General features: G+C 43.3%; 4 protein-coding genes across 12 annotated transcripts; 1 reads left to right on the plus strand and 3 right to left on the minus strand.

The window, feature by feature from the left end:
• Positions 1-67,917: 67,917 nt before the first annotated feature.
• LOC132210457 (interleukin-12 subunit beta-like) lies at positions 67,918-77,854 on the minus strand. Its single transcript, XM_059650527.1, has 7 exons — positions 77,769-77,854; positions 77,019-77,270; positions 75,076-75,184; positions 72,702-72,895; positions 71,470-71,660; positions 68,748-68,941; positions 67,918-68,031 (listed from the first exon to the last, which is right to left on the minus strand). The coding sequence occupies exons 1-7, from the start codon at positions 77,842-77,844 to the stop codon at positions 68,007-68,009; spliced, it is 1,041 nt and encodes a 346-aa protein (XP_059506510.1). The 5' UTR covers positions 77,845-77,854; the 3' UTR covers positions 67,918-68,006.
• Positions 77,855-239,056: 161,202 nt separating this feature from the next.
• Positions 239,057-843,935, plus strand: LOC125458253 (dedicator of cytokinesis protein 2-like). Of its 3 annotated transcripts, none has more exons than XM_048543364.1 (52): positions 239,057-239,188; positions 312,757-312,840; positions 317,706-317,746; positions 319,156-319,211; positions 321,357-321,453; positions 332,780-332,928; positions 334,691-334,826; positions 353,024-353,178; positions 354,352-354,433; positions 358,658-358,793; positions 367,004-367,079; positions 370,309-370,388; positions 382,116-382,241; positions 387,658-387,782; positions 394,433-394,531; positions 399,948-400,020; positions 401,940-402,043; positions 404,175-404,361; positions 407,638-407,735; positions 409,832-409,921; positions 419,524-419,624; positions 430,810-430,944; positions 446,692-446,800; positions 449,381-449,451; positions 453,489-453,595; positions 489,474-489,619; positions 517,597-517,692; positions 643,387-643,485; positions 660,016-660,110; positions 691,311-691,389; positions 707,839-707,939; positions 710,340-710,398; positions 711,738-711,886; positions 717,639-717,724; positions 720,809-720,965; positions 735,357-735,397; positions 745,198-745,288; positions 746,076-746,195; positions 747,519-747,608; positions 749,926-750,030; positions 799,907-800,048; positions 807,402-807,483; positions 811,901-811,985; positions 813,035-813,121; positions 817,045-817,221; positions 819,382-819,465; positions 830,249-830,386; positions 831,591-831,718; positions 836,077-836,254; positions 837,821-837,938; positions 840,152-840,312; positions 843,391-843,935. In XM_048543364.1, exons 1-52 carry the CDS (start codon positions 239,146-239,148, stop codon positions 843,421-843,423), a joined length of 5,487 nt encoding a protein of 1,828 aa, XP_048399321.1. In that variant the 5' UTR covers positions 239,057-239,145; the 3' UTR covers positions 843,424-843,935. The 3 variants fall into 3 exon arrangements, with proteins under 3 accessions (XP_048399321.1, XP_059506755.1, XP_059506757.1); XM_059650772.1 differs by having other exon boundaries at positions 836,080-836,254; XM_059650774.1 differs by having other exon boundaries at positions 836,095-836,254.
• Positions 523,694-595,405, minus strand: LOC125458254 (protein INSYN2B-like). Of its 7 annotated transcripts, none has more exons than XM_048543366.2 (5): positions 594,820-595,405; positions 588,643-590,761; positions 567,703-567,777; positions 562,604-562,711; positions 523,694-527,006 (listed from the first exon to the last, which is right to left on the minus strand). In XM_048543366.2, the coding sequence occupies exons 2-5, from the start codon at positions 589,863-589,865 to the stop codon at positions 526,820-526,822; spliced, it is 1,593 nt and encodes a 530-aa protein (XP_048399323.1). In that variant the 5' UTR covers positions 589,866-590,761; positions 594,820-595,405; the 3' UTR covers positions 523,694-526,819. The 7 variants fall into 7 exon arrangements, with proteins under 7 accessions (XP_048399323.1, XP_048399322.1, XP_048399324.1 ...); XM_048543365.2 differs by having other exon boundaries at positions 594,816-595,405; XM_048543368.1 differs by having other exon boundaries at positions 526,882-527,001; positions 594,816-595,405.
• Positions 843,936-1,050,428: 206,493 nt separating the features above from the next.
• Positions 1,050,429-1,054,238, minus strand: foxi3b (forkhead box I3b). Its single transcript, XM_048543618.2, has 2 exons — positions 1,053,626-1,054,238; positions 1,050,429-1,052,916 (listed from the first exon to the last, which is right to left on the minus strand). The coding sequence occupies exons 1-2, from the start codon at positions 1,054,188-1,054,190 to the stop codon at positions 1,052,387-1,052,389; spliced, it is 1,095 nt and encodes a 364-aa protein (XP_048399575.1). The 5' UTR covers positions 1,054,191-1,054,238; the 3' UTR covers positions 1,050,429-1,052,386.
• Positions 1,054,239-1,153,433: the final 99,195 nt, after the last annotated feature.

Here is a 1,153,433-nt window from a genome sequence, read left to right on the forward strand (position 1 = left end):
CTGTATAGTTCGCTCTTGAATTTGATCGTCCAAAATGCATCACTTTGCATTTGCCCAGATTGAACTCCATCTGCCATTTATCTGCCCAACTCTCCAGTCCATCTATATTCTGCTGTAATCTCTGACAGTCCCCTTCACTATCTGCTACTCCACCAATCTTAGCGTCATCTGCAAAATTGCTGATCAGACCACCTCCACCTTCCTCCAAATCATTTACATATATCACAAACAGCAGTGGTCCCAGCACAGATCCCTGTGGAACACCACTAGTCACAGGTCTCCAATTTGAGAAACTCCCTTCTACTAGTACTCTCTGTCTCCTGTTGCACAGCCAGTTTTTTTATCCATCTAGCTAGCACACCCTGGACCCCATGTGACTTCACTTTCTCCATCAGCCTGCCATGGGGAATGTTATCAAACACCTCACTGAAGTCCATGTATGTGACATCTACAGCCTTTCCCTCATCAATCAACTTTGTCACGTCCTCAAAGAATTCTATTAAGTTGGTAAAACATGACCTTCCCTGCACAAAACCATGTTGCCTATCACTGATAAGCCCATTTTCTTCCAAATGGGATCGGTACCTGGAAGTATGATGTTATTGCTATTATTGAGACTTAGTTGAGGGAAGGGCATGATTGGCAACTAGTTGTCCCAGGATATCGATGCTTCAGGCGGGATGGAGAGGGAGGTAAAAGGGGTGGAGGAGTTGCAGTACTGGTCAAAGACGATATCACAGCTGTACTAAAGGAAGGCCCCATGGAGGACTCAAGCAGTGAGGCAATATGGGTAGAACTCAGAAATAGGAAGGATGCAGTAACAATGTTGGGGCTGTACTACAGGCCTCCCAACAGCGAGCGTGAGATAGAGGTACAAATATGTGAACAGATAATGGAAAGGTGTAGGAGAAACAGTGTGGTGGTGATGGGAGATTTTAATTTTCCCAACATTGACTGGGATTCACTCTGTGTTAGGGGTCAAGACGGAGCAGAATTTGTAAGGCGTGTCCAGGAGGGTTTTCTAGAGCAGTATGTATATAGTCCAACTCGGGAAGGGGCCGTACTGGACCTGGTGTTGGGGAATGAACCCAGCCAGGTGATTGATATTACAGTAATACTTTGGAAATAGTGACCACAATTCCGTAAGTTTTACAATACTTATGGACTAGGATGGGAGTGGTCCTAAAGGAAGAGTACTAAACTGGGGAAAGGCCGATTATACCAAGATTCGGCAGGATCTGAGGAATGTAGATTGGGAGAAACTGTTTGAAGGTAAATCCACATTTGATATGTGGGAGGCTTTTAAGGAGAGGTTGATTAGTGTGCAGGAGAGACATGTTCCTGTGAAAATGAGGAATAGAAGTGGCAAGATTAAGGAACCATGGATGTCAGTTGAAATTATGAGACTAGCCAAGAGGAAAAAGGAGGCATACATGAGGTCTGGGTGACTGAAGACAGACAAAGCTTTGCAAGAATATCAGGAATGTAGAGCGAATCTGAAACGAGGGATTAAGAGGGCTAAGAGAGGATATGAGATAATGCTGGCAAACATGGTTAAGGAAAATCCCAAAGCCTTTTATTCATATATAAAGAGCAAGAGGGTAACTAGAGAAAGGAATGGCCCACTTAAGGACAAAGAAGGAAAGTTATGTGCTGAGTCAGAGAAAATCGGTGACATTCTTAACGAGTACTTTGCATCAGTATTCACCAAGGAGAGGAACATGACAGATGTTGAGGTTAGGGATAGATGTTTGCTTACTCTAGGTCAAGTTGACATAAGGAAGGAGGAAGTGTTGGGTATCCTAAAAGACATTAAGGTGGACAAGTCCCCAGGTCCGGATGGGATCTATCCCAGGGAACTGAGGGAAGCGAGAGAGGAAATAGCGAGAGCCTTAACAGGTATCTTTGCAGCATCCTTAGACATGGGTGAGGTCCTGGAGGACTGGAGACTTGCTAATGTTGTCCCCTTGTTTAAGAAGCGCAGCAAGGATAATCCAGGTAATTATCGACCGGTGAGCCTTACGTCAGTGGTAGGGAAGTTACTGGAGAAGATACTGAGCGATAGGATCTTGAAGTTGCAGGAGAAACTCAGCAGGTCAGGCAACATCTGTGGAGAGAAAGCAGAGCTGACATTATGGGTCTAATGACACTCAATTCCTGCCTTGGGTGACTGGCTGTATGGAGTTTGTACATTCTCCCTGTGTCTGCATGGGTTTCCATCCACATTACAAAGATGCATAGACTAAGTGGAATGGTTATGGTTAATATGGGCTTACAATGATGGGTAGCGGTCTGAATAGGATGTTCTTCGGAGGATTAGTGCAGCCTTGATACCACTCTGGGGATAGCTCATAGTGTCCAGGGATGTGTAGATTCTATTTGGATAAGCTTCAAATGAGAGTATACACACCAGCATGGGCTGAAAATCCTTTCTTTATGCTGTACGTCCTATGCAATGAAACTCCAATAATACTTAACCTTTCATCCAAAAGGAAACACCTCTCACAGTGTTGCACTGCCTCAGTGGAGCGGTGGCTTAAATTTTGATCTTAAGTTTCTAGCTTGGGTCTCAAGCCCACAACTTTATGATTTAGAGTAAGAGAATACAACACACTGGGACACCGATGAAACCTGCAAACCTTACTGCTCGAGACTTTAAAGTATAACTGATTAAAGGAGATAATAACTTTATAACTAAGTGCCATTAATAAAAGCGTCTCTGTGAAGGAGTAACCTTTCATAATTGACAGAACTGCATTTTGTTACAACACTCCTATTATTTGATAACCTGACAGTTTACTGTCATGGTCCACACATGAAGAATGATCTACTGGGATGAAATATGACAGAAATTCTATTGTCTACAGATGTCCCTTGAACCACCTTATTAGGTGAAGTGGGGGTATAAGTAGGGAGAATATAAGAACAAGTGTACCTAATAAATTATATCTCCCTTCATGCAATTTTCAATGAGCGGACAGTTTGTCCTTTGAAGTTCATTACCAACATGCAAGCAATCAAACTTGTAATATTAACTGGAAATAAAGAATGATAAACATTAATGATGTGCTTGGATGGAATGCAATTATCCAGTCAGGTCAGGGGACTGTAGATTCTGACTGCCTGGAATCCCAAACTATGAATATCTCCGTCCAGAAAAAAGTCAGATTTTGATTGATGAGGACGTGTTACACAAAGTGACTGGCTCTGAACAAACATCAATGTCAATGAGAATCTAAAGTTTAATCTGACGTTTCTTAAATTTCTGTCTCCAGATTAGAACTCCAGAGCATCCAACTCTTACTGCAGTCTGTTTCAATGGGCCCTGGAGACCCATTAGCTACCCCCCCCCCCCCAAGCTCATCCCATACATGTGAGTTTTTATAGGGAATGGCAATTGGCTATTCAACTGTGATGTCATCACAGGCATGCCTGGTGTTACTACCATGTTTTGTCTGGGGTGTTGCTAGAGGGCAATGAACAGCAGTTACCCCGGCAGAATTTCTCCTCCTTGATAGTCCACAGCTAATTGGAGCAACAGTTGAAATCAGCTCACTCAGCAGTGGCTATAAATGTAACAGGTCAGTACCAGTTTGTGCGATGCCAAGAAACAAGATGAGGGAGTACAGATCAATTACATTCACTTCCGTTTTATTGCTTCGGTCTGGATGGCCCTGTAAGGCTAAATGCAAACACTGATTTTGCAGTTATGATCTTCAATAAATTAGCTCTCTGGTTGAGGTTATAGCTGTGGGTCAGAAGTAGTGCTGTTGCCCCTACATCAGAAGGTTGTTGGGTACAGCCTCATCCAAGACGTTGAGTACACAGGTCTGGAGTCTGAACAATCGGCATTTGCCATCATTTCTGTCGGTGTTTGCCATCATTTCTGTTTGAAAACAGGACACAAAAATTGCCTTGAGTATAGACTAACTTCATGAAATCCTGAAGTGGCAGTTTGTTCATAAAATCCCTACAGCGTGATATAGGCCCTTCAAGTCTGCCCAGAACCCCACCCCCTATAACCCACCTAATCTACACAGCCCTGGGTGCTTTAGCATGGGCCAATCCACCCAGCCTGCACATCTTTGGACTGTGGGAAGAAACTAGTGCACCTCAAGGAAACCCACACAGACAGGGGGAGAACGTACAAACTCCACACACTCAGCTGGAGGTGGAATTGAACCCAGGACCCTAGCACTGTGAGGCAGCAGTGCTAACCACTGAGCCACCCTCCACTACTCCAGCAGAGGCTACACTGTGACCACTGTCCATGAACTGACAATCATTACAATCAACTGATGTGGTGAGAACTTGTGCCTTTTCTGTCTCACATCCCTGTTCGAAGAACTAACGGAGGATTGCATCCTGTTCCGTCAGGCAATGAGGGTGATAACAAAGTTGGAAATTGCAGGAGAAACTCAGCAGGTCAGGCAACATCTGTGGAGAGAAAGCAGAGTTGACATTATGGGTCTAATGATGCTTTAGAAAATTGAGTTGAACTTTGAGTTCTGAAGAAGGGTCACTGGACCCATAAATTTAAACCTGCTTCTCTCCACAAATTCTGCCTGACCTGCTGTAACAATTTCTGAGTTTGTTTCTGAAACCATCCACAGTTCTTTGATTTATTTGATCAGAATGATAGTTATTGGCAAACAACAGATCAGACATTGAACTTTACTGAGCCAATTTTCATAATTATTGCTCGGTTTTAAAGGAACTAAATTTAAATAATAGTTTTCTCGAAGACATTTTTCATGTTATTTCTGTTTTAGGGTTTTCCAACAGTGGGGTATCCTGCACTCTCAATGCTGAGGTTAGGGAGGATTACATCCCTCACTGTCCACGACCAAGTAAGACATTGAAACTTACAGCCTTCACTTACGGGAGTTCTGCCTCAGGGAGCTGTTACCCATTCTGTTAAAAAGCTGCCCCAAACACAAACATGCTCCAGGATCAAGGCATAGGTAAGCCAGAGTCTTGCAGTGGGGAGGGAAGGGCTGGATAGATTTGGGGTAAGGGAGTGGGGTATGATTTGAAGGGCATCAAAAGAAAGGGACAGACATTTGGGAAGCAAACAGGGATTTATAATGGAGAAATACCCCTCTCCCACTCAAGACTCAAGCAAGATAGTTTACTCACCTTCTGCCTTGTCTTTGACCCCATCCCCACACATCGAAAATGAGGCTACACAAGGGAGCAGCCCATCTATGGTCATTAATTATGCTCCATAATTTTTTTTACTGGTTGGGGTTAACTGGGATATTGATAGGATGACCAATCTGGGAATTTAATATGCCACACAGCTTAAAAACCAGCATCATCCCATGAATTTGTTCCAATTTTTATTTACTTCATAAAAAATGTTTGAAAAAATGATTTAATGTCAAGGTTTCCCATTAGCAGGCTAGCTGGCTGTAAGAATTCCTTCATGCGATTGGTTACTTTGCACAATCTGATGATACCTTTGTGAGTCCTCTTTGCCAATCCCCATTCATGTCCGTTGCAAGAGAAGCAAAGTTCTCACCACGAAGACCATTAGATCTCTCAATGAGGACTTCTTGGAGATTGACAATGAACACATTTGTTTCATTCTGATTTCATTATCCAGATTGTAACTAAATTAACACTGCAGTGGGGACTGGCATGCTATATTGACAGCAATCCTTTATTTCAGGTGAATCCTTGAACCAGAATTCTGTCTCCCCCATTGGGTAGATGTAAAAGACCCCATGGTGCTATTTCATAGAAAAAGCAGCAGAGTTTTCCCAGATTCCTTGGTCAATGTTTATGACTTGACCAATGCAACTCAAAAACAATCATGTTGTCGCATGTTCCACTGCTGTTTATGGGGCCTTGCTGTGTGTAAATTGGCTGCTGTACTTGCATACTACATTTACATTGAGGAGGCAAAAGGTGCTATAAAAGTCTGAACCTTTCTTACAAACAAGACATTCACTTTCCCCAGGAGTAGTACAGGTGTTGCCTACGTATTTACGGAGTTGTTTTAACTCACAATATATAAATTGCTAACTGGGAAAATGAATACAATGTGTTGCCAAGAGCCACAGAAAATGAAATACCTCTAATTTTAGCCCGTTGCCAAGGCAGGAAGGTAAATAACTTGTCAACATTCCTTTTGCAATGCCCATCAGTTACTGCAGGATGTCTCTGTCTCACATAGTTTAACATTTGCAGGGCAACCGAGTGTGTTTGGTACTGTGTCAACATCAGACCCCAGTTGCATGCCAGTGGGAGATAATACAGCGTCATCAGCTGACTTGACCTTGTAGCATTTCAAACCCGCTAATTCTGATCTGCAAAGATGTTTATTCAAAATTATTCAACAGGAACAACCAGAGAAATACAAAGAGAGAAAAGTTTTTGTAATAATTCTTGTAATTGATTGCTTTTAAGCCGTGGATTTTTTTGTTGCCTCGTTTGTTTTTATGTTGTAGTTTCCCTTCCTCCTCCATTCTGGATGGTGTTTGTTTGGGCTGACATACAGTTCGTGGGACTACAGTCTTTAGTTGAAGTCTGCGTAGTTATTCTCCATGCTTGACTTTACACCCTGCGTGTCATCAGGCTATTTGACTGCAGGAAGATTCATAGCAAAATGCAATCTTATTCATTGCAGCAGGACCCACTGAATAGTAATCAGAAAAAGGCTATGTGTGCCTCCTTTCTTAGACACTGTCCAATCCAGAAACATTGATTATAATTGGAATGTACTCACTGATGTCTTCACATATGTGTGTTTAACCAGGAACCAACAGGGAACCCAGTCCAGTGTCAGAAATATATCACACCTTTCAGAACATCACACTGCTCCAAAACACTCCACAAACAATTAAATACTTTACTGTGTGAGCACTATTGTAAATGTTGTGATATCACTTTGAGAGAGAACATGCCAATGCACAAGTAGCCAGGATGTGATTAGTAGCTACTGCACCTTCTAGCTTACAGCATGTTGTGTGAGGGAGTGTAACTGCATTCGCTGCTGACTGCACAATGTTCAACAGCATTTGTGACTCCTCAGGTACTCGAGCATCCATGTGCAAATGCAACAAGCCTAAAATATATCCAGGCTTGGGATGATAAGTAACATCCACATGACACAAATGCCAAGCAATGACCATCTCCAATAGCATTACCATCACTGCACTTCCCACTATTAACATCCTGGAGGTTATCATTGACCAGAAACCCAACTGGACTAGCCATATAAACATAATGGCTACAAGAGCAGGTCAAAGCCTGGAAATCCAACAGTGAGTATCTCATCTGCTGACTCTTCAAAGCCAGTCCACCATCCATAAAGTACACGTCAGGAGTGTAAAGAAGTATTTCCTACTTCCTGGATGGGTACAGATCTACAACACTCAAGAAGCTTAACACCATTCAGGACAAAGAAGACCACTTGATTGGCACCACATCCAGAAACATAGTTTTGCTCCACCACAGATATTCAGTAGCAGCAGTCTGTACCATCTACAGTTTGCACAATATACATTTCATTCATGCAGGTTAGGTCAGGAGGCCTTACCTAAATAACAAATTTCACTCTGAAGTTTACTGATTATTATCAGTAAGGCACACATGTATGAATGTTCTGTTCCTTGGGTCATGACAGTTCTGATTCATAGATTCATGTAAAGCGGAAAAGACCTTTGGCCCATCAAGTCTATGCTGATAAAACTCCCATTAAAAAAGAACTAGTCACAATTACCTGCACTTGTCCCAGACCCTTGAATATTATGATATTTGAAGTGCTAATCCAAGCACTTTTTGAAGATTGTAACGTTTCCAGCCTTCACTAACTTCCCCAGGTAGTGCATTCTACATTCCAACCACCCACTGTGTGAAACATATTTTTTTCAAAATCCCGTCTGAATTTCCTGCCCCTTACCCTAAAACTATGCTGTCTTTAACAGTTTCTCTCTATTCACCTTGTCCATCCACCTCACAATTCTATATGCCTCAATCATGTCTTCAGTCTTCTCTCCCCTCAAGAAAATCATCCATGTCTATCTAGTCTTGCCTAATAGCTCAATTTCTCCATCCCAAACAACATAGTGATGTACCTCCTCTGTACCTCTGTAGTGCTATCTCATCCTTCCTGTAGTGAGGTGACTAGAACTGCAGCACTCCAGTTGTGGCCTGACCAACGCTCTGTACAACTCCAACATTACCTCCTTGTTCCGATACTCTCAGCCATAACTCTGTCCCATATGCCTTCTTAACTGTCCAATTCATGTGGTCTGTTGACATAAGGGATCTGTGAATAATTGCCCTAAGATGCCTCTGTTCTCTAAGCCACCCAGTTTCTTGCCATTCATTAAATACTCCCTCAGCTTGTTTCTTCTTCCGAAGTGCATCACCTCACAGTGTTAAATACCATCTACCATTGGTCTGCCCTGCTGACCAACCAGTCTATATCTTCCCGTAACCTATAAACAGCTTCATTGCTATTAATCACTCTTCCAGTCTTGGTGTCATCTGCAAATTTGCTGAGCATCCCCTCAAATTTTCATCAATGTTATTGATAACATATAACAAATAATCAGGGTCCCAGTTCTGATCTTTGTGGTACACCACTGCACGTTGGCCTCTAGTCACTCGAACAGCCTTCTATCACTAACCTTTGTCTCCTGCTACGAAGCTAGTTTCTGATCCATTTCACCACATTTCCATCAATTCCATGTGCTTTACTTTCTCAATGAGTCTCCTATGTGGGACCTTGTAAAAAGTTTTTCTAAAATCCACATAAACTACATCAACTGAACTTCCCTCATCCACATACATGATTACCTTTTCAAAATTCTGACAAATTTGTTAAGCGTGACCTGCCTCTGACAATGTCATGCTGACAATCCCTAATAAACACATACATTTCCAAATGACTATTAATTTGCTCCTTCAGACTTATCTCCAATAGTTTGCCAAGCACTGACGTGAGAATCACTGGTCTGCAATTTCCAGGAACCACATTGATTGTTCTGGAGTCCACTCACATTTCCCTTGCTGCCAGAGAAGAATGAAAATATTGTGTCAGAGCCCTGACAATTTGTTGCTTTGCCTTCCACAGCAGCCCAGAATATAATTCATCTGGACCAGGGGATTTGTCTGTTTTTAAGCCTGAACAGAGCCTCCAGTATCTCCCCATTTCCTATGTCAAACATTGTAAGCTCCTCATGACCCCTTTTCCTGAATTCTGTACCCATGTTCTTCTCTCCTAGAGTGAGGAATGAAGAGAAATAATCATTCAACAACTTTCCCATTTCCTGCAGCTTCACACACAGGTTGCCCCCTTAGTCCCTAATGGGCCAGACTCTTTCCTTGGGTAACCTCTTGCTTTTAATGTATTTATAAAATGTCTTAGTATCCTCCTTAATCTTATTTGCATGTCCTTTTCCAAGTCATTTTTTTTTGCTGTATTAATTGCTTTCTTAAGTTCCTCCTGAACTTCCTGTATTCCTCTAGGGCCATTTGTCTCACTTTCTTCCTACTTCTTTTATTCTTGGAATTACTTTCTCACTGTCCACCCCATCTGTTTCCCATAATAAATCAAATTGCCCCTTAGCATTCTAAGTTATAAGAAATATAATTCCAGCATTTGTAATCTCTTCCTAAAAATTAACACCCCTACCAAATCATAGAATCCCAATAGTGTGGGTGCAGGTCACATGGCCCATCAAGGTCCACATCACCCTTCCAAAAAGCATCCCAGCTAGACCCCTACCTTATAACCCTGCATTTCCCATGGCTAATCCACCCAACCTGCAAATTCCTGGACACTATGGGCAGCTTAGCATGGCCTATCCACCTTACCTATGCATCTTTGGACTGTAGGAGGAAACTGGATCACCCAGAGGAATCCCACAAAGATGCAGGGAGAATGTGCAGACTCCACACAGACAGTCACCTGGAATTGAGCCCAGGTCTCTGGCACTGCGAGGCAGCAGTGCTAACCACTGGACCACTGTGCCTCCCCACAGATTGGCCATGCTAGGTTGAGTGGCCATGCTAAATTGCCATAGAGTCCGGGGATGTGTAAGTTAGGTGGATTAGACATGGGAAATGCAGGGTTACAGGGAAAGTGTAGGGGGATGGTTCTGGGTGGGATGATTTTTGGAGGTTCGTTGTGGACTTGTTGAGCCAAATGGCCTGGTTCTGCACTCTGGGGATTCTATGATAGAAGTCCTGGCATTATTCTGGTGATTCTGTCCTGCACTCACTCTGTTCTCTGAAATCTGTTATAAATGTCCTGAGTGGGCCTAGGCAAACAGCAAAAGCAAAAGAAACCTACATTTATATGCAACATTTACTATAAGCAAATATTCTACAGCACTTTATAGAAGCAGTATGAAATTTTTAACAACTTTAATACTGGGCCACGGAAGGGAATGAGCAAAAGCTTGGTTAAAGAGGTAGGTTTTAAGGAGCATCTTAGAGTCAGAGTCAAGGAGACATTTAGAGAGGGAACTCTAGAGTTTAGGTCCCAGTCTGTAGGATGCAGGACCACTGGAAATGAACATGACTTAGATCTGGATATGCTCGAGAGGTCAAAAAGAGAAGGCCATAGATATCTTGGGAGGTTGTGGTGATGGAGGAGATCACAGAGGTAGGGAGGGATACTGGGTATAATATAAAGCTCAGCGGTGATGCATGAATGGGACGGGGTACGGGTTAGGACACAGGGAACCAGAGTTTTGGGTGCTGTCAAGTTTACAATGGCTGCTACATGGGAGAACAGCCTGGGGTGCAGTGGAATATTCACATCTAGAGGTAAGAAAGGCATGTTTGATTGTTTCAGCAGCAGATGAATGTCATTGAACATTAGTTTTGATTACAAACACAGGACAGTGAAGGATACATGAAATTGTGCTGGAGCTACTGTCTATCATATGCTGGAACATAGCTGACTGAGCAAGGGCATTTAGCTCTTTGAATCCTTTTAGCTGATTTTGAAGACAGCTTTAAAGTTTTCTTCAAAATGCTCAACGTCTCTGCTTCTGATTTGCAAGCTGACAAACTGCATGACTTTTCTCCTTACTGCCTGAGGTCTCTGAAGTATAGCCAAACATCTGTCTCCCGAGAAAAAAAATGTTTTGTGATCAGCCTTATCTCTGTACCAAAGGACACTTATAACTTGTATTGCCAAAGATTAGCTGCCATGGAGATTAGGAACAGAGTCTGTCAGCTTTCCCTGGCTCCACATAGTAAAACTAAAGAAACATGAGCTGCTTGTCATCCTTCCACAACTGGCACTGATATCCCATGTTTGGGAAATCTCAACAATGCTGAGGTTCACAGTGTTTAGCAACCAGTGACAACAATCTGCATTTGCATAGCACTGTTAATGAAGAAAAATGTTTCAAGGTACTTCAAATGCACAAAATGGAGGTTGAACCAAAATGGGACATATCTGGGGCAGGTTATATAAGTTTGCAAAGAAACAGGTCTTCAGGAGAACTTAAATGGGTAGAAGTAGATGGAGGGGCAGAGAGATTTCAGGGTAAATTCTAGAACTCTAAAGAGATTGTAGAAAACATGGTACAATGAGGCGGAGAGCTTTGTAGGTGAGCAGGGATCGCAAAGAATTTCAAGAAGGGGACACATTTATCACACAACTTTGCTGTGAGCCAGATCACTTTGCCCCAGTTCTGCAATCTTTTCTAGAACCTCATTTTTGGGTGATGGAAGTTCAACCTTTCAGCTTAACAGGGGAATCCTACACTTTGCAACTATTGTGCCTTTTGCACTATATTATTTTAGTGTTATTGTTAGGATGCTCTACAAATAAAGGACGGGCTCATATCACAAGATATCATGATCACTCCTTTTTTCCTGTGAGGTTAGAGTTGTAAAGGTGGAACAAGATATCAGTGTTTGTTTTTCTTGAAGTGATAAATCACCATATTGGGTCATGTACCTTTTGTACCTGTCAAAGTCATGAATGCTGTAGCACCTCATGAATGGTTATTGTTATTAATCTGAGTGAAAATCAAAGCTGATTAACAATGCTCTCTGCGTTTAAAGGCGACTTACCCTTGTTTACCCCAGTTGCTCAGCAGGATAGGCATGGAAGCATACAGAACAGGAAGATTTTGCGCTTATAGATTCACACCTCAGCAGGTCTGGCAGCATCTGTGAAGGAAAAAAAAACATAGTTAACGTTTCAGAACTGAGGAAGGGTCACCGGACCTGAAGCATTAACTCTGTTCTTCTCTTCACAAATACTGCCGGACCTGCTGAGCTTTTCCAGCAGCTTTGCTTTTAGTTCTTTCGGTTTTTAACAGATTCACAGCTCAGCTAATGGGACAAGATTGAATGTACTAGAGAAAAGGAAATAATTTGGGGTCCTTCACTCTGATTACCCTCTCAGGAACACTGAGAATTAGGAGCAGAAGTAAACCATTCAGCCCTTTGAGACTCTGTTTAGACAATGGCTGATCTGATTTTGGTCTCAACTCCACTTTCTATCCATACTCCATAAACTCTCAACTTCCTTTGTAAATCAGCATGGAACATTGCATCAAAAACAGAAACCTAGCCATCAGTGGCAAACCATGTTAGTCACATGCACACTCATGATGTCAGTATTGTGAATCTTGTACAACAACTTAAATCAATTGTATCTCTGACTTTCCTCACCTGCTATACATTGTTTAATCTTCTTTTGTCTCACTGCCCTCACTATTGTGATCAACAAAGTTTATTTTCTTTTGTTCTGTGGAGTGGCATGATGCCTCAGCACCAGGGACCCAGGTTCAATTCTACCCTTTGGCGACCATCTGTGTGGCGTTTGCATGGTGGCCCCATTTCTTCCTATGGATGCTCTGGTTACTGCCCACAATCCAGAGATGTACAGGTCAGGGTGCATTGGCTATGCTAAATTGTCCCATAGTGTGCAGGCTAGGTGCATTAGCCATGGGATATGCAGGGTACAGTGATAGGGTAGTGGGAGTGGGTCTGGTTATACTCTATGAAGGGTTGAGTTGATTCAATGGGCAAAATGGCCTGCTTCCACACTGTAGGCCATCTCGGAAGAGGATTTTATGCAGAGAAAGTCAGCTTAATATCCAAGGCAGAAATGAATATCCCTCATTGCAGCAGGAGGTTGGCCCACTTGTTCAAAAGAGAACTCCTACTTCACTCATCGACACTGGGACAGCTCAGCTTCCATAACATTCTCTCACTTCCCCTCACTGAAGTACTGGGAGGAGATAAATCAATACCTGGGAGTTACCACTGATATAAAACTTAACTAAACATGAATACTGTGGGTGTGAGAGCAGAAACTGGAAATTCTGCAGCAAAAAAAATGCTGTCCTCCTGTCTCTCCAAAGCCAGTCTGACATCTGCAAGGCACAAGCTGAGAGTGTGATAGAATTCTGTCAATTGGCTGGAGGGGTACAGATTCAGGCAAGCCAAAAGCATGGCTGCCAATGAAGGGATCAATTTGGGAAATGCTGATCACTAAGGAGCCTATCATTTGAACTCTCAGATGTGTGTAGGGCTGATCAGTGTGAGAGAATGTGGAAATATTGCCATAATTGATAGCAAGGATAAGAATTTTAAAATTGAATTAATGTCGGAACTGGAGCCAATAGAAGAAAGTGAGCACAAAGTGATGGAAGTGCTCCTTAGCAGTGCAGATCTTACTTCCAGAGATCCAATAAGAAGTTCTCAACAGTAACAGCTGGAAAGAGATGATGGCGGTAAAGACCTCTCATGGATAAGTATCTTAGCAATGTGAACTCTGCCACAGCTTAAGTCAGGTTTTGTGACCTGTCTTCATCAGATAAAGGAAGGGAGGACAGTTGGAGATACATGGAGAAGATAGGCAAAACAATGACTATTGGAAATTATATGATGCAATCTAAGATACATTTCATGGAACTTTCATTCATTAAGACTGTGGGTCAGGAGAAGCTTCAAGGAGCAACATTAAGGAGGTTTCTTGAGTTGAGCTGAGAATATGTCCTTGGGAAAATGATTGAGTCCATTGCTGAGGAAGAAAGAGTAGGAAATTTAGAATAGCTTAACACAGTAAAAAAAGCGTCAACAGAAAGTTGTAAAAAAGAAATGACGTTTCACATGTTTACCTAAAAGGATATAACAAGCATGTTTGATAAAGGGAAATTGATAGATGTAGTATATTTGGATTTCCAGAAGCATTCAATAAGATGCCTCATAAAAAAGTTATTGCACAAGATAGGAAAGTGTTGTGGGTAATGTATTTGCATGATTGAGGATTGGTTAACAAGCAGAGTTGGGCTTAATGTGTCTTTTTCAGGTTGGAGAGATACAATGAATGGAGTGTCATAAAGTTTACTCTATTTGTATTAATGACTTAGAGGAAGTGACAGAGTGTAATGCATCCAAATTTGCTGTTAATACCAAAATATTGGGAGTGCCCTTTGTGATAGGACGTAAGGAATATACGAGGGGATATAGATAGGTTGAGTGAATGGGACAAAGGAAACCAGGTAGATGAATTTTAATGTATAAGGTCATGCATTTTGGTAGGAAGAGTCAGAAAACATATTATTACGTAAGTGGAGAGAGATCAAAACAACAGTACAGTGCACTGTGTGCTCTCCACATCAAATATGGAAGTGAGTATGCACGTGCAACAAATAATTAAGTAGGTAAATAGAATGTTGCCCTTTGTTTCTGGGTGTTGGGGTTTAAAAATCATGGATGCCTTGGTACTACTGAACAGGATGCATACCATGAATATTGTTTAGGTCTCTCTTTTTAGTAAAAAGATAGATTGGCATTGGGTTGCAGTTCAAAAGAGACTCTTGAGACTGATTCCTGGAATAAAGAGGTTGACTTTATTAAGAACAGCTAAACAAGTTAGGTCTTTATTCATTAGCGTACAGAAAAATAAGGGGCGACCTTATTAAAACACACAGGATTGTGAGAGGCCTGTTGATGGGTAGATATTGAGAAGATGTTTCCACTAGTGAGGGAATCTTGAACTAGGGGACATAGTAAGAGAAAAGGGGGCACTTGTTTAAAGCTATTTTTCTCAGAAGATGGTGAATGTCTGGAATTTTCTGCCCCAGGGAGTCGTGGAGAATAGGTCACTGAAAGTATTTAAAGAGGAAGTTGATTTTTGAAATATCAAGGAGTTGACGGTTTTGAGGAGTTGGCATGCAAGAAGAGTTGAAGCCTAGGTTAGAGTTCCATGTAGCCAGACTGGGTAAAGATGACAGATTTCCTTCTCTAAAAGACAATAGTAAGCCAGGGGGATTTTTACAGCACTTGCCAGTGATCATCATTGGGCAAGTTTTCTATTCTAGACATTTATTGAATTTTAACCATCTGTTATACCGGATTTGAGCCCATTTTCTCTCAGGCCCTGGATTACCAACATTGTCATGATCCCACCAACACTCCAAACCCTACATCAAGTTGTCAGAAAGACATTTTTAGAAAGGAAATGATAGAAAAATGTTATTTCAAGATCGATTGAACCTGAATTGCAGTACATTAAATCACAGCCACGAATGAACTTTAGAGATTAGCAAAAGGTCAAGGAAGATAATACAGTGGGCATGATAATTGCATTTTACTTCAGCAGCAAGATATACGCTCACATTATTCTTGGGCCTTGAAGGCAGAAGTGAATTTCGTATTTTTAGAAACAAAAGTTCAGCTGGATCAGTTAGTTCAGTATTTTTTATTATTTGTTGTGGAATGTTGCAAATCAAAGACTGCAATGAAACTTGTAAATTTATTTCTGATGGCTTCTTGTTTGCGATCACCTTGTCCTGACCTGATTAACCTGGCTCAACCTGACACTGACCTGACTAGCCCCAGTCTGACTGCCTACTCTGACCCAAACTGATTAACCAAATCCCCTGCTCCAGCCTATCTATTCACATCCTACTGGCCTGATTACCCATCTAACCTAATCTGGCTCTGCCCACAACCTGAATGTACACCTCCACCAATCCAACCTGATTACAAATACCCTTGGAATCTAATTATTCATCTGACACGACGTGACCCGACTTCCCTCCCCATTTTAATTACCTACCTGATCCTTGTTGACCAAGCCCCCTCAAGATGTATTAAGAAAATAGCCTAGACTAAAGATGAGTGCTACTTATTGTGTTCTGGATGCAATTTGATTGGTCAAACTACCAGTCTTGAAGCAAAACACACTTTATTCAAGTGTGATTGTCAAAATACAGAAAGAAAGAAGAAGAACTTGGAATAATTGACTCCATTGGAAAATTTAACAGAATTATAGATTATTTAAATGCTAAACAGTAACTGTTCCTGTATATTAACATCCCATAAACACACCCTTGGCAAAGACAAATTCAGTAAAATAGACTGTCTTACATGCAATTCTAGCAGCAGAAAGAGAACTCCCAGTTTTTAGCTGTAACAGACAGAGGAAAAATAGTTTCCACGTCTAGCTTCAAGATCCCAGCAGCAACTGCTACTGAAAAACTAAGACTGAAAATCTTGGCTCTGTGGGAACTTGACCCCACCCAATAAGGTTGCATCTGTTGTTCCATTTAAAAAAAAAGCTGCACAAGCTGTTGATTTTATAGGATTCAAATAGACAGCTCTGTGCCTCTTTCTTGAAACCACTCTTCTAAACAAAAAAAAGTACGAAATACACCTCTTAAAGCCATAGTGTTATTATACCCTATCCTTATCCTCTTAATCCGACTGCCACTCCCAACCCAACCGTCCATGATATGATGGCCCTTCTGAACAGACCTGTTGATTTCCAAATGCTGATTTCTCACTTCAGCTGGGAGGGCAGGATAATCTGGACCAAAGATGTCTTCGTCCTCCTGCACTTTGACAAGTTTGACAACATCTGTGGGGAGAGAAAGCAAAGTCATAATTTACAAAGAAAGTTCACTGGATCCAAAAAGTTAACTCTGTTTCTCTCTCCACAGATGTTGCCAGGCCTGCTGCATTTCTCCAGCAACATCTGTTTTGTTTCAGTGCACATAGCATTGCTGCTGACCAAAATATAAGGGCCATTGCATTTCACAAGTCACATTGCATTAAACATTGATTCTCAGTGAAGTGTTTTAGATTAAAAATACAGCTTTACCCACTGTAAACATGCAAACCTATGAATTAAGAGTTGCAATAGGTTCTTTGGCTCTTTGAGCCTGCTCTTTCATTGAATAAGATCAAGGCTGATTTTTCGGGAATACTGGAAAATTAAAACCAATGCATCATTTATAATATGAGCTCTTATATTCTATACTTCAGTTGATAAAGGTAAACATCCTGCATGCTTTTTAACTGTCCTATTAACCTGCCCTGCCCCTTCAGGGACCTGTTGACAAGTGCCCCAAGGTCCCTCTGTTCCTCTGAAAGCCCTTGTGTCCTCTGAGATCCTGGAAGTGTTTGTAACACTGGACACATAATACTCCCTTGACACTATGACTGCTGTCCTCCTCCGACACACCCAGCCCTGCCCTTTTGGTCGCTTGGATGGACTTTCCTCTGGCCAAATGCATAGAGGGAGATCTGGTATCTCGCAGCCACAGCCTCAACGACAATCTCCAGAGAGGCATCATAGAGTCTTGATGCTGCCCATGCCCATGTGCGCCTGACAATCTTGTGCCTCATCTTCACAGTGTGTGGTAGACTCAGTCATTGCTACCACCTGACTTTTCAAAGGGCCGTCATTAACTACGTAGTAAGACTGCTTTTATGACCATTGACTAAGCATGGCTTCCCTCCTAGGGTCAATAATGTCATTTATATTTAGAAATTGTGTTGGGTCGGTGATATAGACACAAGACAGAACTAGGATCTACAGCCAATGATGGCTGATCCCCAACTGACAATTGTCCCTAGGATTTTAAAACAATTTCATTTCTCTTATTTTTCTAGTTCTCTTTTCCATTTAATGCTTCTTGGAAGGGCTTCACTTGCATTATATTTGCTTGCATACAATTACTGTAATTTCTGCCTATGCATTGAGATAGCATCCACGAACACAATGATTGTTACAAGTAAAGTGTTGACAGGTACTGCACCTAAGGACGAACTTTAATCAAAGTGAACAATAAGTGAAAGATGGAGTTTAGTGGCTCCTGAACTTGCTCATTCAACTGGAAACAAACACTTCATTATTTTGTGCATGCATACATTTACCAGAATTTATCATATTGAAATATCTTAGAATGTTTGACTATTATTCGACACAACACCATTGGTAGTCATACCTCGATCCCAACATTTTGAATTCATCCCCAAATTTCTCTCCCTGTACACTGATAAACACTAGAGGCTAAAGAGTGGTCAGATATATGCTGTTAGAGTTTCAGAGTTTCATTTAAACTCGTACACATCACCAAACTGTAAACTGATTACATGGTCCATAGTTATATGCACCTAGTTATATTGCTTAACAAGCAACCTTCTCCTGTTTCCTAGTCCCATTTGGCCTCAGGCATTTCTGCTAGACATTGCTACATGTTAATAACCATGTCTCTCTCTCTCCACCTTTAAGACCGCTTTAAAACCTGTGGTATCTTTCCATATGAACTTAGCTGTCACCCCATGGTATTTGCGACCTCTATTAATAAGTGCAAAATTAAAGACATCATAGTCCCAGAGGGCCATAGCGTTGCTCTCTCAATACAGACAGATGACGAGTGGTAGTTTTACCTGAGGGCCAACATGTCTCAGGTGAGAGGAAAGGTTGAGAGGGTTGGATCTTCATGGCGACCTCTACCAGAATGTGTTTTTGAATAGAGTTTGTTTGAGGTAGTTCACTGACACCAATCTTCCTTTTCCTTTGCTTTGTCTTGGTCCTAACAATTGGTTAGTGGTAGATCTTACAATACACCAAAGTACCTACTTCAGTATCTTCAGAAGAGGCATTTTCTTACATCACAGATCAAAAAATTGCATGAGAGCAATAAGTGCAATGACATTTGGTCAGACATAATTACCAGGATCTTTGGGAGCTTGTGCAGATGCATTTCCTCCCTCTGAAACTCCAACTGAGTTGTGTTAGACATCAGATTGAGTAGAGGAGTTAATGTGCCATGACCATTAAAACCTTCAAACCATGACCGTACACAACATCTCCCTCCAAGTGTTTTCCCTTTAGATAACCCATTATACAATTCAGTATCTAACTATATTGCATGTACCACCACCTCATCTTCCTCCAAGTCTGGACATTTTTCACATTTGACTTAGAACACACTGTCTCCAAATTTAGAAGAATGGTATGTCTTCTGCTTGACATTGCTGGAATTGGTTCTTATCTGTGGATAATGTCTCTGATGGAGGATAATTTACCCCTTGGATATCATTCAGAGGGGAGGGTGTTGTGCCCTTGTTAGGCCTTGTCATTGGTTGGGATCTCTTAATCTCCTGAATTCATGAAAGAAGTCTTCACCATTGACTCAGGTACATGTCCCATAATATCATCTGGTGGACTTTTAATATTGTGAAGATCTATCCTGAAGGATAGTAATATTCTGGATTTTGTGACCAGGCATTATTTTTCTAATTGGGAGAGAACGTATTCTGGATGTTTAGACCACTTCTTGTTGACCATGCCCTACATGTATGCGCATTTATCTAGCTCTTAGGGAGTCAAACACAATTTAGCTCTCTTAATTTGTAGATCTGTAATTTTTAGATCCGTCATATTTAGCATGTGTTTGATGTAGATTTTCTCACACTCTTGGTCATGTTACTGAAAGATTGTTACTCAGTCAATACTATCTTTGTTATTGGCATTATCAATTCTGCTGTATGATGTTGTTCCCCAAAGTCTTTGGCAATGTGAACAAATTCAGTTAAAAAGTCCTGAACAAGCTCATTTCAGTTGTACTGCTTGTTCTTCTTAGTACTGGCTTCTACTTGCAAATTTTACTGAGATTTGTCTTCTGCACCATCAGCAGTGATGATTTGGATGTTTTTCAGACCTGTCAGTCATATATTATTGCAGAATTCACAATGCATTATGAGAATTTCAAACTCTTTAAAGATCTTTAGCCACTGTGATATTGACTGACTGTTGGTTGTACATCCGCAGCCAATGCATCTTTTCCAATACATCTTCCCAAAGGGAAACTGGAAAAGCTAATCTTTTGTCAGATATCGTATGGAAAAGTCATACACAATAGTGAAATGCTGTTGGTGTTCAAAGTATGTGTTCTCTGTCAACTCATCGGATTTTTGGTTCGTCTGTCTTTCAACACAATACTGTTGAATGGTAGTACAGAGATAGTCACTGCATGTTCTATTGAATTTCTTTGAGTTTATTTTGTCCTGCTAGCCACTATTCCTTCTTGATCATATGAAACGTTTCCTCAGTGCCATCGTAAGTAATCTCCAGAGATGCTTTCTTGCTCATGGGTATACAAAATCCAGTGTAGCCCTCCACCAGTCACCAGTTGGTTGACGTTGGTTTGTTTCCTGACCAGAATTTCGACAGCTGTTTGTTCATGGTTGGAAGGTAGATGAACTCTTCTGCTCTCATAAGAAAGATAAAGTTATGACATGTGCGCAAGCTTTAAATTGGTTGATTTATAACCACATTCATTGTTGCGACTCTGTGCATTGCATTGTCATGTAACCTGTAGGATTCCTATGTTGTTGACAGTTATTCCACTTGTGCCACAAAGTCTTATCTCTGTAGGCTGTAACTTCTTCTTCTTTTGACATGTAAGTGGTCTTATGAGGCTGTAACATTTGCTGCTGTATTAAGCATAGTATCAACAGTTATCCATTGATGTAGACAACTTCTGTTGCTTCTGGCTTACCGGAATTACTTGGTTGCCTTAGGAATGTCTTGGGTACCTTCTCCAATGGACATATCTCATTAAATAGAGGATTTTTTTTTCTAATGCTAATGGGTATTCTACTCTCTAGATCTCTTTATATGTGTGACAACCAGGGCTTCCACCTTCTGAAACTGTATCTTACATCTGCACATCTTCTGGAGTGAAGTACAGTTTTACAAACGTAGTGTTCCTTGGCAATGATTAGACATCGTTTGTGCCTGGGACTCCTTGTTGCCCTGCAGTGCTAGCGCTTTATGTCTGCACTGAGTACTAGGCTAATTCGGTTGTCACGCCTCTTTAAAATTTCCGTACCTAATAGAGTTAAGAGAATCTGTTGCCCTGTTGTGGCAGTTTTTGTCTCTCCTAAGATCAGAGAATTCGGACAGTGTGGAAACAGGCTACTCAGCCCATCAAGCTCACACCGATCTTACCCAGACCCACCCTGACCCTGCGCTTCCCATTGCTAATTCACATAGCCTGCACATCCCTGAACACTACGGGCAATTTAGCATGGCCAATCCACCTAACGTACACATCTTTGGGCTGTGAGATGAAACCAGAACACCCAGAGGAAACCCACACAGATAAAAGGAATATGTACGAACTCCACACAGACAGTCACTGACAGGTGGAATCCAGCTCAGGCCCTTAGCTCTGTGAGGCAGCAGTACTAGACACTAAGCCTCCATTTCCACTCAGGATCTATGAGCTTTCCCAGTTTATACTTCCAGCACAATTTGAGTAGTTTTCTCCAAAGTTAAATAATCTCTGGGTTATAAGAAATCTGATAAAGTTTCGTCAAGAATTCCAACAATAGTTCTGCTTCTTATGAATTCTGATTTCAGTGCATCGTATTCGCAACTTTCCATTAACCAGTGGTTATTAATTAAAGTATTTATGGATTCTCATAGAAGTCAAGCTCTCTGTTTGATCTTCTTTGTTCAAAAAAAATTTGCTCTTAAAAATGGAGGAGTCAAGAGGTGAGTTGTTTAGAAGCCTTCTGTACTGTCTTTGGTGTTTTGCTCGTTAACAACATTACAATTTGACCCATTGATTATAGCAATGCTTTAACTAGAATGTATTTGCGAGAATGACAGCAGGAATCAAGGATTTTACATACAAGGAAATATTAGAGAAATTGGGTTTATTCTCCTTGGAGCAGAAAAGATGAAGTGCTGAGGTATTCAAAATTGTGAACAATGTTAACAGTGTAAAGGAGGATATTCTATTTCCATTAGTGGCCATGTCAGCGACTAGGGGGTCACAATTTCAAGACTGTCAGCAAAAGGGCTATGAGTGAAATGAGGAGAAACTTCTTTACTTAGTGAACTGATAGGTTTTGGAATACATTGCCTGGGAGAGAGGTGGATGCAGATTGCATATGAGGTTTCAAAAGAAAGCTGGATATATATCTAATTAATTTGGAAGGCCATAGACATAAAGCTGGGGAATAGGACTGGCTGGGTAGCTCTTTTGAGAGCCAGTGCAGACACAATGGGTCAAATGGCCTCCTTCTATACTGTAAATTCTACAGTTTTATGATTCTAATGTGGTCAGCTTTAGTCTTAGTACTGGAAGTGCAGAATCCAAAGCAGAAGGAGACCTGCCATCAAAACAGGATGATAGACCCTATAGACTTATACAGTTAATGGTAGGGCCCTGGGGATTGCTGTTGAATAGAGAGATGCAGGGGTTCAGGTAATAGTTCCTTAAAAGTAGACAGGGTGGTGATGAAGGCATTTGGCGTGCTTGCTTTCATTGGTCAGAACATTGAGTATAGGAGTTGGAACATTATGTTGCGGCTGTACCTGACATTTATAACAGCTTGTTTAACAACAATTCTGATTGGCCTTCTAAAGAAAGGATGTTGTTAAACTTGAGAGGATGCAGAAGAGATTTACAAGTATGTTGCTAGGACTGGAGGGCTTGAGTAATAGGGGGAAGTTGAATAGGCTGGGGCTTCTTTTTCTTGGAGTTGGAGGCTGTGGGGTGGCCTTACAGAGGTTTATAAAATCATGAGGGGCATAGATAAGGTGAAAGCCAAGGTCTTTTTCTTAGAGTGGGGAGTCCAAAACTAGACACCAAAGGTGAGAGGGGAAAGATTTAAAAAGAACCTGAGGGGTAACTTCATAATTCAGAGTGTGGTACACGTATTGAATGAGCTGCCAGAGGAAGTGATGGAGGTGGGTATATTGAAAAAATTTAAAAGGCACCTGGATGGGTATGTGAATAGGAAGGGTTTAGAGGAATTTGGACCAAATGCTTACAAATGGGACTAGGTCAGATTGAGTTGTCAGGTTGGTGTGGACAAGTTGGACTGAAGAGTCTGTTTCTGTGCTGTGTAACTCTATGAGTGAATAAGACAAAATAGTGAAATTCACTCTGTCTCCCACAATTTATAAGAGTCTGACTAAATTATCCAAGGGAAGTGTTTTCACCAGGCAGCACACACAGACTTAAAGCCTTTGCAAGAGGAAAGCCTCACACTTCATGACAAGCATGAATTCTCCAAAGAATCCATTCATTTCTTTGGATACAACATCAACAATAAAGGTATATTTGTGGATCCTCAGAAGACTAAAGCCATTGTAGAATTCCCAACTTCAAAGTCAGTCTAAGATCTTTGAAGATTCTTGGGTGTGGACTAATTGTAATCAGTTGGAAAACATTTGGCCAATCTAGCAACTATTACAGAGATAGCCCTTGGGATAATTCCTAAAGAAGATACAAGAATGGTATTGGGACAGAGAATACATTCACAGAATGCGTTTCAGAAGAGTAAGGAAATATTGATGTCCTAGGGCATTTTACAATCCTTTGTTTGCAAAGACAATAGCAGTTGATGCTCATACTTTAGACTCAGGAGCAGTACCTTCCATGAGCAGACCCATGGGCATCACTAGCTAGTCTATTATGCAATAAGAGCATTATTCAACATAGAAATATGGTATGGAGATTGAGGAGAAGGTTGTCTCAGTGCAAGACTCCTCCAGAGTAAGAGATTTCCAGTATCAGAGATTTCCAGAGTACATTATGAGTCGAAAAGTGCTGAAGAAATGGATCATAAACTTCTAGTTTCTCTGCTCAATGAGAAAAAAACTTGCAAGTGTGCTCCAAGAATACTGCAGTGCATTCTTTCAAGCTCAGGAAACTGAATTTTGTTTCTATAACGACTCTTATTACTATTCTGCTGACCATTAAGTTTGTGAGAACTTTGAAAGAGTTACACCAAATCTTGTGCATCTCTGATTTTCACTGCTTCACTATGACCATGCCATCAGTTTTTTGGGGCCAAATACTCTGGAGTTCCCATTTTAAAGTCTCAATATTTCTACCTCCCTTCTTCTTTAAGAATCTCTTTAAAATCCATTATGTTGACCAAGATTTTAGCCACTGGCCTCAATTTCTCCTTAAGTGACTTGGTGTCAAATTTTATTTGATAGTCTTTTGTGTGATGTGCCTTGGGAGATTTTACAATGCTTTTGTTGCAAGGCACATGTCCAAGATACAATGTACAAGTAGAAACATGTCCTTGCAAAGCTATTACATCTTAAATTATTGAAATCAACCTACATGGTTCCTTACTGATACTCAGGTCATGCATATATCTCCCTGTCTTTGTAACTCCTTCAATTTACTGCACTGCAGGATTACTATTCCATGCATTTATCTGGAATTTATGGGCATATTTCCAAACTGGAGCAAGCTTTTCCTGGTGAATGGTAAAGGCACACCTCTGGTGTACCCAAACATCTTTGGCAGAGTCTATCCTGAGGTGCTTCCCAATTTCAAATGGTCATTGGAACAAAGGGCTTAGGAGCAGGAGGAAAGCTGTTTAACAATATCATGGCTGGGGGAGTAAGAGTGAAGGGCTGAATGGCCTACAATATTCTTATGTATTGTTGCCCAGGTGGAGGCAAACATTCTTCCCCTTATTGCTTTCCAATTCCACATCATCTTGAAGCTTCTTAACATTGAAAGGAATCCAATGATAAGGTCCTGTTGACACTTCAACAAATTAAAATGAGGAAAATATTCAAAGGATTTGATAGGGAAGACATACGGAAGAAGTATCCTGATAGTGGAGGAATCACAAAGAGGAATATAAGAGACAAAAATTGGCATAAACTAATTGGAGATGATCCTATTGAAGCAAAATGTTCTGAGAGAGCAGATGCCCAAGGGATTTTCCCCTCTTGGGGCATCTAGGAGACACAGTTTCAAAATGAGGAATTCCCATTTAAGACAGAGATGAGGTGGAATTTCTTCTCTCATACTGTTGCTAGCCTTTGGAAGCCTCTTCCACTCAGAGCAGAGTAGGCTGGATCATTGAATGTATCCAAGGCCAAGGTTGACACATTTTTAATCAATTAGAGTGTCGAAGGTTGTGGTCAGACATGAGGGAAATGCCATCAGGAAGGTGGAGTTAAAGCCACAGTCTGACTGAATGGAGTAGAAGGCTTCGGGGACAAATGCCCTGGTTTCTGATGAAGGATCATATAGGACTTGCAACATTACCTCTGCTTCTCTCCACAGATGCTGTAGATGTGCTGAGTTTCTTCAGCATTCTCTGTTTTATTTTCCTTTATTCATTTGGGGGATGAAGGCATCACTGTTTAGGCTAGGATTTATTGCCTATTCCTAATTGCCAAGAGGGCAGTTATGAGGCTGTGGGTTGAGAATCACATGTAGGCTATACCAGGTAAGGATAGCAGTTTCTCCATTAGTGAACCAGACAGGTTTTCCTGACAATCAGCAATGGATTCATGGACACATTAGATTCTTAATTCCAGGTATTTATTAAATTCAAATTCCGCATCTGCCATGGCAGGATTCAAACCCAAGTCCCCAGAGTCACTGGATTAACAGCCAGTAATAATACCATCAGGCTATTGCCTCCCTTCTGTTTACTACAGGGACCATATGGCCTAGTTCTGCTCATATCTCGTGTTCTTATCGTTACCACTGTTATACAATTAATCATTAATACTTTTTTTATTATTGATTAGAGTTATATTTGATGGAGTTCAGAAGAATGAAGAAGATCTCTTAGGAGCTGAGAAAATTACAACTAGGTGAGACAGGGTAGATGCAGGAAGGAAGTCCCTGATGACAGAGGAGTTTATAATCAGGGATCATAGTTTAAAGCTGTGGGCCATTTAAGATTCAGATAATGTGAAATGTCATCACACAGAGAGATGCAAGCCTGTTGAATTTGCGATCACACAAAGCACCAGGGCTGAAAAGACTGTGATTTCAAGAAGGAGTTGGATATAATACATGGGACGAGATGGATCAGAAGTTGTGGATGAAAACCGGGGACATGCTACTGAGTTGGAATGATCAGCCATGATCGTAATGAATAGGGAAGCAGGCCCGAGGGGCTGAATGGCCTACTCCTGCTCCTATTCTCTACTTTCTATGCTTCTATGTTAATTGTCAGTAGTAAAGTTAGAGATTTCACTTGAAGGCAAAATAAGAAAGTAATCAAGAGGAGACTTAGATCCTCAAAAAAACTGTCAAAATGGGAGAGGTGGAGAGTTCAAAACTGAGGTGGACAGGTCTAATGATGCTATCAATGGATATTGTGAAAATGAAGATAAATGATCTGTTTCATAGTCAGTCAAAATCTGATTGAATGATAAAGTGGGATTGAGGGACTGAACAACCTAATCTTTTTCCAATATTCCTATGTACTCCAACATAATCTGGAGAATTTCTTTAATGGTTGTTCTGAGACCCCAGCTATTTGTGGTGACATTTTTAGTAATAATTTTCTCCTGTTAGTCTTACTTGCATTTCTGCCGAACATCTTTGAAGATTATTCTTAAAGATGACCACCTCTAGTCTTCAAAAAAACCCAATAACTGCAGATGCTGGAAATTAGAAAGAGAATCAAAAATTGATGGTAAAGTTCAGCAGATCTGGCAGCATCTATGGACAGAAACCAGAGTTAATGTTTCAGGCCTTCTTCAGAACCTTTAGTCCTCCCCGGGATTCAGTGGAGCAAAAATCTGATTCACAAACTTCTGACACGTCCCTTTAAGTGTAATATATAGTTTGTGAACAGAAAGGAATTGTATGTAGATGCTTGAAAAGAGAAAACAAATGGCAGGGTTATTGGGAATATGGAGGGAAAGTATGACCATTTGGATAGCTTCTTTTAAAAGAACCTACTTTGCCACAAAATGGTAAATGTAAAATGCTATATTCAGTGAGATCACAGCCTTCAGATTGAGGAACTAACAGAAATCTGTGGCCTATAGGAACACTTGAGCAATATTACACTTCCCTTATTCTGGTGGAAACAGAAGATCATTGCAATGTATTGGAATGAATCGCACATCCAGACACATGCGCACGCGCGCGCATATACACACACGCACACACACAGGTGCACACACAGGCGCACACACAGGCGCACACACACAGGCACACACACACAGGCACACACACACAGGCACACACATATACACAGACACACATGAAATATACATAGTGAAATTTCTGGGGAAAAAATAAGTCATTTCTTGATTTCCACATCAAACTGCAATAATTATCCCCTCTGCCTACAGCCTCCCTCAGTTGAGAAGCTAATATGAGTTGGGAATGAAAAATGTGTCTTTCAATATATATGTTACCGGAGTTAGTGCTCTAGTTAATGGGTCTGGTTGGCCCATACTTCTTCCATAATATCATGATAATGCGGTAACGAAGGATATTTGCTGTGAAAGGAATTTGAAAGATCAAATCTATCGCAGATTTGTATTAATGCAACAGAAAAATACATGCCTGTTAAAGGTTCATCTTGAATCAATCATATATGGAAATATAACTGCTGTGATGTTCCCACACACAATTAGATTCATGGTCATGAATCAAGTTAACTTTAAAATATGCACTTTCTCACTGTCTTAATTGTTCTTTTAGCTGGTGGATACTAATTAAATGAAATGGCTTTTCATGGCATTTCCTGGGCACGAACAAATTATCATCAAAAAGGATAAGCATTCCCTCTCAGATTCTTTCCAAAATATAAATCACTGAATATAACCTGGAACTTCATTACTTTAACCATTCTTAGTGTAGCATTTTCTGTATCAATTACGCTTGGGAACTCAATGAGATTTTATCCATGAGAGACAAAACAAGCTCAAAAGAAGTCCATCACCAGCTGGTAGGCAGAGAACATTTCACTTTTGCCTTGGGTCTCCACACAAACAGTCTAGAAACTGGGAATGTGATGGCTGCCATGTCAATAAGGAAAGCTGTGTTGTAATAAGATAGCTAAATTTCATCACCAAATTGACCATGACTGCCACCATTTTGTATGAACTGGCAGGGGCTCTGGGTCATGATGATGTAGACTTACTCCTTTTAGTTTGGAATCCACAGGGGTTGCTTTAGTAGGTATGGTGGAGTGCTGCTAGATAGCCTAAGGGGAAGAGGCTCTTGACTTAAACAAAATGCAGTTTACTGCATGGTTCACCAGGTACAAGTTGAATTTTTATGATGGACATTGTTACAAAGACTATGAGGAAAGCTGTATGGTAGGTCTGTCTCCATTGAGATCCAGAACTGTTCAGGCTTTCCATTGTAACATTGACTGAGTGGAGCTTAATGCAATCCTCAGCATTAACCCTTTCAGAACCAATACATTGTACAACATCTCTCACAAGCATTTTTCAACTAATTCATCACATAATTACATTTACTGTGACTCCATCTCTACCAACTCTGCCTTCACAAATTTAGTCAGCCTGGAGATTTCCTGTTGTTCAAGATTAGTAGCTCTTTGGCTTGTGGACCTTTCTTTTGCCCATATGAGGTTTGTAAACATCTTTGAACTGGATACAATTTGCAAAGTATGTTATTCCTGTTGAATTAGGCAATTGGTCTATTATATCCATCCGAGGACCCTTAATATCCTGCATTTCTTTTGCAGAGGACTCTTTCCTGCTGAAACAGTTAGTTAACCCATAACAGCATCTGTGAGATCTTCACAGTTAAAAGTGTCCCTTGTGGAAGACAGCTGCTCTTTTGAAAGCCCTCCCCCTCCCATTCTTTAGATGACATGTCCATCATGGGCCTCCTGCAGTGCCACAATGATGCCACCCGAAGGTTGCAGGAACAGCAACTCATATTCCGCCTGGGAACCCTGCAGCCTAATGGTATCAATGTGGACTTCACCAGTTTCAAAATCTCCCCTTCCCCAACTGCATCCCTAAACCAGCCCAGTTCGTCCCCTCCCCCCACTGCACCACACAACCAGCCCAGCTCTTCCCCCCTACCCACTGCATCCCAAAACCAGTCCAACCTGTCTCTGCCTCCCTAACCGGTTCTTCCTCTCACCCATCCCTTCCTCCCACCCCAAGCCGCACCTCCATCTACCTACTAACCTCATCCCACCTCCTTGACCTGTCCGTCTTCCCTGGACTGACCTATCCCCTCCCTACCTCCCCACCTATACTCTCTCCACCTATCTTCTTTACTCTCCATCTTCGGTCCGACTCCCCCTCTCTCCCTATTTATTCCAGTTCCCTCTCCCCATCCCCCTCTCTGATGAAGGGTCTAGGCCCGAAACGTCAGCTTTTGTGCTCATGAGATGCTGCTTGGCCTGCTGTGTTCATCCAGCCTCACATTTTATTATCTTGGAATTCTCCAGCATCTGCAGTTCCCATTATCTCTCCCATTATTTTGAAACTGTATTCCCTGTTTCTATTCTGTCTAGCTAGGAAAAGCATCTTAACTGCATCTACCTTGTCTATCCCGTTACGTATTTTATAAGCTTCAATGTGATCACTGCTCATTCTTTGAAACACTAAAGAATACACCTTGCTCCAGCTGTCTTCATAGGACAGTCCCTTCATTCTGGCAACAAGCCTGGTGAATGTTTGTTGTACTCCCTCTGGCAATAATATTCTTTCTAAGATAAGGAGATCAAAACTTTACGCATTACTTCAGGCGGACACTAACCAAGCTCCTATGCATTTGAAGAAAGACTTCACTTCTCCTGTGTTCAAATGTACTTGTGATAATGGTGAATATTCTATCAGCTTTTCTAATAATTTGCAGCACTTGTAAGATAATGTTCTGTGTCTTTTCAACCAGGGCACTTAAGTCACTTGGTACGTCTACACTTTTCAACCTCTTGCCATTTCAGAAATACTTTGAAAAATCGTTCCTCCAACCAAACTGGATAACCTCACATATATCCACATTATATTCCATCTAACATGTTTTTGCTCATTCACTAAATCTGTCCAAATCATCATGAAGCTACTTTTCATCTTCTTCATAGCATACGTTCCCACCTAGTTTTCGGCTCTCTGTGAAATTGGAAATGTTACATTTGGTCCCCCATGTCTAAATCATTGATATAAATTGTGAATAATTGGGGCCCAAGCATTGTTCCCTCAGGCACCAGTGACAGTATGGCAACATGAGAATGACCCACGTATCTGTAATATCTGTTTTCTGCCTGTTAGCTGGCCTATAACCCATCCTGATATATTATCTGCAATCTCATGTGCTTTGAATTTGCTAAAAAATCTGTAGGGTACGTTATCTTATGAAAATCCAATTATAATAGGCACACCAATTCCCCTTTATCAATTCTGTTAGAATGCCCACAAAAATCACTGACAGATTAATTAAATACAGTTTCCCATTCACAGTTAGTTGTTCATGTTGATTACTTCCCATTTGCTTGGGTGAGTGCAGCTCCAACAGCATTCAATAATATCCTGGCCAAAGCAGCCACTTGATTGACACCACATCCACAAGCATTCACTCCCTCCACCGCCGATGCTCAGTAAAAGCAGTGTATTATGTGCAGGATGCACTGCAGAAATTCACCATGATTCTCAGACAGCATCTTCCAAACCAATGACTACTTCCATCTAGAAGGACAAGGGCAGAAAATACATGGGAACACCAACAATTACCAGTACCTCCCCAAGCCACTCACCGTCCTGACTTGGAAATATATCATCATTGCTTCACTGTCACAGGGTTAAAATCCTGGAAAACCATCTCTGAGGGCATTGTGGGTCTACGTACAGCACATGAACTGCAGCCTTTTAAAGGGACAGCTACCTTCTCCAGGGCAACTATGGACGGGCAATATCCCAGTGAGTGAATATAAAAATATTCTACACCTCCTATATCCGGTCAGATCATTATTATCCAAGTGGTCACTTATAATGTCTTTTATAGTAGATTCTAGCATCTCCCTACTACTCCTGTACAGCTAGTAGGTCTGTAATTCCCCTTCTCTCTCTCTCCCTTCCTCTGACATAGGGGGGTGACGTTTTCTACTTTCCAATCTCCAGAATCTATAGAATTCAGTAAATCATCATCAGTACATCAATTGCCTCCTTTGCTACCTCTTTCATCACTCTGGAACACAAAATATCAGACCTGCTCACCCACCCTCTGCAGCATAGATTCTCCAACAGAATCCTTTTACAAATACACGTGTCCTTCAATTCCAGTAATTGTTTAATTGCTGAATTTAAAATGAGCACTGTTGTTTCATGAATTGCAGCCTGAGAACCCCACCGTGCACCTCTGCGTGTAAAATTTAACGCATACTCAATTTCGACATTGCGTGCTTTCGTTCTCAAAATTTACACCAGAAAATATCTGCCCCAAGCCGTGAAATTTTAATGAGCACTGCGCTGTATCTGACAAAGAGAAACAGGGTAACACCTATAATCTACTGTAATTTGTCTCAGTTCTGCATAGATCTGATGTTTAAAGAGAGATTAGTCGCTCACCTTGAATTATGTTGTCTGTGACTAATCACATTTCTTAATCTCTTAAAGTTTAGAAACTAATCACATTTCTTACAGTTAGAATTCCCTCTTTGTGAGCTTTTTATTAGCACTTGAATGCAGACCTGTAATTAGAACACCTAAACGATTCAATCCCATTAATTAACTCATTGTTGAATTGGAAATGAGTTCCTCTTTTCAATCCATTAATTTTGTGATAATCCTTAGTCTTCAAGTTTGCTCTTTGCACGAACGCAACGTAACTCTTGCAGCTTTAACCCCATAAAACCAGGTTACTCTTGGGGCCGGGGGCATGTTAGATTGCGCGGTACGTATGTCTTGACGAGTACAATTCTGGCCAGAAGTCTTAGTCTTTCACGAAAGTGGGCAATGGGCCAAATGCAGGCATGTGGGATGAGTTTAGTTCAGGAACATGGTCTGGAAGGACGAGATGGATCTAAGGGTCTGTTTCAATGCTGTGTAACTCTATGTGTTTATGAGCTATATCCCTGGCATATGCAGAAAGGAATCTAATGCCTGCTCAGATCCCTGCAGCAAACTGTGGTGGCAAAATTTGAATACTACAAGTCGGCAAACAAAAATATGTACTTAACTACTATTACAATCTTGTAAAACCTGCCTTTGATCTCTCACCGCTACTTTCCACACCCAGGTCTGATCATTGATCTCCCACCTTCTCACCCCCACAGGAACCTCATCTCCAATCTCCCTTCTTCCATAGCACCAAGCTGAGACCACCCCTCCCCCCAACATCTGGATCCTCCCCTGACCTCCAGGTTCTCCAATCTTCATTCTCTGCCAGTCAAGAGCACTGTGTCTCCGTTCGCCTCAGTTCCGACTTATGTACTTTTTACCCAGACACTACCCTAGCCCTAATCGCCAGCTGCTTTTACCTCATTTGTTCCCCAACCATGTTAAATCAAACGTGAGATCAAACCTATCTTTAGGCTGGTAGCTGCAATTTGTACTTTCTGCATTGATTGTGTGCTACTTCTTCCCGCAGCTGTACCATTAGTTCATGAAGCCTGAGGACCAATATGCTCAGATCTCACCATCTGTGTTCCTGATTTCCAGCCTCAGGGAGTTCCCTTTAAGCCCCATTCAGCCCACAGGTATGTCACTGAGACTGCTCTGACAATAAATTAGACCACAGGCTGCTCTGTGGGATTTGCCTCAGTTTCATGTCCCTTAATGCCTTAGTCAAACAAAAATCCTCCACTGACACCTTCAAAGTTTTTAATTGACCTCCCATCCTCAGTAGCTACTTGCGTGATATAAGCTCATTGCCATTATCCTTTGTATGATGAGGTGATTCTGGCATTACCAATGAAATGCTGAACCCTAATTTTAAGGTTTACCTCCATGGTGGATTTCCCCATCAGCAGGAGTAGTTCCTTGCAAAATGTCCTAACCTCCAACAACTTTTAAAAGCCTCAATTATATTCCTCACTTATCTTGTCCATATCTCTTCGTAAGCTCTCCAATTCATCTTGATGACTTGCTTTTCTAAATCATTCTGTGTCATCTGAAAACCTAGCTACCATGCTTTTAGTCCTTTCATCCAAATCACTGATATAGATTGTAAATAGCATTGACCTCTATGGAACTCCAATAGTTGGAGCATGCCAATTTGAGAAAGATCCATCTACTTTTGTCTTTGCCTCCTGTTAGCTTACTGACCTTTTAAAATACTAATATGTTACACTTCACCCCTTCCCATGTGTATTTATCTTATGTAGAAGCCTTTGATGTGGCACCTTATCAAATTACATTTTGAAATCCAAGTACGCCACATCAACAGCTTCCACTTTATTCATTGCTTATTACTTCCTCCAAAAATTCTAATAAATTAGTAGTTGTTTTGTCATATATAATGTGAGCATTGCTGAAGAGACATGTTTTGTTGAAGATTTTTGTCTTGTATGTAGTGGTAGATAGTGATGTGCGATCGTAATAGGGACACTCAGGCTGATTGCTCAACTGGAACATCAAGGAAAGAAATCTCATTTGACTGCTGCTTTTCATATGTGAGGTTTAACCCTGGAGAGAGCCCATTAAAACTGTAAGGAAATTCTTACGTGCAGCTACGGATTCAAATCTAGTGAATATATCATTTACATCTCAGAAATAGGCAATTGGTAGGAGATTAGGAGTTATTCCATTGAAGACATGTTTCTTTTGAAATTTACCAAAGATCTGAACCTAGCAAGGATCCCATGCAACACCATTTATTTGGTCATACATAGTGCTTCTAAAGCTGAACTGAACTGTACCTGTTACTGAGTTCATAAGTCCAATGGGTACTGATTTCCACAATGGTGGTGGATCTACATTACTTCATATAATGCCGCAGTGCAGAGGTCAATGGCTTCTTTAAGCTGTTAATCGGTGAATAGGCTAACAATGTAAAATGAGCACATGGGCACTGCATTGCTATCAATATGCAAGTCCTGCGTGGACTTTGTAAATGTGAAGGATTCCTTCCCTGTGTCTGTGGAAAACATGCTTAAAGCTGATTGTAGCAATCACCCAAATAGTTCATGCTTTGCAGAACTGTTCATAGATGAGATAGAACATAGAGAGACAATACTTTCGTGTATCTTGGAGAGCCAATACATATGTACATACTGTGAGGACAAACTCTGTCATAGCAGTTAGCAGCTCATTACTCTTCCATAAGTCCAGGAAGTATTATCTTTTTGAATTAGAATTAATGGGTGGTGCTTTGTTTGAGACTTTTTTTGTAGTACTCAATCTGTTCAAGTATGCAATGTTCTGAGGAAGGGTCACCAAACCCGAAACATTAAGTCTGTTGTTTCCTTCACAGATGCTGCCAGACCTGCTGAGCTTTTCCAGCAACTTTGTTTTTGTTCCTGATTTACAGCATCTGCAGTTCTTTCGGTTTTTATATGCCATGACATTTTTAGAGCAGGTGGGAACTGAGTCCCATTTCCTGGCTCAGAAGTAGAAATGCTATAACTGACTCAAATAGTTGGAAAATTGTTAGAGATAGTAAGATCTGCTGATGCAAGAGTCTGAGATGACACAATGCGGAGCTGGAGGAACACAGCAGGACAGGCAGCATCAGAAGAGCAGGAAAGCTGACGTTTCGGGTCAGGACTCTTCTTCATAAAAATGTCAACTTTCTGCTCTTCTGAGCCTACCTGGCCTGCTGTGTTCCTCCAGCTCCACGCTGTGTTATTATAGCAAATTTTTAGCTTGCTTTTGAGTAAAGCTGTCTGGTCGCACTGAGTAGCTGGTCCAATGACTCGTGATATTGTCAGTGGCCTAGAATTCCAGAACCCAAAGCTAATGCTCTCGGTCATAGGTTCAAATCTCACTGTGGTAAGTAGCGTGAAATTTGAGTTTTCAATAAAATCAGGAATTAAAACTTAATGTTGGCCATGTATCAATTGTTATTTAAAAAAAGGCCTAGTTCACTAATGGCCTTTAAGGAAGGAAGTATTTCATCTTCTCCATGACTCTAGATCCCCGGAAAATGATTGCCCTCTGATATGGCCGCTCGTTTAAGGGAAACTAAACATGGGCAACAAATGCTAACTCCCTAGTGATGCCCATGCTCCGTACTTAAGAGTAAAGGGTAAAAAAAAAGACAGTGGATTGAGAAGGTGCACATCTTGCTGGCCATGAATTTTTCTCCGGCCTCCTTTCCCAGTTGAGCTCTTCCTGTGCCCTTTCAAACAGTCAGACTCTAGCGTAAAATTAAACTAAAGACAGGGGTAGTTACATGATAAATCATTTCACTGCTTATTACAGACTCTAACCAGCATATGCGTGCTTTTCCCATTGTGTGGCTACTCTGAAATACCCATAACTACATAATTACCACTGTAGGTATGGGGAAAGAAAGGATTCTAACAGGGTGAAGTTGTGGGCATGTAATTTGTTCCAATTTGGGACTGATATTCATACTGAAGCCAGATTGCATGATCAGAGAGTGTGTGTGATCGGCTTCTTTAAGGTGTAAAAATATTTGAGACCTGCAACATACGAAACTAGATCTTTCTTTAATTGCAAACAACTTTGAGGAATTGTCCTGAAATTATCATTCATTATCAGCATAATTTGTAGGGTTTGTTTGCCAGGTGTTGATGCTGAGATGTTGGGGGAGGGGTAGTTAGCTCAGTTGGCTTGTGTGTGGATAGATTAACACCGAAAGCACAGACCTCAATCACCATTTCCGTCAATCAGATTGTCTCCTTACCCAACTCACAATAAACTAGCCTGCTACCTTGCCATGGTTTGGCAAATAATTGCTATTAGGCAGAGAACTGAGGATGTTGTTGAGATAGTTCGGATTTTGGGAGATTCATTTTGAATTTGGGTACCTATCTGGTGTATGGTTGGAACCCATGTACATTTCCCTCAGACGGACCAGAGTGAAAAAGGATAATACATGTTTTGTGATTTGGTGTAGTTGGTTTTACAGGTTTCAACTGACTTATCCCAGAGAATGTAGGAGCAGAAGTAGACCACTGAGCGCATCAAGTTTGCTCTGCCATCCAGTGAGATAATGGCTGATCTGATAATCCACAACTCCACTTTCCTTCAGAGTCCCATCACCCTTGATCCCCTTAGACTGATTAAACACTTGCTTATCTCAGCCTTGGATACACTTAATGACACAACTACTGCACCCCTTTGTAGTAAAGAACTCCACAGATTCATACTCTCTTAGAGAAGAAATTCATTCTTATCTCTGTCTTATTGAGTGACACAACACATTGAGATTATATCTTCTGGCTCTAGACTCTCCCAGAAAGGGCAATAACGTCTCCACATTTACCCTGATAAGCTCCCTAGGTAACTGAGAGGTTTCATAGAATCCCTCCAGTCTGGAAGCTGCTCTTTCAACCAATTGGGTCCACCTTTACCTTCTGAAGAACATCCCATCCAGATCCAGCTCCCTAACCAAATCCCTGTAACCCTGTATTTCCCACGGTTAGCTCACCTAACCTACACATCCCTAGACACTATTGGGCAATTTAGCATGGTCAATCCACCTAATCTACATATTGTTGGGCTGTGAGAGGAAAATCACACAGATATGGGGACAACATGCAAACTCTATACACACAGCTGCCCAAGGGTGGAATCAAGCCCAGATCCCTGGCACTGTGAGGCAGCAGTGCTAACTACTGAGCTGCCATGCTGCCCCATTTTTCAAGTCTTCTGTCATTCTTCTAAACTCCATTGAATACAAATCAAGGCTGCTCAACATCTATTCATAAGGCAATCCCTACATACCTGGAATTAACTGAGTGAAACTTCTTTGGCCTGCCTTCAATGCCAGTATATCTTTTCTGAGATAAGGGAACCAAGTCACATCGTGAGCCAATAGGACAGGTCACCAAAAACTTGGTCAGCCAAGAAGGCTTTAAGGAGTATCTTGAAGGAAGGGGTAGAGGGGCTGAATGCTTTCAGGAGGGTATTCCAGAGTTTAAGGCCCCTGAATCTGAAGGCATGATCCCCCATACTGCTCAGCAAACTAGAATTCAAGGAGTACAGAATTACCAGAGAAGGGCCGGGAAAAGGTTGCAGAGATCAGGGGAGAAACATGAAAATGACAATGTTGAAGTCAAGATGCGGCTGGAACATGAGTGAGTGTAGCTCAGGGAAGCCACGAGCCATGGGTGAATGGGATTTGGTGTGAGTTAGGCTATGGTGGCCATTTTGAACATGTCCAAGCTTACAAAGGGTGTGAGGTCCAAAATTGGCCTGAGGTGTATTTGAATCACCCAATTTCTAAAACCACACAACATAGCATGGTTTATCTAGAATCATAACAGTGTGGAAGCAGGCCATTTGGCCCATCAAGTCCACACTAACCCACCAAACAGTATCCCACCTAGGTCCACCCCACATCCTTTCCTTGCATTTCCCACCCTAGACAGTGGAAGACATGAGTAGAATGCCAACAATTAGGGAGAGCCAGGGGGCAGAGTTGAACATGGTAGGCATTACAAAAGAGAAAGTGCTAGAAAAGCTAAAAGATCTAAAAATTGATAAATCTCCTGGCCCCGATGGGCTACATCCTAGAGTTCTGAGAGAGGTGGCTGAGGAAGTAATGGAAGCTTTGGTCGTGATCTTGCAAAAGTCACTGGAGTCAGGGAAAGACAGGCTGGCTTGGATTGAGGATTGGCTGCCTGACAGAAGGCAGAGAGTTGGGATAAAAGGCTCTTTTTCGGAATGGCAACCGGTAACGAGTGGCGTCCCGCAGGGTTCAGTGTTGGGCCCGCAGCTCTTCACCTTATACATTAATGATTGGATGAAGGGACTGGGGGCATTCTGACGAAGTTTGCTGATGATACAAAGATAGGTGTACAGGCAGGTAGTACTGAAGAGGTGGGGAAGCTGCAGAAAGATTTAGACAGTTTAGGAGAGTGGACCAGGAAATGGCTGATGAAATTCAATGTGAGTAAATGCGAGGTTTTGCACTTTGGAAAAAAGAATACAGGCATGGACTATTTTGTAAATGGTGAGAAAATTCGCAAAGCAGAAGCACAAAGGGATCTGGGAGTGTTGGTCCAGGATTCTCTAAAGGTTAACTTACAGGTAGAGTCCATAACTAAGAAAGCGAATGTAATGTTGTCGTTTATCTCAAGAGGGTTGGAATATAAAAACAGCCTTGTGCTTCTGAGGCTTTATAGAGCTCTAGTTAGGCCCCATTTAGAAAACTGTGTCCAATTTTGGGCCCCACACCTCAGGAAAGACATACTAGCCCTGGAGCGTGTCCAGCGGAGATTCACATGGATGATCCCTGGAGTGGTAGGTTTAACGTATGATGAACGGCTAAGGATCCTGGGATTGTACTCATTAGAATTTAGAAGGTTGAGGGGAGATCTAATAGAAACTTACAAGATAATGTATGGTTTAGAAGGGGTGGACGCTAGGAAGTTGTTTCCGTTAGGCGGGGAGACTAGGACCCGTGGGCACAGCCTTAAAATTAGAGGGGGTAAATTTAAAACTGAAATGAGACGGTATTTCTTCAGCCAGAGAGTGGTGGGCTTGTGGAACTCATTGCCATGGAGTGCAGTGGAGGCCGGGACGTTGGATGCCTTCAAGGCAGAGATCGACAAATTCTTGATCTCAGAAGGAATCAAAGGCTACGGGGAGAGTGCAGGGAAGTGGAGTTGAAATGCCCATCAGCCATGATTTAAATGGCGGAGTGGACTTGATGGGCCGAATGGCATGGCTTCCACTCCTATGTCTTATGGTCTTATAGACACTATTGACAATTTAGCATAGCCAATTCACCTCACCTGCACGTCTTTGGACTGTGGGAGGAAGCTGGAGAAAACCCGCACAGACCCAAGGAGTATGTACAAACTCCACACAGACAGTCATCCAAGGCTGGAATTGAACCCAGGCCCCTGGTTCTGTGCGGCAGCAGTGCTAACCACTGAGCCACCGTGCCACCCTGTAGGAAAATGGAATTCTATTGCCTGAAAACACAAAAGAAAATCAAATGCATGCAAGCTAAAATGAACTTAGAAATATTAAAGGTGGTTTATTCATAGCAATTTAATGATCTCTCTCTCTTACTCTTTCATTGATTTACATACCACCAGTGGCTGAGTTTCAAAATCTTCCATTGATTTAAAAAAATATCTAGAGGCATCTTGCAACATTGAAACGTCTCTCATAACTTTTGCCATCTAGAAGGACAAAGACAATAGACGCATCAGAAAATCACTTCTTGCCAGTTCCTTTTCAAGGCGCTCAGCATCCTGACTTGGAATCATATTGCCGTTCATTCACTGTTGCTGGGTCAAAATCCTGGAATTCTCTCCCCAACAGCTCCTGTGGAAGCAGTAGTCAATGCCATCTTTGGACTGCTGGCCCTGATCACCATGCATGAAACTTCAGAGTGGCTGTGCATGTGTGCAGCGCAGAATAGAGGGAATATTAGTTTCCACCCGGATTTGTGGGAAACTCAAAATCCAGAGGTGTGTCAAGCTGCGAAAAGGCCTATGACTTTTGCGCTCCATGTGGGCAAGTGCCACAGTCTTCTCTCAGGCACCTCATACTCACTCTATCTCTGTCACCGCTCGTATCTCCCACTGAGTCACACACTCTTCACGCTTTCTGTCACTTCCAACACTTTCCCTCACTCACTTTTACACACCAAACTCCTGCACACCACTAACCCTTCACTGCCTCTGTGCTGCTATTCACTCATTCAAGACTCATTTTCCTCCATCCAACAGCTGGTGACTTTCACCTCACTCATTTCCTCCGTATGTCTCATTCCAGAAGAAAACAGCCCATACCAGGATAGAGAAGTCAGGATAGATGGTGAGACGTTTGAAATTCAGCTTCCGCTCCCTGCTATGCTACTCTCCCATTACTGCCATGAGGAATGTATTCTTAATGTGGCAGAATGTCAAACTCTTGTTTGTGATGCATTCTTTCTTCGGTCTCCTGCAGGTACGAATAGCATCTACACAATCTCAATGGCCAACAGTGTCTTTCTACCAAATCAGCAAAGCTGCCTTCAACACATTCCATCAGAAGATGGTTGAAGGCCGTTGCTTATGATTGTTGGAGGTCAGTTATGTCGGCTCCAGGACATCTCTGCAGGTTTTCCTTGGGGTATAGAGCTAGGCTCATCTTCAGCTGCTTTATCTTCCCTCCCTCATTAATTCAGAAGTGGGGATGTTTGCTGATGATTTCACAATGTTCAGCACCATTCATTACACCTCATTTACTGAAGCAGTTTGTGTTCAAATACAACATGATCTGGACAATATCCAGCCTTAGACTGACAAGTGGGAAGTGACATTCAGATGTTAGGAAGGAGAGGACGAAACCCTCTGATATTTAAAATCTAAATGCAAGCCCTCAATCTGTTACAATGCGAGTAGAGGTCCCGTTCTAATAATTAAACCTGAAACATCCAGAGAAGCTCACCTCATCTAACCTGTTCAAAAGGTGTGGTTAAATGGAAGAATATCCCTGATATTCACTTTATAAACATCAAGCAACAGTTTATTTATTTTCCCTGAACAGTGACCAAATTAACAGAACTGCTAACAAATTGAACAATTCCCCCTTAAATACTAGCTATTTCCCAATTGAACAAAATTCTACTAGTATGCTGTTCCAACAGTACAAGCCTCACTTATAAAAACTCAAGTAATGATAAAAATAAATTGAAACTTAGACTCTCAAAACTACAGCCAGGTTAAGTTTTCCAGAATGTTCTTTGCCTTTTCCACTGATTCTTCTGTCAAGAATGTAAGTGAGAATTGCCATGGTACCTTTATGAATAGATGGTGCTTTCTCAGAGAGCTCAGAGATTTCTGTGAAAGCCAGATGTTTACACTTCGAATGGTAGTTCGGTCTTGCAGAGATGTTCATATACTCCGAAACTCTTCTTATACATCCCCGATGACCTGTCAATGATAGAATTGGTCTGAGTTGTCAAAACCATCAGATTTAAATTCAAGTGGTTTTCAATCTCTAACTGCTTGGTTTAAATTAATTGTCTGATCTTCTAGCCAACATCAAAACAAGCCTAATGTTTCCATTCACACAGCCAACTGATACATGTTTCAATTTCAGGAACATCTGCACCTCTTAAACTGCTTACAGACACATTTTCATTTAAATCTCAAGCTTAGAAAAACAGATTACTTCTTAAAGAGACCACACATTCCTCCCCCCACAAATAAATTCTAACTTCCTGCCTTCCAATTCACAAGTATTCTACACAACTTTGCAACATCTTCCCCCTTAAGACAAAAAAAATCAGCATCATGAAAAGATGGCTTTTTAAAAAAATCTTAATACCATTACCACAAATACATAGATCAGTAATATAAGATTACACTCTTCATACTAATTCTGCACCAATCATGTTCAACATTGTATACATATTTTTCTTCTAAACCCATGATAGCACATCTATAATATCATTTTTATGATCTGCAACATGTACAATTTATAAATTAAATGCTTGTAACATAAGACTCCAATGAAAAAGTCTTGTATTGTTGTCCTTAAATCTGTACAAAAAGATGAGAGTGTTATGGTTGTTAAACATAACTGTTTCTGATACGTGTTTGCAACATGAACATTAGAATGTTGTAAGGGCAGTACCAAACTCAATAACCCCATTTCAACAGTGGAATATTTTCTCTTGGGGATGTTGAGTTTCTCTGAAAAATATCCAATTGTCCTTTCAATTCCACAGTCATCCTCTGCATCAACACAGGTCCAACCCCTTTGTGTCGATAGCAGCTTGAAGGGGTTTTAAGGAATTTGGTGTGTCTAAAGCTGGTGTGGTGGTTAACACAGCTTTCAAATTCTCAAATACCTCCTGGCATTGTTTTGTTTATTGAAATTTTGAGCTTTTCTTTAGCAAATCCATCAGCAGTGCCACCTCGCCACTAAGGTTTGGTACAAACTTCCTGTAGAATTCACTTAATCCCAAAAAGTGTAGCACCTCTTTCTTTGAGGATGGCCTTGGAAATTCCTCAATGGCATTTGTCTTCACATTCCTCAGTGTATCCTTCTATCTCCGACGTTATGTCCCAAACACGTTACTTCTGCCTTCGTGACTTCAGTTTTTGCTGAATTTATGACCTGTTTTGCCTTCAGTAGTCTCTCAAAGACCTCTGCCATATTCATTTCCACGAATGGTTAAAGATCACTCAGTCATCGATGTAGATGGCACAATTAGTCAACCCTGCCACAACTCTGTTCATAAGCCTTTGAAATGTGGCTGGTGTGTTCTTCATTCCAAAGGACATTACTTTAAATTGATATAGCCCATTTGGGATTACAAGAGCTGAAACTTCTTTCGCTCTGTCCAACAAAGGTACTTGCCAGCAGCCACAAAATAAGTCCAACTTTGTGATGTAAGTGGCTTGTCTAACTGTTTCCTCACATTCTTCCAGCCTTGGAAGTGGGTATGAATCTGATTGAGTTAAGGCATTGACCTTCTGATAATCCATGCAGAATCGTTGAGTACCATCAGGTTTGGGAACTAAAACGATTGGCAAACTCCACTTGCTTTGATTGGGCTTAATGATATTTTCTTGATGTCTTCTTGGAGAATCACTTCTACTTCCTTCTGTACCTGCACTTCCTTGAGAGGATTAAGCCTGTAGGGGTGTTGTTTTATCAGAATACTTTAACCTCATCTCATGTAATATCAGGCCTCCCCATTCTACTCTTACATGTGTCTTCATATTGCTGCATCAAATCTTTCAGTTCAGTTCTGTTCTGTTCTTGAGACACAAAGCTCAACATCCTATTCCATTCTTTAATGACTTTCTCTTTGTTTAATTCATTTTGAGACACATCAAAATCCAAACCATTTGGATGTGATTCCTCACTCTGAGTGGCAGAACTAATACCTGTTTTTCCAGTTCTCATTCCCTGTCATAGTAAGGTTTCAGCATATTCACATGACATACCCATTTTTTTTTTCTGTGTGGTATCTGGTATCCACTGATCCTTCTGTCAGCAATGTTTTCTCTATAATTCTTCTGTCAGGAATCCTAGCTAGGAGTGCTATGGTACCTCTATGAATAGAAGGTGCTATCTCAGAGAGATTAGAGATTTATGTGTGTGCCAGATATTTACTCTTCAGATGGCAGTTCGCTCTCACAGTGATTGTCAAAATCCCTCTTCTTATATACCCCTGATGACCTGTCAATATTCTTATAAAAAGATTGGTCTGAAGTTGTCAAATGGAATGGCAGCTGCTTATGTGGAACCAGATTCAGCATCCTTATTGACTTCTCAGTATACTTGGGAGAACTGTGCTCCATCACTCCAGCCACTGATGCTCATCCCCAATGGCAAGATGATAAGGAGATGAAGGACTATGATCTCTCTCTCAATGTTCCTTCTTTGCTCGGAGACAGGCTGGTCCCAGTGGATATCACCTGAAGGAGAAACTTCCTTCAGAAGTCTCCTTTCTGGGCACTGCAGTGATATCTTGGCCTTCCACCCAAACGTCGCCTATCTCGCTCAGCACTGTAGGGTTTCAAGCCCAGGAGAGTGGGCAGGATACACACTGCATGCCTAGACCCTGTGGCCACAAGGTTAATGTGTAGTATTGTGTGCTCTCAGATGTGTTTTACTGGTACTATGTGGGTATCTGTTTAATGCTGTTCCTCTTTGATGGACATCACAGGGCATAGCAGTGAAGCCCTCCTCTTCTAGAGCATAAAATATTTTTCCTGCTCTCTTTGGATGTGGTGGTAGACATTTTCATCTCCACTGGACTCTTGCTATTTACATCATGATAGAAAGAAGCAGAGACCGTACTTCTTGCAGAGAGTCACATGGTCAGATTTTCAGTTTAGGTTACCCCCTCAAATCTTCCCATTCCTTTCTTGATTGCCCTTGCTGTCAACTCCATCAGGTTGGAACTTCCCAAGTTTTCACGCAACCTGTTTCTTTAACTGTTCATCTTTAAACTTCTCCCTGAGTCCCAGGCATATCGAGTTATCATGCCACACAGATGTGTACAGTCAAAACTTGGATGGCGCTGACTCCGTCACTGCATTCTCCCATCCCCTCCCATACTCTAGTGTCTCTCCTCTTACATATTGAGTTTTTCACATCCCTTCGCAATTGCTAACTATTTTGCATCCCAGCATGCTGCCTGTTAATCCCCAGAATTGAGTTTCCAAACTTCTCTCCTCCAACAGTGGCTCCTGAAAACCCTCCTAGTGGATGAACCCCAAAGGTTGGGATCCTGCTCATTGGAATGTAGAAGAATGAGAGGTGAACTTGAAGAGGTCTGCAGGATTTATAAGAGCAAATGCTGAGAAGATGTTTGCCACCATGGGACAGGATAGCTTCCAGAGGGCATGATAAAGAGGGGCCAATTTAAAGACTAAGATAAGGAAGAAGCTCTTCTCCCAGAGGGTTGTGTTACTTTGGAACTCCTTGTCAAAGACAGTGGATGGGGCAGAGTCCATGTGTGTACTTAAGGCTAAGATAGATTCATGATCAGTCAGGGAATCAAAGGTTACTGTGGAAAGGACAGGAACGGGGAAATGAAGAGTGTTAGATCAACCATGATCCTATTGTCTGAAATTGCACGACACCAGCTATAGACCAACAGGTTTATTTAAAATCACAAGCTCTCAGAGCACTGGTCCTCCTGAAAGCTTGTGATTTTAAATAAGCCTGTTAGACTATAACCTAGTATTGTGTGAGTTCTTACTTTGTCCAGTTTAGTCCAACTCCAGCAACTCCACATTGTGATCCTGTTGAACGGTGGAGCAGGCTCAAAGGGCCGAATGACCTACTCCTGTTTCTATTTCCTTATGGTCTTATGGACTGGCTGCAGCTCAGCCCCTTGACCAATTTGGATGGACAACCCCAACTGATGACTGATTGGCCCCTTGACTGAACTTTGTGCAGCCCCTGCTGGTTTACACAGGCACCCAGAATGGTTGCTTGAGCCAAAGGATTGGCCATGATTTACTCAGATTGTAGAAGTACACAACCCTGATGCTGACCACCCCAGTCAACTGGCTGACCGTGTCCAAACCACTGGACTGATATCAGAGGCTGCCCTTACTGTACTGAGACCCTCTGACGGAGACATGGACATCCGCTTGAAACACATGTAAAATGTTTGCTGCATAGATGTGAGGTTCAGATAGCACGCTGCCGTAAAGCAACACATCTACATATGACCACTGCTGACAACCATGACAAACTGCCTGGATTTGTCTATGTGCTAATAGGCAAGTCAAGACTTAAGTCCTATGAGCCTTTATGTCTGAAGGGATATAGGACAAAAAAAAACCAAGGCAAGGTGAGGCATTGATGCTGTGTGCATCCAAACAGGCACAATGTGAGTGAGGACTAAGAGAGCAAGCTATCCCAAAAACACACAAAGACTGATTCCCTGAGCTGGGTGCCCCTCGCTGTGCGCAAATTGTCCCTGTCAGTAGCATTGCAATAGAAGGTGCCTGTTTACTCTAAAGTGGCAGTGCTGATCCATATTGCAAGTGGATTAGAGATGTGGCATGTGGGTCTGCTGAGGCTGGTATGGGTCTGGTGCCATGCCTATGGATGGGGGATGCATGCTGCCACTGCCTAGGGAGTGGGCCCTGAGATATCAGTGACTGGCAGACAAGATGAAGGGCCACAGGAGCAAGCAGAGAGCTGGAGTGACCAATTCTCTATATCTGAATTCTGTCCCATGAATAGGTGATTGGTAACTGCATATTAGTGAGTTGAGTTTAATAATAAGATGCATGTTCATACTGGCACAGAGGCCTCGATGTTTAATACTTTGATTGGATCAAAGGACATTTTGCTGTCATTGCCGAGAATCTCCTTTGTGCCAATCCTACATAATACCCTGAGCTTTCTCACGAATTCCCATGTTATTTGGTGGCTATGAAGAACCTGTCCATTGCTCCAACCACTCAAGATAATTCCAGGTCCCTCAAAGACCCTGTGGAGATTCCTGGCCGGAAAGTGGACTTCCCCTTGGCCGTGGGAACGTAGCCAATTGTTAATGTGCTGTATGTGCCTGGGACTGTGTGCGCTTGGTGGACCAGAAATCCTGGAACTTGAATGGAGCTGGGTGTGAAGTGGCCAGAGTGGGGGTGGGGTGGGGTGGTGGAGTGGTAGTCATGGAGGGACATTGGATGTTGGAAGCATTAACACTCCAAAATCTCCACCTCAACCATAATTTCCATGCCTATAGGCTCTGACCATCCTGACATTTTAGTTTACCCTCTCTTTGGCTGTCTTCGTTGTCCAAAACAATCAGCCAACTCCCAACTGATGCACTGTATGGCCACGGTTCTGTGTTTTAGGCAAAGCACTGTGCTCATTTCTTTGTATCCTGGGCTTTTACTCCTTTGATGGTTGCAACTACTCCCTCCCACCCTCTGTCCTCCCTGATAGAAAGGGAGAGAAATACACCCGTAACCCTTGGTTCCTTGCGAGATCAAAAATTTATCGATCTCTGCCTTGAAGACATTTAACGTTCCAGCCTTCACTGCGCTCCGTGGCAATGAATTCCACAGGCCCACCATGCTCTGGCTGAAGAAATGTCTCCTCATTTCCATTTGAAATTTACCCCCTCTAATTCTAAGGCTGTGCCCACGGGTCCTAGTCTCCCTGCCTAACGGAAACAGCTTCCCAGTGTCCACCCTTTCTAAGCCATACATTATCTTGTTTCCTTTGGGTGCACCAGTTTCCTTCCACATTTGGAGTACGGCATACAATTCTGGTCACCCTGCTGTTGGAGGGAGATAATTAAACTAGAAAAGGTGCAAAAATGATTCACAAGAATGTTACTGAGACTGGAGGGTTTCGTTTATAAGGAGAGGTTGGTTAGGCTGGGACTATTTTCCCCTGGAGCATAGGAGTCCAAGGGATGACCTTATAGAGGTTTATCAAATCATGAGAGGCATATATAAGGTCTTTTCCTCAGGGCAGGGGAGTTCAAAACTAGTAAGTTTAAAGTGAGAGGGGAAAGATTGAAAAGAGACCTGAGGGACAACATTTTTACACAAAGGATAAAGCGTGCATGGAACAAGCTGCCAGAGGAAGTGATAGAGGTGAGTACAATTACAATGTTTAAAACACATCTGGATGGATACATGGATAGGAAAAGTTTAGAAGGAATGGGCCAAGCACAGGCAAATGGGACTAGTTTGGTTTAGAAAACCTGGTATGGACAATTTGGGCTGAAGGGCCTGTTTCCGTGCCGTATGACTGTGTGACTTTGTGACACCATCTTTCTTTTATTTGATTTACTTTGCACAAGGCAGTGTCCCAGTGAATCCTGAAATCGAAAAAGAAAGAAAAGCAAAAGAAAACATATTTTCATGAAAGATCACCAATGGTTAACTCTCCCTCTCTCTCCAAAGATCAATCAACTGTTTTCAGTATTTTCTGTTTTTAATTGACAAACTTTGTAATGTAGGGTTGTTTCAGTGAGAAAATTACACGTTACATCGTTTATTCTTCTCCCAGGTACCACTATGGGCTGCAGTGCTGACCTCTTCAAGTGGGTAGGTATCGTTGTCAGAAATTGTTGGAGCTCGGAAGGATTGGAGATGTTAGTTCGATCGTGTGACTGGCGTGCAGAGAGAATGAGGGAGAGATTCGATGCCTTAGCTTTACACTGATTGCCAGCTATTCACACACCTGAAAGGCTTGCTGCACGCAAGACAAGAATCAATGCTATTACTAACTTCAGCAAATACTCTCAGCAGTCACGAAGAGCGAATGCTTTCTGGATTTCACCTCCCAGATCACTAACAGCTGCAAAAGCGCACTCTGAATGCTGAACTTTTCTGCAGACACTGTTTATTTCTCATATTAATGCTATGCAAACAGCCTTCAAGCGTCTTTAGTGCATTTACTTATTTTAATTCCACATCTCTAAATACGCCTAAGTTAACAGCAAAATCAGTCAGTCTATTCTACTTTTCTTTCCTTGGTGTTCTTGGGATGGAAGTTAGCTGCGGTCCAACTCTATTGTGACTTCATCTGGTTAACATAGCTGTTGTCAAAACACTTCTCAGGTGCCTTGAGAGTAATTGAAGGAAGGACAAATCTCAGTTTTTTGTCTCCTCTCTGAGAGACACTTATTTCTTTAACCAGGCATTTAGCCATCTCTCGTAAAGTCTCTTGAATTGGCTCAGTGTCAATCCTCACCCAATTGCACTTTTGTAAAGATCCTTTGACAATTTGCTATGTTAAATGTACAACGTTATTTGGTATTGCAAATGGAATAGAAAAAAGGATGGAATGTCCTTTTAGAATTCTGCTTTTGTTTTTATTTAGGAAATGTATCAGTACATGTTTTATAATTTTTGATTTTTCTAACTGCTTCAAAATGCTTAAGGCAACTGATTATTTTTGGAGTGGCTAATTTATGTATAAACCACACATCAGTCATTCCACACCAGAAACCGCCATCAAAAGGTAATTATTGCACAATCGTCCAGTGTGAAAGGAGAGCATTTTCTCCATCATGTCTATGTCACCTCTTTGAAAGATCCATTCAATTAGCTCCACATAATTGCTCTTTCTCCATAACCTGGTATTGTTCTTCCCCTTTAAAGTATTTATCCCATCCATTTCGAAACTTAACGTGCTTTCAGGCAGTGAATGCCAGGAGATGACATCTCACTGTATAAGGACATATTTATTCATCTCTCTATTCTATCCAATTAGGCCCAATCCCCTTTACTTTCCTGAGATAGTAGGAACTGTCAATGCTGGAGAATCTGAGTTCCAGACCCAAAATGTCAGCTTTCCTGCTCCTCTGATGCCTTGTCACTGCTTTACTGTCCCCTTTTTATTTTTCTCTTTCATGCATTTACCCATTGTCCTTTTAGAGGCCATTGTTGAATCTGAAGGGCGTTCCAAAATCGGGCAACTTATTTAATGAAAGCAAAATTTCAAGAGGTTTCTTGTGCAATTTAGGATTAAAATCACAAATATTGTCATCTATGGCAGATCAACAGAGCAAACTGATCTCATGTTATGCAAAGCATCATGGAATTAACAGCTGATAAGAGCAGAATCACTTGATGCCAAAAGACTATAAGCTAAAATAATTCATCAGTTGCATCCCTTCCAACTACAGTTGTAGAAATAATCCCTTTGGAGCCCAGAAATTGCAGCACACATATGGTGAGCCATTGCCTAGTTAACATAAGAGATAATGGGAACTGCAGATGCTGGAGATTCCAAGATAATAAAATGTGAGGCTGGATGAACACAGCAGGCCAAGCAGCATCTCAGGAGCACAAAAGCTGACGTTTCGGGCCTGGACCCTTCATCAGAGAGGGGGATGGGGGGAGGGAACTGGAATAAATAGGGAGAGAGGGGGAGGCGGACCGAAGATGGAGAGTAAAGAAGATAGGTGGAGAGGGTGTAGGTGGGGAGGTAGGGAGGGGATAGGTCAGTCCAGGGAAGACGGACAGGTCAAGGAGGTGGGATGAGGTTAGTAGGTAGCTGGGGGTGCGGCTTGGGGTGGGAGGAAGGGATGGGTGAGAGGAAGAACCGGTTAGGGAGGCAGAGACAGGTTGGACTGGTTTTGGGATGCAGTGGGTGGGGGGGAAGAGCTGGGCTGGTTGTGTGGTGCAGTGGGGGGAGGGGATGAACTGGGCTGGTTTAGGGATTGGGGAAACCAAGCGGAGGCTTGGGGACCGCTTTGCAGAACACCTCCGCTCAGTTCGCAACAAACAACTGCACCTCCCAGTCGCAAACCATTTCCACTCCCCCTCCCATTCTCTTGATGACATGTCCATCATGGGCCTCCTGCACTGCCACAATGATGCCACCCGAAGGTTGCAGGAACAGCAACTCATATTCCGCCTGGGAACCCTGCAGCCATATGGTATCAATGTGGACTTCACCAGTTTCAAAATCTCCCCTTCCCCCACTGCATCCCTAAACCAGCCCAGTTCATCCCCTCCCCCCACTGCACCACACAACCAGCCCAGCTCTTCCCCCCCACCCACTGCATCCCAAAACCAGTCCAACCTGTCTCTGCCTCCCTAACCGGTTCTTCCTCTCACCCATCCCTTCCTCCCACCCCAAGCCGCACCCCCAGCTACCTACTAACCTCATCCCACCTCCTTGACCTGTCCGTCTTCCCTGGACTGACCTATCCCCTCCCTACCTCCCCACCTACACCCTCTCCACCTATCTTCTTTACTCTCCATCTTCGGTCCGCCTCCCCCTCTCTCCCTATTTATTCCAGTTCCCTCCCCCCATCCCCCTCTCTGATGAAGGGTCCAGGCCCGAAACGTCAGCTTTTGTGCTCCTGAGATGCTGCTTGGCCTGCTGTGTTCATCCAGCCTCACATTTTATTAGCCTAGTTAACATAAATCTGGTTCTGGTGAAATGTTACTGGACCCGAAACATCAGAGTCCAATTTCTTTTTACAGATGCTGCCAGACGTGTTAAGCTTTTCCAGCAGTTTCTGTGTTTAAGTCTGGTTAATATATTTAACTGAACTGGATTCAACTTCGGGAGTTGGGGAAGCATTTCCTGATTTGCTTTGCCCAGGCTGGAACTAGGTTTCTTTTCTGTGTTGGCTTTTGTCTCGCACGGCTACCGGAAAGAATAGCCCTTCTGAGTGTGAGGGAGGCTTCATCAACCAGATAGCCTTTTCTATCATGATCATATTTAACACTTGCATCGTGAAAATCATAGAAACTCTACAATTCACAAAGAGGCCATTCAGCTCATTGAGTCTGGACCAAGCCTCTAAAGAGCATCCCATCCAGATCTAGCCCTTGACCTCATCCCTATAAACCTATATTTCCCCAGGCTAATCCATCGAGCCTGCATCCCTGGACACTATGGTCAATTTAGCATGGCCAATCAACCTAACTGCATATCTTTGGATCGTGGGAGGAAACTGGAGCACCCAGAGGAAATCCACGCAAACATGAAGAGAATGTGCAAACTCCACACAGACAGTCACCTGAGGCTGGAATTGAATCCGGGTCCCTAGTGCTGCGAAGCAGCAGTGCCATCCCACAGATTGGCCATGCTAGGTCAAGTGGCCATGATAATTTGCCGTTGAGTCCAGGGATATGTAAATTAGGTGGATTAGCCGTGAGAAATGCAGGGTTACAGGGAAAGGGTAGGGAGATGGTTCTGGCTGGGATGATCTTTGGAGGATCAGTGTGGACTTGTTGGGTAGAATGGCCTGTTCCCACACTCTGGGGATTCTATGATAGAAGTCTTGGCATTATTCTGGTGATTCTGTCCGGCACTCACTCTGTTCTCTGAAATCTGTTATAAATGTCTGAAGTGGGTCTGGTCAAACAGCAAAAGTAAAAGTAACCTGCATTTATATGCAACATTTAATATAATTGAACACCGGTCTCTGCTGCTATGAGGCAGCAGTGCTAACCCCTAATGCCACCATGCCACCCGTAATTCAGGAATTGTTTTAAGAATTGAGTTTAAGTTCTGCTATTGCAGGATTTGAACCCAGATCCTCAGAAAATTATCCGGGTCTCTGGATTAATAAATCTAGTGATAGCATCACTAAGCCATTACGTCTACTTTCACAGATACAGTGACGACTTTAACCATTTCAGAATGCTTTGTCGTTCCAATAGTCAGACCTCTGCTGCAAGAACCTCTCTCTGTCTCTGTCTCTTCAGGTATCACATCCTGAAAGAACTTTGGTGATTGTAGACCTGTATTGATCTGTGTTGTAAAAGTACTGCAGTGCTTTGCCAAGTCCTTCTGCAGATGACCAACTCGGCACTCTAGTGTTGCTATCACTAGCCACAGGCATATGCTAAATGATGAGACTCAACCTGTTTGGTTTCATTTTGACCATACCTTCCTTGGCCACCTACCCACTCCTCGAGCATGAATTCAACCCAGGGTTCCTGGCTCAGAGGCATTTGCCACAAAACTTTCCCACAAGACTTCTTCCCTGGCAGAGTCATACATATTTTATATATAAGCACAAATTAATTGTTTTAATTCCCATGGCTGTGGTGCCTAGGGTGGGGAATCATCTGGCTCTATACCAGGAGATGCGGATTTTGGCTGCTCAGGCTTCAGCCTATACTAGACATGTTTATGGCCAGTGCTTTTATTTTGGTGACAATTACAACACAAAGGGATCACTGCCCCAAGCAGGATTTTCTATATGTTTCACTCTGACTGCCAAACTGCAGTGAAGCATCAACAGGGGCTTGTGATTGTTCTTCCCCACTGAATCAGTGGATGTGCTCACCTCACAACTCAGGTCCATGGAGTCTCTTCCCCCATTTTTACTGCTGGCCCATGGATAATATGTTTGCCTCAATGGGTGCTCTGGCAGGTATGCCCTGATTCGCTACCAGCCTATGTCACCCAGTGTGTGTCTCCTTCAAGGTTTGCTTCCAAAGTTAGTTAAACTTACACTGAAATCCATCAGGATGTTCTTAGAAACAGAAGGATGATGTTTTCAGGAGTGTTCCTGTCATGATGTGAGGGTACATCAGTGCCCTGTCACCACTTCCTGAAGTGAGTGGAAATTATGGACTACGAGATTCTAATGTTGATGAGTTGAGTTGTCTTTGGAAACTACTAGTAGGTGTTCTCATCACCTTGTGTCAGGAAGTTGCTTACAAAAGCTTTTTGAACCTCAAATCCCTGTGGTTCTGACTTTGAACAATGTTGCACACTGAACCCATATAGACTGGCAGTTCCTTTCTCACTTGATGAACAACCTTGAACTTTACTCCTGTTGTCATTTAGGAAGGAAAATCCTCCACTGCAAGTTTATCTCTGTGGTTATCTTGCACCTCAGATCATAAGTATTACACCCTGTTGGTCAACCCTATGTTCAACACCCTTGAATCACTGCAGTCCATGTGGTGTAGGTAGACCCACACTGCTATTAGGGACAGAGTTCCAGGATTTTGATCCAGTGACACTGTGGGAACAGTGATAAATTTCCAAGTCAAGACGGTGAGTGGCTTCGAGTGGAACTCGCAGGTAGTATATCTGCTGCCCTAGATTGAAGTGGTTCTGGGCTTGGAAGGTTCTATCTTTGGTGAATTTTTGCAGTGCATCTTGTAGAAAGTCCTCACTGCTGCTAATGAGCGTCAGTAGTGGATGCTTGTAGTTGCAGTGCCAATCAAACAAGCTGTTTTGTCCTGGATGGTGTCAAGATTCTTGATTGCTGTTGGGGCTGCACTCACCCAGGCAAGTGAAGAGTATTCCATCACAATCCTGACTCATGCCTCGTCGATGGTGGACAGGTTTTGGAGAGTCAGGAGCGTGAGTTACTCTCTTTACTATTCCTAACTTCTGACCTGGTCTTGTAACCAGAGCATTTATATGGCTGGTCCAGTTCAGTTTCTGGCTAATGTTAACCCCTAAGCTGTTGACGGTGGGTTGTGATCTAGTGGCCAATTCACAATATAAAATACCTTCGGACATCCAGCCACCATCCATCTAATGCCCATCACAGTGCCAGAGTGTAGACTGATTGAATTTGCACACTGCAGGCATATTGATGGCCTTGTCCTGCCAATAAGTTCCAAGGATATGTCAGTGAAGCTAGAAGCTCTTCAGTCTTTTCTCCTACTTCGTGTGTTGTTCAGATCTCATCAGCATGGAGAACTGTGCTGAGAATGTAGTCTTGATAGACTGGCAGTTTGGTATGATCAGTCAGGTTGCTGTTGTCCTCCACACTTCCTCACTCAGCCTGGACTATGGCCGCTGTGGCACTTGTGACGTGTGTGAATTTCCGTGTCAAATCACAGATTGCTTTTGTTTGTGGAGTGCAGATATTGGGAGCTTCAATACCCTCTGCTGTTACATTGTCACTGCAGATAGCAGAGTGGCCACATCTCCCCAGACAGACAACTGCTTATTTAAGATTGCACTCTCGAAGCTACAACTCCAAAAGCAATTTGTACGTATTCAGTGTTTATCCTGGAAAAACACCCTGAGGCTCTTTCAGCAGTGTAACAGATAAAATTTGGCATCAAGCCACATCAGGAAGTATTAGGGCTAATGAGCAAAAACTACATCAGAGTTAAGTTTTAGCACAGCCTTAAAGAAGTAAAGAGACGTTTGGGTGGGAATTTCTGTTTTTAAGGCCTAAGGAGTTGAAACTGTGGCCTTATTTGTGGAGTGCTTAAAATTGGGGGTTCATAAGAGGCCCGAACTGGAACAGCAGTCATCTCAACAAGTTGCAGGATTCGGCAAGATTACAGAGGTAGGGTCATGGGACATTTGCGAACAACAGTTAGAATTTTAAAATTGAGGCTTAGCTTAACCCAGCCATCATGCAATTCAGTCAGCACACTGGGTGAAGGTGCCTTGCTTCAAGTTGGGGCGCATACAGCAAAGTTTAGGAAGAACTCAAACATGTGGAGAGTAGAATGTGGATGCTGGAGTAGTTTGAATGTACAGGAAGTAAAGGATGGATGAGAGTTTCAGCTGTAAGTGCGCAGAGGGAGAGCGGAGCCAGATGGTGATCCATAGGCTGACCTGGGGGAGGTGCTAGTTTAGTGATATTGTCACCAGATTAGTAATCCAGGGATCAGGGTGAAAGCTCTGAGGACATGGGTTTGAATCCCAACACTGCACAGTTAATAAATTTGGAGTGAAAACCTAATCTTGTGGTGACCATGAAACCATAGCTAGTTGTTATATGAGTGCATTTGGTTCACTGATTTCATCCAGATAAGAAAAGCTTGCCATCCATAACAGGTCTGGCCATCATGTAAGTCCAGCTTTTAACTGCCTTCTGAAATGCCTTAGCAAGTCGTCTAGTTGTATGAAGCCTCTATAAAGTCCAGAAATTAACAAAACTGGACAGACTGCCTGGCCGTGTTCAATGAACCAGAAATGACAACAACACATATCACCTGTGGACACAATAGGGTCCACAATCAGGAGAGCTGTCCCACTGACGAGTCAAACAATTGCCTGAGATAATCAGTCTCATGTAATCATACCTTACAGACAATATCCCAGAAACTGCCTTGGCCTTTCCTGGGCATGTCCTGTTCTACTGACGGGCCACAAGCACCAGAAGTGGCAGCATAGATGTGTACAGTTGGGACGGAGTTCTCAGCATTGATTTTGCACTCCACGAAGTTTTGTAGCATCTGGTTATACATAGAGAAAGATGCCTCCTGCTGGTTATCACCCAAAACCCTCTCCCTTCCCCATATTTTGAACCAATACACTTCCATGATGAACACCATTTGGGGGAGGACTTGAAGGTGCCAAATGTACACTGAGACGGCAGCCTTCAATGTCCATCGCCAAGAATGGCTCATCAGAAGCGCTACTAACTGAACTGCCTGAGTTCTAAAGGACATTGCTGCTAAACTGAGTCTGTGGGAGATGGTGGGAGAACTGACAAGAGGGAAAGATATACTTGACAATATCTTCACCAATCTGCCCATGTTGCAGAATGCACCAGTGGAACAACTTCAAACGTACAGAGATGAAGGCCTGTGATCACATTGGGAATACTTTCCATTGTGTCATACAACACTACCACCATAATGAATGGGATAGATTTTGAACAGATCCAGCACCTCAAGACTGGGCACCCATGAGCTGATGTGGGCCATCAGCAGCAGCAGAATTGTACACCTGCTTAAAATGCAGTCCCATGACCCAGCATATCCTCCACTGAACCATTACCATCATGCCAGGTGATCAAACCATAGCTTAATCAAAATGCAGGAGGATCAGGAATGACACCAGACACACCTAAAATTGAGCTGTCAACCTAATGAAGCTCCAACATAGGACTAATTGTGTGTCAGAAGGTGCACACGGTAAGTGATAGGGATTAGCGTTCTGACCACCACCAGCTGATCAAGTCTAAGCCCTGCATCCAGTCGTGAACAGAGATAGATAATTAAACAATTCACTGGAGCAAGAGATGCCTCAAATATCCCCATCCTCAACAATAGGGGAGATTAGCACATTAGTGCAAGAGGTGAGGCTGAAGCATATGTATATATTTTCAGCCAAAAGTGACATGTAGATAATCCAACTTGGCTAATTCCTGAAATTTCAATCATCACAGATGTCAGTCTTCAGCCAACTGGATTCACTTCATGGGATATCAAGGAATGTTGAGGGTATTAGATACTGCAAAGTGAGTGCTGAATGCTAGTGCTCCAGAATTTGATGCATCCTGGCCAAATTGTTCCAGTGCAGTGACAATTCTTGCACCTACCCAACAATTTGGAACATTACCCAGCATATGTCTTGTCCACTAGAAGCAGGAAAAATCTAATTCAATAAATTGAGACAAGGCGTAGGGCTGGATGAACACAGCAGACCCAGCAGCATCAGAGGAGCTGGAAAGCTGACGTTTTGGGCCCAAAGGGTCCAGTCCAGAAAGGTCAGCTTTCCAGTTCCTCTGATGCTGCTTGGCCTGCTATGTTCATCCAGCTCTACACCTTGTTATCTCAGATTCTCCAGCATCTGCAATTCCTACTATCTCTGAAACAATTCAACAAATTACTGCCTAATCAGTCTGATCTCGATCATCAGCAATGTAATGGTTTGAGTTGTCAATGGTACTATCAGGTGGCATTTGTTTGACAAGAAGCTGTACACTGAGGCTCAGTTTGATTTCTGTCAGGGCCGTTTAGCTCCTGGCTTCATTATAGCCTGGGTCCAAACCTTGAAAAAAATAGCTGAATTCAAGATGAGAATTAAGGGATTGTGACCTTGACATCATAGCTGACCAAGTTTTAAATCAATGGGCCCTAGCGAAACTAGCAAAACATGAGAAACAGGGGTTGGAGTTATACCTGACTCATAGGCAGATGATTGCATTTGTTGGAGGTCCATTATCTCAGTCCCAGGACATCTCGGCAGGAGTTCCTCAGAGTTGTGTCGAAGGCCCAACCATATTCAGCTGCTTCATCAATGACCCTCCCTCCGTCATAAGGTCAGAAGACGGCATGTTTGCTGATGAATGCGCAATGCTCAGTGCCATTCACAACTCCTCAGATTGTCAGGAAGTCTGTGACGAAATGCAGCTAGACATGGACAGCATTCACACTTATATTGATAAGTGGCAAGTAAAATTCATAGCACACAAGTTCCAGGCAATGACCATCTCCAACAAGAGAGAATCCAAGCACTACCACTTGGCATCGAATGACATTACCATCACTGATTTCCCCAGTATCAATGTCCTGGACTTACCATTCACCAGAATTGAACTGGACCAGATATATGAGGGAAAATCTTATAATAGCTGGAACAACATGGGAGTTTATGTGCATTGTACAAAATCACACTGAAAGTGGTGAGGTTTACCTTGAAATCTTGCTGCACCTTTAACTAATGTGTGGGCATTTTGGTGAGATTCTTTCTATGAAGCAGTATGTTGCTTATATGGGAGGATTATTCCTTGTTAATGACCTTATTAATGGCATACCACATGAAGTCATAGAGACATAAAGCCCTACAGCACAGAAACAGACCAGTCCATACCGATCATAATCCAAAACTAAACTATCCAACTGCCTGCTCCTGGCCCATACTCCTCCAAGCATTTCTTATTCAGGCACTTACCCAAATGTTTTTCAAACGTTGTAACTGCACCCACATCTACCACTTCCTCAGGAAATTCATTTCACACATGAACCATCCTCTGCATAAAAAATTTGCCCCTTATGTCTTTTTTAAATCTTTCTCCTCTCACCTTAGAAATGTGCTCCCTAGTCTTGAAATCCCCCATCCTAGGGAAAAGACTACTACCATTAACTCTATCTATACACTATATTATTTTATCAATTTCTATAACAATGCCAGTCAAGTTCCTACACTCATGAAAAGAAGTCCCAGCCTATCCAGCCGTTCTTTATAACTCAAATTTTCCATATCCAGCTAAATCTTTTCTGAACCTCTGCAGCTTAATAATATCCTTCCAATAACTGGGCGACCAGACTAGACACAGTATTCCAGAAGAGGCCTCACCAACATCCTGTACAACCTCAACATGACTTCTCAACTCCTTCATTGTTCAGTCCTTCGAGTATAGGAATTGGGAAGTCATGTTGAGGTTGTACAGGACGTTGGTGAGGCCTCTTCTGTCATGTTATTAATGTGCAGCTTCTGAACCTATCACTTGTGGAGAGGAAACTAAGCATCAAGAATTCTCAATGTGAAAGGTAGAGCAGAAACTCGGCAACTTCAATTCGCTCCATGTTGGACACCAGGCACCAACATCTCAGGGTACTGTCCATGGGGCACTGGCCATGTGCATCCCGCATCCACCAACACTGGTGTTCAATATGTGCCAACCTCGAAGAATCCTCGTGGCACATCTTCAAACCACTCTCAGGGCATTTCAGCACTTCAAAGCTGCACCCTGGATTGCACTGAAGGGTCTCATTGCAATGCTGCAGTAAGGACACTGTGTGCTCAGTCTCACACACTCAGCTCGTGCCCAGGACCTGGCTGCGTCTCTGCTCTGTTTGCTTGCTCTCATAGCCCTCGCTCTGAGACTACTTGGATGCCAATAGCACCCCTGCTTTGCATTACCTTACCTCTTTTTGCACCTTGCTTCTTAGCCAGAGATATAGGCTAAAGTTTTGCTTTGCCGTTTAGTGTAGAAACAACATTGTTAATTAAACATCGGATCTAGGCAGAAATGATGCAAATTACAGTAGATTATAGGTGTTACCCTGTTTCTGTTTGTCAGATACAGCAAGGTGCTTATTAAAATTTCATGGCTTGGTGTAGGTTTTTTTTCTGGAGCAAAACTTGAGAGAGAAAGCACGCAATGTAGAAATTGAGTATGCATTAAATTTTACACACAGAAGCACATGAAGGGCATTTCAGACTACAATTCATGAAACAAAAAAAAATCAATTTAAACTCACGATTAAACAATAACTGGAATTGAAGGACATGTGTATTTGTAAGAGGATTATGCTGGAAAATCTATTGGTACTGAAGGTGGGTAAGTGGGTCTGATATTTTTCAGATAAACTCATGGGCTGTGGCTTTGCTGGTTGGCCAGCAATTATTGCCTGCCCCCATTTGCCCTTGAACAGGTAGTGGTGAGCAGATTTCTTGAACCGCTGCGGTCCATGTGCTGTAGGTAGACCAACCTTAGGGGGTGAAAAAGCAGTGATATATTTCCAAGTCAGGGTGGTGTATTGGAGGACAATGTGAAGTTGCTGATGTTCTCATGTATCTGCTGCTCATGTCCTTCTAGATGGAAGTGGTCGTTGGTTGGAAAGTTGTTTAAAGATCTTAGGTGGATTTCTGCAGTGCATCATCAGATTGTACACATGACAGCTACTGAGTGTCAGCAGCAGAGGGAATAGATGTTCGTGGGTGTGGTGCCAATCAAGTGGGCTGCTTTGTCCTGGATAGTGTCAAGCTCCTTGAGTGTTGTTGGGGCTGCACTCATCCAGGCAAGTGGGGAGCATTCCATCACACTCTTGAATTGTGCCTGACTTCAATTGTGGATAAATTGTTGGAGGTGATTACAAAAGATAGGATTTATGGACATTTAGAGAGCCTAAAATTGATTAGGGGTAGTCAGCATGTTTTTGTGCGAGGAGAATTGTGTCTCGCAAACTTGATTGAATTTTTTGAGGAAGTTACCAAAAAGACAGAAGATGGTAGAGCAGTAGACATTGTTTGTATTGGTTTTAGTAAAGCCTTTGACAAGTTTTCACATGGTAAATTAGTAAAGTCACGTCACATGGGATTCAAGGTGAGCTTGCCGGTTGGATACATAATTGGCTTAATAGCAAGAGACAAAGAGTAATGGTGGTGGGTTGTTTTTCGAACTGGAGGTCTGTGACTATCAGTGTTCCACAGAGATTGGTTCTGGGTCCCCTCTTCTTTGTCATTAACATAAATGATTTGGATGAGAATATAGAAAGCATGGTTAGTAAGTTTGTGGATGACACCAAAATTGGTGGCTTAGTAGACAGTGAAGAAAGTATTCTAAGATTACAGAGGGATCTTGATCAAATGGGCCAATGGGCTGAAAAATGGCAGATGGAGTTCAATCTGGACGAATGTGTGTTATTGCATTTTGGAAAACCAACTAGTGTAGGGCCTTGGGTAGTGTCGTAGAACAGAGGGACCTAGGGGTGCAGGTATGTTATTCTTTGACGTTTGTGTCACATATAGACACAGTGATTAAAAAGGTGTTTGGCATACTTGACTTCATTGTTCAGTTGTTTGAGTAAATGAGTTGGGATGTCATGTTCAGGTTGTACAGGACATTGATGAGGCCTCTTCTGGAATATTGTGTCCAGTTCTGGTCACCCATTTATAGGAAAGATATTATTAACTTGGAGGGGATTCAGAAGATATTTATCAAGATGTTGCTGAGTATGGAAAGTTTGAATTATAAAGAAATGCTGGGGCTTTTTTTCACTGGAGTGTAGGAGGTTGAGAGGTGATGTGATAGAAATTTATAAAGTAATGAGACGTGTAGATAGAGTTAATGATAGTTGTCTTTTCCATAGACTAGGCAATTTCAAGATGGGGGGCACATTTTTAAGGTGAAAGGGATTTAAAAAAGACATAAGGGGCAAATTTTTCCACAGAGGGTAATTTTTTCCACAGAGGGTGGTTTGCATGTGTAACAAACTTCCTGAAGAAATGGTGGCTGCAGTACAATTACAAAGTTTGAAAGACTTTTGGACAGGGACATGAATAGGAAAGGTTTGGAAGGATATGGGCCAGGAGCAGGCAAGTGGGATTTGTTTAGATTTGGATTATGTTTGGCATGCGCTGCTTAGACCAACGGGTCGATTTCTGTGCTGTGTGACTCTACGACTCTATGAGAGAAAAGTCTCTTGATTCTAAACCATGTGTGATGCGATGCCTTTTCATTGGATCTCTGATAACAAACCACACATGCCTAACTTTATCATTTTAAAGGAGGAACAAGATGACACAGCCAGAGAGGTTTGTCAAATAGTTCTGATGTGGCACGATGGAATTAATAAATTAATTAATAAACCATGTAGAATCCTGGGATTTATCATTAAGGCAGTGAACGTGAAAGCCTGAATGTTACACCACACCTGTACAAAACCTTAGTTAGGATTTGGAATGCAGTGCCTGATAAAGTGCTCAGCACAGAGTCAATCTTTCTAAATTTTCCTTGCTGTGTGTGATCTGTTCAATTCAATCAAGCTTTCTTGCATTGCAACATCCGAGCCTGAGGTATATCTTAAAAAGGAGAGCTTGTGAGTGGCTTGGACACTGACTTCATAATTACTGAGTGCCTGCTTCCATTTGTGGGTATTTACTTCCGACATGGAAGTTTACTTGTTAAAGAGGGAAAATGTGCAGGTTATCTGTGCATGTCAGAAAATGAGGTTTTGCCAAAGACTGCTCTGAGTGGGCCATGGCAAATACATGGTATGAGTTGTAATGAACAGTGGAGAGAAATACTGACACCTGTTGGCCCCCATGCAGCAATGGCAGGCTTCACGATCAAAGTAGAAAAAATGTCGGGTTGTAGTTCAGGAAGGCCAGTGATGTAGGTTGATGATTTGAGTATTATACACCATTATCTGGTACAGCACAGAAGAAGCCCTTTTGCTTCATTGTGGTTATTCTGCCTTTTAGATAAAGCATTACAAAGATTCACACTCCCCTCCACTTCCCCTATAGTCCTGCACAGTCCTATTTCTTTTCCCTTTTAAGCATTTGGCTAATTCTGGAAGGCTGCAATGGAATTGGTTCTAACACTTTCTCAGCCAGTGCACAGTGATTGTAATGAGGTTGGTGGACCTCATAGAATATGAGTTCCCACATTGGGAATGTTAATCTGGTCCAATCAGGGAGCCCTGCATGACAGACATAAACAGAAGTGACACACATCCTGTTCACTCTGAGAGCTGGCTCTGAAGTAGCTGGATCAGTGTCAAGGACTCTCCACATGTAAATAATGGGTGACTTGGTGACACGATAACAGCGTCTGCAGTGTTATTCACAAAGCATTGCCGAACTCTGCGTATAAAATGTTCCTTGTGCGTTGCCCGCGCTTATTTTATGATATGCCAGGCTCAGGGCCTACTGCTGAGCAAATAAAGGAACCTGCAACAAGTACACTGCTAAATCTCCCAGTCAAAGGTGTTAGATTCAAATCTCACTCCTGAGATCCAAGCTCATGATCTACGTTCAGGCTTGGAAGCAAGACATTATGTGAAAATCCGATGGATACTCATAACTGGGAGTAAAAGATGCCTTGGCATTGAAGAAAAAGGGAGTTCCTTCCATTCGCAACGTCCTCGAGCCTTAAAATGCGCCAAGATTTCTGAGTTCTTGATGTCATTGTGTTATTACCTTTCATCCCTTGAGTGTTGGTTAGCTTAGATGCCTGCTTTGTCAAGGCAAGTTCAGTTCCTCAAATGGTTGGGATCACCTTGTAGGGCCTGCCGTCCTAACTTCATGCCTAACCTGAGGGGACCATCAATTTAAACCCACCTTCAATTCTGGCTTTCTAATGAGAAAAGCAACTATAGTGACTTTCCCTTTCACTTATTCACCATTGGTGGCCATGCTTTCAGCTGCTGAGAGCTTTAAGATATGGAATTCCCTTCTGAACAGGGCCCGATCACCTGCAATGTAACCTGTATGCTTCTAAATCTTTTCGATCTGTATATCCTTTACTTGTTGTGATCTGCCCGTACTGCTCACAAACAGAGCTTTTCACTGTATTTCAGTATGCGTGACAATAAAATCAATCAATCAGTCAATCGATTTCAGCCTTAGTGTGGAATTTGAACATTCTCCCCGTGTCTGGGTGGGTTTCCCCCAAGTGCTCCGGTTTCCTCCCATAGTCCAAAAGCATAGAGGTTTGGTGGATTGGCCATGCTAAATTATCCAGGGATGTACAAGCTAGAAGGATTAGCCATGCGAAATGGTGGGTTACAGGGATAGGGCAGGGGCGAGGTTTGGATGGGAAGGTCTTCAGAGGGTTGGTGTTGACTCAATAGGCCGAATGGCCTGCTTTAACACCGTAAGGATTCTATATTTTTTTGAGCAATTTTAGTTTGAAATAAACTCTTTTTTTGACAATGAAACCTGTCTTGTTTCTATTCTCAAACCAGATTCACTGATATATATTAATGGCCATAACACCACATTGGTTAACTTGAACATTTATAATGACCAGTGGGAGATGGGGGCCTTCAAAGGAATTAATGCACCCCTCTAACCTTGTTCATAACAATTATATTATCTTGGTATCATTTGGATATTCCAATGCGACTGACAATAAATGAACTGCAGAGAGCAGGAAATTCCTTTTTTGCCTCACTTAGAGACATTTAGCCTCTAAGTTAAGAAATTGTGAAACAAGTCCTCCTGCAGTGCAAGATATACCATGTTGTTCTTTAGATGAAACATTAAACACATGAAGGTTCTGTCTGGTAGATATAAAGGATACCTTGTCAATATGTTGACAAAGAACAGAGGAGTCCACCCCAGTCTCTGAATCAATATTTATTCTGCAATCAAAATCATAGAAATCAGATCATCTTATGGCTATTGAGGTATTTCCCAGATGACCAATGCTGGACAGTATGATGTTTATCATCTCTAACAGTATGGGGTGTTTGATAGAATTTGCTACCACCAATCCTCCTGTTTCCATTACTTTGGATTTATCTGGTGATTAGTGGTAGAGGAAGTTGATAGTGGGCATTCTAGTTGTGCTAATGTTATTGAATGCCCTAAAGGTGATCGTTAGATTCTCTCTTTTTGGAGACAGTCATTGTCCGGTGTGAATGTTGCTTGTCACTTGACTACCCAAATCTGGATATTGTCCAGGTCTTGCTGCATTCATACATGGAATGCCTCAGTATCCGAGGAGTCGTGAATCAAACTGCATATTGTGCACTTGTCAACTGCAATCCCAATTCTGACCTCATTATGGAGGAAAAATGAAAGATTCAAACAAATGAAAATGGTCAGGCCTAGGATGTCACATTGGGAAACTCCTGCAGAGATGTCCTGGAGCTGAGATGACTGACCTCCAACAACCATAATCGTTGTGCTAAGTATGACTCCCACCAGTCCCCTGATTGGGGCTATTTGCTGCAAGAGCTGGCACTGAAGGAACTGGATCACTGTCAAGTACACCCCACGTGTAAATAAGGGGTGAATTAGTGAAGGGATACTGGAGTCTGCAGTTGTTTCAACCAACTCCTGGTGAGAAACCTAAGGGATACTAGGCATTACCAGAGGCAACAGGAGCTTTGAATGCAGAATACAGGGTGAATGGCAGAATTCTTGGCAGAGTGGAGGAACAGAGAGATCTTGAGGTCCACATCCATAGATCCCTCAGTTACCATCCAAGTTGATAGGGTTGTAAAGCGGGCATATGGTGTGTTTGCTTTCATTGGCAGGGGATTTGAGTTTAAGTGCCGTGGCGTTGTGCTGCAACTCTATAAAACCTACTTGGTTAGACCATACATGGAATATTGTATTCAGTTCTGGTCACCTCATTATAGGAAGATGCGGAAGCTTTAGAGATGGTGCAGAGGAGGTTTACCAAGATGCTGTCTGGACTGGAGGGCAGGTCTACTGAGGAAAGGTTGGGGGAGCTAGGACTTTTTTCAATGGTGCGAAGAAGGATGAGAGGTGACTTGATAGAGGTATGCAAGATGATGAGAGGCATAGACAGAGTGGATAGCTACAGACTTTTTCCCAGGGCAGAAATGACTATTATGAGTGGGCATAATTTTAAGGTGATTGGAGGAAGGTAAAGGGGAAATGTCAGAGGTATGTTCCTTACATAGAGAGTGGTGGGTGTGTGGAATGCTGGTGGTGGTAGTGGATTCAGATACTTTAGAGACTCTTAAGAGACTCTTGGATAGGTACATGGATGCGAGTAAAATGTAGGGTATGCAAGGTAGTTTGAATTTAGCATGATAATAGGTCGGCACAACACGGTGGGCCGAAGGGCCTGCACTGTGCTGTACTGTTTACGTTCTATGTTCACTAGTTTTACCCCAATTCTCCTTAAATCCATCAGAGTACATTTTGTATCCTTGCCACCCTCAGTGTTTTCTCCAAGTGATATCCAACATGGAGGAGTACTGATTCATTTGAGTGGCAGTTTCAGTGTCAGTGGCTTTGTGGGTCCGATCTGTCCCTCCTTGCGATGGTAGTGCTACAGTGGCTTCAGTGTCAGCTTTGGCGTTGGCAGAATGCTGGGTCCGGTCTGGAAATCCTTGTGTTAGCATCCTCAGGCTTCGGAGGCAGTGTTCTGGAGCCACTCCATAAACCCAGATTGCCATGGAGGGGCCAAAAGGTGAACTTTGTCTTAATTATGTGTTTCTATGGAATTTCTATAATTAAAATGGTGCCGAGTTGTGGCGCCTTATACACATCTCACTGTATTTTCTAAGTACAAGTGATAATAAATTGCTATTCTATAATTCCTCAGTCAAGGGAGGAGATAAGTGGTACTCAGCAGGAGGTTTCCTTGCTCATGTTTGATCTGATGCCATGAGACTTCATGGGAACTGGAGTCAATGCAAAGGAGACCCAGGGCAGCTCCCTCCTGACTATATGCCATTGTCTCCACTTTTGTTGGGGCTGCTGTCTGGAACATTGTGCATAAGACATGATACTGTGAGTGCAATGCTGTCAGGCTGTTGCTTGACTAGACTGTGAGGTATTTTCCTCAGTTTTTTGCACTAGTCCTCCGCTGTTGGTGAGAAGGGCCTTCATTTAACCAAACAGCTTGTTGGCCTATTTCAGAGGGACAGTGAAGATTCAATTACATTGTTGCTCTGTTACCTATAGATCAGAAAACTTATGTTGGCAAATTTCTTTCCTTAAAGACTATTAGTGAACCTGACAGATCAGTTGGCAATGGTTTCACTGACTTAAGTCTAGATTTTATTGGATTCCAATTCGACCACCTGCCATGCTGGGATTTGAAGCCAGTTCCCCAGAAAATTTCCTTGCTTTCTGGATTATTAGTCCAACACCAATACAAAGGGGCAACCCCCTCTCCTAAACATACAATGGGATGCCTGGTGGTTATGAAAGGTTCTGATCATGTCGAGAATCCTGGGTGTCCAACGGTTGCATGTTAGGTTTGGTCAGACAGGAAGCTAAACATTAAAGAAGTGGCATGTGCAGTCACTAAGATGTCCGTAACAATCAATAATGATCCTTAATAGACAATGCACAGCTTCCTAGTGAGAAGCTTGTCTTAGCACTGGACACATGCATAATGGCTGCATCAAGTTACTCCAGATATCATGAGAGGCTTTGTCAGACTTCTTGCACAATTCTGCCATATTTCTTGTCATGGTCCACATCATCCAAGCCCTTTTAATGTTCTGACCAGGGTTATTACGCAATTATCATAATGTTTATTTGTGGGGTCTTGTTGTGCAATCACTTGTTTGTCACATTCCCCATGTCGCAGTATGGGATCTTAAAGACACTATTGAAATGCTACTTTTGTTGGTGCATTAGGCACGCGTCCTTACACGTTTGGCTGAAAAAAAAACATGAAACAAGTTGCCTTCGACAAAGTATTTTTTAATTGGCAAATTAATCAAAATATTAACTTAAATAGAATAAATTAGAACTGAAGTCTCCAATACATTGATACATTTGTTAAAACAAAAAATGCAAGTACTGATGCAAACAAGTGGTTCCTTGGAAGTAAATAAATATCACTGAAAATAGGACATTCACACAAGGTCATTAAATAACATTTACTGAATACTTTGATCATTTTTATTTAGTCATTTGAGGGATGTAGGTGTTGCTGGCTGACCAGCATTTATTGCCCATCCCTCGTTGCCCTTGAGAAGGTGGTGGTGAGCTGCCTTCCTGAAATGCTGTAGACTACCTGCTTGGGTTGATCCACAATGCAGTCTGGGAAGGAATTCCAGGATTTTGACCCAGCGATGATGAAGGAACGACAATATATTGAATGGAATAGTTTGCTAAACCATTACAGATGGAAGTTAAAACTGACTGCAAAGTCAGATTGACCACACATATTCAACCAAAATCAAATTCTCAAACTATCATAGTGGCAGCTTAGCTCGGCACTATTAACCCAAGTCTCAGGACAATTTTTCAAACCACTAAGTTGCCTTCCTGATATGCAATAGAAACGGAATTGCATGGCATTTAAAAATGGCAGGTTGCTCAATGATTAAATTGAAGCTGAAAAATGATCTCAATAAAACAGCTCAAAAATAATTTAATAATAATTACTTGGAGTCCCTGATTGGAATCTAATGGATTAGTGATTGTCGTTTCAAAGTGATGAGCTTTGGTCTTCTATTGGTTTAAAATAGGATGGAAATATAACTCTGTCTTTGGGCCAAACTTTAACTCTCTCAAAATCCTTTGGCATAGTCAATTTTAAAAAAGCTCCATGATTAAGGTTGATGGCACTCAGTGAATTAACATCTTCTGCAATATCAATTTATGAATGACTAATCAATCTATGACAGGAATGTCATAGACAGCATAATGGACAAGGCTAGTTGAGCCTGCACCTGCTAGTAACAGTGTTCAGAAAGGGGGTGTGGATAATGACTTGCGTTAGGAATCCCAATCAATTTCTCTCCCTCCCAACAGCCAGATACGCTCTTGTACCAACTCACTCCACTCAGTACAGTGTAACAGGAGAAACTATTTTAAATAAATAAATGTCATTACAAAACATATTAGCACTGAATAAATTAGGAAGTAATAATAACAAAACAATAATTAAATAAAGAATATAGACTCTATTATAATCCATTTCTTCAAGGCAGCTCCTGAGGATCTCTAGCTTATACGAAGTCTTGGCTTGAGGGTAGTGTTGGGTCTCACTGTGACATGGAGCACATCAAACAGGAATGCACCCAGACTTCCAGTAGCCTCAATAGCTTCCTGATTGAAGTTTTCTGTGAACAGATCATTAACAACTTGTTAGGATCTTCGCAATTGAAGAGGTTTCACTGAGGTATGCACACATCAAACTGGGGACACTTAGTGTTGGGGAATTGTACACTGTAATTCAGGGTAACCGGTGTCACCAGTGAGCATTTCAAATGCAGGCTTAAAACCGTAAGGCACCATCTGCCTCTACCTCAGAAAAACAAGTAGAAGGTGGTTTCTGAGGACGCTACCTGTATAACACGAGGAATAAGAGGAGGCCATTCAGCCCCTTGAGCCTCCTGTGCCATTCAGTTAGATCCGTTTCTGAAAGCCATTGACATATCTGGCCTCTGCAACACATAATATCTTTATCGAAACAGAAACCTATCGTTCCTGGAGTGTTTGATTGATCTTGAATCTCGGTAGGTCTTTGGAGGATGGAGCTCAAGATTTCTTTTCCCTGTTCTGTGTTCAGTTGCTTTTGGACTTTAGCCCTGAATAGCCCACGGTTAATGTAAGGGTTATAAAGCCTTCTTCTGGGCTTGACTCCACCCTCCACCCCACCCCCTCTCCACCTGGGGAAAATGGTTCCTCACCATCCACACAATGGTGGCAAGTGAAGGGTGGCTGCTGGACTGTCAGAAATGGGCAGCATTTGGGGGCGGGTGGTCACAAACGTTCATTAACTAACAATCATGAAGATCACCTTTAAAAGGCGATCTCCTCTCTGCCGATCACTTACGTTCGGCAATCGCTGCAAATGGGATCACTCCAAGTGGAGTTGAAGAACAGCTCCCTCACACGGACACATATCCTATGGATCTTGAGAGACTTCTTCTTGTTGATTGACAACTCCACGCTCGAACTCTCAGTGAAGCAGCTGATGTTTTGGTGACGTTTCAGCTGATGGGGGACATTTCTGCACGGGATCAGCAACTATAACAAGGAGAAAACAAACTAATCATCAGTTGAATACCATTTCACAGATTGACTCAGTATTATTGTTACTGCTGAGTCACTGTAGGCCAAGTGAAGGCCTAACGTGACAATCAAGCCTAACCTTTAATCTACAAATGTTCCTATATTGAAAACAGGTTTTGCCTTCCCTTTTCCTTTTGACTAATCAATTGGCAACAAAAAAAGAACAACCCTTTCCAACTTCCTATGATGGATTCGATCAAGGTGTTGCTACTGAGAAAGGGACATATTCTGGGCACTCAGACACTGTGACCCACTCCAGGTCAGCTCCACGGAGTTATCCTGCTGTTTGGCCCACCACGGCCCTGCTGGGTCTTTGAAAGAGCTGTTCAATTACTTCCATCCTCTGCTCTTTCAAATCTACCTCCACCATCACCCATACAGCCAGTGCTTCCTAGATCAGAATAACTTACCATGGATATATGAATTTTGAACTCTTAGTTTCGACAGCTTATGAGAAAATAGGAACAGGAGCAGGCTGTTTGGCCCTTTGAGTCTGCTCCACCATTCAATCTGATCATGGCTGATCACTCAACTCAGTGCCCTGTCCGACAGTCCCTCCACATACTTTGATCCCTTTAGCCCGAATAATTATTTCTAACTCCTTCTCAAAAACATTTAATGTTTTGGCCTCAACCACTTTCTGTGGTAGAGAATTCTACAGATTTACCACTCTGAGTGAAGACATTTCTCCTCATCTCAGATCTAAATGGACTACCCTGTATCTTTAAATTGTAACCCCTGGTTCTGGGCTTTCTGGGAGATAATTCAATTCAAAAGTTCTCATTCTGCTTTTGAGTGAAAAACTGTTTCTTCATTCATTCCCAAAGGGCCTAGTTCTAACTGTATGATGTCCTTTCATCTTGGTGGACTCCATCACCAGAGAACACAGTTTCACTGCTTCCACCCTATTGTATTCTGTTAACAATTTAAGAACCTTCGCTTCCTAATATTACTTTGCAAGTGTCTTGAGGTGCAGTTATTAAGTTAGCACCAGTAATAGAAAATGGCTAGGAACTCAAAATGAAAATTCCTCCTTCAGCCCTGTCCCTCTCTTATTTTGGGTGAGGGGTAAGTCCATGGCAGAAAAATTCATGAGCTTCTCATTTGTGAGGCATCGTACTGTCTCTAGCCATTTCACTCCTTAGCAATGTCAACCCCATATGTGTGTTTGTGTACGTGTTTAATGTGTGTCTGTTGCCATCTACTGTTTCTATTATGTATTATACCATTTTATACCTGTCAAAATTACTGCAGTTTCATAGAAAGCAAAGAAAGAATTTGCAATTATATGATAGCTTGGGTCTCAGGAAGCCCAAATTGCTTCCCACTGAATTGACCATCTTTCAGTTGTAGCTATTATTATATGTAAGGAATGTAAGTTTACATGCAGCAAGATCACACAACAACATGGCCAGGTCATTTATTTTTAAGCTGATAATTCAAGTTTAAATTTTCACCCAAGGCACTGAGAGAGGTATTCCTCTACAACATTGCTTGGGTTTTCTTCATCATAACAGCACTAGGGCCAATACTCAAGCATGAGGCAGATGTACAGAAGGTCAAAATGGAACTTTGGGAAATGTAGCATGAGACAGACCACTCGGCCTATGAATCCTCCCTCTCTATAATATGCCTTCAGGCAGATACTGTACGAACATTGACTACAAAGAGAAAGAGGGCAGCCCTCAAAAATATAACTGCATGGTATTCATTTATCTTGTGTGGGAACTATGCCTTCACCTGGGGCAATGCACTGAGGGCAGCACTGTTGCCGATGCCATCTTCCAGGTGAGGTGTTCAATCAAAGCCCCATTCCTGGTAGATGACAAAAATTTTATGGTACCAATTTACAGAGGAGTTCTCCCCAATTTTTCCCTCCCTCGACTGCTATCACTATAAACTGGTGATATGATTACGAAATCATTGCTCTTTGTAGCAGCTTGTCATAAAATCCCTACAGTGTGGAAGCTGGCCATTTGGCCCATTGGGTCCGCACTGACTCGCTGAAGAGCATCCCACTCAGACCCAATCCCCTAACCCTGCAATTCCCATGGCTAACCCACCTAACCTGCCAATCCCTGTGACACTATGGGCAACTTAGCATGGAGAATCGGCCAAACCCGCACATCTTTGGACTGGGGGAGGAAACTACAGCACCCAGACAGAGCCTGCACAGACACAGGAAGAATGTGCAAACTCCACGCAGACAGATGCCCGAGGTTGGAATTGAACCCAGGTCCCTGGTGCCGTGACGTAGCAGTGCTAACCACTGAGCCACTGCGCCACCGTGTCATGTGCAAACTGTCTAATGCTAAAAACAGCAACAGTGCTACAAAAGAAACCACTTCAGTAGCACAGTGGCACTTTGGTGTATAGTACCTTGAAGCTCCACAGAAATGCAACTGATTTCCTGTTTTTAGGTGAATGTCAACATTACTACACCTCTCGATTACTCTGCTAAGAACTTTCATCCTGAAATGTACCTCAACCGATGAATCCTTGGTCCTGATGGGTTTCTTATGTTTGCACTTCCTGGAGGTCAGTTCGACGCTAACCTGGGACATTAGTGGGAAGTAGGAGTGAGGACTGTTCCAGGAATTTGGGTATTGCCAGTCGATTTTCAACTTGTGGTTCTTCCTGAGGGTCGTGAGTTTCTTCGGAGCAGCGGGTTTTACTGAAAGGAAAGCATGAGGGGCCATAAGCATGGTGTAGGGATGCCTCCCCCTCCTTAACCCAAATGTGGTGCCTAACCTTCCTGGTACCCAAAGTAAAATGAATCCATTGGGCAAGGGTTTCATCTCATTCAAACTCAATTGTTACCATTGGATTTCTTTTTTACCACATACTCCAACCTTCCTATTGTCCAGGAAGGGTTCATTCTTTCCAGGTTCTGGTTTCCTAGACACCAAGAAGGTGACTATTCTCATTTTTTTCAGACTAGACCAGGCAGTGTCTTTGGTCAGGGTGTGGGAAGTATGGCGAGATTTTCTGTTACAATGCCATTGAGTGCTATCTGCACTTTGCAAAGGACACCATCATGGCCTCCCCATCTCTCCCTGTCCCACCCTCATTCTGACATCCATCATGAATGAAAAGCCTTTATGCTTTACTGTTGCCTTGAAGGGAATGGCTAGAGTCATAGAGATGTGCTGCACTGTGACAGACCCTATGGTCCAGGTCGCCCGTGCTGACCAGTTATTCTAAACTGAACTAGTCCCATTTGCCTGCGTTTGGCCCATATCCTTCCAAACCTTTCCTATTCATGAACTTGTCCATATATCTTTTAAATGCTGTAACTGTGTCCACCTTTACCACTTCTCCTGGCAGCTCATTCCATGCATGCAGCATCCTTTATGTGAAGAAGTTGCTCCTCAAGTCCCTCCTAAATCTCTCACCTCTGATCTTAAATCTATGTCCTCTCGAGTCAGAGAAAGCAAACGTCTCAGAGAGAGTTCCTGGGTTGCAGAGATAGGGTGTTGCCATTGATGTGAGCACAGGGATGAGAAGTTTCATATTTAAAGCCTGGATTTGTGTGGGGCAGCATTAGATAGAAAACACTGGGTCATTCACTCAAGATTTCCAGGTAAAAATTTGAGGATGGATTATTTTTATAGCCCGGTCTTATAAAAGGATCTAGGAATGACAATATTGTTGGCTTCAATGACCAAAAATTAGTTACTTTTACAAGCGATGTCTTTTCATTGCCTATACTTACAAATATCTCGGATGTAAAAGTGTTTTGTGTGCTTCTCATATCGTTTAGTTGTAGCTGCCTCCACTGTGAGGGTGATTTGCCTCAGCTCTTCAGCGTATGGAGAGAAGGTCTCGTCAGTACAGCTTGCTTGGACAGTGCAATCCGATGTCTTGCATTGAGTCAGGACACAGCCCTTGGAGTCTCCATTCCAACCTCTGTCACACAGGGAAAACAGAATGAAATCTGGTTCAACATGCAGTGTACAGGCCAGGAAATAAACAACATGTGGTACCCATCTCAGCTAATGCATGGTTGGGGTGGCAAATGGGAAATGTTGTGCTGGTGCAGCAGGGTGGGATCACAAATACAGCTGAGCTGAGATGTACTTCTGTGGCTACATCAAGCCATGGTTACTTTACTGTGATTAATTCCCAGAACATGGCAAGGACAGCATCTGAGAATATGGTGGGTCTTCATCTTGTGAGTTTGCAGTTCTGATACAACAGAATGGGCTGCCATGCCACATCTAATTGACAATTCAGCATCGAACATGCTGATGTTAAACTGGAGTCATGTGTCAACCAGGTAAGGAGAGTGGGTTTTCCAAAAGAACTAATGAACCCATTAGAGTGAGAGTAATTCTGAAAGTGATGACAGGAGTGTAACACTGACCATCCCTCTGCACAAACATCCTTCATCTTGGTGAGAGTAGCATTCGCACACAATGAAAACAGCAAGATCAGGGATTGAAAGATTGGAAACTATTTGACTTTGAGTTAGGAATGAAGGGTTTAGGAGCAAGATCAGGCTGTTAAGTCCTTCAAAATGCTTTGCATTCAGTAAGTCAATATAAATGTAGTCTCAAACCCACTTTCCTTTCTGCCCCACATTAATCTTCACTCCCTTGGCTGTCAAAAACCTATCCAACTCTGTTGTGAATAAATTGAGAGACACCACCTTCACTACTCTGAGGAAATAAGTCCACATACTAGTACCTCTCTGAGGAGAACTAAATTCTCCTTATCTTTATTTTCGGGGGAGACCTCTTACTCTTAACTTACATTGATTGAGTGCTGCTTTGGTGATCTTCATAATGATCGGTTTCTCCTTGAAGTGATCCCAATTAAGAGAAGACAAGGGAGGAATCAGTCTTCTGCATTGAATCCGAAGACATAACTGCCTCCATTATTGGACAATGTTCTCCAACCTCATTAAAATGCCTGCCATGTGGGGGTGTTCTACACCCAATACACTGTACAGGAGTCTGTAGCTTCTCAAGAACTGGATTCAAACTCTAGCACAGACTCACAGAATGACAATTCCCAGCCTTGAACTTCCTCTACATTTATGGTCAGAAAGACCTGGAACCTGGTCACAAACTGACCTTGTGGTCTAATTTAGATATGAGTGGCCTCCAGTTACATGATCTCAAACAGAAACCACAATATTGCAAACAGATGTGGCCAAATAGAACCAGTCTCTGGCATTTTCAGTATAAACTTTTTGAGTGATTAAACTCTCCCCATTGAGACCTGCTCATATTTTCTCTTTCTTTAAATGCAGCGGTAGCTGTAATTAAAATTAAAAAGATTGCCTGATTGAAACTATGGTTGACCAGGGCCATCATGCGGCACAGTGGTAGTCCCTTTCCCCAGACTGGGAGGCCAGGTTCGAGTCCTATCTGGTCCAGAGGTGTGTAGTTTCTGAACGTGTTGATTAGGGGAGAAAAGTATGCACTGAGGCTGATTTAGATATGTGATGGATTAATGGGCTGAAACTTCGACTTTCGTACAGAATTAAAAAGCGTACATTTCATTGTGGATTTGGTGTTACTGTGACTGTTGGCAATTGGTGCTTATTTAAAATGGCGGCACTTGAATGAGATTGGCAACTGCTTGGGTTAACTTTAACAATGGTGTGCAAAAGTATGTACAGAAAAGTACAGAAAAGGGTATATGTAGGAATATGAAGGTCACATGACCATTTGGAGCTGACATCCAACAAAATGATTATGACAAAACTCCATCTCTTCAGCATAATCACCCAAATACCTTCTTCCATTGCGTATCTCTCCCTCTGCCACCCCTCATGTTTGATGAATTAACAGAGCCACTGATGATTCACTTCACCACAATACCCCTTTATTCTGGCTGTTCGCTCAAAGACCTCACAGGGTGACCATTGCAACAAGCACATTGGCGTGTGAGTGTAATACCAATGGACTTGCTCTCCTACCAACTGAGACTTTGAAGGGATTTGCTGTTCAAAGTGACGAATGGCACCTGTACAGATATTGCTTCTGCTTACGGGCATTGCAAAGAACAGGATTGCTTCCCGAGAAAACACTATACTCTGCATCACTGGATAGGTGATTTGTTGAAATGGGCTTACTTACTCACGGTAGAAGCTTGCTGAGAAAGTGGCTTTTTCTCTCATTCTCCAGAAGCAGGTGAAATTCCCACCAAACTGCTCTGCGTGACATGTGATGTAATTTCCATTTGTTTCTGTTAGTAGGCACAGAATTAAGAAATGGATTTTCATAGGCAGCAATTATTAGTCACCCATTATCATTGTGTCATTTGACTATCGGCTTAGTAACAGGTAAACTTAGATAGATTATGTTCCTTTAACATTTGGCAACTCCTATATATTTCAGGAGTATTCAAAATAAACTTCATGTAAGTTTATGTACCAGCGTAGCATCAGCGAAAATCTTACAAAGGCCTTAAGCCCTGGCAAAATTCTGGCAATTGTACTGAACATTTACGTTCCAGAAATTGCGTGCCTCTAGCCAAGTTATTTCAGTACAGATACAACATTGGCAACTATCTGACAATACGAAAAATTGCTCAGGTATGTCCCGTACACAAAAAAAAAGGACTAATCCAACCTGGTCAATTACCGGACCATCAGTCTACTCTATCATCTGTGATGGAAGGCATCACCAACAGTGCTATTAATCAGCATTTGCTCAGCAGTAACCTGCACAGTGACCGCCCAGTTTAGGTTTTGCCAGGGCCACCCAGCTCCTGATCTCATTGGTTCAAACATGGACAAAAGGGCTGAATTCCAGAGGGGAGGTGAGAGTGACAGCCCTTAACATCAAGGCTGCATTCGACCGAGTGTGGCATCAAGGAGCCCTCGCAAAACAGAAATCAATGGGCATCGGGGTAAAATCTCTGCTGTTTTGAGTCATATCTCGTGAAAAGGAGGATGGTTGTAGTTGTTGAAGGTCAGTCATCTCAGGTCCAGGACGTCTCTGCAAGAGTTTCTCAGGGTAGTGCCCTAGGCCCGACCTTTTCCAGATGCTCCATCAAAATGTCAGATGTGGGGATGTTCACCAAAGATTGTACAATGTTCAGCACCATTTATGATTCCTCAAGTACTGAAACAGTGATCTCTAAATGCACCAAGACTTGGACAATATAAAGGTTTGGGCTGATAAGAGCCAGGAAATAATTATCTCCCACAAGTGAAAATCAAAGTATTATCCCTTGCTATTCAGTGCCGTTACCATTATTGGATCCCCTAATATCAGTTGGGGTTACCATTGTCTAGAAACTCAACTGGACCAGCCATATAAATACTTTGGCTACAAGAACAGGTCAGGGGCGAGGAATACTGTGATAAGTGTCCTTCTGGCTCAGCCTATCTGCGATCTAAAAGTCACAAGCGAGGACTGTTATGGAATGCTCCCCACTTGCCTGGAACAGTGCAGCTCCAACAACACTCAAGACGCTTGACACCGTCCAGGATGAAGCAGCCACTTGAGTGGCACCACATCCACAAGCACTGATGCTCAGTAGCAGCAGTGTGTGCTAGCTGCAAGATGCACTGCTGAAATTCAGGCGGTCTTAATATAGCACCTTTCAAACTCATGACCACTTCTATCCAGAAGGACAAGGGGAGCTGACACATGGGAACACCACCACCAGCGAATTCTCCACTAAGCCATGCATCATCTTGACTTGGAAAAATAACACTTGTTTCAGTGTCACTGGGTCAAAACCCTGGAGCTTCCTTCCTAAAAGCAATTACAGGTGTCTCATATCAAAAAGGCAGCTCACCACCACCTTCTCAAGGGGAATTAGATATGGGCAATATATGCCAGGCAATATATAAGCAACAGGCAAACCTCTCTCAACTAAACTCTCACTCAAGTATTGTGATCTTGCCAACTATTTGCTGGCAAATGTCAATGCCATTTGAGGCACCAGTGTGTGAATCTCTTACCAAAAGCAAATTAGCATGGTCTGGCCAGAACGAGCTGTGCATTCGCTAATATAACTGACTGCTCCCAGCTTCACGGTCCCTTCCAGAAAGATTGTGTACACTTACCTGTGAGTATTTTATCAGCCTCTCTTCCCACGTTGATGAGTATGTAGTAGTGTTTTAATAACTCTGCTGTGTCATTGGCATGACAGGTATAGTTTCCTGCGTCAGGCCTGTCTGTCACTTCCAAGCTGAGCTCGTTTGAGTGGGCATTTTTGGTGAGCGGCACACCATTAAGTCGCCAGTGAATTCCAGTCTGCAGTTGGTCAGGGGAGGCATCACAGCTCAGGTTATAATTACCCTTGTTTACAATAGTGTCTGAAAAACAAAAGCAGATACATAATATATATGAGAAAGCCCTGAAGTTTAAAAATTCACACTAGTTCTTAGGTTATCTGCCTGTATGTGAAAATGAAGCAACTTTGTCACATGTGGAATGCTTTGTTCATTAAACCCTACCCTTCATTTCATTTTAAGGGATGGTGCTGTGGGTTCATTTCCAGCAGGCGAAGGGTAAAGTGGTTTGGTGCAATCAATGACAGCCGTGAGCCAACATACACCACACAGAAAGAATAATTTCTCCAGAGCTGCCTGCAGCAGTACCGCAAAGGTCAACTTTTTGCAGTGTGTATTTGAGAAAAAGGCAGACAGTGTCTGCTGATAGTAACAAGCACCATTTATCAAAACACACGGATATTATTGTACCTGAAAGTGCCCTAGGTCTTGGGCTGTGGAGGAACTCCTTTATTATTCACATATATTATAGTAATCAAAACCAATAGCAACTGAAAGAAAAAACACACGGCTATTACTTACATTTCTCCTCAAATGCCATCTCCACCGTCGCCGTTAAGGATAAGAACCACAAACAAAGAAACAAACGGCCAACCATCTGCAGAGAAGACATGAGGTCCAATCATAAGCATGAGCCAAACAGCGAAACATTACAGCAAAGATCAAAAGAATTATTCACTGCGTTCTAGTCAGAGAGTTGAAGATATAATACACATTGATATGATATGATCATTGCATCCCACACAGCAAAAATAATAAAATACAAAGCATTTACATTTCTATAATTTCAAAAATGCTAACTCTGTTTTTCTTTCCACAGGTGTTGCCAGCCCTGCTGACTTTCTCCAGCAATTTTTGATTGCGTTTGTATAGCCTCTTTCACAACTTCAGGACATCCAAGCACTTTACATCCAACTTAGTACTTTCCAAATGTTGTTACCATTGCAATGTATGGAACAAGACAGCTAATTGTGCACAGCAAGATCCCACAAAGAGCCATTTGATAGTGAGCTGATAATCTGAGTGATCTCAGTTTCGGAATAGTTGGCAGCTATGACATTGGCAAGATCTCCCCTCCCTTCTTCAAACCAATGCTGCATAATTACATATAGTCACCTGAGGGAGCACATTGAACCTGGGTTTGAGGCATCTGAGCGATGGCTCAGTATCCCTGACAGTGCAGCACCTTCTCAGTTCTCAAAAGTTTAAACATACATACCAAGAGGTTCCAGAACAGTTTCTTCCTTGCTGTTATGAGACTCCTGAATGGACCTCTCAAATTTCAAATCTAATGTTGATCTTGCTTTTGTATACCTCTTGTGCTGCCGTAACTTCATATGCCTTGCACTGTTCAATCACGCTATGATCTGTATGTTATGATTTGCCTGTACTGCATGCAAAACAAAACTTTTCACTGTACTTAGGCACTGACAACAATAAATCAAATCAAAACACCCACTGACTCGGAGGCAAGAGTTGCTATGTTTGTAAACAAAAGAGTCTAATGCTTTGCCCTTGTGATTCTGAGCAAGAGCTGACACTTCAACAATTAACTGCGAGCATTGCAGACACACGCATAATTGATTATATCATATCCTTTCTTAACTATCTGTACAAAATATTGAACATAGCTAAAACTATGGTAGCATTAAACTATCTGCAAAACCATCAGTAGAGGCTGATATTTGTTATCTATCTTCATCTTTAATGTACCAAACTGCTTATATCACAGAATATTTTTACATAAGACCGTAAAGTTTTTACAGCATAAGTAAAGGCTCATTGTCCCATTATGTCTACACCAGTCACCAAGCATCATCTATTCTAATCCCATTTTCCAGCACTTGGCCTTTTGTAGGCTCTTTGTATGCTTATCTAAATACTTGTTAATTATCTTGATGTTTCCCATCGCTGACCTTTTAGTCAGTGAGTTCCAGGTAGCCACCAACATCTGGGGGAAAAAATTCTGAAATCTCCTGTAAGCCTCCTGCTCCTTAAGTTAAAATTGACTCCTCTATTAAGGGGAAGCTTTTCTTCTTATCTACCCTATCTGTGCCCCTTATAACTTTGTACATCTTAATTCTCTCCTCTAATGAAAACAAGCCCAGCCTATACAATCTTCATAGCTGAATCGCTCCAGCCCAGGCAACATCCTAGTGAATCTGAGATAGTGGAAGCTGCTGATGCTGGAGAATCTGAGATAACAAGGTGTAGAGCTAGATGAACACAGCAGGCCCAGCAGCATCAGAGGAGCAGGAAAGCTGACATTTCAGGCCTGAAGGGTCCAGGCCCAAAAGGTCAGCTTTCCTGCTCCTCTGATGCTGCTTGACCTGCTGTGTTCATCCAGCTCTATACCTTGTTATCCTAGTGAATCACCTTGGTTTTGAAATGATTAATTCATTGAATCCAATGCAGTAGAGGTAGCCCTTGGGTCCTGTGCTGGCCCTTTATATCCATCTATTTGGCTAGATTGCACTCAATGTTTTTTTCCCTGTAGCTCTGCAATTTTTTCCTTTCCATTGATATACACAATTCCCTTTTGAATGTTATTGCCTCTTCCACTAACCTGTCAGCCGTCTCATTCGAAGTCAAGATATTGCACTGTGCAGAAAACCATTTCTCCTCATCTCCCCTTCATGCAAATGATGGGAAACTTCTCTCTGTCTTGTTCATTTTACATTGCCAAAATACAAAGCAGTGCTATAGCTTCTTACATATTGTATCATTTTGAGGTTTGGACATTTCTCTCAAATAGCTATGTCTCTCACACAAATGTGCTGTCTTCGTGGGAGAAACTGCACCGGTGATATCACAGTTAGTTGTCCTGCAGGGAAGACATTAGTGATGAATCCAGGATACGGATTTGGCAGATCCGTATTTATAGGAGAAACTTTTGTCAGTCAGACATCTCCAGAGTGTGTTTAACCATCTCATTTAGCATATGGCATTCAATTTACAGAGCCCCTGGTGTGATTTTGAGGTTGTAAATTGAGGATTAGGAAGAGATGTTAAAAAGAGATCCCCTCTGGGAGTTGCCTGTATCTAACTCAACACCGCTGAGTGATTGGCATTTTCTCTCTTTTGTAAAAGTTCCCATAGACCCTCATGCCCTTTCAATGGGAACCAGTCTGCTTTAGTCACCTTCCACTTATTGTCTGACTTCAAACAGGCATTAATGGTCCTGTGGCACTTTTGGAAGCAACTCAGAGATCTATTCCCTATCATCTGGCCAATTGTTCTTCTACTGCTAACAGTTACAGAAAGAAACAGATCAACTGTTCATTCATTTCATTGTTTTCTGTGTTTCACCGACAATTTGACAGTCAATGCACTTCAAACTGACAAGCTGTTTGCTTTGAGGATAAATATTTTGATGACAGCAACAGCCCTAAATTACTCGTGCTTCACAGAGATGCCTCGTGACACAGTTACAAAATAATAATTAAAAAGAGGTTAGTGATATAACAATGATTAGGAAAGAAGGAAAATGACTTGTATTTACATATCACCTTTATATAATGATCTCAGGGTGCTCCTAATGTGCCTCATTATGAACAGAGTGTTTAAGAATTACTGTCACTGTTGCAATATAGGCAATTCCACAACTAATTTGTGCAATTTGATAATGGTCAGATGATTTGATTTTTCATGATAGTTGGTGATTTAATAGTGGATCTGGACACTAGAGAATTCTCCCCTGCATTTCTTCAAATTAATATCACCGGGTATTTTCTGTTCATCTGGGTCAAGAAACTTGGCACTGGTTTGTGTCTGATCTGAAAGATAGCAACTTTAAAGATTTAGGATCCCTCAGTTCAACACTGCAACAGCAGTCTGGGTTTTGCACTGAAGTCAGTAGATTGGACGTTAAACCATTAGAATCATAGAATCATGCAGCATGCAAACAAACCCTTCGATCCAATTAGTCCCTGCTGGCCAAGTTCCCAAGCTAAACTAGTCTCACCTGCCTGCATTTGGCCCATATCCCTCCAAAACCTTCCTATTTATCTACTTATTCAAATGCCTTTTAAATGCTGTAACTGTACCCCCCATTCACCACTTTCTTTGGAAGTTCATATTGCACATGAACCACTCTGAGTAAAAGGTTTGCTCCTCATGTCCTTTTTGAATCTTTCTCCTCTCTGCTTGCAAAATATGCCTCCTAGTTTTGAATTCCCCACCTTAGGGAAAAAGATCTTTGCTATTCACCTTATGTATGACCCTCACGATTTTATAAATCTTTATATGGACACCCCTTAACTTCTTACTGTCCAGTGAAAAAAGTTCCAGCCTATCCAGTTCACCTTTATAACTCAAACCCTCCATTCCTGGCAACAGCCTGATAAATCTTTTCTGAACCCTCTCCAGTTTAATTATATTCTTCCTTTAACAGGGCATCCAGAACTGCATACAGTGCTCACCAATGTTCTGTATGATGTCCCAACTCCTATACTCAAAGGTCTGGGTAATGAAAACTTCTGACTCAGAGGTCAGAACACTACCAGTTAGATCACAGATAGTGCCCTCTGCTTTGGGATCATTCTTATATCTTGGGCTCTGTTATACACTGGCTAATGTTCTGAGACATGGTTAGTGTCACAGATGAATACACTGGCTGGCCCCACATTGGTAACTGACCAGGCAAATATCTCACTAACATCTCATATCAATTTTAGGTGGTTGCTTACAGAACAATTGGCTCTTAGAAAATTTGTGGAAATGACACAAAATAAATTCAGGATATTTACAGACTCACTTTTCACAATTTTCAGTTGTGCTGAAAGTATGCCTCCTAGCTTTGAATTCCCCACCTTATTGTGCTGACAGCATCCCTATCTTATTCTCATCTAATCCGTCAAAGGAGTTGACATTCTTTTGTGCTTCTCCCAGTCACACAATTTGCTCCCAGGCAAATCCAGACCCCTTCTCACCAGGGCCACTTCCCTTCCGTAATTGCAGTGTTGCCTTCCATCAAATACATTCAGACCTAGCGTGGGGTGCTGATCTCTCAAAACATTCCAGATTGAATTCTGACTCCAGAAGAATGAGGACAGATTCTAACCTGACCCTTGGCAGTGGTGTTGAGGGAGTGCTGTACTGTCTGTGGTAGGGTGAGATGAAATCAAAGCCCTCTTCTGTCCTTTCAGATCCCAGTGTCATGTTGAGGAGAGCTGTATGAGAGTTCACTCTCAGTTCTAGCCAATATTTGCTCCTCAACAAATGCACCAACTGGACATTACCGTCATTTGGGCCACTCAGCTGTGCTGCTCTAATACAGCAGGAACTAAACTTCAAAAAGATGAATATTGTAAATTCAAAGAATGCCACCGAGAAATCAGAAGAAATTTCTTTCCTCAGACAATGATGAGAACCGACTGTTTCACTGGCTAACGCAGGGAGTGGTCGAAGTCAACAGTGTAGATGTACTAAAAGAGTTGGGAAGGAGCCAAACACTGGAGACAGTTGCGATTCGAGAGTTAAACATAGATACGGGAAGATGGGAGGAGTTCACACCATCAAGGATTTGGCCTGTTTCTGCAACATATACCCTCAGGATTCCTCTCAACAACTCCTTTACTACATACTACAACTTTTAACGAATACCGCAATCAAAAAAAGGTGCTTCCCCTACTATTAGACCTTCATTAATATCCTGAGTAGTCAAGTTTGTATAATAATGTAAGAACAGCGTTATTTTTTCAGTGCACACTTTCCTAATAGAAGACTTTTTTCCCCACACAAGCCGGACAATATCCGGGAAGCTTAACACACCTTTTTGAATCACGTTTTCGATAAATATGGTATCCAGGAATATTGTATGATACAATGCGGCGAATCGCTGGGATAGCAGAGGCATCACTCGCCGGCTGGCAACAAATCAATCTGGAGTTTAGATTCTCCCGACTGAAATGCAATCTGGAGTGTGCGAGTACAATCAAGATGAAAGTGAACTCAAACGCCGTCTCTTTTCTCCTTCCTTACACTCAGCACTTCACAACAACAGACTGACAAGTCCGGAAAACATGTCCTTACCTTTAGACACAACCTTTGCCGTTCATCTCTCACTTTGATGTGAAACCACGCCTTATATACAAGCTTTCCCAAAAGTTGTTTTCACATTTATGCAAACAAGGGATTCCGACAGGGGGTTACCACACAAGCAACCCAGAGGAATTTTCGATACTCTTTCGCGTTATCGCCCACTGTAGCAAATCACTTCACAACACAAGCAAAAATTGATACACTGAACTATTGCTTCGTCAGTTGGAAACACGGGCAAGATATTCAATAGCTGAAAACCATCTACTCATTAGCAAGAAATTAAACCGACATTATTCTTTTTTTCACGTGTACAATTCCACATGTTTTCGTTGCATAACGATTAATTCATATCATTTGTCGGTAACTACATCACAGTCACTGCAGGGGTTCACAAGTCACCTACTCAAGGTCTGTTTGGAGATGGGCACTTTAATCAAAAGCCAAATAATAAATAAAAAAACTAATCAAATATGGATTCTTTTTTAAAGTGGAAAATTAACCTTCCACTCGGCTTGTTAGAAAAGGAGAAAATTACTGCAGATGCTGGAATCGGATGAAGAGTCATCTCGACTCGAAACGTTAGCAGGTTCTCTCTCTCTCTCCCCATGGATGTCGCCTTGATCCAGCATTTGTTTTTGTCAGAAAATAAGTATATTTCAGGTGAGAATATCTTCATATATTCCCGCGATAAAAAAAATCAAAGATTCAAATCTTTGAGAATTCATCTTGTATTTCTAGGGTAGGACGGTCATGGTACTGTTTAATACCGTCATTAATTTGCCAGAATTCCGAATATATCGAATACATCACTTCGCAGTTTTAGATGTCTTTATACTGTTTAATATTATTACTAATTTGTGAAAAATCCGAATACATTGTTTCAAAATATTAGCTGACACAAAACGCATGAGCAGTTAAATTAAAAATTGCACAAAATTTCTGCAATTCTACCCTAAAGCGCACACGCAAATCGAACAACCTTCAACAAATTTAGAAATTTTAAAAAAGTATCACTTTTTTTGAAAACTAGTTCTAAAGCAATAAAAAAGTCCTAAGTGAAAAGTATCCTTTCCTAAATGAATAAGATTTCTGAGCCGTACGAGAGTTATACCGTAGTTAGTGAAATTTATCTATAATTTTAAAATCCGTTGATTATTACAGGGATCAGTAATTACCTTGCAGTCTCGCTGCTCAAAGGTCTCTCTCCTCTCACCTGTGATCTAGCTAGCCAATGTTGAGTGGTTTATATTAGGTTTGAAGTGAATGGGCGGGGGCGGGAACTGAAAATAGAAAATGAATGAATTCAGCGCCTCAGCCTGTATGTGAAAACAAAGTTGTGGACGCGTTCACTTTAATGGGAACAAAAATGTCAGAAAAGTGACTCCCCTTAAATTTCTATTTTCCCCGGGGCTTCCCCTCCCTCCTTTGTCTATTGAACACGTTGCGTGATGTCCAACACTGGATCTCCCACAGTTCACCTTTCCCATTGGTTAATCAACACACCGTTAAATGTATCACTTTGCCTGTGTGTAAAGTCCGTGTAAACTTTTCACAGCCTCACAGTCTCGATTCTGTGGCCGGCTGCATTGTTTCCACCTTTGTAGTTTTTGTTAAATCATGGATTTTTTTTTGCATATATGTGTGTGGTGGGGGGGGTAGAGAAAAACGAATTGAAATTGCAACTTCCTTAGAAACCGATACGAAATGAGGTGAGACCCTTCCCCTCCAAACCGTTCTGAGGAACGGTCACCGGACCCGAAGCGTTAACTCTGTTTTATCCTTCTCAGATGCTGCCGGACCTGCTGAGCTTTTCCAGCAACTTTGTTTTTGATCCTGATTTACAGCATCCGCAGTTCTTTCGGTTTTTAATTCAAAATCCCAGTCGCAGGAACCACGGAGCAGAAAGCTGACTGAAAATATGAATTTTCAGCGAAATAAGAATAAGAAGATCTATCGGAGTTTTGATGGCCCACTCTTCTAGAACCAAGGGACAAATTGGGCATTGAACAACGCAAACCGGTTTTAATTTGGAGTGTGGGACATTTCTGAAGAGCTCTCTCCCCCTCCCCCACCCTGTCTGTTTTTTGTGTCATATCCCGCTTCGGATAATCCCAAAAAAAAAGTAATCGTCCTCTTCCATGATAATCACGGTGTTGTTTCCCATAACTTTGTTCTGATCTCAAGGGAAATTCACATCCTAGGGACAGATCTTCCCACTTCCTCTCTCCCTCTCTGTCTCTGTCTCTCCCTCTCAGATTGTGACAAGCCCGACTTTCTGACGGTTCTTCACTTTCAGTTTCTGATTTGTATGTAAACACACAAGCGCCGGATTTTAAAGCAAGGCAGAGGGACTACCCCTATCGTACCCCGCCCGCTTGAAAGCAGCCCCTTTGCCTCGCTGGCTGCATCGCTGTACTGTAGTTCCTTATAGGAATGTTTACAGCATTCATCGCAAACGCCAGAGCTCCGTGTCTCAGACCTTAGTTAAACCGCTTTGGGGCAATTTCCAGAGACAACTCGGGACGTGGAAATTCGAACTGCGTCGCTGCAGTTGGAATTTCTTAGACATGTTTTCCAATTACCAAAACTAAAACAGTCGCCCCTTTCAACTTTGGCGGGCACGCTCCAGTGAGAGCTGAAGGAAAAACAGTTCCAGCCTCAGCCAACAGCAACTTGCATTTACCTAGCACCTCCATCATTTTATTCTTTTACCGGATGTGGGAGGCGCCAACGTTTGTTGCCTAGCCCTCACTGCCACTGAGGGACTTGCTTAGCCAATTCAGAGGGCATTTCTTTGCGTCAGAGAGTCACAGGTAGGCCAGACCTGGAGAGGAGAGCAGATCTCCTTTCCCCAAAATCGGTGATGAACCACATGCTGGCATGGTGACTCAATAGTTAGCACTGCTAGCCCAGAGACCTGGGTTCAATTTCCAGACTCAGGCAGCTGTCCATGTGGAGCTTGCACGATTTCTCTGCATCTGTGTAGGTTTCCTCCAGGAGCTTCAGTTTCCTTCCACAATCCAAAGACATGCAGGTTAGATAGATTGGCCATGCTAAATCGCCCATGATGTCCAGAGATGTGCAGGCTAGGTGAAGTAGCCATGGGAAATGCAGGGGCTAAATAGCCTAGTCCTGCCCCTAATTTGCCCACATAAATCACATCTGCCAACCATTTCATCCCGTGATGGGAAGCTTCCCAAAGTCTATCCCTTCAATTTCAAGTCCTTCCAATTGCATGTTTCTCCAAGTAAGAATTAATTTTGTCCTTTGTCAAGGTCTCTAATACTTTTCTGTGACTGATGTTTTATTGATTGGCTTGCAATTGCCAGGCATCTCCCACACCTTTTGAAAGGAAGTGGAACATTTTCAATGTTTTGGTGTTGCAACACTAATTCATTATCCAAGAAGGACTGAAAGATTGCAGTCAGACATTTCTCTATTTCCACCCACTCCTCACCAATCCAACAGATCAGGTGAGTTCTTATCTTGTGATGCCAGCCTATTTTGTAGCTCTCATTTCTCCCTATTTTTACATACAGACATACAAATTAGAACATGACTGGGCTATTTGGCCCTTCAATCCAGCTTGGCTATGCAATAAGATCATAGCTGATCTGATTATGGCCACAACCCACTTTCTTTTCTACCCCCTATATGATGTGACTTATTTATTAGTCAAGAATATATTTACTTCTGCCTTAAAATATTGAGTGAACGCAGCTCCATCATGCTCTGGAAAGGAGAATTCCACAGACTTACAACTCTCTTGGAGAAAACAAAGTCCCTCCTCATTATGACTTTAAATGGGAGGCACCTTATTATCAAGGCCATGTCTCCTGACACCCCTGCAAGGTTCAGACTGTACCTGCAGAAATCTCTGCACATGTTCGCTTTGTGAAATGCTGTGCCAATAAAAAAAAGGCAGTGCCCAAATATACACAATGATTATGAGAGAACAGGATAGGACAGAATGATGTCTCTTGAAGTACTGTGCATGTAAGTTTTGCACATATGTACTAGGAGTGTTTTCAGGGTGTCAACAATTGTCCTCCATTATTAAACTGTGTTCTAGTGTCACCCACAGAAAGAAATTCCACTCAACATCCAGCTTACCAAGTCCCCTCACGATCTTACATTTTTCAATTAGATCTTCTAATGTGCACTGATGACTATAAAATATTATATCAAATGCCTCTACTCCCTATTCCTTTATACAAACAATAATTTCATGACCAAAAACAGAAATTTGAGAAAATCAACAGGTCTGGAAGCCTCTGTAAAGAAAAAGCAGAATTAACTCTTCAGGTCAAGCAGCATCTCAGGAGCGCAAAAACTGACGTTTTGGGCCTAGTGATGAAGGGTCTAGGCCCGAAACGTCAGCTTTTGTGCTCCTGAGTTGTTCCTTGGCCTGCTGTGTTCATCTAGCTCCACACTTTGTTATCCTGGATTCTCCAGCATCTGCAGTTCCCATTATCACTAACTCTTCAGGTCTGGTGACCCTCCTTCAGAACTAGGACTCTGCTTTCTCTCCAGAGGTGATGCCAGACCTGTTGAGGTTTTCCAGGAATTTCTCTCTTATTTTCTGATATCCAGCATCTGCAGTTTTTTTTTCACAGTAATTTCATCTTCATTTATGAAAACAGACCTAAATACACATTGTGTACCTCAGTCATCCTCTCTTTTGCGTTATTTATTCTTTGTGCCTCTCTGTCCCACCATTCTTTGACTAGCTTGTTCATTTTTATATGTATATAAGATTTTCGAGTTACTTTTCACGTTGCTGGCTCATTTTATCTCAATCTGTCTCTGTCCTCTTTTCAATTTCTCCCATCACTTTTTGTATTTTGCCTGGTTTTCTACTGAATCCCATGACTGGAGTCTTGGACAAAAAGATTTCCGCTTTAAAGGAAGAGAGAGAAGCTAATTTGGAGAATGTTCTATCTGGTAGGCCATTGGCTGCTGACAACATGGTACTGTCAATAGTGAACTGAAGTAAATCAAAGGTATTCAAGAGGCCAAAGGTGGCGGGACACAGAGATCATGGGAAGCATCATCAGAAAATGAGGCAATGACCTATCTCCAGCCAGAACACACATAGGATGAAATTTAGCTCAAGCTGGTGGAGGGTTGTCGGAGATAACACAGTGTGGAGCTGGAGGAACACAGCAGGCCAGGCAGCAACAGAGGAGCAGGAAAGCTGATATTTTGGGTTCCTAACCGGAAATGGCAGCTTTTCTGTTCCTCTGATGCAGCCTGGCCTGCTGTGTTCCTCCAGCTCTACATGGTGTTTACATTAGCTGTGTTTTCATACATTCCACATCCATTGTAGTCTTACTTATCATGAACTAATCAATCTCTATTCTAAAAGCTCAATTTGCCCCTCAGTATCCACTACCTTTTGTGACAATTTTTTTTCCCTGAACAGTCAAATTTTAAGATATTTGACAAGCGGGCAAATGACGACAGATATCTGTACATATGCAAACATTGACAGACGGGAACAAACCCAATGATCCATTCAGCCACAGGCTTGAAATTTTATGAAGTCTACACTCCACATCCCATCTGGGAGTGCAAAGTTTGCAATTTTATAGTGTTTCTCCTAACCACTGGGTGTTTCAAATCACATTAAAGCTGATGTAGTGTTGGCGGAGTTACACTTGTAATGTAGGAAGCTTGCCAGCCAATATCCCAGAGAAAGCTGTCAATGCTCGGGGATTCTTGTCTACGCATGCCAGAATGTCAGACCTACAGCTATTTGAACATCTCAACCACTATCCCCTTTTCAGTCAAGATCAATGGCTTATTGCCAAACAATTATCAAAAGTGCATTTCTGCAGAAAGAAAATCATCATGTCTCTCTTTACCTAGGGTTAGGTGATCAGAGAGGTTAATATTTATGTTTTCACCTTATGAACTAAGTGTATTAACCAGGTTTGCATATTCATTTAATAAATTTAGTTTAAAATAAAATAATAATGTTGTGCTTATTAAAGGAAGCTGGTTAACGGATTACTTTAAGTCTGTTGAGGATAACCATTAGATCGGCAAAAATAGGAACTGAGTAAAACAACTGAATTTATGTTGTGACCAATGGAGATGTGGGACAAGAGAAAGATAATGCACTCCTCCCATTGTGTAGATCAATCCAAGCTGATAGCAGAAAGCCAACTGACATGGTCTTCCGGTGTAGGAGCTCATTTGATCTGTTTTATTTGCGCAGAGTTTTTGAGCGAAGTTCGATTTAGTTCCACTGCCCCACTCTTTCCTGATAGCCCTTAAAGTAGGGTAGAATCAGCTTCCTCCCTCATTTCAGCCTGAAACTTCAATACCATAATTTACTCAAGAAAGCAAATCTCCTTAGGTTGGTTTCCTAAGTTCTCTGAGCCCCCAGCAAGGGGAAACCATTTGTCCTTGTTAAATCAGTCAAAACCCTGCATAATTTCAGCTGATTGCTGTTGAAGGCCCTCCAGTTTCTCTCTCTGTATTATTAGCCTGTCAGATTGCAACACTTTTTTTTTAAATTTGCAGATTTTGTCCTCTGTTGCAAAGTAAAACAAATAATCTATATTTAGGAACATGGCTTGGCTAAAACGGTAGCAGTCTTGCCACATTTGGAGGCTGTGAAAGTTGAAGTATGGCCATAAGATGTAGGAGTAGATGTAGGTCATTCAAACCATCGAGTCTGCTCCACCAGTCAATTATATCTTGGCTGATCTGGTAATCCTCATTTCCCCATGTCCCTTGGTTTACTTACTGATAAAAAATCTGTCTGTCTCAGTTTTAAATTTACCTAATGACCCAGCCTTGACAGCACTCTGTGGTAAAGCATTCCACAGATTCACTATGTTCTGAGAGAAAAGATCCTCTTCATTTCTGTTTTAATTGAGTCAGCCTTTACTCTGGGAGTATGCCCTTGGGTCCTAGACTCTCCCACAACATTTCCACTTATACCCTGTCAAGTCCCCAAAGAATTGTGTGTGTCTCAATAAGATGTCCCCCTCATTGTGCTAAACTCCAAAGAGTACCAGCCCAACCTACTCAACTTCTGTTCATAAGACTGTCCCGCCACATCTGGCTCTGAACGGCCTTCAATGCCAGTATACCTTTCCTTAGATAAAGGGACCAAAATTGTTCACAGCATTCACATGTTGTCTGACCAATGCCTTGAATAGTTTTAGCAGAACCTCCTTATTTTTATACTCCATTGCATTTGAAATGAAAGAAACAGTCTATTTGCATTCCCTGTTACATGCTGAAGTTGGATGCTAGATTTTACAAGGACCCCCTTTGTACTGCAGCTTTCTGAGATCTTTCTCCATTTAAACAATATTCAGCTCTTCTATTCTTCCTGTGCAACCTCACAATTTCTCACATTAAATTCCACCTGCCAAGTTTTTGAGTCTACTGATCCCTGTGGTATTCCGCTCTTCACAGGCTACCATCTGAAAATATTCTCCTTTGTCCAACTTTCTGCCTTCTGTAAGTTAGACAAATATCTATCTGTACTAATGCACTACCCCCAACACCATGTGCTCTTATCTTATTAAGTAGCCTATGTGTGGTACCTTATTGATTGTCTTGCACAAATCTAAGGTGCATTTTGTTTTTCCATATCATGCTTAGGCAATCATCATGTTGTGCCTGAGAATATTTTATAGTACAATTACTTCTTAACTCAATTGTACAATATTGCACATGGCACTTGAAGTTCTTTCTGAATTACAGCATAGGTTCAACTTATTAAATATTACAGTAACTTCTGTCGAGGGCAAAATTGAACAAGGAGGCAATGGCCCATAGAGAAGGAAGTGGTGGGCTCAGAGAGGAAAATCTTTGGTGAATATGAATTTCAATTAGGATCGTGCCAAGGTATCTTTGGTTCTGGTGCAATTTCTGTCACTGGTTACACACCACGCTGCTTAGGAGGAAGATTCCCAGATCCATCCCTTCTCATCAATATGAGATGTTCGTCTCACAAGTTACAATGGCTAAATGCAAGTTTCTTCAAATGTCAAAATTAATGCAAACATGTGCTGGACTAAACCAAAGGTAAAAACAGGATACAATGAGCCAGAAACAACTGCTAAAGTGTTGCCAGGCTGTCCCAGGATGGTGAGGACTTGGCACTCACTTGAATCATAATCGTTTGGACTGTCAAGAGATAGCCCAAGCAGAAGCAAGAAAAGGGCAAGTCAGAGGTAAGGCTGTTTAGAGTGATGCTTGTGGAATCAATAGCAGTTCAGTTGCATGGATTATAGTCAGAGAAATAAGAGGAATGCGGGTTACACCGACAAGTATCAGGAAGATATTCAAGAGCTGTGTAGAATGCAATGGAATCTTAAGTAATGCGCAACACATGGGAGCACCATCACCTCCAAGCCACTCACCATCCTGGTTTGGAAATATTTTGCTGTTCCTTCACTGTCGCTAGGTCAAAATCCTGGAATTCCCTCCCTGAGGGCATTGTGGGTCAACGCACAGTAGGTGGACTGCTGCAGTTCGAGAAGGCAGCTCATCACCACCTTCACAAGGACAACTTGAGATGGGTATTACATGCTGGCCAGCCAACAAAACCCACACCCTACAATTTAATAAATTTAAAAAAAATAGAGGTTGTAAAATTTAAGGTGACACGTTTTCGGGTGTTATAGCCATAAGCTATGAAATGCAACAGAGTTCTGTTTCAGTAGCTTCAGTCCTCACTGCACTGATGATGGTAAACACCATGTCTGTCATTGTGGTAAGGGAATGCAGTTCTGCCTGTTCCAACTAGTTAGGCGCTGCTGCCTATGATTTTTGTGCCACCTTATTCAGCAAAGGAGAGGCATGTGTGTGTTGATGTCTGTGGTGCAATATGTTTAGGTAATGTTCCTATCACAGTTGAATAGCTAACTGGGAGATGTGTGTGAGAGTCTTGCAGCTTCCCTGATGTGAGGTTCAGGTGAGGCAATGAAGGTTGGGTCTGAGTTGTGTTTGTTAGAGGCGAGTGATAGATGAGTAGAGTGTTGAATGGAGCCGTGAGTGAGGCTAAGGAAGCATTTGAATAGATGAATCGCTGACTTGGACCATTCATGTGAGGTCATTAAATTTCTCCCAGCACTTCATCCAGCTTTTCAGGGCTCTGCTGTTTGCATTAGCCACTGCAGTTATCTACTTTCCTGTGCTCATTTGTCTGTTCTTGTCTCTTGAAGGAAACGGATCTCTCTTTTCTTGCTAACTTTTAACTCAAAGGCCTTTAACACCAAATTGGAGCACCTTAGAGTCGACTTTAGGGCTTGTGCTGCCATTCTAAGCATTTATTCTAAGAAACACCTTCCCAGCCTCTTCCAGCATCTGCTGCATGAGAAGACACCTTGCCTTTTAAGGAGTGCTGACCAGCCTTTCATTCTGGAAGTCTTGCACGAACTGGAGTCCCCTCCTGAGGTGTGCAGCCACTGAACAACATTGGGCTACAAGCCACTAACATTCAAAACAGTAGGCAACACAATATTCATCTGTATTGCGACTGTAGGCATAAGTCATCATAAAACATTAATAACCATGCTTAATAAGGCGTGGAGCTGGATGAACACAGCAGGCCAAGCAGCATCTTAGGAGCTCAAAAGCTGACGTTTCGGGCCTAGACCCTTCATTAGTAACTGGCTTCTTTATTTCTCCCCCTATAGAATTACAGTGTTACAGAAGTGTGGAACTTTAGGTTAATAGTAACACTAACAGCCCACTATATACCTGGACTGAGATTGTTACAATGCAGTATTCAAATGAATGAATACTAATACTTGATCTTGTTAAGGGAGTGACTTTGGTTCTAGATATGGGAGAACTTCCTGTTAACTCTCAAATTATGCCTATGAACTCTTCACATCTGTCTGAACAAGCAGACAGGACCTTTGATTTACTCCCTGATCTAAGGAACACTACCTCTAGCAACAGAGCGTTCCCCAGATTTGCACTGGAATGTTCAGCATGCTTGAGCAGTGCGAGCCTGAACGTCAGTGACTTTCAAACACGTGAACGGTGTTGCAAAGTGAGCTCAGGAGATAACTATTTAGCTGACTGAAAACAATGAGGGCATTTTTCTGAGGTCTTTTCATATTCAAGCAGCGGAGATGACATCGTTCATTCATCCTGTCACTGAGCTTCCGTCAACTGAGGAAAATACAGATGAGATCATTGCTGTTCTGTCATGATGCTCTGTTATGTAACAACAGGAATATTTTTGGTTTTAAACAACAAGCTGCTCTGATGTAACTGCACCGGAAATCCTGAATGTAATCTACTTCCTGACTCTGCTGTGCTGCCAATGGAAAGAATATCTCATTTACAACACAGCATAATACTTGCTATTGTCTTGTTAAATTTGAATACTGTGATTAAATGTTTTTCCTCCTCTAAAGAGAACAACACTGGCATATCTACCCTCTCCAGATTATGAAATATTTCAATCGAGGTAACACTGAATTAATTTTCCTCTATATTCCCTTTTATGCCCTCCCTAACTGTGGCGCCCAGAATTCAAGCTGTGGTCTAATAATCCAAGGATTTACAAAAGATGTTGAAGCTGAATGATGGAGAAGCCAAAATGGTGGTGAAATAGGACACTCCAGCCAGAACTTGTCCGCTCCTCCTGCTCTTTTCCTATTTTCCCCTCCACCTGCAGTAGTTTTCTTCTGTTCTTCTGTCTTCACAGGCTCTTGGCCTCCAACAGCCCATCCTGGTCTCTGATTTCTGGCATCTGGCTGCCAGCCAAAGAGGGGACGCCAGTGACCAGCGACCCAGTGAGAGCGTGGTGACGGTGGCCTGGTGTGGGAGTGGGGATAGCGGCCCACAGAGGGAGCATGGTGCCAGCCAGTAATCAGACCACTTGGAGGCTTCCTGCACTGGTCAGCTGTGGAGAGCCTTTGGAGACAGACTGTGACATTGTCTTTTTAACTTTGCTTCTCGATTTTCTAAACAAGAATGTGTATAACTATAATGTAGCATTTTTTATTCTTCCTTTCTCTATTCTGTAATTAAGGATTGTACCTAGGCACTCTGGATCTAAGATGGCTTTGTGTTTTGGTGACATTGTTACATTGTAAATAATCTGTATCTGAAGAAGCTGTACATAGGTACCTTTGCATCTAAGATTGTGCTGTGAGGAGTGACTCATAAACTTCTCACTGTAATCATTTGAGTACATGTGACAATAAAGCTAATTCAACTCAATAACAATGTAAGTTCATAACAATGTCTACCCTTCAACAGATTGTGCATTCCAAACACTGATCTCTTGTTCGTAAGGAAAAATTTTCTCCTCTGGTTCTCTCGTCATTCATTTTAATTATGAGCCCTGACCCGCCAGCCATTAGGAACAGATCCACATAATTTCCTCCATCTATCTCACTCTAAATGATTTTAAATCAAGTCTATGTCTAACCTTTCCCGCCCCTAGGAGAATGACTCAAAACTCTGCAGCTAGTGAGGTTACTACAGTCCCTCATTTCTGGGACGGTTGAGTAAATCTCTTCTGCAGCTTCTAGCTTATTCCTAAAGTGTAGTTCTTACAATTGAGCACATTATTCCAGTTGGCGTTGGGACTAGTAATTTGTGTAGATTTAGCACAACGTCTGGGTTTTTGTATTTGAGGCAGAGAAGATGGAAATAGTCCTACAACAGTGACTGTGATATGCAATTACCCTGCGTCTCTTTGTTCTGATTCAGTCCATGCGCCAACTTCATGTTTTAAGTTACAGTAATGTGCAGGCCAGTGCCAACTGCATTGCTGCAGACATCATATGGAAATGGAGGTTCACCTAAAGCTAGCACCACTTGAAACCAGCCTCTGCTCCTTAGAAACTGTAGCAACTACCTGAATCCCCTTAAGTATCCAACCTGAAAGGAAATGAACGTGATTCAGAATGGATGCAAGGTTGATTGGCACAACACTGAAGGCCTTTGTGCAGGAAATGGACATGAAGAGAGAGGTGGCTTGTCCTGAGGGACAAAGTGAAGGCAGTGGGAACAGATAGGCTCAAAGACAATCATCCAGTGCTGAGGACATGGAAACAGCACTGCCAAAAGATTAATAACCATGTTCTTAAGGCCAAAGAGATGGGGAGAAGGTAGGAACAGGATGTTCAGTTGAGAGATCAACTATGATCAGGCTCAGACTCAGAGGATTAAATAGCCTTCTCCTGCCTCTCTTTTCCATGTTTCTATGACCTCATGCAAGTGAGCCAGGCCAGTGAAAAACCATAGTCTTGTCAATGAATCACTCGTCTCCATCGGAACCTTTTCTCATTAACAAACAGCTTCTATGAACCACAATTCACACCACCCAGTCGTAGACTTGCTTCACCTTCACACATTTCATGCTGTTACAAGTGTCACATCCACAGATCACAAGCTACTAGATATTCAACAGTGACCACATTGCTCAAACACTGCACCACACTCACTGATATGCTTCCTTCCCTCCCACAGATCAAGGGTAAATAACAACCAGCCACAACATCTAAACATAGATCGAAATGCATGCTCTTATTGTGATAGAGGGGTCAATGATAGCCATCACTGAAGTGGCCAAGACTGAATCTGGGGTCAGCAGCAGATAGCGCTCTGTTCATGCTCAAATCACTCTCTCACATTTCACTTTCCCTGCATTCCATTGTATTTTCTGGTTTACCAGCAGCTGAGGTAAGTACCTCTTGCCTTCTTCTTCTTAAACCTTCTACTGCCTTTCTCCTTTCAGTTACGCAGCAGCTGCTAGTGCGTGAGGACTGAAGGGCTGGCAATGTTGCAACAGCATCAAACAATCCCATTCCCACAGCCTCCAGCTCAGATACTGGCACTGCATTCCTCTTAGAGCATCAAACAATCCCAGTCCCACAGCCTCCAGCTCAGATACCGGCACTGCATTCCCCTTAGAAAGTGGCATCAATGTAATGTCAGAGAAAGTTCCCATTCTTGATCACTTACCAGTGACCTATGCTGGAGATTGTGTAGAAATGGCAGTGATGACACAATTGCAGTGCCCTGATAATTGAATAGAGGATTCGAATTTCCTCCTATAACTTGCTGTAAAGGCTATTCCCTAGCTTCACCAATCTGTCTAGCAATGGCTAAGATTAAGCCAATTTGATCTCAACTTTGGTACCATAGTTTTCCCAAGGCGAGCTTCTCACTCCATATACATGCCAACACAAGACCGTTTATTGCATAAACCATAAGATTGCTGCTGCTTCTGATTATCTGCTACTGAAATCCTCACAAACACTACAGTTGTCTTTTATTTATGCCACTGTAGTCCTAACATTCAACCTTGCTGCCTGCATCTTAACCTGCAACACATGCCATTCCGCTAACTGTCCTGTGCCTAGCTGACCAGGATTGGCTCCAGTTCAAGCAATGCCTCGATTTTTGCAACTTCATCCTTACTTTCAAATCTCTCCAAGGCCTCATCCTTTCCTATTTCTATAATCTCCTTGAATCACACAACTCTCTGAGATATCTGCATTCTTCTAAGCATCCTCATTTTAATTGCTCCACCATTATGACAGGGTCTTCACTGTTTTAGGTCTAAAACTCTGGAATACTCTCCATCTCCCACTTCCCTCCTTTCAGATACTCCTTATAGCCTAGATCTTTGACCAAGATTTTGATCACCTAAACTGAGATCGTCCTATATGGCTTGGTGTCAACTTTTGTTCCACGAAGCCTATTGTGAGGCTTTGAGATGTTTTCTTGTGACAACGTGCTGTGTATTTGGAAATTGTTGTTTGTGATGGCATTGCCTGGGCTGGCATTAACAAAACATAAATCATTTACAACAACATACTATCTTCTGTCAGCATCTTCAACAATGGAGAGGTGACAAGCAGCAAAAAAAATAAGAATGAACCAACTGCAGGTGAGCCAAAGCAGGATTCACATGTGTGATTCACAACCTTGAAAGCTATTCTTCAGCAGTCCAGAAGAAGGGTCCCGACCCAAAACACCGACTTTCCTACTCTTCTGATGCTGCCTGGTCTGCTGTGTTCCTACAGCTCCATACTGTGTTGATTCTGACTCCCGAATCTGCAATTCTTGCTATCTCCTGGAGAAAAAAGAAACAAGATTTCCCCCTTCGAATACTGCCCTAGCTTTTGCTGGTGTATGATCCCCTGATATTTGGCTTGTTCCCAGGTATCAAGTTATCATAAAAAAGTTTCCCAGCTACACACTAAGGAGTTTCCATTATTTTCTGTGGGAATCCACAGTTGGTCAAGTTGGTTAGTACTATCCCCATGTAAAAGGCAACTAGGACAAATGAATTCTGATAGAATTGGAACACTTTTGGCTTTAAAGCTGATCCAGTGTACTTACAAAACGAGGACTGAATACTTTGGTGTAAAAGCACATTGATAACCCAGCATCAACTCAGCATCAGCTTTCTCCCTCAAACAGGAAGTTTTGTGGGATGTTATTACAATTATTGACCTGATCTGTTTTCTAAAAAGTATATCACAGTGGAGTATAATGACCCAGAAGGATTCTCTGTCTGCTATTTGTTAAGGACCCTTTGTGCGTATAAATCTTTAACACATATGGACTCAAAGAACACAGCTGTCCAACGACTTACAACATTTGGCTATCTTAGACAGGCAGGCTGGTGGATGGATGTGAGAAATGTTCAAGTATTTTCTTACATTGGTACAATACAGGGCATACAATGGGATTCTGGGTCAAATATGCTGTGTCAATGTTGCAGGAATTCTCCACTACAAGCCAACTGCACGACAGCTGATCTGGGAGTGTTTGAACTATGCCTGAATTAGTAACTGTTGTTTTCCAGCCAGGCAGAAAGCCAAAGACTTGACCTCTGACCTTTGCCGGTATTCTGCATTGATGATTGGTTTATTAACCTGACAACTAGAATGCCTTTGGATATGCCTTCCTCTCTGCACCCACTGCTCCTACATTCCTGGGAGCGAGGCCATCTCCCTTTGGATGGTGATGAACAAAACCATTCCAGTTATGGGATTTTGGATTGAACCTGCAGTTTGTGGCTGTGAGGGTACAAGTTCAAACCTATCCTTGGGTGTTTGATTTGAATCCTGAGTGTACAATGTCTGTGTTTTCGTGCTATTGACCCAATCTGAAGAATCAATACTCCACTCATCCACAAGAGAAGCATCTTTAGGTTGAATGCCATGAAGGCTCCTGTTTGGGATATTTATTCTTTATGGATTTTGCAATCAAGGCAAAAATACAAAATTGGCCAAGTGACAGAAAACACATTAATGATGGATAGTTGTTTATAGCAGAGTATCCAATTATGTTTCTCCAGGGTCACAGTTTTCCTTGCTCAGTGTTAGTTTGTTTTTGTTTTTGATGCGGCTATCACAGGCTGGCCCACATTTATCTGCCCTTGAGACAGTGGTGGTGAGCTGCATTCTTGGACTGCTGCAGTCTACATACATTGGATAGATCCACTATGCTGTTAAGGGGAGAATTCCAGGATTTTAACCCAATAATACTGAAGGATTGGTGATATATTTCCAAGTCAGGATGGTCAGTGTCTTGGAAGGGAACATGGAGATAATGGTTTCTCCATGTATCTGTTGCCATTGTCCTTCTAGTTGGAAGTGGTCAAGGCTTGCAGGTCCAATCTCAAACAATGATGAGACAGAATACAGGAAAGTGATTGAGTGCTTAGCAGAATGAAGTAAAGAACAACAATCTCTCTATCAATGTCAGTTAAAGGAAGGAGCTGGCTAGTGACTTCAGGAAGCCAGATGGAGGGCACTCCCCTGTCTGCATCAATGGTTCTGAGGTGGAGATGGTCAGGAGTGTCAGGTTCCTGGGAATGATGATCACCAGAAATCTGTCCTGGTTCACTCATGTCGACGTGACAGTCAAGAAAGTACAACAATGTATTTACTTCCTCAGGAGGCTAAGGACATTCGGCATGTCCACAAGAACTCTTACCATTTTTTGTAGATGCACCATAGAAAGCATCCTATGTAGATGCATCACAGCATACTATGGCAAATGTTCCTTTCAAGACCACAAGAAACTACAGAGAGTCGTGAACAAAGCCCAGTCCACTACATGAACCAGCTTCCCATCCATTGACTCCGTCTATACGTCACACTGTCTTGGGAAAGCAGCGAACATAATCAAAGAGCCTCACCACCCTGGATATACTCTCTTCCACCCTTTTTTGTTGGGCAGAAGACATCAAAGTTTGTACACATGCACAATTAGATTCATGAAGAGCTTCTTCCCTGCTGCTATCAGACTTTTGAATGTTCCTGTCAAATGTTAATTCTGATCTCACACTCTGCGCTTCCTCTGTGGCTATTAGCACTGTATTCTGCAGTCTGTTCTGCTACCCTGATGCACTTTGTATAGTACGATCTGCCTGTATAGCACGCAAAACAACACTTTTTACTCTGTCTCAGTACATGATACAATAATAAATCAATCATTCAATCAATTTGTAGATTTGAGAAGTTTTATGTATGGTGAACTATAAGAAGGATACTGATAAACCTCAAGAGCACATTGTTTGGTTGAATAGGTGGATACATGACTAATGGCTTTTGATGCAGAGGAGTGCAAATTAATACATTTTTATTAGAAGAATGAGGAGAGGGTGATACAATCATAAAGGAGTTGCAGGAGCAAAGCTCCCTGTGATAGGTGTATGAATTATTAAAGGTGGTGGAACATGTCGAGAAAGTGGTTCCAAAGAGGCATGTGCATTCTAGATCTTTATAAGTAGAGGCACAGAGTGGAAAAGGCATGAGCATATTTACACAAGGTAGACCCTGATGATTAGCAGAGATGAATCTTTATAAAATATTGGTTGGGCGTCAACTAGAATCCTGCCTCCGATTTCTGCGCATAATCCTCTAAAGCTGGGTTGTGAAGCCTTTGGATAGTTTGCAGGAAAGTTTTACAAGAAGAGTTCTAGGAATAAGGGGCTTCAGTCATGTGGTTAGATTGGAAAAGCTAGTGTTTTTTTCCTTATTGGTGGGTGGGTTTAAAGGAGATTTGATTGAGGAATTAAAAATCATGAGGAGCCAAGACAGAGTGGCAGGGGGAAACCATTCATGTGACTGGAGGGTGTCAAGAGCTGCAGGACTCTGATTTGAAGTAGTTGATACAAGAACCAAAGGCAACTGAGGAAATATTGTTTTTATGGAGTGAGTGGTTGGAATCAGGAACTCACTGCCTATGAGTGTGATGAAAACAGAGACACCAGTTGTTTTCTTAAGGGAATCGGATGAGGACTTGAGGGGAAACATTTGAACAGCCATGGGGAAAGGGCCAGGAAATCTGACCAACTAAGCTGCTCTAGAAGAGAACAGGCATGGGTTAAATGAACCAATGGCCTCTTCCTGTTTTGTGACCATTCTATGATGTTAATAGAGACAGTATTGTCCCTTCAAAACTGTCCTGAAACCTTTTTGGATTAGATTGTCCTCTCATACATGTCTAAGTATTGATACCTGCATGACCCTTCTTCTACCCTTTACCCACCAATGTATCATACTGTTTAAACATTGTCAGATTGGTAATGATCTCTCTGAGTAGCAGAGCAGGCTCAATGGGCTGAATGGCCTATTTAAGCTCTTGCGTTTTTTCATTCATCATTCGCTTCTGAAGTTGGTAATAGACAAGACTTGTGCATTTGGTCCATCTCCTTTTATTCAGCTGCCGCTGACATCCAGACTGTAGATCATGGAAGGGCAATAGATTCTGGGTCAGGGAACAATGATGTCAGCATAGCTTCCTAATGGCTGTAGGGGAAGTGAACTAAGCCCATGCGGTCTATAGTTTAGGGCATGATTTCTCCCTGAGTGCATCCTGAGAGACAAGCCCCTCACCTTAAACAGGTGACTGTCAACTTGTTTCCCTCATAACCGTTGGGAGGGAAATGGGCCCAAATTTGGGCATCATTCATTCTCCTCTGCTCTTGGAAATTACTCTTCTTGAGCCTAGAGACTTTGGTGCCCAGTTGTCATTTTGTGCCAAATGACAATTTGTCACTTTAATGGCACTGTAATCATGACTGCATTAAAAATAAGATGCGTATTCACCCGATACTTTTCTCCCCTCAAGATGTCCCAAAGCACTGTCCAGTCAATTAAGTACAATAATGCTTTTGAGGTAGTGAAATGTGGCTGCATATTTGCGCATAGCAAGATCCCACGAATAGTCAATCATGACCAGGTGATCTGATTCTTGGCGTTGGTTGTCTCTGCTGCAGTGGGCTTTCTCTCATTTAGTGACAATGATGCTAGGACCCAATTTATCACCATTAACATGTCCAACAAGAGATCCTACTGGGATCAGGGACCCTAGTGTGAATTTAGTTCTGGCCCTCCAATTTGTTCCAGGTGACAAACACAACCATTTGTCACATTGGCCAGTGGGTTGACTTTTGCAGCAAATGTGCACATGTTGAGAGGGCACATCATATTAAAGTGAATAATTTACGTTGGGAATCACAGTCAAAGACAAATGAGAAACTGGGTTGATTTATGTTCATATTATAATGATGTGATTATCTGCTCAGTAGGAATTGGGTAGGAAAGTTACTGAGAGTCCAACTAAGTGACTGACTAGGTATTCTCATAAATATCATAATGGTACAGGGGGGAAATAGGGACAGTATATTGAAATTAATATTAACGTAATGGGCCTTCCTGACCTTTAGAAAGAAAATCAAAACTCCTCTCGCCCACCTGGAGAGGTTAAATACAAAGAGGAAGTTAATGGCTGTAGGGGAAGTGAACTAAGCCCATGCGGTCTATAGTTTAGGGCATGATTACTTCCTGAGTGCATCCTGAGAGACAAGCCCCTCACCTTAAACAGGTGCCTGTCAACTCGTTTCAAAAACAGAATGGGTTTGGACTGTGCAGCAGGAAGGAGGAAGGTAACACTGACACGCCTTAGTGCTGATAAAAATGAAAGCTGGCATTCAGACTGCTGAACATGTTTGATCTCATTGCTGCACCATCTCCATCTACTTCCCTGTACACACACCCTGCCCTTCACTGTTCATACATTTTGTGTTGTGACAGCTGGTGAAAGTGGCCAGTTAACAGAACCGAATCACCGACCACTTCTGATCTCACACTTCCAACCATTGCCCCATATGTAGCTGCTCTTTTACTTCCTTTAGATTTCTATCATTGGCAAGGCCAGAGTTTGTTGGATCCCCCCACCCAAATGGCATTTAAACTAAGTGATTTGTGAGGCCAGTTTTCAAGGGCAGCTAAAAGTCAACCACATTTACATGGGTCTAGAGTCAAAATGGGTTTAGACCAGGTAAAGATTGGAGATTTCCTTCTATAAAAGATATAAAGGAGCCAGATAGATTTGTACATCAATTGGTCGCTGGTCATCATTACTTGAGTCAAGCTTTTCAGTTCCAGATTAATTTAAAATTCACCAGCTGTCTTGGTGGGATTTGAACCCAGGACCCCAAACATTAGCTTCACGTTAGGTTAATAGCCCAGTGACATTTCCTCTATCTTGAAGTTAAACAGGACATCTGTGGGATAGATGCAGGTTAGGTTTAATGGTACCTTTTCCAAACTTGGACTATCTTCCAGTTAGGACTGGATCTGTGAACATAAAAGTTATTTTTCCTCTTTATTTTTGGGCCTTGAGGGCAGGAGCACTCCGTGAGGAACCTTTGTTTCTGCTTTGCTCCTTGCAATTGTCAGATCTTGCTGTGTGCAACTTGGTTGCTGAGTTTATCAAAATAAACAGTGCCAACACTTCAAAAAGGAATTCCACGGCTGTGAAACATGGCCGTGGATGTGAAAGGTAATACATAAATGAATTTGTCTTCATTCTTATTGCTGCTGCTGATGTTGTGGATGCTGTCTATGTCATGAAAACATGATCAATTCTTGTATAAGGTTGCTGCTCATTAATTTTGTTCAAGGATGCCACTCACAACCCAAACATGTGCAGGTTAGATGGATTGTCCATGCTAAATTGCCTGTAGTGTTCAGGGATGCGTAGATTACGTGGGTTATAAGGAGATGAGTCAGGGTGGGATGCTCCGAGTGGCAATGTTGACTTTTTGGGCCAAAGGGCCAGTTTCCACATTGTAAGGGTTCTTTGATTCTATGATTCTATGATTGGCAGTAAATGATCAGGTAAACTGAGAGAGGTGTACAATGGGTGCAGACAATTTTTTTTTTTCAAAGTATTTCCAAAAGCTAAAATGATATCTTCAATTCCCATTGGATCTACCAGGATTCGTAGGTCTCTTTCAACTTTATCCCTAGGTATTTTAACTTTATCCTTCCTGGCCTCAGCGTGGACTCGAACTCCCGGTCTCAGCATGGATCCACCTCCTAGCCTCGGCGTAGACTCCCAGCCTCAAGATGAAGCCTAGGCAGTCTGGCTTGGAAGAGCTGTTATTCTGAGTTCTTAATTTTTGCTGGACTTTCTTTCATTTTCCTAATTCTTTTCTCCTTAAGCATTTGTGCTTAAGAATCAGTTCATAGGTACCTTGGAATCTAAAATGGCTCTGCATGTGGCGACTGGTAAACTTTTCACTGTACTCACGTGACAATAAAGCTAATTCACCTTCACATTCACACATTTTGAAAGCAGCACTGAGAGCCTGTCTCATCAATTTTTCACTTCCTTGTACAGCACATTTCACACTAAATTTTTCCTGCCTTTGCTCTTCTTCACTCATTGTGTATTTTCTGAGTTACCTCATCCAGTTCCACTGACTCTCCTACTTTGGCAGCATCTGCAACTTTGGCCAATTGGCATTGGGTTTCTGAAAGGAACTCATTGATGTAATTTAGTGGTTCCCCAGCTAAATCTTGCGGCAACCCAATCAGTATTTCCTTGGCCTATGATTCTGAGGTAACGTGTGCTTATCTGTTAAACCTGACTCAGTAACAGGTATTCCACCCTCTGAGTCAGGAAGTTGTTCGTTGAATCCTATTGCAGAGATTTGACCACTAAAGCAAGGCTGACGCAACTGTGACTCAGTGCTGTTTTGTCATAGGTGCTCTATTTCAAACAAAATATTAAACTCAGACCACACGTCCTCTCAGGTAAAAGATCCTGTGAAACTATTTGAAAAAAAAAGTCATGAATTCTACCTGATGTTCTGATCAATTTCCCATTATTACAGACTAACTTGTCATGCATGCTAATGAGAGTTTGCTGTGTGCAAATTGACTGCCATATTTTCCATATTATAGCAGTGACTACATTTCAAAAGATCTTCATTGACTGTGATATGTTTTGGGGCAGCCTAGCTGTGTTGAATTGTTATGTGTTAGACTACCTGAGTCTGAGAGTTGATCTATGCTAACTGTGTTTGATTAGTTAAGCCTGGGTATGAAGGTCTGATAAAGGTAAATGAAACTGTTAAAAGAAGCTGGGCTTGGAGTGTGAAGTATACGTTTCAAAGGCCTGTAAATAAAACCTGTTATGCACAAAGAAACCAGGATCACTTCTGCATTGTTCCAAGATATAAAATCTACAACACCAATGATGCTACGTACATCATATACTTGCAAACACTCACAATTTTCTCTCCTTTAGACAATTGACTTGGAAGTCAGATATTCTTTTAAGTGGAATGTTTAAAAACTTGTTTGGAAACCTATGTATACCACATTGTGGGGCCTCACATAGTTCCAATGAATCATAGAATCCCTGCAGTGTGGAAACAGGCTATTCAGCCGTTGAGTCCACACTGACCCTCTCAAAAGTATCCGACTGAGACCCAACCCATCCCCGTAATGCCACATTTCCCTTGGCTGATCCACCTAGCCTGCAAATCCCTGGACACTATGGGTAATTTAGCATGTCCTAGCCACCTAACACACACATCTTTGGACTATGGGAGGAAACCCACACAAACCTGGGAGAATGTGGAAGCTCTACACAGACACTCGCCCAAGGCTGGAGTTGAACCCAGGCCCCTGGCACAGTGAGGTAGCAGTGTTGCCCACTGAGGTACCGTGCTGCCCCAATTAAGAATGTCACTTCTCTCAAAAATAATTATTAAACTTGTGTAGGCGAGATGCTCCATAGAAACATAGAAATTAGTAGGAGTAGGCCATTCAGCCCTTCAAACCTGCTCCATCAATTCAATATGATCAAGGGTGATCATCCAACTCAGTAGCCTGTTTGCCCTTTCTCCCTGTACCTTTTGATTCCTTGAGCCCTGAGAACTATATCCATCTCCTTGAAAACATTCAGTTCTTTGTCCTCAGTCGCTTTCTATGGCAGAGAATTCCACAGACTCACTGGAAGGAATTTCTCTTCACTGCAGCCCGAACTGACCTACAGCATATCCTTAGGCTGTGACCCTGGCTCTCAATTCCCTAGTCATTAGGAACATCCTCCCTGCATCTAATCCATACATTCTTGGTAGAATTTTATTGGTTTCAGTGAGACATCCCTCATTCTTCAGAACTCCACTGAGCATAGTTCTAACCAATCAGGTTTTGCCATCCAAGAATCAGTCTGGTAATTTTCATTGCACACTCCCCATAGACCAACCATCCTTCTTTGGATAAGGAAAGCAAAACTCTGCTCCATGTGTGGTCTCTTTAAAGTTCTATACAGTTGTGGCAAGATATCCCTGCTTCTGTACTTGAATGCGTTCACAATGAAGACCAACAAGCTTTCTTCCCTAATGAAAAATGAAAGAGCTGCAGATGCTGTAAATCAGGAACAAAAACAAAGTTGCTGGGAAAGCTCAGCAGGTCTGATAGCATCTGAGAAGGATAAAACGGAGTTAACATTTCGGGTCCGGTGACCCTTCCTCAGAACTGAGTTCAAGCTTTCTTCCGTGTCAGCTGCACCTTTCCCTTCTGACTCCTTGCTCAGTGCCGCAAATTAATTTATTACCTTGCACAGATATTCAAATTTATGCCTGATAACTATTTCTCTGATATCAGCCAAAGTAGTCTGTGCCCGTCTTGCCACAACTTGGAAAAGGGTCACTATGTTGGCCACTTTCCAATCTACCAACACTTCTCAACACCTTCAAATTCTAACCACTCTCTGGGTCAAAAATAACTCCTGAATTCTTTAAGGGTTCATTATTGATAGGGTTTGTATTTACAATCTCTGCTAGAGTTGTTGATTGGTTCGCTGAACGGACCCGTTTTAATGCAAGCATTTCATCTCCCTTCTCGGTGACATTGTAGGTGCTGTGTAGCCTCTGTTCAAGCGCGGTTGTTCTGTCCCATTCTGAATTTATATGGTCCGGTCTGTCATGTTGGGCAGTCCTGTTTCCAGTTTTGTACCGTAGTGGTATGTAGAGGGGTCTATTTCAACATGTTTGTTAATTGCATTGGAGGTTAAATACCCCCAGGCCTCCAAGAATTGTCATCCTTTGTCTCACTTGTCCTAATATTGTAACTTTGTCCCAGCTAAATTAGTGTCCTTCTATGACGGAGTGTATTGAAATGAGAGAGAATTGGGCATGCCATTCTTCCTGGAGGCCTGGTTTTCAACCACAGAAGCAATTAACAAACATGTTGAAATTGACCCCATCTACATGCTACTACGGTACAAAACCTGAAACAATACTACCCACCATGACAGACCAGACCATATAAATTCAGAGTGGGCAGAACAACGGCGCTTTGGTGGAGGCCACACAGCACTGATGATGTCTCCTAGAAGGGAGATGAAATGTTTGCATGAAAACCAGTCAGCTCGGTAAGCCAACCAAAACTCCAACTGCAACTGGAGCTACAGATCCTCATTAAAACATTAAACATTCCGTGCTATTGAATTCTCCCACAGGTAGAAACACTATGCCCTGCATATCAATTCCTGTCAAAATGTTGAAGACGGTCTTTAGCTTCTTTTCTACAAAGAAGTGCATGAGCCTGTTTAATACTTCCCCCATGGTTTTAACCACTCAGTTCTGGTGCAATCTTTGCACAGAAAATGTTTAATTCGCTGGCACCTATGGGACAGGGAGTGGGATCATTGATCAAATATTTAAGATAATCAAGAGGCTCACATAATCAATGTAAAAGCACACAGATAAGTAATCGAACATAATGCAGGGGGTTTACAGCATTAATCACTTCCATAATAATGCAACTTTTCCCAAATAAAACTGACCAGCAGAGAGCCTTCTCATTCATACTCTCAACTGACTACCTGGACGTCGCAGTTGATCACAGCATTTGGCGAGAAATTGGTATGAAATTGAATCAACTGTTGACATTTTGTGTGGCCATTTGATTGAATAAGTATTTTTGCAATGAGGTAAAATTATAATAACTGGACCGAATAATACAGTAAACTTTGCGTATATAATTTTCACCAGCTGATTAGAAAATGTCAGTTAATAAGGTGCCACTTAAAACAAAGTTTGCTGGAAATCCTTTGTACATCTTTATCAGCATCTCTTCTCTTTAGGACTGTCTTGAGGTTATCAATAATAGTATTATTAGAACTGTCAATTCTACTCCAAATGTGGTCTACCGAAGTAAACATAACCTCCCTAATATTCAATTATATCTCTCTATTTATGAACCCCAGTACTGCTTTTGTAGATGGTTTATTAACCAATACTTGCAATTTGAATGAATTGTAAACTTGTTCCCAGCTCTATTTGTTCCTCCATCCTATTTAAACTCAGATTTCCCAATGGGTTTGTGGCTTCATTGTCTCGCTGTCCATACACACCAGATCATGTTTACCTCTATTGGAATTCATTCATCATTGAACACCTAGTGACAGGTTTTGTCTAAGGATAGGAACTTTAATAAAGGGCATTGAAAAGCCCATTTAGAATCACAGAATCCCTGCAGTGTGGAAACATCTATTCAGCCCTTCAAGTCTACACCAAATCTGAAGAGCATGCCAACCAGTCCTCACCCTATCTCTGTAACCCTGCATTTCCCATGGCTAATCAATCTAGCCTGCACATCTCACAGAATACCTACAGCGTGGAACCAGGCCCTTTGGCCCAACAAGTCCACACCAACCCTCAGAACATTCCACCCAGACCCATGCCCCTCTAACCCACCTAATCTACATATCCCTGGGCACTACGGGCAATTTAGCATGGCCAATCCACCTAAACTGCACATCTTTGGACTGTGGAAGGAAACCGGAGCACCCGGAGGAAACTCACACAGGCACAGGGAGAATGTGTATACTCCACACAGACAGTCACCCAAGAGTGGAATCGAACCTGGGCCCCTGGTGCTGTGAGGCAGCAGTGCTAACCACTGTGACACCCCTATTTGGGGGATGGCTGGTTGAATTTGAATACACCCACAAGTTATTTAATTGTCATTTGGGTTCCTACCTCTTTAAAGGAATTGCGTCCCGTTCCAAGATGTCAGTAATCAGACAGGCTGGCAGCTCTCCAATCTCTGAAGCACCATTGCAAGTGATGGCCATGAATGGGATTCTCCCCAACTGAGAGAACACAGAACAAAAACAAATTTGCTGGAAAAGCTCAGCAGGTCTGGCAGCATCTGTGAAGGAAAAAACAGAATTAACAGTATGGGTCTGGTGACCCTTCCTCAGAACTTAACGTTTTGGAAAACCGGACCTGAAACATTAACTCTGTTTTCCAGACCTGCTGAACTTTTGCAGCAAATTTATTTTTGTTCCTGATTTACAGCATCCGCAGTTCTTACGGTTTTTATGAGACGACACGGCGATGGATACTGTACTCAGAAAAAGGCAAGTGGGGTCAGGGGCCACCAGGACCACTCAGACTGAACTCAGTGGAGGAGGGAAGGTTGGTGAGGGCCAGTCGTACGGAGTGCAGAATGAGGACAGAGAGACTGCAGGAGGTCAAGGGGGTTTATCTGATGGAGTCTTGTTATAAACCCTGGTAAACTACCAACAGTGCTGGGTAGAGGCCCATAATTGACCATTTTGGCAGCACAAATGGCCCCTGGGGCAGGCTGGCTATGCCGCACTTTACCCAGCACTGGCACAATGCCATGCTGAAAGGAAAGCAACAGGACTCCACTCCTATCTCTACACACTCCCTGGCAACCTTCCAGCCTGTCTCTAGAGAGCTGATAAAATCAAGCTGCCCATTCTGAAAGTTTATTAATATCCTTGTGCATTTTGTCACAGTATATTCCTGTGTTAAGAACACCCCAATTTTATGGCATTTACAAATGTTGACCTTGCATATCTGATTCCCTGGTCCTTATTGTTGAAATGAATGGTGAAAAAGTGAGCCTTCTATAATGTGTCACGTGTTTAAATAATGATGTGGAGGCTTTGGTGTTGGACTGGGCTGGACAAGGTCACATGACAGTCGACACCAGGTTATAGTCCAACAGGTTTATTTGAAATCACAAGCTTTTGGAGCATTGCTCCTTCATTATCTGAAGGGGCATTACCTGACAAAGGGGCAATGTTCCGAAAGTTTGCGATTTCAAGTAAACCTGTTGGACTATAACCCGGTATCGTCTATCTTCTGGCCCTGTGAAAGTAAATACCTATCACATTCAGTAGCATTCCATTCACAAAAATACAGGCAATTAACCATGCACATGTCAGTGTTGAATTTTCTCTGTGTAAGGTTTTAGGGCACTGTTTACAGCATTTGTGATAAATTGTTTAGAATCGCATGATAAAGGCGGAAGAAAAGCAACCTACCATTCATCTGTGAGCTATTTAAAAGAGCTTCCTAACTAGTCTCCTGCTGCTGTCTCTCCACAGCCCGAAAATCTGCTTTCCTTTCTACATATACAATTCATCGCCTTGTGAAAGTTACTATAGAATCTGCTTTCATCCCCTTTCAGGTAAACACATTCTGAATCCTTTCAACTTCATTTAGTGCAGTGTTAATCAATTGTAGAAATTTCCAAATCACCTGGTTCAGAGATATTATGACACACCCCCAGAGCAGGTAGGAATTGAATCCAGACATCCTGGTTTAAGGATAGGGAGCACTGCCACTTTGCCTCAAGATCATTTTTTAAGACTTAACATGAATGTGTTAAACAAAAACAGAAGTTGCTGGAAAAGCTCAGCAGGTCTGGCAGCATCCGTGGAGAGAAATCAGAGTTAATGTTTCGGGTCCAATGACCCTTCCTCAGAGCCCTCGGCCACCAGAGCTGAACTGTTAATTCAGATTTCTCTTCACAGATGCTGCCAGAACTACTAAGCCTTCCCAGCAACTTCTGTTTTTGTTTCTTAATTGCAGCATCTGCAGTTTTTTTCAGTTTTTATGGAAGTGTTAAACCTGCTCTGAGGCAGCTATGTCCCACAGTTACCATTCAGTGAGAAAGGATCGGTATTAGTGGGTAATGAGGCTGGAACTGGAGCATTATCCATTTGGCCACACACCATGATTCACTCTTTTATTTCAAGAACTTGAGTACTTTCCCAGTCACAGGTAGCCAAGGAGAACTGAGAATACGGGCAAGCGTGTTTCTTTCTGAAGGCATCTTGTAACATTCACATCGTCAGCAGCTGTCAGATCTCAGTCCTGGGTATAAATGATGGCTGGAGGTTTTTATTTTTATACTTTAGTTGCTTCCCCTCCCATCTTTCCTGCTGTTCTGAAGTTCTGATTCATCAGAGGTGGTTGTTAAAATGCCAACATTTTCCCTACATTATCCCCAAGGAGATGTGCCCATGATCTGACCAAGGCAGAAGGCGAGTAGACTTCACATCTAATTCCAGCCTTTCTCACTGCACCCCATGGTATCTCCTCATGTGATATTCCAGCAGACACAACCTAGTACCAGCTTCAGCAAATGGTGCCTTATTGCTGTTTGGAGAACTTATTTACCAATCCATCAATGGCTCAGCTACCTCAGTATCTCTGTAACCTTCTCCAGCACTACTAACCCCTGACATTTATCTGTTCCCCACTTGTGATCTCTTGCACATTCCCCCCATTAATAGTCAAGCTTTCAGCTGTCAAAGTCCCAAAGTCCTCCTTGAACCTCTACCTCTCCAGTTGTCTGTGCACTTTTACATGCTCCAGAGCCATGGATATCTGCTTTATACATCACATAATATGCATTATGTCAAATTTTATTTGGTCACACTTCTGTGTAAATATTTCTGTTTGTAATTGTTTGAATTTACAAAGCAGAAGAAAGAAGAACATCGTTTGTCCCATTTTAATTCATCGGTTTAGAAATCTTTTGTGTCTACTATATTACCCAGAAGACCACAAGATATAGGAGCAGAATTAGGCCATTTGGGCCATCAGGTCTGCGCTGTCATTCTATCATAGCTGATATGTTTTTCAACCCTGTTCTCCTGCTTTCTTCTCATAATCCTTAATCACATTAATAATCAAGAACGTGTCTCTCTATTAAATATACTCAATGATTTAGCCTCCACAGCTGACTGCAGCAATAATCTCCATCGATTCACCACCTATTGGCTGAAGAAATTCCTCTTCATCTCTTCAGTCCTAAAGGGTCTCTCTTCACTCTGAGGCTCTGCCCTTGCGTCCTAGTCTCTTCTCTACATCCACTTGATCCAGTTTTAGTATTCTGTAAATTACAATGAGATTCTTCCTCATTCTTCTAAACTCCATTGAGTACAGACCCAGAATCCTCAACCACCTTATATGATAAGTGCTTCATCCCTGCGATCATTCTTGTAAACCTCCTCCGAACCCCTCCAAAGTCAACACATGCTTCCGTAAATATGGGGCCCAAAACATTCACATTATTCCAAATGCAGTCTGACTAGAACTTTCTATGGCTTCAGTAGTCCATCTCTGCTCTTGTATTCTAGACTTTCTTGAAATGAATGCTAATGTCACATTTGCCTTCCTAACTGCTAACTGAACTTGCACGTCAACCTGGAGGAACTCTGAACTTGAACACCAAGTTCCTTTGTACTTCAGATTTCCAAAGCCTTTCCCCATTTAGAAAATAGTCTATGCTTCTTTCTACCAAACTGCTTAACCTCACACTTAATCCACTGCCACTTCTGTGCCTACTTTCCTACTCTGTCCAACTCCTTCTGCATTCTCCCTGCTTCCTCAACACTACCTGTCCCTCCACCTATCTGTATGTCATCTGCAAACTTAGCAACAATGACCTTAGTTCCTTTGTTCAGATTGTTAATGTATAATATGAATAGTTGTTGTCCCCACACTGATTTCTGCAGAACATCACTAGTCACCAAGTGTCATCCATAAGAAGACCTTTTACCCCAACACTCTACTTTCTGCCAGCTAACTAATCCTCTGCCCATGCCAGTTGCTTGCCCCTAATACCATGGCCTCTGATCTTACTTAGCTGCCTCCTGTGGTGCATCTTGTCAAAGGTCTTCTGGAAATCCAAATAGGTCACATCCACTGGCTCTCCTCTGTCAAACTTGCCTATTGCCTCCTCAAAAAATTCTAACTGATTTGTCAGGCATGACCTCCCCTTGACAAAGCTGTACTGAGTCAGCCCTAGTTTGCTGTGCATTTCCAAGTATTCCTCAATGTCATCCTTAGTAATGGCCTGTAAAATATCACCAATGACTGAAGTCAGGCTAACAGACCTACAATTTCATCTCTTCTACTTCCCTACCTGCTTAAATGGCTGCATTACACTGATCATTTTCCAGTCCTGTATGACGCTTCCTGACTCCAGTAATTCCTGAAAGATGCCTGTACAATTTCCTCAAGCTGTCTCCATCACAACTCTGGAGTGTAATCTGTCTAGTCCAGGAGATTCAGCCATTTCGGACCTTTCAGTTTCCCTAGCACCTTCTCCTTAGTGATGGCCACTATACTCACCTCTGCCCCCTGATTCTCTTGAAGTTTTGGCATGCTGCTGGTGTCTTCCACTGTGAAGATTTATACCCTTGCTTGCTCCACAGCTGAACATTTCATATGTAGAATGGCAATGTGGGACAATTGTATATTCCTGCTGGTTAAGGAATTTTGCCCTTGGATTCTTTTCATTGTCTTGAGTCTAAGAAGGAGCATTGGGATGGAAAATTGACTTTTGAAAGCACATCTGATTCAGCTCTGACAAGTTGATGTTTACCCATGATGACAAATCCTAATCTCACTCAGCAACCGCACATGGTGTACAGTCTTTTAAATCAGAATGACTAGATTCCCCACCTTTGGAGGAGATATTAAACCAAGGCTGTTTCTGTCCTCTCAGGTAGACATACATCCTCAGGTGCTACTCTGAAGACGGATGAGGAAGGTTTCCTTGGCATCCTGGCTCATGTATATTCCACAATTCACAAAATAAAATGGATGACCTGGTCAATCTCTTATTGCTGTTTGTTGACTCTTCCTGTGCACAAATTGGCTGTCATGTTTCCTGCAAATGAAAATGTGCTACATTGACTGCAAAGTGCTCCAGAGCATTCTAAGTTTGTGAAATGAGAGAGTGTCACAAATAAAAATTGTTCTTTCTTTTGGATGGCAACCTATTTGTGGAACATGAGGAAGCCAATGATACCTTCCAACAAGTTCTGTTGCTTAGTTGCACTGACCAACTGAGTTCAGCTCACCTCCATTCTTGGAGTGACAAAAATCTGTAAATAATGCCAGAACTCAACCGAGTGTCCAGTGGGACCAATAAGCTGCTCTCTCATTAGTGTGAGCGGGACGGAGAGAGAGAGAGAGAGAGAGAACTGTTGGTGGTTTAACCTGAGGGTCACTGTGGAAGTTTCTGTTGGCATTACTCTGCATCGCAAATCAGCCAAACAAGCTAGCTAAACATTATTCAACAAGCATGCCAAAATTGTTCAGGCCATTTCACATTCTCAGAACCTAATATATTGGTAGGTTGGCATTGGGTCCTACCATTCCAAGCATTGGAATACCATCTTTTGGTACTTTATTAGAGGATTTTCACCTTGGAAGGTGTAGTCCAAGCAGTGGACTGCTGACTAAGCATCTACCAAAGAGGGTAACATGGAATTAATGTTTCAAGTCCTGTCTGCCTGTCGTTCTGAGCCATTCAGCTCTTTGAGTCATACCTGGCTCGAAACATTAACTCTATTTCCCTCTCCACAGCTTCTGCCAGATCTGCTGAGTTTCTCCAGCCTTCTCTGCACCTGTTTCAGATTTCCAGCATCTGCAGTACTTTGCTTTTATTTACCAAACAGGCTTGGGAAGAGCAGGGATCACTCTCATTCCGTTTTTTTCATCTCTCCCTATGTGGGTCAATTCCTTAGACCACCTTCACAGAAAAAAAGGCAAATGGAAATTGAGGGTGGCTGCACATTGAGGTGCCTGTGTTGGCAATGTTCCAGATACCTGGAGATTCCTGAACCAGAAGTCCCAGACTCAGGATACAGTGTAGGCCATTTAGGATTGAGATGAGGAGAGATGCCTTCACCCAGATAGTGTTGAGCCTGTGGAATTCTCTGTCATAGAGAGTGGTTAAGGCCAAAATGTTGAATGTTTTCAGAATAGAGATAGATATAGTTCTTCAGACTAAAGGGATCAAAGGATATGGTGAGAAAGTGGGAACAGAGTTTGATGATCATTTTGAATGGTGGAGCAGACTTGAGGGCCAAATGGTCTACTGTTGCTCCTATTTTCTATGTTTCTGTAAAAGTCGATTTGGCAGCACGGCATCCCGTGATCAAGGTGATTGGCCCCGCAACAATGAGGGGCTGCAAGGGTGACCTTTATAGCTGGGCTCCCCTGTTTTGGGATGTCGGGGGTTTTCTGGAAACCTATGGGTCCCAATCTCTCCTGGCAAACGGATGAGAAGATACCTCCAAGCAGCTGGTATGCTCCCCAAAACTGGCAAGACCCTGGTGTCCTGGAAAAATTGCCCCTTTTTCTCGTGTAAATTGGCCAAGCACATCTGCTTGGTGAGCCCTCCAATTTGCCAGTTTTCTATCATTCCTGACAATGGGAATACGGGAATATACCTAACAGTAGGAACACACAAGCTTTCCTTCTGAGCTCTCTCACAGTCACTTTCCTGTCCCTCTTATCTTCCATTCCATTTCCAGTGGGATGGTACAAAAAGCTTGGCCATTATCTATCAAGATAATTATTTTTATTAATGAAGGCCATTAATTAAATCATTTGCTTTGGGAATGCCCTGAAGCTTTGAAAGACACCTTGTAAATTCACTACGTAGTCATATAGTTATACAGCATGGAAACAGTCCATTCAGTCCAACCAGTCCATGCCGACCATGTTCCCAAACTAAACTAGACCCACCTGCCTGCACTTGGCCCATATCCCTCCAAACAGTTCCTATTTGTGTAGTTGTCCAAATGCCTTTTAAACATTGTAACTGTACCTGCATTGACCCCTTCCTCTGGCTGTTCATTCCACTCACCTCTCTCTGTGTGAAAAGTTGCCCTTCATGTCCTTTTTAAACCTTTCTCCTCTCACCTTAAAAAATATACCTCCTGGTTTCAAACTCCCCCACTTATAGAAAAGGCATTTGCTTTTCACCTTATCTATGCCCCTCATGACTTTATAAGTTTCTATAAGGTCACCCCTCAATCTCCCACACTCCAGTGGAAAAGTCCTAGTGTATCCAGCCTATTTTTATAACTCAAACCTTCCATTCACAGCAACATCCTGGTAAATCATTTCTGAGCCTTCTCCATTTTAATAATATCCTTCCTATATCAGGCTGACCAGAACTGCTCACGGTACTCCGGAAGAGGCCTCACCAACACATTGCTCAACCTCAACATGACGTCCCAACCCCTATACTCAAAGCTCTGAGCAATGAAGGTCAGTGTGCTAAATGCCTTCTTTATAGTCTGTCTGCCTGTGACTCAAGTTTCAAAGAATTATGTGCCTGAATCCCCCGGTCTCTGTTCTACAATACTACCCTCAGCCTTACCATTAATTGTATATGTCCTGTCCTTGTTTGTTTTACCAAAATGCAATACCTTGCATTTGTTCAAATTAAACTTTATCTGCCACTCCCCAGTTCATTGACCCAATTGGTCAAGATCGATTTGCAATCTTAGGTAATCTTCTTCACCGTCTACTTATACCACCAATTTTGGTGTCGTCTCACTAACCATGCCTCCTGTATTCTCATCCAAACCATTTGTATAAGTGATAAACAAAAATGGACCCAATACCGGTTCTGTGGAACACTGCTAGTCACAGGTGTCTAGTCCAAAAAACGAGCCTCCATCATCAAGACAGTTTTGTATCAATTGGCAAGTTCACCCTGAATCCATGTGATCTAACTTTACTAATTAATCTACATGCAGAACCTAATCAAAGGCTTTACTAAGGTTCATGATTTAATTTTTCTGTTACATAAATACTGGAATCCTACAGAACAGTGGGAGGCCATTCGGCCCACCATCCATATACTGATACGTTAAAAGAGTGCAATTTAGTTCCATGTTCCAGCATTTGCTCTGTTAGCCGATAAATTACTCTTGCAATGCATGCTCAGTTGAGGTTCCTCTGAAACCTAATGCTGCTACAATTTCAGGATGTGTTCCAGATCTGTACCATGCTCTGTAAGGCAAATGACTCCTAATTTTCTGTCTGCCTTTGGCAATTATTTTAAACCTGTAGCGCAACAGACACAGGAAACAATTTCTCACTGTTTTATTCAATCCAACCTCTCTAATAAGTCTTACTTTCTCTGCTCAAAGGTAAACAAATCTGTCTTTAGTGTTGCATCTTAAACCATCCCTGATCTCAATTTTAATAAATGCCTCTTGCACTCTGTCTAAGTTCTGACAGACCTTCTGAAGCATGATGTCCTGAATTATACAGAAGATTAAATCCAACTACGGATTGCTTTGTTGTGAATGGTTGAGTTTATAAGTTCTGTAGTATTGTAAACACTTCTTAATCATCTCATGAATTTGCTGCGCCAACCTGTTTGGATTGTAATGTGTATGGTTTTTAATTTTAAGGTTGAGCGAAAACTGTTAACAGCACAATGATGTCCACATCCAAGGAATGAATAGAACGTAAATTAGACGTCATCTTATTGACAAGTAAGGAAATTATTTATCTATTGCCAGTCACAAATAAAAAACATTCGGAGAGGAAATTGACCAGCAACATGTGGCGATGCTCACAGCCAGGTAAGAATGGGTATGTTTACCACAACGAAGTTAAAGCGAGCAAAACAACATCGCCAGAATGAAGATCATGGCAACAGGAAATACAAAACAACTGGGATTCCTGCTCCTCTGATGCTGCTTGGCCTGTTGCGTTCATCCAGCTCTACACCTTGATATCTGGGATTTCGAAATCTCACATTGACAGATGACCTCAGTTTCTCATTCCAAGTGAAACGCTGCTCACTTGCTTTTCTCTTTTCAGGTCCAGTTCGCAAATATTCAGCAGTTAATTCTCAGAAGTTGCATTTGACCATCTGAGCAGCAGATTTGAAACGAAGCATTGAATTAACAAGATAATAAAATGTGAGGCTGGATGAACACAGCAGGCCAAGCAGCATCTCAGGAGCACAAAAGCTGACGTTTCGGGCCTAGACCCTTCGAAGGGTCTAGGCCCGAAACGTCAGCTTTTGTGCTCCTGAGATGCTGCTTGGCCTGCTGTGTTCATCCAGCCTCACATTTTATTATCTTGGAATCTCCAGCATCTGCAGTTCCCATTATCATTGAATTAACACTCCAGTTTAGTTTTAATCCGAAAATTCCAGGCTCCATTTTGATTATATTCCTGACATTCCAAAAGCTTTTTATTGCCTCCATATGTTTACATTAATTGCACATCTCTAGCTGCTCTGATGTGGTAGACACTTTTTAATCACTAATTAACATACAAAGGCTCAATTTATCATGCATCATGCCCATATGTCTTGTGGTAAGTAAACTGTGTAAAAAAAAATTCTACCACAGAATCCCGACAGTGCAGATAGAGGCCAATCGGACAATTGAATCTACAATGACCCTCTGAAAAGCATCCTACCCAGACCCAGGCCTCCATTCTACTCCTGTGACCCGGCGCTTACCGTGGCTAATACACCTAGCCTGTACATGCCTGGATGCTGTGGGGCAATTTGGCACGGCCAATCCATGTAACCTACACATCACTGGACACTATGGTGTGGCCAACCCAAAAAGCTGTACATCTTTGGACTGTGGGGGGAAGTTGGAGCACCCAGCAGAATGGGGCATCAAAATAGCCTTGCTTTGATCAAAAAGCTCCAACCTCCTTATTTGTTATAATGGGTCCTGTGGATTGACGAGTATCATCTTGGCATGAAGCTGTAGAATTGATTTGCATAGGCTTCAACACATGACCAGTCACCTTCAATTGTCCCATCACTTTTACTGTCCCTGATATCTTTACAACAAAGTGTTCAAAATATTTTTTCTCTTGAGTTGTTCATAGTAGCATGAAGGGGATTAATCTCCCAGACCAATCTCAGAGGGATGGCAGCTCTTGAAGGGACAAAACTCTTTTTGGGTGTGGCTGGCACCCTCAGTTAGGCATTGTTGCCATTTCCTATTTGTCATTGGCTATTTCAGAGGGAAAATAAGGATCAACCAGATTACTGTAGATCTGGAGTCACATATAAGCCAGTCCTGGTAAAGGTGGCAGACTTCCTTCCCTAAAGGCTTTCCTGAAGCAATTGAGTTTTTATGACAATTGTTTCATAGTCACCATCAAGGAAGTAATTTTTCAAATTAATCAATTGAATTTAAGTTCCATCACCTACTGCGGTGGTGCGCACCCATGTCCCCAAGGCATTAGCCTGGGTGTCTGGGTTGCTCGTCCAGTGATATCTACACTGTAATACTGTCTCCATACAGTTCGCTACAGGTTTAAAATTAGCAACCTGTGCAGATCAAACAGCAACTCGGACTTTGAAAAATAAAAGCAGAGACCAGAGAGGAAGACTGATAATAGCGTGTTTGCAAATCTTGGTTTATAGTCTTGGCCCATCAATTGGCTCATTGATTGACTATATAAGAAAATGGGCTCTAGAGTTCTCTTTTCAGAGAGGAGATCCTTCCCCTTATAGCTTCTTTTATTGCTTTGAACCCTCACTGACTTTCTTATACTCACTTGGGATTCATGTTGAGCTATATTTATGTATTTTGCTTCATGTTATGAATAGGGTGCCACTGGCTAGGCCAGCATTTGCTCCCCATTCCTAATTGTCATTGAAATGAAGTCAATTAAGAGTTGCTGTGGGTCTGGCGTCACATGTTGGATGGAGTAGGCAAAGATGGCAGGTTTCCTTTTCTAAAGAATGGGCTTTGAGGGAACATTGTGGTAGCTAGTATGGTCACCGTTCCTGAGCCTAGCCATTATTACAATTACTTATTTATTTAATTATTTAATTTTTATTAATTTAAATTCAACTAGGTTTCATGATGACAGATAAACCAATGTCTCAGACATGATCTTGGATTACTAGTCCATTGCATTGCCAGGAGACTACTGTAATCTATGAGATTATGTGGGTTAATATGTTCACTTAAAATAAATGCAGGGGGACACACCATATGCCAGCAATAACCAAGCTCAATTTTTATTTCAGGTGGGAAAATTATTCTTGTGCTAAAAAGAAAAATCTTTGTTAGACATGAGAGAAGCAGGTGAACATTCTGGTGAGTATGTGGTACTCACGCAACAGTTTAGTCATGAAACATCTTTCTCCTTTGTTGCTTGTTCCTCCACTGCCCCACACTTCAGAAGCAGAAAGATGGCTTCGGAAAGACTTGAGTATATCTAAGCCACAAACCTGGCACCATCAGCAGGTACTTCAATTCAAACAAATGGAAAGACTGGGATTAACACAGTACCTTTCACAACAGGCTTGCCTGTATTCTCAGTTCTCCCGGGCTACCTGTGGCTGGGAAAGTACTCAAGCTCTTAAGGTGAAATAAAAACAGAGTGAGTGGCCAAAGGGATAATGCTCCAGTTCCAGCCTCACTACCCACTAATACTGATCCTTTCTCCCTGAATGACCATTGTGGGCTGTAGTTACCGCAGGTCAGGTTTAACACATTCATGTTTAGTTTTAAAGGCTCCGATAGCACAGTGGCAGTGCCCCTATCTCTGAATCGGGAGATCTAGGTTCAAGACCCACCTGCTTCAGGAATGTATCATAATATCTCTGAACTGGTTGATTCAGAAATACCCACAATTGTTTAACACTACACTGAAAGAATACAGAGGAGAAATTGAAAGGATCCAGAACGCAATACTTGAAAGAGGATGGAAGCAAATTCTACGGTAACTTTCACAAGGCGATGAAATGTAAATGTGGAAAGGAAGGCAGATTTTAGGGCTGTGGAGAGACAGCAGCAGGAGACTAGTTAGGAAGTTCTTTTAAAGAGCTTGCAGATGAATGGTAGGCTGATTTTCCTCTGTCTTTAATGTATGATTCTAAATAATTTATCACATATACTTTAAACAGTGCACTAAAAGCTTACACAGAGTAAATTAAAAGCTGACACATACATAATTCCTTCCCTTGCGAATGGAATGCTGCTGGAGGTGACAGGTATTTGTTTAGATAGGTAGGACATTGTAGAGGGATCACTATTTTTCACCATTTACATCAATTTTATGGACCAGGGATGTAAGGTCAGCATTTGTAAATGCCATAAAAATGGGGGTATACTTATACTTGAAAGAGGCTGTGACAAAATACAAGAGGACAAGAGGAAAGGCGCAATGGATTTTGCAAGTTCTGCAGGGAGAGGCTAGGAGGTCAGAGTGTCCTGTTAAGTGGCAAGTATGAGTTGGCACAGGTGGGGTTGCAGGGGTAGGTGTGGAATGTAGACATTGTTCAGTCAGCATGACATTCTGCCTCTGGCAGTGGAGGGTAACATTCTGCTGAGATGCCACTTGTGTTGCCTACAGGAACAATTGAGGACCTTTTCCTACCACAGCTGGCATTTTACCCATGCTGGACAGACCTGGCACCAACTGGGGTGAGCACCAGGCTAACCATATGGGTTTGGATAGGGGCCATCCCAATTGAGACAGGTCAGAAATGCTGGCAGGGAGGCGTTGTATCATCAGAACAAATTGAACAGAAACCCAGAATCTGGAAGAATGGAACAAGTCCTTACAGAGTGCAGGGTGTGGAAAAATGTCATCAAGACAGCTATGGGTATCGGCAGGCGTGTAGTGGATATTCTTGAATGGTGACAGAGAATTCAAGGAAAGGAAGGGAGGAATTGGAGATGGGCCATGTGAAGGTGACAGAGATGTGAAAATTAGGAGCAAAGCTGATGAAACTTTCCATTCAGGGTGAGAGCAGGAAATGACTGGGTCAGACTCAACAATGTAGTGGAAAAAGAATTGAGGGAGGGCACCTGGGTAGGAATGGAACATGGAATATTCCATATATCCCAGAAAGTAAAAGGGCAGGCTTAGTGAGAGGCCTACATGTTCCCAATTAATTGGAAGAAGTAAGAAGATTGGAAGGAATTGATCAATGTGGGACCAAATCCGTCCAGGAGAAGGAGGATGGTGCTGGCTGGGATGAAACTGAGACCTTTGTCGTGGAGTGATCCTTCAGAGTCAGAGAGATAGTGAGAGAGAGAGAGGAAGATAAAGGAGCATGGTGAAAGGTGTGATGAAAAGAGGGAAGGTGGTCAGCGGGAAGGGAGGGAGGGATCTGAAGGGGCGTTGGTATTGATGAGCCGTTGATGTTTGCAATCCTTGAGAGCTGTAAGGAAGAAAGCACATTTATTTCAAAGAATTGGTTGAGCTGAGGAATGAAATGAAATTGTGGAGTAGGCCAGCTTTAAGAGGAGGAAGGACAAGGGATAAAAGTCCAATTCCTTCTTGCAGGTCCCCTATCAAGGGTGGGACATTGCCCATTGAACTGGTTAATTTCTTGCTGCTTCAGAAGGTTCATCTGAGCCCCCTGACATGACAAAAAAATTACAAATGAAGCAAGACATTAAAGCAAAGTTGTAATGTATTTTGGTGCAGTTTGTTCTGCAGGTTGACCGAGCCTTTTCCTGGTTAAACCAGACTGTTCAAGGCAGACAACAGTATGAGAAATTCTAAGCCTTTATGTATGTAGGTGTGGCTTTAATGGCAGGGCATTGCTTACTAATCATTTAGTAAACTCCTGGAGGAATAAAGGAATGGGCGGGAACTGTAAAATTGCTCTTCTTATAGGGAAAGAAAGAACTTGCTGTTGTACAGGTTCTTTCACAATTTTTCATTGAGGTAAGTTCAGATAGCAGCACTCTGTGTGATACATAGCTCCTGTTCTTGCTGCAATCAAGTGGGTGGTACACTGTGATGACCAGGCATGTTCATGAGCTAAACTAAAAGAAATACACTCACTTCACGGCACATATGTGGGAACTCGTAGCTGGATTACAATATTACAGTGAAGGTGGTCCTTCCCCTGGAACCTTGCCACAAACTTTATTAATAGGAAATGCTGGTGTGTCTGTGAACCTTGTATAAGAAAAACAGTAGACCTCAGCTGGGTAGGTGATGGCCTAGTGTTATTATCACTGGGCTGATAATCCAGAGACCCAGGTAATGATCTGAGGATTCGGGTTCAAATCCCACCCTGGCAGGTAGTGGAATTTGAATTCAATACAAATCTGAAATCAAGAGTTTAACAATGACCATGAATCAATTGTTGATTGTCAGGGGAGAAACCCACCTAGTTCACTAATGCTCTTTGGGGAAAGAAACTGCCATCCTTACCTGGTCTGGACTCCAGACCCACAGCAATGTGGTTGCCTCTTAACTGCCCTCAGAGCAATTAGAAATGGGCAATATGATGCTCTCATCCCACAAATGAATAAGCAAAGGTATTTTGCGCAGTTGCGGATGCCAGATTATTGGAGAGAGTTCATAAGTGTTTTAACGAATGGTTCCAGGAATGGGAAACTTCAGTGATGAGGAAAGATAAATGAAGTTGAAGCTGCTCTCTTTGGAGAGAAGAAGACTGAGAGGAGATTTGATCGAAGTTTTCAAAATCACGAACGGGCTGCACAGAGTAGATAGGAAGAGGCTGCTTTTGTTTGTAAAAGAAACAAGAACGAGAGGGCATAGATTCCTCACTGTTTGCAAACAAAGTAAGGATGATGTGAGAAAGGCATTCAAAGCCCCACTGGATGGTTGTTTGGATAGAAATTGTGTACAAAGATGTGGGGATAAAGTGTGAATTTGGTACCAGAGGACAGAACCAGTGCAGACACAGTGGGCTGAATGGCCTCCTTCTGTGATTTTGTGACAGTCTCAGGATATTCCAGTGTGCTTTGCAGCCAACTAGGGACAGACAGCATTTCACATTTCCCTGCATCAGGATCAAAGATGGGGCCAGGAACTTGACTTTTTGTCTGACATTGCAACAATGTTCTTATTTAATTTACATTAAAGAGCATTACTGGCTAGGCCAACATTTGTTGCCCATTCCTAATTGACTGTGAACTGAGTGGGCTGATTGGCCATTTTAGAGAGCAGTTAAGAGTCATTTCTATGAGTTTGGAGTCACATGTGGATGTGAGCTGGTGTGGATGGCTGGTTTCCCCTTCTCCGAAAGAAAATTAGTGAATCAGGTAGATTCAATTAGTTGTCTATGGTTTACTACCCTTGGGATTAGATTTTCAAATTCTAACTCATTTAATAATTTAAGTTAAATTCTACTAGCTGTCATGGAGGGGCTTGAACATTTTGCTTTTAAAACATTGCTAGGTGCTCAGGGGTTGCTAATCTCGTGACAATATCACATCACCACCATCTCCTCAAGTTCTTTACATGTCGTCCAAGTAGCATCTAGATCAATCTCATGGATCTTAGGCAACTCAACAAGATCAATGGCCAGACAGAGTAGGCACTGAATGATGTTGTTGCTCAGCTCCTCACTCCTGATGTCCTTTAGCATTATGCTATCCCTTCACCTGAGGCTTGATGAACCAAGTGGCCTCTATGCTGCTTCTCTAAGGCAGCAAATTAATAATGTGGAATCTTACAGGCAAGAGCTGGGCTTATACTGGCTGCCTAAATAGACGGTAAGCACTAACAAAAGCTAACGTGACAGTAAGAAGTTTGCTGGCCTTTAATGTTCTCGGATGACAATGTGGCCATGAAGACTCTGTGGCCCAGATATAAGGAACACTGGTTCAACCCAGCTCTGTCTGAAGTGGTCAGTGCTGTCTCCTAATCTTCAATCTCCATTCAAACGGAAAGTAAAATGCAGCCTGAGTAAAACCCCCAACCTTTTGCTTGCTGGGATTCAAAGGAGTGTGAGTGAAGTTTGGGAAATTCAGATGATCGAGCAAAAAGCATGTTCACAAAGTGTGTAGAATTGAGCCAGTCCAAAATGACATCAAGGGGCTAAAACACAGAGAGAGATTATTTAATAACCAGACTCTAGAAGAGGTTCCCCAATTTATTACGTTTTCAGCTGGGATAACCCAAACTATTTAGCCTGGATGAATAGAGATGATCTGGCTTCCCTTTTTTATTCATCTACCACTTCGACAGATTACAACAAGATTAATTTAAATAGGATTCTTTCCCTTGTGAATACAATTCTTCCAGAACCCAATGAACTCACTTTTTAGAAGGAGCCCATTTAAATAGCTTTCTTGACTTAACAAGGAGTCAGTTTATGAGTTACTAAACTAAGAAAAATTAATAATTCAACTCACATCGATCTGAAATAGAGATGAGTCTAAAAAGATAAAAGTTTGAAAAAAACCTATGGATCAGACAGTAAAGTGTCCATGAGTCATTTGGAGGTGACTAGGGGAAGTATCTTCTGGAACTGAAGTATCAATCCATTATCATCAGACAGTGAGTCTGCCGACCTCGAGCCAATCATCTCTCTGCTTCTTGAAGCATATTCTTATTGAGGAGGAAGTGATTTTTAAACTTCTCAAAGAAAATTATCTCTTAGGGTATTTTGGAAGTAGCTTCTGTCTTTTGCATTCATACTCATTGATCAAAAGCAAACTTATGCCTTTCAAATTCCTGACATGTAAGGTTAGGCCATTTCTTGACGATACTATATTTTTGATGGTACTCTTTTATCCCTAACTGATACGCACTTAAACAGAGAGAATTTTTTACTGCCTCATAACCAGTGGCATATTCCTCAGGAGACAGGGAGTAAACCTCATGAGTTTTCTCCAAGAGATGACTCTACAGTAATAAGGACTAATGTTGGATCAACCATTTTAATGGCTGTGCCACCCACTCAAAAGAGATAAATTAAGCTTCAACATCTGCCTCATTGAACAGAGGAATTAAATGAGCAAACCAAGTTGTCTCCACTGGTTCCTGTTCCTCAGCTGGAACTGCCTTAGTCCTACAGAGTTTCCAAAACTCTGTCTCTTCTCTCCTTGATCTTTACTCCCTTTCTCACCTCTCTCTCTTTCTCATTCCTTTTTGTTTCCCTAAAATTCTAATTTCTGCTGCTCCAATTTCCAATTTCAAGCTGTCTCCTGAGACTCTATCTATTTCATTGTTCCCAGTTTCCACGCATAAAATCATTGGCATTCCCTTTAACATTTTGAGTTTTCTGGCTTCTGAGTGAAATTCTCATCCTGAGTGTGTTACGTAAGAACATAAGAAATAGCAGTAGGAGTTGGCCATCTGGCCCTCAAACCTGCTGCACCATTCAATAAGATTACTGCTGATCTTTTTATGGACTCAGCTCCATTTACCCACCCACTCACCATAACCCTTAATTCTATCACTGTTCAAAAACCAATATATCTTTGCCTTATAAGCATTCAACGAGATAGCGTCAACTGCTTCATTGAGCAGGGAGATTCCTTGTCAACTTAGTCCTAAATCTGCTCCTCCTTTTTTTGAAGCTATGCCTGCTAGTTCTAGTTTCACCCCCAGTGGAAACAACTTCCCTGCTTCTGTCTTATTTATTCCGTTCATGATTTTACATGTTTCTATAAGATCCCCCCTCGTTCCTCTAAATTCCAATGTGTATAGTCCCAGTCCACTCCATATCTCCTTATAAGGCCACACTCTCAACTCAGGAATCAACCTAGTGAATGCACTCTGCACCCTCTCCATTACCAGTACATCCTTTCTCAAGAAAGGAGACCATAACTGCACACAGTACTCCAGCTGGGGCCTTACCAGCAACCTGTACAGCTGCAGCATAATCTTCCTATTTTTAAACTTCATCCCACTAGTAATGAAGGACCATTTGCTTTCTTAATTACCTGCTGCAACTGCAAATGTTTGAGGGACAGGACATTTAAATGCTTAGAAGTAACCTTCCATAATTTGGCTGGGACACACTGGCATTAAATGCAGACATTTCTAAACCGTATTTGCAAACTCAAGAAAATCTTTTGCTGCTTTTTATTTCTCTAAAAAAGATATTTTCAAAGTAACAACTTATCCAACTCATTATTTTGTTTTGCTTCTGTAATCAGATAATGGCATGGGCCCCCACTTTGTTGCAAGTGGACCCCAGCGAGACTTCATAATTTATTGTGGTTCCAAATGTGATATTAAGTTCCAAAGTCAAAAATCACATGATACTAGGTTGCAGCCCAACAGGTTTTTTTTTAAAATCACAAGCATTTGGAGTGCTCTTCTTCAGGTTAAGTCATATTAGGTTCCAGGGTGAGGAGGGAAAACTGGCTCCCTTTTCTTTAATTCATCCACATCCCTTTGGTTGGATACAACAAGGTTAATTTCAAAAGGATTGTTTCCCTTTTGGAAACCTTTTTCAAAGAACCTAATGAAGTTGTGTTTAAAAGAAGCTAATTTAGCCAGATTTTCTTGACCTAACCAAAAGAGTGAGTTATTCACTACCAAATGTGATAAGAATTGGGAATGCAACACACATGCATGCAATTTTGAAATCAAAAGTGATTCCAAAAAGATAAGCATTAATAAAAGTAATATAGATAAGTTGCTGAAGTTTTTGCAATTATTGAATACTAGAACCATTACAGAGAGAGTTTCCTTTTGTTGTTCTGTTTCCTTTCTGACTGGTTTACAACACTTGGAGTAAGAGACGATCTCTACTTGCAAAACATAGGTAAGGAAGGGATAGTTCTTTGACTTTGGGCACGAGAGCCCACTAGGACTTGAATATAGGCCGATACATAGTCCACTCCCACTAGTAACCACAGTAGAGCTGAAGTTAGCTTTATTATCCCTGTTCTTGTGTATTCTTCCAAGGGAAAATGCAAACCATAGCTGCAGCTTGGTACCTAATCCAGAGGTGTGGTTTGAAGGTTAGCAAAGAATTGTCAGCCCCTTATTGTCTTTGTACTTACAAGAGAACAGAGGTAAATCTGTTTGAAGTTTCTTTGACACCCATAGGAATATTCTATCAGTCCTTCTCTTCAGCCAGGCTCTTAATTTGCATCCTTTGTTATTTTTGTCTGTACCAGTCCTCTTTTAAAAAAAAAGTTTTGAAATTAAGGTTTAAAAATATCTATAATGCTTAGACGCAGTCATGCCAGCTTAAAGAATTGAAGAGGCAGCCACAGTGAGGTAATATATGAAAATAGTGCCTTAGCCAAGCAAGGAGTATCACTCTTTCCCCAGTTCCCTTCCAGCAATTAATGTTTTTGTCTCTCTCCAGCACAGACCCTTACTATTCACTGAGGCACTGTCCCCAAAATGCAGGCTGCCTGTTCAAACATGAGTCCTCCTGTTCAATCCTTTTAATCACTGACAATGCTTCCCTAGCGTTCACACACTTGAAATGCAAGATAGTCAGTCAGTTTTCAGAAGGAAGAAATTGTATGAGTGATAATGGGAACTGCAGATGCTGGAGAATCCAAGTTAACAAAGTGTGGAGCTGGATGAACACAGCAGGCCAAGCAGCATCTCAGTAGCACAAAAGCTGACATTTCGGGCCGAGACCCTTCATTAGAGAGCTCTCTGATGAAGGGTCTAGGCCTGAAACATCAGCTTTTGTGCTCCTGAGATGCTGCTTGGCCTGCTGTGTTCATCCAGCTCCACACTTTGTTATCAGAGGGAAGAAGGTGGGTTAATATCACTGTCCTATAGAGGAGGAGTTACACAAATTCACAATCTGATTTCTCATGTAAAAGATCTGACAGGAGCTATTCCGAAGAACAGCAGGTGAGCTTTCCCTTGTATGCTGGCTCACCTTCAACCAATTTCACACCAAACAATCTATTTAGTTATAATTATATTGTTGCATGTGTGGGACCTTGCTTTGTGCAAATTGGCGACCACGTTTTCTACATTATGGCTTTTACTAACTTAAGGGTATTTCATTGGCTGCAAATAGATAAAAGTAAGCATTTCTTTCTTACCTACTTCTCCATCACCCCAAGAATTGAACCCTACAATGTTCTCTTTGTCAATTTCATCTTACGCAAACTCCTAATATTGTAATCTGTCCAACCTTGACCTCACTCTGTTCTCACCTGTTCCTTGCTCTTACTTGCATTTTCTGTTCAGAATGTTTGGGTTTGCCTACAAATCCTCCATAACCTAGCTCACCTTCTGCAATTTTCTCCAGATCTAAAGGTGTAGCCTTCCACCGCCTTGAAACTGCATCCTGAATTTCACTCTTTGTCCGAACCTCTTTCTATCAATATCATTCCCCTCAGCTTCTGAAGCACCTTGACATATCCTTGTCTTTAGAAGCTACCCCCTTCACCCTGCAACATTTCCATCCCATGACATTGGAATCAAAATGTTGTCTATCAGCACTGTCAATATGAAGTGTCAGACTTCCAAAATGTATTTGATTTTAGAATGGTTCTGTCAGACAAGTCAGTAGTTAACTCCTCTGTTCAAAAGGATGGGACATCAGCGAAACAGGAATCTATTGACTAGTTAAGGTTGACATTTGTCCTGAGCAAAATGTTAGATTATTCATTAAGGAGTTTATAGCTGGGCCCTTAGAAAATTATCAGCTTATCAGGAAGAGTTAGCATAGGTTTGTGAAAGGGAAATCATGTTTGACCAATTAGTTAGAGTTCTTTAAAGAAGTTATTATCTTTGGCACAAGACTCCACATCCACAAAGAGCAGAACACGTGATATATAAAATATCATGCAGCAACTGTGAGAAACACTGTATAGAACTGATAGGCAGGAAACACGCCACCAGAATACATGAACAACAACACACAGCAAAACAGCATGACCAATTCTCCCTTGTTTCAATATACTCTGACACAGAGGCATGTCAATTTGACTGGGACAAAGTTACAGCACTAGGACAAGCAAAACAAAGTCAAACACGAGAATTCCTGGTGACCTGGTTTTCAGCCACCAATATAACTAACAAATATGTTGAAGTAGACCCCATCTACGTACCGTTATGGCACAAGACTGGAAACAAGACTGCCCACCATGACAGACTGGACCATATAAATTCAGAGCTGGACAGAACAACTGCACCTCAAAGGGGGCTACATCGAACTGACAATGTCAGCTAGAAGGGAGAGAAACGTTGGCAGAAAAAGCAGTCAGCTTGGTAGGCCAACCAAAACACCAACTGCAACCCGAGCTACAGATCTTCGTTAAAACATTAAAGATGACAAAAAGTACATTGATGATACAAAAAAAGTAGGAAATTATGTTGCAAAGAATAGGTTGCAATTGGATATGTATTTTTATATATTGAATAATTGGGAAAAGAATAAAGCAGATGGAGAGGTGGAAAAATGTGACATTGTTCACTTTGGCAGGAAGAGCATTCCTTCAACAGAGAATGATTGGAGAATTCTGAACTGCAAAGGGTTTGAGGTGTTCTTGTGTCAATGTAATACAAGGTGAGCTAGTTCAGCAAGTAATTATGAAACAAATCTGCAGATGCTGGGAGCCTGTAATTTTGAAGCCCTTACCCATTCCTTTGCCTGGCCAACTATTGTTCCCTCTCTGGCTTTTGTCTTCACCTAACATTTATTTCTCCCCTCTTCCCCCACCCTGCCTTCAACAAATATACCAACTTTTATTGTAGCTACAATCAGTTCTTAAGAAGTGCCCCTGGATGTGAAACATTAACTGTGCTTCTCATCCACTGCCAGATGCTGCCAGACCTGCTGAGATTTTTCCTCGATTTCTGTTTATGCGGCGAATAATTAAGATGGCTAATGGAATGCTATTCCTTCTCACGAGGTGAAGTGAAAGATGTTACGCTTCATTTATAAAGTACATAGGTGGGACCACGTCTTTAATATTACCCATATTTAAGGTTGGATGTCAATACGTTGGAAAACAAATAGAGGTTTGCTTGACTAATACTTGGAGGCCTGCCTGTATTGCTAATTTGCACGGTCACCTTGTACTGGAGTGTCCAGAATTTGGAAGTAGCCTTGTGTGGAATTAAAAAAAAAATTCTGTTATGTTAACATTCGAGTATGTGGTTCTCAAATTAACCACAGGAAACAAATTTGGTAAATCACTTGCTGATAGGGTTGCTAGAGATGAAATAATTTGAAACTTTTTGTTTTTTTCTCAGAAAAGCAATGAAATGAGATGTTTTAAGATTCTCGTCTCTCAAACAGAAAGCACTGGGGCCTATCCCTTTCACTTCCTCCAATAAATTTCTGTAAGGTTTGATCTCTGCAACTTGGGCATTAATCCATTTTTGAAACGGAGTCTGAGGGTGTGGATGTTGCCAGCAAGGCAAACAATTATTTTCAATCACTTATTGTTCTGATGGTACTAAATATATCACTTCAGATCACCTATTACCTTACTGTGGGACTGTTCATGGGCCAGATTGTAAAGGGCAATAAGTTTTCACTCTTAATCAACAGGAATGAGCCAATTGGGTATTCAAGACAATCCAACTGACTTATGATCACTTTTACAGCTACTAGCTTTATATTTCCAGATTACTGTGTATACGCTAGTAATGATCAGTCACGTTAATCCCTATATATTGGCCAAAAATAAATTTGTATTTCATATAATTCATGCATAATGTTGATGGCTGACTTTTACCAAAAAACCCAACATTGTTTTTCCCAACTACTCACTACTGAAATCAAATTTGCCCTGGTGAGAGCATGTTTGATAGAAACATAGGAAAATCACAGACAACAGCTGTTCTTTGTTTCAGAGCATTTATTTACAGTTTCGTCTTATTTTCAGAAGTGGGGATGAACTCTATTTCTATGCAGGAGCATGTAGAATGTTTAAATTGACTCCTGCATTCAAAATGTTCCAGTTGGATTGGACCTCACAATCTTTGGACAACACATCCATGAAAATCACCATGTGATCCCCAAACCTGTGCCATACCAGCTATTGCAAGAAACAAGGACATTGAGGACTGAGATGAGGAGAAATTTCTTCACTCGGGCAGTGGTGAATCTTTGGAATTCTGTGTTCTAAATAGGAAGGCTCAGCCGTTGAGAATGTCCAGGATGGAGATCTTAGATTTCTCAATATCTTTGGCATCAAAGGATATGGAGATAATGTGGGAATGTAGTTGAGGTAGATTATTAGATTAGATTCCCTACAGTATGGAAACAGGCCCTTTGGCCCAACAAGTTGACACCGCCCCCTTGTAGCATCCAACCCAGACCCATTCCCCTATAACCCACACGCCCCTGAACACTACGGGCAATTTAGCATGGCCGATCCACCTAGCTTGCACATATTTGGATTGTGGGAGGAAACCGGAGCACCCGGGGAAAACCTACGAAGACACGGGGAGAATGTGCAAACTCCACACAGACAGTTGCCCGAGGTTGGAATCGAACCCGGGTCCCTGTTGCTGTGAGGCTGCAGTGCTAACCACTGAGCCACCGTGCCGCCCGTTATGAGTCATAAAGTCACACAGCACAGAAAATGACCCTTTGGTCCAACCAGTCCATGTGAACATAATTCCAAATTAAACTAGTCCCACCTCCCTGCTCCATATCCCTCTGAACCTCTCCTATTCATGTATTTATCCAGATGTCTTTTTAAAAATTGTAATTATACCCATATCCATCACATCCTCTGGAAGTTCATTCCACACATGAACCACCTTCTCAGTAAAACAATTGCTCCTCGTATCATTGTTAAATCTTTCTCCCCTCACCTTAAAAATGTGCCCCCAGTCTTGAAATCACCCTTCCTAGGGAAACGACAACATGATTATCTCTATCGATAGCCCTCATTATTTTATAAACGTCTATAGGATCTCCTCTCAACCTTCTACTCTGCAGTGAAAAACATTCCAGCCTATCCAGCCTTTCTTTCTAGCTCAAGCCTTCCATACCCGGAAACATCCTGGTAAATCTCATCTAAATCCTCTCCACCTTAATAATATCCTTCTTATAACTGGGCGACCAGAACTGGATAGAGTATTCCTGGAGAGGTCTCACTATTGTCCTGTGCAACCTCCACATGACTTCCCAACTCCTAAACTCAAAGGACTGAGCAATGAAGGCAAGCTTGCCAAACACCTTTTTATTAGCCATGTTTGTATGTGATGCAAACGTCAAAGAATTATATACCTGCACCCTTAGGTCCTTCTGTTCTGCAACACTACCCAAGGCCCTTTCATGATCTGGTGGGCCAGGTCAAGGCTAAAAGGCCTTACTCTGCACTTATATTTTCAATGTCTCACTGGAGATTGTAAATTATTACAACAGTTGAGGCCTTCCAACTAAGATTGGAGAAGCCTTTACGGCCCTGATCTTGCTGGTTTATTTGTCTACTGCCAAACACCCACAACTTTCAACCTTTCTGTTAACATTCAAGCGTACGGGTTGATCAAAAATGAGGGGACATTGTTAACATGTTGGGAAAAAATGGACTATCACTTTCCAACCCTTCTCATCTGAATTAAATGCCTGGGGACCATTCATGAACTACAATGGTTTTTATAAAGGGGACACTGACTTAAGAAGGATGCAGTGGTCACCAGACCAGTTGAACCAAGATCAGTTAACCATCAATAAGCAAAACCAGAAGCCACATTACACCAGCTTTCAATAGGTTTATTTGAAATCATAAGCTTTCAAAGCTGTGATTTCATCTGATGAAAGAGCAGCACAATGAAAGCTTGTGGTTTCAAATAAACCTGTCAGGCTATAACCTGATGTCGTGTGACTTCTGATTTTGTCCAATCCAGTTCAACAGTGGGACCTTCACAGCGTCAATAAACACAACTATATTTGGACTAAAAGTAGCAGATTATTAAAGCAACTGAAACTTGCCACTCAGATCTGTATTCCCCTGTTTAATATACTCCTTTCTGGAATTTTCATATATTTGGCTGGAAATTGTATGCAGACTATTTAGCTTGAAAAATAAAACAATGAAGCCAGATTTGGGAAAATGAATTGATTTCTTGTAGCAGACGAAGGAGAGAAAATAGTGGATCCATAACAGCAGAGCTGATAGTTTGATCTCTGTTAATATTTCTCTCAGCTTCTCTGCAGGCAATGCCTGATGAAAGGATAATTAAGAAACATCTATTCATCAAGAACTCAAACCTCTCTGCAAATTTCATGACTGATGAGAATACATGACATTAATGAAACAATTGTGGTCTCCAGCTAAAATCTAGTTCATCGAGGATTCTAAAGACGTTATAATTTAAAACTGCCTTTCGTTGATCTGCCCCTTGCTCCTGGTCCAAAGATATGCAAGTTAGGTGGATTAACCATGCTAAATTGCGCATAGTGCCCAGGGATGTGCAAGCTAGATGCGCTAGCCATAGGAAATGTGGGTTTATAGGGATAGGGTGGATGTGGGTGGGATGCTCTTCAGAGGATCAGTGTGGTCTCGATGAGCTGAATGGCATGCTTTCACTCTGAAGGGTTTCTATGATTTCATGTACCAGACACTCTTTCCTTTTTAATGTCATACATGGGAATTCGTGAGTACATTCGCTGTCACATTTTATTTTTCTCAAAAGTTAACCAGTAATGAAATTCCTCTCTTGTTCACTCAAGAAAAGCTTGTAAATGTCTCCTTAATTTTGCTATATTGTTTATTGAAATTGAAATGTAGTTTAGCAGTGTGCTAAAATGAATTAAAAATGATTCCAGTGGCCAACTAAGGGAAAAAGAGACGTGTTGATTCACCCCTCCTCATCTGGTCATAACGATCTATTCTTAAAATTAGAGTCCATCCAGTCAGGAGCAAAATCAGGAAGCTTCTTCTGACTCATAGGTAGAGAAAACTGAAAATCTCACCTCAAAAGATTATGGATGCTAGAGGACAACTGGTGCTTTCAAGACTGAGATCGATAAATTTTTGTTAGGTTAGTGAATTAATTATTTTTAATTTTTTTTCCTTTTGCTTACCCATATCCAAATTTCCTTCAACTCCCATTGATCCACACCCTCTGTACTCATTAACCTATATTGTCACATGGTCCCAGGGTCTGAGTTTAATGTTCATGTCTATATTTTCAAATCCTTGCATTTCTTCATCACTTTGCAGTGCCCATAGGTCTCCAAGAAATCTGAATCCTCGAAATCCCCAAGTCAGTGCAGATAATTCTGCTCATCCCCAATTTTGTTTCTTTGCTATTAATAGTTGTGCTGGGCCTTGAACTCTTCATTCCCTTCTTAAACCTCTCTGATGCTCTGCACTGCTTTTCTCCTTTGAGGTGCACTTTCAGATCTACTTTTCTGACTAAATTTTATGTCACTTCTACAATGTCGTCTCCTATCCCTTGATGACACACATTGTCTTATACTGTGGAATATCTTACTATTCAAATGTGTTATCTAAATGAAAGTTGTTGTTGCTGTGAACATCAGTCTCGCCAGGACTGGAGATCATCTAATCCATCCCATTTTGTGGGAAACTGATACATTTTAGACTGCACACCACTGAAGTGGGTGGAGATTCAGCAGGAGGTCAGATTCCCTAAAGTCAGGGGTATGTAAACATTACTGAACTCCCACCATATCCGGAAGCAAGGCCATGTAAGAGTTGTGAGCACAATTGAATTTTGTTTTGAATTTTAAATTTCTCGTTTTTGTTCTGGCCTTCATACTACTGATTTGTAAACTAGATCTTGAAGTTGTGTCCAGTTACATAGCTCTTTTGCTCCAGGGGACTGATGCTAGCTTTGAATCTGAGGGGGAAATTCTCCTTTCAGTGACAGAAGGCTGTGTGGCATGGAAGTAGAGTTGGCATTGCTGCTGTCTCACAGTACTATGGTCCCAGGTTCAATTCCAGCCTCGGGTGACCATCTGTGTGGACTTTGCATGTTCTTCCTGTGTCTGCATTGGTTTCTGCTGGTTGCCCTGGTTTCTTCCCATAGTCTAGAGACGTGCAGGTTAGGTGGATTGGCCATGTTAAGTTACCCTGTAGTGTCCAGGGATATGTGGCCCGGGGAATCAGCTGTGTTAAAAGTGAGGTTAGGGTGGGATGCTCTTTGAAGGGTCAGTGCAGACTCAGTAGGCTGAATGGTCACTGTAGGGATTCTATGATGTGGTGTAAACCTGAAATGTTGACTTTTCCTGCTCCTCTAATGCTGCCTGACCTGTTGTGTTCCTCCATCTCCGAACTGTGTTGAGGGATTCTAAGATCCAAGCTCTGAGGCCAATTGCTTTTTCAATGCTGTATTTCCTCTACCAACTGTCAAAACATTGAATAGTTTAGAGAAGGATTTAGATATAGCTCTTAGGTCTAAAGGGATCAAAGGGTACGGGGAGAAAATGGAATCAAGGCACTGAGTTGGATGATCAGCCATGATCACATTGAATGGCAGAGCAGGCTTGAAGAGCAGAATGGCCTACTCCAGTTCTTATTTTCTATGTTTCTCTTTCCTGGGGACAAAAGGCATGAGAAAATGATGGAGCAGGATTTGAAGTCTCCTCTGTGCAGCCAGGGGACCTGATGTCAACCTCTTCTCCCTCAAAGACTCAGGCTTTCAGCGTGTGCCTAATTACCATCTTTGCAGTGTTTCTGCCCCTTTAAGCTGCCTCACCATCTCAGGAATGGCTGCAGATTGAGACATTCCCACTGTGGCATGGCCCAGGTTATTTTCATTTCAACTCACTGTTGATAGTGGACATCCAGCAGGAAGATGGGCAATGGTGAGGACATAACTAGAAGAATAGACTCTGCCAGATCTCTGCCTGGAAGAAGGAAGACCCATGTTTCACATTCAAAACCTCCCAGTGCTTAGTTTCGAAGAAAATGCGGTCACTTGGGCATTATAACCATAGGGATGATTTCAAATATGTTATATAACCTAGAATTTTGCAACGTAGAAACAGGCCATTCAGCCCTACTCATCAATTTTGGTGCATCACGCTGTATGTGAACCTCCATTCACCATTCATCTAACAAAAAAAATCTTATTATTACCTTCTCTTTTGTGTATTTATCTAGCTTCTGCTTAACCATGCCCTTGTTTCTCACCCTGTCTGTGCTTTCTGGGAAGGATGTTGAGCCCCCACACTGTGACCCACCAAAATAAAATTGTTGAGGATTGAGCTTGCCATTACAGGCATTTATTGCTGGGGGGGAATGCTCGTTGCATTGAAGGAGACATTTCCACACCTATCAGGGCAGAATGTGTTGTTTCCAGGAACTGCCAACCGAGCAACTAGGCAACAACTGTTGGTCTCAGCAGTGCCACCAATAGCAGTGGCATTGTCAGAACTTTACACTAGCCCAGGCTCCTCAGGAACCATCGGAAAGGCAAGTTGAGGGCTTGGGGTTTGGCAAGATTTGGGGAAGGTGTATTGTTTCATCGATGCCAAGCTGACAAGCTCCAGTGAGGGTTTTGGGGACCGTGCAAAGGAATGGCACTGGGGCGTTAGGAAGTGAAGAGCTGTGTGAGACCTTCTGATAGCCCAGAAGGCCCCCATCACCTGCACCCCAAACCATAAAGTGGAAATACTGTTTGGACACTCAGTGTAGGCCTATCCTGCAGTCGTTATGTGATCATGCCTTTATCTGGTTATGAATTAATCATTTAAGGTTTATTAGGCAGTTCTCAGGAAAATGGCGATGGGGGCATGGGTGGGTTGATTTTGGTATTGGGTATGCACATCGATGATATTCCAAAAGTCCTTATCTTCAAATCCGCTGTTGATGGTGGGGGCAGCTATAAAATCAAGCCCCAAGTGGTATAAACTTTGTGCCCTCACAACTCCCTGGGTGAAGAAAATGTTCCTGAATCCCTATCTTTTATTTACAACGTCTGATTTCCGAATTCTGTAAAGTGGAATGACCCTACTCTAGTAAACCCCTTCATTATTTTAAAGAATGCTGCCATGTTCCATCACAAGTATCCACTTTTTAACTTATTTTGGCTTGATAAATTAACATTCTTAATCTGGTGTCACCCTAGTAAAAACACTGAAATGCTATGGTCTTATTTGATGTCAAGATCCATTTGATCATTTTAGAGTCAACTGTACATTTGATAAAATTGCATTACATCTTTGAATAAGACATTGATGGACATTGGAAATAATTACAGGACAAAGAGTGTTCACTGGGAAATTCATTATGGCTCAAACACCTCCTCTAGATAATGCCAGCTGATTTTTCTCTCCTTTAGTCAGTTCCTCAGAATACCAACCATTTTCAATTTGGGTCAAAGATCTTCATGTATGACTTGAGCAAAGGTTCTCTATGATTTCATAGAAGATCCCAAAATCAGCCTTAATTTCAGCTCCACAGAAAAATGACACCCTCCATCAAGATCAAGCCCTGCGGAACAGCCCTGCCTGTTTAAGTAGGGTAATGTCCACAATTTATAATCATCTTATTTCGCCTGAATTATTGTGTGTAATGAGGAAATAAGTCGTGAATCATGAAGGTCAGGGATTAGTGGTTAGCGCTGCTGTCTCATAGTACCAGCGACGCATGTTCAATTTCAGCCTCGGGCAACTGTCTGTGTGGTGTTTGCACATTTGCCTCATGTCTGTGTGGGCTTCCCCCGGGTTCTCCGGTTTCCTCCCACAGTCCAAAGACGTTGAGATTAGGTGTATTGGCCCATGCTATATTCCTCCGAGTGTCCAGGGATATGTGAATGATGTGGATTAGCCATGGGGTATGTGGTGGGATGCTGTTTGGATGGTTGGTGTTGACTTGATGGGCTGAATGGCCTGATACCACACTGTAGGGATTCTAGCTAGCTGCTTAGTTATCAAAGTGAGAATGTACATGCAATACAAATATTCTTCAGCCACAAACTGAACAAAATTCAATCTTCATCGCTTCCCACTGACCATGAACACTTACGTCTTGTGGTGTGGTGGAAAGATTTTAAGTTCAGTCCCAGGGCTATGGGAATGAGTTGATCTCAGCTTGGGAGTCTGCTAGCAGAGACTGTAGATTCAACAACCCTGAGACAGGAGAGCAGAATAAATGTAAAATAGCCCAGATCCCTACTGTTCGCTACTCAAGGATGTGCAAGTGTGCAAGTCTGCTCCACACTCCCCTCCAGCCCCACCACACCCCGGCACTTTTCCCTGCAACCCCAGGGAGTGTTTGCAGATGTTATGCATGGCTTAGATAAGGCTTGGCTGTGGTGAACTTCAATTCTATCCCTTACTATTTGTAAAGACTAATTTAACTGTTAATAATCAGCTCTTTTCCCTCAACTAGTGAACCTTTATTAACTGTAGACTGCAAAACAGCAATGCATTATGGTTTTAACTCACTCTGAGATAGTAAGAACTGCCGATGCTGGAGTCAAAGGTAACAGAGTGTGGAGCTGGAGGAGCACAGCAGGCCAGGCAGCATCAGAGGAGCACGGACCTTTCTTCAGAAATTCCAAGCTGAAACGTCAACTTTCGTGCTCCTCTGATGCTGCCTGGCCTGCTGTGTTACTCCAGCTCCACACTGTGTCATGCATTAAGGTTGTTTCAACAGCACTACCAAATGTATGACTTCCATTAAGGGACTAGTGCAGCAGATATGTCGGATCATTATCCTCTCCAAAGTAGCCCTCCTACTCACGCAGATCAGTTCTTCACCTTTTGCTCAGTCACAATCCTTGACCTAACATCTTAATGACCACTGTTGTGAGAGTAACTTCACTTTGTGGGCTATAATGTGTTCAGTAATAAAACCCAATGCCATTTTCTCAACAGCTATTTAGGATGAAAATGAAGCGAAATCGCTAGAATTCATTTTGTTAAAGATCATGTACATATGAACAAAACTCAGTTGGACAAAGGATCAATGTGTTGCCTTTATTAATGGAGACAATAATCACATCTAAGAAAGGAGAGAAGATTGGGGAAGGAAACCTTACCATTTTCCATATTGCTGGCGTGGAATCCAGTCGTATCATAGTTTCTTGGGTACCGCAGCACCCTCTGAGCCAACAAAATAGAGATCGTATCTGTTATCAGCATATTATCATCTTTTGGATACTTTTGCAAAGCCATTTACAATGGAGAGCCCAATCCACAGCTTGAACATCATTTTAAGTTGGTTTACAAGAGCAAGTCTTTATGGCCAAGTCTTCGGTTCTGAAGCCTCTGTCCATTGCCGTTGTTTCATCTTTCATGTATTATTTGCCAGTATGCAGTCGTATGTATTTAGTGATTCTGTATATTCTGGTATTTGATTAAACTGTTCATCAAAACAGCACTTTTCCTCCCATCATCTCCCGGAGTCAGCAACCGATATTCGGTAATATTTCAAACTGACATTGAAACAGCAATTTACAGACAAGAGGGGTGGCCATGGGTACCTGCATGAGCCCAAGCTATGCCTGCCTCTTTGTAGATTATGCGGAACAATCTTTCTTCCGTAGCTACAGTGGCCCTAAACCCCACCTCTTCCTCCGTGACATTGATGAGTGTATCGGTGACGCCTCGTGCTCCCATGAGGAGCTTGAACAGTTCATCCACTTCACCAACACCTTCCACTCCAGTTCACTTGTACCATCTCTGATACCTCTCTTTCCTTCCTGGACCCCTCTGTTTCCATCTCTGGCAACCACCTGGAAACCGGTATCCATTTCAAGCCCACTCACTCCTACAGCTACGTAGAATACACCTCCTCCCATCCAACTTTCTGCAAAAATACCACCCCCATTTCCATTTCTTCACCTCCACCACATTTGCTCCCAGGATGAAGCATTCCACTCCCATACGTCTCAGATGTTCTTGTTTTTCAAGGGCTGCAATTTCACCCCCGCGGTGGTCAAGAACGTACTTGACGATGTGTCCTGCATTTCGCGCAATTCGTCCCTCACACCCCCTCCCCGCAATAACAACCAAGACAGAATCCCCCTTGTCCTCACGTACCACCCCAACAACCTTCGGATCCAACGCATAATCCTCCAACACGTCCGCCATCTGCAATCTGACCCCACCACCAAAGACATTTTTCCCTTCCCACCCTTATCTGCTTTCCAGAGGGACCACTGTCACCGTGAACCCCTTGTCTGCTCCACACTCCCCTCCAGCCCCACCATACCCCGGCACTTTTCCCTGCAACCCCAGGGAGTGTTACACTTGCCCCCACATCTCCCCTCTCACCCCCATCCCAGGCCCCGAGAAGACTTTTCATATCAAGCAGATGTTCACCTACACATCTGCTAATGTAGTATACTGTATCCGCTGTTCCCATTGAAGCCAACTTAACCCCTCCAATTGACCCTCCTTCCTGAGCATGTCTCTGCTTTTCCTGTCTCTCTCTCTCTCTCTCACACACACACACACACACACACACACAGACACACACACAGACACACACACAAGCACACACACACATGCACGCGGGCACTCATAAAAACTAGGAGCAGTAGGAGGTCATTCGGCCCTTCGATTGCCCCTTAGCCTCAGCTTCACTTTTCTGCTCACTCTTTGTAATCCTTTAGCCCATTTCTAATTAAAAATGCATCTATCTTCTCCTTAAATTTACATAATGTATTGGCTCCCATTGCACACAGGGGCAATGAATTCCACAGACTCATGGCCCTTTGTGACAAGTAATTCCTTATCTTCATTGTTTTAAACATGTTATCCCTTAGTTTATAACAATCACTCCTCATTCTGGATTGCCCAAAGTCTAAGCGTCCATTCTAAGTGCACTTTGTCAATTTCCTTTAGTATCTTATATACCTCAATTGGATCTCATTTCATCTTTCTAAACTCTAGCAGCAAGAAGACGAAAACTGCTCAATCTCTCTCCATAAGACAAACCTTTCATCTCTCAAATTAATCTAGTGAACCCTCTCTGAATTGCCTCCAATTCAATTGTATCCTCGCTCAAGTAAGGGGATCAAAACGGCACACAGTACTCCAGACGTGATCTCACTAATACCTTATACAATTGCAACAATACTTCTTGTTTTATACTCCATTCTTTTTATAATAAATTCCAAAATTTCATTTGTCCTCCTTATTACTTTCTGCACCTGCACACTAGCTCGCTCACTCTCTCACATCCTCTCACTCACAGACACAGCTTGAGACATATTAACAGCATTGTATCTTGGCTTCTGTCTCTTTTCATGTGTAAAAGATCCTCCCGATTTCCCAGTCGCTGGCCCCCTCCCTCCCACCATTGCTGCTCCTCCAATCAAAGATTATATTTCTCCACAGGAGTGCTTCGTGAAATAAGTCCACAGAGGCTGGTATCCCATCACCAAGTCACCCCTTATTTACACATGAAAAGTCCTTGACTTTAGTACTGTCTCTGCAGAGTCAACAATCAATATGTCTGACATGCTCCTTTTTAACCAGACCCAATCAGGGGCCTCATATTCCATATGGTCCACCTTGCTGATCTCATTACAATCACCACACTTTGAACTGGAGAGGGAAGGAACTTGAGCATGGGAAAGATAGAATCCTCTTAGCTCCTCACAGATGCTGCCTCTTCCTCACTCATTGGTTTTCCACTCAACCTCTCCATTATTTTCCTGCTATCAGTGAGATCCTTGTGCTTGTTATTTGTTCAGCACAGAATATGGAGGTGCCATTATGTAAAACTATCTGTTGCATGGGCTAACCATTCTTGAAATGTTTTTCACGCTGTCTTTGCTTCCCAGGGGCTATGTAATCATTTGAGGATAAATTTATCTGTTGACCCTGTGAATTTTGCTTATCTACAAGATGCACTGCAGCAGCTCCTCCTTTGACAGGACCTTCCAAACCTATAACCTCTACCACCTAGAAAGATGTGGGTAGCAGATTCATGGGAGAATCATCCAACTGCATTCTCACCTCCAAACCACATAAAATCCTGACATACTACATATATTACAAGGTGGCAGTAGAACAGTAGGGAGTCAGTTTATTCTTTTTCCTTTTATTATCCCACCTCTCTCTTTTATTTTAAGTGTTTTTTAAAATGTTTTTGAAGAAGATACCTCGGAGCAGCGATGCCGAGTGGACTGTAGGCATGAATTGGAGTGGGTCGGTTGTTGGACTGGGGATTAGTATGGGTGTTCAGTGGCTTGCAAGCCCAGTCAGACTAAGTGTGGAAGCCCCCTGCGCTGATCTATTGCAGGACTTTTGTACAAGGACTGTAATATTTATCTTTTTAACTGTCTATCTTATTTTTCAAACATATACTATGAGTAACTGTGACGTAATGAAACTTTTTTTTATCTTCGTTCTCTCTATTTTGTATCTAAGAATTGTACCTAGGTACTTTGTGCCTAAGATGTGGGACAACATTGTATACTTTTCATTGTACTCCTGTACTTGAGAACACATCACAATAAAGAATATTCCAATTTTATTGCCATTCTTTCATTGTTGCTGTATCAAAATGGTGAACTCTCTTCAGGACAACACCATCTGTATCCCTATGCTTCAAAGACTACACTGATTCAAATTCGTATCAAATTCAACATTGCCAGCACCTTCTTCAGGGCAGAAAGGAATGGGCAATAAATGCTGTCCTAGCCATTGACACCATCATCCAGTGAAAGAATAAATATGTAGTCTATTTGTGCACAGAACGTTCTCATGCAGCAATGTGACAATGATCAGATAATTTGCTTTTTTACAGATGATCAAAAGATCAATATTGTCCAATGCAAATCCCTGCTTGATTTCAAGGAATCTTTGACTATTATCTGAGAAGACACATAGCACTTCATCTTTAGCATCTCATCTGAAAGACGCCTGCCTACCCCCAGCATTCCTGCACAGAATATACTGGAGTGTCAGCTGACATCTAATCTAAATTGGACTTGAACCCACAATCTTTGGCTCAGGTCAGAGGACTCTGCCAACAGTTTGTGTTGGACATTGGAGATGGTGTGGAGGCAGTGGGCTGTGAACGATGAAGGGTAAGTCAGATTTTGAGGAAAGCAGAATTCGTGAAAGATTGGTGGGCTGGAGAAGGGGGAAAGTACATGGAGGAATTTGAACACTAGGATGAGAAGTTTATAATTTAATGATTTATTCATTGGAGGTCTATGTATGTGAGTGAGTACATTGAGGGAGCTTAACGTATTCTTTCCCTCCCTTACCCAGAAGCATTGATGTCATTGTAACACCCACTTTTCTTCTTTGTTGTACCCTTGCCCTGGCTGAACTGAGCTGAGTCAGCACAGAGCAAGCATTAAACGTGGGACATTCCTGATCTGTGCCACCTTGGGCACTGTGTGTACCCACAGAGACTTTATGAGTGTCATTATTCATCTCCCTGTAAACCTCAGGGGAATATTCTTGGTTAAAGCTCTCAGCCATTTTTAATGGGAAATTTCTAATCATTGTTTCAAAATAAAAAAAATAATAAAGGTCAGGGCCTTCAGCAAAGCCAGCTCTCAGTTCCTGCTCGGTCACAAATCATTGGAGGGAGAATAGCATGGGACATCTCCAAACGGAAGTAATCATCCACTGACTGCCACTTTGACCTGATGCCAACTGGAAGACCACTGCCTTTCATTTGGCCTGTTGCCACATCCATTGTCTACAAAGGATGTGTTTAACAACTCCTCAGAACTCTCATTCCTAGTTGCATCATGACAGAATGCCGAGCCACAAGCATCAACCACATCAGGGATATCCAACAGCTCAGAGCCTTCCTTTTCTTTCCATAATATTGAATAGACCTTTTAACGGTAGACAATTTCCATGCAGTAGACCTTGACTTTGGGTGATCACCTGAAAAGGCGATAAGAGTAGGCATCTCATCTCTGCACATTTTAATTTCCACTGAAGCCAACGAGGAGATCTGGAACAGTGGGCACTCACTTGCCTTACATGATGTCATCAAGCAAAGGTGTGGTGAAATTAGGAAATGCATTTCGACTACAAAATAAACTCCGCAGGTTAACCATCACCTTCCTTATAAATAATCATGATGAAATACAATTAAAAGAACCAATTGTTGTTTTAAAAAGTATTTTCATTAAACCACTGAGCAAAAATAAAATCAGGATATGCAAATGAATTGCTTGACTATTATAGCTCAAGTCTTTTCGTCTGATTTTATTTGATGAGTAATTGGGACCAACCTGTCTTCGATAGGGCTATTGGTAACCAACACAACAACGCATTTAATATGAGGAACTTTGGGAATTACCACAAAACTGCAGTTTCAACACATTTTGAAACAACAATGGTTTACCACCATCGAATCTGGGCAAAAATTCATCCAGTTCCCAGAAGATGTCTCACATCTGACTCGTTAGTAATAGAAGTTTTTTGCTTCTGCCGTGATATAGCCAAGCAGTGGTCACTACTTCCTTCTTCCCTTCCGCTCCCACACTCACAAGCAATAAAGGAAACAAAAAAACAAAGCTGTCTCATGGGAGGGATCGCAAGCTGGATAGGAGTAAGCAGGGTTAAGAAGCTTCATGGTCGGGGGCAGGACCTCTGCACCTTATTCAGTCCTGTTTCAGTGACCTATAGACTGAAGACATGTGAGTAGACATGAGGCAAGCTTAAAGGTAATTTTATGGGTCACCTCTGACTGCAAACTTGTCGATGGGAGCACTTTAGTCATGGAGTCATAAAGATTTACAGTGTGAAAACAGGCCCTTCGGCCCAACTTGTCCATGCAGCCCAGTTTTCACAATAAATCCAGACCTGTTTGCCTGTGTTTGGTCCATATCCTTCCATACCTATACCATCCATGTACATGTCCGAATGTTTCTTAAATGACAAAATTGTACTCACCTCCACCACTACCTCTGGTAACCTGTTCCTGACTTTCACCACCTCCTGTGTGAAAAAAATTGCCCCTCTGGAACATTTTGTATCTCTCCCCCTCCAGTTTTAGACTCCCCGACCATAAGTTCTGCTCCTTTCTGTTCCTCTTGAATTCTTCTTGACTCCCTTAAGTCTGCGAAATTAGCTTGAATTCTCTCCTTGAGCAATGAGTTTCAGCTCAACACTGGGACATTGATTGCAGACCTGTTGGGTTGCAGCTTGTTTACCTAATTCAACTGCATCCTGCACCAGAACTGACCCTAAAAATCATGGAATCTGAAGCCCTGCAAGATGCACCATTTCTTGAATCAGGCCTTTTGTTTTCATTGCTCAGATCACTTCTCAGTGTCATTGATGTAGAGGCATTCAAATCAGGAAGTAGTTTTTGAATGGACCTTAGATCCCATCCCTTTCAACGTGGAAGTCATAGCCACCCTCTTGGGAACACTTCTGGATCTTTCCATAATGCTGTTGCTGACGGATGATCTCTCAGTTCCAATGGCCCTTAAGCTAAAAGATAGTGAACAGCTGGTGGCAAACCTTGCGCTGTCATTATGAAGAGGTTGTGTAGTCTGAATTGGGTCATGTTCAATCTTGACATGTCTTTTTACTCTTGGCACCTCAAGGAGGCAGAAAACTTGCTTCAACAACCTAACGGTCTATCACATTCTGTGCGGCAGTATGGCTTTTGTTGTATCAATCCTTCCTACATGAACATGGGTTGCATACTGAAGTCATGAGCCACGTGCTCACTGGCTAGCCCTTGTCATCTAGCCACTACCCTCTGGTTTCCTGCAATCCATGTGAAGATAATGAAATGTATTCCATTCTCTTGGAACAACGATCCTCAGGGGCCTCCACAATGGAACAGGGAGTCATGAGCCAAGAGATTGTGCAAGAAATCTTTGCTTCAAGCTCGATGCCATTCGTGGTATAACCATGTGTAGTCATGAGCACCACTGATGATGCCTTTCTCACTATACTCTCTCAAACTGTATTTTTGGCTGAAGATTTCAGTGAGGACCTACACAGTCAAACAAAGATGTCAGATCCACTGTCCCCCACTGAAGTTCAGGTACGAGAGTGAGCATGCCTTCCTACAAGGAATGCTTTTCCCTTCTTTCTCATCCTCTTCCATGTTCTGATCTATCATGCCTGAACTCCCTGCACTGGACTCCTCTGCTCATTCTCCCTGCTATGCTGCAGTCCACACAGGATAAAAAATAGCTACCGTTCTTAAGGCCTGGGAGCAAGTGACTTGTATTTCATGATATGCCTTACAAGTCCTTGAAACCTCAGCTCCCCTAACTGGGTCTGATAAGCATTAAACGCTGCTACAAAAGCAGCAACAGACAATAGAAATCAATTGGTAATTAACCTGGACAAAATGGATCATACCTTTGAACAGCACTAGTTTGAGTGGACGTTGTTGGGAAGAGAAGAGGAGTGCGACCTGGGGTTTAATGTTAATTGAAATGTATGACCAGAAAATGGAAGTAATTGAAGGTAAAGAACTGGTGTTCAATCAAAATTTCACACTGATGCCATAGTGTACCTCCAGTGTGCTTGTGTCTGTGACCCCTGTTTTAATGTCTTCAACAAACTGGTGCCCAGCTCAGCTAGATCAGAAAATGTGTCCATCTGCTCAAAGGAGGTCAGCTTGGAAACTGAACAACGCAGGCAATGCCAAAATGTTTTGTGTCCCACAGATCCACATTTGCTCCTGGGATATATTTGGTCACAAAATAAAAATAGCAGAGAAGTTATGACACTGCTGGACGTATTCTAGATGTCACCAGACATTAAGAAATGCAAGATTGAGAGAATTGTGATAACTAGGGACTTCAGTTATTCAAACTTAGACTGGGAAGATAACAGTGTAAAGGGCAAGGAGGCCCACTAATTCTTTAAGGATGTGCAAATGACATTACTTGATTAGGCGAAACTGGTGGGATCTTATTCTGAGAATGAACGAAGACCAAAGAACAAGTTGTGATTTGAGGTAATCATTTTCACAGTGAGTTTTTCTGTACTAAACTGTATTGTCTGGAAAGTTGGTAGAAGTGTACTCAGTAATAATTTTCAAGGGTTGTCGAAGCAGGAAATATTTGCAGGGATACAGAAGGAATAGGAGAATGGGTGCAGTTAAACATTTCTATCAATAAACTCCCAAAGTCATTGAACAATTGGCTTCTGTCTGTGCTATATCATTCTATGATTGTGATTAGAGCATGTCTGAATTGGGAGCATCTGGGATGCAGTTATCACAATATCATTGAGTTTAGAAACAACTGTGAAAAGTGTCAGCTGAGTAAGTGTTAATTTCAGCGAGTTGAAAGGGCATCTGGCCATGGTGGATTGGATGAAAAATGCTGGATTAAACAATTCAAGAATGATGGGAATCTTGACAACGAGGGATCATGCTGAGAGGGTGTTGTCCCTCATGAGAGAGCCTAGAGAAAACAGTCTCAATGTAAAGAGGAGCCAATATAAGACTGGGATGAGAATGAATTTCTTCTGAGGTTTGAGACCCTTTGGAACTCTGTGTCACAGAGCTGTGAGGCAGACTACTTGTGTATATTTTAAGACTGAAATAGATTCTTAATCAGTTGGAAATCAAAAGTTATGGGGAAAAAGCAGGGAAGTGGATCTGAGGAACATCAGATCGGCCATGATCCTATCAAATGGTTTGAACTGCCTACTTCTGTTCCTATTTCTTATGTTCTTTTGATCTAACGGTTAAACATTATTAGAATTTTATGTTCCATGAGAGAGTTTAGGTCCATTCTGCTCAGTCTTTCCTCACAGAATAGTCATTTCATCCAGGAATTGACCTTTGGTACACTCCCTCTAAGGCAAGCCTCTCCTTCCTTGGGTATGGAGATAAAAGCCAGATGTAATATTTTGGGTGTATTCTCAACAACGACTTATGCTAATTGAAGCAAAACTTCCCCATTCTTGTATTCCAACTAACTTGCAAGAAAGGCTAACACAACATTTCCTTCCTAATTGAAATAAGGAATTTCTCTGATTTAAATGATTCATGAGAGGCTAAGATAAGATGAATAGCAAAGATCTTTTCCCCAGGGTGAGTGAGTTCAAAACTATGGGGTATATTCTCAAGGTGAAAGGAGAAAGATTTACACTGGACTTGAGGGGCAACTTTTTCACAGAGGGTAGTTTGAATGAACTGCTAGAGGAAGTAGTAGATGCAGGTACAGTTACAACATTTAAAAGACATTTGAATAAATATACGAATAGGAACGGTTCAGAGGAAATGGGCCAAACTCAGGCAAGTGGGACTTGTTTAGCTTGGGAACTTGGTTGGGTTGGACCAAAGGGTCTGTTTCTGTGCTGGATGACTCTATGAGTAAGGAAGGGTGTCTAGAGTTAGAAAATTCTGGATAACAGAAAACACAGAGGTTAAATAAGAAATTAAGATAGCATAAGATAGAGTACAGAACAAACCGAATACAGAAATTGCAGAGCTGAAAAATGAAATGACTGATAAAGGGAATGTTTGGGAATAAATTAGTAGCTGACACAACAAGGAATAGCAGAATGTTTCTGGAAACATATAAATAGAGTTTGTTAATGGGATTAAAGAGTGAGAGATTATTGATCAGAAACATTGACATTTTCTCCCCACAGATGGTGCCTGAATTGAATAAATCATCAGCACTTTTGTGTTTGCTTCATATTTCCAGCATTCTACTTTTGTATTAGGATCTGCCTCTATTTGAAGATCTGGCTTTGGGACCACTTCTATCTTTGCAGGTCAGCAGGCTGAACCTGGTCTCCAGTGCCCAGTCGTGTGCAAAGGGGAATGGTCGGCTAGTGTCAGGCTGCAATGTGTGCTGGGGGATCAATGCCTCAGTCAAATTCAGCATCATTCAGACCTGATGTGAGATGCTCCATGTGCTAAAGTTCTGAAATGAGAAAGGAGAGGAAATGCCCGAACAGAACAATCATTGGTGACCAGGATATGGCAGGGGAACCAAACCTCACTCGTGGGGCTGGTCTACCTGCTCGGGTGATTCATCACCTCAGTTCACGATTACTCACACCTATGAGCTGTCCTGTCTGAACTACAATGCCATAACATCATAGCATGGCAGTGTGGTTCAATCTATGACTTACTAGTTACGTGTGGCTAATTAGGAATGGGCAGCAAATAATAATGACTAATTGAGACCGTCATTGGGCCAAGTGATCTCATATTCGTTGGGCTTCAGTTTGTGTAACCTTGAATTCTCGATCTACCAAATCGATTGACCTGGTTGTATGTGAGAAGTAAGAGCTTTGGGAAATCTCACCCTAACAGTGAGAAAATCCTGATTCTCAATCTCTATCAATATCATGTATCTGCTAAAGAGATGCACTACATTCACCTATGTTTAGTCTCTCTGTGGAATATATCAAAATAGTTATCAATAAAAAAATATAGTTTTTCTGCTTATCTAAGCACAGTCTTTCAGAAGTCGTCCTTGGCTTGTTTCTCTCATCTACCTGCTAGTAAATAGTGTCAAGGATTTTTATTTGCATTTGTTTCCTTGTAACTACAGCTAACTATTAATTGCCTTTCCCAGTTTGAACTTCTGCTGTTGTTCCCAGTTGTTATTTAATTTGGTAAGATGGTGGCAGTGGAGCAGGCAGCATCTGGGCTCCTGTGCCCATGCTTGTCCACTTATTTTTCTTTTTCCTTTCTCCCCTTCTTCTTTTCCTCAGTTTTATTTAGTTTTCACTCAAGCTTACCTGATAAAGAGAGCTCTTTGGTAAGAAGTGGCGTTGATGTGTACCGAAGTGGCAGAGGCATCAGAGGTAGAGTCGCCACAGAGTCAGCCGGCCTGTGAAGCCTGGAGCAGGACACTTGTTTCTGTGTAGAGTTGGGCCTCTGGCAGTAGCATGGTTAGGGCTGGTGTAGCCTTGAGTGGGCCCCTGGTGGCAGCGTAGCATGGGCTGGTGTGGCCTTGAATGGGCCTCTGTAAGTGGCTTGGCATGGGCTGGTGTAGCCCGGGGCAGGACTGTAGCAGCGGAGAAGAAAAAGTTGGACTCTCTTTAAGTTATTGTTTTAATTTTAATTTAATTTAATGTGAATGGAGTCAATACATGGTGAAGGTACACATTTTTCACAATATTTTATGTTGAATACATATGACAATAAATGATTTAATTCAATTCAATTAAGTTGTGCTGGTGCCTAGTCCAGTGAGGTAGGCAGATTTAACCTGACTATCATGTCCCTTTGTCACCTCCTCACAATTATCACAGTTTAGGGCCAAAGCTTTTCCAATACCCCCCACAATATAGTCTGAGATAAGCTTAAGTTGTATAATGATCCCCTTCAGAAATGAATTAGCTTTATTGCCACACGTACTCGAATGAGTACGGTGAAAAGTTCACATGTGGCTACATATGGCGCCCTCTTAGATACAGGATACCTAGGTATACATACTTATGTATTTGGTATGAAATAGAAAAGATAATAATAAAAGGTCGAGCATTATAATAAAAGGGAAAAATAAAGGAAGTTAAAATTACACAATTTACAGTCCTTCCACTCCAATCTGTGCTGGTACTTAGACTACAGACCATTCCAGGCTTCAAAACTCGAGGCCTAACCTTCAGTCTACAAGGAGCCTCAACTACCTGAGACGGGGATCCACCTCCTCGCAACAGCCTCCATTCAAGGACTTGCCTCCAGGGCAATCATGTAACTGATCTCTATTGTGTCATCTGTGTCAAGTGATACCAGGAATAGAAAGGGTCACCCATTTTAAATATGGTCTCTGAGAAATCCCACAAAGTAAAATTATGGGTTATCATGCAAGGGAAGGAAGGTTGAGTATATAGGTGTACATAGTGCAGTGATTGGCTGATCAAATCACACAGCCTGTTCCTTCAGTTGTTTCGAATAGGCAAAGTACAGACAGTACTCAAGCAGCCCTCTTAGCGTAAAAAACCCAAAACAAAATATCCACTTTGGATATTATTTTATGACTGGACAACAGGTACTGAACAATCCTCAACGTGTTAATAACCACGCCAATAATTAAAAAAAGATACATGGTCGAGCTCATGTTGTGGCTCATGCACACTTATTGGAAGTGATATCTATTCATATACAAGGGTCTGTTCTCCTAAAACCGAAAGGAACATGTTCAAACCTTGTAACTGTTTTTTTGGATTGTCAACAACCTTGGCAGTGAGGTGGCCAGAATCAACACCCCTTTTCTCTGCAGTAAAAATGTTGCAGTGGTCTGAAATTTGGCATTCTTGTGGAACGCGATAAGGAGTCACTTCTTCAGTAACACATCACGCTCTATAGCAATCAAAATATGAGGAAGGGAAAAGAAGGATGGAGGAAAAGAGAGATTCAACAAACTTGTGTTTATGACTATAGGTGATCCAAAAAGCACTTTATAACTAATTAGCAACTTTTTGGAATCCATAGATCATAGAATCCCTACAGTGTGGAAATAGGCCCTTTGGCCCAACAAGTCCACACTGACCCACAGAGCATCCCACCCAGACACATTCCCCTATAGCCCACCTAATATACACATTCCCGAACACTGTGGGCAATTTAGCATGGCTAATCCACTGCACAACTTTGGACTGTGGGAGGAAACTGAAACACCTGGAGGAAGCCCAGGCAGGCACAAGGAGAATGCGCAAACTCCACACAGACAGCCACCCGAGGTGGAATCAAACATGGGTCCTGGGTGCTGTGATGAATTGTGGTCACTGTTGTAATGTAATTTGCACACAGTAAGCTCCTACAAGTGGGAATGAGAATGATGTTGGCTGAGGAAAAAAAAAATGGCCAGGACATCAAGGAAAATTGCCCCGCTATTCTCAGAAAACATACTCTGGGATCTTTGTCATCCACCTGAGTGTGAAATGGAGCCTCCAGTTACCATATAATTTTATCAAGGTAGCTTGTGCATGTACAAAATCATGGTGGTTACATTACTGGCCTGGTAATCCTGAACTATTGATCTGGACATGTGAGTTAAAATATCATAACGGCATTTGGAAATGTAAATTGCCTAAGTGATGTCACGTGATAATTTGTGTTCATTCTGCCTTCTGGAATAAAACATGGTAAGTGTGACCGTGACACAATGAGGCTGTTATAAAAACCCATCTCATTTGGTTAAAACCCTTGGGAAAGAAAATCTGCCATCCTTACTCCATCTTGTCTATGTGTAATATGGTTGATGTGTAATCACCCTCTAAAATGTCATAACAACGAACTCAGTTGGAGTCAAACTGTAATGAGAATAACATGGATCATCCAGCATTGAACTGGGCACTGGTCATGGCAAAAGCATTCCATTAGATTCTTCTCAATAAAACATATGGCCTTGTGCCAAAATTGGGAAAGTGTCATGTAGGAAAGTTAAGCAACTATGCATTATCGTCATACTCAGGGGAATATATATTTGAACCAGGCTTCATTATCTTGTTTGTCTTGTTTCATTGGTTAGATAGATCTAACAATGATACTGCACAGAGATAAAGGGGAGGGAGGGAGTGACTTTGGACACCGGCAGTATTAACACCCTAAACCACATAGTTTCATGGCGACATGCTACATAATGGGAACTGAAATCTCATGCTAATTAGTTACTGCTCCCCACTCAGTTAATGAATGAGTAGCCCTTCCTGTTGAACGCCACTTGAAAGGAACATGAAAGGTAGCAATGTCATAGAGCACTACGGGTGGGGAAATTCAACTAGTCTCTTGATGCTACTATTGATGGATGTGCTGGCTACCACAGATCCAGTCTGGAATGTGAGAGAACAAGGCCAATGTAAAAATTCACTTGACCTAATTCTCACCAATCTATTTGTTGCAGATGCATATGTGTTATTGAGAAGAATCTGATGGGTTGCTTTGTCAGCAGCAGCAATAGAATTGTATTCAACCATAATGTTTAAGTTCATGATTCAGCATATCTCCCACTCCACCAACGCCATCAAGCCAGAAGATCAACACGAATGCATAAAAAAAGCTTGCAAGAGTATAATCTCAGAATAAACGAGTCCCAATTTAAGACTGAAATGATGACATGTTTACTCTCTCAGAAGATTGCTTAACATTGGAACTCCTTGCCCAGAGAGCTGTGGAACAGTATCCTTGTTTTAAGGCTGAAATTCTTGATCAATAAGAGAATCCATGGTTATAGGGAGAGGGTAGGAAATGGAAGTAAGGATTTTGGATCAGCCATGATCCAATTTAATGGTGGAAAAGGCTTGAGGGATTGAACAACCTACTCCTATTCCTAATTCTTATGACCCTATGGCCTTATCAAAAGCAAGTTAGAAGCCAAATAATGAGGTGTCAAGTTGGTGATACTCCAACATGGAAGTACGTGCAGTCTAACCAGCAGAAGCAGAATGCTGCAGACAGAGCGAAGTGATGCCACAATCAATGGGTCAGATCAAAGCCCTGTACATCTGCTGTATCCAGCCATGAATGGTAGTACAGAGTTAAACAACTATTGACAGTAGGCATTAACACACCCATCCACAATGACAGTGCAGCACAGCATATGGGTGTGGAGGGAAGAAGACACATAATGTCAGTGAAAAGTGCTAAGTTGGTATCCGCTTCTTCTGAAGTCCCTGCCATCATAGATGCCAGTCTTGATTTTTTAATATCTTCTCAAGAAATGGCTGAGCGTTTGTAACTTTTGGCATCTTCCCAGCAATGCAAAAAATGGTCCAGGCCTCAATAGTTAGGATAAATCTGGCCGAATATTACCCCCTTAGTCCTCATTAACACTGTGATGAAGCACATTGTTGAAAGTTTTATCAAGCAGTACGTACTTAGCAATAAGCCATCTCACCTTTGTTCAATTTAGATTCTGGAATGACACCTAACTTCAGAACTCATTAAAGCCCTAACATGGGAAAAAGAGCTGAGTTCCACAAGTGAGTCAAGAGGCTTTGATATCAAGATGCCAATTTAATTTTAATGGGATCAAGGACCTTTAGGGAATTGAAGCCAATGGGAATTGTGGAAAAAGTCTCCAATAATTGGAGACATAACTAGTAGAAATAAGGATGGTTGTTGTTATTAGAGGTCAATAATCTTAGCTACAAGAAGGTGGCATCAACGCATTAGGTCCATTTGCTCAAGGCAAGCCACATCCCTTTTTTACTTGGTCTCTCATTTTGGTCTTCTTTTTGTCATCTTCCTGACGTCACGTGGAGGCTGGAATGACATCAGCTGCGACCAGACAAGGGATTCCTGTCTTCGTAGGCCCAATGTGTGGACTTGGTGGCAAGGCGTCAGCTGCAGCAATAAAGGAGTAGGATCTCCTGGTAGCGGTAAGCTCAGAGTGCAGACCTCGCAGAAGTCCTGGAGCAGTATTTGAGGCCCCAGCCGTTGAAGATGACCTCTATTTAAGTCCTTTCTTTTCACTCTTTTGTACCTCAAAATTGCATTGCATTGTGGTAACAGAACACTTTTAACTGTATCTCCCATGATATGTGCGACATTCATTCATTCCTCGTAAACCACAAGAAAATATTTAACATGCAGCAAACTGTCAGCAACTGTGTTGATGCCAGGCATCAGAAGTGAGGGCACACACTACGTTGCCAACACATCGGAAAGCATAGAAGGAGGCCAGAGCCAAGACTGAGAAAGCATTTCAAATTGTAAAGAGCACCAGGAACAGGCGGCAAACACACTATTTGCAACCAATAACGTGGTATGTCCTAGGTAAACTAGAAAACATGCATTGAGGACCAAGCTGAAACCAGCATGAGTGCCAATATCCTTCCCTGAGAATACTGAAGGGGATATACCTCCAACAATGCAAGGCAACCATCCTAGGTTAAGGGCATACCATGTGTCCATAGTGATTCACTGCATTTGTGTGGTAACACTGAAACTCAGGCACAGTTGATCAGCATGGTTGTCACATTTCCTTTATCTCATTGGTACATAAGGTCCTACTGTAACTGGCCTACCATGATGCAGAGACCTTTAGCATATTACTTCTCACAGATATAACAAAATACCAGTGGACAGACCAGATATCTGAAGCCACTCCACTGACTCAGAAACTAAAATGGAAAGTGAGGAAAAATCACAACAACTCTGCTTAGAGATGCAGAGTTCATATTTTCATTCCAATATGAGTCTACTGTGGAACTCTGAAGAAGTCCCAAAGAAGTGTCATATTAGTTTGAACTCTTGCTTCACGTACCACACATACTATCAGACTTGTTACGTTTCTCCTGCACTTTCTGTTTTTATTTCAGATCTCCAGCATTCACATTATTTTACCATTGAATTAGCCCTTGATTTGAAAATCTGAATATCCATTCTGGTTAAATACAATCAGTAGTGATACAGAAAAACACTGATTCTTGGAAGACCACCCAATTTGGCACAAGCAAGCATTGACAACTCCTTTGATTCTGTGTTACCCTTAGTGGATCGGAATTGCTACAGATACCTACTTAGTGATGGAGTGCATTTTTCCATGTTGTTGATAATCTGACAATGATGTGAAATGTTGAGTGAAACGATGGTGACATTACCCAGAAATTGATATGGATGTCCAATAATACAATACCCCACAATCCTCTCATAAATTTAACACATTCAAATTTGGAATCTGAAAGTAGCACTTTGGAGGATGATGATAAAGTGAGCTAGCACACAATATGACAATGCCAAAAAGCAACACTCCTCGAAATCAAGATCCCTGGGATTTCAGGCAGAAATCTCAAAGAGGTTTCACTCTGACCTCAGCAGATCTGACCGTAGCGAAACACCTCCACATTTCAGCTGCATAAACTCATAAAGCTGCAATCTCATAATACACAGAAGTTGTTGCAATGTTCAAACACACTTGTTATTATCTTTTGTTATTATGTGTGCTATCTTAATTTTTTGAAGAACGAATGGATGTTGCAGTATGTTTTTATGTGGGTATGTCTACAATCCATATATATCAGACAGGACATGACACCATCTATTACACAGGTCTGGGACAGTAATTAGAATATGTTGATTGATCAAGCAAATTATACCACAGTAATGTGGATATACTGTTGAAAGAAGTACTCACAACATAGTTTATTGGCCACAATTGGAGTAATTAGCGAACTTATGCTTGAGGGATAGATGGAACGAGAACAGAAACTATCCCAAGAAACTCTTGCAGCAATGTCTTGAAGCCATCTTAAATGAAACTGTTTGTTTACCTGGTTCTGGTATCAGCCAATTCAAAGACTCATCCCTCGAATTTTTACTTAAAAAGTTTAAACTCAAAGAATATCCATTGCTTTTCAACTCATGCTCAGGGACTTTACCCACATCTTGCTGACATTCCTGGGAGTTTTTATGATTTCCAAGGTAGGCAATGTTTCAATGTTTGACAGATCTGATTGCCTGTGCTACTTTTAGACATCAAGACGTGTTTCTGTACTCAGAAGCTGGATGGAGATTTGAGATGCTGTTGTCAACCACAATGCATTTTGTCAGGTCTTTCTTATGAAGCAGCCTTTTGACATGGCCAACAACAAATAGCTAGAGTAATGTTGTGATTGCTTTCTGCAGCCTTTTTCAACAATGCTTACGATCCAATTGACTGATCACATCCTTTTTCTGGCAATCCCTCTGTTGAGTTCCTTACTGTTCCTGGCAGGATGCTGCTCACAAATTGTGCTTTACCTGTCAGAGTGCCATCCCTCAGAGATTGATTATCATCGCAAGTTGAATCTGCCACCCTCCTGATGTTCTCTGTTTTTGTAATGTTCCCACCTTGGTGAAACTGCAGCTTTTCCTTTTTTATGCTTGACAGGCTGTTATTGTGTCGCATTTAACCATCTTCCAATGAGGAGAATATTGACAAATCTTTGAAGCTACAATGGTACCGATGGAAGATGGTGACATTGTGGTAATGTCACCAAACTAATAATTCAGGGCCTCAAGTTAGCACTTTGGGGCCAGGAGTTAAAATTCCCACTAGCTCCTGAAATTTAGAACATTGAACAGCACAACACAGGAACATGCCCTTTGGCCTATGGCGTTGTGCCAACCATGACACCAAATTGAGCGAATGTTTTCTATCTGCCTTTGGTCCATATTCTTCCATTCCTTGCACAGTCACCTGCTTATCCAAAAGCACCTTAAATGCCTCTATCATATATGCCTCCACCACCATCACTTATGTGTTCCAGACACCTGCCACTCTCTGTGTAAAAAGCTTACTCCTCACATCTTCTCTGAATTCTCCCCTTCTCACTTTAAATGCATTTCCCCTAGCATTTAACATTTCAATTCTGGGAAAAAGATCCTGAATGCCAACCCCATCTGTGTATCTCATAAATTTGTAGACTTCTATCAAGTCTCCCTGAGCCTCCACCACTCCAGAGAAAACAACTATAGATTTTCTGACCCCTCCTTAGAGCTCATATCGTCTAACCCAGGCAGCATCCTGGAAAGCCTCCTCTGCATTCTCTTCAAAGCCTCCACATCCTTGCTGTAATGTGGCATCTTAAATTCGGTTCATACAAGGAAAAGAAAGTTGATCTCAGTAAGATGACTATGGACTACTTTTGTAATAAAATATCTGACTCACCAATGCTCTTTTGGGAATAAATCTGCCATCCATACCTCCAGGACTACAATAATCCACTTGACTCTTAACTGCTCTTTGAAATGGCTGAGGAAGCCATAGTACGAGGGCAAGTAAGGATGAGCATCAAAACCTTGCCAATGACACCCTCTTTCGTCAAGAGTTAAGACAAATGTTTAGTCTGGAGACAATCAATTCTTCGAATTACCAAATACCATTAACATGGTGTGTGTGGTGTCCCCCTTAAGCTCAAAATCCTCTCGTTCCAGTTTGTTTTCACCACTTTGTGCTTCCTTCCTTCAAACACAAATTTACGAATTGCTAAAGCACACTACACTGTGAACTTACACAGAACATGCTGGAGAAACTCAGCAGGGTTGTGGAAAGTCCAGAAAGGTCTGACAAAGTATCATTGCAACTCAAAACTCTTAATTCTGTTTCTTTCTCCAAAGGTTCTACCAGACCTTCTGAGTTTCTTCAGAAATTTCATTTTCATTTCAGAAATCCATCATTTGCAATATTTTGCTTTCACTAAACTGTACTGTAAATTCTTTATTCAAAGATTACAGAGGTATATAGACATAGCTGCAAAATTCTCGTTAGTGCATGTTGCTTGGTGAACTAATGGTTTATAACACTTAAGTCACACATAGACACATTCAAAGATATATAACCGCATCCATAGGGAGATGTGATGGCCGAGTGGTATTATCGCTGAGCTGTTAATCCAGATACCCCAGTAACTTTCTGGGTGCCCAGGTTCAAACCCTGCAATGGCGGATGGTGGAATTTGAATTCAATAAATATCTGGAATTAAGAGTCTAATAATGACTGTGAATCCATTGTCGATTTTTGGGGAAAAAAACCCACCTGGTTCACTAATGTCCTTCAAGGAAGGAAGCTGCCATTCTTACCTGGTCTGGCCTACATGTGACTCCAGATGCACAGCAATGTGATTGACTCCCCAACTGCGGGATGCACAATAAATGCTGCCTAGCCAGCAATGCCCTCATCCTGTAAATGAATAAGGGAAAAATAAATTCCTAGGTCCAACTATTTTCGGTGTTTCAGCAATCACCTTCCGTACATCAAAACAACAGAAGTGGGATGTTTGCCAATGATTGCACAATGCACTGTTCACAGTTCCTCAAACAGTTAATATCTACACACAGCGAAACCTGTACTGATAAGTGTTAAGTAACAGTCACAACACACATGTATGAGGCAATGAATATCTCTAACCTGAAACTAACCTACTTCATCCCTTGACATTCCAGAGCACTATCATTAATGAATCCTCCTCCATCAATATTCTGGAGGTTATTATTGGCCAGGTACTAAACTGGGGATAGCCACATTAGCACTCTGACCACAAGCGCAGGCCAGAGGCTGGGAATTCTGCAGCAAGTAACTCACCTTTTGTCTTTCACAAGACTGTCTCCCATTTACAAGGCACAAGTCAGAAGTGTGAGGGAATACTCTTCACTTGCCTGATTCCAACAATGCTCAAGAAGCCCCCTGGATGAATATACCACTTACTATCTCAGACACCTATTCCCCTCATCCTTCAATGCACCATGGGAGTATTGTACAATGAAACAACATACACTGCAAGAACTCACCAAAGCTCTTTCAATAGCAACTTACAGACCCATGACTCTACCACTTAGAATGCATGGAAAACCTCTATCTGCAAGTTTATTCCAAATTACACTCTTGCCTGATGTGGAAATATAACACTGTTCCTTCACTGCTGTTAAGTGAATGTCCTGGAACTCTCTTTCTGATAGCTGTGTGGTGAAGGCTACACCAAATGGACTGCGATGGTTCAAGAAAGTTGCTCGCCACCACCTTTTCAAGGACAATCAGGAATTTACAATAATATCTGGCCTTGCCGATGATGCCCAAATGTCAAAAATGAAGTTTAAAAAAAATTACAATCTACACTCTCTTGGTACCATAATGAGGTGTCTGCTGAGATCATATATTCAATTTCCTGGAATAGAGCCTGGACTCACAATTTCCTTAACCGAGAGGCAAGAATGCTACCATTAGAACCAAGGTTAATGCCTATGGGAGGCAAGCTGCCAAAGGCAGCAATCAGGTTACATGCTGAGTCACCATTTTATAATGCTGGTTGTGGGATGAATATTGACCAATTTAACATCTAGATCTTCCTCAACTTTTAACTTGAAGGTAGGTATAAAAATAGGCAGGACGTGTGCTCTCCCTTTCTCTCACCCATCAGCAACACTATTTTTCTTGAAATATAGCATGTTGTACATTTCCAAATTTCTTCACTCTCTCATCGGTAAATGTGCCTTCAGCTGCAAAGGGCCTAAGCTCTGGAATTTTTTTCACTAAGCTGTCCACATTGCTCTCCTCCCCGTAGCATCCTCATTTTTATTAATAGGCAATTAAGTCAGTCTATTTGAAGCTGGGTGTCATAGTTGATCCTAAGATGAGCTCCTAATCTCATAATTATGCCATTCCCAACACCACCTATTTCCATTTCCATAGTATCACAGAAATTCACCCCTGTTGCAGCTCTGAAATCCTCATGCACACTTTTATATTGTTGACACTTGACTATTCTGAATGTTCTCCCACATTCTATCCTCTATGGACTTGAGGTCATTCAAAGTCCTCTGCCTATGTCTTATATCACAGCAAAGCCTGTTCCCTAACACGCCTCTGCTCACTAACCCCGCCACTTCAGTATTCATGGTCCATTCACAACAACAGGGCAGGTGATGGTGAGCTGCTAACTTTAAATTCTGCAGCCTTGGTCACCTTCTATACTTTGCATAGAATCTCCAAATCCCTACAGTGTGGAAGCAGGCCATATGACTTATCAAGTTCACAACGACCCTATGAAAATCATCCGACCCAAGCCCACCCCATCCCTACATTTCCCACCTAGCCTACACATTCCTGGTTACAATGGGCAATTTAGCATGGCCAATCCACCCTAACCTGCACATCTTTGGACTGTGGGAGGAAACCGGTGCATCCAGAGGAAACCCACACGGACACAGGGAGAACGTGTAAACTTCATATGGATGGTCACCCAAGCCGGAATTGAACATGGGCCCCTGACACTATGACTCAGCAATGTTAACCATTGAGCTACCGTGCCGGACCTTCTGAATCATAGAATCTCCACAGTGTGGAAACAGCCATTTGGCCCAACAAGTCCACATTGACCGTCCAAAGAGCATGCCACCCAGAACTACCCCTTACACTATCCCTATAAAAAATCTAACCACCACATTCCTGAACATTATGGGCAATTTAGAATGGACAATCCACATAACCTGCACATCTTTGGACTGTGGGAGTAAACTGGAGCGCCCAAAGAAAACCCACACAGACACGTTGAGAACATGTAAACTCCACACAGACAGTCGCCTCAGGTTGGATCCGAACCTGGGTCCGAGGTGCTGTGAACCACTGAGCCACCATGATGCACCTTTTGAAAAGAGGATTTCAAGACTTTGCCCCAGCGACAGGGAGGGAATGGTTCCAATAATGCTTTTTTTGGTAATGTTGGTTGAGAGATGAATGTTGGCCAAGTTATTATTATATGTGACTTGGAGTGGAACTTGCAAGTGGTAGTAATCCCTTGCATCCCTTCCTCATACTTCTGTGCAGTAAAGGTTATGAATGCAGAAGGTGCCATCAAAGGGAACTTGATGAGTTGCTGCATTGCATCTTGTAACTGACACACAATTATTCAATGGGTCAACTATTCAATTTCTGTCATGTTTAAAATTTTATGCTTCAGATCTACGGCAAAATGTGAGTGGATTAAGACTTCCATCACCCTGTATTTAAACCCAGTATCTTGAGAAAGGTCATTTTCCAACTCTCAAGGCTAAATCTTATACCTTTTCGGCTAAATGCAAGTTACGTTGAGCATGAAGCCCAGTGAATATTTCACCGGTTCTTATCAATGATGCCTAGTCTGCTTCTAGGTGTTTATCGCACCTGATTCTGTCTCTATCCTACTGAATATTGTTCTTGGAATAACTCACCATTCAGTTGATATCGGCTAAAAATATATGGTCATTCAAACAAGGAATGAGAATGGACCACTAGTCTGTTTCATTATTCAATAATATCATGGCTGATTTGATTTTAACCTCAACTCTACATTCCTGCATATCTCCAATAATCTTTCATCCACTTGGTTATCAAAAGTGATCAAATTTTGCCTTAAAAATATTTAAAGATTCTGTGTCCACTGCCTTCTGAGGAAGGGAATTCTAAAGAACCACAAACCTCCGCGAGGAAAAACAGTTTCCTCATCTCTATCTTAAATGGTGACCCTTTTTTAAAACTCTGACCCCTAGTTCTGGAATCTCCCACAAGGGGAAACATCCTCGTAGCATTGACCTTGTCAAATTCCCTCAGCATCTTACATGGATCCAATATGTCAACTCTGATTCTCCTAAACTCTACAGGACATAGGGCTTTCTAGTCTAGCTTTTCATCATTAGGCAATCTGCTCGTCCCAGGTATCAGTTAGGGAAACTAGCATCAGTGCCAGTAAGACCAGCATCAACAACTGTAAGACCAGAATCAACACCTATAGGACCAGCCTCAGCACCAGTAAGACCAGCATGAACACCAGTAAGACCAGCATGAACACCTATAAGACCAGCATCAGCACTAGTAAGATGAGCGTGACTTACATCTCTACCATCTTTAAAATGCCGTTGTGTAAATAGATGCACATTCTGTAGTTGCCCTCCTTGGTCAAGAATATTCCCAGGAGATGTCAAAGAAAGGGAAGATGGCATCATGATTCTCTGACAGGGACTTGAGCTTAAAGAGTGCAAAGAAGAGGTGATCTCTTTTCAAAGCTCCTGCTGAATAGATCATGACCCCAGACCCTGGCCGCCCGGCCGAGGTAGCCAACTTGGGTCAGTGCTGTCTCCACAGTCTGGAGGAGTGATCAGCAGTGCTGTGAGAAGGTCAATGACTTTCCCTGCTGTACCAGGGTGAATGCCACGCTCTGCCATGTCATATTGACTCTGTTTCTGCATCTACCTCCCACCAAGACTCCAACATTCTTACTATTGCCTGCAGTATCTTTCCTCACATATTCTCCTGGCCTCCCACATCACTAAGCCAGCTTGGCCTCTCTTCATTTTCTTGGAGCTCCTCAGCGCTTATCCAACAGTGACAGCTGTGCCACCCACTTTCACCTCACTTTCTCTCATGGTGGGAGAAGACAACACATATCATTACAGACTGAGTGGGGGATGCCTGACTTTAGGATCCTCACCCCTGACAAGGAGTGAATCTGTCCCTTACAGGAGAAGACCAGAACTGCTGTATTAGATATTGAGGAACATCTATGTTTCACCAACTAGTTAAGTGTCACTCTGCATGTTATAGCTACTCTCCCTTCAAGCCCATGATCACTCTCATTCATTACACGCAACTAACAAAATTGGCCACAATGCCTGCTCTATCTTTACCTCGAAGGTACCACCGGCATCTCCAGAAACACTGCAGGGAAACTGCTGGCTTCCCCAAGCAGGGTATGAGGAATCATTGCCTTCATCCATAGTCACAGAAAGGGATAGGAGCTGCAGGCAGCAATGTAGGAGGAATGGACCTCAGGGCCCAGAAGAAGAAGCAGTGCAGAGAGTCATGTGACTGTCTGTCTGTCTCCATGGACAGAGCGGTGGTTGCCATGGAGAAGCAGGCCCAGCATTCTCAGGATCTGCACAGACCTGCTCTTCATCGCCCCAGCCAATGGTCCACAGGACTGAAGGTACACTGACAGGAGGCAAGGAAACTGGTGCACTCTGCAGGTGCCCTGTCCTCACAAGGAGACAGGGCAGTGCCAGATGGCACCCAGGTGGAGGAGGAACCAAACAAACCTCCCTCAGAAATCTCTGCTCAGGACAATCCAGAGGAGGTTGGGTCCTCCACCTTCACTCTGCCTGAAGGGTGCCTCCTGGCATGTCCGTGTGGATTACTCCCTGAGGCTTTGAGAGTTGGCTGCTTGCTTGTTGTGCACACAATGTGTTTGCCACATAAACTGCTGGTGTAGATGTGAAATTGATGTAGCACACTGTGTACAGCAAGATATGCTGGCCCTGGACTTGGGGCTGTCGAGCAGCAAGGTGAGCTGCCAGGGTGTATTACTGTGCTAATTGGCAAGGTACAGGAAGGATGGTACAAACGTGCAGGGAGGCACAAAGTGAATAATCGCTCAAGGGAGTGAGCAAGCAGCCCTGACTCACAACTTGCTGCAGTGCATGCCCCTGCCCATAACACAAGGTGCCTCTGTTCCAATCTTTCAAAGTTAGTTGCTGGTGTGCCCTGCAAAGCAAGACTGTGCACTGTGTGTAACATACAAGTGGATCAGCGAGAGAGCCCATGGGCTGTCATGAGGGGGTCGGCGAATGCTGGATGCCAATGCCCGTGGATGAGGGGTGTGTGCATCTGATGCCTGTGGATCTTGCCCTGGGATGCTGAGTAACATGGAAGCTAGTCGCAGACGGCCGTGAGTTGAAGTTGAGAATCCTTGACATCTGGCTAGTTTGTCACATTTGGTAAGGCAGGGAGCTGTGTATTAATAAGGCGAGTTGGGCCTTAAACCAGACTTTAAAATAGTTTGAATCCCTGCTACATTGGCAACTGACCATTGCCTTGCAAGAAGCTCACAATGAAACTTGTCAAAAGCATAAATGATTTGAGCGAAATGCCCTGACATTGAGGTTGTCTGGGCCAAACTTCACGTCTGATTCTGCCACAAATCTTGCTTTAGCTCACATCACTCAGATACCTATCAGGTTCCAACATAGTGAAATGCATATTGTCTGTAATTCATTGTCTCACTCCAAATCAGGTCATAGTCTTAGCTTGCAGTATGGGTCAAACTTTAAGAGGCAATATGGATCCCTGCCAATAATTGTCCTCTGATGAAGGGTGTAAACCTCAAATGTCGACTTTCCTGCTCCTCTGATGCTGCCTGACCTGCTGTGTACCTCCAGCTCTACACTGTGTTGATTCTGACTCCAGCATCTGCTATCTCCTAATTGTTTTCTTTCATTCTGTCATGGGATACAGCCATCACTGGTAAGGTCATCACTCATTGCCCTTGAACTGAATGGCTCACTTGACCATTTCAGAGTCAACCACATTGCATTTTGTTTGGAGACACAGGTAGGCCAGACCATATAAGGTTATAGATATCCTTCCTTAAACTAGATGGGTGTTTAAGGCAATTGATGAAAGCTTTGTGAATACTATCGTTAGGAATAGCTTTCAATTCCAGATATTTTTATGAGTTGAATTAAAATTCCACCAGCACCCATGGTAAGATTTGAACTCTTACACCCACAGCTTCTATTCCTGTGTTATGAAGATCAAACTAATTGGGGGATACCTTAGATTTGAATTGGATTGGAAACTGGGACTCCTCGGGACTTTCACAAGAAACTGCAGAGTAAGACATTTCAACATCTGCCTCTGTTAGTTTTACTTGTACAACTTGATTTGTTTGAAGATGGAGCCTGCAGTGAACATTGAAAAATTGTGGCCAATTTTTCTCTCTCTCACTGCTCATATATGCTCGCCGATTGCCCACAACTCCCACATGCATATGCATTACTAAAGTAACCGTCCAGCGTTCTTTATCTCAGTACCATTGAAGCTTTCAGAATTCGTCTAATTTCTGTGAGTGCCATCTTTTAAAACTATCTTCATCAGCCTTTATCCTCTGCGATCTCTCCTGTTCTTCCTCTACTTTCTTTTCCATCAGCCATGCCCTTGAGTTTGTTGCCTCGAACTAACGCTGTTCCTGTTTTCCCATTATTCTCTGCCCAGGTCCTTTCAGTGCAGCATCTTCATTAGTCAGAACATTGAGTAGAGGAGTTGGGGTATCATGTTACGGCAAGGTAAGACGTCGGCTTGGCTACATTTAAAGTACTGCATACCATTCTGGTCGCAGGAAGGATGGTATTCAACTGGAAAAAGTGCCAAAAGGTTTACAAGAATGTTACCAAGATGGGAAAGTTTGAGTTTTGAGGACGAGCTACACAGGCTGTGGCCTTTCCCTGGGAGAGTTGGAGGCTGGGGGGTTAAAGGTATAAATAAGCTGTAGAGCCAGAGACAATGGGAACTGCAGATGCTGGAGAATTCCAAGATAATAAAATGTGAGGCTGGATGAACACAGCAGGCCAAGCAGCATCTCAGGAGCACAAAAGCTGACGTTTCGGGCCTAGACCCTTCATCAGAGAGGGGGATGGGAAGAGGGAGCTGGAATAAATAGGGAGAGAGGGGGAGGCGGACCGAAGATGGAGAGTAAAGAAGATAGGTGGAGAGAGTGTAGGTGGGGAGGTAGGGAGGGGATAGGTCAGTCCAGGGAAGACGGACAGGTCAAGGAGGTGGGATGAGGTTAGTAGGTAGCTGGGGGAGCGGCTTGGGGTGGGAGGAAGGGATGGGTGAGGAAGAACCGGTTAGGGAGGCAGAGACAGGTTGGACTGGTTTTGGGATGTAGTGGGTGGGGGGGAAGAGCTGGGCTGGTTGTGTGGTGCAGTGGGGGGAGGGGACGAACTGGGCTGGTTTAGGGATGCAGTAGGGGAAGGGGAGATTTTGAAACTGGTGAAGTCCACATTGTTACCATATGGCTGCAGGGTTCCCAGGCGGAATATGAGTTGCTGTTCCTGCAACCTTCGGGTGGCATCATTGTGGCAGTGCAGGAGGCCCATGATGGACATGTCATCAAGAGAATGGGAGGGGGAGTGGAAATGGTTTGCGACTGGGAGGTGCAGTTGTTTGTTGCGAACTGAGCGGAGGTGTTCTGCAAAGCCGTCCCCAAGCCTCCGCTTGGTTTCCCCAATGTAGAGGAAGCCACACCGGGTACAGTGGATGCAGTATACCACATTGGCAGATGTGCAGGTGAACCTCTGCTTAATGTGGAATGTCATCTTGGGGCCTGGGATGGGGGTGAGGGAGGAGGTGTGGGGACAAGTGTAGCATTTCCTGCGGTTGCAGGGGAAGGTGCCGGGTGTGGTGGGGTTGGAGGGCAGTGTGGAGCCGGATGTGGTGGGGTTGGAGGGCAGTGTGGAGCCGGGTGTGGTGGGGTTACAGGGCAGTGTGGAGCCGGATGTGGTGGGGTTGGAGGGCAGTGTGGAGCCGGGTGTGGTGGGGTTGGAGGGCAGTGTGGAGCCGGGTGTGGTGGGTTTGGACGGCAGTGTGGAGGCTCCACACTGCCCTCCAACCCCACCACACCCGGCACCTTCCCCCGCAACCGCAGGAAATGCTACACTTGTCCCCACACCTCCTCCCTCACCCCCATCCCAGGCCCCAAGATGACATTCCACATTAAACAGAGGTTCACCTGCACATCTGCCAATGTGGTATACTGCATCCACTGTACCCGGTGCGACTTCCTCTACATTGGGGAAACCAAGCGGAGGCTTAGGGACGGCTTTGCAGAACACCTCCGCTCAGTTCGCAACAAACAACTGCACCTCCCAGTCGCAAACCATTTCCACTCCCCCTCCCATTCTCTAGATGACATGTCCATCATGGGCCTCCTGCACTGCCACAATGATGCCACCCGAAGGTTGCAGGAACAGCAACTCATATTCCGCCTGGGAACCCTGCAGCCATATGGTATCAATGTGGACTTCACCAGTTTCAAAATCTCCCCTTCCCCTACTGCATCCCTAAACCAGCCCAGTTTGTCCCCTCCCCCCACTGCACCACACAACCAGCCCAGTTCTTCCCCCCCACCCACTGCATCCCAAAACCAGTCCAACCTGTCCCTGCCTCCCTCACCGGTTCTTCCTCTCACCCATCCCTTCCTCCCACCCCAAGCCGCACCCCCAGCTACCTACTAACCTCATCCCACCTCCTTGACCTGTCCGTCTTCCCTGGACTGACCTATCCCCTCCCTACCTCCCCACCTACACTCTCTCCACCTATCTTCTTTACTCTCCATCTTCGGTCCGCCTCCCCCTCTCTCCCTATTTATTCCAGTTCCCTCTCCCCATCCCCCTCTCTGATGAAGGGTCTAGGCCCGAAACGTCAGCTTTTGTGCTCCTGAGATGCTGCTTGGCCTGCTGTGTTCATCCAGCCTCACATTTTATTAGTTGTTGAGCCAAGGTCTTTTCCTCAGGGTAGTGGAATCCAAAACTAGAGGTCATAGGTTGAAAGTGAGAGGGGGCAAGATTTAAAAGGTGCCTGAGGGGCTACCTATTCACACAGAAGGTGGTGCATATCTGGAATAAGCTGCCAGAGGAAGTGGGAGATAATAAAATGTGAGGCTGGATGAACACAGCAGGCCAAGCAGCATCTCAGGAGCACAAAAGCTAAGTGGGAGAGTTGGGTACAGTTACAACATTTAAAAGACGTTTGGATAAGTAGAATTTAGAGGAAAATGGACCAAACACAAGAAAATGGGAGAAGTTCAGTTTAGGAAACTGGGGTGGCATGGAAACGTAGGGCCCAAAGGCCTGTTTCCGTGCTGGATGACCCTGGGGTTATAGCTAAAGATCTCAAAGACATTGATAATGCCTGTTGCCATGATGCACCAGCTGTCTTTGCCCTCCACGATTTTCTCACAGTTCTTAACACAGTGCAGCTTCTTCCATCATCAAATTGCCATGCATTCTTTCAATGGCACCAGCAGTTATCCGTCCCATTCTGGAAAGGGATCCTCCATAGGCCAATATGCCAGCTGTTCACTGTTTATTGAATTGTGAAAGGAATCACAGCTGATAGCATTTTCATCCTACATCTCTGAAACTCTCAATCTCAGAATATTCTGAATGGTCAGCAGCAATGGAGTTTTGGTTAGATTTTCCAGAAGTGAGAAAGTTAATCGTGTTATTTTGACTGCCGCCCCTTTTAAATAAGCTCACTCGATTGAAATGGAATATTTGGTCTGCATGACTCAATAATATATTGATTGTAATAATCTTACACTCAAGGTGAAACTTTAGTACAAAGACAAATCAACTAGAGAGGAATTTTCTAAATGGAGAAAAATCCACCCGTGTAATCTTTTTGACCTTTCTTGGTGTTTCGTACTTTTTTCTTCAAAGTATTTCTTTCTGTTTCACCCGAGACTTGTTATGTGCTGTCAATAGTTTAGTAATATCAGCTTTCACTTCCTTGTGTTAGTTGGTATTAGTGATACGAGAAATATCATTCTCACGTAATAGTCTCCCAGACAGGTGGACATCAGCACCTAGCATTGCAAAGCTTTGTTTATCTGAATGCAGAGTCACCACATAATGTTTGAGCCCTGTTCCCCAGATCTTCCTCACCTCTCAGAATGATCGCCGGTTTTGCTACGAGTGGTGATGAGCTGGTTTGAGATTGTGCAAGCTGCTTGCATCTTTCGGAATCTAAGAACATCGGCACATGGATAGGCCATTCAGCCTCTCGAGCATGTTTCACCATTCAGTGAAGATATTTCATCCTTATGATTTTGGAAATACACAGATAAAAATATGTGAATTTATGGTTAAAAATAATTAACAGACAATGGGGACTGAGTTGGGATTTGTGTGACTTCAAGATTTAAGCTACAGATTTTATAACTGGTTTGCTACCATTCATGCTACTTGTTACATATGAATAGAGATTGAAATCAAGGATACATTAGATTCATAGAACAATAGAAAGAGACTCTTTGGTCCAAATTGTCCATGCTGACCTAATTTGGTCCCATTTGCCGGCATTTAGCCCATATCCTTCTATTCATGTACCTGTCTAAATGTCTTTTAAATGTTGTAACTGGACCTGCATCTACCAATTTCCCTGGCAGTTCGTTTTGCAGATAAATAACTCTCTGTTGGAAACAAATGCCCCTCAGACCCCTTTTAATTTTTTCTCCTCTCGCCTTGAAATTATGCCCTCTAGTTTTGAACTGTCCAACTCTAGGGACCTTTGCTATTCACTTTATCTATGCCCCTTTATATAAACCCCTTAGTTCAACTTGGACTAAATGGAAGCCTTCTCATCTTAATCAGAAAGATTAGAGTCATGGATTGTGGGTTCAAATCCTACTTCAGGGTTGAACATATGAGCGACGAATCTTCCAATCAGAGATCAGATGTCCAATGCAAAATATGTGCAGGGATCTTACAGAGGTCCTGATGTGCAGGCCTAACTGGGAATTGCCTGGGAAGTTTGAAATTCTGATGGGCAAGTCCCCTGCCCATTGGGAACATCTGTGAATGCTTCCAGCTCTGAGTAAGAGTCAGAGATTTCAAATAGTTCCATGGTACTAACCTGGATAATTACCCTGGAAAAATTAGACAGAAAAATCCTAATCTAACTGCTTAGAACTGAACCTTTAATTATTCTCACTGACTAGCTAGCTCTCGCTGTCTAACTAACTCTCACTGACGAACTAATTCTCACTGTCTAACCCAATGACCCTTCCAGTCACTTCCTTGACTATCCCCTCAATCTGATTGTCTCTCACCTATCCTCCTGACACAGCCTGACTATTCCAACTCATTGGCCCACTTGACCAAATACCCACCCTGCAATTTATCCCACGTTACCAACTTTGCCCAACTACCCCACTTCTCCCATTTTACCTATTTATCCTTATTCGCCCATCATCCAATTACTAGCATTCAAAGGCTGAGCCGTTAAACATGCCATTCAGCAGCTAGTGCTGTTAGGGATGTGTCCTGTTACACCCAACTGTATTCTGCTTTTGACGGAGTTTTCATACAGAACTCTGTTTCCTTACTTCAGCAATAACTGGTCTTGGAAGAAATGTGGAGCCTTGTTCAAGTCGAAAGTGGAATACAAATCTGACAATAGTTAACATTTCCTAGAAAGTTAAGGTCAAAATGTGGACTGAATGACTCTGCGGTACTGATGGAACTCTGTACTGTAAAAATTATATCTCTGAATCAGACGTGTGCCTCTAGGTCGACAAGCTAATGCAAAATTTGAAGAAGTGTCGTCCTGTTCTCCTTGGTGTCCTGGTTCAGATTTACCATTCAGTCAACATTGCTGAAATGAATTGTATGGTCATTACTTCCTGGCCAGTTGTGGCACCTTTTTGTTCACAAGTTAACTCATGTTTTCCTTATTACAGCTATGACTTCACCTCAAAGTACGCCCTCAGTTTTCCAGCATTTTGTGTTTCGGTGGTGCCATGGCAGGAGCTAATGAAAATGGAAACTCCACCCTTTTTTCCTGATCGAAGGATACCGAGTAGGGAGGCTGTTGTGAGGGATAATGGGAACTGCAGATGCTGGAGAATTCCAAGATAATAAAATGTGAGGCTGGATGAACACAGCAGGCCAAGCAGCATCTCAGGAGCACAAAAGCTAACGTTTCGGGCCTGGACCCTTCATCAGAGAGGGGGATGGGGAGAGGGAACTGGAATAAATAGGGAGAGAAGGGGAGGCGGACCGAAGGGAGGCTGTTGTGTCAGGGCTTTAGGACCTTAGAGCTACTTTGTAATGAAGACATGCAGCTGTTGCTCACTAGGCATAAATAATATAGTATGGGTAGAGTTAAGGAAAAGGGAAAACACACAGAAAGCTGGGCAGAGGCCTGAAGGCCAATCATGTCAATGTTAGAGACACATGGAAAGAAACATGCAGAGTAGACTGACTAGTATTGAGCGGTAGATTTTATAGAATAGTCTTTCAATAATGTAACAGTAAGTTTAGAATCTGCTGTATCTCTGAGTGCAATGAATTGTTGTATATAGTAAACAGTGTCTCAAGAATGCCAAGCTGGAATACAGTTCTTGACCTTAAGTTCTCTTCAAAAAGTCTGTCTTGAACCAAAATCCTTGGATGTGTGTATCAAACCACACAACAAAAGACCAGGTAGGCTCATTCTAAAATAGGCAGGTCTTGATATCTGTTTCAGATTCCTTCATAGATTTTAGTCTTTAGGTGACTGGCGCAGTTGAAAGGAGTTGTATTTATGTCACACTGTATTGTTTGATGAAGTCATTCACTAATCTCAATGGCTTTTGCATCCCGAGCTTAGTTTATTCTCTATTCTCTAAACTGTTCATCTCATTGCTGTCAATGAGATGGTGATAATGCTGAATGGCCAAGTTTTTTCATATGACTTTACTGTGTAATAGAATGTAATATAAATGCAATATTTCTCAATATTAAGAAAAGAAATCTGGTGACACCCATTTCTGAAGAAGGGTCTAGGCCAGAAATGTCAGCTTTCCTGCTCCTCCGATGTTGCTTGGCCTGCTGTGTACATCCAGCTATATGCCTTGTTATCTCAGATTCTCCAGCATTGTAAGACTCCAGCATCTGCAGAAAATGTTGACATGGGAGCTTAGAAACAAATGGCCCATTCCCTCAGAGATAGTAGGAACTGCCAATGCTGGAGAATCTGAGAAAACATGGTGTAAAGCTGGATTAAAGCTGAAGGCCAAGCAGCATCAGAGGAGCAGGAAAGCCGACATTTCAGGTCTGGACCCTTCTTCAGAAAATGTTGGCTCATTCCCTCAAGTTTGTTTTGCCATTCATTTAGATCACAACTAGTCTGTAGCTTTATTTTATCTACTCGCTTTTGATTCATGAAGCCTGAGCACCAAACAAGACTAACAAAACTTGACAAAGATCCATCAACCTCAGTTTTGAAATTTTCAAATGATACGAGACTCCAAAGCATTTCAAAGGAGCTGCACTCATCTAAGCAAATAGGGAGTAATCCAGCACATTCCTAACTTCTGCCTTGTAAATGATGGACAGGAATTTGTAAGTTAGGAGATACGTTCCTCACAAATAAAGTCCCAGCCTCTAATTTGCTGCTACAATCACATTACTTATATGGCTAGCCCAGTTAGATTTCTGGTTTAATTGTGATTCCCTGGATGTTGATAGTGGGGGATTCAGTGATGATAACGTGATACATTGTTGCAAAATACAAGGCATTGGTGATACTGCATCACCAATGATGTTTTGGTGAGAAGGATATAGTTGCATTGGAGGCAGTTCAGAGAAGGTTCGCTAGATCGTTTCCAGAAATTAAAGGCTTGCCTGAGGAGAGATTGAGCAGTTTACACCTTTGGTCAGTTAAGTTTAGAAGGATGAGAGGTGATTTATTTGAGGTATTAAAGATCCTAAAGGGGATTGACAAATTACACATAGAACAGATGTTTCCCCTTATTGACAGTCTAGAAGGAGAGGTCATAGTTTTAGGGGTAGCAGATTTAAACCAGAGGTGAGGTGGAAATACTTTTCTAAAAAGAGTTGTGATTCTGTGGAATTCACTATCCCAGAATACCAATCACGTGGAGGTGTTGGTGTTGGACTGCGGTGGACAGAGTCATAAATCTCATGACACTAGGTCATAGACCAACAGGTTTATTTGAAAACACAAGCTTTTGGAACTGCAGTCTTTCTTCAGGCATTCAATCTGCAAAAGCTTGTGTTTCCAAATAAACCTGTTGGACTATGATCTAGTGTCATGAGATTTGTGCAGATTGAATGCCTGAAGAAAGACTGAGGCTCCAAAAGCCTGAGTTTTCAAATAAACCAGAATAGCGAGACATTGAATACATTCAAGCAGGAAATAGATTTTAAATCGTTAATGGGTTCAAGGGTAACAGGAGGGTGGAGTTGAGGCTAAATGACTTCAGCAGTGGTTGCGTTAAATGATGGAACAGAATTGTGGGGCTAATTTGCCTATTCCTGCTCCTAATCTTACATTCTTATTGATTGTCAAGGGTAAGATGTCAGATTCTCTAGTATTGGAATTGGTCATTGTTTTGCACTTGTGTGGTGTAAGTGTTATTTTCCCAGTTGCCAACCCAAGCCTACATTAGTGATGTCTAGGTCATAATTTATGTAAACATGGACTGATTCACTGAGGATTTGAGCAAGGAACTGAGTATTGTGCAATCATCAACCAACATCACCAATATGTATCTTTATGACAGAGAGAAGGTCATTGGTGAAACAGCTTTAGATAGTTGGGTGGACATACCACCCAGAGGGGTTCCAGATTGAGACCTGAGTCAATATTATAGGCCTCCAACAACGACATCCTCCTCCCTTTATATTTGTTATGACTCCAGCCAATGGAGGGTTTTTCTTCTATTTTTTAATTTGTTTTAGGGTTCACTGTTGCTATACGCTTAGTCAAATGCTGCCTTAATGTCAAAGGCAGTCAGTCTTACTTTGTCTCAGACTAAGGCTTTAATGAAATCCAGGGTCAAGTGGCAGAACTGCATAGGTGGCCAGGTTATTAGTAAGCCAAGGCCCCTGGATAGCAGAGCTGATGTTGCCTTCCAACACTTTGTTGGAGATTGAGAATAGGATGATAGAACAGCAATAGGGTAAGTTAGATTTATCCTGAGTTTTATGGACAAGACATACCCAGATAATTACTGCCAAGTAGGTGGCAGTGCAGTATCCATACAGGAAAGCTTTCACCATGTGGGGCTAGTTTTGGGGCATCGATCTTAAACTCACAGTATCTCACCAATGTCCAGTCAAGCGTTGCCATATCTGTTCTGAATCTATTGCATTTCATTTGGTAATAGTGCCTCACAGCATAGTAGACAGTGTGCAGATGGGGGCTCTGTATTTTTAAAGACTCTGCAGTGACCATCTTCATCAATAATGTGTTGGTCAAACATGCCTGCAAAGGTAGATTGGAAGGAAAAAGATCAAGGGGATTTCCCAAGTTGGTTCCTCAACAACCTATCAGAGGCCAATCTGACAGATATATCCTTCAGAAATCAACCAGAACAGTGATTGTGCTTCAGGTGATGGATGTTGAAGTATGAAGTTGATTTTGAGCTCTTGTTGCCTTCAGATCTACCTCCCAGTAGGGATTAAGGGCAGCTAGATAATAATCAGCAGGGGTGTTCCTTCGCCATCTTTGATCTGACACCATGAGTCATCAAGGCTTCCAGTTTCAATCTTGAGGGCTTTCTAACTAGTTATATGCCACCATGTAACTACTTTTGAGGGATCTGTCCTGTTGGTGGGACAGAACATGCTTATAAATAATGACAATGGCATATGGGACTTGTCTGTAACTTATAATTCTGTGGGTGGATCATATCTTTATGTTGTTTCAACAGTCTCAGGGGCAGCTCTCCCAATCTGGGCACAAGTCCTGGCTACAATTCATTACAGCATCTCCTGAGCTGGTTGTACCTTTGCCATTCCTACTTTGATGTTGGTTTTTCCAGTTTTGTCATTAGAACTTTCTGTAAAGTGTGATCTAAGTGTCTTGCTAGAATCATTACAAAGGGAAGATGAGCATTATTAGGTTCTTGTGGGTCTTTGTCACATGTTCATCCAGTATGACTAAGGATATTATGAAACCAATTTTTTTTTTAATGACAATCTAAAACTTTCATGAACCCTCCTACTAATCCCAGTGATTTAATTCTTGATTCAAAAACAAAAATGAATTGCTGTTTTGTGTATGAGTTAATGCTGTTGAGCATTAGTTCAGAACCATGGACTACTTGTTCAGTAACATAACCACATATTTTTGTGATAGAAGGGGTGTTGTAAGGATTTTAAGGCACAGGAAAGAAGCCTAAAAACAATAATTTTTTTCATCACCTAATGTTCGGTTCTTTGAAAATGGCTTTGTTCATTGTCCTCTCTTTCACTCCTCAAGCACAATCCAGGCCCTACCTTAGAATCCCTACAGTGTGGGAGCAGGCCTTTGGCACGTTGAGTCCACACTGACCCTCTGAAGAGCATTCCACCCAGACCCAGTCCCACCACTCTATCCTTATAACCCTGCACTCTCCATGGCTAATTCAACTAGCTTTCACATTCCTAGACACTATGGGCAATTTAGCATGACTAATCCAGCTAACCCACACATCGTTGGACTGTGGGAGGAAACTGGAGCACCCGGACCAAACCTACACAGACATCAGGAGAATGTATAAATGCCACACAGTCGCCTGAGGGTGGAACCATGCCTGGGCCCCGGTGCTGGTGAACTTGGTGCTGTGAGGCAGCAGTGCTAACCACCGAACCACCATGCCACCCTATGCCACTTGCACCATCTGTGCTTACTACAGGTAGCTACTTTTCTTGAGAAAATTCAGTCAACTATTTGGGCTCACCATGAGCACCAGTTGCAACGTTGCCAATTAAACAGTTTTAAGTGAGCTAACAATTTCATCCTGATTATTACTTAATGATATTTTGAAAACAGATCTTTTATGTTTTATAATGGCTATGCCCAATCGATGTCTCAGTTGGAAATTAAAGTATTTGGGAAGTTTCAAGCCATTGATATGCTTATAATGAAATCAGATCCAGCTCTGCAAAAAGGCCATTGCCAACCCGAATAACTTGTCATCTACTGCCTATAGCAAGGACATCACATTAGCACAGACAGTCCACAGGTAGTGGGATTAGCCTATCTTTTCAGTAGTTAGTGTGGATCTCTGCTAGACAGCTCACGGAAATAGCATTATCATGTTAAATCTGTTCTGCCTCCTTGTTTTTTTGGTGGGGTTCTGTGTAAGAAGAGCAGCCTCATAAAGTGAGCTTTGCGAGGAACCTCTCTGATGAAGGGTCTAGGCCCGAAATGTCAGCTTTTGTGCTCCTAAGATGCTGCTTGGCCTGCTGTGTTCATCGAGCTTCACACTTTGTTATCTTTGTGAGGAACCTATTGACCATTTGAGACTTCTTAGCTCATCTTACAGAGCTGATTACGGTACGAAATTGTGGAAATGCACCACCGACCCTGGCAAAAGAAGGAGAAACAGAATGCTAGAGAGACACAACAAATCTTGCCACACTTGTGGAGGGAGAAACCCTGTTAACATTTTGAGCTCAGTATGCCCTCGCTTCAGAACCAGGCTTCAGACTTTTTCCAGTTCTGAAGAAAACTTATATCAGGCTGAAAACGTTAACTCTATTTCTCTTTTCACAGATAGATAGATCGGCTGAGTTTTTGCAGCATTTTCTGTCTCATTTCAGATTTCCAGCATCTGCAAAAGTTCATTTGTCTGGAAAATGAGAAGCCAGCTACGGAATTGAGCTACGTAGGGAGAGAAAATTGCAGGTTTGACCCAATCTTAATAGCAGCTGCACCACCAACATTCGAACATTCAGCTCTCTGCAGACCTAACTCTGAACATACCGTTAAATCCTTTCATCATTTTCGGCCGATATTAGATTATGCCACAGACCTCTCAAGGGAAGACAAGAAATAACAAGGTTAGAACTGAAGACAATGCCTCAACAGTTTTTTCATTGCATTTTAAAGTATGGACAAAAGAAATAGTGACCTTGTAGCAGTCTTCAATGTCAAATGTCTTCTGCTTGAGGAACTTTAATTTTGTTACTATAATTTAAACATTTTATTTCAAAGAATGAGAAGATAACTAGCTACGCTAGCATTTATTGTCCACCCCTAAATGTCCAAAGGACAGTTACATGTGTCAGCTGTGGGTTTGGAGTCACATGTCGGCCAGGCCAGGACAGCAGTTTGTTTCAACATTGATTTTCCAACAATTGACAACAGTTTCATGTTTATCATTAAACTCTTAACTCCAGAGTTTTATTGAAATTAAGTTCTGCCATCTGCAGGATTTGAACCCAGGTCCCAAAAGTTTACACGGATCAATAAACTATTGATACTATCAATTAGTCATCACCTCTCCTAATAGAGGCTGTGAGTTACTGCACCTACAAATCTTTAATACCAATGGTTACACTAAAAATGTTGTCCTGAATTTCAATAATGCATAGACACCAAAGCAGAAGCTAGAAAACTTCAGTAACCTCAAGCAATCTTATAACATTGTGGTTTCAGTTCATGTGATTCCTAATGACTCATTCTTGGACAAACTATGTCATGACCTCTCACTCGGTTTCAATGAAAATCCAATTTAATCAGAGTCATGCGGTATATCTATGTCTGCATTTCAATGCGCATGTGTGTGTGCCTGTATGATATTTAAATGCATAAGAATATCTTTGTCTGAATGATGTATCTGTGAAGACATGGAGGCTTTAATACATATGAGCCCATGTCTGTATATGCAACTGTGTGCAATCTGGTCTCTTGCTCGCATATGTGCACTGGTGGCTAGTGATTACATCTCTGTGCCTGCTTTGGTTTGTATTTAAATGGACTGCGCCCCCACAGATATGCCTGAGTGTGACATAATTTTAAAGTTTTCTGATAGCAGTGAAGAGGATAGTAGCAACCATCAGGAGAGCAGGGTCACGCTGGTAAAATAAGCATCTTGGAATTTAATTGGGAGAGTTGTGAAGTGATATATTTTGGAAGAAATGATGGGAAATAAATGATGCGGTGCAACTTTAAAGGGAATTCAGAAATAGAGAGTGTGAGATCTGAGGAAGTAAACACAGATCTTTGGAGATAACAAGGCAAGTTAATAAAGCAATTGAAAAAAGATTACAAATCCTTTCCTTACAGATAAAGGTGTAGAGTACAGAAGCAAAGAAGTTTTACAAAGTCTTTTTTAAAACATTGTTTCAGCCTCAGTGCTAAATTCTGTGCAACTCTGTGTCCAGAAGGATTGTGAAGACAGGATTTACTTGCATGGAATTGAGGATTTCTGATGATAAACTAGAATTATTCCACTTGAAGCAGAGAAATGCTGTGTGACTCTATCAAAAAGTTAAATATGGATTTGGTAGAGCTATTTAAAATCATGAGTAACTTTGATAAAATAAATAGGAAGAAACCAGTAAGCACACTTTGTTGTTAATTGGTAAAAAGACAAATGATGACTTAAGGAAAGAAAAGTGTAGAGCTGGATGAACACAGCAGGCCAAGCAGCAAACATTTGTGTAACAGTTTGTTATAATCTCAAATACACCACTTACAAAGTTAATGGATCTGTTTCATTGCAGCTTTGAAAGAGGAAGTTGCATGCGTGCTTGAATTTGGAAAAAAAACATCAGGTCTAATTGGATAGGCCATTCAAACACTAGCAGAGGCACAAAGGACCAAATGGCCTCCTTGTGTGCTGTTGCATCCCATGAATCTATGAATAAGGTGTGTGGTGTATGCACATTCTCCCTGCACCTGCATGGGATTCCTCTGAGTGCTCCTCCCACAATCATAAGATGTGCAGTTTCGTTGGATTGGCCATGCTAAATTGTCAATAGCATGCGGGCTAGGTGGATTAGCCACAGGAAATGCAAGATTACAGGGACACAGTAAGGGGTGAAAACAATACTATACATTTTTTTGGTCAGCTGTAAATTCTTCCTTTTTTCCTGTGGGCACTGGCAGCAGATTGTGTCCTTAAGTTAGTTTTATTTACTAGGATTACTTTGACTGTCAGAAATTTTTGTTGCTGATGTACGGATTCCCTTGCTTCCAGTCAGGGAAGAAACAAATCAACAACATTATATTCATAGTAGAAACTCATGGAGTGTGAAGAAGCACAGGGCAATATTCTGTGTCACAGCAATTCCTAGATCAGCAATGAGCTGCACATCTGGGCTGCTCCATGTAAACATATTTCTGATTAATATATTTTCAATTCTCAGTTCTCGCAAGAGAAGGATTTTGCACTTAATAATGACTTAACGACCAAAATGGTTTTGGGGTTTAGAAGGTTTAAAAATGAGAATATGTGACATAAGTTTGGATGTATTACATCAAATGCAAGAGATAGTGGGGTGAACTGATTGAGGTGTGTCGAATATTAAAAGGGCTTGACTCAGTTGGTAGCATTTGCTTTAAACAGCAGGATTTCATCATGATGTGATGTTTGAGTATTATGGTCCTCACTTTTAGTCATGTCCTACTCATTTCAAAGAAATCTGCCTAGTGTGTTCAGTTATGAAAATGCAAGGTAACATTTACAGTGAGCAAGAGAATTTAGACTATGTGTAAGTCTAAGATATCATAAAAGTGTAAACAGTATTGCTAATAAACGTCAAAACATCTGACTCAACAAGACTGATTGTGGTACATGTTAAGTGAGCTAATTTATGGGGATGGACTGATACCATACCACACCAATAATAGTGGTGGAGCCGAGAAACTGTGTCATGGTGACAGCAAGTAGACACAAGAAGCTGGTAACAGATGGCTAGTGGTAGGTAGTTGGTACTAAAAGGTGACAACAGTAGAGCTCTCTGATGAAGGGTCTAGGCCCGAAACGTCAGCTTTTGTGCTCCTGAGATGCTGCTTGGCCTGCTGTGTTCATCCAGCCTCACATTTTATTATCTAACAGTAGAGGTAGTTGTGAAGATTTCTCTTTCCTAAGAATGATTATCCATCATCTGCCTGAGTTACTAGCTGAAGCTTATAAGTATAACTGAGAATCAAGGCTGGACTAAAGCACGGCAGCCACAATAGAGGAACAATTGTGAGAACATCCTTTCAGTGTCTCAAAATTGGGCTTGATTTTAAAAAAAATGGGTAGGTGATATCTGAACATAGATTGGCAATCTATTGGCTCTCTGTCAGAATGTAAACTGTTTAAAGAAATAATCAAGCTTTGCTTCTATGTCTTTTTGATCAGTACGCCCTTGCTTATTATGATAATCCGGTCCTGTTTGTAAACAAAGCTTTTCACTGTACTTTGGTACACCTGACAATCAGGTACTTTACAATTGATAAATTACCATAGGAGCAGCCATTGTTATGCTGTCAAGTCAGAACAGCCAGTCTGGAAGAACAAAATGCAAGCAGTGAGAACTATATGCTTTCTCATCAGAGAGTGCAGTGATTCCTTTTACATATCACACAATTGGGCACCTTGGCTTCATGTCTACTTGAAAGATGGCACATCCAACCATGCAGTGTCACCCTGGACTTCTGAGTAAGAGAGGTCTGTTGTACCAAGGTGGGGGTGGGGATAAATACATTTATTTGGGTAGAGTTGGTGAATAATGACTAGGGAGGGAGTGTTTGCAAGGCTGGGCTAATTCACTCACCATCAAGGATAGAATGATCCAAACTGAAGAAGGCACGACTCAAACTGATATTCCAGCTGCCACTCGAGGCAAAACCACAAACACAATTTCCTGGTGTAACGTTAGAGTAGGACACAGACTACTAACAACTTGGCTCAGTGCTATATCGTACAACTACAGTGGGTTGAAATACAATTGGAAAGTGCTTATTGAAATCTGCGCCCACAGAAAAGCTTTATCCAATGGAAGCCTATTTTCAATTTCATCACCAATTAGCTCCCAATGTGAAATAGGTGGTGAATTCTTTATCACCCACATCCTGCTGGATAATAAGTCAAATTTATTTTTTCAATTTGTTTTCTCAAGGCTGAGTGTTCCAGCATGCCATTCTAAAAGACATAAAGTACAAATTCAACTCAAAGTGTTAGCCCTCACTCTCACTTTACTGCCTGGTCAGAGTTAGAGAAAGTTGAGTCCAGTTTGCACAAGCTAACTGGGCTGACATTGCAGTGCAGTAATGAGTGAGTGCTAAATTGTTGTAAGTTCTGGCTGTTGCACAATGTTCCTGTTCTGTTTTGTTTTGATCTGAGACACGAGGTGCAGAGTTTTCCCATGCCATAAGTAGCGTTGTCAATGGTGAAAAAGTTGAGAAGATATAGCAAGGATGAAAGCATCAGCATTATTGACGACATGAATAAAAATTATTTTTCCCTTAAAGTTTAATGGTGAGTTCTGAATTTTGTTAATGAATGGCTTCAAGACTTCAGTACTATAGCCGGAATACTGTCAAGGCCTTTGTGATATCTCAAGACTTCATCTGTTTCTCAATATCATGTGGAGTGAATTGAATTTAGCTGAAGACTGACGTATGTGTCACTGGGGATCATTGGGCGCAGCCAAGATGAATAATCCAGTTGGTGCTTCTGACCGAAGATTGTTGCAAGTGCTTCAGCCTTAAGTTTTGCACTGATGTGATAGACTCCCACCGACCCTACCATCATTGAGCAAAAACTGAAAGCACTGCAGATGCTGCAGATCAGGAACAAAAATAGAAGTAGCTGGAAATGCTCAGCTGGTCTGGCAGCGTCTGTGAAGAAAAGCTTTGAGTTAACGTTTTGAGTCCAGTGACCCTTCCTCTAAATGCTCCTTCCTCTGAGGATCCGAAACATTAACTCTGATTATTTTCTACACTGATGCTGCCAGGCCTACTGAGTATTTCCAGCAACTTCTGTTTTTGTTCTACCATCATTGAGGATGGTGATATTTGTGGAACCTCTACCTCCAGTGAGTTGTCTAATTGTCCACACCATTCATGACTGGATATGGCAGGACTGCAGAGCTTAGATCGGATACTTTGGCTCAGGGATTGCTTAGATCAATCTCTTGCTGCTTCTGCTAGCTACATGTATAAGAATAAAGTGAAGTAACTCAGGGATTCGGATAGAACAAATACCCTACCCTCCCATTGGTAGGCCTCCATGCAATAGTGTACCATTATCAAAATGAAGCTTCCTTTGCATTGCAGCAACTGAGCGGGAACCACACCACAGAAAAGCTATTCTGGTTCAAATATTCCCCCATATAGTATGAGCAGCAAGGGCTAGATCTATTGTTTTACTCTTGGGCTGCTGGAGTTGCATGCAAAACAATCTGTTTTCTGAATTTGCCCTCGTTAAGGGTGCGTTTATGAAATGTTACTCCATTTGAATGATTTTATTGCAGCACTACGGAGGTAACATGACATTGATAATGCTGGTGGATTCCTTCAACCTTCAAACCAGTTTCTCAAGTGTCTCTGACAGACCTGCCTGCTCTTTCTTGGTCCTTGTTTCAAGATGGTTGAGTATAAGAGTGGGCATTTGAGTGAGATTATTTATTAATGGCCGATACCATGGGGGCATCTTCTGCCTTGGTCTGAGCAGATACCTTGTTTCTGGTAGCCTTCTGAGTGCCAAAGGCCTAGGCCTTTGCTTTTCTAGCCAGCTGTGGAAATATGGCAGTGACATGCTCAGCAGAATGCACTCCTGGGTTTAATCCAGTTAGAATACGCACTGAGATTTAAGGACGTGAGTTGCTTGAGAGTGTGTGTGCACCTTCTGAGGGATCTGTGTCTTCTTACTCAGAGGTGGAGGAGCAGATGATGGGGTCAGGAGCGAGCCTCATCTAGGCAGTGGTTGTGTGGGTGCTGATGATACACATATTTGAAATGAGAAGGTCTTAGTTGTGTTATATTGACAGAAGCTTGGATGGTATGGTAGCTCAGTGGTTAGCACTGCTGGCTCACCGAAGCAGGGATTTGGGTTTGATTCCAACATTGCCCATCTGTGTGAAGTTTGCACATTCTCCCTGTGTCTGCGTGGGTATCCCCCCACAGTCCAAAGATGTGCAGGTTACGTGGGTTAACCGTGATAAAAACCCCATGCAGCATTGCACGTCTTGTTGGGATGCTCTTCAGAGGGTCAGTGTAGACGCGGCTGGCTGAATGCTTATCTGCTAAAGATTTTATGATTTGCCTTCAGAATGAATTACTCATTCTGGTGGTAATGGGAGGGCAGTAGAGACAACAGCATGAAGCTTGCTGAGTTGGCTATACCGAGCACTTTCAGCATCCCCATGTGACTGGCCTCAATCGTTTCTGGTTATCTCCAGGATCTGGTTCGCATGGGGTTGAGGAGCAAAATGTTGACAGCACTGACCCCCTCCCCCCTACCTCATGTTGCCCTCTCTGCCCTGTGTTGTGACACTTTGACCTGTACTGAAACTAAAGGAGGAATTAAGAGAGATGGAAGTGGGTGGAAAAACTGTTAGTGGCAGTGCAGGAGCAGGAGAGATGGTGAGCAAGCCTCAATGAATGAATAGGATGTGCAGAGGGCAGGAAGGGCTCACAGTTTTTGAGGATGAGGTGATATTGTTGAATGGAACTGCTATGAGTTTGGAAATTTGTAACCAATGGAATTCTGCAGGGATCAAACCTGGAGCCACAACTGTTAACAATATGTATTAATGACTCGAAGGAAGTGAATGTACTGCAGCCAGATTTGCAAGTGACACAAAAGCATGTAGAAGAGCAAGTTGGAACAGTTTGCAGAGAGATATGATATGTTACGTAAGTGGGCAAAAATTGGCAAATGGAGGAAAATGTGAAGCTGTTCATTTTGGAGGGGAGAGCAAAAGAACAGAGTATTATTTAAATAGAAAGAAACTGCAGAAAGCTGCAACCAAAGGGAACTGGGGATACTTATGAGTGAAATACTGAGAGCCAGTACACAGGTGCAGGCAGGTATTCAGGAAGGCTAATGGAATGTTGGTCCTTATTTTAAGATGATTGAGTATAAGAGTAAGGAAGTCACTGCAACTGTACAAGGTACTGGTAAGACTACATCTGGAGTGCTGGAAGGAATTTTGGTGTCTGCATTTCAGGAAAAATATCATTACATTGGACGCAGTTCAGAGAAGTCTCACTAGGATGATCCCTGCTTTGGAGGGATTGTCTTATGGGCAAAAGATAAACAGGTTGGGACTCAGTAAGTAGGCAGTAAATGAGAAATGATCCCATTGAAACATGGAGGAAATTGACAGAATAAATGCTGAGAGGATGTTTCCTGTCATGGGAGAGTCTAGGACCTGAAGGCACAATCTCAGAATAAAGAGGTGCCAATGTGAGACAGAGATGTGGATGAATTTCTTCTCTCTGAGGGTTATGAATCTTTGAAACTCCTTAGCACAGAGAACGTAGGGGCAGAGTCCTTGTGTAAATTTAAGGTTGAGATTGATAGATGATTGATCAGCAGGGAGATTAAGGGTTATGAGAAAGGGCAGGAAAGTGAATGTGAGGAATCTTGGTTCAGCCATGATTCTATTGAATGGCAGAGCAGACTCAAAGGGCTGAATGGCCTACTCCTGTTCCTATTTCTCAGCGTCTTATGGTCTTAGCAGCGAGACTGCTGGGCCATTAGCTGTGGTGATGTGACAGTGATAGAATTAGAGTGAGTCTACAGAGAGAAGATAATGATAATTATCCTTGTGGAGAGCAGGAAGTACACTTGGTGAAGTTCTGTTCGCAGTAGCCATCCTGGAACTGTGCAGCATAGGAGCTGAGTTTTTATAATAAATCGCAAACTTGGTGATAAAGAAGTACTGATTCTGGAATTGTGTTGAATGAGATATGAAAGGTGTCATATAAATGCATGTTCTTTTTTATCTCACACCTTATCAATAGCTTGTGTAGGGAGTATTTTAGCTAAATTTATCCATTTCTTTGGAAAAAGGATGATTTTTTTGAGGATATTCATGTGGGCATTTCTCCTGGGCTCAAGTCAACTTTTCTCATGCAATTGTCTGCTCATGCATTTGTGCAGCAAGAGTGGCAGAAATGCTCAGCACTGTGGGGGCTTTGTGACATACATGCGTATTTAAAGCCCAGACTTTCAGATACATCAATTCAGATGCTGCAAGCCAGGCCTAACTTTCAAAGTATGTTGTTCAGTGGTCTTCACTGAGCACACAGCACAGAAATGCAAGTTTATTCTCGCGCATTGCCAACAGGGACCTGGAAACAATAGTGGACTGGTGATGGAAAGGATGTGCCCATTTATTCTGCATCTAGGACATCCAGGACATTTCAGGGCCCCCAAAGCATTCAGTACCTTTCTGTAGCAGTTCCTCAGGGTTGTGTTCTCGGTCTAAACATCTTTAGCTGCTTTATCAAAGACCTTCTGTCCATCATAAGCAGATGATCACTGATAATTGCACAATGTTTGGCACCATTCATGACTCTTCAGATACTGGAACAGAACTCATATGAAAACAAAGGCTACAAGAGCAGGTTAAAGGCTAGGATCCTCACGGTGGTTAAGTTCCCAAAGTCTGTCTGACAGCTCCAAGGCTGAAATCGGGAATGGGATGGAATATTCCCATTTGTCTGAATGAGTGCATCTCCAAAACCTTACACTCCTTTCCCAACAATTTAAGCTCAAGAAACTTGCACCATCCAGGGAAAAGTAGCCCACTCAATTTACACTAAATCCACAAATATTCACTCCATCCATCACTGCTGCTCAGTGGCAACAGTGTACACTCTTTGCCATATGCACTGCAGAAAATCACCAAAATTCTTTCGACAGCACCTTCCAAACCCATGACCACTACCATCTAAAGGGACAAGGGCAGCAGCTACATGGGAACATTGTCCCCTGCTAGCCCCCCTCCAAGCCACTCCCCATCCTGATTTGGAAATATATCACTTTTCCTTCAGTTGCTGGGACAAGATCCTGGAATCTTCCCCGAAGCCCTATGGGTCAGCCCAAAGCAGGAGGGCTGCAGCGGTACAAAAAGGCAGCTCAGCACCACCTTCTCAAGGGAAGCTAGGGACGGGGCAATAAATATTCACCTGCCAGTGACGCCCATATCCCACAAAAACTAACAAATAAATAATTAAATACTATTGCAGCTACCATTTTTCGGATTCAGAGTTTAAACTGAGGGCCTTTCTTCTCTCTAGGGACGATTTAAAAGGTCCCCATGGCAATATTTTAAAGAGGAGCTAGCAAGATACTGACAGTGTACTGGCCAATATATGTTGTTCAATCAACAATATCCATACAGAATATCTAGTCATTATCTCCTCACTGAGAGAGGATTTATAATGCATCCCTTGGCTGCTGCATCAAAGCAGTGCATTTTTCAAAGTTTGGAATTGACCTTAAAGCATCTTGAGAGGTCTAGAGATGGAATGAGTAACATCTTTGCCTCTGAACCTGAACGGCAAGGTTCAAGCCCCACTTGGGGTTTGATAGCCAAGACAGGTACATGCATAACATAGCAAAACAAATTAAGGAACAACTTATATTTCCTGACAACACACAGCGAGTGGTAAGAGTGGGAGAGATTCCGAGTCAACTGTGTGTTGAAATGAAATTGGAGTCCCAACCATCACTAAACGTAGTTCCAAGTTACCACATGCATGTAAAAACAGCCACAGCAACTCAGAGCCTTTGGGGGTGGGCCAGTTCGTTGAGTTGGCCAGATGTTTGGTCTGGAACAGAGTGGTCTAAAGGCACAAGGCTTGATTCCAGTTTCAGTGGATGGATGTTGGGATGTGTTGCCTTGGCCCATCTATGGTGATGGTTCTGATGACATGGGTCAGGTCAGTCTTTTGTAAAGAATTAAATAATGGAAAAGTGTAATGAGGCATCCTGCGGTCATAGCCAGCATAATATTTTTCTATTCAAACTTGGAGATTTTGAATTGAACATTGACCCAAAGGATATTACAGAAATGCATAATCATCATTACTTAAGAAGGAATACTCCAAAATAAATAAAAAAAGAGATTTATACTGCTTATAGTCTTTGTTATAAAACATTATATTCTAAACAGATGGTAATGGTTATTATCTGTTTTCTTATTGCAGATAGTAAAAGATGTATTTACTTACATGTGATGTGGAGTGAGGATACTAAAAAATATTTATTTATGTTTATGTTGTCAGTAAAAGAAATATATTTTCCAATAATTAACAAAAAGGAATCTCCAGAGCTATCTCTTGGAAGGTATCTTGCAAACCTCTTTCCAGATCCTCCCATCACTTTTCCTTCACATTGTATTCCTCTTGTATGAATTTAACAAGGCAGTGCCATTATTTTAGATAATCACATTTCTACCTCCACTTTTCTAGAGAAAAGATTTTCCAGTTCATGACCAACACCTCATGATTCCTACTGAATAGGATGGGGTTGGGCAAGGTGTTGTCCGACAAAGTAGTGGTAATATTTCACTGGACTGATAATCCAGATGCCTGGCTGATTGTCGGAGGCCACAGGTACAAATTCCACCTCAATAGCCAGTGGCATTACAACTTAATTAATAATTCTGGAATTTAAAGCTAATGTAGCCATGGAAGGATCATTAATTGTTTAAACTCAAGACAGATGGAATTTTGCATTCTCGTGCACCAATCCCTGAAAGAAAGCAGGCAGCAAAGAAAGCAAACTACATACTGACCATCATAGCGAGGGCATTCAACTATAGGAACAAGGATGTCTTGTTGCAATTATCCAGGGGACTGGTGAGGCCACACCTGGGATATTGTGTGCAGTTTGGTGTCCTTATCTGAGGAAGGATTTTTTTTTATAAAGGAATTGCAGCAAAGATTTAACAAATTGATCCCTGGGATGGTAGGAACGACGTCTGAGGAGAGATTGAGTCATTAGGATTGTATTTACTGGAGTTGACGAGCACGGCGGTATGATCTCACAGAAACCTATAAAATTCTAACAGGGTTATACAGGTTAGAGGAGCAAATTGCTGCAGATGCTGGAACCTTCAGCGAAAGCAAAAAATGCTGGAGATCACAACATTCATGGAGAGAAAGCAAGCTAATGTTTTGAGTCTAGCTGACTCTTCATCAGAGCTGAGGTGGTCAGACAGGTTAGATGCAGGAACGATGTTCCCAGTGGTGAGGGAGACCTAAACTAGGGGTCATAGTTTAGAGATAAAGAGTAAACTATTTAGGACTGTGATAAGGAAAGTTGTGTTCACCCACAGAGTGGTCAGCTTATGGCATTCACTACCACAGAGAGTGATTGAGACCAAAACATGCTGTATTTTCAAGGAGATAGATGTATCTCTTGTTGTTAAAGAGGGTATGATAAGGGAATTGTGTTTGATGATCAGCCATGATCATATTGAATGGTAAAACAGGTCCAAGGGGTTGAATGGATTTACTCCTGCTCCTGTCTTCTATGTTTATATGTATCCTTACCTAGTCTGGCCTTCGTGTGACTGCAGATCCACAGCAACATAATTAACTCTAAACTGGCCTCTGAAATGGCTGAGGAAACCAGTCAATTGAAAGGCAATGAGGGATGCGTAACAAATGATGGTCTTGCCAACAATGTTCACATGCATTGGAAGAATAATTTTTAAAAATATTGAAACCCTGTTGTTTTGTATCTCTCTGGATGATCTAACAGATAATGAGAGCAAATGTTTAAAAACATCTATTTTTTAATCATCATAATAAATAGCTCATTTAAGTGAGCAATAGCTCACAGCACACTGTCTAATCTCCACCAGTTAACAATGTCACAATTAGCACAATTGAGCAATCTGTTTAAAAATCAGTTATCAGCCCCTTGAGCTGACTATGCAATTAAATAAAAACAAAATTAGATAGAAGGGTTCCTGTGGTGCAGTGGTAGTGTCCTACCTATGGGTCAGAGGTCTGAGTTCATGAGTTCACCTTCATCAGCGATGTGAAATAGCATTCCGAACAGATTGTGCAAAATAACTAAAACCAGTCAACAACAGAAAATCAGATTGAGGACCCTAAGGATTAATTGACTTCAAGATGTGCAATAAGTAGTGAGCTTATAAGTCTAATGTCCTTCATGGAGTCATGAAGTCATAGATCACACAGCATGGAAACAGAACTTTGGTCCAATTTGTCAATGCCGACCATACTTCCAAACTAATCTAGTCCCACCTGTTTGTGTTTAGCCATATCCCTCCAAACCTTTCCTTTTAAAGTACTTACCCAAATGTCTTTTAAATGTTGTAACTATACCTGCATCCACCCCTTCCTCTGTTATTTCATTCCACACAACTCTCTGTGAAAAAGTTGCCCCTCATGTCCTTTTTAAGTCTTTCTCCTTTCACATTCAAAATGTGCCCACTAGTTTCGAACTCGAGTTTTGAGATTTGTAGCTCAGGTTGAGGTTCTGGATGTGAGTTTGCTCGCTGAGCTGGAAGGTTCGTTTTCAGACATTTCGTCACCATTCTAGGTAACATCATCAGTGAGCCTCCGAAGAAGCGCTGGTGTTATGTCCCGCTTTCTATTTATCTGTTTAGGTTTCCTTGGGTTGGCGATGGAAATGACGCAGGAAATGAAGGAAACCTAATCAGATAAATAGAAAGCAGGACATAACACCAGCACTTCGTCAGAGGCTCTCTGATGATGTTACCTAGAATGGTGACGAAACGTCTGAAAACTAATCTTCCAGCTCAACGAGCAAACTCACATCCAGAGTTTCGAACTCCCCTACCTTATGGGAAAGACCTTTGCTGTTCACCTTATCTATGCCCCTGATGATGTTATAAATCTTTACAAGGTCATCTCTCAATCTCTTACATTCCAATGATTAAAGTTCCAGCTAATCCAGTCTATGTTTTAATTCTCCCTTGTAGCATTTTACAAAAGCGAGATAGGAAATTGTTGGGGAGTGTGGGGCAATAGTTCTCACAAGTTAGAACAACTCTGGCCTTGCCATGAGGACAGCATAAAGTCAACACTAGCATGGCAATTTGCAAAGCCATGGGGCTAGAAGGATAAACTGGGAGCATTAAACGCCATATAAAGAGAATCAATGGAAAAGCTGGTGGTGGAGATGATAGGTTATCAGCAGCGCAGGGACAATGTTCATCTCAGGTACAATTTGCTACCCACTCACAGAGACATGAATTTGAGACCTTGCCATCTTTGCAGCAGCTTCAAATCAAGACAAAATGGCTGCCACCACATGTTGTGTGGGCAGCACCAGGTTCTTTTTTCTCTTCAGGCACGGACTGAAATCTTTAAAGGCGAGCCCCTTCTGGGGGCACTTACATAAATCATGTACCTGCTCGGACTTGCATGTTGGCACCCAGCCTCCTTGAAGCCGGTGGTCAGGTAGTAATCTGCATAATAATGAAGCGAGATTTGCATTTAGCAACAATTTGGGATGGCACGGTGGCTCAGTGTTTAGCATTGCTGCCTCACAGCACCAGGGACCCGTGTTCAATTTCACCCTTGGGCAACTGTCTGTGCGGAGTTTTGCATGTTCTCCTCGTGTGTGTGTGTGGGTTTCCTCCGTGTGTTCCTGTTCCCTCCCACAGTCCAAAGATGTGCAAGTGAGATGGATTGGCCATGCTAAATTGTCTATAGTGTAGATTAGGGAGGTTATAGGAGCATGGGTCTGGGTGGGATGTTCCATCATTCAGTGTATCCGACATTATCTTCAACTGTGACTCAGTTGATGCCGTGTCACCTCTGACACTATCCGTTGTCAGTTCATGTCCGAGCAGGTAGCTGCTGACTCTACCTTGCCACTTTCTTGAACTACCGTCTTGCATCAGATCAACTTCCAGGTGGTGACAACACGCAGTCCACTGATGAGAGGATGCCATTCAAACCGATAACACTTTTATAAAATGACGTTAAATGTTGGTGAGCTGAGCAGCTCCTCAGGCACTATGTTCTTTGCTATATTTTGGAAAAAACAGTACTTCTTGCAACTAAAGCTGCCAACCCTTGATCTAGGTTTACATCTTCTGCTTGGACTTCAGCATAAAAGTCAGGCCTTCAGTGCAACACTGTCAGAGGTGTTGCCTTTTGGATGGTATATTAAACCAAGGCCCGCTCTGCCCTCTTAATTGGGCCTTAAAGATCTCTGGTACCATTCCAAGGAGAGTTATTCCCAGTGTCCAAGCCAATATTTATCCCTCAGTCAAGATCGCAAAAGCAGATTATTTAGCCATTGTCACATTGTCATTCACAGGAACTGGCTAGGTGAAAACTGGTTACTGGCAAATGTGTTGACACTTCAGAAGAGTGCAATAGCTGTAAAATTCTTTTAGATAAAAACCCGAAAGAACTGCGGATTCTGTAAATCAGGAACAAAAGCAAAGCTGCTGGAAAAGCCCAGTATGTCTGGCAGCATTTAAAATTCTTTTAAATGTTGTGTAGCCATGAAAGGTGTTGTTTGAGATAACGAAAAGGTGTTGTTTGAGATAATAATGTCCATAAAGAGTTGTACATTATACCTGCTGCTGCGTACCGGCAGTGGATAGATTTACTTCGGGTACATTTTTTGTGACTAAACCATTCCTGTAATATTTATCTATGGGGAATATTAGTATTTAATTGTCAAGGCTGAACCAATCATAAATTTTAGGCAGAAAGAGCATATTCTTAGATAATACAAAGTTGCTTATGACATAATAATAAGATAATAGGTTGCAGTAGCTTATGACTGGTTAACAATGTTACACTAGACAAGGCATATTGTTGTATCCTAAGGGATAACAACGAGGAGTCATTTGGTAGAACAGAAGTTGATGATTGTTGTCGAGATTTTGTTGAAGTTTTTTGTCTTGCACTCATCAGCACAATTTACAAGAACAGTGATTTTAAGGAGAAGGGCAACATCAATACTGAAATAACTTTGGAGAGGCTGGTATCCCATTGCCACGTCACTCTTTATTTGCACATGGAGATTTCTTGACACTGATCTAGATCCCTCACAGCCAGTTCTCTGAGTGCACACTGTCACTTCTGCTTATGTCTGTCAGCCAGGGCTCCCCGATTGGCCCAGATTAGCACCCCCAATCAGGAAACTCATATTTTGTGAAGTCCGCTTGGCTGACCTTGTAAAAATCACTACATCCCTCCCCCTCTGAGTCAGAGCACGTAGGCCAGTTATTTTTTCTGTAGGTCCTCCTGGGGCATTTTGGCAGTGGCCCAGGTTCCTCCAACTCTGTCTTTGATTCGAGTGGCATGTAACACGTAGGAGCTCACTTCTTGTGCCCGAAGCATCTTGGAAGAAACTCATTCTCTGCATCAGGGGACAAAGGTGTTGAGGCAGTGACATCACTGTGTCTGTCTCAGATGCCAAGGTCTCTTCAACACTTGATAGCGAGGGAGAACAGTCCAGAAAAGCTGTTGATCAACCGGGCATGTTTTGCTTCCACATTGTTTGCGTGTTCACTTTCATATGGCTCAAGCACTTGGTCAGAACCATGTCACCTACCTGAACGTTATATGTCACCGGACTTGACCTCTCATTGACCATGGCTCTTACCCACGCAGGAACATTCCCATGGCTCCTACACTAAGCTTCACTCACTGAAGTAAACTGCCTCTCTTGCTTGGAAGAGTCTTGTGTCTGGTTTTGGAATTCCTGATGCAGTTTCACCCTTCTGTCAGACCTGGTGCAGAGTCTTCCTCCATTAGCCACTCTGCTGGAGCTATCCCTGTGGTTGCATGAGGTCCCATAATCAAGTAGGAGCGGGAATGCTTAGTTTCTATTGAAGCTGTTAGGATATTTCTCTAAGCTAGTCTTCAAAGTTTGGACTTCTCTTTCTGCCAGATCATTGGATGATGGATGGCATGGAGCTGTCCTTACATGACAAATACCCACTCGACTTTAGGAGTTACTCAAATTCCTTACTGGTAAACAGTGGCCTGTTATCTGTAACCAACACTGCTGGTAGCCTATGTATTGCTAAAGATGAGCATGGTTTTTCTATTGTCATCCCCGAGTTGAATGAATGAACTCTATGCACTTCCAGCCACTTTGAGTGGGCATCCGCAATGGCTAAGAATGCTAATCCCATGAATGGACCTGCATTGTTGGCATGTAACCAAGCCCAGGGTTTACTTGGCTGTTCCCATGAATGTGGGGGAGCTGATTCCGGTAATTGTTGTCCCTGTTGGCACTCTGGGCATGGCTCCACCAATGTAGCTATGTCTGTATCCAATTCTGGCCATCAGGCATAACCTCTTGCCAACATTTTTGTTTTGAAAACCCCTGGTGATCCTGATGGAGTTCAGCCAATATTTGCTGGGCATCTTTGCTCAGGGCAATCTCTCCTGATTCGCATAATAAAATGCTGTCCTCAACTATGATCTGGTCTCTCCGGGTCCAAAAAGATTTCCATTCTGGGAGTAACAACCCGTTGGTTTTCCCTATCACCACCAGCTGTTTCAGTTTTGCCAAGACTAGATCTTTTTGCATCTAAAATCTGATTTTGTCTCCTGCGACTGGAAGTGTATCCAGAAAATTTAAAACCATTACGGACTCTTCCAGTGGTGATATGACTGGTGGTCTATCTGCCAATGGGAAGCAACTTAATGCATCTACGTTTGCTACCTGGCCTCCTAAACAGTGTACCAACTTTTAATTATACTCACTTAGTAGTAGAGCCCATTGCTGAATTCTGTCTGAAGCAATGGACAGCACTGCCTTGTCATCTTTAGACCCAGCAGGAGTTGGTGGTCTGTTATTATTATAAATTTATGCCTATAAATATATTAGTAGAACCTCCCAACTCCAATACAACTGCTGAACTTTCCGACTCTAACTAGTCATACTTATGCTTTGTATTAGCCAAAGTCCTGGATGCATACATCATTGGGTATTCCTTTCCATTGGACCATCTATGAGCTAATACTTCCCTGCTGTCAATGAGGAGGCATCACACGTCAATACGAGATTCCACTTTGGATCGCAGCGTGCTAATACCTTAGAGGATAAGTGTTGTTTCTTCATTATGCCGAAAGCTACAGGTTGGCTGTGCGACCATTTCCAAGGCTGACCCTTTTTTAGGAGTTGGTGCAAAGGCGCCAGGATAGAGGCCAGGGTATAGAACATTACAGCAGAGTACAGGCCCTTCGGCCCTCGATGTTGTGCCGACCTGTCATACCGATCTGATGCCTATCTTACCTACACTATTCCATGTACGTCCATATGCTTATCCAATGACGACTCAAATGTACCTAAAGTTGGTGAATCTACTACGGTTGCAGGCAAAGCATTCCATTCCCTTACTACTCTCTGAGTAAAGAAACCACCTCTGACATCTGTCCTATATCTTTCACCCCTCAATGTAAAGCTATGCCCCCTCATGCTCACCATCACCATCCTAGGAAAAAGGCTCTCCCTATCCACCCTATATAACCCTCTGAGTGTTTTATATGTTTCAATTAAAACACCTCTCAACCTTCTTCTCTCTAACGAAAATAGCCTTAAGTCCATCAGCCTTTCCTCGTAAGACCTTCCCTCCATACCAGGCAACATCCTAGTAAATCTCCTCTGCACCCTTTCGAAAGCTTCCACATCCTTCTTATAATGCGGTGACCAGAACTGTACGCAATACTCCAAGTGTGGCCGTATTTTGTATGAACTTTCCATAATAGTTCAACAGCCTGAGGAAAGTCTTAAGGTCGGATACCGAAAATGGTGCTGGGGCACCTTTGACCATCCTTACTTTAACTTCCAGCAGGTGTAACCTGGTCTTATTGACTCTGTAGCCCAAGTAGGTTACATGGAGTGCCTGGAACACACATATTTCCCTTCTAAGGCACATGCCTACCTGTGAGAATTGTCTGACAACTCTGTCCAAGTTCTCTAAGTGCTCCTTATTGGTCTTCCCTGTTATTAGTAAATGGCAACCTGGGGTAGACCTTGTAAAATGTTCTCCATTGTTCACTGAAAAATTGTACAGGCTGATGATGCCCCAAATGACAGACTCATATATTGGTACAAACCCTTATGGGTATTGATTGTAGCATGCTCCTGGGAATCCTGATCTAGTCACAATTGCAAGTACACATGGCATATGGCACATGTATGGCTTTGTGAAGGACAGATTCCAACCAACTTTGGGTATAAATTCTCTTTACAAGAGATTGGGTACTTAGCCAACTGCAAAAAGTGGTTCACTGTTTGTTTAAAATCTCCACAAAGGCAAAGGCAAACAGACCCACTGGGCTTTATATTTGGTACGACCTGTGCTGCCCATTCTGCAAACTGGTTTGGTTTGATAATTCTTTCTTTTTCCTGCCTTCTGAATGTTGGCTATACTTTTGCTCGTAAGGTAAATTGCACCAGATGGAACTTGCACATTCATGGAGTTTCTTCCTAGTCAACATGCAAGATGGCATTGGATCCTACATCTTCCTGATAAAACATTTGGATATTTAATTAAGGCTTCACTTGGGCAGCCATTTTCTGATTGAAAAATATTGAGCCCATCTGGGTAAATCTTTCTTAACCAATTTTGCCCCATCAAGCTTGGGTCTGAGCCATATACTCTGATCAGTGGTAACGGAACCAACTGCTTCACATAAAAGACTGGAACCAAAGTTACACCATTAATCTTTAAAGATTCCCTGGAGTAGGTTCTCAGTGTAGCTGATGCCTTGTGCAAACTTAAGGGTTGGAATTCCAGAGCGAATCTTGTCAAAGACTGATCTACTATCACTGAAGTGGCTGCACCATTATCGACCTGCATTAGATCTGGGTGACCATTTAACCAGGCATTTATTTTGATTGATTCTGATTCGGATGTTGCTAAGCAATTCAATTAATGTAGGTGGACTTGCCAGGATGAGCACTCTCCTGGATTTTGGCCTATGAGTTCTCTTACTCCATTTAGATCCTTTGAGATTCTTTTGCTGACCTGAGCCTGCATATTGGCAGCAATTGCAATAGCTTGCTGGCCCAGATCCTGAAGAGAATGGTAACCATTTGGCAGAGACTTGGCTTTGTTTTGGGGATTTCTGTCCAAGGGTCCATTCATTCGGGATATGTCCTTTGTGAGGCTATGCATTTGTCTTCAATCAAGTGGTGTTCCCCAAGCTCAGTTGGACTGGCGACTGTGTCCACTTCCATCGGAATACCCTGCAACTCATCTGATTCACTTGCTACACTTTACAATGATAAAGCCAGTTATAGTGCCTGTTTGAAGCCCGGTTGGGCTTCAGCTACTAGGTGTTTTAGCATGAGTACTGCATTAATCACAAATACCAAACAGTTTCTCAGCATCTCATTAAGGGTTAAACCAAAGTCACATGCCTCTGTCAGTCATCTTAACCTAGTCAAAAATCCCAATATGGATTCCACGGTTCCCGGATTCCCAAGTAAAACTGATGGAGTGTCAGAATTAGAGATGGTTTTGGGGTCGTAATATTCCTGAACTAAATGCATCTGCTCTTGAAAGGTTTTCCTACCTGGCGCCTCAGGGAAAGTTAGATGCCTAATAACTGAAAACACTGCAGGCCCTCAAACTTCAGGAGAATTTCTTATTGCTTTTCGTATGCCCCAATGGCATTTTCCTGGAAAAAATAATGCATTCATTCATTCCATTTACTGGGCGCAGTCTTTGCCTGCATGATTGAACCAATGAATCTTTACATATAACAGCATGGCATCAGAAATGATTACCCAATTCAGTGACAACTGTTGCAAGTGAATTTCTCCAACAGTGTGCTTTTCTCTCATCACCACTGAAACAATTCCATGGAGGCCAGTAATTCATCATCACCTCACCCTCTGTTCGCACTTGGTGAGTGTTTGACACTGACCCAGCTTCCTCAGAGCCAGCTCTCAGGGTGAACAGGATCTCTGACACTCCTGTTCTTATCTGCTAGCCAGGGCTCCCTGATTGGACCAGATTAACAGTCCCAATCAGGGAACTCATATTCTATGAGCTCCACCTGGCTGACCTCATTGCAATCACAACGCACACTGGATGAGAAGACAGTTCTGTTTGGTTGTCAGGTGGGCTCTGATCGGTAATATGTTGTCATGGAGAATGCACCAGTTATTGATGATTGATAGGTAACAGCCAAGGTCTGTTTAAACGGTGATTGGTGGAGATAGTGATTGGATCCATGCTACATATAAACTGCAGAAGGAACAATTTAGGACTAACAACAACTAACAAACTATTGACAAATCACTTATTTATCTGTGAGCAGTTATTCCAAGGTTTCCAAGTGAAGCTTTTTAGGCCAAATGTCTCATGTGACAAAACTGCAAAATGCAAACCTCTCTCCCCTTATTTTTATCCATACTTGACACTACAGTCTTTCGTGCCCTCTATGCAGATTCATCTTGGTTTATGTTTGGGGAGCATGAACATTTTAAAGAGACTAGACAACTGCTGGCTTATTTTACAGATATTTCATGGAACTGGTCACAACAAAATTTAAACTAATCTCTATTCTTCCTTGTAAACATTAAAAATATGATCCAAGAGTACAAATATAGCTCCTGGCACAGAGCAGGTTTCACTTCTACAAGCCTACTAAACTTAGAAAGAGGAGGTTGCCTCCTGTTGTGATTGATTCCATATTCAGCTTCTGAGGATTTCTTTCCTTTGTAACCTGCAAACAGTTTCAACTTTTGCCCCTTCTCTGTGTTAGTGAGTACTCACATGGGAACCATCAGTCAAGAAATCAGAGATCGCTGATCAGACAGCCTTGTGGGCTGTTGAACTAAGATTCCAAATAAACAAAGCAAAAAGCAGTATAGTAGGTGGGAATGTCCCAGAAACTGTTCATGAGCTTCATTACCTCCTGTTGCATTTTATGCTGAGGTGCTTCACATTTCAACTGGTTCCAATGTTTTATATCCTTGATGTTACTTAAATTAAATTCTTCGTATAAATTAACCTGAAGTCTTCCCCCAGCAAAACAAAACTCCCAAACAGGATCCATGGCTTTGAATAAAATGACTACATTTTTAAAGGGAATTTCCTATTTAAAAAAATGAATTATTTATGCTTTACCTCACATTTTCATGTTTCACACATTCTGTGTTGAGTTGACTATGTGGCATGATTAGATTGAGGGAAGTGCTGCCTGTTGAATGAGATATAAACTGAAGCACTGTCTGTGTTCTACAGTGAGCATGAATGATCTCACACACCAGCACACTATCCTTGTGCGTAATGGCCTGGTACCACAACAGCTCTGCCCAGCACTGTAAGAAACTACAGAAGGCTGTGGGCACAGCCCAGTCCATCACGGAAGCCAACCTCTCATCTATGGGCTTCTTTTACTCTTTTTGTTGCTGTGAAAAGGCTGCCAACCCCATCAATGGACTGATGGATGGAGTCTCTAACTTCAAACAATATTGATCTTTTAATGTTGAACTTGCTCTGCATACCAGCTGTGCAGAGTAACCTGTATGCCTCACTATGCCTAAGCACCCTATGATCCTTGCTTACTATGATTTGTTTGTACTGCTCACAAACAAAGGTTTTCACTGAACTTGGATACACATGACTACAAAAGATCAACTCAAATCAGGTCAAGTCAAACACCTTGTTTGAAAAAGAACATATAATTTTTCCCCAATGTCTGTTTATTCTTCAAAAATCATCACCGAGAAAGCAAGGTTCTCTGATTATGATCAACACAATTGTTCAAACTATTACAGGGCCTCACCTGTTGCACATTGTCTACCACATTTCCTTCAACATTAACTACACTTTCGCTGCATTTAAGTGGCTGTGATGTGATTCGGGGTGTTCTAAGATCATGATGGATCCTATGTAAATGCACTTGTTCCACTGCTTTTTGTCATTTATATGCATGATTTGGATGTATGTATGGATGGTATGGTTAGTAAGTTCGCAGATGACACCAAAACAGGTGGTGTGGTGGACAGTGAAGCTGATTATCTCAGAGCACAAGAGGACCATGATCAGCTGGGCCAATGGGATGAGGAGTGGCAGATGGAGTTTAATCTAGATAAATGTGAGGTATGGCATTTTGGCAAAGCAAACCAAGGCAGGAGTTATACAGTTAATGGTCGGAACTTGGAGGGTGTTGCTGAATGAAGAAACCTAACCGTGCATGTGTATAGTTTCTTGAAATTGGAGTTGCGAGTAGATAGGATAGTGAAGAAAGCATTTGGCACATTTGTTTTCACTGGTCATTACATTGAGTATAGGACTTCAGAAGTCATATTGAGGCTGCATGGGACATTAGTGAGGCCACTTTGGAATATTGCATACAATTCTGGTTGCCTTGCTATAGGAAGGATATTGTTAAACTTGACAGAGTGCAGAAAAGATTTATAAGGATGTTGCCGGGACTGGAAGGTTTGAGTTTTTGGGAGAGGTTGAATAGGCAGAGGCATTTTTCCATGGAGCATTGGAGACTGAGGGGTGACATTATAGAGTTTTATAAAATCATGAGCGGCATGGATAGAGTGAATAGCCAAGGTCTTTCTCCTTGGGAGGCGGAGTCCAACACTAGAGGAGACTTGTATAAGGTGAGAGAGGAAAGATTTAAAAAGGACCTGAAGGCAACTTTTTCACGCAGAATGTGGTGTGTGTATGGAACAAGCTGCCAGAGGAAGTGGTAGAAATGGGTACAATTGCAGTTTTTAAAAAGTAGCTGGGTGGGTACATGAATAGGAAGGATTTAGAATGATATCGGCCAAATGCTGGTGAATGAGTCTATGTCAGATTGGGATATCTGGTTAGAGCTGATGAGTTGGACTCAAGGGTCTGTTTCTGTGCTGTGTGACTCTATGACTGTAAGTCTTGCTTTCTTTAGCCAAACTGTCAATCCATGACTGATCTAAACTGGTCTAGAAATAAGGACACCACATGTGGGTCAGGATCTCTGAGTAAGAACAGGCTATGATAACCCATGCCTCCACCCTCAATTGTTACCCTTTTATAGGTGAGAGACCACACACAAGTTTCAGATATGCACAGCAACTGTTGGCTCAATAACTTCCCAATACTCTCTGCTCAAAATCATGAAAGGGTTGGATAAGGTAGATAGCAACAAACTGCCCCTGCTCAATAAAATGAATGAGAACAAAATGGCACAGAATTAAAGGGCGTTGCAAAAGAAGTAACAGTGACGTGAGGAAAAGCATTTTCACACGATGAGCCCGAATTGTACCAGAGGCAGATTCAGTCAAGGTCTAAAAAGATTTGGATACCAATAATGGGCAAGGGTGCTTGGCCCTGGATAATGAAATTCATTTGAAGAGCCAGTGCAGGCTTGATGAGCCAAACAGCCTCCTACAGTACTGCAACACTTCTGTGACTCTGAGTAAACGATAGCTAAGGCAGATGATGACAACCACTATCAATTGCAGTGTTACCCATTAAAAAGATGACTGCCTACAAGAGAAAGGGGTGCAATCTTGTAACTGTGTTGAATGAGCAAAGGGTTGTTTGTTTTTGATACGTAGAATTATTGCTGTTTCTGGGGTTGAGTCTATTCTGTATAGGTATGCATTTTATGAAGTATACATAATTTATTGGTTCACCAGATTACTCCCTGGCGTGAAATAAAAACCCGAAAGAACAGCAGACGCTGGAACTCAGAAACGGAAATGGCAGGAAAAACTCAGCAGGCCTGGCAAACATCTGTGAAGAGAAAGCAGAGTTAACATTTTTCTGGTCCAGTGACCCTTCTTCAGGACGGAAGATGCTGGTGTTCCTTGGCATGCTGGGATTTTCCTTTTGAGGGAAGATTGAGGAATGTGAGCCCGTATCCTCCATTTTTTAGGAGAATGAAGGTTAGAAAGTGTAGAAAATTCCAACAGAGTCCAATAGGGCGGATGCAGGAAAGATATTTTCTCTGGGCAGTGGCTGTGTTCTAGAACCAGATGATACAGTCTCAGAACAAGAATTATCCATTTCACTTTGAGATGAGGTGCAATTTCTTCACAGATGATGGTCAATCCTTGGATTTCTGTTTTTGAAGCTCAGTCACCGCATATGTTCAAGTCAGAGATCAGCTGATCTTTCATCATTAAAGGCTTAAAGTCAAGGTTTATAGGGATAAGGTGAGAAAATGACATTTCGGTGGAAGATATGACTGAAAGCTTGAAAGGTCTGTCCCTGTTAATGATTTCCTAAGTTTACAGTGGTTCAGTGGTCAGCACTCTTGCCTCACAGTACCAGGGACCTGAGTCCGATTCCATCCTCGGGCAAGGATCTGTGTGAAGTTTGCACATTCTCTCCTGTTCCGTGTGGGTTTCCTCCTGGCGCTCCGGTTTCTTCCCATAGACCAAAAATGTGCAGGTTTGGTGGATTGGCCAGGCTAAGTTTCCCGCTGTGTGTTTTAGGGATGCACGGGTTGGATGGATCAACCATGGTAAATACAGAGCTGGGGGTCTGGGTGGGATTCTCTTCAGAAGGTCGGTGGGCTGAATGGCATGTTTCCAAACTATAGGAGCCCTATGATTCATTGATAAGCACCTATACTTACGAAAAGAAGCTTGAAATTTTCCATTAGGTTCTGTTTATTCTTCAAAAGATACTACTGTGGGAGAAACATTGTCTTATTATTATCAACATATTTGTTCATACAATTATGGAAGTTGCACTCAGGTTAGGAGGTGATTTAATGGTTTCCATTTTAATTGCAAAGGATTTCACAAATTTATGGAGAAAGATTTTGACAGAAAGTTGTGAGGAAAAGCCTTTATGCTGAGTATTCTAAGAGAACATCAAACTGTTTTCAAGAGTCAGTGATTGACGCTGAGGCTATAATACTTATCAGGGAAAATCAGGGGAAGAAACTGATTACAGAAAGAAAGCATGACTGAGTTTCTTGTCCTGGTAAAAATCAAAGGCTGTTTCCCTTTGTTGATAAAGAATGTCTTCTTTTACAATAGTTCATGGAATGCAAGTGTAACAGGCACAGCTAGCATTTATTGTCCATTTGTAAATAGCCCTTGACAAGATGGTGGTGAGCTGCCTGCCTGAAACCTTGAAATCACTGTGGGTTGAGGTAACCCAATGGTATTTTTTTCTCTACAGTGGTGGCTTGGTCCAACTGCTAGGCTCCTTCGGAAAATGGTTAAGAGTCAACCACATTGCTGTGGGCCTGGAGTCACATGCAGACCAAAATGGGCAAAAACAGCAAATTTCCAGCCCTGGAGACCCTAGTGTGAACCCAATGGTATTTTATGACAGTCCGGTGGTTTCATTGTCATTATCAATGAGCACAGCATTTGACTCCAGACAAATTTATTGATTAATGGAAGGATTAATTTCTTAAAACTGCATGATTGGGGTTTGAACTTAACTCTAAGGATCATTTACGTGTATCTCTGGATTACTAGTCCAGTAACATTACCACAGGCTATTTGAAAAGATCACTAAGAGGCCAGAGATTCCAAGAAAAGTCTGTACACAGAGTATTCGTAGATAATAGAACACTTTGCCATGAAAAGTTGTTGAGGAAGGAACAATTACATTTCATAATGGAAAAGCAGAAGGAGAAATAGGGTTGTGGAAAGACAGTGCCATTAGTAGTTTATGTGATTGGTGACAATCTTACATGCATATTGGTCAATTTGTTTTTTTTCCACGAATCGTGGGAATTACTGGCAAAGACAGAATTCAATGATCATCCCTAATTAACCTCAATTTGCTCTTAATGGGACAACAAGGTGTAGAGCTGGATGAACACAGCAGGCCAGGCAGCATCAGAGGAGCAGGAAAGCTGACGTTTCGGGTGTAGACCATTCTTCAGAAATTGCTCTTAACGCTTTGTTTACCTCTGTATTCAAAACCATTTGGTTCCAGGGGATGCTGGGACAAATGCAGAAGCAGGCATTTGTTGAAAGGAATTGCATCTGACCATTGGAAGATTCTGGATGACTGCACCTTATATGCCCTGATGTTACAATGGAAAGGGAGATACGTTAATACTCTCTTTTTTTTTGTTAGGGAGATTCACAAATCAGTACCTAACTCACATTTGGAAATACCCAGATGTTAGATCTTCAAATCTAAAGCTAAATAATGAAGAACACCAAATCGCAAATTAATTATTTGGAGGCCATGATTACAGAGATGTTTACTATATTGGAAGTTGGTTCACATGGACTTTTATTATCGCTGTCTGAATGTGAAGTGAAGGCAGATACATAATAGTCAACCTTTATATTGGATTGGATTGTGCTGTTGGGATTTGTGACACTCAGCCCTTGCATGATCAGTGTTGTCTCTGCTTTTTGTTTTTGCTACTGGGGAATCCAATCAACAACAAGGGGATTTTCTAAGATTCATTGCAGTATTATTGTATTTTACCCTCTCCCCCATCCTCTCTCTTCACCCTGAAGTTGAATCCAGTAGTTTGTTGATTCCTACTGTGTCCCTTTCTCTTCTGACCGTTTGCTGACCGGGATTGCTTCAAGCTCAACCTGACACCTTAGGTATTGCTCATCTGTAAACCATTTCGGAGACAGGCACAACCAGGTCTAATCCCATTTTCATCTTGAGAACATGTGCATGCTTTTTTCACCAGTCAACAGCAAGCAGGAGCAGGAGCTTTTTTTTTATGAATTCATTTATGCTGAGGGCAACTACAACTCTTAAACAGATGCCAATACCTTCAACAGAGGCTAGGAATTGAATCTGATGCCTTCTGATCCAACTATACCCTTTCTTAGAGAAGTGGAGAGCCTTAATCAATGATTCAAGTTCAATACATGATGGAGTTTTCTTTGAAGACAAGTTACATAGAAACAGAGAAACATAGAAAATAGGAGCAGGTGGAGGCCAATCTGCCCTTCAAGCCTGCTCTGCCTTTCTTCAGATCATGGTTGATTGTCCAACTCAATAGCCTAATCCTGCTTTCTTCCCATAACCTTTGATCTCACTCGCCCCAAGTGCTAAATCTAGTCACCTCTTGAACACATTCAATGCTTTTCCATCAACTACGTCCTGTGACAATGAATTCTACAGGCTCTTACTCTCTGGGTAAAGAAATATCTCCTCGTCTCCGTCCTAAATCATCTACCCTGAATCCTCAGACTGTGCCCCTGGTTCTGGACACACCCACCATTGGGAAGATCCTCCCTGCATCTACGCTGTCCAGTCCTGTTAGAATTTTATAAGTCTCTATGAGATCTCCACTCCTTCATCTAAACGCCAGCGAAAACAATCCCATCCTATTCAATCTCTCCTCAAACATCAGGCCCACCATCCCTGGAATCAGCCTGGTAAACATTTGCTGTACTTCCTTGAGAGCAAGAGCATCCTTCTTCAAAGAAGGAGACTAAAACTGCACAGAATATTCTAGGTGTGGTCTCACCAAGGCCCTGTACAACCGCAACAACGCATCCCTACTCCTGTACTCGAAACCTCTCACAATGAAGGCCAACATACCATTTGTCTTCTTTACTGCCTGCTGCGCCTGCATGCTTACCTTCAGCGAATTGGAACAACCTCTTTTCTCTCTCCCTCACCTGGGAGTTAGAAGGTGCGAGACCTCAAACCTCGTTCAGACAGCCCTGATGAATGGAGACCAGAACACCGACTCTGCCTTCTGGAGTTGCCCATCAGTGTGGTAATTGTGTTTAGTGAGCTGCCCAACAAGGGAAAATAGTGTAAATGGTGAACAGGCTGGTGAATGGAAAACATTAGGTATAAACCTTTATGCGGAAGCTTGTGACCGTATAGAATGCTGCAACACAAGGAGTGATTGAGGAAGAGATATCTGCATCCAGGAAAGGACAATTCAATAAATAGCTTAAGACAGCAGAGGGCAGTACAGATCTTGAATTGCTCAAGCAAAGAGCTAATACAGTGGATGGTCTTTTCTTTGTAGTCACCTTCCTTCTCATAAGACTATAAGATATAGGAGCAGAATTAGGCCTTTCGGCCCATTGGGTCTGCTTCACCATTTGATCGTGGCTAGTTTGTTTCTCAGTCTTGTTCTCCCACTTTCTCCCCGTAACCCTTGATCCCCTTACTAATCAAGCACTCATCTATCTGTCTTAAAGATACTCAATGACTTGGCCTATGGTAATGAGTTTCACAGATTCACCACCTGGCTGAAATAGTTTCTCCTCAACTCAGTTGTGAAGCATCATTCTTCTACTCTGAAGCTGTGGCCTCAGTCCCAAGCGTCTCCTATGATTGGAACCAGCTTCTGCACATCCACTCTGCCCAGACCTCTCAGTATTTTGTAAGTTTCAATTGGACCCCTCCTCAGCCTTCTAAATTCAATCGAGTACAGGCCCAGAGTCTTCAACCACTCCTCACATGACAAGCCCTTCGTGTCTGGGATCATTCTTACAAACCTGCTCCGGACCCCCTTCAAAGCCAGCACATCCTTCCTTAAATACAGAGCCCAAAACTACCCACCTTATTCCAAATCTGATCACAGATTTTTTACGGCCTCAGCATTACATCTCTGCTCCTGTATTCTAGCTCTCTTGAAATGAATGCTGACATTGCATTTGACTTCCCAGCTGAGTATATTGCCTTAAGTATTCCTTCTCCTCTTTACATTGCTGTTGCCATGAAGCCAAGACTGATCACATTGGCTCATAGTCACCTCCTACATTACAGGGTTGACTACACTGTAAAAACGTTCCACTTGCTGCAAAAAGCTTCATGCCATTGTGAAGTTGTCAGAGAGGTGACTGCGAGTTTATCACTGTGTTCTTTCCCCCGACACCCCTGAATTTGTTGCTGTGCTGGAGCCTTCGCAAGGTGAGAGGAAAAGGAACACATTTAAAGAAATGCAATTGCAAGATGCTGAGCTGGTTATTCACACTGTGTCAACATGTGATATGAATAAATGTGAGGTTATCCACTTTAATAGTATAAACAGGAAGGAAAATTATTATCTGTATGGTGATAGAATTGGAAAGGAGGAGGTGTAATGAAACCTGGGTGTCATTGTATACCAGTTGCTGAAAGTAAGCATGCAGGTGCAGCTGGCAGTGAAGGGGGCACATAGTGAGAGGATTTGAGTACAGGAGCAGGGATGTGTTGCTGCAATTCTACAGGAGCCATGTGTGAAACCATACCTGGAGTATCGTGTGCCGTTTTGATCTCTTACCTGAGGAAGGGTGTAATAGCTGTGGAGGGAGTGCAACAGTGATTTACCAAAGTATTACCTGGGGTGGCAGGCTTATATATGACAGGAAAATTAGAACTATATTCACTGGAATTTTGAAGTATAAGAAGTGATCTCATAGAAACTTCAGAGTGAATACTGGAAGGATGTTCTCGATGACTAGGGAGTCCAGAACTGCGGTCACAGTCTAAGCATACAGGCTAAACCATTTAGGACGAAGATGAGGAGAAATGTATCCATCCAGAGACTGGTGAGCCTGTGGAATTCTCTGCCATGGAAAAGCGATTGAGACAAAAATATTGCAAGTTTTCAAGCAGGAGTCAGATGCAGTTGTTAGGCCTAAAGGGATGAAAGGGTGTGGGGAGAATGTGGAGACAGGGGACTGAGTTGGATGATCAGCTGTGATTGTATTGAAAGGTGGAGCAGGCCGAAGGGCTGAATGGCCTACTCCTGCTCCTGTTTTCTATGTTTTTATCATCTTACAGGGTCATCGCGGGAAACATCAAGTTAACATTTTGATGGATTAGATGATGAAGAGTGAATAAACTACACAAAATCTAAGTGGGAGCTTCTTCTGCACAATCTCATGTTTTCCACAGCTGTCTAAGCCTGTAATTTAAATATAACAAGGTGTAGAGCTGGATGAACACAGCAGGCCAGGCAGCATCAGAGGAGCGGGAAAGCTGACGTTTTGGGTGGGGACCCTTCTTCAGTCCTGACCCGAAACGTCAGCTTTCCTGTTCCTCTGATGCTGTCTGGCCTGCTGTGTTTCTCCAGCTCCGCAGTGTGTTATCTCAGACTCCAGTATCGGTAGTTCCTACCATCTGTAATTTAAATATGCTGCCCTCATAAGGGAGGAGCTGTCCACTACCCCGTTGGAATTTGACAGCAGTGAATTCAGAACAATCTCACTGACCCCAGCATTCCCTCTCACCTTTCATCTTTCACCCAATAAAATCCCAAAGCTTTACAATGTTCAATATCAGTCACATTTTAATGCTGCTAAATCAGTCAAGGCTCAGCAAGGCCTTCACTTCTCTCACAATTTTGCTGTGTAGTCGAGTCAGCAAGTTTCTTTAGATCTCTGATCAACTTGGAATGCGAGCAGTACCTACTATGGACATGTTTTTCATTAAGATGTTGTGATATGTATTCCGAAAATTCAAAAATAAAGTAGGGAACCTGTGGGAGAAATCAATGTAGATTATCGTTGCCCCACCTAGTGGAGAAGCAATGTTTTGCATCCCGGAACACAATGAGGGTACATCATGGTTCAAATCTAACAATCTCCAAATGATTGATTGATTGCTTGATTGATCTATTATTGTCACATGTACTGAGATACAGTGAAAACTATTGCTTTGCATGTTATACAGGCAGATCACACCATACAAAGTGCATTCGGGTGGCAGAACAGACTGCAGAATACAGTATTACAGCCACAGAGAAACAGCAGAGAGAGAGAGAGAGAGATCAATGTTTTAATGAAGATCTGCAGCTTGGTTTGCGGTTGGAGTTGTTGGCTGGTTCACAGAGCTGACTGGTTTTCATGTAAACAGACCTGACTATATAAATTCAGAGTGGGACAGAGTAACAGCACTGAGAGTACACGCAGAGACAACACAGCACTGACCATGTCACTTACAAAAGAGACGAAACATTTACATGAAAACCAGTCAGCTCAGCGAACCAACCAACAAGGACAAGAGAGAGATCAGAGTTAACATTTGAGGGCTCCATTCAAAAATCTAATAACAGCGAGGAAAAAGCTGTTCTTGAATCAGTTTATGCACGTATTCAAACTGTTACACCTTCTGCCCAAAGAAACGGGGTGGAAGAGAGTATAACCAGGGTGGGAGGGGTCTTTGACTATGTTGGTTGCTTTCATGAGGTAGAGGGAAGTCATGGGATGGGAAGCTGGCTTGGTTGATGGACTGGGCTGTGTTTTTGATTCCGTGCATTTTCCTGCAGTTTTCGGAAGAGCAGATGTCATACCAACCTGTGATACATCCAGATAGAATGCTTTCTATGGTGCATCTATCAAAGTGTGGACTTGCTGAATTTCCTTAGTCTCCTGAGGAAGTCAACTTGAAAGTAGATTTAAGAGAACTTTGTTACTAATCCTGATAGACTTGGTATCGCGTTTTAGAAGAGCAGAATGATTGTAAGATATGTCAGAGTAAGATCTGTTGTAGACAGCTTGCAAAATATTGCCACAATCTGTCTATCTTGAAATGGTCAGAGTTTGGACTTATTTCTGAAACATACCTGTGAGCATCCCTTATAGGTACTAATGCACTGACAATGTGTGAATTGCCTGTGAAATTTTAATTGTTAATGGGCAATTAACCCTCAGAAGAAAACTTCTGAATAGGTCTCCAATTCTGACAGATGAAAACTCAAGGTAACGAGTTAATTACACACAACTGAAATCGCTGACTGCCCACTGGATTCACCCAAGCTATTTGATGCCACACACCTGCCTGACCTGACTACTCCCATGACCCGACCACGTCCTTATCCAATTGCCCCCCAACACCACTCTTTGAGCCCTGACTATTCCCGATCTGGTTGACACACCAATATGATCCAGCTACCTTGCTGACCACAACTCAATTCAACTACTACCCGACTCCCCAACCCAAGCCTACCAACCCCTTAACTCACTGAATAGTTCCATCAGGAGACTACACTGCAATGAATTAGTGACCCACAACTCTCTGAGTATTCCTCCCAACCTGACCCAGCCTGCACCCCCCACCTGATTCGCCAGCCTTGACGCCCCCAAGCCCTATTCAGCCACATGTCACACTACCCCTTCACATCCCTGACACACTAATCCTCTCACTTTTCACCTGCCACCCCTACTGTCATCCACTTGGCATGCTAACCCCATGGGCTCGGGGAGGTGATGGCCCAGTGGTATTATCGCTGGGCTGTTAGTCCAGAGATCCAGGTAATGATCTGGGGCCATGGTTTCAAATCCTGCCACGGCAGATGGTGGAATTTGAATTCAACAAATATCTGGAATCGAGAGTCTGACGATGACTGTGAATTCAATGTCGATTGTTGGAAAATCCCACTGGTTCACTAATGTCCTTTAGGAAAGGAAACTGCCATCCTTACCTAGTTTGGTCAACATGTGGCTCCAGGCCCACAGTAATGTGATTGACTCTGAACTGCCCTCAGGGCAATTAGGGATGGGCAATAAATGCTGCCTAGCCAGCGATGCCCTCATCCTGTGAATGAATAAAGGAAAAAGAAATACACAGAGGCTCCGCTCTATCCAGATACCCATCTCCCATCTGACCCCTCACAAGCCAGCATTCCCCCACACCCATCCACCTTCCATTTAGTTGAATTTTAGATGTCATTTGAGAGAGTGAAGAAAGTGTCCAATGCTAGTGCAGGTTGGTAAATCCCAGGACCCAAAGGACTATATCTTAGGCTCTTCAAAGAGGTGGCTATTGAAGTGATAGCATTGAATTTTCCAAATTTCTCTAGATTTGGGGATGGCTCCATTCAATTGGAAGATACCAAATGGATAACAAATGGAAGACATCAAGAAGGAGGGAGCCAGAAAGCTCCAGGCCAGGTAAATATCACCTTTGTCATTGGGTAAATGTTCGAAACTTTTACTAAAGATATTGTAGCAGGGCACTTGTAATATTGATGACAATCAGGCAGAGTCAATGTGGTTTTGTGAAAGGGAAATCATTGAAATTCTGCAGTTTAGAAACAGGTTATTTGGCCCAACAAGTCCATATCACCCCTCCAAAGAGCATCCCACCCTATCCCCTTCCCCTACCCCTACATTTCCTTTATCTAGCATGCCTAACCTAAATACCCCTGGACACCATGGGGCAATTTAGCATGGCCAATCCACTTAACCTGCACATCTTTGGATTGTGGGAGGAAACCAAAGCATCCGATCAAAACCCACACAGACACAGGGAGAATGTGTAAACTCCATACAGACAGTCACCCAAGACTGGAATCAAACCTTGGTCCCTGGCACTGTGAGGCAACAGTGCTAACCATTGAGCCACTGTGCCACCCAAATCATGCTTTATCAACATGTTGGAGTTCTTTGAGAAGATAACATGTGGATAAAAGTGTACCAGTGGACATACTCTATTTAGATTTACTTAGATCATTTGATAAGAGGCAACATCAAAGGATATCTCAAAAAGAAAGGTTCGTAGTACAATGAATTGCACATTAACATGAACAGAAGATTGGGTGGCTAACAGGAAACAGAGAATGGGTTAAAATGGATAACACAGAGTGGAGCTGGAGGAACACAGCAGGCCAGGCAGCAACAGAAGAGCAGGAAAGTTGACATTTCAGGTCATGACCCTTCCAACATCAACTTTCCTGCTCCTCTGATGCTACTTGGTCTGCTGCATTCCTCCAGCTCCACTCTGCGTCATCTCTGACTCCAGTATCTGCAGTTCTTACTGAGTGGGTTAAAATGGGATGCTTTTCTGATTGCCAAGATATAAATAATGGCATGCCTCAAGGATTGATACTGGGGCCTCAACCTGATACAATTTATCTCAAAACATTTGCTGAAGTTGTTTAATTTGCTGATGATATCAGGATAGGTAGAAGAGTAAGTTGTGAAGAGGGCATAAGGTTACAAAGGGATAAGCCTTGAAGAAGGGTAATATCTGAAACATTGACTCCTCTTTTTCTCCTGATGCTGCCTGGCCTACTGTGTTCTTCCAGCTTCCAGTTTGTCGACCTTAGAATCTGACATCTGGAGTTCATTTTGTCTCTTACAAAGGGATATTAGATTGGTTGAGAAGTCAAGGATCTCAAAATGGACCATAATGTGGGAAAATGTGAAATTGTCCATTTTGGCAGGAATGAAAAAGGAATTTGTTTGTAAATGGTGAGAAATTGCAGCACTTGAGATGCAGGGGCATCTGGCTCTATTTGTGTACGAGTTGCAAAAGGTTCGAGGCAGGTACAACACGCAATTCAGAAGGCTCTTAGAATGTGAGGCTGGATGAACACAGCAGGCCAAGCAGCACCCCAGGAGCACAAAAGCTAACGTTTCGGGCCTAGACCCTTCATCAGAGAGGGGGATGGGGAGAGGGTTCTGGAATAAATAGGGAGAGAGGGGGAGGCAGACCGAAGATGGAGAGAAAAGAAGATAGGTGGAGAGGAGAGTATAGGTGGGGAGGTAGGGAGGGGATAGGTCAGTCCAGGGAAGACGGACAGGTCAAGGAGGTGGGATGAGGTTAGTAGGTAGGAGATGGAGTTGCGGCTTGAGGTGGGAGGAAGGGATGGGTGAGAGGAAGAACCAGTTAGGGAGGCAGAGACAGGTTGGACTGGTTTTGGGATGCAGTGGGTGGAGGGGAAGAGTTGGGCTGGTTGTGTGGTGCAGTGGGGGGAGGGGACGAACTGGGCTGGTTTTGGGATGCGGTGGGGGAAGGGGAGATTTTGAAGCTGGTGAAGTCCACATTGATACCATTAGGCTGCAGGGTTCCCAAGCGGAATATGAGTTACTGTTCCTGCAACCTTCGGGTGGCATCATTGTGGCACTGCAGGAGGCCCATGATGGACATGTCATCTAAAGAATGGGAGGGGGAGTGAAATGGTTTGCGACTGGGAGGTGCAGTTCTCCAAGGACTGCAACTTTCCCCCCACAGTGGTCGAGAACGCCCTTGACTGCGTCTCCCGCATTTCCCGCAACACATCCCTCACACCCCGCCCCCGCCACAACCGCCCAAAGAGGATCCCCCTCGTTCTCACACACCACCCCACCAACCTCCGGATACAACGCATCATCCTCCGACACTTCCGCCATCTACAATCCGACCCCACCACCCAAGACATTTTTCCATCCACACCCTTGTCTGCTTTCCGGAGAGACCACTCCGTGACTCCCTTGTTCACTCCACACTGCCCTCCAACCCCACCACACCTGGCACCTTCCCCTGCAACCGCAGGAAATGCTATACTTGCCCCTACACCTCCTCCCTCACCCCCATCCCAGGCCCCAAGATGACTTTCCATATTAAGCAGAGGTTCACCTGCACATCTGCCAATGTGGTATACTGCATCCATCGTACCTGGTGTGGCTTCCTCTACATTGGGGAAACCAAGCGGAGGCTTTGGGACCGCTTAGCAGAACACCTCCACTCGGTTCGCAATAAACAACTGCACCTCCCAGTCGCAAACCATTTCCACTCCCCCTCCCATTCTTTAGATGACATGTCCATCATGGGCCTCCTGCAGTGCCACAATGATGCCACCCGAAGGTTGCAGGAACAGCAACTCATATTCCGCTTGGGAACCCTGCAGCCCAATGGTATCAATGTGGACTTCACCAGCTTCAAAATCTCCCCTTCCTCCACCGCATCCCAAAACCAGCCCAGTTCGTCCCCTCCCCCCACTGCACCACACAACCAGCCCAGCTCTTCCCCTCACCCACTGCATCCCAAAACCAGTCCAACCTGTCTCTGCCTCCCTAACCTGTTCTTCCTCTCACCCATCCCTTCCTCCCACCTCAAGCCGCACCTCCATTTCCTACCTACTAACCTCATCCTACCTCCTTGACCTGTCCGTCTTCCCTGGACTAACCTATCCCCTCCCTACCTCCCCACCTAACTCTCCTCTCCACCTATCTTCTTTTCTCTCCATCTTCGGTCCGCCTCCCCCTCTCTCCCTATTTATTCCAGAGCCCTCTCCCCATCCCCCTCTCTGATGAAGGGTCTAGGCCTGAAACGTCAGCTTTTGTGCTCCTGGGATGCTGCTGGGCCTGCTGTGTTCATCCAGCCTCACATTTTATTATCTTGGATTCTCCAGCATCTGCAGTGCCCATTATCACTGGCTCTTAGAATGTTACCATTTAACGAGAACTGAATAGAATAGAATACTAATGAGACCACATTTGGAGTACTGTTTACAATTTTGTTCTGTACGTCTAAGGATGTGAATGCATTGGGAGAAGTTCGGAGATGGTGCATCTGACTAATACTGGGAATGGCAGTATTGTCTTACATGGTATATATGAATAGACTAGGCTGCCATCTGCTGGGCTTTGCAAGAATAGGAGGTGACCTGATAAAAGGGGTTTTGACAGGATGGATGCAGGTAGAATGTTTTCTTTTGTGGAAGAGTTTAGACTAAGGGTCACTGTTTAAAAATGGGAGGTTGTCCATTTAATACAGAATCGAGGTGAAAATCTTTCTCTCAGCTGGTTGTAAACATTTGAAACTGTCTTCCTCCGTGGGTGACAGAGGCAGAATCATTGATAAATTTTAAAGTTGAGCTGGGTACATTAGAACATAGAACAGTACAGCACAGAACAGGCCCTTCAGCCCACGATGTTGTGCCGACCATTGATCCTCATGTATGCACCCTCAAATTTCTGTGACCATATGCATGTCCAGCACTCTCTTAAATGTCCCCAATGACCTTGCTTCCACAACTGCTGCTCGCAACGCATTCCATGCTCTCACAAATCTCTGTGTAAAGAACCCGCCTCTGACATCCTCTCTATACTTTACTCCAACGAGCTAAAATCTATGACCCCTCGTGTTAGCCTTTTCTGCCCTGGGAAATAGTCTCTGGCTATCAACTCTATCTATGCCTCTCATTATCTTGTATACCTCAATTAGGCCCCCTCTCCTCCTCTTTTTCTCCAATGAAAAGAGTCCGAGTTCAGTCAACCTCTCTTCATAAGAAAAGCTCTTCAGTCCAGGCAGCATCCTGGTAAACCTCCTCTGAACCCTCTCCAAAGCATCCACATCTTTCCTATAATAGGGCGACCAGAACTGGACGCAGTATTCCAAGTGCAGTCCAACCAAAGTTTTATAGAGCTGCAACAAGATCTCACGACTCTTAAACTCAATCCCCCTGTTAATGAAAGCCAAAACACCATATGCTTTCTTAACAACCCTGTCCACTTGGGTGGCCATTTTAAGGGATCTATGTATCTGCACACCAAGATCCCTCTGTTCCTCCACACTGCCAAGAATCCTATCCTTAATCCTGTACTCAGCTTTCAAATTCGACCTTCCAAAATGCATCACCTTGCGTTTATCCAGGTTGAACTCCATCTGCCACCTCTCAGCCCATCTCTGCATCCTGTCAATGTCCCGCTGCAGCCTACAATAGCCCTCTATACTGTCAACGACACATCCAACCTTTGTGTTGTCTGCAAACTTGCTGACCCATCCTCCAATCCCCTCATCCAAGTCATTAATAAACATTACAAACAGTAGAGGCCCAAGGACAGAGCCCTGTGGAACACCACTCACCACTGACTTCCAGGCAGAAAATTTTCCTTCTACTACCACTCACTGTCTTCTGTTGGCCGGCCAATTCTGTATGCTGACAGCTAAGTTCCCCTGTATCCCATTCCGCCTGACCTTCTGAAGAAGCCGACCATGGGGAACCTTATCAAATGCCTTGCTGAAGTCCATATACACCACATCCACAGCGAGGTTTGAGAAGATTTGTAGCTCAGGTTGAGGTTCTGGATGTGAGTTTGCTTGCTGAGCTGGAAGGTTAGTTTTCAGACGTTTCGTCACCATTCTAGGTAACATCATCAGTGAGCCTCCGATGAAGCGCTGGTGTTATGTCCCGCTTTCTATTTATCTGGTTAGGTTTCCTTGGGTTGGTGATGTCATTTCCTGTTCTTTTTCTCAGGGGGTGGTAGATTGGCTCCAAGTCAATGTGTTTGTTGATGGAGTTCCTGTTGGAATGCCATGCTTCTAGGAATTCTCGTGCATGTCTCTGCTTGGCTTGTCCTAGGATGGGTGTGTTGTCCCAATCAAGGTGGTGTCCTTACATATCTGTATGTAAGTTTACGAGTGATAATGGGTCATGTCGTTTTGTGGCTAGTTGATGTTCATGTATTCTGGTGGCTAGTTTCCTGCCAGTTTGTCCAATGTAGTGTTTGTCACAGTTCTTGCAAGGTATTTTGTAGATGACGTTCGTTTTATTTGTTGTCTGTATAGGGTCTTTTAAGTTCATTAGCTGTTGTTTTAGTGTGTTGGTGGGTTTGTGGGCTACCCTGATGTCAAGAGGTCCGAGTAGTCTGGCAGTCATTTCGGAAATGTCTTTGATGTAGGGGAGATTGGTTATGGTTTCTGAGCCCGTTTTGTCTGTTTGTTTGGGTTTATTGCTGAGGAATCGGCGGACTGTGTTCATAGGGTACTCATTCTTTTTGAATACGCTGTATCGGTGATTTTCCTCTGCTCTGCGTAGTTCCTCTGTGCTGCAGTGTGTGGTGGCTCGTTGGAATAATGTTCTAATGCAGCTTCGTTTGTGGGTGTTGGGATGGTTGCTCCTGTAGTTCAGTATTTGGTCCGTATGTGTTGTTTTCTTGTCGACGCTGGTTTGAAATTCCCCATTGGCTGTTCACTCTACTGTGACATCTAGGAATGGCAGTTTGTTGTTATTTTCCTCCTCTTTTGTGAATGTTATGCCAGTAAAGGTATTATTGATGGTCTTGAAGGTTTCTTCTAATTTGTTTTGTTTAGTGATGACAAAGGTGTCATCCACATAGCGGGCCCAAAGTTTGGGTTGGATGATTGGCAGAGCTGTTTGTTCGAGTCTCTGCATTACTGCCTCTGTTAAGAACCCTGATATCGGAGATCCCATGGGTGTACCGGTGGTTTGTCTGTAGGTTTTGTTATTGAAAGTGAAGTGGGTGGTGAGGCATAGGTCCACTAGCTTGATGATGTTGTCCTTGCTGATGAGGTTGGTGGTGTCTGGTGTATGTGTCTTCTGTTCTTCTAATAGTGTCATCAGTGTTTCTTTGGCCAGGTTGATGTTGATGGATGTGAACAGGGCTGTTACGTCAAAGGAGACTATTATTTCATCCTCTTCTATCTTGGTGTCTTTGATGGTGTTCAGGAATTCTTGGGTCACCACCTTGATTGGGACAACACATCCATCCTAGGACAAGCCAAACAGAGACATGCACGAGAATTCCTAGAAGCATGGCATTCCAACCGGAAGTCCATCAACAAACACATTGACTTGGAGCCAATCTACCATCCCCTGAGAAAAAGAACAGGAAATGACATCACCAACCCAAGGAAACCTAACCAGATAAATAGAAAGCCGGACATAACACCAGCGCTTCGTCGGAGGCTCACTGATGATGTTACCTAGAATGGTGACGAAACGTCTGAAAACTAACCTTCCAGCTCAGCGAGCAAACTCACATCCAGAACCACATCCATAGCTCGACCCTCATCAACTTTTCTAGTCACATCCTCAAAGAACTCGATAAGGTTTGTGAGGCATGACCTTCCCCTCACAAAGCCGTGTTGACTGCATTTAATCAAGCCATGCTCTTCCAAATGGTCATAAATCCTATCCATCAGAATCCTTTCTAACACCTTGCAGACGACAGATGTGAGACTTACTGGTCTGTAATTGCCGGGTATTTCCCTATTTCCTTTCTTGAAGAGAGGAATTACATTTGCCTCTCTCCAGTCCTCGGGTACGACACCAGTGGAGAGCAAGGATGCAAAGATCTTTGCAAGTGGCGAAGCAATTGCATTTCTCATTTCCCAAAGCAGCCGAGGACAAATCTGGTCCGGGCCTGGCGACTTGTCAATCTTAATGTTTGACAAAATTTTCAGCACATCAGCTTCCTCTATTTCTGTCCATTCCAGCATGCACACCAAACAAAGAGTTGAAAGATTGTCAGAGGAACAAAGGAATGGCGTTTTGAGTTTGCAATCAGATTAGCTATGGTCTTATTGAATGACAAATCAGGTTTGAGGACATGTCGTCTTGCCCCCACACCTCACCCCTATCCCAGGCTCCAAGATGACCTTCCATATTAAGCAGTTGTTCACCTGCACATCTGCCAATGTGGTATATTGTACCCGGTGTGGCTTCCTTTACATTGGGGAAACCAAGCGGAGACTTGGGGACCGCTTTGCAGAACACCTCCGCTCGGTTCGCAATAAACAACTGCACCTCCCAGTCGCGAACCATTTCAACTCCCCCTCCCATTCTTTAGATGACATGTCCATCATGGGCTTCCTGCAGTGCCACAATGATGCCACCCGAAGGTTGCAGGAACAGCAACTCATATTCCGCTTGGGAACCCTGCAACCCAATGGTATCAATGTGGACTTCACCAGCTTCAAAATCTCCCCTTCCCTGAATTGTATGCCAAAACCAGCTCAGTTCTTCCCCTCCCCCCACTGCATCCCAAAACCAGCCCAGCCTATCTCCGCCTCCCGAACCTGTTCTTCCTCTCACCCATCCCTTCCTCCCACCTCAAGCCGCACCTCCATTTCCTACCTACCACCTCATCCCACCTCCTTGACCTGTCCGTCTTCCCTGGACTGACCTATCCCCTCCCTACCTCCCCACCTATACTCTCCTCTCCACCTATCTTCTTTTCTCTCCATCTTCGGTCCACCTCCCTCCCTATTTATTCCAGTTCCCTCACCCCATCCCCCTCTCTGATGAAGGGTCTAGGCCCGAAACGTCAGCTTTTGTGCTCCTGGGATGCTGCTTGGCCTGCTGTGTTCATCCAGCTCCACACTTTGTTAATTATTATTGGTGTTCTGATTCATGATGTGCTTACCCATATAGAAATTAGGCAAAGATTTAAACTCCACAGAATTTAAGGGTGATGAACCAGTGAATAATAAATGTAAGTAGGAGAAATATACTGCAGATGCTGGAATCTGTACTGAAAACAAGAAACGCGGAGATCACATTAAGACAGGCAGCATCCAAGGAGAGAATCTGATGAAGAGTCATCTGGGCTCAAAATGTTAGCTTGCTCTCTCTCCATGGATGAAGCCTGACTTGCTGTGATCTCCAGTGTTTCTTGTTTTCAGAGTAATAAATATAAGCTTCATTAGAACACAGTTCTTTTCTCTTCACCATTGCTCATGAATAAAGATGTTACCCTTTTTTTAAATAATTTCCACCTTATTCCAAGCCCTGTCTCAGGCAATGTTTGGTTTCCTGTTCATTCTACAAATGTATCGGCATCTGCTTTAAAAGTGGTTCTTTTACACACAGTGAAAAGAAAATGTTATTACCAGATAGTATATTAATTTTTCTTTAAAAGGAAAAGATCAGGCTGCTGTAGGAGAGCACATCAATATGACTTTGTTTTTGTGTTAAAAGTCCATGATTAGGTCTGGTTACCCTAGCAACACAGAACCGTGTAGGCTTCATGAGACGATCTGGATGAAAGGTCAAGTTTTGATCCCACATTAATCAAGAACAAGCCACAGTTGTTTTGTCAATGGAATATCAAAAAACAATATTTTTATTGTAAACGTTTTATGTAAGAATTTCAATGTGAGCATTTTCATATTGGCCTAATAACAACAAAATGATACACGTGCTGGAAATCAATATGATTTTTGATATGACTCCTCTTCAGAAGTCTTAACTCTGTTCGTCTCAATACCTTTGCTGCAAAAGCTGCTGAGTTTCTCCAGCCTTTTCTGTTTCTATTTCAATTTCCAGGATTTTTGCTTCTCTGGGGCTTTTATTCCTGACTGACACATCGAGACACTAGAGGGCGATGTAATGAGATTTCCATTGTTAAATTGAGTTGCGGTCCACTACAGCTCTCAATTGTAAAGCGGAGGACATTGTGCAGGATGGCAAGTTGAGTTATATTAGACGGAGGTAAATACCTGTAACTTAGCAGCATTCAGGAAGTAAGGTGAGGTTCAACAACAACACCCTTTTTGTGCATCTTATGATGGTCCCCAGTGTTGGAAGTACCAGGCAAAAGGGTGGGTATTTTTGACAATTGTTAGGGCACAAATGAAATTGCGAGCTTGCCTTCACCCAACTGTAAAGCTTGCTGGAGCTCAGTAGCCCTGGCGAAAGGGTAGCTGTGGTGTAGTCATTGAGGGGGGTGTAGCAAGGAACTGATAGAACTGGGAATAAGGGCTGATTTATGGCGGTCCAACTTCTGCGATCTCTTCTGGAATGTTGTTCTGGCCGCTCTGCGATAGGAAGGATACTATTGAGTTAGAGTGGGTTCAGAAGAGATTTACCAGGATGTTACCAGGGTTGAGGTACGGCAGAGGTTAGATTGGCTGAGACTTCTTTAATTGGAGCATAATAGGCTGAGGGATTACCTTACAGAGGTTTATAAAACCATGAGGGTTATAGATTAAATGAAGGGCAAGTGTCTGTTCCCTATGGTGGGAGAATTTTAAAACTAAGGGCCATATTTACAAGGTGAGAGGAGAAAGATTTCAAAAAGACACGAGGAGCTATTGTTTCACACAGAGAGTGGCTCGAGTGTGGAATGAACTTCTAGAGGAAGTGATGGATGCAGGTACAGTTACGATGTTTAAAAGAGCACATGAGTAAGAAGTGTTTGGAGGGACATGGGCCAAGCACGGACAGGTGGGACTAGTTTACTTTGGAATTATGGTCAGCATGGACAGGTTGGCCTGTTTCTGTGTTGTATGACTCTAACTCCTAAGGGACTGGCATGGAGATACGGCCTGAGCCTGACAGCACAAGGCAAGTCTAAACCAAGGCTTGGCAACTCAGATTGGAAACGCGCCAGGAGCTTTCATCTCCAGCTGCTGTCCAAGCCAAGCAGCCTTACCGTCTCTCCAATGTTTATGCAAGCAATAATAAAAGTATTTATTCGCATTTGTAACTTTGTCTCACCCTTTCCCACTCAGCACTGCTGTAAACTCGATGCCTGCATCCGACAGCTCATGCATGCTGCCAGCTCGTTATCAGAAAAAATTGCCCCACACGTACCAACACCGTTCCCTTTATCTTGGAGTGGCTCAGGCACCTTCTGCGCAAGAGTCAGGTACTGCAGCATGTCCTCTCTCCCAGTGTAGGAGTCAGCATTAGAACAACCATGACTGAAGCCATTGAAGGACAGAAACTGATGAAAGAATGGGAATGCGATGAGATAGAAGAAGCACCTTCTCATTCTCACGTTCACAACCCCCAAACTTGGATTCTGATGTTGCCCAGCGGACTGTGCAGTGATGGAATCTGCATTTAGTGAGAGAATGAGTATGAGTGTGTTGCAATGGCTGGAGGCAACACAGCAACCACCCCAGAAGATTGGAAGTGGGACATAGACCTGATGCCCCCTCTCAGAATGACAGTAATAGTCCTCCCCTCACTGCCATAACACTGCCAAGCAGCTGTTGCCTGCCAATCTGTCAGCCCACTCTGAGGCGGTAGGGACAAAAGATGGGCTTTCTAGACCAGACTTGCTGAAAGTTGCCCCGCCATGGGGTCTGTATGTACTGTCAACAGCTCTCTTCTAACCATGCTGCAACCATAAAGTAGTAATGCATGGAAGCACTAGGCAAGAGCAGGGCTGACGCTGTGGGAACACACAAAGGTCATTATGATTTGATTTTTACATTTGAATTGATTTGATGTGTTTGTTATGACGGCCTGAAACATTCTCACTAACGGCATTTGGAGTAGGAGTACCTCCAACAAATGTACTGCAACTGCTCAAGAAGGCAGTTAATCACCACCTTCTGAAGGGCAATTAGGACTGTGCAATAAGTACTACCCAAGCTAACAATGCCCACATCCTATGAATGAATTAGCAAAAAAAAACTCAAGTAGCTTAATTTTTGCATTGTAGCAACATGAACATTGTTGTCAGTAATGGTGCGAATGGAAAGAGTGGGACTATTGCTGAACGGGAATTCGTGTTACGTTATTTCATCCTGTTGAACCTGGAATTCACACAATCATGGAACACACATGGAGGCTATTTGGCCCATTGTGTCATGCTGTTTTTTAGAATGAGCATTTCATTTTGCAACATGCCTTCTCAGCATAAACCTGCATGTTGTTTCTTTTCAATTAACTGTATATTTCTCTGTTGAATGCCTTGATTTAATTTGCTTCCGCCATATTCTCAGGCCGTGCATTCCAGACCCCAACCACTCATTGCACTGGAGATTTCTTTTTGTAACGTTTTTGTTTCTTTTACTAATTGTCTTAAAATCCTCGCCCACTCAACCTTTGCATGAGGCACTTCAGATGATCATGGGCAGCCTGGCCAAAAAGGGACTGCATTTGTTGCCTCTTTTCTCCCTCCCTCTTCTGTTCTTCGTCCTGCTCCTTCTCCTTGGTTGATCGCTGTTTACCTTGTAGCGAGGACTCTGCCCTTATGACAGAGTGGTTGTGCAGAAGAAGCAGCTCACGACAAATCTTCCCCTTAATCTGTTGAGAGCTTCAACAAACCTCGAGAGAGTTTGAAGCAGTCGGAGCATTGTCTAAGCACACTATACGAATGCGTTGACCATTTGAAGCCAGGAGCCATGTGGTCAGCAGATATCCCTTGTCACTTAGTTACCACGTTAGAACCAGCCTCTAGTTTTTTTTTTCACGTGATGATTCAAATCACGCAGATGATGGACTGCCCCGACATGAAGAGCATTATTATTGCTGTTAGATTATTGAGCGTTGACCTACATGACGCACTGCACATAGTAATCGATCAGCTGCACATGGAGAAAGTGGAAACCCTTACAGTTGTGGTACATCTCAGCACAGACATGTGGCTCTCCCTCCAAGTGACATGCTCTCAGCCACAGGCATCTGGGCACCATGAGGCTGCTTTAAAGTCCTCACAAAGCTGCACTCCTGAATCACCTGCTTTTCTCTGACAATGGGAACCAAAATTTATTCAGTTCTTTTGAAATGCAGAGCCTCAGTGATCCTAAATCATGAAAAGAAAGGTAGGAGCTGGAGTAGGCCATTTGTAAGATTGTCTTTTAATGGTTTCTGCCCTTCCCTCTCCTCATTGTGTCTCTCCACCTGCCTGCTTACATTAGTCATGCTCCATGAACTGTGTGTCTTTTGCAATGGACACCTTGTTCTCTCCTGGTGCTCATTTTGCAAGAATTTATATTATGACTGTCATCTATGCACAGTTTCCCTTCACGAGGCGGCCTGCTTGTGAGGTGAGCAAACTATATTTAGCAAAACACACTGCCAGGTCCTCCTGCTGCCTGAGGCCATGGCGAACAGTATTGGCACTCTGAACCTGACATACAACCTCTCAAACCACTGGTGGGATGCTTGTACGTTCTGACAGACTTGTTTCATAGCTCCTTGAAAGTAGAATCACACCTCAACAGGGTAGTGAAGAAGGTGTTTGATACAGTTGGCTTTATTGGTCGGTGCATGGAGTATAGAAGTTGGGAAGTCATGTTGCAGCTGTACAGGAAATTTGTCAGGCCACTTTTGGAATACTGCAATTAATTCTGGCCCCCCTGCTACAACAAACATGTCATGAAACTTGAAAAGATTTACAGGCATGTTGCCACAGGGAGAGGCTAAATAGGATGGGGCTGTTTTCCCTGGAGCATCAGAAGCGGAGGGGTGACCCTATAGAGGTTTCTAAAATCATGAGTGGTGTGGGTACCGTGAATAACTAAAGTATTTCCCCCAGAGTAGGAGAGTCCAAAACTAGAGGGCATAGGTTTAAGGTGAGAGGGGAAAGATTTAAAAGGGACCTGAGGGGCAACTTTTTCGTGCAGTAGATGATGCACATAGCGAATGAGCTACCAAAGGAGGTGGTGTAGGCTGAGACAATTACAACATTTAAAAGGTATATGGATGGGTAAGTGATTAGGAAGCATTTAGAAGGATATGGATCAAATGAGACTAGTTGAGTTTTGAATATCAGGTTGGCATGGATGAGTTGGACAAATGGGTCTGTTTCTGTACAGTGTCTACAGCCCTTTAATGGAAAGCCCATTTTAATGATTGTGAATTGGATTCTGCTGCACAAAGTTGATGCAATACATAGAATCTTTCTAAGTGAATTTCCCCAGTGACACAAAAGCAGAATTTGCTGGAAAAGCTCAGCAGGTCTGGCAGCATCTGTGAAGAAATAAATCAGAGTTGACATTTCTGGTTTGGTGACCGTTCTGAGGAAGGGTCACTGAACCCGAAACATTAGCTCTGATTTTCTTTCCTCACAGACACTGCCAGGCCTACTGAGCTTTTCCAACAACTTCTGTTTTTGTTCCTGATTTACAGCATCCGCGGTGCTTTCGGTTTTCCCTCAGTGACACAGCCTGTTTGACCATAAGACCATAAGACATAAGAGCAAAAATTAGACCATTCAGCCCATTGAGGCTACACCACATTCAGTCATGGCTGATAAGTTCCTCAACATCATTCTCCTGCTTTCGCCCCATAACCTTTGATCTGCTTGATATTTCGTCTGAGTGCGTAGCTAAGCCACAACCGTTATGATTCCAGGTTTGATTTCCACTCCAAGCCCAGATTTCTGGTCCCACTCCATGAGCCACGTGACCTATTGTTTTTGTTTGTCCCTGGTCATTACTCAGATTTTTTGTCTAGGCAGCATTAAGATCACTCTGGGGCTGCCCATTGGTGGTCTAGATGGGACTGTGTTAGTACAAGTGTTTTACAGGGAGATGCCTTCTGGAAAGACAGTTTGGCAAGGCTGAGTCCATTCAGCAAAGGACCAGGAGGGAGAGTCATAGAGTAGAACAACGCGGTGAAAACACTTCTTCTTCTTGCCTTTTGTGGTGTAACTGAAACTGCTAGCTAGATGTTTGTGCAAGGAGGAAGCTGTTATTCTAAGTTTGCAAAGGATTTAATGAAATGATGGCTGGCTGAATTTTGCCCACACCCTCGATAGGATGTGGAAACCAAGAAGTGGTACAAAATTTTGTGTGCCTAAAAAGGCCACTTCATTTTCAGCAGAGCTGTGAGATCTTCTTGTCAGGCTCTGGAAATGAGATGAGTGACTCACTGCTGCAAGCAAACAGGGAGGCTAATCATGACTGCTAGGCTGGACAGTGCAATTTGACAACTCGCTGTGAAATCGCCAGCAAAGCATCCCATCACTGTTGTGAACCCCTCTTAGAGTTAATAGAACTGACAAACATGTGGGAGAAAAATTGTAGACCTAACACATTCTCCCAACGGGGATTATTTTGCAAAATGACAAAATCAAGCTTTCAAGTTGTTGGGATAAAATTGTTCGGTGGAATATTAACGTAGAAAAACTTAACAGATTTGTATCAAACTTCCTTGTACAATATTGTACAACTGACAGCTCCTTCTTTGTCTGTTCTTATACATCAGCGTATGGCCATGGACTTCCATGGGATTGATCCACATCTGCAGGTAAAGTACTGCAATAGTTTGTAATTGCCATCTGCTGACCAGGAGACTGGTGCCGAAATTAACACCTGGTCTGAAGTGTGTGCAAAGATTTACAGGCTGACAGTCGACGTGCTTGATGAGGCTACAAACTAACTTTTCAAAGCCAACAAGCCCTGGGGTCCATACCAGAGGTAGGGGCACGACCACATGGTCAGACTTCCAACACATTAGTAAAAAGTGGAGATGGAGATTTTCTTATAGAAATGACTCAGAACAGGAAAGGCAGAGTAATGGTTGATGGTCCACCCTGTCTGCATTTGAATGACAGAACAAACCCATGTGGTCATATGGTTTTCAGTATATTCCTGCTTCTCTTGTACTCTTGGCAATTGTGTGTAATTTCACTCTGATTAATTTCCAGTGTGTTGACCAACAGGACTCACTCCTTTTGCATTCAGCCATTAAGGGGGGCTGCATTAACACAGCTGCTCCATGAAACCTAAGTGATCTCACTGTCATTTCTTGATAATTCACTCTGCTCCCAGACTGTGACTAATAAAAATTAAAAATAAGCCAAAACAAAAGGTGAAAGTAATGTGCAGATACTTCTTTATTGATTGGGAAGTTGAAGCAGTTATCAAGATGGAAATTAATGGATACCTTAAGACCTTCAAGCAATGGAAGGGCAGGGAAGTGTAGATTGCAAAAATGGTAACCAATATAAAAATATCACCTTTCAATGTGCTCTACATTGTACTTTAATAGGATGGAGATTTGCTAGTGAGAATTACATAAATAATCATGATAATCTAATGAGGTTGGTCAGCTCATTTGGCTGGACGGCTGGTTTCTGATGCGGTGATGTTAGCAGCTTGGGTTTGTGATGATACTGTGGCCTTAAGAGGTGAGTTTTGTCCTGGGTTCCTTTAGACAGAGATTGGGGGACAGCTGTGGAGCAACCTCGAAGAAGATAAGCAACTTGTGAAACTTTGGGTGATTTTGTTTAAAGCTTGGAACAATAGAAGCAGCCTGAATTGGTGTGGTTAAGCTCCTACCCACAGAATCAGGAGTTTTAGGTTTCGCTTCAGCAGTTGTTGCTGGAGTCTCAGCAGGATTAGAAGGCTGTTACTACACTTTGTCTCTGAGTTTTCTCAGGAGGTTTTCCTCCTGGGATGGTATGGGATTTGCACGTGAGACAACCTGTTTTCTCAATTTGTCTTTTAGCCAATGGGTGTTTACAGGATGTTACTATTATTGGAACACTTATTGGTCTGGAGTAAAATAGCCTAGCACTCCGTTGAGGTCTCTAATAAAGCTAAGTTATTACAAGTTCCTTTCTCTATTGTTGTTTTAACTATAGCTTTAGAATAAATGGTGTTTTGCTTAATGTTAAGTAATTTAACCAATCAAATTGCATATGGAACACAGTACTTCACATTTACCTTTAGAGTAAGAAATAAAGTTAAGGTCCAGGCTACCTTTATCATATATTTTGAAGATGTCTTGCCCATAACATGTTCCAAACCCACAATGTCTGATGGCACCATAAGATCTCCCTTTCTCACTCTCTCATCCAAAGAATCCCTACAGTGTAGAAACAGGCCTTTTAGCTCAATACCGACCCCCTCAGACCATCCCAGCCAGATGTATCCCCCTATAACCTACACATCCTTGAGTACTAGGGGCAATTTTTAGCATGGCCAATCCACCTAGCCTGCATATCTTTGGACTGTGAGAGGAAACCTGTGCAGACGTGGGGAGAATGAGCAAACTCCACACAGACAGCCACCTGAGGGTGGAATTGAACCCGGGTCACTGATGCTGTGAGGTAGCAGTGCTAACCACTGAACCACCACATCGCCCCATATGGGAGAAGCTGCATTTAGGGATGAAAGTGAATTGCCTTCACAATACTCTGACATCAGCAGAGAAGAGCCCGAGAGAGGAGCCTTGAGAGGATCTTGAATTGGAGCAGGCCAGAAACTCCAGCAATGAGAGATAATGGGAACTGCAGATGCTGGAGAATCCGAGATAACAAAGTGTGGAGCTGGAAGAAGACAGTAGGCCAAGCAGCATCTTAGGAGCTCAAAAGCTAATGTTTTGGGCCTAGACCTTTCATCAGTAAAAGGGGGTGGGGAGAGGGTTTTGAAATAAATAGGGAGAGAGAGGGAGGCGGACGAAAGATGAATAAAGGAGAAGATAGGTCGAGAGGAGAGAACAGTATAGGTGGGGAGGTAGGGAGGGAATAAGTCAGTCCGGGGAGGACGGACAGGTCAAGGGAGCGGGATGAGGTTAGTAGGTAGGAAATGGAGCTGCGGCTTGAAGTGGAAAGAGGGGATAGGTGAGAGGAAGAACAGGTTAGGGAGGCGGGGACAAGATGGGCTGGCTTTGGGATGCAGTGGGGGGAGGGGAGATTTTGAAGCTGGTGAAGTCCACATTGATACCATTGGGCTGCAGGGTTCCCAAGTGGAATATGAGTTGCTGTTCCTGCAACCTTTGGGTGGCATCATTATGGCATTGCAGGAGGCCCAGGATGGACATGTCGTCTAAGGAATGGGAGGGGGAGTTAAAATGGTTCGCGGCTGGGAGGTGTGGTTGTTTATTGCGAACCGAGCGTCGGTGTCCTGCAAAGCGGTCCCCAAGCATCCGCTTGGTTTCCCCAACGTAGAGGAAGCCACACCGGATACAGTGGATCTACCGTATTGGCAGATGTGCAGGTGAACATCTGCTTGATGTGGAAAGTCATCTTGGGGCCTGGGATTGGGGTGAGGGAGGAGGTGTGGGGGCAAGTGAAGCACTTGTTGCGGTTGCAGGGGAAGGTGCCGGGTGTGGTGGGGTTGGAGGGCAGTGTGGAGTGGACAAGGGAGTCCCGGAGGGAGTGGTCTCTTTGGAAGGCAGACAGGGGTGGGGATGGAAAAATATCTTTGGTGGTGGGGTTGGATTGTAGATGGCGGTCTTTCGAAGGATGATCCGGAGGCTGGTAGGGTGGTGTGTGAGGACTAGGGGGATTCTCTTTTGGTGGTTATTGCGGGGCCAGGGTGTGCGGGATGAGTTGCGGGAAACGCAGGGGACACGGCCAAGGGTGTTCTCCACCACTGCGGGGAGGGGGGGGGGTGGGGGGGAGTTTGCGGTCCTTGAAGAACGAGGACATCTGGGATGTGCGGGAGTGGAATGCCTCATCCTGGGAGCAGATGCGGCGGAGGCGAAGGAATTGGGAATAGGAGATGGAATTTTTGCAGGAAGGTGGGTGGGAAGAGGTGTATTCTAGGTAGCTGTGGGAGTCGCTGGGCTTGAAATGGGCATCGGTTTCTAGGTGGTTGCCTGAGATAGAGACAGAGAGCTCCAGGAAGGTGAAGGATGTGTTGGAAATGGCTCAGGTGAACTTGAGGTTGGGGTGGAAGGTGTTGGTGAAGTGGATGAACTGTCCGAGCTCATCTTGGGAGCATGAGGCGGCACCGATACAGTCATCAATGTAATGGAGGAAGAGGCGGGGTTTGGGGCCAGTGTAGGTGCGGAAGAGGGACTGTTCCACGTAACCTACAAAGAGGCAGGCATAGCTTGGGCCCATGCGGGTACCCATGGCCACCCCCTTTGCCTGCAGGAAGTGGGAGGAATCGAAAGAGAAGATGAGGGTGAGGACGAGTTCGGCTAGGACGATGAGGGTGTCGGTGGAGGGGGGCTGATTGGGTCTGCAGGACAGGAAGAAGCGGACAGCCTTTAGGTCATCTGTATGGGGAATGCACGTGTATAGGGACTGGACGTCCATGGTGAAAATGAAGTGTTAGGGACCGGGAAATTTGAAGATCTGGAGGAGGTGGAGGGTGTGGGTGCTGTCACGGATGTAGGTAGTGAGTTCCTGGACCAACGGGGAGAAAATGGAGTCTCCCAGTCAGTGTTCTAGATTTCTGGCTGATGCGTTATATCAAGGATGTGGAGGCTTTGGAGAGGGTGCAGAAAGGGTTTACCAGGATGCTGCCTGGATTAGAGGGTAAGAGTTAAAAGGAGAGGCTAGAAAAACTTTTTTTTTCTCTGGAATGGCTGAGGCTGAGGGGAGACTTGATAGAATTCTATAAAATCATGAGATGCATAGATGGAGTTGATGGTCAGAATCTTTTACCCAGAGTTAGAATGTCTAAAACTAGGGAGTATGCATTTAAGGTGAGAGGGGGAATTTTGAGAAGATTTGTAGCTCAGGTTGAGGTTCTGGATGTGAGTTTGCTCGCTGAGCTGGAAGGTTAGTTTTCAGATGTTTCGTCACCTTTTTTTTTATTTGAAAAAATATACTTTATTCATAGAATGTACAAAAAATAAAACATTTATACACCTACCCAGTCATGCAAGCCACTCCGGGTTACCTGGGGGTACGTACACCAACTAAAGGGAAAAAAAAACAAAACAGAGAAAAAAGAAACCAAGCAAAGAAACCGCCCCGGCAGTCGTCACCCCGCACAGTCCCAGTTTGCCCCCTGACCAGTTGGGGAAGGCGCCAGCTGGGCCCAGTTACCAGATAGGATTCTTTTCCCTTTTCTGGACGAGGGGGCTCATACGGTGGTCTTTCCCCACCGCGCCTTGGCGGCGGCTGCCCCAAGCTTTAGCGCGTCCCTCAGCACGTAGCCCTGGACCTTGGAGTGCGCCAGTCTGCAACACTCGGTCGGGGTCAGTTCTTTCAGCTGGCAGACCAGCAAGTTGCGGGCAGACCAAAGAGCGTCTTTCACCGCATTGATGGTCCTCCAGGCGCAGTTGATGTTGGTCTCGGTGTGCGTCCCCGGAAACAGCCCGTAGAGCACGGAGTCCCGCGTCACGGAGCTGCTCGGGACGAACCTCGACAAATACCACTGCATCCCCCTCCAGACCTCCTGCGCATAGGCACACTCCAGAAGGAGGTGATCGACAGTCTCGTCCCCCCCGCAGCCACCTCGAGGGCAGCGTGCGGTGGTGCAGAGATTCCGGGCATGCATAAAGGATCTCACTGGCAGAGCCCCTCTCACCGCCAGCCAAGCAATGTCCTTGTGCTTGTTTGAAAGTTCTGGCGATGAGGCATTCTGCCAAACGACTTTGGCAGTCTGCGTGGGGAACCACACGACGGGATCCACCCTCTCCTTTTCCCGAAGGGTCCTGAGGATACTACGTGCTGACCACTGCCTGACGGCCTTGTGGTCAAAGGTGTTTCCTTTCAAAAATTTCTCCACGAAGGACAGGTGGTACGGAACGGTCCAACTACTCGGAGCGTTCCGCGGCAACGAGGCCAGGCCCATCCTTCGCAACACCGGGGACAGGTAGAACCTCAGTAAGTAGTGACACTTGGTGTTTGCGTACTGAGGATCTACGCACAGCTTGATGCAGCCACACACAAAGGTAGCCGTCAGGGTGAGGGTGGCGTTCGGTACGCCCTTTCCCCCATTTCCCAGGTCTTTGTACATGGTATCTCTGCGGACCCGGTCCATCCTCGACCCCCAAATGAAGTGGAAGATGGCCCGGGTGACCGCAGCGGCGCAGGTCCAGGTAATAGGCCAGGCCTGCGCCACATACAACAGTACCGAAAGCCCCTCGCACCTGACAACCAGGTTCTTACCCGCGATGGAGAGGGACCGGAGCGTCCACCTGCCCAGCTTCTGCTTAAATTTGGAGATACGCTCCTCCCAAGTCTTAGTGCATGCCCCAGCTCCACCAAACCAAACACCCAGCACCTTCAGGTAGTCTGTCCTGACGGTGAAGGGGATGAAGGAGCGGTCATCCCAGTTCCTGAAGAACATGACCTCGCTCTTACCCCTATTGACTTTGGCACCCGAGGCCAGTTCAAACTGGCCGCAGATGTCCAACAGCCTACTCACCGACCGACGATCGGTGCAGAAGACGGCGACATCATCCATGTACAGGGAGGTCTTGACCTGAAGGCCTCCACTGCCTGGGATAGTCACGCCCTTCAGGCTCACGTCCTTCCTGATGGAGGCGGCGAAGGGTTCCACACAGCACACGAACAAGGCAGGAGAGAGCGGGCAGCCCTGCCTGACTCCAGATCTAACAGGAAAACTGTCTGATTCCCACCCGTTGATCGAGACTGCGCTAACGATGTTGGCGTAGAGCAGCCAGATCCAATTGCAGATGCCCTCCCCGAACCCCAATTTGGAGAGGACGTCCCTCATGTAAGCATGAGAGACCCTGTCGAAGGCCTTCTCCTGGTCCAGGCTGACGAGGCAGGTGTCCACCCGCCTGTCCTGTACGTAGGCGATCGTATCCCTGATGAGCGCGAGGCTCTCAGCGATCTTCCTGCCCAGCACAGCACAGGTTTGGTCAGGGTGAATCACCGACTCCAGGACAGACCTGACCCGGTTGGCAATGACCTTGGCCAGGATTTTGTAGTCCACGTTCAAAAGTGAAATGGGACGCCAATTCTTAATTTCTTCCCTCTCCCCCTTCCTCTTGTAAATGAGGGTGATGATGCCCTTCCTCATGGACTTGCACATTTCCCCTGCCCGAAGCGCACTATCGTACACCTCCAGCAGGTCCTGGCCGACCAGGCCCCACAGAGCAGAATACAGCTCGACTGGTAAGCCATCGCTTCCGGGAGTCCTATTCCTCTGCAAGGACATGAGGGCTCTGGTCAGCTCGTCCAGGGATATCGGCCGGTCCAGCCACTCCCTCGTGCCGTCGTCTAAGACCTCCGTGATAGACGACAGGAACGACTCGGAGGCCGTGCTGTCCGTGGGCTTCGTGTCGTACAGTCCGGCATAGAAGGATCTGCTGATCCTCAAAACGTCGGGCCGAGACAACGTCACCGAGCCGTCGTCCTCCTTCAGCCGGCTAAGCACAGAGCTCTCTTTGTGCACCTTCTGAAAGAAGAAACGCGAGCACGTCTCGTCCTGCTCCACAGAGCGGACCCTGGACCGGAAGATTATCCTGGAGGCCTCCGCGGCGAAGAGCGAGGCTTGCTGGCCCCTCACCTCGCGGAGGTCCTCCGTGACATCGACCCCCATCAACTGCAGAAGGAGCAGGTTCTGCACACTTTTCTGGAGTCGCGACAGCTTTCCCCGCCTCTCTCTTGCCTTCTGAACACCCTTGAGGACAAAGAACCTCTTGATGTTCTCCTTCACCGTCTCCCACCAGTCGCCTGGAGACTCAAAGAGGTGTTTCACGGTTCTCCAACCGGTGTACTCCCTCTTAAGCTCCTCGACGTTCTCTGGGGTCAACAGAGTCGTGTTGAGCTTCCACGTCCCCTTGCCGGCCGGCTGGTCGTCCTGTAAGTGACAGTCGGCCAACAGGAGGCAGTGGTCAGAGAAGAACACCGGCTCGACACCAGTGGATCTGACCGAGAACGTCCGTGACACAAACAGGAAGTCTATCCTTGAGCGGATAGACCCGTCTGGCCGCGACCAGGTGTACCTCTGCTGCGCTCCGTCTGCAGGGGTGCTGAAGACGTCGAGCAGCTTGGCGTCCTTCACCGTGCCCATCAGGAATCTGGACGTGACATCCAGTTGACTCCCCCACCCGCTGTCCCCACGCCGGATCTTCCATCTGCATCAATGATGCAATTGAAGTCTCCGCCTAGGATGACCGGCCTGGACGTAGCCAGCAGGGGTGGAAGCCGCTGCAGGACGTCCAACCGCTCACTCCGTACCACTGGGGCGTACACGTTGATCAGCCTCAGGGGAGCATTCCTGTAGGTGATGTCAGCCACTAGGAGGCGCCCCCCCACCACCTCCTGAACTTGAGAGATGGTGAAGTTGTGCCCCCGCAGCAGAATAGCCAGGCCCGAGGAGCGACAGTCGTTACCCCCCGACCAGATCGAAGGCCCACAGGTCCAGGCGCCGGACCATTTCCCGTACCTGCCGAGGTGCGGTATCCCGCACTCCTGCAGAAACAGGAGGTCCGCCTTGATGGTGGTCAGGTAGGCCAACGTGGACACACATCTCGCGGTTGACTTGACGCTGCGCACATTAATGCTCGCAATTCGTACCCCCATTGTGGGCAGTGACCGCAGTACCCTCCCCAAGTCCAAGGTCCAGCCCCTCCATCTGTCCCTTCATGCCCATTGCCCGGGCTAACTGCTGGACGCTCTCTGGGCTCAGGAAACCGTCTGTGCTGCCTTCCGGGTGGCATCCCCCCGTCAGGGGTGCGGAGGCAGGAGGGTCCGGCTCCGGATCAGGCTGGGGACGTGCTGTTTCCTCCTTCCCGCCTGGAAGTTCCGGGGGGCCCTCCAGTGCTCCAGCGGCACTTGACTGGGTGTCGGAGTGAGCCTCAGGACGCCTCCCGTCACCTGGAAGTGGGGTGCTGCTTTCCTTCCCCCTCGAGACCTTTAACTTCTGCTTCGGGTGGGCCCTCTCCGAATCCTCCTCGTCAGAGGAGCTCTTATAGCCCCCCTGTAGCTGTCTCTTCCCTCCTGATGGTTGCGGTTCCTGGGCCCATCGACGCACCTTCCTCCTCGCTTTCCGGACTGTTGTCCACTCCCCTGGGTCGCCTGTCGCCGCCTCCATTGGCTCCGGGTTGTCGGGGGGGATCGGAGCCTGCAGGGGTGCTTTGCTGGCCTCGGGCCCATCCTGCAGGGCTGGGCCCTCCTGCACGGCCTGGCCCTCCTGCACATTAGTTGGGTCCTTGCTGGGCCCTGGTGCCTTCCTCTCCTCCGGGGGGGCTGGCCCCGCATTTCCCCTGCCGGCGACCTGGGCGTAGGTGGTACCCCGCCGCGGGCATGCCCTATAGAAGTGGCCCGCTTCCCCGCAAAGGTTGCAGCTTCTCTCTCGTGGGCAATCCTTTGCAAGGTGTCCCTCCTCCCTGCAGTTCCTGCAGATGGTGGCTTTGCAGTCGGCCGCCATGTGACCTGACCTACCACAGGCATGGCAGACTTTAGGTTGCCCTGCATAGGTCAGGTAGCCCCTGCTCCCGCCGATCGCGAAGCTGGACGGTGGGTGTGCGACATTCCCGTCCGCGCCCATCCTCAGCGTCACCTTGACCTGCCTCTTACTCATCCAGATGCCAAAGGGGTCCACGATGTCAGTTAGGTCCCCTTCCACCTTCACATACCTTCCGAGGAAGGTCAGGACATCAACTGCTGGCACATGCGGGTTGTACATGTGTACAGTCACCATACGGCTCCTCTGTGCTGGCATCACAAACAGTGGGACAGCGGTCAATACAGAGAGGGGGCCCTCACCTCCTTTCTCCTTGAAAACCTCCAGGAAGCGCTCGCAAAGCTTGGCACTCCGGAAGGTCACATCGTAAAAACCCCCTCCGGGGAAATCCTGCAGGCAGTAAATGTCCGCAGCAGCGAACCCACAACAGTCCAACAGGACCCTCTTCACGAAGAAGGTGCGGTCCACAGGTGCACCTTCATCCACCTTCTTTACGGAAACACGGATGGTGTTCCGGACCCCCTGACCTGGGGCACGAGCACTTGCCGCAGCCATCGTTGCAGGTTGGCTGCTCCCCTGAACCAGCGTTAGGCCGAAGCCAGCATTAAGATCCACTGGTCGCAAGGGTGCACAGCCAACCCGACGTCCTCCTTTCACCTCCAAGACTGCACTCTCGTCCTCTCAGTCCACAAGAGAGTGGGTCTTTATTGTGTTCGAGATGTGAGCTGGTTCACTGAGCTGTAAGGTTTGTCCCCAGATGTTTCGTCACCATTCTAGGTAACATCATCAGTGAGCCTCCGATGAAGCACTGGTGTTATGTCCGGCTTTCTATTTATCTGGTTAGGTTTCCTTGGGTTGGTGATGTCATTTCCTGCGTTGGTGATGTCATTTCCTGTTCTTTTTCTCAGGGGATGGTAGATTGGCTCCAAATCAATGTGTTTGTTGATGGAGTTCCGGTTGGAATGCCATGCTTCTAGGAATTCTCGTGCGTGTCTCTGTTTGACTTGTCCTAGGATGGATGTGTTTTCCCAATCAAAATGGTGTCCTTCCTCATTTGTGTGTAAGGATACGAGTGACAGTGGGTCATGTCATTTTGTGGCTAGTTGATGTTCATGACCCACTGTCACTCGTATCCTTACACACAAATGAGGAAGGACACCACTTTGATTGGGAAAACACATCCATTCTAGGACAAGCCAAACAGAGACACGCACGAGAATTCCTAGAAGCTTGGCATTCCAACCGGAACTCCATTAACAAACACATTGATTTGGAGCCAATCTACCATCCCCTGAGAAAAAGAACAGGAAATGACATCACCAACACAGGAAATGACATCACCAACCCAAGGAACCCTAACCAGATAAATAGAAAGTGGGACATAACACCAGCGCTTTGTCGGAGGCTCACTGATGATGTTACCTAGAATGGTGACGAAACGTCTCAAAACTAACCTTCCAGCTCAGCGAGCAAACTCACATCCTGAGAGGGGGAAAGTTCAAAGGAGATGTGAAGGGGAAGTTTTTTTACAGATTGTGGTAGGAGTCTGGAATGCAATGCCATGGTGGTGGTGGAGATAGATATGATAAGGGCTTTTAAAGGACTTTTAGATAAGCACATGAATAGGCAAAGAATGGAATAATATGGACCAATGGCAAGTCGAAGGGATTAGTTTCATCTAGCATCATGTTCGGCACAACGAGATGGGTTTGAAGGGCCTGATCCTGTGCTGTACTATTCTATGTTTTATATTCTATGTTCTACATTTTGTAGTCAGGGCCAAGAGCGTTTAGCCATTTCTCATCATATGTGACATGAATCACGTTGGTTGAAGGACCGGTAACTGTGATGCTGGCTATCTCAGGAGATAGTTGAGATGAATAATTCACTTAGCAGTTCCAGCTGAAGGTTGTTGCAAGTACTTCAGCATCATCTGGTGTGGGTTTGGGGGACTGAATGACCTCTGTTTGCACTGCAACAATTCTGCAGTTCTGTGTATTTTAGTCATTTGCACTGATGTGCTTGGCTTCCCCATCGGTGAGGATAAGGATGTCTGTGAAGGCTCCAACTCCTATAGCCTGTTTAATTGTCCATCACCATTCATGGTTGGACAAGGCAGTACCGTAAAGCTTAGATTTGGTTCATTGGCTGTTGGATAACTTAGTTCAGTTGATCACTTACACTTCTGCTGTTTGCTATTGCAAGTGGCCCTGTTGTGTTTCACCAAGTAGATACCTTATTTTTAGGCGTGACTAGTGCGGCACCTGAAGAAACACCAAAAGTTAATAATTTAAGAAGCAAATGAAATATTGACCTTTATTGCTGTAGGTTTAGAGCTTAGACAACAGAGAAGTCTTGTTATAACTTTACAGTGAGTTGGTGAGGTTGCACTTTGAGTATAGAATCATGGAGTTTACAGTACAGAGGGAGGCCATTCAACACATTGTGTCCATACGGACTCTCAACAGAGTCCCACTCACCAGCCCTTGCTGTTTCGCCCTTTAACCTTATCCCTCTCAAATATATATCCAGCTCTCTTTTGAAACCTCCTCTGGAATTCATCTCCACCACTCTCTCCGGCAGTGCATTCCAAATCCTAACAACTCTCTGAGTAAAGAAATTTCCTGTCATCTCAATCCCAGCTCTCTTTGCTGAGAATCTTGAAATTGGGGCCCCTAGTTACTGACATAGCATTGAGTTGAAATAGAATACCTTTCTTTGCCCTGTCACAAGTTTCAGTGAGAGGGAAAAGGTTTAAATGAGATGTGTGAGAAATATTTTTTACGTAGAGTGTGGAAGGTTCCCGGAAAGTGTTGCCAGAAGAGGTGGTATAAGAGATGATGGCATCTTTTTAAGAGGTATCAGAAAGATACATGAAGAGGCAGAGAATAGAGGGACCATGTGCAGGCAGATGAATTAGTTTGTAATGGCATCAAGATTGGTACAGCATCATGGGGTGAAGGGCCTGCTCCTGTGCTGTACTCATCTATGTTTTATATTCCAAATTGTTCATAATTTTATACATCTCAATGAGGACATCTCTTATTCTTTTCTGCTCCAAGGGAAATAAGTCTGATTTATCCAATCTTTCCTAACATCTAAAATCCCTAATTCCTGGTACCATTTTAGTAAATTGCCTTTGAAATCTCTCCAGGGCTTTAACATTGTTCCTTAAATAAGATGCCTAGAATTGAAGATAATGGGAACTGCAGATGCTGGAGAATTCCAAGATAATAAAATGTGAGGCTGGATGAACACAGCAGGCCAAGCAGCATCTCAGGAGCACAAAAGCTGACGTTTCGGGCCTAGACTCTGATGAAGGGTCTAGGCCCGAAACGTCAGCTTTTGTGCTCCTGAGATGCTGCTTGGCCTGCTGTGTTCATCCAGCCTCACATTTTATTGCCTAGAATTGAACATGGTTCACCAAATGTGGTCTGATAAATGATTTGCAGAGGTGTAACATCACTTCCTACCTTTTATACTCTATGCTTCTATTTATAAACATACAGATCTAATAAACCTTCTTAATAATTATTTCAACTGGCCTGGTTTCTGTCACAGAATAGTGCATGTGAATCCTGAGATCCCACAGCTCCAATACTCCCTTTAAAGTTGGGCCTGTATTGTCTCTCCGTATTTCTTCTTTCAAAATGCATTACCTCTCATTTGCCCAAAACAAAAAAAAATCTGTTAGTTGTCTGCCCAACTTGTCAATGTGTACAGTTTTGGTCCTTGTATTTAAGAAAGCGTAAACTAGCATTGGTAGCTCTTCAAAAGTGATCCGCTCGACTTATTTCTGGAATAAATAATTAAGAATTATTTATTCCAGAATTAATTAAGAATTAAGTCTTATTACGAATAACTAAACAGGTCAGGCCTTTATTTATTAGAGTTCGGAAGAATAAAGGGGTGATCTAATTGAAAGTCTGAGAAAGCTTCATAGGGTAGATCTAGAAAGTTTCATAGGGTTGATCTCGAGAAGATGTTTCCACTACTGGGGGCATTTTTAATGAAGGAACATGGTTACAAGATGGGAGGACCCTTGTTTTAACCAATGACCCACATAATTTTTTTCTGTCAGAGAGTAATGAATGTCTGGAATTCACTGCCTGAAAGAGTTGTGGAAGGTAGATCATGGAAAGGAGTTGAAGAAGGCATTGAGTTTTAAAATAGCAGGGAGCCGAGGGTTATCAGGAGTGGGACTGAGAAAGGATTTGAGGATTCGGGGAGATCTGTCATAATTTTATAGACTAAAAGGTGACCCCTGCTCTAATTTCTTATGCTGTTTGCCTTTTTTTTAAAGAAAGAAACAGCAACAAAAGGCCTGGACCTTATTTCTTAACAACAGTGAGAAATCACGAGGGGGATGGATAGGGTGAATAGCCAAGATCTTTTCCCCAAGGTAGGAGAGTCCAAAACTCAAAGGCATAGGTTTAAGGTGAGAAGATTTAAAAGTAACCTAAGGGGTAGCTTTTTCACGCAGAAGGTGGTGCATGTGTGGAACGAGCAGCCAGAAGAAATGGTGGAGACTGGTACAATTACAACATTTGAAAGGCATCTGGATGGATATATGAATAGGAAGGGTTTAGAGGGATATGGGCCAAGTGCTGGTAAATGGGACGAGATTAATTTGTGATGTCTGGTCAGCATGACCGAGTTGGACCGAAGGATCTGTTCCTGAGCTGTACAACTCTCTGACTCTATGTCTCTTCAATTGTCACTCAGTACTGCATTTGAGTCTCTGAAGTGGGGCTCAAGCCACAGACGTTTGCTGCTGACGTGGGAGTCCTGCTCATGAGCCAAAATTAACAGTGGAATCATTTGTAATCAATCACCATCAGCACCAACAGGAAGCTTAGGCTGCCACAGGCTGGGTTTTGATCAGAGAGAGGTGGATTAGATTTGATGGAGAGGGCTGAAGACAGGAGACCCCAGAATGAAAGGGTACCAATTAGTTTTTCTGTTTAAAATAAAATATGGAGTGTGAACAAAACCTTTAGCTTGTTCAGGCATTAATCAATGAGGTCGAATTTACTGATTGCCCGGAATTACATCTTCAGAGGCAGCTTGCTATCAGCCCCAGCATTCACACAGTAGTCTCAGTAAAGAGGACAAGCCAACAAGTATGTCATTGTTCAAAGGTGTCCATGTGATCTGTGTCCAAAACTTAAGGTGTGTAGGGGAAATTCCACTGAGGAATCATAAAATCTCTACCGTGCAGAAGCAGGCCATTCAGTCCATCGAGTCCATACCAACTCTCCAAAGAGCTTGCCACTCAGACCCACCCTATCCGTGAATTTTCCATAGTTAACCAGCTGGTCTGTATACACCGGGACACTGTGGGCAATTTGGCATGGTCAATCCACCCTAACCTGCACATCTTTGGACTATGGGAGGAAACCAGAACACCCAGAGGAAACACGCGCAAGCACAGGGAGAACATGCAAACTCCACACAGACAGTCACCTTTGGATGGAATTGAATCCAGGCCCCTGGTTGCTGTGAGGCCACAGCATTAACTACTGAGCCACTGTGCCACCCAAGTGACTTCGTTCCGACAAGGGTGAAGAGGTCCCCACTCCTGATGGGCTACTGCCCCGAGCCTTTCTCAGAAATTCAACAGTAGGCAGAAGGACACTTCCCGGCCAGCGTTCAACAGTCAGGTGCATAAGCTCGAAACATTCGTTCCAACTTGGCACAGCAATAGAAAGAACAGCTCATTTCCACTTAGCAAGTGCGTGCCAGTCTTATCAGAGAAAATGATTTGGGGTTGTGCTTTTTTTGTAACAACATGCCAGTGTAGCTCAATAGGCCTGCTAAGGCTTGAAATAGGGTCTGCCTTTTCCCCTCCATTTGTGTAACCTACCTTAACCAAGCCCCGTTTAAATCATCCCTCACGCGCCATCGCTTGCACCTTTACCGCCTTTGTGGTTAAGACGTCAGTGCTGGCTCACAAGTGCAGATTTCCGGATGCAGTAATGTGAAAGCACTTCAGACGTAGCTTTGCAAGACTTTAGCCTTGTTGGCCATTAGCTGCATCGTAGGGACGATCTACTGTGCTAATTGAACCATGCCTTCCTGGAGTCGGACAGCTAAGGAGAGATATGGAGTGGGTAAGGGAAAAACAACTTTCATTCTTCCGTTAACGAAGTGCTATAAAGTGTGCTCAAAATTGTCCGAATCTGTCACATTTCTGCGAGTCTCTCCATCAACAGGATGTGGGTAGTTTGTTTCAAAAGCGGCACTGCTCAAACAGACTAAGCATTGACATGAGTTGGTACAAATCTTGGGCAAAATTCAGCAAGTGCAAGAAAAAGGGAAGCTACTTTCCCGTTTCTCCCCTGCACAATGGTTGTTGCAGTTTGCAATTCATTATGTTTGAAAGAAATTTTCCCGTGTGCAGTCAATTTCTCCTGGCTAGTCTGTTTAGACGTTTTGCTGAGACCATTTCTGTCCAGCAACACACTTGATGCGCTTCGCTGGCCAGGCAGCTGAAAACACGAGCCTGTGTGTGCTTCGGACAGACATGGATACACAATAGAGGAAGTCAGATGTAAGACAAATTGATGGCGTCTGTTTTCACAGTGTTGTTGAGGAACTTGCTTGTTAGGCGAGAGCAGCACACAAATCCAGATTTAGCTTCCTCTAAAATCCTCTGACAAACCGAGAAGATCCTAGATTTCCCATGGACTGTGGCACGAGACGCCACGATATCTATTACGACAGTGATACTGTGCTAAAAAACATATCTGTAAACACATAGAATGTTAATCTCTTGTCCCAGCTACTCTTCAGATTTGTTGCTACTTCAGGAAATATGGCAGAACTATCAGAGTGTGGTTTTGATGTGGTTAGCTGCTTTACTTGCAGAGCGGAAAATAAATTTGCTGTGTGACTGGAAGCCCGTGGCAAGCTTCCTTCATATGTTCTCTTAAGCCACCCGAAATGCTGTCACACACCAACCAAATGGGAAGAGAGTTCAAACAGAGTGTTAGAATCACTTTGGGATGTAAAATGTACGCTACCGTCTCTCAAACACGCTCTTTAGATGTCATTGTGGGTGAGCTATGCTAATGAGAGGTGCGGTTAGTGGCACTGCCCTGAAGCAGTCACAGCACACCGGATGTTGGTGACTGAGTTAAGTAGCCCAGTTCAGCCAACCTTTTGGCTCTTAGAGTCGCAACTACTTGACGAATGGATAAAGGGACCCCATTATCTGATATAACTACACCTAGTACTCTTACGTGAGGGCAATTTTTTAATATGCAAGAAAAGATTATTGCATTGACCCTTGTTGCACTGTAAGGAGTCCTCTCAGTAATTGTGAAGTGTAATGATATTATCTGACACCTTGCAACGACAACAGCCCCTAAGTGTTAATCAGTCAAATAAAGGATTTCTCTGTAACTCCCCTGATGGTGAATATAAGACCGGAGAGAAACTGGAAGAACTCTGGATAAGTAATTACTTAGAAATTGGATGAGCTCAAACACAGTATGGAAACTATGACTAGTGTTAGCACATCACCTGGAGTGCCATCGGGATTCCAGAATTGGGCCAGAGATTTATGATCCCTGGGAATGGGCTGTGAGGTGGCGATTAGTTTGGAGATGAAGGGGTTGGAGGGGCTGGTGTGAAGGAGCTTCAGTTGGGAGAACCCCTGAGAAATCAAGGGATGCTTTAACTGTTGCCTTCCCAGGGGAGGTTGATGATCGGCCTTAGGCCAATTGAGGCCTTCCAATAGCCAGTTAATGGGATAGCACTTTAAGAGAGAGCACCCTTATGAGCAAGTAACCAAAATATGGAACCAGTGGCCAGCAGCTAATGCCCAGTCCTTGCAGCACATAGTAGTAATTAATTTTTATTTATTTATGGGAAGTGGGTGTGGCTGGCTGGCCAGCATTTATTGCCCATCCCTAGCCGTCCCTTGAGACAGTGGTGGAGAGCTCCCTTCTTGAGCCGCTGCAGTCCACCTGCTGTGGATATACCCACAATTCCATTAGCAAGGGAATTCCAGGATTTTCACCCAACAACAGAGAAGGAATGGTGATATATTTCCACTTCAGGATGGTGAGTGGCCTGGAGGAGAACCTGAAGGTGGTGGCGTCCCCATATATCTGCTGCCATTTTCCTTCTAGATGGAAATAGTAATGGGTTTGGAAAGTGATGCCTGAGGATCTTTGGTGAATTCCTGCAGTGTATCTTGTAGATAATACACACTGCTGCTAATGAACGTTGGTGGTGGAAGGAGTGGGTGCTTGTGGATGTAGTTGCCAATCAAGTGGGCTGCTTTGTCCTGGATGGTGCCAAACTTCTTGAGTGTTGTTGGGGCTGTGCTCATCCGGGCAGGTGGGGAGTATTCCATCACACTCCTGACTTGTGCCTTGTAGATGGTGGACAGGTTTTGGGGAGTCAGGAGATGTGTTATTCACTGTAGTATTCCTCGCCTTTGACCTGCTCTTGTAGACTCGGTGTTTATGTGGTGAATCCAGCTGAGTTTCTGGTCAATGATAGCATCGGGGGTGTTGACAGTTTCTAGTTGTTGAACTTCTTTCAGAAATCTGTTCAGTGAATAACCCTGCAAGGTAGCTTCAACTCAAAACTTCCATCCTGATTACTAATCCTAGCGTGAGACTGGCAAATTCATGCAAGCAAACCCTACAATTAAGAGCTGGTTGAAGAGTTTCTTTCTACTAAGGCCAGTATTTCACTAGTGGTGAGTGGGCACCTTGGCCCTTGATAAGCTTGCTAATTAAACATGGAAGCCTTCCTTTGACTTTGAGGTGGGATATGCAGTACTCTGCTCTCATTGATGTGCCCAGCCAAACCCCCATCCGCAGTGACAAATGCCATGCCTGCTGGAAGAGCCTCCTGCCCTTGTTCCCAACCCACCAGTAGCCTATGCTGAGGCCTGCCTGATTGGCCCCAGCAAGTTCTGACCCCCAGTTGTGTTCAATCAGGGCTTGCAAACTGTTCGCTGATCCTGGGAACAGCAGTGGTCATGCTGCTGGCCTTTAAGAGACTTCTGATTGGCCATTATCTCTTTAAGGTCTCAGAAGTTTTATCCTGTCTCAGAAGTGCACAAAACAAAAACTTTAGGCAACTAATCCAGGACCAGAGGCAGTCGACTTTAAGGTGGGCGGTCAAGGGGTCTTTTAACATGGCAGATAGATCTGATTCTGGGACTTGTATTCCCCTTTCACATTCTTGACTTGAATGCATGAGGGAGAAATTTAAAGTAATCCCCCTCACCCACAATTTCATGGGTGTCAATTCTTTTCCACAAGTATTTTGCAGTATTATATGTTATATAGAGTGATGTATGCTATGATGGACCAGTATCTCTTTAAGACAGGAGTCACGTGATACTGTTAAATACTTAGCCAGTGTTCACTGACTTTGCCGGACTTGTTCTTGAGTTTTTACAGAGTGCACAGTATTGGAATAAAATCCCCTCTGTTGCATGGCAGCAAGCTAGGCATTTGTATGTTCTTTGTTCTGACTGAAGCCTGGTAATTGGCCATTACAGGATACACAATAGTCAGGCAGAGTAAAGACACCAGCTCCTGGGCTGCTTTATTGATGGGCCATCTGGTATAGCTTGGAGGGAGAAAAAAAAACAGATCTATCTGTATTTCCAATTTCACTAAGTATTGTGATCTGGAGCTCTAATGGCTTGTTTTGACAGATGAAACTGTTGTGAATCCTTGGCTGGATTTCAAAAGCATCTGTACCACTAATCTCAGCAAAAGATTGTTTGAATGGCTTTAAGGGGTTGTTAAAGGATTAGCTGTCCTTTATGTGGTTACTGAATAGACATTCGCTTGTGTTTTTAAAAAAATCAATTACTTGAGAGTCCTTCCTTCAGTAGCTCAGGAAATATTTTCAGTGTGGTATTTTTGGAAACAGCTCAATTTGATTGTTAGAAATTTAATTTTCATGCCCACTGCAAGTTCTTCCCACAGCTATTATGTAGTTCTTGAGGAGTTCGAATATGTGAGACTAAATGAGGAGCTACAGAAGATAAATGGGGAGAATGGAGGAACATGTGACATTGACTGGGACGGACAGTCTGATATCCATCATGAGAACCCAGCCTTTGTTGCAATCAAAGTAGGCAAGTCAGCCTCTATTGCTACCTTAGGCCTGCGTCTCGAATGAGAGTCCTTAGTCTGTCCTGCCCTTAACTCCCCTGAATGAAAATATGGAAGGGTAGGAAATTTTGAAGGAGACACTTCTGCCAACTTCCTACCTCATTCAAAAACAAAATCTAACCCACAAAATCATAGAATCATAGCATGATACAGCTGAGTAGCAGTCTATTCAACACCTCAAGTCTGTGCCAGGTCTTTTGAATGACAATGTAGCTAGTCTCAGGTCCTCAAAACTCTATCCGCTTCAATGATTTACCCAATTCCCTCTTGCTGGTGGTCATTGTGTTTGTGTCTATCACGCTATCAGGCAGTACATTTCAAATCCTAAACACTTGTTGCTGAAAAAGACAACTTTGTTTTTACCACGTCACCTCTGCTCCTTTTATTGGTTCAGTTACAGTGTGTGTGTGATGCTGGCTAGGTGAATTTTGCCCATTTTAATTGTCCAGAGGGCAATTACAAATCAACCACATTTCTGTTCTCTCGAATCATAAGTAGGCCTTACCAGAATAAGGATGGCAGATTCCTTCCTTAACTGATATTGGTGGACAAGATAATGTTTTTTTAATTTCAATTGAGGCTGAATTTTTGTAGTCCCTAATGATATGAGCAATAATGAGCCAGTTGGGAATTTGTGGTGAAATCGGAAAAATGAGGTTCTCCTCAAGAGAAAACGTCTGATTTTCGATCCAATGTTTGAATGTGAGTGAGCAGTGACAGGCCTGTATGAATTCATTTACATCTCATTAGTATCTAAACTCACATAATTTACAGGCAATTTCTTATTGCTTACAGTGTGGAGTTAAATACAGGCAAAGACAATTCCCAACATGAAATTCGGGGTTGGTACTGTCATCTTCAGTCTGCCCCTCGCTCCTTCAGGCCTCCATCTTGGCCAATGATCTCAAGGTGTGCTCCATGGGCAATGACCACGTTCCATGGGAATTGGCATCAGGCATTACAGCCTCGCCACATCGCCAAGGCACCTTTCAGATTAACTCGGAACAGAGCCACCGGCTGCAATGCAGCACTTTGATGCTCACCAACACCTCACTGCCATGCTGCTGCCAGAGCTCCTTGCTTTCTCTCTTAGCACACACTCATTCTGCATCTATTTAGATGCCCACAGCTGCTATCCATTGCACTTTGCCACATCATTTGCAGAATTTACCGTTCCTTTTCCATGTCTTGACTACTGGCATAGACTACAAAGGCAGCTGGCCATATTTGCCAGCAGTGTTGAATGTGTTCAACAGAACAGTCATATTGTTGCATGGCACCATGCTCTGTCAATGGCACATCTGCAACATCTTATCTGGCAAACACACTGAATATGCCTCTACTAAATGCCCATTTGTCAAAGTCTAAGCGATGCAGTCCTCATTGAAGTCAAGGGGACTTCACCAATCTGGATGTACCAGAGCTGTAAGCCAAGGGCATCTGTTGACATCAGTTCAAGGGATTGGACCTGCTAAGCCTGGTACAGAGTCAGGGCTTTCATATCATTAAAGTCCACAGAGTGGGCAATGCGTTTCTGGTGCAACCAGAAAAGAGCCTAGTGGGAAGTCAGTCAAGGAGCTGCACAGAGATGACTTAGGGGTTTGGTCACTTATCACTGGAGGGCTGTACCTCCAAGTTGAACATGGGAGAAGGAGTCATGGTCAGTCCTGAACAATGATGAGGTCTTATGCTGTGCTGAACATGAGGGAAACAGCAGTGCTTCCTTAGATATGATTCAGACATGTTATGGTACTAAGAGTAGCCTGCGTAGCTCGATAACTATAGCTTCAGTTGCAATGATAGTTGATCAGACAAGAGTAAAGTGGCAAAACATTTCGAAATGTAAGCTTCTATTGCAAAGACATTACATCCATGCCACCCCATGCGGCCTCACTATGTGCACTGTGAAATTCTAGTCAATGACCAGCAACAATTGCACAGTTGAGATGTAAACATTGCACTCAGTGACAGAAAGCGTGGCAGGACCCGGCAGTTTTGAGTATGCCAGCTATTGGCAAACACGTGATAAAGTGAGTGTGGTGTCTTCGAGCAGTGATGTATCCAGTTTGAGCTGGTCAGTGGAGAATTGGGTGAGATAACTTGCTGGAGCTTATGGATAGAAGCCACTCGTGAAGCTCCCTGAAAAGGAGAAGATTTCTGGCAAAATTCAGCCCATGGTTTCCATCAGGTTAGCTTTATGTGAGAAAACAAAATGTAGACATGTGTTGAATTCAAAATTTACCATCATCCATGGTAGGATTCAACTGTATGCCCTTTGAACATTAGCCAAGGGATCTGGATTACGAGCCCACTGACATCACACTATACCACCGCTTCAATATTCCTTCTGTTACAGCAACTTGGAGGGGTTGAGCAGACTGATCAACATCAAAAGCTAGTTTTAAAGTTACTGCCCATATGGACCTTTGAGGTCCACACAGAATATAAGAACATAGCACCGGGAGCAGGCCATTCAGCCCCTCAAGCCTGTTCCAGGAAAGAAAATTAGAGAAAATGAAGACAATCTTCCACTCAAAGTAGAGATAACCTTAAAATCTGTGCCCTCTGATCACTGACATTTCAGCCTTTGGTATCATCCTAAAGTCATAATAGATTCCTTCTCCATTTCTCCTGCCCTTCAAGGTATGAGATCAGTAATGTCCCATATGCTTTTTTTCGTTGTTTGATCAAATGCTAAGCTCATCAAAATAATTATTGTTGGCACTGAAAGTGGAATGGTCCCTTGGGCCTTCTAAAGAGTTAGAACTGAAAACTGGGTTAAAGAAAAATCTTGCTATTCTATTCCTAAATTTGTGCCAGTTGCTTCCCCTGCCAGTCTGCCTTTTTTGGATGACCTTGAGGGTGTTCCTTTTGCAAAGGTCTATTTGCTAAATGCTCAAAGTCATGCCTCAGGCCCATTTTTGTGAAAAACTAAAATGAAGCATTTCTTTTGTTGCTACTGCCTGACCATATATTTCCATCTGCATATCACTTCCTGTTCATTTTACTTACTCTTCCAAATCCAGTTTTCTGTATGACACACCCATCATACATTTGAAACTTACTAACCCCAAACCTCTCCATTCTGTTACCCCCTGCACGCCGTTAAAAAATCTCCTCAGCATATAGCCTTTTGCTTATGCATTCAGTCACCTTTTTCCTTTTCCTGTTCAGTGCTATGTCACTGTGGAATTCATGGTTTAGTCTTTTGAAAATGTTTTGGTAACTGTGTTGCAGCACTTCTTTCCAAAGCACAAAGGCTGAGCCCAGACTAAAGTCAGTGTTGAACAGCAAAGTATACTGGAGATCTGTTTCAGGAGACACACGCCCCATTATAGAGAATGGACTGACAGTAATTATGGGCAGGATTTGATCACAAGTCAGAAAAATGTCAATAGAGGTGAATTTTATGGAAGGTTTTTCTCTGTGAGTCCTAGTGGGTTTTCTCACATAATTCTCTGCTGTTCACCTCATGAGCTACGCACTGCATTTCACTAGTGCCCTGCGTGGGCAGTCTCCTGCTCAGCAACGACGGCTGTAGTCAGCTTTGCCAGGGCTTCCCAGAATTCCTGGCGCTGACGCCCTTTTTAAGGCCTGGCTGTACACCAGGCCAAGTTCTTTTAACCAAGACCTGCCCTTCAAGCTGGCATGTAATGAGAGGGGAATGACAAAGTAATGCTTTTTAAGGCACAGTTGAAATCTCGCTGCAAGTACAGATGCACGTTTGTAAATATATTGCTGTTTTAAGGACAAAGCCACCCATCCTCAGCATCATCCCATCGGAGTACCCCGTCTAAGGGAGTTCTGCTGTTTCTGCAATGTTCAGTACAGCTTGATAGCTTCTCATAGGCCCATAATGAATGAATACATATTTAAAAGGCTGCAAACGGCTGAAAACATTTACTTGTATGCAGCAGCAGCAGGGGTTGGTTAACTCGTAGGCTGTGTGACTGGATTGTGATGCAGAGTGCAGCTAACGGTTCAGTTCCTGTAACAGCTGAGGTTATCATGAAACCACACCTTCTCAACCACACCCTAAGCTGAGGAGCTTTGAGCCTCGGGTTAGAGGACCACCAGTCATCTCTCTGTAATGAGATAGCAGCCTGTGGCCCACTGGAATGGTTTTTACCTTGTAGTACAGCAAAGGCAACGAAAAAAAAATCAAACAGGGAAAAGTTTTTTCGGAGGTAGTAGGAACTGCAGATGCTGGAGAATCTGAGACAACAAGGTGTAGAGCTGGATGAATATAGCAGGCCAAGCAGCGTCAGAGGAGCAGGAAAGCTGACATTTCGGGTCTAGACCCTTTTTTACTTTCTGAAGAAGGGTCCTGGCCTGAAACATAAGCCTTCCTGCTCCGATGCTGCTTGGCCTACTATGTTCATCCAGCTCTACACCTTGTTATTGTCGATGAAATCCTGTCTGGCTTGTGCCTCTAACATACAGAAGGTCATGCTCCTCCTACTCATTGCCTTCCCTTCCACATTGGAAGATTGAAAAGACCTAGCTTACGTTCCAGTCACTCAATAGGAGGAAGACCGTCAAACAGAGGACTATAGTGAGAGGTGACTGAGGGGGATTCTGGGAGAGCTTTTTTCCTTCCTTCCAAGAGTATATAAAAGGAAGGCAAGCTCAAGTGGGAGCACCATTTTGGAGAGAGGTAGTGAGGTTGAAGTGTTGCTGTTGAGGCCAACATGCACGCTTTGGTGTGTCAGTCTTCACTGAGGAGGGAGAGCAAGCAGCATTATGTTATAGCAAGGAAAGGTCTTCTATCTTGTCTTAATTCAGTCGTTATTAGAGGGCTGGTAATGGCACTTAGTGGAGTGGCATGCTCCACCTGTGAGATGTGGGAGATCAGGGAGAAGTCAAATAGCCCTGACAACTATGCCAGCAGGAAGTGTGCCCGCCTTTAGCTCCTCTCAGACCGTGTAGATCATTTGGAGTGGCAGTTTGGAGCAGCTCAGGAAGGCAGCTCACTGCCACCTTCTCGAGGGCAACTAGGGATGGGCAAGAAATGCTGGCACAGCCAGCGACGCCCACATCCCACAAATGAATAAAAAAAGAACATTGGAGTCGCTGAGGAGCATACAGGAGGCAGAAAGTTTTACAGATTGGAGTTCCAGGGATCTATAGAACATTACAGCAGAGTACAGGGCCTTCGGCCCTTGATGTTGTGCCAACCTGTCATACTGATCTCAAGCCCATCCAACCTACACTATTCCATGTACGTCCATATGCTTATCCAATGACGACTTAAATGTACCTAAAGTTGGCGAATCTACTACCGTTGCAGGAAAAGCGTTCCATTCCCTTACTACTCTCTGAGTAAAGAAACTACCTCTGACATCTGTCCTATATCTTTCACCCCTCAATTTAAAGCTATGCCCCCTTGGGCTCGCCGTCACCATCCTAGGAAAAAAGCCTTTCCCTATCCACCCTATCTAACCCTCTGATTATTTTATATGTTTCAATTAAGTCACTTCTCAACCTTCTTCTCTCTAATGAAAACAGCCTCAAGTCCCTCAGCCTTTCCTCATAAGACCTTCCCTCCATACCAGGCAACATACTAGTAAATCTCCTCTGCACCCTTTCGAAAGCTTCCATCCTTCTTATGATGCGGTGACCAGAACTGTACGCAATACTCCGAGTGCGGCCACACCAGAATTTTGTACAGCTTCACCATAACCTCTTGGTTCCGGAACTCGATCCCTCTATTAATGAAAGCTACAACACTGTATGCCTTCTTAACAGCCCTGTCAACTTGGGTGGCAATTTTCAAGGATCTGTGTACATGTACACCGAGATCTCTCTGCTCATCTACACTACTAAGAATCTTACCATTAGTCCTGGACTTTGCCTTCTGGTTACTCCTACCAAAGTGCATCACCTCACACTTATCTGCATTAAACTCCATTTGCCACCTCTCAGCCCAGCTCTGCAGCTTATCTATGTCTGTCTGCAACCTACAGCATCCTTCGTCACTATCCACAACTCCACCGACCTTAGTGTCGTCTGCAAATTTACTAACCCATCCTTCTACGCCCTCATCCAGGTCATTTATAAAAATGACAAACAGCAGTGGACCCAACACCGACCCTTGCGGTATACCACTAGTAACTGGTCTCCAGGATGAACATTTCCCATCAACTACCGCCCTCTGTCTTCTTTCAGCAAGCCAATTTCCGATCCAAACTGCTATATCTCCCACAATTCCATTCCTCCGCATTTTGTACAATAGCCTATTGTGGGGAACCTTATCGAACGCCTTGCTGAAATCCATATACACCACATCAACCGGTTTACTCTCATCTACCTGTTTGGTCACCTTCTCAAAGAACTCAATAAGGGTTGTGAGGCACGACCTTCCCTTCACAAAACCGTGCTGATTATCCCTAATCAAATTATTCTTTTCTAGATGATTATAAATCCTATCCCTTATAACCTTTTCCAATACTTTCCCAACAACTGAGGTAAGGCTCACTGTAATTACATCTATAATTACAAGGGTTATCTCTACTCCCCTTCTTGAACAGGGGAACCACATTTGCTATCCTCCAGTCATCTGGCACTATTCCTGTAGACAATGACGAGTTAGTGGTCACACCAAATATTCAGCCAGCCAGATGGGCAACCACCAGAAGGGGAAGGCAAACGGGGAAAGAATCCCCTATGGCCATTCCAACTCAAACAGGTGTACTGTTTTGGATATTTTGGGTGCCACAGTGGCTCAGTGGTTAGCACTGCCGCCTCACAGCGCCAGGAACCTGTGTTTGATTCTACCCTCGGACAACTGTCTGTATTTGCACATTCTCCCCATGTCTGCATGCGTTTCCACCGGGTGCTGCAGTTTCCTCCCACAGTCCAAGGATGTGCAGGTTAGGGACTCAGGCCATGCTAAATTGCTCGTAGTATCTAGGGTTGTATCAGTTAGGTGGATTAGCCAATGGGGAATAGGCTACGAGGATAGAGTTGGGGAGGTGTGGAGATGGTGGAATGCTCTTCAGAGGGTTGGCGTGGACTCTGTGAATTGAATGGTTTGCTTCCACGCTACAGAGATGCTATAAATGACCTCTTAGGGAAAGAAGCAGAAGTAGCCAGATCAATGGCACCATGATTGGTGAACAGTAGGGAGGGTCAGAGAGCAGGCGAGCAGTGGTGATATGAGTCGCAGACAGGAGGCACAGATGGGTGTTCCTATGGTCGTGAGTGAGACTCCAGGAGGCTATGTTGCCTCGTAGCTGCCAAGATCAAGGACATCCTGCAAAGGAAATTTAGGGACATTCGTGGAAAGTTGAAAAGCAGCACTTTTAGGGTTGTGAACTTGGGATTACTCTCTTGCCACGTGCTAGTGAGGCCAGAACCAGGTTGAGTGTGTGGCTAAAGAGCTGGTATAGGAGGGAGGGCTTCAGATGCCTGGATCATTGTGATCCCTTTGAGGGCAGGATGGACCTGTAAAAGAAATATGGTTGGCACCTAACCTGTAGGGGCACCAACATCCTTGAAGGGAGGTTAACTCATGCCAATTGCAAGATTTAAGCCAGTGTGGCAGGGATGGGGGATCCAGAGCACAAGGTCAGCATGTGGAGAGATTGAGGAGAATGTAGAATTTAGAAGTGTAAATGGAAGGGCAGGCACTGCCAGGTTAATGAACACGGCAGGACTGTTGGTCTGAAATGTATTAATTCAATGCAAGGAATATAGCAGGTCAGGCAGATGATCTCAGACCCTGGTTTAATACATAGAACTATGATGTTGAAGCTATTACTGAAACTTGGTTGAAAACAGGCAGGACAGGTAGAGCAATATTCCAGGGTTTAGATGTTTCAGGTGAGATAGAGGGTGATATAAAAGGAGTTTGGGAGTTGCACTGTTGATTTAGAAATGTGTCACAGATGCACTAAGAGAGAACATCTTGGAGGGTTCTTCCAGCAAGAAAATATGGGCAGAACTCAGTGATAGGAAAGGAGCAAACACTATGATGCTTTACACAATCGGCCTCCCGGTAGACAGTGGGAATTAGAGGAAAGGATATGTAAGCAGATCATAGAAAGATGTAAAAACAACTGGGTTGTTGTAGTGAGTGATTTTAATTTCCCCAATATTCACTGCACTCCTTCAGTGGCAGGGCTTTGGAAAGGACAGAATTTGTTGGATTTGTCAGGAGGACTCCTTGAAACAATATGTAGATAACCCAATCAAGGAAGGGGTAAACTGCACCTTGTACTGGGCAGGAATGAGCCTGACCAGGTGATCGAAGTTTTACTGCAGGAGCATTTCGGGAACAGTGATTATAATTCTATGCATGTTAACGTTGCCATGGAAAAGATTAGGACTGGTCCTGGGATGGAAGTGCTAAATTGTGGAATGGTTAATTACAACAGCATTAGGCAGAAACTGTAGAATTTAGACCGGGGATTCTGTTTGAATGTAAATCTACATCTGACCCATGGGTATCTTTGAAAGACCAGTTGATCAGCATTCAGTACCAGGATGGGCTGAAAGACAAGGAAGGCAAGATTTGGGAACCTTGGAATGATAACAGAAATTGAAAGTTTTGACAAAAAGATAAGGAAGCACACGTAGGTTTTATGAAATTGAAATCAGACGAGGCCCTTAGGGAATATAAAGGAAGCAGGAAAGAATTTGAGCAAAGAATCAAAAAGGGGCCATGCAATGTCCCTGGAAGGTAAGATTAAGGAAAATCCCAAACCATTTTAAAGCAAAAGAGTTGCTAGTGAAAGGGTAGTTCCACTCATGGACAAAGGAGAGAGTTTATGTGTGGACCCAGAGGAAGTGAATGAGGTCTTTAATGAGTACTTCACATCACTATTTGCCAAGGAGAAGACACAGGTGATGGTAAGATTTGGGAGGGGTATGTTGATGTTTGAGGGCACGTCAATATTAAGAAGAGGGAAGTGTTGGGTTGTCTTGACATGTAGATAAGTTCCCAGGGCCTGATAAGGTAAGATTACTGAGGCCTTGGCAGAAATCTTTGTATCTTCTTTAGCCACAAATACGATCCCAAAAGACTGGAGAATAGCCAATGTTGCTCAAAAAGGACAGCAGGGACAATCCAGGAAAGGCTGGTGAACCTTTCATCAGTATACAGGAGTTACTAGAAAAGATTCTTAGCAGTGGGATTTACTCATGTGGAAAAGAATGGACATATCATGGATAGTTAGAATGGCTTTGTATCAGTCTTGTCTCACCAATTTGACTGAGATTGTCGAGGTATAGATGATTAAATCACATGGGACCAACAGAGAATTGGTAAGTTGGACACAGAATTGGCTTGGTCAAAGGAGATAGAAGGTAGATGTTGAGCAATAGTTTTCTGATTAGAGGTCTGCAATAATTTGTGTTCCACAAGGATCAGTGCTGGGATCTCTGTTGTATGTAATATATATATATAAATGATTTGGATGAAAGTGTAGGTATTTTGCTTAGTAAGTTCACAGATGACATGAAATTGGTGGAGTTGTGGATAGTGAGGGAGGACATCAAAGAATGCAGCAGGATCAGTTGAAAAGTTGGGCAGAGAAATGGCAGATGGGGTTTAATCTGGATAAGTGTGAGGTGATGGGAGGTCAAATGCAAGAGGAAAATATACAGTAAATGGTAGAACCCTTCGGAGCATTGATATACAGAGGGATTTAGGATGCAAGTCCATAGATTCCTTGAAGTTGGTAGTACAAGTGGATAAATCGGCAAAAAAAAAAGCACACAGCATGTTTGCTTTATTTGTCAGGGCACTGAGTACAAAAGTTGGCAAGTTATGTTGCAGCTGTACGAAGCTCAAGTTAGACCACATTTGGAATATGGTGTACAGTTCTGATCATTACACTATTGGAATGATGTGGAGGTTTACCAGGATGTTGCCTGGTTTGGAGTGTATTAGCTGTAAGGATCGACTTGGATTGTTTTTGTTGGAGTGTCAGAGGCTGAGGAGCAACTGATAGAAGTATGAGAGGCGTGGATAGTCAGGGTCTCTTTCCCAGAGTGGAATTTCAAATACCAGGGGGCATAGATTTAAAGTAAGAGGGGAAAGCCTAAGTGAGACATGTGAGGAAAATATTTTACACAGAGGGTGGTAGATGTCTGGAATGTGCCTCCAGGGAGGTGGTAGAGGCAGATATGATAGCAATGTTTAAGAAGCATTTAGACAGACTCAAAAACAGGCAAGTGATACCAGGATGAGTGATAATGGGAACTACAGATGCTGGAGAATCCAAGATAATAAAATGTGAGGCTGGATGAACACAGCAGGCCCAGCAGCATCTCAGGAGCACAAAAGCTGATGTTTCGGGCTGAGACCCTTCATCAGAGAGGGGGATGGGGTGAGGGTTCTGGAATAAATAGGGAGAGAGGGGGAGGCGGACCGAAGATGGAGAGAAAAGAAGATAGGTGGGGAGGTAGGGAGGGGATAGGTCAGTCCAGGGAAGACGGACAGGTCAAGGAGGTGGGATGAGGTTAGTAGGTAGGAGATGGAGGCGCGGCTTGGGGTGTGAGGAAGGGATGGGTGAGAGGACGAACAGGTTAGGGAGGCAGAGACAGGCTGGACTGGTTGGACTGGACAGTCCAGCCTGTCTCTGCCTCCCTAAACTGTTCTTCCTCTCACCCATCCCTTCCTCCCACCCCAAGCCGCACCTCCATCTCCTACCTACTAACCTCATCCCACCTCCTTGACCTGTCCGTCTTCCCTGGACTGACCTATCCCCTCCCTACCTATCTTCTTTTCTCTCCATCTTCGGTCCGCCTCCCCCTCTCTCCCTATTTATTCCAGAACCCTCACCCCATCCCCCTCTGTGATGAAGGGTCTCGGCCCGAAACGTCAGCTTTTGTGCTCCTGAGATGCTGCTTGGCTTGCTGTGTTCATCCAGCCTCAAATTTTATTATCTAAGTGATACAAGGATATGGATTGTGTGTGGGCAGATGGAATTAGTTAAGAACGGCATCATGGTCGGCATAGACATGGTGGGCCTTTTCCGTGCTGTACTGTTCTGTGTTCTGGGTACGAAGTGAATGGGCACTAAGAGTAAGTGAGGAGCTTTGAGATGCACCATGGTCAATTCCATGAGTTGGGAATTTGTCCCTGTGTACAAAGTGTCCTGACAACAGCATTACAGTGAAGTGCAGTTCAGTATTTTAAGTGGGTTGGAGATGTGCCATGATGACTGGTGAGGTAAGGGTGGTATGAAGCTGTCAGCCTTTGCAGCTGGCGGGTAATGAAACGTCACTGATGTTGGTGTGTGCCTGAGATGTTGGTGCCTAGTGTCCAAGATGGAGGACTGGAGGAGTGTGCAATGAGCTGGAGTCAGCAGGCATCTACTCTGACTTTCATGTCAGGATTCGGCACCATTTTGTTTCTTTCCAGTACATGGGAGAATAAGAAACTGCAAATTGATGAAGTGAGATGAGAGACCAATGGCATGCAAATAAATGTAAAAGAGCTTCAGGGCTCACTTGCAAGATTCTTGACTTGCTGTTTAAAATTTGGTTGCAGAGCTGGACCTTTTTATCTAAACTTCGGGAATCTCACCACTGCCAATCTCACTGTATTTTCCCTCTGACTCTGCGATCCCTGTCATTCAGGAAGTGGGAAAAGTCCACCCTTTACCTTCACATAGGCAGAAATGGCTAAGGAGGAGAGCAATTGTGACATGACTTTATTTTGCCATCAACTGCAAACGAGCAAGGGAAAGAGATCAGTATTTCTTATAGCTAAAATATTTCTTGGACATCTTCAGACGTGAACCAGATTTGAATCCCCCACAGCAGATAGAGGAATTTAAATTCAGTAAAAGTCTGGAATTATGAGTTGACTGTGGGGAAAATGCATCTGGACCACTAATGTTGTTTAGGGAGGAAAATGGCCATTCTTACTTGGTTGGGCCCACATGTGACTCCAGAGCCACAGGAATGTGATTGGCTCTTAACTGGCTTCTGGGCAGTTAGGCATGGGCAGTAAATGATGGCTTAGCCAGCAATCCCATGATTAACTTTAAAAAAATTGGTTTGCCTCTTCCCAGTTGCATGTAGGAATGGGAGATAATACATTTAGATGAAGGGTTGGGGTGAGAGGAAGATGGAATGCAGTGCTTGAGAGAGGGTATTGACAGAAACAAGCGAGGAAGCAATGGAATTGAACCAGGAAAACCCATTCCGGGAACAAGACTTTGCTGCAAGGCAAGGTTTTGGAAGGTGACTTAGGTCAGGATGGAATGACATCTACTATTATCACTATTACTATTGCTGACAGAAAGAAATTGTAAATGTCCCCTTGTATTCATCTTCCAGTAGGCAACCTCAATCAACTTCTGATTACAGTGTGTCAAGATAGAAGGGAAGTTAAATGGGTTCATCATGCAGGGCAGAAGGAGATGGTGGTGGAAGAGTTTTGAGGGGGTGTTGTCTCGCCTGAACACAGCCTGAAAAGAACCTGATCTCTGCTGGTGTCTTATGTTCCACGTCAGACTCCCATCTTTTTCAGCTAGACGCTGGAAGCAGATTCTTCACTTCCTTTCTCCAGATTCTGCTGAAATACACCGATGGTATTCACTAACTGCCCCATTCTAACAACTCCTTGGATGAAGATGTTTCTCAAGAATTCTCCATTAGATTTGACAATGACTACCTTTTAATTATAGCCTTTAGCTTTGGACTGTTCACAGTTGGAAACACTATGATACACATCTTTATAGTTCATTTATTCATTCACTTGTTCATTCATTTTTCTCATTCATGAATGAGTGGATGGAATGAATGAATGTTTCATATCTTTATGTCATTGGTAGGACGACAACAAGGGACATTTGTTCAATTTTTCACCTTCTCTAATGTAAAGGTGTAATGATGTTGAACAGGGTAGAGAGGAAATTTACTAATCTGTATACAACAATGAGGGATTTCAATTGCTTGGAGAAACTAAAGAAATTGAAATTGTTCTAATTAGAGAGAGAATATTCAAGGCAGACTTGCTGCGAATGCTCAAGATTTTGAGGACATTTGACAGCGTACTTTAGAATAAATTGTTTCCCCTCACAGCAAAGTCAATAATAAGAATGCATTTGGTAATTTGCGGAAGAACGGAGGGGAGGATGGGAATTTTTGTGTGCAGTGAGTAGAGGTGTTCGAAATTCCTTAAGCTTAAAGGGTGTTGGAAGCAGAGTGAATGGCAACTTTCAAAAGGAAGTTGGATACAAAATTTGATAAAAATTGCAGGACTACAGGGAAAGAGTAGGGAATGGGACCCTTTGAAGAGCTTTTTCAGTTTCTCAATACGTGTAAGATAGGCCAGCATCATAAGATTCTATAATTTAATAATAGTAACTAGTTCAGAAAAGACTGTTAAGACACCTTTGTGCATGTACCCATCATTTCTGAGGAATCATTCATGCCAGGACAGAGAAGGGAGTATCAGTGAAGTCTGATGTATTTTTGCAGAGATGCATGTCTGAAAATAGCTGATCAGATCCAGGCCAATTTAAAATACACAACAGTGGCAGTACATTATCTGAATCAGGATGGGTAGAAAGTTAGCTGTCAGGAGCAATTAATGCTAAGTCAGAAAGATAAGCAGCTCAAAGGAATCATCAATTGTTTAAAGTCTCAAGAGGAAATGATTAGAGGCTTGAAGCCAACAATGATCATGACAGTCTATGAGTGATTGTTGAATAGTATATTAAGTTGCCTGGAAGGCACTGCAGCTTAAAAAAAACACTGCTAGTTTTGATGGTAGGAAAATTGCAGTCATTATCAATTGCAGCAAATAGGTGTAATTTGTTTCATTTTATGTTTCCAGCTTTGGTTTCACATGAAAAGTGCAGACTGCCCAATTAACAAACCAAATAGAACCTCCAATACAATTTAAACCTTTTCCCTTAAAGATTTTGTTTTGTTACATGAGCAATTTGAAGATACAATGCCTTGGTGATTACTGTATTAGAGCAGTAAAGCAGTGGCCATGAGTTCAAATATTGACAATGTAAATTCAGTTTCCATAAAACAAAATCAGAAATGAGAAACTAGTGCTACTAGAGGGTGGCACAGTGGTCAACACTGCTATGCCACAGCCCCAGGGACCCAGGTTCAATTCTAGGCTCGGACAGCTGCCTGTCTGGAGTTTGCACGTTCTCCCTGTGTCATCATGAGTTTCCTCTGGGTGCTCTGATTTCTTCCCACAGTCCAAAGATGTGCAGGCTTCAGGGATAGGCTGTGCTAAATTGCCCATAGTGTCCAGGGATGTGTGGGCTAGGTGGATTAGCCATTGGAAATGCAGGGTTATAGGGTGAGGGGGGTGAGTTCTGTGGACTTGTTGGGCCAAATAGCCTGTTTTCACACTGAGGGGATTCTATAATAAAAATTATCACAAACCTCCAAACAGTGCTGCCCATGAAAGTTTAATTATGAGAAGAACTTTCTTAAGATAGCTTTGTAATCTATTGCTAATATAACGTAGAGGGTCAATCAGACTGAGGTGCTTAAAATTCTAAAAAGGACTTTTCAGCGTAGATACATACAAACTATTAACTTTTGGGGGAATCGGGAACAAAATAGTGTTTCCTTAAATTAGAGTGTGATCATTTAGGAGCATTTGGTTCAATGCAATCAGGAAATACATACCACATGAATGGTTGTAGAATCTGGGACTCACTTCCATGACATATTGGAGATGCAAGGATTTGAGTTTTCAAAATTGAGCATGATAGTGTTTTAAGTTGCCTAGAAGGCACTGCAGCTTAAAAAAAACACTGCTAGTTTCGATTGTAGGAAAATTGCAGTCATTATCAATTGCAGCAAATAGGTGTTATTTGTTTCATTTTATCTTTCCAGCTTTGGTTTCACATGAAATGTGCAGATGAAGTTTTAAATGGGTTCTGAGCAATTAAAGGTTAATTAAATTACATTACAGTCAGGTCTAAATGAATGGTGGAGCTGGTCTTTAGTGCATAGGGATGGAGGAGGTGATGGCCTACTGGTATTAGCGCTGGACTGTTCAACCCAGGTAATGCTTTGGGGACCCAAGTTTGAATCCTGCTACACCAGATGGTAGAATTTGAATTCAATTTAAAAAAGTCTGGACTTAAGAGTTTAATGATGATTGTGCATCCATTGTTGACGATCAGAAAAACTTATTTGGTTCACTCATGTCCTTCAGGGAAGGAAACTGCCAACCTTAACTGGTCTGGCCTACATGTGACTCCAGACGCATGGCAATGTAGTTGACTCTTAATTGCCCTCTGGACAATTAAGGATGGGCAGTAAGTGCTGGCCTGGCCAGCGACCCTCATCCTGTGAATGAATGAAGAAAAAATAAATAAAAGAAGTCTATCACCATGAGTGTGTATTCATTGATGCAAAAATGTTGTTTGGGAAAAGATACCTACTGCCCTACGCATTTTCTCTTTATTCAATCATTTGATATGAGCTATACCGGCAAGGCCATCATTTCTTGCGTGTCCCTCATTGCTCTTGAATGAACGATAACTAGGGGTATTTCAAAAGGCAGTTAAGAGCCAAATATGTTACAATGATCTGGAGGCACACATAGGCTAGGTCAGGTAAGGATGGCAGATTTCCTTTCTTAAAGGTCTTCGGTAAAATTTTTACAACCTTCTCTGAATGACCCCAGTTATACCACCACTTACTAAGGGGGATGGTGTCTTATTAAATCATGGGATTCGCGCTTCAGCCATCCCCTGCTAACCAGATGAAAGTTAAAGTTCAACCACATTACTGTGCATCTGGCGTCACATGGAAGACAGACCAGCTAAGGATGTCAGGTTCCCTTCCCTACAGGGCATCAGGGAAACAAATGGGTTTTCACAATAATTGACAGTGGTTACAAGGTTACCATTAGACTGGAATTTTATTCAATTCAAATTTCAACATCTTCCCTGTTGAGATTTGGACCCATGTCCCAGGACATCACACAGTTACTGGAATACTTGCCTAGTGGCATTACTATCGTGCCCGCACATCCCCATAAAGTGTAACTAAGGATGGAGCATAGAAGCCAGCCATGGCTACAACACGCATATCTCATTCATGAATGACAACTGCTCACCAATGGATTCCATAAGTGGATCAGGCCTGTTATGAACCAAAAGTATTGTCTTTACTTTGTGTTATTCCTGAGATAATTTAGCTCAGGGAAAAGAACTGTTTGGGTTCTACTATATTTGTTTGTGAGAGAATGTGACAGAAATTCTGGCTTCATCTTCTGTTACTTCTGGAGATGCAAATTAGAGCTCTGCACAGTCATTGTTTCGAGATAGCTTGCTGTTGTTCTGTGTTTCCTTACCAGTGAGTTGTTAGGGATAATATTCCTAACCCTTGTCACCAGTCCTTTTCCCAGAGGAGCAGGGGGACAGAAAGAAAGGGAAGGACTATGTAGTGATTGCAAATGAAGTTAGCCAGGTGGACCTCATAGAATATTTCATAGAAAATTAATGCCACAATCAGGGAGCCCTGGCTGACAAATATAAACAGGAGTGTCCGAAGATCTGTTCACTCTGGAACCTGGCTCTAAGGAAGCTGGACAAGTGTCGAGGGCTCTCCACATGTAAATAAAGGGTGACTTGGTGACAGGATACCAGCCTCTGTGGAGTCATTTCAAACTGTATCGTATATTTTATATCTCAGAGCAACGGATGACCTTTTTAAAAATGGCTGCTTTCTCAAAGAGGTTTGAATTCATGTAGGCTTAACTAATTAAATAGTGAGCATCCCAGTAAACAGACTTCTTTAATCAAAAATAGAATGATTAAGCATGAGAGATTGTAGCTAACTCTGTATGATAGAGTTAAGACTCTTTGCAATCATTCTAAAGTGATGAAAGTGGATATATCTAATCACTAACAAGATACTGATTGCTCAAAGCCAGAGGACACAATGTTGATTAAAAACAGGGTTATATGGTGTGCAAGAAAATGTTCAGGACATGAAAGACCCATGAGGATTTGGGAGGGCAGTTTAAAGACATTAGGAGAGCCTTTTTTCTCCTGTTTGAATCTATTCCCTCCCCATCTTCCAGATGTCTTGACCTCTATGAGCAGCCAAAATGTCCCAATCTCTGACGCCTGGCCTCAGGAACAGAATACTTACTTCCCTTTCCACTGGTGGGGGTAAGGCATAGACTTGTATCAATGGCTATGCCACATTCAGAAGGTAATACCTGTCAAACTTGTGAATGACACAGAATGGTCCTACTGACTATAATGTTTATCCTTTTAACTTTATTTCTTATTTTCTAACTTGTACTATGATTCACTGTAAAGTAATATAACTATTTTTCTTTATTTCACTATTTTGTATCTAAGATTAGTACCTAGTTACCTTGCACCTAAGACGGCGCCATGAGGGACAACATTGTAGATTTTTCACTGTCCTCCTGTGCTTGAGTACAAGTGACAATAAAATTAATTCTAAATTTTACTAGTTCTGTAGACTTCAGAACAATGAACCAGTGCATTCATTTCCAAGTATTATTGTTTGTTTTCCTAGTTTACGGAAAGACTTTATCGTTTCTAAGTCTAGCTATTCAGGTAGAAGAGAATAGAATATGCATAATGTACAATTAAATATCTGTTATGCTCATACTGGGCTAACTATTGGAAAGAAAGAGCCTGAAGTGAGAAATGAAGGAAAGACATAGTTAGTGAATCCCCTTGAGGAGAGGGATGATCCTTTAATCATTTATCATTTCAGCACAGAAAGCTTGAAAATGGTGTGAACACAGTTATGGTGGAAGACCCAGAGGACATCTCACATTAGCCTCCCGTAGTATGTTTGCACAATTTGTTGATAATATCTCACTTTGCCAGCATGATTATAAAGAAGGGTTCCTTGAATTAAAGGGATGTTTCTCTATTGAAGTGCAAACAAGTACCCTGAAGATTGCATCACTCATGGGCTTGATTGCATTAAACGTCAAGGCTACAGTGCCTTATGCCCTGACCAAGATACGAATCTAACAAGCAAGATTTGGAAATGAATTTCCGAATAGCTTAGCTTCAAAGGCTATTGATATATTCTAATGCATTACCACACAAATTCTATTCACACATGAGCTGTTTACCACAACTTTAACATGATTAAAGTACGCATGTGATAAATATCACACAAGATGAGTGATGCCTGTTGGTGTGACCTACTTGCAGGTCTTTGGCAGCTTAACCCTATTGTCACTGGAGTAAGCAAGGCCAAGTCATAGCTGAAGAAAGGTCACTGGACCTAAAATGTTAGCTAATCTCCACAGATGCTGCCAGATCTAATGAGCTTTTCCAGCAATTTCTGTTTTTGTCAAGTGATAGCTGCTTTGATGAATCATAGGTTAAGCAATTTGTTAGGCACAAATTCTGGGCACCCTATAGTAGGAGGGATGTCAAAGCCTGCGCTGTATGCATGAAAATGTACTGGAGTGTGCAGGAGGGCACAGAATTAAGATAATTGGCCAAAGAATTTGGACAAAATGAGGAGAAATATTTTTATTTAGTAATTTGTTGTAACATGGAAAGCTCTACAAGAGTTTGGGGCAGAATCAGATCAATAAACGAGGACTTATCAATCTAAATCATAGATTTTGCGCAGCATGGAAACAGGCCATTTGGCCCATCAATTCCATACCAACCCGCTGAAGAACATCCACCCAGACCCGCTACCGTACCCTGTAACCCTTCACTTCCAATAGCTAATCCACCTAGCCTGCACACCCCTGAACGTTCCAGGGCAATTTAGCATGGCCAATTCACCTAACCTGTATATCTTTGGACTCTGGGAGGAAGCCAGAGCACCCAGAGGAAACCCACACAGACACAGGGAAAATGTGCAAACTCCACACACGCAGTTGCCTGAGGGTGGAATTGAACCTGAAACCCTGATGCCATAAGGCAGCCGTGCTAGCTACTGATCTTCTGTGTTGCCCCAATCCATTCAAAGACAAAATTATTTTCAATGGCTTATTTTCTGTTCCCACACAGTTACCTCTGTGTCACCTGGAGATTTATCATAGACACACTCTCCTACTTTCCTTTAATCATGTTGGCCCTTGGGTGACATTAGCAAAAAACATGTTACATTTCCACATTTACTCCTCATCGCAGTTTCTCTCTGCACCTTCACTGCCCCTAAATTCTTTGCTTGGCCAGGGCTAAATGAGCAGAGATTTCCCTCATCAATACACTGGAAAAACTGAAGCTATTCTCTGCAAAAACTTTAGTTCTTTAATCACTGCCTCCCTCTGTCGATCTCCCCGGCAACGGCAGAAGTCACATGACACCAGTTTATAGTCCAACAGGTTTATTTGAAATCACAAGTTTTTGGAGCATAGCCCGTTGGTCAGGTGAAGCATGTTGAGATTGTACAGGAGATTGATGAAGCCGCTTTTGGAGTACTGTACACAGTTCTGTACCCCTCAACCCCCTGCTCAAGGAAGGATACTATTAAATTGGAGAGGGATCAAAAATAGTTGTAAGGATGTTGCTGGGACTGGAGGGTTTGAGTTATAATGAGAGGCTGGATAGGTTGGGACCTCTTCTCACTGGAGTGTATGAGCTTGAGGGATGACTTTATAGAGGTTTATAAAATCATGAGGAGCATAGTTAAAGTGAATAGCTAAAGTCCTTTCCCTAGGATAGGGATTTCAACACAACGGTTCATAGTTTTAAGGTGAGAGGAGAAATATTTAAAAGGGGGCTAAGGGGCAACCGTTTCTCAGAGGGTGGTTCATATGTGGAAAGAACTGTGAGAGGAAAAAGTAGTTTCAAGTTCAGTTACAGTAGTTTAAAGACACTTGGGCAGTTACATGATTAAGAGAGGCTTAGAGGGATACGGGCCAAATGCAGCCAATTGGGATTAGTTTAGTTTGAGACACATGGTCAGCATGGACAAGTTGGACCTTAGGATCTGTTTCATGAGTCATGATTCTATGACTCAAAGTGCTTTGGGATGTTACCCCAAGTTAAAGTTGCTATTTGAATGTAAGTTAGGGTTGTTGATGTTGTTGGATTTGGCGAGTTAGTTAGTGTTAAAGAGCAGGGGAGTGGGACTAATTATATGGCTTTTGTAAAGAGATGATGTATACATTGATGGGCTGATTGGCCTCCTTCTGTTCTATCGGATTTCATGATTCACTGACTGCATTACCCAGTATGATGTCAGGGCACAGTTCCTGGACCATTCTGGGGCCACAGAAGGGACTCATGGTACCTGCACTGTTGAGGCATTCATGATTAACTCAGCTGTTCTTAGCTATTGCGGACATGGAGGGCGGGTGAGTGTATTTGATTAGGCTGGGTATTGTTGGGCACACAGCTTTAAGATTAATGGCAAAAAAACAGGCAAAATATAGAGAAATATTTTTACATAGCAATTTGTGCAATGGAATACATTACAATAAAAGAGGAGGATGGAGTGGAATTGAATTAATTCTATGAGGACTTATTGGGGATTACTGGAGGGCCTCATCTCACCATCATTGGTATTAATCCCAGTTGCTGTGTGCATCCAATGTACACAGCAGGTCAGTCTAAGTGGCTAGGGGGCAGTTTGTCACCTCCAGGGGTGTGAAGAGGGAATGCCTCAGTCAAAGATGGCCAATAACCATCCGAGGAGTGTCAGGAAGGAATGGGCCACTGTAAGACAACACCTGCCCTTCTTTTATCCTGCCACTCTGCGCATTCACATCCTCCCTACACTCCCCACTACTTCTTCCCCGCTGTTAAACCTTGGCTTGGCCATTTTGCAAATCTGAAATTTCATTGGCTAACCCTCTTGCCCCTCTGGTGCTGCTGGGGAAACTAAAGTTGCCAGCCTGTGATTGACTATGACTCTCACTGGGCTGGACTTTAACCCCCATGGTCTTGACTCCTTAGGGAGGTTGTTTGGTGGTCTTGCCGTGGCCCAGTTGGCTTGGGCTTCAGCAGGTTTTGTGAAAAATGACAGTGCTAGCTCTTCTTGCTAGCTCTTCATCCAGCAGCCAAGACACACTGACATCTCAAGGGTCCTTTCCCTTATCCACGCTCCTGATTGCTATCCAGTGTTTTCTGCTGGCAAGTGTACATTTTGAACCAGTTTCTTATTTAAGATCAATAATATTTACCATCTGGGTTCACACAGAAAACCCAAGCTTGACTTCTGATGGAAAAGATGGGATTTTTGACGCTGACATACTCTCTTTGTATTGCACTAAGTATCAGCCTATATTTGCTCAGGTGTCTAAGTGTGGAATTTAACCCACAGTTTCAAACTGCATCTTTAAATTGAACTGAATGAAATAAGAGAGCGTTTCAATTTCATATGGGAATATTTATCTTCTGCTGCCCCAGAGCTTCAGGCATAGACATCTGGTAAGGTGAGGACTGGGTCATCTGCAATATCCTTTATTGCCACTTAAGACAACTTGTGATTCACAAGTGTCAATTGGAAAATTGCTGATACTCATTGGACTAAGCCTCAGAGATTCTGCGCCTTCATTGGTGAGAAAATAGACTGGAAAACAATTGAAAAATCTTAGGTGATTATATGCATTTTTGTATTGTGTAGCTGATTTGGATCTATATTGAATGTGAGTGATATACTTGTGCTTCTTGTAAGTTGCTTGTATTATAAATTCCCAAATCCCTATTAATGGAATGGAAACTTCTAATGTAAATTCATCTTACTACAATTACGTCCTCCAGCCAGTGAGGCAGTAAAGCAGCTCTTTCCCAGTCTGCAATGCAGATCAACTTCCTTGTTACAGCAAACTTTACTTCATTTCTCCTCCTGTTGAGCTGTTTAGCAATAAAGAATGAGTCTCCTTCATGTATTATATAAGGGCAGATCAATATGCTTTTACATGAGCACTGAATTATATCTGAACACTGCGGTCCGATTATGTCTTGAGGCTTGTGCTTGACCCCTTGGTGCCGATTTTGACCTTTTTGTGACCAACCATGCAGAGAAGATTCTAATTTTAAGAGGAAGCTGGAATTTAAATGGTCACATTTCAGTGCAGGTTATAAATTGAGTCTTGTCACCACCTGGCGACACCAGATATTTCAGAAACACAAATTCAATAATGGTACGGGTGTGACTGTGGAGATCTGTGTCTGATGGGCACAGTTTTGAAATGGCAAAGAGGTGCAGTCTTGATGAAACAGGGGTCCATGAAAATATTCTCAAATTTATCTGAGCTGACCATTTCAGCCCTCCTGTCCATAAACGGAACAAATGCTGCAGGGCACGTTCCCCAACCAGTTCCGATAGATAATGGCAGTCAGGACCTTATTTATATCATAGAGCAATATAAAGACTATTAAAAAAATGGGATTACTGATCCCTTCTGGTGGCCATCTCTATTCCCATTGTTAATGCCAGACTAAGTAAGTGAAAGTGGGCTCTGTGCAAAGGAACAAGAGACTAACTATTTATAGAAACATAGAAAACAGGAGCAGGAGGAGGCCATTCAGCTCTTTGAGTTTGCTGCACCATTCAATCTGATCATGGCTGATCATGGTTGATCTTCCAACTCAGCACCCTGTTCCCACTTTCTCCTTGGTTTGCTTTAGACCCTAAGTGCAATATCTAACATTGTCTACATTGTGTTTTGGCCTCAACCTTTTTCTGTAACTGGGAATTCTACAGTTTGGTACACCTTTCTTGCACTCTGTCCACAGCTAGAACATCCTTCTTCAGGTAGAAGACCAAGACTTCTTCTTGGAGGATACTTATGTCAAATTTTGCATCAAAATCCACTTCTTGGAATGTAAACACGCACTAATTTTCATACCTGTCTTTTGACACCGGATTTCGGTCATTGTGTTTTTCTGTTGCAATTGATTGCTTCTTATGCTGTTGAACTATCTCAATTCAGAGCTGAAGATGTGAGTGTGACAAATGAACAAATGAAAAAACACAACACAGGAACAGGCCCTTCAGCCCTCCAAGCCTGTGTCGACCATATGCCCTAATTAATCCAAAAACAAACCTGTCATTTTTCGATCCGTGTCCCTCCATTCCCTCCCTATTCATGTACCCATCAAGGCGCCTCTTAAATGTCTTCAATGTGCCCATTTCCACAGCAGTGCATTCCAGAAATACGCCTGCGCAAAATTTTGATTTGCCAAGTTCGCATGAAACTTTTCCCAAAGAAAACTGTCCACCCAGATACCTGACCTGTGGCATGAAACAAACTACATAAGTTGTTTCAGTGTTGCCATCTTGCTTCCAAGTCTCACAGATTGGTTGTCCACATCATTTGATTGGTAAAATATAACAGCATAGTTCTATTTTAAAGAGGCGGGTGCTTGAGGTTGCTAGACCAACACTCAGCTGCCCGTTATCCATCTACTTGATGTCTTCTTCCCTTTGGAAGGGAAATTTGTCATTTTAGAATTAGAATCCCTACAGTGCGGAAACAGGCCCTTCGGCCCAACAAGTCTGCACTGATCATTGGAGCATCCCACCCAGACCCACCCTGCTATAACCCACACAACCGTGAACACTACAGGCAATTTAACATAGCCAATCCACCCAGCCTGCACATATTTGGACTGTGGGAGGAAACCAGAGCACCCGGACTAAACCCATGCAGGCACGGGGAGAATGTACGAATTCCACACAGACAGTTGCCTGAGGCTGGAATCGAACATCGGTCCCTGGTGCTGTGAGGCAGCAGGCTAACCACTGAGCCACCATGGCGTTATGGAATTGTAATAGTACCCATCCTGTTGACGCCAAACTTGCCAGCCGTAAAAGTGTAAAATCAATCCTCAGGTTTTCTGTTTGTGCTAAATGGCTTCTGCTTTCCACAGCACAATATTCTGGTCATATTCATATAATTTTAAGAATTGAACTGGCTTTGTATGGAATATGGACATCATCTGCAATGCCAGCATTTGTTCTTCATCCAGTCTGTCCTTAATTTGAATGTCTTGAAAGGCCATTTCAGAGGTAACTTGTGATAGGATTTGAGTATTGGAGTAAGGATGTCTTGCTGCAGTTGTACAGGACGTTGATGAGGCCACACCTTGAGGATTGTGTGCAGATTTAGTTTTCTAGACTGAGGAAGGGCATTCTTGCTATTGAGGGGGTCCAGTAAAGGTTCAACAGATTGATTCCTGGGATGGCAGGACTGACAATATGAGGAAAGTTTGGATCGACTAAGCTTGTACTCGCTGGAATTTAGAAGAATGAGGGGATCTCATAGAAACGTATAAACTCCTGATGGGACTGGACAGGATAGATGCAGGAATAATGTTCCCGATGTTGGAGAAATCCAGAACGAGGGGACATGGTCTAAGAATAAGGGGTGAGGACTGAGATGAGGAAGAATTTCTTCACTCAGAGAGCTGTGCACCTGTGGAATTCTCTCCCACAGGAGGCTGTTGGGGCCAGTTCATTAGATATATTCAAGAGGGAGCTAGATGTGGCCTGTGCAACTAAGGGGATCAAGGAGTATGGGGATGGGGGGAGGGGGTGGGGAATGGGATACGGAGATTTTATGATCAGCCATGATTGTATCAAATGGTGGTGCAAGATCGAAGAGCCAGATAGCCAACTCCTGTACCTATTTTCTATGCTTCAAACTTTTTAGTTTTCAATCACGGGTAGGTCATGCTGGGTAAGGATAGCAGAATTCCTTTTTAAGATTAGTTCTTAAGGTCTCCATAACAGGGGCTGCCTTTGTTTTTCAGCTTTATTGTTGAATTTAAGTTCCACCAGTTCCATGGTGGAATTTGAACTCACATCCCCAGTGTAATGGCCTACATTTTTGGGTTTAAAGTTCAGTCAAATTACCAGAAAGCCATTTTCTACCCATGACTTCTCCTCACGAATGTCTCACCCTGGCATCACATTCAACCTCAGTGTTCACATTGACTGAAGTGCCAATGTGAATTGTGCCCTGTTCTTAATTGTGCAAAGATGATTGCACAATGGAGTGGGGAACATTTTGTCTTGTCCTTCTGAGACCTGTCATAAAATTCAGCCCCGACTGAGAATAAGTCGCTTCTGCCTGCCAGTTTCTTTCGGCAATGGCAAATACTAATGTGTAATCATTCCTCAGTCAACATCTGTTTGAAATTCACTTCAATAATGGCTAATGTTTATATATAGAGAGAAAGAAAGACACTCACTGGTACCGCAGGTACTTAGTTCATAGAATAGAGAAAACGTTACTCTGCACTCATATCCGCCACTCTCGATCTGTGATTGTTTGATGGTGAGATATGATGTTTGAAGCATTCTGTGTCCCACCCATGCATCACTTGAAAAAGCACTATATTTGCTCAAGGGCGAGTTTTGTTTTAAATGAAGTGCAAACGGCACCAGAAGGTGTGGGTGAACAGGAAATAATGAGTGCAAAAGGCAGCAATCTGCCACTTCATGGTTATCAAGGCCAGAACGAGAGAAACTGATGTAACTTCTGTTTTTGTTGGCGTCTATTTTTGTCGAATGCACTGCTGCGAAGCTTGTATTTGATTGCGAAAGTATTGTTCCAAGGAAGTCACAGCTTTAAATACGAGGTGGAATTATCCAAACAGGCACTGGGCGAGTCACATTTCACTTGCCCAGTGAAACAGGCTGGTCTGACACTGCATAACCTTCCTTCCTCTTTGACTTTTCCCATGTTACATGATGTTAACACATAGCTGACTGATCACCATCGTATCCACCATCAGTAGTGGATTTGACAGTTGGTTTTACACTTGGATTCTTTTTCTTATGGCCAGGTCGTCCTTTTAATTGGGCTGGAGGTCACCACGCTACACACTCGGGTTATCCTACTCCAGGAGCCAATGAACTAACTCGTCAATACTAATTCCCAGGTCCTTGTACATTTATACTGCATGGTAAAAGAAAGCACTAATTGCAAGAAAATAATAAACCGTTCCTTGAGTTTTGCTTCACACTGGGCTGTGCAGCAAAATAATACATACATTTTCTTACTCTTAGCTAATCTTGAAACAAGAGTCGTGAGCTGGAATAGACTTGGACAATTGTCTGATTTTTACTTGTGACTGATCTTTAACGGCTGGTTCAATATCTGGGCAGCAATAAGGTATTCATACATGGTGCCTTCAAAGAGGTAAAACATTGCATTCAAATAAATTTTGGCACTGTGTTACATGAGATGACGTTAGGATAGATGATCAGAAATGTAGGTTTTAAGAGCACCTTAAAGGTGGAGGCATAGGGAGTAATTCATCTCACTTTTCCTCTCTGGAACCCGACATTGATAGCTCCCCAGCAGGGTCAAAATATCAGACCAAGTTAAACACCCTCTGTGGAATGGTTTTAGCTCATCTCAGCACAATTCTTGGTAGCTAACTGCTAAATTTCATTTCACCATTGAACTACATTCAAATTTCAGCCTTGTGGTGAGGGAGTGTGAAGTAAAAACCCTATATTCACTTATAGAACAGTATAGGCAGAAAACACGGAGATGGGTGCACAACTTATACAATAAATGGTAGGGCCTCGGATGGTGTTGTAGAACAGCAGAATGTAGGGGTTCAGGTGCATAATTCTTTGAAATTTGCATCACATATAGTCAGGGTAATTAAAAAGGCATTCAGCAAGCTTACCTACATTGCTCATGCCTCAGAGTATAGGAATTAGGATATCATGTTGAGATTTGCAAATGCAAACTTAATTTCAATACTGTTGGTGACTATATTGAAAAAACTGTAGCTTTTAAAACTGTTGTAAATATATGTGTTTTTGTTTCTGTTATGTCTTTTAAAAGAAAAAAATGTGAACAGTGTGAACAGGACATTGGTGAGGCTTCTCCTGGAATACTGTGTCCAGTTCTGGTTGCCTCGTTATAGGAAGGAGATTATTAAACTGGAGAGGATTCAGAAGATATTTACCAGGATGTTGCTGGGTATGGAAGTTTTGCATTGTAAGGAAAGGCTGGAAAGACTGGGACTTTTATCCATGGAGTGTAGGAGGTTGGGAGGTGGCCTTATGGAAGTATATAAAATCAAAGGGAGGTAAAGATTAAAACTGAAAGAACTGCAGATGCTGTAAATCAGGAACAAAAACTGAAGTTGCTGGAAAAGCTCAGCAGGCCTGGCAGCATCTGTGAAGAAGGAAGAAACAGAGTTAATGTTTCGGTTCTGGTGACCCTTCCTCAGAACCGATGGTGGCTGCGAAAACGTCAGTTTATGTGCAGAAAAGAGGGGAGGCAAATGGGGACAGATAAGGGGCATAGATAAGGTTAATAGTCTTTTCGCTAAGATGAGGGATCTCAAGACTCGGGGGCACATTTTTGAATGTCTGTCCTCTCACCGTAAAGACATGAGAAGCAAATGTTTTACACTGAGGATGGCTTGTAGTGGAATGAACTTGCTGAGGAAGTGATAGATGTAGGTACAATTGCAATGTTCAGACGACATTCGGTTAAGTACATGATTAGGAAAGGTTTGAGGGATATGGGCAGGCAGGTAGGGTAGTGTAGTTTGGGATTATGTTCAGCATGGACTGGTTGGACTGAAGCGTCTTTTTCCGTGCTGTATGACTCCATGACCAGCCATAACCATTTTCCCATATCTGTGGGAGGTTGTGGCTGGCAGAGATAGAGCGTGAATTTCGCAGGCATTTTGTTTAACAATTCCAGGCTGCAGAGGTTGAGGACAAGACTAATAGTCCCCAGACATTCCTTCTTTGCGATGTCAGCAATGTGTAAATATTTGTGAGCCACTGGTCTTTATAATGAGTGTTGCCTCAGACAGGTCACAGCTAGACATGGAGATTCAGCACCCAGTGATTTATGAAGGAATGGCCACATATGGCCAACTTGATGTAGCACATGATGAGAAGGATAATGTAGGATACTGGCATTTGCATACATTTTCTGCCCTAGTTCTTATAAACCTAAAGCTTTCAAGTGATAAGTTACTGCTAAAGAAAACTGCGTGTGTGTGTGCATGTGTGGGTAGTATACACATACTTCAAGTTTTCCCAACCTGTACATCATGGCTCTAACTGGGGGTCACAAGGTAGAATTCTCGGATTTACTTACACAACAATGGCTGCAGTAAGGTCCAACAAAGTGTTGACAACAGTGCAGCCCTGTTAAAAGTTTACATTTCTTTTATTAGTGAACGTGGCCGAGCAGGGTGATATTTTGTTTTGAAAAACCCAGTGAAAAGGTTTGTACATTTTAATTTAAAAACCATGAAGAGCCTTGGTGTCGCAGGTCTATCTTCTCTCAGACCTCGCATGCCCACCTCACCCCCACCCCACCTCAGCTCACCTCACCTGATTCCATGTTGCTTTTGTAGTTCTGGGGTCATGGCAATTTTCAGGCATCAACATAATTCTCCAAATTCTTTCATGGGATATGTGCATTACTCACAAGGTCAGCAACTGTTATCAATTTCTGACTATATTTGGACTGGGTGGCACACGTGGCCTTTTCAGACTGGAGTCACATGTAGGTAAGATTGAGTAAGGATGGCAGACTGCCTTTCGGGAAAGGACATTAAGGAAGCAGATGAACTATCCTCACAATAGTTCCTTGCTCGTTTTTATGATTTTATTAGTTGAAATAAAGTTTTACCGGGTCCCATGCTGAGATTTTAACCCACATTCTTAAAACATTATGCAGTCATGGATACACACAGCATGGAAACAGAGCCTTCAGACCAACTGGTTCATGCTGGCCAAATTTCCCAAACTAAACTAGTCCCACTCGCCTGTGTTTAGTTCATATCCCTCCAAACCTTTCCTATTCATGTACCTGTCCAAATGTCCTTAAATAACAAAGTGTGTAGCTGGATGAACATAGCAGGCCAAGCAGCATCTCAAGAGCACAAAAGCTGACGTTTCGGGCCTAGACCCTCGTTTCAGGCCTAGACCCTTTCTCTGATGAAGGGTCTAGGTCTAAAACGTCAGCTTTTGTGCTCCTGAGGTGCTGTTTGGCCTGCTGCGTTCATCCAGCTACATACTTTGTTATCTTGGATTCTCCAGCATCTGCAGTTCCCATTATCTTTGATCACAAATGCCCTTAAATGTTGTGATGTTGTTGACCTGCTTACCAAGCTGGCTTGTTTCCGTTCAGATGTTTTGTTAGCATACTAGGTAATATCAATGAGACCTCTGATAAAGCGATGTTGTTCTACACTGCTTGGAATTTATACTGTCTGGTCCATTATGATGAGTCGTGCCATTTCCAGTTTTGTTCTGTATTGGTCTGTATATGGTGTCCGAATCTATGTGTTCGTTGATTGCATTATGGGTTGAGAACCATGCCCCTAGGAATTCCCTTGCATGTCTATGTTTGGTTTGGGCTACTATTGTTACAAAACAACACGATAAAATTTTCTTAATATCAGTACACTTGGAACATGAAGGCTATCAGTTTAACTGGGACATCATAACTATAGCAGCCCAAGCCAAATATAGACATGCTCAGGAATTGCCAGAGACATGGGTCTCAACTCATAATGCAATCAACAAATATGCAGAATTGGACCCCTTGTACAAACCCGTACAGAACAAAATTGGAAATGACATCACGCACCATAACAGACCAGACAGTATAAATTCCAAGTGGAGTAGAATAACATTACTTCATCAGAGGTTCCACTGATGATGTTTCCTAGCAGGGAGGTGAAACATCTGAACAAAAATAAGCCAGCTCAGTGAGCAAGTCAACAACCTCACCCACAAGCTGAGCTACAGATCTTTGCTAAAACTTTAAATGTTGTAATTGCACCTGCATTGAACATTTCTCTGCCAGTTCATTCCATATAAGAACCACCTTCTGTGTGAAAAAGTTGCCCTTAAGTCCCTTTTTACATATTTTCCTTCTCATCTTAAACATTTTCCCTCCAGTTTTTAACTCCTGACCTGAGGGAAAAGGCCTTTGCTATTCAAGACATCTCTGACCCTCAGGATTTTATAAACCTCAATAAGGACCCCTCTCAACCTCCTATACTCCAGTGAAATATGTCCCAGCCTATCCAACCTATCTTTATAATCAAACCCTCCAGTCCTGGCAACATCCTGGTAAATCTTTTCTGAACCTTCTCCAATTTAGTAATATCCTTTCTAAAGCAGGGCCATCTGAACTGTACACAGTAGTCCAAAAGTGGCCTCTTGCACAACCTCAACATGACATTCCAACTCCTATACTCAATATCACTATGTGCTCAGTCCATTATCACTAGGCCACCATCACCAGCCTTTGGTGTTTAGGATAGATGATAGTCCACACATTGGTTGATCATAGTCTGCAATCTACCTGTAACTGCAGGTTATGAAAGAGGTGATCAGAAGTACCTTCTGCTCCTTTCTGCCCCTACCAGTGGGTCTGGGCAAATTCCATGACCGCTGTAGAAATTCCACCAATGATCCCAGAGAACAACCTTCGCAGAGATGACCGGTAGCCAAGATGTTAAGTTGGCATTTGCTGGCACACCTAAAAACAAACAGCCTTTGGAAAACCATTGTGTTCTCTGGGTATCCGAGCCAAGACTCCTCTTTCAAGTGGTAAGTGGCTGAACAATGCAAAGGAGATTGTCTTAGTTTTTGAAGCCATTCATAGGATGTGGGCATTGCTGGCCTACATTTTTTTGCTGAGGCCTACCCTGATAAAGTGCTGGTGAACTGCCTTCTTGAACCACTGCAGCCAATGTGGTGGAGATTACACTACGGTGCTATTAGGGAGGGAAACGAGCAGAAAGGAATATTGCAAAATCTTGAATTGTATCTGCACTGATTCTATATTTGTTAACAGTAAGGCTTTGGAAGAACTTAGATTTTGACATTTCACTTAGCTGCAGCTTTTTCAGGTGTGAACTTTCAGGTGATAAAACTCCAATGAATTAAGAGCTAATTATTAGCAAACTTTCCAGACTTTCTTGGACTTTTACAGTGCTTATAGATGCGTGCTTGAGGGCCTTTCAGAGTTTGGATTGACAAGTTCATGGCATTTATCCCCACTAGTATCCCTTAAGGTTTTGAGGTTTGCTAACAAAATGTGTAGTCAGGCCATTGATTGACCAAGGAAACACTGCAGGAGATAGTAGGAACTGCCGATGCTGAAGAACTTGAGATAACAAGGTGCAGAGCTGGATGAACACAGCAGGCCACGGAGCATCAGAGGACCAGGAAGGCTGAGTTTTGGGCCTAGATCCTTCTTCAGAAATTTCCGAAGAAGGGTCTAGGCCCGAAACATCAGCCTTCCTGCTCCTCTGATGCTGCTTGGCTTGCTGTGTTCATCCAGCTCTACATCTTGCTATCTCAAACTCCTGTAGGAATTGACTTCCTCAACGGCTTTCTCATTCACTGCTGAGGTTTGTCACCCTCAGTCTTCCTACCCCCAAATTCTTAATCTCCTCCACAAAGATAAAATCCACACATGCTCAGTGAATTTATCTTCAGTTCTGTGAAGGTGCACATCTTGCGACATTAACATAATCATATCAGGATTCCCATACTGAAGCAGACTCAAAAAGGGAAGTGCCATGATAAATATTACTTTTTGAAATGTTGACAGATATATTTACGTGAGGATATTGGTTGTTAGTACCTTTTGAAAATTGTATGCCTGAATTCCATTTTGTGTTTTTGTAATTGGCTGCAAGATGATGATTGGGTGATTTGAACGGACCTTTCCCCCTGGAAGCTACTGAACCTGATTATTTTTACAACTTTACTAGAACTTAATGATGTTGAAATTCCTGGGGATAAAGTGGGTAAGAGTCCTATTGCATACCTCCAGGAATGAAGCTCAATTACTTCATGTTTTTGTGTGGTAGGATTCCATAAACAGCAATGATGAAAATTATGAATTAAGTTCGAATGAGTATTGCCTGGGACATTGGAGAAACCCCTTCTACTCTTCCCTTTAACTGGTTAAAGACATGGGGTCTTTTCAAGGTACCTCAATATCTCTTTCAAAAGCAGTACCCTCAACTATAAGGAGGACGACGCTAAACACATCAGTAATGTCACTGGTTATACACACCAATGCTCCCCCAGTACTCCACTGATGTGTTGACCTGGACTTTAAAAATGTTTTTTTTTAATCACCATATTCAGACATCTTTATGGGACTTCCTCTCTGATGAAGGGTCTAGGCCCGAAACGTCAGCTTTTGTGCTCCTGAGATGCTGCTTGGCCTGCTGTGTTCATCCAGCCTCACATTTTATTATCTTGGAATCTCCAGCATCTGCAGTTCCCATTATCTCTGATCTTTATGGGACTGGTGGGACTTGAACCCATTATTACTGGCCTAGAGGTAACTGCCCCACAATAACCCATTCAATCTGGGTGTCATGCTCAGCTCTCTGAAGAGGCACTTGAACTCTTGATCTTTTGACTTAAACATTGAGCGTGAACAATTGGTATCTGATCAGGCCCAAGGGGGTTCCCTTGAAGGCCCAGTGAAGAATTACACGTGGACATGAGTGAACACAGTGGAATTTTAACAAAAATCAGCTCATTAGGCTAACATTTAATTCTGGATCTGGTTGACCACACATTTCACAGTCTGTTGTGGTGGGATTTGAACCCAAGTTCTAGAGCATTGGCATGTGTAACCAGTGACGTTACTGATGGGTTTAGTGTAGACCTCCTTACAGTGAGACAGGGAGGACTCGAATAAGGAGGGCCATAGAAGGCTTCCCCATGGACCTTTGACATAAGGGAAACTTATTCGGTAGTATTCAGCACAAGAATGCTAGGAGCTTGGAAATGAAATAGAAATTTTCCCTACTTTCGCTCTCCACCACCCTGAAAACACACACAAAGACGCACACACCCTTGCACATAGACACTTGCATGTGTGCAAACATATGCACACACAAACACACACAAACACACACAAACACACACAAACACACACAAACACATCACCCAGGCAAGGCAGTATTGCAAATAAGACCATGTTGTTAAACATCTAGCAATTATTTTCCATTTTCATTGTGTATTTACAATTTGGATAAGGGTGGAAAGTGCAGCAGCTCCCAGATTAGCACTGTAAATCACAGGTTCAACCAGGAAATCATGGCCCCACCATAAACCTCCATCTTTCATTCTTCTCTGCACTCCCTGTGGACCCTATCAGTACTAAGCTTCTCACTCCAGCTCTTTAATTTCAGTCTTCATCTTCCAACATTAAGCCCTGAGAGCTGGCTTTACAGCTTAGCTACATCGCCTACTGTGCTGCACTGTTTTGTTTCCTCAAACCAACTCTCCCTCATCGTGTGACCGTCTATTTTAAAAACCCCTTCAACAGTAACCCATGTTCTCCAAAGCATTTTTGTGGGTGGAAAATTAGATTGGTTTTCTCGTTAGATGTTTCAAATCAATCCATAGCGACGAGTTAATGGATTAATGTTTGTTGAGAAGGGAATGTAATTTTTGCCATTATGGCTAAGCTAACAGTGACATTTCGATGTGTGAGTATTAATAATTGGCAAATGGAAGTTCCTCTCACCATTTTTCCTGTCAAGCTGCCCCGTTAACAATCCCACCATCATTGGCACATATTCACCACTCCCCTCACCTCTGGCTTTCTCTTGGGGAGGAGACAGAGATGGAAAATCATAGAATCCCTACATTGTGGAAACAGGCCATTCGGCCCAGCAAGTCAATATTGCCCCTCCAAAGACCATTCCACCTTGACCCATTCCTCATGTCTGACCGAAACATCCCAGAACACTACAGGCAATTTAGCATGGCAAATCCACCTAACCTGCACATCTTTGGACCATGGGAGGAAACCACAGCACCTGGAGGAAACAGTCACAGATGCAGGGAGAATGTGCAAACTCCACAGAGACAGTTACCTGAGGATGTAAATGAACCCAGGTGCCTGGTACTGTGAGGCAGCAGTGCTAACCACTGAGCCATCATGCCGCCTGAGAGGTAATAAAATTCTTGGACATAATTCCTCAGGAAATTATTTCAAATGACTGCAGGTTCAATAAATGCCTGGAAACATATTCTGTAGAACTTCCCAGAGCAGATCAGAAACTGCCAGAAGTTAAAAGTAAGCCACAAAGTCATAAACTTCATTACAATCATTTTGTTATAGTGGAACTGGCCCAAAATCTTCCCTTCCCCCACTGCATCCCAAAACCAGCCCAGCTTGTCCCCGCCTCCCTAACCTGTTCTTCCTCTCACCTATCTCTTCCTTCCACCTCAAGCCGCACCTCCATTTCCTACCTACTAACCTCATCCTGCCTCCCTCACCTGTCCGTCTTCCCTGGACTGACCTATCCCCTCCCTACCTCCCAACCTATACTCTCCTCTCCACCTATCTTTTCTCTCCATCTTCGGTCCGCCTCCCCCTCTCTTCCTATTTATTCCAGAACCCTCTCCCCATCCCCCTCTCTGATGAAGGGTCTAGGCCTGAAACGTCAGCTTTTGTGCTCCTGAGATGCTGCTGGGCCTGCTGTGTTCATCCAGCTTCACACTTTGTTATCTAGGAACTGGCTCACATATTGTTTGTCTTATTTCATCCAGATAGAAAATCCTGAATTTTAAAACAAATCAGTGAACTAAGTAGCTTGCATTGTCCTGACCACAGCAGAGTAACTTGGCCATCAGGTCATGCTGGACTCTACCTGAAACTGAATAGTTTGGAGCAGAGGAAGAAGGGGTTGGGTGAAACCATCACATTTTATCTAAGACTGTGCTAGAGAATCTAACCAGCCATTAGATCAGTGTTCTTTTATGATAGAAATGAATCAGATTTCTTGTAAGATTATTGGGGAGTGAGAGGGGAGAGTTGTGTAGAGTCTCCAAACAAATCAGTTTGAGAGGAAGTTAAACTAGGAGCCAGGAACTCATCTTTAATCAGCACAATGGTGGGTTGTGGGAGATAGGGAATCATCAGAATGCCTCACATTGTGGTTTTGGGTGGATAGTATATGTCCTACACAAAAATTGAAGACAAGTGCAATCCAAATTTCGCATGTGAGGCTGGTCCAGGTATTTACTGGGAGCTCAGGGGTGGGGTGAAGGGGAGGGTTGTTGGGGGGTTGGGGAACAGGAACACGTGTCAGGGCAAGCTAACCCAGAATGGCCAGGAAAGTGGAAGCTGTGCTAAATTTAATGATGGAACCCCTCATGATGTTTCAGCAGCCGAGAAGATGAGCACTGCTGGACAGGAAGGCCCACTGTAGAAGGTGGCAGCTGATGGCCATTGGGATCACGTCCAAACACCGACTGATGGCAAAGTGGGTCTGGAGCATGGCAAGAAAATGGGATTGCAGGACAGTCAGATTATTGAAGGTGGGATGGTGAGGTCACACAATTATGTAGGAATAACAGGATCTAACCAGATTTGCTAGGTCTCCAGCAGAAGTATTTCTGGTTTCTCCTGGTACACAGGCTCTGTTGGAAAGTTACTTGTTGCTGGACCCGACATTTTCTCTTTCTGTTAGGACATAGAACAGTACAGTACAGGCCCTTTGGCCCACCATGTTGTGCCGAGCCTTTACCCTAAACCTAAGGTCTAGCTAACCTCCACCCCCTACCTTATATATCATCCACATGCTTATCTAATAGCTGCTTAAGTGCCCCAATAAGGCCGACTCCACTGCCCCTTCAGGCAATGCCCCTATCACTCTCTGAGTAAAGAACCTACCTCTGATGTCTTCCCGATATCTACCTCCACTCAATTTAAAACTATGCCCCCTTGTATTAGCTACCTCTACCCTAGGAAAAAGTCTCTGGCTGTCCACTATATCTATACCTCTGATCATTTTGTACACCTCTATCAAGTTACCTCTCATTCTACCTCTTAGTTAGTTGGTTTCCTGCGAACTTAGAAACCTTTACAAATTCGAGGAATGGGGCCACAATTACATAGTATCATGGAATGCCATCCAGCACACAACAGGGCAATTTTTACCTTGGCTATGTTTTTCGACTTTGTGAGTGACACAAATCTAGATGAGAAAGTAAGCAATGAGGAAAAGACAGAGCGGCATTAAAAAAGGTAAAATCATGTTATAATACATGGACAAAAAGTGGCAGATTGTGGTGGAGCATGAAATTATCCACTTTGGCAGGAAGAAAAGAAAGGCAGCCATTTTTGAAAAACAAGCTGAGAAACAGTGGTTGATAAGTAATCAAAGTTTTTAAAAAGCATTAGAAAAGCACATAATATATTCACCTTATTGCAAGGACATTAAAGAAAATGATCAATAATTATTTCAGAGAATACAACCTGATAATTGCTAAAAAGGAGAAATGCAAAACTCAACTGTAACTTACTGCATAATAATAAAATGTGAGGCTGGATGAACACAGCAGGCCAAGCAGCATCTCAGGAGCACAAAAGCTGACGTTTCGGGCCTAGACCCTTCATCAGAGAGGGGGATGGGGAGAGGGAACTGGAATAAATAGGGAGAGAGGGGGAGGCGGACCGAAGATGGAGAGTAAAGAAGATAGGTGGAGAGAGTGTAGGTGGGGAGGTAGGGAGGGGATAGGTCAGTCCAGGGAAGACGGACAGGTCAAGGAGGTGGGATGAGGTTAGTAGGTAGCTGGGGGTGCGGCTTGGGGTGGGAGGAAGGGATGGGTGAGAGGAAGAACCGGTTAGGGAGGCAGAGACAGGTTGGACTGGTTTTGGGATGCAGTGGGTGGGGGGGAAGAGCTGGGCTGGTTGTGTGGTGCAGTGGGGGGAGGGGACGAACTGGGCTGGTTTAGGGATGCAGTAGGGGAAGGGGAGATTTTGAAACTGGTGAAGTCCACATTGATACCATATGGCTGCAGGGTTCCCAAGCGGAATATGAGTTGCTGTTCCTGCAACCTTCGGGTGGCATCATTGTGGCACTGCAGGAGGCCCATGATGGACATGTCATCTAGAGAATGGGAGGGGGAGTGGAAATGGTTTGCGACTGGGAGGTGCAGTTGTTTGTTGCGAACTGAGCGGAGGTGTTCTGCAAAGCGGTCCCCAAGCCTCCGCTTGGTTTCCCCAATGTAGAGGAAGCCGCACCGGGTACAGTGGATGCAGTATACCACATTGGCAGATGTGCAGGTGAACCTCTGCTTAATGTGGAATGTCATCTTGGGGCCTGGGATGGGGGTGAGGGAGGAGGTGTGGGGACAAGTGTAACATTTCCTGCGGTTGCAGGGGAAGGTGCCGGGTGTGGTGGGGTTGGAGGGCAGTGTGGAGCGAACAAGGGAGTCACGGAGAGAGTGGTCTCTCCGGAAAGCAGACAGGGGAGGGGATGGAAAAATGTCTTGGGTGGTGGGGTCGGATTGTAAATGGCGGAAGTGTCGGAGGATGATGCGTTGTATCCGGAGTTTGGTAGGGTGGTGTGTGAGAACGAGGGGGATCCTCTTGGGGCGGTTGTGGCGGGGGCGGGGTGTGAGGGATGTGTGGCGGGGAATACGGGAGACGCGGTCAAGGGCGTTCTCAATCACTGTGGGGGGAAAGTTGCGGTCCTTAAAGAACTTGGACATCTGGGATGTGCGGGAGTGGAATGTCTTATCGTGGGAGCAGATGCGGAGGAGGCGGAGGAATTGGGAATAGGGGATGGAATTTTTGCAGGAGGGTGGGTGGGAGGAGGTGTATTCTAGGTAGCTGTGGGAGTCGGTGGGCTTGAAATGGACATCAGTTACAAGCTGGTTGCCTGAGATGGAGACTGAGAGGTCCAGGAAGGTGAGGGATGTGCTGGAGATGGCCCATGTGAACTGAAGGTTGGGGTGGAAGGTGTTGTTGAAGTGGATGAACTGTTCGAGCTCCTCTGGGGAGCAAGAGGCGGCGCGGATACAGTCATCAACGTAACGGAGGAAGAGGTGGGGTTTGTGGCTTGTGTAGGTGCGGAAGAGGGACTGTTCCACGTAACCTACAAAAAGGCAGGCATAGCTGGGGCCCATGCGGGTGCCCATGGCAACCCCCTTAGTCTGTAGGAAGTGGGAGGAGTCAAAAGAGAAGTTGTTGAGTGTGAGGACGAGTTCAGCTAGGCGGATGAGAGTGTCGGTGGAGGGGGACTGGTCGGGCCTGCGGGACAGGAAGAAGCGGAGGGCCTTGAGGCCATCTCCATGCGGAATGCAGGTGTACAGGGACTGGACGTCCATGGTGAATATGAGGTGTTGGGGGCCAGGGAATTGGAAGTCCTGGAGGAGGTGGAGGGCGTGGGTGGTGTCACGGACGTAGGTGGGGAGTTCCTGGACCAAAGGGGAGAAAATGGAGTCCAGATAGGTGCAGATGAGTTCGGTGGGGCAGGAGCAGGCTGAGACGATGGGTCGACCAGGGCTGGCAGGTTTGTGGATTTTGGGAAGGAGATAGAAACGGGCCGTGCGGGGTTGGGGAACAATGAGGCTGGAGGCTGTGGGTGGGAGGTCCCCTGAGGTGATGAGGTCGTGGATGGTGTTGGAGATGATGGTTTGGTGCTCGGGTGTGGGGTCATGATCGAGGAGGCGGTACGAGGTGGTGTCGGAGAGTTGGCGTCTGACTTCGGCGATGTAGAGGTCAGTGCGCTATACTACCACTGCGCCACCCTTGTCTGCGGGTTTGATGGTGAGGTTGGGTTTGGAGCGGAGGGAGCGGAGGGCTGCCCATTCTGCGGGGGAGAGGTTGGAGTGGGTGAGAGGGGTGGAGAGGTTGAGGCGGTTAATGTCTCGACGGCAGTTGGAGATGAAGAGGTCGAGGGAGGGTAGGGTGCCTGGGGGTGGTGTTCAGGAGGAGGACTTGTGTTGGAAGCGGGTGAAGGGGCCAGTGGAAGGAGGGTTGGGTTCCCGGTTGAAGAAGTAGGCATGGAGGCGAAGACGGCGGAAAAACAGCTCTATGTCCAACCGTGACTGGTATTCGATGATGTGTGGTTGTATGGGGACAAAGGTGAGCCCCTTGCTAAGGACTGACCGTTCGTCCTCAGTCAGTGGGAGGTCTGGGGGAATGGTGAAGATGCGGCAGGGCTCAGTGTGGCTGTCTTCTCTGGGGTTGCTGGCTGTGGAGGTTGTGGGCGGAGCGATGAGGTCGTCGGCCGTGGGTGGGGTTCCGTCAGCCGTGGGCGGGGTTCCGTCAGCCGTGGGCAGGGTTCCGTCGTAGTCAGCCGTGGGCGGGGTTTCGCCAGCGTTGGCCATGGGCCGGGTTCCGCCGGCGAAACCCCGTATGGCGCACTGACCTCTACATCGCCGAGGCCAGACGCCAACTCTCCGACACCACCTCGTACCGCCTCCTCGATCATGACCCCACACCCGAGCACCAAACCATCATCTCCAACACCATTCACGACCTCATCACCTCAGGGGACCTCCCACCCACAGCCTCCAACCTCATTGTTCCCCAACCGCACACGGCCCGTTTCTATCTCCTTCCCAAAATCCACAAACCTGCCTGCCCTGGTCGACCCATCGTCTCAGCCTGCTCCTGCCCCACCGAACTCATCTGCACCTATCTGGACTCCATTTTCTCCCCTTTGGTCCAGGAACTCCCCACCTACGTCCGTGACACCACCCACGCCCTCCACCTCCTCCAGGACTTCCAATTCCCTGGCCCCCAACACCTCATATTCACCATGGACGTCCAGTCCCTGTACACCTGCATTCCGCATGGAGATGGCCTCAAGGCCCTCCGCTTCTTCCTGTCCCGCAGGCCCGACCAGTCCCCCTCCACCGACACTCTCATCCGCCTAGCTGAACTCGTCCTCACACTCAACAACTTCTCTTTTGACTCCTCCCACTTCCTACAGACTAAGGGGGTTGCCATGGGCACCCGCATGGGCCCCAGCTATGCCTGCCTTTTTGTAGGTTACGTGGAACAGTCCCTCTTCCGCACCTACACAGGCCCCAAACCCCACCTCTTCCTCCGGTACATTGATGACTGTATCGGCGCTGCCTCTTGCTCCCCAGAGGAGCTCGAACAGTTCATCCACTTCAACAACACCTTCCACCCCAACCTTCAGTTCACCTGGGCCATCTCCAGCACATCCCTCACCTTCCTGGACCTCTCAGTCTCCATCTCAGGCAACCAGCTTGTAACTGATGTCCATTTCAAGCCCACCGACTCCCACAGCTACCTAGAATACACCTCCTCCCACCCACCCTCCTGCAAAAATTCCATCCCCTATTCCCAATTCCTCCGCCTCCGCCGCATCTGCTCCCACGATAAGACATTCCACTCCCGCTCATCCCAGATGTCCAAGTTCTTTAAGGACCGCAACTTTCCCCCCACAGTGATCGAGAACGCCCTTGACCGCGTCTCCCGTATTCCCCGCAACACATCCCTCACACCCCGCCCCCGCCACAACCGCCCCAAGAGGATCCCCCTCGTTCTCACACACCACCCTACCAAACTCCGGATACAACGCATCATCCTCCGACACTTCCGCCATTTACAATCCGACCCCACCACCCAAGACATTTTTCCATCCCCTCCCCTGTCTGCTTTCCGGAGAGACCACTCTCTCCTTGACTCCCTTGTTCGCTCCACACTGCCCTCCAACCCCACCACACCCGGCACCTTCCCCTGCAACCGCAGGAAATGCTACACTTGTCCCCACACCTCCTCCCTCACCCCTATCCCAGGCCCCAAGATGACATTCCACATTAAGCAGAGGTTCACCTGCACATCTGCCAATGTGGTATACTGCATCCACTGTACCCGGTGCGGCTTCCTCTACATTGGGGAAACCAAGCGGAGGCTTGGGGACCGCTTTGCAGAACACCTCCGCTCAGTTCGCAACAAACAACTGCACCTCCCAGTAGCAAACCATTTCCACTCCCCCTCCCATTCTCTTGATGACATGTCCATCATGGGCCTCCTGCAGTGCCACAATGATGCCACCCGAAGGTTGCAGGAACAGCAACTCATATTCCGCCTGGGAACCCTGCAGCCATATGGTATCAATGTGGACTTCACCAGTTTCAAAATCTCCCCTTCCCCTACTGCATCCCTAAACCAGCCCAGTTCGTCCCCTACCCCCAATGCACCACACAACCAGCCCAGCTCTTCCCCCCCACCCACTGCATCCCAAAACCAGTCCAACCTGTCTCTGCCTCCCTAACCGGTTCTTCCTCTCACCCATCCCTTCCTCCCACCCCAAGCCGCACCCCCAGCTACCTACTAACCTCATCCCACCTCCTTGACCTGTCCGTCTTCCCTGGACTGACCTATCCCCTCCCTACCTCCCCACCTACACTCTCTCCACCTATCTTCTTTACTCTCCATCTTCGGTCCGCCTCCCCCTCTCTCCCTATTTATTCCAGTTCCCTCTCCCCATCCCCCTCTCTGATGAAGGGTCTAGGCCCGAAACGTCAGCTTTTGTGCTCCTGAGATGCTGCTTGGCCTGCTGTGTTCATCCAGCCTCACATTTTATTATCTTGGCATTCTCCAGCATCTGCAGTTCCCATTATCTCTGTAACTTACTGCAGACTTCTTTGCTTTATTCATTCATTAGATATGGGTTTTCCTGGCTCAGCCAGCATTTATTGTCCATTCCCATTTGGCCTGGAGAAGGTGGTGACGAGTTGGCTTTTGTCATTGTGGAATCTGGGGTGGGCAGGTGTGTCTGAGTGGGATGGTCTTCAGAGGGCCAGTGTAGACTGGATGGGCTGAATGGCCTTTTTCCACACTGTAGGGATTCTATGAGTGTGTGGGCTTCAGGTTTCCCTTTTAATCTCCCTGCGATTGTCCGTTTTCTTAACTTTGCCCACATTATGCTGCTTATGTCCAGTGTGGAACAGCTCCATCCCATCATTGCAAGATTGCTCCAGGGTCCTAAGACCTTTACTCATAAGACCATAAGTTGTTGGAGCAGAATTAGGTCCTGAAAGTCTGTTCTGCCATTTGATCATTGCTGATATGCTTCTCTGCTGCATTCTCCTGCTTTCTCTCCGTAACTCTTGATTCCTTTACTAATCTCAAATACGCTTAATTAGCTGACCTCCACAGCCCTCTGAGTTCCATTGGTTTGTTACCTCTGGCTGAAGAAATTCCTCCTCATCTCAGTACTCAGCACTGACATCAAACTTATTAGGCTGCGACATTCTGCTTTCTATTATTCACTTTTTTCAAATGTAATGTTATATTTTCAACTTTCCAATTAATAGGAAAATTTCACAATTGAACATGCCATGGCAGATCTAAATCAATGCACCTACTCTCTCAGCAACTGTCTCTCAATACCATCAGGTGCACACCATCAGATCTTGGAGATCTGGCAGTTTTTCATCCTATATATTTTCTTCAGAATATTTTTAATATTACAAGCATCAATATTTTACATTTCCTCACTCTCATTAGATAAGTAATTCCACACAATCCTGGACAGGGTATTGTGAAAACAAACACAAGATAGCTGAACAATTCTGCCACGTTCTTATTGCTGATTATAAATTCTGTCTTTAAGGGACCCACATTATATTGACCTAACTTTCTTTCTACGTACTTGTGAAAATGGTTACAATCTGTTTCTTGCAAGTTTACTCTCATCCTCTTTTCTCCTTTGTTATCCATTTGTCATCATTTTTTGTTGATTTTAGACTCATAGAACTCCATAGCATAGAAAAATGGACCACTGAGTCTGCGCTGGTGAAAATCACCCACTGAAGTATCCTAATCCCAGTTTCCAGCAAATGGCCCATAGCCTGGTATGTCTTTGCATCGCAAGTGCACATCTAAATACTTCTGAAATGCCATCAGGGTTTCTGCCTCTATTATCCTTACAGGCAGTGAGTTCTAAATACCCACCAATTTCTGGGTGGAGAAGACATCTTCACATCCTTTCTGCCCCTTATCTCAAATCTATGCCGGCTAGTCATTGATCCCTCCAACAACAGGAAATGTTCCTTCCTGTCTACCCTCTCTATGTTCCTCATAATTTGATACATTTCAATTATGTCCCATCTCAGCCTCTTCTGCTCTTTGGAAAACAACTCTAGTCTGCCCAAATCTGTCTTCCTAAACAAAACTCTCCAGCCCAGGCAACATTATGATAAATCTCCTCTGCAGTGCAATCACTGAATAATGTGAATGACAGAACTGCACACAATACTCTAGCTCTGGCTTAAGCAACGTTTTTAATAGTTCCAGCACCGTCTCCTTGCTCATAAACTCTATTCTTCGGCTAACAAAGGGAAGTATCTCATCTGCTTTCTTAACCATTTTATCCACCTGCCCCACTACCTTAATCGAATGATGGACATACACCAAGGTCCCTCTGATTCTCAGTGCTTCCCAAGATCCTGCCATTCATCATGTATTGTTTGCCTCATTTGATCTGACTAGGTGCAGTGCTTCACACTTACCTGGATTGTAAACTACTTGCCAGCAATCGTCACATCTGACCTGCAATCTATATCCTCCTATAATTAAAAGCTATCCTGTCTACCCAATTTTTGTGTTGTCTGTGAACTGACTGACTGACACGCCTACATTCAAGTCTAAATCATTTAAATAAACCAAACAGCAAGGGTCCCAACACTGATCCCTGCCTCAACCAGGGATCAATGTTGAGGCCATTGCTGTTTGGTTTATTACCCTATGTTTCTCACCTCAGCCAATTGTGGATCCAATTTAACAAATTTCCTTGGATTCTGTTGGCTCTTACCTTCATTATCAGGCTCCCATTTGGGATCTTGCTAAAAGCCTTGTTGAAGTCCCAGCAGACTGCGTCAAAAGCATTGCCCTCATCGACACACCTGGTGATGTCTATGAAAATTTCAATCTACTTGGTCAGATATGACCTCCCCGATTGTTCTTGATTAATCCCTGCCTCTCCAAGTGCAGTTTAATTTTGCCCCTCAAAACTTTATTCCAAATGTTTGCCCACCATTAATGTTATACTAATGGGTTGCCTTGAATAACAGTACAAAATTGGGTGTCCTCCAGCACTCTGACTCCTCTCCTGTGGCCAGAGAGGGTTTGAGAGTTGTTTCCAGCACCCCTGCTATTCCCTCCTTTGCCTAACACAGCAGCCTGAGATACATTATATCTGGGCTTGGACATTTATCTTATTTTAAGCCTGCCAGTCCACTCAAGGCCTCCTTCATTTAGAACCCTAGCTACATCATCCAGTTCCAAAAACAAATTACCACTGTGGTCCTTAAGAGATTCTACATTTTCCCTAATTATCCTGTACACTTTAATGTGCTTGTAAAATGACTTACATTTTTACTTTATTTTATCTGCCTTTATTCTTTCATGCCCCCTTTTCATTCTCCTAATCGTCTTTTTAGTTGCCCTTGCACATTCTCTGCTCCTGTAGATCTTCTCTTGTTTTGAGTCTTCAGTATTTGCCATTAACCTCACTTTCTCTCTTATCCAATCATATGTATCCCTCAATATCCAGGGTTCACTGGATTTGTTGATCCCAGCCTGTAATCTTTACTGGACAGGCGATAACTGTCTGTTTCCTCTTTCCCTGCTTTCTATAGAAGCACCACTATATTTCCAACCTTCCAGTTAATGAAGCAAAATCAGAATTTAAGAAGCTCTGGAAAATCAAAACCAATGCATTCACTGCCTCTGCAACCATTCCTAAAATCCCGAGGATGCGGACCATCAAATTGTGGAGATTTTGGTAGTTTTTCATCCTTTTTTGTAATATAGTTTTATCTTGCAAGCATCAATCATTTTTAAGTCCCTCATCCTCATTAGACACATAATTCCTCACAATTTATCATGTACACCTTCTACTGTGCAGGCAAAAACAAGATAACTGAAGAACAATTCTTCAATTTCTTTTCACTGCCTATTGTAAATTCTGCCTTTGAAGGACCCATATTTTCTTGACCTAATTTCTGTTTATATACTTGTTACGAGGCTTTCAATCTGTTTCTTGCAAATTCACCTTTATATTTTAGTTTCACCTATCACCTTTAACATCCTTTTGTTGATTTTAAAACACACATTTTTCTCAAAAGATTTGCTATTCTTTGAGCAATCATTTAATCATTTTCTTTTCCTAGAATATTTTAATTTAAGACCGTCCTTAACTTTTCTAGTTATCCATGGCTCTCCGCCTTGACAGACAAGTTTTTGTCTTAAAAAGAGTGCATATTTTTTAAAAATTATGTCCACCATGACTTAACTACTACCATCACATATTTTAATCCAATTACCAATCACTCTCACACCTCTGTAATTCACTAAATTGCCACAGCAATGGAAGTCATCCAGCCCATTCTGACTGTCCTGGCTTTCTGCAAGAACAACACAGCTGTTTGCATTTGACTGTCCTTTCCCTGTATCCCTGAGAACACACTTGCCCTCAAGTACTTATTCAATTCTCTTTTCAAAGCCACAATTGATTCTGTCTCCTCCACACTCTCAGGCAATTTATTCAAGATCAGAATCACTCATTGCATTAAAACAAAAATGGTCACTATCTCGCCTTTAGTTTTTTTTTGCTATTCACCTTCAATTAGTGTTGCCTGGTTCTCAATTGTTCTATGCATGGGCACAGTTTTCCTTATGCATTTTATCCAGACTCGTCATGATTTTGAACATCTCTACCAAAGCTCCTCTTAAGCTTTTCAATAAAGATAGTAATCTCAGCTTCTCCATCCTATTCACACAACTGAAATCTATCATTCCTGTGAATCTTTCTTGCACCGTCTTTAATGCTATCCCAACCTTCCTAAGGTGTAGAGCTTGAAAGTAGGCAGTGTACCAGTATTCATTAAAGGTTCACTGTAACTCCTTGGTTTTGTGATTTATGCCTCCATTAATAAAACCTAGGATCTTATGTGCCTTTCAAAAATCTATATGCTTTGCCCATATACCTCATGACCCGCCACTCCTGCTCCCCTTTGTGTGTGCAGCCTTTACGTTATCTGGCATCTCCCTGCATTTCTGACCAAAAATGTAGGAAATATCTTTGTCTGAATTGACGACCCTACTTTCTGACTTAAACTGTATCACTCTCAAGTTTCAATGGCCCAGATATTTTAATAATCATCGAAGCAGTTTACTATGGAGTGTTGAGGATCCCCACTGCAGTCGACTCTGGAAATTGGCTGGGAAATCAAATTTTCCAACGGGTAGCTTCCCTCTGCAGGAAAACTTCAAAAAATAAAGTCCATTGCAATTGCAGGAATTGCAAGGCTCTGGCTCACTTCAGCTTAACAGCAGCCCAGGAAAAGTGATATGACTAAAAGCCTACACTAATGCCTGGGCAACTGTTCAAATAAATCCCTAACTAATCTCTGGCTCCTCCTTGGCATACCTCTACCCCCTGCTGGACCTGACCTCTTCTTACTCCCTTCCTGCTCCCACCCCACTGGCTCTGCCTGTCATCACCTCCCATCTTGGCCCAACCGGATCCTGCTGGAGTTGACCACCTGAAGCCCAACGTGGATTCCCTGCTTTAGAACTTTAGGACCGTAATACTGAACTTTTACCTTTAATTCTTTAGTTTTCCTAATTTTACACCTAAGATTTTCTAGCTAGGTATCTTCATACCTATCTTTGCGAGAACTGTATTGATGATTTTTTACTTCATTTCTTCACTTTTCTAATTTTATATTAAAGATTTTGTCCCTAGGTTTCTGTGCCTAAGATGGCGCTGGAAATGGTGACTTTGCACACTTTTTGCTGGACCCATGTATCCTTGCACTTGAGAATACGTGACAACAAACCTAATTCTAATTCCTGCAAAATACTTGTGACACTTCAGGACCCTACCAAAGTTCCAACATTACCCTAAACGCTCATCCACTTACCTGGCACTCATACCACCTGGCATACTATCCTCTCCCCCATTTGAAACACAACCCACAGCCCACTTACATTATACACTTCCCTTTCCTCAGCTTTCCTCAGCTGCTGTCAAAGTGCCTTTGGGACATGAAATGCTTGAAATATATCAAGAAGCATTCCTAAGACAAGGTGTACATTGGCATGCAACACTACCCTGCACCGAGTACATTACTCCCCAGCTATCTCTGGTGGATGCATATTTTACAGAGAGTTACAATCAGTCGACTCTATTCTGCCAATAATGGAAATATCTGAGCCAACATGAAATTCTATCATGTTACAGTTATCCTAGAAGTGATTTGCTCATATGTTTCATTCCTCGCAATGGGAATTTTCTGTGTTCAAACTAACAGCTACATTTCTTACTTTCCAACAATGGTTACACTTCAAGACTACCTAATTAGATTTCAAGTGCTTTGCAACATGCTGAGGTGATAAAAAGAACACAGCAGAAATGGGGCCCACAATAGGAGAGTCTGCTACAACAGGAATGCTTAGTGGCGGAAGTAGGGTTTGGCTGAAATTGCACAAGCCAGTCTGTGGGAAAGAGGATCCAGATAAATAAGAATTAAGATTGGCAACAGGCCATTCAGCCCCTTGAGCCTGTTCTGCCACTCAAAAGACTGAATTGATTGTGGCCAAAACTCCACTTTCCTGTCAGATCCACATAATCCTTGACACAATTGTGGATTGAAAAATCTGTCTAACTCTCCACCGTGAATGATCCAGCCTCCAATGCTGCCGGGGAAGATAATCCCACAGGTTAACAATGACAGACTAGATCTCCTCATCTTTGACCTAAATAGGAAACCTTCAATTTTTGAACACTGCCCCCTTTTTCTGGACTCGCTCACCAGTGGAAATATCACACCCAGTCTGCAGAGAATGGCAAAGTTCGAATATCTGTGTGTGATGCTTCGGGTCAAATTTTTGATGATGAAATGGAAGATCGATTGTGAAAAAATTGCTCATGCCCCACTCCCCTGTTCTTTAAAATAACTCCTTCCCACCATGTTTACATTCTACGGAGGTGGGATTGAGGATCCGATTGGATATTAACCCCAAATCCTGTGGGAAAAGTGAGGAGAAGCCATGCAACAAGATGTGTTGAGAAGGCTTGCTCAATTCTCTGGGATCCTATGGTTTCCAAGCTGTAGGTTAAGACACTTGGATCAGCTAAACCACACTCGCTTTGAACTCAGTGCCAATTCTCATTGGCTCAGCAGATTTGTGTTTCATACTTGTGCATTTCATTCCTTATTCTCTTTACTTTTCCTTCAAAAATGGCATGGGACTAAGGCTTCCAAGTTCTACCTGTCGCTTTCTAAAGTTGTTTGAACTCAGCAGTAAATTGGTGCTAAATTCATAACATCCCTACAGGGTGGAAGTAGGCCATTGAGTCCACACCACCTCTCCAAAAGAATCCCAACCAGACCCATGCTCTTGCGTTCCCATGGCTAACCCACCCAGCCAGCGCATCCCTGGACACTACATACAGAGCAATTTAACATGACCGATCTATCTAGCCTGCACATCTCTGGACTTTGGGAGAGACCCCACACAGACTTGGGGAGAACATGCAAACTCCACACAAACAGTCGCTCAAGCGTAAAATTGAATCCAGGTCTCTGGACCTGTGAGGTAGCAGTGCTAACCACTGGGCCACTGTAAGCTGGAATATTTAGCCCACCTTTAAGCCCATTTTCCAGGCAGTGCCTTTAGAGATATGGAGGTGGATTTGGGTGGGAGAGGAGTGAGAAAATCAGATTGGGAAACATGCTAACTTGTTCAGCTCTACCAATACAGATCCCGACCATGATATTTTCATTCTTGGAAAGTGGGATGGAGTCTCAATATTGTTCACAACCTTTCTGAGGAGCTTTTCACAGAAATCATTCTGAGTTGTTGGGTGGGCAGGTGAATAGTGTGGGGTATTTTTGGTGGACTGCTAGTTGGTGGGAGAGACGAGTCGAACTGACCACTTCCGCAATAGAACTGGCAAAGAACTAGAGTATTTTGGGTGCCGAAATAGTTGAAGACAGAAGTGGAGATACAAAACAGGCACTGCCCATCATATTTAAAGGAATCCTGAATGTGTCTGACTCAGCAAAAATCTAGGCTCTGATGAAATTAAGCATACATTTGAGCTGAGGTAGGCACTAACTATTGTTGTCATTGGGACCTTCAATATATTGTTAGCTGCTTCTTTGGGAGGAGCTGTATTATTTCAAGGTCAAAAACTTAACAGGAAATAACCGACATGCCTTCTAAAAATATCATTTCAAAAGCAGAATGAGAAGACACGGACTTATTAATTTGCAAACAATGGAGATATGAGGTGCAAAATGTCTTTCAACACAAATGGGACAGGGACAGAACATGTAAACATAGGAAAACAGGAGTAAAGAGGGTGAAAGGGTAAAAACTAATTAGCTCCTGAACCTATGGAAGATTCAGGACAAAATAAATCAATTGACAGCGCAACCACAGGTTCATGGGTATGATCTTATAGCCATTATGAAGACATAGCCACAAAGCTGGGAAGTAAATGTTCAGGGTTATGTGACTTTTCCAAAGGATAGGCAGGAAAGAAGAGTGGTTGGGTTAGCTTTGTTATGGGATGGAACAAGTATGATAACGAGAAATAGTGTTTGATCAGAAGATGTAGAATTCACATGGGTGGAGGCAGGAGATAATAGATAGAAGACATTGATGGAAGTAGTCTAGGCCCTGTGACCGTAGCTGTCCAGTGGGACACAGAATAAATCAGGAGATAACAAGAACGTGGGAAAAAGTCAGTACGTTAATTGTAAAATCCTTACAGTGTGGAAGCAGGCCCATCAAGTTCACACTAATCCTCTGAAGGCCATCCCTGCTAGACACACATCCCTACCACCCTGAAGCAATTTCCCATGGCCAATCTACCTAACCTGCACATGTTTGGGCTGTGGGAGGAAACTGGAGCACTTAGCGGAAACTCACGCTCAGAAAGAACATTCAAACTCCACGCAGACAGCTGTCTAAGGCTGGGAACGAAATCAGGTCCCTGGTGCTGTGAAACAGCAATGCTAACCACTGAGCCACCATGCCACCCCAATCATAGAATCCTTATAGTGTGGAATCGGGTCATTCAGCTCATTGAGTCCACCCTTCAAGAGTATCCCACACAACCCCAACCCCCTACCCTATCCCTGTAACCTTGCATTTTCCATGATATTTACGTAGCCTGCACATCCCAGGACACTATGGAGCAATTTAGCACGGACAATCTACCTAACCTTCACATGTTTGGACTTTGGGAGAAAACTGGAGTACCTGGAGGAAACCCACACATACACGGGGAGAGTGTGCAAACTCCACACAGACAGACACCCGAAGCTGGAATCAAATCCACGTCCCTCGCGCTGTGAAGCAGCAGTGTGAATCACTGAACCACTGTAACTTTAATCTTCATACAGATTGGAAGGGTCAGATTGGCAAGAGCGAGCCACAAGGAAAAATACATAGGGTGCATTTCTGATAGTTTCCTAGAACAAAATATTATGTTTCCAAACAGGTAACAGGGTATTTTCGATAACAAAGTGTGGAGCTGGATGAATGCAGCAGGCCAAGCAGCATCTTAGGAGCACAAAAGCTGATGTTTTGGGCCTAGACCCTTCATCTGGGTCTGGTCATGTGTAATAAAGCAGTCTAATAAATTATGTCAGTAAAGGATCCCCTGGAAAATTGACCATAATATGGTGAAATTTAGCAGTCATTTAGAGAGGAAGGAACATGGGTTAGAAACAACTTCACTAAGCTTAAAAAAAAGGACAATTACACAGAGATGAGGACGAAACTACCTGAAGTGGGCTGAGAAAGGAATCTTACAGCAAAGGCAGTTGAGGAAAATTGGTAAATGTTTAAGAAAATAATTCATGGTTCACAGGTCCCAATGAGGGAAGGTTCCAGGAAGGGGTAATCCAGATATGACTAATCAGGGAAATTGAGAATAGCATGAAAATAGCATCAAATAGCATGAAAGAAAGAAAATATAAAACATGGCAAAGCTAAGTGGTAAGACAAAGGATTGGGAAAGTTTGTTTTAAAAGCGAACAAAAGATGAGCAAAAATACAATAAGGAGAGAAGGTAAACTTTTAGAGTAAGCTTGCAAGTAATATCAAAGCAGACAGTCAGAACTTCTTTAAGTATGTGAAAAGGAAGAGAGAATCCAAAGTTAATGTAGAACATGAGGCTTGAAATGCCAGGAGATGGTAATGGTGAGGGTAAATAATCTTACCAGACCATAGAATCCATACAGTGTGGAAACAGGGCCTTTGGCCCAACAAGTCCACACTGTCCCTTGAAGCATCCCACCCAGACCCATCCCCCATTAATCCACACACCCCTGAACACTACGGGCAATTTAGCATGGCCAATCCTCCTAGCCTGCACATCTTTGGACTGTGGGACAAAACCGGAGCACCCGGAGGAAACCCATGCAGGCACAGCCAGAATGTGCAAACTCTGCACAGTCACCTGAGGGGGGAATTGAACTCTGGTCCTTGGTGGTGTGAGGCGGCTGTGCTAACCACTGAGCCACCATGCCACCCTAGGGCTGCATGCTCATTAGAGAGAGGTGACTGGTGGAGGCTTAACCTAAGGATTGCCAGGCCACATGATGGCAGAGTTGAATAAATATTTTGCATTTGTCTTCACAGTAGAAGACACTAAGAGCATTCCAAAATTATTAAATAAATGAAGGAGAAATAAGAAGAGGAAGTATAAGTAATAACTAACATTAGAGAAAAAAATGCTAGGACTAAATGGGACTTTGTAAGATGAGAGTCCAATGAACCCCTTTCAATTCATCACATGCATCCTAGAATATAAAAATAGATTGGTACAGATATAATCGATGCACCTGTCATAATTTTCCAAGAATGCTGAGATTCTGGAAAAGTCCCAGGGGATTGGAAAACTGTCATAGAGTCACAGAGATTTACAACATGGAAACAAACCCTTCAGCCCAATTTGCCCATGCTGCCCAGTTTCCACAATTAAACTAATCCCATTTGCCTGCATTTGGTCCATATCCCTCCATACCTTTCACATCCATGTACATTTCTAAATGTTTCATTTTTTTTATTTTATTCATTCACATGGTGAGGGCAGCACTGGCTTGACAGCATTTATTGCCCACCCCAAACTGTCAGAGGTCAGTTAAGAGTCAACCACATTAATGTGAGTCTGGGGTCACATGTAGGCCAGACCAGGTATGGATGAGAGTTTCCTCTCCTAAAGGATGTTAGTGAACAAGATGGGTTTTTCCAACAACCGACAATGGATTCATGGTCATTATTAGACTCTTAATTCCAGATATTTATTGAATTCAAATTCCACCAGCTGCCATGACCAGATTCAAACCTGGCTCCCAGCATGTTATCTAGGTCTCTGTGGACACAGACACAGGGAGAATGTGCAAACACTACACAGGCAGTTACCTGAGGATGGAAATGTACCCAGGTCCCTGGCACTGTGAGGCAGCAGTGCTAACCATTGAGCCATCATGCTGCCCTAAATATAATGTAGGAAAATGTGACAGCATTCACTTTGACAAGAAGAATTGAGGAGCGGAATATTATTTAAATGGAGAAAGTCAGCAGAAAGCTACAGCACTGAGGGATTTGGGAATCCTTTTGCATAAATCACAGGAAGGTGGCACTCAAGTTCAGCAGGTAATAGGGAGGTGAATGGAATGTTGGTTTTATTTCAAAGGCAGTGGGCTATGAAACCAGGGAAGTCTTCTTGAAAGTGTCCTAAAGTACCAGTGAGGCTACAACTGAAATACAACGGACAGCTTTGGGCCCCTTGTATAAGGAAAGATATAATAACATTGAAGGCAGTCTAGAGAATCTTCCTTAGCAAGATTTTGGGTTTTGGAGGGGTTGTCTTATGAAGAGTCAGTGAGTTGGTTGAGTTTGTACTCAGTGCAGTTGAGAAGATTGTGAGGCTACTTTCTGGAAAAATGTAAGATCCTGAGGGGACTTGACAGGATAGATGTAGAAAAGTTGCTTATCTTGTGGGAGACCAGAAGCATAACCTTAGAGAAAGGGGTTGCCTGTTTATGATAGACTTGGAGGAATTTCCGTCTCCAATGTTAGTGAATCCGCGGAATACGTTACCAAAGAGGGCTGTCGAAGCTGGGTCATTAAAAATACCCAAGGCTGAGATAGACAGATTTTGAATCTGTAAGGGTCTCAAGGGCAATGTATAATGGTAGCAAAGTGGAGTTGAGATTTATCAGAGCAGCCATGATCTTGTTGAATGGCCTGCTTCTGCTCTAAGAATGGTTTAGATTTGGAATGCATTGTCTGAAACTGTGGTAGAGGCAATGTCAGTTGAAACATGCAAGAGGACATCTGATGACTATTTGGATAGAAATAACATACAAAGTTAGGGGGTACAGGCAGGAGAATGGCACTATTTCATAATGCTCATTGAATAATTGGTGCAGGCATGTTGGGTTAAATGGCCTCCACCTCTAAAATGTAAGATTCTGCAAATAAAAGGAGAGGAGTAGGGCAGGTAAGGAGCAACAGAAAGAAGGAGAATCCCAGTATGGAAGGATGGGGTAGGATCCAGGAAGAGGCAAGACTGGAGAAGGTAGAAAACAGCCTAATTTCATTTGAGATCTTTTCTCATTCCCACAAGCCCAAAGTGAATGAACAATCTCTGCTCTTCTTGGAACATTGTTGCAGTTACTGATAATTCCCCTCACTGTGATATCTGGCACTCTGACTCCCAATCTTACATTCTTAAGTTTCATGTCTGCATTTCCGCCCATATCAAAACATTATGAACGAGTCTTTAAGATGGAAAGTTACTCGCTTTTCCAAATCAAGCAGGCAATCTGAAACTCTGTAAAGGGTCATGCACTTTCAGACCAGTACCCTGTTCCCCTTCCTGCTGTTTTATGAACCACAATGTCTCCTCCACATGGAAACTCACTAATAAAAGCAAGGCAGTGTCCACTGTGTTGTTATCCTGCACTGAACTGATTCATTAATCACAATGTACAGAGCCTTTGACTCATCAACACACTGACTGATACTGAAAGGCAGGGCTAATTGAAGTTAGGAATTATTCAGCCCAACAAATATGTGCCTTCCATTTTACACTCGACTACCTAACACATAATTTAGGCAGGGTTTTTTCCTCCCTGTGCTTGCCACTAAACCCTAGCTGCTAATTGTTTCACTGCTGTTCATCAATTTTGTGATGACTGTGGATGTGAACATTGCAGAAAACTTTCCCATTTCACTTAACGAGAGTCAGCATCAGCATGGGTACAGCACAGGCTAGTTACAGAGCGAAACTCCCTCTGCTCCGTGGATCCCAGCAGAGAGTTGAGCTCTTCACTCAGACAAAGCAAAGTGGCAGGTTTAACATCAGAAAATGTGCCATTGATGCTGTGACCTCTCAGGCGGAAATATTTATCTGTAGCAAATATAGGTTACAGTAATTGTTCAGCTAACTTGACCCCAGTGAGGGATGGCACATTTGGGAGAGGGCGGGACACAAAATGGAAAAGGAGCAGGAAAATACTTCAGAAAACAATCAAATATGTATTCTTTAACCCCTCTCCCCTCTACAAAGTGCTTACATTTAAAAAAAAATTCTTCCACGGATTGTGAGTGTTGCCAGCTAGGCTTGCCCTTGGAAAGGTAATAGTGAGCGATCTTTTTGAGTTGCAGCATGTCACATGGTTTGGGTACATCCAGAGCGCTGCGAGGGAGGGAGGGTTTCCGTCAGACCTTGCAAGCTTTACATTTTGCAATGACAGCTATGTTGTCAGACATATATGAACTACACGTGAAAAACAATGATCGGGCAAGTGTCTGCTTCAGTAGCACGAAGCTTATGCATCAACAAGGCTGAGTGGGGGCATGTTGGTTGCAAGGACAGCAAATTAATAAAGACAGGATGGCACAATGTATTAGTTGTTGTGTGAACCATGTGGCTGACCAATTAAACATTGCATATCTTTGCCCATTGTTGATTTTGGAGTGTTTGTGATTACAGTTGGTTTTGCAGTAACTTTCCTGATAGTTCATTGAGTTTTAGCAGCAGCAGTTTATCATAGAATTCCTAGTGTGGAAACAGGCCATTTGGCCCAACAAGTCCACCCCCACCCCTGCGAAGATCATCCCACCCAGACCCTTTCCCTGTAACCTGGCATTTCCCATGTCTAATTCAGCTAACTTACACACCTCTGGACACTAGGGGCAATTTAGCATGGCCAATCTACTTAACCTACACATCCTTGGACTGTGGGAGGAAATCCATGCAGACACCGGGATAACATGCAAACTCCACACAGTCACCTGAGGATGGAATCAACCCAGGCCCCTGGTGCTGTGAGGCGACAGTGCTAACAACTGAGCCACCGTGCCACCCTGCTGACATGACACATTCATGAACGGGGCAAAGAAAGTATACAACCATGACAGATGCAGATGCTTCACTGATCCTGAATCCATTCCGTTGAAAGATCCCATAAATAGGTAATTATACTCATGCTTAAATGCAGGATTGCCTCAACACTGAGGTGTTGAAATCACTCCCAGTCCTGCCTGTCATTTATGAAACTACAAAAATTCCACTCTACAATAGCATTTCCTGGAAACCCAGACTCCACTCCCTCTAGGCCCTAAGCTAATCCACTACCATACACAATAGAGAGGAACAGTCTCAGTACCTGACTCTGTGAAACACCATGGCCCAGTAACATAAGACTTATACACTACAACACCTTGATCTCTCTGCATCCTGCTCTGTTCACTATTTGGATCATGTGCTTCTTTTTTAATTTTTCTGCCAAAATGGACAATTTCACACATTGCCTCATTTTCTCACTCCTTCATGGAGGTCAACTTTCCTGATGAAAAAAGTACTTCATCATTTGCTTTATCTTTCATTTGTGGACCAGACGATTTCCTCTTGTTCACAAAACTTATCTCTGCATCAAGTAGTTTCTGTTTAACTTTGTTTTGAATCTGTGGACGTTGGTCATGCCATTTCCATGGTGCTTACCATAGAATGTATGCATCTTTAGTCTACACGAGCATATATTTATTCTCAACCTGATAGTTAACCTGTGCTGATGTGTCAAGGCTCTAGGTTAACTTGCTGTTTAACATTGATGGCTTCATTCACCCTCAGGTGATTACAACAAAAATTGTACAGGCAATTCTACAAAATGAACTTGCAAACCTACAGGGCGAGAGCAAGACAATGAAGCTGATTGGAGTCCTTTGTCGACGACTTGGATGGACTCTTTAGATGGAATGGGTTCCTTTTGTACCAGAATGACTTTATACCTGAATCTTGGTTGAAAATGTGAGTTTTAAGGAATGTCTTGGAGGAGAGAAGTAGAGAGGTGAAGATACTGACAGAAGGAAGATCAGAGTTCAGTGTTGTGTACAGAGATATTAGGGAATGTCCTGAAAATATATTAAACAGCCCCACAATATTGTCCACCATAATCTTGTGACTGGACTTCGCAACATCTGTCCAGATATATTTCAGACGTCAAGGGTCAATCAGATAGTCAGCATTTCACACACTTCCCAATGGGCCTGGAATGTAAACTATTGTGTTGTGCCCCGCTACAGTGATGATCACCAAGAAAAGAACCTCTGCACAGTCAAACTCCAAGTTACACCATCCAAAAGGAGGAGTTGTTACTTTCTACTTAATGCCAGGAATGGGCCAAAGACAATGTGTTATCTGCAATACAAGCTTTTATCAATGCAAGCTCCTTCTCCTCCTCCAGAAAACTTGGTCACATTGCTACTAAAATATTGAATTTGACTACCTTCTTTTTACCACACCAGTTTGAGACAACAGGCAGTTTAGGAGTTAGAGATAATGGGAACTGCAGATGCTGGAGAATCCAAGATGATACAATGTGAGGCTGGATGAACACAGCAGGCCAAGCAGCATCTCAGGAGCACAAAAGCTGACGTTTCGGGCCTAGACCCTTCATTAGAGAGGGGGATGGGGTGAGGGTTCTGGAATAAATAGGGAGAGAGGGGGAGGCGGACCGAAGATGGAGAGGAAAGAGGATAGGTGGAGAGAGTATAGGTGGGGAGGTAGGGAGGGGATAGGTCAGTCCAGGGAAGACGGACAGGTCAAGGAGGTGGGATGAGGTTAGTAGGTGGATGGGGGTGCGGCTTGGGGTGGGAGGAAGGGATAGGTGAGAGGAAGAACAGGTTAGGGAGGCAGAGACAGGTTGGACTGGATTTGGGATGCAGTGGGTGGAGGGGAAGAGCTGGGCTGGTTGTGTGGTGCAGTGGGGGGTGGGGACGAACTGGGCTGGTTTAGGGATGCGGTGGGGGAAGGGGAGATTTTGAAACTGGTGAAGTCCACATTGATACCATTGGGCTGCAGGGTTCCCAGGCGGAATATGAGTTGCTGTTCCTGCAACCTTCGTGTGACATCATTGTGGCACTGCAGGAGGCCCATGATGGACATGTCATCTAAAGAATGGGAGGGGGAGTGGAAATGTTTTGCGACTGGGAGGTGCAGTTGTTTGTTGCGAACTGAGCGGAGGTGTTCTGCAAAGCGGTCCCCAAGCCTCCAAACCAAGCAGTTTGCTGGTTGGCCAATCAACCATCCCCTCAAAGGAATTCCAGATGCCTAACTCCATATTTTAATTCTATTAAAAATAAGAACATTGATAAACTAGTATCCCTTGACTGCTTTGTACTTGGGTTTTTCCTATTTGAATAATTGATCTCTCTATCTATTCCAGTTCTATGTGCCCTCGTATGTCTGCAAGTGTGCCTGTGTTGCAAAAGAGTGAAATGAAACTTTCTGCTGGTTTAACTTTACTACAGTGATGCTGCATTCCTTACAAACTCTGAGTTCACAAATAGAGAGAGTTAGGGAGATGCACACCCATGATTTATAATTGGGAAAATGTAAATCACAATCTGCTGACAAACAGGTGGTGAGAATAGGATGAGATTTGTTTTAAAAATCACAATCTGTCCGTAACATTAGTGTTTACATCTCTGAACATATGCTTGCCAATATTCAGTAAAATCCACCATGACGTGGAAGAACATTATTATTAAAACAGTCTCAACACTTTCCTCCAATATGTTCTAAATGAAAGCTGTAATCTTCAGATGTACTGTTGTCCTTGTCTTTGCAGGAATTTGGTCCATTCAGCTAGTTCTGTCATTGTATTGAGGAACATTCACTGTTCTGTCACAACTTCCCTTCATTATTTATCCCTATTGTGTCACCTGGGGCTGCATGACCCACATTTTCACAAGCTTTTGCACAAAACCACTGACTGACAGCATCAAGAAAGAATATAGAACAGTACATCACAGGAACAGGCCCTTCAGCCCACCATGTCTGTGCCACCATGATGCCATTCTAAACTAATCCCATCTACTTGCATGTGGTGTGTATTCCTCCATTCATTTCCTATTCATGTGCCTATCTAAATATCTCTGAAATATTGCTATCGTATTTCCTTCTACCATCTTCCCTGACAGCGTGTTGTGGGCTCCTATCACCCCCTGTGTAAAAAAAAACTTGACTCTCACATGTCCGTTGAACTTTCCACCCCTCACCTTAAACCTATGCCCCCTAGTATTTGATATTTCCACCCTTGGAACTTACCACGTTACCCATGCCTCTCCTAATTTTTATCTACTTCTATCAGGTCACCCCTCAGCCTCCAAAACTCTAGCAAAAACAGTCCAAATTGGTCCAACCAGTCCTTATAGACAATGCAGTCCAATTCACGCAACATTCTGGAAAACTTCTTCTGCACCCTCTCCAAAACCTCCATATCCTTCCTGTAGCGTGGTGACCAGAACTGCACACAATATTCCAGATGTGGGCTAACTAAAGTTTTGTCGGGGTTCTGGTGTGCGATCAGTAATCTGCAGAGTTTTAGGTAGTTCAAATCATTCCCAGACTGACACTGGACTTATTTTGGAACATGAAATAAAGAAGGCAGTAGACAGGTGTTACAGGGCAAAAGAATTTCTGTGTCTATTAAATACAGAAGGTAAAGTATAATACAAGAAATAAAGGCAAATTTAATAAAACAATAAAATTGACAAAACTAACAATACAGAGGACAGTAATTAAATACACTCTAAATTAAACACAGTTTAAACACTATTAAAAGTTAAACAGCAATTTTGATCACAGAAACTTTAATCAGGCTTTCTACTGTTAGGGTTTCTGCACTGAAACCACCATCCCCTCCCTGCTTGCTAGGTTGGAAACTTTGGGTTCTCGGGAGTTTCAGCTCACCACTGAGGAAAATACAGTTTTCAAGTGTGTCCAGTTGCTGAGCATCTTGCGATTAGTTCAGAACAGACCTGTGCCTGGAAGCTCTTAGTCAGATAACACTTGATTCTCTTCCCTTGTATGTCCCTTGTTGCAGTGATGGTCCTAGCTTGTCTTCCTGAATCAGCTTTTCTGTTTGGCCTCTGTCGTTCTAGGTTCAGAAGCTGTCTGTTGGGGCTGGAGCCCGTGGTGAAACGGTTTCTGCAAAAGCTTGCTGTTGCAAAAGGCTCTCTCTCTCTCTCTCCCAGATTGGGGCTAGCAGTTAGACAGACTGTACGCCCTGTTAGCTCCTCGCAAATCTGTGTTATCCGTTGTGTTTCTGGTGTTTCCCTTTCAATTGGCTTTCTGATAGTTAAGGGTGTGTGTGAATGGAGTCAACACAGTTTGGAGGTACACAACAGGTCAGGCAGCATCAGAGGAGCAGGAAAGTCAATGCTTTGGGTTTACATGATTCATCAAGATACTATAAATGGATTTTGATTGAGGTTGAATGCCAGATATTGCTATGAATGAATATTGATTGAAGTTGCTGTCTTAGGTTGCCCAAGGTGTAAAAGTTAGTTTCAGTCTAGAGTATTAGATCTGGTTGATTGTTTGCTTGGAATGGAGTTGAATGTTGGAATTCCATCATGAACAATAGTCCCAGATGGAAATCGTTCTGGCTGTGTGTGTGTTTGTTGCAGCCTGGGCTCAGACTTTTGTCCTGTATTTTAGATATCAGGAAAGTCTGGGGTATTGTCCAGCATTGTAGTTGACGGGGATTTTTGATCAATCGTACAATTTTATAAAGTTTCAACATAACTTGCCAACTTCTATACTCGCTAGAGAGGAGGCGATGGCTGACTGATTATTGCTGACTGTTAATCCGAAAAAGCAGTGAATGTTCTGGGGACTTTGATTCGAATCTTGCCACAGCAGATGTTGTAGTAAGAGTCTAATGATTACAAAAAAAGATAGTTGATTGTTTGGAGAAAAACCCATCTAGTTCACTAATGTCCTGTAGGGAAAGCAATCTGCCACCCTTACCTGGTCTGATTCCAGAACCACAGCAATGTGGTTGATTCTTAACTGCCCTGTGGGCTATAAAAAAACGAAAGAGCTACGGATGCTGTAAATCAGGAACAAAAACAGAAGTTACTGGAAAACTCAGCAGCTCTGGCAGCATCAAGAAAAAGTCAGAATTAAAATTTCGGGTCTGGTAACTCCTCTCCAGAACTGATATTAACATGAGTTTATATGCAGAAAATAGGGAGGGGATGGGATAAGGAGTAAACAACGATATAAAGGAAAGAGACGAAAGAGTTGGATAGACAAAAGAGTAAATAATGATCAAGCTCGGGGGAGGTGGTGAATAGTTGTTAATGGGGCCTGCTAGTGGCTGACAATAGGTAGAGTGTAATGGCAGGCTATGTGATAACAAGGCTGGGTGTTTGGGGTAGGGGGCTAGGAAATGGGAGAGTTTATGCCCTAAAACTATTGAACTTGATATTGAGTCCAGAGGGCTGCAGGGTCACCAAGCGGAAAATGAAGTGTTGTTCTTCCAGCTTGCACTGAGTTTCGCTGGAACACTGCAGCAAGTCAGAGACATGGGAGAACAACACAAACAGGATTGTTGTTTCAGCCTGCTCCTGCCCCACAGAAATCATCTCTTCCTACCTTAATTCAGTCTTCTCTTCCCTGATCCAATCACTGCCCACACACATCCGTGATTCCTCTGATACTTTACGCTGGTTTCAAAATTTCCAGTTTGCAACCACCTCCTCTTTTCCATGGGTGTGCAATCCCTTTACAAGTCCATTCCCCACCAGGAGGGTCTTAGGACTGTCTGCTTCTTCCTGGAGCAAAAGCCTGAATCATTCTCACCCAGCACCACCCTCCTCCGCTTGGTTGAGCTCATCCTCACCCTCAACAAATTCTCTTTTAACTCCTCTCATTATCTTCAGGTCAAAGGTGTGGCCATGGGTGCTCGCATGGGTCCTGGTCATGCCTGTCACTTTGTTGGGTACATGAAACATTCCTTATTCCAGTTCTATTCTGCACCTGCTCCTCCCCACAACTCTTTCTCCGACATATTGATGATGTCATCCATGCTGCTTCCTACTCTTGTCCGGAATTGGAAATGTTAATCAACTTTGCTTCCAATTTCCACCCTGCCCTCACTTTCACCTGGTCTATCTTTGACTCCTCCCTTCCCTTCCTCGACATTTCTGCTTCTATTTCTGGGGATAGACTGGCCACTAATATCCATTACAAATCCATTGACTCCCACAGCTACCTGCACTGTACATCTTCACCCTGCTTCCTGTAAAGACTCCATTCCATTCTCTCAGTGCCACAATCTCCGTCGCGTATGTTCAGATGATAAAAACTTAGACGAGGGAGCCTCTGAAAGTGCGCCTTCTTCCTCAACTGAGGAGTCCCAGCACCGTTGTTGACAGGGCCCTCAATTGGGTCTGACCCATCTCCCGCACTTCTGCCCTCAGACCCTCTCTTCCCTCCCACAATAACGAAAGGGTTCCCTTTGTCCTTCTCACCAGCACCCACCTACCATCTCACCAGCACCCACATCCAGAAGATCATCAGATGCCATTTCCGCCACCTCCAGTGAGATGCCACCACTGGACACATATTCCCCTCCCCTCCTTTGTCCACCTTTTGCAGGGACCGTTCCTTCTGGGATACCCTGGCCCACGCTTGCTTCACTCCAAATAACCCCCACAGCCCCACGGCACCTTCCCCTGCAACTGCTGAAGGTGTAACATCTACTTGTTTACTTCCTCCCTCCCCAGTGTACAAGGGCCCAAACTTTGGCCTTCCAGGTGAAGCAACACTTCACCTGCACTTCCCAGAATCTAGTCTGCTGCATTCGCTGCTCACAAAGTGGTCTCCTCTACACTGGGGAAACAAAGTGCGGACTGGGTGACCGCTTTGCAGAACATCTACGTTCTGCTTGCACAATAGACCCTGTACTACCTGTTGCCTGCCACTTTAACACACCACCCTGCTCCCTGGCCAACATCTCTGACTCTCATTCACTGCAGTGTTCCAGCGAAGCTCAGCGCAAGCTGGAAGAACGACATCTCATTTTCAGCTTGTGACCCTGCAGCCCCTGGGATTCAATATTGAGTTCAATAATTTCAGGGCCTAAACTCTCCCATGTCCTAGCCCCCTACCCCTCACACTGGAACTTGTTATTGCATAGCCTGCCACCACACATTACCTATTGCCAGTCACTAGCAGTCCCCATTAACAACTATTCATCCTCCCAGCCAGATTATTATCAACTCCTTTGTCTATCCATTTGTCTTTCTGTCTCTTTGGGCCCTATCCTTTATCATATCGTTTCCTCCCTACCCCATCCCCCTCCCTATTTTCTGCATATAAACCAAAGTTTTCCCAGCTACCATCAGGTCAGAGGAAGTGTTATTGGAACAGAAGTGTTTTTTCTTCCCAGATGCTGCCAGATCTGCTGAGCTTTTACAGTAACAATTTTTTTGCTCTAGGCAATAAATGCTGGCCCAATCTGTGACACTGACTTCCTAGGAATGAATAAATAAAAACTCAATGCCCGGACCAATGACGGCAAGCATGCCGTCTGCTTTCTTTATTACCTTATCCACTTGTGTTGCCACTTTCAGGGAACTGTGGACTGGCACCCAAAGATTCCTCTATACACTAGTGCTCCTAAGGGTTCTGCCATTATACTGGGCAGTTGCCCCTTGCATCTGACCTCCAAAAACGCATCAAGTAGTACTGACACTTTAGAGTAGGAAGGTTGTAGTTTCAAATCCTGATACAAAGTCTTAAGCATCAAAAAGTTACTGCACCGCAGCACTTAGGTTGTTACTGCACTGGTGGAGGTACAAACATTTAAATACGATGTTAAATCGAGGGCCCCATCTACATCTTCAGATGGCATTGCCAAATTCTGTGACATTATTCAAAAAAAGAGCAAACAATTTTCTTTGTTGTTATAGTTGATATTTCACAGCCAACTCCTTAAAAATAAATTGTTTCACAAACCTTTTAAGGGAGTTTTGTGTGCTTATATTGGCTGCCACATTTTCTGTATTACAGCAGCGACTTTTACTTGAAAAATACTGCATTGGCTGCAAAACAGTCTGGGATCTTCTGAGATTGTGCAAGGGATGACAGAAGTGCAGTCTCCTCTTTTCTAGTTTTCTCCCCCTCTTCCCATCGTTTCTTGTACCTCTGTCTTTTTGTTTTAACTATTCCTTTCCATTATTTCCTGCTGCACCCACAACCCCCAGCTTCATATTGTCCTGCTTCATAAATGCTGCTGGAATGTAACACTAATCCTTTCAAGCCTCAATGGGGGCTGAAGCATTGAGAAAAACAAATAGCATTTGGCGGCTTCAGTTGCTCATAAAAACATCCAGCAAAGGTGCTATCCTGTGGGTTGTGTAAACTGAATGCAGTCTGTTAGAAATAATGTCCTGACAATCCTAATGACCTTTTCTAGTTGTGCAGCCTGTCACTTTCAGAGACTACAGCTGTCAAAAGATATGAGCCCAACTCCTTTGCTGTATGGGGTAAAGTCAGCGATCCAACAGGTAGCATCTTATGACAGGGGCCAAAAACTTAATTAACACCATTGACGCCATGATTTAATTACTTTCCTTGGATAGATTCACATCTTGCGGGCTCTCACTGCTCGTGTGCTGGCTTGATTTTCCAAAGGCACTGTGCTGAGGGTCAAGGGCACTGAGACAGGTAGTTCTCAGAGTGGGGATTACTTTAGCCAAAGTGGCAAGCCTGGCACTGAATACCCTTTGTGAGTTGCTGCGCTCTCCAGTATCTGGGAAATGAGATGGGAAGCCAGGCGGGCAAGAGGCAGGAGGGCCATCTGCTCACTCTGCCACTTGCAAACTAAAATAACATGACAACCTTGATGCTGTGCCATTCTGCTCCTCAGTAATACATTTTAATTTATTGCTCGTACGTTTGGTTTGCAAGCGGGCAGGTAATAGAATTTCCAAAGAAATGACCCATCCATCATGGCAACACATGTCCTCTCAGACACAAGTCAGCAGTCATTACCAGGTAATCTGGGAAATCTATTTTCATTTCTACTTTCAATAAAAGTATTGTTGTGCTGCTTTTACCTGTTTTTGAATTAGCTTTTAAAATAGCGCCTTTGCTTTTTTCCTTCGTGTCAGAATTGTAAAATTACTTTAAGAAACCAACGACTGTGCAGTCTGTTATCACAGGAGAGAGTGTACTCGACGGCAAAGAGATTAGACCAGCGCACAGTGTAAAATACAACCCAAACATTGTTACAGGAGGGGGAAATTGGTGCCCCTCCTTCAAACCCCTCAATATGAACATATGATTTTTAAAATTTGGGCCGGCACGGTGGCTCAGTGGTTAGTACTGCTGCCTCACAGCACCAAGGGACTGGTTTAGATAACAATCTCAGGCAACTGTCTTTGTGTAGTTTGCACATTCTCCCCGTGTCTGCGTGGGATTCCTCCGGGTGCTCCGGGTTCCTCCCACGGTCCAAAGGCATGCGGGCTAGGTGGATTGCCCATACTAAATTGCCCATAGTGTCCAGGGATGTGTAAATCAGGTGGGTTTGGAGAATGGTTCTGGTGGGATGTTTGGAGGGTCGGTGTGGACTTGTTGGGCCGAAGGGCCTGTTCTCACACTGTCGGGATCCTATGGATTCATACAGCTGGTAGTCTTCGATTAAGAACAGTGGCACAGTGGTTAGCACTGCTGTGTCACAGAACCAGGGACCTGCGTTCGATCCTAGCCTTGGGCAATTGATTGCTTGGTCTTTGTACATTCTCCCCGTGTCTGTTTGTGTCCCTTCCAGATGCTCCAGTTTCTTCTCTCAATCCAAAGATGTGCAGCTTAGGTGGATTAGCCATGCTGAATTGACCAGAGTGTCCAGGGATGTTCAGGCTAGGTAGATTAACAGGGTTTCAGGGATGGGATAGAGGGTGTGGGTCTCAGTGGAAAGTTCTTTGGAGAATTGGTGTGGACTCAATAGGCTGAATGTCCTATTTCCACATGTAGGGATTCTATGAATAAGGTGTAGCTCACTAGAAATGGAAGGAGCCAATGTGAGGCCTTCCTTTGAGTTACAGAAAGAGGAATTCTAATAACTATCAAGCATGAGGAAAAATAAAAAGGAAAATCAGCCTGCAAAGATACATACAAATGCAGGTAACAGGTTTAGGAGGGAGTGTGCCTGGGGTAGATGGGAAATAATAAGGGTGCACAGTTTAGAAGTTAGAATCATTGAGGTATTAGATTTCAAACCTGAGGCCACTGTTGGTTCAGATAACAAAGTGTGGGGCTGGATGAACACAGCAGGCCAAGTAGCATCTTAGGAGCACAAAAACTGACATGAGGTTGGTCCAGGGGGAGGAGGGTAACTTCTTCAGGTTAGGCACCCTGGAAGAGGCTTCGCAGTGAGGTTAAAATTATGATCAGAGATAGTGGGAACTGCAGATGCTGGAGAACCATCTCCAGTTCCCATTATCTCTGATCACAATTTTAACCTCACTGCAAAGCCACTGTTAGTTATTTGGTGACTCATTAGAAATGCAAGTTCCTTTATGGATTAACCAGAACAGCTCCTGAATTGATTGAGAGCAAGGAATACTCATTGAATTTTGTATTTAAGAGCTGGGGTGGGGTATTAGCTTCTGAACAGGGAATGGTGGAAACTGGCTTTTATGCTAAACTATAGATTTATGATAAAAGTCCTTGTCAATCTCTGTAGATCTTTTGCTGTCTAATTCAACATACAGATAACGGTCTGTTAAACATCCGCAAGAATCTGCCCAAACCTTTGAGTCTGGGATTGCTTTCCCAATTTGCATTTTCATTGGCATGGTTTTCCAAGATCTGGGAGAACATGGGGTGAGACAGAGAGAGAGAGGAAAAAAGTAGTCGTCCAGGATCTGCAAATGTGAATTAATATTCTTCTGACCGCTCTGCTGCTCAAAAGCAACTGCTGAAATACGGTTCATTCCATAAGCTGGAGTTTAATGGCAGTGGAAAGGGTGCCTCTCTTGTGGGAGAATTGCGAACTGGTGGGGTCACTGTTTAACAACAAGATGTGACAAATTGAAGACAGAGCTGAGGGGAAATCTTTTCCTCGTCTTTGGAACTCAGGTCTTCAAAGGGAGATGGAAGCAAAGTCTTTGACTATATTTAAGGCAGAGATAAATAGATCCATTCCCAAGTTAAATCTAAAAGGGATGAAAGCGTATCTATGAGTAGGTTGGAATGTGGAGCCATCAGATCAGCCACAATATGACTGGATGACAGAACAGGCTCGAGGTGCTGAATGGCTCACTCCTGCACCTCATTTGCATGTTCCTGTGTAGTTCTGTTGTCTTTCCAAGCTGGATAACTTGCAGCTGAGTCTCTCTTCTCCAGACATGTGCAAGTATCTCACAAAATGTGAAATAAAAAGGAGGTAGGAATTGCTTGTTGCTAACTCTGTTGCCTTCTTGTGACAAGGTTAGATAAACAATTGTAATTTCAATGCAGATGGTTTTGTTCGTTTCGCATGGGTCTCCTGAAGTTTGTTTCAAACTGTGTTCATGTGACCACTGCTGCCATTTTTGGCCCATATTTCTCTTTTTATGGGATAGCATGGTGCCACAGTGGTAAGTCCCACTGCCTCACAGCACCAAAGATCCAGGTTCAATTCCAGCCTTGGGTGACTGTCTGTGTGAAGCTTGCATGTTCTCCTCAGTTTCTCACCGTGCTCTGGTTTCCACCCACCATCCAAAGACGTTCAGCTTGGGTATTTCAGCCATGCTAAATTGCCTAGGGATGTGTAGGTTCAATTAGTTAGCCTTGGTAAATGCGGGAATAAGTTAGGGGAGAGTTGGTCTGAGTGGGATGCTCAAAGGGCTGGTGTGGACTCAGTGGGGCAAATAGCCTGCTTCCAAACTGTAGAGATTCAGTGCTTCTATTGTGTAAAAATAATAGATATAACAATCAGGAGATAGAAGATAAAATTTGATTATCCATGTTTACCACTTTCACAATAATGTAGACTATAATAGAAACTGCAGTGTAGCACATGGCACAATACAAGACAGTGCTAGCGAGTTTTGAGAAGATTTGTAGCTCAGGTTGAGGTTCTGGATGTGAGTTTGCTCGCTGAGCTGGAAGGTTAGTTTTCAGACATTTCGTCACCATTCTAGGTAACATCCATCAATGAGCCTCCGACGAAGCACTGGTGTTATGTCCTGCTTTCTATTTATCTGGTTAGGTTTCCTTGGGTTGGTGATGTCATTTCCTGCGTTGGTGATGCCATTTCCTGTTCTTTTTCTCAGGGGATGGTAGATTGGCTCCAAATCAATGTGTTTGTTGATGGAGTTCCTGTTGGAATGCCATGCTTCTAGGAATTCTCGTGCGTGTCTCTGTTTGGCCTGTCCTAGGATGGATGTGCTGTCCCAATCAAAGTGGTGTCCTTCCTTATCTGTATGTAAGGATACGAGTGATAGTGGGTCATGTCGTTTTGTGGTTAGTTGACGTTCATGTATCCTGGTGGCTAGCTTTCTGCCTGTTTGTCCAATGTAGTGTTTATCACAGTTCTTGCAAGGTATTTTGTAGATGACGTTCGTTTTGGTTGTTGTCTATATAGGGTCTTTTAAGTTCATTAGCTGTTGTTTTAGTGTGTTGGTGGGTTTGTGGGCTACCCTGATGCCAAGAGGTGCGAGTAGTCTGGCAGTCATTTCGGAAATGTCTTTGATGTAGGGGAGAGTGGTTATGGTTTCTGAGCCTGTTTTGTCTGTTTGTTTGGGTTTATTGCTGAGGAATCGGCGGACTGTGTTCATTGGGTACCCATTCTTTTTGAATACGCTGTATAGGTGATTTTCTTCTGCTCTGCGTAGTTCCTCTGTGCTGCAGTGTGTGGTGGCTCGTTGGAATAATGCTCTAATGCAGTTTCGTTTGTGGGTGTTGGGATGGTTGCTCCTGTAGTTCAGTATTTGGTCCGTATGTGTTGTTTTCCTGTAGACGCTAGTTTGACGTTCCCCATTGGCTGTTCGCTCTACTGTGACATCTAGGAATGGCAGTTTGTTGTTGTCACAGTAGAGATGTCACAGTAGAGCGAACAGCCAATGGGGAACTTCAAACCAGCGTCTACAGGAAAACAACACATACGGACTAAATACTGAACTACAGGGGCAACCATCCCAACACCCACAAACGAAGCTGCATTAGAACATTATTCCAACGAGCCACCACACACTGCAGCACAGAGGAATTATGCAGAGCAGAAGAAAATCACCTATACAGCGTATTCAAAAAGAATGGGTACCCTATGAACACAGTCCGCCCATTTCTCAGCAACAAACCCAAACAAAGAGACAAAACGGTCTCAGAAGCCATAACCACTCTCCCCTACATCAAAGACATTTCCGAAATGACTGCCAGACTACTCGGACCTCTTGGCATCAGGGTAGCCCACAAACCCACCAACACACTAAAACAGCAGCTAATGAACTTAAAAGACCCTATACAGACAACAAGCAAAACGAACGTCATCTACAAAATACCTTGCAAGAACTGTGACAAACACTACATTGGACAAACTGGCAGAAAGCTAGCCACCATGGGATACATGAACATCAACTAGCCACAAAACGACATGACCCACTATCACTCGTATCCTTACATACAGATGAGGAAGGACACCACTTTGATTGGGACAACACATCCATCCTAGGTCAAGCCAAACAGAGACACGCACGAGAATTCCTAGAAGGATGGCATTCCAACCAGAAATCCATCAACAAACACATTGATTTGGAGCCAATCTACCATCTCCTGAGAAAAAGAACAGGAAATGGCAACACCAACCCAAGGAAACCTAACCAGATAAATAGAAAGCGGGACATAACACCAGCGCTTCGTCGGAGGCTCACTGATGGATGTTACCTAGAATGGTGATGAAACGTCTCAAAACTAACCTTCCAGCTCAGCAAGCAAACTCACATCCAGAACAAGACAGTGCAGACAGCGCATTCCACATTTTCTACCCTAAATTTGCCTTTGACACATAACAATTATAGGAGACAGTAGTGTAGTGGTAATGTGACTGAGCTAGTAATCCAGGGACCCAGGCTAATGTTCTGGGGATATGTGTTCAAATCCCACTAATGTTGGATGGTGAAATTTGAATTCAGCTTAAATTTTTTTCATAGAAAGCTGTACTAATAGCTTCACTCTATGATAGTCATGACATTTTCAGTTCATGACCATTCATCATAACTAAGGTCATCAGCCGCTCTACCTTCCAGAATGTCACCAGCTTTGTGAATCTGTGAATTGTTGTACTTGAAATGAATGGAGCCACAAGCTATCTTTGAAAATATGCCAGATTTCAGTGATTACAATAGTGTGACAAAACTCTGATCAAAGTTTCGCTGAATAAGTGAGAGAAAATGAAAATGTTCATTTTTGATCATGATGATGTCAGCTAATTTTGTTTATCTTTTGTTTTGTTTCCAGCCATCTTTAACTTTGAGGCACAGAGGGATCCACAGCTCTCACTATGTGTTGGGGACACAGTGCAAATCCTCGAAAAGTGTGAAGGTAAGCTGACATCTAGACACTGGTTGAAAAGAGACTTGTAACTACAGTAATAGTTGTCTCTGGAAGAAATATGGGTTGAAAGCCCACATTCATACTCTGGTGTGAGTAAGCGGAGAGGTAAATACATGTTTGTGGAGATCAGGTAACATGAACGACTGTTGAATGCATGATTATTCCCACACCAATTTTCCTCTATCATATTCCTACAGAGACGTTTTTTTTCTGAAAGAACATCATAGAAGCCAGTATCTCATCACGAGGTCACCTTTACTTACATGTGAAGAATCCTTGATACTGATCCACTACCCTCAGAGCTAGCTCTCAGGGTGAACAGGGTGCCTGACACTCCTGCTGTCATCTGTCAGTTAGGGCTCCCTGATTGGGCCTGCTTAACAGCCCTAATCAGAGAACTCATATTCTATCAGGTCCACCTGACTGACCTTGTTACAATCAATGCACACTGGCTGAGTGACTGGTGGCACCAATTCCATTTCAGCCTTCAGAAGTTAGTTAAATGCTGTCCTCTCCTGTGATCTGGTCCAAAAAAAATTCAATTCTGGCCTTTTAGTTTCCCTTATAATCACCAGCTGCCAGCGTCAGTATTGTCAGGACCAGATCTTTCTGTGCCCAAAGTCCAATACTATCAGCTGTGGCTGGAAGTGTTTCCAGAAAATTTAAAACCAGTGCAGAATCTTTCAGTGATAGTAGGCATCTCAATGTATTCTCATTTGCTGCTTGGCCTCCTGGACGGTGTTCTAACTTATAATTATACGCACATAGTATTAGAGCCCATTGCTGAATTCATTAGGAAGCAATGGGTGCGACTGCTTTGTCATATTTAAGTAGACCCAGCAGGGGTTTGTGGTCCATTATTATTAAAAATTTATGTCTGTCAAGGTATTGCTGGAACTTCTTGACCCCAGACATGACTGCCAAACATTCTTTTGCTGTATCGGCCAATTTACACTTTGCATTAGACAAAGTGCTGGATGCATATACTATTGGGCAGTCTTCTCCATTGGGCCACCTATGATCTAGTACTATACCAATACAGTACAAGGAGCCATCGCATGCCAATGCCAGACCTTGCTTGGGACCTTAGTGTGCTGACACCTTCGAGGATGATAGCTGTTTCTTCACTTCCCTGAAAGCTATAGCTTGGCTACATGACCATTTCCAAGGGTGATTCTTGTTTAAGAGTTGAACCAAAGGTGCCAGGATGGAGGTCAGGATATGTATGAACTTTCCATACTAGTTCACCAGCAAAGACCTAAGCTCCACTACCGATGTGGGAACTGGGATACCTTTTGGGTGCCAATGGATATAACCCCATCTTGTCAACTCTGTAGCTAAGTAGGTCACTTGGGGTGCCTAGAACACAGTTTTCTCATGTAAGGTATTTGCACACTGGGAAGAATCATCTAAGGATTATGTCCAAGCCCTCCAAGTGCTCCTTATTAGTCTTTCCTGTTATTAGCACATCATCCTAATAAATGGCAATCTGGGGTGGACTTCATAAAATATTCTCCACTGAAAAATTTCACAGGGTGATGATACCACAAATGGCAGCCTTGTACATTGGTACAAACCCTGATGTGTGTTAACTGTAGCATCACTCTAAGAATCCTCCTCTAACCACAACTGCAAGTACGCATGGCTCATGTCCAGCATAGTGAGGGATGCAAGCTTGGCTTATAAATCCTCTATGCGAAGGATTGGGTATTTATCCAGCTGTGAAAAGTGGTTTACTATTTGTTTAAAATCCCCACAAATGTGAACCAACCCATCGGGCATCACAATCAGTATGACCAATGTTTCCCATTCCACCTTCCTTTGCTCTCCAGTTTCCTGATGTCTGCTGCCACTTTTGCCCCAAAGGCAAATGGCACTGAGTGGGCCTTGCAGATTCATGGAATTGCTTTCTGGTCAACATGCAAGGTGGCCTTGACGCCTTTAATAGTCTCTAGACCTACCTGAAAAATGTCTGAGCATTTAATTAGGGCTTCACGCAGGCAGCCATTTTCTAATTGGAAAATGTTGAGCCAATCTAGGTCCATTTTTCTCAATCAATTTTGCCCCATCAAGCTTGGGCCTGAGCCTTTTACAACAATTGGCGTTAACTGAATCAGCTGCTTTTCATACAGACCAGAACTGAGGTTGTACTCTTAATGTGTAGAGTTTGCGTGGTATCGTGCAAATTTAAGGGTTTGAGTCCAGAACGTGTTTTCATCAAGGTTATTTCTGCAAAACTGAAGTGGCCACACTGGTATCGTCCTCCATTTGAACTGGGTGACCTTTTACCCACACGTTTATTTTGATTGGTTCTGATTTGGATGTTAGTCAGCAATTTAACTGTTCCAAACCAGATGTATGTGGACTTGTAGGGTGTGCACTCTCCTCAATTCTGGCCTATGAGTTCTCTTAGTCCATTTAGGTCCAGTAGCACTCGAGTCCACATACTGGCAGCAACTACATTGGCTTGCCATCCTGGATCCTAGAGAAAATTTTAAGCGTTTGGCCTAGATTTGGCTTCATTTTGGGGTTTTGCTGTGGGCTGACCTACAGTCCCTCTGTCCAGGGAATGTCTTAGTTGAGGCTATACATTTGTCTTCACTCAAGTGGTGCTCCCTGAGATCAGTCGGACTGGTTTCCACTTCCATCGGAATGCCCTGCAATTCATATGCTCCACTTGCTGCATTTTCCAATGATAAAACCAATTGCCGTGCCTGTTTAAAGTCGAGCTGGGCTTCAGCTAGAGGGTTCTTGTCCATTATTATTACAAATATATTTCTGTCAAGGTATTGGTGGAATTTAAACAGGACAATGCCACTCACAGCTTCAGACCAAATTCAGTGATGGACTCTAATACTATGTGCATATAATTATAAGTTGAAACACTTTTACATGGTTACATTATTAGTCACACATTCTAACTGGTCTCTCAGCATCTCATTAAGGTTTAAAACAAAATCACAAACCTTTGCCAATCGTCTACATTTTGTAAAAATTCCCAATATGGATTCCTCTGGTTCTTGAATTGCTGAGTAAAACCTTTAGCGTCTTAGAATTAGAGGAGGGTTGGGGTATAATATTCCTTAACTAAATCTGTCAATTCTTGAAAGGTTTTACTATCTGGTGCCTCGGGGAAAGTAAGGCTCCTCATAACTGAAAACAAACCTGCAGGTCCACAAGCTGTCAGCAGAATTTCTTGTTGTTTTTCATCTGCCTCAATGTCATTTGCTCAAAAAATTGCACTCTTTCCACATACTGGGCCCAATCTTTGATGGTAGGATTGGACAAGTCAAGCTCCCTGAATAATGGCATCATACCAGATTTGCTTTCCGTAACCCAAAGACAAGTGTTTTGAGTGAATTTCTTCAGGTGCATGCTTTTCTCTTGTCACCACTGTGATAACACTACACAGGCCTGTATCCCATCACCGAGTCACCCTTTATTAACGCATGGAGAGTCCTTGACACTGATTCAGTTTTCTCAGAGCCAGCTCTCAGAACAGAACCTCTGACGCTCCTGTTTATATGTGTCAGCCAGGGCTTCTTGATTGGACCAGATTAAAGCCCCAATCAGGGAACTCATGTTCTGTAAGGTTCATCTTGTTGACTTTGTTACAATCATTACATTCGCCTTCTAATCATTTTCCAGCATTATATTTCCATGGTGGAAAGCTTGAGAAGAAAGCTGTAAACATTAGCAAAAAGCTCATTCATTCAGACATTTATAATTCAGTGCTCATTGTTCCCAATTTAGTATAGGTATATTGAACACAGTTAATGTGCAATTAATTTTATACAGAGCTCAGTGAGGATGCCAATGATTAGATTTGTGACCTTTATCAAATAGTTTGTTTTGCTCTGCTTTGAACCAGGCTAATTTGTTGTGTTCAATGTCATGGATTTTCCATTTGTGGAACTTCATCCCAAATAAACCTTAGTTTGTAATTGCAAACAATGCTGGAGAAAGTCAGCAGAATGGTAGCATCAGCAGAGAGAGAAAGAGCTAATGTTTTGCATCCTGTATGATGTTTCTTCAGAGCTTTTGAATTCAAAGCGATAACATGTAAACAGAGATAAATACCGCCATGCAATACAAATTCATTTTCATTGCATCATGCAACAGGCAGCTGGGAGAACATGAATTGGATGGATCATGGTACTTTTCTCATCTAGCCTTACCCACAGACAGACAGAAGCCTCATGGCATGACACATGTCTTTCTGAGTCCAAAAAATCCTTTGAGAATTTGAAGACCTCTGTCGCATAAACCATTGGCCACTCATTGCATCTGCTTAAAACACCAGTTTGACAATTTTGCATTCAACTCCACTTAGGACCTGTGTGATTGACAGTAAGGAGCTAACCAAAATATTACCTCCTGGCCCATTGGTCCAAAGAGCTAGAGGTTCAGGTTGACGGTGGGTCTGAGTTGGTCGCATACACTAGGATCACAGCCATGATCCTGAGCACTGATTCTCTCAGAAATCAGTCTCAGCTATGCCACATGGCGAGACCTCCTCACAATATGTTTCCTTTTCTCCCCCAAGGAACAAACGTACTCACTACTGTATAATTTAGCACTTGTGTTATATAGCAGTAGATAATTACTAAATAGAAATAGACAGATGCCTTTTATGGGAAGCTAGATAAGTAGATGGTGCAGAAAGGAATTAAATGGTACACTGATAAAGTTAGACAAAGCAAGTGTTGGGAGGAGGTTAGAGTAAAGCATGAACCATAACTTGTTAACTAAATGGCCTTTTCCTGTACTATAAAGTCCTGTAGAATTCTGCTTCATAGGGGATCTCAACTAAACATAGCCCTCAGTTATACCTCTATTTCTCTTCCCTTCAGGTTGGTACAGAGGGTGTTTGATGAAAAACAAGTCACAGCAGGTAAGCCAATGTTAGATGCAAGCTATGTTTTCATTGCCTCATCTAAAATCCTATTAACATTTACTCATAATGTTCTGTAACACATTCATCTTGGCATGCTATGCTTTATCTTAAGCATTCATAAAGTGCCTGCTGTGATGAAAATGCATGTTATAATATAATCATTTAAAAGCTTATGCTATAAAGTAGAGGACCAACTAATTTGATTTTTGTTTCTGTATTGTGTGTATTATGGGGAGAATACAGTTTTAATTTTAAGTTGAGGTGTCTTACACTTTATTGATCTGTATGTAATTAAGGTCTTTAACATGATTGAGGTTAACAATTCAATACATTAGAAACAAGATAATGAAAAAAAACATAGTGACAGAAGTCCAATATCACAGGGTGCCAATGGTTTGTAGGTTCAGTCAGAGCAGAAAAGTTAAAGTTATCACAATTTCACTAGACCATAAGGATCACCACACCTCAGCCAAGGGGACAGGGACATGGTAACCTTAGCTCATGCAGGAATTGAAGCCACCTATGCTGTCAGCATCTCTTTACATTGCAAACTGGCCATCCAGACAAGTGAGCTAAAATGACCCTAGTGCTCATGGAGATGCTGTTAGTTAGCACCTCCAGCAAGTAAGGGCTGAGGAACTGTCTTGAGTGATTTGGAAGAAGACTCCAGAAGCAGAAATTAACTGGAAGCTGAGAGTATGAAAACCTCTAGCTTTTGGTCTAGAAGTGTTGAGATGTCAGTAAGAAAGTTCCAGGAAACCATTACAACCATGCCAGCTGAACAAAGAGCTTTAAACTGGAGACAGACTGACCTTTTGCTGAGATTTGACTGTCTGTAATGTAGTTGTTAAGGGTATAAAGGTTGAATCATTGTTTCCAATGTTTGCATTAAGACTACTTCAGTGATGTCAATGACAGTGCCCTTACCTTAATAATGTCAGACACCTGGAACGCCGTAGCTGCTGCACTGGGATTAGATGTTGGGGTTGTCTTTACTCTATTCCTATTGATCCCTCTCTTCCACATTCAAGGCAGCATATCTTTTGTTACCCATTAATATCCCATAGTCACCCCGCCTTGCTGGGCAATTCTATGCCCAGCAAAATATAATACAGTTGAAAGACAGTGCTTTTAGAATTTCCTAAACAAGAGATCAGAGGAAATAGTCTTGTTTTTCTGAGGATGTCAATATTAATTGATAACAGGAGCAATCTCATTCTCTATCTGTAGTTATTTTTAAAAATTTTTTTTTTGTCAGGTATACTTGAACAGTTTATATTGGTTTTCACCCTGTACTAAGTGCTCTGCTGATTTTGCTTACATTGAGAAGGACACCAAAAAAAACTTGGACCCAGTTTTGAAATCTGTGGTGGCACTTGCTAATGAAGACTTTATTTCCTTTGCAGGGTGTATTTCCAGTAGCGTTTGTGCATATTAAAGATGCTGTCATCGAGAAGCGAGGGTATGAAGTTAAAAATGAAGCCTATCAATGTCATTCTTTAGCAAAGCTTTTGTTTTAAACTTTGTCTTTTGTTGTCAGTGCCAACACAGCACATTGTCATTACTGCTGCAGTTGCACCATGCTTACACAACAACGTATCATGTTAACTTGCTTTTGAATTGCATTTGTTAATGGTTGGGAGAGCTGCCCATATATAGGTGTATTGTACATGTGTCAGTAGAGTAGTTAGACTGCGTCCAACTACTTATAGGGAATCACATTGTGGGATGAAGGTGCACCTGTAGCCAGGACTGATGAGCAGAAAATCTGCATCGTTAACTCTAACAGTTCCAACTTGAAATGCATTTTGACAGCCTCCATCCACTTTATCATACATAAACCTTCAGAATTGACTGTTCAGCACTAGACAACAAGTGTGCTTGTTATAGCAATAATTCGGTGCTTAGTCTAGTGGTTTCTTTGATTGCATGTCAACTAATGGTATCGGAGATGCCAACTTCAAACTTTTTAGTGTCAGCCCTGGCTCGGCTGTAGAACTCCTCAGAAAACTAGGGCTCAAGTCTTTAGTGTGGTGCTGGTTAGGATATAAACATCCACTGAGCTCTTGTAGCTGAGTCAATGTTTAAGACCGCAACCAAGTGAAAGACCAAGCCAAGCGGCAGGATTACTATCACAGTGAAACATCAAGGTCAGGCTTCAGGAAATTGACACGCTGCTGGCTCAAAACCATGTTATGCTGGGCCATGTGTGGGGACAATATTTAATAGGAGGAAGGAGCAGGCTGGAAACTCTCATAAAAGTGTTGTGGGGTATGTCCCTTACTGAGCACAGAATAGATTGAGGAGACGGTGAACGTGCTGAAGACAGGTTTGTGTGGAATTTCTGTGATGGCGACTTGTTTAGAAATGCATCAGGATAGGCTTTGCCAAAGGCTTTTGCAGATGTCAAAAGAAGGGAAAAACAGGGTAGCACAGTAGTTCAGCGGTTAGTATGCTGCCTCATAGCGCCAGGATCCCGGGTTCAATTTCACCTGTCTGTTTGGAGTTTTCACATTCTTCCCGTGTCTGTGTGGAGTTTCCCCCCCAGTCCAAAGATATATAAATTAGGTAGATTAGCCATGGGAAATGCAGGGTTACGGACATATGGTAAAGGGGGGTGTGTCTGGATGGGATACTCTTTGGAGGGTCAGTGTGGACTTGTTGGGCCAAGTGGCCTGTTTCCACACTGTAGGGATTCTATGAGAAGAGTCAGTGAAGTGTCAACCATTGACTTAAGCAGTTCACAGATGATTTCTGTATGTTGAGTGGTAAATCTCCTTTATGCCTAATCACTTTAAAATATCATCCAGTGTCAAAAGTTTCTATTAATAATTTAAACTCTCTTGGTAATCTGTTGGATTTCTTGAAGAGACCTGACAGATTACAATAGAAAGTAAGGTACAGGAGGTAATGACGAGACGCTGAGGCTGCACACACTTTCCAGCATTTTTTACCTTTCCAGTCAAATCGCCCTCCCACTGAAGTTCTGAAGATGACTTGTACTGGATTTGAAACATAACTGTTTCTCTCTCCACTGATGGTGCAAGACCTATTGACTTTCTGGCAGCATTTTCTGTGTTGGATTTCACCATCCAAAGTGTTTTGCCTTTATGCATGGTGTATAATGGATGGCCAGTCCCTCAGACCTTTGTGTTTGAATTCCCAACATCCACATTCTGCTACTTTACTGCTGCATTGACTTGGTCCTTAAAAATTAAATGATGAACTACCAATTGACAGGAGGCATTCTAATGATTTCCAAAATCATTGCACTAAATTTAAACAAGAAAAACTGCAGGCATTTGGACGAAAACATACAAGGGAAAAAGAAATAGAAACACAGGATGATAATCTTTGATGAAGATGTGTGGAACAATATTCATGTGATATAGACTAATTAGGCTGAAGGGTTTACTTCTGTTCAATAAATTCTGTGCACTGTGCATGGAAAAACAATGCTCTGTGCTTTAGCCAGCTGATTACTTCAGCTACTTTTGTGTAATGATTTGAAAACTGAAAGCTGGCACTAACAGATGGTGGAAGCTACAGTGTGGAGTCGCATAATACCTGTCCCTGTATACTCACCAAGTTGTGTGCCTCCTTCCAGGAATAGGGAGAACATCTTCTCTGCAGAAATGCCTTTGGTTCAAGAGGTCACTACCACACTGAGAGAATGGGGCATCATCTGGAGGCAGCTTTACATGGTAAGGAGTGAGCGTAAGTGGCCATGTGCTTTCCCAAGTGTGAGAGTGATACCTAGTTCTGTCGCGCCACCTCTCACTTTTCCCTCTCCACTCCACTGTTGCTATATTATCAAACTTGTGACAATACTGCGGCTTTAAGAGATGTGTTTTGTCCTGGTTTCTTTAAGAGAGATTAGGGGACAGATAATAAGCAGTCCATGAGAAGATAGACAACTTGTGAACCCTTCAGTGCTTTCATTAAAAATCTGAAATAATAGAAGCAGCCTGAATGAGTGTGGTCAGGTTCCAGAGATTTTAAGTTCAGCTTTCAGCAGTTGCTGTTGGAGTCCTGAAGAAGTGAAAGCTATTTTTTACCCACTCTCAGTTACAGCCAAAAGCTGGGGGTTGTCTGCCTGCTGCAGGAGCTGCATGTGAGATAATCGATTTTCTGAATTTGCTGTTTTGTTAAGGATATGTTTGTGAGATGTTACAGTACTGCAGCAGTTAATTACTAATACTTACAGTGCTTATTATTTTGTTAAGTTTTCCCATATAGTTAAATTATTTCAATTCCTTCTGCCTTTTCTTGTAATTTAACAACAGTGGATGAATAAAGTGTGTTTTGCTTTAAATCTGATAGTTTGACCAATCAAGCATCTTACATTCTCCTTTAAATTAAGAACATTTTGAGTGTAGAATATCTTCTGAATATTTTGAGGGGGATTGGACTGTCCATAACAGACTGTTTAAGTTATGCAAGGGCAGAAATTTCCACAAGTACTGGGAAAACTATATCATTGATTTCCAATGACGTTCCAAAATCTGTTCCTGAGCTACCAATTCCATCCTTCTCCACAGCAACCATCTGAGGTCAAATCAGATTTGTTGCTACCTGCTGGTATAATTGACCCTGAGATGAGCTTCTGATCACCTAAGACTAGCTAAAACAATAAGAAAGAAACAGAAAATACTTTTTTTATCCAATCTGTGGATGTCACTGTCTCTGGCTAAGGCAGAACTTATTGGCCATCCCTAATGACCCAAAGGGCAGTGTGTCTCTCGGTAGATCATGGCAATCTCTAGGCTAGCCATTTGGCAACCCCCGGTGGTCTCTCAGGTCAGTGAGACAATGTCTCGGTGCGCGAGTGGGTCCTGCCCAGGCATGTTCCAGGCTCAGCAGGAGGAGATTAGGGAGTTGGTAGCTTCAGCAGCAGCGATGGCATCGTGGCCCGACGCTGGGAGAGCGAGCGGTGAGGGAGCTTTCCCACTATCTGTGGTAGCAGTGAGAACAGGCAGCTGAGGTCTCCCGGAGAGCAGGTTAAGTGGAGAACTCATCAAAGATTGTTGAGCTTTTACATAATTCCTTCGTTTCCGAGTTAAAATTAAGAAGGACTTCAATGTTAACCAGTACCTTATTTCTTTATTTTTCTACTTATTCTAGTACTTAACCTTTTAACTTTGTTTCTGTTACTATTTTGTGTCTAGGTTTTTTGTACCTAGGTACCTTAATATTATGTGTGGAAACATTATAGTCTTTTCACTATACTCCTATACTGGAATACATGTGACAATAAGAGTCTGGAGTAAAGGATGGCAATTTCTTTCTCGAAAGGACATTAGTGAACCAGATGGGTTTTTTTTCAAATGATCCCTTAATTGCAGATTCTTTATTGCATTTGAATTCTACCATCTGCCATGGTGGTAATTGAAGCCAGGTCCCTAGAGCATTAGCTGCATTGCTGGAGTAACTCTCCAACAATAATACCACGATGCAATTACCTCTTCTTGGAGGTGCAGATGCTGGATATCAGAAACAAAAACAGAAATGGTTAGGAAAACCCAGCAGGTCCAGCTGCATCTGCAGAAAGAAAGCAGAATTAACATTTCAGGTGCAGTGACTCTTAGGTGCTGAAACATTTTTTCAAGCAATTTCTGTTTTGCTGACCAAAACTATCTACACTTCCATTTTCATGACTATATCAAGTTCCTTTGCTTGCTTCAAATAAACCTGCCATAGTTTTAGGCGCCAACCTTCTTTTCTCCAAGGAGAACAAGCCCAGTTTCTCCACCCTAAACTTGTGGTTAAAATCCCCTATCCCATAGGCCATTCTAGTTTGTTGGTTCCCTCCCCCGGGACCCTCATATTCTTCCTCAAGGATGATGGCTAGAGCTGGATGCAATATTCCCGTATGGTCCATCAAGGAAATGCTCATCACAACTTCCCCCCTCTGTAGTTTATGAAGACAACATCTGATATGCTTGGCTAATACCCTGTCAATAAGCCTCATGACCCTTAAAGATCTATGAACATGCCCCAGGTCCCTCTGTTCCTACACACTCACTAAGACTCTGCCATTCAGACCATACATCATACTAAACTTGAAATGTTAACTTTGTTTTCCCTCCTCTGATGCTACCTATTGAAATATTTTAGCTTTTTCTACCTTTACTTCAGATCTCTAGCATTCACAGTATTTTGCACTCATTATCCATTGAGTTCATACTGGTTTTCTCTACCTTCTGTGCCAAAATATGTTGCCCTGATCTGTATTAAATTATATTTGCTTATTGTCCATGGATTCTTCATACTCTATGTTTGTCCATTGGTATCATTGTGCAAGATTTTGCCTTCCTCCTGGCTTACAGGAGGCCTGTAGTCAAGCCTGTGTGTGACAGATGTGCTCACAACCCCAAGCTTGTATCAATGTGTTCATACACCAGATTCTGTCTGCCCTGATACGTATTCCTTTAAATTAGGTGCATTACCCACTACAGTACTGAGTCATGCAGGCCAGGATGGTCCCAAGTTTGACTCCTGACATGTGGGGAGTGTATGAGCCAAGTGGGGTAGCTGCAGACAGCGTCAGTGCCTTTGGCAGTAGTACATGAGAGGGTTAAGAGGCAATTTGAGAGATGTTTAGGAGTCTATGCAGAGCACTTTTGGAGAGACAGTTTTGAATGGCAGGAAGATCACAGACTAGAGCAGGCACCAATTTAAAGAAACAAAAAGTGGCATGAAAAATATTTTTTCCCCTGCAATGCACAGTTAGGGGCAGCATGTTGGCTGCCTCTCAGTGCCAGGGACCTGGATTCGATTCCACCCTCAGGTAACTGCCAGTGTGGAGTTTGCATAATTTCCATGTGTCTGAGAGGTTTTGCTCTGGTTTCCTCCCATAGTCTAAAGGTGTGCAGGTTAGCACGTGGATTGCCCAGGCTAAGTGGCTCACAGTGTCCAGGATGTGTGGGCTAATGGGATTAGCCATGGGTAAAGCAGGGTTACATGGATAGGATAGGGTAAGGGGATGCGATGCTCGTCAGAGGATCAGTGTGGGCTTGATGGACCAAATGGCCTGCTTCACAATGTAGGAATTCCATGGAGGATCTGCAATACACTCCCAGGTGTACGGTGGAGTCAGGTTTAATTGAGACACTCTAAAGGGATTTAGATTATTTGGAATGTGCAGGGCTATGGGGAAAGTTGGTGGAATGGGTCTTAGTGAATTCTTTCTCGAGAGAATGAGAACAGACATGATGGGCTGAACTGCCTTCTCCTGCGCCATAAATATTTTATGAATTTATGAAATTCAGCTCAGGTGCCTGCTCATGATTTATAATGAGCCAAGCTAGGCAGTGCATGTTTTTTATTCTGTCTCAAGGTTTGGGCCTTGCTGGAGAGAGCATCGTTTGTCACCTATCTCGAATTGTGTGGAGGTGCTGGTGTTGGACTGTGGTAGACAAAGTCAGAAATCACACGACACCGGGTTATAGTCCAACAGGTTTATTTGAAAATGCAAGCCTTCGGACCCTTGCTTGTTCTTCAGGTATTAGTGAGGTGGTATCAGAAATTATAAGTAAAAGATCAAAGGGTCACACCACTGTTGAGGATGTAATAAACAAACTTAAGATACTGTTAAATCTTTAATCAGTTACAAGTCTGTAATTTATTAATATGCATTTGTAAATCCCCAAATTCCTTTCAAGTCACTGTCTCTCACACACATGTAAATCTATGGGGTGAATTTGTATTTGCAGATACATTCTATTTTGTTCAAAAAGCACTCAATTTATAGACAGTCAGTCAAAGTGGCATTTTATAAATTCTAACTTAAGAAATAAAACCAGTCTGACTCCAAACCAGAACAAAAACAGATTCAAAACAAGGCCTCACAGCTAACATGCATTGTCTGACCTAAAATGTCACCTCTTCCTTACACTGACAAAACCTTTAGTTCTCTCAGGACCATGACTTGAAAGGAATTTAGGAATTTCCATACACATGTTAATCAATTGAAACCTTCTGACAGATTAAAGATTTAACAGTATCGTAGGTTTGTTTTAATATATCCTCATGATTGATGTGACACTTTGACTTTTTACTTCTAAATTCTGTGCCTGATACCACCTCAGTAACACCCGAAGCAGGAGCGAGGCTCCGAAACATTATATTTTCAAATAAACTCGTTGGACTATAAACTGCTGTCATGCAATTTCTGACCTTATCTCTAATTGCCCATGAATTGGGCCAGTCCAGAGGGCGATTAAGAGTCAAGCACATTGCAGTGGGCCTGGAGTAATATGTAGACCAGAGCAGTTTCCTTTCCTGAAGGACATTAGTGAACCAGACGGGTTTTCACAAAAGACATTTCATGGTCATGATTAATGATGCCATCTTTTATTGCCAGATTAATTAATTTAATTTAAATTCTATTAACTCTCTCTCTAGGATTTGCACTGTGTCCTTTGAATATTAAGCTGGGGCTCTAGGCTTCGAGCACAGTGATATAACCACGATGTCATTGTCTGCCTATGAATGATTAGAATATGCCACAAAAGTTAGTTGAGGCAAATTACTGAATATATTGCATGTAGTGTGGACATTGCTGGCATTTGTATTTAAATGGAAGCTAAATAAATACACCAGTAAGAAGAGAATATTAGATGAAAAGAGGTTCAGACAGAGTGGAGTAGAGACACTAGCACAGGCCAGTTGAGTTAAGTGGTTTTTGTGATGTGTAATTCTGTACACAAGTGAAAAAGCTTAAACACACATACTAACAGATTCAAGAACAGCTGCTTCCCCACTAATTTTAGACGCTTGAATGGACCCTTCAAATTTTAAGTTTATTGCTGATCTCGATCTTGGTGCTCCTTCTCTGCAGCTGTAAAATATATTCATCGTTCTGTTCTATTACCCCTATGTACTTTCTATGGTATGATCTGCCTGTACTGCATGCAAAACAAAACTTTTCACTGTACCTGGGTACATAGAGTCTTAGGGTCATAGATATGGAAACATATCTTTCAGTCCAATTTGTCCAGGCTGACCAGATATCCAAAATTAATATGGTCCCATTTGTCAGCATTTGGCCCATATCCTTCTAAACCCTTCCTATTCATGTACCCATCGGGACACTTTTTAAGTGTTATAATTGTACCAACCTCAATCATTTCCTCTAGCCATTTAGTCCACACACACACCACCCTGAAAAAGTTGTTCTTAGGTCCCTTTTAAATCTTTCCCTTCTCACCTTGAACCGATGCCCCTCAAGGTTTGGACTTCCCTACCATACAGAAAATACCTTGTCTATTCACCCTATCCATGCCCCTCATGATTTTATCAAATCAAATCAAAGTGAGCTGTAAGAGTCTTGTGGAACGATGGTAGTGGCTCTACCTCTAGCTGTGAGTCCAAGCATTTATTTTAAAAAGAACATTACAAGAGAGTTATGGATGGTGTCAGATGCTTCCAATTAAGAAATACACTTAATCAGCTCCTTTAAAAGAAAAGGGATGAAACCTGTTGCTCACAATATGGAGACAGATTTTGTTCTGTTCCAAATAATCCAACACACAATCTGCTGAATCATTTTATTTTCATACTTTGTTATTCTGGGTTTTATATCTTAAATTGTCTTGTTCTTAATGTTACTAATCATCACAAAAGTGTTGGTGAGAGATAGTAGGAACTGCAGATGCTTGAGAATCTGAGATAACAAGATGTAGAGCTGGATGAACACAGCAGGCCAAGCAGCATCAGAGGAGCAGGAAGGCTGACATTTCGGGCCTAGAAAGAAGGGCCTAGGCCTGAAACGTCAGCATTTCCTGCTCCTCCGAAGCTGCTTGGCTGGCTGTGTTCATCCAGCTCTACACCTTGTTGTCACAAAAGTGTTGGGCTCTGTTTTCCTTATTCACTTGTGGGATGTAGGCTTCGCTGGCTGTGCCAGCACTAATTGCCTGCCCCCAGTTGCTGTTGAGAAGATGATGGTGAGCTGCCTTCTTGAAGCCCTGCAGTTCATGTGCTATCGGTTGACCCAGAATGCCCTTACGGAGGAAATTCCAGGATTTGGACCCAGTGACAGTGAAGGAATGGTGATAAATTTCCAAGGCAGTGGTTTGGAAGGAAACTTACAGGTGGTACTATTCCCATACATCTGCCATCTTTATTTTCTAGAGGGAAGTGGTCATGGGTTTGGAGGTGCTGTTTAAGGGTCTTTGGTGAATTTCTGCAGCGCATCATGTAGATGATACATGCTCCTACTGCTGAGTATCAGTGGTGGATGTTTGTGGATGAGGTGCCAATTAAGCGGGCTGTTTTGATCTGGATGGTGTTCAGCTTCTTGAGTGTTGTTGGAGCAGCACTCATCCAGGCAAATGTGGAGTATTCTATCACACTCCTGACTTGTGCCTTGTAGATGGCGGACAGGCTTTGGGGAATCAGGAAGTGAGTATTCCTAGCCTATGACCTGCTCTGGTAGCTACAGTGTTTATATGGTGAATGCAATTGAGTTTCTGGGTCAATTAAAACCCCAAATTGTAAATCAATTGTTGGTGATATCAACTATCTGATAGTTGATCAGTGATGGTAACACAATTGAGTATCACGGTTCTGGGGTTAGATTGTCTCCAATTGATTTGCTAGTTATGTTTGCTTTTCCAGGGAACTGAAAAGTCACAAGCCCTCTGTCTGCTGGGCTTTTACCTGATTTGTTGACTTGCTGAGAGCATTCCATGCACTTCATCCATCAATCCATTGTTTGGGCTTTTGATTCGAAACCACTGACCACACAGGCTTTCTGTAAGAGGTTCTGCTGTGAAAACCAAATTGTCTTTGCGATCTTCTTTGACTATATGGTCAAACCCCATTCTTGGAGGTCAGCAATAAGAACATATGCCTCTTTATTCACACGACAGACCTTAGTGTGCAAGCTGTTGTCCTGAGCTCACTCTTTCAGCAGCTCATCTCGCCGAATGTAGACACTTTTCCTGAATAACCAAGATTGTGAGAGCTGGCAAAAAGAATTCTTGCCGTGGGTGTTGACTGGCATGGAGTTTGCATCCAGTGAGCCCAATTAGGAATGTCTCCAAGAAGCTGTTTAATACCAGTTTGTTTAGCAAGGACAAAGACTCTGGTGGAGATTGAGCAGCTTAGGAGGGGGTAGGTGCCAAATTTTACTGACTTCTAGGGGTTGGGAGTCTCTGTGGAGCAAAGGGTTCCCATGTGCATAGTTCTCGCTAATTTTCTTTTCTTCTTCTGAATGGACCTCCAAGATCCATTCGCAGCAGAGACCCCTAGAATTGGATGTCAATGCTATATGCTGATCACCATGTACAGACCTGCAGATGAAGCTGCCTGGCTCCACAGCTTAGAGAAAACCTTGCCTGTGAGCCCTGATAGAGGTCACCAGGGCTTATTTGGACTGTCTTTTCAAGCAGCAGTGGACACCGTCCACATTTGAAGGTGCAGAGATGGCCATGGGGGTTCATTTTAAGTGGCACCATTACCCTCCGAGCAGGAAGGCAGCCCTCCATTTTCCTTCCACTTCTCCGTCAACCATCCCATTTGATTTTCTGAGCCCCACATGTCTGCACCCCTTTATCCCACCCCTGCAGAAAATTCAGCCTGGTGCACGTGAGACACACAAACCTACAGGTTTGAGGTGGAGCAATGGCTGGGCTATAGTTTCTGCTATCAATCAACTCTGTGGGTGGGCTACAGTGGATGAGCAGAAAAAGGAGGTGAAGTAAGTATCCATAAGAACATAACTGGGGGAATGGGGAGCAGCATTGCATTTTATTTCGGGACATCTAGAATTGCACTTCCCCATTAGCCTAATGAGGAAGGCCATCAGCATACAGGGCATTGCTGGCCAGTACAGTGAGAAAGAAAGTATGTCTCAGAAAGTGGGGGAAGCCTTGAAGAGTTGATGCAGTGGTTTTGCATCCAGCGGGAGATCATGTTCTGATTCCTGACCACACATTAGCAAGTGTTTCACTTACCGCAAGGTGTCTCTACACCTTTACTGACCTGCCTGCACTGGGGGAAAATGCCATAACACAGCTTTTACTGCCACGATAAAGATTAAACTCCAATGATGTAACATCACTCACCTTCTTTACTTTACTGCTTCCCATGCACTTCCAACTGGCCTCTTAGTCACTAACCAGCAATGAGCTGTTAAAATGGTACCATTATGAATGGTGGGCAGGATGAGTTCAAAACCATCTCCAAGCCCATTCCAGTCTCCTTCAAAACACTGCTCATAGGGCTTGGGATGTGAGTCAGACCGTTTCACAAAATTTGAGAATGATGAGATACTTGCTGTGCAAAATGAGCAGATTGGAGGCAATTTGAGCCTACTAAAAAGGATGAGAGAAGGATTGAGTTAAATATTGATTTTCCTTTCGTTTTTGGCCTCTGTAGAAACTGAGAGTGAAATAATTTTGATTTTGAGTTGCCTTCGCACTTGGCAAAGGAATGACACAGTGGCTCAGTGGTTAGCACTGCTGCCTCATATGGGACCTGGGTTCAATTCCAGCCTTGGGTGTCTGTCTGTGTAGTGTTTGCACATTCTCTCCATGTCTGTGTGGATTTCCTGCCACAGTCCAAAGATGTGCACATTAGGTGGATTGTCCATGCTAAATGGCCCATAGTGGCTAGGGATGTCCAGGCCAAGTGCGTTAGCCATGAGAAATGCAATCTTGTGGGGTCGGGGTGGGATGCTGTTCAGAGGGTCAGTATAACTGGATGGGCCAAATAGCTTGCTTCCACACTGTAGAGACTCTCAGAATTGCAGAAGTGTAGACATGAAATAGTTTTGTAAGTTTTGTGCCTAGAACTCACTCAGGATTGCTCTAATTTGTTGATTCCACATTGACTTGTGAATGCTGAAAGACTTTGCCTTCAGGCTATGTTAGATACGTGACAGTATGTGCTACACAGCCTGGCTAAATCCTTACACTTGAAACAAGGATGTTGAATCCTTTTCCATAAATGACAATTGATGTTAAATTAAATGATGATTTGAACTCTGAGAGTTATGCAGTTTTGTTAACTAAAATGAGGCATAAAGGAAAGATCTTTGAAATTAGTTTGTGAATCAGCTATGACCTGATTGAATGATGGAACAGACGCGAGGGGATAAATGACAAACTTATATTGCTATCTTCTCATGGCCCACAGATATTGCCTGTTCTACATTTAGATGGAACATTTATACAAATCATGTGACTGCAAATCTGTTGGAGGAGTCAAATAAGTGATATTATGCTTTATTATTTATAGTCGCTAATTCGTTGTGTTCTTAATTTTCAAAATACTATGTTCTACGATTTTTGAGAGAGAAATGAGTGCTATTTTGGGACAGGTTTGTAATGTGGTTCATGGACATCAGGAACTCAGTTGAAATTACCCATTAGCCTAATTAGCCATTAATTTCCTCCAGGCTGCTTGTCATTTTTTCTGCATAAACTTTTTTTTAAAACAACTTTTTTCTAGTTCAAGGTTCTAAATTTTCAGTGAATGACATCGACTGTATTTGATCACTATACTTGTCTCTAATTTGCAGATGTTCGGCTAACGGCACTGGACCACTTGGTATACTTTTGAGGCTATGTACAGAGTTGCATACTTAGAATTGAAGGGATCAATTTTTGAATGAGAATTTCTGAGATGCAAGCTTTGTTAAGAAGGCCTTCCTTCGTTGTCCTCGAGAAGTTGAATTTGCTTTTGAATGGCTTGCTCAGTACTTCAGAGGGAAGTTGTTGAAGGTTGGATGGATGTCATTGAGTCATAGGGTCAAACACATGGAAACAGGCCTTTTGGTCTAACTAGTAGACACCGATCACGTTCCCAAACTAAACTTGTTCCACTTACCTGCGTTTGGTCCATATCTCTTCAAACCTTTCCTATTCATGTACTAATCCAAATGACTTTTAACCATTGTAACTGTTCCTGCATCCATCACTTCCTCTGGCAGTTCTTTCCAATTATGAAGAACCCTCTGTGTAAAAAAGTTGCCCCTCATGTCCTTTTAAAATCTTTTTCCTCTCATCTTAAAAATATACCCTGTAATTTTGAGCTCCCTGACTTACGGAAGAGACATTTGCCAAGCATCTTTATCTACAACCCTAATGATCTTATAAACCTCTATAAGATCATCATTCAAACTCCCACGCTCCGGTTAAAAAATAGTCCCAGTCTATCCAGACTTTCCTTATAACTCTAACCCTCCATTCCTGGCACCATCCTGATCAATTCTTTCTGAACCCTCTCCAGTTTAATTATATCCTTCCTATAACAGGACAACCAGAACTGTACACAATACTCCAGAAGAAGCTTCACCAACATCCTGTACAATCTCAACAGGACGTCCCAGCTCCTACAAACAAAGTAGTGAACAATGAAGGCAAGCATACTAAACACTTTCTTAACCACCCTGCCTACCTGTGATGCAAATTTCAAAGAATTATGTACTTGAACTGTTAGGTTTCTCTGTTCAACAACATTACCTAGGGCCCTAACATTAATGGTATAAGTCCTGCCCTTGTTTGTATTACCACAGTGCAATACCTCGCATTTATCCAAATTAAACTCCAACTGCTACTCCTTAGCCCATTGATACAATTTGTATCATCATTAATCACGGGCGAGATGCTGTGTCGCATTTAGGCTACACTGTGTAAGAAGAGAGCATAGGGAGCACTTGGACAAATGCTTTGTCTCATTTGCTGATGCCGGCTTTTTCTTGGAGAAGACAGCATTCACAGTCTCAAATTACCCTGGTGAGAATTGGGTTTTGTTCTGCTGGAGATAGATACGACAGACTGTCAAACTGTTATGCCAAACCCCAGAGGGACCACTTGAGGGAAATGACTCCTACATTACCAGACTTAATCCAGTTTGTACCAGTGGCAATGCCATTCCTAGTGAACATTGACATGTAGGAAAAAAACTATCCCTGTCTAGCTAGTAGATGTTGTTTTGATTTTGGGGCATTGAGAATGATGCATTATTGGGCCTTGTGTTCGACACATGTTAAAATTTACCCATTACTGCTCTCTACTGCAGGCTAGTAAGAAGGAAAAGTATCATCAGGTTCGCTCCATGATGTTTGACTTGATGGAATGGCGATCTCAGCTACTTTCTGGAACACTGCCCAAGGATGAACTGAAAGAACTGAAACAGAAAGTCACCTCTAGAATTGATTACGGCAATAGGTAATTATATGAAGGCCGTTGGCTGATTTACCAAATTTTCCACCCCATTGTGTTCAACCTTGGTGGTGCTCAGTGTGATGAAACTGAATGTGGTCAAGCCCTTTCCCAGGATCCATTTTGTCAACAAATAATGGTTCAGTGTGTTGTTTATTCTTTTTGAATGGAGACTTTCTTATCTCCTGTCCCAGAGGTTATACAATGCAGAGACCATCAGTGTTTTTTTCCCTCATATTGACATTATAGCTCAATGCTCAGAAAAACTCTGTAAACGGGGCAGTAAACAGGTTGATCAAATTAATCATCCACAGTTTTCAATTCTTTACAGGCTGTTGAAAAATTGTGAAGACAAATTCTTTAACCGGGAAACAGAATTTGTTCATATCCCAGAAGGGTTTCGGTGAAAGTCTGATCTATTTGATTTAATTAAATAGATCAAACTTTATCATCTTCCCACCATTATTTCCTTTCTTTCATAAACTAGCTTGAGAGAGAGAAAGAGCCCATCGCTTTTTTATTTCACCGTCAAGGACGTCTTCAGATCATCCTTTCAGATCTGGAAAGTTCCAGATTTTCTTTGCATTGGTCTCGCACATGTGCCCTCCACATTGGCAAGTTTGGCATTGGCTTTTATAAAAGTATGAGGGTGACATTCATCCTGATAATGTCTGAGACAGGGAGACCTGTTCAGAACCTTCTTGTCCTGCCACAAATTGAGGCTCTTCATTCTCATTCTATTGCCGGAAAGGGAGAGAGAGAGAGAAAGAGAGAGATCGAGGAGAGAGAACAGTATTGTCAATTTTAGGGAAGGCTCAGCAAATCTTGTTACATTCACGCACTTGAAAGGCCAGCAGCAGATCGAGAACCCAAAAGCTGTCACCCAAAATCTGAGGTCAGCAGCACAATTGAATGGCACCACTGCCTGCAAAATGCTTGATTTCTGCCCAGACTGACAGGTGTAAGGCCGCATCTGGTTGTAATTGCCTTGTGTGAAAAGAGTTAAAAAAAACTTCCATTCAGTTCCAAATGAATGGCCCACAGCACAAAACAAACCCTAACCGAACACTAGATTGGCATCATGCTTGGAAAAGGTTCAGAATGGTAGCTGTGGGATTCTTGACACTAAAGCAGTTGAGCTTTGCTTCTGTGAGGTTGGATTGAGGCACATTGTTGGCACACTGTACATTATTAGGGAGGGTTCACTGACATGATTTGGAGTTCCATTTCCCACCCCACCCCCGCTAATGTCCTTGACCCTGACTCTCAAAATTAAATGAAATTTATCCAGCTTCCAATTCAGTTCAAACATCCCCTTCACCCCCTTCACCACCGTGTCCCTGTTCCTCTTGCAAGTTTGCAGGTACTGAGCAAATCCAACACCCTTCCCATCTCTCCGCTCCTTCCCAGTGGAATTGTTTGACAATATCAATGAGCAATTTTCACTTGAGGGGTAAACTGGTGAAATGGGATCTTTGCCAACCATAGTTATTTTCCCCAATTTTAGTTTGCCTTGATCAATGGAAACAGGAATCAAGTTTGACCTATAACAGGAACAGTTCCGCTAGCTGACCACTCAAGCCGTGAGCTCCAAAAATCTCTAGGTAGCTGCTAACCCAAGAGGTATAACTACTTGGGTGAGGTGTCAGAGTGGTAAACTCCACTTGTAGCTCCATAAGTGCCAAGTTAAAAAGTAGATAGTTAAAAGGAAAAGTAAAGGAACAAAAAGAAATCTGACTTTATGTTCTTATTATGATCTTCTCTGCAGGATCCTTGAACTTGACCTTGTTGTCAGAGATGAGAATGGCAACATTATGGACCCAGATGAAACCAGTGTAATTAGCTTATTCCATGCTCACGAGGAGGCTACAAAACAAATCTCAGAGCGTATAAAGGAAGAAATGGTATTGCTTTCATTATTTACTGACATGTTTGTGATTCTAAAGAATATAATAACTTGTGGTTGATATGGAAGGTTATTGAACCATAATAATGGTCCTCTTGAGACACCACCCAACTGAGTGAATCAAGGAAGGAAGAAAGAGAATAAAAATTACGTCACCTTTTGGATAGTAATGGTATGAAGGACAGATGGGGACAAGAATTCTTAGACTCTTCAGGAACGACTTTTACATCAACATGTTTCTGATCTGTGAGGAAGGAATCAGTGCAGGAGCTAGTTATAGTCATAGAGCCATTCAGCATGGAAACAGACTCTTCAGTCCAACTGATCCCGCTGACTAAGGTTCCCAAACTAAACTAGTCCCATTTGCCTGAAATTGCCCCATATCCCTTGAAAACTTTCCTATTCATGTTCCTGCCCAAATGTCTTTTAAATGTTGTAACTGTACCCATATCTATCACTTCCTTTGGCAATTCATTCCACAAACAACAGTTCTGGGGAATGATCGATAGTAGGAACTGCTGATGCTGGAGAATCTGAGATAACAAGGTGTAGAGCTGGATGAACACATCAGGCCAAGCAGCATTAGAGGAGCAGGAAGACTGATGTTTCGGGCCTAGCCCCTTCCATTTCTGAAGAAGGGTCTAGGCCCGAAACGTCAGCCTTCCTGCTTCTCTGATGCTGCTTGGCCTTCTGTGTTCATCCAGCTCTACACCTTGTCTGGGGAATGAGGTGGGTTAAGTGGAATTACTATCTGAAGGGGAGCATTTAACTAATATTGATCATAGTATCATAATGTTATGTTTTATAGCAAATGAAAATTTTTATTCAGAATAAGAATATCAAATTGATGGAGGGCCAACATCAACAGAGTGAGCATAGATCCAACCCAGATACATTGGAATCTAAGATTAGTAGGCATAATTAGACTGTAGCGAAGGGCTACTTTTAAACAGGAGATTGTTGGAGTACAGTAAAAGTATTCATGATGTGGATAGGTATAGCAAATAAATCCAGAGGTCCCTGGGTGATGAAAGAGAGACACAGTAAGCTGAAGTAGAACACGTGTGAATATGGCATCACTAGGCAGATTATGTAATTGAAAACCAGACTGAATATAGTAAATTCAGAGAGGAAGTGAAAAACACAAATTAGAATCAAAGAAAGATCATGAACTGTGCCTGGTAGCTAACATAAAAGGGAAGTGTGAGTTGTAAGAGAAATTTCATCAATCAGTGCTACATCACTGCCAAGTGATAAACCCAAATGTCTTTCAAGGATATTCTATTGATCCAGCTCATGGGCATCCAGAGAAGTGATGGCTCCAGAGGTGCAGGCAGAGGGAGAGCCCTCGTTGTTGTCAGTGCTCACACCAAGTCCAAATTCAGTTCAGCATCATTACCTTGCTCTCTCACCCACAATGAGGAGCTATCCGGCTGCCCTGATCAAGAGCTGGCACTATTTTTGAGATAGTAGGAACTTCAGACGCTTGAGAATCTGAGATAACAAGGTGCAGAGCTGGATGAACATAGCAGGCCAAACAGCATCAAAGGAGCAAGAAGGCTGACATTTCGGGCCTAGACCTTTCTTCTGAAGAAGGGTCTAGGCCCGAAACATCAGCTTTCCTGCTCCTCTAATGCTGCTTGCCCTGCTGTGTTCATCCAGCTCTACACCTTGTTTTATCTGGCACTATATTGTCAGGATTTGTCTCCCACTATTGGCATTTGCCTCCCAGTCTGTCTCTATGGCCCCAATCCTTGGTTGACTGACCCATGCTCCCGGGATATGTGTAAATTGCGTCATCCTTACATGCACAGACGGGTACATTATTATACATGAAACATAGTGACATCATTGTACACCTGTAAATGGCTTAGGAACCTCTGTTGAAGGAACTGACTTCACTGGGCCCATTTGTGCACGAGCAAGTGGCCATTTTCACAGTCATCTTTCCAGCTGGGCTAATTACTTCAAACAGGAAATCCAAAAGTCTTTACTTGGCTTGTAAATTGTAAAAGAGTCTAAAAAGAGAAGTTCAGCTAATTATGGACACAAAGGAGGATTTTCACATGGAGCCAGAGGGCATGACTGTTCTTCTGTCTTTGCTTAGGAATAATTTGTTGCCCAACTCATAATTACAAGTGGAGATAATTGAGATGCTTGATTGGTTTAACGTTGGTAAAACAGAGTTATTTAAATAGGCTGTTGCTATTTAATGCTGATAAAACACCCGGACTAAATGAGATACATCCAGGAATACTGAGGGAAGTAAGGGTGGAAATTGCAGAGATACTAATTATAATTTTCCACTCCTGCTCAGATAAAAAAAACTGATGCTAGAAGACTGGAGAATTATGAATGTTACCTCTTCTCAAAAATGTGCAAGTTTTAACTCAGCATGGCCAGTTAGTTTAACCTCCATGGTGCAAAAACTGTTAGAAATGATAATTCTGAATAAAATTTTTCATGACTTAGATAAATTGAGGTTAACTAAGGAAAGCTAACACAGATTTTTAAACAACAAATTATGTTTAACTAACTTAGTTGAATCTTTGGATGAAGTAGCACAGAAGGTTGATGATAGGAGTGCTGTAAATGTGTTGCAGATAGATTTCTAAAAGTGATTGACAAAGTGCTATGTAACAGAATTGTTAGCAAAGTTAGGGCTCAGGGTTTAAAATTCCCAATAACACAATGGATACAAAACTGGCTGAGTGACAGGAAACAGAGAAGAGGCAATAAATTACTATTCAGAGTACAGAAAGGTTGATAGGAGGATTCTCCAGGGATTGGTGTTGTACTTCTGATTCTCTTGATATATAATTAATGATGTAGACTGAGTATAATTTCCAAATTTATGGATGAACACAAAATTAGAAATAATGTGAATTGAAAGGAGGATAGCATTAAACTACAAAAAGACATGGACAGGTCAGTAGAATGTGTAGACAGTCAGCATAGAAATTTAATGCTAAAGTGATTAATTTTGGTTGCAATAATAACAGGAGGCATTGTGAAAATTAAGAGAATTCTAACATAGATGTAAAGGTGAAAGAATCTGGGGATGTTATATATACACACATGCATATATAAATCAATGAGTTAGTAAGGCAGATTCAGAAAGAAGTTAATAGAATAATATGTGACCTTGGGCTTATAAATAGGAGTACAGAGTATAAAGGCAATCTAACATTCATGCAGTACTTGTATTGCCTTCAGTTCAGAGCACTACACTTTAGGAAACTGCTGAAAGGATTCATGAGAATGCTTCCGGGCAATCCTGAGGAATTTCAGTCACGTGATTAAATTAGAGACGTTAAGGCTGTTTTTTTGTTTCTGAGAAGGGAACATGAAGAGGAGCTTTGATAGGCGTGGTTGAAATCATTAGGAGCTTGCATGGAGTAGATAGGAAGGAAGTGTTCCCATTGGTTGCAAGATTGAGAACCATTGCATACAAATTAAAATCAGCAAAAAGGAATGATGACATGAGGGAAGTATTTATTCAGTATGCAGTTAAGATCAGGAACGTACCCTCTGAGAGTGTGGCCGAGGCAGATTCAATTTTTATAAGAGAATTGGATAATTATTCAAAGAGAAGCAAATGGCAGTGTCAAGAGATAAAGTGTGAGAAAAGACACTATGCGGGTTGGTCTTCTTCAGGGCGGCACGGTGGCTCAGTGGTTAGCACTGCAGCGTCACAGCACCAGGGACCCGGTTTCAATTCGAGCCTCGGGCGACTGTCTGTGTGGAGTTTGCACATTCTCTCTGTGTCTGCGTAGGTTTCCTCTGGGTGCTCCGGTTTCCTCCCACAGTCCAAAGATGTGCAGGTTAGGTGGATTGGCCATGCTAAATTGCCTGTAGTGTTCAGGGGTGTGTGGGTTATAGGGGGATGGATCTGGGTGGGATGCTTCAAGGATGTGGACTTGTTGGGCTGAAGGGCCTGTTTCCACACTGTAGGGAATTTAATCTAATCTAAAAAAGACTGAGCAGGGTGCATGGCATGCTTTTGACCCGTAATCTTTCCAAATGATTTTATATGGAGAGTGACTGCCAACAGGGACTAAGTGGGTTGAATGTTCTGCCTCTATGCCATGCCATCTGACATTTCAGGCATGGATGATCACCTGCTGCAGGATGAGAAAGTAAGAGGTGGCACAGTGGCTCAGTTGTTAGCTCTGCTGCCTCATGGTGCCAGGGCCCTTTGTTAGATTCCACCCTTGGATGTCTGTCTGTATGGAGTTTGCACATTCTCCCTGTGTCTGTGTAGATTTTCTCTGGATGCTCTGGTTTCCTCCCACAGTCCAAAGATGTACAGATTAAGTGGATTGTCGATGCTACATTCAGCATAGAGTCCAGGGGTGTGCAGGCTGGGTGGATTAGCCAAAGGATATGCAGGGTTACAGGGTATGGCGGTGGATCAGGGTAGTATGTTCTTTGGAGGGCTAGTGTGGATGTGATGGGCTGAATGGTCTGCTTCTACATTGTAGGGGTTCTATACTGATAAATTGAGAGCAAGAAGAGTTCACTTTCGATTAGAACATCCATTCTGTGTATGTAAGTCGTGTTCCTTCACAGTATAGTGTGAAACGGTGACACACTTTTATTCATGTACTTAAGACCTACAAGCCCAAATACCTCAAATTCAATTTGACACTGGGGCCAGGAGTTAATAACATTTCATTTGCTTGCTAACTATTAAAGCACAATGCAACAATTGGCATATTTTTGCCTCATTAAAATACCATGGTAAGTTCTTCTATTTGAAAATTGTGTTAAAAATTTGAGGGAGTGTGAGATCTGTGAAATCAGGATATTACCCAATGGACAGGTCTTTCAGAGAACATTGCACACCGCAGTTATAATAGGTCTGTCAGTGTTCGGAAGTGAAAAGACCCAGAGAGTGAGCAACATGGAAATAATTTGATGGTTATATCACTTATTTGTACTCTTCGAAATGTATTTGAAAAGTTTTTTTTTGCACCTAGCACAAATGTCTTGGTTGGCACAATGATGACTTGCCGCTGTTGTAATTTTGCCATCACACTCTGTCAGCTTGTTAAAGCATCAGTCTTGATTGTTGTTTTTCTGCTAATATTGGCTGCAGAGCTGCAGCTCAGGATTTCTATCTGAAAGAATGTGCACCTGCTGTGATCTATAGACCAGGGGTGGTCATCACAACTAGCCATTTTAACAGACCGTGTCCTTAACAGTATCAGACAAAGACAAGCATGCAACTTGCCCCCTGTTGTCTTCCAAGGAGATTTGTTTAAAATAGCCATGGTTGGGAGAAAACAGAGGAAATCTCAAGCAAAACCGAAACATACTCCTGCACAAAAATCTCTGACAAAGAGACTGAGCAAATTTCTTAAAGGAGAGGAAGGAAGGATTTTCTGTCCTGACATTGTTGTTATGTGTCTGACGTCCATAAGAGACATTACTGACATTTGGAAGTACAGATTGCTAAAGTTATGTTTTTACTGAAACAAGTTTCCTCTAACTTCCTGATTATCTTAGTGAAACTAGCTGTATGCATAAGAGCTGGACTTGTGCCAACTGGAGATGCTGCAGGGCAACATCAGAAATCTACTAGAATGCTGTTTTGGGAGAAAGCATTAAACCACCTCAATGTGAGCAGCCATTTGGCAGTCTATGGTGGAGTAGCTTTTAAATATAGAACACACGTTCCCTGCGTATAACAGAGGAATCGGGTATTTGGCCCACCATGCCTGTGCTGACCGTGATGCTACTCTAAAATAGCCCCACCTGTCTTACGTGATCTATTCTCTTTTTGTACATGTGTCTGTCTGAATGTTCCTTAAATGTAAAAACCAAAAGAACTGCAGATGCTGTAAATCAGCAACGAAAACAAAGTTGCGGGAAAAGCTGAGCAGGTCTGGCAGCATCTGTGAAAAAAAAGTTAAAGTTAACGTTTCAGGTCCGGTAACCCTTCCTCAGAACTGCTGTACTAAGGGAAGGTCTTACGAGGAAAGGCTGAGGGACTTGAGGCTGTTTTTGTTTAGAGAGAAGAAGGTTGAGAGGTGACTTAATTGAAACATATAAAATAATCTGAAGAGCCTTTTCCCTAGGATGGTGATGGCGAGCACGAGGGGGCATAGCTTTAAATTGAGGGGTGAAAGCTATAGGACAGATGTCAGAGGTAGTTTCTTTACTCAGAGTAGTAAGGGAATGGAATGCTTTGCCTGCAACGGTAGTAGATTCGCCAACTTTAGGTACATTTAAGTCGTCATTGGATAAGCATATGGACGTACATGGAATAGTGTAGGTTAGATCGGCTTCAGATCGGTATGACAGGTCGGCACAACATCGAGGGCCGAAGGGCCTGTACTGTGCTGTAATGTTCTATGTTGTTCTATGTAAATACTTTAGTAAAGTTCATATAGACAACATCTACTGCCATACCGTCATCAATCATCTTCATCACTTTCTCAAAAATCTCAATCAAGCTTGTCAGACATGGTCTCCCCTGCATGAAGCCAAGCTGATGATCCTGAATAAGTCCATTCTGCTCCAAATATGTGTAAATTCTGCCCCTAAGAATCTTCTCCAATAATTCCCCTAACACTGATGTAAGGCTGACTAGCTTATAATTTCCTGGATTTTTCTTGTTGCCCTTCTTGAACAAAGGAACCAACATTGGCTATTCTCCAGGCATCTGGGACTTCACCTGGAACTAAACAGGATCTCTGTCAAGGCCTCAGCAATTTCTTTCCTCACCTCCCTCAGAACCCAGGGATAGGTCCTATCAGACCATGGGGACTTATCTACCTCAATGGTTTTCAATCGCCACACCTCCTGTTTCTATATATTGGGGTGGCATGGTGGCTCAGTGGTTAGCACTGCAGCCTCACAGCACCAGGGATCTGGGTTTGATTCCTGCCTCCTGTGGAGTTTGCACATTCTTCCCGTGTCTGCGTGGGTTTCCTCCAGGTGCTTTTGTTTCCTCCCACAGTCCAAAGATGTGCAGGTTAGGTGGATCGGCCATGCTAAATTGCCCGTAGTGTTCAGGGGTGTGTGGGTTATAGGGGGATGGGTCTGGGTGGGATGCTTCAAGGGGCAGTGTGGACTTGTTGGGCCAAAGGGCCTGTTTCCACACCGTAGGGAATCTAATCTAATCTAAACATTACATATGCTTCTTTTTCCTCTTTAACCCAATTTACAACATTTATTTTTATTCCAGGTTCATGAATCTTGCCACCCTTATCCATATTCCTCACACGAACATGCTGGTCCTGAGCTCTGGTCAACTGGCTTTAAAAAGACTCCCACGTCTCAAATGTGAATGTACCTTCAAACAGCTGCCAAGAATCCATTTTTTTTTCCAGTTCCTGCTTAATACTGCTGTAATTAGCCTTCTCCTAATTGAGCACTTTCACCTGACGACTAGTCTTATCCTTATCCATCGCTATCTTAAAACTTACGGAATTATGATCCCTGTTCCCAAAATACTTCTCCACTGAAATTTGGATCACCTGGCCAGGCTCATTCCTCAATACAATGTCTAATTTGTCCACTTCCTGAGTTGGACTATCTACATAACATTTCAAGAATCCCTCCTGGATGCACCAAGTAAATTGTACCCCATCTATGCCCCTGGCACTAAAGGAGTCCCTGTGAACGTTGGATAAATTAAAATCAACCACTACCACAGCTCTGTGCTTTTTATATCTTTCCACAATCTGCTTACATATCTGTTCCTCCAATTCCCAATGGCAATTGGGATAGCCTCATCATAGAGATTGCACATTTCTTTTTCTGAAGTTTTACCTAAATGGTCTTGTTGGAAGAGCCTTCCAAGATGTTCTCTCTTTGTGTAGTTGTGACATTCTCTTGAATCAGTAATACAACTCCCCCAATACATTTACATCCCTCTGTAAACACCTGAAACATCTAACCCTTCGAACATTAGTCTGCCAATTCTGTCTTTCCCTCAACTAAGTTTGTGTAATGTCCACCACATAGTAGTCCCATGTACTAACCCAGGCTCTAAGCTCACTTGCCTTGCCTGTTACGCTGCTTGTATTAAAATTAATACACTAGTCCTGCCGTGTTCATTAATATGTCCCTGCCTGTCCTTCTGACTAGTCTTGATTTAGCCTTCTCGTCTCTTCAAACCCTCCATATGCTGACCCCCTGCTCCGCTGTGGGAGTTTTGAAGCTAGACCTGTGATAGTGAAGAGTTGTAATCTCTTATAGAGGGGACTAACTTTCAATGACATTTGTTAACCAGCAGTGTCACTCTTGATCAGAAATATGTGGGATCTATCCAGACTATATCTGTTTGATGTGGTCTGTAGGGTCTTTGACCACAGTTTGTTTGTTACTCACATTTGCCTCATGTCAAATCTGAATGATCAGTTGTTAGTTCTTTAAGTGTTTTAGATTTTGCTAAACTCAGTTTTTGCACATTATTGCTGGAATATCAGGATTTATTCTTTTAGTAAGTACTTCTGATCCAAAACGTCTGCTTTAAACAAAAGAATTACTGATCCCCAGCCAGACTTTAACATAGATTTGGCAGTCCTGTCAGTGATCATAACAAGTTTTAAAAAAGAAAAATCTCTGAACCTGCTTAACGCAATTGACTGACAGGCACTTTCTTTTTAAAGTTGATATGTGACACCATTCTGTTCAGCCAGTTTCCAACAGTGTGATAGGAAGCTTTTGTTATGATAGATGTTGCTATTTTGAATGTTTGGCTGGCTTTCAAAAACTATTAAGAAAAGTGAAAAAAACCTGCAGATGCTCTAAAAATCGGAAGCAAGAGCAGAAATTGCTGAAAAAACTCAACAATTCTGGCAGCATCTGCGGAGAGATGTCAAAGTTAATGTTTCAGGTTGATGGGTCACTGGACCTGAAACATTAACTCTGATTTCTCCCTGCAGATGCTGCCAGAGTTTTTCCAGCAATTTCTTTTTTTTTGTTTTTGCTTCAAATGTTGTTGGTAGTTTTTGGTCAACAGAGGGTCAAATGAAATTTTTAATAGGCTGTAAAAACTGAATATTTTTTCAATGTAGTTTCTTTTTTGGTTAAAAAACCAAATGGACATTCAATTGTTTACAATTTTTATTTTGTGCTGGAATTTCTTTTAAATGAGTTAGCTAGGGAGATGGCTTAGCCAAATTGAGTTGGCATTGGCTGGCATGAGCACCCTGAGGTGGAATGGGGTGACATGTTTGTTGTGTGAGGTTAAGATACCAGGCTTCAGGGGCCTTTAAACACAAGAATCTCGGGCTCCTATGTTGGAGACCTGAACCAGCCTTTCCAACTAGCCCACCTCTTGGTCACACTACTTATAAATTAGATCAGACATACAACACGCACTGTGATTATTCCTGCTCTGCCAAGTCAGAAGAGCAAAAAGAACAAAAGAGAAGTACAACACAGGAACAGGCCTTTCAGCCCTCTAAAGCTTTACCAATCATCATGACCCCACTAATCTAAAAAACAAACCTCCTGCCCTTATTTGGTCCATATCCCTCTATTGCCTCCTTCCTCATGTAACCATTCAGAAGTCTCTTAAATATCACCAGCATGCCCGCTTCTACCAACAATCCTGGCAGAGCATTCCAGGCTCTTACCACACTCTGTGTGAAAACCTCCCTTGTACATCTCCCTTAAGCATTCTCCCTGTGTGCCCCCTTGTACTTGAAACTTCAATCCTTAGAAAAAACATTTGATTATTCACTGCCTATGCCTGTCCATACCACATCTTCTCTCAACTGCCTTCTTTTCAGTGAAAATAATTCTCATTTTTTTAACCTTTCCTCAGAGCAAATGTCCTCAAAACCAGGCAACATCCAAGTAAACCTTCTCTGCACTCTCACCAAAACTTCCGTGTCTTTCTGGGTTATAAGAAGAAAGCAAAATTTGACTATAGAGTTGGGTGATCAGCCATGATTGTGAAGAATGGTGGAGTAGGCTCGAAGGGCTTAATGGCTTCTTTCTGCTCCTATCTTCTATGTTGCTATATATCTATGTTAACCACCTTGGGCATCGGTGTTGCCACTTTTAGGGAACTGTGGACCTGCACGCCCAGATCCACCTGTATGTTAATGTTCCAAGGTTTCTGCTATTTACAGTATAATGCACACTTAAATTTGATCCTCCAAAAAGTATCACCTTGCAATTGTCTGGATTAAGCTTCATCTACCATTTCTGCGCTGAACTCTCAATCCATCTACATCCTGATCTATCCTTTCACAGTCGGTATGATCAGCAACTCCACTAACCTTCGTGTCATCGGTAAACTTACTAATCAGACCATCAACATTTTCCTCCAGGTAATTCATATATACTACAAACAACAGAGAACCTAAAATTGATCCCTGTGGAATACCACTAGTTACTGGTCTCTGTTCTGTTAAACCTCCTTCCACCATTACCCTGTGTGTTCTATGACCAAGCCACTTTTGTATCCATCATAGCCAGTTCACCGCAAATCCTATGTGATTTTAGGTTTTGTGCCCATCTGCCATGTGGGACTGAATCAAATGCCTGACTAAAGTCCGTATAGACGATACCCACAGCACTTCCCGCATCAATTATCTTTGTCACCTCTTCAAGACATTCAATCAGGTTGGCGAGACATGAACTTCCCCATACAAAACCATGCCACCGGTGACTAACTAGTCTATTTTATTCCCAATGTGCATACATCTTGTCCCTCAGTATCTTCTCGAAGAGCTTCCCCACAAAAGACATCTGGCTCACCAGCCTATAATTTCCTGGATTATCCCTGCTTCCTTTTTTAAACAAGGGAACAACATTGGCTCATCTCCAGTCCTCTGGAATTTGCCTGTGGTCAAAGAGGATGTATCTTCTAATGACCCAGCTATTTCTTCCCTTGCCTCCTGCAGTAACCTGTGATGGATCCCATCTGGCCCTGGGGATTTGTCTACCTTAATGTAATTTAGGATACGCAAAACTTCCTCCTTCAATATATTAACATTCCCTCGAGTATTCACACACTCATCCATAACCTCAACACCAATCAATCTTCTCCTTGGTGAATACCGATACAAAGGACTTATTAAAGATCTTTCCCACTGCCTGTGGCTCCACGCATGACTTCCCTCCTTTGTCCTTGTGTGGTCTTATTCTTCCCCTTGCTACCCTCTTTCTTCTAATATATGCACAAAAAGTGTTGAAATTCTCCTTCACTCAGTTTGCTCTAAACATTTCATGGCCACTTTTAGCCTTCCTAAATCCATGTTTAAGTTCTTTCCTAATTTCTCCACACTCCTCAAAGGCTTTGTTAGTTTGTAGTTGCCTTGACCTATCATGTGCTTTCTGTTTTCCTTTTGATTAAGTTTACAATTTCCCTTGTCACCCATGCTTCCTGGATCCTGCCATTCCTACCCTTTAGTTTTGCGGGGACATGTATGTCCTGCACTTTAACCAACTGGTCCTTAAAAGCCTTCCACATGCGAGATGTAGATTTTCCCTCAAATAACTGTTCTTGTCTAATTTGGATGTAATTGGCCCTTGCCCAATTAAACACCCTCACTTGAAGGCCCACTCTTATCCTTGTCCATGACTACTCAACATCTTTTGGAGTTATGGCCACTGAGCGCAAAACGCTCACCTGCTGAAACATCGATCGCCTGTCCTGGCTCACTCCCTTGTACCAAGTCCAGTATGGCCTCTTCTCTGGTTGGAGTGTTAACATACTGGCTCAAAAATCCCTCCTGGACACATCTAACAAATTGCTCACCATTTGAACCCCTGGATCTAAGGGAGACCCAGTCAATAAGAGGAAAGTTAAAGTCACCCATCACAAATACCCTGCTTTTTTCACACCTTTCCAGTATCTGACTATGTAACTGCTCCTCTCTCTCCCGTGGGCTGTTGGGAGTGTTATTGAAAACTCCCAACATTGTGATTTCACCCTTCCTATTCCTGAACTCCACCCATAGTGCCTCACTGCAAGATTCTTCCGATAGGCCTACACAACTATGATGTGGTCCCTAATCAACAATGCAACCCCCCCAGCCCTTTTCTTTCCCTTTCTGTCCCATCTAAAACAGCGATATCCTGGAATGCTAAGCTGCCAGTCCTGCTTCTCCTTTAGCCATGTTTCCGTAATGGCAAGAACGTCATAATTGCAGACAGTAACCATTCTCTTAGTTCATCTGCCTTACCTGTTACTCTTGCATTGAAGTAAAAGCACTCCAGACCTCCAGTCTCTGAGCCCAACCACCTCCCTCCTCCTGATCTTACTCCGCACTATGCATATCTCAGTCTCACTTTTGACTCCAGTCCCTGCACTTACTGGCCTGCTGTTCTGGTTCCCAACCCCCATGCCACACTAGTTTAAACCCTCCTGACGAACTCTAGCCAACCTCCCACCCAGGATATTGGTGGCCCTCCAGTTCAGGTGCAACCCATCCTTCTTGTGCAGGTCTATCCTTCCCCAGAAGACATTCCAATGATCCACATCCATACCTAAAGCCCTCCGTCCTACACCAGCTCTGTAGGCATGTGTTCAACTGCGTTCTCTCTCTGTCCTTAACCTTACCAGCCCGTGCACAGGTTATAATCCTGAGATTACTGCCCTGGTAGTCCCGCTTTTTAGATCCCTTCCTAACTCCCTGAATTATCTTCAGAGTTCCCCTTCCTTCTTCCTACCTATGTCATTTGTATCAATGTGGGTAACGACTTCTGTCTGTTTTCCCTCCCATTCCAGGATGTCCTATACCCACTCAGTCCTGGCGATGTCCCATAGACATTGCATTTTGGGCTGTGCGAAGGGGCACAGTTTGAGTTTTTCCAAGCTCAAAGACAAATTCAGCCATAGATCTCATCTTTGGTTCTATTGGTAGCTTGCTTGCTTTTAAACCCTGAAGATATATGTTCTCCATGGACATGACACATGGGTTGACACTAGATGTTGTGCAGGAGGACTACACTGTCAGAAATGAGACATTCGAAATGAAATATTGTATCAGGCCTCTGTCTGCTTTATCAATTGGATAAAAAAGATTTCAATGCACTATTTAGAAGATAGGAAAATTTTCCTGGTGTCCTTACAGTACTTCCCCTTAATCAATATCACCAAAACATCCTCTTATTGTTATTTGTAAGCCTTTTGCATCCTGAAAATTGGCTGCTGTGTTTCCACTTTGTGAGAGTTACTGCAACTTGAAAGAACTTGATGTACATCTGTATGGCCTGAACTTGAGACAGGAACTACATAAATGCAAGCTTTTCTTTCTACTTTAATTTAGGTTGTACTGGCTGAGTTTCAGAAAATGCCACAGCTAAAATAAATAAAATTTGGGATCAAGGGATAGTGAGTTGAACTGATGTAAAGTTAAAAATTGAATGAATTATTTAAAATATAATTGTAAGTCCTGTGTTTATTTTTAATGTTTGAATAGATTTATTAATTCAGTTTTAACTTGATATGATAAACCTCTTTTTAACAAAAGTTGTTAAGCTAAGGAAGCAGTCGTTTCCCTTGACCTACCTAAAGAAAAGACTTCCCTTTATTATTGTGACTTACCACAGCTCTGGGGAGACTGCTGTGAGCTGTTTTGAAGGGCAGCCATCACTGCTGTATTCAAGAATTAGCGCAGATTACATGCTCAAATCCCAAAGCAGGACTTTAACCTACAGCATTCTGCTTCAGAGTGAAAGAGCGTCCTACCAACTGAACAAAGCTGCCCCACAAGTGAATAAAAAATGAAAGCAAACGATGATAAGTTACTGAGAAGCCTAGACTGTGGCCAGTAAAGAAGTTCACTCTCCCAGGATTTCGATGGATTTTGAGTGCAGGATGCAGGATGAAAATGTTGAGAGGGACAGTGTCTGTCAGCTCCTGGTACTGATTCCAACTTCGACAGTAAACTGGGGCAGACTGTAAAAGTCAGGTGTACAGTGGAAATCTGAGGACTGTGGGGCTTGTCACATTTGCACCATTGATTTTGCACTTTGACCTTGAGTTGCTAAGTGGCTGGATTCAGGGAGGAAGCATAACTTCACAAACTGAAACCCAACTCCTCTGCAGAAAGGTTTCCAGACAAAACATACAAGGATTGTCACTCTTCTCTCTGATGAAATGAGGTATGCTGCTCTCAATGTGGCCTTCTCTATATCAGTGAGACCAAGTGTATGCTTAGAGACCATTTGTAGAGCATCTGCGCTCAAACACAGCTCACAACAATACCTTATGGTCACCAACCATAATAAACCCCCTCCCACTCCCTGGGCGACATGTCCATCCTGGGCCTCCTCCGGTGTCACAATGACACCACCCGCAAACTTGAGGAGCAACACCTCATATTCCGCCTCGGGAGCCCACAGCCCAATGGCCAAAACATGGAATTCACTAGTTTTAAAATCTCCCCAACCCCCGCCTCATCCCATGTCCAACCCACCTTCTCGTCTTTACCTCCTTGACCTGACACAACCTGTCCATCTTCTCTTCTGTTCATCCCACTGACCAATCCCTATCACTCTCTACCTGCACTCACATATCACTGTTCCACTGACCTTCCCAGCTCCATCCTTCCTCTCTCTATTTATTGCCCAGCTCCCACTCCCTCCCCATTTCTGAAGAGGGCTCATGACCCAAAATGTCAACTTTTCTGCACCTCTGATGCTGCCTGGCCTGCTGTGTTCCTCCAGTCCACAGTGTGTTTTCTGTGACTCCAACATCGGTAGCTCTTGCTATCTCCGAGTGATATACATTTTGCATATGATTTTGAGATTTTGAAACATCGGAGAAACTTATTTAAAAGTGATGAGGCTATGATATTAAGTTGCAAGTTTAAGGCCAAAACTCTGTTGACATTCAGGGTTGGATAGGTGGGTGAAGAAAGGGATCTACATGTATCTAAAAACAATATAGTTACTGTGAAATATTTACATGGAATGCAAAAGTTGACACATTCTATCAAATGGCATCTTCCTTCTTTGTAACTTCTCTGCATCTTGCCCCCTTCTCCCATCAGGAGAAGGAGGTCACTTTCTTAAATTGTCTGATAAAAATGAGAAGCATTTGCAGCTCTGGAGATTTTGAGTGAGACTTTCTTCAATACTCTTCTACCGAATATTGTAAACGTAAAACTGGAGACATTGTGTCTGAAGAGATAATAGGAACTGCAGATGCTGGTGTAGAGCTGAATGAACACAGCAGGCTAAGCAGCATCATAGGAGCAGGAAAGCTGACGTTTCGGGCCTATGTTGCTTCTTCCGTTTGTGGGTGGTGTCATTGCGACACTGGAGGAGGCCCAGAATTGACATGTCACCCAGGGAGTGAGAGGGGGAGTTAGAATGGTTGGTGACCTTTTCTGAAAAAGGGTCTAGCCCTGAAACGTCAGCTTTCCTGCTCCTATGATGCTGCTTAGCCTGCTGTGTTCATCCAGCTCTACACTTTGTTATCTCTTACTTTACATTAGATCCGAAGAATTTTTTTTTCATTTTCTATTGTTTGACCAAAGTGGAAATGCTGTCATTTATTACTACGTTATATCTCATAAGGTTGAAATGTATCTTTGGACAAGATTCGAAGATCCCATTCAGATCCATTTGACAACTACAGAAATTTCAAAAGTTATTATTATTATGGACCAGACTAAATTCCCTCAAAACATATTACGAAGATTGTCTAGACTATAATTTTTCTTACTTTAAAGTTAAGTGCCTGGTTAAACTGTTCGTCTTGAATCAAAACACACTTTATTCACACACCATAATTAAAATATACCATAGTTAAAAATACAACAAAAGAAAGAAAAAAACCTGGAATAACAACTCTATTGAAAAGCTTAAACAGAATAATAGCTTATTTAACTACTGAACAGTAAGTGGTCTAATATATTAACGTCCAATAAACACACCCTTGGCAAAGGCAAATTCGGTAAAATAGATTGTCTCACATGCAATTCTTTAGTCCAGCAAGCAAAACATCAAGAGGAAACTCTGAGAGAGAGAGAGAGAGAGGACGAGGCAGTAGCTGGGGGAGATATACTACAGTTTCCAGACCTGGCTTCAAGATCCCAGCAACTGCCACTGAAAGTCGAAAACTAAAAATCTTAATTCTGTGGGACCTTGACCCTACCCATCAATGATGCTTCTATTGTTCCAAGATTTTTTAGAAAATCAAGGCCTCACAAGCTGTTTACCTTATTGGCTATGGAACAGACTGCCCAGCTCCTCTATCTCAACCTTTCTTCATAAAATAAACTAAGACAAAATACATCTCTTAAACCCTTGTACCATCACACTATATACTATTCTACTTTTAAACTCCATCCATTGTTTGCTCAGTATTGACCTTGCAGAACTGAGGAAATTACAAGTTCAAACAGGAGAAGGATACGATGTGAAACAAAGACTTGAACCAAAACAGAAATTGCAGGAGGAACTCAGCAAACCTGGCTGCATCTCTGGTGTGAAAGCTGAGTTAATGTTTCGAGTCCAGTGAACCTTCTTCAAACTAGTTACTAGTTCTAAAGAAGGGACACTGGTCTCAGACAATTACCTCTGTTTTCTCTCCACTGATGCTGCCAGCCCTAATGAGTTTCTCCAGCAAATTTTGTTTTTGTTTCAGTCTTCCAGCATCCAGGGTTCTGTGTTTTATTTAAGAAAAGGCCTGAAAAATATCCTAATATCATTTGAGGTTCATGGCACTCACTGCCAAAAATTAACAGCACTTGCATATAAAACTGAAACATAGCAAGTATCGGTAATGACTTTGGTTGAGTGAAGCAGAAAACTTCAATGAACAACTCATGAACAACTTTATTGACATCCTCTTAGCTTCTCAAAGTCGCCTTGTACTTCACACTCTGCCAAAAATAAATTAAATCATCTGTAATTGTTTCTGGGACACCATCATCTGATCATCCCACACATGACAAGCCTGACATTTAAAGTTTTTGAGAAGATTTGTAGCTCAGGTTGTGGATGAGGTCATAGCCTTCCTTGCTGAGCCGATGTGTTTGATCGCAGACGTTTCTTCACCCTGCTCGGTAACATCCTCACTACGCCTCTGGTAAAGCATTGGTGCTCTGTTGGGCTTGTATCAGAATTGCGCAAAGCAAAACAGGAGCATTTATACAGATTTTTAATGGAAACCCACAAAGCACAATCCACTGTTAACTCCGTGATAGACTATATCAAGAAGACACAACATAACCAGACACGCTGGTCACCATCAGAGACATATCAGAGATGACCACAAGACGAGTCAGACCCCTGAGTATCAGGGTAGCCCACAACCAACAACTATCCTGCAACAACTACTGATGAATGTAAAGGATACCCACAACCAATAAAACTGGGGTAATATAAAAAATACCATGGAAGGCCTGTGAGAAATATTGCATCGGCCAAACTGGAAGAAAACTGTCAATAAGGATACACGAATACCAACTCGCCACCAACAGACACAACCAGTTCTCACTGGTTTCAATACACAATGACACAGAAAGTCTTGAATTCGACTGGGACAATGCATCCATGATAGCACAAGCCAGATAGAAACATGCCAGGGAATTCCTGGAGGCCTGGCATTCCAATCGGAACTCCATTAACAAACACATTGAACTGGACCAGATGTCCAAACCACTGACGCACAGAACCGGAAATGATGTCAACCACCCCAGCAAGTAAGACAATTAAATAGCAAACGGGATAGATCACCAATGCTTCATCAGAAGCACACTGACAATGTTATTGAGCAGGATATGAGACGTCTGCAGTCAAACACACCGACTCGGCAAGCAAGTCTACAAAATCAAGCCTGACATTTGCTGCAGAATATTTACAGGAGTAAGGAACATGTAGGGATGGAGGGAAATAGTTGAATGGCTATTCCAGGAGCGTATGGAAAATAGAGCGAGGGAGACTTCAAGGGACGGTGAAATGTATCATAAGAAGGGGTTACTCCTTGAAAGACAAAGGTTCTGATAAATTCCTGCACCAGCCTATCTTTGAATTAGTGTGAATGGCCAAAGAAAAAATGATGTCCAATTTAGGAAGCGGGTAAGACAATATGAGCAACAGTATGAAAGAAAAAATGAAGGGAGAATTGCTGGTAAAACTATATCAGCCAAAGTCATGCACCTTCAGGGTACTAATTGAGGAGTTGCATTGAGGCCTCACTTTGTAATTTGTGTGGAGACATATTCGTGTGACAAAGAAACACATTGACTCTGCTTGTTTCTGCAGTCTCAGACTCAAACTGACAGCTCCACCTTTGCGCGGATGGCATCGTCCCCAACACACAGCCTCTACGTGTTTGTACGAAACTTTGTGTGTCGGATAGGAGAGGATTCTGAACTCTTCATGGCATTGTACGACCCTCAGAAACAATCGATCATCAGGTGAATTGTCTATACAACTCTGCTTTGGTTGGCACGGTATGTCAGTGGTTTGCACTGCTGCCTCACAGCACCAGGGACACAGGTTTGATTCCAGCCTCAGGCGACTGTCTGTGTGGAGTTTGTACATTCTCCCTGTGTCTGTGTGGGTTTCCTCCCAGAGTCCAAAGGTGTGCAGGTTTGATGGGATGACCATGCTAAATTGCCCATGGCATCCAAGGGAATGCAGGGTAAATGGGTTAGCTATGGGAAATGCATGGTTATGGGATAGGGTAGAGGGCTGAGGTGGACATTGCAGGCTCTCTCTTTCCACACTGTAGGGGCTTTATGATTCATTTTTATTCATTGGGCAACTTCTGGATAAACTAACTGGCTCCATCACATTTCTGAACAAAGTGACCTTGGCCTGAAACATTAAATAAGCGAGCCAGTGCAAAAAGATTGCTGGCAAACAACATTTCAGGATGCGTGGGCAGAGCCTTTCCATCCTGGAGCTGGGAAAGGGGCTTGGTGAGGCGGGATAGACTCAAGGCCTATTTCCTCCTCGTCTGGCCTGAATTAAAATATGGGTGGGAAGGCTACATCTTCACACCCCATTGACAATTGAGGTCCTTGGGTGACGATTCCATGACCATTTAATGGCCTGTTCCCTTCTGGGTTGTGATTATCCCAGCTCCAGGTGGATAAAAAAAAGTCAGTTCACCTGACTAGAAAATGGATGAAGTCAGACTGTCCATTGGAGGGTGGCTATTCTTCATCTTGCACTCACTTGTGCATGGTCAAGGAATTGGACACATGGAAGAGGGGGAGGCTGCTAGAAATGATGCAATTACCCTCACTTCTAATACCCTTGCCCCCTGAATTCCTGCAAAACCTAATCCCAGAACTAACCATTCCCCTCATCAAAAAAACATTTACCCTATCCTTTTGATTTTAATGATGTTGCTTGTCCTGCTAGCAACAATGGCCCAGTTGGGTGGCACTGGAATGAGAATTGCTTAGCACTAAAGACCATGCATGATTTCATCAAAGGGGACATGCTAATGGAGGACAGCTCAGATATTCAAATCACAGCTGTTCTACAAAATGTAGTGCTGTCTGTCTTGTGACAAGCGCACAACGGAAGCACATGTAGACTTGACTAAATTGTTCATGTTTCTCTCCTCTCTTCTCCAGTGAGAATTATTTAGTGCGATGGGGGAGTGGGGGCCTCCCAAAAGAAATTGATATGTTGAACAACCTGAAAGTGGTGTTTACGGTAAGTATTGAAATGTATCCTCTTCAAACGCGATCTGTTCTGAATTTGGGGCTGACAGGCCACAGGTGCAATTAGAGGAAGGAAGCTGCACACTTATTAAACATATTGCAGAGAGCTTTCCTTATTGCTTTGAGTAATGGTACTGCGTGGTGACGTACTAAATCATTCCAAACCAGAAAGTCCCAAAACTTAACCCCAGATCTGTAATGAGTAGGCTGGGCTTTGCCATGACAACAGTTGGAGCACTATAATTTCCTTCAGTCACATTGAAGTAGCAAGCAGAAAAAATCAGGAAGATTTCCTGCTTTTGAGTACAGTCCAGTGTCTTGTATGGCAATGTGCCACTGGATGCCAGTATAAGATGGTTTGCATTGCAGTGGTGCATCTTGTGTTAAGCATACTTGTGACATTCAAGTCTGGTTTACACAGGAAGACTGACCACCTGCCTAGTGTTCAGAAAGCTGCCATTAGCCTTGGAGTTGTACCATTCAAAGGGTCAGCAAAGGAAAGAGCAAACAGCAATAATAACCCTCAAATAATAATTCTCAAACTGTAATACACCTATCTTGCGGCTTTAGCAGTATCTCCATTTGATACAAAATCGCTCTAATAACTTTTGTGAATGGGCCATTAAGAAGCAGGTGATTAATATCACAAACAGCAGGAAAGAAGGGGAAGGTCACTTCATGTCAAGAAATAACTTACAGCCTAAAAAAAGCATATTTGTTGGTCAGCAACACACACACACACACACACACACACACATGCAAATTTCTCTTGAATACAGGTGGATCTTTTGAGACATAAAGATATATTTATTTATTCATTCACTCCTGAGTTGCGGGTCTTACTTAGAAGGCTAGCATTCATTGCCTATTCCTAGTTGCACTTGAAAAGGTGACAGTAGACTTTCTTCACAACCTGATGTAATCCATGAGGTGAAGGCACTCACACAGTGGTCTTGAGTAGGATTGCGAAGAATATTGACACAATGGTGTTGAAGCAATAATGGCAAATCCCCAAGTCCAGGTGTTCTGTAACTTGGAAGCAATGGGCTCTTATCTTTCTACATGGCTTGGGGGACATTACTAACTTTCAAGAGTCAGTACAGGCAGAGATAACTGTATGTGGTATATTGTGACTGTTTCTAGGCTTCCAGAAAAATGTTCAAGTAATCTGTGTTAATAGGCCAAAAAAAAGAATGACCTTCACAAGCCCAAAGCTCTTTCTTATTTCGTGTCCTTTGCAATAAAAGCTGTGATCTGTCAATGCATAATTTAAATTCTCCCCATGTCTGCGTGGATTTTCTCCCAGTCCTCTGGTTTCCTTCTTTGTCCAAAAATGTGCAGGTTAGGTGGATTGGCCATGTCAAATTGCCACAGAGTCCAGGGATGTGCAGACTAGGTGGATTAGCTGTGGGAAATGCAGGGTTACAGGAATAGGGTAACAGGGATAGAATAGTCTTTGGAGGGTCAGTGTGGACTCAATGGGCTGAATGGTCTGCTTCCACTCTGTAGGGATTCAATGATTCTATGAATTTAAATTCTGGCAAAGATGATAATATTGTGGCTGTACAGGAATAATGGTTACCAGTTCCACATTGCTGTCACAGAAAGCTAACCTTAAGCTAAAGTTGGGGCTGAATTTACACTGAGACTTTCCCAGTCTTTTGAAATTCTATTATAGGCATGACAAAGCTACGGACATTTCTCCTGTAAAAAATGAAATGAAATACAACTCCATCCTACTCAAATGAATCTGCTCTCAACAACCACAGAAAACCATGCTAAACCTGTCCATTAAGACATGGGTAAACATTTTATACAAAGTAAAGTGTTAACATGGTTGAGTAGACTTGAACATCATCATGTTCCATCACATGAGCTCTGCTTATTTTATGGGTGCAACATAGCAATAGTCATTTGGTAGTATGGAAGCTGATCTATGCTGAACAAAAGTACATTTTGCTGAGGTTTTTCAGCTTATCCTCATCAAGATATTTGGCAAGAATATCAATAAGAAGGGGAACAACACTTAATACTATGAGAAGAGAGTGCTGATGGTTTGGCAGTTGGAATATGATTGGTAGAGGCATTGCCAAGGAGAATGCACCAGTTAGATCATGACTAAATGCTAAGCTTTGTTTAAAATTAAAACAGATAGGTTGAATCTGATTGGCTGAGGCGTCTCCCGCAGAATGAACCAGGGAATCACTGTGGCCTAATTTTTTTTAAGTTGAAATGTGTGCATTGTTCTTTCTGTCTGTGAAGTATAGAGCCCTTCTTATAAATAGGCAAATACGTGCAGGTGCACAACACTGAGAGCTTGACTAATAATCCTAAACTGGTCAATAGCAAAATTCTTTGCACACTCAGGATTGTTTAGCAAATTTTGTTTTAATCACGGAATCGTCTCTAATGTTCGACAGTGTGCTTTGAGTTTTGCAAGAACAGCTGGTTGTGTCTGTTACTTTGAATGTTACAAAGGGACATATTGTTTGATAGGAATTGTCAGTGTTTATCATAAACAGCTTACATACCGTCAGAATACCAAGACATAAATTAATATACTGTATTACACACTCGGGGGTTGCAGTGGCAAAGTGGTAATATAACTGGGCTGGTAATCCAGAGGCGCAGGGCGGCTGGTAGAGTTGATTTTTAACTAATATACCTGGAATTAGTCTCAGTTTTGGTAACCACTAACCACTAACCATGAATCTATTCTTTGTTGGAAAAAGCCATCTGGTTCACTAATGTCTTTTGAGGAAGTGAATCTGCCATCCTTACCTGATGTGGCCTACTTGAGACTCCAGATGCACAAAAATGTGCTTGACTCTTAAGGGCCCTCTGAAATGACCTAATCAACCACTTGGGTCAAGGGAAGTTCGGGGCTGGCCACAAATGCTAATGTTGCCCATGTTCAATGGTCCTTTTGGCTTTATAGCAGCATCCTATGAGTGACAAATACCCCGATGTGCTTCTCCTGCACCGCAGCAGCCTGCAAAAGTTAGCTTCACCCTTTGCTGAAATTTTGAGAACCTTAACCTTCCAGGCTATTCTGGGCAATTGTCAGGCTTGAAAATTGTGGTCTTATGTTGACTCTTAACTGCCCTCTGGACAATTAGGGATGGGCAATAAATGCTGATCTAGCCAGCAATGCCTTTATCCCATGAATGAATTTAAAAAAAAACAGCCACTTGATGAGTTTGCATGACACACAGTGATCAGGTTAGGTTTAATACCACAGAGTGTCTTTAATGTGCCCTATTTCAGCATTAAGCTAATGCAGTACGCAAAAGCCTCAAACCCTGCTGGAGGTTGTCAATGAGACTAATTTTGTAGCATGTGGAGCTTTAGCAATCCCAACATGAATATTGATGAGCAAGGTCAATTCGTGGTAGACAATAGTGGAGAACCTTCACCCTATCCCTTTGGCAGAAGCCTCTGTTAGCACATAAAGGAAGAGGAACACATTTGTGTGAGCCATTTCAAAGATATCTTTGAAAACAGAATTAGTCCATAACAGATGTGAGGAAATTCTTAAATGTGTTGGAAAAAAAAGCCACCTGTTGGAAACATGTGAATGTTAAAAGGTGAAGTACCATTCAACCAGAGACATGTTTCTCATGAAACCCAACAAAGATTTTCTTGAGAAATGAGCCTAAAGGGAATCTATGGCAGCCCATCTATTTGTGTCATTGAAGCTGCAATCAACTATGTGAGTTGCTGAGTTTATAATTATAGTGAATATTGATTCTCACAACAGTGGTGGCTCCAGATCACCATGATATAATGCTCAGTTAAAATGCTATTCTCATTTACACTGATATTCTTGCAAATTTCCTGATGAATTGAAGCAGCAGCTGATATCTTTTCAGCAATACACAATTGATTAAGTTAGGTGAATTTGAATCAAAATGCAAAAAGAGTAATTCGCTGCTTAAATGAGTTTCTCGATGATATTGCATAATGTAGAGTGGGGCAAAAGGGAAACAAAAATTCCCACCCTGCTCCTTGAATTAAAATAATGAACCACTATTCAGCTACAAGTTACAATGGTAGTACAGAATAGTTTTCCCAGCTCAAACCATTATTTGAAACAGCCTTTTCACTTTCTTGTTTTGTTATTTCCAGAGTGTAAGATGGGGAAAATGTGAGTTCAGATTTTTTTTTCCTGATTAACTGGACAATTAAATTAAACTCTGATTTTGATCTTGCTCAGGATCTGGGAAACAAGGATTTGAATCGTGATAAAATTTATCTAATTTGCCAAATAGTTCGCGTTGGAAGAATGGATTTGAAGGACACGAACCAAAAAAAATGCACTCTTGGGTTAAGACGACCTTTTGGAGTGGCAGGTAATTAACAGTTAGACAATGTATTGTGTTCCAGGGCTGTTGGGCGGAAATATGACGTAGAGTCAAGAGGATCATTTATACTAAATGAAATAGTCCTGATCAGAGATACAGCGAGTAAGAGGAGATAAGATTTAGGTTTTGTAGTCCAGAGGAAAATAGATAATGAGGCTATAAAGAGTTCATTTAACATGGAATTATGAACACTGCCTCAAGCAGAGCTTGAAGATTTGAAGATACACACACTGTTGAAAATCAGTTCATGCATTTCAATTATTTCTTATTGAGAGGAAAGTCTGGAATTTTCTTCATTTTATGCTATTGTAAGAGATTCCTGGTGTTGGCACTTGCTTCTGCTATGATCTTTCATATGTAGTTTCGTTGCCCCCAGTCTTTTGTGATGCTAGACTCTGGGGTTAACTAGGATTAAATGGTAATGGATTAACTACCAATAGTCTTCAGCAGAGAGGCACATAATTGAGTAACTATAACTCATATTTATAATATAGTAGTAAAAACACAAGTTATATTAACATTTATACTTGTTATCTTCATTAGCATTGATAAAGTCATTGCTGTCTTCTAAGAGACTCAAGGCCAGTCTTAAACTAATTTGTGGTTGTAGACTGATGGTAGTTCAAAGACTATCAGAATAGGAATGGGACTCAAAAACATCCTTATTGTAGATAGAACTATACACAGTATCCAGAATGAACTCTTCAGGCCAACTGCCTCACATAACTTCATTAAGTAAACTTTGTATTCCCACTGATGAATGCCACTATTAGGTAACTTAATATTTTAATACCTAAGGCACCCATAGTCAGCGGTATGCCCCTCAAATCAATAAAAAGAGTATTTCCCTGTAACTACCCAACCATGTCACACACGCCAAAATTTTGAAGTGAATCCCTTGCTTATACGAATCACAAATCCTCTCCACCCCTCCAATTTCCTCCATTTCTTACTCTAATGCTTAATTTGAGCTATACTGCTAATTAATATCAGTGAGATGTACTTTTGTAGAAAATGGTTCAAATAGAAGATTTGCAGTCAGTAAATACCCCCACTGTACTTTCCTGGGCTAAAACATATCAACTAGAATTGGAAAAGAGCTTCCCCAAACACACGTAGATACAAATAAACAAATAGAACATAGCGCAAGAAGAGATTTCACAGAACATTTATCTTTCTGGGCACCTAGAAAATAGTCGGTGCCTTCTTGAGATTGAGATAGTTGGGTTGTGTTGCATTGAGTTAAGTTCCATTTCCTTGAGCAAATTGTACCAAGCTAATGGAAGAAATGAACTTGGGAAGAATGCTTTTCATGCTTTTTCATGTTTTTTTTCTGTTCCGGTATTTTTATTCCGTTACTGAAGAAGAAAGTATTCCATGAGTTTCCTTGCAGTAAGTGCGGAGTGTCAATTATATCACTGTCCTCGCATATACCTCCGTTATTCAATCTTACATCATTACGTCTGATTGTAAATCATAACACAGAAACCAATATGCTTTTTGATGGTCAAATTTAACCAAAAAACCCTACTATCTTCCACTCTGTCTCTGAACAGGCCTCCTACAAACTGCTTCTCACATCTCGGTTATTTAACCTTTGATTTGTTTTAGTTTAAGACTCAGGCTGGACTTGCATTGTTTCCTGTAACTCTCATAAGTAATACTTCAACAGTGGTTTGTGTTAAGCTAGTAACATATTTATGGGACGTAGAACCGCTACTTGTTAAATCAAGAGCAAGAGGTCACAGATCTGTACTAGTAAATGACATGATTTTAATGATCAACAGTGAGTGCTTCACTAAAGGAGTGGTCACCTCATACTTTGGGGTGGAATGGGGTGATTGATTTGCTTTGGGTGGTAAAGGTTAAGGCCTTGCACTCATAAAAGGAAGATTCATCTGTGATGATCAGTGACTGCTTCTTTCTGGATTGTTGAGGAATAGTCAACTGGCATTACCAGTTGGTACCTAACTCGGGATTTTGTGAGTTAAGTGCTTCTGTCTTTGACTTGACATTCCAAGTTGATTATTTGTCTTTCTAGGTGTCTGTGTGAACTTAATTATTTCACATAAGTGCCCTTCTTGCTCACTGCTCTGTCATGGTGAAATACTTTGCATTTTTCAGTAACATATATTTCTTTCCATACAGCTACTCAATTGATCTTTAATGAAAATATATGCAATACCCTTTACAGTGATTTACTGGGGTATATTTTTATGGGCAGCAGTAGTGTTCTAATACCATAGATACATACAGTCATAAATGCATCATTTTTTTCTATTTCACACACTGCTCAACGTATGCCTGCTTTGTGAGATTGCCAAATGCGTACCAAATATCACCAATGTGGGCAGTATTGAGTTGTCACCTTAACTGCTCAGTTGAGACTTATTTTCATTTGTTGATTGGATGTGGGCAGGATTTATTGCCCATCCCTAATTCTCATTAAGAAGTTGGTGGTGAGCTAACTTCGTGAACCATTGCATCCCTTGTGGTGAAGTTACACCCACAAAGCTGGAAGGAAGTGTGTCTCAGAATTTTGAGCTAACAATGCCAAGTGAATGGCCATGCAGTTCCAAGTCAGGATGGTGTCTATTTGAGGAGCATTTGCAGATAGCAATGTATCTTCACATCTGCTGTAATTGTCTGTCTCTGTGGCAGAGGGTGTGCGCTTGGAAGATGCAGTAAAAGAAGCTTCAGCATTTCGGGAGAGACAATGGCCTTGCAGTATTATTGCTAGACTATCAATCCAGAAACTCAGCAAATCTTCTGGGGACCTGGGTTCAAATTCCCACAATGGCAGATGGTAGAATTTGAATTCAATAAAAGCCTAGAATTTAGAGCCTACTAATGACCATGAATCCTGGTTGATTGATGGAAAAACCCATTTGCTTCACTAATGGTCTTTAGGGAAGAAAATCTGCTAATCTGATGGGGTCTGGCTTGGATGTGACTCCAGACCCACAACAATGTAGTTAATTCTTAACAGCTCTCTGGGCAATTAGGGTTAGACAATAAAAGCTGGCCTGTGCAGAGGCCCCCATGTCCTGTGAGTGAATTTTTAAAAAAAATGTTATACACAACGCTCAGCTAGGGTGAGCTAGTGGTGTTATAACAATGGTCTACTTTTATCTGGATTGAGTGGACCTTCTTGAGTGTTGCTGGAGCTGCACATATCCAGGGAAATGGAGATTATTCCATCACACTTTGAACTTTTGCCTTGTAGATGGAAGACAGGTTTGGAGGAAGCAAGAGGTGAACTACTTGCTTTAGAATTTCAACTAGGAAGAAAATCAGGGTTTACGGCTTTTTCTATATCCAGTTTCTTCAGATGGCCTAAATGTATTCAATCTGTCTATTTATAACATGCAGAGTGAAGGAACTTCTATTCCATTTGTTCAGGGAGCTTTCTTCTACCCAGCATGTAATGTGATCGAACCAGAGTGGTTCTGAAAGGAAATTTAATGTTTAATAAGTGTGATTTCATCACATCCTTGCAGATTGTTATCTGAAAGGTCTGCCACAAGATGGTGCTTTGTGCATTCCAGCCATAAGAATGACAATGAGTTGATTTCCTTTGATTGGAACAGTGTCAATTGTCAGTCAGAACATTAAGATAAACATGTAATATTGCCTCACCTGATGGAGCGTCCTTCTGAATTCTGCAATTCTTGTTGTGACATAGTCTTTTCACTCTAGATCCTATATGCACCACATTGAGGTAGCTTAAGTTTGTTACATTTAAATCCAAATTAAATTTCAGTTTAAATTAAATGGAAGGCTGGTGAATTGAGAGGTTTTCAAGAATGCTCTTCAATTTAAATGATTCCTAGGAAGCTCATTGTTCTGAAAGGATTGCTAAGCACAAATTATTCTAATTCAGTTTGAAATGATCCTGCAATCAGAGAGGACTGTGTGGAAAATTGGAATATGAAATAGCTTCACAGAGACTGGCATGCCGTCACTGAGTCACCCTTTATTTACTTGGCTATGGGCAGCCAGCTCAGAATCAGTCCCTGAGTTGAGGAGATTCTAAATGCTCTGTTTATATTGGTCAGCCAAAATTTCCTGATTGGCACAGACTAACAATACCGATCAAGAATCTCATAGTCAACAAGATCCACTTGGTTCCAATCACCACAGAATATTTTTCTGATTTTACCTTCTCTGTCTTTGCTTGTAGTTTTTGCCAGTTTTATTTGCTTTCAGTCTCCCACCCAAGCTGTTCTCTTGTGCTTCCTTCTCCCCTTCCAAAGGTTCATCTCAGAGCATTGTTATGCACAAACTGACAGCTACTTGATGGGCCACCCAATGTGCCAAGCCCTCGGCAACAGGCAATTTTTTTGCAGAGCAGGCATCGTGTCAAAACTAATTGCATCCAAATACTGGAATCAGACCCAGTAATTTACTTAAAAGCCGACATCGTAAGGTAACATCTTGTTCCCCGCGCTGACTTGTAATTTTCCTTTTCTGCCTTCCATGCCTTGGACAGTGATCGATGAAGAAATACCAATTTGCCGTTGCATTCCTGCCACGGAAATAACTTCAGACTGCCCAAGATCATTTAACACGATGCCTGACAGGGGACCAGAGGGAGGAGCCATTATCCTGCAGTTTTGGGCTTTATTCCAGTCACAGCCAATGTGCCATTCTGTTTATCTTGCATTTTTGACATTCTGAGAGATGAGTGTTGGAGACATTTATGAAATAGCTGCTGTGATGAAATAATTTAATATTGTATCCTGACACCATCTTGCCTTCAACAAATGGAGCAGCAAATGTCTTCTGACTCTTCTTGGTCAGACTCTCCCACATGCATCTTGCCAACATTAATGAATATCGATGAAGCAATGATAAAGTTTTCCAGCCTCAGAAATTGGTGTATGCTCAGCCATCAAATTTAAGGCAAGTGGCAAGGCAGGGTTAATGCCAGGCAAGTGGGTGTCCTGCCACCTCGTCATCTCCTAGCTCATTAATCATCTCTATGTCAACAGTTTCCACCTTTTTAGCATGGCACTACCTTCCTCTACTACTCTCTGGGTAGGGGAGCAAGAGAACAGGAAGGTTTATGTTCAGTGACCAAAGCGAGGAGAAGGGATTAAAAGGATACAAACACAGAAAATGCTAAAGGAACTCAGCAGGTTTGGCAACATCAATGGAAAGAGAAGAGAGTTAACGTTTTGAGTCTGATATGACTCTTCTTCAGAATTGAAGAGCTTGTTGTGACAGACACAAAAAAACTGTAGATGCTGGAAACTGAGGTAGACTTACAGGAGCTGGAAGAACACGGCAGCATCAGGAGGGAAGGAGAAGTCCACGTTTCAGTTATTGAAACCCATATTTGAGAGGATTCTATTAATCCAGGCTATTGCCCAGATCATTTTCAAGATACACTGACATTTCCTCAACAAAGGAACAGGGAGTATACAATTCAGATCATTGAGCCTGTTCTGCCATTCAATGTGATCATGGCTAATCTGTAGCCGAACTCCAGCGTTTGGCCCATATCCCTTAATACATTTGCTTAGCAAAAAAAATCTCTCAGATTCAAGTTAACAACTGATAATGCATTTACTACCATTTGTGGAAGAGAGTCTGTAGAAGTGCTTCCTAACATCTCTCCTGAACTGTCTGGCCCTAATCTGTAAAATATGACCAGTAGTTCTAGAATCTCTCTTTGTATATAATCAAAGATACTGGTGCAAATTTTACGACGAACAAAAGAAAGCTGCTCTACAATGGTGTCGAGCATTTATGTGACATTTTTTGAAAGATTAATTTTTGTCTAGGTGGCCCATGTTGAATTTTCTGAATGTGCTGGCTGAGTAACATATTAAGGATTAAATTCCAAGTCCCAAATCATTCACTCTTTTTACAAATGAGCCACTGGCTTCTTTGTCCATTAAGTTTTTCACGCCATGGTTCATCTTGGCTCACACAATAGCAGCTCCAAGTGGTAATTAGTTAATCTTCTCAAGTGGCAAGATACATATCAGATTAGTCCTAGATCTGCCAGCATTGCAATAAACAATAGAAATGCCAAGGGTGAGTTAACTAGGTTGAGTACATTCAATGACAATTGCCTTTGACAATCGTTAGAGTTTGTTCCTATTCAGTACAGGTGAATAGCTGCTCTGGATTAATTAAATCAGGAGATGCATATTGTATCCTCGTATCTTAGGGTAGGCACTCATTCCAGGATCAACACTCTGCCTGACAGTTTAGAAGGCTGGGACTTTATCAGAAACTAAGGACATTGTTGACAGAGATACAAGGTGACTCATGGACAGTAGTTTGATTGGCTGCCAATGTTTTATAACTTAAGTAGTCTTGGGCTCAAAAAGTTAAGCTTGAGCTCATGACCATCTCCCGGGCTGCTAAATCAAAGCTCTCCATGCTCCTATTCTGTATAATTCTGTAGCATCCTATCAGCCTCCAAATCTGTGTTCCTCCAATTCTGAGATAATGGGAACTGCAGATGCTGGAGATTCCAAGATAATAAAATGTGAGGCTGGATGAACACAGCAGGCCAAGCAGCATCTCAGGAGCACAAAAGCTGACGTTTCGGGCCTAGACCCTTCATCAGAGAGGGGGATGGGGGGAGGGAACTGGAATAAATAGGGAGAGAGGGGGAGGCGGACCGAAGATGGAGAGCAAAGAAGATAGGTGGAGAGGGTGTAGGTGGGGAGGTAGGGAGGGGATAGGTCAGTCCAGGGAAGACGGACAGGTCAAGGAGGTGGGATGAGGTTAGTAGGTAGCTGGGGGTGCGGCTGGGGGTGGGAGGAAGGGATGGGTGAGAGGAAGAACCGGTTAGGGAGGCAGAGACAGGTTGGACTGGTTTTGGGATGCAGTGGGTGGGGGGGAAGAGCTGGGCTGGTTGTGTGGTGCAGTGGGGGGAGGGGATGAACTGGGCTGGTTTAGGGATGCAGTGGGGGAAGGGGAGATTTTGAAACTGGTGAAGTCCACATTGATACCATATGGCTGCAGGGTTCCCAGGCGGAATATGAGTTGCTGTTCCTGCAACCTTCGGGTGGGCCCAGGCGGAATATGAGTTGCTGTTCCTGCAACCTTCGGGTGGTTAACCCGAAGGTTGCAGGAACAGCAACTCATATTCCGCCTGGGAACCCTGCAGCCATATGGTATCAATGTGGACTTCACCAGTTTCAAAATCTCCCCTTCCCCCACTGCATCCCTAAACCAGCCCAGTTCATCCCCTCCCCCCACTGCACCACACAACCAGCCCAGCTCTTCCCCCCCACCCACTGCATCCCAAAACCAGTCCAACCTGTCTCTGCCTCCCTAACCGGTTCTTCCTCTCACCCATCCCTTCCTCCCACCCCCAGCCGCACCCCCAGCTACCTACTAACCTCATCCCACCTCCTTGACCTGTCCGTCTTCCCTGGACTGACCTATCCCCTCCCTACCTCCCCACCTACACCCTCTCCACCTATCTTCTTTGCTCTCCATCTTCGGTCCGCCTCCCCCTCTCTCCCTATTTATTCCAGTTCCCTCCCCCCATCCCCCTCTCTGATGAAGGGTCTAGGCCCGAAACGTCAGCTTTTGTGCTCCTGAGATGCTGCTTGGCCTGCTGTGTTCATCCAGCCTCACATTTTATTATCTTCCTCCAATTCTGGCCTCTTGAGCATCCTCGATTTTTGTCACCCCACTTATACCTTCAGCTGCCTAGGTGCTTGCCTCGGGAATTCCTTCTCTGAACTCCTCCATTGTCCACTTCCTTCTTTAACATTCGATGCCTCTTTAATCAAGCTTTTCATCATCTATCTTCTTACATGGCTCGGTGTTACGTTTTGTCTGATACAGTTCCTTGGAATTGCACTGGGAAGTTTTTAAGGAGCAATCTAAACACAAATTTAAATGTTATTGGCTCATATTTATAGATAAAATGAGGGTGGGTGAGGTGGAATAGGTTTTCATAGAACCCCTACAGTGTGGAAACAGGTCTCTCAGCCCAACAAGTCCACACCGACCTTCGCAGCATCCCACCCAGGCCCATCCCACCCAAAACCATTTCTGAACACTTTACTGGTGCTAAAGCTCAAATAATTTGATTTAAAGAATTTAGTTCCACAATTTACTGTGACAAATTGTGATAAATGCTTACCCTCTGATTTTTCGTTTTAAAGCTGTAATATTTCCTGGTTCTGCCTAACTCTCTCTCTCTCTCTCTCTCTCTTTAGTGATGGACATCACCGATATTGTGAAGTGCAAAGCAGAAAGTGACGAAGAGAAACAACATTTTATCCCTTTCCATCCGTAAGCCAAACAGTAGTTTGTCAGTTTGGGCAGGGCGAGCATGATGGCTTCATTTGTTTTGGATAATGATGTCCCTTTAAACAAGAGGTCAAGTGTAAAGATTCCCATTGGCTGATATTTGTTATCAACACAACTCTCATCTTGTGCGCATTCTTATTGGTCCTTTAATTCCAATGTTGTCAAGATTTGAAATTGTCAACATGTGATGTGGTCTTTCTGAGCTGAAGAAATAATGAAATGAATGTTAAAGTGACCAATCAAAAACCAGATTTCTACAGAAATTTTGAGTCGCTACTCAACAGCTGTCCAAAAAATGCAGAACAGCTCTCTGGAAATGGTTTTGAATCTCCTTTAGGTTGACACACTGTTCATTACGCATAACCAGGAAACAATGAGTTATTCAGTTCTGAGGAAGGGTCACTGGACCCGAAGCATTAATTTTGATTTCTCTCCACAGATTCTGCCAGGCCTGCTGAGTTTTTCCAGCAACTTTGTTTCTTTGTTTCTGCTTTCTGACATCTGCAGTTCTTCTGGTTTTTATCCATTGAAAGACAGGTTGGGTGGTGTGTTGGGGAGATTTGAAGAGCGATGTGGAGATCTGGGATCTCACTGAGATTGGAAGGTGTTGGAAGAGGAGCACACATACAATTACACAGGCTACACACACACACACACACACACACACACACACACACACACACACACACACACACAAATGCACACATCTATTGAAGTTTGGGGCTGCCTTCTCCTGTGGTGTCAGAAATGGGGCAAGGAAGTGAGCTGACAGCGGGTGATACGTCTGTTAGAGCTGGGGTATGTGAAAGAAAGGTGTTGAAAGTGTTCTGAGGGACTGAGGAGACAGTAATTTTAGCAGCATACAGAGTTAATAAGATGTGATGTTGGGGTGCAGGGACTGTAAGTGACAGGAAGTGGTAAATGAACAGTAAGAGTGGCAGAAAGAAGAATGCGGCACAGACCATGATAGGGTAGAGAAGGCACCTAACCCTATTGAATGGCCTTGCTGGCTGTTCCTCTGGACCCTGGAGATGGCATTGACCCAGATGATGACCTTCAACCTTGATACCACTCCTGACCCCATACACCAGGAGAATTGTGTTTCCACTTTTCTCTTCTCCACTGTGCTCAGATTCAGTCTGTGACAGAGCAGGGCAGCTTCAGAGTGCCTGTGGTAATCAAAGTTCCCTGTAGTCTTTTATAGAAGATGTGGGTGTGGAGTTTGGTGGACAACTGGTGAGTAGCGACTCAGGCCAGGGCAATGGCTTGTGATAAAATGGGGCAGCAGTTGGATGTTTTAGGAGCAAGGCAGGTAATTAATGAGTGGGAGAATTCACTAGGATCTTATGACAAACAATGAATTTCTCAGTGCAATTTGGACTGAGCTAAGAAAGTTCAAAGATCAGCCCCTTTGTTATGTCGGTAAATGGAGCAGTTAAACTCAATGCTGCAAGGTCCCATGAGGAAACAGATACATTTTCATTTGCATGCATTTGCATTTTAATACAATGCTCACTCATTAATAACATTTTGCAATACAAATCGTGGCATTAGAGAAAAAAAGCCACTTTACTACAGAATTGTAAAAATTTGATTAATTAAGTAAAAGTACGGGTTGAAGTAATTCCAAAGTAATTCGATTAATCAACCATTGGCTCCGCCCTGAGACATATTCTCACCCATACAACAGCTTCTGTTAAAATAAATTATGTAAAATATACCTTCAATATATTTCAGTAACAGATGAACATTTGCTGAACACATGCCCTCCAAGTTTACAGTTTTTTTTTGCAGAAAGACAAATTCAGATTGTGAAACAGAAGTTCAACCAGTTCTGCATACATTATTGCTATGCAGAGGAAGTAGGAACTTCAGATGCTGGAGAATCTGAGATAACAAAGTGTAGAGCTGGATGAAAACAGCAGGCCAAGCAGCACCAGAGGAACAGGAAAGCTGGTGTTTCGGGACTAGACCCTTCTTCAGAAAAAGGGTCTAGGCCCAAAACATCAGCTTTCTTGGTCCTATGATGCTACTTGGCCTACTGTGTTCATTCAACGCTGCACCTTGCTATCTCTTATTAAGGCTATGCAGCTTGGTAGCGAATTGACTTGACTGGTTAGATGGCAATCTGAAATCAATAGTTTGGAAAAATTGGCTGATTTCCATAACGGGCAGGCTATTCGCTCCATCAGATTGCTGCTTGGATCATGACAACAGAAATCTGTGGCAAAGCTACTCCAACAACTAGAAATGAGGTGTAAAGTCTAATGTCCTTTTGGGAAGGAACCTGCCATCTTTACCTGGTCTGGCCTACATGTGACTCCAAACCCACAGCAATGTGTCTCACTGTCAAATACAATTAGGGATGGGCCGTAAGTGCTGACCCAACCATGGATGCCTACATCCCATGAATGAATAATAATAAAAAAGTCTGAAAGTAGAATGTGGGAGATGAAGAGTAACTAGTTGAGATGATCCTATTCTGAGACAACTGGAAACATGCAATCAGAAACTAAAGCCATTTACACGGTCCAGTGAAAGGCAGGACCTACAAGTAAAGAAACAGGACAACATCAAGGCTGCCAGCATTATGGCTCCTCAGTAAGATGACATTTGCAAATTATCCCAGTCTTCCAGAATTAAGGTTTAACTCATATAATCTGGGAGAGTAATCATTGAGGCATTTTGTTCTTCTGTTTTGCTTGGGTTGCATGATCAGAAAGCAGAAGAGCCTCAGTTTTCACTCTGACTGGTTACAAAGCATCAATGTGTAAAGCATATCCAGCTGCATGGGCGATTGTGCGTATTGCAGTCACCATTACTGACCAATAGCTGAGATTGTTGGACATTGGGTGTGTGATTAATTCTGGGAGGGTAGGAAGAGCTATTGGAGGTAAGAGCTCATATGACACTCTCTTCTGGAAAATGGTCCTACTTTATTTGGTAATCCAAAACAAATGGCAACAATTCAGGCCAAATGCTTTCAGATGTCCTTGGTATGAATATTTATAACTGTTATATTTTGCCGTGTCTTAACTACTTTCTGTTTGATTTGTATTGCAGTGATGCAGATACTGTTTCCAATTGGAAATAGATATCATGATGTTCAGAAACATCTTCACATTCAAACTCTCCAATGAAAGAATTACTTTGACAGTTGTAAGCTGCTTTCTTTTCATCTCACTAATTTTAATTGTATTATTTGTTGCAGGTTTATGGCAGAAAATGATTTTCTGCACTCTCTACTTAATAGAGTAATTTCTACCAAGACAGGGGATGAAAAGGGTCAAGGTAATCCTCTTAATCGAACAATGTGGAACTTTTTTCCTGTCTTATTTGCACATAATATTAAAATTGATGAATGCATTGTTAAAATTACCTATTAATGTTAAAATATACTGACGTGCTTTACTGGATTTCACAGAAATATCTGATATGAATTAATGTGAAATACAGGAACTGCTGTCATGTGGACAATAATGGCAGGCTTCAAACAGTAAAAGCACACAAGATCACTGAGCAGTTAGTCTGTGTTTAGGCATTGGTTGAGAACTCTCTGGGTGATGGATCATTAATCTCCATCAGAATAGGTAGTTAAGACACCAGTTTATTGTCTCATCTAATGGCACTATTCCTCTATTTGGGTGCTAGTTGGAATGATCTATTAATGTCCAGGAGTGAAGCTTGATTCCATACTTTTTGTGGTGGGGTTTGGTACGGAGGTGAAACTGAATTGAGTAGCTTTAGAAAATTGGGTTCCATCCTATCGGTGATCTTCTCTCTTTGTCCTAGTGAAATGGCGCCCACAGCTATGTTGGAAGAAATAATAAACCTAAAGAATTCAAATTCGTTATTTAGGAACACATTTTGATGATATGATATTGGACTAAATGGGTCCCACTATTGGCCTGTACTGGAGCACATGCTGTTAAATGATCTGGATTATAAATGTAGGAAATTTCCTACAGCCAAATTCTATGACCATTTGTAATATTTATAAGAGCCATTGGAAGATTTACATGGGCGCTGCTGGGAATGGAGTGCTGGAGCTTTAGGGAGAGGCTAAAATGTTGGCTATTTTTCCCCTGAAACTGAGGGGTGACCTTATAGAGGTTTATAAAATCATGAGCGGCATGGATAGAGCAAATGTTTAATGTCTTTTACCTAGGTTTAAGGGAGTCCAAAACTAGAGGGTACAGCTTTAAGACGAGAGGGAAAAAGATCTAGAAGGGGCCTGAGTGACATCTTTTACAATGCAGAGTATAGTGCATGTATGGGATGAGCTGCCAGAGGAGATAGTGGAGATAATACAACATCTAAAAAACATCTGGATAAGTATATGAGTAGGAAGGGTTGAGATGTGTGTGAACCAAATGCTGGCAAATGAGATTAGATCTGTTTAGGATATCTGGTCGGCATGGGCGAGTTGGACCAAAGGATCTGTTTACGTGCTGTGTAATTTTATGACTGTATGAATTCTTTCACAAGTCTTGCTCATTCATTCTTTCAAAAGCCAAATCTGTTGTCTTTGACTCCCTGCCTTTTGCCTTCTCTGTTTCCATCATTCTCCGCCATCACTATGTGAGGTTGAATCAGATTGGCCTTCACCCGAGCTTCCCAAAATCATCTCCATTGCCAAAAGACTCCTACTTTCAATTCTGCGCGCTTGCTTGTCTCAGCCCTAGCCACAGGTTGACCATTGAAACCTTCAAAAATGTTTTTGTTGTCTCCAGATTTCATTATTCCAAGGCTGCCCTGGCCAATCTCTCATCTACCACTCTCCATAAACTTTAGCTTAACCAAAACTCTGAAGTGTGTTTTTTAAACTTCTTACAAAAGTCTTGTTTTCCCATTAGTGTTTGGGCTGATCCTCATTGGCTCCTGGCCGACTTAAAATTCCCAATCTTTGGTTTAAATCTCTCTGTGGCCTTGCTCCTCCTTATATCTGTAATCTCCCTCAGTTCTGCAAGATTCTGGAGGCTCAGCATTGACCCAATTGTGGCTTCTTCAGTCCCATCACTGCGGCCACGCATTCAATTCTCTAGGCTCCAAGTTGAGAATTTTCCTCCTAAATCTTGTGTCTCTGGATGTCCTCTAAGATAGTCCTTAAAAAACAAACTACTCCATAATAAATATGTCAGGTCAACAATGTCTGATCAGCATTCAAAGAAATTAGAAAATATTTCAGATTTTTAAGTATGTACAAGGAGAGGAGGAATAGAAAGGAAAGAACAAAAGTAAGATTCTGTAATAGTAGAAATCGGAAATAAACAATAGTATGATGATGCACAATAAAAGCTAATGGTAATAGGAGTTATAAATGGCAATAACAGACTCATTACTAAGCCTTGGCTCTCTAAAAAATGGGAGCGGTGGTTGAAATCTGAAATCATGTAACCCAAAGTGAGGAAGGAAAGTTGTAAAAAACCCAGTTGAAAGATAATGCTTCCATTGAACATCACTGTAACAGTGTAGGAGATGGAGGGCAGAGAGATCAGAGCAGGATGGAGCAGTGAATTGAAATGGCAAGCAAATGGAAATTGAGCATCACACTTAGAGACTGTGAGGGAATCATCTAAACTGCACTCAGTCTCCCTGTTATTGACAAGACTGTATTGTGAGGTGAGAACACAGTGTACTGAACAGAAATAATTGCAATTAACTCGTGGCTTCACCTAGAAGGAGTTTCACTCCCTGAACAGTAGAAAATGAGGCAGCAAAGAGGGCAGGTTTTGCAAATCCTGAGTTTGCACAGGAAGATGTTACAAGAAGGGACAAAAATGTTGGAGGTAACCTGGTGTCAGAGCTCCCCCTACTCATCAGCCAGCTATTCAATCTGATAGGCTGTGGCCAAGAAATAATCCAACAATAGTATTTACATCCTAACAAATTTAATGGTAAGAGTTAGGGGAAAGACAAACCCTTGGCTTCCCTCACGGCAGCAGTGCTCTCCATGACTCATCCTTTCATTCCACACCTTCCTCCTTGTTCATATTGTGGTTGAGATATTCATGTAAAAATCAAACCTTGTTTTGAGGTCAAAGATCATGGATTGGATTTTTGCACAAATAATTATTTGAAGGATTGGCATGTACACTTGGTCGTTAAGTAAAATCTAACTGAGAAAGTTCTTGCAATAAAATGAAGTGAAAGCCAAAACATTAATACATTCATTTTACTTAAAAAAAACTTAATTATTTGATGACATTACAAACTAGATACTTTTCATCCACATGAAAGTTTATTAATCCTAGAACGTTGGTAACTATGTGCACCTGCAATGAAATCAAATCTTTGACTCCAGGAATAAACTTTGTTTCTAGATCTTTTGGGCTTTGATTCCTGAAAAGCTAGGGTTATCTTTTACATGTGGTACTTGACAAATCAAGTTTACTGTAGATCAGAAATCATGGGGCTTAGTTTAACACGAGGTTGCGTTTTCTTGGGTATATACGGTAAATGCAAATGATTGTTTTTAAGCTTGCTGAGGTCAATCACTCTCAGATTTAATTCACCAATTAACTTGTTGCCCATTCTACCATAGAGGTGTGATGATAAATCTCTCTTCTTTGCAATTTTTTTTGCTTTCTATTCGAGGACTCCACCGCTCCCATAATGTGTAATTATCAAACTCATTCTGTAATTAAAATAAATAAACTACTCTTCAGTTTAAGTTTGTTTATCACCTCATCTTTCATTGACTAAATATTTCAACTGACTCAGTCCTTTGTCTCACAGTCGTAGCTGCACTTTCCCTAAGTTTTCCTTTAATTAATCTCCAAGATAGCAATGGATGCTATGAGTCCATCGATAACACCTGGAATGATTTGGCAACACAATTCTACCCATCTCTTGCATCCATGCTCTGTATCTGCTTGATCCTGAAATTAAAATAGCCCAATAGTTCCCATGTCAGCTGAGTCTCAAATAACACCCATGTCTTATTCTTGATTTGATTTGATTTGATTTATTATTGTCACATGTTCCTAGGTAGAGTGGAAAGTTTTGTTTTGTGGGCAGTACAGGTGGATCATACCATACAAAGTGCATTAGGGTAAATGAACAGAGCGAGGAATACAATGTTATGCATGCAGAGAAGTGCATAAAGAGTGAGATCAACATTAAATTTAAAATTTGAGAGGTCTATTCAGAAATTTAATAACAGCATGGAAGAAGCTGTTCTTGAAGCTGTTGGCACGTGTGCTTAAGTTTTTGTGTCTTCTGCCTGACTGAAGGGGTTAGAAGAGATTGTAATTCTGACAGGGGTATTTGATTATGTTGGCTGCCTTCCTGAGGCAGGGAGAAATATACGTGGAGTCATTGGATGTGTGATTGTCTGGGCTGTGTTCAAAGCCCAGCGATATATCTGGATAGAATGCTTTGTATGGTTCATCGATAAAAATTGATAAGGGTTTAATATTGATGATATTGTCAGATGGTGAGCCTTCCACGATTTGCTGTTAAATCTTTGTCATCTTTAGTTCCCTAAAAGAGAGCAGGTCTGACCCATTGCACCAAACTTCACAACAGGTAGGGCAATAAGCCTGGTTCCCAATTCTCATGAGATGGAATAGGGATTGGGCCTCATGCTGTTGAGACTAATTGAACATACAAACAAGGAACAAGAGGGACGGGGTATCTGGCTAGGGTCTATGGGTAATAAGTGACCTAGGGAAGATATAGTTAGGTTTGAGGCTTTTTAATAGCTATTCAGGAGTTAGACAATGTACATAACCATCTAAATTTTCAGAAGATGAGAATAGATGGGCATATGGAATTCAGAACACATTTGGATTTGCCATGGACTTACTGAATGGCAGAATAGGCTTGAAGGGCTGAATAGCCTACTAGTCCTAATTTGTAAACTGTAGAGGCTGAGGGAAGAGAAAACCAAATCATGGGTTAAAGAGGATGCCCCTCAACAGGTAGAAAGAACAGGCTTTCATTCAACACACAAGCACCTGTTAAGGGCCCAAATATTCGCTTCATGATAACAGATCTCAAATAGGAAACAAAACATTTTATTACTTATACTTCCTCAGACATCAGTACTTCCATGTCAAATATTGCTGACTTCACTCAGCAGCTGTATTAGTACTAATAAGGTTGAGAATGAGGAGGAAGAAGAACACCCAGCATTAACGAAACCAGAAATATAGGGCTCAGGAGCTGCAGTCGTGTATGAACTCACAGCTCCTGAAGAGGGGAACAAGGGTCTTCAGAGTCATCGAGCCATGTAGTGATAGAGGGTGAGCCAATGGTAGCTCCTTGCAGATGAGTGAAAGGCAGTCTTGGCCTTCTCATTGCCATCCCCTATATGTGCCGCTTCCTCAGGCTGCCTTGCAGTCACTTGACTTTGGAGGCAGCCCTGTAACTGTGACATCATAGCAGCATCGAACAGACCCCACTCCAGTTCCTTTCAAACCCAGGGATGCATGTAACACCTTCCAGGATTTGCAGCAATTACTGGTTTCCCTCAGGTCGAAATGGCCATCAACTGTATCTGTACAGCACTCGGATCTCCATGGCAGTGTCCAGGCAGATTCCTGAGCAGGAAAGGATTTCACCACCTCAATGTTCAGCTCGTTTCTGACCTCAGGTAATAATTCCTGCAGCTCTCTGCCCCTCTCTATGGGCTACATTTTGAACAGCTCCCAGGTTCCATGAATATTCATTTCACTGCATCTTCTTCAGGGCTCACTCATGGGTGACAAGGGATTTTCCAGAATGTATGGTTGATGACCCTCATACAAAACCCTCAGATTGATGCTGAACAACACTACAATGCTACCCATGCATCTGTTAGAACCATTGCTGAATACACAATTTCTCTTTCAAAGATTCACTTCCATTCCTTGAACCTCTGAGGAGTAGCCCTCCATTACTCAGGATGTTTAGAACAGTGATTATGCAAGGTTCAGCACACAACCTAGTTCCATGATAGGGGGAGAGCTTAGAGGGGTAAGGATGTGATAACAGGATAACTTTGAAAATACTAACAATTACCAAAGGCCAATGTGGATGTATGACGTGGAAGGCATGTTTGCCAAACCTAATTGAGTTTTGAGAGATTCTAACTAGTAGAGTAGATAAGGGAGAACCAGTCCCACATGAGAGGTTGTTACAGAGATAGTAGGAACTGCTGATGCTGGAGAATCTGAGATTACACGGCGTGAAGCTAAATGAACACACCAGGCCAAGCAGCATCAGAGAAGGAAAGTTTGACATTTTGGGTCGAGGCCCTTCTTCAGAAATGGGGGAGGGGAAGGATATTCTGAAATAAATAGGGAGATGGGGGAGGCGGATGGAATTTAAAGAAGTTACCCTCCTCCCTCCAGAAAAAAACCTCAGTTCATCCCTCTCTCACTGCAACCCTCTTGTACTTTCTTCGGCCCTGAAACTGCTTGACCTTGTCCTAAAGACCTATCCCCTCCCTAATTCCCCACCTACATTCACCTTCACTGGCTCTAACCCCACCTCTTTGACCTATCTGTCTCCTCTCACCCTATCTTCTCCTTTATCTATCTTCTATCCGCCTCCCCCGTCTCCCTATTTATTTCAGAACTCCTTTCCCCTCCCCCATTTCTGAAGAAGGGTCTTGACCCGACACGTCAACTTTCCTGTTCCTCTGATGTGTGTGTTCATCCAACTTCACACTGTGTTATCCCACATGGCAGGTTATGGTGCAAAATCAAAGCACATGGATTGTGGGTAATATACCAGCATGAATTGTGAATTGGTTTACAGATGAAAGTAGGGAGTAGGAATAAATCAATCATTTTTGAACTAGATGTTGGTGACAAGTGCGTTACCACAGGCCTACTGTTCACAATATTTATCATTTACTTGACTGCGGGAGCAAACGTAAAATGTTTGCTGCTGATGCAAAACTGGGTGAAAGGAAGAGTGGTGAGCAGGATATGAATGCTACAGAAATGACTTAGTGGAAAATTGTTGGCAGATGCAATATAATGTGGATAAATGTGAAGTTCACAACTCCAGTAGGAAAAAGAGGATGGCAGAGGATTATTTAAATGGAGATAGATTGGGAAATGTCGATGTAAAATGGAAGCCAGGTGTCTTTGCACATCAGTCACTGAAAGCAAGCAGGCAGGTGCAGCAAGCAGTTTGGAAGACTAATGATATTTCAGTCTTTGTTGTAAGAATGTTTGAATACAGGAGCCTTGCTGCAGCTGTATAGGGACTTGGTGAGACCACATGAGAATATTGTGTGCCATTTTGGTCATCTGTGCCAGAGACATTGGCCATTTCTTCCTCCACAGAATTGTGGCTCCAATGGCTTGTAGAAATGGATCTGGGAGATGGGGCTGTCCTCTTTCTTGCAGCTGGGAAGTGGGATCTGGAACCGCATTGAAAAACCTGAAGATTTGTTGGTAAACCACCACCTTTACCCAAGGTTTGAATGGCATGTTGCTACTTGATGTGCAGTGGGGAGTAGCTGCTTGAAGGCTATCTCTTTAGCTGGTTTTAGATAGCCAATCTCCCCTTTACCATGTTCCCTTGCTCTCTAGTCAGGCTTGTAGCCTGCTGTCTGCATGGTGTCATGAACCTTACATCATCCCCATTCTGAGCATGTTTCCCCATATTGTGCCTGTTCCTGTCTTGCAACAGTAGGGAAGCATTAAGAGACTTAGTTAAGGGTACGTGAAGGCCATACCTGTTGATTGATATAGGGAGAGATGTCAGGTCTCAGAGCTACAATTGTACATTATCCACAGGAGGAAGGTAATGAGGTCAATTTGGGTGTTAATGGATTCTGATCAAAAAAGTGACTTAATGTCATCAAGGAGCTGGAGATGATGAAAAGAAATAAATCATTATATGGTGTGCATGCCTGAGACACTTGGGTTTTTCATTCTGAAGCTGCCTTTTGTTGTTGTGTCTTGTCACTTGCAAGTCTTTTGGTGAAAATCTGTTGGATTTGCACGCCCTCCGAGCTGTTATAAAAATAAGTAAGCTGACGATGTGCTGAGTGTTCTAAGTGTGAAATGTGAAGCCTGGTAGATATGTGAGGCAACGTTGTTGTCATGTCATTTGTTCTGTCTTAGCGGCTGCAGGTACTTTCTAATCTGACCGATTCAGAGATGCTCTTATAAGCCTCTGAACTAGGTAGGATTTGAACCCAGGCCTCCTGGCTCAGAGGCATGGACACCGCCACTGTACATGGTTCAATAAAAGCACATTGCTGGCAGCAATTAGGTGGCAAACATTGATTGCACTTGAGAAGCCTAAAAGAGATGCCTTAGGCCCAGCGCTCTGTCTGGCAGCCCTCTTCAAAGGCAACCTTCCAATGTTAACTCTCACTCATCAGGGCATGTGAGCACAGAATCTCAGAATCAGCGGCTACCGTGTCAGCAAACATGACATCAGCGAGGTATGCCCAGCAGTGAAAGATGGCGTCGGAGGATCAGCGACTTCAACGTTGGTTGGGCCCAGCACTGGCCAAGTGGAAGGGCATCACAGTGATATCGGCGAGGTGGGTCCAGCAGCAAGAGACATGAAACCAACATTGGTGGGTGTGGCGCAGGCAGTGGTGAGGTTGTCGAGGAGGTCAATCAGTCCAGCAGTGAAAGATGGCATCTGAGGATTGGCGACTTCTTTGTTAATTAGGTCTGGTGTAGACGGCGACAAGGCAGTGGTGGTTCTGAGCAGAGGCTGGATGATGTTCCTGGGGTTGCAGACATTGGAGAGCTGAATGGCCTCAAGGGAATTCCTGGTTGGGGCAGAACCTCCCACTGAACCCCCGTTTCAAACTGGCCGCTTTGCCTGTGCGAGGAGCTGTTAAGACCGTGATCGCGTGAGTGATACCTGATCTGTCTCTGAGGGAACACCACCACCCTGTTCCAGGTTAACCTCCACACTTAGGTTTGTTCAATCCAGCTACTGTTGAGCTGACTTTGCGACGTTTGATGGTTGCAAAAAAGTCTTTTGTTTTAAAAGTATTTGGAACCGACTCTGTATGATAAGAGAGAAGAAAGAAGACAGAGTAAAAAATGATCACCAGTCAGGTTAACAAACACAGGCACACCATGGGCCACTTTCTAATTTCCCTGAGGTTCCTTTGCAGCGACGATAAAACACAACTCCATGCATCATTGAAGCAACAGAAGTGTCAAAACAATTGTTTGGATTTTTTTTGGTGTGAGTTCACAGTGTGACTCTCTGTTTAAAGTCTGTGTCATCCCATAGAAAGCCATCTGTCATTTAAATGAACTGTCATGCAAGAGCTTCCATGTCTGGTGTCCTGTCCACCTTCGCAGACATTCAAGGTGAAAGCACATCTTTTCTGCCTGACTTTCCATGATCTATGAAACCAATTTGTTCATGCTGAGTCAGTGCTCTGCTTGGAGTTGTCTCCAGCTCTCTCTCTAGTGCCTGGGCAGAATCAATGTGTAATGATAAGACCTATGGAAACTCCCCAGCCGAGGCTGATAGAAAGGCTGACCAGCTTCTCTCTGCACTTAGTTATCCCGAGCAAGGAGTGAGACAACTGGATCTGTTCCCTGTTACTGGGATTAGGTGGGGATACAGGAAGGAAAAGGGAAAACTTAGGGTACCCCATCACTTTTCCTGACCTGGGTTGGGCATTGAATTAGCTTTGACCTGCTGTAAACAACAATAGCAATTGAATTTATGTCATATCATTTATAGTGTAAATCAGCACAGGATGTTTCATAGGGGTCCTATATACTTATAGGGAGCTAAAGAAGGAAATATTAGAACAGTGCTTAGCCAAGGAGAAAGGGCATTTAGCACTCTCTACAAGGAAAAAACCAAAGATGTTTGAGGAGGCAATAATCGAGATTAGGACTGAAGCAACTGAAGTCTTGTGCACAAATGGTAGGACAAAAAGAGTGTGGGTGTGACGTGTGGCTTGACCCAAATCCTAAAATCAGATGTCATGCGGTAAATTTAAGCCGCATGTAGAGCAAGACAAGTCAGTAGTTAAAAAAAAACTGTGATATTTATATATACATGTCATTTAGCATAATTGATTCTATTAGTCACAGAGGCATAGAGCCATACTGTACAGTCCAACCAGTCCATGTTGGCCATAGTCCCAAACCAAACTAGTCCCACCGGCCTGCACTTGGCCCATATCCCTCCAAACATTTCTTATTCATCTACTTATCCAAATGGCTCTTAAGCGTTGTAACCACGTCTGCATTCATCACTTTCTTTGGAAGGTCATTTCACACACAATCCGCTTTCTGTGTGAAAAAAAAGTGTCCCTCGTGTCTTTTATAAATTTTTCTCCTCTCACCTTAAAAACATGCCCCCCCTAGTCTTGAAACCCCCATCCTAGAGATAATACACCTGCCACTCACTTTACCTATACCCATCATTATGTTATAAGCCCCTATAAGGTCACCTCTCAAACTCCTGTGCTCCAGAGATATAAGCCCCAGCCAATTCAGCCTCTCCTTATAACTCAAACCATCCATTCCTGGCAACAAACTGGTAAATCTCTTCTGAACTACCTTGATAATATCCTTCCCATAGCAGGGAGACCAGAAGTGGACAGAATAGTCCAGAAAAGGTCTCATCAAAGTCCTGCGCAATCTCAATGTAATGTCCCAACTGCTATACTCAAAGGTCTGAACAATGAAGACAACTGTACTAACCGCGTTTGAACTGCAACCTTTGAACTAATGGGCAATGTTTAATAATCTTTAGTTGTACAATCTCATCCAGACAGGCTATATGGCAACAACTACAAGATGTTTTGTAAAACACAAAGCCACAACTGAAGTGGTTGAGTGAACTAAAATACGAGCAAAAATATACAGAGAAAAATTCACATGCCAAAATAATTATTTCATATGTTGTATTTAAAAGATTACCTGTGATAAGTTTTCTTTCAAATGTTTCATTATAAAAGCAATTTTCAACTAAAAATGCATATTCATTGCATAATTAGGGCAGCATAGAAAATCACATTACAATTTCACATTTAAACAAAATGTCAATAGTAAAGTAATCACTTTGTCTTTATTATTTCTTTATGAAGACATATTGCTAAGGAAACAATAAGTTTTAGGATGAGAACAAAACACTGCAGATGTTTGCAATCTGATCCAAAACAGAAAATAATCATTTACTTGTGCAGAATTTGAATATTGATAAAAATTGAGACATGTTGTCAAAGTTTTGCGTCTTGCATTGATGAATACAATTTTCAAAAATACCAGGGGAAAGCCACTATCTATACTACATGAGAAGAGTGTGCTGATTCGTAAGGCAAGCACACTCTGAATAATGGAGGCATTGCTATGGAGAATGATGATTGACAGTTAACTGCCAGGTTTTATTTACATTTTAAACCAGCAAGTTTACTGATATTGGGTAGGAATTTGCCTTGATACATAAACCAGTGATAGGCTGTCACTTCTCTTGTTCAGTTGATGAAGAGCTTTGAAAGAAAGAAAAGAACAAAAACATTGAAATACTCAGGAGGTCAGACTGCAGGTGTAGACTAAGGGACGAAGCTAACTTTTCAGGTCAAATGCCTATCACCTGATGAAAAGTCATTAAGTAGAAATGTTAGCTCTGTTTTTCTCTCCTCTGCTGCTGGCTGAACTGCTGAATATTTCAAGCATTTTTTGTTTTATTTTTAAGGAGAGCTTTAGCAGTTAGATTGTTATTTTGTTCTGCCTTGGGCTTGGGTTCAAATGGTTTTTATCCTGTTCTCTCTTATTGTATAAATAAGCATCGAATAGTAGCAACAAACACAAAATTGACATTACCAATATGATAACTAACTGGATCTACCTCATGCCTACAGATTGTCTAGCTATATTTGAACCTGCAGACATTTGCTCCAGTGGAAACATCTGCAGGTGCACAGCTTCCTCCAGATATGAACATCTACAAATGCATGGACAAACCACTATTCAAAAATTGCCAGCCTTGTGGCCACCCACTGACTACAGCCGTTTTGACCTGCTCTGCAAAGTACATAACAAGTCATTGTTGAACACTTGTTTCCTTTCTCAGGTCTGTGGGTTACCATGAAAATGCTGGTTGGTGATGTATCACAGATCAGGAAGGATTATCCACACCTTGTGGACAGAAACACAGTGGTAGCCAGGAAGCTGGGATTTCCAGAGATCATCATGCCAGGTATGTTTTGCAAGGGGTGAACACCTAAGACATTGTAATTTACATTCAGTGATTGGGACGGGAGGGCGAGAGGTTTGGGGTGAGGTGATTGGGGAGCTGTGGGCGGAAGGGAAAGGTAGTGGGTAAATTGAGCTGTTGAGATCGGCCATGATCTTATTGAATGTTGGAGCAGGCTCAGTGGGTGCGATGACCTACTCCTGCTCCTATTTCTTATGAATCATATCTGTGAGGCTCAGGGATACATCCTTTTATCTCTTGGGCTCCAGGAGCATTTTTCGTGGGGATTTTATTACCTGTTTGCCCCCTTTACACGTGCAGTCTTTTTTTAGAATTAGTATCCCTACAGTGTGGAAACAGGCCCTTCGGCCCAACAAGTCCATGCCGAACATTGGAGCATCCCACCCAGGCCCATCCCCCTATAACCCACACACCCCTGAACACTATGGGCAATTTAGCATGGCCAATCCACCTAGCCTGCACATCTTTGGACTGTGGGAGGAAACCAGAGCACCTGGAGGAAACCCACACAGACGCGGGGAGAATGTGCAAATCCCACGCAGGCAGTCACCCAAGGCTGGAATGGAACCCGGGTCCCTGGTGCTGTGAAGCTACAGTGCTAACTACTGAGCCACCGTGTAAAGGTGCCAAAGATATGATTGCATAGTGACTTATGAGAATCAATTTAGTCCTGACTTATTTCATGCAGTAGCTTCATTTTGGCTCGGTTTTAGGTATTTTTAGAAAATTAAATAGCTAACCATGGGACTTGGGTTCATTTACTCAAATCTGATATTCAACTCCCATTACTGGCAGATAGAATCAAAACTGCCGACTCAGGGATTTCAAGCATAGGTTTTCAGACCCAGTAGGTTTGTCAAAAAAAAATTCCACCATTCTGATGGTAGTTATTAATTGCAAACTCTATGCAGCAACACCGTTGGCTGAATTTTGTCAGTCGCATGGAGGTAGATTTAGAAAGACAGGAAATCCTAAGGAATCTTGCTTGGAAGGTGGTGAGACAGACAATAGTGGTAGAGGGTAGCTAATTATTTGCAACCTAATGCCCTGTTAGAGCCGTGGAATTTTATTATTGCCATAGGGACCTCCCACTGAGCCTGAAACTTGATGCATTCATGAAGGCAGCATTGAGGTAGAAGGTCAAGTTGGAGAGTGTCAGTGAAGATTTAAACTTCCTTCCCACCCTGGGTTCTAGCAAGCCACAGCCCTCCCAGCTCAATGTTGTCTCCTTGGCCATTGTCAAAATTAAATTTTAAGTCTTCAGAGGTGCCCATTAGGCGTCCGTCCCTGTGGACGTACCAGGCATGGAGATGGTCAGGTAACCCAACCCACTCCCCCCTCTTCCACCCAAATGCCCACAGAATCTCAGAACTGTTCTGGAGCAGAAGGAGGCCATTCAGTCCACTGTTGCCACACGAGTCAGTAACCTGTTGCTAATCTCCCGCCTTTCTCTCATATCCCCTGAAAACTGTTTCTATCCAAATAATCACCCAATTCCTCAACTGGTGGGCCTCCAGGGGTTGCCCTGTTAATTGGCTGTCATTGGGAACATTATGGAAGCGGTTGGACTTCAGAAGCTCGCAGGATTAGGCCCTGGAAATGGGCCTGACATACGTTCAGATATGAAGCCTAGATAACCTTTTCCCTCTCGAAAGACAGTGATTAACATGCTGCAGGATCTTGTAGAGAAAGCTCACGGCTTGGTAAAACAGTAACCTTAAAATTAAAGCCCCTTATTAGTTTTCATGCTCAATTCCTGGCTGAAGGGGTGACCACTTTGAGAACTACAGATTGTGCATGTAAGAAAATTAAACCAAATAAAAATCGGGTTGCTGAAATTTTCAAATGAGGGGCAGTTGAAATTACTGGCAATAAACAACAGGTCAGCCAGTATCTGTAAAGAGATTCAGGTAAACAGGGAGGGTAAATATGGTCAGAGCTAACTAAATTGAACTCTGAAGATAATTGGACTAGTTCTACCAGTCTTGAACTTTCATGCATACAGCAGAAATCACTTTAACAGTTATCCATCAACAAAACATTGTGAAAATAGATTATTGGGCCATCTCGGCCATTACAGTTAATGTGTCTTGTCGTGTGCAAATCGTATGTTTTATATTTGTTTATGTAGTGATAATGACTATAATCCAAATGTCTTTTTCTCTCTAAACTAGATTCCCTTGCCAGATTTAGAAATTGCAAGTGGGCATAGGGGGCTGGAGAAGCCAGCCAAATGACAACAAATTAGCATGGCCAATCCACCTGGCTGTCACTTTCCCATTTTGCCTGTACAGGTCTATTCATGCCCTAGTATTACTACCAGCTTTTGAACCAATAAGAATGAAGAATATTTCATGTCTTCAGAGTATTCCAGAGTTCTTCACAGCCAATGAAGTGCAGTTACTATTGTGACATAGAATACCATAGCAGCTGAATTCACACAGAGTAAGGTTGCAAGAGCCAGTGTGATAAATGATTATATTACTCCAGGTGCAACATAAATCAAGATATGAAAATGGTGACTAAATTCAGTCCAATTACTGTGCATCCTCAAACCTGTTTCACAATACCCTATATGTTGTTTATTTCCCTGCATGTAGCAATGGGATATTGCGTGGTATTGACAGGGACACACTAAGCATGGACTCAATGGCCTCCACTGGTGAATTTCCAAATTTCTTTACCTCTCAAGCCTTACAATGGCGAAAAACCACTCCAAAATACAGTCGAGGAGCAATGTCTACTTTATGCAGTTTAGAAACTGTGTATTTCAAAGCTTTCACCTTTCAGTGCTGTTGTTATTAACTTGATCTGGCTGGGGTTACAGGTGGCCACTGCACTGCCTGTTGTGAAATTGTTTGAAGCAGCTGTGGATCGGACGTCATTTGGCTGGCTTCTCAAGCCCCCTATGCCCACTTGCACTTTCTAAATCTGGCAAGGGAATTTATTCGCAACTGCAGGAGACAAGTTTAGGACGTCGATCTTTGTTGTAATCATGGTGAGAGAATGACACTCATTCGGTGGTGTTCTCTTTTAAACCTGACTAATCCAGACTCAGGCCTCTTCAGAAGCAGAGGGGTGTTGGGGCCCAATAATTAACATGATATTCATTAATGTTAATAATGAATAATTAATGTTAATAATAAACAAAGGCAAAAGGAGTTGAATTCCAGAGTTCAGGTGAGAGTGGCAACCCTTGACATCAAAGCTGCATTGACTGAGTGTGATAAAATGCAATCCTTGCAAAACTGGAATCAATGGATGTCAAGTAGAAAAGATGATGTCATGCCTGGTACGTAGGAAGATGGTTGTTGAAGGCCAATCAGCTCGGTTCCAGGACATCTCTGCGAGAGTTCCTTAGGGTATTGTCCCTGACCCAACAACCTTCAGCTGCTTCATCAATGAACTTTCCTTCATCATAAGTTTAGAAGTAGGAAGGTTCATCAATGATTGCAGAATGTTTAACATCGTTTGTTATTCCTCAGTCTATGTTCAAACACTACAAGGTCTGGACAATATCCAAGCTTGGACTGACAAGTGGCAAGTAACATTCATGCCACACAAATGCCAGGCAATGATCATCAACCATAAGGAATAATATTTGATTGCTTCTTGAAACTCACTTGGCATTACCATGACATAAACTCCCACAATCAACACCCTAGGGGTCATCCATGACCAGAAACTGAACAGGATTCAGCATATAAATACAATGGCTCCAAGAGCAGTTCAGAGGCTGGGAATGCTTCAGTGAGTAATTCATCTCCTGACTTCCGAGAGCCTGTCCACGATTCAAAAGGCGCAAGTTAAGAGTGCAATGGAATACTCCCCACTTGCCTGGATGAGTGTAGCTGTAACAACACTCAAGAAGCTTAACACTGTCCAGGACAAAGCCAGCCAGTTTGATTGTCAGAACATCCATTCCCTCTAACATCCATGCACAGTTGCAGCAGAATGTACCATCTACAAGATGCACTGCAAAAAATTCACCAATATGGCTGTAGATATATGGGAACACCATCACCTGCAAGTTCCCCTCCAAGCCACTTACCATCTCCATTTGGAAATATATCTCTGTGCCTTCAGTATCACTGGGTCGAAATCCTAATTTCCCAAAAACTGCTTCAGGGCTGTACAGTGACTCAGTGGTTAGCACTGTTGCCTCACAGCGCCAGAGACTTGAGTTCAAGCCTAGCCTCAGATGACTGTCTGTATGGAGTTCACATGTTCTCCCTATGCCCACATGGGCTTCCTCTGGGTGCTCCAGTTTCCTCCCAAAGTCCAAAGATGTGCCTGTTAGGTGGACTAACCATACTGAATTGCCCATAGTGTCTGGGGATGTGCACACTAGATGGATTAGCCCTGGGAAAAACAGGATTCCAGAGATAGCATAGGGGATTGGTCTTCAGCAGGTTGGTGTAGACTGAATGGCCTGCTTCCACACTGTAGGAATTCTATAACACAAGAAGGTAGCTCACCATCAACTTCTCAAGGATAATTCAGAATGAACAAAAAATGTTGGCCCAGCCAATGATACTCACAACTCTTGAATCAGTGTTTTATGAAAAAAAAACTCCTGATTCCCCAAAGCCAGTTCACAATTTACAAGACACAAGTCAGGAGGGTGATGGAATACTCTCCATTTACCTGAATGAGGACGATGCCAATGTCACTCAAGAAACTTGACATCATTGATCATTAATCAGTCTGGTTGATTTGACATGCTGACTACCAAGATAAACATCTACTTCCATCACTGACATCAATCTGCATCAGTGTGCACCATCTACTTGATGCAATGTGACAACTTCCCAAAGCTCCTTTATCAGCACTGTCCAAATCTGTGACCTCTTCCATGCAGAAGGACGGTGCCACCACTTGCAAGTTCCCATCCAAGCTATACAACATCTTGATTTGAAACTAGGTAACTATTCCCTTACTGTCAATAAGTGGGAATCCTTACTCCTTTTCAGAGCTGCCTTGTGACTGCATCTACAACCCATAGCTCATATTAGTTCACAACTCACCAGCACCTCCTTATGGGTGATTCGATGTTGCCATGCCAGCAATGCTTACATCCAGTGAAAGAATAAATACAGGTTGATTGTCAAGAAATGAGTGATAGAAATGGGCTTAAGAATTAGTACTCCCTTCTGAAAATAGTTTGTGCCACTTCAGTTGCAATGCTTGTGTTGCTGATTATGGGCACCTTTCTCACAATGCCCTGGCGCGGGAGCACCAGTTTGGAACATCAGCCCACTGCCAAGAGTGAAGCTCCAAACCCTGTGATATGCTGATGGGACTCTATTATTTTTAACACCCAATGTCTGTTCTCACATGCCAAAGTATTGTAAAACCCACTAATCTCAGGGTAATGCTTTGTTCCAAACCTCTGCAGGTGATGTTCGGAATGACATCTACATCACTGTCCTGTATGGCGACTTTGACAAGTACAACAAGACCACACAGAAGAATATGGAAGTGATAATGTGTGTCTGTAGCGATGATGGCAAAATTCTTCCGGTAATAATTCCTTCTTAGGAGCAAATACGGGCAACCGATGGTGGTTAGTAGAAAGGGAGCAACAAGATTAAAAGATCATGCTGTCCTGAAAATACATGAAGGAATGGTTTTTAAGCTACTCCTTCATATAAAGGGCTGTGTGTAATCATACCCATTGAGTACACTATGGGAAATGTTTTAATTCAGAAGATTTATCGATCACATTTGAGGCTATTGTATGAAGTAAGTGCATTGAACACACAAATAAGTATAGGTCACTTGGCCCTTTGAGCTTGTCCCCATTCAGCAAGATTGAGGGTGATCTGGTTTAAACCTCAGCTCCATTCCTGCATATCCCTGATAATCATCCATTCACTTGGTTAGCAAAAATTTAAAGTTTCTGCATCTACTGGTTTTTGATGAAGGGAATTTGAAAGAATCTCAACTCTCTGAGAGAAAGATTTTTTTTCCTCTCACCTTTGTCTTAACAGGATGATCCCTTATTTTTAAACAATACCTGTGATTTTGAAGTTTTTAAACACTTTTCTTGAAAGTGCCGATGAGATCAAGAACCCTGGCTTTGTTGTATTTTTCCCGTCCTGTTGAACCACAGAGTTAAGGCCAATAATTTCCTGAAAGCTGGTGCCCTTATTAGACAATGCAACTGAATGAAATATCAACCAAAAGAATTGCAGATGCTTAGGTCATCAATAAAAAAAACAGAAATTGCTGGAAAAGCTCAGTAGGTCTGGCAGGATCTGTGGAGAGAAATCAGAGTTAAACTTTTGGGTTGAGAGACCCTTCGTCAGAGTTTTGAGGAAGGGTCACTTGGTCCGAAATGTTAACTCTGTCCTCTTTCCACGAATATAGCCAAAACTGCTGAGCTTTTGGAGCAATTCCTGTTTTGGTTTAAGAATGGTACATCGTTTTGACCAATGTTGGTCATTATGACATTGTGCTGTGGTTTTACCAAATAAATATTTGCTGAAATGCACCTTAGAAAAATACCTGTATATAAATCAATGATATTATTAATTGGAGACAGAGCAAGAGTATTACAGGCACTGGGGAAGACAGCAGCAAATCGGGCGTTTGAAGGAAAGAGCCAATCTATGTTAGACTCGGGAAATTACCAATTTCTGGTCACTGAGGTAATAATGAGAGGGCACCAGTGAGTAGGAAAACCTTGTAGAAAAGCAAATTAGTGAAGACCGCTGGTTACTGGAGAAATGCAAGCAAGGCGATCACTGTAGTTGGGAAAATTGGGGTGGGGGGGGCAGCAAAAAAAATGTGCATTTGGGTTGAGATAACTCTATTAGGAGAAGTATAAAATTGCAGAGTCAGCACTAACTGAAGAAATTGATGGAAGGTTCCTTTTTATGGGACACTTGGATAGTAATATTGATGGGAGGTGTAAAATGGGAGCGGTATCGTTCTGCTTGGAAGTTGAGAGGGTAGAACAAATGGAGCCATTGTTGGAAAATGCAAACAAATGAATTATTTTCTCTTGAAAAGGGCAGAACGTAAGGCTTTAAATTGAAATAGAGTCATTGAGTCATATAGCACGGGAACAAACTCTTTGGTCCAACTCATCCATGCTGATCAAGTTTCCCAAACTAAACTAAAATATTAGACAATGCAGGACATAATTGTGTAATTTCTGCAAGGATGTGTGTAAACCTAGGGGCAGTAGTTAGGAGCTGGTCACTAACGCATTCTGTAAGGAATTCAGAGTAAGTGTCATAGAACATAGAACAGAGAACATAGAACATTACAGCACAGTACAGGCCCTTCGGCCCTCGATGGTGTGCCGACCTGTCATACCGATCTGAAGCCCATCTAACCTACACTATTCCATGTATGTCCATGTACTCATCCAATGACGACTTAAATGTACCTAAAGTTGGTGAATCTACAACCATTGCAGGCAAAGTGTTCCATACCCTTACTACTCTCTGAGTAAAGAAACTACCTCTGACATCTGTCCTATATCTTTCACCCCTCAATTTAAAGCTATGCCCCCTCATGCTCGCCATCACCATCCCAGGAAAAAGGCTCTCCCTATCCACCCTATCTAACCCTCTGATTATTTTATATGTCTCAATTAAGTCACCTCTCAACCTTCTTCTCTCTAATGAAAACAGCCTCAAGTCCCTCAGCCTTTCCTCGTAAGACCTTCCCTCCATACCAGGCAACATCCTAGTAAATCTCCTCTGCACCCTTTCCAAAGCTTCCACATCCTTCTTATGCGGTGACCAGAATTGTACGCAATACTCCAAGTGCAGCCGCACCAGAGTTTTGTACAGCTGCAGCATAACCTCTTGGTTCTGGAACTCGATCCCTCCATTAAAAAAAGCTAAAACACTGTCTGCCTTCTTAACAGCCCTGTCAACCTGGGTGGCAACTTTCAATGATCTATGTACTGTACATGGACACCGAGATCTCTCTGCTCACCTACACTGCTAAGAATCTTACCATTAGCCCAGTTCCTAATAAGGTTAGAATGTAGAACATGCCAGAACAAGTGGCAGGCACAGTTAAGAATGATTCAGAAAAAGCCCGTGAGAGAAAAATGTAAAGGTGAATGCAAAGATGAAGAAGAGAGATTTTGAGGAATCTCATGTTGGGCACAAACACTAGCATTGATTTGTTGAGCTGACTGGCTTGTTTCAGTTCTATAAATTGCATGTCATTCACTCCAGAGTGGGGTTTGCCAACTATAATTGGACATATGTCCGCAGTTGTTATCACATCATCTCCTCCAAATGTCTTAATCCCAACTATATCCGACCATGGATACTCATGGCATAATCCCCACTGATCAGAATCACTTCATCACCTAATTGGTAGACTTCTGCTTGTTGGTGGAAGGGAGCTTTTCTCCTCATCTCAAAGAGTTTTGTAAATATAGATCGAAAAGTGCTTGTAGGCGGTGAAACGCATCCTTTTTGTACATCCCTCTGCATTTTCTCCCAGGTAGTGATTTCCAGGAGATTTATGTTTATTCAAGTAAATTCTAGGAGAAACCTGGAGGGTTGGCAACCCTATTTCATTGTGAGCAATAAGTAATTGATTTAAGTAGATACAAGTGATCAGTTAACGACTGCGTCAGCAGGTTTTATTTTATAGGTTCAGTTGAGGAAGCAGCCAACACACACAGTGATTAATTTGGACAGGATGTTTATTGATTTTGTTGTATATAGGCTTTCCTGTTCTTTGAATATTCACATTTAGCTGCACTGTTTATTCATTATTAGTTTTATACACCCCACCAGGACTGTAATAATGAAAACAAAGCAAATAACAATCTTAGATAATAAAAGTGAGGCTGGATGAACACAGCAGGCCCAGCAGCATCTCAGGAGCATAAAAGCTGACGTTTCGGGCCTAGACCCTTCATCGGAGAGGGGAATGGGGAGAGGGTTCTGGAATAAATAGGGAGAGAGAGGGAGGCGGACTGAAGATGGAGAGAAAAGAAGATAGGTGGAGAGGAGAGTATAGGTGGGGAGGTAGGGAGGGGATAGGTCAGTCCAGGGAAGACGGACAGGTCAAGGAGGTGGGATGAGATTAGTAGGTAGGAGATGGAGGTGCGGCTTGGGGTGGGAGGAAGGGATGGGTGAGAGGAAGAACAGGTTAGGGAGGCAGAGACAGGCTGGACTGGTTTTGGGGTGCAGTGGGTGGAGGGGAATAGCTGGGCTGGTTGTGTGGTGCAATGGGGGGAGAGGATGAACTGGGCTGGTTTTGGGATGCGGTAGGGGAAGGGGAGAGAGGCAGAGACAGGCTGGACTGGTTTTGGGATACAATGGGTGGAGGGGAATAGCTGGGCTGGTTGTGTGGTGCAGTGGGGGGAGGGGACGAACTGGGCTGGTTTTGGGATGCGGTGGGAGAAGGGGAGAGCAGTGGGTGGAGGGGAATAGCTGGGCTGGTTGTGTGGTGCAGTGGGGGGAGGGGACGAACTGGGCTGGTTTTGGGATGCGGTGGGGGAAGGGGACTCTCCCCTTCCCCCACCGCATCCCAAAACCAGCCCAGTTCGTCCCCTCCCCCCACTGCACCACACAACCAGCCCAGCTATTCCCCTCCACCCACTGCATCCCAAAACCAGTCCAGCCTGTCTCTGCCTCTCTCCCCTTCCCCTACCGCATCCCAAAACCAGCCCAGTTCATCCCCTCCCCCCATTGCACCACACAACCAGCCCAGCTATTCCCCTCCACCCACTGCATCCCAAAACCAGTCCAGCCTGTCTCTGCCTCCCTAACCTGTTCTTCCTCTCACCCATCCCTTCCTCCCACCCCAAGCCGCACCTCCATCTCCTACCTACTAACCTCATCCCACCTCCTTGACCTGTCCGTCTTCCCTGGACTGACCTATCCCCTCCCTGCCTCCCCACCTATACTCTCCTCTCCACCTATCTTCTTTTCTCTCCATCTTCAGTCCGCCTCCCCCTCTCTCCCTATTTATTCCAGAACCCTCACCCCATCCCCCTCTCTGATGAAGGGTCTAGGCCCGAAACGTCAGCTTTTGTGCTCCTGAGATGCTGCTGGGCCTGCTGTGTTCATCCAGCCTCACATTTTATTATCTTGGATTCTCCAGCATCTGCAGTTCCCATTACCACATCACAAATAACAATCTTCCTTCTTTGACTCCAAGATTGGAGGTGGGCAGCAATATTTGGGTAACGATACCACACATAGGGTTGGGCATAATATAGGAGAGATAACAGTGAGTTAAGGAATTGTCGGAAGACACTATTTTATGCGTCAGTGGATAAGGGCCTTAATAAGGAGGGTTTGGTCAAGGCGCCAGATTAATGGGCAATTTTGCAAAAGGCATCAATAAATGGAGCATTTGGTGGAAAACACTAATAAATGGATAATTATCTTTTGAAAATCAAAGAAGGTAACTTGGTAGTGCTTTAAAATTCTGAAGTATTAGACAAGGCAAGTCAGCATTCTGTAATTTCTGCATGGAAGCTTGTAGAACTAGCGGTGGTAGACACATAAGATAGTCACAAATATGTACAGTAAGGAACTCAGGAGAAACCGCTTAGGATTGGTGAGAATATAAAACATGCTACAACAAAGCATGACTGAGGGAAATATTTAAGGAATCATTTGAGAAAAGTCTAGAAAGGGAAATGAGAGAGAACACTGCGAAAGAATAAAAGAAAAGTAAGGGTGAAGTAAATAGTTATCGAGGAATCTCAAGTGGAGCACAAATTTCCACATTGATCTGTTGGGCCAAATAGTCTATTTTAGTTAATTATGGAGAGAATCGATGGACAGCTTTAATCAATGAAGAAAAATGAGCATGGCAACATGTTCAGGGATGTTGGCAAAGGGAAATCAGTTGATGGCATAGCTGGGTATGGACAATACCAACAGGGAGAGGCCTGATGTAAAGTCAGTGAGGTAGCAGTACATAGAAAACACCATCTTATGGGGCAACTAGATAAGGTAGCACTAATCGGGTGGCTTAAATGGGAGTTAAGAGACGAGCACTGTGTCATTTCTACCATTTTGAGGGTTAAATTCTCCTGCTTCCTCAAAATGTGTCAAGATAAGCTCACCTTCATGTAACGATCCAGTGACTCGAAGTGTTACTTCAGACAATCTTGCCTCTCATTGATCCAACCAGCCAAGTGCAGGATTCCTTTTGAACTTAATTGTCAATAATTTTGCATAAGTATAGGAGATTTATGGGATGATCTCACTAATTCTTTTAAAATATTGCAAGGGTTCTATGAAGTCATAACAGAAAACCAGAAAACAGATTTCTTTTTAATTCATTCATGGTGTGTGGTCATCACTGGCTAGGCCAGCATTTATTATCCATCCCTAATTGCCCCAGAGGGCAGTTAAATGTCAACCACATTGCTGGGGGTCTGGAGTCACTTGTAGGCCAGTCCGTAAGCATGACAGACTTCCTTCCCTAAAGGACATTAGTGAACCAGATGAATTTTTCCAACGATTGACAATGGTGTCATATTCATCATTGTTTCTAGACTTTGTCGGATTCAATTTCTACCATCTGCAATGGCAGGGTCTGAATGTGCGTGCCCAGAGCATATCAAGAATGAGTGGCAACTAAAACAAGAGCGACAACTTTAGGAACAAAATTTGGAAGCACTTTCCACCTGGATGGTTGTGGAATTCTGGGATTTCCTCCCATTAAAGTTTTCAATTTATCCAGAAAGCCCACTCCTGATTTATCAGTGTCATCTCCAGGAAGATTGAAGCATAAGGAATTAAAGTGGGAAGAAGATGTGTTCAGCCCTGGAGATCATCATTGAGTCATAGTGTTTTCAGCGTGGAAATAGATCCTTCGGGCCAACATGTCCATGCCGACCAGATATCCTAAATTCATCCAGTTCCATTTGCAAGTAATTTCAAGGCCATATCAGGGCTTGCAACATTTATCCTTTGAAGAATGGGCAATGAATGTCATACCTGAGCGTTGCTGAACATAGCCGGGACAAACAGTGAGATCCTTGGGGAAGAGATTGATTAATATAGCAAAGGTGGGTGGGCAAAGGACGAAGAGAGTTGGAAGAATTGTCGAATGTTCAAGAGCTATTGCAATGATTGTCACAATTCAGTGCTGTTACATGAGACTCAGATATTGCACATGTGCACTGCAATCGGTACTCACAAAATTGTCTTGTTTTGATGCAGAACGCCATTTGCCTGGGCGCAGGAGACAAACCAGTCAGTGAATATCGATCAGTCATCTACTACCAGGTCAAGCAACCCCGTTGGATTGAGACAATCAAGGTCAGTGAAAATAACGGGATACTCCAGTTCTATGTCACAATTGCAGAAAGAAAAAGGTTGCATTACAGAGCTTGCCTTTCATCATTTCAAGCTGGCTTGAAGTATTTCAGAATCAAGGAAGTAGATTTGAAATTTGTGGAAGGGTCACTGGACCTGAAACATTAACTTGATTTTTCTTCACAGATGCTGCCAGACTTGCTGAGCTTTTCCAGAAACTCCTGTTTTTGTTCCTGATTTACAACATCCGCAGTTATTTTGGTTTTTGTATTTGAAGTTTAATCACTGTTATAACATAAAGAAAGGAGGCACACACAGGCATCAATGAAACAAGTGAAACTGCATTGGCTTATTTCCACCGAGGAAAATGTTTTGACAATATTGAACATGACATCATAGATTCCAAAACAGCAACTCTGGTTATTACTTTGACAATTTCAAACAAGGGAACACATGTTTTCAAGGTGCAGAGCTGGATGAATACAGCAGGCCAAGCAGCTGCAGAGAAGCAGAAAGGCTGACGTTTCGGGCCTAGACCCTCCTTCAGAAGATGTGTCTAGGCCTGAAATGTCAGCCTTCCTCCTCCTCTGATACGGCTTGGCCTGCTGTGTTCATCCAGCTCTGCACCTTGTTATCTTCGATTCTCCAGCATCTGCAGTTCCTGCTATCTCTAAGCCATGTTTTCAAGTTGCTTTATGTATCTGATGATGGAAAGGAAGCAATTCATAGACTTGTAGAATACCTACCATGCAGATTGTCTCAGTTTAGTGAATAGATGACATTGGAACATTGTCATGTCATAATCTGATTTTTTTAGAACATGAGATAGAATGAAAATGTGAATCAGCATGAGAGCTGTTTTCACTGCTGCTGCAAAGTAAACATAAAAGTTTGGTGATTTTAAATTTTGGCAAAGTTCAGTGCACAAAGATTTTCCATGATCAACACCAGCAATACCAGCAAAAAAAAACATGGAATCAGATCTTACAGCAATGCAATGACCTATCTTTTAAACAATTGTTCTGTCTGTCACAAGCTTTGAGTCACACATGCCAACCTTTGCTCACACTTTATGGCTGCAATACTTTCCTAGTTCTTTCAAGATTGCAAAGCATTCCAAAGCATTTTGCAAGTGGCATAGGCAGAGCAAGTCTAAGAGCCATGAGGATGGGTGTTCAACAAGATGGACAAAGAAGTAGATTTTGAGGAGTGCCTGAAAAAGGGAGGGAGATAGAAAATGGAGAGTATTAAACTGTGGCTTCTGAGCAACTGAAATCACAGCCACAACTGTGGGATAGTGAAGGAAAGAGAGAAAACGGTCAGACACACATCTTCCTGTCATCAGGTCTCCAATCATGAGCTACTCTTCAGGCCCAACAGCACTCCCAGTGGGCACTGCTGGAACTCCTGAAGGACCCTGACAACAATCAGCCTTGGAGGCAATAGAATTGGATCAGTGGGAGGGAGACCTTCATCAGGTAGGGCCCATTAATAGGAGGGGTTTGGTTTGGAGCAGTGGAATGTCTTGCTGGAAGGAGGGCCTTTGCTGCTGAAATGGAAGAAAGTGGGGCTCCTCAGTTGGGCACAGGAACTTGAATAGGTGGACTTCTCCCTGCAATACTGGTGGTGACAGAGTGAGTATCTTAAATGGAGCTTAAGTGCCTCTTAATTGGCAGCCTAACTTCAATTCTACACCCAATTAATTGGGAAGAGTTTAGAAGACAGGATCTCCTGTGTCTTCTCACCTGCACCCCAGCTGATCCTGAGGCATGGGTGTCAAGTCAGATTGGCATTAAATGGTACCCATTTGACAAAAGGTAAGAGGTTCAGCTAAACATTTGTAAATTACAGATTAGGCCTCAGCTGGAGATTTGTTCCCACTTTTCGAAGATTGCCAATATGGGGTACCACCACATTGTCAATTAGTCTGTTGAAGCTAGGACCGATCTCCTTAGAACAGAGAAGGTTAAGGGAAGATTTAGTCAAAGTGGTCAAAACCATGAAGTTTATTTTAGAGAGAATAAGTAAGGAGCAATGTACAGTGGAAGGAACATTGATAACTAGAGCGTATATTTAAAGTGTTCAGACAGAGGAGCCAGATGTGCGATAAGGTGATTTAATTTATGTGAACAGGAAAGTATTTCATGAAAGGGTGGCGGAACCAGATTCAGTTGTAACTTCCCAAAGGAAATCAGATAAAAGCTTCATTAGTAAATTGTGAAATTTCAGGGGTCTAGCAAAACACAAAGAAATAAGGGAGGGGTACAGAGTGGATTACTCATTCAAAAAGCCATTGATGGGCTGAATGGCCTCTCCCAAATTCAGTGATTCTGTATCCATGGAGGTTGGCTGAGAACACGATGGAACTGAACCATATTCAATTAGCTGGCTCAGTAACACTTTCTGACGCATAGTAACTGTGAAGGGACATCAAGGGTTTCCTATTGAACTGTGGCCCAGGAAGATTCAATCAGGATGGGGAGGGATTCACTCCATTTTTCAAGAATTGACACAGACGTAACTAATAACTGCCAATCCCAGTTCATTGCTCTGCTATTTATCACTGTTAGGCCGTAAAATCTTTTGAGTATTAATAAAGCCTCAACCATCATGCTGACTGTGGTTCTGCAAGAGGAAAATTACCATTGCAAAATATGTACCTGCGGGAGAAAATCAATAATTAATCACAAAAAGCGCAAGTAAAGCAATTGTACGATTATATATTAAGTGTTTCGATTTTATTTTCAAGGCTAGTTTATGGCAAGCCCCAGTATCTCAGTTGTATGGAATGGAAACAAACCCATATTCTGAAACAGGTCTGTGTGTGGGCGTGAGTGCCTGTGTGCGCGTGTGTGTTTGTGTGTGCGCGTATGTGTCCGTGTGCCTGTGTGCATGTGTGCCCATGTCTGTGTGTGCTCATTCGTGTTGATGTGTGTCCATGTGTCCGTGTGTGTGTGTGCATGTGTGTGTTTGAGTGAGAGTGTGTGTGAGTGAGACTGTCCGTGTGTGTGTGTGTGTGTGTGTGTGTGTGTGTGTGTGTGCGCATGCGTGCGCTTGTGTGTATGTCATATATTAATGATGAACCTGGCCCAATTTGGCTTTGGTTAATCATAATTTCACCTTGTAGCAAAATTATCCTTGATGCCAAATTTATTGAAGTTGCCAACCCCCATCTGAACTGGACTAGGTTTAAAACTGTCAACGTGAAAATAGTTACTCAGCCTCCCAGTGATTAGTGATTAAACCACTAAATGACAATTACTGCTGTATCTCAATAATCAGAACGTTCCTTTCCTTTTCATTTACTCTCTCCTCCTTCTTATTTTATTACAAGTGTGTTTTTAGTACGCATTGCACAATCGGGAGCACTCGAGTTGCCATGACAATAGTCACCTTGCAAAATGCTGTGGGTGACCAATGGTTATGGAAGCTCGCACAAGTCCCACCTTGCTCTCTTCTGATCTTGGGACAAGAGCACCTGGCAAATCACAGCTGCCCTCAGTAGCTCTGGGTTAATTGTAGGCAGAATTAGTCAGGAAAGTTCCAGCTGATGATCAACAACTGGTGATTCCTGCTTGAACGCCAAAGACGATGGAGTGGTGGTAATTTCATTTGACTGATAACCTGGAGTGCCATAGACTAATGTCCTGGAGACAGGGGGCCAATATCCATTGTGACAGCTTATGAAAAATTAATTCAAATTAATAACATTTGCAGTTGAAAGCTAGTCTCAGTGATGGTGGCCAAGGAGCTACCATTGATTGATAGTAATCCAATTATCCTCCCAGTTTGTTTACAACCTTCTGAAGGAAATCTTCCATCCTCACCTGGTCTGTCTTATAAGTATTTCCAGACCGATAACAATGCCACTGACTCTTAACTGCCCTCTGAAATAGCGGAGCAATTCTTAATTTTATTTTCTTTTTATTCATTTGTGGGATTTAGGCGTCGCTGGCTGCCCACCATATATCGCCCATCCCTAGTTGCCCTTAAGAAGGAGGTGCTGAGCTGCCTTCTTGAACTGCTGCAGTCCTCCTGCTTGTGCATTGTCCCTCAATGCCATTAGGGATGGAATTCCAGGATTTGGACCCAGTGACAGTGAAGGAATGGTGATATACAGGATAGTGAGCGGCTTGAAAGGGAACTGGGAGGTGGTGGTGTTCCCATATATCTGCAGCCCGTGTCCTTCTAGATGGAAGTGGTCATGGGTTTGGAAGGTGCTGGCTGAGGGAATTTGATGAATTTCCGCAGGGCATCTCACAGATAGTGCCAGCACTGTGTACTGAGTGTTGGCAGCGAAATGGAATAGATGCTTGTGGATGTAATGCCAATCAAACGGGCTGCTTTATCTCGGATGATAAAGCTCAGTGAGAACAATTTTGCAGGGTGAAATGGTGCTACTTGTGCCTTTGAAATTTCCCTCTTTGGACCCTTAAATCGCTTTAGAAAGCACTCTGCGATGTGATTATCTGGGATCTGGGAGTAATTTCTTTGTAAACATAGATCTGTTCTGTCCTTCGGATCTGTCATAGATTGAATTACAGCCGGGTTTATTACCTCCAGCTGGGCATTTTTCCACGATGAGGTGACACTTGTGTTAGCTCCCGTAACATAAGAATAAGACAAGGATAATACAGTATTGAAAGATTCAGTAGGCTGTTATCACAGGTACCGGTGTATACATATATTACAATTACAGGCACTCGTGCATGTGGGAAAAAACTAAGAATTTTAAAGTAAAATAGAGCCTGCTTTCCTCAGTGTGTCATGTTGTCAGAGGATTCAACAAAGTGGAGGCGAGGAGTTTATCCCATTAGATCACATGTTGTCATTCAGTGATGGTACCATGAGCATATCTGTTAAAGGTATGTTGCATACCAGTCATGGGACAACACCACACTCTAACCTGATCTATCTTTCTGGAGGCCCAAAGATGACCTTATACTCTCTTATGTAGAACAGTATCTGACACAGTTTTGTTAGCCTTACTTAATTTCATACATATTAGTTAAATTCACTACTTTCTGAAATGCAGCGACTGGTGTTATTTCGGCCAAAAATTAGACTCAGAAGATAATTATCGCAGCTGCCTCCTACTCTATTTCAATTTCACTGGATATATGACAGAGACTCTACCTTAACAGATGACTTGCTATCTGCTGCATTTTGAACAGATGCAAGAAATTCCTGGCCATTGAATGAGTTTCAAACAAGAGCACTTCATTACCATGTTTAATCCATAATCTTTAATAGAGAATGGATTTCCATGTGGTTTAGGCTTGAGTGTGTGTGTGCGCTAAGAACACTCAAGACAAAGGAATCATTTGAAACCAGAACATCATAAGTGGGACATTGTACCTTAATTATCATGAGTAATTATAATATTCACTGTCTGATTCAGATACTTATATGTTACCAGGTTGCCATTCCAATGGAAGAAATGCAAAGAATACACTTAAGATTTATGTTTAGGCACAGATCGTCACAAGAGTGTAAGTACAATTTGCACTTATAGTGCATTTTCTAACCAGAATCCTTCAAAGAGGCATTTCTGGAAAGAGTAAAGATAAGTTGCTCCTTCATTCCTTGCCATAATGTTCTTTCACATTTCATGTTGTTTTTATCCTATCCTCATCTCAACTTTCACTTCACTGTCCTTGAACTAGAGCTAAATAGGACAGGGGTGTGGTGTGTTTGGGAGGGCTGATACTTCAGCTTACAAAGCAATTGCAAGGCAGTTAATAATGATACCTAGAGCAGGACAGGAAGGTGCAGAATGTTTAAGCATAAAAAGCAGCAAATAGAGTTAAAGAGGCAAAAATGACAAAACAGCAAAAGTAAAGGCTCATTGTCAAAGAGACCTTGGGTTATAAGTTCATAGTTCTTTGAAAGTGGAGTCACAGGCAGACAGAGTGATGAAGAAGGTATTATTGGTCAGTGTTTTGAGTATAGGAGTTGTGATATCAAGTTGCGGCTGTACGGGACACTGTATAGGCCACTTTTGGAATACTGTATGTAGTTCTGGTTCATCTGATTTAGGAAAGATGTTGTGAAATTTGAAAGTGCTCACAGAAGATTCACAAGGATGTTACCAGGTTTGGAGGGTTTGAGCTATAGAGAAAGACCAAATAGGCTATCTTTCCTTGGAGCATGTGAGGTTGAGGAGTGACCTTATAGAATTTTATAATATCATGAGGGGCATGGAGATTAGGAAAATCTAATTGTCAGAGGAAGCCATGAGGAAGAATTCATAGACTGCATTCAGGATAGTTTCCAGAACCTGATATTGTGGCTCCAATTAGAGATTTAGCTATTTTGGATCTGTTAATGTGCAATGAGACAAGTTCAATAAATTATCCCAATTGAAAAGATTCCGTAGGGAACACTGAAGATAACATGATTAAATTTAGCATGCAGCTTGAGAGTGAGAAACATGGTTCATAATCAGCTATGCTCAGCTTAAAATAATAATAATTGCATAAGGATGAGGTCAGAATTGGCTTGAGTAAAGTCAGAAAGAATTAAGCAGGAAAGTTGGTTGAGGAACAGTTGTAGATATTTAAGAAAATAATGCACAACCGTCAGCAAATATAACCCAATGAAAAAGAAAGATTAACTTAGAAGACTGACTGTTATTTAAATGGAGGGAGACTGCAGAAAGCTGCAGAACAGAAGGATTTTGGAGCCCTTATGCACGGATGTAAAAATCAGGCATTCAAGTTTAATGGGTAATAGGAAAAGCAAATGTAGTACTGATCTTTATTTCAAAGGGAATAGAGTATTAACAATGGAATCTTTGTTAAAACTATACAAGATACCTGATCAGACCACATCTGGAATATTGTGAACAGTTTTGCTTCCTTTATCTTGGGAAAGATATACTGACATCGAAGAATGTCCAGAGAACTTGCATTAAGTTGACTCTAGGCAGGGAGGGGTTGTCTTATGAGGGGAGGTTTAGTTTGGACTTGTACTCATTGGAGCTTAGAAGAATATGAGGGGACCTTATAGAAACATGTAAGGCTTTTGGGAATTTGAGAGGGTCAATGTCAAAAGGTTGTTTCCCCATGATGGAGAGTTTCAAACCAGAGAGCATAAATTCCACAAAGGTCACCCATTTAAAACAAAGATGAGCAGGAATTCATTTGAGATTAGTGAATCTAAAAATTCTTTCCTGAAGTAATTGCGTATGGATTATTGAGTACATTTAAGGCTGAGACAGATTTTTTAATCAGTTAGGGAATCAGGTCATGAGGATTTTTGGATCAGTCATGATCTCTTTGAATGGTAGGGCAGGCTCGATGGGACAAAAGGCCTACTTCTGCTCTTTCATCTTGTGGTCTGATGGCTTTGTTGTCTGTCTCCCCAAAGCCCCTAGATTTAACTAGCTTTATTGTCTTTGGAACCACAGCGAAAGACAAGAGTGAAAAGAATTTTGCAATGGCATTTGTGAGACTGATGAAAGATGATGGCACAACACTGCAAGATGGGACTCATGAACTGCTGGTGTACAAGGTACATGGCTTTGTTTTCACAATTATCAATCACAGACTGGATCCTGCCAGTTATTTATCATCTGTTTGTTGTATAGAATTAGGATTACTATTCAGAGTGCTGAACGATATAATTATTGAATTTATCGCTTCATATAATATTTCTTTTAGAATTCTTTAAGATTCTTGCTACTTGGTCATGGAAAAGTATTCATTCTTAGCACTCAGTATCAGCACCAAGCCATCCCAGGATATAGTGTTACACAAATCGACAAGTTATAAATCTCCCAAGATTTACAAGGATGTTACTTGGTTGGAGGGTTTGAGATGTAGGGAGTAGTTGAATAGGCTGGGGCTATTTTCCCTGGACTGTTGGAGGCTAAAGGGTGACCTTACACAGATTTATAAAATCATGAGGGACATGGTTAGGGTAAATAGGCAAAATCTTTTTCTCAGGATAGGGGATTCCAAAATTAGAAGGCATAGATTCAAGATGAGAGGGAAAAGATTTAAAAAGGACTTAAGGGGCAACTTTCTTTACGCAGTGGGTAGTTAGTGTTTGGATTGAGTGACCAGAGGAAGTGGTGGAGGCAGGTACGATCACAATATTTGAAAGTCATCTGGATAGGTTCATGAATAGGAAGGGTTTAGAGTGATATGGGCCACATACTGACAAATGGGACTAGATTAATTTAGGATATCTGGTCAGCATGGGCAGGTTGGGTGCAAGGTCCATTTCCACCAGGACAACTCCATGACACAATGAATCCACGACTATGTGCTGTAAGTACACCGTAGCCCCAACTGAAAATATCCCACCTTGCAATACTTTCCACTCCCCGTAAGAACAATCTTCGTGAAATCATCAGTTTTAGAATCAAATTTGGAGCATATAAACAATGGAGAATAGATTTGAGATTTCTGTTTTGAATAAATTCTTGTTATGTGTAATCTTGGAAAGGCCACATTTATGGTGCATTCGAGTTTCTTTGGAAGAGATGCATGTCTTACAGTAATGATGATGCCTTGCTTGTATTAGTAGGGAATTCCAAGACACTGAACTCAAGTCTATCACAACATATAAAAACATCTTAAGTGACAAATTTCACCTTCAATTCCTACCTTAAGGGTATCTCAGTCATGCCTCTTTTTAAAGAGACTTCTTTAGTGTTAGTGCTGCATTCAAAACTTTGAGTCTCCGCACAAATTTACAAATTTGATGCAGAGGTGAGCCGAATTATCAGATCTACCATTATTTCATCGAGAGGCAGAGTAGACTTGATTGGCCAAATGGCCTACTTCAGCTTCCACATCTCATTGTGACATATAGTGTGCTAGCTCTGCCAGCTGATAATGATATGGTTGATCTGAATGTGGGCTGAATCTAGCTTCCTGCTTACCCCGATAATCTTTGTCTCCCTCATCAATAAATAATTAATCCTCACCCTATCCTTTTCACAGCTGTCAGTTGCTGTATTCTAGCCACTGGGCAAAATAACTGAAAATCAATGGCCTGGATTTTTAAAAAAGGGTTATTGGACTCAAACATTAACTCCAGTTTTGCTCTACAGATGTTGCCAGACCTGCTGGTTTTTTTCCAGCAATTTCTGCTATTGCGTGCCTCAACTCTTTAGCATGTTCAGTTCTTCATTTTATCTCATTGTGCAACATACTGCTGTACAATCAGGGTGGGTCATAACTTGTTTGAAGGAAGATCTCACTAATAGTCTATCTCTGCTTTGGAATCTCTCTCTGCTATGCTTGAAGGGCTAAAGCACTTTATGGTTCTTCTTTTGAAAATTGCAACTGGATGATGGATGTTCTCCGGATGCACTCACTAATCTTGACTTTCCACATCCAATTAGACCTTTGCACAATTTCTGATGATTTGTCCTGGTACAATGGGAGTTTGAAGCATTCATCTTGTTCTTGCTACACCATCCTCATTCCACATCCTGCAAAATTCTAATCCTGTCCAAGCGTTTTGACAATGACTGAGGATTTAAGAAGTGCTTGCTGATATTCAGAAGTAGCAACACAAATGAGGAGATGGTTTTGTGATTGTAAATGTTAGGCTCATCTTCCAGATATTTGGAAGCTACCTGTATTAAACAACACTGTATCTTATCCTCTCTTTTGTTGCCTGCTAACAGGGTGATAGCAAAAAAATGGAAGAAGTCAATATATACACCAAGCTGCCGTCCACCCGCCCAGCCTCCGAGATCAAAGGCTACACACTCAGCCGCAGCAACACTACTTTAGGAGGAGGATTGTCCAGCAGTTCCAGAGACACCTTTGTCATCTCAACCCTGGTGTGCTCCACAAAACTCACGCAGAATGGTATGCATTGTGGCTAAGTTACTATGCACTGTTAAGATATCCATAGAAATACATAAACAATCCAAGATAGGTAGGATGTTATAATACCTTTCAAGAGACAAAGAATACTGCAGTTAATTAAGTCCTATTAGACATCTGGTTAGTGTTGCAAATCCACATGGTGGATTCTATGGGGGATTACACCATCTATGGGGGATGTCATACCATCCGCCCAAGACGGTTGGCATCTTGTCTGCCATGAACCCAGCTGCCCCACAGTGACACTACACTTGGTGCAACTGACCGGGACTTCCAGCCTCATTTGGGATCAAGTCCACCACGGAGAGCTGCTGCCCAATGCTTTTGTTGTTTTCAATTATTTTGGATTGTAAAAGTGGAAGGTGATTGACCATCATTTCACACACTGAGGAGCAGCACAGTAGAGAATAATGACTGGCTCGTGGCATAAGCAGATGCACTTCAATAAATGTAGAAGGTACTTGGCCAGCATTGTACTGGCGCAGTGCATGAAGTACGCTGATCTGTTCATTTAAAGATTTTCAGAGGCACAAACGTGTTTTGCTTGATCCTGCTGTGAAGAGTGGGATGCACGCCATCATTTTTGGTACTGCTCGGTGTTTTTGGGAGTTGTTTCTTAGTGCCCTTCTGAACTTCAGAATTGAGTACAATAGTGGGGAAGAACCTACACTCATTACTTTGTGCATTATCTACGTGTCAAAGGCATAAAGCCTTTTAACTTCTGTGCAATGCCATTTGTAATAACATTACTTTTCTACCAACACTTTGCGTTATGCATTAACATCACAAAATGATATGTTTGCAGCATGAAATAGAAGCCATTTGATGAAACTCTAGTTGGTATCATTGTTACGGGCAGGGCCAGACCCCCTCAAAATATTTTAAGACATGGCCTAGACCCTAACTTTTTCTTATTTTTATTTGCAAAAGCAAAATGCCTATTCCAGATGCAACATGACTGCTTAAACTGTTTGACATTAAGAAAAACACAATTTACAGAACACTGTTGTTAAAATACAACCAAAGATAGAGGGATTTAGAATAATGTAACTTTTTTGCAAAATGTAACCAAATAATTGACACAGTAATTATTACTAATTAACTGTCCCAATATCATAATATCCCATAAACACAGCCCTCGGCAAAAAAGCAAATTCAAACGCAGATTCTCACGTGCAGTTTTTCCATTCAGGAGGAAAAAAAAATCAAGAGAACATTCAGAGAGAGTAACAGCCAGAAGACATTCACTGAAGCTTCCAACTCTATTGAGACCCCAATGTCTTCTGAAGCTACTGAAAAACCAAAGCCCAGAAATACTAACCTGTGAGAGATGGCCACACCCATTCAGGCTGCATTAAAAAAAAAACAAGGTCTCCCAAGCTGTTTACACAAGAGGTCTTCAGTAGCCAGCTTTGATCCTCTGACTTACATCCTCTCTTAAAAAAAAGGACAAAATAACCTCTTAAACTGACAGCATCGTCACATCAGTCTTACTTCTCAATTGAAAAGCCTTGTGCTCAAACTCCATTCCAGGAATTGAACAGATGAATTTTGATGTTACAGTGCTGTGATGAGCAGGACACAGTGTGGTGCTGGAGGAGGACCTGTGCCTCAACTGAGATTTTAGAGTCCTCATCTAATGGCTCAGGCAATTGTTAAGGATGTCATGGTGACACCTGAAAAAGAGCAGAGTTTCCTGATGTCCTGATCCTTATGTTTTGGTTTCTTTCAAATATGTGTTGTCTGCAATAATATAGACTAGTTGTCTCAATTAGGGCTATCAAATGTGAGGATAAAAGTAGGCCTTTCAGCCCCTCGAAACTGCTTGCCATTCAATGAGACATGGATGATCAATGCCCAAATCTACTTTCTTGACTTTTCATTGATTCCCTTATAGCTTAAAAATCTATCAGCCTTGAATCTACTTAATGATCCAGCCTCAACAACTCTTCACGATAAAGAATTCCACAGATTCACTACCCTCTCAGAGAAGAAACTTCTCCTCAGCCCTGTCTCAAACAATTGATCCCTTATTCTGAGATTATGCCCTCAGGTCCTAGCCTCTCCCAAAAGGGTAAACAATCTCGCCACACCTATTCTGAAAAGTTCTCTGAGAATCTTATATGTTTCAATAAAGTCGTCTCACATTCTCCTAAACTCCAACAAGTACAGGTCCAACCCACTTAATTCGTAAAACAGTTCCTTCATGTCCAGGATCGGCTAGTGAACCTTCTCTGGATTGCTGCCAATGCCAGAGAAGCCCAAAACTGCTCACAGTATTCCAGCTGTTGTCTAGCAGGTACTGTGCGTGAGTATTGGTGAATCCTCCCTGTTTTTATCTGTATAGTAACCGATTGCATTTAAAAGCAGTTGTTGACGTGAAATGAGTGATACAACATGATCAAATACAACACGAATTGAGTCAATTTTTGAAGAGTCTTGATGTATGATCCAAGAATCCTTTCACCCCCACACTTGGCAATATTCAGTGCAACAAAGCTTAAGTTATTGTGGAAAATGCTGAAGCCTTTGAGAAACAATCTGATTTTTTATTTTAAAAATTCATCCATGGATGTGTGCTCGACTGGTTGGACAGTTCATTATTTACCCAGAGGCAGTTACGAATCAGGCACTAGGCCAGGCCAGATAAGGATGGCAGATTTCCTTCACTAAGGGGTATTCATGAACCAGACGGGTTTTTCTTGACCGTCAACTAAGTTTTCATGGTCATCAATAGATTCTTATTTCCAGGTTATTATTGAATTCAAATTCCACCAAATTCAAACACACTCCTCCAGAATGTTTCCTGGCCCTCTGGATTATCAATCTAGCGATAATGCCACTAGGCCATTGCCTCCCCTTAATGGGAATTGATTCTCATCCCTGAGAAGCGGCCTGACTTTGCTAAGTGTTTTCCAGCCACTTCTTTCTCACGTCAGCTTCATCAGCATCTAATCTACGCTTCCCAAAGGTTTCCCCACTGTGGCCCTATATTGAGGCCTGGAAATCTTTTGCGACTCCTCGGGAACTGTAAAATGAGGGCCTGTTGGAGTGGGGACACACCTGTTGTAACTCTGGTGGTCCAGAACTAGGTCATATCAGGCCTTTCTGCCTTGGTTCTCCAATGCTGAAACTTTTTAGCTTGTGATGTTGCTTGGATGTCCTGGCATTCCACTTGGGGAAGCTCTGATCTACAGTGTTTTGCTTTGTGCTTCAACTAAGCTGTGCAGATAATCACTGAGGCTTTCTTTTTGACAGTTGGTTTGCTGGGCCTTCTGAAGTGGAGAACCAAACCTGAACTCTTGCAAGAAAACCTGGAGAAGCTGAAGATAGTTGATGGAGAAGAGGTCGTTAAGGTAAGGTCAATTGTAGCAAGAGATAACACAGAGATAACACGGTATAGAGCTGGGTAAACATAGCAGGCCAAGCAGCATCAGAGGAGGAGGAAGGCTGAAGTTTCAGGCCTAGACCCTTTCTGAAGACTGTGGGAGGGAGCCAGAGTACCCAGAAGAAACCCATACAAACATGGGCAATTGTATAAACTCCACACAGTCAGTCACCCAAGGCTAGAATTGAACCCAGGTCTCTAGCACATTGAAACAGCAGTGCTACCCACTGTGCCACCATGCCATCCAATACTCTATTGAATCATAAAAATGCTCAAGCAGGTAAATAGTCACTTCTTCTGTCTTGGTCCCTGTGACTTCTTGGAACCTTAAAGATTGATTTGATCATTTTTGCACTAAAATATTTGAATTATCCAATAATTAAAGCTAAGCCATGCAAGTGACAAGTAGGATTTCAGTGCTAAATCAAAATGAACAGATAATTTGAATTAAACAATTTTTGAGTCAAAAGTGTGCTATAATATTACATGACATGTTTACAGATTGTCAAGGCATTTGAGATCAGAATATCTATGTACACTAGAATTAAACGAAGCAAAAAAAAAGCTCAAGGCTGAAAAATTACACAATTTTAAATGTTTGCAGTAATAAACACATCAGGCTCAAGTTCATTTTCTGCCTGTCTCCTCAGAGATACTGATTAATACATCATTTTCTTTGCTTGAGACTTGGAACCTCATGTCGGTTAGATAGTGTCATATTACTTTGATGGATCAGTTTTCAGAAAAGAGACCAACCTAAATTATGCTGAATGTCTTGTAAAACTGCAAAATCTCTTAGTTCTTCATTGGAGCTGCAAGTTTACCCAGGTTTGGAGTTCATTGATTAATATTTGTCTAACAATTGTCTGAATCATGGAGTCACCTGACATGAACAGCTATCATCCTCATCTGGGACCACACTGCTACTGAAATAAGGGAAACAGACAGAGTGCACCGTGAGGCTACTACCATTCAGGAAATTGATTCGTAAGAAAAATATACAAAAGAAATGAGGAGACACGATTCTGTCAGAATCTAAATCCATGGGAATGGATGGTTGAAACAGATTCAGCAATCACTTTCAAAATGGAACTTATCTATAATTGAAAGGACAAATATTTATTGGGGCAGTTGGGTAAAGCAGTGTGGGGTGGAAGGAATTAGATAGTTCTTTAAAGTCCTGACACAGATATCTTAGGCTGGATGGCTTTCTTCTGTGTTGCATGATGCCATGAACACTAACTGTTTTCAGCTGTAGATAAAATTATATTTTGAACTACAGATTCAGTCCTAATGCTAAATTCACATCCTAAATTCAATCTAAATGATTAATTGATTAACTGATGTATTGTTGTCACATATACTGCGATGCAGTGAAAAGTGTTCTTTTGCATGCTGCACAGGCAGATTATAGTGGGGTAGCAGGGCAGAGGGCAGAATACAGTATTACAGCCGCAGAGAAGGGCAGAGAAAGAGAGAATCAGAATTAACATTTGAGAGGTCAATTAAAAAGTCAGATAACAATGGGGAAAAAAGCTGTTCTTGGATCCGTTTGAAAATAAAAGTCATTCCCAAATTCCTTGTATGTGTTCCCGGGATAAGAAACCCAGTCCCTGTAATACAAAGGCTTGAAATTAGCCACCTGATTTACTGCCATGTGATTAATTCAAAATGATTTCCACCCAAGTTAAGGTTTCTCAGGTTTCTCTGAATTGGAAATCTGTGTGGGATCGAAACACAAGGACAGGTTAATGGGCTGGAGGAGCAGCTCAATAATGATGTGATTGAATGGAAGAGTAGGTCTGAGAGGCTGAGAGTTCTGTTCCTGTGCCCAGTTTTAACTAGAAAAGTTGGAGCATCTCATGGAAATCTACAAGTAATATATTTTGTTACCTGCTCGAGATATTCATGTATTATTGGGAAGCATTTCCTGAGCTCAGTTTCTAATTTGAGCAGTTTCCCACTTGGGAAATATAATGGGGCATTTCTCCAAGGGCAGTAGAGGTGATGGTCGTTCAGTACAAAATAAATTAATATCTCATCAATTACTGTGCTCAATTACAGTTCCTCCAGGACACCCTCGATGCACTATTCAACATCATGATGGAGCATTCTGACACAGAGAAATATGACATCCTTGTCTTTGATGCTTTGGTAAGGCAATTGAATAACTCAGTTTTGTTGGTTCTACATTTTGCTCCACTCTTCCTACATGGGAATGAAGTGAAATGTTGGCACGATAGGAAGGCTGACTAACAGATTGACTTCCATTGTAATGGCCTTTATTTCTTTGTATTAGTGATTGGGGGTGAATGGCTCTCTGAACGTCAAGTGAGAAAGATCTTGGTTAAACCTAATCTAACTATCTCACAGGGTGTCAACCCCAGAACTCAATGTTAGAACTCTGGCCTTAAATTTCTGGGACTGGATGGTGGATGATTTGAACAATGTACTTTCCAGTTCAGAGGCAACCATTAACAGGGTGCCAAAGGCTTTTCCCAACACAACTGCAATTTGCGCAATTAGCAAGGGCTAATATGTACACCATAGCATGAGGAAAAGCAAGTTGAATTGAATTACCTTTATTGTCACATGTACTCAATTGAATACAATGAAATGTGAACACTGGATGTGAGTTTGCTCGCTGAGCTGGAAGGTTAGTTTTCAGACGTTTCGTCACCATTCTAGGTAACATCATCAGTGAGCCTCGGACGACACTAAATGTGAACATTTGCAGCACTGTTTTAGGTAAAAAGCTACCTGGGTACAGCTTCTTCAGTTACAGATTAGTTACAATCTAACAATGTCACCAAAACAAGGAACCAACTTAGAGACAGAGTACCTAGGTGCAGTCCTTAATTACAGAATGGAGAAATGAAAAGAAAGAAGTTACATTACAGCTGTGAACAATGCATTTCCCACCATTCATTTGAACAGGCAGAAAATCATGCAAACCCTCACCCACCCAAATGCCTCTTATTTGTTAGCAATGGAAAATGCAGTTAGAAAATTCTCTCACAATCCTTTGGCTTTCATTTATTCTTAAAAGAAATGAATGCTAGTGAGAAATGTGGATATTTGTTTCCAAGACATCTCAAAAATGTGGTTTTCATTGTTTTGAGCGGTGCAAGACCGTTGTCTTAGTGATGGGGATGTGCCAGTTCTGGAGGTAAATTTGGTTAAATATTATAATTTCTCATCCTGTGACATCTGAAAAAGCTTCCATCAACCGCACACAAAGGAAAGAATTGTAAAATGGGCTTTTATACCCTTATGGGAGGTCATGACAGCTTTAAATATTGAATGCACTAGAAAAACTTGGGTCTGGCAGCATCTGTGAAGAGAGAACTAATGTCAATGTTTTGAGTCTGATATGATTGTACAAAAGCTGCTGAGCTTCTCCATCACTTTCTGTTTTAATTTGGGATCTCCAGCATCTTTAATACGTGGCTATAAAAATGATTAACCATTAATTGCCTTCTGAAGTGAACCAGCTAGGCACTTGGTGGAAAGAATACCCATTCTTAGAAACTACCCTGTTCAATTGGTGCCAACTTTGTAAAATTAAGTTGCATTTGGTGCTCTGTAAGACTGCATACAGCTGTCCAAAGTATGCACCAGGATAAGAATTTCAAAATTAATGATTACATTTGGATAGCTTACTTATCTTTTGTGTACAAAACACAGTATTACATATTAGTTCCACTGCAAGGAAATGGACTTGTCCTTACAAATTGAATTAACTGAAATTGCTAGAGATAAAGGCAGTGAAGATTAAAATTATCATTATAAACCCTTCAAAGGAAAGTACTGACTCTTTAACAAGCTCTCATTAGTTTTTTTTTAATTGGCTCCTTGTACCCCCTTATTTAGTTGTTGCAGTTCTGTAACAAGTCTGGAGGGAAGGAGTTTAAAATATAATTACTTTCTGTACAATTGTCAGCACAGAACCCAAGTGTCCTCTTGGCTGCTGTTCCTCTGCTGTTTGAAGCTTTTATCATCTATCAACGAAATGAATGTCTTTTGAATCCAGCAAATTGTCAATTTACGGTAAAATAAAGATAATTAATACTTATGCAGGAAAGGTTTTGAGACTGTAATTGTGCTTGGCCATACAGTCATATAGTTCAACTCATTGGTATAATGTATTTTCGGTTACATTAAAACAGAGGTATAAAAGTTTTAAACATTGGTGTAAATGTAATTTCTGGTGTAGAATGTAGTTGCACACTAGAGGGAAGACTCCAATTTGAATACTTAATCTGGGCCCCTAATTAATACAAATCTGTGATGGAGGAAGTCTTGTGTTCCGCAATGTCATTCAATGGTGTCAAAGGATGCCACATCCTTTTTATTCTCACATTCATCTGCACTGTCCAATGTCAAACTCTATGAGAACTTAATTGAGAGACTTTAATACAACTTCAACAACACCTTCAGAGAAGCATGGTCTTGTGTATGTATTTATCTAAAACCACAATCTTTTGGAACAATTCTCCTTCGTCATCTGACAGCTTATGATTTGAAATAAACCTGTTGGACTGTAACCTGGTGTCGTGTGCCTTCTGGCTTTGTCCACCCCGGTCCAAGACTAGCACCTTCATACCATACATGTGTTGTCACTCATCAGACTCCAATCTTTACAGCATCTCTCTGAAGATTCACTTTGTGACGCTAAAACTGTTTCGTTTAGTTGCTTCCTGTTATGTAAAGTGCAACAGTTGCAATCTGTCTCATTTCAATTAATTGGTATAATAAGAGAGAAAATAAACACTTTATTTTTGTACCTTTCTGTGATCAAAGGCTTCTCATGGCTCCATGCAGTCAAAGAAGCACTTTCTGAAGTATTGTCATTGTTGTGATATGGAAAACACTACAAGCAATTTGGCTACACTGACCTCCCACAAACAACAATCTGATGATATCTTTGTGAAGTTGATTGAGAGATAAACAAGGACCAACAATTTGGGGATAACTGATCTAATCTCAATCAAAGTATTGGAATGGCTTCTTTTATGCCTGTTTGAGGCAGTCTGGGACTTTGGGATCTGCAGGCCACTAAACGACATTGGCTTCATGAGAGGAAAAGTGAGAAATTTGGCTAGTTTCGTTCAGTGACATCTACATATTGAATTGCAGTTAACTGAATTTGAAAATTCTAAAGAATTCTGGTAGGATTGCGTTTACGGAGTAAAACCTACGGTACAGGAAAATTGAAAATCCCATCTCCGCATTCTTACTCTTTATAACATGGAATTGAAAGAAAGTTGATGCAGCAGTGCAAGATTTTAGGGCTGTTTGTGTCTGTGAGAAGGACAAAGCTGGTAGGATGATTGAATTGTAGCTCCAATTCCCTCACAATGCATACAGTCAAAAAGATATACAGCTCAGAAACAGACCCTTTGGTCCAACTCATCCATGTCAACCAGATAATCTAAACTGATCTAGTCCTATTTGCCAGCATTTGGCAAAATCCCTCTAAATCCTTTCTATTCGTGTAGCTATCCAGATGCCTTTTAAATGTTGTCATTGAACCAGTCTCTACCACTTCCTTTGGCAGTTCATTCCATACATGCACCACCACCTATGTGAAAAAGTTTGCCCTTTCTCCCCTCTTGCCTTAAATCAATGTCCTCTAGATTTGGACTTCCCTACACTGGGGAAAAGACTTTGGCTATTCACCCTATCAACACCCCTCGTGATTTTATAAATCTCTAAATTGTCACCCCTCAGCCTCTGACTATGAGGCCTTTTCAGCCTCTCCCTTTAGTTCAAACCCTCCAACTCTAGCAAAATCCTTGTAAAATCTTCTCTGAATCTTTTCAAGTTTAACAACGTTTTTCCAATAGCAGGGAGATCAGAATTGAATGCAGTATTTGAAAAGTGGCCTAACCGATGTACTGTACAGATGACCTCCCAACTTCTATAGTCAATGCACTGACCAATAAAGGCAAGCGCACCAAATGCCTCCCTCACTATCTTGTCTACGAGTGACTCCACTTTCAAGGGACTATGAACCTGCATCCCAAGTTCTCTTTATTCAGCAACACTTTCCAGGATCTTATCATTAAGTGCAGAATTCCTGCCCTGATTTTCTTTACCAAAATACCTTAAATTAACCTCCATCTGCCACTGCTCAGATTATTTGCCCATCTGATTATAACCCTGTTGTACTCTGGTGTGACATTCTTCATTGTCCACTACACCATTTTGGTGCCATTTGCAAAACTACTAACCATACCTCCTATATTCACACCCAAATCATTTATATATGTAACAAAAAGCAGTGGACCCAACACTGATCCTTCCTGAGAATGCTCTCAGAATCCCTAAATTTTTGTTTGTTTATGAACAGCCCACACAGATAAAACATTCAGTGTTTTTTACGTACTAATTACATTGAGTGTAAATTGAGTTGCTGCAGTTAATGTTTGTGTAAAATATATCTCTCTGGAGGCTGGCCTGGCCATAAAATCCTGACTATGTGCCAGATCAAAATATTAAGTGACTATACATCAAGGTGTCTGTTTGAGAAGTTTGCAAATTAAACTTGTCTTTTTAGGCACAATAAAAGTAAAACACCCATTTTCAACTTTTTAAATACAAAAGAAATTTCTAAGTAACTTGTTAGTGGACAGTAGCGTTGCAGTGGTTCAATATAGCCTGTTAAGGTTATTTGCTGTGATATAAAACCAGTTAAATCATGGGCAGTATGACCAAATATTTATTATAAGTGCCAATTTTTTTTGTAATAAATCTACTTCCAGGTTTGCTGTAAAAGCAAAGTAGGATACCACTTTGGAAAATGAGTTTGATCAGAAACTTGAAACAAAACTACACTTTGGAAAACTGGTGCAATTTCTATCCAGAATGGCAACTACATCCGAAATGGATTCCATACTCCAATGTATCTAGTTATACCTGGCCTAGGGATTTTAAAAGAAATTGCAAAAATATACCTTATTCGTAAAAAATCTTTATAGGCATACGCAATTACTGAAGCAGTTTTTGCATTTGAATAACAAGCAAACATTGGAATTTGGCATTTCCTGTAGTTACAAAAACACATCAAGACATCTCTTACTTGTAGAGGACTATATTTACATAGATCGAAGCGCCAGGAGAGACTGATAACTAAAAGGACCTTAGTTGCACTGTCTGACCGAGAGATATTTGTTGGGACAATGAGGTGTGGGTTTTACAATGTGCCTAATCTGTGCTGTACAAGTGTGGAGAGTGCTTGATGGAACACTGCAGAGATAGCTTTACTTTATATTTGACCTGTTGTTTCCATGCCCTGGCTTAATATTATGGGATAGCGCAAAGGAAGTTTTACTGAGTTTCTAAACTGTCCTGTGCGCGAATGGAATGTTCAATCGGACACTGTCGAAGAACATTTACCCTGTATGTTTTATTTGCCCTGTGTTTGTTTGATTGGTTGGCATGGATAATGCATCTCTGTTGGCTTATGCAAAAATCTCATTCATTTGGAGTCTGAAATAACGTGACACTTTTGACCGAGAAAGGAATTTATGATTTTAAATACGCTCAGATGCAAACAACTCACAAGCTGTAACTTTGCTGGGGTGTTCAGGTCTGCTTTAGAATCCTGATTGAATTGGGTAGCCACAAAGCTACCTTTTATTTTGAACTCAATACGTTTCCAAACTCTACAATGAGATAAATATGATTGCCCCGAACTACATTCGGAAAATCTCACGATTGTATCAGTTCAATGCACGATGATCTCATGAAAATGCAAAATTGGAAAAACCAGTGAGAAATGACACATAATGCTCCTTCACATGCATTATCACCAAAAATTATTTACCAGCAGATAGCTTTGAATCCTGTAATCAAATTCTCCAACAGGTAGATGCACAGTTACCTAAGGGTCATCTTCAAAACAGTCTTCAGTTGAGATTCCTCATTCAGCAAATAATGTGGAAAGCATACAAGATTCTCAGATTTCTGAGGAGGAATCTTCGGTATTGCAATAAAAATATCAAAGATATAGTTTCCTAAAAAATCAGTTCTCCAGTCCAGGTTGTGGAGGATCTTATGTGGTGATATATATAAATAAGATTGAAGTGATTCAAAGATATGCTGCGCAAATTAGTGAAGGAAATAAACTATTGTCAGATTCTTCAATGGGAATCACTGCGGTAAAGGAGAGTGAAAAATGGACTGACCATCTTCTAGAAGAGATGGATTGTGCTGGTGAGAATTGTCAGAAACAAGTGGTTGGTGACCGCCAGCCATGGCAGACATCAGGTTGCCATCCACTCAAACTGCAAATGCCATTTATTTTCAAGCTAGCATATCAATAATCTTACCTCGAAAGTGCAATTGACAATGGACCAATCTGCAGAGCAAAATAGTCATGTTCCATTGATTGAAATTGTCAAAGCCTCACTTCTAGATTCTAGCCATTTATAAGGTTTTCATTCTAAGGACCACTATATAAACAGGTTGAACCTGGTCTGATGACTGCTGTCAGTATAAATGTTGGCAGAATACAGATGCCAGCCTGTGACGCTCCTGTAACCGCAGGAGAAATGTCCTGCAAACTTTACGCACATCATTAATTTTTTTTTCCGTCTGCGCCTGATGAGTTTAGAATGGCTTGGCAAGAGCAAGCTCTGAGGGGATCCTGAAGCTTCCAGTTCACAATTTCTCAAGCAACATTATTCTGTTGTTGAGGAGCCTCAAGGTGGACTAGTGCAGAGAAATACTTAGATCCAAGCCATGTCAAGCCTTGAGCTCAACCATGTATCTTAATCACTAGAGAAAACAAACCAGCTTCTTTAAGGTATAATTAGTCAAACTGGATGAATTCTTTGAGGGAATTCCATTACTTCAAGCACATTTTGAAGCAAGGATTTTTTTTCAATAGATTTAATACAATCTCAAAAGGACTCAAAGACCACATTTGTTTTGGGTAGCCATTAGATTTAGAGCTTTGTTGGTGAGCTGTGATTAAGCAAATGCTGCAATGAGACATATATGATTGGTCATGAAAGACATTTTTTTGAAAAGCTCTGCTCTGTCACTGTGCCTCAGGATGGACAGCAACATTTCACCTAAATGTAGTGGTTGTATGTCTAAAACAGTCATCCCAAAACTCAGAATAATAGTTTGCACAGAGTGAGTTTAAATGGGAAAAGTGATGGTCTCATGATGTTGTTGCACTTGCAATTCAGAGAACCAGTTAATGGCGAACCAGGTTGAAAAAAACAAATAAAAATGAAATTAAAAGATGTGAAGGTGATGAGACTATTGTCAATTTTTGTAAAAATCCATCTGGTTCACCAATGTCCTTTAGGGAAGGAAACTGCCATCCTTTCCTGATCTGGCCTACATGTGACTCCAGACGCACAACTATGCGGTTGGCTCTTAACTAACCTGTGAATATGGCCTAGGAAATGGGGAGGAAATGGTCTAGTGGTTCCACTGCTGCACTGCTAATCCAGAGACCCTGCTAATGTTCTGGATATCCAGGTTTGGATCCTACCATGGCACCTGGTGGAAATTCAATTCAACAAGAAATCTGGAATTAAGAGTCTAATGATGATGATGAATCCATTGTTGATTGCCAGGAAAAGAAAATCTAGTTCACTAATATCCTTTAGGGAAGGAAACTGCCATCCATACTTGGTCTGGCCCATATGTGACTCCAGATCCATGGACAATTAGGGAAAGGCAATAAATTCTGTCTGGCATCTGATGCCCATATCCCATGAATGAATAAAACAAAAATCATTCACTTTTATCAAATACTAGAAAGGGAGGAACAAAGAATGAAACTGGATTGACCACTTGGAATTCCGTCCCTACAGGTGTTGTGAGTCTTCACGTAACAAGGGGACTTCAGTGGCTTGAGAAGACAACTCAATAGATCTCACGTGCAACTAGGGATAGGCAATAAACAGCCAGCAATGCCTACATCCTATGAATTGAAAAGGAAATACTAAGATGGCTGTTCCACAATTTGAATTCAACTGCTGAACTTTTTTTGTCAACAAAAATCCTTTAGAAAATTAAAGTCATGATTCTTACTAACACTGATCTTTTTGTGACTCTAGTCCAATAAATATAACTGACCTATAACTAGCTTGGAACCAGCTCTTTCCTGATAACTAAGGATAAGGGACAATAAAAAACAACCATCTTGCCATAATCTACAGCCCAGGAAACAACCAGAAAGAAAACAGACAGCCAAATAAAATTCCACAGGGAAGAAACTTAGACGAAAACTTCAGGCTCTTTTTTTTGTTGAACGCAATGAAAGCACTGACTAAAGTAATTTATTTCAACTCTGCTGAGTTATTTTGTGAGTTAACCTTTTTTCTCTGTTAATGTTATTTTGACTTCAGTGAAGAATCAGTTTATTCACAGTTGTTCTCACCTAAAGTTTAGGCTAATTACAAGAAACAAAACCTAAAATATTCTGTAGGTCAAACTATAAATGCCATCCAAATCCTGAATAAAGTTCAAAGAGTGGAACATACAAGGGTCAGTGTTATTTTAATTGGATGAAAAGAAGTAATATTGGGTATGACTTATATCAGCATTACTTCGTAATTTAAAAAGGAAACAAGTAATAGAACATAGTCTTACTAAATGATCCAATTGAGCAAGGGTAAACTTGAAATAAAGCAAACTAAGAACTAATTAAAATCAATTACATGATGATATCTTGTTGACTATACAAGTTTTGAATGGCCTCAGAGCCAAGAATGAACATCAAATAGACCTCTCTAGGACAATCTGGCAGAAAGAAATATAATTATGGATGAGGTGGAAGTAGGAAGAGAGATTCTTATTATGAACCCCACTCATCCTCGATTCTGGGTAGCTCGGAAGCGGAATGACAAGTAAGCCCCTGTCCTTCCTCTTCTCTCCTTAAGCCTCTCTTGAGAAGAAAGAATTTGAAATTGTTTGTTTAAATGTTCAGGGCATCCTAAAGTGCTTCATGCTAAAGGACTGTTGTGATGTGTGGGAAAAGACAGCCAATTTGTATCAAGCAACACCCCAGAATAGAAATGAGACAAATGATCAGATATTACGAAATAACACGGTGTAGAGTTGGATGCACACAGCAGGCCAAGCAGCATCAGAGGAGCAGGAAAGTTTGACGTTTCAGGTCGAGACTCTTCTTCAGAAATGGGGGAGGGGAAGGGGTTCTGAAAAAAATAGGGAGACAGGGGGAGGCAATGATAGAGGATAGATAGAGGAGAAAATAGGTGGAGAGGAGACAAACAAGTCAAAGAGAATATTATGATGTCTTTGTAGGACAGACTAAAACAGTGTGCAGTATATTGCGAATCAACTTGAGCTAAACCAGATGGAGATACAAATATCTATGTTTGTATGACGTGTAGATCTATATCTATATGGTATACAAATTGCCACAAGAGTAAGTTTTCACAAACTTTAACCTTAATAATGTCACTTAGGGACAGGTGATGTTCACGATATTGGGGGGAATTCCTCTACTTCTCTTCAAACAGTCTCATGGGGTTGTTTTTGTGTATCTGAGCAGAGCAAAAAGAGCCTTGATTTATGGTCTCATCTGTAAACAAGGACTTCTTTTCAGATGCTGCACTTTCTTAGGACACAAAATCTTCACAAAGCAGTTAGCAAAGGAGACAATGCAGGCCTCCTTTTGAGATAAACTACATTAGAAGAAAAATTGTGCATGCTGTACCTTTCCTTTACCATGGAGATTGCAATATAATCATTTTCTTTTACAGATATACATTATTGGGCTGATCGCAGACAGAAAATTCCAGCACTTCAACGCTGTTCTTGAAGCCTACATTAAACAACACTTCAGTGCCACCTTGGCTTATAAGTAAGTTCCACTGTTGTCGCTTGAAGTGCTATAGCTTTGCTTTTAATTGGGTCATCCTTCACTGTTGCAGGAGAAAAATGTGACAATTTGCAGCCTACAGTTAGACCAACAAGATGTTAAAATAGTGTTGAGCATCTCCCTTCAGTTAGGTGAGCACTGTTAATAAAAGTAAACTGTATGGTCTGAATATTTACGACTGCTATTAAAATAGCGTCGTGAATGAGTACATAACATCCTCTTGATCGAGTGTAAATTGAGAGGAGCACTTCATGCATCAGAAGGAGGTCAATGATTATCATGTGAAAACAGGAAGTGTGAATATGTAGCAGTATGTAAGGCGTGGCAGGGCTCACCTAGCCAAAACCCCACCTTCTGCCTCCCAAAGACTTACCAGGGATTGAGCCTATGCATACTGGCTGCCCTGCCCAGGGAATCTTTATTGGCCAAAGGTGAGATTTCCACTTTGTACCTCACACCCAGCGACTGGCCAGACAATTGGATTGGGAGCAGTGGCCACATACTGTCACCATATTCTAAGTTCTGGAGCCAGAATGGAGGGGAGTATGTGCGACCTCACTTTTGGGATGAAAACGGAAGCTCAGGGTTGGACGACAGTGGGGGATGGATAGGTATTTGGTGGAGAGAGAACTGGGTGGGGAAGTGCAGAGCAAAGGAGACTTTGGGAGGGTGCCCAATTGGGAAAAAGAGTGAACGAAATGTTCCATATGCGAACATCAGAATCCCAAGTGTTGCTGGGAGCAAATCTAAATGCTTGTACTGAGAAGACTACAGTTCCTTCCCCTACTATTACCACTGAACATTTTGAGATCTGAGTCAGTTATTGATGGTGATTATAATGCGCAAAGCCAGACACTCTGCTCCATCCTGAATACTGTCACATGGCCCCAGTGACCACGGTACCCACTAATACATGTAAAAATGTGCAAAGATACTAATGGGTCATTCAGTCATAGAACATAGGAATAGGCCATTCAGCTCCAGGAGCCTGTTCTGCCATTTATCCTGTCTGATATGGAGCCTAACTCCATATAACGGCCTTCTGCCCATAACTTTTAGTATCTTTGCTTAACAAAAGCTTACCTACCTCTGATTTAAAACTAACAACAGATCTAGCAGACCCTTGAGTCCTCTCCACCGTTCAGTAAGATCACAACTGATTTGATTGTAGCCTCTACTTTTCCCCTGTAACCTCTGTGACTTCCTTGACAGTCAAAAAAAAAATTTTCACTTAAAAACTACTATCACAAGGAGCATTACAGAATGAGAGTGAGACTGGTCTGATGCAACGGAAGCCACATTTTGCTCAGAGTCTCACCATGCTATGGATGAGGATTGGATGCAATTGAAACAAAGGAAATTAATGTTGAGAACAATTGAAAGGTAGAAAGGAATGAGAGAAGGTCACATGAATAAATGAGCAAGGAATAACAGGTAGGCCACTTGATCCTTCAAGCCTGATCTTCCATTCAATAAGGTCACGATGATCAGATTTTAACTTCAACTCTACATTCCTGCGTGCATACCCCTTATAACATTTCATCCTCTTGGTCTTACAGAATCTATTCCTCTCTGCCTTAAAAAAAATCTAAATATTCTGCACTTATTGCCTTTTAAGTAAGGGAATTCAAAAATAATCACAGCAGAATGTTACTTCTCCCATCTCGAGGGGAAGGCGATGGCAAAGTGGTATTATTGCTGTACTGTTAATCCAGAGACCCAGATATTATTGCTGTACTGTTATTCCAGAGACCCAGCTCATGTTCTGATATCTGGGTTTGAATCCCACCATGGCAGATGGTGGAATTTGTATTCAATAGATACCTGAAATTAGGAGTCTAATGATGACTATGAACCCATTGTTGATTGTTGGAAAAACCCATCTGGCTCACTAATGTCCTTTAGGGAAGGAAACTGCCATCCTGGCCTGGTCTGGCCTACATGTGACTCTAGATCCACAGCAATGTGGTTGACTCTTAACTGCCTCTGGGCAATTAGGGATGTGCAATAAATGCTGCCTGGCCAGTGATGCCCTCATCCCATAAATGAATAAAGGATCACTGTTTTACGTGGACAACTACTAATTTTTAAACTGTGACCCCTCGTTTAGCATTCGCCCACAACAGGAAACATCAGAACAGATTTTCCAAAAGCCAGGCAGTCATCTTGTTACTGAAGGTATGAATTGCACGTGGAATTCCTGACACAGGAATTTTCCAAAGGAATTGCTTGGGAGGTTGACTTTTCCACTGCTCACTTTCTTTACGCCTTGAACCTTCTGAAAGTCTCTGTTTAAATCAGAGACTATGGACCATTCCCATGAAATTAAGTAAAATAGTTACTGAAGAAAAGTTAGATTAATGAATCCAGAGTCTAACTGCCAAGTAGCTATTAAACACACCTCATGGTTAACACATACGATCCCCAGACCCTGCCCTAATCTGAGCTGACCTGAACCCTCAGACCGGACACATATCCTCCCCACCCAACACCAGACCCAGTTTCTCCAGCCCACCCTAACCGACCTTAAATACTAACCTGCTTCCATGCATCCTTGCACGCTGGCACCTTACTTGCGACCAGTTGGCACCCTACTCAATTGGCACTCCACCAAGCCCCCAGTAGAACCATACATAGGTGGCACCCTACTCCTTCTCCACTTGGCGCCAAACCCAGTCAACACCCGACCTCTACCCATCCGCCATCCTATCATCTGGCAATGTAGCCCTCCCCAGCTAGCATGCTACATACTTGGCACTCTGGCCCTCTACCCACTTGGCACTCTACTTATCTGCTCGCTGTCCTCCAAAGTGTCTTGCATCTTACCTCCCAGCCCCTACCATCACGATTACCTTGTGTCGTTATATTTTGGCAACAGCTGTCACAGTAACTTATCAGGACCATTTGAGGGTCAGAGTACAGCAGCTGCCTGCTGTGAAAAGAGCACATGGCTTGCCTTCCCCTGACTGCCCTGTGCTATGAAAGAGCTGTCACAATGGACCTATAGCTTCACATTTCCTGAAGGAGCTCTGAACATAGTCTGTTCTCAGAAGTGCAGAGCTCCCTTCTTTAGGTAAAAAGAAGGGCAGGAGAAGCAATCTGCATGGGATTGTAACTCACCAGAAAATCTGGGGCCATCCTGTTCATGTCCATTTCATCAGGTCTTGTCAGGATTTTATATGTTTCAATCAAGTCACTTCTGGTTCTTCTAAACTCCAAAGATACAGGCCTGGCCTGTCCAGTCTTTTCTCTTAAGGCAACTTACTCGTTCCAGGCATTAGTCTAATAAACATTTTCTGAATTGCTTCTAATGCATTAATGTTCTTCCATAAGCATGGTAACCAGTGCTGTGCGCAGTACTCCAGATGTAATATCACCGATGCCCAGTATAACTGAAGCATAACCAACCTACTCCGACATTCAATTCCCCTTGCATTAAACCATAGAATTCTATTAGCTTTCCTGATTACTTGCTATACCTGCATACTAACCAGTAATTCATGCATGAGGACGTCCAGATTACTTAACATCTCAGTTCTGCCACCTCTCTTCATTTAGAAAATATACTTCTTTTCATATATTATTTTTGCCAAATTGGACAATTTCACACACTATACTCCACTTGCCAGATCTTTGCCCCCTCACTTAACCTATCTATATCCCTAGATAATAAAGTGTGAAGCTGGATGAACACAGCAGGCCAAGCAGCATCTCAGGAGCACAAAAGCTGACGTTTCGGGCCTAGACCCTTCATCAGAGAGGGGGATGGGGTGAGGGTTCTGGAATAAATAGGGAGAGAGGGGGAGGCGGACTGAAGATGGAGAGAAAAGAAGATAGGTGGAGAGGAGCGTATAGGTTGGGAGGTAGGGAGGGGATAGATCAGTCCAGGGAAGACAGACAGGTCAAGGAGGTGGGATGAGGTTAGTTGGTAGGAACTGGAGGTGCGGCTTGAGGTGGGAGGAAGGGATGGGTGAGAGGAAGAACAGGTTAGGGAGGCAGAGACAGGCTGGGCTGGTTTTGGGATGCAGTGGGGGGAGGTGATGAGCTGGGCTGGTTGTGTGATGCAGTGGGGGGACGGAACAAACTGGGCTGGTTTTGGGATGCGGTAGGGGAAGGCTTCTTATGTTCTTTTCAAAACTCACTGTCCTAACCATTTTTGTGTTGTCATCAGATTTAGCTACCATCTCTTCAATCCCTTCATCCAAATCATTTATACAAACTGTAAAAGACTTCCGGCTACTGCACCAGTGCCGGTGGCATACCGCTTGTGACAGCTTGCCAGCTTGAAAAAAGGCTCACTTATTGCTGATTTCTGTTAACCAGCCAATTGACTATCCATGCCAATGTGTTAGCCTCTACCTTTTTAGTTTCTACAATAGCCTTTGATCTAGCACTTTATCAAGTGTCTTCTGGAAATCTATTTATAATATAGCCACTGTTTTCGCACACTCCACAGCACAAGTCACTTCCTCAAAGGACTTCAATAAGTTACTTAAACATAACTTTCTGTTGGCAAGAGCTTGCTGACTCTGCCTGATTGCCTTGCACTCAGCCAAGTGCCCTGTTATAATGTCTTTTATAACTTCTAACATTTTCTCTATGAAAGCATGGCGATACAGTGGTTCAGCAGTTAGCCCTGCTGCCTCACAGCGCCAGGGAACTGAGTTCAATTCAACCCTTGGGCAACTGTGTGGAGTTTGCACATTCTCTCTGTGTCTGTGTGTGTTTCCTCTGGGTGCTCCAATTTCCTCCCACCATCCAAAGATGTGCAGGTTTAGGAGGATTTGTCATAGGAAATTGCCTATTGCATTCAGGGATGTGCAGGCTAAGTGGATTGGCCATAGGAAGTGCTGGATTGCAGGAGTGGGTTGCGGTGGGATGCTCTTCGGATGGTTGGTGTGGACTCAATGGACTGATTGCCCCACTTCTATGCTTTCAGGATTCTATGACAGAAGGAAGTCAGTTGTATACATGCAAATGGATGGGGGAATGGGGTTTATGGATTGGGGAGTATGTTTTAGGGTGATCAGAAAGATTAAATAACAGAGAGTATGTGGTGACAGGGGAGCACAGCATCATAGAACATAGAACATAGAGCATAGAACATTATAGCACAGTACAGGCCCTTCGGCCCTCGATGGTGTGCCAACCTGTCATACCAATCTCAAGCCCATCTAACCTACACTATTCCATGTACGTCCATATGCTTATCCAATGACGACTTAAATGTACCTAAAGTTGGCGAATCTACTACCGTTGCAGGCAAAGCGTTCCATTCCCTTACTACTCTCTGAGTAAAGAAACTACCTCTGACATCTGTCCTATATCTTTCACCCCTCAATTTAAAGCTATGCCCCCTCGTGCTCGCCGTCACCATCCTAGGAAAAAGTCTCTCCCTATCCACCCTATCTAACCCTCTGATTATTTTATATGTTTCAATTAAGTCACCTCTCAATCTTCTTCTCTCTAATGAAAACAGCCTCAAGCCCCTCACCTTTCTTCATAAGACCTTCCCTCCATACCAGGCAACATCCTAGTAAATCTCCTCTGCACCCTTTCCAAAGCTTCCACATCCTTCTTACAATGCGGTGACCAGAACTGTACACAATACTCCAATTGCGGCCGCACCAGAGTTGTGTACAGCTGCAGCATAACCTCTTGGTTCTGGAACTCGATCCCTCTATTAATGAAAGCTAAAACACTGTATGCCTTCTTAGCAGCCCTGTCAACCTGGGTGGCAACTTTCAAGGATCTGTGTACATGTACACCGAGATCTCTCTGCTTATCTACACTACTAAGAATCTACCATTAGCCCTGTACTTTGCCTTCTGGTTACTCCTACCAAAGTGCATCACCTCACACTTGTATCAGACTGAGTTGATGCCAACCCACAATTTGGAGATGTTGGATGTGGAATTTATTTGATCTCTTCAGTGCTTCACTACTTACTATTTATCCCCTCAATATAAAGGATGGATGCTGGATGTTCTGATACTTCAGGCTTTTGCTTTCATGTGTTGAAGCTGATCTTGAATGCTTAGCATTGGGGCATTATTCCGAAATTGTTAGCATTTTGTTTGTGTTTTCACTAAGATTGGGAAGTATGCTTACCCTGGATAAACCATTAGTCTGAAAAAAAAGTCTCTGCAAAACTTAGTTGGAAAAGCTTCTATTGTCTTTTGCACAGCATGATTCCCAACAATTCCTTTATCTGGAACTTGCTTTTTTATTATGCGTGATTTTACCTTTGTCAAGTTAATTATTACCTTACTGATCTATGTATATTGCTCATATCAGGAGTTTGGGGTCCCTGTTGAAAATTCTACAATAGGTACTCTATTTAATTCAGAGGAATCAGTCAGCTTGTAAGGAAACTAACTGGTTAACTTTAATCATTCTGGATTCCCATTTGTACGATGGTAGCAGAAGGAACGTAATGGCTAAACTCATTTATGATCTGGACCATGTTGACCTTCATTCTATCAGCAGACCAAATTAACAAGAGATAAAGAAAGTTTTTGTCTGAATCAAAAACTATTTTATTCCACAATTAAAGCCCATTGTGTAGAGCAAGAAGAATGATCAAGGACTGAGTTCAGATTTTAGCCTATGAATTAGGCAGCTTCAGCCTGGAAATTTCCACTTGTCATCCATTCCTTTGGAAAAAGTATCACAAATATTGGACCTCTGTTCTGATCAGGCTCCTGTAAAATGGAATTGGGTTTGTTACCCTTCCTGATGCGGACTGGAGCTGGCCACGAGGATGCTGATTGCTGAGGCAGTGTGTTTATAGAGGACCTTGTTACAGTTGCCTTCATAAATATTTGGCCCTACAGCCCTTCAACCTCACATCGTCTGTCCTTCTATCCATTGCCAATGAACCTTTTTTTGCCAATCCATGCCAAACTGTACTCTTGCCCACCTCCAATGGTTCCTGAATGCAGCTATGCTGAACCTTGCCCGGACCCTTTGTCATTACACTCTCCCATTATAAACTCACCCATTATATGGGCAGACCACAGGAGCTACACAGATGTGAAACAGGATTAAATTTAAAATATCAATTACACATCACTTTATATAAAAAAGTCATTCATGAATGCCATTTGAATCCGTTCAAGGACTTAATTTTTTCCAATTGCATAATAATGGCACTTAGTCTTTTTGTTGTCCTTTTTCAACTTTAAATTAAACTGTTAATGTACAAAATCACCCTCACTATGATAATAATAGTTTATGGAAAGCAGACAAGCATTAATAACATCATAAATACATCATGTATGGTTTGGTCAAGAAACAACAATTGAAATTGCTACAACAAGCAATTTTTTTCAACTTTAAAAGGTGAAATGAAACAGTTCTTTTTCACATTTTAGAGGACACTCCATTCAAATAACTTGGTAGCCTGGCCATCCATTACACCTCATCCATCCTTCAAAAGTATTTAAAACTTCAGTTAAGAATTGTAACTCCCACACTACACAATTAGGCCCTTGCTGCAGCAAAAGCAGGGTCTGTTTAAATTTAGCACAGAGTTCAAATGGCCCTGTTGACTTCAGGCTTCCCACGTGTGGAAGTCATATCCATGCCCTGATAACCAACAGTAACCACCAATGTCTCTATAACTCCATTTAAAAAATCAAGCTTCTTTGTTAAATCAGTGCATCTCACTTTGATATAATGATACAAAATAAATAATATGCCACACTGCCTTAATCAGTGTTACTTCTTACATTATTTTCATTTCCATCTTAACATAGAAAATAGTAATAGTAGTAGGCCATTCAGCCCTTTGAGCCTGCACCACCATTCAATATGATCAAGGCTGATCATGCAGTTTCTGCACCCCATTCCCATTTTCTCGTCACACCCTTGATCCCTTTAGCTTTGAGGGCCATGCCCAGCTCCTCCCTGAATGTATTGTACAAACTGGCCCCATCATCTTTCCACAGGTTCACAGGTTCTCTGAGTGAAGAAATTCTTCCTCATCACAGACCTGAATGGCTTACCCTTTAATTCTTAGACTGTGATCCCTATTTCTGGACTTTCCCGACATTAGGAACATTTACTCCACATCTAGCCTGCCTAGTCCTATCAGGGTTTTATATATTTCTTGGAGGTACCCCTCATTCTTCTAAATTCCAGTTAGTGCAAGACTAGTCAATCCAGTCTTTATTTGTCAGCCCTGCCATCTCGGGAATCAGTCTGGTGAACATTCACTGTACTCCCTCAACAGCAAGAATGTCCTTCCTCAGACTAGGAGACCAAAGCTGCATACAATATTCAAGCTGTGGCCTCACCAAGGTCTTGTATAACTGCAGCAAGCTATCCCTACCCTTATACTCAAATCCTCTCGCTGTGATGGCCAGCATGCCATTAGCATTCCTCGCTGCCTGCTGCATCTGCATGCCAACCTCCAGCAATTGTTCCACCATAACACCCAGGTCTCGTTGCACATCACCTTTTCCTAATCTTGTCTTATTGTCTGTAGTAGGTTACCCCGTGGTCTTTTATCATTTTCCACCTACTTTTAAAGTTCACTGTTCTTGTTGATCCATAAATTCTTTTGGCGTCTGCTTTTCAATTTGTTATACTCTCACAGTCAAACAGAACTGAAAGGGGGTCTCCAGTATCTTGTTAAGGGTAATCTTTTTAAATAACTGGCCTATCCAGTAGGGCCTGCAGCCCAATGGTATCAATGTGGACTTCACAGGCTTCAAAACCTCCCCTTCCCCCACTGCATCCCAAAACCAGCCCAGTTCTTCCCCTCCCCCCACTGCATCCCAAAACCAGCCCAGCCTGTCCCCGCCTTCCTAATCTGTTCTTCTTCTCACCTATCCCCTCCTCCAACCTCAAGCCGCACCTCCATTTCCTACCTACTAACCTCATCCCTCCTCCTCGACCTGTCCGTCTTCCCTGGACTGATCTATCCCCTCCCCACCTCCCCACCTATACTCTCCTCTCCACCTATCTTCTTTTCTCTCCATCTTCGGTCCACCTCCCCCTCTCTCCCTATTTATTCCAGAACCCTCTCCCCATCCCCCTCTCTGATGAAGGGTCTAGGCCCGAAACGTCAGCTTTTGTGCTCCTGAGATGTTGCTTGGCCTGCTGTGTTCATCGGGCTTCACACTTGGTTATCTTGGCCTATCTAATATTGTTAGTTTGCAAGAGAAGTAACTCCCTAGGAAAGGGATTGATCACTTCACGCTGAGTGTGTCCTGTTTTTTTTATCAACCCGCAGGAATATTGATTTGCTTTAAAAAAATCTGTGTATGAGAGACAACTCTTTATGCAAAACTGCTTTGAAGAAAAAGTAGCTTGGAAAATTGTTCACAGATCCATTACATTAGAAGGACAGGTTAGTAGGATCATTAAGAAGGCACACAGGGCACTTGCCTTTGTCAGTCGTGACATAGATTAGAAGAGCATGGATATTGAAATGGAGCTGTACCAAACTTTGATTAAACCACAACTAGAGCATAGTATGCAGTTTTGGTCACTGCACTGTAGGATGTAATTACACTGCAGGTACTCCAGGATGTTGCCTGGGATGGAACATTTTAGCCATGAAGGGAGCCTGCATAGGCTTGTGCCATTTTCTTTAGAGCAGAGAAGAACTGTGACAGGAGCTGATTGAGGTGTCTAACGTTATGAGAGATATGGACAAGGTGGATAGAAAGCAGCAGTTCCCTTAGTTGCAGGGTCACTAACAAGGATGGAGTAATAGTGAGGTGAAGAGCAGGAGGTTTAGAGGGGATTTGAGGAAAATCCTTTTCTCTGGAGACTGGTGGAAATCTGAAATACACTGCCTAGGAGGGTAGTTAAGACAGGAGGCCTCATAACATTGAAAAATTATTTGGATAAGCACTTGAAGTGGCATAACAGTGAAGCCTATGGGCCAAGTGTGGGAATGTGGGATTAGTGTAGATAGATTGGTGCAGACATAATGAAACAAAGGGCCTCTTCTGTGTTATATAGCTCTGAAAATGATATGGCTCAATGGCAAATATTATGGAGGTGTCACAAGGTAACTGGAAAGTTCTATTTAGCTATTCATTCTACGTGACATTGGCAGACCCCAACGACAATTCTTCTAAAGCTGATTCCAGCATTTTTACTGATTCAGAATTACTTCCTACATCCTGTTCTCCTTTGGGTTAGAATTTCTTGTTATCAGTTTGACATTATCGTTTTGCTAATTGAACTGTACCATCTGTTCTCTGATCACTGTTTAATCCGTTTTAGATCAACTCCTGTATGAATAATACATTGTTTCATTAGCAAAACTATGCTTACTCATTAACTTTAAGGATTTAAAAGCCCAAGTGTTTGCCATCTTTCGATGTGCCGGCTTGTTGTTCATCTCTATAGAAATTTGAAGACTTGTGAAGCTCCCTTGTGTCTGACTCCCCAGAATTGATGATTACTCAAGGTGTAGTGAAGCCTATAACTGAGCAGTTGCAGTGAGGCTTCCTAAAAATTTACACCATGTTATACTGACATCCAACTATGGCTTATTGATGACAAGCAAGCCTCCCAGTTGTAAAACTGGTTTTGAGTCCCAGCCCAGAGACCTGAGTACACCATCCAATCTCACGCTGCAGGGATCTTACTGTGCTACTAGAGGTTCTGATTTTTGGATGTTGTGATAATGTAAGACCTTCAAAGGAAGCCTTCTGGAGCCATTTCAAAGAAGATTGGGTTTCTTTCCTTCCCAGTGTTCAGTAAATTTAAACCTTTGATTGCTATCAAAATGGTCTGGTTGTTAGCACCTTGCTATAAGTGAGAATCTGCTGCATGCAAATTGGTTTCCTATGTTACAGCAGTGAAAGTGATTTATGAGTATTTTGTTGGCTGCAAAGAGATGTAGTTTTCCAGATAGTCATAAATAGTGCTATGTTAACTCAAATCTTTCTGTATTTAATTCAGCATTTTATTGCTTCCTTTGATATTGCTTTTTTCAGTTGCTGGACATGTGTTGAATTTTTGTAACTCTCTTAAATCTCTTTCAGTACCACTTTAGTTATTTTGAAATGAAATATTGCAGTTTTTTAAAAAAAAAAGCCACAAAATAACATGTTTATCAATCAAATTATCCAACAGTGTACATTTTTGTTTTAAAAAATCCGTCATTTGTCTTCATTTTCTCCATCAAATCTTATTCCAGGAAACTGATGACTGTGCTAAAAAACTATTTAGATATTTGTTGTGAAGGCAAGCAATGTGAACCAATTTTGCGGACTTTGAAAGCCCTGGAGTACATCTTTAAATTCATTGTGAGATCTCGATCGTTATTTGCACAGTAAGTTCCAGATATTGATTTGCTTCCTCACTAATTGATCATTTTATCTCTTCATTACCTTTATTGGAACGCTTGTCTAAAAGAATGTATACTTTAAAAGGCATTCGTACTTTAATTTTAAATGAAGAAGTGGAGTTTTGTAAAAGAGTCACAAAGTTTAGAATTTAGCAAACATTTGCTTTATCAATTTGCCAAGACTATTGGTTGATCACCTACACACTTGAAGAATTTAGATTGTGATATTTGTACAGAGGTTCCAGCAATTCCCAGTAAATGCTAATCCCAAAAGACAATGATAGTAAGAAGGAGGAGTATACTTATCCCCAGTAATGGATAATAAAGCTCATTTAAATAATGGATAATTATGTAGATGGAAGTGCTTCTTTCATCCTCTCGACCTCAGGTAGCACTGATGTATTATAACAAAGAGCCAATTACGCAAATGATTATACAGGGCACACAAAAGGAAATTTAACAAACTGTCTTTCTGTGCACTGTAAAAGCTTGTCCTAGCTTCTTCAGACGCTCGTTCATAATGGTGATGGGTAAATTTACTGTCCTTGACAGATACTTTTTCCAGCTTCCAGAGAGTCAGCTTCACTCATATGGCTAAACTGCTGCTTCTGAGTCAGAAACCCTGGGTTCAAGACCTGTAACATGTCATCCAGGAATGACACCTCATTTTAGTACTGACAGAGCAGGGTACCATCAGACATGCTGTCTTTTCATCTGGCAACTATACTCACCATTTAAAGAGACAATTCTGCAGAATGATTCATTAGTCATGAAAGTGGACTCGGATGTTTCTGAGAGATCATATGAATGAGAACGATTTGTTAATGGAACTGATTTTAAAAATGGAGAGTATCAACCCAGCTATGATAATTATCACCAGGAGATCAATGTGAATGTGTTGTTGTCTCCCCAAATCCATGCTTCTTTTTCTTGAGTTTTGTGATTGAATTCCTCCAATCAGGAGCATGCCCCAAACCCCCTTCAAAGTCACAGATGACATTTTTGTGTGACTGTGGTGAGGTATTCTTCCTTCTCCTTGTCAATTCTATGGGGTTTGATTCTGCTTGTCTGATCATAAATCCTTCTCCAGTGACTGAATGCTTTAGTCTGCAGGCGAAGTTAATGAGACAAGTGACTGATTCCTGACTCTTAGAGAGACAACTCTGGGGACAGATCGCACATGCTGCTCCTCACTCAGCCTTTTTGTGTCTTGAAACTTCTATGACATTCTAAGATATTTTAAATCATGTACATAAGCAGTTTGAATTTAGACTATTTCTGCATTACTCCTAGATAAATAAGGTAGCACCTTCAATATCGATGAACACACTGGTCTTCTTAGAATCCCATGTGTACAATGGAAGAGGAAGTGCAGAGTTTTTGGTATAATTAAGAAACAAAAAAAATTAAGAGTGATGTCTTGGATATGAATATATCCCCTTGTCATAATCTGTGAGGTAGTTGATCGTATAAATGCAGGGATTAGATGAGCAAAGGCAGAATGGTTTTAATGGGTGATTTTAACTTTCATAGATTGAGAAATTGCTTAATATGAGAAGAGCAGTGAATTTTGAGAGTGTGCTCAGGATAGTTTCCTGCAACGCTATTCCCCAGATTAAAAGAAAGGATGATCAAGTGAAATGTAATGATGAGTGAAGAAGTCTTGGTGAACAATCCAAATATGAATAAACAGTTATCAACCAACAATCACATTATGTTCAAGTTCAATGTAATGTTTGAAAGGGTAAAACATGTAACAGTACCTAGGATCCTAGGAATAGGTAAGACTAACTTCAGGGCAATATGGTGGAGCTTGTTTGAGGTAAGCTGGACCAATCTGTTTATGATTAAAATGACAGAAAATTAGAGTCAGATTCTTGGAGTGACACAACACAGAAGCAGACCCTTCCAACTAGCCTACATTGACCATGTTCCCCAATTAAACTAGTCTCACTTGCTTGTATTTGGCTCATATCCCACCAAACCTTTCCTTTTGATGTACTTCTTCAAATGTCTTTTAAATATTTTACCTGTATCTACTACTTCCCCTGGCAGTTCATTCCACCCACAAACCACTCTCTGTATATAAAAAAATGCTCTTCACATTTTAAAAAAGTTCTCCTCTCTCCTTAAAAATATGCCCCTTAGTTTTGAATGCCCCCACCCTCGGATAAAGACCCTTGATATTCTGCTTATCTATGCCTCTCATGATAGTATAAACCTCTATAAGGTCACCCCTCCACCTCCTATGCTCCATTGAGAAAGGTCCCAGCCTGTTCACCCTGTTTGAATAACTCAAACCTTCCATTCCTGGCACGTTCTTGATAAATCTTTTTTGAACCTATCCAATTTAATGATATCCTCTTATAACTGGGCTACCAGAACTGCACACAATACTCCAGAAGAGGCCTCACCAACATACTGTATAATCTCACCTTGATGACTCAACTCTTATACACAAAGGTCTGAGCAATGAAGGTAAGCATGCTAAATGTGTTCTTAAGTACGCTGTCTACCTGTGATACAAATTTCAAACAAATGTGTACCTGAACTTCAAGGTCCTTCAGTTATGCAATCAACAGCAGTGCCTTAGGTAGTATTGTAGAAGCCCTGCCATTGTTTGTTTTACCAAACTACAATACCTTGCATTTATTCAAATTAAACTCTATCTGCTACTCCTCAGCCCATTGACCCAATTGATCAAGATCTCTTTGTTATCTTAAACAGCCTTCTTCACTGTCCGCTGTAACACCAATTTTCGTAATCTTACTAACCATGCCCCCTAATATTCTCATCCAAATCATTTACACAAATCGAAGCAAATGTGGACCCAAAACTGATGCCAGTGGAGCTCTGCTGGTAACAGGCTTCCAGTTTGAAAAACAACCCTCCACCACTATCCCACCCAAGGCTGACGCCGATGGAACCCCGCCTACGGCCGACAACCTCATCGCTCCGCCCACAACCTCCGCAGCCAGCCACCCCAGAGGAGACAGCCACACTGAGCCCTGCCAAATCTTCACCATCCCCACAGACCTCCCACTGACTGACAACGAACAGTCAGTCCTAAGCAAGGGGCTCACTTTTGTCCCCCAACAACCACACATCAACAAATACCAGTCACGTTTGGACATAGAGCAGTTTTTTCGCCGCCTTCGCCTCCACGCTTACTTCTTCAACCGGGAACCTAACCCTCCCTCCACTGACCCCTTCACCCGCTTCCAACACAAGTCCTCCTCCTGGACACCACCCCCAGGCCTCTTACCCTCCCTCGACCTCTTCATCTACAACTGCCGTCGAGACATGAACTGCCTCAACCTCTCCACCCCTCTCACCCATTCCAACCTCTCCCCTGCAGAACAGGCAGTCCTCCGTTCCCTCCGCTCCAACCCCAACCTCACCATCAAACCCGAAGATAAGGGTGGCACAGTGGTAGTATGACGCACTGACCTCTACATCGCCGAGGCCAAATGCCAACTCTCCGACACCTCCTCCTACCGCCCCCTTGATCATGACCCCACCCCAGAGCACCAAACCTTCATCTCCAACATCATTCATGACCTCATCACCTCAGGGGACCTCCCATCCACGGCCTCCAACCTTATTATTCCCCAACCCCGCATGGCCCGTTTCTATCTCCTTCCCAAAATCCACAAACCTGCCTGCCTGGTCGACCCATTGTCTCAGCCTGTTCCTGCCCCACTGAACTCACCTCCACCTATCTGGACTCCATTTTCTCATCCGTGACACCACCCACGCCCTCCACCTCCTCCGGAACTTCCAATTCTCTGGCCCCCAACACCTCATTTTCACCATGGATGTCCAGTCCCTATACGCCTGTATTCCGCATGCAAATGGCCTCAAGGCCCTCCGCTTCTTCCTGTCCCGCAGGCCCTACTAGTCCCGCTCCACCGACACCCTCATCCGCCTAGCCGAACTCGTCCTCACTCTCAACAACTTCTCTTTCGATTCCTCCCACTTCCTACAGACAAAGGGCGTGGCCATGGGCACCCGCATGGGCCCCAGCTATGCCTGCCTCTTTGTAGGTTACGTGGAACAGTACCTCTTCCGCACCTACACAGGCCCCAAACCCCACCTCTTCCTCCGTTACATTTATGACTGTATCGGCGCTGCCTCTTGCTCCCTAGAGGAGTTCAAACAGTTCATCCACTTCACCAACACCTTCCACCCCAACCTCAAGTTCACCTGGGCCATCTCCAACACATCCCTCACCTTCCTGGATCTCTGAGTCTCCATCTTAGGCCACCAGCTTGTAACTGATGCCCATTTCAAGCCCACCGACTCCCACAGCTAGCTAGAATACACCTCCTCCCACCCACCCTCTTGCAAAAATTCCATCCTCTATTCCCAATTCCTCCGCCTCCGCCGCATCTGCTCCCAGGATGAGGCATTCCACTCCTGCATATCCCAGATGTCCAAGTTCTTCAAGGACCGCAACTTTCCCCCCACAGTGGTCGAGAACGCCCTTGACCGCATCTCCCGCATTTCCTACAACACATCCCTCACACCACGTCCCCGCCACAACTGCCCAAAGAGGATCCCCCTCGTCCTCACACAACACCCCACCAACCTTCGGATATAACGCATCATCCTCCGACACTTCCGCCATCTACAATCCGCCCCCACAACCCAAGACATTTTTCCAACCCCACTCTTGTCTGCTTTCTGGAAAGACCACTCTCTCCATGACTCCCTTGTTCGCTCCACACTGCCCTCCAACCCCACCACACCCGGCACCTTCCCCTGTAACCGCAGGAAGTGCTACACTTGCCCCCACACACCCTCCCTCACCCCCATCCCAGGCCCCAAGATGACCTTCCATATCAAGCAGAGGTTCACCTGCACATCTGCCAATGTGGTATACTGCATCCATTGTACCCAGTGTGGCTTCCTCTACGTTGGGAAAACCAAGTGGAGGCTTGTGGACCGCTTTGCAGAACACCTCCACTCGGTTCGCAATAAACAACTGCACCTCCCAGTCGCGAACCATTTCAACTACCCCTCCCATTCTTTAGATGACATGTCCGTCGTGGGCCTCCTTCAGTGCCACAATGATGCCACCCGAAGGTTGCAGGAACAGCAACTCATATTCCGCTTGGGAACCCTGCAGCCCAATGGTATCAATGTGGACTTCACCAGCTTCAAAATCTCCCCTTTCCCCACCGCATCCCAAAACCAGCCCAGTTTGTCTCCTGCCCCCACTGCATCACACAACCAGCCCAGCTCATCCCCTCCCCCCACTGCACCCCAAAACCAGCCCAGCCTGTCTCTGCCTCCCTAACCTGTTCTTCCTCTCACCCATCCCTTCCTCCCACCCCAAGCCGCACCTCCATTTCCTACCTACTAACCTCATCCTACCTCCTTGACCTGTCTTCCCTGAACTGACCTATCCCCTCCCTACCTCCCAACCTATACTCTCCTCTCTACCTATCTTCTTTTCTCTCCATCTTCGGTCCGCCTCCCCCTCTCTCCCTATTTATTCCAGTTCCCTCACCCCATTCCCCTCTCTGATGAAGGGTCTAGGCCCAAAACGTCAGCTTTTGTGCTCCTGAGATGCTGCTTGTCCTGCTGTGTTCATCCAGCTTCACATTTTATTATCTTGGATTCTCCAGCATCTGCAGTTCCCATTATCCCTCCACCACCACTCTCTGTCTTATCGGGAAGTATTCAAAATTAAGTTAATGTCAACAGAAGCACGTTATACTCTGAGGTAAGTGAGATCTTCTGATGGATGAAAAATGCCACCCACAGTCAACTGAAGAGGCAAGCACTGACGTACAACCAAAGGAAGAGGCAATTAGTAATGAAAAGAAAATATGCAGCATTGATATCAAAATTACAACAGATAACAGCAGCCTCAAAATGAGAGGGAAAGGAAGTTAAAAATAACAAATATTTTTACAATAATATTAAGAAAAATGAGATAATCTGGAACAATATATTTGCCTCGAAAACAGATAGCAGTGACGAAACTAACATTAATAAAAGGTGGCAAACATTGAATAATTACTTTGTATTGTCATTTTGCAGCAGTGCGAAAGAACAGCATGTTGGACATTGTATGGAAACTAGTGTTGGATCAGGGATGCCGATGCATTGATATTAACAATTGCAACATAATAGTAAGGAAGGAAATAATGACTGGATTCTTATAGGGGCCTGAGCAATGTGGGCTATAGCAAGATTTGCTCCAGAATCAGGCAAGAACCTAGTGTGACCTATCTCATTGTATCTGTTATATATTTGCAGAGAGCGGTACAAGGCAGTAGTAAGAGTTACCAATAAAGGGAGAATTATAGCTTGCTCAATGCTCTATTAATGGCCTGAATCACCTTGTCAATATTTAGCTCCCCATCTTACCAAATGCAGGAAGCAGGCCAGATATTGTGATTTCTTGACATGGAGATCTGAAAGGGCCCTTGGTAACTTCAGCTCACAACTTGCTCCAAAGGGCCTCCATGGCCACAAGCACCTGCTTCTCATGGCACACTGTACGAGCGGGGTATATACTCAGGCCATGCCCACGGACATTATCATCTGACATGTGGCAACCTTTGTGACTCCTCATGGTACAGTTACGATCCACATGTATCTACATTTGCAGCTGCTGCTGTGAGGGCATTGTAGGCTCAGGGACACCTGCCCAACTCATGGACTGCACCAGGTTGTGTTTCTGTCCTCTTTGCTCACTGTCACAGTGAGCACACCTGGTTGCTCACTACATTCCTGCCTTACTTTGCCCTTGAGCGTTTTGACCCCCTCAGCCAGAGTACCAGTCTCATATTACTGCTGTTCAGATCAGACTCGAAGGCAGGAAGATTGTTTCAGTTATCAGTTGGCCCTGTTCAAGCCTATGAGGAAAGCTTTTGCTCAGAGGGCCATAGCACGGTATGCCGAGGCTCAAAGACCAGTGCGGAGGTCTGAAACAATCAGTCAGCTGCTTGGGATGATCACTACAGAATCCGCATAAGAGGTCAGGAACCAAATATTAACCTCCTGTCTTAACTCTTTCAGCCCTGCAGTCGGCAGATTTCCTCCTGGGATAAGAGACAAACAAGTACTAATGCAGATGAAAGTGACTGGCACAGCTATTACTTTTGGTGCAAGTGAGGAGTGTCCTGAGTGAGTGGGTGGGCAGCACAGAGCTCATGCAGGTTATTGGAGTTGGTGTTTGGGATGGGTGACAGTGAGTAGGGAAGATGTTGTAAGCAATAATGACAGTGAAAGGGCATTTCTCCTTGGTGGGAGGTGGGTGGAGGTGCAGTAGCAGAGATACACTGAGTATCAGGTATCGGTGAGAAGCCATTGGCATTTGTGCTGGTGAAGAAGGGAAGGTCATTGACTTTCTTCCTACAGCGCTGGGTTCTCCTGCAGGCAGGTGAGATAGCTCTAACCGAGGAGGCAACCTCAGATTACAATGGCATGGTCAAGTATCATGCCCTCAACTACTGGTCCTGGGGGAAGTTCCATGTTGGCACCAACATGGCCAACAGGATCTCGAGGTCTCATGCCCACAGAGTGGGGTGCCAGATTCTCCTTGTCTTAGCCATATCCAGCATAAATCTCAGAAACTTTTGAGGGCAGGTACAGTTGTCCAGTTGCACCACCAGCATTTAAATATGATGCTGGTGCACAGGCTGTCAGTGTTTCCTCAGATATCTTGTGAGTGGCACATTACTCTAGGAATGGCCTGTGATAAGATGAGGATGGAATTAGACATGAGCATTGCCAAAGGAGGTAGTTAATAAGGTACATATAGTGAGATACATTGAAAATTGTGCCAAAAACTCAATGCAATTAGTACTTAGCCTAAAAAACATCAATCCAACCCAAATGAACCAAAGAAGGACCAATTCTCAGGACCACATGATTTCTATTCAGGCTTTTACAGGAAGTAGGTGATAAAATTGATGCTATCCTAAATATGATCTTCCCAAGTTATTTTCAAATGGAATCTGCTCCAGATTGTAAAATGACACAGCCATTTTGTTATTTAAAAAAGTGAGAGAAGAAGTCATGGAATTATGGATAATATGTCAGAATAAGATCATATGATCATATAATTTTACAGTGCAGAATGAGACTATTCGACTCATTGTGTCTACAACATGTTATTCAGAAATAATTAGACCATATAATTAAGGATTAATTAATCAATTACTAGAGTATATTGCCTTGCTACCCCACTCTCCTTTAAAATTCCCCTTAAAATGGACCAACCTCTTCATCATGACTCTCCATCTGTGGCTCGTTTTGAGAAATATTGATGATGACTTTGTTAAATTCCTTTGAATATTTTACTTTGTTAGAGATACAGTATAAATGCAAGTTCCTGTGGTGATTCAAAATTGAAATCTATAGAAAGAATTTACATTGACAGAGCACTGTCTTTCCTCTTTGTTGGTATCTCATTTTTTGGAACGACATGTAGGTAAACATGAAAAGGATAAGTGTGATGAATGACCAATTCAACTGATCTGCTGTTGTTGGTTCAAAAAAGATGTTGGCTAGGACACCAGCAGAACTCCTTGCACTTATTTCATTAATGCTGTGGTATCATTAATGTCGACCTGATCCATTGCAACCATAGGTTTTAGACCTTGGTTTAGCTTCTTTTCTGAAGGACAGAAAACAAATGTGGTTTGAATAATGCACTAATGGAAATTGCCTTGGATTAAGGCTGAGGAATGAAAACACAAATTTGCATTAAGAGATGGACTTGCTAACTAATACAATCTCAAGAGACTGATGTCATTATATTCTTTCCCTGGAACTCCCTTCTGCAATCAGTCTGCTTTGTTGCTTCCTTTGCTAGCTCCATGAAAGAATTAAGTGCAGCACTCTTCATTTTTATTGTGGCTTCATTAGCTGTGTCAGACCCTTTGTTTTCCAATCAATAAGTAGCAATCTCATCCTGGAGTGCGAAAGTTGTGGTTTCATGTCTCCCCCCTCAGAGAGGGCTTTGTTGTCAGAGGTTCCATCTTTCTGACTCAGTGTTATGATATTTTAAAATCTCCCCACCCCCAGCCTCATCCCATGTCCAACCCTCCCTCTCATCCCCATCTTCTTCGTCTGACACAACCTGTCTATCTTCTCTCCAACCTATCCCCCCCGCCCACCCCACTGACCAACCCCCATCACTCCCTACCTGCAATTACCTATCAACATCCCACCTACCTTGCCCAGCACCTCCCCTCCTCTCTATTTATTTCTCAGCTCCCTTCTCCCTCCACATTTCTGAAGGAGGGTCCTGACCTGAAACATCAACTTTCCTGCTCCTCTGATGCTCCTGGCCTTCTGGAGTACTGCATCCAGTTCTCCTCTCTCTGTATTCGGGAGGATATGATCCAGGTGGAGAGGGTTCAGAAAAGATTTACCAGGATGTCCTTGGGAATGGAGAGTTTGAGGTATAAAGAGAGGCTGGTTAGGCTGGGACTTTTCTCACTGGAGGCCAGGAAGTTGACAAGTGAACTTATAGCAATTTATAAAATACTGAGGAGTGTACATAAGGAGAATGGCGGGTGTCTTTACCCTAGTGTGGGGTATTTCAAGACTAGGCATCATATTATTAGAGTTAGAAGAGAAAGATTTACAAAAGCATAAGGGGCATTTTTTTTTACACAGAGAGTGGTTCATGTGTGGAAAGAACTTCTAGAGAAAATGGTGGATGGGGACACAGTTACAACATTTAAAAGGCATTTGAATTAGTATATGTATAAGAAATGCTTGGAGGAATATGGCCCAAGAATAGGCAGGTGGGACTAGTTTGGTTTGAATTATGTTCAGCATGGACTGGTTGAACAGAAGGGTCTGTCGCCATGCTGTATGACTTTTTGACTCTAATTTCTTCAATCAACATCACTGAGTCAAGTCATTTTTCTTACTGAGGGTTTGTGGCCTATGATGTGCATAAATTAGCTGCTACATGGCCCCTAATCACAGCAATGACTGTCCATCAAATGCAATTTGTTAGCTGTAAAACACTTTGGGATTTACTGAAGTCTTGAGAGGAACAATATAAATACAAGTCATTCTTTTTGTTAAGGATTATCTCGGAAACAAAGTTATGTCACATCGTTAATAATGCAACACATCTGTCCAAAATAAATAAAATGTAAAACAACTAAATAATTGTGCATCAGCCAGGGTAACATCATCAATGGGTTTATTGCTTGAGCTTGGGATACAGCTTAAACTTAATTCTAACTTGGAATATGGCTTAACAGTTTCTTTCCCTCTGTTATCACACTTATGAATGGACCTCTCAAATGTTAAGTTTGATTTCTCTCTTTCTCTCTCTCTCTCTCTGCACCTTCTTTGCCACTGTAACACTGTATTCTGCAACCCTGATGCACTTTGTATGGTATGATCTGCTTGTATAGCATATGATACAGTACCTTTCACTGTAATCTCAGTACATGTGACAACAATAAACCAATCAACAATTAAGAATAGGCACCAGTGGCACGTAAAATGCAAATTATGCCCAACAAACTTAAAATCTTTTTGAGGAAAGAACAAAAGTATACTGAAAGAAAATGCAATGGATGCTGTGTATGTGTATTTTTAAATGTCCTCTAATAGTGTGCTGCGTTTGAGATATTTCATTCAATGCAGACGGATGATAAAAATCAAAGAGGGCAAGAGTTTTGCAAGGTAGGTGGTTGGGAGATTGATTGCCTCTGTAAAATAGAATCTGTCATGTATTTTACATAGAAAGCTGCTAAATATTTGTGAAAGAAAACTTTAAAAGGCATGAGAAGAGAAATGATGGAAATGCAAGCTGTGTGAAATAACTCTACAGAGGCTGGCATCCCGTTACCAAGCCGCTTTTATTTACATGCGCACCGTATACTGGCTGTGTCCAGCCAGGTCTGAGTCTGTCCCTGAATTCAGGAGATTCTCTGAATCCCCTGCTTATATTTGTCAGCCAGGGCCCCCTAATTGGTCCTTGTGAACAACTGCGATCACAGATCACAGAGTCAATGAGATCCATCTGGTTCCAAACACTTCACAGTGAGAACTGCTTTTTGAAAACTGCACTGGCATAATAATGACTGTCAGTGCTACATTCCTCAGTTTGATATCTAAACAAACATTTTCCTTTCCTCCCAACTGAAACAACCACATCACTTTAGTTGCTTTTATTTTTCGTCAGTGGACTCAAGAAGTAACATACTGCTTTAAACCAAGGAGACCATGCAAACAGAAGCTAGAAAAGCTCAGGTTGTTTTCTCTGGAGCATCAAAGGCTGAGGGGGGTTTGATAGAAGTCTATAAAATGATGAGACACATAGACAGGGTTAATGGTCAGAATCTTTCTCCAGAGTTGAAATGTCTAATTTGAGGGGGCATGCATTTAAGTTGCGAGGAGGAACGTTCAAAGGAGAAGTGAGGGACAAGTTATTTACACAAAGAATAGTAAGAGTTTGAAACATGCTGTCAGAGTTGGTGAAGCAGATAAGACAGGGGTAATTAAGGACCTTTTAGATAGGCACATAAATATGCAAGGAATGGAGGGATTTGTGCCAAGGGCAGGCACAAGGGATCAATTTAATTTGCTGTCATATTTGGCATAACATTGTGGGCCAAATGGCCCGTTCTTGTGTTATTCTATGTTCTATGAATCACATCATAATTCTGCTGATATAAACAGAAAGTGCTCAAACTATTCAGCGGGTCTGCCTGTATCTATGGCGAAGAAAGCAGTGTTATGTTTTGTGGTGGTGTGTCTCATCAGCAGTAGGAAGATTAGAAATGTATTAGATTTAAGGGGGAGATTGGAAAAAAAGAATAAAAGGGAAGGTGTGTGACATATTTCTTCATTATAGAGGATTTCACTGATCTTTGAAACACTGATACTTGAAAATAACTTTTCCAGTAAAAAAACATTGTGACACGTTTGGACTTTTTTTGACTTTAATTAACCGTCATTAAAGAAAAGCTCTGAAAAGTAAGAAGATCGAAGTCAAAAATCTTCAGAAACAACTAAGCTTTGACGAAAAAGGTTTAATTAGCAATTCATCTTCGATATCCTTCCTGAAGAGGATTCAACATTTTCAAATACAAAAGTAATTACTGAGAGCCATGATTGTATTTAGTGGCGGAGCAGGCTTGAGACGCTTACCTACTTACTCCTGTTCCTGATTCTTATCTAATTTAAAGCACTGAACTATTTGATCCTGGAAAAAATAGGGAATTACTGTGACAGCTTTCAAGTAGATCCTTCAAGTAAGAAAGGTGACACAAATTAAATGAGCAACACTGAGGAAGACATTACACCTCCAAGCAGGTTTAAAATCATAGATCCTTCAGATGGTGAATTTAATTTGTCTATATAGAGCAGACAGTTCATACAATATAGAAAAGATTCAAGATGACAAATAAACCAAGCAACTGTTTCTTTACTCTGTGTATTTGGTTTGCATTCACATTTTAAAATGACATAACAAACACTTTTAATACTGTTGTAAGGGTATTTGACAATTACTTTACATCAAGTACCAATTGTAATGTGAGGAAGCAGGATTTAATGGAAGCATACAACTTTCTGGAAAACAGTTTGAAAACTTTATTAATTATTTTTGTACATTGTCAGACTTGTGACTGTGGTGTTTTACGTTTGGATATAACTTGAGACAGCATTGGTGTTCGAATTTCTGATCTAATTATTTCTACATAAGTTACAATCAATGTAAGATGTCAGATTGGAATGAGCTATCCAGACAGTGGTGAAATCTGAAATCGGAAATTCTAAAATAGCACAAGAGTGTGATGAGAACAGAAAGTTATACTTACTAAAGAAGCTTATCAGACATCAGCAACCTTCTAAGATACAAGAATAGCAAAGCATCACAGGACAGACCAGGACACAATGTCTTTTTAACCCTTTGATGTTCAACATTGTCTTGTAAATGTGAAGTTAAAAAAATGTGCACAAACAGAAATAATGCTCACCTTCATCATGCTGATAGAACTTCTGTTAGGAAGTGGGGTATTTCCAAAACAAAACCTGTACAGGAGTCAAAAACAATCATTGAACCATTGAATCAATCATGCCAATGTGCCGAATGAAGTTAATGGTTTACAGCAAGTATCTTGGGGAAAATCCCAAGATTTGCCTTCATTAGATTACATAATGTGGTGATGTATTTTGAAACATTGGAACATATGAATGAAACTTTCGTAAAAGATGTTGATAATTAATCTACATGAGATGAGACAGAGATCATGCAGGTTAGTGGTCATCCAACTAATTTCAAGTTTAGTATTTAAGCGAGTGTTAATAGTTAATCTGAAAAAAACTCCTCTCTTCAGTAGAATGAAACTGCAACTTTCAGACAGATAAAGGCAGAACACTGTTGAAAAGGAAAGAAATGTTAAGAAACCTCTTAAAATACAGAGAACTGAACTATAATATCAGAAAGTAAAACATCTCACTTATCAGCAGAAACACGTTGCACTCTGCAAATTCTACAGTATCTTGAAGAACCGCAGTCAGAACAGCAGCCAAATACTAGTGATCACCGTAATTCTAATCAGGAAGAGAGTTACTTCAAAGCTCTCTGAAATGTTGTTTGCCATACCAAAGAGAAAAAAATACACCATTTACACTTATTTGCGCTGGTGTGCAACAGCTCTTTACCAGTGAGAAACCAGAAGACATTACTAATCTGAGATAACAAGGTATGGAGCTAGATGAATGCAACAGGCCATGCAGCAACAGTGGAGCAGAAAGGCTTCTGAAGAAGGGTCTATGCCTGAAATGTCAGCCTTCCTGCTCCTCTGATGCTGCTTGACCTGCTGTGTTCATCCAGCTCTACACCTTGTTATCTCAGATTCTCCAGCATTTGTAGTTCCTACTATCTAGGACACTACTAATCTAACAGGTTTAAAGGTATTATCCAATTCTTTCAAACTCTTCAAAACCAATTATCAGATATCCTTACCACCACACCCACCAGGAGATAGTAATAGACTCCTGTTGTAGCTAATTTAACAGTTTGGTAGGAACATGACCAGAACAGCAACAGTATGGTTGATGATGGAAATGATAATTTTATTTGAAAAAGTACACGCATGAATGGAAGAAATACATACAAAGGTACTTTGTCACAATGTCAAAAGGCAAAACTTAATTGTTTTATAAATAATATGTTCTCTTGCACAAATAGAGGAAACTAATGTTGCTCCAAGGGATACAATCCATTCATATCAGAGAATGTTGTCAGCCAAAAGCATGCGGACAATCAAAAGTCCGCCAAGATTCTAGAATAATGAACTGTACCTATACATTTTGTTTGCAGCAGTAGACTTCTTTCCTGACTAAGTCTGAGAGACTTTGGAATGCGGTGTAGGCATGTGTGGGAGATGGGCAGTAAAATCCACTTTACTTATTTGAAACAACAGAAAGAATTTAAGAATAAGGGGAATAAGAAGAGCCTGAGGGGAGATTGCCTATAAAGCAGTTATTATGTGAAATTTAACTGATATCATGAGAATGGCCCCATCCATTTGTTCTGCTGTGGTTCTGTGTTGTTAACAATGCTGAATGAGAATGTTTCAGTAGTAGTAATGGGAACTTGCTCTTGAATTGATCCTGATACCTCATAAGAGACTATCATGTAAAACAGATGGACTGTCACTCGTTTCTAGGTGAAATAAAACAGACCTTTTTACCGATTATCAAGATTTGGCTGTCTTCTGTCTAAGATTCATGGGGGCATCCTTTCCCCCTTGCTCTCAGTAGCTTAGATTAACACCACAAAAAGGAATGGTGGCAGCGAAACTACACATGACATTCCAGGTGGTTCACAAAGGTGACCATGTATGAAGGTGGAGAATTAAGATGACAGATGGTCATAAAATTAGTGTCATGTTTGCAGACTGAATGATGAACTTCCACAAAGCACATTTGATTTCCCTGATGGAAAGTAGGTCACATTTTGGGCAACAAATACGTTGTGATAAATTGAAAGAAAATAGTCCCATGGATACTAACCTCAGCTGGAACGTGCATTTAGGCTCTTCTTAATTGTTGATTTGTCAATGAGTTGCATCTTTAGGTGTACAATAAAAACAAGGTACATTGATCTAAAGGGTAGAGGGAAAATACCTTAATATTCCAACCACACCCGCACTATTCACCTGATTGGGTTTAACATGGTATTGGCTGAGGGTATGGTAGTTCAAAACTTGAGGCATAATTTTAGGGTTAATGGGGAAAGATTTAAGAAGGATCTGAAGGGCAACTTCTTCACACAGAGGGTGGTGTGTATATGGAATGAGCTGCCACAGGAAGTGATGGATGCAGTTACGGTTATAACATTTAAAAGACATTTGTAGAGTTACATGAATAGGAAAGTTTAGAGGGATATGGGTCAAACACAAGCAAATGAAGCTAGTTTAGCCTGGGAAGCTTGGTTGGCATGGATTTGTTGGACTGAAGGTTCTGTTTATACGATGTATGACTCTATGAATCTATGAATAAGTTAATTGCAACATCAGATGCTTGAGCTAGAGTTCCACTGAGACATGAATGAGCAGCTAATAATTAATACAAAAATATCTGTCTGTTAAAATAAACATTATTGTACATAAAGATTGCCAAATCTTTTTTTTTGATAATTAGGTCTTATGGAACAGCAATTCTGATGGAAAAAAAACATGTTTGTCACCCTATCAATAAACAAAAGCTTTCTCTTTGTTCTAGACTGTATGAAGAAAAGGAACAGGTTGAGTTCGAAGAATCACTGAAAAGACTATTTGAGTCCATCAATAACCTGATGAAAAGTCAGCAAGTGACTACAATCCTGTTGCAGGTCAGTTAGCCAGTGTGCAAATCAAATTGGAAGTGTTGCATGTGTTGGTGGAAGTGAGTGCAAACAGTAGAAGTTAGGCTACCATTGTGATGGGAAGAATAAAAGATGCATGCAATAAAGTCCCACTCTTTGCATTCCTGGTTATTTTTCAGGTTAAATTCCGGTAAATGGTTGTAAATGGCAAACGAATTTTATAATAGTGGTCAATTAGATAGGTCCTAACTGTCCAATATCCAAAAGTGATAAATACAGTATTAAAAGGTACAACACATAAAAGCGAGTTTTAAAAAGACAAATAAAGATGTTTGATTGGAAAGGTTGTTTAAGTATGTAACCTTTGCCACACGTACTCCTATTATAAATGTCTGCGGCAGCGCGTGATAATTGCAACATGGAAACACAACAGGAAGCAAGGCGACAATGGTGCAAGTGCAGTGCGCACTTTTCAATACAGGAAATACATGCCAGTACGCACAGACACCCACCACATCTTACATTTCAAACATTCATTTCAGTCCTTTATAATTGTTCTTCATTGCCTCCAAGTTTTCATTTCCTTTTCCCTACTGAAAACCATGGATAAGTAAACATCATAAAATGCGTCTGAAGAAGAGTCTAGGCCCTTCCTGCTCCTCTGATGCTGCTTGTCCTGCTGTGTTCATCCAGCTCCACACCTCGTTATCTCTGGTCCCTTTTTTTTAATCATTTAAGGGATAAGAGTGTCACTGATCAGGCAGTGTTTATTTCCCATCCCTAGTTGCCCAGAAGATAGCTCAGAGTCAACCACGTTGCTGTAGGTCTGGAGTCACATGTGGGCCAGATGAGGTAGGTATGGCAGTTTCCTCCCCAAAAGGACATTAGTGAACCAGGTGGGTTTTTCTGACAACGGCAATGGGTTCATGATCGCCATTAGATTCTTAATTTCAGATTTTTAAAATTGAATTCAAATTCCTCCATCTGCCATGGTAGGATTTAGGCCCAGGTCCCCAGAGCGTTATCTGGGTCTCTGGATTAACATTCCGGTGATAACACTACTCAGCCATTGCCTCCCTTAAGACCCAGCATTTGGCCCATATCCCTCTAAAGTGGCATAACTTTAAACTGGTAAAGTCCATTCGGTGTCACAAAATTTCCTTCGCTCTGTCAATAAAGGTACATGCCAGGATCCTTTGAGTAAGACCAACTTAGAAATATAAGCCAGCTGTCCCACCTTCTCAATATATACTTCCAGCCGTGTTATTGGACATGAATCAGATTTTGTAACTACGTTGACTTAACAGTAATCAATACATAGGCTTTGAAACCATCTGGTTTTGGCACCACTGCTGTGGGTGATCTCCATTTGCTAATCTGATGTTTCATGTCATGAGTTTAATGGCTGCCATAGCAGAGGTAGAGATCAAGTATCCATAGAAATATAAAAAACATAGAAAATAGGAGCAGGAATAGGTTACTCAGCCCTTCGAGCCTCATTGGCAATTCTATATGATCATGTCTGATCATCCAACTCAGTACCTCATTCCCACACTCTTTGCTCCCTTTAGCCCTAAGGATGATATCTAACTCCTTCCTGAAAGCATTCAATTCTTTGACTTCAAGTGTTTTCTGTGGCAGAGAATTTCATGGGTTCTGGGGAAAGAAAGTTCTTCTCATCTAAGTCCTGAATGGCCTTTGCTGTTTCCTTTAAACTGTGACCCCCTGATTTTGGAATCCCTGGACATCAGTAACATCCATCCTACATTTACTCTGTCTCGCCCTGTTAGAATTTCACAGGTTTCTTTGTTGTCAAGTTACTGAGGCTTGCTGAAGCCTATGGTAAAGCAGCTAATATACTCTGTTCAAGTGCATTTCTTGTAAATAGTAAAGGTTTTCCAAACAGCTGAGCGACATCAGATCAAGGGGTGCAGTGAGTATCAAATCTGCACAGACCTTTTTGGTTGGTCAATGGACATGAGGATCCATCAAAGTCTTTCTCCTGAATCTTTCCTCTGAAGTAAATTGATTTACTAAAGACTCACAATTCCAGGTTCAATTCTAGCCTTGGACAGCTGCCTGTGTGGAGGTTCCCCCCTGTGTTTGCGTGGGTTTCCTCCCACAGTCCAAAGAAGTGCAGGTTAGAGTGGTTTGGCCATGCCAAATTTTCCTGTAGTGTGCAGGCTAGATAGATAAACTATTGTAAATGTGGACAATTGAGAATAAGGTGGGATGCTTTTCAGAGGTTGGTGCAGACTCAGTGGGCTGAGTGACCTCTACCTGTACTGCAGGGATTCTATAAATCTATGAAGACTGGTATTTAAGAGAGGTTAAGGCAGCAACTCTGCTCAAGTTGTTGTGTTCTGTCATTGAAATGGTGAGCATGTTTGCAATGTACCAGGTAGTCCATAACCTTAAATGCAGAATGGAACAAAGCTCCAAAGGTTTAGAGGATATTTGCACATCAACCAAAACAGTGACAGCTTCAATATATAAGTGAACATGATACCATCAAAATTCAGGCTGTGCAGATAATAGATAAATTTGGACTGCAAGTCCAGACAGTTGCGGTAGCCTTTTTTTAAAGCTTTTTTTTTCTGATCCCAGGTTGCTTCTTTGAAATATCTGCCATCGGTACTTCATGATGTGGTTACGGTCTTTGACGTCAAGTTACTGAGGTATGTACACCTTGTTGAAGATGCCTTTCCACTAGAGATGGAAGGCTTTTCTAGAAGAGTTTATTTTTATTATTATTGTGTTAGAAATAAGAAAGGAAATGATAATATTCCCTTTGATAACATATAAAAGGAAAATATTGCAGATGCTGGCAATTTGAATCATACACAAAAAAGTTAATAGTTAATTGCTAATAGTCAATAATATCTGTTATTCGGTTAAATTTTCCAATAGTTAAGGTATTCTAAATTCCTCTTTCTTTTGTTTGTATTTGAGCTAAAGTGTTTCAATAAGTTGTGTTTTGCTTAATGTTGAGCAATTTGACAAGTTGCATCACAGCTGGAATACAGCAATTCACATCTACCTTCTAAAATAAGAAAAGAAATAGGGTCTGGGCTATCTTCTTAAAATATTTTGAAGGGGTCTGGTCTGGCCCATTACAATAGGTATGGAGGGATATAGGCCAAATGCAAGCAAATAGAACCAGATTAATTGTGAAAACTAGGTGACATGTACACGTTGGGGCGCAGGGGCTGTTTCCATGCTGTAAATCTTTATCGTTCTATGACACCATACAGCCAAGTCTTCCTCTTTTATTTTGGTACGAATTTTAAACCCATTGGGGTAGAAGGTATCAGTGCATTTGCATTTTCATCATGTGACAATGCAACTAATCATCTTCAGATGGAGATGAATGGGATGTTAGGAAAACTTTCCATTTCTTTTCCCAAGAGCAAATTGCTGAAAACAACCTTTGGAAGCAATCTGCTGTGATATTATTCATTTCCCGCCTGTGCTTTCGGTGAGGTTACCAATTGATGTTGAATTAGGGGTAGCTTTTCTGCAGCATGTTCGATGACAACACAAACAAGGTACAGCCAACAAGCAGAAGAAGGTCTCATCAGCATGGGTTTTGTTTGAAATATACTGCTGGCAATGAAGACCTACTGATTACAATTTTGAAACAAGATGCTCATTTTCCCAAAATCAGAGTTTAACACAGTGAGTCACTCTGATCCAGAATTTACAGTCTGAAAACATGATTCAGTAATAACAGCCAAAAGGGATTTAGATAAATCCTTGTGTGCTAGAATCTTTCACTTTCATAACATTTATATGATTGAGACTAAACTTGAAATACATATTGAAATGTTGAATCAAATGATGGAAAATGATCTTCGCAGTAAATACTGCAAGCCGATTCAAGCCTGAGACAGGATCTCTCTGGAGAAACAGTATGCTTTGATGGCTTCGACGGGCTGAATTGATGGATTCCTGTGCCTTGCTTGTGTGGGGAGTTAATAAACACATAGTGTTGCCTGCTGTGCTTTATGATTTTATGCTGCATTTTGACCTGAGCAGCATAACCAATGAGTAAGACAGAGCAGAGTTATTCTTTGTATGACCTCAGTAGAGAGTGATATCTCACACAATTCAGGAGATGCTGCTCCTCTTCATTTCCAATGGCTTGATGAGGTCATCATTAGCATTCTGATGGGATTGATTGAAATGCGAAGTGGTCTGCACAGATCATCACTGCATATGTTACTGGCTGTTCAGAAATTGACATATCAGAACTTTGGCACAGGGTCTTTGCATGTCTTGGGGGTGCCTTTACAGGCAGGGAATCACTTCCCAAGTGTTGTCATTGCTCTAAAACACATAAATACGACAGCCTACTCACTTACACCAAGGCTTCCCAAGTAGCCAATAAGATGAAGGATGAATTACTTGTCCAGTTCCTCTCCTGGTCTCTTCACATGAGGGTACAGCTCTCATCCAGAGGAGCAGACAGGGCCATCTTTGGACATCACCCCCCATACTCCTGCCCAACTCCCCCTTAACAGTACAACACTCTTCAATATCACACTGAGATGATTGTTTAGATCAGGTGCAGAGGTCATGTGGTGCAGATCTCCCTGTAATCAATGATTTATCTATATTGCCCAGGTTCTTAGCATTTGTTGATATTGCCCAAGGTTTAAAGCTTGTATGCACTGAGTGCTTTGAGTTAAATGTTGGATATCCCAAATTTTGATAGTGTGAGTGATGCGATTTGTCGTATGCCTGCATTGGTCCCATTGGAGGTGGCAGTAGACAGGTTTGACCCTCATCATCATGATGCAAATGTTACATGGAGTTTCTTTGTCACTGGTTGCCTCTTTGTGCTGTCAGCTGCCTCTGGCCAGAATCCTGGCTGGAGAACATGTGCCCGATTCCGCTTTCTATTCCTAGAGGCAGTCTGTCCCTCTTAGGCGTAGGCTGTATTGAATAATTTTGCCATTTAAAATGTGGAAAGTGGAGTATCAGGGCAGAGAGAACTTTGCAGGGTCAAAAATATGCCACTGGAGGGTTAGTATGCACTCCTCGTTCTGATCTGACGCCTTCTATGCACTCTCATCTCTTTCCCTTCCCATGATATCCTGTCCTCTCCAACTGAACCCTGACCTCTCCCACTTTAAACTCCCGTCCACTCCCCCTAATTCCCAGTCCTTCCCTGCCACAGCTGACCTGCAATCTGGCTGACTGTCCTGAACACCACCCCTACAACACATTCCTTATCCGCACCCACCTCAGATCTCCTGTAACCCTCCACAACTGTCTGTACCCTGTCTTCTGATCTCTTCTTTATCAATCAGTTGCCCACTCTTCACTCCAATCTTCACCACACCAAAATGTGTTATGGTTCACATGAGTGACTACGATCGCACTTCTTTTAGCAATGTCAAGTAATCATCTTTGGCCACAATGTCACCTGAACTCACTTGGTACCAGTCAGTAGGGAAGAGATTCTGCTTACATGAAATTCCCATTTGCCCACCACCAATTACAGTGAACAGTGAGAGCTCATGGCTTCTACATTCCTTTTGTAGCTATGACCTTTATAGACACCTTGAACTGGAATCCAATCAAGGAGATAGTGATATTGAATTTGTGACAATGCAACTATTCATTCTGTGTTTCATGGCTCCTGTCCCTGAGGGAAGGAAATCCATGCCTAGTCTGCCCTATATGTGACACCAGACCCACAGCAAAGTGGCTGACAGTTAACTATCCACTGAAATAGTTGTCTAGTCATTCAGTTTTAGGGCAATTAAGGACAAGCAATACACACAGATCTTACCAGTGATGCCAACAGCCAACAAAGAATAAAAGGACTTATTCCAGATGTGAACCTTGTGATTTTAATTTGCAAATGGTACTTCCTCCGCATTACTTCAAATTAAAACAAAATTGCCAAACTAATTGTTGCTGGTTCCTACATTTTGCAATGCACCAATTCAACATCATACATATGGAAAAAAAACAATTTTCAAACACATCATGAATTGGAGTGTTTCATCTACAGGAAAACAATTGAAATTATTAATGGCTTCCTGGGACCACAGGCATGCATATTTGTGTTTTTGCATTATAACTAACAGTATTAAAATTTAACTCCCTCAAGGTAACAAGAAGCTATCTCTACTGTGCCCATTATAAGTTCTGTGCAGTATTTCTTTGTGGCAATCCATGAGTAACATTAGTCAATGCCCTAACCAATCCAGGTCAACCTTCCTAGTTAGAAAAGCAGGTAAAATTTGACAGTTAGCTGCCAATCATCATAAACAGGCAGATTTTCCATGTACCCTTGCTGAACAATCATGATTCTCTTCTTGTACAATACAAAAGTTGGCCTTCCTCATAAATTGGTATTTCTCGTGAATTATCCTGACAAGCGCAAAATGGGAAGTGTTGACAAAATGTGTCTTTTTCAACAATACCCAAGTTCTGTACTAGAAAACAACAGCTGATTTTGCTTCTGTTAACATTTGTTTATCAACATGAGCATGACAAATAACTCATATCAAATTGTAACTTGTATCTGCTTGGGACTGAGCCTCTTGTAAGCCAATGTGTAAATCTGCAAATTAGCTGGATATCCCTCTGCCAGGGCTGAAGAAACAACGTTTTTGAAACGTATGGCTTTGTGATACCTTACCCTGTTGGGACTTTACTTTCTTAGACTGGTAATGAATTCTTTCTCTTTCCACTGCAGCCAACTCCTGTTGGAGTTTTACACTAGCATTCCACCCAATAAGCTGCAGAAACAGAAGATCCAGTCTATGACCGAGATTGTACGTAGTGAGCTCTTCAAGAGGAAAGGTGAGTGACCTTGAGTGAGCATATTGTTGTGAGTTGGGAATGCAGGCGGAAGAGAAGAGAAAATGTGCTCATAAAGTGGAAACATATTCAACTTACCGGCATGTTGGGAAAGGGAAGAACAAGTTCCACCATTCACACTTATCAGGGACATCTCCCTCCATCAGGTGGATGTCCACTAACTGGTGAACTAAAACAGTACAGCTTATAGCATGCTAAGCGGCTATCTTCCTTCATGAAATACTCACCCTAGGGCTACTGATTTAAAAAGCTCCTTCTGGTTTCAACCCTTAAGCAATGTACTTGAGCAAACAAAAACAGAAAATGTTAGAAGTTCGCCGCGGGTCTAGCAGCATCTGTGGAGAGAAATCAGCGTTAACATTTTGGGTCAAGTGGCCCTTCTTCAGAACAATTCTGTCCAGGGTGTCCAGTGACCCTTCTTCAGTTCTGACGAAGGGTCACTGGACCTGAAACATGAACTCTGACCTCTCTCCAGAGATGCTGCCAAATTTGTTGAGCTTTTCCAGCAATTCCTGTTTTTGTTTCTGATTTCCGGCATCCACAGTTTTTACTTAGGCATTCAGTTAGCTGTTTATTGAATTCCAACACAGTTTACTGATTGAGATTCAAGGTTTGAGTTTACATAATTAAGCAATGTAAGGGTTAAGTGGAGATCTGTTCTTGAAAATTACATATTAGTAACTTTGTTCTCTTGGTTTTCTACCCACTGCATATTGCATCAACACCAAGACTCCTGTTACAAATAAAAACTGAAAGAACTGCGGATGCTGTAAATCAGAACCCAAAACAGAAATTGATGGTAAAGCTCAGCAAGGCTGGCAGCAATTGTAGAGAAATCAGTTAACTTTTTGGGTCAAGTGACCCTGAGGAAGGAAGGACTCTGGACCTGAAATTTTAGCTCTAACTTCTCTCCACAGATGCTGCCAGACCTGCTGATCGTTTTTTAGCAGTTTCGGTTTTTGTATCTGTTACAAATGATGGGCTGAAATGATCACAATACCACGGTCTTCCGATTATTGTTGCTTTAAGGAATTAAAAGAAATAGGCTGCACATAAATATTCTGCCTCAGCTGCTTCCTCCATATTTTGCATTGTGATGAGTACCTTCAGTACACCTCTGGAGTTGAAGAGCACACAATATAAGTTCTATCCAATTTCCCTGCTCCAACCAGCAGATCTGAAGCCCAGGACCAACAGGCTCTGAGAGTTACCTGCAAGTGTGTTGTACACGGTCTTTTAACGTTTTGGATTCAAATAATGATTCAGTGCACCACACTTCCTGTTAATTGTTGTTCACATTCACTTCTTGTTGACTGCTACTGTTCCTTCATTTTATTTCTGTACATAAATTTAACTAGGCTGCTAGCTTTTAGCCATCTGTTTTATCTGATTGATGTGACAGTGGAAGGGATATTAGGATACAGCTTCATTAGCAGTTCAATAATCACATAATCATATCCAATAATTGATTTTCTTCTGCTACTGTGACAAGGTTGTAAACAGAAATTTCAGCTCTACAGATAAGTCCTGAAGACATTTCTTGTTGTGAGTCTATTAATGTTTTTAATTATATTTCTTTTCAGTAAAGTCGATATGTTGAGAGAACAGATGAGAATAAGGGTGGCATACTGTCTACAAATCCCTTAGTTTGAATCTGGTTTTGTTCTGGTTTCAAAACACCACTGATCTTGGAACAAGCAAGCTTCCTTTGAGTATGAGTCCACTACACAAACCACCAATAATTTAGAATCAATTTTCATAGACTGATGTATTTCAAGCAGCTGTGCAGATGGAGGAGTAGTACATCAAACACAACATGTTGCTCATTATTTTGTTCTAAGCCCACTTTTACATTTTGGAACAGTAATAAGGGAGTGCAACATTGTTGTACTTCTGATGAGACATGAAACTAATGCCAAATTTGCCCTATAAGGGAGATGCAAAGGATCTCTTAAGAGCTCACGTTTGGAGAATAGAAGAGGTATTCTCTGCAATTTATCCAATATTTGTCTCCAGTTCAATATTGGTGAAACAGATAATTTGTCCATTATCTTTTGTTGTTGTGCAAGGTTGCTGTGCACGAATTGACTGATATTTACTATACTGAGGCTGTGATTCCACTTCCGAAGTAGTTAGTTTACTTTAAAGTGCTTTGGGATGTCACAGAGAGCAAGTTATGTAAATGTACATGTTTCCTTTCTTTGTTTTGATCAATTCTATTTGTAACCAGATAATTGCATTAGTTATTTTTAGACTTCTTGAAGGTTTGTAGTTGCTGCAATATTTCCTAAAAATGTGGAAGATAAAATGTAACATGCTGCAGTATCTCAGAATTTTTAAACATTCAATGAATAGTCTGAATGTTTTTGATTCACGCTCAGGGAACTCGTGATATATATTTCCAGCCACTTATTGTTCTACAGCAGCAGGTTTTTATACAAACTTGTATCCTGCTTACGATAGTTATTTTTTGTACAGATTTCAACGCTGCAATGTATTTGTCACATTCCAATATCAAATGGAATAATAAATGTCTTTCTTTTTCTTCAGTGATATTTTATCAAAGATATTTTAATCAACAGCCCCTTTTTTCAAAAAGTCATACACAAGAGTATAAGATCATTGACAAGGCCCTCTCTCCTGGTAACTACAAACTTGAATGAGTTGTTTGAAGAACTAACTAAAAGCATTGATGAGGGTAGACCAGTAGATGTTGTTTATTTGGACTTTAGTAGACTAACTATAATTGGCCACAAAACTAAAGGAAGAGAAGCATTGAAAAATTGATTCGCCCCGGCTTTTATGAAGACCATAATGAAATACTAACCTCATTAATGAGTATGTTCAAAAAGAAACTGACAGATTGTGGACAGAAAAGGAGAAAGAAATTGATAAACCCGCAAAACTGAAATAGGATAAGCCCTGCTGATGAAGAGCCATGTGTATTCAGGAGACCGTTGGACCAACAGAGGCACTAGTTAACATGTGCTGGTGTTTCATAAAAGAGAAGGTAGGGTTGGAAGATTAGCAGATTGCTAATTTTATTTCTATTTTAAAAGAACCTCAGAACTATAGATTGGTGACCACAATGAGGGTGTCAGGAAAGATACTGGAATCAAGACTGAAAGAAATGACTTTATAAAAATCAAGGGACAGAATAAAAGCAATCACCTTGTTTTATGATAGGGTTACATGTTTGTGTTTTTGTTTGTGTTGAACCTCATGAGATGGGAGAGACATTAACTTAATATTTTGAGTCTGTTTTTAATGTGGATGAAGAAATGGAGGTCAGAGAACTCAGGAAAATAAAATATTGATATTTTTAAAGCAGTTCACATTGCATAAGATGAAGTGCTGCAGTTCTTGGGAAGTATGAAGGTGGATATATCTCCAGGACCTGATTTAGTGTATCCCTGGAGGTTATGGAACATTAGAGAGGAAATTGCAGGGTGCTTTCAAAACTGTTTGTATCATCTATAAATACAGGTGAGGGGTTGGCTGACTGGACAGTGGCTAATGTTGTGCTTTTGTTTAAGAAGGACTGTAAAGAGAAGCCTGGGAAGTATGAACCTGTCAGTCTCACTTCAGTGCTGGGTAAGCTGTTGGAGGTGATTCTCAAAGATAGGATTCATACGCATTTGGAGAGTTAAGGAATGATTAAGGATAGTCAGCATGGTTTTGTGCAAGGGAAATCTCATAAACTTGAATGAGTTGTTTGAGGAACTAACCAAATGAGTGCAGACCAGTAGATGCTGTTTACTTGGACTTCAGTAAAGCCTTGGACGGGGTTCTGCATGGTAGACTAATTGGTTGAGAATAGATGTGATTCAGGGTGAGCTTGCCAATTGGACACAAAATTGGCTTAACAGTAGGAGACAGAAAGTGGTGGTGAAGGGTTGATTTTCAGACTGGAGGCCTGTTACCAGTGACGTTCCACAGGGATCAGTGCTAGGTCCACTCTTGTTTGTCATTTATATAAAGCAATTAAATGAGAATAGAGAAGGCATGGTAAGTAAGTTGGCTGATGACACCAACATTGTTGGTACAGTGGACAGTAAGAATGCTTACGTAAGATTACAAAGGGATCTTGATCAATTGGGTCAATGGGCTGAGGAGTGGCAGATGGAGTTTAATTTGGATTATTGTGAGGTATTGCATTTTGGTAAAACAAAGGAAGGCAAGACTTATGCAACTGAAAGTAGGACCTTGGAGTATGCCCTATAACAAAGAGATCTGGGGAGTTCAGATACATAATTCTTTGAAATTTCTGTCATATATAGACAGAATGGTTAATAAGGCATTTAGCACACTTGCCTTCATTGCTGTGTCTTTTAAGTATAGGAATTGGGACATCATGTTGAGGTTGTATAGAATGTTGGTGAGGTCTCTTCTGGAGTACTGTGTACAGTTCTGGTCACCCTGTTATAGGAAGGATATTATTAAGCTGGAGAGGGTTTAGAAAAGATTACCAGGATGTTCCAGGAATGGAGGGTTTGACTTGTAAGTGCAGGTTAGTTAGGCTGGGACTTTTTTCACTGGAGTGCAGAAGGTTGAGGGGTAACCTTATTGAGGTTTACAAAATCATGAAGGCTACAGACAAGGTGAACACAGATGTCTTTTCCCTGGGGCAGGGGATTCTAAGATGATGTGGCAAATTTTTAAGGTGTGAGGAGAAAGATTTAAAGAAGACATTAAGGACAACTTTTTTATCCAGAGAGTGGTCCATGTGTGGAATGAACTTGCAGAGGAAGTAATGGATGCAGGTACAGTTGCAGAATTAAAAGACATTTTGTGACATTGAGTACATGAATAGGAAAGGTTTGGAGGGATATGGGCCAAGCACAGGCAGGTGGGATTAATTTAGTTTGGGATTATGGTTGGCATGGATTGGTTGGGCTGAAAGGTCTGTTTCCATGCTGTATGACTCTACGACTCTCTGATTCTATGACTTTATGACTCTATATCATGCTTAACCAACCTGATAGAATTCTTTGGAGAAGTTAATAGAAAGAATAGACAAAAATAATGTATTGTTATGACCAGCCCACGTGTGAGGTTCCCTAATTCATTATCGCTCCAGATGAGATATCCTAAATTATTTTGTTCTGAGGTGAGGAGGAATGCTCTGTCCCCATCTTTGCCCACCAAAGCCCCTTTCTTGGTCTCAACAACATTAATAAAAAGGATCCTCTCACTTGTGCATATTGTTCTCTCAGGTCAAATGAATTTATATATTACAAAGAGCTAACTTAATTGGGTTTTCTGGAATTAAAGAAAAATGAGTTTATCAGTTACTATATATGAGGGGAAGTAATAATGCAACACATACATGCCACTTGGAAGTGGAAAGAGACATAAATCACAAATGCTGGGATGTGATGTTGAGCTTGTACCAGACACCTGTTTGACCTCATCTAGAATAATGTGTCTAGTTCTGGACATTGCATTGTAGGAAGGATGTGAATGCATTGGAGAGAGTGCGGAAGTGATTTATGAGCATGATTCCAGGAATGGGAAACTTCAGCAATGAAGACAGGTTGAGGATGTTGGGGCTCTTCTCTTTGGAGACAAGATGGCAAAAGGGGAGATTTGATAAAAGGTTCAAAAGAATGATCTGGCTAGACAGATAGAAAGAAGCTGATCTTGCTTGTGATGAAAAAAGAACAAGAGTGTGTACATTTAGAGTGATGTGCAAAATGAAGCAAGTCCAATGTTTAAAAACAGTTTTTTCACACAGCAAGTATTTATGGTATGTAATGCACTGCCTGGAAATGTTGTAGAGGCAGCTTCAATTGAAGCATTTAAGAGTTATTTAGATGATTGCTTGGATAGAAATGGTTTGCAGGAATATGGGGAAAAGGCAGGAGATTGGCATTAGATAATAGAGCTAGTAAAGGTGTGAAGAGCAAAATGACCTCCTGCACTGTGTCAGTTCTGTGATTCTGTCAACTTGAGTGCAAAAAAATGTTAAAAGTTAAGAGACCATAGAATCAGTGTGTGAATTATTCATGAATAGTAAGCATTGGAAGATTGTAGCTGTTATTTTGGATGATATCAGTTGCATTAACACTGGTAGTTGTGAAGTATGTAGTGAGAATCTTGGCTTTGCAGTTGCGCTGGAATTCACTTGACCTGTTTTCTTGTTAATGATGATGAACACATTGACTGATTTCTGGTCCTTAGACCTGCAAGGTGATGTGTCAAGGCTAACCTCAAGCTATGACTTTTCAGTACACAAGTATACGTTGGTACATTTGTTCAGTAACGCACTTGACCAGAGGTTGCGTTTGTTTTTTTTTAATCTTTACACATTCATGGAAGGGTAAAACACTGTTACACTTTTTGACTTACAGATGAAGAGTGTTTTTCCATGCTGTGTGAATCTGTGACTCCATGACTCTATAACTTACATCCACAATTTGGAGATGTTTCTCCCCCAGCAGAGCAGAGATAGTTTGATTGGCTTGCATCTCTGTCTTTTGAAGTCTGTCTTTGAATTTTTCTCGGCAGCTTATGGGGGTCGACAATCCAAGGGGTTCACAGAGGGAATCTTTTGGTAGTCATTGACTTCCATTCTCAGACTTATATTATCTGCCAAGCGTAACTTGCTGCCTTTGTTTCAAAGAAAGCATGTCTTGGTTAACAGCTTGATCTGCCCACAGGATGTTCAGTCTTCTCATCCGCCAACATGACAGTATAGGATTTTTAGATGTCTGATAGAGTATGATGCAGTAGACACATGACAGCATGTTAGAGTTTGTTGAGTCAGGGGACACATTGTTGGATGGTTAGAAAATTGGCTACAAAATTAAAAGCAGATAAAATGATCATGACTCAGGTTGGAGGAAGGTCGAAAATGATGTTCCACAAAAATGATTTGTCAGGGCCCATTGTTATTTATAATTTGCATGAATGATTTTGTTTTCAGAATAATTTATGAGTAAGTAACCCAATATCGAAATTGTCAATCTATAGTGTACAGCTAAAATTGAGGAAAACAAAAAAAAATCAAATTGATATTCAAAAGCTCACAGGATGGACGATTAAATGACAGATTGACCATAATATAGATAAATGTGAGGTGATGTGTTTAGGTTGATAAAACAGAAACACTGCTTACTATTGGACATAAGAAATGAATAGGCTAGAAAACAAAGGGTTCAAGGTCTCTACAAATGAATAAGTCATTAAAAGCAGCATTGCATGTCAGCACAGCAATTAACCACGCTAACAAAGCACAGGCATTGATTTCTGGGGCTATGCAATTCACAAATTGTGACATTGTGTCAAATCTAAATGAAACATTTCAAACACTGTACAATGCAAAACCCCATACTGCCAAAATAACATAGAGACACTGGAGAAACTGCAAAAAAAGTCACTGATCTGCACATGGGAATGTGATATTGATGCCATCTCTGAGACAATGTTGAAGAATGGAGAGGACTGGCAGGTCAATATTCTAGGCTATTGAAGTTTCGGTTGTGATAGGATAGGATGTAAGAGAGATGGAGGCATTGCATTATTGCTGAAGGAAACCCCCTACAAATATAACACTGTTTTTCTCACACTTTTCTGTGATTTGCCTGCATATCTGCTCCTCCATTTCCCTCAGACTGTTGAAGGGCCTGTGCTGTAATCCCAGAAAAAATAATCACCTTTTTTTTGCTTCTAAACCTCATTTGAATATTTTCTGGGATGTCTTCCCTCATTACGACAGTTAACAGTTTCCTTTGTTAATAAGGTTGATTTTGTGATTTTGTGAAAGGAGATCCGATAAGGGAAGGACACAGACAATTAATGGTGAGTCCCCAGGGTGCACTGAGGAACAAAGAGACCTTGGCATACAAGTCAATGGATCCCTGAAAATATCAGCACAGGTAAACAGGGTGGTGAAGAAAGCATACGGGATGCTTGTCTTTATTAGCCTTGGTGTAGAATATAGGAGCAAGGAGATCTTGATGCAACTTCATAAGACATTGGTTAGATGCAGCACTATGTGCAGTGTTGGTTACCACATTGTTGGAAGGACATGGCTGTGCTGGAGAGATGGTGCAGAGTAGATTCACCACAGTATTGCCTGACATGAAAACTTTCAGTTATGAGGAGAGTGTGGAAAGGCTGGGTTTGATTTTCCTGGAGTAGGGGAGGCTGAGTCAGGGGGAGGGGTGGAATCAGAATCTGACTGAGATATATATGACAGACATAGACAGAGTAGATCATGAGAATCTGTTTCTCATGCTAGATGTGTGTAAGGCCAGAAAGAATAAGTTTAAGGTGAGGAGCAAGTGTTTCAGAGGAGACCTGAGTAGGAATTTTTTCACCCAGAGGGTGATAGAAGTATGGAATGTGCTGCCTGAGAGGGTTTGGAGGCAGATACTCTCGCAATATTTAAGAAAGATTTGGATGAGTACTTAAAATGTCAGGGCATTGTAAATAATGGAGCAAGCGCTGGTAAATAGGATTAGTGCAGTTTTGTATCTGTTGATCGCCATCGATGTGGTGAGCTAAGTGGCTTGTTTCTATGCTGTATGATTCTATGACTATATTCATCGTTTATAGTGGTAAGATCAGAAAAGAGAAATTCTAGTTGTTGGCAATATGGAACAGATTGGGGCTTTGTTTTTTTACAAAAGAGAAAATTTATATGAGTACTAATTTTGGTCTTTAAAATGATCAATGGTCTGGGTAGGGTAGATTCCCTTTGTGGGAAAATCCAAAATTGAAGGCGTGAATATGTGAAGGTTCCTAATAGATCCATTTAAAAAAATATAGACAATTCATGCCCTCTAGATATTGATTTCAATGTGGAACTTACTGCCATGGGACATGGATGATGTAAATAGCTTGGAAGCTTGCAAAAAGATGCTAAATAAAAGGCAGATTTATATTTCAATAGTACCTTTTACTACTTCAAGACATCCCAAAACACTTTATTGCTACTGAAATCTTTTTGAGGTGTAGTCACTGTTGTCACTTCTGGAATGTATATATGCACAGCAAGCTCCCACATGCAGCAATCGAATACTGACCAGTTAATCTGTTTTTGAGATGTTAGTTGAGTGATACAGCTTTGTCAGGATACTGAGGATGATGCATTTCCTCTTGCCTGAAATAGTGCCATTATTTGTGGCCACTCGAGAGCACGCATGTGACCTCAGATAAGCATCCTATCTGAAAGCTGTGCAGCACTCTCTCAATACAACTATGGGGAAGAGGTGGGATACTATAGCCTTCAGAGATGAGTAATACATGAGGCAAAATGGAATAGAAAGCTATGTTGAAAGGCAACAATGAGGTAGAATGCAGAGGGGTGGGTGTGAGATACAAACACCAAGAATAGATTTGTTGGCCCGATTGGCCTGTTTTTGTGCAGTGTATTCTATGTATTGTTATGAAATCAATTGTTTCAATCAAATGGAATACTAGTAAAACTCTAAACCATCTTTCTGCTTTTCAAATGTATAACCTCACTCCTTCCCGCATAATTGTTCTGTGCGGACAAATCAGACTCTTGGTTACTAGGGTCAGTTTTGCTGGGTGAAACACTCATCGGACAATGTGGAACAGAGGTCAGTATGATCAAGCTTGGATCTTCTATTTTTATTGACCATCTATCAAGAGAATTACTCCTCTAAATACAGAAGATCAAATGTAGAAGCCACTGTAAAAAAAAATCCCAATTTGCTGCTTTAATTCTGGGCTTTTCATTAATTTTATACAGCGGTGTTGATTGGAAAGAAAACAGGCCACATACCATGAAAAAACATTATGTTGTAATGAACTCTTAAATAGTTTGAGGGGACTCAGCTTTAGGACTGGGTTGAGTGCAGTTACCTGCCAGTTGAAAGTAGTTTATACAACTGTTGTCCTGATGGAAATAACAGGCTCCTGTTGGCTGAAAGGTTAACTGCACAAAATGACCCTGATGTTATGGAGCGATCTGCCACTGCCAGCATAAAAATGCAGCCAGCTGTTTCATTGGGATTTCAGTCTTTAACACTGACAAGTTTAATCAGAGCTGTCACAGTTTAGTTGTTGACGTTAGACCAAGTAAGCATCAGCACCAAGAGTATGCAAAATTAAATTAATTTTGAAAGATGACAGAAGGCTTTAATTTGCATAGGCTCAGACACAAACTCTACCTTTTTCAACTGATGCAGCCCACATGGTGTAAGTGCTACCAGAACATTCTATATGTGGATTTGGTAGGAATCTTGGTGAGTTGCTGCAGAGCATCTTACAGATGGTGCACACTATTGTAACGACTGTGGAAGAAATTAATCATGTACCAGATGGAAGTCAAGTGGACTTCTTTTCCTGAGTTTGTGTTGAACTTCTTGAAGGTTCTGCACCACTGAACACTGCCCTCGAAGTGGCTGTGGTGGATTAGAGATTGTCACGTACCTCCTTCTGGAATGTGCCTTTGCAAAAGGTGTTTGGAGAGAGGTGCTGAGGTTTTTGTTGAGGTTCATCTGAGCAGCTCTGTGGCACAGGACTCTGTGCTCTACGGCCTGTTCCCTGCGAGCTGCACTGAGACAACCATCAGCCACAGCTGGAGGACCGTCAACCCCATGAAAGATGGTCTGCCTGAAATTTGTCTGTCTTCCAGAGCAAGGAGTTGATCTTGACCCAGTGTTGCAGACTGGCACATTCCAAGGTGCAGGACTGCGTGCTGAGGAATGCACTAAAGCTTGGGGCAGCTGTCGCCAATGTGCAGTGGGAAAAGACCATTGTCTGATATCTTTCTACTGAAGTTAAATGGGAGGTCATTTAGCTAACAGACCCTCCTGATTTCTCAAACAAATGTAAATACAGTCTTGTACAAGTAAGAAATGCCTTTGGTTTGTTTGCTGAATAAAATCAAACTCCAAAATTTGTTCGTTTCTTCATATGCTATTGTAGAGAACCAAACTGTTTTAATAACTAGAGAAAACAAGGTGTGCAGCTGGAGGAACACAGCGGGCCAGGCAACATCAGAGGAGCAGGAAAGATGACGTTTCGGGTCGGGACCCTTCCTCAGAAATAAGGCTCCGACCCAAAACGTCAGCCTTCCTGCTCCTCTGATGTTGCCTGACCTGCTGTGTTCCTCCAGCTCCACACTGTGTTATCTCTGACTCCAGCAGCTACAGTTCTTGCCATCTCAGTGCTTTATTGACTATGTATTTATCTAAAGATATTATTATGAATCAAGCATATTTTGGAAATTAAGTAAAGTTGATGGTTCGACACTCATCCAGACAGTGAAGTGCATTCCATCACACTGCTGCCTTGTGACTGGTGGATAGAATGAAGAGAGAGAATATGTGAGTTACTTACCTGGGAATACCCAGCCTCTGGTGTGGACTTGGAGCCTCAGCCTTCATATGGCAGATTCAGTCAATGTTCTGTTCAATGTTGACCCACAGGATGTTGACAGTGGGGAATTATATTAGATGTCAAAGGAAAGAGGCTGGATCTGTCTGGTTTGATGCCATTGCTTGACATCATGTCTGATTACATAAGTTGATGCATGGTGACTCTTGCTAAATGAACAAACAAGACAAACAATTGCTCACTGTGAAGCTTCACAGAAAGCAAATGTTCTTTTTATTATTGTTGACCCAGGGAGTGACTTTAGAGTCGAGAGAACTCCATATACAAATAATACCATGAGCACTTTGAAACTTCAAAATGTGGCCTTGATTTAATACCTTAGGTGAAAGAGTTCACTTCTGATCATCCAAAATACCCTCAATATGACATTGAAGTGCCAAACTCAATATTGTGGCCAGGCCATTGAAGATGAAGAGTTTTTAAAAGTGCACAATAAGGCAGAGGTGTATAAAAGACAGAACAGTGTGAGGAGTCAGTGGGGTGCTGTTAACAAGGAGCTTTCTTTTTCCAAACAAGGTTTTTCAGTTTAAGAACATTGCCAAAATACAGTAAAATGAGCTTAGAGACACAATCTTCAAAACATTTCATTCATGAGATGTAGGTTTTGCTGGCTGGGCCAGCATTTATTGTCCGTCCTGAGTTACCCTTAAGAAGGTGTCGTGAGCTGTCTTCTTGGACCACTGCGAAAATAGACCCACAAAACTGTGAGAGATGAGTTCCAGGATTTTGGCCCAGCAACACCAAATGAGCAGTGATATATTTCCAAGTCAGGCCGGTGAGTGGCTTGGAGGAGAACTTGCAGGTGGTGGTATTGTCCTGCTTCAGCTTCTGTTGTTCTTCTAGATGGTTGTGGGTTTGGAAGGTGCACCCTAAGTAGAGGCCTTGCTGAATTTCTCGATGGTGTATCTTGTAGATAGTTCACACTGCTACCACTGTCAATGAAGGAATGAATGTTTCTGGATGTGGTAGCAATCAAGGAGGCATCAATGTAATCAAGTTTCTTGAGCATTGTTGGAGCTGTGCCAATTAAGGGAAGTGGGGAGTCTTCCATCATACTCTTGTTTTGCGCCTTTGATGGTGGACAAGCTGTGGGGAGTCAGGAGGTGAGTTGACCTGCTATGTTCATCCAGCTCCACACTTTGTTGTCTCGGGTGAGTTGATTATTGCTGGATTGACTTGCTCTTGTAATCACAGTATTCATATGGCTAGTCCCATTTAGGTTCTGGCCAATGGTAACTCCCAGGATGTTGATAGTTGAGGATTCAGTGATGGTAACACTATTGAATGTCAAGGAGCAATGGTCAGATTCTCTCTCCTTGGAGATGGACATTGCCTGGTATTTGTGTGCAATGATTATTACTTGCCACTCAGCCCAAGCCTGGATCTTGTTGCATTTGAACATGGGCTGCTTCAGTATCTGAGGAGTCGCGAATTGTGCTGAATACTGAGCAGTCACCAGTGAATATCCCAATTCTGACCTTTTGATTGGAAGATCAATGATGAAGCAGCTGAACATGGTTTGACCTTGGACATTACACAGAGGACCTCATGCAAAGATGCCCTGGAGCTGAGATGACTGACTCCTGAGAACCACAGCCATCTTCCTAAGTGCCAGGTATGACTCCAACCAGCAGAGTGATTGGTTCCCAATTCCCATTGTTACTAGTTTTATTAAGGTTTAGATGGACTACAACCCAGAGTTCTGAAGGAGACAGCTGAGGAGACTGGAGACGCATTGCTGGTGATCTTTTAGGAACCCATGGAATTGGGGATGGTCCCAGAGGACTGAAAAATGGCTAAGGTAACACCCCTCCATTTAAGAAGAGAGGCAGGCAGAAGACAGCTAACTACAGGCCGGTTAGCCTGACCTCAGTCATTGCTAAGAATGTAGAATTCATTATTAAAATGAGATTGTGGATTACTTGGAAGTACATGGTAAAATAAGGCTGAATCAGAATGGCTTTGTCAAGTGGACATCATCATGGCAAATCTATTAGAATGCTTCAAGGTGGTAACAAGCAAAGTAGACAAAGGAGAGCCAGTGGACATGATCTATTTTGATTTCCAGAAGGATTTTTGACAAGGTGCCACACAGGAGGCAGCCAAATAAGATAAGAGCCAATGGTTTTAGGGGAAAATTACTGGCCATTTCGGAGACATGGATAGACCAGGGACAGGAATGGTTGTTGCAGGTTCCGGGATTTAGATGTTTCAGGAAGAACAGAGTAGATGGTAAAAGGGGCGGAGGTGTGGCATTGTTGGTCAAGGACAATTTTACAGTTACAGAAAGGATGTTTGGGGACTCGTCAACTGAGGTAGTATGGGCTGAGGTTAGAAACAGGAAAGGAGAGGTCACCCTGATGGGAGTTTTCTATAGGCCTCCAAATAGTTCCAGAGATGTAGAGGAAAGGATAGCAAAGATGATTCTTGATAGGAGTGAGAGAGACAGGCTAGTTGTCATGGGGGACTTCAACGTTCCAAATATTGACTGGGAACACTATAGTTCGAGTACGATAGATGAGTCAGTTTTTATCCAGTGTGTGCGGGAGGGCTTCCTGACACAGTATGTTGATAGACCAACAAGGGGCGAAGGCACATTAGATTTGGTACTGGGTAATGAGCCTGGCCAGGTGTTAGATTTGGAAGTAGGTGAGCACTTTGGTGATAGTGATCACGATTCTGTTATGTTTACTTTAGTGATGGAAAGGGATAGGTGTATACCACTGGGCAAGAGTTATACCTGAGGGAAAGGCAATTACGATGAGATTAGGCAAGATTTAGGGAGCATAGAATGGGGAAAGAAACTGCAGGGGATGGGCACATTAGAAATGTGGAGCTTATTCAAGGAAAAGCTCCTGTGTGTCCTAGATAAGTATGTACCTGTCAGGCAGGGAGGAAGCTGTAGAGTGCGGGAGCCGTGGTTTATGAAGGAGGTGGAATCTCTGGTCAAGAGGAAGAAGAAGGCCCATGTTAGGATGAGATGTGAAGGGTCAGTTAGGGCACTTGAGGGCTACGAGATAGCCAGGAAAGACCTAAAGAGAGAGCTCAGAAGAGCTAGGAGGAGACATGAGAAGTTGTTGGCGGATAGGATCAGGGTAAACCCTAAGGCTTTCTATAGGTATTGAAGGAATAAAAGAATGACGAAAGTAAGATTAGGCCCAATCAAGGATAGTAGTGGTAAGTTGTGTGTGGAGTCAGATAAGGTAGGGGAAGCGCTAAATGAATATTTTTCAACAGTATTCACACTAGAAAACGACAATGTTGTTGAGGAGAATACTGAGATACAGGCTACTAGACTAGGTGGGATTGAGGTTCACAAGGAAGAGGTATTAGAAATCCTTCAGAGGGTGAAGATAGATAAGTCCCCTGGGCCGGATGGGATTTATCCTAGGGTCCTCTGGGAAGCCAGGGAGGAGATTGCCGAGTCTTTGGCATTGATCTTTAACTCGTCATTGTCTACAGGAATAGTGCCAGATGACTGGAGGATAGCAAATGTGGTTCCCCTGTTCAAGAAGGGGAGTAGAGACAATCCTGGTAATTATAGACCAGTGAGCCTTACCTCAGTTGTTGGTAAAGTGTTGGAAAAGGTTATAAGGGATAGGATTTATAATCATCTAGAAAAGAATAAATTGATTAGGGATAGTCAGCACGGTTTTGTGAAGGGAAGGTTGTGCCTCACAAACCTTATTGAGTTCTTTGAGAAGGTGACCAAGCAGGTAGATGAGAGTAAACCGGTTGATGTGGTGTATATGGATTTCAGCAAGGCGTTCGATAAGGTTCCCCACAATAGGCTATTGTACAAAATGCGGAGGAATGTAATTGTGGGAGATATAGCAGTTTGGGTTGGAAATTGGCTTGCTGAAAGAAGACAGAGGGTGGTAGTTGATGGGAAATGTTCATCCTGGAGACCAGTTACTAGTGGTGTACCGCAAGGGTCGGTGTTGGGCCACTGCTGTTTGTCATTTTTATAAATGACCTGGATGAGGGCGTAGAAGGATGGGTTAGTAAATTTGCAGACGACACTAAGGTCGGTGGAGTTGTGGATAGTGACGAAGGATGCTGTAGGTTGCAGAGAGATATAGATAAGCTGCAGAGGGCTCAGAGGTGGCAAATGGAATTTAATGCAGACAAGTGTGAGGTGATGCACTTTGGTAGGAGTAACCAGAAGGCAAAGTACAAGGCTAATGGTAAGATTCTTAGTAGTGTAGATGAGCAGAGAGATCTCGGTGTACATGTACACAGATCCTTGAAAGTTGCCACCCAGGTTGACAGGGCTGTTAAGAAGGCATACAGTGTTTTAGCTTTTATTAATAGAGGGATTGGGTTCCGGAACCAAGAGGTTATGCTGCAGCTGTACAAAACTCTGGTGCGGCTGCACTTGGAGTATTGTGTACAGTTCTGGTCACTGCATTAAAAGAAGGATGTGGAAGCTTTGGAAAGCGTGCAGAGGAGATTTACTAGGATGTTGCCTGGTATGGAGGGAAGGTCTTTAGAGGAAAGGCTGAGGGACTTGAGGCTGTTTTCATTAGAGAGAAGAAGGTTGAGAGGTGACTTAATTGAGACATATAAAATAATCAGAGGGTTAGATAGGGTGGATAGGGAGGGCCTTTTTCCTAGGATGGTGACGGCGAGCACGAGGGGGCATAGCTTTAAACTGAGGGGTGAAAGATATAGGACAGATGTCAGAGGTAGTTTCTTTACTCAGAGAGTAGTAAGGGAATGGAACGCTTTTCCTGCAACGGTAGTATATTCGCCAACTTTAGGTACATTTAAGTCGTCATTGGATAAGCATATGGACGTACATGGAATAGTGTAGATTAAATGGGCTTGAGATCGGTATGACAGGTCGGCACAACATATAGGGCCGAAGGGCCTGTACTGTGCTGTAATGTTCTATGTTCTATGTTCTATGTTTTGGCCAATTGGCAGAAAGCAGACAGTAGAGATAAAGGGGTCTTTTTCAGTATCGCAACCAGTGACGAATGGAGTTCCACAGGGGTCCATGTTACGATCACAGCTATTCATGTTGTACATTCATGACCTGGGCAAAGGAACTGAGCGCACTGTTGCTAAGTTTGCAGATGATACAAAGCTAGATGGAGGGGCAGGTAGTGTTGAGGAAGAGGAAGCCTGCAGGAGGACTTGGCTGGCGGAGTGCGAAAAGAAGTGAGAGATGGAATCCAATGCAAAAGTGTAAGGTATGCACTCTGGCAGAAGAAAAGAGGCATAGACTATTTTCTGAATGGGTAAAGGCTTCAGAAATCTGAAGCACAAAAGGAAAAGGACTTGAGATGTAAGCACTGAGACTGAGCTGGTGATTACCAACTCCTCCCAAAACAAAATCCATTTTGTGAAACTCTTAAGAATACCTGTCTTACGGTGGTAGTGTAGTAATTGCTTGCTGGGGTAGGGCTAATTATTTGAATCCAAAACTGCCAAGACTAAAATGCAAGCCCTACACACCATGGTTCTGTATCTTTTGTTTAACTACAAATTTGTCAAGGACAGTCAGGTTTCAATGTCATTGAAGTTGCTTTTAGATTGGTAAATGTATAGATTGTTTGTTACTCATAGCCACTTGCACCATTGTTTAGATGTGCTGGCAATTGATCTGTTGACATTTAATCAGATAATAATCAAACTTTCCCAGATTAACCACAATGCCCTGGAAGTATAGACACCAGGCCTGTCGTGTCCTGCTAACATGACTTATTACAGGAAAGAGCAGAAAACAAAGAGCTGAGATTAAAGACTGAATGTTGCCCTTATTAATCAGTAGAAGTTTTTGCATTTGCAATAAGGAACATTAAAACCAGCATTGATTGACAAGCAGCAATATTGAATGTTTAAGGATTGTAGAAAGCTATCCAGAAAAAGTTATCTGAGAAAATATTGGAGGCTGAGGGGCTAAGAGACCTGATGGAAGTTTATAAAATCATGAGAGGCGTGGACAGGGTGAACAGTGAAAGCCTGGTCTCCAGAGTGAGGAAGTCCAAAACTAGAGGACACCGGTTTAAGGTGAGTGGGAAAAGATTTAAAAAGAAACTAAGGGGCAACTTTTTCATGTGGATGGTGGTGCATGTATGAAATGAGCTGATAGAGGAAGTGGTAGTGGCTGGCACAATTACATATAAAAGGCTCCTGGATAGGTGCATGAACAGGGAGGGTTTAGAGGGATATGAGCCAAATGCTGGCATATGGGACAAAACTAACTTAGGATATCTGGTCAGCATGGATGAGTTGGACCGAAATGTCTGTTTCCGTGCTGTGCATCTCTATGACTCTATGTACCAGAAGGTATTCACAATAATCAATGACTATTATTGGCAGCATCACTGAGACGAACTTCATATTCCAGGCTTATCAATTGAATTTAGTTTTCACCAGCAGTTATGGTTGGAGTGAACACTCCATATTCAGTTTATGACAACTCGTGATATTAGAAACAGTAGGTTATGGTAGAGGGAGGTGAGCCTGGTGAAGCAGGACATAAAGAGAAGAGATGGTTTAGCGTGTGCGGATTGCAATGCACTGGTGTAATAAAGATTAACCCAGAGGACAGCTCAAGAGGAACAAGAAAGGACAATTCAGGGGATTAGTGAGCAAAGGAAATCATAAGACAGGCTGACAGCTACAGATCTCCAAACTCATGGGGTGAGAGAAGCCTAATTCATCTTCAATACAAATGAGCACTTCCATTTAAACAGGGTCGGGAGAGAATGATAAAGGCACAGCAGAGCAAGAGATATCTGGGAAGCTTTCACCCTGAACTGAATGATTACAGTGAAGCTTAGATTAAAGTGCTCATACTGAGGGTTTATGTTCAGATAATTTAGTGAAAGAGCAAAGCTCTAGCTGTTCGTCAGTGGCGGGTATGAGCACACATTACAAGCTTCTGCTTAATGGCACTGTTATGAGAAATAATGTGCTGAATCTTAAGCCTTTGTTTTATTAAGTGTAGTTGCAATGAGTTTTTTAAAGGAATTCTCATCACAACAGTGAAGTAGATTTCTTTCCATACTTTACAAAACTTGGTCATTAACTATCTACCCTTCCTCTATGATGTCCTGCTCATCTGATTCTATTTCCATCTTACCACGTGCTGGACTTACAACAACTTGCCGCTAAGCAGACATCTGCCAAATGAATGATGTCCCTTCCATGAGTGCCATGTGTAAAAGCGTCATTGTGCACCCAAACAAGCACTGTTAGTCCGGAGGTGCCCTGTCATTGAAACATAAAAACATAGAAGATAGGGGTAGGAGGAGGCCATTTGGCCCTTCAAGCCTGCTCCATCATTCTTTATGATCATGGCTGATCATTTAGCTGAATAGCGTAATCCTGCTTTTTCCCCATAACCTTTGATCCCAGTTGCTCCAAGTGCTATATTTAGTTGCCTCTTGAATGCATAAGCTACTTCCTGTGATAACGAATTCCACACGTTGCCACTTTTTGGTGAAGAAATGTGTCCTCATCTGCATCCTACATTGTCTACCCTTTAGCTTATCATTTGTAAATCAAAACAGCTCCCTAGTAAACTGAGACACCTGAATTACAAAACCACATTTATGACTGAATGTATAGCTGGCTACCTCTCATCTCCCAATTATTAGAATATTGAAGTTAATCTCCTGCTAACTTTTGACAGAAACTTCCAGCAACACTGATGATAAAACTTAGAAATGTTATTCATGATGAGTGAGGATTTAATGCAAACGATCCTCATTCTTATTACTGTTCAGAATACCTCTGTGCAATCCTTCTGTTAAAGGCATTGGAAGTTTTACCTACTGTCTTGTGATTCTCTCTTATCCCACCAGCTCAAGTGAATTCAACAGTTCCATCACGTGTTCAAAGCCCACCCCTTTACCCACTTCTTCCTTGCATTCTTTGTTTTAACTGGAATCTTGACCTGGAATTAACTTCTCTAAGGGTAACCCTGTATTCGGAATGGGAATAATTGAGCTGTTGAGGAAGAAGCAATCCAGTTTTGAAAAGTGTACGCGGAACTAATTGATGGAATTTTTGTGCCCTCACACTTCCAGCACTTCCCCTCCACAAACTTCCAAATTGTCTGTTCTCCAGTTGCCTCCTTGACAAAGAACTGGAGCAGGAGTGGGAACTTTTATTTTAGCGATACTGTATCAGAGTCAAAGTTTCCACAGGTTCTTTGGTGCTGCTTACTTCACTCAGCTCTGCCAAAACATACTTCCATTTATATCCAAACCTTGCAATCATTCAACAAATATTTCTCACCCTTGGATGGCTTGAACCCAAGGTCGATGCATTGAAGTCTTTTATTAAAAATAAACTCAACGGGTTGTAACAAGAAAGCAAATAGTGTTAATTTCATTTGCAAAACAGCTCTCATTTGTTAAGGAACTGAAAGGCAAGTGGAAACCATCTAATTGTTAACACTGGAACCTCAACCCACCTGAATACAAATGTCAGGAATGGTTACAGTTGCAAGAGTCCTGTGCAAATGCCTCATTAATGCATATTGGCTTGGAACAAAGTGTGGAGCTGGATGAACGCAGCAGGCCAAGCAGCATCTTAGGAGCACAAAAGCTGATGTTTCAGGCCTAGATCCTTCATCAGAAGAGGGGGATGGGGAGAGGATTCTGAAATAAATAGGGATAGAGGGGGAGGCGGACCGAAGATGGATAGAGGAGAAGATAGGTGGAGAGGAGAGTATAGGTGGGGAGGTGGGGAGGCAGGGAGGGGATAGGTCAGTCCGGGGAGAATGGACAGGTCGATGGGGCGGGATGAGGTTAGTAGGTAGGAAATGGAGGTGTGTTGTGATGTGTGAGGCTGGGATAGGTGAGAGGAAGAATAGGTTATGGAGGCGGGGATGAGCTGGGCTGGTTTTGGGATGCAGTGGGGGGAGGGGAGATTTTGAAGCTTGTGAAATCCACATTGATAACATTGGGCTGCAGGGTTCCACTTGGAACATGTCGGTTTGAAATGTATGAAGCTGTGGAACACACAGATTAACATGCTGGATTTTTTAAAATGCATTCACGCGAGGAGGGCATCATTGGCTAGGCCAGCATTTATTGCCCATCCCTAATTTGCAAAAGTGCAGTTAAGAGTCAAACACATATTCTGTGTGTCTGGAGCCACATGTAGGCCAGACCAGGTAAGGATGCCAGTTTCCTTCTCTAAGGAACATAAGGGAACTGGGTGTGTTTTTCCCCAACAATCAACAATGGATTCATGGCCAATCTTCGACTGTTAAATCAAACTCCACCACCTGCCACAAAAGAATTCAAACCTGGATCCCGAGAACCTCATGGAAACATTGGGGAGCTTGAAAGCAAAATAAGCATCTGTGAGCTCAATGCCACACAAAGAGACTATAGGTATTTGGTCTGCTGCTGTTCAGATCATGGTGGTATATGACAAGGCCAGTGGCTCATGAGAAGAGATGTTGTAATAATTACAGAGTTGTTGTGGAAAATGTTTTACTCTTTTTACCTTCTCCTCCCCGAAAGTCCATTGGAATATAATCCTTTGTCTGAATCGCCATTTGATGAGTTTACAATGCAGGCAATAAATATTGGCAGGCTGGTTTATCAGTGAGGAACTCATAGAAAACACAATTCCAACGAAACAAGTTTCCCATTTTAGGTAGAGCAACTGCAGTGTAAGGGAATCCCCTCCTACCTGCTTATAAACAAGTGTCGCCTTTGATAAGTGCTTTGAAAACTAATGGGAATGATCCATTTAAACTGGCTCAAATTAAGTAAAACTCTCCTCAGTGGTTATCGATCAGCAAGATGAATCTTCACTGACCCTATCCTTTTAGGAGAGGAGCAACAAAACTACTGCTCGTCTCTCAAATTCTGACCTAATACAGATTAGCTAAGCCAACATGGGCCGTAAATAGAATGTGAAAGCTTTAACAAGGCCCTGAGCATCACCACATGAAATCTTCACATTATATTGAAAGATAGAAAGACCTGACTAAACTTTAAGTGAAATAGCTTGGCCTATGCACAGATTAGTTCCATAATAAACTCGTTCCAAACCAAACACAAGTTCCTTAACAAAAATAGGTACCAAAAGACATTGTTAAATATTGCTTAAAGAACTGTGAGAGAATTCACGCTGATCTTTTTTGTTATAAATATTTATTTCTTCATCAACATAACCACAAAATAGGATCTTTTCCTCATGTATCACATGGCTAGTGGTGGAATCATTCAGTGCAGAAATTGGCTTCTGCTTTTTCTATGTTAACACAGTGTCTTCAGTGTAAAAGTATGTCACTGACTGCGATATGCTTTAAGATGTGCTGAGATCACGAAAGACAAATTTATTGTTTTTCTAAAGATGGAATAGAATGTTAGCAATGTCAGCATCCATTTCCAAACAAAGACTTGCATTTACACAACACAGTAAAAAAAATTCCCAGGAATGTTTCAGCTACTTTGAAGTGGAATAAGCTATGTGTAAATAAGACAGTCAGTTTGTATGAAAGACCAATCATGACCATTTTTAGATGGAGCTCATTAAGGAGAGAATGTTAATCAGGGTACCAACCAGATACCACATCAGTGTTTTCATCATCCAGTTAAATGGCTGGAGAAGATTGTGGCTTATCATCTTGACAGGGTGGGCGCTAGGAAGTTGTTTCCGTTAGGCAGGGAGACTAGGACCCCTGGGCACAGCCTTAAAATTAGAGGGGGTAAATTTAAAACTGAAATGAGACGACATTTCTTCAGCCAGAGAGTGGTGGGCTTGTGCAATTCATTGCCACGGAGTGCAGTGGAGGCCGGGACGTTGGACGCCTTCAAGGCAGAGATCAAAAAATTCTTGATCTCAGAAGGAATCAAGGGCTACGGGGAGAGTGCAGGGAAGTGGAGTTGAAATGCCCATCAGCCATGATTTAAATGGTGAAGTGGACTTGATGGGCCGAATGGCCTTACTTCCACTCCTATGTCTTATGGTCTTATTTGACTGTCAACAATGTGGCACACCCTCAGCCCTGCAGTGGATCACCAACTCAGGGGCAGAAGGAAGCACGGAACACAGGAGTTAAAAATTATGCTGTGCATTGGCTTTGCTTACACACAGAGAAAACTTGATAGGAATGTTGTGGCACTCTATGATAGAGCTGATTGAATATATTGCAGAGATAATCATTTTGTGCAAGAGTTTCACTGATCTTTACCTGAACATTGTCCTTTAATTATTTATCTCCATGCAGCCAGCTCAATCATTCGTTCCTGATAAGTTTCAGAGAATGGTTAATCAGAATTAAAGACCAAAATATCTGAATCTGAGTCATAATTCTGCTTAGCTGAAGGTTTCAAAAACATTTTAAAAAATTATGAGCTTTTTTTATTGCTGCTGTAATCCGGTCAACCATCTTCACTGCTCTGAAGACTCCTTTAACTATTTAGCTGTCCTGCTTGATTTTTTTTTGTCAGCAGAAGTGTATTGATTTTACAAAGACAATTCAAAGATTTTATTATTGAACCCAAACCCTTAATTGTTCCCCTTCATATTACCAGAGACACGTAGATTTGACCAACAAAAGATTCCACTTCATATTATTACTGTTTCTCACGTCCCTATAGTCAAAAATTAAATATTAAAGCGTAAGATTTGATGGGTTGTGGCAGACTATTCAAAACTGATATGTTCTAATTAATAAAGCTTATGTTAAATAGAAGAACAGAAAAGCTATTTAAGCCTTGTCATCTATTCAGCCAGACCATAGTTCATCTTCTACTTCGACTATCTTCAGCGTGCTACACCCATCCATGTACCTTCACATTCCTCATATTCAAAGCTCCATTGACTGTTGTCTTGAATAGACTTGACGACAGCTCTCTGGTTTGGGAAATTCCAAAGATTTACCATCCGTTAAAAGAGGCTTCTATTTATCTCAGTCCTAAATGGCTGATTCCTCATTCTAAGACTGTGACCTCAAGATCAAGATTTCCCAGCCATGGCAAACATTATCTCACCCTATCCAAGCCACTTAAAGATCTTATGTGTTTCAGTTAGGGGTGATGGTTATGCAATGTCACTGGAACTGCAACCTGGAGACCAGGATAATACCGTGGGGATAGGAATTCACATCTCACCTCATTGGATGGTGGAATTTAAATTCAATTAATTACATCAGGAATTCAAAGCCTCAATAACGGGGCCCAATAATTGTTGTAAAACCCAACTCTTTTTGAATGTCCTTTAGGCAAGGAATGCCGCTGCCCTTAGCTGATCTAGTCTACGTTTAATTATAGACCAACAGTAAAAATAGTCAGAGATAGTAGGAACTGCTGATAATGGAGAATCTGAGATAACACAGTGTAGAGCTGGATGAACACAGCAGGCCAGGCAGCACCAGAGGAGCAGGAAGGCTGAGGTTTCGGGTCGAGACCCTTCTTCAGAATGGAGTCACCATAGGGTTGCTCTCTCTTTAGAGGGAAGAGAGAGCTGGTGGTGGCTTCACCTGAGTGTCACTAAACCACAGGCAAGGAGACAAGTTGACTTGGAGAGTTCCTCATGGTTACATTAACTGGTGAGAGAATTGAACCCACGATATTGACTGTTTACATCACAAGCCTGCCATCCAGTCAACTGAGCTAAACAAAACCTTTCAGCAATGAAGTTGATCTTAACTACCCACTAAAATTGCTTAGCAAAACACTCAAGGGCAATTGAATTGTCACATTTATTCAATGTAAAAATACAGTAAAAAGTGTGTACTTTTGCCATACATACATGATGAGAGAAGAAGGGAAATAAAAAAGGAAGGATAGAGAACGAAAGAGAAAGAGAAGCAGAGTGCAGCTTCAAATAGAGTGACTTATCTTGCCACCATCTTGCAACAATGCCAGCAACATCCATGAATGGGCAAATTAAAAAGATACCTCTGATTCTTCTAAAATGCAGAGATTGAATAGACCTAGACTCTCAACCTCTCCCCATGGACAATGTTCTTGTTCCAGAAAACAGCTTAGTGAAACTTTGATGCATTTTTGGAAGATAAGAATGGTCCCCTTCTTTCTTAGGGAGATCCAAATTTCATACATTACATCATGTATATCCTCTCCAATGTCCTCTATACTTATAGTAACGTTCCCTTACTCGTATATTCAAATCCCTTCTGTAAAAAAATGAACTATTGAACAGTTTGCCTTTCAAGTTGATTGTTACTTCAATTAGGAAATGCAACTCACTGAATTCAAGCAGCTGCATCTTCAATTGTTTAGTTTAAAGTTATTTGTCCACTTTTTTAAATTCATTCACAGGATGAGGGCATTGCTGACTAGGCAGCATTTACTGCCCATCCCTAATTGCCCAGAGGGCAGTTATGAGTCAACCACATTGTTGTGGGTCTGGGGTTGTATGTCGGCCAGAGTGGGCAAGGATGGAAGTTTCCTTCCCTAAAGGACATTAGTGAACTAAATGGGGTTTTTTCTCCACCCAACAAATGACAATGGATGCACGGTTACCATTAGGCTCTTAATTCCAGATACTTATTGAATTCAAATTCCACTAGCTGCTGCAGCAGGTTTCAAACCAAGGTCCCCAGAATAGATGCTGCTGGGCCTGCTGTGTTCATCTAGCCTCACATTTTATTATCCCCAGAATATTACCTCGGTCTGTGCATTAACAACCCATGATAATAGCACTGGGCCATTGCCTCCCCTATTTTATTTCAAAGAGAAATGTTGCTTGGTAACGTGCAACATTCTCCATCTGACTCCGCAAGGTCTCAGTCCCACTCCAATTAGCCTCAACATACCTGTATCCACACCCATGCCTGCATGGTGTTTGTTGCTCACTTGTTTAATTGAAGTAGATATCATAGCTTAACCAAATTCTATCTTTCCCACACTCATTAGCTGGAAAGTTAGACAAATAAATTTATATGTAGGAAAATGTGGGTTGCATCTAGTCTACGTTTAATTATAGACCGACAGTAAAAATAGTCAGAGATAATAGGAGCTGCCAATAATGGCATGGTGGCTCAGTGGTTAGCACTGCAGCCTCTCAGTGCCAGGGGCCCGGGTTCAATTCCGGTCTCAGGCAACTCTGTGCGGAGTTTGCACATTCTCCCTGTGTCTGCATGGGTGTCCTCCGGGTTCATCCCACAATCCAAAGATGTGCAGGCTGGTGGATTGGCTATGTTAAATTGCCCGTAGTGTTCAGGGGTGTGTGGGTTATAGGGGGATGGGTCTGGGTGGGATGCTCCAAGGGGTGGTGTGGACTTGTTGGGCTGAAGGGCCTGTTTCCACACTGTAGGGAATCTAATCTAAAAAATTACCCACATGATTGATACAAGTCAAGGTGAAGACTTGACTTTTAATGTGTTTTAAAATGCATTGAATGTGCTTCACTTCATGTTGTCCAGCAAATTCTCTGGTTGGGGAAAAAAAGTTGGCCCAAAAGCCATTGGACTGTCTACCTGATCCAATGGGATTTAACTTTTTCTTATTATGAGATCACTTCTCTCCATTATGCTTACAACAGTGGTAATCCAGATTCTATCTTTCTATTTGTCTTCTGTGTTGTACAGCATCATTGTCAATTGCAACTCAAGAAAGCAAGGAACCTCATTACCAGTGCCTTTTTTCAAGCAATAATCTGCCATGAGCTGAAATGAGATAAATGATTTCTGGGGTGAGCTGGTGAGGACCTCATAACCTTCAGTGCGCTGGGTGTAAATGATACACAGGTTGTTCCACGACTAATTTAGTGATGGTACTCCTGCTTCAGTCCAGAATTGGGCTACGACTTGGCAATATCTTCCCCGGTACAAAAACAAAAAATTCTGGAGAAGCTCAGCAGGCCTGACAGTGTCTATGAAGAGAAAGCAGGGCTAACATTTTCAGGTCTAGCGACACTGCCTCAGAACTAATTTGAGCAAGGAAATGGTTGGTATATATGCTGAAGATGGGGCGGGGGCAGGAGGAAGAAATAAAAGAGAGGTAACAATGGATCCTAGAGAGAGAGAGAGAGAGAGAGAGAGAGAGAAAGAGAGAGAGAGAGAGAAGAACACAGTTGGGCAGATAAAGGGGAAGAGGCTTCTGAAATAAATAGGGAGAGAGAGGGAGACGGATCGAAGCAGGATAGAGGAGAAGATGGGTGGAGAGGAGACAGACAACTTAAAGAGGCTGGGTTGGAGCCAGTAAAGGTGAGTGTAGGTGGGGAGGTAGAGAGGAGATAGGTCAGTCCAGGGGGGACGGACAGGTCAAGGGGGCGGGATGAGGTTAGGGTTAGGGCTCCCCGGTCCCCAACACCTCATCTTTACTATGGATGTCCAGTCCCTATACACCTGCATTCCCCATGCAGATGGCCTAAAGGCCTTCTGCTTCTTCCTGTCCCGCAGGCCTGATCAGTCCCCCTCCACTGACACCCTCATCCGCTTAGCCAAACTTGACCTCACCCTCAACAACTTCTCTTGCAATTCCTCCCACTTCTGATAGACAAAGTGGGTGGTCATGGGCACCCGCATGGGCCCAAGCTATGCCTGCCTCTTTTTAGGTTATGTGGAACAATCCCTCTTCTGTACCTACACTGGCCCTAAACCCCACCTCTTCCTCCATTACATTGATGACCGTATCGGCGCTGCCTCATGCTCCCACAAGAAGCTCAATCAGTTCATCCACTTCACCAACACCTTTCACCCCAACTATAAGTCCACCTGGACTATCTCTAACACCTCCCTCACCTTCCTGGACCTCTCTGTCTCCGTCTCTGGCAAGAACCTAGAAAGCAATATCCATTTCAAGCCCACTGACTCCCACAGCTACCTAGAATACACCTCCTCCCACCCAACCTCCTGAAAAAATGCCATCCCCTATTCCTAATTCCTTTGCCTCCGCTGCATCTGCTCCCAGGTTGAAGCATTCCACTCCCATACATCTCAGATGTCGTCGCTTTTCAAGGACCGCAAATTCCCCCCTGCAGTGGCTGAGAACACCCTTGACCGTGTCTCCTGTATTTCCTGCAACCCATCCCGCCCACCCCGTCCCTGCAATAACATCCAAAAAAGAATCCCCCTCATCCTCACGTACCAGCCCACCAACCTCCAGATCCAATGCATCATCCTCTGACACTTCCACCATCTGCAATCCGTCCCCACCGCCAAAGACATTTTTCCCTCCCCACCCTTGTCTTCATTCCGGAGGGACCACTCTCTCTGTGACTCCCTTGTCCGCTCCACACTCCTCTCCGGTCCCACCACACCTGGCGCTTCTCCCTGCAACTGCAGGAAATGCTACACCTGCCCCTACATCTCCCCCCTCATCCTCATCCCAGGCCCCAAGATGACCTTCCACATCAAGCAGATGTTCACCTGCACATCTGCTAAAGTGGTACACTGCATCCGTTGTACCCTTTGTGGCCTACTCTACATCGGGGAAACCAAGCGGAGGCTTGGGGGCCACTTTGCAGAACACCGACGCTTGGTTCGCAATAAACAACTGCACCTCCTAGTCGCAAACCATTTCAATTCCCCCTCCCATTCCTTAGATGACATGTCCATCCTGGGCTTCCTGCAGTGCCACAATGATGCCATTTGAACGTTGCAGGAACAGCAACTCATATTCCGTTTGGGAAACCTGCAGCCCAATGGTATCAATGTGGACTTCACAAGCTTAAAAATCTTCCCTCCCCCCACTGCATCCCAAAACCAGCCCAGCTCGTTCCTGCCTCCCTAATCTGTTCTTCATCTCACCTATCCCCTCCTCTGACCTCAAGCCGCACCCCAATTTCCTACCTACTAACCTCATCCCGTCCCCTTGACCTGTCCGTCCTCCCTGGACTGACCTATCCCTCCCTACCTCCCCACCTACGTTCACCTTTACTGGCTACATCCCCGCCTCTTTGACTTGTCTGTCTCCTCTCCACCTATCTTCTCCTCTATCCATCTTCGATCCGCCTCACCCTCTCTCCCTATTTATTTCAGAACCTTCTTTCCCTCCCCCGTTTCTGATAAAGGGTCTTGGCCCGAAACATCAGCTTTCCTGACCCTAAGATGCTGCTTGGCCTGCTGTATTCATCTTGCTCCACACCTCGTTATCTCGGATTCTCCAGCATTTGCAGTTCCTGTTATCTCTGGGCAGACAATGGACTGGGTAAAGGTCAGCCTGGAAGAATCAATATTTGCTAATGGAGACAGTTAGTGGCTGACCATGGCTTGTTTGTGGGAGCCACCAAGTAACGTGTTTGTTGGGTTAAGGACACGAGAGAAGGTGTTCAGGCCCTAACATTATTGAACTCAATATTGAGTCCAGAAAGTTACAGAGTTCCCAAGTGGAAAATAAACTGCTGTTCTTCCAGCTTGCACCGACATTCAGTGGAGCCCTGCAGCAAGCCCGAGACAGAGATGTTGGCCAGGGAACATGGTAGTGATTTGCTTCCTTCTCTGTCCCAAGTAAAATCTGAATTGTTTTGATTCTCACCACAGAATGGGCAGAGGGCCCATAGTGTATACTTACCACATTTAGCACGACCAGGTTTACAGTCAGAATGTCAAAAGAGTACAAATCCGACTTATTAAGTGCTCTGAGCATTACAGCAGTCCCAGTCCTTTTCTTGCAGCACGTTCGTTGATCCAGTAAATGGATTGAAATTGTCATCAGTGATCCTCAAATAAGTTGGCTGAGGGGAAAAAAGAAATTAGATTTTCACTCCGAGTGCTAGGACTCCAGGTAAAATAGGAGCCAATTAGGCCTGGCTTAGCTTCTCTTCTGTGTTTGAATAGCCTGCCAGCACTCATTGCCTTGCATTGCACAGGAAGAATCGGCCAGACTGCTAACTCCCGCTGAGTTTGGATCTGGGCAGAATTGATTATTTACCTCACACAGTTTATTTATTTGCATGTTGTGATTGAGTTGCTGGTGTGTGATTTATCTGTTATTTCTGCTGTATTAGTCAGTCCACATTAAAAGCCTTTGAAGAGCCCATTACTTTCTTGACTAGCTTGCTACAGTGTGAAATTAATGATATATCACCTTTCCAAGGCTAACAGCACATCATTGACATTAGTGAATCTGTTTAGTTGATTTCACTTCTTGTATTGTGACCAAAATTCCTTTGGCAAAACCATTTAAGCCCACACCCACTACCATCTGGGACAAGGGCAGATAATAACATGGGAACACCGCCAACTACAAATTCCCCTTACTTGTCCTACTTAGAGCTATATCACTGTTTCTTCACTGTAGCTGGATCAAAATCCCAGAATTCCCTCCCTGAAGGAATTGTCAGTCTACGCAAAATGCATGGACTGCAGCGGTTCAAGAAGGCGGCTCACCATCACCTTCTGAAGGGCAACCAGGAGCAGGCCAGCAATGTCTATAACCCACCAGTGAATAAAAAACCAAATTCCCTGCCCTCCTCTTCTCCCACCATATCTAAAGGTGTTCATCAGTCATTCCTGAAGGTGGTTATCACTTTCTCCTGAAGGTGGTTGATCATTCTGTCTCGAAGGTGTTTGATCACTGTCTCCTGAAAGAGTCGATCATTCCTGAAGTGATTTAGCATGTTATCCTGAAGTTGTGCTCACTCTCTTCTGAAAGTGCTAATCACCCTATCCTGAAAGTTTTAATCGCTTTTCCCTGAAATTTTTGACACCTTAACGAGAGACAATTCCTCTTGGTCCAACCAATGATAAACAAAGCAAGTGAATTCCCTTGATCTTGTAGACAAATATTCTGAGTTGGCTCAATACTACATAGGTCCTCTCTTGCCTTCACATCCATCTTTCTGTTTGTGAGCTCTGGGCAGTGACAACTGGTTGACTTTCTTTCAGTAGACAAGTGGTACTGTAGCTAACTCTTGAGCCCACCCAATATCTCCCTCTGTAAGAAATGACTCAAGTGCAATCAGAAATTGAACATGGTCTGAAGGTTCTTGCAGTTCCCCAGGAACCTGGTTGAAAATTTGAAACCCCTGCAGTATAAATGAATTAGTGAATGATTTATCTCCAATTTCTCCACAAGGATGAAAAATAAGATATGCATCATTCCTCAGAGCTGGAAAGTTTTTAAAATTGTTGCTTCCAGCCCTTGCAGTATTGATTCACGAGAACCTTCTGGCACCATGTACAAATGGCTGCTTGGTGAGCCTGGATATCTGCCTGTCTAGTCATTGGGCTGGGAGGGCAGTGGGTATTATCGCTGACTTTGTTGCTATCTACACAAGGGCCCTATTGCTTTATCATTCATTCCTGTGCTGCGGACACAGTTAGCAAGACTGAATGCCATTGCCTGTTCCTTGTCACCCAGAGAAAGTTGGAAGTGCATCTTCTTTTTCACGGTTGTAGGTAGCATTTTAATACAATTTAAGTCACTTGTTATAGATAACACAGTGTGGAACTGGAGGAACACAGCAGAAAATGAAGAAGGGTCCCAACACAAAATGTCAATTTTCCTACTCCTCTGATGTTGCCTGGCCTGCTGTGTTCTTTTAGCTCCACATTGTGTTATCTCTGTCTCCGGCATCTGCAGTTCTCACTATCTCTGATTGAGTGGCTTGTTAAACCAGTTTGATGGGTATTTAAGAGTCAATCTGTGAAACTCAAAGCCATTCATAGACAGGTCCATGAAGAGATAACAGGTTAATTGCCTTGAAAGTAATTTTTTTTTAAACCTGTTGGTTGTTATGTTAACCATAGTCTAACAGCTTCTTCACTCAACAACATACTCAGAGTTGGTCTTCTTTCACATGAAGTTATACACATTCACCTTGCTGGCTGTGAGCTTTGGCTTTGGGATACTTGAGGAAAGATATAAATGGTTAACCTCATCAATAAACAAATATTTGCTAAAGAAACAGAAATTACTGGCAAAACTCTGCAAGTCTGAAAGGACCTGTGGAGAGAAAGCAACATCGATCTTTCGCATCCAGTGTCCTTTCTTCAGAATTGGAATAAAATTCTAATACCTAGTAAGAATGTGAATAAGGAACATGCCATGACAATATTAGATTACATGTAACTCACATCTAAAGGAAATAATGCACTGGTGAAAGCTAACTCTACCATGCTCATGTGCAAAGTTATATTGTACTCGAGTTACCTATGGAAAGATGTTTCTGTTATACATTTTCCTGTTAAACTATTCAGAGAAATTATTACATACACAGGAGTAGGTGGGACCTGAACCTAATCCAGAGGTTGGGACACACCAAGGCATCACAAAAGCCCTTATGTATCTACTTATAGACAATAATTTGTTCAATAATAGTTCAGAGAGATCATACAACTTCAGCAGCACCACACATTGCTCATAAGTAGACTATTCCTATCACTCATCTGAGTTGGGAGATCTACATTGGATATAAATGACCCAAGACACAAGATTTCACCCAAAGTAACAACAGTTTATTAAGACTATAAAATATAGGAACAGAAATAGACCATTCAAACCATCACGTTTGCTGCACTGTTCAATGAGATCATGGCAGATCCGATAACTTCAACTTCATTTTTCTGCCTTATTCCACCACCCATAATTCCCTGACTGATTAAAAATCTGCCTATCTCAGCCTCAAAAATACTCAGCGATCTGGCCTCAACACCACTCTGCAGTAAAGAATTCTAGAGATAGGCTAAACTCCAAGAGAAGAAATTTCCTCTCCTCTCTGAGACTATGCCCTCTGGTCCCAGACTCTCTGTCAAGGGGCAACAACCACTTTGTGTCTAACCTGTCAAGTGCCCGAAGAGCCTTGAATGTTTCAGTAAGAATCACAAAATAGCCACGTTGCAGGACAAAGCCATTTCGCCCATACTAACCTTCCAAAATACATCCCATCCAGACCTAGCCTACTACCTATTCCCACATTTTTAACCAGGGCCAGTCCACATAGCTTGCACATCTTTGGATAGTGTGAGGAAACCAGAGCACCTGGCAGAAGGAGGGAGAATGTGCAAACTTCACAGAGTCAGCCAAGGCTGAGATTGAACCTTGGTCCCCAGCACAGTGAGGCAGCAGTACTAATTGCTGAGCAACTATGCTGCCTCACATTCTTCTAAATCCTAATGAGCACAAGCCCAACTTCCTCAAATGTTCCTCATAAGACATTCCCTCCACACTTAAGATTGACCTAGCAAACCGTCACTGAACTGCCTCTAATGCCAGTACATGTTTCTAAGGGGACAAACTGTTCATTTTTTTCCCAGGTGTGATCTGACTAGTGGCTTGTACAGCTTCAGCAAGATTTTCCTACTATTTATACGCTATGAAATACAGGCCAGTGTTCTTTTTTCCCTCCTTATCACATGCTGAACTTGTATGCGAGCTATTACTTATATTTTTTTTCTGTTAATACAATCAGTTGAACAATTTAATACTCCTCACAACTAGTGAATGCCATTCTGCTTTAGTTAGTTAGTCTGGTCAAATTTTTAGTTGGTCAGATTTTTAGTTAGTGAGTCAGAAGATGTGGGCTCTCCTTTCAGGTAGCTGACCAGGCTATCCTCACTTCCTTGACAGGCAGAAATAATAGCCTGGAGCTAATGAGCACCATGCTGAACTAGATGCTGCTTCCTGCTCTGCCTCCTACACACTGTCTGATTGGTCCATTTCCAAGATGCCAACAATCCATGAGTGTTGGCTCACGTTCACTCCAGCAACCCTCCCCAGCAGAGAGGTTTCCACGACAACTGGCCATCATCTTTCTAGATCTGTCTACTTACACAGAAGCTGGGCTCCAATCTGGTCTTCATGCAGTGTCATATCCTGTTTATACCACTTGGTTTGTGAGGTAGAAAGTGGGGGCTAACTCTCTCAATCTGTGCCTGGTTTCACCAAGCAACCATTGCATAAGAATAGCTCCAAAATTCTACTTAATGATCATAGAATCCCAACAGTGTGGAAACAGGCCCTTCGGCCCTACAAATTCATACCGCCCATCAGAGAATCCCACATAGACCCTTGTAACCCACCTCATCTACACGGGCAATTTAGCATGGTCAATCCAACTAGCTTGCATGTCTTTGGACTGTGCGAGGAAATCGGAGCACCTGGAGGAAGCATATATAGATACAGCGAGAATGTGTAAACTCCAATCAGACTGTTGCCCAAGGGTGGAATCGAACCTGCATCCCCTTGCACTGTGAGGCAGCAGTGCTAACTACTGAGACACTGTGCCACCCCTGCTTCATAAGGTGGTCTACATACTGCATCAAATTTAACAAGACAAAACTATAAGAAAATTGCATGTATGCATTTATGTTGGAGAAAATATTTGACCTTTGTTTAGACAGCTGTCTAAATTTAAGACAAAACTGGCGATTTATCATCAAAGTTCATTAATAACACTCACACAGTGCTAGCTGATGCTACTACAAGACAAATCAGATCTCAGAATGAAACCTATTTGAATGGGTTCTTTTTAAAAATGAAGATCATTCACTGAAACATAAACACATGAGGCTTCAGATTTTCTTTAAAATTAAAATAGAAGTTTATTACATTAAAAGGAAAATAACAGAGTTGAACAAAGCTAAGTAAATACGGATGACAGGTTGACAGATCTTAAAACACAAGCAAATCATAGCCTCATTTATTCCCCAGCATCTTATAGAGTCAGACCCAGAGAATGTACCCTCCCTCTCAAATCTTCAAGCTTAACTCAACTGCTTCTTCCCAGTGCTCTCTAATGACTGTTCAGCTTTCTTACATGAATATTAATGAAGCTGAAAGCTTAGAATTTCTCAGCTTTCAATGACCTGCAGATTTCTACCCAAACACTCTTGGACTGGAAATTGTATAAACTGAGTTCCTACAAAAGTAATCAGAGATAATGGGAACTGCAGATGCTGGAAAATCCAAGATAATAAAGTGTGAAGCTAGATGAACACAGCAGGCCAAGCAGCATCTCAGGAGCACAAAAGCTGATGTTTCGAGCCTAGACGCTTCATCATGAAGGGTCTAGGCCTGAAACATCAGCTTTTGTGCTCCTGAGATGCTACTTGGCCTGCTGTGTTCATCCAGCTTCACACTTCGTTATCCTACAAAAGTAACTTATTTCCTGAACTGATCTGTATTCCTTTCGAGGAGAGAAATTTTATTACACTTCTGACGCCAGTATTTACACTCCAGGCCATAAAACCAACAGTTTTTAAATAATTTCATTAAATGTTCAGGGGTTCCCTGCTCGCTGATGCATATTGGATTAGATAATTTTCACAGAAAGACTGGCTGACTTACTTTTTTTCATAATCCCATCACTAAAGTAACCAATGCCCATACGCCTCTAGTTTGGATTCCAAACTCTAAAACTGATATTTTACTCACTTTTCATCATAACACACAGACAAAAGATAGCTTAAACACTTGGAAAAAATACTTGACCTTCATTTATATTGTTGTCAAATATTAAATTCATAGTTTTAAGGTCAGCACTTGGCAGTTTTAGGTCAAATTTCCTAGCGCTCTCTTTATCTATGTTAGACTTATAAATATGCTCTAACAATTTTATGCCTCTTATGATTTTGCATTGACTTTACTAGCCTTCACTATATTTGAATATAATGCCAGCAAATAGCAATTATGAAGCTGATTTTTCTCTGTTTTCGGAAATAGCTTCCTTGATATAATGATCCTTTTACGTTGTTCAAAACACAGCAGTTGCCCACACATAACAACTCTGTCTTAGCAACAACACAAAATAATAAACTCAGAAGAAACTTTGCTCCTACCACTTGCACTCCAAATGCATAGTGATGCCAAACATGGGAAGTATTCTCCTACAGAAGGCTGTCTAGTGGATTTTGCTTCCATTGAGCGACGTGGGTTCAGTGGAGAATTTCACCCGCTAATATTACTTTGAAACTGGAGGAGCATTTTGCAAGCTTATCTGTGGTGATTGGAACCAGGTTAACCTCATTGATTATGTGGTCAGTGATTGGGGTGTTAAGCTGGGTCAGTCGAGAGAGTCCTGGCTGACCAATATAACCAGGAGATAAGGTGAAAAAATAAGTATAATAAGGGGATTAGAATCTCCTCAGTTCAGGGACTGACTGTGAGCTGGCTGACCACAGCCAGTGTACTGTGTACAAATAAATGAAGGGTGTCTTGGTGACGGGATACCGGTCTCTATGCGGTTATTTCACTGTCTCATTTTAGTTCAACAAGATGTTATTGTCACTTTTAGAAACAAATATTAGTTCATGAGATACTGAGGACCACTGCAAATTCCGGCATATACATTGCTTGTCCCTGGTTACCATGAGATGCCGATGGGAGGTCTCATCCATGAACTGCTGCTGCAATTTCACATGTGGTCTCTCCTTAATGGCAACTAATAGACATCCCCCTCAGAATGGGACTGGAATGAAATATAGGTCACATCAGGTAACAATGGCAATCTCATCTCGAAAACAGATTACAGATGGCATTGTATTAGCTCTCGATTTCAGGTTCTGAGCATTTATTTCTGCACGCGTGTACAAATTCCCAAATTTCCTTTTTGCACTCAACGTGTCTCAGAATCTGCACCTTTTTTGCAGAATGCCGCGACATCCTCCTGCCCATGATGACTGATGAGCTGAAGGCCCAGCTGGATCAGAAAGAGGACAGACAACAGAACCAGGAATTAAAGTTCTGCATCGAATTACTCAATCACATCCTGGAGGTGCTCAGTCAGCCCAATGTGGTAGGTGAATCTGGTCATGGTTTCAAAAATTTCCCTCTTTACTCTGACACTTTTTTGTATGTATTTGTTATTTCTTGGGATAAGGGCATCACTAATCATACTTGAACTGATAGGCTTGCTATGGTCATTTCATAGAACAACTAAGAGTTAAACCAGCAAAGTTCGAAAGAAGAGTCGTATCAGACTCAAAATATTCTTTCTCTCCACAAATGTTGCCAGGCCAGCTGATTTCCTCCAGCATTTCTTGTACATGTTTCAGATTTCCAGCATCTGCACTATTTTGCCTTTGTTATAAAGGTTAACCACAATGTTGTGAGTCTGAACTTACATGTAGATCAGATTGATGACAGACTTTCCTCCGCTAAAGATAAAAAAAATGTTAATGAATAAGATCATGTAGAGCTGGATGAACAAAACAGGCCAAGCAGCAAGAGGAGCAGGAAAGCTGACATTTCGGGTCTAGACCTTTTTTGAACGCTTTTTTGTGAAGAAGGGCCTAGGTCCGAAACATCAGTTTTTCTGCTCCTCTGATGCTGCTTTGCCTGCTGTGTTCATCCAGCTCCACACCTTGTTATCTCAGATTCCCCAACACTGGCAGTTCCTACTATCTCAGTGAATAAGATTTTTTTTTGCAGCAGTCAGTATTAGTTTTGTGATAACTGTTGCTAAAGCTAGTTTCATAATGTATGAAATAGTAAGAACTGCCAATGATGGAGTCAGAGATAACAAAGAGTGGAGCTGGAGGAACATAGCAAGTCAGGCAGCATTAGAGGAGCAGGAGAGTTGATGTTTCAGGTCGGGATACTCCATCGGATAAAGGGTCCCGACCTGAAATGTCAACATTCCCACTCCTCTGGCATTGCCTGGCCTGCTGTGTACCTCCAACTCCACTCTTCGTACTTTATGTGTCATGGTGGGATTTGAATCCATTTTGCCGGAGAAGTAGCCCGGGTCTTCAAGATATTAAGAGGAAATGACGGGGCAAATGAAGTTAAACTATTTACAGTAGCTGGAGACACTAGAACTAGGGAACGTAGTCTGAGAAATAGGGCCAGACCATTCAGGAGAGATGTCAGAATGCATTTCAACAGACAAAGGGTGATAAATGTTTGAAACCCTTCACACAAGTGGCTGACGATGCTGAATCAGTTGTCAATTTTAAATCTGGGATAGATAAATTTTCGCTAAGCGAAGTGATATGGGTCAAAAGCAGATATATTGTGTTAGGCCGCAGACGACCCATGATCTCATTGAACGGCTGTTCAGGCTTGAGGGACTGAATGGCCTACTGATATTCCAATGTATCTCAGACACTACTTCATTTAAATTGATATGAAGTAACAAGCATAAGTTTGCAACAAATTAGTTCTGTGAAAATAAATACTGATACTCAGGCGAATACACAAAAAGTGTATAGCTATTCACATGCATTCTACAAACTGGGGTCAACACAGCTAAATGGTTAAGAGATAACAAAGTGTAGTGCTGGATGAACACAGCAGGCCAAGCAGCATCTTAGGAGCACAAAAGCTGACGTTTCAGGCCTAGACCCTTCATCAGAAAACAGCTAAATGTTTGCCTGCTTGTCTTCGACGCAGTGACTGCACATCAAATAATTTACAGTATCTGAGAGGTTTTGACGTATGGTAACACATAAATGTAAATCTTTATGAAATATGGTTAGAGTTAGGGTGACGCTAACCCTAACCCTAAACTTAAGCCCCGGCATTAAATTTTCCAACAGACAGTGTTCATCGGACTAATAATATTCATGCAACTCATTGGGTTGAATTTTCATAGCCGCTGAACAATGTGGGCATTGATGGGTCCAAAGGTCAGAACTTCCGTCTGTGGCAAGTAGGAGAATCGGACAAGCAGGGGGCAGTACAGAGCTTAAGTAATAATGTGAGTTTGGGAAGAAAGCATGAGAAAACCAGTGAGGTCCCACAGAGACCCTTCATGAAATGTCTGCATGTCATCAGCAAATTTAGCAATAACTCATTCCCTTCAGTCAAGTCATTTTTATATGTTGTAAAATGTTAAAACTCCAATAATAGTTTCTGTGGTACACCATTCATTCCACCTTGGCAACCAGAAAAGGCCCATTTATGCCTATTCTCTGTTCCCTGTTAGCTAACCAATCCTGTATTGATTTTGTAATGTTATGCCCATTATAATTTTATTTTCATCTACTTTATTTTCCATCACCACCATTGATGTGGTGCTTTATCAAATGCCTTCTGGAAATATAAATACGGTGCATCCATCATGTTTCTTTAATCCACATCAGATGTTATTTGCTCAAATAATGTCAGTAAACTGATTAGACATGATTTCCTTTTCTGAAACCATGTTGCTTCTGCCACTTCACCTTTCCTGAATCAAGCAAATTTTGGAAAATTAAAACCAATGCCCTAGCTCAATTGCCATTTATGTTAAGACCATAGTAGGAAGTCAATCAGGACTTGAGGACTTCCTTTCTGGTTTGATTCAAAGCAGGTCATGTTCTCAAAACATTACAGGAAATGCTCCTTTAGGTCATGTTTGCCCATTTGATTTTTCCAGTTCAAATTTAGATTAAAATTCCCGATAATTATCACTACACCTTTCTGACAAACTCCCATTATTTCCTCCTTTAAGCCCCTTTCTATGGAAGGGTGTTAGGGGACCTCTGTTAGGGGACAAGTATGATACTCCCACAATAGACTGTAATGCGCTGCCTGGGAGGCTAGTAGAGACGGAAAGCCTCACATCCTTTAAAAAGTAACATTCAAGACCACAAGCCAAGTGTTGGAAGGCAGCGTTAGTGCCAATAGGTTGGTGCAGACTCAAAGGGCCCAAGGGCCTATCTGTGCCGTAAGTCCCTATGACACTAATGGACTTCTTGCCTTTATCATTTCTTGCCAACTGCTCCTGCATCTTGGTTTCCAGATCTTAAGTCAGCCCTCTCTGTTATGCTAATACCTTGATTAATTAACGTAGACATCCCTCCACCTTTTCCTGTCTCCTCTCCTTCCTACTCTCCAATATTCCAGTCAGAGTCAAGATCATCTACCGGCTTTTCCTCTGTAATGACTCTCAGTTAATAGTTATTTTATCTCTATTTGTGCTATTAATTCATATGTTTTGTTGCAAACGCTTCATTCATTCAGATATAGACCCTTTAGTTTCAATTTTTTTATTGCCTTTCTGCTGAATGGTTTCTTAATTTGTACTCTACATCTCTTCCTGTCATGCTCTGTTTATTGTTTCCCATAAAAGAAGTTACCTTCTTGCCTTGTCTCTACACTGATTTATCACGACTTCTCAAAATTGATCCTTTGCCCCACTATTTAGTTTGGAAAAATAAAACACTCCACCTATAGACAATAAATTTCTGCTCTCGGTGACACGGTTGGATTTTCCTTGCTGCTTATTTGTTAAGCCATGTTAGGTTGACACATATTTGATGCAGAGCTTGGACTTGGATACAATAACCAGGCCTGGAAACTACTCGGATAGTTTGATCATTAGGGAAATGGTGCCCATTTTGATAATTTTGCAAAGTTGCTCCTGAACTCAATTCATGAAGGGCTGTGGAATATTCCTGAAGACGCAATGGCCTAGAATCCTTCCTCACCAGAATGCCATATTTGGTTTTCAGTTTGTCAAATCTTGTGAACAATTTAAGATATCCCATTTCAGAGGAACTCCTGTCCTGTTCCAGTTGTTTGATTTTTTAAATATGTTTGATGGCAAAGCACTCCACCTAACTTAAGAATGAGGTTTCCTTATTGTGAACTATGCACGCATTCTCCACTGTTTAACACCTTTGTAGCATACAATCATCCTACATGATGTAGCTACACATTTTTGAACTGTAGCTTCAGTTACTTCAGAGGTGAAATTTGACCTGATAACACCATGGAATTTGACTCTGTAACTAACTTGAAAATAATGATATCTGTTGACATGAAGAAGCCTTGTAAAACTTAATGTTCTTGGGTCACCGTTTTTTCCCTGGAATTATCCTGTAAATTTTTCAATGGAATGGGTTTTAGCGTATTAATATATTCCTTTTAGGAATAATTTGGTTTTTTACTGCAATGAAACCGCATTCTACATCTACACATATTTCTATACTTGTACAGACCTGATTCAGATAGATGTTTTCTTCACCATTGTTACCTTAAGGTATTTAAGCAACAATCCTCACTGCTGATCACCAAGTTATATGCCTGTGGAACCAAACACTGGCAGCTCATGTTGTGGTGGTCTGCTGCTATCAATCCTCCTTTCTACTCTTAAATACAAAATTGACAAATGGTTGGAAAGCTCCTGACAGGGCACTGTAACCAAAACACAAACAAATGGTTAATAACAGGAACTTATGTAACCAATATGACATTCTCAGGGTGATGAAGCACCTTAGCTCCTGTGGGTGCCCATCTGTCTCTAAATGCTCGCCTTCCTATCCTGGGTGTGAAGGTCTGTTCGGTCAACAGTAATAGTAGATGAATCACTCCTGAGTCTTAACAGAAAGACACACTTGTCTTAACAGCAAAGTGGAGCTTATTGATTGATAGCAATGAGTAGAAGTTGTATTGGATAGTTAGGCATAACTTTGAATATAACAGGAACCGGGAATGACTTGTCTGACTCCTTCAGTATCTTTATCTTATGGTTGCTTTTAACTCCTGTCCATCATAAAAATGAGCCAACTGCAATAAGCTAAGACCTTTGGTCAAATCTAAGTGGATTCATTCCCATGGTCTGATGAGGTGTGTTATGAGGACCAATGACTCTGTCTTCTCAGACTTGTGAGGAGAATAAGTTTTACACTGAGCTATGAAGGGACATCTATCTCCTTTGAGATCCCTGACTACCATTTCAACTCCTGATCCCCAAGTATTCTAGTGTGTCTTATCTCAACAAAGTGTAATTCATTGCATGCTGGCAGTAGGTGAAAGTTTTGTTGTCCAGTTAAGCATAACTACTGAGACAGTTAGGAACCAGAGGTGACATGTCTTACCCCATCAGGAATTAGGGGCATTAACTTCTTAATTCTCCATCTGGAGGTACGGTAGCATCATCAGATTGGGTGTAGTGTAGTGCAATCTCCAACACCAGCACTTTCAGAACCACCGTCTTACATAATACTCAGATACATGAGGCTGCATTTTTAATTTGAGTGAGAATCAAGACAGAACATAGAACGGCACAGCAAGTACAGACCCTTTGGTCCACGACGTTGTGCCGACCTATTATCCTACTAAGATCAATCTGCATACCTTCCATTTTACTATCCTCCATGTGCCTATCCAAGAGTTGCTTAATAGTCTTTAAGTTATCTGACTCCACTTCCACTGCTGGCAGCGCATTCAAGACGCCCACCACTCTCTGTGTGAAGAACTTACCTCTGACATCTCCCCTATACATTCCTCCAATCACCTTAATATCATAGAATCCCTACAGTGTGGAAACAGGCCCTTCGGCCCAAAGAGTCCACACCGACACTCAGAACAGCACACCCAGGCCCATCCTCCTACAACTCACCTAATCTACAAATCACTGAATGCTTTGGGCAATTTAGCATGGTCAATCCACCTGCCCTGCACATCTTTGGACTGTGGGAGGAAATGGGAGCACCCGGAGGAAACCCACGCAGGTATGGGGAGAATGGGGGCGAGGCTAAAAATGTACCCTCCTCCAGCACCATTGAGCAATAACAGATATATATGTTGTGTATAAAAGTGAATGGACAGATATAATCAATGGGACCACAGGAAGGCACAGGATTTAGAATCAAGCATTCTTAGCTGGGAAGGTTGCACTGTTAACTGGGGCAGCTTTAATGGGCCAAAGGATTTTTATCTTTCCCTGACATTTATCATATTTTCCTTTTTTATTTGAATCAAAGCATTGGCATTTGGCTCTGAAATTAATTAATTCTCGCTTTGAGGATTCAATTTTAATCTCAGAAATGTCTTGTTAGGCAATGAATGAGCTGTCTCTAAGCCTGATTAATATACCTTCCCTATATGGGGCTTGAAATGTCTCTTTATGTCTTCGCTGAAGGTCAGAATTGTTTGATAGAGATATTCCTACCATGCAACCTGTGATCTTTCATAAAGACATAGTTCAGGTTAAGCTTGAGGTTGTGGTTTTCTGCTGATTATTTCTGGGTTGGGAATTCGTTTGCTCTTACAGATCTTTATTAGTAGGAGGCTATAGCGTTAAATACAAGCATGTTAGCACAACCAGAACAAAAATTAACTTGCAGATTTTTCTATCTGGGTAGGACTTCATGTATTTTTCCATCCTTTCACTTATTAATGGTTCTTGCTCAGTGTTACCTCTCACAAAGTCTCAGTTAATGTAGCAATATAATATTTGATTTGTTTAAGATGTTCTGTCGGGATCAAATGCAATTTTTATGGTAAAACTCAGCTAGTGTTATCTCCCAGGGAAGTTAGTGGAGAGTCATATTGCGTTCCCGTGAGCTCTCTGCCTCATGAGTTAGATTAAAGTTAATCCCATTCTCTGTGGATGTAACAGGTATATTCTGAAGAGATAGTAGGAACTGCAGATGCTGGAGAATCTGAGATAATAAGGTGTAGAGCTGGATGAATACAGCAGGCCAAGCAGCATCAGAGGAGCAGGAAAGCTCACGTTTCCAGCCTAGACCTTTCTTCAGAAATGTGTTCTCACAAATAATCACATTTCTGAAGAAGGGTCTAGGCCCAAAACATCAGCTTTTCTGCTCCTCTGATGCTGCTTGGCCTGCTGTGTTCATCCAGCTCTACATCTTGTTACTCATATTCCGAAGAGGCCCTGGAGTGTGATTATTACAGGCTGTTTCCATCAGGAGCTACCTCATTTTCAGTTACCAGTGTGTGAGCACAATATATATGTCATCCAGATGACATGAACAACAGATCACTGAGCAACAAGCACAATTGTATGACAAGTTGTTGATGGAATGAAGCTATAAACCAGAATAGGTGAATTCTAAAAAATTATAATCAATCCATAAATCTCATAATGGAATAATCCAAAGCGAAAGAAGATGGATGGATGTAGTGAACAGATGAAGAATTTTAACATAATTTTAACCTTTGGAGGTGACAGCCTATTGGTATTATTGCTGGACTATTCATCTAGAGACCTAGGTAATGTTCTGGGGACCTGGGTTCGAATCCCACCATGGCAGATGGTGGAAGTTGAATTCTGGAAATATCTGGAATTGGGAGTCTAATGATTACCATGAAACCATTGTCAATTGTTGGTAAAACCCCATCTGGTTCACTAATGTCCTTCATGGAAGGAAACCGCCATCCTTACCTAGTTCCTCCTCCATGTGACTCCAGACCCACTGCCTTGTTGTTGGCTCTTAACAGCTCTCTGGGCAGTTAGGCATGGGCAATAGATGTTCAGACGCTGTAAATGAAAAAAAATAAAGAAAATGGACAATGTTCAACTCATAGGTCTAACTTTGACTAGATTCTAGGCACCAGAGACAAAATGTCATTTGGTGTGACCTCTTCCATTTTTAAGTGATTTTTCTGTTCAGTTTGGCTGATTGCACAAGTTAATCACTGTTGCGTATTCTACCATGACAGGTTATGTTAAACAGGGGCATGTCTGGCAAAAGGGATGTAAAAATCCCTCAAAAATGGGCAGGGTTAAAGCAGCAAGACAGGTGGTTGTTGACATTAAAAGTTACTGAAATTCAGGTGTCACAATTCATAACATAAAATGTGTTAACTAGAAATAAGTCTAAAAAAAGCACAGTTCAAATAAAATAACACTGATCAAAGACATATTTTATCAAAGCTTTCCAAAATGTGCTCATCAGGATAATTCACAAGAACACCAATTCAAGAGGAAATATCAACATTTATGTTGCATGAGAGGGAAGTGTCAATTTGTTGGCAAGAGGACTCTGATTGGTGCAGGCATTGCCATGGAAAATGCACCCATTAATGCTGATTGGCAGTTAACAACAAAGCTTTATTTAAATTTTAAACTAGGCATGTTGACTGCAATTAGTCATGGCCTTGCCCTGAGAGATAAACTCATGAATGAGTGCCAACTATTTTGTTGAGTTGAAACAGGCATGGTGTCTTTCTGTCTACAAAGAACATGGATCTGTGCATTAATAAAATAGTTTCTAGTGGTATTTAAAGTGAATTTGACTAATTAGTTATCAGTATAATTATTTGCACACCAGCATCAGCTAACAAATGTTGTCCAATTGCAAAATTACATCACATCTTGGACATTGTGTTGCAGGTTTCATAAGGGTGGGCTGGTTGGATACAAACATTGCCTTTATTGTCACAGAAAACCAGAGGGTATGCTGTTTGATGTGATCTGCCAACATTTAGGAAGGATGGCCAATAAACTTGGCATCACAATGGCATTGAAATTGATACACATTGCTCATCTGTATGGTAGGTAGAACATTTTTTGGCTTGATGACAGCATCCAGTCAATGGTAAATACTCATGTTGCTCCGACATAGTTACAGCGTGAAAGGCTAGCTTCAACTGTTGTTCAATTTTTTTGAGATATCTTGCGCTTCTGGGATAATCTGAGGTAGACTGAACACTTTTCAGGACTAAGAGTGATTAATCTAGGGCCTTTCATGAGTTTTGATAATAAATTGCATGAGAAATGACCTGACCAGGCTAGACATTATGATGCAGAATGCTTTTGATGTCGACTATTTCAGCATCATGCAGGGTAAATAAATAACTCAGGTCCTATTTATAAGGTTGTTGATATGGGCAATCTTATACCATGTCAAATAAAATAGAATACATTTTGAATAGAGAATAAGAGAGATAATGGCGACTTACTACAGTGCTCGAAAGGTTTAATGACAAAAAAAGGCAAACCTCTTCATGAAATTGATTGAAATTCACTTGTAAGGTATTAGGAATGTCGGTGTACACAAATGTTTGTGTATTCTATAATGTTAATAAAATATAAAAAAAACTTAAAAATTATTTCATTGTTGTGTGCGTACATTGCCTTTACGAGAGCTCACTTTCAATAGTGCCATGTGCTAACTGTATACAGTGTTGTGACTCTGCCTGGCAGTTCTTCTTCCCTTTATTCATTCACAGGATCAGGGAGTCACTGGGACAGCAGCATTTATTGCCCACCCCTAAATGGCCAGAGGGCAGTTAAGAGCCAACCACATGTCGTCAGATGTAGGCCAGACCAAATAAGGATGGGTTTCACCCCCAACAATCAGCAATGAATTCACAGTCATTATTAGACCCCTTAATTCCAGAGAGTAATTGAATTCAAATTCCACCGTCTACCATGATGGGATTTGAACCAAGGTCCCCAGAACATTATCTGGGTCTCTGAATTAAGAGCCCAACGATAATACCACAAACCATCACCTCCCCAGTATTAGCCTGCTGTAGTTTCGCAAGCTGCATGCACAGAAATCAGTTGGTTTGTTGTAATGCCTGTGTCATAACTTGTAATGTCACTTACTGTTTTAGAGGCTGTCATTGCCATTACCAATCATTCATTCAATCAACCTGCTTAAAAAGATAAGGACTTTCTCAGTCAGTCACCACCACTTCAAATTCCTTGTTCATGAAACCAAAGTGTGACATCCCTGAAAAGATAAGAAGGTAGACGGTGATGTTATGATATAATGTAAGGATCCATTAATCACAAAGGGCCACAGACATCTCTTTTAGAGAGGCACATTTGCTTACATGTAGCTTAAGGGTAGTCATTCCACAGGCGTGGGGCAAGGTGAGGATGTGGAGACTCCATGAGGTATCACAGAAACTTCTACAATTACACTCAAGCTCGTGGATTTGTTTACACCACACTTGGTCTTATGGCAAGGGGTGTGAACATTTGGTTATGGAGCCATAGTATTATACAGCACAGAAACAGACTCTTCAGCCCAACTTGTCCATGCCGACCAGATATCCTAAACTGACCTCGTCCCATTTGCCAGCATTTGGCCCATAACCCTCTAAACCCTTCTTATTCATGCATCCATCTAGGTGTCTTTTAACTGTTGTAATTGTACTAGCCGCTACCACTTTCTCCAGCAGCTATTTCCATACATTCACCACCCTCTGCATGAAAAAGTTACCTGTTTGGTCCCTTTTAAATCTTTCCCCTCTTGTCTTAAGCTATGCCGTCTAGCTTTGGTCTCACCTGTCCTGGGGAAAAGATCTCAGGGTTTCACCCTATCCATGCCCCTCATGATTTATAAACCTTGATAAGGTCACACCTCACCCTCCGACCCTCCAGGAAATATAGCCGCAATCTTTTCATCCTCTCCCTAAAGCTCAAACCCTCCAACTCTAGCAACATCCTTGTAAATCTTTTCTGAACACTTTAACAGCATCTTTCTTATAACAGGGAGTCCAGAATTAAACACAGTATTCTGAAAGTGGCCTAACCAATGTCCTGGACAGCTACAGCATAACATCCTAACTCCTATACTCAATGCACTGACTAATGAAGGCAAATGCATTATTCACCACCCTATCTACCTGTGACTCCACTTTCAAATAACCATGCACCCACATTCCTAGGTTTGTTTGTTGAACAACACTCTCCAGGACCTCACATTTACCTAGATTCAACTCCACCTGCCACTCCTTGGCCCATTGGCCCATCTGATCAAGATCCCATTGTACTCTGAGGCAGCCTTCTTCAATTTTGGTGTCATCTGCAAACTTACTAGCCATGGGTGGCACAGTGGCTCAGTGGTTAGCACTGCAGCCTCACAGCGCCAGGGACTCGGGTTTGATTCCAGCCTCGGGTAACTGTCTGTGGGGAGTTTGCACATTCTGCATGGGTTTCCTCCGGTTTCCTCCCACAGTCCAAAGATGTGCAGGCTAGGTGGATTGGCCATGCTAAATTGCCTGTAGTGTTTAGGGAGATGGGTCTGGGTGGGATGGTCCAAGGGACAGTGTGGATTTGTTGGGCCAAAGGGCCTGTTTCCACTCTGTAGGGAATCTAATTAAAAATACCTCCTGTTTTCACATCTAAGTAATTTATGTAAATGGTTAAAAGCAGTGGACCCAGTATCAATCCTTATCGCACACTGCTGGTCACAGGCCTCCAGACCAAAATACTACCCTCTGTCTCCTACCTTCAAACCAATTTTATCCAGTTGGCTAGCTCCCCCGGATACCATGTGATCTAACTTTGCTGACCAGTCTACTACGCGGAAACTTGTTGAACACTTTGCTGACACCCATGAAGACAATGCCTACCACTCTGCTTTCATTGATCCTCTTTGTGTCTTGTCAATGGATGAAAATGATTCAAGAATTTTCCCACTCCTCATCTCTTCGGATATAGTTAAGGACAATATTGTTCTTGGCTGTGATATCTCCCATAGATAAATATCCCTACAGCTTAATTCCTGCTGCTTTCCCCTACACTGCAACTGTGGCTACACTTCAAATGCACTTCATTGGCTGAAATGTACTTTGGAAAAGCTGGAGGTTGTGAAAGGCATGACTGAAATGCAAAATGCTCCTTTTTCTTTAAAATGCAGACAACGTACATACTGTTAAATGAAACTATGTTGAAATTATAGCTAAAAATCATTAGACTGTAAACTCAAATCAGCCAGTGCATGTTGTTTTCCTGCTGACTCATGTACAAGCGTGTACGAATGATTTAATACCTGTGCTGAAATCAGATGGATTTTAGAATGAAATAAATTGGTTAATGTTGTCTACCCAATTTTCTAATAATCTCAGGTCAATCTGTCTTTTCAAAAATGTTTTTATATTCACTCAGCTTCCAATCTGGTTTCATTCATTAATTTCCCCTGAGATTTCTGACCATATTGTTTCCTTAACACCATAGAACCGTCTTTTTCTGTTAAATTGAAAACACAGGTGTCTGTTACCTGGCTTAGATGAAAAGTAGTTGCAGGGTGTCTGGGGAATTCAACAATTGAATGGGTCAAAAAATGCAAAGCTGCCAGGAAGTAATGTTTGCTCCAGCTCTATAGAAATGATATCTGGTCATTGTTTTTCTTTGCTGACCTAAAGAGTCTTGTTAATTTCCTCCCTTCCCTCTCTCGCTTGGAAGTGTTGATTCCTATCAAGTTCCTTGTAGTAAAACCAATTCTATACTTTAACCTAACATTCAGTTGTAGCTCAGAAAGGTAGCCCCTAGTTCTCCAAAGTCATCTTCAGACCACGAAGACCCAACTTTAAATTAACCTGCTGACTGGAATGTGAGGTGAAAGGGTTGGATATCTGTGTAACAGATCACCTGAATTTATGCCCCACTGAATTCAATCACAGTCATAAGACTAATCAGTCATGACTCATGACAATCATTTACCAATGATGGTTAGAAATAGTGCTCAAGTGCGATGATTTTGATCCGACAGCTAGAATGGTCAAATATACAACTGGCATCTCAAAGCAGTGTGCTATGCATTTGGACCAGCCTTTTGGTACAACCTCCCATCCAGGGCTGTCAAAGTTTTATACTTCAGCAAATCATAAAAGCTTCTTTGGCAGCGTCTCCCAAACCTACAACTTCCATGGTCAGGAAGGACAAGGGTGCTGAGCACTGAGAATATTAATTGTCTGTCTCTAATTTCCACACTGTCTAGACTTAAACCTCTCTTGCTGTTATTTCATGGCACATGTCACACATAAATATGCTCATAGACATTGTCACCATTGTTTCTCCTGGATCTGAATCCCACAGCCTCACAACTTTTTGTGTTGGAGAGTTCATGTGGTCTAATGCGAGTGTCCCTACCTCTAAACCAGAAGGTCCTACCATGGCCCTTGATGGCAATGAAGGGTGTGTCATCGTTGAAAGAACTCTTCAGAGGCTGGAATCTGATTAGCAATTAGACTGCTGTGGTTCTGCATGCTGCGCACACAGAAAATAAATTGGTTTGCTGTAATGTCTATTTCATAGCTTGTAAAGTGATTTTGTGTTTTATATAAATTAATTGAACGAGCTTTTCAGAGGCTCACAGCTTATTACCAATCACCCCGCATTTGGCCAAAATGATTGATAATCAATCTGTAAATGTTTCTGAGATAATTATGGCAGGCGGTGAGAAAGCATCCTGGACAGAACCATAAGGTGGCCGTAGCTCAGCAGTCTCCCATGTACAGATCCTTGTCATCAACAAGTGTTTTCCTTTCTATGAAGGAATACCACACATGCTGTTCGGGTGGAGACTCCTCTCCTGTCCATTACTTTTGAATGTTTTGCAATTCATCTCTTGTTCATAGCTTCTTGAAACAAACTCCTCAGTGACTAGAGACAATTTTTTTTTGCCTGTACCCTGTTGCCATTTCATAATTTTGGACAATTGTGCTGTCCTTATGCAGTCTGTATTTGACTCCAGTAACACTTGCATACTGCTGATACTTATCTGTCCTCTAACGTGGCTTACCAAGCTCCTCTATTTTATCCAGGACAACGAGAGCTGGACAATAATTACTGTGGAGAGGAGTGAATAAAACAGTTTATGTTTTGACTTAATTATGACTCAAGACATTAACTCCATTTTTCTCTCAACACAGACACCTGCTGAGTTTTTCCAGCTTTTTCTGTTTTTTAGTTATTTCAGATTTCCAGCATCTGCAGCATTTGCTTCAATGCAATAGTAATTCACTTGGCCAACCTTGCACACATCCTTACAAAGAATGCAAATGAATACAGAGTCCGTTAGATAGTGGAAGACAAAGGTCAGAATCTTGCCAACACTGCTGGGGAGGGTGGGGGTGGGGGTGGGGTGCGAGTTGGATGCAGTGAATACGTGGCAATTTGGAATGCAGCTCCTCTTGCTTTGTTTCCACCTACTAGTCATCTTTCTGGAGGTAGAACCTCTGCTGCAGGAACTGCCTGCCAGGAAACATTATGATTCTTATCGAGGCATTAAAACTCTCTTCTATTTTTGAATGCAGCTACCTGTTGTGAATGGTGCACAGTCCTCTCTCTGCATTCACTCCTTGGTAAGTGAGAGATGCAATCTCACAGTGGGTGGCCAGTGCCACATTTCTGATGTTACTGTACTGGCATGGACCTTAACATAGATGTGCAGTTGTCATACTGGTCATCCATTGCCTAACAGCATGATAGAACATGTTTGAGAGGCTGGATGGCCTAGTTCTAAACTTAAGTTTCCTCAAAAGAAAGTGTAAAAGTACATGTATGAGATTGCCTACCTGCCCAGCCTGGGTGATAGGATGGCAATAAAGTTTAACACCCAGTAGTCTGAAATAATGATATCTGATAATAGGAACATCAACAGCAGAAATTATACCTTACCCGACAAAATTTTTGAGGAGAATAAAAGAATAGAGTTGTGGAGTTGTACAGCTTGGAGATAAACTCTTTGGTCCATGCCAACCAGATATCCGAAATTAATCTAGTCCCATTTGCCAGCATTTGACCCTCTAAACCCGTCCCAGTCATATACCCATCCAGATGCCTTTTAAATGTTGGAATTGTACCAGCTTCCACCACTTTCTCTGGCAGCTCATTCCATTCATCCATCCTCTGCATGAAAAAGTTGTCCCTTATGCCCTTTTTATACCTTTCCATTCTCACCTTAAACCTATGCCCTTTAGTTTTAGACTCCCCAACCCCAGGAAAACAACCTTGGCTATTCAAACTATCCATGCCCCTCATGATTTTGTAAACCTCTATAATATCACGCCTCCGTCTCCGATGTTCCATGCAAATTAGTTGCAGCCTAGTCAGCCTCTCCCTCTAGCTCAAAGACTCCAACCCCGGCAATATCCTCATAAATCTTTACCAAACCCTTTCAAGTCTCACAACATCTTTCCTGTAGCAGGAAGACCAGAATTGAATGCAGTATACCAAAAGTGGCCCAACCAATGTCCTGTACAACCACAATATGACATCCTGACTCCTACAGTTAATGCACTGACCAATAAAGGTAAGTGTACCAAACTTCTTCACTATCCTGCCTACCTATGACTCCACCTTCAAGGAAAAATTGAACCTGCACTCCAAGGTCTCGTGAGATAACACAGTGTAGAGCTGGATGAACACAGCAGGCCAAGCAGCATCAGAGGGGCAGAAAGACTGGCATTTTGGGCCGAGACACTTCTTCAGAAATCTTCAGAAAGAATGTTAACTCAGATTCTCCAGCATCTGCAGTTCCTACTATCTCCAAGGTCTCCTTGTTGGTTAAGACTTCTTTAAAAATGCAAAGAGATTTTTTTTATTATCATAAGTTAAGTAATATCACTTAGCCTATCTACAAATATGTGGAACTGAGCTTTAGTTAGAATACGTTGTGCTATTATGGGATGGGTGTTATAATCACGGAAGGGATAAAACTATGGTTTACAAGAAACTGGGTATAATCTGAACAAAGATTTTAAAACAAGCTTTTTTAGTGGAGTAAGGAAGGTTATCGGAACATTTTTTGGAGGTTCTTAAGATGATTAAGCGAGTGTTGAAAGACCCTGTCCTTTGATTCTTGAAACACAATATGGGGACAGGAACAGCAACTCATATTCGGCTTGGGAACCCTGCAGCCCAATGGTATCAATGTGGACTTCACCAGCTTCAAAATCTCCCCTTCCCCCACCGCATCCCAAAACCAGCCCAGTTCGTCCCCTCCCCACACTGCACCACACAACCAGCCCAGCTCTTCCCCTCCACCCACTGCATCCCAAAACCAGTCCAACCTGTCTCTGCCTCCCTAACCTGTCCTTCCTCTCACCCATCCCTTCCTCCCATCCCAAGCCGCACCTCCATCTCCTACTTACTAACCTCATCCCACCTCCTTGACCTGTCCGTCTTCCCTGGACTGACCTATGCCCTCCCTACCTCCCCACCTATACTCTCTTCTCCACCTATCTTCTTTTCTCTCCATCTTCGGTCCGCCTCCCCCTCTCTCCCTATTTATTCCAGAACCCTCACCCCATCCCCTTCTCTGATGAAGGGTCTAGGCCCGAAACGTCAGCTTTTGTGCTCCTGAGATGCTGCTGGGCCTGCTGTGTTCATCCAGCCTCACATTTTATTATCTTGAATTCTCCAGCATCTGCAGTTCCCATTATCACTGGGGACATTGTATCAGGATTTGTTCAAGAACTTGGCATGGAGTGATTGGACCGAAGGGTCTGTTTCCGTGCTGTTTTACTCGGTGACTCTATGACTCTAAGATCATGCTGTCACGCAATTTGGAGAGGGAAAGGAATAGGTGATGAGATTTGATATCTCAAGTACAGATGCAATAGGCTGAATCGCCCATTCCTGGACTGCAGATTCTGTGAGCTTATTATTGTGTGTCTTTAAGGCATTGCTGCCAAAATTTGATACAGTCAGCAACCTCATTACTTAGTTTGAGTGCAATGTTGTGATGTGAAAACAACAATGCCACAGAGTCATTGGACCTAAACTATTTTAGGTTGGTGCATCCGTATCCTGACCGTATATAATTTTCCGGTGTTGTCAAAACTTGACAGAGCTGAGGCTTGATGCTGCTTTATTCATTATCATTTATTCTTCTGAATTTATTTTAATCAGCGCTGACTCTTGTTCCTTTTGGAAAAGAGTGAGTCATTAAACTGAATATCTGGTGTATTTGTTCTGTCAAGGTTTGTGAGCTAGGCACAGTGGAGTGATATTTCCTGTAATTGGTAGACTTTGGTTATGAAAGTCAATATGCAAGACACATGGGTAATGCTACTCATCAGCTGGTTGCAAAATGTACATCAATTTTCATAACCTGGTGGATGTGATCATATTCTAAGTGATCACACTTTAATATTTACTTTTGCAGTTAAATCTCACAGAAATGCTGTAAAAGTGAAGTGATGCTTCAAGACCCAATGAAAATTCAAGTGTGCTGAACCTAGGTCACTTTTAACTATTCATATTTATTTAATTTATGTTTGGAAGTAAACATGTAAGTATTTGTAACAGCTGACAAGTTTTTCCTCTGACTGGACTATGTGTTCATGATGGTGCAGTGAGTTTATCCAGGAAATAGCTAACAGAGAGAAATTAAGCAGGATGCTTCAGATTCGATCCCTTGTTAGCTGAGCTCAGCAGGATCAACTGTAAGGTCGCTGTAATTGATCTCAATGCTCCCAGGTTAGGAAGGAGGCAGTCTTCTTGCATGCCGAGAAATCAACAGGGAGACAGCAATGTGTTAAATTTACCGTGAGCAGAGATGTAAAATAGGTGCCAGTGAATTGGTGCACCTTCTGGGCCTTATCAGTTGAAGTCCGGTGTAAAAAAGAACTGAGAAAATATGTAGAAATCAATGCAGAAACCTATATTATACACATGCCCTACAGGCACCAGACTCATATAAGCAACAAAAGTAAAACTTCCCAGCAAATACCCTTATCTCTGTGTCAGAGAAAAGTACGTTTGAGTCCCGCCCCTGAACCTTAAGCTAGGCTGACACTCTGGTCCACTATTGAGAGTGTTCTGAGTTGCTGGAAGTGCTGTATATTTGTCTAAAATGCTAAAATGAAGATCTATTTCTCTTCTCTCGTGGTTCTTTTTTCATAAAAGACTGAGGCATTTCTCTCTGGAAGTCCAGGTCAGCATTTGTTCCTCAAATATTACTTCAAGGCAGATTATATACGCATTATCAATTTGATGCTTGGGGGATCCTGTTGCGTTCAAATTGGTCGTCAGTTTCCCCAAAAATGACTATACTTTGAAAGCATCTCATTGTCTTCAAGGTATTTTGGACCTGCTGAGGTTACAGAAAGTGCTGCGGAAATTCAAATCATCATTTGCCTATCAATCTGCCTGGTTAGGGCTCACAGGATAAAGTATGAGCTCCCAAAATGAGATGCTAGCACCGTACCCATGTTCATCAACCTGAGGTTTCAGGTGGGGGAATTTTCCCAGAGAAACCAAGATGGGTGAAGTTACCTTGAGCATGGAAAGTGAAGGAAGTAATTAGCCTGGGAGTTCAACATGAAGCATGATTGTGGGAGAACCAAGTGAAGGTTACAGTAATCATAAAATACCATGGATTCTGACTGACCACTCACTTCATCGGGTCTGACATACATGCTGTGCTGGCCACACTATTGTTAGCTCGAGATTTGCTGATCAAATTAGTACTTGAAGACCAGCAGCATGTTTCTGTAGATGAAGAACTACACCTCATATTGGAGAATGCCAACTATGTACTCTTCTGCAAAGAAATAACAAAACAGCGTATTCGACTGAAATGTTGGAGTACAGAAGGAAACCTGATAGATCACTCCATAGAGAGATTGAGCAGCAATCAGGAAGCTACTGTAGTGACCCCTATATGATCCCACTGAATAATTACTAATTCTCAGATCTTATTACCTGAAGATCCTTTTGAGGGGCTAATTGTGCCCATGCCTTCAAACATACTTGGAGAAAGTGCCCAAGTTGCTCCAGAAACACAGGCATCCCTCATCCTATTTAATCCAAGTGGCAGAACATCATGGATGAGTTCAGAGACTCAATGAGTTTGGTCATGGGAGATTTTCAAGGTTGATATTTTCCGCAACAGAGTATTATTTTGGGAAACAACCAAAAACTGCAATCTCGGCTAACATACTCTCCAAACATGTTGGGGATGCTAAAGGATGATTTTAACATTCTAAATTTCTGTATGTCCTAATTTATCTCATGCCAGCATTCAAACCAAGGAACCTTGAGGCTAATGTGTTATGGCAGTGATTTGACTACTGGATTGTTATTTATATAACATAGCTGCACAGGAATGAGAATGTTTATTCATAAAGTGCAGCATATTCAAACAGTGGAGGTAACAAACACTCGCTGGTGTTTCTTTGCTCTAATATGTGATGTTGCCCTTTCACTTCAGAATGGAAGATGCACTTTGCATAGATACTAGATCATCAGCAAGACAGTAAATAATTTAAACAGTCCAGAGCTTGGATATTGTTGAAAAAAAAGACATGTGTGTTTTGAAACCTCTGTTACGCAAGAACAAATCAAAGGCACTTGATCATACAATAGCTTCTTCAAATGACCAATGAAAATGTGGACTCATTTCCCCTAACTCCAACTGTGGTATATGGCTTTGAAACTTTTGAAACACAGCTAAACATTGATGATGACCTCAGCTGCTGTGAAGATAACCCCAACCCTCCAAACGTGTTAAAAGTGACATCTAATAGAGCTGTAAGAATAGTTTTTTTTAAAACCTGTGCCAGATTGTCAATCAAAGCAGCCTGGTGTCCAACATTCAGAATGAGCCTGCAGTTGGATCAGATTTTCTGGAGAATCAAAGACCGACACTGATAACCAGATTAGTATTGTTAGTCAAGCCTGCAATGTGATCTCTTGGGTATACTGGAAACTGTATAAAATAATTCACCTACATTTGCAAGTAGACAAATACACCCATTTCAACTCAACAAAATAGGTAATGCCCTGATGAATCAGAATTAATGTGTCCAGTTTGAAATCTATACAAAGTCTAGCAGTTAACAGTCAATTATCATCACCTGCTACCTTTATTGATCATGCCTCCACTGATTACAACCCATGTGCCAATCAATCGGCACTCTCCACTCAGACAATATAAATGTTACTTGCCCCTTACTTTGCTATTTCCTGTGAATTCACCAGATAAGTGGAAGACAAAGTGCTGCTACAGAATATATGTTCTTTTTCAAATATTCAAAGGTCTTAAAGCTCATTGTTACTGTCTGGATGGCTTACTGTATGGCAAAAAGAACTCTATATTCTTAACATAGGTAGTACCATCTTCATTAATGCCAGTGAAAGTTGATCCTCTGGCCTAGCCTGATAGTTAGTGACTGCTGATGGCATGAGGTGCTGTTGGAATAAAAAGCAACATTGGAGGGAGGCCATGGCAGCTTGGATGGTTTCTGCTTTGTGAAGTGTCACACTGAGCCATATAGCGCAGAAACACCTCAGTCTTGATTCCTGAGCCAACAGGTAAACACACATGATTGTGTTAAAGTCTCTTCCAGCAACAAGAATTGAAAACCCAACACCATTTCCTCATGGCAACTAGCAATGGTCAACCATCACTGGTTGTGCCAATAATGTTAACATTCAGAGAATGATGGAATGTTCTTTCAGTGTCTCAAAGATTAGATTAGATTAGATTTACTACAGTGTGGGAACAGGCCCTTCAGCCCAACAAGTCCACACCGCCCCTTGAAGCATCCCACCCAGACCCATCCCCCTATAACCCACACACCCCTGAACACTACGGGCAATTTAGCATGGCCGATCCACCTAGGCTGCACATCTTTGGATTGTGGGAGGAAACCGGAGCACCTGGAGGAAACCCACGCAGACACGGGGAGAATACGCAAACTCTGCACAGATAGTCGCCCGAGGCTGGAATTGAACCCGGGTCCCTGGCGCTATGAGGCTGCAGTGCTAACCACTGAGCAACCATGCCGCCCGCAACAAAGTAAGTTGAGGCATGGATCAGTGTCCTGAATCAGCCGGTCACCACTATAATTTACCTCCAATTCCTTGGGATAACAGAGGAAAAATATTTGTTGTAGGTTTCTGCAATTTGATCACTATTCAGTGCCTTTGGCAAGAATGGGACAATCTCTGGAGGAAGGAATTCGACTTGGCTGTAATATTGCTCATGGTATACTCTGTTGATTCTCATTGACCTCCAAAAACAGTGTCAATTTATGCAAGGTGCCCAACAGAGGAAGTTTTCAGCTTGCAACCCTAATTTCTAGCAGTCTAAGCCTTAAACACGAGTATACGTTCTGCTCTCTTTTTAGCACTGCTGTCTCACTACTTCAACATGTTGGTGTGTCTCAAATCCATGTTAAATTTAATTAATTCTGCCTAATTCTCCAATCAGATTTTCACCCCTACCATGCAGTGACGTGACTTTTACCAAAGTCAAAAAATACATTCTATGCAGTTGTGATAAACATATGTACAGATCCCTATCCTCTTGACTTGTCTACAGCCTTTATGACAGTTAACTACAATACCCTCTTTCAATGTGTTTTCACTATCATCCTTGCGAGTGGGTCTTCAATCTTCTCATAACACTCTTGTCCAATCATAACCATAAAATTACCCACCTTGGTTTCTCTTTCAGCTTCTACAGCTACATCTGATGTTCCTCAAAATCTCCCTTGGTCCCCTTCTACTTTTCAAGTAAATGCTTCTGTCAGTAACACAACTGAATATATATCAGCTTCAAAACATATATACTGGCAACCGCCAGTTCTATCTCACTACCAGCTACATCAGCGTCTCCACTCCCTGAAAATTTTAATGTTCAGTCCACTACTGAAGGAGCATGAAGTGTTTTCTTACAAAATGCTGGCAAGAAAAGAGTCAATATCTTTGGCTCGGTCCCATAAACTCACAAAAGAGAAGGTACTAAGCAAACTAATAGCAACAAAGGCTGACAGTCCGTCTGAACCTGATGATCAGCATCCTAGAGATTTCAAGGAAGAGACTGTAATTTAGTGAACACATTGGCTATATCTTCCAAAATTCCCTAGATTCTGGAAAGTTCAGGAACCTGGAAGCTGCAAATGCAAAATCACTTTTCAAGAATAAATGGAATTCAGAAAGCAGGAAATCATAGGTCAGTTAGCCTAATACCTGCCATTCAGAAAACGCTGAAATCCAATGGTGCTATGATTAAAGAGTTGCAGCAGGATATTTATAAAATAATAATAAAACCATGCTGTCTTTGCTTGATTGTATGAAAGGGAAATTGTCTTTAACTAATTATTAGAATTATCCAGTCATAGAATCAGAATCATACAGCATGCAAATTGACCCTTTGGCCCAACCAGTTTTCACCAAACATAATCCCAAAAAAAACTTTATGAGTTGTTACTATAAATCTGGGTTGGTGACCATCTAGAAGGCTTATTGACCAGTAGCATTCATAGTGCAGCTTGCAACAGCACATCTTTTTAAAGAAAGAACATTTCATGTGATATGTATATTACCAACAAATGTTAGCATTTATAGCACAGTTCAAGGTGTGTACTTATAAAGATGGTGGTGAGCCTTCACTTTGGAACTATTGCTCTCTATCTAGAGTGTTTGCTTCCAGTACTTTGTTAAGTAATGAGGTTCCACATTTTTGCCTGGGCAGCAGTGAAGAAGAAAGTTTCTATTGTGTGTGATTTGGAGGGGAACTTGACGCAATGGTGTTTCATTATACGCTAAATGTTCTTCAAGCTAACGAAGAAACTTTGACATGTTGTTGCAGAGCATCCAGCATGTGTGGCCCTTCATAAACATATTCCAAGTGAACCTCCAACCTTCACTGGCCAAGCATTCCTGTTCTTTTTGCACTTCCAAAGTATTCCAACCAGCAGATCAAATTGTTCTGGGCATCCACTGTGAAATCTTGTTGAATCCACCAATTGTTCCTCTCCATCTCTTGCCCTTGTCGCTTTAGTAGAACCAATTGATTCTCTCATTTATTTGTCCATTTTCAATGTGGAAAAATATTACATAAATCACTAAGAGCATTGAGACATTAACAAAGCATTATATCCACCCACTGTGCGCACAGTACAGGCAGTGTAAACCATCTATAAGAGGCACTGTAACAGCTTTTCAAAACAAAAGCACCTTGCAAAAACCCAAACCTGATCATCCCAAGCAGGATGACGCAGCAGATGCAGGGGAACAACAGCCCCGCTAACTCCTCTCCAAACCACACACCATCCTGATTGGGAGCTGTATAGCCATTCTTTCACTGTCACTGTGTTCACCCCCTGAAGCTCCCTTATTAACATTACCGTGAATGTATCAACGCAATATTGACTTTAATAATTTGAGAAGACCACTCACTACCACCTTCTCAAGATCAATTAGAATGGGCATCATACGCTGTTCTTGACAGCAATGCCCATGCCTCGTGAAATATTAAAAAAAATGTTAAAAATGCTCTATGTTATTTTAGTCTAAACGACACAAAGAATTCAGGTGAGGGACAAGCATACAGTTTAATGTGAATATCCAAAACATTACAACTTGTGCTGTGCCCCTACTTGCCTCATGGAAGTGGCAGCTTCCTCTGCTTCACTGTCACAATATATTAAATGGTATAAAGTTGCTGTATATATGCAATAGATGCAAGCTAAAGAAAGTTTGACTTCTTTTTACATGTCTAATTATATAAGAGCATAATACGCTTTACTTCAAGCCAATCACCATTTTTGTCACCGGACATTAGTAAACTGCAAAAGTGGAGTTTCATCCCTTCAGGAATTAATTGTTGGAAATTTTAAAACTGTAAAATTTTAATGCTTTTTATACTTTTCCTTTTTGTCTGCTTATCTTTGCTATATTTCTTTCTTAAACCAATTAACTTTTCCCCATGTTTATTGCTGTTTCTGTACCTGATTTGAGTTTAAATTTGTGCACTCTAATGTACCTCCTTCTCAGTTCTGGCAATTCTATTTGATGAGGGAAAGAGACACTGTTGCAAATCCTGCTGACTATTCCTCCCTTCACAGCTATCAGCTCCCTAGTTTCAATAGTTAAAACTAAACACAGTTAAAAACTAAACATTTAAAGGCAAATGGAAATCACAGCAGGTTCCATTAGCTATCTTGTTACAGTAAATTATAGCTCTTGGAAGCACTGTGTTGAAACATAATGTGCCATGTCCAAGAGTGGAGAACATTACTGCTGGCATATCTTTTTAAGATTGAAAAGAAAATGTAAAGAGTAGCTGGCCCAGGAATGAAAGCCATTGGCGACAAGATAGGACTCAGGAAGAAGCATTTTCAATGAGGATCATTCTCACTTAAACAACTGTCTGAAAAATGGATGGGTTTACATTGGAGGTTTTACAGCTCTCCTAGTGAAGTGATTGTGAAATGGAATTTGAGCAGAGAGTGAAACGAGAGGGGGTCTCAAAATCACCCAACTCCTCTAGATAAAAATGACATCTCATGATCTCAACATCAGTCCAATTAATTTCATCTGATGAGGATTATATAGCTCTGCTGCCTTTTGCAGCCTTTAGCAGGACAGAAAATGACTGACAGAATCAGCCCTGTGTACAGATTCAGACAGGCCACCTATTAGGAACCATCAGTATTCAGGAAGTGATGAAATAGGTGAAGCATGAATGACTTGAAAGCCAACAAATCAGGATTAAAACCTAGGTACAGAGAGAATATACCGCAATCTAATGTACCATTATTTTTATAATTACTGACATTGAGAGCATACAGCGAGAGATGCATGCCCTGAATTGGTTCCAGGTCTCTGTAGAATGTTAAATTTATGCCCTGCTGACAGCCCGATTGATTGAAAAAGGTAGTACAGTGAAAGGAAATGGTCGATTTTGTCTTCTGCATGCTGCCTCCGCTTTATTGGTGAAAGTGGCAATTTCAGCTCAGAGTCATGAGTAAATGCTGCCTCATTGTTTCAGCTTCAGTCAGCACTGCCCAGATTGTTGGACACCAGAGCATTGGAAGTTTATTTTGCACCTGCTCTTCTCCGAAACCCACAGCCACCAGCAGGAGTCAGAGAACATCTCAGTGTTTGCCGCTGTAATGTAGTGTCTATTTTAACTCTAACTCTCAAGGCAAACCTGACTTGCTGGTACCTAGCTCCCGACATCTGTATCTCAACAGCTTGGCCGTCGTTAGATTGTTGGCAGCCTTTTCAGGGGTGTCTGGGGCAGAAAACTCAATCTTTGCCCGGCCTCCATCGAATCCTAGAGCCACACAGCATTGAAACAGACCCCTTGATCCAACGAGTCCAAGCTGAACATGTTTCCAAATTAAACTAATCCCACCTGCCCGTGCTTGCAAAACCCTTTCCAATTCAGAAACTTATCTAAATGTCTTCTCAACATTGCAAACATACCTGCATCCATCACTTTCTCTGGCAGCTCAATCCACATATGAACGACTGTCTGTGTAAAACAAAAATTCTCCTCATTTCCCTTTTAAATCTTTCTCCTTTCAATTTAAAAATATGGCTCCTAGTTTTGAACTCCCCCAACCTAGAGAAAAGACTCCTGTCATTCATCTTGTCTCGGTCCCTATGATTTTATAAACCTCCACAAGGTCAACCTTCAACCTCCTACACTCCAAATGAAAAATGTTCCAGCCTTTCCAGTCTATATTTACACCTCATACCTTCTATTTCCAAGAACACTGTGGTAAATCTTTTCTGAACCCTTTCCAATTTAATGGGCGATGGTGGACACAGTACCCTAGAAGAGGCCTCACCAACATCCTCTACCATCTCAACATGATGTCCCAAATCCTGTCCTCAAAGTCTGAGCAATGAAGGCAAGCATACTAAATGGTCCTGGATAGTCCCACCCTCCAAACCCCATCCCCCCTCCCACCACCCCTCCCAACCTTCAAGCAAGTTGCAGAATGGATGATGCCATTCTAGCTTGGGACAGCAGATTTTCTGAAGAAGGGTCCAGGCCTGAAATGTCAGCTTTCCTGCTCCTCTGATGCTGCTGGGCCTGCTGTGTTCATTCAGCTCTACATCTTGTTATCTCAGACTTTTGCCCCCACTGATTTAATGGTTGCTTATTGGATTATTCATTTTGCGCAATTAATTGGAACACTGATTTGGAGGAAGTGTAAAAAATGTTGCAAAATTCTTAACCCCAGTCCCACGTCACCTCCATCGAACCAGGGGGGTGGTACCGTGTCTGCAAAATAGCATGCCCCCACTCTAGCCCTTTCTCCAATGAATGTTGGAGCCTATTAATTGGACAAACTCAATTTGCAGAGATAATCAGATCAAAAGTGTTGCCAATTTAACATGTGATTATAATCAGGACAAGTCCAATAATACCAGTAAAGGTAAAATTGCAATAGTCATACGCGACCATAGGGCTGCTTTCTTATTAGAGAGAGAGAGGGAGGAAGATGACTGGCCATAGCTTAACCAGAGGGTCACCATGCCTTGGGTGAAGGGAGAGGTTGAGAAGGGGAGACTGTCATTGTAACCTTAGCTGGTGCAGTGATTAAACCCACATTGTTGGCATCGGTCTGTGTCGCAAACCAGGCATCTAACCAACAGCTAACTGACTCCCCTGAAATTCTAATAAGAAGGCTGGAAAAACCATGAGTAAAGACTGTACATTTCTAAGGTCTGGACTGAAGTCACAGGACGGAACTTCCATTTATATAGCACTGGTCACAATTTCAGAATGTCTCAATATTCTTCACAGCCAATGAAGTACTTTACAAGAGTAGTCACTTGTAATCTGGGAAACGTAACAGATTCTTGTGCCCAGTGACCTCCCATATACTGACATGACATAAATGACCAGATAATCTATTTCATTAATATCAATTGAGGGATATCATTCTGGCCATGAAACCAAAGGGTCACTCATTTGCCCTAAGTAGTTATTTAAATTTACAGCTCTTTAAAATGATAATGTAAACAATCTAAAACTGCCAGTTACAGTTTAAAGAAAACATTGTCTGCTAGACTGCTTTGAATGACAGTCCAGCATGTGTATGTTAGGAAATGAAAATCTGTTCCTACAATTTCGATAGCCCCATTTACAAGGGGCTGTTATTACAGCTGAGGTAACTATGAATGCTCTGCTGAGTTTCAAAAGCTTAAATACAAATATCTCAGCATGGAGGGGTGTCTCCGAATTTTCAGCTTCATTGATAGTTTAAAGGAGCTACTAAAGGATTCAATATCTTTGATAGGTGGATGAGTATATGTTTGATTTTACCATAAATTAATATGTTGAACTGATTATAAACCTTATAATGGGCTGAATGATTGAGTCCCCACCGAGTGTATATGAGTATGAGCTTTCTTGGATTGTTAAAGTTTTGATGTTTTCAGCTCGGTATGGGGCTTAAAATCTGCTGCTGGTGGATAATGGGTGAATGCCTATGGAGTTGCATGGGGCTGGGGGTAGCATGGAGATTTGATTGGGGGCGTGAGTCAGGAACAAAGGCTAGAAAGCCCGATGCCTTCTAAAACAAATGGGCCAAAGACAGACAAGACTGGTGTGCCTTGTAAGTAGCCCTCACTGCCCCGTGACCACCTATGATCTGCATTTGGGATTGGGGAGCCTGGGTATATCCTATTGCCCATCTCACCAGAGCAATGATTGGCTCTAATGAGACCCCTAAGTTGAATCTACAGGGTTGGAAAATGTGCGGACAGGTTCTATGCCTTGGCATTGAAGAGCATGCACATTCTATCTTCCAGATGAGATAAGCAAATGAGGATTCAGAAGAGATTTATCAGGATGTTGCTGGGTCTGGAAGGTTTGAGTTATAAAGAAAAGCTGGATGGGCTGTGACTGTTTTCCACTGGTGCATAGGAGGTTGAGCGGTATCTTTTGGGGGTTGAAAGAATGTGAGGGGTTTGGATAGGGTCTTTTCACTAGAGTGAGTGATTTTAAGACTGGGGGTATATTTTTAAGGTGAGAGGAGAGACATGTAAAAAAGACAATGGGGCATTTTTTTTTACAGTGTGTGGTTTGCGTGTCGACTGAACTTCCTGAGGAAGTGATAGAAACAGGCACGGTTACAAAGACACTTAGGTGAGGGCATAGATAGGAAAGGTTTAGAGGGATATGGGCTTGGAGCAGGCAGGTGGAAATACTTTAGTTTGACATTATGTGCAGCATGGATTAGTCGGACCGAAGGGTCTGTTTCCATGCTGTATGACTCTATGAAAATGCCACCTCTGAGCCATTGCCAAGTATATGGAGTTATGATTGCATTAGAAACTGAAAGGTTGGGCCTATCACAATTTCAGCAGAGAAGCTTGGACAGATAGAAAGGAACTGTTGTTGTAGCTGAAGACTTTTATCACTCTTGCTATGAAATAATTCTAGTTCTAGGTATATAATTGTATTTATGGTTTTATGCAGAAGTTTAAAACTGTGTTACTTGATGCATGCACTCCCCCAGCTTGATCCAAAATGGCTGAACTGAACATAACATAAATTGTGTGCCTCAACATTGTACTTTTCTCTTCTCTAGGGTTCAACTCACAACCATCTCCAGGGGATCATTACAAAGTTGCTGCGACCAGTGAATCAGATGGTTATTGTATTGGGAAAAGACCATGGCTTGGTTGTAAGTAATTGAATGGAGGAAAGGAGAGGAGAATAAAATCTCTTCTGGGACCCCTGCTTAACTTGTGCAAACCCTGTTGGTGAACTCTGCTTCTGTCATATGTTCAAAGGGTTTCAGTATTGCCAGCAAAGCGTGGGGTGTGCTGTGTGCACTGTGGGTGGCATGGTGACACATTGGTTAGCACTGCTGCCTCACATTGCCAGGGACCTGGGTTCGAATGCCAGCCTTGGGCAGCTGTCTATGTGGAGCTTGTCCATTTTCTGTGTGGGTTTCTGCTGGGTGCTCTGGCTTCTTCTCACATTCCAAAGATGTACAGTTTAGGTGTACTGGCCATACAAAATTGCCCATTGTGTCCAGGGACGTGTAGGTGTGGTGGGTTATCCATGGTTTAAAAATGCCATGTGGTGCTGCGGGGACGGATGAGTATGGGTGAGATGTGCTTTGGAGGGTTGGTGCAGACTCTTTGGGCTGAATGGCCTTCTGGTGCCCCGATGACTCTATTCTATGACTCAGATAGCGAGAGTACATCTCCTTTTGTACTGTACCTGGTGCACAATGGCCCCAAGCATATGGGGAGTACATATTTTCTCACTATTTTCTGAAGTGCTCGATGATGGGATATTGTACGAAGTCCAATGATTAACAAGCAACCATGTGTAGCATGGATATGGACCGAAAATCTGAGAATCTTCTTTGACATTTTGGCCTCAAATCTTTTCCAGTTGGAGAGGCCCTGATTTACAGAAACAAAAAGAAGTGGTCTGGTCTCAAATTCTCAACATATCACCGAGTAAACAAAATTGTAGCACTCCAGTTCCTGTTTCCATAGAAACAGCAAGCTTTAAGTGCTCCTTCGTATTTTCTCCAGCCTTCATCTGGGGGTGGGTGCTACATCTGCTCCGGTTTCCTGGGACAGCTGGGAATTTGTAAAATCAAAACAATAATTCTCACAGAATCCACGGACTTTGACAGGGTGAAGCAGGAATTTGCTGCTGGGCAACGTTTGACTCACCAGCATTTCAGCTTCCATGAACTATTCATAGAACATAGAACATAGGACAATAGAGCACAGAACAGGCCCTTCGGCCCTTGATGTTGCGCTGAGCTGTGAACTAATCTAAGCCCCTCTCCCGACACTATCCTATCATCATCCATATGCTTATACAAGGCCTGTTTAAATGCCCCTAAAGTGGCTGAGTTAACTACATTGGCAAGCAGGGCGTTTCACACCCTTACCACTCTCTGAGTAAAGAACCTACCTCTGACATCTGTCTTAAATCTACCACCCCTCAATTTGTAGCTATGCCACCTTGTACAAGCTGAAGTCATCATCCTCGGAAAAAGACTCTCACTGTCCACCCTAATCCTCTGATCTTGTATGTCTCTATTAAATCCCCTCTTCGCCTCCTTCTCTCCAATGAGAACAGACCCAAGTCCCTCAGCCTTTCTTCATAGTGCCTGCGCTCCAGACCAGGCAAAATCCTCGTAAATCTCCTCTGCACCTCTTCCAATGCTTCCACATCCTTCCTGTAATGGGGCGACCAGAACTGCATACAATATTCCAAATGAGGCCGCGCTAACATTTTGCACAGTTGCAGCATGACATCATGGCTCTGGAATTCAATCCCTCTACCATTAAAACCTAACACACTGTGGGCCTTCTTAACAGCACTATCAACCTGGGTGGCAACTTTCAGGGATCTATGTACATGGACACCAAGATCCCTCTGCACATCCACACGACCAAGAATCTTTCCATTGACCCAGTATTCTGCCTTCCTATTATTCTTCCCAAACTGAATCACCTCACATTTATCTGCACTGAACTCCATTTGCCACCTTTCAGCCCAATTCTGCAGTTTATCCAAGTCTCCCTGCAACCTGCAACATTCTTCCACACTGTCCAACACTCCACCGACTTTAGTGTCATCTGTAAACTTACTAAACCATCCACCTATGCCTGTGTCCAAGTCATTTATAAAAATGACAAACAGCAGTGGTCCCAAAACAGATCCTTGAGGCACACCATTTGTGACTGGACTCCAAGCTGATTATTCCTTTGGAGCCTTGAAGGCACCATAATTATTGATGTCTGTATATCACTACAAGCACGATCCCAGAGGGTGATCTGTCGTGTCTCCCTGGGTGGACACAGCTTAGCTTTGATCCTTGACATTAAGGTGGAACACTGTTTAATGTTCCAGCCCTTTAAGGCTGCTGGTGGCCACCTGGCACTCTGCATCAATCCCAGGCTCAATCCACATACACTCCACCCTCAAGAGTTGAGGTTAGAGAACAGGGCTGCAAGTACCCCCCCAAAAAAATGCAGAAAAGATAAACACTACAAATGCTGGAAATCTGAAGTGAAAATGAAATGGAAAGTATCAGCTGGTTCGGCAGAATCTTTGCAGAGAAACAGCTAATATTTCCGGTCACTGACATGAATAGAATAACCTCTGAGCTTGATGTATTGTAGCGGTGCAACTAATTGGGTATGTCTTGCTACGTAGCATGGTGGCTCACTGGTTCACTCTGCTGCCTCACAGTGCCAGGGACCCATGTTTGATTCCGGCCTCAGGCGACAGTCTATGTGGAATTTCCACTTTCTTCCGGTTTACTTTGGGTGCTCAGGTTTCCTCCCACAGTCCAATGATGTGTTGGTTGGGTGGATTGGCCAAACTAAACTGTCCGTAGTGCTAGAGATGTGCAGGTCATTTGGGTTAGCCATAGGAAATGTGGATTTATGTGAGTATGGCATGGATAGAATGCTGTCTGGAGGGTCATCATGGATTTGATGGACCAAGTGGCCTCTTTCAGCACTGTAGGGATTCAATGATTCTATGAAAAGCTCCAAAGACTGTATTAGTAAAGGCGATAGTCTGTGTGATGCATGTATTTAAATGTGGTTTGTCGTGGATATGTGGTGTATGGCTAACTGGACATGAAGGGTGGGAGATTGTAGAATTGGTAGTGGGGTGATCCCATCCAAGGCAGAGGTTGACTCAATGCAGGTAACAGTAGGCTGGTGACTTTTTGTTGGGCCCAGAAAGGGAACTCCTGCTTCTTCTGGGCTGATTAAAACAGAAGATGAAATGTGATAGAGAGATAATGGGAACTGCAGATGCTGGAGAATCCAAGATAACAAAGTGTGAAGCTGGATGAACACAGCAGGCCAAGATGCTTGTGCTCCTGAGATGCTGCTTGGCCTGCTGTGTTCATCCAGCTTCACGCTTTGTTATCATGAAATGTGATAGCTTGCCCTTTTTTGTTGTTGCCTGAATGGCCTGTAGTGGTCCCTTCAAAGACTGCCAGTTCGGCTGCTCAGTGTGCCTGGTGCTACTGCTATATGCACAATTTGGCCTACTTATTCTTTTGTTTTGCACCCTGCACATTTAAGGAGGCCTCATGCCTCAGGCAGGTCCCCTGGGTGACTACGTTAGCATGATGTCCAGCAATTCCTGTGCGATTAAGATAGAACTTGGCATGAAAAATAAGAGAGAATTTGGATTTTACGCCAGAAAGGAGGACAGTCATGAGTTGAATTTCTTTTCTGTCATATTGCAGTCACCTTCTGTCACTGATAGTCAACATTTTTTGTTTCGTCAGAATTAGTGTTCTGATTGTTCTGTGCCCATTTCATTGATTTTTCTGCCAGTATCTGCAAATCCTTGCTGTTGACAAGCTGATGTACGGGAGATTTAGAAAGCAATCACTTTTCTGCAGTGCTGCCTGGGATGGAGTGGTGTTGCATTGATAAACCAAAATGTTCTGAAAAGCTGAAGCAACCTCTCCTTTCTTCTCCAACTGAACTGAAGCCATGTTAATAATTGGACAAAACACTGCAGGATTAAGCTTCCCCTAAGCGTGGTCCTTTGTGGAATTACAAGGATATAAGTTGTTGAGACATATCAGAATTAATTGATTTTCTGACGTTAGTGTTGAAACCCTGGTACTTTTGCATGAAGGAAGCCAACTTGCATCTCTATTGTATAAATGCTCATAAAAATACTTTCAGCACAAAGTACTGGTTTTGTCCTTTGTAAACATATGCATACAGCCTGAAGTAGTGTGAAGTTGGATGTCTGAACAGATACAATAACCTGACGCAATGTATATCATTCACATTGGAGACTGTTAGGTCAAAATATAGAAACTCTTTCTCTAATAGCAGTGTAGGAGTTCCTTGACTACATGATACTGCAAAAGTTCAAGAATAAGGCATATCCACACCTTCTCAAGGGCATATGTCAGCAACGCCCACACATCAAGAATATACCCCACATATTGATGTAAGAGAACACCTTGGTGGAAAATGATCCGCAAATGTGCTTTATCCTCCATGTTTTTTAAATGCATGACACAGGATGTAATAAGTCACATTATTAGGTATAATCCACAATGACTCCTGTTAGTTTTACTAGCAGTATTTTATGACAGACATGCCTGTCAACTGGACTGACCTCTTCAGTCATCAACAAGGTGTCTAGTGGTCACCCATTCCCCCTCTATCTCCAAGCCCTTAAGCTGTGACACACCCACCAGTCTGAACATGTTATCCACCTAACTTTTAGCCTCCCAGATGTGCCACAGTGACTCCAGTCTCTAATCAAGCTCTGAAATCTGGAGCTCAGGATTTCTTGCACAGGTTCTCATCTAGGACAATGATAGGATCCATATTACAACTATATATTCCTGGCTGCCTGGATAAGTGCACAGCTTCAAAAACACTCAAGAACCTTGACAGCATCCAGGTCAAAGCAGCCCCCTTGATTAGAACCACATCAACTCCCTCCATCACCGACATTCAGTAGCCACCCTGTCTACGAAATGCACTGCAGAAATTCACCAAAGCTCCTTAGATAGCACCTTCCAAACCCACAACCACTTCCAACTAGAAGAACAATGGCAGCAGACACATGGGAATACCAACATCTGCAAGATCTCCTCCAAGACACTCACCCTCTTGACTTGGAAACGAATCGCCGTTCTTTCACTGTTTCTGGCTCAAAATCCTAGAACTCAATCCATCACAAAATTGTGGGCGGCTGTGATTCAAGAGGGTAGCTCATCACCACCTTCGCATAGGCAAAGGATGGGCAAGAAATGCTGGTACTGCCAGTGATGACTTATGATTGGATTTTCTAAGTATGTTCAACTTAACCATGTTAAACTATCATGTCTTAAAATTATTTTCCTTTTGTCAACTTTTTGTCTGCTTTGGATCTGTTAGATTACTTGATTAAATTAGCCCTTAATTTCCATTATTCTCAGTGTTTCTCAGTTTACTCCAAGCATAGTTACTTCTTTAAAAAAAATATAAAATGACAACTTTGGGGCACTCAGTGGGGGTCTCTGCATCTTGACACTCTGCTGGAGTTCTGGAACACATTGCCTGAAAGGGTGTTGAATGCAGTGAGCCTCAGGACATTTAAAAGATACTTAGACATGCTTGAGAGTCCATAAATCTATAGATCCAGGTACGTTTCAACTGAATAATTCTTTTTCAAACAGTGCAGGCATGATGGGCCAAATAACTATGTATAGTTCCTTTGAGATGTTGAAATCCGTTCAGGTGGACATTAATGATCACTTGTACTCATTGAAGAAGTGTTTCTGAGTGAATTTAAATTAAAGGAAAATAAATTAAAGAAGCCTTCTTAAAGCACATATCTGACTATGTTTCACAAAACTTCTGTTTTGTGTTCTGGACAACATTGATTTCATAACTAATGCAGCCAGAACCAGACTAATCATTAATCCCAATACTGTTCCTGGAACACTGCTGCAGCATTATAAGTGTTCTATTTGCTTACACACCAGAAATCACTGCAGTCCCCAGAGAAACACATGGTGAAAAGTGCTCTTAAATGTTGGCTTGATAAAATGTCCATGTAAATGCAAATATTTCTTCATTTCTGTGTGTTGATCGGCAAGAACAGCTGACTGATTTGTGTGCAATGAAAAGCCATCAAAATGACACAGTTTCAAAAATATCATTGCTTAAATGTATTTTACAGGCCTATTCAATAACATACAAAGAAAAATCTTATTCCTGTATGGACAGTATACAAATTCACCTGCACCGCATATGCCTGTTACACAAGTGTTAGCCTCATTTACCGAGGTAAGACACACCCAAAAATTAGCATCACACGTAACACAAAACTATTTGTTACTTTACTCCCATTTGCACATTTCAAAATAAACTTTCATATTTTCATTTCTCTCTAATAACTCTGATAGTTCTTTCTTCTCTTTGGCACTTGTATTCTTTTCTACTGAAGGACCACTGTTTAACCTCTTCTATCTCCAACAACTCTCCAGCTCTTCATCTGTGAGTCTGCACAGGGAGTCTCAGCTAGTTGCTGAACTGTGAGGGTTGAGATAGGAAGAACAGACATCGCAGTAGAGCTCAATCCTCCTCTCCCCAGGTATCCACTCATACAGCATGTTCCAGCAGGACATGAACAAGTGCTTAGTGGTGACACCCTTCTCTACCCCACGGACTCCAAAGTCAATTGTAGTTCACTTACAATCACCACCGTGAACATTAATTAACTTGATTTTGCATTATACAGGAAACCTTTCAATTGTGTTCTGTCTTTATCATCACGATTCTGTTTTTTTAATATCTAATGTACAAACAATGTTTGTGCATAAGAAGCACCCATGTACCATATAAGCTGCAATATTTTGAAAGCTTCTCCGATGCGGAGCCTGTTCCCAAACTTCGAGGAGCATTAGATTGTTGTTTTCTTTTCTCATCAAGAAACTACATGAAATTGAAAATTATTTTTATTCCTAGTAATTCTCAGCCTGTTATGAAATCAAACTTAGTTTAGCCCAGAACCTTAAGACCTTTCCATATTTAGCGTGCCTCTTCTAAGCCCATCTTATGCTTTTGGGCTAGATATCCTCAAACACTTGCCAACTATAAAAAGGATCTGACCAAAATCGCTCATCTTTTATCTCAAACTTTGTTGACTATTTCCATTTAGATAAATATTATGGTCTGCATTCCTCTTCCATTGCTCTTCCTAAACTCAAATGCAACGGCTTACTATCTTGTTCTCCTCCTTGCACTGTCACTCAGTCAAAATCAGAGACCTTACTTTTCTCACTCTCCTTTTCCTCTTATGATATCCAGGATCCCAAAACACAAATGGTTACACCATCATGCAATTTCCTGATTCATTCTATCTTCTTCATTTCCTTGAGAATTGATCGAGCTTTAGACTAGGGCCCAGTTGTTTACCTGTGATTCTTAACAGTAATTGCAGGTAACTGTGGGTTTAAGTAAACTTTATAGATTAACCTATTTTAGCTTCCAGTTATTTTCATTTCACATAGTACAATACTGAGCCTAACACTAATGTTGCACAAAATATAACTGGTGTTCAAAATAGCCTTGAAGTTATTATTCATGGCTTGAAATTTCTGGAAAGCTGCACTGAAATGAGGAGAGGTTAAAAGCAAGAGTGGCAAGCACTAAGAAATTCAAATAAAACCAGAGAATTTCAGTAATTACACGATCGGTCTTCTACCACGTGCATTGGGAAAAAAAAACAACACAGGATTTCTGGAGCTTTCAGCAATGTTGATATGCATGTTACGAAGAACATAAAATTAATGGCAACGTGTCACGTTTTTAAAATAACTCATGATTTAATAATATTCAGTTAAAATTATTCACCACAATGGAAACCTTTTGTAAATCATTGCTTTGGTCATAATGAGAGCTTTGTGCTCGAAAGAAACAAAAGAAGAATTTTACATTGCTTATAGCCTTGGGGACTTTTTTATTGAGCTGTTTGTAATCTTGCCATTGTGTAATTTGGTATTCTGAGGTACCCTCTTCTATTAGTCAATGATGTGTTGATGACAGTGGGGCAAAACATTCAAAGTGTTCATGTTAAATTGTTATGTGTCCTTATTAATGCAGCTATGGCCCCATTTATTTTAGAAGGATTAGTGTCTCCATTACATGAATTATTATCCAATATGCTGATTTGCGTAGGCAAAAAATTGTTTTGAAGCTATGGTTATATGAATTATTTCTGGAATTTTTCCTGCATTTTATGTCCTTTTAAATTTTGGACTTAAGTTACGAACAAAACATGATTGACATAATGTGGAAGCTGATACCATATGCTGCTGTTCGGGGGAATAGCGTAGGTGCAAACTGTTGTGCTACTTGTGCTGCACGTTGTATGATATAATCTGCCTGTACAATACATTTCTCTGTGTCTCGGTACATGTGACAACAATAAATCAAATTAGGGCAGAAATTCAAAGAAGTGTATGGAAGATGAGGCACAGTGGCAGGAGACACTTATGGGGCATCAATACTGAATGAGACCTGTTAAGGTGGTGAGAATTGGCCCGTTTCTGTGCTGAAATTCCATGTCAAAACAGAACAGGGTTGGAGAAAATTATGTCTGTGACAAAAAAGGAAGAGCTAAGGTTTTGCCTGAACTCAACCAGAAATCCCCAAGGGGAGACTTTCTTTTATGTACAAAAGTGGCATCATTGATACATAGGGAGTGGCACCAAACTGCATTGTCAAATATCCCACTAAAAAGCAGAAAGAGAGTGACCGTTTGGAAACACAGGAATACAAACATCTTTCTCTGCAAAAATTCCAATAATGAATGAGGCTGCAGACTTTATTATTGGACTGAATCGATTTCATCAGCTTCTCAAATGCTCTACCACATTCATTATTGCTGTGTTTTGTTATGTTGTTTAATCAAAAATAATTATTAGAGAGAATGCTGCATTAAACCAAATGCAGTCTGTAAGTAGCCCATCAGCTGGTACCAATTGGCCTTAATCTGTTGGATGATACAGGTCGCCTACACCAGTTAGTTGTCACTTTGCTGCAGTTGTACAATGTCATCTCAGTAGGATTGGTCAATTTGCAAATGTTCACACCTCACCATTCTTCAAATTTTTCATCTTTCCTCACACGCAGTCACTGTGACTACTGTACCTGGCTCCCTTGCTGCAGCAAACCACAGCTCACCCGAAATGTAGAAGATGCCCATTGATGCACTTTAATTTACAAAAGTTGCGTGGGGACCAAAAGAAAAGCTCACTCTGTGACAGTAATCTTGACAGCAATAGCTCACAAGCACCAGAAGCAGGCTTTCTTAGGCTTGCGTGCTTTATTCTTCAGCTCTTGTTTCTGACTAGTCTGTGTATCCGTGTTCCCCCTGGGTAAATGCGGCTGTTGTGAATTTTCATCTTCAGTTTCCAGGGCTCGTAGCACTTGATGGAATCTGCCTTCTTGTTGTCTGAAGTCATATTCTACACTGGGAGAAAGGACAGATAGATCAAATGAAACCACTGCCAGTTCAAGGTATAATTCTGTCAGTGCCATGAGTTAACACTAGCAAAATGCGATGCTTCCCTTTTATTTTCTTCCAATATTGTTGATTGATTGAGATCGACTGTAGCTTTTTGCTTCTGTGATCCCTGCCCAAATCCATCCATCCACACAGGGATGAAAACCTTCCCTCTATGTTATGAGCTTTGGGCAGTCTCACACCAGTTCAATACCGAATGTACACAATAAAGGTGGTGATTGTCCATGAAGGGCAAGCTGTAGGGAATGCAAGAATGCCACTAGGTTGCAGCAAAGGTGTTCTTCAGAGATTGTGTTTGTGCAGAGAGAACACTACATTGTACCTAACCTTCGATAACAAAGTGTAGAGCTGGATGAACACAGCAGGTCAAGCAGCATCAGAGGAGCAGGAAAGTTGATGTCAGATTTCCTGCTCCTCTGATGCTACCTGGCCTGCTGTGTTCATCCAGCTCTACACTTTGTTATCTCAGATTCCCCAGCATCAGCAGTTCCTACTATCTCTGAATCCATTGTAGCTAATCCTGTTAGATTTGCCTTTGAAGAACAAGGTGCTGTCACTGAACATGAGCAAGTATTTTTGTGCCTTGCCTCCACACAGATAACATACTTTCTGTCGTATTGTTAATAATATTTGTTCCTGTTAATGTGATCTTGGAAATCAGAAAGCTTCAATGGAACATTATTTCTGCCATGAAATAATGCAGATTCTTTCTGAAAGAACTCAGAGGCCAGCATCCCACTACCAGTCAACCTTTATTTACAAATGCACAACCTTTGACAATAGCACTGCATCTCACTGAGCCAACATTCTGGGCTCAGTATCCCTGACATTCATCCTTTTATGTCAGCCAGAGCTCCTGATTGGTCCATATTAATTGGCCCAATTGGAGAACTCATATTCTGTGAGGTCCAGCTGGCTGGACATTTTATTACAATTATTTTACAATATCCTATTACAATTTTTTTTCTCTCTGTATATTTTGCTGCAGTCAAGAAAACACTGACCTGGTATATTAAAGTCTACAAGCCCCTACAAATGACTTCATAGGTATTACAAATTACCTGAATTTTTGCATTTAGTGTGCTTTTCCATTGGAGCATAGGACTTCAGAGCAACAGTAAGCCATTTATTCCGTCAAACCTGCTCTACCATTGAATAAAATCATGGCTGATCAGATGGGATGGGGAGGGGGGGGGGGGGTGGTGTTGGTGTCGGGGTTCTTGATTCTGCCTTTCCCCAACAAACCTAAAACTCCACTGTCCATCAAAAATCTGACTGTCTTCAATAAATTCAGCGACCTACCTCCACTGCTTAGTGGGGAGGAGAATTCCATGTGGACATAGACTGATGACCTGATGAGGGAAGAGAATTCTCCTCATTTCCATCTTAAAAAGCAGGCTTCTTTTTCTCAAACAGTGTGCCCGAATCTCTCCCATTAGATGAAGCATCTTCTCAATATCCCAATCTCAACATCCATACCCTCTCTGGATGTGTCAAGAAGATCACCTCTCATCCTGCTAAAGTCCAGTGGTTAATACAGACACAGCTTTCTCCATAGGGTGTGCCCTGTATTTTGGGAATGAGTTGAGTGAACTTTGTCTGGAATGCCTTTAATGTGATTATATTGGTTTCCAATTAAAGAGACCCAAAATCATACACAGCAGTGGTCTCACGACTGCAGTAAAATCACTGAGAGACTGTATTATTGTAATAGTCATGGAGAGAGTACTTGAGCATTAACCACAAAGACAGACCTAGAATTTTGCAGAGCCTTATTTGGTCTTAAGACCTTTGAAAAAGGTGAGCAGGACCCCAAGTGTTGAGGACGGCCTCCTTTTCTGCCAGATGCATTTTTTTTGCTGGTAGAGGGAAGGTTAAAAATCACACAGTGGGGAAACTCAGCAGGGTTTCATTCCAGTTTATGGGTGTCATGATTTGATGGAGGTGTCAATGTTCTTGATGGGAAGGTAAAGTCTGTTAACTGTCCTGAACCGAAGTTATTTAAATCCTCAGCTCTTTATAAAATGATAAAACAGCTGTCAATTGAGTAAACAAAACAAATACATGTGACTACAGTGCACTGTTTGACAGGCCATCTCGTGCAGCTTAAAAGAAAAATTAATACCTGTTCATACTGCAGTAGACTTGATATTTCCCTAGGGCTGCCATTACGGATGAGCCCTTAGACACTTGACTAAGATTCAAGTGCTTTGAAGACACTTATCTCAACTGTGAACTGAATTCACATTTTGATTGGCAGTTTTGAGAGGCTATTAAATGATTACCCGCGTCTGAATAATTTTTTTTGAATAAGAAATGCAAAATATGAGAGGGTTTAAAATCTTTTGATACATTTCAAGAGTTTCTTTTCTCTCTGTAACAAATGTGCATGAGTGGGAGTTCTCTCAGAAGTCAGAAAGTTTTATTTTTCTTCATTCCTACATTTCTCCTGATTTTGCACAGCGTGTACACTGGGTAAATGCCAATGGAGGTGGTATGGGCATGTGAGATGGCAATAAGGTAACAGTGGTAATGTGGTTCTGCTGTCACTGTAACAGTAATCCAGAACGTCTGACTCATGTTCTGGGACTCGGGTATGTGCAAATGTCTCCCTTTCAGGTACATATCTGGTTTCCCTGCTGATAGTGTTTGTTTCATTTTGTCTGATTCAAGCACCTTTGTAGATAAAATTTCAGATTAAACTAAATGCCTGTATAAAAAGAACTCGCCTTATTTTGCCAAAGAAGGGAATTCTTTCTCGAATGACTTCAATATTCTGTCTCCACCACCTTTCTTGGCATCCAATTCCAGATTCTATGTAAAGAAAACCATTTTCATGTTTGCTGTACAATAGTCCTTGATACTGCCCTCTGTTCTATTTATATATCTCCCCAAAGCATCACTGTATTGTTTCCATTCCGTATCCTGCTTTGTACCTCATACATTATCTTGCATAATTTTTCTTTGCCCCTCATGATCTTGACAATAACCAAAGCAATTTTAGGCCTTATCCAGTTAGTAGGACTTGAACTTGACTTCTTTAGCTTCCCTCAGTATTTTAAAGATTTCTCATTATATAATTCAAGCTCTTCAGTAATATTTATAAGCTAAACTCTCAAAGACTATCTTAATAATAAAAGGCTTTCATTCCAGCTGTCCATTATTTCAGTTCAGTTATTGCCTTGTTTGAACCAAGACTCAGTCTGCACTGTTTTTGTGGAATCATTAACTTGAAATAAAGGAACTAATGACTACCCTTAAAAAAAATTAGACAGAAATTTAATACGAGTAAATATTGCAGAGTGGGAATTCAACTGCAGAAAAATTTGAAATACTTTTGTTGCATTATTTCTGTCTCCACGTTAGTGCATTGTGAACAAGTGGGATATCAAAACATGCTAGCTGCAGCAAATTCCTGAACAGAATTTCTGGCATTGTCTCACATTAACCGGAACTATAAAACAACTGATCAACGTTTATCGATCCTAACTAGCGGTCATCTCAAACAACACAATTCCACTCACCTAAGTTTCTGAAGGAAAGTCAACATATCTTTAAAAAGGAATCATTTACAGGGCAACATGGACAAAACTTGAGTGTGTTACTAATTGGATAACCCTTTTAAAGGAATAACGCAAGCATGGGTCAAATTTCCTTTTCCTTTTCTATATGGACAGCTGATATCACAGTGTTTCAAAACAGGTGAAGCATAAAAAGATGATCCTTTAACAGAATAGTTATCAAGAACAAAACTCAGCCGATGGTTTGTCTGCAAAATTTAAATTGGGTTTTCTAGCTCATGTATGGAAATGGCTGTGGAATGTCAGGAGGGCAGCTGTCAATATATTTCCCCTTGAAAGGATCAGCATGGACACAGTAGGCAAAACGGCCCTCTTTTATGCTGCAGTGAAGTCAGAAGTCATAAGCTTTTGGAGAAGCAGCGTTGCGAAAGATTGTGATTTCAAATTAACCTGTTGGACGATAACCTAGTGTTGTGTAACATCTGACTTATCCACTCCAGTCCCACACCGGTATCTCCACATCATATGCTATAATGATTCTAGGAGAAGATCGATTTTGAGATCTCTGAGGAGAAATTATAAAGATTTAGTCAAGAGATCTGTCCATTCAGCATGAACCAGGTTCCACAAGGAAACGTAGCTATCGCTCACAATTTGTTTCGGAAGACAAGTAGTTGCAGAGTGAAGGACTTCATTCTGTGTCACAAATGGTGAATGAGGATTTGTTCCCATTCTTACTGACTGTGATAGGAGTGTCTAATGAATTGGTAGAAATCATAGTTTGAAAATATACAGACTGAGTCACTGGCTTCTATGTCAGGGGAGCTAGCATGGGGAATATGTTCATAGATCATAGAATCCCTACAGTCTGGAAGCTGGCCCTTTGGCCCAACAAGTCCACATAAACCCTCAGAGCATCCCACCCAGACTGATCACCCCATACGCCACCTATACATCCCTGACGACTACAGGCAATTTAGCATGGCCAATCCACTTAACCTGCACATCTTTGGACTGTGAGAGGAAACCAGAGCACCCAGAGGAAACCCATGCAGACACGGGGAGAATGTGCAAACTCCACACAGACAGTCGCCCGAAAGTAGAATTGAACCTGGGTCCCTGGCTCTGTGAGGCAGCAATGCTAACCACAGTGGTTAGAGAATAACATATTTCATTCAGTTCTGTTTATTACGCCTGAGGGATGATACAATAACCTTGGAAGTGGGTGTAGTATAGAATCAATAAAAGTATACTGGCACTTAATGGTTGAATTGTTTGGACAGATTGCACACACTATACTTGTATTCCCTGGAGTAAAGCTGATTAAAGATATTCCAATTGCATTGTTTAAGGTTATTAAATGATTTGATAAGCTAGATAAAGAGTAACAAGGAGGGGTATTGTTGGGAAGCACTTTTCACCCAAAAGGCAGTGGAAACCTGGTATTCTTACCTTCAAAAGGTGGTTGAACCTTGAACAATTGATCATTTCAAGACTGAGAACTGTGGCAGGTCAGTGGGCCACCATATGGGTCAGGCATGGTTTAATTATTACTTTGAAAGTAGATAACCACAACTAACCAGTTCAGGGATGTATACCATACCCCTAGAGCAGGTGGGACTTGAATCTGGGCCTCCTGGCCCAGAGGTAGGTACATGACTACTTGCATTACAAGAGCCCACTCACTCAATCAGTGACCTTGTGTTTTACTAGTTCAGTTCAGTTTTGGCGAGCTCTGTTTCTTGTTTACAAATGAAACGTGAAGAAATGCAATGCCGAAGAACTGTGGTGGGGTTTCCTTCAAATGTTTATTAACCTGTGAGCATAAGCAATTCCTAGTTTGTATGCAATTAATTTGTGGAAATAATTAAACAGTACAAGCTCCGTTGAGGGGAATTCAATATCTCGGTTGTATTCAGATTAGCTGTCTTGAACAAGCCTAGTTTTATCTTCTAAAGGCTTTATTTCTTGGATTAGTGCTCTCTGAACTCTACAACAAACTGCTTTGATAATACTGTGCCTGAATCAGCAGACAGATATGCAAACTGCGCTCTTTGTAATAAATTGCACTGGTGAAAGTTAACTGTTTTAATTGTTAATTGTGCCTTCAAGAAACATCAGATGAATGTTGTTGAAGCCTCATTACCCATGAACTGGTAAATTTTGTGAGGTCTGACATTAATTTTCAGAGGTGTGGTTGAGAGGGCTTTCAAGAAGACCAGACTACAGGCATTTACAGTTCCTAATTGCATATGTAAATTTGTAATCCTATGCTGAATTACATGAATTTTGCTTTACCCAAAATGTGCTTCAAAAAACTGAACACAGCTCGTGGCACCACAAACCCAATTAAGCTTCAGTTCTGCCTTCAATTAGTCCATGCATTTTAGACTGCTGTACAACGATTGCTTCATGACAGCCGGATAATGCCCACTGTGTGCACATTATTTCGATACTGCTAGAAACTTCGCTGTATCTGTTTTTTCCTCCTTGCAACAGCCATCCAGCTGATGCCAAGATTCTTACTGTCACATAGGTACCAGCTCCAAATTATTGAACCTGGCGTCAAATCACGGTGCGTCAAGCTGATGCTTCCTATCGAAGGGAGGTGGGTGAAGGGGTTATCTTTGCAAGTGTGCAGCATCACTTGCCCAAGTGAGCACAGTTAACTATCAGTTGATCTTGGCTGGAGCATTGAGGCCGTATGAAAGCTTCACCTCTGTACCTGACCTCAATGCCATGTGAAGATGCCATGTAAAGACGGTTCAGCTTTTTTCCCTTTCATGGGATATGGGTGTTGCGAGCTAGGCCTGCATTTTATTGCCCATCCCTAAGTTAAGTCAAACATGTCACTGTGAATTTGGATATATATCTACCAGACCAGCTAAGGACAGCAGCTTTCCTTCCTGAAAGAATATTTGTTTTTATGACAATTGACACCATGAGGCTAGCTTTGTTTTACAAATTCCAGATATTTCCTGTTGAATTCAAATTCTACCTGCTCCCTTGGTAGGATCTGAACCCAAGTCCCCAGAACATTGCCTGATTCTTTGGGTGACAAGCCCAGTGACAATACTGCTGTGTGACTGCCTACCCAAGGCTTTGAGGCAACCTACTGGAGTAGGGAGGGAGTGAAGACAAGGCTCCTCTGAAATGCTTTCTGTATACAAAGTGTTTGAGGTCTCCCTAGCCTTTCATAATTTTCCCTTCCAAATCTCCATTCTACATCCTGTTTGGGACTCCCAATGAATCACATCTCCTTTCTGCCACATATCAGCATTCTGAACAGAATTTCGGATCCTTCTCTGTTTGCAAAGTAAGAGCAGAAACCAACAAGCGTAACAATTGCTTAAGAGAAAAGAAAACATTTTTGCATGGAAAAAAATATATTAAGTCTTAAGGGGTCTAAGAGATGCAAAATAAAACTGACCAAAACAACCTTAAAATCATTAAGGGCCTGAGAGGTTTTGACAGAGTTGATGTTCCCTCTTGTGGGAGAATCAATCAGGCTCATTAACTGAGGTGAGGCAAAATTCTTTTTATAAGAGGGTCATGAGTCTTTGATGGTCTTTTTTTTCTGAAAAGGTGGTCAAAGCAGATCCCTTGAAAATTTTTGAGGCATTGGTTATATATCTGGTGTTATTAGAAACATTTGTGTTCAGCAAGGGATGGTGAAAAGGGATCAGGAGTTGGCCAGAATGTGGATTTCAGGTTACAGTCAGATCAGCCATGATCTTATTTAATGACAGAGGAGGCTCAGCGGGTTGAATGGGCTTTACTTGCTCCTGATTTATTGGTTCGGATTGCTTTTGCTTCTTCGAGAGGCCACTGCATTACAATAGATGCCAAACAGCTGTGGTTGCCTGGTTCTATTCACGGTGGCTGGAACCTTGCTGAAGGCATGCAGTTTTCTACACATCCACAAAGTCTTAAGCTGTGGGGCAAACCCATGCATGTCTAGAGTACAGCTTTATATGTGAAATGAGTAAGTCGAGCCATCCAAGGTTGGACACCTGGATTTGCAATCCCAGCTCACAGATGTTGCAGTGTCACAGGGCTTCAGATCATCTGCCCTAATTGTGCGTGACAATTCACTCTGTGTCGTCATGCCGTCTTGTTGCAAGTCTGGAACCTCTGGCCATTTCCAATATTATTACCATTAATAGAGTTCAAAGTCACATGACATCAGGTTATAGTCCAACAGGTTTATTTGAAATCACTAGCCTTTTCAGCACTGCTCCTTGGACCCTTTGGTCCAACTCATTCATGCCGACCAGATGTTCTAAACGAACCTAGTCCAATTGCCAGCATTTATCCCATACCCATCTAAACCCTTCCTATTTATATAGCTATTCAGATGCTTTTTAAATGTTGTAACTGTGCCAGCGTCCACCACTTCCTCTGGCAGTTCGTTCCATACCCACGCTAACCTCTGAGTGAAAAATTTGCCCCTTGGGTCCCTTTTATACCCTCACCTCTCACTTTAGGCCTCTGCCCACTAGCTTTGGGCTTCTCTACTCTGTGAAAAAGACCTTAACTATCCATGCTCCTCATGATTTTATAAACCTTTATTAGGTCACCCCTCACCTTGGATGCTTCATGGAAATGGCCTTCTGCACAGTCAAATTATGCAGGTTTTTTTTTCAGTTTAATTCATCAGCCTTTGGTTTAATCACTTTGTATCCCGTAATCCTAGTTGCAAATGTTTGCCTATTTATATCATTGACTGTTGCTTGTTAGCTTACCCACATCAGGCTAAATTCTAGCATCACCCACATAGACAACACTCTGGCTGAGAGGAATATCTGCTCAATTATTATGCCATGGGGTGAATTCTACAATAGCTGAGCTAACAGTTCCACCAGGCTACTGTTCATTTGAGATAGGGTTAGAGTTTTTTTTCCCACATCCTCCCTGGTTTCATTGGGTGACAATGATAAAAAGGTCGTGCTCAGATCCCTTTCAATTCCACTTCCTATTAATCTCCACAATGTCTGATCCCGTTGCTATGTATGTACAAAACCAATTAGTAAGTTAAATGTCTACTTCATAAATTCTCACTTTCCTTTAAAATGGGTCCAACAAATCTGGAGTTTGCACTTCATTGTACTGGATTTTTCACACAATTGGCCCGAAATCAGTCTTATGTCTGCTGAGTAAAGCAGTGCAGGAAATAATGAAACAAGCACAGAAAACGCTGTGGAAAATCAGCATCCGTGGAGAGAGAAACAGTGTTAACCTTTCAAATCCACGAAAAATTAATACTATTCTTCTTTCCACAGATGCTCCCAGGCCTGCTAATTTTCCACAGCATTTTCTGTATCTGTTATGACAGTGTTGTTTTAAGTTACACTAGGCATTATCTGAGTTTCAGAAATTTGCAATATTTTAAGAATCATTGTGTTATAAGCAGGATCTGTTTTCAAAATTGGCCAGATTCCCAATAAGGAGTTAATCACCATTAGGATTTCCACTAATTGGGCTCATTTACAGGCCTTCCAGAATGTTCTAAAAATTAAGCCAGTCCTTTCAGGTGCAAAACACCAATAAACATAATTTGAAAGCTTTTGAGTTAGGTACTTCGTACATTTGAAAAAAAAAACGAGTAGTGTATCCCACTATAACTAACAAATTGTTCTCTACATTTTTACAAAGTTGTTTTCTGACATTTGAAATCCACATCTGGATCGGAAAAGTCCTTTTTAATGCGACAAAATACATTTTTGACTATGTTAATCAAGTTGCCGAACTTTATCACATCAGCAAATACTTTTTAAAAGTACAGTTTCAAACAGAATTTGGGCTGGCTGATCACGCTGGCTTATGACAGACTTTGCTCAATAGAAATGGGTTTATGCAGAAACCCAAAAGACGAGCTATGTGGGCAACACGGTGTCTCAGTGGTTATCACTGCTGCCTCACAGCACCAGGGACCCAGGTTTGATTCCACACTTGGGTGATTGTCTTATGTGGAGTTTGCACATTCTCCCTGTGTCTGTGTGAAGTTTCTCTGGTTTCCTCCCGCAGCCCAAAGATGTGCAGGTTAGGCAGAATGGGCATGCTAAATTGCTCCTGTAGTGTGCAGGTTAAGGGGGTTAGTCACAGTAATATTGGTTTACAAGGCAGGGGGCTGGGTCTGGTTTAGATGTTCTTCTGAGGGTTGGTGTGGTCTCAATCGACTGAATGGCCTCTTTCTGCACTGTAAGGATTCCGTGAGAGAAATACTTGCCGAAACATTAGACACAGTTTGTGGTGAAGTAGTTGATCATTTCCGATAGGGAAGCTCTTCCCTCTTATAATGGTAACTTGCTGGGGAGATTCTGAGAAATTCAGCCAGCACTTTTCTGGGAGGCTCAGGAAAGGTATCACCCGCAGTAATGAAAATCACCCTCAGGCAGCTTTCTGTTTTGACAGCTGGGAGGCGCAGACAGATTTTCAGGCCTTGAGCATGCCATCTCTCACCTCTATTTCTTCTTCAAAACTAGAAAAAATTTGGAAACCTTCTGGTTTCCCAGTTGACGAGGAAGAACAAATAATTTCTATCAAGATCCAATCATCAGTCCTAAAGGGGTTGAACATTGCCTGTTATCAATATTATTTTTTTCTAATGTTACACAGTCATAGAGATGTACAGCACAGAAACAGACCCTACAGTCCAAATCATTCATGCTGACCAGATATCATAAATTAATTTAGTCCATTTACAGGCATTTGGCCCATAGCCCTATAAATCCTCTCTGTTCATATACTCACTCAGATGCGTTTTAAATGTTGTAATTGTACCAGCCACCACCTCTTCCTCTGGCAACTCATTCCATACATGCACTACCTTAGTGTGAAAAAGTTGCCTCTTAGGTCCTTATTAAATCTTTCCTCTCTCACCTTAAAAACTATGCCCTCTAGTTTTAGACCTCCCCACCGCAGGGAAAAGACCATGACCCTCATTATTTTAAAAACTTTTATAAGGTCACCCCTCAGCTCCAAGGAAAATAGCCCCAGCCAATTCAGCCTCTCGCTGCAGCTCAACCGGTCAATCTTTTCTGAACCCTTTGAAGATGATATCCTTACAACAGCAGGGAGGCCAGAATTGCACATCACAACCCAAAAGTGGCTGGACCAATGTCCTGTGTCATCTGCAAATCTACTGACTATACCTCATATGTTCACATCCAAATCATTTACATATATGACAAAAATGCAGTGGACCCAGCACCGATCCTTGTGGCACACCACTGGTCACAGGTCTCCAGTCTGAAAAGCTACCCTCCATAACCAACTTCTGTCTTCTACCTTCTACTGTTATGATTAGTGATTCAGTTCTGAAGGAAGGTCACCAGACCCAAAATGTTAACTCTACTTTCTGCCCACAGATGTTGCCAGACCTGCTGAGTTTTTCAAGCAATTTCTGTTTTTGTTTCCGTTTTCTTGCATTTCCTTCAGTTTATTTTCCCATCCTAGGAGATTTATGTTATCCTTGTTATTTTGCACTGCTAACTCAAATCAGCACAACATAGCTTCAACGTCCTTGTGCACAAACATGAACCGAAGAAGTCATCAAGTGACTCAACCATACATTGCCCTTAAAGAGCGAGGCTTTGGTAATTAGTAACCTGATTCAGTTTAATAGCTCATTTAGAATCTGGACGGGCTTCATTAGCCGCAGTGGAGCATTGTGCAAAGAAATAAAATGTCATCAGCTGCACTGAAGAACTGTCCTTATCACAACTTACATGACAAAATCCTCCACACCAAGAACAGTAGAACTAATGTTCAGTGAGGCTGGAGATTAAATTATGGATGGATTACATTTTCTTTATGCCTCCAATCTTTGTTTCTTTCGATATGCCATCAAATAATGATTATGTTCACTTGGTGATTGAAAAATCAAGTGTGTCTCTGGATTATAAATTAGAATTGTCAATTAAGTCATTTCACTAGGCAAATTTTCATCAAATCAACATTTTGCAGGGAAGGTTTATGTAAATCTGGTTTTTGTTGGCTAATTGCTAGTTCTGTTTCACTTTTAAAGCAGCATTGAATCTTATTCATCAGAGCAGCCTTGTGACTGATTGGCCTTCCTTGGCCGAGAGTTGATTGAACAGTCAGATTACCACGGAGGAAACATAGAAACATAGAAAATAGGTGCAGGGCTAGGCCATTCAGTCCTTCGAGCCAGCGCCACCATTCAATATGATCATGCCTGATCATACAATTTCAGTGACCCACTCCCAATTTCTCTCCATATCCCTTGATCCCTTTAGCTGCAAGGGCCTCGTCCAGCTCCCTTTTGAATATATCTAACAAACAGCCCCAATAATTTTCTGTGGGAGAGAATTCCACAGGTTCACAACTCTCCAAGTGAAGACATTCTTCTTCATCTCAGTCCTGAATGCCTTACCCCTTATTCTTAGACTCTGAGCCCTAATTCTGGACTTCCCCAACATCAGGAACATTCTTCCCACATCTGGTCTGCCCAGTCCTATCATGACTTTAAGCAAATCCATGAGATCTTCCCCTCATTCTTCTAAATTCCAGTGAGTACAAGTCCATTCAGTCCAGTCTTTCATCATATGACAATCCTGCCATCCTGGGAATCAATCTGGTGATCCGTTAGTGGACTCCCTCAATAAGAAAAATAATGGCAAGGAAGGTTTTGCTCACTGAAGGCATCTGAGAGCTCCTGTGGAATAGTGGTAATGTCCCTACCACTGGAGTAGAGAGTCCAAGTTCAAATGTCACTGACTATAATGGTAGGCCATCTGAACTGGTTGACTTCAGAAAGAAGATGCAATAGTCACACTGCAATCACTTCCCAGTATCCATTTTAGGAGATTTATTTTATCATTTTAAACACCTCAATCAGATCACCCTCAATATCCTACACTCACAATATTCTACACTTACAGGGACATAAGTGACATTTACCTGACTCGTCCTCATATCTAACCCTTAAAGCTTTATTTTCATTCTATGTATTTGCACTGGAACTCAATCAATGCTAGGACTTTTCTTGAGGTGCTCAGAACTGAACCGTATCAATCCAGCCAAGGTCTATATAACTGAAGTTCAATTTCATCCTCTTCATCTCTCACTCCGAACTCACCCTCCCCATCCTTGAGGTGAGGGGCATCACTCCATTAGCCTTTATGATCACATTCTGTACTTGTGCAGCTAACACACACTATGTGATGTCCAAATTCAATATGGGAGACTTGCATAGTGTCACCCAATGCTGCTCCTGCTGAACACTCACTGCCAATTAACCCTTGCTGGAAGATACTGTAAGAAGGAGCAGTGAGGTTGAGCTGCATCTGTGCCTGAGCTTAAGGGACCCTAAAGGGCAGAGTAGGGAAGGGGTAAGCTATCATTGTCACTGCTTAGTCACTAAACAATGAGCTGAATCAGTCCAATAGCATGGGGCAGGTGTCAGTGTTAAATGCAGGTCAGATCATGTCTCACACTTAGTGGTAATCAGTCATTCATTGTGACTTTCCCCTGGATGCTGGAATGGCCATAGGGCAGGTTTGCTGGTCAATGAAGAGTCATGGATGGGTGAGCTCCTACAGTTGAAAATGTGTTAGTGGCCTTTCAAATTGAAGGTATGGCGAGTTCAATAGGGAGATCACTACAAGGTGTTGTTGTCCACTCACCTAACTCTTTGAGTTTGAAATAAAATTTGGGTTATGCGGCCAGGCCACCACAGCTGAGGAAGGGAGCAGGCTCTGCATGGTGGACGGCGATTGCTACAATGCCCTGGAGGATAGAAAGGACCTACTGCCTGTCTGGAATATTGTCTTCTTCTGCCTTCAGAACCTCATCTGCCTTCCTGCCACCCCGCCTCCTCAATATCTCCACTGCCAACACCTACCACAGCCCTGGCACTGTGAAGGCTGTTTTCAGGCTCCCACTGCCCGAGGAAACTTGGAGACCATCATGGTCTACTTTGAGCTGGACCAGCCTAACTCTGGTTTCAGTGATGGAAAGGCTCAGGTACAAAGGAGAAAAGAAATTTGCACAGCCAGGGCTGATGATTGGAGTAGATTAACATACTGGGTTTGCTTTTCCCAAAATGTATTTGAGACTGAAAAATGGCTTGCTCTCCTGCAGACCTTAGGAAAATCTAATTCAAAGCATGAATCATAGAATCCCTACATTGCAAATAGAGGCCATTCAGCCCATCATGTCTGCACCACCCCTCTGAAGAGGATCCCAGCTAGACCAACCCTATCCCTATAACCCCACATGGAGTTTTACCCCGTGGCTGACTCACCTAGGTTGCATATGGCCTGGACACTATGGCCTATTTAGCATGGCCGATCCACCTAAATGGCACATCTTTGGACTACTGGAAGAAATCAGAGCACCTGAAGGAAACCCACGCCGACATGGAAAGACTGTGCAACCTCTGGTAAAATCTGAAAGAACTGTGGATGCTGTCAATCGGGAACAAAAACAATGTCACTGGAAAAGCTCAGCAGGTCTGGCAGCATCAGTGAAGGAGAAAACAAAGTTAACGTTTCGGGTCTGTGGAAGGGTCACCAGACCCGAAACGCTAACTCTGTCTTTTACCTTCACAGATGCCGCCAGTCCTGCTGAGCTTTTCCAGCAACTTTGGTTTTGTTCTTGTGCAACCTTCACACAGACAGACGCCCAGGGCTGGAATTAAACCCAGGTCCCTGGCACTGTGAGGCAGTAGTGCTAATTGTAGTAGCTGTAGCAGTGGCAATAGAGCCACTGACCACAAAAAACTGCATGGACTCCAACTTGAATTAATATTTTAATGTTTTCTGGACAAAATTCTGTTGAGCCTGCCACATTGCAGCCCCGATGAAGACAATCCTTCCAGGGACTATTTTATCTCAGAGAGACATACATTTAATCTAGCCATTTACCGATAATGCAGTTTTGGGGATAATGCATATCAATGATGTTGCCAACAGCATTGAACCTTTTTGCAACTCAGTCTGGCTGCGCATAACCTCTTCATGTATATTCAACTGGGTGATTTTTTTTGCTCATAGTTAAGTGTAACGCGTAAGTATTTTAGTGGAAGGCTAAGAACATTGTACCCACCTTTTTCTTTTCGTTAATTGTTTTCCCCAAGGTTACAGATCTTTCTATCAAAATCTAAATGATTTACTTAAAAAAAGCAAGTTGGTTTAGTGCTCTGAGCAAACACAGAAGGAAGGTTCTTATAAGTCTCTTGGAAATACATTGTTACAAATGCTGAGTCACAAGACAAAGCAGGGATTTTTTTTTAATGAGTGGGAGTTGATTTGAAAACATGTGCTAGTTTTACAAATCATACTAAATTGGTTTTGTAATCAAAATGCTTCAATTATTCATGATTGAAATGTTTTCAATTATCGAGGACAGTATTCATCAAACATTAATGTTCCATTTTCTATCTGCAATTAGCACCAACTTCTCATACAAGCTTACATGAAATAATTCTTCATTTGCTGTTGCAAGTGTCTATCAACTGTTGTGTTAATTGGAATAAATTTTGACTTAGAAACTGAGACATTTGAAAATCAGAAAAGAATCTTAATTCATGAAATGGAGAGTTATAACTATTGTCTCTTCAATGGCTGATGTATAGATTTCTAGAATCATATAACGCAGAAGATCTCCATTCTGTCCATGCTTGTTCCCAGCAAAAGTAACTCACCCAGTCCTCCTCCCCAACCTTTTACCGTAACTCTGAAAATGTTTGCTCCTCAGATAACTTTTAAATTCCCTTTTGAATGCTTTGCTTGGATCAGCCTCTACCATAGACTCAGGCAGTGCATTCCAGATCCTATCTATTTGCTTTTGTAACATTATTTTCTCATCAGACCTTTTTTTAGTCATTCATCTTAAATTAGTGTCCTTTGGCTCCCCATCGTTCTGTCAAGGGGAACAGTTCCTTCGATCAATTCTGTCATCATTGTGAATGCTCAACTCAAAATATCATTGAAACTTCCACCAAAACGTTGGCAAAATAGCTGAATTTGAGAGGTAGAGTCACTCACCTTGATATCAAGGCAACAATTGGCCAGACATAGCATGCAAGTGCCCCAAAACTAGAATTCAATGGAATCAGAATGAAAAATGTCTACAGCTGAAGTGACTCCTAGCATAAATGATGATGGCTGTGATTGTTGGAGGTCAGTAATCTTTACCGAAGGACAATGCTGCAGGAGTTCGTCAGGGTAATGTTGAAGGTCCAAACATTTTCAACTGATCTCCAATCCAACAGACAGTCAGCAACAGGGATATTTTCTGATTATTTTGTAACACTTATCATTCCAATTCTTCACAAAATGAATCGGTTCCTCCATTTCTGCAGCAAAATCCAGACAACATTTAAGCTGGGGCTAAAAAGTTGCAGGTCAGCATTCATGCCAGACATGAAGCAGGCAATGACCTAAATATCACATTCACTGTATCCCCCACCATCAACACCTGTGGACCACCATTGTCCAGAAACTGAACTAGACCAGCCACATAAATACAGCAGTTAGAAGGCAGTTTAGAGGATGGGAATCCTGCAGGAAGAAATTCACTCCCTCACTCCTCAGAGCATGTTTTCCCGTCTACAAATATAAGTCAGGAATATGATGAATACTCTCCCAATTTCTCCAACAAAACCTAAAAATCTGACCACCATCTAGGCCAAAGTAGCTTGCTTGTGTGGCACACCATCCATCACCTTCAACATTCATCCCCTCCACCATCGGAATCTGTTTCCGCTTCATGACACACTGCAACAAGTTGACAAGACTTCATTGACAGCACATTCCAAACCCTTAACCTAGAAAGATGAGGACAGCGACTGGCCTTTTTCCCTTTAGTCACACTCCGTCGTGATTTTGAAGGTGTTGTAATTTCTTCAAAATCCAGGAATTTTCTTCCTAATAGCACTGTTGGTGTACCAGTGCTATTAGGAAGAAAATTCCTGGATTTTGAAGAAATTACAACACCTTCAAAATCACGACGGAGTGTGACTAAAGGGAAAAAGGCCAGTCGCTGTCCTCATCTTTCTAGGTTAAGGGTGCTAAAAGGGTTCAAGAAAGCAGCTCATTGCCACCTTCTCAATTGCAATTAGGAATGAAGAATAAAATACTTGTGCTGTCAATGGCAGCCACATCCCATGAATAAATTCAAAAAGAAAATGCTGGTACATGCTGTGGACTTGTTTGGCAAGACGGTTTAAATGGTATTTTACTTTACGTTTATCCCCTATTGTATCTGACCTGGGTGTATTTGATGGGGTGTTTTAGATAGAGCTTTGCTTTGTATCTAAGCTGTGTTGTACCTGACCTCAGAGTGTTTGATGAGCTTTTATACTGTACCCACACTATGCCTGGTTTATCTCTCAGTCAATGTTCCCTCTAAGCAGTGAGCCTTCTCACTTGCCAATTAGCGTCGAGATGTTGTTCCCAGAATTGATTTCTACTTTTTGCTGTCGATGCTGTACATACACTTCAGAGGTCTATTTGGAGGTAATAAAATTAAAGGGAACACACTTAGGAGAGTAGAGGAAGCTTTTTTTTAACTAGCCCATGCTACATCTACCCTGGGAATAGTCGATGGGGACACTGTTTTGCACTATCACTAACCCATGTTGTACTTACCCTGGGACTGTTTGATGGACAACATTCAGGGAACTAATTATAATCTGCCCCAGGAGTGTTTCATGAGATGTTGTACAATCTGTTTATAACTCATAGTATTCTTGAGCTGTCAATGATTAATGCATGGTAATTTGTCCTGTATTAATCATTGCATTGATGAAAAGGCAATTCACAAAAAACTTACATGTTATGAAGTTTCAATGCCCTTGAAATGACAATGATAGGTCATTCTCATATTTCAAAGATTTTGAATCTTTAAGTTATGTCTGCTTAACATCTTGCTCCAACTATAATACTACACATTGCATTTTGTTTTTGCAAACAGTGTCTTCAGAATTTGGAGTGAGGAAAAACATGGATAATCTTTAAATCAGGAGAGATTCCACACACAGCTGTTTATTATGTATTCCATGATTGTGAAAACTTACTATCCAATTAAGTCACTCAAAATGAAGTCCTTGTGTTGTTGATGCCTTTTGCTCATAAGCTGATAATAGTATCTGGTGACAAGCTCGAGGCTTCTGTTTTGCTGATGTTTGTTTTATTCAATGTAATCAGAGAAAGAAGCAATTTAATCAGGTTTAACCAAGGATACAAAAGCATCTGAATGTAAATTTTGGGGGAGACAAAATAACAGATCAGGTGTCTGTCCTTCTCTGAAATGTATGATAGAATGCTAATATTTATTTCAATGGACCTGTGTTACAATGGAGAGAAGTGAGAAGCTTTTTCTATTGCATTTGAAAAAATGTTGTCTCGTGTTGCAAATCGAGCAAGTAACAGTTCCAAATCTTCATTCCTACAATCTTGAATAGAAGTATTCAAAATTATGAAGGGGTTAGTTAGAGTAAATGAAGAGAGATTGTTTCCATTGTAGGAAGGTCAACAACCAGAGGATAGAGATTTAGATAATTGGCTTTACATAATTGATATGGTAATTAAGATAAGAACCACTGGAGAGATTAAGGGAATTTTGTTTACACATTGAGTTGTTATGATTTGAAATACTGTGCCAGGGAAGATGCAGATTCAGTTCTAACTCCTAAAAGGGAACTGAGTAGGAAAAGGGGACGGGAAATGTGTAAGGATGAAACGGGATTAGGGGCATTGGGACCAACTGGTTGATCTTTCCAACAACTAGTACAGATTTGATGGGCCAAGTAGCCACCTGTTTGAGTCAGGAGAAAAGGTGTTTGGGGTTGAGGTGGGGCAGTAGGGAATGAGCAGGGGTACGTAGGGAAGGATAGAGTGCTGGTACGATCGGGAATGCACTTTTGAATACGTGGCTGAGGCAGATTGTTGAGAGCCACTATTCTGCACTTAACTTGGCTATCAGTGAACTGGCAACACAATGAGTGAGCTGGCAGTGTTGAGACTCAAATGGTGAACTTTCCCTTCTGAAACACTTAGAACCTTCAATGATGAGAGGAAACTTAATAAAAAGTAGGCAAGTGCAGTTAGATTATATAACTGTTCCATTAATGTCTGTCATATTTAAAACCATTTTCTGGGGCTGTGATTTCAGTGAAATACTCCTTTCAGCTGTCCTTGTAAAATATGTACAGTTTTTGTCAATTGTGCATCGTGTGTGCATCGCTGATTTCGGATCAATGCATATCTCTGGGATCCAAGAGTCACTCATTGGAATGAGAGGACTGGGATTACTTTGCTTTACTGCACTCATTTACCTCTCTCAAGTGCAGTGAGGAAAGCACATTCTCAGTGATAAAATGAAAGCTGAGGTAGAGATGTAGGGATTCCAGCAAATACCATTGTAGTTAGTTGTGTATTTGAAATGTTACACTCACCAGAAATCTCTCAAAGTTGAAAACAAAGAGGCCATGTTAAAGCAATTAAATCCTTATGTTTCAAAAGAAGCCCCAGTAAAATTTTGTGGGCAGCTACAGAGAATCAGACCAGTCCATGCCCTCCACTGTTGATAGCACCTGAGTTCTCAAGAACACTTACGAGCTTCCTGAGGAAGAGCTGGATATGGGCAGAATTATAACATTTAAAAGCCATTTGGACAAGTATATGAATAGGAAAGGTTTGGGGGGATATGGACCGGCAGCAGGCAGGTGGGGCTAGTTTAGTTTGGGATTATGTTTGTCATGGACTGGTTGGAGCAGATAAAAACTGAAAGAACTGCAGATGCTGTAAATCAGGAACAAAAAAAAATTGCTGGAGAGGCTCAGCAGCTCTGGCAGCATCTGTGAAGGAGAAAACAGAGTTAACGTTTCGGGCCCGGTGACCCTTCCTCAGAACTGAATATGGCTGGGAATATGTCAGTTTATATGCAGAAAATAGGGAGGTGGGTGGGGCAGGGAGGAAATGATAGGACAGCGCCCAAAGACAGAGAAAGACAGTTGGACAGACAAAGGAATTGCTAACGATCAGGCTGGGAGGGTGAATAGTTTTTCATGGGGGCTGTTAGTGACTAACAACAGGGGGTGTGTCAAGGCAGGCTATGTGGTAACAAGGTCTGATGTGTGGGGTGGGGGGGGGCAGGGTCACGGTGGAGGCCCTAAAATTGTAGAACTCAATATTGAGTCTGGAGGGCTATAGCGTTCCCAAGCGGAAGATGATGTGTTGTTTCTCCAGCTTGCACTGGGCTTTGCTGGAACATTGCACCAAAACATCTGTTTCTGTGCTGAGTGACTCTATGACATCCCATTACCAGAGAGGACCAAGTGGCAATGGGCGTTTCTCTGCTTCCCATTTATCCATTCTCCTCAGACCTTAAACAGACCCAAAGTTGTCAATGAAACCTTGGGGGATTTGAGTTGCTGGTTATCTACATTTACTAAGTGATGTAGTCTGTGGGAGCTACTGGATATAAAATGAATACTTAATATCTTCCATGAGTAAACAAAATTATTTATGGATGTTCATGATTTACAGTGAAATTCTTTTGGACTCAATGATGATAAGGAGGTGATCTCTTGGACTAACAGACAAAATTGAGTTACTGTCAAGGACATAATGATTACAAAGTAGCAAACTTTGTGATGCACATGTTTTGGAAATAGGTACTTTAATTGACTCAAAAAGTATAGAGGGAGTTACTCTACATTGCGGGACATAATGGGTGAAAACTCCATTGTTGAAAAAGCCATTGTAAGACTCTCCTCACTCAGATGGGCTGAGGATTGTTAATTGGCTTTAGATTGACCTTTCACACCTGTTTTGGAGGAGGTCACTCCTGCAAACACTGCTGGGAGAGAGGGATCTGTACCCAGTCTCGAGATAGAAGCTGCTGGAACCAAATTACAGGTGTTTTTTTTTAAAAAATGATTTACAGCATAAGGGCGCTGCTGGCTAGGGCAGCATTTATTACCCAGAGGGCAGTTCAGAGTCAACCACATTGCTGTGGGTCTGGAGTCACATGTAGGCCGGACCAGGTAAGGATGGCAGTTTCATTCTCTAAAGGACATTAGTGTGCCAGATGGGTTTTTCCAACAATTGACAATGGATTCATGGTTGCCATTAGATTCTTAATTCTAGATATTTCATCAAATTCAAATTCCACCATCTGCCATGGTAGGATTTGAACCCGGGTCCCCAGAATGTTATCTGGGACTCTGGATTAATACAATAATATCGCCTCTGTACTGTTGATGAGATGGAATGCATGACTGCAGGGTTCATGCACAGAGGTGGGGAATGGAAATACCCAACTGGAGGAAAGGTTTTCTGAGGCCCATGGAGGAGACAAAACCTTTTCGAGCTTAGGCTCATGCTCACTTCCCTGCCAGGATATCACACCCACATTGGCCTCCTACTGCCAACTGGGAAATTGCAACCAGTCTGCAAGTGGCTCTTAAGGGACAATTGATTGCCATATGAGCAAGTATCCCATGGGATTGCAGTCCATTTATTAAATAGTTGCCAGTTAGAGGCAGGAATTTAGCTAGTGAGAAAGGCAACTATGGAATTTACAGATCCCAGCCCTGCAAGGCTCTAAGAATATTGTGAAAAATGAATTCTGATTGAGACTCTATGCTCAGGATGAGTTTGCTTTCATTCGTTATCTCTTCTACCTCTTCCTCTCTTGATAAAACCAAACTTCTTTGACTGATGATTTGTTCAACCATTCTGCACGACATCTTTTTTTGGCCCTACTTTGAATTTGTTTTCATTATTCTTCTCCAGGCCGGTTGGGGACAACATTTCAATAATACAAGTGCCAAATGAATGCCAATAGTTAGTGCATCCTGGCATGAAATTCTTATAATGTTTCAGAAAGGACAATATCACTGGGTGGTTTGCATTTCTTATTCCCTGACTGACTCTGTTTGCAGTCACAGCTGTATTTCACTACATGACAGCGTGGAGTATCATCCAATCAGTCCCCTTGCAAATGTAATATTGGTCATTAATCAAGAAAGATTATGGTTGTGATCAGTACAATTCACTAAGTCAATGTCTCATGACCTGCATATCAATGGTTAGAGATGGGCACAAGATTTCCATTGGGGTCCAGCATGGGATTAGCAGCCAGATCAGCACCTCTTAATAGACCGTGTGGAAACAGGCCCTTCGGCCCAACAAGTCCACACCGACGCTCAGAGCAGCTCACCCAAACACATTCCCCTATAACTATGAATACTATGGGCAATTTAGCATGGCCAATCCACCTTACCTACACAACTCTGAACTCTGGGAAGAAACCGGAGCACCTGGAGGAAACCCAAGCAGACATGGAGAGAATGTGTAAACTCCACACAGACAGTTTTCTGAGGGTGGAATCAAACCCAGGTCTCTGGAACTGTGAGGCAGCAGTGCTAATCACTAAGCCACCATGCCGCTCAGGTGTTCTGCTGGGCACATTGTAGGAAGTTAACTTCTCCTGTGAGGACCCTTCCATTCTGAAGAAGGATCACCAGACCCAAAACGTGAACTCTGATTTCTCATCGCAAATGCTGCCAGACCTTCTGAGCTTTTTCAGCAACTTCTAGTGTAGATTTAGTGTAGCTTTGGCAGTACAGACATGATGAAGCAAAAGGCCTCTTCTGTACAATATGATTCTAGGAAGAGGCCATTCAGCCCTGAGCTCTGCTATTCAAAATGATTTATGAATGATTTGAACCTTAACTCCATTTGCCCAGCTTTGCTCCATATGTCTTACTACTCTTAGCAAACAGAAATCAATCCATCTCAGTTTGAAAAGTGGCATTGTTCCGACATCTGCAGCGTTTTGAGGGCAGGTGCTCCAGATTCCCGCTAGTGGCTATCAAATTTTGATTTTTAGAAGAACATGGGCTAGATAAGGGAGGATATATTGGTATAAATAAGGAACATCTGTTTTCCAGTCATGGAAAAAACAGAGCAAATGAGGATTAGGAAGGAAGGGCCTAGAGCAGAGTATCCTTGGGATGAATAAGAAAACAACATTTGGAACGCATTAATGTCGGAACAAGGAAGACAGGGTCAATGGAAAAGTCCATGAATTTGTGGCAATGTTGTGTTTTAAATAGTTTTCATTAAGAACGGCCAGTAACATAGCATGGCAGATTTTCTTCCTTGATACAGCTGGGAAATTCTCAGTCCCATGTGCTGTGAATAGAAATTAAAGGTTAAAAAAGACAATTATTTTAGGATTGGGACTATCCCAAGCTTCACCTGGGTCTTCTCTGATTTCTTGTAACTGGGTTTGTGCCCTGGTGCAGGTCTTGTGTGATGAGACTGGAGAGGCAACTCTCAACTTCATGTCCTCCATGTGTGGGTGTGGTGTATCCCACCTGTAAAGGAGATCTGAGGGAATCAAGGGTTGGGTCTCACCTTCGGCAACCTTTGCAGACCAGCGAGATCTGTGAGAGTCTCAAGGGAACACTGAGGCAGTCTATAATTTGACATGCTCAGTATTTCCCCTCCCTGCTCCATTTCCATGACATTTAGACCCGGGAGTCTTTTAGCTGCTCTCTGGACATAGTCAATTTGGGACAAACACAAAAACGAACATGGGAGATCTGCCAATGCTGTGTAAATAAAGACTTAATCTTGTGTATTCTATGACAGGATAGTTTTAAATAGGTAACATTTGTCAGGAAGCAGATTATCAGAGAGTGATAACTCTGATGCCACAGGGACAGTTTCTGAATATGATAACTAGATATGAATCTAGTATCATGACTTGGTTAGCCATTTGAGAACACACTTGATTTTTATTAACATTCAAATTACTAAAAAATGACTATGAGATTGTTTCTACAGTGAACAACCAAAATCTAATCATACATTTACCTTCTCAAGACAAGTGTGGAATTTACTGTACAGTACAATCAACGGGATACTGTGGCAGTTTTTGATCTCTGATTTGACATTAAATTTCCTGTCATGTTATCAGTGGTATTTAGTCAAGTTATGTAATATGAGGTGTGATTTTTTTTTTGTTTTGTTTCTTTTCACTGTTTTATTTGCCACTAGTGCTGTCCATTGGTGAAGCTGCTGTTATTTTTTCAGCAGTTTTCATGTGGATGAGTTTTTTGAAGCTGGGATGGTGAATCAGCTATTTGACCACAATGGGCTTCATGAGTGAGCAAAATGTGATATTGGTTCAGGAGCATGGAGGCCTGGTCGTACACAGCAAAGCCTAAGGACTGCTACTTTCAGAATCAAATCTTATCGCGTTGCAGTAGATTCTATTTTTACACAGACTCAAATATAAATTCCTTCAATAGCATCTGGAATTAAGCTATCTTAAGCTAGGCAATGGCCTTGCAGTATTATCATGGAACCACTCATCCAGAGAGCCATATACTGTTCTGGGGACCCGGGTTCGAATCTCATCACAGCAGATGGTGAAATTTGAATTCAACAAAGTATCTGGAATTAAGAATCTAATGATGACCATGTCAATTGTCTGAAAAACCTATCTGTTTCACTAGTGCCCTTTGGGTTAGAAAACCTGCCATCCCTAACTAGTCTAGTTTACTTGTGACTCCACACCACAGCAATGTTCATTTGACTCTTAACTGCCCTCTAAAATGGCTGAACAAGTCACTCAGTTCAAGGGCAACCAGAGCTAGGCAACAAATGCTGGCCTTGCCAATGATGTTCACATGTTCTGACAGAATAAATTAATGAGTCTTCTCTTATTCATTCGATTAGAATCGTTCATAATACAAAAAAAAACTTATCATTTATCCCCTTCACCTTTCCTGGAACAGTGGAAATGGTCCTCAATGCAAATTATTCACCAATCAGATGTCAATTATTGGTGACATCCCCATCAATCATCTCTGTGCTCAAGCATTTTAATTGACTAACGACTGGAGTAGCTTCACAAATCTAGGCCAGTGTTGTTCATCATTGGTATTATTTTTGATGTACTAAATTCTTGTGGCAAACAAGTTGTTTACTTCCTGTCAGTTTGATGTTGTTGTTATTGTATTTTCACTGTGTTATCTCGACTTATTGGTGATGGATGCTGCATTTTTTATTTCTCCACATTCATCCCTTGGTATAGAAAGTAACACGGGATTTAAAGGCTGATTGGCAGTCTGACTGATGGCAACATGAATATTCTTTCTGTGGCACTATCCATCTTTATAATCAGACAATAGGTTGGCTGGTCAAACAGATTATTGCAACCTCATACAATGGTAGAGGTGTTAACTGACATTCATTGGACCCAAGTATTCTGTTGAGTCGTGAATTCAATCACTAGAACTGTCCACAGCAGGATATGAATCTTGCATTCTGATCCACAAAGAGAAATACTTCTAGCGAGCTAAAGGTCCATTCCAACAGAAATGGTGAAAGAAACATTGTCACCATGAGGAACTAAAGGCTGATGAATAACCTGGTCTTATTTCTGAATAAGATGCATCGTGGTGTTTTACAGTGTTGTGCTTCATGCAACAATGTAATTGAAGAACAAGTTACTCTGGACCAAATTTTAAACTGGTCGTTGGAAGTGTGGAGGCGTGGGGTGGAGTGGGGGACAGAGATGGATACTTAAGACACCACTAGAATCCTGCAATTATAAAGGACCTTTCATGCTTTTGCTTTGTATGGAATGTTTGAAGTGCAATCTCCATCCTAATATGGGGTAAAGGGCAGCCAATGTTATACAGCAAAGTGACACTGACTTGATTATTGAGGGTTAAAGATTGGATATGAAACTGGAATGGCTCGCCTTCTCTTATTCCAATAGCCCCTTGGCATCCTTCTCATTCAGCCTGGTTTAGCATTTTCTCTGAGGAGGAGTACGCGTAATAAAGTGTGATCTCTCAGGAGTTATGACTTAGATTGTATTTTCATGTTTCTGAATTGGGTTTGAACCCATAACATACTGAATCATTGGGAGGTGATCAAATATATTCCAAAACACTATATATTTAAGAAAGACAGATGGTATCACAAAGAAGGTGGGTGGCCTTCATAGTATAAAATGCCATAAAGAAATTAGTCAGAAAGGATCTACTGGAAGAAGAGCATGAAATAGAATCAGTATGGTTGGAGTTTAGGGTAATCGACTGTTAAAAACATAGGTGCGAGTAACTTGTAGTCCTCTGAACATTAATTATATTGCTGAAGACAACATATAAGGATAAATTATTGAAATGTATACCAAGGTAATACAATATCTGTGGGGGACTAAAATCTTTATAGAGGCTGAGAGTATCAAATTGGTGAAAACAATTTTCAAGATGAGTTGCTGGAATATTTTCATGAGTTTCCTGGAGTGATACATTGTGCATCCAACTAGAGATAAAGTTGTGTTCGACCTAAAATTTTGTCATGAGGCAGGGTTAATTAGGAATGTTACTTGTGTTTTTTCAGCAGTTCTTAAATTCTTGCTTGTAATCAATTCATGTCACTTCCAAATTTAACATGAAACTTGAGGTCTAATGATCAATATTTCCTCGTCTATTAATTTATGTAGCTTCCGATGCACTGCTGTCAGGCTCACAGCATGGTGTGTGTGCATGTACTGGAAACTACAGATATTATTACACAGGGCCCTTTTCTGCCCTGTAAATAAATATGCTCAAACTGTGCCTGTTAGGTGACCGACAACAAAATAGGTGACAGCCAGTTTTCTGTAGATAGATTAGTAGAATTCCTACAGTGTGGAAGCAGGCCATTTGGCCCATCACACTAACACCGACCAATGAAGGGCATCCCACCTTATTCATGTAACCCTGCATTTCCCATGGGAAACCCACCTACAATGCATATCTCTTGAGACTATGGGGAAATTTATCATGGCCAATCCGCCTAAACTGCACATCTTTGGATTGTGGGAGGTAATTGGAACACCCAGAGAAAACCCAAGCAAACATGGGGAGAATGTGCAAACTCCATACAGACAGCCCTCTGAGGCTAGAATTGAACCCAGATTCCTGGGGCTGTGAGGCGCTGCCTTGACTAATCAGAATAAAGCTACCTGGTTTAAAATTCAAACAAAAATTGATAGTTAACTGACAGTCATCATCAGCTATTGCACGGGAATGCCTCTACAAGTCAAAGTTCACTTGCGAACCAATCAGCACATTCCTTTCGTATAGTATAAAATGTTGTTTCACATTTGCTTCGTCATTTCTTGTGAATTCTCTTGACATGTGCAAGATGGAAAGCTTTGACAAAATATATATTTTATTCAGCAATACACAAGAACCTTAAACAAAGATAATTTCCAAGGTTGTAAAAGGAGAACTGGCTAAGGTTGATTATATGAGTAATGGATTATGTATAGCAATGTCTAATCAGTGTGTAACATTTATAGATACAATTCAATATGTCCATTAAAAAGAACAAAGCTCAACAAGAAGGGCCCATGCATGATTTACACAGGAAGGTACAAATAGTATCACATTAAAAAGACAGGGCCTATCACATTGCAAAAATAGTAGCAGATGTGAGAATTCGGAGTGTTTTACAAACCAGCAGTCACTAAAATTGATAAAAAATGGAAAAATAAAAAGAGAATGAGTAAACTAGCCAGAAATATGAAAACAGACAATACTTTTTATAGGCATCTAAAAGTTAAGAGATATAGTCATAAAGTCATATACAGCATCGAAACAGACCCTTTGGTCCAACTTGACCATGTTGCCCAAAATAAAATAGTCCCGGTTGCCTGTATTTGGCTGAAATCCCTCTAAACCTTTCCCATTCATGTCTGCCTACATGCCTTTGAGCTAAAGCAAATGTTGGTCCTTTCGAAGCAGAGACAAGGAAATTATAATGGGGAATAAGGAAATTGGCAAGAATTTGAATTAGTGTTTTGTCCCCTCTTCATAGAGAACACAGGTTTAACAGCAGAAAGAGAGGGTAACCCAGGGTTTAAACTGGGTGTAAAAATTGAGAAAACCAGTATCAGCAAAGAAAATGTATTAGAAAGGCATAGGGGCTAAAATCCAAATACTCCCTGAAACCTGCTTGTCCACAAATTTGACATATAAAAGAGATGGGTACAAACATGGTGATGGGTTTGGAAGGATTAACTAAAATTCTTTAAGTTCATACTAATAGATTTGCGAGTCTGATAAAATGACTAAATACAATCATGACTCCAATCTCGCTGGTAAAGGGAATGTTGACTCCTATCCATTTCTATTATCCCGCTGGAAAATGTGAAGATCAGATAGGGGAACATGTGACTGTTATTGCTTCCCTTCCAAACGCTGTCTTCCCCCACCCCGTCCCTCCCAAACTTTGATCATGGAGCAACATGCTAACACCCAGGATAGGAATTTTCACTTCAGTAACCATGGTGCGTATAAGGAGCACATATTGGCACATCCCTCTGTTCTGGTCGTAAGGCGGCACAGCGGCTCAGTGGTTAACACTTGCTTCACAGTGCCAAGGACCTGGGTTCAGTTGCAGCCTTGGACAACTCTGTGTGGAGTTTGCACATTTTCCCTGAGTCTGTTTGGGCTTCATCCGGGTGCTCCGGTTTCCTCCCACAGTCCAAAGATGTGCGGGTTAGGTGGATTGGCTGTGGTAAAGTGCCCCATAGTGTTCAGGGATGTGCAAGTAAGGTGGGTTAGCCATGGGAAATGCAGGGATGGGGCGGGTCTGGGTGGAATGCTCTTCAGCGAGTTGGTGTGGAACTCGATGGGCCACATTGTAGAGATTCTGTGATATTTGCATGGTTGATTGTGGAATTCACTGTCATTTTCCTGCAAATACACCAACAACACCAAAGTAGGAACCTTGGTTTAAGTTAACAGATGTAGAATATGCATTTAGCCACATATTTAAGGAGGCCTGCTGGAATGTCAAGTATATGGACTTAGGCTGTTGCTCTAAGTGGGAAAGGCAAAAGTCTGTGTTCTTTGTGCTCCTCCCCTCAGCCGCAGTCAATATTCACTACTTATTCACAACCCCCTCGCAATATGCCTTAAAGCTGTAGAGGGCGCTTTCTCTGTGTTGGTGGTCAATCGACATTCCCCGTAAAAAGAAGTAGTTGGAGAGACAGGGTTCACACCAATAGCAGGCCTGACAATCAGAAATCAGTTACAGTTTTAAAACTAATTTACAAGAGAAGAAGCGGAGATGTTTAGATGTAGTTTCTGCAGTGATTTGGTCTGAACAGGACTGTATTGCCTGACAGTTTGATAGAAGTTAATTCAATGAAAACTTCCAAAAGGGGAATTGAACAAATGCATAAAAAGAATTGCAAGGCACTGATGAAAGAGTGGGGGAGTGGGTCTAATTAGATAGATTCTGTGTGCACTGGAAGACCCAGTGGGCTAAATGATACCCTGCAGTGCTATACTATTTGATGAATCCTTTTTCATATTTTTTTTGATGAGACAGGAGTTTTACCAGAAAGCAGTTTACTGGCTTGTTCAATCTTCTTCAGGACGATGGTGTCATAGACTCATACAGGAAACAGGCTCTTCAGCCCAACCCATCCATACTGACTGATTTTCCTAAAGTGAACTGGTCCGATTTGCGTGCATTTGGCCCATATCCCTCCAAACATTTCCTATCCTTGTACAGGTCAAAATATCTTTTACATACTGTATATTTTAAATATTGTAAATATTAAATATTGTACCACTTCCTTTGGCATCTCGTTCTAACTATGGACTACCCTCTGTGTGTAAAGGTTGTCCGTCAGATCCCTTTCAAATCTGTCCCCTCTTGCCTTAAAAATGCGCCATCTAGTTTTAGGGTCCCCTATCCTGGGGAAAAGATCTAGGCTATTCACCTTATTGATGCCTCTCAAATGGGGAACTCCATGTGCCATGCTACGCTCTCCTGCCAACTCAAACATGTTTTACTAAAGCACTGAGCCCTTCAACATTTCAAACTATCTGTCTTGTCATACTCATTTAATCACACAGCACACGCACCTTGCAAAAGGCATTATCTTTGAACAGTTGCAGTGCATCTTGAGAGATAGTCTGAAAAGTCGTGAACATTAAGATTTGTCTGTTGGCACTCTCAGCCCAAAGGTGTAGCAATCTTCCGCCCACTCCCTTTTGATTTCTGGCAAAGCAAAACTACAGTTGCTGAAAATTAGTATTGTTGCAAAATTACTTAGCTCTGTGCATTCATCAACTGGAGTGGATAGGCTACTCTAGAATATGAACTTCATCGACAAAGGGATAGATTTAAAGCTATGAGGCAAAGTGAGAGAAAACAAACCTTTTTCACACAGTGAGTAGTTAGAGCACAGAATGCACTACATGTATGTATTAGTGGTGGATTCAGTTGAGGCACCGAAGACAACATTGGAAAATTTTTTTTCATTCATTCACTGGTTGTAGGTGTCACTGATTAGACCAGCATTTATTGCTCATCCTTAATTGCCCTAAGAACAGTTAACAGTCAGCCGCATTGCTATGGATCTGAAATCATATGTAGGCCAGACCAGGTAAGGATGGCAGTTTCTTTCCCCAAAAAACAGACAGGTTTTTCTGACAATTGACAATGGATTCAGATTTATGTTGAATTTAAATTCCACCATCTGCCATGGCAGGATTGAAGCTATGCCCCCAGAACATTACCTGGGTCTCTGGATTAACAGTACAGCAATAATACCACTAGGCTGTCACCTCCCCCCTCATACAAATAGTGTGCATGCAGAAATAAGCAGGAGTTCGCATTTGGTAATAGACCCAATTGCAGGAACAATGGGCAGAATGGCCTCTTTCTATGCTGTTAACTGTTCTGTGAATAGTCAGATACTCAACATAGTTCTCATAACAAGTTCCAAACCAAACCACTGTGGTCATAGCTCTTTCCACCATATGTTCATAGAATTATGCAGCATGGAAACAGAACTTTTGGTCCAACCAGTCCATGTCGACCATGATCCCAAACTAAACTAGTCCCACCTGCCTGTTCCTGGCCCATATCCTTCCAAACCTTCCATATTCATGTACTTAGCCAAATGCTTTTTAAACCTTTTTAATTGTACCCATGTGGAGGCTTAAAAACCAGCTACTTCATGCGTATGAGCATGCAGCCACTAAAGTAGGTCAAACAACAGAACAAACTAGAACATAAGTTGTGCTTATGTTTCTGCAGCTGTTGAATACTGTGCCATTTCTGGGCATGACAGAATCATTGAGGTCTAGAGGCATTTCAGAGGAGAGCCATGTGACTGATCCCTGGTATCAGTGAACTAACTTATTAGATTTATAGCTTTAGGGCTTTGGGGGTTTGCTTAGATCCTTGAAGGCTTCATTAGTAAAATTAGATTCTTGTCTTTGTTTAATGACTCCTTAAAGGATTCAATTTTCATAAAAGTAAAGAATATTCAATTAGTCCTGTATGTTTTCTGCTTATCTACACAGTGTAATTTTTAAAACAAAATGTCTAGCCTTGGGGATATGTTGGAACACATTGTCGCTGACAATTTTAATGAATAGAATGTATATGTATGTGTCATGATGTAAATATGTAGCAATCACTCAATGAGAATTGATCATTTTTCTGGTGATTTCTGATGAATCAGCTGCTGCATATTCCATAAATGTTTACATTTCTCCTACCAGAGGAGCCGTTTTTGGGACTTTAATTAGCCTTAGCACCTTTGAGCTAATGGTAGGGAAAGCCAGTCTGGGTTGAATGACTGTTGCTGCATGCGAGGATGTTGGGATGAAAAGACACTTTGACTTTCTAACGAACTAGCAAGCTCAGCCTGTCAACTCTCATCAGGCACTGTGCTCCAAGCTTGATCACCTGGGGATCTGCCATCTGACCATCTCTCGTACAAATACGTGGCACTGAATCACATGATATCTGCCATGTAATCTTATCCAGCGTGGCTCTTATGTTATTTTGAGTGCATTTTTCTTACTGCTTCATATCAACAGCAAGTTAGAAGGGAAGAGTAATGACCAATTCATATAGGGAAGGTGACAGGTGGAAGAAACTTTGATTTCACCAGTAATTAATGGTAACTTATTGAAATTTCATTAGGTAGTAGTGATTCCTTCAGAACTAACAGGAATGCATGAACTTTCTCATAGTTTGTTAGCAAATGGTTGCAGTAATACTAACAGTGAAACTATAGTTATAGAACCACTGTACAACACAAGGTGTGACAACGCTGAACCGGGAACCCAGGGCACAGGCTTCAACTTCATACTGTAAGTGCAACAACAGTCAACAGCAAAGCATTACAGGGCATATGGCCAAGTTTTTGATGCAATTTTGACACTGAGCCACACAAAGAGACATTCAAATATGTGATCAGAAGTTTGGTCCAAGAGGCTAAAGAGCTTCCTAAAAGAATTGTTAGAGATGGTGTGACAAGGAATTTTAAGGAGGGATTTACAGACCAATTTGAACCAAACTGAGAAGTTGGATTTTTCACTTGTGGATTTTTAAAATGAATCTCCTTGCTGAATATGTGTCTTATTCCGTCTGAAATTTTAATTTAGCTGCCTCAGAGCTATTGTACTGAGGCATGCCATAGTCTGATAACTGCTCCTAAGTCAAAGAAATCTTCTTCTCCCTTCCCTCCTTGTATTTCCAGTGAGAATTCTGACTCCATTCCTATTTATCCATTGGATTATCCCTTCCCAGCTTCACTCACCCTCAGTGGCAGCCCCTTTATCAGCACCGTCTCCACCCACCGCACTGCATCAAATCCATTATGCAGACTCTTGCCCTTGACTCACTCAAATGCTGTCAGGCCAGCAATCAGTCCACATGGCTGCGGGTGACGTTACTCGGCTGGAGGCAAGAAATTATAATCATGATGATGTTTGGGCTGCATGTGGCAATGCTCAGGAGATAACACCCCATTCTTTGAGACATCTGGAAAGTGGGAGAATCCCTATAGTGCCGGAAGAGTCATTTGGCCCATTGGTTCTGTATCGACCCACCAAAGAGCATCCCACCACATCCCTGTAACCCCACATTTACCATGGCTAATCCACCTAACCAGCAATTCTTTGGACACTATAGAGTAATATGGCACATTCAATACATCTAACCCACATATCTTTAGACACTACGGGGTAATTCACTATGGTCAATCCACCTAGCCTGCACATCTTTGAACTGTAGGAGGAAGCTGGAGTCCCAGACGAAATCCACGCAGACATGGGGAGAACGTGCAAACTCCACACAGAGGGTGGAATTGAACCCGGGTTCTTGGCGTCCTAGGGCAACAGTGCTAACCATAGAGTCATCATGCCATTGAGAAGGCTAGAACCTATTCTAAGCACAGGGGTGATGAACATCTAATGAAGTGAGATAACAGCAGTGGACCTATAGTGAGTGAGGACCAACATAGCATGGCTCAGTTGATAACATGCTCATCTTCTGAGACAGACTGTCCATCCAACTGTCAGACTGATACTTGAGTGTGAAAGCCAGCTGACAGTGTAGTACCAAGTATTATTCAAACGAGCCTGTGTTGAGGTGGTTCAAAAAGATTCAATAGCACTATACAAAGAATAGCGGGGGGATTCTCCCAGATACTAAATAATTTTTTATTTATCTCCACATGCTTGTGGGACCTTGCTGTGCAAAACCAGACAGGCTGCAACATTGACCACACTTTGAAAGTAATTAATTGGCTGTGATGACTTTTAGAATGCTCTGTGGGGAAGGTAAGAGTGCAATGTAACGGCGAGCACTTTCTTTCACAACATTGTTTCACGGGTTAAGTTTGAGAGTCTAACAGCTGGCAGAAAGCCTGCTTTCTGCAACAGGTACTTTAGTTGGCAAGAGTTACATTCCAGATCAGAGGTTGGAAACCATGCCAGTGGTGGGTACATTTGGTTTACCAGCAGTGTGCAATAATTCGCAAGCGAGCCATCTGTTTCTTTCTCAAAAAGTCATACGATGACTGTGAGCAGTCTGTTCATGGCAGCAACTGATTAGGTCGCAGTCAAATCAGTTGTTAGTGTTTACAGTACTGAATCACTGGAAAGAAGCCAGTTACTTGGTAAAGAGGGACGAAAGTAAGGGCAGCACCTCTGATAAGGCTTTTGTCTTTTCTGGGACCTGTAATTAAATGATTCACCACAGAAGGTGGCCATTCAATTGGAAACTACTCTCCAATTAGTGCCGATCTCTCACAATAACAATGCAAACTTTCCTTTTCCAGGTGTATCCTTTTTAAAGTTACGATTCAACACTTTTTTTATCTGGATAGTGCAGTCCAGATCAGGACATTCGCATACATACAAATCTCTTGTGATATAAGTACTTTGTCAATTACTTTCACATTATGTGCTCACGTACAGTGCCACCCAAGCTTTTCCCCATCTGTTCGATCGAAGCCACCCCTCCCACCAACTGATTTTCTTTGCTCAAAAAAAAATTGCTGTGCAATGAAGTTAGTACCTAAAAGGTTTAACTGACAATGCAAAATAAGCTCCACCAGTTAGTATTTAGAGGACTGTTCCTGGTAGGAGCTAACAGCTGTGTGTTTAGGTTTGGTACCAGTCTCGTGAAAAGTCTACGTCGCTAACAGTCACGTATACTTGGTCTTAGGTACAGCTTGTGGCCTTACAAGGAGCTGTTATGAAACTCACATGTAATATAATGGCTATTGAGGACCATGTAACAGTCCTATCTTGTTTAGCAAGACCACTCCTTGCTTCCACTGAAGATTACATGGAGGTATCCTTTTCCCAAGTGGTATCAGTAACTCAGACCAACAGCCAGGAATCAGCCAAGTGTCATTTTTGCTGAGTTTCATGGAGGGTTTCTCTCAGCAAGGCTTGGTGAGTTTTCTTGCGCTATCTTCCAAAGTCATGGAATCGCTACGGTGCAGATAGAGGCCATTTGGCCCATCGAGTCTGCATCAGCCCTCTGAAAAACATCCCACCCAGAACACCCCTCTCCTCATAACCTCATATTTAACCACAATTAATCCACCTATACATCCCTGGACACTAAAGAGCAATCTGGCATGGCCAATCCACTTAACCTGTCCATCTTTGAACTGTGGGAGGAAACGTATGCAGAAATGGGGAGAATGTGCAAATTCCACACAGTCAGTTGCCCGAGGATGCCATTGAACCTGAGATCCTGGCACTGTGAGGCAGCAGTGCAAACCAGTGAGCCACCACCGTGCTGATCCAAACCCTCCCCCATTCATTGTATTCTCCTAACCAGACCTGTAAATGTAAGCAGTGGCCACTGCAGGAACCTCAGAAATTCCTGATGCTATTTTCCTAGATTGGAAGCCGGTCAAGTGCTAGCAGTTGCCCTGTGGAGTTTGTGTCAATGGCCTGTCAAGCAAAGGCAAGCTAGTGGGGCAAGAGTGGAGACAGAGGGAATGGGAATTTGGGTACAGTGTGTGGTCACTGCTCCTGGAGCATTGGTGAATGTTGGAGGCTTGGGGGAACAAACAGTGAGCGGGAGTTGCCCGGTTCACCAGGATTTCCATGTCTGTAATTGCCACGATCTACTTTCTGATCAGTGGATGGGAATTGGGAGACAGCATGCTAATGAGGTAATGATGGTGTATTAATGAGGTAAGAGGCCTCTTGCTGCTCACCAGCCATTCAACACTGGATTGGAAATTGGAACTTTCAGCCCTCAACATTGAGAAATCCCTCACTGCCGAAGTCAGGCTATTTTCCCAACTCACTCTTGGCTGCCAATGTTATTCAGGGAAGCTCTGACCAGTGAATCTACCCAAGGGATCTGAGATGGATCTTGTAGACATGACCACAACTGATACCAGTGTGGCTGAGCTGATCACTGTGTACACAAAGATCAACCCAGGTTCTTCAGACTCATCACATAACCAAAGTCCCTCATTCCTTGCATTATTCTCCTCAGTGCCCCCTTCATATCCCAGCTGAAGTGTGGTACCTACAATATGATGCAATATAGCCTCTCCAGTGATTAGTAAGTCATTGTCTTTGAAATCTATGTGCGCTAAAGAAAGAATTCTGAGATATTCCTCGGAGTTCCCTTTGGCCTTATTTGACAGCAATGTTGCATTTGAGTTATGAGTCACCTTGTCACTTGAGTTGGAGCTTCCATCATCTGTAACTGGACTCTTGTTCTGCCACTCTGCTTCCATTTGGTTTTAAGAGATGCATGGGGAAAGCCATTGCCACGGCAACTGCAGTTAGAATACCAAATTGTACCATCTCAAACCTAGTAAGTAAGGATGAATGTTGACATTTTCCAATAAATACTCTAGAATGCATTAGATATAAACAGGCAGTTATTCCAGTTATATACCTATTTGCTCTCAGGCACTCAACGTCTCCTGTTTTGAATATTTGGAGTTTGTTATGTGAAGGTATTGACCACTTAGTGTATTGATCTGATCAGATCATGAGCAGAAGAGCTCAGTTTTTCTTTTTATAATTGTTCATGCATATGAGCGTCGTTGGCTCTGCCAAAACTTATTGCCCATCACTAAGTGCCCCCAAAGTGACAGTGAGCTGGCTTCTTGCAGTTACTACAGAAACTCACCAAGGCTCCTTCAATTGCAAATGCATGATCTCTACCACCTAGAAGGACGAGAGCATCACATACATGGGAACACTGCCATCTGTAAGTTCATCTCCAAAGCACACAGCATTGTAACTTTGAAATGCATCACCGTTCCCTCGTAAACACTGGGCGAAAATCCTGAAGCACCCTCCCTAACAATACTGTGCAGAGATTCCCACAATAAGGACTGGAACTGGTGATGTAGGAAAGTTGACGAGGAGGCTCAGATGGATCATCATCTCAGTATTTTTGCAGAACGTGGATGCAAGTGCTTCAGCTTTGTCTTTCGTACTGATGAGCTATGTTGTCCCATCATTGGGAATGGGGATATTTGTGGAATCAGCTGCTCCTGTTAGATGTTTAATTGTCCAGCAGTATTCACGACTGGGTGTGGTAGGACTGAAGTGCTTAGATCTAATTCTTGGTTGTGGGATCACTTAACTCTGTCTATCACCAGCTACTTGTGCTACTTGGCATGCAAGCAATCATGTTTGGTAACTTCATTAGATTGACACCTCAATTTTAGTTGTTGTCACTGACATCATCCAGGGAACCTGCTCTCCCAAGGAAAAGGGTAGTGTTGGGTCCTCAGGTCCTTCTTGGATGAGGCAAGTGTCGTTTTCTAGTGACATCATTGCCCCTCATAATGACCCTCGCATTCTACTGACTGAAGGCTGTGGTTCAGTCAACAGTTCCTAGGACTGAAGGATCCAAATTCTTTTGATGGTCTTTTTGCCCCTTTAAGAACATCTCCAACCACATCTCAATAAATGACTGGAACTGACCTCAAGATATTGCAACTCTATTCTTTTGAGTGAGATTGTCAGCATCAGTTAAGCCCTGTGACTATATTATTGTGTTGTCGGTTTGGAGTAGTTTTCAATAACTCTCAAAGGTTGTTAATTATAAAACACTGAATTTTTTTTGACATACTTAGTTACAAGAATACTCCCTGACACTAATTCCTTTCAGTGCTACCTTCCCTTGCGCTGTTAGAATAATGGAATATATTGTGATGATACTACAGCTTTAAGAGGTTATTTTGTCAAGTATTATTTAAAACAGATATTTAAAGAGAGGCGTTGAACAGTCTTTAAAAAGAGTAAACAGCTAGTGAGGTCTTTTTATTTAAAAGGTTGGAACAATATATGCAGGCTGAATGGGTGTGTTTGAGCTCCCACAGAACCAGGGTTCTAGGTTTAGCTTTCTGCAGTTGCTCTTGGGTTCTTGAAGAAATGGAAGCTATTCTTTCCCTCTCTCGGTTACACCCAAAAAACTGGGGATTCTCTGCCTGCTCTGGGGGTTGTATGTGAGACAATCTGTTTTCTAACTTTACCTTTTTCCCAGGGTGAGTTATGGGATGTCACTATATCGGAATAGTCAGTAAACAATAATTACTGTATCTATTATTCCGTTAAGTTTTCCAATTGAGTTGGTATTCCACTTCCCTTCTTTCTTTTGTTGTATTTTAATGATAATGGGTGAATAAAGTATGTTTCCTTTAAATCCAGTAGTTTGACAAATTGAATTACATCTGGAATGCAACACCTTACACTTAATTGTAAGATAAGAAAAAGTTAAAGTCTAGACTATGTGCTGAATATTGTGAGGGAGTTTGGTCTGGTCCATAATAATATGTCAACTCCTTCTAGTATATCACAGACTATTACAGTTAGCCCTTTATGGGAGGTCATCTAAAAAAGTCCATGCTACTACAATGGCCACTTGGAAGATTTGTTTGACTCATTAGTGGGAACAGACAGAAGAAATTCTAAAATAAGACAAAGAACTGCAGATACTGGAAATCTGAAACAAAAAAACAGAAATTGCTGGAGAAACTTAGTAGGTCTGTGGGGAGAAATCAGACTCAACATTTCCAGTTCAGTCACTCTTCTTCTGAACTACTGGTTATCATGTTTGAAGAAGGGTCTGTGGACAAAAAACATTAACTCCGTTTCTGTCTCCAGAGATTCTGCCAGACCTGCCGAGTTTCTCCAGCAATTTTTGTGGCAGAAAAAAATTCTAATCTCATCCAGTTGGTTAGATTTGAATGCAAGGATGAGAGGTTAGTGGATGATACTACCCAACTCAGGTATCTTGTACCCTTTCCAGACATTTCAAAGTGTTCTGAGTGAGGGATATTTCTGAGTCACACAGTGAACTGAGATTTTCCACGATCAGCTGCAATCTTGGTCCAGGACAAAGGCCAGAATAGAATTATATATTGAATAAAGAGATCGAAACATGGAGGAATAGTTCTGTAGATGATTTCAGAAATGCCAATCTGAAAGATCGGGATGTACCACAAGCAACAAGAGGATACACGATAAATTTCCTTCCCTTCTTTATCCAATTTTCTTCTTTAAAAAAACACAGCAAACCGAATACAACACGAAATCAATCATCCAGGTCCAACTATCTTGTCAAAATGTACCCTTGACATGATCACCTGATTGCAACTATTTTTAGTTATAGCAAGAGATGAGCGAGTGTTGAGCAATTGAAGATCTTTTAATTTTTTTGGAAGACTCTCATGCCCTGAAACAAACCCTTAGTAGATGAATCTGAAACTTGAAAACATTGCCCTACTTTTCTTGCCTGGTATTACCGTTTATCTCAATCTCAGCAGTTGTACCTCATATGTGGCAAAAGGATATTAAACTTGGTCTCATCAAGCATTTAGTGAAGCTGAAGGCCATTTATGTTCTTTAATATAAGGCCTCATGGGAACTGGGTTGCGATGGTTTGAAATCATTCCATACTGAGTACCCAATAACCATCAGGAGTAAACCTGATATCCTTCCAATTCAACGGAGTGCATTTTATCCCACATTTCTTTCATCATAAGTGACAGGAATTATCTGAATGTTCTGAGCCATGCAGTTTAATTTGTTAATGCTGACCTTCTATCATCTCTATTCAGTTGGGTCAATGGGTTAACTGGTATTTTCCAGGAGGCACCAAACAGTGAGGGCCAGCAAACAATTCATTTAAGTGTGCAGGCATCAAAGTGCAGTGGAACATACACAAGCATCTTTGGGAAATATTCATTACATGGTCACTGGATAGTGATAGAGAAGGGAAACAGCCAATGTTATGCAGATCCCATTGAAAACATAGTAAAGACAAGCCAAATCTGCTTCATGAAATTAGAACCAGGTAACATGGGATGAGTTGACCCCCCTCTTTAGAAATTCTTAGGAAGGATATTATTAAACTGGAGAGGGTCCAGAAAAGATTTACCAGGGTGTTGCTGGGAATGGAGGGCTTGAGTTATAAAAAATAGGCTGGATAGGCTGGGACTTTTCTCACCGGAGGGTACGAGGTTGAGGGGGTGATGTCATAGGAGGTTTTTAAAATCATGAGGGGCATAGGTATGGTGAGTAGCAAGGTCATTTCCCGGTGGTGGGGATTTCAAGGCTAGGGGACATATTTTAAGGTGAGAGGAGAAAGATTTAAAAAGGATATGAGGGGGAACTGTTTGAAACAGCGAGTGGTTGCTGTGTGCACTGAACTGCCAGACAAAGTGGTGGATGCAGGTACAGTCACATCATTTCAGAGTCTTTTGGATCAGTACAAGAATGGAAAAGCTTTGGACCGATGTGGGCCAAACACAGGGAGGTGGGACTAGAAAAGTTTGGGAGCTTGGTCAGCATGGACTGGTTGGATGAAGGGTCTGTTTCCACGCTGTATAACTCACATGACACTTTGGTTGGCCAAAGCAAAGGTTTAATTTTATTGTTAACACACAGCTATACCACTCTTTGATTAAAATGTAGTTAACTAGCTGAAGAGAGAGAAAAAAGAGCCAATTACTAGGTATTCTTAATGAAAAGGGAGAGTGGTCTTAATAATGACATGGCCTCAAACCCACACACAAACACCGGTACAACATTAAAATGAGAGTAGTGTATAGTACAAAAAAGAAAATAAAATAATTGGCAGTTTAAAATTCTTAGCGTTTTCCTGAGATGCTGGGATTTAGCCTGGGATCAAAGCCAATTTTCACAAGGCTAAACCCCGCAAGTGAAAACATGGTAGTCACTAGTTTATCTCGTCTTTTCAGTTTTGTTGGTTGATGGCTAAATATTGGCAGGACACCAGGAGAGTTTTCTTACTTCTCTTTGAGTAGTGCTGTGGAATCTTTTATGTTGGCCTGAGATGGCGAAGGTTTCATTTGAAAGACAGCACTTGCAACAGTCCAACATTTCCATGGTGCTGCCTTGGAGTGTAAGCCTGGATGATGCACTCAAGTCTCTGGAATGGGTTCTGTAACTTGAATTGATAGGCTGACTAAGACAGTTTCTTGGGGCATGTACTCACCTTCTAATGTGCATCCTTCAACTAATGATGACATGCGTCCTCTCTTTTCTACTGTTCTATGGTTTCAGCTTTAGCTTCTAAAACACCTTACCTAAATCTCTCTGCAATTCTATTTCTCCTCTCCTTCAAAAAAATCCTTAAAAATAACTGTTTGATCAAGTTTTTTAGTCACCTGCCCTGACAATTGTTCATATTGTCAGTTTTTCTCTGACAACGCTGTAGTTTGAATGTTAAAGGCACAATGTGAGTTGTAAGCAAACAGGAAATGTAAATAAATGACTGCTGTACCTGTAGATGATACAAGCAGTGTTCTGGCACATGCTGCAGTTACTGAGGTCCTGGCCAGTCCGATAGAAGTTTCTTCTGTAATGTAAAAATTAGGATGTACATCAGAAAAACGTAAAATTCAACAACACTAATTGTATTAATGCAGGACATAGTGTGAAGACAAGTGTGTTCCTCAGGCAATATATACCCTGCCCAAAAATGTCTATTTGAAGTAGTCTTCAACCCAAAAATTGTTATTATTTTGTAGCTTCCCAATTTTTTTTTAAACTACATAGATTTATCATACTAAAAATATCAGGAATGAGTTGAGTAGATGTAATTTGATAGGGAACTCAAATTAGAGTAATTCATCAATATTCTCAATAATTATTAACACTCTATTTGGTTTAAAGATGCAAAACTAAAGGAAAATATTAATTTCCAAGGCGCCACAGTATTTAAATTGGTGCAAGAAAATAAGTTGTACTTTCTTCAAAGTAATTAATAGTAACTTCTACACACGCGATGTCATGTCCCTAAATTCAATTTCCACTGCCTGTTGAGGTCACAACTGATACGTTTTCCACAAAGTTGGAAAATTTTAACTTGATTTACTGCATCTCTTAAGATATTTCTCTAATTCTCTTTTTTAAAAAAACTGCTTTTACCTCCATTTTCAGGCAATTCAGCCTTTCATGCCTCAGATCCTTGTCATCCTAAGTCCTTGTCCATTGGTTCTTGACTCTCCTTCAGCTGAAAGTGTTTCTACTCTGTTCAGACCCTAACTGACTTTGAACATCTCTACCAAACCTCCCCTCAACTTCCTCTCCACTATCAAGAACAACCCCAGCTTCTCCAGTTCAACCTCACAACAGAGGCTCTTCAGCCATGGGGACACTCATGTAAATCTTCTCTGTACCCTCTTGAAGGGTCTTTACTTCTTTTCCAAAGCAAAGAGGCTGAAATTGGACATTTATAGGCCTGGATGACCTTAGGCTTTCTTTTTATATTAACGGCTGGTCTCTTCTCCTTGCCTTTGCCTTTTCTCATTTGCCCACTTACTTTCTCTATTCAGCCTGTTTCTCAAAGGGCCCTGGAAGTCTGCAAATGCTGAAATATTCAAAGTTGGTGTAAATGCAGGCCCAGCCCAGGAATGCCTTGAAAAGACCGATTTATTTTGGATACCCCTGCACCTACTGACAGCTCCCTGAAGGTACTGACATATTCCAAAGACTTACTGTAAATGCTGAACACATCCTGGGAGGCCCTGTAAATAATGATACATAAAATCCCTGAAAGTATTGACATGCTCTGGAGTGTCAACTTAACTTATGTGTCGGCTTGTCTGAAGGTGGACTTGTACTCATAACCTTTCAGTTCAGAGCTGAGAGCATTACTAGATCCCCAACTTACACTGATTAAGGCATTTGCTAGGCCTTACATGGTGTGAAAAGCATTCGAATTGACAGCAGTTGATACAATAATTACTCAGACAGCATTCAATGATCCTGACATTGTAAGTCTGTATTAATTCAACTCCATCACATTCACTGACACCCTTGGGTTATTTTGGGTCTTGTTTTCTTTCTTCACTGACTATTCTGTAGATTGTCTGCATCCTATAGATGTTCTTTCGAACTTCATTCAAAAAGCCATTACTCACAAATATACATCAGTGCTCTGTGTTTGTTGTTTAGAGCAATACAGTCGCTTCATGTAAGTGGCTTCATCGGAGGATCACTGATGACGTTACCTAGAATGGTGACGAAACGTCTGAAAACTAACCTTCCAGCTCAGCGAGCAAACTCACATTCAAAAGTTGTAGCAAACATCACATTATGTAATAAATACATTCTTAATAAAATGATATTTCTGAATGAGATGATGTTTTGACAGAATAGGACAGTGACCATTAGATTTCTGAACTATTGTAAACTTGGAAAAAAGTATTTAAATGTTTCAAATTAATTTAAAAACTAATAGATCTGTAGATCCTGTAAATCAGAAACAAAAGCAGGAATTGCTGGAAAAGCTCAGCAGGTCTGGCAGCATCTGTTGAGAGAAATCACAGTTAATATTTCAGGTCCAGTGACCCTCCCTCAGAACAAAGTGGACCCCTCTGAAGAAGGGTCATTCAACTCAAAATGTTAACTTTGATTTCTATCAACTGATGCTGCCCAACTTGCTGAGCTTTTCCCCCAATTTCTGGTTCTGTGTAAGATTAATTTATTCAGTGTGTCAAGTGGTCTTCTGGATTGAACTGTGTTGACGTTCAAACCATAAATGTTAGCTGCACTCTTGTGACTTATTTTTCTCATTGATCAACAGCTCAGACAGCTGTTCAGTTTTTAAGATACAACTGATTGCAATTGATGGCTATCTGTTCCATTATTTCATGGGTTTTAATGCACTCAGCCCTGGAGGCTTTGTTGACACAGTTGTGCAATGAAATTTCATGATGAATGCTTTGTTGAGTCCAAACATTATTAATGAATTCATTTCAGCAGGGATCATTGACAGATATGACAAGAGGATTCTGAGTTTACTTTTGCTGGCAGCTTCATGAACACATCACAGCATTATGTCTTTGAAGATTTTTTGAAAGATTCTTTACTTTTTTGGCTTTCTGAATATTGGATTGGATTAAGATTTTTCTCTCTGAGCAGACGTTTGAATACCAGTGGGTTAGGTTGATAGTTTTCTGAGCTCCTCAGTGGATTAAGGTCATTTCAAGTAGATTTTGACAGTATCATAAGCACTCACAGACATCTCAATATAATGGATGAGTGGTAGCACAGATGGTCCATGAGGAGTGGGTGAAGATGAGAACTGGCTAAGCTCGCAGGTGAACAAAGTGAAACTTCTAGCCTGGCAGCATCAACATTCATCCACTTCAACTTCTACTCAGCCCCATTTAGGGAAACAATGTCTCAACAGCCTTCCCTGCTACCCCATAATGAAAACAGGCAGGAGAGGGGGAAACTTATTCCTCAGCTTCATACACTCCTCATTGCCCATGTGTACTATCATTCATCTCTTCTGATAGGACATTGTATATATCCCAATTTCCATGCATGTAGCATCCACATGGATGAAACTCATTTTTGAGAGGCTAGTGAGCGTTTATACACAGGAGGTGTAAATTTGCATTGGGAAATGGTCTCATCAATGATTCCCGCCTCACTGCCCAAGAGGCATTGCAGCAGTGTCATTGGAGAATGATCAGAGCAGATGCTGGGCCAGTCCTCCAATATCAAGGGGTGGCAGTGGCCCAGTGGTATTATTAGTGCACTATTAATCCAGAAACCCAGGTAATGTCCTGGGGACCTGGGTTCCAATCCTGCCATGGCGGATGGTGGAATTGAAATACAATTGTTTAATAATTAAAAAAAACCACTGGAAGTAAAATCTAATGACGTTTGTAAATACATTGTTGGAGGACAAAAATCATCTGTTCACTAATGTCCTTTAAGGAAGGAAACTGCCAAACTTACCTGATCTGGCCTACGTGTGATTCCAGACTCACAGCAATGTGGTTTTATTCTCAGCTACCCTCTGGGCAATTAGGGATGTGCAATGAATGTTGGCCCAGCTAATGATGCCCATATCCCATGAATAAATAAAAAATCAACTAGCCCCAGTAGTAAAATATGAAGACCTTGGTAGAGGGAAGATATGCAAGAATGGCATCAGAGTTGAGGGACTTTAATTAGAAGAGAAATTAGTGAATCTGGGATTTCTTTATCCTACAGTAGAGAAGAGTTAACGGAAAACATTGCAAGTTATTGTGGGTTTTGATTGAGTAAATGAGTGGAATCTGTTCCACCACCAGAAGGTTCAGGAACAAAAGATACAGATTTAACGTAACTGGCAGGAGAAGCAGAGGGAAAATGAAGACATTTTCTTTGTGCAGAAGCTCCAATGATCTTGGCTGAAATTCTGATGGAAGCAGATTCCATGGTAACTTTCAGAAGGTTATATACTTTCAGAAGTCAAGCATTTGCAGAACAGAACTGGGGGAGTGTGGAAAGTAGATGAGTGGGAGGAATTGAATAGCTCTTTCAAAAAGCTGGCAAAGACACAATGCTTCAAACTGTGCCGTAAAATTCTATGTTTAAAGGGCTGAGATAAATAGGCTACTGCCATCCGTGTCTGAATTAACTCTTGACAATCTGAACCCTGGTGGTGGGACAAATCATTCACTGAATTTGCCAACTGAGACAGGTGAAGATACTTCCTGAGGAAGGCATAGTGTGAAGAAGAACAGGGAGGGCTTCGCTGTCACTCTCTGATCAGCAGTCATCTTTAAAAGCAAATTGTGTGCTTGAAGCTGGCAGTTTTTGGGAGCTTGCTGTGCAAGTGTTCGCTGCCATGATCCAACATTACAGCAGTGACAAACTCCTCAGAGTCAGCTCATGGGTTGTGAAATGTTTCGGAGCTTCGTGAATGACACTGTAAATATGAGGTTGCTTTTCACTGATAATTTGCAGCTTCCGAGAAGTTGAAGCAATTTTCAGGAGCTGCCATTGTGTCTGACAATTAATTAACACACAGCGCTGAACGGACAAAGTTGCTGAGGGGAGCTGTGGTTAATGGTTGCACCACTTCCTCCACTAATTCATCCACCTCACAGCACTGTACATCAGACTCCCGCTTGGTGCCTTCAGTGTAAACCAGTGGCAGAGAAGTAGTCATGGAGATTAAAAGGAAACAAAGCAGTAAGGGGAAACAAAACCAAAGAATGTTAGAGGAGTGCTATTCATCACTGAAGTAAAATGATGTCAGCATTTGAAAAAGAAATGTTCAATGATAAAGTTAGGAGGAGTATAGAAGCAAGAACAGGCCCTGTTCAGGCTTGGAAGCTGTGCTGCCCTTTAATTGGATCATGGCCAACCTAAATTTCCACACCATTTGCCGATTTAGGTGCATATCTGACTCATCCATGCTTACCTAATGAAAATCTATCACTCAAGGTCTTCAAATCCCCAGTCTCCTTTGTGTAAACACGAGCTCACTGCTTTCATTCCTGAAACATTTCCAGCAGTACTTTCAAGATTGTGGGCAATTGTACCTTAGTGTTTCCACCATGTCCATAAGTGACAGCGACTGGATAAGGCGAAGGTGGGAAAACCTGTCAGGATTTTTGGGCAACCAGGCCTCTGACTGGTATTACGACGTGGGACGCAGGGATGCCTCGTGCTAGGTAACTGCTGGGCAACCACAGATTTGCAGCTTCAGAACTCAGCAGTGCCATGGAACAGGTTTTTAGTTGCTGCTGGTACAACATTATCCTCTCCACAAATACCCCCCCAACTGCACTCGCAGACCTCAGTTCTGGGGACCCAGGTTCAAATCCTACCAGGGCAGAGAGTAGAAACGGAATTCAATAAAAATCGGGAAATAAGAGGACCATGAATCCATTGCCGATTGCCAGAAAACCCAACTAATGTCCTTCAGGAAAGTAAACTGCCACCCTCATCTTGTCTCATTGGTATGTGACTACAGGCCCACAACAATGACTAGTTGACATGTAACTGCCCTCTAGGCACTTGGGGGATGGGTATTAAATGCTGGCTTAGCCAGCAAAATCCTTACCCCATGAGTGAATAAATAAAGGTCAGTAATGGGGGTGAGATGTTCTCACAACTTGGCTGTGGAGAGGAGGGCCTGATGCGAAGGTCAGAGGCACAGCCAGAGAGAGTGCTCTGAATAGCTACCTTGGTGCCCCAGATTACTCTGTCAATCGTGGACAGATTAGTGCCAATTGGGGGATTCCTGCCCTCATCTTAACTGACAGCCTGCCCATGCTGGTTAACCAGTCAGGGAGGGTGACACTTTACCAACTCACCTGGGGCTGAAATAATCACAGCCCAGGCAGCTGGGGGTCCTTAAGTAGTCACTCGTTGATCTTCTGAAGGCCTTAAGGGACTGCAGGGAAGGAAGGTGGAGTTTGGGCCTTCCTGTCCAGAATTTAAAACAGGCAGCAGGCAGATTCTGATTCACCACCACACCCTACCCTTCCAGACCCATTGTCTACCTGCAAGGAAATTTCCACCTTATGCCTCCTTGAATCTGATCCCTCCCCAATGAAAAAAAATCATCTACTGAGTTTGCTTAACATTTGAAATATCTAGTGGAATCTCGAAGGTTGAGAGGTAGCTTTATAGTGATTTCTAAAACAATAAGGGACAGAGATAAGGTGGACATCGGATGTCTTTTCCCTAGGGGATTTCAAGACTAGGAGGCATACCTTTCAGGTGATAGGAGAAAGGCTAAAAGCAAAACATGAGAGACAATATTATTTTAAACAGAGAGTGGTTCTATGTCGAATGAACTACCAGAGAGAGTGATGGATGCAGGTACATTTACACATTTGTAAGACATTTAGATAAGTACATGAATAAGAAATGTTTGGAGGGATGTGGGCCAAATGCAGGCAGGTGGGACCAGTTCAGTTTGGGATTGGCATCAACTGGTTAGAGCGCAGGGCCTACTTCTATGTTGTATGACTATGTCCCTATGACCTCTTGAGTCTCTACAATTCTGTGGAACACAAGCCACATTTATGCAACCCATCCTAACAATTTTCTCCCTGTATTATGTATTTGGCAAATATTTTGGCCTATTAAATGAAAGGAAACGTTATTTTTGGACCTAATCCGACTGTTTCTTGATCACAGGGTCTAGTGTAGCTCCTGAGTAAGGAAGTAACTACTGGTGAAATCAGGGAAGATCACAATCAATTTTGCGCGATATTTCATTTGTGTGATCACTTTGTCACCACTTTTACAATTTATATGAATGATAGAGATGGATGAATGAAAGATATGGCCACTATATTTTCTGGTGATACAAAAATAGGTATGAAAATAAGGAGACATAAGAAGGTTACACAGATCGGCTGTGAATATGTGAAAATCTGACAAGTAGTGTATCATGTGAGAAAATGTGAACTTGCCCACTTTGGCAGTTTTTTTTAAAAGAAACCTCTCTAAATTTGCAGAGCTCTGACTTGCAGAGGGATCCAAGTGTCCTGGGGAGTGAATCTCAACACATCAGTGTATAGGCGCAATAAATAATTAGGAAAACTAATCAAATGTCCTTGTTTAGCACAGTGGGTGTTAATTACCAAAGTAAGAAGGTTATACTTCAGCTTTACAAAGCATGGGTGAGCCCACATCGAGTGGACTGTATTGGCCTTATTTAAGGAACAATGTAAACTTGTTCGAAGCAATCCAAAGGAAAGTTTCATCGGGTCCCTACAGTGCAGAGCAGGCCATTTTGCCCATCAAGTCTGCACCAATCCTCCAAACAACATTTACTCCATACCCACCCCCTATCCTATCCCTGGAACCCTGCATTCCCCATGGCTAATCCACCTAACCGACACATCCCTGTCCACTATGGGCAATTTAGAATGGCCAATCCAACTAACCTGCATGTCTTTGGACTGCGGGAGAAAACTGAGCACCTGGAGAAAACCCACACGGATGCGGGAAGAATGTATAAGCTACATATACATTGTTGCATGAAGCTTGCATCAAACCCAGGTCCCCGATGCTGTAAGGAAGCAGTGTTAACCACTGAGCCACCTTGCCACCCACCTAATGTTTTCTTAATTAATATCTGGAAATGAGAGAGATGCCTTATGAGGAAAAACTGGAGCAGGGTAGGCATGTATCTGCTCGAGTTCTGAAGAATAAGAGGTGACATGATTGCAGCCTATACAGTTCTGAGGGGGTTTAACAGTGTCTCTTATGGGAGACTCTAGAACTAAGTCATTGTTTAAAGGTAAGAAGTCACCAATTTAACATGGAGATAAGGAGAATGTTTTTTCTCTTAGAGAGTTGCGAGTCAACAGGTAGTGAAAGGAAAGTCTTTGAATCTCTTAAAGACCGTGGTAGATAGACACTTGATGGGTAAGAATCTAAGGCATTAGTTATCTGGGGTAGGTAAGAATTGAGTCATCAAATCAACCATCATTTTATTGAATGGTGGAGCAATCTCGATGGGCCGAGTGGCCTGCTCCTGCTTCTAATTTATATGTTGATGTTTTATATATATGTATATCTCCACGTCCAGAGTTTGGGTTAGTGAGGATAATGTCACTTCAGAAAATGTGATTTTAATTTTAAACATCAATATTGTTGTGCTAACAGAAGGCAGAATTGATCCAATAAATTGTTCTGAGCTAAAAGCCTGTGTCGCAATCAGTTTGGATGAATTTTTTTCTTGTAGCAAGTGCTTTACATCTGCCAACGAAATGGTTATTTTTATGACACATGCCAGGATGGTATTAAGGCAAAATGCTGGAGTCAGTGATCTAACAGAAACTAATGGAAGCTGAGACTGTTTCACATTCAAGAACTGCGACTGTGTTCTGACCCAGATACTTTGCTGCGAGTTGGTGAATTATTGAAGCTCATGTAGAAAAATTATGTAAAAGGGAAAAAAAAATGAGTGCGGGGAGGGCAAGTGGTGGGGAAGAGTTATAAAATTCATAATGTGCTGGCAATATTATATTATATTGGAAAACTAACAATTTTAAAATTGCCTCTCAGGCCCAGAAGTCCTTACCAACTGATTGACATGACATTCAAGGCCCATTTCACATTAGTACCTGACTAGTTGGACAGCCTTCACTGCACCTGCCTCTGCAAACTGGGCTTGCTGGAGGTCAGAGCTGTAGCTCATTTGCATCACAATATTACAGCAATAAAAAACACTTGCAGAATGCATAATACCTGACTACCAATTCCCTATGCACTCCTAATCAACTGGCCATTAATTAGTGACTAGCTCTCTCATGCCATAATTATTAGAACAAGACAATGATACTAGTACTTTGCTCCTTTTCTCTGATGGCTTTCACAGAAGGAATGGTTTGGTTAGACTCAATGTCACTAACAGTTCTATACCTTTGTTGACACATCTGCTGCTCTGACTCCTTCAGCCAAGACCTCTTTAATCATCTCGTCGCCCAAATTTCAGAATCCCTATCTGACAGCACTGTGGGATTATCTTCATAGATTGCCCAGGTTTGAGAACTACAATGAATACACAACCCAGAAACAGTCCAATCAGCTCAGTTAATCCCTGTGTTTATGCTTCACCAAGTTTCCTCCACCCATTGTGATTTAACTGAGTCAACATTTCTCTCAACTCATTTGCCCTTTGAGTGATTGTCCAAGTTCAAAACAGATAATTTGTTGTAAAAAAAGTTGAGCATTGTTGAAATGTTGCATTTTTCAGGACAGAATCGCAAGAATATCAAATCTCAAAAGGGAGTAACAATTTGATTTTGTAAGGGAAGAGAATGCCAATTGGTCATAATGCTGCCATGGCAAACACACCAGACAATGGCTGTCTCCCACGATTTAATTTAGTTGATCAATAGTTTACACCACTGCCTCACAGCACCAGGTACTTGAGTTCAATTCCAGCCTTGGGTGACTACCTGTGCGGAGCTTGCATGTTTTCAGTGTCTTTGCATTAGTCTCCTCCTGGCTCTTGGGTTTCCTCCCACAGTCCAAAGATGTGCAAGTGAGGTGGATTGGCCATGCTAAATTGTCCATAGTGTCCAGGGATGTGTAGGCTAGGTGGGTTAGCCATGGGAAATGCAGGGTTACAGGGATAGGTCTGGGTGGGATGCTCTTTGGACAGCAGTCTGTTTCAATGGCTGAATGGCCTGCTTCCACACTGTAGGGGATTGTATGATTCCGTTTGTTAAAGACAGACCTCAATGTGTGAATGTATTTCCAGCTTGTATTTAGCTTTCACTTAAATATATCCAAGCTATTCATTTTATCAACCAGTGTCTTGTGCAGTGGGTCTCACTGATCGGATTAAAACAGCCCTTGATTAGATTAAAACTTATTCACTTAACCCTATACTGCTTCTGAGCTGGAGATTCCTGGATGGAGACTTCCTGATATGAACCTGTCCAGGAATCTATAAATGAAGCAGCAAAGGGAATCTTTGTAGAAACCATGCTCATCTTACAATAATAACAGCATTGTGTTCTTGGAGTAAAAGTCCAGCACGTTGACAACTCCTGTTGAAGGCTAGGCGTGTGAGGTGGTTAGCGTGCCAGGTAGGTAAGGTGGGCTGGCAGGCAGGGTCAATAGGGTACTGGATTAATACCATGCCTGGTAAGTAGAGTATTGAGTGAGTGATGATATGTATAGGGTGGGGGAGTTGTTGGCAGTGGAGGGATTAGGTATGTGCTGAGTGGGGTGATGGGGTGTCAGGCTGCCATTTTGGATGGGGTGGGTTGTTAGTGTCAAAACCAGAAGTGGGTGGGGGAGTTGGTGGAATCAGGCCATTAAGAGGGCGGGAGGGAGGGGGAGTTGAGTTGGAATGAAGACCGTTTCTACAGTGTGGAAACAGGCTACTTGGCCTATCAAGTCCATAGCAACACTCCAAAGAGCATCCCAGCCAGACCCATCCACCCCCCCATCCCCACATTTCCCATGGCTAATCTACCTAACCTACACATCCCTGGACACTAGGGAAAATTTACATTGGCCATTCCACCTAGCTTGCACATCTTTGGACAGTGGGAGGAAACCGGAGAATCCGGAGGAAACCCATGCAGACACGGGGAGAATGTGCAAACTCCACACAGTCACCCGAGGGTGGATTGAACCTGGGTTCCTGGCACTGTGAGGCAGTCGTACTAACCACTGAGTCACTATGCCACCCAGGTTGGAAGCATTGGGTCTTGGAAAGTGTCAGGCCATTGGCAGGCTGTTATCCATGGGTGAGTGAGTCAGGGAGGGTTGGATGGGGTTGGCCGTGGGTGGGGAGAAAACATCAGGCCTGCAGTGAGGGATGTTGATCATGGAGGCAAGAGGGGTAGAATGTGGTTTGATTAGGAGGTGGTTGTCCAGCAATGGGGATGCAGGGCAAAGGGGTTTATAAGTAGTGATTCAGATTTTTGATCCCCTGAACTTTCCTGGGTAATTATTAAGCCGGACTAAGTTGGAACCATTTGAAACCATTGGCTATCAATGATCATTTCAGATGGCGTCAGGCAATGTGGAATTGTCTGTTGTAAAATGAAATTTCCTAGGGATTTTCCATGGAGTCACCTGTATTTGGAATTCTGCAGAGTCTTAAGATGCATTTCCAGTCTCCAGTGTTCCAACAACTACCTGGCCATTTCCTGACCATATTCTCACTGTCTATCATACAGCACCCTTTCCCCACCTTAAACGACCTCAGTCAGGTCACTTTTCACCTGTTTTCCTTAAAGATAAAGAATGCTCAGTGAATCTTTATCAGGGACAAGCTACATAGGCTGGTTGTCAGTGCCTTATCCCCCAAGAATTTAATATTTCAAAAATGTCAATTTCTCTTGCCCTCCACTTTTCCCTTCCCTCTAATTATCTACAAGTGTCTTTTAAAAAAAAACAAAGTTGGTTAAGAGTTGATTCTTCCTCCTGCTTTTCAATGTCTCTGGTGGTAGGGCCGTGGGAATCCTGGGCAAAGTAAGGGTGAGGAACAGACTCCATGAAGCTTCCGTTCCTAGCATTTCATTGACTCTATCTACTCCTGTCTGCTCTCCCGGGCGGGTTTAAAAAAAAATCCCAAGGCATGCAAGAGCAAACAGAGAAGTTTCCACAAATCATTATTTATCCCTCAACCAACAAACTGAAAAAAATCAGATCATCTGCCCATTTTACCATCGTTGTTTCTGACTGAGACCTTGCTATACACAAATTCGCCGATGACGTTTTATACATTGGGACTGCATTCCAAAAGAACCTTACTTACAATGAAGTACTTTGCAAAGTCTCGGAAGGCACCACACAAAAGCAAGTTCTGAATTTCTTTTACCTGACGCTGTTTGTATCAGTCTCACGTACTTTTGAAAAGAGGCCTCGGGGTGACTGTGCAACTCTTAGTTTTGATTAGATTAGTGTGTGCATCTGACATTCTAGTTCAGTGAGCTGATTGCTATTAACTAGCAACCATGATCTTCACATTGATGAATTCAGCATGGTGTTGTGCACAGTGCAGGTTCAATTCACAGTAGGAAGTTTTTTTTTAAAAGGGATTTGTTAATAGTTTCTTATTTGCACTATTGAGCACATTGGCCTGTAATGTGAATCTGTCTCAGTAAATTCTCAAGCATGTAACTGATGATACAGTTTAACATATCTGTTGAAGCTCAACTGCTCCTCGCAGCAGAACAGACTATAAACTCCATCCAAAAACCATCTGTTACTTCCAAGAAAAAGCAATGTTTTTTGCCATCATTAAGATAATGCACTTCTTCAAAAATCTTGTATCCACATATGTGGAGACAAATCCTCTGGTCATGTTAGGTAGAGGGCAAGAAAGTGTTGAATGGCGGTGCACAGACATGACCTTATCATGATGACACTGTCATAAATGCCAATGCTCACATTTCTCATGGATACTGCCTGTGTGACTTTGCCTTGCTTTGTGATCACACCTTCCTACCAACATTGCACTTCCTTATTGGTTGGTGGATTCCAATATAGTACGGCAGGTTGGACAGACAGTTTGCGTTGTAAATGTGTACACAGCGGATTATCAGTGGATTACATCAAATAAGGATTGAACGAAATGGGAATGATATTATGTTTCAGGTTCTTTCTAAGATGTAGAAGCACAAGTAGGCCATTCAGCCCATTGAAAGGGCTCTGCTGTTGTATACCATCATGGTTAATCTGATAATCTTCAACTCCACTTTCCTGCCTTTTCACCATAACCCTTGATTCCCCTACTGATTAAAATCAGTCCATCTCAGCCTTGGCCACTCTTAACCCCTCAGCCTTGACAGCTCTCTACAGTAAAGAATTCCATGGAGTTGTTACCCTCAGGCAAGAAATTTACTCACATCTCTGCCTTGAATGGGCAACTCCTTACACTGAGTTTATGCCCTCTGGTCCTAGACTCTCTCACAAAGGGAAACAATCTTTTCACATCAATGTTAAATGGTGTGGCAGTGACCTGGGCTGCTTCAGTTTGAGGAGCACTGCTCATCTTTCTGGTCACACAACAGGAACAGGGAGTCTTCCCTTCAAGATCCTCTTTGGGCAGTTCAGGTATGCCTGGAGCTCGTGATGTGATCTTGAAATGATCCCACCATCTAACTTCAGGAATCACTCTGGTTGTCTATTCGTAAGCTCAAGGAATATTGCTATGGTAAGTGTGATGGTATTCCACCATGCATTGTCCACCATTTTGAGTGGTAGGAAAACACTGCAAGATGGATTTGAGAAGTTTGTGTGAGCTAAAATCAGAAAGGAAGGTAGTAGTTCAGATAAAAGGGAAATCAGATGGTGACAAAGGAGAATGGCATTCAGCATCTTCAGCCTGTCCCACCATTTTCCATTATCATCAACAGAATCCATGCTTCATCTTATTTCTAGTAATAATTCCAAACCAATTGTCTTTTTTGGGAAGGATTGTCCAGCTTCACACCGTGTTATCTCAGATTCTTCAGCATCGACAGTTCCTACTATCTCTGTCTTTTATAGGGTACAGTTTATAAGTTAATGTACAAAACAAATCCTAACTATTCACCTTTCCATAAATCATTAACTTATCTCAAGCCACTTCAGTCCGAAAGCCTTCACTGACGCTGCGATCCAGTTCTCCACTTCCTTACTACAGTAATCAGATCAAACTAAGTTAAAACACAAGCTTTAAAAGGGTTTTGTGATGTTTATTTCTCTTGGAAAGCAATGAGCCTGAGGTGAACTCTGGGCAAGTGGAGAGGTTTTGAGTGAGTTAAAATTGGACCCAAAATGTGTTTACTGGGGAATTGTTCATAAATGCAATGTTTATTGATGCTGGCAGATTTATTAGATTCCCTACGGTGTGGAAACAGGCCCTTTGGCCCAACAAGTCCACACTGCCCCTTGAAGGATCCCACTCAGACCCATCCCCCTATAACCCACACACCCTGAACACTACAGGCAATTTAGCATGGCCGATCCACCCAGCCTGCACATCTTTGGATTGTGGGAGAAAACCGGAGCACCCGGAGGAAACCCACGCAGACACAGGGAGAGTGTGCAAACTCCACACTGACAGTCACCTGAGGCTGGAATTGAGCCCGAGTTCCTGGTGCTATGAGGCTGCAGTGCTAACCACTGAGCCATTGTGCCACCCCAAATTAATATTATATTCTTGCTGATTTTAAGAAAGTGGTGAGAGATTCTATGTTAAAACCTAAAAGAACTTCTGAAGAAGGATCTAGGCCCGAAACAGCAGCTTTTCTGCTCCTATGCTGCTTGGCCTGCTGCATTTATCCAGCTCTACACCTTGTTATTGTCGATGCCGTAAATCAGGAACAAAAACAATGATGCTGGAAAAGCTCAGCAGGTCTGGCAGCATCTGTGGAAGAGTTCTGAGGGTCACTGGACTCGAAACGTTAACTCTGTTTTCTCCTCCACAGATGCTGCCAGGCCTGCTGAGCTTTTCCAGCAACTTTGTTTTTGTTCTTGAGCGATTCTATGTTGTTTTGATCTTGTCTGTTATCTTTCTCAAACCTTGGTGATATTTTTCATGAAGGGTTTTAGGTGTTATCTCTGTCAGGCCTGACATCGCAGAATCCCTACAGTGTGGAAGGAGGGCATTCAATCCATTGAGTACACACCAAGCTGCTGAAGAGCATCCCACCCAAACCCAGCCCCCTACTCTCTTCCTGTAACCCTCCATGTCCCACATGTCCAAAACACCTAGCATGCACGTCCCTGAATACTACGGGCAGTTTAGCATGGCTAATCCACCAAACTTGCACATCTTTGGACTGCGGAAGGAAACCAGAGCACCTGGAGGAAACGCGGGGAGAAGGTTCATAATCCACACAGAGCCCAAAGCTAGAGTCCCTGGTGCTGTGAGGCAGCAGTGGTAGCCACTGAGCCACTGCACCACCCCAAGGAGGAAGAGTTCACCAGCATAAAATACAACAGTTGTGCTTTACTTTGCATTCCCATTTTCAAAATGTGATGATGAGAAATTAAGAATGAATACCGGATGTGCAGCCTAGATATCTATTTTGGACCAGAGTGTTATCCAGAATGGAACAGAGTCTTAGACATCTACAAGCTTCCAGTGCATGCTAAGGCAGTTCAAAAATGTTGCCGGGCTATGGAGTAAGAGCTGTGGACTGGGTGTAATTGGATAGACTTATCAATGAGCAGGCAGGGACATAAAGGGCTGAACAACCTCTCTTTGTGCTGATTTTAATTGGGATTAATGGGCAATTTTTTTCACGCAGAGGGTGGTGTGTGAATTGAATGAGCTGCCAGAGAAAGTGGTGGAGACTGATACAATTTAAAAGGCATCTGGATTGGTACACAAACAGAAAGGATTATGGGCCAAAAGATATGGGCCAAATGATGGCAGATGTGACTAGGTTAATGTGGGATACTTGGTTGGCATGGACGTGTTGGAGCAAAGGGTCTGTTTCTGTGCTGTACATCTCTATGATTCTAATTAGTTTCAATGTCACTTACAAATATCGCTACCGGCTTCAGGGAGCCTGGGGTACACAAGGACTAGGCAACATTGGTTCAAATCAGTAATTATTAATAATAAGACCCAGCCCAGATGGAAGTTCCTATGCAACAGCGGAATACAATGTTCCGAGAGAATCCTTACCAAGGTATGAAAAGTTAATTCTGGGATAACAAAATAAATTGTCCAATTGCATTTGCAATAACACTTTTTTTGTTCTGGAATGTGGGGCATCAGTTTGCCCAAGACTGGTGTAAAAGGGATAGGTTTTGTTTGATAAATCACAGGTAGGACTTAGACATTTAATGGTAGGCCCCTGGATAATGTTGTTGAACTGAGATACCTAGGGGTTCAGGTACACAATTCTTCAACAGTTACGTTGCAGGTGCACAGTAAGTGGTTAAGGCATTCAGCACGTTTGCATTCATTGTTCAGACCTTTGCGCATTGGAGTTGGGTGTTGTGTTGAGGTTGTACAGGACGTTGATGAAATCACTTGTGGAGTACTGTGTACAGTTCTGAATGCCCTCCTATAGGGTGGATATTATTAAGTTGGAGAGGATTCTGAAAAGCTTTACCAAGATGAGTGGTGTTCCACAGGGCTCTGTCCTTGGGCCTCTACTGTTTGTAATTTTTATTAATGACTTGGATGAGGGGATTGAAAGATGGGTCAGCACGTTTGCAGACGACACAAAGGTTGGAGGTGTCATTGACAGTATAGAGAGCTGTTGTAGGCTGCAGTGGGACATTGACAGGATGCAGAGACGGGCTGAGAGGTGGCAGATGGAGTTCAACCTGGATAAATGCGAGGTGATGCATTTTGGAAGGTCGAATTTGAAAGCTGAGTACAGGATTAAGGATAGGATTCTTGGCAGTGTGGAGGAACAGAGGGATCTTGGTGTGCAGATACATAGATCCCTTTAAAATGGCCACCCAAGAGGACAGGGTTGTTAAGAAAGCATATGGTGTTTTGGCTTTCATTAACAGGGGGATTGAGTTTGAGTCATGAGATCTTGTTGCAGCTCCATAAAACTTTGGTTAGACCGCACTTCGAATACTGCGTCCAGTTCTGGTCACCCTATTATCGGAAAGATATGGATGCTTTGGAGAGGGTTCAGAGGAGGTTTACCATGATGCTGCCTGGACTGGAGGGCTTTTCTTATGAAGAGAGGTTGACTGAGCTTGGACTTTTTCCATTGGAGAAAAGGAGGAGGAGTGGGGACCTAATTGAGGTACACAAGATAATGAGAGGCATAGATAGAGTTGATAGCCAGAGACTATTTCCCAGGGCAGAAAAGGCTAACACGAGGGGTCATAGTTTTAAGCTGGTTGGAGGAAAGTATAGAGCGGATGTCAGAGGTGGGTTCTTTACACAGAGAGTTATGAGAGCATGGAATGCGTTGCCAGCAGCAGTTGTGGAAGCAAGGTCATTGGGGTCATTTAAGAGACTACTAGACATGCATATGGTCACAAATTTGAGGGTGCATACATGAGGATCAATGGTCGGCACAACATCGTGGGCTGAAGGGCCTGTTCTGTGCTGTACTGTTCTATGTTCTATGTTCTATGTTCTAAGACGACATACAGAAACATGGTAGAGTGAGTCTTCATGAGAACTTTCTTGCATCAGTGCAATGTGATCTGACATCACAATGACATCGCTGATGATGCAACCCAGCTATTGAGGTAATCCATACGCAACACTATTGCTTCAAGAAGGGGCAAAAAGAAAAGATCAAGCAATAGATCCTGTTAAATTTGTGATCAGAGATAATGGGAACTGCAGATGCTGGAGAATCCAAGATAACAAAGTGTGAAGCTGGATGAACACAGCAGGCCAAGCAGCATCTCCGGAGCACAAAAGCTGACATTTCGGGCCGAGACCCTTCGTTGGAGATCCTGTTAAATTGTCTTGTCAAAACACATGCACGAACTGTTGGTAACCTGTTATGGGTATTTTCCTTCCACAAAGTTATATTAGTCATCCTGCTTATGACTAATAAGATTTTGAATTGAAGCTTCTGGTATATGGCGTGCTAAACACTCGGAAGGGTTTCTGTGGAATCCTTAGGAGTCACACGGGCTGAGGGTAATCTTCAATGCCTTGATTCCCAGTGCCATCAAACTCTACTACAAAGACACAGGCAAGAGTAGTAACAGTATCAAGTGTTCATCATCAGCTTCAGGAGACATAGAATCCCTGCTCAGGCAAATATTTGTCATTCCTTTATTGTGGCTAGATCAAAATTCAGGAACTTCCTGCCTAACAGCATTGTGGAAGCTCGTTGAACTCCATGGAGTGCTGCAGTCCCAAAAGTCTCATAATCACATTGAGTTTATTGCCAACGTCTGTCTTGAAAGTGTTACACTTATCGAGAACACATCACTTTTCTTTCCATGAAGTGTCAAGAACAGACATAGCCCTAGTGAGGAAACTAGGACAAAAAAGGTTTGCATAATCACTATATAATTTGACTGTACCATCTTATTCCTAGCTTTGCTTTCATATGATTCACAAAGTTTTGTCAAATGCTTCTTTGTAGACAATGAAATTGTTAGAGAGAAGAAGGTTGAGAGGTGACTTAATTGAAACATATAAAATAATCAGAGGGTTAGATAGGGTGGATAGGGAGAGGCTTTTTTCCTACAATGGTGACGGCGAGCACAAGGGGGCATAGCTTTAAATTGGGGGGTGAAAGATATAGGACAGATGTCAGAGGTAGTTTCTTTACACAGAGAGTAGTAAGGGAATGGAACGCTTTACCTGCAACGGTAGTAGATTCGCCAACTTTAGGTACATTTAAGTCATCATTGGACAAGCAATATATGGAATAGTGTAGGTTAGATGGGCTTCAGATCGGTATGACACAACATCGGCACAACATCGAGGGCCGAAGGGCCTGTACTGTGCTGTAATGTTCTATGTTCTCAGTAGCAAATCTTAACTTTTTATAACAGGGTAAAATGTGCGATTCCGGGTTTCATGTTTGATTAAGTGAATGGAAATTAAAGAGTCCTGGAAAGAGCTGTTTCGTGCTTACAGCCAGTCTTTTACCATTGCATTGAATCGCAGACTACCCTCTTAACCCTGATGGTGGCCCTAGCCCACGAGGAGATGATCTTTTCGGTACATTGCAACCAATCAGTAAGCATATGTCATATGAGAAGAGATTAGTTCGACTGGGCTTGTATTCACTGAAGTGTCAAAGAATGAGAGAGGAGCTCATTAAAACAAAATCCTGACAGAGCTGGACAGACTGGATGTGGGAACGATGTCTGCCCTAACCGTGTGGTCCAGAACAAGATGTCGTGTTCTTGGGATGTGGCTTTGGTCATTTTGACATTTCATCACTCAGGATGGTGAATCTGTGGAATTCTCCATCACATAAGGTTGTGCAGGTCAAGTCACTGAAGACATTTAAGAAAGAAGGAAATTGATTTATAGACTGCAAAAGAAGACAGAGTGGGCATTGGTTTTGAGATAGAAGATCAGACATAATTGTAGTGAATGATAGGACACGCTAGATGGACTGAATAGCCTATTTTTGTTTCTATTTTCCTATATCTATAATGTACAGACAAATAAACAAGAGGGGTCCATCTGCAGTTCTAAACAATTATATTTCACCAAGAGGAGAGTTCCTGAGGTTTCTACATGTGAGAGTTCAAATACAAATTCCTGAGTGTACCCAAAGTACTACTGCAAGGCTGATATTTGCCATTTTCCTAAGGCAATGGGGTTAACCAATAAGTTAAATACAATAGGTAGAACAGGCACAAAAGCAGCAGAAATACCAGCTTTGCCAGAACAAATGACACTGAATATTTGGGTGAAAAATGCATTACTCCCTGAACATCAAACTTTTAGAATGATGCAGGTATGTTACTGGGTGCAGTCAATGTTCCAATACATAAGGAAGAAGTGTTGTACACTTCATCTGAGTTGCATGTGGACATTCTGCATTGAAACCTATGACTGAATTGTTGTTTACCACTTTACCTTTTGCTTACCGATCAAGCTCCATGTTAGGCAAAAAAAGAACGTAGAGGCATTTGGAAAGGTGAAAAAAGATGATGATACCAAAACTGAAGTGTTACACATATCGACAAATGAATGAATGGGCTTGAGCTATTTTCTTGAAAAGAAAAGAAAACAGACGGGTCATCTCACAGTGGTTTCAAAGCGATGTGGATGTAAAGAAGATATTGTATGGGGATCCATAGATAGGGAATGTAAAAACAAAAAATCATGAGTCAACTTGGTGAGGGACTCGGAAGAAACACCTTAATGTTGAATTGTTAGAATGCAGATTTTGCTAAAATGTCTTGCTTGGAGAGGATAAGACAAATTGACTAATTACTTCTGAGTGGAGGTTAGATAAATGAGGAAGAAAGGAATAGAAGGTTGTGATAATTCTTTCAGGAGATGTGAACTTTCCTGGCAAGGTCAGAATTTGTTGCAGATACCTACCTAATTGTCCTCAAACTGAGCGGCTTGTTTGGTGGAGAGGGGGATTTAATGCAAGTCACTGTGGCAAGCAACATGGTAGCCATTGAACTGTGGTGGAGGCCACTCAGCAGGGGGAAACACTTTTGCATTTAAATTGAAGGCAGAAGCAGACTGACACACGAAACTCACTTACTCAAGGTAGGATATCAACTAGGTTCAATAATGAGTCAGTTGGTACCAATTATCGTGGAGCTTTCACTGAATTTAGCTGCAACTCAGCATTGAAGTATGCATCATGTGGCTTTTCCATGCCCCCTGAAGGTCCATCTGATGGATTTGCCAGGGCTTCCCAAATGTCAGGCATTCAGTGCCCAATTGAAGGCATTAGCAAGGGCTGGGGGGGGTGGGGGGGGGGGCGCGTTGAAAGTTGTAGCCCTATCACTAGCACCAAACCCCCAACCTTTCTCCAGCTGACCTCCACACAATCTCATTCAGGAAACTCAGGGGTCCTATGACAATCCCTGGTCAAGTGCCTGGAGCATCACCGACAGCAACCATCCAAAACAGGGTGCTGCTGCCAGTGATGTACAAGGGACAGTCCTGTGCAGCGTCATCAGAATGATCCCAAGGCTCAGAGTGTTAACTTAGGATGGCTAATCACATAATAAACTTGGCTCGTACTCCCTTAAATAAAGGCAAGTAACCACAGTGGGAGGACTGAGAGAGTGGTGAGTAATTGGAGTTGGGGGGACTGGGCAAGTGGTGAGTAATTGGAGTTGGAAAGGGGTGGGGAAATTGATTGACTGACAGAAAAATGCCTTCCTGTTTGTTCCCTTCTCTGTTCAAGGATGGTCAGCATCAAATCCAAAACCCATCAGGTTGGAAGTGGGGAGACTTTTTTGTTGTTGGGATTGTCCTGCTCTGCTAAATGTTGGAAGTCTTTGACAATGAATACATGGACGCTAATGCTATAGAACAATTAAACAAACAAGCAATAAAAATCCATCGTACCCTTCATTGAGTGCTTTGGTTTTCTCCATGTCCTGAATTACATTCAAAAGGACTTTAATTTTGTGTTCATTTGACTGTAAGGTATCCTCAATGATCTGCATTCTGCCTTGGAGATCACACAAGTCCCTCTGTGTCAGATGGATTTGATTAATTTCCTTAATCCTTTTGCTCGTTTGAGATTTTATTTCCATGTTACAGGAAGCTGTGTGACTGCGAATGGATTTTGAAGAGCTTTCAGTGCCCAAGAGACCTGCCTTGACTTCACTTAGTGAGCACTTTGGAGATTTTGAAACCTCCTCGCCAACTCGCTTGGTGTACCCGACACAGTCAGTAGGAAGCTCTGAATATTCTAGCCAAACTTCCTTCCGGCAGCCACATCTGTCCATTGGCTCACTGGCAGTCGAATGCCATCTGGATGCAAGTTCAAGTTTGTGCACAGCATAACAGTTTGCATGAGCATGACTTGCATGCTGGGTATTCTCAGTTGGGGAGGCACTCACTTTAGAATGGGGGTGGTCAGAGTCCAATAGATCAACTGGTACCCCGGAGCTCTCCGCGGCCGTGGACGTAGCTGGGCTAGCATGGTACAAGTCTGCTGCTTCCTGCGCTGTGTCTTGGAGGTTAGGATCAGATGCTTGTGGCAAAGGCTTCCTCTTGACCGAGCTGTAGACACTCGATTGAAGCGAAGCACTTGGGGCTCTCTCAGTTCCTTTCTCTTGAGCCTGGTCTGACTCAGTTGGTTGAGACTGTGTGGCAGTATCCATGGTTTCCAGAGCCATGCCACTCTTAGAGTGAGTTACCCTGGTAGCTTTTACTGAATCCATTGAGAGTGACCCCTTGGTCAGCCTCGTGGTGGTCTTCAGTTTCCCCTTGAACTTTGGAAGATGCTTTCTCAGACTTGGTGACGTCTGAATAGCAATGCTTTTGAGGACACCCTGGGGCTTTGTAATCACTAGTGAGCAATTGGCTAGTCCTCGAGACCTGGAGATTTGCGCTTTCCCTTTAAGTGTGGGCTTCCCTTCAGTCCTTTCTCTCATGTTGGATGTACATTCCTCTTTGAAGTGCACTTGCTGAACTTTACTCTTGCGTTGTTGGACCTGCCCAGCAAGATCAGCAGGGTCTTGTCCTTCTTGTTTGACTGCAAGTGAACGCTCCTTTGAGTTCTGCACCGGACCACTGTTACATCTCAAAGGTTCCAGATAATTATTTTCCTTACGACCCATCGCACTGCTCACCGAAAAGGGAAATGGTGGTGATCAAGCATCGAGCGAAAGGTGATGGGTTGCAGGAGGAACTATTTTCCCCCTGCCACGTTTGACATATCAATGAAACCCAGGCTGAAATCAAGCCTCAAGATCAATGGCAATCTCCTGTTTCCCTTCTTATGGTTGTCCGTTACACATGGTAAACCAAAGGAGTGACAATTGCAGAATATACACTCTTCCTTTACCTACAACATCAGCTTTGCTTATATTGAAGATGAGTGAACTGGCAAACAGAAAGAAGGGTCAGAAATAAAAGCATCTTATCAAAAGTTGAAAGTACACATCAGAAAGCAGATGTGAAGACCTTAATGCCCAGTCATTTAGTAGTGAATACACTTTGGAGGCTTGACAACTCCACACAGTCCGCATTGTAAAGTGGCACACATGCTATTTCGAGGCTTATGAGCGTCTCATTGCGTAACTACAGGCAGGAAATGGCACAGTCCAACCACAAATGAGAATGGCAAATTCAGAATACTAGGTTTTTGGGATACGTCGGTCAGCATAAATAAACTGCAACAGAACCACTGCCCAGGGTGACAACCTCTTTCCTGTGGTGATTCGTTTGAACTGGCCCCTTTGGGTGCAATTTCCATCACAAAGTATCTTCTCCCATTCAGCAAACATAACCCACTCAAATCCTGGCCAGAGAGACAGCTGTCTAATAAAATGGCGACCTGGTCATCATGAGATGTTTATCAGAATTAGGCCCATTGAATCCTGCTGAGTTCCAGGAGGAGGAGCTTGCAGATACACGTTTCATTGGCTTTGAAATTGGGCCATAGGCCCTAATAAACCCACCAGGTCACTTGAGAACACATTGAAGAGTTGACAATGGAAAGGCATACTTGTTTCTGGTAAGAAGATACAAAAAGAAAATTGTTTAGTATTTCACTCAGGCCAAACATTTCAATTCGGGCAAACACTGAGATGCTTTTTAAATCCAAAATTCTATCTATGCTATTGTCCTGGGATCTGCCTCATTTGACCCAGAAACATGGTCAAAAGGAAGACCGTGAGTAGGTTATCTGTCAAATTCCCTGAAGAAAAATCAATCCCTCTCAATTATCCGGACCGTTGAAAATCCATTTAATATTCCATGATGTATTTCCATGCACCAGATTCTGCTGCCCTCCTGAACTACCTTTTTCACACCCTCTGTGCAAATTATTAAAACCTTAACTGCCAGTTGACTTAATCATATATAAAGTGGTACTTGTAATTCTGGGATCCATATTCAGTTAGTGAGAACTTCCTAATTCCATTATTTTAGGACCATCAATAAACTTCACTGTTTGCATTAGGTTAACCTTTAGCAATTGTATAAATATTTGTCCACAGCACCCTCTAAAGGCTTGGTTGGTAAAGATTTTGTCTTACTGCCTACAAGCTCCTAGGTTTAATATCTGCCCTTTACTGAATTAGTCAACCTCAGCTGAGCTATTACAGATTGACTGAGAGTCCCAGAGGAGCTGATTAACAAGGAAATTCTTGATCTTTGTCACTATGTGTTTACTTGTGCGCATGTCTCTGACCTTGGATTAGGTTTGAGATTGGATTCAGTTGTGATGCCTCCATAAGTGCAAAAGCCAATTGACAATAGGCACTTGACAAAGGAGACAATGTGTTGTAGTTATGACATTCCAATGAGGGTTGAGTCCATGTGTGATCCCAGTTCAAAAAAAAGAGGAATAAATATGCTGACAGCTTTGAAACAAATTTCAGTTAAATACTATAAGCAAAGAGATGGAGAGGAATTAATATTAAATTCATCACCATCATCCATCACCTACTTTTATTTAACTGATGAATTTAAGTAGAGATAGAAAGAAAAAAGTGTATGAATGCATAAGTTTCAATGGCTCCAGACATCCTAAAATGTTTAACTGAAGTATTTTTTATCTAGTCACAGTTGCAATATAGAAAAATGATTGCCTAGTTTTTAAGATTCAAGTGCTAGGGAGCCCAACAGTGTATTACACAGGTCACTACAGATTAAAGTGAGAAGAGCCACAGTCCTAAAGGACCATGAGTAGAAAAAAGAGAGAGAGATGACTAGTGGTGAGCTTAACCCGAGGCTGAGGTGAGGTTGAGAAGGGAGGGCCTTCTAGTGATCTCAGTCAGTGTGGGAATCGAACCTGCACGACCTGTTTCACAATGTTAATGGACATCCCCGCACCCCAAGATATCCTGAAGTCTTCAGGACTATTTATTGACCAACACAAGAAGAAAGTCAAGTGGCCACTCGAGACAATTGATTTTCAATTTCCTTTTCTAAGAACACTTTTTCAGCTTTTAGTTTTAACTGGGCTATTTGCCCGGGAAGAGGGTGACCACAGCCAGAGGCCCTGAAGGCTAAAAATCCAGGAACACATCCAGTCAGAATCGGCAACCCTGTTACACAATAAGTAATAACTGACACGAGTCCATGCCCCATTCACTCATGTGTCTCTGTTTTGCATGTGATCAGTACACCATTTTCAAGGCTACAAATCTTGAAAAATGACCTGACATCAACACTAAGCTTGTGGTCCTGTTATCAGTTATTCAGACATAACATGCTGTACACCAGGCCCGTTCTACAGAAGTAGACTATAATCACTGTGAACATACAGTTAGCCAGTGAAGTGTTAGCTTTTATTCAAAGGGTGCTGTAGCAGTTTGCCTAATTAGGAGAGCAGAGGGAACAGCTGTAAGGAAAGAAATTTATCAAATACTCAACCTTTTTATAGAGAATGTTGCTGACAATGTACTGAATTCACACAGTATATCACTGGTGCACTGAGAAAGGCATGGCATGCTCAATCCATAAAGTTAATGCATTCTCAATGCACAAAGTGAATTAAAAAAAAACTAGATTGTGTGCACAATTCCTGATCAGCGTTGAGTGAGCACTCAGGCTGGGAGACCGGTGGGGAGGGGTGAGTGGGGAATGGTGGTGGGGGAATGGTGGTGGGGAGGTCGAAATCTCTAATGTAGGCCCCTGTGCCTGATCATTATCCAGGGTACAGCGCTGCATCACAAAAGTGTGGCAGTGCAGATGAGGCCATTGGGCCCATCATGTCTGAAGCAGCTCGCTACATCAGCGTCATTGCTCAGCATTGATCTTCTGCTTTTACCATACACCTGTGAATAATGGATGATTGTTTCTATCCAGGTAATGACCTCTTGAACATTGGGATAAAGATAGGAACAGACTGAGTTGTTACTATGGCTCATTGTGTGGGCTTAGGTGTACAGGCGGAGTAATGGATGAAGGATACCTGGTCAGACTGAAACCTTGCCCAAGCAAACGTTGGTACCAAAGGGGAGAAGTGAGTTTAAAAAAAAAAGATTGTGGCCATATATTTAGAAATGAAATAATGTGGTTGCTTGGAATGTAACAGCATCTTTACAAACCAGCATATTCCTGCTCATAATGTCACTGAAAATTGCCAGTTTAAAAGGTGAAATGTTGTAATGTATTCTTAAATGTTACTAGTAGACATCAGCCAGAGGTCTGCTGGAAGTGGGTCAGCTCTGGAGAGGAAGATTACCAGATTAAAAAGATTATACAGGGATGAGGAAGGCAATACCAGTTTCAAATCCCACTCATCCTACATTCCTCCCCTTGCTGTGCCATTTCTCCACAACCACATCCATTTGCTTCTCGAATGACTTTAGGTTTTGCAACATCATGACTGTATTCAGTGGAGGAAAGAGAGGGGCTTGATGGGGGGAGGTGTTAGTTCTATTTGCTGACCACTCTTAAATCTTAAGAGTGACAGTCTTGGCATGTCCCATATCAATTCCTTCCTTAAATCTCATTCTAGCAGGGATTATGAAAGGGAGGAGTATTTTAGCCCAGAGATAGTAGGAACTGCAGATGCTGGCAAATCTGAGATAACAAGGTGTTGAGCTGGATGAAGGGTCTAGGTCCAAAACATCTGCTTTTCTGCTCCTAAGATGCTGCTTCGCCTGCTGTGTTCATTCAGCTCTACACCTTGTTATCTTGGTATCTTTACCCATTCCACTTCCTCTCACTTTAATATTTTTCTCCAACCTTTGACAAAATTGTAACAACTTAGGAAGAAGTGGAATGGGTTGAGTGAAGTCCTGGGGAAATTTTGCATTGCTACAGTCAAATACATTTACTCCCTTTCACCTGCAGCATGAAAGAAAAAGTTAAACTGTATGCAATGTTAAGTTGTCCCCTGTTAATGCCCACCGGGTCTGTCTTCCCAGTCCAAGTGACTGTGCAAAAAAGGGAAGAAAACAGTAAAAAGTGGCCAATGAGCCATGCTGGTCTGACTTGTGTTGTCTATGCCAAATTAGGGCACCAGCACAGCCTGTATATTCATCTCCAACTATTACCATTTTGTTTCACTGTGTTATTTTTCAATCAATATCCAACATCTCTATCACTTGATGCTTCTTGGGTCACCATCCACTCTCCCCACTACACGACCCACCACCCCCCAAAACCCTTGCTCCTCACTCTATCAACTTCCTTAAGCATTTCCTGAAACTAGGCGCTGATGACAGAAGTGCGGGTTGCCCAAATTTCATCCCCCAGTGTCCAGGGGAGACTGAGCAGAGACGTCATGGTTCTCAACAACCTTGACCAGGTCAAACCTCATGTCAAATACCAGAGTAATTCGGCAGATGTAGAGCAGGAAAACAGGCATGACAATCCGAGTAATTAACATGCAGACCCTCTCTGAAAACGTACTTGCCACTTCATAGCTCATTAAAGCTATGGGTTTGACACTGATTTGGGATGCTGGTTCGGCGTCGCCATACGGAGGTGAAAGTATGTCGCAGAACTGCTCAGAGGCATTTAACAAGTTGCCCACTTTTAAACGTCAAATGCCTTCTGATCATGCTGCAAGTTCTATGGGTTAATAGTTTTAATGAACGACTCCTTACCTACCAAGTTCCTCATGCTGTTCAATATCCGTAACGTACGCTGAACATGGAAATCCATTTTCAACTCCTGGCACGAAGTTCACAGCAGGATGGAACCAGCAGAAATCTTTGGCAAGACTAATCCCTCAGCTAGCCCCGTTCCCCCCTCCATCTCCTGTCTCCTCGGAGTAATCCAATCAGTTTATAACACCCTGTCTTGGTGAAGCTCTGAGGTGAAAGGCTTGGCGGAGATTTCTTCAGTGACACTGTGCTGTGCTAGCCATATATAGTATATTTACAATCTGAGCTGCAGCACTGCTCGCAAATAAAAGAGGCAAACCTCACAGTGCTGTCGCTGTTTCTCTGTCTCTCTGTGTATCTCTCTCTCCCTCCCTTTCCTACACATTCCACGTGAGAACTACCTATACCGCGCTCAAATCGGAGATGTTCTGGGTTAGGAGTAGAGGTGGGATTTGGGTAAATAATAACCGGCGTGTCAATCACTTCAGTCTCCCCAAATCTAGTCCAGGCTCTGGATGATTCGGTCTTTGGCAATTGCTGTTCCTCCAACCATAATTCTCAAGCTGTTCCATAGTCTGACTATCAGTGCAATCTGTTCTCTCCTGTGCCTCGTTAAAAGGGCAATGGAACTGCGCTTCTGGTTTTGTTAATTTAATTGTTACTTCTTAGATTCCGGTTTACCTGTTACATCATTATCATTGTTCACAAATGAGTCACCCTGGACAAATCTATCATCAAACATTTTGTATTATAAGAATAGAAGAAAGCACCACTTGAGTAGCGCATTATCCACCACTGACTTTAACTGCATTTTCTAAGCCTGTGACCTCCAACCATAAGGAGCTGGAGGGATAAGGACAGCAGATATATGGAAGCACCCATCAATCACCCATAAATCATGCTGGGATGCAGGCTGGGCCAGCATTTCAAACCCATCCCCAGCTGTTGAGGGTTCACCACATTGTTGCGGGTCTGGAGTCACATGTAGGTCAGATCAGATAAGGATGGCAGTTTCCTTCCTTGAAAGACACAAGTGAACCAAACAATTTTTTTACCAACAATTGGCAATGGTTTCATAGACATAATTAGGCTCTTAATTCCAGTTTTTAAAAGAAAACTGAATTCAAATTCCACCATCTGCCATGGCAAGATTCAAACTAGACTGTACTGCTCATTATGTGCATTTGTTGAGATATCCACCTTTGAAGGACATGTTTCATTGTCATGCACAATGCTTGGCTGTCTTAGATGCATGTAAGGGGATTGAGGGACATTACGCCTATATAGATCATTGCAAGGTGGTTTGTTAGACGGGTCATATCTATGGCGTGATTCATCTTCTCAAGCAATGTGAAATGGCAGCATATATGCATCATTTATTGACCTCCTCAAAAATGATGGCCCAAGCAGATTAATCAGTGTCACATCGAGTCAACACCAATTGTCCAAAGAGCATCCCACCCAGATCCACGCCCCAACCTTATCCCTGTAATCTTGCATTTCCAATGGCTAATCCAGCTAGGCTACACATCGCCGGATACACTGGGTAATTTAGCATGGTCAGCCCACTTAACCTGCACATCTTTGGATGGTGGGAAGAAACTAGGGCATCCAGAGGAAACTCGGGTAGACTGCTTTTGTTTTAGAGATGCTTTGCTGGTTCTTAAAACCTGATCAATTTTCTGACCTACTTCTAATCTTTGCAGTTTTTGCAGTGTTTCTTTCAATATGATACAAACCTTAAATTCCTTTATTTATCTCTGGATGATGCACCCTTCTCAAACAGCTGTTCTTCCTCACTGGGAAAAATCTTTGGGAACAGTTATCAAATATCTTTGCTCTACAGTCCTGTCTTTTAATCCATTGAACTTTGGTCACTTCTGCCTTCAAATCCTTATAGGTAGCTTTACTTAGGTTAAAACCTTCATCTTAGACTCAAAGTTCTCCTCTTCAAGTTGAACTTGGAACTCTATCATTGTATTATTGACATCATGCAGAGGCTGCCTAACCATGAGGATATTGACTAATCATTTTTCACTGCATGTTACCAGCACTAGAATAGTCCAATCCTCAGCTGGCTGCAATATTGTGGATTCTGTGAATCTGAAAACAAAAGTGCTGGAGAAACTCAATAGGTTTGGCAACATCTGTAGAGAAAAGCAGAGTTAACATTTCAAATCTAATACGAGCCTTCTTCAGAACTCTGAAGAAGTTGTTCTGAATGCACTCTACTTACTCATCTTCAAGTCTACCTTTGCCAATCTGACTTGCTCAGTCAATTTATAAATTAAAGCCAATCATTATTACTCCCCTACTGTGCATCCATACATCCTACAAACTCTCTCCTTCTGCATAACTGTTAAGGGACTCTAGAATATTCCCACAAGTAACCTCTTAGTTTCTCTACTTTCAACCTATACCCAATACAACTACATCTTTTTCTTTTGAGCTAAGGATAATCTCTCACTACTGTACTAGTGGCATCATTTTCCAACAGATATTTCCCAATATCTTTACAAAATAAAATTCCTTTTCAAAATGTCAAACATCCTTCAATTCCTTCAAGTAGACAACCATGCCTCTGTGATGGAAATCAGATCATACATATTTATTTCTATCTGTGCTAACAATTCAATCATTTCCATACGAATATTGCATGCATTCAGATACAAAGCCATTAACCCTGACATTTTCCCACCTTTGCAATTCTTAACCTTGTCTGCTGATGCTTTGAGAACATTGTACTCTCTGTCACTTCTTGCCACAGACTACTGATTGTTACCCAAATTTCTAGCATGTCTCTTTCTTCATATTTTGTTTGATTTCCCACATCCACTCTCCCCTCATCCTTTCTCTACTAAATCACTTAAAGTTCTCTCTACTGTCTTGGTTAAAATATTGGCTGGAACACTTTTGCCAGCACAGTCCTGGTAAAGACCATTCCATTGGTACAGTGCCCACTTTCTCCAGTGCTGGTACCAAAGTTTCAAGAATCGAAAGCCTGCTCTTCCCACATTGAGGTATGCAATCATCCCCATAATCTTATTTAGCCCATTGCCAATTTGCTCATGGCTCTGGCTGTAATATCGAGATTGTCCAGAGAAGGTTCATCCTATTTTTGAGGAGCTTATGAGGAATAATTGAACAGGTTGGGCTTGGACCCATGGAAGTTTAGAAGAATAACAGATGATCTTATTAATATGTACTACATATTGAGGGGACTTAAGGAAATGGATCAAACAAAGATGTTTCCAATTGCAGAATAAAATTACCGGACATAGATTAGGAAGGAAAAGCTTAAGAATAAGAGTTTAAGATGGAGGTGGGTTTTTTTTCTCAGACAGTCGTTAATCTGTGTAAATCTCATCCCCAGCGAGCAGTGGAGTCTAAATCATTGAATTAATTAAAGGCTGTTCAATAGCTTTTATTTTTGTTTGACAAGGGAATTTAAGGTCATGCAGGCCAGACCGGAAAGAAGAGTTGAGGCTGCAACAAGGTCAGCCACCATCTTATTGAATGGCAGAATGGGCTCAAATTGCCAATTACCCTACTCCAGCTTTTAATTCCTATGTTCTCCTATGTTTCTGCCACTGCACTATCCACAAGAAGAGTAGGAGAGTGCTCAACATGTACTGGACAGCCTTGCTTATTTAGCCAACACTAAACACTAACTAAAACTAAAACCAAAATTGCTGAGAAACTCAGCAGGTCTGGTAGCTTCTCTGGAGAGTGAAAAACAGTTAATATTTCCAGTCCAATGACCTTTATTCAGAACAAATGAGACCCAGTTGATTGGTCAGTCATCTCTCAGCCTCCTTCAGTGGGATCTTTCTGTGCATACATTGGTTATTATTTCTGTTTCCATAACAATGCTGATTTTATTCAAATGTAATTAATCATACTCAAAATAGTTTAATCATCACCAAAACAGGAATAAGATGCAGATTAGCCTTTCTAAAATGTTAAAGCAACAAACATAAAATCTAGTGAGCACCTTGGCTAATTGCATTGGGTAAATCGATTGATGTTTAGTAATGTTGCTAATGAACCAAATGGATAGATTTATACTAACAGTTAGTGTGTTGAACAAGTAAATGCAGTTTGTAGTGTCATTAGTAATTGTGAGGAACTCTAGTATCAACAAAATGCTTTCAAGACGTGGATTCCTTGAATTATAAAAGGCTGTCAATAATGTAATACTGTGAGTGAGAAATGGCTCAGTGGGAGCATTTTTGCCCCGATTCAGAAAGTTGTGGGTTCAGTGCATATTCTGGAGATGTCAGTAGAGAATATGAACTGACACCTACCTCAGCACAGCACTGTGGGATTGCTAACTATGCTGGGTGAGAAGTTACCAGCTTCATCCATACTTGTGGAATCCAGCTGTGCACAAAGTAGCTGCTAGATTAATTTAGAGAATAATGGTCTCTGCCCTGCAATATACTGTAATGGATGTGAAACTGAGGGACATACAAATCTGTTTGAAGAAAAATGTATTTACAATTATGTTGCAGTTATTAAAGTTTCTGTCGGTACAGCATGTGGTGTCCTCACACAGACCATATTGATAATGTACACAGAAGTGATAATTTCTATATCAAGCTTTGGAACCGCACTTCTCCTTGAGACTGTGATGTTCTTTTAGCTGTAGACAAGCACGACTCATTACATAGTAGTGTGTTTGACAAGTACACCTTGTGTGAATACTGATCTAAGATTCCACAGGAACATTCCTGTCGAATTCTGGGATAATTTGTTTTCCACAAAGCTGTAGATAGCTGATGTAATGGTCTTATAATTAAATAGGATAGTGAATAAAAGTAAGATGGTCCCTGGTCATTGTTGACTTGTGAGTATTTGGTCATATACAATGATCACCTTGATTTAATAGTATGTTATTGATGTCAAATCATTTTCTATGGCTCACTTTCTCAAAGGTCAAGCTGCTGAAATTACTTGACAGAAGGGAAAGGTTGCAATTGCTTTATCAAATAATCCATATTTTTGCTGTGTTCAGATGCAACAGATTGAATTCTTACCTCTCAACATCACTTCCAGCTCCCTCCAGAAACTCTGGTTCCTCCAATACACTATATTGCATTTAACTCACACTGTCTCTTTCAGGCTCACTTGGCTCAGACTCTAAATACCTCTACTTTATCATTCTCCTCCTCATATTCAGATTTCTCCAAGGTCTTACCTTCCCTAACTCTGTAATCTACTTCAGCCTGACAAGTATCCAATATCTAGTGTTACTCTGCCTCTGGCCTCTTGTCCATTTCGAGTTGCTTTGCACCACCATTGGCAGCTGTATCTTAAATACTTGCCCCAACCTCTGGAATTCCATTCTTAAACCTCTATATCTGTTCTTCTCCTGAAAGCTACATCTTTGGCCAAATTTCTGGTCACCTGTCTTCGCTTTGTCATGTTGTTGTCCGATTACACTAATTGCCTTGTAATGCTTCACTGTGCAAAGGAGCTGCATAAATGCAAATTGTGGTTGAAAGCCATGTGAAGGAGTTTCCTGGAAAGGTAGGGATAGGGGGTGAGATGGGGTGGTGTGGCCATCTGATCTGCTTTGAGGCAACGGTGTGGTCAACAGTACTGACTCATAACTTCACTTTGTAGACAGGCTCTCTCTTGATTCAGGACAGAAAGGATTTGGTTCAACTGGTCCTCGAAATATTCAGAGTGCTTCTAGTTCTGGAAAGCCAATTTCCTTCCAAGACGAGATGTGTCACAGATAATTTTTTTTCTTTGTCTTAATTTCCCGCTAAGAAGCAATTGGTGGATCCAAGATGTTGGTAAGGAATCCAAGGTGTGAAAGAGAATATGTTCTGTTTTAATAGAATGTTGATTGCATTCAGAGAGAATGTAAGTCTGAGTACTTAGATTAGATTCCCTACAGTGTGGAAACAGGCCCTTTGGCCCAACAAGTCCACACCGCCCCTTGGAGCATCCCACCCAGACCCATCCCCCTATATCCCACACACCCCTGAACACTATAGGTAATTTAGCAAGGCCGATCCACCTAGCCTGCACATCTTTGGACTGTGGGAGGAAACCGGAGCAAACCCACACAGACACGGGGGGAATGTACAAACTCTGCACAGACAGTTACCTGAGGCTGGAATTGAACCCAGGTCCCTGGTGCTGTGAGGCTGCAATGCGAACCACTGAGCCACTTAGTCTGTTAATAAGGTAATGTGGCAATTTTTTTGTGCGCTATGGAGATTTGTGTGGGATAATTTAATTTATGCTGTAACCACAATATGGAAATAAATTCAGTCATTGTGTTATTATGGGCCCTGTCTATTCATGGGTCCATCTTTTGGAAGGCAGGAATGCACGTAGTGTCACACATGTTATTACAGGAGTGAATTTCCCCAAGAATTTGATACACATTCTCAAGTCATGCGATCATTTCACTAAATATTAGGCAGTCACGGTAAACTCCCGATTTTAAGCTGAAGAGCCTGTGATAATGGATAATAGAACATAGAACAAAGAACAGAGGACATAGAACATAGAACATAGAACATTACTGCGCAGTACAGGCCCTTCAGCCCTCGAGGTTGCGCTGACCTGTGAAACTAATCTGAAGCCCATCAAACCTACACTATCCTATTATCATCCATATGTTTATCCAATGACCATTTAAATGCCCTTAAAGCTGGCGAATCTACTACTGTTGCAGGCAGGCCATTCCACGCCCTTACTACTCTCTGAGTAAAGAACCTTCCTCTGACAACTGTCCTATATCTATCACCCCTCAATTTAAAGCTATGTCCCCTCGTGCTAGCCATCACCATTCAAGGAAAAAGGCTTTCACTGTCCACTCTATCTAATCCTCTGATCATCTTGCATGTCTCTATTAAATCGCCTCTTAACATTCTTCTCTCTAACGAAGACAGCCTCAAGTCCCTCAGCCTTTCCTCATAAGACCTTCCCTCCATACCAGGCAACATCCTGGTAAATCTCCTCGGCACACTTTCCAATGCTTCCACATCCTTCCTATAATGCAGCAACCAGAACTGTACAAAATACTCCAAGCGTGGCCGGACCAGAGTTTTGTACAGCTGCAACATGACTTCATGGCTCTGAAACTCAATCCCTCTACCAATAAAACCTAACACACCGTACACCTTCTTAACAACCTGATCAACCTGGATTGCAAGGTTAAAGATTCTCCTTGAAACAAAAATGTTCCCAGGAACCATTAACCTCTGGAGACAAGGTGACAGGAATGGTCCATGAATGAGTGATTCCGTTCCGAGCATCTGGGAGCCACAGCTACCTTTCACTCTTAGGCAATATTGTGAGTTTTAGTTTTGCCTTAGATATTCTCTGACACACTGTGCTGTTGGTTGTCCTTGTGAGCAGTTCTTATCAAACTTAATACTACTGTAGGCAGAGCGTACGTGACAATAGGTGCATCCTTGTGATCTAAACAGTTTCTTTAACATGCCCACTCTTTCTAGAAGTGGATTGCAAGCATTTTCTTGAGACAACCTCTGATGCAAATTCTTAACCTGATTTCCTTTACAGACATGTGAATATTGGGAGTCATTCTTACAATGAAATTTCACATTAACTTCACTAGATTCAAATCCCTCTTTAAGAAGAACAATACAGAATAGTCACATTTTTCATGGCTATTACATTGTTTGTTTAACTTTCTGGAACTGACTGTTTTGGCTTCAGTGAGCCTCCCTTCTTGGACAAACTCACTCGTTTCCCCAATTTAATTTTCATTTTCAAATGTCCCTTTTTTTTATTTTTCTCCTCTCTTTCAGGGTAGCAGGCTTGTGAATTAAATCAAACTTCTTTTTTCTCTAGAGTACATTTTTCGTCAGTGTCATCACACCGAACACACAAGACTCCCCCACAATCTTATAGTTATTTACTGTGCATGTGAGATGAAGTGATGAATTGATTAAAATTCCAAAGATTATAGAAATCCCCTGGATATGTAAAGCAGTAACTCAATGAAATTCTGCCCATGCATTAGTCTCTGTGGCTGAAGATAATTACAAACACATTCAAGTTCCCAAGGGCAAAATTAACTGTTTCACCAATCCTAGTAATATGACAGTCTGAGGCATTTGATAAGCAATTTGAGGCCACTTTTCACACATAGAGAAATGAGCTTCACCCTAATATGAATACACGCCTGACCTTTTGATATGTCTTGTGCATTGTTGTGGTCAAAGATTGAAGCCTGAATTTAGTCGGCCTTGGACCTTAAAACACGACAATATGGAGGTTCATTGTTGAGCACTGGAGCGCTTTGGGCATAAAAACAATTGCTAACATCAGCAAAAAAACCCATTTAATTACAATTGCATTCATTTCCCAATTTGGTATATTTAGAGGAATATGGCATAGCCTAAGATTATGCTTTTTGAGACCTTATTGAAATTTGAGTAATATTGAGTCATAGAGTTGCAGACCCTTCGGTCTAATTTGTCCATGCCAACCAGATATTCAAAACTAGTCAAGGCTCATTGGCCAGCATTTGGCTCAAATCTCTCTAAACCCTTCTTATTCATATATCCTTTCAGGTGCCTCTTAAATGTTGAAACTGCACGCTTTCTCTAGCAGCTCATTCCATAGGAGCTCCACCGTCTGCATAAAAAAGTTGCCACCTAGGTCCCTTTTAAATCTTTCCCCTCTCACCCTAAACATATATACATGCATATGCCTTATCATTGCGTCAGATTTACTTTTTAACTCATTCTGCCAAGTGATGCTATATAAACAGTAATGAGGAGACAGATGTCCCCTAAATAGCAACACTTGGCATTCAGCCACCTTATTTCAGTCAACAAAATCATCTTTAAAGGAAAGAGAAAATTGGACCTATTTACACTTGTCTGTCTTTAAAACAAAATGACAAGACTAACTGAGTTAGAGCCAAGGGTGTCAAAATCCAGTGAGCATACAGTCAATATATCTTGACAGCAGTCTAAGTGCTGTGAGAGTTTTAGTTAAGATGCCAGGCTCTGGATTTTTCTGTTGTTTGGCAATGCCTTTAGGTTGAAACACTTGACCAATCTGGAAAATTAACACAAAGATATGTTTTATGCTTGAAAGATTTATTCTTCTTAAGACACAGGGGCCATTTTAATATCAATTAAAGAAGTGCAGATGCTGGAGATCTGAGGCAAAAACAGAAGCTGCTGGAGAAACTCAACAGGTTGGGCAGCATCTGTGGAGAGAAAGTAGAGTTAAAATTTCAAGTCCGGTGCCTCTGGTTATTTGTTTGAAATATCCGTTATGATTTCCTGAAAATTCACAATACTTTGAGTGGCCCCTTCCATCCTTGTGATCTTTGCTCAGCCCCTAATTTCTTCTGTCAAATTTATGAATCAATTTATAGAACAACGACTACTTGCGCCCTGAGGACTGTCTAACTGGGTAATCTGTGTTCCTGAGATGGGAATGCACAGTGGGTATTATAGGGATGTAGCTGGAATTGTAGAATTATCACTGCACAGATAGAGGCCATTCATCCTTTTAAGTCTAATATCGCTCTCTGCAATGCTCTGTTCACTGGAACAGTCATGAATATAGTCTCCTGAATCTGGTTGTTGGTCAGAACAGTCTGGCTCCATATGTGGCCAGGGTATTCTGGCTACAACAACACAGGCTTTAATGCACGCCCTGCCACTCCTAGCAACAGACTATTGAGATATTAGATTTTAAGACAAGGAATGTGAAACCTAATATGGAACCAAAACTTTCCAGCTGGGACTCAGATGCCACCTCTTCAAAAGCTCCACCAATTCATCACATTCGTGCCATTTTCGGAATGGAAAGTTAACACAATGGGGAGATTGGAGGAAGATGCTACTCCCTGTAAAAGAAAATAAAAAAATCAAAGGACATAGATTCAAAATGATGTGCAAATGAATTAAGGCTACTGTGAGAGAAAAGGAACTTTTGCACACAATGAGTAATAAGGATTTTGAATACAATGTCTGGAAATGTGGCAGAGGAATGTTCAATTGAGATACTCCAGTGTGTATTGGATGATTATTTGGCTAGAAATGATGCTCAGGGGTAGTGACTAAAGCCAGGAGATTGACACCGAGTAGTGCAGCCAGACTATCTCATAGAACTAGTATAGGTTCGATGGGCCAATCTGCACTGGAATGATTCTGTGATTCTATTAGATGAGGGACTGCAGGATCTTTAACACTGCCTCAGTGGTCATTGATATTTGACATTTGAGAGAGCAGCCAAGGTGAGTGTGTGTGTGTATGTGTGTGAACATGTGTGTGTGTACTCATGTGTGTGCATATGTGCGTGTGCATGTGTGCTTTGTGTGTGTGTACATGCAAAATAACAAATTTGACAAATGAGGCTCACGCCAATCTCAAGTTAGGTTTCTTTACAATCTCTGTTTGTTTCCTTGCCTCTCCCTTCCCTCTTCTGTACAGGCCACGGACACAGGAGGTGTCCAAAACTGGAGGGCATAGGTTTAAGCTGAGAAGGGAAAGATTTAAAAGGGACCTGAGGGGCACCTTTTTCAGGCTGAGGGTGGTGCATGTATGGAAAGGGCTGCCAGAGGAAGCGGTAGAGGCGAGTATTATGACAACATTTGAAAAAAACATTTGAACAGGTAAATGAATCAGAAAAATATAGAGGGATATGAACCAAATGCAGGCATTTGGGGATAGTTTTGTTATGTGACATGGATGACTTGGACCGAAGGGTCTATTTCTATGCCTCTGTAGCAAATCACATTGCTCATTGAGAAAGCTTGTCGTGTCCAAAGTGATTACTCAGTATATTCATTACAAGTGCAACTGCACTTCAGTAGCACTTTAGCGGCTGTGAAGGGCATTTGCGTGCCTTGAGCTTGTGAAAGGGACAATGTGAGAATGAGAATCTTTCTCTGTTGGTTGCAATATCTTGAGACCCTACCTCTGCTTGGGATTGGACAAGCACTTTCTCATATCCTGCAGGTGGCTTTCCGAACAAGTTTTCAGTGGCCTTCCTGATTTCAACACTCCTTTCATCAGAGCAGAGTCTGAAAGATAACTCTATTAAGCCAGCAGGCCAAGCAGCATCTCAGGAGCACAAAAGCTGATGTTTTGGGCCTAGACCCTTCATCAGAGAGGGGGATGGGGAGAGGGAACTGGAATAAATAGGGAGAGAGGGGGAGGCGGACCGAAGATGGAGAGAAAAGAAGATAGGTGGAGAGGAGAGTATAGGTGGGGAGGTGGGGAGGGGATAGGTCAGTCCAGGGAAGACGGACAGGTCAAGGAGGTGGGATGAGGTTAGTAGGTAGAAGATGGAGGTGCGGCTTGGGGTGGGAGGAAGGGATGGGTGAGAGGAAGATCAGGTTAGGGAGGCAGAGACGGGCTGGACTGGTTTTGGGATGCAGTGGGTAGAGGGGAAGAGCTGGGCTGGTTGTGTGGTGCAGTGGGGAGAGGGGATGAACTGGGCTGGTTTTGGGATGCAGTGGGGGAAGGGGAGATTTTGAAGCTGGTGAAGTCCACATTGATACCATTGGGCTGCAGGGTTCCCAAGCGGAATATGTGTTGCTGTTCCTGCTACCTTCGGGTGGCATCATTGTGGCACTGCAGGAGGCCCATGATGGACATGTCATCTAAAGAATGGGAGGGGGAGTGGAAATGGTTTGCAACTGGGAGGTGCAGTTGTTTATAGCAAACCGAGCGGAGGTGTTCTGCAAAGCGGTCCCCAAGCCTCCGCTTGGTTTCCCCAATGTAGAGGAGGCCGCACCGGGTACAGTGGATGCAGTATACCACATTGGCAGATGTGCAGGTGAACATCTGCTTAATATGGAAAGTCATCTTGGAGCCTGGGATAGGGGTGAGGGAGGAGTTGTGGGGGCAAGTGTAGCATTTCCCGCGGTTGCAGGGGAAAGTGCCGGGTGTGGTGGGGTTGGAGGGCAGTGTGGAGCGAACAAGGGAGTCACGGAGAGAGTGGTCTCTCTGGAAAGCAGACAAGAGTGGGGATGGAAAAATGTCTTGGGTGGTGGGGTTGGATTGTAGATGGCGGAAGTGTCAGAGGATGATGCGTTGTATCCGGAGGTTAGTGGGGTGGTGTGTGAGAACGAGGGGAATCCTCTTTGGGCGGTTGTGGTGGGGGCAGGTTGTGAGCGATGTGTTGCGGGAAATGCGGGAGACGCAGTCAAGGGCATTCTCGACCACTGTGGGGGGAAAGTTGCGGTCCTTGAAGAACTTGGACATCTGGGATGTGCGGGAGTGGAATGCCTCATCGTGGGAGCAGATGCGGCGGAGGCGGAGGAATTGGGAATAGGGGATGGAATTTTTGCAGGAGGGTGGGTGGGAGGAGGAGTATTCTAGATAGCTGTGGGAGTCGGTGGGCTTGAAATGGACATCAGTTACAAGCTGGTTGCCTGAGATGGAGACTGAGAGGTCCAGGAAGGTGAGGGATGTGCTGGAGATGGCCCAGGTGAACTGAAGGTTGGGGTGGAAGGTGTTTGTGAAGTGGATGAACTGTTCAAGCTCCTCTGGGGAGCAAGAGGCGGCGCCGATACAATCATCAATGTAACGGAGGAAGAGGTGGGGTTTGGGGCCTGTGTAGGTGAGGAAGACGGACTGTTCCACGTAACCTACAAAGAGGAGGCACCCTTGTCCCCACCCTTGTCTGCTTTCCGGAGAGACCACTCTCTCCGTGACTCCCTTGTTCGCTCCATACTGCCCTCCAACCCCACCACACCCGGCACCTTCCCCTGCAACCACAGGAAAGGCTACACTTGCCCCCACACCTCCTCCCTCACCCCAATCCCAGGCCCCAAGATGACTTTCCATATTAAGCAGAGGTTCACCTGCACATCTGCCAATGTGGTATACTGCATCCATTGTACCCGGTGTGGCTTCCTCCACATTGGGGAAACCAAGCGGAGGCTTGGGGACCGCTTTGCAGAACACCTCCGCTCGGTTCGCAATAAACAACTGCACCTCCCAGTTGCAAACCATTTCCACTCCCCCTCCCATTCTTTAGATGACATGTCCATCATGGGCCTCCTGCAGTGCCACAATGATGCCACCCGAAGGTTGCAGGAACAGCAACTCATATTCCGCTTGGGAACCCTGCAGCCCAATGGTATCAATGTGGACTTCACCAGCTTCAAAATCTCCCCTTCCCCCACCGCATCCCAAAATCAGCCCAGTTCATCCCCTCTCCCCACTGCACCACGCAACCAGCCCAGCTCTTCCCCCCCCCGACCCACTGCATCCCAAAACCAGTCCAGCCTGTCTCTGCCTCCCTAACCTCTTCTTTCTCTCACCCATCCCTTCCTCCCACCCCAAGCTGCACCTCCATCTACTACCTACTCACCTCATCCCACCTCCTTGACCTGTCCGTCTTCCCTGGACTGACCTATCCCCTCCCTACCTCCCCATCTATACTCTCCTCTCCACCTATCTTCTTTTCTCTCCATCTTCGGTCCGCCTCCCCCTCTCTCCCTATTTATTCCAGAACCCTCACCCCATCCCCCTCTCTGATGAAGGGTCTTGGCCCAAAACGTCAGCTTTTGTGCTCCTGAGATGCTGCTTGGCCTGCTGTGTTCATCCAGATTCACACTTTGTTATCTTGGATTCTCCAGCATCTGAAGTTTCCATTATCTCTATTAACCCAGCCTGGTTGCCATTGTATGAAATCTCATCATAATATTGCAAGCAGACTCCTGTCATTAGAACAAAGAGACACTCTCACCATTCTTGTCAATACCCTCAGCTAGGCACCTTGCCACAGATCCATTTTTTTTCACATTAGAAAAAAATTCTAACATCCCAGCTCAGATATAAATAATGGCTGCTTGAGGGGGTGATTTTATAGTCACTTTTTCTTTGGGGAGTCATTCTATTTTCTGATTGATTGATTGATCTGGTTTTTTATCGCTAATCTTTGCTATTTTAGAGTCATAGAGTCATACAGTATGGAAACAGACCCTTCGGACCACCAGCCCATGCTGACTATTTTCCCAAACTCAGCTTGTCCCATTTACCTGAAATTGCCTCAAATTCCTCTAAATCTTTCCTATTCATGCACTAATCAAAATGTCTTTTAACCGTTGTATCTATAACTGCGTCCACCACATCATCACCTACTTTTTAAAACATTTTTCTTTCACCTTAAAAATATGCCTCTTAGTTTTGAACTTCCCCACCCTCGGGAAAAGACTGTTCACCTTATCTGTGCTCATCATGATTTTATAAACCCGTATAAGGATACCCCTCAACCTCCTACACTCCAGTGGAAAAAGTCCCAGATTATCCAGTCTATTTTAAAAACTCAGACCTTCCATTCCTGGCAACATCCTCGTAATTCCTTTCTGAACTCTCTCCAATTTAACCCTTCCTATGACAGGATGACCAGAACTGGACACCACACTCCAGAAGAGGCTTCACCAATGTCCTGTACACCTCAACATAACGTCCCAACCCCTATACTCAAAGGTCTGAGCAATGAAGGCAAGCGTGCAAAATGCCTTTTTAAGCAACTTTTCTGAAATGTACAGGAAAATTTGCACTGGGAGGTGCAGTTGTTTATAGCAAACCGAGCGGAGGTGTTCTGCAAAGCGGTCCCCAAGCCTCCGCTTGGTTTCCCCAATGTAGAGGAAGCCGCACCGGGTACAGTGGATGCAGCAGGTGTTGGCTGGCTTTAACAATATGCAGGCAGGCTGGGGAATATAGCTAAAACAAGAGCTTTAGGGGACGTTTTGGGCACAAGAGAGAAAAGGCCGCAGAGGGGTGGACTCGGGGGCGAATGAGGGTGCACAAAGGAGAGGATGGATGAAATGAGGGTGCACGAACAATGATAAAAGGGAAGAAAAGAAGTGGATGAGAGAGATGTGATGAGGGTGGTGTGTGGGTAGCTTCAAAAGGACATGCAGATGAGGGAAAGGAGAGAAAACTCAGCATTAAATAAAAACTTGAGAAAGCAAGAGGGAAGGAACAAGGGATATGGCAACAGCTGGACAGTTCTTTGAAAGAACTGACACAAGGACAGTAGGCAAAATAGACCTAATATCTTCCTTTTGTGCTTTATGTTTCAATGAGATACCATTAGAAGTAACAGTTAGAAACATGCAAGCTGACAGCAGAATAGTGGAGCACAGCTCCAAAATTCCAGAAGCTACATTTCCAGTGATTATATCCAGATCATTCATATCTGTTAGTGTATAACAGCAAAGTTCAAAGGACTGGTACAGCATGGACAAAAGTAACCAGAACCTCAGTATCCCATCCAATGCAACTGGCCTGAAACCTGGCCAGCAGGCACTGGGAGGCCTCGGACACAGGCAGGTACCACGGTAATGGGAACCATTTAGTGCGACTGCAACAACATGGTAAAATCCGATTTAGCTTAACTGAATACAGTGTTTTTGTTTCTTTTGTTGTTTGACTTCCAGATGGATCGATTAAGGAAAAGGCAATGTCAAGAACTGCCTTCAGGCTTGAGCTTCTTTAGAGAACTTCTTATTACATATTCAGAGTAAATACTACAATGCATGATGTTCAGAGATATACCAGACTCTAATTTTACTGCTATATTGTTGAGAGATTGTTGCTTAAACTCTACCATTTAATGCTAGTTGGTCTGCTCGTATACTTCTTTACACATGTTTCAACATTCACGAAGAAGACTTCGGGCTTCTAATAGTTCTACTGGGAGCTTCAGTCTTCTGTTTAACTCGAACCGCAATGTACTATTTATGCCCAGTCAGGGTTAGCTTTGTGACAAATATATAAAAGAGAAAAAGAGTAACGAAAGTAAATGTTGGCCCTTTAAAGGATAAAAATAGTAAGGTAATAATGGGAAATTCAGAAATGGCAGAGGCATTAAATCAATATTTTGTCACTGCTTTCACATTGGAAGACAATAATTTCATTCCAAAAACTGCAATTACTATAGAGGAGATAATGGGAACTGCAGATGCTGGAGATTCCAAGATAGTAAAATGTGAGGCTGGATGAACACAGCAGGCCAAGCAGCATCTCAGGAGCACAAAAGCTGACGTTTCGGGCCTAGACCCTTCATCAAAGGGTCTAGGCCCGAAACGTCAGCTTTTGTGCTCCTGAGATGCTGCTTGGCCTGCTGTGTTCATCCAGCCTCACATTTTACTATCTATTACTATAGAGGAACTTGTTGAAATTATTATTACTAGGAAGAATGTATTAAGTGAACTGTTGGGAATTAAAGGCAGATAAGTCCCCAGGGCCTAATGGCCTGCACCTTAGGGTATTGAAAGAGGTGGCAGCAGAGATAGTTAATGCATTAGTTATGATTTTCCAAAATGTCCTGGATTCTGGGAAGGTACCGGTGATTTGGAAACATGCTAATGTGACACCTATATTCCAAAAAAGGAGATAGGCAAAAGGTGGGAAATTATAGACCATTTAGTTTGACCACTTAGTGAGAAAATTGCTGGAGTCATAAAAGAGGAGAAAACTGAACACTTGCAAAAAATGAAGCTCAATTCACCAAGATTGACACGGTTTCTCGAAGGGAGAGTTGTGATTGATAAACTTGCTGGAGTTTTTTGAGGAGGTAACCAGCAATGTAGATATTGGGAATCTGGTGGTTGTGGTATGGCTAGACTTCCAGAAGACATTTGACAAGGTGGCACATAAAAGACTGATGCAGAAGGTTAGATCCCAAGGGGATAAGGATAGAGTATTGACTTGGACAGAGGAATGGCTGACTGATAGAAAGTAGAGGGATAGGATAAATGGGTCCAGGCAAACTGTAACTAGTGGGATGTTGCAGGGTTTGGTTCTGAGACCTCAAATATTTGCAATCCATATGAATGATCTGCAAGCAGGGAAAGAGTGTAGCATAGCAAAGCTCATGGATGAGACTAAAATAGATGGAGAAGCAAGTAGTGATGGGGAGATAAAAATCTTACATGGCTATTAACAGGTTAGGAGGATGGGCCAGAATTTGACAGATAGAGTAGAATGTGGATAAGTGCGAGGTTGTTCACTTTGGCAGGGAAAACAAACGGATGAACTATTAATTAAATGGCACTATTACTTAAATGGGAAGCAGATTCAAAGTTCATCAGTGCAGAGGGATCTGACATCTTTGTTTATGAATGACAGAAAGTGGGTGTGCAGTTACAACATACAATAAGAAAGGCAAATGGAATCTGGCATTTATTGCAAAAGGACTGGATTAGAAAAGGAAAGAAGCATTATTACAATTATATAAGTTGTTGGTGAGACCACACCTCGTAATAACATCCAGTTCTGGTCTCCTTACTTGAAGAAGGATGTGATGGCACTGGAGCAGTTCAGAGGAGATTCACAAGGTTCATTCCAGGGATTAAAGACAGTTGTATGAGAGTTTGGTCTTGATCCTGCAGGAGTTCAGAAGAATAAGAATGGATCTGACTGAGGTATATAAGGTGCTGAAGGGGATTGATAAGGTGGACATTGAACAGATGTTCCTCCTTATGGGACAGTCTCAAACAAATGGGCATAGGTATAGAGTGAGAGGCGTTAGGTTCAAAATTTGAGATGAGGAGAAACTACTTCTCTCAGAGGGTTGTGAATCTGTGGAACGCACTGCCTCAGGGTGCAGTGGAGAGAGAACCAATCAACGGATTCAAGGAAGAAATAGACATGTTTCTGATGAAAAGCGAGATAAAGGGGAACAGACAGGAGATTGTAGTTGAGACCAGGATAAGATCAGCCATGATCATGTTAAATGACAGATTGGGCTCGAAGGACTGAACTATCTGCTCCAGCTCCTAAATCCTATGGTTCTATGACATCTGCACAAGTGTGCTCCAGGGTTTTAAAACCATTACACAACTCTTATACTCTGCACAAGCCTCCTCCCATCCCATTTCGCCTAACTCTTTCATTCTTTCCTCCCTCATTTACTTAATTAGCTAGGCCTAAAACACGTTAATTCTGTAGTTCACAGTCATCCAAGATGATTGTAAGTTTTACATCCTAACCACTCTCTGGGTAAAGGAAGTTATTCTGAATTTGCTCATCAGTTTATCTTATATTTTTAGCATCTAGTTTTTAGATAACCCCATGAGATAAAATATTTTCTCCAATTTTGGCCATGTAAGCATGATTCAGGACCCCTTTGAAAAGGTGGGTGGAATTCAATTACAGAATTCTAATCCCCACCCCACCCCACCCCCACCACCCCAACCCTCCTCATAGAGTCAGACAGCATGGAAACAGATCTTTTGGTCCAGCCAGTCCATGCTGCACATAATCCCAAACTAAACTAGTTCTACCTGCCCACTCCTGGCCGATATTCCTCCAAACATTTCCTGTTCATGTACTCATCTAAGTGTCTTTTACACGTTGTAACTGTGCCCACATCTACCACCTCTCAAGGTCATCTCTCAACCTCGTATGCTTCAGTGGAAAATGGTCCAGCCTATCCAGCCTGTTCTTATAACTGAAGCCCTCCATTCCCAACTCTTCTGAATCCTCTCCAGCAGAATAATATCCTTCCAATAACTGGGCGGCCAGAACTGGGCATATTACCCGTGATGTCCTGAACATCCTCAACATGACAACCCAACTCCTAAACTTAAAGAATTCAGCAATGAAGGCAAATTGCTGAAAGCCTTTTTGACTAACCTGTCTACCTGTGATACAAACTTAAAGAATATTTGTACCTGAACGCTGAGGTCCCTCTGTTGTACAATGCTACCCAAGGCCCTACCTTTAATTGTATAGTCTCCAACCATTTTTGCTCTTGCAAGTTCAGAATGCAAGTAACTTGGCTGTACATGAAACATACTTCTGCTCCTGCCAGCTCTATTGCAGGGTTGGGCAGTTTAACTCCCCCGTCTCCTCAAAATTTGTTCAAACCAAGGCTCTCTCTTTCAGTACACATGGGTCACAACCTTTCAGAGGAGACATGAAACACTGAAGAAACCCAGACCCAAATGGGGAAATGAAAATATCTGGCCACCTGGCCCTGGAATTCTTTCACTGAGAGACATTGAAAAGCTAAAATAAAACATTTATTCTTTTAGTTTTACGAATTAGATGCTGTATCCTATGTTAGATGTGCTTTTCCTGTATAGGGAGAGGCCATGGCCTAGTGGAATTATCACTATATTGTTGTCCAGAGATGCAGGTCATGTCCTGGGGACCCAGCTTCAATCCTGTCATGGCAGGTGGTGGAATTTGAATTCAATAAAAGTCTGGAATTAAGAGACTCATGATGACCATGAATCCATTGTTGGTTGTTGGGAAAATCCCTTCTGGTTCACTAACGTCCTTCGGGGAAGGAAACTGCCATCCTTACCTGGTATGGCCTGCATGTGACTCCGCACCCACAGCAATGTGTTTGACTCTTAACACCCTCTGGGCAATTAGGGATGGGCAATAATAGCTAGCCTGGCCAGCAAAACCCTCATTCCGTGAGAGAATTTTAAAAAAATACAGTAGACTGGGGCCATCCAAAAGGGCAGACAGACCTTGAAGTTCAGGATCAAGGCCTTCTTTTGCTCCAGAACTGGCCGTAGTCCCAGAAGTGACCTCTACCCGGAACAGACACTGCGGGGATTGCAGTGCTGTCTGCCTATTTGTTTGGCCGGCAGCTCTCGAAGGTAGGACATCCTCCCAGTTGGAGTATGAGGTCATCTTGGAACACTCAACATTGGTCCCAGCATAAAGTGGCCGCAGGGCAGCTGGCTGTTGGTTGTGTGGATTTGAGACCACCTTGTGGGCTGAGCAGAAATGTGGCATCCTGTCAAATTCAGTACGTGGGGGCAAGGCAAGCACATGGGAGGGGGGTGACTGGGGAATTAGAAGGTAAAAGTTTGGCTGCAATGAGTGGCCTGTTTCTCTGCTGTGTGATTGTATGGGGAAATATGGGAGGAAACAGTCGTGGAGAATCAGAGACAAGGAAAGAGGTTTGTGGTGCCAGAGCTAGCATTCCTGGTCGAAACCTATCCATTTAAGACTCACCTGAATACTTGATGCACAGAAGGTGCATTTGTGGTATATCCAAACAGCCCAAGTATCCACTTTTAAATCCTCTGCTACCCCAATGGCAGGCAGCAATAGTTCGAGAGGTCCCTAGTCAGCCAGACTGTGTGGGAGCTGCAGCAAAATGCCATAGAATCCCTAATGTATGGAAAGAGGCCACTTAGCCCAACAAGTCTGCTACAACCCTCTGAACAGTATCCCAAACAGAGGTAGAACCAGGCACCCACTCAATCCCTATGGCCCCCATTTCCCACGGCCAATCAACCTTACCTGCACATTGTTGGACTGGGGAGACACTTGACACACCTGGCAGAATCCCAGGCAGACACAGGGAGAATGTGCAAACTCCACACAGGCCGTTGCCCAAGCCTGGAACCGACCCTGGGCCCTGGCGCTGTGAGGTAACGGCACTAACCACTAAGGCAATGTGCCCCCACTTTCAAAGCACCCTCATGTTCAGAGATTACATTACACAAGTATACAGCAGGTGGGACCTCAAACTGGATGCCCTGGATCAGAGATAGGGAATACCACTACCACAAGATTGTCTTAGAAAACCCATTAGAAAACGACCCAGATTTCCTCTGGGTGCTCCGGTTTCCTCCCACAGTCCAAAGGTGTGCGGGTTAGGTGGATTGACCATGCTAAATTACCCGTAGTGTCCAGGGATGTTTAGGTTAGGTGGGGCTAGACATGAAGAAATGCAGGAGTAAGGGGCTGGGCCCGGGTGGGATGCTCTTTGGAAGGGTGGTTTGAACCTGTTGGACTGAATGGCCTGTTTCCACACTGTAGGGATTCTGTGATTGCATTCTCTAAGACAATTGAACACCATTCACAGTGCTAGCTTATTTGACTAATTGGCATAAACTCCATAGCAGTGCTCTCTTAATATGTGCCAGTTCAGAATCTAGTCAACAGTTTAAATTTTAAATTAAGTGACTCTTGAAAACTGGGACAACGGCTGAGGAGTAGCAGACGGAATTTAATCTGGACAAAATGAGATACTGCATTTTGATGAAACAAGGGCGGTACTAGAGAGACCTAAGGGTTTAGGTACATGGTTCTTTGAAAGTTCCGTCACAGGTTGATAGGGTGGTCAAGAAAATGTTTAGCACGCTAGCCTTTATTGCTCAGACTATTGCGTACAGAAGTTTGGATATCATGTTGCAGTTGTATGGGATGTTGAAGAGGCCACTTGCAGGTTCAGAAAAGATTTAGCAGGACATTGCTGAGAATGGAGGGCTTGAGTTACACAGATAGGCTGGATAGGCTAGGATTTTCTTTCCCAGGGTGCAGGAGGTCGAGGGGTGGCTTTACAGGGGTTTATAAAATCATGAGGGGCTTAGATAAGATGAATGGCAAAAATCCTTTCCCTCGGGTGGGGGAATTGAAAACTAGATGGCATATTTTTAAGGTGAGTGGAGAAAGATATATAAAAGGACCTGAGGGGCAACAGAGGGCAGTTTGTGTGTGGAATGAATTATCAGAAGAAGAAGTGGATGCAGGTACAGTTAAAACATTTAAAAGACATTTGAACAGGTGCGTGATTGGGAAAGATTTAGAGGAATGTGGGCCAAATGCAAGCAAATGGAACAAGTTTAGTTGGGAAACTTTGTGTTGGCATGAAGTCTCCGTTTCCATGCTGTCTGACTCCATAGCTCTATGTTAAAAGGCTTTATGTGTAAGCTCTTGCTGCAGGCAGGAAGCACAGGAAGGAGAGAATTGCAAAGTCATGAGAAATTAGCAGAGCAATGTTACAATAAAAGTAGAGCAAAAATGGTGATTGGGATGTCAAATCTGTTTTTGAATTACTTTAAATTTCCGAGGAAAAGCAGGAAGTTTAATTGGGTGAGGGAAGCATGATTTGGGTGCCACAATCAAACAGGTGCATGGAGGGCCTGAAGAAAATAAATAGCAAGTTGTAAGGGATAAAGAATTAGATGGGGCTAACAGAGAGTACAAGTAAAGTTTGGAGTGATTCTGTGTGACTGCACGCATTGTGGTTAATTAAGTCTTGGAGCTGCAAATGCAAATGGCAACGTACAAATACAATCCACAGGTAATAGCACAGTCCTCGTACAGTAACAGGGTAGATGGCTGTTTAATATTCCTGGGTACAAGGTATTCAGGAAAGCAGGGGAGGGAGATAAAGCAAATGGTTCGCATTTTTGATAGAGGAAACTATTACATTGCCTAAGGCACAGAAGGACCTTGAGGGGTTAAATTTAGAATAAGTTTCCTTGGTGTGGTGGAAAAATAACACAGATGAGTGATTAAATGACTTGGTGTATTTTAGAGACCATCAAACAGAGAAAAGGTGGAGGAGCAAATATGAAGGGAAATTACTGATAGATACAGGAGCAAAAGAGAAATTGTAGTGGAGATTATTGCTGGAAGTCGTACTGAGTGAGATGGGTCAAATGGAGAATGTCACATTCGGGGAATATCTCAGGAACTGTGATGATAGAACCATAAGGTTTAGATGATTATGGAAGACAGTTTAGTATAAAAATGCTTAATTGCAGGAGGGCTGATTTCAGTGAATTGAGAGATTTGGCTAAGGTAACTGGTATCAGTCAGACAGAAATGTAACAGAAAAATGAGCAACCTGTAAAGTAGGAATGGTTCAGGTAGAGAGAGAGGCCAGACCCAGAGCTCCACAGGCAACGGAGGAATTAGAAAAGGGTAAAACAGAGAGAAAGGGGATGTATGAAGTCAGCTTGATGAAAGATGAGTAAAACAATCTGAAAAGCGAGAAAGAATTTGAGAGGACCAGAGGTACATTATGGAAGTAGACTTGCAGCCAGTGTGAAATGAAATATACAGGTTTTCAATGTGTGTATTAACAGTAACTAATGTTGCCAGAGAAGAAGTGAGTCAATTAGGGTCCAAATTGGAGGCAGAAGGTATAGTTGAGTTTCTAAGCAAGCATTTTGCAACAGTATTTAGCAAGGAAAATAATGTTGCCAATTGATACACAAACCGAGGAGGTTGCCAGGATACTGGGTGAGTTAAAAATAAATAATGAGGATATATTACGAGGCTGGCAGTAGTTGAAGTTACACAGTCCAGATGGGAACACTTCAAGGTTACGTAGGGAAGTAGGAAAGGAAATTGTGAAGATGTTGACCACACCTTCCTATCCTCCTTTGAAACAGTGATGGTTCTGATGGACCAGAGGTTTGTAAATGTTACCACATATTAATCTGCTAATTATAAACCATTTAGCTTAATAGTGATTGTGAGGAAACCTTTGGAGGTGATAGACTAGGAGAGTACTAAAAGCTATTTGGGCCAGCAGAGCCAATAGAGGAGTTCCTGAGTGATCTGTTAATACAAAATCAGGAGCAGAATCTTGTTGAGGTGGTAGGGATCTAGTCAACCACCTGGAGAATCAGCAAGGCCTGCAGAATTGAATGCCAAGCAGGCATTGGTGAGACCATCCATGGGTCTTCAGCCAGAATTCAGACTCCAGATAGCAAGAGCTATTGGCCAGTTAGAGGCTAGCAGGTCTTGGCAGTGCCAGGGAAGAGGCTGAGTCTGGATGGTCAGCTCACAGAGAACCAAATGGCATGGTTTTGGGGGAGGGTGTGAGGTGAGGAAAGTTTACCTGGACTTGTGGATCACGGGGAGAAGGGGACACCTAAGTTGCAAACAAGGACAAGAGGGACACTCACAGTGGACATCCTCCTGCCAAAAGCCCAGTCTTTCTGTCCATACTCGAGTAGGGGTGGAGGTATCTTGAACATTGGCTATGAGATTTGATGGCAATATTAGACTGCTTCATAACTAATCTCAGGGATAATTCTCCTAATTTTGACACAACCTGCCAGATGTTGCCGGACTTTGCAAGTTCAACGGGTCAAAATGTGACATTGTCCCGATTGGTACCAATGTCAATGCTAGTGGTCAATCCATTTTGTCCCTTTTCAATTTTTCTGCAGCAATACAGTACAACTGAATGGTTTCCTGCTTCATTACACAAGATACAAAACAACAACTTTGTGCGAGTCACAGGTTACATGTAGGTCTGGCCAGGTAAGAATGAAAAAGAATAATAAGGGATCAGATGGCTTTCCATCATAATCTGATTGCCTTGTTGATGGGGTAACAGGGACCATCTATGGTCGTCGTGCCCTTCTATATGGATTTGCAAAGGCATTTGATAAGGCACCACATACTGAGCACGTCTGTAAAATTAAGAAACAAAGACACAAAGGACAATCCAAGATAACAAAGTGTGAGGCTGGATGAACACAGCAGGCCAAGCAGCATCTCAGGAGCACAAAAGCTGACGTTTCGGGCCTAGACCCTTCATCAGAGAGGGGGATGGGGAGACGGTTCTGGAATAAATAGGGAGAGAGGGGGAGGCGGACCGAAGACGGAGAAAAGAAGATAGGTGGAGATGAGAGTATAGGTGGGGAGGTAGGGAGGGGATAGGTCAGTCCAGGGAAGACGGACAGGTCAAGGAGGTGGGATGAGGTTAGTAGGTAGGAAATGGGGGTGCGGCTTGAGGTGGGAGGAAGGGATGGGTGAGAGGAAGAACAGGTTAGGGAGGCAGAGACAGGCTGGGCTGGTTGTGTGATGCAGTGGGCGGAGGGGACGAACTGGGCTGGTTTTAGGATGCGGTGGGGGAAGGGGAGATTTTGAAGCTGGTGAAGTCTGTATCGGCGCCGCCTCTTGCTCCCCAGAGGAACTCGACCAGTTCATCCACTTCACAAACACCTTCCACCCCAACCTCAAGTTCACCTGGGCCATCTCCAACACATCCCTCACCTTCCTGGACCTCTCAGTCTCCAACTCAGGCAACCAGCTTGTAACTGATGTCCATTTCAAGCCCACCGACTCCCACAGCTACCTAGAATACACCTCCTCCCACCCACCCTCCTGCAAAAATTCCATCCCCTATTCCCAATTCCTCCGCCTCCGCCGCATCTGCTCCCACAATGAGGCATTCCATTCCCGCACATCCCAGATGTCCAAGTTCTTCAAGGACTGCAACTTCCTCCCTACAGTGGTCGAGAACGCCCTTGACCGCGTCTCCCGCATTTCCCGCAACACATCCCTCACACCCACCCCCGCCACAACCGCCCTCAGAGGATCCCCCTCATTCTCACACACCGCCCCACCAACCTCCAGATACAACGCATCATCCTCCGACACTGCCGCCATCTACAATCCAACCCCACCACCCAAGACGTTTTTCCATCCCCACTCTTGTCTGCTTTCCGGAGAGACCACTCTCTCCCTTGTTCACTCCACACTGCCACCCCACCACACCCGGCAACTTCCCCTGCAACCGCAGGAAATGCTACACTTGCCCCCACACCTCCTCCCTCACCCCCATCCCAGGCCCCAATATGACTTTCCACATTAAGCAGAGGTTCACCTGCACATCTGCCAATGTGGTATACTGTATCCATTGTACCCGGTGTGGCTTCCTCTACATTGGAGAATCCAAGCGGAGGCTTGGGGACTGCTTTGCAGAACACCTCCGCTCGGTTCGCAATAAACAACTGCACCTCCCAGTCACGAACCATTTTAACTCCCCTTCCCATTCTTCAGACGACATGTCCATCATGGGCCTCCTTCAGTGCCACAAGGATGCCACCCAAAGGTTGCAGGAACAGCAACTCATATTCCGCTTGGGAAGCCTGCAGCCCAATGGCATCAATGTGGACTTCACCAGCTTCAAAATCTCCCCTTCCCCCACCGCATCCCCAAACCAACCCAGTTTGTCCCCTGCCCCCACTGCATCACACAACCAGCCCAGCCTGTCTCTGCCTCCCTAACCTGTTCTTCCTCTCACCCATCCCTTCCTCCCACCTCAAGCCGCACCCCCATTTCCTACCTACTAACCTCATCCCACCTCCTTGACCTGTCCATCTTCCCTGGACTGACTTATCCCCTCCCTACCTCCCCATCTATACTGTCATCTCCACCTATCTTCTTTTCTCTCCATCTTCGGTCCGCCTCCCCCTCTCTCCCTATTTATTCCAGTTCCCTCTCCTCATCCCACTCTCTGATGAAGGGTCTTGGCCCGAAACGTCAGCTTTTGTGCTCCTGAGATGCTGCTTGGCCTGCTGTGTTCATCCAGCTCCATACTTTGTTATCTTGGATTCTCCAGCATCTGCAGTTCCCATTATCTCTGACATAAAGGACAATGACAGCTTGGGTATAGAATTGACTAAGGGATGAAGATAGAGAGTTGTAATGAACGCCTGTTTATTTGCACTGGAGGGAAGTATACAATGGTGTTCTTGATTTCAGTACTCGGATCATTGCTATTATTGATATTCATTCGCAGCTTGTGCGAAGGCGACGCAGTGGCTCAGTGTTTAGCAATGCTACCTCACAGTGCCAGGGATCTGGTTCGATGCCACTCTCAGGCAATTGTCTGTGTGGAGTTTACTCATTCTCCCTATGTTTGTGTATGTTTCCATTGCGTGCTTTGGTTTCCTCCTACAGTCCAAAGGTGCATTGGCCATTCCAAATTGCCCCATAGTGTGCAAGTTAGGTGGTAAATGTGGGGCTATGGGGAGAGTATGGGGGCTGGATCTGGGTGTGATGCTCTTTGGAGGGTCAGTGCAGGCTCAATGGCCTGAATGGCCTCTTTGTGCGACTATGGGGATAATATGTTTCTGTGGAGTAGATAAGCAAATAAAAATTATCCACAAGGGTTCATTAGTATCTCTTTTTATTACGGGGGTGGATTAGTCATATTGCTTAACAGGCATCATTCCACATCAAACACTGGCAGTCAAGGCGTGAGGTTCCAAATCATCCTCAGCCAGAAAACAAATTGAATTTATGCTGTGAGTATTGTTCTGAACCCCACATCAGCCATCTAATGAACTGAGCTAATTAGTCCCACTTGGGAAATTCAGGGCACAATTTTAACATTTGCAGTTGATGCAAAACTTCACAAAGCATAGCACACAAGTAGGGAGATGACCATAGGCTTCCACATGACATAGACAGAGACAGGTAGAATTGCAAGACACATCACAGATGAAATCCAATGCAAAAGGTATGATCTGAAAGATGAGGAGAGACAATGCAAGCTGAATGGTCTGGTTTAAAACACAGCTGGAAAAACACTGGGCCACGTGACAGGCTAACAAAGTAGTTACGAAGGCAGAGATAATGGGAACTGCAGATGCTGGAGAATTCCAAGATAATAAAATGTGAGGCTGTATGAACACAGCAGGCCAAGCAGCATCTCAGGAGCACAAAAGCTGACGTTTCGGGCCTAGACCCTTCATCAGAGAGGGGGATGGGGAGAGGGAACTGGAATAAATAGGGAGAGAGGGGGAGGCGGACCGAAGATGGAGAGTAAAGAAGATAGGTGGAGAGAGTATAGGTGGGGAGGTAGGGAGGGGATAGGTTAGTCCAGGGAAGACGGACAGGTCAAGGAGGTGGGATGAGGTTAGTAGGTAGATGGGGGTGCGGCTTGGGGTGGGAGGAAGGGATGGGTGAGAGGAAGAACAGGTTAGGGAGGCAGAGATAGGTTGGACTGGTTTTGGGCTGCAGTGGGTGGGGGGGAAGAGCTGGGCTGGTTGTGTGGTGCAGTGGGGGGAGGGGACGAACTGGGCTGGTTTAGGGATGCAGTTGGGGAAGGGGAGATTTTGAAACTGGTGAAGTCCACATTGATACCATTAGGCTGCAGGGTTCCCAGGCGGAATATGAGTTGCTGTTCCTGCAACCTTCGGGTGGCATCATTGTGGCACTGCAGGAGGCCCATGATGGACATGTCATCTAAAGAATGGGAGGGGGAGTGGAAATGGCTTGCGACTGGGAGGTGCAGTTGTTTGTTGCGAACTGAGCGGAGGTGTTCTGCAAAGCGGTCTCCAAGCGTCCGCTTGGTTTCCCCAATGTAGAGGAAGCCACAGCGGGTACAGTGGATGCAGTATACCACATTGGCAGATGTGCAGGTGAACCTCTGCATAATGTGGAATGTCATCTTGGGGCCTGGGATAGGGGTGAGGGAGGAGGTGTGGGGGCAAGTGTAGCATTTCCTGCGGTTGCAGGGGAAGGTGCCGGGAGTGGTGGGGTTAGAGGGCAGTGTGGAGCGAACAAGGGAGTCACGGAGAGAGTGGTCTCTCCGGAAAGCAGACAGGGGTGGGGATAGAAAAATGTCTTGGGTGGTGGGGTCGGATTATAAATGGCGGAAGTGTCGGAGGATGATGCGTTGTATCCGGAGGTTGGTAGGGTGGTGTGTGAGAACGAGGGGGATCCTCTTTGGGCGGTTGTGGCGGGGGCGGGGTGTGAGGGATGTGTTGCGGGAAATACGGGAGACGCGGTCAAGGGCGTTCTCGATCACTGTGGGGGGAAAGTTGCTGTCCTTGAAGAACTTGGACATCTGGGATGTGCGGGAGTTGACTGTCTTATCGTGGGAGCAGATGCAGCGGAGGCGGAGGAATTGGGAATAGGGGATGGAATTTTTGCAGGAGGGTGGGTGGGAGGAGGTGTATTCTAGGTAGCTGTGGGAGTCGGCGGGCTTGAAATGGACATCAGTTACAAGCTGGTTGCCTGAGATGGAGACTGAGAGGTCCAGGAAGGTGAGGGATGTGCTGGAGATGGCCCAGGTGAACTGAAGGTTGGGGTGGAAGGTGTTGGTGAAGTGGATGAACTGTTCGAGCTCCTCTGGGGAGCCAGAGGCAGCGCCGATACAGTCATCAATGTACCGGAGGAAGAGGTGGGGTTTGGGGCCTGTGTAGGTGCGGAAGAGGGACTGTTCCACGTAACCTATAAAGAGGCAGGCATAGCTGGGGCCCATGCGGGTGCCCATGGCCACCCCCTTAGTCTGTAGGAAGTGGGAGGAGTCAAAAGACTCTTCCGCCATTTACAATCCGACTCCACCACCCAAGACATTTTTCCATCCCCACCCCTGTCTGCTTTCCGGAGAGACCACTCTCTCTGTGACTCCCTTGTTCGCTCCACACTGCCCTCCAACCCCACCACACCCGGCACCTTCCCCTGCAACCACAGGAAATGCTACACTTGCCCCCACACCTCCTCCCTCACCCCTATCCCAGGCCCCAAGATGACATTCCACATTAAGCAGAGGTTCACCTGCACGTCTGCCAATGTGGTATACTGCATCCACTGTACCCGGTGTGGCTTCCTCTACATTGGGGAAACCAAGCGGAGACCGCTTTGCAGAACACCTCCGCTCAGTTCGCAACAAACAACTGCACCTCCCAGTCGCAAACCATTTCCACTCCCCCTCCCATTCTTTAGATGACATGTCCATCATGGGCCTCCTGCAGTGCCACAATGATGCCACCCGAAGGTTGCAGGAACAGCAACTCATATTCCGCCTGGGAACCCTGCAGCCTAATGGTATCAATGTGGACTTCACCAGTTTCAAAATCTCCCCTTCCCCAACTGCATCCCTAAACCAGCCCAGTTCGTCCCCTCCCCCCACTGCACCACACAACCAGCCCAGCTCTTCCCCCCCCACCCACTGCATCCCAAAACCAGTCCAACCTGCCTCTGCCTCCCTAACCTGTTCTTCCTCTCACCCATCCCTTCCTCCCACCCCAAGCTGCACCCCCATCTACCTACTAACCTCATCCCACCTCCTTGACCTGTCCGTCTTCCCTGGACTGACCTATCCCCTCCCTACCTCCCCACCTATACTCTCTCCATCTTCGGTCCGCCTCCCCCTCTCTCCCTATTTATTCCAGTTCCCTCTCCCCATCCCCCTCTCTGATGAAGGGTCTAGGCCCGAAACGTCAGCTTTTGTGCTCCTGAGATGCTGCTTGGCCTGCTGTGTTCATCCAGCCTCACATTTTATTATCTTAGTTACTAAGGCATATGTAATCCTGCACGGGCAATTCAAATAAAGGTGTAGGATAGAAAAGGAAGGAAGTTAAGTTTAAAAACAGCTGTGCCTTTTAACATAATAAAACATCCCAAGTTCTGCTTCACAGCATTGAATTATGAAATAAAAATTGACACTGAACCACCTCAAAGGATATTGAGTCGAAAGGCCAAAATGAGATTTTATTGAGATTGTTAAAGGAGAATGAAGTAGAAAGATCTCATAATGGAATTCCAGACCTTAGGGCCTTACAGCTCAATTAAATGATTTTCACCTGAGATCTGAAAGAAGTGTGACCTTGCTGTTGATTTTAACACATTTCATGGTTATTCAGCTCAACTATACCTGTGCATCAACATTTCTCTCAAAACTGCATTTCTGTAGTGCCTTTCATGGCATCTGCTTGACCCAAAGTGTGGCCAGCGTTACATCGGAAACATGATCGCCAGTTTGCACACTGTAACATCTCACCTGCAATAATGTGCTCATGCTCAGATGCTCTATTTTCAGTGGATTTAAGTGAGACATGAATGTTGGCCAGGATACCAGGGAGAGGTTGGGTGTTCAGTATCTTTATATCCATCAGACAGCCAAACAGAGCTCAGATGAATATCTCATTGAGGAAATACCAGTGGCACTTCCAACATTATAGCTTCTCCCTCCACACCTCCCCATCCTGCACTCGGGTACTGCACCGGAACATCAGCCTTGAATCTTTGTACTCCTGTTTCTGGAGTGAGACCTGAACCTGCTGACCTCAGAGGTGACAGTGCTACCATTGAACCATGTCTAACCTGAAAGAAAGATGCAGTGCTGGTGGGGCAGGGAATGCTTCAACTGCATACATAAGCTTAGAAGCCTTCTATGCACGAAATGTTATTTGTTTGACAAATGAGAGTTAATTTGGCTTATTGGGCCTCAGGTCGAAAAAGACTCATTCTGACTCATCTTATCAGATAAGTCATTGCAATGACCCCCTAAGGGGTTAAAAGTGACTGGGATTCTTACTCTTTTAGCGAAAGATGGTGGCAAAATGGTCATGTCAGGGGTCTGGCAAACCAGAGCTCCAAGTTAATACTCTAGGGCAAATGTATGGCAGCAGGTGGCATTTGAATTCAATAAAAAAAGAGTTAGAAAAAGCTTTGTCTAAAAGTTTTTGATAGCTGTATAAACCTATCAGGTTCATTATTGTATTGGAAGGAAGAAAATCTGTCATCCCAATCTGGTCTGACCTAGATGTGACTTCAGATCCAAGAGAATGTGTTTGACACTTAATGGCCCTCTTGGTAATTAGAGCTAGGCATTAATTTCCAGCCCAGCCAGCTTTGCCCACTTCTCATGAAAGATTAAGAAAAATCAAAATATGCTTACCCTTCTGCTGGAAATTACCTGAGTGTGTGATGAGTGAGGCATAGCATCTGACTCAGTTACAGCTCAATTGCCTGTGATACACAATGTCAGGACTTACTCACGATTTGTGGCCAAGTTCTTCAATGTTCAGAAATTGCAGAGCTGTACTGTACAGACATACTGAACTCCACTGAAACCATAGTCAGTTTAATCACCAGAGAGGAGACAAAATAGGTGGAGATAAGAAGAAGTTTGCAAGCTTGCAGAAGAAAAATACTTTACAATATTAATTAATGACCCAAAATCTCCAGATACATTGAAACAATAACGCTGAGTTACTTGTGCTCCATAAATAATGTTCGTCCTACACTTGAGCAGCAAGATTAATGAGCTGGAAGGAGAAATCTGAAGGGATGGAAAGTAAAAATACAGTTTAGGGTCTTTTGTTATAGATTTTCACCTTTTAATGACATTTTAATGTTGATTGGGCATGAGGTTTTCTTAATTCACAATGGAGATTCCAATATGACTATGTATATGGAAATAAAAAGTGCTAGCTTCTTCTCTCCCATGATGGCATAGGTAGTGTTAAAATTCCATTGTAGACATTAGACTCATCCTACTCTCTGACCAACATTAGCTCCATGTACAATGATGCCTCAAACTGAAAAGTTCTCATCTTGATTTCCAACTTCCTCCATTTCCCTTCTCTCCCCCACTTTGTAAGTTCCTTCAGCCTCATGACTGTCTAAGTCCAAAGCCCTCCAACTCTAACCTATTACACACTGCTGATTTTCTATAGAAATGCAGCGTGGTATTAGAGATCCTGAACTCTGGAATACCCAGTGATTGTTCTGCTAGAAATTTTGGGGAATATTCAAAGCAGATGCTCGAAATAATGAGGGATTATTCCATAACATGTTGGGAGAGCTTCTTCTCACCAGCATAAGGGTTAGTAACCAGAAGACACAAGCTCAAGACAATGGGAAAATGAGAGAGTTCATTCTATTGCAAGTTTATTGTGATCTGAAAGGCATTGCCTGAAAAGTTGGTGGAAGTTGAGTCAAGAAGAATTTGAAACAAAGTAACTGGATAGAAACTCAAATATGGTCTCTCAGGGTACTGATAAAAGTGCAGAGGTGTGGGACATGACGGTTAAATCATTCAAAGAGTCAGCACAGGCACAATAAACAAAAATCCTTCTCTTGGGTGTGTTTTTTTTAACAGGGATGAGAACAGTCAAGTTGAAAACATCAGAATAATTTGAGAATGATTTGGAGAGTGTGATATAAAATCAATACTGAGTGGCAAATTGCTGTAAATTCTTTCTGGTGAATGGACTGAATGGCCTTCTGCCCCTAGAGGCTGTGACAACATGGATCAGAAGCAGAGTGCTGAATCCAATATTGTTCCCCACAAATGAATTATTGTTAGTGATACGTGTTTAAGACAGCTAGCTCATATGTAGGTAAATAGGTGCCATGCTGTGGAACAAATTATAACTTGTGTTAGGGATAGTGGTAGGCAATGATGCACATTGAACAGTAACTTTAAAAGACATGTTCTCTACTCCAGCCATTCCCGCAAAAACAAATCTTTGGTCCCTCAAGGCAGTTGCAATAAGCAGGATGTTGGCGTCACATTAGCCCCTTGCTTAGTGGTTTTTTTAGGTATCAGAGTGCTTCATAAGGTAATAAAAACATGTAAATACACGGTTGTGAGCTACAACAATCCCTGCAGCAGTCTTGTAAATGCACTGTTTGTGTTCGCAAAGAGATGGAACATCTTTTCTAACACACCATTGCAGTAATTAGTACCTCATGCCCAGAATGGAAATTCATGACTGGTATCAATACAAACTCAACCGAGCCCCAAATGCCTGAGGCAAATCATGCATCTTGAAGCATAAGCAATTTGTAACTCAGCATGTATAATTCTCCATAGTGAAATGATGGAATATGAGCTAACCTTTCCTGACATTCTCTGAGCCTGATTCACAGCTGCCCATTATCAGAAAGCTTCTCTTTGCATCTTCTTGCTCCCACAGTTGCCAAGCTTATCTCGCAAATTCCTCTAATGTCCCTCCCATTTCCCCTCCTTCTTCAGCTCCTGTGCCCCCCCCAGTTGCAAATGTATCACTACAAAATACGACATATCATGGTAAAGTCTGCTAACAATAGAGCATAAAATTCAGAATGCATTGTCAAGAGTGAAGATTGATTTAACTAAGAGATAGAATTTGTAAAAAATACAAGATGTTAAGATAATAAAATGTGAGGCTGGATGAACACAGCAGGCCAAGCAGCATCTCAGGAGCACAAAAGCTGACGTTTCGGGCCTAGACCCTTCATCAGAGAGGGGGACGGGGAGAGGGAACTGGAATAAATAGGGAGAGAGGGGGAGGCGGACCGAAGATGGAGAGTAAAGAAGATAGGTGGAGAGAGTGTAGGTGGGGAGGTAGGGAGGGGATAGGTCAGTCCAGGGAAGACGGACAGGTCAAGGAGGTGGGACGAGGTTAGTAGGTAGCTGGGGGTGCGGCTTGGGGTGGGAGGAAGGGATGGGTGAGAGGAAGAACCGGTTAGGGAGGCAGAGACAGGTTGGACTGGTTTTGGGATGCAGTGGGTGGGGGGGAAGAGCTGGGCTGGTTGTGTGGTGCAGTGGGGGGAGGGGACGTCCCCTCCCCCCACTGCACCACACAACCAGCCCAGCTCTTCCCCCCCACCCACTGCATCCCAAAACCAGTCCAACCTGTCTCTGCCTCCCTAACCGGTTCTTCCTCTCACCCATCCCTTCCTCCCACCCCAAGCCGCACCCCCAGCTACCTACTAACCTCGTCCCACCTCCTTGACCTGTCCGTCTTCCCTGGACTGACCTATCCCCTCCCTACCTCCCCACCTACACTCTCTCCACCTATCTTCTTTACTCTCCATCTTCGGTCCGCCTCCCCCTCTCTCCCTATTTATTCCAGTTCCCTCTCCCCATCCCCCTCTCTGATGAAGGGTCTAGGCCCGAAACGTCAGCTTTTGTGCTCCTGAGATGCTGCTTGGCCTGCTGTGTTCATCCAGCCTCACATTTTATTATCTTGGAATTCTCCAGCATCTGCAGTTCCCATTATCACAAGATGTTAAGACTTTTTTTTGGAATATCAACTGAGACCGAGTGTGCAGCAGTTGTGTGTTAAAAGTAAACCTGTGTAGTGTTGACGTATTATTACACACGGTCATGTAACTTATGGAGAAGATTGTGAGACAAACTGGCATCAGTTGTTGCTGGTGTCTTTGGGTTGATAATGGCTTCGCAACAGCCTTCAGATTTGTTTTAAATTGGACTTTGACACAGAAGTGAGAGAGGACAGATACAGTCAGAGTTTCCGAAAGATGGCAGGTCAAGACAGGTCTCTCTCTCTCTATCTCTCTCTCTCTCTCTCTCTCCCTCTGTGAGTGGAGAATTGAAAAAAAACTCAATGATCCTGAAAGGAAGAATGCCTGAGTTAAGCAAAGGTCAAGGTCCAACTGGCCAGCTACTGAATTGAGGGCCTTCTATGGGTGACAACAATGTGGCATCAGTGGCAAAAACCAAAAAGAACTGTGAGAGAGTCACCACATCCCATCCATTTGCTTTGGACCCTTGATCCACTGAATTTGTTCATTTTTGATGATGTTTTCCATCCACAATATTTTTGCAGAATTGTCTAGCTTGCCTCCCTATGTATTAATGAACGTCTTCATGTTTGGATTGAAAGGGGAGATAGTTTTGAGTTCGTGTGGTAGCAGTTGATAGTAATCTAGGTAAGATTGAATTATTTACTTTAGAGCAGAGAGGTCTAAGGGGAACCTAACAGAGGCGAATTAGGTTATGAGAGGCATAGATGGGGTAGATAGCGAGAATGTTTCTCCTCCGTAGGAAGGTAGTAACCAGGTTGCACAAATTTAAGGTGAAGAGCAAAGGGTTTAGATGCAATTTCAGAATTTTTTTAAATTCGGAGTCTGGTGGGTATCTGGAAATCAGTACCTGAAAAGATGGTGGAGACATGAACCTTCAAGTCCTTTAAGAACGATTTAGATGGGCACTTGAAATGCCACAGTATACACAATACGAGGCAAATGATAGAAAATGAGATTAGAATGACAAATTGTTATCATAGAATCCCTACAGTGTGGAAGCAAGCCATTCAGCCCATTGAATCCACTGCAACCCTTCAACGAGCATCCCACCCAGACCCATTCCCCGACCTTAACCTTGTAATCCTGCCTGTTCCATGACTAATCCGCCTAACCTAAACATCCCTGGACACTATGGGCAATTTAGCATGGACAATGCACCTTAGCTGCATATCTTTGAACTCAATGATCAATGAAGATGCTTGATGAGCGATGTCGACACAATGGGCTGAATAGACTTTTCTCATGCTGCAAAAAATTTTTTACTCTGACTTTAATCCTCCTTTCTACTTATTAAATGATAGCCTTGTTTATAATCAGTAAGATGTTTGTTTGTTCTTGAAATTTGGTCTGTGAAGCAGAACTTGGGATGTTTATTATGTTAAAAGGCACTGCTGTTGTTTAACATAACTTCCTTTCTTTTCTATCCTATCCCTTTATTTGTAGTGCCCATGATTTTGACTTTGTCTTAGCTTTGTCACGCAAATTAATCATCTCTATCTTTCAATTATTCATTTATACAAATGAAGGTCCAAGGGAAGAGGAGCCAGTTAGCTGAATGGCTGCTTCGCAACACAGAGTGCTGCCAACAGTGTGGGTTCATTTTCCATACCAGCTAGGATTACAATGAAGGACTTTACTTCTCTATCTGTCCCCTCAACCAAGACATGGTGACACTCAGTTTAAAACAGCACTGTTTCAAAGAAAGCAAGAGAACGCAAGACCTTAGCAAGTTCTGCCTTAATAACTAGAATGGCAGCTCATGAACACTGGGGCTTGATTACCTGTACACCTCTCCCATCAGGGGTGTAACAAGGAAATGAAACATAGCTTCTGAATACAGAAATATAGGGAAAAACATCACATTGAAAATACAAATATTCAGCTTTCAGATGATGTTTTTTCTCCTATAGCTGAAGAATAATAACTGCAAAATTTATTTATATAACATGTTGCCTCACCAGAGCATCTCATCAAAACATCCGAAATACTTCACACATAGTAAGCCACTGACAAGGATCAGTGATTACATCAGTGTGACACAATCATTTCACACATAGTTTACCCAGCCAAAAGTCACAAAATATGTGGCCAGCTGATTTTGTTTTTCTGCTGGCTGAGAAGGGTAATTTTGGCTAGGATAGCAAGAGAAATCTTCACTGAATCAATGAAAGTTATGTTCGTTGAATATCCCAACTGAGTAATGACAGCACCAAATTTGCAGCATTGCCTCACTATTGTTATCCTGTACCTTGAGCTCCTGCGTTAGTGGTGAGAATATGAGGCTAGCTGACAACACTGCAATATCTAACAAACAGCCAAAGTAACCTTCATTAACACATTGGGACAACATGCAAATTTGATTCTGAAATACTTGAAATGCAAGTCTTGGAAATAACAGTTTTTGTCCGAAGGAGAGAAGAGAATGGCCAATGCGTTGATTGGAAATTTGTCTATTCAGCACTGTATTAAAACAACTCACCAACCTGAGAATTATGACTTATTCAGCCATGGTGTGGCACGGTGATTCAGCGGCTATCACTGCTGCCTCAGAGCGGCAGGGACCCAAGGTTTGATTCCAGCCATGGGGTGACCGTCAGTGTTAAGTTTGCATATTCTCCCTGAGTCTGGGTGGGTTTCGTCAGGGTACTCCAGATTCCTCCCACAGTTCAAAAATGTACAGATTAGGTGGATTGACCATGTTGCCTATAGTGTCCAGTGATGTGCAAGTTCAGTGGATTAGCCATGAGAAATGTAGGGTTACAGGGAAGGGGTCGATCTGAGTGAGATGTTCTTTAAAGGGTTGGTGTGGACTTTAAGGGCTGAATGGCCTGCTTCAACACTGTAGGGATTCTATCATGTAAATGTAGACTGATGTTGACAAATGCCAGGGTAAAGTGACATCATGGAATGTATTAGACTCTGTGACACTGAACACCTGTTTTTAACTTAACCCACAAATGGGTTTACTGTGGATAACGAAGTGTGGAGCTGGATATCTTGGATTCTCCAGCATCTGCACTTCCCACTATCTCTGGGTTTACTGTGGAACCTATTTTACACCTGAAGCTCCCAATCTATACACTCCATTGACTTTTTTGGCTCATTCCCCTTGATCGAGTGACATTAAAATTAATACGTCCTTTGAACTTTTGAAACTTATCAGAGCTACTCTGATATTGAGCCATCTATTCAAATCCGAGACCCTGAAGTCATTTTGTACTTTGTAGTCAGCAGCAAGTCCATATGGTGACTTTATGTCTTTATATTCCTGTGAAACCTTCACACTGTGCTCCTCATTAATGGCATCTTTGAAAGAAAATAGATTAAAAAGTAAGTCTCTATAACTAAAGGAAGACATGGTGGCTTGTCTTGGGATTTTCTTGGAGCTTTTCTTTTTCCAAAGTGCATATCTTTTGCTGTGTTTCGTGATTTCAACCTGGATCTCCAGTCTGAGTTTGCGGTCTCTAGCTACCAGCCACTGACTCGACCTCCAATGTCTTTATGTTGTTTAATCAACTCTTGCATCTGATTCCACTGAGTTTCTGTGCACATTTTTTCAGCAAGGAATGAACACTGAATGATTATTTCTCTCCAAAGCCACAACTTGAATTAGCAAATGTCACTGAATCCTGTGAGAATAGCCAAGTCAGCACAAGTCAATAGCACGGCAGAAACAATGTGTATCTATATTGCACCTTTAGCATGGTGCCCCAATGAGCATGATCATAAAATTGATACACAGCCAGAAGAGGCAACTTTATGATAGGTGACCTTAAGAAAAACATTTAATCAGTTGATTGGAATGAATATTTTTGTAAAAGAGTCAGCAAGTGGAAAGATTTGCAGGGAGGAGGGTGGGAAATTTCAGAATAGGTGGTCTAGACAGCTGAACAGAGAGCAATAGCAGAATATGGAACCATCTTCATGTTTACTAATGACGCATTTATCCATTGAGTTGGCTGGCCAATACAGCCATCTCTGATTTGATTTCAATTTTTCTCCTTCACATACAGGCCCTTTCCACCCACAACATGGAGCAGTAATTAAGGGGACATACATAAAGCACTAGTGCAATTATACCTGTTAAAAAAGATAAGAGAGATTTGATAGAGCTTGAGAATTACCCTCTCCACCCACTCAGCTAATAGTTCAGGTTGAATAATGAACAAAAGGATTCAAATTGACAGGGCGGAGGAAGATGGGAGGGGGAGCGAATGGATCAGAGCCTGACAGGAATGCTGCTTAAAATTGAGAGAATCCCAGTTAATTGAATACAGATCATTGTTGTACCTCTATACAGGATAGTCCCAGAGGACGTAACTATTATCAAGCAGCACAAATGAGAGAGTTTGGGACTATGGCACTCACTGCTCTGGCAAATGTGTTGAAATGATATTCAGCCGTTTAAGTAAGATAAACTGTTAGGAAATTTGCTTTAAGCAGCAGTGCCTTCTAATCGTGAACTCCTGCAAATTCCTCAGGAATAAAAGAAGCTGGGTGGAAAAAGTGAACAATTTATGTTGAATTCACCTGCGGGAATGGTGAGTAAGAGGTTTAAATGTAGAATAGCTTCCCTTGAAAAGTAATGGAAAAAGTCTGAATTAATTTATTCAAATCAAAATTAGGTACATTTCTTTGTGAAAATAACTTTTTTGGATATGTACTGATCAGAGATTATAGTAATATAGGACAAGCCAAGTCTCTGAGTGCAACCTGCCCTGATAGACTATAAGTTTTTGTTTTTGCAGTTTGTTTACTGTGATGGTCAGTCACTGAACACATTTACTAAATGTTGCCAATGTACTTTTCACAGAAGAACATAATGACAATTTAGAAAGATCTCATCACAAGCAGCAGAAAGATTCAAACCATTTTCCCAGCAATATGCTTTCCAGACACTCAACCCCTAATCAAGCATCACTGATATCTTTACTCTGTAAGTTCTTACACAACCAATGAGTTTGCAAACATTTCCTTGCAGTGGATTAGGTATACTCACCACATGTGTATCCCTTCATTGCTCCTTAAGGCATACAGACGGAGGCTGATCATGGACTAATCACACTTAAATCTCAGAGCAAAAAAAACTCAAGGGTTTTTCCACGTACCCTGTCAACTGTGAGGCTGCTAAACAATGTACCAGCTGGTTCATTTCTAAACTAAACATATCACTGATTTCTGGATTCATCACAGTACACTAGATCATTAATATTGAAATCACTGGGTTAATCACTGTACATCAACCTTGTTCCTTTGGATAGCATTGCACTATTATGCCTTCTATATACCCATCTATTATGCCTTCACCTGCTGTGGTTCATTAGCATTTGTTTCCTTCATGCAGATCCAAGTCATGTCCTCATTTAGCCTCAGGGTCCCTGTTGCTTTTGATTTCATTTCCCCTGCTGTGTCTGAGGTGGCTATAGAAGATTGATTTATTTTCCCATTTTGCTCTGTGTCAAGGCTGACTCAGAGCTTTATTGTCTCTGCTTTGTAACTAGTGAAGACATCAATAGGATTAATACTATACATTTCAATGCACTTTTTCAACCTTTATGCACAATGGCCTTTAGGTAATCCAACAAACCCAACACTGACAGGGCTTTTAAAGAACATTCAGAGTTACAGGAAGGATGAAAAATCTTCAATTCTTCATAATATTGATCGTACTGTCTGAATATGTAATCGAACCTGATTTATAAATAAATGCTGTTGACACTGCACCAACTAAACATTGTTTAGTAGCATCTCCTTTCTAGCACTCAGGACAAAAGCAGAAAATATATGGGTGCACCTTACCTCCATGTCTTAAACTTTCCTGACTTAGAGATTACAAAATAGTCCTTAATCATCCATTAACTCCTTACCTAATAGCATTGTAGGAACATGCTTACTGCATGGCCAGCAAGAAGATTCATCAATGACTTCTCAAGAGCAGATAGATAGATATGTGGTAAATGCTAGTCTTGCCAGTGATGCCAACATCCCAAGTGCAAAAGTTGCTTTTCCCCATTTCTGCATCATCCACCAGTCTTACCCCTTTCTCTATGGAAGATGATGATGCTATTTGGCCATGTTTCCTAGTTTGGGGACAAACTGTCATTTGGCAGTTAGCAAAAAGTCCTATTCTTCACAAACAATCTGGGATACTGAATGACAGCAGTGTATTCAACAGTGCTACATTCTATCTTAAATTGCACAAGCTCCAATGAGAGCAAAAAAACCCCCAAATATAGCCATGTATTTAAAACAGAACGTTTGGCAAAAAGTTTGATCAATAGGTTCACTGGGACAGAATCCATTGGTAATCTGGGACAGAGGTAGAATTGTAAATAAAACAATGCATGCAACAAGGCTGTTGCTAGCCATATTCATCAGCTGAATTCTCTTTCTCTCTGACTTTGAAACTCTACTGAAAGCTATTTCACACCGCCCACTCTCCCAAAGTGTCTAAGGAAACAGTCATCAGTTTGGAATGCCCACCTACTCTAAATTATTAACATTTATTTCTGTGAAAGAAACTGGCATTCCCTGTGACACCTCTAAACTTTGTGCTATTGCCTCAAATTTCTGTTCTGTGGCCAAACTTCCCTCCTGGCAGTGGCTTTTCATTGTCATTAACAGCTTTGTTGTTTGCTCTTCAAACTACCTTGTACTTTCTGCATAAAGTGCACAACATAGTCACAAGCAGACAAAAGAATGGGTAAATGTCAGTCGAGGAGAATCAATAGCTGCTAATGCAGCCTGTAGCTTGCCATTTAGGAGATTTACCAGGATGTTGCCTAGTCTGGAGCGCAGGCCCTATGAAGAAAGGCTGAGGGACTTGGGTCTGTTCTCATTGGAGAGAAGGAGGCTAAGAGGGGATTTAATAGAGACATACAAGATGACCAGAGGATTAAATAGGGTGGACAGTGAGAGTCTTTTACCAAGGATGATGACTTCAGCTTGTACAAGGGGGCATAGCTACAAATTGAGGGGTGATAGATTTAAGACAGATGTCAGAGGCAGGTTCTTTACTCGGAGAGTGGTAAGGGCGTGGAATGCCCTGCCTGCCAATGTAGTGAACTCAGCCACATTAGGGGCATTTAAACAGTCCTTGGATAAACATATGGATAATGATGGGATAGTGTTGGGGGAGGGGCTTAGATTAGTTCACAGCTCGGCGCAACATTGAGGGCCGAAGGGCCTGTTCTGCGCTGTAGTGTTCTATGTTCTATGTGATGACAAATCCATCTATCTGAAGTCGAGCAGATGAAAAGCTGACAGGATGACTGCTTTGCAAAACACCTATGTTCTGTCGGCAAAAATGACCCTGGGCATCCTGCTGCCTGCCACTTCAACATACCACATTGTTCCCAGGACAACATCTCTGTCTTGGGCTTGCACTCAAGAGAACAGCACCTCATTTTCCACTGAGGGACCCTGTATGAACATAGGAGCTACGGTTAGTAAGTTTGCAGGTGACACCAAAATTGGAAGTGTATTGGAGGAAGGTTACCTCAGGGTACAATGGGACGTTCATCAGATGTGTAAATGGGCTGAGGATTGCAGTTGGAGTTTAGTTTGGATGAATGTGAGATGCTACATTTTGGTAACACAAATCAGGGCACGTCATACACACTTAATGGTAAGGCCCTGGGGATTGTTGGCAAGCCAAGAGAAAACTATGAACAAAGGTTCATAGTTCCTAGAAAGTGAAGTTGCAGTTAGACAGGACTGTGAAGAAGGTGTTTGGTATGCTTGCCTTTATTGGTCGGTGCACTGAGCATTGGAGTTGGGAGGTCATGTTGTGGTTGTACAGGACAGTGGTTTGGCCACTTTTGGAATATTGCATTCAATTTGGGTCTCCCTGCTATAGGCAGGATGTTGTGAAACTTGAAAATATTCAGAAAAGAATTACAAGGATGTTGCCAAGGTGGAGGGTTTGAGCTATTGGGAGAGGCTGAATAGGCTGGGGCCATTTTCCCTGGAGCGTTAAAGGCAGAGAGGTGACCTTCTGGAGGTTTATATGATAAACAGACAAGGTCTTTTCCCTGGGGTGGAGGAATCAAAACCTAGAGGGCTCGGTTTTAAGGTGAGAGGGGAAAGATTCATAAGGAACCTAGGGCAACTTTTTCATGCAGAGGGTGGTGTGTGCATGGAATGAGTTGCCAGAGCAAGTGGTGGATGCTGGTACGATTACAACATTTGAAAGGCATCTGGATGGGCACATGAATAGGAAAGGTTGAGAAGGATGTGAGCCAAATGCTGGCATATGAAACTAGAGTAAATTAGGACATCTGGTTGGCATGTATATGTTGGGCCGTAGGGTCTGTTTCCTTGCTGTACAGCTCGATGACATTATGACTCCAGGACTCAATATTGAATTCAACAATTTTAGGGTCTGAGAACCTTGTCCCATGTCCTTATCCCAAATCCCACATTCCAGGCCTTGTCGTCACAAATGCTGCTACCACATCCAACTCATTTTCAGCTATTAATCGTCCATATTCGCAGCTGTTCATTGTCTCAGGACAAACATTATCTCTTCCTTTTGGAGATAATAGGAACGGCCAATGCTGGAGAATCTGAGATAAAAATGTGCAGAGCTGGATTAACATAGCAGGCCAAGCAGCATCAGAGGAGCAGGAAGGCTGACGTTTCGGGCCTAGACTCTTCTTCAGGAAGTTTTCTGAAGAAGGGTCTAGGCCCGAAACGTTAACCTTCCTGCTCCTCTGATGCTGCTTGGCCTGCTTTGTTAATCCAGCTCTGCACATTTTTATCTCACCTCTTCCATTTGTTTGCCTAATTGTTGTTCTCTGCAGCTTTATTCATCCCTTCCTTATTAAGACACTCACTGTTTAGTGTAGATGAATGCACTTCCCTTTTTAATTTTTTGAGAAGTAAGCCATTTCAGTTTCAACTATGTTGCAATGGACCTGCAGACCAGATCACATAATGATGACAGATGTTCTCCCCGAAAGGACAGAAGTGAACTAGCTGGGTCTTCATGACAATCAGTGTTCATTTCATGGTCACCATTACCGAGAATGGTTTTCAATTCCAGTTTATGAACAACATTTAAAGTTAAAATTAAACTCCATTCTCCACCCTTGCTGACCCCATCTTCAGCATATATTAACAATCTTTTCACAGCTACAATCAGTTCTGCAGAAGGGTCACTGGACTGAAAACATTAACTCTGCTTTCTCTACAGAGATGCTGCCAGACCTTTTGAGATTTTCCCGCAGTTTTGTGGATTACCAGCATCCACAGTTCTTCGTATTTTTTGGATAGACTTTAAGATGTTCCTTTCAACTTCTGACTGGTCATAACAGGAGGTGCTGTCAGATACCTTCTGGGTTTTACTCAGTAGCTATGGGGCTGGGACACTGCTCAATACAATACAATGGTCGCTGTTCAAATTTCAACTCGATAAAACCACAGATGCTCAGGGTTGTGGTACTGTGCTTTCCAATGTTGTAACATTTAGTTGTGAAGTTCAGACACGAGGAGAATATTTCAGCACCAGTCATTTAAAGCTCAATGATTGTTATGCAGTGTTTCCAGAACATTTCTAAATTTAAAATACCGTATGATTTACATGGCTGCTGATTGTTTTTCATCATTAAACACACTGTGTGTTAAGGATCCATTTTCAGCCTGCCAAATGAATTTGTTAGACAAATGTGCCCTGATCTGTGTGGCACAGAGCTACCCCAGCCGACTTCTATCCTTCTCTGCACCAATTCAGCTGACTTGAACATGGGCATGGTGGGAAGGGGGTGCAAGGAGAGATAATGTAGAGTTGGGGGGAGGGGTGCGGGGGCATGTCTGGATTTTCTACTTGCTGTGCCTATAAAAATTAGCACCATGTCTTGTTTTCCATTATGGAGACTGCCCAATTTTAATTTCAATGTTCCCAATTTTCATTTCAATGTTGTGTAATTTTCCAGACAGTCTACAGCGTTGATGCTGGATGAAGGTTAGCTGGGGTGTTACAATTTCTCCCCCCAACCCTTCTTCAAATTAGGATCTCGTCTGTCAGTCTCAGAGGGCAGTGAGGGCTCCCCTGTTTAAATGCCTGACTAAAAGAAAGCATTTCTGATGGCTGACTGTCTGACTGTACGACTGTCAACTCAAGTCTTTACCAAGATTATATGCTCTTGTTGATAGATTGCAGTACAGGGGTCTGACCCCTGAACAAAATGAGTTTGCTGATTTATTCCAGTTACTAGGCACAGCCCACAGCACTACACAGCAACCAAGTTGCTGCAGGAGCGTAACTGGTTGGTGACTGACATTTCTTTTATGAACAATTATCTCAAGGAAATTGGTGCCAGCTGTGGTTCTTCAATGCCACGTGGATTATTCAGTTCTTCAAATAGATGAGGTCAGCTCTGACCCAGTCCTGCGGACCCATTTGAGGTGTCCTGCATAAAGTGCCAAAAAATGGGCTCGCCCACTACTCTGTTGTGGTGAGAGTCAGGAAGGGTTGGAGAGGAATCAAAGGTAAATCCAAAAGTGAGCATAACCATACTTCCTTTAAACATATGGCACAGTGGGCAATGGACAGGGCAAATGCAGAAAGGCAAGGTACAGTTGTCACAGGACCATAAGGCTTCTCTCTCAAAGGGACAGTGAGAGACAAGCAGTGGTGATTTAACCTGAGGGTCACTGTGCCTCAGGTGAGGGGTGCTGATGAGGAAATGGGATCTGCATGGTAATGGAAGCTATTGTGGGAATTGAACCCTGGCTGTGCATCACTGAGTATTGTAAACTAGCCATCTAGCTAACTGAGATAACTGAACCACTCAGCAATACAGTTCAGAACCATCACTCTTCCATGTTGAATCGTACTTGGAGGGTGCACTGAGGATGTCAAGGGCACAGAATGTATGATAGGTGGGGATCTTTAGTGCCTATTTTCAAGAGTGATGCAGGAGCAGCAGTACTGACTGAATCCTGCAGGAAATTGCTCGTAGTCTGGGTCAGTGTCAAGTAGTTAGGGAGCTCATAAAAAACCCACACTTGATCTCATCATCCCCACTCTACCTGCCCCAGATACATGTCTCTGTTAGTATCAATAAGAGTGACCAGAAAAGCAGTGTGAAGATGAGGTCTTTTCTTCTCTTTGAGAATACTCACCAGCGAGTTGTGTGGCTGGATTAAAAGGGACAGACTTTGAACAGATCTAACACCTCAGCATTGGACATCCATGAGGCACTGTGGGCTATCAATAGCAGAAGAACTATATTTTAATACAATGTGCAACCTCATGGTCAGGAACATCCTTCATTCAACCATTTACCATCAAGTTGGAGGATCAATCCTGTTTTGATGGAGAATGCAGAAGGGTATGCCAGGAGCAGCACTAGGCATACCTAAAATATATTGTCAAACAGCAAATACTATACCGAACTGAAATATTCCACAATCAAAAGATCAGATCTGAGATCCTGCAGTCCTGCTGCATCCAATGTTGGTAGATAATTAAACAACTCACTGGAAGAGGGAGTTTCATAAATATCCCCATCCACAATGGTGGGAAAGCCCAACACATCAGTGCAAAAGATAAGGCTGAAGCGTTTGCACCAATCTTCAGCCAGAAGTGCGGAGTGGGTGATCCATCTCGGCCTCCTCCATAAGCCCCCAGCATCACAGATGCCTGTCTGCAGCCAACTTGATTCACTCCTTGTGATATTAAAATATGATTGAATCGTGTCAGATATTGCAAAACTATGGGTCATGACAACATTCCAACATTGTTCTGTGCTCTAAAACTTGCCATACCCCTAGCCAAACTGTTTTAGTACAATTATAACATGGGTATCTACCCGACAAGATGGAAAATTGCCCAAGTATGTCCTATACACAAAAAGCAGGGCAAATCCAACGCAGCCAATTATTGTCCCATCAGTCTACTCTTAATCATCAGTAAAGTGATGGAAGGTGTCATCAACAGTGCCATCAAGCAGCACCTACTCAGCAATAACCTGCTCAGTGATGCCTAGTTTGAGTTTCACCAGGGCCACTCAGCTCCTGACGTCAATACTGCCTTGGTTCAAACACGGACAAAAGAGCTGAATTCCAGAGGTGAGGTGAGAGTGACAGCCTTTGGCATGAAGTGACATCAAAGCTGTGTTTCATTGAGTATGACATCAAGGAAGCCCAAGCAAAGCTGGAATCAATGTGTATTGAGGGAAAACTCTCCACTGTTTGTTGTCATATGCAGCAAAAAGGAAGATGGTTGTGGTTGTTCGAGATTAGTCCTCTTAGCTCCAGGAGATCTCTGCAAGAATTCCTCCAGGTAGTGTCCCTGGTCCAACCATCTTCAGCTGCTTCATCAATGACCTTCCCTTCAACATAAGGTCAGAAGTGGATATTTTCTCTGATGATTGCTCAATATTCAGCACCATTCATGACTCCTCAGAAACTGAATGGCTCATCAGCATTCAGGTTCGAGCTGAAAACTGGCAGGAAACATACATGCCAAACAAATGCTTGCCAATAACTTCCTCCAGCAAAAAGAATCTCATCATCACTCCTTGACATTCAATGGCATCTCCACTGCTGAAACCCCCACTATCAGCAACCTGGAGTTTATTATTGGCCACAAGCTGGACTTACTGCAAAAATACTGGGGCTACAAGTGTAGGTCAGAGGCTAGGAATGCTGTAGGAGTAACTCACCACCTGACTCCCCAGAGCCTGCCCATCATCGAGAAGGCGCAAATCAGGAGTGTGGTGGGATTCTCACCATTTGTCTGGATGAGTGCAGCTCCAATAGCACTCAGAAAGCTTGACACCATTCAGGAGAAAGCAGCCCGCTTGACTGGCACCGCATCCACAAACATTCACTCCCTCCACCACTGAAGCTCAGTAACAGTAGTATGTACCATCTACAAGATGTACTGTTGAAATTCACCAAAGATCCTCACACAGTACCTACAACCATCTAGAAGAACAGCAGAAAATACAAAGGAACATCATTACCTGCAAGTTCCCCTTCAAGCCACTGACCATCCTGGCTTGGAGGATATATTTTGATCAACCTGTTGAGAGATGGTATAAGACACCTCTGGAGCACATGGGTCTTGAACTCAGGTTCTCCTAGTTCAGAGATAGGGACACAATGAGTGTACCTTCAGAGCCCCATCAACTGACTTGGAAATAGATTGGAATGTCTTCATTGCCGCTGAGACAAAGTCCTAAACTCCTTCCTTGATGCCATTGTTGGTGTATGTACACCAAATGGACTGCAACTTCATAGAGGTGTACAAGATGATGAGAGGCATGGATAGAGTGGATAGCCAGAGACTTTTTCCTAGGGCAGAAATAACTATCACAAGGGTGGGGTGTAATTTTAAGGTGATTGGAGGAAGATAGAGGGGAGATGTCAGAGGTAGGTTCTTTACACAGAGAGTGGTGAGTGCATGGAATGCACTGCCCGGGTGGCAACAGCGTCAGATACATTAGAGATATTTAAATGACTCTGGGATAGGCACATGGACGATAGTAAAATGAAAGGTATGCAGGTTAGTTTGATCTTAGAGTAGGATTATAGGTCAACACAACATTGTGGACCGAAGGGCCTGTACTGTGCTGTACAGTTCTATATACTAACTTCAAATAAACAGCTCACCACCACCTTCTCAAGGGCAATTAAGGATGGGCAATAAGTACTGATACAAACAGTGACGTCTGTGTCCTATTATTGAATTAAAATAAAATTCCAACACTAGATCTTTCACCTGAAAAAATTCTTGGTCATCTGCCTTGCAACTGTTCTAAACTAGCCAGTAAAAATAGAAGGAAGTTCTTCCAAGAAAAAAAAATAGAATCCTGAACTTGGTCATTACTCTACTCTTTCAGGATAACAATGTTTTATCTCAAAACTGAGCCTTAATCTGCTTCTCCAAATGGAAAGGTTCAAGTGCTAGGAAGCAGAGAACGAGGTAGGGTGGAGAGAGAATGAGCAGTAAATTGTATGGGGCATAATCTGGCAAAGCAGATCACCTGACCAGTTATTGAAACTGTGCATAAGTTTACAGGAGAGGCTTTATCTAATACCTCATTCTCCTGTCAGGAGTTGTGTAACCACTTTAAAGACCTTAGTATCAGCATTAGTAATGATCACTGTTGCTACAAAGGATTTTGTCATCCCTCTGAAAATGGCAACCTGTCTTAAAAATGAACAGAAAGGAATAGCAATAGAACTTACATATAGCATTCTTCATGGCTAATTCTCTTGATGTTTCTTTATTGCAGAGTAACTTTGTGGCATGCATGACTGCAATATTCAAGCAGATGGATAATGAGCATTACTCCTATTATTTGGAATCCTTCCAAACAAACCGAGATTTGGTGGTGAGTAAGACGTTTCTATCACAAATAAATGAGTGGTTATAAGGCTACATGCCTGCTATGCATCAATCTATGCACCTCACTGATGGTGGGGGATTGATAAGGTCATCGTACACAAATCTAATGAAACTCTTTGAGGAACACAGGTTCAAATCCTGCCATGGCAGATGAGGGATATTCAATTCAATTATTCAACAAATCGGGAATTGAAGGCTAGTTTCAATACTGGTGACCATTAATCTATTGGCCACTGTCATAAACAAACCGGCCATCTGGTTCACTAATAGTCTTTCTGAAAAGACATTTGTCATTGTAGGGCAGCACGGTGGCTCAGTGGTTAGCACTGCAGCCTCACAGCGCCAGGGACCTGGGTTTGATTCCAGCCTCGGGTAAAGGTCTGTGAGAAATTTGCACATTCTCCCCTGTGTCTGTGTGGGTTTCCTCCCACAGTCCAAAGTTGTGCAGGATAGGTGGGTCGGCCATGCTAAATTGCCCGTAGTGTCCGGGGGTGTGTGGGCAGTAGGGAGATGGGCCTGGGTGGGATGCTCCAAGGGGCGGTGTGGACTTGTTTGGCCAAAGGGCCTGTTTCCACACTGTAGGGAATCTAATCTATAATCCTTACTTAGCCTGTCTTATGTATGATTCCAGAATCACGGCAATGTGATTAACCGCCAGCTGCCCTGTGAAATGACCCCACACACCACTCAGTTTAAGGGAAATTAGGGAGAGATAATTAAAGCTGGGCTTGTCATTGATGCCCATCCTGTCAAAGAATGTAAAAGGCTAGTGGATAGCTATTGGACCCCTATGGCATTACATCTCCTTGAGGTGAAAGCAAAGAACAAGTATCCTAGAGTCCATGGTAATGGGAACTGCAGATGCTGGAGAATCCAAGATAATGAAATGTGAGGCTGGATGAACACAGCAGGCCAAGCAGCATCTCAGGAGCACAAAAGCTGACATTTCGGGCCTAGACCCTTCATCAGAGAGGGGGATGGGGTGAGGGTTCTGGAATAAATAGGGAGAGAGGGGGAGGCGGACCGAAGATGGAGAGAAAAGAAGATAGGTGGAGAGGATAGTATAGGTGGGGAGGTAGGGAAGGGATAGGTCAGTCCAGGGAAGACGGACAAGGAGGTGGGATGAGGTTAGTAGGTAGGAGATGGAGGTGCGGCTTGGTGTGGGAGGAAGGGATGGGTGAGAGGAAGAACAGGTTAGGGAGGCAGAGACAGGTTGGACTGGTTTTGGGATGCAGTGTGACCACATCAAAAGAGGTGGCTTTGGAAGGGCGCTGCTAAACAGTTCTGAGGAAGGGTCCCTGGACCCGAAATATTAACTCTGATTTCTCTCCAGAAATGCTAAGCTTCTCCAGAAATTGCTGTATTTGCTTCTGATGTCCAGCATCTGCAGATCTTTTGGGTTTTATTTAGCTGCCGATATTTGTCACCTTAAAGCATTTTTCTAAAGAAGTTGCTTAACATCATTGCAGCTCGAGGAATGACTTGAGTTTATTCAGGAGTTTTGACGAAGCATACATATCTGTGCAACATCCATGCAGTCTCAATGCAAGCAAGGGCTCAAAAGATAAATCCTTCGAAAACCCAAGGGTGTTATTTTAATGTTGGACACCACACTGGGACAATCTGTTGGCACAGAAACAGGCTGATGCTATAATCCTGTACCAGATGTGCCAAACCTGCTTTTACGTTCTCATGATGAACAAACATTTGGGGGACAGACCCCAATCCCTGTCAATTCACAAACTCATCGAAGCTGCAAAGTTGGCAAATTAGGTCAGACGGGAAAGTTGCAGCAGAATGGAAGTAAATGTGAGAATTGCAAAGCCAACTTCTTTGGGCCAGAGAACGATAGATCCAAGTATTTTTGAAATGGTGATAAGCTTGGAACTGTGGAGAATATTCTGTATAAAAACCACTGTAATCGAGTGAATGAAAGTAAAGAAATTTGTGTGCACGTTTGTCTCAAGGGGCTGGAACATAGGATTTGTATTTGTATAGTGCCCTTCATGCACTATGAAGTAGCAATATACCGCACAGAGACATTCAAGAACAAAACCTGATTTGAAAACATATAAGGAACTGTCAGGACAGATCACCAATAACTCAGTTAAAAAGGCACAATTTGAAGAATGCCTCAAAGAAGGAAAGAAAGGTGGAGAGGCTTAGAAAGGGTTTCCAAAGCAAGGGGCAGCATAAAAACTGTTTGCAGAGCAAGGGAAAGGACTGGTTTCTGGATACTGCACTTCCTGGCCCCCATTTCTCCCCACATCCACTTTCACACATGATAACTTCTGTCGAGCACTTTTGCAATGCATTCTGGAGGAAGTAGAATACATTGATCAACAAAACTGTGCCCATTTTTTTTAAGAGAAATCCGGTCAGTCTTACCCCAATGCTGTACGTACTCATTAAATTCTCATTTTTGCCCTCCAAGTATTTATCTAAGTCCCCTTTCAATGCTAATTTGAATTCATATCTGCCACAATATCATAGAATCCCTACGGTGCTGAAATAAGTCATTTAGCCCATCAAGTCTGCACCGAACCTCCAAAGAGCACCTCATTCACACCCGCCCAATATGCACAACCTAGGGCATTATGAGGCAATTTCCCATGACCAATCCACCTAGCCTGCACATCTTTGGACTGCAGGAGGAAACCAGAGCACTCGGAGGAAACATACACTGACACAGAGAGAATGTGCAAACGGAGAGTCGCTCACGGACAGGATTTGACCACAGGCTCCTGGTACTGTGGGACAGCAGTGCCAGCCACTGAGCCACCGTGTCACCTGTAAGGGATAGAGTACATTCCAAATCATTAAGTACTCTGTGTGTAAAACATTTTTGTCATGTTAGCTTTGCTTCTTTTGCTAATCAAATTAAATATAATTAAATCTGAGATACATGATTGTTAATCATTGTCTCTCAGGGAGATAACACCAGCCTCTCTGTAATCTTGGAATCATTTTAGTGAATCTCTTCTCAATGTTATTCAAAGCCTTCACAAACTTTGGTGCCAAGGATTGGAAACCAAAGGTACAGTAAGATCAAACTATGTCATATAGGTGCCTGAAGATGTTTTTCCTTTGCACTCAATGCCCCAATGAAAAATGCCCACTGTAAGCTTAGGTGTCTGTATGATACAGTTAACAACCAAGCCTTTGTCAGACAATTACTCAGTTGTTTATACTATGCCCACCTGCTCCATTTCTTTGAACCCTAACCAAAGGCAAAATATATTCTCTTTCAATGGTGGTTCTTGAGATTTTTTTCAAATACTACTGCTCAATTGTCAGGGGCTTTCTTATTCATTCTCACTGATGCTGGCTGGTGATACTGCCATGCAGTAACAATACCTTCTGAAATTGAGTTGATATATTAGATTTGTACAAATTAGAAGAATTTATCAATATTCTGAAGAATCAATGAACATTAAACTTCCCCCCTACCTCTTAAAGTATTCTCTTTTCTCCTCCCCTCACATCTTGTAGCATCCTTTTCCCAACACTCTTTGCAACCTTGTCCTTCCCCGTTCTCTCCCCACCATTCCCCAGCCTCCTTCTTCATCTCATCTCTCCTGCACCCTCTGGACCGAGCCAGCAGTTACCCCCACATGCCCATCACAATGCCCAGTTCCATACTCAAAATCTCCTGAGGCCTGGTACACTGTTTGACAACCCCTGAGGCCTTGAGGCAATAGACCTGCTAGACATAGCCATTCCATACTGCTTCTCCAATCATAGGCTGACTCTCTCCCACATTGGATGTTGATTGGCTCACTCACGAACCTATCAGCTTTGAATCTGGGATAGAAACCACCCATGATTGGAGAAGCATGACAGAGGCAGACTCTCTGATTGGAGCAGACTTGCAAAGAGCCTTCTGTCTCTATGATGTCAGGTGAAGTTGGCTTAGATCTGATTGGTCACAGTCACAGAGCGGTCAGTGCTGCCTGAGCTCAAACCCACGAATGACATAAACCCCAGTGATTCACACCACTGGCACTCCCCAATGCTGGGTGCTGGCTACTTGGAGATGGTCCAGAAAGTTTGTTAATCTCTCCTGATACCAGAGGGCAGAAAGGAAGATTGTTGCTAAATACACATTTGTTTTTGCAGAAATTTCATAAAATGTTTAGTCACAAAAGTCATGAAAACAGCTTCCAATAGGTCCAAGGGCCCCAACTCAACATCTTTTTAAGGGTTGTGCAGAGCGTATGCTTGTACAAGATTTATGCAGATTACAAGTGGGTGGATTTGTACCAGAATAAAATAACGATCTCGTTGGATCTGATCTGGAACATTTCTCACTGTCTGTCTGTGTGTCTGACCTCAGGAAAGATGTTTTGACCTCAGAGTTGGCAGCTGATGTTAGTGGCTTGAAATGGAAAGTAGGAAATAGCTGAGAGGCAATGTACCTTTGTCTTGACAAGCCTGCTCTGCCAAACATTCATAACCTATGAGCTTCTACATGTTCTTGTTTCCTCAGCAACTTCCTAATGTTTTAATCATGAATTTCAGGAATACAAGACAAAAAAAGAATAGCAGATGGTTATTGAAGTGGATAAAAATAAGAAAATATGTGTTGGAACAGGGATTTTGAAGCATGCGCTGAATTAATAGGATCGGTTTTCCTCGTAGCTTATACTTACAGGCAGCCTCTTAGCTAAAGAGTAGCCAGTCCCAGGTTTGTTTTGCACCCAAGATCAGACAAGATCACAGGGTGGCCTGACCATAAGCTAAAATCACAGCATTTGCAAATCTCTGTATTCATTCTGGAGCAGTTGATTAGAAGCAATAAGTTTAATGCTGCAGCATTGGTAAGTTTCATAAGTACAGCGTTAAAGCAGTATTGGGCATCCTCACTCTGAAATATACATTTAAAAGGAACACTTTATGAAAGATAAACAAATAGGTGTGAGACCACAGAGGGAGAGGTGCAGAACTTTACAGGCTAGAACTGGGGTGCTAGAGGAAGTGAGATAACAAGGTGTAGAGCTGGATGAACACAGCAGGCCAAGCAGCATCAGAGGAGCAGGAAAGCTAACATTTCGGGCTTAGATCCTTCTTCAGAAATGGAGGCAGTGAAGGGTGTTCTGAAATAAATAGGGAGAAAACCGGAGGTGGACAGAAGATGGATAAAGGAGAAGATAGGTGGAGAGGAGACAGACAGGTCAAGGAGGCAGGGTTGGAGCCAGTAAAGGTGAGTGTAGGTGGGGAGTTAGGGAGGTGATAGGTCAGTCCAGGGAGGACGGACAGGTCAAGGGGGCGGGATGAGGTTAGTGGGTAGGAGATGGGGGTGGTGCTTGAGGTGGGAAGAGGGGGATAGTTGGGAGGAAGGACAGGTTAGGGAGGTGTGGACGAACTGGGCTGGTTTCGAGATGCTGTTGGGGGAGGGGAGATTTTGAAGCTTGTGAAGTCCACATTGATACCATTGGGCTGCAGGGTTCCCAAGCGGAATATGAGTTGCTGTTCCTGCAACCTTTAGGTGGCATCATTGTGGCAGTGCAGGAGGCCCAGGATGGACATGTTGTCTTAGGAGTGGGAGGGGGAGTTGAAATGGTTTGTGACTGGGAGGTGCAGTTGTTTGTTGCGAACCGAGCGTAGGTGTTCTGCAAAGCGGTCCCCAAGCCTCCGCTTGGTTTCCCAAGGAGGAGGCCACATCTGAAACAATGGATACAATATACCACATTAGCAGATGTGCAGGTGAACATCAGCTTGATGTGGAAGGTCCGATTGGGGACCGCTTTGTGGAACACTTATGCTGGGTTCGCAACAAATAACTGCACCTCCCAGTCGCGAACCATTTCAATTCCCCCTCCCATTGCACAGACAACAAGTCCATCCTGGGCCTCCTGCAATGCCACAATGGTGTAATCCAAAGATTGCAGGAACAGCACCTCATATTTCACTTGGGAACCCTGCAGCCCAATGATATCAATGTGGACTTCACAAGCTTCAAAATCTCCCCTCCCCCCACCGCATCCCAAAGCCTGCCCAGCTTATCCCTGCCTCCCTAACCTGTGCTTCTTCCCACCCATCCCCTGCTCGCACCTCAAGCGCCACCCCAATCTCCTACCCACTAACCTCATCCCGCCCCCATGACCTGTCCGTCCTCCCTGGACTGACCTATCTCCTCCCTAACTCACCAACTATGCTCACCTTTACTTGCTCCAAACCTGCCTCCTTGACCTGTCTGTCTCTTGGTTAAATGAAATAAACCCCTGACATTCACTTTAAAATCAAGAAGGAAAAATTTATGAATGTAACTCTAATAATGAACAAATTAACTGAACTATTACCAAACTGAATAAACACCTTTTAACTATTCACTATTCCCAAATAAAGCAAGATTCTAACAAATTATCTTCCAATAAATACAAGCCCCAGAATATATAAAACAAAAACAGACTTTCAAAATTACAAGATAACAAAGTGTGAAGCTGAATGAACACAGCAGGCCAAGCAGCATCTCAGGAGCACAAAAGCTGACGTTTCAGGCCTAGTTGAAGGGTCTAGGCCCAAAACATCAGCTTTTGTACTCCTGAGATCCTTGCTTGGCCTTCTGTGTTCATCCAGCTTAACACTTTGTTATCTTAGATTCTCCAGCATCTGCAGTTCCCATTATCTCTTTCAAAATTACAGCCAGGTTATGTGTCTTCTGGAATGTTCTGTGCCTTTACCATTAATTCTTCTGTCAAGAACATTAACTAGTTCTGCTTTTGGTACCATTGTTATTTAGATGGTGCTTTCTCGAAGACATAGAGGAGGCTGTGAGAACCAACAATTCTCTCTTGAGAGCGGAGGGAATTTAACTCTGGCAGATGGTGGTTAATTCTGGGGTCTTTATAAAATGGTCCCCGTCTTTTATACCCTTCATGACCTATAATTATTTCTTACAATAGGATTGGACCTATGTTATCAAAACCATCAGACTTAAATTTCATTGGATTTTGGCATCTAAGTATGAGGTTCAAATTGATTGGCTAAATTCAAAAGCCTGTTGTCATGTTTACCACTGCTGCTTAGCCTGCTAACTGTACAGTCTTTCAATACAAATGTTTCAAATCGGGTAGTCTGTATACTTGCAAACTTTCACACTACTGCTCACAGACTTCCATTTTAAATGTCTAAGCACAGAGAAAGTACTTAATCTTTTAAAGGGACCATGCAATACTTTTCCCTCTAGCATTTTACAAACACCAAATTCTAACTTTCTGCCTTCCAATCCACAAGTACTCTACCCAACTTTTCATCACTTCCTCCTTTAAGAAAAAAATGAACCATCATTATGAAAACAAAGTGTGGAGCTGGATGAATACAGCAGGCCAAGCAGCATCTTAGGAGTACAAAAGCGGACGTTTTGGGCCTGGACCCTTCATTAGAACAGGAAGGGCCTAGGCCCGAAACATCAGCTTTGTATTCCTAAAATGCTGCTTGGCCTGCTGTGTTCATCCAGCTCCACACTTTGTTATCTCGGATTCTCCAGCATCTGCAGTTCCCATCATCTCTCATCATTACGAAAAGATGGCTACATCTGTTTTCTTTCTTTTTAGAAACTTTAATTCCATTATATGACTATATCCATAGCTCGTTAATCTAGGGTTCCACATTTTATACTATTTCTATTTATGTGTAACATTGAACACTAAAGTTTCTACCTTTAATGAGCATTTTTCCTTTCAACTCATGATAAACTCATGGTAATATTTTCATGACCAGCAACAAGTACAATCTGTAAATTAAATGCTTGTCACATGAGGCTCCAACGAAACAGACCCTCTATGACACTTTCATATCTCATCATCAGATGATGACAGGTTTTTCATATGAAGAACTTGCCCTGTGCAGAATTGCCCACGTATCCTGCGCACACTGTAAACTTTAATTGCTACTGCATGGGAAATTAGAAAAATCAAGGCAGTGGGTTTTGCACACATTTCCCCTGAGGCCATCTGAAATGGCACACCACTCACAAAAACCTGCCCAATGGAAAACAATGCAGGACAGGACAGGAGGGAAAAATAGTACAGAGAAGAGATACATACATGAGGTAAGATATAAACTAAAGGAAACAAACATAGAGTCACTGAGTCATACAGCACGGAAACAGACCCTTCGGTACAACAAGTCCATGCCGACTACATTCCCAACTTAAACTAGTCCTACCTGCCTGGGCTTGGCCCATATCCCTCCAAACATTTCTTATTCATCACTTATCTAAGTGTCTTTAAAACCTTGTAATTTTACCTGCATCCACTACTTCCTCTGGAAGCTCATTCCACACACCAACCACTCTTCTTGTAAAACATTTGCCCCTTGTGTCTTTTCTAAACCTTTCTCTTCTCACCTTAATAATATCTCCCCAGTTTTGAAATCCTCCATTTATTTCCAAAACTGTTTTATTTTTAAAGAAAAGGAACAATGAAAATATATTTGAATGTCCTGGAGGTTTTCTGCTTGTTAAAGAGGTATATTTAGGACAGTTTTGAATCCTCATCTTTCGGGTGATGGAGAGTCACTTGGTAACCCCAGACGGCTGCTCTCTCATTAGTAATAGGCTACTGGTGGTGAGTTTAACCATAGGGTTAGATACACACAAGAAGACAGTACTTCCTTCAGCAAATGTCCATGTCTTCAGAAGGGGAGAACCGAGCCCTTGCAAATCCTCTCCAACGACATGCCTCCTCCAATTGCAGTACTTATCATTTCATTGTAACACCCGAAGAGTCCCTTAAATTGCACCCTTCAGTTCATCTGCACTCCACAATACACTTGTGCCAGGAATGTTCCGAAGTTCACTTCCTTTAGCAAGGGACAAGTTACTACAAACAGTGACATTAGTGAAGTCTTAATCCAATTTTAAGAGATAAATTGTTGAAATTTCAGGGTTTGTTTTAATGGAATGATCAATATTTCTGGTCAAAAATTTATTGAGTTCATATCCAAGCTGCCAGGAAAATAGATTTCTGCCCCCGGGGAGCTGGAACTAACAACATCTCCACCACAAGCTCAGTAACCCTTGTTCAATATGTTTATATCTGCAAATAAATAGTGCTGTCTTAGTTTACTTGGATCAAGAGTGTTAATTAACAGGAGGTAGTGTCATATGTTTGCAATTTATAATAACACCAGCTTTTATATAACACCTTGTAAAAAGATCTCGAAATGAGTCACTTCTCGCAGAGTCGAATATTCTGTCAACCAACAGGTCATCCATGATGGGGAGACAGTGGTAATGTGACTAGATTATTAGCGTAGAGGCTAAACTTTAAGGATCACGTGGCACAGTAATAGGGTCCCTTCCTATGAGCCAGGTGGCACAGCTTCAAGTCCCTCCTGCTCCAAAGATGTGTAATAACATCTCTGAACAGGTTTTTTAGGGAAGTTAAAAAGAGAGTCATCGATCCTACATTCATAAATAGGCAACTTGTTTTCGAGGACTTTTCACTACAAGAAGAAATTTGACCAGGAAATTGGAAGAGATCCCCATTCTCGGAACCAACACAGCTTGGTGTGGTGATGGTCTAGTGGTATTCTCGCTAGACTGCTCATCCAGAGGTCTATCAAATGTTCTGGACACTTGGGTTCAAAACCCACCTGTGGCAGATGGTAAAATTTGCATTCAATACAAAAGAAAATCTGAAATTAAGAATCTTATGATCAAACCATTGTTGATTGTTCAGGGGAGGGAAAAAACATTTGGCACAATAATGTTATATAGGGAAGGAAACTACCATCCTTACCTTGTCTGAACTACATGTGACTCCAGACCCAGAACAATGTGGTTGGCTCTCAAGTGCCCCCTGGGATGGGCAACAAATGCTAGCGTAACCAGTAATGCCCTGCTCCCATGAATAAACAACTTAAAAAAAAGGTTGAGTTTGCCCGGGACGTTGGTGAGTCCTCTTCTGGAGTACTGCGTCCAGTTCCTATTGTCCTGTTATGGGAAGGATATTATCAAGCTGGAGGTGGTTCAGGAAGTATTTACCAGGATATTGCTGGGAATGGACGGTTTGAGATATAAGGATAGGTTGAGAGGTGATCTTTATAGAGGTTTACAAAATCATGAGGCAAGTAGATAAGGCGAACGATAGGTGTCTTTTTCTAGGGTGGGGGATCCCAAGACTGGGAGTATATTTTTATGGGGAGAGGAGAAAGATTTCAAAAAGATACAAAAGGCAATCCTTTTACATAGACAGTGGTTCATGTGTGGAATGAACTTGCAGAGAAAGTGTTGGATGCAGGGACAGTTACAATGTTTGAAAGACATTTAGATAAGGGCAAAAATAAACAATGTTTGCTGGAATACAGGCCAACTGCAGGCTGGTCTGACATGTTTAGTCTGGAAACACGGTTGAATGGGGCAGAAGGGTCTGTTTCTGTGCTGTATGACTCTATGGCTCTATGTTAGCTGAATGACAGAACCTCTGACATTGCAACCCTCTTTCAATAATATTCTGTGAGCTGTAAAAATACCAAGGCTTGTACAGTTCACCCTTGCAGTGGTGGTAATGATATAATGGGAATGGAGTTGTGAAATAATCATAGGATTTAATTCCCATCAGTTATTCTTCATCACCTCAGGCACAGACAGAGGAAACTTGCCAGGCTTTAGCAACTTGGAGCTGGACATCCTGAATCGAGAGCCTCCCCAACACCTCCCACCCCCGCCCCGTATACCCTGACTACACACCATACCCCCAGTTCATCCCCGTTGCACTGAAGAGAACATGTTGACATTGCGATTTAATCAGACCTATCTCCCAAATTAAGGGAAGGTCTGTGCATGTGAAAATTAGCAGCCCACCTGCCATTTTGAACTCGTTAAATACTGTGGTGGGCCGAATATATGTTAATGTGTTGGAAGCAGTTCAGACAAAGTTTACTAGACCAATACCGTAAGTGAGTGGATTGCCTTTTGATGAAAGGCTAGACAGACTGGGTCTGTGTGTCCTCTTCAATTTAGAAGAGTCAGAGGTGACTCTGAGGAGGAGATGGCTCAGAGGTATTAATGTTTGAATATTAATCCAGAGACACAAGACCTTTCTCTGAGGACCTGTGTTTGAATCTTGATTGGTGGACTTTGAAAATTAGAGTTAAAGGTTGAATGAAAATCATTGTTGATGGGGGGGAAATGAAAGAAAAAGTTGAATTCATAACTTTCAGGAAGGAAAGATGCCAATCTGTGACTTCAGATCCATAGCATTATTGTTGACCCTTACTGGCCCTGTGGGGAGATTCCAACATGGAATGGGCAAGAAATGCTGGCCCTAGTCATAATCCTTACATTCTGTGAATAAATAAAATGGAAACATATAAAGATCCTGAGGGGACTTGAATGGGTGGAAATTGAAAGGATGTTTTCTCTCGTAGTGGTATCTAGAACTAGAGGTCATAGTTTAAAAATGAGGGCGTGCCCATTTAAAACAGAGATGAGGAAACATTTTTTCTCTCAGAAGGTTGTGAGATTTTGGACTTCCTTTCCTGAAAAGGCACGGATGCAGAATCTTTAAATATTTCTAAGGCAGAGGTAGATAAATTCGTGATTACCGAGAAAGGATGTAAGATTATTGGGAATGTAGATTTGAGGTTAAATGAGATCAAACATGATGTTATTGAATGACAGAACAGGTTTGACGGGCTGAGTGACCTACTCTAGTTCCTCATTTGCATAGTCTTATGTTAGTAAACATGTGAACAACTCATGTTTCATTGCCAGTTGCATTTTTCAGTCATTGGATGAGAAAAACTTTGGGAACATTTTTATGCCAATCATAGCAAAGTGGCATAGACGCCAGTACAAAAGGGCTTCTACTGGTGCCATGATTGAATGGAGCAACAAATTCTGCTGGAAAATGTAGCAGCCCCTGTGTGTTCTCTGAAGACATTTGTTGGTGGCAATGAGTAAAGCAAATTGGACATCGGGACTTATTTACATGGTCAATACCAAGCAGAAATAGTGAGCAGATCTTAACCCTTCATAAATCATTACTGTGGCACCATTAGCAGTTTCTTTGTGTTCACGAGATGTGGAGGGCATGGCCGGCTTTTATTGAGCAGAGGAATTGTAGGCATTGAAGGATCAACATTGTTGTGGGTCTGGAGTCATGTATAGGCTGACTGGTAAGGATGGCAGATTTTTGTCCCCAGGCACATGAGTGAACCATTTGTTTTTTTCACAAGTACCAATAGTGGCTGCATGGTTACCATTCAGTTAGCTTTTTAATTGCAATTTTGTTTTTCGGATTTGAATTTCATCATGTGTTGTGGTGAGATTTGAACCCACATATTCAGAACGCTAGACTGGGGTTCTCAATCATAGCATCCCTACAGTGTTAAAACAGGCCCTTTGGCCCAACAAGTCCACATCGATACTTGGAGCATCCCACCCAGATCCATCCCCCTGTAACCCATCTAATCTACAGACCCCTGAACACTACAGGCAATTTGACATGGCCAATCCACCTGGCCTACATATCTTTGGACTGTGGGAGTAAACCGGAGTACCTGGAGGAAACCCACACAGACGCAGGAAGAATATTCAATCTCCACACAGACAGTCGCCTGAGGGTGGAATTGAACCCAGGAAACCTGGTGCTATGAGGCAGCAGCGCTAACCACTGAGCCACCGTGAGACCCCATTCCTAGCCATTATTTCTGCAAGTCAGTTTTGAGTTTTCACTTGCTTTCAAATGCCAATCATGTTGTTTGATTGCACTGCTCTGAACAAAATTAAATATTCTGTCAAGCTCTTCATTATCCACTCCTTTTAGAAACCTAGAAAACAACAATCATATCACCTCTGGGCCTCTCTTTCCGTTGAGAATATGTCCAATTTACATAATCACTCTTCACAATCTAATCCCTCCATACCCTCAATTGCTCTGGCAATGGTCCCCAGCAACATCTATTGTAAATCGAGGAAGCCAGAACTGTGCATAGTATGGGAATTGTTGTCAAGCAATTGTTTATAAAGTGGCAGGATCATGTCAACTTTCATTTCCCCCTGCTCAGGACTGACTGTTTAAATAAGTCCCAATATCTGATTTACATCGATCACTGCCCCCAAACATTAATGCAATCATTTCATGGATAGACAGAAAACAGGAACAGGATGAGGCCATTTGACTCTTCGACCCTGCTCCATCATTCAATATGATCAAGGTTGACCATTCAATTCAGTCCCTTGTTCCTGCTTTCTCCCCTCATCCATTAATCCCTTTACCCCTATGAACTATATTCTCCCCCTTGATAACATTAAATGCTTTAGCCTTAACCACTTTCTGTGGTTGAGAGTACCGCAGGCTCCCCACTCTCTGGGTGACAAAAATTCTACTCATTTCAATCTTGAATTAACTACCCTGTATCCTTAGACTGTAATTCTTGGTTCCGGATTGATTGGTGATTGGAACATACATTCAGTGTTTACCCTATCTGGTCCTGTAAATACTTCGGGCGTGATCTCACCAAGGCCCTGTACAATTGCAGCAAGGCATCCCAGCTTCTGTGCTTGAATCCTCTCAACTAACATTCCAGTCGTCACCTTCATTCCCTGCGAGTGAGAAATTCGAAAACCAAATGACGCCAGGTTACTGCCCAGCGGATTTATTTACAACTACAAGCTTTCCGAGTGCTTCTCCTTCATCAGGTGAATAAATAAATCTGCTGGACTGTAACCCAATGTCGTATGACTTCTGAATTTGCCCACTCCTGCCCAACTCCGACATCTCCACGTGCAAGTGAGAAAACTAGCCTGAGGATTGTGTTGCATAAGTGAGTGCTTCATATTGATTGACCGAGCAGAGGGATCCATCTTATGTGAATGGTTGTGTACTGTTATTGAAGTACATACTTTTTCATCCACTTAGTTTATTTGGCTGTACTTGAGTTTGACAGTATCTGATGATGCCTGGTTTCAGGTGACACTTCAGTGCAATTCTGAGGAAGTGCTGCATTGCCAGAGATGCCATCTTTCAATCTGTGTTGTGCAACTTGAGACACTGTTTGCCTGACCAGGTGGATATAAAAACCCTATGACATTAATCGAATGAAGGGCAGCGAATATTTACATCTCAGTAAATCTACATCACTTATGTGCAATATGGTTTGTAAATTTTTGGAAGCAGCATTACAATTATTTAATTGCTTGTGAGGTATTCTGAAAATAAGGAAAGTATGATATAAATGCACATTCTTTATTATGATTTTGCTATTTGCAAAAACTGAATACAATAATTACATTGAGTTTTGACTTCTGGCAGTGCAATCCCATTTGAAGCGCCTGGGGAAATGTTTTATTGTCACAGCTTGCAAATGTCAATATTTTTTATACTTCCTTGAATATCTATTAAAAAAATGCTAATTTCTTAAAATCCTTTGATGCAGGAAAGATTGCTTTGAACAAATAAGACAGTACAGCAAAGCAAAATGTTCAACCTATCAAGCCTCAACTATGCCAAAGATACAAATTCAACATAGGGCTTTGAAGGGGGAGATAAGCACAAAATCATTGCATCGATGCCCCTGGACAGAACCTGAGCTGGAAAATTGAAGCAGATTTTCAGTAGCCTCATGTCTGACGACACGCCTTCTGGATAGAGAAAAGGACAGCACTGAATTTAGCGTGGAAGGCAGGCAATTGGGATTAGAGAAAACAAAGCAGGCAGAAAAAAAACAACTTGCATTTATATAGTGAATTTAGCATACTATGGCATCATGTCTTATGTTAGAAAGTTGACAAAAGAAGCTGTACGAACATTAATTTGCTGTGTTTGTCTGCATATTTCATCAGTGATGTTCTGAACCAGTGGCCACCTGTGCTGCTGTCAGCATGGGCAGTCAGCAGTTCTAATGTGGTTTCTTCAAATCCAAAACCCATGTTTACAGGTTCCTTGACTCCTTGTCTCTGCAGATTAAGAATAGTTGCAGAACTTGAGAGGAATCCAATGAGCAGGTGAAAAATAAAGGTTTTTTTTATCTGGGCTATGGTATGAAAAATATGTTTGTACAACTGAGGAGAGTGCCGTCCGTTACGAGGAAAGGCTGAGGGACTTGAAACTGTTTTCGTTAGAGAGAAGAAGGTTGAACGGTGACTTAATTGAAGTATATAAAATAATCAGAGGGTTAGATAGGGTGGACAGGGAGAGCCTTTTTCCTGGGATGTTTTGGCGAGCACGAGGGGGCGGCACGGTGGCTCAGTGGTTAGCACTGCAGCCTCACAGCACCAGGGACCCGGGTTCGATTCCAGCCTCGGGCGACTGTCTGTGTGGAGTTTGCACATTCTCCCAGTGTCTGCGTGGGTTTCCTCCGGGTGCTCCGGTTTCCTCCCACAGTCCAAAGATGTGCAGGTTAGGTGGATTAGCTATGCTAAGTTGCCCATAGTGTTCAGGAGTGTGTGGGTGTAGGGGGATGGGTCTGGGTAGGATGCTTCATGGGGCGGTGTGGACTTGTTGGGCCGAAGGGCCTGTTTCCACGCTGTAGGTAATCTAATCTTTAAATTGAAAGATATAGGACAGATGTCAGAAGTGGTTTCTTTACTCAGAGGGTAGTAAGGGAATGGAATGCTTTGCCTGCAATGGTAGTAGATTCGCCAACTTTAGGTACATTTAACTCGTCATTGGATAAGCATATGGACGTACATGGAATACTATAGGTTAGATGGGCTTCAGATCGATATGACAAGTTGGCACAACATTGAGGGCCGAAGGGCCTGTACTGTGCTGTAATGTTCTATGTTCAATGTTGAATACATGATGGAGTTCAGCTCTCCCAGATGGACTGACAGTGTGGGCGATATCATTGGTTTGGAGTTTTGTACATTGAGGAAAAGAGAAAAAGCTAAATGAAATTCCGATTCAGTTGAGGACCGATCACTCCCGCTTGTTTGAAGTTGTGGATGTCAGGATCAGAATCAGCTGTAAAGCATTCCACAGCTGAAGAAATGTTCTGAAGTGTGTTTCCTATCTCTTATAACCCCTGACAGTTTCTGAGCCAAAGTTGATGTTTGAGTTAGTTTTAGAGGAATAGGCAAAATGGGCAGGATGACGCTCCTTATCTACAGCCAAACCTATTGTCCATTATGACATTTTAGAGAAAATGTAATGTTCTTCAAAATATATATTTTAACACCTTTGAAGTAATCTTTTAAAGAATGATTTTATAATTTTGCTTTTAAAATGAACATTCACATCCCATGCTTTCAAGAGAAAATGCAATGAGTAAATGAGGATTCTGAAGAAGGATCTCTCGACCCAAAACCTTAACTCTGATTTCTCTCCACAGATGCTTCCAGGCCTCCTGACCCTTTCCAGAAATCTCTGTTTTTGTTAGTGCTTTAAATGAGTAAATTTCCTTTATTAATTGTGCAGTGACAATCATTCGTGAATTATCAGCCTTTATGTGTTTGTTAAAGAACCAAAATTTTTGGGTGGTCTGACACTGAACATGATATGTACTTTCTGTTGCTTCTGGGTCAATTTCTTAGTCATTTCTAACTAATGCTTTTTTTCTTCAGGATTTCTTCATGGAAACTTTTATCCTGTTCAAGGATTTGATCGAGAAGAATGTCTACCCCAGTGACTGGATGGCTATGAGTATGGTGCAAAACAGGTAGGAGCTACAGATCCACATCACACACCATATGTCCTTCATGCCAACATTGCACAGCTGGCAACATCTGCACTTCTGAACCAGAAGGTTACAAGTTCATCTCCCACTCCAGATACCCAAACACATAATGTGCTAGCGCAGCAGAGGGTGGAAGATAAATTATACCAAGTGCCTGCCTGCTGTTTTAGCGGTGTTTATGGTGGAAAAGTTGGTTGGACAGACTTAGGAAATGAGTTCAACAGAAAATACAATGATGAGCAATGGCAGGTGTTTTAAAAAACAGCTCACAACAAACTATATGTATCAGTGAGGAAGAAAAACGCTTGCCAGGAACTTAATCAGGGAGGTTAAGGGCAGTAGCAAATTAAATTAAGAAAACATATACTATGACTAAAGTTAGTGGTAAATTGAGGGATTGGAAAATCATTAAAAGATGACCAAAATGAAAGGAAGAAATTAAACTATGTGAGAAAACTCACAAGTAATATGAATCAAAAACAGCAAGAGTTACTTTAAAATGGAAGAGAAAGAGCAACAGTAAACTTAGGCCATTTATGAGGCTGGGGAAATAAAAATGGGAAACCAAGAATTGGCAGATGAATTGAATAAAACTCCGTATCAGTCTTCACAGTAGAAGATGCGAGTAGCATCCTGAAAATATTCAATAAACAACAGGCTAAAGATAAGGAGGAAATAAACAAAATTAACTGTTGCTATGGACAAAAAAAATGTACAAGGGAAACTACTGGAGCTAAAGATTAGCAAGTCCCCTAAATTTAATGGGTTGCATCCTATGATTTTAAAGGAAGTAGCTGCAAAGACAGTGGTTGCACTAATTGTAATTTACCAAGGAGCCTTAGAGTCTGGCCCAGATGACTGGAAACTTGACGTCTATCATTGGGAAATGTTGGAGCCTATTGGAAAGGATGTAGTAGCGTAGCATTCAGAAACATAGAAAATAATCAAGCAGAGTCCACAAAGCTTCATCAAAGGCAAATCATGCCTGACAAAATTATTATGCTTCTTTGAGGAAGTAACAAGCAGGATAGATAAATGGGAACTACTAGATGTAATATCAGGCAAGTTGGTAACATAAGAGCCCATGGTTTTGGTCTGTTAGCATGGATAGAGAATTGGCTAAGATAGGCAGATTTTTAATCAGCTTGGAAAACATGGACTATTTGGAAAAGGCAGAAAGCTGCTTCTGCTCTGATGTTTTATGGTCTTAGGGATGTAAACAACCTTATGAAATTAATCAAAACAAATGGATACTTCTTGTGGACATAGTTTAAGGAGAAATGCCTGCCAGTCTCTGCCAAGCACTGAGCTTCAATTTAGCGATGCACATTACAGGTATTAATTAACCCTATGAGGGAATCATCATGATTTAGGGGCAGCACAATGTTTCAGTGGTTAGTACTGCAGCATCACAGCACCAGGGACCTGGGTTCGATTCCAGCCTCGGGCAACTGTCTGTGCAGAGTTTGCACATTCTCGCCATGTTACGTGGGTTTCCTCCAGGTGCTCCAATTTCCTCCTACAGTCCAAAGATGTGCAGACTAGGTGGATTGGCCGTGCTAAATTGCCCACAGTATTCAGGGATGTGTGGGTTATGGGGGAAGGGTCTGGGTGGGATGATACAAGGGGCAGTGTGGACGTGTTGGGCCAAATGGCCTGTTTCCACACTGTAGTGTATGTAATATCTAAAAATATGAGTTTAACCTCAGTTTAATCTTGGAAAGACACAGGCCCACAAACTGCTTACCCACAAATAATTCTGCTCATATTAGTTCAATGCCTTCTCAAAAACCTTAAGTTAAGAACAATCTTGCGATGTATTATGTATAACGGAAGAGCGGTTCATTCATTATTGATAGCCTGTTTCACTCTCTACATGAAATAATTCATTGCCTAATGACAGAGTGTGGCTCTAAAGTCTGTGGTGGCAAAGTGGGAGTAGCAGCAGTGAGATGCAATTTTTTTTTTGCCCACACGGTTCCTGGTAAAAAAAAGAGCTGGTTATTTGTACATGCAAACAGAAACCCAAGCTGTGCTCACCGGCATCTAATGCTACTTAAATGTTAATTCTTTTGCAAACTCTTCATTCACGGTCAAATCTTTTTCAACACACATTGGCATGAAATGAAATGAAGGCTGGAAGTTTCAGAAACACTCAGCAGTTGAGCCAATATGCACGTAGAGGAGGAGGAACAGGGTTGACCCTTGACATTGATGATCTTATATCTTGAGCACAAGATGTTACAAATGAATTTCAAGCAGCGACAGGGGACAGGAAAAAGAAAGAAGGCAATGGTCTCTAATTGGGTACAGGACAGGTAACTGAATAATATAAGTGTTGGCAGTGTCAGAAAATTTTAAAATAGCGATAGAACCTGAAAATGGAAATAGTGCAACCCAGAGGTTATGTGAACAGTTTGCAGCCAAGCAGAGGGAGCAGTTTGGAAAATTTGACCAGGTGGACAAGACTCCAATGTGCGGAGGAAAGAAAAGGAAGGTGATAACTGGTCCGTGGATCACCCTATCGGCCATTGACCATTCCCTTGTACACCCATCCTACCCCATTAGTCAACAGTGTTGTTCAACAACAAATAGGAGCTGCGGGTTTAAGTCCGTGAAGTGAGGCTGGAAGGCTCCAAACCACAAGACAGTTTTGGTGCTACTCCTTAAGCTTACATCAAGATTCTTTGGAATGAAGTAGGAAGCAAAATCAGTGTAGAATGGAGAAGTAAAATGTAGGGCAATCAAACAATCAAAATCCCACTTGACGTCGAAACTAAGATGATCAGCAAAGTTGGATATTTGGCTATTCTGGTTGTAAACTGATTAATCGTTTGAGCCAATTTCCTAGGTGCATTGGTTTAACAGTCACTAAACTAAAATAAGCAGGCTGGCTGCACTACAATGGTATCAAAAGGAAGTCCATATAAACTTAACATCTGAGAAAATAAAGGCTGAAAAATTTATAAGTATGTGTTCTAATGCTACTACCATTATTTGATGCCCATCTACTTTGGAGTGTCTTTGCTCAGTTTTATTGACGTTATAGATGCGTAAAGGGTATCACCTTGGCAAAGATACCGCAATGCAGCAGCACTATAAATTGAGTGTACAATGATCAGATGTTAGACAAAGCAGGTGCCTGAAATGAAATCACACCAATTTTGGTTTGGTTGAACCACGGGCAAATTGATTCATTTTTTGTGATCAACTAACCCAATCATCAATTATTTTGAGTTGTCCATTGAGCCAACTTGCTATCAAGACAGATGGCAATGACCCCATGGATATTATTAAGCTTTCATGGCTGAAGCTGACTGATTCAATAATGCAAATAGAATAGCAACAAAGTTCCAATATCAAGTAATTATCAATTAAATGATATTCAATGCATCTCAATCATAGCAGGATAAAGTGGCATTTCATCACTGAAATTAAACACCCTTCACTTCAGAAACAATGCTTTTTAAACAATGTCATTTTGAATTTAACTCTTGCATCAGACTCTTACAAGTCTTTTATTGTTACTTCCCTATTTCTCCAACAACCTTTCCCCCAGTTTCCTCCCCTGGGTCTACATCTTTCCCTAAGCCCTCCGGCACCTCACCAGTCTGCGCATGCTTCAGGTACCCACCCTGGACGGTTCTGGCAAATCAACCAGGTGCAGAGTCACTTTAATGCTGATCTGACACTTTCATTTGGCAACCGGACGAGGTATGGGCCATCTCCAGCTCCTTATCTAATTTGACTGCATCCCACCAGCCAGGATACATGAAGACTCAGGCTGAAGTTCAAAGCAAGCTTCTGGTCCTGAAACAGTTGAAATACAAATTCCAAGCTTTTGTGATTTTCTATGGCACTTTTTGTGCTGAAGGGGTTAATACATAGTCGCATATAATATAGCAAATTGACATTTTGTTTATTGAAAAGGTAAGCTCATAGCTAAGTAAATACAAACCAACAGAAATGCTTGAGGTGGTGTGAGAGTGACTGCCTTTGACTGTCTGCACATTAGAAGCCTCAGGAAATGTTAAGTCAGTGGGAGTTGAAGGAAATCTCTCTGCGTTTGGAATCATAAAAAGCAGATAGTTGCTGTTGAGGGAAGCCAATTATTTCAGTACCAGGATGTTTTTCAGGGTAGATATTTTCTAATCAACCTGTTAAGAGGTGTTATCAAACATCTCTGGAGTCGGTGGACTTGAACCTGGGTCTCCAAACTCAGAAGTAGGGACACTACCACTGCACTACAAGAGCTTTTATCATTCAATGTGCTAGGCTGAACCATCTTCAGCTACTTCTTCAATGATGTTCCATACATCAAAGTGCCAAAGGGAAGATGTTTGTTGGTGATTTCACGATGTTCAGCAACTTCACGATTTCTCAGATACTTAAGAGGTCCATGTTGATATGCAGCATGATGTGGGCAACATCCAGGTCTGGGTTAGTCAGCAGCAATTAATATATGTGCGATCCAAGTGCCAGTCAGTGGCCAAATCCAACATATCCCCCTTGACATCCAGTAACAACATCACTGCTGAATATTCTGCTATGGACATCTAGGGGTTATCATTGACCAAAAACTGACCGGACTGGCCATATAAATAGTGTAGCTACAATGGCAGGTCAAAGGTTGGGAACTTGTGCAGGGTGCAACTCACTTCCCAACTCCCTAAAGCCCATCCACTGTCCACAAGGCACAAGTCAGGAAGGTGATGAAATACTCCCTATTTGTCTGGGCGGATGCTCCTTCAATAATACGCAAGATGCTCAATTTCAGCCAGAAAATAACAACCCACTTGAATGGCACCCTATCCACCAACTTCAACACTCAGTATCTTAGACAGTGATTTACAGCAGCACCAGTGTGTATTATTTACAAGATTCATTGCGACAACTCACCACGGTTGCTCTAACAGCACCTTCCAAACTTAGAGCACTTCCTCTACCACTTAGAAGGACAACAGCAGCAGATCCATGGGAATACCAGGTCCTGCAAGTTCATTTCCAACCTATATGCCATACTGACATGGGACTGCATTGCGAGTCCTTTACTGCCATTAGTTCAAAAAGTGGAAGTGCCTCCCTAACAGCACTGCGGGTCCACCTAAACCACACAGGCTGCAGTGGTTCAAAAAGCCAGATCACCAGCACTTTCTCCAGGGCAATTAGGGATGGGCAATAAATATTTGCCTATCCACAGTCCATGAGTTGATGGATTAAAAACTTTTGGTTTAATGCAGAGATAATCATATACCATCAGCACTATGTCTCATCCAGTAGCTTACTGCAGCATGGAAATCATATACTGGAAAAAAAACAGCAGAGTAAGAGAGCTGTAAACTTACAGTCATGGGACATTGCGCCTGAAATGAATAACGTGTAATCACATTTTGGATGGATAGAAGGTAGACAAGACGATTTCTGTTGCACTTGCTCCAGTGTCTAATCTCACTTTGGCTGATCATTAAGTCAGCCCTGTGTCAAGAGAGACAGGATACAGAACATGTAGGTTGTGGTTGCATTGCTCAGCTACCCCTTGTTGTAGGTGAGTGAATAGCACAGACACAGGAACTCTGTGTGACTCAGGCAGACAAAAGGTATCAGGAGCAAGGGCAAAAATATATATTTTTTAACTCATTCAAAACGTTTCTTCCTACCAGTTATGTACAAAATCAAATACTGCAGATGCTGGAAGCTTAAAAAAAACATAGAAATCACTGGGAAATAAAAACTCAGCAGGTTTGGCAGCATCTGAAGAGAGAGAAAAAGAGTTATTCTTTGGATTTGACGACCTGTCTGTATAACTGCATGTGTGTCTTCAGAGAACCTGCCTCATATTCTGAGTATTTCCAACATTTTCTGTCTTTAAGAGAAATTGCTGGAGAAACTCAGCAGGTCTGGCAGCATCTGTGGAGAGAAAGCGGAGTCAACATTCTGAGTCCAGTGAATCTCCTTTAGAACAGACTTGAACATGCATTAACTCTATATCTCTCTCTGCAGATGCTGCCGGACTTGCTGAGCTTTTTCAGCCATTTCTGTCTTTTTTTTTCAGATTTCCAACATATAGAGCCACGGAGTCATATATTTATGCAGCATGGAAACAGAGCCTTCAGCCCAACCAGTCCATGCTGAACATCAAACCAAACTAAACTATTCCCATGGGCCTGCTCCTGGCCCATTTCCCTCCAAACATTTCTTATTCATGTACCTATCTTTTAAACACTGTATTTCTACTCACATCAACCACTTCCTCAGAAAGTTTGTTCCACACACGAAACACCCCCTGTGTAAAAAAATTATCTCTCATCTCTTTTTCAAATCTATCTCCTCTCACCTTAAAAATGTGTTCCCTATTCTTGAAATCCCCCATCTTAAGGAAAAGACAACTACCATTAACTCTATCTATACCGCTCATTTATTTTAATGTTCTGCTTTTAAATCAGTTCAAAACCTTATTTTGCCTCTTCAGTCAAGGATTCCAATAATCATCCTGCTGTAGCCTTTGATTTGATTATTCTGCAGTTAAAGCATCTGCTGCAACATATTAGAGTTTATTTTTAACCAGTATTTGCCTCACTCTCCTTTCACAACACAGCGATTATAAAAAAAGCAATGACAACAAATTAAGGCAATTTATTTTCTTTAATTGATAATCAGTGCTCAACTTTATTCAAGTGTGTCTCTTCAAGACTGTCCTCTATCTTCCTCATGTGCTCAAACACTAAGCTGAATTGGTTGCTCCCTGTGAGAGATGGTGCCTGGAAGAATAATTCTCTCAAACAACTAGTGTTTCCCTTGCTGCACAATGTAAAGGCAAAGATGGACCACTCACTCTCCTCTCTGTACTGTACAGAATTGCCCATTCAAAGCATTGTGTCCTGTATGGTGGTCATCTGCTTTTCTCACAGCTCTGACTAGATACAAAGCTGCCTATCACTCTGGTTGCCTCAACGGCACTCACTGTCAGTTCTCCATGAGGACTTTTGTGTCTGCACAAGATCAAGCAATTGAAATTAAATTCATTTCCATTTCACATATACTTGCATGACTTTTCAATCAAAACTGCATTTTGCTGATAAAGATACAAAGTGATCCAGGTGGTTGCTTTTGTTTCCAATCGGCAATCTCACTTTCTCTTCATAATTGAGAAAGAAAAAAAAATTGTACTTTTATAATGCTTTTCACAGTCACCAGATGCTTTACAACTAATGAAGTATTTTTGAAGTACAGTAACTGGTAATATAAGAGTCAATCTGCTCACAGTAAGATCATGAGCACCATACGAATGGGACCTGCATTCCCTCTAATTTCTGCCGGTCTTCTGAGGGCCGTGCGTGCTGGGTGGCTGGAGAAAATGGATGTGGGAGCTGTTGGCAGACATCTCAGAGTGTCTGTGCACCTACACAATTTAGAGGGAATGCTCATCAAGACCAGATAATCTGTCTTATCAGTACAGAAGAAGAATCATACTGGATTCAAAACGTTCACTCTGTTCCTCCCTACACCAGTGCTGTCAGATCTCACCCCACCCCGGTGCAGACAAATACCTCAGCTTGCTGGTGAACCATCTACCACTGGCACATACAAGTCATGTTTCAAATCCATGTTAATATGTAATCCTTAAAAGGGAGACATAATCATCATTCATGCTCATGCATCCCATCATGTTCATAGTCTGTAATACCTCTCAAGAGGCTTCAATTTGTTTGTACTGCATCTCTCCTTTGTAAAGCTTCCCTGACAGCTCATCAGTGTGACATTCCAGCATCTCTCCCTCTCACTCTCCCCTTAGAGAGCCACTGAATTTACATTCAACATCATTTCAGCTGTCTCAGTTTTTCCTTTGAAATATATGTTGGAATTAAAGTTCAAAATGTCTATGAGTGATCCAAAGTTTTGATCTATGACCATCTCCAACCAATGTTTGTTGCAGTGGCAGAGTTTGTGAGCTCAGCTAATGTATTAGCCCATGGAACAGTCTTAAACATTTATGTATGTGCCGTAGGAGGTAGCCATTCAGACCATCGTACCTCGAAAGTGTTGTTCAATTAGCCTAACCACACCCCCTCTTGAATTTCCTTCACATCCCACCAGTATTTCCATTTTAGAGTATATCAACTTCTCTTTTAATTTGATTTGATTTAGTTTATTACTGTCACATGTGCCTTCGTACAGGGAAAAGTTTTGTAAAAGTTTTGAAAGTTAAGAATGGATGCATCACCCATTCAGAGTGGGGATTCTAGACCACAATAAGGCATTTGGACAAGGAGAGGTGGGCAGGAAATTGGAAGCAATATTAATGGCAGGATCTATTTGAAAGGTTTGTGCTTGGTTTCTCACTTGACAGTATATCTGTCTGTTGAGCAAAAGGACATGCTGCACAAGGCAAGGGCTAGGGTGGTGAGAAATAGGAGAGATAGTGGTTTGTAGTGTGGGGAAGAGGGAGATTGTTGTCAGTGGGTGATGTGGTTGTAGGGGGAAGAGACTATTGTCTGTAGGACTATGGAGTGGCAGTTGAGATTGTGATCAGAAGGGGATTGTGGCTAAATCATTTGGCTTTGTGGGGGGACAGGCGTAATTGTGATCGGGAAGGATTGCTTTCAAGGAGAGGAGACTATGACCATTGGGTCTGGCTGATTGTACAGCTGTGGACTAAAAACAAAAAGTTGCTGGAAATCACAGTGAGCCAGGCAGCATCTGTGGAGAGAGGGCAAAGCAACGTCTTGAGTCTAGGTCTTCATCAGAGCCCAGCCATGGCATAAACATACTTAACTTAGCGTTGTGGCCTGCTACGTCTACTTTTACCAACTGATTTTGCCTGGCCCTGTGGTAACACACACCAAAGTTTTGATGTCTTCGGAACATGTCACTCACCCAGGGCTGATCTACTTTCACTAAAACCTGAAATGGTGGTGGGAGGATAGAGAAGTTAACTTTGCTTATTTTCTCCTCTGATACAAACACTGTCACAGTACTCAGGGGGTTAAAATGACCCCTCCTGCCTCTGAGTAATTACAATTTTCCTGTACTAGGGACATGCCAATTCCAGCTCTTTTCCTCCCTGACCACATTTCGCTTCCACCGACTGAGATTGTAACTGCTCCTTTTCTCCCCCTCTCACAGTGGAATTCTCAAACTGCATGTCGGGAGGATTTCAGATGAAGATCAGTCCTTGTAGGCTGCCCTTTATCTTTCAGTGTAGGTTAGCAGGTGTGTCGTTCATTCTATGGAGAGCTGACTGTTATGCTCTATTAAATTTCAGATTTTCTGTTTGCTCTCAGACCACCTGTGCCAACTTTTAATTAGACCTTCAGAGGAATTTGGTAACACGCAAACACTCCAAAACAAAAGAGTTTCGGCAACTATGAATACATCAATGATCTCCCTTGGAGAATAGCCCAACTGTAATGCAGCTTCAGCCCAACATCTTAATTATCTTTTGCCTCACAGTTAACGTTAACACATCTCTTTCACTTTTGAGAGGTAGTTTAAAATCCAGCCCAGACTGATGCAGGGAGGCTTACAGTCTAGGTGGATCCAATGGGAGCACTGAGCTCAGACAATCTTCAGCAAGTTTCTAATGAGCGTAAGCAGAATTTGTTGGTAGAATATGAATGTGGCAACAATTGCCCGCAAAGATCCGCAAGATTTGTAGCAGATCTGAAACTTAAACATTCTTCTGTAAGTCCCCACTCCTTTCTTAGCAGTATGTAGATTGATAGAGTAATAATCTAACTCCGCGCTTACTTCATTGTAATCACACATTGTGACTATAAAGGGTGGGAATATTTTTTGCTGACATGAGATGGCCCTTATAAAGCAGTAATATTTTGGCAGAGATAACAAAGTATGGAGTTGAAGGAACACAGCAGGCCAGGCAGCATCAGTGGAGCAGGAAAGCTGATGTTTCTGATCGGAACCCATTCTTCAGAAGAATTTCTGAATATATTTCATTTCTTAAGAAGGATACTGACCCAAAACATCAGCTTTCCTGCTCCTCTGATGTGGCCTGGCCTGCTGTGTTCCTCCAGGTCCACACTTTGTTATCCCTGAGTCCAGCATCTGCAGTTCTTGCTACCTCAATATTTTGTCAGATCTGCTTGTCTTTATCAAAATCTGTAATATCTAATTCTTTACTTCACACGACAGAGATCATACTAGCTTATGAATGGAAACCCAGTGCTAGAGGAGTGGAAGAACAATGTCAATTTCATTCTATGCCTTCTGAGTTGTAGCCTGAAATTTGCAAACATTTGTTTGACCTTGCCAACTAGAAGGTAACAAGCTTTTGATGAGGAACATATACATGATGTCCCAAAAGGCTCATGCTTACTTACCAGCTAATGATCATAACCTTGGCCCAGCCATATCATTCCATAAGGATAAAGTCAGAGTTTATTTAGAAAGTTGAGTTGGAGTTGAGCAACTATTTATCTCCTGTGCCAGTTAGCTCAGGCTGTAAATGTGAAAGATTCAATCCGTGGCATTGAGGGATTGGCTTATGAGGAGAGATGGAGGAGGCTGGGCCAGTAATCCCCAGAGAGTCGAAGAATGAGGGGTGACCTGACTAACACTTACAAAATTTGTACAGAGCCTGATATCGAGTAGAGCCTGATAGTTTGACCCTTGTAGAGATTGTTATGAGGTCAGCCAGGTGGGCCTCATAGAATATGAATTGTCTGATTATCTCTGTTCTTCTGGTCTAATCAGGGAGCCCTGGCTGACTGATATAAACAGGCATGTCAGGAGTTGTTCTCACTCTAAGAGCTGGCTCTGGTGAAGCTGGATCAGTGACAAAGACTGTCCATGTGTAAATAAAAGGTGGTTTGGTGATGGGATGCTGGCTTCTGTGGAGTTATTTCAGCCCTGGTCTATTTCATTACTGTTGAATCCAATGTTTCCATTGAGTATGCCTGAGCAGATTTAGAATTGCAGAGTAGGAGAGAGAAGAAAATTCTCTCTGATTAATTTGGGTTGATGAATGAAGGACTTGAAAATACAAAAGAAATCACACTTTATGGTCCTCTCGACACAGTTTTTATAATTAATACCTTGTTTAGTGTATTGATTAATCAAAGGTTCAGCTAAACAGACTATTTCTTTCCTACTGTTAAAATTGTAGCTCCCACAAACTCGATATTTAAAAGCCTAAATTCAAACTGCTATAACTTTGATCAATAGTGTGAGTTCTCAATTTAAAGACTTTCCTCCACCCAGCATCAGGTGATTTGGTGCTAATCAGACAGGGAGTGACAGAGGCAAATAATATCACACCATGAACAATCCACATTGTTCCATCTTTGATGCGATCCCACTCTTATTAATATTTCACTGGTGTGGGCATACTTCTCAATGTTGAAAGAAATTCTAAGCATCGCCATTCCATTAACTGACAGACACTCTGATTTGAAACAGAACTATAGCTAGTGGTTCTTTCAGTCTCAGGGTCTTGCAGCTATATTGGTTTGACTGGATAGCTATGACAATTATGAATGCTTTGATCAATTCTAGAACCCATGACTCTGTCAGTTAGAAATACAAGGAGAGGCAGATGGCATGGAAAACCAGCACCTACAAATTGCCCTGAGTTATATAATATCCTGACTGAACTATATTGCTATTCCTTCACTGACACTAGGGAGAATTCTGGAGCTCCCTTCATAACTGTACTATGGGTGTCTCTGCAGCCCAAGGACTACAATGGCTCAAGTTAACTGCTTACTCCTATCTTCTTTTAAATAATTAAGGATAGGCTTAAACTTTTTTTTAAAAAAAAGCTGGAAAGATAAAGCTAGTCTGAGATCAACAGGTGATTTATAAACACAGCTACTGAGATAAAGAAATGACAGCTTAAAGAGTTTAAAAGAACATTTTCTGCCATTGATGCCATTTCTGAATAGAGCCTAATATAATTGCTTCAGGGTTAACTGTTTCTCTGTAGGAGTCTGGTTTATTTTGAAATATCAAAGATAGATTTTGCAAGGAGCCTTTGTTAAATGGTCACAGATACTTTTTTCATGACTGCGATTACATAAATCCTCAAGGCCGTGCACAGTGGTTAATGATGTATACACTACAGAGAAGACATGATACATAGAGAAGCCAATGCATAGCATTGGGTTCCTGAAGGAGCATTAAGGAAGCATGGAGGGGAATAGGGTGCTGAGAGTGGGATTGGATGGGGTAGCTGAGGGATGGGTGGCATGAAGTTGGGATGATGTAGGGAGTAGGGTGTCATCTCCAAGAACCAAGTGGACGCCTTCTGAACAAACCCATCTCCACACATTCCACCACGACTCTCAAACTGCACTGAGAGCCTGAACCACGTGCGAAAACACTAAATTTCCAGGTAGTGTCATTCATTAGACAGATGTGGGTTTGAGAAGTTGGGCCTGTCGCACGTTTTCCTCACCGGATGTAAAATTGAAATCCTAAACCGAAACAACACAGAACAGAATCTCCCTCAATTACTTTTATTTATTTATTTGTTCATAACCAATTGAGGACAGCAGCTGGACTTTCTGACCTCAAATGATAGTGAAGATCAAAAGTAGGTGTTGGGGAGAGATTCAGAAAGCAGCTTGACTTCTGCGTTCAAAAGTACAATCGATCTTTGAGGCCAGAGAGCACTCTGAATCTGGTCTTTATATGGGCCCCAGTCACCCTCTAAATCCCATCTCAGATCAGATGAGAGGTCAATGATGCTCTGCCTTCCTCAGTCTGATACAGCATGTTTGTACATCTCACATCACAATAATTACATGCAACATTGTCATTGTTCCTTCCCCGTTCATCTATACATCCAGTCCTATGAAACACCTGATCAATGACGGACACCCGATGGACATTCCTAGGTTCACCGTGATCTTGTGATGTTTACCAGACATTGTAATAATCAGGCCTTGGGATCTTATAGTGCACCCTATTAATTCACATTCCAAAGTTATACTCCTTCAGACATTTTCCAAACTTGTTTATCTATAAGGGCTGCTCGAATTCTGTTATTCATTGTATTCATTGATATCCCTATCATATTCTGTTACTCATCTTATGTTTCCCATTGTCCTAATCGCAGGGAGATACATAGGGAAATTAGTTCATACTAATTGCTTATGAGATTTATAATATTAGTTCTAATATAAAGTTAGCTATAGTGAAGTTTTATGCTTACACCTGCTGTTAGCATTCTTTAGCTAATTAGTTGTGAGCAGTTTCTGCTCCCCCTGACCTTGGAGGCTCAGTTAGACACTACTCCTCTATCTTACAGCTGCATCATAACTCATTCTGGTTACATCCTGTCTGAGATGGAATTTACTGCCCCTACTCTGATTAACTCTTACCTAATAAGACATCTTTTTCATTGATAAGACAAAAACTCAATTGCTTTCAAAGCCCAATGATCTTGTCTGATCTCCTAGCTTTTTAGGGGTCATAATCCCAATCATATCATTTGTCTCTGTTATTGCGAGATCCTAATTTACTTTTTACTGCTTGCTACATACCTCAGGCTATCTGTTCACTCACATCTCTTATTGAACTACCTCCTACTCATCTGCAGCTGTTGTTTTTAACAGAATTTCTTGTATATTAATTTGAGAGATTCTTAGTTCAAAAGTAGACCTGCTGTTTTCCAGGCTCATTCCCACCTGTGCCATGCGGATGTGAGGTGAGGACCGGAACGGTTACCTGCTCACAGGCAACAGGAAAGCATCAGGTTAATGAAGAGTCTAACTCAAGACAGTTTAAGGGAAGGCAACTTGCTGTCCAGAGAGGCCGAGAGGCCCCTCCTGCCTGCCTGATCACAAACCACTCTGTAGACGAGTTTTGACAGGGCCCTTTCTCTTACTCACCTTCCATTGTTGCTGCACTAGGATTAGAAAACCTTGACTGGCTCCACAACTTTGAGAACCTTCTTCCCCCATTTTTAACTAGACAGGGAACCTGTCTCCTTGCTCTTCTCAGAAAATTCCAATGACTGTCTTCATCAAATCCCACTAACCTCATTGTGAGGCTGAGCTCAAAATCCAGAAACAGTCCTGAGCTCTGTTTACTGCTGAAATAACTCCATGGATGATGGTATCCTGTCACCAAGTCACTCTTTATTTACACATGCACAGTCTATGGGCTCTGGCCAGCCAGCATAGCACCAGTGCCAAGAGTGAGGAGAATACCTGAGACTCCTGTTTTATATCTGCTGGTCAGGGCTCCCTAATTGGCCTAGGTTAACAGCCCCAGTCAAGGAGCTCCTACTCAATAAGATTCAACTGGCCCTCATTCCATCACTGCAACTGCCCTGCAGGAGAAAATATTTAGTCTTAAATGTTCAATAGAGACCTTAGATTCTGAGTAGTGTTCTCTATAATCAATATCATGAAGACCCCTTTACACAGTTACTGACCTTTGTTCCTATATGTTGAAACACGCTTGGGCCCAATAACAATGACTGACAGTCCCTTAATTTAATTTGGGTGTGGAGTCCCAACCCCAAACCTCTCTACGTTGCTCATTTTTTATTGACTTGACCAAACTTTCTGCACTAATATTATCCTTTGTCTCAGTGGCAACTTTGGTTTAATGATGCCATGCTGAATCACCCTTGCCAATTTTACTTAGTTAAATGTAAGCTATAGTTGTCATCATTTTAAATGAAAGGAAAGAACATGAGGTACCCCTTTTAAAATGTAGAAAACCCCAGGAAGTTGAGGTGAAGTTAAGTTCTTTGCCTTGACCAAAAAGTAAAGCTTGATGAGATGACTATGATGTCGGTATTGTGGCTATATCAAATGAAATAGAAGTATCTTTTGATTTAACAGTGATTGTATCATGATGCTGAAATAATGATCGTAATTTATGGAAGCTGTGATCACTGAATTCTGATTTAATCAGCGCTCAACTGGATTGTTTCTATCAGGGCAGCCGTTACACTGCCATCAGACAGGAACAATACCTGATAAATCTTTCATACAGCTGCTTCTGCAAACTGCGAGTTAAACCACATCAATGAAAACAAGCAGCCTCTTTCAACGAAGGAAAGGCACATCTGATGATGTAATTCCTCCTGAAGATCGGGTCTCACTCGAAAGGAGAGAAAGGCTTGGATTCCCTGCACAACTTCAGAACACCTTAAAACCATTTCTAACCGAAGAAATGCGTCTGAACTCTACTGTAATGAGTTTTCAAACAGCACGATTTCACAACCTGATAACGAACAGATCGTTTGTTTCAGTAATGCTATTCAGACGGATGAGCAGGATTACTTTCCTGCATAGGTCCGCTGTAAGTGCTGTGGGTCATATATCCCCGGGACAGGCAATTAGGCCAGTGATTGGGCCTGAAGCACCAGTCTGAACTTGGTGTCACAGATTGGCTCACAAACACACGAATCAAGCAGGAACACTACTCACTGAGCCAAGACTGATACCTTGGCATGGGTTCTCATATACTGGTGCAGGAGGATGATCAGCCAAAAACTAAAAAGGTGCCAACTGCCCACTGGCACTCACCAGCTTCTCACCCCAACCTTCAACTGCAAGGTGGCAAAGTGAAGTTGCCTGCTTCATCGATGAGGTAATTAAAAAGCTCATTATTATAGGATGCTGTGGATTAATGGTAATGTCTCTGCCTCTGGCCGAGAAGGTTACTTTCAAGTCCAATCTCATGATATGATGGCTATGTAGGTATATGTTGCTGTTGGTTATTTTATGGAGTCTGTTGTTTAAGAGGCTCAAGACGTATCTGAGAGAATCTGAAGAACCGCAGCCAACTGTGGAAATAGAGGTCAGTCGCGATGAAAAGCTTTCATATGGCTTTTTTTAAATTGCAAGTTTTGACAACAAACTGTTGAAGAAGCAATTAAATTTTAAAACGACCAATTTTTCCTCATCCTAGTACAGCTCTCCTCTCTGCCCTGGCTAATCCGGAAAGGTAGAACATTTCCTTCTTCTTTGTTAATTAATTCAGGGATTTAGCCACAATAAAGCTCTGCTAGTTGGAGGTGCCCCTCCATTCTGTCAATAACACCCAGCTCTATTTCTTGAGCCTCAAATGAAAGCAAGCATCTGTTACCCACTTCCCAATTCCTGACAGCCCTGTGAAAATTTGACCCAAGTTATATCTCGAACTTACATTTTATTCTTTGTTGGAGACAAATAGTTTCTGAAACATTAAAATGTCTACGATCTGTCTGACGAACCTGCAATGTGAATTCTGCCTCTTGTATCTGTTGATAGTAGTTTTGAGTGGGAATGGACAATTGTGTAAGCCTCATTTGCAAGGAATCACGATGTTCGCATTCCGATGAATGAACTGAATTCCGCTCCATTTATGAATGGCCAGTCAGGCTCTGTGTGTGTGTAGCATGAGAAACTTTGAGGAGATGATGATGGTCTTCTTTCAACAGCAGTAGAGCCTAACAAATAGAACCTCTCATCAGTTGCTGTGGCTTAATTAGCAAATCACAGCATATTGTGAAATATATGATTCAACTAACTGAATTCTCACATACCAGTTCTTACGTCAAGCTTACATGACTACAATGAAATTGAAAAAGCCAATAATGCGATTTTTTTTAACACACACTACAGAGAGATAACAAGGTGTTGGGCTGGAAGAACACAGCAGGCCAAGCAGCAGAGGAGCAGGAAAGCTGACGTCTTGGGTCTGGACCCTGCTTCAGAAATTTCTGAAGCAGGATCCAGGCCCAAAATGTCAGCTTTCCTGCTCCCCTAATGCTGCTTGGCCTGCTGTGTTCATCCAGCTCTACACCTTGTTATCCCGGATTCTCCAGTATTGGCAGTTCCTGCTATCTCAACTTTATATAGATTTGGGTTTGATGATTACTTGACATCAACTACCTAAAGTTCTGGTGCAAGGTCCATTATCTCATATGAAATAACAGCGCAATATCACATGAGGACTGCTTTCTGTTTCACATACAAAACCCATAAGAGATATTTTGTTTATTTTAGTTAAAGCTGACATGGAGGCACATGGAGAAGCTATATTTACTTATTGTGTTTCACAGCCTGGAGGGAGAGATATTCCCTTCTGCTATTGCATGTGATGATTAAAGTTTTAATAAGATGCATGCCTGTCAGATATAAAGAGTGTTTACATTCTCTTAATCATTATTGCTGGCCTGGAGTACTCAGCATTATTAAAGAAGTGTCAGAAAAGCAGTCACAAGTCTAATAATCGAGACAACACCATACATCTTAGTATTAGATATGCAGTTTTTCTTCAGCCTTGCTTCAGTTATTTCTCTGCTTGCCTTCTTCCTTGTGCTCTCATTAAGCAGAAATCAAGACCTGTCACAAACAATTCTCTCCTTTATGTACTCTTTTCATGATCTTATGACTGCAGAACATCTCCCCCTCAGTATTTACTTCAACATATTTGCAGCCATTTGATGAATGGAGGACCAAAAAGACCCTCTAACCAGTCTGTCTCTCATAATTGTGATACCAGGCATTTCACATTATATCTATGTATATGTACAGTTATGGACCAGGCCAGGCCCCCTCAAAATATTTCAAGAAGGTATCTGGACAATAACGTTTTATTTTTATTTTAAAAGCAAATATAAAATAATGTGTTCCAAATGCAATTTGCCTGGTCAAACTCTACATTAAGCAAAACACAATTTATTCAAACACTGTCATTAAAATATAACAAAAAAAGTTCTTGGAATAACAACTCTATTGGAAAACTTGACAGTATAATTGATATAATAACTATTACTAATTAACTGTTTCAATATAGCAAAATTCCATTTAAAAAAACCCCTTTGCAAAAAGGCAAAGCCAGAAATAAGATTTTCTCACGTGCAACTCCATAGTGGAGTCAGAGAGACAAAAAAAAGAGTAGCAGCAGCCAGGAGACATTTATTGCAGCTTCCCACCCCATTGAAATTCCAACAGCAACTGCTTAAAGCTACAACCATACAGCAAAAATATAACGAGGAATCCTGGTGTGTGACAGCTGGACCACACCCACTCAGGCACCTTCAATTGTTTCAATTTAAAACAAAGCCTCACAAGCTGGTTATCTCCTCATAGACTGCTAGCTACCTGTTCCACAACCTCTCTTGAAAAGAAACCAGGAAAAAACACAATTCTTAAAGCCACAGCATTGTCATAGTATTCCGAACCCTTCCAGAACTCTTTAATCTTGGGAAGAAGTAACAAAAAAAAGACACAATCTAGGCTGATTTGGAGAAAAAAAGTGGGAAACTCGAATTTACTTTGGCCTGTTGGTTTACCTTCATTCGCTGTGTGTCTGTTGCACCACTGACCTTGATTTATGCCACCTCATCTGCTTCACCCTTCACCCTGCACTGTATATGTTGATCCTGTGACAACTCTGGTCAATAATAGTCCAAAAGAGAAAAGAGTTGAATGGAAAATATATGGTTCAAATACCTACCTCACCTTTTCACTGTAAACAAAAATGCACATATAATTATATTTCATAATTTTCACCATCTTTGTGACACAAAGAATAAAGAACAATATAGCACAGGAGCAGGCCCTTTGGCCCTTCAATCTTGTGCTGCCACATTTTGCACTTCCATACTAAAAATATCTTCACTTACAGGATCTGTATCCCTCAGTTCTGTTCCTGTTCATGTATTCGTCCAGGTGCTTCGTGAATGCTGTTATTGTGCCTGCTTCTACCACTTCCTCTGGCAGTGTGTTCCAGGCACTCACTACCCTTTGTGGGTAAAACATGTCTCGCCCGTCTCTTTTAAACTTTCCCCCTCGCACCTTGAACCTGTGTCCCCTAGTAATTGACCCCTCCAGTCTGGTAAGAAGTCTCATACTTTCCACTCTAACCATGCCACTCACAATCTTATAAACTTCTACCAGGTCACCCCTCAAACTCCTGCATTCCGGTGAAAATAAACTCTGTCTATCCAAAATTTCTTCATAGCTAAAATCCCCCATACCCCAGGCAACATCCTGGTAAAATTTTTCTGTACTCTCTCTAAAGCCTTTGTATCCTTCTGGTAGTGTGGTGACCAGAACCAAATGCAATATTCCATGTGTGGTCGAACTAAAGTTCAATAAAGCTGCAACACAACTTCTCTATTCTTGTATTCAATGCCCTTTCCAATGAAGGCAAGCATGCCATAAGCCTTTTTCACTATCTTATCTACCAGCGCTGTCACCTTCAGTGGTCTGTGGACCTGCACACCCAGAACCCTCATATCAATACTCCTAAGGGTTCTGCCACTCACCATAGAATTTACACCTGTACGTGATCTTCCAAAATGCATCACCTCATATTTGTCCAGATTAAACTCCATCTACCATTTTTCTGCCTGTTCCTCCAACAGATCTATCTCCTGCTCTAACCCCCGACAATCCTCCTCACTATCTGCAACTCTACCAATCTTTGTATCGTCTGCAAACTTACTAATTAGACCAGCTGCATTTTCTTCCAGATTATTTGTGTAAATCATGAACAGCAGAGGTCCCAACACTGATCCCTGTGGAATATCACTAGTCACAGCCCTCCATTCGGAAAAAAATCATCCTTCCATAGCTATCCTCTGTCTCCTATGACTAAACCAGTTCTGTAGCCATCTTGCCAGCTCACTCCTGATATCACATGACTTTACCTTTTGTACCAGTCTGCTATGAGGGACCTTGTCAAAGGCTTTACTGAAACCCTTGAAGACAAGATCAACCACTTTTCCCTCATCAGTCATCCTTGTTCACCACCGATGTGAGACTCACAGGCCTGTACTTTCCAGGATTATCACTGCTACAGTTCTTAAACAATGGGACAATATTAGCTATTTACCTGTAGTCAGTGCTGTAGCAATTTAATCTCTTGCCTTCCTCAGTATTCTGGGATAGATCCCATCTGGACCCAGGGACTTATCTACCTTAATACTTTTTAAATTGCACAACACCTCTTCCTTTTTAATAGCATCTCGGCTTAGAAGCTCGATGCTGTCTTCCCTGAGATCATCCTCCACCAATTCCTTTTCTTTGGTGAATGTTGACACAATGTATTGATTTAGGATCTCACCTACCTATTCTGGATCCACGTGTAAATTCCCTCCTTTGTCCTTGAGTGGGCTAATCCTTTCCATGGCCACCCACTTGATTTTTATGTATGTATATAAAGCCTTGGGGTTCTTCTTAAATCTGTTTGCTAACAACTTTTCATGACCACATTTAGCTCTTCTAATTCCTTGTTTAAGTTATTTCCTACTCTCCTTACTTACTTCAAGGGCTTCATCAATTCCCATTCTCCTATACTTTACATATGCTTCCTTTTTCCTTCTGACCAAGGTCATAACATGGCTGGACGCCCATTGTTCACGTAACCAGCCTTCCTATCCTTCATTCTCCTAGGAACGTGCCACTCCTGAACTTTCACAAATTGCTTTTTGAAAAACTCCCACATGTCTGATATAGATTTACCATCAAACAGCCGCCTCCAATCAAAATTCTCCAGTTCCTGCCTAATATTATTGTAGCTCGCCTTCTCCAGTTTAGCACCTTCACCTGAGGACCGCTATTATCCCTATTCATGAATATCTTAAAACTCATGAAATTGTGGTCATGACTCCTGAAATGCTCTCCCATTGAAAACTCCACTCACTTGGTCAGATGTTACAGAGTTTAACACTTTCTACCATCAGTCAGTGAACCTGATTGAACTGACTGTATGACAGGTAGTGCAAAATTGTTGAAGTAAATTCTTACTTAGCGCTTCTTGTGAGGGGGCCCTGACTGTTTTTTTTTTCCTAACAATCCTTTACAAAACTGAAACTTCAGGGATTAAAGGCCACAATGGAAATGGTGTATTGGGCCTGCTGGAGATACCTTCTCACTTTCAGTGGTACGAATCAATCCAAATACTAATAGTCACTTGGTAGTTCAGACATGAGAACTGCCGAAAAAAGGCACATTTTGTTGAAGCTTTTTTGCTGGCACCCACAAGGGCAATTCACAAGAAGTGCCAAAGTAAAGAGAAAACGATATTTGTAGCGTATTACTGAGCATGTCGTTTGGTTGGCAAGTGGACTTTGATAGTACAGGTGGTACAAAGAAGAATGACTTAGTTTATGATGCTTGATAGTTAACTGCCACACATTGCTTGAATTTTAAACATAGCAGATTGATTCCAGTTGGTCAAGATATTTCCCTTAGAAACAAGCCCGAGAATGGCTGTCACTGATTTTATTGTGTGAAATAGGGTTTGTGTCTGCATGTGATCTTTCTGTCTGCAAAGAACAGGACCCTGTATATTGACAAACAAAAACAGAAACCATGAATTCTGAAGAAGGGTTACTGGACCTGAAATGTTAACTCTGATATCTCTCCACAAATGCTGATCTTCTCCAGCATTTTCTGTTTTTCTTTCTGATTTTCAGCATCCTCAGTCCTTTTGTTACTTTTTTACCTGATATATTTATATATACAGCTCCAGTACACACAGATCTGCCCCATTGCAAATGAAAATGCTATGAATCTATAACAGTTGCTAATTAAAAAGTATACAATGGAGATGTGGCTTGTTCTGTGCTATGATTTCTGACTTTATTTTCCTCCTGTAACTTCTATATTATTTCACAAGTGTGACGTGGCATGACCATCTGGATATTTAATGGTGCAAAATTCAAGATAACTGTGGCAACTGCTATGCATCAGTGGGTCTGGCTTCACATCCTGGTTTTTAGAGTTGTATGTAAAGTGATAATAGGTAGTCTAAGTCTAGTTCCTAGTATATAACTAATTAAAAACCCTATAGTGTGGAAGCAGGCTCTTTGGTCCACACCAACCCTCCAAAAACCTTCTTACCCAGACCCAACCTCCTACCCTACATTTTCTATGGCTAATACACCTACCCTGCTCATCTTTAGACTGTGGGAGGAAATCAGCCCAATGCGGGGAAACCCCCACAGACAATGTGCAAACTCCACACAGACAGTCATCCAAGGGTAGATTGAACCTGGGTCCCTGGTGCTGTGAGACAGCAGTGTTAATCACTGAGCTACTGTGCTCCCTCAAACACTGAAAAAACATACTGAATATATAACATAAAACTACTCAAGAAATCACCACAAATTGGCTGTGTAACTCAGAGAGATTGATGTTAGAAGTAGGGAAACAAAACATTAGTGCAGCTTGGTGTGTGTTTTCTGGGATATACACCTGGAAACATTATTGAGACAGAACAGAACGAGCTATACACTACATGCGGTTGACCTGACATGGGAATGATTGATGTTGTCATTAGTTAAAGAAAATAAAAGGGAAAATTGTTTCATTCAGCACTGACCTTCCCTGTGACTTTAAACAGGAGGAGACCATTAACCTTGATCCACCGTTTTATTAACTCACATCAGCTATTCCAAGCAGAATTTTCCCTTCCTTGAGAAGGAAGAAACAATTTTGTGAGTTTTCCCTGGATGACACTCATCCCTTTCTTTCCTCCTCAGCAATTAAATGTTGGCCAAGAAAATCCATTGGGACTTCCTCAATTCACCAGAACTAATGGTCTTTAAGTGGCCAGTGATCAATCTGGGCCCAATCGCAGGTACAGCTGGGGGATAAGGGGGCTGTATCTGAAGCCACCCTCCCTACTTTGCTTCCACTACTCCCCATGACATCCACCTCATGAGAAGCGAAAGGAAAAGGCCTTCTCTTCATTGGACCCCCTGAGGAGGTAAGCCTTAACCAATGATCCCTAGGACATAGAAGCTGCCGATTGGTTTCGGGCAAGCTTGGACTCCCCTGTTAAGATCTGAGACTTGCTGGGAAGCAATCCAGCACTTACCCAAATTTTGTCAGTAATGGGGCAACGAGTTGGTCGATTCCGAACACACCGGTCCTCTATGATTGCTCTGAAAAAGAAAATATTGTGGTTTTTATTTTTAACTCCAGTGCCTTTCATCTCCAAATGCTGTTACTTCCAAAGCCTCTGTCTCTCTCTCTCTATCCCTTTTAAAAACTTGAATATTCTTGCATCAGCAGCATTTATTCCAGGAAATAGGCTTTATGTTCATTTAACTATTTGTTGTCAGTGAGACTTTCCTTAGACTGACTTTTGAACAGATGAACTTGAATTACTTGGGAGGCCGTACCCAAAATAGACTGATATAAACAGTGAGCTCAGAACTCCCTGATATTTGATTGAGCAGGACCATTTAGCACTTCTTCCAGATGTAATTATTGTGGAATATAGTTGTCCCTAACCAGACAATTAATTTCTCTAGACACCTCAGTCACGTGAACTTCAATCTAAAGTCATGTATAAGAACTAGAATCAGGAGGAGGCAATTGAGCCTCTAAATTGGTCATTGTTGATCTCATCTCAGCCTCAACTCACTTTCCTGTCTGCTCTCTGTAATCCTTTAATCCATTACTAATTAAGTATCTGTCTATCTGCTTCTTAAGTATATTCAGTGTCCTGACATCCACTGAATGCTGCGGTAGTGAATTCTCCAGATTCGTGACCCTTTGAGAGAAGTCATTCTTTTAGAACTGCCACCTCTTAGCATAAAACTACAGCCTCTCATTCTAGAGATAACACAGTGTAGATCTGGAGGAGCACAGCAGGCCAGGCAGCACCAGAGGAGCAAGGATGTTGGCATTTTGGGACCCTTTTTCAGAACCGACCCGAAAAGTCAACTTTCCTGCTCCTTTGATGCTACCTGGCGTGCTGTGTTCCTCCAGCTCTCCACTGTGTTATCTCTGACTCCAGTATCAGCAGTTCCTACTGCCTTTCATTCTAGGTTGCCCTACATGAGGAAACACCCTTTCTACCTCTACTTGCCAATCCTCTTTATCATCTTCTATACCTCAGTTGAATTCTATTCAGAGATTATAGGCCAAGTTCTCTTTGGCTAGTTCTTTCACTCTGCGTAAAATCCTGGTGAAATGTACCTGGTTTCTTTCTAATGCGAGTGTGTCCCTTCTACACTGAGTGGCCAAAATTGAACACTGTTGTTCAAATAAGATCAAACTTGCAAAATCACAGTAGCACCTCCCTACTTTTGTATCCTTATTCCTGTTGTGATGAGGCCCAGCATCTAATTAACCTTTCCATCTGTATGTTATTCTTTAATGATTTTGACCACTGAATCTTTAATCTTTTGGCTCACGAGTTATCTAGCATTTTTCATCATCCCATTTGCCATTCTAACCTTTAGTGTTATATCCTTGTATTTTTTTATGTTGAACCATCATAAATCAGCTATTGTCCTGTCACTTACAGTCTGTCCATGTGCAGTTCACAGTTCTCCATTACACAATTTACTATATGCAGTCTAGTTTAGCCTTACCTGCAAACTTGAAGATATTTTGAATGTCCTCTATCCAGTTTATTCAGACAGTGAGTGAAATGCTGGGTTTCCAACACTAGAGCCTCAGGGGCAACAATTTATGCCTGACCCAAGTCCACCAAAGTGACAATGATTTGTTTGCCAGTTCCTACGTCCTTCCGGGTCTCTAGCTCACCACAAACTTGTCTCTACGTTCATCATGCGAAACTTCATCAAATGCTTATATGAAATGTATTAAGTGGCAGCCATTGATCATTCTCTGCGCACGATGCTGTGACTCCATCAAAAAAAGCTCTTTTCAATTGGTTAGCCTCTGATCTGCCTTTGGATGAATCCTGCTGACTCTCGGTAAATCAGCTTCTTCTTCCTTGAGGCACACACTTGCTCACCCCCAGTGCTGGTTTCGAGCAATTTCCACCACAATAGGCATTAACCTCATTGGCCAGAACCGGTCTTGTCTCCTGCCAATTTCTCTGTTTTAAAATAAGCTTCACCTTGACAATCAAAGCAGTGCATATATTCTGAATTAGACAGTAATGCTGTGATGTAAATCCTCCAGCTCGCTGACTTGCTGGGTGTGAGATTGTATGGCTTTTTGCCTCGGGCATGTCATGTAATCCATGGTAAAAAACTATCTGATGGCCTTCCTCCTCTCAATTAAGTGTAAACCCCAGCAATCCACATTCACTGAACCATCAACTTGATAGACAGTACCTCTGATTTGCTGCATAATTACTTAAGGTAAGGTTCCATCCTTCCCATTACAGTCGTGGGAAGATCAAATTATGTATATGGAACATATTAGCATAATTCTGCTTGCTGCAGAGTTTTGTTGTATGAATAAGTTTATGTAAATTTTCATGAAAGGATGACTAATTTTAGTCATTACATGAACCACAGGGTCCACAACAGCTGGGCTGAAGGCTCAGTTTCAAATCATAGTTTAAGATTTTTGGTCACACTCTGGCGTCCTCTGTCTGGGCGCAGTATATTAATTGATGTCTGGTCGTCCGCACTCTGGTTCGGAGCTGACAATCTCCTCTCTCCACTGGCCTTAACCGTTCCAGTGCAATTGCTTTTGCTTTCTGGATGCTCCCGGTAAGGGCAGCATTTATTACCCATCTAGACCTGCCCTGAGGGCATTGTGAGTCAAGCATGTTCTGTGATCCTGGAGGCACATGTAACCTGAGCAGAGGGGACTTGTTTCCTTGCTTGAAGGAGGTAGTGAACCAGTGGGGTTTTTAACAATAATCCTATGAATGTTATTTTGTTTTGGCACCAATATCCTGGTGATTTGTGCTAATATTGTTGTTACTATGGAGGGCTATACGTCAACGATCTCATAGAATCTGTACAGTGTGGAAGCAGGCCATTCGGGCCATTGAGTCACACTGTCCCTCCGAGCAGCTTCTCACCCCAGACACACCTACATTACCCCTGTAACCCTGTATATCCCATGACTAGTCCACCTAACCAACGCATCTTTGGGCTGTGAGAGGAAACCCACCCAGGCACGGGGAGAATGTGCAAACTCCACACAGACAGTTGCCCGAGGGTGGGATCGAACCTGGGCCCCTGCCTGTATGAGGCAACAATGCATCAATTGTGCTCACCACATTGTCTGGATGTTGCGAACCAGCACTGCACTTTTAACACTACTCTCAACTGTCCATTCCCTGAGTTTGCTGTATCTCTGTCCCGAACTTATTTAAGAGTAACTATTGTCTGACATTCTATGGGCCGTTTAAACGAATTATTTACTTCCCAATAAGGGGTCCCCAATATCTGAACATCCAACTTACTAATGCAATCTTACAGGGGGTGTAATTTTAAAGACCTGACATATGAACGTGCCCTTGTACTTACAAAGGCAGGTAATTCGGCTATAACGCGTTTCGTTCATGCAAATTAGCTGTGTTGTGATCGATGAATAGTGGATGCTGTTTGGATAACACAAACCTTCTGCGGAACAGTTACAGCGATTTCCCTATAATGCGATTTTCTATGGCAGTTTTTTATAGTGGGAGGTCATACAAGAAAGCAACTATGGTGTTATAGGAGGACTACCTGTGGGTCCTTTATATTGCCCCAGATTGTGTTCTCACTTGTGCACAAATTGACCCGTGAACAGTACCCGTTCACAACGCAGGGACTGCCTGTGCACAGAACACTGATTACAGCTTTCTCACACAGTTCTTCCCTTTCTCATCACTTGTGATTCTCAATGTCATGTTCACATCACCAACATTAACATATTCACTCCCATTACACCAGATAAAGATCTTCAGATTTTAATCAATTTAATTTTCCCGACTTGTCCGACCCTGACTTGAACTCACAACCTCTGAATTGCTTGTCCAACTTAGAAAACAGTAGCAGAAACAGGCTCAGAGACAGTAGGAACTGCCGATGCTGGAGGATCTAAGATAACAAGATGTGGAGCTGGAGGAACGCAGCATCAGAGGAGCAGGAAGGCTGACATTTCGGGTCTGGACCCTTCTTCAGAAATAGGCCAATTGGCCGTTCAAACCTGTGCTGCCATTCAATATGATCATCAAACTCAGTGCGCTGTTCCCACTTTTCTTCCAAGTCCTTCGATCTCTTTAGCATATCTAATGCCTTCTTGAAAACATTCAGTGTTTTGGCCTCTGCTGCACACTTGCCTTCATTGGTCAGGACATTGAGTATGGAGTTAGAAAGGACGTGAGGGACATTTTTTCATGCAGAGGGAGGTGTGTGTATGAAACAAGCTGCCAGAAGTACTGGTGGAAGCTGATATAATTACAACATTTAAAAATCATCTGAATGGGACATAAATGGAGATATTGGCCAAATGGCATAAAGTCAGATTGGATGTCTGGACACTACGCTACGACTGTACGGGACATTGGTGAGGCCACTTTTAGAATACCGTGTCCAGTTCTGGTCTCCCTTCTATGGGAAGGATGTTGTTAAACCTGAGAGGGTGCAGAAAAGATTTACAAGGATGTTGCCAGATTTGGGGGGTTGGGTCTATAGGGAGTGACTGAATGGGCTGGGGCTATTTTCCCTGGAGCATCGGAGGCAGAGGGGTGGCCTTATCAAGATTTATAAAATCATGAGGGTCATGGATAGTGTGAGTAGCCAATGCATTTTTCCTCGGGTGGCGGAGTCCATAGGTTTCAGGTGAGAGGGGAAACATTTAAGAAGAATCCGAGGGGTAAATGTTTCATGCAGTGGGTGGTATGTGCATGGAACGAGATGCCAGAGGAAGTGATGGAGGCGGGTACAATTATAAGATTTAAAAAAAGCACCTGGATGGTATATGAATAGGAAGGGTTTAAAGGGAAATGAGCTGAAAACTGGTAAATGGGGCTGGATCAGATTGGGTTGACTGTTTGGTGTGGATGAATTGGACTGAACAGTCTGTTTCCATGCTGTATGACTTTATGAAACTATAACTGCTTTTTGGGGCAAAGGAATCTATAGGCTCACTAGTCTCTGGATGAAGAAATTCCTCCTCATCGCCTACTAACCAGCCTCTACATCCTAAAACTGCGATCCAAATTCTGGGTGCTGCAGTCATCAGGGAACATCCTTCCTGCATTTACCCTGTCTCATCCATTAAAGCTTTATAGGTCTCCATGAGAATCCACCTCAATCATCTAAACTCCAGTGAATATAGTCCTAACTGATCAAGTCTCTATGTGTCAGCCTTGCCATCCCAAGAATCTGTCTGGTAAACCTTTGTTGCACTCCCTTAATAAGCAGCGTATCCTTCCTCAGATACGGTGAACTGAGCTACATGCAATTCCCTACATGTAGTTTCACTGTACAAATGCAGGAAGACATTCCCGCTCCTGTATTTGAACCCTCACAAATGAAGGCCAACATACCATCTGACTTCTTCAATGCTTGCATTCTAAAACCAATAATTTGCTACGATTTTGACCTTGAGTCATGCTGCTTTAATTAGCCACCATGAAGCATCTGACCTGAGGCCTGCTTGAAGTCTCAAGCCACATGAGTCATTTCCTTTCTGGAGATCTCGCTGAAGCTACACTGCACAGGGCCGAAAAGCAACTCCTTCCTGGGGTTAAAATAGTATCAGAGATAATGGGAACTGCAGATGCTGGAGAATTCCAAGATAATAAAATGTGAGGCTGGATGAACACAGCAGGCCAAGCAGCATCTCAGGAGCACAAAAGCTGACGTTTCGGGCCTAGACCCTTCATCAGAGAGGGGGATGGGGAGAGGGAACTGGAATAAATAGGGAGAGAGGGGGAGGCGGACCGAAGATGGAGAGTAAAGAAGATAGGTGGAGAGAGTATAGGTGGGGAGGTAGGGAGGGGATAGGTCAGTCCAGGGAAGACGGACAGGCCAAGGAGGTGGGATGAGGTTAGTAGGTAGATGGAGGTGTGGCTTGGGGTGGGAGGAAGGGATGGGTGAGAGGAAGAACCGGTTAGGGAGGCAGAGACAGGTTGGACTGGTTTTGGGATGCAGTGGGTGGGGGGGAAAGAGCTGGGCTGGTTGTGTGGTGCAGTCGGGGGAGGGGACGAACTGGGCTGGTTTAGGGATGCAGTAGGGGAAGGGGAGATTTTGAAACTGGTGAAGTCCACATTGATACCATATGGCTGCAGGGTTCCCAGATTTGCACCCGAAGGTTGCAGGAACAGCAACTCATATTCCGCCTGGGAACCCTGCAGCCATATGGTATCAATGTGGACTTCACCAGTTTCAAAATCTCCCCTTCCCCTACTGCATCCCTAAACCAGCCTAGTTCGTCCCCTCCCCCGACTGCACCACACAACCAGCCCAGCTCTTTCCCCCCCACCCACTACATCCCAAAACCAGTCCAACCTGTCTCTGCCTCCCTAACCGGTTCTTCCTCTCACCCATCCCTTCCTCCCACCCCAAGCCACACCTCCATCTACCTACTAACCTCATCCCACCTCCTTGGCCTGTCCGTCTTCCCTGGACTGACCTATCCCCTCCCTACCTCCCCACCTATACTCTCTCCGCCTATCTTCTTTACTCTCCATCTTCGGTCCGCCTCCCCCTCTCTCCCTATTTATTCCAGTTCCCTCTCCCCATCCCCCCTCTCTGATGAAGGGTCTAGGCCCGAAACGTCAGCTTTTGTGCTCCTGAGATGCTGCTTGGCCTGCTGTGTTCATCCAGCCTCACATTTTATTATCCTTCCTGGGGTGGCAGGATATAAATATCCAATATTGCCCTTGAGCAAAACTCCTCCACAGGACCATAGCTGTTGATGTTACAGTGTGCACCCTTTGAATGGAGTGCCTCATATTCCATCTTCAGCTGTGATCCTGCAACTTATATGACATCTTCCTGTTTCATGGCACCAACAGCTCCCCAAGCCAACCTCTACTGCATTCCACAGCAGACGGCTGCCATTAGTTAAACTGGGCTTCAGTCCCTACTGAATCCAGCAAGAAAATTTAGTTTTGCTTAAAGCTGCTTGAGATTCATGAATCAGTTGTAGATGGCAGTAGAAACCTACTAACTGCAGTATAAAATCAGCTGTTAGCATTGCAATATTATAGACTTTGAGCCTCCACATTAATTTTAATGCATGCAAAGTTTATTTGGCCAGCTCAAATGTGTTCTTCATGCCTGAAGCTAAACTCCCATAAATCTTAAATCCCAAGTAGGACCTGCTTAACTTCATCTCCTGCATACACTTGAGCCTTCATTGTAAAATAAAGCAATCAATGCCAAGCTCCATTACAATTGAAAAGAATGTTGGGAGTACCAGATATGTTCTGTCACTCTGAACTGTTTCTACCAACCATTTTCATTTGCTTTGATTACTTCGTGCTGTGGGAATGGTTTATAACTGCCCCAGATCAACCACAGGCCATTTTAACCAACCACATACAGAGCACCAAAACAAGAACTGTTTCAAGTTTACAAATGATGCAGTGTGGTCTAAACGAACTTGCATTTGTATAGCACTTTTCACTTCCTCAGAGGGTCACAAAGTACACTTTGCAACCATGACTGTACCTTTGAAATGTTGGCCCTGATGTAAAGTATGGAAATGTAGCAACCAATTCAAACAAAGCAAGTTCCTGCAAACAGTAACAGAGATTTAAAACATGTTTAGCAAGAGCTGTACAATTCTGGAATCACTTAGCTGTTGGATATTAGGATCTGGGTTTTGTCATGATTATCAACTGGACAATGTGGTTGAACTGCACTTGCTAGAAGCTACACATAACCAGCACTGAACCTCCACAGGTCAAGGGGTCATGTCCAAGCATTGAGCCTTTTGAGAGCCAAACAGAAAACAAAGGGACAATTACTCTCTGGTGCATTCACTGCAGCAAGCTGCTGACTATTAAGTATCAAGTTGACAACCAATCAGCACAGTAGTTTCAGGCACCAGATATTGTTGTTTTCATTCATCAGGCATTAAGTGACTGCACAGAGGCCAGTATCCCATCACCAAGTCACCCTTTATTACATGTATGCAGTACTCTAGTTGTTACCAGCCAGCTCAGAGTCAGTCCCCAAATTGAGGGGATTCTGAATCTCCTATTTATATTGGTCAGCCAGAGCTTCTTGATTGTCCCAGGATAACAACTCTAATCAGGACACTCAGTCAGCAAGATTCACCTGGTTCCAATCACTACATGACAGAAAATGAAAATCATTCTCAGCTTATTTCTTCTGCAATTTATAACATCCTCTTTTTAAATTGTGATCGCCTACACTCCCTTCACCAATGCCTTTAGACCTGCAGAGAAAGAAATCTTCATGCTTCGTCTCTGGGCTAAGTATGATCCTAGCTTCCAAAGTTCAAAGGGAGTTCACCCAGTGTCTGCAAGCAGGAATTTTAACAGATCTGGATTAATTGATTGTTTTTTTTATTGTAGAGTCTTTCTACGAGCCATTAACAAGATTGCAGAAACCATGACACAGAAATTCCTGGAGAATATGAACTTTGAGCAACAGGTGAGTCAACATGAGAAATATTTGTATCAGAGATAATAGGAACTGCAGATGCTGGAGAATCCGACGTCACAAGGTGTAGAGCTGGATGAACACAGCAGGCCAAGCAGCATCTTAGAAACAGGAAAGCTGACATTTTGGGCCTAGACCCTTCATCAGAAACATTTGTATCAGCCTGCTGTAGTTGAACGGTAATTGGGTCTTTCTAAAGCACCAACAACCTCCAAGACCATTACACTTTTGATGGTAACTGAATGAGACAACCACATAACAGCTTAAATCTGAACAGGCGGCCCAAATTGCTTCACAGAGGCTTGAAGAAGCTGTAGGCCAAGGTAGAGGAGACATTTGATTGAGATGTCTTAAACTTAGTCAACGAGATTTCAGGACAATGCAGGAAATAATTTGTTGTTAGGTTTGTTTGAAAGATGATGGTCTTTGTTGTGGGGAGAAATAAGAAGGTATGGAGCTGGATGAACACAGCAGGCCAAGCAGCATCAGAGGAGCAAGAAAGCTGATGTTTTGGGCCTCGACCCTCCTTCAGAAAAGGGGGTTGTGAAATAAATAGGGAGAGAGGGGAGGCGGATAGAAGATAAGGGAGAAGATAGGTGGAGAGGAGACAGACAGGTCAAGGAGGCAGGGATGGAGCCAGTAAAGGTGAGTGTAGTTGAGGAGTAAGGGAGGGAATAGGTCAGTCCAGGGAGGACTGGCAGGTCAAGGGGGCAGGATGACACTAGTAGGTAGGAGATGAGGGTGGGGCTTGAGGTTGGAGGAGGGGATAGATGGGAGGAAGGGCAGGTCAGGGAGGTGGGCACAAGCTGGGCTGCTTTTGGGATGAAGTAGGGGGAGGGGAAAGTTTGAAGCTTGTGAAGTTCACGTTGATACCATTGGGTTGCAGGGTTCCCAAGCAAAATACGAGGTGCTGTTCCTGCAACCTTCAGGTGGCATCATTGTGGCACTGTAGGAGGCCCAGGATGGACATGTCGTCTGCGGAATGGGAGGGGGAGTTGAAATGGTTCATGACTGGGAGGTGCAGTGTTTAGTGCAAACCAAGCATAGGTGTTCCGCAAAGCAGTCTCCAAGCTTCTGCTTGGTTTCCCCGATGTAGAGGAGGCCACATCTGGAACAGCAGATACAATATACCATATTAGCAGATTTGCAGTGAACATCTGCTTGATGTGAAAGGTTTTCTTGGGGCCTGGGATGGGGGTGAAGGGGGAAGGTGTAGGGGCAGGTGTAGCACTTCCTGTGGTTGCAGGGAAAAGTGCCGGGTGTGGAGTGGACAAGGGAGTTACGGAGAGAGTGGTCCCTCTGGAAAACAGATAGGAGTGGGGAGGGGAAAATGTCTTTGGTAGTGGGGTCGGATTGCAGATGGCAGAAGTGTCGGAGGATGATGCATTGGATCTGGAGGTTGGTGGGGTGGTACGTAAGGACAAGGGGGATTCCGTTTTGGTTGTTATTGCGGGGACGGGGTGTGACGGATGAGTTGTGGGAAATGCGGGAGACAGGGTCAAGGATGTTCTCAACCACTCGGGGAGCGAGGGGGGCGGTTACGGCCCTTGCAAAATAATGACATCTGAGATGTTCGGGAGTGAAATGCTTCATCTTGGGAGCACATGGAGCAGAGGCAAAGGAATTGGGATTAGAGGATGGGATTTTTGCAGGAAGGTGGATAGGAGGTGTAATCTCGGTACCTGTGGGAGTCAGTGGGCTTGAAATGGATATCGGTTGCCAGAGATGGAAACAGAGAGGTCCAGGAAGGAGAGAGAGGTATCAGAGATGGTGCAGGTGAACTTAAAGTTGGGGCTGGAAGGTTGTTATTTCATGGTATAAGCAACATTTGGCCATCCCTACTTGCCCTGGATAAAATGACATTATAATACTTAACGGATATACGTAGCCATAGTGATATAAATGCAACCACCGTTCTGTTGGGAAGGGAATTCCAGGATTGTGATCCAGTAATGCTGAAGGAATGGCAATATATTTCCAAGTCAGGATGGAGCATGGCTTGGGGAAGAACTTGCTGGTAGTAGTGTTCCCATAGATTTGCTATCCTTGCCCTTCTAGGTGGAAAGGTTAATGGGTTTGGAAGGGGCTGTTGAAGGAGCATTGTCAAAGATGGTAGTCTGCTGTTTGTGGGGAGAAAATGTTGAATGTGGTGGAAGGGATACCAGTCAAGCGGATTGGTTCACTTTGGATGCGTTCAAGCTTCTTGAATGTTATAGGATCTAACCCACTCATCCAGACCATTGGACAGTATTCCATTTCCCTCTTGTCAGTGGTGAACAAGCTTTAAGGAGTCAAGCAATGAATTATAAAGCTGACCCAGTTAACTTCCCTGACAATTGTATCCCCCGAGATGGTGCTACAGAGGAATTAATTCTTTTTTGTTGAAGATTGGTGAGGCATCATCTGGAATACTGTGTCCTGTTCTGGTCACCCAGTTATAAGAAGGATATTATCAAGCTAGTGAGGGCTCAGAAGAGATTTGCGAGGTTATTGCCATTTCTGGAAGGTTTGACTTATAAGGAAAGTCTGGATAGACATGAACTTGTTTCACTGGAGTGCAGGAGGTTGAGAGGCAACCTTATAGAAGTTTATAAAATGATGAGGGTTATAGGTAGCGTTAAAGGTAGTTGACCTTTGGATATGAGTTTTCAGATGTTTCGTCACTTTTTTTTATATTTGAAAAAATATACTTTATTCATAAGATGTACAAAAAATAAAACATATTTATACACCGACCCAGTCATGCAAGCCGCTCTGGGTTACCCAGGGGGTATGTACACCAACTAAAAGGAAAAAAAAAGAAGAAAAAAACAAAGCAAAGAAAATACCCTGGCAGTCGTCACCCCGCACAGTCCTCGTTGGCCCCCTGACCAGTTGGGGAAGGCGCCAGCTGGGCCCAGTTACCAGATAGGGCCCTTTTTTCCATTCTGGACGAGGGGTTTCATACGGTGGTCTTTCCCCACTGCGCCTTGGCGACGACTGCCCCAAGCTTTAGCGCGTCTCTCAGCACGTAGTCCTGGACCTTGGAGTGTGCCAGTCTGCAACACTCGGTCGGGGTCAGTTCTTTCAGCTGGCAGACCAGCAAGTTGCGGGCAGGCCAAAGAGCGTCTTTCACCACATTGATGGTCCTACTGGCGCAGTTGATGTTGGTCTCGGTGTGCGTCCCCGGAAACAGCCCATAGAGCAGGAGTCCCGCGTCACGGAGCTGCTCGGGATGAACCTCGACAAATACCACTGCATCCCCCTCCAGACCTCCTGCGCATAGGCACACTCCAGAAGGAGTTGATCGACAGTCTCGTACCCCCCGCAGCCACCTCGAGGGCAGCGTGCGGTGGTGCAGAGATTCCGGGCATGCATAAAGGATCTCACTGGCAGAGCCCCTCTCCCCGCTAGCCAAGCAATGTCCTTGTGCTTGTTTGAAAGTTCTGGCGATGAGGCATTCTGCCAAATGACTTTGGCAGTCTGCGTGGGGAACCACACGACAGGATCCACCCTCTCCTTTTCCCGAAGGGTCTCGAGGATACTACGTGCTGACCACTGCCTGACGGCCTTGTGGTCAAAGGTGTCTCCTTTCAAAAATTTCTCCATGAAGGACAGGCGGTACGGAATGGTCCAACTACTCGGAGCATTCTGTGGCAACGAGGCCAGGCCCATCCTTCGCAACACCAGGGACAGGTAGAACCTCAGTAAGTAGTGACACTTGGTGTTTGCGTACTGAGGATCTACGCACAGCTTGATGCAGCCGCACACAAAGGTAGCCGTCAGGGCGAGGGTGGCGTTCGGTACGCCCTTTCCCCCATTTTCCAGGTCTTTGTACATGGTGTCCCTGCGGACCCGGTCCATCCTCGACCCCCAAATGAAGTGGAAGATGGCCCGGGTGACTGCAGCGGCGCAGGTCCAGGGAATAGGCCAGGCCTGCGCCACATACAACAGTACCGAAAGCCCCTCACACCTGACAACCAGGTTCTTACCCGCGATGGAGAGGGACCGGAGCGTCCACCTGCCCAGTTTCTGCTTCAATGTGGCGATACGCTCCTCCCAAGTCTTAGTGCACGCCCCAGCTCCACCAAACCAAACACCCAGCACCTTCAGGTAGTCTGTCCTGACGGTGAAGGGGATGAAGGAGCGGTCATCCCAGTTCCCGAAGAACATGACCTCGCTCTTACCCCTATTGACTTTGGCACCTGAGGCCAGTTCAAACTGGCCGCAGATGTCCAATAGTCTACTTACTGACCGACGATCGGTGCAGAAGACGGCGACATCGTCCATGTAAAGGGAGGTCTTGACCTGAAGGCCTCCGCTGCCTGGGATAGTCACGCCCTTCAGGCTCACGTCCTTCCTGATGGATGCGGCGAAGGGCTCCACACAGCACAAGAACAAGGCAGGAGAGAGCGGGCAGCCCTGCCTGACTCCAGATCTGACAGGAAAACTGTCCGATTCCCACCCGTTGATCGAGACTGCGCTAACGATGTTGGCGTAGGGCAGCCGGATCCAATTGCGGATGCCCTCCCCGAACCCCAATTTGGAGAGGACGTCCCTCATGTAAGCATGAGAGACCCTGTCGAAGGCCTTCTCCTGGTCCAGTCTGACGAGGCAGGTGTCCACCCGCCTGTCCTGTACGTAGGCGATCATATCCATGATGAGCGTGAGGCTCTCAGCGACCTTCCTGCCCGGCACAGCACAGGTTTGGTCAGGGTGAATCACCGACTCCAGGACAGACCTGACCCGGTTGGCTATGACCTTGACCAGGATTTTGTAGTCCACGTTCAATAGTGAAATGGGACGCCAATTCTTAATTTCTTCCCTCTCCCGCTTCCTCTTGTAAATGAGGGTGATGATGCCCTTCCTCATGGACTTGCACATTTCCCCTGCCCGAAGCGCACTATCGTACACCTCCAGCAGGTCCTGGCCGACCAGGTCCCACAGAGCGGAATACAGCTCAACCGGTAAGCCGTCGCTCCCGGGAGTCCTATTCCTCTCCAAGGACTTGAGGGCTCTGGTCAGCTCGTCCAGGGATATCGGCCGGTCCAGCCACTCCCTTGTGCCGTCATCTAAGACCTCCGTGATAGACGACAGGACCGACTCGGAGGCCGTGCTGTCCATGGGCTTCGTGTCGTTCAGTCTGGCATAGAAGGATCTGCTGATCCTCAAAATGTCGGGCTGAGACGACGTCACCGAGCCGTCGTCCTCCTTCAGCCAGCTAAGCACAGAGATCTCTTTGTGCACCTTCTGAAAGAAGAAACGTGAGCACGTCTCATCCTGCTCCACGGAGCGGACCCTGGACAGGAAGATTATCCTGCAGGCCTCCGCGGCGAAGAGCGAGGCTTGCTGGCCCCTCACCTCACGGAGGTCCTCCGTGACATCGACCCCCATCAACTGCAGAAGGAGCAGGTTCTGCACCCTTTTCTGGAGTCACGACAGCTTTCCCCGCCCCTCTCTCGCCTTCCGAACACCCTTGAGGACAAAGAACCTCTTGATGGTCTCCTTCACCGTCTCCCACCAGTCGCCCGGAGACTCGAAGAGGGGTTTCACGGTTCTCCAACCGGCGTACTCCCTCTTAAGCTCCTCGACGCTCTCTGGGGTCAACAGAGTCGTGTTGAGCTTCCACGTCCCCTTGCCGGACGGCTGGTTGTCCTGTAAGTGACAGGCGGCCAGCAGGAGGCAGTGGTCAGAGAAGAACACCGGCTCGACGCCGGTGGATCTGACCGAGAACGCCCGTGACACAAACAGAAAGTCTATCCTTGAGCGAATAGACCCGTCTGGCCGTGACCAGGTGTACCTCCGCTGCGCTCCGTCTGCAGGGGTGCTGAAGACGTCGAGCAGCTTGGCATCCTTTACCATGCCCATCAGGAATCTGGACGTGATGTCCAGTTGACTCCCCCACCTGCTGTCCCCACGCCGCATCTTCCATCTGCATCGATGATGCAGTTGAAGTCTCTGCCTAGGATGACCGGCCTGGACGTAGCCAGCAGGGGTGGAAGCCGCTGCAGGACGGCCAACTGCTCATTCCGTACCGCTGGGGCATACACGTTGATCAGCCTCAGGGGAGCGTTTCTGTAGGTGACGTCAGCCACTAGGAGGTGACCCCCACCACCTCCTGAACTTGAGAGATGGTGAAGTCGCACCCCCGCAGCAGAATAGCCAGGCCCGAGGAGCGACAGTCGTTATCCCCCCGACCAGATCGAAGGCCCACAGGTCCAGGCGCTGGACCATTTCCCGTGCCTGCCGAGGTGCGGTATCCCGCACTCCTGTAGAAACAGGAGGTCCGCCTTGATGGTGGTCAGGTGGGCCAACATCTTGCGGTGGACTTGACACTGCGCACATTAATGCTCGCACCTCATACCCCCATTGTGGGCAGTGACTGCAGTACCCTCCCCAAGTCCAAGGTCCAGCCCCTCCATCTGTCCCTTCATGCCCATTGCCCGGGCTAACTGCTGGATGCTCTCCGGGCTCAGGAAACCGTCCGTGCTGCCTTCCAGGTGGCATCCCCCCGTCGGGGGTGCGGAGGCAGGAGTGTCCGGTTCTGGGTCAGGCTGGGCACGCGCTGTTTCCTCCTTCCCACCTGGAAGTTCCGGGGGGCCCTCCAGTGCCCCAGCAGCACTTGACTGGGTGTCGGAGGCAGCCTCAGGACGCCTCCCGTCACCTGGAAGCGTGGTGCTGCTTTCCTTCTCCCTCGAGATCTTTAACTTCTGCTTCGGGCGGGCCCTCTCCGAATCCCCCTCATCAGAGGAGCTCTTATAGCCCCCTGTAGCTGCCTCTTCCCACCTGATGGCTGCGGTTCCTGGGCCCGTCGACGCACCTTCCTCCTCGCTTTCCGGACCGTCGTCCACTCCCCTGGGTCGCCTGTCGCCGCCGCCATCGACTCCGGGTTGTCGGGGGGGAGCGGAGCCTGCAGAGGCGCTTTGCTGGCCTCGGGGCCCATCCTGCTGGGCTGGGCCCTCCTGCACGACCTGACTCTCCTGCACATTAGTGGGGTCCTTGCTGGGCCCTGGTGCCTTCCACTCCTCCGGCGGGGGGCTGGCCCTGCATTGCCCCTGCCGGCGACCTGGGCGTAGGTGGTACCCCGCTGCGGACATGCCCTATAGAGGTGGCCCGCTTCCCCGCAAAGGTTGCAGCTTTTCTCTTGTGGGCAATTCCTTGCAAGGTGTCCCTCCTCCCTGCAGTTCCTCCAGATGGTGGCTTTGCAGTCGGCCACGACGTGACCTGACCTACCACAGGCATGGCAGACTTTAGGTTGCCCTGCATAGGCCAGGCAGCCCTTGCTCCCGCCAATCGCAAAGCTGGACGGTGGGTGTACGACGTTCCCGTCCGCGCCCATCTTCAGCGTCACCTTGACCTGCCTCTTACTGGTCCAGATGCCAAAGGGGTCCATGATGTCAGTTAGGTCCCCTTCCACCTTCACGTACCTTCTAAGGAAGGTCAGGACATCAACTGCTGGTACATGCGGGTTGTACATATGTACAGTCACCATACGGCTCCTCTGCGCTGGCATCACAAACAGCAGGACAGCGGTCAATACAAGAGGGGGCCCTCACCTCCTTTCTCCTTGAAAACCTCCAGGAAGTGCTCGCAAAGCTTGGCACTCCTGAAGGTCACGTCGTAAAAACCTCCTCCGGGGAAATCCTGCAGGCAGTAAATGTCCGCAGCAGCGAACCCACAACAGTCCAACAGGACCCTCTTCACGAAGAAGGTGCGGTCCACATGTGCACCTTCATCCACCTTCTTTATGAAAACACGGATGGTGTTCCGGACCCCCTGACCTGGGGCACAAGCACTTGCCGCAGCCATCGTCACAGGTTGGCTGCTCCCCTGAACCAGCGTTAGGCCGAAGCCAGCATTAAGATCCACTGGTCGCAAGGGTGCACAGCCAACCCGACGTCTTTCTTTCACCTCCAACACAGCACTCTCCTCCTCTCGGTCCACAAGAGAGTGGGCCTTTATTTTGTTCCAGATGTAAGCTGGTTCACTGAGCTTGAAGGTTTGTTCCCAGATGTTTCATCACCATTCTAGGTAACATCAACAGTGAGCCTCCGACAAAGCGCTGGTGTTATGTCCCGCTTTCTATTTATCTGTTTAGGTTTCCTTGCGTTGCTGTTGTCATTTCCTGTGTTGGTGATGTCATTTCCTGTTCTTTTTCTCAGAGGATGGTAGATTGGCTCCAAATCAATCTACCATCCTCTGAGGAAAAAGAACAGAAAATGACATCACCAACGCAGGAAATGACATCAGCAACCCAAGGAAACCTAAACAGATAAATAGAAAGCGGGACATAACACCAGCGCTTTGTCGGAGGCTCGCTGATGTTACTTAGAATGGTGATGAAATGTCTGAAAACTAACCTTCTAGCTCAGCGAGCAAACTCACATCCAGAACCTCAACCTGAGCTACAAATCTTCTCAAAACTTGCTAGTAGTTGGCCTTTTTTTGAGGATGGGGTATTTCACGATGAGTGTGCCCATTCGTAAGGTGAGAAGAGAAAGATTTAAAATATACATGAGAGTCAATTTTTTTACTCAGAGTGTGGTCTGTGTGTGGAATGAACTTGCTGTGTAAGTGGTGGATTTGGGAGCAATTACAATGTTTAAAAGACTTTTGGATAAGTACATGAATAAGAAAAGTTTGGACGGATATGGGCCAGGAATAGGCAGGAGGGACTTGCTTAGTTTGAGATTATGTTCGGCATGGACTGGTTGGACCGAAAATGTTGTTTCCATGCTGTGTGACTCTATGACGCTATGGCTTCTGTCTGGCATTTGGGTGATGTAAACATTGCTTCCATTTATCAGTCCATTGCAAATGGGCACATGCTGCTTTAGCATCTGAAGTTCAGCACTGTGAAAAGCAGAGAAACTGGGGTTGTTCTCCATCAAGTTTAGAGGAGGTTTGGGTGTTAAAATTAGGAAAGGTTTCATTACAACAAATAATTAACAACCTTTTCAGACCATAAGAAGATTGATAGCCCAAGGTCACAGATTAAAGATGTTTGATGAAAGACCAAAGGGTAGATATTTTTGGCACACAGCACCTTGTTATGATCTGGATTGTACTGCCTGAAAGAGTCTTTGAGATGAATTCAGTAGTAAATTTCAAAAGGGAATTGGATAAAAACTTGAAAAGGAAAAGAAATTACAGGGCTTGAGGACAAAGAATCTTGAAGTGTAACTAACTGAAAGCTCTTTCAAAGACCTGGCACTAACATAATGGTCCGAATGAACTAGGACCTTAATCTCTGCATTGTATGTTGCATTGAAATATTTTTGACTCAGTAGCGATCCATTATATTTCTGAATGATGTGATGGAAACAAGCAATGTTCAAAGTGAAGATGTCCCTTATGTTCACATTTAGAGAAAGGAGTTGCACTTACATGGTTACTGTCAGAACATCCCAAATTGCTTCAAAGTCAACAATTTACTTTTTGAAGTTAGTCATTATTGTAATGTAGGAACCATCAGCCAGTTTTCTTTCCCAGACAGCACTGAGATAACATGTTGGCAGTCTGACTTCACTGATTTTAGTGGAGATGGAATTATTGAGGCGAATATAAGGCCGTAAGGTAAGGATGTAAGATGTAAGATGTAGGAGCAGAAGTACGCCATTCAGCCCATAGACTTTGTGTTGCAGTTTGAGGGGATCATTGTTAACATAGAACAGTAATGCACAGGAACAGACTGTTCAGCCCATCATGCCTGTGCCAAACATGGTAACATTCTAAACTAATACCATCTGCTTACACATAGACCATGTCCCTGTCTTCTCTGCCTGTTCATGTCTGTCCAAATGCCTCTTAAATGTTGCTGTCATTTCTAGTTCTACTACTTCATCTGGCAGTGCTTTCCAGACACCTACCACCCTCTATGTTAAAGAAAAACTTGCTTTGCACATCTCCTTTAAACTTTATCCCTGTCACTTTAAACTTATACCCCTAGCATTTGATACTTCCACCCTGGGAAATAAAGACTCCAACTCTCCATTCCTCACGCAATTTTATATAGGTAGCTCCTCAGTCTTCAACGTGTTGGGGGATCTGATGATTCTCAGCTACACTTTCCTGCCTTTTCCCCAGAACTCTTGGTTCCATTCCTGATGAAAAGTGTATGTCAACCTTGAAGATAACTACTCACCCAGTCTTAGCAGCCCTCTGCAATCAAAAAATTTCCATATTTACAGCACTTTGGGAGAAGAAATTCCTCCTTATATCTGTCTGAAATGCGCAACCCCTTATTCTGAAATTATGCCCTCTGGTCTTACACTTTGCCACAAAGGGAAACAACATCTCCACATCTATGCTGTCAGTACTCTAAAACTCCTGTATTTTTCAATTAGGTTGTCTCTCATTCTTCTAAATTCCAATGAGCAGAGTACAGGGAACTATCAGGGAATGCATCTGTTCACCTTTTGACTCATATGAAAGAATTAATGTTTTGCCTCAGGTTGGAGAGTCCAAAACTAGAGGGCATAAGTTTTAAGAGATAGTGGGAACTACAGATGCTGGAGACTCTGAGTTACCAACAACAAAGCTTTATTACTGAGATAATAGGAACCACAGATGCTGGAAAATCTGAGGTAACAAGGTGTAGAGCTGGATGAACACAACAGGCCAAGCAGCATCAAAGGAGCAGGAAGGCTGACGTTTCGGGCCTAGACCCTTCTTCAGAAATGGGGCATAAATTTTTAAGATGAGAGGAGAAAGATTTAAAAGGGACCTAAGGGACAATTTTTTTCACGCAATGGGTGATGCGTGAAAGGAACGAGCTGCCAGAAGAAGTGGCAGAGACAGGAACAATTACAATATTGAAAAGACATCAGATGGGTACATGAATAGGAAAGGTTAGTGGGATATGGGCCAAATGCTGGCAAATGGGACTAGATTAATTTCAGATATCTGGTTGTCATGGACGAGTTGGACTGAAGAGTCTGTTTCCATGCTGCACATCTCTATGATTCCATGACTCTCTGATCTCACCATCCCCACTTTGTGTTGAATTGAAGAGTCTTTATTAGATCCAATATAGCCTCGTGTCTCAGTGGTTAGCACTGCTGTCTTACAGGGTTTGATTCCAGCCTTGGGGGACTGTCAATACAGAGATTGCATATTCTCCCCGTGTCTGTGTGGGTTTCCTCCATTGGCTTCAGTTTCCTTCTACCATCCAAAGATGTGCAGATTAGGTGGATTGGCCACGCAACATTGTCTGGAGTATAGAGGTAGGTTACCCATGGGAAATGCAAGATTGCAGAGATAGGGTAGGGAGCATGGGTCTGGGCGGGCGGCTATTTGGAGGGTTGGTGTGGACTTGATGGGCAAAATGGCTTGCTTTATCCCCTCATTTTTGACTGGCCTGTCTCCTCTCCACCTTTCCCCTCCTCTGTCTATCTTCTATTTGCCTCCCCCTCTCTCCCTATTTATTTCAGAAACCCCTTACCCTCCTCCATTTCTGAAGAAGGGTCTAAGTGTAAGAGTCTCATAAGAGCTTTCCTGCTCCTATGATGCTGCTTGGCCTGCTGTGTTCATCTAGCTCTACACCTGGTTATCTCTTGCTTCCACACTGTTGGGATTCGATGATTCTCTGCAGCTGGATTAAGGTCCATGATCTCTTTCTCTTGCACGATCACTGAATATTTTGCTATCACCAACCCTAAGCCAGAATCCAATGCTCACAGCACGTTGAATTGAGTGTGACCCACGTAGACCGTGTTTGAGGAAAGTAAACAAAAGAAACCTTGATGAGATTCTGTAGATGACTAAGACATGAATGCTCTGAGAATATCATTTGTTTGCCTACCTCTGGCCTTCAGATGCAAACTGCTATTTTCAGTCTGGTTATGTGGTAGACAGGTTTGAGAGATGTTAAGTCCATTCAGTTCTTTCTGTTGCTGAACAAAAGTGTAACAGCAAGGGAGAAAAGGTCATGCTTCTGCCAAGTTAGGCATGACCTGAACAGCAGCCACTGGGGGATTTCCTTGCAGGACTCCCAACATGTTTTAATTCAACCGTTTTAAATAATTGTGTCTCAGCATATAATTGGATCAGAAAGAGCGAAGAGCTTACCTGCCATCAAAAATAGTGAGACATCCAAGTTAATAGACAGTGAATTCTTTGTGAGTCAAGTGCATAAATCAAGGAGGAGTGATTTTCATAACACTATGTTTGAGTTTTTGTTAAGCCTTCTGTAGATTGCAGCAGGGGATGATTCAAGAAAGTCAGGAGATCCACAGTTTCAAAATCTTGGAAGAGTGAGTTTGAAACAGCAATGGCATAATTCAACCATAATTGTTATTCACAAGGCGTCTATTAAAATTGTTTAATGCTTCATTTCTGGAGCAAAAGGCGTACTACTACTTAGAGAGAGGGAGCAGGTGGGAAGATTATTGACTGGAAACTCAGGAACGTGGCCTTCCTGGAGGTTCTGATCCTTGCTAACTTTTACACACAGTTGACCTGTCAGGAGCCAACCAAAAGAAGCGGCTGCAAAGCAGAAGGCTTTTCAGCTGAGAAACAGAGCGGAGGGGAGGGAGGGAAGGAGACAGTGTCAGCACCTGAGAGTATCAGTGCATTTGGGGGGATTTGGAGTGATTGGGCCACAGTGCCAAGAATAGGTCAGCCCTGGGGACAGGGATAGTTGAAGACCTGCTGTCCCTGCATGCTAGCATTTTGTAACAACAGTGTGGGGCTGGATGAACACAGCAGGCCAGGTAGCATCAAAGAAGCAGGAAAGCCGACATTTCGGTTGGGATACTTCTTCTGAAAAAAGACTCTGAAGAAGTCGCGAAACGCCAGCTTTCCTGCTCCTTGCCTGGCTTGCTGTGTTCCTCCAGCTCTGCACTGTCATCTCAGACTCCAGCATTGGCAGTTTTTACTTCTCTCTGCTAGCATTTTGTGATTCATGTACAAATACCCCAAAGCCCCTTTAAGTTGCTGCTTTCTGCATTCTTATCCATTGAACAATCCTTTATTTTTGTTCTCCCTTCCAAAATAAACTTCACATTTTTCCACATTATACCCCTTTTGCCAACATTTTACTTAACCTATCAATTCCTACTTGTTAACTATTTGTATCCCTCTCCTGCCTTTCCACTTATTTTTGAGTCATCTGCGAATTTGGCAGTACCATGTTCACTTCCTTTCTCCAGATCATTAATGTATATTGTAAACAAATGTGGTCCCAACCCTGACCCCTGTGAAATCCCAATGGTGACGGGTCACTAACCTGCCAAACAACCCCTTACCTCCATCACTGTTTCCTGACCATGAACCAATTCTCTACCTATGATAATGTACCACCTACAACACTCCGAGCACTTAACTTATGACTTAACTTTTTGTGAGGTATTTCCAGGGTAGGGGAGTCCAAAACTAGACAGTGCAAGTTTAAAGTGAGAGGGTAAAGATTTAAAAGGTATCTAAGGGGCAGCTTTTTCAATGAATGAGCTGCTGGAGGAAGTGGTGGAGGCTAGTACAATGACAGCATTTAAAAGGCATCTGGATGGGCGCATTAATAGGAAGGGTTTAGAGGGATATGGACCAAATACTGGCAAGTGGGACTAGATTAATTTAGGATAACTGGTCAGAAGGGCCTATTTCCATGCTGTACGTCTCAATGACTCTATGACCTCATTGAACACCTTCTGGAAGTCCAAATACAACACTTCTACTGGTTCTCCTCCATTTACTCTCAGAAGTCACACAACACCAGGTTAGAATCCAACAGGTTTACTTAAAATCATATGCTTTTGGGAGTGCTGCTCCTTCAACAGGTGAATTCATCTGATGAAGTGGCAGTGTTTTGAAAGCTTGTGATTTCAAATTAACTTGTTGGAATATACTTTCCAAATGTGCAGCTATTACTTCCTTAATAATTGATTCCAACATTTTGCCAACAATAGATCTTAGGTTAATCTGCCTATAGGTACCTGTCTTCTCTCTCCCTTTTTTGAATAGGGGTAGCTTTATGACTCTTCTAGTACTTCTCCAGAATCCAAAGAGTTCTAGAAAATTCTAACCAATGCATCTACTATGTAGGTAGCTACTTCTTTTAGGATCCTTGAACACAAGCCATTGAGGCCAGGGGTTATTTCTGTTTTTGGCCTCATTAATTTGTTAAACACTAATTGTTTAGAAATGGTGATGGTACTTAACCCTTTCCCCATATTCCTTAGTGTTGATAGGATGCTTGAACAATATTCCACCATAAAGACTGTTGCAAAATATCTGTTTAACTCCTCTGCCATCTCCTTCTCCCCCAGGTGCTGACCTAGTGTTATTCTTGAAAAGCTGTGATTGTAGAGATCCATGTTATATTCTGGTGACCTGGTTAGAATCCCAGCATGGCAGATGGTGAAATTTGAATTCAATTTTTAAATAAACTGGAATTCAAGCTCCAACGATGATGATGATGAAACCATTGTCAATTGTTGGAAAAATCCATCAGATACACTGATGTCCTGTTAAGAAAGGAAACTGCTAACCTACGTGTGAGTTTAAACTAACAGCAATTTATTTGCCTCTTAACTAGCCTCTGGTCAACATCATCGAAGGCCCATTGCACCTCAGTAATGTTCTCCTACAACCTCTTTCATGAGGCAGAAGATACAGAAGCTTGAACACATGCACTAGCAGGTTCAAGAACAGCTTTTTCCCAGCTGTTTTGAGACTGATGAATGGACTCTCTCACTTCAAATAATGTTGATCTTGCCTAGCCTAAACCCTGTGCTATGTGACCTGTATGCTTCTGTCCAAGTTGTATCTTTCACCCTATGATCTGACTGTACTACTTGCAAACAAACCTTTTCACTATACTTGGTACATGTGACAAAAAATCAAATCAAGTCAAATAGGGCTGGGCTACAAATCATGGCCCCACCAGTGACGCCCATGAATGAATTTAAAACAAAAAAACTGTTTCCCAAATTAATTTTCGAAAGGGCTTTGATGTTCACTTTGACCACTTTCTTCTTTTCCTTAGATTTAAAGATACTCTTCTTGTCAGCTTTTAAATTCCTAGCTAGTTTGCACTCATCATTTATTTTCTTTCTCTTTATTAGCTTTTGAGCCCACTTTCGCTAGATTTTAAATTTACCTCAGACGTCAAAGCTATCACTGACTTCTGTCTCCTTAAGCCCTTTTGCTTTCAACGTCACACTCCCCTTAACTTCCTCGGTTAGTCAAGATTGGTTTATCTCTCTCTCTGTTGGAATTTTCCCTCCTTTCTGGGATATGTTCCAGGTAAAGATGGCAGATTTCCTTCCCTGAGAGGCATTTGTGTACCACAAGGACTTTTCCTGACAATTAACAATGGTCTCATAGTCATCATCAGGTTTTTAAATTCCATGTTTCTGTTTTAATTGAATATCATTTGCAATGTGGTATTTGCAGCCGATCCCCAGTGCATCACCTGGATCTCTGGAAGACTAGTCCAGTGATGATACCACTATCACCTCACCCTTAAAAAGAAATCACTAAAAACTGGTGGACTGGTACCTAAAGCTATTAAAGAAAGCTATTTCTTGTTTATCCTCATCCCAAAAAGGGAGCTTGCAGTACAAAAGATGGAAATTACAAGATTGCAGTGTTGATTTCAGATTAAACACGATTTAGGGGACTGCATTTAGTTCTAGCATTGCATCTAGAATATCAAGGTAGCAGACTTAGGAAGTGCAAAATCAAATTACCACAATAAAATATGGGTTAAAAGCATTAAATTCTGAGTATTGTTTCCCTGGACGGTTTTGCTTTTCTTTTGAGGAAGGGGTGATCTAATTGCAGTGCCAAGGATGATTGAAGGACAGAGGATAGACACAGGGGAATGATTCCCTCTGATGGGGGAATTCATTACAAGAGGAATTATCCCGAAAATCAGTCTTACACTATCTGAATGTGTTGTCAAGAAGCCCATCTTCATTCAAAGGATGATGGAGTGCAGAACTTTATCAATAATAGCTATTGGGTCAGAACAATTAAGAATTTCAGGACTGAGATTTGTAGATCTTTGTGAGCTTGGAGTATTAGAGGATATGGAACCAAGGCAACGCATGATGTTAAGTTTCAAATCATCCTTGATTCAGTTAAGTGATTGACAAAGCTCAAGAGGTTGACTCATCTACTCTTCCAGTCTTTGTTCCCAGCAATTCCTCGACTCCGATCTCTGGACATCTGTTGTCCCCTGTTTTATGCCAACTCATTATGAAATGATAAATCTGGAAACAGTAAAAAGTAAAATAAACTTCCACAACAAATATAAATAGGAAATATCATGACAATTATTTTGCTAGAAGCTTACAAATATTATTTTTATTGTATTGTTGGAAAGAAGAATCAACTTTCATCTGAATAATTTACACTAGGCTCCGCTATAATGTTGAGATGTTATTTAAATAGTGATGGTTTTGATATGCAGTAAAATTTAATTATGTCTCTGTAATTTTTAAATGTTTTTGTCTCTAGTTATGGAATAATTACTTCCATCTGGCAGTAAAATTCATTACCCAAGATTCGCTGCAACTGGAACATTTCTCTCAGGCAAAGTGCATGAAAATCTTGAACAAGTGAGTGTTGTTCACTAATGTTTTATTATTCAGTACCAACTATTATCCATTAGAATTGAAAGTGAAGAAACAACAGAATAAGAAAATGCCATTCAGATCCAACTCTTCTGACAAAGTGAAGCCTATGCAGTCTATTAGTGGTTTATCCAAAATGTAGATTAACCCAATCTAGCCCATAATTCCTGAGGAAATTAGACCCATCTGCAATGATATTTCTTAATTGCTGGTTTGCCCTATTTTTCATATTTCAGATCTAGAGGTTTGAAAAGTTCTTCATACTCCTGTTGACTTATTGGGGGATTGATTACCTTTGTCACCTCTGAATGGGCCATTTTAATATTCCCAGAATTGGACACCAATCCTCCACCCTCTGTACTCAACCACTCATATAGACCTCACCTGAACCCTAACCCTAACCCTAAACTTAATCTTTACCCTAATCCTCTCATACATTAGCCCTTCATTTCCAATCTAAGTCAGTTTGTGGTTCTTTAACATCTAAAATTTTCATTCCTGCATCAAATCATTTCCTGGCCTTCTCTCTCCAGATCACGTTTGATGTTATGTTTTCGTCCCCTGAATAGGTAATCAAAAACAAAATGCTTGAGGATATTCATGCTTCCGCAAAACAACGCAACTATATCTCAGTCAATGCTGTTTCTAAGCTTCGGAAGCAGCTCCATGATCTTGCCCATAGAGTACTTAATACTTCAATGCAATTAATGTCATGCTGCTTGAAGCTGTAAATGGGATGATAATTATCGATCTGATGAATGGTTCCGCTGGATCTTGTTGGAAAAGATAACAACAAGTTTACTCAAAGTTGGAGATTAAGTGATGTTATGAGTTGTGAATTCACAGAATTTGTACTATTTACATTGTTCCATAATCTGTTTCACATCATTCATATTTCACACTTAGCTGTGTCAGTATTTTTTTAAAAGCATACTAGAGCTGCACCTTAATTGTCTTTTGAAGTCACCTCAGGGTCTTCAGGTTGGAATTTAACAGCATTAATATTTTCCTAATGACGTGAAAGCTGTTAACATAATGTCAGTCAAACTCTCTGTCCTCAGAAGGGAATGATTTAAACGGCTCAATTTCTTTGCAGTGTGTCATTTGCAATGAGTGTTAGAAATTAAGTCTTGCAGCTCCAAGTTTCATATGTAAGGGTATTACATGGTGCTCAGGCAGTTCTGTTTGGCTCTCCCTTTATTAAATCAATTGAATGTCACACACAATGTCTTAATTCTAATACATCTGACAGCTTATTAATGAGTGAACAAAAAAGGAAGGAAGATTTGCATTGTACCACATCTCTCACAATTCAGGATGATCAAATGCAATGCATTTTATGAAATATTGTCTTATTATAATGGAGGAAAGATACCAACCAATTTGCAAATGGGTCCCAAAACAGCAATGCTACAATGACGAGACTATTGGCTTTAGTGAGGGATTAACACTGGTAAGAATTTCATCTTAAAATGTTGCTAGGGAATCTTTTACCCTGGAGACAGGCAGGCCCTCAGTTTAGCATCTGAGCTGAAAGACAGTGCTGCTGAGAATGTATCAGATTGTGACCGAAATGATTGGAGTGGGACTTGAACCCACAGCTTTCTGATTCTGAGGCCAGAGAGCTGCCACAGCAACAAGGTTGACAGATGAGCAAAGCCCAACAGCACTTGCAATTTCATATTCACATCCCTCTTTATGCAGCCTCTTTAAGTCAGCTTCACAGGATCCAAGGAACTGAATCATTTCCCCTTTTGAATGCGGATGCAGAATCCCTAGAGGCTGAGAATGACCTTCAGAAATCACCCTGATGTGAATGGTCCTAGTTGTCTTTGCTTTGGTGCTTCTTAACTGGGCTACTAGCTACAGTGCCTCCTGTGGTAGAGGAGAATATAAAAGCTGTGTATATAAGAAATAGGAGCGGGAGCGGGAGCAGGAGCAGGCCAAAGGATCACTAATGCTTAATAAGCTGTTCCATAAAACTTTTCTGAATGTCTCCATCAACTCCACCTTCTCTCTCGCCGTTTCTCTTGATTCCTCTTTGTATCCAAAATATCCCTTGTTTCGCAGCTTTGACTATTCACTGCTGCTGAGCACCCCCATTCCTCAAATGCTGAGTATTCCAAGGATACATAACTCTCGGAGTAAAGAGAGCTGCTCTCTTTTCTCTTCTAAATGAATGACCTCTTATCTTGAGACTTGGAAAGTACGAAAACTTGTCATCAGTGAATGCACTAACATCACAAGACACTCTGTCATCCAAAAGGAAGGTGAAGAACATAAAGTGGAAGTGATAGCAATAATGAGATAACATGTCAAAAGTACATTAATTACAATTTTAACAGTTATATAATAAAGTGAATGAAAACACTCCATTCCTTTCAGATATGGGGATATGAGGCGCCTAATTGGATTCAACGTTCGGGATATGTGGTACAAGCTTGGTGAGTGAAATATGTTTTCCTTGTTGCTTTGAATAAGGTGGAGTTTCAATGTGCATTATCTATCACTGCAGATTAAACAGATCCCCACAGACCCAGTTGATCCATGCTCCACTCCTTGTGGTAGTAAGCGACAAAAACTCCACTCACATCCTCTGTCTCTGTGGAACCAACGAAACATGGAAAACAGGTGTATGCCATTCGGCCCTTCAGCTTTACCAGGGCTGATCGTCCAACTCAGTATCGTGTTCCTGCTTCTTCCCCATAACTTTTGACCCCATTAGCCCTGAGAGCTGGATCTGCCGCCTTCTTGAAAACATTCAGTGTTTGGCTGCAATCACTTCTGCGACAACAAATTCCACAGGCTCCCTGCTCTCTGGGTGAAGAGAGTTTACCTCACTTCGATCGCAAATGGCTTACCCCTATCTTTAGGCTGTGATTCCTAGCTCTAAGATGGTAATGTCACTGTTCTAGGATGTTCTGAAAGCCATTGGGATTTGACTAAGAAAGGGTGAGGAGGGGGGGGAGAGAAAAGATCAGTCAGAGCTCCCAGTCCTGGTCGTAACGAATGAGATTGAGGTTCTTGCCCATGATCGCTACCCATTGGCACCAAACAACCCACCTCTAACCATTGTCCAGTTGGGACAAATTTCCACTTCAGCCAGTGGCTGGTCATTTTTTCAGCACATTATGTTGGAGGGGCTGACAGGAGAACAGGGTGTAGATCTGCTGTCATGCTTCCTTGCTGACCCTTCATCTAAGAACACATACAAAGTGTAATTACTTGGATGGATTATTGAATGGTGACTAGCTCCCAAAGGACATAGCGAGTGGCTTCAGAAGAGGAGGGAGGAAAATTGGAAATAATAGCACTGTACAAAAGATGCAAGTTGGTTGTGACAAACAATAAAGCCAAAGTCACTGATTTTGGGGGGCACAGTGGCTTAGTGGCTAACATTGTTGCCTCACAGAGCCAGGGGCTAGGGTTCATTTACACCCTCAGGAGGCTGTCTGTGTGGAGTTTGCACCTTGTCCCAATGTATGCATGTCGTCCGGGTGCTCTGGTTTTCTGCCATGGCCCAAAGATGTGTGGGTTAGGTGGATTGGCCATGCTAAATTGCCCCATAGTGTCCAGGGATGTGTAGGTTAGGTGGATTAGCCATGGGTAATACAGGGATAGAGTAGTGGGGTGAATCTGCATAGGTTCAGTTTGGACTCACTGGGCCGAATGGCTTGCATTCACCCTGTTTGGATTCTATGATTGATATCAGTCTTGTGCTGATGAGTATTTCCAGGCACCTTGTTTTCTAATCAGATTTCATTTATATGTATTGACTGACAGCTCAAAACAAGATCCACTTCATCCCAGAAATGGTTGGACCTATCCTAGAAATGACCCTGATTCCAGAGATTGAGCTCCGCAAAGCCACGATCCCAATCTTCTTTGACATGATGCTATGCGAATACGCCATGTTCAACAAGTTCAGGAAGGTATGAAGAAAGATATGTGTCCATTCCTGTCCTGCATGATGCAGTATTTTTGGAGATAGTTAAAGGTCACAAGACAGATGGAGGTCCATGTTTCCTAAGAACATTTTGTTTGGAAAACAGAAACCAAAGGAGGGAGGTAGCATAGGGGGACTGATCATGTAATACCTGTCTTTTGAAATTTCATAGCAAGGTAGAATACATTGGAATCAGCTGGATAAGCAAGATCTTGTGCTTTAAATAGCTGTGCTTGTGGATGTGAGTTCTTGGTGATGGATGATACTGTGTGCCAATGAACACACATCAAATGAGCATTGGTTGAAAGCAGGAAGAGATAGTGCCATAGAATCTTACAGCACAGAAAGAGGACATTGGGCCCATCATTGCCTCTACCAGTTTTTTGAACTAACTGTTCAGTTAGACCTTTCCCCACACTCTTGTCAACATTTAATTTCCAAATACATAACGTCTTTGAAATTTACTGTTGAACCTGCTCTGCTTTCGTTTATTGCATTCCAGAGACAAACGGTAGTCTGCTCATGAAAATCCTGCTTTTGGCATCTTCCCAGCGATTGGGGCCATGAAATGGAAGTTTGCACCAAGCAGTGGAATATCTTCTGATGTGGTAATCCACCTTCCCACCGGCCCCTCCAAATACAACCTGGGTGTTGCTGTTTCTCCACAGCTGTCCCTGGTTCAGGAATCTGGATTAATGTAGTTCACTGTGAATGGTCACTCGTTCAATTGCATTTCAATGCAAATTGGAGCCTTGGGTTTCTGCAACCAAGCAGAGAGAAGAGCAGTGTGTAGACAGTCACTAATTATATAGTGTGAATGAGCACTTGTAATACTTGACAAGGATAGAGTAAAGTGCAGAAAAACATAACCTTCTACAAATCGGCATCTTCAAAGGATGAAGGGCACAAATTGGAATTGACTTGGGGCTATGTGTATTGGCTTTAGACAGCAACCAAATGAGAAGGTTTGGTTTAGAGACCATATCCGTTTTGCTTATGGGTCCTTTTAAAATTATAGGCTCTTATGAGCCAAATAGCACCCACTCCCACACCATTAATCCTTTGAAAATAAATAAATGGTACGTTAGGCTTGAAATGATCTAGAATGAGCCTGGGTTTTCCAATAGGAGGATTGTTGTTTCCTGAAGTGGAGTCACGTGTAGGATGAATTGGACAAGCATGTCAGATTTCCCCTTTCCAAAAGTGTATTAGTATTGTTTTTGACAATTAACAGCAGATGCCATCAACATTTTAATGGATTCATATTTCATCCAGGCATGGTGAGATTCGAACCCATTTCCCCAGAACATTAGGCTGGATTGCTAATCAAATGACTTTACCTCTACACCATTATCTCCCCTCAAAGATCATATCTTACGCCACTTATGCAAGGAAACAAGCAGCATTCCTTCCCAATGCACTCAAAAGTCTCTATGATGACAGGTGAGTGCCTGTTCAGCCAAGATGTGAGTTGCATTCCTGTTCACTCATTGGGAGTTCCGCCCACCAAACTACGCAAGATAAAAAACAAAGTTGCTGGAAAAGCTCAACAGATCTGGCAGAATCTGCGAAGAAGAAAACAGAGTTAATGTTTCGGGTCCGGTGACCCTTCCTGAGAACAAAATACTAACCCTGTTTTCTCTTTCACAGATGCTACCAGACCTGCTGAGCTTTTCCCAGCAAATTTATATTTGTTCCTGATTTACAGCATCCGTAGTTCTTTCGGTTTTTATACAACAAGATGTCATTTTAACAACTGAATTTTGCCAGGTTATACCCTGGCTATACCCTGGTTCCAAGCAACCAGATCAAAGTGGAATCATAACATCATAGAGTCATACAGCATGGAAACAGACCCTTCAGTTAAACTCATCCGCGTCAACAATATATATCCTCATCTGAGCTATCCCTCTAAACCCTTTCTATTCATGTACCCATCAGGATGCCTTTTAACTGTTGTCATTGTACCACCTCCACCATTTCCTCTGGCAGCTCATTCCATACACACACCACCCCCTCAATGAAAAAGTTACCCCTTAAGTCCCTTTTTAAATCATTCCCTGCTCACCTTAAACCTATGCCCTCTGGTGTGAAATTCCCACCCTTGGAAAAAGACCTTGGCTATTCACCCTATCCATGCTCCTCATGATTTTGTAAACCTCTATAACATCACCCCTTAGCCTCTGATGCTCCAGGGGAAAACAATGCCCCAGCCAATTCAGCTTCTCTGCACAGCTCAAACCCTCCAATCCTGGCAACGTCCTTGTAATTCTTTTCTGTACCCTCTCGAGTTTAACAACATCCTTCCTATAGAAGTGTAACTAAAATTGTACATGCTAAAAGTGGCCTTACTAAGTAGTGTGCAACTGCAACAAGATGTCCCAACTCCTATAATCAATGCACTGATCAACAAAGGCAAGCATGCCAAATGCCGCTTTCACCACCCTGCCTACCTGTGACTCCACTTTGGAGAAAGTATGAAAGTGCACTTTAAGGTTTCTTTGTTCAGCAACACTCCCAATGGACCCTACCATTAACTGCATGATTTGCCTTACCAAAATGGAACTCCTCTAAACTAAACTTCATCTGCCACCCATTGGCCCATCTGATCAAGATCTTGTTCTTTTCTGAAATAATGTTCTTCATAGTCCATAATGCCAGTATTTTGGAGTCATCTGCAAACTTGCTCACCATATCTCCTATATTCCCCCACAAATCATTTGTACAAATATCGAGAAGCAGTGGACCCAACACTGCTCCTTGTAGCACACTGCTGGTCACAGGCCTTCCAGCCTGTAAAGCAACTCAATACCATCACTCTCTATCTCCTGCTTTCCAGTCAATCTTACATCAACTTGCCACGGGTGAACAGCCTTTCCCCAGTGTAAATTTGTTTGTAGTCAGTAAGTTGCCAGAACCCACCATGAGAACACTTGCACAGTCTCTTGTCAGTGCGAACACATTGATAGTACAACATTATAAGAGGTTCGACAACCCCATCGGACAGGAAAGGTGAGGGGTCTGCCATGTTCAAAGTCAAATGGGCTCACTTTGACTTACCAATCATTTCCTGCACTTCACTGATCAGAACAGCGCAACTTATTCCGAAGTTGCTGCTTTCATATTTTTCAGCAGTTATACAAACAGGAAAAAAAATTGATAATATCAACAAAAACATCAATATAACACTGTGCAGATTTGACAACTTGTCCTAATCTGGGGATCGCATCCCCATCTGGGGAAATAGGCATTATTCTTTGCTGTTCTTGTTTGACACCTTGGTTGTCTTACTGCTAGTTGCTTACACTCGGTGCCAGCAGAGAAACATTGTCATCTGAGTGTTCTTCCTCAACCCATCCAGCGTAATTGACATGGTTGGAGAAATTTGAAAAGAGTGACCAAGAGGGATTCTGATACACTTATATTAAACTATAAGCGGTGTTGAGAAAGGCAAATTCAGAATCCTATGTTATAATCTTTGGAAGAGAGATGTTTAGCAGGCTCCAATAAATATACTCTTGTCTCAGGGATAAGAGGGCATTGCTTTGTATAGCGTTAATGTCTCTGGACTAGCAATCCAGAGGTTTAGGACAGTGCTCTGGCGTTATGGCTACTTCCCATCATGGCTAAACTTAAAAGCTGGTATTAAATTACAAATATAAAACCATTGTTGATTGCTTTCAAGTCCCAGTTGATTCTCTAATGCTCTTTAACAAGCATGATGTCTGTTGTCCTTTCTTGGTCTGACCTATATGTAACTCCAAATTCTTGGCAATGTGCTTGATTTTTTTTCTTTTTTAACTGATGTCTGAAATAGTTGAGCAAGCTGCTCTATTTTATCAAGCTACTGTGGATTGGTCAATAAGAAACAAATGAACGAGGCAGACTGCCCAGTATTAATATATGCATGAGAAACTACAATGGAAAATCCAGCTTTGTAAATGTTACAATGTCCTCTTCAGTAACATCTGGGGGCCTATGGAAAATAGAGGGAGCTGTTCCAAGATTAGGGAAGCAACAGCCTGATGGAATCGCATTTAATGGAATCATAGCTAACAGACAATGTCTCAGACACTAGCATAACCATTCTATTTCACTGGCAGATCAGGCACACCAAATCTAGCAGCATAGTGGTATACAAAGGGGGCACAGTTGCCCTGGAACTCCTCAACATTGCACCTAGATCTCATGATGGCCCATGACATTACGTGAAAGTCAAGCAGGGGAACCACTTGCTGATGATCACCTAAGCCCTCCTTCAGCTGATGAATCAGTACTCCTTCAGATTGAGCACCTTATGGAGGAATCCCTAAGTTTGGCACTAGCATAAAATGTATTCTGGGTGGGGTACTTAAATGTTGGTTACCAAAAGTGGCTTGGTAGCATCATTACCATCAATGCTGTAAAGGACATAGCTGTTAGGCTTAGGCTATGGCAGGCAGTGAGGGAACCAACAAGAAAGGAAAATGCCCTTGGCCTCCTCCTCACCAACCGATCAGTAGCAGATATGTCTATCTATTTCAGTATTGGTAAAAGTGACCCCTGCTCATTCCCTGTGGAGGCAAAGTCGAGTCTTCATATTGAGTATGTTTCCATCATGTTCAAGTCCTAAATGGGACATATTTTGAACAGAACTAGCAATTGAAGACTGGTCATTCAGGAGGTGTTGTGAGTGATCAGGAGAAACAGAACTGTATTTAGCAATCTGTAACTACATGATCTGGGATATACATTCTGTCTGCAATGCTGCATCCACAAGGTGCACTGTAGTAACTCACCAAGACTCCTTTAACAGCACCACCCAAACTCTGCAATCTCCACCATCTAGAAGGACAAAGGCAGCAGATACATGAGAACACCACCACCTGCAAGTTCACCTCCAAGGCACTCACCATTCTGATTTTGAAAAATACCATTGTTCGTAGAGTGGCACCGGGTCAAAATCCTGGCAATCTGTTCCTAAAAGCATTCTGGGTGTCTGTACACCAAATGGGGCTACAATAATTCAAGAAGGCAGCCCCCCACTATCTTTTCAAGAGCAATATAAGACGGGCAATAAATACTGGCCTAGCTAGCGCCATCCATATTTCATGAAATAATTAAAAAATACACAATGCAGAGGAAAAAATGAGAATGAATTCCTTCCAAATTCTATGTGCTCAGAGTTATAACAACACAGAATTGCAAAGCTCATGCAATTACAGAAGCAGAGATAATGTTTGCAATAATTATTTGGAAGCGAAGGATAATGAGCAGGGAAATGCTAATTTAAGGGTTAGCTCCAATTGCCAAGTGAAGATGGGCCAAATGGACTCTTTCTGTAATTTTTTTGACTCTGTTAAATAAATCCAAACAATAAGACTAAGATGCCCAGAGTTAAACCAGAGATAGGTGATGGTAAGAATGGTGTGTGTGCGTGCGTAACAGATATTCAATCCAAATAATATCCTGCTTGCTTAAGAACGACTTAATAAGGCACTGTTGGAGTGACAGTCAGGGCCTTATACATACAAACACTGGGAACCAAACCAAAAGGAGCTGCTATGAAACAAAGGAGAGATAGTAGGAAATGCAACACTTTTTTTACATTTGCTGATTGATTACGAATATTATATCTATATTACAATATCTGGAGTGTTTTCAATCTTTCTGGCAGTAGCTTCGCAAACATTGTTCATCCTGTGCTTTAGTCTGTGAACTTTTCAGATCTCTTGAATAATTAATGATTTTTTTAACAGTTTGAAGATGAAATAATCCTGAAGTTAGATCACACGGTAGAGGGAGGATGCGGTGATGAGCAGTATATGGAGCTCTTCCAGAAGATGTAAGATTGCATTCAATTTAGAATTTCAACTGATATACACAAAGCAAATAACGAATACATTGAGGAGATGAATGCAGAGTGAATCAGAATCACAAGTCCATAAACAGAACAAGAATGAAGCATTGCAGTCCTCCAAAACATGTATGTCTTTAGATACATGTCACGAAGGCAGGAGGCAATGGACTAGATAATGAGTAGACCAGAAAACCCAGAAATCTAGGGAATGCTCTGGGAACTTGAGTTTGAATCCTGCCATGATAGGTGGTGAAATTTGAATTGAATAAATATCTGGAAATAAGTGTCTAATAATGACCATGTTGATAGTTGGGGAAAACACATTTGATTCATTAATGCTCTTTCGGGGAGGAAGCTATGCTGGACTCTAAAATGCCCTCTGGGCAATAAATACTGGCCGAGCCAATGATGCCTTAACCTGTAAGTAAACAAAACAAAAGTTGAAAGGCAGCATTCAGTTACAGAATAGAAAGGAGGGAGAGGAATGGAAGGTGTAGGCTACAAATTAATTTTTTTCAAAGGGTGAGACTTGTGGAGAAGGTTACAGACGTGGCTATGGACTTAACTCAAAACTACAGATTCCATGAACAACTTGGAGCAAATTCATGGTGGAAATCCATCACCTGATTGCTGATCCTTTAGGTCCTGTTTAGTAATATCTCCCTCCTCATTCACAATGCTCACCCCCACCCCAAGGTTCCTACATCAGTCCTGGTTTCCTACGTTCTGATCATTGTCCTGTATTGTTGACCTTCTAACCTAATCTCCAATTTCCATTTCCCAACTTCTAGATCTGCTCACTGGGGCTTGAGTTTCAGGTGGGGAAGGTAGGGAAGGGTTGTAGTGGAGGTGGTAATGGGGCTTGGAGGGTGCACAGGCAGCAATGGGATATTGAGGTGGCAGGTTTGCTGCTATGCAGAGGTCTTTGGAAGCCTTTTGCGTCAGTCAAAGGGCATCTTTTTTAAATTCAAATACATTTAGTCCTAATAAATAATCCACAGCAAATAAAAAAAAAACAATTTATAGGGAAGTTATGCTGTACTCTGATGAAGCCCAAAGAGTATTTTGTTCAGCTTCACTCACCATACTTCAGAAAGGATGTGAAAAGAATTCAAAGGAAATTTCTGGAGTGATTCCAGGAACAGAGCACTTTAGATCTACGTGTAAATTGGAAAGGCTGGTTTTACAGACCATGCAAGAATCCACCCCCCAATGCAAAATATTTTATGAACATAGCCTTTTCTTATTTTTAAGACAAATGTAAAGTGCTGTGTTGCAGTTGCAATGGTTGGTGAAGCTACTCAACGTTAAGTAAAACACAAGTTATTTAAACACTCTAGTTAAAATCCAACTAAAGAAAGAGGAATTTAGAATAACATAACTGTATTGGAAACTGAACAGAATAATAGATACAGTAGCTATTACTAATTAACTGTTCCAATGTAGTAACATCCCATAGATATACCCTCTGTCAAAAAGGCAAGATCAGAAAACAGATTTTGTCTCATATATGATCCAGTAGCCGAGAAAGAGAACCCACAGCTTTTAGCACTAACCAAGAAAGGGAAAAATATTGTCTACTTCTTCCAGCCCATAACAGAAACTGCTTCAAGCTAAACATAAAAAAAAGAAAAAAAAGGACTAGGCTGTGACAGCTGGCCACACCCATCAAGGCAGCTTCTATTGTTCTACCTTTTTAAAAAAAGGCCCCACAAGCGATTTACTTTATTTGCTCTCCAAGTAGGCAGCTCATCACCTTTGCCTTAAAACCTCTCTTCAAAATAAAACAGGTCAAAATAACCTCTTAAAGTCACAGCATTCTCACACTGGGGGGTTATTCTTTTTTGAATGAAAGGGCTTGAGATGAGATTTGACAGATGCAGACAAGGCTATAACAGGCTTAGATAAGTGAAAACACCTCTGTTGATGGTTCAGGGGTTTGGAAGAAAATGCAAATATAGGGTTCCAGGCAAGAGATATAGAAGGGATTCACAGGTCACCTATATCTCACAACAAGTGGTAATGACCTGGAATCCACTGATCTCAGGAGGATGAAGCAGACACAATGATTTTAAAAGGAAGGTGAATGGGCAATTGGAGGGGAAAGAAACTTGCATTGCTACAGGGCTAGACTGAAGGAGTAGGTCTCACTGGATGGCTCCATGGATGCTGAAATGGACTCAATGGGTTGAATGGCTTCCTTTTGTTTCATAAGTAACTCTTTGTTTTGAGTTGTATGGCTTTTTTGGTCTCTTACACACCACTGCTCCCCTCAGCTAAAACATTTATGAGTGGGGGTGCACCTCGGAGACCTGCAGTTGCCCTGATATCATTTCGCCCGTTAGTAGGCCGGCAACTAGATTTCCATCCCTCAAGGTAAAGAATTCCCACCTCAGAGTTGCCGGTTAACCAGAGGCTAGCTGTTTTCTCCAGCACCTGAAGGGGCATCGGTGACCGCTGGTACCACGCTGAAGCACTGAAAACATCGGCTATGGAATGATGGAAACTTTGTGTTTGGGGATCTGCAGTTGGGAATGGGGTAGAAGCCAAGGCTTGAAAGGGAAGGTGAACCTTGTTATAGGGTAAGAGGAGGGGTTATACAGCTTAGGTGGGCTGTCCAGTGGTCTCTCCAGTGGTCCCCCCAGTGTCAGTTAAGAAAGACCACATCTCACCCAATAACAGTCCAATCTAAGAATGTTACATTTGATAATGTAAACGGGCGCAATGGAAAAAAGTTGGGATCATGGTTAGAAATTGCATGAGGGTCTGTAAATTCAGCTCTTGCATGCTTGGAAACCAATTGTCATCCCCTCACTGACCTGAACACTTTCACCACTGACAGATTTTGTGGCACAGGGAGTGGGCTTAGAGGTGGCCATGAGCAGGAATGAATTTGGTTTAATCTTATCACTACACCTGCCCACCACATCCTGAGACTGACAATGAATCATAAAATAATCACCAACAAGACGGAGAGGGGGAGGGGGGGGTCGCGAGAGAGAGAGAGAGAGAGGTTTCCAATCACTTCCAATGACTGTACATGAGACATCTTGTGACTCTATCTTTTAGCATCCTGAAGTGTGCTGAAGAACACCCCGCTATTGCCAAATCAGTGCAACATTTTGTCCACCTGGTAAAGGGTCTCCTGGAGAAACTGCTGGATTATAGGTCGGTGATGAGTGACGAAAGCAAGAGGAACCGTATGAGCTGCACGGTTAACCTGCTGGTAAGTACAAAGAAATTCCTTCAACTCCTTCACTCAACATCTTTACTCTTGACAATTCTCCCTCAACCTCCCTTTTGCCATCCGCTGTCTTCAGTCTTAACGTATGGAATTCTCTACTCAAAATATTCCACCTCTTCCTTGTTTCTCTCCTCTTTAAAATCTTCAACCAATTCTTTTTGCCCTTTTATGTTACAGCATCATCTTTTTATAATTCCTGTGAAGCATGCGAAGCATTCTACCTTAAAGGCACTGTAGAAATGCACACTGATCCACTTCAGATGGGAACAAAAGGTCAAAGTTTAATGTCTGTTCCATATGCAACCTTGAAGTGTGAAATATTCCCAGGGTGTTAGAGTGTGTGAATTATGCTTCACTTTCAGCTAGAGAACATAGAAATAACAACTGGAGTAGCCCATTCAGCCATCAAGCCTGACTCTTGATTAAACAAGAGAGTTAAAGGCCTCAACTCCCCTTTTGTGCTCAGCATAGCCCTCCACTCCCCAGTACTTCAAAAATCTGTCCTTCTTAAATAACATAATGATCTAGCCTTCACAACTCTAAGGTAGTGAATTTCAAACATCCCCTGCTCTCTGGAGGAAGAAACTCCTTCACATTTTGAGTTTGAATTTGATTTAATATTGTCACTTGCACTGAGGGACAGGGAAAAGTGTTGTTTTGTGTGCTATGAAAGCAGATTGTACCATACAAAGTGCATTAGAGTAGTAGGACCGAGTGCAAAATACAGTGTTAAAGCTGTGGAGAAGGTGCAGAGAGAGAGAAAAATCATAATTAATATTTGAGAAGTCCATTCAAAAGTCTGATAACAGCATGGAAGAAGCTGGTCTTGAATCTGTTCATGTGAGTAGTCAAACTTCTGAGCTTTTGTCCAATGGAAGAGGGTGGAAGAGAGTATAACTGGGGTGGGAGGGGTCTTTGATTATGCTGCTTGCTTTCCTGGTGCAGTAGGAAGTGTAGACAAGTCAGTGGATGGGAGGCTGGTTTGCATGATGAATTGAGCTGTCTTCACAATTGTCTGGAGTTTCTTGTGGTCCTGGGCAGAGCAATTGCCATATCAAACTGTGATGCATCCACACAGGTTGCTTTCCATGATGCATCTGTAAAAATCAGTAAGAGTCCTCGTGGACATGCTAAATTTCCTTAGCTTCCTGAGGAAGTTGAGACATCATTGTGCTTTTTTTTGGTTTTAAATATGTTTCCCTTTGTTCTATACCTATGTTCCTCAGCTCAAGATGCCCTTGCCAGTGGTAATATCTTCTCAGTATCTATCTTGTCAAGCCCCCTCAGAGCTGTGAATGTTTCTTTAAGATCACCCCTTATTCATATGATCTCTAATGAATAAATGCCCAGCCTGTTTAGCTGCTCTTGATAAGTTGATTCCGACATTCCAGGATTCAGCATTGAGAATTTCTTTTGAACTACCTCCAATACCAATAAATACTTTTTCAAATACTGGGATCAAAACTATATACAGTACTCTGGCATCAACAAGGTGTTGAGCTGGAGGAAGACAGCATGTTAAGCAACGTCAGAGGAGCAAGAAAGTTGACATTTCATGTTTATACCCTTCATCAGGTTTTGAGAAAGCACCAAGGAAGTATGTCCCCCCACTCCTGTGTTGAATTGAAAAGAGGATCCATAGCTAGCCCTTTTCCCTGCAGAGGACAGGTCCCTGCATGTGCCTTGATTAATCAGAGGCTTTATAATGTTTCTATTTGGGTAAGGAATCATAGAATCTGTACGGTATGCAAAGAGGCCATTCGGTTCATTAAGTTTGCACTGACCCTCTGAAAAGCATCTGACCTCGACCGAATCCTCCACCCTATCCCCGTAACCCTGCATTTGCCATGGCTAATCCATATACCCTGAACACCCCTGGACATTATAGGCAATTTAGCATGGCCAATCCACCTAATCTTCACATCTTTGGACTGTGGGGAAAACTAGAGTACCTGACGGAAACCCAAGACAAATTAATCAAAAATACAGAAATGACCATTGCAATGTCTTCACTTTTTTTATATATAATTATAAAAGGGCTGCACCTTGTTCTGGGATAAAATTTTACCAGCACTTTTATAAACATCTAACACTGCAAAAGGTCTTGCAGATATCTGGAATGCTGTCCCTAACTTGGGGGAGAAAAAGGTGCTTACCAACACTTCAGTTGTTACGTATTTCATTATATGGGAGTGCCACTGGTAAGGCCGTTGTTTATTGTACATCAGAGAAGGTGGTGGTGAGCTCTGATATTGATTTTGATTTTGAGTTCTTGATTTTTATTGTCACTGTACTCAAGTACAAAAGTACAGGGTATAGTGAAAAGTATATAATGTTGCCAGACAAAGCGCCATTTTAGGTACAAGCGCCAAGGTACTGAATCTGAAGAGCAACGTATAAAGAAAGAACAAAGGCAAAAATTAAACCTTGCAGTAATTATGATGAACAACTGCAGTCCATTTAGTGTATGTAGACCCGTCGTGGTGTAAGGGAAGGAATTCCAGAATTTTGACCCAGTGATAGTGAAGGAACAGTGAGACATTTCAAGTCAGGATTATGTGGGACTTGGAGAGGAATTCGCAGGATAATGTGTTCCCATGTATCTGCTGCCCTTGTTCTTCGAGGTGATGAAGGTTTGGGATGTGCTGTCAGAGGAGCCTTGTTGAGTTGCTGCAGTGAGCCATGTAGATGGAACACACTGCTGCCGCTGAACATCGATGGTGGAGGGAATGAATGTTGAAGGTCGAGCAAGGGGCATCAAACAGTGAACTGTTTCATCCAAAGGCTTCTTGAGCGTTAAGCTGCACAAATGTGCTGTGCGAAGCTCATCTTTCTGTTCATTAATGTCTCAGATGGAAAGATCAAGGAAAAGGTTAACCAAATCAGCATACATCCCAGCAGACACACTGACTGCTCAGAGACTGACTCTAATTCAAGACTGTCCAAACAACAATAACTCAAAAGCAAAATACAGCAAGGACTAGAAATCTGAAAAAATAGACTAAAAATGCTGCAAGGCTTGGCAGTATCAGTGGAGATAAAAAAAAACAGGTCAGTGGCTTCTTATCAGGATTACAGACTATTCAAAATATAGATTATGAGCAAATTTAAGGGAGGGATTAAGGACAAGAGCACAAGGGAAGGTCTGTGATGGGGTGAAATTGGAATTAGATTTACTGTCATGCGCACTCAAGTACAAAGTACGGGAAACTATGAAATGTGTACAATGCACCACACATGGTAACATCTTAGGTACAAAATACCTAGTTACAAGTCTTAGGTGCTAAAATATATTAGGCATAAAAATAGAGAAATAAAGAGAAAAGCCAGAAGTTCTATTACAGTTATTCATAGTGTAAATTTGGAAAATAATGAAATGAAAGATAAACATTACAGTCCTTCTATAGCCTGCAGTCTCTCCACGCTGTGGGCTTTCTGCACATGGTCACGCTGTCCCTGCAATGCTCGGCTTGTGATCTGTTACAGGCTGCCCGTACCAGACCCCAGTCCACTGGTAACCCCTACAAGTCCCAATCCTGCCAGCTACTCCATTCCACTCCGTCCCACCGACTGCTGGTCATCCTGCTCAGCCTGGGCCTACCAACCTACCATTAAATGGCTAAAGTGATAAAGGTCAAGGCTAAAGGGAATGGTAGTGGGATGAGTGAAAGCATAAAAAGGTACGCACCCAGAGGAAGAATAGCTGTCATCCAAAAGAATAAAAACTGAAAGAAAAAGCAAGAATTAAAAAGTTGCTTGGAACAAAATGGAGGGGAGTCTGAGTGTGTAGGACTGGGCACTTGGAGATATGGTATTATGTGAATCATCCAGAAATATTTCCGGGCAGAGTTGGCAACTTCGCCATCATTCATGTATAGCACCATGATTATCTAAAATCCCCCTCTCTTTGCTACTTCAGTCAGGGCACGAACTGGTTTGAAATAAATGGCATATCACTTTCTCCAATGCAGCACTGAGAAAATTTTGAGGCAGACGTGTTCTATCATTGTCCCCTAATGTCTCTCAGTGTTATCCCAAGGCCTCCATTTTCGGATCAGGCCATTGGCTTGTCTAGCGCAGACTAGTAGGGCTTCGCAATCAGCTGACTCTCATTCCTTGCCTGACCCAATGCTGGTGGTGATCAGACATTATCAGAAATGTAGGTTTATCTGACTGACAGAGTCGAGAAAAATCCCAAACCTAATGAAGGAGCTGAGGTAGGATGATATAATTACTGGAAGTAATTGCAACTTTTACAAATGGGAAGCATTCTGTCTGAATGCATCTCAGCTTGCTACAGCAACTGCTCTGCCCAGCATCGCAAGAAACTTCAGAAAGCTGTGAACGCAGCCCAGATCATCACACAAGCCACTATTTCCACTTCTCGCTGCCTCAGAAAGGCAGCCAGCATAACTACAAACCCATCGCAGCCAACATTTAATCTCTTCCAACCTGGTTCATCAAGCAGAAGATTCAAAAATTTAAACATATGTACCAACATTCTCTACTGCAAGTATTAGACTGCTGAGTGGACCTCTCAAATTTCATAATCTAATGTTGACCTTGCTTTGAGCAGCTGTAACTTTGTATCACTCACCCTTTTTCCAATCGCCCTATGATATATATGCCGTTGTATGTTATGATCTGCCTGCAAAACAAACTTTTCACTGTACTTAGGTAGATCTGAGGGCAAAAATAAATCAAATCAAATCAAACCAAAGCCACTCTGAATCAATATTAGCACAGTGTGCCTGGGACCTTAAGGCAATGCAGTCACAGAGGCTGCAGACCTGTTCCCAGGCTGAAAAGTAAATTGGCGAATAATTTTAGAAGAAACTGAGGCAAACTAGACAAGCGATTGTCATCAATGTTAAAAAGAGCAAACATAATTCCCAATCAGAAGATGACAGACCTTAGTAGTGTTTCACCAGTAAGAAGTATTCTCAAACTAAACTCCATGTGGACTGACAGAATATTCCCAGTCAAAACTGCAGCGTGTAGTTTTTCTAACTATCTGAATATCTTAGCATATCATTAGGTCAGTGAAATTCCAACTGGTAATCAGTGAATTAACGCGATGAACTACCTTATCTTAATTAGCTAGCTTCATGTTTAATAATGACACATGTTGGAGAGTTTGCACATAACTCCCTGACATCAGTGGAGCTGCTTTGCTTAACTTAACCTCAAGAGGCAACAAGCTGAATAAATCATTGACTGGCAGTTTAGAGTTGCTTTGGAGATAATAAATTCAGATGTGTCAGAGTGTAATGTTTTCTACCTTCACCTTTGCTCTGCCTTTAATTTCTGAAAGAATGCTGGCAGAGAAGAGATGGCACATTGTGCTTTGAAGTGAAAACCAGTACTTAAAGTACTGATTGGAACACTAAAATATCTTCCCTTGCCTCTAATTTTCTCCACAGCCATCACTAATTTTTAGGTTGAACATCCAACTGATCCCACCGGTTAGAAATTTTATTTAAATAATGCCAGCCACAATTGGTGCTGTTATGGTGCCTTTAATAACACAATAGGGTGTTACCAAGCAGAATTGTAAAGGCTTGATATTGAAATGCATAGGGTGTCATTAGGACAAATAACTAAAAGGTTGGTCTAAAGACTGGGGCTAAAGGAGGAAAGTAAGATAATAGGCTTAGAGCCTGAGCAGTTGAAGACATTGCTGGCAATGGGCCAAAATTGAGGATGTTGATGAGGCCAGAGTGAGATGAATGCAGATACCTTGGAAGGTTGTGGGGGCTGGAGCAAGGCTTTGGAGCAAGAAGGGTTTGGAAGCATTGGGGGCAAATTTTAAAATAGAGCCATTGTTTAACACTGGGTATAGTAGATTACTGAGCATGGGAATGGTGGGTGAATGGGCCTTTGCACGGACAGGGACCTAGGCGACCAATCTCCAGATTGTAGAGGTTAATTCTGGCATTGCAATCACTGCTGCTACAGTGCAACCTGGCGATGGATTCTTCAAGAAATAGTGGCTACACTTCAGCTTCTGAATGTGCTGTTTTGGCTCCCAAAAGATAGCCACAGTGCATGTGCACAGTTCTGGTGGGATGGCAATGGATGCCATTTTGGTGAGGGTACTGGTGCATGTACAGAGCTTCTGCTGGAAGAAAGCAGTAGAACAGGATGGTAATGTCGATCAATGTGTGATGCTGGTTTGATGCCAGTGCAGCCAAATTGGAGCAAGTTGCTCCAGTTAACGCCATGTCTTCAACAGCACACGTTGAACATGCACATGCAGAATTCACATTTAGCAGCAGGAAGGAACAGTCTCCCATCTTCTACTCTCCAAAATATCCCCCCAGATCGCAAAGTGGATCACCTTCTACTTTCAGGGTTGTTGTCTAGCTATTAGCCTTCTACTATAGTTGACCCAATCAAACCCATCATCTGAATCCTCAGTGACAGTGCCTATGTAGCCACTCGCTCCAGAGTGATGTTTCACTTGATCTGTCATTGAGTCATTGACATGTACAGCACAGAAATACATCCTTCAGTCCCGCTTGTCCACACTGACCAAATATCCTGAATTAATCCAGTCCCACACAACAGGCCAAGCAACATCTCAGGAGCACAAAAGCTGATGTTTTGGGCCTAGACCCTTCATCAGAGAGGGGAATGGGGAGAGGTTTCTGAAATAAATAGGGAGAGGCGGACCGAAGATGGACAAGAGAGTTGCAGTGGGAGAGAAATTCCCTGAGGTTGGTCTGGAGGGAGGAGGGTAACTTCTTCAGATTAGGCATCCCCGGAAGAGGCTTCGCAGTGAGGTTAAAATTGTGATCAGAGATAATGGGAACTGCAGATGCTGGAGAATCCAAGATAACAAAATATGTAGCTGGATGAACACAGCAGGCCAAGCAGCATCTCAGGAGCACAAAAGCTGACGTTTCCACTATCCCTCTAAACCATTTCCATTCGTATACTTGTGCAGATGTTTTCACATGTTGTAATTTTACCAGCCTCCACCACATCCTTTGGCAGTTTATTCTATATACACACACCAGCCTCTGCATGAAAAGGTCCTCTGCATTGACTTCATGCTTCTTATATCTGTCTCACCAGTGTGCTGGTGCTGCCTGAATATTGGGACCTGAGCTGGTATGAGGTTGTGCACTTGCATCTCTTCTTCTCCACTGTGTTTCCTCTCTTCTGCCGCTTGCTCTACCACCACAACCTGGCCAGGCTAATGACCTTATCCATCAGAAAAGACAGCGAGACAAGGGTAGGATTGTGGTGTAATGTTGGGGAGAAGCAACATGTGTATCCTTTATATCACCTGGAGCTGGTAAATCAGAAGCGATCATAGAATGAAGGACGAGGGATCTGACAAGAAGAATTAGATGTGACGATATAGTTGTCTTTGATGTTTTAGTCCCATTGCTGTCACAGCACTGAGTAGGTGAGGGATAGGAGTGTGGAAATTGAGCAGTGTGTGAGACTGACTGTGCTATTGGTAGAATGTGGCATTTAATGAGGAATTCACTGACCTTACCCACTCGCCTGCAAATTGTTGACTTTTTCATGGCTCACCCTCCAGGTTCTCCTGGTTTAGGTTTCAATTTAGATTTTATTGTCGCATTAAGTTAAATACAGATATACAGGAGTGCAGTGAAAAGTGTATAACGTCGCCGCATATGCTTTGATCTTAGGTGTAAAGGTTACTAGGTACAAAATACTCAGGTATAAAGTAGTAAAAGAATTAAAGTTAAAATCTTAAGCATTATCGTTATAGAATAAGTAGAAAAATAAAGAAATAAGATAATAGCTAACATTGAAACCCAACACTGACAACAGAAGCTCTCTGCCTTTGAAAAGTTTCTCTCCAGGTTCACCAGATCCTGTGTGGATTAAAGCACAACTCACCTTGTCCCCTTGCTCTTTGAAGACACACAGGCTAGCATAGCAAATCTTGGAGCATGCTCTCTTCACCAGTTGCTGTACATCCGCGCTTCTTCCTCCTCAAACCCACTTCCATAAACAATCCCAGCTGCTGCTCCAATCAAAATGCATTGCCTCTTTAAAAGCTGCAGGCTGGCTTTAAGTAATGCTAGTTTCACATGAGTGCGGGTCCCCTGCAGAGGTACAGAGTCATTCAGCAATATAGTTAGCATCAGTTGCATATAGCAAGCATGAAATTGGCTTGGTGTCTGCAAAAGGAGAAAAGAAACCGGGAGTTAATTTTACATAATGCAATCCCAGTGCTTGTTTTTGAGCCTGTTCAACTTAAGGCCTTTATAATCTTAAACAATAAATGTACAGGGACAATTGAGCAATTGGAGTCTCTGCTGTGGCTCGGTGAGTGAACTCTGGTTTGACCTGATGTTTGGTTTTCTTTTCACGAGCGCGAGGTCTGGATAATTTCTGTCTCTATGAACCCAACTGTGGAGAAAATGCCAGGGGTGTATAGATTTTCATTACTGGAGTGGGTGGAGGGGGCTGCAAATGAATAGAATAGTCACTTGTATTTTTTACAAAAAAAAGTGAAATGTTCTACCATACCACACACCTATGTTAATAACATAAGGCATTGATTAAAAAAAAGCATTAAGGCAAAGTCCATCTCAGTTCAATTACCAGCACCTGGGTTAAGAAAAGTCAGTATCACTGCAAGACTGTCATTGCAGCCCGCTGAAATAGCAGGTGGAAGATTTCACTGAAGCTGCCTCAAGGACCAATCTTGTCACCGAAGCTTGCCAGTGGAATCCTGGGCCATTCCACCGAAAGTGCCAAAGCCAGGCCATCGCTGGACACGGGCGCAATGTCCACGAGGAACAGTCACCAACTCCACGTCCTTCCTCGCCAAGCCAATATCGAAATCTCGCGTTTGCCTTTCTGCCAGCACTCTCCTTGCTGCCGCTACCAGAGTCCCCCTCTGGGATCATCAGGTCCCTTGCTGACAGTGGCCAGGTGAGATGGTTTAGAGACTGACAAGGGTAGGGACAGCTGGGTGAAAAGCAGCCTCAGTTTGTCAGTAGATATAACAGGAACTGCAGATGCTGGAGAATCCAAGATAACAAAGTGTGGAGCTGGATGAACACAGCAGGACAAGCAGCATCTTAGCAGCATCTTAGAAACACAAAATCTGACGTGCAGAGATTTTGGGAATTGGCAGGAAAATTAAAGGGGCTTGAGAAAATATCTTGTAATCCTTGAGGATGGTTGAGGCCAAAGTCCTCAACTCATTTGAAGCCAACCTGAGTCTATACCTGAAGCACTGTAATCTGCAAGGCTATAGACCAGGAGCTAGTAAGTGGAAATAGAATGGGCAGCTAGTTCATTCACACAGTAGTCTGAATGGCCTTTTTCTGTGTTACAACTTTTTTTTTAGTTTTATGGTTCTTTGTTGAATCTGCACAACCGTATCAATATTTTATGTGTTCAGTTATTAATTCCTTCATAGCAGATCTAAAATTTTTTGACCACTGATGTAAATCTAAGAGGTCACTTGCTCTGAGATAGCAAGGACTGCTGATGCTGGAGTCAGAGGTAACACATTGTGGAGCTGGAGGAACACAGCAGGCCAGGCAGAATCAGAGGAGCAGGAAAGTTGATGTTTTGGGTCAGGACCCTTCTTTTCTCAGTCTCTTCTTTCTGAAATAGTGGGGTTGCATTTGCTAGAACTTTTGAGCATCTGTAGAATTTTGAAAGTCAATACATAGACTATCTATACAGCCAACTCCTTCTGTGTTCTGGGATGTTGCTCCTTTGGTCTAGGAGATGTGTTAAACATTTAACTAATTCATTTTTCAAGTACCACGGCTTTATTAATACTTATTTCTTTCAATTTCTAACTTTCACAAGTTCCATAGTTTCCTAGCATTCCTAGATTTTCTACATCTTCTGTGGATAAGACACAAATCAATTGTCTTAGTTTATCTGTCATTTCCCTATTCCCCAGTCTTTGTCTGTAATAGACCCATTTTTGTGTACATTAATCTTTTCCTCTTAACTTACCTCACAAAGTTTTTTGTAGCCTGTCTTTGTAAGATGGTAAGGAATAAGAACAGGACTATGGTGCTGAACCCTTCAAGCCTAGCTCACCACTCAGGGCGGCATGATGGCTCAGTGACTCAGTGGTTAGTACTGCAGCCTCACAGTGCCAGGAACCCAGGTTTGATTCCAGCCTCGGGTAACTGTCTGTGTAGAGTTTGCACGTTCTCCCTGTGTCTGTGTGGATTTCTTCCCACAGTCCAAAGATATGCAGGCTAGATGGATTGGCCATGCTAAATTGCCCATAGTGTTCAAGGGCTTGTGGGTTATAGGGGAATGGGTCTGGATGGGATGCTCCAAGGGGTGGTGTGGACTTGTTGGGCTGAAGGGCTTGTTTCCACACTGTAGAGAATCTAATCAGTAGGGCCATGGCTGATCCAATATTCCTCGTATCCACATTCCTGTATTTTCTCCATAGCCCTTCAGTTACTTGCTAGCTTGCATTCATACTGTAACAATAACCCTCAGGCTTGTTTCAACAGACAGACTGAAAGAGTAAGCACTATGTATTTTTAAATACTACAGGTAGTCTTCTTTTCAAATACTTAAAGGGTAGGCAATTTAAATAGCGTGACAGCTGTCTTTCACAACTGTGTTGACTGCTCACATGGCCCTGACAGTTAAAATGAGCCTGGACTATTTTCATGCTGAGCCAATGATGCCTTGTGACAGTCAAGACAGTCAAGTGTACTCTCTCAGTCGTGATCGTGCAAACATAGTGAGAGAGAAAAACAAAAAAGACTTAAAGCCAATTCAGGCAGGATAAAAGTCTTGCAAATTCCTTTCGGGTTGAATAAGATGACCAAAAGTTAACTCCCACAGGTCACTCCCCTCTGAATCGCACTTGTGGAATTAAAGCATGTAATCTGTGCAACAACGAAAGTGTTGTATTTCATGAGACTAAACTAAACTGTTGCAAGAGTAAAAAGTCCTCTGGATGTTGGAAATCTGAAAATAGAAATAGAAAATGCTGATAATGCATTTAAACATTGAAACAGTGATCAGGTTAAACCAGCTAAGATAATGATAGCCAAGTGCCTAATTTGGCTACAAGTCTTGGGTTGAGCTTCATTGATCTCACTCAGGGTGCCAGAGCAAGGTAATGAATTGTCAGCACTGCTGAGTTAGATGTAAGCTGTGTGTGTGTGTGTGTGTGTGTGTGTGTGTGTGTGTGTGTTTGTGTGTGTGTGTGTGTGTTTTGAAAAAGTGAGTTTGCAAATATCCCCCTGTGCCTAGAGGGCTTTTTTGTTAGTGGCAGAATCGTTATGCCTGAGCCAGGGGCTGAAGTTCGAATCCCACTTACCCTAGATGTGTGTAATAGCATGTTTGAATAGGTTGATTAATATAATGATCTCTCTGTGCTTCCCATTTTGTGTGTTTCCTTTGGCTTGATTAAGTTGCAGCGCTCAAAAACTAAATTGGAAAGTTTTGGGTCCAAGCCCCACTCCAGAGGCTGCAATACACAATTGTTGACACTTCAGTGAGGGACTGAAGTAGAGGCTATCCACTTTAGCTGACATGCAAAACAGTCTGTTCTTTCAGCTGAAGGTAAAGGAATCCCTACCACTGTTCAATGAAGTAGATTTTCCAGTCATATCCTATTGATGTTTGTGTGATCTTGCTTTGCACAAACTACCTGTTGTGTTTACTACATAACAACACTGCCTACTCTTCAAAAATCATTAACTAACTGTTCAAGAGCTTTGATTATCCTGAGATGGCAAAAAAAAAGTTGAATAAATGGAAGTTCATTTTTCTCACTACTCCGGGAGTTAAATATAACCAATGAATTTCTGACTTTGGCAGTGATAGTTTCACAGAGATTTCCTCTCTTCCAGTATTGTAATCCCAGCAGCTCAATGGAGGCCCCAGGCAGTTCCTGACACTGGCCTCTTCCAACACTGATCTGGCACCGTGAGATTCATGGGGGCAAGATCACCAAAGGCATTTAAACAAGGGTGGCATGGTGACTCAGTCGTTAGCATTGTTGCCTCACAGGTTCAGAGCTCTGGGTTTGATTCCAAACTTGGAAGACTCTCTCTGTGTGGAGCTTGCATATTCTACCTGTGTCTGCATGGTTTCCTCCTACAGTCCAAAAATATGCAGGTTAAGTGAATTGACCATTGGAAATTGTGCAGTCTAGATGTGTTAACCATGGGGATACGGTACAGGGATTGGATGCTTTTTCGATAAGGAGATGGTTTCTAAGAAGAGATAAGGCCTGGGGTAGGTCAATCATGATCATGTTGAATGCCAGGGTAGGTTTGTGGACCAAATGACCTATTTCTTTTGTTCTCACGAAACCAGCGACAGAAGTAGCAGATCAGAAGTTGACTTTCTCTTTTCCCCTGTTTGGGAGAGACTGATCCTCTGGCAACTGCCCTGTAAATTATGTTGAAGTTACTATTTTTCGGAAAAGGTGTACTCTTAACACCAGAGTTCTAAAAAAGACATCAATTGGAAGCGTAGAATTGCTCATAATAAAATTAAAATTAACTTACCCCGACACCAAAATGTTGAATCTCTCCTTGAATCTCTTATCACAATGGACACTTGCCAGCCTAAATCCATTTCACATTCAGCTCCTCTTTTCATCTCGTGTTTAATGCAATTGTTGTTCTAGCATTTGTCAATGTTTGCTGCCTAGCCATGATATTCCAAGTTATTGTTTCTCGCCTTCTTCTTCTGAGTTTCCTATGCCGCCAACCCTTCAGTTTATCCACGTTGATATGGAGTTGCTTTCTCAGATCTGAGGGTGCCGTGGTGACTCAGTGGCTAGCATTGCTGCCCCACAGCATCAGGGACCCAAGTTCCATTCCAGCTTTGGCTGACTGTCTGCGTGTAGTTTGCGTGTTCTCCCTCTGTCTGTGTGGATTTTGTCTGGGCGCTCCAGTTTCTGCCCACAGACCAAAGCTGTGCAGGTTAGATGACTTGACTGTGCTAAATCACCTGTAATGTCCAGGGATGTGTAGGTTGGGTGGAGTAGCCATGAAAAATGCAGGATTACAGGGATAAGGTAGAGGGGTGAGTGAGGGTGGGGTCCTCTTCAGAGAGTTGGTGTGGTCCTGCTGGGCCGAATGGCCTGTTTCCACGTTGTAAAGCTTCTATGATTCTGAGGAATAATAGAGTCATACAGCAAAGAAGCAGACACTTCAGTCCAGCCTATCCATGCTGACTGTAATCCCAAATTAACCTAGTCCCGCTTGTCTGTGCTTGACCCATATCCTTACAAACGTTTCTTATTCATACACTTATCCAAATGTCTTTTAAACATTGTAACTGCACCTGCATTCAGCGCTTCCTCTGGAAGTTCATTCCACGCATGAACCACTCTCTGAATTTGTAGACTGTGTTTGAACATATCTGCTGTGGATATTGTTTCAATGTGCACAGATTGTCCGTGGAGAAATAGTTTGCTGCTCCACTGCACTTCAATTACTTTTTATTGCTTTGATTTGATTCTTAGCAAAATTAGCATGAGAATTTATAATACATTGTAATTTAGCAGCTAGTATGCACACAGCAATCTCCCATGAACAGCAGTGAGATAATGATCAGAAAATCAGTTATTTTAGTGATATCGAATGGGGGATAAATATGAGCCGGGATACCCGGGAGAACTTCCTTGCCCTTCTTCAAATTGTGAAATGGGATCTTGTTCATCACAAAGGTTCAATCCTGTATTTTATAGGCAATTTCTGCTACCACATCCAAGTGGTGCAAACATAGAACATTTCTTCACTCATTAAGTGGCTAACTAAACCAAGGAATTTAGCGATGAATATTGATATTGTTTAGCACATTCTCACTTCTTTCCAACTCATTAAACGTCCCTGCCTGCAGGCACTCGAATATTAAGCTAACTAGCTGCTTTTTGGTTTGTAATGCCTCCACAGTTGACTTCTAACCTTTCCCTGGTTTTCTCTTCTTCCTGACCTTGTTGCCTGTCCGGTGCTACTCAAATCCTACTTCATATATTAGTCGCCTTGATCCTTGGCAACTGCAGTACTCTCTGACCTTCACAAGGTACAGCTCAATTAGAACATCAATGCATCATAAATCCAACAGACTCCATTCCCATCCCCAAGTTCCATCATCTCTACAAATTACTCCTAGCCACTTCCAACTAAACAATTGAGGCATCTCCTTCCATGTGTGAGGAGCAACCAGAAGTGATTACTTGGGCAGCTCCAGTTTCTAAGGCAGGGACCGTCTGCAAACTTACAAAGTCTTCTTCGAACATGGGATATCTGCTTCAGCCTGATGGCTAAACCCGCTCGCAAGGTTCCAAAGATACCTAAAGTCGTGTGTGCATTTTTTAAAAAAAATAATTAGACGTTATTGTTTTTTTCCTTCTGTCAACAGAATTTCTACAAGGAAATCAACCGGGAAGAGATGTATATAAGGTATGTGCATAATAATATTCAGTTATGACCATGCAATCTGTCTTCTTTATAAGTTCAGTCTAGCAGACTCATAATTCACCTGATGTAGTATGATGGCACCAGGCTCTCGTAATCTCATCATTGTTGTTTTCTGAAGTGAACAAGGGAGTTTATGTTTGCTGTTCAACAGCAATATGGAATCTGCCTGTTGCTTTGAAATTAAGATTTGGAATGTGAAAAGTAATCAAATAATCCAGCAATCAAATGGGTCAAAATCAGAGCTAAGGTGAATCTTAATGGATCATTGATTAGTTCGCTAGTGTGCCTTTCATCTGATCGTCTACAGTTTAGCCAACCAGTAACATCTCATCTTCAGGCCTTCCCTGAACCACGAAGACTCAGAAACTGCAAGTAACTTTGCTCACGTGAGGTCACATGTTCTTTGTTCAATCACATTCAGGTCACTAAATAAAGCCTTCAAAAAAATCCCAAACTACTCCTTATGCATAACCGTGTACAAAACCTACCTCAAGACTGATATCAATCTAGCAGAGGTGTAACTAAGTGCAAACTCCATTTTTGATACTGTGAGAATGTTTACATAATTACAGGATCCTGTAACAGGCCATCAACAGAACATTAGTTCTCATTTTGTTGAGAATGATGAGGGTATGAGAGAGATATTAGGACCATGTGCTAAGGCCAGGAAAGCACATGATTAAAAGGAAAAAGTTGACATTCTCAGTTGTTTGTGTGGTAATGAATATAGTCGTGTGTTAGTGGTGTTACTAGACTTGTCATCAGACGCCTGAAGTAGTAATTCAGAAGTCAGATACTCAGCTCATCTCAGTGACTCCACTATAGTTCAAATCTTAATGTCCTGCTAGACTGAGTTTAAGGCATGTGCTGAAGGAACCAGCAAGAGGGGAAATGCTCTTGTCCTCATTGTCACCAATCTAGCAATAGCAGATAGATCTGTCTGTGATGGTATTGGTAAGAGTGATCATTATGCATTTCCAGTAGAGATGAAGTACAATCTTTATACTTCCATTGTGTTGTATGGTGTTATCAATGTGCTGAATTGGTGATATTTTTTTAAAAATCTATCAATTCAAGACTGGCATCAATGAGATACTGTGGGTTAACAGTATTCAATCACAATCTCTAATCTCAGACCCGGCATAACCACCCCATTATCATCAAGCTAGTGGATCAATCCTGGTTCAATGAAGCATGCAAGAGGATATGCCAGGAATAGTGCCAGCTGTACCTAAAAATGTGTTGTCAACCTGGGGAAGCCACAATGCAGACTACTTGCATGCCAACTTGTGCAAGCAACAATTGTTTGACAGAGCTGAGTGATCCCTTCACCAAAGGACCAGACATAAGCCCTATCACATCTGGCCATGAAAGGTAGTGGAGAAATAAACAATTAACAGTAAGTGGAGATTCCACAAATAACCCCATCCTTAATGATGGGAAAGCCCAGCATATTAGTGCAAAAGACAACACTGATACATTTATAACAGCCTTCTGCCAGCAGTGCCAAATGGAGATCTCAGCCACCTCCAATGGTCCCCATTATCGCAATTGCCAGTCTTCATCCAATTTGATTCACTCCTTGTGATACCAAGACTTGGCTGATGTCACTGAAAGCTGCAAAGGCCGTTGGCTCTGAAGACATTCTAGCAATAGTACTGAAGGCTTGTACAGAACTGGTCTCATGCCCCAGTCAAGCTGTTCCAATATAGCTATTAAGTCGACATGCACCCGGCAATGTGGAAAATTGCCCAGATATGTCCTATGCACAAAACTTAGGTCATGTCCAACCCAGCCAATGACCATCCCGACAGTCTATTCTTAATTATCAGCAAAGTGATGCTCAGTTTGGATTCCACAGGAGCCAAGCAGCTCCTGACCTCATTACAGCTGTGGTCCAAATACAAGCAAAAAAGTTGAACTCAGAACGGAAAGTCAGAGTCACTACTCTTGACATCAAGGTAGCATTTGATATAGTGAGGCATTAAGGCATCCTAACAAAATTAGAGTCAATTGGAATCAGGATAAAACTTGCTTCCAGTTAGAGACACATCCCTCACAAAGGAAGACAGTTGTGGCTTTTGGAGGTCAATCATCTCAGCCTCAGTGTATTTCTGCAGGAGTTCCTCGAGGTCAAGTTTTCAGCTCAAACAACTTCAGCTGCTTCATACCTTCCCACAATCATCAGTGGGGATGTTTGTTGATGATTTCACAGTATTCAGCACCATTCATGACATCTCAGGTATTGAAGCAGTCTGTGTCCAAATGGAGCAAGACCTGAATGATATGATTGGGGTATTTGCAGTGGTTCAAGAAAGGAACTTACCATCACAATCTCCAGTATAAGAGCACTGAAACTTCCTTCATAAGAAGACAGTGGGTGCACCCATGCCTCAAGATAACGTTCACTGTGAGCTTGTTAACAACAAATAGGATGGGTAACAAATGTGGCCTAGCCAGTGATGCCTACATCTCATAAATAAGTGAGGGGGAGGCAATGGCCTAGTGGTATTATGGCTGGACTGTTAATCCAGAGAGACCCAGGTAATGTTCTGGGGACCTGGGTTTGAATCCTGCCACGCCACTTGGCGGAATTTGAATCCAGTAAAATGCCTGGAATTAAGAATCTAATGATGACTGTGAATCCATTGCTGATTACCAGGAAAAAGCCATCTAGTTCACAGATCCCCTACAGAGAAGGAAACTGCCATCCTTACCTGGTCTGGCCTAAAATGAATCTAGACACAGCAATGTGGTCGACTCTGGGCAATAAGGGATGGGCAATAAATGTTTCCTGGCCAGCGATGCCCTCATCCCATGAATGAATAAAGGCGAAAAAAAAATTTTAAAAAAAACACAGGGAGGATACAGAGAGGCTGGTTTGAGAGATGGCGAGGGGTAGTTGGAGGTTGGTGGGCATGGCAGGATTCAAACCCAGGTCCCCAGAACATTACCTGGGTCTCTCTGGATTAACAGTCCAGCCATAATACCACTAGGCCATTGCCTCCCCCTCACTTATTTATGAGATGTAGGCATCACTGGCTAGGCCACATTTGTTACCCATCCTATTTGTTGTTAACAAGCTCACAGTAAACATTATCTTGTTGGTGGGCGTTAGTGGTGAAAATTCCACTAATCCAGTTCAGAGAACTATTAGAAAGTATTGAGTTGAGTTTGGAGGGTTGAGGCAATTTGCTGGTACTAGATTGAGGGAGCTTTACTATCATCTTCCTGTGAGTGTGAAATAACTTTGAGGATAGCCAGCATAAAATCACAAATTTAGCTCTTACACACATCAATACAATTGAAGGGTTTGTTGATCTTGTACCCAAAGGAACCTTGCTGCACATGAATATTTGTCAAAGATTGAGATGTGGATGCTCTCCTATTCTACCGCACAACCTATTGACTCTGTCTCCCCAGAGTGACAAAGGCAACTTAGACCTGTCACGTGACCTTCCAGTGAGTTTGAAACTGTAAATCAGCAAGATTCACCTCAGAGAAAAATAAATTGTCCTTGCCCGGAGCCTTTCATAGCCCTGGCCCTTTACTGATGTTGGATAAATTGCCCAGGAGATTGGGAGAACTGTCCTGCCCTTCTTCAAATATGCCATGGAGATCTTTTCTGTCAATGTGAGAGAGCAGACACAATCTTGATTTAATGTTTCATCTGCAAGGTGGCACTTCGGAAAGTGCAGCACTCCCTCAGAGCTGCACTGGGCTGTTGGCTTGGATTAGGGTCTCAGGTCTCCAGACAGTTGTTCAATCCATAACCTTCACAATCAGAGACACGTAAAATTAATGAAAAACAATTAATCTCAGCTGTTGGTTTTCTCTGCTGGAATAATCCGAACAAGTTTTGGGGCCTAGAGTGACCGAGAAAGTGTTTAGGTTTTGATACCTGAGGGGAAAGCTGGATGGGCGAGAGAGCGTTTCTATGTAAATAATCCTTTTATTAGTTTTTCACCCTACCTTCAAATTGCTAATCTTGTTCATACATTTCTGACTCGGGTGAGTGGGCAAAGCTGACAATCATAGTCATCTCTGGCCAAAACTAAAATTAAACTCCCACATAAAACTGAAAGCGTGTACATTATACAACAATAAGAGTGCAATGTGAAGACAATAATCTAATTGCAACATTCAGGTGCAACATTTTGGAATTCTGTTACTGTGCTTTCTAATGCAATCGAGGCTTCTCAATTAGATTACTATTTTGTAATCAATCCTAGACATTAAACATAAACCATTGAAATCTCTCACTGATTTGTCATCTCCTCCTGTTGATCCCTATACTTTACTTGTGATCTGTTCTCTTTCATTTCTATTGCTTCGTGTAAATTCTCGCAATCCCCACAGCTGCTCATAGGTCAGTGCGACAGTCCCTTGATCCCGATAGATCACTGGTAGTCAGAGGAATTAGTAGCTGCCCCCACCCAACTCTTTACCCCTCCCACTGTATACTTCAGGGCTCAAATGTGGTGAACATTTCCAGAGGTGGGGATCAGTCCTGGATGATTTCGGATCTCTTTCACAGTCACCACTTCTGCGAAATGGTATAATATGCAGTGGACTGAGACACTGTAATGCATTCCACAGCCTAATAGTCTTTTCCTTGGTATACTTACAAAGAAGGCCAATTAGTTAATGAAGCTTGCAGATATGATACCACAGTAAGCGTGTACCGTAAAGAAGGAAGAGACCATCAGGAAAAGAATCATCTACAACAACAAAATGTGCATTTGTTCTGGCAGGCCAGCCTCCTGCCTTACTCCATTGCCTTCACAGTTACATGTAATAAGACCGAACGATACAATTCCTACAGTGTGGAAGTAGGCCATTCAGCCCATCAAGTCCACAGCAACCCTCAAAAGAGCATCCCACCCAGACCCACCCATCCTCATAACCCCACATTTCCCATGGCTAACCCACATAGCCTGGACTGTGGGAGGAAACCAGAGTACCCGGAGAAAACCCACACCAACACGGTGAAAGTATGTAAACTCCACATAGATGGGGTTGAACGTGGGCCCCTGATGCTGTAAGGCTGCAGTGCTAACCACTGAGCTACTGTGCTGCCCCTGGGAGGCTAACTGAATGACATGAAGAATTCCAGCTCTCCAGTTAACTTTGCATTGTGGCCTCTGAGCTACCTCAGTCAGACTGTTGTCACTCAGAGAAATCTGGCATGACAGCCACAGTAGACAAGCTTCAATGTCAAAATGTTGTGAACTTTAGTCCCGCTCCAGAGACTCAAGTGCATTTACCAGCTTTCCTGTGCAATATTTGTGGTCCTTGTCTCACTTTCCATATTAAAGACACATAGAACATAGAACATAGATCAGTACAGCACAGTACAGGCCCTTCGACACGTGATGTTGTTCCGAAATTTTACCCGAAATCTACGGTCTATCTAACCTCCACTGCTACCTTATACTATCATCCATATGCCTATTTAGTAGTCGCTTAAATGATCCTAATGAGGCCGACTCCACTACCCTCTCCGGCAATGCATTCCATGCCCCTACCACTCTCTGAGTAAAGAACTGACCTCTGACATCTCCCCGACATCTACCTCCTTTCACTTTAAAACTCCTTTCACTTTTTCCCTCTTAAAAGCTACCTCCACCCTGGGAAAAAGTCTCTGGCTGTCTACTCTATCCATACCTCTGATTATTTTATGCACCTCTATCAAGTCACCTCTCATCCTTCGTCGTTCTGAAGTGAAAAGCCCTAGCTCTCTCAACCGTTCCTCTACAGACCTTCCCTCCATTCGAGACAACATCCTGGTAAATCCCCTCTGCATCTTTTCCAATGCTTCCACATCCTTCCTGTAATGAGGCGACCAGAGCTGCACACAATCCTCCAGATATGGCCGAACCAGGGTTTTGTATAGCTGGAGCATAACTTCACGGCTCTTTAACTCAATCCCTCTATTAATGAAAACTAACATACCATACACCTTCTTAACAACTCTATCCACCTGGGTGGCAGCTTTCAGGGAACTGTGGACATGAACCCCAAGATCCCCCTGCTCCTCCATACTGCACAAGAATCTTTCTGTTTACCCTGTATTCTGCTTTCAAGTTTGTCCTTCCAAAATGAATCACCTCACACTTTTCAGGGCTAAAATCCATATGCCACTTCTCAGCCCATCGCTGCATTCTATGAATGTCCCTTTTAACCTAGAATAGCCATCGGCACTGTCCACAACATGACCCACCTTTGTATCGTCCGCAAACTTGCAAATCCACCCTTCCACTCCTTCGTCCAAATCCTTTACAAAAATCACAAACAGAAGAGGACCCAAAACAGATTCTTGTGGTACACCACTCGTAACTGAGCACCATGTTGAATATTTTCCGTCCACTACCACCCTTTGTCTTCTAAGGGTCAGTCGATTCTGAATCCAATCTACCACATTTCCCCCATCCCATGCCTCCTTACCTTCTGCATGACCCTACCATGGGGAACCTTATCAAACACCTTACTTAAATCCATGTATACTACATCTACTACTCTACCTTCATCCACATGTTTGGTCACCTCTTCAAAGAATTCAATAAGTTTTGTGAGGCATGATCTACCCCTCACAAATCCATGCTGATTATTACCAATCCAGCTGTGCCTTTCCAAGTGATCATGAATCCTGTCTCTCAGAGACCTTTCCAATAATTTGCCCACCACTGACATAAGACGGGCTGGTCAGTAATTTCCGAGGTTATCCCTATTCCCTTTTTTGAACAAGGGAATGATGTTTGCCTCTTTCCAATCTTCTGGCACTATACCCGTGGACAGTGAGGACAAAAAGATTATCACCAAAGGCCCTGCGATCTCATCCCTCACTTCACATTGAATCCTTGGATAAATCCCATTAGTCCTGGGGGACTTATCTATCTTCAACTTTCTCAGAATTCCTAGCACATCTTCTTCTTTAACATCAACCTCCTTTAGCCTACCTGCCTGTTTCACGACGTCCTCCTCTACAGCTAGGCCCCTCTCAGTTGTGAATACTGAAGAAAAGTATTCATTAAGGACCCCTCCTGTCTCTTTAGGTTCTGTCCACAAATTCCCTTTACAATCGTTGTTCGGCCCTACCACGAGAACAGTCAGAGTAAAGTGGGAGTGATCCTTCAGGTGCGCTGAGCAATATTTATCCCTCAAAGGACATTAGAAAACTAGCTTTTCAAGTTATTCCCGCATTGCTATTCATGAGAGCTTGCTCTGTACAATGCCATGCCTTGCATTAGTGACTCTATTCTATTGGATGTAAAATGTTTTTGATTTGGAAAGATGCAACAGCAATACCAGTAGTGGTGTTCCTGGGATTATGTTTGCACAGAGATCTCCAAAGAAGGAGTTCAATAATGCATACAATTAAACAATTAATTGGATTGATGCTTGATTAGAATAATCAAATATTCACAAAATTGATGAAAAAAAGGGAAGTTTGAAGAAGAATCAGAAAATACTGGATACACACCAATCTCTCAGATTTTAGAAGAGAATGGAATTAATCTTTATTACAGTTTCTGAATGACGTGTGTGTTTTTGAAATTTCCTATTTGAAACTTTGAATCTTATTTTGTCATCTTGTCTTCACTGAACATTAATCAGATATTTATTTTGGCCCCAGGAAAATTAGATTGACCTTATGAGGGATATATTGCAGCTTCACTTGAATGTTGCCAATACCTATTGACTTAAATTCCGAAGACAGGTTGGATGAACGTGGCTTGCATTCCCTTCCATTGCGACGGTGGTGGTAGCGAGGGGTGATCTGAGAAATTTAAAAAGTCACATTAGGACAGAAAAGATATTTCTTCTGGTGTGGAATCCTGTACAAGGACAAACACATGTTCAGAATGTTTAGAAATGAAGTCAGGGAGCACGTCCATCGACAAAAGGAGATGGAAACTCACAATTCTCTTCTCACTATTCCCCCCTTCAAAATATGGTCGGATGATTTTTGTGCATTTGGAGAAGCAGGACATGATTAGGGATAGTTAGCAAGGTTTTGTGCAAGGGAAATCAGGCCTCACAAACTTGATTGAGTTTTTTGAGGAGGTAACCAAGAAGATTGGCAAGGGCAGATGGTAGACATTGTTTACTTGGACTTTAGTAAAGTCTTTCGCAAGGGTCCACATGGTACACTAGTTAGTTATGGTAGATCACATGGGATTCAGGATGAGGTGAGGAGAGCTAGGAAATAGATGCTTGCACTGCAGTAAAGCAAGGAAACTTAGATTCAGGTGGTTTGAGATCTGGAATAGGTGATTGTAGGAAATGGGGCTATGTAAGCGGGATCATGCTTTTTAAAAAAAAATCTCCTGTTGAGATTTTCTCAAGGGTTACCATTTGGTTTTCTGTGGCTGTTTTCATTCTTGGTGACTCTTGCATTAAGCTATGCAGTCACTCAGTAATATTCCCTTCAGTATTTCTGTTGAGGGGTGCAGTATTTGCACTCTCACAGAGTCTGAAGAGTTCAATATCCTCAACAATCCTCACTGCTCCATTAAACTTAAAGCCGCAGCTCACAAAGGAAGGTTTAATCTTGACACACCACAACATTTGAAATGGCACAAAACAGCGGGTTTAAGTTAGCTATAAAAAAAAGTCCTCATCACAAATATGCTACCCACGGATTGGTGAGATCACAACATTTCTGAAGAAGGGTCCCGACCGGAAACATTAGCTTTCCTGCTCCTCTGATGCTGCCTGGCCTGCTGTGTTCATCCAGCTGTAAGCTGTGTTATCTCTGACTCCAGCATCGGCAGTTCTTACTATCTCTAAATGGTTACATGTTTGTCTTCAACACAGTCCACCACTCTTCAAGCAATTCACTGTATGTGAGATGCTTTAGGGTGTAGTCACACATAAGTGTAACGTTTTTATGAAATGAAACTCTGCAGTATGAAGTTGTCCAATTGTCTGCTTCACTGCCATCGTATTGTGGCATGCCATTCCTTTGTAGAAAGCTTCAAAATAGCTGTTTTCCCTCTGTAGTTCTTCCCCTCCCTTTAATACCCTTTTTCCCACTTTGCTGCTCCTTTCTTCTGTCAGCAGACTCACTTCACCTCCAGCTCTCGGCTCAGAGCTCAAACTTGCCAGCATTGTCCCTGCCCTCCTTCTGAACCCTTGCCTTTGGCTGTCCAAATAGAAGAGAGAGCTGAGAAGTGGTGGTCTAAAGTGAGGGGAGGCTGTGAGGAGAAATGCCAAGGTTTTGGGCTGAGATAGGAGGAGGTATCAATTAGGAGAGATGTTAAATTAAGACAAGGGGATGGCAAGCCGGTGTAGAAGTGGGTGAAAGGAACTGGCTGCAGAAATATGTGCTGTGTGTGTGCTCAGAATGGACTGGATTGCCAGAATAAGCAAATGCATTTACAGAAAATTACACAGTGATGCTTTCTGACAAACACTGAATGCATTCAGTTAAATTCTTCTCTCTACCATTCTAATGGAGGCAATAACCCATTTAAAATAAATGGAAAGAAAGGGGCCTTGATGTGAGCATATAATGTTTTCACACAATAACACCACTGATGGTAATTTCCAGTTTTTAACAGGTTGCTCTACAAAGCCTTGTTACCAAACATTATCCTCATATTGCATTCCTTGGGAACAATTATGTACACTAACAAATGTTATTTTGACAATACCTATCACTGCGACTATCTAAAATCATGTCATTTAATTTTTTTTGGAGTTAATTACAGTTCAGTAATTACAGGACAACAACAGTAATCTTCAGTGTTTCTCTCTGTTCTGTTTGTGCTCTGCAGATATCTGTACAAGCTTCGAGATCTGCACCTGGACTGTGAAAACTACACTGAGGCTGCCTACACACTCCTTCTGCATGCTAAGCTACTGAAGGTTAGGAACTTTCTTTTCAACTTAAAAAATGTACAGTGCTGAGTGTAGAGGTGGGAAGGGAGCCAGTGGCTTAACTATTCACATTTGAATGCTCTGTCTGATTAATCATTGAGCAAAGACTGTGGCAGCTGAGTTTGATGCGTTGGAATAAATGTGAGGTCATCCACTCTGGATTTAAGGGAGCTCAGAACATTTTCAAAATGTTCAAGAGCTGGGATTTACAAATGAGCAGAGAGAATTAGGTGGTCCGAGTAAAGAAATCTGGAAAAGCCAGTGGACCAATAAGAAAACTGAAAAAGCCTAATGAAATGTCAGCTATTGTGTCAAGGCAGTTGAAGAAAATAGGGTGGTTGTTCCATTGTAGTTTTGTTGTGTCTGGTTGGACTCCACCTGGAGAAACTGTGTTCAACTCTTCCCACCAGATCTTGGAAAGGATGCAACGCCTTTTGGAAAGGGCACAACAAAGTTTCATCAGAATAAAGCCAGGACCAAAAAGAGTTAATTAGGCCATAAACTGAGACCTATATACTCAGAAATAAAGACAAGCAAAAGATGAACCTTCTGATGTGCCATAAGGCATTGCATCCTTTCTGAGGTGAGATATACACAATTGAACACAGTGTTTTCAAGTGGAGTCTAACCAGACCATAGTAATGCTTATAACATAACTGTCACCCCATTTTTGTTTGTGGACTTTGACATAATAGCCAACATTCCATTAGCCTCTTCCAGGGTGCGTAACCATTATACATCTATGGACTGACCCCGTTTTCATTTTCTACTTCAGTGGTCTGATGAACAATGTACATCGCACGTTATGCCAAGAGATTTTCACAATTCTCAAACACAGCGGCAGCTGAAAGAAAACCTGTACAAAACCATTATTAATTACTTTGACAAGGGGAAGGTAAGTGCCAAATGATGAGATGAAACCTGGACCCAAAACATGCCAACCAGCATGTGCAAATCCAATTAGTGCTCTCAATAGAGAGTTCTTCTCGTGCTAAGTGCAGAGAATGCTGTCCTTGCTGAGCCTGACCATGTGTGTGAGGCACATGATATCACAACATGATCCAGGAAGCAATGATCCTCAGCTTGTGGTGATAGTTCACTGAAATAAAGCAGAATGTGCCTTGTACTGTGCTAGATAGACAAATACCATTAAGAGGCCAAGTATCACATGTTACGTACCATAAGTCAGGTTTTATTTGAAGTAATAAAGAAAGAGAGGATTTGAATTTGCATAGCACCTTTTACACACTCACAACAGCCCAATAAATCATACAGAGAGTGGAGATTTTTTGAAGCTTAATCCCTGTTAGAATATAGGCAGTGTATCAATCAGATTTCACAAAGTGAGATCTCATCAAGTAAAGATAATGAGACGATCTGTATTTTTGTATAATTAGATGAAGGATAGATATTATCTAGGGTACAGGGTTGAACTCTGTGATCTATTTTGAATAATGTCACAGAATTTTTTACATCCACCAAGAACCTGTGTTGAATACCTCACCTGTGAGATGGTACCTCTTTCACACATTGCAAAGCTTCCTTAGCACTGCATGAAAGTTTCAATCTGGATTATGTGCTCATGTTTTAGAGATTGAGGTCGTGAATCAGAAGAATTGGACTGCCCGAGAGATTAGAGCTAATGGTTCCCTCTTTAGAACTGGGAGAAACCTGTTCCCTCCTAAAACAACCCTCTGCCCTTGCTAAAAAAAATCCTGGACACTCAACACTACCATTCACTCCACCTGACTGCAACGTCAGTCCCTTAGACTTCACATCATTCCGACCTATCTGTCCCAAGCATGACCTGGAGCTCCACAACCCCATTGATGCCAGGAACTTCTCCCAATAAAATAACATGGGACAGCCTTCTTAAAGGAAGAGATGAATGATGCATGCCAAATGTGTTATGAGGTTCACTGTTAAAATGCTGCTGCTGATAATCATTCTCAGTCAGAAAGTGCAGAGGGCCTCCCTCTCAATTGGGTGTCAAGCCAAAATATCAGAGATGAAAGCATTTTCGCAGTACAGAGAAAGCGAGAACGTGAAAAGGGTCACTACTTCTTGCATTCATGACCTCCAGCAACCCCAACCCCTGTAAATGACCGTATTTCCAACTGATGCAATAACTTGATGGGCCAAAAGGCCTCTATCTGCGCTGTAGAGATTCTATGGCTGTGTAATGCTTCTATATTGATGGGCGGTTCCTCTTTTGTAGATGTGGGAGGAAGCCCTGAATCTCTGCAAGGAGCTAGCAGATCAATTTGAGAAGGAAATCTTTGACTATGAACTTCTGAGCCAAAACCTGGTAAGTTCCCATGGGTAGCCTGACATGGTCTCCAAAGGGCCAGTGGTGAATTAGCCCATTCCAAGAACAGCTTAAAAGATTCAAGGTTTTCTGTTTCTCAGTTGGAGCCTTCTGTCTGCTTGAGAGATGGAGTCTGTTCTCTTTTTGACCTGGGATCAGGGAGTGGGGTTGTCAATAAAATTCAAAACATGCGCCGTCCTCTCCTCACCTGTGGCTTGCAGAGGACACAAGGTCTACCACACAAGATATTTTCCTCGACTCATCTGCTCACTCACATTGTCTTCTTAAACTATAGAATAGAATCCCTACAATGTGGAAGCAGGCCATTTGGCCCTTCAAGTCCACACTGACTCTCCAAAAAGCAGCCCAACCAGAACTACCCCAATGACTCTGCACTTCCTACAGTCAATCCACCTAACCTGCATATCCCTAGACACTGTGGGGCAATTTATCATGGCCAATCCACCTAAACTCCACATCTTTGGAGTGTGGGAGGAAACTGGCGGAACCAGAGGAACGCACAGAGACAACGTGCAAACTCCACACAGGCGGTCACCCAAGGATAGAATTGATCCTGAGTCCCTGATGTTGTGAGGCAGCAGTGCTGGTCACCATGCTGCCAACTTTGGGCTGATGGTTTGGTTTTTGACCATTTCTCAACAGACTCACAAGTAAAAGATCGGCCATGATCTTATTGAATGGCGAAGCAGGCTTGAAGGACCAGGTGGCTTACTCCTGCTCCTGGTTCTTATGTCCATATGTACAGCAGCTTGTCATTGGAATGTACAGCAGCCTTGTCCTCATCCCATTCTCGAAATCTCCACTGCCAAGGTGGATTAATACGGCAAATATATGTGAATGCCCTTCGCTCAGAGTTCTGTTGCAAATTCCGCAATCTGTGCTGCCTTGGACTGTTATTTCATCGTTTGTGAGTGAAAATCCAAGAAATCACTGTCAAACCAGATTGTTGGAGTTATTAATAACCTCAGGGTTGACAGTGGTTCAGGACAAAAGTGGCTCAGTATCTTCTCAAATACAAATGATGTAGATCTGTCAGTGATGTCCATATCCAGAGAATAAATTAATGAGAAATTGGACCTACTGATTGATACTCACATAAGCTCACTCTGAATTTTAACATTTTCCTGTTAACTGGAAATGATCGTTGGGTATGTACTGCCTTTGGATGGCACAGTGGCTCAGTGGTTAGCATGCTGCCACACAGTGCCAGGGGCCTGGTTTCAATTTCAGCCTTGGGTGACTGCCCGCGTGGAGATTTTTCAGTTGCCTCGTGTCTGCACAGATTTCTGCCAGGCGCTCCAATTCGCTCCCACACTCCAAAGGTGTGCAGGTTAGGTGGATTAGCCGTACTAAATTGCCCCAGTGTCGAGGGATGTGCAGTTTAGCCGTGGTAAATGCAAGATTACAGGGATAGGGTGCGGGGCTGGGTCTGAGTGGGATACTGTTTGGAGGGTCAGTGCAGATGCAATGTGCAGAATGGCCTCTTTCTGCACTGTAGGGAGTTGGTAAAATAATGACTTCAGGTGCACAGGTTGTACCCAAAGGGGATTCTCCCAGTTTGCAGGTTTTCGTGTCGAATGGTGTAAATTTAATAGATTTTTGATGATTCCTATTGAAGGAAAGATTTGTTATTTCAGAGGCAATAACTCCATTTATGATTCTACATGAGTGGTTTCTCTAATGACATGGTTTATTACAATGATTAATAGCAGTATTAAACTTTATATAACTGTTCTACAGAGTTATATTAAATCACACAATGACATGCAAATAATTTAACCTTGTTTTCTCGACCTGAAGTATTCACCCTCCTGGTTGTCAGTGTGACTGTGGGCGTCTGCCTGCACATGAGGTATTAATCTGACTAATAGAAAGAATAAGTTCCTTCCTTGTACCGTCATGCTACCCTCAGCTACATCTGCCTACAACTTTGAAAAGCATTTACCCTGCATTGTTAGATATTCACCCACCTTGTAATCTATGCAACTTTTGTATCTCTGATGCAAGCTTTGTTTAATATAATATAGTATACAGTTTACCTCTTCACCTGTGTATGCAGTCTTGGAATAGAAACAAGACTCTGGAGACTATAGCTTGCATTAATATACAATAATGCAAACCCAAGCAAAAGGTATGACTAGTGAATCATCTTAAAGCACTCCAGCATTAAATCATTTTGGAGTATTCGCATAACGCTCAATGAAATTGATTGCTAGTTTTGTAGCATATCTTTATTGCTTCTGCTTATGGTGTGATGGCTTTGGAGATAACATTGCCCTTATTTGTCTCCTTGTAGAAACAACAAGCCACTTTCTATGAGAACATCATGAAAATCCTACGGCCAACTCCAGATTATTTTGCTGTCGGGTACTATGGTCGTGGCTTTCCTCTATTTCTCCGAGTGAGTCATTTCTGTCTGAATCTTTAACCTCAGAAAGAGTGCAGTACAGATGGACCAGTGTGGGGTCAGGGTTTAGGGTATTAAGTTATGAAGAAGGCTGCACAAAAGTTGATGTGTAATTTCTGGTGGTTCTCAGATTGCAGGGGGAATCTGATCCAGATGTTGAAAATCATGAAGAAATTTGAGAGGGTCCTATAGCAACACATTTTATTTCTATGGCACCTTTGATATCCCACAGGAGTTATGAAAAATATGAACAAGAAACCAGAGTAGGCCATTCAGCTCTGCTCCACCATTCAATAGTATTGTGGCTGATTTGATTTTAACCCCAACTCTACATTCTCGCGTATCCCCAATATTCTTTCATTCTATGGGGAAAATGCGATACACTGACCCACATAAGGAGATGTGGAGGAGCAAAATCTCAGCCTTAAAGATAGGTTTTAAGGATGGGTCATTAGTGGAGATTAGCGAGTGTAGGCAGCTAATTCCAGAGCTTAAGGTCTAGGCAGCTGAAGACATGGGCTCCAATGCAGAGCAATTAAAACTGGCTAGAGGCCAGAATAGAGACATTAGATGATTATAAGGATTATATTGGAGATTACCAAGGAAGGGAAGGCTGAAGCCACTGAAAAATTTGGAACAAAGAATGATAATTTTGGAAGCCGTGCCATCATTCAGCTGGGAGTCAGTCTTGATTAACAAGTACAAAGTGAGAGTGAGCGGGGTTTAGTGCAAGCTAGGACACAGGAAGGCAGTGTTTTAGGCAACCTCGTATTTGTGGAGGGGAGAATGTGGGACGTGACTAGGGCTGAGTTGGATTAATCAAGTTTAGAGAAAACGACAGAGATGAAGATTTCAGCCTCAAATGTGCAAAGTGGAGGATGAGTTGCTTAAGTCGTAGTCATGATGGCAGTGTCAATGATGTGGTCTGAATTGTGTCCCAGTGTTCAGATGATAAGTTTGCTAATGGTCTCATTAGCTGGGGCATTGAATCTAGGTGCAAGGAAGTCTTGTTGCAACTTTATAAAACATTGGTTAGGCCACAGATGGAGTATAGCAAGGATTTCTGGTCACCACTCTGTTGGAAGGACCTGGTTATGCTGGACAGGATGCAGAGCAGATACATCGGGATGTTGCCTAGAATGGAAAGCCTCAGTTATGAGGAGAAACCTAATTGCCCATGTTTGTTTTCTCTGGAGAAGAGGCTGAGAGGGAATTTGATTGAGATGTACAAAATTATGAGAAGCATCGACAGGATAGATTCTGAGAATATTTACCCAATGACGGACATGTCTAAGACCAGAGGCATAAGTTTCAGGTGAGGTGGAAGTGGTTTATTGGGAATCTGGGTAAAGCTTTCTTCACCTGCAGGGTAGAGGGGATGCAGAACTCACTGTCTCAGAGGGTAGTGGGACTCTTACAAAACTAAAGAAGCATCTGGACAAGCACTTAAAATACCAGGATACTGTGGGTTATGGACCAAGTGCCGTTAAATGGGATAAATGAAGTTTGGTGTTTGTTGGTCAGCATAGACATGGCAGGCCGAAGGGCCTATTTCTCTGCTGCATGGCTCAAACACGCAGACCTTGATATTCTGCTTTTGGATGATATTACTACATGTACTTGAGAAATAGGACAGGCCCAAGGATAAATCCTGGGGGATTCCCACCCTGTTTGTTTAGGAATATGGAGATATATCTCCATATTGCCAGTGGATCCACTGGCTACAATTTGATCAGTGAGATTAGAATCGGGCAAGTACAATTTCAGACAAATGGATGCTGGCATGAAAGTTGAATTTGTTTTTTTACAGTACTCCCACTCACAGTGGATGACACTTTTTTTAAAATAAGAGCTACATTGTTAATTCAGCCCATGCCAACCCTCTGAGGAGCATCGCAGCCAGACACATCCCCTTACCCTATAAGCCTGCATTTCCCATGGCTAATCCACACATCCCTGGGTGCTATGAGCAATTTGACATGGCCAATTGACCTAACCTGCACATCTTTGGACTGTGGGCATAAATCGGAGCACTTGGATGAAATTCACGCAGACAAAGGAGAACATACAAATTCCACACAGCCTGAGGATGAAATTGAACACTGGGCCCCAATACAGTGAGACAGCAGTGCTATCTGCTGAGCCAATGTGCCAACCCAATTGGACACAGATTAGAGAAATGACAAAAACTACTACAGATCTCATAGCAATGAAGACAATGATGAGTTTCTTAGAGAACAGTATTCTTTGAGATATAGTAGGAACTGCCAATGTTGGACAATAAGAGATAACAAGGTGTAGAGCTGGATGAACACAGCAGGCCAAGCAACATCAGAGGAGCAGGAAGGCTGACGTTTCGTGTCGAGACCCTTCTTCAGAAAACCAGATTTCTGAGGAAGGGTCTTAACCCGAAACGTCAGCTTTCCTGCTCCTCTGATGCTGCTTGGCCTTCAGTGTTCACTCAGCTCTACACCTTGTTATCTCAGTATTCCTTGAGAATTGTCTCTGAGACAAAAGTTACTCTGCTGGCCCACATTTTCACATGACATGGGAGTTTGAAAACCAGGTGGACCTATTCACTAACTGTGGGACAGTGTGCAATTTCATCTGAGGGCGCATTGGAAAGTTGTGCTCAAAATTGTGCCCACTTGACTAATGCCAATTTGCTGTCCAAACCTCACTGCCATTCACTGAAAAATGTGTAAACAATCAGGGTCTGAGGAAAGCAGTTAAATATCACTACAACTTTCTTATTTAAGTGTGAAAATTAAAGGTTGCAATCTACCTAACTATCATTCATAAACATCAGACATTTCATGCTTAAGAACTCAATTTCTGGGAAGGTTTGCAACGTTTAATGAGTCATTCTAGTCTCATAAAAATTCACCAGGAGACAAAAAATGCAAACCGGGTCACAGTGATTTTTTTTAAAATCACCTAAAATATTGCAATAGAAGTCTATTAGAAAAAAGCCTTTGATTTCTGAAAGAGTATTAATATTCCAGGTTATAAAGTCTTCATAGAGATTGGGGAGATTGGGAAGGGGTAGTTTTGGTGATTAAAAATACTATTACAACATCAGTAAGAGAGGATCTAGGTAAGGGAAAGAATCAACAAAGTTTTTATGTACAGAATTAAGCAATAAAAAAGAGCTTAAAACTGAGATGGGAGCTGTCTACAGGCCTCCTGGTAGCTACAATGTAATGACAGACTATATTAATTCAGAGATCAGTGTGCTTTATAGTAAAAACAGCGCTGTTACAAAGGGATTTTTTAACTTTCATATAAATTTAAAAGTGCAGAGGTAGCTCAAGTTGTGTCGGTACAATAATTAATTTCTCATATCCATCAACATAGTTTCTGGAGCCACCAAGCGGAGTAAACTGAGTTCATAATTTAATAGGAGGAGAATATCTCAGCAAAAAAGTGATGACAATATGATCAAATTCAATATCAGTTTGAAAAGTCAAAACAATTTGTATAATTGAACCCAAACAAATTTTAGTACTAGTAATTTTAAAGGGATGAGACAGAGATTGCAAGCTGATTAAAACTGTTATTGGATAAAACTATAGAATGACTGTGGGAGGTTCAAAACCTGAACACAAGACCGTTATATACCTCCATGGGGCAAAGCTATATCCAGCCTACAAAACAGCTGAGGAAACAATGGCCTACTGGTATTATCACAGACTGCTAATCCAGAGAGCCAGATAATGTTCTGGGGATATGGCCATGAACCCTGCCAAAGAAGATGGTGGGACTTGAATTCAATAAATATCTGGAGCTTAAGAGCCTAATGAGGACATGAATCCATTTCTGATTGTCCAGGAAAAACCTATCTGGTTCACTAATACCCTTTAGGGAAGGAAACTGCCATCCTTACCTGATCTGGCCTACATGTGACTCCAGATCCAAAGCCATGTTGTTGCCTCATAACTGCCCTCTGGACAATTAGGAATAGGCGATAAATGCTGGTCTAGTCAGTGATGCCTCATTCTGTGAATGAATAAATGAAAAAGAGAGCAGAAATGCAGAGGTTAGGGTAGATCCCAAGAACATGGCTAGATATAAAGAATGGCATAGGAAGAAATGAGATATTTGAAAGAAATAGCATGATTGACAGAATTAGCATGTGTAGTTTTTTTTCAGAAAGATCAAGTATAGTTTAGGAGAATGACTTTTAAAACAGACACTGGTAATCTTTAAATGAAGTTTAGGAAGAGAATTGTTGAACAGTTATTTTGTGTCAGTCACCAGGAACAAGGAAGAGGGTAAAAATCCATTATTTCAAGAAAATTAATAATAAATCAAGGCCTAGAATTCTCTAAAGTTAACATATGGTTGAAAATAGCATTTACAAAATGATAAACCAAGGCTTGGAATTATCTAAAGTTCACATATGGATTAAAATGGCATTAAAAAAAAAGCACTCAGGACGACCAAATTTTGACAATGATAGTTTCCACCCTGGGATTTTTTTAGGAAACAGATGAGGTAACAGCAGTTGCTTTAGCCATAATCTTCCAAAATTTGCCCTATTGAGCAACTTTCAGTTTAGTTTGGAAAATTACAAATGTAACTCCACCATTTTAAAATGATGTAGAGGTGCCGGTGTTGGACTGGGGTTGGACAGAGTCAGAAATCACATGATACCAGATTACAGTCCAACAAGTTGATTTGAAATCTCAAGGTTTCAGAGTGCTGCTCATTCATCAAGTGGGCTTCTCCTGATGGGGCACATTTGCCAGCATTTGGCCCATATCCCTCCAGATGCTTTCTACAAGTTGATTAGAGAGAGCTAACGAAAATTTATAAAGGGTAACCCATATCTCACAAATCTAATTGAAATTTCTGGGTATGCAATTAATATAGTAGACAGAAAAATGTTTGAAGGTTCTAATTTATATGGACTTTGGTTCATGAACCTGGGTTCAATTCCAGCTTTGGTTGACTGTTTGAAGCCTGTACGTTCTCCCTCTGTCTGTATGTGTTTCCTCCAGTTTCCTCCCATAATCCAAAGATGTGCAGTTTAGGTGGATTGGTCATGCTAAAACTAATACTGTATTGTCCAGTGATGTACAAGATAGATGGGTTAACAATGGTAAAAGCCCGGTTACAGGGTTGGGTGGGAAGCTCCTCGGAGGGTTGGTGCAGATTCGATGGACCAAATAGCTTCCTTCTGGACTGTTGGGATTCTATGAATGGCATTTACGTAAGGGCATGACAGTTTTTTGCTGTGGCTTTGAGGCTGTTGTGCCATTACACTGCCAGTGAGGGGCAGCACCAGGTTGCTAATTCTGTCCAGGCATACAGTGCCTTTCAAAGATGGTGCAGGTGTGAGGAATGCTGGTCTTTTCAGCAGATACCTGCTGGGCAACAAGTTATCGTGGAAACAGCACACAGTAGGGTGGGGCAGATATCAGACAAGGGAAACACCATGGGGCAAGATAGATCAATATTGGGGTAAATTAGTGGAAGATAGTACAAGAACTTGCTAGGCATCACCTTGAATGACCATCCAAAAACCATAATAGAACTTGGACTTAGCCAGTCACTGGAAATAGAGCAGGCAAGCAGAATGACGCCTATCATTTTTTGGTGTCTTCCGCAGTAACGTTACAGGCCTATATGAGAATGGTGTGGCACATGCTGAAGTATGTTTTACAGGTAACGAGGTTTCTCTACAAGCCAGTTGGGACCTGGTATGAGAGTGGTTGTTTATTGGGATTTCCTCTTGGAATCAAGCATGGTTTGGGAGAAAGAGCAAAGGCAATGAGAAACAAAATAAGCTGCTAAATGAAGAAAGAGGAGGAGGGTGAAATGTAAAAGAGGGAGGCAGACGTTGACCTGCACAATCGTGTTGTCCCCAAGGGTATATGAAGAACTAATTCAAATGCAATGCCAGTAACCTCAAAGCCCATTGCTCATTCACCAACAGATCCATACTCCTTAGCTTCCCTCTATCATGGACAGCACAGCATTTTCTTGGCATCAGTACAAGAGCTAACAAAGGCTTCTTAGTTTGGAATAGAGCTTAAGTGAACGTCAGTGGCTAGCATTTCTCTACAGCCCTTGGCTTCTCTGTGTTTTTGATGTTCAGACTGTTCCTACATGGTGCTACTTTAGTGGTTGGATCATGGCTGGTTAAAAGTTGCTGACAATCAGAAGAGCAAACAACAGTTGGTCTTTGAAGGCACAAAAAGCAGCTCAGATCCTGGGAAGCACAGCTTTAGACTTGCCAGTCTGAGTTGGTTGGTGAACATATGACATCAAAAGTACTGGGAGAGTGGTAGATGACAAATGCTGTCATTCTGAGAGAGGTTTGAAAAGCAGAAAGCCACAATCACTGTCTGGGTCAATACGTCAGCAATCTTTTAGAGGACAGAGAACTGGAATCCACAAGACCAGTTTAGAAACAATGAGAGCAGTAGTCTGTCAACATGAATTCAGTCTAAAGTCACACTGTGGCACTGAGATACTAGGTGGAAGGTGCTAGCGTGGCATTGGAGATTGTGACATTGGCCATCCAACATGACCTCCTGGTCAGACTTACAATTATGTATTTGCTGATGACAGCCTGCTCCATGCTAAAAAGAGGCGACTGCTAGCTTTGTGCAAATCCTTTTATCAAGCTTATGTTGCTTCATATTTCTGACAGGCTTCTTAGTGCACTAATTTTTTGTTTGTTTGGCCATTGGACAATTCCTGTACTCTGGCCCATTGTGTTAGTAGAACATTCTGGTGCCATTGTGAACTAGCGGCGTTCACGGAGACAGACTCGGGTAGTTAGCACTGCTACCTCACAGCATCAGGGGGCCAGGTCTGATCTCAGCCTTGGTAGACTGTCTGTGTGGACTTTCAGCATTCTCCCTGTTTCCTCAGGGTGGTCTGGTTTCCTTCCACAGTCCAAAGATGTGCAGGTTAGGTTGAGTGACTATGCCAAATTACCTGTAGCATTCAGGAATGCCGAGGCTTGGTGGATTAGCCATAGTAAATACGAGGATAGGGAGGTGATTCCGGGTGGGGGGTTGGGCGGTTGCTCTTCAGAGGGTAAGTGTAGACCCACTGAGCCACATGGCCCCTATCAGCACTAAAGGGGTTCTATGGAGTGCAAAACTCAAGTTGCTGCTCTTTTCTTCATGATGTTGCTTCTTGAATGTTGTTGGAGCTACATTCATGTGGAGAAAAGAAGATTAGTCAATCACAGCCTTGTGGCTGTTTGTTGGGCAGTACATACATATTTCTATAGTTTACAAAATAAACTTAATAAAACTTCTCAATTGCCAACTAAAACTTTGAATTCGACATTCAAACCATTGAAAAAAATAGCGAAATTAACAACTTCAATTTTTAATACTTTGGATTGCAAGAACAATTTTTTTATTGATTTTCTTTTCCAGTTTCAAACAATTGTCTATAAACCACCACCTAGAGAATCAGTTTAACTTGCCAACAAAAGCATAAATTGCGGAGAAAGCTCAGCGTGTCTGGCACCATCTGCGGAGAGAAATGGGAGTTAACCTCCAGTTCTGAAGAAGGGCCACCAGACCCGAAGCATGTACCCTGATGTCTCTCCTCAGATTCTGCCAGACCTGCTGAGCTTCTCCAGCAATTTCTGCTTTTGTTTCTGATTTATAACATCGACAGTTCTTTTGGTTTTTATTTTAACTTCTTTTGTTGAGTAAATAACTCATAAGTTTGTTAAGTCATTGCTTGAAGTCTTAACAGTGGAGATTTTCTTTTGGAAATGAAACTGTTTTAGCCTTGCCGAAGAGATTCAATGTGTAATGGGGTCTGGGAAATGGTCCTTGAGCGGTCACTCAATTCAAAATTGCCTTAGCCGCTTTTTGCTCTTGTTTGCTTCTTTAAAAGTTTATTTCTACAATTATTGACTGGAAAAAAGTTTTGTTTTTGGTGAATTACAATGTCCTGGTTGTTTCTCTGAAGGAGATTTCCATACAGAATGTTTCCTTCTTAACAGCTGCTCAGTTTTGTGGCTTTTCTGATGATCTTGTCTTAAAGATGTACCAACAATTCTTGAAAATTTATCTTTTTGAACTCTTCTCCAGGTGATCTCAGGTTTGTTTCTAGTCTTTGCTGAACTGTCTTAAGAATTATGCTTCCACAGAACAATATTTTTGATACATTAGTCCTAAACGTAGCTTATCCTTGGTAATCACAGATGTGCCAGCATCTGACTTAGAGTCATTCAGTTTTACAGCACAGAAACAGGCTCTTCGGCCCAGCTCGTCCATGCTGACCAGGTTTTCTAAACTGAACTAGTCTCATTTATCTGCATTTGGCATATATCCCACTAAACATTTTCTGTCCATGTACCTGTCCAAATATCTTTTAAATGTTGTAATTGCACTCGCCTCTATTTCTTGCTCTGGCAGTCTGTTCCAATTAAGCACTAGCCTCTGTCTTAAAAGAATTGCCCCTCAGCCCTGTTTTAAATTTTACCGTTCTCACCTTAAATCTGTACCCTCTAGTTTTGAACTCTCCTACCTTGGAGAAAAGACCTTGCCTATTCAACTTCTCTAGAGGCCTCATGGTTTCATAAACCTCCAAAAAGTCAGCCCTCAGTCTCCTATGCTCCAGGGAAAAAAGTCCCAGCCTATCTAGCATCTCCTCAAAACTCAAAACCCTCCAGTCTTGGTAACATCCTCATTATTCTGTTTTGCACCCTTTCCAGTTAAATAACATCCTTCCTACAGCAGGGCAACCAGAATAACAGAATAACTCCTGTACTCAATGCTCTGGTTGATGAAGGCAAGCATGCACCTTCATCACTCTGTCTACCTGTGATACTACTTCCAAGGAACTATGTGCCTGCACTCCTAGGACTCTCTGTTCGACAACACTCTCTAGGCCCCTACCATTAACTCTGTAAGCCCTGCCCTGGTTTGTCTGACCAAAATGCAATACCTTGCATTTTTCTGCATCAAACTTCATCTGCAATTCTTCGTCCACTGGCCCAGTTGATCAAAATCCTATTGTATTCCTAGAAAATCTTCTTCACTGTCTACTATGCCACCAGTTTTGGTGTCATCTGCAAACTTACTAAGCATGCCACCCTTATTCTCATCCAAGTCGCTTATATAAAAGATGAACAACAGTGGGGGAACAGCACCAATCCTTGCAGCACACCACTGGTCATACAGGCCTCCCGTCTGAAAAAGAGCCCTCTACAATGACCCTCTTCCTCCTACCAGCAAGCTAATTTTACATCCATTTTGACTTGTAGCTATATTCCATGTAGGGCTAATCTATCTTCTTTATGTGTTCATGTGTTTGTACTTAACTGAGGCCTGCAGACAGTCTGTTACAGCCCTGTTATAGTCTGAGATTCTTCTTCTAGTGAATGTGGTGTGTTCTAACTCCACCCATGCTGTGCTATTTGTACCCAGTGATGTGCAGCTCCAGGGCCATGAAGTCCTGACATGCTGGTTCCTTTAATTTTCTATTTTTCATCTTGCTACCTTGCTGAAATGGAGGCCCTCAGGCCCCCACAGCCTTTTACTGCTAATCCAAGCCTAGGGAACTAGAAGGGCTTTGAAATTTGACTGCATGAGGCAAACTATAACAAGCACAATCCTATCTTCATCTGATGTCTAAATGCCCAAGCTTTAACTAAGGGAAAACTGGAACTAAGGTTTCACTCATTCGTCCTTTTCCTAACCTAGGACACTGGAGTTTCCATCAAAACTGAGGGTAGAACCTGGGGTTCTCCTTCTCTTGTCCAGCTCAGTGCTACATAAGGAGGCACCTTAACCCGTTTCTTCCTGCAGCCAAATTTCTTTTTTTAATAGTTTGCAGTTGGGAGATTTACCAATTTTGTTCCAATGTAAAACGAAATTTGTCCCAATAAACATTCCACATGATGGATGTTGTCATTAAAACCGCCATCTAATGTCCTGTCTCTAACCATCAGGGATTATTTACTGGTGCAATGAACTGTGGTCTGCCTTGTCCCTTTATTTCGCACAATTAGAAAGTACACATTGATAGATGGGATAAGGCAAAGAGTGATTATTAAAGAGGGTAGAACTACAGACTCATCGAAGTGCCAACATTGCAGCGTCTGTCTCGGAGATATTATCCCAAAGGCAACGTTCTCTAACAGAGAAATTCAAGTATCCATGTAAATCCGAATGATTTTGTTTCTCTTTTGCTAGTTAGACTGAAAGCACATTTTTTAGTGATAGAAGAAGATGGTAATAAAAGACATGCCATAGCTTCAAATCAATGTTGCTAATTAGGACAGGACTGGCAATCTTGTTGACTGAAGCTTAGCAGGAGACAGCAGTTTCTGAAGGAGAGAGGAAATAATTGGGAACAACAAAAAGATAAACACCACATAGTGCCAACATTGAGATTTAATCGAGGTTGTCATTATGATCGACCCTAACAATATCTAATTCACCTCCACAGCCAATAAGATTGCTGATGTTTTGATGCCTGTTCTTTAATATTTAGAAGCTCTTTGGTCTGTGGAATTGTCTTCTGCAGAAAGTGGTAGAGGCTTGACTATTTAATTTATTCAAGGCCACGTTTTTTGATACACAAGTGAGTCAAGGGTTAGGTAGAGCAGCCAGGAAAATTGGATTGAGATCACCCACAATCTCATCAATTGGTGGCACAGGCGCAAATTGCTGAGCTATGGCGTCCTGAGGTGCTGGCGTGTCCTCAGACTGCCCATTCTTTGTGTGTGATCCAGGAGAGCCCAGGACAACAGGTGGTATGGGTGGTGTCACACTAGCATGCCTGATCCTGTCCCCACTGGATCATTTTTGACACTGTGAAGTAAAAAATCTGGGTCAGCAGCAAGAACTCTGACTCGTTTTCCCTCACGCACCTCCTCGCCAACTTCGATGAAATGCCAGCTGAGGTTCACTGATGGTGCTCTCACATCCGACTTATCAGGTTGTGGGCTCAAGCCCGATCTCAGTGCAGTGCCACAGGATGGATTGATTGATTTATTTATTGCTGCAGTGGCAGAAAACGCCATCTTTCAGGTGAGCCTTTCGAAATAAGGATCTTAGCTTTCCTCTCAGGTGGATGTAAAAGATTCCGTTGCATTATTTTAAAGAAGAACAAATGTTTTCTCCCCAGTCTCCTCATCTGTTATTGCCCTTATATTAACATCAATAAAACAGATCAACCAATTATTCCCTCATTATGCTCTGAGTGGGATCTTGCTGTACATAACTGGCTATCGCTTTTCCTACATAACAGTATTTCATTGGCTGTATTAGGGTATTCTACAATGGGGATAGCACTGCGTAAATCAATTTTTCTTTCTTTAAGAATGCTGAAGTAAATTGCAGCAATAACACCCAAATGAAAATCTCAACGTAGAGCATGGATAGCACTGCACATTGTTTTTAATTAACTTGTGGGATATGGGTGTTGCTGGCTGGGCAAGCATTTATTGGCTTTCCCTAAGTTTCAATGTTCTGAGGAAGGGTCACCAGACCTGAAACGTTAACACTGATTTTTTTTTTCTTCTTCACATATGCTGCCAGACTTGCTGAGCTTTTCCAGCAACTTCTGTTTTAATTGCCTATCCCTAGTTGCCCGTGAGGAGCCGATGAAATTTCATGCTGCCTAACCTGGTGTGGAAACTAAAGTTGAACCTTTTGGAATAGAGAGGTTTAAGAGCTAACAAGAGCATTGGAAAATTGACAACGTCCACAATTGTCCTAGAAAAGCAAAATAGAAATGTTAGAAGAAATTTATTCTAAGGTTTCACTGTAATCTAAAGACTCACAATTTGATTAACTGTGAGGCAGTTCTGCAGTGCAGAAGAACTCTGTTCTGGATGAGAGTTTAAATTGTGTCCCTTGCCTCTTAAGTGATACTATTGAAAGAAGTGTAGGGAAATTCTCTCTGGCATCCCTTTCAGATATTCATCCCTCAACCAACATCACTGGAGCAGAATATCAGGTTATTATCAGACTGCTGTTTTGTAGGAGTTCCCTGTGCACAAATTGGCTGCTTTGCTCCCTATATTACAAGAGTAAGCACACATGGAAAGTAGTTCATTGTTGTTTGTTGCAGCATGGTGTATTAGAAGATGTTTAGTCTGTACTATTCAAGAGAAGGGATGCAGTAGTCAGAGACTGAGGATTCATTCAAGGAATTCTGATTTAAATCAGACATACTGTGTCCACTCTAATGATACACAATGTCAAAGTACTTGCTCCTCTTCTCAAAATTTCTCCACCAAATTATCATGATATCATCATCGATGTAACTTCCTATGTACATGGACACGAGCTGGCCTTTACTCTGCTGGTGAAAGCACACTTTGGCATGCTGATGGTTATTTAAAAAATGCAAAGTTATTTTGTTTTATCTCCCACAAAACTGGAAAGTCATGAGATGTGCTAAATGAATGGCGATCCAGTGAAGCTGGACTTCAATCAATCATAGCCAATATTTGCTCCTTTATTGAGAAAGATCTAATTGTTAGCATTCATTTTCAAAACATCCAAACAGTCACAGCCACAAAATTGGTCTACTAATCACTGTGAAACTAGACAAGCAAGAAGCCTTGTTGGAAGATGAAAGACTTTTTATCTTCCAAGTTAGCTATCAATTAGCTTTGCCTGTGAGGAAGTAGGCCAAAGTAGCCTTCATGGAGAATATTGTGATCAGAGATAATGGGAACTGCAGATGCTGGAGAATCCAAGATAACAAAGTGTGAAGCTGGATGAACACAGCAGGCCAAACAGCATCTTAGGAGCACAAAGGCTGACATTTCGGGCCTAGACCCTTCATCAGAGAGCTGATGAAGGGTCTAGGCCCAAAACATCAGCTTTTGTGCTCCTAAGATTCTGCTTGGCCTGCTGTCTTCATGGACAATATATCCCCTTACAATGCTTGGAACAACTTCAACTTGTTTCAGCAAGGAAAGCTGTCAACATACCAACAATTTGATCACATAGCATCCTCAATGCAGTAAAATGTTCCAAGGCACTTCATAGAAGCGTCATCCAACATAACTTATTTTTACTTCATTAATGGGATGAGTGTGTCACTAGCTAGGTATTTATTGTCCATCTCTAATTGCTCAGAGGGCAGTTCAGAGTCAAGCACATTGCTGTGGGCCTGGAGTCACATATCAACCAAACCATGTAAGGATGGAAGTTTCCTTCCCTAAAGAACATTAGTGAACCAGGTGGATTTTTCCCAACAAATGGCAATGGATCCATGGGTCATCATTAGATTCTTAATTCCAGATGTTTATTGAATTTAAATTCCACCATCTACCATGGTGGGATTCGAGCCCTAGTCCCCAGCTTATTAACTGGGTCTCTGGGTTAACAGTGCAGTGATAATAGCACTAGGCCATTACCTCCCCTGCTTGTAAGGTGATACAGGAGCCTAAAAGCTTGGTTGTGGAGATTTTGATCTGTATCTTAGAGGAGAAAAGAGAGGTAAAGAATTAGAGAGATTTATGAAGGGAACTCCACAGACCTGTAAAATTCAGCAGATGAAGTTACCGCCACTATTGGTGGGTCATCATAATGAGTCAGAGAGGCAGCAGAGCCTAGAATTAGAGTAGTACAGTGTTCTCAGAGGAAGAGGCTACAGAGATGGCGGGGGAGGAAATTCAGAGAGAATCATGATAAGAATTTTAGAGTGGACTGACAGACAAATCGGTGGAGCAAATATGATTTCTTTGAAATTAGGAAGTAAATAGGAGTTAATGCAATGCTCTTAGACTCATCCATTCCTCGGGTTAGCCGCTGTATAGTTTAGCAGCAGAATCAAGCTGTGTACAGCAAAATATTTAACAAGGCAACTGACTGCTAAGAATGTCAATCATCAAAATATTATATTAGGTTAGTTAGCAGTTTGTCTTGCAGCTTAAAATGTCCTTCTGTAAAATTGGTGTGATCAGGAGTCAATGTGAATTTGTTGTTGCCTCACCAGAAGTCATGGTTTCCCGTTCATTTTCTGTTGTCTATTTGGCCTTTCAGCAATGTGTTGGTAAGCAGCCAACATTCTCCCTGTCCTCTCTATTCCCAAGTAAGCACACCATCATCTGCCCCCTCATCTCATTGGAACTACATCTGCCCCCAAGCATCGTGTTGCTGTTTGCTTGGGCAGTCAGGTGCATGAAGGTTCCAAGTGTTTACTGTTAACATGTCCTCTTGTCAAAAGGTCATCACTTTTGTATTCTTTGGCATAACATGATTTAAATTGGCAAATGCAGTGCACCATAATTGGTCCTATACTCAAAATGCATTTGTTGGCTGCGTGTAAAATTCAGGCTCCAGATCAACGGCTGCCTTTCTTTCTCCAGTTGCATTCTTTTTTCAGTCTCCGTGATGAAGTGAGACATTTAGAAGCACCTTTTCCTGCAATTGGAACAGTGCAAACTAAATGTGTCTCTTTTGATTTCTGCCACACATAGACTCCTAGACTTATTTTTTATTCTCTGACTACAAGTACAAAGTTTGGACATTTTCCAGCTTTGCAAACCTGACCTAGGAAAATGTTCCCCAGAAATTTGTATTTTTCTTTGAAGACTAGGATGAGAGATCCTAAGATTTCTGGGAATCCTGACAAGCTACTCTGGGAATACTACCATGACTGTCGGGTGCAGGTATGGGCCAGGCAGAACCTCTCTGCACTGATCCATTTTCTGAAAATTAAAACAAAATAGAAAATAGTCCTCCAGCTCAAGTCTGTTACATCCCTTCACTCCCTGTTCAGACACTCTCCATGCCCAATCATGCTAATGTATGCCTCCCACTCACCCATTCTTTGCCATTCTATACCATATCCCTCCACCTTTCTGCACATCCCTTTGTAGCCCCAAGCCAACTCATGCTAATCTAGACATCCATCCATCACCCTTTGTCCTCATACCAAACCATGCCAACTCACTCAATATCCACCCTGGGCAGACTTCATGAACTATGCTGAGGAGAAATAAAATGAAGCCCAAAGTTTCAATTACTGCTTCTTTTCTCAAACATGGCTCATTGATTCAAACCCATTGATATGGGTACTTTTTTGCGCAACATTATCTCTTTGTAAAAGAAACATTTCATTCAAGACACTAAATTCTTGCAAAGGAATTCACAGTACCACTTCAAAGTGTCTATAACCACTTGTAAGTGTGGCTGTCTATAAAGCTGTGAAATGGCAGGTGTCCTACCGTGATAATGCAAGGTTGTGAAATTGTTTGTGAGCCCTCATCCAGTAATGATTAAATTGGTTAAGTTATGAGGAGAGATCATACAAATTAGGCTTTTCTGTCTAGAATATAGAAGTTTAGAGGCTGATCTGTTTGACATCTACAGATTTTCACTGGAAAAGACAGAATAAATAAAGGTAAACTAATTCTGTTGAGTGGGGATTCTAGAACCAGGAGCATTGTCTAAAAATTAGGGTCAGATTATTCAGGAGAAATGTTAGGAAGTACTTCTGCACACAAAGGATGTAGAAGGGATCTTTAGAACTCTCTTCCATAAATGGCAGTGATTAGCTTAGATTAGATTCCCAACAGTGTGGAAACAGGCCCTTCGGCCCAACAAGTCCACACTGCCCCTTGAAGCATCCCACCCAGACCCATTCACCTATAAGCCCTACACCCCTGAACACTACGGGCAATTTAGCATGGCCAATCCACCTAATCTGCACATCTTTGGACTGTGGGAGGAAACCGGAGCACCCGGAGGAAACCCATGCGGACACGGGGAGAATGTGCAAACTCCACACAGTCACCCGAGGGTGGACTCGAACCCGGGTCCCTGGTGCTGTGAGGCTGCAGTGCTAACCACTGACCCACCGTGCCGCCCTCATGCAGTGGATGCAGTACGGTTATTTATTTTAAATCCGAGGGAGATAAATTTTTGTTAACCAAAGGTTTTAAGGGATTAATATAAAGGACTGCTGATGCTGGAGATGTGAAACAGAAACAGAATTTGCAGATGAAACTCAACAGCTCTAGCAGCATCAGCCGGAAGAAAGCTGAGTTATCGTTTCGAGACCAGTGATTCTTCATATATCATAGAATCCATACAGTGTAGAAGCAGGCTATTCAGCTCAGCAGGACCACACTGACCCTCTGAAGAGCATCCCACACAGACCCATCCTGCAACCCCATCCCTGTAATACTGCTCCTAGCAGCTCTAACCAGTGCATGCTGTGTTTCACCCTCATGGCTGGCAAAAAAATGAGCATGATTAGAAGAAGCTGCTGCTTCATTTGGGCAGCCATTTCTGTGGGCCAGAAATCTTACACTGCTGTGAGATTAACGTGCATATCTAACATACTTTGTTTTCATTCGCTTTTGTGTGTGGTTTACTCTGGCTAGGCCAGCATTTATTGCCCATTCTTAATTGCCAGGAGGGCAGTTAAAAGTCAACCACATTACAGTGGGTCTTGAGTAAACTGTAGACCCAGACCAGGTAAGAATTACACAAGTGAACAAGCTGGGATTTTCTGACAAACAGCATGTTCATCATTAAACTCTTAATTTCCAGATTCTCTATCAAATTTAATTTCCACTATTTGGCTTGGCAGTAATTGAACCCGTGTCCCCAGAACATTAGTTTAGTTTCTGGTTTAATGGTCTAGTGATAATACCACAAAACCATAGCTTCTGCCATATTTTGTTGACAATTATGGCTATTGGAGACATAGAATACAGGAGCACCAGTAAGTTTTTTGGTATTACAAGCCTTGCATTCATCTACCTTATACTATCTTGTACTATCTTCATATCCTGTAATATCATTAATGTCTATAAATTTATCAATCTCTGTATGGAACGTACAGAGTGGCTGAGTTTCCACAGCTTTCTAGAGTTGAGAATTCCAAAGATTCACCACCATCTGAGGAAAGAAACATTTCCTCATATCAGACCTAAATGATTGACCTTTTATTCTGAGACCAGGTACCCCGGTTTCAAGTCCTCCTCAGCCAGGGGTAACATTCTTTCTGTATCTACTATGCCAAGCCTTGCAGCAATTCTATATGTTTTGAAGAGGCCACCTCTGAACTTTGAGAATACAGGCCCAGTCTCCTCAACCTTTCCCTGTAGGACAATGTCACCACCCCAAGGAAGAACCTGTTCAATCTATGCTGCAGTCCATCTATGGCAAGTGTATCTTTCTGTAGGTAAGGAAACCAAAACTGTGTGCAATACACTTGGTGCAATACAACCAAGCTGCCAGAATAAAACTGCACATCTGCACAGGTTGATTATGTATATATAGATGTTTATAAAATCACAAGGGGCATGGTTCAGGTAAAAATCCAATGTCTTTTTCCCCAGGGTGGGGGAGTCCAAAACTAGAGGCCACAGGTTTAGAGTGAGAGGGGAAAGCTTTAAAAGGGACCTAAGGGGCAACATTTTCATGCAGAGTGGTGCATGAATGGAACAAGAGGATGTGGTGGAGGCTAGTACAAGTACAGCATTGAACAGGCATCTGGATGTGTCCACAAATAGGAAGCATTTAGAGCGTCATGAGCCAAATGCTGACAAATGGGATTAGATTAATTTATCACGGACAAGTTGGACTGAAGGGTCTGTATCCGTGCTGTACATCTCTATGACTCTATTACACTATATGATTGCATTGTTAGTATAAAATGAATAGACAGTCCTAGAGTGCAGTTAATAAGCTCATGGTCTATTCCACACCTGTTTACTTTAGTGCTGTGTGTGACATTTTTGGACTCCTTTTCTCCTTAACCTATTTTTTCCTATTCTTTCTTTAACTGGCTTGGCAACTCATGCTAAAGTACTGAGTAATACTGCATTGAGAATGTTCAGATCTCAGCTGGACTATTGATAGATTATTCATCTTACTGAAAAGAGAGAAGAAAGAATAGAAGGAGGATAATGAGGATGAAAAGAAAGAAAGGGGAAGAGTATAAGGAAGGAAAGAAACATCTCATCATTAAGATCTGCATCCATAAATTTCCAGACATCACCTGCAATAACAAAAGCACGCATGAAAAGAAACTGAGATTAGAAAAAAGGATGTAGACATTATTTATAACTATTATTAAATACAAGACTTTACTGTGAAAATCTCAATTTTATTCGAAGTGATTTCTGAAGTACATTTCAAATGCTGTTTGCTTGAATGTCTGAATCACTGGTGCGTTTGAGGCCTGTACTACAGGATAGATTGAGATCAAGACCGACAGTGTTACTAAGTAAATACACAGCAGTACATTAGCCCTGAGCTGCTTTACTTCAGACAGACAGAGACCACAGAATATTGCATTATTTATATAAACACACTATGCCCACAATACAAAGCACAGTTCTGAGTGCACATTATGGAAGAGTTTAAAGCCTATGTAAGACAGTTAAGTATCAGGAAACAGCAATAATGCCATAAGGGAACAAGTGAGGTGCAAAACAAAGGTTTTAACACATTGAAGTTACAGCATCACCTCTTCTACTGTCAAAGGTGTCTGCACGCTGGTGCTTTTTAAAAATTTTCAAGAAAATTTACACTATTTTTACACTCCTTAAATGTCAGACTTGGCTCAGTTGGCAGCACTTTCACTCCTTATGCAGCGACTGTGTGTTTTAAGCCCCAACTCCTAAAGATTTGAGTGTATAATCTAGGCTAATGCTCCTGTGCAGTTCGAAGGGATGTTGAAATGTCAGACGAGTTGACTGTTGGGTGAAACGTCAAACCACAGGCCCATGTACCAAAACATTTTGAGACATCATTCTCAGAGCTCTAATTCAGGATGGGGTGTAATTCCATTAGCATTGATGTATTCCCCAAACCAATTCTTCGTGAATTAGTCTAGATGGTGACGGATGATGTGACCTAACTGGGTAAAATGTTGCTCTGGATTCTTAGCATTACCTTTGAAGGAACTGGCTATAATTTTAAGGTTATGTTTTCTTGCTCTGAAAGCCACCACAGGAGGAAATAATTTTGACCCACTCTACTAAATATTTAAGCCATCGTAAACAGCTCAATTAGATCAATCCTTAATCTGCTGTAATCAGGGGAATACAAGCATAGTGTCAAGCAGCATGTCCTCAAAATTTAAACATTGCATTCTTCATTCTTTAAATTTGCACAACCTTCTATTTTACTCTTATAACATCCACCTAATTTTTCTTATTGACCAAGGTTATTTAATTTTGAGGAATTTGTACATCTCTTGCATTCCGCCATATACATTTCTGAATACCCTCCACTCCTTATCTGTCATTTTATTCATTTAGAGTTGTAATTGAGAGGTCTAAAGATAGTCACCTAACTCAGCAGAAACATCCAATCTCTGCTAATGTTAGAAGTCTAATCTGGCATTGCCACACCAGTTGGCTGTTAAAGTACTTCAACATTACAATGAGATGCAAATTCTTTGATGCATTCTCCCTATCTCTTGGTTTTAGCACTATCCACAGCCAAACTACTGAGCTACCTCCAATGGGACAAACTAGCCTCATGTATCTAATTTCACATTGAACTTGCGTACGTATTAATGAATCCAAATTAAACTTACAAGAAAAAATGTGGATGCAGCGGATCAAGTTTTATTGTCAAGACAATGCACATATTTTTGGCAGATAGAATGGTGGCTTTTAAGAGGAGACTGGGTAAGTACCTGCAAGGAATAAAATTGCAGGTTTAAAGGCAGACAGCAGTGCGTGGAGCCAGTTACAGAGAGCTGGCAGGGAATGAATGTGCTGAGAGGGGTCCTGAAAAGTCATCATTCCATGGTTCTGATTCTGATTTGTTCTTTGATCTTATTCAGCAAATGTATTATTTATACACTTGATTGTATAATTTATGTACTAATTTATGGACACTAAAGTTTTTAGAGTTTCTTTCACCTCATTGATACTGCTAAACCAGTAACAGCGATCCAGCTGACTGGGATAAAATAAATAAAGTTGCTGGAAAAGCTCAGCAGGTCTGGCAGCACCTGTGGAGGAGAAAACAGAGTTAATGTTTCGGGTCTGGTGACCTTTCACCGGGGTAAGTAGTTCATCGCCACATTGACGTTCCTCATGTCAGTTTGGTAGTACACCACTGCTAACTTTATACTATTCTAGCCCAGTCTTATTCCTTTTGCCTCTGAAGGCCATTGGGCAAGAAAGTCGTCCCATTGACGTCAGTGTTTGGGTCCAGAAATGCATCCATGTTGCATGTCATCGCTTGTGGAATACTGGTGCCACATCGGTGTGGGTGTTAGAGTGTAAGCATGAGAACAGAAAGATCTTGGTGGACATAGTAGGCATTCCTCTTGGAATAGAACATGCGATGTAGAATTAACAGCGGTCATACAGAATAGGACAAGCTACTGGAAGAAGGGAGCTCTCAACAAAGTATATGGGCTCAGGGAAGAAGAAACTGACCTGAAATCCAGTGTTGAACAATGAGTTGGGCAGTTATCCTTTACTCGGGAAGTCACAGAATCCCGATTGTATGGAAAGAAGCTATTCAAACCATTGAATCTATGCTGACCCTCCGAACAGCATCCGACCCAGATCCTGACCCTATCCGTGCATTTTGCATGGCCAATCCACCTAACCTGCACATCTTTGCACAGTGGGAGGAAACCTGCCTACCCAGAGGAAACCCACACAGACACTAGGAGAACGTGCAAACTCCACACAGTCACCCTAGGCTGGAATTGAACCCGAGTCCCTGGTGCTAGGAGGTAGCAACGTTACCCACTGAGCCACCATACAATCCGACAAGTCTGCTGTGAGATCTGCTTCCTGTTGTATACTTTGGTTCCTGGTCATCTGAAATGATAAAAAGCAGAAGGCTAGGGATGAGGGAAATGAAAAAGCAAGAAGTACAGGTTTAGGCTATGTACAGCTTATAAAGTCAAAGGATACATGGAAAGAAGTTGAAATGAGATCTGGGCAGGAGTACCACACACAAGGATGTTGTCATCTTCAGTGGTCAGATGTTGGCTATATCCTCAGCAAAGAGCTTTGCAATAACAGCCAACATGGTCTCCTACACTGACGTCAGAACATGCAGGCATAGCTGTTCCACTCCAATATATTCCTGTTGCCTCCACTTGTGTGCCACATTGTCCTTCCAAAGAGACAACAGGCTGTCAATAAGTATGGCTGACATTTGGAGAACATGGCTTTCATGATTGAATACCCAAGAACATGTGCAAGCTGTGAAACCTGGTGGGAAGCCTGCAGAAGTGCAAGAGGGTATGAATTTGAGTACAGCATATGAATGAGTGATAATTGGAACTGCAGATGCTGGAGAATCCAAGATAACAAAGCGTGGAGCTGGATGGATATTAAGCAGATGTTCACCTGCACATCTGCCAATGTGGTATACTGTATCCATTGTACCCGGTGTGGCTTCCTCTACATTGGGGAAACCAAGCGGAGGCTTGTGGACCGCTTTGTAGAACACCTCCGCTCGGTTTGCAAAAGCAACTGCACCTCCCAGTCGCAAACCATTTCAACTCCCCCTCCCATTCCTCAGATGATATGTCCATCATGGGCCTCCTGCAGTGCCACAATGATGCCACCCAAAGGTTGCAAGAACAGCAACTCATATTCCGCTTGGGAACCCTGCAGCCCAATGGTATCAATGTGGACTTCACCAGCTTCAAAATCTCCCCTTCCCCCATTGCATCCCACAACCAGTCCAGTTCTTCCCCTCCCCCCACTGCGCCACAAAACCTGCCCAGCTCATCCCCTCCCCCCACTGCATCCCAAAACCAGCTCAGCCTGCCTCCGCTTCCCTAACCTGTTCTTCTTCTCACCCATCCCTTCCTCTCACCTCAACCCGCACCTCCATTTCCTACCTACTACCTCATCCCGCCTCCTTGACCTGTCTGTCTTCCCTGGACTGACCTATCCCCTCCCTACCTCCCCACCTATACTCTCCTCTCCACCTATCTTCTTTTCTCTCCATCTTTGGTCCGCCTCCCCCTCTCTCCCTATTTATTCCAGAACCCTCTCCCCATCCCCCTTTCTGATGAAGGGTCTAGGCCCGAAACATCAGTTTTTGTAGTCCTGAGATGTTGCTTGGCCTGCTGTGTTCATCCGGCTTCACACTTTGTCATCTTCTATACAGCATATGAATGTCAGGAATGAGACCTGATTGCTAGAGATTGTTGTTAGGCATGTGGCGAATTGAGCAATGCCTGAGGTGCAGTTGGTAGGATATAACATTTGAGGATACGTTCACTGACTTTGGCCGCTTCTGTGAGATCATGGAATTTCTTGCAGCATGGCATCTGGAACTTAGGCGTTAAATTCCCAGCATCAACAGCCTTCGGCATTTGCTTCTGCTGCTTGAGCACAATTTTTCTGGTGGCCTGCAGCCCTTGAAGGCAGAATATTTCTCTCGTCCTTTTCAGCTCCTCCAACCAAAACGTCCTTGTAAAGCCTTCGCTTTCCTAAAGTTTATCTGATCAGATGCAATTTCTGCTGGTTTGTCAGCATCCAGTCACAATGCATTGTCTCTCTCAATGGCCTAGATGAGCTTTAAGCGATCACAGTGCCAACAAGTTATACTTCTGGACCCAGTTTTTTTAACAGCAGAGGGACACCATAATTCATGCTGGCTGCATGTAGCAAAAGTCAAATGTGTAAAAAAATTGGCATGTTGCCTGCATTACATTGAAACGGCTCAAGTTCATCACTCACAGGGTTGCCAAGTGTGGTTAAGTGGAGGTTTTATCATACAAATTGTCCCATGCTTCAGCTATTACTCCGGTAACACATTCACTCTCTTAACCATATCAGTTGGAATACTGAAAGCAGCATAGTCTGGTTGGATGATGTTTGACTGTCTTTCAAGCCTTTTAAACCCATTTTTGATATTTTTTATTTCTTGTAGAGAGGAGAGTTCAAAGAAAATATTTCCTACTGTCCTAATGGCATTTTGTTTTTTTTGCCAGAGTTGCACATAATCATATTTTGGAGATTGATCTTCACTTCCTGTAGACTCCAGGTTAATCCGTGATCAACTAATCTCAAAAACTGCTGGGAAAACTCAACCAGTACTGAAGAAAGGGTCACTGGATCTGAAAGATTAACCCTGAGGGGTACCGATATCCTGGGGGCGAAATTTGCTAAGGCTATTCCAGTGGGTTTAAACTAATTCAGCAGGGGGATGGGCACCAAAATTGTAGTTCGACTATAGAAAAGGTTGAGAGTAGGGTGGTCCGAAATAAAGTTTCAGGGAAGCAAGATGGCACCGGCAAGCAAGAAGTTGGTTTGAAGTGTGTCTACTTCAATGCCAGGAGCGTCCGGAATAAGGTGGGTGAACTTGCAGCATGGGTTAGTAGCTGGGACTTCGATGTTGTGGCCATTTCGGAGACATGGATAGAGCAGGGTCAGGAATGGTTGTTGCAGGTTCTGGGATTTAGATGTTTCAGCAAGAACAGAGAAGATGGTAAAAGGGGCGGAGGTGTGGCATTGTTGGTCAAGGACAGTATTACAGTTGCAGAAAGGATGTTTGGGAACTCGTCAACTGAGGTAGTATGGGCTGAGGTTAGAAACAGGAAAGGAGCGGTCACCCTGTTAGGAGTTTTCTATAGGCCTCCGAATAGTTCCAGAGATGTAGAGGAAAGGATAGCAAAGATGATTCTTGATAGGAGTGAAAGAGACAGGGTAGTTGTCATGGGGGACTTCAACTTTCCAAATATTGACTGGGAACACTATAGTTCGAGTACTATAGGTAGGTCAGTTTTTGTCCAGTGTGTGCGGGAGGGCTTCCTGACACAGTATGTAGATAGGCCAACAAGGGGCGAAGCCACATTAGATTTGGTACTGGGTAATGAGCCTGGCCAGGTGTTAGATTTGGAAGTAGGTGAGTACTTTAGTGATTGCAATCACAATTCTGTTATGTTTACTTGAGTGATGGAAAGGGATAGGTATATACCACCGGACAAGAGTTATAGCTGGGGGAAAGGCAATTACGATGAGATTAGGCAAGATTTAGGGAGCATAGGATGGGGAAGGAAACTGCAGGGGATGGGCACAATAGAAATGTGGAGCTTATTCAAGGAAAAGCTCCTGTGTGTCCTAGGTAAGTATGTACCTGTCAGGCAGGGAGGAAGCTGTAGAGTGCGGGAGCCGTGGTTTACGAAGGAGGTGGAATCTCTGGTCAAGAGGAAGAAGAAGGCTTATGTTAGGATGAGATGTGAAGGGTCAGTTAGGGCACTTGAGGGCTACGAGGTAGCCAGGAAAGACCTAGAGAGAGCTCAGAAGAGCCAGGGGGAGACATGAGAAGTTGTTGGCAGATAGGATCAGGGTAAACCCTAAGGCTTTCTATAGGTATTTAAGGAATAAAAGAATGACAAAAGTAAGATTAGGCCCAATCAAGGATAGTAGTGGTAAGTTGTGTGTGGAGTCAGATGAGATAGGGGAAGTGCTAAATGAATATTTTTCAACAGTATTCACTCTAGAAAACGACAATGTTGTTGAGGAGAATACTGAGATATAGGCTACTAGACTAGGTGGGATTGAGGTTCACAAGGAAGAGGTATTAGAAATCCTTCAGAGGGTGAAGATAGATAAGTCCCCTGGGCTGGATGAGATTTATCCTCGGATCCTCTGGGAAGCCAGGGAGGAGATTGCCGAGTCTTTGGCATTGATCTTTAACTCGTCATTGTCTACAGGAATAGTGCCAGATGACTGGAGGATAGCAAATGTGGTTCCCCTGTTCAAGAAGGGGAGTAGAGACAACCCTGGTAATTATAGACCAGTGAGCCTTACCTCAGTTGTTGGTAAAGTGTTGGAAAAGGTTATAAGGGATAGGATTTATAATCATTCAGAAAAGAATAAATTGATTAGAGATAGTCAGCACGGTTTTGTGAAGGGAAGGTCGTGCCTCACAAATCTTATTGAGTTCATTGAGAAGGTGACCAAACAGGTAGATGAGAGTAAACCAGTTGATGTGGTGTATATGGATTTCAGCAAGGCATTCGATAAGGTTCCCCACAATAGGCTCTTGTACAAAATGTGGAGGAATGTAATTGTGGGAGATATAGCAGTTTGGATTGGAAATTGGCTTGCTGAAAGAAGACGGAGGGTTCTAGTTGATGGGAAATGTTCATCCTGGAGACCAGTTACCAGTGGTGTACCGCAAGGGTCGGTGTTGGGTCCACTGCTGTTTGTCATTTTTATAAATGACCTGGATGAAGGCATAGAAGGATGGGTTAGTAAATTTGCAGACGACACTAAGGTCGGTGGAGTTGTGGACAGTGATGAAGGATGCTGTAGGTTGCGGAGAGACATAGATAAGCTGCAGAGCTGGGCCGAGAGGTGGCAAATGGAGTTTAATGCAGACAAGTGTGAGGTGATGCACTTTGGTGGGAGTAACCGGAAGGCAAAGTACTGGGCTAATGGTAAGATTCTTGGTAGTGTGGATGAGCAGAGAGATCTCGGTGTCCATGTACACAGATCCTTGAAAGTTGCCACCCAGGTTGACAGGGCTGTTAAGAAGGCATACAGTGTTTTAGCTTTTATTAATAGAGGGATCGAGTTCCGGAACCAAGACGTTATGGTGAAGCTGTACAAAGCTCTGGTGCGGCCGCACTTGGAGTATTGTGTACAGTTCTGGTCACCACATTATAAGAAGGATGTGGAAGCTTTGGAAAGGGTGCAGAGGAGATTTACTAGGATGTTACCTGGTATGGAGGGAAGGTCTTACGAGGAAAGGTTGAGGGACTTGAGGCTGTTTTCATTAGAAAGAAGAAGGTTGAGAGGTGACTTAATTGAAACATATAAAATAATCAGAGGGTTAGATAGGATGGATAGGGAGAGCCTTTTTCCTAGGATGGTGATGGTGAGCACGAGGGGGCATAGCTTTAAATTGAGGGGTGAAAGATATAGGACAGATGTCAGAGGTAGTTTCTTTACTCGGAGAGTAGTAAGGGAATGGAACGCTTTGCCTGCAACGGTAGTAGATTTGCCAACTTTAGGTACATTTAAGTTGTCATTGGACAAGCATATGGACATACATGGAATAGTGTAGGTTAGATGGGCTTGAGATCGGTATGACAGGTCGGCACAACATAGAGGGCCGAAGGGCCTGTATTGTGCTGTAATGTTCTATGTTCTATGTTCTGCTCCCTCTCCACAGATTCCACCAGGCCTGCTGAGTTTTCCCAGCAATTTCTGTTTCTGCTTTTGGTCTCTGGCATCTGCAGTTCTATGTTTTATTGTATCAAATGATCTCATCGTATGGCAGAACACACTCAATTGGCTGAATGCCTTACTTCTGCTGCTACATCTTTATGGTTGTGTAGTCGTATGGATTGGAATCTCCAAAATCTCAGGGTCTGTTTTTGAGAGCTACTTAATCCCTACTGTCTACTCTGGGCTTGGTTCAATGGAAACATTCAGAACATTTAAGGAGTCCCTCTGCTTTAGGAATATTTAAGGAGTTGATGTTGTATTTTTATTTTTAATAAAAATGTTTTTCCCCAATTCTACTTACTTCTCTCACCACACAATCCAAAAGAAAATTGTTTGTAGAAGAATTTGTTTCCAGGCCTGGTTTAGATTTATCATTTTTTGACATTTTAACAGTGCAAGTATAGATATTTTTAAATTAATAGTGCAGGGTGTGATCTGAATCATAGAATGAGTTGGCTGTTGGTGTCAGGGCAACGATGCTGGGGAAGAGGTCTATTTATTTATATCCTAAAAGGGAGAGAAGTTAAAAAACATCAATATACAATGAACTAGCTCCATGACAACTTATTAAAATATATGGGATGAATAGGAACATGGAAAAAGATTTCTAACCCCGTGTGTCCTTTCTACCATTTAATGAAATCATAAATGACCTGCACCTAACCCCATTCAGTCACCATAGCTTCACAGTCTTTGTTTTCCTTCCCAACAACAATCCATTGATCTCAGGCTTGGGAATGCTAACTAATCCTGGCATTTTACAGTCTCTTTAGGATAAATCCCAACAACAACTCAGAACTATGTAGCACGTTTAACATAATTAAATGCCCAAAGGCATTTCCAAAAAGATGTTGCAAAACTTGAGAAGGTTCAGCAAAGATTTACAAGAGTGTTGCCAGGATTGAAGGGTCTGAGCTATAAGGAGAGGCTGAATAGGTTGGGGTTACTTTCCTCGGAGCATTGGAGGCTGAGGGATGACCTTATAGAAGTTTATAAAATCATGAGGGACATGGATAGGGTGCATAGACAAGGTATTTTTCCCCAGTATAGCGAAGTCTAAAACTAGATGCTATAGTTTTAAGGTGAGACGGAGAAAATTTCAAACGGACCTAAGGAGCAACTTTTTTTTCCACACAGAGCCTGGTGCGTGTATACAATGAGCTGCCAGAGGAAGTGGTGAAGGCTGGTACAATTACAATAAAAGACAACTGGATGCGTGCATGAATAGAAAGTGTTTAAGAGGGATATGTAGCAAATGCTGGCAAATAGGAGTAGGTTAATTTAGGATATCTGATCAGCACAGACAAGTTGGACTGAAGGGTCATTTGAGTGCCATACAGCTCTATGACTTAATGACAAGAGCACTATAAAACAAAACTTGATTTTGAGACATGTCAGAATGCATTGGGTCAGGTGATCAAAGAAGCATCTTTTGATAAGTGTCTTAAAGGAGTAAAGGGAGATAGTGAGATGGAAATGGGTACGGAGGAAATTCAGAGATTCGCGACTCGGCAGCCAAAGGCATAGCCTTCAGTTGTGAAGTGATTGGGAAAGCTCAAGAGCACAAATATCTCAAGAGTTTAAAATCGAGGAAGAAGTAGTGACAGGCGAGACTGCAGAGGGACCTGAAAACAGGATGAGCAGAATAAAATGGAGATAATCCTTAAAAAAAAACTGAAGGAGACAACCTGCAAAATGACAAAGCTGTCTGTTCAAACTATCACAGAATTTCCCTTTTGTTCCTCACACCCCCATACCCTCTCACTTACTCAAAACACCTATTACATTTCTTACTTCTCTCCCAGTTCTGAGGAAAGGACAAAAATTTGGCATGTTAACTTTGCTTCTGTCTTTTCCTTTGCAAAGATACCGTTAGATTTGCTGAGTATGTCTAGCATTTTTTGTTTATTTTTGTTTTAGATTTCCAACATCTTTAGTATTAGAATATTTGCTTATTCAGATATATTTGCTTACTCGGATCTATTCCACTTTACTGTTGCATCATCTGAAATCTATTTTAACTTGGAAACTGTATCGTAAGAAATGTATTAAATATGTGTTTCCTGCAAGATGATTTCTAAGATGACACTCTCCTCTGTAGTCTGCTTTGTGCCAGTTTTAACTTGAATTTCTAGTCTCTTTGTCCTTCCAATTTTACATCATTGCTATTAAGAAAATATTTTGATTTTCATTCTTGGGCTTAAGGTGGATGACTGCATACTCCCTCACATTAAATTCCATCTGTCACAGTTTTTTTCACTCATTGCCCCTTTGTAATCATCAGTTCCACTCTGTAGAATCCTTTGTGCCTCTGAAGTTGGAATCATTTAAAAACCTGGATCTCTAGCTCTCTCTTCCTGAATCCAAGTCACCACTACTGTGGTGAAAGGCCTGAGTCCTAGTGTAGTTTTCTGGGAACATGATTCATTGTTCCAAAAATCTCTTGTTAAATGGATTCTACCAGTCTTTCTAGAATATATCAACTAGCACACCCTTATCTACCATGTTAGTGACCTCCGCAAAGAACTCAATATTCTTTGGATAAGACCCACCCTTATAAAATCAAGCTGATTTCCTCATTCGCATTTGTTCAAATACTTAATTGCTATATCCCCGGTGTAATTGTGACCCCTTGTTTCTGTCATGAAGCTACTTTCATGACATTTTCAAAATGACAAATGAAATGTTCTACTGAAGACCAATAATCAATTCCTTTAATAATCCTGAAGATTTCAATTGCCAATCCTCCTTCTTTCCTGTGATTATGAGGACAGCACCTCTGCTAATACCTAGACAAGCGATGGGAAGCATATCATCTCACAGGTGACTCCCCATTCTACCATGAATTAACTAATCTCAGTTTGCGCAGTAATAGGGGTGCTACAATTTGCATCAATAATGTCTAGGGGTGGCAAGGTGGCTCAGTGGTTAGCACTGCAGCCTCACAGAGCCAGGGACCCGGGCGCAATTCCAGCCTTGGATGACTGCCTGTGTGGAGTTTGCACGTTTTCCCCATGTCTGTGTGGGTTTTCTCCAGGTGCTCCAGTTTCCTCCCACAGTCCAAAGATGTGCACACTAGGTGGATCAGCCATGCTCAATTGCCCGTGGTGTTCAGGGGTGTGTGGGTTATAGGGGAATGGGTCTGGGTGGGATGCTTCAAGGAGTGGTGTGGACTTGTTGGGCTGAAGGACCTGTTTACACACTGTAGGGAATCTAAAATAAACTAAATTAAAGGAATATTGTCCTTCGTTGTTAGAGGGATGGAGTTTAAAATCAGGGAGATTATGTTGCAGCTATATGGGGTACTGGTGGGGTCATGCCTGTAGTACTGTGTACAGTTTTGGTCTCCTTACTTGAGAAATGACATATTGGCAGGGAAAGGGTGCAGAGGAGGTTCACTCAGTTGATTCCAGAGATGACAGGGTTGGCTTATGAGGAGAGATTGATGAGACTGGGATTATACTCAATGGAATTTAGAAGAATGGGGTGGAGGATTTTATACGAACATTTAAAATTGTGAAGGGAATAGATAAGATAGAAACAGAGAGCATGTTTTCACTGGTGGGTGAAGCTAAAACTAGGGGCATAACCTAAAATGAAAGGCAGAGCAGATTTTGGGCTGAGTTGAGGAGGAACTTCTTCTGTGGAATTCCCTGTCCATTGAAGTAGTTGAGGTGACCTCAGTGGATGTTTTTAAGACAAAGATAGACAGATTTTTGAACAGCAAAGGAATTGAGGATTATGGTGAGCGGGCAGGTGAATGGAGTTGCATCCAAAAAGGATCAGCCATGAACTTATCGAAAGGTGGAGTAGGGCCAACAAGCTGGATGGCCTACTCCTCCTGCTCCTGTTTCTAATTTCTCATGTTCTGATGTACCCCACATTCCGGCTTGCTGTTTAGTGCTGAGATTTATTCAATGTGCACTGAGCTTGAGTCATAATAGGGCTAAGTTTGTCCATGAATTTCAATTCATCCCCCCCTCCCATCTCTGTGATCCATTACCAGTCAACAAGAAACAGGGAGAAAAAAATTGTCAACAGAACGTTATAAAATATGTTAAACTGCCCTCTGATTGTTCTAAATAGTGTATAACTAGCTTAATAATGAAAGCAAAAGGTGATTTGACACCACATTGAATTGAAAACAAAATACTCAGTGCGTTCTTGAATGTGGAATATTGAAAGACCAGAGAGTTGAGCCCACGCAAACATTGCTTTGTGCCTCATAAATATTCATCTACTTTAGTTATTGGAACAATTTCATACTGAACGATGAATCATTGCATCTCACAAGATTATGTGGGTACAGCTGAGGAAGGAAATTCGGTTCATTTTCACTCAACCATCTAGGAAAACCTTACACTCATCTCCCACCGCCACAGCTAACCAATTCTGACCTAATCCCAGTTTTTTCATCTCTGGCTTTACTTAGAAGGCTGTTCCAGGATGGTTTCCACTCCTCCTTTACCCTACCAGCATTGTGGAAGGATGTCAACCAAGTGCAGAAGTACAAGGAAAAGGGCCTATCACTATGATCTTCTCAAAGGCAAATAGGCATCGTCAAAAAATGTCAGATCTTCATCCGGGGAATGAATTTCGAAAAGAGAAAATAAGCTGGTCTGGGTGCATGTGGGAGGATACTCCCACTTGGAAGCTTCAAGGTCAAATATTCTTCACATCCAGCATTCATATATGCAACAATTCAAGCTGGACCACAGTCTGGGGTGGTTTCCACTGTGCTTCCGAGGGACTGTGTCATCAGAATAGCTCGAAATTGAAGGGGTGCAGCACAGATATACAAGAATGGTCCCAGGGCTAAAAGGTGTAAATTATGATGACAGGTCACACAGACTGGATTAGTACTCTCTTGAGTGTAGAAATTTAGGATGCATTGCTTTTAGGGGAGGTAATGGCCTAGTGGTATTATTACTAGACTATTAATCCAGAAACTCTGTTAACATTCAGGGGTCCTCGTTCAAATCCCACCATGGCACATCAAAGAATTCCTACATTGTGGAAACAAGCCATTCAGCCACCATGCCACAGACCAACCCTCCAAAAAGCATCCCATCCTGACCCCTAACTTTGTATTTCCCCTGGCTGCTCCACCTAATCTACATAAGCCTGGACACTATAAGAAATTTAACATGACCAATCCACATCAACTGCGCATCTTTGGACTGTGGGAGGAAACTGGAACACCAAGAGGAAATCCATGCAGACAAAGAGAGAATGTGCAAACTCAACACATACAGTTGACTGATGCTAGAGTCGAACCCTATCCCTGGTGCTGTGAAGCAATAGTGCTAACCACTGTGCCATCCCTTCACACGGTGAATTTGAATTCAAGAAAAGAAATTCTGTAATTAAGAATCTATTGATGACCGTGAATCCATTGCTGATTGTCAGGAAAAACCCATCTGGTCCACTAATGCTTTTCAGGGAGGGAAATCTTCCATCCTTACCTGGTCTGGTGTACATATGATTCCAGACCCACAGCAATGTGGTTGACTCTCAACTGCACTCTGAGCAATTCGGAATGAGCAATAAATGCTGGCCTAACCAACAATGCCCATGTCCTGAGAATTAATAGGAAACCGAGGCACGCTGGTACAGACAATCTGGGCTGAATAGCCTTCTTCTGCTATGAAACAGTCCGAAAGAGTGAAGGCCACAGTCAAGTCAGCCATGATCTCGTCAAATAATGGAGCAGGTTCTTGGGACTGGATGTCCTATTCTGTGAATTCATCGGCTCAGCCTGATTTTTTTGGCTAAGCCTCAGTTTGTTGAAGTTTTACAGAGCATTTCTCACGTCAGTGAGGTCTCCCACCATATCTTGCCAAACATGCCCCCTTAGTTACTTATACTGACCTTATGGCTCCCATCTTGTCTCAATCTAACCCCATTCTGTCGCTTGCTGTACCTAAAAAATAAACTCACCACTTGCCAGGCTATCCCAGAATGGACATGGACAAGCATTGACACTCTGGATTTCTCCTGCATGGCTTCTGATGATCCGCCCAGGCCTGGGGCATATGAGGCAAAACTGGTGCCTTGCTTTCTGGGAGGTCCTGATGGACGGGGTAGTGTAAATGGGGTATATTTTCTATTATCACAGCTCTGCCAGAGGAGGCCAAGATACCAGACCATGCCAGCCTGGCCTGAGGCTGCCACCCATATCAGTCATCTGGAGGAATGTGAAGTGAAGTAACAAGAGTGTCAACAATCTTCTCCACGCCATCAGCAAAAGCACTACCACCTCCTCGCCAATATCTTGCACTTCATTCTGTCTCTCCCAATATACCTACCTCTCACCGAGGCTCATGCTCTATCACTCTCACCATAGTCTGCAACATCTTCCCTTTGTCACTATCAGAAACCCCAGTCCCTGGGCACCACAGACAATGTGTTCTCACTACACTGCCTACTCACTTACATGGGATATGTGCCCATCCTGCAGTAATGGCTGTGCCAACCACCTCCTTTTCCCTTAAAACCTGCACACCCCCACCTCATTCCAGGAGGAAAACAGTGTCTAAAATGGCAGAAAGAGTCAAGAGTTTTTGACCGTTCTGACTGACTGACTGGCCAGGTCCAAACCCTTGGACTGGTATCAGAGGCTGACCTTGATTATTGCGCCAGGGCCCTTGGCCGTTGGTTGTCCCCTTTACTTGGTGGAGACCTGATGATAGCCATGCTGGCTTTGGATCTGCACTAAATCACACAACAATACAAAAGCATTGTAAGCCCGGTGTGGTTGGCTGAGGTACAAGGTGAGAACAAGACAAGGTGAGGCAGGGATGCTGTAAGCATCCAGGGAGGCTCAAAATGACTGAGCACAAAGAGAGTTAGCAGACAGCCTTGGGATACAGCTGCCCACATCCTAGAGGTGGCCAGGTGTCCCTGAATAAGGCCCCATTTACATTATTACATGCAGTTCTGGCCATCCTACTACAGAAAGGATAGTATTAAACTGGAAATTGTGCAGAGAAAAATTACTAGGACGCTACCTGGACCAGAGTTTTCTATGTAGGAAGAGGGTGGATAGGCTGGGACATTTTTTTCCCTGGATCATAGGAGGCTGAGGGGTGACCTTGTACATGTCTATGAAACTCCAAGAGGAAGTTTTAAAATTCATTCATGGGATGAGAGTGTTGTTGGCTCAGCTGCATTTATTGTCCGTCCATAGTTGCCCAGAGGAAGTTAAGAGTCAACCACATTGCTGTGGGTTTGGAGTCACATGTAGGCCAGACTAGGTAAGGATGGCAGTTTCCTTCCCTTAAGGAGATTAGTGAATCAGATGAGTTTTTAATGGCAATCAACATTGGATTCACAGTCATCATTAGACAATTAATTCAAGATATTTATTGAATTCAAATTCCACCATCAGCCATGGCAGGATTCAAACCCAGATCTCCAGGATGTAGCCTGGATTTCTGGATTAACAGCCCAACAATAATACCACTAGGCCTTTGCCTTCCTGCATGGATCAAGCAGATAACCAACAGCTCTTCCCCAAGGTAGGGGTGTTGAAAACTAGAGGGCATAGATTTAAGGTGAGAGGGGAGAGGTACAAAATGGTCTGGAGGGGCAATTCTTCCACACAGGGGGTGGCGAATGCCTGGAACAGGCTGCCAGAGGTAGTGGTGGAGGGGAGCACAATTTTGTCGTTTCAGGGGTTATGGACCAAATGCAGGCAACTGGGACTAGATTAGTTGTGAAAACTGGGCGGCATGGGTAAGTTGGGCTGAAGAGCCTGTTTCCATGTTATAAACCTCAATCATTCGAATACTCAGTGACAATGATATGTTCCTCTGAGGTGTAACAATGAAGGACAGAAACTTCTTGTAAATGGATTGGAGATCTGCCATAAGGGAGTCCATCTCATGTCATATGCCAATGCCCATGGGTATTGGGTACATCTGGCCACTGCCCAAGAAGCGTGCCCTGAGATGTCGATGCATGATTTCCAATGTGGCAGTCGCATGGACCGAGTGGCAAATTGAAGTTGCCAATCACCCCATCTCATCACCATGCTGAGAGCTTGCGGCATCCAGTTAACAGCCAGTGGTACAATAAAAAAACTACTTATTAATGTGAGTTTGTCAGTTAATAAGGCTGTCACCAAGCAATAATCTCCATTAGTAGGTAAGTATTGCTGTCAACATCATTTAGACATCTGGGTTATTGTTTTTTTATCGGATGAATCCAGACCAAGAGGGGATAACTCTAAGATTAGACCTTGGCTATAGAGGTGTGATGTTGGGAAACTCTACCTTAAATGAAAGGGTCATAGAAAATTAGAACTTCTCTCCCAGAATGCTTCCCACACTCCAAACCGTACCCCCCTCTGTCCCCAACCAAGAAGCTGTTGAGGCTCAGGAGCAATTGAAAACTTAAAGCTAATTTTGCTGGAATTTTGTTAGTCACAAAAATTATTAATTTGTTGTGGAACTTTTATGGAACATTTTATTGTTTGTTCTTAGGATGCAAGGGACACCAGGAAGGTCAGCAATTACTGTCCATCTCTAATTTGCTTTTGCAAAGGTTAATGATGAACCACCTTCTGTAACCAGTGCAGTCAGCATGGTATAGATACACGAACAATGCTGTTTGGAGGGGAGTTCCAGGATTATATCCCAGTGACAGTGAAGGAACAGCAATATTGCTCCTCACCAGAATGAGTTAGGACTTGGGGAGTGGAGTGTGAAATCTTATGCATTTGACATCCTTATCCTTCTAGTTAGTATTGTTCGAGTACAATTGTTTTGAAATGTGTTTGATTTTCCCATGTGTTCATGGGATGCGGATTTCTCTGACTAGCCAACATTTATTGCCCATATCTAATTTCCCTTGAACATCAGGCAGCGAGTTCCTTTCTTGAACCAATGCAGTCCATTTGGTATAGGCAGAGTCAAAATGCATTCAGGTCGGAGTTCCAAGATTTTGACTCAATATACAGTGAAGGAACAGTGGTATAGTTCCAAGTCAGGATGGTGAGTGGCTTGGAGGGAAACTGTTTCGTTTGTCCTTCTAGATGGAAGTAGTCGTGGGTTTAGAAGATGCTGTCCAAGGAGCCTTTGTGAATTGCTGCAATGCATCTTATAGATTGTACTCAATGCTGGTACTCAGTGTTGAAGTTGGAGAGACTGGACATTTGTCAGTGGGGTGACAATCAAGTGGGCTGCTTTGTTCTGGAAGGTGTCACTCTTCTTGAGTGTTGTTGGAGCTGTACCCAAGATGCAAGTGGGGAGTATTCCATCCCACTCCTGACTTGTGCCGTGTTGATGGTGGATATGCTTTGGAGAAGTGAGTCACGCACCACAGGATTTCTAGCTATTGATTTGCTCTTGTAGCCACTGTATTTATGCTGTTAATTCAGTTCATTTTTGATCAATGGTATCACCCAGGATGTTGATAATGCGGTATTCAATCATTGTAATGCCTTTGAATGTCAAGAAGCAATGATCATTTCCTTGCAATTACGTGAATTTGATGTTACTTGCCACTTGTCAGCTCAAGCCTCAATATTGTCCAGATATTGCTGCTTTTGGGCATGGACTGTTTCAGTGTTGAGGAGTTGTATATTGTGCTGAACATTGTGCAATCATTGGTGAATGTTCCTACTTCAGACCTTATGATGGACTGTTCCAGCTGAGCTGCCCCACGACTGTCCTCCTTTGTTCCTGGTATGATTCCAAACAGCAGAGAGTTTTCCCCTGATCCCAATGCACTCCAATTATCCTTGGTTTTCTGATAATACAGTCAAAAACAGCCTGATGTCAAGGGCTGTCACTTCCACCTCACCTCTGGAATTCAGCTCTTTTATCCATGTTTGAACAAAAGCTGGAACAAGCTCAGGAGCTGAGTGGCCCTGGTGGAAACCAAACTGGGTGTCACTGAGCAGGTTATTACTGAGCAGGTGCTGCTTGAAAGCACTGTTACTGACACCTTCCATCACTTTACTGACAATCAAGAGTGGATTGATTGGACGGTAATTGGCTGGTTTGGGTTTATCCTGATTTTTATGTACAGGACATATGAGGGCAATTTTCCAGATTGTCAAGTAGATGCGGTGTTGTAACTGTATTGTAATAGCTTGGCTAGGGGCTCATCCAGTTCTGGAGAACAAATTTTCAGTGCTATTGCTATAATGTTGCCAGGACACATTGCTTTTGCAGGATCTTTTGTCTTGAACCATCTTCTGAGACATTCTAGTGGTTGATACAACTGAATGGCCATTTCAATTAAGAGTCATTCACATCATTGTGTGTTTGGAGCCAAATGTATGCCAGAACAGGAAATGATAGCAGATTTCCTTACTAAAGGCTGGTAGTGAATCATATGGGTTTTTATGACATGGATGTCATTAAACTTTTGTCTTTAGATTTGTTTCATTGAAACCTGTCTGTGGTTGTCCCCAGAATATTCCCTGGGTCTCTGAAGTAGTATTCCTTAGCAATTACACTAAGGTGTCCACTTTAAAGGAAAGTCACATATGTAGAATTTTGATGATATCAATTGTAAATAGGCTAATCACAAAAAAAATAACTGTGGCGTCAAGCTATCATCTCTAAGTAACATATTTCAAATGATCAAAATTTGTTTTTTCAAAGCTGATTACTATTTTCTAGTTATTTTGTGGTATGTTAGTAAGATTCTTCATGGGATAGACCAGAGGAGCTGAGAATTCCAGGAGAAGATCAATGGGATAGCTAGAAAGGTTTTGCAAAATTTTGAAGAGACTTTTTACAGTACAAAGGGACGAGAACAAGGGTTGGGAACTGATGAATAAGGATTTACAATAATTGGCAGAGGAACCACAGATGGAATGAGGAGAGGTTTTGTTTTTACATTTACAATGCACTATATAGTAAAAGTCACCATAGTCCAATCTCTCCTTAGAGAGAGATGAATGGTGGTGAATTTATCCCGAATGTCACCATGTCCCAAGCAATGGAAAAAGATTCAGAAAAAAAGCAGCAAGGTGGCTGAATGTATAGCACAGCTGCCTCACCGCATCAGGGACCCCAGTTTGATTTCCAGATTTGGGGAACTCTCTGTGTGGAGTTTGCACTGTGTGTGTGTGTGTGTGTGTGTGTGTGTGTGTGTGTGTGTGTGTGTGTGTGTGTGTGTGTGTGTGTGTGTGTGTGTGTGTGTGTGTGTGTGTCCAGGTTCTTCAGTTTCCTCCCTCAGTCCAAAGGTGACTTAGCCAAGGGAAATGCAGAGTTACAGCAACTACGTAAGGGTTTTAATTCTGGCGGGATGCTCTTCGAAGAGTCGGTGCAGACTCAGTGGGCTGAATGGCCGCTATCTGCACTGCAGGGATTCCATGATGCTACGACCTTTGTGGTAATTTCAGCTGGTGTGGGAATTGAACCCATACTGTCGGCATCACTTTGTATCACCAACCATCCAGCCAACCAACCTTACGTACGGAAGGGAGATGAAAGCACGTTCAAAAGTAACTTTCAGATGGGAATTTCAATATATCCAGGGCTATGGGGCAAGGGTAGAGAAGTGGACCTAACTGGATTGCTGTTTAAAAGGGCAAGCATAATCTTGATGAGCTGAATGGCCTTTATCCATGCTGCAAGATTCTATAAATTTGGCGCTGCCAGAGAGGGATATGGACTGAATGATATGGGAAAATGGAGGTAATTTTCCTTCAGCAGTGTGTTATTTATTGAGAGAGTTCAGTACTTGTACTCTAACCTAAGCTGCACCCGACCAGGACTGAATGAATATTGGAAGCTGAAGAGTACAGTCTCATTTGTCATCAGAAACATCACTTATCATCAGAGAACAGGAGAACAGGAGAAGAAAGATAACTGTAGGGGGTAGACAATTCTATTTTACATGGTTTGAATTGAATTTAGATGGAAATACATTATTTACATAGGCTGATATTATAAGTGCTTCTCAGTCACATTTCACTTGTCCTGTGTCTTAATTCTTTATTAGCTCTACCTTCTTACTCCTGCATCTAATGCAAGCTTCTTGTCTGTGCTGTGTGAATAGTTACAGAGTTAATCCTTTTCTGTCTTTCCAAAATGAATCCCTGCACTGGTTGAGGATTTGCTTCATTGTCTGTAACCTCGATGTGATATGCTCTTTCCCCACCAGTTTGTATTCCTTCCGGTTTGCTTCCAGGAGTGGACAGGGCATAACAGCTTCTAATTGCAGGATTCGATATTTATTTCATTGAAAACCTACATTTCTATGGTGCCTTTCAACACTTCAGGCTATCCAAAATGTTTTATCACCATTGCATTGACATTACAGTTACTGCCATATATTATAAGCAACATTATAATTAATACAATGTTATATTAAGGTACTGTTGAGGTATTATGTTGTAATGCAGTGAGGCCTTCTATCAATTTGCACACAGCAATCTCCCACTGTATCAATTTGATAATGACCAGACAATATTTTTTAATCATCTTGGTTGACAGATCAATGTTGGTCTATACACTGGGATCATTTCTCCCTCTTTCCTTGAAAAGTGTTGTGGTATCTTTTCCATCTATCTGAGACAGCAGTCTTCTTTTCCACCAAAACCCTACCTTTGACAATGCAGCACTCGCTCAGGGTGGTATTGAAGGATTGGCCTGCAATATGCATTGAGGACCCTGCATGCATTTTGAGTCCACAATTTTCTGTTTCAGGGATGAAAGCCAGAGTGACGATTATATACAGGATGAGACAAAGAACAATAGCTTTCTATTTTCTTTTGAGGAAATCTCCTATAAACTCAACCTCGGGTCTAATTCCCAGTTAAAGGGCTAAATCTTGCCCATGGCAGTGTGAATGCTTACCTCAGTCCTAATTTATATCATGTTATAAAATCATGTATATTGGCCCTTGGCCTGTTGTTTAGCAAGCTTGAATTTTACTGAGCGTCATAACAGCAAGAAACATAATTTGTAGAAGGTTGTAATGTAACTCTTGGCTTACCATCAACACTATTGTAAATTCAACACAGAGTGCTTCTTTTCTCGAAAGGAGAGTAATGCAGATGAGAGATTGGGAGCTTTGCAGCTGGCAGTGCTCCCAGCTGATCATTGCATATGGCTTATGGAAACAAATTAAAGTGAACAATCAGAAGTTTTGTTTTGTGAATTCAGATAATTTCCCCAAGCATCAGAGAAAGATCTGGAATGTGTTTCTGAAATGTTTTTGCAACAGTGATGCAGAGAATTACCTGGAGTCTACTGTACAGAAACAGGTCTACTCAGTCCATTGGGTTTACATCAGTGATGACATTACACAGCAGCCTCCTTTAAAAAAATGCATTCTTTAGTGGGATGTGCCAGCAATTGTTGTCCATTTGTAACTACAGTTGAACTGTGCAGCTTGCTAGACCATTTCAGCGGGCAGTTAGGAATCAAACACATTACTGTGGATCTGAGCCAGATGTAAGCTCAATCGGATAAGGGTAGCAGATCTGGAACAAACAAAAGCAGAAATTGTTGTAGAAACTCAGCAAGTCTGAGAGCATCTATGGACTTAATACAGGGTTAACGTATTGAGTCCTTGCATAACAGACAGTGAATGAAATGGGTTTTTCATTTTATCATGGCAGCTTATCTTTCTATTCCTTTCTCCCTCTTCAGGATATATCTTCATCCTTCATAAATGCATCTTTGCTACTCATCTCACTATTCCTTGAGGCAGAGAGTTTTTGACATTCTTAATCCTTTTTCAGATAAAGTTATTTCTCTCGAATTCCCTGTAGATCAGCTCCACAAGAAAAAATGTCATCTCTGAGGCTACTCTACAAAACTCCTTCATAATGTCCGCTGTTTGTCATTGATGCCCTTAAGGGAAGGAAATCTGCCATCCATACCTGGTCTGGCCCTCACGTGACTCCACACCCACAGTGATGTGGCTGACTGCTAGCCAGCCTCTAAGCAATGAGATGGTGGGGGGGCATAAGTTGGTCTAGCCAGCAATGGTCCACATCCCATGAATTTTTGTTTTAAAAAGATCTAATTTTAATTGCACTGATTTGGAAATTGCAAACAAGTTATGTGGAGCATTATGCTTGGGCAGAGATCCAACCATGTTCTAATTAAACTGGTTGGTAAGGTTAGATCACATGAGATCCAGGGGGAGCTAGTAAATTGGACATAAAATTGGCTTGAAGACAGACGGTGGTGGCAGAGTGTTGCTTTTCAGACTGGAGGCCTGTGACCAGCAGTGTAGTACAAGGATGTGTGGGTTAGGGTGGATTGGCTTTGCTAAATTAACCATAGTGTCCAGTTAGATGGATTAGCCATGGGAAATGCAGGGTTACAGAGATAGGATAGATGAGTGAGTCTACGTGGGATATTCTTCAGAGAGTTGGTGTGGGCTTGTTGGGCCAAATGGCCGGTTTCCACACTGTAAGGATTCCATGGATTCTATTCTATGGATTGGTGCTGGGCCCACTGTTGTTCGTCATGTTATAGACTTAGATGATAATACAGGAGCTATAGTTATGAAGTTTGCAGATGACCTCAAAACGGGTGGTGTAATGGACAGTAAAGATTATCTCACAGTACAATTAGGATCAGATGGGCCAATGGGCTGAGACAGTTGGTAGATGGAGTTTAAATTTGACAAATGTGAGGTGTTCTATTTTGGTAAGGCAAACTAGGGCAGGACTTATGCAGTTAGGACCCTGGGGACTGTTGTCAAACAAGGACACCTAGGAGTGCAGGTGCATGGTTCCTTGAAACTGGACTGACAGCTAGACAAGGTGGCGAAGTATGCACTTGTCACACTTGTCTTCACTGGTCAGAACATTGAGTGCAGGAGTTGAGGCATCATGTTGTGGCTGTGCAGGACATTGGTGAGGCCACTTTTCAAATACTGCTTACAGTTCTTGTCACCCTTTTATAGGAAGGATGTTGTTAAGCTTGAGAGGGTGCAGAAAAGATTTACAAGGTTTTACCACGACTGGAGGCTTTGAGCTGCAGGGAGAAGCTGAACAGGCTGGGGCTATTTTCCCTGGAATGTCAAAGGCTCAGGGGTGACCTTATCGAGGTTTATACAATCATGAGGGGCATGGATAGGGTGAATAGCCAAGGTCTTTTTCTAAGGGTGGACAGTGTAGGTTTAAGTTGAAAGGGACAAGATTTAAAAGTGACCTGAGGGGTAGCTTTCTCATACAGAAGGTGTGCTGGCTCAGATGAATTAAACTGCAGGATCTGTTTCCATGCTGTATGGCTCTATGATTCTATAACTCAATCATTGAAGGGCTGCACCCAGCGTACATTCTGTTTCATTCTTACTCTCAGTGCTCCTTACAAACGGTGATTCAGTGGCAAAGAAAGATTGGCTTGGCAGTAAATAAGACGTATCACACCAGTAACTACTTAAACTGAAATGGATGGACGCTAATATTTATTTGGGCAGTTTGGTTCATTTCTGCGATATCAATGTAGGAACAATATGTCGTTCTGTACATTTGGATCAGGAGCCAGATGGTGAGAATGTACTTTTATAGAATCAAAGATTTAACACAGTGCAGAAAGAAGCTATTCAGGCTGTTACGTACGTCTGCACTGGTTCTCTGCAAAACAAACTGAAATAAAGAACTATGGATGCTGGAAATCAGAAACAAAAACAGAAATTCTTCGAGAAACTCAGCAGGCCTGGCAGCATCTGTGGGGAGAGAAACAGAGTCAACACTCCAGGTTCAGTCACACTTTATTGCAATGTTCATCACTGATTTCTGGAAAAGGGTCACTGGACCCAAAACGTTCACTTTGCTTTCTCTCCAAAGATGCTGCCAGACCTGCTGAGTTTCTTTAGCAATTTCCATTTTTATTGAAGAAAAATGACTTGCCTGAGTATTGCTAATTAAAGGGGGTGTATTGTTCAAGAATTCCCTCTTGTGGTCTTCTGGACAGATGCACAAGAATACCGTATTTCAAAGGGAACAGCACTTTATACAGTACAAGAAATATTGTAGCAAAAGGAAGACATGACATTTCCGTCACACCATGGCAACACGTTAACCAATCAGAGTCTACTTGCTAATCTTATTTCCTACGCAGCATAACTTGTTGTTCCATTTGAGAGTTAGTAATCTTGCGATGAAACATGAAAAACTTTGACAGTGTGACTTTCTTTTTGCAGTCACATTCAAAGGTTGAAGAATTTGTCTGCAGGAAGAAATAAATATTTTGGTACTGATTTACCAGCTGGACTTCTCCTGTCCAGGAGTGACATTTGCAAGGTGCACTCTTTAAAAAAATCACAGTCATAGAGTGACAGAGTCATAGACTCTCAGATTTGTACAGCACAGATACAGACCAAAAACTGAAGTTGCTGGAAAAGCTCAGCAGGTCTGGCAGCATCTGTGAAGAAAAGATCAGAGTTAATGTTTCAGGTCTTGTGGCCCTTCCTCAGAACAGATATAGACCCTTTGGTCCAATTCCGCCTTGCCACTGCTATCCTAAATTAATCCAGTCTCCACACCTAGAATTTATATTTACTCAGGTTACTGCCTTCCCTCAGTTAGCAGCATTCTTGCACAAGTCAAAAGACCTCAGGTTCAATTATCAACACAAGGTACTTGATTACAGCACAGGCATGCTTTCTGGGGGAGTACTGAGGAACTGCTCAAAACGGGTGGTGTAATGTCAAAGTGCCATTTTTTGCATGAGATATTTAATTAGGATCTATTTCAGCTCACAGATATATAGGATCCCATGCCAACATTTAGCGAAGAACATAATTCTCTAGATTCATGACTAACATTGATCTCTCAAGTGTCATCACCAAAAACTAGATGCTCCAGTCATCTTTATCTCCTTGCTACTTGTGGAATTTTGAGTTGTGCAATCAATGCTGCCATTTTGACTGCTTTACTATTGTGGCCGCACTTCCAAAAGATCTTTCAGATGTTGCAAAATTCATGACACAGTGCATATTGCTTTGTGATTTAAATGTGACCTTACAGAACATCAAAGCTTGCAAAGCCATTGGTCAGACCATCACATTGAGAAGCCCAAGTGACAAACAGCAGCCATTTTGAGAAGAAGAACATATTTGATTTGACTTGATTTATTATTGTCACAAGCACCTAAGTACAGTGTAAAGTTTTGTGTTGCGTGCAATATGGGCAGATAATAACAAGCAAAGATCATAGGGTGATTGAACAGAATGAGGAATACAATAGGAGACAACTCAATGGGGAGAGTGGCTTGCTTTTGCTTCATTAAATTCTACATATTTTGTTGATGGGTTGGCACTTGTGCTGTATGAATAGGGAAAGTTGCCTTTATATAGCACCCTTCATGACTTCAGGACATGGAACAGCATTGCCAATGGCCGCTGTAATGTCAGAAACATGGCAGATAATTTACACAAGCAAGCTCCCACAAATAATAAAGGAAAGTGATGGTATGACGTGTCATGTTGAGGATGGTTTAGGGATAAATACAAGGTAGAGCATGAGCAAAAACATTGTTTTTTTTTTCAAAATAGTATGCTGGGCTCAATTCTATTCAGCCAAAGGCAGCCAGGACCTTGGTTGATTGTCTCACCCTGGAGACTATAGCACTGCATCAGTACTATATTGGGTGTTAGGTTTATGGTCTGAGGTTTCTGTTTTGGACCTTGAACAGACAACCTACTGACTCAAAGTTAAGTGTACATTGGCTGACAACAATGCATGTTATGATCATGCTAATACAGCAAACAAGCTCTATCCACTGGTAAGACCAGAACGGGAGAAGATTCAGTTCACAGTGGAGGACAATGCTGGCTGTGTGTCAACATTTGCTCCCCAGAGGGTGGACGGAAGGCTGGTGGAACTGGATGCTCATACTGTATGGCAGTCCTTCGAGATAACAACAGTAACGAAGCTTCGAGATAATAAGGTGCAGAGCCGCCTGAACACAGCAGGCCAAGCAGCATCAGAAAATTTTCTGAAGAAGGGTCTAGGTCCGAAAGGTCAGCCTTCCTGCTCCTCTGATGCTGCTTGGCCTGTTGTGTTCATCCAGCTCTACACCTTGTTATCTCAGATTTTCCAGCATCTGTGGTTCCTGTTATCTCAATAATAAAGCTTTGTTGTTGTAACTGCTTGAGAGACCCGTCAATCCCAGCTGGATCACATACTAGAAGTGAATGCTACATCTTTCAGCATGCCAACCTGGGGTCACAACAGACAGCTGATACTTGCAGAGGGAATGTAATAGAATCAGCTGCTAACATTGAATCTGTGGAATTCACTCCCCAGGGGTATGGAGGATGCTGGGACATTGCGTAAATTCAAGGAGAAGATAGCTTTTTAATTAGCAATGAATTGAAGGCTTCTGGAGAGTGGGCAGGAAGGTGGAGATGAGGCTGAGAAGAGATCAGCCATGATTAATATTGAATGGCGGGACAAGATCGAGGAGCTGAATTGTCCAATCCTGCTCCTACTTTTTATGGCCTGATGTTGTCATGTTCTGATGTTCAAATAACATTGGCTCCACTTACTCGATCAAGTTACAGCTGTGGATGGAATCAAGAAGTTATAGTCTTCAGAGGTATATCTCCATGAACTCCCTAATGCCCTTGCAATGAATACTGCTCAAACGTTGCTGTTCTTCCTGCTATCACATGATAAGCCTTCTTGCTATTCAAGAGCAATGCCTTTCCTGTGGACACTCTATAATGTGGTATTCTCTATCACTGATCACTAGATCTGCCCTAGACAAAGCAAACAGAGAAGCGGATTGGTGGTACCAAATTACCTTAAAAAAAGCAGCCCTTATCCACAGCCACATACTGATAGAGATGGAAAATCCACAATGTATCAGATCTCCTGAGAAAATGCCACATTGCACAATGGGGCACCCAAATGGTTTATTGAGCGTCGACATGGTCTGGTACAGAACACAGTCATGGAGACTTGACTATTGTTTTGTGGCAAGTCGGTCAATCTTGGATGGAATGGTAGCAGTCAGAGCAGTGAGAGGTCAATCATTATTGATTGGCCAAGAGTGGTAGAAAGCCAGGCAATTAACATTTTGAAGGGACCGTCAAGGTTACTTCCAACTTAAGATTGAGATGACGCAGGATTTCTTCTCTCAAAAGGTTTTGAGTCGAGAGAACTCCTTGCCACACAACTGTTGTGGGAGCAGAGTCCTAGTATCTATTTAAAGCTGAGATAGATACTTGACCAGTATTGCATGGCAGAGTTGGCTTGAGGGGCTGAATGGCCCACTCCTTTTTCTATTTCTTATGGTCCAATGGTCACAGTGAATGACGTAGAATGTAAAGGAAAGAAAAAGGCCATTTAGAGCAGACTGGCGTTTACGCTCCACACTATTTTCACCTAACTTTATTATGTTCATTGCTCCCTCTCGTGGTAATCCATTATTCTCTTAAATGTTACCTTTGCTTTTGAACTTAAGTTAGTGGTTTTGGTGGTGACTTCCACATTTCTACCCATTGTCTGTGTAAGGACAATTTCTTCAAAATTCTCTGTGGGATTTGACATATATATATGGCTCCAGCTTTTGGAATTCCTCCCATGTGGTAACTTTTCTTAAGGTATCACAAAATCACAGAAAGTTAAGGTGTAGAGAAGGGCCATTTGGCACATATTGTTGTTCTGGGCGAGAAACATTTTCCACCAAATGCCATAATGAATTGCTCCACTTAAAAGTGTGTAGTTTTTGCAAGTAGCTTAGAGTAAATAGTTTTTGAATCCACTGCAATTGTTTGGTTTTACCACTGTTTCAGGCAGTGAGTTCCAGGTGCCTACCACCTCCAAGGGTCAAAGGAATTGCTGTCAACTCCTGTATAATCCTCCTACAATTGTTTCAAATCCTTGCCTATCAGTCACAGTCCCCTTTATTGCTCATGCTCAGTGGCTGCGCATAATTTTTATACCACTCAATTGAAACTTCTCTCAGTGTACTCTGTTGAAAAGAAAACAACTCCAGTCTATTCAAGCCTTTTATCATCTGAATTTTCAGTTAACCAGATTTCTACCAAACCTTCAGTTTTCCAGACTAATGGGTTCAGACATTTTACTCTTTTTATACTACCCATGTAAACCTTTTTGTACGTTCTTCAATGCCTCTATAACATTTTTTGTCATATAAGGAACAGAACTGTGCATGGTACTCCAAGTATATTCTAGCTGTTAGCTCAGCTGCATTGTCTGTGTGTCAAAAAGCTACACAGAATCAAGCAATACCAGCGTTGCACACATAATCAAGGCTACTGTTTCAGTGTAAAGCAGGCTTTGCTGTGTCTCAATCTCAGCTATTGTAGAATATTCCATTCCAGCAGGCTCATTTGTCGGGACATTTTGTCGTAATCTCTCTCCTCATTTTCATGGTGACATTTGAAATCACTTTTGAAGTACAGTCACTGTTATATAGGTAAAGTCAATTTGAGATGAATGACTCACAGCAGCACTCTGCGTTTTATTATCAGGGGCATGCTAAGTATTACTGAACATTGCAAAGTATTTTCCGCACAGAAGCAGGTCATTTGGTTGAATGCAGATTTACACTCCACATGAGGGTCTTCCATTCCCTTTCAGCCATCCCAGAAATATTTCACCTCCATTATTCCCTGTGGTGGTGAGTTCTACATCCTAACTACTATCAGGACTTCTCTGGGTGCTCTGTTAGGAATTAACTTATACATGAGTTCTCCCAGCGGCGATCTCACCTGTAAGTGGAAATAAGAAACAGAATTTAATAGCTCGCCCTGGAGGTAGGTTTGGAGGCAGAAGCCACTAAATCAGGCATGGAGTTACAGACCAAGGCAGTCTTTCTGCCCGGTTGCCAATTGAGGATTTTAATTGGGTTTGTGATGCCTACTCGATAGTCTCACCCCATCCCTACAGGTGTTCAAACAGGCTCTGTGGGGTATCCCCATGTGGTAATCCCAGAAAGCAAACCTAACTCTAAAGGGAGCCCTTCATTCACTGGTGCTCAGTGACTCTTTGAGGGACCTGGAATGAGGAAGGGAGGTGAGAGAGGGGAAGAGCTACAGATAGCCACCCTCCTGCCTCGAACTTAGATACTCCTCCACACCAGTGACCTGCACACCCTGATCCTACTGGCCCTCCTTCTTCTCTCGCTGCTGGCTTGGGATTGCTCGTTGATCCTGGAATCTTTGTAGTTGCAATACCAGCAGTAGCCACCACTTTGGGTGGCGCTAACAACTGTATTGATAGCAGAAGATTGGTCAGCATATCTCAGAGGAAGATCTCCTTAAAGAAGAGTCTCCATATCTCTTTGATTCTTCAGGTGATTTGCAAGGTCCCAGATGGAAACATTAAACTTTGTTTTGGACTAAATCAACAGCATGAGAATTTTCTAGATCTCGTAGATATCTATCATATTGTCCTTTATACTCTTGGGAAGTTGTGCCCACCCTCCCCAGCTTGTTTAGTCTTTCCGGAAAGTTACTCTTGGTTTCTCAAACATTCTGGTAAGTTTTTTGCGCCTTCCACAACTTTTTTTAAATTATCTGAATACGAGGGTGCATTAAAATGCTCCATGTTGTTGTATATTTACCTAAATATGGATGTAGAGCAGACCTTAGGAACTAAAGCTGTTTTTGAACTGGATATTTTAATCAACCTGTTCAGAAATGTGTGAACAGTAGGTAGGCTTTGAGCCCAGGCCTCCTACTCCAGAGATAGGGACATTGCAAATGCACCACAGGAGCCCTATCACTTACCCTATATACACCTCTACTTCCTCAGGAGGCTAAGGAAATTTGGCATGTTTACAATCATTCTTACCAATTTTTATAGATGAACCATAGAAAACAATCTTTCTGCATGCATTGCAGCATTGTGAAGCAACTACTATGCCTAAGACTGCCAGAAATTACTGAGAGTTGTGAACACAGCCCAGTCCAACCACAAACCAGCCTTTCTTCCATTGAATTGATTTATGCTTCTTCCTGCTTCAGGAAAGCAAACAGCATAATCAGAGACGGTTTCCACCCTGCCTACACTCTCTCCCACCCTCTCCTATTGGGCAGGAAATACAGAAGTTTGAAAACATGTATCAACAGACTCAAGAACAGTTTCTTCCCCACTATTGTCAGACTTTTAAACACATCTCTCATAAATTAAAGTTGATCTTTCTCTGTACCTTCTCTGTAGCTGTAACACTATATTCTGTCTTATGTTCTATTACCATGATGTGCTTATGTGAGATAAGATTTGTCTGGATAGCACGCAAAACAATACTCTTCACTGTATCTTGGTACATGTGACAATAATAAATGAAAGCAAATCAAATCAAATCAGATCAAAACGGAACAGGGAGAGACCCTGTACAAATATCTTGGAATAATTCTCTTGTTCGCCAAGTCTGTTTAACGCAGATCTGTGTGACTAGAAATGAATGCCAAATACATTGTTCTTCTTTGCCTTAATAAACCGAACCGCCCCCTCTAATGATCGATATTTAACCCAAGATCCCTCTGACCATCTAATCCAATTTGACATTTATTTGCCAAGAAGCACAAATGCTGCCAAAACCACATTAAATTCTCTTATTGTTCTTGAGGTGTGTTTGCTAAATATATGCTGTGTTTGAGGATCTATTAATACCTCAATATATATTTTGTTGCAGTCCTCTGTATTAACTACATACTCTCAGTTTAGCGTTATCCACAAAATTTGACTTAAATTATTTATGCAGAGTTAGCTGTAATTTATATTTAGATTAATAGAATCACTAAGGTCATTAGTTAGCTGATGCATGTGTTTGATTTAAAATTAATTAGTAATTAATCAGTGTTCTATTGCTTACGTACAGCAGTTGCTTATTCCAAACAAATTGCAATGTTTACCCCACCTACTTTATTTTTTCCCATACCGTTCAAGAGCAGAGACAGATTACATTTATACAAGCAATGGTTAATCTGTGGTTGGTATAAGCATTCAGTTTTTATTATCTCATTGAGAAAAGGCCATTAAAGTCATAGAGAACACACAGCATAGGTTTATCAGAGACAACACAGTGCGGACCGGAGGTACACAGCAAGTCAGACGGCATCAGAGGAGCAGGAATGTTGATATTTCGGTCGGGACCCTTTTCTAAAGAAGGCTCCCAAACAGAAACATCAACTTTCCTATTTCTCTGTTGCTGCCTGACCTGTTGTGTTCCTGCAGCTTCACTCTCTGACTCCAGCACCTGCAGTTCTTACTATCTCTGCATAGGTTTATCAGGATGTTTCCAAAAACAGAAGACTACAGTTCAGAGTGGACTTGAGATGCTTGGACTGTTTTCACAGGAGCGGAAAAGAAGAGATTTAACAGACGATTCCTCAACCTCAGGAAATAAACTTTTATTGCCCTAACTTCTCAGTTTTAAAACCTTGTTTGTAAGCACTTCATTTGATCATTTAGCTCATTGCTCTTTGTGGAACTTTACTGCAAGTAAATTAAATGCTGCATTTGTCAACATCATGCATGAACTAAATCTCATTGACTGCATATTATTTTGAGATATTTTGAAGCTATGAATGTGTTATATAAATGTAAGCCCTTTCTGTTACATTTGAATGGGGCATTTTTCCATCCACCACCTTCAGTATTCTGGGTGTGAGATGCTAATTAATGCCAAATTAGAAATTGTTCTGCCGCCTGCTAGGAATTGGGCTAACTCTGACCAAAGCCATTTTGCACAGCCAACCAGCAAAAAGACAGCTCAAGGAAATGTCTCTGTTTTTTTCTGTCTTCAACAACAGAACAAGGTGTTCATCTACCGGGGCAAGGAATATGAGCGGAGAGAAGATTTTCAAGGACAGCTGATGACTGAGTTTCCGAATGCAGAGAGAATGAACACGACATCAGCCCCAGCAGGCAACATCAAAAATTCCCCAGGACAATGTATCCTTTGGTGTAGATGATGTCATAAGTAGCATCCATGGTTGGGTCACACCTGTCCTTTACCCAGTATCGGGCATTTTCATGGCAAGAGGCTCATGTAACCTATTTATCTCATTAATGTTGATGTAGTTGTTCAACTGTACTGTGATATACTTTGTGAACCAAACGGGAGCGCTTTATTAAAATCTCATAAGGAGAAGGAAAGTAGATTAGAATAGAATAGAACAGAATAGGGATACAGTGCAATTAGCTTTATTGTCACAAGTACTCAAATGAGTACAGTGGAAAGTTTGTAAGTCATTATTTACAGTGCTATCTTAGATACAAAAGTACCTGGGTACAAGCTTCTTCAGTCACAAGATCTTATAAAATAGAGAAATAAAAAGTTTAGCATTGTGGAAATGAGACGACCACCAAGTAAGTAACACTGCCATTTACCTAATGAATGCCTTTTAGCAAGCAGACAATCCAGAGCTTAACACAGTAGACACACCACCTTCTCCATTTGATTCCAGTCCTGTGAGGAGGATTCCATGATAATGTGCAGATGTGAAACTCTGTGCTCATTCAGCAAATACTGCAGCTACATGCCTTGCCTTATGTGCTATCAGCTTCATTCAGATCAGAAAAAAATGTTTTGTTAAAATACATTTTAATCATAACATTTGTGGAAAATATTGCAAAAGCATTTTGACCTAAACCTTACAGAAATTGGATAAATATTCAATTTGTCTGCGTACAACATGTTCCGCTCAACATGATTGTAATAGGCACAATAGCATTCAAGTTAGTAAAGTTCTATTTCAAACCGTGGGATATTATCAACTCACTGATTACTGCCAATGCATAAGTTGGAACACAACTATTGGCACTCACAGTAAACTACAACTTGTGTGTCAGTCTGAACAAGTATATAAGATAATGGTTAGTATGTCAAAGAAATAATTTTACACAGAGAATTTGGAGCAGTTAAACAGGTGCCTTGAATGCATTTAAGGGTACCCTTGATGGATATTTGAGAAAGAAAGTAGCAGAGTAATATGGTTGTGGGAGAAGGGAGAGGATGTTGCACGTGGGAAGGGATATTTAAAGTGCAGGAAGGCTGAACAGGAATACAAACAACAGCTTTGGCTGCTTGTATCTAATGCCCTGATTCTTATGTTTTAGATTCTGTGCAACATTGAATGTGACGGTCCACAGCAGTTCACATGGATACATAAACGAGCTTAACAATTAAAGTTAACAATTAAAATTCTGAAGAAGGGCCTAGACCCAAAACGTCAGCTTTCCTGCTCCTCAGATGCTGCTTGGCCTGCTGTGTTAAAACAGCTCTACACCTTGCTATCTCTCAATTAACAGCTAAAGTCTATTTTTGCCATCCTAGTGAAGGTAAATATTAAACTTAACCAGGAATCGGTGTCCTGCGATAGGGCTATCGAAGATAAGTTGGGAAAGCAAATGCTATAGGGATAAAGGAATATTCCAGCTGCCAAACAGAAAGTAAATGGATTCAGAGCCTATTATGATAGATCCCTTGGTTTTACTGTTTATTTTCACTTGCAGTGGGGAAACTACATCTGGTGATTTCCCAACAATGGAGATGATTGAAATTATTCCTTCAAACATGCAGGGGACTGAAGGTACAGAACTGTGTGTCACACTCCACATATTTTGGGGCAAACACTATAGGCCAAAACACTGTTTGATGTTGTGAGGTATGGATCATCGTGAGGTAGAATGCAAGGGAGGCTGCAACACATTGGACAGAAGAAAATTTGCCTCAGTCCTTACAGTGTGTTCAATGACTTGTTGCAGTGCTATTCATGCAGATGAGGTCAATGGTTTTAGCGGCTGTTAAATTCCAGTTAGTTGTAACTAGCTGAGCAGGAACCAAACTACCTAATGACATGGAAGAGCTGCACTGTTTCGGGGAATTCTGCAATAATAATGGTTGTGATGGGTAGTTTGTTGGCACGGACTGTATCTGCTGGCTTGGTGAGGAAGGTCCAGTTTGCTGTTTAGCTCAACTTTCTTAGTAGAGCTTTCCTGAGTAACCTGACATCAAGTACAGGCTGAGATATCCCCTCTACTTCCACAGAGGAGGGGAAGGAAACAACATGATAGAAAAACAAACAGTGGCAATTCTCAGACAGTGTTGTCCCCCTAACATTTACATCGCATAACAGAATGTAATGCCAGTACTCCAAAACCATGTTTATGCTCAATTGAGTCTCTTCCCAATCCTCTTTGTTTAACCCTCTCAGCATACTCAGTCCTTCCTCATATGTTTATTTAGCTTCTTATTACAGGCAATTGGCCTCAACTACTTCCTGTAGCAATGAGTTCCATATTCTGACCACTCTCTGGATTCAGGAATTTCTCCTGATTTCTTTATTTGTTTTATTAGTGGTTATCTTATGTTCATGGCTCTTCCACAACTTGGGTTTTCTTCACAAGTGAAATCATTTTTCTCCATGTCTATTCTTTTGAACACTTTCACTGTCTTGAGGTCTCAACCAGGTCATTGCTTACACTTTTCTTTAAAGAAGAGTCCCAGGCTGTGCAATGTTTCCTCAGGTCTGGTATCATCTTATAAATGGGTGGCTTGGTGGCTCAGTGGTTAGCACTGTTGCCTCACAGTACTAGAGACCCAGGCTCAGCCCCACTCTCGGGTGACTGTCTATGTTGCGCTAACACATTTTCCGTGTGTCTGCATGGGTTTCCTCTGGGTGCTCTGGTTTCCTCACACAGTCCAAAGATGTGCAGGTGAGGTGGATTGACGATACTAAATTGCTATATTGTCCAGGAATGTGTACATTAGATGGGTTATGAGGGATGGGTCTGGGTGGGATGCTCTGAGGGTCAATGTGGATTTGTTGGGCCAAAGCACCTGTTTCCATACTGCAGAGATTCTACAATAAATCTTTTTTGCACCTTCTTCAGTGACTCTATATCACTTCTACAAAATGGAAATTGGTTCTGTCCACAGTACTCCAAGGATGCATATATATTTGAAAAATACTTATTTGCTTTACAATTCTACCTTTTTTGAAAATGGAATCCAAAGCTTAATGTTTGTTAATGACACTCCTAACTGGACAGTGTCGGATGATCAGAAGACAACCCTCATTTATAATTCCAAGTATCGCCCAGCATGCCCTTTGGGAAGCCATATTTGTAAAGTAATTTTAGAGTCATAGAATCCCTACAATGGGGAAACAGGCTGTTCAGCACAACAAGTCCACATCAAATCTCGGTGCATCCCAACCAGGCCCATCCCCTTATAACCTGCCCAAGCTACACATCGCTGAACACTACGGGCAATCTACCTGACCTGCACATCGTTGGACTGTGGGAGGAAACCGGAGTACCTGGAGGAAACCCACGCAGGCACAGGGAGAATGTGCAAACTCCACAGGTTGGAATTGAACCTGGGTCCCTGGTGCAGTGAGGCAGCAGTGCTAACCACTGAGCCACCGTGCTGCCCCTAAGTGGGATCACTTAGAAGAAGAACTGGATTTTTAAACATCTGCAGTTAGACGTAAGGATAAAACACTCTGTTAAGATCACAATAAATAATAATGTAAGAAACTCAACAGCCAGAATTCCTCATAAAACACAAATATCGCATGTTTAATCACGTTGTTTTCGGTGACCAAACATCCACTCCTTCCATCACCGAAGCTCAGTAGCAGCAGCAACATGGTGCACTGCAGAGATTCACCAAAGAACCCTAAACACACTTTCCAAACCCACAGCCACTATCATCCAGAAGGCTACGGGCAGCAGTTACAAGAAAACACCACTGCCCACAGGTTCCCCTCCAAGCCACTTTCTGACCCAGAGATAGTAGGAACTGCAGATGCTCCTCTGCTGCTGCTTGGCCTGCTGCATTCATCCAGATCTACACCTTGTTATCTCACTCTCTGACCTATCCTGAGTTGGAAATACATTGCCATTCCTTCAGTGCTGCTGAGTCAAAATCCTGGAATTCTCTCCCACAAGGCATTATCAGTCTATCTGCACCAAATGGGCTGCAGCAGTTCAAGGCAGCTCACTACCACCTTCTCAAAGGTAGGTAGGGATGGGCAATAAATGCTGGCCAGCCAGTGACACCCACGTCCAATAAGTGAATTAAAAAATCATACGTTCTCGGCGAAATAGTCTTAAAATAAACAAATTACTAAGACAGATTACAAAGGGCTGAGGCAGACTGAGGGTGGGGTTTTTCAAGTTTGATTCATTATTAGAGGGCTATTGAGCAAGGAAGTACCACATTATTGGAACAAGGTTAATTATCTACATTTTAAAATAATTGACGTTTCATACAACTGTTCATTACAAGTAAACCTGTACACGAATTGTCCTATATACAACAGTCAGCACTGGTTAAAAAGATAAACATCCTATCTAACCACTCTCTTCAACTTCTTTGAAGAAGTGAATCCCAGAATGCACTACGATAAACTTTAGCAGCTTTGTTTTACACAGGAAGCTATTAATTAAGTTTTACACAGGAAGCTATTAATTAAGCTGTTGAAGGTTAGAGCGTTGTGACTTTTGACGGGATTCCATCAGAGGTGAGGTGGGTTCTGAGTACTTCTCCTTAGGCATCCTTGACCATTAAGATTGCTTGCTTCCACTCCAGATTCTGAGATGTCTGATAAATTGGACGCTTGACCTGCAGACTTTGTCAAGTGGAGAGCCGGTGTTTCTTGAAGCTTTGGGTGAATGGGTTGTTTGCGGATGTGTGTATTCCCTCTGACACCTCATCTTTGCCTTCGTATGTCCCTGGTGAAATCTGTAGACGTGTTCAGTGCCTTCACAAATAAACCTTCTCCGTTTTGGTCAATCCTATGAGTTGGTAGGGGGTTGTACCTTTTTATGGCTACTTTGAGGACACATCGATCAGTTGTTTCCATTTTCTCCAGGTAGCCATCTGCAGTGACGAGGTTCTGAGTAAAGCAGTTGCTTCAGGAGTGTAGTGCAGACATACGAGCTACATGAGGCTAGTTTAAAGCCATTAGCAGTTCAGCTTTGGTGAGGCCTCTTCTGGAGTACTGTGTCCAATTCTAGTCACTCTGTTATAGGAAGGATATTATTAAGCTGGACAAGGTTCAGAAAATATTTACTAGAATGTTGCCAGGAATCAATGGTTTAAGTTATAAGGAGAGGCTGGCTAGGCAGGACGTTTTCCGCTGGAACATGGGAGGTTGAGGGGTGACCCTGTAGAGGTTTATAAAATCATAAGGGGTATAGCTAAGGTGAATGGCAAGTGTCTTTTCCTGCGGTGGGGAAATTTGGAATTTCAAGATCAGAAGATATATTTTTAAAGTGAGAGGAGAAAGATTGAAAAAGAGAGGCAACTTTTTACACAGAGAGGACATGTGTGGAATAAACTTTCAGTTGTGCGTTCAAGATCAGTTATAATGTTCAAAAAGCATTTGGATAAACACATAAATAAGAATTGTTTGGCGGGAGATGGGCCAAATGCAGGCAGGTGAAACTAGTTCAGTTTGGGAACATGGTCAGCGTGGACTGGTTGAACTGAAGGCTCTGTTTCTCTGTTGTATGATTCTATGGCTCTAAGTTATTTTGGAAGCGGATGCTGTTGAATAGATCACTTCTCTGGACACTGGATTTGGAGGATGCCCTGTGCGGGATGCCAAGGCCTTGGTTGTTGGAGTCATACTGTTTATTACTCCATGGTCAAAATTCAGAAATTCAGTTCAACACGTGGAGAGCAAACAAGGAGGAAGAACAGAATGGGAAGAGGTGGCTTAGATATTATAGAATGAGTTGGGTTGGGCAGAACAGTGGAGGATTGAATGTAATGGAGCCAAATGTAAAGTAAAGCAAAAATGGCTTAATACTCCATGAATCATGTTTAAATATTTCAAGATGGTGCTGAAAGATGCTGAAGAATATGCTTAGAATCAATATTGGATATTACAAACCAGCCAAGAGGAGCAATCAATAATATCAATGGAATATGAGCTATATGCTTAAAATATATAAATCAGAAGAGGTAGAGAATCCAATTCTACAATGGTCTATTCAAGCCACTGCGCTCACATGTAGAGACAGAATTACTACAAAATCGAGATTGCGTACATCAAACGGATGCATTCCATTCACCAAAGTCCAAACAAACCTGAGACAGTTACCAAAACTGAAAGAAGTTAACTATGTCTGCTCCAAGCGAAAGAGGGACTCTGCCTGACACACTTAAACAATACCGTTTAGCAGCATCTTGCATGAAAAATTATCTTGTTGCTCCTTCTTTGAGGATGATTTTACTCCATTGGGTTTTAGCCTATAATGTTGCAGTATGAGTGAAGAGCTCCTGTTCTTCAGGGAGACATCTGCCACTCCAGAATCCATAATTTCTACACCATCTTGAAGAACTGCTGACCTGACCCTGCCATGGGTTAACTCAGTTCCATTATTTTATTGGCAAATAATTTGAACTTCTTGGTAACAAACATATCTCCTGAGAACAGTCAGGGCACTTTTAGAGAACATTCTTATCTTTTGGACAAAGTAATGGTGCACACTGGTACACAAACCCAATCAAGCAGAGATTTATAAACATTGTCTGGAGCTGTAAATTACACAGCTGGATATAGTTTCCGTCACAAACACCAAGTTGAACACCCACAATGCAATTCCCAATCCCAACAGCAGAAACGACGAGAAAAGCCTTCCCTTTATTCATTCGCAGGATGTGGGTACTGTTGGCAAGGCCAGCATTTTGTTGCCCATCCCTAATGGCCCTTGAGAAGTGGTAGTGTATCACCTTCTTTAACTGCTGCAGTCCATTCAGTGTAGGCCCACCTAGCATTGTTAGGAAGGGAGTTCCAGAATATTGATCATCATCAGTGAAAGAAGAGCAATATAGTCCGAACCTGGGCTGTGGTGTAACTTGGAAGGGAAAATACAAGTGGTGGTGTTTAGGATGCTTCTGTTCTAATGAATCATCGAGGTTGTAAGTTTGGAAGGTGCTGTTGATGGAGGTTTGGTAACTTGCTACAGAACTTCTGATAGACAGTACATACTGCTGCCGCTGTGTGCTGGCAGTGGGTAGATTAAATGTTTAAGGTGGTTGGGATGTCATACAAGCTATTTGCTTTGTCCTAATCAATGTTAAGCTCCTTGAGTGTTGTTGGAACTGCACTCATCTGGGCAAATGGGAAGTATTCTATCACTTTCCTCAATTGTGCTTTGTAGGTGATAAGGAGTCTTTGGGGGATCAGGAAGAGAGTGATTTACAACAGATCCCTCAGTGTCTAACCTGCTGTTGCAATTACAATAATCTACATACTACTTTCAAGATCCTTAATCTCTGAACAGTCATTCAATGTTTCACTGTCCAACCAGTCCTGGAGGAACCATCCCGTTTCAAGGACAAGCCAGTGCCGGATCAAGTCATAAAGTAAGTATGATCTCAGCACTATGCTGCTCCTAGTACACTGCATGGGTTGCTTGTGGCCTATATCTGCCTTACTGATCACCAGCCTGTTTAGTTGCCATTAATTTAGATTGAGATATGCTGATTTTGGTTTGTATCAATCCTCACAGAATATTGAAATGGGTTTGTTACTTAATTCATTAGTTTTAACCATGCATCCTGTCTTGACCATTGTCCCACCATTTATGACACAATCTTGGCAGGCTAACTGATTTACACCTCTCTGAAGCTCCATTTTTGAATCTTCTAACAGTGCATTTGAACTGAAGTTGCAATACAGTTATCTTCCTATTGTCTATGAAAAGAGAAAAGGGGATTTTCATGAGGATGGAATGGATTCAGACAGGGGGTAAAGATTAAAGGCCCCATTCATTGAATAAAGGCAGGTATACTGTTGGATTTGAGATTCATTGTATTTGCGAGATGGAGCAAACTATTCAGTGCAGAACCAGGCTTCGTTTTTGATGTGGGCTAATTACTATTGAATAGCCTGCCTTAAATATTCTATGGTCCAACACTCTTCCTCGCTTTTGTGAGAGAGAAAGCTCAGAGTTTATGAGCTAGTTTTGAATAGTGGCCTGAGCCAGCATTCCTATGGGCACTTATGTAGAGGAATAACACAATTGCAGTTATTGAGTCTACAATCTATAAGCTTAAGGCAAAGGACTCTCTGTCCTCTCAAATGGATGTAAAAGATCCACTATTTGAAAAAAAAATAGTTTAATAAACTATATTTTATTTCCAAAATGCACGTAAAATCAGATGATTTAGTAATTTAATCCATTACTGCTCATTGCTGTGTGTAGATTTGTCGCATGTGTCCAGCAGCTATACTTCAAAAGTGCTTCATTGGCTATTAATTGCTTTGGGGCTTCCTGCCTTCAGGAAGTATTCCATAAGAATGCCTTGTTTTCAGTGAATCCTTAGCTTGACAGTCTAACATTGCCTTGAAGATTGATCAAAAACTGCTATGCGTGAGGGACACATGCACCTAGACTTGGCCATTGCTTGAAGCAGTGCTCTGTACTGCATTTAGCTGACTCGTTCATGGTACTGTTTAAAGTTGGAGGGCAGCACAGTGGTTCAGACAGTAGCACTGCTGCTTCACAGTGCCAGGGACCCACCTTTGACTGTACCCTCAGTCGACTGTGTGGAGTTTGCACATTCTCCCGGCGTCTAGATAAGCTTCCTTCAGGTCCTCTGGTTTCCTCCCACAGTCCGAAGATGTGCAAGTTAGGTGGATTGGTCATGCTAAATTGCCCATAATATCCAGTGAACTGCAGGCCAAGTGGATTAGCCATGGAATATGTAGAGTTATGGGGACAGGATAGGGGTGTAGGTCTGTATGGGATGTTCTTTGGAGGGTCTGTGTTGGCTTGATGAGCCAAATGGCCTGCTTCCACACTGTCAGGATTCTATGGAGTTGGTTTATTAGTGTAACTAAAGAGGGTGTTAAATCTATTCGATGGTTTTTTTGTTTTTTGTTCATCCATGGAATGTGGGCATTGCTAGGCAGCATATATTGCCCATCTCTAATTGCCCAGCGGACAGTTAAGAGTCAACCACATTGTTGTGGGTCTGGATTCACTTGCAGGCTGCATGACGTAAAGACAGCAATTTCCTTCCCTCAAGGACATTTTGAACCAGATGGGATTTTTTCCCCTTTTACAGTGTTTTCACAGTCATCATTAAATTCTTTATTCCAGATTTTTAATGAATTCAAATTCCACCATTTGCCAGACTTGAACCCAAGTCTTTAGAACTTCACCTGGGTCTCTGGATTAGTAATCTCGCGATAATATGGCCTCCCTTCTTCTATGCTATTCCATGGAAGGCCAGTTTTCTCTGTGGGACTTCTTTGCTAGGTTCACAATATGGGATGACTTTGTTTCCTCTCAGGCCTTGATGAAACAGACCAGCTAAACCATGTGTGCAGATCACTCTTTCACCAATGAACACTCTCTCACCAAGGAATGGTTTGAACTTCTAAACCTCCACTGCCACCTTCTGCCCACACTATAATGTGTACTTTAGAACCCTAGTTATTTGACAATAATAGGCAAGATCTTGGGAAGGTGCAAGTGTTATTTCTGTATTGTGCAGTTTATCGTGGCTCTGTTGAGATGTTTTTTAAAAAAAGTGAAGAAGTCACTGTTGTCATGCTGGAGAGGTTATGAAGAGCATGGCAGTCCAAATATGTACTTAGAATCCCTCCAGTACAGAAGGAGGCCATTCAAGTACACACTGACCAACCAAACAGCATCTTACCCAGACCTGTCCCATCCCTGTAATCCTGCATTTCCCACAGCTAACCCACTTAGCCTGCACACTATGACAATTTAGCCTAGCCAGTTCACGTAACCTGCACATCTTTGGACTGCGGGAAGAAACCAGAGCACCCGCAGGAAGCCCACACAGACGCAGGGAGAATGGGCAGACACCACACAGACCATCTCAGGTGACAATACCACTATAATATTCAACAAATTGATGCTGTGTTTGTCCCATTCCACTGCTTTTTAGGCTCTTCCTTGTGTTGGGGAGCTGGCAGCCTCATGGTATTATCACTGGACAGTTAAATCAGAGATCACAGGTTCGAATCCTGCCACAGCAGATGATGGCATTCGAATCTGGGAGAAACCCATCTAGTTCAGTACTGTCCTTTAAGGAAGGAAACTGCCATCCTCATCTGACCTGGACTACCATGTGACTCCAGACACACAGCAATGGCTGTCTGGGATGGGCAGTAAATGCTGGCTTAGCCAGTGATGCCCCCATCCCTTGAATAAATGACAGTGATGCCCATGCTTTGTTGTTTAAATACTCTAGTTATCAGAACAGTGGAGCACTGTGGATGTAGCTGAACAGCAACATTAACATACCACCTGAATTGGACACAGTGACTCTACAGCTCCAGTATGAACATAGAATTAGAGCTGTGAGTTAAAATACTGATTCTAATTCAGGGAGAAATAGAAGCTTGACATAATCTAATTTTTCATTTTGTGGAAGCATCATCATGTCTATTCTATTGTGATTTAATCAGATTTTCTCATGGCTTCAAACTTCCAAACAGGTAAGTTAAAAATGGCTGAATTAATAAAATTCAATGTCACTTCTTTCCTGTTCTGTGAGTCTCCTGGCCCTAAATTCCTTTGGAGTAATGATGTGACATCAGTGAAAGAGGCACAATATACTCTACAAAGCCCAGGCAAGGCTTATCTCATTTAAAAAAAAAGCGATCCTTTCTGAATTCTACCCACTCTGTTTAGTTTTTGCTATTAAAGTTATAGGGTGGTACAGTCATAGAGTCATACAGCATGGAAACAGATCCTTCAATCCAACCAGTCCATGCCGACTATAATCCCGAACTAAACTAGTCCCACCTGCCTGTTCTTGGCCCATATTCTTCCAAAATATTTCTTATTAATGAACTTACCTAATGTCTTTTAAACATTGTAACTGTACCCACATCAACCACTTCCTCCTGAAGCTCATTCCACATTCAAACCAATATCTGTGTAGGAAAGTTGCCCTTCATGTCTTTTGTTAAATGCCCCTCCTCTCACCTGAAAAATATGTCCCCTAGTCGTGAAATTCTCCGTCCTAAGGAAAAGACACCCCCTGCCATTCACCTTACTTCTATCCCTCATTATTTTATAAAACTCTGTAAGATCACCCGTCAACCTCCTACATTCTAGTGAAAAAAGTCCCCACCCATCAACCTCTCTTTATAATTCAAACACACCTGGCAACATCCTGGTAAATCTTTTCCTGAATGATCTCCATCTTAATAATACCCTTCCTATAACAGGGAGACCAGAACTGGATGCAGTGCGCCAGAAGAGGTCTCACCAATGTCCTGTACAAATTCTACATGATATCCTATAAGTGCTCTAAGAATGCATTGGCCTCAAAGAGGATTCCATAATATTCATCTGTTCCCACCCATAATGCCTTGCTGCTCACTTTAAAAGTACCAAACCCTCTTTGAAGGGTTGATAAATGTGTCCAAGGAGTCACCAGCTCTATTCAGTGTATTTACTCCCACATTAAAGGACAACTTTATAAGTATGCCAATTTACAATACCTAACTACATTGTAAATGGGTAAATTGTGATTGCTCCCATTTGTTATCCTTATGATTAGAAGGGGGAGATATCATTTGTGATGCCTACCCCTACACAAGTGATCTATTGACATAAGTAGTCAACTTGCAATAGACTTACCCTTGTATTAGTGGTCTAGCTATGGTTAAATAGAAACCACATACTCATTGAGCTAAATCATCTTGTTAACAGAGAAGATAAATCAAGCCGAGCTGTACGTTACTCCAGGACATACCATTGTGTGAGTCATTTTATTTCTTTGATTCTCCCAGTTTCTACAAGGCAAATTATGTGCAGAAGTTTCAATATTCACGACCAGTCCGGAAGGGAACAGTGGATCCAGACAATGAATTTGCCGTAAGACATATATTTATTTTATTAACCTCAAATAGAGAGAACAGCAAAGACCAATATTGTTGTAATTATTCAAACTGAAGAGAAGCTTCTCTTTGCAGTGTGAGTGGGAAGATTAAATACTGAGAACAAAGCACTGCAAAGGGAAATGGAAAGAGAAAATTATTTGCTCCTTGCTGTTGGGGGCAGCAGGTCACGTATTTATAATTTTTCAAAAGCATTTTTACTATCATCAATAGTGACACAGAAAGAAAAACTCCAAAATTTTTATCTATCTCATTAGAAAGAAAGTGGCCTTACTCCTAAGTGTACTGTGTCCCTCCGCTATTGTATCACCAATGACATTAATATCATGGTCTCTGGTGGAACAACTGTGTTTGTTTTCCTTTGTTAGATCATTACTGGTACAATCTATTTGTGCACACGATGTCAAGACAAAAATCATGAATGTAATTTGAGAATGCAGCATTCTTACTGTGTAAAGTTCTGGTCACCACGTTACCAAAAGGATGGGGATGCTTTGGAGAGGGTGCAGAAGAGGTTCACCAGGATGTTCCCTGGTATGGAGGGTGCTAGCTATGAAGAAAGGTTGAGTAGATTAGGATTATTTTCATTAGAAAGACGGAGATTGAGGGGGGACCTGATTGAGGTCTACAAAATCATGAGGGGTATCGACAAGGTGGATCGCAAGAAGCTTTTTCCCAGAGTGGGGGACTCAATTACTAGGGGTCATGAGTTCAAGGTGAGTGGCGGGAAGTTTATCGGAGATATGCGAGGTAAGTTCTTTACACAGAGGGTGGTGGGTGCCTGGAATGCATTGCCAGCAGAGGTGGTAGACGAAGGCACATTAGTGTCTTTTAAGATGTATCTGGACCGGTACATGGATGGGCAGGGAGCAAAGGGATACAGACCTTTAGAAAATAGATGATAGGCTTAGACAGAGGATCTCGATCAGCGTAGTCTTGGAGGGCTGAAGGGCCTGTTCCTCTGCTGTAATTTTCTTTGTTCTTGGTTCTTTAATGCTATTAAATATACCTCTTCATGTCTTGCAGTCAATGTGGATTGAGAGAACGACGTTTATCACAGCATACAAATTACCTGGAATTCTGCGTTGGTTTGAAGTCATTTCTAGTTCCACTGTGAGTACAGCATTCTTCAGAATGACTCTAATGCATGCTCTTGGGGCTCAACCTTGCCAGCTCCATGATGGAAGATTCTACACTCAGCTGGAAAGGGTGACCCCAAAATTGAGCAGAAATGCCACATAACCAGCCAGCTTAGACTTTTTTCCATTGAAGCATTGTTGCTACATCTGTGAGAGGGCACATATTAATACTCTAACACTGTGAGAAAATGTACAGTACTGTATCAATGTGAGAAAATGTAGGGATATCAAGAAACTAATGAGGTTAATGGGATGTTTGCCTTCTTAGAAAGGAGCTTGCTATGTAAGAGTAGGGAAATTTTACTGGAATAATATAACTCACATTGATTACTGTGCATTTGTACCAGAGCAAGAATATAGTTAGAATGATAGAATCCCTAGGTGCAGATAAAAGCCATTTGGGCCATTCAGTCTGCACCAAACCTCCAGAGAACATCCCACCCAGAGCCACCCCTTCACCCGTAATGCCACGTGGCCAATGCACATAACCTACACATCTTGGATTGTGGGAAGAAACCAGGTCACCTGGAGGAAACCCACACAGACACGGGGAGAACATGGAAACTCTAAACAGACACTCTCCCAAGGCTGGAATCAAACCCAGGTCCCTGGTGCTATAGAGCCAACAGTGCTCATTACTGAAGCACCATGCCACCATCTAAGTGTTAGTGGCACAGTGCCTTAAGGTATGCAACAAATGTTCTCAAATTGACCTCAGACATGAAAGGGCTACTTTATGAGATTCAATTGAGTGAAATGGACCTTTCTTTAAGTGAGAATTGATCTCATTCAAAGTTCTTAATATGCTTGACAAGGTCAGTACAGTATATGTGAAGAGGACAGAATCAAATATTGTGTCTTAAATGAAGGCATCAGCTATTTAGGGTTAACGTGAAGAAGTATTTCTTCATCCTGGAAGAAGTGGGTGCTCAGTCATTGAATATATTCAGTGCTGAGATCGATACACTTTTGGGAAACAAGGTAAATGGATGGAAAAGTGAAGTTGAGGCAAATCAGCTGTGATCCAAGTGAATATTAGAGTAGACTGGAGAAACTGTGGGCACACTGCTGCTCCCGTTCCTTATGAATCAATGGACAACAACATTATTTTGGTTTGAGAATACTGTAGAACAGCTCTGTATCAGTGTGGGAATACTATTTTTGTGATTCATTAACTTGGAAATGAATTGCATTAAGGGGACCATTTTGTTTTGGATCCAGTGGCAAGGCTGTGGGTGGTTTTCAATCTTGTAGGTGCTTTCCAATGGTCAGTTTTGGGCCCATTATTCTTTGCCCTCATTAAAAGGAATCTGCACTCTGGTGTGACGAGCAGCATTATAAAGTTTGTAGATGTTGCAAAACTGGACATGTGATGTGGAGGGTTCTGAATTTCACAATGATGTAAATGGGAGGGGCAGAAGTATAGCAGGGAGAGTTCAATGTGGGGAAATGAGGAGTGATACGGGTTGGGAGGGCAAATGTGAGAAAAAGTGTACGGTAAATAGCAGAACTTTGAAAAGTGCAGTTGAGCAGTGAGACCCTCAGGAACCATATATACATATTGTATACATAAAATGTCCTTCAATATTGCAGGGCAAGTTGGCGAGGTGGGTCCAACAGCAGGTGGGACTAGTTTAGTTTGGGATTCTGGCCGGCATGGACTATTTGGACCGAACGGTCTGTTTCCTTGCTGAATGACTATGACTGGTTTACTTGAGTTTGCAAATTGATGCATAGAATAAAAAAGATCATGATATAATTTCATAAATCAAAGGTTAGACCTCAGCTTGAGTATTGTAAACAATTCTGAGCACAACTCTTCAGGAAGTATGTAATAGCCTGAGAAAAAGCACAGAGAAACTCTTCCAGGGTGTCACCAGAGATAAGGGGTTCCAGTGCTCTGACTAGCTCATGAATTAAATTTGCACCCCATGGAGCAGAGAGTGTTAATAGGTGACAAAGAGATATTCAAAATTATGAGGTATAGAGTAGATAGTGAAAATTGATTCTCCATGGTGAGTGGGTCAATAACCAAGGGATATAGATTTTAAATTAATGACAAATAGATCAAGAGGAGTAACGCAGATAATTCTTTTTTACTCAGAATATTACTCTGTAGCTGATGGAAATTGATTCCATCCCCAATACCATAAGGCCAGAAGACATAGGAGTGGAAGTAAGGCCATTCGGCCCGTCGAGTCCACTCCGCCATTTAATCATGGCTGATGGGCATTTCAACTCCACTTACTGCACTCTCCCCACAGCCCTTAATTCCTGGCGAGATCAAGAATTTGTCAATCTCTGCCTTGAAGACATTTAATGTCCTGGCCTCCACTGCACTCCATGGCAATGAATTCCACAGGCAATACCGTCAAAAGAAAGTTGGACATTGAATGTTAAGGACTTGCAGGACATTGGACTAAGCCAGCTCCTAAATGATCTTGTCAAGGTGGAGGTAGAATGGATGTTTCCTGCTCTGGGTGGCCTGAACCAGGAGGCAGTTTTAAAATTAGGTGTCACCCTTCTGGGACAGATTCAATGTTGCATGACTTGCGGACTTTCCGCCTCAGAAGTCAGTGGGGCTGGGGTCATTGATTTTTAGAGGCTGAGGTAAGTAGATATCTGTTAAACAGGGGAAACAAATGCCATTGGGAAGTAGATTTGAGTGTGGAATTCAAAACATAAACAGATCAGCCTCTCAACGGCAGATCAGGCTTATTGATGGAGCTTTGATTGTCTGATCTAAGGGAGGGAGGAGGTAAGCCTGCACATGAGGCTACAGACTGTAATTTAGTACAGTTCTGCTGCTGCTGAATGCTTAATTTTTGGCCACTAGACCTATTCTGAATCTATCCCATTTAACACGGTGCTCGTGCCAGATTACACAATCAACTCAGAGTGCAGACAAAAACATCAAAATTTTCCAATCATTGTGTTGTGGCCACTCCTAACTGTCCAATCATGAACAGAGGCATTTGTGATGGATTGGTGAGGGCAAGTAGTGTTTGACTGCTTATCAATTGCCTCGCTATGTTCTGCAGGCCCTGTATGTTCTGTGACACTCAGCCAATCCCATCAGTAGGTAGCACTATTGAGTCACGCTTGCAGACTGGCAATAATATTCAACTTATTGTTGAATCATGGAATCTCTACAGTGTGGAAAGAGGTGTTTCGGCCCATCAAGTCCTGCATTGACCCTCCAAACAGCATCCTACCCAGACCCAACCAACAGCCCAACCTTATCCCAAAAACCTCATTGAAATAACTCAGTGAAGGCCGACATCTTGTCACCAACTCATCCTTCATTTATACATGCACAGTACATGACTCTGACCCACCTAGCACAGAGTGAGTCCTAGAGTGAGCAGAACCCCTGACAATCCTATTTATATCTGTCAGCCAGGACTCCTGATTAGACTAGGTTAATCAGGGAACTCGTACTCTATGAGATCCACCTGGCTGACCTTATGACAATCACTACGCCTGCATTTCCAATGGCTAATCCGCCCAGCCTGTATATAAATAGGCATTATGGGGCAATTTAGCATGACAAACCCACCCAAACTGTTTAAATTTAGTTCTTGATCTCAATGGCTGAGCTCCATAGTGTATTAATGCAGAGGGCAGATCAACAAGTATGATAGCCCCTTTGAAAACGTAAGGGTACGAAATAATTTTTTCTTGTGATTCATAAGATCATGACCTTACAGAAAGATTAGGCATAAGGCCCCTCAACATAGCTCCACCATTCATCATGCTCATAGCTGATGCTTTGACTTAGATACATACCTCTATCCAATCTCCATGTTGCTTAATACCATTGACTCCCCATTTCCATCCTATGTTCAGTAGCGTAAAGAACAAACCCTGATTGATTGTTTCTTCTTGTGACTGCAGAACACCATCAGCCCATTGGAAAATGCAATTGAGACAATGCAGAAAACCAATGAAAAGATCCTCACCTTGATCACCCAGTACAAGGCTGATGACCATCTTCCAATCAATCCTCTCTCAATGTTGCTCAACGGGATTGTGGATCCAGCGGTTATGGGTGGATTTGCCAAATATGAGAAGGTAAAGAGCAAAATGATTTCCTGGTCATGCCTTCGACAACTAAGTCAGAAGCACGGTCCAATCCAGATAAGCAGGTACACTGGTTAGTAGTGAAAAAGGCTGAGGACACAGTAAAGGGTATTTAAGATTCCTGCACTCAAGTTAACCTCACGTACCCCATATCTCAACTGTATCAGTGTGGGATTATGCAACAGTATTGTATATATTTGCTTATGTTTTATGCATTGTGCAGTTCCCTGCCCGTGTAAACACACACATTTGGTCCGATTCAGTGCAACATTAAATAACAATACTGAATGAGTGATTAAAATTATCTACATCTTAACTCAAGGCTTTTCTTATCTATTTTAACTTGTGTTTCTTTACAGTACGCTATAAGTGGAATTTGAGTGGAAATGATATTGCCCGTTGAAGAAATAGTCAACATTTCAAGAATGTTGTTGAATGAACCTGAGAGTGCACACGGGCGTAAAGTTAACAGTTTAGGATTAAATTGTTGTGGTCTTCATGGGTTTTGAAATACTCTGGGCAGGTATACACAGAAAGTGGCAGATGAGGGAGTGGTTTCTTTCATATCTTATTAGAGAGAGAGATAAATGGCCACGTAAAAAGTTAATTGAGCATGTCAAATGTCCCATTAATGTTCAGGGAGCAGATACTATCATTGAAACATTTAAAAATCTGATATAGATTGTTTAGGCAGTCAGCTGAGAGGGTAGGACTGAAGAAATACTACAACTGGTACTCTGTTTCTGAGGCACCTAGCTAATGAAAACAAAACAGTGACCTCTACACATCTAACCTAGAAAATCAGGCCAAAACGTTGACAAAAACTAAGTGAACAGCATCAGCCCCTGATTATAGTATTTTGAATACCAAATTAACACTGTCTTCAAAAAGCAACAGCCCTATAAAGGCACAAATCAAACTGACAACATTTAGATTAGATTTGCTTGGGGTTTGATTATAAAACCTTATGATTATAAGGTTAGGGTATGAGAAACAGGTAATTACTTTGTAAGCACAAAGTAATTTAAGTTTTAGTAATAGCAAACAGTAATTCACAAACACTGAATGGTATATCCAAAAGTATCTCAAAGTTTGAAAAAGTGATACGAGTGCTTCGGAAACAAGAGGGCTTTAGAATAAGAAGGTAAAAAATATCCCTTTTAATTGTTACTTGACATTCCATTGTTGGAGCCTGCAATGGCTAAAACATGTTAACTTTCTTTTTGATCTTTGGGCATTCAGTTGAATTTGGTGAAAATTACACTCTCATATGCAGTTTGAGATTGGATTTTACATTTTCATTTGAGGACTTCTTTCTCTCTCAGGCTCTGTGATAAAGGCTTAATTTTCTTCTCTTGAAAAAACAAGTTGTTGTTTGGTTGTGGAAAAAAGGTAATTTTTGAAGCTTTCACCAGGACCAATAATAGGCAACCTGCCTGGTTTAAATTTTAACAAAGCTTTGTCGTTAATTGTCATTCATCAGTGATTTAGCCGTGGAAATGCCTCTGCTAGTCTGAGGCATAGAATCATAGAATCCCCACAGTGCAGAAAGAGGCCAATCAGCACATTGCATCTACAGCAATCCTCTGAAGAGAACCACCCAGACTCCGTACCCCAGCCAATCCCGTAACCCCATATTTACCCTAACTAACCCACCTAGCCTTCACATCCCTGAACCCTATGGGGCAATTTAGCATGGCTAATCCGCCCGACCTGCACATCTTTGGACTGTGGGAGGAAACTATTTGAAACCTACCCAGAAAGGGGGAGAACATACAAACTCTATGCAGACAGATACCTGAGGCTGGAATCACACCCGGGTCCCTGGCGCTATGAGGCAGCAATGCTAACCGCTGAGTTGCTGTGCCATTAATCAGCACTGTTTTTTCGTACAATAGAAAATGTTGGTCCTTCTTTGGTACTTGTTGTGAGTGTCCTGGTGAGTGCAAAGTGACAAAACCTGACAAAATATGCCTTTTTTTCCTGCAATAAAAAATGTTGAACTACAAATTGACCGTTAAAAGCCTCTGCCTGAACTAGATGGGGAAAAGTAAATACTTTATCACTTGCTGTCAGTCTGGGAGTACTGGTGATTATATAAATAGAAGATGCTTGATTTTGACTCTGTGTTTAAACCTTCCACTTTTTCAGGCTTTCTTCACAGAGGCGTATTCAGAAGAGCACCCGGAAGATTGTGAAAAATTGAATCATCTAAAGAATCTAATAGCCTGGCAGGTAAGGTAGACAATAGTATTTGCTAAAATAGAATCAAACGTTCCAAACATATTCATGTTGTTTATATAGAAACCACAAACCAAAACCCATTTACTTTCTGTATATAACACTCAATCTCATTCATACTCTTCATACAGAACCCTCAAATATGTTTCCACTCTCCATACAGAAATCCCAAACCTGTTTATATATACTCCATATAAAATCTCCAAGCCATTTCATACTTACCACATCAAGTCCTCAAATATGGAATCCACATGTGCATAGAGAGTGCATGGTCATTGGCAGTAACAATGTGCAGAAATCAAGCTAGCCATAATCTTATTGAATGACCAAAGTCAGAAGTCACCAGACACCAGGTCATAGTCCAAGATAACAAAGTGTGGAGCTGGATGAACACAGCAGGCCAAGCAGCATCTCAGGAGCACAAAAGCTGACATTTCGGACCTAGAACCTTCATCAGAGAGGATGTGCTCCTGAGATGCTGCTTGGCCTGCTGTGTTTATCCAGCTCCACACTTTGTTATCTTGGATTCCCCAGCATCTGCAGTTCCCATTATCACTCACCCGGTCATAGTCCAACAGGTTTATTTGAAATCATAAGGTTTTGGAGCGCTGCTCCTTCATCAGGTGAAAATTTGTCTGTTCACCTGATGAAGGAGCAGTGCTATGAAAGCTTGTGATTTCAAATAAAGCTGTTGGACTATGACCTGGAGTTGCGTAACTTCTGATTTTGCTCATCCTAGTCCAACACTGGCACCTCCGCATACTGAATGGTGGAAGAGTTTGGACGTTAACAAGACTACTCCTAATTCATGTATTTGTAGGCTTATATGTGTGCCATCCATATAGTATCCCCAAAACAATTCATTCTCTACACCTAGACTTCTTTAATGCATTCAAAATCTTCATATGGAATCTAAACTTCCCAAACCCAGTCACATTCTTCATGTAGATCATCTTGAAAAATGTATAAATCCAGTGTGGAATTTAAAAACTAAATGATCTGTCAACTAAATATGAGTACAGCATAATAGGCAACTTAGTGTTGCCAACTCTTTTAGCTCTTTGAAATTTTCAAGATGCTCCCCGTCTCCCAATCTGTCAAGCAAATTGTACCCTACCCCTCATTATCAATGTTTTTATAATTGACAAATGAAAATATTCAAACAGAAAGGGAAAATATCATATTTTATTTTAATGCCCTGTAACTTATCTCCTGGTTTGCTGGACAGAGTGTTCAGGATGTTATCATCAATTTTTGCAGTTGGCGGAATGATCCTGCAGGGTTGACTAAGCCAATCCTTCAGCCAAAACATTCTCTAAGGCTTGATAATTGGGAGTGTAAGTCAGGACAATTGGGGTTGACACTTGTGTATCCCTGAGTCTGATAATAGTCGGCACAAATTTCCTTTAGATTCTAATCACATCAGCAAAAATTTGCATGCAGTGTTGTCTGATTTGGTCACATTGAATTGTTCAGTACTTAATTCCACAGGAAGCTCCTCTCAGATTTCCTAATTTGCTTAATTTAATTTGCTGTCTTAAACATGATCAGATATTTCTTTGATGGCTCTGACATTTCTACTCCCTCACCTGGAATATGCTGCTGTGCAGATACATGTCACCAGGTGGCAGTCAGTGAATGCAGCATGGGGGTAAAAGCGGCTCCTTTACCAATGTGCACCCAGTCAGTAACAATCTCAGCTGATGCCTTGAAAGCAAAAAATGCTGGAGATCACAACAGGTCAGGCACCATCCATGGAGACAGTCTTGTTCAAAACAGTATGAAGGCATCCTTGCATTCGGAGGAGACCCCAGATTTAATTAAGAGTACCATTGCTATAACTTTCCACAAGACCTGTAGCCCAGTCGCTATGGTGCTGTCCTGACCCTCCAAGGTAAGCAGTTCTGTTTTATTTTGGGATTTATATGAATCCTGATGATATGAGTCACAGAGTTGTAGCACAGTAACAGACACTTCGGTCCAACTTGTCCATGCTGACCAGCTACCGTAAATTAATCTGCTGCAATTTGCCAGCACTTGGGACATATCCCTCCAAACACTTCCTATTCATGTACCCATCCAGCTGTCTTTTAGATGTTGTAATTGTACCAGCCTCCACCACTTTGTCAGGCAGCTGATTCCATACACAGACCACCCTCTGCATGAAAAAGTTGCCCCTTGGGCCCCTTTATTATATTTTCCCTCTCACCTTAAACCTATCCACTCTAGTTTTGATCTCCCCTACTCTGAGAAAATCTGGCTACTCACTATGAGTGATGGCACAATTCTGATATCAATAAGTGGGAAGAGACCAGTCCAGATTGAGTACATGAAAATTGAGGTCTCGAACCATGCTAGGGAGTTATATTAAGTCATCTGTGTACAGATGGAAATGAAGAAGTGTTACAGTCCAGAAGGAGTTAAAGAGCTTTGCTGAAAGATAAGGAGCAAGCAGCCTCAGGGATAGGGTATGTGCAGACACCCACAGCCTGAGATATTGCAGACCGATATCTCAATGTGTAGGGAGCAGTGTTGGCGTAAAACGCACAGTTAAGCATGTAGCAGCTACAGACAAAAGCCTCCTGAAGTTAATGCAAAGCCCAAGGGACACAGCTGAATAAAGGAGACTCTGAAGGTAGGACAGGACCTCAGAAAATTTTGAGGGTGCAGATGAATTAAAAAAAAGGATGGTTGGTACAGGTAGAGTTAATGGTGGATTTCAAGTCTAGGAGTCACATTTTTAGAGCGAGAGATGAAAGATTTAACAAAGACAAGCCAGCAATGTTTTTTACACTGAACATGGTTAGTGTGTGGAAAGAACTTCCAGAGAAAGTAGTGGATGGGGACACAGTTACAACATTTAGAAGACATTTGAAATGAACAGGAAATGTTTGGAGGGATGTGGGCCAAGAAAAGGCAGGTGGGGCCAGTTTGGTTTGAATTATGTTCGGCATGGACTGGCTGTATGGCTCTGTGACGCTATGACAGGGAAAACACTTTGGAAGATGTTGAGTCAAAAGCTACTGGAAAACCAGAAGGCTCCAAAGGCAGGCAAAATACCTTGGAAAACTTGCTTGCAGGGCTACAGTATGGGAAGTTGCCTCAAATATTTGATAATGTGGGACCAATGAGATCAGAGGAGGGAGCTCTGGAAGGCAGTAGCTTCACAGTTTAAGTATGATATGCAAAAATGCAATGCCAAATGGCAGGAGACTGAATTTTAAGAGACTCTGAAGCCTAGCCATGAATTGGCAGCCCGCCGGAGGGTATAAAAACTCTGCGCACTCACCTGGATCAGTCAAGTACTATTACCATTGGAGGTGGCCATTCCACTGGAGATATTACCATGGTTTTCGGTCAGAGCGTGTACCATAGACACCGAGATGGCTGTCAAAAATGGCCACTATGGCTTGCACGTGATCAAATGACCCTCTACCCATGTATAGATGGTTTAAAAAAAGGGATGGCCACCACTAATGGAAGCACAGATGGCATTGGTGAATCAGGAATAAGGTATTGAATGGCTGCAACCATCGCAAAAGGATTGCCCGGCCTTGTGAAAGGAAGCTTTGTCTGGTAGCCGGGTCAATGTGGAAAATCTCCAGAACGCGGGAGAAACACTGCCTGGTGCAGACAAAGGTATCGGGCAATTGCTTCTCCTTCAATAGCACTCAGCAGGACATCCAGGGCAAGCGGTAAAGGTGGAAATAAAACATGGAAGGGGATGCAATTAGTGCAGACCCCAGCAGCCGAGAAAAAGAACATTGCAATCTGAAGCCAAAAGCCAATATGTCTCTCTGAACAAAGCTGAACGCACAATAAAACAAACCTCTGCCCCATAACTGGGCTCACTCTCTGCAGAATTAATTTCAAATTAATACAACAGGTGCTGAATTTTGATTTGAATATTCAGGGATAGTAAGAACTGTCGATGCTGGAGTCAGAGATAAAACAGGGTGGAGTTGGAGGAACACAGCAGGCCAGGCAGCATCGGAGGAGCAGGAAAGTTGACGTTTCGAATTGGGACCCTTCTTCAGAAAAAATTTGCATGTTGTTCAGTTCTCCTTGCGTCATAGTTATGGTAACTAATGGATATTCCTTTGACATCTTTGCAACATGCACTCTTTGCACCACCTAAAGGTGGTAATTATACCAGTCATAACTGCCTTAAGTATTTAATAGTATGGCAGACACTACAAGGAGGTCCAAGAAGAGGGAACTCTGGAAGGCAGTGGCTTCAGTTTGGTAATCAGATTAAGTATTATAAGCAAGGATACAATGCCTTTAAGTCAGTATGTTTAACATGCTGTAAGTTGCATGATAACCTGCTAAGAGAATTTGTGAAAGAAATGAATATGGAGTCACATAATTCATTGAGAGATTCGACGCCTACTTTAGCCTTACAAGAAATTTAATGATGGAGCGGGTGAGATTTAAGTAGTCATATCAGCATGCAGGTAAATCGATCACCGCCTCTCTAATGTGATGGTATTGTATGGCAGAGTGTTGAAAGTACAGAGCTTCGAAGACTGACTTAGTTATAGACCATGGATTGGTTAGTCTCAGCGATGAGATGTCGTCAGTTTTGTCAGGCCAAGATGGATTTAATGCTGGAACAAACAGTCTACTTTGCTATGCTGGCAGAAATATTTGACATGGCCAAATCTTCAGGATCCAAGATGGTGCTGACACCGTCACAAAAATCAGACAAATGCAGAAGCAGCAAGAATCAAAATCACTGACCATGTCAGGGTAGATAAGATGTGAACCCAAACAGAATCGCAAGGAATCAAAGTGTGAAGCTGGACGGACATAGCAGGCCAAGCAGCATCTCTGGAGCACAAAAGCTGACGTGTTGGGCCTAGACCCTTCATCAGAGACCCTTCATCACCTCTCTGATGAAGGGTCTAGTCCCGAAACATCAGCTTTTGTGCTCCTGAGATGCTGCTTGGCCTGCTGTGTTCATCCAGTTTCACACTTTGTTATCTTGGATTCTCCAGCATCTGCAGTTCCCATTATCACAGAATTACAAGGAATGTTCAGCAGGTGGAGCTGGTCGGGTCGCTTCAGAGACTATTGTTAGTGAACAGAACCATTATCACCTCTTAAGCAAAATAAATATCCTACAAGTGGAATACATCCAGAGAAATAGAAATCATGTGACAAGAGGAAAGTTCAAGAAGTTAAAGAAACAAGTCAAAAAGTGAACCCTTCTTTGGCGACATCAAGGAGAGCCAAAACAGATTGCAGATAATTAACTTGGAGATGCAAGACTTTAATACAAAATTGAAATTCAACACAGGAGCAACTGCCTCAATGCTGGCAGACAGCTTTGCATGGTTGTGGTCTGTGTTGTGAGTAAATCACTGCAAGTTACCTTTCATTCAGCTACTTATCAAGAAATCTTACAGACAATCAAGTACTGAAACAATGATTTAAACTTTATTGAAAGTAGCAATGAAAATAAGACCCCTCAAGTAAGTTAGTTTGGTCTCACAGCTTAGCTTGACTATAACCCGATTAAAAGCAAAATTTAGTTATGATTCCAATGAATAATGTTTCTGGAAGTGTCCAGTGTTCAATCCTTGTGCAGTGCTGTTCTTTGAAGATCTGCTGCTGAATTGTTCTAGTGTTGGATTTTTATACAATTTTCTCTCTTTCAAGTTTCTGCTGTGGTGTTATTGATGATTTGATAGATTTTTTTTCATGCCCAGCATTGATTATACCTCTGGAGACCGCAAGTCTACAGCTTGCCACCTTTTCAGAAGTAGCTCCCCTGTTCCTTGTTCCATTCAGTGTTAGCTGTCTGTTTAAAACACAGCTTTTCCTGCAAATAATCCCTTTACTTCAGGACATTACTTCTGCAGGCAGTCTTATTTATCTGTCATGAGGCAGCAGGTTATCAAGTAATATTGCGTGGATTTCAGCCAGGTGCTCTGCTTTCCTCCTGCAGTCCAAAGATGTGCAAGTTAGGTGGATTAGTCATGGTACATTACCCATAGAGTTCAGGGATGTGTAGGTTAGGTGTGTTAGCCACTGAAAATGCAGGGTTACAAAGAAAGGGTAAGGGGATAGGTCTGGGTGGGATGCTCTTCGCTTGGTGTGGACTTGTAGGGCTGAATGGCCTGTTTCCACACTGTAGGGTTCTAAGCACTGCCTCATCTCTCCCAAGAAACAGCTTGATTTTGTTGCTTCAACTCTTTCTTCCCAACAATGGCTAGGTAGCATGTTACTTTTAATTCCTTTTTCTTATCCCTTTCATTTTGGGAAGCAATTTATTCCAGAAAGAGTTATTGCTGATTCTTTCAGTCCATGAATTTATTAAAGTTCTAAAGTATACCTTGTCACGTCTGCAAGAAACAAACCAGCAAGTATAAAACTCCAAGGTCCAGGAGGCACATATCCTTTGATACAAGATCAAATCATCATAAAGTTTAGCCACAGAGGCCCAATTATCAGTGAAATATTATACATACTGAGTAATCAGAATAGCATATTGCTGAGGACAAATGTATGTATGTGTTTAGGTATCTGGAAGAGAGTATATACAAAAATTCAAGATGGAAACAGAAGAGAACTTTGGCAACATTCCAAAGCTGTTCAATGGTGTGGGCAAACTGAAGTAAGACTATCACATTGCTCATTAAGAAGTTACTAAACCCAACTGTTTTTACGCTCCTGGGCACATTCTTTGTCCTTCGACAGGCAAAGTAAAATCACAGTTACCATGATTGCAAATGGAGTTACATTGTCAGAGACAGAACGGACAGAATGGTGCTCAAGATTAGTAACCAATTGTAGGGCTGGTATTGGTGGGGGGAACCGCATTCTATTTTGGCTGTCAATTGTGGTTTGGCAAGCAACAAGTTTCGCACAAAACCTGATGCCAACTGTGGGTTCTGGAAAATTCTCTTGAACAAGGACTCAAGATCACTGATGACATTTATTGCATCATCCGGTGCGGTATTCTGGCAAAAGTCCATTGTTTGGGATTCTTCTGCACCAGAGATTTTCCAATGGAAATGTCGAGAATCCTGAATCAGAAACAGGGAAACAATTACCATTTGTATGACATCCTAGTAGATGGTGACTCAGAAAGGGAACGTAACAAGAGGGTCAGGGAAGTGTTAAGAGCAGTACTGAAGGCAAGCCTTACAATGAATTAAAAATACCAATGCTCGAGAAAGACGACTACATTTTTAGGAAACATTGTTCAAAAACAAGGAAGCATGGTGGATCTAAAGAGGTGAAGCCATCAGTAATTTCTGACACCAATATGCAAAAATGATGCACAGTGTGCCTTAAGCGTGGTAAATGAAGTGGGAATGGTTATCTTCAACTTAACCAGTCTTAACCATAAGAGAACTTCTGAAAGAAATGCAAGAAATGATATTGGAGTCAGAACAGACTGCAGTTTTTGAAAGAATTAAAGAGAAGTTACTTACTGCTAATGCTATAACTCATTTCAAACTGGGCTTATTCACTATACTAATTGGAATGCATTGTCTCCAGGGCTAGGAGCAATCCTTAATCAAGTACAAAGCAAAGCACATGAAAGCTGTACTATTATGTCAGGATCTTTGATAGAGGTTGAACAAAGCATGCAACCATGGAGAAGGATGTGTTCGCCATTACATGGGGATGTGCAACTAAACATTTACTGACAACTGAGGGCAAACTCAATCAAATTAGTGCCTCTTGTGTCCAGCCAAAAATCTGCAGCTTAAAATCTGTCGAGGAATACAAGATCAATTGCTAAAGAGGCACATTATGCAAAAACAACTCTTGACAATAGTGGAAGATTTATTGGTCTACACTCATGGAATGGTTATATCAGAGTTGGTGCAAGGAAAATTCCTGCTGAAAGCCCAAGATGGACAACTAGGAGTCATGGAGTGCAGAACAAGATCACAGCAATCAGTGTGATGCCCAGACATTTCAAAAGGTCATGCCGAATGTGTGCCACCCAGAGCCAAGTGCCAACAGAGCCAATGATTTAATCAAGATTTCTGCAAAGGTCGTGGGAATGGCTAGCAATGGATTTGATTGATTTCACAATGTGGGCATGTTTCATTCAACCACAACAGACTGGGTGACCAGGGCCCCAAACAGTACCCTGTGACATAAAGTTTCCATGATGTGGAGGTGCCGGTGTTTTTGATTAGAATCCCTACAGTGTGGAAACAGGCCCTTCGGCCCAACAAGTCCACACTGCCCCTTGAAGCATCCCGCCCAGACCCATTCCCCCTATAACTCACACACCCCTGAACACTACGGGCAATTTAGCATGGCCGATCCACCTGGCCTGCACATCTTTGGACTGTGGGAGGAAACCGGTGCACCTGGAGGAAACCCATGCGGACACAGGGAGAATGTGCAAACTCCACACAGACAGTCACCTGAGGGTGGACTCGAACCTGGGTCCCTGGTGCTGTGAGGCTGCAGTGCTAACCATTGAGCCACCGCACCGGCTCTGTTGGACAGGGGTGGGCAGAATCAGAAGTCGCATGACACCAGGTTATAGTCCAACAGGTTTATTCAAAATCACAAGCTTTTGGAGCGCTGCTCCTTGTGATCACTTCACCTGACGAAGAAGCGATGCTCTGAAAGGTTGTGATGTTATTCCTGTTATGTTATTCAAGCCAAAAAAGTGAGACTATGATTATCTATAGCATTGCAGACCATGTACCAAATGGTACAACTACTCCAGAAACAGTGTAACACAAACCAGTTATAATGATGAGATGATGTTAATGATTCTGCCAATCATTACAAATCTACTGAAGCAAGTGGACGCAAATGCTGAAATGCGGAGCAAGTGAAGAGAAACTGGAGGATGGGGAAGTGTAAGGTTAGAGGTGCGAAATGTGATACAATGGAATTCATACAAATCATTATCATGATGGAGGAGAAATGGCCTAGTTGATTGCTGGGTTCTTCATCCAGAGACCCAGGAAATGTTCCAAGGACCTGGGTTCGAATCCTGCCTTGGCAAATGTTGGAATTTGAATTCAATAAAAATCTGGAATTAAAAGTCTGATGCCTGTCAATCCATTACCAATTGCTGGGGAAAACCCCATCTGGTTCATTAAAGTCCTTTAGGGAAGGAAGATGCCATCCCTACTGGGTCTGGCTGATATTTGACTGCAGATGCACAGCAATGTTGGTTGATTCCTAAGTACTGTCCGAGCAATTAGGATTGGACAATTAATGCTGGCCTGGTCAGCCACGCACTCATCCCATGAATGAACTTTAAACAGGTATCTGATTACATGACTCTTATATCGGTAAGAGAGAGGACACCAGTCTAGAATAAGAATGTGAAGAGAGTGAAGTGTATTTGTAAATAAATAAGTATCACAGTATATAAAGAGTTGAGCAGCCCTACTTAAGGGCCTTGAGACAAAGACCAAACAGCCTGAGGCACAGACAACGAGCAGACACTTACAACAAAGCCAGGTGTCCCAATGTACAGGTAACAGTATTGCCTTAAGCACAAAATAAAACAAATCTCACTCCCACTAAACATGAAGTGAAATTACGATCTGGCCCGCACTTCATTCAGTGTGTGATTTATTTATTGCCTTCTGAAGTGGACTTGCAAGTGAACCAACTGCAAAAACATTTCTATAAAGTATTGTATAGAAACGGGTCAACCAGGGTCCTGTTGATGTATGCTACACATGATTCTGCTCTCTAAATTCTTCCTGCCACTGAATGCATATGATCTTCTGTCTCTTCTTCCGTTTAAATATCTATATGTTCTTCATCAAAATGGTCTGCCATCCATAACTGGTTGTTGAATGCAGAGTGTTGATGAAGGGTCATTCACTTGATTGGCTGGATAGAGAAGTCTCTTGCTGGCAGTGAGCTCAGAGGTGGGGTCACCCAGACCTTTGCTCCCAATCCCCCCTTACTGCCTCCACCAGTTTAAGTTCTGGGCAGAAGGGGATGAATGCCAACTGATGCCCTCTAGTGACCAATTATGGGTCAGTTTAGGGTCTCATTCTGACATCATTGGGCTCAGCTGCTGAAAGTTAGCATGTAGTTGTGTGTCAGACAGTGAGGACTGCTTGTCATCCAGGTTGGTGTGACAGTGAAGACACCTCGATCAAAGTTCCTGGTCAAGAGATATCGGGAAGATTTTCTTTTTGCAAGAGGGAGTGCTTTGTTGGGAATCATCCCAACATCCTTATGTTCAACATCCCTGCCTGTTGTCACTAACCTGAGAAACTCAGCACATATGTGGCCTGTGTTCTCCACTATCCATTCTGAGGATGCCCTTCCAACAGCTTCGTCAGCCTCCTCGGTGATATTGCAAGGTTTGCCAGCCTCTTACTGGCCAGCCATTCTCGCTATTGGATCTTCAGCCTCCTCAGGTCTGAATTCCTTGATGGCCTCACAATTGCCTGATTAGCTGTAGTTTGGCCGAGCCTCCCAAATAGAGACTGTAGCTGAGGTGACCCTCAACACTATAACGATACTGCACTCCTTAACTTTGCTTCTCTCTCCAGTCTACCCAGTGCTTTCTATGTTAATTTCTGATTTCTACCACCCACAGTGCTCAGCTTTGTGACTATTGAAGTTTGTTTTCCAATGACAGAGCCATTCTGCATGTTAATTCATTTCTGACTGTATTCTGATGGCTTGTTGTGACATTGACCAGGTCCAAAGGACCCAAGCCAATTTAAGGACAGTCAGCAGTGCACTCATTTCTTCTGCTATTTTCTTTTTGAGTATCAATCTGTAAGGATGTTTTCCGCTTTCTCTTCACAAGGTCCCGATGCTTGAAAAAGGAATAAAACTTCACGGGAAAAGAGTGCAGGATGACCTTCGACCTTTCCATGACCGGATGGAAGAATGTTTCAAACAGCTAAAACTAAAAGTGGAGAAGGAATATGGGTTAAGGGAGCTGGTAAGTGAACTAGAATCACTGTGTCCTTTTCTCAAGGAGTAATCCTTTCCTCATTATGTTTCCTAATGTGTTCTGGGAGCATGTCAGGGGTGGGGGAGAGCTGAAGCCCCGTCTCTGAACCCCAAAGTTTTCAATCTCCCTTTCCTGTAAAAAAAAAGGCTTATCTGTCCATAGGTTGTTAGTTACTAGTTTTGAATACATTTAATTGCTGCTGAACTGATAGAATACTTCAGCGCATTCACAGGCCTCAAGCCTGCCATTACCATGTATGGTTTTGCTATGCTTGAAGTTGGACTTGGAGCGTTCTCAGCAGTAAATGAAAATATTCATGTTAAATTTTGCTGTCTACTATTTTGGCAGAATCCTTCACCTTTTTCATCCTTCAACAAGCTTTTACTGGGGCAAAGATTTGAAAGAAAGAAAACAAGTCATGAATTTATGTTGCTCTTGACCACCATATGTCTCAAAGTACTTTGCAGCCAATGCAGTACTTTTTGAACCCTAGCCTTAGAATCATAGAATCCTTACAGTGTAGAAAGATGCCATTTGGCCCATCAAGTCTGTTCTGACCCTCCAAAGAGAATCTCACCTAGGCCCAGCACCCCGCCCCCAACCCCTAATGCCACATTTCCAACAGCTAACCCACCTAACCTGCACATCCCCGGGCACTACGGTGCAATTCAGCACAACTAATCTATCCAACCTGCTCATGTGGGAAGAAACTGGAACACCAGGCAGAAACCCATGCAGACATGGGGAGAACATGCAAACTCAATGCAGACAGTCACCAGAGGCTGTAATGAAGCGTGGGTCCCAGGCACTGTACAGCAGCAGTTCCACCATACCACCCTTTACAGTTGTAATGTAGGAAAAACAAACTCCCACAAATTACAGTGTGATAACAACCGGGTTGAGGGATAACTGGTGGCCAGGACACCCAAGACAGTCACCGTGCCCCTTTTTTTTCAAGAGTGAGATCTTTTACCTCTGCCTCAGCAGGTAGATATGGGGCTCCGGTTTAGTGTCTCATTTGAAAGATTGCAGCTCTGACCATGCAACATTCCCTCGGTGCTGGTTATAGTTAGATCTCCAACCCTTAAGCTGCTGAATCAAGTGCAGCAGTGCCAACGCTGAACCAAGGCAGATCTATTAAGTATACCTTGACTTCTCACCTCTGTGTTCTTTCCTACATTTGTTCCTACAGCCAGATTTTGATGAAAAACGAACAAGCCGACCAAGGTCCATGCTGAGATCCTATCGTCAAGTGTCCATGATCTCCCTTTCCTCCCTCAATGCTGAATGCAACACACCAATCAAAGGGCCTGTTGACAGGTAAGACATAAGCAGTGATCTCATTATGGGCGCCTCTACACACAGTTTATGAACATCAGTGTACGCAGCAAGCCCTTTTACAACTTCAAACTGGAAAGTGGAGGACTCTCTATTGTTTTGCTCTCCTTTCTTGAAGAAGGACCTATTGGTACTGGGGGTGGGGTGTGCAGAGGACGTTCACTAGGTTGATTCTGGAGTTGAGAGGGTTGGCTTGTGAGGAGAGATTGAGTAGGCTGGGACTATATCTACTGGAGTTTGGAAGAGTGAGGGAAGGATATTATAGAAACACACAAAATTATGAAGGTAATAGATAAAACAGAACCAGGGAGTTTGTTTCCAATACTGAGTGAAACTAGAACTAGAGGTCAAAGCCTCAAAATAAGGAGGAGCAGTTTTAGAGCTGAGTTGAGGAGGAATTTCTACACCAAATATATTGTGGATCTGTGGAATTCCCTGCCCAATGAGTAGTTGAGGCTACCTTGTTGAATGCTTTTCAGGCAAACATGGATAGATTTTTAAACAGTAATAGAATTAAGGTGTTTTGGTGAGTGGGTGGGTAAATGGAGCTGTGCGCACAAAAAGATCAGCCATGATCTTATCAGATGGCAGAGCAGGCTGGAGGGGCCGGACGGCCTACTCCTGCTCCTAGTTCTTATCTTCCTATGTTCATTGTGCTATCAATAGAATATACATTACTATGGGAACCACATGTTAATTGCAAAAAAAACCTTTATAGAAAAACGCTACTAAAAATCATGAGTTTGAGGCGTTATTGTCGATGTAGATATTGACAGGATCGGAGAAACAGGACGATAATAGTATCTAAAATAGGCAGTGAAAATCTTTCTCTTTCAAATTCTCATGAATCTGTGGTCCCTGAAAAGATGGTGGAAGCAGAGTCCTTAAATATATTAAGATAGATGTGGCCAGATTCTTGTTAATCAAGTGAGTGAAGGTTTACAAAGGTAGCCAGAAATGTGGATTTGAGGTTACGTCGAGATAGCCATAATCTTCTTGAATAGATAAGCAGGCTTGAAGGTCCAAGCACCCTAGTCTTGCTCCTTCTTTGTATGTGAGTATGCAGACTGGCAGCAGACAACCATCACAGAGGCACTTCGGTTTAGACTCCGCTCTGATTAGATGACTGCCTTATAAATGTAGAAGGAACAGCCTTACTTTTAAATGTTGAACTTTGTTCCTTTTGGGGAATATTCTCAGGCTTATCAGTTCTGCTGTGTGGATTGAAGGCACAGGCTAGCTGATGTGCAGTAAGTAGTCAAGTCAGGATGTTGGAGGCTGTGTTGTGTGGGTAGGGCAGTGAGGTAGTTGAAAGTGTTGCTGATACTCGGTAACTCTGGTGATAGGTGAGACATGCAAAACAGGAAGCTCCCTGTTTTGACTTGTATTATGAATGAACTCATTTCCATCAAGGTCTGCCCGATTTTACCTGAACCTGGAAATGATGTGTGCCAATTTGTATTCTAACTCTTTCATAGAGCGATCATCCCTCTTCCCTGATGGAGTTTTTTTTTTATTCATTTGTGGGATGTGGGCATCGCTGACTGGCCAATGTTTCTTGGCCCTCCCTCGTTGCCCTTGAGAAGGTGGTGCTGAGCTGGCTTCTGGAATTGCTGCAGTCCCTCTGCTGTGAATTGGCCCACAAAGCTATTAGGGAGGGAATTCCAGGATTTTAACTCAGTGACAGTGAAGGAACGGTGACATATTTCCAAGTAAGGATGGTGAGTGGCTTGGAGGGGAACTTGGAGGTGGTGGTGTTCCCATATATCTGATGCTGTCGTCTTTCTACATGGAAGTGGTCATGGGTTTGAAATGTGCTGTCTGAGGATCTTTGGTGAATGTCTGCAGTGCATCTTGTAGATAGTACACACTGCTGCTACTGAGCATAAGTGGTGGAGGGAGTGAATGCTTGTGGATATAATGCCAAACAAGCAGGCTGCTTTGTCCTATTTCTTGAGTGTTGTTGAGTCTGCACTCATCCAGGCAAGTGGGGAATATTCCATCACACTCCTGACTTGTGCCTTCCAGATGGTGGACAGGCTTTGAGGAGTCAGGTGAGTTACTCACTGCACTATTCCCAACTTCTGACCTACTCTTGTAGCCACTGTGTTTATTGGGAGAGCCCAGTTTAGTTTCTGATCAATGGCAATCCCCAAGATGTTGATAGTGGTGGATTCAGTCATGGTAACACCATTGAATGTCAAGGGATGGTGGTTAGATTGTCTTTTATTGGTGATGGTCATAGCCTGGCATTTGTATGGCTCCAATGTCACTTGCCATTTGTCAGACTGGGCGGCAAGTGACATTCATATCACACATATGCCAGGCTGTGACTATGAGGTTCCTGGGTTAAAGCAGAATTAAAGCCACTAGCAAAACCCCTCAAAGTGCTGTTTTCGTCACCCAGCTTCGAAAAAGAGGAGTCAACACAGGGAAAGTATTAGTTGTGAAAAAAATTGACAGAAGCTACTTTAACCAACACTGCCTTAGTACTGGGACTGGGCGAGGTGATGGTATGGTGGTATTATTGCTAGACTGTTAATCCATAGACCCAGGTAACAGTCTGGGGACCTGGGTTCAAATCCTGCCACAGCAGATGGTTGAATTTGAATCCCATAAAAATAAGGAATTCAACATTTCACAATAGCCACCAAACCATGACCTGGGATTCCAACAGCGGGGTTGGGTTATTAAGCCCAGAACTATGAAGTGGACTTTGTCTTTAAATTCTGTTCTTTCTGTCCTTTATTACAATACCATGGAAGGACTGTTATTCTGAACTTTTCAATCTCATTATTTTTCTGATTGATTGTGACAGTTTTGTACTTTTGAAGGTCTGTAATGCTGCCCTATTATTTATTTATTTTCTAATTTTTTCTTCCTAAGAATTTTTACCCAAGAAGTTGTACTTAGGCACCTTTGTACCTAAGCTGACACCATAAGTGATGAATTGTAAATTTTTCACTGTAATCTTGTGAGTATATTGCTGATTCTTGGGGGAAAAACCACCAGGTTCATTCATGTCTTTTCAGGAAGGAAATTGCTATCCTCACCGGACATATGACTCCAGAGCTACAGCAATGTGATTGACTCTTACCTGCAAGCTGGGATAGGCAATAAATGCTGGCCTAGTCAGTGACACCCTCATAACAGAATGCATTTTTTTAAATTGCTCTGAAATGCTGTGGGCACTTATTATTAATATTAAAAAAATTTTAAGTGTGCAAGGGTTAATGATGTACTTAAAGAACCATACCTTAATAGACACTAATACGATGCAAGTTAAGTTATTTGGTGGCATGGTGGCTCAGTGGTTAGCACTGCTGACTCACAGCATAAGGGACCTGGGCTCAATCCCATCTTGTCTAGTGTGTAGTTTGCACATTCTCTCTGTGTCTGCATGGGCTTCCTCTGGGTGCTCTGGTTTCTTCCCATGAAGAACAGATGTGCAGGCTAATGGGTTGGCCATGCCAAAATGCCTATAGCGCTCTGGGATGTGTAGATTGAGTGGGCTTTAGGGTGATGGGTCTGGGTGGGATGCTCTGAAGGTCAGTGTGGACTTGTTGGGCTGAAGGGCCTGTTTGCACACTGTAGGGATTCTATTCTAAAATTGTGGGCCTAACATTCACATGGTAGATACAGACGAGAGAGGCTTGGTGGCTTACAATTTTAACAAAGTTTAAATATTCCTCTCCCTTCCAACATACCACTCAAACAGCCTATTGTCTGTCTTTGTTCTTTCCTGATAAAAACATTCATCCAGTTTCTCAATTGTTCATCCTGAGTAAAAGTTCTTAATGTTTGGGGTGGATTTGCATCTCAATGGTTAGCACTGCTGCCTCACATTGCCAGGGACACCAGTCTGATTCCACCTTCAGATAACTGACTGTGTGGAGTTTGCACATTCACCCTGAGTCTGTGTGGGCTTCCTCCGGGCGCTCTGGTTTCCACTCACAGTCCAAATTTGTGTGGGTTAGGTGGGCTGGCCATGCTAAATTGCCCCAGAGTCCAGGGATGTGCACTTGAGATGAATTAGCCATGGGAAATGTAACAATACAGGGTGGGTCTGGGTGGGATGATCTTTGGACTGTCAGTGTGGACTCAATGGGCTGAGTGGCCTGCTTCCATACTGTAAGGATTCCATGTTGTGTCTTCAATGTGCTTTTCACCAGTTTGAGCTCACCACGTCAAAGACTGGAAAAGATGTCCATATTAAGGTTTAGAAACTCTGAACTGAGTGAACTCAGCAGGATACTGACTGTTTTGTTTTTACCACTTTTAAAAGGAGCCGAATAAAGTCAGTGATTAGCTTATGCCAGTGTTCCCTTTGTTGCTTCAAGCAGTGTGATTCCCGACAGCCCCAGACCAAGGACGCCAATCCTTAAATCTGAAGAAAAGGCTCTGGATCGAGCTACCAAAGAGGACGGGGAGGTTAAACTGAGGAGGGAGAGGAAAAGACAGAAGAGAAGTAGCGTGGTGTTTGCAGACAGCAAAACAGAGCCTTCAGACACCAAACGGGTAAGCAGCTTAAGAATCCTAACATGAGTGTAAAACGTGATAAAGCAAAGAATAGCTAACCAGTGTACCTGGCTCTGAGCTGGATACTGGCACCCCTGCTGGTTCGGAATAGTTCTCAGTATATCACAGATATTTACAGACCACAATTTGATGCAGTTCAGTATAATAGAGCCCCACAAAGCAGGGCCACATCACACCTATCACTGAGCATCCACTTAGAGTCATAGAGATGCACAGCACGGAAACAGACCCTTCAGTCCAACTTGTCCGTGTTGATCAGACATCCTAAATTAATCTAGTCCCACTTGCCAGCATTTGGTCCTAAACCTTTCCCAGTCATGTACCATCCAGATCCTTTTATATCCTTTTAATTGTACCAGCCTCCACCACTTCCTGTCGCAGCTCGTTCCATACATGCACCATTTCTCAACCTCCAACATGAAAGTGTGGTTTCTGAGTTTCAAATTACATTTAATTTGGGAATAAAAGTTTCATTAAAGAACTCTGTCTCCTCATGCAAATCTAAAGTGCTGGCTTGAAGACACTGTGTTACGCCCAATCACCAATGGGATCGATGAGTGAATAAATAATTCACAGTTCGTCAGTGGTATATGAAACACACTGAAACTTCAGTGTGGGCAGAATCCCCAGCTTCATGTCCTGTTTGATATCCGCAAGCTTCTCTTTTGATAATGTGTATACGGACATCAAAAAAAAAGAGAAAATGCTAGCAACGCTTAAAAACACAGCTGGGTTTGACTTGATCTTAGCCAGTTCCTACTGGAATGAATTTGGCCACAGCTCAAAATAGATGTGTCACTCTGACACCACAGTTTTATCGCTGTGTGAAATGAAGAGGCAACGCGTTGGTTAACTGGCTGTCATTAGTGCATTGTGGGTATAGATTCTCTCTATATCCAACTTGTGTTGCACCTACTTTGGGGATGTATCTTGGCAGTTTATCTACAGACCTTCACCCTGAATTCAATCCTAATTGTACCTGCTCTAAGGGTATTTCATGGGACATTATAAAGGGAGTTTTACTCTGTTTTGAAACCATTTTGTACCTGTCTTGAGGGTGTTTCATGGGATATTATAGAGGGTGTTTTACACTTTAACCAACCCATAGTGTACCTGCCCTGGGCATGTTTCATGGGACATAACAGAGGGAACTTTACTCTGTATCCAACCCCTGCTGTATCAACCTGGTGTGTTAGTACGGAGAAAGTTTAACACTGTATTTGACTTCTGCTGTACATTCCATGTGAGTGTACGATAGGACAGCGTGGAGGCAATTTTATCCTTTGCCTGGCACAAGGGTGATGCTTTGAGTTGTGAAAGTCTACTCTATCTAACCAATGCTATATCTGGCTCAGGAATATTTGAAGGGAACAGCATGAAACCAACTAACGTGTACCTAACACCGTGGTTCGAATTTGGAATTGTTTAATATTGAGACTAATTGTCTGAATAATTTTGTTAAAAATTCCTTACCTTAATGGCTGTATATATTTCCCCTTCACTGTAATGCTGGTTCATGACATTTTTGTTCCATGTCATTTCCAGCTGTCAAGGAAACAGGAGTTTCGGAGTGATACCAATCTGTCAGACCAAGCAGAGAAACGCCCATCTTCTGTGCTCAAGCAGATGAGCTTTGCCAGCAGATCAGTGCCAACAATCCCAGGTAGTGTGTGGGAAAACTGCAGGTAGTATTCAAGCTTGCAGTAAACATCTCAGCTATGTCCTAGGGATGTAAGAATTGTGTTCAGCAAAAAAGAACAGAAACAATTCAGGCATCGTAGGAACTGCCGATGCTGGAGAATATTATATGATAACAAAGGTGTAAAGCTGGATGAACACAACAGGCTGAGCAGCATCAGAGGAGCAGGAAGGCTGATGTTTCAGGCTGAGACCCTTCTTCAGAAAAAAAAATTCCGCTTGCCTTCTCTGTGATAGTTATGTGTTGCATTGTAAATGACTCATCACAGGAATGATCAATCAGTTCACACAGTGACATCAGAGGAGGAATGTTCCTCTCGGTGCTGAAGGGTTTTGGGAATCACAGATTCTAAATCACCTCTATTCTCTTAAACATTCTCACTACACCTTGATGTATCCCAATGAATCCCACGAGCTGATCTAAGCCTGATTGCATTTCAAGCAGTGAGTTCTCTCTCTCACATCATTATCAGTCCATCTAGATTTGTCCAAATTAAACACCCTGAAAGAACTTGCTTTTTAACACTTACATTGAGGAATAAACGTTGGCCAGGCATGGATTGAGAATCCATTGATAGACAGGAAACAAAGTGGGAGTAAGTGAGTCTTTTTCCAAGTGGCAGGCTGTGACTAGTGGGGTAATGCAAGGACCCAGATAACCGAGGTATCTATATGAAGGAACTAAATGCAACATTTCCAAGTTTTCTGACAACACAAAAACTGGGTGGGTTTGTGTGATGTGAAAGGATAGGAAGCTTCAAGGTGATTTAGAAAAGTTCGGTGAGTGGACAAACACATGGCAGATGCAGCGCAATGTGACAGTGTGAAGTTATACACCTTGGTGTGAAAAACACAAAGGAAGAATATTATTTAAAAGGTGATGTATTGGGAAGTGCAGATTTCGTAGGGATCTGGGTCTCCTTGAACACCAATTAATGAAAATAAACAAGCTGGTGCTGCAAGCAATTAGTAAAGCAAATGATATATAGGCCATCATGACAAGAGGATTTGAGTTTAAAAGTAGGGATGTTTTACTGCACTCGTACAGAGCCTTGCTGAGATTACGCCAGCCAGGAGTATTGTTTGCAGTTTTGCTTCCACTACCTAAGGCAGGATATGCCATAGACGGAGTGCAGTGGAGAGTCATAAGGCTGCCATAGGGCAAGGCAGGATTGTCTAGTGAAGAAAAAAGTGCTTTTGGCTGGGCCTGTATTCATGAGATTATGGAAAGCTGAGGAGTGATCTGATTGAAACATACAAAATTCAAATAGACCTGGACAAAGTAGGTGCAGGAAGGACATTTTTTTTTTCTGTTTGGGGAGAGTAGAACTAGGCAACATAGTTAAAGGATATGGAGATATTTAAGTCCCAGTTGTGGAAATGCCTTCCAGACAGTACTGTGGGAGTCACTATACTCTAAAGAAGGTAGTTCATCACCTTGGCCAGGGCTTTTAGAGGGTGGGACAATAAATACTGACCCTGCCAGTGATGCCCAGATCCTGTGAATGAATAAAAGTAGAAGAGTGCTAGCCACTGAGCCACAGTTTGTACCAGGACTAATCTGTCATTGAGCGTTACTGTGCTATAGTGCTGAACTCCAAATAACCAGTACTGCTGATGCACGCAAATGCAAAAGCAAAAAACCAGAAATCAGACCAAAAAACAAAGTCATCTCAAACTGGACCATTAACTTAGTCTGCCTCCACAGATAAACTCAGAAACATATCATAAGAAATAGGGGCAGGAGTAGACCATCTGGCTCCTGGAGCCTGCTCCGCCATTCAATAAGATCATGGCTGATCTTTTTGTGGACACAGCTCCACTCACCTGCCTGCTCACTATAACCCTTGATTCTATTACTATTCAACATTCTATCCATCCTTGCCTTTAAAATGGTCAACGAAGCAGGTCGCAACTGCTTCACTGTGCAGGGAATTCCACACCTTCATAACCCTTTGGATAAAGAACTTTCACCTCAACCCAGTCCTAAATGTGCTTTCCTTTATTTTGATGCTGCTGTGTATTTCTAATGTGTTTCATTGTTTATTTTATTGCTCTGGCCCATTGTTTTTAAATACACTCAGAAGCTGACAATTTATTCAGAAAAAGAGGGCATTTCCCTGATAACTTTCCCTTTCTTGAGGATTGATGTCTTCAACGTGTCTCAACCCTTTCTAGCTTTGATTTTTGCCGTGGCAAATGGCGGTGAAGACCAAAACCTTGACCAGAATGCACTGAAAAGGATGAGCCAGCCGACATTTATGCTGTCCCTTGACGAAGATGCCGAAGAGAGAAAGAACCCTCCCAAAAGTAAAAAAGCTTCCTTCTTTAAGAACCGGGTAAGTCTTTGATGTTTTGGACCATGTTTATGGATTTTTTTAAATTTTAGGCAACGTATGATTGAGGATCTGGGCTGGTACCAATTTTCTGCCATGATGTGATTCACTCCAAGCTAAGCAGGGTCAGATCCCAATAAAATAACAGGGCAGGGGGAGAGGTGGGTGATCTCTCTCGGGGGTTCAGTGTGCTGCTATGCCTCTGATAGTGAATCTTGGCACCCAGAAAGATGCCAGCTTTTTTAGGAACATTGATGGGTGTAAACTGTTCAACCATTCAGCTTATGGTTGAGCTGTACCTAATCTCCAACTACCCATGTTTGACCCACCTCCCATAATGTTCTTACTGAGCTAAAATCTGTGAATCTCAGTTGGCTTTATTTTCAGTTTTCCCACAACACGGGCAATGTTTTTCAGAAGAGTTTTCTTTATGTGAAAACCTGATTTCTGATCCGACTCCAAAGTGGCTTAGCTCCAACTTGAACTCAGCTAATGTGGAACAAAAAACAGAAATTGCTGGAAAAGCTCAGCAGGTCTGGTAGCATCTGTGGAGAGAAATCAGAATGAACATTTTGGGTCAATTGAAGGTGTGGAATTCCCTGCACAGAACACAAGTTAATGTGGATTCCCTCGCCATAGCTGCTATCTCCTTTTTTTAAAATTACTTATTCATTTCACATTCTTCAACGAGATCACAGTCTGTCTTTTCATCTCGACGAAATACAAGCCACATTTATACAGCTTGTTCTCATAATGTAATCCTAATCTTGAGAGGCAACTGGAGATGCTGGTGGGGCATTTGGTACAAAATTCCACCAGGATCGCTTTCGAGCACTGTGCCATCTCTGAGAGGAGGGGAGCAGTCTGCTAATGGATTCAAAAACTGACTCCCCAAGAGTGGGCAAACCAATTGAGACAATTGAAACCAAGCCACACTTAAAAGACCATTATCCCTCCACTGAATTTAGATCCCACGATAAATGTGGAGGTGTCCTGAGGTCAGAAATTGCTCTCTGCACCTCTATGAGCCACACAGCTGAAACAATCAAAATTCATTCAGGAAGAGGGTCTGATCCTGCAATTCTGATATAATTAACAGTGCCAGAACTTCTACGACAGAACCTATTATGTCCCTTCTGGGAGGTTCAATTTTGAGACCACCTGATACTCACCTTTTGCTGATCAGCAACACTCACTTCTCCCTATTGATCTGTCCGTCAGTGAATGCAGACACAGAGTGTTACTGGTACAAAATCACCCTGATATATGAATATTAGACACCATCAGAAATGGCACCTGTCCTTGATTACTTTCCAAATCCAGTATATTTTGTCCATTATGACTCTGGTGAATCTTTTCGGCATTCCTCTGACGTTAGCATATCCTTCCCAAGGTACAATGCCCAAAATTGAAACCCCTAGACTATAGTCCATTAACTAATTTCACCTCAAGTGGTAGAAATATAATAATTCAGTATCTTTAGCAAATGGGATAAATTGACCAGGATTCTAGCTTGTGACCACTATCCAGTGTGAAGCTATTAGGTCAAGACAATGGTCAACATTGTACCAAATCCTTAACCCCTCCCCGCCCCTTTCCCAGTTCACATAGAGAGCGAGGGTGGCACATGACAACATAGAATACAATAAGGAAAAGAAAACCTCAAGCCTAAATATAGACAACTGAGGAGATTAATAATACATGTTCTGAGGAAGGGTCACCGAACCCAAAACGTTCACTCTGATTTTTCCTCAGAGATGCTGCCAGACCTGCTGAGCTTCTCCTGCGACTTCTGTTTTTGTTGTTGTTAATATTACAGTTGATGATTTCCAAATGGTATTCAGCTGAATGAACCGATCAAAATAGCATGATCTTTGCACTCAACGGAGTCGACCGATGAGTGTTTCATGTTGTTCTCCTACTTTGTTTGATCTGTCGTCAATGCTGGGCTCAAAGCCGAGGCTGCATGCCAAACTCTAGACCAATCCTGCCACGAGTCATGCTGGCTAGGAGCCAGAAAGAGTAATCTTTTGTGGCACCAGTCTGAACCTGTCCAGGCCATTGAACAGCCAGCTCCCTGTCGACTGGCACAAGATCACATAAATGTCAAGAACAGCATCTAAGTAAGCACATGCCCCGGTCTCCATAGATTGATCCCAATCCTGCCCGTCTGATGGAAGCAGGCTGTTAAAATGGCCACATCAACTGACCTATTGCCTTCCTGTGGCTTGCGATTTTAACTTGTCCAGAACAGGCAAATGGGGGTTCATAAAAAGGCAGTGGGACTAACACTTAATGATGTAATATGCACAGAGTCTGACTGTAAATTGAATTCCATGAAGAAATTGTGTTTTACCTCAACAGTCCAAATTTGTGACAAACACGAGCAACACGACAAAAGTCCCAGAAAATGCATTAATTTCCTTTTTAATTTGGGTCTCCTTGTGGACTTGTAGGAGCAAACATGCTCCGCAAGGAAACTTTGGCAGTTCTCTGCCATCAGCTTTCCTCCTGCTCCCTGATGTCTTTCCAAATCATAATTCCAGTTGTGCAGTAATTGGGACTGTAATTGGGAAATCAGAGTATCATGTCATAGAATCCCTAGAGTGTGGAAGCAGGCCATTCGGCCCATACTGCCCCTCCAACAGCGTTCCACACAGACCCAGACGCTACCCAATGCCTGAATTTCCTACCCCAGACAATTTAGTACAGCAAATCCACCTAATCTGCACATCTTTGGACTCTAGTGTGAAAACTAGAGCACACCCATGCAGACATGGGGAGAATGTGCAAATTCAACACAGACAGTTGTCCGAGACTGGAGTCAAATCCAGGTCCCTGGTGCTGTGAGGCAACAGTTCTAACCACTGAGCCACTGTGTCACCTTATGTCTGTGTGTTAAATTTTATATAATTGTAGGTGTCTCAGCCTTGAAACAAAAATGTTTTGTTTCATTTTTAATAGTGCTGAGCAGATGATATACATTTGCAATTAAAATTGTGTTGCTCGTTATTTCCTTTGACTTCATGGTGCATCAGAAATCTGACAATGGGTTTTCTTTTTATCTTCCCCATCATTCAGCTGACGTCTAAGAGTGGTGAGGACAGCAAGTAGCCTGGAGATGAGCTCTCCTTCGTCAATCTCAGTGGAGGGTCATTGGAGTAGAGAACACAGCTCCAAGTGCTGAAGATGTGATGGGAGGGCCTCCTCAGTTATACTACTGCAAACAGTAACTATTCCATAATTCACCGCCATACACACACACACATGTGCACACACACACACACGTGCACACACACACGTAACACACACACACATAACACACACACAATTCTTCTGACTCACGAAATGGTTCTTTTGTTTCTCAAAGCCCGGGTTTTTCATTACAACAGTACTGTTCTGATCGAACTTTCAAGATTAAAACTGGAACACTTCTGGCATATTTTGACTTCTCACCCCAAAAGGTGGCAAAAATTGCAGCAGCAATTTCAGCAAATGGAATTGCTCACTTGTACACTTGCGAGGAACAAACTCCTCCAAGTCTTGGATTTTGCAGGACGAAACCTCAATGCGGTTTCTTCGCCTTAATTTCTGAGTCCAGGAATTGCCGATGTTAATATGTTGCAATGCACTGATTAAAATTATACCATCAGATTGAGGCTGTGTTGGTATTTTTGGCGCCTTTGTCTGTCTGTATCTGATTTTGGGAAAACAGCATCAGTGCCCTGTTCGGTCAACTCAATAGTCAGACTGAGCAGCTAGCCACCTCACGTTGCATCTTGACAGGTCTCTGGATTATATTTCATCTTCACTTGTACACATTTGCTCCATAACCTTAATTGCCTTATCATACAAAACTTGGCCAATCTCAGTCTTCAGATGTTTATTGACTCCCATTCCCACAACCTGCAGGAGAAGAGAATTTACAAGTGATTTGGTAGTGGGTAAAAAGCTATTTGGTTGCGTGTGAGAAAGAAAAGAGAATTTAGAATCCACCAAACCTTTGTGAGAAGCAATGGCTTCTTAATTTAAATGGCCCAGATCTAAGTTTAAGGTTATACTCCTTTGATCTCAATGACTTGTGAGGAAATAGTGGAATAGTGGAAAAAGTTTCTTCGTATCTATTATATCAAATTATTTTAACATTTTTAAACACCCTTGATGACATAACCTCTCAAGATTTGATCATAACAAAATGCAAGTCTGATTCATGCAAACTGCCTTTGTAAGATAACCCTCTATGTCCTGTAGAGGGAGGAATCATGGAAATACCACTTCATTTGATGCCTGTCTGAGAACAGAGAATAACAAAAGAGGAGAATTGCAGACACACAGATGTTGGTGGAGCAGTGTTGCTGTTGGGTGCTGAAACCTCGTTTGTTTTGTATCAGGAAGTACAATCAATGGAGGAAAATCCGAACGCAGCACTGCTAAAGTGTTCCGGCATCTCAGGTTCATGGTCAAGAATCAGGATATTTCACAAAACCTTTCTCCCCAAGACCAGTGCCAAGGCCAGGAGAAATGGAATAGGTGGCAGGTTCTTCTGGACTCAATCCAGGTGGCACCAAAATGAAAGGGGGCTATTCCCGACACAGAAGTGGGCGGTGGAAAGACTTGCTCATTGCATTAGCACTGCGTTGGGAGTTTTGAAAACATCGCTCATATTCTTACTGTCAACTTATTTCCCAGTACCTCACCCCAAGTTCCTTTATATCCTGAAAGGCACCTTATGCCCTACTGTCCAATCCCTGATCCTTGCTGGTTGAATAGCCAACCTCAAACACCTTGTCCTACTCCCTGGACGCTCATCGTGACCTTGTAGAGGTTTGTAAATTCATGATGGATAGAGGTAAGTTGAATGACTGGTGTCTTTTCCCTAGGGTGGGGGATTTCAAAGCTAGGGAGCATGTTTAAAAGATGAGGGAAAAAGGATTTCAAAAAAACACAAGAGGCATTTTATTTTGACACTGAGAATGCATCGTGTAGGAATTGAACTTCCAGAGGAAGTAGTGGATGTGGGTACAGTTATCACTCTTTAAAGATCTTTAGATAAGGTGCGTGAATGAGGAATGCTTGAAGGGATATGGGCCAAGTGCAGTCAGGTCGGACTTGTTTAGTTTGGGATTATGGTCTGCATGGACTGGTTGGACCAGTCTGTTTCAGTGCTGTATAACTATGACATCTTCGCCAGTGCCAAAATTTTAGACTCTTCCAGCTGGAGAGGTCTTAATGCCTCCCTCTTCTCTCCCCATCTTTGTCTACAAGACCCAATCTGGGTGGACCAGATAAACGAGACCCTCCATCAATAGGAAATCCTGTACACCATTCCAGGATTGTCCTGAGTGCAACCTGAATGTTTTTCTTTGCTACAAACTGTCATCTTCTCCATTTCCATCTCCATGATGCCCTCTGCTGTTACCTCTGAGAATATGTTCAAAGGGATGATGGGCTGAAATTTAGACTTTCCAATCCTCCACCTCTGCCACTCATATCTTTTTCTCTGGAATTTGTATCCTTCTCTGTTTTTTGCCTTCTTTAACCCTTTCTCTCTAAATGTGAGGTGTTGCATTTTGGTCAGGCAAATCTGGTCAAGGGCTTATACACGTAGTGGTAGGGTCCTGGGCCATGTTGCCGAACAGACAGACCTTGGAGTGCAGGTTCATAGTTCCATGAAGATGGAGTTGCAGGTTGTCAGGGTAGTGAAGGTAGTTTGTACCGTTACCATTTACAGGGCATTGGTTGGACACTTTTGGAATAGTGCATTCAATTTTGGTCTCCCTGCTATAGGAAAGGTGTGTTAGAAAAAATAATGACAATGTTGCTGGGATCACAGGGTTTGCGCTATAGAGAGAGGCTGAATAGGCTGGGGTTATTTTCCCTGGACTGTCAAAGGCTGAGGGCTGACGTTATAGAGATTTATAAAATCATGAGAGGCACGGATTGAGTGAGTAACCAAGAAACAACACAGTATGGAGCTGGAGGAACACATCAGGTTGAGGAGCATCAGAGGAGCTGGAAAGTTGACTTTTTATGTCAAGACCCTTCTTCAGAAATTCCTGACCTGAATCATCAACTCTCCTGCTCCTCTGATGCTGCCCGGCCTGCTGTGTCCCTCCAGCTCCATATTGTGCACCTTTGACTACAGCAGCTGCAGTTCTTGTTAGTTCTGGTTGAATAACCAAGGTCTTTTTCACAGCGAAAGGGAGTACCAAACTAGAGGGCATAGGTTTAAGGTGAGAGGAATTTCTTCAGCCAGAGGATGGTTCATCTGTGGAACTCTTACTGCAGAAGGCTGTGGGGGTGAGGTCATTAAGTGTATTTCAGACAGAGATGTGTTCTTGATTAGTAAGAGCATCAAGAACTACAGAGAGAAGATAGGAGAATGGGGTTGAGAAGCATATCAGCCATGATTGATTGGTGGAGTAGACTTGATGGGCCAATTGATGTAATTATGTTCCTATACCTCATGGTCTAATATCATCAAAATGTATATCATCAAAAAACACAACTTCAGTTTTCAACACCTCAACATCCAATGTCTCTACCTCGTCAGGCTGTTTGTTTGGTGTTCAGCATTGAATGGGCAGAAATATATTCCAACTAAGTATTGGATAAAAACAAACCACAGTGTTCATTCTGCACCACATTTCCCTTCTCTAGCTACCTTATCTCAGCTTCTTCCTGGCAACTGTCGGAGGATGAAGCAAGCTGTTCATGACCTAGTGATCTTGGCCCTGAGTTGAGCTTCCGGCCATATACCCACATCATAGTTAAAACTGCTCATGCCCTTTTATTTCTGAGGAATGGTCACCAGACCCGAAACGTTAACTCTGCTTTTTTTTCCTTCACAGAGGCTGCCAGACCTGCTACACTTTTCCAGCAACTTTGTTTTTATTACTGCCTATTATTGGCCTGGGCACAATGCATCTGATACTTTCTCCAGTCCAGCATTTTTGGTCAGCCTATAACTCTCACCTGTCTGGAATTTACTCCAGAAACCTCTCTCCCTGTCCACCTTTCAGACCTCTTTTTAACCCCACTCATTCAGATTTTGGCCATCACGTTCTTACAATGAGGAACTTGGAGGCAAAGCCTTCACGACACATTTGAAATCCTTTCCTACTTAAAAGGGACATTATTGCTGCTGTTGAAGAAGTACCGATGGTCCCAGTGGAGTTGAGCTGAGAATCTGTGTATGTGAGGCAGGGAAGAATTGAGGAGGAGCCTATATAGCCTGGGATTAAGATCCCATAAAATGCGCCTGTGCAGTCAATTCATCAGAAAGTCATTAGTATTTTCCAGCAAACAAACTGCCTATTGACATTATATATGAGATGCTTGGATTAGATCAGTAACATCAAGGAAGTCATCCTCTCTCAAAGGTGTAACACTATCAGTGCCCTGCGTTTATTTCACAAATATACAGACTCGGGGTGGGGAATAGGATCAAGAGATAGCCATTGAAGCAGACAGTGTCTTCCTTCACACAACCTAATTTCTCCCCAATTCTGAATGTAGCTGTGTTGCCATTTTAAAGGGAATTGATGTGGCATGTAGGCTGGCTGGTGTGAGCCCTGTTTATTTGTCACATCAATCCTAGTCACGACATGGGCCACTTGTTACTGCAGTTTGATGGTCTCTCAATTCATTCTACAACAGTAATCTGCTGCAAGGAATTCTCTATTAACCCTTTCAATTCAATGGAATAGTTGAATCTTACAGAAAGAAGCTATGTGACCCAATCATTTTTGTGCTGCCTCGTTGAAAAAAACTATTAATTCTACATCCATGCCTTTTTCCTACAACCCTGCAATTTTCTCCCTTTCTAATATTTATCCAGACCCTATTTTGAAAGTTATCATTCCACCCTTTCCAACAATCTAATCTCAATTATATCCTGCTCCATAAAAAGTACGTTCTCTCTATTTCACCTCTTTGATGAATTGGAATGTGACTGCAGATTACCCACCAGGAAGTCTTAGTGGGCTCATAATCCAGAAGCTAATGTTATAGGAGTAGTTGTTCAAATCCCGTCCATCAGAGCAAGGTTGGATTCAATTAATTACAAAATGAATTGAATGCTCGCCTCAGTCATTGTGATAATGAGACTACCATCGACTGTTGTTAAAACCCAAACACAAACTGAAGCCCTTCAAGTTAGGAAATCTGCCATACTTACCTGGTCTGGCCTGCATGTGACTCCCAACCCCCAGCTATGTGGTTGGCTCTTAACTACTACTCAGAGATGGGCAGCAATTGCCACTTACGCTCCTTCGCATGAACTGAGAAAGAAAATGCTTTTCCCAGTTTCTCCTCATTCCTGCTGTCTAACCTTGTCTTCATATTCTGCAAGTTCTTGCCAGATGTAGCATTCCTGCCCTGTAGCATCAGAAGAATAGCCAACATGCAAGTTTTCCAATAAAAAAAATGCGCATTTTACCTCAATCCTCTCAGTGATTCTGACCCTCTCTGTGCCTGTCCCACTCCATGCACAGTTTCTCTGGTTTGGTGCAGGTAATTCATTTCGCTGGTTGCTTCCAACCTTGCTTTAGTAAGGAACATCAGCGTTGGCCACTTCGTGGTTAAATGTCACAGAGTGAAATGTGGAAAGAATGAATGAATGGGCAGAAACAGACACTCCTACAGCAGCACAAAACATTGTAGTGGATACAATCAATAAAATTTGTTTTTATTTCTCTGGACACTAGTAATAGAATTTTTTTCTAAACCCTCCGAGTATTTGAGTGGTAAGTGTTTCACATTAATGTCCGAGGGTTGCTTTCCACTCGTTGGGAAAACATATTTGTAAACTATTTTTGGAACAAATCAAAACCCTTGTAGCCATTAACTGATTGATGTCCTAGCAGATAAGGTTCCTAGCTAGGTAAGGTTTTCATGAGGTGCTGATATTCACTGAGTTTAAAAGAATGACAGATGATCTTCTTGAAACATTGTAAGATGTTGAAGGATCTAGATGGGATAGAGACAGAGAGGATACAGGCCCTCATGATGATGTCAGGAGGTATGTACAAAAGAGGTCACCCATACAAGATGGAGATGAGGAGGAATGTGTTTTCTCAGAAGTTTACTGGTCTTTTGGAGTTCTCCTACACAGAGAAATGGAGTTTGACAGATATTTGATTGACAAGGGAGTCAATGGTCATGAGGAAGGGGAAGACAGGGGAGTGCTGTTAAAGCCCTGTCAGGTCAGGCATGGTATTACTGAATGTCAGAACAGGCCAATTCTATTGGCCACACATATCATCCAGTCACATGGCTTATTGCACCAGCTGAAAACTGAACAGACTTTGTGTTGCCATGAGCAGGATCTTCATAATGAATGAACAAAAGTTATAATAGAAACTTTATTTTCCCCATATCTCAATGAGTATTTCCAGCATCCTGGAGGTTAGTCATTAATTCTTGTGGAATCAGAGTCCTGCAGAGTTGGGAACATGGAACTGGAAAACAGCATCATATTTGAAAGTTGCGTGAATTCAGTTTCTTATGATAATCTATCACCTTGGTATCTTTATCACAATATGATGTGCAAGCATGAAATCTGAATGCTTATACTTCATTCTGCTACTTTGAAGGCTGTGCATCAATCTGCTATAGAACTCTATCAACACTGGACTGAGATGGATTTACTCCTGTGTCTCTGGTGTTAATTTGAAACATAATATATTGATGATTTTTTGTCACAGTTCCATACTCAGTGGAATATGAATCATACCTTGGGGCTGAATGTATCAACCATAAGTCCCTGAGAATTAGCACAGTAGGGCAGAGCATCATACAACAGAGGGATAATTCCACAGAAAACTCAGCTGCAAGATTTATCAGCTACTTTCCTGAGGACAACACTCACTTCACTGGAGAGGAAGAGGAAAACTCCAGTCATAATTGGAATTGAAAGTATTGTTCATGCTTAAGCTCCATTTTACAAACAAAAACAAACAGGATCGGTGTGTGTCATTCACAAGTTTTTACTGTTTTTTTCTTTGATTGCAGATGGCAGAATTTAAACTTGATTGATAATTCTATAATTGGTAAAAGTTACAGTAATGAGTGGCCAAGAAATAATCATTGGTCGTTATAAAAATACATCCATTTTATATATACTCTTTGGGGAAGGAAATTTGCCATTTTTACGTGGTCTGGCCTACATGTGACCACAATGATGTGGTTGACTCTGAACTACCCCAAAATGGTCTTGTAAGGTACTCAATTCAAGGGAAGTTAAGGATGAGCAAAATGTCAACTTTTCTGGTGATGCGAACATTCCAGTAAGACAAACGTTTGAAAGATTGGGAGCTGTAAATCTCTTGCCAATTTTCCTTCAGTCAGGGGTAATAGAGTGAGGCCTACATTCAAACTGCTATTTAAGTCTCCTGGTTGCTTTGACACAATTATAAACTAGAGGGGCTAGCTGTTAAGTGAGCCATGACTAAAGGCAAAAAGTTTTTAAAAATTAACAGAAGTCTAGGGTTTTGCTTTTATTCCAAAAGCATTGATTTTGCTCTAGCATACATCCTATTGCTTTGAATTATTGGCTTGGATGTCACTGAGATCAGCTATTAACACATGAATAATCATAGAATCATGGAATCCCTACAGTATGGAGGAGGCCAATCAGCCCATCAAGTCCACAATGGCCCTCTAGGGGCCACCCCAACCAGATCATCCCCTCTTATACCTGTAACGTTGCATTTCCCATGGGCAATTTAGTATGGCCAACTCACCTAGCCATGACTTGTGCTTTATGCTAGTTTGCCAATGAATCTATAATCAGCCATCATTTGATACCTACAGATTACTGAAATGTTAGATAACAGTTTTGCACTCACATTCTCAATTGCAGAAAAGTTACAACTTTGAGTGCAATTTGGTTTAGATGCTGGTCTTACATTGAACCTACTGGAAAGTACCATATGCATAGACAACACATTAGAGTATGTACAAGCTTTATCCCATATAACATTTTCCTTACTCCTTTCTGAACTGCTTCAGAACACTGAAAGATAATGAACGACTAAGGATGTAAATCATTCTCAACAACTGCCTTTATTTCCATTAAATAATAACAATTTTACACGCACAGAGTGCAAATAGGCTGTTATGTGATCCAAGCTGTGGAGGTGAATGTAATTCAAAACTACTTCATTGGCTTTAATGCAATTTGACTCGTCCAGAGATCAGAAAAGGTGTTATATAAATTTGTCATTTTCTCACTTAATTGGGGGGAAAGTTGGGGCCAGCATCATTGCCAGAATTTTTTGATTTCTTAATATTAGGAACTAAAGAACAGGCATTTGCCAATTTAACCAATTTGTTTGCTCATGTTCTTGTTCTTGTCACTATTTTAAACAATTATACTCTCTGGAGCTTTCCAAAAGAAGCAATTCAAACATATAAAAGGAACAGGATCATTATTGCCACTTCATTTTTTGCAATAATAGTGCATTAATTTACAAATTTATCTTTCAACAAATTCAAAACAGAAACCACACCAGCACTTAAATGTATTCAGAGAATGTGTTTAAAGTCAATAAATCACACTGAGACTAAATAGTAGCAGAGTGAGAATCCAGAAAACTCACAATCAGCCTTTATTTATAGAGGAGTAAGCTGTGATAACCACCTGCTGACAGTGAGGGAACCAGAATAGAGTGGAAAAGTCCTAAATAATGAGGTAAATCAGTAACTCCATTACCTGAGAATGGGATCAAGGTAGATTCAACTGTGGCCTTTTAAAGAGAATAAGGTAATCATCTGAACTGAAATTAAAATGCTCCTGAGAAAAGGTGAGGGAACAGCACTGGGTGGATTGCTCTTGCTGAGAACTGTGAGGGAAATAATGGTCTCCTGCAGCACTATTGCCAGTTTGATGATTCTAAGTTGGAATTATGATAGAGGCTCAGCTACAAGTTAATTGAATGCTAGAACTATTTCTTAATTGTGCTGTTTATTGCACATTAAGGCCCAAGGAGTTGCATAATAGGTTGGTCCCTTAAGAATGATTTGAGAGGTTTGTTCACTCAAAGGGTTGTGGATCTTTGGAATTCTGTGTCCCACAGAGTAATCAATCGTCAGTCATTGTATATATTCAAGAAACATATTGATAGATGTTTGAAATCTAAGGTAATCAGAGACACAGGGATGGTGTGGCAGAATGAAGTAGATCAGGCATGATCCTGTTCAATGGCAGAGCAGATATAAAGTGTTGAATGATGAACACCTATTCCTACTTCTTGTGTACTTACGTGATGTTCCTATGTTCCTATTATGTTAGATTAACAACAGTTTTGGACCTGTCCATTGGATTATGGCAATTTCTATCTCCAGATCCCTAAATTCTTTTGCACTGGTATGGTATCCAAGTTTTCATTTTTAGATGAACTTTAAACTATTATTCTAAGATCCAAAATGGATTGCCTTGCACTTCCCACAAATAAACTCCATCCATCAGTTTATTCACCCACCCAACCTTTCTCCACTCCCTAGAGTTCATGTCTTTATAATATTATTGTATTCAGAGCTAAACCAGAAATAGTACGGTACAAGTGTGGACAAAGACCATGGTCTTTAATTAGCATTGAAGTGGTGGAAAATGCTATCCGTCTGGTGTTTCGAGTAATAACATACCACAATATTTACTGCCATTTTCCCTCAACACAGCAGCCACTCAGAAATTAAAACTAAACAGCAGATGCAGTGTTTGCCCTTGAAATAATAACCAATTCACTTTAATTTTCCAGTCCAGTTTGAATTTTTTTTCATATTTCACCCTTTCGTTGTAGCATCTCGTTTTCTCCTCTCTCTATCATTGTCATTTATAGTTACTATTATAGTTTTACTCATGTTGAATAAGTCACCCAGATCCCCTGTCTGGCTGTAGACTGTGTGTGCCAGTAGGCTATCAAAAATTATTGAAGCTTACTAAATCTGATCATTAATTCACTCCCTGGCTGATTCACACATAAGTCTTGCCAGGACTCCCCATAAGATTTTGGTTCACTAACTTACATTGCTCCCAATCCAGCAATGTCTCCATTTTAAAATCCTCCCCCCCCGCCCCCACAAATCTCTTCCCAACCTCAGCTCTATGTTTCTGGAACCACCTACTATCCTACAAACCCTCGATATCTTTGTTCTCCTCCAATCTGACACTTACACCGTTGTGTTCAGGATTTGGGACCCTGAAGCAACCGTGTGATGATGTCATAGAGCTATTCCCCACTGAGCATAAATAGCACAGTGTTAAAAGAAGAAGAGGAAAACACATGGAGAGCTGGGCAGAAGCCAGATGTTAATTGAAATCCAGCCAAGTGAACATCAGAAACATGTGGAGTGAAGCATGTAGAGGAGACCAACTAACATCTGGCACTACAGTATATGGAACAGTTTTTCCAATATTATAACAGCAAATATAGAGACTGGCATTTCTCTGAATACCATGTAGCATTTAACCTTAATATGCAATAAACAGCACAATTAAGCAGCCCAAGCCCGATGACAGTTCTTGACCTCAGTCGGTTTGTCTTGGGTCAAAACGTTAAACCACACAATGAAAAAACCACATTCCCCTGATTTTCATCACATAACCATTGGAAGCTCTGCCATCAGCTGTCTAGATTCAAAGCTCTGGGATTTCCCCTCCAACAACATTCCCTGTAAGCTCCTCAAATGCATAACCAAGCAGAGGTTTCACACAAACATGCCAATGCATTCTGTTCCACTTCCGCAAGCTACTGCCACTCATGAACTTTGCAGGTTTACTCAGGTGAAAACATACTTAGAGAGAAAGTTGGCCCCAAGGCTATACTGTCTGGACCGCTCTCCTTTATGGTGCCCTAACCATCTTTCTCTTTAACCTAAGTTTTGGCCACTTAGCTTAATTCACCTTCTATGGATCAATTGGCTAGCACGGTGTCTCTGTGATTAACACTGCTTCCTCACGGTGCCAGGGACCTTGGTTCAACTGTGTGGAGTTTGTGCATTCTCCCATGTCTACGTTTCCTCCGGGTGCTCCGATTTCTGTCCATAGTCCAAAGATATGTAGGTTAGGTGGATTGGCAATGCTAAATTGTCCATCGCGTCCAGAGGTATGCAGACTCAGTAATTTAGCATTGGCAAATGCAGGGGTTATGAGGAATAAGACATGGGGCTGGGTCAGCATCTGATGCCGTTTAGAGGGTCGGTGTGGACACAACTCTTTCTGCATTGCTGTGATTTCATGATGTCGAGTTTTGCTTGGCAATGCTCCTGTGAAACACCTTGGCAATGTTTTTACTACAAAAGAGTGACGCTAAACAAATGCAGAGCAGTTCAGTTACATTGAGATCTACAACCTGCTGAATGTCATCAGGGTCAGACTTAGCTGACCTACCACAAGCCTGAGAGAAGACCAAAGGTCTTTAATTTTGACAGTGGGCATTTTTTTTAAACCAATGTGCCACTGAAGGGAGTTCAGATCCGAATATTCTGTTGCATTTTGGGCACAATCATTGGAAGCGTCTGGAAATAAAAGTATCACGCTGAGATAAAACACTGCACTTCAGATTTTCAAGGGATGCAAGTGGATTCAGGTTTGTTTTTGGATATGTGTATATGGCAATGGGTAGAGCTGTGTTGGTTGGCAAGTGAGCCACAGAGGAATGGGTAGAGGTAGAGCAGCATAAGGTAAGATGGAGGTTATTGGGGGTGTGCAGATAGCGAGAAGGCATTCAGTGGCATAGGTTACCATGAAAGTGGCATGCCTGAAATAATTCCACAGAGCCTGGTATCCTGTCACCAAGTCACCCTTTAGGATAGATGTCAGTGGACTTTCTAGGGTGTGCATTCTCGTCAAAACTGGCCCATGAGTTCTCCTACACACATATATATGTTGTAAGACTCTTCACAGCTTGAGTCTGCATGCCTGATTGCAACTACAATTGCTTGTCAGCCCAGATCCTGCAGAAAAATTTAACTGTTTGGCCAGCACTCAGGTTTCCTTTTGGGGTTTTGCTGTGGCCTGATCTAGAGTCCCTCCATTCAGGATATGCCTTCACTCATGTGGTATTTCCCAAGCTCCGTCAGCCTGGCGAGGATGTCCACTTCCATTGTAATACCTTACAACTCCACTGAGCTCTCTTCAGTGACACTTGGATTAAAAATCATGCCCACTGCAAAAATTAAAGACCTTAGGTTTTCTCTTAGGCTTGCAGTAGGCCACCTAAGTTTGATCCCCGACAGCAGTCTGTACACTGTACATCAATATGTAACTGTACTGCTACATTTTCCAATGATAAAGATAGCTGTATTGCCTGCTTGAAGTCCAGTTGGGCTTCAACTAGTAGGCACTTTTTCAAGGTCACATCATTAGTCCCACATGCCAAATGGTCTGTCAGCAATCTCATTAAGGGTTAAACCAAACTCACATCCCACTCTCGTCGCCACTGAAATTACTCCACAAAGGCAGATTCCCATCACCAAGTCACCCTTTATTTCCACATAGAGGGTCTTCAACACTGATCTAACTTCTCCAGAGCCAGCTCTAAGAGTGAACAGGATGTCTGCCACTCCTGTTTATATCTGTCAGCCAGGGATCCCTCGTAGGAATTGATTAACAGCTCCAATCAGGGAACTCATATCTTATGGCATCCACCTGGCTGACCTTGTTACAATCACAACAGGGTCTTTGTGGGAGGGGAGGGTTTATGAAGGGTGATGGTCCCAGGAATGATTTTGTTTCATTAGATTCTTTATTGTCAGCTTTGTGGTACCAGTGTGCGAGTATAAGCTGTGCGCCAGCCCACATCTATAACTGCTGTAGGGTTGCCCAGTCTCTCACAGCAGCTTGTCTACTCCCCAATGAAAATCTGGCATTTTGGTCTGGTTTTTTCCAGGTCTGGTTTGTGGAGCCAGGGAATTTCGCACAGGAGCAAAATCTAGAGCCTTAGTCTCTGGAATTGACCACAAAGTGGCTTCAATCAATATTGCAAAAACTTCATTGTCCCACCAATATATTGCAAAATATTCTACTTGTGGTTCATGCCGCTCTTTATTCATTGCAACAACACGATGACTAGTTTGATCTGGCCATTGTTGCTTTGATCAATGAAGTGATGTGAACTAAATTACCACTTGTGCATCATGGTGCTATTTCTCTGATTCTAATTTAAATAAATAGTAGGCAGTGGTTTATGTTCCTATGATACCTTTGGCTTGAGGTTTTATTCTGCACGCTTAAAGAGACGACTATGCTTGTCGCTACTGGCAGTTTGTAGCCTGTACCTTTTGTTTTATTCATTCACAGGATGATGGCATTGTCTGCTATGCCCATCCCTAATTGCCCAGATGACAGTTAGAAGACAATCACATTGCTGTGGGTCCAGAGTCACATGTAGGCCAGACTAGGTAAGGATGGCAGCTTCCTTCCCTGAAGGGCATTAGTCAACCAGATGGGTTTTACTTGCCCCGATGGCTGACAATGGATTCATGGTCATGTTGAAACTCTTAATTCCAGATTTTTGTTGTGTTTAAATTCCACCATCTGCCATGGTGGGATTCAAAGCCAGGTCCCTAGAACATTACCTGCGTCTCTGGATTAATAGTCTAGTGATAATACAACTAGGCCATCACCTACACTTACCCAAGATTGACTTCCATCTGAATATGATAGTTTCTGTAAACTCTTCTTATTTATTGCACCTCATGCAGTTTTCTGTATGTACAGCTTGCACTGATACAAACTATTGCATCTTTTCTTCCTGGTCTCTTGCCCAGAACTGCTTGTATCACAGTTGCAGAAAGAAATGCATTACCATATTATTTTCACATCCATTCTCATCATGTTACATCTTCTTCCAAGTTTCTATTGACTTTTATGTTCACAGTTCATAACATTTTAATTAAAGCATTCACATTCCCTTCATCGCAAAGCCCCTCTTTGCAAAAATGAGCTTCACTAGTCGAGTCTCTGTGGTATTTTTACAGCACACCCTGATTTTATTCTTTTTATGGTTGATTGAGAGTGATAGTTTTTCTGTAGTTATCATAATAGGAGGTATTCACTGCAGTTCTTTTGTGATTATCTAAAGGTTTACAGCAGTTGTACATATTTGTACTCACCATCTTAAGTAGTATTGACTCTCAACTCTCTTCTGTTCCATTTGAAGGATCCCATCAGAGTTGGAACAATGTCAGAATGTGTTTGCTCTGCCTGTTTATTGGCTGTGCCTCCTGGCTTCCAATCTCTGATGCGTACCTTCTGACCTGGTGCTAAATCTGATCAAGGTTTTCTTCTCGTATGCCTGGAATTACACCCTTTTTATTGTTGTCTTTTTTAATCATCCCTGATTGTCTTTATTTTCAAGTGGTCTTTAGGTATGCTGTTTTATCTGAGGTTTTTCTGCAAGAAAGAAATTTATGCTTTTGGCCTTCTTCCTGTGAACAATTGTTGGTGAGTATTTGGCACTTAACGGTATTGCACTGTAATTCAGTAAAACTGATCCCTAATTATTATTCTCATCCATGATTTTCACCACTATCAGTTTCTCCATATGGATGAAGTGGAGAACTCATGACATAATTATTTCTGTTTTGAATCTCTTAAAGTCTTAATTCACAAATTGCAGGCCATTGTCTGAAACAATCTCATTTGGAAAACCTATACTTGGGAAAACTTTTCTTCAGTGATTTGACCTCAGATGCTGTGGTGTGAAATCTATTAACTTTGAATCACCTGGAATAATAGTCCCCAGTGAGCATATACATATAACCCTGAAAGTTGAAGTGGTATAATCCCAGGCTTTCTCATGACCTGTTCAGGAAACTAAAAATAAACCAAAGGCTTCGCTGAAAAGAAAACTTGGTGTTTGACTATTGCTTGCACAAATACTGTAGTACAATATAAACGTTGAAATGTCTAGCTGCCATACATTTCAGTGCACATTAGCTCACCACTTTGTTATTCTTAAATGACTTTCATGCATTCTATGGAAGATTAATTTGCTTAAACCTTCAGTACTACCAGCCCTTGATTAAAGACTGGAAGATCATTCATTAGGGTCAGTTATGCTTCCATTATTCATGGCATAGCTGTAACAGTTGATTATTTGGCCTACATTTCGATCAACCTTCTTGTCAGAAAGTGCAGATCTATATATTTCTGCATCTGTCGATTGTGCTTCTCTGGCTCCTTACAGTGTACTCTCAGAAGATTGTCAAAAGAATTATTTTACTAACAAAACCTAATTCTCCTGCTCTATACATTGTGTTAGCTCTGGTCTTGAGTTTTTCCCCCAATATGTATGCTGATGTGCAGCCATTGCACTTCTTGTAGAACAGAATCCCTACAGTGTGTTTTCAGGCCATTCAGCCCACGGAGTTCACACTGGCCCTTAGAAGAGCATCCCACCTCCTACCCCATCCCTTTATTTCCCACCCTAGACACTAATGGGCAATTTAACATAGCCAACACACTTAACCTGCACAGCTTTGGACTGTGGGATGAAACTAGACCACCTCACAGACAGGGAAAATGTGCAAACTCCACACAAAATGTTGTCCGAGGCTGGAATCGAGTCCAGGTTCCTGGTATTAAGACGCGGCAGTGCTAACCATTGAGCTAGCCTGCCACCTTACTAATGGCATCATATTATTAGATATCTTGTTATTTACATAAGTCTTATCATATCACAAATGAAGTGTTTTGTACATTTATAGAGAATAAACAGGAACTTATATTTCCAACATTTTTGTATCTTCCGATAGATAATGAGGAATCACTTCCTGAAGTTCTCAAGATGTATTTAGGCACAGCCAAGCAAAGGTCACAATTTAATGCTTGGAACTACATCATCACCGGCATAATTGGCTTTTGCTCAGATTTGGATTTGACAATCATTGGTGAGACAGGCATTGCTCTAATTCAACACATAAACCCAGCCCTGAACAGGAAAATAATGTCTTGTCTGTTCCTTATCTTGGGTTTCTATGGTGCATTAAGGGACAGCAAACAAGAGATATGTTATTACTTTAAACATCAGACAACGAACTCACTCCACAGCCCGGGTTGGGCACAGTTTGCCAAACATGGCACACAACACAACACATCCCAAAATATCCCAGTAAGACTTGAATGGCTCAGGGGTCAGTGCTCGCCTGAAAACTTTCCACTGTAATTTTAGATGTTTTGAGGTTTCAGTTACATCAAACACAGAGAAAAAAGTATCACAAAACAAGGACTCAGGAAACTTGAATTCTCTAAATATTTGCATTGAGAAAGGCCACATGCAGAGACTAAAGGAGTTCACTTTTCAATCTCACCTCGCTCCTTGGCCATGAAGTCAGAAAATTGTTGCTAACCAGTAATATGTATAGGTACTGTACAGCTATTTCTTAATCCATACATAGCTATGGTAACACAAGTGGGGCATGTTCTCTTTTCTTCTCTTGAGAGTTTTAACCTGATTTAACAAACATAATTTAAAAAAGATTGCTTCAGCTGATTAAGCATTTTCTAATTATATTTGTGTAGCTCGTATCCGAAGTTGTTATAACTGCTAAAGTGCATCTATTAGCATCTATGTACTTCCAAAAAAGCTTGGATTTTAGATCTTCCTTTAATAAGTACAAGTAAGGATCTTCAGATCCCAATTGTGACTAATTCTACCTGAGGCATGGCTAGGTTTTGTTCAGCTTCTAGTCTAAGGTAAAAGATCATGCAAACGTAATTAATGCTGACTGTAAACAAAAGAGACCGGGAATGAAAGAGACTCATGATTGGTGTGTTGCCTCCCAGGTGCCAGGGGCGGTGATGTCTCGGATCATGTCTTTGGGGTCCTGAGGGGAGAGGGTGGCCAGCCCCAAGGCGTGGTCCACGTAGGCACCAATGACATAGGTAGAAAGAGGGATAGGGATGTCAGGCAGGATTTCAGGGAGCTAGGGTGGAAGCTGAGAGCTAGAACAAACAGAGCGGTCATCTCTGGTTTGTTACACGTGCCACGTGATAGCGAGGCAAAGAACAGGGAGAGATTTCAGCTGAACATGTGGCTGCAGGGAAGGTGCAGGAGGGAGGGCTTCAGGTACATGGACAATTGGGGCTCAGTCTGGGGAAGGTGGGACCTCTATAAACAGGACAGTCTACACTTGAACCAGAGGGGCACTAATATCCTGGGTGGGAAATTTGCTAGTGCTATTCGGGTGGATTTTAACTAGCTCAGAAGGGGTTGGGAAACTGAGGTATAGTCCAAGTACACAGGAGGATGAGCATAGGGAGGACATGGACAGGACCTCACTGTCACAGGAGTGTGCTGGCAGAGAGCAAGCTGGATTGAAGTGTGTCTACTTTAATGCCAGGCCTATCCGGAATAAGGTAGGTGAGCTTGCAGCTTGGATAGCTACCTGGAACTTCGATGTTGTGGCCATTTCGGAGACATGGATAGAGCAGGGTCAGGAATGGATGTTGCAAGTTCCAGGGTTTAGATCTTTCATTAAGGTCAGGGAAGGTGGTAAAAGAGGGGGAGGTGTGGCTTTGTTGGTCAAGGACAGTATAACGGCAGCTGAAAGAACCTTTGATGAGGACTCATCTACTGAGGTGGTAAGGGCTGAGGTTGCTGACGAAGGTTTGTCGACTGAGTCAGTATGAGTGGAAGTTAGGAACAGCAAGGGAGCAGTCACCTCACTGGGGGTTTTCTACAGACCCCCAAATAGCAGTAGGGAGATTGAAGAACTCATTGGCCGGCAGATTGTCGAAAAGTGCAAATGTAGCAGGGTTGTTGTTATTGGTGACTTCAACTTTCCCAATATAGATTGGAACCTCGTTAGTGCAGATGGCTTGGATGGAGCCGTTTTTGTCAGGTGTGTTCAGGAGGGTTTCCTTACTCAGTATGTGGACAGGCCGATGAGGGGGGAGGCCATTTTGGATTTGGTGCTCGGTAATGAGCCAGGACAGGTGTCAGATCTCGTGGTGGGAGAACACTTTGGCGACAGTGACCACAACAGCCTCACATTTACCATAGCCATGGAAAGGGAAAGGAGCAGTTACCAAAGGAAGATATTTAACTGGGGTAAAGGAAACTATGATGCTATCAGACAGGTGAAGGGAAGTACAGATTGGGAGCAATTGTTCTACAGAAAGGGCATTGCAGACATGTGGAGGCTGTTTAAGGAGCAGTTGTTGCAAGTGATGTATAAATTTGTTCCTCTGAGACAGGTAAGAAGGGGTAAGATTAAGGAGCATTGGATTACGGGTACAGAGGTGCTTCTTGTCAAAAAGAAAAAGGCAGCGTACGTAAGGTGGAGGAAGCAAGGGTCTAGCACAGCTTTAGAGGATTACAGGCTTGCTCGGAAGGAGCTCAAAAGTGGACTGAGGAGGGCCAGGAAGGGGCACGAAAAAGGCTTGGCAGGAAGGATTAGGGAGAACCCGAAGGCATTTTACTCATAGGTGAGGAATAAGAGAATGATCAGGGAGAAGGTAGGGCCGATCAGGGATAGTGTAGGGAACTTGTGCGTGGAGTCTGAGCAGATAGGGGAAGCCCTAAATGAGTTTTTTGCTTCGGTTTTCACTAAGGAAATGGACCTTGTTGTGAATGAGAACTTTGAGGAACAGAAAAACAGGCTTGAACGGATCAAGATTGAGGAAGTTGATGTGCTGGAAATTTTGGCAAACATTAAGATTGATAAGTTCCCAGGGCCAGACCAGATTTATCCTAGGTTGCTCCCGGAAGCAAGAAAGGAGATTGCTAAGCCGCTGGCGAAGATCTTTGCTTCCTTACTCTCCATGGGAGTCGTACCAGAAGATTGGAGGGAGGCAAATGTTGTTCCTCTTTTCAAGAAAGGGAATAGGGAAATCCCTGGAAATTACAGACCAGTCAGTTTTACGTCTGTGGTCAGCAAGGTTTTGGAAAGAAAGGATAGGATTTATGACTATTTGGAAAAGCATAGCGTGATTAAAAGGAGTCACCATGGCTTTGAGCGGGGCAGGTCATGCCTTACAAATCTTATTGAGTTCTTTGAGGAAGCCATGAGACAGGTTGATGAGGGTCGAGCGTTGGATGTGGTTTACATGGACTTCCGCAAGGCATTTGATAAGGTTCCCCATGGCAGGCTCATTCATAAAGTCAGGAGGTATGGGATACAGGGTGATTTGGCTGTCTGGATTCAGAATTGGTTGGCTGACAGGAGGCAGAAAGTGGTTGTAGATGGTAGTATTCTGCCTGGAGGTCAGTGCTGAGTGGTGTCCCACAGGGGTCTGTTCTTGGGCCTCAGGTCTTTGTAATTTTTATAAGTGACTTGGATGAGGAGGTTGAGAGGTGGGTTAGTATGTTTGCTGATGACACAGAGGTTGGAGGTGCCGTTGATAGTATCGAGGGCTATTGCAGGCTTCAGCGAGACATTGACAGAATACAGAGCTGGGCTGAGAAATGGCAGATGGAGTTCAACCTAGATAAATGCAAAGTGATGCATTTTGGAAGGTTGAACTTAAATGCTGAATATAGGATTAAAGGCAGGATTCTCGGCAGTGTGGAGGAACAGCGGGATCTTGGTGTTCAAGTGCATAGCTCCCTCAAAGTTGCGACCCAGGTGGATAAGATTGTTAAGAAAGCATATGGTGTTTTGGCTTTCATTAACGGGGGATCGAGTTTAAGAGCTGCGAGGTTATGCTGCAGCTCTACAAAACCCTGGTGAGACCACGCTTGGAATATTGCGTCCAGTTCTGGTCACCCTATTATAGGAAAGATGTGAAGGCTTTGGAGAGGGTGCAAAGGAGGTTTACCAGGATGCTGCCTGGACCGGAGGGCTTGTTTTATGAGGAGAGGTTGACAGAGCTCGGACTTTTCTCTCTGGAGAGAAGGAGGAAGAGAGGTGTCCTGATCGAGGTGTACAAGGTAATGAGAGGCATGGATAGAGTCGATAGCCAGAGACTTTTCCCAAGGGCAGGATTGACTGCCACGAGGGGTCATAGTTTTAAGGTGTTGGGAGGAAGGTATAAAGGAGACTTCAGAGGGAGGTTTTTCACCCAGAGAGTTGTGAGTGCATGGAATAGTTTAACAGTGGTAGTCGTGGAAGCAGCGTCATTAGTGACATTTAAGCGACTGCTGGACATGCACATGGACAGCAGTGAATTGAGGGGAATGTAGGTTAGGTTATTTTATTTTTGGATTAGGATTATTCCACGGCACAACATCGTGGGCTGAAGGTCCTGTACTGTGCTGTACTTTTCTATGTTCTATGTTCTATGTTAAACAGAGAGAATGCTAGAGAAGCACAGCAGGTCTGGCAGCATCTGTGGAGAGAGAAACAGAGTTAACATTTTGAGTCCAAAATGAATCTTCTTCAGAACCGGAACAGAACTGAACTGAACAAATCTGGTTCTGAAGAAAATCCATATTGGGCTTGAAATGCTTCTTTCTCTACAGATGCTGCAAGACCCACTGAGTTTCTCCAACACCCTCTATGTTCAATTTAGATTTCTGTTTCCGCAGTATTCAGTTTCAATGATTAATTTATGCTTGAAATTCCTCAATCTTATGTGGCGTTTTGGACCACTCAGTGGATGCTTTAGACTCAAATACTTCCATCATTTCCTTTCAAAAATTACTGTTAAAACTTGCTTCCTAAGCCCTCTCAGCTGGTGCATTCAAGATCACGACAGTTTGCTGGGGAAATGTTGCTTCCCTCATGTTATCTCTGGCTTTTTGCTAGTTACCTTAAAACTAGGTCACCTTGTCACTTGGGCACCTGCCACAAGAAACTATTTCTCCTTATTGAATCTGACAAAACTGTTCATAATCTAAATATTCATACCTCTTCTCCTGCTCACCTTCTCCTTTTTAAACCATGATGTCATTGTATAAATCTCTTCTACAATGCCCACTTCCCCTTACACACAATGTTCTGCTTGAAAATTAACCAGGGTTTCAAAAGGCTTTCGGAGAGTCCTTTTGCTTTTGACCTGCACATGTCTATTAATAAAGCAAAGGATTACGTGTGCCTTTTTGTCAGCTTCTCAATTTGTTCTGCAACTTTCAAAGACATATCAGCTTACACCCTCTGGTCTCCAATAAGCACCTTCCCCCTACAAATCAGTACAATTTTGTTTATATTATGTTTCAAAATTGAAAAAGGGTCTGAAATGTTAATTCTGCTTCTCTCTCAGCATATGCATGCAGACTCGCTGAATATTTTCAAAACTTTTTGCTTTATTTCATTAAGCACTACTATCTGGTTTCTATCCCTGAGTCTTTGGTTGTTAGGCTATTGGCTTCAAGCAGTACATATATGCCGTGACGCTTAATCAAATGCTTTTTTTGAAATCAATAAACACAGCATTCAATTGTTTGGTCATGCAGAACCCAAATGCTGCTGAACTGAGACATCACTTGTCCACATTTTTGCCTTGCACTCAAAAGGACAATTTACCAAAACTACCAATGCAAAGAGAAGACAACATTTATACAATATGAGAATAGAGCGCTGATTGTTGACCAATGATTGGTAATAATCTCGCTGAGGAGGATGCACCAGTTGAGGTGACTAACAGTTCTAAAACACCAGTTGAGAGTTAACCTCAAAGTGGTAATGTGGCTAATCCAGTGCTATTCTTTATAACGAGAGGAATTGAACATAGAAATAAGAATATCACACTTCACTCATACAAGGTATTTGTGAGACCACGTCTTAAACACTGAGTGCAGTTTTGGACTCATTATTTAAGGAGTTGCACTGGAGCTGGTTGGGAAGAGATTTATAAATTTGACGTCTGGAATGAATACTTTGCCTTATGAGGAAAGATCAGACAAGTTGGACCTGTTTTCACTGGAGTTTAAAATAGTGAAATGTGAGCTGATTGAAGTTTATAGGATCTGGCCTGGTCTTGACAAGATTGATCTGGAAATGTTGTTTACTCTTGTGGCTGAGTCTAGAACTGAGTGGCATTGACATAAAATTAGCATCGCCCTTTAAGATAGAGATGAGGAGATGCTTTTTTTCTCAGAGGTTTTTATGACTTAGGAAGTATCTGCTTTCGAAGGTGTTGAGCATGGTGTCATTGAATACCTTTGAAGTTAGATAGATTTTTGTCAGATAATGGAATCACTGGTTTTTGAGGGTAGATGGGATTGTTGGATTCAAAATACAAATAGATCAGTTCTGATCTTGTTGAATTGCAGAACAATCTTGATGGGTTGAATGGCCTACTTTGATTCTCAATTTGTTGTAGTCATACACTAGGATAATTTAGGTTGTTCATTATCACATATCCTTTATCTCCTTTTCACGATTAGGTGGGCATACATTGGAAGCCCATCAGCATACTATTTCTGTATTGTTCTTTCAATCCACTCAACTATATTAGCCTTCTGGATCATAGGAGACTGAATGTGTGACCGATCATAATGCAGGGACCTGAAGAAGTCCTGACATGCTGATCTCCATGGAATATTGTGCAGGGTGTTTGAGTTTCTGATTCTGAATTAGAGTCAAAGGCACTATGACGGTTCTGTCATAGTAATATGGCTAGTCACCCAACAATTGTTAGAGAGATCAAAAGTCAATTACACTTCGGGGTAACTCCACGATTTATCCAGCAATCATTCACACAAATTTCCTGGCTCATGCCTCCAACCCCCTCTCCCAAGTTCTATGGTAATAACTCAGGAAGTCTGAATGAAAAAAAATATATAGTTTTTTTGTTGAACACCAAAATAGAGACACCACTCATGGCATTCATAGACCAGTCCCAACCTGAGGCAGACAGTTTAACAGATCCCTCCTCGAGTCTGCTTTATTAATCAGAGAATCCCTCCAGTAAAGATGGAGGGTCACACAGCCCGTTGAATCTGCACCAGCCTTCTGAAGAGCGTCTCACCCATCCCTCCACCCTAATCCTGTATTAGCCATCACTAATCCACCTTGCCTGAACATCCCTGAACACAATGGGACAAATTATCATGGCCAATCCACCTAACCTCATCTTTGGGCTGTCGGAAGAAATTGGAGCACCTGGAGAAAACCCACATAGACCTGGGAGAATGTGCAAACTCCATACAGTCAGTCACCCGAGGGTGGAATCAAACCTAGATTCCTGGCACTGTGAGGCAACAGTGCGAACCATTGAGCCATGGTGCTGACCTTACAAAGGGCTTTAGTGATGAGTTCCTGCTGGGCAGAACTTTGCCTGTTACCAAGGTAGCTCGTACTCAATGAGCTCAACTGAGAGATAAGGTAATGATTCCCATGGACGTTGTAGGGCTTATCATACATCAACCTGACCATTTTGCACTGGTTGATTAACTCCTCTCTTCCCACATTGCCTGAACCAACACAAGGCTGCTCAAGGTCAAAACAGGCTGATCTCCACAATTTGAATTTCCCTGACCAAATTACTCTCCTGACTCAATCTGACAACCTATCCTAATCTGCCCCAACCACCAGACCTAATAACCACATTGCCCATTGGCCACATTACCCGCCTACTCTATCCACCTATCTATGAACTAACTCATCATTGACCAGCTCATCCACCTTCCAGACCTACCTATATACCATTCTGCCACTTATAAGCTCACGTACTGTCAATTTCATTACCATTCACACTGAATGTCTAAATACATATTTTAAACTTAGCTTACTTCAACTTGTGCAGTTCAAAAATAAGTGTAGTCTGTCTTCCTTCCAACCCTACTCTATCTGATGCTGCAGTGCTGTAATATGGCACTTTATCGGATTGCTTTTCTATTTGCAAAATGACTCAGCTAGAAATGCAGAGCAGTGTTTAGGCACAGATTTCAATAATGGTAGAGTGGGCAGCAGCACCTCAATGGTCATTGTCACTTTATGGAAGATTTGGCTGCCGTTTCTTTGAGCCCACCACAATACTATCTATTTCTAGCTCTGCAACAGTATCTTTGATCAAAACATTTCATCATACTTTTATGAAAGTGTCAATCTATTATAGTTACCTATAAATAAGACATTCTATCCAATAATTTGCATTAATTTATGTCATTGCAGAACTGATCTCATTGTGGCAATATTTTTGACAAAATTCTACAGGCTTTCACTTGCTTTTCAATTGAGAAACCTTACCAAAAATATATCCGGGCAGATTAGCATAGTCCAATAGGATATAGTATGCTGTCATGTCAAAGTGAAGTTTCTAAGATTAAATCCTTCTTTAAAATGTGGACGCCTGCCTTTTACATGAGTAACATCTTGGAGGAGTGGGAATTGAACTCTCCCTTTGCCTTGGTAGAAACGGTTCTCATCAAACTCAAACTAGAGTAAAAAATTGTCAGAAGTGTGCATATAGGCATGAGGCGCTAAGCAGTGACCTTCAAAGGTGTGCGACTCTTACAATTCTATCAAGTATGTCGGTTTTGACTTTACCAGCAAGTGGGTGACAAGTACAAAGAGCTTAGATTTTTTGGCCATAAACCAAGAATGATCCATTAAAATGGTAGATGAGAAAGAGATTTTCATTGGCCAAAACTCAGGGATTGATTTTTACATGCGATCAACCATTACTTGATCAGGTATGGTCAACCATGAAGACATGAGTTGAAGATGCTAAGGTTGTTCTTCATAAATAGACAATTGCAAGAGGAAGGCAAAAGAGATTTTGAAGTCTGAGGAACAAATCTGTGACATTTTGATTTGTTGCAAGCGTGTAAAATAGGTGACAGTGAATTATCACATTGGTTGAAATCTCTGCCCAATTTCATTTCATTGTCTTCAATTGAAATAGTGGCTGACCGAATATTAACAATATGATGTCATCACACAGAGTCTAAATGGCCCCAGTTTATTTTATATTCACTCTCGGAATATGGACATCCTCAGCTGGCCAGGTATTTATTGCCCAGATCTGGTAAGAGTCAACCAAATAGCTGTGGGCCTGAAGTCACATGTAGGATAGCAGATTCTTTCCCTGCAGGGCATTAGTGAATCATAAATTTCTTTAATTAACAGTGATTTTATGGTCTTCATTAGAATTTTACATCCAGACATTTATTGAAATTAAACTTTTCATGGTGAAATTCAAACCTGAGTCACTGGGGCATGACCCGGGTCTCTGGATTACTTGCCTAGCAACAATGTCACTAGGTCACAGCCTCATCTTCAATTGCTGAAAGATGGTGTGATGTGTCTTGGTGATAACACTTGCATCTTCAGCCATTGAGAGGGATGTATCCTGATGAAACAGATCATCAACTCTGCTGGGAATAATAGAATGAAATTGGATCAAGCAGATCACATTAGCTCTCACTGATGGAAATCTTGCACATGAATTCCATGTTTGCAGGATGATAAAGAAACTAAGTTCAAGAAGAATAACCGACAGTACCCATCACCTAACAAATTGATTATGGTGTAAGGAGAATTTGGAAGAGATGAATGAAGGCGCTAATTTTCTCAGTAACCTTTCTCTTTTACTCATGCATTCTGTGTATGAGCAATCTTACCAGACCATAGAGCTGCTCTCTTATGAGAAAGAGACAATGGTTGATGATTGAACATGGGGGCCACCATACTTCAAGCATGGGGTGATGTTGAGGAGGAAATCCTTTCATGGTAACTTCAGCTGGTGATGGGAATTGAACCCACGCTGTTGGCATCACACTTCTTTGGTTACCAGCCACACCAACCCCCAGTGTCTTCGGCAGATACTTGCTGACCTGATTATAATGGCCATTTTTCTCAGGTTCTCTGCTGGGGACTCACTGTGTGAGCCAGTCAGCCACAGAGGATTTAACAAACAACATCTTTCCAAGAGCAGCTTGCCTTCCTGAAAAAAAAACAGTAAACAGCTGGGGATTCAGATGGTCTGACAACTACATCCTCACCTTTTACTGAAAATCGGTCTTTTTTTAAAATTCAGTTTAAGTTTATAATTGACATGACAAGATTTTAACTTGAATTTTCTGAATTACTAACTCAATAACAAAACCACTGTATTTGCATATCTTTCGATGTTAGAAAATAATTCCCTCCAAAATGCTGATCCATATTTCCAAGGGGTAGAGTGTATTCAGGTTTCGGTGGAAAGGTAGTAGTGGAGTGAAGGGTGCAGGAGAGGATTGGTGAATTGGTTCTTACTGAACATTCTTGCCCAGTTCACTGTATTTACACTCAGAAGCCCCTGTGCTCCAGGGGAAATTTTTGAGCAATTGTCCGGGATGCCACAGTTTGTCTGTATGTTAAAGGGACTCCTTCTAGCCCTCTCAGATGGAAGCAAATGATCCCTGTGGCACTATTTTGAAGAGGAGTAGATAAGTAGCTGTGCCAAAATGTATCTGTGAACCCTACAGCATTACAAAAAAAAGTATCTGATGCCTTCATTTTCTCAAAAGGAGTGAGCATTCAGACATAGTTACCTAATGCTTGTTATCATTCAAAGATCCTCCAATAGGAGAAGCCATGGGTGGGCTGTCAAATGAGATCAACCTGTGACTGACACATCCCTATCAAGATAGAATAGCCTTTTTAATGCAACCTAGATGTTAAAAGCAGGAAAAGCATTTCATAGATTCCTGACAGCATAGAAGCAGGCCATTTGGCTAATTGAGTCCACATAAACTCTCCAAAGAGCATCCGGTCTGGATCCAGCCCTCCTACACTATCCCTGTAACCTTGTCTATCCCACAGATAATCGACTTAGCCTGCTCATCCCTGGACACTATGGGCAATTTAGCATGGTCAATCCACCTAACCTGCACATCTTTGGACTGTGGGAGGAAACCAAAGCACTCAGTGGAAACATATGCCGACATGGGGAGAATGTGCAAACTCTACACAGACAGTTGCCTGAGGGTGGAATCAAGCCTTGGTCCCTGGTGCTCTGAGGCATCAGTGCTAACCACTGAGCTACTGTGCCGGTCCCTTTCTTTTTCAGTTTGTGACGTTAGCCTCAGATCTAACTGTGTCACTCCTCATAATAATGATGAATTCTGCCATGTTATGGTCACTCTTCCCCAAAGGATCTTACACCAATTGCTAATTAATCTTTATGATTGGGATGGCCTGATCTTTAGTTGGTTCCTCGACATATTGACTGAGGAAAGCATTGTTCACACACTTCAGGAAATCCTCCTCCATCGCATTGTCACAAGTTTCATTAGTCCAATCAAATGAAGACTTAAGACATCCATAATAACTGCTGTACCCTTGCTGTATGCATCTCTAATTTCCTATCTGATGCTGTCCCCAACCACACAACTGCTGTTTGGTGGCCCGCACACAACTCTCGTCAACAGTTTTCTTTTCCTTTTGGACTTCCACGGTTTCACCCACACAGATTCTACATCATCCAGACTAATGTTCTTCCTTACTATTGTGTTAATCACCTCCTTAATCTCCTCCTATCAATGATGAGCAGTGGCAGAGGGCAAGGAGCTGGATCCCAAGAACTGACAGGAAAAAAAAAGCAAATAAAGTAACCAGTTTATTATCTCAGTGCCTATCTCTCCACCTACACTATTTAGTTTTTTTATTACTTTTCCTCTGATTTTCTTTCTCTGAATGTCACTATTTATCATCTCTTAAATTTGCTTCTGTATCCTATTGACCATTACCTTCCTCATGGCCCCTTTTTGCATATTTACAGCTAAACTGCCTTAAAGTTCACATCTCTGTGCCAGGGCTGGTTTGATGAGAAGTGAGGGAGCATTCTCAAATGCATTGTCAGTCTTGAACCTTAAGCAGTTTGGCGAATTCTACCCAGAAATGCGGGCAGACAACGAGATAAACAGGGTCCAAATTTCGACCCCAAAAGTCTTTTTTTAATATTAAAGAAACTAGTGCAATGCTATCTCTTATCCACTTCATCACTCTTCTTTCCCAAGTATCTATATCTTAATGAACTGACTATGTGCTGACCAAGTGAAAAACATTGCTGGCAACAGTGACTTTGTCATTGGCTGCAAATATTTTTATTCAGCCTCATCACAAATTTTATGACACACCCCTTGAATGGAGGGGACTTGAAAGCAGATCTCTTGACTCAGAGTAGGGACACTACAACTGCACCAGAAGATCATCGAATCTAAACAGCCTGGAGACTCATGAAAAAAAATCGAAAAATGCCCATTCTGAAGAATCATTTCTGATCCCTAATTGCTAACGTTGCTTTCTCTCCATGGATGCTGCCAGACCTGCTGAGTGTTTTTTTTTCTCCCCCAGCAATTTTGGTTTCTGATAGAAATACTTGTGTCTTCCCCTCCTCTCCCTTTGTATATCTCTCTGCCAATTCTAAATGCATACCTTAAGCTGGAAGCGCACAATGTAATCCTGAGAGAGGGCTGCATTGCTAATCTTCTGGCTGAAGCCTGACAGCCAAACCAATGGTGTGCCCACAGAGTGTGGTTGACGGTCCCATAGGAGCCCATCCTGGCGCCCCAAGTGGGTAAATATGCCAGGTGGGAGTAACTGGGTCACATTGGGTGCCCCTGCAACATACAGTGCACGTGAAGGAGCCTCAGTCCATATTCATGAATGAACCAGTGGCTATATAAAAAAAAACTGTTCACGCTCAGCTTGAACCTCGACATTCCGGTTCATGCTTGACTGTCTTACTCACCTTTCTCTGCACGGGCATGGATTTCCTCCAAAACCAGCTGAACTTGCCCTGAGATTGGCTCCCAGTAGCTCTGGCACACTGACACCATTGTAGGGCACACAGACTGAGGGCACAGGTCAATCTGTCTTGTCAGAACCACCCTGGAAAACATTTGCTTGATATCTGTTCAAAGCGTCCGGCTTCCCCTGTACCAGTCACCATTACTATCTGGAATATCTCGAGAAGAAGGTAAATAAGCGGCGGCTGTTGACAATGATAATATTTTATTCCAAAATACACTTTTTCCCTGTGTTTTGTCGCCATATATAAGGTGCTGAAGTGTTGTTAAAAGTAAGGCAGCACCTGACTCAACTTCAATAAAATAATAACCAGCACATATTTCTGGTCAATAAAAAAAGGAACGTCTCATTTCTCAAGAACCGGGATTGACCGAATTTGTCAACTCTTGTGTAAATGTGTGGGAGACAGTGTTGTAAATCTTCACTGGTGAAGCTCAGAAAATGACTTTTCGGTTGTTGTCGACCCTTTCGCCAGCTTCTGTTTAAATTCAGCTCTGAGGATGTTCACATGAGCAGAGACAATTAGCTCCAATATTAAGGACCAGCGCCCAGGGCTGGAGCACGAACCCGATTCAGTCTGCCACGGCTTCCAGGGCTGAACATGCCACTGACGGCGAGATTTACGCTGGCAACGGCGACCGTTATCTTATTATTCGCCACTTTGTCCGCTCCTTTCCGCAAAAATCAACAGCTGGATGTTGGCCGGGCTTTGATTTAGATAATCAAAAACCCTCCCAGCCTTGCTAATCGCTTTAGACTCACGTCATGGTTCTGTTAGCATTGAAAAAGGCGAGAAACCAGGCAGAATCATACACCTATGGAGCTATACCCCAGCTGAATGCTGCGCTGAGGGTCACCTGGGAGATACATCCCAGTCCACTGTGAGTTAGCGTGGAACTGGACCCCTGTTAGAGACTGTATTGAGACTCTACTTGGAACTGCACCCCAGTGACAGTCTGCGCTGAGAGTCAGTGTGAAGCTGTATTCCAGTGGTAGACTGTGCTGACAGTCAGTATAGAATTGGATCCCAGCTAGAAACTGTACAAGAGTTAGCATAGGACTATATCCCAGACGGAGACTGAGAGCTTGAGAGAAACTCCACCCCAGGCAGTGACGATACTGAGGGTCAGCATTGAGCTGTACCACTCCTAGATATTGGACTTAGGGTAAGGGAACTGTACACAGACATGGGTTGTTCTGACAATCAACATACTCCAGCAAGAGACTGTGCTGTCAGTCAGTATGGAACTGTCCCCCAGATAGAGACTGCATTGAGAGTTAGTGAACTGTCCCACAGATAGAGGCTGCATTGAGAGTTAGTGAACTGTGCTCCAGCTGGAGACTGTATTGAGAGTCATGGAACTGTACCCCTGTGAGAATCTTTGTCGAAAATCAGGAAACTGTACCCAAGGTAGAGACTGTATTGAGAGGTGGGGAACTGTACCTTAGCTAGAGGCTACAGAGCATCAGGGAACTGTACCCTTGCTAGAGACAGTATTGACAGTTAGTGAAGTGTATCCCAACTAGAGACAGTATTGAGGGTCAGTGTGGAATGGTTCATGGGTAATATTTGACATTGAAATGTTTGCACCAAGAGACAAACACCAGTAGGACAAAATGTTTTCAAGGATCAGCACTAGGTGCGAACCAGTGATACATCAGCAAATTCTACACAGAGCATTCAGTTCTATTATTCCAGAACCTGGATCAGGACCTCTGCAAGTTTGTGAACTAGGAATTGTCAATGTTTATGATATTGTGCACGACACAGTTTGCACAAACTGCCTGTCCCTTGGACCCAGATTTGGAGAGTTCACATCTACAGATGGAAATAGATTGCAGTGAAGATCAGAATAATTGTATCAGCGATAATGGGAACTGCAGATGCTGGAGAATCCAAGATAATAAAATGTGAAGCTGGATGAACACAGCAGGCCAAGCAGCATCTTAGGAGCACAAAAGCTGACGTTTCTGGCCTAGACCCTTCATCAGAGAACCCTTTGATGAAGGGTCTAGGCCCGAAACGTCAGCTTTTATGCTCCTGAGATGCTGCTGGGCCTGTTGTGTTCATCCAGCTTCACACTTTGTTATCAGAATAATTGTCCTGGTTTTCTATCTTTGCTTTTGTGCGCAGTGAAGCTCAATGCCAATTGAAGGAACAGCACTGCATTTTCTGTTGAGGTAATTTGCAGCTCACCGGGCTGAACATTGAGTTCAACAACTTCAAACCCTGAATACCGTCTTCAATTTGATTACACTCCTACACCTCACCCAATGTTTTATTTACATGTGTTTGCAGAGCCGACCTACTTTCTGCTAGTCACATCTATGATCAATACCTGTTTTGTATGCTATATTTCTCTTGTACGATAATTAACACTCCCTTTTACTTTTGTCTTTTGCTCTGGGCACCTACTCTGTCTTCTTTCCCCTTTGTAATTCCTCTTAGGGGAGGCAATGGCCTGATGGTATTATCACTGGACTATTAATCCAGAGACTCAGAATTCAATAAAATATCTGGAATTGGGAAGGTCATGAACACATTGTTGATTGTTGGGGGCACACCCACCTGGTTCACTAATGTCCTTTACAGGAGGAAGCTGCCATCCTTTCCTGGACTGGCTGACATGTGACTCCAGAGCCACAGCAATGTGGTTGACTCTGAACTGCCCTCTGGTCATTTAGGGATGGACAATAATTGCTGCCTAGCCATCCTCATGCAGTTAAATGAATTTTTAAAAATCAGCATTTCACCCATCTCCCAGACATACATCGTATCCAATACTGTGCCCTGCGGAGCCTATGAATAAGTGACAATTCTCATTGACATGCTCACCTTCGAATTTGCAAACTGCCATGCTGTGATTTAATTGCATCTCCGAGTGTCCTGTTCAATTCTGTCCAAGATTGTTATTTTGACAATTCATCTAATGAACATCTTAATTTATTGCTGCACTTTTAATGCCTCAGCAACTGATATCCATGTTACATAAAACCTGTCTAGTTCATCATTGTGGCTTTATCACATTCATGACTCTAAGGCAGATCCCTTTCTTGCACAAATTGCATTGAAATTGTGGTCATAAATTAAGCCTTTCATTCTATGAATTGCTAAAATGACAGGTCTAGCACCAGCCAACCAAAATAATTTCATTCTTCAATCTGAAGCTTTGCCAGTCAAAATGAGGGAAGCCTGTGCTAGAAAGTGAAAGAGTCAGGGAATCATAAAATGTTCCAAGACAGAATGTGACTATTCAGCCAGATGTGTCAGTGCTGGCTGTTTGCAAGAGCCACTTAGCTGGTTCCACTCATCGCCTTCAGGTGTTGCCCTGCAACCTTTTTGCTTTGACCATTAATCTAAGTCCCTTTGAAGAGCCATAATTGAAAAGACCTCCACTGCAATCTCACGTAATGTAATCCAGAAAACAACCACAGGATGCAGAAAAGATCCTCCATGTCGTCCTTTGTCTTTCTACCATTTATCTGAATTGGTGTCCCAGAGGCTCTTGACACTTTTGCCATTGGGAAATGTTTCTTTATCCTCACCACTTTGAACAACTCTAACAAATCTTCACTCATGTGAACAACTTGCCTGAGCAGAATAATATTAGCTTCTTCAACCTATCCTTGTAACTGATGTACCCAAATAAAGCAAGGAACAGTAGATAATGAAGATCTGAAACAAAAATAGAAATTGCCAGCAAAGCTCAGCAGGTCTGGTAGCATCTCTGGGAAGAAAACAGAGTTAACATTGGCTGATCCATTTTCACCCACTCTCAGGCCAGTTACCACAGCACATGGTTTGCTTTCAGCGCTGACCATCCATTCTCGGCTACCCTTGCCTCTCATTATCACTCATTCAGTTTGTCTTCTGACCTGGCCTGCCAATCCACAATCCTCTTGATTATCAACCTCTTTCATATCTCTGTGAGCTCCATCACCGCCTATCTACTCACCAAACCCTCCCACTCTTTAGCATAAGTGCTAGATTTTCCTCGCCACAATCAGTTCTGATGAAGAGCCACTGGACTCAAACCTCAGAAAACATTTAGAACAGGAGTTACAGAGTGTAACACCAGGGCAACTGACGGATGTAACATTAGTAATGGACAAAGAGAGAGGTTTGTCCAAGCAAGTCAAGGGTTTGGAAGGTTTGCAGAGATAAGTTCGAACAACACAATAGGTGGATTTGAAAAGAAAGTTCAGGACACAAAGCGCCACTGCAGGTCACCGTAGATAAAAATATCAGTGATTGGGACAAGAATGTCTCAGAGCAGCTTTCAAGTATCCAAGAGGTGCGGGGTATATAGCCAGTGATCACGATACACATTGATACTAACAGCATAGTTTAAAACAAAAGGATGAGGTCTTAAAGCTTAGTGTAGAGAGCTCAGAAGCAAGTTTTAAATTAAGCCCTTAAATGTAATGATCTTGGGATTACTACCAGTGGCACATGGCAGTAAGTGTAGAAATAGCAGGATATATTGGACGAATACTTAGCTAAATGGATAGTATGTGGGGTGTGAAACCCTATCGCAGGGTTTCAGATTCTTGGGGCATTAGGACGAGTTCTGGAGGAGATGGGGCCATTACAATCTGGATGGGTTATCCTTCAACAGGATTGACACTGATGCCCTAGGTGTTGTATTTGCTGGAGTGGTTGGGACGGTTTAAACTAAATTATCAAGGGAATAGGAACCTATGCAAGGAGTCAGAAGAAGGGGAACAAAAAAAACAGAAAGGGGAATAGGAGAAGCGATAGGAAGGTTTAAAAAAGGTACAGTAAAAGTGTGAATGAGATAAGGAATATTAAAAAGATAAGCCTTTACGGCTTTTCCCTAAATGCTTGGATCATTCAACATAAAGTGGGTGAATTAATTACAGAAATAGGTATGTAAATGAATCCGATATAGTTAGATATAAGAGACATGGATGCAGGGAGACCAGGAATAGGAACTGAGCATCCAGGGGCATTCAGCGTACAGGAAGGCCAGACAAAATGGAAAAGAAAATAGAGTTGCGTTACTGTTTAAAGAAGATATAAATACAGTATTGAGGAAATATATTAACTCAGTCAATGCAGAATCTGTTGTGTGTAGAATTGAGAAATACCACTAAACGGAAAAAAAAATACTGGGGGCGTAATATAGACCATCAAACTGTAGTAGTGATGTTGAGATTGGCATTAAATAAGGAACAGAGATGCATGCAGTAAAGGAACAACTGCAGTAATGGATAACTTTAATCTACATACAGATTAGGTCATAACACTAATGAGGACAAATTCCTACAGTGTATCCAGAATAGTTTTCTGGATCAATATGTCGAGGAACCAACAAGAGAACAAGCCATCTCAGACTATGCAATGAGAAAGGAATAATTAGTACTATAGTTGTGAGAGACCACTTGGAGATAAACAATCATTATATGATAGAATTCTTAATCAGGATGGAGAGTGAAGTAGTGGATTCTGAGACTAGGATCTTGAATCTTAAGAAGGGAACTTCTGATGATATGAGGTTGGAGTAAGCTATGGCAGACTGGGAAATGTTACTGAAAAGAATGATAATTAATAGATAATAGCAAGTATTCAAAGAGCAAATAAGTGGATAACGTTTTTTTATTCTTGACCTGAGCAAGAGTGCAAAAAGAACAATGACCAAACCATGGCTTATGAGGGAAGTTGTGTTAGATGCAAAATAGTATCTTATAAATTGCTAAGATTGCCAACAATAGACCTCAGGATTGAGAACAATTTAGAAGTCTGCAAATGAGGACCAAAGGATTGGTTAAGATGGGAAAATATAATATGAGAGTGAGTTTACAAGCAACATAAGAACTGAATGTAAAAGTTTCCACAGGTATGTAAAGAAAGGAAAAGGTGAAAATTAATGTAGGTCCCTTACAGTCAGAAATGGGGGAATTTATAATGGAGAAACAAAGAAATGACTGACGAGCTGAATTCATACTTCGCTGCTGTATTCACAAAGGGACACAAGAATAATGTTGCAGAAATTATGGGGAACACAGGGTTTAGTGAGAGGGAGGAACTGAAGCAAATCTGTATTCACATAGGAATGGAGTTGGAGAAACTCATGAGATTGAAAGCTGATAAATCCTCAGGGCCCAATATTCTACATCCCAGATTTCTTAAGGGAATGGCCCTAGAAATAATGGCTTCCAAAGTCCTTTAGACCTGGAACTGCTTCTATAGATTGGAGAGTAGCTAATGTAATTCCACTATTTAAAAACTGAGGCAGAGACGAACAGGATGATAGACTAGTGAGTCTGACATCAATAGTGCAGACAATGCTAGAGTCCCTTTTCCAGGATTTTATAGCAGAGCACTTAGAAAAAAATGGTAGGATCAAATACAGCCAACACAGATTTTCAAAAGGAAATTATACTTGACAAATTTACTGGAGGTTTTTGAGGATGGCAGAAGTAGTGTTGATCAGGGGAACTAATGGATATGGTTTATTTAGACCTTAAGAAGGCTTACATCAAAGAGATTAAAATGTAAGACTAAAGTACATGAGTTTTGGGTGGTGTATTAAGATGGTTAGCAGATAGGAAACAAACAGCAAGAAAAAAATGGATCTTTTACTGAATGACAGGCAGTTGCCACTGGGCTACTGCAGGTATCAGAATTTGGACTCCAGCTATTCACAATATATGTTAGTGATTTAGATGAGGGAACTAAATGTAATATCTCAAAATTTGCAGATGATACAAAACTGTGTGGAAGGGTGAGCTGTCAGAAAGATGCAGAAATATTGCAGTGTGATTTGGACAGGCTGAATGAGTGGGAAAATGCATGGAAGATGCAGTATAATGTGGATAAATCTGAGGTTATCCACTTTGGTAGCAAAAATAGGAGGGTTGATTATTATTTGAATGGGTGTAAATTGAGAAAGAGGGATATTCAATGAGACCTAGTTGTCCTCGTGCACCAATTGCCGAGAATAAGCATGCAGGTACAGCAGGCGTAAATAAGGAAAATTCTATGTTGGCCTTCATAGCCTTCATAGAATTTGAATATAGGAGCAATGATGTCTTACTCCAATTTTACAAGGTATTGGTGAGATCACACCCAGAACATTACGTGCAGTTCTCGTCTCCTTATCTGAGAAAGGATGTCCTTACTATTGTGGGAATGCAGCGAATGTTCACCAAATTGATTTCCTGGAATGACAGGACTGATGAAGAGATATTGAGCCAGTTAAGATTGTGTTCTCTGGATTTAGAGGAACCGTGGGGGGATCTCATAGAAAGCTAAAAAATTCTAATAGTATTAGACAGGTTAGATCCAGGAGAATGCTCCTGATATTAGGGGAATCTAAAACTAGGAGTGATAGTTTAAGGATAATGGGTAAAATTTTTAGAACTGAGATGAGGAGAAATTTCTTCATACGGAGAGTGGTAAAGCAATGGAATTCATTATCACAGGTAAAGTTGAGAACAAAATATTATGTGTTTTGAATGAAGTAGGTAACAGCACTTGTGGCTAAAGGTATCAAAGATGAAGAGGGAGGGCAGGCTGAGGGTATTGTGTTCGATTATCAGCGATCACTCGATTGAATGGTGGAGCAGGCTCAAGGCATCAAACGGTCCACTCCTGCCTGCCATCTTCTATGGATAGGCTGTTTCCACTGGGTTTTGGACACATTGTATTTATGGAAAGGGGAGGATGTCAGAACAGAAAGAAAGATGCGGAATATATGAGAGTGAGAACAACAAAAGCTGCAAAAAGTGTGCTGACAGCAGTGAAGTATGAGGCAGGAGTGGAATTGGCTGACCTTACAAAGTAGCAGTTGGTTTTTGCAGTCTGAACTCTGGGCTTGGAAGCTTCTAATGTGTAGTTAAAGGTCTTTCTGCAGTTTAAGCCAATTAATTCAATGTTCACAAGTAAGCTTCCAAACTGAAATCTAAGGCTGAGCATTGTAAGCGATCCATGGAGGAAGGATGCTTGATGTCGTTTGTACCCATTCTGAGGGGTATGATGAGAAGCCACTTCAGTGTAGTTGAAGAATGAAGAGTGACATTAATAAAGATTGAAATGCAAACTTACTCCTCAAATTTACACTTCAACCATGAGAAATAAGGGTTAAAAATGAACTTTGTCTTTGTTAGAACCTCATGCTCCTTGAACAGAAAGTAGATTCAGCTGATACATACAATTCATGAGAATTTTGCACCATGTCGAAAGAGACCAATGTACAATTCCACTGAGTATGGCAGAGTTGAACAACCACAAGATACTGAGTTAATGGTCAACACAGCTGCAAAGTTTAGTAAACAGGCTGCACCCAGGAAATATCTGACGTAACATTGGGAACATATCTGCCTTTGACTTGGAAAACAATATGGCATGTTTGTTACCACAACACAGAAAACAGCTCAAAGACTCTTCCATTGACCTTTGAAGTAGAGCTTTCGAGACACTTTTTTGATTCTCTTCAGTTCTTTTCTTCCCATTTGCTTAACCATTTCGAGCACTTTTCATTTTTATGGGAGTTCATTTTTGAACGTGTTTGGATGCTGTTCACTATAATAACATATTTTCATTGTAACTCTATGAAGAAATGGTTAACAATGCAAAAACATATGACGACTTTTTGAGCAGATTTTCATAAAGTTCATACAATGTCAAGGTAGGCCATTTGGACCATTAAGTCCACACTGACCTTCCAAAGAGCACCCCATCCGGACTCACTCTATCTCTGTAACCCTGCATTTTAAACTAAACCCACTTAGTATGCACATTGCTGGACATCATGGGCAACGTAGCATGGCCAATCCACTTAACCTGTACATCTTTGGAGTGTGGGAGGAAACCAGAGCATCTGGAAGAGACAAACATAGGCACAGGGACAATGTGCAGACTAAACACAGACAGTCATCTGAGGCTTGAACCGAACCCAGGTCCCTGGATCTGTGAGGCAGCAGTCTTAAATGTGAGCCACTGTGCTGCCCCTGTTCTGGCTTGCATTGACATATCTTCCACATAGCATTTTTCTTTCCTGTTGCAATTTGCGAGTAGGTGACAATTCCCAAAACCTTTCACAGGTGGGCACCTGGCTTGAGAGGAGCAGGTTCAAATCTTACAATGACCAACAAACCACATGCGCATTCCTTTTCGTCACATTGGGATGTGCATTATGTTCACACATAAATATTATAGAGAGTCATTTGATTAAAAAATGAAAACAAACTAAATGCATGTTGTGCTAAGAGACATTTGTCTGACACCTTGGCTCTAACTACAGATTAACATAATTTGAATTTACTTGTTGGTACTCAAACACTCACTGGCAATTTAATACTCAACCGCTAATTGGATGAAGTTTTCATGGAACATCATATGTGGGTTTCACTCATTCACTTTCACTGGAGGTGTGGAGTATGCTGACTGGAACACTGTGGTCTGTTTTGGCTCTGAGATTAAATGTCAGGTTCTTGGACACTGGTGGTCTGAGCTCAGAAGAAGAGAGTTGTCCTGTGTTATCAGCTGCTAAGGATTCCATCTCACACTTCTATCACTCTGTCTCTGCCTGTTCTCATGTCCATAAGGCACCTCAGTATAAGACTCATGATCAAAAACTCTCGTCCTCTTGACATCACCTCTGAGGTGTCCAATACTGCAGGGTGGCACAAAACTCTGGAGTTTTAGATAATAGCATCAGAGAATTTCTAGAATAATTGTTGGTCATGTATAGGTGATGACTTAACATGCTGACCCAGCTGCTTTCCCATTGTGGTTCAAACTCTCAACAGCTAGTGAACAGCTGGAAATTGATATAAATTTAAGTTACACTACAAATTATTTGGTAATCAGCTGAGCAGTTATGAGAGTTGTCAGACCTTCCTGTGATAATCAAGTTCCACTGTTTACAGAGCCATCACAAAAATTGCAGATTTTATAAAAGAATGCAGAATTCTCTGAAGAAGTGTAGTACCCAGAATGTTGACTGCTCCTTTCTTCCAGATGCTGCCTGCCATGTTCTTCCAGCCTCCTGTCTGCCTATCTCCGATAATCTGTTTTATTAGATTAGGGTTAACAGGTAGCATGAGCCAGGTTTCTGTACTTAAACAAGACTTGTTATTTATTCCAAATATAGCTACAGGTAAACAATTATGAACGGTCATCATATAACGTCTGGTTAAAACTTTAACTGTCTTTATAAAACTGCCCGTGTGCACACATGCAGACAGACTCAAACAAAAACATGACTGGGTTGGAGGAGAAAACTGGGAAATGCATTACATGGGCCCTACCCACAGTATTAACTGAGCTGATCCTTTCAGCTTGCCAGTTCTTGCTGTTTCCCAATTCCTAGTCTCCAGTTACCTGCGCAAGGCACAGGGTAACTGGTCACAACTTATAAAGTCGCTGACTTATTGGTTAAAAGCAACAGTGTAGAGCAACTGACTTGAGAAGTTATATGTAGTTTTGTTTTCACTGCAAAGAGAAAGCCAGCACCTTCATTTCTTGTGGCCCAAACTTTTCTGACCATATGTAGCTCAGACGCACAAAACAGTTCAGCTACATGGGGTCCAATCACGTGGTTGTTGGCAGCTGATAGTCTTTGCCGTTGACAACCTTTCTAACTCCTCAGATCAATCAGTTTCCTGTTGCTGGCCACATCTCATTTTTGTTCGCCCTCTTTGCTGCCTGTTCATCTGTAACTAGCCTTCCCCTACTGGTTGAACCAACAACATTGCCAGCAACACTCACAATAATTGCAACTAACATGGTTTTAAAAAGAGCAACAAACTGGTTTTAAAAAGTGGTATCATAGAAATTAAAATCTAATGAAAATTACACCACGATGCTCCAAATCAAAGAGTGATTATAGCACAGAAGAAGGCCATGCAGTCCATCAAACTCATGTTGGCTCTCAGTCTTCACTCCAAACCATAGTCTTGATAGCTTTCTCTAAGTAACTATCCAATTCCCTTTTGAAGACTACAAATCTAACTGTCTCAGCCACACTCTTGGATAATGCTTCCTTGCATAACATTTTCTACAATTTTTTTTAACTTTTAATTACAAATCATAAAATTTTTCAGAACACTTCTTGCCTGCCTGTTGAACATTTACCCATCAGAGAAACATTTTTATGTGCTATGTCGCAAAATGGGGTGGTATCGTGGTACGTGGCCACAACTGCTGCGTCATAGTGCCAGTGACGTGGGTTTGATTCCATCCTTGGGCGATTTTTTGTGTGGAGTTGGCACATTCTCCCCATGTCTGCATGGGTTACCTCCAAGCACTCTGCTTTCCTCCCACAGTCCAAAGATATGCGGGTTAGGTGGTTTGGCCATGCTAAATTACTCACAGTGTCCAGTGATGTGCTGGCTAGGTGCATTAGCCATGGGAAATGAAGGGTTACAGGGATGAGGTAGGAGGATAGGTCTGGGTGGGATGGCCTTCGGAGTGTCAGCAGAAACTCGATGTGCCGAATGGCCTGTTTCCACACTGTAGGGATTCTATGATTATATGAAAATACTGCTTCAGCATGGTGAGAAGCAAGAAGTATCTTTAATAACAATGCAAATGAGTGAGACCCACAAGAAAGGTTTTGTAATGTTTATTAGTGATAATTAACACTCTGAGAATCAAGAGACAAACAAGATTGCATGCATCTTTAGCTGTTTTGCTATAGGCACTTCACAGTAGCAACAACCTGTCCTCAGGCCGTTACATCTCAGTGACAGTTGCGTTGATGATGTTTTTACCGTAGCTGTTTGATAGATTTATTTGATAAACTCGTTGTATTGAATGTGCTGTCATACTTAACTTGTAACAAAGCTGCAGAAAATATTAGAAGTCGTAACGGACTGAGAAGCATCGCAGGAAATTTTTAATACTAGGTCAGAACACTGTGATTTGGGATTACTTGCCATTGAAAATCCTTAACCATGTGATTGTGTCACCTTGTTATGTCCTTTATATCCATATTAACATTTACCAAAGCATGTTTATATAAAACATTGAGCAAGTTCTAAAAATACTCAGTAATACGAATGGTTCGATCCTAACTGGAAACAGCAAGTCCAAGATGGTCATGAAGTAGAAATCAGAATGTGAAAAATCGAGTAATCATTGAATCAAATAGAAACATTTACCACACTCCCAGAATACAAGAAAGAACTCTGATTGATACAGCACATCATTTCTAAACACTTTGTAGCCAATAAATTACTACAGAAATATGTTAGAGATAGTAAGAACTGCCGATGCTGGAGAATCTGAGATAACACGGTGCGAAGCTGGATGAAGCTGAAGAGGGGTCTCGCCCTAAAACGTCAAACTTTCCTGCTCCTCTGATACTGCTTGGCCTGCTGTGTTCATCCAGCTTCACACCATGTAACTACAGAAATATCTTGTGATTATTGCTATCAAGACAGATGCAGCAACTAATGTACACACTGTAAAATCTTAGAAATAGCAAACAAATAAACTCCTAGATAAATTGTTGCAATTTAGACCAGATCGTCCCTCTCAGTGTCCAGTGATGTGCTGGCTCTCAGGTGAGTGTAAAAGATCCATAGGTCTGTTTGAGGAAGCACTTTTGTGGCGTTCTGATTCAATCAACATGACAGGCCATCTGGTCAGTTATCAGATGGCTGCTTGCTGGATCTTACTCTCGACGTATTAGCTACTGTGTCTCCTACATTTGCAACAATGTTGGTCATTTAAAAATGTGTTTCATTGACGATAAGCATTTACAGACATCTGGCAAGTTTTCACAATTTAAGTTTACAAAATACAAGTGTTTTTTCATTACTGCATTTGTTTGAGGGACATTCCTGCTCCCTCTTGGGCTCAGTCATCTGTGGAGCACCAATCACCAACAACTTGTCATTGCACTCCTTACCTTGCCCAAGAGCTCTGCATTTCTGTTTGTTTCAGGCCAATTGAAAAATGTGGAGTGTATCTGATCCTGGACCGTTACATCACAATGCAAAGGGAGCTTTGGAGGTCATACAATGTCCTTTTTTTTACTGCCCTATTCTGGAATTGACAAGCTGCTGGAAGAATGCAATTGTGTCAGGTAAGTGGATACGTGAGAATGTCATTTAAGTGTGTAAGGACATAGAGGGACAGGTGGGTGGGTGAGGGGGTAAAATAGTTGTGCAAGTGGATAGGTAGATGGGTGAAGGATATGGTGACAGAAGGTGGGTAAGAGAGAAGAATTGTAGGTTTTTCCATTGTATCATGCATTTGGTTATGCAAGTTCTAGTCCTTTTCTTCTGCAGACCCTTTGAAAATATTTTATAGGGCCACAAAGTCATAGAGCACAGAAACAGAGACTTCAGTCTAACTCCTCTACACAAACCAGATATCCCAAACTGATCTAGTTCCATTTGCCAACATTTGGCCCATGTTCTGCTAAACCATCTATATTCAGCTACCCATCCACACATTTTTTAAATATTGTAATTATACCAGCCTCCACCACTTCCTCTGGGAGCTCATTCCATATGCACACCACCCTCTGCATGAAAAAGTTAACCCTCAGGCCATTTTTAAAGCTCCACCCTCTCACTTTAAACCTATGCCCTCTAGTTTTGAACTCCCCTACCCTACTATAAATACTTTGGCTATTCACCCTACCCCTGCCCCTCATGACTTCATAAGCTTTGACAAGGTCACACCTCAGTCTTCAACGATCCAGGGAATATGAGCCCCAGCCTATTCAGCATTCCCCAATAGTTCAAATCTTTGAATCCTGGCAACATCCTTGTAAATCTGCTATGTTCCTTAATGCTATAACGCAATATTCTTCCTCTACCTGAACAACACTTCAAAGATGCTCTCCAGAAGATTTCCGATATCTGTGCTAACTGTTTAGATATGGTTCACAGATCTTAGCCCCCTGTCTGGGAAATAGAGGAGCGAGGCTATTTCAGCAGTTTTAATGGCAACAGATTTATATCAAATCTCATAAATAACTTTCTGCATGTGTGATGAAGAAATAATTTGAGAGAAGTAAAGTTGCTTTCTAAGTCAAATTTAAATCATAGTGTGAAAGCAGGCTATTCAGCCTATTGAGTCTCCCTGAACAGCATCTCACTCAGATCGATCCCCTATCCTACCCTTTTAACCCTGCATTCCCATGGCCAATTCATCTAGCCTACATATCTGTGGACACTATGGGCAAATTCCTAAGGCCAATCCACCCAGCCTGTGCATCTTTGGACTGTGGAATGAAACCCGAGCACCTGGAGGAAGCCCACGCAGACACGGGGAGGAAGTGCAAATTCTGCATAGCCAACCAAGGGCTGAATCAAACCCACGACCATGGCACTGCGAGCCATTGTGCCGCCCACTGGATTTATTTCTCATATTCCAGCAATGGAAGTCTCCTACCTCTTTCAGCTGAAAAAAAAATGAGAAAGGCAAAGAAAGAAGAAGAGGGAATTCAAGAGATATAAACAAAAAATTTGCATTCCACTCCATAGAATGTAAAGAACAGAAACGGAATGTTTGGCCTAACTGTTCCATTCTCATGTTTATACTTCACACAATAATCTTCTCATTTTCTCCATCAAACACTATCAGTCTAATTATTTTCCTCCTTGAATCCTATCTAGCAGTCTCATAAATGTATCTATGTAGTTACTTTGACTATCCAATAGGGTCACATATTTCACAATCTGAAACTCTCTTGGTAAAGATGCCTCTTATAGTTCAAGCTCTAGTTAGCAGCATGCCACACGAGTACATAGACACATCCATTCTGACAAATTAATCGGTGATCATAAAGGCCAGTATCACATCACCACTCAGCTATTCCTTTCTTCAGTCAAAATTAGTCCCACTACTTCACTCTAAGATCTTGCATTAAACGACCATTCTATTTGTCCCAGAGATAGCTGAAGACATCATGTGCAATGGATTACCTTCAAGTGCAATTGATGTTGCTCATGATGAACAGAATTAGCCTGGAAAGATTTGAACTACAGTGCCTCATGCTAAACTTGCATTCCAGAGTGGTCTGTAAGAAAACCGGGCACCTTACTTAAACAGAGATAATGGGAACTGCAGATGCTGGAGAATCCGAGATAACAAAGTGTAGAGCTGGACGAACACAGCAGGCCACACAGCTTCTTAGCAGCAGAAAAGCTGATGTTTCAGGCCTAGACCCAGGGTCGAGGCCCGAAACGTCAGCTTTTCTGCTCCGAAGATGCTGCTTGGCCTGCTGTGTCCATCCAGCTCTATACTTTGTTATCTTACTTAAACTGATGGTATTACAATATTGGTCAGATTGGCATGAATGCAGTACACTGGCATGCTCAAAGGTTGGAGAAAGAAAAAAAAGAAAGACTGCGATTTGTTTAATGTCTGTTACAACCTTAGAACCTTATAAAACTTGTCACAGCCAAATTAAGTAATTTTGAGTGTAAATCACTGCTACACTGTGGCGCACTGTGTTAAGACTGAAAATCTCTGAAAGGAAGGAAAGAACTTGACTTTTTTTGTCATTAGCTTTGTTCCACACTTCCAAAATCAATGAAAATGCACCCACTTTTAAAACGCTGGCCCGCTTCATTCCAAGCAGTGTAAAAGTCACCCAGCAGTGTAAAAGAAATGACCTTTTCTTGACACTTGTTCCCAGGATGCGGATATCACTGGTAATGATGAAATTTATTACCAGATATAAGGTGCCATTTACGCAGAGGTATTGTTGAATTGGATCCAGGCTCTAACAAAGCAAAATCAATATGAGCTAAACATGAACTAAAGCAGGCAAAGTGCGCTGAATATAAAATGCAAATTACACAACAGTCAGCAGCTATAACATTGATAATTCTCACAGGATGTAACCCAGCCAATCCACTAAGTATATACACATGTTCTTTTATGTTTACAGGATGCAGGCATCACTGGCTGGGCCAGCATTTATTTCCCATCCTTAATTACCTGAAGGACAGTTAAAAATCAACATGTAGAAGTCACATGTAGATGAGGTCAGATAGTGAGGACAAAATTCCTTCACTAAAGGACATTACTGAACCAGACGGTATCTTTTCATACAGTGGTCAACTGTGGTTGCATGGTCATCTTACAGCTAGCTTTCTATTCCAGATTTTATTGAATTCAAATTTTAACTCCTGTCATTGGTTGGGTTCAAACCCAAACCATTACCAGTGCATAGCTCTTTCTTCACAGTGGTGCAGCAGTAATGCCACTCATTGCTGCGACAAAGCCCTTCAAAGGTGGGAACCTTTTGAGGCGAACGTCCAGCTCCTTTACTTCAAAGTTGCAGGGCAGAATCTTGGGCTATGGTGAGAAACCTGGGATGGTTGTGTGAGAACTTAAGTGAAGCCTTTCTCAACATTGGGAGCAGCAGGTTGTATTTTGTAACAGAGTTCTGGAAGGTGAGGCAAGATTCCTGCAACTGAGCAATGAAAGGTGTATTAACAGGAATTATCATTCTCATACTACTTAATCTCATCTCGTTGATATGCTGGTTCCTACTCTGCCATGTTGGATAGAAAGTAGATACCAAGAATTGCCAACGTGAGAGTCAGGGCAGGTATCTGGGGATTTCAACTTACCTCTTGCTCCTCTTGACTAGGTCACCCAGAACCAAAGGTGTCAGATCCAAGACTTCCAGCATCTGCCATGTAAAGCCTCTCTGCACCATCACGGTACAGCTCCAACCCACTTACAATATGTCCCTTCACAGCCATGCTGAATTTTGGAGTGTGCCAGCAATATCTTGGAATCAGACTGCAAGGACACTCTGCATGCCTAGATAGGCAATTAACTCACAGTATGGGCCACATTGCAATTCAGGGCAGCTCACTAGCTCACAGCATCCCTGCCATGGCTTGCCTTATCTGGTCTTTTCAAACTTTCCACCTCAGCCAGAGCTACCAGGTCAACAGTGCTCCTGTTCTCATTTGCTTTTCAGTGCAGACATAAAGCCAGGAAAGTTGTTATGGTAGACAGCATTGATCAGTCAAGGAAGGGGTGTGAACATGCTCCGCAGGAACAGAGGAGTTCTTCAGGATTGCATCCTTAGCCCAACCATCTTCAGCTGCTTCATCAATGACCATTCCCTCATCGTAAATTCAGAAGTGAGGATGTTTGCCGATGATTGCTAAATATTCAGAAACATTCATGACTCCTCATACACTGAAATAGTCCATGTCCAAATGCACCAAGACCTGGACGATATCCAGGCTTGGTCTGACAATTGTTAAGTAACATTCATGCAATTCGTTCCAGGCAATACTCATCTCCAATGTAAAATAATCTAACCGCCACACCTGTAATTTGATGGTGTTAACATCACTGAATCTCCATTAACAGCGTCCTGGCTGTTACCATTGACCTGAAACTCAGACTCCCAAATATACACAGTGGCTAAAGAGCAGGTTAGAAGCTAGGAATACTGCAGCAAGTAAACACTTACTGGCTCGTCAAAGCCTATCTACCATCTACAAGGCTCAAATTAATAGTGTGATGGTATACTCCACACTTGCCTGGATGAATGCAGCCCTAGCAACACTCAAGTGGTTTGTCACCATCCAGGACAAAGCAGCCCATTTGATTGGCACTACATCCACAAAATCAATTCCTTCCACCACTGACGTTCAGTAGCAGCAATGTGTATTATCTGCAAGATGTTTTGCAGAAATTCACCCAAGATCTCTTGATGGCACCTTTGAAACTCATGACCACATTCATCTAGAAGGATAAAGCCAGCATATACTTGGAAACCACCTGCAAGTTCCCTCCAAGCCATTCCCCATCCTGAAATATATTGCTGCTCCTACAGCGTTGTTGCATTGAAATCCTGGAATTCTCTCCGAAGACACTGTGCAGCAACCTACAGCACATGGACTGAAATGGTTCAAGAAGGCGGCTCACCACCACCTTCTCAATGGTAACTCGGGATGGCCAATAAATGCAGGCCAGCCAGCGACATCCACACCCCATGACAGAATAAATAAAATTTTGCTGTTTAACACCATGTCGTATCAATCTCACACCTACAACTGACTACAGTAGTGTATATGACAAACACACAGCCTGTAGTTCAAGCAAATGGCCATGTCACCAATTCGCAGGAGTGCAATCCTCAGAAAGAGGGACACTCTTCACTCAGGGAGTCCCAGCATAGTAAGTCAGGGGCAGCCTTGATACCAGTGCAGGGCCTTGGGTGCAGCTGTATTGAATAGTTCCAACAATGTGTATCTTTTTTTCAGCAATACACAATTGTCTTTAAGAGGGAATTCTGATGACATATCATTTTTGGGTTGAAACATTAACTTGAGGTCATTCCATAGATGCTACTAGGTTTGCCTAGTTTCTCTAACACTTTTTGTTTTCTTTATTCCCTTTGGGAGGAACAGACTCCCCGAAGAGAACTATTCTGGTAGACCATGTGGATCAGACCCTACTGCTGGTCTCAAGCTGAACACTTCGGCAAGTGTCAGGTGAGACTTGTTCAGACTAACTCCACAGGTAGGCAAGTACCCATGGCACGACATAATTTGAAAAATATCAATATGGAATGTGGGCATTGCTTGCTGGGCCAGTATTTACTGCCAATCACTAGATGCCCTTGAGAAGGTAATGGTGAGCAGTCTAGTTGGAACTCTGCAGTCTCTTTAGTTTCAGTAGACTCACAGTGCTATTAAGGAGGAGGTTCCAGGACTTTAAGCCAGTGACATTGAAGGAATGGTGATATATTTCCAAGCCTGGATGGTGAGTGGCTTGGAGGGGCACTAGCAAATGGTAGTGTTTCCATGTGTCTGCTGCCCTTGTCCTTTGGAATGGCAATGAATGATAGAATCATAGAATCCCTACTGTGTGGAAACACGCCTTTTGGCCCAAAAAATCCACTCTGACCCTCAGAGCATCCCACCCAGACCTGTTCCCTGTAATCCATCTAGACTGCACATCCCTGAGTACAATGGGCAATTTAGCATGGCTAATCCACCAGTGGTTCAGTGGTTAGCACTGCTGCCTCACAGTGCTAATGACATGGGCTCAATACCGCGCTTGGCTCACTGTCTGAGTGAAGTTTGCACATTTATTCCTGTGTCTGCGTAGGTTTGCTCCCACAGTCCAAAGTTGTGCAGGTCATTGGTTTGGAAAATACCGTCTCAGGAACATTGCAATGCAAGTGATTGTATTGTACCTGACTTGGGAATGGTAGAGGGATCTTTAATTTCTATCCAACTGTGCTGTACAGTTGGCTCTGATATAATGTGAAAGTTCCATTCTCGCATGACCTCTTATTATAAGAAAATCCCTAAATAACCACAATATTTACAGTGATGGGGATGGAATCACGTTAAATCCAATACAGATAGGGAAAGTTCACGTTCTACAAATAGCATTTGATAATTCTTTAATCGCTTTAAAGCCAATCTGTTTTGAAGATACACGTAATGACTGTCCCTGCCTTGGCAGTGTGAGGGGGTGAAGTGTACAGAGACCTTTGAAGTTCATGTTGCTCCTGACTGACGGGCTAATGTAGATGGAGAGCTGTTCTTTGTACCTGACCTGGGAGGATTTGATTTTGATGTTCAGTGATAAATATATACTCACTCAATCACGTCAGAGCCCTTTACCTAACGTACCCGAAAAAACCATCTAAATACACACAATAATATCTTACATAAGTCACAGATCTTTTAAACATCCAACTCACCAAATCCCTCCACTTGATTAAGCAGTGTACGTACAGTTGAGTAAATTATTTCATCAATTGTAATCTTGAAAAGAAAAAAAAAATGCCGCATGACTGGATTTTTAATGTGAAGTGAGTAGGTGTTAGGCAGTTTGATTGTGTCCTGGGTTTATCGAATGATTCTATCATGCCTGCACACATTTCAGTGAGAAGGGATTACTACCAACCCTGTCTCGACCCAGGGATTTGGCCATCTTGTCAGCACCCATTCCTGTGCCCATCTTTAAAACTAAATCTTCCTGGTCAAACCTTTGCCAGTGCAGTTTGAAGCACCAGAAATGCACTTCTGCAAGTCTGTGATCGAGATCATTATTATGTCCACAGCCCCTAATCTCTGTGCCGTAATGCAGGATGGATTGTTATATTCTCCTCATCCGCTCTTCATCCCACGCCAATGTCCTGGCACATTAACTAGGATGTGTCCCCAAGTGTGTGGAATGGACATCATTGACCATTCCTTGCCAAGGCCTTAGTTGTCCTGAGTTTGATATAATGGCCGAGATTTAAATGAAACACGCTGACATGTGATTGTAGAAGTGTTTAGAATAAAGACAGCATGTTTTCCCCCTCCAAGATCATTGAGGACCCCATTATACCCTTATGGCAACGCACCAGCTTCGAGGTGACATTCAGCACTGGGCAATTAGGGATGCACAATAAATGCTGGCTGAGCCAGTGATACCCTTGTCTCATGAATGAATGAAATAAAACTGATCCCCCAGCTATTGTTTTTCAACTTCTTGAGCTGCCATAATGGGATTTAGAGCTCTTGTTAACTGGTTACTCATGTGGTAACACAATCACTACCCTCCATTTTCTTTATAATAAACTCATAACATCATAACTTATGTAAAGGAAGGTGATCGTAGCTGCTGAAGGCCATTCGCTATAGCTCCATCCCTCCATTCTTCGGGGGGGGTGTCCAAGACAAAAATCTACAGGGCAAACGTGGAGCTATTTGTTGATGATTACACAATGTTCAATACAGGTTGTGACCTCACACATACCTGAAACAGTCCATATACAGCAAGACCTGGGCAATATCCAGTCTTGGGCTGAAAGGCAGTGAATTACAATTCATGCCATAAAGTGCAAGGCACTGTAGGAATCTAACCATTGCCCTTTGACATTACATTACTTCAGTGTCAATGACATTACCAAACCCAAAGCTTACACAACCTGCATTCCTGGGGCTCACCATTGACTAGAAACTGAATTGAAACACCATGTAAGTGCATTGGCGACAAAATCAGATCAGAGGCTAGGGACACTATGGTGAGTACCCCACCTCCTGTCTCCCCAGAAACCTGTCCACCATTTACAAGGCATAAGTCAGGAGTGTGACAGAATACTACACGGCAATACAATATAATGTTGTTTCATTGTACTCCATTGTTAAATTACAGTGAAAAACTTTTAAAATGTCTGCCTTCTAATGGTAGCAGCTTCGGTACAAGTAACTAGGTACAATTTTTGGGTACAGTAGAGAGATAAAAGTAGTTGATTAATCACAGAGTTATCAATAAGTTATAAAGGAAAACATTAAGGGGTTAACATTACAGTGTTCTGGGCGGGTTTTAAGGTAAAGATGGCCCCATCACACCGGTCTCCATTCAGGACCCGCTGCCAGCACGTGGCTCCAGGGCTCATTGCTCATGGTGGCCTGGGGCACACTGGGTATGTCTGCAGGCCACTGAGGGCAAGGCCACACTGCCCACACTGATTCCGCTGTGGAACTCAGCCCATGCTCTCTCTCGTCCACCACTGGACTCTGCCCGAGCCCGTTCCAGTCTGCCATGGAACTCCGCCTGTGCCCACTCCAGCCTGTAGTGGGACTCTGCCTGTGCCTGCTCTATTCTGCCTTTGAGACACCACCTGTGCCCACTCCAGTCTGCGGTGGGACTCCATCTGTGCCCATTCCAGTCTGCAGTGGGACTCCATCTGTGCCCACTCCAGTCTGAAGAGGAACTCCAGCTGTGCCAGCTCTATTCTGCCATAGAGGCACTGCCTGTGCTTGCTCTAGTCTGCAGTGGGACTCTATCTGTACCCACTCCAGTCTGTAGTGGGACTCCGTCTGTGCCCGCTCTATTCTGCCTTTGAGACACCACCTGTGCCCACTCCAGTCTGCAGTGAGACTCCACCTGTGCCCACTCCAGTCTGCCATGGCACTCCACCTGTGCCCGCTCTAGTCTGTAGTGGGACTCCGCCTGTTCCCATTCCAGTCAGCAGTGGGACCCTGCCTGTGCCCACACCAGTCAGCCATGTGACTCCGCCTGTGCCCACTCCAATTTGCAGTGGGACTCTGCTTGTGCCCACTCTAGTCTGCCATGGGACTCCGCCTGTTCCCATTCCAGTCTGCAGTGGGGCTCCACCTGTTCCCATTCCAGTCTGCTGTGGGACTTCACCTGTGCCCACTCTAGCCTGCCATGGGACTCCGCCTGTTCCCATTCCAGTTTGCAGTGGGACTCTGCCTGTGCTCACCCCAGTCTGCCATGGCACTCCACCTGTGCCCGCTCTAATCTGCAGTAAGACTCCGCCTGTTCCCATTCCAGTCTGCCATGGGACTCTGCCTGCGCCCACTCCAGTCTGCAGTGGGACTCTGCCTGTGCCCACTCTAGCCTGCCATGAGACTCCATCTGTTCCCATTCTAGTCTGCCATGGGACTCCGCCTGTTCCCATTCCAGTCTGTCATGGGACTTGGCCAGTGCATGCTCCAGTCTGCTGTGGGACTTCACCTGTGCCCTCTCCAGTCTGCCATGGGATTCATAGAACATAGAACATAGAACATAGAACAGTACAGCACAGAACAGGCCCTTCAGCCCACAATGTTGTGCCGACCATTGATCCTCATGGATGCACCCTCAAATTTCTGTGACCATATGCATGTCCAGCAGTCTCTTAAATGACCCCAATGACCTTGCTTCCACAACTGCTGCTGGCAACGCATTCCATGCTCTCACAACTCTCTGCGTAAAGAACCTGCCTCTGACATCCCCTCTATACTTTCCACCAACCAGCTTAAAACTATGACCCCTCGTGCTAGCCATTTCTGCCCTGGGAAATAGTCTCTGGCTATCGACTCTATCTATGCCTCTCATTATCTTGTATACCTCAATTAGGTCCCCTCTCCTCCTCCTTTTCTCCAATGAAAAGAGACCGAGCTCAGTCAACCTCTCTTCATAAGATAAGCCCTCCAGTCCAGGCAGCATCCTGGTAAACCTCCTCTGAACCCTCTCCAAAGCATCCACATCTTTCCTATAATAGGGCGCCCAGAACTGGACGCAGTATTCCAAGTGCGGTCTAACCAAAGTTTTATAGAGGTTCCACCTGTGCCCGCTCCAGTCTGCCGTGGGACTTGGACTGTGCTTGCTCTGGTCTGCCACAAGGCTCGGGTCACTCACTCCGCAACTCCATTCTCCAGGTGGGGTTAAGGGAGGTGCGTGGAGAATGGGAAAACCACAAGACGAGAGAAAGAAAGAGGGAATACATTTAAAAGGACTAGCTAATCAGATTGTCTTACTCTGCCACCAACTTGACACTTCCCACTTGCCTGGTGGAGTGCAACTCCAACAACACTCAAGAAACTTGACAGCATCCGGCTAAAGCTGCTCACTGATTAGCACCCTATGCACCATTTCCAACATTCCCACCATCTGCCACTGATGCTCAGCAGCAGCAATGCGCACCATCCATAAGATGCACTGCAGATGTTCACTGAGGCTCCTTAGACAGAATCTTCCAAACCTATGTCCACTACTATCCAGAAGGTCAAAAGCAGCACACACATGGGAATGCCACTCACTGTAAGTTCCTTTCCAGAGATACCAGGCCATCAGTACTGCTGTATTATCTCACCATTTAGCATAGGCACAAAGCCAGGAAGCATGCTCAGAGAAGCCACCTGGCCTTACACAAGAAGAAAGCCTTCAGTTACGAAAGGCCCATATAATAAGCTAGGGGGAGATGTCAGGGATTCCTAGGACGCTAAGTCAACAGCAGTCTCCGATTCCAGCCCAGGGGTTTGGGTATGATCAATAAACCACTTAGGGTAATCAGAATCAGGATGCTCTCTATGTAAGTGATGTGAAGCTGAACACTGGGCAGCCCCACCATCTGTCTTGACTCTTTCATGTCGTGTGCTGGAGCATCAACCTTGGTGAGTGGCAGGTGCAGCAGCAGAGAAAAAAATGAGTATTAGGTTTCAGAGAAGATAGTGGCACATATGCTGGTAAAGCGGCGAGGGTCCTTGGTCTTCTTCCTACATTACTGCACATTTCTCCAGGTGGCTGAGACGGTACTGATCCAGTGCTGACATTTTCCTAACTACTGTCAGGTCTGCGGAAGGGTCACCGGACCCAGAATGTTATCTCTGATTTTTCTCCTCAGATGCTGCCAGGCCTTTTGAGATTTTCCTACAACTTCTGTTTTTGTTTCTGGAGTAACTGTGCTTATTACGATGCAGCAGGGAGGTAATGGCCGAGTGGTGTTATCACTGCACGATTAAATCGGAAACCCTGGGAACCTGGGTTCAAATCTCACCTACTGAATTCAATAAAACATCTGGAATTAAGAGTCTAATCATGGCCATGAATCCATTGTCATAGTTCAAGGGGGAAAAATTCGTGTCTGGCCCATCCTTTAGGGAAGGAAACTGCCATCCTTACCTGGACTGTCCTACATGTGACCCCAGACCCACAACAATATGATTGACTCTTAACAACACTCTGGGCAATTAGGAATGGACAATAAATACTGGCCTGGCCAGTAATGCCCTGAGTTTTTTTATAAAATGGGCTTGAATAATGGCACTCCCAGGGATGCTCGTCTGTTCTGGAATATTCCGGTAGTGGTGAGTCATTCTGGATGTGGTAAGTAGCATAAGGGGGCTAGAATTGGATGTGAGGGACACCCTCGGGGTGAAGTAGGTAGTTCATACAATGAACCTGCACCTTGACTCTCCGCCAGAGGTACCAGGCCACCAGTACTGCTGTATTAACTCGCTATTTAGCATAGGCACAAAACCAGGAAACATGCTCACAGTAGCCACCTGGCCTTACACAGGAAGAAAGCTGCAGCGAGGAAACTCTTAAGCATCAGATGTGAAACACCCTCAATAAAACGTGACAAGAACTACCAAAAAAAGTAAAAAAATTCAGCCCTTAGTACCGAATTTGCTTTCACTGTTTTTTTCAGATAATGACAGCCAAATCTAAACATGTTGCTGCACACAAAAGAAAACCCCCTCCTCGTCTCCTCTGCTTCTTTTGTCCATTGTCTCATATCTGATTATCGACACTCCTGACAGTGGAATTAGTTCCTCCTTATCTGTACTGTCAAAATATTACATAGCTTGAGGTGGTCAGAACCAGTTCTGTCAGGGGATGGTCTTCAGATCATCCACGCGTTCCACCTCCACTGTACTGTCCATATGCTGTTTAACTGACAGTCCAGACTGTCTGTCCCTGACTACACTCATTCTGGCTCTGAGGCATTCGAATGATAGTCCAAAATAGGTACTTCTAGCTACTGATTCTATGATGTGAGAGTGAGCCTTGTACGAAACTCCATTCTCTATGTTCGGTCTCTCTAACCTAACTGGCCATCCCGAAAATTTCAGAGATCTCTCCTACCCCCATCATAGCTGCAACCAAATGTTCATCAGCCATTGATGAGTGTCACAAATATTGATGTCAGTTTGCTAAGTGCTTGATTTTTAAACTTCTCATCCTCATGACCAGCTCATGGCATAGCCTCACCCCTTTGTGTCTCTGCCACTGATTCGGAAATCTCTCTTTCGGCAATGCTGAATTCTCATGCATAGGCCACTTTGTCTGCAGGCTAACCATTCGTTACCTTGTCTTCAGCTGTTTGACCTGTTGAAATCCCTCTTTGACGCTCTAATTTCCTCTACTTTAAGCCTACCAGTTTCACAAAACCTTTGTTCATCGTCCTAATGCAGCAAACTTTGTTTCAACCTGCACCTCCTGGACAATCACTCGATAAACCAGCAAAAATTATATACATGAAAATACCATAAAGTTCACTAGGTTATCGCGATCTTTGTGACTAATCGGTTGAGGGTATGAGTGAGAAGACTCTCTGCTGGTAAGTTTCATTTAAGGCAAAGTTGCATGATTACTTCAGTGATTTATGCTGCAAATAAAGCACAACAGTGATGTGTATATCTCTTACATTATGTTCCTTTTATTAATGTGTGTTTTCACACTGATCATGTGGACCTTTTGTTCAAAAGGAATATTCGATCAAACAGCTCCCTATAGGTCCCATAGATGTCAGTTATTAAAAGGTTTGCTCTAACTCCCTCTCTGGCTCAGCGTCAATGTCTCAGGATATCTCTAGTACATGCCAACATTGCGCTGATTCAATCCGAATCCCCATTGAAAACAAAAATGCTCGATGAAGAAGTCAAATAGCTTCACCTGCTTCTTGTTCAAGCCATTTGCAAAGACAGAGCATTCATTGCACCTCACTGCACAAACCACAAACAGATCAGTGTATCTTGCAAAGATTGCCCTGCACATATTTTGTTCAGGCTTTCTGCCCATGTGTATGAGCCATGGGGCACTCCTGCTGTAAATAAGAGATGACTTGGCTATGTATGATTTGGGTGTAGGAAAGGAAGGAGCTGCTCGCTGCCAGCAGGGAGCTGGAAGACAGCAGGTGGAATGTGTCTTGTTGAACCAGCTTCCTACAGCAGGCCAAACATTAAAGCAGCTTTTAACCTTTAACTCTCTACAGGCTGCTGCAACCAGGGGGGTAGAAACCAGTCACAGCTGCACACGACAGCTTACGAATCACATTTCTGAAGCTTGAGAATTGTGACAACAAGGGGTGGACCTCTCACATCAATCATCTCAAGTTACTGCAACGGTCAAAAAGTGTCTTGGCAGCTTTCAGCTTTGTCGTCGTGGATAGCTTTCCCTACATCTAAATTCCTTTTTGTTTGGTTTTATCATGATCAAAGTGAGTGACTTCGGTTAGCTACACAGGAGCAGGAGTAGGCCATTCAGCCCATCAAGTCTGCACTGCCATTTTATCCCACGGCAGCTGACCAAACACTTCAATGCTCATCACCCAGGACACTCATGTCATTAGTGCGCGGAAAAGCCCTGGCAAAAACTAGGCTTATTCTCCTTGAGACATGAGAGGTGGTAAGGCGGGTAATTGTTCAAAAGGATGAAGGGATTTGATAGAAAGCAAGGACAAGCCATTTCCACTGGCCGAGTGTCAGTGATCATGGAGACAAAAGAGTTAGAATCATTGGTGAATGGAGCAAAGAGGAAATTTGTTTTATGCAGAAAGTTTTGTTCAGAGTTGGATAGTTTGAAAGAGAGTTGGAAAATAATTCAACAGTTGCTTTCAACATGAAATTGGGTTCCTTCTTAATAATAAGAGATTTACTGGGAAATGGGTATGGGGGTAAGATCCTGGGTAAGATCACTGTGTCCAAATCCTGGAATTCCCTTCCTAAGGGAATTGCGCGTCACCTTACAGTACATGAAGGCAGCTCACCACCACCTTCTCAAGGAGCAACAAGGATTAGACAACAATAGGCAATAACCCAGATAGTATTCACCATGGGTGAATACAAAAAATATAACGACAGCTCTTTCATTGAGCAGGTACAGACACAACGGGCCAAAGATACCATTTCTAGGTTATAGAGTCATTGATTCACACAGCACAGAAACAGTCCCTCCGATCCAACTAGCCCACCTGCCTTCTGTTGGCCCATATCCTGCTAAACCTTTCTTATTCACGTGCTTATTGAAATGTCTTTTAAATGTTGCGGCTGTACCTGTGTTCACCACTTCCTCTGGAAGTTCATGTCACAGACGGACTGCTCTAAGTGTAAAATAATTGCCCCTTGTGTCCTTTTTAAATCTTTTCCTTCTCACCTTAAAAATACAACCTCTCGTTCTGAACTTGCTCAGCCTGCAGAAAAGACCTTGACTATTCACCTTCTCCATGCCCCTCTCATGATTTTATAAACTTCTGGAAGATCATCCCTCAACCTCCTACTCACCAGTAAGAAAAACTCCCAGCCTTACTTTATAACTCAAACCGTCCATTCCTGGCAACATCCTAGTAAAATCTTTCTTAGCCCTCTCCAGCTTAATAACATCCTTCCTTCAAAAGGGCAAACTGGACACAGTATCCAGAAATGGAAGCTCAAAATACACACCTCATTTCAGTCTGCTGGTTGTCTCTGTTTTAAATTCTCCCAGCTCGAGGTATGGCACGCTACCAAAGGTGGAGTGAATGTATAAAGGGGTATCACATACCAGCAGGGACTGGGACTTGGATTTCTCAATTTCGTTTCCAACATTATCCATTTACAATGTGGGCTGACTGGGATTTCCTGGTCAGCCTTCGGTTTTCCAGACCAACGGGAGAAGGTCGGTTTGATTGAGGATGTCCCAATGGTTGGCTGGATTTTCAGTGTTCCAAGCAACGCTCTATGCAACAAACAACAACACATTCCGGTCGCCAACCATTTTAACACCCTCCTCCCACTCCCTGGGTGACAGGTCCATCTTGGGCCTCCTCCAGTGCCACAGTGATGCCACCTGCAAACTGAAGGAGTAACACTTCATATTCCACCTCGGGAGCCTACAGCCCAATGGCCTAAACATGGAATTCACCAGTTTTAAAATCTCCCCACCCCTGACATCATCCCATGTCCAACCCTCCCTCTCATCCCCGCCTCCTTGACTTGACACAACCTGTTCATCTTCTCTCCCACCTTTCTGCCCCACCTGCCTCACTGACCCCAATCCCCACCACTCCCTTCCTGCACTCAACAATGCCCATCCCACCTACCTTCCCCAGGGCCACCCCTCCTCTCTCTATTTATTTCCTAGATCCCTTCCCCTCCCCCATTTCTGAAGAAGGGTCCCGACGCGAGACGTCAACTTTCCTGCCCTTCTGATGCTGCCTGGCCTGCTGTGTTCCTCCAGCTCTGCACTGTGTTGTCTCTGACTCCAGCATCAGCAGTTCTTGTTATCTCGGAATACAATCACACACTGACTGCCCATGTGGGGTCACAGACAGAGGCTAACCAAGAGAGACATTCACTTCCCCTTTCCCCCACATCAGTTGCCGTTGGCATTTTTAAGAAAAATGCTAGTTGAGAGCACATTGGTTTGTGACTTTATACTACAGCTAAGTGCTTGTTTGAAGCTGGAAGGGACTCTCCTTGGCTCTCTAGCTTTAACAGCCCACTGTGACCCTTGACTGGACAGGGATCATGTTCCCATGCTTCATTCAAAAGAGCAACGAGTGACCTCTTCCCAGAGCAGGGTTAAGGCCACAGATGCAATTCTGATTCCTGTTTCCAAACCCCAAGATGAAGCATCAGCCCTCAGTCTCTTGGCCAAGATAATATATGATCTTTCCCACTCTACCTGGGCAGTACAGTGTCTCAGTGTTTAGCACTGCTGCCTTACAGTGCCAGGGACCCGGGTTCGACTCCAGTCTGGGGTGATTGCCTGTGTGGAGTTTGTACATTCTCCCCGTGTCTGCATGAGTGTCCTCCGGGTGCTCTGGTTCCCTCCCACAGTTGAAAGATGTGCCCGTTAGGTGGATCAGCCAAGCTAAATTGTCCACAGTGTCCAAGGCTGTGTAGGGTGGCTGGGTTAACTATGGGAAAAGCTAGTTAAAATAGATAACGTGGTGAGTCTGGGTGGGATACCCTTCGGAGGGTTTGTGTGGACTTCACAGAATCCCTACAGTGTGGAACCAGGCCATTCAGCCCATCAATTCACACCATCCCTCCATAAGCATCCTGCCCAGACCCACCCCATTACCCTGTGACCCTACATCCCCCATGGCTAATCCACCCAACCTGGACACTATGAGCAATTTAACATGGCCAAACCACCCAAACTACACATAACTGGACTGTGGGAGGAAACCCACACAGACACAGGGAGAATGTGCACACTACAGACAGTGACTGAAGCTGGAATCAATCCCACATCCTGGCACTGTGAGGCAGCTGTGTTCACCACTGAGCCACCATTCCACCCTGACTGACTGGGCCAAATGGCCTCCTTCCATACTGCAGGGATTCTGTGATTTTAATACTCCTTTATATCTACCTTCACCATAACAGTCCCTTGACACTCCAGCCTGCCAACAACTGTCATTATTTAGTGATCATTCATTCCCTTCCACTACTGCTCATGCTTTTGACTTCAGACAATTAACTGTGAACTTTTCTTTCTTAACTTCACTCCTCCAATCTACCTCTCTTCTTCTTTAACACCTTTTTGAAAAATTACCTCTTTAACCATTTTTGGTCATCTGTTCTAATATCTCATCTTTAGCTGAGCGGCAATAATTTGTTGCTTATACACCTGCAAAGTTTCCTAAGATGTTTTGTAATGTCAAAGCCGCCGTGCAAATACAAGTTGTTGTTGTCGCGCATGTCTGTCACATCCTTTATATTTAATGCAGTGCTGAGTTGATTTGAATAACTTTCTGCAAAGGTATGCAAACAAATTTGTGTTCAGATCTTCATGATACCGTCATGTCTTCCATGCCTGTCCTCAAACCAACACCTTAGAATGAGATAATAAAATGTGAGGCTGGATGAACACAGCAGGCCCAGCAGCATCTCAGGAGCACAAAAGCTTACTTTTGGGGCCTAGGCCTTTCATCAGAGAGGGGGATGGGGTGAGGGTTCTGGAATAAATAGGGAGAGAGGGGGAGGCGGACCGAAGATGGAGAGAAAAGAAGATAGGTGGAGAGGAGAGTATAGGTGGGGAGGTAGGGAGGGGATAGGTCAGTCCAGGGAAGATGGACAGGTCAAGGGGGTGGGATGAGGTTAGTAGGTAGGAAATGGAGGTGCGGCTTGGGGTGGGAGGAAGGGATGGGTGAGAGGAAGAACAGGTTAGGGAGGCAGAGACAGGTTGGACTGGTTTTGGGATGCAGTGGGTGGAGGGGAAGAGCTGGGCTGGTTGTGTGGTGCAGTGCGGGGAGGGGACGAACTGGGCTGGTTTTGGGATGCGGTGGGGGAAGGGGAGATTTTGAAGCTGGTAAAGTCCACATTGATACCATTGGGCTGCAGGGTTCCCGAGCGGAATATGAGTTGCTGTTCCTGCAACCTTCGGGTGGCATCATTGTGGCACTACAGGAGGCCCATGATGGACATGTCATCTAAAGAATGGGAGGGGGAATGGAAATGGTTCGCGACTGGGAGGTGCAGTTGTTTATTGCGAACCGAGCGGAGGTGTTCTGCAAAGCGGTCCCCAAGCCTCCGCTTGGTTTCCCCAATGTAGAGGAGGCCACACTGGGTACAATGGATACAGTATACCACATTGGCAGATACGCAGGTGAACCTCTGCTTAATATGGAAAGTCATCTTAGGGCCTGGGATAGGGGTGAGGGAGGAGGTGTGGGGGCAAGTGTCCCAGCACCTTCCCCTGCAACCGCAGGAAATGCTACACTTACCCCCACACCTCCTCCCTCACCCCTATCCCAGGCCCCAAGATGACTTTCCATATTAAGCAGAGGTTCACCTGCACATCTGCCAATGTGGTATACTGTATCCATTGTACCCAGTGTGGCCTCCTCTACATTGGGGAAACCAAGCGGAGGCTTGGGGACCGCTTTGCAGAACACCTCCGCTCGGTCCGCAATAAACAACTGCACCTCTCAGTCGCGAACCATTTCCATTCCCCCTCCCATTCTTTAGATGACATGTCCATCATGGGCCTCCTGCACTGCCACAATGATGCCACCCGAAAGTTGCAGGAACAGCAACACATATTCCACTCGGGAACCCTGCAGCCCAATGGTATCAATGTGGACTTCACCAGTTTCAAAATCTCCCCTTCCCCTACTGCATCCCAAAACCAGCCCAGTTCGTCCCCTCCCCCCACTGCACCACACAACCAGCCCAGCTCTTCCCCTCCACCCACTGCATCCCAAAACCAGTCCAACTTGTCTCTGCCTCCCTAACCTGTTCTTCCTCTCACCCATCCCTTCCTCCCACCCCAAGCCGCACCTCCATCTCCTACCTACTAACCTCATCCCACCCCCTTGACCTGTCCATCTTCCCTGGACTGACCTATCCCCTCCCTACCTCCCCACCTATACTCTCCTCTCCACCTATCTTCTTTTCTCTCCATCTTTGGTCCGCCTCCCCCTCTCTCCCTATTTATTCCAGAATCCTCACCCTATCCCCCTCTCTGATGAAGGGTCTAGGCCCGAAACGTCAGCTTTTGTGCTCCTGAGATGCTGCTGGGCCTGCTGTGTTCATCCAGCTTCACATTTTATTATCTTGGATTCTCCAGCATCTGCAGTTCCCATTATCACCTTAGAATTAGGATGAACCTGGCAATGTTTTTCATAACAGCTGAGTGTATGGGGAGGGAAGTGTAGTAAATTGTATTCCTTTTATTCCCTTGCCCTTCAGTCTCTTAATATAAGCCTTCCCAATTTGTCACAAACCCTCTGTGAAATTCAATTTTTCAAATGACTTGCAAAAAATTCTCTTCAGTGTTTAGCCAGAATGATGCTTTACTCATGCATTCAAATAATACAGGGATGCTTGTTCCAACACATATACATAAATATGTGTACAAGGAATAAATAAAGGAAAGAGTTTACATTAAAACTAACTTGACAAAAATATCCACAAAGATATCAACATTAACTCATTTTTTTAAAGGTGCTGTAAGTCAGAGTCTAATACAGCTTTTGTTCCAGTAGTAATTCACATATACATAGCTTCAATTAGGTAAGGCAGAAGCTGCAGAATTACTTTCAAAGTTAATAAGGGCTCATCAATATGAGGCTGGGTTATAGAGTCCACTTTTAAGTTGGATGCAGGGTTTTGTTTGGAATGCTGTTTTGAATAGGTTTGCTTGCGCTTGAGGTAGCCGTGACAAAGCCTCACACACAGCATCAGTATCACTAGTTACATACTGACTGAAGTGTATGATTAGAACAGACCAATTCTTAGCATACTGAGGCAATGCTTCAGAAATGTATAATCAAAGCTTTTCAAAGACCAGAGGAGTTTTGGGCATACGTTAGCTCCATCAATATTTCACTTCAGTTGTTCATTATTATCTGTGCTGCAGTTGGTAGTGTGCCAGCTGCTGAATCTTGAAGTTGGGTTCATGTCTTGCACCAGGGCTTGAGGATAAAAACTAAGGCTGACACTCCCGCACAGTGCTGAGGGACAGCTGCACTGTTAGAGGTGCTGTTGCTCAGATGAGGTATTAAGTCAAGACCCCATCTGTCTGCTCAGGTCAAAGCGAAGGATTTCCTGTTGCTATGTTGAAGAAGAGCTGGAGTGGGAGGTCAGGTGTTCGGGGTGAAATGATAATGGTTATCCCTAGTGTCCGAGCCAATATTTGTTTCTCAATCTGCATCACAGGAAATGGATTATCTGCACATTATCACATTGTTGTATGCAGGAATTTGCTGAATGCAAACTAGCTGATGTGTTTCCTGTGTTACAACACTTCAAAAGGAGTACTTCACTGGTTATAAAGTACTTTGAGGTTTCTGGTAGTTGAGAAAAGCAGTCTTGTCTTACCATCTCAGCTTTCCTTTTAACAAATTCTTAACAAATAAGGTCTTAAAACTTATTTTAAGAAAGGTCAAATTATTTTATTATTCAACCTCCACTTTGGCGGCAAAAACAGGAGGCAGACTATTATCTGAATGGTGGCAGTTTAGGTGAGGTGCAATGAGACCTGGGTTCATGGTGGAACAGTTGCTGAAGGTTGGCATGAAGGTGCAGCAGGCAGTGAGGAAAGCCAATGGCATGCTGGCCATCATAGCGAGAGGGTTTGAGTTTCGGAGGAGGGATGGCTTGCAGCAGTTATACAAGGTCTTGGTGAGACCACCTTGAGTATTGTGTGCGGTTTTGGTTTCTGAGTCTGAGGAAGGACATTGTTGCTATGGAGGGAGTCACCAGACTGATTCCTGGGATGGCAGGACTGGCATATGAGGGAAAACTGGAACGAATGGGCTTGTATTCACTTGAATGTAGAAAAATGAGAGCAGATCTTATATAAAATCCTGATGGGACTGGAGAGACTAGATGTGGGAAGAATGTTCCCGATGCTGGGGATGTCCAGCACGAGGAGTCACAGACTAAGAGTAAGGGGTAAGCCATTCAGAGCTGAGAAGAGGAATAATTTCTTGACTCAGAGAGTTGTGAACCTGTAGAGTTCTCTCCTGCAGGAAGCTGTTGGGACCAGTTCATTAGATAGATTCAAGAGGGCACTGGACGTGGCCCTTACAGCTAAAGGGATCAAGAAGGCATGGAGACAAAGCAGGAGTGAGATACAGAAACTGCATGATCAGTCATGGTCGTATTGAGTGGGCCCCCACTGTACTTTGGCAGAAAGACCTCAGGCAGAGGTCTTTCCCCATTCCATCTTGCCAGCAGCTGCCCGAGCTTTAGCGCACGCCTCAGGACATAGTCCTAGGCCTTGAAATGCGCCCACCTGTAACTCTCAGTTGAGGTCAACTCCTTGCTCCAGAAAACCAACAAGTTTTGGGCAGTTCATTAAGTTGATGGTCCTCCAGGCGCAGTTGATGTTTGTCCAAGTGTGCATCCTGGGGAACAGACAGTGGAGTTCAATAGCTACTGGTCCCCGTGGAAGAAAGTGGACAGAGAGCAATTATAAAATGGAAAATCACGTCCCACCAACATCACCTACCCACTATGTCGTGATGTCAATCTGGAGGTTAGTGTGACACCAACGGGAAAGGAGTGGGGTTCTGCTTTAAGAATCAGGCCCAATGCTGCCGATGATGGAAAGGGAAGATCCATGCACTCCTTCGGGTGAAATCCAGGCCATTCCAACTCCTGGGGCATCGATAAAGACTTCACGTACAAGTAAGAGATGCTTTTGGTTTGTTTGGTTCAAGTCTAACTCCAGTGTTTGGTTGCTTCCTTGCTATGCTACTGTATAGAACTGAACTGCATTTGTAACTATGTATATGTATAAAGATATTTCTTGTGAATAAAGTATATTGTTAAAACTAAAGGCAGTGTCTATTGGACAGAGGTTATCTGCCTGCTCTAAATCTAGTTTGGAAGTTACAATCTGCCAAAGATTACTTGCCAGAAATTGTTATTTCCCCTTAAGGGTCAGGATGGGTAATATTTTAAAATTAAAGTGCTCCCTAATCCATCCCTCCTGGTTTCTGGAACAGTTTGTCATAACAAAAGAGCAGGTGTGCTATCACTCTTTAGATATATATGTCATATATATGTGTATGTACAGCAAGTGCCCTCTAACCAATCTGGCTAATTCACAAGTTTTATGTCATAATCTTTGTTTACACAAAAAGTTGACTCCTGCGCCATCTATCAAGATTCCAGGTCTGTCGCCAATGAAGAGTGAATTCCTAAAAAGGAGCAAAACATTGCGGATGTTGAAGGTCAGAAAAAAACACAGAAAGTGCTGGAAAGAGTCAGCTAATCAAGCAGCATCTGTGGAGAAAGGAACAGAATTAATATTTTGAGTTAATTGTGCCTCTTCTTCAGAACTGAAGGGAAATATAAATGTGAGGCTGGATGAACACAGCAGGCCAAGCAGCATCTCAGGAGCACAAAAGCTGACATTTTGGGCCTAGACCCTTCATCAGAGAGGGGGATGGGGAGAGGGAACTGGAATAAATAGGGAGAGAGGGGGAGGCAGACCGAAGATGGAGAGAAAAGAAGATAGGTGGAGAGGGTATAGGTGGGGAGGTAGGGAGGGGATAGGTCAGTCCAGGGAAGATGGACAGGTCAAGGAGGTGGGATGAGGTTAGTAGGTAGATGGGGGTGTGGCTTGGGATGGGAGGAAGGGATGGGCGAGAGGAAGAACCGGTTAGGGAGGCAGAGACAGGTTGGACTGGTTTTGGGATGCAGTGGGTGGGGGGGAAGAGCTGGGCTGGATGTGTGGTGCAGTGGAGGGAGGGGATGAACTGGGCTGGTTTAGGGATGCAGTTGGGGAAGGGGAGATTTTGAAACTGGTGAAGTCCACATTGATACCATTAGGCTGCAGGGTTCCCGAGCGGAATATGAGTTGCTGTTCCTGCAGCCTTCGGGTGGCATCATTGTGGCACTGCAGGAGGCCCATGATGGACATGTCATCTAAAGAATGGGAGGGGGAATGGAAATGGTTTGCGACTGGGAGGTGCAGTAGTTTGTTGCGAACTGAGCGGAGGTGTTCTGCAAAGCGGTCTCCAAGCCTCCACTTGGTTTCCCCAATGTAGAGGAAGCCACACCAGGTACAGTGGATGCAGTATACCACATTGGCAGATGTGCAGGTGAACCTCTGCTTAATGTGGAATGTCATCTTGGGGCCTGGGATAGGGGTGAGGGAGGAGGTGTGGGGGCAAGTGTAGCATTTCCTGCGGTTGCAGGGGAAGGTGCCGGGTGTGGTGGGGTTGGAGGGCAGTGTGGAGCGAACAAGGGAGTCACGGAGAGAGTGGTCTCTCCGGAAAGCAGACAGGGGTGTGGATGGAAAAATGTCTTGGGTGGTGGGGTCGGATTGTAAATGGCGGAAGTGTCGGAGGATGATGCGTTGTATCCGGAGGTTGGTAGGGTGGTGTGTGAGAATGAGGGGGATCCTCTTTGGGCGGTTGTGACGGGGGCGGGGTGTGAGGGATGTGTTGCGGGAAATACGGGAGACGCGGTCAAGGGCGTTCTCGATCACTGTGGGGGGAAAGTTGTGGTCCTTGAAGATCTTGGACATCTGGGATGTGCGGGAGTGGAATGTCTTATCGTGGGAGCAGATGCGGCGGAGGCGGAGGAATTGGGAATAGGGGGTGGAATTTTTGCAGGAGGGTGGGTGGGAGGAGGTGTATTCTAGGTAGCTGTGGGAGTCGGTGGGCTTGAAATGGACATCAGTTACAAGCTGGTTGCCTGAGATGGAGACTGAGAGGTCCAGGAAGGTGAGGGATGTGCTGGAGATGGCCCAGGTGAACTGAAGGTTGGGGTGGAAGGTGTTGGTGAAGTGGATGAACTGTTCGAGCTCCTCTGGGGAGCAAGAGGCGGCGCCGATACAGTCATCAATGTACCGGAGGAAGAGGTGGGGTTTGGGGCCTGTGTAGGTGCGGAAGAGGGACTGTTCCACGTAACCTACAAAGAGGCAGGCATAGCTGGGGCCCATGCGGGTGCCCATGGCCACCCCCTTAGTCTGTAGGAAGTGGGTTTGGGAACCCTGCAGCCTAATGGTATCAATGTGGACTTCACCAGTTTCAAAATCTCCCCTTCCCCAATTGCATCCCTAAACCAGCCCAGTTCGTCCCCTCCCCCCACTGCACCACACAACCAGCCCAGCTCTTCCCCCCCCACCCACTGCATCCCAAAACCAGTCCAACCTGTCTCTGCCTCCCTAACCTGTTCTTCCTCTCACCCATCCCTTCCTCCCACCCCAAGCCACACCCCCATCTACCTACTAACCTCATCCCACCTCCTTGACCTGTCCGTCTTCCCTGGACTGACCTATCCCCTCCCTACCTCCCCACCTATACTGTCTCCACCTATCTTCTTTACTCTCCATCTTCGGTCCGCCTCCCCCTCTCTCCCTATTTATTCCAGTTCCCTCTCCCCATCCCCCTCTCTGATGAAGGGTCTAGGCCCGAAACGTCAGCTTTTGTGCTCCCGAGATGCTGCTTGGCCTGCTGTGTTCATCCAGCCTCACATTTTATTATCTTGGAATTCTCCAGCATCTGCAGTTCCCATTATCTCTGGAAATATAAATGTGATAGGTTTTACGCTGTTGAATGGTAGAGGCAAGGGAGAATGAAACGGAGGGTCAACTCAACTTTAATATCATGGCTCAGGGTTCCCAATGGCTAAATAATCGCTTCTGAAACCTGGATGGGAGTTGAGCACAGGGACCCTATGGAATCCCAATTGTAGCAGATCCCAAAGGAACAGCCAGGAAAGTTGAAAATTCCATTGGGCAATTTTCCTATTCCTGGAGGTCTCTGGAAGTATCACTTAAGCTGTGGAATTTGGAGTATTCCTCTTCCGTTAAGTTATTAGTTATTCAGGAAAAGGCAGACTATTAAAAAGTCAGTTTAATTTTTGAGTAGCTATTAAATTGATCAACAATTTAACACATGCGCACCCATCTGCACCTTCCCAAATCCCAGTAATATACAGACTCTGATCCGACACACCCTCAGTTCCTGAGAACTGACACCCCATCAGCGAACCCACTCCTTAATCCCTGGAATTTGATACAACCCCAGACCCTTATGAATTTCAAATCTCACACCCCTACCTGCCCACCCCCACCATTCTCTCACTGGTGCTCCAATGTTGCTCACGGCCCACCATTCAAGCTGCCACCCTTGCCAGCTCATCCTGGGACCTGATCGGCCCTCTCAATTCAAAATTGACACCATTTCTCTGAAATGGCCCCTTCTGTCCCACTGTGAGCCAACCCTCTGAACACCAGTATTGGAGTGGACCAGCCTCAAGTTACCCTTTTACTGGATGAATACCAAAGGCCCAACAACACCTTCCATGTGAAGCAACACCTCAACTGCACTTCCCAGAATCTAATCTGCTGCATTTGCTGCTCACAATGTGGTCTCCTCCACACTGGGGGTAACGAAGCATCTGTGACAAACACTACATTGGACAAACTGGCAGGAAGCTAGCCACCAGGATACATGAACATCAACTAGCCACAAAAAGACATGACCCACTATCACTCGTATCCTTACATACGGATAAGGAAGGACACCACTTTGATTGGGACAACACATCCATCCTAGGACAAGCCAAACAGAGACACGCACGAGAATTCCTAGAAGCTTGGCATTCCAACTGGAACTCCATCAACAAACACATTGACTTGGAGCCAATTTACCATCCCCTGAGAAAAAGAACAGGAAATGACATCACCAACCCCAGGAAACCTAACCAGATAAATAGAAAGCGGAACATAACACCAGCGCTTCGTCGGAGGCTCACTGATGATGTTACCTAGAATGGTGACGAAACGTCTGAAAACTAACCTTACAGCTCAGTGAGCAAACTCACATCCAGAACCTCAACCTGAGCTACAAATCTTCTCAAAACTCGCGAAGCATCTATGTTCTGCTCTCAATAAAGACCCTGAATTACCTGTTGCCTGCCACTTTGACACCCCACTCTGTTCCCCGGCCAACATCTCTGTCTCTGACATGCTGCAGTGTTCCAGCGAAGGTCAATGCAAGCTGAAAGAACAACACTTCATTTTCCGCCTGGGGACCCTACAGCCCTCTGGACTCAATATCGATTTCAATAATTTTGGGGCCTGAACTCTCCCATGACCCAGCCCCTACCCCACACACCAGGGCTTGTTACCACATAGCCTGCTATTACACACTACCTATTGTTAGTCACTAACAGTCCCCTTTAACAACTGTTCACCCTCCCAGCCTGATCATTAGCAACTTCTTTGTCTGCCCAACTGCTCTTCTTTCTCTTTGGGCTCTATTCTATCGTTTACTCCTTACCGCATTCCCTTTCCTATTCTTTGCACCTAAAGTGATGTTTTCCCAGCTACCATCAGTTCTAAGGAAGGGTCACTGGACCGGACCTGAAACATTGACTCTGATTTTTTCTTCACGAATGCTACCAGGCCTGGTGAGCTTTTCCATCAACTTCTGTTTTTGTTTGAGAATAGAATACCAAGATTGCATGACCAACCATGATTGTATTGAAAGATGGAGCAGGCTCGAAGGGACAAGTGACCTCCTCCTGCTCCTGTCATTATTTGTTTCTATGTTTATCCAGTCATTTCTTCCTCATGTGAATATTTATTCTGATTTCAAAGCTTTTAATTCTACAGGAGCACCATTCTGTTTTCTTCTCATGTTACATTACAGGCTGCTGTACTTCACTGCTGCTTTATTCTTTTGTGCTTTACACTATTCCTGCTCACATCATTTCTATTAACAATTCTGTTCACACCATTCTAGGTCACACTGTTCCTGCTCAAACTTCTCTTACTCATGCCATTCCTGCTCACACCATTCCAGGTCATTCTGTTCCTGTTCACACTGTTCTTGTTCAGACTTTTCGTGCTTACACCACTCCTGTTCACACCATTCCTGCTCACACTTTTTCTGCTCACAATCTTCCAGTTCATTGTTCTTGCTCACATTATTCATGTTCACACTGTTTGTGCCCACACTGCTTCAGTTGCCATTTTGATTCTAAGCTGGGATGTTAACCTGATGGTTGATTCCCGAAAGGGGTGCCACAATTGCTGATGTTTGAAGTTCCTGACAAACTAGATGCTTACAAAGCTCTTTTTGCAGGGATTAAAAAACAGACAACTTGCAACAGTGCCACCACTGTGACAATCCGTAAGCAATTTCATGTTAACAAAGATCATGTTTCACAGGGGGTGGTGATGTTCACATCAGAAGGAGCTTCTAAGATGGGAGAGAAAAATGGGATGGCCACATTTTTCGGACCAGCATGGCATTGCTCACAGAGAACATCTGAGAATAGGTGATGGTTGGAAGCAGATCTCAATTATGTAATATACTGAAACACCTTTAAGAACAGTGTGTGCAATGTTCTGATGATCAACCTTGAAAAAAGGACAACTCGAACAATTGCCCAAAAAAAACAGAGTGTGATGCTTTTGCATTTCAACTTCTGAATGGAATGAGGTGGCTTTCAAGAGACTTTGTACTGAGTGCACTAATGTGAAATTACAATGTTTGATCAAGTACTGTATAGAGTGAATGAATAAGTGGAATGATCCAATCAAGTAATGTTGCCTGAAAATGCTCATGAAGCCGCAATATCGACCCCTCTGAATGGTAAACTGACATCACTGAGCAATTTCTTGCAGCATTGCTGTTTGACTACAATTAAAGACATGCAGTTTGCAAAGGTCAAGGCCAATAAACTGAAACCTCAGTATCTAGGTGGAAGGATTTATTGGAGTGAACTAGTTAGCAAGTTTTGGTTGCTCTTGACAGTAATGTTAACACTGTTACAATTCTTCAAGTTATACAACTGCTTTGTGATGACCTGAAAAGCAGATTTCCTGAAGAGGAATTATGAGAGTGGACTGCATTTGATCAGGCCTCTATCACCAAGAAAACTGATGATGAAAATGGAAAAGACAGTATTGCGCAACTGATATCAAAATATTCCAAAACAATGATGAAAATCTGGCCACAAAGATATGTGAACAATACTCTGATTTCAAACTACTGGTTGTGGAAAAAGAAAGCCCAAGATCTGTTCAGACATTCAGTGATGTGTGCGCTGTGTTCTAAGAGGTGGTCAGTTTCAAGAAATAACCAATCTCTTGCAACATTTTAGGCACCAAGTGCCGAGAGCATGGAATTAGCTGAATGCACTCGATTAAATCTAAATTCAGAAAGAGATCACTTTGACAACTTATTGTAAATTACATTGTACATTCTACCTGAGCACGGTATCAACCTGAATGCAGTACACAGTCATTGGGCACCAAACAAAGACAAGGCATCAAAAAGATGAAAATAAAGGCGCAAATAAATATCTAGCATCATCTTTTGGTCAGGTTGTATCGATGATGTACATAACACCAGCATGTAACAGGTCCCAGACTTTTGAACCAAACCATCGATATGGTTTATTTCAGCAGGTCTGTAAATGCAATGTACGTTGAAGGCACATTTTAAAAATAATTATTAAACAAACTGCGCTGAATGGATGCAAAATGCAAGCCAGGCCACTTTGAGTCCTGAACAGGCACCAGGCAAATGAGAACGAATACATAAATTATTGATAATAGTTATTAATATACCCTCCAGTTCTGGCTTGGAAATCTTAGTTGCATTCCTTCTTCCCAACATCTCCCAATCCCAGGCATGCCACAACTCTGGCTACTGAATTCCAGTGTTGTTGCAGTGAAAGGAAGAGCAAGTTCAATACAGGTCAGAGGTTTAATCTTGGGACTTCAGCTTCGGTGATGTTATTCACTGAAGCAGGAGTTCGAGCCAAGGAACAGGTACATTCAATTAGGTAACACTAGCCTGACTGAAGCTGACAAATTTATGAAACCTGTGCATCCTCCTTATTCGTCAAGCTGCACTCAAAAAGAAATCAAATAGGACTGGAAAAGGTAACTTTTTTTTTCTCCACACAGGTTGCAAGGCCTGCTGGGCTTCTCCAGAATTTTCTGTGTAAATTTTAATCTGTGCTCAGTCTTTTGGTCCAATTTTGTATGTGTGTGCCAGAAACACTATGGCTGTCTAGATTATTAATCCAGAGACCCAGATAATGTTCTGGGGACTTTGGTTTCAAAGCCACCATGGTTGAATTTGAATTTTAAAAAATCAGAATCTGATGATGACCATGAAACTGTTGCTGATTGTCAAGGAGAGACAAAATCTGGATTCACTGATAAACTCTCAGCAAGGGAAGTGACATCATACCTGGTCTGGCCTACATGTGACTTCAGACCCGCAGCAATGTAGCTGACTCTTAACTGTCCTCTGGGATATTAGGGATGGGCAATAAATGCTAGTCCAGCATGTGATGCCCACATTCCATGAATGAACAGCAAAATTAGTGGGGCGAATGTGTTTATGATGAATATTAGCGCTTGTGAAGATTTGTGTTGAATTTCATCTATTTATGACGATGTTTCTGTATGAGTGCTTAATGAGCTTGTTTAATGATGAACATACCTGCATTTGCAGTGAAAATGTCAACATGAATTTGTCATGAATGACTGTGAGCTGATCACGGATGTGTGTGCGTGTATATGTATACTTGTGGTAATTATACATGTGCATGTATTTGTACTTATCATGGGTATGCAAGTATCTGTGGTGAAAATATGCATCTCTTTACAAATTGCATGCGTATATATTCATGGTGAATGTGCACATGAATTTGTGGATAATATGCATTGATGGTGAAAGTGTGCATATCTGTAAACATTGTGTATATTCATCATGAACATACATATAGTATATATATATTTCAATGGAGAATGTGTACATTTGTGATTCACCTGTGTATTTATGGCTTTTATTTTGCATACTTGAAAAGATTGTATGCTTAATGCTGCAATGGAAGTTAAACATTAATGTTAAAAACAGAAGTTGTTTTGATGCCCTGATGAAGGGCCTAGGCCCGAAACGTCAGCTTTTGTGCTCCTGAGATGCTGCTGGGCCTGCTGTGTTCATCCAGCCTCACATTTTATTATCTTGTTTCAATTCTTGTGGTGTTTCATTTTCATTGCTTAGATTCTTATTGTTGCAGCATTGTTTCTCCTGATACTTGAAGATTTTTGGTAACATTGAATTATGAGCACATTAGAGCCTTTGAATGACTTTCCATCACACTGACACCTTGTTGATAACTACCTGCATGCTCCATATTCCATTAGAATTTAAATATCTATTCCACCGATCTAATAAATAATCAACCAACTCAACAATCTGGCTCTCAAATAATATCTGTTAAGTTTTAAATGTGTTTGCTATAAAATATTCTCCTGCATTACGTGAAGCAGAGTTAGTCCAAAGCTCAATGCAACAATAAGTGTAACATGAGTGAATAAAAAAAATTCAGTGAAATGAAAGATGAGCCCTAACACATCAAGTAGCATAATGAATAGCAAATACAGTCAACAGCAGATGCCATGAATTTCCAAAATACACACCCAAATACAAATGTGGGCAATCAAACTTCATTAAAACACTGCAGGAATTCTAATTAGTGATAATGGGAACTGCGATGCTGGAGAATCCAAGATAACAAAGTGTGGAGCTGGATGAACACAGCAGGCCAAGCAGCATCTCAGGAGCACAAAAGCTGACGTTTCGGGCCTAGACCCTTCATCAGAGCATCTGATGAAGGGTCTAGGCCCGAAACGTCAGCTTTTGTGCTCCCGAGATGCTTGGCCTGCTGTGTTCATCCAGCTCCACACTTTGTTATCCAGGAATTTTAATTAACCTCTTTCAAAGACTTACCTTTGGAAGTTCTAGGGATACGGCCCCAAATAGGTTAGGGGGCTTTAGTTGTGGTGGGCAGCATGTTGGTGCATGCTTGGAGGGCCGAAGGCCCTGTTGCTGTGCTGTAATTTTCTTTGTTCTTTGTTCCTCAAAAGCTACCCTGTCACAATTCATTCATTCATCAGCTGTCCCTCGCGGACGAGGGTGACTCTCACAGTGAGTTATATGTGGCTGTGCAGACCGATGCAGCTACTGCAGACTCTGTTACACTTGGTTGCAAGATGGGGTGCATGTGGCATTGGTGTGACAACGCGCTCCTTTCGCTGTTTTTACCTGGCTTCCGCTTTTTCCCGACAACAAGTCTTAAGGTGGCCAATGGCATCATGATGCTTCTTCTCTACTTTAGATGGCCTTGGGCCAGTAATTCCCAATTGTCTGTCCTCACTTCACCAATGAGGCCTTGAGGGGATCACTGAAATATTCCCTCTGTCCATCTGGAGCTCACCTGCCACTTTGAAGCTGGGAGTAGGACTTGAGTCTTGTGTCGGTCAGATGGATTAAGGGTGATCAGTCCCTCAATACTGGGGGTATTGGCCTGGTCAAGGACATTGGTGTTGGTGTGCCTTTCTTCCCAGCTGATTTGCAGACAGCATAGGTAGAGTAGTAGTGTATACTAGAGTAATAGTGCTCCTTCTGAACCCCTCACAACTTCCGAGGCTTTCCTGAGGCCTATTTCCAACACTTACATGCACATACTATCCAAAGAATTTGTTCTGTTTCCTAACTGCAAAGGGCTATCCAATTACTCTTAGAATTTCTCCCTGAGCCCCAACAACACATAACCTTTGGTTAACTGTGCAACTTAAAACATTTGCCCCGCATGGAGCCTGTTTCTGTCTCTCTGCCTTTCAATCCAGTAGCCTCAAACTGTACTTCAGTGGCCGTTGAACTATTTTGAGGGACAATTTGAAAACATTACATAAAGCCCAGACATGTTCCAAGCCAGGATTGAAGTTAACAAACTACTGATATTTTCTTGAATGCTACAATGTTCACAGTTTGCAGACTTGCACTTTAGCAAACAAAAAGGAGAATTTCACCATGCCAATCCCTTGGAAGAAAGAAAGTTTCACCTTGGTGAGGGCTTTTTTTAATAATGGTTTTAAAAGCACAAGGTATCACCATAAAATTTGAACAATGTGCATACTACAGACTGTACTGTTTCAGTTAAACACTTGCATATATTGTGTTAACAAAACAATGAAAATTTGACTGAATCAAAATAAAGAACATGTGGCAAATAGTGTTAATAATATCTAGACACCATATCAATAACATAACTCATTACTGGCATTTTCTATTACTGCTGTTGAACCTCGCTGGGGTAACATGTTGGAAATTAAGCCCAGAGTCTTCATAAAAGTTAAAGATCTTTAACTGTATGCAGAAGTCTCCAAGTTGCTTAACTTTCAGAGCCACATTGACAGAAATCATGGGCCAGGTTTTTATAGTAAAAACATTTACTATTCATCACAAATAGATATACTCGAGCTACAGGTGAACAATTATGGATTGTTGGCATGTAACGCGACTGGTAAAAACTCAGCTTCCTTACAAACCTCCCTTTACAGACAGGCACAGACAGGAAATAAAATCATGAGTGCAGTAGGCAGAAGTAGAGACTGGGAAGACAGTTCAATGGACTATGGTAACAGGATTGTCTAAATGAGTATTTTACCAATGCTTCTGTGTCTTCATTCTATCTTTGGCTATTTTCACTGGTTGCAGAAAGCACAGGGTACCAGCTTACACTTTAAAAAAAGTCTGGTCCACCACACGCCCAAGTCTGGTATAACTGGCAAATCTTTAAATGATTCTTTGCATTCCATCTCCATTTTTATGTCTATCAAGAAATGCATTAACCTGAACTGTGAATCTTGCAAACACCAAAGTCTAACATTCTCTCCATTCTGAAAAATCAACTATTTAGCACAAATAAGCACAAAAACAAAATAATCAGATACTAGAAATCTAAACTAAAAATAATGTGTGTCAAAAGTTTTTAGAATGTCAAGTCACACCTTGGGAATGATTCATCTTCACCAGAATCATGACTTGCTGTATTATATGCAATCCTACGGTGTGGAAGTAGGCCATTCATCCCATCAAGTCCACACTGATCCTCCAAAGAAGATCCCACCCAGGCTTAACCCCTACCTTATCCTTGTAAGCCTGCATTTCCCATGGCTAATCCAGCTAGCCTGCAGATCACCGCATACTATGGGCAATTTTGCCTGGCCAAACCACCTAGCCTGCGTATCTATGGACTGGAGCACCCAGACAAAACCCATGCAGATACGGGGAGAACGTGCAAACTCCACACAGACAGTCACCTGAGAGTGGAATTCAACCCTATCCTTGGCACTGTGAGGCATTACTGCTAATCACTGAGCCACCGTGCCACCCCACATCCTTAAGTAATTCCTTTTCACTAAGTTAACACTAACCCCTCAAATGAACGGGCCCCAGTTTTGTACATCAGCCTTTCTTGTGGCATGTTTTCAAATGTTTTCTCAAAAACCCATACAGAAAAAATCAATTGCTTTCTCTTCAATAACTTTCTCTGCTTTTTAATCAAAAATCTAAATTGGATTAATCAAGAGTCACCTGTCTTGTATAAATCAGAGCTGTTGATCCTTAATGAGCTTAAACCCTTCCAAGTATTGGTTGATTTTTTTTAAACCTTAATTATTTATTTTAAAACATAACCCACCAACAATGCTAAAACTGATAACATGCATTTACTAAGAAAGTGTTCACACACTTTCCTGAATAGAGTGTCACATCTGCTATTTTCCAAACCTCTGTCATCTTCCTGTATCTGGAGAAGATTGGAAGATTATGGTAAACCCTTGCAACATTCCAAACTCATTTCCTTTAGCAATCTGGACTGCAAGCCCTCTGAGCCAGCAGACGTATTTACTCCTAGCACAGGTGGCCTTTTGAGTACATCCTGCCTATTGAGTCCATCCTCTGCCTCTGTAATCTCCATTTCTGCTAATATTTTTTTCAGCATCATCTTCCATAGTAAACACATGCAAAGTATTCATTAGTATTCTAGATTGCCTCCAGCAGACATTTTGGGCCTAAAAAATCTTACTGTCTGTTTACTATTTATAAATTAGTGGAAGATTTTCCAATCTACTTTTGTGCGAACTGCCATGCTATTCTTTATTTTTTGATTTGTTTAGGAGATGTTGGCTGCGTTGAGTTGGCCAGCATTTATTGCCCATTCATAACCACCCTGGAGAAGATGGTATTGAGCTGCTTTCTTGAAACACTGTGGTTAATTTGGTGTAAGTAGACAAACGAGGGAGGGAGCTCCAGGATTTGAACCCTAAGACAGTGAAGGAACTGTGATATATTTCCAAGTCAGGATGGTAGGTGACTGCGAGAGAAACTTGCAAGTGATGGTGTTCCCATGCATCTGTAGCCCTTGACCTTCTTCATGATAATGGTCAAGGGTTCGGAAGGTGCATTGTAATGGTCACTTGGAGAATTTTTACATTGCATTTATCGATGATACACAGTGCTGCGACTGAACTTCAGTGGTGGAGGGAGTGGATGTTTGTGGATGTGGTATCAATTCAGTGGGCTGCTTTGCCATAGATAGTGTCAAAGTTCTCAAGTGTTATTGGAGCTGCAGTTATCCAGGCTTGTGGGGAGTATTTCAATGCACTCGTGACTTATGCCTTTGCGGATAAGTTTTAGGGAGTTACCAACTGCAGTGCTCCTGACCTCTGACGTGTTTTTTTTTAGCCACAGTACTTATATAGCTAGTTGGTGCAGTTTCGGGTCAATGGTAGGATGTTGATGATGGGGGATTCAGCAATGGTAATATCATGGTATCGTGTTATGCACAGGTCCCAGGTAAAGCCCGCTCATTCATTAAAGTTCTATTTGCGATACCCTGAGTCATCAGACTCCCCAGTAAGGGCTGATGAACTGGCTCTCTCTCCTTCTTTATTCACCCACCGTGTCTGTCGGCTGAAACATGATTAACTTGAGAAGGATCCCTTCCTTTATGGTTATCTTTTCTCAGAACCAAATGATCTTAATGTTTCAAAAGGAGCCAATTTAGCCAGGCTATCTTAGGTTAACGAAGCGTGCATTCATTGATTAGTAAATGCGAGAAAAAGTTGCCAATGGAACGGTCATGTGTACATCATAAAAAAAAGTAGTGAACCCAAATGTTCCAGAAACAGAAATGAGGAAAACTCTCTGAAAGGTTTGCAAAGAACAGATAGTTGAAGGCTGTGGCCATTTCAGTAAAAATTACCAGTGGCATTGATTTCGTTAGTTGAACAGTCAATTTCAAGATTCGTAAGTCTGAGGGTTAGTTGAGCTTCTGTTGTTCTGATCCTTGTCAACCATAACTGAATTCCAGCATTCAGCATGAGAAGTGGCCTATTCTCAATCTGATTCTTTTTATCTATCTTGCTATTTAGCTGACTTCCAACACTCAAAGTGAAAGAGTCCCTTTATCTGCATTCAGGAGTGACTCCAGGATAAATCTTCAACTGTTACTTTCACAGCATGCAAGTGCTCAAACCCAGGCTCATATACACAGATATTTTAGTCTTCTAGCACAGACACCAGGATGTCAATCCCACTAGCAGATGTCTGTCAAGTTCAAGCTGACATGTTCACACATTTTGTATTCTTCAAAAGAAAAAAAAAACACAGGATGTGATTAATTTGGAACATAATTTCACTCTCTTTCTCTCTCTCTCATCTCTCTTTCCAGACAGCCATTTAATTTACATCTGTGGTCATTTTTAGCTGTATTGGGACATCGACTTGTTTCTGATAGGTTGCGAATGGTATTGAACATTGTGCAATCATCAATAAACATCTTCATTCCTGACGTTATGATGGAAGGGAGTTCAATGATGAAGTTGCTGAAGATGGTTAGACCTGGAGCGCCACACTAAGGGACTCCAACAGAGAAGTCCTGGAGCACACACGCTTGACCTCCAACAATCAGAATCATCTTCGTTTTGTTAAATATAACTCCAATCAGCAATTTTTTTTCACCTAATTCCCGTTGAATCAAACATTGCCATGGCTCCTTGATGCCACATTGATCTAAATGTAGCCTTGAAATCATGTTTCCACCACCTCAGGAATTCAGTTCTTTTGTCCATGTTTGATAATCTTTCCCAATCTTACTTTCTTCTTCATTTTCCATCTCAATTTATTATAGAGTGATTTAGAGTGGAGTTACCCAGGAGTTAGTATTAAGATCCTTGCTTTTATAGATATAATTTAATTATATGAATCTTGGGCTGTAGTGAATAATGTTTGCAGAGGACATGAAACCTGAGGAATTATAAACTGTGAGGAGGACAGTGTGGAACTCCAAAACGATATTGGCAAGTTGGTGGAGTGGACGGGTTGACTGCAGAGAATGCTGAGAAGTGTGAGGTGATATTTTTTGAGGGAGTACAATTCTAAAGGGACAGCGGGAGCAGAGCTACCTGGAGGTGTACATGCATAGGTCATTGAAGGTGGAGGGACAGGTAGAGAAATAGAATTAGGATTAGATTTAGAATAGCCTTTATTGTCATGTTCACTGCAGTGCAGTGAAAAGTTTGTAATATTGCCTCTCAGCACCATTTTAGGTCCACGCTCGCTCTCCTCCCACTCCGAGCCCTTCGGTCACTTTTAAAGGTTCTTTCATGGGATGTGGCGGTTGCTGGCAATGCAGGCATTGATTACCCATGCCAATTTTCCATTGAACAGACCAGCTGTTTCAGAGGCCAGTCAAAGTTCAACCGCATTGCTGTGGGTCGGGAGTCACATGTAGGCCAGACTAGGTGAGGACGGCAGATTTCCTTCATTAAATGACATTAGGGGATCACATGCTGTTTGACGACAATTGACAGAGGTTACATTGTTGCCATTAGCTTTTAATTCCAGACTTCATCAAATTCAAATTTCGCAATCTGCCATGCTGGGATTTGAACCGAGCCTCTTCGCCTGGGTCTGGTGTACTACTAATCCAGTGACAGTACTGAAATAACTCCATAGAGGCCGGTATCCTGTCACCAAATTGCCCTTTATTTATATGAGGAAAGTATTTGAAACTGCACCAGCTTCCTCAGGCCCAGCATTCGGAGTGAACAAAACTGGCTAATATCTGTCAGCCAGGGCTCCCTGATTGGACTAGATTGAAAACCACAATCAAGGAAGTCATATTCTCAGAAGTCCATCTAGCTGACCTCATTACAATGACTGCATCCTTCCTCCACTGAGTTTGAAGACATAGGCCCATTCTGTTTTTTTGTATCTACTCCCTGGGGTTTTCTACAACCAGGTCACGTTCCTCCAACTCTGTCTCTAATGAGGGCAGTGTGTAATGCACGGTAACTCAGATGAAATTCATTCTCCTTTTCAGGTGGTAAAGGCATCGAGGTGGCAATGACTGCCATGTCCATCTCAGATTCCGAGGTATCTTCAACACTTGACGGAGGGGGAGAACCTACAGGTTCCAGAACAGTGGGAAAGGCGGTCGAAGAGCTAGGCACTGTTTGTGAGTTTGCAGCTTTCATGTGGTCCATGCACTTGTTCAGGACCGTTGCATCGATCTGAACTTTATACGTCACAGGGCCCGACCTCAAGTCGACTGTTCCTCTCACGCATGCAGGGGCATTCCTGCGATTCTTACACCAAACTTGGCCTCCTAAAGTAAGCTATCTCTCTCGCTTAACGGAGTGTTCTGTCCAGCACTGGAGTTCCTGATGATGCCACACCCTCCCCCTCCAGGTTGGGGAAGATCAGATTTAACCTGGTGCAGAGTCTTCTCTTCATTAGCAACTCTGCTGGAGCAACCCCTGTCGGTGCATGAGGGATAGTCTGATAATCAAGCAGGAACCAGAGTAGTTTGGTATCGAGTGAAGCAGTAGGCTGTTTCTTTAAGCCTGCCTTCAAAGTTTGTGCTTCTGGCAGACTTTTGGATGATGGAATGTATGAAGCTGTCTTTATACGATGAAGCCATTCGACTTTAGGAAATATTCAAATTCCCTGCTGATAAATGATGGTCTGGTATCTGTGATCAACACTCTCAGGAGTGTGCGTATTGCAAACAATTTGTGCATTTTGTCTATCGTAATTCCTGTGCTTGACAAACAAACTCTATTCATGGTCAGCCAATTTGAGTGGTCATCCACAATGACTATGAACATTGAGAACTGTTCTGAGGCAGGGTCACCGGGCCCGAAACGTTAACTCTGTTTTCTCCTTCAAAGATGCTGCCAGACCCGCTGAGCTTTTCCAGCAACTTTGTTTTTGTTCCTGATTTACGGCATCCGCAGCTCTTTCGGTTTTCACTTCGGAAAGCCCTGGCTGACCCTGGTAGAGTTCAACCAGTGTTCGGTGATGCCCTTTGGTTGGGACAATCACTCTTACTCCTGATAATAATATTACGTCCTCTACTGTGATCATGTCTCTCCAGGTTCAGAAAGATTTCAATTCTGGTTGTGATGTCCCTTTGGTCTCCCCCATCAGCTCCAGTTGTTTCAGTTTTGCCAGGACCAGATCTTTCAGATTCCAAAGTCTGATATTGTCAGCTGTGACTGGAAGTGTGTCCAGAAAATTTGAAACCATATCAGACACTTCCACAGTGGTGGTACCATTGGCGCTGTATCTGCCAGTGGGAATTGATTCAACGCATCCACATTTGCTACTTGGCCACCTGCACAGTGATTCCAACTTGCAATTTTACGCACTTAGTATTAGAACCCATCACTGAATTTAGCCTGAAGCTCTGGTTATCATTGCCTTGACTTCTTTAAGTAGATGCTGCATGGGTTTGAGGTCCTTTATTATTACAAATCTGAATCCTTAAAGGTGTTGGTGGAATATACTGAATCCAAAGATGACTACCAAACCTTCCCATTTAATCTGGGTGTATTTACTGTCTGCATTAGCCAAAGTTCTGGATGCATACATTATTGGATGTTCCTCTCCAATGAGCCACCTATGAGCTAATACTACTCCAAAGCCATACAGAAGGCATCACATTGTTAAACCAGATCTTGCTCATAGTATGCCAACACATTGAAGGATGGAAGCTGTTTCTTCACTTCCCTGAAAGCTCTTGCTTGGCTAAGCAAACATTTCCAAGGCTAAACCTGTTTTAAGAGATGATGCAAAGGTGCCAGGACGGAAACCAGGTTATGTATGAACTTTTGGAATGTTTACCAACTCAATGGGACCTATGCTACTGTAGAGATGTGGGAGCTGGGCACATTTGATCACCCTCACTTCATTTTCCAAGGGGTTTAATCGGGTCTGGTTGACTCTGTATCCCAAATAGGTCACTTGGGGTACTAGAAACACACATTTTTTCCCCTTCTAAAACATATGCCCACCTGGGAGGAACATCTAAGCACTATGTCCATGTTTTCTAAGTGCTCCTTATTGGTCTTCCTTGTTATTAGCACATCATCTTAGCTATGTTGTGACTTTGATTAGACCTTGTAAAATTTTCCACATCCTCTGCTGAAAAATTGTACAGGCTGATGATGCCCCAAATATCAGTCAAGTATATTGGTACAAACTCCTACAGGTATTAATTGCAGCATACTCCTGGGAGTCCTCATTCAACTGCAATTACAAGTACACATGGCTCATAACCAGCTTTGTGAAGGACAGTGCCTCCCTGCCAATTTAGCATATAAAATTTCTATCCAAGGTATTGGGCTTACTGACCATAGGTGAACTGGCAAGTTGGGCTTCACAATCGGTATGACCTATGCTTCCCATTCCGCAAACTGGAACCGGTTTGATGATTCCGTCACTTTTCCACTTTCTAATTTCTACCTCTACTTTAGCCCTTAGGGAAAACAGCACTGGGAGGCCCTCACAGAGTTGTGCAATTGCTTCCTGCTCTGGCTTCTTTGATAGTCCCTAGACCTTCCGGAAAGATGTCCAGGTATTTAATTAGGATTTCAGTCAGGCGGCATTTTTATCATTGAAAAATGTCAAGCCAATCAAAGTAAACCTTTCTCAATCAATTTTGCAACATCAAGGCTTGGGCCTGAGCCTTTTACCATAATCAGTGGTAACTGAACTAGTTGCTTCTCATTAGAGACCAGAACCAAAGTTGTACCCTGAGTCTGTAAACGTTCCCTGCTGTAGATTCTCAGTCTAGCCAAGGTCTTGTGCAAACTTAAAGGTTGGAATCCAGAGCAAACTTTGTTAAAAGCTGGTTCTGCAATCACTGAAATGTTGTCAACCTCCATTAGAGCCAGGTGACCATTTAAACAGACATTTATTTTGATAGGATCTGATCTGCATGTTGCTAAGCAATTTAATGTTCCAACCCAGATGTAGGTGGACTTTCCAGCATGTGCATTTCCCTGGACACTAGCCTAAGAGTCCTATTACTCTATTTAGGCCTACTGGGGACTCTTTTGCTGTCTTGAGTCCTCATATTGGCAACAACTGCAATGGTTTACTAGCCCAGGTTCTAAAGAAAATTTTAACCTTTTGGCCGAAGCTTGGCTTTGTTTTGGGATTTTGCTGTGGGTTGACCTAGAGTCCCTCTGTTCAGGATATGCTCTAGAGTGAGGTTATACTGTTACCTTCACCTAAGTGGTGTTCCCCACTTGGTTGGATTGGCGAGGGTTTCCGCTTCCATCAGAATACCCTGCAGCTCATATGCTCCATTTGTCGCATTTTCTAATGATAAAACCATTTGTGGTGCTTGTTTGCAATCCAGTTGTGCTTCAGCTTTTGTTTCACCCCATCATTAATCTCACGCTCGTTGCCACTAAAATAACTCCACAGAGGCCAGTATCCCATCACCAAGTCACCCTTTATTTACATGTGGAAAATCCTTGATACAGACCCAGCTTTCTCACAGCCAGGTCACAGGGTGAACAGAAGCTCTGACACTCCTGGTTACATCTGCCAACCAGGGCTGTTTGATAATCCAGGTTAACAGCCCCAATCAGGGAACTCATTTTCTACCATTCACCTGGCTGACCTCATTACAATCACTCCAAGTACCACTGCAACACCTCCTCAAAGAGACTTATGGATAGCTTTGCAAGAACCCAGTCGGGCTGGGAAATATTCCAGCCTTGGCACCAATGTTCACATCTGAAGAATTAATATTAAAGAATTTCTAATGCATAGTTCATCAAATTTCCTGCATTTCACCCCTCGATTCTTTCAGGTTTCTGCATTCTCTGCCTCTCCACCATGAATCAATTGCTGTGAGGCTTGTAAAATATGACTAACTCACGACAGTGAACTCATTCCAAGTAGAAGTCATTTTAATCATTTATTCAAGGTGTATAAACATCACATCAGTGGAGCTTGAGGCTCAGGCAGCTCATGATCTGTTTACACTAGATACAGACATTCACGGATTCTTAATGCACAAGCTCTTAATGTTCAGTCTGCTCACAGCAACACTGCCATTTCACTCTTTGTCCTATTGGAAGCTCTATAATCTAGACAATGAGATGGCCAGGGTAGTAAAGGAACTCATGTTAATGCTGCAATATAAAAACAGAAGCTCTGATAATACTCAGCAGTTAAGTACAGTCTTGTTCTCTTTCTCCCTCTGTTATCAAATTTGTTTCTTTTCTCTCTCCCCTCATTAACTTCCAATCTCTTTCATTTTCTTTCCCTTTCCCTCGTTATCTATCTCTCCCTTTCCCCTATCTGTGATTTCCCTCACCTCATTCTCACACTTTATGGTCCATGGTTATCATTTCTTTCCACCTCCCTTCCAGCTTGTTTCCTCTACAACCCTTCCAGCTCTATTTACAGTGTCCTTTCTCCACTTTATTTATCTCTCTCCTATCCATCACTCACCCTCTCTTTACCCCCTCCCCCAACTTTCATTCACCACTTACTTCTTTCTTTCCCTCCCCTTCTTCACCTCTCTCTCCTCAATCTTGACTTTCTCTCCCTCTTCCTCCTCCCCCTTTTGTCTGTAGTTCTATCTCTCTCATCTTCTTCCACCTCCCTTACTTCTTCTTGCCCATCATTCCTTGCTTGCACTTCTCTGATATTCTGCTGGTGGAGCTATTAGCTTTGTAGATAGTAACAGGAAAACCAGAAGCAAAACATTCACTGAAACCGTCACCTTCAGAGCATACTATCAGGTCCACAGAGTGTCTGCTGTATTTCGACAGGCAGAGTTCTGCCTTTAGCTTGAAAATCTCTTTCACAAAAAGGGTTGCTTGGCTGCCTTGTCCGAACCAAAATCTTGTTTGTGCACATGAAGTGCTACTGGAAGTTATTGTCATAAAATCCCCACAGTGTGGAAACAGGCCCTTCAGCCCAACAAGTCCACACCGGCCCTCAGAGCATCCCACCCAGACTCATCCCCCTATAACACACCTGATCTACACACCCCTGAACACTATGGGCATTTTAGCATGGCCAATCCACATAGCCTGAACATCTTTGGACTGTGGGAGGAAACTGGAGCACCCAGAGGAAACCCACACAGAATGTGTAAACTCCACACGCCAATTGCCAGACGGTAGAACCAAACGTGGGTCCCTGACTTTGTGAGGCAACAGTACTAACCACTGAACCACTATGTTGCCTCCACTGGTTGTTAGCAGCTTGGTAAGAAGGATCAGGTCATGAGTCATCAAGTGGGCCATTGATGTTGTCCAGTGGATTACTCTTAGTGACCCTGAGCAATCTTGAAGCCTTAGTTGATCAGCTCTCAAGAGGACCAAACAGACAAATGATTTGTAAAACTGACATGCTTTATACTGAAGACCCCCTCTGACAGGTCATGATGTGCCAGCAGCTTTATGATTGACTTGCTGATAGCCTATTTCCTAAGGTGCTTTCCAAAGCAGAGAGCTCTGAATATTTGCAAAGGAATACAGGATGTTCATCTGCCTTTTTTTAATGAATAGCTTCATTAAGTACAAATTTTAGAATCCTTCAGTCAGCATCACTTTTGTACAGCACCTTTTAAAAATATCTCAGTGTTTGCAGTGTAAAGTGGAGAAGAGATGTTTCAGAGACGTTTAGAAGGGAGCTCTAGGGCTTAGACTGCTGAAGACATGACAAATCAAGTGGGATAAAGGAAATCAGGTTGTGCAAGGGACAGGAAATGAAGATTACAAATGTCTAATTAATGCAGCAGAGTTCCATTTTAAAGAACACAATATGTGTTAGGAAGGGTAAGGCCACGACATACTGGTAATATCATTGGATTAGTAGTCCAGAGTCCCAGACTCATATGCTACGGACACACGTTCAAATCTCACCGGCAGAAGATGAAATTGTGCGTTGTTGCAATGGCAGCGGGGGTATCCCTGTGTGGGGTCCCAATCGTCTAAGTTCGAGAAATAGAATGAAAGCAGCTGTGAGAGATGTCCTAGGCTTAAAAGATTTATAGACCATTTGGTGGTAAAAAGAAATGGCAAGGGAAAGAAGACATTGATAGGAGTAATGTATAGACACCATCACCAAATTGTAGACACACAGAAAGAAGGAGTGTAAATTATCAATTTAATAACAGCATGTAAAAAGAATAGAAGAATAATTATAGATTGATTTAATCTTCATGTTAATTGGGTCAATTAAGTTGGAAATGGTAGCTATGTGTATAGGATGGGCTGAAAGGCTAAATGTATTGATGAAATTCGAAAGCTGCATGACCTTAAACGAGCCCTCTGAACATTCCTGTATGTGTCAAAGACAGCACAATCATCATGTTTCACTGCAGTTGTGTTTTTCTGTGCCTTACCATTTGTTACACTGTATAAAAGAGAGTTGCATTCCAGGTCGCAAGGGCTTCACTTCAGACCAGGATTGCGAAAGGTGCCAGGAACAACCAGCCAGCGATCAAGTGGTAACAGGTTGACACAAGGGCATGAGGCTCATTGTTGTTTTCCTGTCCTTTCTTTATTTCCTTAAAAAATGTTCCTTTCTTTTTTCATCTTTTGTTCTTACTCAATAAATGTTGGTATTTAGCCAAATTGCTGTTGTCAAGCATTCTGTTAATTTTATTTGATTGAATCTATAAAGAACCGCTTGGATGTACTCTGTGATCCAAGATATTCTTGGCAACAAGGATGGGATTTGGAAAAATGTTAAGAGAGAAGGAACATGCAACCTGATGTTGTGGAGACCTTCCATATTCCAGGCAGAATGCGGCAGACTTTAGATTTGGGTCGGTAGCTAATACATTAGCACAATTAGAATCCCCAGAAGGATGGGGGACAGTTATAAATGGGAAAAAAGGGAGAACTGGAGGCCAGGTTTCTGTACTATGCAAGTGCATTGACCCTTGTAGAAGTGTTAATTTTTTGTGGTCTGGTTTGATGCAGCTTTGTTTGTTGGTTGCTAAATATGGTCTTGTACAAATATATGTCTTTTTGTTCCCTCGGGCTCAAGATCTGGGGATACTTTGAAGTTTTTAGTTTGTATTTGTGATTGTATGGATAATTTGAAAGTGTGGTTTGTGCCTATGTGTGGTTGTATTAGTGTGGAACTTGTATGGTTAATATTATGTCCTTTTCAGAAGCCATCAGTGGTTGTGTAAAGCAAAAAGTCTGCCACAAAATGTTGATTCAGAAATTTGTAAAGCTAATTAAAAATTTACCTTTTGGAATTGGTTCCATGTTGTGTTTGGACTGGGTAAATTTTAATTCAAGAAATTATAATGTTTGGAATTTAATTTTCTGGCCAGAGTGAAATTCCAAATATTGTTTTGACATGAATGAATGTTTAATTCCGGATGATCAATTTGACTTATTAATACGCAAGTGACAGGGTCGTCGAAAATATTGAAAATGCAGCTCCTTGTGTGTGATGAGTTTGGGAAAAGCAAGTTTAACAAAGGGTTGGTGGGGGGTGGGGTTTCCTTCCTCCAAGGAAGAGAAGAGATGGATGGTGAAGTTACATGCAGGAGTTTATGCCCCATCCCCTTCTTGAATCGGTATTAGATTAATACTAAGTAACCCATTCTGATTGATGTGGAAGTGATGGAGCTTGCTTCCTCTTTTTAGAAATTTCCAACACTGACAGCAAGATCCCTTGGCAGAATTTCAACGTTGCAACACAGTGATGGATAAGGCACTCTCAACCCATTGAGTCATTCATCAATACCACATTTTTGTGTTGAGCAAGTACTGCAGAAATATCAATTGTAGTGACTGTCAGGCATCTTGAAACCACTGAGCCTGGGTACATTTAAGCATATCATGACAAAAACTATATTAAGACTCGCATGCCCTGATATTCCAAAGCATTTAAATGGAATAGTTACTGGAAAATCTAAAGGGATTCTGGGAAAAGATAAAGTGTATGCACACAGTCTCAATGAGGTTGTTGACTTGCTTGCCGAGCTGGCTTGTTTTCGTTCAGATGTTTTGTCACCATGTTAGGTAACATCATCAATCAGGCCTCCCAAGAAGTGATGTTATTCTACTCTGCTTGGAATTTATACTGTCTGGTCCTTTATGGAGAGTATAAATTCCAAGTGGGGTAAGAAAAACATGGCTTAATTGGAAGCCATACTGATGATGTTACCGAGCATGGTGATGAAATGACTGAACAAGAACAAGCCAGCTCGGCAAGCAAGTCAACAACCTCATCCACAACCCGAGCTACAAATCTTTGCTAAAAACTTAAACACATCTCAATTGTTTCAGTGCACGCAAAAGTAGTTAGTGACTTTCAGGGAGTAAACAGAATATTGAATTTGGACAAATTTACATCCAGATATATCAAATATCTAGAATAAGCCATCAAGTAACTTTGTAAAAAATGTGGTCATCTGAGAAAGATTAAAAATGTATGTTTCCCCTGAATCAAAAAGAAATGTTTGGCTTCTGTTTTAAAATATAAGATTATGTTCCATGGACTACAAATCTTGACAAATCTTTGGAATTAGACACGGTGGTAATAGTTAAGTTGCAAAATTGGATGAGACAAAGTAATTAAGGTTGGAGAGAGGTGGTAGTGGAAAAAAATAGAATAATGTGTTGAAGTGGCAATTCAGGTTAAAATATTACAGTGGTGAAAGGGAGGCTTAGCTGAGAACACAAAACTGATGGCTTTCCCTCGGTGACTATAAATGGACAGATAATTTAATCCCCAGAGATCATTTGATAAGACCATGTGGGAATCAAGAATGTGTGACATGGTTTTGGGATTATGATGTAAGTGTGCTAAAGTAATTCTTACCTTGGAAGTAACAAATAAGAGATTATAAAAAAAATGCCCTGAACAAAGAGTCTCAGATGTGTATACCAACTTGACAAAAAGATTAGTGTGGCTTGGAACAGCACAGAGGCTTGTTTTAAACAATAAGGCGCTGACACAAAATCCATTGAGAAACTGACTTTAAAACTGTGAGAGGAGCATAAGTGAAAGGGGTGTAAAAAGAAATACAATCAAAATAAAATATGTGGTTGATTATTGTGTCAAAATGCTATAGAAATGAAAGACCATGGACTCTGGGGGAGTAACCGTGGATCGACTAAAAGGACCCATTGAATGATTTATAGAGCATTTGCAGGAGGCAAAAAAGAAGAAATGTTGGAAACCAAGGTAGATTAAGAGGAGGCTGGAAGAACACAGCAAGCCAGGCAGCATCTGGTGTAAATGACAAGTCAATATTTTGGGTATCGCCCTTCTTCAGGAGGATGCATGCGCTTCAGTGTTTAAACCAGTAGGTGAAATTGCAATGTGTTAGACCAGTTAGTGTATGTGAAAGAACTTGGTGCTAAGACCCAGGTGTAGAAGTCTATGAGAAATAAAAGGCAGGAAACATAAGCTGAAGGTAAAGCCTGATGAACGTTACAGCTGTATTGTTTGATCACATGTATATTGTAGCTCAAAGCGGGTACCTGCATTTGGAGGCCATTACTGCTCAATGATACAATCACTCATAAAATTGGCAAGGAAGGAAACAGATTGAAGAAGTACCCTCAAGGTGGGTACAGACGAAGACAGCTGGAAAAATTTTGAATCCATGTAAGATGTTATTTTACTGTTATTATATGAGGTGATGTATGGAAAAGGAACTGGAGGATAAAAAAAACAGAAATTAAGGAACCTGAATCTGGAATTTACTGAATTTTTGAGCAAATTATGCATATAGACTAATTGGAAAAAAAATATAGATGATAATCTTGCGATAGCAAGAACTGCAGATGCTGGTTTCAGAGATAACACAGTGTGGAGCTGGAGGAGCACAGCAGGCCAGGCAGCATCAGAGGAGCAGGACCTTCTTCAGATTTTTCTTATCTCTATAGATGATAGTCAGGTGGCACGACTTACTGGTTCCATTACAGACTTGACAGTACATCAGGAGTGGGGTATATATGTAAAGGTTGGTTTCCAAAGACTACTGCAAACATGAATTTGAGGATACACCCTACTGTTACTTTGGTCACATTGGTGATGGTTATTTTCATTGGAGTTTTAATCTTCCAGTGTAGGTTGCATACTCTTATTATACATTCCTGCGCAGCTGTTGATAATTTACATCTGCATTTGCAATTATAACATGTGCTGTCAAATACAATAGGGGTGGGTTGTATAGGATGGCTGAAGGGATTGCAAAAGGCATTGGGAAGAACCTCAGCCTTCAGACCAACCAGTGATCAAGGCTTCCCTGGCGGGCAGAAGGGTGGGGGACCTCATTGTTTTTCTTCTCTTTTTCATTTTTTAATATTTAATAAATGTTCCTTTCTTTTCTTGACTTTTGTTATGACTTAATAAATGCTGGTATTTAAGCAAGTTGCTGTTTGTTGAGCCTTCTCGTAACTACATTTGACTGAATCCAAAAAGAACTGCTTGAATGCAGTCTGTTATGCCAGATGCTATGACAATGAATTCATGAAGTGCATTGGGGATTGTTTCCCGAAAGCAATATGTCATGGGGCCAACCAGGGAACAGGCCATCCTGAGCCTAGCGAAAGGTGATGAGTCAGGTTTCATGAATGACCTCAGAGAAAAGATCTCTTGAGAAGAAATGATCATGACATGACTGAATTTAATATTTAGTTTGAGAGTGAAAGACTTAGGTCAGAAACAATTGCATTTAACTTAAATAAAGGGAAATGCAATGAAATGGGAATAGAGTTAGCTGAATTGGACTGGGTAGATAGGACTAGCAAGAGAGACAGTGAGCAAGCAGTGACAGGTATTCAAGGAAGTAATTCATAACTGTCAGCAAAAATATACCTCAGTAAGGAAGAAGGATTCTGACAGAGAGATAAGCCAAACATAGCTACCCAAGAAGGTCAAGGAAAGTATAAAGTTGAAAGGAAAAGCATGGAAGGAAAAGGACAGTGATAATCCAGAAGGTTAAAATAAATTCAGAATCCAGCAATGGAGGACTAAAAGGAAAATAAAGACAGAAAATAAACTGTGAGGGCAAACTAGCAAAGAATATTTTTTTTAAAAAAACTGACAATAACAGTTTCTTTAAACATATTAGAAGGAAGAGAGAGGTCAAAGTGAACAGAGGTGCCTTAGAAGTATGGGGAGATGGTTATAGTAAACAACGAAATGGCAGAGGAGTCAAAGTGATATTTTGCATCAGTCTTTAAGGTAGAAGATATTTTCAAAATCCCATTAATACTAAAGAATATAGGGGAGGAATTAAAAACAATCACTATCACTGGACAAGTTTTGTAAGACAAACGAAGGGGCTACTGGGAGATAGTTCAAAAACAGAAACAGAAATTGCTGGAAAAATTCTGCATGTCTGGCAGCATCTATGGAGAGAAAGCAGAGTGAAAGTTTCAGGTCCAGTGACCCTTCTTCAGAGCAGAGGATATCCCTTCTTCAGGGAAATAAGTCCCCTGGGCCTGATAGTTTGCATTTGATGATCCTAAAACAAGTAGCTGTGGAGCTAGAGGATGAATTGATTGCAATTTCCCAAAAATTGTTATTCTGGAGAAGAACCGGAGGGTTGGAAAACTGTTAATGTGACATCCTTATTCAAAAAGGGAAGGAGGCAGAAAGAGGGTAACTGTGGGTTGATTGGCCAATATCTGTTGTTGGAGAAAAATGTTGGAATCAGTGAGGAAGGAAATACAGCATATTTTGTTTTAACTGATTCCCGAAACAACAGGCACATTTGATAAACTGACAAAATGTGTACAACTCGAATATCCCAATCTATCACAACGTTCAAATATATACACTGTAAATGAAAGACAATAGTGATGTGCACACCCCCCGCATAATGTTTCTATTACTTACTGTGTGTTTTTACATTGATTTTTGGAGGTGTTTTTACGAAAGATTTTGTTTTGAGGGATGTTCACGACTCGAAACATTGTTTTGTTAGGGTTAGGCCTACATCTTGATTATCTGGAATATTTGAACAACCAGCACACACTTTCCTCCAGATACTGGTTAATAAAAGCAATATTGTAATAGCAGAGCTGTTGTAAAATCGTAATCTATTATAGCAGATCCAGCATGACTTTAAGGAAGGGAAATCATGTCTGATGAATTTAGAGGCATCGAGTCATGGAAACAGGCTCTTCAGCCCAACACTCCCATGCTAACCAGATTTCTTGAACTGAACTAATACCTTTTGCTTGAGTTTGGCCCATATCCATCCAAACATTCCCTATTCAAATGCCTATCCAAATGTCTTTTAATTGTTGTAACTGTACCTGTATCTACCACTTCCTCTGGCAGCTGGTTCCACATACACACAAACTTGCATGTAAAAAAGTTGCCTCTCAGATCCCTTTTAAATATCACTTGAGTTTCCCAAGGAACCTCAACATAGAGCATAGAGTAGATGAGTTGTATGTGGACTTCCAGAAGATGTTTGACAACGTATTTCACAAAAGTTTAAATCATAAATAACATCCCCTGCTGCTGAAGGTAGTATATTGGCATGAACACAGGAACAGAGGAGCAGGAATCGGCTATTCAGCTTCTCAGGCCTGTTCCACCATTCAATTGGATCAAAGCTAAAATTTGGCCTCACTCCACATAGCTGTCTTTGGCCCATATTCCCTTAAAACATTTGTTTGACGCAAAACGGACCCATTGCAGGTTAAAAATTAACAACTGATCCAGCTTGCACTGCCATTTGTCGAAGACAGCTCCTGTAACCAATAGTGTCCTGCAATGATCAGTGCAGGAATGTAACTGTTTACAATATATATTAATAACTTGGAGGAAGGAAATAAACACATCACAGCCAAATTTTGCAGACAACACATAAATATGTTGAAAGTAAAATTCCAAGAGGGTTGCAGTTAGCTGACAGAGATACTGATAGTTTAAGTACATGGGCAAAAACAGGGCTATGGAATATAATGTGAGAAAATGTGGACTTGTTCACTTTGGAAGGTTGAATGAAAGTGTCCAGAAATCTTACTGCAAGTGCACAAGGTGTTGATGAGACTACACCTGGAGTACCATGAGCAGTTTTGGTCTCCTTAGTTAAGAAAATATTTTAATTAATTGGAAGCAGTTTAGACAATGCGCATGAGGATGAGCCTGGTATGGAGGGATTGTCTTATGAGCAAAAGTTAAACAGTTTGAGATTCTACTCAGAGATAATGGGAACTACAGATGCGGGAGAATCTAAGATAACAAAGTGTGGAGCTGGATGAACACAGCAAGCCAACCAGCATCTTAGGAGAACAAAATCTGATATTTTGGGTCTAGACCCTTCTAGGCCCGAAAAGTCAGCTTTTATGCTCCTAAGATGCTGCTTGGCTTGATTCTTAAGGGGCTTGACAAGGTAAGTGCTGAGAGGATTTTTCTCCTCAAGGGAGTGTCTAGGACAAGAGGGCGAAGTCTCAGAATAATGGGCTGCCAATTTCAAATGGAGGTGAGGAGGAATTTCTTCTCTCAGAGGGTTGTGAGTCTTTGGAAATCCTCACCATAGAGCTGTGGAGAGCTGAGCTGTCGTACAGAATTTATGCGGGGATAGATAGATTCCTGATCAGTCGAGGAATCAAGAATAACAGAGAAAATAGAGAGGGCATGAGGAATGTCAGCTCAGCCTTGGTCCTATTGAATGGTGCAGCAGGCTTGGGAGGGCCGAATGGCCAACTGCTGTTGCTATTTCTTGTGGTCCCACCTGCACCAGTGGTGTTTCATATCATGTTTGAACAGGTTGATAAAAAAATATCTAGAGTACCAGTATATGCCATTTGCCAAGTTCTACAGGGCTTTCAAGAGTATAGCTATTTTTAAACCAACTTGCTCACACATGTTCTAACGCGCATTCAGGGTCACTGGGATTTATGGAGACATAGAATCACACAGCATGGAAACAGACTCTTCAGTCCAACTAGTCCATGTCAAATACAATCCCAAACTAAACTAGTCCCATCTGCCTGCCTGTACCTCTCCAAACATTCCTCATTCATGTACGAACCCAAATGTCTTTTAACTGTTGTAACTGCACCTGCATCCACCACTTTCCCAGGAAAGTTCATTCCACACATGAAACACTCTCTGTGTAAAAATATTGCCCCGCGTGTCTTTTTTAAAAATCTTTCTACTCTCACTTTAAAAATATGCTCGCTCGTCTTGCAATCTTCAACCCTAGGGAAAAGACTTTTGCAATTCACCTTATCTAGGCCCCTCATGACTTCATCAACCTCTATAATGTCACCCCTCAGCCTCCTATGTTCCAGTGATAAAAGTCCAAGCCTATCCAGCCTTTCCTTATAAGTCAAAATCTCCATTCATGGCAACGTCTTGGTAAATCTCTTCTGAAAATTCTTCAGCTTGATAGCATCCTTCCTACAACAGGGTGACCAGAATTGGACGTAGTACCCCAAGGTGACACCTCAACAACATCCTGTACAAATTGAACACACACTGCCTACCTTAAGGATTGATATACCAACTCTGCACCTCAATAATCTGTACTGGTTCCTATAATTTTATTTAACCTAGTTTTCAGATCAACCCGTTCAAAGATGTTATTACGCACCTCTGGAACAGGTAGGATGTGATTTCAGGCCTCCCAATCCAAGAACAGGAACACTACCACTGTGCTACAAGAGGCTCCAAAACTAAGTTCTAATCAACCCTCTTCATAGATGTGGTTACACACCTCTGGAACATGTTGGACTTGAACCCAGGCCTCCTGACCTGCGGATACTACCATTGCACACCAAGAACCTGCACAGGTACCGATAATTTTGTCTTTTATTCTTCTTTCTGTAATCTATTTTTCTAACCAACATGTCCAGAGATGTAATTACACACTTCTGGAGGTGTTGGGTCTTGAACCTGGTTCTCTTGGTTGTAGTGACACCACCACTGTGCTTCAAGAGGGCCCCTAAGGAAATAGGTGTGACACTGCAAATCATCTTAAAGATTGCCTTTAATTTTTTTTATTAACCTATTTTTCTAATCAACCTGTTCAGAGATGCTAGTACATACCTCTGGTCTAAAACCTGGGTCCCTCAATTTGGGGCAGGGATATTTACCACTGTGCCATAAGAGGCCCCAAAACTATCACCCAATCATTTCTGTTCAGAGATATGGTTACGCATACCTGGAGCAGGTGGGACATGAACCCGGGCCTCTTGACTCAATGATGAGGATACCACCACTGCATGTCAAGAGTCTGACTTGGTGTCTGTACATGTACTCATAGTAAGCATTGAGGCAATGAGGGGCAGCTGGCTTTAATATTCATATCAAACTGTTGCAGCTGAGTAGAGAGATGTCTTGTGGTGCAGTGGTAGGATTCCTACTTTTGAGGCAGGAGGCCTGGGATTGAGTCCTGCCTGTCCCAGATGTGTGCAATAACAACTCTGAACATGTTGATTAGAAAATAGGTAAAAACAAAAGTTATGGCTAAGTAGAGGACCCTCTTGTGATACAGTGGTAGTGTCCTTACCCCTGGAGTGGGGATGCTTGGGTCCCACTGCTCCAGAGTTGTACAATAACATCTCTGAACAGGTTGATCAGGAAAAATAGGTTATGGCTAAATAGCTTGTTCCACTTCATAAGTCTCTAGCTGTTAATCCAACTAAAGTTGATGTGGAGGTAACTGGGGTGGACAAAATTAGAAGTTACAAAACACCAGGTTATAGTCAAACAGGTTTATTTGAAATCACAAGCTTTTAGAATGTTGCTCCTTCATCAGGCGAAGGGTTAAAATTGGTGGAGAGAGGAATGCCAGTTGATGGTAATAAGTTCATCCATACAAAGACTAGCATAGGGATATGCAGTACCTGGGAGGCAATCATTGTCTCGTGTTCAGTGTTCAGCCCTTACTTTCCTTTTCCTGTTGCACTTCCCATCATTTCTAGTCCCACAGATTTGCCAGGTTAAACGATGTTGATTGTAATTGACAGATGAACATCGTTGAGTTCTGCTCGATTGCCTTTGAGATAAGATTGATCCCACGAAGACAGCTCACGCAGCTCACTAAAGAAGGGAGATTCCAAGGAAGCGTGCGCCGGGTGGATTCCTGTGCTTGGAGACAGCTTGGAAACTGCAACCAGGCCTGAAGCAATCCTATTGTCTACATGCAAAAGGCAGATTGATTTTTGACAGCCTGTGGCTGTTAGATAGTTAGCAACCTAACAGTATGCAAAAAAGGATTAATGAATGTCACCAGCTGCCACTGTCAATAGGTAACTATATCAGTTCTGTTATGCAAAGAAGAGAGGTGCCAGGCCAAGAACAAGCTAAGGCGAGTACCGATTAATAGACCTTACAGGTTTGACATTTAGAGAAGGAATCTGTGCTTGATTTTGAAGGAGATGTCAGCTATACTTGCTCCAAATCCTTCACAAGCTCTTTACTGGGAGAGGAGGGGATAGAAGGGGTGATGGTGGGGGTACTTTTATGGTTAGCACTTTCCTGAATGAAGCGTGTGTGTTGCCACTGCCTATGTTGGCCCAGCGGAGTTTAGAAAACTGTCACTTCTGTTTCAGTAAGAATGCCGCAATCTAAGTTGTTGGCTTTTATTTTACCAACACACTTTGTTTAGCACATCACACCTGTCTTTGGTTGCAGTTTGCTCCACCTGGGCATCAGCCCCCAAGCTCCCTAAAGAGGAAACAGTTCAGTTTTCTTTCTGAACCAGAGATTGCACCTGGCAAGGGTAGAGGCACGTGAAATAATCTCTGCAACAGCAATCTACTGTTGAGAGTGTGGCCTCCTATTGCAGACATTTCTCCATTTGCAGCCTTTAAAGGTCATATAGCTGATTAAGAATCTGTAGCAGGCTTGACCAGCCAAACTCCCCTTCCCAAGCTGATTAAATGCACCGTCTTGCCAACAGAATGTTGAGCCATTTTATGTCTACAAACCTCAGAAATGCCAATGTAAGTCCAAAGCAGCTTGGCTGCAAAGCTGTTTCAGACATAGTAGGAACTGCAGATGCTGGAGAATCTGAGATAACAAGGTGTAGAGCTGGATGAACACAGCAGGCCAAGCAGCATCAGAGGAGCAGGAAGGCTGGCTTTTTGGGTCTAGGCCTTCCGTGTTCATCCAGCTCTACACCTTGTTATCTCTGGCTGCAAAGTTGGATGGCTGTTTCTTCAATTAACCTTAATGGGCATTCTTGATGCAGCTGAACAATTGGGAGAAATGTTGTCAGTACTGTGGAGCTAATATTTAAATCTGTCCAAATTATAGAATCCCCACAGTGTGTAGAAAGATTTGGCCCATCAAGCCTGCACTGACTCTCCAAAGAGCATCCCACGCAGATTCCACTATCTTATCATCATAACCCTGCATTTCCCGTGGCCAACCTACACATTCCTGAACACTACAGGGCAATTTTTACCACATCCAATCCACCGAACCTGCACATCTTTGGATTGGAAGAGACCCACGCAGACACAGGGAGAATGTGCAAACTCCACATAGACAGATACCCAGGGCTGGAATTGAACCCAGGTCCCTGGACCTGTGAGGCAGTAGTGCTAACCACTGAGCCACTGTGCTGCTCTTCATAGGAGATTGTTATCCCTATCCAATATCTCCTTTCTTTCATGATGAACAGACACCATGTCTAAGTTATCTCCTGGCTCCGCAAGACTGATACAAGTGAGGGTGCCATTTTATACCCTCAGGTTTAAGTGAACAGCCCAGATTTTCTATTGAGTACAACGGAAAAAGAGGGTCGGGGCGGGGGGGGTGTTGCTGAAGGCATAATCTTCAGATTTAAAGTTGGAGACTCAGAGATCAGTGAGCCTAGCCATTTGTACACAAACCATACCTGAGTTGAGAAAAAGATTGAGGAAAGCTCTCGACTAAATATCGAAAAGTGTCAAGGCATTCAACAGATGAGGGCGAGAACTCATTGCTCCATTAGATTTGAGGAATCTTGGGGGTTAATTGGAAATTTATCCTGATATCAATCAGTTTTCACTAACTAAAGATCTTGAGAGAAGAAGGGAAACTGAATAGCTAATTCCTGAAACATAAAAACATTTTATTACCTCAGTGTAGTTATTTATAGCGTTTTATTTTTGTTTCACCTCTACCATATGCATCTCACCCTGTTACTCTGAAAACCCTTAAAATCTTTTCAATTTGTTTCTGACTATTAAATGCTCTTTCCCATCACTCCCACCAGCTTAGAATTTCTCAATTGGTTTAATGTCATTGAAATAGTCAACAGTTTCCTTTTTTTCAAGAAACGGCAAGCGAGAGCGACTTCTTAAAAATAATTTTTAACACAATAATATTTCTGGCAAGGGTAGTCTTTATTCCTTTCCTGAACTGCCTGGAAAAGAGTGAATTACATGGCAAAATGACATAAATTGACAAGTATATAATGGTACATTATTTCTTTCATGCTGGGAATAAAATTTTTCACAGTACATTCCAATTTTCTCCGAGTTGACTGGCCTGGGATAGTAATCAGAGGAAAGGGGTCTATAGTTAGTTATGGTTAAGAACTACCAAATCTTCCTTTAGACAACTGAGGACCTAGTTAAAGCCGACTCTTTATTGGACGATATAAGACTACAAAGAGATCTTGATCTATTGGGCCAATGGGTTGAAGGATGGCAGATGGAGTTTAATTTGGATAAGTGAGAGGTATTGCATTTTGGTAAAACAAATGAAGGCAAGACTTATACAATTTAAAGTAGGGCCTTGGGTACTGTTATAGAACAGAGAAATTTCGGGTTTCGGGGCATAATTCTCTGGTGTTTGCAGCACATATAGGTAGGTGGTTAAGAAGGAATTTAGCACATGTGCCTTCATTGTTCAGACCTTTGAGTATTGGAGTGGGGATGTTATATTGAGATTGTACAGGACGTTGGTGGGGTCTCTTCTGGAGTACTGTGTGCAGTTCTGACCACCCTGTTGTAGACAGGATATTATGAAGTTGGAGAGGATTCAGAAGAGATTGATCACATGTTCCTGTGAATGTAGGGATTGAGTTATCAATAGAGACTGGATAAGTTGGGACCTTTTTCACTGGAGCCTAGGAGGTTGACAGGTTACCTTTAGAGGTTTGTGAAATCATGACGGGTTTATGTAAGATGAATGCAGGTGACTTTCCACTAGGGTGGGAGATTTCAAGACTAAACGCATATTTTAAGGAGCATATTTAAAGTTATGGAGGATAATTTATTTCACAGAGAGTGGTTAGTGAACTTCCAGAGGAAGTGGTGGATGTGGGCACAGTTACCATGTTTAAAAGACATTTGGATAACTACATGAATAAGAAATTCTTGGAGGGATATGGGCCAAATGCAATCTGTTGTGGCTAGTTTAGATTGGGATTATGCTCGGCATGGACTGATTGGATTGAAGGGTATGTTTCTGTGCTGCAGACTATGTCTACACAAAGAGCGCTGCACTGTTGGAGTTGCCATCTTCCAGATGAGATGCTGAATTAAAGCTGCACTTTCCGTCACAAAGAGAAACCAAAATTGCTGTGGAAGCTCAGCAGGTCTAGCAGCATCTGTGCAGAGAGAAAGCAGGGTTAACGTTTCAGATCCAGTGACCCTTCTTCCAAACTGACTTTGCTTTCTTTGCACCGATATTGCCAGACCTGCTGAGGATTTTTCCAGCAATTTCTGTTCTAATTTCGGATTTCCAGAATTTGCAGTTCTTTGTTTTTACTTGGTTAGTTGTTCGCTTTTCATCCCAGGTCAATGTAAAAGATCATGCAGTGCCGTTTTAAGGGAGAGCATGAGAATTACCTTTGGACATTTGGTCAATCCTGGTAAATTGCTTCACTATTATTTCAGAAGCTGGTCATTTGCATTCATTACCCTGCTTCCTGTACAAACATATGTATGCATAAAAGAAAGTACAAAACCAAAGCAGGCGTGAACCACTAGACCATTCACATTGGCTCTAACCCTGGCAACACCTGATCTAATTCCAACACAGGGAATGTTGGAGAAACACAGTAGGCGCCTGCAGAGAGAGAAACAGAGAGAACATTTCAAGCGTGGCATGATTCTTCAGGGACAGCTCATCTGATAGTAGCCTCAATCCTACTTTCCTGCTTCACTCTCTCACCCCTTCCCAACAGCCTCTGACTCTCTTCAGTTAACAATCTGTCTACCACTGCCTTAAAAACATTTAAGAGAATGTCATAGACTCACCCACCCATTGCGAGTAAATGAATTCTCCTCTGTTTTAAATGGAAGATCCCGTATTTTAAGGCACCGAGTCTCAGAATAGTTTATTGTGTTACAGCAGGTGGTAGGTTTCAAGGAGAGAAAAAAAGAGATAATGAGACAGGGAGATTCAGGGAAGGAATTCCCAAGTTTAGGAAGAGCAGCTGGAAAAGTAACTCCAGAAGAGAAATGTGCACTGTAGCATTGATTAAAAATTAGAGGGATTACATTACAGTGGTGACTGAGTAACTTCATCCGTTCTGTCATATATCCAAAATTTGTACATTTAAAACTTTAACAAGCAGCCGTTGGAAGGAACCTGAGGCAATAAACAGGTAAATGTGAATTACTGCCAGTTCGCTCTAAGCATTCTGCATCAGCATTGATAAAATCTCAGGAACATTCAGCTGGTTTGGAGCCAAAAGAAAGGGCAATCATAGCAATTGTGTAACTGTCATTACCACATATTTATTTTGAAAGCGAGCACTCAGTAGGGAAACCTCATACAGTACAGCCTCCCAGACGCTTGTTACTAATGACTGCAAGAGACAAGCCTCCTCTGTATCTGTTCATGAGCCCAGGCCATAATACATTTACAACTGCCCTTCTGTTTCAGCTATCTCACAGCCAAGGTGATAACTTCGCCTTGTAAGTAGTTTTTGTAATCATTTTCGTGATACTTCGTTACCTCTACAATTATGCATTGGAAGAGAAAAAACATTAAAACTGAACAGGGGCGGCACGGTGGCTCAGTGGTTAGCACTGCTGCCTCACAGCACCAGGGACCCAGGTTCCATTCCTACCTTGGGTGACTGTCTGTGTGGAGTTTGCACATTCTCCCCATGTCTGCGTGGGTTTCCTCCAGAAGCTCCAGTTTCTTCCCATGGTCCAAATGTATGCAGGCTCAGTGGATTAGCCATGCAAAATTGCCTGAAGTGTTCAGGGATGTGTGGGTTAGAGGGGTCTGGGTGGGATGGTCTGAGGGTCTGGTGTGGACTTGCTGGGCCAAAGGGCCTGCTTCCACACCAGGGATTCTATGATAAACAGTTAGTTCTCCTACAATGCAATAGTTGTGTTCTTGTGTAACGTTGCACTTTAGAAAATCATATGACAGAAAGTTTGCATTATCCAAACAGCGTCCACTATTCATCAGTTATGTAATAGCCAATTTGCATTAATGAAACACACGCTATAGCAGAATTACCTGATTTTTCCAGACCCAGAGTTACTATCAACATCCAAGCGATTACCATCAATCAGCAACTAATCTGGGCTGGCCACATAACACAATGGTAACAATGAATTATAGGCTAGGAATTCTGTGGAGAGTAACTCATCTCCTTGTATCCCTAATGTCTACAAGGCACAAGTCAGGAGTGTGATGGAATATTCCCAATTTACCTGGATGATTGCAGCTCCAGCAACACTCAAGAACATTGATGCCAACCAGGATGGTGTAACTTGCTTGATTTGCATCACCTTCAACCTGCAGTTGCTTCACCACTATAGCAGCCTCCTGGCTGTTAAAACACAGATAGATTGCTAACTTGGCCAAACAGCAAGGGATGCTGGCTACTTTGGCCAAGTAAAGTCTGAAATCACAAAATCCAAACACCGTAGCCAGGTGTTAATAATATTAACATAACTTTAAAGGCAACAGTTATCCTGGGCAGACATACCCCCAACAACTTATCCACCAAACAAAGTAGAGCCTAGAAAGAAAGGCACCAAGTACAGCTTCACAAAGAATTAAACAGTAGTGTGCCATCCAAATGATTGACATGGCTTCAAACTATTAAGTGACTCTTCCTGATTGGCCAAAACTGTGGAAAGTGCCAGAAAATCCCACAAAAATGCTTAAAAATAGAGTTCATCTGCAGACACCTCTTGTGAATCTTCTGGAGCAAGAGGCAGAAACCAGCTGACTATCCAGAGAGAGAGAGGAAGACAAAAATAATTAGCACACCCAGAGAGAGAGTGACTGCACAAATCCACAAGACACTCTGGTAGCATTGTAAGCTTAAGGGGCTGAATAGGATTAGAGAGTGTATGTTTAGTATTAATGATTATTGTAAGTTGTTTCTTGATAAAGTTGGGACTGTTTTGCAGTGGTATCAGCTTGTGCTCACAGTGATTCATCTTCTTCGGTATTGTTGGGCACCTGGGCAAATTCATAACGTTCTGGCCAGAGTTGTCTAACTTGTTTTAAGGAAGAACTAGACAACACCACAACCGCAGATAATAAAATGTGAGGCTGGATGAACACAGCAGGCCAAGCAGCATCTCAGGAGCACAAAAGCTGACGTTTCGGGCCTAGACCCTTCATCAGAGAGCCTCTGATGAAGGGTCTAGGCCCGAAACGTCAGCTTTTGTGCTCCTGAGATGCTGCTTGGCCTGCTGTGTTCATCCAGCCTCACATTTTATTATCTTGGAATCTCCAGCATCTGCAGTTCCCATTATCTCTAACACCACAACCGCAGATTGGTAATGGTCTGTACCAGATACATTAAGGAAATTCCCCAAGACTCCTCTAACAGCAGTGTTCAAATCCAAGCCCACAGCCGTCTAGAAGGACAATGGCAGTAGGTATATGGGAGTACCACCACCATCCTGACTTGGAAACATATTGCCGTTCCTTCACCGTCACTAGGTAATATTCCTGGAATTTCTTTCCTTGTTTGGGTCCAATAACACCCTATGGGACTGCAATAGTCTAAGGAGGCAGCCCACCATTACCTTCTCTAGGGCAATTAGGGATTGGCAACAAATACTGGCCCAGTCAGCGACTCCCAATCTTGTGAATGAATAAAAATATCCTCCCAGAATGTTTGAGTTAACCCATCTTTGGAGAAATTCATATACTTTCCATGGGAATGCTACCGTGCCGGATGGCGTATCGAGTTTGTCCTAATCCTGTGCGTGCCCACTTTAACAACTGCATTTTAAAATCATTCATTCTGTGAACATTTATCCCTCAATCATGACAACAGGACATTTAACTTATCCTATTTGTGGGGATTTGCAGAAGACATCTTTGCTATTCTTCCTTATTGTATAAGTGTTACTATGTGTGAAAAGTATTTCACTCAGACATAGTATGAGCTGCTGGTACTGGAGTCAGAGATAACACAGTGTGGAGCTGGAGGGGCACAGCAGGACAGGCAGTGTCAGGGGAGCAGGAAGGTTGACGTTTTTCTGAAGAAGGATCCCGACCCAAAACGTCAGCTTTCCTGCTCCTTCTTATGCTGCCTGGCCTGCTGTGTTCCTCCAGCTCCATACTGTGTTGTATCTGTGAAAAGTATTTAATTGGTTTTAAAGTGCTATAAGATATCTTGAAGCCCTGTGAGGTAGTGTACATGACCTTTCATTTTGTTCAACCTAATCACTGACTCATCAAAATGTCCAAAGCTCCTTCCCAATGAATTAAATCTGAGCTGTGGCCTATCCAATGTACTGGAAACTCCAACTCTTGTACATGAGTCGTGGCATAGAGTATAAGAGCAAAGAGGTAATGTTGGAGTTGTACATAGCGTTTGTCAGGCCATACCTGGAGTACTGTGTACAGTTCTGGTCACGTCCCTGCAAGAAGGACGTCATAGCACTAGAGGGGATACAAAGGATGTTCACCAGGATGTTGCCTGGGATGGAGCAACTGAGCTCTAAGGAGAGAGATTAGATAGGCTTGCATTATTTTCTTTAGAGCAGGGAAGGCTGGGGGGACACGATTGAAGTGTATAAGATTGTGAAGGGTATGGACTGGGTGAATAGGGAACAGCTACCTCCTTGGTTGAGGGATCAGTTAGAATTAGAATTTCCTTTATTGTTACATGTACTCAGGTACAGATGTACAGGAGTACAGTGAAAAGTTTGCAGTAAAAAATGAAAAAATAGTGTTAAAAGATACACATTGCAGTCTTTCTATAAAGGGCCTGCAATAGATCAGTGCGGGGATCTTTCACCTGTGGTCTGACTGAGCTCGCAAGCTACTGAATGCCCTCACAGACCCCAGGCCATCAACTGTCCCATTCTGCTCAAGTCTCCAGCTCATTGGCTATCCCTGCATCGCACAGGTCTCCAGCTCATTGGCTATCCCCACATCATTCGGGTCTCCACTTCACTGGCTAGCTCTGCATCACACAGATCTCTAGCGCATTGGCTATCCCTGCATTGCTCAAATCTCGAGCTCATGAGCTATCTCTGCATCGTGCAGGTCTCCAACTCATTGGCTATCCCCACATCGCTCAGATCTCCAACTCATTGGCTATCCCCACATCGCTCAGATCTCCAGCTCATTGACTATCCCTGTATCTTCAGGCCTCCAGCCCATTGGCTGTCTCTGTAGCGCTCTGATCTTCAGCCCACTCTGCATCTCTGCTCTAAGGAAAGATTTTCAAAGCCATTAAAGACACTTCAAATAAAAGAGAGAGGAAGAACAAGAAAAGGAAAGCTAAAAAAAATGCACAGAATGGACAAACCCCAGGCTGACATGCCTGGATGCTGCCTACTCTACTTAGATTCTTCAATCATGAAGGGGTATAGTTTTAGCATAGGGGGCAGGAGATTCAGAAGGCATTTGAGGAAAAAATTATGTTTTCGCTCAGAGAGTGGAGGGAATTTGGAAAGCATTGCCTGGAACTGCTTGACGTTACAACCTTTAAAAAGTATTTGAATAAGCATTTGGAATATAATAACTTTCAAGAAGATTGAAAGATTATTGCTGGTGCCTTTGTAATTTCTGGCCTCACTTCTTTCAACGTCCTTGGATGCAAGTCATCCGTTCAACATCAAGCACTAACAGTTTATTCAATATCTCCTTATCAGTCATAAACCCTTTGAATGATTGTTGTGGATGTAAAGGCTATTGTTTAGCCCACGGTTGGAATACAGTGTTCAATTCTAATATCTCTGCTGTAGGAAAGATGTTGCTAAACATGAATGGGTGCAGAAAAGGTTTGCAAAGATGTTCCCGGGGTTGGAGGGTTTGAGCTGCAGGGAGATGTTGAATAGGCTAGAGCTATTTTCCCTGGAGTATCGGAGTGTGAGGGGTGAGCTTATAGAGGTTTATAAAATCATGAGGGGCATGAAGAGGGTGGTAGCCCAAGGTATTTTTCCCATGGTAGGGGAGTCCAAAATGAGAGGCCATGGTTTTAGGTGAGAGGGGAAAGATTTAAAAGGGGCCTCAAAAGTGACTTTTTCACGCAGAGGGTGATGCGTGTATGGAATGAACTGCCAGAGGAAGTGGTGGAGGCTGGTACAGTTACAACATTTAAAAGACATCTTGGGAACATGAATAGGAAGAGTTTAACAGGATATGGACCCAAATGCTGGCAAATGGGGCTAGATTAATTTAGGATATCTGGTCAGCATGATTGAGTTGGAATGAAGGGCCTGTTTTCATGCTGTACGTCTCTATGATTCAATGATTCTATGATATGAGACTCGATCAAGAAACTGGGATTAGTGCATGTCTATTGGTAGCTATTGCTGGCACACACTCGATGGGCCAAAGGGCCTTTTCTGCTCTGTATGAATCAATGACTCAGTGACTCTATGTCTTAAACGCGGGTTATTATCTAACTCAGGCTGACTCACATTGAATAATGGATCATTATTAATCATAAGAATGATGTAGGAGACTCAAAGAGTCGAATGGCCTGCTCCTGCTCCTAAATGCAACATTCCTCTGTTACTCATATATAGTCTTTCAAAATGTGATCTTATGAAACTTTTCAAAAGCGATTTTGCTTCAGTGCTGCCTGCAAAAAAAAAGTTTTTTTGGTTTAATTGTAATATTTTGGCGTTTTATTCTGGTCATGAAGTTACTCGAAGAGGAGTTGTCGTTAAAGTTGCCCTTTGCAGTGCTCTCTAGGGTTACATCTGCTGCAGGTCTTCACCTCACAGGGTGATAGCCGATACTTGGTTGCTTTTTTTAAAGCAATTAGATTAGCGAACAAAGTGAAGTCATGTTGTAAATAACTCTAATGACATAGGAGGATTTGAAGGCTAGGGTCCTCTTAACGAGAGAAAATTCAACATAATGGGCAATGTAGTCAACTTTACCACAACAGGGGACCAAGTTGCTTCACTTCAGTGGAGGCGACGGCCTACTGACATTATCGCTGGACTGTTAATCCAGAGACCAGGATAACATTCTGGGGAGAGATAATGGGAACTGCAGATGCTGGAGAATTCCAAGATAATAAAATGTGAGGCTGGATGAACACAGCAGGCCAAGCAGCATCTCAGGAGCACAAAAGCTGACGTTTCGGGCCTAGACCCTTCATCAGATGAAGGGTCTAGGCCCGAAACGTCAGCTTTTGTGCTCCTGAGATGCTGCTTGGCCTGCTGTGTTCATCCAGCCTCACATTTTATTATCTTAACATTCTGGGGACCTGGGTTTGAATCCTGCCACGGCAGATATGGAATTTGAATTGAATAAATATCTGGAATTAAAAATCTAATGATGACCATGAATCCATTGTCGATTGTTGGAAAAACCCACCTGGTTCACTAATGTCCTGTAGAGAAGGAAACTACTATCCTTACATGGTCTGGCCTACTTGTGACTCCAGACCCACAGTAAAGTGGTTGGCTCTTAACTGCCCTCTGGGCAATTAGGGGCGGGCAATAAATGCTGCCTAGCCAGTGACGCCCTCATCCGATGAATGAATAAAGGACTTGAGTGTGTAATTCAAGTTGGAGATGACACCTTACACAGCAATCTTCAGTCAGTGATAGGAACTGATTCCTATTGCAGCCATACAGTTGTTGTCTCTGTGCTGATAGATGGCACCACTTAACAGTAGCTTTCTAATAGCTGAATCCTCTTCTGACAACCATGAAAAGTCATGCTTTCTTTATTATAGTGAAAGTCATGTGATCGAACACCATTGTTGTTACTGGACAGTTTTGAACCTGCCAAGTCATTTTTGAATCAAAGTGTTCATAATTGTGTTATAAGGAGAGGCAGGATAGGCTGCGACTTTTTTTCACTGGAACATTGGAGGCTGAGAGTTGACCTTTCAGAGGTTTATGAAATCATGAGGGGCATAGGTTAGGTGTATTGTCAATGTCCTTTCCCCAGGGTAGGGGAGTCCAAAACTAGAGGGCATAGGTTTAAGGTGAGAGGGGACAGGGCTAAAAGGGGCCTAAGGGGCATTCACACAGAGGGTGGTGCATTTATGGAAGGAGATGCCAGAGGGAGTGGTAGAGGCAGGATAATAACAACATGCATAAGACATTTGGACTGATATGTGAAGAAGAAAGGATTGGAGGGATATGGGTCCAAAGGAGGAAAACAGTTTTGAAAACCTGGCCATCATGGACGAGTTGGGCCGAAAAGCCTGTTTCTGCGCTGTATGGCTCTATGACTCCATAAGACCATCAGAAACTGGGAGCATGGATTGGCCATTCAGACCATTTAGCTTGGCCCACTACTCAAAAAGATCATGGCTGATCTGATGGTGGCCTTAACTCTACCTAACTCATGCTCCATATAACCCATTATACACTTGCCAATCAAAACTCTGTCTAATTCAACCGTGAATGTATCCAATGACACAGCTTCTTCTACTCTGCAGGACAGAATTCCAAAGTCTCAAGTTTCACTGAGAGAAAACACTCCTCTTTATCTTAAATGGAAAAACATCATATTTTAAAATTGTGTCCTAGTTCTAGACTGACATTCAAGTTGAATCTGTCCATGCTATCCTTTTAAAGCAATTCCTTCTTTCCCGAAAACCAGCCAAGTGAACTTTACCTCGTCCACTTCCAAATAGAGTCATAGAGATGTACAATACAGAAGAATGCCTTTTGGTCCATCGTATCTGCACTGGTCAAAAACAAGTCCCAACTATTCCATTTGCTAGCACTCAGCTCATAGCCTTGTATGCTTTGACTTCACAAGTGCACACCTAAATACTTCTTAAATATTATGAGGGGTTTTTTCCAGGCTGTGAGTTCTAGATTCCCACAACTTCTGGGTAGAAAGGTTTTTCCTCCCATCTCCTCTAAATCTACTGCTCCTTGTCTTAAATCTTTGCCCCTGGTCATTGATCATTCCACCGAGGGAAAATGTTTCTTCTTGCCTACTTTATCTATGCTCCTCATAATTTATACATCTCAATCATGTCCTCCCTCAGCCTTCTTCTGTTTAAGGAAACCAACCTCAGTCTATCTAATCTCTCTTCATAACTGAAACTGTCCAGCCCAAGCAACATCTTGGTTAATCTCATCCGCAACCTCTCTAATGCAATCGCGTTCCTGTCTATAATATGTATTCTAGAACTGCATACAATACACCAATGATGGCCTATCCAACATTTTGTACAGCTCCATTATAACCACCCTGCTTAAACGAAGAGACCAAAATTACACAATACACTAGATGTGGTCCCATGGCCCTGTACAGTTGTAGCAACACATCCCTACAATTATACTCCACTCCCACTGCAGTAGAGGCCAACATTTCAATAAACTTCATTTGTTGTGCCTGCCCGTTAGCTCAATGACCATTGTCAACACTTGTAGCAATTCCAGAAGAAGACCGCTCATGAGAGAGGTTTGCAAGATAATTTCATAAAGTTCCCCTATGTCTGCTGAAAGTTAAGTATGGTCTAGGTAGGATATGATCTTTAAAGAACCTGGAGGCAGCTATATAGTCTGATAAAATAAAACAAAGAACTGTGGATTCTGGAAATGTGAAAAAAAAAACATAAAATTACTGGAGAGACTGGCAGCATCTATGGAGAGAAAGTGGAGTTAATGTTTCCAGCCCGGTGACCCTTCTTCAGAACTGTGAGTTGTGCAGTCTGACTACATGAATCTAGATGTAGTGGGAGTGAGGAAGAACAAGTTTTGGTGACAGGGGTCATGGGGCAATGTTGTTGAAGGGAGCAATGCCAAACATCACTGGCCAATGAACAAGAAACAGTCAGGAGATGCTAGGACATAGCTGGACCAGTTATCTAAGACTAATGTTCTGGGGACATGAATTCAAAGATCACATTGCAGAAATTTGTATTTTTTTTAAGAAGGTGGCCTAACGGAGACCATGTAATCACTGTTGATTGCCATAAAAACCCATCTGGTTCTGTAGACGGCCTCTTTTCTTTACTCTGCACTCAGGCTGGTGTCTGGGGCTCCCTGATTACTCTAGTGGTCTCTCTCCAGCAGGCTCTGAAACTTCAAAGACCCAGAATGCCGCACTAGGGCAACTCTGCTGGAGAGAGCATTGAACTGAACTCACTGTTTATAGCCTGACCAGCAAGTCGGAACTTATCTCCACACAGTAATCGTGACCACCACTAATGCCTGGGCGATTCCCTCTCTTGTTGGTGGGACAACAGCCACCTGGTATCTGCCCATTCAGGCAGTACCCCTAACAGAGAGAGAAAAAGAGAGATCAAACTGTTTATCCAAACTGCAGCAATCCCCCTTGAGTGGGTGGTTCGAATCACCAGGATCACCCTCCGGTCCTTGACACTGGAATTATAGCCTGGGGTCTGCTGTGAGCTCAGCCAAAGTTGGTGTACCCAGAAGGAGCACAGACGGATTCAAATATGAGTTCAAAATTGCCAGTGACCTTTATTACAGGAAATCTCAACTTGCCCAATCCGCACAATACCTCGATAAAACTTATACTCTACACCTGATATAAAATATAAAAAAACTGGAGCGGACACAATATAAATCTTTAACCTTACACAATTTACAGGGTACTTATACTTTAAGAATCACACAAAACCCTCCCCCCATGCCTAATCAACTACTCCAGAGTACGAGTGTCCCAGGTCTGAAAAGGGATCTTATGGTCTCAGAGGGACTTGTTGCTTGTCCGGAGCGGCTTCCTCTCTGCCTCGGGTGTTGTTGCGGACTTCTAAAGTCTGAAGTTGCAGACAGGGTCGATGTCTTCAGCCCCAAGGGGTAAGTGTCCAGAGGAGCAGCGATCTCAGGGTGAGGAGAGTGGAAAGGAAGAAGCGCCCCGATAGCTGGCCCTGCTGCCCATTTTACCCTTGTGATCCCAAAGGACCAGCCAACTCTGCCCCCCCCCCCAGGTAATTCAATTTCACAAGCATCTCCGGTAATTGTTGGTGATAATGGGAACTGCAGATGCTAGAGAATCCAAGATAATAATGATGCTGCTGGGCCTGCTGTGTTCATCCAGCCTCACATTTTATTATCTGGTAATTGCTGGGACCTATTTAATCTAATTGTTCGTGAAAACAAAAGGGTCGATACCATCCGGAATTCACTTAACTGGAATTTTGACGACTTTATGGAGTCTCCCAAGCTGTTTTCAGATTAGAGTAAATTGTTATCCCATTAACTAGATAGGCTCCATTGTTCACAGTTTCGGGTTCATTACCATTTCTATGCCTGTCCCTGGATACGATGTCTGGCGGGTGCTGGTTTTGTCGATTGATTTGTCTCATGCCTCTGGAGATCTCTGTCCCCAGATGCCTGCACAGATGCCAGGTTGACCAGTTCTTTACAAAAGGCCATTTTCTTTCAGTCCTTTCCTTTAAAACTGGGGATTGCCCTGAAACTGCTACAAAACACTAGGGTAGAAAATCTGCCATCCTTATCTGGTTTGGCCTACATGTAACTCCAGGCCAAGAGTGATATGATTGACTCACAACGGCCATCTGAGAAATTAGGGAGAGGCAATAAACACTGGCCTAGCCAATGATGTGCAAATCCTCTGAACAAATGTACAAGATGGTGGAGTTGGCTCTGGATGCAGGTTGGAGTGGGCACCAACAGATGGCGCCAGCTGGAGGTTAGGTTAATGGAGCCAGTTCGACAAGAAGTGAGCTTGAGCAGAGAGAGATTCAGTCGTGATTTAGTTTTTGCAGCTTGATGGTATTCATAGAGGCCGAACAAGCAGGTTTCTCAGTGAACAAAATGTGAGGCTGGATGAACACAGCAGGCCAAGCAGCATCTCAGGAGCACAAAAGCTGACGTTTTGGGCCTAGACCCTTCATCAGAGAGGGGGATGGGGTGAGGGTTCTGGAATAAATAGGGAGAGAGGGGGAGGCGGACCGAAGATGGAGAGTAAAGAAGATAGGTGGAGAGAGTATAGGTGGGGAGGTAGGGAGGGGATAGGTCAGTCCAGGGAAGACGGACAGGTCAAGGAGGTGGGAGAGGTTAGTAGGTAGATTGTGGTGCAGCTTCTCAGTGAGTTTGGCTTACCTTGGGCCAAGTAAATTGTCTCCAGTCAACAGTAATTATGAATAAGTAAGTTGGACACGAAAATGCCTTTATCTCAAGGTAGGATATAAGCCTTTAAATATTTCAATCATCACAAGGAAATTGGCCAAGAAATGATAAGATGATGCAATAGTGGAAATTCTGGGTTATCAGATTTTAAATTCTGACAACTTGTTGTTATATTTCAAATCTCTCATTGATTAAAAATGTTTCTAAAAAGGGAAAAAAAACAAAAATGCCTGCAGTGGTCAGTGATTTAGTGCCACAAAGGCCAGTATCCCATCACCAAGTTACCCTTTATTTTCAAATGGAGAGTCGTTGACAACTCCCTCAGAGCCAGCTGTCAGAATGAACAAAGCCTCTGACATTCCTGTTTATGTCTGTCAGCCAGGGCTCCCTGGTTGGAACAGATTAATAGCCTAATCAGAGAACTCACATTCTCTGAGGTCCACCTGGCTGGCCGTACAATCGCTGCAGCTGTTAGATTATGGAATGAGGCAGTTTTCTTAAGACCTATGTGAATGAAGTGAAGCAGTCCAATTTGAGTTTCCAATTGTTCGATATTCCAATTGTTATCCAAAGACATCAAAAACAGACAACTGAATCAGCATAGAAAAACATTCCTCCTTTTTAATTCACGATTGTATGAACATTTCACAAACTGAGAAATGAGAAGCTTGTCTGCTAGTTAGCCAGCCTGGAATGACAATGCGACTAGACTCAAGAATACAAGGTGATATATATTTCAACACTTGCTTTTGAACGGCAGTGCAGAAAGAAGTAACATGGATTGAGAACTGCAAAGATTTAGAGATTTTCTCTCCATGTGTCTCTCAGTATCTTGGAACACAGCACCTGGTGAAAATGTTATTTACAGGACCAATGATTTGCTGAGAACTCAAAGATACCTACAAACTTTGTTACTGTTGTGGATACAAATCAACAATTATGCTTTCAGGTTAAAACTTAGTACCTCAAAAAACTACGGGGTTTTAAACTGTGTAAAATTTATTTTCCTTGATAGGATCAGGCACTCTCCTTTTTTTAAACTTATCACCTCTGTTTGTGTGTGCATTTGGTGTTGTGCTTTTGTCATGCTTCCTTGAGGTTCGTAGGTAATAATACTTACCTTCCTTTCACTCAAGAAGACATTGTAATTGACCTTTATGATCTAGTAACTAAATCTTTCATTAAAATACCCCAGCTGGGCTTTGAAATAAATAAAAATACCATTTGTTGCAACCAATTATGAGGGGTGGTTGAATAGAGAAATATCAAATCTTCCTGGCCACAGCACAGAATATAGTTTATACCGAGCCAAAGAAGAAGATTATAGGACAGGAAACCAAGAGATCATTTAAACAGCTTGACTTTTTAAACAGTTTCTTAAAAGAGGGTACAGAGGGTGTCCAGGTTAAAAAGCTTAAACTTGTAAGAACTGGGCAGGTTCTGGAACAGTTACCAATGATGAAAGCCAAGTGTGGGAAATGGAGCATTATCGGGGAAGCAGAGATTTCTCCGAAGCCAGTAACAGCTGGATATATATAGGTAGGAATCTCCAGGGTCAATGAGGATTTGCACAGAGAAATTAGATAGATAGGTCGATAGATAGAAATATAAGTAAAAAGGGCAGTTGAGGCCAACACATTGGAGGACTTCAGTAAGATATTTGGCAAGGTCTAAAATGGAAGGCCGGCCCTAAAGATAAGAACTCATGGGATCCTAGGCAAGTTGGCAAGCTAGATCTAAGATCAGCTTGCAAATTGGACCAAAGAATGATTGTGTAGTGTTATTTTTTTGTACTTGGAAGCCAACATTTTTTGTCCATCTCTAATTGCCCAGAGGGCAGTCATGAGCCAACCACATTGCTGTGGGTTTGGAGTCCCATGTAGGCCAGAACAGGTAAGCATGGCAGTTTTCTCTCCTAAAGGACTTTAATGAACCAGATGGGTTATTTCCCCCAAAAATCAGCAATGAATTCATGGCCATCATTAGACTCTTAACTTCAGATTTTTTTTTTGAATTCAAGTTTAACAATTTGCCATGGTGGGATTCGAGCCCTCATCCCCAGGACATTACCTAGGTTTCTGGATTAACAGTCCAGTGACAATACCACTAGGCCACTGCCTTCCATTCTGTGGTGAGATCCTTGCTGTTTTTTATTGCACCGATGCCAAAGATATGATGTAGAAAATAAAATTAATAAGTCTGTAGATGACTCAAAAATTGGTGGCATTGTTGATTCTGAGGAGGATGGTCTCAGATTACAGTCTGATATTGATCAGCTGGTAAATTGGGAAGAGTAATGGAGGATGGAATTTAATCTCAATATATACGAGGAGGTGCATTTTGACTGCTCCAATAAGTGTAAGATATCCAAAATGAATAGTTGGTCCCTAGGAAGCACTGAGTGACATAGGGACCTTGGTGTACAAGTCCATAGATCTCTGAAGATATCAGCATGGTAGGCAGGGTGGTGGAGAAGGCATGTGGGATACTTGCCTTCATTACCCGAGTTGAAGAATATAGGAGTAAGGAAGGCTTATTTCAAATTTGTACAATATTGGTTAGACTACTATTGTGTGCAGTCTGGTCACCAGACTATTAGAAGAACATGATTGTACTGGAGAAGAGTGTAGAGAGGATTCACCAAGATTTTGCCTGGGATGATAAGTTTCAGTTATGTAGAGAGACTGGATAGGCTGGGTTTGTTTATGCTTGGAGCAGAGGAGGATGAGAGGGGAATCTCACTGGGGCATACGAAATGATGAGAGCTATAGACAGAATTGATCATGAGAATATCTTCCCCATGGCAGATGTGCCACAGACCACAGTGCATAATTTTAAGGTGTGGAGCAAGTTCTATTTTTTTTTCACCCACAGAGTGGTATAAATTTGGAACCTGCTGCCTGAGAAGGTGGTGGTCTCACAAACTTTAAGAAGCATCTGGATGAGAGCTTAAAATGCTGGGGCATCATAGGCTATAGACCAAGTGCATGTAAATGGGGTCAGTGACTTGTTCTGAGAAAGGGTCACTGGACCCAAAATGTTAACTCTGACTTTTTTAGATCATAGAATCCCTATAGTGTGGAAGCAGGCCATTCATCCCATCAAGTCCACACTGACCCTCTGAAGAGCATCCCACCCAGACACACCCTCTACCCTAGACACTATGGGCAATTTAACATGGCCCATCCACCTAACCTGTGCATCCTTGGACTGTGGGAAGAAGCCCATGCAGACACAGGGAGAATGTGCAAACTCCACACAGACAGTCATCCAAGGCTGAAGTCGAACCTGGGTCTTTGGTGCTGTGAGGCAGCATGCTAACCACTGAGCCACCGTGCTGCCAATCACAGATGCTGACAGGCAAGCTGAGCTTTACCAACAACCTATGTTTTCGTTTTTTTTGTTCTGATTTACAACATCCATTGTTCTTTCATTTTTATTTAGTATAATTTAGTGTTTACTGATCAGCATAGCCACGGTGGGCTGAAGGGCCTGCTGTATGGCTATATTCAAGAAGGAGTTGGATATAGTACTTGGAACTGAAGAGATCAAAGGGAAAGCAGGAACAGTCTATTGAGTTGGATGATCAGCCATGATCATTTTGAATGGTGGAGCACACTTAGACGGCTGAATGGCCCAGTCCTGCTTTTATTTTCCATGGTTTAATGTTTAGATCAAGTGCGTGGCAGATCAGGTGCCCAGGTCAGTGAGCCTGAAGGTATTGGGACAAGGAGAGTTTATGCAAGTTTGGATACAGGCAGCAGAAGTTTGGCTGAGTCCAGAGAGGTGAACAAAGGGAGAATGGCAAGGAAGCCAATGGAATAATCGATTCTGAAGATAATGAAAGCACAGATGATGTTTTCAGCAGTTGGCATACAAAGATGGGGAAATAAGCAGCCAAGATGATGCATGGAGTGGGAAACTTTGCTCAAGGTCAGGTAAGAGTCAAGCTTTGAATATTCTGGTTCAACCTGAGCCAGTGAAGCAGATGGAATTGACAACTAAGGAACAAAGCCTGATTCCACCTCTCTTCTTGATTCATTCAGTGGATTTGTTTTGTGTTTGGTAGCTCAAGGTTTTGCAATAAACTGATGCCAAAATAGTTATTGTGTTTACGAACAGCATACGATTGAGTAACTCGCAATGCACAAAGTATGCATCACCAGCTCTACACCCACCCAGCACCCCCACCCCCGCAACAAAAACGGTGCTTTCTGGTGTAATTTGTACTGTTGTATCCTGATGCTTTCAAAAGAATGTCTAACAGAGGCATCTGCTGCACAGTAGCATTTACCACAACTTATTCCATTAAATACACATTATACCATCTAATCATCTGAAACACTTCTGACTGTCAATCACAGTAGGAAGCCTCCGCCAACATTTTAATCCTATTGCCCAGGTTGGTAAATCTGATCTCACTGCCTTTGACTTACCTGATTTTAACAAGGATTTGGCCACCAAGGGTTACCATTCTAAACTCATGCCATTACCTCCATCTGCTCTTAGTCTCCTCCTCTTCCTCATCGGCATCACATATATCCAGTATATTACACACAAGGAAGTAATTGGGAATGCATATTTTCAGAAAATAAAAATACTAATAAACGCTGTTATTCATTTGAGAAATCACTGCTCTAATTTGTGAATTTTAACCTTTATTTGTGTTTGCTGGTAAAACAGTAGTCTTTTAATCACTGTGAGTGACTTCCTTTTTTGCCGAATGGCAATCAACATTGAAGAAATGAATAGACAGATGTAAAATTGATATATGAAAATAAATGAAAATTGCTTATTTTGCTAAGAGATGACTGAAGTGACGTCAGCTGTTCAACACTTTATGAATTGATAATAATTTCTGTTGCATTGCTCTGATCCCAGTGAAAACTTTGCAATAGCACACTCAATACTGAAGTCTTGGTTCTTGTAATGAATGCAAGTGGTTTTTGTTTGTTGTAAGATTTTTAAATTTGGTTGGACTTATTCCTAGAGATCCTGTAACATAAACTATTGTGTCCATTATCACTCCATCATCCAGGCATTACCTATCCAAATAGATAGCAAATGGTCATTATTTAACCAATTAGATTAAACTTAATTGTTGGTCGAGCAGCCTTTAATTTTCATTACCGACATATGTTTAACTAATAAACTGAATAGTTCAAAGAAATTCAAAGTAAAAAAACAGAAATGATTTCTATATAAAACAAAAGGAATACCCCTTTACACTTACAAGAGAATCTTGGACATTCATTTCAATCCCTGTTAACTCCAGTCCTAGAAGATCATTAATTCTAGCTTGTTTGCCTGCATTCAGTAATTTAAAAATTGGTTATTTCTACCACATGAAATAGAATTGGGTATTTTGGATTGAAAAGTGTCTGTCACGTTTTAGAGGATATTTGGCAATCCACCCTGATGACCTGATAATAATTGGGGTGACGCAGCATTCGGTACTGAAGAGGGAGGCCCACTAACCAGCAGGAAATGGAACAATCAAGGGCTCAATAAACAGCAAAAGGGAAATAAAAGTTGTTGGGACAAACAGGAAGTAAGGGATTCTTGGTCATATAAAGATGTAGTAGCTCTGCAGAAGATATACCTTGTTACCATTTAGCTGAATACTTGAAAGCAAAAACACTGCAAGGCTAATGTTGTCTGATGTTGATTGTTACGGTGATAGTTGCGAGGACAGAGGCAGAGAGAGCCTTGAAAGGAACCACACAACAGCACCACCTGCCTTAGAGACCCTGAAACGTCAGATTCAACAAAGAGCAAGTGGAAGAAAATAGCAACTATCTGACAGAAAAGCATCATGGACATGGTGTTACATAATAATGTGACACGTTTAACTGACAGAAACAGGCCAGATAGTCAGAAGGTATGCATAGACCCCAGTTATAAACGTGTAAGATATAGCTGGAGAGCTAATGGCAGAGATATTCCCTCGAACCCATTCTAAACAATTCTCATGATTGTATTTTTTATTCAGGTTTTTCAAAATGCTACCCCAAAGATGCCAAGCAGTAAAAGGCCAATGGTGCCAAGTGACTAGAGTAGAAATATGGGTAGACTAAAGATAATAAAGTGTGAGGCTGGATGAAAACAGCAGGCCAAGCAGCATCTCAGGTGCACAAAAGCTGACGTTTCGGGCCTAGACCCTTCATCAGAGAGGGGGATGGGGAGAGGGAACTGGAATAAATAGGGAGAGAGGGGGAGGCGGACCGAAGATGGAGAGAAAAGAAGATAGGTGGAGAGGAGAGTATAGGCGAGGAGGTGGGGAGGTGGGGAGGGGATAGGTCAGTTCAGGGAAGAAGGACAGGTCAAGGAGGTGGGATGAGGTTAGTAGGTAGGAGATGGAGGTGCGGCTTGGGGTGGGAGGAAGGGACGGGTGAGAGGAAGAACAGGTTAGGGAGGCAGAGACAGGTTGGACTGGTTTTGGGATGCAGTGGGTGGAGGGGAAGAGCTGGGCTGGTTTTGGGATGCGATGGGGGAAGGGGAGATTTTGAAGCTGGTGAAGTCCACATTGATACCATTGGGCTGCAGGGTTCCCAAGCGGAATATGAGTTGCTGTTCCTGCAACCTTCAGGTGGCATCATTGTGGCACTGCAGGAGGCCCATGATGGACATGTCATCTAAAGAATGGGAGGGGGAGTGGAAATGGTTTGCGACTGGGAGGTGCAGTTGTTTATCGCGAACCGAGCGGAGGTGTTCTGCAAAACGGTCCCCAAGCCTCCACTTGGTTTCCCGAATGTAGAGGAAGCCACACCGGGTGACTGAGAGCTTGACTGGGAACTGGTCACAATGCCTGCTCTAGACTAAAGAGCAGGCATCGTGACCAGTTCCCAAGTCAAGTTCTCAGTTAATTTTGATTTAGATTGAATGGTTCTACTCCCGGATGAGCCGGGGTGAGCTGGCCACCCCTCAGCTCTTCCCTTGGTTGGTTGCAACAAGTTTGTTTTAAAATAGATTGTTTCACTTGCAGATGCCTTCTCCCCCAGCCCAAATACTTATGTTTTGGAGGAGTCAATCTAACCAGGCTTCCTTGAGTTAAAAGAAAACTGAGCTCATTACCTACCAAGCCTCAAAAAGAAAGTAATAAAACACAATATACAGCCACAAGGAGCCCTGAAGTTAAAGTAAAAGAGAATCAATCTGTACAGCTGGATGAACACAGCAGGCCAAGCAACATCATAGGAGCAGGAGACCTGATGTTTCGGGCCTAGACTCTTCCTCAGAAATGATTTCTGAAGAAGAATCTAAGCCCCAAAATGTCAGCTCTCCTGCTCCTAAGATGCTGCTTGGCCTGCTGTGTTCATCCAGCTCTACACCTTGTTATCTCAGATTCTCCAGCATCTGCAGTTCTTACTATCTCTGACGATCAATCTGTGGTTTGTCTGTGCTAAATTGAGAGTGAAATGTTGCAGCCATTAAGGTAGATTGGCGTAACACCAACTTTGGCATTTGAGTGTTTGCCTGGAGTACTTCTGTGTCGTCTTTGCCAATTACTTATATTTGTCAATATGAAATAATTACTTTATTTCTTTCTACCTGCATAAACAGAGGAGGCTAGTGGAAGTTCTCAGCTATACCCCTTTACAGCACACTTTAGCGCACAGTAACTCAAATCACAAAGCCAGCACATGAACATACCTGCTCTCTACCACATTAGTACACACAGACAAGGAGATGCAATTGATTTTTTTAACTCCCATTTCTTGTGTTTCTCTATTCCTAGGAGAGTAAAACACAAAACATGTCTTTTGCTCTGAACTGCATTTCTTTCAACACATCATGTCCACAGCCTTGGACACAACACATGGGAGATTGGGGAAGCGATGGCCTAGTGGAATTATCACTAGGCTATTATTCCAGAAACTCAGTTAATGTTCTGGTGACCTGGTTTTGGATCCCGCCGTGGTAGATGGTGGAATTTCAATTCAATTTTTTAAAAAGTTGGATATTAAGAATCTACTGATGACCATGAAACCATTGTTGATTGTCAGAAAACCCAATTTATTTACTAATGTACTTCAGGGAAAGAAATCTGCCAACTTGCCTGGCCAGGCCAACATATGATTCCAGACTCACAGCAATGTGGTTGATTCTCAACTGCCATTTGAAATGGCTTGGTAAGCCATTCAGTTCAAGGGTAACTAGGGACAGGCAATAAGTTCTGGCCAACCAGCGACACCCACATCCCATGAACCTCATGGAATCGCTGAATCATGAGATTCCCTGCAGTGCGGATAGAGATCATTCAACCCATCACGTCTGCATGATCACCCACAATCATCTACTGAACATAAGGAAAGTTTCGCCAAATAGAAATTGGAAAAACCAAAGCATGTCAGTCTCTAGATGAAGCTAAAGCAGAATGACAGAATTGTCATGGTGCAGAGAGGGACTATATGGCTCATCGCATATGCTCTTACCATCACACCTTACATGTTACCAAGAACTTCTGTCATTGGCTTGTTGTCTCCAGACTGTAGTGTTCTAACATAATCTGGCCTGCCATCCCATCTTCCACCCTCTATGAGTTCAAACACATCCAAAGCTCCACCACTCATATCCTAACTTGCATTCTGTCCTTCTCGCTCACCATCCCTTTTGCTCCATAACCTACACTGGGTGATGTTTCAGTAATGCTTCTCCTTTAGAAGTCATGATCCTTGTTTGCAAATGTAAACCCTGACTCACCAGCTCCCCTCCCCACAGCCCTATACTATCTCAGATATCTGCATATGTCTAACTTTGATTTCTGAAACCTCCCTGATTTTTATCCTTTCCTCAAGAAGGCTGTGTCTTTAAAGCTTGAGCCCTAAACCAATTGTACAATGATAGTTACCCCTGGTGCCAAAGCCCCCATTATCATTGATAAGAAAGCAACCACCATTCTGTGGAATCTTATAGCGGTCGGAGAGATATGAACAACGCAAACCTGTGGCAGAATTGGATGAGAAAACAAATGAGGCCTGTCTCAATATTGGGAGCATCTTCATAAGACCATAAGACATATCAACAGAAATAGGCCGTTTGACCTATCGAGTCAGCTCTGCCATCCTATGAGATCACAGCCAATCTGATAACCTCACTCCATCTTTTATGCTTCTGGCCAGTGATGTGGATAGTTTCTTGCGAGGTGGCAGTGAGTTGCTAACTGAGGGGGAATTATCGTTTCCTAAACACCTTGCTAGTTGCGCACCTCACTAGTATTCAGCTTTCGATCTTATCAAAGGCTCCAAAACAACCCAGACATTGAAAGAACTTGACATGGAAATCAGAGGGAGGAAATCTGACAGATCCCCAAATTATTTTGGACCAAATAGCATCTTAAAGTCTGATCCATGACCAGTATCCTCATCCAAAGAACACTGGCATTTGACATTTACCGACCCTTCAGTGCTATTGTGATAACCGCTATGATAGTTTTGCAGGCCACTTACAAAGCACTGAGCTGCATTGCGGGTCTAGCACTGAAAGGCTGTTGCCATGATACTTTGTGTTCATGAGGCAAAGGCCCAGCTCACAAGTGGACTTGTCTATGTCTCAGGGCTGCTCACTTGCACACTTAGCACTTGCTTTCCTAACGCCTACCTGTATGCTTGCAATTTCCATGCCATTGATTACCTTGCCTTGCCAATTAGTGCAGTCATACAGCCATTTCCATAACTTGCTCAGTCAAGGGAACGTAAATCTCACTGAATGGTATCAATCTAACACCCACATCATGTACCTGTATCTTATGTGGAAAATGCATTGCATATCGGAGAATCACAGTACCATCTTTCCCTTCTCTGACTTCTTCGTTCTTCACCAAACAGAGTATGACTTGGTGACTCTATATGGTTAAGAAAACTTGTTGGGTCTCAGGGCCAAAAAAACCGTCCAAAACAAACTTGATGCAACTTGCACTTCACCAAGAAACAATATGATTCTGCCCATTGTCACTAGCACCCATCTCCCCTATACTATAGCAATGCCTGCATTAACTATGAGTGCCAAATAGCCTAGAAACAAAAAAAAAATGAAAGCACCTGTCATGTTATCTGTATTTGACATCATCTTTGTGAATGATGTGGGGAGGGATATCCAGAAATCTCCCCATTGTCGAGACAGCACAGTGACCTTCACATCTATCAATGTGATTGATGATCTTTAACTCCCAAAAAATGTACATAAAAATACAAACAAATTGTTCACTTAAAAGTTTTTTAAAAATCCTCACCCGACCTATTGAAATTCAAATTCATTTGATTTAAGAAAAAGTCCCTTCCGAAACGGATTGCTTCACTTTGCTATAAACATGAGGGTGTTGTATCTGTCCTTGAACTGCAGTTATGGAGCCAGAGGACAAATTCTAAAAGGTACAAGCAAAACTAGAAATTAGCAAAAGTATTAAATACATTGAGAAGTACTGAATGCTAAGTACTGAACAATTACAACTGCTAGAAGGCTGTGAGCAAACAGGCATGTTTGAATGAGGCTGAACATTAGAAGGATGAGCATAACAGAAAAGGATGGAAAATCTTGTGTTTTTCACTTTACAACTTCCTGAAGTATTTCTGAGTTGTGGCAACTGTTTCATTGTGGGGAAATACAGCATTAAAATTCTGGACAGTTGTGCCCAATAAGCAATAATCCTTTAGGTTATATTGAGACATGTATTGGCCCAGTACATCAAGACTTCCTGTATTACTTGACAAGAGGAAATGTAATTGAGATATTTGCACATGGATAGCATAGGCTAAACTCTTGGATTATCGATCTATAGATTCACTCTCTTTCAGATTCATAACATTCATTGCCAAGAAGGTATTTGACACATTTTCATGTCCTTTCAAGTTTTATTTAAATGCTTAATTGGCTTCTTCTGTGCAGTGAATGGGTTAAGAGGAAAGAATAAATGTTACAGCCTGATTGACCCGCTATGGTTCTTTTTTTCCAGTAAAACAGACTTGAATTTTCCTTCATTCATTCCCAATGTGACCAGTTAACAGCCCCTCAGTTTCAGGACGTAGAAGGCTCTTGAACTGTGCCAACATTGGCTCGGATTTGATTTGATTTATTGTTGTCACATGTACCTACATACAGTGAAAAGTTTCGTTTTACATGCAGCACAGGTAAATCACAGGGCACAAGAGCTTACAAAGCAGAGAATGATTGAACAGAATGAGGCATACGGAGGTACGACTGTATAGGAGGTGCACAAAAGCAAGATTACCATTAGATTTGGAATTTGAGAGTTCCATTCAGCAGTCTAATAACAACAGGGAAGAAGTTGTTTTGAACCTGTTGGGACGTATGTTCAAGCTTTTGCATCTTCTGCCAGACAGAAAGGGTTGAAAGAGGTTATAACAGCAGTAGGAGGGGTCTCTGATGGTGTTTCTGTGGCGGTGAGTAGCGTTGATGGAGCCCATGGATGGTAGTTTGGCTTGTGAGATGGATAGGGCTGTGCACACAACTTTCTTCAGGTCTTGGGCAGAGCAGTTGGCGTACCAATCTGTGTTGCACCCAGATAGAACGCCTTCTATTTTGCTTCTGTAAAGGTTGGTGAGGGTCCATATGGACATGCCGAATTTCCAAACCCTTGAGGAAGAAGAGGTGTTGTTGTGCCTGCTTGACCATTGCATCTATGTAGAAAATCCAGTTATCATCACTCCTAGAAACTTGATGCTGTCGACTCTCCACCTCAGCACCATTGATGTCGATAGGGGCATATTCTCCTTTTTTCTTCCTGAAGTCAATGATCAGCTCATTGTTTTGCCGACATTGAGGGAGAGATTGTTATCTGTGCACCACAATACGAAGCATTCTCTTTCCTGTATTCTGTCTCATTGTTGTTTGAAGCCTGCCTACCAGGGTGGCATTGTCAGTGAATCAGTAGATGATGTTCAAACAAAAAATGGCCATACAGCCATGAGTCTACAGGGAGCACAGGTGAAGGCTGAGCACGCATCTTCAGAGGATTATCATGGAGCAGGTGTTGTTGCCTATCCTCACTGATTGCGGTCTATGGGCCAGAAAGATGAGGATCCAGTCGCAGTTGGATGAGCCGAGACCTAGGTCTCAGAGTTTGGAGATTAGTGTGATTGTGATTAAAGTGTTAAAGCCAGAATTGTAGTTGATAAGTAGAAACCTGATTTAGTGAGTTTTGAGAAGATTTGTAGCTCAGGTTGAGGTTCTGGATGTGAGTTTGCTCGCTGAGCTGGAAGGTTACTTTTCACATGGTTCGTCACCATTCTAGGTAACATCATCAGTGAGCCTCCGATGAAGCGCTGGTGTTATGTCCCGCTTTCTATTTATCTGTTTAGGTTTCCTTGGGTTGGTGATGTCATTTCCTGTGTTGGTGATGTCATTTCCTGTTCTTTTTCTCAGAGGATGGCTTCATCGGAGGCTCACTGATGATGTTACCTAGAATGGTGATGAAACGTCTGAAAACTAACCTTCCAGCTCAGCGAGCAAGCTCACATCCAGAAACCTGATTTAGGTATCCTTATTATCCAGATGTTCCAAGGGTGAGTGCAGGGCTCGGGAAATGTTGCCTGCCATGGACCACTTGTGCCTGTAGACTAATTGCAAAGGATCTACGCATGCTGGGAGGGTAGAGTTGACGTGAGCCATGACTGATATCTCGATTGACCTTACTTCATAATTATGGAGGGCAGAGCCACCAAGCAATATTTATTGAAACATATTGCATGTGTTTTCTTTGGCACAGTGATGATGGTGATCTTCTTGAAACAGGTGGAAACTTCAGATTGTAGCAAAGAGAGGTTAAAGATGTCAGTGATTACTCCCACCAGCTGGTCCACACAGGATCTGTGCCTACATCAGAATCTTTGCCTCTGGCCATTAACAACAGCAGATGAGTATCCTTCCTGTGTAAGCTGAAGCAGTGCCTTCTTCTATTACATCCAGCAATGGGAGGCATCACCCTATCTTTTCAATCCTGCCAAACTAATATCTTCCTATTTTGACTCTATTTTCTCCTTTTGTTCAGTCTCCTCCAACGTACATTCATGATTCTTCTGACACTTTACATCAGTTCCACACTTTCTAGTTCTCTGGTTCCAGCCAACTCTTCTCTACCATGGACGTATAATCACTTTGCACACCCATCCTCCATCTGGGTGCACTGAACGGCCTCAGCTTATTCTTTGAGAAGATGCCCACACAGTCTCTATCCACCACCGCACTCATTTCATTTGGCCGAATATGTTCTCACTTTGAACAACTTTTTCTTTAATTCAACTCATTTTCTCCTAGTCAAAACATGGTCGTGGGTACCTGCATTGATCCCAGCTATGCCTGTTCCTTTGTGGGGTATTTGGAATATTCCTTGTACCAGTCCTACTCAAGATCTCACCTCCAGCTCTTTTCCCAATACATTAAACAGGTGCTGCTTCCTGATCTTGATGGAATTAGAAATTGGAACCAGTTTTACTTCAATTGCCATCCTTCTCTCAACTTCACTTGATCCAACTCTGACACTTCCCCACCTCCTTGACCTCACTGTTTCCATTTCTCAGGGTTTGCTGTCCACTACTATCCATCACAAGCTCACAGACTCCCATAATTACATTGATTACACCTCAACACAATTTGCTTCCCATGGGGAGTCCACTCTATCCTCCCAGTTTCTCTGTCTGCATCACAGCTGTTCTGATGATGTCACCCTCCACCAGGCCTACCTCCAACAACACCCATTTTCCTCAAACAAGGATGAGCTGCTCTTAAGATGGTTGGTGCAAACTCAATGGACTGAATACCCTCTTTCTGCTCTGTAGGAATTCAACAATTCTATGATTCCCTTCCACTATGATCAATGGGCTTTTGGCCATGTATGACCCATCTCCTGCATATCAGCCCTCACACCTTTCCAGAATAATTGATAAAGTTCCATTAGTCCATACTTTCCATTCCATTAATGTCTGCTTTCAGAGGATCATCTCCCATCATTTATGTCAATTCCAGCAGGATACCACCAGAAAACATCTTTCCCTTCCCTCCACTGTCAGGATACTGCAGGGATCGTTTCCCCCATGATGCTCGAGTCCACTCCTTCACCACTTCTCGCATTTGCTTGCTCTTCCGTGGTAACCCTTGCCAACATCCAGTCCATCTGTCAGAATGACTCTGACCTTCCAGTTGCTTGCCATTTCAATAAACCACCATATGCCCATTCTAACATCTCTCTCCTAGGAGTTCCAATGAAACACTGCACAAGGTCAAGAGACAACATCCTATTTTCCACTTTGGCACTGTTCGGGCTTTAATGGTTCAACACTCCACAACTTCAGAAACTGACCACATTGTACCTGCTCGACATTGTTCTTACATTCTCTCACCCCTCCTCCTCATAGCCTTGTCCTGGTTGCGATTTGTTTACTTGGTTCTCAATAGAGAGGACTCACTTTATCCTTTTACACTTTAGTTTACAGTTTAATTTTTGATCTCATTTCCCTTGCATCACCATTAACAACACTTTGTCTTTTGCGTTGGGCGTCTACACACCTGCCCTCTTGCTCCTCCTCTGCCTCTGTCAACGGTACACAAGAAAAAAAGCTTTTAACACTTTCTGGTTCTCAAGAGGAGTCTTACCAGACCCTGCCAGATGACACCAAACCTGATGAGTTTCTCCAGCATTTTGTGTTTTTGAATCACACCCTAACAGATCTCTTGCTGTTCTGTTCAACCTGTGTGACAATGGGATAAGTTTAGACTTTGTGAATATTGAGCCAGTGACAATGAAAAAGCTGGAGTTTAGAGCAGGAGACTGTTGATTTGGAGGGAGCTGTTCACATTCGCTGACTTGTCTTGCCATTCTTGATTGTAGAAATGTCTGGCAGCATCTGTGGACGAGAAAACAGAGTTAACGTTTCGGGTCCGGTGACCCTTCCTCAGAACTATCAAAGTGACTTTGTGAATTTACTGCACTTGGAATGCTATTTGTTTCCATTCTACAAAAAACATACAGAGCGACTGTAAGATGGAAGAATATACAAAGATGACACTAGAACTGAAAAACATACAACTTTTAACACACGATGAACAGGTTGGAGCTCTTCCCCCGAGAAAACACGGGGTGCGAGGGATCTTGAAGATTATGCAAGGATCTGATAGGGCAGGTATGGAGAACATGTTCCCACTTGAAGAACTATGAGCCAGTTAGTCATTAATAAATAACAATTCAGGAGAAATATTTTTGCCTAGGGTGTTATTAGAATGTGAAACTCACTACCTCAAGCATTAGTTGAAACAGTTGAGAGAAGAGAAGGTAGCTAATTTGAGAAAGAAATAGTTACCAATATGATTGGAGAAAGTTCATTTTGGAGCCATTCTTAAGTGGAAAGCATCATCCTGAATAATGATTTGTTGATGTTTATGGAGGCTACAGCAGTCTTCTTGGTGAGGTTTCGGTGTTCCATCACCCTCCTGACATGTGGCTTATAGAATGTATGGAGCCATTCAGGCCAGATCAGGAGATAAGTGCTTTCCCTCACATTTCTCAGTCAATGTCCTACTTTCGAAACATGCTGGTTGACGAATAGTAGCCAGCCAGGCAATGGATAGAATTCCCTACTTCTCAAGTCTGGGGTGAAATCCAGGTGGACAAATCCTTTGATGAGGTGCAACATTGATATGGGTAGCCATATTGTCCAGTAGATATGTAGATATGTGAAAATTAGGCACATACAGATGACGATGTAATCAAAAAGGTAACACTGATCTGATCATTTTCATAGACTTTAGGAAGTGAAAGAAACTTATGTCTGACAAGAAATCAAAACAGAGACAGAGAGAAACAAAAAGTAAGGCAGCGAAAAGAGTTAGACAGCCAGAGATCCAAACATACAGTGCATGAGGGAACCAATGACAGCAAGATAATTTGTTACACAACCAACTAAAAAACACAAAGGAAAAGAGACTGCAAAAGAAAAAGAAGCAAAAAGTACAAAAAGAGAGAGATGCATGTACTGCAATGTTAACTACCATCAGCTTGTGGTTCAATAGTTTGCTGCTATGTTCCTCTTTCCTTGAGTAGATTTAAGGGCCTGCTTGGTTTACAGCAGTAGATGAAATCCACTCGTGATTCTTAATGAGATGAAGCCTGAAGCTGCAGTCTATTGCATGATAGCAATCAGTTACTTGTTACATTATTGCCAAGATCATTTGGAAACCTGTGCAAATAGGATTCCACCAACAAGATCCAAAGATTTCCCACCTTTAACCACCTAAGGCATTGTGTCATCATCAGGCTGTATGGGATATAATACAGTCTTCAATATTAACCCTTATAGAACTATGCCATTTAAAAGGCATCAGGATGGGTACATGAATAGGAAGAGTTTAGAAGGATATGGGCCATATGCTGGCAAATGGGACTAGATTAATTTAGGATGTCTGGTCAGCATAGACAAGTTGGGGTGAAGGGTCTGTTTCCATGCTGTACATCTCATTAGCTCTATGACTCCATAACCTTATACAAGACCACACACACACACACACACACACACACACACACACACACACACACACACACACACACACACACACACACACACATACCTGTTACAAAAATCACAGTGATGTGGGCAAGTTCACAAATTTAGCCAGGCCATCCAAAATAACGAGATACTGAGAAAACATCCAAAAAGAATTTTGTTCAGTGAGTACGAAGACATATTGAGGATAGGTCTGTTGACAGGTGGAGGTAAACCTTTCAAACTTGAAAATTACTGTGAGACGTCAGCTCAATTTAAACTTGAGATATTAACACACAGGAATGAGATTTTAAGCCTACAATTGGAAACAGATTATTAACAACTATTTATGGTAACATAAAAACCAAAAGAACTGCAGATGCATCATGTAAATCATGTAAATCAGGAACAAAAACAAAGGGGTCTAGGCCCGAAACGTCAGCTTTTGTGCTCCTGAGATGCTGCTTGGCCTGCTGTGTTCATCCAGCCTCACATTTTATTATCTTGGAATTCTCCAGCATCTGCAGTTCCCATTATCTCTCACAAAAACAAAGTTGCTGGTAAAGCTCAGCAGGTCTGGCAGCATCTGTGAAGGATAAAAGCAGAGTTAATATTTCGGGTCTTGTGACCCTTCCTCGGAACTTTTCTGTTAACTCTGTTTTCTCCTTCACAAATGCTGCCAGACCTGCTAAGCTTTTCCAGCGACTTTATTTTTATTTATGGCAACATGTTTGATTTACACGAAATTTTGCTCTCGGAGTCACCTGTGAGCAATATATAATTTGATAAAATCTTTACTGTTTTTCCAATTTAAATTTAGCTTCTGAATATTTATTGCAAAATAAATATCTCCCTTCCTTTTTGCATACTCTCCTTCTCCCACACTTTACTACCTCTCCTTACGGGATAGGCCTTCTGAATCCTGTTCCCATCAACAAGCGGCTCATAGGGGACAGTGCTAGTGAACATCATTCGAGCTTTAATGCTGGCTTTTGTTTAGCTGTTGTGAAGGTATTACGGGAACAAAGCGTGACTAAACCCTCAGGCAGTCTCAGGTTGCATGTAACTTCCATGACTGTTACATCATCTCATAAGAAAAAAAAACAAACAGGACCTCACAAGACTGAGATAAGAGGCCAGAAAGATTGCTGCTTTGTGGAGAGTTCATCTGGGTACATCAGAGTGGCATGCTCTGCCTATTTACAGTTAACAGATGTCAGAGGCTAAAATACTAGTCATTAGCCTGTTGGTTTTAATGAGAGCTCTATGCATCTTAAAAAATATACAGCAGGACCCTGAAAGTATGTGAAAGAACATTAAAGGTGGCAAAAAAATTCTTTGAAATTAATAATGCTACTGTTTTAGTGCTGCAGAATATTAACTGTTGAGAGTTTGTCTCCATTCCTCACACAACCCAAACCCACTAAAACAAAAGGCAGGACTTTCGTTGTTCTTGCATCTGTCAGAACATCACAACATAGGTCCTTATCATCTAAAACCATTCTATAGAGATGCTGTCTTTCGTAATACAATGCTCAGCCAATGTCTCATCCTGGGTAGATGTGGCATTGTTGCAAAGCTCATGGCAGTTCTCCATGTGTCTTCAACACAATATTTATCCTTCAACCTACTTCACTAAAAGAGATCATCTAACCATAATCATATGGCTGTCTGCCTCTCAATCGGTGTTACGTTTCTTACTTTGCAACTCTTCAAAAGCATTTAAATGTCTGAAAAGCAATGCTTTGTTAAGTGATCATGTCTCACATCTGAACTTAGGGATAATTTTCTAATGGGATCATTGGCTGTGAGTAAGAGACTAGAAGGAGTAAGAGGACAAATCAGAATGCATGCACCCCTTGTCAATACTGATACATTCCTTACAATAATATGATCATGAGATAACAAAATGTGGAGATGGATAACGCAGCAGGCCAAGCAGCATCTTAGGAGCACAAAAGCTGACGTTTCGGGCCTAGACCCTTCATGATGAAGGGTCTACGCCCGAAACATCAGCTTTTGTGCTCCTAAGATGCTGCTTGGCCTGCTGTGTTCATCCAGCTCCACACTTTGTTATCTTGGATTCTCCAGCATCTGCAGTTCCCATTATCTTTAATAATATGATCATGTTGTGTAGGGACCATGGTCAGATTCCCTGGACAAGAACACCTAAATTAACAACAAGGCATGGAATGATGGGCTGACGGACTACACCAAAGATCTCAGCTGTCTGCACAACACCCCATGTACTTACTGAAGGGGCCATCAGTACAAAACATGGGCTACAACTTAGTGGTAACCATATTTCGGGTGGAATTGGCCAACTTCACTTAATTACATGAGATTGTAAGTGTCGATATCATAGATCATAGAATCCCCTACAGTGTGGAAACAGGCCATTCAGACCATTAAGTCCACACTGACCCTCTGAAGAGCATCCCACCCAGACCCAAAACAATCCCCCCCATCCCTGAATCATATATTTCCCATAACCAATCGCCTAACCTGCACATTTTTGGAACAAAAACAAAGTTGCTGGAAAAGCCCAGCAGGTCTGGCAGCATCTGTGAAAGACGTCAATGGGCAAGAAGAGAAATTGGAATGGAAATCCTGTTGGAGAGAGGAGCAGAACTTTTTCAAGGTGGACATGCCTGGAAGAGATGTGGCAGTAAGTCAAATACTAACTAAAAACTGAAAGAACTGCGGATGCTGCAAATCAGGAACAAAAACAAATTTGCTGGAAAAGCCCAGCAGGTCTGGTAGCATCTTTGAAGCAATTATTGGATTGTGGGAGGAAATGAAGCACCCAGCGGAAACCCACATATCAGACGTTGTTTTAAATTCTGGTTCTGCAGTCCATAATGTTTGTTTCAATGTCACTCGTTGTTCGTCTAAGTAGACGCCAAATGCCCTATGATCTGAATGGAAATTTGCTGCCCTACATCCTCACATTAGTATAACAGAGTGGCTATATTAATGAAATCACTTGTTGTGGCTTTAAGGTAATGCAATCTCTTGCATGCCTTTCCTAGTTCATTCTACTTCCTTAGAGATCAACACACACAGGATATGTGGCCAATTACAAATGAAAAATTGGTTTTATCTTGCACAAACCAATCTCACCTTTCAATGAAATTCAATCCTTCATAATTCCAGCCTTTTGCATTAACACAAAATGTGGAACATCCTGGATGCCAGAAATCTGAAATTAATACAAAGTGCCCTGTGAATACTCGGCAGGTCAGGTAACATCTGGGGAAAGAAATGATGTTGGCATCTATGCCCTCTCTAGTGGTTTGTTTGGAGATGAGGGTATCTAAATGTCTCAGACGGGCTGGAGGAGTAACACACAGTCTTCCTTCTTCTGCCTGAATTAAAGCCTGCATGTGAAAGCTGGTGGTCGGTCTTATGTGAACAAATAACTCATGGGCACCTCATCCCATTACTCCTGGTATTACACCTGTGTGTGGGACTGTCACCACGAGGGGCAAACAACAAGGAAAACTGTGCTGATCATTTGCCATCTCCCAGGGAGTGGCAAGGTGTGGGCAGGGTGAGAGGGATGGCTGATGGGGGCAGGGGAGTTGGTGGGGAGCCAGCAGCATGAAGAGAGGCCCACTGAAAGCCACCTTCCTACTCTTGCTGTCACTCTCCTGTACTCCCAGTGTAAATGTGATGGGCTGAATGGTTTATTTCTTATAGTCTTTCTGTGTCCACCCCACCATCACCCATTATAGCTCTGCCAAACTGACTTGCAAGTATCAGAGATAATGGGAACTGCAGATGCTGGAGATTCCAAGATAATAAAATGTGAGGCTGGATGAACACAGCAGGCCAAGCAGCATCTCAGGAGCACAAAAGCTGACGTTTCGGGCCTAGACCCTTCATCAGAGAGGGGGATGGGGGGAGGGAACTGGAATGAATAGGGAGAGAGGGGGAGGCGGACCGAAGATGGAGAGTAAAGAAGATAGGTGGAGAGAGTGTAGGTGGGGAGGTAGGGAGGGGATAGGTCAGTCCAAGGAAGACGGACAGGTCAAGGAGGGGGTGGCCATGGGCACCCGCATGGGCCCCAGCTATGCCTGCCTCTTTATAGGTTACGTGGAACAGTCCCTCTTCCGCACCTACACAGGCCCCAAACCCCACCTCTTCCTCCGGTACATTGCTGACTGTATCGGCGCCGCCTCTTGCTCCCCAGAGGAGCTCGAACAGTTCATCCACTTCACCAACACCTTCCACCCCAACCTTCAGTTCACCTGGGCCATCTCCAGCACATCCCTCACCTTCCTGGACCTCTCAGTCTCCACCTCAGGCAACCCCCTACAAACTGATGTCCATTTCAAGCCCACCGACTCCCACAGCTACCTAGAATACACCTCCTCCCACCCACCCTCCTGCAAAAATTCCATCCCCTATTCCCAATTCCTCCGCCTCCGCCGCATCTGCTCCCACGATAAGACATTCCACTCCCGCACATCCCAGATGTCCAAGTTCTTTAAGGACCGCAACTTTCCCCCCACGGTGATCGAGAACGCCCTTGACCGCGTCTCCCGCATTTCCCGCGACACATCCCTCACACCCCGCCCCCGCCACAACCGCCCCAAGAGGATCCCCCTCGTTCTCACACACCACCCTACCAACCTCCGGATACAACGCATTATCCTCCGACACTTCCGCCATTTACAATCCGACCCCACCACCCAAGACATTTTTCCATCCCCTCCCCTGTCTGCTTTCCGGAGAGACCACTCTCTCCATGACTCCCTTGTTCGCTCCACACTGCCCTCCAACCCCACCACACCCGGCACCTTCCCCTGCAACCGCAGGAAATGCTGCACTTGTCCCCACACCTCCTCCCTCACCCCTATCCCAGGCCCCATGATGACATTCCACATTAAGCAGAGGTTCACCTGCACATCTGCCAATGTGGTATACTGCATCCACTGTACCCGGTGCGGCTTCCTCTACTTTGGGGAAACCAAGCGGAGGCTTGGGGACCGCTTTGCAGAACACCTCCGCTCAGTTCGCAACAAACAACTGCACCTCCCAGTCGCAAACCATTTCCACTCCCCCTCCCATTCTCTTGATGACATGTCCATCATGGGCCTCCTGCACTGCCACAATGATGCCAACCGAAGGTTGCAGGAACAGCAACTCATATTCCACCTGGGAACCCTGCAGCCATATGGTATCAATGTGGACTTCACCAGTTTCAAAATCTCCCCTTCCCCCACTGCATCCCTAAACCAGCCCAGTTCATCCCCTCCCCCACTGCACCACACAACCAGCCCAGCTCTTCCCCCCCACCCACTGCATCCCAAAACCAGTCCAACCTGTCTCTGCCTCCCTAACCGGTTCTTCCTCTCACCCATCCCTTCCTCCCACCCCAAGCCGCACCCCCAGCTACCTACTAACCTCATCCCACCTCCTTGACCTGTCCGTCTTCCCTGGACTGACCTATCCCCTCCCTACCTCTCCACCTACACTCTCTCCACCTATCTTCTTTACTCTCCATCTTCGGTCCGCCTCCCCCTCTCTCCCTATTTATTCCAGTTCCCTCCCCCCATCCCCCTCTCTGATGAAGGGTCTAGGCCCGAAACGTCAGCTTTTGTGCTCCTGAGATGCTACTTGGCCTGCTGTGTTCATCCAGCCTCACATTTTATTATATTGACTTGCAAGTAGCTCTCGGTTAGCAGGACCTCCACTCACAGGATCCAATCCCAGGAATAGACCACTTACTTGGATCGCACTTTATTGGGTCATCCTCAGGGGAGGCAATGTAGGTCTTTCACTGTCTCTGCATCCAAATCCCTTCTCCCCCCCAGTATTTACTCCCCAAGATTCCTGCCTCCCCTTAAGAGTTAATGCTTCATTATGCAAAAATGTTAGCACTGTTTCTCTTCACTGATGTTGCCAGACTTGGACAGAATCTCCAGCTCTTTTATTATTATTTGAATATATAATATTGTTTGAATATATAACCATTTCATGCATATGGCACCATTAATGTGCCAAAAACAGTCCCAAAGGCCTTCAGGAATATAATTACCAAATATTACGGGACAAGAGCAATCATTGAGTCATACAGCAAAGAAACCGAACTTTCAGTTCAACTTGTCCATCTAAACTAGTTTTCCCAAACTTAACTAATCCCATTTGCCCATGTTTGGTCCATATTGCTCCTGAAAGAAGGATATAAAGGTGGAGAAGGTTTTGGGAAGGGAAACCCAAAGTATGGGATGAAAGGATTGAAGGGGCAGCAGCCAATAAGGCAATGAAGGATGTACACGAGGCCACACTCCAAAGAACAGAGAATTAGGTGAAACTTGCGGAGGTCTTAGAAATAAGGAAGGATAAGACTACAAAATATATTAGCCCAAAAGGTTGAGAAATTAATTCTCATACACTTGGTGGCTGGGACTAAATAGCCACCGGTAAAGAGAACGAAGGTGACTCGGTGGGGTTTAATGCAAAGTCGAACGGGGACTTCAAATTTTTTGAGTATGCTGAAAGTAATGGATTTTGGGAGATTGACAATGGAAGCCTTAGATTAGTTGAGTTTGGAGGTAACATGGAGAAGGTAGAGGTTTTTGAGCAACAAGGCTGTGAGGGCAAGAGTATGTTAGAGAGGTGATGGAGACAATGTAGCTCAAAAGCTCAGTTCAGGATCAGATCGGATATCAAATGTCTGAAAAGTTTGGATCAGCTCAAGTCAGTGGCCAGGGAGAACATTAAATTATGGAAGGAGTACTGAGCTAAAAATAGAATTGAAAAGAATGCCTTTGGCCTTCTCAGTGTTAAAATGGAAGAAGTGAAAGTCCATACATGACTGTCAGATAGGTAGTCTCTGCAACTCAGAAGTGGTGAAGGGGTCAACAGAGGGGCTAGGGAAGTAGAGATGGTAGTCATCACTGTGTGTGTTGGAATTAATTCCAAAGCTACGGAGGAATCACCAAAGATGCAGCAAATAGGCAAAGAAGAGGAGATGGCTGAGGATAGATGATTTATTGACTCTAGAGTCACAGGAAGAGAAAACTATTGCCAGAGGTCCTTTGTCTATGAACAGATTTTTCTGATGAAGGGTCTAGGCCTGAAACATCAACTTTTGTGTTCCAAAGATGCTGCTTGGCCTGCTGTGTTCATCCAGCTCCACACTTTGTTATCTTGGATTCTCCAGCATCTGCAGTTCCTATTATCTCTGATACAATAATATATGGTTGCAAGTGCATATCTGGTGCTGGGTGACTGGATGCAAAAGGCTCACCACATGAAATCCAAACACCTTTCCAACATCTGGAAGGCAAAGTCAGGCATATGATAGAATACTCTCTACTTGCTTGGATGGAGACAACTGCTAGGTCACTCAACAAGCTTGACCCCATCCAAGTTTAATTGGCTCCCTGTTCGCCAACTTAAATATTGATTATACCAACATCCCTCCACTTTGGGACATAGATTGGTTGCAATGAGTATCATCTGAAATATGCACTGCAAGATCTTGCCAAGGCTCCTTCAACAGCAAGTTATAACCACATTGTCCAGCAGGACAAAGGCAGAAGCCAGATTGTAATATCTCCACTGACAATTTCCTCTTCGAGTTGCATAACCATGGACACATAATGAATAAAAGCAAAGTTCCTTGATTACATAACTGTGAAATTATACCCTGACAATCTGGTCACCGTTTGGTACCATCTATTTATTTTTGGATCAATCCTTTTTTTTAATTACAGAAATCCCAGAATCTCATTGCGATGAAGCATCTAAATTGGGACTACTCCGAAGAGATTGGGTGCCTATGGTCAAAAACAAATTATAAGCAATTACTGAAGAAGAGGGAAGCACTCATATTATTTGCTCAGCAGAATCAATGAGCATCATGGTGATGCATTATAATCTAATTGCCAGCCTTGATGATGCAACCTGGAACAGGAAGAACAAAAGGCTGCAATAACTCTGCCTAAGTTTCAGAAGATGTGGATTTCAATTGCACAGTTTACATGGTGACATTTAACCTCATAATCTTCAGGTTAGTGGCCTTTTATAATCAATGGTCTATAGCATCGTCACACTTCACTGGCATTGTGGTATGGCCTCTCAGGAATAATATTCTCACCAGCAACAGTAGCGGGTGTTTGGCAACCAAAAATTTCCATTATATTTGTCATTCACTTTATAAAAAGCACTTACAGCATCACCATTTTAGATTTACATAGCATCTCCACCCTTATGAATGTCCTGAGATGTTTCAAAGCATAATGAGACAAAAAAAAATAGTTACACAGCGTCAAAGGAACCATAAGGATATGGCTCCCTTCATCAAAGAGTTAAGTTTGTACGTGAAATTTAGAGGAGAGAGTGAGTGCGTTTAGAACGAAGATGATTGAAGGCCTGGTCACAATGTTTAATCAAAGGAACTAAGAGTTGAAAAACAGCCCAGTGTTAGACGAACAGAGAGTTCTTGAAGAGTTGTATGACTCAAGGTCATTTGCATAGATAGAGAGTCAGAGAGTCATACAGCATGGGAACAGACCTTTGGTTCCCATTGCCCATGCCAACCATGTTCCCAAACCAAACTAATCCCATTTGTCTGCATTTGGAGCATGTCCCTCTAAACCTTGCCTATTCATGTGCTTATCTAATGTCGTTCAAACATTGTGACTTTGCTTTCATCTGCCACTTCCTGTGGTATTTCATTCTGCAGATGAACCATGCTCTGTTTATAAAAGTTGTCACTCGTGTTTCATTTTCAAATCTTTCTCGACTCACCTAAAAATATGACCCTAGTTTTGAATTCTCCCACACTAGGGGAAAAAAGTCCTTGCTATTCAACATATCTATGTCCATCATTATTTTACAAAGCTCTATAAGGTCACCCCTCAATCTTCCATACTCCAATGAAAAAAGTCCCAGTCTATCCTTTGACTTGAACCCGCCATTCCTGGTAACATCCTGGTATATTTTTTCTGAACTCTCCAATTTAATAAAATCCTTCCTGTAGCAGGGCAACCAGAACTGTGCACAATAATCCAGAGGAGACCTCACCAACGTCTTGTACGACTTCAACATGATGTCCCAAAGTGGAGGGATTTAAATGCAAGCATGAGGATGTTGATTTTGATTCATTGTTTGACTGTTTGAGTGAGTGAACAGGACTTAGTGAGAGCTCAGATACAAGCAGCAGAAATTTGAAAAAGTCTAAGTGGACAATGGAAGATAGCTGGCCAACCAAACCAGGTGAGGATTGGAAACAAAACAGAAATTGCTGGAAAAGCTTGTGATCAGAGATTATGGGAACTGCAGATGCTGGAGAATCCAAGATAACAAAGTGTGGAGCTGGATGAACGCAGCAGGCCGAGCAGCATCTCAGGAGCACAAAAGCTGATGTTTTGGGCCTAGACCCTTCATCAGAGAGGGGGAAGGGGTGAGGGTTCTGAAATAAATAGGGAGAGAGGGGGAGGCAGACTGAAGATGGATAGAAGAGAAGATACCACCCGAAGAGGAGCGTATAGGTGGGGAGGTAAGGAGGGGATAGGTCAGTCTGGGGAGGATGGACATGTCAAGGAGGCGGGATGAGGTGGGAAATGGAGGTGCGGCTTGAGGTAGGAGGAGGGGATAGGTGAGAGGAAGAACTGGTTAGGGAGGTGGGGACGAGCTGTGTTGTTTTTGGGATGCAGTGCAGGGAGGAGACGAGCTGGGCTGGTTTTGGGATGCAGTGGGGGAAGGGGAGATTTTGAAGCTTGTGAAGTCCACATTGATACCATTGGGCTGCAGGGTTCCCAAGCGGAATATAAAATGCTGATCCTGCAACCTTCGGGTGGTATCATTGTGGCACTGCAGGAGGCCCAGGATGGACATGTCATCTAAAGAGTGGGAGGGGGAGTTAAAATGGTTCGCGACTGGGAGGTGCAGTTGTTTATTGCGAACCGAGCGGAGGTTGTAATAAACAACTGCACCTCCAGTCGCGAACCATTTTAACTCCCCCTCCCATTCCTTAGACGACATGTCCATCCTGGGCCTCCTGCAGTGCCACAATGATGCCACTCGAAAGTTGCAGGAACAGCAATTCATATTCTGCTTGGGAACCCTGCAGCCCAATGGTATCAATGTGGACTTCACAAGCTTCAAAATCTCCCCTTCCTCCACTGCATCCCAAAACCAGCCCAGCTTGTCCCCTCCCCCCACTGCATCCCAAAACCAGCCCAGCTCGTCCCCGCCTCCTAACCTGTTCTTCCTCTCACCTATCCCCTCCTCCCACCTCAAGCTGCACCTCCATTTCCCACCTCATCCTGCCTCCTTGACCTGTCCGTCCTCCCCGAACTGACCTATCCGCTCCCTACCTCCCCACCTATACTCTTCTTTCCACCTATCTTCTCCTCTATCCATCTTCGGTCCGCCTCCCCCCCTCCCTATTTATTTCAGAACCCTCTCCCCATTCCCCTCTCTGATGAAGGGTCTCGGCCCAAAACGTCAGCTTTTGTGCTCCTAAGATGCTGCTTGGCCTGATGTGTTCATCCAGCTTCACACTTTGTTATGCTGGAAAAGCTTAGCAGGTCTGGCAGCAGTTCTGAGGAAGGGTCACTGGACCCGAAACGTTAACCGTTTTTTCCTTCACAGATACGCCAGACCTGCTGAGCTTTTCCAGCAATTTCTGTTTCGTTCCCTGATTTACAGCATCCTCAGTTCTTTTGTTTTTTTAAATTAAGATGAGTACTGGAATAGGCTGGTGGGAGCGAAAGCATTTATTTTACAGTAAACAACTTATGAAACAGTGACAAGTATGTCCATAGGGTTTCTCAATAGAGTTGGCTCAACTATACACCGCCCACCAACTACCTTCCCCCAAAAAAACCTCTGTCACTGCTCTGGGCACTAAAGATTGCCAGCAGTTACTTCAAATAAATATTAGGGGAATTCTGTGATTCGTGCTTCATGGAAGTACCGTATAGCATGTATAGTCCCTTGCAGTTTCAGCACAGAAAACTGAATGAGGAGCAATTGTTGCAAATGCAGTGCTAAAACTGTTTGCAAATTTGTGTGTGTATGCATGTGCGTACATTACATGCACGTGTGTGTGTTTGTGTGCACGTGTGTGTATGCGTGTGTGTGTGTGTTTTGTGTGTATGTGCATATGTGTGCGTGCATGTGTGTGTGTGTGTGTGTGTGTGTGCGTACATGCATGCAATGTCTTGTCATCAATTTATATTTCCACACACAAAGTAATGTTAAGGCCAAGCCCAAAAGCAAAACTTCTTGAAACCCTTATGATTAACATTTCCAGTGAATCCCAACTGCCGAAACAATCTTTACAAAAAGCAACTCGTTTTTGCGTTTATTCAGTTACTCATTTTCATCTGAAGTGAAGGGAAAGTATCATAAAAGAAATCCTAACCCTGCTGGTAACTTAATTAACCAATTTCTTCCTCAAGAAAAAGCTACTTCCTGTTTTTTTGTTGAAATTGAAATCTGGCGACAGGAAGTGTGAGTGGTTCTCTACAACAATAATTTTCATTTGTAAAGAACCTCTAATACTGTGGTGCAAGTGTTAATCTTGGTTCAGTGGCATTATTCTGACATTTGAGGCAGACAATCCTGGGTTCAAATTCCACTCTAGAGACGTAACCATGTTACATAAACACTACCCATGAAACTGAAACCAAGTTTATGCAGTCTACCTTCACAATTGAGCTTCTCATAGTCAGTCTAATTCTGATAAGTTTGGACTGTGCCAGCTCTGATATCAGTAACATGCTTCCTGATATGCCATTCATATAGAATTGGATGCAGTGTTCCAAACCAGATCTGAGCATGACTATCTGCAACTAGAATATTACTTCTTCCCTTTGTGAGCATCAATGGTATTCGATGACTCATCTGAAAATTCCTGAAGCTTTAAGTAGTTCTTAATTGGAACGTGAGCCTGTAACTTTCTCAAACAAAAACAGAAATTCCTGGAAAATCACAGCAGGTCTGGCAGCATTAGTGAAGATAAGTCAGAGTTAACATTTCAGGTCTGGTGACCCTCCCTCAGAGCTTTCTAGCTTTCTAACTGTAACTTTCTAACTTGGAGACAAGATTCACCGAGACGCAACTAGCAACTAGAGATATTAAGAACTGCAGATGCTGGAGTCAGAGACAACGCAGTGTGGAGCTGGAGGAACACAGCAGGCTAGGGAGCATCAGAGGAGCAGGAAAGTTGATGTTTCGGGTTGGAACCCTTCTTCAGAAACAAATAGCAACTAGTCAGTGGAACAAGCGGCAAGTAACATTCGTGCCACATAAATCCCATTCTAGGACCAATAAAAGACAATCTAGCCCCTTGACATTCTATGGTGCTCCCAGACTGAATTCCCCACTATCAACATCCTGGGGGTTATCATTGACAAGAAACTCAACTGGATACACCACATAAATGCAGCAGCTACAAGAGCAGGTCAGAATCTAGGAATACTGCAGCAAATAATTCACCTCCTGGCTCCCCAAAGCCTGTTCTCCATCTACAAGGCACAAGTCAGGAGGGTGATGAAATACACCCCACTTGCTTCGATGGGTGCAGTTCTAACAACATTCAAGAAGCTTGACACCATCCAGGACAAAGCAGCCCTCTTGATTGGCACTACATCCACAAGCATTCACTCCCTCCACCACCAACGCTCAGTACCAGCAGTGTGGCTACCTACAAGATGCACTGCAAGAATTCCTCAGTCAGTACCTTCTAAACTCACAGCCACTTCCACCTAGAAGGACACCACCAACAGTAAATTCTCCTCGAACTACACACCAACCTGACTTGGAAATATATTGCCGTTCCCTCACTGTCGCTGGGTCAACATCTTGGCATTCACTCTCTAATGGCCAACTCACAGCATACGGACTGCAGCGGTTCAAGAAGGCAGCTCACCACCACCTTCTCAAGAGCAAGTAGCAATGGGTAATAAATGCTGGGCCCAACCAGTGACACCCACATCCTACAAATGAATTTTAAAAACTGGTGCACAATCAACTAGGGATGTAAAAATGGCTATGGAATTTATTCTGGAAATTGTGTGATTGATGTGAATGAGTAGTCCATTTGGTTAGGCAATCAGCAAAAAAAGCCTGCATGAACGCATCATGTGGCTGCTTACTCATTCCAACTCACCACCTCAGCTATACTTTGAGTTAAAATCTGGCTAGTCTCCTCACCATAACGACAGTGCTGAATTACAAACTATGGGTGAATCTAACAACAATAACAAACGTGAAGATCTTAGATTTCTGACCGAGCAGCTCGTTTAAAAAATGTCATTTTGACAATCAATGAAGCCCATTGACTTGCTGCCAAAATTCAAATAATACACATTTCAGCTTCCTTCCAATGGTGATTCTAATGAAAAAGAGACTGAAATTATGCAAATTGAACAGTTTTGCAGCACTTGAGACTTGTTAATGAACCTAGCCTTGTTCATTCTATCATCACGAATGAGAAGAAAATAAAATACAACGGGAAGGGAAAAAGCACCAAGGAAGAAAAAAAAATAAAGAGGGACAAATGGAAAATGTATGCAAATCCTTTGAAAATGTGTAGAAATGCTGAAGGGTGACTGTAATCGGGTCAGGTTCTTTTTTATTCATTGCTGAGATGTAGGCATGGTTAGCTAGACCAGAGTGTATTACCTGTACCCCATTGTTCTGGAGCAATTGTTAGTGAGCCAACAGTCCACGTAGTGTGGGTTCACTCAGAGCTGACATGAGAGGTTTCCTGCATTTGACCAGTGACACTGAAGGGGCAACACTATATTCCCAAATCAGGATAGTAAGTGTTTTGGAGGAGAAATTGCAGGTATTAGAGTTCAAATGTATCGGATCTTGCCCTTCAGCTAATAGTGGTCTAGAAAAACAACCAGTGCTGTCTAAGGAGCCTTGGTGAGCTGTTGTAGTGCATTGTGCACTGTGCATCAGTGCTGGAGGCATTGATTTGATTATTGAAGGTGTTGGATGGCATGTTAGTCATGTAAGCTGATTTGTCTTGGATGATGGTAAATATCTTCAGCATCGTAAGAGCTGTTTCCATTCAGACAAGTGAAGAATGTTCCATCATGTTCCTGACTTGCGCCTTGTAAATGATTGACAGGCTTTGAGTTGAGTTGTTCGCCGCAGAGTTCTTCGTCTCTAGATCTGTTTTTTTTTCCGGCCACTATATTTATATAGCTAGTTTAGTTTCTCGTCAATAGTAACACTAGGGTATTTATAATGATGGATACAATGATGTGAATGCCACTGAATGCATTGAGGGGTAAAGGTTAGATTTTCTCTTGTTGGAGACAGTCATTGCTTGGTACTTGAGTGGTACAAATGTTACTTGTCACTAATCACTTCAAGCCTCAATATAACCTAGGTTCCACCAGTTTACTAGCTAATTCATGACTTAAAATTGGTTTGTCTCCCCTATCTCTATATATGGTAGCCATTCAGCACACATGATTCAGCCCTGGTGAAAGGTTGTTGCTCACTGAGTTAGAAGGCCATAGAATCAAAGAGTCTTACAGCATCTGAGAGACCCTTTGGCCCGTCATGTTTATGTCAATCATCAAGCACCTATCTAATCCCATTTCCCAGCACCTAGCCCAAAGTGTTTTATGCTATGATTTTTCAAATCTTCATCCAGCTGCTTCTTAAACAGTTAAGGAAGGCTTTAGGTGAAGGATGACATCAATGGGCTAACCAGATGAACCAAACAATGACAGATGGAGTTTAATCCTGATAAGTGTGAGGTGATACGCTCTGGTAAGACTAATGAGGCAAGGAAGTACACAATAAATGGTAGGATGAAAAACAAATTTATGCTTTTTTTTCAGATTTTCAGAATCCATAATTTTTTCAGGTTTTTTTTGTCTGATGAAAGGTAGGAACCTCGATATTACTAAGAATCAGGATCCTTGCGTGCATGTTCATAGACCTTTGAAGGCAACAGGGCAGGTGTACAGGGTAGTTAAGAAGGCATGGTTAAGGTATTGAACACAAGAGCTTGGAGGTTATTGAAGATTGTGAAGGATGTTAGTTAGGCCACAGCTGAAGTACTGTGTGCAGTTCTGGTTGACATTCTATAGGAGTCGTGTGATTGCGCTGGAAAGGGTACAGAGATTCACCAAGATATTGCCCAGCCTGGAGCTATTTGGCAATGAAGAAAGACCAGATAGACTGGGGTTGTTTGCCTTGGGAAATAGAAGGCACAGGTACATAGTAGGTTATAAGGAACATTTCCTCTTCATGAAGAAATAAACAACTCGGCAGCCAATTAAATTGTCAACTCTAAAAACCTTTGACGAGTCCTTTTGTTGGGAAATCCTTAAGGATCACCAGTTTAGTACTGACATTGGCATCCCTGAACCAAAGGTAGAATTCTTCCCCTTTACTCTTTTTCCTCCCTAAAGTGGCTGCCTGACCCGAGTACTTCAGCATCTTCAGTTTCTATTTCATCCTGTATTGATGTTTGTTGCCTGCTTGCTTACATCTGAGCCAGAATTTGCTGTGTGTGTCGCAAGGTCTATTTTACATAAAAGGTTGACCTGATTGAAGGCACAGATCTTTTAGTTCAGCTATGGCTGAAAGAACACTGGTGAGGACATGATGACCTCTTAATCCAGAGACCCAAGTCATGTCCCAGGGCCTGAGTTTGAATCCTGCCATGGCAGATGATGGCATTTGAATTCAATGAAGTCTGGCATTAAGAACCTGAAGATAACCGTGAATCCATTGCTGATGTTTGGGGAAAAACCCATCTGGCTTGCTAATGTCCTTTGGGGAAGGAAAAGTCCTGGTCTGGACTACACATGACTCCAGATCCACAGCAACATGGCTGACTCTTAACTACCCTCTGGGCAATTAGGGATGGGCAATAAATGCTGGCCTGGCCAGTGACGGCCTCAACCCAAGAATGGAAACAAAACATTTTACTCTAGATTAGAAAATTATGGGTTTGTTCCTAACCTCATTTGCATGCATCCTTCATTTTCTTTTCCTTTAGCTCCACATCCATTAGAGTCAGAGAGCTACAGAGAGCTCCAGCACAGGAGAAGGCCCTATGGCCCATCAAGTCTGTGCAGGTCAAAAACAAGCACTTAACTGTTTTAACCCCATTTGTGACTATTTGGCACATAGCCTTCAAAGGTTCAGCATAACAATGTTTGACCTAGTCGCTGTTCAACCAAAAGCCAGTTATTGACATTGGGGAATGACTTAAAAAGCAATGCAGCCTACTCGCGCAGGAAATGACACTTCAGCGACAATCCGTTTGTTCGCAGACTACCCGGTGTCACTTGTTATGATTGAAAATCCATCATTTTATATGCAAATATGCTGCATTGCTTTCTAAGCCATTTCAAAATGTCAATAACTGGCCATAGACTGACTAAATTAGCTCCATCCAGAATAATTGTCAGACGAGGAAAATGACAATGACTGCAATAGCCAGAAATTAGGAGAAATAAGTGGTAATGATTTGAGTTCCCATGATGACTATCAGCTCCTAATAAGTGGCCCTGATGAAATGATTACACTTGGGAACATTGGGATAGGAGATAGGAATGGAGGCCACTCTTTAGTGTACCTATGAAAAGGGCATTAATTACACAATTGATAATTCAGACCATGAAACAAGTGACTGCTGTTCAGAACTGATATTCAGAAATCAGAACTGATTATGATTCTTCGCTTCTGGAGAAGGATCTTTGGACCTGAAACATTAACTCTGTTTCTCTCTCCATGGGTGCTGCCAGACCTGTTGAGATTTTCCTGCAATTTCTGTTGTAGTTTCTGATTTCCAACAGCTGCAGTTCTTTCTTTTATTTTATTTTATGAAACTATGCTGGTTAGTTATAATTCATTGGATAACCTTTCCACTGTTCTCCACCTCAGAACAGGTAATGGAAAATAGAGGGGTGGGGGGGAGAAATAAAATCTCAGAAGCAAAGGAGGTACACAGTGCCTCTTGTGGGAATTAGAGAAATTCTAAGAGAAGCCTCTGTTGCAGTTACAACGTATTCTGCACAACAACCATTGTACAGTTGGTTTTCACTATAATTAGTGCTGCTATGTGTTAAACAGCAGCCCGAAAGATAATCTACAGTCAAATAAATGCAAATAGGCTTTTGTACAGTTACCACTCAAAGAAAAGGAAAACAAAAGGAGCTTTGTTATTACAAAAATTAGCCCCACACTCCCTGTTCTGAGTGAATACTTGACCAGCTTCCTGTCACCTACCACATACTGGAGCTGCTGGCAGATTCAGAACTGTCAAAGATATTTAAAAACCATTTAAAACTGATGTTAACAAGATTTGTTTCTCTGTAAGCCACCAAAGTGCTTGTTAGATTCTTTGCTTGCCTCTATGCGTAACATGAGTCTATGTGAAATCAAAAACTGCGAATTTGCATAATTCTTCCACAGCTGCAGATTTTAAGCTCTTGATTCTAATTTTTGAATGAAATCGGAAACTTATAAAAAGGTTGATACATAGTGATGTTGGAGACACACTCAAAACTCCATGGGTAAGCATCAATTTTTCACTAAGTCTCCTTACCTGAAACTATCCATTCTTGTTGAGGTACTGTTTCACCAGCTCTTTGGTATCCTTGGTGAAGCGATTACTTTTCAAGTGTTAACGTGGAGTGTGTGTAGGCCTATGGAAGCATACCATAACCAAGATTGGTCTTGTCCTCATTTGATTCCTTCGTGTATATAATTTTTTGAAATTTTGGACAGCCTTTAGATCTTGCCAATCTATGGTGAGGTCAATTCAAATTAGAACACAATTCAGAATGGCATGCTTTAATCCAGTGAGTAGGCAATGCAGAAAAACCAACTGAATTCATTGCAAAACAGTTTAGGTTAATGGCCATGTCCCTGATGATGTTAATTCACCTCACACACCTTATTTTTATTAACTTTCCTCCCTCTCCCATTTGCCTGAGTCAGCACGACCTATTTAAAATGAGAAAGGATCAATCAGAAAGATGTTCCATTTTCAAACAGCTCTGGTCCTTGGCTGACTGGTGTACCCGTATTCCAACTGGGCTCAATGACAATAACCAGAACCAAGGCTCATGCTGGCATACAGCCTTTTGCTGCCCAATATTAAGATTGCTATCAGTTCTGAGGAAGGGTCACTGGACCCGAAACATTAACTCTTTTTTTCCCTTCACAGATGCCACCAGACCAGTTGAGCTTTTCCAGCAACTTTGTTTTTGTTCCTGATTTACAGCATCTTTTCGGTTTTTATTAAGATCCCCATGTTTAGACTAAAACTTAACCTTAAAAATCCTGGACTGGCATTTCTTCGCACTACATCGTATATACTAATTCCTTTATCATTGAGCCTACCCCCTTCAACAGCACTGATTTATCTCATATTTCTAATATCTCTAAATATTACTGACAAAACACCGTCAATGAATCATTTTATGAACTTGGTGTTCCATATTTTGTAATTCTTGATTCAATCACTCCAATCCAGAACAACAAAAAAAGTCATTATTTAATGTTGTATCAGAGATAATAGGAACTGCAAATGCTGGAGAATCCAAGATAACAAAGTGTAGAGCTGGATGAACACAGGAGGCCAAGCAGCATCTTAGGAGCTCAAAAGCTGACTTTTCGGGCCTAAGCCCTTCATCCAGCTCTACACTTTGTCATCTTGGATTCTCCAGCATCTGCAGTTCCTATTATCTCTGATACAATTTTAACCTCACTGTGAACCCTCTTCTAGGGATGCCTAACCTGAAGAAGTTACCTTCCTCCCTCCAGACCAACCTCAGGGGATCTCTCTCCCACTGCATCTCTCTTGTAATCCGACTCCCCCTCTCTCCCTATTTATTCCAGAACCCTCTCCCCTCCCCCATTTCTGATGAAAGGTCTAGGCCCGAAATGTCAGTTTTTGTGCTCCTAAGATGCTGTTTGGCCTGCTGTGTTCATCCAGTTCTGCACTTTGTTATCTCGCTATTTATTGTGCTGTTTCAGAGATGTAATGTTTTCTGAAAAAACAAATGTTTCATTCTCAAGAATATGAATAAGCATTACAGACTCTTGTGGTGCAGGGATAGTGTCCCTACCTGTGGACTAAAAGACATAGGCTCAAGTCCCACCTGCCCCAAAGGTGTGAGATAACATCTCTGAACAGGTTGATTAGGGAAAAATGCGGTCAGACAGGGTCCTTCTGGATTTGAGGTAGCGGATTGGATTGAGTGAGATTGGAACTTAAGTGTCTGTGGTTGTTTGTAGAGTCCAGTTGTGAGCTCAAGCAGGACCATAAACATTTGAGGCATTATTGATGATTGACTAACAAGCCTGGATTATTACTGGGATCTCTCAAGAGGAAATCAGATTCCTCTCACTTGGATCCTGAAGAGCAAAATCCCATTGGCAGAGCAGTCCCACCTGGACTAACTGGCATGCTTTCCAGCTTCCTTTATTTGATGTGGTTTAGTGTAGTCAGGTGTACCTAAGTACGGTGAAAAGCTTTGTTTGTCAGCAGTGCAGGATCATAGTAAGCAAGGACGTAGGGTGCTTAGACAGGATGAGGCATACAGGTTACACTGCACAGAGGGTGCACAAAGCAAGATCAACATTAACAAGATCAATATTATTTGATGTTAGAGAGTCCATTCATCAGTCTAAGAGAAGAAGGGAAGAAGTTATTCTTAATCTTTTAGGTTTTGTTAGTTCAAAACCCAAAAGTATCCAGTTGATGGTATGATGGTCCAATGGTTAGTATAGCTGCCTCACAGCTCCCGACACCCAAGTTCAATTCCACTCTTGCGTGGCTATCCACATGGAGTTTGTACATTCTCCCTGTGACTGCTCAGGTTTTCTCCCACAGTCTAAAGATATGTGGGTTAGGGGGAGTAGCTATGCGAAATGCAGGGTTGCAGGGGTGAGTTGATGGGCCAAATGGCCTTCTTCCAAAGGAGGGGGTCCTATAAGCTTTAGGTTCTCAACGCCTGTCTTTTAGTTACAATCTCTAGCCTTAGATCAGAGGAATGGCACTCGCTGTTAGAGAAAGTAGTTTTGACACTGGATCTGAGAATCCAGAAACTCTAGCTACATGTTTGGGAATCCAAACATTGCCCAGTTTTGGATATATCAAAGGATTTAAATTAATCAGTCACTTTTTAATGATGTGAAAATTTTGTAGTTGATTATTTGTTTGAGAATACTTGCCCATGATTGACACAGATAGGACCAGGCATAATCCCAGGTAACCCTTTCCTTAAGCTGATTTGCTATGTCAATTTTAACTTTTTGTATTTTTTAGCATTTCTCTATCTAATGGGGCAATTCCCCAGTTGAGAGGCAGGCAGATTATTCACAATTTTAATACCACCATTGTTACATTTGAGAGATATTTTCTGAGTTTGCTCTTGAAATTATTACCTCATCATTGTTGTCTACATCCTACACAAATTGACCTCCACACATATTTGTTCAATCACTTGACAGCCTAAGAAGAGAATAAGGCAAGACAATAAGGCATAGACTTACCAAGAGTTCTTACTGTGTATCTTGAAGAAGTATAGAATTGGCTGCACCGTCTCTGCAAAGAGACATTGTCCCAGCAGAGGATTCTAAATCGCCTCTTTATGAAGGAGGTAATGGCCTAGAGATATCACTGCTGGGCTGCTTAAAGATAACTTTCTGGAGATTCAATCTGAATCCCACCACGGCAGATGGTGGAATTTGAATTCAACAAATATCTGGAATTAAAAGTCTAACGATGACCATGAATCTATTGTCGATTGTCAAAAATAACCACCTGATTCAACATCATCCTGTGAGGAAGGAAACTGCCATCTTTATCTGGTCTGGCCTACATGTGATTCCAGACACATAGCAATGTGATTGCCTTTTAACTGCCCTCTGGGCAATGAGGTGTGGGTAGTAAATGCTGCCTGGCCAGGGTCGCCCCCATTCCATGAATGAATAAAGGAAAGAAAAAGATACTTCATAAAAGGATAGAGTTGATCGAGTTCATGGCTTGGTGAGCGATGACTGAACAAAAATAAATCACAGAGGGCTTGGAGTCCATTTTGCTATGAGTTATCTGTACTCTAACCCTATTTTGTCACCCTAGTTTCATGCCTTTGTCTATCAAAACGCTTTCGGTCTCAGCTTAGCTTCAACAGTTTCTTTATTTGGGGGAGAGAGTCCCAGGTTGCCATTTGCTTCTATGCCATTACCTTCAGTCCGAACTAAAAGTTGGTTTCTGAGCCATTGACTCTGCTCATTTTATCCTGGTCATGGTCAGAGATTAAACAGACAGTATGCAACATTGGTGTCCGATATTACCCTGAACAAACTTCTGATCGCATGACTGCCTCACCAAGATGTTCAACTTTCATATCGTCTTTGCCTTTACCTCAGTTCAATCAACACACATTCATTACCTGAAGACTTTACCATTCCAATTCTGTTCTGGAATGTCCTCTAGTTTCTAGCCTCCATAAAGCTTAACTCGTCTGGAAACTCCATTGCCCATTTCTTATGAGCACCGACTGCCTTTCACTATCGAGCCAGCCTTCAAAAAAAACCTCTGGAGACTCCCCAACCAGTAATGCCTTAATTACTAAATTTCATCCTTGAACTCAAATCGCTCTATAGCCCCAACCAATACTGAATATAATACTTCCAGATACGATATTTCTAGATGGAGGTTGGCCAAAATTTTGTACACGTATAACAAAGCTTCAATCCCTTTGTATAGTTGCTTGAGATAAAGGCCAGCACTCTGTTAGTCATTTCAATTGAGCAAGTAATCAGAGTTTGTATATTTTATTAAGGAAGGCCACTTAATACTGGGAAGGTCCACACGGAAATTATGCTTTGCTTGCCCAAGATTTGCCACAGTTTTGGATAAATAATCTGAAAGGCTGGTTTCTGAGAGATAACACAATTGACCCAACGATTCATTAATCCCAATCATTCTCCATCCAGGCTCATCCACTTCCTTCAATTGCTGTCAACTTTCACCTGCTGTATTTCCATTTCATGAACAAATTGACTCTCGTGTTGTCAAAGCAACAACAGAAACTTTTTGAACGTGAAGGCCATGCAGGGTAAAATTCATCAGAATTTGAATGGTGCGAATTGAACAGATTATTTTAATTCTGGTACAATTCATTATTTTAATGCTGGATGAACTCATTCACCAAGCAGCCTCCTGGAGTGGTGTGGTGAACCTCCCAGTCTCCTGCAACAATCTCCTAGCATTGGCGAGTAGATCACCCAGCGTGGCGCAGCAGCCTCTTCCCATAGTGCCCTCTTGGCATGGCGTGTCATTGGACAAGTCTCGAACCAGGGCCCGGTGTGGACTGGAACCAATGTACCAGCATGGTCTACTGCACTCTGTTTTTATTTCTGTAACGCTAGAGATTTTATTCCTGCATTGTCTAAAACTTTGTAACTGAGGAAGCTGTGCCTAGGTATTTTTGTATCTAAATTGGCGCTATAATTGGCAACCTGTAAACTTTTCACCATACTCATTGAGTGTGTGAGACAATAAGGGCTATTCTATTCTAATGTTACAGTGGACTTTCAAACAACTTAGTAATTAGGGGAACTAGAATTCATAACACTATATCATGGCAATCTAGATCCAAAACCATTGTGTGAACTGGTATTTGTTGAATTTCTGAATTTAGCCATTTGAGTTCAATTTCAGTGACACTATGTATGCTCAAATAGACGCTCTGACCATAGGATCCTATGACTCCCTGTCCTTGTAAATACTTTTATTGCATTTTGTGTGAAATGTGCCTTCAATGCAATGACTCCTAATGTCCTAGCCCTTACATATTTGTGATAAATTGATGATACCTTTGGTATATTTGAATCCATAGCTGTGTTTAAGAATTTCCTTACATGTCTTAACGGATACTATTCTGTGCTCAAATTCACCTTTGGAATGTACCAATTAAGTAAGCTGTTTTTCTTTGATGGCCTATTTGAGAAATCGGCCAGGGTTTTCTCTCTCATAGTGTAAAACAGAGCAACCTCCAATGATTACTATACAGGTTAGTATTCGTACAGTTCCACGTGCTATAAAATTGGTCTTATTGTAAACCTTTTAACTAGGCTCCAAGCTATTTGTCCAACATGTCTATCTGACATTGCAATAGGGCACTTTAAAGCTTTCTTGCAGTATAATAGCTAGGTTTCTCTCTGCGTGTCACACAAATACACCGACAGTCCATAGACTATCACTGAAGTGTTTCACAAAGGTAGCAGCAGAGTAAGATGCTCCAGCTGGAGCTCCTCTGCTCATCAATTCCTTGTCCATTTTGCCTCTTTGCTGCAGTTTCTCTTCCCCCTCTCCATCTAACTTCGGAAACTACCCCACCTGGTGGGAATGGAGAACACAGAGTCAGAGACCAAGCTAGTGTGGGAGATGTTTTGGAGACCAGGCCAGTGCAGGAAGTGAGTGAGAGACGAAGCCAGTGCAGGAAGTGAGTTAGAGACCAGACTGGGAGTGGAGTGAGCGTTGGCCGAGTCCAGGAAGCGAGTTGTGGCTGGAGCCTGGAGCAGGAGCAGGGAGAGCGTGGGCAAGAGCCTGGAGTCAGAGGAGACCAAGCCCAGGCCAACTGGGAGGCTGAATCCTGGAGGTGAATCCTGGACAGAGGCCAGAGCTTGGAGGCATCAAGGCCTCGTGCTCTGAAGCTGGACGAGCACAGACTCAGAGGAAAAGGACAACAACTTGAGTAAAGGTTTTGTTGGTATGTTCACTGAGCTGGGAAGTTGTTTTAGCAGACATTTTGCCCCCTTACTAAGTGACATCCTCAGTGCTGTGGAGCCTCCTGTTGTCTTGTGCCGGTTTGAATTTATGTGGTCTGGTTTTTTGCTGCTTTCAGTAGGTGCCAGTTCCCAGTTGTGCATTGTGATAGTCGGTGTATCGGGTCTCATTTAATATGCTTGTTGGTGGAATCAGCTGATACATGCCAAACCTCCAAGAATTCCCTGGCTGTCCTCTGTTTGACTTGTCCTATGATAGTAGTGATAATGGGAACTGCAGATGCTGGAGAATCCAAGATAACAAAGTGTGAAGCTGGATGAGCACAGCTGGCCAAGCAGCATCTCAGGAGCACAAAAGCTCTAGGCCCGAAACATCAGCTTTTGTGCTCCTGAGATTGTGCTTTGTCCGCTGTGTTCATCCAGCTTCACACTTTGTTACCTATGATAGTAGTGTTGTTTCCAGTTTTCACAGGAGGTTCCACTGTCTAGGATGTCTACTACATCTACAACCAGTATCCAAGGTACAAATCTTCACCCAAACCCTGAAATTGAGTATCTTAAGGATACTTTATATTATCATTCTGGACTTTTAAATCTCTATTCCCATGCTAGTCCATTTTTTTCACTATTTCAATTCTGTGACAACAAATAAAGTATCTGATGTTACAAACCTTTTGTTGCATTCATTCGAGTACATGTGACAATAAAGACTATTCTTCCTCATCCTGCAAAGTCTATGTCAGATAACCCTGGGAGGATAAGGTATCTCAAAATTTGGAGAGACAAGTGAAACTAGCTGTTTCACTCTGTTACTGTGCAGTCATGACTCAAGCGATGTCCAACGCTAACAAGATATTAATTTCAACTTAACAACGTAACTGCCCCCCATTATCAGGTTCATTTCTCAGGTCAATGCCCTGACAAATTGGAGTTAACGTGCCTAGTTTGAAGTTGAACAGAACTGGCTGTTAACTGTCAATCAGCATTGTTGGGTACATTCTCCATTACCTGAGCCCTCACCATTCGGGGTGCACTTGCTACAAGATTGGTATTTGTCACTCATTCAGCGCAAAAGTGTTCTCCCGAGAAGTTTTATTGCTGCTAAATGTTCTCAGGAGTGCAAGACAAAACTCAAAATGTGATTGCTGGGAAAGCCCAGCAGGTCTGGCAGCATCTGTGAAGAGAAATCAGAGTTAATGGTAAGGGCCCAGTTTTTGCTTCTGATTCGCAGCATCCATAGTTCTTTTGATTTTTATTTGACAAATTGTGACTTTTGCAGCAATACTCAAAAATTTATCCAAGCTACCCCCTCAAAAGTGAATCTTTTGGCTACCAGTTCATTTGATTTTAGCACTGCAATTAAAGCAAACAAAAGATTCTAGAAGTTTGACAGCTAAGATTTATGTTTTTATTCCAAATAAGCATTCTGTCACTGTACTTTGTCAAATCCTGTTGGCATATCATTCACTTCCTTTCTCCCTCAAGCACTTATCTAGCTTTTCCTCTCTCACTCACACACATTGTGCCATAGATCACCAGGATGTAAGCTTCGTTCCAATGTTCCAAGCTCAAATGGTTCCCAGAGATACTGTGCCACAGAAGCGAGATAGCCTGGAGTGTGCAAGATTTAACCTGGCAATAGTTTTGCATGGGGCTGATGAGGCCTAGGGCAGCCTATTATTGGCCACTTCCTGTCTACCTTATGGACCCATGTGCCTTCGATTTGGTCAGCAGGAAACAAAAGCCATTTCTCTGGCCTGGGTATTCTGCTGTGAGAAGGCAACTTCACCATCTCTGAGGTTAAGGAGGTAGTATGTCGACAGCTCCTTAAAGCATACTTTACGTACAGGAGTGCTCTACTGTAATTAATTAATGCTTGTGCCCCGGTGGTACAGAGTGAGCGTCTGGCCATCTTGCAGCAGCTCCCACTGCAAGAGACGTCAATCCGGCCAGACACTTCACCTGCACTGTCAATGTGGATGGAGCTGACGGCTAACCGGACTCCGTGCCCAAATTCCTGATGAAAACGGTTAAAATCGACAAGCTGCATGCTGTTTTTAGCAGCCCTGCAAGAGGAACGCAGTGTAGGCACGCCAGGGAGGTCTACCCACCCAAGGATAGGTTTTCTGTTTGCATCCTTCACACTCTCAGTCAGATCCACTGACGTCAAGCTGTTCTTCTTCTCTGGCCACAGCCTCCTCCTGGCTGACTCTCTCACACAGGACGACCAGTGGCCTGGCAAGGGACCGTGGAAGCCGAAATTGAAATTGTTGACCCCAGAAAACACAGAGGAGCTCAAAAGGCGTTACACAATTTGGAGAACGATGAAGCCCCTCTTTGTGTCTCCACTGGGCAGGTGGGAAACAGTCAAAGGGAATATAAAGAGTGTATTATTTGTCCTCAAAGGAGCTCAGCAAGGTGAGATAGAGATGGGCAAAACTGTCCAAACTCCAGAAAAGCATGCAGAACCCACTGCTGCAGAAGAAGGGGATTGATGTCATAGAGGAGCTCCAACCCTCACTCTTTGCCTCAGAGACCTCCAAGATAATCTTCTGGTCCAGTGTGCGCACCAGGAAGTACAATGAGATTTGCTCGCATTTCTTCTTCCAGAAGGTGCACTAGGAGAGCTATGTGCTCACCAGCCTGAAGGACGATGTCGACTCATGACGTCATTTCAGCCTGACGTTCCGGTGATTGGCAAATCCTTTCAGGCCAGACTGTGTGACATGAATCTCACAGAGAGCACAGCCTCTGAGACATTCCTGTTGCCTATCACAGAGGTCTCAGATGACTGCATGTGGGAGAGACTTGTCCCAGAAGCAAGTTGTATTCAGCTCTGTCGGACCTGTTGGCCAAGACCTACTGTGTCCAATTTTGGGCCCCACACCTCAGGAAGGACATATTAGCACTGGAGCGTGTCCAGCGGAGATTCACACGGATGACCCCTGGAATCGTAGGTTTAACGTATGATGAACAGCTAAGGATCCTGGGATTGTACTCGTTAGAGTTTAGAAGGTTGAGGGGAGATCTCATAGAAACTTACAAGATAATGTATGGCTTAGAAGGGGTGGACGCTAGGATGTTGTTTCCGTTAGGCGGGGAGACTAGGACCCGTGGGCACAGCCTTAAAATTAGAGAGGGTTAATTTTAAACTGAAATGAGACGACATTTCTTCAGGCGGAGAATGGTGGGCTTGTGGAATTCATTGCCACGGAGTGCAGAGGAGGCCGGGATGTTGGATGCCTTCAAGGCAGAGATCGACAGATTCTTGATCTCAGAAGAAATCAAGGGCTACGGGGAGAGTGCAGGGAAGTGGAGTTGAAATGCCCATCAGCCATGATTTAAATGGCAGAGAGGACTTGATGGGCTGAACGGCCTTACTTCCACTCCTATGTCTTATGGTCTTATGGTCTTATGGAACTGTATGACAGTATGCTTCTTGCAGGTAGAGTGTGTGAATCCACGAGGAATTATTACCCTCATCCACAAGCGGAAGGGGGAGATGCAGGAAATTAGAAAATTGGCGGCGAATACCATTGCTGAATGCAGACTAAAAAATCCCATCTAGGGTCATCGCCAACCAGGTCAGGTCTGCTCTGGGATTGGTGATTCAACCCCTTGTGTTGTATCAAGCTGGCCAATCTCTAAGAGCATCACGCTCCTTAGGGATACATTCGCCCAAGTGCAGGACAGGGGATTGGATGTCTGCCTCATCAGCTTGGACCAGGAGAAGGCTTTTGGCAGGATATCATATGTGTACATGTGGGATGTGTTCTTCAAAATGGGCTATGGGCGCGGAATCTGCAATTGGATCTGACTGTTCTTTACTAACATTGTTAGTGCATTATCAATCAATAAGTGGGAATCAGAAAGCTTCCTGATCAGATGCGGAGTCAGGCAGGGCTGCCCACTCTCTCATGGCTTGTTTGTGTGTTGTATAGAGCATGCTGCTGAGTTCATCAAGAAAGATGTGAGCCTGAGAGGGGTGACTATTTCAAGCAGCAGAGGACAGCAGGTCAAAACCTCCCTGTACATGGATGACGTCGCTGTTTTATGCTCGGATCCGGTGTCAGTGCACCGACTCATGATAATTGGCGATCAGTTCAAGCTGGCCTCAGGAGTCAAGGTAAATCAAGACCACGTTCTTTGGGAACTGGGCCGAGTGTTCCTTCATTCCCTTCTCCATCAGGACTGAAGGTGCTCGGAATATGGTTCAGAGGGGCCAGGTCATACACAAAATCTTAGGAGGAGCACATCACCAAAGTGAAGCATAAATTGGTCTTTTTGGAGCGCCACTCCTTCTCCATTGTGTGTAAATACCCGTTCATCAGGTGTGAAGCACTCTCTCTGTTGTTGTACATGGTGCAAGTCTGGCCCATCCCCCAAAACTAGGCTGCTTCAGTCACCCAAGTCATCTGTTCAATCTGGAAGTTGAAGATGGACCATGTATGCAGAGACTCCTTGTACAAAACTCTGGATAAAGGGGGATGAATATACCCAATATTGCCTTCACCTTGATGGCCATCTTTGTGTGTGCCTGTATCAAGCTGTGTGTAGACCCTCAGTACACAAACACTGAGTGCCATTACATCCTGAGGTTCCATCTGTCCCCATTATTGCAAAGGATGGGACTGGCCTCACTGCCACAGAGCACTCCAAGTAGTTGGAACATTCTGTACCACTTTTCCTTTGCCAAGAAATTGGCAAGGAAAAGCACCTTTGACCCCCAGTCCATCAGGAATTGGTCAAAACACAGCGTCCTTGAGACCCTGAGGGAAAAGGAGAGGGTAGATCCTGTCACATGGTTCCCTGAACAGACTGTCAAAGCCATTTGGTAGAATGCCTCATCACCAGCACTTTCCAACAAGCTCCAAGACTATGCCTGGCTGGTAGTGAGAAGGGCACTACCTGTGAGATCCCTTATGTATGCCCAGTTGGTCTGCGCCACTGCATGCTGCCCTCAAAGTGGCTGCAGGAGGCTGAGGGGGGATGGGGTTGGTGATTGAGATTGTCACACATCTCCTTCTGGAATGTGCCTTTGCAAAGGAGGTCTGGAGGAAGATGCAGTGGTTTGTGTCGAGGTTCCTCCTGAGCAGCTCTGTGAAATGGGACTCTCTCTCCACAGTCTGTTTCCTGGGATGCACACCAAGGCAAATATTGACAGCGCCTGAAGGACTGCCAATGCAGTAAATGACATTCTTTGGTCTGCCTGAAACTTGTTGACCTTCCAGAACAAAGGGTTGACTCTGACTGAGTGTAGCAGACTGGCACATTCCAAGGCCCAGGACTACTTGCTGAGGGACGCACTGAAGCTTGAGACAGCACAGTCGGGAAAGTGAGGTCTAGCTGCTGAAATTAAATGGGGCCCATTCAGTTATCAGGCCCTCCTAGTGCCTCAAATACATATAAACATCAGTACTGTACATGTAAGGAAGGTCTTTGTTTTTTTTTAGAGCGAGCCAAAGCCCGGTATTTTGTTCATTTACTTGATATGCAACTGCACAAAAACAAACTGCTTTTGTCGCAATGCACGTATGCAAAGAGTTTTTTAAATGAGTAAAACATACTTTTGAAATTAAAACAAAACTTCTCATCTTGTTGCAATTTGAAGCTGGTGGGAAGATTTCAGGAGAGGAGATCAGATCTGCAGATCACCTGCTCAGGCTTTGGTCTTGGGACATCACTTCTCTCCAGGTCTGCTGTCTACTTCGGACACCCACAGCCACTGTTTCTCCCTTACTCCACTGGGAGGTCAGGTGGTGCCTCCCCTACATTCAGCATCTTCTCAAAACTCCCACTGTCATCTCTCATCTCACCCTTACTGGCGCCTCACCTTCTCATTCCTCTACAAGACACTGCCCAACCCCCAGTGTTATTCGTTCTGGAATTCCAAGAAGCAGAATGGTAAGACCAGTTCTGGCCCCAACAACACTAGGGATCTTTGTATTACACTATCTTAGGTCAATTGAATTGGTTGGAAGCTCTCTGAGATGGGACTTCTTCCTGAGCGAGGGGCAAAATTGTGATTGTGCGGAATTTTTGGGAGCTGGGCACTGTCTGCTGTAGACTGTAGCCATGAAGTAGCCCCCAAACCTCCCCGTGCAGGCCACATACAGTTCAGCAGCTTTAACATACCTTCAGCACAAAAATAACTGAAAAGGGACGGTGCAGTCAAATACATCATCTACAGACTCCAAAGGAAATCAGGTGGAGAAATTGGAGATGGGTGAAAAAGAGGCAGACTGTACTAGAAACAAGGGAACTGTCAATAATCTCAGCTAAGGCCGAAGTCAGGAAACAAAGTCAGGTGGTCAGGAGGAGAGAAAGATTACTTTCAAATTCAGGTTAATGAGCAAAAGATGACATGATTTTCCAAATTCACTGTCCAAGCAGGTGATTGGGAAGAAAGGAATGGTGATGCATTGACTTCTGACTAAGCCAGGGTCTCCAGCCTTTTTGTTTCATAGACTGCCATGTGCTCCAATCCCCTTTTGTCCCTGAGGGCGTTTTGACCTCTTACAGGAACATGGCCTCTGTTCCTGTTGATCTCTAGTGCCACCTACATGAACCTGAGAAACTTATCTTTTCCTTGGTGCACCAACCTTTTACTGTATTTGGGTGCAAGCCAATCCACGTTCGACAGACAGCAGCTGTTTGCACATCATTTGAGTGTCCTCACCTTTAAGGGGCATTGTCTCCTTTAAAAGTTGGTACACCATGTGCTTGTTCAGTGCATTATTACATCCCATATTGAACAGTCAGCAAGTCAGCAGTGCAGGGTCAGTTGGGATGAGTTGAACATGCGGGAGCAGCACAAAGCCTGATTCGGTGTGATTAGGCAATGAAAGATCATGAATTGTGATTCCTTTATTCAAAAGCAGAACTGTCAAATTATTAGCGAAGGTTCTCCAGATCTCCAAATGCCCTCTTTGTCCATACGTCACACTCCGAATGCGTAGATATCTGTTCTTCAATGTAACAGTAAATATAATTTTATTTGCTATGCTAGCTCTTGTCATATGGTTCATTTTTTTCTAGTTCTGAAATTTGAAATAGCTACTAGCTTCACATTCCTTCACACTTGGAGAAGATTTTCAACTTGCTGTCCGGTTTCTAAAGCAATCAACGCAGATTGATTAGCCATTTTAGAAATCACTCAATATTCTTCTCCTTCGGAAATTTCTCCTTGTGTCAGAGTTGCATTTAGAAGAAGAAGACAGCCAAGTTATTTCAACAGTGAATGAATCTGAAACAGGGATGTCCAGATCTTGTAACATGAGCAGCTTGAAATATATGGGAATAAAAGTGAACATTAGTTTTAATTTTATATTGGTAGCATCTAACATTACAGTCATAGAGTCATACAGCGCAGGGGCAGACCCTTGGTCCAACTCGTCCATGCTTATTAGAATCCTAATTTAACCTAGTCCCATTTGCCAACATTTGTCCCACGTCCTTTTAAACACTTTCTATTCATACATCCATCCAGGTGCCTTTTAAATGTTGTAATTGTACCAGCCTCCACCACTACCTCTGGCAGCTAATTCCATACACGCACCAACCTCTGCATTAAAAAGTTGCTCCATAGGTCCCTTTCATATCTTTTTCCTCTCATCTTAAATCTATGCCCTCTAGTTTTGAACTCCCCTACCCGGGGGAAAAGGCCTTGACTATTCATCATATCCATGCCCCTCATGATTTTATAAACCTCTATAAGGCCACCCCTCAGCCTCTGATGCTCCAGGGAAAATAGCCCCAGCCTATTCAGTCTCTCCTATAACTCAAACCCTCCAAACTCAATAATGTCCTTGTAAATCTTTTCTGAACCCTTTCAAGTTTCGTAACATCTTTTCTATAGCAGGGATACTAGAAATAGATGTTGTATTCCAAAATTGGCCTCACCAATGCCTTGTACAGCTGCAAGAAGACCTCCCAACTCTTATACTCAATGCACATCATGTGACAATCTATGGTACTTGCAGAGGATATTTCCTACTGCAGCTATAAATGAAAAGCACCTTAGTTATGAGTTGACCTTCTGCGCTATATTCAAGGAGACAATGGTTTTCTTGCAGCTTAACATGATCTCCTTGGTCCAAGTTTCTAAGCCATGCTCATTCCTGATAGTACAGGCACATTTACATGGCATGACTGCCCAGGCATGGAGATGCCAAGTGGGCAAGTGTAGTCATAGCTAACAGTGCTGCACATGCTATTTGTTCACCTCAAGCTTTTAGACTGAGCCCAATTTTGCAGGCTTAGCAACAGTATTGTTCCAGTCAAGTACAAAAACACAGAAAACTTAACTCTTAGAAAAAGCTTATTCTGTGTAAGACAAGGTCAACTGAATGAATACAATGCAAAGGCAGATAAGATTGCCTCAAACCCGCAGTTTCAGTTTATCGGAGTTCGTGGCAGTTTGTGTTTGAATAAACCAACTGCTAGCCAGCTGGTATTGGATGACATCGTTGAGAAGCATTTATTCAGAGTAAGTAACAAAAGTTGAAAAACGTGTCTGTTTCAGCACTCTAGAGTTCAAATAAAGTTCAGAGGGAAAGAAAAGTTTGTTCAACATGGCTGTGTGAGGAAGCTGGCATTTGACATGAAGATTACTACAAAGATGGTTATCTTGTCATGACTGAACCCCTTCACCAGTTATCTATCCCTCAACTCGATTAAATGAGTTCAGCCATTGCTCTTCTGCTTCAAATTGTCTTCATAGAGGTGATGCTCTGAGTACTAGTAAAGACTTCACTTCTCACTATTGAGAAGACACAAATTACAATTTCCTTAAATCTTCACTGGCATTACCTTGAACAAAACATGGCATTTCTGTTCATGTCATGTCTTCAAATGAGCATTTCAATTCTTCCTAATGTACAGTAACGAATGTTAGATCTTGTGGGCATCTCGTGAAAAGGCACTAAATGAAGTTCAGAGGCAGTTGGCATGGATCATTTTAGGCTCTGATTGGGACAATCACAGAAGAAGGTAGGGATGTAAACCTGCCCTTTCAGCCAAATACTAATTTCCCAGCATCATCCTGCCTACAACATCAACCCCTCAATCTCCTGTGATGCTTTCCCAGAGTAGGGTAGGGGGAAGAGAATTAAAAATCTGTTAACAGCTTTTGCTGGTCCCCAGTGGTGTTGGAGATGTGGAACTGTTCCAAGAAAGCCCAGCAGCAGAACTGGAAAGAGCAAGCACTCAACATTAACTTTGAGGAACCCAGACCCACCATGGTTTCATTTGTAGCTATAGAGCTCCTCGTGGTGGTCTTCTCAACCTCATTTGATGTTGACAGTGGGTTTCTGAAGAACGTGGTGATAATCTTGCCCCCTTTTTCTTGGCTGGAACTGTTCATTTCAAACAGTACTGGGAGGGGACAAGTTACTTCTTTCTGCCACTTTTATTTTCATTGTCTCAAACAGTGAGGAGAGATCTAATACGGTCTGCCAACACATCATCGCCGGTATTACAGTATTGTACCGAACTAAGTTTGCCCCCATTTGCTCATCTCTTCTGCTGCAATCACCCAGTTAACTAATAAAACATGAAATGGATGAACCACAAAGAGTGGAGCAGAGTGGATAGAATCCCACGTGGTCATCTCTGGGCCCTTCAAAAACGTCTTTACCATTGAATGTTATGGAATATTCAACATTGGGGTGGGGATGGGGGTGAGTTAACGCAGATGGCTGTTTTGCTCAGCAGAGTGGTACCAACAACATGAGTTCAATTCCTGCACTCGTTGCTCATTTCTCGACTTCTCCCCTTGCCTGAGGCATGGCAACCTTCAGGATAAAACACTACCAGTCATCTCTCTCTCTCTAATGAGCGAGCAGCCCTATGGTTCAGGAGGTGACTTCACCTTTACTCAACATGTACCCTTTTGGGCGTTGCCACAACATTATCCAGAGATGGAGCTGTTAGATTCACTATAGCAGCATTCATCAGATTCAATATTCATTCCTCCATTGCTCCCATTCTATGACTAAAGTGTCTAAAATACGAAGCATATATTTCAACCACTCTCCAAGTTGACTTTGAAAGCCTGAACCCACTGCCGCAATTTCCACCATTAATAACAAAAGAGTGAATCTTGTGGGGCAACCCTTGAAGGTTCTCGCTCTGACTTGTGTCAAGTTTGGAGGTAGGTAGAATACTTGTTTAGGCAGGTTGATGTTGTACTGAACCGTACCATTTTCCTGGCTCCATCAAAATAATATGAGAAGTTTAAATATGATATCTCTGGTTCGTGTCACAGAATTGTTATGGTGCAGATTGAGGCCATTCAGCCCATCGTGCCTGTAAATGAGCTTTAATACCTCCCCCAACTCTCACTTATCTCCCCTATATCTTTGTATACCATTTCTATTCAAATAGTCATCCAATGGTCTCTTGAATGTACATCAGTACGTAAAGGTATAAATGTCTCATACTCCATCTTGACGTATGACACTCTAATGGAAGCATCTTCCTCCTAATATTATGGCCTATTATTGGACACAATACTTACTTGTCAGATAAATGTAATGTTTACATTTCGCAGTTAGTTGCAATATAGTCATAACTTGGAGAATGGAAGTGAATGCACTGTAGCCGAATTTTCTGATGACACATAAATAGCTGAAAAGGCCAAGTTGAGAGAGGAATACAAACAATCAATTTGGATGAGGGTGACTGGAACGGTCACTGGGCCCAAAATATTAGCTCTGATTTCTCTCCACAGATGCTGCCAGATCTGCTGAGCTTTTCCAGCAATTTCTGTTTCTGTCTCTGATTTCCAGCAGTTCCTTCAGTTTTTATTTTGCGTACAGAGAGATAGTGACAGATTAAGTAAGTGTACACAAAGTCGACAAATGGAGTATAATGTGGGAAAATGTAATGGTGCTTATTTTGGAAGGAAGAACAGAGAACAGAGAATTATTTAAATGGAATGAAACTGCAGAAAGCTGCAACACAAAGGGACTTGAGAGAACTGGTGCACAAAAAAAAGAAAACTAACATAGAAGTGAAGCAAGTAATCAGGAAGGCTAATAAAACCTTAGCCCTTATTCAAGGGAGTTGGAGTATAAGAGCAGGGAAGTCTTACAAGGTGCTGGTGAGACCATATCTGGAGCAGTTTTAGTCCCTCATTTAAGAAAAATTATTTCATTGGTGATAACAAAGTGTGGAGCTGGATGGACACAGCAGGCCAGCAGCATCTTAGGAGCACAAAAGCTGACGTTTTGAGCCTAGACCCTTCATCAGAAAAGGGTGGCATTCATTGGTGGCAGTTCAGAGAAGGTGCACTGGGATAATTCTTGGCATGAACAGATTGTAAACACTAAACAGTTTGGGGTCTACTCATTGAGTTTAGGAGAAGGAGAGGTGATTGCATTGAGACATTTAAGATTCTTAAGGGGCTTGACAGGGTCAATGTTAAACGGATGCTTCCCCTCATGGAAGCGTCTAGGACTAGAGGACACAGAGTTGGAATAAAGGAGTGCCAATTTAAGATTGAATTGAGGTGGAATTTCTTCTCCCAGAGGGTTGTGAGTTTTTGGAACTCCTTGCCACAGAGAACTGTGTACATTTAGAGCTTAGATAGACACTTGATCAGTTGGACCATCAAGCATTCTTGGGAAAATGCAGGAAAGTGGACATGAGGAATGTTGGATTGGCCATGATCCTATGGTATAGTGGAGCAGGCTCAAGGGCCTGAGTGGCCTCCTCCTGTTTCTGTTTCTAATGGTCCTAAGGTATTATGGCAATAAGTCTGTTGAATTCGGCATGATAATATCCACAGCCCATGTCTTACATTACAGAATATAAAACAAGTATTGCCTCATCATATATAACCACATTTTTGAGGTTGAACCTCAAGTTCTAATGCCAAAAGCATCATACCTAGATATCGTGCCAATATTACAGCAGGGACACATAGGTATTAACAAAGAAAAGAGAGCCAGCAGATGCATCTAAGGAATTAGCCAGGGATGAACCAGATTAGTCAATGACTTATAAATGCATGTGAGGCATGCCAAATATATTAACCCTGATAACAAAGGGTGCCCTACGTCCACATGATGTTCCACCACTACTTGGACAAATGTAGCAACAGATTTATTCTAAACTTCCCATTTTTTGATAACTTAGCAGCACAATGAGCATGAATGTTGTTGACATGAGGGTATATCGGTTTGTATGGTACATCTGATCATGCAGCATTGGACAACAGACCACAGTATATTAGCAAACCATTTACAAACACAAGCACTAAGTGGGGAGTGGTTCATATCACATTGTCATCCTGTAATCCATAACTAAATGGTTTAAAAATGTATGGTGCATACTACTAAACCAAATTTCATTCATTGTCAAGCAAAACAACAAGACTTTCACTTGTACTTTCATGTGTTGGCTAAGGAGATGGGATTACCATGCTCAGTACAATTTGTGCTTGGAAGGCAGGCTTGAGTGACCTTGTCCAGCAACCAACTGCTTAACCATCCAGAGACATAGGGTATTCTTCTTCCAAGTCAGAGAAGAATGAAAGAGATACTCAATCATTGAGCAGCCACAGAAATATCAAGATTACACATTGCATAGAAACCATGAGTCAGCAATATCAAAACAAACCCTTCAATATCAGCAAAGTTTTCTCAACTGTGCTTTGAGTCTAGAGCATGTGAGGTTTTATGATCTTATTGCCACTGTAACAGGAAGGTACTAACATGAAATCTGGCTTGATAGATAAGGTTTTGCTTTTTTTTCTAATTTAATGTAATGGTCTTGCACTGAAACATTACTCAAAAAGAGCAGATTTGGTTTTAACAGTGAAGTAGAAGTTTATTAAACAAAAGAAAGAAAACTAATATAAAACAAACTAAGCTGTATAGATATGCCACAGTTTCAAAATGCAAAACAAAACAAAAACCCAATCTTTTTCCCATCACAATCATTTCACCAGCGTTCAAAATCCAGAGAAATCCTTTCGCTATCAAACTGTCAGCTTGACTTAACTGTTTCTTTTATCACCTCTCCTGTTCGAGGAGCTTTGAAGCATTTTTTTGAAATATTTACACAGTTGAAATGTTAGACTTTCTCACTTTTGAATAACTAATTGTGATATAAGCTGTTTGATTTATACGAATTTTTAATACTATTTACTGTGTTTTTGTTTATGATTTTGATTCGGTAACATGGGTTTTCTGTCTGTCGGGAGTTAATAATTAACTTGTACTACTTGTTTAGCCATGGTGATGTAAAAAAAAGTTTGTGAAAGTTACCTTGGCAGCTTAATTGGTTTATATTTACATTGGGATTTTAAGTTTATGAGTGTGAACCAGTCTGTTGTAATGACTGTCAGAAGTTTCTAGACATAGGGAGATTTTTCTGCATTTTTTAAATTTTATTGTCATGTGTACTTAAATGCAGTGAAAAGCCTCATTTACAAGTGGTACAGGCAGATCACAGCAAGCAAAGGATGTATAGATCAAAAAGATTTGGAGGAATGCAGGTTACTTTGCAAGTTACAGTATTTGAGACAAGAGTCCATTTAACAGTCTGATAACAGCCAGAAAGAAGCTGTTTCTGAACCTGCTTGTGCAAGTATTCAGCTTCTGTATCTTCTGCCTGACGGAAGAGTTTGTAGGAGTCATTACCTGGGTGGAGATGGGTCTTTGGTGATGTTGGCAGCCTTTCCGCAGCAGTGAGCCGTGTAAATAGACTCCATGAATAGAATGTGAGGCTGAATGAACACAGCAAAACCAAAGAAATGATCATCGATGTCAGAAAGAAAGGAGGAGAACACACCCCCATTTTCATCAGCAGAACTCAGGTTGAGAGAGTGAAGGCCATTAAATTCCTCAGAGTGGCGATAACCAATGACCGGTCCTGGACTTGCCCCGTAAATACAACAGTCAAGGAGGGTCAACAACATCTATTCTTCCTCAGGCAGCTCGGGAAATTTGCCATGTCCATAAGGTTACTTCTACAGATGCACCATTGAAGGCATTCTGTCCGGGTGCACAACAGCCTGGTATGACAACTGCTCTGCCCAGGGCCATAAGAAACTACAGAAGATGGTGTGCACAGTCCAAACCATCACGGAACCCAACATTCTATTCATGGATAATGGGAACTGCAGATGCTGGAGAATCCAAGATAATGAAATGTGAGGCTGGATGAACACAGCAGGCCAAGCGGCATCTGCATGCTGTGTTCATCCAGCCTCACATTTCATTATCTTGGATTCTCCAGCATCTGCAGTTCCCATTATCCATGAATAGAATGTTGGGTTCCGTGATGGTTTGGACTGTGCACACCATCTTCTGTAGTTTCTTATGGCCCTGGGCAGAGCAGTTGTCATACCAGGCTGTTGTGCACCCGGACAGAATGCCTTCAATGGTGCATCTGTAGAAGTAACCTTATGGACATGGCAAATTTCCCGAGCTGCCTGAGGAAGAATAGATGTTGTTGACCCTCCTTGACTGTTGTATTTACGGGGCAAGTCCAGGACAGGTCATTGGTTATCGCCACTCTGAGGAATTTAATGGCCTTCACTCTCTCAACCTGAGTTCTGCTGATGAAAATGGGGGTGTGTTCTCCTCCTTTCTTTCTGACATCGATGATCATTTCTTTGGTTTTGCTGAAGTTGAGAGACAGATTGTTTTCATTGTACCATGTCACCAAGCCCTCTATCTTCCCTTCTGGAGCATGACAAGTCGGGGTTAGATATCCATCCCACTACGATGGTGTTGTCAGTGAACTTGTAGATGGAGTTTGTTCAGAATTCTGTGACATAGGTGTACAAGGAGTAGAGTAGGGGTCTGAGGACACATCCTTAGCAGGGGAGGGGCTTCAATGTTAAGTGTTATTGTAGAGGAGGTGCAGTTACCTATCCTCACTGGTTGCGGTCTGTGGGTCAGAAATCTGAGGACCCAGTTTTTGAGGACGGATCTGAGACCAAGATCAGTCTGGAGGGGATCATGGTGTTGAAGGTAGAATTGTAGTCAATGAGGTGGAGTCTGACGTAGGTATCTTTGTTGTGCATATGTTCCAGGGATGAGTGCACGGCTAGGGGTACAGCATCCCCTGTGGACCTGTCACATTGGTAGGCAAACTGTAAGGGATTGAGGCAGAACAGGAGACTGGAGTTGTTGGGGGCAATGACCAAGCACTCAAAGCACTTCATGATTATTGAAGTCTGAGCTACTGGGTGGTCGGTTTAGGTTGAGTAAAACACTCATTGTTTTGAGCAGTTTCTGTGAAGTCATTACAAGAAGGTGCATGCATAGGGAAGTGATCCTAAGAAGAGAAATTACAGTAAACCAGATTATCTGAGAGTAATGAGTAATTGATAATCCCAAACTGGGAATATTGGGATAAAATCCTAAAAACCATTTGAAACTGATTTTGTTTAAACTCAGATGTGTGAAAACTTTAAGAATAAGCTATCTGATGTCCTTGTTCAAAACCAAAGGTTTACAACTACTTTAGACCTATTAAAGTGTTAAGGAAACAGATTCTGGTGTGAGTTCTGGACAAAGGAATCTTCTTTTTACTGCAAAGGAAATGCTTAAGATTAAAAGGATTATACATTTACTGTGAGTGTCCACTCTTTTAATTGGTGTTATAGGTAAATAGCTTGGTTTATTCTCTTTTATCTTTATTTATTTTGCTTTGCAATTTTTTTACTGAAACTAAATTTGCAACACTGTGCTTCTGTTTTGGTGAAAGAACACCACGCTAAAATCAAAACAAACAAAATATAATCTTTCAAGCAAGGTTTCAGACTGGGATCTGTCTTATCCAGTATTAATATTGGCTGGAAACAGAACACAATGCAGATTTCTAACCAAACATTGCTGGTCGGGACACGTTCACAAGCTACATTCTTTGACTGAGATAACTGCATCTTTCTCGTCTATTAGCAATCTTCTTTTTCTAAGCAAGTTTACCCTTGCACCTAGCTTTGGTCAGATCTCCTTCAAATTGTCCAAAAGCTTTCAATCCCTGGATTATTTAAAGCCAAAATCAATACTTAATTATTCAAAACCTAAAGGCAGGCTAAGGTCAGTCAATGTTTTTTTTCTTTTTTCCTGTTGTAAACACTGACAATATAAAGAATCTTCCATTTACACTGCAGAAAGCCTTCAGTATTTTGCTTTCTGACACATACTGGTGTCAGAAAGACAGACCTAGTTCAACACTAAATGCCTTCACAATGAATAGGTCAACATTTATATACTATTTGCTTGAAATCCAAATTTTAAATAATGCTGTATTATTTCAGGTAATGTTGTGATCATTCACTGAAACGTAATCACTCAAGCAGTGGTCTCACTAACACAAGAACAGAAGTTTAATATATAAAATGCAGAAGAGAATAAAAAAAAATCAGGCTGTGTAGGTAGTAAACACGGTTTGAAAGATCGTAAAATACCAATCTAAATCTCAACTATTCCCTAAACTGCAACTATTCACAAAACTGCAATGTTACATTGGTTGAAATCCGGGTATATCTATCACTATATGCTCTCCAGACAAGACTGATTTCTCAAACCTACACAGCATTTCGTTGAACTTTTATGTATTAGTCATGTAAACTCTGTTTTACTGGCTTTTATGATTACTGAATGAACAACATGTGCATACATGCAATTAAGTATATCTGTCTAGGATATTCTTACTTTGAGAAAAAAGGAGGTTTTATGCTCGGTATATGCCAGTGTGCCTTTAAAAAACTTGTTCATTATGTGAACACTCTGTCATTGCACGCGAGCTGAGGGTATAAAAGTCTCATACCTTTCTGAAAGGACATTAGTGAACCAGACAGGCTTTTTCGACAATCAGCAATGGTTCCATGGTCATCATTTGTCTCTTAATTCCAGTTTTTTTTATTGACTTCAAATTCAATCTTTTGCCATGGTGGGATTCAAACACAGGTCCCCAGAATATTTCCTGGGTGTCTGGATTAAAACTCCGGCGATAATAACACTGGACCGTCGACTCCCCTTGTTAGGGATAGGCAATACATGAAGTGCTGATAATACCTCATAATATTACATCAGTTTTACTACAAGTTTATTTATAACTTGCATTCACTTTCCTTGGCTGCAATGCAGAGACAATGTTATGTGAACATGCCGAAACCAGTACTTTTTTGCCTGGTTTTATTTGGTGTTAAATTTGAATCCATTGTCTAGGCAGGTTAGAGAGCAGTGCTGATATTTGCACTGTATTTGATATTATTAATTCACACGATAGAAATTCCTGCAGCAAACAGAAGGCTTTGTCATGTTACTTTAGAGATGATTAATGAGTAACATTGTTTTTATCCTTAAGCAGCCTTCTCAGAGTCTCTAGCATTGGGAGCTGGCTGCACAGGGGCACCGGCTTGTTTTGAACCTGTTTAGCAAGGGCCACACCCAGTGTGGAAGTTCTGAGCTTACAATTTCACAGATGGGGCTTATCAAAAGGAATCTGTTAGCATGCTCTTTCATTTCCCACCCCGTGATAGACAAAGTGTCTGTTGGTAGTACTTGCTCAGGAAGGTTCCTCCATTTGGGGCACTGAGATGGAGGGTTGCTGGAACTAGCCGTCATAGAATGAGGGAGTGAGTGAGGCACAGGATGGATGGCTTCAACCATTTTATGGATTTTCTGTCAGTCAGCAGATGCGTTTGTGAGGGAAGCATGCGGGGGAGGGGGTCATTGAGCAGATAATTCCAGTTGTGATGCACACTCAGAGACAGCAAGAACTGCCGACACTGGAGTCTGAGATAACAAGGTGTGGAGCTGGATGAACACAGCAGGCCAGGCAGCATCAGAGGAGCAGGAAAGCTGACGTTTCAGGTCGATACCCTTTCTGAAGAAGTCAACTTTCCTGCTCCTCTGATGTAGCCTGGTCTGCTATGCCCCTCCAGTTCCACACTGTGTTATCTGTGATGCACACTGTTGCATTCACTTGATCTCATGAGTCTGACTCCACTATTAAAATACCACAGGAGGAGGGTAGACAATAGGCGCTGAAACACTGAATTGTACACTAGACTGCTGACTGGCAGCCTGTCCAAGGTGGGGAGGGGCAGAGTCGAGATTGTTTGAGGGGGTTACCAAGTACACTATCGAGACCATTTGGCCCTGTCAAGCCATGTCAGCTTTCCAGGCTCAGGCCCATTCTCCTGCCTTGCCTATTCCAATGGCTGTGCGGTTTTATTTCACATAACTGCCCAGCAAATTTTCTTTTGAAGCCATTCATTGTTTTTGCTTCAAGCTCCTCTTAGACAACAAATTCCATGCCATGAGCCTTTGTGATGTGAAATCCTCACTTCCAAATGCCACCCTTCTGTAATGATTAGAACAAGGTCAGCCAGGTTGACCTCCATTGAATATAAGTTCCCTAATTGGGACTGTTAACCTGGTCCAATCAGGGAGTCCTGGCTGACAGATATATACAAGAGGGTTAAGGATTCTGCTCACTTTAGGAGCCAACTCTGTGTTAGCTCGATCAGTGTCATGAGCTATGCATGTGTAAATAGAGATTGACTCAGTGTCAGGATACTAGCCTTCATGAAGTTATTTCACCCTGTACCTCCTCGTTGTTGTATCACCAACCATTGGGAACATGTTTTCTTATCAAGCACGTTTTGATCAAATCCTCCTTGCTTTTCTTGGTGGAGAATAAACCCAATTTCTCCAGCTTAACATTCAACTGAAAATTCCTCCTGTCCTTGCAATCAATCTGTCAAATCTCCTCGGCTTTCTATCCAGGACCCTCTCATCTTTCGTCAAGCCAGATGACCAGAATGTGACATTCCAGTTGTGTCATAACAGTGTTTCATAAAGATTCAGCATAGCCTTCTTCCATTTTGGCTCAATACCTCTATTTATGAATACCAAGTTTCCATACACTTTATTACTTACTGCCTCAACACTTCAGGAATCTGTGCTTATGAACCTCATTCTGCTTGCTCAATCTTTAAAACTTTAATATTAATTCCAACTGCCTTTTCCCTATCTCTTCTGCTAATATGCCTCACCTCAGACTTCTGTCTATTCAGTTCTGTCTATCTCTTCTCTGCATATTCATATTCTGTTGCGGTCAATTCCCTAATCAAGTGTCATCAGCAGTGTTGAAATCTTGCTCTGCATTTCAAGGTCCAAGAAATTTTTCAAAAAGCCTTTTTACTGACTTTTGGCTCTTCTATTCTGAAAAATAGCCATTTTTCCATAAGTTGCTGTTTTCTGCTTTTAAGCCTATTTTTTAAAAAAATTAACTAGTCGAATTCTAGTCAAACAAAGTCAATTTTGTTCACTGTGTCTCGATGTGATGACTAAACAAATTATCTGTTTTTAGTGTTGCTGTTTGAGGGATAGATGTTGGCAAGATATCAGAAAGAGCTTGCCTGGTCTTCTTCAAGTAGGGGCATGGGTCTTTTAAATATAAGCAAAGGAGCGAATTGGATTTCAATCTTGCCTAGTGCACAGATCCAATGCCAATAGAACAGTCACAGAATCATCTTGGAATCCATACAGTGTAGACGCAGACCATTTTACCCATTGAGTCCACATAGACCCTCTGAAGAGCATCCCACCCAGATGCAGACCCACCCCATTTCCATAACCCTGCACTTCTCATGGCTAATCCACCTAACCTGCACATCCTTGGGCACTATGGGCAATTTAGCATGGCCAATCCACCTAATCTGCACATCTTTGGGCTGTGGGAGGAAACCGGAGCACCTGGAGGAAATCCACGCAGACACGGAGAGAATGTGCAAACTCCACACAGACAGTCACTCAAGGGCGGATTTGAACCAGGGTCCATGGTGCTGAGAGGCAGCAGTGCTAACTAGTCTTCAAGCACTGCACTACAACTTTGTCATTGACTTTGTTCCAAGTTTCTTCAGTAGGCCTTGAATCTATTAACTTCTGACAGCGATCGTAGTGTGCCATAGCTGCTATCTACAGATACTGAATCTAGAAGCACCTTGAACCATCTGTAAAAGCTGCAATGAGGTCTTAGAGTGAGTGCGGCAAGTTAAAACTCTGTTGTATGTAGTGTTATAGAATTGTATGCATTTTATATAAATGCCTTATAGTCGTGCAATGCTTTTGGATTATTTTGATGTGTTCGCTGCTGAGTAAACACACATATCATTTGTTTGAACGTAGTTATAATGAGAATCTCTTTTGTAGCTCAGCGATGGCAGATTGCTTGCCATCTTCTGTCAAATGCACAAAAGACTCTTATGTTTTGAAAGTACAGACCGAGAAAACAGTGACTTTAATTGGATAGCAATATTCAATGTTAACATCAGGCTGTCAAATCACTGACATCAAGTAAATTCCACCTTTAGCTGTTCCAATTTCTTTTAAACTTGAGAGAATTAAACAAAGCAGGGCTGAAATAGTACCTGATCCAAATTCTATAAAGTAGGAGATTCAGTGAGCTCTTGTGAGTTTTCTGAAGTAACAGAATATGGTTTAAATATTGTCATCTAATTGTAATTTGCTGTGATTCCATTTCATTCCACATAAACATTATTGGAGGTTCTCAGCCGAAGTTACACAATATTTATTCTGATATTAGGATTTGGAAGGAGACGAGATTACCTGCAAAAACGTTCCAATGGGTGAAGTACAATAACATGTTCAGACACTGTTTCACTAAACGCTGTGCAGGTGAGGTTGACTTCCAATAGTAAGGATTGGGAGCTCTCTTGTGGGGGAGTTCTGATGCTGACTGTTGGGGTTGCATCAGATGTGATCACTGTCCTCATTCTCTGTTGGTCATCTATGTTGTTACATGTAGGATGGTCATCTGAATCATCAATATTAGAAATCAGATGAATGTACGTCTTTGTTAAGAAATTAATGCCCTAAAATATCCTCAGATTCAAGTTTTTTTTCTCCTTTTCAGTGTGAATGTTGTCTGAAGGAATTCTTGACAACCTGATAGTCCAATGCAACACTGAGGACATGCTGCTTCGTCAAAAGAGCTGTATTTTGGATAAAAAGTTAAACCAAAGTGACCTGACCATTGATGAACCTTCATCCATTGTAATCGATGTCCTCCAAAACATTAATATTACCCCCTTCTTATATGTTGACGTCCCCCCCTGTACAATTAGGGCCTGACAGCATTTCCTCCAATTCCCAGAATTGACTTCTCCCAACTATCCTGCCACAGCAATGGCCCCTGATAACACCACTTGAATTTCAGTGAACGCACTCTAGAACTGATACCCTGTTTAACTGGCTACCACAGAATCACAGACTGTTGTGTGAACAGCTCCCTGACTGATTTCTGTGCAGCTTCCCAATTGCCATACCACAGCTCCCTGGATTGGTCACAGTGGACAAACATGGCTGTCCCTGGCCCAGTCCGCAATACAGATTCATTGACCTTGGGGCCCCCAAGTAGCCATCTGCCCAAGCTCCTGGACTGATGTTAAATATTACATTTGACTTACTATTCTGTGACCCCTGACTGGAGGGTGTCTCCCTTGACTTGACAAAACTCTCTGCCCCTTCAACTTTGAGCCATGACCATTTGGTTGAAGCACATACACAATGCTTTTGCTGCCTAAGCTGTTGGCACGTGTTACAGATGTAAGTTTGACTCACAGTGCTGGATCGCTGAGTTTGGTGCCTGTCCTCGCCATGCAAAAATTTCCTGGCAGCAGCATTTCAATGATAAGAGCTGCTGAGCTCCAAAATGCAGCTTTAAAGTGTAAGTGTAAAATATGTAAGTGGGTAAAAGATGTGTGATGAGTGTGCAATGAGGCTGGAACATGCTTGATGCCACCCTCTGGCAGTGACCAAGAAGCATGCCTTGGGTCATTGATGACTACTGTTCAAGATAGAAGTCTGCAGAAGTAAACAATGACATGGATTCGAAAGATACTTGGTCTGACTCCCATGATGGGAATTGTTGCAGCTTACCTAACTGATAGGAGAAAAGAACACAGTCCATCAATTGGGCGAGGTTCAGCACTAATGCAGTTAGGCCTCCCATCACTCAACAGTGAGATTCTCAAATTATCGTTCAAAGTGTCGTTGGTGAATCAGATGTTGCACTCTCGGCTTTGAGAGTCTCACCTCAGCTGATCTAACCCGATTTTCCCATATTGTTGAGGGTTTGGGAAAATCCCACCCATTGGATCGAACGGGCAAGTATCTTGCTCAGATCAACTACGCAACAAGATATAACTTTGCAAGTGTTGCAAGAAGTAGTGAGGAAACTTGGAAACAACCTTTTTGATAAACTGGATGCCCATTATTTCTGCTCGGTGATGGAAAATACAGCAGGCCAACACACTGATCATGTCCTCCACAGAACATCCCTTACCTCACACACATAAAGACAGATACGCACACAAAATACATACACAGAGACATATACATACATGCATAAATGCCACACACACAGATAACACATATTTATGGTTGCCTGCGTTTGTAGTGACACAGAGTCATACACCACTGAAATGAACCCTTCAATCCAACTCATTCATGCTGTCCAGAATTCCACGATGTGGAGGCACCACTGCTGGACTGGAGCAGACAAAGTTAGAAGTCACACGACACCCGGTTATGGTCCAACAGGTTTATTTGAAATCACAAGCTTTCAGAGGACTGCTCCTTTAACATGTGAAGTGAGCGAGTAGCACACAGGCACAGAATTTATGGACAGAGAGATCAAGGACAAAGAGATCAAAAGATCATACAAATGGTGTGAGTGGAGTATCAAATAATAAGCCTCTGCAAGTGATCAGAAGTGTCAGACGGTGTAAGTAAACTGTCAACAGCTGAATAACAAGCAAAGGAATGATCTCTGTTCTGATTAAATGAGGCAGAGAGATAATTGCAGAAAAAAAATAAAATAAGGTGGTGCTGGAGACAAACCAAATCGCTGGAATAACATGATAGGTGTAAGAGTCACATGCTGAGGGTCGAACCAAAGCAAAAAGTAATTCAAAACTGTACAACTAATTAATATAGAGAGATATCATAAAAAATTGTCAAGGTGAGGGTGCCAAAACAGACAGTAAGGAAAATTTTACAAGTACAGAACAGTATAGTGGGTCACATGTAGCATGACATGAACCCAAGATCATTGTTGAGGCCATCTTTATGGGTACAGAACTTGGCTATCAGTCTCTGCTTGGTGATTCTATGTTGCTGTGTATTTTGAAGGCTGCCTTGGAGGGTACTTAACCAAAGATTGGAGGCTGAATGTCCTTGGCCATTGAGTGTCCCCCCACTCGGAGGAAACATTCCTGTTTGATGATTGTTATGTCGTGCCCATTGATCTGTTGTCATAGCGTCTGCATGGTTTTGCCAACATACCATGGCTCAAGGTATCCTTGAGACAACATTGTCCAAGTTACATTAGTATCTGCCATGTATGAGGTGGGTGGTGTTCCCACATGTGACGGTAGTGCCCATGTTGATGATCTGACATGTCTTGCAGAGGTTGATATGGTTCTGATGTGCCATGTCGAGAAACCACAACGACCTCAGAACATAGACACAGGATACAACCGATAGTGTATATTTCATTGTCCAGTGCTTCCCCAGAATGGAGAGGCTGTGCTATGTTCTTTATAGCCTTCAACATGCCATCGATGGCAATGAGTATCTTGCCAAAATTATCTCTACGCCTCCACTTCTCGCCTTCAAGCAATGGTCAAAACTTAAACAAACCATCATTCGCCAGCCCTCAGGATAATATTGGCCACAACACCACACAACGCTGCCCTGGCAACCTCTGCAAGACATGTCAGATCATCAACATGGATACTACCCTCACAAGTGGGAGCACCATCTACCACATGCATGGCAGATACTCAGGTGACTTGGCCAATGTTGTCTGTCTCAAATGCTGCAGGCAAGGGTGCCCCAAGGCAAGGTATATGGGAAAGACCATACAGACAATGTAGTGGTCTTGTTCCATAGCCATGAAAATGGCCTCAACTATGATCTTTGGTTCATGTCAAGCTACATGTGACTCCACTACACTGTTCCTTATCTCTAAAATCTTCTTTACTGTCTGTTTTGACACCCTCACCTGGATAAATTGTTTTCATTGCTCCACTTTAATTAATTTGTACAATTTTGGATTCCTTACTATTTTGGCTAGACTCTCGGCATGTGACTCTTATACCTGTCATGTTATTCCAGCAATTTGGTTTGTTTTTATGACTTTTGTAATTGTTACTGGCTCATTTAATTAGATTATAGGTCCAGCTGGTGACACTTTACTCACACCATCTGACACTTTTGATCACCTGCAGACACTTATTATTCAATACTCCACTCATACCATCTGTATGGTCTTTTGATCTCTGTGCCCATAAATTCTGTGCCAGCGTGCTTCTCACTTCACTTCGCTTCAACTTATGAAGGGGCTATGCTCAGCAAGCTTGTGATTTCAAATAAACCTGTTGGACCATAACCTGGCGTCGTGTGACTTCTCAATTTGACCATAATCCCAAATTAAACTAGCCCCACCTGCCTACGCTTGGTACAATTCCTCCAAACATTTCTTAACCATGTATTAATCTAAATGTCTTTTAAATATTGTTACAATATCCATATACACCACTTCTTCTGGCAGTTTATTCCACACATGGTGTAGATTAGGTAAATTATAAGGGGATGGGTCTGGGTGGGATGCTCCTGGCTGGGTTGGTGTGGACTTATTGGGCCAAAGGGCCTGTTTCTACACTCCAGGGATTCTATAGGCTAAACCTGACTGACAAAAACATAGGCCACATCAGCCAATGCATTGCTCATAATAAAGAAGCTAGCGAGTGAGTGGGAACACACAACATTGCAGACGGATCATAGATGAAGCTGAAAGTACATTTCTTTATGCTCTGGTTATCTTGACAAAATTTGCTATTGACTTGTCAGCGGTGACACTGCTGATTTCTCTTGCTCTTGGTGAGGCTCTGAAAAGCCTCACAGCAAAGGTTATCACAGCATTCCAGATACTGTGATGTGTGGCAATGGCCTTCAGTTCATGAATGAAAAATTCGTACACCTGTTATGGACCAGATCAATTTCAACACTCCCTCAAAATATATTCAGAAGATAGCTAAAATGTCTGAAACCCAATTATCCACTCATATGGCTGCATTCATTACATTGCAACAGTGTCCGTACTTCAAAACCTACTTCGTAGGCTATAAATTACTCTGGAGTGACCTCATGTCATGGAAAGTGCTGTTGCAATGTATGTTTCTCCTTCCTACAATATAAGATGTGCCCATGTGAAAGCAGAGATAGTAGGAACTGCAGATGCTGGAGAATCTGAGATAACAATGTGGGGAGCTGGATAAACACAGGAGGCCAAACAGTGTCAGAGGAGCTGGAAGGCTGATGTTTCTGGCCGAGACCATTCTTCAGAAATGCTTTTTTTGAAGAAGGGTCTAGGCCCGAAACCTCAGCCTTCCTGCTCATCTGATGCTTCTTGACCTGCTGTGTTCATCCAGCTCTCCACCTTGTTATCCCACATGAGACCAGTTTGTTTGCAGGTTCCTGCAATCTGTATATTTTTTGCAGATCAACTGCATTTCATGTAATCAACATATTGCTGAACACCAACATCCAACAGCTTTCTGAAGGCGAGTTTGTGACAGTGTGGTTGTATTTAATGTTTAAAATTTAGCAAGTAGCTCATGATAAGATCTTACCTTTGTAGATTAATGACATACAGAGCAGTAAGTGTGAATACTGAAGTTTGAAATATTTTATGATCTGACATGATTAATGGAAAAGCAGCATTTCTGCAGATAACAGAGCAAGATGTGGAGTCCATTAACACAGATCTGTTAAAGCCTGGAGCAGGATTTGTGTGAAAACAATGCTCTTACATTGTCTCAGAGACAGTCGAAAAAGCCGATGCTGGAGGATCTGAGATAACAAGGTATGGAGCTGGATGAACACAGCAGGCCAAGCAGCAACAGGGGAGCAGGAAAGCTGATGTTTCGGGTCTAAACCCTTCTTCAGAAATGGGGGAGGGAAGGGGATTCTGAAATAAATAGAGAGGGGGAGGTGGATGGAAGATGGGTAAAGGATCAGATAGGTGGAGAGGAGATGGACAGGTCAAGACTGAATCCCAAAACCAGCCCAGCTCTTTCCCACCTCCCTAACCTGTCCATCCTTTCTCCCACCTACCCACTCCTCCCACCTCAACCCCTATCCCCACCTCCTACATACCAGCCTCATCCTGCCTCCTTGACCTGCCTATCTTCCCTGGACTGACCAACCCCACCGCCCCCCCCCACCAAACCAACCCCCGCCCTCCCCCACCCCATCTCCCCACCTACTCTCACCTTTACAGGCTCCATCCCCGCCTCCTTGACCTGTCCATCTCGTCTCCACTGATCTGCCCCTTTATCCATCTTCCATCTGCCTCCTCCTCTCTGTCTATTTATTTCTGAATCCCCTTCCCCTCCCCCATTTCTGAGGAAGGGTCCAGACCCGAAACGTCAGCTTTCCTGCCCCTCTGATGCTGCCTGGCCTGCTGTGCTCACCCAGCTCCATACTGTGTTATCTCTTTCATTGTCTGATGTGCTTGCCCAAAAGATCTCGGCACTTTTAGGAAGACTAGGCACTGTAGAAGTAACCTGTTGCACTCGTGTTTCTGTCTCAGATTAGTTTTTTTATCTAAAACAAAGAACTATAGATGATGGAGCTCTAAAGCAAAGAAAAACTGAAATTGTTTGTTCATGATTTATTTAATTCTAATTGATTCTCAGCACTCCTGGCAAAGCCATCATGTATTGATCATCTATGGGTGATGGTGGCCCATTTAATTTTTTAAATATCGTAATTCCATTGCAACATTTTTTTAAAATTTATTCATTTTCTGGGATGTGGGCAATGCTGGCTGGGTTAGCATTTATTGCCCATCCCTAGTTGCCCCTTGAGAAGGTGAGGGTGAGCTGCCTTCTTGAACTGCTGCAGCCCACCTGCTGTAGGTTGACCCACAATACTATTAAGGAGGGAATTTCAGGATTTTGACCCAGCGTTGGTGAAGAAATATATTTCCAAGTCAGGATGATGAGTGACTTGGAGGGGAACTTGAAGGTAGCAATGTTCCAATATACCCGCTGCCCTTGTTCTTCGAGATGGAAGTGCTCGTGAGTTTGGATGGTGCTGCCTGAGGATCTTTGGTGAATTCCTGCAGTGCACCTTGTAAATAGTACACACTGCTGCTACTGAGCGTCAGTGGCGGACGGAGTGGATGATTGTGGATGTAGTGCCAAAATTGAGCGGGCGAGTCAATTCTTCAGTCAGCATCTCCACGAAGTGAAGAAAATATTTGCCATAGACTAAACACTGCTGTCCACATAGTATCAGGAGATGCTCTTGCTCTTATTCTCTGTCATAGGCCTACCTGAGGAATTTACAGGTTGATAACTATTCCATTTGTCCACCTCATGAATCCACCTTCTCTGCTCATCAGGTCCCAAAAGTGGGATTTGAATCCTGAAGTTCTGGTTCAGATATAGGATTGCCAACCATTGTACCATATTTCCTCTGTACAGTAAAGGTTATAAGGGTAAATGAAACTGGAATCATATGTAAGTTAGGTCAGATGGCACCAGCATTAATAAATGAGAACGTTCAGTTTTTAGCACATAAAGCAGTTTTAAATATCATTTTGCTTTGGCACAGGATCAGTTGTTCCTCATGAATTGGCACATCAGCAGTTGGCCTCAGTATAGGATACTTTTCACTATCTGTCACATCCCAAAGTGCTTTTTAATCAAGGAAGAAGGTTTTAGGTACAATCATTGATGTAATGTAAGAATTAATCAACCAATGTGGGGCACTGTAGATCCCAAAAACAGCAGCGTGCTAAATCAATATTTTCTGTTTTTGTGATGCTGGTTGAATGATAAATATTGACCAGGATACCTGGGAGAATTCTCCTGAACTTCTGCCATATGGTGCAATGGAATCTTTTGCATCTACTTGAGACAGCAGTTAACAACTTGATATAATGTCTCAATCCGAAAGATCACCAGTAAGGAATTGTTCCCTGTGTTGGGAATGTAAGAGAAGATTTCGTGCATAACTCTGTAGCGTGAGGATTTTTTTTATCATTCTATGCAATCCCAGTCATGCTAAAGACTGAATCCATTAGACATATGTAATGTATTCTCACCTGAAGTCACAGTCAGTGAGACTAAGGAAATTCAGCATGCCCACAATTTTTACTGATGCAGTATAGGAAGAGTCCTACAGGGATGCATCACAGCTTGGTATGGCAACTGCACTGCCCAAGAAATTACAGAAATTGGTGAAGGCAGCCCAGTTCATCACAAAAACCAGCCTTCATTCCATTGATCCCATCTGCGTACCACTGCATCGGCCAAAGTAATCTAAGGGGAAATAAAATGTGGAGCTGGAGGAACACAGCAGGTGAGGTAGCATCAGGGGAGCAGGAAAGTCGATGTTTTGGGTTTACACCCTTCATCATTACTGATGAGGGGGAAGGGAGCTCAGAAATAGATAGAGGATGGGTTGGGGCTTGGGGAAGGTAGGTGGGATGGGGATAGGTGGATGCAGATAGGGGGTTGTAGAGATTTCTCAATATTAAGGGTGGGGCAAATAGGTGAGAAGGGAGGTGGGCAGCTAGCATTGGGTCAAGGAGGTGGGGATGAGAGGGATGGGACAAGGCGGGGGTTGGGAGATTTTGAAACTGGTGGACTCTATGTTGAGCAATTGGACTGTCAGCTCCAAAGGTGGAATGTAAAGTGTTGTGCCTCCAGTTTGGGTGTGGCCTCATTTTGACAGTGGAGGAGGCCTAGGATAGGCATGTCACTGAGGGAGTGGGAAGGGGGAGTTGAAATAGCTAGCAAACAGAAGATGGTGCTGATTGGACCATACAGAGTACAGATGCTCCACAAATCAGTCACCGAGTCTACACTTGGTCTCTCTGACATAGAGGAAGCCATATCAGGAGCAACGGATGCAATAGACCAGGTTAGAAGATGTGCAGTTCAATAATCCCTGTCAGATATGGAATGATTGTTTGGGGCTTTGGACAGTGGTGAGAAGGGAGGTGCAGGGGCAGGTGTAGCACTTCCTGTGGTTTCAGGGGAAGGTGCTAGGTGTGGTGGAAGTATTCATGGGGAGTGTGGAGCAGGCGAGGGAATCACAGAGTGAGCGGTCCCTATGGAAAGCAGACAGGGGTAAGGAAGGAAATGTCAATTTGGTGATGTTGGCTAATTACAGGTGGCAAAAATGGCAGAGGATGATGCATTGGATTTGGAGATTGGCAGGATGGTTTGTGAGGACCAAGAGGACTCTAGCCTTATTGTTGTTGGGGGAAGGGGTTTTGAGGGCAGAAGTACAGGAAATGCAGAAGCTGCAGTTGAGGGCATTATGAATCATGGGAGAAGGCAAATTATGGCCCTCGAAGTAGGAGCACATCCAGGATGTCCAGATTTTGAACATTTTATCCCAGGAGAATTTGCGGTGGAGGCAGAGCAATTCGAAGTGTGGGATCACACTGTTGCAACAGGGTGAATGAGAGGAGCTGTAGTCAAATTAGTTATGGGAGTCACTGGGTTTGAAATGGATGTTGGCATTAAGTCGGTTATTGGAGATAGAGATAGAGGGGTTTAGGAAGGGAAGGGAGATGTCAGACATAGTCCAGGTGAATTTGAGGTTGGGGTGAAAGGGTTGGTGAAGTGGATGAACTGTTTGAGCTACTCACCCCAGTTATACTCTCTTCTATCCTCCTCCATCAGGCAGAAGATACAAAAATTTGAAAAGACATACCAAAAGATTGAATAACAACTTTTCCCCCTACTGTTATCAGACTTTTGAACAGGCCTTTCATGGATTAAAGTGGATTTTTCTCTGCACCTTCTCTGTAGCTGTCATACTATATTCTGCAGATAACAAGGTGTAGATCTGGGTGTACACAGCAGGCCAAGTAGCATCAGAGGAGCAGGAAAGCTGACATTTTGGGCCTATACCATTTCTGAAGAAGGGCCTAGGCCCGACACGTCAGCTTTCCTGCTCCTCTGATGCTACTTGGCCTCCTGTGTTCATCCAGCTCTACACCTTGTTATCTCAGATTCTCCAGCATCTGCAGTTCCTATTATCTCTGATACTATAATACGCATTCTGTTTTATTATCCTGCTGTACTTATAAAAGGCATGATTTGTCCGTATAGCATGCAAAAAACGCTTTTTACCTCAATTTATCTGTTCGAAAGTAGAGGCCGACCCCCCTCTGATAACTAAACTGAAATGCCCATTGAAGCTCACCTCACCTCAGAATCTATTTAAGGAAGTGTGAAAAGTGGCATAATCTGCCCCTCACCTCCCAAGCTGCTATGAAAAGTGATTAACTGAAATGAAATTCTTTCACTCACTCTAGAATTGACAAGTGATAATTTCTTTATCAAACTCTAACAATGAACAAATTAACAGAACTACTACCAACCAAGCAATTCCCACAAAACTACTAACTATTCCCAACCAAAATGAAATTTGAACAATATGCTGTCCCAATACATATAAGCCCCACGTGTATAAACCAAAATAATAATAAAATATATTAAAACTTATTCTCTCAAAATTATAGTCAGAATATTCTTTGCCTTCTCTATTGTCCTCTAGCCAGGACTGTCTTCCTTTATTGAATTCTTCTGTCAGGAATAATAGCTAAGAGTGCTGTAGTATTTATAGTTAAGATGGTTTTCTGGGAGCTTAGAGAATTTTGTGAAAGCCAGTCATTCATTATTTTACAACTGACAGTTGTTCTCTTGGCACTTGACAGTTGACTCTCACACTGATTTTCAAATGCCCTCTTCTTTTATATCCTAGTTGACCTATTCTTTTCTTACAATAGGATTGGCCCTAGGTTGTCAAAACCATCAAATTTAAATTTAATTGGTTTTGGGTACCTCAGGCCTGGTTTAAATTAATTGGCTAACTTCAAAAACCTATTGACTTGGTAAAAATGCTACTTTGCCTGCTGACAGCATAGCCTTCTGGTACAATGTTTTAATTTCAAGAACTCCACACATTTGCTGCTATCTGCAGACATTGTTTTTTAATCTCTAAGCCTGGAAAAGCACATCATCTTTTAAAGGGACCACACACTCTTTCTGCCATCATTTTACAAACAAATTCTAATGTCCTGGCCTCCAATCCGTAAGTACTATACCCAACTTTGCAACACATATGACAATAATAAATTAAATCAAATCATTATTACAGTCTTAAAGCTACTGGCAATGGGCAATAACGCTGTAGTCCAGTTTGTGGACAGATTCTGGTTCTGCAGGGGTAGCAATTCCAGAATGCAAGGGTGTGTTGTCAGCCCACCGACACTGAATAGCTAATGAGTAGTGGAATTAGGAATATGACTGAAGGGAAATGTGGCTGGCAATTAAAGGGATCAATTTACTTTTCTAGCATAGATCTAAAATGTTTCAAAACTGAGATTGAGAGACACTTGTGAGGTAAGTGCAGAGAGTTACAGAACCAGAAGAGAGATGGAACCATAGTGTAGATCCGTCTAATGTTTTAACTAATTCAACGATGGAACTGAATCAAGGGACTGAACAGCTGTACCTCAGTTGTGAACAGTTTTATTTTCAGCAGATGCACAATCAGGAATCTAACCTTTATTATATCATTTCAGGCTTCAAACTCACAAGTTTACAGCACATACCTACCATAGTCTCAACCAGCTGTGTATGTTATCTTTGTGAGACAGACCTGGCTCAGTCTTGCACCTGTCTCTCTTTCAGAGCCCTCTGGCTAAAGGGCGACAGGTGGAGAACTGTCGGGAATGATGACAAGCTGCATTTACCTTAAATAAACATATCTTACTTTTCAAGGAGTTGAAGATGGATGAGGGCGAGACAATTTGATTGAGGCAATACACAAAGTACGTTGTTCTGATGAAGGAGTAGACCATATGTTCCACATTCATCATGTATGGGTGCCATTGTTAGGACAACCAGTAAATTGTCTGAACATGGGCAAATCTTGTCGTCCAGCCCGTGATGCCTGGTACCATAATTCCTGTCCGAGATCCTGATTCCTGGCTGTGAGCCCTTAAACTTCTCTGAGTTTTGCTGCAAACATAGAAACATTGGAATAGGCATAGGGGATTCAACCTCTCAAGCCATTGTAAATTATTGCTGATTATTGCCATCAATGTTATAGTCCAGTGTTATCCCCATTTTCATTGATGTCCTTGGTATCTAGATATCCAGCAATCACTATCTTGAACATTCATTGCAACTGAACTTGCACAGCTTTCTGGGGTAGAGAATTCCAAAAGTCTGGTACCCTCTGACTGAAGGAATTTCTCTTCATCTCAGCCCAAAATCTCCATTTGGAAAATATACCCCTTGGTTCCAGCAGCAGAAAAGAAATTGTTTCTGCATGTAATCTGTAGACCCCTTTAAGAACAGTATTAATTTCCATGAGATCACTTCTCCTGTTTCAAATCTCTAGAGGATACAGGCACTGTCATGGTAATCTCTCTTAAGACAGTCCTGTCATTCCTAGAGTCTATGGATAACAAGTGCTGCATATTCATGGTCAGTGTGTCAGAGAATATTTAGGAGACTTTTGCATGATATCCTCGCTGTAGCATAGCGTATGATCTGAGAGTATAAAGATTCAGAGGCCGTCTTATTTTAGATCACTTGAAGCATTACTTGCTATTGAAAGCGTTTTGCTACTTGTAACTGAAATAGTCTAATTTTGTATAATAACCAGCTAATTGTTGAATCTTTCAAACCATGTTATTCACACATAGTTCCTCAAGGAGACAGAGTGTTGATGGATGAGTTTATTTGGACTGGAGGCCTGTGACCAATAGTGTTTCATAGGAATCAGTAATGTGTCCACTTTTGTTTGTCAATTATATAAATGATTTGGATGAAAATACATCAGACTATGTCAGTAAGTTTGCAGGTGACACTAAATTTGGTGGTGTAGTGGACAATGAAGAAGGCTGCCTCAGAGTACAACAGGACTTTGATTAGATAAGCAATGGGCCAAGGAGTGGCAGATGGAGTTTAATTTGAGTCAATTAAGGTGTTGCATTTTGGTAAGGCTAACCAGGGCAGGATTTACACAGTTAATGGTAGGGCCCTGGAGAGTGTTGTCAAACAAAGATGCCTAAGGGTGAGGGTGGATAGCTCCTTGAAGTTGTAGTTGAAGGTAGACAGAATGGTGAAGAAGGTGTTTGGTATTCTTGCCTTCATTGGCCCGTGCACTGAGTATAGGAATTGGGACACCATATTGTGGCTGTACAGGGCATTGGTGAGGCCACTTTTAGAATACTGTGTTCAATTCTAGTGTCCCAGCTATGGGAAAGATGGTGTTAAACTTGAAAGGGTTCAGAAAAGATTGACAAAGATGTTGTTGGGATTTGCATGTTTGAGCTTTAAGAAGATGTTGAATAGGCTGGGGTTATTTTCCTGGAGTGTTGGGAGCTCAGGGCTGATCTTACAGAAGTTTATAAAAACATGAGGGGCCTTAATTTACTCAATAGCCAAGGTATTTTCCCCAAGGTAGGGGAATCCAAAACTAGGGGGCATAGGTTTAAGGTGAGAGCGAAAAGATTTGAAAGGGACCTAAGGGTCCACATTTTCATGCAGAGGGTGGTGTGTGTATAGAATGAGTTGCTACCGGAAGTGGTGGAGGCTGGTACAATTACAACATTTAAAACACATCTGGATGGGTACATGAATAAGATGGGTTTAAATAAGTATTGGCCAAATGCTGTCAAACAGGACTAGATCAGTTTATGATATCTTGTCAGCGTGGGCAAGTTGGACCAAGGGGTCTGTTTCTGTGTTGTAAATCTCTATGGTTCAATTACTTCCCAATACCTGGCCACCATCAAGAGGGCATAAGTGAGGTGTGTAAAGTTCAGAAAAGCAATTCCTAACTTTTAAAATTAAAAGAGAATAGAAACAAATGAGATAAGCAAATGGAAAGGGAAGTAAAGAAAGGTCAGTGCCTTTAGGAAAGATGAAAGAGAAGAAAACATGGAAGAATCAAATGAATACAACGGATGAGATCCACAAACAAGTCGTAGTTGTATAAAAACACAAAGTATTGTGAATACAGAGGAGAGATGGCAGAGTGAAGGGATAATGCAAAATTTGAATCTGTTTGCGTAGAAATTAGAACAGATCTGCTACACCACTTAGAATCATGGAATCCCTACAATGGGGAAACAGGCCATTCGGCCCATCAAATCCACACCAACCTTCTGAACGAACGTCCCTTCCAGACTCACCCCTCCTATCCCTGCAACCCTGCATTTCCTCTGGCTAATCCACCTGGCGTGTCCCTGAACATTATGGATCATTTGGCATGGCCCATCCACCTAACCTGCACATCTTTAGGAGGAGATCAGGGCTCCCAAAGGACACCGACGCAGATGCAATTCCACAGCAGGAATTGAACTTGGGGCCCGAGTACTGTGAAGCACAGTGCTAACTATTGAGCCACCATGCAGTCCAATACTCCTACTAACGGAATATTATAGATGTTTAAACCATAGGAGAAAGAGCTACATAGAGAAAATACAGAAAAATGAAGAAAAAAATGGACAATGAAGGGGAGTATCATGTTAACCTTTATCATACATTGAAATAAATGTAATTGGCTTTTGCCAATGTTGGAGGATGAAATATGATATAAAATAAGACCCAGAATAGAGGCATGAGATAAATTATTTAATGGGAATGAGCAGAGCAACATTTGATAATAATGATAGTAATGATGTGGGGTACACAGAATAGATGGATCTTAGAGTAGGATGATAGGTCGGCACAACATTGTGGGCCGAAAGGCCTGTACTGTACTATATTCTATGTTCTATAATATGCACGTCATGGGATAAGATTACTTACTGATGTTGCAGACATTCCATTTGTGGCAATAGCATGCGACCAGGTTCGCAAAGGTAATCACCTATAAGATCCACCTGATTTTAAACACTCCAACAAAGTAAGGCTGCCGCACAGTGCATCATAGCACATGCCTTGAGCGGTGTAAGGCAGCATGTCAGGAAGCTGTTGTTTTCTTCTCATCTCTAATACCAATGCTGAACATAACCTGGAGAATAGATAATAGATGGACCTACTCATGATGAGACACCAGGCATGAGTAGGATGAACCTATATACAGGATTGGAGCTGGGTAAATGTCAGGGAACTTCACTGGAGTACCCAATGGAAGAAAGTTGGTAATATTCAGATCAAAATGGTCTATGCGTTGGAAAGTCATCACAACGCCTGTTATCAAAGGAGAGTAACATATAAAGGTCATGACACAAGCTTGGTAAAAGACTTTAGGCAAACTTGGAGCCCATCCTTCCCAGTGTGGAAGGGCTGGCTAACAACACTGATGTGGGCTGCATCAGTAAGCAAGATGTAAAAAAGCTGATGTCTCCACCTCCATTGCAATCTCAATTAGAGGTGACCGTTGAACCTCCCCCAAATTTATCCTTGTCACCAGGTGTACCTATGTGCCCTATCTGGATCGTCAGTTCCCCCCAACCAAATATCACTCCCAGCTTAAACTTCCAAATGCCTCTGCATTGTACATTTCAAATTTTCTCCTCATTGAGGTCTCAAATCTACTCTGTTGTACAAGTGGCCTCCTTTAGTGATGTTTCATTCCATAATTCCATTTTTAATAGTATTAGCCAGTCACCTAACCATCCAGAAGCCTGGAAAATAATTTGGTTAACACAATTTGCTAAAGCACTGTTGGTACATTAAAAGCTTGCCTTATTTTTTAAAATGTATGAATATGGGAAAAGAAACATATCTATGGAGCCATCGGATTACCTTAAAATGCAAATAGGCTCATCGTATCCTTTAGATAAAGAAACCTTTTGCCCCTACTGGTCTGACCTACATGTGACTTCAGTCCCACTTAAGTATATTTGACTTTTAAGTGCCCTCTACATTGACCGAGCAACTCAGTTGTATCAAAACACCAACAAAATCAAAGGACACCATCTCTATCTATTCAGCCCCACCTAAACCCAATCATTTATGAACAGTCCATAAAAAGGTTTGTGCTTTCTTTGAAAATCATGTTTGCAGGCATTATTTTGCCTAGTGTCTACAGCACCATGACAAAGTTGACATCAAAACACGTCATTGCATGCAAAACTGTCATCACGTCTCTGGCATGAGACGCCCCTGTGACAAGCGTGACACCTGCCTCTTCTGTGTGTCCTTCTGCCCTGTCTTTAACACTGAAGGTGACATCGCAGAGTAATTTTGCTTTTTTTCTTTTTGCAAGGTGACTCTTTTTCTTTTCTCTGTGATCTCACGGAAGTCTCCCAACGAACTGTTCACACGGGTCTGGGAGATCTTGATGCATGCAATACATCAACCAAGGAATCAAGTTTGGCTTGGTTCAAGTATGGGTGAGTTAGCAAGGCATTTTTATTTGTTTAGCCTGACCCATGCCAACTTGCAGAACTGGCATGCTTTCTGCCCTATAAATACTGGAAGTTCCTTATCCTGATAATACATCTGATTGTCAAAAGGGTGAACGGTTAAACAACAAGTGTTTCACAGAGGCAAAGCTGTGATTATGTTTTTGTATACTTGTGATAGCAGTCTGCTGACTGCTGTTACCAGCACCAATGCTTGAACGCCCTGCCGTATGATTGTGACTGTGGGTCCCCACAATGAGGGTGGTGGGTCAGGTTCTTCAGGTGAGCTAAAGGGCGTGGAGAGGATATATAGAAAAGAAGAGTCGAGGTCGCAATCAGGTCAGCCATGACTTATCAAATGGCACAGCAGGCCCAAGGGGTAGAATGGTCTCTTGCATCTAACTCATATGTGTAGTTAAGCCGTACAAAATTGATGAGAAGAGCAGCAAAGGGTGATTTTTGTTTTATTGCCAAACCTTACTGACAATAACATGCCTAATTATTATTACACTTACTTTGAATGGGTGGCCTCAATGTCCAACACCAAGAGTGGCTTGGCAGTGGCACTGCTGACAACTTCTTAGGTCCGAAAGGATTAGACTGCTAGACTGGGTCTGCTGCAGGTGGTGATGGAACTAAGGAAAGGGAAAAAGAAAGCCTTAATTCATTATTAATTTGCTTGCCACAGATGCATTTGTCCATAACAGTATTGGTATCACACAGACCTTACGGAGGCAAAAGTCCTGACTTCACATTGAGAAGATCTTCCATCATGCGCATGGCACTACCAATGCACTAAATGGGAATAGACTTTGACTAGGTCTAGCAATTCATGTCTGGGCATCCGTGAGGTGCTGTGGGTATCAGCAGCAGGTGAATTGTATTCCAACACAATCTGCAGACAGCCTAGAGCACCCCAGATGCCTCTCTTCAGCCAACTTGATCCACTCCATGTGTTTTCGAGAAATGGTTGTAGGCAAAGGCTACAGACCCTGATAATGTGCTGAAGATTTATGATCCAGAACTTGCTCCTCTCCCAGCAACCTTGTTCCCAGCACAGCAGCAATACGGACACTGAACCAACCAGGTGGAAAAGTACCACTGTAATTCTGTCTCCAAAATGCGGACAATCTGGCCCAGCCTGATCCAACCCCATCAGTCTGCTCTTAATCTTCAGTTATGTGATGGATGTGTCATCAACTGTGTTATGAAATAACACTTGATCATCAAAAGCCTGCTCACTAACACCCAATTTGGGTACTGCCAGGGCCTCTCTGCTCCTGATCTCATTCCAGTGTTGGTTGAATCATGGGCTAAACAGCTGAATTCCAGTTGTAAGGTGACAGTGACAGCCCCTGACATCAAAGCCGCATTTGACCGAATGTATCATCAAGGATCCCTAGCAAAACTGGAGTCAGTGGGAATGAGGGGCTATATGGAGTGTAATGTGGGGAAATTTGAAGCTATTCATTTTGGAAGGGAGAACAAAAGGACAGAATATTATTTCAATGGAGAAAATCTGCAGAAATCTGCAGTACAAAGGGACTTGGTCGTGCTTATGCATGAGCACAGAAAAGAAGAATACACGTGCAGTAGATAATCGGGGAAACTAATAAAATGCTGACCCTTATTTCAAGGTGATTGTGTATAAGAGTAGGAAAGTCTTTCTACAGATGTATAATGAGAGCACATCTGGAGTACCATGAGCAGTTTTGATCCCTTATTTAAGAAAATATATCAATTTATGGGACCTAGTTTAGAGAATGTTCACTGGGATGATCCCTGATATGGATGGATTGCCTTATGAGAAAAAACTAAATGCATTGGTCTCTACTCACTGGAGTTTAGAACAATAAGAGGTGATCTCATTATAACATGTAAGCTACTTAAGGGGCTCGACAAGGTAAATGTTAAGATGATGTTTCTCCTCTTGGGAGAGTATAGGATGACTTGGTATTATCTCAGATTTAAAGAACACTAAATTAAGATGAGGAGGAATGTCTTCTCTCAAACGGTTGGGAGCCTTTGGAGCTCCTTGCCACAGGGAGCTGTGGGAGCAGAGTTGCTAAGTATATTTATGCTATGATAGATAGATTCGGGATCAGCAGGGAAATCAAGGGTTACAAGGAAAATACAAGGAATTGAATGCGAGGAATGTTGAATCCGCTATGATCATGTTGAATGGCAGAGTAGGCTTGAGGGACTGAATGGCCTAATCCTGTTCCTATTTCTGATGGTCTTGTGAAAGACCTTCCCTTATTACAGTCATGCCTGGCATGTAGGATGATGGTCGTGGTTGTTGGAGTCATCTCAGCTCCAAGGTATCTCAGCAAGAGTTTCTCGGTGTATGTCCTAGGTCCGACCATCTTCAGCTGCTTCATCAATGGCCTTCCCAAAAAATCAGAAGTGGGGATGTTTGCCAATGTATGCACAACGTTCAGCAACATTCGTGACTTCTCAAGTACTGAAGCAGTCAATGACCAAATGCAGCATTTCCTGGATAATATCCAGGCTTCGGCCAACAAGGAACATTCGCTTCACACAAATGCCAGGTAGACCATCCCAAATAATGGATGATCTAACCATTATCACTTGACATTCAAAGGCATTGCCATCACTGAATCTACCACTATCAATATCCTGGGAGTTACCATTGACCAGAAAATGAACTGGATGAGACATATAAAGGCATTGGCTGCAAGACAGGGTCAGGACTGGGAATCCTGCAGCAAATATCTCATCTCCTGACTGCTCAAAGCCTGGCCAGTATCTGCGAGGCATAAGTCAGGGCTGCTCCCCACTTTCTTAGATAAGTGAGATCCAACAACACACAAGAAGTTTGAAACCATCAGGTAAAGTAGTCCACTTTTTTGGCACCACATCTGCAAACACCCAATCCCTCCTTTGCCAACACTCAGTATCAGCAGTGTGTACTATCTACAAGGTGCATTGTAGAAAGTAACTAGTTGAAAAATAACCACAGTCACACTCTATTATTAAAGAAAGGTGGCTAGTGCTGTTTTAACATGAGGGTTACCACACTTCAGACAAGGGGTAAGGTTGCAAGTGTATGGCTTGGCTTGAATCAGCTAGACTTGAAACATTAGCTTGCTGTGTCTCCATGGATGCTTCCTGACCGGCTGTGATTTCCAGCAATTTTTGCCTTCAGTACAGATTGCAGCATCTGCAGTAATTTGCTCCTGCATGATCCTTGGCAACAACCACACCTACACCACATCCACAGGCTGTAGTAACTATCCTCTGCCAACCTATCATAGCCATGTTGGAACTTTTAACATGCACCGATAGTTTACTCTGGGAGCACACATTTGCATTGCAGGGCACACTTGTGACTTGCTGTGAAATGCTGTAGAATGAGCATTTGATGTATGGGAACTCGGCTTGCACACTAGACCAGGCTGTATCTCAAGCATGTTCACTTGGTCTCTTGGCAATCTCTTATGGAACAGCTACCTGTGAACCCACAGAATGCCAGCCTTGCCTTGTGTTGTCTTGCTGTGCCAGTTAGTGCTTTTCACAATTATGGCACCCTGAGAAGCATTCATACAGTCATAGAGATGTACAGTATGGAAACAGCTCCTTTAGTCAATAGGATAGTGAAGAAAGTGTTTGGTATGCTTGCTTTTGTTGGTCAGTGCATTGAGTATCGGAGTTGGGTAGTCATGTTGCAGACATTAGTTAGGCCACTTTTGGAATACTGTGTGCAATTCTGGTCTCCCTGCTATAGGAAGGATGTTGCAAAACTTAACAGTGTTCAGAAAATATTTACAAGCATGTTGCCAGGGTTGGAGAGTTTGAGCTACAGGGAGAGACTGAATATGCTGGGGCTGTTTTCCCTGGAGCATCGGAGGTTGAGGGGTGACCTTATGGATATTTATAAAATCATGGAGGGGCTTAAATAGTGTATATGGTGGGGGAGTCCAAAGCTAGAGTGCATAGATTTGAAGTGAGAGAGGAAAGATTTGAAAGGGACCTAAGGGGCAACTTTTCAATGCAGAGGATGGTGCATGTGTGGAAGGGGCTGCCAGAGGAAGTGGTGGAGGCTAGTACTATAATAGCATTTAAAAGGTGCATGGATGGGTATATGGTTAAGAAGGCTTTAGGGGGATATGGGCCAAATGCTGACAAATGGGACTAGATTTATCTAAGATATCTGGTCAGCATGGGCTAGTTGGGCCCTTCAGTGTTCTGGCCATTATTTCTCATTCAATCAACAATATACCAAAACATTGTTATCAAGTCATTAATTTAAACATTGCTGTTGACACCTTACTGTTTGCTAACTATTTGCCATAGTTTTCAACAATTCAAAAGAAATTTATTGACTGTAAAGAGCTTTGGGATGTGCTGATGTCATTCAAAGTATGATGTAAGTCTTTTCCTGGACAGACAGAAATTTAAACATGTCAGCACATATTTCTGAACATTATGAAGTCCCAAGTGCTATGTTTGATTAAGTAGGTGTTCTCACCTGTAATTAAACCACAAGGACAGCAGTAGCTCAAGAACACAGCTCACCATCACCTTCTCAAGAGAATCAAATGATGGTCGACTAGCGATGCCTAAGAAATGGTGGCATCCACTTGAGATTCACAGGAGATCATTAAACATTTTCCTGCACTGTTGGGCATTCCTTTTAACCTGGGACTTTGAAATGACACAGGCCAGTATTTGGGTCCAAGCTCGATAGACTTGGTGGTGGAGCCTCCTTAGGCAGTCAGTGGGTATGCTCCTCTCCAACCCACCAACCACCATCAGCTCGAGGAACCTGTACACCAAGCAGGAAGTAAGCTTTGCCTTCTGCACCATGCCCTTAATGCTAATGGTGACACCACCATCGTGTGAGGTTCAGTTCCTGGCTTGCTGCCTCTGAAGTGATGTGCATCTGGGCTCCATATTCAGAGCTATGCTGTTGCCATAAATGGCAGAAGGTCCCAGAAATGACGAACACTTCCACCTCTATTGGTTGCCCAAGACTGATAGTGAAGGGCCTATTATTGACATAAAGGGCAAACAATTCGGGTGGGAAAACTAGCTCCCAGCAATGAGACACTGGCTGCTATGAATCTCTATTGACAAAACACTACAACTGCAAATGGAAAATTTCCCCATCACATTTATTTCAAAAGTAAGACTGCTCTACATCACCTCAACGAAACAAAAATCTCTCTAGCTCTTCTATGAACCTGAGAAATTTCAAAACAATAAAAGGCATGCCCTTGTAAACTCAACTTTCGTTATCATCAAGTTGATCTGCTATCAAAGAACTCACATCTGCTGCTATTGGTTAAAGTCCCAAAAGCCTAATGACTGGTTTCCCCACTATGTAAAAGCACACTTCATTTGTGTTTACTGTCGCATTGTATCACCTCAGGTGGGATTAGGTCTTTGTTTATGAATAAACACTGAGCGCACTCCTACTTTAAGAGGCTGGACTGTTTACTAAACTATATCTCTTTCTTTGTTCGGTTTAATCTGGAGTAAAAGAAAAAGCTTGGGGTGAAACAAATGTATTCAGCCAATCTGAAGAAGTCAGTAAGAATTGGGCCATTAGACTTTATGAAGGAGTAAATCAGTCCTAAGTCTAATGACCTGAAGTTGCGTTAAGAATAGCCATGAATAACAACACTCATAATTATCACGGTGTAAAATGAGCAGCAAATTCCAGAGTCAGATTAAACATGGAAAACCGGAAGTCATCGTTGTATTTTGCCCTCATTTTTAGGCTGCTCTCTCCGCTAGCATCTCACCGATCAGGTCAAAATTGAAATCTATATAGACATGAATTTAATGTACATACTCACTGACTACGTGTATAACATGTTGGAAAAATGTAGATACTTTTCCATTAATGGTCTGATAATTCTTAATTACTACTAACAATATCTCTAGTACTGAACTTCAAATTTGCAAGCTGGGAGCCTTAATCCTTCACATTTAAATTATTGTCACAGACTCAGGCAAATTCAAATTAAAATTTTTTTTAAATTTTTGATCTCTTTTGTTTCTGTTCTTAATGACCATCAATCTCTTTTCACATTGTTCTGTTTTCAAGACAATGATGTTGTGTTGTAAGGTACACATTTTACCTAAGGCAATGCATGGCTATGAGAGGATTTTACAGTCTGGTTAGTTGAATAGGTTACTTGCCAAGCTCATACAGATCATATATTCCCTCTAGATGGTGTTAACTCAGATGTCTGATGATTGCATGTCACAGGTCAAATCCCATGAAACTTTTGTGTGCGGACGTAAACATTACAAATAACAACTATTATCCCTACTAAATCTGAGCCATTGAATGGATACTTTTGATCCGTAAAATCCTACTATTCAGTTGTGTTCCCTTATTAACTCATCTAATCTTGCATGCTTTCTGTTATTGTTGTCCTCTAGAATCCAGAAGGTTAAAGGATGATTTGATTAAAGTCTTGAAGATATTAACAGGAAAAGGCAGGGTGGATGAAGATATACTATTTCCACTGTTTGGGGATTCAAGAACAAAGGGACATAGATTGAGAATTAGGACCAAATTGTTCAGGAGAGATGTTAGGAAGCACATTGACGCACAAAAGATGGAAGATGTTTGGAACTCCCTTGCACAAATGCCTCGGCTGTGGGATCAGTAGTTAATTTTAAATTTGAGATAGCTAAACGTTGGGAGAATTACTCTAGCTGTGACAGAAGTGCAAAAAAATCTACATGGTTGTGAATTCACAATGGCAAGTTAGTAAATTGAGTTCAAGTAAAGCTGGTCATTCTCACCTCTTTCATCTTGTGTTTTTCTACTATAATATCAGTTTGGTTACAAAACAGGCTGGACAAGGAGAAAGGAAAGTCATGGACTACCTTCAGGCTTAGATTGAAATCCTATACAGCAGCATGTAATCTCATTGATGTACAGCTCCATGACATCATTACAAAGTTGCCCCAGCGTCCTGAAACACGCCACTGAACATGATGCGAGAACTTTAAAAAGAAAGTGATTCCCTCAGGAAGGACCTAGTCATCTACGTATCAGCCCAACAGCACACACAATATCCTCAGCTTCTAAAATCTTCACAGTAATTAAGGGTGTAGTGCCTCAATAATTTAATTCACTTATGGAATGTGGGTGTCACTGGCTGGGTCAGCATTTATTGCCTGTCCCTAATTGGATTTAAGAATATGGTGCTAGCTGCTGCTGTCAATATGCAACTGGTAGATGCCCAGTGCTGTTAGGGAAGGAATTCCAGCATTTTGTCCCAACAAAACTGATGAGATGGTGATATATTTCCAAGTCTAAGAGGGGACCTTGTGGATGGTGGTGTTCCAATATATCTGCTGCCTTTGTCCTTCTAGGTGGTAGTAGTTGTGGGTTTGGAAGGTGCTGTTGTAAGAGATTTGGTGAATTTCTGCAGTACACCTTGTAGATGGTACACACTGCTGCTATCAAGTGTCAGTGGTGGACTGTTGCTTGTGGATGTGATGCCAACCAAGCAGGCTGCTTTTTCCTAGAAGGTTTCAAACATCTTGAGTGCTGTTGAAGTTGTGCTCATACAAGCAATGGGGGTGTATTCCATCACACTCCTGGCTCATGACTTGAAGATGGTGGACGGGTTTTGAGAGTTACGCTAAAAGGGTTGCCTCCATCTCACTAATAAATATTCTATTTAATACAAAAAGTGACACTTACTGGAGCCAGTCTACATCATTTATTTGTAGTGAACTAACAGTTACATGAAAATAATGGACAGACGTTTGGTGCAGACACTTCTATGTAGTATAGTCCCCAAACATTTATGACCTCGACCTTTGTGTTACTTTGAGACTGAAGTCTTCAGGCACTTAATCAGTTAAAGACGAGAAACAATGCAGAACAGTCCACACTTGTTTAACCAGGTACTTACATTTAAAGCATGAAGAACCGGGTCATAGCACCATAATAACTCAGCCACTACCAGCAGTTCATATCTAATGTGTAAATACCAGTGTGTAGGTGTTTTGGACCATTGCTTGAATGTAACACAGACTCTATGAACAGGTTTCTGATTGCAATCATAATTTCCACATTCTTAGTCATTTTCTCATTATTTAAGTCACTGTTTGGAAACTTCCTTCACTTTTAAAACTGACTGGTGGCCTAAAACACATGTTCAACAACAAAGAAAGGCATTTCAATCGTGACATGAGGCCTGCACATGAATAAAAATCTGTGTGTCCTTGTGTGTGCATGCTTTTGTATGTCCACATATGTGTGTGCATGTGCCTTTGTTTCAAGGTGGGAGAGTATGCGTGTGTGTGTGTGTGTGTGTGTGTGTGTGTGTGTGTGTGTGTGTGTCACTGCTGGATTGTTCCAGTGTCACAGCTCCAAGTTCAATTCATGATGATTGGGTTCTTTCTTGGCAGCACCATATTGGATGATTTCCAAGAAGACATGATACAACAGGTCTCTGTGCTGAACTTACAACAAAAAACTGATTCCCTCTTAAAAACCTCAAGAGTATCTTGTCCCATTAGCAGAAACATTGCTAGGAATATGATTTTCTGGTGTACGTGATGGAGAATAAAACCGTACTGTGTGAAATTCATCATTGACAATCATGTTCAAGTGCCTGGGCCACAATTGCTTCAGAGTGCAATTTTCATCTTCATCTTGTTAAGGTAGAAATAATCAAAATCCTTTAAGCACATGAAGAAACTCCTTCATTCAGCCAATATTTCACTGTCCATCTCAGACAAAGAAGATCCAGTATCTGTCTGTAGTGCGGTTTTATGTATGAGACACAGATATGCAGGAACATGCCTGATTCTGCATTACTAGCCTGTGGGGTTAGGCCTTACTTCAGAGACTCAACCTTTAAAAGTATTTAGGCAACATCAGTTTACTTAATTTTATTCCTCCTTGAAAAAGACAGGCGTGAGAGTTTCTAGGCTTCTCAATGATCTAAGAAGCCATTGGCTACATCCATAAATCAAGTACTTTTATAAGTGCCTCTTGTGTTCCTTTATGATGTTTTTGTCTGTCTGGGCTCCTAGAATATGTTTCACCATTAACCACAGCCTGGCTAGTAGAATGCTGTTGATGTTTAGTGTAGATGGCTATGGAAAGTCATCTTGAGAAGATTCTTATCCAGGATAAGAAGGTTCTTCCAGAGCCCATGGAGGCACTAGGTGGATACAACTTGTTTTACAGTGGAAGTAAACTCATTTACCATCTGATTTCACACCATGGTTGTTTCCTGTGTTAATGGAAGTAACCAACTGGACCATCACGGATAGAATGGGGTCCAAGCTCTGCACAAAATTAATGTCAAACTCCTCCACATTGCCTTACATTGAACTCTGATTTTCTGACAGATTTCCCAGAGTATGCATTTCCAACTTTGTTCTGCAGCCTGGTCCATTGTGCCATCATCTGACTATGAAAGACAGAAGGCTTCCAACTTCGCTGAGTTAGCTTGTCTGTTTAGATTTCCTGACAATAATGCTATAAGGTGCAGTGTCTCGCCACATGCACATCTTACCTCTTAGCTTTACTCTCACTTACACACAATGTCACTGTCTGAACTGGTGATTTTGACAGCAAAATTGAAAGATGATGATCCCAAATTTCTCCACTTTAGGTGTTTCCTATCGTGGAGATTGCAAGGAGCCTCCAATTACAAGCCTGTCCAAGTGTCTACGTATTCTGCAGGATGCTGCTTTTGTAGCAGTCAGTGTGCTATGTTTTGTGATTTAACTGTCTGGTAGCACTGACAGCCAGTTTGACAGCTTGTGTGAAATGATAAGGGGTGGGGTTTGGGTGTGTAGGGCTTGGATCGTATGCCAGATGTGAGCAGGGGCTAGGGGTGCCAGATGGTTGAGGGGAGATTCCTGTGTCTGGTGGGTATGGTACCAGATCATTGAATGGGAACTGTTTCATGGATTTGAAAGCAAGATGGTAGGATAGGAAGCTGTGCAGATTTTTATTGGTGGTGCATGAAGTAATTTCAAAAATTGTACTGCGTGGCTTTAGAGCCTCAAACGGCCTTCAGACGGAAAGGACATGAGAAAGGGCAAGTGTAAGCTTTTCCATGTCACCTGACTGAAACAGAAGCAATGCACGTGAAGTTGGTAGGATCCCTCTGCCTCTATCTCCTGCATGATCACATCTGGGTCTTTACTTTGCTATGTGGGGCTGCATTATATCCCACCTGCAGTGATACAATCTATAGTCTTGCAGGTACCTGTGTCTATCACATCGTAGTCTCATCTCAAAGTGAAGGGTGCTTGTGACTCAATGGGAGCTCATTACATGGCGAGAGTATCCAATTCATCCCACGGAGAAGTGAGGAACTAGTGGTACTATTGTTGGACTGTTAAACTAGAGGCACAGGGGATGTTTTGGAGATTTGGGTTCAAGTCCTGTCATGGCAAATGTTGGAATTTGAATTCTATAAAAATCTAGACTTATGATTCTAATGGTGACTATGAAATCAGTGTCAATTGTTGGGGAAAACCCATGTGGTTCACTAGTTTCCTTTAGGGAAGGAAACTGCCTTCTTTACCTGGTCTGGCCTACGTGCACCTCGAAGCCTAGAGCAATGTGATTGACTCTTATCTGCCCTCTAGGTAATCAGGGATGGGCAATAAATGATGCCAGTTTTGTTGTCATTCTATGAATGAAGAAAGGAAACTCATCTGTTGTTCCTCTATAGACCTGGACGTTGTCCAAATTCTATGCACATGCCCACCTACTCTCTCCACACCCCCACCATACTCTCTCCACATCCTCACCCTACCCTCTCCACTCCCCACTCTGCTCCTCCCCACCCTGATTCTGCTGTCTTCACACACCATCCTGCTATCTCCACAACCCCACCTTGCTGTCTCCACACTTTCACCCTGCGCTGTCCACACCCTCACCCGGCTCTCTCCAGACCCCCACCCTGCTGTCTCCACACCCCAACTCTGCTGTCTCCACACCCTCACCCTGCTCTCTCCACACACCCACTCTGCTCACTCCACAAGCTCACCCTGCTCTCTTCACACCCTTACCCTGCTCTCTCCACACCCCACCCTGCTTTCTCTACACCCCTACCCTGCTCTCTCCAGATGCCCACCCTGCTCTCTCCACACCCTCACCCTGCTCTCTTCAGATTCATCGAACATTGACCTAGATACTGCACAAAACCCTCTGAAAGAGCTTGTTCAAATTGTAATTAATTTTCCATCGAGCAGATACACTCGGATTCGACCTGTATTGCTTATATGTCGGCTGTAACCCTATATCTTTCACTATGACTACTTGCTTAAAATGAGCAACAGTAACCACAGTTTCAGCAGTGAAGTTGTAACTGCACTGAAGCTTAACAGGGATAGCAGGCACAAGCGAACCGAATGGTAAGAATAATTCTCTCTTGTTAAATGTGAGTGAATGAACCTGAACTGGTCATCTGAATATGATTAGGGTCACTACGTTCAGCAAAAGCGCAGCTTGATCATGTGAGCCTGGATGCGACTGAATGGCTTGCAAGGCTATTTCAGACGGCAGTTAAGAGTCAACCATAATGCTGTGGGTCTGGAGTTACATGCAGGCCAGACTAGGTAAGGATGGTAGATTTCCTTCACTTGAGAACATTTGTGAAGCAGATGGAATTTCCCAGCAATGGTTTCATGGCTGTCATTAAATCTTAATGCCAGATATCTTCTACTGAATTAAAATTCCACATCTCTGGTGGCAGGATTCAAACCAGATCTCCCGAAAATTAAGTGATCAGTAGCTCAGTAATAATACCACAAGGTCATTGCCTCCTACAGCTCACCAGCACTCCTAAAAAGAGTCAGTGGACCCGAAACTTTGGCTGTGCTTTCTATCTCCACTGATACCACCAGACCTGCTGAGTTTCTCCAGCAAAATATGTTCTTGTTTCTGCAGAGACTTGCCTTTTTAACAATGTGCAAGTGTTTGTGTATATGCCTGTGTGTGTTTGCGTGTGCATGTGTGTGTGTGTGTGTGTGTGTGTGTGTGTGTGTGTGTGAGCACACATGCATGTGTATGCATGTTTGTGTGTGCATGTGTGTGTTTGTGGCCATGTGTGTTTGTGCGTTTGTGAGTGAGTGTGAGTGTGTCTGAGAGTGTGTGTTGGTGTGTTTGTCTGTTTGTGAATGTGTGTCTGTGTGTGTCTGAGAGTGTGTGTGTTTGTGTTTGTGTGTTTGTGAGTGTATGTGTGTGTCTCAGAGTGTCTGTGTTGGTGAGTGTGTGTGTGTGTGTGTGTGTGTGTGTGTGTGTGTGTGTGTGTGTGTGTGTGTGTATTTGGGATTTAGAATGCTTGGTTTTAATTCTGGATAACAATATATTTGGTAACCAGTGTTTGTAAAAAGTTTCAGAATGTTTGGTTTAGAACAAATGTAGTACTTTGAGTTGCTTTGAGAAACCAGGTGACTGTTTCTTTGCACTGGACAGGAGGTCCAAAGGGAAGCATTTGGCCAGGTTGCTGATTGTCATTGATGGTGTGACAGATGGGGGAGTGAGACTGAAGTATCAGCACATTCCTCCTGTCACAACCCCATTGCTGTGGGTCTGGAGTCACATGTAGGACTGCAGATTTCTCTTATTGAAAGGCAATGGTGAACCCAAATGGGTTTATCGTCCTGCACGTTACTCAGGCAAGCTTTGAATTCTAGCAGCTGCTGGGGATGGGAGAGGGATTTGAACCCAGGTCCCCAAAGCGTTAATAAGGGCCCCTGGGTCATTGGGCCAGTGACAACACCACTGACCTGGCATGTGGTCCTATCGGCAGAGGGAAGCTGAGATTTTCACCACCCCTAGAGTTCCTTTTTCCAATCAGAGACCCTGAACTGCGTGCAGCTCTCACCTCTGCTTTTGCTAGCCTGGCTGAAGTTTCAATTCTTATTTAAAACCTTCAAATCTTGGAGAAAGGGTACCTTAAAATGTTGGTATCCTCTCATAATGAAGGCAGTCTCCTGTGTGTTCTGCGTTGGACTTTGTTCTATGTGTATTCACTTTGAGACGCTGCCTATCATCCACATAGGTGGAGAGTGAGTGGTGTTTCTGCCCGATAATTAGCTAATTTGGTAAGTATCACTGTTAGGTGATTGTTCTCCACAGGGGCAGATTCCTGACCTACGTATGACCCTGATGACGGAGTACTGAAGCGCATGCCTATCCCCATGTTTCAAATGTGTCTATCCTTGTTTTCCACCTTAATTTTTTCCCCGTTTCTCCTGAACAGTCCACAATGTTTCAATAATGGGCTTCACTGATAGTGATCAGGATGAAGAACCCTGGTTAGCTGATCCTGGAGTATGATATGTTTCTGGAAATTGCTCAACCCTTAAATGCTGTTTACATTATCAACTATGTAGGAACCATATCAAACACCATGAAATGAACATAAGTAGCTTGAGAGCAGATAGTGGGAGAATGTCTTGTGAGTTTATGAAAGCAGTTATTATCTATTACCAGTTACTCAAGTCTACACTTAAAGCAAGCACACCAGGGTAGCGGATATGGGAAAAATGAATGATATTAACCCAGATGAGTTGAAGTTGGGTGGAGGGGATCTGGTGGGGAATTCGTGCATAACCCCACTTGCTTGCCTAATATCCAGATCCTGAGTATTTTCACTCTTGAGGCTCCCTTAAAGATGTCCACTCTCAGAATATGCAGAAGCAGGAAGAGAGAGGCTGTGGGGTAAAGGAAATGTTAGTTTTTGTCTTACTGCTGTTGCATCTAGTTGGCAAGGAATTCATTTCAGCAGGTTCTTACAAGAGAGCTGGCAATCTGGGACTGCAGAAATACTGGGAGGTGGAGAGAGTCTGCAACAGGAGAGAGTCCTGAAAGGAAGTAGCCTAGGTTAGGAGAGAGTCCAGGACAGGAGTGAGTCTGGGACAGGAAAGCTAGCAACGTTACCTTTGAGGCCACCAGATATCAATTCCAGTCCTGCCATGTGTGGTCCTGATACTCTTTGGTTTTTTTGATGGCAAAATGGCAGATCATTGACTGAAAGCTTGTCTGTCGAAACCTGAGATGGGCACCTGAAAAGAATACGCATATCACTGACAGAATATTTGACTGAAACATTAAATCTAGGCTGAATCAGCCCTCACCTCAGGTGGATGGAAAAGGACCTTGAGGCATTTTTGAAGAACGAGTGGAATTCATCACTTTAAAAGTAATTTGGTGGCTGTAAAGTGTTGTGGTATTTCTCCTGGTATAATGTACCATCATATCTTTAGGAATCATTCCCATGATATCCTCGTTGTATCATAGCATGTGACCTGAGGGTACAGAGGTCTCAAATACCAGCTTCCTTTGGGTCACTTCAAGCATGACACAATAATAGATGTGTTCTCCTCAGCTGTGATATCATAACTTAGTGTTCGATCTTGCATGCCTGATGAATGTAATGTCTTTATGTAGCAGCTGGCTGTGATAAACATTTGCTGGATTCATTAACGCCACAATGGCCATGCCCACTTTCGCGTGTTCTGAAAAAGAAAATAAACATTGCTGCAGGCCTACAAGAGGAAAAACACATCAGCAAAGTGTTTTGGGACGGTTGTGTTCATCAGTTTATATACTTTACATTTCTTAGAGCAATGCAGAGACGATCGGTGTCCAGTTTGATATTATCACTGCCATCTACAGTAGAGGACCAGAAGCACATGCAGCCATTGAAGTACCAAAGCCGCGAAATACAATGCACTATCCATGTAGACCCCTGATTCATGGATTAGAGACTGCAGCAGCTACTCAAGATCGAAAACCTGGGGATTAAGCTTGTGCAGGTGGTAACATTTCCTCCAGAGGTGGTTGAATGGGGCATATGTTGTGTCCATGATTTCACATGCACTGCATGACGCACGCTCCAATTGAATAGGGTTAAGGTTAGGATTAGGGTTAAGGTTGGGGATAGTATTAGGGTTAGTATTATGTTTGGCTCAGAGTTAATTTTAGGGCTGGATTTAGGGTTAGGGTTAAATTGAGGGCTAGATTAGGGTTAGGCTGAGGGCTATGGATCAGGTTAGAGAACAACCATGCAGTAGGTTTAGGCTAAGGGTTGGGGAACAGGCATTTGGTAGGGTTAGGGTTAGGATTTGGGAACAGACATATGGTAGAGTTAGAGTTTGGGAATATTTGTGTGATAGGGTTAGTGTTCGGGTAAGGGAACAGATGCGTGATAGGGCTAAGGTTAGGGTTAGGGAATGGACATGCAAAGGGGTTAGAGGCAACAAAGTGTAGAGCTGAATGAACACAGCAGGCCAAGCAACATCAGAGGAGCAGGAAAGCTGACGTTTTGGGTCTAGACCCTAGATTCTCTAGCATTGGCAGTTTCTACCATCTCTGTAACAAAAGGGTTGGGGTTACTATTAGGGTTAGGGCTGGTTCATGTTAGGTTTAGAGTTAAATTTACTATTAGGGTTAGGTTATGAATTAGGCTTAGGGTTAGGGAACAGACATACCATCCTGCAGCTATAAAAACTAGCAATTTCAACTGGTTTGGTGGAAAAGTTAACAGCATTCACCAATTAAATCTGTGCCCTGTACAGAAGTAAGAGCCAATTGCAGGAAGCTGAAATAAGTAGAATCGAAAAGTAACGTCCCTTCCTTCCACACAACAGATTCCCAGCTAACGCTCAGTAACACCGGAACACCAGGTATTATTCTCTAGGTTGTTGCAGTTCAAGATGGGATACACCAAATTGGCAAGCGCCTGAGAAAGGACAGTTGAACTGATTCCCTTACTTTAGTCACTTTCCCCCACATTGGGTCACAACATGTTTAACTTACAATGGCTCACTCCTGTGTGGATGCCTCTCAGGGGGACCAAATTTATTTATGCTTTGAAAGGGACTGATCTAACCAGGCTTTCTTAATTTAATCAAGAGTGAGGGTCTTAATTACTAAATGTGAGAAACAAAAATAAAACACTACAGATTCAAAATAAAAGTGAGTTCAAAAATAAAGAATATATGAATTAGCCTCCAACGGTCATTTATGAAGAGTAGAGGATGGAATGTTGATATCAGGGCGTTCAGTGGATTTTGGGATTCTAAGCTTTGGAAGTTGATTGACATTATATTGTTTTGGTTCTTTTCAATTCTAGACTGGTCACACGCAGACTGAGAGAGTCCTTATTTTGCCATATATACATTTGACTTTCTGGCCATTTGACTTCTATGTTCAGTGCTAGATAAAATAGATGGTGGCGAGTGGGTGATAATTTGATTGTGACATTCACAGCATGCCAAAACTTGAACCTGGATAGTACATCTCAACCCATTGACACACACAAAATCATGAGCATACCCATTTCAACTTGGCAATACAGACCTGCATCGACTGCCTTGTAACCCCCATCCTTGAGTATCATTGGAAATTGAAAACACAAAACATGTCTCTCACCCAAACTGTTGTCTTTTCTCCTATCATGTTGACAGTCTGACATTAATTACTAGGAGAATATTTGTTCTGTTTGAAATGTAATTGCTCCCTTTTAAATTTCACCCTTTTGAAGTTTGTTGGCGCCTCATCAGGTTTAACAATCCAGGATCTCTCTCAACAGACAGCAATTAAGTTTACATCAACAGTCATCTGTTGGCTGTATCAACATCATTGATAAAAATAACAAACATATATCGTAATAAAAAGTTCAATTACTGCTTCATCAGTCTACCCTCGATCATCAGTAAAATGATGGAAGGTGTCATCAACAGTGCCATCAAGCAGCACCTACTCAGAAATAACCTGCTCAGTGGCGCTCAGTTGGGGTTCTGCCAGGGCCACTCAGCTCCTGACCTCAATATGGTCTTGGTTCAAACATGGTCAAAAAAGCCAAATTCCAGAGTTAAAGTGAGAGTGACGGTACTTGACACATAGGCTGCTCTTGACCGAATGTGACATCAAGGAGCTCTAGCAAAGTTTCAATTAATGGGAATCAACTCTGGGGAGGCAATGGCCTAGTGGCATTGTCGCTGGACTGTTAATCCAGAAATTCAGGCTATATTATGGGGACCAGATACGGGAATTTGAACTAAAAAAAATCCCTCAAATGAAGAGCTTAATGATGAACCTGAATCCATTGTTGATCATTGGGAAAAACCCATCTAGTTCTCTAATGCCCTTTAGTGCACTTTTACTTGGTCTGGCCTGCAAGTGACTCCAGATCCATAGAAAGGGGATTGACTCTTAACTGCCCTCTGGGCAATTATAGGACAGGCAATAAATATTGCCCTAGCCAGTGATACCTACATCCTGTTAACAATCAAAGTAAAATGAAATACCCCAATGGTGTGAGTCATACCTGTCACAAACAGAGATGATCATAGTTGCTGGAGATCAGTCATCTCAGCTCCAGGACATCTGTGCAGGAGATCATCAGGGTAGTGCCCTAGGTCCAACCATCTGCAGCTGCTTCATCAATGGCTATCTCTCCATCATGAGGTCAGAAGTGGGGATGTTCAGAGATGATTGCACAATATTCAGCACTATTCATGACTGCTCAGGCACTGCAGCAGTCCTCATAAAAATGCAGCAAGGCCTGGATAATACAAATACCGTGGCTGACAAGTGGCAAGTTATATTTGCATCACATGCAGGTCCTACAAGACAGAACATAACTATTTCCCCCTTGACATTCAAAGATATGACCATTGCTGACACTTCCCTATCAAAATCCTGGGCATTACCATTGGCCAGAGACTGACTGGACTCATCATGTCATCACTGTAGCCGCAAGAGCAGTCAGATGCGAGGAATGCTGTGGTAAGTAATTCACCTCCTGACTCCCCAGAGTCTGCCCACCATGGACCAAGTCGTGGTGCAATGGAATAATCTCTACTAGCCTGGTTAAATGCAGTTTCAATGACACTCAAGAAACTCAATACCATCCAGGACAAGTAGTTTGTTTAATTGACATTACATCCACAAGCGCTCGGTGGCAGCTGTGCCTACCACCTATGAGTTATGTTGCAGAAATTCACCAATGGTTCTTCGTCAACATAGCAAAAACCTATGCAGATATAGTAGGAACTGCCGATGCTGGAGAATCTGAGACAACAAGGTGTAGAGCTGGGTGAATACGGCAGGCCAGGCAGCATCAGAGGAGCAGGAAGGCTGATGTTTTGGGTCTGAAGAAGGGTCCAGACCTGAAACGTCAGCTTTCCTGCTCCTCTGATGCTGCTTGGCCTGCTGTGTTCATCCAGCTCTACACCTTGTTATCCTATTAAAAACCTGTGACCAGTTCTGTTTAGAAGGACCAGAACAAGATTCATGGGAACACCACCATCTGCACATTCCCTGCAATTCACTCACCATCCAGGCTTGGAAATATATTGCTGTTCCTTCACTGTCACTGGGTCAAAGTCCTAAATCTCCCTCCTTTATAGCATTGTAAGCCCAACACCTGGACTGCTGTGCTTTAAGAAGGCAGATCATCACCACTTTTTCCAGGGCACCTAGAGATGGGCAATAATTGCTGGCCAGCTGGCAACAACCACGTCCCATCAACAAACAAAGCAAATCAACTACCGAGTTGAGAAAACTGTGTTTAATATAGCTTCAAATAAGAAATGGTTCTGTTCATTTTTTTTCCACATTCCATTTGAATTAATGTTTAATAGTTAGTTGAAGTAAAGGCTGTTGACACATACAAAGGATAGGCTCCTTGAATTATGGGGTTAAAGCCTAGATTTTTATCTAACTGTAAGGGCCTGACATTCAATGGTTTTCAACAATTTCCATTGAGACCCTCATGGTGGTGAGTCACAGCTCGTGAAAATACTGAAACTTCGGTGAAATGTTATAGGGTCAGAGAGATGTATTGCATTGAAACAGAACCTTCGGTCCAAATTGTCCATGCCAACCAGATATCAGAATTTAATCCCGTCTCATTTACCATCATTTGTTCCATATCCCTCTAAATCCTTCCTATATATATCCCTACCTTTTAAATGTTGTCATTGTACCCACCTGCACCACTTCCTCTGACAGCTCATTCCACACTTGCACCACCCTGTGCAAGAAAAAGTTGCCCCTTAGTTCCTTTTCAAATTTTTCCCCTCTCACTTTAAACCTATGTCTTGTAGTTTTGGGCTCCCCTTTCCTACTCCCCCACCCTATCCATGCTCCTCATGATTTTATATACCTCTGTAAAGTAATCCTTCAGCCTCCGGTGCTCCAGGGAAAGTAGCCCCGGGCTATTTCAGCCTCTCCTTATCTCTTCACCCTGGCAACATTCTTGTAAATATTTGAAGAATATCTTATTAGTTGTTCTTAAGAACGTGATAATGTACATTTGGAGTTAAGACATTCTGTGAGGCAGACCTCAGTGAGTTTTCTACTGAAAAACTGAATCTTTCAGATGTGATGCTCAATAAAGCTCTGTCTTCCCTCTCAGTTATAAGATAAACATATGCGCATAATGCATAATTGTAGGGTGGCGCAGTGGCTCAGTGGTTAGCACTACTCCCTCACAGTGCCAGGGACCCGGGTTCAATCTCACCCTCGGGCAACTGTCTGTGTGGAGTTTGCACGTTCTCCCTATGTTGCGTGGCTTTCCTTCCACAGTCCAAAGATGTGTAGAATAGGTGGATTGATCATGTTAAATTTCCCATAGTGACAAGGGGTGTGTGTGTGTGTGTGTGTTAGGTGGATTAACAATGGGAAAGTTGGGGGGGTGTTAGTGGGACTGGGTGTGACATACTTCAGAGGGATTTGTTGGGCCATACACTGTAGGGATTCTATAAGATTCCACTGCACGATTTCCGCAACGGGCAAGGGAGCTATTCCTGACCCCATGGCTAACATTTTGCCCCTCAATGAAAGTCACAAAATCAGATTATTTTACCATAATCAGCTTGAAATTTGTGGGGCCTGTATTTGGCATCTGTAAATTTCTGTATTACAGCACTTCAGAAGGTTCTTCCTTAGCTTCGAGCACTTTCATATATCTGCCGGTCATAAGCACAGTCAGAAATGCAAACTCTTCTCTCTTTCTTTAATGGAACTGGGTAGTTGTACTCTGCATGCAACTCGCACTGTTCCTACCCTGGGAGCGTTTGCTTAGACACTACAGAGGGAGCTACACTCTGATTTGTTAGCAACTGCTCTGTTTGATAGTACAGCAAAAAGGCTGCTTTACTCTTTCTGTATCTGTTTTGTACTTTCCCTGGGAATGAATTAGCAGTCGCACGACACCAAAATATAGTTCAACAGATTTATTTAAAATCACAAGCTATCTGAACACTGCTCCTTCGTTAGGTGAAGTGGAAGAAAGCACACAGGTACAGAATATGTAGGCGGAACATAAAGACGGCTTCCCTGGGAGAGTTTGATAGGCTAGTGTACAGGCAGTTAAACATTGCTCCTCCCAGTTATTTATTTGAAAGCGCTTGACAATGACCATGGGCTGCCTGAAGCAAAACTGTTCCATTCATAGCACCAATGGCCCTCTGTCTGATGTGCACGGGCCAGACAAGAAATATCTTTTAAAACACAATTTCCTTCAATCATGGTGACAACAGAAAGAAAAGAAACCAACTCCTTTACAGAGAATTTTATTGTCAACTGACTTCCCTTTTTCCTTTGAGGTAACCTTTTATAAAGCGTAAAAATAAACATAGGAAAAATACACAAATTACAAACCACAATGAGACACAGTAGTAAGCTTGCTGAAAGTAATGGACAATTGTTTGAAATTTGTAACAAATGGATGCTACTTAGCAGACTTAACTCACTTCGGGTATCTTGTCTTAAAACACTCAATAGTATATTATTATACTGACTCTAATCTTCCCATTTAAGTAACTACACTGACTGTCAGAATTGGATGCAAGCATTAAATTATTGATAGTTTTGGATCTTTACCAATGTTCTTCTTCCCTCCCCCAAAAAAACTGTACTATTATGACAGGTGCTTTCTACCTTCCCAGTCATTGCAAAAGGTAGGGAGAGAATTTGTCAGGTTTATCAACCGTGAAGATCATCAGAGTGAGCGAAACCCGTTCTTGGTCTCCAGCCAAAGCCCGCACGCTTTCTAACAGATAGTTACTGAATAGCGATGGCGGGGGAATGAGTTTTACACTTACTGAGCTCAGGAGCAGAGGTCAGTTGAAGATTATTTGTTGGATCTGTTGCAACAACAGGCACTTACAACAAATAATCTTCAATTGGCCTCAGAGCAGCCTACAACCTTTCGGATTTTCATTAATTCAGATCCAGTTATAGAATCCTTTCAGTATGGAAGCAAGCCATTCAGTCCATACTGACCCTCTGAAGAGCATTCTACCCAGGCCCACCCTGCTAACCTATCCCCGTAACCACATATTTCCCATGGCTAATCCACCTAACCTACACATGCTTGCACACTACAAGGCAATTTAGCATGGACAATCCACCCAACTTGCACATCTTTGAACTGCGGGGGGAAACCAGAGCACATGGCAGAAATCCGTACAGACACAGAGAGAGTGTGCAAACTCCACACAGTCGCCCGAGGGTGGAATCAAACCTGGGTCCTTAGCACTGTGAGGCTAGCAGCGCTAAGCACTGAGACACCATGCCACCCAATGTGAGACTGCCTCGTTGGGATGAGCTCAGAAAGTATTGCTTTAATGTGGTATGTGAACTTTGACCCAGTGGCCAAGGGAGACTGTTAGCCCTGGAAAATATAGCCCTCAAATCCAATCCCAACTTGTCTCTCATAGTCATATTTGAATGTCGTGGGCCCAAAGATTTGGAAATGGTCTATTACTTCTTCACTGCAGAGGGCTGTTAATTATACTCAAGATTGAGACAGACAGAGTTTTAATCAGTTAAGGAACAAAGGCAGGAAAATGGAGTTGAGGATCATCAGATCATTATCCTGATCTCATTGAATGATGGAGCAGACTAAATGGGCTATTGTGCTCCTGGGTCTTCTGGTCTCATTAATGTCAGTGTTATTTATTTGGAACCTCAGTCCAAACATTATAGAGTCTCCCGAAACACCATAACATACACCTGCTCTCCCCAAGCTTCAAGATCATTGGTTTTAAGTGATACAAGTGTCCTGTTAAACAAATTATAGAGTTAAAACACTGGAATACAATTCTCACAAAATGTTTTCTCATAAATAAACTACTCTGCATCAAATGGATTTTTTTTTCTGTTGTTGTAATTATTGACTTTTTACATCAATCCTTCATTGTGCAAATCTTCCATTCACACCTCTGTACCTTCCCTGGAATACAACAGACTGTTGGCATTGATGCTGTTGTAGAAGTGATTGTTGAACTGGTTTAGGACTGAAGAGTATCCGTAATGGTTTGACGTTCCTGGGTCGGTCCATTCCGTCCCGGACTGGCCCAAGATGTTCCCGGAAGGCGAGTATGAACTGAAGCCCATCATGCCCTGTCCCATTCTCTGGGAAGTATCACTGACCAGTCCAAGGGGAGCTTGCCTCCCTCCTGATGGGTTGTTGTATGTGGACATACTGGAAATGAAGTTGCTGAGGCAGGGAGCCGAAAGGGGAGCTGGGGATTTCTTTTCTGGAGAGGTTCCTGTCCGAGCAGAGGAGGTGTCTGGGATTCCAGGACTCTGGGGAGCCTTGTGAGCGCTGTCGTCAGATTTCTCAGCTCCGAGATTGCTGGCAACGGAGTTGGGATCAGACTTCCTCTTCCTCTTACGCCGAAAGTTTCCGTTATCGAACATTTTTTCACAGTTGGGATCCAGTGTCCAGTAATTTCCCTTCCCTGCATTATGCGGAAATGGGAGGGGAAGAGGGGGAGAAGGGAGAGAGAGAAAAACACACCGTGAGATGTCAAGAGGCAGCGAACTGCGTCAGTTCATCCAAAAAAATGTATGGAAGTCCATTCCCAGTTTGGGAATGGCTTCCCTCAGGTTGAACAGCAAACATTGCCCACCTTCACAGCTCTCTGCTGGTTCACATTCGTCTGTCCCTCAGCACTACCTTCAGCCAATCTCTCTCTACCCACAGGCTCATCCTGTTACCCAGAGCTGCCAACATGTTCTCCCAGGACCACAGATGTGTCAATATTAAAAAAACCTTGCTTCCCCCTGCTTTTCCTTTCTACGTGCACCAAGTAGCACATTAATGCCAAAAGCTCAAATGTTGACCTTGCACTGCACAGTGTGTGTTGACCCTGCACCATCTGGGTGACTTAATTTAAAGACGAGGTGTAAGCTGTGTCCATAGGGAGTATTGATATTGGAGTGACATTCTAAAGCATTGATCACTAGCGCATTACAGATGTCAATAAACTTAATGTTGTGCCATTGAACTTCAATCAATATTTTAAAACTTGCAGTAAGAAGATGCTGAACAATGATGCCAGGATGTGAGGCCAATGTTGCATTCACAAATCTATCAATGACATGTATCAATGATAGAAGAGAGAGAGAAACACAAACCCGCACTTTCAAAGACAAAAGATGATTTACCTGGATCATCCTCATCTCTGGGGACTTTCTTGAAGCAATCGTTGAGTGAGAGGTTGTGCCGGATGGAGTTCTGCCAGCCAGCTTTGCTCTTATTGTAGAAGGGGAAATTGTCGGCCACATATTGATAGATCTGGCTGAGGGTCAGCCTCTTATCCGGGGCTCCATGGATCGCCATTGCAATCAGAGCCGAGTAGGAGTATGGGGGTCTCACCAGCTTCAGCAGCTCTTCCTGGTTGGGGATGGAGAGCCAGCCCAGATCCGAACCCCCCAAGCTACCACTGTTCGGGAGGAACTGCCTGGGCATCCCGTACGACTGTGGGATGAAGGGGCTGCCATTGGAACCAGGCAGGTAAGACGAGGAGTTCATTGGGGGTCCGTTCAGCCAGAGGTAGGGGTTCCCAGATGAACTGTAGTCCTCAATGTCATAGTTGGATGGCCGCTGTGCGTTCTGCTGGTGGAAGAAGTTTTCACAGAAGATATTCACCTCTGGGGGCTCCTGGCCAATGCTGGGGAACTGAGGGCTGCATCGAGGGGGTGACTGCGCTTGGAGGTCAAATGAACTCATACTCTCTTCAGGTCAGCTATGGTTGAATCAACTTGCAGACTCTCTTGCGGTAATTAAAGCAACTATCAAATTGTTTGCACCTTGCACCTCTTACTTATACACCTGTCTTCCCAGGGATCAGTTACGTAACTCCACCCAGGGACCACACTGATTGGTGCTGACATGACCCAGGCAAAATGTTGCCGGTTCAGTTTTTCTCTTATCGTTAGTCCATCCCCTGTGAGCTGGTGTGTTATTTCAAGAGCGGGGTGGGGAAGAGAGAGAAAAAAACCCAGTGATTTATTTACACTGTCAACATGGACACATTGCCCGAAGCATTCTGTAATCAAGAATTGCTCAGCAAGCTCTTGCTCAAAAACACCTTATAAATAAAAGTCAGAACAGGATAGGAAGGAGAGCTGCACTTCAAATGAATTTGCTTGCCCTAAAATGCTCAGCAATTTCAACGCTGGCCAAATTTCTCCCCCTGTAGTTTTAGGCCAGAATTCAAATTGTTTTAACTCCACAAACTTTCTCTTTGGTTTCTCCCCACCCCCTTCCTCAAGAGATTAGAGAATTGCTTTACCCTGGGGGAAGTGACAAGAGATGCAGCGGTGTGATATTGGACAGGTTTTGAGAAAGGAAAATGTGGGTGAAGTTGGCACCTGTTGATAGACTAGATAACCCTAACCTTAACAAAGGAAGACATGAAGTAGTCACAACAGACAACGTAACCCAGAGTCCAATGCTAGGTAAAATAACAGATTAGCAATCATTGCAACTTCATAGCTCTGGCTGCAATAGTAATGTGAGTTGAAGGAGCACATACGAAGACTTTACGTCGCTGAAAATAATTAGGGCATTTATAACAACTGTAGCAAATGCTATAACCATAACTGAAACTATGACCTACTCACTACTCATACAAACACACATAGAGTCATTCAGCATGGCCACAGACCCTTCAGTCCATGGGGTGGCACGGTGACTCAGTGGTTAGCACTGCAGCCTCACCGCACCAGGGACCCGGGTTCGATTCCAGCCTCGGGCGACTGTCTGGGTGGAGTTTGCCCATTCTCCCCATGTCTGTGTGGGTTTTCTCCGGGTGCTCTAGTTTCCTTCCACAATCCAGAGACATGCAGGCTAGGTGGATCGGCCATGCTAAATTGCCCGTAGTAGTGTTCAGGGGTGTGTGGGTCATGAGGGATGGGTCTGGGTGGGATGCTTCAAGGGGCTGTGTGGACTTGTTGGGCCAAAGGGCCTATTTCCACACTGTAGGGAATCTAATCAAATACAATCCCAAAACAAATTAGTCCGACCTGCCTGGCCATGGCTCATATCCCGCCAAACCTTTCCTATTCATGTACTCATCCAAATGTCTTTTCAATGTTGTAACTACATGCATCCACCACTTCCTCTGAAAGTTCATTCCACAAACGAGCCACCTTCTGTGTGAAATATTTGCCCCTCATTTTAAAAAAAAACACCTTTCTCCTCTCCCCTTAAAATGTGCCCCCTCATCTTGAAATCCCCCACCCTAGAGAAAAGACAATCACCATTAACTTCATCTATAACCCTCATCTTTATTTGCCTGATCTCCCCACTCCACTCCCGTAGAGTCTGACATTTCAGTGTGTCTCTTCCTGCCACCTTTGCCCAAGGAGCTACTTGACCCTGCTACTACAGACAGTGGACCTTCAATGGATTGGTCAATATGGAGTCAACACAGTGTGGAGCTGGAGGAACACATCAGGCCAGACAGCATTAGAGGAGCAGGAAAGTCGATGTTTCAGATAGGGACCCTTCCTCAGAAATGGGGAGAAGGGTCCTGACTTGAAACATCAACTTTCCTGCTCCTCTAATGCTGCCTGGCCTGCTGTGTTCCTCCAGCTCCACACTGTGTTGTCTCTGACTCCAGCATCTGCAGTTCTTACCATCTCTCATTGAGATAGAATTGTTTTGAGCATATATCCAGTCCCGCATATATCCAGTCCCTCTTGTCATCCTTTACTTCTATGTCAAGGCTATCAGTGTCACATGATCCCATGGCAGTGGGAGAATATTAATGTCAGGACTGGTGTAATTAATGTTCATTGGCCATTTTTACCTCAACCTTCAGACACCTGACGGCCCCCATCTCAGTTTGGGGATTTGTTGAAGACTGTGACGTTTAGCCTCATTAACTCTGGTCCTGACAGTGAAACATACAAAAACAATTCAACAGAAAACTTGCCTAAAGAAAAGGAGGCATCTCTCTTTTGCTGCATTGGCGAAGACGTTGACTCTCACTCTGTTGCAACTCCGTGCTATTTCAATGTGAGCTACTCAGCCATTGGTGGCCCTTTTAATCTCCACAACCTTGACGCACAATCAAAGAAAAGAAAGGCATGCATTTCATTATTGCCTGCAGCCTCAAAAGTACGCTGACGCCTTGAGGCGAAATTTTCGAGCATCATTGCCATTTTCCGACAGCCAATCAAATTTGTGCACAGCAAGATCCCATAAACCTGAGGCATCGGCAAGCATGCTACTGTGACAAACTGAAATTGCTGGAGGAACTCAGCAGGGGTCTAGCAGAGAGAAAGCAGGTGTACATTTCGAGCTCAGCGCAGTGCTTTCAATAAATTTTACTCAGGCCACTGGGGAGGACATCCTGCGTTCAGTGACAGTGGAATATTTCACATCTACCTGAGAGTGCAGTGAAATGTCTCACCTTCACCATTCAAAAGTCAGCAGCCAGTCACAGTCTATGTAATATATTGCCCTCTAGTGGCCGTTCTCTGCACCAACAAAATTATGTTGCACTGCAAGATGTGTGGCAAGGATATCATTCAACTGTGCGATTGCTGCTTGGCCTGCTGTGTTCATCCAGCCTCACATTTTATTATGTGCGATTTAGCCGCCAGGTTTTGGCCTTCTAAAGCAACTACCTGACATTGATGGCTTGGTAGTTCTGCACTCATGTATAAAAACATCTTCCCCATGTCCACACTATCCAAACTTTTCATAATCTTCTAGAAACCCCATGAGGTTGTCACCCAGTCTTCCATTGTCACCCAGGCTTGTTCCAACTTTTTCTGATAGCAAATACAATTCATAGAGATAGAATTGTCTGCAAAAGGTATAACAAAAATGAAAACAAAAACAGTAGATGCTGGAAATCAGAACTTCTCATGATTCCTTTTCAAAACAGAAGAAATTCTGAAGAAAAGGCATGCCAGATTTTAAACATGAACCCTGTTTCTCTTTTTGCAGACGCTGCCAGACCTGCTGAGCTCCTCCAGCACTTTTTGTGTTTCACTCAAAATCTGATGCCTTGTTTGGGATATATAAATTTTGATCCTCTTTCAGAGAGATTTTATGCCTTTGATAATAGAGTTCAGGCTGTGTACAGCTAGTGCGATCGAACTAAGATTCTGTTTTTCTATATTTTGCAACCTCAAACGAACCCCAAATGCATTCTTAAAGTATTATGTTGGTGCCACTATTAGTGGTTTGTCAATCATTCATTTTTAGTAATCCGTCTATAGACTTAACCCGTTTCTAAAAAGGGTATGCACTGACTCAAAATAGCCACAGAGGTCACCTAATCAGGTTGAGCCAAGCTCATGAAACGATCAGTAAACAAGGGATGAACCTGTGCCATAAATAACATTATTACATAAACGTACAAATTTCCTGGATGATTCATGCCTTTTTTCTTGGAAGTTTCACACATTGGAACAAAAGTCTCACCTTTGTGATATCCAGCTCCAAAAAAGCGTTGATGGGGATTTGCAAGCAAACTTTTTTTCAGGGAAACAGCCTGTGGGGAGAATGATGGAAGATGGATTTGGAGTAATAGACCAATAAGTAGACTTGATATACAAGCATTTTCTCTCAGGCTATCAAAAAGCAGGGCCTGGCAATAAAAGTGAAATCACTATGGCCTTACCCCATCAGCATTCATTGGCGGTCTCTTGCAGATGAGGATGACACTCTTCCACCATCAGGGTGAGTCCGCAGGTGGCTGTACAGACCGATGTGGCTTCTGCAGGTTTTACAGTACATGGAGCAGAAAGTGCTCCTGGGTGGATCAATGGTGTGACAGCAAGATCCTTTAGGGCCTAAACTTTCCTATGTCCCAGCCGCCCACCCCACACACCAGGCCTTGTTATCACATAGTGTGCGTAATGGCAGACTACATTACACTGTTAGTCACTAACAGTCCCCATTAACAACTACTCACCCTCCCAGCCTGATTGTTATCAACTCCTTTGTCTGTCTAACCATCTGTCTGTCTCCTAAGGTTCCAAAATTGCTTACTCCATACCCCACCCCCACCTCCCTATTTTTTGCATATAAACTGACGTTTAACCAGCCACCATCAGTTCTGAGGAAGGGTCACCAGACCCGAAACGTTAACTCTGTTATTCCCTTCACAGATGCTGCCAGGCCTGCTGTGCTTTTCCAGCAACTTTTTTGCTCTTGTTGTTGTTGAGCACGATCTTTATTCTGTTTACGCTTGGCTTACGCCTTTTCCTGACAGCAAGTCCCAAGGTGGCTCCTCCTCCAATTTGGATTGTCTTAGGCCAGTGATCCTCAGGTGTCTGTGGGAATGCCGCACTTTGGCAGCGAGTTCTCGAGGGCTTCCTACCCAGAGAACCATGACTGACTGTTGGTGGTTTACACCTCAAGAACAGGGAAACGTTGAGAAAGGCAGGGCCTTCCTGGTAACCCCAGGCAGTGCAGAAAGTGAAGTAAACTACGCTGTGGGTCGCATTTACCATTACTGACCAGCCAACCAGCCCAAGAACCACAGCAAAGTTGCCCTAGAGAAATGTTTATTGAACCAAGACCAAAAAGTTTCACCAGTGCTGCAGATTCAAGACATGGATTCAATAACCATGGGCTTAGATTGAAACCTAACAACTCAATAACCTTTTTCCTCTTTAAAACTGTCTATTTTTGATCTTTATGAGCTTCATGTCATGTTTCGCTATTTTTCGCAGGATTGGAAAGTAATTAAATTCTTCTTTCTTTCACTCAAAGAGGAAGGAGTAGGGGAGATATCAGGGGGAGGTTCTTTGCACAGAGAATGGTGGGTGTGTGGAATGTGCTGCCAGCAATGGTAGTGGAGTCAGATGCTTTAGAGACTTTTAAGTGACTCTTGAATAGGCATGTGGAGGATAGTAAAATGTAGGGTATGCAGGGTTGTTTGATCTTAGTAGGATAATAGGTCAGCACAACATCATGAGATGAAGGGTCTGTGCTGTGCTGTGCTGTTCTACATTCTAAAGTCTTGCATTTGGCTTCTTGATTTTGAGCTAGTGCTATTTCCTGACTGAAGTTAAATATAGCACCATGCTAAACATGAATTGGCCATCTTTGTTGTGTCTAGCCAAAGGTTGTTGAAAAGAGGAGAGAAAATTTGTCGTAATATCTCAAGTGTTTCGATGGATGGAGACTTAAGCCTCCCTTTTATCAACTATTCTTTCATATATTCCCAGGTTCTATTTGCCTTTCTGTTATGTATTTGAGAAGACAAGCAATTTTCTTTACTAATACTAATGAGTAAAAGTAAAGTTGACATAGCTCTGTGCTCTCAATAAAGTGAGACAATCTTATTCGAGAGAGGGTGGAACTGTGGCTCAGTGGTTAGCATTGCTATCTCACAGCTGCAGGACGCACATTCCACCCAGCCTTGGGTGACTGTCCATGCGGGACGTGCATGTTGTCACCATATCTTTGAAAGTTTCCTTCAAGTGCCCTGATTTCACAGTACAAAAAGTATGTAGGTTAGGCAGGTTGGCCATGCTACAATGTGCAGGATTAGCCATGGGAAATATAGGGTGAGGGTCTGGGTGAAATGCCCTTCAAAGGGTCAATGCAGACTTTATGGGCCAACTAGTCTGTTCCTGCACTGTAGGGATCCTATGATTTTAACTGGTGGTGGTTTAACCTGATGAGGAGAGAGGTTGAGAAGGAGAGTCCTTCATGAAGTGTCAATCAGTGCAAGAAATGAACCCATGCTGTGGGCATCACAAAGCAGACGCGCAGCTAATTATGTGAGTGATAACGGGAACTGCAGATGCTGGAGAATCCAAGATAACAAAGTGTGAAGCTGGATGAACACAGCAGGCCAAGCAGCATCTCAGAAGCACAAAAGTTGACGTTTCGGGCCAAGACCCTTCATCAGAAAGGCCCTCTGATGAAGGGCATCGGATGAAATGTCAGCTTTTGTGCTCCTGAGATGCTGCTTGGCCTGCTGTGTTCATCCAGCTTCACACTTTGTTATCATGCAGCTAATTATGCTGCTTCTATCATAAAACTATACTCAATTGAATTGTACTCCAACATGATTTGCAATCTCATGGTTCATCATAGTACCTCACTCATCCTTTGCCATCAAGCTAAGGAATGAACCCAGTTCCATGAGAAGTGCAGGAACAATGTCAGGCTGGAGTTGGGGTGTCAATGTGATGAAGCAACAAAAACAGAATTGCTGGTAAACCCAATCCGCATAAGCGGCAAGCGATGGGCATGGATAAACAATTCCACAACCATTGGATCAGATCTAAGCTCTGCAGTCCTGCCACTTCCAGTATTGAACGGTGGTGGACAATTAAATAACTCACAGGAGGAGGAGGTTCCACAAATATCCCCATCGTCAATGATGGAAGAGCCCAGCACATCAGTGCAAAAAGTAAGGCCGAAATATTCACAACTTGATTCACTGCATGTGGTATCAAAACTGCCTGAAGATGCTGGCTGTGACCCCTTGAGAACATTCTGGCAATAGCGTTGAAGACTTGTGCTCAGGAACTTGCCGCTCCCCTAGCCAAGCATCTCCAATAGTTACAACACTCTACGATCTACCCAGCAATGTGGAAAATTGCCCAGATATGCCAAGAGGCAGACAAAGCCAAGTCAACTAATTATCATCCCATCAGTCTCTTCTCAATTATCAAGCAGCACCTGCTCAGCAATAACCTGCTCAGTGACGCCCAGTTTGGGTTCCACCAGGGCCACTCAGCTCCTGAGCTCATTACAGCCTTGGTTCAAACATGGGCAAAAGAGTTGAATTCCAGAGATGAATTGAAAGGCACAGACTTTGACGTCAAGTCTCCCTTCGACCAAGTGTGACATCGAGGAGTCCTAGCAAAAATGGAATCAGTGGGTATCAGGGGGCAACCTCTCTCCTGGTTGGAGTCATATATGGCACACAGAAAGATGTCGCAGTTGTTGAAGAAGTCATCTCAGGTCCAGGACATCTCCGCAGAACTTCCTCGGGCTAATGTCCGATATCCAACCATCTTCAGCTGCTTCAATGACCTTCCCTCCAACATAAGGTCGGAAGTGGGTATGTTTGCTAATGATTGAACAATGTTCAGCACCATCCATGACTCCTCCAATACTGAAGCAGTCCATGTTCACGTGCAACAAGAATGGGACAATATCAGGGCTCGACAAGTGGCAAGTTACATTTGCGCCATGCAAGTGCCAAGCAATGACAATTTCTAAATAAAAACAGAATATAACCATCATCCCTTGGCATTCAATGAAAATAACATCACTGAATGATTCGCTATCAACATCCTATCTGTTACCTTTGATCAGGGTATGAATCAGACTAGTCATGTAAATGCTGCGACCACAGCGATAAGCCAGGTGTTAGGAATGCTGCAGTGAGTAACTCGCCTCCTCACTCCCCTAAGCCTGTCCACTATCTACAAGGCTCTGATCAGGAGTGCAATGGAATACTCCCTGCTTGGCCTGGATGGGTGCAGCTCCAAAAACACTCAAGAAACTTGACACTATGCAGGACAAAGCACTCTGTTTGATTGACACTGTGTCCACAAACATCTGTTCCCACCAATGCTCAGTAGCAACAGTAAACACCAACTAAAAGATTCACGGCAGAGGTTTGCCTTCCAAACCCAAGATCTCTTCCATCTAGGAGGACAAAGACAGCCAATACAGGGGAACACCAGCACCTGCATTTTTCCCATGAAACCACTTACCGTCCTGGCTTGGAAATATATCACTGTTACTCGGGTGTCACTGCGTCAAAATCCTTGGAACTCCGTTTCCAAGGGCATTACGGGTCTACCTACGTCATGTAGCCTGTAAAGGTTCAAGAAGGCAGCTTCCCACCACCTTCTCAAGGGCAACTAAATGGGCAATAACTCAACGGGCAATAAAATACTGGCCCAACCAGCAAAGGCCACAAGCCCTCAGCAAAAACAAAATGTGACTATTCTATCATTTATTTCCTTCCTTCTACATTAATAATTCTAATGTTTTTTAAAATTTCTTCATGGGTCTGTGATAACAGCTTCCTGAAGCCGAAACTGCAGGACCTCAGGAGTGTAATGGAGTACTTCCTATTTGCCTGGATAAGTGCAGCTCTCACAACATTGAAGGGGATGAAGATTGTGAGGGGTCAGTGAGAAGTGAAGCCATGGAAGGATTTGAAAGATGGAATGATAATTTTGCCATCCAGCAGTAGTATGACTGGGAGCCAATGTAAGTCAAGACAATGGCTGATGAGTGACTGGGACACAAATAGCAGAGAATTGGGCATGCTCAAGTCAGCTGGGGGAGGGTGGTTCTTTAGAACGTGGTGACGCCAACTGAAGGTATTTTGGAATAGCCAAATCTCGAGTTAATGTGGGCATGGGTGAAGACTGCAGCAGTTGGCGAGCGGAAGCAGCAGCGAGATGGGCTAAGACAGGGAACTGTCCTTGGTGATGCAGATATGTGGTCAGAAGCTGAAATCTGGATCAAGGGTGGCATGGTGGCTCACAGGCTAACTTTGCTGCCTCACAATGCCGGGGACCCAGATTCGAAACCACTTTCGGTAACCATCTGTGTGGATTTTGCCCATTCTCCTCGTGTCTGTGTGGGTTTCCTCCAGGTTTTCCAGCTTCTTCCTGTAGTCCAAAGCTGCACAGGTTAAATTCATAGAGTCATACAGCATGGAAACTGACCCTTTGGTCCAACCAGTCCACACCAACCATGTTCCCAAACTAGACTAGCCTCACATGCCAGTGTTTGGCCCATATCCCTTTTAAGCCATTGCTATTCATGTACTTAACCACATGTTTTGTAAACATTGTGACTGGATCCACATCCACCATTTCCTCTGGCAATTCATTCCACACACTAACCACTGGCTGTGTAAAAAAGTTGCCCCTCGTCCTTTTTAAATCTTTCTCCTCTCTCCTTAAAAATTGTGCGCTCCCCCTAATTTTGAATCCCCACATCTTAGGGAAAAGCTCCTCTTGAATTATAACCCTCTCAGGGTTGTTTAGCCATGGGAAATGCAGGTCTTGCGTGGGATGCTGTTCACAGGGTTAGTGCGGACTCAATGGGCTAAATGGCCTGCTTCCCGATTGTAGGGGTTCTTTGAAGATTGCAAACAGAGTGGTTCTCACTGAGTTGCAGTCGAGCAGTTTGGAGTCAGGACTTTGGCTAGTTAGGAGCAGGGGAGAAGGGTTTATCCTTCCAGTGATGATCGCATTCTTTGAGCTAATTTAGAAAGTACTGACAGAACATTTCTGTAATGTTCTAGCACAGTCTGTGAATTTATACCATGCACCTAATCATGGTCCTATTCCTATTCTTGGCATTCATTTTAATTCTAATATGCCTATACAATACATCACTATTTCTTTTGATTAGTCTTGACAGTTCAGAAAGGCCAATTTCAAGAAAGAATTTAGCTGCCTTTTCAGCAATGCACAATGAATTTTAATAAAATCCAAGAACTGGAAGCAAAAATCCGTAGAAAGGAGCCAGATACACAACAGCTATGTATTTAATGTTAATTGGATCCATTTGTTATTGGTTTTCTCCATGTGGTCTTTTTGTTCCTACAATTCAAATTGCATAATTATCTTGTTCATTCTGATTGTTTGGTGCCAGGTTATTACACTCTTCATGTTTCACATAAATGACAGATTAATCACAAAGCTCAATTCACCAACTTTGCTGCTTTTCTCTTGCTGTTGAATTTCTTGAATTTGTATCCCCTTCTCTTTGCCTGGCTGCTAAAGGTCTCTGCTGCAACCATTCCTTTTACAATGTTCATAATGAACAAAGTGTCAATACCAAACAGTGGGCGATCACATGCAACAATGTTCAGTTGCTTCTCCTCAGATAGAACAGGAGTAACTGCTCCAGAAGTGAGCAAAATATGAAGCAAGTTGACTGGGACAAAGTTTCAGTGAAGTGATGCTATCTATCGGCTGGCTGTCAGGAGAGAAGATGCAAGCGATTAGTATTAATTTGCATAAATGCACATTAGACTTCTCCTAAAATAAATGGTAATCCGGGCTTCGGGTTGTATGTAATTTGGGATGTAGCCCATGTGGTAAATGTTATATGCTTGGGAGAGTCAGGGATTTAGGGGCATGTGTGGGTGAATTGTGTCATGGTCTTATAGAGGAAGATTGTCGGAGGTTGTACAGGTGTACAAACCTGAGGGGGTCTATCACCGTGCTGAATTATGTCTGCCTGATACTGTTGAAGATCCAAAGCACAAATGGAAATATCTGGAGAAACTCAGCAGGTCTGGCAGTGTCTGGGGAGAGAACAACAGAGTTTTGAATCCAGCGACTCTTCTTCAGAACTGATAGTAATGAGGAATAGGTGGTATTTGTACTGATACCAGGAGTGGGTGGGAAAAGGCGAGGGCAGATAGGTGTAGGGAAGAGTCCAGAGATAAAGAAATGTTAAAAGTTAGGCAGACAGAAGGGTTGTTGATCATAAGCTAAATAAAAAAAGCTACTTCTGTGATAATGAAACTATGAGTGGGTGATTGTGGGGACTATGAATAAGTTATAATGGGGACAATGAGTGGGTTATAATGGGGACTGTGAGTAGATTATAATGAGGTCTATGAATGAATGATAATGGTGGCTGTGAATGGACGATAATGGGGATTATGTGTGGGTGACTGTGGGGACTATATGTGTGTGATAATGGGGACTATATGAGGGTGATAATGGGGACAATGTGTGGGTGATAATGGGGACTATGAATGGCAATAATAGGGACAATATGTGGGTGATAATTGGGGCTGTGTGGATGATAATAGTTACTATGAATGGGCAATAATGTGGACTATGAATGGCTAATAGTGTGTAGGCCGTGCTGAAAACAGTCCATGTCTCAATGGGGTAAAGAGTTGAGTAAAAGTCTTGGAAGGCAATGTTCTAGCTCTTACACCACCGAGCTCAATATTGAGCCCTGGAGGCTACAGGATCCCCAAGCAGAAAATGAGATGCTGTTCTTCCAGCTAACACTGAGCTTTGCTGGAACACTGCCACAAGCCCTGGACAGAAATGTTGACCAGGGAACATAGTGGTGTGTTGAAATGGCAGGTAACGTCAAGCTCAAGGTCATCTCTACAGAGATAATGCAAGTGTTCTGCAAAGAAGTTGCCCAGTCTTTGATTTGACTCCTCAATGTGGAGAAAATTGCAATGTGAGCAACAAATACAGTAGAATGGATTGAGTGAAATGCAGGGAAATTATTGCTTCACCCGGAAGATGTGTCTGAGGCCTTGGATAGTGAGGAGGGAGGAATTAAATGAGTAGGTGTTGCACCTCCTGCAGTTGAATGGGAAGGCATCATGGGGTTGTCGGGAGATGTTGGTGGTGAAGAAGTGGACAAAGGTGAAGGGAATGATCCCTGCAGAAGGCCGACAAGGGAGAGGGGGAGAATATGTGTTTTGTGGTGAATCCTGCTGGAGGTGGTGGAAACGGCTGCTAATGATCCTTTGGACGCTGAGACTGATGGGGTGGTAAGAGACGAGCAGGGGGACCCTATTGGTATTGAGAGAGTGAAGAAAAGCGATGAGGGCAGAAGTGGAGGGAATGGATTGGTCACTATTAAGAGCTCTTTGAACAAAGTAGTGGGGAGTTTAGGTTTAGGAAAAAGGCTGACATAACTGAGGTCCCTGTGGAAGGTGGCATCATCAGAACAAGTTACAATTGAGATGGGGAAACTGGGAGAATGGGATTGATCCTTACAGGAGGGAGAGTATAAGAATGGATAGCTGAGGTAGCTGGGAATCAGTGGGTTTGTAGCAATTGTTGAGGAATTGCCTGCCTGTCATTCCTAAAGTTCTCCGGTACTGAGCTTGATATCACTTGTAGGCTGAGGAATCAAGAATGCTAACACTGATTGTTCTGCATCTTCATTATCATATCATGACTGAGCTGGGAGAAGGTGAGCTACATGCATTGTGGTATCTATCATCTAGATATTTGTCTGTCACAATGAAGTCAGGTGACGTCCCACTGTGGTGTCTATCTATCATGCATTCCAGTCTGAACATAAGGCCATTTGTGTCTTTAATGTGACAAAGATTAAGCTTTTATTTGCTAGACCTGTGACTGGATTTTTCCTTATCAATTTCAGGTGAGATTTCAGGTCCCATCCAAGGAATGGGCAAGCATGGTGGCACTGCTACCTCACAGCACCAGGGACCTGGGTTCAATTCCACCCTCAGGTGACTGTCTGTGTGGAGTTTGCACTTTCTCCCCGTGTCTACATGGATTTCCTCCAGGTGCTCTGGTTTCCTTCCACAGTCCAAAGATGTGCAGGTTAGGTGGATTGGCTATGCTAAATTGCCCATAATATTTCAGGGATGTGTAGATGAGATGAGCTATAGGGGGATGGGTCTGGGTGCGATGCTCTGAAGATCAGATTGGACTTGTTGGGCCAAAGACCCTGTTTCCATACTGTAGGGATTCAATCAATGACATCCATTTAGTAGCTAATGTTTGTCACTACAGCAACCACAAACAATTTCTCCTGCAGGAACCTATGTATGAGGTTAAAGCACAAGTTTCCCATGATATTTTTTCCCTGGTGGCCTCTGAGATAGACCTGAGCTATTGCTTGCCTTAGAAAAAAGAGTTTCCACTGTAACTATGAGTGATAATGGGAACTGCAGATGCTGGAGATTCCAAGATTATAAAATGTGAGGCTGGATGAACACAGCAGGCCCATCAGCATCTCAGGAGCACAAAAGCTGATGTTTCGGGCGTGGACCCTTCATCAGAGAGGGGGATGGGGTGAGGGTTCCGGAATAAATAGGGAGAGAGGGGGAGGCGGACCGAAGAAGGAGAGAAAAGAAGATAGGTGGAGAGAGTATAGGTGGGGAGGTAGGGGGGGATAAGTCAGTCCAGGGAAGGCGGACAGGTCAAGGAGGTGGGATGAGGTTAGTAGGTAGGAGATGGAGGTGCGGCTTGGGGTGGGAGGAAGGAATGGGTGAGAGGAAGAACAGGTTGGGGAGGCAGAGACAGGTTGGACTGGTTTTGGGATGCAGTGGGTGGAGGGGAAGAGCTGGGCTGGTTGTGTGGTGCAGGATTGCATTGTAACTAGACAACTACAAACTCTGCTAAGTGTATCTGGCTTTGCTCCTTTAGTTCCTTGACAGTGGAGTCACAGTGAGATAAGATAGTGAAGACATTTCGTATGTTTGCCTTCAATGGTCAGAAAATTGAGAACATGCTTGGAATGTGAAGACATTCGTGAGGCCACATTTGGAGAACTATGTAGAGTTCTGGTTGACTCTGATATAGGAAGGATATTATTAAACTGGAAAGGTTGCAAAAATGATTTACACTGATGTTATTAAGCTGGAAGAATTAATTTATAAGGAGACGCTGATAGACCTGGACTTTCATCCCTGGAGCGTAGGAGGCTGAGGTGTGGCTGTATAGAGGTTTATAAAATCATCAGGGGCATTGATAAGGTGAATAACCAAGGTCTTTTCCCCAGGGTAAGGGAGGCCAAAGCTGGAGTACATTGGTTTAAGGTAAGAAGGGAAAAATTTGAAAGGTACCAGAGGGGTAGCTTTTACACACAGAAAGTGGTGCATTTCTGGAACTAGCTGCCAGAGGAAGTAACGTTTGGGCAGGTGCATGGATAGGAAATGTTTAGAGGGATAGCAGCCAAACGGAGGCAAATGGGCTTAGCTCAGTTTAGGAAATATGGTCAACATGAGTGGGCCGAAGGGTCTATTTCAATACTGTATAACTCTATGACTGCTGAGCCCCTGACTTGCAATTTGTGCCGAGGATGTTTAGCAGAGTTGTAACATTTAAATGAGCAACGTGGTAATAGACAATGAATATGGGAGCTATGGGAACAGAGATGGCCAGAATTGAGTGCCATGAGGGCTTCAAGCCTGTGGATATTTGAATACTCATTTCAGTCACAGAGCAGTGATTCCATTGTCCTGCTCTAGCTGTACAAGCACTTTGAGTGTATCCGCTGATTTGACCGCCAGGGCAGTACGGAAGGAGTATTGCATTGCCAGAAGTGTCATCTTCAGGATGAGATATTAATTTCAGTCTTTGCCTGCCCTCCAAGGTGGATATTTAATGACTCCCACAGCATGATTTAGGAAAAGAGCCTAGTTTCCTGGCAAATGTCTAACTCTGCGCCAATGTCACCGAAACAGAAGATCAGACCAGAATGGCATTGCTCTTTGTGGGAGCTTACTCCGCCTAAATTGGCAGGCGCTCTGCCCACATTATAACCACTTCAGGTGTCATGTCAATGAAAGTTCCCATGCCTCTTCTTTGATTGTGGTTAAATCTTTTCATAACGTGGCAAAGCATTAGCATTGTTGTTGGTTTATAACTGAGACATTGGCCAAGGAACTGGGCATGGGTGTTAGAGTTGGTGAGGTGACAGTCTAACGTGTAGACTTTGTGTGACTTTATTAGAGGCATCTTCTTGGCAGTAATGGTCAGAGCAGGCTGGGGGGTCCTTAGGTTGAATAAGGCAATCATGCACAAACTAAAATCCAGCAGAAGCTGGGGTGTCTTGAGATAAAAATGGAAAGTGCTGGAGAAACTCAGCAGGTCTGGCAGCATCCATGGTGAGAGAAATTGAGTTCATCTTCCAAGTCCAATAACCCCTCTTTGGGACTAACAATTGTGGTTTGTCAGAGGGCAATAGTGGGGTCATTGTACACAGTCTCCGCACTGTAGCTATATTGATCCATTGACTCAGGTAACAGACATTCACTCCCTTGTGTGTTCTAAAATGTAATCGTTTGTAAATATTCTATGTTGTAACCTCCTTCCAAGTTGACGATGTTACACTATCTTTGGGGTAGAGAAGCAGGCAGCCTAACATGAGATCCTGACAGAGGAAATATATCGTCTCTGGCTCCTGAGTGTTGCAATAATGCTTTACCCATCAATATTGTTTGTACTTTATTGGTATTGAGCATAAGAAGGTAAGAACGACAAGCAGGAGTAGGCCATCTGGCCCATCGAGCCTGCTCTGCCATTTAATAAGATCATGGCAGATCTTTTCATGGACTCAGCTCCACTTCTCCGTCTGATCACCTTAATCCCCTAGTTCCTTTACTGTTCAAAAATTTATGCTTACCTTAAAAACATTCAACGAGGCAGCCTCAACTGCTTAACAGAGCAGGGAATTCCACAGGTTCACAACACTTTGGGTGAAGATGTTCCTCCTTAACTCAATCCTAAATCTGTTTCCCCTTTATTTTGAGGCTATGCTGTCTAGATCTAGGGACACTACACAGGCTGGGGTGCTTTAACAAAAGGTTACATCAATTTGAGTTTGTTATGTTTCTATTTAGGTTTTGGTTTTGTTTGTGTCCCAAAATGGCCTGTCATTTTGCACTTAACTGTTTTAAATACTTTGAACTACCCCGTTCATAAACCACTGGAACCCAGCTGAATGGAAGCTTTCACAAAGCGGAGCTCAGGCATGGACTGTCACCTTCCACAATTTGAGCAAAGGTCTAGATTTGGAAAGGAAGGATGGGTCATGGAGCCAGGTCCATTCTGGGTCCCAGTCAGATGACAGGGGAAACTTGGCAGCTGTGGGATTTTTTGGAGCAATTTCTGGAGTGGGATCACCCCTTCCTCAGGATGGGAGTGGGGAGCAGGATAGGGGAGGGGGAGCGATGGGGCATGGTACAATGGTTCCACTATCAAAAGCTTGGGGGTGTGCAGAATCTCTCTATCTTACTCAGCATTGGATCCTGGGCTATTGCATTGGCAGACCTAAGAAGGCTGTTGTAGGGCTTTCTGTGCTGCCCTGACATTCGAGTAAAATAAGCAACATCCAAAGATCCCTAATCCACAGTGACAAACACAAAGCTAGGATAAGTGTGTAAAGTAAGTTGGCAAAGAGTTAGGATGACATGAGGATAATAGAGTATGTTTGTGTGTGTGTGTGTGTGTGTGTGTGAGAGAGAGAGAGAGAAAGAGAGAGAGAAAGAGAGAGAGAAAGAGAGAGAGAAAGAGAGAGAGAAAGAGAGAGAGAGAGAGAGAAAGAGAGAGAGAGGAGGTAAGGCAGCTGGATTTCTCTGGGGGTGTGGGGACCAGTGGGACGTACAGGGGAGGGCATGGGGTAATTGTTGTCGGGTCTCCAAGGGATTCAGTGTCAGTGCTGCAGTAATCCAAAAGTTAAAGCAGGCTTTAATTCCCTAATATTTCCCGAGTGTTTATCCAGGTAAACCAGCCAGTCCTAAAATCTATTGTTTCCAACTCTAACTCAAAGTTGGAGATTTTCACAGAGAATTCCAGGCAGGGGGTAATTAATTACCCACTGGAGGCTAAGTCGTGCAGAGTAATTGACTTATAGTGAATCAACACGTGACGTTCGATCGGTCCCAATACACAATTTTTAGGGGAGTCTCCAAACATCTGGATCAAGGAAAATTTGGGTCAATGTCTCTTGCAACAGAGGTGCAGGAGGATGAACCACAGCAAGGCAATGCTAAGCAGGCTGTAAACTTCATGAAATCCTATCCTGCAGGTGACAGTCTAACAGCAGTAGAAACTACCAGCATTTTTGACTTTATGGACATTTTCTGTCACGTCGAGCATCAACGGTCAGCACCTGCTGAGGACATTTCGGGCACATCGAATGTTACAGCTTGCTCATGTTTGATGAATTCTGCTCCTGCCCTTCGAAGGAAACTTACAGACCCACAGTGATGTGATTGGCTTTTAGCTAGTCTCTGAAATGCCAACCTAACCATTCACCCAAGATAATAAAATGTGAGGCTGGATGAACACAGCAGGCCAAGCAGCATCTCAGGAGCACAAAAGCTGACGTTTCGGGCCTAGACCCTTCATCAGAGAGGGGGATGGGGTGAGGGTTCTGGAATAAATAGGGAGAGAGGGGGAAGCGGACCGAAGAAGGGTCTAGGCCCAAAACGTCAGCTTTTGTGCTCCTGAGAGGCTGCTGGGCCTGCTGTGTTCATCCAGCTTCACACTTTATTATCTTGGATTCTCCAGCATCTTCAGTTCCCGTTATCACTGACCATTCACCCAATTTGTTTAAGGGCAAATTCTGCTGGGCAATAAATGCTGCTCTTGCCTGCATGTCATGGAAGGATGAAGAAAAATAATCAGAGATACTTCTTCCATTCCTTTTAAGGAATGAAGGCTAGTTTGGCCCAAGAAGAACTAGCCATTGAATGCTGCTGCCTTAGAATTAGTATAGGTCTTACTGTCACATGTACTCAAATCAAGGGATACATTGAAAAGTTTACAAATCACCATTAATGGTGCCACATTAAATTCAACATTCCATTTTCTGTCAGTATAAAATAGTAAATAAGAAATAAATTTAGAAATTCCAAATTACATTCCTTCTATAGCCATGGGACTGCAGCAGCTCCACACGCTGAGTTTGATCCCTCCCCCACACTTGGCTTGATCGCTCTCTCCTACTCTGGGCTTGATCTTTCTCCCACTCTGGGCTCGATTTCTCTCCCACACTGTGCTTGACCTCTTTCTCCTAGACTGGGCTCAATCTCTCTCCCACACTTGGTTCGATTTCTCTACCACCGCACTGGGCTCCGGCTCTCATTCCAACACTGTGCCCGTGTCCCTCCAAGATCCCACACTCCTCACCCAAGCACTGGACCCGATCTCTCCCCTCGCACAGGGCTCAATCTCTCTCCCATACTGGGCTCGATCTCTCTCTCCAACCCTGGGCTTCATCTCTTTCTCCCATACAGGGCTCGATCTCTCTGTCTCCCTTTCCCCACTCCCCGCACTACTCACCCCCACACTGGACTCGATCTGACTCCTCACACAGGGCTCGATCTCTTTCTCCCACACTGGGCTAGATCTCTCTCCCACACTGGGCTCGATCTCCCTCTCCCAACTGGGCTTGATCTCTTTCTCTCACATTGAGCTCGATCTCTCTCTCCTGTGCTGGGCTCAATCTCTCCCCCTCACTGGACTTGTTCGCTCTCTCCTTGAACTGGGCTCGATCTCTCTCCCTGCCCTGGGCTCCATCTCTCATTCCAGCACTGTGCTCTTTCTCCCTCTCGCACCCTCCCCAAACCCACCCCCACCAATACCCCCTCATCCATGCACTGGACTCGATCTCTTCCTCTCGCACATGGTTCGATCTCTTTTCCCCAAACTAGGCTCGATCCCTTTCTCCCACACTGGCTCAATCACTCTCCCACACTGGGTTCGATCTCTGTACCCTCCACACTGCTTGATCTCTCCCCCCACACTGGGCTCGGTCTCTCCCCCCACACTGGCCTAGATCTCTCCATCCCCACACTGGGCTGGGTCTCTCCCCCCACACTGGGCTCAATCTCTCCCCCCACACTGGGCTCGGTCTCTCCCCCAACACTGGCCTAGATCTCTCCATCCCCACACTGGGCTGGGTCTCTCCCCCCACACTGGGCTGGGTCACTTCTCCCACACTGGGCTCGATCTCTCCTCCCACACTGGGCTCGATCTCTCCATCCCCACGCTGGGCTCGATCTCTCCATCCCCACGCTGGGCTGGGTCTCTCCATCCCCACGCTGGGCTGGGTCTCTCCATCCCCACGCTGGGCTGGATCTCTCCATCCCCACGCTGGGCTGGGTCTCTCCATCCCCACGCTGGGCTGGGTCTCTCCATCCCCACGCTGGGCTGGGTCTCTCCATCCCCACGCTGGGCTGGGTCTCTCCATCCCCACGCTGGGCTGGGTCTCTCCATCCCCACGCTGGGCTGGGTCTCTCCATCCCCACGCTGGGCTGGGTCTCTCCATCCCCACGCTGGGCTGGGTCTCTCCATCCCCACGCTGGGCTGGGTCTCTCCATCCCCACGCTGGGCTGGGTCTCTCCATCCCCACGCTGGGCTGGGTCTCTCCATCCCCACGCTGGCCTAGATCTCTCCATCCCCACACTGGGCTGGGTCTCTCCATCCCCACACTGGGCTGGGTCTCTCCATCCCCACACTGGGCTCGATCTCTCCCCCCACACTGGGCTCGATCTCTGCCCCACTGGGCTCGGTCTCTTCTCCCACACTGGCCTAGATCTCTCCATCCCCACACTGGGCTGGGTCACTTCTCCCACACTGGGCTGGGACTCTCCCCCCACACTGGGCTCGGTCTCTCCCCCCACACTGGGCTCGGTCTCTCCCCCCACACTGGGCTCGGTCTCTTCTCCCACACTGGGCTCGGTCTCTTCTCCCACACTGGGCTCGGTCTCTCCCCCCACACTGGGCTCGGTCTCTTCTCCCACACTGGGCTGGGTCTCTTCTCCCACACTGGGCTGGGTCTCTCCATCCCCACACTGGCCTAGATCTCTCCATCCCCACACTGGCCTAGATCTCTCCATCCCCACACTGGGCTGGGTCACTTCTCCCACACTGGGCTGGGTCTCTCCCCCCACACTGGGCTCGGTCTCTCCCCCCACACTGGGCTCGGTCTCTCCCCCCACACTGGGCTCGGTCTCTTCTCCCACACTGGGCTCGGTCTCTTCTCCCACACTGGGCTCGGTCTCTTCTCCCACACTGGGCTGGGTCTCTCCATCCCCACACTGGCCTAGATCTCTCCATCCCCACACTGGCCTAGATCTCTCCATCCCCACACTGGTCTCGGTCTCTTCCCCCACACTGGGCTCGGTCTCTTCTCCCACACTGGGCTGGGTCTCTCCCCCCACACTGGGCTGGGTCTCTCCCCCCACACTGGGCTGGGTCTCTCCCCCCACACTGGGCTCGATCACTCCCCCCACACTGGGCTCGATCACTCCCCCCACACTGGGCTCGATCTCTGCCCCACTGGGCTCGGTCTCTTCTCCCACACTGGCCTAGATCTCTCCATCCCCACACTGGGCTGGGTCTCTCTCCCCCACTGGGCTCGGTCTCTTCTCCCACACTGGGCTGGGTCTCTCCATCCCCACACTGGCCTAGATCTCTCCATCCCCACACTGGCCTAGATCTCTCCATCCCCACACTGGGCTGGGTCACTTCTCCCACACTGGGCTGGGACTCTCCCCCCACACTGGGCTCGGTCTCTCCCCCCACACTGGGCTCGGTCTCTCCCCCCACACTGGGCTCGGTCTCTCCCCCCACACTGGGCTCGGTCTCTCCCCCCACACTGGGCTCGGTCTCTTCTCCCACACTGGGCTCGGTCTCTTCTCCCACACTGGGCTCGGTCTCTCCCCCCACACTGGGCTCGGTCTCTTCTCCCACACTGGGCTGGGTCTCTTCTCCCACACTGGGCTGGGTCTCTCCATCCCCACACTGGCCTAGATCTCTCCATCCCCACACTGGCCTAGATCTCTCCATCCCCACACTGGGCTGGGTCTCTCCCCCCACACTGGGCTCGGTCTCTCCCCCCACACTGGGCTCGGTCTCTCCCCCCACACTGGGCTCGGTCTCTTCTCCCACACTGGGCTCGGTCTCTTCTCCCACACTGGGCTCGGTCTCTTCTCCCACACTGGGCTGGGTCTCTCCATCCCCACACTGGCCTAGATCTCTCCATCCCCACACTGGCCTAGATCTCTCCATCCCCACACTGGTCTCGGTCTCTTCCCCCACACTGGGCTCGGTCTCTTCTCCCACACTGGGCTGGGTCTCTCCCCCCACACTGGGCTCGATCACTCCCCCCACACTGGGCTCGATCTCTGCCCCACTGGGCTCGGTCTCTTCTCCCACACTGGCCTAGATCTCTCCATCCCCACACTGGGCTGGGTCTCTCCCCCCACACTGGGCTCGATCTCTCCCCCACTGGGCTCGGTCTCTTCTCCCACACTGGGCTGGGTCTCTCCATCCCCACACTGGCCTAGATCTCTCCATCCCCACACTGGCCTAGATCTCTCCATCCCCACACTGGGCTGGGTCTCTCCCCCCACACTGGGCTCGGTCTCTTCTCCCACACTGGGCTCGGTCTCTTCTCCCACACTGGGCTCGGTCTCTTCTCCCACACTGGGCTGGGTCTCTCCCCCCACACTGGGCTCGGTCTCTCCCCCCACACTGGGCTCGGTCTCTCCCCCCACACTGGGCTCGGTCTCTTCTCCCACACTGGGCTCGGTCTCTTCTCCCACACTGGGCTGGGTCTCTCCATCCCCACACTGGCCTAAATCTCTCCATCCCCACACTGGGCTGGGTCACTTCTCCCACACTGGGCTGGGACTCTCCCCCCACACTGGGCTCGGTCTCTCCCCCCACACTGGGCTCGGTCTCTTCTCCCACACTGGCCTAGATCTCTCCATCCCCACACTGGGCTGGGTCTCTCCCCCCACACTGGGCTCGATCTCTCCCCCACTGGGCTCGGTCTCTTCTCCCACACTGGGCTGGGTCTCTCCATCCCCACACTGGCCTAGATCTCTCCATCCCCACACTGGCCTAGATCTCTCCATCCCCACACTGGGCTGGGTCTCTCCCCCCACACTGGGCTCGGTCTCTTCTCCCACACTGGGCTCGGTCTCTTCTCCCACACTGGGCTCGGTCTCTTCTCCCACACTGGGCTGGGTCTCTCCCCCCACACTGGGCTCGGTCTCTCCCCCCACACTGGGCTCGGTCTCTCCCCCCACACTGGGCTCGGTCTCTTCTCCCACACTGGGCTCGGTCTCTTCTCCCACACTGGGCTGGGTCTCTCCATCCCCACACTGGCCTAGATCTCTCCATCCCCACACTGGGCTGGGTCACTTCTCCCACACTGGGCTGGGACTCTCCCCCCACACTGGGCTCGGTCTCTCCCCCCACACTGGGCTCGGTCTCTTCTCCCACACTGGGCTCGGTCTCTTCTCCCACACTGGGCTGGGTCTCTCCATCCCCACACTGGCCTAGATCTCTCCATCCCCACACTGGCCTAGATCTCTCCATCCCAACACTGGCCTAGATCTCTCCATCCCCACACTGGTCTAGATCTCTCCATCCCCACACTGGGCTCGGTCTCTTCTCCCACACTGGGCTCGGTCTCTTCTCCCACACTGGGCTCGGTCTCTTCTCCCACACTGGGCTGGGTCTCTCCCCTCACACTGGGCTCGGTCTCTCCCCCCACACTGGGCTCGGTCTCTCCCCCCACACTGGGCTCGGTCTCTTCTCCCACACTGGGCTCGGTCTCTTCTCCCACACTGGGCTCGGTCTCTCCATCCCCACACTGGCCTAGATCTCTCCATCCCCACACTGGCCTAGATCTCTCCATCCCCACACTGGTCTAGATCTCTCCATCCCCACACTGGGCTGGGTCTCTCCCCCCACACTGGGCTGGGTCTCTCCCCCCACACTGGGCTGGGTCTCTCCCCCCACACTGGGCTCGATCTCTGCCCCACTGGGCTCGGTCTCTTCTCCCACACTGGCCTAGATCTCTCCATCCCCACACTGGGCTCGGTCTCTTCTCCCACACTGGGCTGGGTCTCTCCCCCCACACTGGGCTCGGTCTCTCCCCCCACACTGGGCTCGGTCTCTCCCCCCACACTGGGCTCGGTCTCTTCTCCCACACTGGGCTGGGTCTCTCCATCCCCACACTGGCCTAGATCTCTCCATCCCCACACTGGCCTAGATCTCTCCATCCCCACACTGGGCTCGGTCTCTCCATCCCCACACTGGGCTCGGTCTCTCCCCCCACACTGGGCTCGGTCTCTCCCCCCACACTGGGCTCGGTCTCTCCCCCCACACTGGGCTGTGTCACTTCTCCCACACTGGGCTCGGTCTCTTCCCCCACACTGGGCTCGGTCTCTCCCCCCACACTGGGCTGAGTCACTTCTCCCACACTGGGCTGGGTCTCTCCCCCAACATTGGGCTCGATCTCTCCCCCACTGGGCTGTGTCACTTCTCCCACACTGGGCTCGGTCTCTCCCCCCACACTGGACTCGGTCTCTCCCCCCACACTGGGCTCGGTCTCTTCTCCCACACTGGGCTCGGTCTCTCCCCCCACACTGGGCTCGATCTCTCCCCCCACACTGGGCTCGGTCTCTCCCCCACTGGGCTCGGTCTCTCCCACACTGGGCTCGGTCTCTCCCCCCACACTGGGCTCGGTCTCTCCCCCCACACTGGGCTCGGTCTCTCCCCCCACACTGGGCTCGGTCTCTCCCCCACTGGGCTCGGTCCCTTCCCCCACACTGGCCTAGATCACTCCATCCCCACACTGGCCTAGATCTCTCCATCCCCACACTGGGCTGGGTCTCTCCCCCCACACTGGGCTGGGTCTCTCCCCCCACACTGGGCTGAGTCACTTCTCCCACACTGGGCTGGGTCTCTCCCCCCACACTGGGCTCGATCTCTCCCCCACTGGGCTCGGTCTCTTCTCCCACACTGGGCTCGATCTCTCCCCCCACACTGGGCTCGATCTCTCCCCCCACACTGGGCTCGGTCTCTTCTCCCACACTGGCCTAGATCTCTCCATCCCCACACTGGGCTGGGTCACTTCTCCCACACTGGGCTGGGTCTCTCCCCCCACACTGGGCTCGATCTCTCCCCCACTGGGCTCGGTCTCTTCTCCCTCACTGGGCTCGATTTCTCCCCCGACACTGGGCTCGGTCTCTTCTCCCACACTGGCCTAGATCTCTCCATCCCCACACTGGGCTGGGTCACTTCTCCCACACTGGGCTGGGTATCTCCCCCCACACTGGGCTCGATCTCTCCCCCACTGGGCTCGGTCTCTCCATCCCCACACTGGGCTGGGTCTCTCCATCCCCACACTGGGCTGGGTCTCTCCATCCCCACACTGGGCTGGGTCTCTCCATCCCCACACTGGGCTGGGTCACTTCTCCCACAATGGGCTGGGTCTCTCCATCCCCACACTGGGCTCGGTCTCTTCTCCAACACTGGGCTCGATCTCTCCCCCCACACTGGGCTCGATCTCTCCCCCCACACCGGGCTCGGTCTCTCCCCCCACACCGGGCTCGGTCTCTCCCCCAACACTGGGCTCGGTCTCTCCCCCAACACTGGGCTCGGTCTCTTCTCCCACACTGGGCTGGGTCTCTCCATCCCCACACTGGCCTAGATCTCTCCATCCCCACACTGGCCTAGATCTCTCCATCCCCACACTGGCCTAGATCTCTTTTCCCACACTGGGCTGGGTCTCTCCATCCCCACACTGGCCTAGATCTCTCCATCCCCACACTGGCCTAGATCTCTCCATCCCCACACTGGTCTCGGTCTCTTCTCCCACACTGGCCTAGATCTCTCCATCCCCACACTGGGCTGGGTCACTTCACCCACACTGGGCTGGGTCTCTCCCCCCACACTGGGCTCGATCTCTCCCCCACTGGGCTCGGTCTCATCTCCCACACTGGGCTCGATCTCTCCCCCCACACTGGGCTCGATCTCTCCCCCCACACTGGGCTCGGTCTCTCCCCCCACACTGGGCTCGGTCTCTCCTCCCACACTGGGCTGGGTCTCTTCTCCCACACTGGGCTGGGTCTCTTCTCCCACACTGGGCTGGGTCTCTTCTCCCACACTGGCCTAGATCTCTCCATCCCCACACTGGCCTAGATCTCTCCATCCCCACACTGGTCTCGGTCTCTTCTCCCACACTGGCCTAGATCTCTCCATCCCCACACTGGGCTGTGTCTCTCCCCCCACACTGGGCTCGATCTCTCCCCCACTGGGCTCGGTCTCTTCTCCCTCACTGGGCTCGATTTCTCCCCCGACACTGGGCTCGGTCTCTTCTCCCACACTGGCCTAGATCTCTCCATCCCCACACTGGGCTGGGTCACTTCTCCCACACTGGGCTGGGTATCTCCCCCCACACTGGGCTCGATCTCTCCCCCACTGGGCTCGGTCTCTCCATCCCCACACTGGGCTGGGTCTCTCCATCCCCACACTGGGCTCGATCTCTCCCCCACTGGGCTCGGTCTCTTCTCCCTCACTGGGCTCGATTTCTCCCCCCACACTGGGCTCGATCTCTCCCCCACTGGGCTCGGTCTCTTCTCCCTCACTGGGCTCGATTTCTCCCCCGACACTGGGCTCGGTCTCTTCTCCCACACTGGCCTAGATCTCTCCATCCCCACACTGGGCTGGGTCACTTCTCCCACACTGGGCTGGGTATCTCCCCCCACACTGGGCTCGATCTCTCCCCCACTGGGCTCGGTCTCTCCATCCCCACACTGGGCTGGGTCTCTCCCCCCACACTGGGCTCGATCTCTCCCCCACTGGGCTCGGTCTCTTCTCCCTCACTGGGCTCGATTTCTCCCCCGACACTGGGCTCGGTCTCTTCTCCCACACTGGCCTAGATCTCTCCATCCCCACACTGGGCTGGGTCACTTCTCCCACACTGGGCTGGGTATCTCCCCCCACACTGGGCTCGATCTCTCCCCCACTGGGCTCGGTCTCTCCATCCCCACACTGGGCTGGGTCTCTCCATCCCCACACTGGGCTGGGTCTCTCCATCCCCACACTGGGCTGGGTCTCTCCATCCCCACACTGGGCTGGGTCTCTCCATCCCCACACTGGGCTGGGTCACTTCTCCCACAATGGGCTGGGTCTCTCCATCCCCACACTGGGCTCGGTCTCTTCTCCAACACTGGGCTCGATCTCTCCCCCCACACTGGGCTCGATCTCTCCCCCCACACCGGGCTCGGTCTCTCCCCCCACACTGGGCTCGGTCTCTCCCCCAACACTGGGCTCGGTCTCTTCTCCCACACTGGGCTGGGTCTCTTCTCCCACACTGGGCTGGGTCTCTCCATCCCCACACTGGCCTAGATCTCTCCATCCCCACACTGGCCTAGATCTCTCCATCCCCACACTGGCCTAGATCTCTCCATCCCCACACTGGGCTGGGTCACTTCTCCAACACTGGGCTCGGTCTCTCCCCCCACACTGGGCTCGGTCTCTCCCCCAACACTGGGCTCGGTCTCTTCTCCCACACTGGGCTGGGTCTCTTCTCCCACACTGGGCTGGGTCTCTCCATCCCCACACTGGCCTAGATCTCTCCATCCCCACACTGGCCTAGATCTCTCCATCCCCACACTGGCCTAGATCTCTTCTCCCACACTGGGCTGGGTCTCTCCATCCCCACACTGGCCTAGATCTCTCCATCCCCACACTGGCCTAGATCTCTCCATCCCCACACTGGTCTCGGTCTCTTCTCCCACACTGGGCTCGATCTCTCCCCCCACACTGGGCTCGATCTCTCCCCCCACACTGGGCTCGGTCTCTCCCCCCACACTGGGCTCGGTCTCTCCTCCCACACTGGGCTCGGTCTCTTCTCCCACACTGGGCTGGGTCTCTTCTCCCACACTGGGCTGGGTCTCTTCTCCCACACTGGGCTGGGTCTCTCCATCCCCACACTGGCCTAGATCTCTCCATCCCCACACTGGTCTCGGTCTCTTCTCCCACACTGGCCTAGATCTCTCCATCCCCACACTGGGCTGGGTCACTTCACCCACACTGGGCAGGGTCTCTCCCCCCACACTGGGCTCGATCTCTCCCCCACTGGGCAGGGTCTCTCCCCCCACACTGGGCTCGATCTCTCCCCCACTGGGCTCGGTCTCTCCCCCCACACTGGGCTCGATCTCTCCCCCGACACTGGGCTCGATCTCTCCCCCCACACTGGGCTCGATCTCTCCCCCACTGGGCTCGGTCTCTTCTCCCAAACCGGGCTCGATCTCTCCCCCCACACCGGGCTCGATCTCTCCCCCACTGGGCTCGGTCTCTCCCCCCACACTGGGCTCGGTCTCTTCCCCCACACTGGGCTCGGTCTCTCCCCCCACACTGGGCTCGGTCTCTCCCCCCACACTGGGCTCGGTCTCTCCCCCCACACTGGGCTCGGTCTCTCCCCCCACACTGGGCTCGGTCTCTCCCCCCACACTGGGCTCGGTCTCTTCTCCCACACTGGCCTAGATCACTCCATCCCCACACTGGCCTAGATCACTCCACCCCCACACTGGCCTAGATCTCTCCATCCCCACACTGGCCTAGATCACTCCATCCCCACACTGGCCTAGATCTCTCCATCCCCACACTGGCCTAGATCTCTCCATCCCCACACTGGGCTGGGTCACTTCTCCAACACTGGGCTCGGTCTCTCCCCCCACACTGGGCTCGGTCTCTCCCCCAACACTGGGCTCGGTCTCTTCTCCCACACTGGGCTGGGTCTCTTCTCCCACACTGGGCTGGGTCTCTCCATCCCCACACTGGCCTAGATCTCTCCATCCCCACACTGGCCTAGATCTCTCCATCCCCACACTGGGCTGGGTCACTTCTCCAACACTGGGCTCGGTCTCTCCCCCCACACTGGGCTCGGTCTCTCCCCCAACACTGGGCTCGGTCTCTTCTCCCACACTGGGCTGGGTCTCTTCTCCCACACTGGCCTAGATCACTCCATCCCCACACTGGCCTAGATCTCTCCATCCCCACACTGGCCTAGATCTCTCCATCCCCACACTGGGCTGGGTCACTTCTCCAACACTGGGCTCGGTCTCTCCCCCCACACTGGGCTCGGTCTCTCCCCCAACACTGGGCTCGGTCTCTTCTCCCACACTGGGCTGGGTCTCTTCTCCCACACTGGGCTGGGTCTCTCCATCCCCACACTGGCCTAGATCTCTCCATCCCCACACTGGCCTAGATCTCTCCATCCCCACACTGGGCTGGGTCACTTCTCCAACACTGGGCTCGGTCTCTCCCCCCACACTGGGCTCGGTCTCTCCCCCAACACTGGGCTCGGTCTCTTCTCCCACACTGGGCTGGGTCTCTTCTCCCACACTGGGCTGGGTCTCTCCATCCCCACACTGGCCTAGATCTCTCCATCCCCACACTGGCCTAGATCTCTCCATCCCCACACTGGCCTAGATCTCTTCTCCCACACTGGGCTGGGTCTCTCCATCCCCACACTGGCCTAGATCTCTCCATCCCCACACTGGCCTAGATCTCTCCATCCCCACACTGGTCTCGGTCTCTTCTCCCACACTGGCCTAGATCTCTCCATCCCCACACTGGGCTGGGTCACTTCACCCACACTGGGCTGGGTCTCTCCCCCCACACTGGGCTCGATCTCTCCCCCACTGGGCTCGGTCTCATCTCCCACACTGGGCTCGATCTCTCCCCCCACACTGGGCTCGATCTCTCCCCCCACACTGGGCTCGGTCTCTCCCCCCACACTGGGCTCGGTCTCTCCCCCCACACTGGGCTCGGTCTCTTCTCCCACACTGGGCTGGGTCTCTTCTCCCACACTGGGCTGGGTCTCTTCTCCCACACTGGGCTGGGTCTCTTCTCCCACACTGGCCTAGATCTCTCCATCCCCACACTGGCCTAGATCTCTCCATCCCCACACTGGTCTCGGTCTCTTCTCCCACACTGGCCTAGATCTCTCCATCCCCACACTGGGCAGGGTCTCTCCCCCCACACTGGGCTCGATCTCTCCCCCACTGGGCAGGGTCTCTCCCCCCACACTGGGCTCGATCTCTCCCCCACTGGGCTCGGTCTCTTCTCCCACACTGGGCTCGATCTCTCCCCCGACACTGGGCTCGATCTCTCCCCCCACACTGGGCTCGATCTCTCCCCCACTGGGCTCGGTCTCTTCTCCCAAACCGGGCTCGATCTCTCCCCCCACACCGGGCTCGATCTCTCCCCCACTGGGCTCGGTCTCTCCCCCCACACTGGGCTCGGTCTCTTCCCCCACACTGGGCTCGGTCTCTCCCCCCCCACTGGGCTCGGTCTCTCCCCCGACACTGGGCTCGGTCTCTCCCCCCACACTGGGCTCGGTCTCTCCCCCCACACTGGGCTCGGTCTCTTCTCCCACAGTGGCCTAGATCACTCCATCCCCACACTGGCCTAGATCTCTCCATCCCCACACTGGCCTAGATCTCTCCATCCCCACACTGGCCTAGATCTCTCCATCCCCACACTGGCCTAGATCTCTCCATCCCCACACTGGCCTAGATCTCTCCATCCCCACACTGGCCTAGATCTCTCCATCCCCACACTGGCCTAGATCTCTCCATCGCCACACTGGGCTGGGTCACTTCTCCCACACTGGGCTGGGTCTCTCCCCCGACACTGGGCTCGATCTCTCCTCCACTGGGCTCGATCTCTCCCCCCACACTGGGCTCGGTCTCTCCCCCCACACTGGGCTCGGTCTCTCCCCGCACACTGGGCTCGGTCTCTCCCCCACTGGGCTCGGTCTCTTCTCCCACACTGGCCTAGATCACTCCATCCCCACACTGGCCTAGATCTCTCCATCCCCACACTGGGCTGGGTCTCTCCATCCCCACACTGGGCTGGGTCTCTCCATCCCCACACTGGGCTGGGTCTCTCCATCCCCACACTGGGCTGGGTCTCTCCATCCCCACACTGGGCTGGGTCTCTCCATCCCCACACTGGGCTGGGTCTCTCCATCCCCACACTGGGCTGGGTCTCTCCATCCCCACACTGGGCTGGGTCTCTCCATCCCCACACTGGGCTGGGTCTCTCCATCCCCACACTGGGCTGGGTCTCTCCATCCCCACACTGGGCTGGGTCTCTCCATCCCCACACTGGGCTGGGTCTCTCCATCCCCACACTGGGCTGGGTCTCTCCATCCCCACACTGGGCTGGGTCTCTCCATCCCCACACTGGGCTGGGTCTCTCCATCCCCACACTGGGCTGGGTCTCTCCATCCCCACACTGGGCTGGGTCTCTCCATCCCCACACTGGGCTGGGTCTCTCCATCCCCACACTGGGCTGGGTCTCTCCATCCCCACACTGGGCTGGGTCTCTCCATCCCCACACTGGGCTGGGTCTCTCCCCCCACACTGGGCTCGGTCTCTCCCCCACTGGGCTCGATCTCTTCTCCCACACTGGGCTCGATCTCTCCCCCCACACTGGGCTCGATCTCTCCCCCACTTGGCTCGGTCTCTTCTCCCACACTGGCCTAGATCTCTCCATCCCCACACTGGGCTGGGTCACTTCTCCCACACTGGGCTCGATCTCTCCCCCCACACTGGGCTCGGTCTCTTCTCCCACACTGGGCTAGATCTCTCCATCCCCACACTGGGCTGGGTCTCTCCATCCCCACACTGGGCTGGGTCTCTCCATCCCCACACTGGGCTGGTTCTCTCCATCCCCACACTGGGCTGGGTCTCTCCATCCCCACACTGGGCTGGGTCTCTCCATCCCCACACTGGGCTGGGTCTCTCCATCCCCACACTGGGCTGGGTCACTTCTCCCACACTGGGCTCGGTCTCTCCCCCCACACTGGGCTCGGTCTCTTCTCCCACACTGGGCTGGGTCTCTCCCCCCACACTGGGCTCGGTCTCTCCCTCCACACTGGGCTCGGTCTCTCCCCCAACACTGGGCTCGGTCTCTTCTCCAACACTGGGCTCGGTCTCTTCTCCCACACTGGGCTGGGTCTCTCCATCCCCACACTGGCCTAGATCTCTCCATCCCCACACTGGCCTAGATCTCTCCATCCCCACACTGGGCTGGGTCACTTCTCCCACACTGGGCTGGGTCTCTCCCCCCACACTGGGCTCGGTCTCTTCTCCCACACTGGCCTAGATCTCTCCATCCCCACACTGGTCTAGATCTCTCCATCCCCACACTGGGCTCGGTCTCTTCTCCCACACTGGTCTCGGTCTCTTCTCCCACACTGGTCTCGGTCTCTTCTCCCACACTGGGCTGGGTCTCTCACCCCACACTGGGCTCGGTCTCTCCCTCCACACTGGGCTCGGTCTCTCCCCCAACACTGGGCTCGGTCTCTTCTCCAACACTGGGCTCGGTCTCTTCTCCCACACTGGGCTGGGTCTCTCCATCCCCACACTGGCCTAGATCTCTCCATCCCCACACTGGCCTAGATCTCTCCATCCCCACACTGGGCTGGGTCACTTCTCCCACACTGGGCTGGGTCTCTCCCCCCACACTGGGCTGGGTCTCTCCCCCCACACTGGGCTCGGTCTCTTCTCCCACACTGGGCTCGGTCTCTTCTCCCACACTGGGCTCGGTCTCTTCTCCCACACTGGGCTCGGTCTCTTCTCCCACACTGGGCTCGGTCTCTCCCCCGACACTGGGCTCGGTCTCTCCCCCCACACTGGGCTCGGTCTCTTCTCCCACACTGGGCTGGGTCTCTTCTCCCACACTGGGCTGGGTCTCTTCTCCCACACTGGGCTGGGTCTCTCCATCCCCACACTGGCCTAGATCTCTCCATCCCCACACTGGCCTAGATCTCTCCATCCCAACACTGGCCTAGATCTCTCCATCCCAACACTGGCCTAGATCTCTCCATCCCCACACTGGTCTAGATCTCTCCATCCCCACACTGGGCTCGGTCTCTTCTCCCACACTGGGCTCGGTCTCTTCTCCCACACTGGGCTCGGTCTCTTCTCCCACACTGGGCTGGCTCTCTCCCCTCACACTGGGCTCGGTCTCTCCCCCCACACTGGGCTCGGTCTCTCCCCCCACACTGGGCTCGGTCTCTCCCCCCACACTGGGCTCGGTCTCTTCTCCCACACTGGGCTCGGTCTCTCCATCCCCACACTGGCCTAGATCTCTCCATCCCCACACTGGCCTAGATCTCTCCATCCCCACACTGGGCTCGGTCTCTCCATCCCCACACTGGGCTCGGTCTCTTCTCCCACACTGGGCTGGGTCTCTCCCCCGACACTGGGCTCGGTCTCTCCCCCCACACTGGGCTCGATCTCTTCTCCCACACTGGGCTGGGTCTCTTCTCCCACACTGGGCTGGGTCTCTCCATCCCCACACTGGCCTAGATCTCTCCATCCCAACACTGGCCTAGATCTCTCCATCCCCACACTGGTCTAGATCTCTACATCCCCACACTGGGCTCGGTTTCTTCTCCCACACTGGGCTCGGTCTCTTCTCCCACACTGGGCTGGGTCTCTCCCCTCACACTGGGCTCGGTCTCTCCCCCCACACTGGGCTCGGTCTCTCCCCCCACACTGGGCTCGGTCTCTCCCCCCACACTGGGCTCGGTCTCTTCTCCCACACTGGGCTCGGTCTCTCCATCCCCACACTGGCCTAGATCTCTCCATCCCCACACTGGCCTAGATCTCTCCATCCCCACACTGGCCTAGATCTCTCCATCCCAACACTGGCCTAGATCTCTCCATCCCCACACTGGCCTAGATCTCTCCATCCCCACACTGGGCTCGGTCTCTTCTCCCACACTGGGCTCGGTCTCTTCTCCCACACAGGGCTGGGTCTCTCCCCCGACACTGGGCTCGGTCTCTCCCCCCACACTGGGCTCGGTCTCTTCTCCCACACTGGGCTGGGTCTCTTCTCCCACACTGGGCTGGGTCTCTTCTCCCACACTGGGCTGGGTCTCTCCATCCCCACACTGGCCTAGATCTCTCCATCCCAACACTGGCCTAGATCTCTCCATCCCCACACTGGTCTAGATCTCTCCATCCCCACACTGGTCTAGATCTCTCCATCCCCACACTGGGCTCGGTCTCTTCTCCCACACTGGGCTGGGTCTCTCCCCCGACACTGGGCTCGGTCTCTCCCCCCACACTGGGCTCGGTCTCTTCTCCCACACTGGCCTAGATCTCTCCATCCCCACCCTGGGCTCGGTCTCTCCCCCCACACTGGGCTGGGTCTCTCCCCCCACACTGGGCTCGGTCTCTCCCCCCACACTGGGCTCGGTCTCTCCCCCCACACTGGGCTCGGTCTCTCCCCCCATACTGGGCTCGGTCTCTCCCCCCACACTGGGCTCGGTCTCTCCCCCCACACTGGGCTCGGTCTCTCCCCCCACACTGGGCTCGGTCTCTTCTCCCACACTGGGCTGGGTCTCTTCTCCCACACTGGGCTGGGTCTCTCCATCCCCACACTGGCCTAGATCTCTCCATCCCCACACTGGCCTAGATCTCTCCATCCCCACACTGGGCTCGGTCTCTCCATCCCCACACTGGGCTCGGTCTCTCCCCCCACACTGGGCTCGGTCTCTCCCCCCACACTGGGCTCGATCTCTGCCCCACTGGGCTCGGTCTCTTCTCCCACACTGGCCTAGATCTCTCCATCCCCACACTGGGCTCGGTCTCTTCTCCCACACTGGGCTCGATCTCTCCCCCCACACTGGGCTCGGTCTCTCCATCCCCACACTGGCCTAGATCTCTCCATCCCCACACTGGCCTAGATCTCTCCATCCCCACACTGGCCTAGATCTCTCCATCCCAACACTGTCCTAGATCTCTCCATCCCAACACTGGCCTAGATCTCTCCATCCCCACACTGGGCTCGGTCTCTTCTCCCACACTGGTCTGGGTCACTTCTCCCACACTGGGCTCGATCTCTCCATCCCCACACTGGGCTCGGTCTCTCCCCCCACACTGGGCTCGGTCTCTTCTCCCACACTGGGCTGGGTCTCTTCTCCCACACTGGGCTGGGTCTCTCCATCCCCACACTGGCCTAGATCTCTCCATCCCAACACTGGCCTAGATCTCTCCATCCCCACACTGGTCTAGATCTCTCCATCCCCACACTGGGCTCGGTCTCTTCTCCCACACTGGGCTCGGTCTCTCCCCTCACACTGGGCTCGGTCTCTCCCCCCACACTGGGCTCGGTCTCTCCCCCCACACTGGGCTCGGTCTCTCCCCCCACACTGGGCTCGGTCTCTCCCCCCACACTGGGCTCGGTCTCTCCCCCCACACTGGGCTCGGTCTCTCCATCCCCACACTGGCCTAGATCTCTCCATCCCCACACTGGCCTAGATCTCTCCATCCCCACACTGGCCTAGATCTCTCCATCCCCACACTGGCCTAGATCTCTCCATCCCAACACTGGCCTAGATCTCTCCATCCCCACACTGGCCTAGATCTCTCCATCCCCACACTGGGCTCGGTCTCTTCTCCCACACTGGGCTCGGTCTCTTCTCCCACACAGGGCTCGGTCTCTCCCCCGACACTGGGCTCGGTCTCTCCCCCGACACTGGGCTCGGTCTCTTCTCCCACACTGGGCTGGGTCTCTTCTCCCACACTGGGCTGGGTCTCTCCATCCCCACACTGGCCTAGATCTCTCCATCCCAACACTGGCCTAGATCTCTCCATCCCCACACTGGTCTAGATCTCTCCATCCCCACACTGGGCTCGGTCTCTTCTCCCACACTGGGCTCGGTCTCTCCCCTCACACTGGGCTCGGTCTCTCCCCCCACACTGGGCTCGGTCTCTCCCCCCACACTGGGCTCGGTCTCTCCCCCCACACTGGGCTCGGTCTCTCCCCCCACACTGGGCTCGGTCTCTCCATCCCCACACTGGCCTAGATCTCTCCATCCCCACACTGGCCTAGATCTCTCCATCCCCACACTGGCCTAGATCTCTCCATCCCAACACTGGCCTAGATCTCTCCATCCCCACACTGGCCTAGATCTCTCCGTCCCCACACTGGGCTCGGTCTCTCCATCCCCACACTGGGCTCGGTCTCTTCTCCCACACAGGGCTGGGTCTCTCCCCCGACACTGGGCTCGGTCTCTCCCCCCACACTGGGCTCGGTCTCTTCTCCCACACTGGGCTGGGTCTCTTCTCCCACACTGGGCTGGGTCTCTCCATCCCCACACTGGCCTAGATCTCTCCATCCCAACACTGGCCTAGATCTCTCCATCCCCACACTGGTCTAGATCTCTCCATCCCCACACTGGGCTCGGTCTCTCCCCCCACACTGGGCTCGGTCTCTCCCCCCACACTGGGCTCGGTCTCTCCCCCCACACTGGGCTCGGTCTCTCCCCCCACACTGGGCTCGGTCTCTCCCCCCACACTGGGCTCGGTCTCTCCCCCCACACTGGGCTCGGTCTCTCCCCCCACACTGGGCTCGGTCTCTCCCCCCACACTGGGCTCGGTCTCTTCTCCCACACTGGGCTGGGTCTCTCCATCCCCACACTGGCCTAGATCTCTCCATCCCAACACTGGCCTAGATCTCTCCATCCCCACACTGGTCTAGATCTCTCCATCCCCACACTGGGCTCGGTCTCTTCTCCCACACTGGGCTCGGTCTCTCCCCTCACACTGGGCTCGGTCTCTCCCCCCACACTGGGCTCGGTCTCTCCCCCCACACTGGGCTCGGTCTCTCCCCCCACACTGGGCTCGGTCTCTCCCCCCACACTGGGCTCGGTCTCTCCATCCCCACACAGGCCTAGATCTCTCCATCCCCACACTGGCCTAGATCTCTCCATCCCCACACTGGCCTAGATCTCTCCATCCCCACACTGGCCTAGATCTCTCCATCCCAACACTGGCCTAGATCTCTCCATCCCCACACTGGTCTAGATCTCTCCATCCCCACACTGGTCTAGATCTCTCCATCCCCACACTGGGCTCGGTCTCTTCTCCCACACTGGGCTCGGTCTCTTCTCCCACACTGGGCTGGGTCTCTCCCCCGACACTGGGCTCGGTCTCTCCCCTCACACTGGGCTCGGTCTCTTCTCCCACACTGGCCTAGATCTCTCCATCCCCACACTGGGCTCGGTCTCTTCTCCCACACTGGGCTCGGTCTCTTCTCCCACACAGGGCTGGGTCTCTCCCCCGACACTGGGCTCGGTCTCTCCCCCCACACTGGGCTCGGTCTCTTCTCCCACACTGGGCTGGGTCTCTTCTCCCACACTGGGCTGGGTCTCTCCATCCCCACACTGGCCTAGATCTCTCCATCCCAACACTGGCCTAGATCTCTCCATCCCCACACTGGTCTAGATCTCTCCATCCCCACACTGGGCTCGGTCTCTTCTCCCACACTGGGCTCGGTCTCTCCCCCCACACTGGGCTCGGTCTCTCCCCCCACACTGGGCTCGGTCTCTCCCCCCACACTGGGCTCGGTCTCTCCCCCCACACTGGGCTCGGTCTCTCCATCCCCACACTGGCCTAGATCTCTCCATCCCCACACTGGCCTAGATCTCTCCATCCCCACACTGGCCTAGATCTCTCCATCCCAAAACTGGCCTAGATCTCTCCATCCCCACACTGGCCTAGATCTCTCCATCCCCACACTGGGCTCGGTCTCTTTTCCCACACTGGGCTCGGTCTCTTCTCCCACACAGGGCTGGGTCTCTCCCCCCACACTGGGCTCGGTCTCTTCTCCCACACTGGGCTGGGTCTCTTCTCCCACACTGGGCTGGGTCTCTCCATCCCCACACTGGCCTAGATCTCTCCATCCCAACACTGGCCTAGATCTCTCCATCCCCACACTGGTCTAGATCTCTCCATCCCCACACTGGGCTCGGTCTCTCCCCCCACACTGGGCTCGGTCTCTCCCCCCACACTGGGCTCGGTCTCTCCCCCCACACTGGGCTCGGTCTCTCCCCCCACACTGGGCTCGGTCTCTCCCCCCACACTGGGCTCGGTCTCTCCCCCCACACTGGGCTCGGTCTCTCCCCCCACACTGGGCTCGGTCTCTCCCCCCACACTGGGCTCGGTCTCTCCCCCCACACTGGGCTCGGTCTCTCCCCCCACACTGGGCTCGGTCTCTCCCCCCACACTGGGCTCGGTCTCTTCTCCCACACTGGGCTGGGTCTCTCCATCCCCACACTGGCCTAGATCTCTCCATCCCCACACTGGCCTAGATCTCTCCATCCCCACACTGGGCTCGGTCTCTCCATCCCCACACTGGGCTCGGTCTCTCCCCCCACACTGGGCTCGGTCTCTCCCCCCACACTGGGCTCGGTCTCTCCCCCCACACTGGGCTCGGTCTCTTCTCCCACACTGGGCTGGGTCTCTTTTCCCACACTGGGCTGGGTCTCTCCATCCCCACACTGGCCTAGATCTCTCCATCCCCACACTGGCCTAGATCTCTCCATCCCCACACTGGCCTAGATCTCTCCATCCCCACACTGGTCTCGGTCTCTTCCCCCACACTGGGCTGGGTCTCTCCCCCCACACTGGGCTGGGTCTCTCCCCCCACACTGGGCTGGGTCTCACCCCCCACACTGGGCTCGATCTCTGCCCCACTGGGCTCGGTCTCTTCTCCCACACTGGCCTAGATCTCTCCATCCCCACACTGGGCTGGGTCACTTCTCCCACACTGGGCTGGGTCTCTCCCCCCACACTGGGCTCGATCTCTCCCCAACTGGGCTCGGTCTCTTCTCCCACACTGGGCTCGATCTCTCCCCCCACACTGGGCTCGATCTCTCCCCCCACACTGGGCTCGATCTCTCCCCCCACACTGGGCTCGATCTCTCCCCCGACACTGGGCTCGGTCTCTTCTCCCACACTGGCCTAGATCTCTCCATCCCCCACACTGGTCTGGCTCACTTCTCCCACACTGGGCTGGGTATCTCCCCCCACACTGGGCTCGATCTCTCCCCCACTGGGCTCGGTCTCTTCTCCCACACTGGCCTAGGTCTCTCCATCCCCACACTGGGCTGGGTCTCTCCATCCCCACACTGGGCTGGGTCTCTCCATCCCCACACTGGGCTGGGTCTCTCCATCCCCACACTGGGCTGGGTCTCTCCATCCCCACACTGGGCTCGGTCTCTCCATCCCCACACTGGGCTCGGTCTCTCCATCCCCACACTGGGCTCGGTCTCTCCATCCCCACACTGGGCTCGGTCTCTCCATCCCCACACTGGGCTCGGTCTCTCCATCCCCACACTGGGCTCGGTCTCTCCATCCCCACACTGGGCTCGGTCTCTCCATCCCCACACTGGGCTCGGTCTCTCCATCCCCACACTGGGCTCGGTCTCTTCTCCCACACTGGGCTCGATCTCTCCCCCCACACTGGGCTCGATCTCTCCCCCACTTGGCTCGGTCTCTTCTCCCACACTGGCCTAGATCTCTCCATCCCCACACTGGGCAGGGTCACTTCTCCCACACTGGGCTCGATCTCTCCCCCCACACTGGGCTCGGTCTCTTCTCCCACACTGGCCTAGATCTCTCCATCCCCACACTGGGCTCGATCTCTCCGCCACTGGGCTCGGTCTCTTCTCCCACACTGGCCTAGATCTCTCCATCCCCACACTGGGCTGGGTCTCTCCATCCCCAGACTGGGCTGGGTCTCTCCATCCCCACACTGGGCTGGTTCTCTCCATCCCCACACTGGGCTGGTTCTCTCCATCCCCACACTGGGCTCGGTCTCTCCATCCCCACACTGGGCTCGGTCTCTCCATCCCCACACTGGGCTCGGTCTCTCCATCCCCACACTGGGCTGGGTCCCTTCCCCCACACTGGGCTCGGTCTCTCCCCCCACACTGGGCTCGGTCTCTCCCCCCACACTGGGCTCGGTCTCTCCCCCCACACTGGGCTCGGTCTCTCCCCCCACACTGGGCTCGGTCTCTCCCCCCACACTGGGCTGGGTCTCTCCCCCCACACTGGGCTCGGTCTCTTCTCCCACACTGGGCTGGGTCTCTTCTCCCACACTGGACTGGGTCTCTCCATCCCCACACTGGCCTAGATCTCTCCATCCCCACACTGGCCTAGATCTCTCCATCCCCACACTGGCCTAGATCTCTCCATCCCCACACTGGGCTGGGTCACTTCTCCCACACTGGGCTCGATCTCTCCCCCCACACTGGGCTCGGTCTCTTCTCCCACACTGGCCTAGATCTCTCCATCCCCACACTGGGCTCGATCTCTCCGCCACTGGGCTCGGTCTCTTCTCCCACACTGGCCTAGATCTCTCCATCCCCACACTGGGCTGGGTCTCTCCATCCCCAGACTGGGCTGGGTCTCTCCATCCCCACACTGGGCTGGTTCTCTCCATCCCCACACTGGGCTGGTTCTCTCCATCCCCACACTGGGCTCGGTCTCTCCATCCCCACACTGGGCTCGGTCTCTCCATCCCCACACTGGGCTGGGTCTCTCCATCCCCACACTGGGCTGGGTCCCTTCTCCCACACTGGGCTCGGTCTCTCCCCCCACACTGGGCTCGGTCTCTCCCCCCACACTGGGCTCGGTCTCTCCCCCCACACTGGGCTCGGTCTCTCCCCCCACACTGGGCTCGGTCTCTCCCCCCACACTGGGCTCGGTCTCTCCCCCCACACTGGGCTCGGTCTCTTCTCCCACACTGGGCTGGGTCTCTTCTCCCACACTGGACTGGGTCTCTCCATCCCCACACTGGCCTAGATCTCTCCATCCCCACACTGGCCTAGATCTCTCCATCCCCACACTGGCCTAGATCTCTCCATCCCCACACTGGCCTAGATCTCTCCATCCCCACACTGGGCTCGGTCACTTCTCCCACACTGGGCTCGATCTCTCCCCCCACACTGGGCTCGGTCTCTTCTCCCACACTGGCCTAGATCTCTCCATCCCCACACTGGGCTCGATCTCTCCGCCACTGGGCTCGGTCTCTTCTCCCACACTGGCCTAGATCTCTCCATCCCCACACTGGGCTGGGTCTCTCCATCCCCAGACTGGCCTAGATCTCTCCATCCCCACACTGGCCTAGATCTCTCCATCCCCACACTGGCCTAGATCTCTCCATCCCCACACTGGCCTAGATCTCTCCATCCCCACACTGGGCTGGGTCACTTCTCCCACACTGGGCTGGGTCTCTCCCCCCACACTGGGCTCGGTCTCTTCTCCCACACTGGGCTGGGTCTCTTCTCCCACACTGGGCTGGGTCTCTTCTCCCACACTGGGCTGGGTCTCTCCATCCCCACACTGGCCTAGATCTCTCCATCCCCACACTGGCCTAGATCTCTCCATCCCCTCACTGGCCTAGATCTCTCCATCCCCACACTGGGCTGGGTCACTGCTCCCACACTGGGCTGGGTCTCTCCCCCCACACTGGCCTAGATCACTCCATTCCCACACTGGCCTAGATCTCTCCATCCCCACACTGGCCTAGATCTCTCCATCCCCACACTGGGCTGGGTCACTTCTCCCACACTGGGCTGGGTCTCTCCCCCCACACTGGGCTCGGTCTCTCCCCCGACACTGGGCTCGGTCTCTCCCCCGACACTGGGCTCGGTCTCTTCTCCCACACTGGGCTGGGTCTCTTCTCCCACACTGGGCTGGGTGTCTCCATCCCCACACTGGCCTAGATCTCTCCATCCCCACACTGGCCTAGATCTCTCCATCCCCACACTGGCCTAGATCTCTCCATCCCCACACTGGCCTAGATCTCTCCATCCCCACACTGGCCTAGATCTCTCCATCCCCACACTGGCCTAGATCTCTCCATCCCCACACTGGCCTAGATCTCTCCATCCCCACACTGGTCTCGGTCTCTTCTCCCACACTGGCCTAGATCTCTCCATCCCCACACTGGGCTGGGTCACTTCACCCACACTGGGCTGGGTCTCTCCCCCCACACAGGGCTCGATCTCTCCCCCACTGGGCTCGGTCTCATCTCCCACACTGGGCTCGATCTCTCCCCCCACACTGGGCTCGATCTCTCCCCCCACACTGGGCTCGATCTCTCCCCCCACACTGGGCTCGGTCTCTTCTCCCACACTGGGCTCGGTCTCTCCCCCCACACTGGGCTCGATCTCTCCCCCACTTGGCTCGGTCTCTTCTCCCACACTGGCCTAGATCTCTCCATCCCCACACTGGGCTGGGTCACTTCTCCCACACTGGGCTCGATCTCTCCCCCCACACTGGGCTCGGTCTCTTCTCCCACAGTGGCCTAGATCTCTCCATCCCCACACTGGGCTCGATCTCTCCGCCACTGGGCTCGGTCTCTTCTCCCACACTGGCCTAGATCTCTCCATCCCCACACTGGGCTGGGTCTCTCCATCCCCAGACTGGGCTGGGTCTCTCCATCCCCACACTGGGCTGGGTCTCTCCATCCCCACACTGGGCTGGTTCTCTCCATCCCCACACTGGGCTGGTTCTCTCCATCCCCACACTGGGCTGGGTCTCTCCATCCCCACACTGGGCTGGGTCTCTCCATCCCCAGACTGGGCTGGGTCTCTCCATCCCCAGACTGGGCTGGGTCTCTCCATCCCCAGACTGGGCTGGGTCTCTCCATCCCCACACTGGGCTGGGTCTCTCCATCCCCACACTGGGCTGGGTCACTTCTCCCACACTGGGCTCGGTCTCTCCCCCCACACTGGGCTCGGTCTCTCCCCCCACACTGGGCTCGGTCTCTCCCCCCACACTGGGCTCGGTCTCTTCTCCCACACTGGGCTCGGTCTCTCCCCCCACACTGGGCTCGGTCTCTTCTCCCACACTGGGCTGGGTCTCTTCTCCCACACTGGGCTGGGTCTCTCCATCCCCACACTGGCCTAGATCTCTCCATCCCCACACTGGCCTAGATCTCTCCATCCCCACACTGGCCTAGATCTCTCCATCCCCACACTGGCCTAGATCTCTCCATCCCCACACTGGGCTGGGTCACTTCTCCCACACTGGGCTGGGTCTCTCCCCCCACACTGGGCTCGGTCTCTTCTCCCACACTGGGCTGGGTCTCTTCTCCCACACTGGGCTGGGTCTCTCCATCCCCACACTGGCCTAGATCTCTCCATCCCCACACTGGCCTAGATCTCTCCATCCCCTCACTGGCCTAGATCTCTCCATCCCCACACTGGGCTGGGTCACTGCTCCCACACTGGGCTGGGTCTCTCCCCCCACACTGGCCTAGATCACTCCATTCCCACACTGGCCTAGATCTCTCCATCCCCACACTGGCCTAGATCTCTCCATCCCCACACTGGGCTGGGTCACTTCTCCCACACTGGGCTGGGTCTCTCCCCCCACACTGGGCTCGGTCTCTCCCCCGACACTGGGCTCGGTCTCTCCCCCGACACTGGGCTCGGTCTCTTCTCCCACACTGGGCTGGGTCTCTTCTCCCACACTGGGCTGGGTCTCTCCATCCCCACACTGGCCTAGATCTCTCCATCCCCACACTGGCCTAGATCTCTCCATCCCCACACTGGCCTAGATCTCTCCATCCCCACACTGGCCTAGATCTCTTCTCCCACACTGGGCTGGGTCTCTCCATCCCCACACTGGCCTAGATCTCTCCATCCCCACACTGGCCTAGATCTCTCCATCCCCACACTGGTCTCGGTCTCTTCTCCCACACTGGCCTAGATCTCTCCATCCCCACACTGGGCTGGGTCACTTCACCCACACTGGGCTGGGTCTCTCCCCCCACACAGGGCTCGATCTCTCCCCCACTGGGCTCGGTCTCATCTCCCACACTGGGCTCGGTCTCTCCCCCCACACTGGGCTCGGTCTCTTCTCCCACACTGGGCTGGGTCTCTTCTCCCACACTGGGCTGGGTCTCTTCTCCCACACTGGGCTGGGTCTCTCCATCCCCACACTGGCCTAGATCTCTCCATCCCCACACTGGCCTAGATCTCTCCATCCCCACACTGGTCTCGGTCTCTTCCACCACACTGGGCTCGGTCTCTTCTCCCACACTGGGCTGGGTCTCTCCCCCCACACTGGGCTGGGTCTCTCCCCCCACACTGGGCTCGATCTCTCCCCCCACACTGGGCTCGATCTCTGCCCCACTGGGCTCGGTCTCTTCTCCCACACTGGCCTAGATCTCTCCATCCCCACACTGGGCTGGGTCTCTCCCCCGACACTGGGCTCGATCTCTCCCCCCACACTGGGCTCGGTCTCTCCCCCGACACTGGGCTCGGTCTCTTCTCCCACACTGGCCTAGATCTCTCCATCCCCACACTGGGCTGGGTCTCTCCCCCGACACTGGGCTCGATCTCTCCCCCCACACTGGGCTCGGTCTCTCCCCCGACACTGGGCTCGGTCTCTCCCCCCACACTGGGCTCGGTCTCTCCCCCCACACTGGGCTCGGTCTCTTCTCCCACACTGGCCTAGATCTCTCCATCCCCACACTGGAGGTGGGTCTCTCCATCCCCACACTGGGCTCGGTCTCTCCATCCCCACACTGGGCTCGGTCTCTCCATCCCCACACTGGCCTAGATCTCTCCATCCCCACACTGGGCTGGGTCACTTCTCCCACACTGGGCTCGATCTCTCCCCCCACACTGGGCTCGGTCTCTTCTCCCACAGTGGCCTAGATCTCTCCATCCCCACACTGGGCTCGATCTCTCCGCCACTGGGCTCGGTCTCTTCTCCCACACTGGGCTGGGTCTCTCCATCCCCACACTGGGCTGGGTCTCTCCATCCCCACACTGGGCTGGGTCTCTCCATCCCCACACTGGGCTGGGTCTCTCCATCCCCACACTGGGCTGGGTCTCTCCATCCCCACACTGGGCTGGGTCTCTCCATCCCCACACTGGGCTGGGTCTCTCCATCCCCACACTGGGCTGGGTCTCTCCATCCCCACACTGGGCTGGGTCTCTCCATCCCCACACTGGGCTGGGTCTCTCCATCCCCACACTGGGCTGGGTCACTTCTCCCACACTGGGCTGGGTCTCTCCCCCCACACTGGGCTCGGTCTCTTCTCCCACACTGGGCTGGGTCTCTTCTCCCACACTGGGCTGGGTCTCTCCATCCCCACACTGGCCTAGATCTCTCCATCCCCACACTGGGCTGGGTCTCTCCATCCCCAGACGGGGCTGGGTCTCTCCATCCCCACACTGGGCTGGGTCTCTCCATCCCCACACTGGGCTGGTTCTCTCCATCCCCACACTGGGCTGGTTCTCTCCATCCCCACACTGGGCTGGGTCTCTCCATCCCCACACTGGGCTGGGTCTCTCCATCCCCACACTGGGCTGGGTCACTTCTCCCACACTGGGCTCGGTCTCTCCCCCCACACTGGGCTCGGTCTCTCCCCCCACACTGGGCTCGGTCTCTCCCCCCACACTGGGCTCGGTCTCTCCCCCCACACTGGGCTCGGTCTCTTCTCCCACACTGGGCTGGGTCTCTCCCCCCACACTGGGCTCGGTCTCTCCTCCCACACTGGGCTGGGTCTCTTCTCCCACACTGGGCTGGGTCTCTTCTCCCACACTGGGCTGGGTCTCTCCATCCCCACACTGGCCTAGATCTCTCCATCCCCACATTGGCCTAGATCTCTCCATCCCCACACTGGCCTAGATCTCTCCATCCCCACACTGGCCTAGATCTCTCCATCCCCACACTGGGCTGGGTCACTTCTCCCACACTGGGCTGGGTCTCTCCCCCCACACTGGGCTCGGTCTCTTCTCCCACACTGGGCTGGGTCTCTTCTCCCACACTGGGCTGGGTCTCTCCATCCCCACACTGGCCTAGATCTCTCCATCCCCACACTGGCCTAGATCTCTCCATCCCCTCACTGGGCTGGGTCACTGCTCCCACACTGGGCTGGGTCTCTCCCCCCACACTGGGCTCGGTCTCTTCTCCCACACTGGGCTGGGTCTCTTCTCCCACACTGGGCTGGGTCTCTCCATCCCCACACTGGCCTAGATCTCTCCATCCCCACACTGGCCTAGATCTCTCCATCCCCACACTGGGCTCGGTCTCTTCTCCCACACTGGGCTGGGTCTCTCCCCCCACACTGGGCTCGATCTCTCCCCCACTGGGCTCGGTCTCATCTCCCACACTGGGCTCGGTCTCTCCCCCCACACTGGGCTCGGTCTCTTCTCCCACACTGGGCTGGGTCTCTTCTCCCACACTGGGCTGGGTCTCTTCTCCCACACTGGGCTGGGTCTCTCCATCCCCACACTGGCCTAGATCTCTCCATCCCCACACTGGCCTAGATCTCTCCATCCCCACACTGGTCTCGGTCTCTTCCACCACACTGGGCTCGGTCTCTTCTCCCACACTGGGCTGGGTCTCTCCCCCCACACTGGGCTGGGTCTCTCCCCCCACACTGGGCTCGATCTCTCCCCCCACACTGGGCTCGATCTCTGCCCCACTGGGCTCGGTCTCTTCTCCCACACTGGCCTAGATCTCTCCATCCCCACACTGGGCTGGGTCTCTCCCCCGACACTGGGCTCGATCTCTCCCCCCACACTGGGCTCGGTCTCTCCCCCGACACTGGGCTCGGTCTCTCCCCCGACACTGGGCTAGGTCTCTCCCCCGACACTGGGCTCGGTCTCTTCTCCCACACTGGCCTAGATCTCTCCATCCCCACACTGGGCTGGGTCTCTCCCCCGACACTGGGCTCGATCTCTCCCCCCACACTGGGCTCGGTCTCTCCCCCGACACTGGGCTCGGTCTCTCCCCCCACACTGGGCTCGGTCTCTCCCCCCACACTGGGCTCGGTCTCTTCTCCCACACTGGCCTAGATCTCTCCATCCCCACACTGGGCTGGGTCTCTCCATCCCCACACTGGGCTGGGTCTCTCCATCCCCACACTGGGCTCGGTCTCTCCATCCCCACACTGGGCTCGGTCTCTCCATCCCCACACTGGGCTCGGTCTCTCCATCCCCACACTGGAGGTGGGTCTCTCCATCCCCACACTGGGCTCGGTCTCTCCATCCCCACACTGGGCTCGGTCTCTCCATCCCCACACTGGCCTAGATCTCTCCATCCCCACACTGGGCTGGGTCACTTCTCCCACACTGGGCTCGATCTCTCCCCCCACACTGGGCTCGGTCTCTTCTCCCACAGTGGCCTAGATCTCTCCATCCCCACACTGGGCTCGATCTCTCCGCCACTGGGCTCGGTCTCTTCTCCCACACTGGCCTAGATCTCTTCATCCCCACACTGGGCTGGGTCTCTCCATCCCCACACTGGGCTGGGTCTCTCCATCCCCACACTGGGCTGGGTCTCTCCATCCCCACACTGGGCTGGGTCTCTCCATCCCCACACTGGGCTGGGTCTCTCCATCCCCACACTGGGCTGGGTCTCTCCATCCCCACACTGGGCTGGGTCTCTCCATCCCCACACTGGGCTGGGTCTCTCCATCCCCACACTGGGCTGGGTCTCTCCATCCCCACACTGGGCTGGGTCACTTCTCCCACACTGGGCTGGGTCTCTCCCCCCACACTGGGCTCGGTCTCTTCTCCCACACTGGGCTGGGTCTCTTCTCCCACACTGGGCTGGGTCTCTCCATCCCCACACTGGCCTAGATCTCTCCATCCCCAGACGGGGCTGGGTCTCTCCATCCCCAGACGGGGCTGGGTCTCTCCATCCCCACACTGGGCTGGTTCTCTCCATCCCCACACTGGGCTGGTTCTCTCCATCCCCACACTGGGCTGGGTCTCTCCATCCCCACACTGGGCTGGATCTCTCCATCCCCACACTGGGCTGGGTCACTTCTCCCACACTGGGCTCGGTCTCTCCCCCCACACTGGGCTCGGTCTCTCCCCCCACACTGGGCTCGGTCTCTCCCCCCACACTGGGCTCGGTCTCTTCTCCCACACTGGGCTGGGTCTCTCCCCCCACACTGGGCTCGGTCTCTCCTCCCACACTGGGCTGGGTCTCTTCTCCCACACTGGGCTGGGTCTCTTCTCCCACACTGGGCTGGGTCTCTCCATCCCCACACTGGCCTAGATCTCTCCATCCCCACATTGGCCTAGATCTCTCCATCCCCACACTGGCCTAGATCTCTCCATCCCCACACTGGCCTAGATCTCTCCATCCCCACACTGGGCTGGGTCACTTCTCCCACACTGGGCTGGGTCTCTCCCCCCACACTGGGCTCGGTCTCTTCTCCCACACTGGGCTGGGTCTCTTCTCCCACACTGGGCTGGGTCTCTCCATCCCCACACTGGCCTAGATCTCTCCATCCCCACACTGGCCTAGATCTCTCCATCCCCTCACTGGGCTGGGTCACTGCTCCCACACTGGGCTGGGTCTCTCCCCCCACACTGGGCTCGGTCTCTTCTCCCACACTGGGCTGGGTCTCTTCTCCCACACTGGGCTGGGTCTCTCCATCCCCACACTGGCCTAGATCTCTCCATCCCCACACTGGCCTAGATCTCTCCATCCCCACACTGGGCTCGGTCTCTTCTCCCACACTGGGCTGGGTCTCTCCCCCCACACTGGGCTGGGTCTCTCCCCCCACACTGGGCTGGGTCTCTTCTCCCACACTGGGCTGGGTCTCTCCATCCCCACACTGGCCTAGATCTCTCCATCCCCTCACTGGCCTAGATCTCTCCATCCCCACACTGGGCTGGGTCACTGCTCCCACACTGGGCTGGGTCTCTCCCCCCACACTGGGCTCGGTCTCTTCTCCCACACTGGGCTGGGTCTCTTCTCCCACACTGGGCTGGGTCTCTCCATCCCCACACTGGCCTAGATCTCTCCATCCCCACACTGGCCTAGATCTCTCCATCCCCACACTGGCCTAGATCTCTCCATCCCCACACTGGCCTAGATCTCTCCATCCCCACACTGGGCTGGGTCACTTCTCCCACACTGGGCTGGGTCTCTCCCCCCACACTGGGCTCGGTCTCTTCTCCCACACTGGGCTGGGTCTCTTCTCCCACACTGGGCTGGGTCTCTTCTCCCACACTGGGCTGGGTCTCTCCATCCCCACACTGGGCTGGGTCTCTCCATCCCCACACTGGCCTAGATCTCTCCATCCCCACACTGGCCTAGATCTCTCCATCCCCTCACTGGCCTAGATCTCTCCATCCCCACACTGGGCTGGGTCACTGCTCCCACACTGGGCTGGGTCTCTCCCCCCACACTGGGCTCGGTCTCTTCTCCCACACTGGGCTGGGTCTCTTCTCCCACACTGGGCTGGGTCTCTTCTCCCACACTGGGCTGGGTCTCTCCATCCCCACACTGGCCTAGATCTCTCCATCCCCACACTGGCCTAGATCTCTCCATCCCCACACTGGGCTCGGTCTCTTCTCCCACACTGGGCTGGGTCTCTCCCCCCACACTGGGCTGGGTCTCTCCCCCCACACTGGGCTCGGTCTCTTCTCCCACACTGGGCTGGGTCTCTCCATCCCCACACTGGCCTAGATCTCTCCATCCCCTCACTGGCCTAGATCTCTCCATCCCCACACTGGGCTGGGTCACTGCTCCCACACTGGGCTGGGTCTCTCCCCCCACACTGGGCTCGGTCTCTTCTCCCACACTGGGCTCGGTCTCTTCTCCCACACTGGGCTCGGTCTCTTCTCCCACACTGGGCTGGGTCTCTCCATCCCCACACTGGCCTAGATCTCTCCATCCCCACACTGGCCTAGATCTCTCCATCCCCACACTGGCCTAGATCTCTCCATCCCCACACTGGGCTCGGTCTCTTCTCCCACACTGGCCTAGATCTCTCCATCCCCACACTGGGCTGGGTCACTTCTCCCACACTGGGCTGTGTCACTCCCCCCACTCTGGGCTCGATCTCTCCCCCACTGGGCTCGGTCTCTTCTCCCACACTGGGCTCGATCTCTCCCCCCACACTGGGCTCGATCTCTCCCCCGACACTGGGCTGGGTCTCTCCCCCCACACTGGGCTCGATCTCTCCCCCACTGGGCTCGGTCTCTTCTCCCACACTGGGCTCGATCTCTCCCCCCACACTGGGCTCGATCTCTTCTCCCACACTGGCCTAGATCTCTCCATCCCCACACTGGGCTGGGTCACTTCTCCCACACTGGGCTGGGTCTCTCGACACACACTGGGCTCGATCTCTCCCCCACTGGGCTCGGTCTCTTCTCCCACACTGGCCTAGATCTCTCCATCCCCACACTGGCCTAGATCTCTCCATCCCCACACTGGGCTGGGTCTCTCCATCCCCACACTGGGCTGGGTCTCTCCATCCCCACACTGGGCTGGGTCTCTCCATCCCCACACTGGGTTCGGTCTCTCCCCCACTGGGCTCGGTCTCTTCTCCCACACTGGGCTCGATCTCTCCCCCCACACTGGGCTCGATCTCTCCCCCCACACTGGGCTCGATCTCTTCTCCCACACTGGGCTCGGTCTCTCCATCCCCACACTGGGCTCGGTCTCTCCCCCCACACTGGGCTCGGTCTCTCCCCCCACACTGGGCTGGGTCTCTCCCCCCACACTGGGCTGGGTCTCTCCCCCCACACTGGGCTGGGTCTCTCCCCCCACACTGGGCTGGGTCTCTCCCCCCACACTGGGCTCGGTCTCTCCCCCACTGGGCTCGGTCTCTCCCCCCACACTGGGCTCGGTCTCTTCTCCCACACTGGGCTGGGTCTCTCCATCCCCACACTGGCCTAGATCTCTCCATCCCCACACTGGGCTGGGTCTCTCCATCCCCACACTGGCCTAGATCTCTCCATCCCCACACTGGCCTAGATCTCTCCATCCCCACACTGGCCTAGATCTCTCCATCCCCACACTGGGCTGGGTCACTTCTCCCACACTGGGCTGGGTCTCTCCCCCCACACTGGGCTCGATCTCTCCCCCACTGGGCTCGATCTCTTCTCCCACACTGGGCTCGATCTCTCCCCCCACACTGGGCTCGATCTCTCCCCCACTGGGCTCGATCTCTCCCCCCACACTGGGCTCGGTCTCTTCTCCCACACTGGCCTAGATCTCTCCATCCCCACACTGGGCTGGGTCACTTCTCCCACACTGGGCTGGGTCTCTCGACACACAATGGGCTCGATCTCTCCCCCACTGGGCTCGGTCTCTTCTCCCACACTGGCCTAGATCTCTCCATCCCCACACTGGGCTCGGTCTCTCCATCCCCACACTGGGCTCGGTCTCTCCATCCCCACACTGGGCTCGGTCTCTTCTCCCACACTGGGCTCGATCTCTCCCCCGACACTGGGCTCGATCTCTCCCCCCACACTGGGCTCGATCTCTTCTCCCACACTGGGCTCGGTCTGTCCATCCCCACACTGGGCTCGGTCTCTCCCCCCACACTGGGCTCGGTCTCTCCCCCCACACTGGGCTGGGTCTCTCCCCCCACACTGGGCTGGGTCTCTCCCCCCACACTGGGCTCGGTCTCTCCCCAACTGGGCTCGGTCTCTTCTCCCACACTGGGCTCGATCTCTCCCCCCACACTGGGCTCGATCTCTCCCCCCACACTGGGCTCGATCTCTCCCCCCACACTGGGCTCGATCTCTCCCCCCACACTGGGCTCGGTCTCTCCCCCCACACTGGGCTCGGTCTCTCCCCCCACACTGGGCTGGGTCACTTCTCCCACACTGGGCTCAATCTCTCCATCCCCACACTGGGCTCGGTCTCTCCCCCCACACTGGGCTCGGTCTCTCCCCCCACACTGGGCTCGGTCTCTCCCCCCACACTGGGCTCGGTCTCTCCCCCCACAATGGCTTAGATCTCTCCATCCCCACACTGTGCTGGGTCTCTTCCCCCACACTGGGCTCGGTCTCTTCTCCCACACTGGGCTGGGTCTCTCCCCCCACACTGGGCTCGATCTCTCCCCCACTGGGCTCGATCTCTCCCCCCACACTGGGCTCGATCTCTCCCCCCACACTGGGCTCGATCTCTTCTCCCACACTGGCCTAGATCTCTCCATCCCCACACTGGGCTGGGTCACTTCTCCCACACTCGGCTGGGTCTCTCCCCCCACACTGGGCTCGGTCTCTCCCCCCACACTGGGCTCGGTCTCTCCCCCCACACTGGGCTCGATCTCTTCTCCCACACTGGGCTCGATCTCTCCATCCCCACACTGGGCTCGGTCTCTCCCCCCACACTGGGCTCGGTCTCTGCTCCCACACTGGGCTGGGTCACTTCTCCCACACTGGGCTCAATCTCTCCATCCCCGCACTGGGCTCGGTCTCTCCCCCCACACTGGGCTCGGTCTCTCCCCCCACACTGGGCTCGGTCTCTTCTCCCACACTGGGCTCGGTCTCTCCCCCCACAATGGCCTAGATCTCTCCATCCCCACAGTGTGCTGGGTCTGTTCCCCCACACTGGGCTCGGTCTCTTCTCCCACACTGGGCTGGGTCTCTCCCCCCACACTGGGCTCGATCTCTCCCCCACTGGGCTCGATCTCTCCCCCCACACTGGGCTCGATCTCTCCCCCCACACTGGGCTCGATCTCTTCTCCCACACTGGCCTAGATCTCTCCATCCCCACACTGGGCTGGGTCACTTCTCCCACACTCGGCTGGGTCTCTCCCCCCACACTGGGCTCGGTCTCTCCCCCCACACTGGGCTCGGTCTCTCCCCCCACACTGGGCTCGATCTCTCCATCCCCACACTGGGCTCGGTCTCTCCCCCCACACTGGGCTCGATCTCTCCATCCCCACACTGGGCTCGGTCTCTCCCCCCACACTGGGCTCGGTCTCTCCCCCCACACTGGGCTCGGTCTCTCCCCCCACACTGGGCTGGGTCTCTCCCCCCACAATGGCCTAGATCTCTCCATCCCCACACTGTGCTGGGTCTCTTCCCCCACACTGGGCTCGGTCTCTTCTCCCACACTGGGCTGGGTCTCTCCCCCCACACTGGGCTCGATCTCTCCCCCACTGGGCTCGATCTCTCCCCCCACACTGGGCTCGGTCTCTCCCCCACTGGGCTCGATCTCTCCCCCCACACTGGGCTCGATCTCTCCCCCCACACTGGGCTCGGTCTCTCCCCCCACACTGGGCTCGGTCTCTCCCCCCACACTGGGCTCGGTCTCTCCCCCCACACTGGGCTCGGTCTCTCCCCCCACAATGGCCTAGATCTCTCCATCCCCACACTGTGCTGGGTCTCTTCCCCCACACTGGGCTCGGTCTCTTCTCCCACACTGGGCTGGGTCTCTCCCCCCACACTGGGCTGGGTCTCTCCCCCCACACTGTGCTCGATCTCTCCCACACTGGGCTCGATCTCTCCCCCCACACTGGGCTCGATCTCTCCCCCCACACTGGGCTCGGTCTCTCCCCCCACACTGGGCTCGGTCTCTCCCCCCACACTGGGCTCGGTCTCTCCCCCCACACTGGGCTCGGTCTCTCCCCCCACAATGGCCTAGATCTCTCCATCCCCACACTGTGCTGGGTCTCTTCCCCCACACTGGGCTCGGTCTCTTCTCCCACACTGGGCTGGGTCTCTCCCCCCACACTGGGCTGGGTCTCTCCCCCCACACTGTGCTCGATCTCTCCCACACTGGGCTCGATCTCTCCCCCCACACTGGGCTCGATCTCTCCCCCCACACTGGGCTCGATCTCTCCCCCCACACTGGGCTCGATCTCTCCCCCCACACTGGGCTCGATCTCTCCCCCCACACTGGGCTCGATCTCTCCCCCCACACTGGGCTCGATCTCTCCCCCCACACTGGGCTCGATCTCTCCCCCCACACTGGGCTCGATCTCTCCCCCCACACTGGGCTCGATCTCTCCATCCCCACACTGGGCTGGGTCTCTTCCCCCACACTGGGCTCGGTCTCTTCTCCCACACTGGGCTGGGTCTCTCCCCCCACACTGGGCTCGGTCTCTTCTCCCACACTGGGCTCGGTCTCTCCCCCCACACTGGGCTCGATCTCTCCCCCACTGGGCTCGATCTCTCCCCCCACACTGGGCTCGATCTCTCCCCCCACACTGGGCTCGATCTCTTCTCCCACAATGGCCTAGATCTCTCCATCCCCACACTGGGCTGGGTCTCTTCCCCAACACTGGGCTCGGTCTCTTCTCCCAAACTGGGCTGGGTCTCTCCCCCCACACTGGGCTCGGTCTCTTCTCCCACACTGGGCTGGGTCTCTCCCCCCACACTGGGCTCGATCTCTCCCCCACTGGGCTCGATCTCTCCCCCCACACTGGGCTCGATCTCTCCCCCCACACTGGGCTCGATCTCTCCCCCCACACTGGGCTAGATCTCTCCATCCCCACACTGGGCTGGGTCTCTTCCCCAACACTGGGCTCGGTCTCTTCTCCCAAACTGGGCTGGGTCTCTCCCCCCACACTGGGCTCGGTCTCTTCTCCCACACTGGGCTGGGTCTCTCCCCCCACACTGGGCTCGATCTCTCCCCCACTGGGCTCGATCTCTCCCCCCACACTGGGCTCGATCTCTCCCCCCACACTGGGCTCGATCTCTTCTCCCACACTGGCCTAGATCTCTCCATCCCCACACTGGGCTGGGTCACTTCTCCCACACTCGGCTGGGTCTCTCCCCCCACACTGGGCTCGGTCTCTCCCCCCACACTGGGCTCGGTCTCTCCCCCCACACTGGGCTGGGTCACTTCTCCCACACTGGGCTCGATCTCTCCATCCCCACACTGGGCTCGGTCTCTCCCCCCACACTGGGCTCGGTCTCTCCCCCCACACTGGGCTCGGTCTCTTCTCCCACACTGGGCTCGGTCTCTCCCCCCACAATGGCCTAGATCTCTCCATCCCCACACTGTGCCGGGTCTCTTCCCCCACACTGGGCTCGGTCTCTTCTCCCACACTGGGCTGGGTCTCTCCCCCCACACTGGGCTCGATCTCTCCCCCACTGGGCTCGATCTCTCCCCCCACACTGGGCTCGATCTCTCCCCCCACACTGGGCTCGATCTCTTCTCCCACACAGGCCTAGATCTCTCCATCCCCACACTGGGCTGGGTCACTTCTCCCACACTCGGCTGGGTCTCTCCCCCCACACTGGGCTCGGTCTCTCCCCCCACACTGGGCTCGGTCTCTCCCCCCACACTGGTCTGGGTCACTTCTCCCACACTGGGCTCGATCTCTCCATCCCCACACTGGGCTCGGTCTCTCCCCCCACACTGGGCTCGGTCTCTCCCCCCACACTGGGCTCGGTCTCTTCATCCCCACACTGGGCTCGGTCTCTCCCCCCACACTGGGCTCGGTCTCTCCCCCCACACTGGGCTGGGTCACTTCTTCCACACTGGGCTCGGTCTCTCCCCCCACACTGGCCTAGATCTCTCCATCCCCACACTGGCCTTGATCTCTCCATCCCCACACTGGCCTAGATCTCTCCATCCCCACACTGGCCTAGATCTCTCCATCCCCACACTGGCCTAGATCTCTCCATCCCCACACTGGCCTAGATCTCTCCATCCCCACACTGGGCTGGGTCTCTCCCCCCACACTGGGCTGGGTCACTTCTCCCACACTGGCCTAGATCTCTCCATCCCCACACTGGCCTAGATCTCTCCATCCCCACACTGGGCTGGGTCTCTCCCCCCACACTGGGCTGGGTCACTTCTCCCACACTGGGCTCGATCTCTCCATCCCCACACTGGGCTCGGTCTCTCCCCCCACACTGGGCTCGGTCTCTCCCCCCACACTGGGCTGGGTCACTTCTCCCACACTGGGCTCGATCTCTCCATCCCCACACTGGGCTCGGTCTCTCCCCCCACACTGAGCTCGGTCTCTCCCCCCACACTGGGCTCGGTCTCTCCCCCCACACTGGGCTCGATCTCTCCATCCCCACACTGGGCTCGATCTCTCCATCCCCACACTGGGCTCGGTCTCTCCCCCCACACTGGGCTGGGTCACTTCTCCCACACTGGGCTTGATCTCTCCATCCCCACACTGGGCTCGGTCTCTCCCCCCACACTGGGCTCGGTCTCTCCCCCCACACTGGTCTGGGTCACTTCTCCCACACTGGGCTCGATCTCTCCATCCCCACACTGGGCTCGGTCTCTCCATCCCCACACTGGGCTCGGTCTCTCCATCCCCACACTGGGCTCGGTCTCTCCCCCCACACTGGGCTCGGTCTCTCCATCCCCACACTGGGCTCGGTCTCTCCATCCCCACACTGGGCTCGGTCTCTCCATCCCCACACTGGGCTCGGTCTCTCCATCCCCACACTGGGCTCGGTCTCTCCATCCCCACACTGGGCTCGGTCTCTCCATCCCCACACTGGGCTCGGTCTCTCCATCCCCACACTGGGCTCGGTCTCTCCATCCCCACACTGGGCTCGGTCTCTCCATCCCCACACTGGGCTCGGTCTCTCCATCCCCACACTGGGCTCGGTCTCTCCATCCCCACACTGGGCTCGGTCTCTCCCCCCACACTGGGCTCGGTCTCTCCCCCCACACTGGGCTCGGTCTCTCCTCCCACACTGGGCTCGGTCTCTCCTCCCACACTGGGCTCGATCTCTTTCTCCCTCACTGTGTCGATCGCTCTACCCCCCACGCTTGACTTGCCCTTTCATTTCCCCTGCCACCGAGCTGCTGTCGCACCGCCAGCCATTATCCGGGCACACTAACCTGCGCTGGTGCTCCTCCGGGCCCCTGGCCACTGACACAATGCCAGTGACCACCAGAGCTCTGCCTGGATATACCAAACACAATGCGCTTGGCCAGCAAAAAATCTGCCCAGGGCTCCCAGCACTGCCTCCATGAGTGAGCACCCTCCAGAAGGCAAGTAGAGAGAAAAAAAAACAAAACTAAATAAAAGAAAAAAAAACAGGAAGAGATGAACGAAAAGAGGTTGGATTAGACGAGCTCAGCTGTGGTGACCTAATTTGCCACCATCTTTAGAAGCAAAACAGTCAAAGTTGTATACATCCTCACCACGTCCTTTGCCAAATGCCTACATGCAGCAACAGACCTCTCGGCAGAAATGGTTCTTGTATCGAAGTTCATAAATACAATGCGCCAGAAGAACATGAAGAGGATTTTTGGTGTATTGCAAACTGCACTATGTGAAAGAAAGTAACAAAGTTTTTCATTTGTGCTCAACTCTTTCCTGGAGTATTGTTCCATAAGAATCAATTTCCCTCATTATAATCCATTAACTTTACATTTAACATCAACAGAATTTGAAATGTGTGCTCTTTATCATGGGAATTATTTGGAAGATTCCACACTCCGAAGTAAAGGAGTTTTTTTTTACAATGCTGAGGAAACAATGCAAGCACTGAATATTTTCTAACCAATGCTGAGAATTGGCAAGAGATAAATGTGAATTGATCAGCAATCTGTGAATGAATGTGGACAGTAAATTGCACATTGATTGAAACCAATTTTAGAAACTTTACTCAGATTTTCAGGATACCATGAGTCATAAGGCCATGTCTTCCCTTTGAGAAGTTTCAGCTCCTCTCCTTCAAAGAGCCAGCCTGATTTCCAACCAATAAATATTTCATTCCAAGAGTCCCATCCTCACAAAAAGGAAGTGCTGTTCACTATTCTCCCCCAGTTCTGCTTCCAGATCAATCTTCTTGCCCTTTGTGCAAGCTGAACCAACATTTTTGTGTGTGTGCTGGTGTTCCACTTTGTCTGCCAGTCTACACTACACACAGACATGGTCCTCGCTGAGCTACTGCCCATGATCTGCTGTTCACTTGCACCGATATTTAAATTAAAAGGACTCTAAACTCTCTCACCCTCCTATCCTTCAGTATGTTCCAGTCACCCATTGGGAATGGGAGAAGTAGCGATTTATATGCAATGTCACCTCTCTTTTTTTGAAATATGGACTTGGTAATCATTTGTGTATTAGTCCCAGCTTGTACAATAGGTTCTCAAAAAGCCTTCCTTGAATCCAAAGCTAATCCTGTAACGTGCACATAAATAACCATTAACCCTGTCAACAAGTCTTGAAAATGAGCTTACCATGTGTGGAATGAAATTACTACAAGATTTCCACTGAGGATGAACGCTTGCTGTTGAGAACACTACATTACTGGCTGCAGGAATACCTTGTCTTGTTGCTTGGCACAGCCGTCCCCTAGCAATATTCTCATATTCACAGATGGGAGGAGGATTAATAACCAAACTCCTGTTCAACACAGACTTCAAATTCATAGCTGTAATTGTGGAGTCCATCCAGATTGCCGTTAAGAAAAGTCTTCATAGGCACATTTGAGGTTTCAGGGTGACTCAGTAATTCTTTTGTTAAGGATCTAATTTATTCATAAGCCGACATCCACCCAATGTTTCCCCAGCTATAAAGTTATCTTTCTCTCTCTCTCTCTCTCTGTATATATATATATGTGTGTGTGATTATTCATGATGCTTTGGTGTTACAAGGTGCAGGAGGTGGTCGGGACAGATGGTCTGCAATGCAGACTGACATTAACAGTGTGGGTTCAACTCCTGCACCAGCTGAGGTTATTGGGAAGACTTTGCCTTCTCAAACTCATTCGAAGCATGGTGACCCTCAGGTTAAACTCTCCACAAGTTCTCTCTCTCTCTCTGTCTCTCTCTCTCTCTGTAATGCAAGAGCAGCCCTATAGTAGAATAAGGACTGCAGTGACTTTGGCAGTCTTACAGAACTTTGAAGGAAGATTTTTGCTTGAAGCTTTTCAAGAAATTTGGAAAACAGCATTGATACTGTATGAGAAGAGAGCGCTGATTGAGTGGCAAGTGCACTCTGATTGTTGGGTGTGTTGCCTTAGAGAATGCATTGGTAAATAATGATTGACAGTTAACTTCCAACCAGCTGATGGACTTCAATTGGTCAAGGTATTGCCTTGAATAGCAGAGAATGGTACTCAGATATATTGTGTCCCTTCTTTCTGTCTGCTTTCTTTCATTAACATATGTATCCTCTAGTTAGTGCTGGTGCACAGGGTTGTGAATTGGATTGCTGATCCTGAATTGGTTATTGGTATAATTCTTTATCTTACAAGTCAGGATGGTGAGTGGCTTGGAGGGAAACTTGAAGGTGATGGTGTTTCCATATGTCTGCTGCCTTTGCCCTTCTAGATTTAAGTGGTCATGGATTTGGACGTCACACTGGCATCACAACTAAAGTAAGAGAGTAACTTAGTGCGCTCACAATATGTATTTTTTTGGCATGATGGCCCAATCAGTGATGGACACCATTCATGGTTCTGCTGCATAATAGCAACATGAAAAAGCTAGCTTCATTGATGCTCTAACATTTGCGATACACGATAGTTCCCAGGTAATTTAAGGTAAACTGGTTACTTTTCAAGACCAAAAGTCTCTTCATGTGTTTATTGAATTTACTTTGGGAAATAAGGCAGACTATGTCAGCACCAAGCTCATGTGGTGAACCAACGATTGAGGATATATTTACTAAGTTATTGATAAGGTCGATCTCAAGGCACCTGGAATAGCATGAATACTGACTGAGTAGGAGTTTCAATGCTGGTGTGATACTATGTATTTAGGTGTGTTAACCCCAACAAGGCCCATGGGGAAATCACTACTTAATCTCCTTGTGGCATTCGTTGAGTATGATGTTCCTTGGTAACAAGCAACGGCCTGCCCAGCTTGAACTCATCATCCGAGTCCTTTACAAAGCAGGCCCAGTGTGGGTTTCAGAACTGTCTGTCTCTGGCCAGGACTAGCCTATGTACTCCATGAGCAGTGGCTTTACTTTGGTTTTCAACAAGAAATGATATTCCTTTCCATTCACACTCCCTGAGTTATTACAGTAGGCTACACATTTTAATGAAAGGTGTTCTTCAGCAAACAGCATTTTCTGATACCTTAACAAAGGTAAGCCCTAGACAAAATACCACCATCATCCAGAGTATCTAAATTTTACTTCTAATTTAAACAAAAAACATGACCTTTGGAAGTTATAATTTTACTCTTGTAACTTGGGGCAATCTGTCCAAACGTAGACAGAAAGTCAGTGAGAAGGATAATTGAGCAAAAGTGAAAGCCCATTTCTCTACCAGTAGTCCATACGACTCCCTGGCTATCTTCTGCCAACCCAAGGTAACGCACCTCAATAGTGTTACAGCCAACTCGCGCTTTGTTTGCACCTTTATCATTAGTACAGTAATAAAAAGAGGTAATAATGGCTGCTAGAACATCTAAAGTCCCTTCCTTCAGAGCCTGATTTGTCTCCACTGCTCTGTTGGTGAGAGTTCAGGGATTCCCTGTGTAGATCAGAGAGGCAGTCTGAGATCAGGAAATAGGAAACTAGCTGAATGGTATAGATTCACAATTATACTCCACTTCCCACCTTGCTGTTCACTGACGCTAAGCAATAATGCAAACGCCTAAGAATGCTGAGAATGCGGAGACCTCTCTTTTGCTGTAGACTGTGTCATTTGACATTAAATTGATGCAGTGAACAACTCTGATCTGGGTAAATTCATGAATGCAAAATTACAGTTCTCACTCATGCTGCCATCTGGTGACTATGGCATAATGTTTGGCACTAAAGACCAATAACTGGCTGATACTATTGCTGCATTATTGCCCAGACGTTTGTATTTTACAGGTAGTTGTGTTATAACGTGTGTTTCATTAACGCGAGTTGGCTGTAACACTATTGATAAATAATGGATGATGTTTGGATAACACATACTTTCTGCTGTACAGATATAGCGATTTTCTACAGCGATTTCCCTATAATGTAATTTTATTGAGCACAATTTTCTATAGTTCGAGGTCAAGCAAGAACACAACAATCATGTTAAAGGAGAAGTATCTGTACCCAGTGCTTTATATAATAGTCGACTATCCCAAAGTGTATCTCAATGATTTCTGAAATGCAGGCACTTTTGTGTTATATCATAGAGTCATACAGTCTTGGAGATATACAGCACAGAAACAGGCCTTTTCATCCAACTCATCCATGCCGACCAGATATCCTCAATAAATCTTGTACCATTTGCCAGCTTCTGGCCTGTATTTCTCTTAACTCTTCCTATTCATATGCCCATCCAGATGCCTTTAAATGTTATAATCATACAAGTCTCTACCACTTCCTATGGCAGCTCATTCCATACACACAGCACCCTCTGCATGTAGAGGTATCTTTGTAGGTCCTTTTTCTATCATTCCCCTCTCACATTAAACCTATGCCCCCTAATTTTGGACTCCCCAGCCCTGGGGGAAAGATCTTGCCTCTTTATCCTATCCATGCCCCTCATGATTTTATAAGCTTCTTTAATGTCGCCCGTCAATCTACAATACTTCAGGAAAACTAGCCCCAGCCTATTGAGCCTCTCCCTGTGGCTCAAACTCTCCAATCCTGGCAAAATCTTCATAAATCTTTTCTGAACTCTTTCTACTTTCACAACATCTTTCCTGTAGGAGGGAGACCAGAATTGTACACAAGACTCCAACATTGGCAGTGCCAATGTCCTATACCGCTGCAACATGGTGTCCCAAATCCCATACTCAATGTAATAACCAATAAAGGCAAGCATACCAAATGCCTTCTTTACTGTCCTACCTACCTGTGGCTCCACTTTCAACGAATTATGAACTTGCATTCCAACACCTCCCAGGACCTTACCATTAAGTGGATAAGTCCTGCCCTGATTTGCCATTCCAAAATGCAGCACCTCACATTCATCCGAATTAAACTCAGTGTGCCATGCCTCTGCCAGCAAATGTCTCATTTTTGTCACATTTTGCCTCACACCATCATCCTTTTTAATATTCACTCTCTTCTGTATGTCACTCTATCCCTCACTGTTTTTACCCAGTCCTCTCCCTTTACAAATTTGCCTAAAAGCTATTCACCTCGTATTCTGAGGAAAGGTCATCGACATGAAGGATTAACTATGCCTCTTTTGACAAATGGTATCTGATCTACTGAGTGTTTCCAGAATTCTGGGGTCTTTATTAGGTGCACAGTAAATCTATATGAAAGCCAGGTGTATGCTGCAATCTGTCCAGCCTGGATAGAATTCAGACAAAAAGCACCGTGATTCAGAACCACCATTTATCCTGATTTTGTTCTGGATCAATTCAACGTGAGGATAATTCCTCAGGGATCTTGATAGGGCAGAAGTAGTGAGGGTGTTACCTCTTGTCGCATCAGTGCAGTGCTGCTTTTTAAAATTGAAGGGTTCCCTCATTTAAGACAGAGATGAAAGAGGTGAGAGTTTATCTCACAGGCAGTCATGAGGCTTTTCAAACTCTCTTCCTCAAAAGGCAGTGCTCTTGAATATTTTTAAGGCAGAGTTAAGTAGATTCTTGATAAGCAAGGGAGTGAGAAGTGTTATGGGCCAGACCAAACCCCCTTCAAGTATTTCGAGGAGATATCTTTGATCCGAACTTTTACCTTCTATTTAAAAGCAAGTGTAAGGTGCTGTATTCCAGATGTAATTTGATTGCTTATATTACTCGGTTTTAAGCAAAAAATATACTTTATTCTTACCCTACAGTTAAAATACAAACAAAAAGAAGAATTTGTATAACTTTAGCTCTATTGGAAAATTCAACAGAATAATAGATTATTTCATTACTAAACAGCGACTGTGCCAATATAGAAACATCGAATAAACACCCCCTTGGCAGAGGCAAATTCAGTAAAATGGATTGTCTCACTTGTGAAGTTTCTCTAGTCCAGGAGGAGAGAACACCAAGGAAGTCTCTGGTATAGAATGAGGTATGACAGCATCCACAACCAACTTCAAAACCACAACAAATACTGAAAACTAAACTTAGACCCTAGTTCTGGTGGAACCTGACTCCATGCATTATTCTACTTCTGTTGATCCAAATTTGAACGAAAAAGGCCTCACAAGCTGTTTCCTCTGTTGGTTTGAAATGAACACATTTTCCTATGGTTCAAAACCTCTCTCCAAACAAAAAAGGGCTAAATATACCTCTTAAAGCCGTAGTATTGTCACAAAGGTTATTGGGAGTGGACAGGAATATTGAGTCGGCAGATCAGCTATGAACATACTGAATGGTGAAGCAAGCTCAAGGGGCTGAATTCCTGGTTCCTAATTTATTCATTTCACATGTAACTCCAGTTCATCACTTGCAAAGGGAAATCATTCTTTATTATTTTAATGATCTTGTTTCTACTGGAGGTAAGAGTTGATGTCCTATTTTGACGAGAGCGTGACAAAGAGTGTGAGACAGAGCAAGCTGAGTGATGGAGGAAGAAATGCAAGCTAAGTTTGCAAGTAAAAATCAAAACTTTTTCACCATGGTGCAAAAACTGTCAATCTTTCTGAGAAAGGAACTTGACCTTGGTGTGATATATTGAATGTTTAGTGATTAATCATTCCTTTCCCCAGCTTGGGTTTGTTGGTAATGTCTAATTCTGAATCCTGTTTTACTTTGTAACCTTGCATTTGATTTTCCCATGTTACAGTCACCACAGGTTCTCTCTCCCTCTCCCTGCTGTGTACCCCTCATTCCATTTTCAATAGTGCTTTTGAGCAGGCCAAAGGTGCAATTTCTTTTAAATCAGAACATGGAAGAAAAGTGAAGTGACACATCTTTTAAAATTTTTTAAAAAAAATCATTCGTTCTTTGCAATATTTTGTCATTATTTTATGCCTTGGGTGCAGATTCTTACTAGGTTTTTTCATGTTATTCGCATCAACAAAATTCTGAAATTCAGAAATGCTTTGGTGCCAAATAGTTTAGTCTAGAGATGCTGCAGCATTATAGCTAAAATCAGATGAATAAACTTTCTTGCAGTTAGCTCAAAAAAAGTGCACTACCTATCATTATCCCTGGCAGTTAATCAATAGTGAACATTATTCTTCATTGTGAAGGTAATTTATAGCCATTGTATCTATGGTAACACAAGATCTGATGTTGAAATATAACTGGTAATTTAAACAGGTGGAAGATCAGGGAACTCTAAGGCAATTATTTCTGGACAGCCTCCTGTCAATCAATGCATCATCAGAAAGTTTGCTTTTCATTGCCTATTTCTTGTTGCCCAATTGGTGACTTGTAATGAAAAGTCAATGAAAATTCAATTACATTGGCGTGGTATTGAACTCACATGGAAGGCAGCGTTCTTTTCTCTAAAAGAAACAGTCAAACTAATTGGAGTCCTCTGACATCTGACTGCTTTATGATCGCCAATACTGGTTTCAGCTTTTTAAATTCTGGGCTTTCTGGATGGAATCAAAATCTCAACTGGTCACGATCAAAATTGATTTCACATTCTCAGGATCATGGTTTGGTAATGTAATCACTGTAGCTTTATAATTAGCCCTACATTCTCTCAAATAACCTCATCCAATGAAGAACTTTGCAAATATTTCTCACAATGGCAACATTTCTCTTGATTCTTTCAAGGTGTGTTTGAAGTTTTGGCTTGCTGAGTATAAAAGGCATTTTGGATGTAGACTTCAAGATGGTGACCACAATAAGGTATGACTGTGTCTAAACCAATGGTAACTTTTATTGAGTGGCAAATAGTAGGAAATTGAGTTACCAGCAATAATTAAAGTGGTTACACTCTGCTCTGGGCCCAGTGTAATCTTACCCTTCTCTGGTAGTAGTCGGTTAATAATAGATAAGACGTTTTGTATCTGGCACCAGCTCAGCAAGGTAATGCAGACTTGCCCACATAATCAATTCAGTGCGTCCATCATCAATACCACACAAGTAACAAGAAACATTGCAGATTACCAGCATTTCTTTAATAGCACCTAATGAACAGTTTGACCTCTACCATTTAGAAAGACCAGGGAACTTTTTTAAAAAATTCATTCATGGGTTTAGGCCATTGCTGGTCAGGCAGCATTTATTGCCCAGAGGGCAGTTCAGAGCCAACCACTTTGTTGTCAGTCTGGAGTCACATGTAGGCCAGACCAGGTAAGGATAGCAGGTTACTTCCCTAAAGGAAGTTAGTGAACCCGATGGGTTGTTCCTGACAATCCATAATGGATTCACAGTCATCATTAGATTCTTAATTCCAGATATTTATTGAATTCAAATTCCACCATCTGCCGTGGTGGGATTCGAACCCAGGTCAACCAGGCATTATCTGGATCTCTGGATTAACAGCCCAGCCATAATACCACTAAGCATTGCCTCCCCATCACAATGTCAAGTCACAGACCTAACTTGGTTCGATGTAACCTTTCCATTATTATCGCTGGGTCAAATTCTTGGAACATCTACCTTTAACAGGACTGTACTAACAACACAAAGAAGGCAGATTTAGGACAGTTCAGTTAACTTCCTCAGGAAAAAATAAGAGTGTACAAAAAACTGCTGAGCTTCCAGGCATCGACATAGGAATCAAAAAGCTGAGATTACGCAGATTGTTGTGACACTACAGAAGAGAACAACATTGAGTCTTTTGTTTTCAATTTTGCTGTATTAGAAGACTACTTACATACCAATGAAAGCCCTTTTCAAGCAATGAGGGAAAATAAGAGTCTAGACACTTTCTTTCATTGGAACATAGGAGGTTGAGGGGTGACCCTACAAAGTTTTATACAATCATGAGAGGTATAGACACAGTGAATAGCAGGTGTCTTTCCCGTACAGAGTGGAATTTCAAGACTAGGGATCAAATTTTTAAGGTGAGAGGAGAAAGACATAAGGGGCAATCTCTTTACACATTCACGTGTGGAATGAATTTCCAGAGGTAGTGGTGGATTCAGGTACAGTTACAATATATAAAAGCCATTTGGATAAGTGCATGAATAAGAAATGTTTCAAGGGCTACGGGCTAAATGTGGGCAGGTGAGACTAATTTAGTTTGGGATTATGGTTGGGTGGAAGAGTCTGTTTCTGTGCTGTATGACTCAATGACACATGAATACATGTGAACAAAACTAGGAATGTAACATGCAATACAGGGGAGCTATTCCGAGATGAGGCATCTCGCCTTTCAATGTAACACAGTGATTGAAACTGTCGGAGAAAGTCAACAGTATCTTTAATGGCCTTTCTTAATTTTGTTTCCATTAACTTCAAAGTAATCCTGTTTCATTGACGCCATTATTTTCCCCCTTGAAAAAAGAATCCAGTAATCTGACACTCACCCAAAGAAAATGTAAGATTCAGCCTGAAGAATCCGTATGGTTTTGGGAGAGGTTTTGACCACGAAGCTTAGTGAGATCTCTCACCATGTCTACCTAAACACACCTTATTAGCTATCTAAACTGCCTCACGATATACCTTTCTTTCAATTCTAGATCCATCCTACCAAACTACGGTCCAGGAACAACATATCTCTCTTTTCTTCCTTTCCTCAATATCTAAGTTCCCATCTCTGGGGATAGGCTGGCTACCGATGTCCGCTACAAGCCCATTGACTGCCACAATCACCTTGATGATACCCCACTTCTTGTAAGGACTCCATCTGCCAGTTTCTTCTTCAGTGCATCTGTTCCGACAATCTGACCGTAGACAGGAATCCTCAAATTTATCACCTGTTTCCTCAACCGAGGATTCCCTGCCACTGTGGATAACAGGGCTCTTAGCTGTGCCCAGTCCATTTCTCTCACTTTTGCCCTCAAACAGACTTTCTCTCCCACAAAACCGATAGGGTCCCACTGGTCCGCACATTCCATTTCACCAGTCTCCAAAGGATCACTAGCCAAAAATTCTGCCATCTCCAGTGGGATGTTACCTCCAGATACATAGTTCCTTCCTCTCCTTTGCCAGCCTTCTGCAGAGACTATTCCCTCTGTGGAACATGTTTTGGAGGGGTTGAGCTATAGGGAGAGGCCGTATAGGCCGGGGCTATTTTGCCTGGATTATCGGAGGCTGAGTGGTGACCTGACAGAAGTTTATAAAGTCATGAGGGGCATGGTAAGGGTGAATAACCAAAGTCTTTTTACCCAGGGCACGGGAGCGCAAAACTAGCTGGAATAGGTTTAAGGTGAGAGGGGAAGGATTTGAAAGGGACCTAAGGTGCAACATTCTCACAAAGAGGATGATGCATGAATGGAATGAGCTGCCAAAGGAAGTGATGGTGGCTGGTACAGCTACAACATTTGAAAGGCTTCTGGGTGGCTGTATGAATAGGAAAGTTTAAGAAGGATATGGGCCAAATGCTGCCACATGGGACTAGATTAATTTAAGATATCTGGTCGGCATTAACGAGTTGGACTGAAGGGCTTTCAGCCAGAACCGGCTCATTCCTACTCCCATGCAGTACATCTCTATGACTCTATGACTCCATCATCGGTTGATAGTACAGAGCTGATGTATTGCTGATAAAGAGACAGTGCTGTCAAAACTTTCATCCTGAATTCATCAGGATAAAGCAACAGGAATACCAGATCTCCACAGGAAGCAACAATTTATATTGCATGAGAAACGGGTGCTGGTTGGTTGGCAGATGGGTAGGTGATGCCATGGGGAATGTTTTAGGGAACAGTTAACTTCCAATCTCTTGTTTAAATTCAAGCCAGGTTTTGGTTGATCATAGCATTTCCATGAGAAATATATGAGCGAATGGCTGCTCCTGTCACTTTTGTTTCTGTGGAAATAGTTACAATGCATTCATCATTCTTAGAGGAAGGGCTCTGCATGTGAATGTCTAATTCCTAGCATGCTTAATCGAACCATACTGAGCTGAAATGATCGTTTTAAATCTGCTATTAGTGTAAATATTTGCATAAATGGGATGGGTCATTAAATGTTATTTGAATCTTATCTAATATTTGATTTTAATGTTTTGAGTTCTGTAAGCCCGGGCTTGTTGGTTACAGCCAGTATTCTGCCTGCTGCAAAAGCATGAACGGGGATACTATTTGATACCATTCGACAGTCAATGGAATGTATAGCCTATATACTAGGTGCCCCATTGTCACTAAAATTCATGTACCACATGACTCAATGGTATGGCAATCAGAAGGTCTGTTTGACTTGATGGCAGTATGTTCTTAGTGTTGTGTGAAATGGCTAGCTTCTTCCGTTGTTCAAACAATTGGAGAGCTGCCAGGCCAAGCAGTGAATGCAGGTACAGTCACAATGTTTAAAAGATATTTGGTTAATTGTATGAATAGGGAAGGTTTGAAGGAATATAGGCCAAATTCAGGTGGGTGGGATTAGTTTAGTTTGGGAATATGGTCGGTGTGGGCTAGTTGAACCAAAGAGTCTATATCCATGCTGTATGATCCTACAGCCTCAAATTTCCTGGATCATCTAAGATTGGATAGGCACTTTTTAAGACTGGAAGTGATGTTCTGAGACCCGTTCATGAGTTTTTGACGTGTGCAGCCAGGAGTGATCTGGTTGGGTTAGCCATTCACCTGTGGGAAATCTTTGATATGCAATATTTTGATATCAAACCATATAAATGATAACAATAGCTAATAGTAGGAGAGAATGGATTAGCTGCACTGAGATTTCTCATAAGGCCTATCTCGTAGTGCACGGAACTGTAGGAATTCCAATGTGTATATTGACCTGTTAAGTTTATCAGCATGAACGAGTTGGGCTGAAGGGCTTTCAGCCAGAACTGACTCATTTCTACTTCCATGCAGTACATCTCTATGACTCTATGACTCCATCATCGGTTGATAGTACAGAGCTGATGTATTGCTGATAAAGGGACATTGCTGTCAAAGCTTTCATCCTGCATCCTGTTTGAGGGCATTGAAGATGCTTACAACAAGACAGATATCATTAACAAAAGACAATATAGGACATTACAAACAATTACGTAATTGAAATAAAAACTGGAAGAAGTTATTATCATATTCCAAATCTCCAGACAATATCTATTGACCCCAGTCATTGAAGGACACTTCTGATAGATGTTAGATGAGAATTCCTGAGTAGAAATCTCAAAGTACATGTGAAGAAAAAGGATCTTCATTGATAGCTCCATTTCAAAGTTGGATTTGAGCTCATGAAGAAGTCAATGGGAAAATTCTTGAACTCAAAGGGCAGCACAGAGAGCAGGTCAGCAACGCTTCCAGACCTTCAAGCAGCAAGGTGGCTGCAGTGACTGGCACACTGTTATACAGCTGGTGAGAACAGCTGAGCAATGCTGCCAGTGTGATGGAAACTACCATTTGCAGACCAGAAGAGGCACCAGCTGATGGACTCATGTGAATGATTCCAGAGTTGAGAGAAACCGCATATGCTGCTGGACAGAGTGCGAGATGAGTGCATGTCTGCAAAGAGACCTGGTAGATCAGTCAGGGGATTAGACTAGGTCAGACGTCATCCAAGGAGTAGGAATGTCAATGTTTTGGGCCAAACCCTTCAACATTCCGAAATGTTGACTTTCCTGCTTCCCTGATGCTGTCTGACCTGCTGCGCTTTCCCAGCCTCATAACTATAGATCCCAGATTGGACCAGGTTAACAGCCTCAATCGGAGAACTCATATTCTATGAGGTTCACCTGGCTGACCTCATTACATTCATTACAAAGTTCCTGAGATAACGGGAACTGCAGATGCTGGGGAATCCGAGCTAACAAAGTGTGAAGCTGGATGAACACAGCAAGCCAAGCAGCATCTTAGGAGTACAAAAGCTGACATTTTGGCCTAGGCGCTTCACTGCTTGGCCTGTTGTATTTATCCAGCTCCACACTTTGTTATCTCTTATTACAAAGTTCCTGGTTCTTTTCTTCTCAGTATGTAGTTAATAATTCCACTCGAGTTCTAATTTGTTAGTGTGGGTCATTTGTTGCTGGTGGAATGCCTCTCCTTTACTTCTTCTCAAAGTGAGCATGTTAGTTGTAACTCATTCTGAGTATCTCACTGTACATTCTTCAACCAAACCATTATCGATGGATTAAGGTTTCACTCAGAGCCGGGAATGTTTTTCTTTTCAGGGTGATGGAAGTTCTGACTTTGCTATACAAGTCTGTGATAACTTAAAGATACTTTTGGTGGCTCGGCTGTCACCTATCCATTTCCTCGGTCACTAGTGAGGCCCTATCCTCATTTCTATTCCTTTGTGCAGTATTTTAAAGCAACACTCGACACTGAATCTCTTCACTGAAATAACAAGCAGACTTTATTTGTATGTTAGCAGGAAGACAATCTTAACTGGTAACGCAGGAGATTGCTTCCACAATACAGAAATTCAGGCAGTTTATGTACTGTTCTGCAACCTTTGATGCTGCTTACAACAAGATAGAATCATTAACAAAAGACAATGTAGGACATTACAAACAATTACGTAATTGAAATAAAAACTGGAAGAAATTATTGTCATATTCAAAATCTCCAGACAATATCTATTGACCCCAGTCATTGAAGGACACAAAGTCTTTTGCATAAAGTTTAGCCTGAAACAGGAATACCTGACCTTGATGAAATGTGTTGTTTCAGTACCGAGTGCCTGTCTTGAACATCAACCCTTGCCCTGATGAGACATGTTACAGATATTATTGACTTTACACCACCGCACATTTGCAAAAGTTGGTTTGCGGGTTGCACCATCTTAGAAATATTGTACACGCCATACTTATTGCTTGTTTTGAAATACCCACTTCAACAGAAATTACAACATCAGACTAACATTTTTCTGAATTTCTGATGACCACCAGGATTTTCAATGCGGCTACAGCCAATGCTGAATGCTTAGAAGTGTAATCACTCCTACAATGTAGGAAATGCAGCAATAAATATATGCACAGCAAGCTCCCATAAATGGGAACAGACTCATGACCAAAGTTCTGTATTTGTCCTGATATTTGAAAGACTGGGAATAATTCTCTGCCCTTCTCAAAAACAGTGCTATAGGATCTTTTATACCAGCCTGAGCAAGCAGATGGCATCTCGGTTAAACATTTCAATGCCAGATGGCAAACTCAGACAGCACAAGTATTCCCTGATTAGAATAATTTCAGTCTTGATTTTTGCAATGTGACCATTGGAATGGGACTTCAGACTTGGGACTTAGAGTCAAACATGGTACAAGTTGAGCCATATTTCACCTTATTGCGTTGTCATCTGATCTAACCTTCTTATGACTTTAGTCCCAACATCAAAGGGAGAATAAGTATCCACTTATGTAATGTTCAAATCCCAATAAATAGTTGTTATTAAAAAACAAAGTGTTTCATACTCATATGCATCAGGAGCAGAAGTAAAGCATGCATTCCCTTACCCCCACCCCATTATTTATTAAGATCTGTTTATGCTTTGAATTCCATATTTCCATCTATTCCTGATAACCTTTAATACCTTTCACTTCACCTCCACCACCTTCTGAGGCAGAGTCTCAAAGGTGCACAACCTTCAGAGACAATTTTCCTCAACTCTCTCCAAAAAAAAAGGTCCGTGCTTCTACAAGCCATCACAATGATGATCCTTAACTTTAAACACTTCTGCACTCACCCACAAATAAAATCAGCATTAAGATATACTCAAACTACACAGGATCTTATACATTTTAATTGAATCACCCATCACTCTTCTAAACGCAGTGGAATCAAGCCCAGATTGTACAACCTTTCTACATATAACAACCTGTTCATTACAGACATCAATGCGAAAAGCCTCCTCTGAACCACCTCTAGCATACTTGCATCCTTCCTAAACTGATCCTACATCCTGAACTCCTGAATCATGGCTATCTCTAACTATTGCAGCTATGCTATCCTCGCTTAACGGCGCTACTTATCCACCTTTGCCAACTTACTAGTGTTTTACAACGTCATATATTCTTAAGTAATCAGACCTAATCGTTACCATCGTGCAATCATGTCTTCATAAGCCTATCAGATTTATTGGCTTCATTATGAATGCTATATGCTTATAGATAGAGCCCCTAGTTTTGTCTTTGTTTTATCTATTGAACAATATTGACTGCCTAATGGATTCCTGGCTTTATGGTCTAGCCTTACCTGCCATACTCTGGTTTTCATTTCCTATTAATGTTTGGCTCTCCTGCCTTGACTCAATTCCTTGATTTGCTACATTTGGAAAAGCTTGATCCTTCACCCCTACTCTCTTTTTTTTAGTTCAAGACCTCTCCTCCTCCAGTTATAAAGTTTTATGAAAGACTGGTAACAACATGGTTCAGGTGCAGACTATCTCAACATAGAGCCCTCAATGTCCACAAAACAAAACTTACTTCTTCCACACCAGCTTTTGGACCACATTCAACCCTCCAATTGTATGTTTCCCTCTGTCGGGTGGGTGCAGATAATAATCCAGATATTATTACCTTAGAATTTCTCCTCTTCAATTCAGAGCCTAGCTCCTCACATTGTCTAAGCAGAACTGCTTTCTGAGTCCTAACAATGTCATTGATACCCCCCACAGATGATAACAACTGGATCCAAACATTTCACTCCCAATTCCTGTCCAGCCCTGACCAGATGTCCCAAACCCTGGGTAACCAACAGTTATCCAGACTCTGCTCTCGTTTGCACAGTGCAGTTTCTATCTTGTCATGACTTAATGAGGAAGACTACAACAATAGCCATGGCCCATGCTTCTTCAAGACATCACAAAATATTTGAAACCTCAATGAATTCACCAAAAAGACAAATATGACTGACAGACTGTCAATCAGTGCAGATACCAGGTTTCATCAGTAACAGGAAAACAAATAAAAATTCATGTAACAGACTTAACTGTAACAAGAGCAGGAAAAGAAAAGGATTTCTAATTTATGGAGATTAAACTATGCCCATTTAAAACTCCAAATACACACACACACACAATACAATAACTCGGGCGGTTAAACACTAAAACACTAACACTAAAACTGTGGGTAAGGAATAATGGACGGTTTAAATTGAAGATCAGAGAGAGTGACGGAGAGAGAGAGAGAGAGAGAGAGAGACACAGAGACAGAGACAGAGACAGAGACAGAGACAGAGACAGAGACAGAGACAGAGAGGCCTCCCTCTTATTGCTTCCAAATAGAAACATTGTATTTTCTACAATTAACAATACTTCGTTTTCAAGAAACACACTTTTTTCTGGTGTTCCAGTTACATCAGTTTAAACTCCATTTTAAATGGCAGCTGCCCCCTGCCCAAAAAAATTGCGGTCCCTTGCAACTGCCTTTGCTGTGTTACCCTTTATAGCCACCACTGCCCTTTTTACTTCCCCTTGCTTGAAAAGTGTCCAGAACAAGGGCCTCCTGGTCAGTCCATTCCTCTGCCTACCAAACTTGCTTATGTCCCCAACTTAAACTTTTCAAATAATTGCAAGGGCTGAGGTTCCTGCACTATTGTATTCTTCGCTCACTTATCTGCATCTCTTGCAGTCACATTTGCCTGTCTGTTTCTCTGAGGAGGATGGCTGCTCTCTGGAAAAGTGTCCAGATAGCTCTCCCGCTTTCTGATTCATTACAACATCTTCAACTCAGCCCCTGACTCAATCACTGAGCAGAGTTCCTGTAATTTTAAACATTTGCTGTGTGTGTTTGCCCTGAATCACTTTTACACCAGAACACCCCATAGTGAGACACAACAGCTGTCTCAGCAATGTGTGTATTAATTAGATCAATGCAATTTATTCATTTAATTAGTCACATGAAATTAATTGTTATTCTTTTCACGTATTGTACTCTGTCTATTAAATGCTGATGCCACTTACAAGCACACACACACACAAAAAAATACAATAAGGCAGATGGTTTAACACTAAAACTGTGGGGTGAGGAACAATGGATGTCTTAACTTAAGATCAGAGAAAGTGATGGAGAGAGAGGTCTCCCTTTTATTGCTTCCAAGTAGAAACATTGTATTTTCTACAATTAACAATACTTGATTTTCAAGTTACATACTTTTCCTGGTATTCCAGTTACATCAGTTTAAACTTACCAGTGAACAACTTGCTAGGCTCTGTTTGTTCACTTTGCTTTTCAAACTGGGTGGCACGGTGGCTCAGTGGTCAGTGCTGCTGCCTCAGTGTCAGGGATTCAGGTTTGATTCCAGCCTCAGGTGACTGTGTGGAGTTTGCACATTCTCCTTGTGTCTGCGTGGGTCTCCTCTGAGTGCTTTGGTTTCCCCCCACAGGCCAAAGATGTGTAGGCTCGGTGGACTAGCCATGTTAAATTGCTCTGTAGTGTCCAGGGATATGCAGGCTAGGTGGGTTATCCATGGGAAATGTAGGGTAATGGGAGTGGGTCTGAGTGGGATGGTCTTCGGAAGGTCAACTTAATGGGCTGAATGGCCTGCATCCACACTGTGAAACTGAGTGTGCGCTGCTTACTGAAGTTAATGTGCTTCAAGAAGGTTAGCGAAGGGATAAACAAAGATGCAGTCCCTCTCCCACACTTCATTAACCTCACATGTTACCAAAGTCCCTAACCTTCCACTCCATGGACTTCACAGACTCTGTAGTTGTACCACTTAAGAGTTTCATAGTTATTATTGTAATTACTATTGTTTGAGAATAACTTACCTATTCAATTAGCCATACTACAGGTGAGGTCAGTAGAGAGCTCCCTTGTTTATCCAAAGAAACTTTGGATTTTAACTTTAATTTAAACAGCAAATTACACTTAATGCTAAATTCTGACAACCAGCATTAGATTTTACAGACCCCCAACTTAAATACTGATTAACTGCTGAAACTTCCACACTTACAAACCCCCAAGATTGTCCCAGCTGCACTCAATGCATTACTGGTTATTTCAAAGTATTAAAACCCGTTTACAAATGAACATAGCTTTTCATCATTTGTTTTAGTTGATAATTAACACATGTTTCTTGGTAATCAATAATTTACAACATTAGAGTAGAGATGTTGCTGTGATGCTTGACCCAGTTTACTGGTAGATATTAGGTAAGACAGGGGAGAGTGGATAATTGGATCACAAAAGTGAGAATTCATACTTTCCTATGAATTATTCATTTTTAAATTGGTACATTTTGTACATTTGACACGATTTATTTTGAGCACAACTGGCAAAATTGACACTTACTTCTTAAGGGTCGTTGTTAAAAGCTTTTGATCCAATGACCAAATTAAATGTTGGCTGTTTCAGAACACAGTTGTCCAAATTAAAGTGGAGCCTGCAGTCATATGTAGGCTAGATTGGGTGATATCTATTTCAAACCCACCGATTCCCACAACTACCTGGGCTACACCTCCTCTCACCGACCCTCCTGCAAGAATGTGATCCCATACTCTATTCCTCCACCTCTGCCGCATCTGCTCCCAAGATGGAGCACTCTGCTTCCGGACATCGAGACATCCTCCTATTTCAAGGAGAGCGGCATCCCCCCTCCAGTGATCAAAAATGCCCTCAACCGCATCTCCTGCATTTCCGGCAGTTCTGTCCTCAAACCCCCTTACCCAAACAAGCATAAAGACGGAATCCCACTGGTCCTCACATAGCACCCCACCAACCTTTGTATCCAGCATATCATTCTCCTCCACTTCTGCCACCTACAATTTGACCCCACCACCAATCTGATATTTCCCTCCCCACCCCTATCTGCCTTTTGTAGGGATTGCTCACTCTGTGACACCCTCGTCCACTCCACATTCCCCACTAACCCCACCATCCCCCCCACTTTCCCTGGCAACTGCAGGAAGTGCTTTATCTGCCCCTACACCTCCCCCCACCTCCATTCAAGGTCCAAAACAAACATTTCCATATCCAGCAGGGGATCACCCATACGTTCCCCAACCTGCTCTACTGAATCCATTGCCTCCAATGTGGCTTCCTCTACATTGGTGAGACTAAACGCAGACTCAGGGTGTTTCGTAGAGTATCTGCACTCTGTACATGACAACAATACCTTCCAATCGCTAACCATTTTAACTCCCCCTCCCTCACCCTGCGTGACATGTCCATCCTGGGCCTCCTCCAGTGTCACAATGACACCACCCGCAAACTGGAGGAGCAACACCTCATATTCTGCCTCAGGAGCCTACAGCTCAATGGCCTGAATGTGGATTTTACCAGGTTCAAAATCAACTCACCCCTCTGGCCTCATTCCATGTCCAAACCTCGCTCTCTTCCCTGCCTCCTAGATCTGACACAACCTGCCAATCTTCATCCCTACCTATCCACCCCGCCCTTTGCACTGACCAATCACCAATACCCCTTGCCAGTATCCACCTATCATCATTCCACCTACCTTCCCCCAGCTGCATCCCCCCTTCCTCTACTTATTTCTGAGCTCCCTTCTCCCTTCCCAGTTCTGGAGAAGGGTCCTGACCCGAAATTCCTGCTCCTCTGATGCTGCCTAGCCTGCTGTGTTCCTCCAGCTCCACACTGTGTTGACTCTGACTCCAGCATCGGCAGTTCTGAGGATAGCAGGGTTCATTCCCTGAGTGAATCAGCTGGGCCTTAACAACAAGCTGACATCTTTATGATCTCTGTTGCTGATGGCAGCCTTATATTTTGCAGACTGTTCAAAGCAGAAATCAAAGTCTCAAATGACCACTACTGGGCTTTAGGCCTAAGACCCATGGCTCAATGCACACAGCAGACTTAGTAAAGTTAATGCTATCAGATTTTCACAGGCAATAGGCGACTTCCCAAAGCTTGCACCTTATTAATGCACCGCTGCTGTCAGGGCAATCTGCCGACCAAATCAGAGCTTGAAGCTCCCGTGAATAACTTGCATGATTTACTGTTAAGCCTGGTTGTCAGAAGGTGGTGATGTGGGGCTGCTCCAACAAGCTGCTGGAGCTGTGCGCATTTGTATTTATTTGTGTGAGCAATTCCCTTCAAGTTCTCACCACGATGGCTAATACTCACAGGTTTCACGCAGTGACTGAAATTAATGCTGTGCTGTGAATCGCGAAGGGAGATTCATGTGTGGGCAGCTTCAATCAGGGAAGTGCTAAACCACATGAAATAGCTGGTACACTTAATGTGATTGAATCTCTGCAGTTATTGTAACAAGGTCAGTCGGGTGGACTTTATAGGATATGAGTTCGCTGGTTGGGGCTGTTTATCTGATTCAATCAGGTAGCCCTAGCTGGCAGATATAAACAGAAGGGTCAGAGGTTCTGTTCACTCTGAGAGCTGGCTCTGAGGAAGCCGAACTAGTGTCAAAACTATGCATGTGTAAATAAAAGGTGACTTGGTGACAGGATACCAGTCTCTGTGGATTTATTTCAATCTCTGTAACTCAAATGTGCGGTGGCAGTAACTTTGATGTGCCCAATATAGGCAGCTGTCTGGAATAAGCATGGATGATGTGTGTAAGCTCTGTACATCTCATCCTGAATCTGACTGATATCAAAAACACTACTGTTACTACTGGGGCTTGGCCTGTTGATGGCCTACTCCCCAATGAATTTACTACATGAGCCATCAGGAAGAAGGAAACAACTTTTCAATGGGTGTCAAGTTCTGCTTTCAGGGTTCCTTTGCGGGTGACCCCAGGAATGGATGCAAAGTATCTTTGAAGAACAAAGTGTATCCAGCTCAGCCAGTAAGTTGAGACTTTATTGCCGTGTCTGAAGGATTCAGACTGAACCTTGATCATGGAGTTTGGAGTGTCAATCTGAAGGAGCGCTAGCCTGCCAGGAGTAGAGATGTTAAACTGGGGACCCCTCTAGTCTTTCTGATGGATGTAAAAGATAATCTCGGCACTCTTTTGAAAAGGGGCAGTTCTGCTCAGTGTCCCGGGGCAATCCTTCAGTCAACTTTGCTAATACAAGGGACCTGGCCAAACAACACACTGCAGGAGATCTCTGTGCACAGATGGCTGCCACATTTCCTACATTGTAGTATTTCCCCTTCAAAAGTGGGCTGTGAAGAGCCTTGTGATGTCCGTCTGGTGGGTTTGCACTGACGACAAGAGTGGCTTTTGCCTCGAGTTGTTATTGGCAGCCACGTGCGTCCTTCACATTGCATTCCGCACCCTGAACCGTTTTGGTGAAGGTCACGATGGAAAGCATGTCATCACGGATGTCGACCCTGACCCTCCAGCACCGGCAGACCAGCATTTTCTTCAAGGCCCGTTGAAAATCCCGGTTGAGAAAGGCATAGAGCACAGGGTTGATCATGGAGTTACAGTACCCAAACCAGGTGATGACCTTAAACACCTGGCTAATGGTGACACTGTTGAGCTGTGAGCCACTCATGGCGATGCCAATGTTGAAGACAAAGTAAGGGAGCCAGCACAGCACAAAGACCGATATGATGACGCTCATTGTCCTGGTGGCCTTGTGCTCCAGTTGCAGGTTATTCTGCCTCCTGCTGTCAGGATGATAGTGGAGGTCCAGTGTCTGTGACATGATCCTCACTGCCTTCAGGCGTGAGGCTCGATAGATGAAGAAATACATTGTGCACATAATCAGGAAAGGGAGATAGAAGGCCAGCACAGAGGCTACGATGGCAAAGATCCCATTGGTGACAAACACGCACTCCCTGTTGCTGTCAAAGTTCACACCCGGGATTTCATTCCAACCTTGCATCACTGGGAGGAAGGAAATCATGGAGGAGTAGACCCAGATCGTGATGGCCATGACAATACATCTGTGGGAATGGAGGCACAACCAGCATAGTGTAAGTATGAGACATAGAACGATAGCATCACACAGCATCGAAACAGACCCCTCGGCCCAACTCCTCCATCCCTAAACCATTCCCTAAACTGAACTACTCCCATTTGTCTGCATTTGGTCCATATCTCTCTAAATGTACCTGTCCAAACATCTTCTAAGTGTTGCAATTGTAGCCATCCCTACCACTTCCTCCAGCAGCTCATTTCAAATATGCACCACCCTCTGTGTGCAAAACTGGCCCCTCAGGTCCCTTTTAAATCTTTACCATTTTATTTTAAGCCTATTCCCTCTGGTTTAGGACTCCCTTACTCTAGGGCAAAAAATGCTTGGCTGTTCACCTAACCTGCACCTCTCATGACTTTATAAACTCCTACGAAGCCACCCCTCTGCCTCTGATGCTCCAGGGAATGAAATTCTCCCCTATCCAGCCTTTAATATAATGCAAACCTCCCAGTCTCAGTAAAATCTTTGTAAATCTTTTTTGCAGTTTAATAACATCTTTCCTATAGCAGGGCGACCAGAATTGTGTGCAGAACTCCAAACATGGCCTTACCAAGTCTTGTACAGCTGCAACATGACATCCCAACTCTTGCACTCAATGTTCTGACCGATGAAAGCAGGCAAGCAAAATGTCTTCAAACATGAAAGAGGCTGTACTTTTTCCCATAGGGGCAAGCTGCCCCGTAACTGGGAATCAAAGGTGTTACTGACCTTGCAGTGCTGGGTGGCAAGTCCCTGGGCAGCATTTTCCTGGAAGTGCCCAGTTTAATGCCCATGTAGTTGATGATATCAGCCCATCCCTCGGAGATGTTGTTCCAATCTGAAGGCAAGAAATGCAGTATCCTCAGCAGCGCCACCATGAGAAGTGGCCTCTGCTGGGACTACAGAGTGAAGGAGAAGATCCACCTGGCCCAAGGCAGCTTCAAAGACAACGTAAGGTGGATGGGCTCCTTTCATCAGCCTTGGTGTAGCTGTGAAGGTAGTCATTACCACTTTCCTCCTGGGTCCCTGGACAGGCAACACCGAAGGGCCCTACCCTGGCAACCTGTAGGGAGACCATCAGAATTTACCTGACAACCTCACCATCTTACGGCTGCCTCTCCTAACGACAGTAAAATCCCAGAGAGGTGGTTGGGGTTTGAGGGGGGTTGCCCCCTTGGTTTAGTATTTAACTGGCACCAGGCAGTCAGAAGTTCCTGCCTATGATGAGAGGCCAAAAACTGTTGGGTTCCCCTCTGCCTCTTTATCAGCAATCCTGCCACCAGGAAATGATAACATCCAGGTCTTTTTGAGTTGAGAGATTTCTATTAATAAACAGGTATTTCAAAATGAGTTAAGCAAACTTTTAACTTAATTTGTGTTGCACCTATATCTAGGGGTGGGCTCACACTATGTGTCTAAGGACACAGCAAACTGTACCACTCACCTTGGTGCCAAGCAGGTGGCTACATTGGCTCTAGTTTAGTTGTGGGGAGGCTTACAATGTGGTCAGAGGTCACAGGTTCTAGTCTCACTTTGCACAGTCAATTCACCTTATAATCTAGTGTGGTGATGCTGTAGCTTTAAGAGGTTATTTTATCCTGGTTTCTATTATGGCAGAGATTGAACAAGAGATGCCGAGCTGGCTACTGCACACCACTTGACAAATCGGCTTGGTTTTTTTTTAAATGCAGCCTGAATGGGTTTGGCCAGTCCTCACAGATTTGAGTTTCTGGGTTTTGGTTTTTCAGTCGCATTGGAAGCTATGGGGGTCTCAACTGAGTTGGAAGCTTCAGTGAATGTCTCCAAGCTGCTACCCTCTCTGAATTTTCTCTTGAACTTTCTTTCCCTCCTGGATTGGAGCACTGCATGTGAGAATCTGCGTCTGAATATTCCTTTTGCCAAGTGGTGTGTTTATATTGGAATATTTAATTAGTAATAGTTACTGTGTTTGTCATTCAGTTCGGTCTTCCAGTAGGGTTAAGTTATTCAAAATACCTCTTCCTTTAATTGTATCTTAACTACAGTGTTTAAATAAATTGTATTTTGCTTAATGTTGAGGAGTTTGACCAGGAGCATTGCATCTGGAGCAGACACTTTATATTTGCCTTTAAAATAAGAAAAAAATAAGCTCTAGGCTACCTTTTTAAAATATTTTGAGGAGGTCTGGCCTGGTCCATTAGGCTGGCATCCCACTGCCACCGACAGCACTGTAATCCTAAAAATGGTGCTTCAGGTTGTTTAATACTCCCTCAGTGAAGTGTCTGCTCAGATTATTGGCTCAGATCCCTGGAATAGGATTTAAACACACTCTCAACCAACCCAGAGATAACAGTGCTCCCCACTGAGCTAAAATCATCTATGATTTCCCCTCTGTCTAAAAGGTAGTCTTTGTCATTACGCAGACTAGCCTAAAATCACTGGTTCTTAGAAAATGTAAATCGCTTTGTGAAGTGTTTCGAAATGACTTCAACTGTGATGGAGTTCTGATTGAATATCTATTTCCCCGCACACTCTAAATATTCCATTCTCATTGAGTATGCTGGTTTTTGCTTTCCAGCTCTGTTTTTTTTCACTCAGTAGAACGGAATTTTGTGAATCAATCGCTCTTTATGCTGCAGAAGTGTGAGGTCTGATCATGAGCCTTACCTGCTGCGAGACATTCGTTTGGGGTAATGGTAAGGAGTAGCCACAGAACAGTACCGATCCAAACTGATGAAACAAAGTGTGACAATGGAGGCTGTACAAAACATCACATCAAAGGAGATCCACACCTTGCAGAACAAACGGCCAAACATCCAGATCCCAGTCACCTCGTAGATTATGCTGAGCGAAAGAGACACATGCCTTTAATTCAGAGTGTTCAAAATGATGACGAGTTTCCATGGAGGCCGCATTATGATTGACAGGCATTGGTAAAGACATGGGTTTCAGTTGGCAAAAGAACCAGCAGCAATAGAAGCATAGGAAATTCTCTCTCTTTCCCATTGAATCAAACTTATACAGAAGATGAGATGTTTTTTGGCTCATTATGCCTGTGCTGGTTAACCCAGATCCATCCACATTAATCTCAGCTCTTTATCCACACTTTCATTAGTTATGGTACTGAAAACATATCAAAGCATTTGTTTGTAAACTGTCATGTAGCCTTCTGTCTTGACCACAATGGCCTCCAAACCGTCCTTTATGAAAGTATTTCTCTTCAAACTAGATGTTATATTGCATCCATATTCCCCGTTTATTGGCCTTTCTGCATTGGGGAATTGATTATTCCTTTCCCGATACCGTCTAGACCCCTCATCATTTTCTGCAGTGCAATTAAATCTCTGTCTTGCTTCCAAACAAAATAATTTCACCCTTTCAATCCTTCCTTATCGCTAAAATCCAAATATCACCTTTCTGAGTTTCATCTCAGTGTCATCATATCCTTCCTGAAATGAAATGACTGGAACTGTATGCTTTGCTCCAGCTGTGACCTAATTGATGTGTTACACAGTTGTAGGAATAACCTCCCTGCTCTTCTGTTCTACAACACAGCAATTGAAGAGGGATATCATTGGGTCGTTCTTTTTTTCTTTGATAACTTATGTGTAGACTCATGTTAGTGGAGTTAGAATAATTAATCAATATCCTCAGGAAGTATCAACTCTCCATTAAAATTAAAGCCAATGCATGCAAGGACAGCTCCTATTCCTTAGCCACTACATTAGTTAAATTGATGCATCAGACATAAATTAGCAACTGTTCCTTTTCAAAAAAAAATGACACTGACTTCTATACCAAAAAAGCCATCACCCTAAGCAAATCTACCACAGGCTGGTGAGGTGTTCATTCTAATAATTCCCACAAAATTATCACCCTAATGCATCAGTAAACTATAAAATCAGCATTCATTTTCAAGGAATTCTCTAATTCAATGAATTCAAGCTTTTCTGGCTCTCAGGCTGAACATTTCTTTGATGATTAGCTTACAACTGCTCACACTCTTTTGAACCCTAACCTCTCTACCTCTACCTTCACTTCCCAGCCTTTTTGCCCATCACCCCCTCTACTTTAATCCCTGGAGCCTCCGGCTTTCCCAACTTTGTTACCCATTCCCCCTGACCTTTCAGCCTCCATCTCTCACCTCTGACTCCTGTCTTCCAATCCCCCTGAGTCTCCACTCACCCCCATCCCTTGTAAAGTCTCTTTCTCCCCAGCCACCTTCATGCATCCTATCTGGAGCAGAGTACCACCGCCACCGTACTGAAGCTGAACATCTTGATTGATGCATTGAGAGGTGGTGATACTGAATGTTGGAATTAACTGCCTGAAAGGGTGGTGGGCACAGCTTCAATAACAAATTCCGAAGGAGAATTGGAAATATTCTTTTTTAAAAGGGGTTTAAAAAATTGCAGGGGTACGGAGATGATGGGATTTAATGGAGAGCTTTCTTTCAAACCCTTTCATGGAATGTGGACATTATTAGCAAGGCATGCAATTTGTGTCCATTCTTAATTATCCTTAAACTAGGTAGCTAGCTCAGCAATTTCAAAGGACCGTTGAGAATCAAGCACATTGTTGTGGGTCTGGGAGTCACATGAATGGCAATTTTAAGGTTATCTGAACCACATGGATTATAAAAGTGATAGATGGTAGTTCAATTGGCTGGGATCTTCGAGGCCCACCTGGTGCATATCAAAGGGCAGGTGGGAGAACTCAGTTGGATGCGAGGTTTCCCTCAGTGGTATAAGGTTTTGTGATTACGTTCTTGGAATCTGTTGGTTGGGTTGATGTTCCTGACCTCGAGCATGTTTTGCAAGCATGAGGTTTCATTGACAGGCCTGGCTCAGTCAACATGCTCATGAAAAGACTTTATCATACGTGGGTATGATGTGTTGCTCTTGAATGTTTATAGAGAAGTGTGTGGAACCCGTTTGAGGCAGCTCCGCAGAACGGTCCTTTTCCTCTCCTGCCAGCACAGTGGCCTGCTCCTTGAACTGAGACGGGAACCATACATCAAGTGTCATCCCCATTCTGAGCATATTCCCCGATATTGTGCATGTTTCTCTCCTGCGAAAGGAGGGAGGCATTAAGTGATTGTGCCTGTATCGATTGATACAGAGTGAGATTGCAGCCCCCAGGGCTTCGATTGTCCATGTGCATTATTCACAAGATGAATGTGGAACTAAGGAAGTTAGGTGTTAACAGTTTCTGACTGAAATGTGATTCTGCATTGCTGAAGAGTTGATGAGAAGCCACAAAACATTAAATGATACATGTGCCAAACCGACATGTGAGGTGCTCACCCTCGTAGGATCACCTTTTGTAGGTTTGTCCCTGTTCTATGTAAGACATTGAATGAGAATGAGGCATTTGATGGTGAGGCCTGGCACCCCATCTTGACTGTGGCAGTTCTCTGCAGTGGCAGCCTTACAATACTAACCCATATTCATCAGCAGGAAGCATGTGGTACATACCCTGGCAGAATATGACATTGGAGTCAGATTCTATCAAACCACCCATTGGTACTGACCTCTGAATCCGTGTCTGTCCAGGCTGGCCTCATCAGTTGGGATGGCTCCTTGTCATTCCACATGGAAAATACCTTCTCTTCTCCCGTGGACAGCATTCCTGCCGTCCCTCCCGGGCATTGACATTTCACCCCGGCATTATGAATGAGATTTTTAAAATACCTGGTGCCAAGCAGAAATATGGAAACATCTCCTGTTCTAAGGCCCACTACCTACATAAACCTCCAAAAAAAATTACAAGATTGCAAACCAGTTTTCAGATTTTATTTATCGCATTGAAATTCCACTAACTTGGGCAGCAGGGTGGCTCAGTGGTTAGCACTACTACCTCACAGTGCCAGAGACCCGCATTCAATTCCACCCCCTGGTGACTGTCTGTGTGGAGTTATCACATTCTCCCCATGCCTGTGTGGGTTTCCTCCGGGTGGTCTGGTTTCCTCCCACAGCCCAAAGATGTGCAGGTTTGGTGGATTGGCCATGCTAAATTACCATAATGCCTAGGGATGTTTAGGTTAGGTGGGTTAGACATGGGAAATGGAGGGGAATGGGTTTTGGTGCGATGCGCTTCGGAGGGGCGGTGTGGGCTTGTTGGCCACACTGGCCTGCTTCCACACTCTAGCGATTCTATGATTCAACTATGTGTCTGGGATTGGAACCCCTGACCACAGATTAGCGAGGGAGTCAGGATAATTAGTTCAGAAACATTACCATTTTGCCAACATCTCTGTGCAGCTCCCCTTTTCCAAGAGTTTGTACAGACATGATGACCTACCCTGTACTGCATGAATTGATGGGAATGATCCAAAGGAATCGCTGTTGGGATTAATGCTGTACAGTTACACTCACCTAAAGGGCATGACCAGGCATGCCACCAATAAGTCGGCTGTGGCAAGAGACAGGATGAACATGTAAGTTACTGTTCTCAGTTTCTTTTCCAGAGCAGGGCAGATAAACACCACCATGTTTCCCAACAGTGTCACCAAGTCCACCGTAGTTAGAATGATCCCAACCAGTATCTCTTGGTGAGAGATCCGGATGTGAGAGGCATCCCCATCTCCAGGAGTAGCTGAAGGAAACAGGCTGTTGTTCAAAGAGCTGTTCGCATTCCAGAGGGAACTCATGACTCATTTTCTATAAAGAAATCAGGACAAATAAATAGTTTAAGAAAAAAAATAATTAAAATATTTTACAAAATTCAAATACAAGGAAAAGTTCAATTTCTCTTTAAATGAGTTACTATTTCTGAAGTACTCACAGATTTTTATACCATTATCACCAATGCTAATATTTATGATACCCAGTTACTAATATTATTGATAATGCTCACAAAAGATTAATCAAAGTAATGAAATACTTACACTGATGCCCTGTTCAAATGGCAGAAAAGATGGTTTCCCTGTGCAGCTGAAGTTATGTATAAAACTCCTCAAGAGTACAACCTCAGCTTATTCGGCTGATTTCTGAGAATGGATATTGAGAGGATTTGGTTGGAGAACACAGTGTGCCATCGCAACCTGGGGTCTATTGAGAAAATTGAATAGGATAACATGAGCGTGCAGGAGCATTTATAGAGCAGAATGTCTCAGGCAGGCTGCGCTTCTCGCCAATCAGAGTCGATCAGATAACAAACAGTCATTGCCACTCACAGCTGAAAAGCGGCCCTACCAATCAAGAGTTCTGGACGTCATTGCTTCAATAAAATTCATTTTGACAGCCTGAGTATTCCATTGGCAAAGCACAGATAGCAGGGCTGCATTCTAAACTGATCTGAGTTGTGACGCACAGTCAAGAATGTACACAGTTGATCAGTGACGCCTTCTGAGCAGTCAGAACCTTTGAGGAAACAGTGTTTACTGAAATACTAGCGATACATGACATCCTGAGAATGAACCATTTCTGGATGAGCTTTGACTCTTGTACTGATTAAGTTGTAGAATCACATGAAAACCAATTTAACATCTACAATACTACAGCCTGGGTGCTTTCAAGAGTATCCAAATTAAACAATTCCTTCATATAGCGCCTTTCCCAGCCTTAGAAAGCCCCAGAATGCTTCATAGTTAATTGAAGCATAACCACTATTTTGTACTCAACAAGGCCCTACAAGCAGCATTGAGGTAAATGACTGATTAAAGATTAACGAGGATAACAGTAGAGCTTTCTTTTCTATTTTGAAATATGGTCATGGGATTTATTATGTTGATTGTGAAGAGTACATCTTTTTATTTCTCTGTGTTTTTAATTGTGAATTGAAACAGGAATACAACTGTTGGAGCAGCCATGGGTTGTTGATGGATTATTACAGTTTCTAGAAGCAAACAACCTCATAACCACTGTAACCACTGTTCACTTGGCTGTTGAGTCTACCAGCAGTAAGAGAGAGTGCAGATGAACTGGAATCAAGGGTTCCACAAATGAAGATTCAGCTAGCAACAAGTAGCTGAATGGTTTATGGACGAGTGATGAGTTATTGATGGCAAAGTCTGTCTGGCTGCCAACAACTATATGACTGGATCTCAGAAAACTGAACAATTTGGGGCTGTGAACAAGGCAGGAAGAAGACATCAGATCTCCACTAACTCAGGAGCCATGTCTGTTCTGTTTAAGCCTGCGAAAAAACAGTTTATTTTTCTTTCAACAGTAGTGTTTAATGGATGATCTTTTATAAGTGTGTAGCCTAACCCTAACCTTGTACCCCAAGAAAATCAGGGAAAGCATCTGGAGAAAGATGACTGAGAAGCAGTATTCTATGAAAACAAAAATCATTTCAGTAGATCCTGAACATAGGGACTATTGAAATGTTTTCTCAGCATTCCCCTCCATTCATAAAACTCATGATTTTTTTCTCCCATTGTCTGTTTGTGTGTATAAAGTTGAGGATTTAAAGGAATTAGAGCAATTACAAGTGGAGTTATATGTTAATGGGCATAATTGCTTACCTGCAAGGTAGAGGCAAGATACAAGTCAGCCACAATTTTATTGCATTCATATGAGGGGCTGGATGGCTATTTCCTATGAACAACTCTACTTACTTGAAAACATGGATTAAAATAGAGAAGGATCTGAACACCAGGATGTAACAAAGTGTGGAGCTGGATGAACACAGCAGGATAAGCTCCATCCCTGTCCCTTTAATTTGTCTGTCTCCTCTCCAACAATCTTCTCCTCTGTCCATCTTCGATTCTCCTCCCCCTCTCTCCCTATTTATTTCAGAACCCTCTCCCCATCCCCCTTTTCTGATGAAGGGTCTAGGCCGGAAACGTCAGCTTTTGTGCTCCTGAGATGCTGTTTGGCCTGCTGTGTTCATCCAACTCCACACTTTGTTGTCTCGGATTCTCCAGCATCTGCAGCTCCCATTATCTCTGTACACCAGAATATATCCGCTTACAATAAAATGGAATATGGAAGTGTCAGGAGCTGTGTAGAGACATTTAAAACAAAGAGCTTAGAGGCACAGCGGAATAAGTTTTGATGCTGACATTTGAACATTGACTCATAACCTGCACAGAGGAAAGCCTTACATTTGATGTGGGACAACCACACATCCTTAATGAGGTGCCATTTGGAGATTTGTCCAGAACAATGACAGTACCTTTGAAGGAATGTAGGTATCACTGAGTATCTAGCCCAGCATTTATTGCTTATCCTGAACTGCTTTTGAAAAGATGAGGTGATCTACCATCTCAAAATACTATGGCTTAGGGATGTCCACAGATGTGTCAGGGTGGGAGTTCTTGGATTTTGACCCATAGACATTGAAGCTACAGAAACATATACTTCTAAGACAGGATGGTGTGTGACTTGGAGGGGAATTTGGATGCCGTGGTGCTCCCATGCATCTCCTGCCCTTATGTACTAGGGAGCATGTGTGGCATCCTGACTTCTGGCTACTGATTGAGGTCAGATACTGAGATCCATTGCTGCGGAACATTGCAGTACTGAGTGGTAGACCTCTGCTAACAAAGACCAGGCGGCTGAGACAAGGCCAAATAGTGGATTCTGCGAACCCTGAGCACCAACTCCTGGACAGAAGAGGAATTCCTCAGCAGCCTGAGGGTGAGGGAACCCGAGCTCAGAGCACGGGCTGACAAAGGACCAGAAGCAAAGACGAGATGGACAGCAAGAAAGGCAGAGAACACAAGAGAGAGAGAGAGAGAAAACACAGGAGCTGGAGCAGAGTTCCAAACTGGTGGAGCTGCAGCAGTGAGGAGCTAGGGCCTCAAAATGAGCAGACAGAGGGTTAGAGGTTCAGGAGATGACAATGGAACAAGCATGTCAATGCAGGGGACTCTCTGAATAGCACCCCACAAGGGGACACAGATTTACCTTGTGTCAGGGAACCCAAGGTCATGGGAAATTAGCAGCAGGAGCTATTGAACTTCATAACCACCTGATTTGAGATCAGGGATCGGCAACATCAGCCATCAATGTAAACAGCTCATTCCTCAAAGTTAAGCTTTTCCATTAATGTTTATAAAGATCCGAGGCAGGCAGAATAAATAATCTCTGTAAATCCTGTGTGTCATTTCTGTATTTGAATCATATTTGTCCAAGGTGGTGAAGGCCATTGCATTAGAAGGCAACTTTTAAAAAATATAGTACAAAGAGCTATATCTTGTCCTTCAGAGCAAAGGGATGAGTTTCAAATGTATTATTCTAGCAATTGTAGCATGGAAGCAAAAGAAAATTAAATTAAACACTTGATTTGCACAGGAGATATAATTCACTTGTTGCGTGGTTATCATTTTTCACAAAGGATAAAGAAGTTGGACAAAAGTCTTACGATTATCAGTGACTGTAAATTGAGAAGTTGAGGTGTAAAGGGAGAGCCGCGAACCCTGGATGAGAGAACTTAGGAAATGCTGAGATTTAATCTATCAGAAAAGTTGCATGGCCATATCAGATCAGGAACTCCAGTAGATTCAAATTCCAAAATCTACCATGGTAGAGATTTGAACTCAAGATGCTAGAACATTACCCGTGTCTCTGGGTTAATAGATTAGCATTAATACCACTAGGCTATCACTCCCCCTTAATGCATGGATGAGGGTAACATCGATATAGTATTTGCCAGCAGTGCAGATCAGGTTCAATGCTCTTCTTGATGAGATGAATGAAACAACAACAGACACATTGAGTCCAGGCCCCATGCAGCCCCAGGCCCATGGCTGGCTCTGGCTTGGGCATGGTGGTCCCAGGGCCTGCAGCATCGGTGGTGGATGAGTCCAGAGCCAGGACCCCAGTGACCAATGACTGGCAACAGCATTTGCAGGAGCATTGGATGGCAAACAAGAGGTATAAGGCCAGGCCCATGCTCCAGCTCTGATGCTGTAGTAGTGATAGCAGTGGCAACAGCAGAGGTAGGGCCATAACTAAAACCCCAGAACCCGTTTCAGAGACTCCAGCCAATGCTAATCAGTGACTGGAGGAGCAGCAGAGGACGAACAAGAAGAAGAGAGAAAGATGAGCCCAACTGCAGTAAAATCTTGCATTATTTACAGTATTTCAAGGTGGCAGTGGTGTGTGGTGGCTCTTCATGTTTAACATGTGAAAGATACTTTTCATTGTATTTTTATACACATGTGATGACAAATTTAAATCTCAATAATGAGCCATTTATCAGAGATAGTAGGAACTGCAGATGCTGGAGAATCAAGTTTACAAAGTGTAGAGCTGGATGAAGACAGCAGGCCAAGCAGCATCTTAGGAGCACAAAAGCTAATGTTTCTGGCCTAGGCCCTTCATCAGAGGGTCTAGGCCTGAAACGTCAGCTTTTCTGCTCCTAAGATGCTGCTTGGCCTGCTGTCTTCATCCAGCTCTACACTTCGTAATCTCTCATTAGCCATTTATGTTTTGTTAAGAAGCAATGGTGCTCTTCTTCAAGAGTAAACTGCATTAGCTTCTTCAACTCCAAGGTAACTTGTTTATTAACAGCTGATACAGTTTCCCCATTGATAGCAAGTCAGATCCCCTCGAAGTGCTGTGTAGCCACAATGATCTGAATTCGCTTTATCAGTGATTGCTACCTTCAAAGGAAGATCAGAGTTATAATTTTGAAGACATTTTCTTATCCTGGCATTGGAGTTGGAATATTCAGTGAGGGGAAGGGTAAAATCGCTATAGGGGAGAGAGAGAGGCAACTGGTGGTGATTTTAACCTGAGGGTCACCAGGCCTTAGACAAAGGGACAGTGTTGAGAAAGCAGTGCCTTGCTTGGAACCTGAGCTGATGCAGGAATTGAACTTGTGCTGTTGCTGTCGCTGTGTGTTGCTAATCAGAGAACCGCTCTGAATTCTCTACTCTTCATATGTTCTTCTCAAGGGCCACAGTGGGCCAAATTCGATAGTGATGGGTTAGATTTGTTTTAGCCAATTTCGTTGCCTGAAATCTGACTGGCTAGCTTGAAAACGAAAAGTATGGAGTAGGTGTGGAAATGGATTCAAATGGAGAGAAGGTAAACAATAGGGGCGTCTTTGATCTCTAATTTTTTAATTGCTGAAGATTTCAGTTTCTGGGAAGGTCTTTTTACGAAGAAGGACCTTGGACATCTCTGTGTGACCCCTCTTAATATTTCGACTTCTTTCATAGGACCTCTGCAGTGTAGAATAAGGCCACCCAGCCAACTGATCCACACTGATCTCTGAAGAGCATCCCATCCAGTCCCATTTCCCTACCCTATCCCTGTAAAGCTCCATTTCCTAACCTGCGTGTTGTTGGACTGGGGGAGGAGACAGGAGCACCCAGAGGGACCCCATAGAGACACAGGGAGAATGTGCAAACTCCACAAGGATAGTCGGTCGAGAGTGGAATTAAACCAAGATGCCTGGCTCTGTGAGGCAGTAGTGCTAACCACTGAACCACCATGCCACCCCTAGTCATTGTGCCACTCTTTCTGCCACCATATCACCTCAATCATCTCCACTGAAATGGAGTTGCCTCATTGGTCTAGAAATTCTACCACTGAGGCATCTTGTTTATTTAATGTAAGAATCCAGCCCATTTCCTGACAGTGGATAGAGTTCCTTATGTTTATTATCAGCATTGTAGATGATGTCAGTTTTTACTGTCCGTTCCTAGTTATCCCGAGCAATGTCTGTAATTATTTAAGTGTTTGACGAACCTCGATTAGGCTCATTAGGTCACTTCAGGGAGCAGGTTGGAGTCAACCACATAGACCAGGCAAGGTGAGCATTCCTCCATAGTCCAGCCCAGCCACAATCCATTACCAAACACACTACAGGTGATCCTAAATTGAGCAATGAGTGAAATCAGATCAAGGACTCCAACCCTGGGCTTTCATTACAGTGGGACAAAAAGAATGGGGTGGAATTATCCAGACACCCAAAGTGAAAAATCCCCTCTGTAGGCTCCAAGAGTATCAGCCATGATCATAATGAATGTACATGATGTGCACTGCAACAAAAGTCTTTTAAGTAGTAAACAAAACAGGATTAGAAGCAGACATTACAGGGCCTGGAATGAGGAACAATGGATATAGACTTAGAAGAAGGAGCAGTAGAGAACTAAAGAGAACTGACAAGCTGTGAAATTCACACTTTACAGATGCCTGCTCGTTTGCAGTTGTGCTGAAATCGGCAATATTCCCCAGATGACCTTCCCATTGCTCTCCTGCCTGCCCCGAGCTGTTTGCAATTCCGTGTAGGCCGACTGGGTCAGCCTTACACGAGGAGAATACTTTATGATGGATGAAAAAAATAACAGTCACAGTTTTGCGGTGGCACAGTGACTCAGTGGTCAGCATTACTGCCTTACAGCGCTCAGGGCTTGGGTTCAATTCCACCCTCAGACACTGTCTGGGTGAAGATGACACTTTTCTGATGAAGGGTCTAGACCCGAAACAATAGCTTTTGTGCTCCTCTGATGCTGCTTGGCCTGCTGTGTTCACCCAGCTCTACACTTTGTTATCTCACACTCTCCCTGTGTCTGCATGGGTTGCCTCCATGTGTTCCGGTTTCCTCCTGCAGTCCAACGATGTTCAGTGTAGATGGGTTGACCATGCGAAATTGTCCGTGATGTGCACATTTGGTGAGTTAACTGTAGTGAATGTGAAGCTGCGGGGATAGGGTGGATGCTCTTTGGGACGTTATTGCCAAAACGATGGGCTAAATGGCCTCTATCTGCACTGTAGGGATTCTGTGATTCTTATCCGGTTTCAATTTTTCATTTGAGTCTGATGAGAGGAATTCAGGAGCAGGGGGAAGCTCAGAAAGGCAGCCTGCTCAGGAGCCTAAAGTGAGGGGTTGGCAACAGCCTCCCTTCCACATTAGACATCCTTCTGCTCTGGGTGCTCCATTCTCGATGGCCTCCTCAGGACATGTCTCTCACCTCACTGCAGTATGGCCTTCTTGGTCCTGCACTGTAGGGGTCTGAATTTGGTGACTGTTTGTAGTCACGTTCTGGGCGTTGTGTGTGTGACACTGCTGACTCAACTCCAGCTGCTGCAGCAGGATTAGATCTTTAGAGGTGGGACTTGCTGCCAGGAGAGGGTGTGTAATCCCCTCCCCAGACAATGTGCACCCCTTGGAGCGTTAAACATCTGTGAGGCAGTCAGTTCAGGTGGCTAACAAATTCTCTGCTGATCCGTCGACTGGCTGCACAGAAGATCCTACTATTGATAAGTACTGCCCTAGGTTAAAACCCAAGTTTGATTTGAAAAGGGAAATGGAGTGAAAATGCATTTGGGTCAAGACATCGTACGGCTTCAAGAAGGACTTATGGCTAAAGGGATCACAGGGTACAGCAGAAAAGCAGGAGCAGGGTACAGATTCAGGTGATTGGCCATGATTATAATGAATGGCAGAACAAGTTCGAAGGGCTGAATGGCTTCTTCTGCTCCTATTTTCTATGATCCTGCGTTTTCATATGGAAATAAGCTATTCCAATACAGTGCAGGCTACTTATTTGCAAGGAAAACAACCAGTAAAATGGCCTATGAAACTAGAGTCCAGAACTCTGTTGGACAAACTCAACAGATCCGGCAGCATCTATGGCAAGACAGTAGAGCTAATATTTCAAGCCTGGTGACCCTTCTTCAAAATGCAAAGACCTACTGTACATCGCTGGGAAATTCTATTTTTGGTGGCTGTTGGATAGTGGGGACAGTAACTGATAACTGCTGTAATACGGGGCTCGGTTCTGAGCCTAAAAATTAATCATCCAGGTTGGCCAGGCAGAGACAACTTTGCTCAGCATCCAAACTAACCAGGTAACTTAACTTTGACATAGCAAAGAAAATTAAAATTTCTCTCCACTTTCCAGCACTCAAAATACCTTCAGTGATTTCATCAATAATTCAAACTAGCCACTTATGCTGGCAAGTTTGCCTTTGAATGTCCATTATTCAATTTTGTTGGCTCATCACAGAAATTTCAGCCCAAGATAAATCCCAAATACAAAAGATACATGGCCAATGATAAAAGATCAGAATCACCTGGGGTATGTAATTGGTTCGTGCTGTAGGCTGTAACACAAACATAGTGCATAGCAAGAAATAACAAGGTGTAGAGCTGGATGAACATGGCAGGCCAAGCAGCATCAAAAGAGCAGGAAAGCTGATGTTTTGGCTCGGGACCCTTCTGCAGAAATGGAGTGCATAGCAAACCTGTTTTGGTGCTGGTGTTTGACTAGACAAACAAAACACATATAAATAGGGCAGAGATAGTAAGAACTGCTGATGCTGGAGTCAGAGATAACACGGTGTGGAACTGAAGGAACATAACAGGCCAGGCAGCAGCAGAAGAGCAGGAAAGCTGATGGTTCAGGTCAGGACCCTTCTTCAGAAAGAAACAATCCAAAACATCAGCTTTCCTTCCTGTGATGCTGCCTGGCCTTATGAACAAATATGGCAACAGCCTGCAGTCCAACGAGAGACACACTGTTTCACTCTAATAATCACAGAATCCCGACAGAGTGGAAAGAGGCTGTTCAGCCTGTTGATATTACAACATTTTGAAGAGCATTTCACCTAGTCCCAGTCCCCTGTCTTATCCCCATATTTCCCATGGTTAACCCACCCAGCATACACACTACAGGAGCAGTTTAGCATGACTGATTCACCTAACCTGCGCATCTTTAGACTGTAGGAGGAAACCGGAGCACCCGGAGGAAGCACACACAGACACGGGGAGAACATGCAAACTCCACACAGACAGTCGTCCAAAGCAGGAATCAAACCCAGGTTCCTGGCACTGTGAGGGAGCAGTACTGAGCACTGAGTCACCAAGTCATTCTGTTCGCCTGAACCAACTCCGATCTTACACCGTTATCCTTAACTTTACATGTGGGAACAAATCTTATTGCTCTTTTGTACACACCTTACATGATGGGTAACTGAAACTGAATCTTAAATTTGATACACCGACCTAACAATGTCAGCAATGAATCAGCGGATGTACTGATTTGGTTGCACTTTCATCTCTGACTCAGAAGATTATGGATGCAAGACATTCCCCTTTTCCCTTCTGAGTTTTAAACGCATAATCTAGGCTGAGCTTGTTGGATCCATTCAGCAAATGTGTCAGCCTGGGACCTTGGTGTGTCTTCTCAGGGGATCACAAAAGTTCCTCTGGCAATATTGAAGTTATTCTCAAAAAATAATCTCTCAAGTTAAAATCAGAATACTTGGTCATTTAATTTTATTATTGCCCTGTGGATGCTTGATTATATGAAAATTGATGCTTTACCTGAAATTTGATGCTGATGTGAAAGTCGTGAAACAGTTTGGATATGTTCAGATAGTAAGAAGTGATGTAGAAATGTGAATACTTTCTTTTCCTTTATGTTCACAACGCAATCTCTAAGGAGGAAATTTGTCTCTGTTCCGTAAGGTTTTGCTGGTCTTTCTTATTGCTTCTCTACATCGTTTAGTCATTTGAAGTGCACGTTTCCTATTCTTCTCCAGCAATTTACAAAATCTCCTGTAGCTAACTTTTATTCTTGAGTATAATCTTTTTTGACCTGCATGTAACGCAGTCTATATAAAGGGGCACAGAGCTGCCAGTCAAATCTCCCATCGCCATTGTTAATAATCAAATATGATTGTCGAGACAGATGTTTTAGTTATTACAGTTTGAATGCCAGGACAATGAGCTACATAATTTGTGAGGTAGCTTTTTGTGATAGATATTTGATTCAACTGCTTTATGTTAGTTTCCTTTCTAACTAAATTCTCATTGGGTGAAAGCATCTCTGTAGTTGCCAGGAGACACAACTTAGTTGCTGTAGTGATAACCGAAAGGAAATGCTTATTCAGAATGGTAGAGACGTGGTTATAGGACAGTGAGCTGGGATTAAATCACAAAACAGTCTATCCCTAAAGTGCCTTGCTGCTCTTTTGTGTTAGATTGAAACGTGCATGTGCCATGCTAAAAGAAAATAGTTTAATGTTGAAGCTCGCTTCATTTTAAAGGAGGGTTCAGAAAAGTGAATGGTTTGATTAAAATAAAGGGCACAGGCATTTCATGTCTTCATTATTAACTGGGCACATTTTATTTGTAAAATGTTTCTTGTGAAAAATGTACTTTGGGTTTGTTACATGTTGTGACATCTCAGGTACAGGGTTTTCTGTTGTTGATAGCTCTGGTGACTCATAGGAGATTTCACAGGGCACAAAGTGTGATGAGTGCATTGTACAAGAATTTCTAGGTATACCTCTGAGATGTTATGAGTCTTGTACACTAGATCCAGGTTCAATTCTCACAGAATCAAATCAGATTGGGTTGCTTTGGGACTGGGGTGGTTCCAGTAGGAGACACATGAAAAGCTAGATCCCACTGCCTAGATAGAAGTTTTAAACCTCAATATCTAGTAAGATTTGATGAGGTGTCTTTAAACAATAAAGAAAAAAAAAACTTCCAAATGAGGTGGAACAGAGCCCAGGAAATCAATCAGCTCCAAGAAGGTTGGATGGTCATTTAGATATTTTAATGAGGATGCAGGCATTTGATTTTGCATCTCCTCCAGCTTTATCACTAGATGACTGAATTTCCTAGTCCTTAAAAGCAGAACATTTCAAGGGAGTCATGGACTGCTCGGTTTTGGAGTGCAGTATTTGCCTCAGGTCAGGAGATGAGGAAGTGCTTTTCCACAGCTTCACACGTTAACCTGTCTCTCTCCTTCATTGATCCTGACATTATCATAAGAATTCTAACTTTCTATGCTGGGACCCCATCAATGATATTACCATTGCTGTGTGGTCCCTCAGTCCTAGAACACTCTTTATCAGCTATCACTGCCACAATCTTCCTGCAAACTCCCAATTTAACCCTCTGAATATATAAGCTGCACCCTCTCACAGCAGTACAAATGTGCGTGACAGCATTTTCAACTTTATTTGTTTCTCCCTCATCCATTATAAGCATTCTGTGGACTGCCTGTAGAACCAGTGTTATTTTCAATATGAGCAGTTATTCACTTATATTCACAAGGTGGCACAGCGGTTAGCACTGTGGCCTTGTGGTGCCAGGGACTTAGGCTTGATTCTAGCCTCGGGTGTCTGTCTGGGTGGAGTTTGCATGTTCTTCCGTGACTGCGTGGGTTTCCTTTAGGTGCTCCAGTTTCCTCTCACAGTCCAAAGATGTGCAGGTTAGATGCATTGTCCATGTTGAAGTGTTCAGGGATGTGCAGGGTTAATGGGATATGCAGGGATGGGGTGGGTCTGGGTGTTGATGCTCTTCAGAGAGGTCAGTGTGGACTCAATGGGTAAAATGGCCTGCTTCCACACTGTAGGGATTCTATTCAAAAGTACGTGTTAATATTTTTGTTTTGCTGCATGATTAACACTGCCAGGCTAAGCAATAATTCTGTCTTCAACAAGCACAGGCACATGTTATGATGGGCCTTCCCCACCACCTTTGTTGTCTCTGCTGTCATTATAGCAAATTCAGTATTACATAAGTGGATATTGTTAAATGGGATCAAAGCTCTCAGAATTACAGGAGATGCTGCGCGAAATTCATTGGAGCAGTCTCTGAGAATTATCTCTGGCAATATTTCGTTGAGCTTGAACTGAGGGAGTTGTCCAATAAAGTGTAAAGTCTCCATGAGATCTTCCAATGGCTCTGCTGAGGCAGAAGTTGACAGATTTGTTTCAATCAAAGAAGAGAGTGGCATTGTGGCTGCACAGGACATAGGTTAAGCCACTTTTGGAGTACCGTGCTCCTTTTTGGTTTTCCTTGCTTTTGGAGAGATGTGAAACTTGAAATGGTTCAGAAAAGATTTACAAGCATGTTGCCGGAGTTGGAGACCCTGAGCTATAGTGAGAGACCGAATAGACTGGGGTTATTTTCCCTGGAGCATCGGATACTGAGGGGTGACCTTATAGAGGCTTATAAAATTATGAGGGGCATAGACTGGGTGAATAGCCAAGGTAGGGGGGTCCAAAACTAAAGTGTATAGGTTTAAGGTGAGAGGGGAAAGATTTAAGAGGGATTCGAAAGGCAATTTTTTTCATGCAGAGGGTGGTACGTGTATAGAATGAGCTGCCAGAGGAAGTTGTGGAGGTTGGCACACAATTACAACATTTAAAAGGCATCTGGATGAGTATATTAATGGGAAGTGTTTAGAGGAACATTGGGCCAAATGCTGGAAAATGGGACTAGATTAAGTTAGGATATCTGGTTGACGTGGATGAGTTAAACTGAAAGGTATGTTTCTGTGCTGTACACCGCTATGACTGTACGTCACTGCGCTAGTAATTCAGAATCCTGTGGAGGATTACATAACAAATTCCCAAATTAAAATCTGGAATTAAAAGTTAGCTGAATTGTCAATTGTTGTAAAAAAAATCCATCTGGTTCACAACTGTCTTTTAGGGAAGGAAATCTGCTATCCTGCCTACATGTAATTGAGAGATAGTAAGAACTGCCGATGCTGGAGTCAGGGATAACACAGCATTCAGATGGAGGTACACGGTGAGCCACGCACCATCAGAGGAGCAAGAAAGATGATATTTCAGGTCGGGACCCTTCTTCAGAAAGATTTCCGAAGAAGGGTCCTGACCCGAAATGTCAGCTTTCCTGTTCCTATGACGCTGCCTGGCCTGCTGTGTTCCTCCAGTTCACACTGTGTTACATGAAATTCAAGTCCACTGCAATGTTGATGAAGCTTAACTGTCCGCTCAGTTTAAGAGTCAGTTAGTGATGAGTAATAAATGCTGGCCCAGCATGCATCCTTGAATAAATGCTAAAAGATGTCCTCAGTTAGATGATTGAGGCCCATGAGCATGTGGAAGGTTATTCCATTGAGTTTTAGCAAGTAGGTATTGGTTCAATGAGAGAGGAAAACAGTGCTATCAGCAATGGTTTAATTACATTAAAGATGATGTTTCTGGACAAAAAGAATGCAGTACATCAAAAATATCTGTCATTACCCTCTCTTTAATGTTACTGACACTGACAATCAGGGTAACCTTTTCTAAGGTTGGCAGGACAACTGCTACCTTTTTCAGAATTACAAAACAATCAAACTGAATGGAAAATAGTTTGCAATATAAAGAGTTTGTGTTGAGATTTTTAGAGCAAATATTTTATTACAATTGTACCAAAAGTCCCATGTAACCTTATCCAACAATGCCTTCCATTAGAATACAACAATAATTTTAAAACAAAACAAACAAATTGCTTTTTCTGCAGGTCTGGTGCCACAGGTTAACAAAGTGGTGAAGAAGGCGTTTGGCATACTTGCCTTCATCAGTCAGAGCATTGAATGTATGAGTTAGAGTGTCATGCGGCTGTACAAGACATTGATAAGGCCACATTTGGAGCACTGTGTACAATTCTGGTCGCCCTGCAAAAGGAAGGTGGTTATTAAACTGGAGAGGGTGCAGAAAAGATTACAAGGATCTAACTGAGACTGGATGGTTTGAGTTATAAGGAGAGGCTGTATAGTCTTGGACCCTTTCCCTGCAGTGTAGGAGCCTGAATACTGTCCTTGGAGGGGTTTAGAAAATCATGAGGTGCTTAAATAAGGTGAACAGTCAAGGTCATTTCCACAGGGTAGGGGAATCCAAAACTAGAGACCATAGGTTTAAGGTGAGAGGGAAATCATTTAAAAGGGACTCAAAGGGCAACTATTTCACACAGAGGGTGGTGTATATTTGGAGTGAGCTTCCAGAGGAAGTGGTAGAGGCAGGCACAATTACAATGTTTAAAAGGCATTTGGACAGGTACATGAATAGGAAAGGTTTAGAGGGATATGTGTCATGCAGGCAAATAGGACAAGTTTAGTTTAAGAAACTTTGTCGGCATGGACGCGTTGGGCCGAAGGGTCTGTTTCCATGCTGCCTGACTCGACGACTCTATAACGGGTTGTGGGCATCACTGGCAAGGCCAGGAATTGTTGTTTACCTCTAATTGCTGTTGAGAAAATGGATTGATATGCATTTTACTTCCACCTCAATATCTTTTCCTGATCTGGCCATGCTTATGTTATCCCTCATAATCCTCAAAAGAACTAAGATATAAGTAATATGCGATGATCCAACAGCCATTTATTGCTGACATATGAATATTACATTGACAGGCATATCCACGAGTGGGCCAGCACTAAGTTATCTAGAGTAGAAACCTTCCTTTAGCATGTCATACCTCAAGTAACTTGAGTTAAGATGGTGTCTGAGACATTTATACCATCAGGACACATGTTATTATATAGTCATCATATTATGAGCACATACTGACATGCTGTGTCTACTAAAGGGGTATCGATTATGAGTTGCCACAAGACAGTGAAGAACTTCTTGAACCACTCCAGTCCATGAGGTGTAAGTAAGTGTTGATAGGTAGGGATTTTGATTCAGCTAAATTGAAGGAATAGCTATATGATTTCAAATTAGAATTGTGCATTGGCATGGATGGGAAATTGAAAATGGAGGTTTCCAATTTCCTTGCTGCACTTGCACTTCTAGATGGTAAAGATGTGGAAGTGTTGGAAAAGGTGCAGAAGAGATTTATCAGGATGTTGCCTGGAATGCAGGGAAGGCCTGACAAGGAAATGTTGAGAGAGCTAGGGATTTTCTCTTTAGAATGACAAAGAATGAGAGGTGACTTGATAGAGGTGTACAAAATGAACAGAGGTATAAATAGAGTAGACAGCCAGGGACATTTTCCAAGGGTGGAGGTAGCAATTATGAGGGGATATGGCTTTAAAGTGAGTGGAGGTAGATATAGGGGAGACGTCAGAGGGCAGTTCTTTACTCAGAGAGTGGTAGGGGTGTGGAATGCATTGCCGGAGAGGGTAGTGGAGTCAGCCTCATTAGGGGCATTTAAGCGGCTATTAGATAAGCATATGGATGATAGTATAAGGTAGGGGTGGAGGTTAGATAGACCTTAGATTTAGGGTAAAAGTTCCACAACATCATGGGCTGAAGGACCTGTACTGTGCTATACTGTTCTGTGTTCTGTGTTCTGTATTCTAAAGGTACAGGTTTGGAAGATACGACGACATTAGCCTTGGTGAGTTTGATACAATGTGTCCTGTAGAAGGTGCACACAGATCCTACTGTGTGTTGGTGAAGGAGTAAATGTTTGAGATAACACAGTGTGGGAGTTGGAGGTACTCAGCAGGCCAGACAGCATCAAAGGAGCAGGAAAGCTGACTTTTTAGGTTGGGACTCTTCTTCAGAAATGGAAGAGGTAGCTCTGAAATAAATAGAGAGAGGAGAGATAGGGCTGGGGGAGGTAGGGGGATGGTAATAGATGAGTACAGGTAGGTAGTGGTGGGGATTGGTCAGTGAGGTCGGAAAAACAGATAGGTGGGAGAGAAGATAGACAGGTCAAGGAGGCGGGGTTGAGAGGGGGTGAGGAAGGTAGGTGGGATAGTGATAGGTTAGTCCAGGTAGGCAGTGATGGAGATTGGTCAATGAGGTGGGAGGAGAGGCTAGGTGAAGGAGATGGGGTTGGTCATGGGATGAAGCCGAGGTTGGGGAGATTTTGAAATTAGTAAAGTCCACATTGAGACCATTGGGTTGTGGGCTCCCAAAGCGGAATATGAAGTGCTGC

This window comes from Stegostoma tigrinum, chromosome 13 (assembly GCF_030684315.1).
Source record: "Stegostoma tigrinum isolate sSteTig4 chromosome 13, sSteTig4.hap1, whole genome shotgun sequence".
Lineage (NCBI taxonomy): Eukaryota > Metazoa > Chordata > Chondrichthyes > Orectolobiformes > Stegostomatidae > Stegostoma > Stegostoma tigrinum.

Coding starts and splice junctions, on each gene's coding strand:
- LOC132210457 (XM_059650527.1), bottom strand. CDS start 77,844: ATGGTTGGCCGTTTGTTTCTTTGTTTGTGGTTCTTATCCTTAACGGCG. Junction 77,271..77,768: donor GATGGCATTTGAGGAGAAAT/GTAAGTAATAGC, acceptor TTTGTTTTTCAG/ACACTATTGTAAACAAGGGT. Junction 71,661..72,701: donor CTTTTACATCCGAGATATTT/GTAAGTATAGGC, acceptor CTTTCCTTTCAG/TAAAACCCGCTGCTCCGAAG.
- LOC125458253 (XM_048543364.1), top strand. CDS start 239,146: ATGCCTTCCTGGAGTCGGACAGCTAAGGAGAGATATGGAGTGG. Junction 402,044..404,174: donor ATGAACTGCTGGTGTACAAG/GTACATGGCTTT, acceptor GCCTGCTAACAG/GGTGATAGCAAAAAAATGGA. Junction 517,693..643,386: donor GAAAAGACCATGGCTTGGTT/GTAAGTAATTGA, acceptor TCTTTATTGCAG/AGTAACTTTGTGGCATGCAT.
- LOC125458254 (XM_048543366.2), bottom strand. CDS start 589,865: ATGGGTCGTAAGGAAAATAATTATCTGGAACCTTTGAGATGTAACAGT. Junction 567,778..588,642: donor ACCAAAGCACTCAATGAAGG/GTACGATGGATT, acceptor TTTACATTACAG/AAGAAACTTCTATCGGACTG. Junction 562,712..567,702: donor ACTGCTTGTATCATCTACAG/GTACAGCAGTCA, acceptor TTCTAACTGCAG/TTGCCGTGGCAATGGCTTTC.
- foxi3b (XM_048543618.2), bottom strand. CDS start 1,054,190: ATGAGTTCATTTGACCTCCAAGCGCAGTCACCCCCTCGATGCAGCCCT. Junction 1,052,917..1,053,625: donor CAGAGATGAGGATGATCCAG/GTAAATCATCTT, acceptor CGCATAATGCAG/GGAAGGGAAATTACTGGACA.